Genomic DNA, 1056275 nt, shown 5'->3' with positions numbered 1-1056275 from the left:
TAGATGACATGATACTAATATAGAAAACCCAAAAGACTCCACCAAAAAATTGCTAGAACTGATGAATTCAGTAAAGTTGCAGGATACGAAATCAACCAACAGAAATCTATCACATTTCTATACAACAATAACAAAGCAGCAGAAAGAGAGATTAAGAAAACAATCCCATTTACGATTACACCAAAAATAATAAGATACCTAGGAATAAATCTAAACAAAGAGGTGAAAGACTTGTACTCTACAAACCATAAAACACTGATTAAAGAAATTGAACATAACACAAAGAAATGGAAAGACATTCCATGCTCATGGATTGGAAGAATATTGTTAAAATATCTATATTGTTAAGTATTGTTAAAATGTCTATACTACCCAAAGTAATCTACAGATTTAATGTAATCCCTATCAAAATACTAACAGCATTTTTATAGTACTAGAACAAACAATCCTAAAATTTGTATGGAACCACAAAAGACCGCAAATAGCTAAAGCAATCTTGAAAAAGAAGAGCAAAGCTGGTGGCAAATGCAGTGCACAAAAATAGACAAATAGATCAATGGAACAGGCCAGAAAATCCAGAAATAAACCCACAATTATATGGTCAATTAAATCTTCAACAAAGCAGGAAAGAATATCCAATGGGAAAAAGGTGGTCTCTTCAACAAATGGTGTTGGAAAAACTGGACAGCAACATGCAAAAGAATGACACTGAACCACTTTCTTACACCATACACAAAAATAAATTCAAAATGGATTAAAGACCTAAATGTGAGACAGGAAACCATTAAAATCCTAGAGCAAGAACACAGGTAGTAACTTCTTTGACATTAGATGTAGCAACTTCTTTTTGGTACATCTCCTGAGGCAAGGGAAACAAAAGCAAAAATAAACTATTGGGATTATATCAAAATAAAAAGCTTCTGCACAGCAAAGGTAACAACAAAACTAAAAGGCAAACTACAGAATGGGAAAATACATTTGCAAATGACATATCTGATAAAGGGTTAGTATCCAAAATATATAAAGTACTTATACAACTCAACACCCAGAAAACAAATAATCCTACTTAAAAATAGGCAGAAAACATGAACAGATAGTTCTCCAAAGACATCCAGATGGCCACATGAAGAAGTGCTCATCATCACTTATCATCAGGGAAATGGAATCAAAACTACAAAGAGATATCACCTAACATCTGTCAGAATAGTTAAAATCAACAACATAAAAAAAATAACAGGTGTTGGTGAGGATGTGGAGAAAGGGGAACACTCTTACACTGTCGGTGGGAATGCAAGCTGGTGCAGTCACTCGAGGAAACAGTATGGAGTCTTCTCAAGAAGTTAAAAATAGAACTACCCTACAATCCAGCAATCATACTACTGGGTATTTACCCCAAGAATACAAAAACACTAATTCAAAGGGATACATGCACCGCTATATTTATAGCAGCATTATTTATAATAGCCAAATTAGGGAAAGAGCCCAAATGTCCATTGGCTGATGAGTGGATAAAGATGTGGTATGTGTGTGTGTGTGTGTGTGTACATATATATGTATATACACATATACATATACATATATATATACATACACATTATACACACACACACACACACACACACACACACAATGTAATATTACTCGGCCATTAAAAAGAATGAAATCTTGACATTTGCATCAACATGGATGGAGCTAGAGAGTATAATGCTGAGTGCAATAAGTCAGTTCACAGAAAGAAAAATACGATTTCACTCATGTGGAATTTAAGAAATGAAACAAGCAAAGAGAAAAAGTAAGAGAGAGAGAGAGAGAGACAAATCAAGAAACAGACTCCTTATGAGCAATTATATGCCAATAAAATGGGCAATCTGGAAGAAATGGACAAATTCCTAGAAACATATACACTACCAAAACTGAAACAGGAAGAAATAGAAAATTTGAACAGACCAATAACCAGTAAGGAAATCGAATTAGTAATAAAAAGTCTCCCAAAAAACAAGAGTCCAGGGCCAGATGGCTTTCCAGGGGAATTCTACCAAACATTTAAGGAATAGTTAACACCTATTCTTTTAAAGCTGTTCCAAAAAATAGAAATGGAAGGAAAACTTCCAAACTCTTTCTATGAAGCCAGCATTACCTTGATTTCAAAACCAGACAAGAGACTCCACTAAAAAGGAGAACTATAGACCAGTTTCCCTGATGAACATGGATGAAAAGTCCTCAACAAGATACTACCTAACCAGATCCAACAATACATTAAAAAAATTATTCACCATGATAAAGTGGGATTTATACCTGGGATGCAGGGATGGTTCAATATCTGCAAATCAATCAATATGATACATCATGTTAATAAAAGAAAGGACAAGAACCATATGATCCTCTCAATAGATGCAGAGAAAGCATTTGACAAAATACAGCATACTTTCTTGATAAAAACCCTCAAGAAAGTAGGAATAGAGCATACCTCAAGATCATAAAAGCCATATATGAAAGACCCACCGCTAATATCATCCTCCATGGGGAAAAACTGAGAGCTTTCCCCCTAAGGTCAGGAACAAGACAGGGATGTCCACTCTTGCCACTGTTATTCAACATAGTATTGGAAGTCTTAGCCTCTGCAATCAGACAACACAAAGATACAAAAGGCATCCAAATCGGCCAGGAGGAGGTCAAACTTTCACTCTTCGCAGATGACATGATACTCTATATGGAAAACCCAAAAGATTCCACCAAAACACTGCTATAATTGATTCATGAATTCAGCAAAGTTGCAGGATATAAAATCAACGCACAGAAATCGGTTGCATTCCTATACACCAACAATGAAGCGACAAAGAGAAATCAAGGAATTGATCCCATTTACAGTTGCACCAAAACCCATAAAATACCTAGGAATAAATCTAACCAAAGAGGTGAAAAATCTATACACTGAAAACTAGAAAGCTTATGAAATAATTGAAGAAGACACACACACACACACCAAAAAAAAAAAAAAAAAAAGAGGAAAAAAATTCCATGCTCCTGGATAGGAAGAATATTGTTAAAATGTTGATACTACCCAAAGCAATCTACATATTCAATGCAATCCCTATCAAAATAACACCATCATTCTTCACAGAGCTAGAACAAACAATCCTAAAATTTGTATGGAACCAGAAAATACCCCGAGTAGCCAAAGCAATCTTGAAAAAGAAAACCAAAGCAGGAGGCATCACAATCCCAGACTTCAAGCTATACTACAAAGCTGTAATCATCAAGACAGTATGGTACTGGCATAAGAACAGACACTCAGATCAATGGAATAGAATAGAGAACCCAGAAATGGACCCACAAATATATGGCCAGTTAATCTTTGACAAAGCAGGAAAGACTATCCAATGGAATAAAGACAGTCTCTTCAGCAAATGGTGCTGGGAAAACTGGACAGCGACATGCAGAAGAATGAACCTGGACCACTTTCTTACACCATACACAAAAATAAGCTTAAAATTAATGAAAGATCTAAAAGTAAGACAGGAAGCCATCAAAATCCTCGAGGAGAAAGCAGGCAAAAACCTCTTTGGCCTTGGCCACAGCAACTTCTTACTCAACATGTCTCTAGAGGCAAGGGAAACAAAAGCAAAAATGAACTACTGGGACCTCATCAAAATAAAAAGCTTCTGCACAGTGAAGGAAATAATCAGCAAAACTAAAAGGCAACTGACAGAATGGGAGAAGATATTTGCAAATGACATATCAGATAAAGGGTTAGTATCTAAAATCTATAAAGAACTTATCAAACTCAACACCCAAAAAACAAATAATCCAGTGAAGAAATGGGCAAAAGACATGAACAGACACTTCTCCAAAGAAGACATCCAGATGGCCAACCGACATGAAAAAATGCTCAACATCACTCATCATCAGGGAAATACAAATCAAAACCACAATGAGATACCACCTTACACCAGTCAGAATGGCTAACATTAACAACTCAGGTAACAACAGATGTTGGTGAGGGTGCGGAGAAAGAGGATCTCTTTTGCATTGTTGGTGGGAATGCAAGCTGCTGCAACCACTCTGGAAAACAGTATGGAGGTTCCTCAGAAAACTAAAAATAGAACTACCTTACAACTCAGCAATTGCACTAGTAGGCATTTATTCAGGTGATACAGGTGTGCTGTTTTGAAGAGACATATGCACCCCCATGTTTATAGCAGCACTATCAACAATAGCCAAAGTATGGAAAGAGCCCAAATGTCCATCAATGGATGAATGGATAAAGAAGAAGTGGTATGTATATACACACACACACACACACACACACACACACACACACACACACACAATGGAGTATTACTTGGCAATCAAAAAGAATGAAATCTTGCCATTTGCAACTATGTGGATGGAACTGGAGGGTATTCTGCTAAGTGAAATTAGTCAAAGAAAGACAAAAATCATATGACTTCATTCATATGAGGACTTCAAGAGACAAAACAGATGAACATAAGGGAAGGGAAACAAAAATAATATAAAAACAGGGAGGGGGACAAAACAGAAGAGACTCACAAATATGGAGAACAAACTGAGGGTTACTGGAGGAGTTGTGGGAGGGGGGATGGGCTAAATGGGTAAGGGGCACTAAGGAATCTACTCCTGAAATCATTGTTGCACTACATGCTAACTAATTTGGATGTATATTTAAAAAAAATAAATAATTAAATTTAAAAAAAAAAGAAAGAAAAGAAACAGACTCTTAATTATAGAGAACAAACCAGAAGGGAGATGGGTAGGCAGATGAGTTAAATAGGTGATGGGGATTAAGGAGTGCACTTCCTTGATGAGAACTGGGTGATGTATAGAAATGCTGAATCGCTATGTACACCTGAAACTAATACAAATTGTATGTTAACTAACTGGAATTAAAAAAAAAAGACATTACAGAGAACTATAGACCAATATCCCTGATGAATACTGATGCAAAAATCCTGAACAAAATACTAGCAAAAAAAATTCAACAGCACATCAAAAGTGTGAAATAGGATTTATTCCTGGAATGCAAAGATGGTTCAACATACAACAAATGATCAATGCAATCCACCACATTAACAGAATGAAGGAAGGACCAAAAAAAAAAAAAAAAAAAAAAAAGATTATCTTAATTCAGAAAAAGCATTTGACAAATTTAACACCCTTTCATGATTAAAAACACTCAACAAAGTAGAATTAGTAGGAAACTATCTGAATATAATAAAGCCCATATGTGAAAGGCCTATAACTAACATCACATTCAATGAAAAGACTGAAACTTTTCTTATAAGATCAGGAATACGACAAGGATCCCAACTTTCACCACTTCTATTCAACATTGTTTTCAAAGTCCTAGCCAGGACCATTAGTTAAGAAAAAGAAACAGTATTCAAATTGGAAAGGAAGAGTCAAATTATCTGTTTGTAAGTGACATGATCTTATATGCAGAAAACCCTAGAGATCACACACACACACAAACACACACACACACACACACCTATTAGAACTAGTAAATTCAGCAAAGTTGCAAGATACAAAATCAACACACAAAACTCCGTTGCATTTTTATACACTAAAAATGAACAATCTGAAAAGGAAATTAAGAAAACAGTTCCATTACAATAGCATCGAAAACAATAAATAGAAGTTTCACCAAGATGAAAGATTTGTACATGGAAAACTACAATAAACTTCTGTGAGAAATTAAAGAAGACACAAATAAGTGGAAAGACATCTGTGTTCTTGGATTGAAAGACTTCAGGATATTGTTAAATCTACAGATTTAATGTAATCTTTTCAAAAATGCCATTTTTTGCAAGAATAGAGAAATCCATCCTAAAATTCATATGAAGTCTCAGAAGACCCCCAAAAGCCAAAACACTCTTGAGAAAGAACAAAGTAGGTTTATTCCAGGAAGATGGCAGAGTGAAGGGGTCTTGAGCTTACCTCCTCCCGTGGACATATTATGGCAATAGCTACATATAATGCAACTCACCCTCAAAACAACCTGAAGAATGGCAGAATACATCTGTGACACTTAAACATATAAAGAAGAAACCACAGTGAGAAAGGTAGGAGAAGAGACGTGGTCAGGAATGAAACCTCCAAGACAGCCATCCATAGCAGAAGGGATATCACAGGTGCAGTTGTCCTCCCTGAAGAGTAAAAAGACTAAGCCCCACACTGGACATCCCGGCCCTGAAGACTTGCACTAAGGAAACAAGCACTCATAACAAATGGATTTGAAAATCAGTGAGGCTTAACTCCAGGAGAGCTGGAAGGCTATAGGAAACAGAGACTTGGCTCTTAAAGGGCCAGTGCTATATCACTCTTTCTAAAACCCAGCACAAAAACAGCAGTTTAAAATTGCTTGGATTATACATGAAGGAGATTAACTAATTTTATGGTATGTGCTAGAGAGGCAGGCATATGTAGGAGCTTTCTCCAGGAACAGAAATGCAAATTGGCACCATTTTTCTTGCCTACCTTCAGCCTAGCTGGCCAGAAGCTGGGAGGAGCCAGTTCTATTGTTTTCCATCTGCCTTGCTAACACTGCTCATGGTGCCCTGGAGTTTCTCTGAGGACCCACCTCAAGTAGGCACCCCTCCGAAATTGGCTCCTGTCCCACCACACCTGAGTTGGGACCAGTATCCCCCCAGAGTCACTAGTGCCCCACCAAACCCCATAGGCAGCCCTGGCAAGACTGGTACCCTTCCAAAGCAAATCCTTCCCTAAGAAATTGGAGAGCCTCACCCACCAGCATGCTCACAATGGTCATGCCAGTCATTGCAGCCAGTCACTCTGGTGGGGGGAGGTCTGTCCACCAGTGCACCTGTAATAGTTATGCCAGTCATTATAGTCACCCACCCCAGGAACCAACCCTGCCCACCAGTGTGCACACAGCAGTTGTGTCATAATGGGAGGGCACATGCAGCCCACACAGGGGACACCCAAGAGCACCTGCTTCTGGTGACCAGGGAGGATTGTGCTACTGTGCCCCACAGGACACTCACTGTCTACATAAGGTCACTCTTTTCAAGACCAGAAGATGTAGCTAACCTACCTAATACACAGAAACAAACACAGAGAGTTAGACAAAATGAGGACACCGACGAATATGTTCTAAGTAAAAGAATAAGACAAAAAGCTCAGAAAAAGAACTAAGCAAAATGGAGGTAAGCAATCTATCTGATAAAGAAATCAAAGGAATGGTCATAAAGATACTTAACAGATTTAAGACAAGAGTAGATGAACTCAGTGAGAACTTCAACAAGGAGATAGAAAATATTAAAAAAAGAACCAATCAGAACTGAAGAATATAATAACTGAAATGAAAAATACCCTAGAGGAAAGCAACAGATTAAAGGATAGAGAAGAACAGATCAGTGATCTGGAAGACAGAGTAATGGAAAGCATCTGTGCTGAACAGCAAGAAGAAAAAAAATTTTTTTAATGAGGACATGCTAAGGGAACTCTGCAACAACATCAAAAATAATAACATTTGCATTATAGGGGTCCCAGAAGGAGAAGAGAGGAAATAAAGGAACAGAAAACTTGTTTGAAGAAATAATAGCTGAAAACTTCCCCAACATGAGGAAGGAGGAAGACGTCCAAGTCTAAGAATCACAGAGCACCTCAAAAAAGTTGAACCCAAGGAGGTCCATACCAGGACATATAAAAATTAAAATGTCAAAAATTAAAGATAAGGAGAGAATCTTAAAAGCATCAAGAGAAAAGAAAATAGTTATAAGGGAAATCCCATAAGGCTATCAGCTGGTTTTTCAACAGAAACTCGGCAGGCCAGAAAGGAGTGAGTGGCATGATATAGTCAGTGCCGAGAGGAAAAAATCCTACAGCCAAGAATACTCCACCTGGCGAGGTTATCATTCAGAATTGAAGGAGAGATAGAGTTTCCCAGACAAAAGTCAGAGTTCATCACCACTAAACATTAGAAGAAATGTTAAAAGGACATCTTAATTTTTTTAAATTTTATTTTGATTTTGTTTTTAATGTTTATTTATCTTTGAGAGAGAGACACACAGTGTGCGCAGGGTAGGGGCAGAGAGAGAGGGAGACACAGACTCTGAAGTAGGCTCCAGGCTCTGAGCTGTCAGCACAGAGCCCCATGCAAGGCTCAAACCCATGAACGGTGAGATCGTGACCTGAGCTGAAGTCGGATGGTCAACAAACTGAGCCACTGAAGCACCCCAAAAGGGCACATTTAAATGGAAATGAAAAGGTCATACCTAGAAGTTAGAAAATTATGGAAGAAAAAAATTCACCAGTAAAAGCAAACATATAAAGATATAGATCAATCACTTATAAAACTAGCATATAGGTGAAAAGATAAAAAGTTGTACAATTATATCTATAAAAATTAGTTAAGGATACATGAAATAAAAATATGTAAAACATGATATCATATACACACATGGGGTAAAACGTGCATGGGGTAAAAATGTAGTGCTTTTATTTATTTATTTATTTATTTATTTATTTATTTATTTATTTTTTTAACGTTTATTTATTTTTGAGAGAGAGAGAGACAGAGAGACAGAGCATGAACAGGGGAGGGTCAGAGAGAGGGAGAGACAGAATCCGAAACAGGCTCCAGGCTCTGAGCTGTCAGCACAGAGCCCGACACAGGGCTCGAACTCATGGACTGCGAGATCATGACCTGAGCTGAAGTCGGCTGCTTAACCGACTGAGCTACCCAGGCGCCCCAGTGTAGTGCTTTTAAAATGTGTTTGAACTGGGGCACCTGGGTGGCTCAGTTGGTTGGGCATCCAACTTCAGCGCGGGTCATGATCTCATGGTTTGTGGGTTTGATCCCCACATCAGGCTCTGTGCTGATAGTTCAGAGCCTAGAGCCTGCTTCAGATTCTGTCTCTCTCTCTCTCTCTCTCTCTCTCTCTCTCTCTCTCTGCCCCACCCCTGCTTGCACTCTTCTCTCAAAAATGAATGTTTAAAAATAAATTAAATAAAATAAAAAATAAAATGTGTTTGAACTTCAGCAACCATCAATATAGACTGCTATATATCTAGGATGGTAAATATGAACCTCATGATAACCACAAACTAAAAGCCTATAATAGATACACAAATAATAAAGAGAAAGGAATCCAACCATAACACTAAAGAAAGTCATCAAATTACAAGAGACAAGTATAAGAGAAGAAAAAAGGAACAGAGAACTATAAAAACCAGAAAACAATTAACAACATAGCAACAGGTACATACTTACCAATAATTAAATGAGCTAAATACTCCAATCAAAGGACTGAATGGATTAAAAAAAAAAGAAAATCCACTTATATGTTGCCTACAAGAGACTCATTTCACACCTAAGGACACATAGAAACTGAAAGTAAAGGGATAGAGAAAGATATTCCATGAAATTGAAGTGGAAAACAAGCAGGGGGAGCAATGCTTATATATCAAAATAGACTTTAGAAACAAAAACTGTAACAAAACACAAAGAAGGGCATTACAAAATGATGAAGGGATCAATCTAACAAGAAGATGTAACAATTTTAAATATCTATGCACGCCTACATGGGAGCACATAAATATGTAAAACGAATACAACAGACATAAAGAAATTGACAGCAAAACAATAACAGTAGAAGACTTTAATGTCCTGCTTACATCAAGAGATAGATCATCCAGACAGAAAAGTCAATAAGGAAACAGTGGCTTTGAATGACACAGAGCAGGTGAACTTAACAGATACATATAGAACATTCCATCCAAACAAAGCAGAATACACTTCTTTTCAAGTGCACATGGAACATTCTCCAGGATAGATCACAAGTTAGGCCACAAAACAAGTTTCAGTAAATTTAACATTAAAAACCTATCAAGCATGTTTTCTGTACATAACAGTATGAAACTAGAAATCAACTACAAGAAAAAAAAAACTAGAAGAAACACAAATAAGTGGAGGCTAAACCTGCTACTAAACATCCAATGAGTCAATGAAGAAATGAAAAAGGAAATAAAATAAATACCTGGAACAAATGAAAATGGGAAACGATGGTTCAAAATCTTTTGGGATGCAGCAAAAGCATTTCTAAGAAGGAAGTTTATAGCAATTCAGGTCTACCTCAAGGAACAAGAAAAACTTCAAATAAGCAATATAACCTCACACCTAAAGGAATCAGAAAAAGAACAAATCCCACTCTTAATAGAAGGAAGAAAAAAATAAAAAGATCAGAGTGGAAATAAGTAGAGACTTAAAAATAAATCAATTAAACTAAACGCTGGTTCTTTGAAAAGATAAACCTTTAGCCAGACTCATCAAGAAAAAAAGAGAGGACTCAAGAATAAAATTAGAAATGAGAGAGGAGAACTGACACCATAGATAGACAAAGGATAATTAGAGGCTACTATGCAAAACTATATGCCAACAAATTGGACAAACTAGTGGAAATGGATAAATCCTGGAAACACAATACTCCAAGACTAAATCAGGAAGAAACAGAAAATTTGAATAGACTGATTACTAGCAACAAAATTGAGTCAGTAATCAACTCCCAACAACAACAAAAAAGTCCAGGACCAGATGGCTTCACAGGTGAATTCTACCAAACATTTAAAGATGAGCTAATACCTTAAACTATTCCAAAAAAAATACAAGAATGCTTCCAGATTCATTCTATAAGGCCAGCATTACCCTTATACCAAAACCAGACAAAGACACTATAAAAAAAATAAAATTACAGACCAATATCCCTGATGAACATGAATGCAAATATCCTCAGCAAAATTTTGGCAAACTGAATTCAAAAATACATTTATAAAGTCTCACTTATCACCATCAAGTGGAATTTATTTCAGGGATGCAAGGGTATTCAATATCTGCAAATCAGTCAACATGACACACCATATTAACAAAATGAACGATAAAAAAATATGTATATAATCATCTCAATAGCTGCATAAAAAGCATTTGACAAAATTCAACACCTGTTCATGATTAAAAACTCTCAACAAAGAGGGTGTAGAGGGAACATCCCTCAAGATATTAAAAGCCATATATGACAAACCCACAGCTAACATACTCAATGGTGAAAAATTGAAACCTTTTCCTCCAAGACTAGGAACAAGACAAAGATGTTCACTTTCATCACTTTCATTCAATATAGTACTGGAGGTCTCTAGCCACAGCAATCAGACAACAAATAAAAGGCACCTAAATTGGTAAGGAAAAAGTAAAACTATCGCTATTTTCAGAGGATATGATACCATATATAGAAAAGCCTAAAGACTTCACCAAAAACCTAGTATAACTAATAAATGAGTTCAGTAAAGTTGCAAGATACAAAATTAATATGCAGAAATCTGTTGCAATGCTATACACTAATAACAAAATAGCAGAAAGAGAAATTAAGAAACAATCCTATTTACAATTGCATCAAAAAGAATAAAATACCTAGGTGAAAGATATGTACCTTGAAAACTATAAGATGTTAATGAAAAAAACCTGAAGACAGTACAAATAAATAGAAAGACATACCATGCTCATGAACTGGAAGGATATTATTAGAATGTCCACATTACCAAAGCAATCTACAGATTCAATGCAATTTCTATCAAAATAACAATATTTTTCACAGAACTAGAAGGAAAAAAAATCTTAAAATTTCTGTGGAACCACAAAAGATCCCAAATAGCCAAATCAATCTTGAGAAGAACAAAGCTAGAGGTATCACAACCTCAGATTCAAACTACACTACAAAGTAATCAAAACAATGTGGAACTGGCACAAAAACAGACACTTAGATCCTAACAGAACAGAATAGAGAGCCCAGAAATAAACCCACACTTATATGGTCAATTAACCCATGACAAAGGAGGCAAGAATATACAGTGGGGAAAAGACAGTCTCTTCAATAAATGGTGTTGTGAAAACTGGACAGCTACATGCAAAAGAATAAAACTGGACCACTTTCTTACACCATACACAAAAATGAACTCAAAATGGATTAAAGACCTAAATGTAAAATCTGAAACCATAAAACTCCTAAAAGAAAATATAGGCAGTAAACTCATGGATGTCAGTCTTAGTAATATTTTTCTGGATTGGTCTCTTTAGGCAATGGAAACAAAAGCAAAAATAAACTGTTGGATTATATCAAACTAAAAAGCTTTTGCACAGTGAAGGAAACCATGAACACAAAACAACATACTGATTGGGGAAGACACTTGCAAATGCTATATCCAGTAAGGGGTTAATATCCAAAATATATAAAGAACTCCTACAACTCAACACCAAACAAACAAAAAAACAAAAAAAACAAAACACAAAGATCTGATTCAATAATGGGCAGAGGACCTGAACAGACATCTTTCCAAAGGCATACAAATGGCCAACAGACACATGAAAAGATGCTAAACACCACTAATCAGGAAAATCCAAATCAAAACAATGAGATAGCACCTCATACCACACAGAAAGGCTATTATCAAAAGGACGAGAACTAACAAGTGTTGGCAAAGATGGGGAGAAAAGGGGACCCTCATGCACTTTTGGGAATGTAAATTGGTGCAGTCACTATGTGAAGCAGTACGGAGGTTCCTTAAAAAATTAAAAATAGAAATGTCATACAATCAAGTAATTCCACTACTGGGTATTTACTCAAAGAAAAAGAAAACACTAATTTGAAAAGATATATGCACCCCTATGTTTATTGCAGCATTGTTTACAGTAGCCAAGTTATGGAAGCAACCTAAGCATCCACTGATAGATGAATAAAGAAGATGTGGTATATATACACAATGGAATATTAGTGGGCAGTAAAAAAAAATGAAATCTTGCTATTTGCAGCAACATGGATGGACCTAAAGGGTATTATGCTAAGTGAAATAAATCAGACATAGAAAGACAAATACTGTATGATTTCACTTATATGTGGAATCTAAAAAACAAGTGAACAAGCAAATAAAAAACAGAAACAGACTAATAAATACAGAGAACAATCTGGCAACTGCCAGAGATGAGGACATGGGAGTATGGGCAAGGTAGGTAAAAGGGATTAAGAGGTACAAACCTCCAGTTATAAAGAACTTATGGGGATGAAAAGTACAACATAGGTAATATAGTCAATGATGTTATTAATAACTTTGTATGATGACAGATGGTAACTACATTTATTTTGGTGAGCATTTTGTAATGTAAATAATTGTTGAATCATTATGTTGTACACATGAAGCTAATATAATATTGTAGGTCAACTATACTTCCATTAAAAAAAAAAAGTTGGAGGTCTCACATGTCCTGATTTAAAAATACATTACAAAGCTATAGTAATCAAAGCAGTGTGGTACTGACATAAAGACATACATACAGAGCAATGGAATAGAACAGAGAGCCCAGAAATAAACCCTCATGTGTATGGTCAAATTAAGCACAAGCGTGCCAGGACTGTTCAATGAGGAAAAGACAATCACTTTAATAAATGGTGCTCAGAAAACTAGATATCCACATGCAAGAGAATGAAGTTGGACCCTTACTTTATACCATACACAAAAATTAATTAAATGTATTAAATACCTACATATAAGAACTATAAAACTCCGAGGAGAAAACATAGGGAAAAAGCTTCAGGACATTGGGTTTGTCAATGATTTATTGGATATAACACCAAAAGCAAAGGCAAAAGAAACAATAGACCAATGGAACTACATCAAACTTAAAAACTTCTGTGTATCAATGGGGCACCTGGCTTGTTCAGTCAGTAGAACATGTGACTCTTAATTTTGGGGTCATGAGTTTGAGCCCCATGACAGGCATACATAAAAACAAACAAAAAACTTCTGTGCATCAAAAGGCACAATCAACAGTGAAAAGACAACCTATGGAAGGAGAGAAAATATTTGCAAATCATATACTTGATAAGGGATTAATAGCCAAAATATATAAAGAACTCCTTCAACTTAACAACAAAAAACCCAAACAGACCGACTAAAAAATGGGCAAAGGACTTGAATGGACATTAATCCAGGAATGATATATAAACAGTCAACAAACAGATGAAAATACACTCAACATCACTATTAGAGAAATGCAAATAAAAACCACAATGACATTATCACTTTACACCCATTATGATGATTACTATAAAAAACAAATCACAAGCATTGGCAAAGATATGAAGAAATTTGAACCTTTGTGCACTGTTGGTGGTAATGTAAAATGGTGGAGCCTCAATGGAAAACATTATAGATATTCCCCCCAAATTAAAAATAGAACTGCTATACGATCCAGTAATTCCACTTCTGGGTATATACCCAAAAGAGTTGAAAGGAGGAGGATCTCAAAGAGCTATTTACACACCATGTTCACAGCAGAATTATTCACAATAGCTATGAGGTACAAGCAACCCAAATGTCCACTGATGGATGACTGGATAAACAAAATGTGGCATATACATACAAGGAAATATTATTCAGCTTTAAAAAGGAAGAACATCCTGTCACATGCTTCAACAAGAATCAACTTTGAGGACATTATGCTAAGTTAAATAAGCCAGTACAAAAAGACAAGTATCATATGATTCCACTTATGTGAGGTATCTAATCAAATTCATAGAAACAGAAAGTAGAAGGGTGGTTGCTAGGAGCTGGGGGGAAGAGGAAATGGGGATTTTTTTTTAATGAATATAGTTTTAGTTTTGCAAGACGAAAAAGTTCTAGAGCGCTGTTGCAGAGCAATGTGAATATACCTAACACTACTAAACTGCACACTTAAAAATAGTATGGTAAATTTTATGTGTTTTTTTAATCACTTAAAAAAAAAAAAAAAAACAAGGGTGCCTGGCTCAGTCAGTAGAGCACGTGACTCTTGATCTCAGGGCTGTGATTTTGAGCGTCATGTACAGTGTAGAGATCCCTAAAAAAATATTTTTAAAAAGCGAAGGGGAAGGCAGATAGGTGGTTCCAAAAGGTCCAGCTTGCACATGAGTGTGAGGGTGGAGAGTTTATATGGAGAATAGGAATAATGGTATTCCACCATGAGTTATTATATTAGTTATAAATACTGAGGGGGCTGTTTTGGGGGGAGAAATAGTTTGATCTTTTTCAGTGAAAGTAGAATATATGGCCTGCTATGGATTAAAAAAAAAAAAAAAAAAAGAAAAAAAAAAAGACTTAGACCCTTAAATGGTTTTGAGAGATCAGCCCCTCAGACTATACAATAAGGTATACAATAAGTGTCCCTAGGGGATTTTGCTGAGCCCTTGTCAGAGACTAGGCCCAGACTAGAAGGGCCCTTGGAAAGTCTATTTATTCCTGAAAATTTAGATATTATATTCTAATGGTCTTTGAGAGCCCATCCAGTCTGGAGTACATGCCCTCTTCCCATTAGTCTTGGTATTTTGTAGGGTGAGAGATGAGCCATTCATAACAGCTTTTCTCCAAGCAGAGTAGTGCATCTGCTTTTATTTCCAAATCTTCATTTGGCTAATATAGAATAATAATCTCAATTTCTTTGGTTTTTATCATTTTTTCAAAGGCCAAACTTACCCTGCAAAGAATAGTAAACTAAAAAATTACCATCACCATGCTATAATTTATTGAGCACCTACTTACACATCAGACACTATGCTAGGCAACTTGCCCATTTAATGTTTTTGTTATTTTCCCAAACTGCACTAGAATAAAACATTCCTATTTTACTATTCCCATTTTACAGTTGAAGTTAAAGAAATTAAGTTGCTTGCCCAAGGTCCACACAGGAGATAGCTAGGATTCAAGCTGAGATCTGTCATTTACCTAAGCCTATACCCTTTTGAGAATGTTCTATCACCTCCCTAATCACAGAGAGTTACAACTAGAAGGACTGTGTGGTCTAGTCATTTTATTTCAAATGAAAAGAAAGAGGCAAAGTACTCCCTTTTTCATCTATTTTACTTATTTAATAGAGTAGATTGCCCAAAGCAGGTGTCTCTAAATTTTTCTGCTTACTCCCGCTCTTAACATGAAAACAAGAAAAATACTGGTACCTGACCAGAAAATTATTATTAGAGGACAAAGAATTAGTACAGACGGTTATGTGGTGATGTGGTCCTCACAGTGTTGATCACCGTTCTGCCCAGATACAAAATCTAGGAGTCTTCATTGCACGGTTCACTTACTGAACTGACAAACACTTAAATTCCAAAGTTGTTAAATCCAGATTTTAAGACTGGAACCGAAGTATTTAATACAGAATAGAAGAAGAAGTCATGTACTTTGAAAAACTGTGAATATATTTTCATCTTACATTTCTCATAGCAGAGAGCACATTTATATTCATTTTTCCATAATACCTACCTAACGAGAAGAAATGCCTATTTCTTCTAAGATACTTAGACTACTCACTAAAATCAGTATCTGAAAAACTTTCACTATTTGTCCATACTGAAAAACAAATGTTCATGCATGTTACCACTCCGTAAGAATGAAGGAGACCTGACTTCTTGCTTCTGTGGTTAATCTACATCATGTTAGAAAGAAGGAATAGGCAGTGGTTCCAGGAAGGTATGATGACTCTGAATTCGGTTCAGGAGCTGCTGGGCCACAGGTTTGAATTCTGTTTCCCACTGGAGTTTGTGATAGTTTTTTAGGCCTTGATCAAAACTGCCATCCAGTGCTAGTTCTTCATCTGCACCAAAAAAATTAAAATTACAGCAATTATTTTGGCATGTAATCCTACTGGTTAAAGTTTAAATTTTGATGGCATAAGTTAAATTCATCCTGGGTCATCTCTAATCTCAGTATAACACAGATATGATTTGGGGGTTACATTTGTTTTTTATAGGAGTAATTCTTGGGGCACCTGCGTGGTCCAGTGCCCAACTCTTGATTTCGGCTCAGATCATGACGTTCCGGTTTGTGAGATCGAGCCCAGAGTTGGGCTCCACACTGGTTGTGGAGCCTGCTGAAGATTCATGCTCTCCCTCTTGCCGTCCCCCACTCGCCCTTTCAAAATAAATAAATAAATTTAAAAATTAAAAAAAAGTATAGAAGTAGTTCTTCACTATAAAAAGGACAATAATCTTCTCAAAAGAAAAAAAAAATCCTGGATTAAGTTGAGCTCTTATTTCAACTAATCCCCAAGTGTTTATATCCACATCCAAAAGTCAGATCACAGTTTCTCAGGAGAAACAAAATATTAATAGATATTCCTTATCTGCACATTAGAAAAGTGAATTACTTCAGTGGTTGACAGATCTAAAAGGAGTCAGGAAATCTTTTCGGAAAGTAACACAGTTGAATTTGACAATTGATTTGAAAATCAATTTTGCTGGCTTTAAAGCAGCCTCAGTGTACTTCTTTGTAAAGGCCCCTATGCTCTCACCAATAACAGTGAAAAGTGGGAGACTTTGAGAATCTGAAGTAGTGAAGTAGTATTAGAATCCCAAGTGAGTCCACGTATAATGTAGAAAAGCACTTGTAAAAAAAAAAAAATTACAACCTTAATTTGCTTCTTATTCCAAGGGCACCCTGAATTCTGTAAACACTGAAAGTCTATCCAACCCAAATAGGAAGATAAACGGCCACTACGTGTTCTGTGCCAATATTTTGCTTGTTTATATTGGGCCTCACACCCTGTATGTGAAGGATTTTAGGAAAATGGATTGGCCTGCCGGTTAGAAGACTGGCTCTTCCACTTCCTAGGTCTGTGGCTGAGGCAGACATGGTAAGTGGTAACCACCAAGCCCTAAAATGACCACAAATATTGCTACTTACGTAACTTGCAAACTTTTTAATAGGGCCAATTAAAATCCCATTATCAAATGCTTCATTACTGTTTACATCAAATTGCCTGCACTGTGTATCTTCATATATCCTTTGTACCTTGGCACTGTTGGTGTTAGTGTGAGTACCCTGAGTAAGATAAAGCAGCCTGCAATCCCAGTTTGGACCTCCCCCACCTCTCCTCCAACCAAGAGGACAGCCGTGCCGCTCAGAGATAAGTTCTGGACAGACACAAACACTTCAGTGAGGCACTCCCTTTGAGGCACTCCCAGCCCCTGTAGGCAAACCTGGACCTCCCCACCCACAAGCTAACCAGGGCCTCGAGGGGAGGAGAATGCCTACGGCCTTCTGGGCCTTCAAAGCCAATATTGAGCTACTTCCAGACATGAGAAGCCTGAGAGATTTCTCGATCCTCTTCCTGCTCACTCTTTTCCAGGTTTTCTGAGCACAAACTCATGTCAGACGATGAATTCTCTTATTTAATGCCCTTCTTTCCAAAGAGGCTTAGGGCTGCCGGCTGCCCAGGCACTTGGCAGTTCCTTCCTCTGCACAGGTTTTAGTTGGATTTAGTGGATTTAGCAAATCTCTATTTGGGTGTTTTAGGGCTTTTTTCAATCTAGTGTCAAGACTATGTTACTTTTCTTGAGGTCTGGCCTATGATTAGTTAATCCACACTCGAACCCTATTAATTGTAAATTGGTTTAGACAAGGAAACAAAAGTGGCCCAACAGCTACAAGTAAAAGCAAAAAGTAGTCTGAAGTTTGAAAGTAAATACAGCAAATACATAAGAAAGTGCCCTACTACACTAGATATTATATTTTGGAATGTGTAGTCTTTGCAGTAAAGAATAGCAGAGGGGGCGCCTGGGTGGCTCAGTCGGTTGAGCGTCTGACTTTGGCTCAGGTCATGATCTTGCTGTTCTCGAGTTCAAACCCTTCATTGGGCTCTGTGCTGACAGCTCAGCGCCTGGACCCTGCTTTGGATTCTGTGTCTCCCTCTCTCTCTGCCCCTCCCCCACTCATGCTCTCTCTCTCCATCAAAAATAAACATTAAAAAAAATTTTTTTTAAAAAACAATAGCAGAGGCAAATTCAAGAACAATTTATATCTATGATTTTCAAACTCTTGACTGACCTAAAAGATACATACATACATCAGGACTGTACATTATGACTTACATATTTATTTACAATTAACAACCATTTCACAATAGAATACTTAGTCTTACTGCATGTAATATATTCTGATATTTTCTTTCTTTGCTACCACCTCATTTTTTTAAAGATGTTGGACACAGGATGGAAAGCACTGATTTTGATAACCCATCATTCTTAAGCTTTCTGTGTGAACAGCATACTTCTAATACTAGAATTTAAAGGAAAGTTTTAGAAAGGTATAGAAAGGAGTAAAGAACCCAAAACAATAAATTCCTCAGTGATCATTATATCACGATTTCTGTTTTAGTTTAAGTATCCTGCAGCATCAATTAACGCTTCTCTTACTTCACTATCTCCCAGTTTTCTGTTCAGCACCAGGTAGCTCTAAGCAGGTTGGATTATTTTCCTATTATAAGGCCCAGTCCTCACAGTCCATGCTCTTCAGTGTGGACTTGTTAATGTCATCCTTTATTTTCTTCTAATTTTTTTAGAAAAACATTTTTAAGTAATCTCTACTTAAAACATGGGGCTTGAACTCACAACCCTGAGATCAAGAGTCAGATGCTCCACCGACTGAGCCAGCCAGGAGCCCCTTTAATGTGATCCTTTAACTTGAACACCAGGCCTCACTCTACCCCTTGTCTCACAGCCTAGGTGCTAAGTTGAACATATGTTACGATGAACATAAAATAACCTGTGTTCTTTGTGTTAGTAAACTGCACACACTGATCACCAGTTACCAGCTCTCCTGAGAGAAGCTCACGGTAGAACAGTGTGCCAGACTTGTGTACATCACTTAAAATAAACATCAAGATAAACACACTACTGATGAGTTTATAAGAAGTGACTGCAATACATCAGGACGTTTCAGACAATTTTCTTTTTAAGCTACTTTCCAAAAAGAACATCAACATCCCAATGTCCCAACCATGTTAAGGACCCTTACTTTCTCCTTTTTTTGTCTTTCCTCAGTCACCCATAAAAAAAAAAAAAAAAAAAAAAGTTGGCTAACTTCTATTACTGTATCAATTGCCTTGTTGTTATTTCTAAAAGCAGTGCACACTTCAATGTGGGCTTTGTGATTTAACAGCTCATTCTGTTTTCAAAATGACCAGCTTTTTAGCTATCTGTGTGAAACAACTGGAATTCCAGTACACTCTCACTCACCTATCCATACTAATTGCTGCGTCCTGGCTGGTCAGACATACTACAGCCCTGTCAGAGGTAAGGGTCTGAGGCTGGCTCCGCACAGGCAAACACCAGGAAAGAGCTCAGTCCTTAGAATTTGTAAGGAGGGCCCAGTGATCACGTGAGAAATCCCTGACACACTGTGGCTCCCTGATCAAATGTGTTTATTTTTGCTCTCCACCCCACAGTTCCCTTCCATGGGTTTGGGTGAGGATTTACAAAGTTAGTCAATCAGAGCACCTGGGTGGCTCAGTCTGTTAAACATCTGACTCTTGATCTTGGCTCAAGTCATGATCTTATGGCTCCTAGGACCGAGCCCCGCCTCCGGCTCTGTACTGACAGAACAGAGCCTGCTCGGAATTCTCTCTCTCCTGCTCTCTCTGCCTCTCCCTTGCTCATGCTCTCTCCTTCTCTCTTACAAAATAAAAAAACTTGAGAGAAAGAAAGAAAGCAAGCCAATCTACAGGCATCTATCAAGGACCTACTTCATATGAGGCAATATCATTTCCCTAAAGTGGTTCAGTTGGAGTGGGGAAACAAGATAAAAGTTAACAAAACAATAACACAGGAGAAGTTACACAGTTCACGATTGCTATTTAAGAAGTACAGATTTCCTATGACTACACTGTGGGCTTGAAAAGCTGTGTGAGAAGGGTCTGCAGGGACAGGCAGCACCTGGATGGGACAGGCACATGCAAAGGCTCAGAGGTTGGGGAAGCACAAGGAGAAGCCTGCCCTGGTTCTAAGGGAAGTCTGAGGGAGGGGCTACTAGAATGAAGTGCCTGCCGGGTACTGCATTCTGCTGAGAAGCTGCCCGTGCCCACACGCGGTTTAACGGGGCCCTTATGTGAGGCACCTGGGTTACTTGGTCAGTTAAGCACCTGATTTCGGCTCAGGTCATGATCTCACGGTTCGTGAGTTAGAGCCCCACATCGGGCTCTGTGCTGACAGCTGGGAGCCTGGAGCCTGCTTCGAAGTCTGTGTCTCCCTGTCTCTCTGCCCCTCCCCCACTTGCACTCTGTCTCTCTCAAAAATGAATAAACTTCAGAACAAATTTTTTTTAATTAAAAAAAAATTCAAAGGGGCCCATATGTAACATGTCCCCACCATTTTGTTATTTATGGTTGACCGCTCTGGACCTATGTGCCAGGGAAGGAAGCCACAGGTAGGCTGTGGTACAGGCAGCTGCTGCCTTAGCCCTGAAAGCCCTACACCCCAAGGGAGTGATTCAGGAAAGCAACCACACCTCTTCCCCAAACAGGAGACACATAGAAAGACGTGCCAACAACGGAGGAGACACATGCTGAGGGCAGCACTAAGAAGCCTCGAGAGAGTTGAAGCATGACCAAGCAGGAGCCTCTAGGGACTTTTTGCATCACAGCAGAGACCGAGCAGAGTTGAGTCTCAAGCAGGGTGGAGCAGATGATGGCCTGCCACTGAAGGGGTCACTCAGGGACTCTGGTTTCATCTGGAACGACCTTCTAGGTCCTGAGTGCCCCTCCAGCAGGCTTTGGGCAATGTGCTTATTTCCTGGCTTCCTTCTTCCCTGTGCACCCTTCCCTGAAACTCCTTCACTGAGCAGGTAGGGGTTCTCAAGCCTGGCTGCATAGCAAACTCACCTGTGGAACTTTGAAAAAAACACAGACAATTGGCCTCACCCTGGAGTTCCTCAATCAGCATGCCTGGGGATGGGGCCAGGACAAGAGTGTGTGTTTTTTAAATTCCACACCCAATTCCAATGTTCTGCCCCACTTGAGAACTGAATTAAGGCAAGTTGAGCACAGACTTCTGCTCCTGGCAACCTGAGAAAGCTCAGTGTTACCAGAGCAGACTGTGAACCTCAGTGATTTAAAATCATGTTCATTTTTTTTTCTTACTCCTACACCCACAAAATTATATTTACCTGAAAAGAGCAAATTTCACATCCATCTAGCAATCCTGATTCTTTCAAGTAACTTCTGGTTCTGAGTTCCTGTTTAATAACATTGTTACAACACTTAGCATTTACAAAGCACTTTCACAGCCCTGTTTTGAGGACTCCTTGTGTGTCAGGTACTCTTATCAGGCTCTCTGTACAATGTCTCCTCCTTTATATTCTAACAACTCCACAAAGTGCCCATCAATGGTCCCTAGCTTAGAGATGAAAAAATATAAATTCAGGGAGGTTAAGCCCAACATTAAAAGTTTATATGTGACAAAAGCAAGGGCTTAAACTCAGAACGGTGTGCTATGGGCCCTGTGGTCTTTCCATTATGCACTCAGATGCTTATTTGATCCTCACTACTCCCCAGAGCAGGGCTAGGGTTATCATGTCCCCATCTCAGAGATGAAAAGACAGGTCCCTGAAATTCTCTGGTCAAATCACACCACAAGAAAACACCAGCATTGGAATCCACAGCTTCTGAGCCACACTGAGAGCTTCCACATGGCCTTGCAGATGCAACACGGTGGCTGGGCAATGGTACAGACATGGTCTCCATTTTGAGAAAAAGGATTATTGAAAACATTCACTTATTTAAGTCATTGTTTTTAGACCTAACCCAGAATGAAAAAAATTCTCCTAAAAAACCTTTTTTTTTTAACATAAGAAACTATCCTTTCCTTTGATTTGTATCAGTGATTTCTTCCCTTTCAATGGTCTGAACCCCACTGCAATGTCAAATAATTTCACAGACCCTCCTCCACATAACATAGTTGCTAATTAAAATGTATAGATCCATTAAAACCATGACTTGAGAGTAACTTTTAGCCATATTTTATCAATTCCAATGTTATATATTTTTAAACACCAATAATTTATGCTCACATCTGGTATTTAGGCAGTTTATAAAAAAATTCAGAAAAGAAAAAAATGAGAAAAGCCACAGAAAAAAACCATGACAGAATCCAATGAGTTGGAGTCTTTGTGTCCCCATTGTAAATAACATTCTGCCTCTTCTCAGATATTTCCAAATTTACACAGCTACTCAAACACATACCAATCTTTACCCATGCTGGTCACAGAAAAGAACATTTCTCCTACTCTGATAAAACTCACAGACTCACAGTCTGGAGTCTTACCTAAAAATGATGGTAGCAGGACTAACAATGTGTTGGTGTCTTCATCTCCAAAACATGATGAAGCGTTGGTGATATTTTCACTGAAGTTCCATAAAGTTTTGCAAACCAAGCAGGCCAGCTGCCAATCGGTAGGACCAAAATGTCTTAAACAATCCACCAACCTAAGTCAATAAAAGTCAAATTAAGAAGTTGTTAGTGGGGAGCCTGAGTGGCTCAGTCACCTAAGTGTCCAACTCTCGGTTTCGGCTCAGGTCATGATCTCACGGTGCATAACTTGGCTTGGGATTCTCTCTCTCTCCCTCTCTCTCTGCCCCTCCCCCACTCAAGCTGTCTCTATCTCTCTCAAAATAAATAAACTTAAAAAGAAAAGTTATTGGTCAGAATCTCTTTAATTTTTGTATTTTTAGCATAATGACGATCATCCTGTATTATTTAATATGTATTATATGTAATTCAGTGGTTTTTTTAACATTTCACATCTATAAATTTAAGTAGCTACAAAGTAGCAATAACCTACTTCTGAACGGTTTTAAGAGTCCAGTGGTCGGGGCGCCTGGGTGGCGCAGTCGGTTAAGCGTCCGACTTCAGCCAGGTCACGATCTCGCGGTCCGGGAGTTCGAGCCCCGCGTCAGGCTCTGGGCTGATGGCTCGGAGCCTGGAGCCTGTTTCCGATTCTGTGTCTCTCTCTCTCTCTCTGCCCCTCCCCCGTTCATGCTCTGTCTCTCTCTGTCCCCAAAATAAATAAACGTTGAAAAAAAAAATTAAAAAAAAAAAAAGAGTCCAGTGGCACCTAAATTTCCTCTTCAGCCCGTAGCTTAGCAGTTCCAAATGCTGAAATACCTCCACCCCAGAAGAGTGATGAGAGGGGCCCAAGCTCCATGGGAAACCATTCCCTCTGACATCTGAGAGTCAGGACTCCATGCCTTGAAACTTACTTTTTAATGCCACCTCCTTCTTTTAGGATGACACGTTTGTTTTTATCCACAGTGAGATTTAGGAGAACGCCACAGGCAGAAAAGCAAATATCCTGATGCTTAGCATCGAGCAGTGCAATCATGAACTTGTGTACTGGGAGGACAGAGAACAAATGTGGACCAATAAGGCTCAGGGTTCCCAGCTGTACCTTAGATTATAAATGGCAAAGGGGGAAATGGGGAGTGGCTCGAAAAACCGGAAACTCTGCTAGGGGACTTAATCCATTCTACCTAAGGCTTTACTCATGCCCAGCTGTGGGTTTGCCAACATCCACTGCATCTAGAACTTGCTCCCCGTCCCCCAAGTCCTTGGTCCCCCAGCAGTGCTGCATCTGACCCAGGCAGCAGTTCCCTCCTCAGGGCAATGATATAGTCCCTTCCAGTAGAAAGGGGGAAAAAAAAAAAAAATCACAAATTCCAACCACACAGGTGACATTCATCTCTAACATCTGATTCTTCTCAAGGGCCCCTTTGAACCTTTGCAGCAATTTTCTTTAAATACACAACCCCTGGGGGTGCCTGGGTAGCTCAGTCAGTTAACCATCTGCCTCGGGCTCAAGCCCGATCTTGTGGTTGGTAAGTCGAGCCCTGCAAAGGGCTGTCAGCGCAGAGCCTGTTTCAGATCCTCTGTCCCATTCTCTCTCTGCCCCTCCCACCACTGGTCCTCTCTCTCTCTCTCTCTCTCTCTCTCTCTCTCAAAAAAAAAAAAATAAACATTAAAAAAAATTAAATACAGAACCCTGGGGGGGAAGTAGGCTCCTGTTGAGATCTCTAAAGTCTTCCAGGGCTTGTAAAAGAACTGCTCAGATGGCTGGAAACTGGCCTGTAGCAAGAAGGCAGGACTTCCAGGGTAGGGGGCAGCTCAGGGCAAGACAGGCTTCCCACCTCTAGGAACCATTTTCCTTTACACCTAGGAAATGGAACCATCTATCCTGGTTTCTTATACCCCCAGAAGGGGCTGGGCAAAAGATTGGGGGAGGTTGGATAAAGTGTGTTCTGCCTCCACCCTATCACCTAAGAGGTGGCCATCTTGTTCTGACTTCAGTCCCATTGATGGGTCAGACACATACATGTGTGTGTTTAAGAGTCTAAAGAATGCACCAAAACGTTAACAGTTATCTCTGGGGGAGTGAGATTATGGGTGACAGTTTGCTGCTGCTGCTTTTTCCCCTTAATATCTGTATTACCTAAATTTGCTACCATGGATAATCAGGAAGTTTTAGGTATTATACTTACATGAAATATTTGAGATGTATAGAGGTGGTTATCTTGTGTACCTGCCACCCGGCTTAAGAAATAAAATGTTACAGGGGTGCCTGGGTGGCTCAGTCAGTTTAGCATTTGACTTTTTTTTCTTTAATTTTTTTTAATGTTTATTTATTTTTAAGAGCGAGAGAGAGAGGCAGAGCGTGAGTGGGGGAGGGGTAGAGAGAGAGGGAAACACAGAATCTGAAGCAGGCTCCAGGCTCTGAGCTGTCAGTACAGAGCCTGACACAGGGCTCGAACTCACAAACTGCAAGACCATGACTTGAGCCAAAGCCAAAGCCTAACTGACTGAGACACCCAGGCACCCCTGGACTTTTTTTTTTTAAGTTTATTTATTTATTTAGAGAGAGGGAAAGCATGAGTGGGGGGAAAGGCAGAGAGAGAGAGGGACAGAGAGAATCCCAGGCAGGCTCCACGCTGTCAGCACAGAGTTGGACTAGGGGCTCAATTCCACAAACCCGTGAGATCATGACCTGAGCCAAAATCAAGAGTCAGACGCTTTACTGACTGAGCCACCCAGGTGCCCCAAGTGACCAACTCTTGATTTCGCCTCAGGTCATACTCTCATGGTTCTTGGAATTGAGCCATGGATGACAGCACAGAGCCTGCTTTGGATTCTCTATTTCCTTTTCTCTGCCCCTCCCGACCTCAAAATAAAAAAAATAAACTTAAAAAAAATGTTACAGATCCAATTTCATATCTTGGGCATGCCTTCCCTTCCAACGGTGACTTCTGTCTTAAGTGTGGAGTTTACAATTTCCAAATGTCATTTGTACCTTTACATCATGACTATACATTACATAAACAATACTCAAGATCGTTATGCATGTTCTAAAACCTATATTAATGGCATTATTCTGTATATACCCTCCAGTCACTAGCTGTTTTGCTCCTATATTATGTTTGAGGCTGATCAATGTTGATCCACGAACCTCTAGTTCATTTGTTTTAATTGATGTAGAACTTTTTGTTGCATGAACATATCATGATGTATGCACACTTAGGTTTTTTCCATTTGTTGCTATTACAAGTAGGGCTGTAATGGACATTCTAGTACGTGAAGGAGAATGTCAACTGAGTCCATTCTCATGAACAGTAATAATGACTATAGATTGTTTCCCTTACACACACACACACACACACCATCTCAGAACTCGGAAGACCATGCACAAGGGAGAGGGGAACCCTGAGAACACTGACCAGATCTATCCTGGCATATTGAGTGGAGAGCCTTCCACATGCATGGAACGGCATGTCAAGCACTACGCATCCCAAAGCAGAAACAAGCATCATACTGTCATGACCCAAGCTCTAGAACTGCTTAGCTGTTTATTGGCAAGAAGTACATGCTGATGAACACAGAGTATCATTAACTCACCATTTTTCTGCACAATGAAATCACAGATGTCATGGTCCTGGGAGAGATTTCCAAAAACACGCACAGCTTCAAGGATTCCATCCATGTTATTACTCACAAGAAGCTTTATGAGCACTGGGTTTGGGGACCAGAGAAATAAAACCAGTGAATTTAAGTTTTAATTTAAAGGCTATTAGGCTCCAGTATTATACTAAATACTGATAACTCAAAATCTTAAAGCAATAATAAAACACAAACTGTAAGAGACTTTAACAAGAACTTGGACACTAACTTTTCCCCATATTCCAATTTCTTAGAATTGAACGAGGCTCTTTGATATCTGTACCAGAAATCAGAAAATAGGAATGCCACCAGGTCTGTGTTTAGCAAATAGAGTCAAAATGTTAAATATTCATCCACCCAAACCCAACACTGAACCTTACATTCAGCAATATATAGCTTTTTGTCTTGAATTATGGAATTCTTCACTTGGTAGTAAGATAAGTTGTTGATTGTGGCTGTAGTATTGATCACCAGCTCCTCGCAATCCTTAATTGACTTGTATTCTGAAACACAGTAAGGAAAAGGGTATCAAAGGCTCATTGCAGGGGCAGAAACAACGACATCCTAACTGCAGCAACAGCAGCCCCAGGGACAAGCCACTGTCCCAGGCAAGGTCTGTGCAAGGGCACTGTTTGCTGCTTTATTTCCCAGGATGCTTCTTGCATGGAAGTGCATCCAAAGCAGAGGACCACTCCTGGCCAGGTTTTAGAACACTCTAAGCTCGGTCCCTCCAGCCAGGGGGTGTGGACAAATTGGGCTGATCTAGGCCCTGTGTTTGTAGTAAAGTGGAGGTGCCAACACACCAGCAAGCTGAGCTTCTCTCACCCCCACTGGTTTGCCGTGTTCCTGAGCTCTCTGGGGGCTCCACCCTGCGAGTCTGTTCCCCACACTTCCAGTCTGTTCCCCACACTTCCACCTCACAACAGAACGATCCTGGGGGCAAACTCTATCCATAACTCCTATCAGTGCTGCCCTCCAAACACGCAGACTCTGATCACTTCTCACCTCCTCTAGTACCACCTAGCCCATCCCTCACCTCTTAACTAGCTACTCTTCTTCCAGCTTCCTCCCTGAGTCCATCCTTAACATGATGATCCTTGAATAGTAAGTCAGCTAAGGTCACTTGTCTTACGTGAGCATCAGGCCCTACCTGGGCAGCCCTAATCTTGACGTCTCTGGCCTCATTTGATGTTCTAGCCCCCAGGTCCCCAGTGTCAACCACACTGGTCTTCCTGCCCCCCCCTTTTTTTTTTTTAACATATCAACATGATCCTGACTGAACCTTTGTACTGCTGCTACTCCCTCTGTCTAGAATATACTCTGCTTCCAGTTATCCACTTGGTTCACTCCTCACATCCTCCAGGTTGTTGCTCAGACATCACCTTATTGAGCACACATTCCTTAATCACCCTATATGAAATAGCATCCATTATTCTCTTCCCCTTACCTTACTTTTTAAAAAATTGTTTAATGTTTATTTATTTTTGAGAGAGACAGACAGAGCATGAGTGGGGGAGGGCCAGAGAGAGGGAGACACAGAATCCGAAACAGGCCCCAGGCTCCGAGCTGTCAGCACAGAGCCAGACAGGGGGCTCGAACACACGAACTGTGAGATCATGACCTGAGCCGAAGTCGGACACTCAACCGAATCTCCCAAGCACCCCTCCCCTTACCCTACTGTTATCTTCTCCATAGCACATATAATCACCTGACCTGTTCAGTGTTTAATGTTTGTCTTCTAGGACTAAAATGGAAGCTCCACAAGACTGGGGATGTATCTGTTTTAGTCACTGTTGCATTCCTAGCACCTAGAGCAGAATCTGGCACATAGGGGTGCTCAATAAATAATTGCTGGATGCAAGAATGAGTGAAGGAATTAACTCTTTATTTAGCATATAAGGCCCTTAGTCATTTTGTCCCTGCCTTCTACTCAGCCTTCAGACTCATCTCTTGGTAGATGTAGCAATGCCAGTTAGGAGCCCTGGTTCCTGCTACCCCCCACTGACGGCGCTAGACCATGGGCAGTGTTTGGGAATCTGTTGTTTTTTGTCTCTTGCCTTGGTAGGACAATTCATTAGCTTGTCCAGAAAAAAAAAAAGGCGGGGGGGGGGTACCTCTTCTGTATCACCACCTTCTGTAGGACTACACATTTGGCCAGGAGGAATAGTGACTGACATCAGGGGCAAGAGGGTAGGCATTCACAGCTATGAGGCATATATCATGAACAGCACCAAGCACTTTATGTGCATTTAGCCCCACAAAAGTAAATAGTTAATAATGCTTTAAATGTGCTTACAAGCATTTGAACCCACAATAATTAATACTCAAGAGGTGCATCTGTCTCAGTCAGCTCAGGCCACCATAACGACATACCACAGATTTGGGGCTAAAATAACAGAAATCTATTTTCTCACGGTTATGGAGGTTGGAAGTCTGGGATCAGGATGCCAGCATGATTGGGTTCTAGTGAGAACTCTTCCTGGCTGGCAGATGGCCGCCTTCTTGCTGTGTCCTCACATGGTGAAGAGACAGCAAGGGCAAGCTCTCTGGTATCTCTTCTTATAAGGTACTAATCCTACTATGAGAACAGATTATGAATTTTGGGCAGGGGGCCAGGAGCAGAATACTATTGGCTGAAATGCAGCCCCTTCCCCAAATACACATGTTGAAGCTCTAACCTCCAATGTGATTGTATGTGAGATAGGGGTTTTAGGAAGTAAAGTTAAATGAGGTCGTATGGGTGGACTACTTATCTCATAGGATTGGTGGTCTTATAAGGAGGGGGAGAAAGAGGGGGGGTGGGGATTGCGATCATTCTGTCTTTCTTGAGTGCACACTCTGAGGAAATGCCATGTGAAGACAGGGTGAGAACGCAGCTGTCTGCGAGCCAGGAGGCGAGCTCTCATCTGGAACCCAACTGGCAGGCACCTTGACCTTGGGCTTTCAACCTCCAGAACCATGAGAAACAAATTTCTGTTGTTTAAGCTACTCAGTCTGTGGTATTTTGTTATGGAAGAGTGAGATGGCTAATAAAGGGGGGAAATGGGACACAAATGATTGGGGGCCATAATTATAGATACCATGAAAGCCTGAAAAATAAAAATATAAATAAACTTTAATCACATGGACTAATCCAGGAAAAATTAAGGATTTTAAACTCTTTGTGGTTAGTTTGGCCAATCTTTGGTAATTTGATTGGTATACTTTATTATTATTATTTTAGAAAGAGAGAGAGAGAGCACGCAAGCGAGGAAGAGGGGCAGAGGGAGAGAGAGAGAGAGAGAGAGAGAGAGAGAGAGAGAATCCCAAGCAGACTACATGCTCAGAGCTGAGCTCGATGTGGGGCTCCATCCCACAACCCAGGGATCATGACCTGAGCAGAAATCAAGAGTTGGAAACTCAAAGAACTGAGCCACCCAGGCGCCTCCAGTATACTTAAAAAAAAAAAAAAAAAAGATAAAATTCACATACCATAAAATTCACCCTTTCCAGTGTACAATTCAATGGGATTCAGTAACAATTTTTTCTTTTTCTTTTTTTCTTTTCTTTTCACAAATTTTAAAAAATATTACCTGTATTACCTTTGAGGAAGTTCTGCACAGTGGAGGAATTTTCCTTCCTGCAGCTGTGAAGGCTCATTAAAGGGAGCCAGTGGTGCCACTAAACCCCTAGGGGCACCGGAGCCACAGAACTGTCTCCCCTGCTGGGAGCAGCCTTACCTAGCGTGGCGAGGAGCAGGCCCACGGCGTGCGGGTTGGTGGCCAGGGCCGGGCCGATGCCAGGGTGGATGGCTAAGTTGGCCAGTACTCGGGTCAGCTTGATGAGCACGTCCTCCGCGGGGGCCCGTGACCTCTGCACCTTGGGTTGCTGGGCTCCTCCCGCCTGCTCCTCGGCGCACAGGTCCAGTTGGTAGAATGTATGGAATAACGACAGCAAGGTCGGGATGCTCCCTTTCTCTTTGGAAAACTGTTCACGAGCCTGGTGATTTTTCGCTGTCAGGTTGCCAAGAATAAAGACAATACGGACAACTAAATCCTGCAATAAAGGGAAGACCGTTACAAGTGCATAGGGGCTGGGACAAGTTGTTGGAAAGGGTACAGTATTTAATTTATTCACGACTTAATTAATAGCAAAATGGAACACATCTGGCTTCTACTAACTTGTCTAGTATTTGAGTCCCAAGACTGGTGCAAATTGACAGAGGAGATTAAAAGCATTTGGCAACATGGGGCGCCTGGGTGGCGCAGTCGGTTAAGCGTCCGACTTCAGCCAGGTCACGATCTCACGGTCCGTGAGTTTGAGACCCGCGTCAGGCTCTGGGCTGATGGCTCAGAGCCTGGAGCCTGTTTCCGATTCTGTGTCTCCCTCTCTCTTTGCCCCTCCCCCGTTCATGCTCTGTCTCTGTCTGTCCCAAAAATAAATAAACGTTGAAAAAAAAAAAAAAATTTAAAAAAAAAAAAAAAGCATTTGGCAACAATGAAAGAATACAAACCGATTGATACTATTAGCAAGGGCTATTAACTTCAGATCCTTCATCTGAAATTCTGGCCGGCTTTTTTTTTTTTTTTTTTAACCCCCTGGAGAACAATTAGTTGAGTGGCATAGGATTACTGATATTGTGGTATGTAAATCTAAGTATTGATACTAACAGGTTTCTTGAGCACCCAAATCTTTTCCTAAAAGTTCACCTCCTGCTGAAGCATCGTGTTTCTAAAAATCGGGTGTTCTGCACAATGGCTAATCAGATTGTGTTACAGCAGGCTTTCCTGACTCAGACATCTGGGGCAGGATAATCTTTGCTGTTGGGGGGCTGTATTTAGTAGCAGTATTCCTGGCCCCTACTACTAGGTGCCAGGAGCACCTCCCCAGATGCCACAACCAAAAAGGCTCAAATGTCCCCTGGGGGCAAAATCAGCCCCAGCTGAGAATCAAATCACTGTGTTATATAAAGCCACCACTTAGTGATGAGGGAACATAAGGCAAACTGAGGGCCAAGCACAGTCTAGCATTACCCAGCCCTCCTAGGTGGGATGTGTGTGACATCCAGGCTGCCCAAGGACAAAGGAAAGGACCAAAAACAAATGGTTAAACTGATAAAGTCTCCATCAGTTCACAACTATCTTAGTAAATTAGAAGACAAAGGCAATCTTATCAACAGCCTAATCTCCAGAAACCTATAGACTGAGTTTCCTGGAGCCCCAGCATCAACCTCCCCTCCATAGTGATGTGGGAAACAAAGGCAAGAAGGAAATGGCAGATAAAATTAGATTTCCTTATAACCTGCAGCCCTTTGACACACACTTAAGGCAGGCAGAGTAAAACCTTTCTCCAGGAACTCCCTACTGTCTTAATGTTAATGCCTTAGCTTGACAATAGCTAGACCTCCAGTAATCTGTGAGTCCTTAGAATATGAAAATCTCTTTGGAAAGTTCCCTTTTGACTTTACCTCCCCCAGCCCCATAGCATATAAGGAGCCACTCTTCACAACCCCAGCGCCCCTCTTTCTGCTCATGGGTCCTGTCCCTGTGCTCTAATAAAATCACCCTTTTGCACCAAAGACGTCGCCAAGAATTCTTTTTTGGCCATGGACCCACTATCACCCCAAAACCTCATCACTTGTTTTTCTTGATCAGGGTAGTGGTTACATGGGAGACACCTTTATCACTATTTGCTAAATTGCACATGTGTGTTTCATGTACTTTTCTGTGTATAAACTATATTTCACAATAAATAAATATTTCTTAAAGTCCCAAGCTGAGAACAATTTACAACTAAGCAGAATGCAAAAAATAATTATGTTCTTAATTCGACAACGACAGACAGATGAGTACTCTTGGCCTCACCCATACCCCCGGAGAGTGAGGAAACTCCTGTGGGAGGAAGAGACTTTACAGAGACACTCACTAAGGGGCTACCACTGACCTGGGTGCTAATTCTCATTGTGCCAGGCACTGTGCGATTTGACAGGCAAGAAACTGGGGTTCGTACAAGCTGCCTGGTCACACAGCTAGTGAGAGGTGAGTCAGGATTGGAAACCAGGATTCTCCTGATCCAGAGTCATTTCTGCAGCCAAGCCCTGCTTCCCACATGGCCTGTCATTTAAGGATCTCCTTTGCCTTCCCATATGCGGAGCAGTCAAGGAGTTATCTCCTTTTAAAACCCAAATATGTCACCAGGAGGGATTCCCTATAAACTGGACTTTGTTGATCAGATCTGTAGTAATTAGAAGACTTAAGGACTGGGGACAAAGGGCAGAAGCCCGGACCTGTTTTAATGGGGGAGCCAGGTCTAGATGGGTCTGGGGCTGGGGGATGGGCAGCACAGGGACTGTCAGTGGCAGAGAGTGGAAGGTCACAGGCAAAGGACAAAATGGGATTTGCCTGGGGCTCCTCTGCCAATACCAACTTGTTGCTGCTTGTTCTTGAAAGAAAAGTTTTCCCTGGCACTGGCCGAGAAGAAGCGAGGCCACTGCTTGTGCAGCTGGGAACCATTTGTCAACATTAAGAAAGTCGGAGGCTGACACGCCAGCAAGACCTGGAGCGGGTCCAGGAGAGAGTTCACACTGGGAAAAACCTCAGCTCAGCCTGCAGCCAATGGCACCCGGTCATCCCAGTCAGGAGAACCTGCTCCTGGCCCACCGCGTGCCTGAAGCCCTTAGGGAACTCTGAATGCTGGGAGCCTGGGAGAATACACTCAAAGAAACAGGGTGAGGCACCATGCTCTGAAGAGCTCCGAATCTATTTGAGAAGACAAGGCTAACAAGCGTGGGGGAAGAGCAAAGACTAAAAGGGCCAAGCAGGAAGCTAGACACGGAAAGGGATTGTAATCTCCAGCTTGAAAGCCAGGCAGTCTGGTTCATACATGTGACTTTGCTTAGCCTCTCTATGCCTCTATTAACTCATTCGTAGAATGGGGGAAATATTGTGTTGTAGTGTATTGTATCGTATTGTACTGTATTGAGGGTAAATGAGACAAAACAGGTAAAGCACAAATCATGAGGAATGATTCAGGCACTGCTCGGAACCGCTTTCATGTACTATCAGTAACATGTTAGTGGCATTTAACTGTGCAGGACAGACCCGACAGTCTCCGAGAAATTTAGATCAGAGGATGCCCAGAGAACAGTGGTGGGGGTTGGCAAAATGACCTCCAGCGAATTTGAGTCTAACATTAAAAAATGTATAAAATGCAGATATATGGAGGGGAGGACGGAGTAGATTAGCCAGGCGAAAAGGAGCGGGTCTTGAGAAAGTACCTGGGACAGTCCCCTTCCTGGGTACTGGGCTCACCTTGTCTGTCTCTGATTACCAGGCAGTTCCCTAAAAATGCTGAAGTCTGTGGCTCTCAAATCTTAAATAAGGACACACAATTTCATTATGACACTCATCATTTCACATAAAGGCGGCGGTTACTTCACATAATTCCCGATGGCAGAGGTTCCTCCCTGGGCTCTGGACGGAAAGCCCTCCTCCACCATTGACACACCCAGAGAGAAGAAGCAGAACCCTTTCCAACCAGGGCAGAGGGTATTTCTAAGAATTAGGCTCCTCGAAGGATATTCCACTTTATATTTTCTAAGCTGAGGAATATGAGCTTTTTGCATAAACTCTGATAATATAATTTCGATTAAAGACACTCTGCATGACTCCTACCTCTGAAAAATTCTAATAATCAACCATAATAGCAGTAGCAGCAGCAGCAGCAGGAATAAACACACTGTTTATGACGTGCCGGCCCCGTCCCAAGCATTTAGATATGCAAATTCGTTAAAAGTCATAATTTGTAGCCCTTTAATCTGAACAAAGTGTTCCCAATCTCTACCCGTAGTCACCTCCCTCAGGCACTTAACAGTAGTCTCTTGACGTTGCTGGACCTCATGCTATTCCCCGGATTGAGCTCCTCCCTCATTTCCTCAGGAGCATGTGAAGCAAGACAGGAAAGATGTTATATGTGATTTTGAATGACTTCCTTAAAAACTTAAAAAGTGGTTGCATCCTCTTTGCTCATTCATATGAGGACTAATCAGTTTACCCTGTAAAACATCACAGCTGCCTTCTGAAGGATGCTACGCTATTCTCCCTTCTCCCTCTTCCTAGGCCTCTTCTTCCTATGTTTATTTTCCTCCTTAGCAGAACTCAGCAGGTGTCTCTGGCCCTGTACCATCTCTACCCATCACTGCTGGTCTGCCAGGTATGCAGACCAGATCCCAGGCTGGAGGCGAAGGCAGCTTTCCTTAGAGATCATCATTCTTCCAAACTCAAGTTTCCTCCCTCCACGGTCACATGTGGTCTAATCTGGGAAGGCTGAGTGCTGCTTTTCTCAGAAAATTCCCTCGGCCCCTTCGACTTCTGCAGTTCTCTTATTCTAATACCTGTATGGATCCTACCATGGCATATGCTGCACGAAGAAGAAACTCTAGGCTTTAGGGCAGGAAGCGTTAACACTGCCACAGTACCTCTCTCCCTGCCTTCAGATGGAAAAAGGAGGGGGTGGTTCCTGGCAGCAGCAGGGCCAACTGAAGGATGGCACGCGGGATCAACAAATGGGGGTGGCAGATTGCGCTGTTTGTAGCACCAAGCTTCCAGCAACTGCTACGCTCACTGTTTCTGTCCTCTTTCTCAGGGTTGGCTCGGGCGTCTTTTCGTTCCCCCCCACCCCCTTTCACAAATCTATTCTCTGCAAATCTAGGGAACGTGGAACAGGCCAAAATAGCAGCAGTCTCCCGGGAGGCTGGCAGAGGTGGTGCTTCCTTATCCCCACACCAGTGCCGATCTTAACTCATCTGGAGGCCCCAGGACACCAGCTGAGCAAGAGGGCTTTGCAAGACCCCATGGCTCACCGTGGGCGGCCCGCGCCGTGCAGAGGACCGCCTTGGACAGTGTCATAGAGAGGTTTATTCACTGGTCCACAAAGAGAGATTAAGGATTGTTGCCAATCTTTTGCAAGTCTCCAAAATGCCACTTAACTAAACATTCTATACAGACTTGAAAAAATTAGACAAAGGCCAACATCAGCGATTTGTAGAGACCACTGACTGACTCCATAGCAGAAATTATTTCATCGGTATACAATTCTCCATTGAGATACAGATACTCTCTTTTATTCTCTGACAGTATCTGACAGCCACCTATAAATCACCCCTGAACTTTTAGAGCATTTTTATCAAATTTAATACAATGTTGCATATATATATATATATGCAACAGCTTTTGTAGTTTGGAAACAGCAAAATGAAGATGAATCAGGAGACATACTTTTTTTTTTTTTTAAGAAGTCAGTCTAGTATAACTAGTTCATACTGACTTTCAAATTTTGCATAAAAATGGAGTCAGCCTAGCAACAGTTACGGCCAACCAGAACTCAGACAAACAGGTACACCTATTGCAAGAAACCTGACCTCAACTGTACCCTCCAGTTATAGCCGGTGGGATATTCTCTTTAGTTTCAAATATATTGTGCCCTTGGGAGCCAGCACGTTACTCGGTCTCAATGGGCCCCTCACTGCTGTAAATGAAATTGCTTTAACTGGAACAAAGCCAGGAGCAGGACACGGCTGAGCGGCCGGCAAGCTCCCATAGCAGCAGTTGTCGATGTGACTGTCCATGTGAGAGAGACTGGCCTCAAGTCAGCGAAGGAGGCTCTCCTTCTACCCAGAGATGTGGAGACTCAGGCTTCACGGGGCTTGCTGACCCCAAAGTCCAACCCTGGTGAGGAAAAGAGGCAGGACCTTGGCCATCTGTGCTTACAGACGGATTCCCAAACTCCTCATTCACCATAACCCTCATCTGCCAGATCCCTCAGACTTGGTCCTACAGGCATCTTTGATTACTCACTCCCCTCACCAACCAGTCACTGAGTTCCCTTTGCTCTGCCATCTCAAAATCTCCCCCCACCGCCTCCTTCCCATGCCTGTTCTGGTTAATCTGTCTGTAGCCTCCTGTCACAGACCCTTGGTGGGACCCTCCCTCTGTGATCAATGTTAATGCCACTTCTTTTTTTTTTTTTAATTTTTAAAAAATTTTTAAAGTTTATTTTTGAGAGACAGAGAGAGAGAGGGAGAGAGAGAGAAATGAGTGGGGCAGGGACAATGAAAGAGGGAGAGAGAGAATCCCAAGCAGTCTCTGTGCTGTTAGCACAGAGCCCGACATGGGGCTTGAACTCACAAACCTTGAGATCATTACCTGAGCTGAAATCAAGAGTCAGACACTTAACTGACTGAGCCACCCTGATGCCCCTGTCAATACCACTTCTTTCTAAAAAACAATTTTTTTAATGTTTATTAATTTTGAGAGACACAAAGCATGAACAGGGGAAGGGCAGAGAGAGAGACACACACACAGAATCTGAAGCAGGTTCCAGGCTCTGAGCTGTCAGCACAGAGCCCGACACAGGGCTTGAACCCCTGAACCGTCAGATCATGACCTGAGCTGAAGTCAGACACTCAACTGACTGAGCCAACCAGGCGCCTCACTGTCAATACCACTTCTTGAAGCACAGCTCTTACATCATTTCCTTGCTCAAAAACATCCACTGCCTGTTAAATGTCAAAGCCAGTGTCCAATGCACCATCCAGCCCCATGTGACCAGTTCTGCATTACCTGACATTATTACTCCCCGCACATAGCCAGCCAAGGTGAACACATTCCTCCTCATTTCCCACACCCTTCCCACCTGGCCTGAAAATAACTGGTGTGTATAATGTTGACCATAGGGAAGGAACTACATCAAACTATCACAGAAAGAATAAACTATGTTCATCAGACTCCACTTACTTAGGAGAGAACTACTTCTACTAAGTAAAAGAAAACATTTTAGAAAGATTTTCAAGATGCCCCATTTAAAATGTGGTTAGGAACTTCTCATGCAATCTGGATCTGAGAGCTGAATCACGATTTGCAATTTTACAACATTTACCCAACTTCCCGCCTTCGAACGAAACCTCAACATGAATTGAACATACAGGTGAGCTGAAGAACAGATAAACTTTACCAATCTGGAAGACACAGTGCACCACGGCAAAAGCGCTAATTAACCCTGCGGTGCTGAAAGTGGGTCAGCAGTTTGCATAAGTGCTGAACCATACAAAATGGCAGGATCTGGGATGCTGGTGACTCAATACCCAGAATCTAAGTAGAGGAGCATTTAAAAACCTGCAGGGATTATACTTGATGCCTCCATTCATCTATCCATTCCATCAGCAGCCATTTCCTGAGCACCAACTATATGCTTCTGGACGTGGCTATCCCTCAAAAGCACCAGGCGAGGTTAGAATTTCACTGTGCTCTGTTCTGTTCTTAAGTCCGCAGACATAAGTCAGGCTTTTGGGTTCCGTGCTGAGCGGGGTAGAGCCAGTTCCACAAGGGCAAAGCAGCAGGAGCTGGAAAGAATGAACTAGCTAAGGGCTTACTGTGCTGCCCGCCCGGTCAGGGGTGCAGACCAAGGCCAAGGCTGAAAAAAGGAGCAAGCTCAGCCAAATGCTAGCAGTGGGAATGTGTCTGCAGAGGGGCTGGGAATACAGCCACAGGGCATGCTCCTGCCAGGCAGGAGGAAGAGGGTGAGCCAGGAGCCAAGTTACCATATAAAGGCTCCAGGGGAAGGGGTGGAGGCGCCTCCCTAACAAATCCTCACTGGCCCCAAAAAAGATGGAGGGGAGAGAGAGGTCACATTATCTCTGGACTGCTGCATGACTGTGGCTGCATCACAGAGGAACAGCGAGAAAATGGCAGATGTCTGTGCTCTCAGCCCATACCCTTCAGACATTCCAGGTCTCACTGTCAACACCACGATGCCTGAGCATTCCAAATCAGACAGTGCTCGCTGTGCGTACGTGGCTGAACATGATCGCTTACCCTAAAAGAAGTCTAAATGGAATGAGAGAAGCATGACTTTAAAAGCAGCACAAGCAAGGACATGTCGGGCAATTCCCAGACAGTGTTTTTGAAGGCTCTGATGAGGGTCCTGCCTCTGGATGTTCTGTTTAAAAAAAAACAAAAACAAAAACAAAAACAACAATAACAAAAAACAAAAAAAAAAACACAAGAAATTGGCCATATCTCAAATGGAGAGAGTCAGATAGTCAGTTGCTCAATGGGCATGTGATGGGAATGTAGATAAAGGTTGTTCTTTTCAGACCATGACCTCCGTAAAAAATTGCCCATCATACAAATCTCATTTGAGGCATTTTATTGGATCTCTTGCCCAGTAGATATTTACAGAAGAAATGGGGAAAATCCCTTCATGTTCTTCCAGAAAACAAACCCAAGCATATTTTGCGGAGATGCTAAATGCAGCAATGGTGACATCAGAGGCACCTCCTAGGGCAGGCCCTGATTTGCAAGGCTGATACTGACCCTGCTCATCCCTGCGTTACTAGGCCCATCTGTTTGTACATTTGGTTTGTACCAAATGTAGTTTACACCAGAGAGCGTACAATATGTGCACATTTCTTAAATGAGATTTGTCATTTAACTGAATTTGGGTTACCATTTTTAATAGAGGCTTTACCTAATGCTAAAGTTTAGCTTTCAAACTGCATCGAGCTGACCGACACGTTGTGCTTCGGTCTCCGTTTTTGTGTGTATGGGAACTGGAGTGATTAGTCGTACCATGGATTTTGGACCAATTAACCTCCCAGACAGGAGCCAAAGAAGTTTCCCTTGTTCTCCCTGAGGAAGTCCTTTGTAAGAGCTGGGAGGGGTGGATTCCTTTTCTCTGAGACTGTTGATAAACCAGAAACCCTGGCTGGTAGCACAGCCTTCAGACACAGGCCCACGTCACAGAAGTGCAAAGAGGGGTGGAAAAAACTGGGCCATCATTTGATTGTATATGCACTAATCTTCCTCAGATTTATCTGTTGCAAACTTACAAAATTTCAATATGGGTATATACTGAACTTTCTCAAAGCAGGACATCGGTAGGAACATTTGGTGATTATTTTAACAATAAAATTTGGGGATTATTTCACCAATTACGAATCAGCAACTCATGGTCTGTCTAGCTAACTGAGGTTAATGAGCCCTGCCTTTTGCAAGCCATTCTGAGGGTCCTGCAGGAGAAGACCTGAACTCACCTGAATGAATCTAAGTGGTTCATTCTGACCAGTGCCTGAAGCTTCATCAGTGTGATTGGCTGTGTTATCAAAGCATTATCAATGTTATCACGGGGTTTGGTCCCAGGACTAGTTTTTTTGTTTGTCTTGTTTTTTCCAGGACTACTTGTTTTGACACAAGTCTGGCAGAAAAAATTCATGGAAGAGTCTAATAAACCATCTCATTTTCTCTAGCTAAGAAAGGTTCCAGCTATTGGCGCAAAAAGCAGAAGACATGAGGCTTGGTCACTTGAACGTCTGACTTTGGCTCAGGTCATGATCTCAAGGTTCATGAGTTACAGCCCTGTACCAGGCTTGCTGATGTCAGCTCAGAGCCTGCTTGGGATCCTCTGTCCCCTCTCTCTCTCTGCCCCTCCACCACTCATGCTCACTCTCTTTCTCAAAAATACATAAAAACAGACTTAATGTTTTATTTATTTTTGAGAGTGAGAGACAGAGTGTGAGTGGGGAGGGGCAGAGAGAGGGGGACACAGAATCCAAAGCAGCGTCCAGGCTCTGAGCTGTCAACACAGAGCCCAGCGCAGGGCTTGAACCCATGAACTGTGAGATCATGACCTGAGCCAAAGTCTGACGCTTAACCGATGAGCCACCCAGGTGCCCCTTTTAGCTGATACTTTTAACAAGTTTTATTATGAGGTTCCCCTACTAATTGCAAGCAAATAATTGCAAAAGGAAAGTAAAGACAAGTAAAGACTACCAAGGACAGAGTTAACAATCAATAGAAAGGGAAGAGAGAGAAATCTACAGAAAGGACAAAAACATTTAAAGAATCTCATCAGGGATGCCTGGGTGGCTCAGTCGGTTGAGTGTCCGACTTGGGCTCAGGTCACGATCTCACAGTTTGTGAGCCCTGCGTGGGGCTCGGTGCTGACAGCTCAGAGCCTAGAACCTACTTCGGAGTCTGTGCCTCTCTCTCTCTCTCTCTCTCTCTCTCTCTCTGTCTGCCCCTCCCCCACTCACCCTCTGTATCCCTCTCAAAAAAAAAAAAAAGAATCTCATCAACAGACTCATGCTCGCACTATGGGACAAATAGCCTCTAGAGCAATAATTAATGTTTGTAATATTGACCTTTGGCATCAAGAAGAGATTAAATTATTCTTAGTGTCTTCTAAGAAAGCAAGGAAATATGTAATATATTTTAATATGATCTTCACTGCAATGATTAAAATAATTTAATAAATTATGCATTTCCTTGATGGTTCTGGAAACAATATGAACTGTACATAGTTTGCAAGGTGCTCTTCATTCTTCTTCTAACCAAAATAATTTTAATAGGAACACAAAATTGTCATATAGATCAATAGAGAAAAAAGATGGCTTTGAAACACCAATTTTGCTTTATGAGAACTTTTGGTACAAGGTGAAAAGTAGTTTGCTAAGAGCCACAGTAAAATTTTATGCAGATTAAACTTTAAGATATATAGTCCCTTACACCAGCAAAAGCATACCCTTAGCTGTGTTGACATCTCAAATGTCTTATATTGGCAAGATACCAGGATTTTTGTCTGTTTATTAAACACGGCCATCATCCAAGCTATAATCAGAAAAACAAACGGTTATTTACTAGTAATGCTACAAAACAATAGGACTATTTATCAGTACTGAACTGATGTGTATTCTTCCTTTTTAAAAATTTACAGGTTATGACATAACTTGAATTCAAGTTGTTAAACCAAAATGCATTCTTTAACCCTCATTTGAAAATTCTAGTGCAAGCAAAGATGCCTTCTCTGGTTATAGTTATCTAAATCATCCAAAATCAAAACACCAAAGCAAAAAAGAATAATGATGGTAAGATAAAATTACAATGAAAATCATAAAAGCACATTTACAAACAAAATCCATAACTAAACTTTTAAAGTATAAGATCTAAAAGAATTCTTTTAATGTAAAATATATTTCTGCCATTTTATTCTTTTACTTAAAAAGAAAACCAGGAATAGGAGTGCCTAAGCTTTTCACCAGATTAATTCACTTGCCCTAAGATTACAGTTATGATAATACATTATGCCAAGATCTAGACAAATGCTTAATGGACACTTAACAGCAATGGAGAATCTTTCAGGTAGATTAATCAAATCATTCTTCACCTGACGTAGCAAATTCTTATACCTTGAAATCTTTCAAAGTATGTAATTTAGAAAAAATACAAAATATGTAGGTGAAAGCATTTGTAACCCAAATTCTCAGAAACAGAAACTCAAGTACGCATTTGTAAATCAGTGTTTAAAAGCCAAATAAAAATTACTAACACTTTAAGCAAGGTTTTACCATCTTTAAAATGTAGTAATAGTGTAATATGAGCATAGATACTTCTCTGTCATCTGTATAACCAAAAAGAGACTAGTAACATTTTAATAAATTAGCTAATAATAGCATAAAATCTGACAAACTTAGTTATTCTCAGCAGAAGTACTTGGCTGGGTAAAAATAAATTCAGCGCTATTTGTGGAAACATGGGTTATATTTTGAGGTGGTTTTGAGATGGCCAATATAAACAAACACAAAAGCTTTATATTAAAATGTTCTTAGTATACATATAAATTATTTGGTTTAAAGCTGATGAAACTTAGTGTGCGATTCTGAAAGTTTACCATATTTGAAATATATATTGTGTTCATGTATAAAATATGTCACTAAACAGTTGATGTAACTGTAATCATTTATAAATCTGAATAAACTGCACTTAATGAATATTCAAAGACTCATAATAAAACTTAATGTCTGTACTATTATGATTATATTAAGGTGGAGTCATTTGTGACATCTTCCCTTTTTTAAATAGCTCTATATACTGTTACCCAATTCATTAAAACCAAATTATTTTCTTTCTAAAATGTTTTTAAATGTTCATTTATTTATTTTGAGAGCCAGAGTGAGAGAGTAAGCAGGGGAGGGGCAGGGAGAAGGGAGAGAATTCCAAGCAGGCTCTGGGCTGCTAGCCCAGAGCCTGATGCAGAGTTTGATCTGACGAATTGTGAGATCATGACCTGCACTGAAATCAAGAACCAGACGCTCAACAACTAAGTCACCCAGGTGCCTCTGTTTTCTTTCTAATATTTACCTTTGTTTGGAATGATTCATCTTCTAAATACTAAAGTGTCAAAGAATTAGAGAATTTCCAGTCTAGAAGAATCTTTAGAGTATACCCGTGCAGGGGATCCCAAACTGTGCTTTGCATCAGAAGTCCCCGTGGTTCTCAGTCAAGTGTGGATGGCCAGGCCCCTTCCGACCCACTCAGCAAGCCTGGGACTGGGCCTGCAAATAACCCCCATCCCACCCCAGGATGACTCTCGTCTAAGTGTCTAGGGATCACTGGCAGCAACAACACTGTGCACCCAACCTCTTCCCTAAACCAGGGATCCTACCGCATCAACATCCCATGGTAGCCATTTCTCCCTCCAACTAGTCTCTCCTCAACTCCTACAGATAACTCTGACTCCTGGGGCTGCCCATTACACATCAAATGGAAGCGTCTGATAGAAACCTGTACGTTCAAAACATAAGGTCATTTAACATGGGCTTATACAAATACCCCAACGCAAAGACAAACTGAAGAATTAAATACATGAAGAACTGACCTGTTTCTTCTGGTATTTGTTTATCACTTTCAAAAACAAGGCATAACATCTGGAACAGTTGGCCAAGGCTGCACAGCAGTCATGGTAAGAAGTAAGTTTGCTGCAGAAATGCCAAATGGGAAAATAAAAATAAACTTTGGTTTTTTTGTTTTGTTTTGTTTTGTTTTGGTTTCCAGAAAGCTCAAATACACATAGGGTTACTTTACTTTTTTTTAAATATAGTTTATTGTGAAATTGGCTTTCATACAACACCCAGTGCTCATGCCAACAAATGCCCTCCTCAAAGCCCATCACCCACTTTCCCCTCTCCCCCATCCCCATCAACCTTCAATTTGTTCTCTGTATTTAAGAGTCTCTTATGGTTTGCCTCCCTCTCTCTCTGTTTGTAACTATTTTTTTCCCCTTCCCTTCCCCCATGATCTTCTGTTAAGTTTCTCAAGACCCACACATGAGTGAAAACATATGATATCTATCTTTCTCTGCCTAACTTATTTCACTTAGCATAATACCCTCCAGTTCCAACCATGTTGCTGCAAAATGGCAGGATTTCATTCTTTCTCACTGCCAATATTCCATTGTATATATAAACCACATCTTCTTTATCCATTCATCAGTTGATGAATATTTAGGCTCTTTCCATAATTTGGCTATTGTTCAAAGTGCTGCTATAAACATTGGGGTACATGTGCCCGATGCATCAGCACTCCGGTATCCCTTGGGTAAATTCCTAGTAGTGCTATAGATTTTTATAGATTCCTATAAAAATATAACTTTTTGAAACTAACCCAAGAGGAAATATGGCTGGATATATAGCCACTAAAGAAAGTGAATCTGTGGTCAATGATAGACACAAATCTTACACACACACCAGGATAAAATAACTTTCCAAGCAAGTCCTACAAACTTTTCAAGAAACAGATAAGTTTAATTTTCAGGAATTCTTCGATAATAGAGAAAAAGTGGGAACACTTCCCAACTCATTTTATGAGGCTGATATAAATTTGCCACTAAAACCAAACATGGACAATACAAAAGGAAAAGTACAAGTTTCATCTAACGCATAGATGAAAAATCCTAAACAAGATATTAGTCAATTCAACCTAGCAATGTATAGCAGCTTAACATCAGACAACCTATTAATCTGTAATCTACTATATTAATGAATTTAGAAAAGAAAATCTACATAATCAAAATAGATACTAGGTAAGCATTCAAGAAAATCTAACACCTATTAGTGCAAGAAAATTCTTCCTTAACCTTCTGAAGGGTATCTACAAACACCTGCAGTAAATATTATTTTTAACTGGTAAAACCACAAAAGTATTTCTTTCAAATATTTTCTTTCAAATATTTCTCTGCAGGAGAAAGGCAGCAGGTCCAACACTCTTACAACTTTGTATGGGACATCCTGAGTGATACAATTAGAAAGAGGTGGGGACAGCAGGGAAGAGTTGTAATGATGGGGAAAAAAACCCGAAACTATTCTTATTTGCAGACAAATTGCATACAAAATCCAAGACAATCTATAGACTAATGCTTAGATGTAAATTTCATTAAGATTCCTGGATTAAAATTAATAAGCAAATATTAAATACTATTTATGTACACCAGCAACAGCCTATTAGGAAATATTTTATATACATATTTTATAGTCAGCATGTGCTATTACATTAGTTTTGGGTCTCCAACACAGTGATTTGACAATTCCATACATTATAACATATTCACCATGATAAGTGTAGTCACCATCTGTCACCATACAAAGTTATTACAATATTACTGACTGTATTCCCTATGCTGTATTTTCTTCCCCATGACTTATTTTATAAGTAGAAGTTTGTACCTCTTAGTCCCCTCAAAAATATGTTTAGAGATTGCATTCATAATTGCAGCAAAAGCCATGAAGAAATAAATCTGACAAAAGATGTGCAAAATCTTTTTGGAGAAAAAAATAAAATTTTATAGAAAAATATAAAAGAAGACATCATAAATGTTTATTGGTGGAAGACTCAGTAGCATAAAGGTGTCAATTCTCCACTCTTGCATCCCAATTGCTCTATATACTCAGTGCTGTTCTATGAAAAATGCTAAAGTTCCTATCCCAGACCTTAGCTGATTCTCCAATTCATGAGAAAGAGGGAAGAATTTGGACGTTAAAGGAGAAAAGAGGCAAAGGACTCATCTTACCTTATAGCAAGACTTAAATCTATTAACACTGGAAACTGTGTGGTACTGGTCTGAGGACGGACCAAACAAAGTGCCTAGAAACAGACCTACAAGTATAAGGAAGCTTGCTTGTGTTTAACTAACTAGGCATTTAGAATCAGTGCAAAAACAAAATGCCATGTTCAATAAAAAGTGCTGGGACAACCGACTATCCATGTGGAAAAAAAATGAAAATTGGATCCCTACATGCCACCATGTATAAACACAAAACTTATGATTTTACAGTGCTTCAAAATGAGAGTGATAAGTACCCCAAATTAAGTATCCAGGCAGGAAAGCACAGTGCTGAAAATCAAATCTGGACTCATCCTCATACTGTGGTCAATTACCAATTCAGTGTTCGGGAAATTTTCTATTTTGCTAAACAATTACAGTGAAGTTCAAGAAATGCCCAGGTCTCTTGAGAAGGATAATTATGTTAAAACATTGGCTCAAGGAGCAGTGAGGGAGGAAATATAATAATTTAAAGACTGTTCTGAAATTAAACATCTTGCTTTAAAGCAACCTGGATTCAGATGGTCATCACTCCTGGAGTGAAGTGTGAACATGATTAGTGAATGTGTGAGCCAAAGTTCAGTCAAACAACTGAAATAAAATAACCTTCTCTTACAAATCAGGTCAGATGAGACTTTGTAAGCAACATTCCCCTTTTTGAGTTAAAACCCTTAAGTACCGTTTCCAAGTGTGCTAGAAAGTTTACCATGTTTTGTGATATAGCTATTTATCTCCAATAAGCTAAGAGGAATTTTTGTTTGTGTAAAAACCCTAGGATAACTCCTGACTCACCAAAGAACTAAGGTGACTTACAATGGATGAATTTAGAATCGCATTAGAAAACCATATGAAATGGAGTCATCAGTTTAAATCATTTTTTTTGAACTTAGGCCATTAGATTTACTTTTTTTTTTTTTTTTAGGTGCAGAAGCAAAATAGGATTCCTTGCCAGCCACACACACGCGAATATTAAAGATACCCCCCCCCCAAATTTAAGCCTTAGCATTTGTGTAAGGCTGCTTTGTTTTCCTAGTCCACCTACCTGAATATTCTGGCAATATTGGTGCAGACATCCTTGTCAGCCATGTACTGTCCCATCACCGTGCAGAGCTGGGGGAGGGCACTGATGCTTAGCAACTTACTTCTTGCTGGTGGTGAATCAACCAAGTTTCTCAGTGTAGCAGTCATCTGGGATAAAAGCACATTTGCGCCATTTTGTTTTTAATTGGAAAATACAGCAATACTAATCAGTACAACACGATTCATCCTACAAGCTTCATTAAATCAGTAGCAAAACCAAGCCCCTTTTAAGCATCTCCTACTAGAGAACATGGGCCTAAGGACAAGTAGCATGAAAAAAAAAAAATGGATACAAAGAGAGCCTACTTTGGTTCAAAGGTGAAGAATGAGAAATTCATGTTAATAAGCAATTATTATACCAAAACCCTAGGGTTAAATAGATCATCATCCAGGTTTGTTAGCTGTCCATAATAAGACTTTCACTTCACACTGAGACATGCGACATCAGTTCCACAGATTAGAAATCTCATTTCCAGGGGCATCTGGGTGGTTCAGTTGGTTAAACGTCTGATTCCCACTCAGGTCATGATCCCACGGTGTGATTTTGAGTCCCGTATCGGACCCCACTAGCAGTGGGGAGCCTGCTTGGGATTCTTTGTCTCTCTCTCTCTGCCCCTCCCTCACTCACACGCACACACGTGCATGCACACTCTCCCTCAAAACAAATAAACTTTTTGAAAAATATTAAAAAAAGAAACCTCTCAGTCCATAGTCTTTTTTTTTTTTTAATGTTTATTTATTTCTGAGACAGAGACAGAGCATGAGTGGGGAAGGGGCAGAGAGAGAGGGAGACACAGAATCCAAATCAGACTCCAGGCTCTGAGCTGTCAGCACAGAGCCCGACGCGGGGCTTGAACTCACAGACTGCGAGATCATGACCTGAGGCAAAGTCGGACTCTCAACTGACTGAACCACCCAGGTGCCCCTCAGTCCATAGTCTTAAGAGTAGCATCAAATATTGCTGTGACCAAAGGATATTTAAGACTGTTAGTTTCATTCTCTTCCAAGAGACAAGTATTTATTTCTTGCATATTTGTCTTATTTTATAAAAAATGTTTAGGAGAGCTATCTTTGTCTAAAAGTGAAGAAGAGAATAATTTAGTAAATCCAATTTAGTAAAGTTTAGTAAAATTAATGCTGCTGTTACCTAATACGTTTTTTTTTAAATCTCTCCTTTTCAATTTAAATTTTAGTTAGTTAATATACAGTGCAATATTGGTTTCAGAAGTAGAATTCAGTGCTTTTTCACTTACATACAACACCCAGTGCTCATCATAACAAGTGCCCTCCTTAATACCCATCACCCATCTAGCCCATCTCCCACAATCCTCCATCAACCCTCAGTTTGTTCTCTATCATTAAGAGTCTCTTGTGGTTTCCCCTTCTTCTCTCCCCCCCTTCCCATATGTTTACCTGTTTTGTTTCTTAAATTTCACACATGAGTAAAATCATGTGGCATTTGTCTTTCTCTCATTAACTTATTTTGCTTAGCATAATACATTCTAGCTCTATCCACGTCATTGCAAATGGCAAGATTTCATTCTTTTTTATGGCTAATATTCCATTGTATATATATGCCACATCTTCTTTATCCGTTCATCAGTCAATGAACATTTGGGCTCTCTCCACAGTTTGGCTACGGTTGAAAATGCTGCTGTAAACACTGGGGTGCATGTACCCCTTCAAATCTGTATTTTTGTATTCTTTAGGTAAATACCTAATAGTACAAATGCTGGGTCATAGAGTAGTTCTATTTTTAGTTTTTTGAGGAAGTTCCATAATGTTTTCCAGAGTGGCTGCTCCAGTTTGCATTCCCACCGGTAGGGCAAGAGGGTTCCCCGTTCTCCACATCCTCGCCAATACCTATTGTTTCTTGTGTTAATTTTAGCCATTCTGACAGGTGTGAGGTGGTATCTCATCAAGGTTTTGATTTGTATTTCCCTGATTATGAGTGATCTTGAGCATCTTTTTATGTGTCTGTTAGCCATCTGGATGTCTTCTTTGAAAAGTGTCTATTCAGGGCTTCTGCTCATTTCTTAACTGGGTTGTTTGTCTTTTGGGTGTTGACTTTGATACTTTTTTATAGATTGTGGATATGAACCCATTATCAGATATGTTGTTTGCAAACATCTCCTCCTATTCCTTAGGCTGCCTTTTAGTTTTGTTGATTGTTTCTTTCACTGTGCAGAAGCTTTGTATCTTAACGAGGTCCCAATAATGTTTGCTTTCCTTTTCCCTTGATTTTGGTGATGTGTCTAGTAAGAAGATGCTGTGACCAAGATCAAAGAAGTTGCTGCCTGTGTTCTCCTCTAGGATTTTGATGCAGTGTGATCTTTCCTCATGGAACAGTACAGACAGGCTCTTGGTTAAGAAGAGTCAGCTCAGGATTTGGATTCATGGTCAAATCCCAGCCCCACCACTCACTAGCTTTGGTTAGTTTGTGAACCTTCTGGGGAACATTTTTCTCATCAGTAAAGTGGGGATGGTGATAATTGCCCTAGAGTTGTGAGGATTCAATGAGACAAGATGTGTGAAGGGCATTACCAATGCCCATCACCAAACAGGAGTTCAAATATCGTGTGTCCCATTCCCACATTTTTTGTGGGACTTCACACCCAAAATACAGAAGAGAGATACCTGTCCTTATCAAATGGTAGAGACTCAAGTCCCAAATCTCTTTCTAGTTATGTGACTGAGGCACCCACTCATTGCACAACTTCCCCATCCTTTCATCTGTGAAAAGGGGTTCCAATCCCTGCTCACCTCTTGGGGTGGTTGTGTGTATAAAATGGAAACATGGGACAATGTTTTTGTGCATTGTAAAGCATTATGTAAATATAAGGCTTCATTATAGTCATAAATAAACTTTAAAAACAATTATTAAGGTACATATCCTTGATTAGTTTTCCTTTGTAACAACAGCAACAAAAAGATTTTGTTAAAATATAACTACCTTGAAATCAGAGAAAATAAAAATAATGCTTCAAGTAAATGTGTTCAAGCCTTTTGAAGTCAATTCAATTACACAGCAATTCAGTAAAGTATTCCCTGAAAGCTTCAGCGTCCAAAACATTGGAGGGGAAAACAAACCACTTGAGCATTCCACTTCACCGTGGATCTATACAATATGGTCTCCTAAGCTAAGGAATGGTCTTGTGTGAAGGCTAATAAATCATTCTAGGCTTTCCAGGCCATCACCACCATAAAATGGAAAATTCTCATCATCAGACCCTGGCTCTATCTGTTCTCCTTCTCCAGAGACAGCCCAGGCACTCACTCAAGCACCGCTGTTTACATCAACCCGAGGAATGACTCACAAGCTTTCCCAACTCAGAGTCCAAAGAGCTCAGATGCCCATGTGAATCCTGACCTGAAGCCAGGCCATCAGACGCCAGGGAACACGCATTCTAATCATCATGCACAGAAACATGTCCTCTTCCCTGGTCCCTAAGGCTTCACGGATTGGGCACCTCGATCTACTGCCATCCTCTTGTTCCCCACATCCAGCCTCTGCTGTCAGCAAAAGGAACAGTTTTCTTAGGAGCTTTTATTTTCTTGTTTCGGCCTCAGTTTTTCCCTCTCTCGACCATTTTTCTTACCTCATGAGAAAAAGTTAAAACAGCTCAAGGTTCTTCTACTCCCAAACGCAGCTTTGATTCAATGGCCCGAGTCAAGAGTGGAGGCACACGTTTACATGTGACATGGCCTCTCCATGTACTGCACGTGTCACATTGTGGGGAGTGTGCAGAGCTGAGTGAGATGTGACACCAAGTATTGCCAGGTGTGTCAGCTGTGATGCTGGTAGAATAACTTAAGTGCAACATGAGCCACATACTTGAAAAATACACAGTAACACCTCAATCTATGCCACTACCGTCAACCTGGTTGTTCAAGCCCCAACCTCAGTGACATCCCAGAACCATGTCTTTCTGCTGTCACCACAAGCCCTACTAGCTTTTTGTCCACTTCTCCTGGGATAAGATTCCATCTTCAGACCATGGTCTACAAGGCCCTGTATGATCTGACTCTCACCAACCCCTCAAACTTCATCTCCTACCTTACACCCCCCCACAAGCTGTTTAATGTTAGGTTATTTAGTATTATGTTTTATTGTCTGTCCACTTCTCTATACTCGAAGCTTTAGTGAGGGCCTATGCACGGTCTTTTCATCATTGTGCCCCTATGCCCAAAGCCAGTGCCTGGCACACAGTGGGTCCTCAATAAACATTTGTGAATGGAATGACTGAATGGGTGAATACCTATAAAGGAAAGACTGGGATAAATAGAAAGGTTAGGATATCAGAAAGTCATGAATTAATCAGACAATATCTCTGAAGTAGATTTTAAGGTGATTTTAAAGGAGCAGAGGAATAAAAAATAACGGATGAAAGAAAAATGGACTTCCTGGAGGGGGCCCAGTTCTCTGTGCATTCTCTATTCCATCTTATTGATTATAGCAGCTCCTTTCTAGGCGCTAAACTCTTCCCCCTTCACACCTAAGGGTCACCTGTTCTTCCTCTTCTTTCCATCACCGGGATTGCTGGTTCCATTTAAGCCTGTGTCACCTCCTTCCCAAACTCTACAGACCTCTCAACAGGCTCTTTCCAGCCTCTCCCCTGCCTTGTTCATCTCTCCACATGACTCCCTGTGGCCACAGGAAGCATCTCAAACTCTAACCTTCCCTGTTCAAAGGCCTCCTCTGACTTCTGCTGGCCTATCAGGCACAATGCATATCTTAAGGGTGCTCACTCTTCACAGTGTAGTTCACGCCTCCAAGCTCACCTCTTGTCCCCCTTCCTCTTTTCAAATGCTGCACCACACTCACATCCTTTGACAAGTCCAGAATGGCCTCTTCAATCCCTTTCCCACTTCTTCTCCAGCCTGCCCATCCCCTGGACCAGCTCAGAGTTACTTTGCTGTGGCAAACTTTTCTGTGCAGACTTTTCGGCACCTGGTCACGATCTCCTCTAGGCTAACAGACCATCCTGTTCATGCCTGTACCATGCCCAGCACAGAAGCAAAGCCACGGTTTCATGCACCCTCTCTCCCACTGTGAGCTCCTTTGTATACAAATGGTTTCTTATTCTTCTTTCTACTATGAAGATAGTAAATAAAAAGCCCACAAAAAGCTGGCAGGATGAAGCACAGAAGAAGGGGATAAAAAGGAGATGAGGAGGAGAAAGAAGAAAAGGAGGACAAGGAGCTGAAGGGACAAGGGAGCAGAAAAGGAGGACCTTCCCCTTTAAGAAGACTCTGGCAAAAAAGTGCAGGGGATTAACAGAGGCCTGGTGGTAAACCAGAGCTCAAAGCCCTGAGGACTGCAGATCAGGAGGAGGTCACCAGGGGGAGGAAGCAATGCAGGCCCCCCATTTTGAGAGGCTGGCAGGGAGCCACCAATCTCACTGCTGGGTGGGGGTGGGGCTGACCACCGAGCACAGACAAGGGGCTGTTTCTGGGAAAAATGTAAAAGATCAGTGGGAGGAGAGTCTAGTTAAATACTGCCGTGACAGTGAAGGCAAATTTCTAGTCAACCCACTTAACTCTCAGCCTTGCTCCAACTTTTAACAGAGATATATTTGCAGAAATCACTAATGAGTTTTCCATCCCCCCCTGGAAAGCCCACCCAATGGGCCTGTCCCTAAAACAGGAGTTCACCAAAATCCAAGCTTTATGCTCGTGGAAGTGTATCCATCTCTTAACTTTCCATTGTAATTTATATTGTTCCTAACCCTAGTTATGTACTTTTCTGTTTTATTTTGGGACACAAAAAAGAAGCGCAAGTGACATGGTTACATAGATGCCTGTTGAGCTTCTAAAGGAGCGGTTCCCAGGTGTCATCTCACAAAGAAATAGCAAACCAAAGAACATGAGTTTCGATTCTTTTTTTCCTGTCTCCTAACAGTGCAACTGCAAGGGGGCAGTGAGGCAAGCAGTGGGAAGAAGAAAAAGGAGAAGAATATAGAACTGATCATCTCCCAAGATGATTAATAAGAATTTAGTCATCCTTGCTTATTAGTAGTGGTTAGATGATGTCTGAGGCATCGCCCACATTTTTGGTATATATCAAGAAAGAAACATTCTGGTGTGATTCCCGTTACTAATTTACTCCTGAAAAATGACAGAGCTACACTCTACAACTTTATGGTGCTCATTTTTTCTGAGGCAGCTTCTTCTCTCCAGTTTCCCCAAATTTCTTGTTCATAAGAGGTACTGGGCCTCACCCTCCATCAGAATCTCCAAGAAAACGCCTGATGGCTTTGGCAAAGCTGTCCTATCTAGCACTGAACGTTCTCACTGTGTAGTCAACACTGGGAGATGCATTTTATTTTATTTTTTTAATTTTTTAAAAATGTTTACTTATTTTTGAGACAGAGAGAGACAGAGCATGAGCGGGGGAGGGGCAGAGAGAGGGGGAGACACAGAATCCGAAGCAGGCTCCAGGCTCTCAGCTGTCAGCACAGAGCCCAACATGGGGCTCGAACTCACAGACTGTGAGATCATGACCTGAGCCGAAGCTGGACGCCTAACCAACTGAGCCACCCAGGTGCCCCATGGGAGACACATTTTAAAGGGAAAGATTACATGGAGAAGTGATGAGATGATTCATGAAGCTTTTATAATTTATAAACAGCATTTTAGCACAGTAAAATTAGAATTCAAAAGCACCTATTTTTTTCAAATAGGCACTTTTTCATTATAGGCACTTAATTACCAATTTCAAATTATGTTCTTAACTATTAACTATGAAATACTTCAGCAAACACAAGAAATCATTGTCTTAAAATATGAGGCCTTCCTGATTTACATCACAGGATTTAAGAATGACAGCACAGGGCACCTGGGTGGCTCAGTCGGTTCAGCGTCCAACTTCAGCTCAGATCATGATCTCATGGTTCATGGGTTCGAGCCCCACATCAGGCTCTGTGCTGACAGCTCAGAGCCTGGAGCCTGCTTTGGATTCTGTGTCTCCCTCTCTCTCTGCCCTTCCCCTACTTACGCTCTGTCTCTCTCTCTCAAAAATGAATAAACATTAAAAAAAAATAATTAAAAGAATGACAGCATAGGCCCAGCAGCTGGGGCCTCATTCCTGCAGCCTCTCCTGCAGGGGCAAGGGGCAGGGAGGCACATGGCAGGGTGGGCTGTTTGGTTGACTTGAGCCTCCACATACTGTGCATTTCCAGAGAGGACAGCCTTCTCTCTTCCCTTTGGACCTTCATCCATCAGAATCCTCAGCCCCCAGGGGACTAATCAGCCTCTGCCCTAGAAGGCATTCCACCCTGAGGACTGCTCCAGAGCAGAAGGGCTTGCAGATCACAGTCCACCACAGAACTCCCATTACGGTGCAGCAGAAGTTCAACAGGCTTTTTGGCTGGCCCTGGAACTTCACCATCAATCATGGTATTGTTCCTTGGAGAAACACTTTTCCCTATTTCAAAAAAACCAGGTTTCAAAGAAACCGTTTGAACACAACACAACTGAAGACTGCACCATTAATTTGAAAATTATTATGTTTCCTCTACCAAAATCGGCATCAGGATTCAGTTTTAGTTATTTTTCTATATTGAATGCTATCATGGAAAGAATTTGAGCAGCTTACTTTATGGTTTTTAAATCTATCCTGTGAACGTGATCTCATTTGCTCCCTACACCAGCCCCCTAAGGCAGACAGGAAAGGTATTATGAGCCCCACTTTTCAGATGAGAAAACTGAGGCTCAGAAAGTCCACCGGCTACCAGGTAGGTGAACATCCTAAGCTCTGACTCCTTGTTTGTTGTCTCCCCCTCTCCTTTTGGCTATCTCTAAAAGCATTCATTTTATTTCTCAATCACCTGGAATATCCATAACCAAAATCCCTCGAGCTTTATCTCGACTTAACTGCCAACTGCAAAATGGTTCACTTCCCGCTGATGATGTGAAAGAATAAACACAGCCGCCAGAGACCACAGACAGTGTAAAATGATTTAAGAGCCAAAGCCACACCATTTTCCAACCTCAGCAAAACCATCTCCCTCTATTAATAAAAGCACACTCATTTTTTGGATTTGTGCCCAATTGCGACCACAATATATGCCTAACCCAGAGCCTCTGTGGTAACCCAAGAAGTTTCATATTGTCTCATATATGATTAATATAGTTCTGGCTGAGATGAGAGAAATCAATGATGCCACCTACACATGAAACCACCAGCACCCAAATTCCTAAGCGTTTTATTGGAGTTAAGATATATGCACATGAAAGTGATAATAATTCAAAATCCTTGATAATGCTTGGTGCCTGGCTATGGAGCCCACTTGGCACATTCCTATCATGGGTGTCCTACTTCAGCAGGAAGCGGTTCCGTCCTCCTCAAACACCCAATGCCTTGCTCAGAGACTAACACTCGCCTGTGTTCGTGATTGTTTCTCCATTTACTGTCTCTATGTCAGTTACTTTGGTAAAATGAGGAGGTAGCTGATTCTGCTAGTTGCAGCTATTACATGTATCAGCATACTTGAAGTTTTGAATGTTGTATAAACTATGTAGTATGTCAATATGGTAAAATGAGGAAAATGAATCGGAAAAAGATAATGTAATACCAAGAACTACCAAGTAATAACACCAATTTTCCTAATTACATGTTGAAGTTAGTGACATTTCTTTATTGCCAGAACTAATATGTCTACAATGAAGAGATGAGGCTGAGCAGATATGACAGTAATTAAGAAGCAAATGTCAGATGCCTGGGTGGCTCAGTTGGTTAAGTACTGGACTTCGGTTCAGGTTATGATCTCACAGTTTGTGGGTTTGAGCCCCTCGTCAGGCTCTGTGCTGACAGCTCAGTGCCTGGAGCCTGCTTCGGATTCTGTGTCTCCCTCTCTCTGCCCCTCACTCACTCCCACTCTGTCTTTCTGTCTCAAAAGTAAATCATCATTAAAAAAAAAATTTTTTTTTAGGGGTGCCTGGGTAGCTCAGTTGATTAAGTGACAGACTTAGGCTCAGGTCATGATCTCACAGCCCGTGGGTTCGAGCCCCAGGTCGGACTCTGTGCTGACAGCTCAGAGCCTGGAGCCTGCTTTGGATTCTGTGTCTCCCTCTCTCTCTGCCCCTTCCTCACTGAAGCTCTTTCTCTGTCTTTCTCTCAAAAATAAGTAAACATTAAAAACAAATTTTTTTTAAAGAAGTAAATGTTTCTTCCCAGAAACAGTAGGCATAGGAATATTTACTTCCCACTCTTGATGTTCCTTCCTTGTGAAGAGATACTCTCTAGCATAATACTCCCGACCCATCTCCATCCCTTACTTCCTGACTAGGGAGCACAGGATGCTCTCCTCTGCTCCTTCTGAGGCAGATACAGCTTATGATGGTCTAATTCAGGGATTCAGGTTGAGAATGTATGTCTGCCTCACCTATAAATTATAAGTTCCAACCATGATGATAACTTTCTCCCCATCCCCATCTGCCTTAGTTTTTCTCTTATTTCTAGGTTCAAACCCAAGACACTACATTACATGTCTGGAGTCTCTGACTCTCCTCAAATCTTTTTACTTGTTTTATTTATTTTTTTAATGTTTATTTATTTTTGAGAGACAGAGAGACAGAATATGAGTCAGGGAGGGGCAGAGAGAGGGAGACACAGAATCCAAAGCAGGCTCCAGGCTCTGAGTTGTCAGCGCAGAGCCCGATGCGGGGCTCAAACTCACAAGCCATGAGATCATGACCTGAGCCGAAGTCGGATGCTTAACCGACTGAGCCACCCAGGCACCCCTCCCCAAATCTTTAGATATGCTATCCCTGGAGAATCTGAGGTGAGCAAGAGTTACCTATTCATAGGTCTTTCCCAAGAAAGGGAGGAGAAGTGAAGAGGAAGGGCCAGGGCTATGACTGCCACCCCCCCATGCCAGTTGGCTGATTAGGTTTTTTTAGTTATACTGGGTATTCCTTATAGGAAAGAAGCCTCCTAAGTAGCAAATGCTGGTCCCCTCTCCACTAACAAATACATCATTACAAAATTAGCAAGCCTAGTGGCCAATACCAAAGATTGTGACAAAAAAAGTTTCATTTCATCTCAAAAACAATATACTGATAAGCAAATTGAGCCAGAAATAGTACTCTAGTTAACTGTACCATACAATTCAATTTCCTGGTTTTCATAATGTACGATAGTTATGTAAAATGTCACCACTGGGAGAAGCTGGGTGAGGGGTACACAGGACTCCTCTGTACTATTTTTGCAACATCTTGTGAACCTATATTTGGTTCGAAATAAAAGTTAAAGAAAACAAGCCAGACACAAAAAAAGCACACACCATATATTCCATTGTTGTTAAATTCTAGAATAGGCAGAGCTCATCTATGGTGAAAGACATCAGAAAAATGGTCCCCTTTGTGGGTAGGAGAATGGGAATTAACTGGGAAGCGGTGGGAGGAAATTTCTGAGGTGATAGAAATCTTCTGAATTTTGACAGGGGTGTGGATTACATGGCTGTATGCTTTTTTTTTTTTTTCAATATATGAAGTTTATTGTCAAACTGGTTTCCATACAACACCCAGTGCTCATCCCAAAAGGTGCCCTCCTCGAAACCCATCACCCACCCTCCCCTCCCTCCCACCCCCCTGTATCCTTTTGACTCATCAAACATTGGGGGAGGGGAAGGGGAAAAAGTTATAAACAGAGAGGGAAGGAGGCAAACCATAAGAGACTCTTAAAAACAGAGAATAAATTAAGGGTTGATGGGGGGTGGGGTAGAGGGGAAAGTGGGTGATGGGCATTAAGGAGGGCACTTGTTGGGATGAGCACTGGGTGTTGTATGGAAGCCAATTTGACAAGAAATCATATATAAAAAAAACTCATCAAACATATAAGATCTGAGCATTTCATTGGATCATAAATTATATGCCTCAATTAAAACAATAAGAAAATAAATGACCTCATTTGCCTCTTCCTACTCAAACAAAACCTTTAAAAAAGATGCTTTAAAAATATTTCTGCTTAATCATCAAATCTCCAATAAAATTATAAGAATTTAAGAAATATAATCATGGGAATATTTGCTCTCATTTTATAGGTATGCAGTTTATTTCCTCCAATAACCAGAACAAGGTTCCATCAGGTGGAAGTTATTGCCTTGGTTCTGATTTTATGGTCTGAGAGGTAGATTTCCCATAGGCAGGGTAAGCCACAGAAAGGGAGTTAACATACTTTCCTAGTTAAGTGTGCATACTCATAATAATTAACTACCTAAATACATCTTAAAATGACTAAATATAACTAACACGAGATTTAAAGGACCCCAAGCAAGATTTACAGGTAGAGTTGTTAATCACTAACATAATGTAAATCACCGCTTCACTGAATCTCCAGCCTTCAGTCAAAGGCATCACTTAAATTCCCTAAATCCTTGAAGCAGAGAATAGTTGACTCTGAGAATTTGGGGTCCATGAAGTACCCAGAATCCTACGTTGCCAACATAGCACCCCTTTCCAGATTTTAGTTTCTATTCAGCACGGTTCTCCACAGAGCTTGTCAAAGACAGAAGAACATAAAAAGATCCAAGATTTGAAATCTACTTCTATCATCTTAATTTCTTGTGATTAATTTTTTTTTCTCATCAGAAGAAATTGCTATTCAATTAAAACTTCAGGTTTTGGAAACTCTGATTTTATTTTATTTTATTTAATAAATTTCTGCTGAGTACCAACTATGTGCCATATCCTATTCTAGTGCTTTGATTAGCTCATTAATTTTCTCAACTACACGTTACGCTGGTCCTTTAAACACGAGGAAAGCGGGGCTCAGAGGCTGAGAAGTGCTGCTAGGGTCAGAGACGAAAGGCCAGCTCAGGCATGTGCTCTCTTCACTAGACAGTCCTGTCCCAGCGCTGGGTACAAAGCCAAATGGACCTTCAGGCTTTTGAAGATGGGGTGGAGGAGGGCCACACACAGAATACAGCAGTGAACTCCAATGACTCAAAGCAGGGAGTCTACTCTGGGGCTTAGACATTTTTTTAAAAAATCAATTACATCAAAACACCTTTTCATTAAAAAAAACAAAAAACAAAAACAAAAACAAAACAAAAAAACAGGGATAAAGAACTCCTACAAGCTTCCAAGACAGCACGGAGCACTGGAGCATGACTCCATCGCACCCACCTACTCCAACTTCTCCACACGAAGAACACGTGCCCTCTTCCCGTGGGTGCTCTCCACAGCATTTCCTGGAGCTGACCAACCCAGTCCGTGCTTTTAAGATCTCTACTCTTCTGTACATGGTCCTTTCTTAGTTTCCGGGCCTCTGCATTTTCTCTTTTCTTCCCCCATTCCTTAAATGTGGCCATTTTATAGAATCTGTTCTCTGACCTCCTCTACTAACTTTCTATACTCTCCCCTTGGTCTTTCTTTTTTATTTATTTATTTTTATTATTATTTTTTTTAACGTTTATTTATTTTTGAGACAGAGAGAGACAGCATGAACGGGGGAGGGTCAGAGAGAGGGAGACACAGAATCTGAAACAGGCTCCGGGCTCTGAGCTGTCAGCACAGAGCCTGACGTGGGGCTCAAACTCACGGACCGTGAGATCATGACCTGAGCCGAAGTCGGCCGCTTAACCGACTGAGCCACCCAGTCACCCCTCCCCTTGGTCTTTCTTGACTTCAACTATCACCTCCATGCAGACGGCCCTAAATCTGTTTTCTCAGCTTTACTTTCTCTGCTAAGCACCCGTTCATAACTGTAGTCGCTTACTGGACAGCCCCACTTGGCTATTCTGCTGGCACTTTAAAATTTTCAGTTAAGACTAATTACGTAATTAATTTCCTTCTCTCACCAAATGAGTTCCTTGTATAACTCTCTAATTTCTAATGATGATAGTATCATTTCCTGAACCATCTGGGCTCAAAATGTCTGAGTCATCTCTGTTGGTTTAATTCACTTTCCTTCTCCCAAACGCAAGCCAAAGTGAAGGAATGGAGCAGGGAATGACGAGGGCCATGAGGACTAACATTACTAAGAAATTTTCTCTGAGAAAAAGGAAGAAGATAACTCAGGAGATGCACTGGGCAAAGGAGGGAGGCGACTAGGGTGTGAAGGACCCTCTGGGGTGACACTTGAAGGCTTCGAGGCCAGAGAAGTGAGCCGGACATGAGAAGAGGGGAAGGAAGCGAACCATGTTATCTGGATGTCACAAAACAGTAAAAAATGTTGTATCTGAAGCAGGGAAAGAATGTATTTCTCTATGGATTAAACTCAAATTCAAATGGGTCAAGCTGTAAAGCAGAAAGGTTGGAAATACAAAGGAATAAGAAAAAGTAGGAATGTTAGTTCAAGACAATCTGGGTTTTAACAGTTACATTATAGGGGCTCCTGGGCGGCTCAGTCCATTAAGCAACTGACCTTTGGTTTCGGTTCAGGTCATGGTCTCACAGTTGGTGAGATCCAGCCCTGGTCGGGCTCTGCACTGACAGTGTGGAGCCTTCTTGGGATTTTCTCTCTCCCTCTCTCTCTGCCCCTCCCTGGCTTGTGTTCTCTCTCTCTCAAAATAAATAAATAAACTTTTTTTTTTTTTTTTTTTTTTTTTTTTTAATATCAGTCTCTAAGAATGGGATTTATTCATCTTTACATTCCATATGGTACAGTGTAGTTATGTAAAATATTCAATAAATGAACAAAGCTACTGAAAGAGTTAAATATAATCATTAAAGAAAATTCACAGAAGTATAGAAAATAATCAATACAAAAAGAAATTAAAAATCTGAGTATTATCATCAACAATAATTTGTAAAATAATCACTATCTAAACTTGGAAAATAATTACACAAACACATGAATGCACATATTTAACCCTATATATAGATACGCTGTACATAACTTCTTCATCCCTTATTGGCTTTGCCCCTTACCGTTGAGTAGTACACAACCTTCTTACTCTGAATATTTCCTAATTTTCAGATTTTTATTACAGCTTAAGACTGTTTAGCTTTACGATAAAAGTATTTTTTACTATTGCTCACTTGATTTTAATCTTTACCTATTTTACCTAAAATTCATTAAGATCCTAAAGATTCCAAGCAGTTTGCTGTGAGTTAAGAGTACTGGATATATTCTCACCTCTTTACTTTCTTTGCATCATTTTTGTTTCTATTTTGGCAAAATAAAAAAGAAAGACTAAGCATTATTAGCTGACAGCTATGAAAGTAATTGCTCCTTTCTCTTAACATGTTCTTAAATTCCCATTTTCTCTGTCCCCATCAGGGACCTATGTCCTCAGCAAGGTAGTATCAAATGAAAAGAGCAAAATTTATGTGATTCATATTTCATTTCTGTCTCAGCTTGCTCTTTGTGTAACTTAGACTAATAGGCTTGGTCTGTATGAGGATATTAATGACCATGATGGCTATTCTATAAAAGTGTTGGCACACCTGGATGGCTCAATCAGTTAAGTGTCTGACTCTTGATTTCTGCCCAGGTCATGATCTCATGGTTTGTGAGACCGAGCCCCACATTGGCTCTATGTGCTGACAGCACGGAGCCTGCTTAAATAAATAAACTTTTAAAAAAAGGTTAAAAAATAGTTACATTATATACCTATAAATTACCTAACTATAAATGTGATACCTTGAGATTCCTTCAACTACAGTAAAGCAGCTGTGTACATGATGTTCTCAAACGCAAGAGGACAGACAAGACACCAGGGTAATCAGAGCTTGGTTGTGATTATGACATATATAGAAGACTCTTCCCCATTCCCTAGGAAGGGGGTATGATGGAGACCACAACAAACTTTATGATGGAGGTGATTCTAGCAGTCTACCTCCACTCCCATGTTATACCTTCCCAAATGCTAGGCTTTAGAAGTCAGACATGAACCTAACACCTCCTGATAATTCATTCAAGACCAACATTGACAAATCCCTATTTCTGTCTGTCACCTCCTTGGGCGATACAATTTACTACTGGCATTTAGGGGGCCTTGCCTTTTGTCTGGCCTATATTTGTCTTTTTCCAACTTTTGGGGGGCTCTCCTGAAATCCTAGCATTCTAGAATTCAGTAAACATACACAGTTTAAACTTCTTTAGTCCTGCCATTTTACAAAGTCATATCTCCAGTTCTGTATTAATACTTGTACTTGGCACACAGGCAGCGATGCCTCGGTTCCTCTGAGCAGCTACAGTCACCCTCTCAAAATGCTATTAAGTATATGGTAGGCAAGAACTGAATGCAGCATTGAACGTGTGTAAATACCATGATTTCCATGGTAGAAGAACGCGGCATCAGATACTATTATCTGGACACGGGGTATCTCCAGACGGTAGGCCCCTACTGGCAACTGTGTTCCTTACCTCACCCAGAACACGCCTGGCACAGAGCAACACCTGTGAAATCAATGTCTCTTGATTTCAGCCACACAGTGAACAACATAAACATATATATACATATATATATATATATCCCTCTCCCTCTCCATATATATATACAAGTGAGAAACAACATAAAGAAAACCTTCAAGATCTCAGAACTTCGTGTTTTCCTGTAAGCAGCTTTAGCCCAGATGCTGTGGAGGAGTCTTCCTTCCACACCCACTCCTTGACCTCTTCCCTTTAGCTCTATTATAATCTGCCCCGACCCTAATAACTGCAGCAATGCCTCTTAACTGGGGCTGCTGTGTGTGAGAGCTCTGCCCTCCAACCAGTCTGTGCGACTGACACAGTCCCCTCCCATCGCTTGTCAGCTTCTTGGTCTTTTCCAATTTATTGTCTCGTGCATGTTCGTCTTTCTGCCACTCCGATCTCCCCTCCTCTTCCCCATGCCCCCCACCTCCAGCGGCTCCTCCAAGTCCACACTCGATAGCCTGATGTTCGAGACTCAGGGCTGTGGCCTCTGAACCTCACAGAACCTCTCGGCTCTGGACAAGCCTACCTGCTTGGCATTCCCCAAACACACCCTATCCCATTCCCTTCGTACCAGTTTCCCAAATCCTACACAAGCTTCAGGCTCCAGCTTCTGGGTGCCCAAGAGGGCAGCTTTGGGGAAACAGAATGACTCCAGCATTTGGGCCACATGCTAGAACGTATAGTTCTATAACAGGAGGTGCCCAGAAAGTGTGCTGAAGCTACTGAGGTTCTCCGGGTTGAAAGTCATAGAAGAGAGGAAGTCACAACTGTGACTACCCTTGTAGTCACAGTTACCTACCCTTGTTGTTTTGGTCTTGCCAGGTTCTCTCTGGCTTACAGACATTTTATTGGTACAGCCACTGTAATCAACTTATTTTTTCTATTGAACAAAGTTGCTTTTTAAAAATGTCTCATGAGCTAGAGTTACCAAGTTCTGAAAACTAGTATGAACAAACAGTTCTGTGCATGGCCAGATCTGTTTGGTTGAATTTGCACATGGGCCGGCTAGTGAACAGCCAGTCAGTGTTACACATTCACAGGAGTAGAGATTTCCATCTGCTCCTCTAATGAAGTCATGTTGCTTACATTTTATCAACTGTATGATACACAACAGCTTTTCTTCCTTTTAATTAAATATGAGGGAATGTCTAGTTCAGGAAGAAGAAGTTCTCCTTCTTCCCAGATCTGTAAACACACACACACACACACACACACACACACACACACGAGTGACACTGTATAGATGGTGCAAATGGGGCCTGGTGACCATCGCAGGAGTGCATTCTCAGGTGGTGGCACTTTCTCCTGCTGGATTGTGCTCCAGGGAGAAACCTCAGGCATGTAAGCCCTGGCTATGCCAGATCCTAGAAAGGCTCAGAGGAGGGATCTGGGGACAATGACAGTGCCTGGTGAGCAGTGGCAGGCAGAGAGGAAGAAGTTACTAGAGTGCCCCTTGTTACACCACCTAGCGGGGTGCATGGATGCCAGGAAAGGAAAAAGACATCTAACCTAGTGAACCTAAGGATGCTGAGTGTAGGTGGAAGGGAAAGAAGGGGAACATGGGGATTACACTGTACTTACTGGTATACACTGGTCCTAGTTCTGGACTGGCGATCCAGGTTACAATAATACTCAGTGCTCCTTGGGGCACCTGGGTGGCTCATTCGGTTAAGTGTCCGACTACTGATTTTGGCTCAGGTCGTGATCTCACAGTTTGTGAGTTCCAGCCCCACATCAGGCTCTGTGCTAACAGCCTGGAGCCTGCTTGGGATTGTCTCTCTCCCTCCTTTCTGCCCCTCCCCCTCCTCAAAATAAATACATAAATATTTTGAAAAACGGTCAATGTTCCTTTATACCAACTGATCCTACTTCTATATAGCATATATTTTAACATATATAAGTATATAAATATATAAATAAATATAAATATAAATAAACATATAAATTTGCATATATTTTATTTTGTTGTATATTACAATGTTTATTTATTTTTGGGACAGAGAGAGACAGAGCATGAACGGGGGAGGGGCAGAGAGAGAGGGAGACACAGAATCAGAAACAGGCTCCAGGCTCTGAGCCATCAGCCCAGAGCCCGACGCGGGGCTCGAACTCACGACCGCGAGATCGTGACCTGGCTGAAGTCGGACGCTTAACCGACTGCGCCACCCAGGCGCCCCGTATTTTGTTGTATATTACAACATATATTATAGTATAGTATATTTACATATATATTTATATATGTGTATATAAATGGGCTGGAAAGAGATTTTTTAATCAGACAAGAATTCTAAAAGCCATTGCATAAAAATTAAAAAGAGTGAATATCCCAAAAGGAGAACAGTTCAGAATCTGAGGTACATCCTTAACACAGAATATTGTGCAGTCATTAAAAAAAAGTAAAATAAGTCTCCAAGGGGTTCTTACAATGTATTGTTAAATGAGAACAGAGAAGTGCATAGAATATCCCATTTTTGAAAACCTATGATTGCATTAAAAGGTACTGAGCACATCAGTGTGGACAATAACTGGTTGGAACAGGAGAAATGAGGAAGGAAGAGGGTAATGGAAAATAAGGGAAAATAAGTGAGAATAGCTATTAAAAATAAGATGGTTCATGATAAAAACGTAAGAATTATATAAAATTATGCATATGTAAGTATATATACATAAAATGCATGGGAAAATGTTTGCTAAAATGCTGGAGGTGTATTATCTCAGGGTAAAAACATTTCAGGCAATTTTACACTCTTCCTTATACTTTTTTTGCATTTTAATAAGGAAATATAATAATTATATAACCAAAGTAATTATTTTCATTGAGGAAAACTTTTGAATAACTCAATAACACTGGCAGTAAGAAAATAACGTTTCTAAGCCTCCCTAGACAAAAGATGGCTCATCCCATATAATTCTGAATCATTCACGACTAAAAGGGGTTTTCATAATCTTTTTTCAAAATGGAGACAGACCACAAAGTCCAAAATTAATGATCATCACAAACACTTTAAGCATCTTTAAGGCAGGGCTCAAATCTAATTTTTTTTTTTTAATGTTTATTTATTTTTGAGACAGAGACAGAGCATGAGCAGGGAAGGGGCAGAGAGAGAGGGAGACACAGAATGTGAAGCAGGCTCCAGGCTCTGAGCTGTCAGCACAGAGCCCGACGCGGGGCTCGAACTCACGAACTGCGAGATCATGACCTGAGCCGAAGTCGGACGCTTAACCGACTGAGCCACCCAGGTGCCCCTCAAACCTAATTTTTAACACACTTTCCCCAAAGCTGCCAGCACCCTGAGTGCTCAATCAATCCTCATTAATTGGCAGGCACATTTCAAATCTCATGAAGTATTACATCAAAGATGCTATTATCTGATATACAAATCCTATTAAAAAGTAAAATCTCATCTAAAAATGAACATGAGAGCTGAAGCAGCTCCAATGAAAATAATTTAACTATGAAATTTAATCTGTCACAAAAGAAGTAATAAAACTAACACGGAACAAATCTCTTTTTTCTTGCCCCTGGTCATGTTAAACAGATCTAGTTTTGCTAACCTTCATGCTTATAGTCTCAGGCCTGTGGGTCATCTCCACACCCCAGTATTGTTAACTTCTGCTTTTTACTGGAGGTACGAGATCCATGACATTAGCTACCATGAACAATCTTCAGTCTTTGAAGCTCTAAAAGTTAAAACTCTGCATGTTAAAATTCTGGTAATAGCATGCAATTGTTTTGCAGAGAGAGGCTACTTTTTATTGTCTCAGGCCTACTTTCTCTGCAGGGTAGCGGAAATGGATTTCAAAGCCACACAGAGAGCTGTTTGGTGAAAAGCCATGAAGTGGCCTTTCCAGGAAAAATGGGCACACACGGGGGCAGAGGTGGAGCAGTGGCTGCTGTTCTTGAACCCCAAGGCCAGGCACCCCCACCTGACTAGGTAACAGCCCCCTTGTTACCTGTTACACCTGGCAGGTAACTAGTGTTAGGTAACATAAAAACTAATTTTACACATATAACCTTTTCAAGTAAAATACTCACTTGGACTAACAAGTGGCCTGAGTTAGGCAGACATGTGCCACATTTCCTGGTGTTCTCATTGATTTGCTTTATCAAATTCACCAATATTTCCACAGCACCTTTGCTGATCATTTCATCGAGAAATCCTGGGTTTCCAGAAATGAATTTGATAGCCCCCATACAGTATAAAAAAGCTTCAGTGTTAGTGTGCAGGTCTTCATTTCTCAGGACCTCCAATAATGATTCTGTCAAGAAGATGAATTATGACAAATGTATAACAGCTGGAGAGAGACATTTTAAAGCACTTGCATGTGAACACCAAATATAATTTCTAAAATGTTAGTGAGAACCTACATACAGATGCTTGTTAAGGGTTACTCATGTGGTGTAAATAGGAAAGCTTACATGTAGCAAAGACAAATCTCTGTAATAACAGGGACAGCAAAAGGATGGGATAATTAATATATAAATAAGAACATGTTCTTGGGGCACCTGGGTGGCTCAGTCGGTTGAACATCTGACTTGGGCTCAGGTCATGATCTCACAGCTCATGAGTTCGGGCCCCGCATCAGGCTCTGTGCTGACAGCTCGGATCCTGGAACCTGCTTCGGATTCTGTGTCCCCCTCTCTCTCTGCCCCTAACCCACTCACATTCCATCTCTGTCTCTCTCAAAAACTGTCTGCTGAGGTCAAAAAAAGAGGTCATTTATCCTATGTTGCAAAAAAAGAACTCCGCTGCCTTCCCTTAGATCAGCAATACTAATTCATAAAAGATTTCTATTTAGATAACTATTGAAGCATCTTAATTATTTAATGTTTAAGATTTAAACATTATTAGCTATTTAAACATTATGTAGCTAGCTACAGGGCAATAAAATTTCTCTACCTACATATTTGAAACACATTTGAGACACTTTCATGTCAAACGCCTACAACACCTGTCTTCCAGTTTGTCTTCCAAGTTTTTGTCATTTCTACTACATCAAAAGACCAAAAATTCCAATTATGTTAAATGCCATTAAGTGTATTTTGTCTGACAGTCAATCCAAGACCAGGAGATGAATTTTTAAATAGGCAACAGTTGATAGTCACATGATGTTAATACAGACATTTAAAACAAATAGCTAACGAGGATACATTCAAAGGAATGTGGAAAACACAGAGACAGACAGAGCAACAATAGGCATCGCATCACTTCTGTAATTAGTAGAAATAAAGATATTCTAGCCACCATTAGTGAGAACTTTGCTCCCCAAACTTCTCATTCACACTGAAGTGCGACATTCACTCGGTGGTGGTGCTGAGTGATACTCACCCAGAATGTTGTCATTTTCAATCAGAGAGTCATTCTTCTCACTTCTGCTAATTTTGAATATAAGTTTGCAGACATTAAGAAGATTCCTTCTACTCACTCTAAGCTGCGGAGAAAGGAAACACTTATGTTTTTATCGCAGAGGGAAATAAAGACGCGCCGTAATTTTTTAACACGCACATCTATTTTAAAAGTGCTGTAGGAGTATTTTTAAAATGTAAAGAAGAATTCTAAGTTTAGGCTACAAACTTGCCAACTATAGTATTTAATAAACTCATTTATGGTAAATACAATATAAATGATCTTTAGCGTAAGCATGCTTTAATGATAAGCCTTTATTTCTCAGTTCATAAAGTCTCATCCTTACACATGTGGTTATTAGTTACTTTTTAAAGAGTATGTGAGGATAAAAGCGGGGAGGATGTTGAGAAACTTAACTAAATGGGGCGATTGCTTTAACGTACAAGAGTAAAGGAACACAGATACCAAAATTCAGATTGAATTAACTTAGAAAAGAATACCTAGACGGGGGAAAGTACAATTCTTATCATTTAAATAAAAGAAAACCAAAAAAGCAATACTCTTTGATAATACCTATATATTCATTTTTAAGGCTATTCCTGTAATGCTTTGAGATAATGGCGTGTAATGTTCAAAGCTTAAAATTACCTTCTAAATCATAGAAAAATATTCAAGTAAATTAAGCACAGGGGAAATAAAGTATACGTCAAATAAGCACAGTAGAGGGGGACCAACTACATCAAATGGTCTCAATCAGCTGTATGTCTCTCTAAAGTAGTGAAAATTAAAAATAAAAAACATCCTAAGTGATATTAGGAAATAGTTTAATAAACCGTGGAACATCAATACTACTCATATTGAGCAGTCATAAAAAGTGTAACCGTGAACACAATGTTAAAAAAAGACATTTATAACCTACTGCAAAATGGAAATATTATGTGCCCTCATTGCAAGAATGTAAAAGATGTTAGTAGGAATGAGGTCATCTAAATAAATATCTGTGTGAAAAGGATGGCATATGGGTCATTATTTTATCATTAAAAAGTATCCTTAAAATTATCTTCAACATCAGTTCGTTAAAAAAAAGATAATGGGATTTGTCTGACATGTTTTTAAAGATTCATTCTGTGCTTGATCTGCAAATACTAATGATATACTACCGTGTATCAAGCACAGTGCTGTTCACTGGACGAACATGGCCAGCACAAGGACGAACATGGCCAGCACAAGGACGAACATGGCCAGCCCTGTGCCGGAGGGGCAGAGGGATGGAAGCATTTATCCAGAGAGTGGCCTCCATGCGCCTCCCTGCACTGGGCCCCTCCACACGTTGTTACCTCAGAGCCACCTTGCACTTTAGGTGTTGTCATTTCCATCTGGCACCTGAGGAATCTGGGTGAGTATTAGAAGTGCAGACTCATAGTCCCCACCCAGCGGCTGCTGAATCAGAATCTGCATTTTAACAAGCTGCCCAGGGATCCAGTGCACATGCAAGTCTGAGAAGCTCCCTTGTGGAAGCCTCACAAACTGTTAACACATGGCAGCATGGGGATTCCTTCTGTTCTCAGGAGGAAAAAGGAAATGGAAATTAAACAAAAAAATTTAATGCTTAGGTGTTTAAAAAATTAACAACTGAGAAAATAAACTGATTAAAGAAAATAGGAAGAAATTCTAAATCAATGGAAATATATATTGTCCTTGATATTTGGGAATATATTTTAAGGTTTGAATTAAATTCTAGTTAGTTAACAAATTTGATAAAATTGGTTTCAGGTGTAGAATTTACCAATTCATCACTTATATACAGCACCCAGTGCTCATCACAATAAGGGGAATATATTTTAATCAGTTAATAGTCCCCTATGACACTGTGATATGTAGCACGTGTTGTGTACTTAATAAAACTTGTTGAACAGGGGCGCCTCGGTGGCTTAGTTAAACGTCTGACTCTTGATTTCCGGTCAGGTCATGATCTCATGGTTGGTGAGTTGGAGCCCTGCGCGGGGCCCCACACTAACAGTGCGGAGACTACTTGGGATTCTCTCTCTCCCTGCCCCTCCCCACCTCTCAAAATAAATAAATAATCTTAAAAATAACATAACATAAAACTTGATGAATGAATGAATGAATGAATGAATACAACTAACCTCACCCCCCGCCCCCCACCCAAGTCTTACATTTTTAGTGAAAAGTGACAGAGGAAAAATTACAACAACTCATGTCAGGGTTTTCATTAAAAAAACCAATCAATCAATCAATCAAACAGTCAGTCTACAATTTCCAAGTCTGCTCTAAGGTCAAATTACTTTCAAAGCGCCTTCCTATTCCTTCTCTTTTGATCACTGTAAAATTATGACTCTGGGGCATGAAAAAGCAATCTTAAGTTGCATGCAAGGAGCGCAGACAACCTCACATGAAACAGCTCTTTCCCCCACACTGTCCATCCCCTTTCCTGTGCAGTGCACTTGGCCCCCAGTACTCATCCTCCCCGTTGCGCATTTTCTGCGTTTAGCAGAATCTCTCCTGCCACAGTGCCAGCCAGGAAGGCAGAGGCTACTTCATTCACTTGTATCCCCAGCGTCAAGGGCCCCTGGCACAAAGGAAGTTCTTACAGTGGGTAGTTTATTTCTTACATTCAAGACTGCAGTCTTTTCTCTATAAAGCAAATTTGGAAAACTAAAGAGAAGTTTAAAAACACTTATAATTCTACTTACTATGCATAATCACTGTTGACATATTGGTGTTTTTTGGTTTTTGTTTTTTTTTCTGTTTCTCCCCCCTGTACAGAGAACTAGATTCCCCCCCCTCCTGAATACAGCTGCATTCATTGTGTATACATTTGTACTAAAAAATATCTTTTTTTGAAAGTTTATTTATTTATTTTGGGGGTGGGGGGGGCAGAGAGAGAGAGAGAGAGAGGGAGAGGGAGAGAGAGAATCCCAAGCAGGCTCTGTGCTGTCAATGCAGAGCCTGATGCAGGGCTCGAACCCACGAACCATGAGATCATGACCTGAGCCAAAGTCAAACACTTAACCAATTCACTTAACCTGAGCCACCCAGGTGCCCCTAAAAAATCTCTTAATGTAGACTGATAAATTTTTGAAAGATCTTTTTTTGTTAATTTTTTTTTAACGTTTATTTATTTTTGAGACAGAGAGAGACAGAGCATGAACGGGGGAGGGGCAGAGAGAGAGGGAGACACAGAATCCGAAGCAGGCTCCAGGCTCTGAGCCATCAGCCCAGAGCCCGACGCGGGGCTCGAACTCACGGACCTCGAGATTGTGACCTGAGTCAAAGTCAGATGCTTAACCGACTGAGCCACCCAGGCGCTCCAGAAAGATCTTTTGACACAAAGGTTAAAATTAAAATCACTGTCTGGCAAACCCCCCAACTTACTTAACCAAAAAGAAAAACAAGGCAAGAAATCAGAAAAACTGACATTATGCTCACCAAGTTTTTTTTAACTATAAATAATTTTAAATGTCTGAATTGTAACACTACACTGGTAGGTAAAATATTGGCAGACACTAGAGAAGATATTAAAAACATCTTGGTTCCATATATCTTTATTATTACTATTATTTGCTTTTCCGACAGCTTTTTATGATGTGGCCTTTTTAAAACTTACATAGAATTCCAACACCAAGGCCCATGCAAAACAGTGTCTTGCTTGGAACATTAGGGGAGATTCAGGTAGCAGATGGGAAGTTGGGATTGATGGCCTTGGAAGTCCCTCCTGACCTGGTTCTATAGTTAATCAGAAGGAACAACCAGCCCATCTCTGCACTCTGGAGTGCAGCCTAGCCAGTCTTGACTCTGATTCAGCAAGGCAGTCAATGTCACAGACAGAGCCTTATCTAATCAAATTTAGTTCAGAACGCGATCGCTGCCTGGCAATCACTTAGCCCTTTACCCTAAAATAAATTGTGTCATGTGTATAATTAATTTGAATGGCACCTTTTATAACCAAAATGATATTTTCTCGGCAAAGCACTGATTAATTTGTGGCATTTTCCTCCTCCTCTCTCTAGCTTTTGGCTTGGTTCGGAGCAAAACGTCTAGGATCCAGATGAAAAACCAAAGGCAGTCAATCCCTCAGCAGCTGGCATCTTGGGGCAGCTACACTGTAGAGGCTTCCAGCTCACAGGGGCTCTCCTGGGCCAAGGGAGTACCCCAAACCCAGGGTCAGAGAGGAAACAGGGAGAGCAGGCAGATATCTTTTTGCCTCTACCTACAACTTTTTCTTTTCTTTTTCAAGCTTATGTTTAAATTCCAGTTAGTTAACATATATAGTCTACCTACAACTTTTGACTTGAATTATCTCTGTGGCTTATGCTTTTTGCTTCATTAAAACTGATTGACCAGTTATCCTCAATGAGGGGATTAAAATACTGCTGAAATCACTATTTCAAAGAAATGCTACTTTCTGAGTCACATATTACAGTGTTTTTTTTTTTTTTTACAAGAGGGTGAATAGTTTTTGATGACAGCTGAATAAGAATGTAGCTTCTTCAAAAAATTACATAGAGTACGTAGTCAGAATATTCTGCTTCATCAAAGACATCAAACTAAGGAACAGCGGGCACTCTTACTAAACTCTAAGTATGCCAATGCTTACCTTCCCTGTGTACTTTCAGATTTTAAATTATATGAATTATGGGTGTTAACATAATAGCTATCACTTTTATGAAACTAGGTCAACAAAGCTTCATTCATTTGTTTTAGCGGCTCTTTTAGAACATTCTATAATAACTGTGTCTTATCTTTTGTTTCCAACTGTTTATGGCTGTGGCAACAAAGCGTTCCCCTCAAACAATGATATCATTTTGTTCGAGACAGAGTTTCTACAGACTTTTATTTGGTGTCTGGCCTTTTCTTCTAACACCTCACGGGAGCCTTCTGTTACCACCTTCCCATGACCACATGCAGCTGTTTCTCTGTTTCATACTGGTTCATAAAGCACCTGGCCATTGTGTCCATGGCCCACATTATCCTAAGTTATTTATTAAATCATGTAGCAGAATCAAGCACCGAGCAGAAACCATGGGGCAGAAACCACAGCCTGCATGCTCCGATACTGATCTCAAGTTACTTGACAAGCTGTTTTGCATGTATTTGCCTATTGTCACCTTTTTTTGAAGCTTAGCCACAGTCCAAATGTAAGCGTTTATTTGAGCATTTTCCACGTACTCAGCCTTAGTTCCTTAGATAGTACTTCCCAAATTCTGAGATGTCAATTTATTACCTTAATTTCTTTTCAAGCGTCTAAATGAACACACTGCATTTCTAATCTTCTTTGTAATATTTACAAACAAAGCGTTAGATAAAACTTTTAAGTGCTACAGTCTACTAGACCAGAGGAAAGAAAAACTTACTGCTAGAATAAGTTTTGCAAGTTTAAGGCTGAGCAAGTCTGAACCAATATCAACTAGTTTATATAGGGTCTTCAGGAGAATACTTCTTCTCTTAAACTTATTTCCAAGCATGTTTCCTTCTGCTAAAGCGTGATGAAGTTGTGTGCAAGCAGCACAAATTGTTTCAATGTTTTCTTCTGTCAGAGCAAAGAGAGTAAAGCGGCACTTACTAATTAAGGTCAAACTTTCAAGTGTGTCAAACACAGTGTAAGTAAAACCCCGTTGTTATTTCCCAGAACATCTTCAAATCCCTGAATGTTTTTTTCCCCTTCTCTTGTAATTTCCATCGACCTGCTTTTTTTTTCCTTTTTGTTGATCCACCCCCTATAATGTTGACTTATTTACTCATCGGTCAGCTTATCTAGAACACACGGTCTTTCAAAGAGTGCAGTAAAGAATGAATTGCACCTATTCCAGTTGGGTCTGCTTTGTTCCAAATGCTTTCCACCTCACAGTGCTTGGTTGGTTCAGTCTCAGTGAAGCACGGCACTGTGTCTCTGCCTCCAACCCTTTGTGGCATAGTTCCACTGGCCTAGAATGTTCTCCTCATCTTCATTCCTACTGATTTTGGTCCTTTAAGGCTCTGTTTATATTCTGGCTCCTCCAGAAAAGTCGCAGCCTTCTACATTCAACAAACATTACTCTGTAGCCTGTTTTTTTTTGTTTGTTTTTTTTTTTTCACATACACACGAGTGTTGTGTTATATGCCCAGTGCTCTCAAACAGATGCCATGCTAAGTGAGTAGGAATTGTGTCTTTGTATCTTTGTATCAAACAGAGCATCGTACAATGAGAATACTGTACATATCTTTGCATCAACAGAGCATGGTACAATGAGAATACTGTACTGACAATCTATAACATAGTTTCATATATACTGGCTTTCTAATATATCTGTTGATGAAAACAATGATCAATGTTTTTCTCTGAGAACAATGCTCATTATCTGAGAAAAGAGGGCTCAAATGGAACAAAATCTCAAAATGTCACCTCACCCACCATTATTTACAGGTGGTTATTACAAGAGAGGGGAGAGTAAAAAAAAAAAAAAGGCATTAGTTAGAAAATAGGAGAAACCTAGAACATCTTGTTTTATAGGTAGAAGTCTGAGGGCAACAATTTTTGAAAGTGGTATCCATACCAATAGGCATAAAGGAAGAAAATTACCACACAAAATGGAATATGAGGGGAAATATAAGAATCCAAGGTCTAAGATATTCAGTTGAAAAATATTATCTGGTAGATTCCATCACAGAATTTAAAATTAGGAAACCAATCTTAAATAAATACCATAATGTGCTCTTAAAAGCCCACACAGAGGAAGTGTGTGCCTGAAGAAGGAAATGACTCAGGCCATTTTTAGCTCTTTTCAACAATAACATCTAAGAAAAAATTTTAAACCTCAATAGCTCAGTAACCTTCAATGCCTTTCAGTTATGCACTTAAATAAATGAATTTTTGGGAAATGACTTAGACTAACTTTAAATAAAGGGGAAAACCTGAGCTCTATTGTAAGCACGCTTTTGTTTTGTTGTTTGATTCTTCTGTTACTGGCAGTTTCTTCACAAACCCCAAGTCCAGGCCGTGGACCACTCTCTGGTAGAGGGTAGACCTCAAGGCATTTGTCTAATACTTCCCTCTGCAAACTCTTCAGCATGGTGCATTCAACTAGGAGTAGCTGTTTTAGCTTAAAATAAGTTAAAAAGGAAAGGCTCACGGGTCAAATTTTAAACTGTTGATCAAATTAACTTTACACCAGTTGGTTTGTAATAAATGCCATATAGCCTCAAAAGACAACTTGAACTTAAGAGCTTTCAAGATTCTCAAAGGGCTGAAGCTAGTGGGTGAAAGTTTGATAAGTAACAGAAAGCAATGTAGCCTCAAAGTAACTTCTCCCCCATGAGATACTTATTAATTGCAAAGGAGAAAACAGTAACTTCACAGTGGAAAAACCTAGATACCACCTTCCCCAAGTGATCAAAGTTCATACCCCCAGTAATGGACCGGGTCAGCATCATGTGCCTTCTGCTATGATGCACTGAGAAGGACACAGCAGTATTCATGCCACACACCTTCCCCAAATGCCTAGTCTGGGTCTAACTGTGAGAAACTACCAGAGAAAACTAGCTTGTGGGGGCAGTCTATAACATAATTGGCAAATATGTCAAGATCATGAAAGAGCTATGACAAATAACTTGAACTTATGATCCGGGATTTGCTTTTTCTATAAAGGAAATTATTAGGGTAACTGGAAAAATCTGAATATGGTTTGTATAGCATTGTAGGATAATTTGCAGATATGTAACAGAATGTCCTTGTTTCTTAAAATGTGTGCCAGAGTCCTAGGGATATGGGACATCGCGTTGGCAATTTGTTCTCAAATGGTTCAAAAAAGGAAAAAAAACAATGCCTATGTGTGTGTGGTTGGTGGGGGGGGGGATACCGAGAAAAAGAGAGCAAGAGGGGGGAAGAGAGAAAGAGAATAATGAAGTAAATGTGGTAAAACATTTATATTTGGGAAATCTGAGGTAAGGGCATACAGGATTTCTTTGTACTATTCTTGAAACTTTTCTATAACTCTGAAATTATGGAAAAATAAAAAGGAAAATAAGAATTAAAGGAAGGGAAGAGGAGGGGAGAGGAGGAAAGGGGAGGGAAAAAGAAAGAGAGAGAGGGGGAGGGAGGGAGGGGGAGAGGGCAAGGAGGAGAGAGAGGGAGGGAGGGAGGGAGGGAGGGAGGGAGGGAGGAAGGAAGGAAGGAAGGAAGGAAGGAAGGAAGGAAGGAAGGAAGGAAGGAAGGATGGATGGAAGGGGAAGGAAGAAAGAAAGATGCTCAAAAGCTCAAGTAACCCAGTCCTTCCCCCCATGTACTGTTCTTAAAGTTGCATCTGGGAGAGGGAGAGATGCCATACTTCAGGGCCAACAATCCTCCGAGAAGGCAGATTCACCCACATTTCAAATCCCAAACTCCAGTTCAATTTTCTCTGTTGGTGTTCTCAGAACTCTCGTAAAATCTTTCAGACTGAAGACTTCCTCTGAGACAGGGCTTCGTGCCCCAGACCACTCTTCCTACTGTGCTCTCCCTAGCATGTTCTCCTTTGTTAACCTTTGCCCAGACTGATTGCTCGTCACTAGTTTTTGCACACATCTCCTAAAATAAAGGGCCCAAAGTTAAGCTGGCTCGCTAATCTGAGGGTGAAAATTAGTAGCTGCAGAGGGAGGAAAGTCATCACTCTGTGGTTTTGAGCTGCAGTGGACAGAGATGATGGTCCAGTCTAAGCCACCATCACCTGGCATGAGAACACTGCCGTGCAGAGATTAGGTGGTTCCCCCACAGCCACAGGCTTAGTTAGTAGCAACACCGGAGCCAGAAACCCTGCCCAGGGCTCCCGCATGAACCACAAACACAGCCAAGTACAACAGGGAGCCAAGGAGCCGTGAGGCCATTCGAACCTTTTGGGAAGTAGGTCTTTTACATGACTTCGTTGCTTGCTGGGGAGGACTTACTTACCCTGCTTCTCTGAGGTCCTCTTCCCAAGGCTATCCTGCGGTTTGCTCCTCCATGGAGCACTCATTCCACAATGCCTGGTGAGGGCCTACTATGTGTGTGTGCCAGTTGCTGAGCTTAGCCCGGAGCCGTGACTACAGCTCCAGAGGGAGCCCATTTTCACTACAGAAATGGAATCTCTAAGGAGCCACGAAGGAGAGACAGCAGGGGTCATGCTCCTGACAACCTTTCCACAGGTCACCTTTTGCAGAGACCCACTGATCACCGGCCTTTACTGCTGGGACACTTCAGAGTATGAGGGCTGGGCGCACTCCAGGTTGCTTCCAGCTCTGAGTGGCATTCCCAACAGGTGTGGGAGCCTTACAAGAGTAGGAAATACACCTTTGGATCTAGAAAACCATCGGCACACCTGCCACAGATGCCAGTCTATGAGAGTTAGTCAAAGTTTCAGGGGCCTGAAATCTGTTTTAATCTTTCACTTTCATGTATTAACTGTCACCCTGGAGAGTTCAAACCAGCATTTCCTTGGGCGGATAGAAGGTGATGAATTCATTTATATTCCATGGGGGATTTTAGAAGTAAGCTCTCTTCCAGCATTTAAAGTGTAATTTTTAGTCACTAAAAATTAGGTTTGCATGTACTTCATATATACATTATTAGGTGAATAAAGAGATAACTCCATTTGTTTTTGAACATGTTCACAGAAATGGTAGTCAAAGCATACTAAAAATATCAGTGCAATGGGGAACATATAAATAACTACAGACATTCTCAATTTAAAACAAACTTTTTTTTTTTACCCTTTTCTAATTCATGCAAAATCGGTACGATCCTTGTATTCCAAAAGACTTCGTCTACTTCTATTTCTGTATCCTTTTCTTGCAAGTTGGCTTTTGAGACTGCAAAAGAAACCCAGATCAGGAGAAAGCTGTGAAAAAGGAGTTGTACCTAGAGCACCATCTCAGGTCTGCTATTCATCACTAAAATTAACCAACTTTGTAATTAAATTATACCTCGCCCCCTAAGCCCAACTAATTCTAATTAGAACTATGTGTCTCTTAATAAAATCACCTCAAATCAAACTCAAGATAAGATCATGTAAAGAAATTAGAACTTTAAACTCTGGTTGGGACATTGTGTAATGTCTTAAGCTTTGTCAATGTTGGAATTATTGTAAGGCAAACAGGTGGTTTTTGTTTTGTTTGTTTGTTTGTTTTTAAGTAAGCTCTACACCCAACACGGGGCATGAACTCATGACACTGAGATCTAGAGCTACATGCTACACTGACTGAGCCAGCCAGGTGCCCAGGAAGACAGATAGTTTTGAGTTATTTTTTACTTTAAATGTACCACTCTGTACTCTCCGTAATATGGAATAAATAGAAAACTATAGATATGTAAAGAATAAGGATTTTGAAAATGTTTGATGAAAATTTTTCTCAAAGGAAGAAGGCCTGCAGAAACTTTCTTTCCTATAGAAAATAAAATGTCCACATCATTGTGTGGCGTGGTGGGAAAAGCCTGTGCTTTGGGCATTGACAGATGTCAGTTCAGATCACAGCTTCATCACAGATGTACTGGGTGACCGGGGTCTGGTTTTTCACCCTTTCTGAGCCTCATCAGTGAAACAGAAGACGAAAATCTTTGCCTTCGGGGCTATGAGAATTAAAAGACATGATATAGGTAAAGCTCAGAGCCCAGTGCCTAACGTCTAGCAACAACAAATGTGAATTTCATTTTCCTAATTAAAAAGCAACAGGCCACTGCTCTCTGAAGTTTATCCAGCTGCATGATACCAGCGAATTATCAAAAACAGATGCTGCCCATGAATGAAGGCTGTAGAAGAGTAATAGCTACCATTGATCGGGTACTTTAAGATGCAGCATGCCTCTATTTAATTTTTGTAACAACATTATGAGGAGGTGCCCAAATTGTCTCCATTTCCAGATGAAGAAAGTGGGGCTCAGGAGTATTAAGTTACCTGCCCACGGTCATATAGCTCCATAGCCCTTGCACTTGACCTCTCTCTATGCTATTCCACCGCTACAGCAAAAACAGTAAACTGAAAGGTAGGAGGGAAATGTGAATCATATTAGAAACTGCAAATCATGATTACATTTCACACAGGCTATATCTCACTATCTAAAGCAAGACAGTGTAGTTGGAGGAGGCACTGCTGTGCGAACCCTCAGGAGCAGTGCTTAGCCTCCCTTCTCTGAAGTCTGCCCCATAAGGCCTTCACATGGTGCCCAGTCTATACTGGTTTAGAGTCTGTGCCCGCTCAGAGTGGACCCAGTACCGATCAGTCAAGTGTCCACAGTGGGTGCCTAGATCCTACATATATCACATGAAGACTTAGAAAGGATAGAGATGGGGTGGCTCATCTGGTTACGTGTCAAACTTCAGCTCAGATCATGATCTCTCAGTTCATGAGTTCAAGCCCCGCACCCGGCTCTGTGTTGACAGCTTAGAGCCTGAAGCCTGCTTCAGATTCTGCGTCTCCTTCCCTCCTTCCCAGGCCCCTTGCCTGCTTGTGCTCTGTCTCTCTCAAAAATGAATAAACACACAAAGAAAGAAAAGAAATGATAAGTACAACGAGGGTTTCATAGAGAGGAAGGAGAGAGAGAGAGAGAGCAATGAAAAGGTGTATGGCCTATTTATTTTTAGATTGTTTTAACTGGGCAACAAAACAAAACAAAACAAAACAAAACAAAACAAAACAAAACAAAACAACCGGCTGACCAGGGAGGCCTGTTAAGAGCACAGGTTCTAGATTCACTGTCTGGGTTTGAATCCTAGCTCTCCCACCTACTAGCTGGTAGACTGTGGGCAAGTCGCATCACTTTGCTCTGTAAAATGAGGTAAGAAGGGTCATTTCCAAGTTAGGATTAGGGGTTATTAATTTCTTTTGTGCTCCTGTATTTATATTACTCTTGAGAAGAAAAGAAATATACATACAGTCTACACTTCCCAGGTGCACGGTGACAATGTCACCCAGGAGAAGCAGGGAGACTATGCAATTTACCCATGCTTCCCAGTGCACGGAGGCCCCCTCTAATCCGCTCCACCCTGGGAATAGCCATTCCAGTTGCAGTGAGTCCAGGCTTGCCTCTTATCAAGGCTTCCTGATACGAAGAGGGGATGATGTACGCTGGGTGTGAAGAGCATTTGAGCAGAAAAAGTAGACAGAAAGGGGTTGTCAACGAAGCTATAATTAAATAGTGTAGGTGTGCTGTCAACAGTTTGCATAGCACAGCTTCACATAATCTGTCTAACCCATAAAGAAAAATTCACCATAATACACAAAGGTGCAATGTCTTTAGGACAAAATCGGTCCACGTTAGTACGGGCTCACAATCCCTTATCCAAAGCCTTTGGAGCAGACGTGGTTTGGGATTCAAAAAGTTTTGAACCTTAGTAAGGCAAAATGGTACACACTGCATATTACACACCACCCCCAGTAGGGTCTTCTGGCAGCACCCTGCAGCAAGATATGTGCATATTCACGCCAATAAAAGAAAGACTAATCTTGGCCTACCATCAGTTCAGGTCAGGCACGGCCACTAAATGAGTCTGAAAAATACGTCAGCTTTCAGAGCATTCCCAAGCTGCAGCTTTGGGATTTCAGAACCGTAGGTAATGGATGCTAGACCACCATCTCAATCTTTTAGGTCATTACTTTTATGAGCCTACCCTAACCTTGATAAATTACAGGTACGGAGTCTAAAAGTAAACCTGAATATTCAAGCAGAATACATGGCTGCTCATAGTCCCAAGTATCTGACACAAAGTCCAAAGAATGTGAATAAAGTCAACATATATCAAGGCAAGTGAAAAGCCAGAAGATAATAACTCAGACAAATAATTTAATCACCAAATATTTATGGCATACTTAAGTTTACTAGAAATACAGACTCCAAGTCCAATAAGTCCAAATCAGCATTTTTACCTCCCATGCAATATGCTGTTAAATAAAACAGCTCTGTGAGAAACCATGATTATCAATCTGCTTCTCAGGACAAACAAAATCAATAACATGCTCACCCTGGGAAGAACTGAATTACAGGGGGGAGCCAGAAATCACAGAACAGTTTGTTTAACCTTGGGAAAGGAAAGGTTCTTGCAGGCCTTCCGACTTGTCTCCTCTCAGAGAAGTGAACCAGACACTGTGGCGTAAGGGTTCAGCCCTCTCCCAAGAATCAGTGTGAGCGGTGGTGCCCAGCTCCAGCCTTTGCACGTCTTCCCCCCCCCTTGTGCCCCCCCCCAACTCTGCTTTCTGCAAAAATCCCATTTTATATACTTAACCAGTCTCCATTCTAGCAACTGAAGCATGGAATCCTGTGATTACTCTTTAAGATTTACAAAAACTAAATAAATAAACTTTGCCTCAGTCTTGGGCAACAACCTAATATTTTAGAAAGCACTTTCCTCTAGGTTCACAGTTTGCTAAATATAAAAATTATGATTCAACAGGAAATTGGGTAAGTCAAGCAGAAATTTCAGCATGTTTTTGACGATTTTGCTGTCTCAGTGGTTATAGGTTTTAACCACAGCTTTGAGCTCTGGATACAAAAACTTGACACAATGTTTATTGGCTGACGTTTTTAGCAAGTAAGTGTAAAATCCTTAGCAACAGTTCTGATGTGGAAATCAGTCTAAGATTTTCCTGAGTGTTACAGAAATTCCCATTGGCCACAAAAGTCATTTTATTGATAAGAAGTTAGTTGTGAAAGTAATAAAATACTTTTCGAGCCCGATAGTTTGGTTTCATAAAATTTCATGTGCACGAAAATAGTGCGAAGAATATAACAAACACCTGTGTACCCACAAATAGTTTGGTCAAATATGAATCGTATTTTTAGCCTCTCCCTTATTTCAAAGAAATAAACATTACAGATATAGGTGCCTCCCCCGGTCCATTCCCCCTCCTTCCTCTCCCTCCAACGGTCACTGCCATTCTAAATTTCTTTGTTTTTAGTGTTTATTTATTTTTGAGACAGAAAGAGAAAGAGTGTGAGTGGGGGAGGGGCAGAGAGAGAAGGAGACACAGAATCTGAAGCAGGCTCCAGGCTCTGAGCTGTCAGCACAGAGCCTGACGCAGGGGCTTAAACTCAGGAACCATGAGATCATGACCTGAGCTGAAGTCAGACGCTTAATTGACTGAGCCACCCAGCATCCCGGGTCACTGCCATTTTAAATCAGGTGGTTATTTTTATCATGTTTGACTTTACATGACACCACCTGGATCTGCATCCATAAACAGCATAATGTCATTGTTTCTGCAACTTAATGTTTTCATGTAATATTATGTGCACTCATTTCAGTCAATATTATAAGTGTAGTCTAATTCATGTTTCTAACCGCCATATTTCATTGCATGAATACATTTTGCATCATTTCTAGCCTGTGATTTATATTGTCATATATTTTTTTCTCAAACAGATAAAAGCCCCAAAAGGCTGAATTCACACAGTTAATACAGTTTCCTTTAAGTGAGCAATGATTTTGAACTCAGGTTTTGAACTTAAGAACTATGTCAGTGTCAGGTTTTACAATTTTCCAAGTGCTTTTACAAAATAATTTCTCGTACAATCACTAATACTGTAATCTATAAATGTTTGGGGCACTAGAACTGGGTAATGGTAAGAATTTTAAGACTTGTAAAAATAATAAAAAATGTATAAAAACAAATGTTGATGTGAGACCAAGTTGGACGAAGTTACTAGAGTTTTCAAACAGAGAGCCGACAGCAGACATGTTCAGTGTAAATGTCTTTCCTACAAATGGAGATGCTGATGAGGAAGGAGCACTGGAGACCTTTAAGAACACAAGCACCTCACCTGCTCTGGCTTCCAGTCGGCTCACGTCTGAGCTGCTGGAATATGATGAGGCTCTCGAACACCTCTTCCCCTGCTCCCTAGGAGGAAGAGGAATACGCACACCATTCAGCACAAAAACCAAAGTATTTCTCTTTCTATAAGTGTAGAGCTGGTTATATGTAGCTTGTCAAGAAACCACAGAGAATTGTTTATAAGATGTGGTTTGATACTCTACACCCCTTTAATTATAACATCTGATTTCCAACTAAGATTTATTGATCGAAAAACAAGTCGGATTTGCTTAAAATATTAAATATAGTTACCAGAAACACCAAAAAGTAAATAAATACATACATACATACATACATCCTAAGTTTACTTTGCAAATCAAAAAACTGATAAGGATATATACCACAAGAGGTCACTGTTGCAATAAGAAAGAACTCTGGTATGCAGGAATCACAAAAGACCAGCATTCAGGAGCTATAAGAGGCCCTTCCTCTCTCTCCCTGCACACAAGAAAATTATTCCCAAATTGGTCAGATGTGCCCAAGGTCAAAAAGCAGGGTCAGGTGTGGAGCCCAGGTCTCATAATTTCCAATTCACAGTTCCTTCTACTTCATCACAGAGTATCCTGTTTCCATTTTAAAAATTCATTAGTGTTCCTCAAAATGCTTTATTTTTAGAAACAGTCTAAATGTGAAAAAATTGAAGGTAAATTCAGGAAGCCCCCAGATGATAATATTCTGTGTTCCAAATAAAAGACTAGTGGCTGGCCAATAGCAGGATTATATTGCCCCCCACCCCGCCTTTTTAAGGTTATAGTTAATGTAGAGACCATCTGGGAAGGATACAACTTTTCTTTAGCTACAGTGATACTTAAAAGCACTTATTTTAAACATCTGTACAAAATTCCAAGGTAAAAAACACTGAGAGCAAGTTTTTCAACATTTTTTTTTTTATCAAAAAATCACAAAGAATGGATATACTTGTGGCCAGGGTCACTCACAAGCATCCAAATGTGTGCCTGTGTAATAAGATTCCTAGGAAATGTTCAATGCTACGTCCTGGTCCTTGGCTTTTACTGCTGCCCTAAAGATTAGCTTCTCCAAATATCACTTTTTTCCATAAAATGTCCTTTTTTTAAAAACATTTGACACTTGGTTTTATCATTTAGTAGACTGAAGATCAAGCTAATCTTCCTCAAAATGTCTAATTATTTCATACTCTGAGACAATTGCTTTATTTTTATTCAGTGGAAAAACATAGATCTGGTAGCAAGATCTCCCTGGCGAATCAAAGAAAGAGTGTGGGTTGAGATGGATCTTCTTTGTCAACACTCTAAGAGTTGAGATTCAAATGGAACAGATCTCAAAGAAGACAAAAATAAAGTAAATCTACCCTATGAGAAGGTAAAATACCAAGAGTGTGACAGGGTGTGAGGCCAAGGAAGTTCTCACACTCATCACTCCTAGAAATAACAAGAAAGTCTGAGGACAATAGAGGCAAGTCCTTCTTTTCACTATTGTCCTAAGCAACTACTGAAATCAAGCAGGATAGTTTTCAACTAATAGCTTTCCAAAGTCACTGGTCCACTCCCTCTGAGTCATGGCCAGTGATGAGGTTGCCTCCCTAAATTATACCACATTTATGTATCCCCACTTCTGGGTGGGGGAAAAAAAAAGAAGGGTCCTTTTTCTTATGATATACCAAAGTTCAACAGTGCTGGGTCTGACTAACTCTCAAAAAGAGCATGGATTGGGATTTACTAATACCCTCCGTGATCATCAGTATACAGTGATTGAGTTTGCAGGCTCTGAATCCAAACTCCCTGGGTCCTGGGTCCAACACTTATCAGCTATGTGGATTTGGGCCACTTACTTAAGCTTTTAGCCTTGGTTTTCTAATCTTAATATGAGGGCAATTCCTCTCCTTAGTACAGTGACTGGTACGTTTGAAGAACTTAACAGTCAATGTTAGTATTTTCTTTTGTTCTGGGTCAACAAGCACCTGTCTGAATAATCCAATGCTGGATGTTATTGTGATAAAGAATATATGAAGAGTTGCCCTGAAGAAGTCTAAAATCTACTTGAAGGAATTAAGCACCTTTTTTTTTTTAATGGAAAATTCCAATGGAGTCTCTAATCAAGTACTAGACTGTGAAAGTCAGCAGTTCATAAGAACTGGAGGGATGCTGAGAAGGAAGTGATTAGTGAGAGGGAGATGTGGGCCACAAAGTGGGTCTTAAAGAATAAAAGTTGAACCAGCAAGTGATAACACTACTCTCAGGAGAGAAGCATGAGCAGCCTGGTACTCAGAGTAAGGGATAATTGCACAGGGCCAGCAAGGAAGGAATAGGAGGTTTCTGCTGGGACATACAGGGAACAGCTGCCTGAAACTCTGGGTGGAGGCAATGGGCTGGTCTGTTGGGCAGTAAGGAGCTGTCTTAGGTTCTATCGCAAGGAAGTAATGGGATCTGGAGTTGTGCCAAGAACATTTAGGAGACTTGGAGACAGGTAACAAGAACTAATTCTTCGGGGGCGCCAGTGGGACTGGAGAAAACAACAAATTGAAGAGATTCTGTAAATGAAAAGCTGATAGGATTGGTGGTTGATTTCAGGTAGAAGAAAGGACAGAAAGTGCACTTGGAGAAGCAGGATAGCAGGGTTGCCATCAACAGAAATGGGAAGGTTAGGGGGTAGAACAGTGTGAGGAGTAAAGCACACGTGAGGTTTGCCATATTGATTTCTGGTGAAAAATGGAGTATCGGCAAAGAAGATGTGGAAATCAGGAAAAGAGTTCTATTAAAGCTCAGAGTGGTATATAGGAACTAGAGTCATCAGGTTTGTGGCTTGGAGACCAGAATCTCAGGACAAGGCCTTGTCAAATACTCATATAAAGGATCGCAAGGGGAAAAGGAGTGCAAAGGAAGAAGAGAAATAAAATATGTTCTCATGCATCTCAAGCATGCTGAGAAGACAGGCATGACTAACTCAGGTCAAAGAAGACAAAAACTGAGGAAGAACTGTCTAGTCTGACCAGGGTATGCCTTACAGGGCTTCTGGGGAGCAGTACAGAAGTCCCACAATAGGAGTGAGGTGGGGAGAGGGGCATCAAGAAAAGAAAATCCTCTCCCTGCCAGAGAAGAGAAGAATGGGTGGCCTTATAGTTAGTGGAAATCTGTTCTCCTGTAACTTCCTGGTTCTATGTACTAAATGGAGCCATATGAAACACATCTTTATCCTTCTTCCTCTTGACAATCCTTCACATATTTAAAAATGTGGTGTGACCACTTAACATCATCTCCTATGGTTTAAATCCCATGGTTCAATTAGCTACATCATTAGCTAATTATCATCATACTAATTAGCTGTGTGACTCCAGGTCCGTTTTCCGAACCAGGAAAGCTTTGGTTTCCTCATCTATATATGAGGGGGTGGTAAATAATAGTAACCCTCTATATAAGGTTGTCGTGAGAATTAAATGATCCAATGTGGGATTGCTAGCAGAATTCCAGGTACCTAGTAAGTACCCAGTAAATGTTTACTGTTATTACAGCTGCCATCACTGATGTCAGCAACGAATTTCTCCAGTCCCTCAATGCATCCTCATGGGATGTGGTTTCAAATCTCTTTGCCAGCCTATTCAGTTACTCTGAGTGAGTGGCAGTTTCTCGGGATCCATTTAGAGTCTGGAACCCGGCACTGAGATAAAGGTATGGCCTGAGGAACAAAGAAGAGAGATTCTAAATAATGCAGCCTAGAGCTACATTAGTGGTTTTGGTGGTCACATCACAGTGTTGGTCAATTCTTGTTTTTTTTCTCACATATGCAGCAAATGCAGATTTTCTCCATCCATGGTGGATTCATTAAATCTCACAGTTATATTTGGCAAAGGGTTCCTGTCTATCAGATGTTTCTGTATTTTGATTCAGTCATCCAGTATAATTGTTCTTCTTCCCAGTTTCCTGTCCCATGTTGTCAAAGACCGTAATTAATTTTCGTGCAATGATTTTTGATGTCCAATAATAAAACAATTCCAAAAATCATTCTTTAAAGCTCTTTTGTGAAATTCTTCTAGGAGGCAGAATAACACCATTTAATTAGTTATGGTATCTTCATCTACAAATAACAATAACAACAACAAAAACCTAATTCTAACAGACTTACCCCAAAAATGGAATATACTGGCTCATATAATCTAAAAGTTGAACACTAGGGTAGGTTTTAGGTGTGGTGTGATCAGGGCTTTGGCTCCATCTTTCTGCAGTTCTATCGGTTCTGCCCTTCCTTCGTTTTGTAATCAGGCTGGAGTAGTGAAGAAGGTGAAATGGCTATATGGCATTCCCAGGCCTCTGATAGACTACCGATCAGAGCAAAAGTAAGGTGTTCTCTTCCCAGTCACTGACTGGAGTCCTACATTTCACTCTGAACACCAGAACCAAGTTCTGTCGTAAAGGCAATGCCACACAGAGGCTGACTGCTCATCCACCAATCAGTCACAATAGCAACACCTACTTCTGGACCACATATGCACTGAAGAAATAAAGTATATTTCTTTAAAAATATTCTAAAACTCAGATTTCTCTATTATTTAGACAGGTTTTTCAATTATTTTGATTAAGTCAGAGTTCAGCAAGCGTTTTCTTAAAGAGCCAGACAGTATACATTTTACACTTTGCAGGCCAAATGGCAAAATAGAAGCTATTATGTAAGTACTTTTGTAACCATTTAAGTGTAATGACTTAAAGATGTATAAACCATTCTTAGCTCAAGGGCTGTATAACAGAACAAACCAAAACAGGTGGCTGGCCAGATTTGGCTCCTGGGCTGTAGTTTGTTGACTCCTGCTTTAAAGCAGAACTATAAAGACATTAAGAAGGATTTGGAAGCGAGGGGAAAAAAAGCAATAAATTTATTTCCATTTGGAAAAAAATCACATGTAAGAAAATGGAAAAGAAAATTTTAAAGGTATGTTTAAAATTTTAAAGCCTATTTAAATTTTAAATGTGCTAATTATCATAAGCATACGATAAAAAGATAATTTAGCAAATTTTGAGCTAAACTTTCCTTACCCTAAGAAAAAGACACTTCATTTTTAGAATTAGACTCAAGTTGTATAGATTCAAGTCAGGAAGTAAATATTTTAGGCTTTGCAGCCACACAGTCTCTACAGCTACCCAACTTGGCTGCTGAAGTGGGCAAGCAGCCACAGACAATAGGTGAATGAATGGGTGTGGCTGTGTTCCAATAAAACCTTACTTACAGAAACAGGTAATAGGCTGGATTTGGCTCATGGGGCTCAGTTTGCTTACCCCTGCTTTGTAATCTCTTTAGATTCTTTGACTGCAATTTGAGAAGGCCATCACCAAGGAGTTGCGGTGGGGGGAGGGGGGGCTTTAATCATGTTTTCATAGCCTGAAGCCCCAGACATATAGTTTCCAGACATATTAGCATTCTGTCTTTTTTTTTTTTTTCAACTTTTATTTATTTTTTGGGGGACAGAGAGAGACAGAGCATGAATGGGGGAGGGGCAGAGAGAGAGGGAGACACAGAATCGGAAACAGGCTCCAGACTCTGAGCCATCAGCCCAGAGCCTGACGCGGGGCTCGAACTCACGGACTGCGAGATCGTGACCTGGCTGAAGTCGGACGCTTAACCGACTGCGCCACCCAGGCGCCCCAGCATTCTGTCTTAATAACTAATGTTAAAAATAGAATTCTACTTAAACAGCTACATACAAACATAATGAAATTGAAAAACATGATTTTAAAGAAATGCTCATACGATCAAAATTTTAAGTCTTCCAAGGTTTGTGGCCCAAGATTTAAAAAGCACATATTTAGAAATTCTACATATAATCTCAATACCCTGTTCGGTAATCACTAAGAGGTTATTCTTCGAGTGGTACTTGCATAAACTTGATTAGACATGGCTTCATAGCTAACCATGTTAGCTTAACTTAGTGAAGCTCAAATTCCCCTAGCTTACGCCCACCAACTCCAGTTATTGAAGACAGCACAGGGGAAGTGCCCTGCAGGTCCGCACCATTCCAGGGACTATCCAAAATGACCAAACGGAAGAATTCCCCTCAAAGGGATCTCCAGGAAATAACAACAGCTAACAAACTGATCAAAAAGGATTTAAACAATATAACAGAAAGTGAATTTAGAATAATAGTCATAAAATTAATCACTGGGCTTGAAAACAGTGTAGAGGATAGCAGAGAATCTATTGCTACAGAGATCAAGGGACTAAGGAATAGTCAGGAGGAGCTAAAAAATGCTATAAACGAGCTGCAAAATAAAATGGAAACGACCACGGCTCGGATTGAAGAGGCAGAAGAGAGAATAGGTGAACCAGAAGATAAAACTATGGAAAAAGAGGAAGCTGAGAAAAAGAGAGATAAAAAAATCCAGGAGTATGAGGGGAAAATTAGAGAACTAAGTGATGCACTAAAGAGAAATAATCTACGCATAATTGGTATTCCAGAGGAGGAAGAGAGAGGGAAAGGTGCTGAAGGTGTATTTGAAGAAATAATAGCTGAGACCTTCCCTGATCTGGGGAAGGAAAAAGGCACTGAAATCCAAGAGGCACAGAGAACTCCCTTCAGACGTAACTTGAATCGATCTTCTGCACGACATACCATAGTGAAACTGGCAAAATACAAGGATAAAGAGAAAATTCTGAAAGCAGCGAGGGATAAACGTGCCCTAACATATAAAGGGAGACCTATAAGACTCAAATTCCCCTAGCTTAGAGTACAAGTCCACGGCCTCAAGACACCTCAGGCAAAAAGCCTGTGACTTCCCACGGTGGTAGCTATGGGGGCTTCCTCGTCCAGGAGAGGAGCTGTGGCTGCCCTCTTCCAGAGCGAGTCACTGCCCATGCTGGTTCTGGGCACCTGCACCTTCCGCTCTCTGTTTCCTCCCTCACGTCCTAGCGGGGTACTGACACACGGCCATCTTCCGCCAGAACTGCTGCAACCGCTGCTTCTCAGTGGGCTCCTTTGTCCCAGGCTCTCCCCTCTCCCTGCCCTTCACTCTGCTGCCAGAGTCCGTCTTGTCTTCTGCTGAAAACCTGTCAGTGGCTCCCTGCAGTCTACAGCCTCCGGACCCATGCTCCTGCCGCACCGGGCCACCTGCCTTTCTTTGAACCTGCTGCCACCAAGTCAAACATCCTCAGCTTCTGCCGTTCTGTTAGCAAAAAGCACAATGTCCGACCCCGACGGAAAGTGAGCCACAAGAGGCATCCCAAAACCACGCACCCCAGGTCGCCTCCCCTGATCTTCAAGTCAGAATGAAGTGCTCTCACATCTAAACTCCCAGGGCACAGCTTCCAGCTCTGCTTCCGTTCCCCCAGCATCGGAGTTCATCACTGAACAGTGCTTCCAAAACTTTCATGTGCATTCACATCATCTGGATATCTTCTAAAAATGCAGATTCCAATCCAACAGGTCTGGGATGGGGCCCGAGATTCAGCATTTGTAACTATCTCCCAGGTGATGCTGACGTTGCTCTTCCAGAGCCCACACCTGAGCAGCCAGCCTGCTGCCGTGCAAGCGCTTCATGGGCAGGGTCCATTTCTCTGTCTCCCACCACCGCCCCCCCAACCCCGACCCCTCAGCTTTGCTTACCAAGAAATGCTTATCAAATGGAAACAGTGGAGTAAGGTGGGACTCTACAAAATCCTCCTGGCCAGTGCTTGTTTTTTCCAAATGGAAACAGTTTTTCAGGCACATTACCCTTAATTTCTTAAAATAATAATGACTTCATTATTTTTGAAAACAAAAATGATTCATTTATTAAAATTTTAAGGCCAGGCAATATAAGAAAGTACAAAGAAGATTTTTCAAAAAACCATCCAGGACCCAACCACCCATAAGTATTAATATGTGGTAAACATCATTCCAGACATATTTTGCATATATATTCAGATGAAAAGAGAAAAGAAAGAAGAGGGACTTGGAGGGAGGGCAGTAAAGGGCACATATAAATGGGATCATACCATACGTGTCATTGTAATTTTAAAGTATTAAGTATAAATTTTACTTGAATTTAACAGAGAAACAGAAACTGAGATGAAACTGAAGGAATTGTAGAACTTCAGATGGATGGGTCTTCCCAAGAGATATTAGTTTCTAAAAGATCTCTCTGAAGTTAAGAAAAAAAATAATGAAAAACATTAGGATGCTGAAGTATTCTTTTTTAAATTTATATTTCACTTCCAGACTGTAGCTACTGACAAATCTATTTCCTCTCATGAAGTGAAATAATTAGTACTCACGCTTCTTCCCAAGTACTGGTTTCGGTTATTTACATGACTATTACATCATTAACGTTTCTGTTCCATAGCCATCATTTTCAGACTTTTAACTCACTATGAAAATAAAGTCAATACACCATGAATGCCTTTACCATAGCTTCTTCATTTCAGAATTTTGACTCATCATTTTGATGTCAAGACTTTTCTAGAAAGTGCATGTGTACTATAGTCCCCAAGTTCATTCACATCTGGAAATGTCTATCTGTTGCCTTTGTACTCAAAAACAACTTGGCTGGCGATACAGTCTTGGGTTATCCTTCTTATACTTAGAACTTCATTGACACTACTTCACTGTCTTCTGACACTCAGAGGTGCTCTGATAAAGCCAGAGGCAGCCTGCCTCTTCCTCCTTCTGTGTGACTCACTTGTGCAGCCTGAATGGTCATAGGATACCTTCTTCCATTTATCCACCCAATCAACAATTACTAATTGAGTGTGTACTATGTCCCGGGTATTCTAGTGCCAAACACTGTCGGAAGTATCTCAGTGTGGAGTATTCTGCCTCAAACTTTGTTGGGACAGGATGTGTCCATTGAGGTTCAGATTCAAATTTTTATTTCAGAAAGTGGTCTCTCTCTTCCATTCTCAATTGGTTCTTGTGAGTACCAAAGGAGTTAATGTATGTAAATCACTTGGAAGAGTGGCTGGCACTTAGCTGAAAGTAAGATAGTACTAGGAGGGGGCGTGGAAGAGGACCCTCTCCTTCAGGAATACCAATGCCATGCCTCCCGTATCAATTTCAATTGCTCCACTCATTTCATACTTTTCATTCATTTCTTTTTGGGTGGTTTCTTCTAACCTGTACACCATGTCTCATTACATTTTCAACTGTTTTCATTCTCACTTTATTTCTAATACGACTTTATTCTCCATGTTTACACATTTTTCTTTCATTTCTTGAGAACTGAAAACATATTTTTCATCTCTTTAGGTTGGCTTAGAATCTCTAATTTGAATTCTTATAACCCAAAGAAGAGCTCCTTTTTCCTTTTTAAAAAAAAGAATTTGACACTATGGAAAACTGTTCTAACTCTTGTTTTTAGAGGGCAGTTCCTTTTGTGATCCATTTTCTTCATCTGTCTTTTGTTATGTTTTTTACATATCTATGCTTGAGTCCTCTGTTAATGCTTGTCCTCATATTATTTATCTTTAAACAGAACAATTTATTTGTTGAAGAATGAACAGGATCCACCAAGGCAGAGAGTTAGGATGTTCTGTGACTTCAACTTCAGTTAGCTTTCTTGAACAATCCATTTTCTGTTTTTTTGTTTTTTTTTTTTCTTAACCTGAAGCACGTGTTCCCTTGGTCTGTGTGTAGCAAGTTTCTGTGACTCACAGAAAAGCCCTGTTACATGATAGGCTGCTTGAGTTCTAATCTAGCAAACCCTCTTCCCCATGTATATAGACGCGCACCAGCTGGAGGAGACCATCACCCTCAGCACTGTTCCCCTGTCTTTTCACCATCTGGATCTTGAATGGGGTCTTAACAGGGGCATCCCCCCTTCTTCTGTGGCTGGCCCACATCCTTAGGTTTCATTTCTTTAATTAAAGACTATTGGATATGTACCTTTCTGAACTAAGAGACTCACTCTTGGGGAAATCTGTTTCTTGCTCTATGTCTGAGGAGGTCAATGTCTGCTCTCAAATTACCCCTTGTTTTCATCTATATTCCATAGACTCTGGCAGGTTAACTAGACTCTTCTGGTTGCAATATTCCAAGTGACAAAAACCTAAAGTACCGTAAGCCGTCCCTGTCAAAATAAATAAAAGAAAGAAGAGAAAGGAAAGGAGAGAGAGAGAGAGAGAGAGAGAAAGAGAGAAAGAAAGAGAGAGAGAAAGAAGGAAGGAAGAAGGAGAAAGAAAGAAAGAAAGAAAGAAAGAAAGAAAGAAAGAAAGAAAGAAAGAAAGAAAGAAAGAACACATTGGTTCACAAAACAGAGCTATCTACAATGTGGATATGGTGGTCTCAGGCACAGCTAGATCTAGGGGTATATAAATATATCATCCTTAAACTTGGTCAGTAGCTCCATTTCCTTGGCTCTGTTTACACATCACTTCCCCTCTCAGAGTTATCCTCCACGAAGCAATGAAATGGCCACTGTTGGCTCTAAGACCACATCATCTTTACCACTTATGAACTTGAAAGAGCACTTTCCTCAAAGGCTTTGGCAAAAGGCCCAGAGAGGAATTCAGCTGGCCTGTTTGGGATCATGTGCGCACCCTGAGACCAACTGCTTTGACTGGTGGGTTGGAGAACTCTGATAGCCAGTCGGAGGCCTCATAATCACCCCTGGGAAGGTATCTAGGGAACACAGAGTCCCTCTCTAAACACTGACTGAGCAGGACTTATTATACGACGCAAGGCGGCTCGCCCTCCAAAAAGAAGTATGCTAGGTTCACAAAAATAACCAAGCCCATATGCAGTGTAAAGTTTGCTCCATGTTTTGTAGTTTGGGGTTGGAACTATTTCTCTATTTCATTGATGGCATTTATTTCTGTGTTTTTCATTCTCTGCTGCTTTTGTTCAGTTTCTGCAGAATGCCTTTGCTTTACCATCTTTAACCAGAAGCCCTCATTTCTTATTTTTTTAAATGTCTATTTATTTATTTTGAGAGAAAGGGAGAGAGAGCATGCAAGCTGGGGAGGTGCAGACAGAGGGGGAGAGAGATAATCCCAAGCAGGCTGTGCACTGTTAATGCACAGCCCCACACAGGGCTCGATCCCCAAACCATGAGATCGTGACTTGAGCCGAAATCAAGAGTTGGCCGCTTAACCCAATGAGCCACTCCGATGCCCTCCTCTTTTCTTATTTTTGACTCCCAAAACACTATTGGCACTTGACAACTTACAAATAAGGCTTTTAAGCCTTATGAATCATTCTACCACCTACAGTGAAAACTGGGAGGAGATGGGAATGAAGGAGCACAGTTGTTTCCATTTTACAGATTAGAAAACTGAGCCCAGCATGCAGATAAATCAAATGGCTGAGAGAGAAGTAAACCTAAATCCAAGGATCACAGCTCCCAGCAAAGAGTTCTTGACTGCTCTTGGGCTTTCCTCCTGAAGACTGCATTTCCAAACCACAATAGTTTGAATATTTACACAGAAAACCTTAAAAGGTTTTTAAGCAGATATATGAAAGGGTTCATCAGACTGAACCACTGGATGGATGGGTAGATGGATGGTTGGACAGATGGACACAGATATATATATATATATATATATATATATACATATGTATTTTAATGGAAGCTTTATTATTTTCAATCCACATGCCAACTCAAAGTAAGAGACAGTGTAGTGTTGCTACGGGGCAGGCCTGCCAAACCTTAAATGGATCCTTAAATGGACACACAGAGACTGGCGTAATTGCACCGCTGTTTGAAGATGACAGGTTGATAAGTGCTTGAGAGTATGTTCTCTTTTGGAAAGTTAAATAGTCCCCCAAGATCTTGTTTATGATGATGCCTTGCTTAGCAAATCCTTTTTCCATCACGACCGGCATAAAGTGAAACTCCAGTCCATCCCAGGTCTGAGTTGTCCATATTCTAAGTGAATTCTCGTTCACTGGAACAAACTGACCCTTTACTCCCCAGCTGAAAAGCACTCAGCGGGAAGGGCCGCTCCCCCATTCACGGTGTAAGGACCGTGCACGGGCAGCAGGCGCTCACTTCCTCTGTCCCCTTGAAGAGATCTGCTGGTCTCCTCAAGCCGGAGTCATCTCATGCCTCCTCCTTTTCTACTTTGCATTCCCTTCCCTCCCTTCTCCTGCCAGCCCAGCTCACTGACAAGAGCCTTCATTTTCCACATTATGGTTTAAAGATGGAAAAATGTTAATTGAGTAAGGCTTTAGCATCAAAACTGGGAATACTCCACTGCATAGCAAAGATCATTTCTTGGAATTATTCACTTAAATGTTTACAAGAAACAATTATCAAGTGTCCCAGATTGATTCACAAATGCAATTAATGAAGGAATTGCTAATAGTTTCCATTTTCCGGTTTGTTTTAATCCTACTGTATAAACTGTCTTTTTGGCGCCACTCCACCAAAAACCCATCGATGATGAAAGGAGGTACAGATTCATAAAGCAGAAATGTTACTGGAAGTTAAACTTGCCAGGGTGCACTGCAAACCCAACTCAGACACAATCATTACATGACGCAAAAGCCATCCTAACAAAACAGAAAAAAAAAACAATTAGTGCCGCTGCCAACACCTCATAATTCTGGACAGTCAGGAAGAGGTGATTCCAGTCCCTAATTGATTTCTCCTTTGCTGTTTGTGGGATCAAATATGTAATTGAAAATGCCTTTGCTGTCCCTGACGGAAGACATAATGAACTCTGGCTTGCCAGATTATTCTGCAACATCTGAAGATTTGCAAAATAAAATAAAGTACAATAAAATAAAACAGCTCTTGTCTGGTTTTTCCTCGTCAACTTTAATTACTATAAGGATGGGTGCAGCAAGAGAAATGTTTCCTTTTCGCTTCAGTGCTGGAGCAACACGAGCTCTCCCGCAGTCTTTCATGTGCAAGCTCTGAGGTCTGCAGCCTATTCTTACTCACCGACTGGAAAAGATTGGTTGCAATGGCCAGTTTGATGTTTTGTGCTCAGCTCCCAAAGTCCCAATTGGAAGTCATTCTCTTCCACTTAAGGAGACATTTCATTTTTCCTTTAATTTAAAAAATGTTCTGAACGCAAAGCAACATTACAAGGACCGCTGGGTTGCCTAATATAAATTCCACATGCGCGACACTCTTCAGGCTGTGTCAGCAGACAAGGTCAGTTTAGCTAAACTAACCAGCTGCCAAGCAGCCAGTTCCGGGAAAATTTTAAGCACGCTGCGTGTGTACAAGCCAAAGTCAGACCCAAAATCTAAAGTGAGGGCAACAAGCACTCGGTCTTAAAATGGCCCATGGAATTTAATCTTGTTAAGCAAATTTGAACCAGGCAATTGTCCATAATGACCCAATGGAAAGTCAAAGAAAAATATCTCTAACTGAATGACCCTGTCCAGTCCAGGACCTTCTGCCTATCTTGGCATCATTATTGGCTGGGACTGAAGAACAGAGGCTTCTCTCCCAACTCCACCCCTGACCCCCATCCCTAGTTATTCAAGGCTTCTTTAGGAAAACACCAGGGTGAGAATTCACATGGTCTATACAGTGAACATTTCTCCACAAATCTTTAATATGATAAGAAAATTGTTCCTCAATTTTTTAGGGGAAGCCCTAGAAAGCCCTGCCTAGGAACGTGGTATAAAATAAAGTAATTCCCAATAATTCATTTTATGAGGTATTAGTAGACAGATACCATGGATAACAGAAATCTATAGGATTCTTCTGTTTTAACTGTTTACCCATTGACAAAATGAATGTTTAAATCCAAGTATCTACTGGAGAATAAAATAAGTGTCCACTCTTCAATGGAATTAACAACAGTGAACTAGTCCAAAGGGAGGGAACAAGAGATTCCAGGCCAGGCAAGAATCCCAAATAACGCACAAACAGAACAATCACTCATCACTCAAGGGCTGCCTGGAACAGTCTAAAGCAAAGACTATTGACAGTCCTATCAACGCAGCACTTGGCAGGTATGAATAAACGTTTTCCCAAGAATTAAATAGGGAATGATGTAAAATCAACTCCATCTAGCCATGAAGAAAAAAAGTCTTTCCTATTCATGCATCATTAACTTAAAAATTTGTTTATGTAAAAGGGAAAATGCAAATCAATCATCTCCATAAGATAAGGAAACAAACTGGTATTGACAGTTATCCAGACCAGAAAATCAAATCAAAAGAATACTGACCCTCCACTTCTGAGATGAGATGGCAAGGATGTTGTCCCTTTAAACATTTCTTGCTCCTGAATTTCACTGAAGCCTCCATCGTAAGTTAGCTGAAGTGGGTGACTCTTTAAGTGGCCCATGGCGTTTGATTCTGTTAAATAAATCCCATTTATTTTCACCATAGGGTCCCCCTTCACAACGGTTTCTTTGGATTCCACTGTCTTCTTTGCTGTAACAATCAAGGAAATGTTTCGTCAAAGTATTTCTTACTTTAAGAATCACTATTTCAATGTTTTTTTTTTTTTTCAGTCTGAGAATTGGTACAATGTAAAAGTTATATGTTACGTATAACCAAGTCTGGAATTGTACGGCCAAAGTCTACCTGGACATCTACAATACCTCACCACTATTTCAGGCTTGGTGGCACCAATTCATCAGAAACGAGTGGGATCTTCTCTTGACGCTCTGAGTCTACCAGAGGACAAACACTCAAATTAGGTTTATGAATAACTCCGTCCACATTTAAATACATCTGCATCCCAGAGTGATGACTCCTTTTCCTGAATTTGATCATGTTAATAATTTTTTATTCAAAAAGTCTTGAGTGCCTCCATGATATCAGGCACTGGTCTACACATTCAAGATGTAGCAGTGACAAAACAAAGATCCCTGACTTCTTAGGGCTTATATCCTAATAGGTATGAAGAGATAATAAATAATATACCCTGATAAATGAGGTATATTATAGAATAACTGCTACGGAAAAAACAAAACAAAGCATAAGTAGAAAAATGGAGAAAACCAAAGAGGATTGGGGATGGGGGCAGGTAGCAGTTTTGAACAGGGTGGGTATGGTAGGCAAACCCTTAATGGAGGCAAGACTACTGGCTATCAGTTGATGAGGGACAATCTTCCTTGCAGAGGGATTAGCAGGTATGGAGGTCTTAAGGCAGGAGTGTGCCTGGCATGCTTAAGGCACAATAGGAGTGGAGTATGTGAGGGAGAAGAAGAAGAGAGGTGATCAGAGCGGCAGCAGCCAGATCGTGGAGGCCTTACACACCACTGCTAGGTGGTAGGAAGACAGCTTTGGCTTATAAGGCTTTCTAAAGAGGAGTAAGATAATAAGAGTTGCAAAAAGTCCAGTCTCTAAACTGAAACATCTATTGTGTCTATGACTGCAGATTCTTAAACTTGTGATACAACAGTGTTTATCAACAAATGGCCATTAGGCATAGTTCATCTGTGATGCTGCTACCATGCTTGAATCTCTGAGAGAATATTTTTTTCAAAAGGGCAGGGAGGGATGAGATTTTATAGAAAAACACTGTTTTGCAAACACCCAAAGTGTCTTTTTCTGCACTTGAACGAGCAAACCAATAAAAACCAACAAAACCACTTGGTCCACTCTTACCAAGCCCCCTGCTTTCAAAACAATGCATTTCAAAACTGAAAAAAACTTTAGAGATCAGCTAGCCCAAATTTCAATTTTCAGATGAGAAAACTGAAAACCCAAATGTTAAGTGGCCAGTCTCAGTTCACAGAGCAAGTTTGGGGAGAGCCGGGACCATACAGTAGGAGGAGCGTAGGCTTTGCCCTTCCATCGGACTTGGGGTCAAGTACTGGCCCCAAGTCAGTACTGCAAGGGCTGACCCTTGCAGGCAGGTCACTCAACCTTTCTCTCACCTTTCTCAGTAGTCCCCACCTCTTAGGGATGTGGTGAGAATTAAACAATGTGGCCTAGTAAAGTGATTTACTCAAAACCCAGAAGTTATTTCATCATCATTAAGGGAACCCAAGAATCCCGACTTCTGGTCCAGGGCACGCTCAGTAGCACCACTCTGCCTTAAATATCTTTCCTACTGAATAACAAAGCACATGTTTTGTTTTAGGTCACAAAGCATCTTTAGCCTATTCCTGTATTTTAACATCTGTTTCCTTCCTTCATTTACTCCATGGATATTTACTAGGCACTCACTGCTACATGCCAGGTGCTGCTCCAGGTGCTGGCAGTCTAACCAAGAAGTCCCAGCAGTCAGGGAGCTTCTCTTCTAGAGGGGAAACACACCCATACTCATAGGGGGAGTTGCTGCAGCCCCCTGTAACTTCACAATCTATTGGGGTGAGCTGTCACTCATTACTACAGCGAAGAGCTGCCCTGGGGCTCAGTCTTCCAGGGTGGATGGTGGATGTCCACCATTAAACTGAGCATTCGTAACAATGCCCTGTGTGTCCCCGGTAAATATCTGTAGCACATTTTACTAATTTTGTAATGGATCATGGCTCAACTTCAAAAGTCTACAACAGGGGTGACTCAATCAGTTAAGTGGCCAACTTCAGCTCAGGTCATGTCCTCATGGCTCGAAGGCTCGTGAGTTTGAGCCCCACGTCTGGCTCTGTGCTGACAGCTCAGAGCCTGGAGCCTGCTTCAGATTCTGTGTCTCCCTCTCTCTCTGCCCCTCCCCTGCTCGCACTCTGTCTCTGTCTCTCTCTCTCTCAAAAATAAATAAACATTAAAAAAAGAAGTCTACAACAAATAGTATTACTATACAGGAATGGTTCCATTTCACAGATATTGCTTTGGCACCTACTATATATTAGACCCTGTTTTAGGTTCTCAGGCTCTTTTCCTACCGAAAGAAATAAAGAAAACCTCTCTTCCTACTGAAGCTGCTCAGTCTAGTAGGGGAGATAGAGAGGCGGACATGTAAAGAGAGAAATGCAGTACAGCATGGTCTGAGCCAGTAAGGGTGGTATAGAGAACAGGAGAGTCCTGAGGGGTGTGGAAGTTGGTCAGGGAAAGATTCATAGAGGAGGCAGAGCCTGAGAAGTATTCTTCAAGGATTAACAGGAGGCAAAAAGGAGTTCTGTGAAAAAGGAACAAAAGTCTGGAGTCAGAGTTAGCTTTATGTGCATATATGCTGTATAGTCAAGCAGGGCCCCACACAAAGAAGGGCCCTATGCTTGGCTGTTGCCATCTTGAAATTCCCAATAATTTAATAAAGAGCCCCACATTCTCATTTTGCACTGGGTCCAGCAAGTATAGAGCAGCTCCTGCAAGAGGCTTGAATCAGCAGGACCAGGATGGGAAACTGCAAGGAGTTCCAAACCGCTGGTGCACAGGCTGTGGAGGGTAGGGAAAGGAGGGTCAAAAGAAGGGCCTGGAATGTTAGGCTAGATCACTACGGAGCTGTGCATGATGAGGAGCAGAGATTTTATCCCCTAGGCCAGGAGTCAGCAAACTAACCACCAAATCTAGTCTGCCTCCTGTTTTCGTACTGCCTACAAACTCAGAATGGTTTTTACATTTTTAAATGATTGGGAAGAAATCAAAAAGAGAACACTATCTTGTGTCATGTGAAAATTACAGGAAATTCAAGTTTCAGTGGCCATAAATCAGTCTATGTGGCTTTCCCACTACAACAGCAGAGTTGAGTAGGTTGAGCAGAGACTATATGGCCCATGAGGTCTAAAATATTTACTCTCTGGCCCTTTACAGAAAAAGTCTGCCAACTTCTGTGCTAGGTCAGCATTTCCCAAACTGCATTTTTCAAAAGATAGATTCCACAGTCAAGTACATTTGTAAAATGCTGGGTTGAATTAAAATTAAATAGGCATCTTTACTGACCCTCAAATATGCCCATGTGTGCCAGGACTCTCCAAGAGGGAGAGGAAGCAGGCAGATTGATTTGAGTGCTGAACCACTTTTCCAAGGGAATGCTGGAACTCAGTTTGGCAAACACTCCTTTAAGGCACAGGGAGCCCTCCAAAGGGTTTTCAGCAAGAAGATGATGCAATTTGATTTTTATTTGCTTCCTGGCCCATATGGCACACACAGAAAATAATCATTTTCACGGTCCACTGGGATGAAGGGAGAAGGCGGCTGCTCACAGCCATGTGTGGTTGGCAGCTTGGTTTCTCCAGGCTCTTCTGGCTGCTCTAAGGGCTGAGGGTCATCAGTGAGCTGAGGGAGGATGAGAAAGGGGCCTAGAAGGCCAAGCACAAGGCAAGAGGTGAGAACAGAAGTGCAGCAGTGGTAGGAAAGGGAAATGCGGACCCAGAAGATGCTTAGGAAGCCCATTTAGGAAGCCTGACGAGGGCTCTCCCTGTGAAGGCAAAGAGGGCAGGGAATGGGGGGGGGGGGGGAGACTGCCCTGAGGTCTCTGTCCAGATTGAGTAACTGGGGCAGCCTTAGCATCACTGCCATGTCCAGCCGAAAAGCCTATTTCAACACAGAGCAATTAAACTGTTGGTCCTGTGAAGATCACTACACACCTCTCTTCCCCTTTCATTTTCTTAAATCAGGAATTCCAAGCCTGCCACCACACCCCCAGCCCTGCCCGAGGCAGAGTCGGCTACAGATGACTTCACATCAAAGGAAGGGGCACACCCTCTGTCTCCAAGCACGGCTGCCTTTACACCCCAGTCACCCACCGAAAGACACCTTTACTAAACAATAGAGTCTCTGACACAAAGCCCAGGGAGCTCCTGCACAAATGACAATAATCCCAAGGCTGCAGCATTAAAATATACATGTATACCATATATAATAATATATAACATATTTTTTTAATTGGGCAACGGTGCTTTTAAAATGACTCTGACTTTTTACTGCCATTGTTTCCTGAGTGCTGACACAGACCCCAGGGCTGATGAGCAAAGAGCACCTGCAGACAGGGTGGATAAAAGGACGGCAACAAAGACCTGTTTCTGACCGCTCGGAGGCGTGGGGACGGCCTCGGTGCTGGGAAATGACAGCCGCAGATGGCACCTCCCAAGCACAGGTGTGCTGTGGGTGCACAGTCGAGGGCCAGGCGGCCTCGAAGGGAAGGCACAGAGCCACAAGGGAAGCAAAGATGGGGATGGTGGGTGAAGCACTGTCTCTCCAGTCACTCACCTGTAGACGTGAACAGCTCAGGAAGCAGCAAGGCTCCCACGGTGAGCAACCAGGAGTTAAATGCCGCGGAGGCGGCATTCAGGCTTGATAGCAAAACGTCTAGCAAACAACAGTACCGGCACACCAGCTCTACCACCCGTTTACAAGGAGTGACGCTGTTCCTCTCTAGGTCTGACCTCAACCCCTGACCCCGGACTCCAGATCCCATCCCCTCTCCTGCTGGCAGGGGCTTTGCTCCTGCAATTACCAATCCTTCCGGATCTAACTGGTCTAACTGGGGCCCTGGTGGGGGAACGGTTGAAAAGTTCCTCAGGTGATCCTAAGGTGCAGCTATAGCTGAGAAACTGAAGTCAGATGAGGTCTCTCCCTCACTTAAACCCTGCCCTGGCTTTTCAGTGCAAGCAGCATAAAGTCTGGGCTGGTTTCCACAGCTCGGCCCTGCCGGGCTGTGGCCTCCCCTCCTTTCACGTTCCCACGGTTAACCACCTTCCCGCCACACTGGCCTTCCCAGCCTCCACCATCCGAGCCTCCCCCCGTCTCGGGCCTCGCTGTCCCTCAGTACGGGCACCTCATCCACAGGTTTCTATATACCTGCCTTTTTCTCCCTAGTCACGTTTCGACCCAGGGGTCACCTCCTCAAGCACATTCCAGTGCCACCTGAGCTACTCCCGCCATGACATTCTCCATCCTGTCATCTTGCGTATCTTCTTCATAGCCCTCGTCGGACCCAAATTATCTTATTTCTTTGTTTTCCTGTTTACTGTCTATCCCCCCTCACAAGCTCTTTGAAGGCAGGACCCTGTGAACCTAGAATGGTATCTGGCACTTAGAAGGGGTTCAATAAATATCTGATTGACTGACTGTTAGAAAGGAAACAAATTGGGACATCGAGGTAAAGCAAGTTGCCTAATTATATATCCCGTGACAGCAACTGTTACCGTGCGACATGAGTGCCCTGGATTGCCTATTTCCCTTTCTTCATGACTTCTTCATGAGTCTCTTTGGCCATGTCAGGGATTACAGGGATCAGAGGGACCAGAACATGAGTAAAGTGGGCTGGGGAGACATAGGGAACTGCAGCCCATACCCCGGGCTAATGGGAGTGGATGGGTGCTACACGGAACAAAGGCCCAGGACTGCCAGATCTTCTAATTTTTTCATAAGAAGTCATGAATCTGGATGCTTCCATGAGATCTTCTACCTTTAAGTGTTGGTGACTCATTAAAAGAAAACCCTTGAATATCAAGTAGGATCCTCAGGCAGTGACTTGTAACTTTTGGGATCCATCTTCACATAATCTCCTCTCTGTGACTGTATACCTACCCCTATTCATCTTATTGATTGAAGGAGGGCCCGTTCTGCAGCCCCTAGTAAAGTGGTTTTCCAACTATTTGGACTACATGCAGTAATAATAAGTTCATAACATAAATTAAGTGTAATATATAATAAATTAATAATATGACCCTGAACACACATGTACGTGTGACCACAGTAAGGTCTCCTTGAAGCAATACTTGCCCTACGATCTGTGATGTGCCCTGATGTCTTCCATTCTATTCTACTCTATTTCATTTTTTTTTTCTCTCAATACTGGTGTGATGCTCTAGACTGATTGTCATCCCACTAAAGAGACATTTCCTGCAGAATCTGAAAAACTCTTAGTGTACTCTGGACAGGGGGTTGATTCCAATGGTTGGGGCACACATTAGAGCTTGAGGTTTGTAGCATCTCTGCCTCCGGGTGTAGATACCTGCCAGCAATTCTGTGGGAAAGAACTGGAAAAGCCTCCAACTTTAGCTTACTTTGTCACATGGGATTGGAAAGGTATCCTCAAAGACCTAAGCATAGGGCACATTGTATGAATCTCTAAATGTGCCTAATGAAATGAACAACTGTTTGAACTAATTTAAAAAATCACTTGTTTCCAATATAGGTGAACTCCTTCATTAGAAAACACTTAACCCTAATATTCTTTTCCTACCAAGTAACTTTTTTAGAAAAACTGTGATATTTAGGTACTCTTCATGAATGCCCAGAAAAATATACGAACAATAAGTGTTACTGTAAAAATCCTGTGGGGTTTGAAAAAAAGTCCTGTAAAAATAACTTGTATGTGCAAATTCAAATCACCTGCCCCCCCCCCCCCCAGGTCCCCGGTTTAAAGGATGTCACCCAGCCTTACGCTCAGCGGGAGGAAGTGTCCTGTCAGGCAGAAGAGCCCCCTGGGAGGCCGCCCTGAATAAGCGCGCCCGGGCACTGCTTATTCTTCTCATCTTTGCAGCGTCCACTGGGGGTTTGGGAAAGGAAAGGCACGGGTCCTCCTCCGGGGCGGGAGATGCCGGAGCTTTCGGTCTCTGGAAAGAGATTTTTCAAATGATTGGCATGAGTTTCCGCGTCTCAAATAAGACCCCCACCCTGGCACTGGCACTGACACCTCCAGGGGGGCTTCCAGCTTCGCTTCACCCCGGCCACTCGATTCTACACCTCACGGGCCATTTTATCTCACGTATGTGTACGTGTAGCAACTTCCTATTGCTTTTGTCAAATATATTGCATTAAATCCTCTATCGGGCTTAGCATATTCGAAAAAACAATTTATGCACGCTAGGAAACAGGTATCTGTATAAGAGACTGTAATATTGACACAGTATACTCAAAATGCTTTGTAAATTTTTGTGTTCCTGCCAGCTCAGAAAACAGTTACTTGGCACCCATACATGTCAAGAATTATGGGGAATATAAATACTGCCTTAACATATTTTGGACTCCACAAAAGTATTTTTTTAAGAGTATAAATATCCTTGAATAATTTAGATTATAAAGTCATAAAACCTAAGAGCAAGAAGTTGTCTTGGACTTATGATATAAAAATGTTTTATTTTCTACCTCTCAGAATTCTATGCTGATACCCCTTGAAAAGGAATATTATGGGCAACATTCCAATTCCTTAAAGACTTTTAAAAGTACCAGCACAACGGGGAGCCTGGGTGGCTCAGTCAGTTGAGCGGCTGACGGCTGACGTCGGCTCAGGTCATGATGAGTTCAAGTCCCACACTGGGCTTGCTGCTGTCAACATGGAGCCTGCTTTGCATCTTCTGTCCCCTTCTCTCTCTGCCCCTCCCCTGCTCATTCTCTCCCTCCCTCCCTCCCTCGCTCTCAAAAATAAATAAAACATTTAAAAATAAATAAATAGAAATACCAGCACCAAGCACTGTGCCACCCAGAGCACCCTGCGGTCCCACTTTCAGGTGGTGGTGCCCTCCAGCCCAGCGCCAGAACCTCACGTGGGCCTCAACTCCCACTTCTGGTGTGGCTTGGTGATCCACCCTGCCTCCCTCCAACCTTAACAAGATCATCTGCTTATGAACGAGCAATTTTATGGCAGCAGGTGCTTTTAGCTCTCTAACCAAAAACAACTGAGTTAGAGTTCCTGAAGTTACTTACGTAATATGTGAAATGAGTGATTCGCAATCTGGTAGGTTAATCAACAAATTTCTTAAAAATCCAGTGTGAAATTTAAGTCAGATAATTTGGAAAAATGAGTGAGGTTATCTATCATACATGGCACATAATTCCCAACACTCATCTTCTCGTATACATTAATAGAACCTCGACATCTATATTAGACTTCTCCTTCCAACAAGTTGCTTCTTTCAACACTGATGATATTTTTCAAAATATTTTTTTTGTATCATTTCATTCATTTGCAATTCGAATCAACCCATAAGCCAGATAGAAAAATATTAGCTTCATGACTTTAGAGAAGTGTGTCTTCTCTAAAGGTAAATAAAGCGGCTTTAAATAAAGAAGGTAAATAAACCTTCTCTAAAGGTAAATAAAATAATCAGCCTAATATAGGGGAAGAGTAAATGACTCTGAGATCAAACCCAAACTGGAGTGCAGTCGATTTACTAGTAGTGGAGTGAACTTGGGCAGGCCATTCCTTTCTCTGAACTTGCCCAGCTACCAAATGGAGATAGGAGGCCTCTTCTTTCAGGGACGCTGACATACATACAATTCCCTTTATGGAAACTCAAGAAATGAAGCTCCCTTCCCTATGTAAGTTGCTCACCCTTTATTAACCAGATTTGGTTCCAAGTTACTTTTAAGTCTCAAAAGTCAAGGCCCTAGCCTCTGACACAACTTGGCTGGAAAAAAAGATTTTGAATTCAGAGGGGTCTCTTCTGAAGGGGCAACACTCATTTGTCTGTATAAATTATGCTATATTTACGTAATAGTCCCTTTACTGTTTAGTCTAATTGTTACAAAATATTCATAAGAATGCCACTTAGGTCATGAAACTAATAGTAACAAAAAAAGCAAAAAATATAATACAGGAAAATAAGAGCTTTATGAAAGGTGAAGTATATAAGGATAATGTCAATATTGAATGTAGATAGGAGGTTTTCTTATCTCAGAATGCCAGTGCTCTGCAGGTACCCTGAATCTGAAACAAAGATTGAGAAGTCTGCCAATTAATAATAATGTAAATAAAGTAGATGACTTCTTTGATAGATGCCCTAACAGTTATAAATGTTTTGGGTACTAAGTAAAAGATCTTATAAAAGGGGAAAATATGCAAAGCTAATTTTTATCCAAAGGAAAATAACTCAATTATCTCTGCATGGCAAGATAAATCCCTTTAACTGCCCCTTGATAAAAGATATCATTTTCCTAGTGCAAAATTAGTCATTGTATAGTGAAAAATGAGTCCCATTTGACTGTTGTCCTTAACTAAAATCATGTACCCCATTTAAACATATACCTCACTGGACTACTTAAAGTATAAGTAATACATGTAAGTGTTTTTAGTTCTTCAAGGGAAAACCACTGAACAAGACATCAATTTCTATCCTGCCAGGTTCTACAAAATGTTCTTCCACTTTGTAGAGCAAACTGGCTTTTATGAAGCAAAACAGTAAAAGAACTTTTTTTCTTATAAGATTCACTTTATTTTAGAATTTCAGAGAACAATGTAAGTAAGTTGAAATTTTCACTTGAGAACCTCACCTCAGTCACTTTGTGTATCATGACACTAACCAGTGACTTGAATATAATCAAGGACACTGAGAAAGTCAGATTTTAAGCTCTGTTCTGGATGTTCAAACTTCTAGAGTTTGTTGAAGAAAGAAAGAATTTTCATAGAATAACCCAATCGAAAAAGACAAAATTCCTAGAACATTTAAGGAATCTGCCTGGCCTTGACTTTTCTCCCACTATCGTGGGCCTTGACCAATTTTTGGCATGGCTCCTCTGGACCACCAGATGGAAAGGCAGGGTCTCCCCTATTCTACAGGAAGGGGAGTCTGCCATATCCCACCTCAGGAAGTTGCTATGATTTAATTTGCAGAGCAACAAAACACACACACACACACACACACACACACACACACACACACACAAGACTTCTTAAAGTTAGAAAGCAAATATTAAAAATTCCTGGAAATGAAGAAGGGTGTTTTTGCCCTTTCTGCTTCAGCAGGAACCCATCTTTTTCCCCTTGGACACCAATACTTCTAGTTCTTGAGCCTTCACATTCGGATGGGGACTCACACCACTGGCTACCTGCTACCCTCTCCCCCCAGCCCACCCCTCCCAGTTTTTCAGGCCTTTAGGCTTTGACTGGAATTAGGCCACTGGCTTTCCTGGGCCTCCAGCTTGCAGACGGCAGACCGAGGGGGACTTCTCAGGCTCCTTAATCATGTGAACCAATCCCTCAAAATAAATCTCTTTCTATACATCTATCTGTGTGTGTGTGTGTGTCTGTCTGTCTGTCTATCTATCTATCTATCTATCTATCTATCTATCTATCTATCTACTGGTCTTTTTCTCTGGAAAACTCCGAGTCTTGATACAATTGTAGATAAATTATACCTCGGTAAAGCTGTTAAAACAATTCCTTCAAGCCTATAACCCTTGGATGTGGTAACTGTATGTGCACCTCTATTACTATGATTTTCTCCACAGGTACGCTGGGCTCCTCTGTCACTCTGAGCATGTGATTCACTGTTGTAATGTTCCCATTCAGAAATGGTGACAGAAAGAACATTGCTTTGACATTCTCATTCTCATTCTTTTTCTTACCCTGGATCTCCCCTATCCCCAAGGTATATATGGGATTCCAAGTCCATTCTTTTTTTTTGTTTGTTTAATTTTTTTTTAATGTTTATTTATTTTTGAGACAGAGAGAGACAGAGCATGAATGGGGGAGGGTCAGAGAGAGAGGGAGACACAGAATCTGAAACAGGCTCCAGGCTCTGAGCCATCAGCACAGAGCCCGATGCGGGGCTGGAACTCACAGACCGTGAGATCATGACCTGAGCCAAAGTCGGACGCCCAACCGACTGAGCCACCCAGGCGTCCCCCAAGTCCTTTCTTTTAAAAATAAACCACATTGTTTTCCTTGTCAAATAATGGGAGCATGGTTCCTATAAAATATTTTAAAAATAGCTCAAGTTAATCTATGCTGTGATTAATCAAGACAATATTCACCCTAGGGAGGCAGTTTCTGGGATGCTGGTAATGATCTATTTTTCCTTTCTGAATGCTGGTTACAGAGTATGTTGAGTCTGTGTAAATTTATCAAGCTGCACTCATGATCTGTGTCTTTTTAGTGTGGCAATAAAAAGTTTAATAAAAAAAACACTTGGGGTTTAAACAACTAGACTTTGTAAGTTTAGGAAACACAAGAGAATTCAGTTTCGACAATAATGATGAAAGACAAAACTTCCTATTTATGCACAGGCCCACATCTCTTTTCCTACTTTATACAATCCAAAGTAAGAGAGCAGCTGTTCCTGTGTAAATATAAATCTGAACACCAGCTATAACCAGGGGAGCAGAATGAAAGCAGCCATAACAACCACCACCCAACAGCCCCACATGTCGAGTTGTCGTGGGAACGTGGGGCGCTGCTACGAAAGAAAACAGGGGTACCAGGGCATACTGATATAGCAAGTAGGTATACATGTTTACTTCCTGTCTTATAGGATTACAGGTGCTAATGGGCAGTCAAGGCCTGGATGGTCAGGAGCCAGAGTGCCCCTGAGTAGAGACAGTCCACCACCTGCAGGAGGATGGGCAGTGGGAGGAGCACAGGCCAGATCGGGGGGGGGGGGGGGGGGGGGGGTTGAAACAGGGAGAAGGGAAACATTTACGCTCAAAGAAGTAGAGCCGATTTGTTAAATGTAGAAGCTGGAATGGGTTGCTTTCTTGGTCCCTCTTCCTCGATTGACTGATAGTCAAGGCATCATTAAAAGCCAAACTAGCCTGAGAAAGGAACCTAGAGCCAGAAAGTACTGAGGTTCTGTTGGTTAGATCTTCACAGATTCTTTCCACAAGTGAGCCCCTTATCTGTGAGCTACCCCAGCCCCAGCCTCCAGCTGCCTCCTTTTTCCCCACTCCTTCCTCCTCCATTCCTACTTCCCCACTTTGCCAGGATAGTAGTCCCCAATAGAGGTTCTCTCAGGGGTGAGATGGAAAAGAGGAAAGAAGGTGGAGGGGCAATAGCATAAGTTCACTTTTAGGATTTTTTTGACTGGGGGCTCCAAACTTTAATTATGTTTAAAATGAAATATACTTAATACCCTTACATAGTCTGCTATAACAAAAAGATTTCAAACTAAAAGAGCTATTTTACTTGACATGGGGACTTCTGAGTCCACTTTTACTTTGTACATAGCACCCAGCCATTCTGCAGTAAAGGAATATAGTGACCCTAAAATATAATGAAATTATAATGACCCAAAACAGAGGCAAATGTCCATATTTGTCTAACATCCAATCCTGCAGTCCAAAGACTGTACCAGTGTAACAAGGACCAGGTTAACTCTACAACTAGAAATTTTTAGAAAACAATAGGCCTATTGAGTGAATCACCCAAAACTACAGAATGTTAAAAACAATTCATAGGAGTCCAATGACAGAATCATAAAATAGAGAGCCACTTTACGATAAGGTGGACCCACTGGGCTGCCAAACAGGGGTTCCCTCTTGTTGTAGCTCGCCCAGAACCCAAGTGGTCTCCAAGACTGTAAGTGTAAGAAACTACATATAAATAAATGGCTGGCAAAAGTATTTATTGCATATCGGTTCATGCTTACTATTTTGGAACCCTATTTTTGCCATCTGCAATATAAGAACAAGCATAAAAATATAAGATACATTTTGAGACAGTTGGGGTCATTTGGACATGGACTGTGCATTAAATGATACTACCGAGTAATGTTAATTTTCTGAGCTGTGATGATAATGTGGTGGTGATGTAGGAGACTGTCCTTGTTCACATGACATGTAAATTAAACTTTTATGGATGAAGTCTTAAAAGATCTGCAACTTGCTTTCAAATAGTTCAGCAAAAAAACCCACAAATAGTTCATCAAAAACAAACACACACACAAATATGCATACATGCATAGTAATAAAAATCGAGAAGCAGGGGCGCCTGGATGGTTCAGCTGGTTGAGCCTCCAACTCTTGATTTCGGCCCAGGTCATGATCTCAAGGTTCATGAGTTTGAGCCCCGCATTGGTCTCCATGCTGATAGCACAGAGCCTGCTTGGGATTCTCTCTCTTCCTCTCTCTGCCTCCCCCCTATTCATTCTCTCTCAAAAATAAATAAAACTTTAGAAAAAATTAAAAAGTAGCTTGACTAACACCCCAATTCCATGAAAGTCTAAAGGACTGGTATCACCAGGTACTTATGCAGCAGGGCTATAAGGGGAGGTGACTGAAATAAGGAGGACTGGGTAAAAATCTGTGTAACTCCTTCCCTCCCAGTTCCATGAAGTCAGGCCACATGGATGGGAGATTTGTTCTGTAGAGAAGGTAAAACAGAGGATCTCTTAATCAGGCTAATCATACAGAGTTGAGTGTCACAGCAGGCATTGGTGGTATAGTGCTAAGCATAGCTGCCTTCCAGAGTTGAGTGTCAGGGTACTTATTATAAACATAGATATTAATTGAATATTTACCTACTGAATGGTAGACATTCCTACCTTCGTCCTCCAGCTGGTTCTTGTAAGTTAGCAACCAGCTTTTATCCTGTAGGCAAGAGCTTGGAAGATATTCTGAGATACTTCCAATAAACTAGCCACAAGAAAATTCCTAAAGTTACCACCATTGGGGCTTTCACAAACAACACAGCCCAGCTAAACTTCCCTGATATGAGTAGGTATCACCTACCGGTTGATCAACCCATTCCACATGCTTCTACTTCCAAATAAGAGCAGCCAAACAAGCAGCATGAGCTATCAGGGGACAGCCTCTGATATGAAAAACAGAGAGCAAAATAAACATAAAAATGCAAAAGAGACACAGAGGGAAAACCATGTAAAGACACAGGGAGAAGATGGCCATCTACAAGCCAAGGAGAAAGGCCTCAGTAGAAATCAGCCCTACTGCCACCTTGATCTCGGACTTCTAATCTTCAGAACTGTGAGAAAATAAATTTCTCTTGTTTAAGATGCATGCACACACACAAACAGCAAAAATTTTAAAAGGAGAAGGAAACAATTCAAAAACCAAAATTATCACTAATAGACAAGATGATACAACCATGAAACACAAGAATACTATATACATGTATATATATATGTATACGTATATGTATATGTATGTGTGTGTTTGTGTGTGTGTATACACACACACATATATATATATATATATATATATATATATATATATACACACATACATACATATATACATATGAAATGATAACCAGGGCACTTGGGTGGCTCAGTCAGGTAAACTTCCAACTTCAGCTCAGGTCATGATCTCGTGGTTTGTGAGTTCGAGCCCCACATTAGGCTCTGTGCTGACAGCTCAGAGCCTGGACCCCGCGTCGGTTTCTGAGTCTCCCTCTCTCTCTGCCCCTCCCCCACTCATGCTCTGGCTCTCTCTCTCAAAAATGAATAAACATTAAAAAAATTTTTTTTAAAAAAAGAAAAAAACTTAAGAGTGGGGAAATGCTTCTGGAAAATTAAAAATAAATAGTTTAAAAATATGATAGCAGAAATGAAAAGAACTCAACAAAAAGATTAGAAGATAAAGTCTCTTCCAAAAAGAGAAGGGAAATAAAAATTTAAAAAAAGAAAAGAAAATTAAAGTACAAGTCCAGGGAATCCTATATTGGAATAATAAATTCCAGAAAGAGCAAACAGAACAAAAAAGAGGGGAAGAGACACCAAAATAATTTAAGGACCTTTCCCAGAGTTGAAGGGCATGAGATTCCATTGAGAATACCCATCATGACAGACAGACTAATACGAAGGTCCATTGTCATGGAATTTCAGAACACTGGAAACAAAGAGAAAAATCTTACAAACTTCTAGAGAGCAAAAACAGCCATCAAGGTCTCAAATAATGTACTTCCCATACACTCTTTCTCTAGAAGCTACTGGAGCAAGTATTCCAAAAGCAAATCAAGACAGAGAAAAATCTGGGATACAGGAAACAAGAAAGCTATCACAAGAAGGAGAGCTACATGTGTGCCAGGTGCCCAGGGTAAATGGTCTGAGAGAAAGTGGGGAAAGTTCTCCAAAGAGATTAATCAATAAAATACCTCATGTACCTGGATATATGAAGGAGATTTAGATCTTGGAGAAGAGTTTAGGGTTGAAATGGTAATAATACAAAACTAAAAAAGCAAGGCAATTATTAATACCAGGGAAAACAAAAAGTGGTACAGGGAAGAAGTAATCATCAATAGTTCAAGGCTCAGTTATAAACAGGGTTTATATAATCATAGAGAAAAGAGATTAACCAAAATTATGATGTATCTATATTGAGAGTAGCAGTGGGGACAGAAAAGATGAATGTGTTGTAATGATGTGTGGGAGGACAGACAAGAGTTAAATCTTCATCTTCCTTAGTGAGAAGTCATTAGATAATTCCTCAATCTCATAAGCCAGAGAGGAGCAAGACACTGTTATTTAAAATTTTGGATGTATATACCAAAAGAATGTGCTAAAAGAGTTTAAAGTGAGAACCAATGGGAAGGATAAAATGAAGAATAAGAGGACAGGAGACCACTGGAATGTTTTGGGTAACAAATCTTTGAAACTTTATGTACAGATACATATAATTTATTTGTATACACAACTATTAAAAATAATATACATGCATAACTTTAAAAAACCCCAAAAATTGTGAAAAACAAAAAAATGTTGCAAAACATTCTGTTTGCCAGGTCACTGTATATGTCTAAATTCTTCTTTATTATGAAATTATAGATAAATAATAGAAGTGTTTCATTAGACATGAAATATATTTGAAAAAAAATAAATTGCTTTCATATTAAATTATTAGTATACTTAGGTCTATGTGATCCTTTTCTTAGCATATATAGGTACTGATTCCAAGTATTTTGGGCCAATTCCATTTCACAGCACTTAAATATAAAGTACTCACAAGCTCTAGCGGACTGAGACGAGCACTGGAGATAGGCCTGAAATCAGATGACTCAAAACTGGATGCATGGAGGCTAGCAGAGGAGACGGAACAGAAATATTAGTTTGTGAAGAATCATTTATTTCTAGTATATGTTAGTTAACTTTAGCCCCAAACAAGTAAAAGCATTTAATGCATAAGCCTTGAGGAAGAGGCAATTTTAAAAAAAATCACAGTACTTAGAACATTTTATTAGTAAGTCTTTTCATTACTTTTAGGGGGATTAAAAGTTACTGAATAATGAAGAGAAGAAATGTATACAGTGATTTTTTAAAAAAGCTTTGTTCATATTGCTTTACAGATTTGCTATGACAACCACTATTTATCATTTTAAACCAAAGCAACTTCTGGGACCCGAGGTCTGGACTTAATATTTAGGAATCTTGAATAGATACAAGAGGTGCAATTAGCAGACATCCAACTTTAGAAAGCAACTATCCATAACTAGAATTAAGGGAAAATGTCATCTGGTAGCTTACATATCCAAGTGTACAGGCAAGAGAAATGTCATTACCTAAAGGAGGAAGGAGGTCTATTTTCTGGTGTTCTTGAAGATGCAGGCCCAAATAGCTTTCTTTGGTCTTCCCGTGGTGTAAAGGGTCGTTGGGTCCTAACTGTTCTTAATGCATTTCGTGCTTCACTTATGATCTCTGCGCTGGTCTTCTGCTTGGACATAGAAGGTCGATAAAATGGATCCAGCTTTTCTAACTTTTTATCATTTGGAGATAGCATCTTTCTTTTTAAAATAAAATGTTCTTCAGGTAGACACCACACTCTGCAAACATATGGTACAAAATATTAACTGTTTTCATCCAGGACTTTAGAAAGGAGTGCTTACAAGAACAGACACTCAGATCAATGGAATAGAATAGAGAACCCAGAAATGGACCCACAAACGTATGGCCAACTAATCTCTGACAAAGCAGGAAAGAATATCCAATGGAATAAAGACAGTCTCTTCAGCAAGTGGTGCTGGGAAAACTGGACAGCAACATGCAGAAGAATGAACCTGGACCACTTTCTTACACCATACACAAAAATAAACTCAAAATGGATGAAAGACCTCAATGTAAGACAGGAAGCCATCAAAATCCTAGAGAAGAAAGCAGGCAAAAACCTCTTTGGCCTTGGCCACAGCAATTTCTTACTCAAAACGTCTCCAGAGGCAAGGGAAACAAAAGCAAAAATGAACTATTGGAACCTCATCAAAATAAAAAGCTTCTGCACAGCGAAGGAAACAATCAGCAAAACTAAAAGGCAACTGACAGAATGGGAGAAGATATTTGCAAATGACATATCAGATAAAGGGTTAGTATCCAAAATCTACAAAGAACTTATCAAACTCAACACCCAAAAAACAAATAATCCAGTGAAGAAATGGGCAAAAGACATGAATAGACACTTCTCCAAAGAAGACATCCAGATGGCCAACCAACACATGAAAAAAATGCTCAACATCACTCATCATCAGGGAAATACAAATCAAAATCACAATGAGATACCACCTGACACCTGTCAGAATGGCTAACATTAACAACTCAGGCAACAACAGATGTTGGCGAGGATGCGGAGAAAGAGGATCTCTTTTGCATTGTTGGTGGGAATGCAAGCTGCTGCAGCCACTCTGGAAAACAGGATGGAGGTTCCTCAGAAAACTAAAAATAGAACTACCCTACAACTCAGCAACTGCACTACTAGGCATTTATCCAAGGGATACAGGTGTGCTGTTTTGAAGGGACACATGCACCCCCATGTTTATAGCAGCACTATTAACAATAGCCAAAGTATGGAAAGAGCCCAAATGTCCATCGATGGATGAATGGATAAAGCAGTGGTATATATATACAATGGAGTATTACTTGGCAATCAAAAAGAATGAAACCTTGCCATTTGCAACTACGTGGATGGAACTAGAGGGTATTATGCTAAGTGAAATTAGTCAGAGAAAGACAAAAATCCTATGGCTTCACTCATATGAGGACTTTAAGAGACAAAACAGATGAACATAAGGGAAGGGAAACAAAAATAATATAAAAACAGGGAGGGGGACAAAACAAGAGACTCACAAATATGGAGAACAAACTGAGGGTTGCTGGAGGGGATGTGGGAGGGGGCATGGGCTAAATGGGTAAGGGGCACTAAGGAATCTACTCCTGAAATCATTGTTTCACTATATACTAACTAATTTGGATGTAAATTTTAAAAAATAAAGTTAAAATATAAGAAAAAAAGAAAGAAAGGAGTACTTAAACTCATCCACACATGCTTAAGCCATTCCTCTATAACTAAACTAGAAAAAGTCACAAACATTTTTTAATTAAAAATCTACCAGACAGTTACAGTTACAAGATCAGGGTGGAAAAAAAGCTTTCAAAAATATAGGTTGATGTGCACAGTTATGCCTGTGGGAATATACTTACTCGAGGGAAATGATGTTCAAGGAAGAGAGTCAAGATGAAAGCTAAACCTGGAGAGAAAGACAATAGATCGTGAAAGAAGACAGACTAGGAAGAGAAAATCATCTCATATTCTCTAATATGTTAAAAAACAACAACAACAACAACACTGGGGGGATCTGTTAAAATTTTAACTAAAGTTTCCTTCCCCCCCCCACTGTCCTCCACACAAATTGCTAGTATAAGGTTAGATTTAGGCAGATGAGTCCTATTTCCAAGCTATATTTGCTTTTCTAAATGTAGTTTGTAAACTCAGGTTAAGTTTCTGCCCCACCTTTGCCCATGATGTATTTGAATGAATTGATTCAAGTCGCCTTCAATTTGAGATAGTGTCTTAGACGAATAAATGCTAAATATCAATATCAAATATCCTTTTCCAGGCTCACTCTCTCAGTTAAGGAGTTAAAGTCATGTCCAAGGGCAATGAGAATGCAGATCCTTCTTTTTTTTTTTTTTTTTTTTTTTTAAGTAGGCTCCATGCCCAGCATGGAGCCCAACATGGGGCTTGAACCCAAGACCCTGAGATCAAGACCTGAGCTGAGATTAAGATTTGGATGCTTGGGGTGTCTGGGTGGCTCAGTCGGTTAAGCATCCGACTCCAGCTCAGGTCATGATCTCACAGCTCGTGGGTTTGAGCCCTGTGTCAGGCTCTGTGCTAACACTTGGGGACTGGAGTCTGCTTTGGATTCTGTGAGTTGGATGCTTAACCAACTGAGCCACCCAGACACCCTGAGAATGCAGATCCTTCTTAAATGCTGATGTGTCCCCATGGAGGTCTGATTAACATGGCAAGACACCTCTACAGCTCTAAACTTTAAAAAGGGATTTTAAAAACATAACTCTAATTAGCATATGGTAATAGGTGTTCATTAAAAAAAAAACAGTAACAACTCAGATGTCCTGAAAATGTTATATCTCTAAGGAGAAAGAGGACTGGAAATTATTCCTATATTTCAGTGCCCAATTTTAGAATAACTTCTGCAAAAAAGAAAAAATTTTTTGTGACATATGCCCAAGGAAACTAAAAAGATTTCATTTCCATAAGTAGAGTCAACAGATGATTCCTTAGACAAGTAAAGAGGATTTACTATATTATGATTGTATACATTAAGTTGTTATATAACAACAGACAACAAGAACATGTGTTTCATTCTACCCAGGCCCTACCCTAAAAGTTTTTGAGGAAAAGGGCATGATGAAAACCACAAACAATATGCCATTCCTTTCATATGGAAAGGCCCAGTGAGGTAAAACAGTAAAAAATTACTTTAAGCAGTCATATTCTAGGAATTTTTGATCTAGGATTTTGAATTTAAGCAAAGTCTCCAAAATCATGTAGATTAATACAACTAACAAAATCTATGACAGGCCAGGGGCGCCTGGATGGCTCAGTCAGCTGAGCATCCAACTCTTGATTTTGGCTCAGGTCATGATCCCAGGGTCATATGATTGAGCCCCACATGGGGCTCTGCCCTGATGGCACGGATCCTGCTTGGGATTCACACTCTCTCTCCCTCTGCCCCTCCCTCACTCATGCTCACTCTCTCTCTTAAATAAAAAAAGTTTAAAAATAAAACACAAAAAACTGACAGGCCAAGTACATTTTGCTTCTAATGCTTCTGATATGATTGCCTGTTTCTTTTTAAAATATTCAATGCTAATTATTAAAAATATGTATAAAGTGTTTTTTAATTTTTTAAATGTTTATTTATTTTTGAGAGACAGAAAGACAGAGCATGAGCAGGGGAGGGGCAGAGAGAGACAGCAACAGAATCCAAAGCAGGCTCCAGGCTCTGAGATGTCAGCACAGAGCCCGACGCGGGGCTCGAACCCACAAGTCATGAGATCATGACCTGAACCAAAGTCGGATGCTTATCTGATTGAGCCACCCAGGCACCGCTAAAGTGTTTTTTATAGAGCCATATATACACGTTTCCCCTGCTATCGAAAAGTAGAGCATTCCTATGAAAACTCTGGTAAGCCGAAATGGCGTAAAGCGTACCGTATTCCCCACTTTCTGCCAGTTTGCTTTTACAAAAGACCTACATTAATAACCTGTTTTCACTCACCAGTAGAAATCTGAAGAGGATTTTCACTTTTACAAAGAAAGCCCTAATGCAGGTCTTGCATAAAAGCAAAGTGATATAACATGAATCTTCAGAAGTAGGACATACCTGTATTCTTTCTGGATGCAAAATAATATAAATTCAGTCTCATCACATCTAATTCAAGTGGCCATATCACCTTTTAAAAGGCCCACTGCAGTAAAGAAAGTATACCACTCAGTGAGAAGAAGTTCTATATAATGAACAGGTGTCCCCCAGAGCCCAAATCAGGTTTGTGATTCCTTTGGACCCACATAGCACTAATAAGTCTAGCAATATCAAAGGTAATCTGGCAAACAATAAAGATTAGAGAAAGTGCTTTGGATGAGTGATAATGGACCATCATTCCTGACTGAGGTTCTGTATTTTAGTTTGCATGGAAAACTATATTCTTTCATGGAGTAAGGAAGCAGGAATATTTACTCAGGTCAAATGCTAACAATTTTGTACTTTATTTGGGCACACAGGAATTTAAATTGATTAAATATTGGAGGAAATAATATAGATAATGGGCTTAAAAATATTTTTGTACATAAATTTTACCACTAATTCTAACACAACTTTCTCTCTCCCTCTTCCTTTCTCCTCCTCCCAAACCTTAACAGTTACATTGTGAGAAGCAGTTTCAATAATGTAAGATCTACACAGTTAATCTATTATTATTATTATATTAATGTTAATATGTCATTAAATCAAATATGGAAATGTTCAGTGATATAAGTGAACTGAGTTAGAAGTTTGTTGGGGCGCCTGGGTGGCGCAGTCAGTTAAGTGTCCGACTTCAGCCAGGTCACGATCTCGCGGTCCGTGAGTTCGAGCCCCGCGTCGGGCTCTGGGCTGATGGCTCAGAGCCTGGAGCCTGTTTCTGATTCTGTGTCTCCCTCTCTCTCTGCCCCTCCCCTGTTCATGCTCTGTCTCTCTCTGTCCCAAAAATAAATAAACGTTGAAAAAAAAAATTAAAAAAAAAAAGAAGTTTGTTTTTGGGGGGTAGGGAAGTATTTTTTTTGTTTATATTTGTTAAATTACAAATTCTTATCAAAGAGGATTTTTGCCAACTTCAACAATCACTCAGAGTTTGAAAGCTTGCCTGTTTATAGTAAAGTACAGCTGAACTAGAAGGCAATAGTATCACAGAAATTTTAACTTTATAAAAATTCTCCTAACAATTGGAACAAATCCATTCAGTTAGTATGGCTTAAATACCAAGCACTATGCTAAACAGTCTCGAGTACATCCTCTCAGTTAATCCCTACTGCAGTTCTGTGAGGGAGGGAGTCTTAGACAATAGTACAAAAGCTATGACATATGCCCAGAGATGATATTCAAACTGTTACTCATGAGATGGGGTGGGAGGAGCAGGGCAGTCAGAGGCCCTGGGGCTACAGCTATTTATGCACCAATATAGAGACATGCCAATATTTTCACAACAGGAGCAGCTTTCTTGGAGTGTACAAGTTAAATGTCAGCCCTGCTTCCAAATAATCTTAATACAATGTAGAAACTGATGGGGTCAATGAAAAAAACTGAGATAACTCCCATGTTATTACAAAAAAAGGAAGGGATTTCTGACTGGGAGAAGGTGTCAGGGAGACTTCCTGGAGGAGCTGGTCCTTGAGCTGGGTTCTGAAAAATGCTGAATTTGAAGCATGAGGCAATGGCTGATATCAGGGCTGCAGTAGAGAAGGAATTTCCAGGAAAGTCAATGGGTGAGCCAAGGCAGAGTGCCAAGAACATATGGGGTGTGTGCTGGACAAGAATGAGCTCTGGAAATATAAACTGGAGTTGGACCAGAGAGAGAATGGAATAGCAGGTCAAAAAATAAATAAAAGCTGCTGAGCAAACTAATTAATAGATTTTGAGGCATGATGTGATCCGGCAGGGGTGGGTAGGATGAAAAGGAAAAAGACTAGGAGGGACAAAGTCAGGTAGTTCTTGTGTAATCAGCCAACTAACTCTTAGAGGTCCTCAAGGAAGCATTCCTGGACATGCCTCTCCCCCTCCTCCAGCCTCAGTTAGGTGTTCCTCCTCCATACTCTGCAAGGTCACTGGTTGGCCTCTATCAGTACACCCTCCCACTGTGCTCCTGGTGCTGCCTCACCAGACTCTGAGCCACAATTCTTTATGTGAGGCACAGCTGAAGGTGTGGAGGTCAACACTCGTAGAATCGCTGAACTCCATTTTCAAATATAGATCTAAGAAATATCCAGCTGAAGGCAATATGGCTTCTTTCATTGGAGACATTTGTTACAATGGATTAGAAAGGCATATGGGACTTTATCTCAAATGGTATCTGATTCTTGATGCCATGTGGTGATATGAGATCAAATTCAGTCCCCTTTTCCTTCCTTGCCTTTACTTCAAGTTGCCTGGCATGGAGTAAGACTTGATAAACGGGGTGATCTGTGAATGCAGCATGGAAAGCCTGAGATAAAGGAGTAAAGGCAAAACAAAGGGAAGAAGAGAGATAAGAATAAGTGAGGGACAACAAGAACAGAAGAACTAATAGGATTTGGTGTCGGAGAGGACAGGAAGGAGCCAGAGGTGACACTTTATGCAAACCTGAGGGGGTGGGATCAGAGGGCAAGGGGATCTTTTTTTAAAAGAAAACAGGAGTAGACTTTGAAGGGAAAGAAGAAAAAGGTTGCGTTCTGTCTTGCATCATTGTCCTGAGTTTACGACGTCCATAGGATCCCTAGAGGATGAACACCACCAGCAGTAGGATACTTGAAGCTGGAGACCTTCATTTTTAACAAAATATTTCTCACTCATTGGGGGAACATTTCAGAGTCATTATTTGTAAAAATTCATAGTTCATTATAAAGACCTGTCTTTACCTTTGCTGCCAGTAGTCACCTGAACCAGAGCCTTCTTGCTAAACGCAGCACTGCACTATCAAGATGTTGGCGACAAGAGAAAGGCTGACCATCTCCACCCCTCTATTCCTTGCAAATCAAATGCAGATCATCCTCAATTTCTAATAGAGTGACATCCTGAAAAACCCGTCGTGAGTTGAAAATATCATTAAGTTGAAAATTCATTCAATACACCTAACCTACTGAACATCATAGGACAGCACAGCCTAAACATGCTCAGGAATACTTACATTAGCCCCCAGTTGGGCAAAATGGTCTAGCACAAAGCCTATTTTAGAATGAGTGTTGAAGGGCTCATGTAATTTATTGAGTACTATGCTGAAAGTAAAAACCAGAATGGCAGTATGAGTACAGGATGGTTGTAAGTGTATCAATCATTTACCCTCATGATTTCATGGCTGGCTGGAGGGCTACCACTGGCTGCCACTACCCAGCATCACAAGAGAGTATCGTAGAACATAGTGCAAGCCCGGGAAAAGATCAAAATTCAAAGTATGGTTTCTACTGAATATATATTGCTTTCACACCGTTGTAAAGCTGAAAATTTTTAAGTTGAACCACTGTGAGTCAGGGCCATCTGTAGTCAAGACCCTTTCCATGATTTTGAAATATTTTTCTGTTGATCTGAGCACCCAGAGGGGTAGTGGTTAAAGTGCAGTGCTCGAACAGGGGCCCAAATACTCTCTGGCAATTCACAGCTAGGTGACCTTGGCAAGGATTGTAATGACTCTAAGCTTCCTTTTCCTCATCTGTAAAATGACGATGGTGACAATAATTGATTGCCTCATAGGATTGTTCTGATAACTAAATGACACAATTCATGTAAAGTGCTTTAGCATGGTGCCTGGCCCTTAAGGAAAAGTTAACTACTACCCAGGCACTATATCATAAAAGGATACAATAAGAATTCTCCCATGAATAAAAAAAAAATGCATTTAAAATAAGAAATGGCAAAATGAAAGTAAATGATGTTTCTTCAGTGTTTCCATAAATTTCACAAGTTCAAGTTTAAATGAGGAGTGTTTTTTTATGAAGAGGGAGAATTTTTAATAGGTATTTTATCGAATATCAGGTAGGCCAAATCAACAACTAATCAGTTTTGTAGATTCACAAAACAGGATACAAACAGAGTGCTACTTGCTTTTCTACCAAGTTAAAACAATTCTAGGGATGGAAGGCCTGCTGTGATAGTCGTGGGAACTGATAATAAGAGGCATTATATGTACATACGATATAGTTTACTGTATATTGTTACACACACCTTTATTTATTTATTGGGGCCCTCCTTATCTGTTGCCTAAAAGGGTACAATCTGTGTGACGGTGGCGAGGTCGCTGTCTAGACAAAGCCCCTTGGTTTACCACTCTGGCATCCAACAAGTATTTCCAAGCTTCTGTTAAGCGCCATGCACTTAGCTAAATGAGCAGTGTACAGAAGAAATAAGGACAGCCGCGAACCTACCCCGAGAGCAAACACAGGGCCTCTCTCCCCACATTGGGGGCAGAAAGGCGGACCAGGGCAGGAGAGGTCCCCGGTGAACCCACGAGGGACGCCTCACCTCCCGTGCGGACAGCAGCTTCCCCACTCCCGGCAATGCCCCCTCCTCCACGGGTTCAGGCCAGGGTACAGCGTGGTCACCCTGCCTGCCACCCCACCCTCCTCCCGGCCCGCTAGCCCGCCCGCTCCACTAGGCCTGCCAGCGTCTCCATGGTAACCGTACACAAACTACCTACCCGGGGCGCCTGGGCCGCCTGCCTGCTGAGCCAGGTCGCTGCTGGGCGGGCGGAACGGGACAGGAAATGAACTGGGAGTGGGCGCAGGGAAGGGGGCTTCCGGCCAGCCCCAAAGTCCCTGTGATTAGCGCTGGTGACATTAACAGCTGCGGAAGTTCAGCTCATCCTTGAGCTCTCCGGAGGCAGCGTCTGCCGCGAAGGTGCGGGCAGGGTGGGGCGGGGCGGGGCGGGGCGGAGCGGCGTGGGGTAGGGCGGGGCGGGGCCCGGAGAGACAAGACTGGGAGGTCTCCCGGCGTCGCTCGGCCACTGGGCCTGCGCGGGTCACCCACAACACCCACCCCCCCACCACCACCGCCCCCGCCCTTCCCCGCGCATGCGTAGAAATGCTGAGGCTCTGGCGGGTCGGTGCGTTGGCGGGAGGATCCTGGGCAAGAGCTTCGAGCGGGGAGTGCGCTGCATCGCCCTGGAAGACGGGTGGCGAGGAGTTACCTTTTAAATTAGCAGCTTAGGAACCACATTTGTTGAGACCCTATGAGAACTCAGCACCACTATTAAGTAACAATATGCAGGATGGCAGCTTAGTGCTTTAGGGTTAAGAGTCAGGGTATACTCATTCAAGTTGCAGGGCTGTATAGACTTGAACTAGTTGCTTAACCTCTCAGTTTCCTCATGTGTAAAATGAAAGGAATTAGGAGTACCTAGCTAGGTCTTGTGGCTGTGGCAAGACTGAATGAGAAAATAGATACAAAGCGCTATGCACGTGGCAAGGAATGAATGTTGAACTGTTAGCTATTTTTAAGCCCTTGCATGGGTGCAGCGCTTTAGAGTTTACAAAGGGTGTTTTACTGTATATTTTCTTTTGAAGCGTCCCTGCCACTCTGACCTAGCAAGCCTGGTGTCCCCATTCACAGGAGACAAAATAGGGTTCCAGGGTGTAGTGAGTGACAGTGATAGATTCAAGTCTTGGCTTCCCATAGGCAAACATTTTTTGTTCTTATTGCGCCATTACCGTTGATTGGCAAAAAGTATCCCATTTATATGTTTTTGGTTTATATTCTGTTCTCTCCTATTTAGACTATTCAGCAACACTTTATTTACAGTGTTAAATACAAGTGAGACCATAATCACTCCATTCAGGTTTGCACTGCGTTTTATAAATATGGGGATTTTTCAGCTGAAGTGTTGTCAACATAAAAAATGCCACATGCCTTGGTGCTAAGTATCTTGTAAAGAATAATTAAATTGAAAATATTCTTGAATGCATATTATGTGTAAGGCATCATGCTAGCTGGGAAATACTAACTGAAAACTAAAGGAATGTAGGTATTCTTCAAAGTATCCAACAGGACTTTACACATAGCAGACAATACACACATAGTTGGTTGGGTAATTTTAAGATCTGAAGCGAAGTATTTGTGTTCTTCCGGGTTGGAATTTTTTTCCAGTGAGTCAACATGACATCACATCATCAACTCCCTTTTACTCGCCACTGGACTCCATTGTGCAAAGGGAACTTTGACTACTTAATATAAAACCATATCTAATGTTTTGAATTCACAACTTGTGACATGTAATTAAAATGCAACTATATTTTTGTGTCTCACAGCTGTTTTAAGATATATTCAGTGTTGGTTATCTTCCCCTGACCCCACATGGAAAGTTGGGTCAAGTCCTTGTATTTTCTGCTCATTTTTAGATACCTGATAGTTGCCCCCTTCATTCCCCTCTCCAGTAATGGGTCTCCAGATGACTTTCCCAGCAGGGATGCAATTGGCTTAGGCTCCACTCCCCCATTCACTAGAGGCTACTTTAAGACCCAACCTGGGTGGAGGTCCCTGGGTGGCTTATTCAGGTGATTGTCTGTCTGGCTCTTGATCTCGGTTCAGGTCACAATCTCACGATTGGCATCTGGCTTAGCACTAACAGCGTGGAGCCTGCATGGGATTCTCTCTCTCCCTCTCTTTCTGCCCCTCCCCTGCTCTCTCTCTCTCTCTTAAAATAAATAAATAAATAAATAAACATAAAGAAAAAAAGACACCACCTGGACAGAGGTGAGCAGGAAGTGGGGAGAAGAGAAGCCAGGAGATGGAGCTCTTCTTCCTGGATTTGAATAGCCTTGAGCTTGCTGTGCCTGGGCTACGATTAAAGCAGCCCATGCAGGTCACTCCTGGGTTCTTCATAGTTTCCCATTAATGAAGATCTCTCTCCAAGGGAACTCTTCAGGTGGATGTAGAGATATCCACCGCTTGCTTACAACTCCTCCTCTGACCCTAGAAATCCAGGGTTTACTCCAGCCCCTTGAGATGGGTCCCAAGACAGCACCACATCTTGTCCAAGAAAAACAACAGACATCTCTTTCCCTGGTGACTCTGAGAGTGAGAGGGCAGGCACATCCTAATGCAGCCTCCTGTGGCCCCCCATGCTGTCATAGGGTGGAGCTTTAGCTTTCCCTGAGTAAGTCAGACTCCAGTCTTCTAGACTACCTAACTGCAGTCTCTTGTAAACCCCTCTGGGAAGTCCTCCCACTGGGTTTGAGATGAAGGAGTTGGCACCCCACACTATTCTCCAAAGAAATTTCCTCACCCATCCTCCCCACACATTCTCTAGCTTCTCATGTTTAGCTTCAGCCTGGACACTTGGGTCCAAGGAGTCTATATAATTCCCTATAACTTGCCCTATGGAGACTCTGCCTTACCTTTACTTTGGGACTGGTGATTATTCAATTACCATCTCAGCTGAAACTGCAGTTTAAGAAGCTGTGGTGCAGCCAATTGCTAACTATGGTTTTGCACCCAGGGTCTTGGTATAAAATACACAAGAAAGCTCACTCCTGGACCCTGAAGCCAGCCAACTCAGATAGACAGGAAAATGTCTGCCAGACAGATTAGAACAATTGAAAAGAGTGACAAGGGAAGACTTTTAGGAAGAAATTATTTAAAGCAATAAAGCTGCCCAGATTATCTCACTGAAAGACATGACATGAGAAAATATTGAGGCTATCATAGCAATGGACTGTTATACTGACCTGGCTATTCCTACATGGCTACCTGATGGCTATTTAACAGAATCTGACATAATTAAATTTGCAAGTGGAATTATTTTAGACACAAAATTGCTATTTTTTACACCTTAGAAAGATTAAAGGGGAAAACAAAATATTAACTGTAAGTACCTGACATTTATAAAGCATTTTATAATTTCCAAATTGCATCTATTTGAAGCATTTCATTTTCATTGCATTATTTGGAGTTTACAATTAGCCTGAGAGGTGATTAGTTCTGGGATTCTTATCCCAATTTGAAACTGGCCAAAATTGAAGTTCAGGAAGGTAAGTGATCTGATCTGCCCACTGCCACAGAGCTAGTAAAGTGACCTAAGACCTGGTGTTTTTGATGCCCAGTCCCATGTGCCACCTGTCATTGTACACAGATAAATGCAATTTTTCAGGCTGACGCCTCTGAGAGGCACTGAGAGGTACTTCCTAGGCTGCTGAAACAGTTAAGATATGCTGTTCATTTTCTCCTTTCATTTATCTCTGAGTACATCCTGTGTAGGGCTATAGGGATCAAGAGGAACTTAAGAATCTTTACATTCACTTGAAAATGCCTGTTGGACTTTTGGATTTTGAGTTAAGATGAGAATTACACAGGTGTTGGGATGGGTAATAATGTTATCTTACACACTCTACGATGCAAAAATGCAACAAGATATTGAACTCCTGCTTTTATCCACAGGCTACCAGTGGATTTTATGGTTTATATTATAGTGTCCATCACACACATCTCATATTTAATATCTGTAAGTTTGTCTTGGTTTATATATTAGGTATATTCTTGAAAAGATGCATGTTAAATAAATACTTCCCTAATGCTCACAATTCCCCCAGTGATTTTTATGACATAACAGAGATGGACTCCCGGGGTGGGGGCGGGGGGGACTGCTTCTGGCATGGAATAAAAATCACGAATTTAGAACTCTAACATTCACTTCAAGACACTTTCTGCTGTTGTCAATATGGGATCTTGGAGCTTTAATTATATTTATCACATAATTTCTGTGAGGAGTTCATCAAATTGATAGCCTGTGCAATCTCTGCATACAAATTTCAAGGTACAAATACATTGAAATGCAACTTGGTGGAAATTTACAATGCAATGAAAATTAACTAACTTCAGTGGAACTGCATAACTACAAGACTGTGGAATGGTGCTAAAATTTATCAGCTGAAAAAAAAACTACATGAAAATTCTCTATTTAATGGGGCTCAGCTTTTACCTGTGCATCTTAAGTGTTACTTTGCCTTTAAGCACATCATTCCCACCCGAGCAGCCCTACCACCCTAGGCCATGTTCTCAGAAGTAGTCAAGTCAAATTGTTGCTGGGGATGCTAATGAATGAGGGTTCATTTAATTACCAGTTTATTACAAAGAATTTCTAACTACTTAGGATTTCATTGGAGGAGAGAGTGTTCTAGTTTTCAGGGATTGAGTCAGTAGGAGTCAGTCTTTTCTTAAGTTCATTTATTTATTTTGAGAGAGAGAAAGAAGGAAAGAGAGAGTGGACACACAGGGAGGAGGGGCAGAGAGGGAGGGAGAGAATCCCAAGCAAGCTCCATGCTCAGCGTGGAGCCCCACACGGGGCTTGATCCCATGATTGTGAGATCATGAACTGAGCCAATATCAAGATGCTCAATGGACTGAGCCGCTCAGGCGCCCCTGAGTCAGTAGGAGTCTTACGTCTGAATTGCTTCATCTTAAATTGCCGACTGATATGTTGAAAGAGACCTACTAAGACCAGAAAGCAACTTTTTTTTTTTTTTTTTTTTTTTTTTAGGTCATCCTCACCTGTGAGACTGCTTAGATTACTAAGATTACTAAGTGAGCATGCCTGGGAGCTTGGGCCTGCAAATGACAGAATGCCCCATCCAAAGTAGCTTAAATACCAAGGACATTTATTATTTTAACAATAAATCTCAGGGAGCCTGGGTGGCTCAATCGGTTAAGCATCCAACTTTGGCTCAGGTCAAGGTTTTATGGTTCATGAGTTCAAGCCCTGCATCTGGCTCTGTGCTAACAGCTTGGAGCCTGGAGCCTGCTTCAGACTTCTATCTCCCGCTCTTTCTCTGCCCCTCCCTCACTCTCACTCTGCTTCTCTCTGTCTGCCCCTCCCTCGCTCACACTCTGTCTCTCTCTCTCAAAAAATAAACATTAAAAAAATTTTTTTAATAAAAAAAAAAAAACAATAAATCTCAAAGCAGGCTGCTTCAGTATTGTTCCTGCAACTCAGGGATGGCATTAAAAACTATCAGTAATGCCTCCCCACATGGTCACAAGATGGCTGTGGCAGGACTAAGCTGTGCATTCTCACATGATAGCATCTCAAAACAGGGAAGACAGAGTAGCGGCAGGGCACGGCCCTCTCCATGTACATCTCTTTACATGGGGGAAAGGAAAATTTTCCCAGAAGCCTCTTAGCTGTGTTGTCCTTACATCTTGCTGTCCAGAACTGTGTCACATGCCCACAGTGCCAGTTCCTGCCAGAGACGAATGGATCACTATTACTATGATTGATTTACATCAGTCAATGTTCATCCCCTGGGGTTTGGGGCCTCCTGGGGGATTCCATCTTCTCTGCACACTTTGCTGCCACAACCTGAACCAAATGGGAGTTCTTTCCAGCATCTGTTGGGTTAGATGCTGACATCAGCTGCAATGGCCTGGGTGAACTTAACCTAGTGAAGAGTGTCTCCTTTTTTTTTTTTTTTTTTAATTAATTTTTAAATTAACTTTATTATTTTTTTTATTTATTATTTAGTATTTTGTGAGGGAGAGACAGAACACAAGCAAAGGAAGTGCTGAGAGAGAGGGAGGGAGAGAGAGAGAGAATCCCAAGCAGGCTCCTCACTGCCAGCGCAGAGCCCAACATGGGGCTTGAACTCATGAACCATGAGATCATGACCTGAGCCAAAATCAACAGTTGGAAGCTTAACCTACTGAGCCACCCAGGTGCCCCAAGAGTATCTCCTGATAAGAGATTTTGAAGGCTACTCATTCTGATTGGAAGGAGAGAGCTGAAAGTAACACCAAGGCCGGATACCCTAGTCTGGTGTTAACTCCCAAAGTGAGGCCATGGTCCCTGGTCTCACCACTGCTCAATCTTAGCTGCCGTTTAAATTACCCTGGGAGCTTCCAAAGCCATCTCTGCCCAGCACCCCAGATGTTCTGATTCCATTGCAGGAGAAGGGAGCACAGGGGAATGGGTTTTGCAGTTTTTAGGGCCGTGGAAAATGCTGGAATGTGCAGCAGCCAGCATGGAGAAACCCAGCCTTAGGGAAGACCAGAGCTCTCCTACCTGAGGGCCTCAGCCAGGACCCAAGAAGAAGCAGGGATGTAAAAAGAATCCTTGGCTTTCAGAGCAAAAAGATTAGTACTCAGCATGACCAGAGATGAAAGAATGGATCTCACCAACTCTCATGCTATCCTCGGTATCCCTCCCTTCTGTTTCACTGCCATCTTGGGCACTTTTTAGATCTACTCTCCAACTAGGCCCCGTTGATCCCACTCTATTCTCCACCTGCTCCAAGGCCACCCTACATCTGGCTCTGTGCTAGCAGCTTGGAGCCTGGAGCCTGCTTCAGACTTCTGTCTCCCGCTCTCTCTCTGCCCCTCTCTCACTCCACCACCAAAGTAACTGTCATGAACCACATTCCTGGATGTGCCTGTCTCTGCTCACAAGCTCTCAGTGTCTGCCTGTTGACCGCCAAATTAAATCCCAGATCCTCTGCAATCTGTACTACAGCCTATACTTCTGCCTTATTATGATAACTAGGATTACTTTGACGGTTCTAACAGACCCTGTGCTAGGTGCTTTGATGACTTTAAACCAGTAAATCTTTCAATACTAAAAGCACAAGTATTATCCTCACTTTACATGCAAGAGAATTGAGGTTTAGTGCCCTCACCTGCTCAGGTCACATGGGTAGTAAAAATGGTGGATCTAGGCGTCAAGCCCAGTTGGTCTGACTCTGAAGGCCATATCCCTACACACACCATGTGCTCAGCCAGACTGACTACTGCCACTGCCTGGACTCTCCCTGCATCTCCCCACCTTTGTGCCTTGGCTTTGGATGGTGCCTCTCTCTTCGAAACCCCAGGCACTCAGCCATGATGTTCATGGAACATTGGAAGTATTGCAAGGAGGCACTTACCTTGGAGTAGTCCATAGGAGAGACAAAGAAGATGAAATATATCTGCCCATTCCCTCCTGCCTCCTGTTTTCCACCGGTCAAGTTCATGGTGGATCCAGTCAAGACACTTCTGTGGCTTTCTATACAACACCCCACAGCCCAGAAAGAAGAGCAGTACCTAGGATTGGGGATGGCTCAGAGGGTAAAGGCAGAAAGCCTGGGCTGCACGGGGAAGTAGAGTGAGAGGGGAGTATGCTGGTCTGTGAGGTCTGGGAGAGGGTGGAGGACTGAGGCCACACCAGGGCCCAGAGCAGATAAGGCGGTTTGAGGCGGGCAGTGAGAGGTGTGCTTTGGTAGAAAGAGCCCTGAGCTGAGAGTCAGGAGACCTTAATTCAACTGCTGCTTCTGCCGTCATTCAGCTGGGTGACTGTGGGCGCATCACCTAATAGCTGCAGTTTTCTCACCTGTGAGATATGGAGGTTGAACTAAACGACCCCCAAGAGACAGCCAAGCTCTAGAATTCTCCAGAATGGGACAGGCTATAGTCAGAGAGGGGACTGAGGGTTAGAGATTTGGGAGGTGGCTCAGTTGTGAGAGCCAAAGGAGGTCCAAGGTGTGGCCTGGCTGGCCGCTGCCCTGGAGAAAGTCAGGGTGATGGGAGGCACTGACGGAGAGGGAGCAGGGGAAGAGAAGAACCGGACCTGTCAGTAGTGTGCTCCTCAAGACTCTTGTGCTATGCTAACACCTGTGTACTGGGGCCACCCTACAGAGCCTTCAGCCCCCAGGGCTTGGGACACCAGGAGAGATAGGCCTCCTGTTTCTCCTGGGTGATGGCAGCAGTGGGTTGCCCTGAGAAGGAACCCTCTAACTAGTGTGGAGACCCTGTGGGCTTAGAGAGGGCCACCCAGGATTTTGCCATTTCTTGGAGCTCGCAAATTTAGCTTTTTTTTTTTCTTAAAACAATATGCTTACACACTATTGAGTTATCAGCCCAAGAATGTATTCTCTTGGCAATATGACAGGAAGGAAATTTAAATAGAGGAAAACAAAGTGTAATTTAACTGTGGGAATTCGGGTGGTCAAGGAAATATGGAGTCCAGCTTGAGGTTTAAATATTCAGACAGGAGGAATCCCAGAAGGTCCTAAATCTAACTGAAAGTATTTGGGCTTCTTTTTTTTTTTTTTTTCTTTAATGTTTATTAATTTTTGAGAAACAGACAGAGTGTGAATGGGGGAGGGGCAAAGAGAGAGGGAGACACAGAATCCAAAACAGGCTCCAGGCTCCAAGAGTCAGCCCAACGCTGGGCTCAAACTCATGAGTTTGAGATCATGACCTGAGCCGAAGTCAGACACTTAACCGACTGAGCCACCCAGTCGCCTCAAACGTGTTTGGACTTCTGATAGCAACATCTTTAAGAGCTAAAGATATTAAGCACACATGTTCTCTGGGAAGAGAATAGTCATGATTCTTTATGCTATTCAGACAAAAGGTATTAGATAAATAGGTGTATACAATATTATCTACCAAGAATGCAAAAGTAATAGCCACAAAAAAATTAAAACCTCATAATAATCACTTGTGCACTCACAAAACACTTTTCTTCATCAGAGCTCAAAACACATTTCATAGAACTAAATACACACACATACGCACACACATGTGAAACAGAGGAAATCTGAATATGGTGATGGACTGAATCCATGTCAATATCCTGGCTGTGATATTGTGCTATGTAGTTCTGCAAAAGGGCACCTTTAGGGAAGCTGAGCAAAGCGTGTGTGGGACTTCTCAGCACCTCTCTGTATTATTTCTTACAACTGCATGTGAATCCACAGTGATCTCAAAAGAAAAAGTTTAAAATAAGCTGCTTCACTCTCACTTCCTATGTCATTTCCGCAAGGCTCCTAGATGCCAACGTAGAGGACATAGAAATCGGGAAATAAACAGGATGATTATTCCACGATGAAGTCTGGATAAAACAATTTCTGTCTGGAACTTGGAAAGCAGTGGATTGGCCTTAACTGACCAAGAAAAGTGGATTTCAGCACTGAAAACCTCAGTGAAATTATTGTTTCTTGACGTTTTCAAAGTTCACACCCAGAGATTGTTAAAATGAACAGTGTGTCAATCACAGGGTTTTTTTTTAAATTTTATTTTTAAAACTTTCAGCTTTATTGAGTTATAATTGGCTTATATATATATTTTTTAATATCAGTGTCACAGTTCTTATTAGGGTATAGAAAGAAACAAACTTTTCAGTTTTTAAACCATGTTTGATTTGGGGAGTTCAGACTCAAACGAAGAGAAGGAATTTTTGGCATAGACAGCAGTGTTCAAAGCAGCTCATTTTCTATCAGGAGTGGAGACCCCCTCCCTGGCTCCACCAGGCCCCCCGCTGCTCTCTGCCCATTGGCTGCAGCTGTTCCAGGCCCCACACTGGTCCTATGTCCCTCTTAAGCTGCTGGGGCCACGCCCCCAGTCAAGCCTGGCTCACCACTCCACGCACCACCTCCTGCCTCGGCCTAGCACCCACATTAAAGCACTGCCAGGCTTTGCACTAAGTGGCTTAAGTTCTTAAGCCATGTGACTGCATCTTGTACCAGCTGGTCTCCTAGAGCAGCTCCAGACGGAGGGCACTGCGGTTCTCCAGCCAGAAGCCACCCTGAGGTCATGAGTGGCTTCGAGGAAAGCTCATCCTGAAGGGAGCAGCATCATTTCATGTTCCCCAAGCACTCAGTACAGGAGTCCTACGCTGACACATAGTCCTTGCTTTCAAGCAGCTTACCAAGAAGAAAGATCCATGCCTCTGCAGAATGTTTTAAGAGATGCTCCAAACCATGTCTTTTTGGTTACTGTGTTTTTCACCCTATATTATGCTTTTTGTGCATTTGGGTCACAGAGAGGAGAGCCCCGAGAAGAGTAGAATAGGAATGCTAAGCTCGGGTAAGCACCTGAGAGCAGAGATCTTGTCCTCTTGCTCACTTTTGGGTATCCTCACTACAGGCATGGTGGCTGGAGCATGTGGATGGTCAATATTTTTTGAATAAGTGAACAAATGAATGTGGGCTTGAGGACATGATATTCAGGGTCAGCATATCATAATATGTAGCCCTTATGAGCCAGGATATCTTTCCATTGACAGTCACCCTTAGCCTCCTGCCAGTTATTTCTAGGCATGCCCATGGCTCTGCCGTCTCACCTGTGCTTAGAAACAAGCCTGCTCATGCTTCCCAACTCCCATCATCTCAAGGGCCCCTTGCTGCCCCAGCCACGGGAGCCCTTCCTTCAGGAAAGTATGGTTCTGCCATCTTCCCCACTGGTGCCACTCTGGGGTGGGGCAGGCTCCCCCGATTCTGTGCACACCTGTCGCAGAGCCCTGGGGCAGCAATGCTTCTGCCCAGAGTCTGACACAGCCACTCACAGGCAGCACCCTCAGCTTCTCCCTTGCACCTCCCTCGAGGAGCTCAAAACCAGTCCACAGGCCCGGCTAAGGGTCAGACTCTCCTCCATCTCTCTCACTTCCCTCTCACTCCATTTTTTTCCCTCCCCACACCAAAAAACTCCTTCCTTTTACACCAGCCAGAGCCAATGATGCTCCTGCAAATAAGTACCTGGCCACCAGCCTCCCAGATCTATACTCAGCAGAGTGCCGGTATGAACTATCCAGGAAAGAGCCCTGGGCTCAGGGCCTGGGGTCCAAGGGCAAGCCTCACATCTTTCTTTCTTTCAACCACTTGGTAATGTGGGAGAAAGCATGGGAGCTCTGTGGCCTTCAGTTCCTGGGTCTGCTAAATAAAATGGGTTTTATCAGTCTATGGTCCCATGGGATATATGAAAGAGAAGTGAAGACAAAAGCACAGAAAGGAGACTGAGTGGTGGGAAGTCAACGGTTAGCCAAGAAAGGCATGTCAGGAGGGTTCGTTCTTCTGGGCACTGAGTGGAAACAGCCCACCCAGAAGCTAACCACGGCAGCTTACGTAGCCAAGTGCAGAGGAAGAAGTCAAAGTCACCTCTTAGGGGAGGTTCACCATTCAGCTTCCAGGAGCTTCTGCAGGTGGGAGAGCAGACGTGGCTCTTTGTGCAGTCATACAAGATGGCTGGCCACACTCCAGGTTTTTGGTTTTTTTTTTCTTCTTTTATTGCTTGTGCTTTCGGTGTCATACCTAAGAATCCATTGCCAAATCCAAGGTCATGAAGATTTTCTCCTCTTTTCTTTTTTTTTAAATGTTTATTTTTGAGGGAGACGGAGTGTGTGTCTGTGAATGGGGGTGGGGCAGACAGAGAAGGAGAGAGAGGATCTGAAGCAGGCTCTGTACTGACAGCAGACAGCCCAATGTGGGGCTCTAACTCACAAACCTTGAGATCATGATCTGAGCCAAAGTCAGATGCTTAACTGACTGAACCAGCTAGGCGCCCCTCTCCTATTTTCTTTTAAGAGTTTTCTAGTTTTAGCTCTTTTTTAGATGTCTTCGACCCATTTTGAGTTCATTCTTATATATAATGTAGGTAACAGTCACACTTCATTCTTTTACAGCAGCTATCCAGTTGTCCCAGCTGTTGAGGAAGGGGAAAGGCTTTGAGGCTATAAAACATTGTGCCACTTGAATGTCCTTTGATCCAGGGCCAGGGGAACCACCTGAGTAGAGCGTTTCAAGAAAAGGGGCTGTAAGATCCTCAGGGTGTGAGCTTATCAAAGAGGGCCTCCACTGGAGTTGCATAACACACTGAAGAAACAAAGCCTGCTCCTCCCTCAGCCAGAACAGCTTCAGCAAGACACCTGAGGCTGGCAGGAGGGTGGGGGCAGTGACAGAGAACAGGTGGCTTTTGCACAGCAACAAGGTCAAATTGAGTGGAAGCAGCAGCAATGGTAGCCTGAGGCCACCACGGGGTGGAGCTGAAGAGGATTCTAAGTGGAAGCATAATAAACAGCCAGGTCACCACTGTGCAGATTTTACCCAGAGGGGCCTCTCCTAGGAGAAGGAAGGATTTTGAGGACGTGAGTTTCAGCATTTCCACTGGTGGGCCCTCGGAGCCAAAAACTATTTTTGTTACTTTTTGCCTGTCCGCCCCCAAGAGGGCACAGCCTGGAAAAGCAAGAGTTACAATTAATTTCCCTTTTCAAAGTGTGGTTCAAAAAAGAACATTCTGTTTCCAGGATCTGGGAAATTCTATACTAGCATTCAAAATTAAGCCACATTTGCCAGAATATAAATTTCTTTCAATGGCAATTTTTTTTTTTAAGTGACTGCTAATGTCTATAGTGGAGAAAATAAGAAAAAAAAAAAAGGAGGAGTAATTTATCTGGAGAAGAGCAGTTTTATTTTTGGGAAGGGATATCCGAGAGAACCTATGTAGTTCTGTAATATTAATCTATTTTAAATGTTTCAAATGCCAAAAATACAGTTTGCGTTCACGCCTATGAATTCGGTGAATGTTTTCCATTATGCACTAAGCAGAAAATTTGAAATTAAATGTACAGCAATGTTCAGACAAATTGAAGAAATCCCCTCCCCCAGGCCATCCTTTGACATAAGTAGGACAATCCAATATAATAACTCTCTAAAAGGATTAATTCTGCCTAAAACCAGCTCCTGAAAAAAACCACATGGCACTGTCTGAAACATTCTTGATAATGTGCACATCTTTATTATATTTGCAATCCACGAGCCCGGTGCTCACTCTGTCTTAGAACATTCTATGACAATATTGAATGAGGGACTCTACACTTGGAATCATAGGAAAACCTCAACAATAATTAAAACCTACAAAATAGAAGAGCAATAATGTTCCATTCTGCTTCTATTAAATTAATAAAAGATTTAAAACATACCCATTGCTGGAGATGGTGTAGTAAAACTGGTCCACACGTACATTTCTTTTTTTTTTAATTTTTTTTAATGTTTATTTATTTTTGAGAGAGAAAGACAGAGCATGAGTGGGGAAGGGGAAGAGAGGGAGAGGGAGGCACAAAATCTAAAGCCTCAGGGCTCCAGGCTCTGAGCTGTCAGCAGAGAGCCCTATGCGGGGCTCGAACTCAGAAACGGCGAGATCATGACCTGAGCTGACAGTGATCGCTTAACCCACTGAGCCACCCAGGTGCCCCTCTACATGTACATTTCTGATGGCAATACAAAACAGCAACTTTAGGCAAATGCATTCAAAATAGTCATGTGACTCAGTGACTTGCATTATTCGAAAGGAGCACAATGTTTTATACCTGTTTAATATCAAATTAAAATAAGAATGTTTATAAGCTGGCAGCCTCCTAAATATCTAGTAGGGGTAGTTGGTGGTTAGGTAAACTATGTTGAACTCAGTGAATATAAAGGCCCAGTGGGGATATGCAAATAATGCAATGTTAAGAGGCACAAGTGACCCTGTCAAGGCCAGGAGACAGAATCATAAAAGCGGTTCCTTCTGTTACTGGAAGTTGCATTCGCTTCCATGATTTTTTTTTTTTTCTTAATAAAAATGTGAAATACATTGCAAGGGAGCTTCATTTCCTTTTAGTTATTTGTAAGAGGATACAAAATTGAGCATATACAGTACCTCAGTTTTTTAAATTGATGCTTGGCTTGACTTGGTTAGACTGGTCTGTGATCTCTTTGGGATTAAGTTACACCTACCCATTAGGCAAAGGGGAAAAATTCTCAGGGTGTGAAGCCATTCATCGGAAACACTAAAGGAGAGAAGTAGGAAGAGCAGATTTCCAGAGAAAGGTAAAAGTCCTCGGGTCATCCCAAAGGAAGCCAGGTTGGGCAACAGGACACCACTTCTGGGGCGTTGTTTACCTTTCCTTCTCTGTAAGTGGGGTACCCCCAACAGAATACAGCCCGCTGGTATTTTATAATGCCAAGCACATATTGATCCCCTACTGCAGTAGACATGGTTTGCCCACCCAACAGCATCCTTCACTTCTTCCTTGCAGAGTTCCTAGTAGCGAACAACAGAACCAACTCAAGCTAGTTTAAGCCGGAAAGGAATTTATTTAGGAACGTAGGGAGCTTATGAAATCCCAAGGAGGGCTGGAAACTCAGGCTTGAAAGCTATATAACCTGGAATAGTACCCAAATTAAACCACCAAACTGCTCCAGTGGAGACCAAGGGCCATTGCTGCCTATAACATGGATGCAATGCGCAGAATGTTCCCACGCAGTTGTCTCTGAAAAACACCCTGCCTTTCTGCAATGCTCCTTCACCTTCACTAGAAAAAGGATCCTGCCTGGCACCTAATTCCTTGCTTTGTTCTGTTCTGAATTTAAGACTTATGTAGGTGTGTCTTATTAGTGGAGTTCAGGTAGCATACACGTAACCCAAACATACCTGCCTACTGGTGAGTTTTGCTTCCATCTTAGGTAGGCGGGACTCTTAATGGGGGAAATTTCTCAAATGCAGGGAGCCATAAATATGACAAATGCCCATAAAACTTTACCCAACTTTGTCTAGGTGGACAAAAAACTTTTTTAACTAAGCCAGTTGTGGAAATTCCATTCTCCTTGATGCAAAAGAGGCATATGACCCACTTCTGACCAATAAGGCATGGAGAGACATCTGTTGAGGGACTTCTGAAAAAGGTTTCTTAGCTTTTAAAAAGAGACACAAGGACATAATAATCCCCTTGTTCTGCCTCTGGATAGTGGTGTGTGAGGATTTGGAGCCTGGAGCTACTGTAGCCATCTAGTGACTGACATAATTAAAATGGCAGAACCGAAAGATGGAATTAATCTAAATCCTTAATAATGTTACTTAGCTACTGACTCAACCAACCCATCTTATCTCCAGATTACTTGTTATGTGAAATAATACTTTTCCGTATTATGGAATTGAGGCTTTCCTTACAGCTCCAAGGACCCTGATCTACCCACTCTGTCCAGTGTTGCAAGGATGGCTGAGAGAAACAGGAACATAGTCATGACTATCTTTGGGGGCTGGCGGAGCCTGAGGATGTTACCAGTGAAAATGAAATGATAGGTAACATGTGGCCATATTAAAAGCGTTCCTTCTAAACAGCTTTCCCTCTCAGAAGTAGACTCAGTATCCACACCCCTTCTGCAACAGCACCGTATTTCCTTTTGTGAAATTTCATTTCCTCCATTATGTTCAGTAACTGGAGACAGCCTGTCCTATCACGAAGAAGGCTGAAGGAGTTCCTGGAGGTTCTTTCCGGCAGAAACCTCCTGTTACTCCCCAGAGCAGCCAGGGGCGGACTCAAGACCTAAGTTCAGTCAATTACACTCTTTCCCTCAAGACTTTACATCTCCAGCCAAGTGACTCAAGGACAGAATATAGCAGTGGGTGTTTATTCATTTCAGAAAACTCCCACTCCAGTGCTACTATCCGGCCAGGTCTGCTGAGTTGTTCCTGATCCCTGGTTACCCAAAGCTGCCCTGGAGGAATATCTGTTCTGTTTCTAAAACCACCATGTTCCCAGGAAACAGAGATTTCAAAAACCCCCAGCAGCCCAGCCAGAGACATTCCAGTGTGAAAGCTTACACACTTGAAGAAAATCTAAATTAGAGCCTTGTGAGAAGTCAGTTCAACAATTCTACCTCTTTCTCTAAGGATTGCTTCAGTGAATTTATATGGAAATATTCTTTATACATGGAATCCATCCTGTTTCTTCTTCTTGCTCCCACCCCAAAATTGGGACTTGTAAATTATGAAATAAAAAGGCTGGTATAAAACAAACTGCTAAACTTAAAATCATCAAGAAGCATAAACAGACGAATCAACTATTCATGAAACATTTATGTTTATAAATTTCAGGGAATGTTGGTATCCCAGATCTTTTTTGGAAAGTTGACAATTATCTGAAATATTTTTTTAAGTATTTTATTTCCAGGAACTGTGACAGTGAGTCCCGTGTGACATCTAAGGGCAAGAGAAATAAATATTTAGTATATGGAGGAAAAAGGAAAACATTTCATTTCTTCATTTGGAACTTTTACTTGCATAAATATTTTTAAATTGTGGCAAACATAACATAACATAACATAAAATTTAACATCCTAACCACTTTTAAGTGTTGTAGTTCAGTGGAATTTTTAAAATCAGAAAATTTAATGTTTTGGGTTTATTAAATACATTCTCATGCAGTTTGCTAACATAAAGACTTGTGAATTTTCTGATAAAATCAGATTCTGGAGTCTGCTCTCTGAGGAAATGTTAGTTATAAAGCTCAATACACTTTCTTGTAGAGTTCCAGCCTTCCTGTGATCCCTTCTATTTCTGAACATGGAAACAAATGAAGATGATCCAAGAAATAAAGAGAAATGCATTCCTGATGCAAGCCACTTAATTTCTTATTTTTAACCTCCAGCTAGTTAAAAATAATAGAGGGGCACCTGGGTGACTCAGTCGGTTAAGCAACTGACTCTTGATCTCAGCTCAGGTCTTGATCTCAGGGGTGTGAGTTCAAGACCCATGTTGGCCTCCATGCTGGGTGTAAAGCCTATTTAAAAAATAAGATAAAATAAAAAATAAAAAAAATAAAAATACTAGAGAATGTTCAGTGGGTCTTGCTATAGCCAAAAGGAATTACACATTGACTATTATATTTTTAAAACTTTGTTATGGAAAATTTCCAATGTATACAAAGCAAACAGAACAGTATCATGAACCCCCAAGTTCTCAACCCACAGCTTCAACAATTATTAATATTCTGCCAAAATTGCTTCATGTATATCTTTATCCCCCACTCCACCAATTATTATAATTTTTGCTGTTCATTTTTGAAAGTAATTTCAGCACATTAAAATATACAAATGTTAACTGTACAATTTTGACAAATGAATACTCCCACATAACCTGCATCTCTATCACAATGGAGAACATTTCATTTCCCCCAGAGAGCTCCCTCATGTCTCCTCCTTGGAGACAGCCACTGGTTTGGCTTTTCCACTTTGGGTTATCTTTGTCTGTTCTAGATCTTCACATAAATGGAACCATACTCTTTTGAATTTTCCTTCTTTCATTTACCATAATGTTTGGGAGATTCATCTATATTTTTTTTACTCTTTTTTTAAGTTTATTTTTTACTTATTTTGAGGGAGGGGGAGGGCAGAGAAAGAGAGAATCCCAAGTAGGCTTTGTGCTATCAGCTGGACTGGAACTAAGAACAGTGAGAGCATGACCTGAGTTGAAACCAAGAGTTGGACGCTTAACCAACTGAGCCTTCTAGGTGCCCTAGTTCATCCATATTTTTGAGTAAATCCTTCGTTATTATTGCTGAGCAGTATTTCAGGGTGAGAATATTGGTTCTTACAGTGGAAGAACCATAGTAAGATGGGTCTTACTATCTGATTGAGGGCATGGATTTGCTTCCAGCTTGACTGTTGAGGAAAAGGCTGCTGTGAACATTCTTGTACAAATGGTGTGTGTGTGTAAGTTTTCATTTCTCTTGGGTAAATAAATATGTAGGAATGGAATTGCTGAGTAAAAGCGTAGCTCACTGTCAAGCCATTTTCCAAGTGATTGTACTATTTTATAGTCCAACATATATATCCAACATTATACATCAACATATGAAGGTTCCAGTTACTCCACATCCTGGCTAACATTTAGCTTTATTGATCCTCTAAATTTTAGCCATTCTGATGGATATAGTGTGGTATCTCATTGTGGTTTTAGTTTCCATTTCCCTGGTGACTGACGAGGTTAAGTACTTTTTCACATGCTATTTGTTGTGTGTCTTCATTTTTGTGAAATGTCTGTTCAAGTATTTTTCCTTTTCTTTAATAAATTATGTTGTTCATTTTTTAAATTATGGAGTTGTAAGGATTCTTTTATATATTCTAATGTAAGACCTTTGTCAGAACATATTTTATGAATATTTTCTAGTCTGTGCTTTGTCTATTCACTTTATTAATGATGTCTTTTGACAAGCAGAATATTTTAATTTTGATAAAGACTAATTTGTTAATTATTTTCTTTTATGGTTATTACTTTTATTTCCTATCTGAGCAATTTTTGCCAAATCCAAGGATGTAAAGATATTATCTTACATTTTCTTATATGTATTTTTTATTTTAGCTTTTATTTTTTATCTATAGTCCATCTCAAAATAATTATTGTGTATTATGTGAAGGTTCATTTTTCAAGTGTGCATATCCAGTTGTTCAGCACCATTTTGAAAATACTACTCTTTTCCCATTAAATTACCTTGGCACCTTTCTGAAAAATCAATAGACTGTATATGTGGGGCTCTATTTCTGGATTCTATTTTGTTTCATTAATTGTGATGACTATTTCTATGCTAATACCACGCTGTCTTTATTATGTAGCTTTCTAATGTATATCTTTTAGAGTAGCTGTATTAGTTTCTAATGCTGCTGTAACAGATTGCCACAAACTTGGGGGCTAAAAACACTAAATTTAGTCTCTTAAAGTTGTGGAGGTTAGAAGTCTGAGGTGAGTGCTAAGGGCTAAAATCAAGATGCTGTCCAGGCTGTTCCTTCTGGAGCCTCCAGGGGAGAATTCATTGCTCGCCTCTTTCAGGTTCCAAAGGTTGCCAGCATTCTTTGGCTCATGACTATGGCATTCCCATCTCTGCTTCTGAAATGATATCACCTTCTCTGACTCTAATCCTATTGCCCCTCTCACACAAACCTTCAGATTCATCCTGCCAGAACCATCTACAATATTGTCCTATCTCACAATTCTTAATTCGTCTGCAAAGACTCTGGTCAAATAAGGTAGCATATTCACAGGTTCTGGAGATTAGGACATGAACATCTTTAGGGGGCTATTATTTAGCCCACCATGGTAGGTAAGTCCTTTGATCTTATTCAAGAACGTTTTGGTTATTTTAGGTCTTTTCAATTTTTTAAAAACATTTTTGAATGCTTTTTATTTTTTGAGAGAGAGAGAGAGAGAGAGAGAGACAGAGAGCAAGTGGGGGAGGGGCAGAGAGAGAAGCAGACACAGAATCAGAAGCAGGCTCCAGGCTCTGAGCTGTCAGCTCTCTGACTGCAAGATCATGACCTGAGCTGAAGTCAGACACTTCACTGACTGAGCCACCCAGGTGCCCCAGGTCTTTTGCATTTTTATATGCATTTTAGAACCATTTGTCAATTACTATCACAAAAATCATAATCCTGCTGGGATTACAGTTGGGATTCATTGGACCTATTCATTAATTTGGAGGAAAAACTCACCTTAAAAACATCAAATCACCCAACATGTGGACATAGCATACCTTTCTATTCATTTAGGTGTCCCTTAATTTCCCTCAGCAGTGTTTCAGAGTTTGCAGTGCAGAGGTTTTGAACCCACATAAAGGGTCTTTTGCTAAATTTAATGTGAAACATTTTATAATTTGTTACATCAAATAATTTATAAATTACAATAAATTACATCATTTGAGGTTTTCATGGTCTCTTCCAATTATTTTCTGCTACTATATAGAAATACAAATTATCTTTCTTTATAGATTTTTATGAACATCTGCAAATAGGGACAGTTTTGCTTCTTCTTTTCTGACGTTTATTAATTTGAATTTCACATCTTGCTTTATAACGATGGCTAACAGCTCCAGTATAATGTCGAATAGAAATGATAAGAGCAGATATTCCCCAATATCCTAGAGAAAAGTATTCATCTTACAACAATAGTTATGGTATTAGTTGTAGGGTTTTCATAGGTACCCTTCATCAGGTTGAGGATGTTCTGTTTCATTTCAAGTTTTCATGAATGAGTGTTGAATTCTGTCAACCGACTTTTCTATTGATCAACCGTTTGTTATTCTGTTATTACAATGGAATATATTTATTGGAATTTTAAATGGTAACCAATCTTGCATTCTTTGGATAAAATTTTCTTTGTGATAATGGATTATTTAATAGGAATTTTTGTGTCTTGGGGCACCTGGGTGGCTCGGTCAGTTAAGTATCCGACATTCCATCTCAAGTCAGGTCTTGATCTCAGGGTCATGAGTTAGAACCCCACATTGAGCTCCACACTGGGTGTGAAGCCTACTTAAAAGAATTTTTGTGTCTTATATTTGCAAGATATGTTGATCTTTAATTTTCTTTTCTGTTAATGCCTTTGTCGGATTTTGGTACCAGGATTATGGTGGCCTCTAAAGAGTATTTTTCTCCTTGTTTTCTAAAGGATTTTGTATGGAGTTGGTATTATTACTTAATGTATTTTACTTAAAGTTTGTTCAACTACCTCAACGTGTAAGTTTATATCTTTAACTACATTGGAAAGTTCTGACTTACTTCTTCAGATACTTTTTCTTACTGATTCTCTCTCCTTTCCTTCTTGGACTCCAATGATATGTTAGATGATTTGATATTATCCTACAAGTCTATGACTATTTATTTTTCTTCAATTTTTTTTTTCTCTCTGTTCTTCAGATTGGATTGCTATTCGATTACCTTCCAGTTATTAACTCTTTTTTCTGCCAACTCCAATATAATGTTAAATCTATTGAGTGAATTTATTGTTTTAATTGTTACACTTTTCTCCTTTAGAATTTCTATGTGTTTTATTTGTATAGCTAATTTCTCTGCTGAGTTTCACCTTCACCTGTCTGTTTATTATGTATTGTTCTCTTTCACTCCTTGAACATATTTATAAGAGCTGCTTTACTTAAAGTCCTTTTCTACTATTGCAACTTCTCAGCATTAGAATTTATTAATTTTATTTTTCTTGAGTATGGGTTACATTTTCCTGTTTCTCTCACTTTTTAAAATGTGACTTTTTAAAAATGCACACTGGACATTATAAATGATTCAAAACAGGGTCTCTGGATTCTGTTGTGTTACTTTAAAGAGTGATTTTTGTTTTAGCAAGTAGTTAACATTATTGGATCAAACTTCAAGCTTTGCTTTCCCTGTAATGGGAAGCAGCTGAGATTTAGGCTGTTAACTTTGTTTTATTTCCAGCTGCTGTTTTTTCATCAGGGCCCTAAGATTTCTTCACAAGTACATCATCTAATGGTCAGTCTAAGATTTTCTTTTTTTTACAGATTTGGTATTCATTGCATCTAGGTCTCCTTCCCTTCCTAAATCTTTCCTCTCCCCCAAACCCAGCCATTTGACTCCTCAACTTAGTGAGACTGTGGTTGTCTGCTGCCCCTGGAAGAAAGCTGTGCACATATTGAAAAGTTATCAAATGACATGATACTCTGTGTGGAAAACCTGAAAGACCATCAAAAAATTGCTATTCATACATGATTTCAGCAAAGTTTCAGGGTATAAAATTAATGTACAGAAACCAGTTGCATTTCTATACACCAATAATGAAGCAGCAGAAAGAGAAGTCAAGGAATTGATCTCATTTACAACTGCAACAAAAACCATAAGATACCTACGAATAAACCTAACCAAAGAGGTAAAAGATCTGAATGCTGAAAACTATATAACGCTTATGAAAGAAATTGAAGAAGACACAAAGAAATGGAAAAAACGTTTCATGCTCATGGATTGGAAAAACAAATATTGTTAAAATGTCCATACTACTCAAAGCAATATACATATTTAATGCAATTCCTATCAAATAACACCAGCATTCTTCACAGAGCTAGAACAATTTTAAAATTCGACCATAAAATTGAACAAAAGACCCTGGATAGCCAAAGTAATGTTAAAAAAGAAAACCAAAGCTGGAGGTATCACAATTCCGGACTTCAAGCTGTATTACAAAGTTGTAATCAAGATAATATGGTACTAGCACAAATACAGACACATAGATCAAGGGAAAAGAATAGAGAACCCAGAAATGGACCCACAAACCCATGGCCCACTAATCTTTGACAAAGCAGGAAAGAATATCCAATGGAATAAAGACAGTCTCTTCAGCAAATGGTGCTGGGAAAACTGGACAGCAACATGCAGAAGAATGAACCTGGACCACTTTCTTACACCATACACAAAATAAACTCAAAACGGATGAAAGACCTAAATGTGAGAGAAGAAACCATTAAAATCCTATAGGAGAAAACAGGCAGTGACTTCTTTGACCTTAGTAGCAGCAACTTTTTACTAGACATATCTCCAGAGGCAAGGGAAACAAAAGCAAAAATGAACTCTTGGGACCTTATCAAGATAAAAAAGATTCTGCACAGTGAAGCAAACAACAAAACTAAAAGGCAACCGATGGAATGGGAGAAGATATTTGCAAATGGCATACCAGATAAAGGATTAGTATCCAAAATCTATAAAGAACTTACCAAACTCAACACCCAAAAGCCAAATAATCCAGTGAAGAAATGGGCAGAAGACATGAATAGATGCTTTCCCAAAGAAGACATCCAGATGGCTAACAGACACATGAAAAGATGCTCTCAACATCACTCATCATCAGGGAAATACAAATCAAAACCATAATGAGATACCACCTCACACCTGTCAGAATGGCTGAACTGAACAAGTCAGGAAATAACAGATGTTGGTGAGGATGTGGAGAAAAGGGAAGACTTTTGCATTGTTGGTGGAAATGCAAACTGGTGCAGTCACTCTGGAAAACAGTGCGGAGGTTCCTCAAAAAATTAAAAATAGAGCCACCCTACAACCCAGAAAATTGTACTACTAGGAATTTATCCCAAGGATACAAAAAATGCTGATTTGAAGGTATGCATGTACCCCAATGTTTATAGCAGTGCTATCAGAATAGTCAAGTTGTGGAAAGAGCCTAGATGTCCATTGACTAATGAATGCTAATGAATGGATAAAGAAGATGTGGTGTGTATCTGTGTGTGTGTGTGTGTGTGTGTGTGTGCGTGCGTGTGTATACATATATACATACAATCGAATACTACTCGGCGATCAAAAAGAATGAAATCTTGCCATTTGCAACAATGTGAATGGAACTAGAGTGTATTGTACTAAGCATAGTCAGTCAGAGAAAGACAAATACCATATGATTTCACTCATATGTGGAATTTAAGAAACACAACAGATGAACATAGGGGAAGGAAGGAAAAATAAGATAAAAACAGAAAAGGAGGCAAACCATAAGAGACTCTTTTTTTAATATAATTTATTGTCAAACTGGATAATATACAGTGTGTACAGAGTGCTCTTGGCTTTGGGAGTAGATTCCCATGATTCATTGCTTACATACAACACCCAGTGCTCATCCCCACAAGTGCCCTCCTCAATCCCCATCACCCATTTTCCCCTCTCTCCCAACCCCCCAGCAACCCTCAGTTTGTTCTCTGTATTTGTTCTCTTGTTCTCTGTATTTAAGAGTCTTCTCTCTTAAATACAGAGAACAAACTGAGGGTTGCTGGGGGGGTGGGCTAAATGGGCACTTGTGGGGATGAGCACTGGGTGTCATATGTAGGGAATGAATCACTGGGTTCTGCTCCTGAAACCAATACGACACTATATGTTAACTAGCTTTAATTTAAATAAATAATTTAAAAAAAAAAAAAGAAAAGTTATCGAAAGCAAAAATCTGCTGCAAATAGAGAATCTCACCAGGGTAGATTCTTGTCCAGTTTCTCTCAGCTTTGGTTATTCTTCAGTGCTTTCTAATAGTCATTTTTATAAAAAAAAAATTTCTCCCAGATATCACTAGTATTTGAGAAGGCTTTTTTAACCAATGCACTCTGTCACTACTGGCTATTACTTTTAAATATTTTCAAAATAAAAAGAAGAACAAAACTGGAGTTATCACAATTCCAGATTTTTAGATATAGTACAAACTTGTAGTAATCAAGACAGTATGGTACTGGCACAAAAGTAGACCCATAGTTCAATGAAACAGAATAGAAGGCCCAGAAATAAATCCACATTTATATGGTCAATTAATCATCAACAAAGAAAGCAAGACTATGCAATGAGAAAAAGAGTCTCTTCAACAAATTGCATTGGGAAAATAGACAACTAAGTGCAAAAGAATGAAACCACTTTCTTACACGATACATGAAAATAAACTCAAAATGATGAAAGACCTAAATGTGAGACCTGAAACCATAAAAATTCTAGAAGAGAGCACAGGAAGTAATTTCTCTGACATTGGCCCTAGCAACATTTTTCTAGCTATGTCTCCTAAGGCAAGGGAAACAAAAGCAAAAATAAACTGTTGAGACTACATCAAAATAAAAACCTTCTGCAGAGCAAAGAAATCAACAAAACTAAAAGACAGCCTACTGAATGGGAGAAGATATTTGCAAATGATAAATCCAAAAAGGGGTTAGTATCCAAAATATATAAATAACACATAATCCAATACCAAAAAACCCCAAATAACCCAATTAAAAAATGAGCAGAAGACATGAATGGACATTTCTCCAAAGAAGACATCCAGATGGCCAACAGACACATGAAAAGATGCTCCACATCACTAACCACCAGGGAGATGTAAATCAAAACCACAGTGAAATATCACCTCATACCTGTCAGAATGGCTAAAATAAAAAACACAGGAAACAACCAGTATTGGCAAGGATAGGGAGAAAAAGGAAACTTGTGCACTCTTGGTGGGAATGCACACTTGGTGGTACAGCCACTGTATAAGACAGTATGGAGGTTCCTCAAAAAATCAAAAATAGGATTAATCATATGATTCAGTAACTCCACCACCGGGTATTTACCCAAAGAATATGAAAACACTAATTTGAAAAGATATGTGCACCCATATGTTTATAGCAGTGTTATTTACAATAGCCAAATTATGGAAGGAGCCCACGTTTCCATTGATAGTTGAATCTAAAAAGAAGAGGGTATATGTATATATACAATGGAATATTATTCGGCCATAAAAAACAATGAAATCTTGTCATTTGCAACAACATGGGTGGACCTGGAGGGTATAATGCTAAGTGAAATAAGTCAGTCAGAGAAAGACAAATACCATATGATTTCACTTATATGTGGAATTTAAGAAACAAAACAAATGAACAAAGAAAAAGAGACAAAAAAAAAAAAAAAACAACCAAACCAGACTCTAAATACAGACAACAAACTGTTGGTAACCAGAGGGGAGGTAGGTAGAGGGATAGGAGAAATAGGTAAGGAGATTAAGATTATACTTATTGTGATGAGCACTGAATAATGTATAGAATTGTTGCATCAACTATATTGTATACCTAAAAAAATATAACACTGTACATGAATTATACTGGAATTTATAAATAATAAATAGAGTGTGTTCAAAATATTGGAAATTGTTTATTGAGAAGTTCAAAATGACCCCAATGCTCATCTCTGGAACCTAGCTATATGTAGGACAAACTATAGCAAAATTTGGGCCTCAATACAAAAATTGCACAGAATATATGTATCTCCACAAGGTACTGTCCCTTGATAATTGCTGCCGACAATTCCATTGGCAAGTGGTGCAGGACAGAGCAGTCTGGGGCAGGTGGCACGGGCCACCTTGAGTGGTAAGCAGTGAGTACCCCATATCTAACCCCTTGACACAAGTACCCTGCCATCAGGATTATAGCCTTAATTGCAAGACAACACCAAATTGGAATGATTTATGTGGAATTTGGACAGTGGAGTGATACATGAGCAGAAATGGTATACTCTCGGGGCGCCTGGGTGGCGCAGTCGGTTAAGCGTCCGACTTCAGCCAGGTCACGATCTCACGGTCCGTGAGTTCGAGCCCCGCGTCAGGCTCTGGGCTGATGGCTCGGAGCCTGGAGCCTGTTTCCGATTCTGTGTCTCCCTCTCTCTCTGCCCCTCCCCCGTTCATGCTCTGTCTCTGTCTGTCCCATAAATAAATAAAAACGTTGAAAAAAAAAATTTATAAAAAAAAAAAAAGAAATGGTATACTCTCCAGAAGCAGAGCAACTTTAGGAATGGTATAAAGGAAAGTGCTTTGGGGGTGCCTGGGTGGTCCAGTCAGTTAAGCTTTAGACTCTTGATTTTGGCTCAGGTCATGATCTCACCGTCATGAGATCGAGCCTCACAATGGGCTCCTTGCCCAGCTCGAAGTCTTCTTAAGATTCTTTCTCTCTCCCTCTCTCTCTACCCCTGCCCTGCTCTCATGCAAACTCTCTCTCTTTCTCTCAAAAAACAAAATTAGAAAAGAGAAAAGTGCTTTTAAGTCCATTCATTTCAAGCATGAAACCAGTTATTAATCAGGTTTACATTGAAAAATTTTTAAACGTTTATTCGTTTTTGAGAGATGGAGAGAGACAGAACATGAGTGGGGGATGGGCAGAGAGAGAGGGAGACGAAGAATCCGAAGCAGGCTCCAGGCTCTGAGCTGTCAGCACAGAGCCTGATGCAGGGTTGGAAACCACAGACCACGAGATCATGACCTGAGGTGATGATCTCAGTTAGACCCCCAACCAACTGAGCCACCTAGGCACCCCAATTAGGTTACATTTGACAACAGGATGAGGGAGGTAGGGTAAGTGATAGGAAAAGAGGGAAGAGAAAGTATTCCTATTACTCTCATGTCCAAATTTCCTAAAATGATTCTATCGTTATTCCCCTTTATAAATAAGATCAAAGCTTAGTGAGGTAACTGGCTTAGGTGACCCCAGTATGTTTCATGTACCACTAGGACAATAGCTATAAATTTTTAGACATTGGAGTTCAAGTTGCTGAATGCTTTGCCTTTGACGGATGACAAAACGATCACTAAAATGTGTGAGAGATACAGAGAAGATGCCATTGTTCTACGGTCTCTAACTCTGCTCTACACGCTCACAATCTATTACTCAATCAACCTTCTAGTCAGTCAATTAGAGTTGTAAGTGGGTTAAAAAGCCACTCTTAAAAAATAAAATCTATTCCCGGGAGGCTTATGTACCAGTCATGCACATCATTGTATTAATTGTTTTGCTTACATGGCTTTCCTCCTCCCAGCCATCTGACAGAGAATGTGTCATCTTTCCCCCCTTTGGAAAAGGAAGAGAGGCAGTCGTGGGGCCAGGGGCACCTGGCAGAGGACTCTGAGAAAAGCCCACTGGGACTTTCAGCACCAGAGAATCTCCTAGTTTCTGAAAGGCAGAGAGAGGAAAGATGTCATGTGCAAAGGATATGTTAAAGACTCTTGCCTCTTTCAACTTTTCTGGGGTCTTTTTGGGAGTAACTCTCATGTCTGTGACCACTGCTGACAACCCTGTATGTGCTACCGTCATGGAGAATGAATTCTTCTCTCTCTGACCTTTCTCACAAAGCTAACCTCATTGGGGTGACTCATGAAAAGAATGGGCATGGTGCTTATACACAGGACAGCTGCTCCACAGACTGACCTGAGGGCTCCCCTCCACACTACAGTTTCAAACACTTGATCCACCATGGCAGGTATCAGATTAACTAACCCTAAGTGGAGAAAAACGCTGAGAAGTGGTATGCAGTATTTGGCATGCAAACACAGAAGAAGTAGGTTTGATTTTAAACACACTGTGAAATTCATTACCCACTGCATTCCCTTCTTTGCTTTGGTCCCCAGGAAACTCCGATCCAAACTGAGAAGTTCAAGAATTTTTAGCATACATGTCTGCATACTAACTTTATCCTTGTCTTTATCTTAAAATTCTGTATTCATTTTCCTTTTCCCTATCTCTGTTCATTTTTAGTTCGCTACATTGTATATATTTATAGAAAGTCAACTGAGATCCTTAGGCAAGTGAGATGGCAGAAATAAATAAGTCTTCTTTAGATTGACAATATCCTTAGTATGCATCATTATTTGGCACAAAAGAACTAGAGCTTTTTGGTATGCTTTTGTCGAATGAGTTATGGAGTAAGCCTTGCTTTTAAGTAGGAAAATAATTTTTTTTATTATTAAAAATGTTTTTTAACATTTACTTATTTTTTTTTTGAGAGACAGAGAGAGAGAGAGAGAGAGAGAGAGAGAGAGTGAGTGGGGGAGGGGCAGAGAGAGAGGAGACACAGAATCAGAAGCAGGCTCCAGGCTCTGAGCTGTCAGCACAGAGTCCAATGCGGGGCTCAAACTCACAAACCATGAGATCATGACCTGAGCCGAAGTTGGTTAACCGCTTAACTAACTGAGCCACCCAGGTGCCCCAAAGTAGGAAAATAATTTTTAAATGTGCCCAGTGGTCTCCTGCCCATCTCAAAGCCCAGTGTCCTTTAGGGTTTTTGATTCCTTCTTATTCAGACTAAATTGCTTTCCTAGCTTCTTAAAATTCTGATTTAATATCTTGCTCCAAGTTTATAAAGGGTCAACTAGCATCTAACTTTATGAAAGTTGAAAGGAGAGAAAATAAGAAAAATTGCAAAAACATCTTACTCCAGTTTGCCAAAACAATAAAAGCTTGTTGTGAAAAGTGATTAATGTAAAAAATAGGCTTATCTAGTAGGCTGTGGAATTCTATCCCATGTGCCTTCCACAATTAGCACAGACAATTGCCATCAACAGTCGAGGTGCCACTTTCTTGACAATGTCCTTATAAAAAGTTGGACCCACCATCAATCAACATATATTCATCAAGAGTTAACTACGTTCAAGGTATTATTCTCAGCATCCAAAGGGATTGCGAAGATAAGTAACTTCAGTTCTTGCCCTCTGAGGGCCTACAATGTAGGGTTGGGAGGTGTTATAGGTGGAGAGGTAGACATAAAGAGAAGTAAATACATGTGTTGCAAGACAAAATCAGAAAGATGCTGTGAAGAAAGACAAGCCTTTGTGAATGTAGAAGAGGAGAAGGTCTGGTTTGGGAGCTGGAATGCACACTGGCTTCATGGAAGAAGGAGGTTGCTATTTCCAGTTGGGGAACAGGGAGAAAGGATCAATGAGGCTGCTGAGACCTGCCATAGAGATCCTCGAATTTATGATAAAAGCATTTATTCTCAATTTTGCAGTAAGTAGTGGGGAGGGGACACTAAAGACTTTGCAACTGGAGAATTGTGTGTTTGACAGCAAAGAAATTATTTAATTTTATTTAGACACTATATACTTCCAGATTAGGTTTTGTGGTCGCTTATGACAAAACCATAAAACTATTAAAAAAAAAAAAAAAAGAAAAAGAAGAAATGGAATGAAAAGCCTAAGTCCCAGCTTACACTTCTGCCAACTGATAATGAACCAGTTTATTCCTGAGCTATCATGGTCTTGTTTTGATTCAATGCAGTATGTAAATAACTTGAATCATGGAGAAAAGTAACCAGAAGTCAAATAGCATGTTTGGGAGGGCAGTTCCCCTTAGCCAAGCAGCATGACATTTTAACCTGCCTGCCTTCATTTGGATTGCTTCAGTCTACTTCCAAGAAGAGTGCTGACATCTTAATAGTATTGTTACACAACAAGCCTCCTTTGATTTTACCAAATTCTTCCTCTGATTTGCAGCTTTCCTGACACAACTGAATTCCCTGTCAGGAATTGCCCTTAGATTAAATTGCTTCCTTCACTTCTCTGCCCCCTAAAGTTAAGGACACAATATGTTTCTAATTTCTCTTTTGGGTTCTCATTCTCCAGCCAGACTTTCTGCTCTAGTATATATTTTATATATATATATATATATATATATATATATATATATATATATATATACATTTTTTTCATGTTTATTTACTTATTTTTGAGAGGGAGAGAGAGCACAAGTAGGGGAGGGACAGAGAGAGAGGGAGAGAAATTCCCAAGCAGGCTCTGTGCTGTCAGCACAGAACCCCACACAGGGCTCGATCTCACAGACCATGAGGTCATGACCTGACCTGAAGTTGGACGCTTAAGTGATTGAGCCACCCAGGCTCCCTGTTCTAGTTATATTATTGATGTGGCATTTTATGTACCCATAATGGTTCCATGATTTTCCTATAAAATAATACCGCTATTAAGAAAAATGATGATTTCAATGACATTCCCATCACAGACATTTTATTAGCAGAAGAAAAATGAACATCGAAGGAGAGGAAAGGTAAGGTACAGGAAAAAAGGCCAGGAAGTTTGGTACAAAGAAGTTATTATATATGATCTAAAAAGCTGTCCCTTGTATGATAATGCATGTATCTAGGAGTCTCAGGGTCAAAGACAGCAAGGCAGGGACTGATGTGAAGAGACAGGAAGGAGGTGGGTCCGCCTTTAGGTCAAGAAGTGAATGTGAGAATTCTCTCATTGGCTCTTTTGGGTCCAGGCCCCATCCTTCCTGGGCCACCTGGTTGGAGGAAGCAGAGGACCCTTAGGCTCTGGCTCCCTATGACAAGGTTCCCTACGGGCCAACCAATCACCACACAAGCGAGGGAAAATTCCAGGAGCACGCGTGGACCCAGGGCCATTGCCCTTAATATGGAACATCTCCCCTGCCTACTGAGACCTAAAACCCCATTAAGGAAAGAAAAGGCTTTCATTTCATTTAATGATAGAAGCCTTAACATGCAAAGCCTGCAGGGACAACACTTCTTATGAATAAGCAGGTTACCGTATCCTTCCCTGTAGCCAAAGGTGGCGGCAGGGAACTGGAGACTCACCGAGGGGTGGACTACCCACAGAGAGGAGGAACATTTGCAAAGTGAAGAATCTGCCTCTGGAGGGGGACCTGGAAGGTATCATGACTCTGGGGAGTCCCCTGTTACCTTCAGTGGACCCAAGACAGAACACGCTGTGCCTGGGATTGGTCCAAAGAAGGCAGTGCTGGGTCACATGACCCCCCTTTCTTTGGTTACATAAATTCACCCATTTATTCTAGCCAGCCATGTTTCAGATGGGCGAGCTTCTACTGGTCTTTCCATTCCTTCAGTCACCTGATGGCAGACTTCACTGGGTTGGCAGAATTGGGAGTGTGGGTCCAGGCCCCACTGGCTGCTGTTTCATGCAGGATTCTCATCACTTCATTTTGATTTTGTTACAGAAGGAGCAAGCGTCCTTGGGTGTGCAGGTTGATTTCAATATTCTTCACCATTTTCCTGAGAGAGATGCCCTAACCAGTCCAGTGTCTGCTGACGATTCAGACCTTGGTGCACTCAGCCATGTCTCTGCAAGCTGTCTGAGAGTTCTGCGAAGAAATGACCCCTTTATTGTAGCATCAACCAATCACTGTATAAATTGACTTTGTCCCCAGAAGATTTAGTAATTGAGGTAGCATAAAATCTACTCTTTGAAGAAATGGTTTATTGGCCGATCACAGTAGGGTATTTCAGTCATTGAAACATTAACAAACAGATACAGAAAGAGCAGAAAATTAGGCACATGGCCCGTTCAGGGTGCTGCATGGGGATGGGGCAGGCTGGGGTGAGAACTCTTAGCGAGCAATGTGGCCACACCTGCTTCACTAGCAAAGGGTAGTTCTTTCTTCTCCACCCCGGCTTTCCTGCCTCACGAAGGAGAGGAGATGCTTGCTTTGACAAAAGCCTTATGGACCATCACTGCATCCCTGTGAAGCATGTATTGTTCTGGTTAGGCAGTGGTCAAGGTCCTGGCCTGAAGCCACACCACTGCTAAATACAAAGATGGGGATGAAGCCAGGCCTGTGAGAATGTGGAACCCATGGTCCTGACCACAGCACCCCCTCCCCCCGGCCAGGACCTCCACTGTTCTTCCAGAGCCTGAGGAAGCAGCACGGCCTCTCTGGGAGGACATTTGCGCCCTGTACCCCACCCCCAAGATGTTTAGCTCACAGGCAGAGAAAGAGTCTAGCTTGTATCTTGAACATCTTTTTCCTCCCCTGAGCCAGGAGCTTTGCCAGGGCCCCAATATGGCTGGGGCAAAGTCATTCTGGAGCCAACGCTGTGGTGGGCAGCCTGGCCAGGGCCCAGAGGGAGAGGGTGACAGAGACTCAGAGGTGTTTGTGGTGACAAAAAGAGGCAAGAGGAGCCCAGATCCACGGCAAGGGGCAGCAGGACCTCAAACTGGCTGAGAAAGAATGCACTGGGAGTTCATGAGCAGCTGAGATCAAGAGAACACCAAAGCAGCCCAGCCACAGCCTGGGGGTCATGGAGAGTGTTCACACACACCAGGGGACCCTCCCTATTCCCAAGGCCATGACAGCCTATAAAGCCTCTCCTGCCACCCCCTCCACTAGACACCTTCCAGGAGAGGAGAAGAGGGAGAAGAGAAGTCTAGAAGACTGACCAACTGAACCATGGAGGTGAAGTAACCCCAAAGACAGTATTTAAATCATTGCATCTAAGTCTTAAACTTGTCAAACTCAATCAGCTTCTCTTTATCACCATCCAGTGAGTAGAGGCCTCAGGAGGACGAGGATAGACATTTTCTTTGCACATGTGAGTGTAGTAAGTAGATCAGAAGTCACTGCTATTGCTCCCTGGGCACTACCTAGGCTGTACTTGGCAACCTCATCCTGTTTATTTTGTGTCACACGCCTCTCCTAGAGGAAGCCCAGATGCCATCTGGAATTTGGTGTGGGATGTCAGGTCTTCTTTGGTGCCGTCTTCAGGATCAGGGTAGATGCCAGGCTCTCTCAGTGTCCTTATGCTCCCCCCTTACTAAGTTATATTTTCAACACGTGGTCTCAACTTTTTAAAAAATTTTTTTGAATATCTATTTATTTTTGAAAGAGAGACAGAGCATGAGTTGGGGAGGGGCAGAGAGAGAGGGAGACACAGAATCTGAAGCAGGCTCCAGGCTCTGAGCTGTCAGCACAGGGCCCAATGCGGGGCTCGAACTCACAAGCTGCAAGATCGTGACCTGAGCCAAAGTCGGATGCTTAACCGACTGAGACATCCAGGTGCCCCAACACATGGTCTCATCTTGAGGCACCAAGGCCTCTGGTTTGCTCAGCACTGGATGTTCCAGAGGGCTAGGGTAGAGGGTATAGAGCAATGCCAGATTGCGAGGCAGTTAGTTGTAGGACACAAAAGCACTAGAAATCCCAAACCTAGAGGTCTGAAGCTCAGAGCTCATCTCCAACCCTCTCACTTGAAAAAAACCAGGAAACTGAGGCTAACCGAATTGTAAAACCAAGACTTGAGCCCATGTTTGGGGGTTCCCAGTCCTTTGCAGCCCTCCCCTAGGATATGGGACACAGCATGAGTGGTGGCCTCCCAGGAGGGTCACATGGAGGAGACCAATTCTGTTCACCTTTTACTTCCCTTCAAGCCAGGGACCTGCTTCCAGTTCCAGCTTGTTATTCTCCTTCTTCTTTTTTTTTTAATGTTTATTTTTTAGAGAGAGAGAGAGAGAGAGAGAGAGAGAGCAAGTGTGGGAGGAGGGGACAGAGAGAGGGAGACACAGAATCTGAAGCAGGCTCCAGGCGATGAGCTGTCAGCACAGAGCCTGATGCAGGGCTCAAACTCACAAACTGTGAGATCATGACCTGAGCCAAAGCCGGACACTTAACCGACTGAGCCACCCAGGTGCCCCAGCTTTTCTTTTTTTTTTTTAATCAAAATTTAAAATGATCTTTCCAGGGGCACCTGGGTGGCTCAGTCGGTTAAGTGTCCAACTTCGGCTCAGGTCATGATAGAACGCCATATCGGGCTCTATGCTGAGAGCTCAGAGCCCGGAGCCTGCTTAGGATTCTGTGTCTCCCTCTCTCTCTCTGCCTCTTCCCTGCTTGCACTCTGTCTCTCTTTGAAAAATAAATAAACATTAAAAATTTTTTCAATGAACTTTACAATGTTAATTAACTTTTCCACTGTTTGGCATCCTCCTAGTCCTGTGCTCTCTATTCCCCAACAACAAATCACACTGTTTGCCTATTGATCAGCTGTAAATCAAAACTTTTACAGCCTATTAAATCATACCAGATCGACTAGGTCGTTTTCACAAATCAGCGTTTTGGACAAACATGGCTCCTTTCTGACTACCAGCTCTAAAGAGGGGGAAGAGTTCTCCGTGTTGAGGCTACGGACATTCTAGAGCTGACCATATTTAAGGCTCCAAGCTAAATTTAGCCCTCCCAGCTGGTTGTTATTCCAGCAGCTAAGTGTGGGCTTGCCCAGCTGTATTTTAGGCTGAGCCCCAAATTTCCCTCTGTTTGGCTTTATTGTGTTCTGCAGGATTTGGGTTTAGCTACCAAAAATATGACGGGTTTCCTTGTGGGCTTTTAAGTGAATAAGTTCCATCAGAGAGAGTAAAAGTGGACTGTCTAGTGCTGACATGGGAATTTGTGATTTTAGGGGCCTGTCCAGCCAGTGGAGTACCTTCTCTGACCACCCAAGTTAAGACTGAGGAAGAAGGAAAGCTGTGACTACAAATGTTCACAACCAAAAAACTTACTTTTTGTATGTCAGTCAATTATACCTCAATAAACTGGATTAAAAAAAAAAAAAAAAAGGCTTACCGTTGGGGCAACCTGGGTGGCTCAGTGTGTTAAGCATCTGACTTCGGCCCAAGTCATGATCCCACAGTTCGTGGGTTCGAGCCCCACATCAGGCTCCGTGCTGACAGCTCAGTGCCTGGTACTTACTTCAGATTCTGTGTTTCCCTCTCTCTGCCCCTCCCCTGCCTTTGCTCTCTCTCCCCAAAATAAATCAAGAAGCTTAAAAAAAAAAAGTTCACCATTAAGAAGCACTTGCCAAAATTTTAAAACCCCTATGCTTATGCACAAAACACTACATAGCATGGTACCAGCTGTGTAGGGAGATAGGAAATATATGTTTGTATCTGCAAATAATATCTCTGGGAACATTCACAAGGGCCTGACAATGCTGGTTGCCTCTGGAGAGAAAAACTGAAAAGACCGAAGGCCAGAAGGGTTGTGTTAAACTTTTTTCCTGTGTGTATGGATTATTTACAGTTTTCATGTTTTAAAAACGTATCATTTGGATAGTACATTCCTTCCATTGACATGTGAAGTCCTGGCTTCATTACTCCATTGTTGCCACAGCAGTTTGTAACATAGCACATTCCAATTCAGAAACTCTGGGGAATTACAAGCAAAAGCCACAAATGTGTGAGCACGAATTTGTGAGTTCACACTGTGCACACATGTGTGCACACACACTGACACACTTTGTATTTTTCCGGCATCACGGCACTCCTGTAGCTTGTAAAAACAGAGTACTGAACGAAAAAGCAGGAAGCAAATACGTCCAGATGTTAATAGTACTTAATTCTGCATTAAGAATATGGGTCATTACTATTTTCGTCTCTATATCTGCGTGCCTTTAAAACATTTCAGGGGTGCCTGGGTGACTCAGTCCAAGAAGCGTCCGACTCTTGATTTCGGCTTAGGTCATGATCTCACAGTTCTTGAGTTTGAGCCCCTCTCCTCAGGCTTTGTGCTGACAGTGCAGAACCTGCTTGAGATTCTCGCTCCCTCTCTCTCTGCCCCTCCCTGCTCTCTCTCTCTCTCAAAATAAATAAATAATTAAACTTAAAAAATAACTCAACCCAGGGGCACCTGGGTGGCTCAGTCAGTTGAGCATCCAACTCTTGATTTTGGCTCAGGTCATGATCCCAGGGTCCTGGGATTGAGCCCCGCAAAAGGTGCCGCACTGAGTGTGGAACCTGCTCAAGATCCTCTCTCTCTCTTCCTCTGCCCCTCCCCTGCTCATTCATGTGCACGCACCCCGTCTAAAAAAATTTTTTTTCAACCCAAAGTTTTCTCTTAAAAATAAAGCCTAACCCTGCGTCTTTAAAAAAAGCGGTATCTTTTTAAAGCAGGAAGACAGTAAAGGAATCCACAGAGCAGCAAATCACCACATATTAATATTCAGTATGAGAAGCACCAGGATTTTCACTTATTTGACATCATTCACGGATAACTCATATTTGCCAGTGTCTACCCTTAGATCATCTCATCAGTTCAGCAAATGCTCATTGAAGGAGTAATTAGGGCTTAGGGTGGGCTGGGTGCTAAGGGTACCAAGATGAATGAGACCCAGAGTAGCTCTCTTCATGTAGGAGATAATTATCCATTCCCTAAGAATTTTCTGAAGAAAACTTCTACACTGACTCTAAGTTTTAAATGAAACACTTCTCAACCATCAGAATTACATGTAGCCAGGGCTTACGTACTCCTCCTGAAGTCATCCCACACAGGATTATTATTTCTGCTACCATCCTTGCTCAAAGTTAATCCAGGAAACTGAGAAAGAAATTATTTGCCAAACTAATCACAGTATCTTCTACTTAACTTCCGCATTTTAATGTCCTTGACTGGTTGTGAACTCAAGGTCAGTGAACTGTCAATAACTCACTTTAAACTGTGTCTGGAATGGGGTCAACCACCCAAAGGAGCTTGACACACTGGCTGAGGTAAAGGCTGAGGAAGAGGTCAAGGTGAGAGAGGTCTTGGTACTTGAGGAACGGTTGGTGAGAGCCACTGGAAGCACCAGGAGGTTCTTAGAGGTAGGGAGGGGACTTCAGGGCCTCTAAGGGAGATCCTGGCTCCGCTTCTGTGTGGCAGTGTCCCCAGAGAGGCTGCCTGGAAGCCCCACAGCAACCTGATCCCGCATCATGGCGGACTGCTGGCCTTCCCAGAGCCAGGCCATCCCAGGAACCCCCAGACTTACTTTGGAATAGTTGGTGAAGTAGAAATGTGGAATTAGGAAGCAAAAAAATGACTCTGAGTCACTTGAGTTTCTTTCTTAGCAACACCATAGAGACTCTTGACTCTGACCTTTTGACACACCCAACCCTGGGCCAATCCTTCCATCCATTAGTTTTCTGAAAATAGGGCACCATCTATTGCTAAAGCAAATAACTTAACCGCCAATTGGCCCCAAAGCAAATCCGCACTTTCTTCTTCTTTTTTTAATGTTTATTTTTATATTGAGAGAGAGGGAGAGAGAGAGAGAGAGAGAGAGAGAGAGAGAGAGAGAGAGAGAGAGAGAGAGAGAGAAAGGGGGGAGAGAGAGAATCCCAAGCAGGCTCCACGCTGCCAGCACAGAACTCGAGGTGGGATTCGATTCCACAAACCTATGATATCATGACCTGAGCTGAAATCAAGAGTCAGATGCTTAACTGACTGAACCACCCAGGTGCCTCAGCAAATCCACACTTCCTCACCTGGCTGGCCCTGTGGTGCCTTTCAGGAGACACCTACTCACCTCGCCCTTTCCTTGTCACATACATTTTTCCCCATTCTTTTCCATTTTGACACTTTCCCTCTCAAGGGGTGACCTGATCTTTCTTCACTGGGAGAGAGGCCCTCTACTTTGTTTTAGCTTCCTCACTTTCCCTTCTTTGTATTCAAAAATACATTTCTTCATTTTTGCTTGTCACAGACAGACCCTATAATGGGTCCCAATAATCCCTTCCTCCTGGTATTCATACCCTTGTGAAATTGCCTTCCCTTTGGGTGTGGGTGGGACCTCTGACTTGTTGTTTCCAACAGTAGAATATGGCAAAGGTGATGTTACTTCTGTGATCACGTTACTTAACACTGTAACTTCCTTCTTGCTTGCTGACTCTATTGACTCTCCTTTACAGGAAGTAATCCACTATATGGAGAGACCCACATGACAAGGAAGTAAGGGAAGTCTCCAGCTGACAGCTAGCAGGGAAGGGAGGTCCTCGGTCTCATAGCCCACAAGGAACCAGATCTTGCCAACAGCCAGGGAGCTGGGAGGTGTACCCTTCCCCATTCAAGCCTCAGTGAGACCCCAGGCCTGCCTGACACCTCACTGCAGTCTTGTGAGAGACCCTGAAATAGAGGACCATGCCCAGGTTCCTGACCCAAGGAAACAATGGGATAATAAATGTGCAGTTTTAAGTTGCTACCTGTGTGGTAATTTGTTACATTGCAGAAAATAACTAATACACCCTTCCTTCCTTTCTCAAAATCATAAATGCCCCCCTCCAATTCCTCCCCAGCTCCCAAACCATCCACATCTGCCCTTTATCCTACTCTCTTCTCTCTCTCTCTCTCAGGTTATTTGTCCAGCTTCTGAGTTCTTTAAGTCCACATCCCCACCCAGGCTGTACCTGCACACCCACTGTGGAGATTAATTTACAATCCTGATGATCATTTAAATTCACGGCCACTGAAATGAACAAATCAGGAGACTATAGATGCTGGAGAGGATGTGGAGAAACGGGAACCCTCTTGCACTGTTGGTGGGAATGCAAATTGGTGCAGCCGCTCTGGAAAGCAGTGTGGAGGTTCCTCAGAAAATTAAAAATAGACCTACCCTATGACCCAGCAATAGCACTGCTGGGAATTTATCCAAGGGACACAGGAGTACTGATGCATAGGGGCACTTGTACCCCAATGTTCATAGCAGCACTCTCAACAATAGCCAAATTATGGAAAGAGCCTAAATGTCCATCAACTGATGAATGGATAAAGAAATTGTGGTTTATATACACAATGGAATACTACGTGGCAATGAGAAAAAATGAAATATGGCCTTTTGTAGCAACGTGGATGGAACTGGAGAGTGTGATGCTAAATGAAATAAGCCATACAGAGAAAGACAGATACCATATGGTTTCACTCTTATGTGGTTTCACTCTTATGAGAAACTTAACAGGAACCCATGGGGGAGGGGAAGGAGAAAAAAAAAAAAAAAAGAGGTTAGAGTGGGAGAGAGCCAAAGCATAAGAGACTCTTAAAAACTGAGAACAAACTGAGGGTTGATGGGGGGTGGGAGGGAGGGGGGGGTGGGTGATGGGTATTGAGGAGGGCACCTTTTGGGATGAGCACTGGGTGTTGTATGGAAACTAATTTGACAATAAATTTCATATAATAAAAAATAAATAAATAAATAAATTCACGGCCACTGGACTCAGGGTACGTGAGGGCTGGCCTGACACTTTGTCTCTTTCCCTAGTCCCCATGTACTCCTCCCCTCTCAAACCCCCAACACCCCTTCCTCCATTCTACCTTTCAGCTGGTGATCTTGCTTCTGACTTCCCAGAGGAAAAAAGAAGCAATCGGTAGAGAATGCCACTGCTTCTGCCAGCTTACTTGCACCTATGTCCACATGTGCTGCTCCTCATTTTGTTTCTCCCAGCTCTGGATGGAGACCTCATGTAAAAGCAGCCTTGTTCTCTGCAATAGATCCCACTTCTTTCCATCCATCCATGTCCATAACACTAACATCCCCGTTAGCTCTCCTGCATCACCACTTTGTCTCTCTTCAATGGATTCTTTCCATCAGTATACAAACCACTATGATTTCTCCTGTCTAGAAAGAAAGAAAGAAAGAAAGAAAGAAAGAAAGAAAGAAAGAAAGAGGAAAGGAAAGGAAAAGAAAAGGAAAGGAAAGGAAAGGAAAGGAAAGGAAAGGAAAGGAAAGAAAAGAAAAGAAAAGAAAAAAAAGAAAAGAAAAGAAAAGGAAAGGAAAGGAAAGGAAAGGAAAGGAAAGGAAAGGAAAGGAAAGGAAAGGAAAGGAAGGAAATACTTTCTTGGTCTTCTCTCTCTTTTGTGATTCTTCTCCAATTCTCTTTTGAGCCTCTTTCAGAGTCAGGCTTCTCTACCCACCCACCCCATTTCCCTACATTGCTCTTGTCTGGTCATCGGTGACTTCCCTCTGGCTAAGCCAGTGGACAATTCTCTGTCTTCAGCTCACTTGACCCTGTGGTAGCAGGTCCTCCTTTTTGAAACACTTTCTTCATTTATCTGGGGGACACTGCTCACCTCTGGTTCTCCTCTCACTCTCTGCCTACTCCCTTCCTCTCCCTTGCTGATTGATCTTTCTGTCCCCTGCTGTCAGTGTTGGGAGCTCCAGAGCTCAGAGCCCAGACTCCCTTTCTTGATTCACATATTCCCCAGGTGATCTTCTCCATGTTCACAACTTCAATACTACTCACCTGCAGGGAACTCTCAAATGTATGCACGCAGCCTGGATCACTCCCTTGAGCTCTAGGCTCACATTTCCAACAGCCCACTTCATATCTCTGCTTGGATGTCTCAGGGCATCTCCAAGTCATCCTGCCTAAAACAGAACTCCTAACTTCTGACCCCAAACTAGCTCCTCTTAAAGTTCTGCCATCTCAGCAACTCCATTGTTCCTGCTGCTAAGGCCAAACACCATAGAGTTATCCCTGATGCCTCGCTTTCTCCCATAGGCCACATGAAGTCCATGAGTGTATCATGTTGGCTGCACTTGCAAAATATGTCCAGGATCCAATCTCTTCTCATCATTTTTGCCACCTGTCAGCTCAAGCCATACCTCACCTCATTCTGCAACAACTTCCTTTATGTTCGCCCGGCTCCTACACTTGCTTTTTATCCATCTGTTTTCAATACGGTAACTACACTGGTCGGTTTCAAACACAAGTCAGATTACATTACCTCTCTAATCAAATTTCAGGAGCTTCCTGTAGCACTTAGAATAAAAGTCAAAATTCCTTCCATGTCTGCCAGGGAAGCCATATGTGATCTGTCCAGCATCCCTCTTCCACCTCTCATTTCCTCTCTGAACTTTTCTACCACTGACCTCCTTACTCATTCTGCTCCAGCCACTGACCTCTTTGCTGTTCCTCTACATACAAGCATGTTTCCCCCTCAAGGCCTCTGCCTTTTCTGTTCCCTCTATCTGAACTGTTCCCCCAGCAGTCACAGATACCTTGCCCCTCTTTAAGGTCTTATGCTCACATGTCATGTCTTCAACAAGGCCTACTCTGTTGAAAATTGCAGCACCCCCAACCCAGTGATCCCATTCCATGTTTTGTTTTTGTCTTTATCACTGTAGGATAGACCCATATTTTACTTATTTTGATATCGGTTAATGTCTGCCTCCTACCATCAAACATAAACTGCTTGAGGGTAGAGATAATTTATGTTCTTATTTACTCCTGTACCATGAGTACCTGGCCCCTAGTAGGTGTTCAATAAATAATTTTGGAATAAATGTTGACAAATGTTTGGACTTGGTCTTTCTAGGACAATTGGGGGCCGGGGGACTAGAGTGAAGCCCAAAGCCCATGCTATGCTTCTTCTCCTACACCCACATGTTCCATTAATCACCTCTATTTGAGTGACCCTCACATCTATATCTCTGATCTCCAAACTCATATCTTCAATGCCCATTCAATGTATCAATGAAAAACTCAGGGGGCGCCTGGGTGGCGCAGTCGGTTAAGCGTCCGGCTTCAGCCAGGTCACGATCTCGCGGTCTGTGAGTTGGAGCCCCGCGTCGGGCTCTGGGCTGATGGCTCGGAGCCTGGAGCCTGTTTCCGATTCTGTGTCTCCCTCTCTCTCTGCCCCTCCCCCGTTCATGCTCTGTCTCTCTCTGTCCCAAAAATAAATAAAAACGTTGAGAAAAAAAATTTTTTTCAAAAAAAAAGAAAAACTCAGAATGCCCATATTCTGAATTTGTACTCCATGTAGTACTGTCTTCAGACTTCTTATCTTAGAAATAGTGCCTCATTGCTTGCCATTCGCTCTGGTATCCAGATGAGAAACTGATCAGCTACACTTGTGTAAACAGGTGAGTACCTATCCTGTGCCATGCAGTAGGCCAGACCCTAGTACCACAGGCAATGCACATAGCCCCTTCCTTCAAGGAGCCAAGTTTGATGAATAAGCATTGTGATAGAGATGCTACTGTGTACAAGATGCTAGTGCTCATTCCTCCAAAGTGGAAATATCCATTTTTATGATTAAGATAGCATATGTTCAAAAAATAGAGTATGTTCATTATAAACAATTTGATTAAAGAAATAAATGAGGGGCGCCTGGGTGGCTCAGTCGGTTAAGCGTCCGACTTCAGCCAGGTCACGATCTCGCGGTCGTGAGTTCGAGCCCCGCGTCGGGCTCTGGGCTGATGGCTCGGAGCCTGGAGCCTGTTTCAGATTCTGTGTCTCCCTCTCTCTGTGACCCTCCCCCGTTCATGCTCTGTCTCTCTCTGTCTCAAAAATAAATAAACGTTAAAAAAAAATGAAATAAATGAAATAGAGACTATAAGTCACACATAAGCTCACATTCATGAAAAAACTGTAGTTAAGGAGTTGGAGTGTATTTCTTCAGACAGATTTCTGTGCATACTTAAAGATAACTAACACTTACTGAATTCTTCTTATGGACTAGACGCCATACAACGTGCTTTAAAATTAACTCGTTTTGGGGCGCCTGGGTGGCTCGGTCGGTTAAGCGTCCGACTTTGGCTCAGGGCATGATCTCACGGTCTGTGAGTTCGAGCCCCGCGTCGGGCTCTGTGCTGACCGCTCAGAGCCTGGAGCCTGTTTCCGATTCTGTGTCTCCCTCTCTCTCTGCCCCTCCCCTGTTCATGCTCTGTCTCTCTCTGTCTCAAAAATAAATAAATGTTTAAAAAAAAATAAAATTAAATTAACTCATTTTAACCTCGCAATGATCCCCCAAGGTAGGTACTATTATCATCTCCATTTTATAAGGAAGCTGAGGTTTAAGAAGGTCAAATAAGATCCCATAGGTTGTAAGGTATCTAGCAGTCAATATAGACTGTTATACCATGGTAACAGCATCTTCAATATCTCAGTGGCTGACATTAACAAAGGTGTGTTTCTTGCTTATGCTCATGAACCGGGTCAATCATGGCTCTGTTCCGTGTTGTCTTCATTCCACTGTTCCGTGTTGTCTTCATTGGGTGATGCCCAAAAGGCACCTTCTATTGGGAACTCAGCCAATCGCCAGAATACAAAGAAAAGAGAACAGAATTGAAACAAATGATGGCTCTTAAAGTGCCTACTCACAAGGGGCATACGTCACCTCGCTTCTGATTTCATTAGCCTAAGCAGGTCACATGACCAGCCTGTTATCAATGAACAGAAAGGAATAACCTTCCCCCAGGGAGAGACAGTAAATATTTTCAATAATAACACAATTCATTGAAAGTACTGAGCTTACTTTTTAACACAGTCTGCCTCTGGAGCTTAAAAGCTCCACTAGTGTGTGTGTGTGTGTGTGTGTGTGTGTGTGTGTGTGTGTGTGTGTGTGTGTGTGTATTTTAACTCTAAAAGTAAGAATTCTACACACATTGCTGAGTAATCTCCTTTGATATGTCGTCTATATCAGAGAGCGTGCTCTACGTGTTGATATAGACTTAGAGTACCCTTTTTTTTAAGGCTGCAGATTTTCATTTGAGAAATCTTCCTTTCTGCCTGTTGAAACCCTCTTTATCTCTAAGGTCCAACTCAGAGGCCTCAGTCTTGGAATGAATCATTGCGTCTTTAGAACTCTTATTGCATTTAGTTTATGCTTCACTTTTGTCATGTACATGCCTTGTCTTACAGTCATTTGTATATGTGTCTGTTTCCTTCACTAGATTTTGAGCACCTTGAAGCAGGAATTGTGTCGATCTAGAGATAAAGATTTTATCTTCCTGTGCCTGGGCATGCTTGACAGAGATGAGATACTGTCTGTTGATTTTGCAATATTGTGTACTCTTTGCTATCTCTGTCACTTCAGACAGAGTTCTGAGTATCCTAAACTGGTTCTTTTGTATCATTTAAATTTAGTGACCGCTGAAGAATTCATGCAGAATTTGTTGGCTAGAAGGGTCCTTGGATAGTTCTGCCTTCCCACACTTGTTAAAATTACAGAAGCAGTAACAACATTAAGGGAAACAAAATGGCAAATAGATATTAATGCCTCCCTTCTTACTCTTAAAGAAAGAATAGTGCTGGAGAAACAAAACATAATAATTGCTCTAAATTCAGATCATCATCAAGTTTTCCCATCTCCTCTCTGCAGCAAAAGTTACCAAATGAATAGTAGCTCATCTTTAAGAATAGAGATGTTGGGGGTGAGGGCACGCCTGGGTGGCTTGGTTGGTTAAGTGTCCAACTTCGGCTCAGGTCATGATCTCACGGTCTGTGGGTTCGAGCTCCACATTGGGCTCTGTGCTGACAGCTCGGAGCCTGGAGCCTGCTTCAGATTCTGTGTCTCCCTCTCTCTGCCCCTCCCCCGCTCTCTTTCTCTCTCTTTCTCAAAAATAAATAAAACACTAAAAATTAAAAACAAAAAAAAAGAATAGAGATGTGGGAACAGTGCTGGAGGAGGAAGCATGGAGTAATGTGGAGAGCCAGGAGCACTTGCTAATTACCTAAGACGGGGTCTTGTCATATGTACACAAACACACTCAACCCTCTCAGGGTTGCAAAGCTCCCATTCTTGTATCCAGCATGTTTATGTTTTAAGAGTGGCAAGTAAAAATGGATTCCTAATCTGCATCACAACCTGGAGCACCAGACCTTGAAGGAAAGCCCTTCTCTGACAAAAGGCCATGGCCATCTGGAAGAAGAGCTACCCTCCTAAGCAGATGGGTGGCAGGTTCCAGCACAGTGGGGCAGGTTTCCCCAGAAACAGACGTCTTGCCGCTATTAACCTACCCGGTGATTAAGAGTAACCAGTGTGTCCTCTCCACCTAATTCTTTTTGAGCACCTGTGTAAGTGGCATTGTGCAGCCTCTCCCAGAGGGAACCTAAGGACAAACACTGAATTCCCATCTCTTTTTGTTCCCAAGCCAGCTTTGTCTACAGCAGGTGCTTTGGCAAAGTAGGTGTTAGCAGAGCCCCAAACAACCAAACCCGGCACAACTTTTCAAAGTGTGATGTGTGTACCGGTGGAAGATCGAGTCCTTATTGGTAAGAAGGTGCTCTCGGGGGCCTCAGCCTCGTTCCGGGGGCCTCAGCCTCCTTCCTCGTGGCCTGTCCCCTGCCTCAGCCCCCCAGGGGCATGGCCAGATTTCCGTTCTCACCCCGCAGTCCAATGAGGCTCCTGTTGCGGGGACTCGGGCTGGGTGTGAAACCAGCTCCCTGCCTGGCCCCAGGGGACCGTTATCTCCACTCACATGCTGCTTCCCGTCACATATCCTGTGCCAACGCCGTGTCAAGCCCATCTTACATTTTTCAAAATGTCTTTAGCATCATTTCCTGAGCCTGAACATTTGCTCGTGCTGCAAAACAACAGCCAAGCGGAGAACCCTTTTTGCAAGTTTCACACAAAGTTATTGGGACCACAGACTTCCAGAAGCAGGAGCAAATGCTTTTCTCTTATCAGAGTGAAAGTCAGCCCTGTTTTCCTGTGAAACCAAAGCAATTTGCAGACCAGAGTGGGTTTGTGTGTTTTTATCTTAGAGACCTGCTCTTCCAGTTGACAAAAAATCATGTAAGAATTAAACCCTCCCCACATAATTTAGCATTGGATTATTTTGTACAGCCATCCCTCCTTTCTGGACGCTAGACGGAGGCAGCATGTAGGGCTAAGAGTTTGGCTCAGTGCACAGGTGGTGGGGTGCCTTAGTCTCTGCTTAACCTCAGCACAGCTCTCTGTAAATCATGCAGCCTGATAAAATGTCTCCTTTCCCTTACCCTTTCTCCTAGCCCCTTCAGCTCTGTTTGCTTATATCACCCCATTTGGGCGTAAATAGCTAACTGTGCCATGTTCTCCTGGATACAAGTGGAGGCATTGGCCACCTCCCCAGCTGGCCTCTAGCTACTGAAATGCAGGAGGTAGAGCTTTGGGGCCAATGGCTGTCACGGCTCAGCTGCTGCTAGAGTCCAATGGGTTCTCTGTCACTAAGGGAGGGAAAAACATAAAGGCACAAGAGGTCTGTCTGTGCATGGCGATACTTGCATGCCTGGACAATGAACTGTGTTGTGTTAATCTTACTATATCCTGGGTATAAAAGGAGAGGATCATGCACTTCCTTTGTTCCCTCCTGTTGAACTGCAAGCAGATAATACAATCAAACCTGGTAGTGAATGGATAGAATAATTTTAGCTCAAAAAAAGAAAAAAAAAGGAAAAGAAATAAAAGATGGATAGGAAATCTCTGGAAACTACAGCCTTTCTCTTTTCATTTTAAGGATAAGTTAGCTACCTCCTTGGAGCAGTAAGACACTGCATAAATATCAAGCTGAGTTTAACTTCACTGTACTCAACAACGAACACTTTTAATTATTTTAGTGTTTTTTTTTAAGTAATGAATTATGAGTTAAGCAGTCTGCTAGGCTATCATCATCTTCAATAAGAATACTTGCACAGAAAAAGGCTGTAAGAGAAAACTGATTGAAGAAGGTAAGAGAGAGACTAATGTAACCCACTGGAATCATATCATTCTAGAATTTTAATTAAGTAAATTTAAAAGCGCTGGAGTGCCATCTACACAAATAATAGGCTGAAAGTTAGCAGGCTGTGTTTAATACAGCAATCATCATTCAAAAGGAAACTGGAAAACCTTAACCCTATCCATTCAACCTGCCAGTAAAGTGAACATAGTAGAAGGAGAGATGGGGACAGACAGAACCCCTAGTTTCCTATTTTCCTATTCAGAAAAGTATTATCAAAAGCTTTGTAGAAGAAATGAGTTCTGCCATCAAGTATAATGGAAATTACATGCGCACACACACACACACACACACACACACACACACACCTTTACAAAGAGATTCAACCACAATCAATTTAAAAGATAAGAATAAAATTGAAAACTCATTCATTTTATAAGGAATAAAACTAATTCCCATAAAGTCACTTACTGATATGGCTGGATTCTGGGGGTGGACTCTATGTGGCCCAAGTCACTTTTTAGCTAATTCAGGTCTCTTTGCAGCCTTACACATCGTCAGGCCAGGCCTAGATACTCCCACTGAGTAGGGCCAAGCACACCAAATAATTATATTGAGGAACACACAGGTGATGATTTAGAAAAAAATAATCTACTTTGGACATCACTGAGGCCACATTTTCCTTGTTGAGATGAAATAATGTTGGGTAGATTAATCACATTAATCTTTACATCTTCTTGTATATTTCAACTATTTTGCAGCTCTTGAAGTATACATACCATGTATCCAATAATTCTACTTAAAGTAATGTAGTCTATAGATATGCTTATATATATGGGCATTGTTTGAAATAAGGAAAGATTGCAAACAACCTAAAAGTTCTTTAAAACAAACTGGTATGGGGGGTGCCTGGGTGGCTCAGTCGGTTAAGTGTCTGACTCTTGATCTCAGCTCAGGTCTTGATCTCAGGGTCATGTGTTCAAGCCTCTCATTGGGCTCTGTGCTAGGCTTGTATTCTTACTTAAAAAAATAATAATGGGTATGGATGCTGTGTTATATCTATACAGGGAAAACAATGTCTTTGTCAAAAGAACGAGGCAGTACTGACTGTATGACAGGGAATCATATCAAGAATTCATTATTAAAAAGACAAAAGCGAGGCGAAGAGCATACAAAATACTGCCATGTATATTTTGTTGTTACAAAAGATTCTAAATGTGTGCAGGGAATATCTCTGAAAGGCTATTCCCCAGTCCCTACCCACCCTCCACCCCCCACCCCCAAATATGTAGCTGTGGCCTCCAGGGAGGCATAGGGTGTCTGGGTGACAGGATTGTGAGAGGAACTTGCTTTAATATCATAACCAGGGTTTTTTTTTTCCAGTTTAAGTCACCTTCATTGAGATACATTGGATGAGGTTTTACAAATGAATGTTATGCTCTTTTGTACTCTTTGACTTTGTGCATGTATTACAAAAAATAATTTTGAGGAAAAATATCTGAGTTAGGTTCTTCGGAAGTTCTATGGAATAAAATATTTACATAAGATACCTTCTTTGCTCTGTGAACTAGTAGCAGACGGGGGCCACTTTGGGAAGATCAATTATTCTGATCTTCTAGGTAAGTGTCCCACATGATAGTAAACCACGTGAGAAAGCATGGAGGCCCTGACAGTGGGGAAGTGGTTGGCAGGTTTGGGGAGGTGAGGAGGAGAAGCCAGAAGGCTGCTCTCACTTCTAAGAGTGAAAAGTACCTCCTCCTATGTTATGGTCTGGATGGTTGTGTCTCTCAAACACGTATGTTGAAGCCCTAACCCCCTGATATGATGGTTTGGGAGGTGGGGCTTTGGGGAGGTGTTAAGTTTTAGATGAAGTCACGAGAGTGGAGCCCCATGATGTCATTACTGCCCTTATGTAAAGAAGGAAAGACACCAGAGTTTTCTCTCTGTGCTCTGTGAGGACACAGCAGGAAGGTGGCTGTCTACAAACCAGGAGAGGGCTCTCACCAGAACCATGCTGGCGTCTCGATCTCAGACTTCCAGCCTCTGGAACTGTGAGAAACAAATTTCTTTTAATATAATTTACTGTCAAGTTAGCTAACATACAGTGTAAACAGTGTGCTCTTGGCTTTGGGGGTAGATTTCCATAATTCACTGCTTACATACAACACCCAGCGCTCATCCCAACAAGTGCCCTCCTCAATGCCCATCACCCATCTTCCTCCTTCTCCCCCATCAACACTCAGTTTGTTCTCTGTATTTAAGAGGCTCTTATGGTTCGCTTCCCTCTCTGAAACAAAAAAAGTAAATTTCTGTTAAGACACACAGTCTATGGAATTTTGTTATGGCGGCCCCAGCTGACGAAATACAAACTAGAACAGAGGATGAGACCAGAAATCTCCTTATTTTATAATCAGCGTATCAAAATTTAAAGAGGTATTTTTGAGGGCGCCTGGGTGGGGCAGTCAGTTAAGCATCTGACTTCAGCTCAGGTCATGATCTTGCGGTTCATAAGTTTGAGCCCCGCATTGGGCTCTGTGCTTACAGCTCAGAGCCTGGAGCCTGCTTCAGATTCTGTGTCTCCCTCTCTCACTGCCCCTCCCCCACTGTGCTCTGTGTGTGTGTGTGTGTGTGTGTGTGCGTGTGTGTGTGTGTGTCTCAAAAATAAATAAACATTTTTTAAAAAAAAATAAAGAGGTCTTTTTGAAATGCTGCCTTATGGCCCAATGTTTCCAGATCCTTCTAAAGATATATGCAAATTAGTCTGTGTACTAAAACCAATTTATTTTGTTTTATTTTATTTTATTTTTTTAACGTTTTTATTTATTTTTGAGACAAAGAGAGACAGAGTATGAACAGGGAAGGGGCAGAGAGAGAGGGAGACACAGAATCTGAAACGGGCTCCAGGCTCTGAGCTGTCAGCACAGAGCCCAACGCGGGGCTCGAACTCACGGACTGTGAGATCATGACCTGAGCCGAAGTCGGACGCTTAACCGACTGAGCCACCCAGGTGCCCCGGCTAAAACCAATTTAATATTCTTTATTTTTTAAAATCTTTTTTCAGCTTATTTATTTATTTATTTATTTATTTATTTATTTATTTATTTTGAGAGAGAGAGAGAAAGAGCACAAGAGGGGCAGGAGCAGAGAGAGAGAATCCCAACCAGGCTCTGCACTCTGCACTGAACCCAACATGGGGCTCAATCTCATGGCCATAAGATCATGACCTTGAGCCAAAATCAAGTCATATGCTTAACTGACTGAGCCATCCAGGTGCCCCCCAGTTTCATGTTCTTATTGTATCTCCTGTCAGCTTAGGAGGTAGAATTCCATTTCACTTCAAGTGGTTTGAAATTTATGATACCAGCTTGGTCAGGATACTTTGGCCTCTGCTCTATCAAGAAGACCCTATGAGGTCCAAGAAAAGGAAGGAGGATTCTGGCGAGTCAAGGCAATGGGGCTGGGAAGGTTACAGAGCATGGACATGGTGCATTAACACCACCGGAGAGGGATGAGGCTAGAGGCCAAATTTGCATGAAGAAGAGGCTGGTGATGTTGAAATGGTCCTGCCCGAGCTACATGACTCATGATCAGCTTGTGACCAAACACTGACATGTCATTCTCTAGTTGTTTCACATTCATGCAGCCTGTCTCCTAACCTACAATGCAAGCTTCCCAAATGAAAAGTTTTTTCCTCCTCCTCCTCCTCCTCCTCCTCCTCCTCCTCCTCCTCCTCCTCCTCCTCTTTCTTCCCTTTTTATCCATAAGCACTCAGCAAACATGAAGAAAGGAAAAGGAAGGAAGGAGGGAGAGAGGAAGGGAAGGGAAGGGAAGGGCAAGAAGGTAGGAAGGAACGATGGAGGGAGAAGAACTATTGCCTAAGTGCCAGTGGAGTTGTTAAGTATAAGGTAAGGTAAGTACAAAATTGAAATTAAGCAGAGCTAAAATTTCTGAATTTCAGCTTTTGGAACAATATATCTAGAGGTATTATACACTAGACTAATAGGTAGAAGCATGGAGGTGGCTGCAGGAATCACTGAACATGGAGAGGCCAGCCCTCTGCACTGTTGAGTCTCCCCACATCCACATGGAAAAGGTAAGGCAAATTTCCTGGTGGATCCAGCTTCACCACGGCTTAGTTGTGCAACCTTGAGCACTTAATTAAAGCACTTGACTTGAGTGCTTCGTTTTCCTCATCTGTAAAATGGGGCTAATAATAGTACCTCCCTCACAGAGTGACTATGAAGACTAAATTTAATATATATTATATACATATAAATACATATTAATATGATTAGCATATTAATATGCCTAGCATAATATCAGATACATAGAGACCATACAATAAGTGTTAACTCTTATGATTACTAATATCACTAAATTATTTAAAATTTCCCCACTTTAAATAGCTTAGTAATATGAACAATGGGATCACCCTTTTGCCAAAGGCAAAAGGTCAAGCATTCTCTGGGTTCCAGGTAGCAATGACATGTGCAATAGTGGGTTGCAGATAATAGGCTAATTGATCTTGTTTAATAAAAATGGGATTCATTCTATGTTCTGGTGGCTGTACAATCAAGAATTCCATCCATAAAAAGACCTGAATACACTACACATATAGGGATGTTAGTCACTAAAATGTGCTAACAGGAAAAATCCCATTTCCTGTCATAATTATCACTAGAGAAAGAATTCACGAGAGCAGCCGAGTAAAGGCAATATCTGCCGTCACACCCTGAGCAGAAAGCAGCCTCAGCTTTTGGAGATACTGAGGGCCCCCGCCAAAGGCAGAGTGATTCCTGCATCAATATATTATATTCTTCCAATGGATTCATCTATCTAATGTGAATTCAATTTAGAGGACGCTGCCAGACAGAATTAAATACATTAGTTTGAAAAATTACAAAGAAAGCGTGTTTATAGCAGTTCCATTTTGATGGAATCAATTTTCTAAGCGTTTATCTTTTAGGAGTCCTAGAGGTCTTGCTTACAGGGTGTGCCTCCCAGACAGGCTTTGCATGACACCATCTGCTGCAAGAAAGGACCCACAATGTTTTATCCTGGGCCTTCAATAGCTATCTAAGGGGGCTGCTCCAGGAGAAAAGTGCGTGAAATATCACTTAACCACAGACATTCCCACAAGCAATTATTCTACCCCTCACCTAGATTAATTATTAATCTGTGTATTTTAGGGAGATCAGAGTTATAGCAAAGGAGTTATGATGGGACATGACTAATGAGATGATCTCAAATACTAAATGGGGATAACCTACATAATGGCACCAGTTCTGATTAAGATTCTCATGCAAGAAATAATAATAACCCTTTATGAAGAACTCGCCATTAGCTGGACTTTGCACAAGGCATTTTGTACATACCTTATCATTGGCTTCTCGTGTTGATGCTGATGGGTTTATTTTACAGATAATGAAATTAAGATTCAGAGAGACTCAGTGAGGTTAAAATGAATTGTCCAACTCCCATACCTGGTTAATGGCAAAATAATGAAACCCAAGTCCAGCTGACCCCAAAGTGTATGTATGCTCTTTAGCATTCTACCGATCTCTCAGGTTCAATAGCTATAAGTATAAAACATGTGGTCTTTTCCCCCAACCATTTTCAGAGATATTCTCCTGCATAGATCTAATAATTAACAAATATTTATGTTAAAAAAATTATAGCCACTGTAGGACCACTCTATTTTTAAAAGGTATAACTGGAGAAGGTATAGTGTCGTTAATGGATTTTCCCCCCCGGATTTTAGTTCTCCTTTTCAGATTTAATATTCTTTTTTAGGAGAGTGAGTTCCCCTACTTTGTATTAAGTCAAAAATCACAAGAAAGAACTAGAATATTCAAAGTACAATTCAGAATGAGATTTTTTAATGACAAAAATAAAGGCAATGAGAGAATAAAATGGAGAAGTATAATATTTACAGGAGTTTTAGAAGGAGACTAGAGAGAATGGCAATATTCAAATGCTAGTAGCTGAGAATAAGAAATAATAAGAAAAAAATCCTCAGATTGAAAAAGCATAACAAATATTGACTAGAATAAATAAAATAAACCTTCCTGGGGCGTCGGGGTGGCTCAGTTGGTGTCCAGCTCTTGATTTCGGCTCAGGTCATGATCTCAGTTTGTGATTTCGAGCCCTGTATTGGGCTCTGTGCTGTCAGTATGGAGCCTGCTTGAGATTCTCTCTCTCTCCCTCTCTCTCTCTGTCCCTCACCCCACTTGTTCTCTCTCTCTGTCTCAAAATAAGTAAACTATAAAGGAAATTAAAAAAAATAAACCTTACTTAGGTATATCTGGTGAAACTATGGAATATCAAAAATAAACCTTAGAGATCTGTGCTGACAGCACAAGAGCATGCTTAGGATTCTTTCTCTCCCTCTCTCTCTACCCCTCCCCTGGTCACTCGCTTACTCTCTCCCTCTCAAATAAGTAAACTTTAAAAAATTAAAAAAATAAATCTTAGGAAAATGTAAAAACAGCTGGTAAAAAAGACACAATGTCTACAAAGGAACAACAATTAAACAGAGAGTTGACATTTCAGCAGCAAAAACTGAGGTCAAAATAAAATAGGAAAACATTTTAAGAACTGCTGACCTAGAATTCTATCTTGAGACAAGAGAGACAGAACATGAGCCGGGGAGGGGCACGGAGAGAGGGAGACACAAAATCCAAAGCAGGCTCCAGGCTCTGAGCTATCAGCACAGAACCTGATGCGGGACTTGAACCCATGAACCATGAGACCATGACATGAACTGAAGTTAGACACTTAACTGATTGAGCCACCTAGGGACTCAAAAATAAAGATATTTTCAAACAAGGACTAAGAGAATTTTCCACTCATAGAATCTATATGAAAGAACAACATAAAGTTATATTTCAGGGAATAGGAAAAATGAACCCATAAAAAAGGGATTTAATAAGCAATAAATTAGCAGTGAACAATCCAAAAATAAAATTAAGAAAACAATTCTATTTATACTAGTATCAAAAAGAATAAAATACTTAGGAATAAATTTAATAAAAGTATAAAAAAGCATAAAAGTACAAAACCTGTACTCTGAAAACTAAAGACATTTTGAAAGGAAATTAAAGAATTCCTAAATAAATGGAAGGACATCCCATGTTCATGGATTGAAAGAGTTACTATTGTCAAGATGGCAATACTCCTGCATTCATCTACAGATTCAATACAATGCTATCAAAACCCCACCTGAATTTTTGTGCAGAAATTAAGATGATATTAAAATTCATATCTAAGTACAAGAGACTCAGAATAGCACTCTGAACAAGAAGAACAAAGTTGGAAAACTGGATTTCAAAACTTATTACAAACTTAAAGTAATGAATATAATGTGATACTGGATTAAGAATAGACATATAGATCAATGAAATAGTCCAAAAATGAACCCTATAGTTATGGTCAATTGATTTTCAACAAGGGTCCAAAATATTCAATGAAGAAAGAATAATATTTTCCAACAAATGGCACTGGATAACCACATGTAAAAGAATGAAGTTATACTTCTTCCTCACTCTATACGCAAAAATTAACTCAAAATTAATCATAGATGCAAGTGTAAGAGCTAAAACTATAAAATCCCTAGAAGAAACATAGGGATATATTTTCATGACATTGGATTAGGCAAAACATTCTTAGATATGATACCAAAAGCACAAGCAAAAAAGAAAAAATATGTAAATTGGGTTTCATCAAAATTAAAAACTACTGTTCTTCAAAGAACACTATTAAGGCAATGAAAAAACCCCACAGAATGGGAAAAAATATTTGTTAATCATATATCAGATAAGTGGTTTGTATCTAGAGCATACAAAAACTCTTACAACTCAACAATAGAAAGACAAATAACCTAATTTAAAAATGGGCAATGGGTATGAATTCCAAAGAAAAATATACAAACAGCCAATAAATGCATGAAAAGATGCTTACCATCTTTAGTCATTAGGGAAATACAAGTCAAAACAACAATGAGATACTATTTTATACAAACTAAGAAAGGTTATAATAAAAAGACTGATAGTAACAAGTGTTGGTAAAGATATGGAGAAATTAGAACTCTCATACATTGCTGGTGAGAATGTAAAATAATACAGCCTCTTTAGAGAACAGCCTGGCAGTTTGTCAAGAGACTAAACTGAAGGTTACCATTTGACCCAGTAGTTCCACTTTTAGATATACATCCAAGGGAAATTAAAGTATGTGTCCACACAAAAACTTGTCCACATATTCATAGCTGCATTATTTATAGTAGCTAAAAAGTGGAAACAACCCAAATGTCCATCAATTGATGAATGGATACATAAAAGATCATATATCCAAACAATATTATTCAGCCATAAAAAGGAATGAAGCACTAATGCATTGTATAACATGGATAAACCTTAAAGACATTATTGTAAACAAAAGAAGCCAGACACAAAAGACCATGTATTTAATAATGTCACTTCTATGAATGTTAAGAATAGACAAATCTGTGGATATAGAAAGCAGATTAGTGGGTGCCTAGGACTGGGAAGAAAATGGGGAGTGACTCCTGATGGATATGAGGTCTCTTTTTGGGGTCATGAAAATATTCTCAAGTTGATTCTGCTGGTAGGTGCACAACTCTGTGAATACACTAAAAACCATTGGGTTGTAAACTTTAAATGGGTGAATTGTATAGAATGTTGACCTTTGAACAACTTGGATTTGAACTGTGTGAGTCCACTTCTACACAGATTTTTTTCATATAAATAAAGGACAGTACTGTAAGTGTATTTTCTCTTCCTTAGGATTTTCTTAACATTTTCTTTTCTCTAGCTTACTTTAAGAATACAGTAAATAAAATAACATACACAACATGTGTTAATTGACTATTTATATTACTGACTAGTCTTCTAGTCAACAGTAGGCTTTTCATAGTGAAGTTTTGGACAGTCAAAAATTATATGTGAATTTTTGAGTGTGTGGGGGGTTGGTGTCCCTAACCCCTATGTTGTTCAAGAGTCAACTTATATATTTCAGTAAAGATGATTTTTAAAAAGCAACAGAGAGTAAAGAAATTGATAAGTATGTAGTCAAATCTAAATAAGCATTGAATGTATGAAATAGTAATAAAAGCACTAACAGAAGTTATTAAAAAAGATGGAACTAAAATACTGAAACAATAATATGTGAGAACAGATGAAGGATTAGAGATAAAGCATTCCAACGTCCTCATTTTGTTTACAAAGAAAGCAAGAGCTACTGATCCACCTACAACATTGTAGAACAGTGCACTTGCTAAACTTAAAAGTAAACAGGAAAAAATAGCAATAGAATCACTTGAAAAAAAAAATAAGATCAGTTCTACAGCAGAAAAGGAGAAAAAAAACCCAACATGGTGAACAGAAAGCACACAAAAAAGAATAAATCCATCACAGTATGTAATCACAATAAATAAATGGACTAAATATGCCAGTAAAGAGACTGAGACTCCAATTTAATTTAAATAAGTCCAGCTGTATGTAGTGGGTTTTTAAAGGAAATGCCAATTTATTTATTTTGAGGGGAGTGGGGAGAAAATGAGCAGGGGAGGGGCAGAGAGAGAGGGAGAGAGAGAGAATCCTAAGCAGACTCTGTCCTGTAGCTTGATCTCAGGAACCATGAAATCATGATGACCTGAGCCAAAACCAAGAGTCAGACACTTAGCCAACTGAGCCACCCAGGTGCCCCTGTAGCAGGTTTTTAAAAATTACATTTTCTAACCATCTGTTCCAGGTAATTAGGATGAAATTGCATTTGAATATTTTTCCTTGTCTTGTTCTTGACTTTAAATGGGATGCTCTTAGCATTTCACCATTAAGAATAATACTTGTTTATGGTTTTGGTAGATGCTCTTTTTTCAGGTTAAGGAGTTTTCCTTCAATTCTTAGTTCACTAAGAGAAATTATATTCAGAATGTTGAGACAAAATAACTGTCAACTTAGAATTCTATACACAGTTAAACTGTCACTCGAGAATGAGGCTGAAGTCAAAAGAATGCAACACTATAAAAGAACTAGAGGGTACCTAGATGTAAATATAACAAAAGATGTGAAAGCTTTTGTGAAGAAAACTCTAAAAGCTTATTGAGAGACATAAAGGATAACCTGAATAAATGGAGATAGGACATGTTCATGTATGGGAAGACAAGAGCTTAACAGCAAGCGTTCTCCTAGGTTTACACTATAAATTTAATAAATTCTATTAAAAATCCCTGGGGAGGTTTTTTTTCACTGACCTGGATAAGCAGATCATAAAGTTCATGCAGAAGAATAGCCAAAACAATTTTGAAACAGAGAAAGGATTCACCCTAACAAGTATCAAGCCTCATCATAAATTAATAGTAATTAAAATACTCTAGTATCAGTATCTGAATAAACAGATCAATGGGACAGATTTTCTGGAAAACCCAGAAACATTACCATATAAATAGAACTTGGAATATGACAGAGGTGACATTACAATCAGTAGGGAAGGCTGACTAATAAATGGCATGGAGACTATTTGCTAACAATATTCTTAAGGGGAAAAATTATATTCACACCTCGCATCATGCACAAAAGTCAATTTCAGATATGTCAAGGGAAAGTTGTAAACATTTAGACAAAATGTAGGAAAATACATGTGATATCCTAGAAGGGCAAAAAGCAAAAAATCATGGAAAAGGGATAAATTGAACTGCATAATCTTCAAAAACCTCTCAATGACAGTTGACAACAATCACAAGGTAAAAAGGCAAGCACTTAGAGAAGCTATCTGCAACCTCCATTTCCAACCAAAGATAGGTACCCAAAATCTATATTAAGTTCCTAAAAATAAGCAAGAAGAAGAGAAATAATGAAACACCAAAAAGGCAAAGACATGAAGAAGCAATTAGCAGAGGAGGACATTTAATGGTCAAGAGACACACGAAAGTGTGCTCGACTTCACTAGCAGTCGAGGAGACAGATCGACGTTATTTCACAACCATTAGAGTGGGGGGAAATGTTTAACACTGATATGACCAACAATACAGGTTGGTGAGAACAGAGAAATAAAAACTTTCATCTGCTGCTAGTGGGAGGATAAAATTATATAACCGCTGCAGAGAGCAATCTGGCAATGCCTGGTAAAGTTAATGTATAACCTATGAACAATGGCTCCACTTTTATGTATCTAGAAGTTCCTGAGAGATACATGGGCCCAAGGAGATACAAACAAAAAAACATTCTTTTCAGCACTCCAGGCAATAGCTTAAAAAGTGGAAACAAGTACCTGACCTTCCCAGGTAAGATAGGGGAATAAAATGTGCATTATTTACAATGGCATTATATTAATGCCATACTGCACGGCAGCTAGTATGAGTGAACTAGTTCTATGTCATACGCATGGATAAACCCAAAGTGTATAACGATAAGCTAAAAAGATGCAAGATAAGTATTTATATGTGATGTCATTTACATAAAATGGAAAATAGGTAAAAATAATAGTACCTATTATTTACAAATACATTGAAGATACCCAACTCTTGCTGGTTGTTATTCACACCTCTGAGGTGGAGAGAGAGGAGCCTCTTAATCCCAGGTGTCCTGCTACTACAACACCTAGAGAGGTCCTTGAATTTACCATAAAAGATAAGAGGAATTTTTTTTTTTTTAGAACTGAGCCACTAATGAGCACTATTTATGTGCTCACGTACAAAGAACCCTAAAGACATTTGGTGGGTTCTAGTATCAATGGCTAGTTCCTCTTCACTAAGGAATCAAGGATAATAACCCTCCATGAGCAGGGCTAAGAGAATGGCTCTAGCCTAGCTCCTGTCTTCTCCTGTAGACTCCAGGTTGTTCTCTGGCACCCAGCCTGGTTTGCCCTGGGAACTCTCCTTCTTGTGTTTCCTTAGACGTCCACCAGAAGTACAGCCTGACACTCCAAGTTTTACCTGCTGACTTCTACAGAAGATTCCATAGCTTAGCTCTACCTCTGACCCATGCCCAGGGCCTGTGCTTGAGCTTTTCAGGGGAGGTGTTGCTTCCCTGGGTTGGCCAACCTTTCCTGAGCTACAATGATCAGCAGAGGGCCTTTAAACTCCCTTTGGCTTGGAGTTGCAGAGCCGTGATCCTTCCTGAGTTCCTCCATTAAACATGTGCACACACATACTTTCATATTCACACAAACACATTTCTATACATATACACACCCATACACAAACTTGCATGTACAAAGACACACACACATACATACCTACACCACTCCTTTCTCTGCAACAGGAGTTGGGCTTGCTTAATCACTCAAATTCAATCTTGTGTAGGTATTGTGTGGCAGATCTGATTTTATAATGGAACACAACGGGAATAATAGAATTTACTATTCGCGAACGCATAGATCTCAAATATCAATGATACCATTGAAACCATTATGACACAATAGACCCTTCCTCTTACACAAGCTCAAATCCTGTGAATTTTCTTTTCTTTTTCACTTTGGGAGCAGACTCGATTCAATTATATTCTTCAATTCTTACCCCATTACCATGACCGTTATGTGAGGCCCCTCTCTAGTTCTATTTTACTTTATTTTTCCCCTTTGTGCCTGATTCCACTTTTCCGTCCCTCCCGTCCCTCACACGCATCCTCTGTAATGTGTTTGATGTCTGCTCGATCGTTACTTATCCTATTGCTTGTCTACTAGGATGGCACAGCAAGATGATGTTTATCTCTGACTCATTACTGATTCATTTTTATTAAGCAGCCATAAAATTTTAGGTGTTGTGCTGGAGTGGCATCTGCTGGGGCATCTAGAAGCCAAATGATGTGAACATCTGCTCAATTTCAGCGGGTCCAGAGGTATCTGTTATCTTATTTTCTTTATACACGGAACTCAACTCACAAGATCATACCCTTGCAGGAAAAGAATTTTCCTTAACTCGGGAAAATAATCATTTGTCACAAATGAGTGTTTTTGTCTGCAGAGAGGGTGCGGTGAGTGTGCCACGAAGAAGACCCACTTCTACGGGGAGATCGCCCCTGGCCGAGCCCCATGTGCGGGCTGCTCCAGAACTTGGCCCATAGGTGGCAGTCTCCCTTCATCGTTCCTGGACCACAAACCTCAGAAGGGCGGACTGCAATCTAGGTTTCCTTTGCTCTTTTCTTCCGTTTTCCTAATATTTAATGTTCCCCCCGCCCCCACCAACCCCCCCCCTCCCCACAGCGGGTAGAGCCCACAGCTGGGGAGTGCAGCAGTGACAAAAGAAACTTCATCTGGATCCCGCCAAAGACAGAAGTGCCCTCCTCTTTGGGATTGGTTTAGAACTCCAGCGGAGTCCTCTCGCAGAATTGCTCTGTAAATGGCAAGGAGTGTCTTTCACTCCAAACAGAAAATAAAGCCTTCTCAAAAGGTCATAATTTTTAAAAAGCAATCATGCCAATACAAGTCTTTATCCTCCCTGTTTTGTCTTGTCCCTCACCTCTCTGCCAACACACACCCACAGATTTGGGATTAATCTTTGTGAATGGGTTGTGACCAGACAGTCTTCCCCAAATATGCCCGAGCCCTCACCTAGCCTATCTGACAAAATAGAGAAGAGTCAGAAGCAGAGATGAAGGGAGTGTGTGTGTGTGTGTGTGTGTGTGTGTGTGTGTGTGTGTGTGTGTTAAGAATCCTCCTACCCCTCTTTGCAGAGAATTCTAGCAGATAGGGAGTCCAAGGGAAACCGGGAGATCAAGAAAGGGCACCACCTTTTCACCTTCATTCTACCCCACTCACTCCACACCCAAGAAGAGAAGACAGCTGGGATACTAAACCAGCCATAGGCCTTTCTAGGAGAGCCTGCCCAGTGGGCTTCTAATCAGCCGGCACCAATTGTCTGCCCCCCACCCCCACTGTTTATGGAGCCAAAGGGAGTTTCAATCATTAGCAAGCAGTCAAATTGCCTGAGGATTGTGCTTGTCTAAGATGCCAAATGGAGTGGTTCATTAGCATTTGTAAAACTCGCCTCGACAAAAATCAGAACCTAGTGCTGGGGTGGGTTTTGTGTATTCCACTTGAATTAACAAACAGAATATCTTTTTAATCTTATTAACACCTGGGTTCTGAAAAAGACACTGCTAACGAAAGGACTTCCCTGTCTATGCTGGAAGGAGGATTTCTCTCCTTCTAGGTGCTTCTTCTCCCCAGACTAGAAACCTAATTAGATACCCTGTCTCCCCCTACTTCTCCAGGGGTGGGTAGGCTCAGAGATTGTTGGTTAGGTTTGGAGGAAGGAAGTTACACTTGGAAGTCCTGAGTGTTAGAGAAAGCATTCCTGAATTGGAGGTAGCTGGTGGTCAGCCTCTTCTAAATGGGAGCAAATTCATATTTCTCCAGAGGACTAGAGCCTGGGTTGGTGGGGTGTCAATGGTGGTGGAGGTGGAGGAGCTGGTGGAGAAGTGAAGGTAGAAGGGACAGACTTGGAGGGGTAGTGGAGGTGGAAATGGTTGAGGTGGAGGGGTCAAGATAGAAAGGGGCAGGGGGTAAAAGAGAGAGTGGAAGAGGCCTGGCAGAAACCTGGTTCAAGTTGGAACGTGACAGAGCAGTGGCCATGACGGGGAAGCCTCTGCCACCACCAGGAGTCTTCTTTTAGGATACTGTCTGAGATACTTGGCCAGTCTATGGCATGACTTGGACTCAATGGGTGTGGTTCTGAGGAACCAAAGCCAATCTCTTCTTGCTAGGCTGACTTCAGGGGAGAAGGTCCCCATAGTCCAGCTGGTGGTGTTGGCTGGAAGCCTGTGAGAGGGGCAGCCAGTCAGGAGTGCTGCCCTCTAGACACAAGATCCACAGGGCTGCGGTGACTTCATTTTCAACCATAGTTGAGAATTTCTGAGATGGAAAGATCTGGTTATTTACAAGAGAGATTCTATCAGGGAGGTCCATTGTCTCAGTGGCTATATTCGTTTAGGATGTAGGAAATCATTGGATGAAACCAATATTGCACAGATGCTGTAGATGAAAATGTTGTCAAAACAAAACAGGATTTCAGATTAATTTCTTCTCTCTGAAATCAGACCCTGGTTGATTATACCTCCATGATGATTTACCATTCTGCATTTTCCATTGACCTTGGGGGTGCGTGTCAACATGTGGAACGAATGTGGAAGATCTAAGAGCATACAATCTTCCCTCTCTTTAGACTCGTTCCTTTGAAAAGCTCTGTGATTTCAGATTTTCTTTCTCATGAGCAAAAAGAAGTGCTTAAAAGCACCTCCAATCCTCAAAGTCTATAAAATAAAGCCTTAGCTGGGTATTCAAATTCTGCTGGAACACGAGCCCAGCAGCATTCCCACTTCATCTCCTACCACTGACCTTTTGTCAGAGTCTTCCCAGTTCTTGAAATACCAGGAGCATTTCCACACCTATACGTATCTGCTGGGCCCTCTCACCCTACTTCACTTGCCAAGATCCTACTTCTTCCTCAAGGCCTGTCTCAAATTTCACTTCCTTCCTGAAGCCCGATCCCTCTGGAGTAAGTTACCCAGCCCTATTCTGTGCTCTCCAGGGCCCTTGGAATCTTTTGTGCACACAGCCTGGCGGGTGAGCAGGCTGTGCACGTGGCATTTCTCCTTCACAATCTTAAGCTCTTGGAGAGGGTCGTCCGTGTCTCAGTGTATCTCCTCTAATACCCAGTCCAATGTTGTCCAGTTAGAAAAGCTCAACAATTGTTGGTGGAATTTGCAGTCAAACCACGTTAGCTTATAAAAATAAACACAAATGTCAGGCCTAATCCTTCCCTATTCAATGTAAGAGGCACCACTAATTCACTTTTAGCGGAAGAAAATCAGTAATTTAAAGCTAAAAATGAATTAGCTAATGAAGAGAAAGACAAAGAATGTTCAGTCCCCCTGAAATTCAAAGACTTGTCCGTGAAAATAAGGAAATACCAAATTTGGCAAATCAAATTAACAAATTTAGAAGAAATTACAGTGGTCATTGTTGCCAGAGTCACAGTGAGACCCACACTGTCAGGGCTGCTGGCGGTGCAGCGAGGGCAGCCTTTCTCAAAGTAATTTTACGAAACGTCGCAAGAGCCTTAAAAATCTCCATTCACTTTGATCCAGTACTCCAAGGAGAATGTTTTGTACGGTAGCAAGCTGGGATGCAAATGAAGATTTTTGTTTAGTATTATGTTCATTGCAACCAGCATGATTTATAGTACTGAAAAGTTGAAAATAACCAAAATCCCCAACACTATGGAAAAGGTTCAATAAATGATGGTGAATCTGTGCCATAGAATGCTGCTGTACATTATGACGCTTTTTAAAAACACTTATTATCATGGGAAAATGCATGTGATGTAGTGTTAACTGAAAAAATAAGACAGAAAACTGAATATACTTAAGATCTCAGATATGATGTTACATATTTATGCGGACGTATATTTATGTATCTATATATGTGTATATAACCTGTATTATCTAATATGATCGCCACTAGTCACATGTCACTATTGAGTGCTTTAACTTTGGCTACTACAAAGTAAGAGATGCTGTAAGTGTAAAATACATATTGGATTTCAAAGATTTCGTATGAGCAAATAATATACAGTACCTTATTAATAATCTTTATACTGATTATGCAATGAATGATAGTATTTTAGACACATTGGGTTAAATACACTCTATTGTTAATCTCACCTGTTTCTTTTTACTTTTTCTAAAATGTGGCTGCTAGAAAAATTTTAAATTACACATACAGTTCAGATTCTATTTCTTTTGGACCGCGCTGTATTAGACAATTGCATTTTTTTAAATGAACAAAGTTACTGGTTGAGGTTACCTCTGGGTTTTAGAATTACAGGTGATTTTACTTTGGTTTTTTAGACTCTTGTCCTCTGTTTTCTGAATAAGCCTATGTTTCTAGTGTTTCGCTTCTTTTGGGGAGCTTTCTCCAACCTCCCAAATTGGTGTTAGATGCATGCACGACTTACTCCACTTCTTCTGTACGGCACTGACTAGAGTTTGCAATTACATGCTGTCTGATCATCTGATTCACATCAGCCTGCTCAGACCATAAGGTCCAGGCGTCTGGACCCATGTCTGTTTTGCTCACCTTTGTGTCCCCAGCATTTAGCAAAATGCATAATATATAGTAAGTACTTAATAACTACTGGTTGGGGTTGCCTGGATGGCTCAGTCGGTTAAGCCTCCAACTTCAGCTTTGGTCATGGTCTTACGGTTTATGAATTCTAGCCCCACATCAGGCTGTCAGTGCAGAGCCTGCTTTGGATCCTCTGTCCCCTTCTCTCTCTGCCCCTCCCCCACTCATTCTCTCTCTCCCTCTCTCTCTCTCTGTCTCTTTCTCAAAAATAAACATTGAAAAAAATTTAAATAAATACTATTGAATGGATGGATTAATGAATTAATGAACACATGAACGAGTGAATGATTAAAGAAAAAAGCATTCAACGCCAGAAAAGCCCAAATCACACAACTCTAAAATCAAAGTAACTCATCATATAAGAGAAGTATTTGCAAACATGGGCAGGAATGGTCAGAACGGAGTTTGGAGCCGCTGTGGCCACCGGATCTGCTGCAAGGAGTGCAGTGATCAAGAACTCCAGTTGCTGTCTCTGAATCCACCGCAAGTTCTGAGGCTGCTTTTCCAGGGGCTTCTGGCCAATGACCAAGTGCAGTGGGTAGACTAAGGCACACCCATTCCTGCACGAAGTGGGACTCTTCTGCCTGGGGTTTTAGCTCAAGGACTCCCATTGGCCTTGCCAGAAATTAACTAACTTCCTCCCTTCCTCCCTCCCTCCCTTCTTCCCTTCCCTCCCTCTCTTTTTCTCAGGGGTCAGAACTTCATCAGCATCTGAGGGCTCTCCTTGATGCCTCTGGCTCCCTCCCCATTTTTCCCAGTAAATCACCTGAGCATCTTATCTCATTTGGAGTTTGCTTCTCAGAGGACCCAAATAACGCATTTGCTTCCAAATTTTAAAAACATATATTATTTACTTATTTGAATGGGCAACCCATACCCACTTTACAAAATTCAAACAACACAAAATTTACGAGGGTGTATTAGAAAAGGAAAGTCGCGAGGCATCTTGGTGGCTCAGTAGGTTGAGCATCTGACTTCCACTCAGGTCATGACCTCACAGTGAGTTTGAGCACCGCATCGGTCTCTCTGCTGTTAGCACAGAGCCTGCTTCAGATCCTCTGTCCCCTTCTCTCTCTGCCCCTCCCCCTTTCTTGCTGTCTCTTTCAAACATAAAAAGAAGGAGAAGAGAAGAAGGAAGGAAGGAAAGAAGGAAGAAAAGGAAAGTTGCTCTCACATCCCTTTCCTTCAGCCACCTAATTACCTTCTCGCTTCCCATTCCTCTCCCAGAAGTCAGTCTCTGTTCTACTTTTCCACACTATATATACACTATTCTTACATTGCCTTAGTCACTTGAGAGTGTATATTAACTAATGCTCTATGACTAAAATATTTTACACCTCATTCTTGTTATCATTTTACCTGATTCCATTGTATTTACCTGTTACCACATTGATAAACATTTAAATATTTCCAATCTTTCACCATGATTATTGTACTGTTGTAGTTTGTCTTTTCATTTATGTACAAGTTTACCTGTATGTAAATTCCTATAGAAAATGTCTAGAAATGGACTTACTGGATCAAAAGATAAGGATACGTTAATTTTTACTGCTGAATTGCTCTCTGCAGAGCTTAGACCAATTTATACCTTCACCAGCATGACCTCACACTCTTGCCAACACGTTATCAAACTTTTCCTCTTTGCCAGTATGACAGGTTAAAAATGTAGTTTTACATTTCTCTTATCATAAGTGAAGTCAAGAATTCTTCCTACCTTTAAGAACCATTGCATTCCTTTTCTGTGAACTGTAGGTTTCTATCCTTTGCTCAGTACTCTACTGAGTGTTTTGCCTTTTCTAAAATTGATTTGTAAGCATTCTTTATACTTTAGGAAATTTACACTTTGGTTACGATTTCAACATGCTAGATTTTTCCTAGTTGGAATTTTACCTGTCTTTACTTTGTTTATGGTGTTGTGTTTTGTTTGGTAAGGAAGAATATTTTAAAATTAGTTACATTTAACATTCTTTGGGGTGCCTGTGTGGCTCAGTCAGTTAAGGTCCAACTCTTGATCTCAGCTCAGGTCATGATCTCATGGTTCTTGAGTTCGAGCCCCGGCATGGGAGTCTGTGCTGACAGTGCAGAGCCTGCTTGGGATTCTGTCTCCCTCTCTCTCTCAAAATAAACATGTAAACTTAAAAAAATGTCACTCTTTTTAAGACTTCTACATTTGGAGGCATACTTAGAAAGGCTGTCTTCATTCTCAGATTTTTAAAATAATTCCAAAAAATATTTCTGAAGCTTATTTTTTAATTTATTTTTAATTAGAAAAATTCTTCCATGTGTCCTTCTTCCCTTCCATCCTCCCTCCTTCTCTCTCCTTTCCTTTTAAATATTGTACCCTTTCATCATAATTAATGTTGGTATAAGGTATGAGTTAGGGATTTGTGCAAGAAACTGACTAGTTATTAACCAAATCCATCTTCCCTTCTTGGCTACAAGGCTAGACTGCATTTCCCCTCTTGTCTTGAAGTTAGGTGTGGACACGTGACTGAGTCCTGGCTAACGGAATGTGAAGAGAGTCATGCGACCCCCTCATCCTCTCTCTTTCTCTATCTGCCATGTCCACTCACCATGGTGAAGACTGGGGATCCAGAACAGTGCTGTCCAGTAGAAATAAACGTGAGCCATAAGAGCAAAACATATTTATCATTGTACATTTTCCTAGTACCATATTAAGTAAACAGAAACAGGCAAAGTTAATTATAATAATCTATTTTGTTTAACCGAATATGTATCTAAAATACACTCATTTGGGGCACCTGGGTGGCGCAGTCGGTTAAGCGTCCGACTTCAGCCAGGTCACGATCTCGCGGTCCGGGAGTTCGAGCCCCGCGTCGGGCTCTGGGCTGATGGCTCAGAGCCTGGAGCCTGTTTCCGATTCTGTGTCTCCCTCTCTCTCTCTCTGCCCCTGCCCCGTTCATGCTCTGTCTCTCTCTGTCCCAAAAATAAATAAAACGTTGAAAAAAAATTTTTTTAAAAAATAAAATACACTCATTTGAACAAGTGATCATTATAAAATGTATTAATGAGGGGCGCCTGGGTGGTGCAGTCGGTTAAGCGTCGACTTCAGCCAGGTCATGATCTCGCGGTCCGTGAGTTCGAGCCCGGCGTCAGGCTCTGGGCTGATGGCTCAGAGCCTGGAGCCTGTTTCCGATTCTGTGTCTCCCTCTCTCTCTCTGCCCCTCCCCCGTTCATGCTCTGTCTCTCTCTGTCCCAAAGATAAATAAACGTTGAAAAAAAAAAATTTAAAAAAATGTATTAATGAGAAGTTTTTCCTTTTTTTTTCATACTATGTCTTTGAAATATGATGTGTATTTTATACTTACTTCACATCTCACTTTACAATGGTCACATTCCAGGTGCTCAACAGTCTTATGAGCTTAAGGGTCAATATATTGGGCAGCTCAGCTCTAGAGAATATCCACATGAATAGAACGTGGGTCCCTGAATGACCACGTGGAAAACTGTACAGCAATAACAGCCAATTGTATTTTATATACACAAGAACAAACCTTAATCGTGTTAAGTCACTGAGAATTTGGGGTTTGTTATAGCAGGTAGGATGACTTTATGTAACTACTATAGGATCCTAATCTACTTTTTCCAGTTGGCTTCCAATTTGTTCCAATACGACTTATAGAATAATCTATTATTCTCATCAGTTATTTGAAAATCACCTTTCTCATGTTCTATGTATTCATATTTTAGGGTTTATTCCTGGACTTTCAACTCAGATTTATTCACCAATCAATCAATATTGACCTATATTTCCACTAGTATCACACTGTTTTAACTATTACTGATTTCTTACTCCCTGTGGTAGGCAGAATTCTAAATTGACTCCCAAGATTCCTGCTCCCTATATATATCCTTTATAATCCCTAGGATTTGTGAATGATGGGCTAGTCACCCCCATAATTAAGTTACATTGTTTGGTATAAGTTTAGTTTAAGCAAGGGGGATTATCCTGGGTGGGCCTGACCTAATCAGGTGAAACCTTAAGTGGGACTTGGCTGTTCCTGTAAACAGAGTCAGAACATGAAAGGAAATCACTATCAGGGAGATTCCCCACTGCTTGCTTTGAAGATGGAGGGAGCTCTGTGGCCAGTAAATGGGAGGTCTGTAGGAGCTAAGAGCTCTTGGCTAATAGCCAGTGAGGAAATGGGGTCTTCAATCTTACAACCACAAGGAACTAAAATCTCACAACAATCTGGAAACAGATTCTTCCCCAGTCCATACTCCAGAAGGAAATGCAGCCTGGTGGACATCTGAATTTTAGTCTCACTAGATCCTGATCTGAGAACCCTGTTATGCTATGCCTGGACTTCTGACCTACAGAACTGTGAGCTAATAAGTACGTGTTGTTTTAAGCTACTAAATTTGTAGTAATTTGTTATGCAGCAATAGAAAACTAATACACCTATTACATCTATTCTTTAGAAATTTTTTCTGGTTACTAATTTTTTCAGATAAACTATATAATCCAGCTAATCTAATTGTAAAAGATTATTCTGATAGTATTTTTATTGTCATTGTTTGACATTTACAGATTAACTCAGGGAGAATTGACATCTCTATGATGTCAAATATTCCTATCCATGAACATAATACATTTTTCCATTTTTTCAAGGTCTTCATTTGCATTGAAAGTTTTCTCTACATAGTCCTTGCACAATTTCCTTTAAAATTTATTCAATTTATGTTTTTGTTTCTATTGCATTTGAGGTCTTTTTTTCCATCACATATTTAACTGGTTATTGCTCCTACATAATCAGATTACTAATATCCTAATGTTAACTCTGTACCAAGCTTCCTAAATAAAATTTCTTATTACTTATAATAGATTTTTAAATGGATCTCTTGGATTCTTTAGGTAAACAACATTATTTTCAAAGTGATAATGTTACCTCCTACTTTCAAGTTTTTATACCCCTAATTTTTTTCATCTTGTTCAATTATGTTGGCTAATGCTTCCAATCAATTGTGAAATAATGATAACAATATACATTTTTAGCTATTTCCTGGCTTTAATAGAATTGTTTCTTTTATTCTGAATTTTTACATCAATATTCATAGGTAAGATTGGGCTATAATTTTATTTATTTGGGGCCATCATTGTTGTTGACTTTTAATACCAATGTTCCATGGGTCTCATAAGAATATACACCTTTGGCTCTTTTCCTTTTTTTTGAAACAGTTTAGCTTGCATTGAAGTTACCGGTTCCTTAAACATTTCATAGAACTTGCCTAAGAAAGTATATGGGCCTGTTGCTATTTGTGGGCTAGTTCATTAACAGTTTTGTAATTCCTTCGTGTTAATTGCTTTGTTTAGATTTTCTTTCTGCCCTGACCAATTTTGACAATTGATATTTCCTAGGAAAACATCCACGTATCCATTTTATTTGCATAGAGTTCAGCAAACTTATCACTTATGATTCCATTTCATCTAAAAATGTTGTATGTTTGTGTTTTCTTGATTAGATTACCTGACATCTATATATATTTTATTTTTTTCCACTGAAGAAACAGTTCTAGATTTCATTTATTCATTGGTATTACAATGTTTCTGTTTTTTAATGTAAAACATTAGGCTTTGATCTTTAGTGTTTTTCCATCTGCTTGCCTTGGTTTTACTGCTCTTTTATTAACATCTAGTACTGGATCTTTCATTTATTTTTATTCTTTCTTGTTTACTGATATGAATATTTAGGACTTTTAATTTCTTTCTGAAATTCACTGATTTAGCTCTACTCCATACTTCTGACATGTAATATATAGCATTATCATTACTTTGTAGATTTCCTATGCTTCAATTTCCTCATAGATCAAAGGGTTGATGGAGAGTTTAAAATCTCCAAATGGTGGGGCGCCTGGGTGGCGCAGTCGGTTAAGCGTCCGACTTCAGCCCGGTCACGATCTCGCGGTCCGTGAGTTCGAGCCCCGCGTCAGGCTCTGGGCTGATGGCTCAGAGCCTGGAGCCTGTTTCCGATTCTATGTCTCCCTCTCTCTCTACCCCTCCCCCATTCATGCTCTGTCTCTCTCTGTCCCAAAAATAAATAAACGTTTGAAAAAAAAATTTTTTTTAAAAATAAAATCTCCAAATGGTAAGGTTTTTAGATTTGTAATTACTTAAAAATGGATTTAATTGAAATGCTGTTAGAGAATATATGTTTTTCAAGTAAATGAAATATTCTTTCAGTTTAATATTGAGTCACATTTTTGTGACTATTGCATGGGTTCTTTAAAGAATATGTATTCTCTAATACATGAATATATATTCATGAGCTCTATCTTATTAATTATGTTATATAGGACTTTACTATTTTTATTTTTATTTATTTTTAAAATTTTAAACATGTTTATTTGGGGCGCCTGGGTGGCTCAGTCGGTTAAGCGTCCGACTTCAGCTCAGGTCACGATCTTGGTCCGTGAGTTGGAGCCCCGCGTCGGGCTCTGGGCTGATGGCTCAGAGCCTGGAGCCTGCTTCTGATTCTGTGTCTCCCTCTCTCTCTGCCCCTCCCCCATTCATACTCTGTCTCTCTCTGTCTCAAAAAGAAATAAACGTTATTTAAAAAAAAATGTTTATTTATTTTGAAGGAGAGAGACAGAGCACAAGTGGGGGAGGGGCAGAGAGAGAGAAAGAGAGAGAGAGAGAGAGACAGAATCCAAAGCAGGCTCCAGGCTCTGAGCTGTCAACACAGAGCCCAACATGGGGCTGGAACTCAAGGAGCCTTGAGATCATGACCTGAGCCAAAGTCAGACGCTTAACCGACTGAGCTACTCAGGGACCCCTACTATTTTATTTTTATGTATCTGTCTGGGCTCAGATTTTAAAAAATTGAAATCTCTTACCATTAATATTTTTCTTTCTCTTCTCTTTATGTTCTGTAGCCTTTGCTTCATGAATTTGTTGCTATATTATTAACTACATATTTATAATTGTTAGATCTCTATTGTGATTTACAACTTTAACATTCTAAAACAGCATGCTCTGCTTTAATGCTTACTTTAATGCTGAACTTAATGCTTCTTGCCTTAAATTCAACCTTGTTTGATTTGGGGTATATGAAGCCTATTTTCCTGTTATTTGTCTTTGTCTGATTTTACCTGTCTTTCTGCTTTCAAGTTTTCAAAGACACACTTTAAGTTTCAAAGACATGTGTGTTTCATATATATACATATACATATCCCATAGGGGCATTTGACTTTAATATTTAGTTCAGCCTGGCCATTTCTAGCCACTAGGATGTTCTCCTCCCAGCTTTCTGCCCCTTGCCTCCAACACCAGTTCCCCTATATTCCTTTCTTAATGTATTTCTATCCTGCTTCCTTGTGAACTAGCATGTCAGCCCCCCTCGCCATGGGTTTCATACTAGACCACCATAAACACCCTCTGAGCCTAAGTCAAAATACAGAACACTTACTTGAAAATTGAGAATGAATGTGTTATGTGTATGCTCCTATTTCAGTCTCATGAGTAATGTTTACATAAACAATACAATACAAATGTACACATATTTGGCTATTTTGGGTAGAAACCCTGGAAGGGATGTTGTATTTAGGAGATTTCCATTTGAGAAGCCACTAAAATTGACATCACTTTACCTAGGGTAAATAAAACTATTAGATACTAAATATACACGTATTTGAAGCATAAAAGCAAATGTTTGTTCATGGTGAGAGTAGTTACTGAAAACTATGCTCTGATAAAAGTTCTAGGACTGTTTTCAAGTATCTACTTTTGTGTAACAAACTATCCCAAAACTCAGCAGTAAAAGACAGCCATTGTAGTATGTTCAAAGATTCTGTGGATCAGGAATTTGGAAAAGGCCGGGGAAGAACAGCTTGTTTCCACTTCAAAATGTCTGTGGTCTCAGCTAGAAAGACTGGGAAGTGGAGCGACTCAGCAACTAGAGATAGAAATCATCTGCAGGCATCGTCACTCGTTTGTCTGGTGGGCCTTCAACTGGGTCTGTTAGCCAGAACACCTACGCTTGGGCTCTCAGTGTGGCTGGGACTGCCTCACAGCTTGATGACCTTGGACTTCCTCATGGCAGCTCAGGGCTCCAAAAGCAAGAATCCCAAGGGAACCAGGCAGGCGCTTCATCGATTTTTATGACCCAGCACCAGAAGACACAGAGTATAATTCTAGCCTTATCCTATTAGCCAACCAGCCACGAAAGTTGATCAACAAGTCACAAGGGCCCAGATTCAGGGGGAGGGGATACTCACCCTACCTCTCAATGGGATAAGCATCAAAAAATTTTCAGATATGTGTTTTTTGTTGTTGTTTAATGTTTATTCCTTTTTTTTTTTTTTTTTTTTGAGAGACAGAGAGAGAGCGTGAGTGGGGGAGGGACAGAGAGAGGGAGGGAGACACAGAATCTGAAGCGGGCTCCAGGTTCTGAGCTGTCAGCACAGAGGCTGATGCGGGGCTTGAGCTCACGAACTGCGAGATCATGACCTGAGCCGAAGTTGGCCACTTAACAGACTCAGCCACCCAGGCGCCCCTTCAGACATGTTTTAAATCCACTACACTCACACTGCTCATCACTGGGCTCTGTCCCTCTGTCTGTCTCTCTCTCATTCTCTCTCTCTCAGTCACACACAATCACACCCATACACACAAACTTACACAGTTGCTTATTAGCACTAGCTATCAGTATACGTAACTAAACAGTGGTGGTTGTTGTGGTACTTTGTAAGCAAAAACACCAAAAAATGGAATATATTGGTTATTCACTAATAACAAATATAATATTATTCCCATTCCCAAAATACCTACAAAATACAAGGACAGAAATTCTAAATGAAGTTACACAAGATAAAAGGCCAGAGTCATCACAAGAGTTTTATAATAAGCCTCCTTTTTAATTTTCCATGTGCTGGGCTGGCTTCAGAGCCTCCTTGTCTTCACCCCCATTAACTTTTTCCTCAAACGTACCAGGACTTTTTCTTCCTTGAGGAAATTGTGTATCTTTTGCTAAAATGTACTCTAGACGGACGCAGTGTTTTCTCTGTTATTCCATGATTGCTACCTTTGCTGTACCCACACCAACTTACCATCCATTATTATTACTTTGCTTCTCCCACTCGATGCTTCATTCAATGGACATTTATCAAGCACTGACCACGTGCCAATCTCCGCAATAGATACCGAATGACAGGTAGACAGAGCCCGGCTATACTAGAGTACTGGATATCTGTAGGCAGCTGGTGTTGGGGTTCTGCTAGTGGAAGACACCCCCAAATGGTAGATAAGGAAGAGTTAGCAAGGCATGGAGGTCGATGGGGCAGGTGGCATCAATAGACCAACCAAAAGGATGGAAAAAATGGCTATGAAGGAAAGGGAAGGCTTCAGCTAGAGCAGAGGAATGGTTGGGACCCTACAAGTGGCAGAAGTTTAATGTGATCCACTCCTCTTCTTGCTTGCGGGTTCTTGGAGCCATACAAGGGAAGGAGGGACTTTGCCATTTGGTTGATGGAGGCTGTTGATCCCAAAGACATCAAAACACACTATTAATATGGTCCACTTTAATAAGGATGCTCGAGCTTATGGGGTCTTATAGTAATACCTATTTGAGACAAATGTAGCTTTCTGTCTCAAAAAGAATTAAGTTAAACAACCAAAAAATAGATATATGACAATGAAAAAAAAATACAGAAGATAAGCATGGAGCAGTTTGAGCAGTTTGTCCTTAACCTTCCCTATTACCATTTACAGTGTCCAGGACCCATGTTCTTAGATTTTGAATTGCATCCAGTGAGAAAGAGCCTATCATCCCTGAATATGGGATCCTCATGTGTATTTGACTTTTATGTGTTTGTCTTTCTCTCTGTTTCCTCTTTTTCCATCATCCCTTCCCTAGTGGTATTTTTTATGGTTCTTGTGAGGCTCACCTCTCTTCATATTCTGCTCATTCATCAATAGCCTTAGCCTCAACTACTACCTATCATCTGCTGTCTTTGATCAGGTTTCTTCAAAAACAGAGCCTGAGGCAAGGATTAAGTACCAATACTTTATATGGGAAGTGAGACAGGGAAGGATGTGAAGCAAATGCAAGATGATGCATCACCACACCAGTCATTGCTTCACAATGAACTGTGAAGAGACACACAGGTACTTAGCAAGTATGTCTGCTTGACCACGTGGATATTTCCAAACAGGCTATCTAGACACACTATGCCTTGTTTTAGTTCATAGGACAAAAGAATTTCCTTTGCTCTCCTATTACCCCTTGGTCATCATTTACTCCATGGGGAGTTAGCTCCCCCATATTTTCAGATTATATCATTGGCCTCTTTGGTGGCCATTTGGAATGCCAGGACCCATGAGCTATGATGAGTCATTTCATCCAAGTCTGGAAGTGTGGGGGGAAGCCATAAGCTACAGTATAAGTATGTTGTTGTTTAGCATTACTGTACAATGGCAGCCAAGGAGAAGGGCCTGGCATAATTGCCTAAGTGTGAGCAGATTCAGTCAACTGGTGATGACCCCATTTGGAGCAGAACAAGTGGTTGAGGGTCCTAAATAGGCAGTGGTACCAAGAGAATCTGAGGAGGTACATAATATGCATGTCCCATACACATGGTAACTCCCAAATCTACATTTCTGCTTTGATTTCTCTCCCTATCCCTAGACCTACATTTCCAATAAGAGGTCCCAATAGCAGTTCAAAACCGATGTGCCCCAAAATAAAATTCATTATTTTACCCTTCCACCAAAACATGCTTCCTACCATGTTCCTTAACTCAATGAAGAATTTCACCATCCACTCATAATTCTTAGAATTGTATCTAGAATTGTACTTTATTCTCTCAGAGATCCAATCCCCTCCAGTCCTGGTTGCCTTGACATTTCTCTTTGCTGACAGACAGCTGTATTTTCAAGGACAGCTTTTCTGGTTGTTCTTGACAGGAAGGTAGTCTGTTAGGAACCACTCCCTTATAGCCAGAAGCAGAAGCCCTTTGCAAATCTTCCTAACACAATTCCATTTAAAACAGAAGTTTATTATAAGAAATCTATATGACAAACACTTACTGTGCAGAGTTTATGTAAAGTGAAAATCTTACTTCATGAAGCAGAATCCATTTGACTGTAGTTGAGAGAAGACATGACCCAAATTGGGTCAAACAAGCAAACAAATAATTTTTTGCTCATATAACTGAAAATTTCAGGAGGAAGATAATTGTACACAAGATTTCAAATGAAGTTTATCAGGATTCACTTTTATCTTATCTCTGCTCTGCTTCATGTAGAATAATGATAAGGCCATTTTTAAACAAATTTATGACCATAAGATGGCTGGAGTTATGACCATAAGAGTCAGCAACTCCCTGAACTCCCTGAACTACACGATTCCAGGTCCACACTCAGCAGAAAAAGGAATGTCTTTGTCTTGGCATACCTAGGAAAATCTCATTGGCTCTAGTTGGGTCACTGCCCATTTCTAAACCAATCACTTTGCCCAGGGAAATTTGATAGTGATTAATCTAGGCCCAGGTCACTTCCTTGATTCCCAGGCCAGGGCTAAATTCAGTTCCTCCAGAAATCCATAGACTGAGGATGGAGTTAGTGGTAGTTCCCAAGCAGGAAGTTAGAATGTGGTTCCCAGGAGAAAATTGAACTGATATTGGACAAACTGAAATAACAATTGTCCACTTTCCTGGCCAGATCCAGTATCTAAGTCCACATTGCCTACAGCTACTTGGAAGAACATAGTCTTCCTGCTTTGGTCCTCTAACGCCATTTCCATGATCCTGGCTCTGGATCTGTGACCCCACTCCCTTTACACTGCCGCGTTCTTTATACCCATCCTCTCCAGGACACACACACAGCTCTTCCAATGGTAGCATGACCCTAACCTGTGTGATCCCTTCTTCCTGGTTACTCTGAAGTCTTAGCAAGAATTGAGATAGGGGTATTAGGATGATGACATGGTTTTATTACCTCATTGTCACCATTTTCCTTTTCTCTCACTATCTTCTCAACAGAACAAGAGTCAGATGACCAGATTTAGCTCCACAATTCTGCCATTTACTGCTGTAATTCCAAAAACCTCACTTCGCCCCTCTGAATTTCAATGTCCACAACTGCAAATGGGGTTGGTGATGTTTGCTTTACCTCTTTTGAGGCAGTTTCTCTAAAAAAAGTTGCCTAAAAGAGGAAGAGGAAGAGAGTGACAGGTCTGGAGACTTCATCCTTTTGAATGGCTGTTGAGGTTCCTGGTGATAGCTCTGATAGAAACTTCTTAAAATGTGGGATTTTTCAAGCATGTCAATGACTGTGAAATGAAATATTTTGAAAATGTTTATAGACTCTAAAGCTCTTAAGAGATGCTCAATTGTATGATGGGCCTCAGATAGGTCACTGAAAAGCTCTTGTTCCACCTTAAGTGTTGTTTGTATATAACACTTGTCAAGGGTTTCCATCCTATGAAACAAAAGCACAAAAGTTTCACTGAAGTCCTCTGGCCTAATCCTCTTAAGAGTCATTGAAGCCTCTCTGAATTGATCCAAAGGTAGTCAAGTGCCTTCTGAAAACAGGAGGCCCTTTCAAATTTTCTTGCTGTTCCTATTTCTGACAAATTCACTCAAGTGTTCCTTGCTACCCATCACCATTGTTCACACACAACACTTGGAGCCAGAGATTTTGATGAAGGTGACGGTGCCATGAAATGGCTGGACAGGGATCTTTCCAGTATCTGCCCTAACTCCACATGGCCACGGGAAGCTAAGACTGCATAACCACAATGGATGCAGGCTGTGGGGCAACTGAAAAACACAGATTTTGACCCACATCTTGTGGGAAGATGGGGAAGAAATGTCTGAGTAAGGGTTGCATGCACAAGGAGTGGCAGGTCTGAAGGTAGAAACAGGAAGATTAGCTCTTCAGCTGGTGTGAGTGCATAACCCAGAACTGAAGTCCTGCAACTAAGTGCCTTAATGATCTCTGCATACACAGAGCCTAGCACAGTGCCTTACTTAGTGGATGTCAAATTGGACTGATGGCTGGGGTGGAAAGAAACAGATAGATCTAAGAGATACTCTGGATAGTAGGCAGATAACATTAAGGAGTGGTTTAACATGAAAAATAAAAGGTAAGAAAGAGAAAACTATGGCTTTTGGTCTGGAGAACTGGCAGACACAGGGATGTCTGGATGGGACGATTAAGAATCTAATGCATGGTTTTAATTCGAAATGATGGTAAGTCAGCTGTGGAAACCCTATCAGAGATTTTACAATATTATGTGAAAATTTTATATGAAATTCTCATAGGTTTTGACTATAAAATGTTAAGCCAATAGAATGCTTCCTACAGAAATATTTCTTTAGACACAGAGCACAGACTGCTGGATAACCCCTCCCCGCTTCTTTTTTGCTAATAGAACTCTAATTTTGTCTGAGGCAGCAATGAGCCAGGCTGAGTATTTCTATATTCTTGCCTCTCTTGCCAGATGACCTTGGAACTAAATCTAGCCAATGAGATATAAGTAGAAGCTACTGGGTGGGACCCAACTAACTGGCATGCATAGTTTGCTCTTGGCCCTTCCCCTTTTTCCATTTGCAATGTGGCCCTGATGGCTAGAGTTCCAGTAGCCATCTGATGTCCACGAGGATGGAAACCACATGCAAAGGATGGCAGATGGAAGGAAACTGGGCCGTGAAGCTACCATACCAAGCCCTGGATGCCACCCTAAGGTTTCTGTTTAATGTGAGAAATAAAGCCTCTAATTTTGTAGGTCTGTTTTTCATGTCTTTGTTACTCACAGCCAAGTACAATTTCTTGTTGATATACCATTATCTTAAAAATGATGAAAACTCTTTAATCTCAGAATGAGTTTTCATGTTTTGTGAAAGTAATAACAAGAAGAAGGCATTAGTACCTGATTCAAAGTAATAAGCATCAGCCCTGTTAGCATGCCTATCACTTAAAAAACCTGAATAGAAGCCTTTGGGGAGCCCTGTGAGATTAGTCACTAACACAGCCCCTGGCCTACTTGTACCTCTTCTAAAAGGCAGAGGAAGCAGCCTGTCTCAAACAAAATTCGAGGTTACAACACCTGTTCGTGACTATCAGCTTGAACTCAAAACCACCTACATGTACTTCTAGTGACAGGGAGTCTAATAAATTCCAATAGCATCCAGGTTCTTATTGTGGTAGAATTCAGTCGTTAGCAGTCACACCCTAGGGAAATCACAATTACTGAGCGGAAGAAGGAAGGCATCCTTGTCCATATCAGGTTCTCTCTTAGCTCTTATAACTGAGAGGGAGATTTTTGTTTGATTGAAGGCACAGGTAGAAATGTCTGGTTCAACCCTGGCTCCATTTCATGCCCAGCTCCAGCCAGCCACTGACCACCTGACTGGCCAGGCCCAACACCATTCTCCGGGAGACATTCTCTGCTTGGTCCAGCCCAATTTGAAGATGGCTTCCCCCAGTCAAGAGTGGGGCAGGCCCTTTTGATGTAAGCCTGCCTCAGAAGCACACCCCTGTGGGTTTGGGCAGGGGCAGTAGCAATTCTTAGAGCAAGAGACGATGGGCTAGAGGTGGGTGGGGGGGGGGGGAATCCAGATGAAACCCAACTGTGGGTTATGAGGAACAAACAGCATGGGTGTGCATACCACAGATATTTTCCTGCCAAAATGCAACTACATGCTCCGGAAGGTCCCACAGTCAGAAGCCTATCTGGTTTCATCCCTGAAGCTTCGGGCATGATTTCCACACTGTTCTCAGCCTAAGAGGTAAGCTTCATTGTGCCAATAGCATTTAGTTCATTACTCATGCACCTAAATACTTCTGTTTGAAAGATAAATTTCTTTTCTCTAGATTCATTAGGCTGATCTATTAGGTAACCAAAAAACCTCTAAAAAGAAAAATAGAAAAATCTCAACCCTTAATTATATCACTCCCTTAAAAAAAGATATCCCAATAAATTCATGTTCACAAAGCTTCCAACCCACCTGACTTACTTAGAACGGACTCACACTCAAGGGTGAGCTCTTTTAGGAGCTGCCTCTGAATTCTTCCCCATCATGAAGATTTTAGAACTTCAGTATCCTCAGTTGTTAAATGGAAATAAAACACGATCAAAAGTCTGGTCTGGACGACATTATTGTCTCCAGGCACATTCAGAGGGGTGGGCAGAGCATAGAGACTGACTCTAAGACTAGTGATGAGTGAGTGTAGACAGATACTTCTCTCTTGCCTTGAGAATAATGTGTGTTGATGAAGGCAGGCATGGGCAGCCTCTACGGCTCCTCTCTCAAGCAGTACAACCTGGGCAGAGCATTTATATGTCGTGTCACACACATTCTCTCATTTCCTAGATTGCTAGTGCCAGTCAAGTGACCTCCCTTAGCTCCAACTCCACACAGGGTAGTCCTTGCCGGGAAGGCTGCACATGTGCTGGGAAGGAGCTCACTGCCTCCTCCCAGGGCCTCCTGCCCCCAATTTTACCGCTAAACTCTGAAACCTTCTAGTTTCCATTCACTGGCCTAGCTCTGATCCGGCAGCTTTCTGCGTAGACTCTGTTTTTTTCATTTTCGTGATCATTTAATTATATAAAGACCACCATCAAGTCACCCCATTGAGTATTCCCCTTTACAGGCCATATAACCCTTGACATAGACTTTGATTACCCCACCATTTGCCCCATCTCCAATCTGTCAAAGACTCTCTCAAAGGGCATTCTTTTGGAGCCCAATGCCCACATGGCTGTGCATGCAAGCTCAAGGTGAGTCCTCCTAGGCTCTGCACCTCTGTCATAGAGCCTATGGTTGCACTAACTTTGTCAACCCCAGTCATATTGAGCTTCCAGTCATCAACCGAAACTCATCAATATTCTCCAGCCCAAGCATGTGACTTTTGCTTTCCCAAATCCTTTTTGTTTTGTTTTGTTTTAGTTTAAGTAGGCTCCTTCCCAACACAGGGCTTGAACACACAGTCCTGAGATCAAGAGTTGCATGTTCTATTGACTGAGCCAGCCAGGTGCCCCTCCCAAATCCTTTCTAAGAGTAAGAAAGGTGTGGATCAATAACAAATGCTCCCTCTGGTGCAGTTATTGTTAAACTTGAGTGTGGTTCTGCCCATTTACCTTAGGGTTTCATCCTAATGTTCCAACCAGTCTCAAGATCATCTAGAAACCTGATCTTTCATGTGTCATTCATTATAAGCTACACTCTCCAGCTGTGTGGCATTCACAAACTTGATGGGTCAGTTTTTATTTCTTTATTCCAGCCATGGATACATTGCAATAAAAGTTGGCTGAATAAACCAGGGGAATGAGCAAATGTGATCAAATTTCTCTCATGCGGGGTCTGCTCAAGTTCACACAACTGACGTACACACTGTGGAGCTGGCACTGGAATTCCAGTCTCCCGAAGCCCAGGGTGGAAATTTTCCCACAGTGCCATGGGGCTACCATGGGGATGCTTACTTCCCACAGGCCCTGCTATACCTGAGTGGATGCCCATTATCCATTCAGCAGGTGGGGTCTCCACATAGATTTCAGGACAAGAATCTGTATCTATTACCTCGTGTTGGCTGACACAGAGCTCTATGATCAATAACAAAGTTTCTTTCTACTCACTTTTGCTTCTAGACTTCAAGAGTTTCTGACCAAACCCAGCCAGATCCTTCCCCTCCATGGACCCCCCCTATACCTGCCCAGGTCGCCACATGGAATAGACATGATTTGACCTAGGTATTAAGAGACTCAGGCCCTAATGCGCATTGCACCATATCCAATTCCTTGACCTTGTTCAATATAAGCCATTTAATTTCTAATCATCTCAGTTTTCTCACCTAAAATAGGGGGCCACTCCTCCCTACCTTACAGGGTTGATTTGAACACAAGAGGAAGAGAACGAATATAAATTTTTTTTGAAAGCTATCCAATGCTTTGCAAAGTTTATTATTATCAAATGAGTACAGAGAACTCCAAAATGACTCAGTACCTCTTAAAATTCCTTTCTAAAGCAGTTCATTGTATCCTAACCTATTTATTCATTTCTTTCTCCTTTTTCTCTTAAAGTCCCAACAAAAACTGAATATTAAGAATGCATGCAGGGAGAGCACCGAATACAAATTAGCTATGCAATGTTCTGTAGTCACTTTGGCAGGGAAATGATACACCTATTAAAATACCCCAGTCAGAGCTGGCACGTACTCTGCTGATAACCCCAGCAGGCAACGACCTTGGCACCATTACAAGGGCAATATTTTCAAATGGATGAACTATTCCTGAACAAAGTGTCCAGTGTACTAGGAATAAACAGGCTTTTCATCAACCAAGCCTGTGTGTTTTCTGGTTCCAACAACCTTTCCCAGAGACAGAGTGGGGAGGACCAAGAAGCAGCACCTAGAAACCTGCCCAGTCTTGCTCAGCTGTGACTGAATTGGCCTCCAAACCTCCATCCTCTCTTCTGAAAGTTTCATGATTTCTTGTCCGCACTTTTTCAAAAGTTAGAACCCAGTGCCACGCATTGGTCTTCCGGTCAGATCTTAAGGTACTCCTGGTAGAAGAACAGCTTGGGGAATCAGCATCTCCCCCACCCCCACCCCACCCGGTGTAAAATGGAGCCCTGGAGCCTCGTGAGCAAGAATCTGTGCTGGAGGCTCACACAGGACGTCACAAGTGTCTGTGAGTCCTACTCTGGGAGAAGGTGGACACGTCTCCCAGGACAACTCAAAGTAGAATACCCAAGAGGCTGTGAGGACAAGATTCTTAAGATGAAAATTTTGGGGAGAGCAAGAAAGGGTTCCAGATTCTCCAGGGATAAAGCACACATGCAAAACTCAATTAGTGAAGCTTGTTTCCTCACCTGTGCCAATGAGGCTATAGCTGGCCATTTAGCTATTCGTCCTTTCCTTTATTCTACATTTGTTTACTAAGCATCTACTATATGTCTAACATTGTTCTATGTCCCGGGACACAGAATAAACAAAGTTCCTGTTCTCCTTAGATTCTGGTGGGAGCAGGCAAACAATAAACAGATAAATAAGTGAATATAGAGTGTGCCAGCTGGTGGTAAGTGCTAAGAGGTACAAGGAGAGTAGGTGTGGGTGACCTTGAGTTTGTATCAGGGAAGGTGACACCATTAAGGTAGGTCTGAAGGAAGTGAGACAGTGAACTATGACTATCTGGAGGAGTGTGTTCCTGGCAAGAGCATGCCTGAAAGAGCAGAGAAGATGGTGTTACGGGAATGGAGCGAGCCAAGGAGAGAGTCAGAGGAGATGAAGTCAGAGAGGTAATCGGGAACCAGTTCACATAGGGCCTGAGAGCCATTTTAAGAACTTTGGTTTTAATACTGAGTGATCTGGGAAAACACTGAGTAGGAAGGGGAGAGGTTGGAACAGAAGAGTGAGATAATTTATATGTATAAAGCTCTTCCTGGCTGTTCTGCTGAGAACAGAATGTAGGCAGGAAAGAATGTGAACAGGGAGAACATTAGGAAGATAATGCAAAATGTAAGCAAGAGAAGATGGCGGTGGCTTGGACTATGGCAGAGCATAGGGAGATGGAGGGGAGGATCTGGATTTTTTAGGTAGGCTCTATCTCCAGCATGGAGCCCAACACAGGGCTTGAACTCATGATCCTGAGATCAAGACCTGAGCTGAGATCAACGGTCAGACGCTAAACCAACTAAGCCACCCAGGTGCTCCCGATCTGGATATTTTTAAAGCAAGACCTATAGGAATTGATAGTAATAGGATGTGGGAAATGACAGAATCAAGGATTTGCCCATGGCTTTGGCTCAAGCAGTTGGAAGAATGGCATTAACATTTTTCTGAGAAGAGGAAGATTGTGGGTGAAGCAGGATGAAAGGCATCAGGAGTATGGTCTCAGATACGCTAAGTCTCAAGTGTCTGTTAGATGCCAAGTGGACATGTCTGGCAGGCAGTTGGACAAGCAAGTCTTGGGTCCTAGCAAGAGATGTGAACTTGGAAGTATCTTTGTAGAGATGGTATTTAGAGCCAAGAGCAAGGATATTACCAGAAAAGTGAGTACTAATAAAGAAGAGGTACAAGGGCTGAGCTCTGGGGTAAGCTAACACAAAGGAAGATTAGCAAAGGAAATTAAATGGAGTTAAGAATTAGAAAAAAAAAAAAGGCCTAAAGTATGTGAAGAAAATTTCTCAAAAAGAAACCACCAATTAACTTTGCTGATCACTGCTATTTGGTCACATGTGAAAAAAACTGAGAATTCACTATTAGATTTAGAAATTTCAAGGTCACTGGTAATTTTATTAGGATAGGCTTACTTCTTTAACAAATAACCCCCAAATCACTGACTTCACACAATAAAAACTTATTTCTTGCTCATGTTGTAGTCCAACCAAGTGTTTGGTGGATGGCTTTCTGTGTGGTAACTTGGGTACTCAACTTCTTTCCATCTTCAGCGTGTGGCTCCCAGCTCACCTTGGAAAGGGAAGAGGTGGTCCATACTGGAGCACTCCCATACTCAAATGTCTCAGCCTGAAGCTGGCACATTATCCCCACTCATGTTTCTATGGCAAGAACTTGTCACATGGCCTCATTGAGATGCAAAGAAATTAGGAAACATCATTTATTTGTGTGCCCAGGGAGAGGATACAGTTTTGTGACCATCTGGCCAATTTCTATCATAATGTCCTTAGCAAGATCAGTTTTGGGGTCTGGTGGGAGCAGAAGACTGATTGAGGGGAGTTCAAGGAAAAAAGAAACGTCGAGAAATGGGGTGGTGGCTAAACTGGGATTTAGGGTCGAGGGTTTTTTTTTTTTTTTTTTTTCGGGATATTTATATGATAATAGAAAATGATCCAGAAAAGAGGGGCAAAGTGCTATGATGTTGCAGAGAGGTGGCAACCTCTGGAGGGATATCCTTGAGCAGGTGTGAGAGAAAGGGATCTAGCTCAGTGCTTCTTAAACCTCATCATGCACAAGAATCACCTGGAGAAACAGTTGAAACACAGATTCCCAGACTCCACCCTAGAGAGGCTGATCCAGCAGGTCTGGAGTGGGGTTGATAAATCTACATTTCAGACAATCTCCCAGGTGATGCTGATGTTGCCAGTCAGGACTGTGGACCACATTGTACCACTGAAAGAAGCTTGGGAAATTCATCCTATCCTAGGAGGGAAGGCAGAATGGGCAGGCAGAGATGAAGGTGAGCAGGTGGGTATGTTGGTGGAAACATGGAATTTCTCAGTTCATTGTTCTATTATCTCAGTGGATCAGAAAACAAGGCCATTCTTTCTGGATGAAGAAACAAGGCTGAAAATGAAGATGGGGAGGAAGACTGAGGGCTTAAAGAGGGAAGAGAAAATATGAAATCATAGTCTTGAAGAATGGGGGAATAGCAGTGTAGGGAAGTGAATAGAAGTGCAGTTGAGCACCAAGGACCCACCTGCCGCTGTGATACTGACTTTAAAGTAAGAACAGGGGGGCACCTGGGTGTCGCAGTCAGTTAAGCATCTGACTCCTAATTTCAGCTCAGGTCATGATCTCACTGTTTGTGAGTTTGAACCCTGCATCAGGCTCTGCACTGGTGGCATGGAGTCTGCTTGGGATTCTCTCTCTCTTTCTGCTCCTCTCCTGCTTGTGTGCTCTCTTTCTCTCTCAAAATAAGTAAATAAACTTTAAAAATTTAAAAAAAATAAAGACCAAGCAGCCATACCCTGTTGTGCAGGTACACTCATATTGGGCAGAGTGTAGATTCAGCCAAGGCCATGGTTTTGCCAGGAAGGTACAATGAAGGGTCAAAGGATATTGACTATATATTAATGGGTGTGAGGGTAATGAGGGACCACAGAATCCAAGTGGTAAGGAAGACAGGGAGGACTTGAGGCCAGTGGTGGGAAAGTAAGGAACAGTGAAAATGTGGGAAATCAATCAATTGTGGATCTCAGTGAGGTTGAAGAATGATCAGAGAGAGCAGAGGAGTGAGGGATTGTGACAAGAGAGCAGGATACTTGAAACTGAGATGATGAAGGGAGCACAATTGTTGGCAATGATAAGGTCAAGGGCATGGCCATGGGTGTGAGTGGCCGCAATGCCATAAAGGGCAAGATTGTTGGAGAGGAAGTCAAAGAACAGGGAGGCCTGAGAAGGACTGTGCTTGTGGATACTGAAACCACTAAAGATTGGTACCAACTCTTGTTGGAAAGAGTACTGAGAGCTATTGTTTTCAAACCCTCCTACAGAATCTGGTGATCTAAGGAGGGGGAAGAGTTCTAAAATATAAATTCTGGGCCCCCAAGCAAAAATTTCCCCATGAGTCTCCTTCTAGCACTAATTGCAAAATAAACACATAAACCAGCAGGGGCTGCCTGGAGAGAGACGGTGAGCCAGCAGAGGAGCCTCACTCTAGCTGACTGGTCTTGGCCTTAAAAGAGCCCAGCTTTCCTCAGCTCTTTCTCTGCTTCATTTGAAGAATGAAGAGTGATGGTGGCATCCTGAGAACCTGCAGTGACTCATCACTCCCTGGGAACGCTCATGTCCTCCACACGTTTTCTATGGAGTAGTAGGCTGCTAGTTTGTGACGTCTTGGATTTCATATTTAACTACTATGTGTGTTCTAGTGCAGAAAAGACTAAATATAGACGCTGAATTAAGAAATCTAAAAGGAATACCAAAGTAGCGTCCGTGATGAGCACTGGAGGAACCGTGAGTTGCCGTGGCAGGCACGTGGCCAAGAGGGTGGTGTCCCCACCTGAGGACCTGCTCCATGACCCTGCTGTGCCAAGGCAGAAAAGAGCAGCTTCAAAAATTACGGAGAATGAACATCCTCCCTCCCTTTACTTGTCGGAGAGGAGCTGTAGTTTGGGTCCTCACTGGAAGGGAGCCACAGTGAATTCCACCCAGAACTGAGGAGCGCATTCCCCTCTCCTCCAGGGTCAGACACACCCCTCAGGCAGAAAGGGGGCCAGACTCCACGCTGTCCACTCCATTTACCCTCCAGGCCTGAGAATCCAAACACAAAACCTGGCGTCTTCCCTATGTAGACCACTGCTGCAAATCAGTGCAGGGGGTGGGGGTGGGGGTAGTGGCCAATTATACTCTGGACACATATGGATCCCATCTGGGACCTTCACGCGGGTATGCAGCTGGGTATGAAGTCAGAGCTAGAAACAGAAAGGACAGGCAGGGAGGATTTAGAGCTAAAATCAGCTATGGCTATCTGGGTAATAAGGTTATGGAAGACTTTTCCATTTTCTTACCTGTAATTACTAAATTTTCTAAAAGGAATGTATGTTATTTATGTGTGTATTAACGTACGTGGAAAAACTAATAAACTTGTTTCGTTGTTTATAAAGCATTTAGTTGGATGAGTTTACCTTGATAAGGACCACACCAACCATACAACACGAGACAAACGGCAAAGGGCTCACCTCACACACAGCCGGAGCTTAAAGCCAGCAAATGGTGCACAACAATGGCAAGTGTAAAAGAGTTTGGTGACTCAGAGTTAGCATTGCCTTACAGGCATGCCCTCTCACGCACCAGTTACAGACAGAGCCCCAAAACCTAAGAGGATGGGAAAGGCAAAGAAGCGTGGAAGGCAGCGGTGGTGTTCCCAGGTGGGAGAGGACACTTAGTGTCCCCTCCAGTCTGTGATTCTCCGTCTGGCCCAGATTGTGTGGACCAGAACATCCTCCTGCGATTTACCTGTCTTGTGAGCATAGGGCAATGTTACATTGCTGCAGGCCAGGATAACAAAGGGAGATCCTGGCACACCCAGCCTAAGCAGATTCCATTTCTCCCACCTGGAAAAATGGGTTTTCAAATTTGACTGCAGTACCCAAAATGCCATAGTAGCTTTGACCTGAGCTTTGAGATCGGGTTCAAAGACCTCTGGTCTTAGATAAACACACAGTGACCTCCGATCAAGGACAGGCCCTAGATAAAATTGTTAAATGAACAAAATGTATCTTTGGACATCTTCCTAAAAAGGAAAGAGAAGTTACTTCTTACCAGGGAACCTCATTTTCCAGGGTTCCATGCAGCTACTCACTGCAATGCTTCCCCAACCAGACTCCCTGTCCCTGAGGATTCTCTCCCTGGATGGGCTCCTTAATCTGAGGGACTTATGCACATGCTGAGCAGGTAGCAGCCCAATACGTTCACACCTCTCACCATATTGAAATTGTATCTGAGCTCAGGCCTCTTTCTAGAAAGATGTGACTTACCCAAATAAACAAAATGCTAATGATAGAATTTTAGGTTGACCAATAGGGTGCTAGTTAAGAAGAATTTAGGGGGTAGGGTGGAAGGTCAGGAGTCTCCCTAAAACAATAACACTTTACTTAAATATGTCAACAAGAATACTGACTTACTGGAAGAGTCAGCTACCTTAAATCCTATGAGACAGCAAGGAATTTTTATATGACAAGAAGAAACAAGGGAAGAGAAGAAAAAAGGACAATAAATAAAGAATGAGTAGAACGAGTAACTGATTCTTAAACACACATCTGTATTCTTTTGTTTGCTTTTCTCTTTTGTCCCTTGCAAGGGGCAAGATGATATTTAGCTCCATGATAATGTGCTTCAAGCCTTATTTTTTAAGTCTTATTTTTCTAGGAGAGCAGTTCTCAAAGTCTGTTCCAGGGAACTCTGAGTGGGAGAGGTCTTAGTCCATTTTAGGACATCTTTGAGGTCAAAACTATCTTCATAATAATAAGACACAATTTGTGTGTTTCACTCAGTTGAGGTTTCCAGAGGCCACGTGATGTGTGATGAACATCATCTCATCAGAAGGGATTCTGTGGTCCCAAAAGTTTAGCAAGTGCCTTTAGATACTCTTAGAGAATTCACAATGTCCACTAGCATATTAAAGGCTCTGAGAAGTTCGGTAGTAAGACAAACAAAAACAAAAACAAAACCCTGTTTGACATGGTTTAATACAGCATTGCAAATGTATTCGACCATGGAATTTATTCCTGTTTTTGTTTTGAGAAGTGCTCCTCCAGGGTTAAGATACTAAACCAGTCATCCTCTGGCCGAGGAACTTATTAAAGACAACTCATCCAGACTTGGAGTGAATACTCAAAGACTGGACATTAGTATGTCAGTATGATGTACTGGTAGAGAACAGAGCCGGGTTGCCTGAGTTCGGATCCTGACCCTACGACTTCCTAGCTGTGATTTTGGACATGTTACTAACCGCTTTCTGCTTTATAATCTTCATGCACAAAATGGGAAAGACTAAATATGCCTGTGTGTGTACACACGTCTTACAATGGACCTTACCCATTTTAAACATTATAGAAGACTTAGTTATCATTTGTTACTGGGCCAAACATGTGGGCCAGGACCTAACGCGAGGCCACCAACTGGTGATGTGCCCTGAGGTCATCTCTCTGGCACAGACTTCAGTTTATCCAAGTGTCAAATTAGAAGGCAAGATGAGGCAATCTCTGAGGCCCCCTGTACAGTGGATATTCTCTGGTTCCACCCATTTTTGCGGAAGGTGGCACTAACCTGGAGCGTGACAAGAAAAAGAATGTTGGGGGGCGAAGGGTGGTCTAAGAGCCCCTCGGCCCTGGGCTGCATCAATGGGGGCTGAAAGGATTTGCATAATTATGGCTGGTCTTTGAGGATGGAGTTCATCTGCTCCAGAGCTCTGCCTCTCGCTGACCCGGGTCCTCAGCCCACCCAGGTATGAAGCAGAAAGAAGGTGGGGTTTCCTATTTCTGCCACCACCACCTCCATGGTACCACTGTCATAGAAACTGGCTGCTGGAGACGAGGGCCCGGCTACAGAGAGGAGTAGTCTCTTTAAAGGGGGCTAACAGCAAATGGGGCTTCTGGTTTCATGGGCAACCTTTTCTTCCTTCTTCTGAGGACCTTCCCACCGCCTCAGAGAAAGCTTTTGGACACCTGATCCTGGTGAGACACAACAGACTGCCTCTGTAAAAATTCCTCCAATGTGACTTCACCAACCACTCTCTTTACTTGGGGGTGAAGAGAATGCAGTGTTTAAAAACACTAAAAATGTCTGCAGAAGGGAGGGCTTTGAATTGCTGGCAGCTGTGGGCCAAGGTAGAGGCGCCCAACATTATGCTTAACAGGCTAAACTGGGAACATTTGAATGCTTCGTTTTACTTGTGCTTAAAAAAGCAAGTAGCATCTCAGCTGCCAGATGTTGGCGAACTTCAGCATGTAGCGCGTGAGCATGGTACCAGCAATGCTTTCGCAGGTGACTACGTGTCAAAGGGAGACGACTTGCTTTCCTAAAACTGCCTCTCGGGAGGGAGCCCAGTGGCTTTCATGTTTCACTTTCACTGAAGAAGTTAAATTTGGGAACACCGAAAAGGATGTCACTTCACCCAGAGAAGATTGACACTGGGACTTGTCAGCAAAGGAAAAAATTCTGAGAACTGTGGCTTCGTAAGAGCTCGATTCCCTGTAGCTAAGGCCTTTGAGTATCAATGAACTACCTTCTCTCTAATTTGGCGTATTGATTAGGAGTCGCTTTTGGTCGCTAGTAACAGAAAACTGACTGTAGTGGCTCAGACATATAAGTGTTGTTTTTTTTTTTCTCCTCGGTCGTGAGAAATGCAGACATGGGTAATTTCTGGTCAATCAAAAAAAAATCAGGAAAATCAGGGCTGAGTCTTTGTGATTCTTCAGTCTTTCCTTCATGGTCTCACTCAATGTGGCTGTTGCAGTTCCAGCCATCATAGCCACATCCCAAACAACAGGAAGCAGGTAGGATAGAATGGCAATAAAAGCTTTCCCAGAAGTCCCATCCAATGATTTCTGCTTTCATCTTCTACAAGAGAGGCAGAGAAACAGTCTTTTCACTGGAGGCATGCCATCCAGAAGGTACTGGGGCTCTGTTACTCAGAAAGAAAGAGTGGAAATCACATAAGAAACTAGCACTCTCTGTATGGGACTTCCTAGGGAGGTGTGCTTAGACAAGAAACTGCTGCCTGGACTGATCCCTTTGGGATGGTTTGTTATGTGAAAGGGTAGGTGTCTGGGGAGCCTTAGTTTATCCACGATACTGACTTTCAGGCCCCTCTCCCTCTGACAGGGGCAAAACTGGCTTCCATTCTAGAAGTGCCCCTAGTTCCCAAGGCCACCTATAAAGGAAAAAAGTATTCAGAAACCAGGGAAGTCTCTGAAAAGTGGTGGATTCATTCCCTGATCAGAGACAGTGTGCTCAGCACAGAGCATACAAAGATGAATATGTTCACAGACACGGTAGGCACTGCTTGCTGATGGAGTGGGGCAGGCAGCGGATGAACAGAACATGGTTCTGAACCTCCATCATCTTACAATTTAGAAGAGAGAGACAAAACATGTAGATTCATAAGTTGAAATGTATTCTTCCAGTATGATGGTATTAGGAGGTGGTGGGGAGGGCTCTGGAAGGTGATGAGGTCATGGACATGAGAATGGAGCCCTCATGAATGGAATTAGTGCATGTACATATATGTGTGCATATAACACAGAGCTCCCTCGGCCCTTCTGCCATGTGAGATCACAGCGATAAGACAGTCGTCTGTGAACCAGGAAGCAGGCTCTCACTGGACATGGAATCTGCCAGCACCTTGATCTTGGACTTCCCAGCCCCCAGAACCGTGAGAAATAAGTTTCTGTTGTTTATAAGTCACCCAGTCTCCGGGATTTTTGTTATAGAAGCCTGAACAAAGACAGACGCTAAGTGGAGTCAGCCGCAGGCACAGAGAAGGCAGTGGTCATCATCACCAGGATGCTCCCGAAGGTGTCCGAGAGGAGCAGGAAGATGCAGGGTTTGCTGGCTGAACAGAGTGGGAGGGGACCGGGAGCGAAGGCTGTTGCCTAGCACACAGTAGGGCTCCCTCAACTGGCAAGAGAAACAGTGCTTATCCTGAATTCCCAAGGGCCACCATAGATTCTACACAAAGTGCCATCCCTACATTTCCAACTCCCCATCCAGCCACGTGAGGCAAACAAGTGGCCTTAACAAGATTGAACAAAATCCAGGGAAGGGCACAGTACATTAGAAACACCATAGCTGAGAACCAAAACACCAACTTTTTCTGCAGGAGTGGGGAAGCCCTTACACTGATGCATAGGGTGTTGAGAAAAAGGAGATATTTTGTCCTGTACTTTCTTCCTGGGCTTCCTTCAGATTTGGGAGCATTCTGTGGCTTGTGGGAGAGGCAGCGGCCAAGTGGGGAAGGGGGAGTGTCTGGTTTTGTCCTCCAGTCTACACATTTCCAACTGCTGTTCTGTGCTTCCAGCAGTTACCATATGTTCACAGATTTTTAAGTCACAATAAACGTCAGTGAGCTGCTAGGGAATAATTCCCACCTTTGTTCATGTTCCAGCACCTCCCCTCAGATCACATTGCTCAAATAACGACCCGGCCTTCCTCCCCCTCTTGTACATCAAGGTCACAGCCCTTCTCCGTTACTGGCAAGTGAGAGCGGCCAGTTGTACCCTGGTGGGAAGTTAGCAGAATGGCAAACTAACTGCCAAGCTTTGGATAGGTCATGAAATGTTCAGCCACTAAAAGTACTTTTTCCAATGGTTAGATTTTTAAAATAATTTTCCTCTCTAGTGGCAACTAAAAAAAAATTTTTTTAATGTTTATTTATCTTTGAGAGGAAGAGACAGAGAGACAGAACATGAGTGGGGGAGGGGCAGAGAGAGAGGGAAACACAGATTCCAAAGCAGGCTCTTTGGAGCTGTCAGCACAGAGCCCGACGCGGGCCTCGAACCCACAGACTACAAGATCATGACCGGAGCCAAGTCACTTAACTGACCGAGCCACCCAGGTACCCCTCTAGTAGCAACTTTTAATCAAGCAAATTATCACAGGCCCGCGCGAGCAAAGATTGATTCCATCCTGTCCTGTCCGCAGTGTTCTTTTTGCATCCTGGGAGGCTGATAATGTGGGAGGGAGTTTGTGTAGGACTCTGGAGGTGGACTCTCTGGGTTCAGACCCTGGCTCTGCCACCTATTTGCTGGGTGAAATTAGGCATGTTATATAATCAACCTCTGCCTCCAGTTTCTCATTTGTAAAATGGACTGATAAAAGTGTCTACCTCAAAGCACTATGAGGATTAAATGAACCGATCGATGTAAACTGACTGGTGCAAGGACCAGATATCAGTTACTATTCTTAAGTAACTAGCCATGAATGTAATCATTTACTTGTTTAAATTTGTGGCTTCTTTTAAAAAAAATTTTTTTTAAGTTTATTTATTTATTTTGAGAGGGAATGAGAGAAAGAGAAGAGCGCAAGCAGGAGAGGCGCAGAGGGAAAGAGAGAATCCCAAGCAGGCTCTGCACTGTCAGTGCGGAGACTGATGCATGGCTCGAATTCACAAACTGCGAGATTGTGACCTGAGCTGAAACCAAGAACTGCGAGATCATGACCTGAGTAGAAAAACCAAGAGTTGGATGCTTAACAAACTGAGCCACCCAGGCGCCCCCTACCTTTGTGGCTTCTTAAGGGTTAAGTCTTGCAGGGAACTTTGCCCAGTTTGATCCTGGGCAAGGAAAAGTCTTCTGCTTGGCCTCACTCTTCCACTTGGCCTTCCCATCACCAACATCTTTGACAGTAGCCGGAGCAGGTCTCCTGGCCAGGGTTAAGTCACTGGCTCACCTGTGCTCAACAGCAGAGGAGGATAGAAGAGACTGAGGGCTAGCATAGAACTGAGTGGGATAAAAGAAGGGTCCTCAGCTGAGATTTTCTTTTTTCCTTTTCTGCAAGCCTCCTAGAGTCGCTACCTCACACCACTGCAGTCTATCCGGGCCATCCAATTATTTGTGCATCTGTTTGAAAAGCAGCCTGCTCTGGGGGGCAGGGACACCAACCAGGCTAGCACTGCTCTTGGGAGCCCTGCCCAGTGGTCTGGCCTTGGAGGAGCTGCCAGCTACCCAGAGAGAGTTGGATCTTTTCCATGTAACGAGATTGACTCAAAAAGAACAAAGTTGCTCTCAACACCTGCTCACCCTCTCACAGCTATGAAGGCCAAGAGGGGAATGGGTAATTGCAGACCACAGGCAACGAAAGAAAAAGAAGGGGAAAAAAAGAATCAGCGGCCCTTGGTTTAGCATCTTCCCACTGTCCTTTCATGGGAGATCAATGCAGAGCCTGCCGTGTCTGTCTCTGGTGGAGAGTTGGAAAATAGGATGGCTCAGAAGACAGCAGTCAGGAAGAGATAGAGGGATCTGGAAGAGGAGCCCCTGAATAATCTCCTTTTTTGTTTAAGCTAACTTAAGATGAGTTTCTCAGACTTGTGCCCACTCTCCTTTTTTTTTTTTTAATTTTTTTTTTCAACGTTTATTTATTTTTGGGACACAGAGAGACAGAGCATGAACGGGCGAGGGGCAGAGAGAGAGGGAGACACAGAATCGGAAACAGGCTCCAGGCTCTGAGCCATCAGCCCAGAGCCCGACGCGGGGCTCGAACTCATGGACCGTGAGATCGTGACCTGGTTGAAGTCGGACGCTTAACCGACTGCGCCACCCAGGCGCCCCGTGCCCACTCTCCTTTGTAATACGTTTTGTGAGAAATGCAACACAGACCCCTTGGCACGAGCAGAATAGCCTGATCACATTGAGGGAGCTTCAGGACCCATCGAGGTGGCTGCAGGACCCCAAAGGCACCCCGTGGGCCCTCCAACCTCACCTTTGTTCAGTTTGGCTCAATGCCCAGCTGTGGCCAGCCTCTACAGAGCTCATATGCTAGAACTCACAGAAGACAGCAGAGACCGGGACACTATGAAAGGAGTTTCTCAAAACCGAATCTTACTCTTCTAGTGACTGTTGGAATCATATCTCTAGGTATTGTCATAATGTTTGTAGACAGTACCTCTCCTGATACCTGCCCAGCTCATCCCCACAGTGATGGACAAAGGATGGCCGAGTTTATCCTATGTGACACCTGCCCACACTTACAACTCATCAGACAAGGAGCGAACCCCCAGCCCAGGCTGAACCAATCTGAATTAGGACCTGATATAAACGGATGGGCTCATGGCTTGAATGTAGGGTGTGTAATCATAGTCACCATGGGGTGACTACATTCGGCCCTACAAGCTAGATGAATAAAAGCCAGTCTGCACAGAGAGAGAGAGAGAGAGAGAGAGAGAGAGAGAAATGAAAACCAGAGGAGCCAAAGGGGGTGGGACGCTTGTGGTCCCGGCTCTCCAGACTCCTTTTCTGGATCCAGCCTCACTTCCTGCCCATGGTTTCTGAGAGGTTTTCCAGTATCCTTCAACTCAGTGCCTTCCTTTTTGCTTATTTATTGGGTTTCTCTTACATGCATCCAGAAAAACTTCCACGAAGGCAGTGCGTGATTCACAGTTTACTGAACACTTTCACATGTTATCTTGTTTGGATTTTGTTTCTCATGCTACTCCAGGGAGAAGGCAAGGGAAGTATCATCATCTGCATTTTATGGCCAAAGAATCCCAGGTGAGGACAGTTCAAGGTCTCCCAGGTAGGGAGGTAGGTCTTTGACCCAGACCCAGCATCACCTCTACCTTGAGCCGTTGACATTTGGTGGTGTGCTTCCAAGAACAGGAACTCTGGCCCCAAGGTATAATCAAAGGTGATATGCTGCATTTCTAAGCACAATCAGATATTTCAAAAAGAACTAGGAGCTTCGGCTTGGTCACCACCACATGACCATTACTACATCTTCATGAGCCTATGCAGGCACAGCTGGACATGCCTCTGACTTTGAAGACAAAGTACATACAGAAAGCAGAACTGGGCATGGACTTTGTGGTGTGGAATCCTCCCTCTTATAAAAATATGTGGAGCCTGTACTATTATGATATCACTTTAGCATTTATTGTATTTTACTTCTTTCCTCCTCTAGAGCGCCTGTAAACAATGGGCAGACAGGTTACATTTCTCCTCCCTGCCTTTGTCTGGTCCTCACTGACATTTTCTACTCAAGGTAGACTAATTCAGAAATTGGCAGTTGGCACATGTGTGTGCACACAAACACACGCGCACGCGCACACACACACACACACACACACACACACACACACACACACTGGTTGTGGATGCCATTTTTTTAAAAGGCCTTTTTGATATATAAATTCAGAGACCATATAATTCACCCACTTAAAATGTACAATTCACTCAAACTCTTCCAAAAATAATAAAAGAGGAAGGAAAACTTCCAAACTCATTCTATGAGGCCAGCATTACCTTCATCCCAAAACCAGATAAAGAGAAACTACAAACAAGAGAACTACAGGCCCATATCTCTGATGAACATAGATGCAAAAATCCTCTGCAAAATATTAGCAAACTGAATCCAACAGCACATTAAAAAAATAATTCACCACAATCAAGTGGGATTTATTCCTGGTATGCAAGGGTGCTTCAATATTTGCAAATCAATCAATGTGATATATCATATCAATAATAGAAAGGATAAGAACCATATGATCATTTCAAACCAAATGCAGAAAAAGCGTTTGACAAAGTAGACCATCCATTCATGATAAAAATGCTCAACAAAGTAGGTTTAGAGGGAACATACTCAACAGAATAAAGGCCATATATGAAAACCCCATGGCTAACATACACTCAATGGTGAGAAACTGAAAACTTTCCCGTAAAGTCAGGAACAAGACAAGGATGTCCATTCTCACCACTTTTATTCAACAAAGTACTGGAGTTCCTAGCCTCAGCAATCAGACAACAAACTGAAAGAGATAAAAGGGATCCAAATTGGTAAGGAAGAATTAAAACATTCATTATTCGCAGATGACATGATACCACATGTAGAAAAACTGAAAGACTCCACTAAAAAACTGCTAGAAGTGATAAATGAATTCAGTAAGGTCACAAGACACAAAATCAATGTAAAGAAATCCCTTGCATTTCTATACATTAATAATTAAGAAGCAGAAAGAGAATTGAGAAAACAACCCCATTTACAATTACACCCAAAATAATAAAACACCTAGGAATAAACTTAACTAAGGAGGTGAAAGACCTATACTCTGAAAACGATAGAACGTTGATGAAAGAAATTGAAGACACAAACAAATGGAGATATTTCATGCTCATGGATTGGAAGAACAAATATGGTTAAAATGTCCATACCACCCAAAGCTGTCTATAGTTTTAATGTAATCCCTATCAATATACAAACAGCATTTTTCACAGAACTAGAACAAACAATTCTAAAATTTGTATGGAACCACAAAAGACCCCAAACAGCCAAAGCAATCTTGAAAAAGAAAGCCCAAACCAGAGAAAATGGTATCACAATTACAGATTTCAAGTTATACTACAAAGCTGTAGTAATCAAAAGAGTATGGTACTGGCACAAAAATAGACCTGTAGATCAATGAAACAGAATAGAAAGCCCAGAAATAAACCCATGATTATATGGTCAATTAATCCTCGACAAAGGACGCAAGACTATGCAGTGGGAAAAAGTCCCCTCAACAAACTGTGTTGGGAAATTAGACAGCTGCATGCAAAAGGATAAAACTGGACCACTTTCTTACGCTATACACAAAAACAAATTCAAAATGGATTAAAGACGTAAAAATCCTAGAAGAGAGCACAGGAAGTAATTTCTCTGACATCAACCGTAGCAACGTTTTTGTAGATATGTCACCTGAGGCAAGGGAAACAAAAGCAAAAATAAACTATTGAGACTATATCAAAATAGCAAGCTTCTGCCAGCAAAGGAAATAATCAACAAAACTAACAACCTACTGAATAAGAGAAGATATTTGCAAATGACATATTCGATACAGGTTTAGTATCCAAAAAACATAAAGAACTTACACAACTCAACACCCAAAAAACAAATAATCCAATTAAAAAATGGGCAGAAGACGTGAACAGACGTTTCTCCAAAAAGATATCCAGATGGCCAACAGACACATGAAAAGATACTCAACATGACTCATCATCAGGGAAATGCAAATCAAAACTACAATGATATATCACCTCACACCTGTCAGAATGGCTAAAACTAAAAACACAAGACACAACAAGTGTTGACAAGGATGTGGAGAAAAAAGAACCCTTGTGCACTGTTGGTGAGAATGCAAATTGGCATAGCCATTGTGGAGAGCAGTATGGAGTTTCCTTTAAAAATTAAGTATAGAACTACCCTGGGTCGCATGGGTGTCTCAGTCAATTAAGTGTCCAACTCTTGATTTCGGCTCAGGTCATGATCTCATGGTTGTAGTCCAAGCCACGTTGTGTGTGGAGCCTGCTTAAGATTCTCTCTCTCCCTCTCTTTTTCTCTCCCTCTTCCTCTTTCCCAGGCACATGTGTGGCAGTCTCTCAAAAAAATAAAAAATAAAAAAAAGAATAGAACTATCCTATGATCCTGGGTATTTACCCAAAGAATATGAAAACACTAATTTGAAAAGACATATTCACTCCTATGTTTATTGTGCATTATTTACAATAGTTGAATAATGGAAGTATCCCAGGTGTCCATTGATGGATGAATGGATAAAGAAGATGTGATATAGATATATATATATATATATATATGCAATGAAATATTATTCAGCAATAAGAATAAAATCTTGTCATTTGCAACATGGATGGAGCTAGAATGTATAATGCAAAGCAAAATAAGCAGTCAGAGAAAGACGAATATCATATGAATTTACTCATATCTGGAATTTAAGAAACAAAACAAATGAACAAAAGAAAAAGAGAGAGAGAGATAACAAAGCACTCTTAACAACAGAAAACAAACAGATGGTTACCAGAGGGGATGTGGGTGGGGAGATGGGTGAAATAGATGATGGAGATTATGGAGTGCACTTATTGTAATAAGCACAGGATGATGTATGGAAGTGTTGAATCACTATACTGTGCACCTGAAATTAATAGAACACTGTATGTTAACTATACTGGAATAAAAATAAAAGTTTTTAAAAATTAAACATGTACAATTCAAAGAGTTTTCGTATATTACAGTATTTTTTAAATTGTGGTAAACTATATATAACAAAGTTTTCCATTTTAACAAAAAAAATTTTTTTAACGTTTATTTATTATTGAGAGACAGAGAGGCACAGAGCGCGAGCAGGGGAGGGGACAGAGAGAGGGGGAGACACAGAATCCGAAGTAGGCTCCAGGCTCTGAGCTGTCAGCACAGAGCCTGATGCGGGGCTCAAACTCACAAACTGTGAGATCATGACCTGAGCCGAAGTCAGACGCCCAACCGACTGAACCACCCAGGAGCCCCATTTTAACAATTTTTAAGTGTACAGTCCAGTGGCATTAATTACATTTACAATGTTGGGCAACCATCACCAGTGTCTACTGCTAAAGGGCACCATTTTTTGCTCTTGCACTCTTTTCTCCCTCTCTCTCTCTCTCCCTTTCTTCTTTCCTTTTTTGTCTTTAAGTAGAGAAGGAAGTGCGTCTCCCCCAAGCTCTGGCTTCTCCATGCATGTGAATCTCCACTGCACTGCTTCACTTTCCATTCTTCTACTGAACCAACAAAGGCCAAGACTTGAAGGCAAGATGCTGACTTGATCATATGTGAATTTCTGCAGCTCCCAAGTCTCCATGATGCAGAGAGAACATACTGCTTCTGGGACATTTCTGATGCCGAGCTCCTCTGTCCAAAAGGGAACTGCTTGAGGGCAGGGCTATGTATCTTCAGTCTGAACCCCTAAGTTTATTAATGCCTGCTGAATGGCCTTTGGGGCCCTGAAGCTCTCCCCTCTACTGTGTGGCACAGATACAAGCATCTACAGAGATTCCTGAAGGAATTTCTTCCCAGCTGAATGTCAGATTTTGACCTTTCTTCTCTTCAACATCTTTACTTGCCTCCTGTTACTTCTTACCTGTCCTAACTGGTATGAGAAGAGAACATTCCGGAAATATAGTCTAGTTGGATGTTAATGTGGGCTCAGCATTTTGATGCTCTGCTCTGTGGCTGATGGGGGAAGGTGGGTCTTTGGTGCTGGATCCTTATTTCTGGGCTCTGGGTTGGGGGGGTGGTGCACTCCCTCCTGTCAATCTACTCAGAGGGGGAGAGAGGGAAGAAGGATGGTGGCTTTCCAGAAGGGAAAGCACCGTTCTCAAGCAGAGCCTCGAAGTCTCTCTGCACAGAATTCACTTGTGAACCTGTCTGGAAGGCTCCCAATAAGCCCCCTGCCTGCCAAAAGCCATCCTTTGGGGGATGTCATTACTGCCATTCACCGTGCATATGGACAATCAACAGCCGAGTCTCTTGTGAGGATCTTTTGTGTAATTAAATGTACTAGCCTGACAGCCCCCAAAAGAGGGGGTAATATCTCCTAGATGTAAAATGGCTTTTCTCTAATCCTGAATGATGGCATGCTGTTGCTAGGTGCCTATTTTTTCTGCCTTTCAAATATAAAGTGACTAATGGGGTATATTTCATAACACATCTGCAAGTATGTAGTTATTCTTATACTTCGATGCCCTTTAAAATATTATTATCTGCCAACACTTGGACTATGTGCTGGTATGCAAATTAGACATAATAAAGGAAGAAAGGAGAAGTTCCTTGCTTTTGAAAAGTCATATTTATAAGGTTAACAAGATTTATATATTACATCAGGGAACCGGGGTTAGAAAGCAAGACTTTTTAAAATGTAATGGTTGGCAACCATAAAGATTCTCTGGTGTTTTTCCCTGTACGAGATCAAAACTTTTCATCTCTGCTGAGGCTTAATGAGATGAAAAAAAAATCCCACAAAATCAAAACACATAGAATCTAACTTCAGGAACAAGGCAGACATTCTAAGTTGAATGTTTTTGAGTGGCTGGCCCAGGAACAGAAGCAGTGTTTTAAAAACATAGGACTTTGCCTTTAAAAAATCAAGTTAAATTAATTATTTCAATGAGTTATCCATTTTTTTTTTGATAAAAGGGAAAATTTCAACCAGGAAAACTCAATCTAATAAAAGAAAATACACCAAACAGTGGGAACAATTTACAAATACATATACATATATGTCTTTTGTTGAATTACAAACTACTTTATAAATAAACAGGAAAACTGAACTCAGTCTCTCAAATAATGGGGTGTTAGGATTTTGCATATATTCTGATTATAGGGAACCACCTCTGCCTTGGAGCATGCATCTATTTAGTATTAAGACAGAAGCGCAGGGAAGTTTATACTTGCTAAAGAATCAGATATCAACAACATATACTCAACACCAATGATTAAGTTATTAGCAATGACTCCAAAGGCACTTTGGGATCTTGCAGCAATTGGGACCATTATTACAAACATGAAGATCTCTCTGTCCTTGTAGTCACACACCCATGAAGAATAATAGAGCTCCAGTTGGTAGGATGTTGCGATAATCAAATTTAGATGTTTCAAGAGGTTTCAAGAGGCCAGCATTTGGTACATCCACCTAGCATACCCAGAAGAGGGCCAAGGCCAGGCCAGTTTTGCTCCTTCCTGGGTATACCTGGGCACATGGTACATGCTGGGTAAGTGTTCGATGAATAAATATTATGAATGAATGGATTAATGAATAACAGAAAGTTAAATTAGAATGTTTCTGTGGTTTGAGAATTTCTGCTGATACCCAAAGCTGAGATGGATAATAGGTGACCCCATGTTCTAAAGAGAGATGCAGCCTTCATCCGTGCAAGACTTGTTAAGAGCTGGCCGAAACTGGGGCAGGGCACCTGGTTGTCTCAGTCAGTTGAGCATCTGACTCTTAATTTTAGCTTAGGTCATGATCTTGTGCATGGGATAAACCCCCACGTCGAGCTCTACACTTACAGCTTAGTCCCTGCTTGCTCTCTCTCTCTCTCAAAATAAATAAATAAACTTAAAAAAAAAAAAAAAGAGTTGACCAAAACAATAGATGTGAACCTAGATGTAGTTTTGGATTGAATGTAAGGGAGTTCTAGTAAGAAGTATCATGGCTTTATTTCCTTTCCGTCTCATTGGAGGAGGGGAGGGAGTGCTTGTCCTATCATTGAGTCAAGTAAAGATGGCCCTAAGAGGACCATTCAGAGAATGGGAAGTGTGCCAGGAGCAGAGATTAAAATCTCTGGTGGATGCTTGCTGAACTGCATGGCCTTGTAGGCCTGCCCTGGCTGCCACCATCTTTGGGAACAAAAAGTTCTCAGACGAGGCCTGCACTTCCAGAATTTGCTGGGACAACAGGTGAAAAACTTCTCTGTGGACGACGTGGACCCTGTCATTGGTAGCTAGGCTTAAATCCTCTTAGTAGGACCAGCCAGTGGCCTTACTGCCAGAGAGAGGTGAATCTGGCATTAGATGGCCATGTGGAGTATCCCACTGGCACTGGAACCGGGGTGGAGTCATAAGAGTCAGCCAGAGGGGCATCATTCCGGGTCCAGACACTTCAAGACATAGGCCCTGGGTTGGGTGGGACAGGTCCATGGGGCCCATTAAGGTGCCTTTCGAGAGAAAAAAGCAGTATCTGAGCATCTGTATTTAGAGGACACCAATGGCTAGATTACAGCAGGCCCAGCTAAGTAAGACCATTTGCTTCTTTTCCTATTCTCCCCACTCTCTGCCCTGCCTTGGGGAGTCAGAAGCAGCTAATGAATGGCGAGAGATAACACAAAGATTAAAGACCGGCTGTGAAAGCTTTCTGAGGTTGGGTCAGGCCTGAGCTGGGAGAGAGCAAGGGACTGAAAAGTATGGGATCTGCCTGAGATGCTGACCAGTGGAAGATCAGACAGAGCAGTTTGGAAGGACAGTGATGAAAGAAAAAAAAAAGAAGAAGCTGTTTCCCGTTAACCCCATCAAGTCCAGCCCATTTGATATAATAGTTATAAGCAAATGGAAGGATGCATGCATGCATGAACGAAAGAAAGCATCTCTAACTTGGTTGACTCTATGGCCACCGTCAAGTGCCCTGCTCAAACTATATCCAGACAGAATCCTCCCCTCAGCTTCAGGCAGAGGACAGGAGATGACCTCTCCACAAACTTTGAGATGTGGCCGGGAAAAGTCACCAAGTCAGTGACTCAGGGAAGGCTGACTGACTTCTCCCAGGTGCGCTGTGGGTTGATCATTCACCACCACCTTATCAAACACTGTAACTGCTTAGTGTGACTTTGGCCCCAGTGAGAAACGACTTTCAGCAGGTAAGTTAGCAAAGTGCCCATGTGTGACATCACCTTACACATGTCGGGTGCACTTTGCTCAGGACAGTCTCTGTACAATAGGCCTGACACCCCTATAAGAAGTGTAGTAACCTCCTCCCTGGGGCTCTGCGTGTTGTGGAGACCAATCCCATGTGAGAAGGGCAAATGGTTCCCGCTTTCACCATTGCTCCTTAACGAGCACGGCACAGGTTCTTTTGCAGAGGGGTCAGTGAAATTAAGCAGGCAAGAAGGTCCCTTCTAAGGCTGCTATTTAAGTGTAGGGCTCACGGTGGCCTCCATGGCATCATCCCCACGTTTCTTTGTAACCTAACTGCCTTGCCCTGGAGCTGACCCATCATTCTGGCTCTTCTTCTAGGGCAGAAGTTTTCTTTTATTCATAACCCTACCCTAAGCGCCAGGCACAAAGTAGACCCTCAATAAGTGCTAGCTCAGCGAATGAACGGGATTCGTTCTGATGGGTCTCCCTAAGACAGGTGGAGTTACAGAGCACACCCATATTCCAGGGGGAGTAGCTGAGGCACAGATGGACAGGTGGGGTGCTTTGGCCAAGGCCCCAGATGAAGCAGGAGGGCAGGGGAGACTAGAATATGTGGATGGGCCTTGAAAAAATAACCATGAAGTTAAGTGTCTCAGTAAACACAAGCCAAAAGCTTGTTGCCTGGAGGCCAGGGCCCTCTACCAGAGCACAGATTCTTAGCACAGAGCCCCCAGACAGTTATAATGGCACGCCACCTCTGTTTAATGACATTTCACAAATTACCAAATGCTTTCCTAGCCACAGACTGTCTGACTCTTCCCAGCAATCTGGAGGGAGGTAGAGCTGACATTATTATCCACATTTCACAGGCCCAGAGAGGTTTAAATGGTGTCCTTAAGGACACACAGCTAGTAAAGGAGGAAGTATGATGACCTCGTGGGTCAGCTTCTCACCAGACCTGGTCAGACCCAACAGGACGAGAGCATAGGGCACATCGCAGGCCCCACTGGTTGCCCTTTCTGGTTACAGGCCAGTGTTGGGTCTCCCCCATTTTAGGAGCCCTTCGAGTCTGCCCCTTCAGGAGCACAGCCAGGCAGTGCCCCCCTTCCCAGCAAGAGCTGCACTTGGTCCCTCCTCCTGGCTCCCTGTCGTAGCCCAGGAGCCTGTTTGCAGAAACTGGTTCCAAGCCGGGCCTCCACAGCTTGCGCTGTGCCTGGGCAGGACAGATTGCTGGGACGCGGAAGTGGCTCTGGAGCCAACACACTTGCCGTATGGGAGAGGCTACTGTGCCAACACTGTCATTTTCCACTCCAAAATGTCAGGTGAGGAGTGACACGGGCAGCATTCTCCCCTTGGTGCCTCAGATGCACATGCTTTTGTTTCTCCCCACAACAGCCCATAGGATCGCCTTCTCTTCGGAGGAGCGTCTCGGCATAAAAACAGTTCCCGAAATTTGGCATAGTCAGGGGTCTCATTTGCAAAGCTGGGACGGCTTTCGAGGTTTTGTTCAGACTGTTTAAAAAAGATGCCAAAAGATGTCTTTTTTATGTTCAGTTGGCTTCATCTTTTAATGTCAATACCAGCTTAATGCTGAAGGTAACAAATGGCAGGCCCGGTTAATTTTTAAAAGGAACTTTAGGGGGAGGCCTGAAATTACTTTGTGCTTGTTTGTTTTTTAATGACCACGCATATTTAGACAGACGGAATGTGGCAAAATAAACAAATAAGTAAATACAAGTTCAGAGACTTTGATTTACTGAAACTCATTTTGAAAGCAAGAGGAGCCGTGAAAGGCAAAACTTGCACTCAAATTCAAACAGTTTCCAAGGAAAATTCCCGTAACCTTGAAGAATAATAAAGGCTCACGGATATATTTGGAATTTCTGAATGGTAGGACTGTTTCCCGAGAGCATTTTAAACATCCCAAGTGAAAAATGAGAACAAGGCCTAAATTGTTTGGTAAAGAGCAAAGAACCCTTTGGTTTAAGAAAAAGAGAGGGAGATTGTAAGTCAAAAATGCTGTAAAGGCCTGGAGCTTCGCATGAAATATGGACGACGGTAGTTTTGTTTTTTGGGTTTTTTTTTTTTTTTTTTTTTTTTTGCCAGAAAACTTTTTACTCAATGCAATATGCAAAGAATGTATATTACGATCTTTAAAAAAAAGCAAAATCCATTTCATGCCATCTTGCATCCTGTGAGTTTTCCCTTTGCTTTTTAGTCCCGCACAGGGTGTCAGGATCTGGGGCTCTGCTGGCCATGGTGGGGGTGGGGGGGTCCTGCCAGCACACACAGCCACACCCCCTCTTGCATCTTTGTAGGACTCCAGGCATCTGTAGTTAACAGGCTCATCCCTGCCCACAGCCCTGCCAATCTTGAGGTAGCTAAGATTTTTCTGCCATTATCATTTATTCTCTCCAATCTCCTAAGCCCCTCAAACCTTAAAGTTGGCCATTACCCTGGACCCTAAGTACCATTCACACGGGGAACACATGATAGCCTGAGGACACTGCCTGCCCTCAAGCGGCTCATCCTCCACTGGCATGGATAGATGTCATATGATGCACCTAGACAGTGAAGTAATAGCCAGCATCATATGACAAATATACTAAAGTCCAAGCACACAGAGATTGTTAAGAAGAGAGCAAGTACTTCCTTCTGAAAGGGCTGGAGAAGACCTCATTTAAACAGCGGGTAGCAAAGGAAAACTGAGAGGTGGCTGGGGCTCTGACGGGGAGAGCAGGTATTAGGAACAGCAGCCCAGAGCCTGAGGGTGGCCATACCAAATGAGCTACGGGAGGGGCTGGGGAGGGAGGTCGGGGCCCTGCCATGGGAGGTTTTGAACACTGCGATGAAGACTCAAGAGTTGATTCTGGAGGTGAAGGGAGGCCATATTTGGGGGAGAAGAATTATGAAGTGCTCAGGGCCCTTGGGTGGGCTCAGGGGAGCCAGGAGAACCTCTGTCTACGGTATGTGTGGGTGAACACAAAGGGAAGTCTATAGCTTTCCCTGGCTTCTCAAAAGGCCTCCCTGTTCTGAGGCCACATTCCAGGGCCAGGCTTCAAAAGAGTCTCACTACCACCCTCTTCCCCCGCTCCCCATCCTCAGCCCAGATGAGGGGCACAAAAGTCACTTCATGCCCTCCCTCCTTGGACATGTATTAGCCATGAAAATAAAGACCTGGGGGCATTCCAGATGCAGGTGGCCCCATTGGGCCTCTGGGACTTCCTGGGTTTCCAGACTACCCAAGGGTGTTTATTTACACCACATTTTAATGCCAAACGAATGGAGAATTGCCGAATAACTTCTGCCACAAGGTTCAGATTTCAAACTTTCCCCCTTTGGCAACATCATCCTGATTGTTTAAAACGAAGCAACAGACTCCACCCATGATTTCCAGTTCCTCCAGCAGCTCCGAACCAGATCCTAGCCTCTCCTCCTGCCCTTGCCCTCACCACCACTAGCTTGCAACCGACAGAAGTCCATCAGGCCTTTTGGATTTTTCTTTTCCTGAGAGTAAATGGGCCTCCTCCCCTTCACCCTACTCCTCTCAAGCTCTTCCTCAGCTGGCCAGGCTGTAAATCCTGTCTGCAGATCCCCTTGCTCTATAGACCCACAGTAGTGATGGACTTCTCCAGAACAAAGCCCACGCCCCACCTGAGATTAATTTTGGCTGTTCTACTACAACCGCTACCCATTGTTGCAAACAGCATACACATTTGTTCTTTAGAAGACCTCTGCCTCTAGAGCTGTGGGCTAAGTATCCCCGGGCAAGGGCCACGGGAAATGGGAAAGAGGTGCCACAGAATCTAGGGGAGGATAAAAGGGGCATGTTTTAGATTCAAGCCAAAGACCCCACAAAGACTGGAAAGAGAAGGGACTCATCAAAGTGCAGCTTCCAGAGTGACTTGGCTGATTTTAGGAGTATGGAGGTTAGAAGGCTGAAACACCATTCAGAAATCTTGGATTTAAAACATGTCAACTTAACCAACAAGCATCTTATTACTATGTGCATGTGTAAGTGCACCTGTCGGCAGGTGCCATTTCTGCCTTGAGAGCCACAGTAGATGCCTTTCCTCTCCCTCACTTGACTATGACCTTGCAAGGTGTGGGTGCCGAGTCACCAGGGCACTCCTCCCCCCGACACACACAGGCCTGAGTATGGGCCTTGCATACAGTTGAGGACAGTAACCATGTGCTAAAGAGAATTTGCTCGTTCAAATATTTGTTGAATCCTCATTATGTACTGGACGCTGCCTCAAACCCTGAAGACAGACTTAGGTAAATCAAGCCCGGTCCCTGCACTCCAGACGGCTCTCTAATCATGTCAGACATGAAGAGGAGAGCTAACGTTGAGATAAAATGACCTAAGATCTTCCACAAAGGAGGAAGTAAACAAATGAGCAGGCATAGAATGCATCTGGAAAATTTTGATTGGCAGGACAAAAAAAACTGCTCATGCTACCTGGGACTGGGGGCAAGGACCTATTCTACTTACTTCCCCCTTTTGGTAGAGCCAAAGGGAAAAGTGAACCACATTCTAGCCCCAACAGGAGAATGTTTCTGGACAACAGCCCCTTCCTCTCTCCCATATCATCTCTGTGGCTCTGGTAGTCGGGACACTCACTATCATGGTTTTGCTCAGAAGCACAGAAAGGTCAGGACAGTCCAGTGTCCTGGAGATAGGTGCACTAGGATGAAGAAGACAGGAGGAAGTTCATTGGCAGAGAAAATTCAGAGGCCCAATGGCAAATTTTTAGAACGTTCCCAAGGTTAAATACACACACACACACACACACACACACACACCCCTATCTGTCTGCCTGTCCGTCCATCCATCCGTCCATCCATCACTTTTTGCTTTTAGAAGTAAAAATAAAAAGAAAATAGAGAACTAGAGTATTTGACAGGTAGGAAGAATTGGGGCAGGGGGTAGAGCTTCCTACTTTAATATAAACTAAATTAAGGACCACAGTTCTCTTCTCATACTCTCCCTGGAAGCACATCTCCCCCCACCCCCACCCCACTTTACTCTTCTTACGAAAGTCCCTGGCCTTTATGAGAATAATAAAACAAAACACACATTACACAAATCTGTACAATCCCATCTAATTTGAGTTTCTGAGTAACTACCATCAGTCCTACACTCGTCACCACACCCCCCTTCCCTGAAATACTTTCTAATTTTAGCGCTAAGAGCTTGGAACTTGACACTGGATATGTTTCCATTTACCATGAAAGGCATGTTTCTCCACAAACAACTGGAGGGCAGGCTTGGAAAACAGGTTTAAAGACCAGACTTGTGGAACTCTGGCATGGCAATTTTCTGGAAACGTCTACCATCTCACCAGGAGGCAGGAAGCATCAAGACTGAATATGAGTTCTGGCTTCTTTCAAGTGAAATGATTTAATTTTAAGAATTTCAATTCATAAAATAGCCCCAGCTAATTTCCCAAGGAAAATGAACATACTTTGTTTCCCATTCGTTCTTTAAGGAATATTTGAGCCATGCAAAGAATTCATACTGAGTTACCTTAGAAGACTTAATTGGGCAATGCCCCCAGTGTCTTTGAAAGAATATAGAATGGTGGGAAAAAAAAAAGCAAGTTTGATAGGGATATAAACTTTTGTGATTTAGAAATTAGAAATCAGTTTCGCTGCCCTGATATTCACAAACAAAAAACAAACAGGAAGAAAATTCTTTAGCATGCGATAGTTCATTTCTATAGTTGTATAAATTTATAGAATTAGCTATTTCTACAGAAGGAAAAGCAAAGTCTTCATTTGTGAAGCTGATATTTTCATACCTACATGGATGTCCTCTTTGCCCAAAATGTAAGTCAGCTCTTTTTATTGCCACAGACATACCCAAACTATCAATATTTCCTGTTAACCATCACCTTATAAAAGTCAGAAAGCATGATGATTGTAATTAAAAAAAAAAATCACACAGGACTCCTACCTGTTCAGTCTCCCTGTCACCCTCTTCTCACCTGCCCACCCCCTTCATCATCACCTGTCTGCCCAGGTGGGCAGCACATCTCCTGGGACACAGGCTCCAGGCACTTGAGCTGCTTTTCTTTCCATTCCAGAGCTGCTACCGGACAAAGAGCACTTTTCTTCCTCCATGACCAGCTTCTGGGCAAGGCACAGTCTCCCTAGCAACTCCTTTCTGCCTCATTCCTCAAAACAAGCAAATCAGCAATAAATTCCCCATTAAAGAACTTACGGCTAATCCCGCTGTGGAAATTGATGGTGGGCGCCCAAAGTAACAAGCATAAGGAAGCCACAACAGCTTAAGGAATCTCCTCAGCTCTCCAAGGCATGTCCCTGATTGGAGCCTGACTTTTTCCTTTTTATGCAGCCTCTAGGAGTTTCTTTCAGGTGGTGTTGGGTGTTGGGCAAACCTGTGGAATTGGAAGCCAAGTTAAATTTGATCTGGCTTCCCTGCTGGAAAAATTGAGCAGGAGAATTCTTGGCCATTGTCTAAGGTACACCTACCCAGGATGCTAGATACTTCTGCACCTTCATCTGGAGCCCACAGCAGACCCAAAGAAACAATCACAGATCTGTTTCCTACGGAGTCTGGACAATGCCCCAGAATCCCTCTTAACAAGTGCTATAAGTGGCCACAAGCAGCTCTTTAGATTTGGCACATAAGGGGCACCTGGGTGGCTCAGTCATCTAAGCGTCTGGCTCTTGATTTCAGCTCAGGTCATGATCTCATGGTTCATGGGTTCGAGCCCCTCACCAGGCTCCGTGCTAACAGTGTGAGCCTGCTTAGGATTCTCTCTCTCCCTCTCTCTCTCTCAATAAATAAATGAACTTTAAAAAAAAGTATAAGGCATATGAGTTAAACTTCTTTTTCCTTCCTGTCCCACCCTTTCACATACCCTAGGTGCTCCGAGTGAGAAACATTCATCACCCAGTTACAAAGACTGCATCCACCTTGCAGTAAAAGCTTGGCTTCTTTGCCTCTTATCTTAAGGGTCATCCAACAGATAGGCATTTGTCTTTCTTGTCCCTACTCCTCTGCCAGGGTGCGTCCGGCCTGAGGTTCTTAGCAAATCTTAACATTTACCAAGTTAGTGCATATGAATTAGTCGGGGACTAACTACCTGCCTATAAGATGGGTATTGAGGAGGGCACCTTTTGGGATGAGCACTGGGTGTTGTATGGAAACCAATTTGACAATAAATTTCATATATTGAAAAAAAAAAAGAACTTTGAGACATTTGGTCTCAACGTGAAAAGGAAGCCCACCTGATGCAGAAGGAACGGTTTATTCACATTCATGGAGAAGGCAGCTGTGCCCACTTCCTGTTGGAGCCTCATCAGAAGACCTGGAGACCTGGTGAGTCAGGCTCCTTGCTGGTATGAAGGGTTAAGGAAGTGATTAAGGTGGTGAGTTTCCTTCACACTCCTGGCCTCCAGTGCAGCCGGTTGTGGGACACTTGGAAGAAGTTAAAGCAGAGTACGCACATTCAGTTTATTTTATTACAGGCAAATGGCTGGGTTGCAGAAACTTGGAGAGATCTACAAAGCGGCTTCCTCAGATCCAGGTCTTGTTAGCATTAACGTGCTCTGATGTGGCTCACAGGGTTGTACCTGCCTACAATGATATAAATTAGCTGAGCACGTGGAATTGACACCGCCAGAGGAAAGCAAGCATTTCTAATGTGAACGTGGGAGTATATAGGTTTCCAGATTCACGTGGGCATGTGGTTTGGAAAGCAAACAGAAACAGCCTTTCTTTCCCGTTCCTGAACTGTTTTGGGTGCCACAAAGTGACAGGTTCGAACCACTGCAGAGCTATTTGGTAGAAATGAAGTCACAATTTAAGAAGAGAGTCAAAGATTAAGTGATGTGAATCATGCGTAAGTTTCTCTCCCCGCCTCTGGAGTTTAAACTTGGGGGTGTGGCTGAATTATCAAGCATCTGCCCCATAAGGATGACTCAGTTTCATTGGATTGACCACCTAGAGGAGAGGATAGTTCCAGAAGCTTGGAGATACATCGGAGAACAAACAGTACTTGAATTGTCTGCTATGAGCCAAACTCTAAGCCTCACGTATACCATAAATCAGAATGAAGTTAAAAGTCACCACTGGTAATAGAAATCTACCTTCAGAATTGAGACTGAAGGTATTTTTATTGTATTTTTACAATACAATGTATGTATGTATTTTTCAAAAAATACAATGAATGTATTTTTACTGAATACATCCCATAGTTCTTGAGGATAGTTTAGTTTTCTAAATACCAATAATCTCTTGGCCACATCTTATTCAAGACTAATTCTAGGCTTCTAACTGTATAATATGACCTGAAAAAGTGCTTTGGACAGTTTTTGTGTTTCTGATAAATATCTACATCTTTGAATAGCTAAAACCATTTACTATTGAAACATTTCATTCAGCAGCATCTTCCACATATGAATTTCTGATAGAATGGTTTACAAATTAAAAAAAAAAAAAAAAGAAAGAAAGAAAACCTTTCCCTCATAAGGCATTGCCTAGCCTAACTTCTCTGGATTCTACATATTCTAAATGTGTTTATCCTTTTAACTCACTTTTCTTTCAACTTCCAGCCAAATAATTTTTATTTAAATTCACTATGTCCTAAAGTCTTAGGTTCCTGATTTCAGCGTGAAAGAAAAGACCTTGTAAGTTCACTTCCATGTGCCAAGCTGAAATGATTGACATATCCTGTAACTAAGGAGGGCCTGACCTTTCTGGTTTCAGATCCTTAGCCTCTCCCCCCATCCCGGGGGGGCCCCTCAGGTTTTCTGGAATGACTCACTCTCCTGCTCCTCACAGGCCCTCCTCCTCCCCTCCCCACAAGTGATCCTTTGAAATTACCATTTTAATGGATATAAATAGAAGGAAAAAAATGAACTTTTCTACCAAAACAGGGAGAGTCTTCTCAGCATATCCTTAACAGAAATACCTCAGCCTTCATTCTGAAGCCTCTAAGGACTTGGAACAGTTCCAGGGGCTCATTCCATGTCTACTCTCTGCCATTTTGCCCTCTATTACTGGACACAACAGGAGTCCTGACTGGCATCTTCCATCCTGCCAGGCAGGGTTCTCTGGTTTTTCTGTGTACTTCAACCTCTGACAAAGGGATCTTGAACCTCCAGAAAATTTGGCACCTTTTTCCATTCTTGTGTATAACAGGAAGAATGGGGAAAAGAATTTATTGAAAAAGAATCCCAGAGAGTACATTCTTGGCTTGCCACTAACTCCCTTGTGGCATTTAGAAGGTCACGTCCAGTGTCTCTGGTTTCACTTCCTCATCTCTCACAAGGAGGTATTGGACCAGAAGACCTCCAAGGCCCCGCCCAGGTCTAGCAAGATAGAATCTACCCTCCCTTGAGAGTCCTGGAAAGTGGCCTCCATAAAACTGACCCCTCATGGCTGTAGGGACTGAGTGGCTGGTCCTACTCTCTGAATGTGGCAGAGGGGCAGTGAGGGGGAAGGGCAGAATTACAGAAGTCGGTGGGTCAGCCAATAAGAGCTTTAAAAATGGACCTATAAAACAGTACAGAGGGAGAAAGACAAATACTGGATGATCTCACTTATATGTGGAAACTAAAAAAATCAAACTCATAGAAACAGAGAACAGATTGGTGGTTGCCAAGGGTGGGGGTGGGGAAAACGGATGAAGCCGGTCAAAAGGTATAACCTTCCAGCTATAAGATGAGTAAGTTCTGGGGATGTAATGTACAGTGTGGTGACTATAGTTAATAATACCTTATTATATACTTGAAAGTTACTAAAAGAGAGTAGATTTTATTTTTTATTTTTTTAAAAAAATTTTTAAACATTTATTTATTTTTGAGACAGAGAGAGACAGAGCATGAATGGGGGAGGGTCAGAGAGAGAGGGAGACACAGAATCTGAAACAGGCTCCAGACTCTGAGCTATCAGCACAGAGCCCAACACGGGGCTCAAACTCACAGATGGTGAGACCATGACCTGAGCTGAAGTCGGCCGCTCAACCGACTTAGCCACCCAGGTGCCCCGAGAGTAGATTTTAAAAGTTCTCACCACACATGCAAAAAATTATAACTATGTGATGTGTTAGATGTTTTCACTAGCCTCGTTGTGGTAATCATTCTGCAATATAAGTGTGTGTGTGTGTGTGTGTGTGTGTGTATAAAATTACCACTGTGTTGTACACCTTAAACTTATACAGTGTTATACATCAATTATATCTCAAAGCTGGGAGAAAACAGTAAGGATGAACATTTGTATGACCTTTCACAGTTAAGTCAGGCTTTCATTTACATTATTTCATTTAAAAGTAGAGAAGCACTTTGAGTACAATCCCCATTTTATAGATCATAAAACTGAGGCTCAGAAACTATGTGAGCTATTCTAAGTCATGTGACTAGAAAATGGTAGGGCAGAGTCTACAATCCAAACCTGCGGTTAGATCTGATGTCCTTTTTCACTGGGCCAGGAAGACTTGCTAAGTTACTCTTTGACTCTCCAGACATAAAACCCCTCACCCTGGTCCCTGGGGAGCCAGTAACCCTTCACCGTGCCAGGCCACAGGGTGCTTTGTGGAAACACTTCTCTCTCTCTTTCTTTTCTTTCTTTCTTTCTTTCTTTCTTTCTTTCTTTCTTTCTTTCATACTTCTTTTTTAAGTGTTTATTTATTTTTGAGAGAGAGACAGAATGAGTGGGGGAGGGACAGAGAGAGAGGGGAGCAGAGGATCCAACGTTGGCTCTGTGCTGATAGCAGCGAGCCTGGTGCAGGGCTCGAACACAAGAACTGGAAAATCATGACCTAAGCCAAAGTCGGACACTTAACCAATTGAGCCACCCAGGCGCCCCCTTCTTTCTTTTTCAATGCCTTTTTACCCCAGTTTATTATAATTTATGTTCTTTGATTCCGTTCATCAAAGCTTCTCATCGTGTTCTTGTAGCTCAATTTCACCTCTGTAAGATGAGTCGTGGCACTTGGGATTTGCCTTCTCCATCCCTAAAGATCCTACTATATAGACTTAAAGGGGGAAGCATGAATAGAGAATTTCTTAAACTTAGAAAAAAGTGTGTATCTCTGTTTAATAAACAACAGCGGCAAACCCTCAAGCTCCTCAGTATTGATTTCAATGATTTTCACTATGTTTCTTGACTGTGTCCAAACTAAACGGAAGCTAAATTCGAAATGTCATAAGAAACTTCTTAAACTTCACGGCTCTTAGGTTAGCGTCTGGCTTTGCTGAAACTAAACTGCCAATGCTAGGTTAAATGTGTGGGTCCGCATCTGTTTCTGCATTTGGCCTTCGCGCCACTTTTATTTAGCTCGTGGTGCTGTGCTCTGGACACGTTGTGGGGAAACAGCATTATGAATAACCTCAGGGCTCTTTGGCCACTTCTGGATCTTCAGACTCATGCCTAGCCAAAGCTCTGCCAGGAGCAAGCCTTGAGAGCCTTGAAGCCAGTTCTAACCGTGACCATCTGAAACCTCTGCCTTTTCCACTTGAAGATAAGGTTCCTGTCCTGCTGGCCAGAACTTGGTGCAAGCCGTTAGATAAAAAACAAGGTAAAGATACAGACGTGTGAGACGTGTCTGCAGGCATGTGAATGTGGACTTTTGAGTCTGGCAAGCTTTTCCTGCCACGTGCTCTGGGTAGGCCCAGGTGTCCCTCACCAGGGGCAATGCCTTCACAGACACAAACGCAGAGCCGGTGGCACCCAGGCCTCGGTGGTCACCCAGATGACCCAGAAAAGACGCCTATCGTTTGGAGCGGTCATAACTGCAGAAATCTCAGTACTGCACAGACCTGTTGAGAAGTAGTGTACATCTTGGGTTCAAGTTCCTCCTATGCTTTCTGAAAACTCTGTCACCCAATCACGAGTCACCTAACCTCCCTGCAAGTCAATGTATTCATCTAAAGGATGAATTGGGGTGCCTGGGTGGCTCAGTCGGTTAAGCATCCAACTTCAGTTCAGGTCACGATCTCGCGGTCCATGAGTTCTAGCCCCGCGTCGGGCTCTCTGGGCTGATGGCTCAGAGCCTGGAGCCTGCTTCCGATTCTGTGTCTCCCTCTCTCTCTCTCTGCCCCTCCCCCGTTCGTGCTCTGTCTCTCTCTGTCTCAAAAATAAATAAACGTTAAAAAAAATTAAAAAAAAAATAAAGGATGGAAACAATAATCCCTGCGCTTCTAATCCTACAGGATTGCTACAAGGCAGTGATTTGCCAAGCGTGGTTCCCCGAACAGCAGCAGCAGCACCTGGGAGATTGTTTGAAATGCAAATCCTCAGGCCCCACCCAGACCTCCAGAATCAGAAACTCTGGGTTGTGGTCAAGCTAATCTGTGTTTGCACAGGTCCCCCAGGTGATTCCAACACCCTGTGGAGTCAGAGAAGCACTGCTATTGAGCAAGGAGATAATGATTGTGAAAGGGGTCTGCAAACTGCACATGCCAACATCCTCACTTTGAGAACCACAGCTCTACAGAGATTTTGGTCGCTGCTATATCACCCAGGCTCCTAAAAAACGCGCTGTTATGCTTGAACAGGTGTCAGTCATCTGCAACAGGTGTACCAGGCAGTTAGTTAAGAATAAACCCTTTCCAGAAGAAAAAGCTGGAAAAGTTGAGAGTTTCTGTGTGGTGGATAAGGAGCCAGGAGGGAGAAGGAAGAAAGGGCTTGGAGCCACACAGACTTCAGTCATGTTCCAGCTCTTACCAGCTACACGACCTTAGGCGAGTTACTTGAAGGACATCATAATTAGGACAATGACCTCCATAGTGTTATTGGATTGAAGGACACAATACATGCAGGGTTCTCAGCGCAACGCACGGTCCCTGTAGGCATTCAATAAGTGATGGGGCCATGATTAGTAGCAGGGCATCCAGGCTACCTGAGGCTCCACCCAGGACCCCTCTTCTCTCCCTTGCTGCTCACTGCCTCTCCCAACCATCCTATTATTGCTATTACTGTCATTATCACCATCAACATCCTCACCCCTTCCGCCCCACAGGCCCATGACCTTAGACTTAAGACTGCCACCCTAAGATATCCTGGAAAGGTTAACTGCCAAGGAAGGGAAGAGGCAGGAGGTATTTCCCGGAGTGGCCTGGCTGCCTCAAAGGGAGACTGAGCCACACGCTGGTCTCCAGAGGTGGCACTGCTGTGTGCCACACTTTGAAGCCAGAAAGATGGCAGGCTACCAGAGGAACAGAGTTCTTCCTCTATGTCCATCCCCTTTCCTGGTCTGGAGGTGTGGCAGGTACAGCCTGAGGTGGGCAAAGTGGACAGGAGACGAACCACAGCCTTTGTCCATTGTTAACCACTGGCAGATCCGGCCAGCCCAGATTTTATCTCTTGGGTGGCTCCAGGCACCTGTCTGCCCAGGTTCAGGCCTCTAAGATGGGTCATGTGGGCTTGGCTTGTCTTCCCTGAGATGACTCAGGGCCAGCAGGCCAAGAGTCACCCTCAGCTCCCCTCCCGATAATGAGAGGTCAGATTCCTTTGGATTTAGTAAGGACACTCCTTGAGGCTGTCTTTTGTCACTCATCCACAATGGGAATTCTCCTTTAATTACCAGTGAGCCACACCCTTCCCCCATCCAGAAATGGGGGGTGGGTGGCCTTTCCAGGTGGCACGTGAGCAGGGCTGATTTCACAATGGCCAGCCCAAAGGTGAGGGAGCAAAGACAGGCCTGGCCAGAGTAGTCTCAGAGGGACATGCCTCCTGGGCCTGCTTGGTCAGCCCTCCCCGCCTTCCTGCCCAGGCAGTAACTCCTACACACCCCACCTGCCCAAATAGCTACAGGGAGACACTGTTGCACTTGTGGGAGGCAGAAGAATGGTGGAAGAGCTGGGGTGCTGAGTGCTCGGTGATACTTGATCGGAAACCAAAAAATGCCAAGGCCTTGCTGGAACGTCCACGCTCCATCCATCACTCCACTTGGAGCCCCGGGGAGGCCTGACCTTCAGCTAGTGCCCTATGTGTACACATTCACAAACTGTCTCACCTTGATTCCTCCCAACTGCAGGAAACTAGAATGAACACTTCTCTGCAGCTCAGGACAGATAAGGGACACACTGGGTCACACGCTGGTCAGGAAAAGAATTTGGATTCAGTCCCATGAGGCCTGGCTCCAAAACCCATCCATTTTCTTCTACTACGCCATTGGCTTTTAAACTTCTTTTTTAAAAAAAAGATTTTTGAACATCTGAAAAGAATGCCTCTCTGTATTCTCTTTGTAACTTCCTGGGAATCTATAATTATTTTAAAATAAAAAGTAAAAAAAAAATATGTGGGGCCCCGATATATAAAATACATCAATGTAATGCTACTAGAAGTCGGGAGAATGAGTGGCTCCCTTTCAGAGGCAGTGTTGAAAAGGAGCCTGTGTGTTCCAGGGGACCAGGAAATGTTCTATTTCTGGAGCTGGGCTGGTGCCACAGGTAGGTGCAGTTTGTAAAGCTTCATTGAGCTCTACATTTATGACCCGTGCAGTTTTCTTAATATATGCTAAACTTGAAAAATTAAAAATCAAAGTGGAGATGCTCTGGTTGGACAGGAAGAGGGGGCTGGGATTTGCTCAGCCTTTCCCACCGCCACCCTCCCCTTCACTCCCTAGGGACCCCAGGGTTCTGCGGAACCCCACTTAGAATCTGGGTCCTGGGGCACCTGGGTGGCTCAGTTGGTTGAGCATCTGATTTTGGCTCAGGTCATGATCTCTCAGTCCGTGAGTTCGAGCCCCATGTCGAGCTCCGTGCTTATGGCTCTGGGCCTGGAGCCTGCTTTGGATTCTGTGTCTCCCTCTCTCTCTGCCCCTCCCCCACTCATGCTCTGTCTCTCTCTCTCTCTCTCTCTCTGTCAAAGGTAAATAAACATTAAAAAAAAAAAAAAAAAAAAAGAATCTGAGTCCTGATTCCTCCACATTATAGAATGTGAATGGCTGGGTCAGAGGCCTTCAGCCCTCCAGGCCCTGTGCTCATGGTTCTATTGTGACTTCTCATTAGCTAGTTATAAACCATAGCCCTCAAGTTAAAAACCACCATTCAGATGTGTGCAAAGAAGAGCTTCACCCTGGATGTGGAGGAGACCACAAAGGATGCTGAGTGAGAAAGGAAACAACAGACTCTGGGTCTCCCACAGAAAAGCTGTGGGCCCTGCTTGGGTGGGGCAGCCTTACACAGAATGCCTAAGCTTAGAGTGAAGGATACCCAAAGAAAACTGGGTTTTTAGAAAAAGGCTTTTTTTTTTTTTTTTTTTTTAGCAAAAGAAATTGGCTCAGACTTTCCTTAATCACAGAGAGCTGGAAATAATAGCCAATCAACATATTCTAAGTAAAAGACGACTGACGATATGAAACAAACAAATCTCGCTCACGTTTGAAGTTGGCCATGTACTTCATTTCCACTTGATTTGGCTTTTGTGAAGATTTCTGGATGGATTGTGCGCTTCTGATCAGCCTGCCTCAGCCAGGTTGTTTGTTCTCTTGTGCTTGGAGACAGTATTTTTTCCTGTGATACACTAAGTTTCCATTGTTCCCTGCCCACTACTGTACCTGGAATCAGCAGTAGCTGCCAACACACAGCTAAAGGCAGAAGTTAGCCCAGTGTGAGGTTAATTGGACCAAATTGAAGCCATTACAGCTTAACAGACCCTCTCAGAAGCCTACGGGAGGAATGCTTAAGTGGGTTCCCCCAAGACTTCAGAAAGTTTGGAAGTGAACTTGCTCTTGCTATTTACAGTAGCAGAGTCTGCTATTTTGGGGGTCAAACAGCCACTCTCCAGGATGCTGTAGGATAAAGCTGTTAGACAAAGGAAAATCTTGTATGAGCTCCTGCTCTAGAAGAGGCTATTCTCTGAGGTGTTAGGAAATGATAAAAACAGTAAATCAGAGCAATGAACCAACCTAGGAGGCAATGGTGGGGGACCAACAAGGCATGCAGGTGTCAGGGTCTCCTTCCTGGTGATATGGCTTTTCCATGAGGTTCTTTCCAGTTCAACAACACTGCACTTAACCTCAAGGAAAGCAGAGTTTTGTTTTACTGAATTTTCAGGCAAGGTGGGAAATTCTTTTTAGGTACAGCATTTGTCATGAGACAGCCATGTTCTCTGCGATTTCTGCCCAGAACACTCTCTACCTTGGGACTCCTCCTCTGCAGAAAAATGGCATGGAAACCCCAGCTGGTCAAAGTTTAAGTAGCCAATTGCAGCACTTAGCTCTGATAGTAAAAGCCAACCCCACCTAGACACATCCATCAAAGGGTTCATCTAACAGAGTGAGGTAATAGCATGGTCCCTCTGTACTTTCAGATCAGGTTTGTTGGGTACAATTGTGGGAGGCTTATTATAATCCTGACACATTAGAATCCTTCCAGAAAAGAGGCCAGCATGGTAAAATACCTAGGAGCTGAGTCATTTGAAGAGAAGGGACATGTACAGCCCACAGAAGAGAGGACTTATCTGGGGATGGCGTTGTTCCTGGGGGAAGAGCTAGGACTCTTCTGGGTCACGATCATCCATGTGATTCTAATGAGGGATGGTTCAGTATAAACTCCGAGATAGGGCTTCCACGTGGCCCAGTCACTGATCTGAACACTGTATGTGCTAGAACTCATTTAATGCTCACAACAGCCTTATGGGGTACTAACCACTATCATCCTCATTGTGGAAACAAGCCCAGAAAAGTAACTGACCTGCCCAGTGTCACACAGCTATAAATGACAGATCTGGAATTTGTACCCAGTTTTCTCACTAGCCAGGGTTTCTCAACCTTGGCGTTACTACCATTTGGGGCTGGGGAATTCTTTGTTGTGGGAGGATGTCCTGTGTATTGTAGGATACTTAGTGGCATCTCTGGCCTCTATCCACCGGATGCCAGTAGCACCCCTAGTCATAGCCATGAAATGTCTCCAGAGATTGGCAAGCGTTTCTCGGAGGGCAAATTTGCCCTCGGTGGCAAACCACTAAGTGAGAGTCTCTTGGAATGGGACAGCTGGCCTCCTGCAGGAGAGAGGATCTATACTTCTGCTTTCCTCTTCCACTTGTGGGGGCCACGAGGACCTTTCTACCTGGAGGCTCTATCGTGCTCATCCTAACTGAACAGTGTGATTGCACGCGGCCCTACAACTGCCCCGAGAATCCTAGCCCTAGAGGTTGTTTGATTTTTAACAGGTCCAATATTGTCTAGTTTTCCTATCATTTGCCTCTGTGTCCCAAAAGTCGAAGGCCAGAAAGCAATTCCAACTCAATGGGGCAAAAGCTGAGGAAAGGCCAAAACCAAAACCCACACATGTTTTTAAGGGGCGCAGGTTGAGGCTCTCAGAGATCAGCTCAGACGGACAATGCTCATGGCAATACAGAACGCCTGAGCGGGAGGGTTGGGTGTGGAGACAAAGGGTAGGAGACCTACCGTTTCCATCCTCCTGGGAGACCGCTTAGTGTCACAGGCTACTGTGATAGGGACTAAGGACAGGATTGAGAACACATTGTCCAACACAGGCCCCATCCTCTCTCTTCTGGACCACCGGCCTCCTCTGCCTTCACTATCTCCCCTCCAGAGCCCAGGGAAGGCTATTAAAACTCCCCACCTATGTCACTCCCCTGCTCTAAATCCCCCATTGCTGCTCTGCTCTCAGAGTCAAAGTCCAAATTGTCCAAGGCTAGCTCCCTGAGTCCTCCCTATACTCACTCTTTCTCGCTGTTCCTAGAATTCCATGCTTTTTCTCTTACGTGTACCTGTCAAATCAAGCTTTTGAATAGAGTGTTGGTGAGTATATCAGTCTCACTTCCTTTCTTTATTGTTCAAGCTCCAGGTGGCTGGGTCATCTCCTCCCATGACCTCTCAGGTAGAGTAAGTGCTCCAACTCAGCTCTCTTTAAAGTTAGCTTTGGTTGTCCTATGTGTGTTATGTGTCCACACACATTTTAATTTTTTTTTAATGTTTATTTATTTTTGAAACAGAGACAGAGCATGAATGGGGGAGGGTCAAAGAGAGAGAGACACAGAATCTGAAGCAGGCTCCAGGCTTCGAGCCGTCAGCACAGAGCCTGATGTGGGGCTCGAACTCACGGACAGCGATATCATGATCTGAGCCGAAGTCTGACGCCCAACTGACTGAGCCACCCAGGCGCCCCTAATATTTTTTTTAACGTTTATTTATTATTGAGAGACAGAGGGACACAGAGCGTCAGCAGGGGAGGGGTAGAGAGAGGTAGAATCCGAAGCAGGCTCCAGGCTCTGAGCAATCAGCACAGAGCCAGACGCGGGGCTCGAACTCACGGACCGCAAGATCATGACCTGAGCCGAAGTCGGTCACCCAACCAACTGAGCCACCCAGGCTCCCTGTGTCCACACACATTTTAGAATAAGCTTGTCAATCTTTAGAAAAGAGCCTCCTAAGATTTTGATCGAAAATATGTGGAATCTGTAGACCAGTTCAGGGAAAATACTGGATCTTCTGATCAATGAACACAGTATAGCTTTCCATGTAATTATATCTTCTTTAATTTCTCTCAGCAATGATTTATAGCTCTCAGCATGGAAGACTTGGACATTTCTATTAGATTCATTTCTAACTTCTAACAATTTTATGTTTTGTGGTGCTGTTATAAATGGAATTGCTTTTTAAAAGTTTCATTTTCAGGGGCACCTGGGTGGCTCAGTCGGTTAAGCTTCCGACTTCAGCTCAGGTCACGATCTCAGGGTCTGTGAGTTCGAGCCCCATGTCGGGCTCTGGGCTGACGGCTCAGAGCCTGGAGCCTGCTTCCGATTCTGTGTCTCCCTCTCTCTCTGCCCCTCCCCCGTTCATGCTCTGTCTCTCTCTGTCTCAAAAATAAATAAACATTAAAAACATTTTTTTTGAAGTTTCATTTTCAAATTCTTTGCTGCTAGTACTTAAGAATATAATTGATTTTCCTATAACAACTTTGTATCCTGTGACCTTACTAAATTCAATTATTAGTTCCTCTAGTTATTTTGTAGATTCCTTGGAATTTTATATATAAACAATCATAACATTTGCAAAAAGGTAAAATTTTATATTTTCCTTTTTTTTTTTTTTTAAGTAAGCTTCACACCCAGCATGGAGCCCAATGCAGGACTTGAACTCACCACCCTGAAATCAAGGCCTGAGCAGAGATCGAGTCAGATGCTCAACCAACTGAGCCATCCAGGTGCCCCTTATGTGTTCGTTCTGGATCTTTATGCCTTTCATGTCTTTTTCTTGCCTGATTGCAATGTTTAGAGCCACCAGTACAATATTAAATAAAAGTAAAAACAGTTATCCTCGCCTTGTTTCTGATCTGAGGGAGAAAGCACTTAATCTTTCACCATTAAGTATGACGTTAAGTGTTGGTTTTCTGTAAATACTCGTTATCAACTTGAGGAGGTTTCTAGTTGCTGAGAGGTTTTTTTTTTTTTTAATGTTTAATGTTTATTTATTCTTTTTGAGAGAGAGAGAGAGAGAGGGAGAGAGAGCACAAGCAGGGGAAGGGCAGACAGAGAAGGAGACCCAGAATCCAAAGCAGGCTCCAGGCTCTGAGCTGTCAGCACAGAGCCTGCTGTGGGGCTCTAAGTCATGAACCGTGAGATCATGACCTCAGCTGAAGTCAGATGCTCAATGGACTGATCCACCCAGGTGCCCTGCTGAGAGTTTCTGTCATAAATGGGTGCTGCCTCTTATTAAATGCTTTTTCTGTATTGATTGAAATGGTGAAATGGTTTTCCTCCTTTACTAAGTGTCTTAGTCCATTCAGGCTGCTATAACAAAATACCAGATTGGCTTATAAACAATAGAAATGCATTTCTCAAAGTTCTGTGGGCTGAGAAATTCAAGATCAAGGCACCAGCAGATTCGATGTCTGCTGAGGTCTCACTTCTGGGGTCACGGATGGCTATCTTTTTGTTGTGTCCTCACATGGCAGAAAGGACGAGGGAGTTCTCTAGGGCCTCTTTTAGAAGGGCACCAATCCCATTCATGAGGGCTCCACCTTCACGACCTCATCACCTCCCAGAGACCCCACGTCCTAATCCCATCACACTGGGGATGAGACTCCAACATCCGAATTGGGGAAGTGGCGCCGGGGACACATACAGTCTGTGGCACTAAGAGAGATGTAGTTTCATGGAGGTAAGAAAAAGTGTGGCATATGAGATCCTGCCATCACGGAAGGCTCCAGACTTCTTGGGGGGAAGAGGTGTCAAAGTATCCTAAGGACTAGATAGAGCACAGGCTTTTCAGTCAGCAGACGTGGCTTTGAGACCTAGTTATACATCTGACCATCAGCAAGGTGACAGAACCATTCCGGGCCTCCGTCTTCTCAGATGTAAGATAGAGGGAATGATACCCACGTGGGACAGTTGTGGTGAGGGTCAAAGTGCACCACGTCGTGTCTAGCAAGTACGAATGGTGAACACCATTGCACATGCTGGTGTGGGACCTCGAGAGTGAAGACAAAGTGCTCACCACGGTGATGACAAACACCCCAATGCCACTTCTACTCAGGGCGGAGAAAAATAACTCATGTGAATATCTGGATGAAGGCCTCTCTACTTCTTTCCTGTGTGCCTTGATGATCCCGAGTAGCAGACCAATTAGATAAAAGGCAAATACATCCCCAAATGGCATTTTTTAAATGTTTCCTTATTTTTGAGAGAGCGCATGAGAGGGGAGGGGCGGGAAGGGGGGGCAGAGAACCCCAAGCAGGCTCTGTGCTGACAGCAGAGAGCCTGATCGATGTAGGGCTCGAACTCACAAACTGTGAGATCATGACCTGAGCCAAAGTCAGGCACTTAACCAATTGAGCCACTCAGGCGCCCCCATTGTTTTTTGATTGAACAAAATGCTCAGATGCTGGCATATCTGAATCCAGAAGGTATAAAACCCATCTTTTGTAAGAAGACCGTCTTTCAAAATCATAGTTAACAAAAATTCCTGATGACTAAATATACAGTCACAGAACACCCCCGTTTTGGATTTCCAATTCAATTTAAGATCTATCTTTAAAATTATCACAGCAATTAGTGTCATCCAATCCTTGGAATAGCTTACACTGGGAGTGGGGTAATTTAGCATATCTCAAAGCGCTGCATCAAATCAGGGACATTAACAGTGTGACACGAATAAAAGGGTCCTTTTTATTAAGTGGTCAAATCAATGTGCAAACACTGAGTTAATCATAGTTAAACATTCTTTTTAAATCACAGGACTTTAAGATACTAGTGCACAATGTGAACTTTCAAGAGGAATACATAGGCTATAGAGTCTCCCAAATGCCACATTTGATTTCAGAACTCTTTCACAATCACGGTCTCTTCGGTTCCAAAGGTACGAGCTTTAGGGAGGCAATTTTACATATGTCTTAGTGACATTATACTTCAAAAGTTTCAACCTCCAAGTCAAACATTTTTAGAAAAACTCAGTCATGTTCACTCCTTGCAGCTTTCCACAGAACCCAACCCTTCGTAGGCTATTAATACATAGGATGATATTATTGTCAAGTATTATCATCCCGACTCTACAAATGAGAAGAAACCTAACATAGAATGCTAACCACTTGATACATTTCATGCAAGTTAATCACCTCAGCACCCCAGTAATGTAGGCATCATTATTGCCATTTGACAGTAGTGGAAGGAAATTAAGTGACTTGTCCAGGGTCACACAACTAGTGGCAGAGAGAAAGAAAGGGAGTCATCATTACCTCCATCCACCCAAGGTGAGCCGGCCACTGGGACAAAAACGGACACAGACACAGGTGGAAGTCCCTCAGGAGGACAGCACCGTGCAGGTGGTAATGACCCACCCCCACTCGGCATCCCTCCCAGGTGGGGCTTTGAGGGGAAGAGGGAATGAACAGGTAGGTGTTAAAGAGCTTTGAGCTACCTGAACAAGGGGGCTTTGTTTTCTGGAGACACCAGAGAGTAGCAGGAAAACCGTCACTCTGATCCGCAATTCAAGGCTCACAAACCCTACCCAGCTCTCAGATTTGTGAGGCTTTTTATGCAGCCCTTGTTGACCTCACTGCCTATGCCTCTATGACTACTACACGGCGGAAGGAAGTAGGCAGAAGTCCTTCGCCCAGATGTTCGCATGAACATTCCTCACTACCCCAGCCCTGCCCAGTTTTCAGCTGAATATGAAGAGGAGAGAGAGGAAAGCCCAGAACTTGAAAATTCAGGAAATTGTGGGTGGAAGAGAGTGAAGAAAATGTACAACCTGATATTCAAAATTAAAAGTTGTTCATGCGGTGGTTACTGGATTGTATTAATTGGCAAGTGATTGCCAGGGTGTGGGAAGGAAAGACCTCATCAGAGGGAGCTAAGCGTAATTTAGTAATCCCACTGAGACACGAAACAGACACTGTCCTCAGATGTTTGGAAATCTGACTTTAAATGTAATTTGTGGGTGGAGGGGGGAGCTCGGGTTTGCCTCTATTTTGAAGACGCTGAACATTACCACACTATTCCAGGTTTAGATGTGAACATTTTAATGTTGGGCAGGGGAAGGGAGGAACAGGCAGTGAGGTGTTAGCTTCCCAAACAAGTGATGCAGTTTCTTACTTAGCTGCAAAAACAGTTTGATAAATCATCCGGCAGTTTTCTTGGGTCCATCTACAAAAGCCACCCAGGGTAAGCGGATAAAAGCAGAGATCAACATGGAAAATTAATCAGAGCTTGTAGAAATGGCTCTGTAAAATGAATGATACCAAAGCCCCAGGTAGGCAGTTTTATCCTCTGTAGGGTCGTGGATCCGGTGGGAATCTGATGATGATTGATACAAATGCACAGAACTTTATGTAAACCCAAGGCACTGTCTGTCTGTGGCCTCACCATGGACCTTCTGGGCATGTAGATACCAAATTAAGAAGCCCTATTCTTGGCAGAAACCAAATTTAACTGGCAAGTGGCATTATGACTCTCTCCTTTAGTTTTGAGATAATTAGCCAAGACAACTTTTAGAGCTATCTCTGGGACCACTCCAAGAAATCATTTCACTTAATCATCCGAGGTAGTCTATTAAATATTGGCTGTTCTGAAAAACTGGCCTGCCATCTGCCAATTCTTGTGACTTATTAGGAATGATAAAAGACAATCGCCTGCAGGATAGATTTAAGTCCCATTGACCCCTACCTGGATGTGGTGCAAATATTGAACAGAGTGCCCTGGTTTGCTGAGATGGGGTTTGGGATAGGCTCTTCAAACACCACCAACTATTGATTGGTGGGAATTGATTTTGTCCTTGGTGAAGCACACAGCAAAATAAGCTGTGAATTCCTTGTGTTTAATTTGACAAGAGTCTTCTTCCCTCACACAGGGGGTCATCAGCAAACATCTGGGGGAGGGAGAAGTTCAGGCTCCAAAGGAAATGTTCAGGGATTCTCCAGGCCATGGACCTGACACAGACTCACCAGGCTCAAAAGGTGAAACTGAAGAGCTTTACCAATCCACTCATAGGTCGTGGCCACCTTTTGGGTCAGTGCAAGGAGTGATGGAGAGAAAGACATTGACCAACAACAGAGCCTCTTTCCCCATACCTCAGCAAGGAAGGCATTTCCTAAGTCCTTTCAATGCTTCTAGGTCACTCCAGAACAATGCCCTCCGAGATGTGTGTGGGTCATCCTACCTGGAGCAGGTTCCTCTACCTGGGACTGCGATATTTTCTGAACCAAAATGGGGGCCGGGAGGACTCCCAGTCTGGTGTGCAACAGTAGATTCGGAGGGTCACATGAGTTGGGGCCGGGCTAGTCCGGGAAGCTGGGAGACACCATAACTGTACCTCACAATGTCTTCCCTTCTAAAATGGAATCCAAATAGTGCATGCAGGCAGGCGGCCATATTGGCGTGCCTTTGAACACAGAGGTTTGTGAGGTTGTTTTTAGGGCAGGGTGACTGCGGCCCTGCCACTCTGAGGCATATTTGCATACTTGCATATGGCATTATTCCCAAGTACACTCCTGATAAATCAAATGGCACCTCACACTAGAGTCTAGATTTTGGCTTGCATAAGCATCTCACGTCGTTTTTAAGAAAAATCAAATAAGAAAATTCTTCAAATTGAAGAAAATTATACCAGGAATTGAATTTCCCACTTTCTCCTCCCCCTCTCACCCCCTCCAGCCCCCCATGAATTAGGAAAAGACCCAGGTTCTTTGCCTCAGGAAAAAATCACCCCAATCTGGCTTGTGATGCACCAGCATCAGCTGGGAGCCATTGGTTTGAAGGAAAAAAAAAAAAGAGAGAGAGAAAGGGGAGGGGGGAGAATTATTTCCATGTGTATTAAATGGATGAAATCTAAAACTGTCTAATGATAGCAGGCATTTCCTTTCAGCCAGGCTTCTTGTTTCTCAAAAAATCATAGTGTTTCACCCAGCTTTCCATTCAGCTTAACAATTTACATCTATTTCCAGCAGTCTGAATGGCAGTCTGGGGTGGACTTCGTGGGATTTCTTGCTATTCAGATATCCTGAAAATACTTAAAATGAGAATTTTTTAAAAACTTTTTAAAAAATGTTTATTTTTGAGAGAGAGAGAGAGAGAGAGAGAGAGAGAGAGAGAGAACAAGTTGGGGGTGCAGAGAGAGGGGGCCAGAGGATCTGAAGTGGGCTCTATGCTGGGAGCAGACAGCCTGATGCAGGGCTCAAACTCATGAACCATGAGATAAAGACCTAAGCTGGAGTCAGATGCTCAGCCAACTGAGCCACCTGGGGGACTTAAAATGAGAATTTTTAAAGTTATACTTGTTTATGCTTTCCCTAACATCAAAGAGGTGTCTGCTGGAGTAATTTGGGGAGTTCAAAAGCCATCCTCACCCCAAAACTCTCCTTCTACTGGCTTCCCACACTGCCTCAAATATTTCCCAACACGTTGTCCAAGAAAGCAGTAAGGCCTATTGCAAAGAGAATAGAGTTGGGGGTGAAGCAAACTTAGATTCAAATCCTAGCTGTTCTACCACTTATTAGCTGGTAATCTTAGACATGTATGTAGCTTAGACATGTATGTTGTATCTTTCAAACTCAGTTTTCTCTCTATATATATAAATGCTACATGCATTCATTTGAGTCTGAATATTAAAACTGACGATATATGAAATCAGCTGATACATAATAGTGCTCAGTGCATGGTTTCAGGAAAACAGAAACTGACTTTTGAGCATATGAAACTGGAGGAATTTAATGCAAGGAATTGATTTCGAGATGATTGGAAAGGTTAGGAAGTCAACCAGGGGACAGTGAGGCAACCCAGGGAGCAGCAACAGTTGGAAGCCACCACTGCCTGAGGCTGGAGTGTCACAGGAAGCACGCACTCTCCAAGCACAAGCACGAAGGTCACTAGAAGGAAAGTGGGGCCACAGGGGAGCCAGGAGCATTCGAGAAGACAGCTGCCACCAGAGATGACACCCAAGGCAGAGGGGGAGGGGGAGGGGGAGGAAATGCCCTGCCTCCTCCCATCCCTAGCTCTCTCTCACCTCTTGCCACACAGAGGCCTCTCCGGGCTCAGGGCTGCCATCTCCCTGGCTGTCTCCAAGGCCTCAGGCATTGCCCCTGCTGTCCCTCTCTCCAAAGTGTCACCACCTTATATCCTTCTCTAAACTGACCCCACAGTAAATAGATTTATCTTCCTCTTTCTAAGCAATGCTCCCTGGAGGCAAACATGTGGCCCCACTCTAAACCCATCATGTTGGGCAGGATGGGCAGGGTGCAGCTAGACTGGAAGCACACAGGCTTTTGAGGATTCATAGGCACAGTGCTGCCCTCGGACTTGGGCTGGGGTGCCCCCACTCTGATTCTTGGGGCGCCTGAGTCGCTCAGTTGGTTGAGCCTCCAATTCTTGGTGTCAGCTCAGGTCATGATTTCATGGTTGTTGGATCAAGCCCCACATGGAGCTCCGTGCTGGCAGTGCAGAGCCTACTGGGGATTCTCTCTCCCTCTCTCTCTCTCTGCCCCACCCTCTCTCACACATGCGCACATGCGCTCTCTCGCACTCTCTCAAAATAAATAAACATTTAAAAATAATAATAAAAGGCCATGGTTCTAAGAGCCAAGGGGAACTGGCAACTCCCATCCCCCACCTTGCTCTCAGTGATCAAGACATCAAATTCCCTACCCAAGGAGGCTGGAGCACATTTACAGGGCCTCATTGGTCTTTCCTCCTGCTCTGCCCCACCTGAAGGAGGGCCATGCCTACAGTGCTAGTGAGGGGCAACCATTCATGGAGGAGTGAGGAGGGAAAGAAGGATTATGGTTAAAAACACGGCTTACACACCACACTCCTGGTGTGTCCACACACCTGCATGTGAAGCTCCTCATGCTGAGGGATGTAACTGGGGGTGTACAAAGAAGGGGTGCAGGCTACCTTCCAGGGGTTGGGTGTTGGGGTCAGCTCTCCACGTGCCATGACACTCTGGCACAGAATTTCAAGGAGTTCTCAGTTTGAGCCTGTAACTGTTGAGTTGTAAGGATAGAACATATTTTATTTAGTGGTTGTTAGCTTGACTTGTAACTTTCACATATTAGGGGCTGCCATACTTGTTAAGTGCAGACCTGGGCCAGAAGTGGGCTAGTTCTTTAACCAGAGGCTGGGCTCTGGAGAGTATGGGGCTCAGGCAAAGCGGGGAGAAAAGATACTCATAGGCCCGGGATGCACAAGAGCTCTATACCCACACAGGCAGTGGGTCCGGGGCTTCTGAATCTGGTATCTACAGCAGTCTTGAGCAAACTCCTTTAGACTTTGCAGGACAGCACACCCTTTGATATTTCTGAGCTAACATTTATGGAATTTTGGTATATTTGGTTCTAAACACATTTGACGTATTGTCACATGTAATCCTCCTATGAGGTGATCAATATCATTATCTCCATTTCACAGATAAAGAAACAGACAAGGAGGTTGAGCAATTTGCCCAAGGCACAACCAGGATTCAGATCCACAAGTCTGAGTCTCAAGCTGGGCCCTTAACCACACCTTAAACTGCTTCCCATTCCATGAAAGCACGTGTGTGTGTGTGTGTGTGCGCGCGCGCGCACGCACGCGTGTCCAGAGCTTCACTGAGTGCTTAAAGAAGTCTCTGACACCCCCACCTGCCAACACAGTGAGGGGCCATTCTGTCATTCTCCCAAACATTGAAAGAAAGACATTCCTGTGTCCTTGGCCAAGAGCTTCTCTTTTCCTGGCTGAACATTCCCATCTTTTTGCTTTTCCTCATGTGATAGATCATCTAAATCCTTTACCCCTCAGCCTGGGGTCACTCGATCCCATCTCATTGTCTTTTTTGAACAGTGGGACCCAGAACTGAAATCCATATTCAAGTTGTCTGATCTTCTATGTGTGAGCAGAATTAGGAAATCATTTCTGCCCATCATTCTTGTTTTGTATACAGCAAAAGATAGGATTAGCCCTTAGCGAGACCCTGTCCATAAACACTTGTTGAACACTCACTCTGTGAGTGAGAAAGCCCTTGTCCTCAAGGAATAGATAGTCCAGTGAAGCAGACAGACAGGGGAATGGGTCATTGGAACAAAATGAATGTGAGTGCCATGAGGGAGCCCAGAGGAGCAAGTGCTCTGTGGCAGGTGTGGTTGGGATATGGACATTAAAGAGTGAACAGGGAACCCATCAGGTGAGCTAGAGAAGGAAGTGGGAACAATGTGTGCAGAGGTAGGGAGGTGGGCAAGGCCACGGCCCATTCCAGAATCTGTCGAATAAATGGTAGTCAGAACCCATCTCAATCTGATCCTATGGAGGTCTCTGACACCCTGAAGGCAGAGGGGAGCCTCATGCCTTTTCCTATGGCTTGATTTCTATTAACTCATAGAGTTTTTAGTCCACTAAAATCCTTAAGTCCTTTCACCCTGTGTCATTGATTACTTAAACCAAACTCCAAAACTTTTCGTTTATTCCAATTCACTGTCATCCTATTAGATCCTGCCCATGATTTCAGGAGGTCTGGATCCTACTTCTGCATCCAGGCTGTTAATTATCCTTGCCGATGCTACATCACCTTCCCTTTCTGTTCTTGATAAAATTATCCAAAACCACAGCCTTGGGCAGAGACTCGTGGCCCACCACTACAGACTTCCTCTGAGTTACATTAGTCAGCGTTCATCAGGCTTCATAGTCAACTGGCTATGAGTTCTTCTAAATAAAAGCACATCTAGCTCACAATATCCCAATTTTGCCTACAAGAAAGTCATGAGAGATATTACCAGCTGTCCTGCTTAACTCTGGATATACCATCATTCACTTCTCCTTGACCTACCAGCCCAACAACCCCATCAGAGCAGGAAATGAAGTGAGGCCAGCATGATTTGTTTCGAGTGGACCCCCACAGCTTCTTTTTTTTTTTTTGGCACTCCCCCTCAAGCCTGTAGGTATCTAGTTTGCAGAATCCAAGTACTGTCCCTTTTGAAAACAAGGACTTTTGCCCACCCCAGTCTTTGGATCGCTTTCACATTTGCTACAATCTATGAAAGATTAACAATAGCCACTCCCGTCTCCACCTTGCGCTGGGGCTGATGAGCAGTGGGAGGGAATCTGGACTCTCTTCCAACCCTGTCTTGGGCATCTTCGCACCAACCTCAGGCTCCAAATCCAACTCAGTAGGCTTATTTTTCCCTTTCCAGACCGAAGATCGTTCTTGAAAGTGAAAAGAGCAACAGGAGTTCATGGTCTCTTTACTGCTTTGTACTGCAGGCCAAAGAGTTTGGGCTTGATCTGGTAAGTAGTCGTTGAAGAGTTTTGAAAACAGGACTAATGTGATCCTACCTTAGGTGAAGAGCTTTAAAGTTTAAAATTTTGACTGTTTTACATCCTGAGTGCACTGCTCTCAGCATTAACATTTAACACTAGAATTGCCTACAAGCATATGACAGACAGGGCAAAACATACTAGCCAAGTGTATAGCATCAGATCATTTTACCTTCAGGGAGAGGCAGAAAGAGGAAGCAGCTATGAGTGGAATTTGCAGTCTGACAGACCTGGGTTTAAAGTACCAACTCCATCATTTACAGGCTGGGAGCCTTGACCAAGCACCCTGCCATCCCCGAGCCTCAGTGTTCTCATGTGTATAATGGGCATAATCATTGTACCCACCAATTGGAGCCAATTGTAAAGTGCCTGGCTCCAGAGACAAAGTGCTCAAGGTGTGGTCCTTTATCCAAATCCTTCATCCTTAGGTGTTAACGATTACATGGTGGTCTCCTTGCAGGATTCTGAAGCTCCCCCAAACCAGGGGGCATCCCCCTGAGGTAGCCTGAGGAGGCCGTGGGCTCTGTGAAAGGAGCTGCCTCCCAGACGCAGAGGTGGGGCCTGCTTGTTGTGTGGCAAGGCCCCAACCCCTGAGTGACCTGCGGGGAAGCTGGCACCAAACCCCTAGGAGTCCTGATGGCCCATCTCACCCTAATTAGCTCCACCTGGGTGTGTGTTTTGTCAGGAGTTGCAGGGTGAATAGCTGGGAGAACCGGTTTTAAGATGCGCCCTCAGGAGCTGGTCTGGGTGATTCTTCAGAGGAGACTGGAGCTTGGATGGGAGGCGCCAAGCCCCAGAAATGGCATGTGTCCCACCCCCGCCCGAGGGGCTGGCAGCTTCCTGCACGTGTGGCCTATCACCTCCCACACACCTGGGCCGCCTCCTCTGAGCCGAGAAGGGGAATGAAATATGCCCAGGGGAGGCACGGTTGGGGAGGGCACCGGCCGCCTCTCCCTCCTGCTCTCATTCCAACCTGCCCTTAGGTTGGCCTCCCAAGACTGAACAAAGTGGCTTTGGATAGTGCATGCCTTCCAACCTGGGAAGTAGCCACACTTTCTTCCCACTGAACCCATGTCCATCCACCCAGAGGCCCGCTTCTTCAGATGCAACGTGAATTCTCCCATACATGCTTTAACCTGGTCAAGAATCCCTGACCTTTCTAAGCAGTAACATAACACACTAGGCAAAAGTTGAAGGGTTTTCATAGGATGACTATTTAGTCCTCACTCTTTGCTTATGATGTATTATTACTGCCCCCATTTTACAGATGAAGAAACTGAGGCACTTGAGAGCTTAGGTACTGTGCTGAAGGCCACGTAGCTGTAAATGGCAGAGGTGGGATGTGGACTCTTGAAAGCTTGCTCTGCACTGTATTCTATTTCTTCTCTTATGATAGAAAGTTGGGGACCTTGAGACCTGGCAGGGACAACCACCAGGCAGTGGGCCCTGATTCACTCCCTCTGGGGGCCTAGTCCGAGTAAAAATAACCCCAGACTCTCTGGTGACCAAGTTAATTCCAACATCTAGGACCTCTGGAACAGGATGGAAGTAGAGCAGAACCCACTCCCACCCCTCCCCCCGCACCGACCCCCTACACACACACACACACACACACACACACACACACACCCTCGCTCCTCCATTTGGGTCCAGGCAGCAGCCACAGCCTTTGGCCACTAGAGCCTTAACTCTTTTTCTTTAATTGTGATAAATATATATGTGTCTAATAAAATCTAACATCAGCCATTTTCTATTTTTTTTTAAGTTTATTTATTTTGAGAGAGAGTACGGGCACACGTGCAAGTGGGGGAGGGGCAGAGAGAGAGAGAGAGAGAGAGAGAGAGAGAGAGAGAAAACCCCAAGCAGGCTCCTCACTCCCAGCGCAGTGCCCAACGTGGGGCTTGAACTCACAAACCATGAGATCATGACCTGAACCAAAATCAAGAGTCAGACGCTTAACCAACTGAGCCACCCAGGCACCCCTAACAACAATCATTTTTAAGACTATAGTTCAGTAGTGTTAAGTATATTCACAATGTTGTGAAACATATCTCCAGAACTTTTTCAACTTGCAAATCTGAAACCACACACATTAAATAGCAGCTCTTTTTCACTCTCCCACTCCCCAGCACCTAGAAACTACCATTCTCCTTTCTGTGTCTATGAGTTTGACTATTTTAGAAAGCTCATAGAAGTGGAATCATACAATATTTATCTTTTTGTGACTGGCTTATTCCACTTAGCATAATGTCCTCAAGGTTCATTCATGTGAGAGCATGTGATAGGATTTCCTTCCTTTTTAAAGGCTGAATTATATTTCATGGCCTGTATATACTACTTTTTGTTTATCCATTCATCTCTTGGTGGACATTTGGTGACTTCTGTTTCTTGGCTACTGTTAATAATGCTGCTAGGAGCATGGGTGTGTAAATATCCCTTTGAGATCCTGTTTTCAATTCTTCTGGTTGTATACCCAAAAGTGGGGATTGTTGTAATCATATGGTAATTCTATTTTTAATTCTTTGAGAATCTCCATACTGCTTTCCATAGCCGTGATACTATTTTATATTCCCACAGATCGTGCACAAAGATTCCAATTTCTCCACATCTGCATTTGCTATTTTCTGTTGTTGTTTTTGATTTTGCTTTTTATTGTGATCATCCTGATGGGTGTGAAGCATGGAGCCCTAACTTTCGAGCATGGAGTCCTACACAGACTGACAGGAGTCTTGGGCCTCCCAATGCCAGGATTGAGACTCACACATGATAACACCAGTTCCTGTCACATTTTCTCCACGACCAAAGAAGCCAAGTGATTCTTGCTGACTTGCTTAAAATCCCTGGACATGTTACAACTTAGTCTCAGAGAGAATCCCTGAGGATCTGCTATGGTTCCACGAACCATTCCCCCGCAAGCAGTGTTTTCAGTAGGTATTGAATCCATAGGCGTGAATATCTACTGATCATAGAATGTAAGCTCCCTGCAGGCTGAGACATTTATCTTGGTCACCTCTCCATCCCCAGCACTTGACACACAGTAAGCGCTTAGAAGATTTAGAAGATTTGTTGAGTGAACAAAGAAAAGAACAACAAAGAAATAAACAAAGAGCAAACAAAACAAAGAAAGGAATGCTAGCTTTCTAAGCACGTGTAAAGCAGTCCCTCTGAGCTCAATTGGCCCACCATGGTAGCCATTAGCAGACTGCCAATTCCTACCTCTGGCAGCTTGCAGACTCTTGTGCACCGTAGTCACAGCTGTCCCTCCCTCCTCACCGAAGCACGAAGCACGCACGATGCACCTGGCTTCAGGCCGCCAATCCAACCCTGTCAACTCCTATCTCTCAAAGGACTCTGGGCCCTGTTGTTCTGGTGGGGCCGTCAGGGAGAGGGTTTACAAAGTTTGAGAAGTGATGGCTTAGCAGAAGATTTTGGCAGGCAGTGATAAACTGTCAGCTTTGCTTCAGGAAAAACAGAATGTATTTCTTCTCGATCCTCTCCGGGGAGATTTTTAAGGATCTCAGCACTTTTTTGTGCAAACAGTGAGATCTAGCAGCCCACCAACCCCACCTCCAGCTACAAAGACACTTTAGCGGAGAATGAGAATGAGGGGGTTTCACGCTAATGCAGACACGACAAAACTTTAGGTTTTTTCTAGTTTTGTTTCCTCTAGTGTGGTGTAAGGAGAGGGCAACAATCGTGAGGAGGGTATCCCAACCCCAGTACCACACTCTGATGTCACAGCCTGTAAGAAATTCAATGAAATAATACTTACTGGGTGCCTGGTACTGTTGTGGGTACTTTGCTGACTCATTTAATACTAACTCATTTAAGCCTCTCATCGATCTTGAGAGATGTTGCACACATCGTACAGATGGAAAAAGTGAGCTCCTGAGAAGTTAAGTCACCTGCCTGTGGACACACAGGTCCTGGGATTTGGATCCAGGCTTGTGGTTCCAGAATCTGAGCTTTTAACCCTGAACTATACGGGATCTCTTGTGTCATTTATCAATCTGTTTGTTAAGTGAACACCATTTATAAAGAGCCTACTATGTGGCAGGGCTCCATCCCAGGAAGTGAATAAAACACAACCCTCACCACCAAGGCTTTTAGTCTAACAAGGATGTTCATTCCATATGTGTCTTGTCTGGGAGAGCAGACCAGGATGAGTGGGAACTAAGACTCACAAATTGCCAAACCAAATTCAAATTCACTTGGTGATCAAGATTCCTGACAAACTACTTCTCAGGAGCCAAAATTTAATCTTCTTTGAAGAAAACAGCTCTAAGCATAGGTGTGTTTTATTGGTGACTCTGGACTCTGGAAGAGATTTTGGCACATTCAAAAGGATGCGGAAGCCGGAAGCCCTTAACGTCACTGCAGTGCTCCTCAGGAGGGGCCCACCTATTGACCCAAGAACTAAGGAAAGCCATTAGTAAAATCAAGTGATACTATTATCAGCCAAATTCTTGCACTGGAGTAGAATCCGTGGAGCTTCTGAGGCTGCCCTGTGGCTTCCCTGGAGGGCCTAGCCAAGTAGCATTTTCTTGTCAATTCAAATAACCCATGGATTCTGTGTGTGCAAACTTAAAAACCAGAATGGCAGAAACCCTGCACCCCACAGATATAGTGGGGGAGAGATGGAACATTTATGTGTCTCTGCTTATGGTATAGTAGGCAGGTCAGAGCACAGGCCTGGATGTAACCCCAGCCCTTCAGCTCCTGCAGCCAAATCACCCTCTATCCCTCAGTATCCACATCTGTAAATGGGACTAATAAACAGTAATCATACCTTCTGCATGGGCTGGATGTAAGGATCACAGGAGGGGCTCTTGTGGAGTATGCAGGACAGTGCATAGCCAGAGAAATACACCGAAAATGTTAGCTATTGTTATGTTACTGTTGAGCCTCGAGCAACATGGGTTTGAACTGGACAGGTCCACTTACATGTGGGTTTTTTTAATAAACACAATGTAGTACTATAAATGTATTTTCTCTTCTTTACAATTTTCTTAATAACATTTCCTTTTCTTTCCTGTACCTTATTGTAAGAACACAGTATATAATACATACAACGTGCAAAATATGTATCAGTCGATGGTTTATGTTATTGGTAAGTCTTCCAGTTATCAGTAGGCTATTGGTAGTTAAGTTTTGGGAGAGTCAAAAGTTATACATGAATATTCCCCCATGAGGGTGGGATGTCCTTAAGGGATGTTCACATTGTTCAAGGGTCCACTGTATATTATTAAATATTATTATCTGCAAACGATTAAATGCTTAAAATTCATGACATTTAAATAAATGTGCCATGAGTACTTTATGAGAATAGTTTTTCTGTATTGCTCAAAGTTAAACATGATCCCTGTCAGACATAGGATAAGGCTGAGGCCCCATTTTTTGGGTTTTCACTGAGGTGACAATAGTGGTGTGACCCCCACCTTCCAGTTTGAGGCTCTACCCAGTAGCTCAAACTTCCTTCCTTTCACCCTGACTTCACTCCACTTTGTCTTTTCAAAATGGGGGTGCTTTGTCCACTCCCACTTTGTCATGACCTCCAGGCCTGTCTTAGGTTGGCTTCCCCAGAAAGCAGACTTTGAGTGCAAATAACTCATCAAGTCAGTGCTCCCAGAGGTAACCTTAAGGGAGTAGGGGCATCAGAACAGGGGAAATAAGGAGGCCACACAAGGGTGAGGTCTCAGCAGTTCCACAGAGGCCAGCTTTAGACTGACCCTGCAGGGGGACCTGGAGCATATGATTTGTCCCCACCTGAGGGGAAGGGAGCCTGGGGTACAGACAGGTAAGTGGGCATGGCTCTGTTCACCATCATTCCTGGTGATCTACTTGGGAGAAGTTGTGTTTCCCATTGGCCACAATTCCCCCGGATCTGTGGGTCTGGAGACACTAATTTCCAGAAGAGAGACCACACTTCAGCAAGAAACATGGAAAGAGTTCCACTAAACCAAAATCTATGTAACCACTTGGTCATTTGGGGGCCTCGCATACTGGGAAACCATTGGGCAAAGAAAGGAGCTGCCATCCTGGCAGGAATAATTAAGGGAAGTCTCTGTCCCTCTACCATGGGCCAGGCAGGAGTAGGTGTGGAACTCTGGGCAGCTCCAGGTTACTTCCATGCCCAGTGTAACTATGACCTGACAATTCTAGCAGGCACCGCCATGGTAACCAGGGACTCAGACTCCTCGAGGATGAAGGACCGGGTCACCCTGCCAGGGAACAACCAGTACCAGTGCCACCTAGCTAAAGGTGAGGGGTAGAGGAGGGCTATGAGAAGATCAATTTCTTCTCCAAACCAGCTGCAGCAGGTGAGGACCGTAACTTATCCGACCAACCCTCCTCTTGTAAGTTTTCCCATAAACTGTGGTCAATCTCCATCATGGAGACTCTGAATTTGAATGTGGGATGCTAGCGGGCGATGTCTATGCTCCGCCAGGTCCTCTTAGAGTCCTTTTTGTGGTTTTTGTTCACTCCTGGCTTCATTGTGCTTTTGCTTCCCAGTTCCATTCCTGACACCAACCGTCTTAGGTCAGGCCCTCGAAGCAGGCCCCAGGTGAGGATTTGTATGCACACGATACAAGGATACTGGCAGGGAATGGCAGGTGCAAGGCAGGACTGGGGAGGAATGCAGGCCAAGGCTCCCAGAGGGTGGCCTCAGCCTGACCCCATGGGCTGTAAGTGTGCTCTGGGCCCTCCCTCCACGCAGCTAAGGCAGCTCCAGAGCCCTGAGGACCATGCCAGAAGGAACCACAGGGCTCGCTTTGAAGCAAAAGCGTACCAAGGCCTGGGAGCACAAGACATGGTAAGAAGGATCGGAGGGGTGAGTGTGGGTGGGGCACTGGCATTTTCTGCTACCAGCTTTACTACAGAAATGCTTTTGGAGTCGCTTTGCTCTCACAGTAAGAATGAATTCAGGCCCCAAACAGAGAACCAAGAGGGCACAAGTCTGTTTATACAAAACAGAAGGCACACGTACCCAGCCTTGCCTCTGAGGGCCAGGGTGCTCGGGAAGGGGGATACCCAGTCCTGCCTTCCAGAACATCCCCTTTGGCTGTGGAGAGAAGCCACCTGTGGACTTTTTAAACCCCAGGCCAGTAAGCCCCCAGGCGGCCTATTAGTACAGGGCAGAAGGGAAGTACGTGACCCCGGAGATTACAGACTGGCAAGGTCCCTCGGAACCCAAGAGGTGAAAAAAATAAATCAAAATAGAAAACTGGCATTGACAAGTTCAAGACACAATTTGCTTCTTCAAATTACACTTCCTTAAGTTTTGCTTGGGCTCGAAGTTGTTTTCAAGCCAGGCAGATTTCCAAGGGTCAAAAGCTGTTTTGAGAGCAACCACATTCATTGGTTAATTTGCTGTCTTTCTTTCAGTACACATTTAGGGAAGGTCTGCTCTGTAAACAGACATTGGGCTGAGCACAGGGTTCGTGAAAAATAGGCACTGGCCCTGCCTTTATGGGGTTGATGATGGTTTAGCAGGGAGATAACTGCTAAATGAATAAATACATACACGGTATGGAAGTACAAACGGGGATGAGCGTCTTGAAGGAAAAGTGTGGAATGCCACGAGAGGGAATAACGGGGTGACCTAAAACTGATTGGTCAGCAAGGACCACCCTGAAGAAGCTGCATGTAAGTTGAGGCCTGAAGGATGAGTGGGAGTTCAACCATAGCAAGAAAGGAGGTTAGGTGTTGGGTGGGGTGGCCCTCCCAGAAAGAAACAGCCTGCACTAAGACCTGAAGTTGGGAAAGATAGGGGCTGACCTGAGGATCAAACCAACCAGAGCAAGCAAGAGAAAAAGAAAACACCCCAATTCCCCCAAAGGACCCAAGCAAAAGCTTGAGTGGATTTCTGTGCGAGTACAGTGGGGGTGGGGTTTCGGGACGGGAATGGGAGCCCCCAAACCCCAAGCTCTGGGTCAGACTTAAATCAGACAGAAATAAAGACAAGGCCTAATAGTCTTGGCTCACAGGGCCCTGCCCGGCCCAGGGGTGCCATGCACACTGCAGTCTCTGTGAAAAGGGCCTCATAGGAAGCGTGTTGTGCCCCAGTCATAATGTCAGTTTGGAAACGGAGCTCATGGGAAAGAGGCTCTTTGGAAATCACTGGGGAGAAAAGAAGGGAGAGCTTACCAGTTGAATTTTTATTTTCAGAAGAAGCTGGAGGCAAGTGAGGCAGGACAGCAGAAATCACACACATGAGATGTGTTGAGAAGAAGAGATTTTTTTCCTACAACGAAAAATATTTGTGAAACTTTCTGCTAGGTAGATAATATGGAGTCAAATAGGCAAGGCCCTACCCTCATAAAGCTTGTGGTCTAATGAAGGAGAAGAGACATTCATTTCTTTTTTTTTTTTTTAATTTTTTTTAATGTTTATTTATTTTTGAGAGACAGAGAGAAGAAGCAGGGGAGGGGCAGAGAGAGAGGGAGACACAGAATCAGAAGCAGGCTCCAGGCTCTGAGCTGTCCACACAGAGCCCAATATGGGTCTCCATATCACGAGCTGCAAGATCATGACCTGAGCCAAACTCAAATGCTTAACGAACTGAGCCACCCAGGTGCCCCTAATTTCAATAATATAAAAACAAATATGGAATTGTCATTTGAGCAGCTGCAAGAAGGAGAGGCCCATGGCAGATGGGGTGGTTGGGTGTATGTCAGGACAGCTTCCCTGAGGATGTCGGATTCAGGTGAAGATCTTAAGGTTGAGCAAAGGTTATTTCAGTGAAAGGAGTGGAATAGGGGCAGGGTGAGAACATTCTAGACATTGGAAAGGACATAAGCGAAGGCACTGCTGTGGGACATCTGAGAAAATAGAAGAAACCTGGTGACCGGGGCACCGAGAACATAAGAACAAGGAGAAATAATAACAGGGTTTAAGGTAGGAATTAGACTTGGATTCTAAAAACGTATCCTATATGTTCCTGGAAGATGGAATTGAGAGGGCAGGAGAGCAAGCAGGGAGACCAGGTAGAGAGCTCTCAGAGGGGTGCACATGACAGCTCAAGGGGGGGCTAGGCCAGGGTGATGGACACAGGGCTACAGAGAATGGGATAGGTTCAAAACATATTTAGATGTATATTGGGCAGGAATTTGTGATAGGGTGAATGTGGGGGCTTTATAAGGGATGATAGGGAGAGAGGTGTGAGGTTTCTACCTGGGGAATTGGGGGGATGCTGGGGCCTTTCACCAAGTTAGGGAGCCCTCAAAAAGATCCAGGTACGGGATGGAAGGTCTGATTTTAGACATTTTAGACAGATAAAGTTGGAGGCACCCTTGAGACCCCCAGGTGGAAGCCACAGGATGAATAGATCTGAACCTCATGGGAGAGGCCTGGAATAGTAATATCAGTTCGGAAGTGACTGGTGTATGAGGGTTATTGAGGACTTGGGTATGAATGAGGCCACATAGGCAGAATATGAAAGTATGAATGTGTACAGAGATGTGGCTTTGTTGGTCAAATATGTTTGAATGTTGAGTTAAATATAATTAAACTGATTTCTTTCCTGCAGGAACTCTTGGGGCAGTGGGGCATGGCGGGGGGTGGGGGGCTGGGGACTTTAAAAGGCTAATGAGTGTTTGTATTTCTGGAAGGGATAAAAAGGACTAATGAACACTGGGAATCTCTAAATGCAGAGATACCTTGGAGCACCTGTGTGGCTCAGTTGGTTAAGTATCTGACTTCGGCTCAGGTCATGATCTCATAGCTTGTGAGTTCGAGCCCCACCTCAGGCTCTGTGCTGACACTCAGAGCCTGGAGCCTGCTTCAGATCCTGTGTCTATCCCTCTCTCTCTGACCCTCCCCCGCTCATGCTCTGTCTCTCTCTCTCTCTCTCTCAAAAATAAATAAAAACATTTAAAAAAATTAAATGCAGAGATACCTTAATTCAGAGATCCCTGAACTTTTTTGGCCACAGAATCCTCCTATCACAGGGCATCTTACTGATAGAAAGAAAAATCTTTCTGACAGTAGAGTATGGTAACCAGAGCACTATCTTTTTTTTCCTTTGTGAATAAAACCAATAGCAATACCTCACATTTAAATAGTGTGTCACACTTGACTAAGTGCTTTCATATCACTTCTTATTCAACTCCCAAAATAAGCTTCTTGGGGTGGTCTCAGGATCCCTACTCACAGATGAGGTTCAGCTACGTTAAATGGCATGCCCAATGCCCAGTGTCTCACAGTTGGTCAGGGGAAGACCTGGAACCAAAGCTGGGACAACCAGGTCACTGAGTCCAACATCATGTTCAGTTTTATGACCTTGGCTGCTCCCACATGAAAACACATGGTCTTTAACAATATTATTAATTTAATAGTTGTGAGGCTGATGCTTGGATCCTCTGAGACTTCATCTGGTAGCTGCAAAGCCTATGCTTCTGATCAGGTTGCTGGCCTGCTTCCTCTTAATAACCTAAGAATGGCTACACTGAGTCAGACCTAAGGTCCGTTGTCAGTGGAAGCACATGATTGTCCTCATGAGGTCAAGTTTAAAGGCCAGAGCCATACCCCAAGCATCCTGGCTTCTCTTTAATAGTCAAGTATGGATCTAACACCCACAAGTTTATCTAAAACTTACAAAAGCCTATTTATTGTCTTAATCTTGTATCACCACTTGAGATAATGAGGTCTCTAAGTTCATCCTTCCTGCTATAAAACCTTTTGTTAATCTTTTATACGTTGATTGAATATTAGGCTGCTGGAAGAACTAAATTTCTCAAAGAGGGAGGATTATACTTAGAGATAAGACAAGCCAAGACTACTTTCTAACATGAGCACAGGACTCCTCTTTTCATAACATGAAATATATGTTCCTATTAGTGATGTCCTTAAGTGACATCTGGGAATTACTCTTTGCTCAGCTATTCTCTCAACAGAGAGAATTCTCTCAACTCCTCTTCCTGGCAAAGGTCTGTGCCAGCTATAGTGGGGGAACATAGAACATATTCCCCAATAAGGAATTTTTGCTTTCTTTAATATATAAATTTTTATTGAATTATATATTCAGAAAGGTACACAAATCATACATTTCACAAAATATGCTCATGTAACCACCACCTACATCAGGAAATAGAACATTATCAGCTCCCCATACCTGGCCCCCCTCCCCTCCTTCCTATGGATAACCAGGGTTCCAACCATGTATCAGTTTCCTATTACTGCTGTAACAAATTAGCACAAACTTAGTGGCTTGAAACAATATTCTCTTATAGCTCCGGAGAACAGAAATCCCAAATCAGTCTCACTGAGCTCAAATCAAGATGTTGGCAGGGCTGATTCCTTCCAGAGGCTCTCTGGAGAGAACATCCTTGTCTTTTCCAGCTTCTGGAGGCCCCCTCTACATTGCCTGACTTATGGCCCTCTTCCTACATTTTCAAAGCCAGCATCATAGCATTTCTTCTCTGACTCTGATCCTTCTGCTTTCCTCTTATTAGGATCCTTATCATTAGATTAGGTCTACTTGGATAATCAAGGTAAATCTCCCTATCTTGAAACCTTTAATTTAATCACAGCTACAAAATCTCTTTTACTATATACACAGTAATATATCCCAGGGTTCAGGGGATTAGGACAGAGATAGGTTGGGGGGGCACTATTTAGCCTACCTCAGACCATAAAACCATAGATTCATTTTTCCTATTTTGAACTTTAAGTAAATAGAATCATATACCCTTTTAATGATGTCTTTTTTTTTTTTTTTTTTTTTAGTTTAGTTTATTTATTTTGAGAGAGAGGGCGAGAGAGTACAAGAGAGGGGAGAGGCAGAGAGAAAGAAGGAGAGAGAGAATCTCAAGCAGGCTCCACACTGCCAGCATGGAGCCCAATGCAGGGCTCAAACCCATGAACCGTGAGACCATGACCTGAGCCAAAATCAAGATGCTTAACCAACTGAGCCACACAGGTACCCCTTTAATGATGTCTTTTGATTTCAAAAAGTTTTAAGTTTTAGAGTAGTCTAATTTATCAGTCTTAGTGCTTTTGTGTCTCTTGAAAGAAATATTTGCCTACCTACCCCAAATAATGAAGATACTCTATGTTTCCTCTAGTTGCTATATTATTTTACCTATGGCATTAAAACCTACAGTCCATCTAGAATTGGTTTTTGTGAATGGTGTGAGTTCATTATTGAGGTTCATTTTGCCTCATATGAATCTATATGGATTCTCATATGATCCAGTATGATTTTGAAAAGACTGCCTTCCCCTCCTGGTCTGAATTACCATTTTTATCTTAAACATCTGTTTAGCACCATACTACACTATCTCAATCACTGTAGCTTTTAAATAAAACTAGATAACTACTGGTACAAGTTATCCAACTTTGTCATTCAATATTATCTTGGCCCTTCCTGGCCTTCTGCACTGTCATATACATTTTAAAATCAGTTTATCAATTTCTGGGAATTTGACTGGGGCTGCACTGAATCTGTAAATTATGTGGGAGAGCATGTTTATAATACCTAGTCCCCTAGTCCTTGAACATTTATTTGGGTCTTCTTTAACTTAGTTCAATGACATGTTATTCTTTTTGCACGAAGGTGGTTGTACATCTTCCACTGATTTTTAGGTGTTTAATATTTTAATTATTTTTTTATTGTTTATTTATTTTTGAAAATGAGAGAGACAGAGCACAAGCAGGGGAGGGGAAGAGACAGAGGGAGACACAGAATCCAAAGCAGACTTCAGGCCCTGAATTATCAGAACAGAGCCCGACACGGGACTTGAACCCACAGACTGTAAGATCATGACCAGAGCCGAAGTGGGATGCACAACCAACTGAGCCACCCAGGCGCCCCTGTTGTTATTATAATGATGTATTATCACTTAAAATTTTTATTTTCTGATTTAGTACATAGAATATAATTGATTTTTTATATTGATCTTGCATTCAGCTACCTGGCTAAGTTCATTTGCTAATTTATTTAATATGTAGGTTCTTTTGGATCTTCTCTCTATAGCTATGTCTATATAAATAATATGTTTTACATACATACTCATATATATTTCTGTATATTATCCATGATGCTGATGAATAATGGCAGTTTTATTTCTTTCTTTCTCTTTCCCACACCAATTTCTTTTTCTTGCCTTATTGCATTAGCTGTGAGCCTCCAGTCTAATTCTGAATAGGTGTGATAACAGACATCTTTGTCTCATTTCCAAATGAGATGTTTGCTGTAGGATTATTTAGAGATGCCCTTTATAGGAGGCAGGAAATTCTTTGTATTTCTAGTTTGCTAAGAATTTATTTTTAATCATAAATGAATATTGAATTTTTTAAATGTTTTTTCTGTGTCTTTTTGAGACAATCATAAGGTTTTCCCTTTTATTCTGTTCATGTGATTAATTACATTGAGCTATCTTGACTTTTTATTTTGAAATAATTTTACACTTATGGAAGAGTTGCAAAAATAATAGAGTTTCCATATATCCTTCACCCAACTTCCCTAATGCTCATTTTATATAACCATAGGACAATTGTCAAAACTTAAATAACATTGGTACAATACTTTTAATTATACTATATACTTAGTTGGATTTTACTTGTTTTTCCACTAACGTTCCTTTTCTATTTCACAATGCCATGTTGCATTTTGTGGCATCTCATTAGTCTGCTCTAATCTTTGACAGTTCTTCAGTCCTTCCTTGTCTTTCACGACTTTGACAATTTTGAAGAGAATTGGTCAGGTATTTTGTTAGACTATCCTTTATTTTTATTTTTTTTAAATTTTTTAATGTTTATTTATTCTTGACAGAGAGAGAGAGAGAGAGCATGAGCAGGGGAGAGGACAGAGAGAGAGAGGGAGACACAGAATCAGAAGCAGTCTCCAGGCTCTGCGCGGTCAGCACAGAGCCTGACGCGGGGCTCGAACTCACAGACCGTGAGATCATGACCTGAGCTGAAGTTGGATGCTCAACCGACTGAGCCACCCAGGTGCCCCTTGTTAGACTATCCTTTAATTTAGGTTTGTCTGATGTCTTCTCAGGGTTAGATTGAAGACTTTCATTTTTTAGCAATATACAACAGAGGTGATATGCTCTTCCCAGTACATGACCCCAGGGGATGCATGATATGTCTTCTTACTGGCGATGGTAACCTTGATCACTTGGTTAAAGTGGTATCTGCCAGTGTTCATTGAATTTTAAATGTTAAACCTTCCTTATGTTTTCAGAATAAACTCAAATTGGTTACATTTTTTCATATATTTTAGGCTAATATTTTGAAAGAATGTATGTTTCTATGCTTATAACAAAGTTTGGACTGTAATTTTCCTTTTCTGAAGATCTTTGTCAGGATTTAAGGTTAAGTTGGCTTCATAAAACAAGGTAGTAATTGTTACCTCTTTATTCTCTAGGAGAGTTTATGGTTTATGTAAGATTGTTGCTATTTCTTCCTTAAATTCTTGAAGAAATCACTAATGAAGTTATGTGGGGGCTGGAGTTTTCCTTGAGGAAGGAAAGGTTTTAAATTATAGATTTGATATATATAGGACTAGATTTCTATTTACCCTTGTCTCAGGTTTACTAGTGTCCTTTTTCACATTTATTTATTGTTGAGAGACACAGTGCAAGCAGGGGAGGGGCAGAGAGAGAGGGAGACACAGAATCTGAAACAGGCTTCAGGCTCTGAGCTGTCAGCACAGAGCCCGAAGCGGGGCTCGAACTCACAGACAGCGAGATCATGACCTGAGCCGAAGTCGGACGCTTAACCGACTGAGCCACCCAGGCGCCCCACTAGTGTCCTTTTTCACACTTATTTATTGTTCAGAGACAAAGAGAGACAGAGCGCAAGCAGGGGAGGGGCAGAGAGAGAGGGAGACACAGAATCCGAAGCAGGCTCCAAGCTCTGAGCTGTCAGCACAGAGCCTGACATGGGGCTCGAACCCACAAAGCATGAGATCATGACCTGAGCCGAAGCTGGACACTCAACTGACTGAGCCACCCAGGCACCCTAAAGTGTCCTTTTTGAAGAATTTATTTCCTATTTTCAAATGTGTTGGCAGAAAACTTTTCAAGATATCCTCATAGTCTTTTTTTTTGGTGGGCTCCATGCCCAACATGGGGCTCAAACTCAGGACTCCCGAGATCAAGAGTTGGCATGCTCCACCAACTGAGACTGCCTTGTGCCCCTCCTCGGATTCTCTTGTAAATGTATTACTGTGGCGAGGTGCTCTTTTTCATTCCTGATATTGATACTTTGTTTCCCATTTTTTTCTCAACTATTCTTGGTAGAGGTTTATCTATATTAATTGATCTTTTTGTAGAACCAACTTTTGGGTTTGTTGATTCTCTCATTGTACATTTGTTTACTATTTCATTAATTTTCTGCTTTTATCTTTCTTATGTTTCTACTTCCTTGGGTTTAATTAGCTGAGTTCCCCCTTCCCCCTCCATTTCTTGAGATAGATTCTTATATAACTGATTTTTAGCTTTTCTTCACCATTTGCATTTAAAGGTACAAATTGCCGTCTCTACCCAAGCACAGCTTGAACCGGGTCCCACCTGTTTTGATATATTTTTATTATCATTTAGTCAAAATGTTTTTTCTCATTTTTCTTTGACCCACAGATTATTTAGAAGTTTATTTTCTGAAATTGTGAGGATCTTTCTAGGTATTTCTTGCTATTGATTTCTAGCTGACTTTTACTCTGGTCATAGATACATAAATTGTCCCAAAGAAAACAAATGGAAAAAATACTTACCATTCATTTTACGAGGGCAATTTAACCTTAATACCAAAACCTGACAAAGATATTATAAGGGGGGGTGGGGAGGGAAGGAAAGGAAAAGATTATTTAAATCTTCTGAGATGTGTTGAGATTTGTTTACGAATCAGCATACAGCCAATTTTGGTAAATGTACCATGTGTAATCAAAACTTTAAAACTGTATCCTGCAGTTGTGTGCAGCATTCTATACATAATAAGTAGATCACATATGCATTTGTTAATTGTATTATTCAAATTCCTTATATCCCTATAGTTGGTTTTTGTCTTCTGCTGCTTCTTCTAAAAGTTAACGAGAGAAGTGAAAGGTGTATTAAAATGTGCCATTTTGGGGGCGCCTGGCTGGCTCAGTCAGTAGAGCATGTGACTCTTGATCTCAGGGTCATGGTTTTGAGCCCCACAGTGGGCATGGACATTACTTTAAAAAAAAAAAAAAACACTTTTATTTAAAAAGTTCCATTTTTCCTTTTAGTTCTGTCAATTATTACATTATAAAATTTGAGGATGTGTTATTAGGTACAATGAAGAATTGCTATATCCTTCAGATGGACTGACATTTTTATCCTTATGAAATGTACTACTTTATTTCTTGTAAAGCTTCTTGCCTTAAACAGTGTCTGATATTAGTATAAACACCAGTTTTCTTTTAGTTAGAAATATATTTCTTACTCCTTTTACTTTTATTCTTTCTGTATGCTTATATTTGGGTGTAGGGGTATGTTTATTTTTAATCCAGTCTCACAATGTTTATCTTTTAATTAGAACTCTTAGTTTACATTTAATACACTTACTGACATATTTGGATATAAATCTTTGATGTTTTTTTCTCAAAAAAATTTTTTTAATGTTTATTTATTTTTGAGAGGGGGAAGGGCAGAGAGAAAGGGAGACACAGAATCTGAAACAGGCTCCAGGCTCTGTGCCGCTCGAACTCACGAATGAGGAGATCGTGACCTGAGCCGAAGTCGGGTGCTTAACCAACTGAGCCACTCAGGTGTCCCAAATCTACCATGTTTTAATTTTTTAGTTGTTACAATTGTTCTGTTTTCTTTTCCCCTTTCTTAACTTCTTTGGAATAAAATATTTATTATTATTATTTCATTTCCCTCTTCTACGAACTAGTCATTGATTCTTTTATCATGTTTATTGGTTAGCCTAGACCTAAAGATTACAACATGCATCCTTGACTTATTAAAGTCCAATTAGTATTTTTTTTCAATTCATGGATAAGGACATTGGAATACTTTAACTCCTTTTTCCACTTACATTTTGTGTATTGTTACATACTTTAATTCAACATATATTCTATACATATATATTTATACAGTCAATACTAATTTAGATTCCCTCATATGTCTACTCTTTACAGTGCTCTTTATCCCCTTCTTCATCTTCTTGCTTCCATTTGGAATTCTTTCCTTCTACCTGAAAAACTAGTTTTCCCACTAGTGTCTGTCAGTAAGCTCTAAATCATTTCAGTTGTTTGGCTGGTAATTTTTTCGATTTCATTTTTGAACGATTTGTTTTCATTTTTGAATGATACTTTCTCTGGGTATAGAATTTTTAGGTTAGTAGATATTTTCCTTTAGCCTTTGATTTTTGTTTATCCTTTTGAATATAACCTATTGACCACTATTTACCAATATTTACAATAAAGTAAACAATATATAGTTCGATAACATTCTGATGATTGTTTTTCCTGGTTTCTGCTGAACCAGGAACTCAAATACTGAGAAGATTGGGCCCGCATGTAAGGAATGAGCTGGGGTAAAGAAAACACATGCAGGTCAAGAATTTACAATACAGAAGTTTGTCCCTCCATTTATTCCAGCAGGTGCTAAACTGTCAACATTTCTAACCATCTGATTATGATTACGTTTCCATGAACAAAGTCTTAGACATTCCATAAATTGTGACCTTTTAGTCAATACCGCAGAGATTTCCACCTCTTGCAAAGGAATGATTCACCAGAAGGAAACTTTAAATGTCCACGTAACTAAGTTTTGCTTACCTAATTTAAACACACCAGGACTTGTCTAGTTTTCTCATGTGGGTGGGAGGTTGTTGGTAATGCTAAAATTTTTCTTTCAGGGATCTTGCAAATAAACTTGCATTTATATGACTATAGATATGGATATGGATTCTGATATGGCTACTTTTAAAGTGCCCAATTTAAATTGTTTATGGTATATTTAAATTGTCCAATTAATTATGAAATTTTAAAAGTTAAGGCCTGTTCAGGAAAAATTTCAATTTACTTTAAGTGATTTATATCTTAGGTTGCTGAAAATGACGGCATCCCAGAAACATGGGCTTATCCATGGTCATGAAATTCTGCTTTTGTTTGGGTGAATGTTTTTTTTTTTTTTTTTTACAAAGAAAACCATTTATGTATGTATTTTTATGTATACACTCACACACACCAAAAAAAACCAAATAAACAAAAAGTCCAGAATGGTCCTTAGGCATGTAGGAATTAAACACAAATTCTGGTTGAGTACCAACTATGAAGATTTCCCCCAGCATTAAGAAAAGGTGCTCTCTAATGCAGGGGAATAATATACCATGGTCTCAAATATTCTTTTCTGATAAAGGAAGCAACTATAGGAAGCTTTTATTTATTCAAAGTAACCAGTGCTAGAGATGCAAAAATATCTAACAACTCCCCCAAATGATATATCATTGAGCTTCATCTTCTAGACAAGAATGACAAGTTAATCTCTCTTCATAAAAAAGAATTACAATTTGGGGTGCCTGGGTGGCTCATAAAAAAGAATTACAATTTGGGGTGCCTGGGTGGCTCAGTCGGTTAAGCGTGGACTCTTGATTTTGACTTGGGTCATGATCCCACGGTTCATGAGATCAAGCCCTGCGTTGGGCTCTGCACGGGCCAGTGAGGGGCCTGCTTGGGATTCTCTCTCTGCTCTTCCCCCACTTGTTCTCTCTCTCTGTCTCAAAAGAAATGAACTTTAAAATAAAGAAAATGCAATTATAATTTGAAGATGCTTCATATTTGCCTCCTTTGCCAACACCGACTCTGCCTCCTGAATTTTTCCATTTCATGAGAAATGTGAATTCTCCACTGCTGTCTGCAGCACCAATTATTTGTTCAGGATCAAGACCTCTGGCAAAGCCTGTTGGTTTATCAGCAGCATCTCTTTTCTTCCTGGATTTGCCATCATCAGATTCACTGTTGGATAAAGAGTCTTTTTTTGTACCGTCTTTTTCTTTACCAGCTTTTTGAGAATTAGGAAATGCTTCAATTAACTCTGGACAATCTAAATTTTCTTCAAGCTCCCAAGTATTGTCAACATCTGTAAATCCCTTCCACTTCAGGAAATACTCCATCTTCCCATTTACTACTTTCTCCACCACAAATTCTTCCGGCTCTGCCTCTTCTACTTTACTCTTTCCTTTCTGTTTCTTTCCCACTTTTTGCAATGTAGTTTTATTAGAGGCCATTTTTTATTGCAGGCGTTCAGGTCTATTTTTCACTGCCTCTAGGCTGCTTCAGGTCTCAGGTCTGCAGCGTCACTGGCCCTGTGCACCTCAAACTCCAGACACATCCTTTCTTTTGGCCTTTTAAAGATATCATTTCATTATTTTTTGGCTTCCATTGTTTTTATTGAAAATTTGGCTGTCTTATTTTGTGCCCCTGAACAAAATGTGTTTTATTATTTTTTTTATACTAACTTCATTTACAGTTTTTGTCTTTAGTTGTTTTTTACCTATTTTACAACGATGGGTCTAGTTGTAACTTTCTTTGTATTTATCTGTGCCTCTATGTCTTTTATCAGTTTTTAAATCCTTAGATTATTTGCTCTTCAAATATTGTTTATGCTACACACTCTCTCTCCTTTTCTTCTAGGACTCTAATTACACAAATGTCTACACCGAATCCCATATATCTCCCAGTCTTTCTTTTTGGTATTTCTTTTTTTTTTTTTTTTAATTTTTTTTTTCAACGTTTATTTATTTTTGGAACAGAGAGAGACAGAGCATGAACGGGGGAGGGGCAGAGAGAGAGGGAGACACAGAATCGGAAACAGGCTCCAGGCTCTGAGCCATCAGCCCAGAGCCTGACGCGGGGCTCGAACTCCCGGACCGCGAGATCGTGACCTGGCTGAAGTGGGACGCCTAACCGACTGCGCCACCCAGGCGCCCCACTTTTTGGTATTTCTTAAAAATCTTATCCTGCTGTAATTGTAGTGAAGTCCACATATTTTTTTCTAGTCTATATTCAAGTTCATGAATCATCTCTTCAGTTGAGTCTAATCTGCTTTGAAATCTTTCCTCTGAGTTCTTAATTTCAATCCTAGAAGTTTTATTAGATTATTCTTAAAATATATTCAACATATCTGTTTAAATTACAACATTTTTTTTCTTTTGGTTTTCAGTCATTTGTTCCTAGCTCCTGTTATGCCTGGTGTTGTTGTTATTGTTATCATCTATTTGTTTAATGCCAGACACCATATGAAAAATGTAGCGATAATTTGAGAGCCTGGATGATGTCATATTTCTCTGAAGAGGATTTGCTTTGCTTCTGGCAGGCAGCTAGCAAGGAGTATAACTTCTTAGTCTAATCGGAGATTGGTTTGATTCATACCTGAGTTACAGTCTCTGTGAGTGCTCGTCTATTTTCGGGCTAGCTTTATTACCAGGGTGTAGTCCCTCAAGGTTCCCAGCTGAAGACTGGGCTGTTTACCAGACCCCCTCCTTTTGGAAAGCTCTGAATCCCAATTTTTGTCTCCCTACCCCTGTAAGACTGCCAACAGTCCTGTTCAGCTGCTCAGCTTCTCTGTACTTAACTTATTCAGAATCATCAAATGTCTCTTGGGAGAAAGTAGCTGCATATATTAAGCTGCTCACCTCTCTTTATTTCCTTTTTCTCTAATACCTCAGACTCTGTCTTATATCTCTCCAATGCTTTCAAATAGATGTTTCTCACTTTTAATAAAATCTAGGGGTGCCTTGGTGGCTCAGTTGGTTAATCTTAAGTCCAGCGTCAGCTCAGGTCATGATCTCCCGGTTTGTCAGTTTGAGCCTTGCATCAGGGTCTCTGTTGTCAGTGCAGAGCACACTTCAGATCCTCTGTCCCCCTCTCTCTGCGCCCCCCCCCCCCCCCCCGCCCCGCAACTCGTGCTCTCTCTCTCAAAAATGAATAAACATTTAAAAACAAAATCTGGGTTTTTCTAGTTGTTCTCATGTGGAGCATTGATCTGATACAAGCTAGTCCATAATAACTAGAAGCAGAAGTCTTCCCCTAATGGGTTTATAACTAGTACTGTTCCATATTATCATCCTTGGTTCCTGTCCTTGAGGAAATTTGCTTCAGTCCTGGTTGCTATAATGAAAAATATCAGGACAACAAGAAAAAAAAATTGATGCCTTTGATTTTGAATATTATTTTTTCAAGCACATCTTATAACATCAACAATAATAACTGACAATTATTGGGTGTTTGTTTTGGGCCAGGAAATGTCCTAGTATGTTACATGTATGAATTCATTTAATGGGATACAGTGAGAGTCCAGTGCTATACATATTCATCAATCATAGAATTTGACCAAGGGGGGACCTGGGTAAAAGATGACATATAATTCACAAACACAACACAACAATTCAACAAACACAGCCAAGGACCAACTAAGAAAAAAGTTTAGATGTTATCTAGGCAATCAGATGACAAGGAATGCACACACAAAATGGTAAGGTACAAGCCTCAAACTATTTCCCCACTAGTCTTTTTCTAGTGGGAAATACTAACAAAGTTAGTTTATAGCAAAAGACTAATAATGAACAAGGATATTTTCCACTTGTGTGCTCCCTGGTGGAGGTGATAGGGAAGAAGTAACAGGAGAAGAGAGAACAACCAAGATCTTATGTCAACTGTCCCTGGGTGTCAAGAATCAGTTTTATTTGCATTCAATAGACATCAAATAATTGCAGGTTTAGGTCACAGAAATGAGTTGGGTGACCAATATAAGAATGGGATGGTGGTGATAGGGTATTAATGGCCCAAGACCCTGCCAAGGAGAAGTGAAAGGGATATTTAGGCTATTTGCCCAAAAACCAGAAATGTACACCCAACACCGTGTTCTGGCATGGCAGAACATGGCAACCTCACTCCCAACTTCAGCTCTCAGCCAGACACCCTCTAGGGCCTAGTACTCCTCACCCCTTTGTATCCTTGAGCCTAGGTGATAAACAATATGGGCCTCCTTCCTGCTGTTGGATGAAATTCTATTTAGCATCCTCTGCACTCCAAAGAATTTTATTTCCACCATTGGAAGCAGTCTGAGGTGGGTAACACAGAAGTTGTAGAATAAGCCTCCCTTGGTTCAAGTTGTGGCTCTTACTGTCACTTAGGTGACTTTGGGAAAATTATTTAACCTCTCTGAGCCTCAATGTCCTCATTGTGAAATGGAGATGATAATAATAATCAAGATGCTATGGGATAATGCTAGTGAAGTGCTTGGCCAAAACCAGGCCAAACCAAAACAAAACAAAACAAAAGCAAAATAAAGGTTAGGTATGGCCATTATTTAACTTAATTTAGGGTCCTGGAGTGGGTAGGAAGGTCTTAGACTATTGTCATAGGATTCCTCATTTGAGAGGCAGCCTCGGAGTGTTGTGGGAGGGGAAGAAGTGGAAAACGGGAGATTCCTTGGTTCTATGGGGGAGCAGGAGTTTACTCCAACAGCGATGGTGCTCCTAAGGCTGGTTTCCAGAATTTTGTGGGGAAATGTTGCACAAATGTATGAATATGGGAAGCCATTAGCCAGGTTTCCTATTTTCACTTCTCCCTCAGAAGAAACTGGTTCTATTTTAGAGACATCACAGGTCTCATCTTCCCTTCACCGCCACCCTCCTCCCCCCCACCCCCAGGAATACTGAGGCTCCCATGGTCTTAGGTTGATCATAAGTAGATGATGCCTCCTACCCTTGTGATCAGAAGTGCTGCTTCATGGAGCTCAGGGGTCTCTCACTCACCAAAATCTCTCCTCAGTAAAGTATTAAACATCAATTATTTAGTTCTTAACGTGAACTGAATTAATGTGTCATTTACCCAAGCGTATTTGCATTTTATGCCTACTGTTGCTCCGGAATGAAAGCCCAGAAACAACAGTAAGAAAAGGAGATCTAGAACAGCCATCTTACAGACGTCAGAAGACGCCACCCCCCTCCCATCCCCAGTTTCGGTTCTCATTAGCTGTGTAGCTTTAGGTCATTTCTTTTTTCTCTATTGTCCTTGACATCCTCATTAAAGGGTCTCAAAGTTCCTTCCAACTTGTTTGAGTGGTATTATTTGGAGGACCTAAAGCCAGCCCAGAAATCACCCGCAGGCATATACACTCACCCTATACCCAACCTGACCCAGGAAGCTTTGAACACAGTCAGTGTGCCTTCTCACCCATCATGCCCCAGCCCCATGTGAGTCTTCCCCACTCCTCTTACCTTCCCCTGGGGACAGGGCCTCGCCTAAGCTGGGCTCTGAGGGTGATGGTAACCAGCCCCCACTCCAGCCTGGCTATGCAGTCCCCTCCCCCTCCCAATCCCCATTTCCTGTCTAGCAGATTTACAACACAGTTCAAAGAAGGAAGGATGATATAACAGCTTTCCTGCTATGCTCCCTCTCCCAACTGACTTAGTCTAACTGGCACAGGGCCAAGTGGTTTTGTTCTCCACAGCCTCCCATAAGTAAAAATACTCCAGGCCCCAGCCCTCCTGCCTGTGACATGGCGTCAGCTCCCAAACCCACTGGTCAGGCTTTCGTTCGTGGGCGGGAAGGAGGCAGCCCTGTGCAGTGCTGGAGTCTAATTAAGTGCTGAGGAAGTAAACCATGGGCTTCAATTTTAGTTCTGAAAATAGCTATGGCCTAGGACTCCTCTCTCTGGCCTGAGCTGAGAGACTTCTCCCGCTGCTTATCCTCCTGTGGCTGGGCTTCAGGGTTTGCAAAGGGAACCTAGGTGCTAGAGGAGAGGACAAGGGTCCGAGGAGCAGAGGCAGCCCTTGGAGGCCCAGGGGTTTAGAAGTCAGTGGGAGAAGCACACGTCAGGGAAAAGGGGATTCGAGCCCAGGGGCATAGGACTATTTATTCCATACCCTCCATCCCTACTTTGCATCCTAGTCCCTGCCTCTAGAATGTGCTGATGCTCAGGCTGCAAGGAATCCAGAAGTTCTGGGTCCCACTGTATGTACCTCCCGAGCCCCATGTGGCTAAGAATGCTAAGCTCTGGCCAATGTTGAGGTAATTCTCTAGGCAGATCATAGAATACACATCACAATTTCGCGTATAATCAATCCTCTTGGGCAATGAGAATGAGGAAAAACATCAACAAATGGATATGTGGAAATAAAAGCTTCTGCAAATCAACTGAATGTCCAACTGGCTCAGTTAGCCGGGATCCTGAGCATCTTCCTGTCTGCCTCTCTGCCTGGGAGGAGAGAATCAGCCTGCTGAGGGAGACAGGCCACCCACATGAGTCCAGATGAAGAGGGGCAGGCCATGTGAACTAATGCGAAGTCCAGAGGGGTCACCAGCTTTGCCATTTGGTCATTCACCACATCCTAGCTCTTCTCACACTATATGGTCATTAGCTGTCGTCTCCACATTAGACCATGGACATGGGCTCTGTATTCTTTCCTTCCTTCCCCCACTACCCAGCGCACAGTAGGTATCTCATTTAAGATGCTTTTGTTCATCTTCAGCCTCCCCTTTTCAATGGTCAGGACTGAGCCCACTCCATATTGTCATGAATACTGTTACTTCAGCACCGAAGGGGCAGGGCACGAAGCCACGGTCAAGAACAAGGTAAATGAGTTCAGTGAACAAGTTTACCTCATCTGCCTGGCTGACCAGAGGGGACCGCAGAACTGGGGGGAGGTCTCTAACATCAGTGGTGGCTTTGAAGAGAAACATCACATGTGCCTGAAACCAAGCCAGTACTCGCTGCTTCTAGAAAATAGTTGGAATAAAAAGGAAGGAGAATTTCAAAGGAAATCGAACTCAGAGGGCAGGAGTGAGGGCTCTTAGCTGCCACTCTTTTGTGAGAGGATTTCCATCAGGGCAAAAAATGCAGAGCAAGTGGTTCCCTGTCCAGAAGCCCCTTCAGCTCCTTCTGGGAGCTATCTTCAGATTTCTTTTGTCTCTTCAGATCCATTCAGTCACTCCATCTCACTCCATCAATGTGTTCTGAGCAGCTGCCATGGCCGCGTGTGGTAGGTGCGGTGGGGGCACCGCCAGCCCCACGAGTAATTACAATACACTGACAAGGGCTGCATAGAGGAGGGGACACAGGGCTGAGGGAGGTCAGGGCAGAAGGCGCCTCTGGCTGTCTGGAGGACATAAAAGGCTTCCCAGAGAGGGTGGAGTGTACTTCTCCAGGCCCACCGCCTTTCCACCTCTTGGCCTGGGTCTTGTACAGGGCCCTGTGCTGTGGGAGACAGGCAGGCAGGGCACACGGTTCATCCTTCAGAGAGCTGGCACCTTGGTCTCCTGCTTTTCACTCTCAGGAGCCTCCTCAGGGTCCAGTTGTTCCCACACAGCCCCTTCTCTTGGTGGAGTCTGAGCCCACGATATGGCCACACAGGGCCGTGGTAATGCTGCTGAGAGGGGGAAGGAGTGCAGCGGCGGAGAAACACCACTTCACCCTCAAGCCCCACCCTGTGGGTAACTGTCTCAACCCCCAACTGTGCTTGTGGAGGCACAGCTCGGTGTGGCCAAACCACAAAGTCCCCATTTGGAAGATCCCGTTTCCTAACCACCCTGGCCCGACATCAATAGCAATATTGCCTCACAAAGAATGGCGAGCCATTGACTGCGGGAACCACCAGCGCCAGGGCTCAAACACCAAGCTCAGACGTGAAGAACTCCCCTCCGGAGTGTAAAGCCAAGTTCAGAAATAAGAAACACAAAGCTTTCAGCCCAGCGTCCTCCATGGAGACACCCTCAGTGTCCCTGCGCGCAGCTGCCTCAGCTGTGTCCCTCAGCCCCTCCTCAGAAACTTAGAAACGAATGGCCCGCAGCTGTGCCAACTTCCAGGCCTCCTCCTTAACCCCTTGGTTTCCTCTGTCAGTGCCAGAAAAGTCAGGCCTCGGATATCCTGCTCAGGGGCAGAGTGCACCCGCCACACGGAGTTCATGGTGTACACATTCTATAGTTTCTCCTAAGAAACCACGTTGATAATAATTGCGGGCACTTATGGAGTACCTTGTATGCCTTACCCACTTGCGTTAGCTCTTCTGAGACCTCTCAGCTTTGAACACTAAGTAGAAAGTAGTAACAGTGTCACCTGTCTTGTGAGAACATTGAGGCCATGCAGCCAGCAAGCAAAGGCAGGATTTGAACTCGGCTTGGTTCTCTTTCTGCCCACCCCATCACTTACTCTGAGAAGAGTTGATTCTCAAATGTGCAGATTCAAGAGATAAATCACCATTCTAAAAAAAACTTTAAAACCGGAAACTGCCGGATTGAGGATTGGAGTTAGGGTTTCTTCCTCACCAAAGGGATTCATTGACTTTGGACAAGTACCAGCTTCCTTGAGCTCCTACAAACTCATCTTCAAAATAGTGCAAGTAAAAATATCTTCCTTTCTTCCTTCTTGGGTCTGTTGGAAGATCAGATAGATCCAGTTGTGCAAAAGCATCATAAACTGTAGAGAAGGATGATGGTGCTTGATGACTCTCACTCTGCCACAGGACACAACATATTCTAAGACAAGAGAGGCTCACCCAGGTGGTTTCAGGGGGAATTCTGGGGTCTGACATGCCAAGAGCCTTTCATTTCATTTGTCAGAATTAGGCTCTGAGGCACTCTGTAAGGCCCTGTTATTTTTATGGTTTTGGAAGACCAGAAGGTTTATCATAATGACAAATTTAAGTCCTGAACCTGGCCCATTAAACAGATGACCCACTGGCAGGAACCATATGTGAGCTATTGCCTTCATTCTACCTACTACCCTCCCTTATCACTGGTACTATATGAGATTGCTATTCTTCCATGGAAAAGAATCAGTGTAATTAAATTTGGATCATTGAGTTTATCATCAAAGCCCAGAAACAACCCAAATGTCCTTCAGTTGGGGGAAAAGATAAACAATCATGGTACATTCACACAACAGAATATTACTCAGCAACAAAGGAATGAAATACTGTTACGTGCAACAAATGCTTTATGCTAAATGCAAAGAGCCAGATTCAAAAGGCTATGTATTCTATGATTCCATTTATATGACATTCTGGAAGAGGCGAAACTACAGGACTAGGAAGAGATCAGTGGTTACCAGAGGTAAGTTTCGGGAAGGATTTGACTAGAAAGGAGTGACTCAAAGGAGTTTGGGGGGATTATGACCTGTTCCGTAATCTGATTGTGGTTGGGGTTACAGGGTTACATTTGTTAAAACTCCTAGAACCGTATATCAAAAAGAGTGAATTTTATGGTAGGTAAATTAAAAAAAACTTTTAAAAGTTAAAAAATAAACTACTCAGGGGGCGCCTGGGTGGCGCAGTCGGTTAAGCATCCGACTTCAGCCAGGTCACGATCTCGCGGGCCCTGAGTTCAAGCCCCGCGTCGGGCTCTGGGCTGATGGCTCAGAGCCTGGAGCCTGTTTCCGATTCTGTGTCTCCCTCTCTCTCTGCCCCTCCCCCGTTCATGCTCTGTCTCTCTCTGTCCCAAAAATAAATAAACGTTGAAAAAAAAAATTAAAAACATAAAATAAAATAAAAAAAAAACTACTCAGAATTTTTACAAATGGGTCATTGAGAAAGTAGAGCGATTTGGCAGCGAGTCCCATAGTATAGTATAATGCTGCAGTAGGTAGAATAGTGTACCTAGTGTGGTGTCATAGTCTGGGAATTTAGTCACTGGTTCTCTGGCTTGGGTTAGGAACAATCACCTGGGTAAGGTGTTAAGAGGAGCCCATCCCTTGGTGACCTGATTCCCTAGTAAACCCCAGATGCTACATTTTATTTATTTTTTATTATGTATGTATCTATGTATTTATTATTTTTGAGAGAGAGAGAGAGTATGTATGAGAGGGGCAGAGAGAGAGACAGAATCCCACACAGGCTCCATGCCGTCAGTGCAGAGCCCAACACAGGGCTCGAACCCACAAACTGTGAGATCATGACCTGAGCTGAAACTAAGAGTCAGACGCTTAACCAACTGAGCCACCCAGGCGCTCCAGGAGTCTATATTTTAAACAAGCTTTCCAGGTTGTTTGGGTTCAGGTGGCTAATGGTCCACATTTTGAGACCCACCATTCAGCATTTCTTCATTATTTGGGAATAATGTGCACATCCCTGTATGCGTTGGAATTTCTACCAGTAAAATGAGGACAATTAGCCTGTCTCCTGCTTCATGGTGACTTGGGGCTTGAACTTATGTCCAGGATCAAGAGTCACACGCTCTTCCCACAGAGCCAGCCAGGCCCCCTTCCCTTTAAATTTTGTATTTTATTGAACACATCTATGTTTCACCATTTCTGAAATATAAAGCTAAAATAGGACATTAAGGGGGCGCCTGGCTGGTCCTGTCTGAAGCCCCACATTGGGTATAGAGATTACTTAAAAATAAAATCTTAAAAAAATTTTTTTTTAAGGTTTATTTATTTTGGAAAGAGAAAGACAGTGTGCAAGACGGGGAGGGGCAGAGGTAGAGGGAGACAGAATCTGAAGTGGGCTCCAGGCTCTGAGCTGTCAGCACAGAGCCCGACATGGGACTCGAACCCATGAACTGAGAGATCATGACCTGAGTTGAAGTCAGATGCTTAACTGACTGAGCACCCAGGCGCTCAAAAATAAAATCTTTTAAAAATAAAGTAAAATAAGACTTTAAGAGTGTCGAATAGTCAAAGGGGATGAAGTCCTATTCACACATTTAGTGAGTAGTGAACTAGGAAAATTTCACGGCAATTTGGGATGAGAGAACATTCAGGTACATGATGGGGTGCTCCAAAGCGTTACCTCATTCCAGCAGCAGTAGTCTTGCATCTCTAACGATCTGTTCCTCTGGGGCCTGCACCTTGAACATCTTTTCCAGTAACCTGGCATCTCGGAAAATACCCAACCTCTTGGAAAGTGGTAGCTCTGACCTTAAGGATATATTCTTAAGATGAAATTTTGTCTCTCCGAAATGTTTTGAGCTTTTTCACAGAAACTCAAAGCCAGAGGCTTGCCTTCTGCAATGACCATAATTCCGAGCTCTAGAACCATTCAACTAGAAGACAGGATGAGAGCCTGGCTTCAAACCTCAGTTCTGTCGCTCACTGTCTGCGTGATTCTGGGCAAGAAAGTCCATTTCTTAGAATCTCAAACTCTTACATTCAAATCTTTCAGGTGTCAACTGGGGCCAATACCTGTACTGACTTTGCAGGGATCCTACGGGGTTTGAAAGATGAATGCCGAGGTGTTTAGAGGTATGATGATGGCTGAGCTGTCAAAAGATTTGGCAAAAACAAAACCATACACACCTGTGTTATATATGTGTTAACCTGGCAAATGTTAAGGATTGTTGAATCTAGGGGGCACCTGGGTGGCTTGGTTGGTTGAGTGTCTGTCTCTTGATTTTGGCTCAGGTCATAATTTCATAACTCGTGAGATTAAGTAGCACTGCACAGCACTGCACTGACAGCCAGGAGCCCATTTGGGATTCTCTCTCTCCCTCCTTCTGCCCTGCTCGCATGCACGCGCTCTCTCTCTCCCTCAAAATAAGTAAAGAATTGTTGACTTGAGGTGACAGGTAATATGGGTCATCACTCTTCCAACTTTTCTGTATGTTTGAAGATTTTCATAATAAAATCAGGAGAAAAAAAAGATGATGCATGTAAAACCATCAGCACAGTGCCTGCCACTCAGTGGGTCTCAGCAGGTCAGAGAGCAGGGGAAGCACGAGGTGGCAGGGAAGGGAGTGGCAGGGGGACAGGAGAAGAAGGGCTACAGGCTAGCCCAGTGCCAGAGGAGCCCCTGGAGAGCAAAGAACCAAGGGATGTGGAAGTCCTTGCAAGGCCCACTCTTGGGAGGGTGTGGGTGTGAGAACTGCTTTTCATCTTCCCGTCTCCAGAGAATCTGGGTGTGGGGAAGGAGTGTTCCACTCCACTTGGGAGGTTCCTGGAATGTCCTTTTCCCTTTCCTCAGGGTTCTGGGCCATTTGCAGGTGCTTCAGGCCCTCTTGGTTGAGGTGGGAAACATGATAGAGATCCCCTGGGCCTCCAGATTGTTTGCAGTTTGTAGACACTCTGAGCCTCCCTGATGTATGTGAGTCCTGTTCAACAGCCGTCCTGAATATCAGAGAGTAAATGAACAAGGACAAAATAACAAAAAGAGGGTCAGCAAATCCATGAGGGCAGCCCTCAGCTCCTTCCCTTGTCACTCCCCTGATTCAAGGCTCCCACCCTAGCCCAAGGCTGGGCCTCATGGGTCTTCCAGATCTGGCGACACGAATCCAACGTGCTTGAAGAGGACATTTTCCTTTCCTGTTGCTGCTGTAACAAATCACCACAAACTTAGTGGCTTAAAACAACAAAAATTTATCATGATTCTAGAGGTCAGAGGTCCAGAATGGGTCTCATGGGACTCAAATCAAGCAGGGCTGTGTTCCTTCTGGAGGGTCTATGAGAGAATCCATTTTCTTGCCTTTTCTGGTTTCTAGAGGCTGCCCACATCCCTCACCCTGGGGGGCCGTTCCTTCATCTTCAAGGCCAGTGGAGTCTTCCTCACAATGCCATTCCGCCGATTCTAACTCTTCCGTCTTCCTCTACTCCATTTAAGGACACATGTATTACATTGGGTAGATAATCTCCTTATTGTAAAGTTTACTATTAACTGAATTCCCCCTTGTAAACTAACATAGTCACAGGTTCCAGGGATCAGAACATGAACATCTTTGGGGGAGCCATTATTCTGCACACCACAGAGAATCCCCCTCAGTGGCGGAGCATTTTTACCTCTTACTCCCAGGAATTTTCACACTTTAGTGTACTTCAGAATCATGAAAAACAATGTTTGAAAAGGCAGAATTTCAGGCCCCGTTGGATGCGGATTCAGCACTTCTGAAATGGACCCAAGGAATCTGAGTTTTTAGCAAGCTCCCTTCATCCCCACAGGGGCTCATTTTGAAATATCTGCTTTCCTTTGTCACTGGAAGGTAGAGCGACTACATTTTAGAAACCCAGTTACAAAATCTACGCTCTTTGATTTATTGAGCAATTCCAAAGTACTGATAAATACAGCTAAAGTTCATCAAGCACTTGCTCTGTACCAGACACTGAGTGCTGTGGCGTAGCATCTCATTTAACACTCACACTAACATGGCCAGGTAGGGGTATTACTGTCCTCTCCATTCATCAGATGAGAAAAGGGTGGTGCAGGGGGTTAGGTAACCTGACTAAGGTTACTTTTCTGTTTCTAAAGGCTGGTGAGCTCTTTTCTTCTTTCTTTTTTTCTTTTTTTTTTTTTTAATTTTTTTTTTTTTCCAACGTTTATTTATTTTTGGGACAGAGAGAGACAGAGCATGAACAGGGGAGGGGCAGAGAGAGAGGGAGACACAGAATCAGAAACAGGCTCCAGGCTCTGAGCCATCAGCCCAGAGCCTGACGCCGGGCTCGAACTCCCGGACCGCGAGATCGTGACCTGGCTGAAGTCGGACGCTGAACCGACTGCGCCACCCAGGCGCCCCAGTCTTTTTTTCTTTTTTTTCTTTTTTTTTTTTTTAATTTTTTTTGTTAACGTTTATTCATTTTTTTGGGACAGAGAGAGACAGAGCATGAACGGGGGAGGGGCAGAGAGAGAGGGAGACACAGAATCCGAAACAGGCTCCAGGCTCTGAGCCATCAGCCCAGAGCCCGACGCGGGGCTCGAACTCAACGGACCGCGAGATCGTGACCTGGCTGAAGTCGGACACTTAACCGACTGCGCCACCCAGGCGCCCCTTTTTTTCTTTTTTAATGAAGTATCCTCTTGAGCAGAAGCTCCATAGAGGTGAATCTCTAAAATGAAAGACCTGAGCTCTTAACCACTAACTAGACCAGTGCTGGCACATAGTAGGCCCTCAGGAAGTATGCGTTGAATTCTAGGGTAAATAAGTAAGTAGGTGTTTGTATGCATTAGCTCTAATCCTCATAAGAATCCTAAAGGGAGGTATTATTACCCCCAGGAAACCACAAGGGCCCGAGGTCACAGGGAGGATAGAGGCCAGCCCCATCACGGTGTCTGACTCTGAGATCCACGTGGTGCCACTCACCACGGGCTTCTGAAGAAGGAGGTCCACAGGCTCGCACATAGGAGTGTTTTCCAACCGTGCATTTTTTATTATAGAAACGTCTCGCTGCTGTCCAAGTTACATTTGCTTTCAGTTCTGTAGTTAACAAGTGGCTTCTCTTAACAAGAACCTAAATGTACAGAATCAGGCCCCAGTGGAAAGTTTTTTGACTGTCCCAGAGTGGAGCTAACCCTGGGCAGGGCCAAGCGGGAGACAGGCGGCCTGAGCCTTGACGCTCAGGGAGGTACACACAGGGCAATTAAAAGCTTTAAACCGCCCAGGGAAGTTCGCTTTCATTCTGTTCTCCAAACACCCAGCAGGGCCACGAGAGTGCCTTGGGCAGGAAGGGGTCTACGGAGGAAATGCCATCCAGGCACATCCGGGAGAGGGCAACTCAGAGGCCTCTTTCTCCGCCTGCCTGCCTGTCCCCCTGCCCCTCCCCCACACACCGGTGGCGGTGGCGGGAGGACAGGGGCGGGGAGCCAGGGGTGGGGGAGTGGGGGGCCGACAGCTTCCCTTCGTTACACCAGTGGCTCCCAGCCTGCTGCCATTCCTGGTACCCTTCAAAGGAGCAGGGGATCGCCCTGTGTCTGTCGGAGAGCCCTTCCTGCGGCGCTGCCTGTGTCATTCCACTTGTTTAGGACACAAATTAGAGAGTCTCACTGTAATGCCAGCAGGCCGGTTATAGGGCTAACATTTGTGTACGGCGCGCGCAGCTCCTTCCCCCCACCCCCTCCCCGGCCGTCTCTGCCGCAGGTCCCCTTCCCACTGGGTCTCCTCCATCTCTGCTTCCTTTTCTGCCATCCTTTTCCTGCCTCCTTAGGGTGCGCTGTACCCCAACTCTCTCTCCAGGGTCTCACAGCCTAAAGTGTGTGGCTTTGAAGGCAGAGGGTTGGGGAGTAGCAAGAAACCATGAACCTTTAAACCCACTTTGGACTCTGCCTCAGTTTCCCTTCTGGAAAACGAATGTATTCACATTTGCCGACTTCCTAACTCAAAGAAGCATCTGTGGTCCTGGTACTTGCTTTGTGGCTTGTGAAATGCGTGCTCCATATCTGGGCCCATAATGACAGCCTTATGAAGTGTGGAATGTTCCTGAAGTAGACTTTTGCAGATGGGGAAACCCGAGGCCCCAAGGAGGGAAATAACTCCCTCAAGACCACACAGTATTAAATGGCAGAGCTAGGACCAGAAACAAGCCTCCCAACAGCCCCCCCCCCCCCCCGTGACATTTGAGTTCTTTGTGATCATGATGATGATTCTATTGCACACAGCATGGACCATGCACACGGGTACTGCTAACAGATCCCAAAGAACATCAAAGAAAATGAGAGCAGGAAAACTTTACAAGTTGGTTACCTTTCATGCTTAATTACTGTACAGTCTAATTATACTGATGGGGCTCATTAATATGTCAAAGTTTGTTTTATATGTTTACATGATAAAAACCAACACCCCAGAGCAAATGAACAAACAAACAAAAAGCAGAGCCAGACCTTTAAATACAGAGAACAAACTGATGGTTTGCCAAAGGGGAGAGGGTGGGAAGACAGGCAAATGGGTGAAGAGGAGCAGGAGATATAGGCTTCCATTTATGGAGTAAGTCACAGGGATGAGAGGCTCAGCACAGGGAATGCAGTTCAGGGTGTTGTAAGAGTGATGCGTAGTGACAGGCGGTAACTACACTTGCAGCGAGTACAGCATAACTTACAAACTTGTCAAATCGCTGTGTTGTACATCTGCAACCACTGTTCCAATATACTCTATTGTGTGTCAACTATACTTCAACTAAAAAAAAAAAAAAATCCAACATCCCACAGTGTGTGGGCCCATGGGCTGTGTGTAAACAGAGAGGACTCTGACGAAGGTCTCCTGCTGATGGGGAAGCACGCTGCAATCCTTCACAGGCATGTTCTCAGGTGATCCTCGAAATTCACAACACAGGCAGCCTTGTTCCCATTTCACACGAGAAAAAATAGAGGCCCAGAGAAGTTAATTGACCCACCTAATCATCATTCAGCTAGGGAACAGGTAGGGCTGGGTTCAAATCAACATCTGTCCCATTTCAGAGTTGAGTTTCCCTCCCCTACTCCATGACACTGGCTCCCCACAGAGACATGAAGGGCTTAGTCATTAAGTGACTCAGTTTCCTCTTGTGTAAAAGCTGGCCTCCTGGTTTCTGTGCTAAGGAGAGGCTCCCCCTCCTACCTGCACGGTAGGGCAGAAGGAGAGCTCGTGGGGCACCAGCTCACAGGAGAGTGTTAGAGCTTTTCCTTTGGAGGGACAGGTTTCCCCCACTTAGGAGGAGAAGCCAGCCAGAACTTTGAGGCCGCAGAACCCCCCCCTCCCCCGCCCCCAGGGACAGCCCTGCTCTGAAAGCTGGAAGGCCTGCCGGGGGCACCGATGGGTCATGGCCTGGCCCACAACTGGCCCTGTCCTCCCCATGCCCAGCCAGCCGGGCTGCTCTCCAGCTGCTTGTGCAATCTTGCCATGAATAGGTCTAGGTGTGTGGTTTGGTGCCAAAGAGACCAGACTGGTTTCCTTCGGGTGACAGCTCCCCTCTGGAATTCTGGGAGGTAAGGGAGCGCAGCTGTGAGGTCAGGCTGCTGACCCTGAGGCTGGGCGGTCCAAGCTGGTGGCGTGAGGGGTGGGGCCTGTGGCCAGACTGGATGGACAGGTTGGCACCACGATCCTCAGCGTGCTGGCACAAGGATGGGTGTTTAACTGAACGCCAGCAGCTCCTCCTCTGTCCCCAGCCATTGCCAGGCTGCCCTGACTCTGCCTCCTTAGCCCCTCCTACCTTGCATCCCTCCCTCGCACCGGGCCCTTATTACCTTAGGTAGTACTAAAAGAAGTTTGGAGGGGAAGAGGGAAAGACAGACTTGCAATGTAATTTTTTAAAATAGGGGCGCCTGAGTGGCTCAGTCGGTTAAGCGGCCGACTTCGGCTCAGGTCATGATCTCGCGGTCCGTGAGTTCGAACCCCGCGTCGGGCTCTGTGCTGACAACTCAGAGCCTGGAGCCTGTTTCAGATTCTGTCTCCCTCTCTCTGAAACCTCCCCCATTCATGCTCTGTCTCTCTTTGTCTCAAAAATAAATTAAAGTTACAAAAAAAAATTTAAAACATTAAAAATACGAGGCTGTGGGAAAACAGAGGTTCTCCTATATTGTTGGTGATGTGAATTGGTACCTTGGAGGGCAGTTTGGTCAATCTCTGTTAAAATCACAAATGTACATGTACGCTTTGGCCCAGCAAGTCCAAATTTGGGTATTAATCGTACAAAGATACTTACGTGTGTATGTAATATATGTATAAGGTTATTCACTGCAGTGTTGTTGATAATAACATTTAGAAACAATTATTTGTTGTCTATCAATAGGGGACTACTGGTTATATGAGCTATGATATAATAATACAATGGGGTGCTATGGTACTATAAAATGAGGAGGCTTTCTAAATTTTTTTTTTTCAACGTTTATTTATTTTTGGGACAGAGAGAGACAGAGCATGAACGGGGGAGGGGCAGAGAGAGAGGGAGACACAGAATCGGAAACAGGGTCCAGGCTCTGAGCCATCAGCCCAGAGCCTGACGTGGGGCTCGAACTCACGGACCGCAAGATCGTGACCTGGCTGAAGTCGGACGCTTAACCGACTGTGCCACCCAGGCGCCCCGAGGAGGCTTTCTATGTACTGATATTTTCTCTATGTGTGAGAAAGTAGTTAACAAAGTAAGATGCCTGACAGTGTGTATAATGTACTTTTTGGGTAATAAAAAGGGGGAAATAAGAATTTGTGTTTTTATTGCTTGTGGGTGCAGAAGAAATCCTGGAAGCATGCACAATAAATTCTGAGGTGAGAGGAACAATGCGGACAACTACACCAGGGAAGAAAAGAAAACATTCTTGCGTGTATCTATATGCTTTCTGGTTTTTGGATCTTGTGCATGAATTAACTTTCAAAGTATTTAAAAATACAGTGCAACAAAATGAAGATAATTTTAACCAAAAATTCCATAACCCAAAAGACACTTGTCTTGTGGGGACAGGTTCCAGCATGAGCATCCCCTCCTACTTGAGGGAGTCATCCAATAGGAATATCCCGGCAGGAGGAAGAGCCCCTCCTCCCCTACTGGAGCAGAACATGGTTCGTGGTTCCTGATGCCACTGCCAGTGGGGGCTCCAGCAGGTGCCCTCTGACTTTGAATTTGGAGGAGGGACTGAGGAATACTTCATGGTGGCAACAGTTGAGGTCCAAGTTCCAGTGTTGAGGCCAAAAGTGTCACAAGAATTATTTCAATTTTTGCATTTTTCCTTTTAGGACCTCTCCCCAGCCATAGTTTACACTGGCGGTACTATTTCTGTTCTTTTTTTTCTAATATTAATACATAAGGTTATAATAGGACAGCAATAATTACATTTCTAAGAGCATATCCGATATGAGCATTTTCTAAATATATGAAGAGCTTTCATAACTATTATTTTAATTGATGCGTAATACTCCTTTGTTCTGGCTAGGCATTCCCTATACTGATACTCAAGATGTTAATAGGATGAAATTATGGAAATCCAAAGTTATGAAGAAATAACTTTGCAGTGATACTATTCGTTTATCAGATTCCTTTTATTTATGTTTTATTTTTTAATGTTTATTTATTTTTGAGAGACAGAGCATGAGTTGGGGGGGGGGTGCAGTGCAGAGAGAGAGGGAGACACAGAATCTGAAGCAGGCTCCAGGCTCTGAGCTATCAGCATAGAGCCCAACGTGGGGCTTGAATTCACAAACCATGAGATCATGACCTGAGCCGAAGTTGGATGCCCAATCGACTGAGCCACCCAGGCGCCCCTATCAGATTCCTTTTGAACAGTACAGTCACCTCATTATCTCCACTTTTACACCCTAATACCCTTCTCCCACCTTATTGCTTATTTCTTGCAGTCTTAGGAGTCAAAGCCAGGCTTTCCACCTTGGCTCATGCAAATGCATTACCTTTCAAATTTTTTTTTTTAAATACACTGCAACAAAATGAAGATAATTTTGACAAAAAATTCTGTAACCCAATTGCCAGGTAAAATGGACATTTGTCTCCTAGGGATAGGTCCCAGCATGAAACTGTAGGTGTCTTTATAAAAGTAATACACTCCCACTTTGATAAATTAAAATTGTACACAAGGTAAAGAGTTGAAAGCCAAAATCTTCTGGACTTAACTAAGTTTTCTGTGATTTCCGCTAGATCAGGACTCTTACCTGGGTTGCAAAGTCACAAGGATGCTGAGAACTATTAACCTGTCAGCCTTGGGGCAGCTTCTAGGGCCCGGGACCTGGAGCAGCTTTCTCTGTCATCCCAATGAGCAATACACTCATCATTTTCTGTGGGTAGCATGTTGTGAAAATAGTTCCAGAAAAACCATGACTTCTCATTTCCTCAACATCCTCCTCCTAGGATCCACCTCCCACGGTGTGCCCTTTCTAAAGGCTCACTCAAAATAGGTCCCTGCCCTCTTCCTATTCCACTATCAGAGTCCAAGCCACAGTTCTAGAATTTTCTAGCAGCCCACTTTCCTTGTCTGACTTCTCATTGAACTTCCTTGAGCTCTTTAAGCCCCAAACAAGCCCACTACTCACTGTTTCCCAAATACGGTCCAATCTTTCCTGCCTCCTCTGTCCTTGAGATTCATCACTTGAACCAGAAAACTCAACCCATTTTTGCCTTTCTGTTCAAATGTTCCCCTCCTTTGGGTCACCTTGGCTTTACGTCCTCTGCCCCTCCATCATATTCTTAGTATATCATTCGTAGGATTCACCCACGTAAGAACTCGTGCCAGCAGCCCTACATTTCACTCCAGCTCCTTTAGGCCCATCTCTCTGGGACAAAGACTGTGCCTGGCACTGTAGGTGCAGATGGGTGAGGTAGGATTCAGAGGAGGCCCTGTGCCAATACAAGAAGGGAATCAACATTTTTCTTACCTGAGTGGGAGTGGGGATGTTTGTAGTGTTTCTAGGAAGTCCTCAGAGAAGACATGCAACAATGCAGTTTTGAGCCATTATTATAGGACAGTCACTTGGCAGAACTACACACACACACACACACACACACACACACACACACACACACACACACACACACCTTCAGGTCTTACATATTGCTGATAGTTTTCCTCATTCAAATTTGGAAGGAAGTCCTCCTCTTCCTCCAGTTCCAAAGGTGTCTAGTCCTCAGAGCCCAGCACCATTGCTTCTCTCAGCTGGAGATAAAAGCAGAGCTAAGGTAAGTCCCCTTCTGAACGCTCCTTTCTTTACCTCCACGCTACCAATATGCTCCCCTACCCATTGCCAACCCTTCCCTGGTAGCCATCTCCCTTCTTTTCCATGTCCCAGGGGACAGGCTGTGTGGGGATGGGGTGGAGCATCTGGCAGATAGCAGCCAGGAATTCCACCTTCCTCTACCTTCGACCCCTGTATTCCAGCCATTGTGTGTGTGACTGGCTTAATGCAGGTCACATTTGCTAGCTTAAAGGTTTGCCCTCATTACTTGAACTTGATTTGCAAAACTGAATCCCTAAAGTGTTGTAGAGATTAATCCAAATTCTTCCTTCTTTAACCCAGAAGCAGAGAGTCAGCAAGAATTAGCCCTTTATTCATCAAGGTGGAGCAGATACCTCTAAACTCATGGGGACAGGGCCCAGGTCCTGGTTCTCCTGGTGCTCATCAGAGTCTGGGCCACTGCCACACTTAACTTGGTAATTGTTGATCATTAACTTTAATTGGTTTTTGGTTGAATTTTTACCTGGTTTAGGAGAACTCCCTACTGAGAATCTTAGGATAGCTAGTATTAGATTTCTATCTTTAATCTTTTGGGAGACAAAATCAAATTAAATACGTTTTCCCAGTTGGCTTTGGTATTAGAAGATGTTGAGGTTTTACCTTCATAGGTAATTAAAACAATGATAAGGACAAACTTCTGAAAGCATGACTCTCAACCAATAGAAAATTTATCCCAAAGGGCAAACTTATTTACCTACTTGATCTGAAATAAGAGTCCATCATATTCCTTGGGACTTTGAACCCAATCCCAGGGAGTTTCTAAAAGATGAAACATTTTTATGTCTTTTAAAATGAAAAATGCCACTCAGGCTATGAGGGATAGTTTTACGATGGGGTGGGGTTCCCGCTCACTTGTCTGAGGAGCCCTAAACGTACATACCAAGGAAATATTTGTGCTGTTGCCACCAGAAGTTTGAAATATTGTGTGTGTGTGATTTTCAATATGCAGGAAGGCTCTGTTGATGACCGGTGCTCATCTGCTGCTCTCACACAAGGAGGACCTTATTAGGTCAAAATCTCCGACACTCAGTAAAGGCAGAGAGTCTAAATCATGCCTTCCTACTTAAAAGCTCCTCCAGGGCAACATGATTCTGTGCACACCCAAATGACGATCAGCCACCATGAATGATGCCATAAATCTGCTTTTATTAAATTGTCTGGTTGTCTGTGGAGCTTGAAAGTTGGCTGAAGAAAAAGCTTGCTAGATTATTCAGTTTAGAGAGTTCACAACAGAGTCTTTCAAAGCTTTGGGCCTCTCCCAGCCTGTGAAGGAATTCCAAAGGAAGACCTTGACATAAACGCAGCTAGTTCATGTCTGGAGGTAAAGGATGGGGAAGAGAGAATAAAAGACGTCTTGGAGTGAGACAGAGTGTCACTGATGCTTTATTTACATGCGTCACCATCTCGTTTACAAACTAGATTACGGCTGTAAATGGAATACACAAGGCAATATCTACAAACACCGAGGAAAGTTAAGTACTGCATCTCTATTTCATTTGGAAAGGGGGAGATTCCCAAATCAAACTGGTTTTGATTTTTGGGAAGAAAGGTGGTAGAGTTAATTCATGGCAATGTATGGTTAGACAAAATCCTCAGTAAGAATGCAATATGATAGTGTTCGCTTAGAAAGAAAGAATGAGGTGCTTCAAACCAAAGTATCAGCTGCTTGACTCTTAGGTGTTTGAATATGGCCATGCACCATATTTAATTCTAGTCTGAATGGGGAATGAGCAAGAAATTGAAACAGGTAAGACAATTTTACAGATACTGTATACAGATTTTTTTTCCATTCATGCAACTTTTTTTTCTTAAAAAAGTTAAACATGTGAAGCCAAAATGCACAATACATTTTTTTTTTTTAGTATTAACTCATTTTTCTGGTCCTCCTTCACATCTGTTTACATTTCCCATGTATGTAATGTGCTAGGACAAGTATACGAGAGAAGACTGATTGCCAGGCAATGAATTTTAGAGAAATAAGTGACCAGACATTCAATTTTTTAAAGCAGCCACACAAGTAATTCTGGAGTGTGGCAGAGGCCTCAGAACCAATCATTCATCAAAGAAAAGCGCACACAAATAAAACTAAAGAGGAAAATAGTTCATTCATTTAAACTGCATAAAATGTTATCTACTGATGATTTAGATCAAATAGAATATACTCTTCAGTTACTTGGGCATCTGCATGAAGATCTTGTTTGGCAGACATGATTTCACAAGGGCTTCACTTTACCCTCATCGTGCCTGCTGCCCCCAGTCTTTAGGAGAGGCTGGCTTTTTCGTACCTCTTTGCCAGTGATTGCATTTCTACAAAAAAACTTTGCTAAATTAAAAAATACAATGGTATGCCTAATCTTACAATGTTCCCCAACTACAGCAAGAAAAAGGAAATCAGAGTTAGAGCTATCAGGGTTTGCTTCTGCTTTCAGAGAGAAAGGGTAACATTTGTATTTCCCTTTGCCAGCCCATGGCATGAGCACGCAAAATAGGACTGGCTGAATGACCGCTTTACTCTTGAAGGTCTTTCCAAGAGATTCAAATGTTCCTTCTTCTTCAGGCGGGGTCCACTGGGTATAGATGAAGTCTGTCCCTACCATCTTTAACAAGATCAGAAGCCACCTGAAATGATACCCTGAGACCTGGCAGAGCTGTCCTGAGCTAGGAGTCGCGAGGATCTGACCTCAGGGTGGTGAAGTGACACACGCACACAATACCCAAACTCAATACCAAACACACACACACACACAAAGTCCACCTCGTACTACACATGTGTGTGTAATCCTCCTGTTAACAGGAAAGACGAACTTGTGAAATTTTTAGAAAACACGTGTTTCAGCAATCATTATATTGAAGAGGATGCAATAAAGGAAATCGACCTCAGATTCATTCACAGTTAATGGGTACGCTGAACCTGGCAGTCTGTTCTCACACCAGGACAGTGAAGGCTTACGATAAAGCTCTTTTCTGACTTTGGTAAAAGGTATCTGGTTCTGGAGACCTGAAGGGAGAACAGAACCTCAGAGTACATGTCATGTTTTCAACATTACTCTTCTAATTTCCCATCAGAAAGTGGAAGGCTCCCTAGAGCAGCTTATTTAGAGGCTGAGGACAGCCTGGAATAGTTCTCATCAGGATGCAAACATTACAGCTGCCGGGCCCCCGGAGCCTACTAAGTATTCCACTGAGAGGCTCCAGATCAGAAAGCTTACTGAGAAGGACCCATGACACCCAGAACGCCACATGGTGGGCCTTCCTGAAAGCGGTCTCAGTATAAGAAATGGAGGTCAGGTCGCACCTCTGCCCCGTCTGACCACCTAAGAACCCAGTGAGTCTCAGGGAGCCTGGCCTCCAGGTGGAGGGCCAGCTGGCAGTGGCCATGGCTAAAAGGGCTGCTGTGATCCTGGATAGGCCTAACTGTTCCGCTCTTGCCTGACTCCCACCTGGAACTCATGCTGGCACTGGACTTTGTCCTGATCTCGACTCTCCACAATGCTCTACACGTAGATGCTATTTGCATTAAAAAACAAACAAAAAAACACACAAATTCAAAGCACCCCTTCCCCTCCATATTCTTGATGTGTTCTGTGGCAGCCCTGTTCTCATACCTCCTGTCCCTCCCTCAGCTGTTTTAGATTAAATTATAATCTGGCTCTAGGACATTCTGTCAGACATTCTGCCTAAAATCTAACAAACACTGAGAAAAAAGGAGAATAAATGAGATGCCACATGTCTGAAAGGAATTCAACATTTTAAAGTTGAAACATATTTGAGGGTTGCTCTTCTTACTGCCAAGGTGGCAATCAGGGTCTATAAAACTGCAAAGGCAAATACATATTTTTGTTAGTTTACTTTTTTTTTTTTTATTTGAGTTCAGGAGAGAAATTCTCTGGGCTCTACTCCTGTAAGCCCTCCGGATTTTCCTAGTACCTGATACCCCTATACCCTTCGGTCCCCACAGCTGCTGTGGCTGCCTCTAAACTGTATCCCCACCCAGGGCAGCATTTCTTAGAAACCCAGAGAGGTAGCCTTCTTTCACGGATGCTCAACAGTTCCTGCATATAGTAGACTACCAAGGAATCAAGGAAGCAGCTAGCATTATTATAAAGGAATACAGTAAGCAAAAGTCTGTCTCACTGACAAGCAGACCACGTGAATAGAATACATATTTTTAAAAATTATACATACTTTTAAAATGAAGATTACAAACGTGTAGCAGTTTAGAAAAGGCAATATTGCTACAAGTCTACTATAACCACAATTGCACGACAATTTACAGATTCAGTAAAAGGCAGGGTGAAATCAACAGGGCCATCACTCAAACATGACAACCCACGCGAGGCGGGAAAGACGTGTGACAATACGTCAAATGGAACTTTCATTATGCTAGGAGCTGTTATCACCACCAATATCACCCCCAGAGGAATCATAAAGCAAAGGTGCACAAAGGGGCCCCTGGCGGCCGGTGGTAGGTGCAGGGGGTGGGGTGGCACGTCTGTGTTGGTGGAAGGGAGTCGGTGCCCACTGCACAGTGCAAGTGTCAGCGAGAACTCATGCAGGGAGGTCTGTGCTGAAATACTAGCCTGTATTCCTAACGTCCATGCAGAATGTTCCATTTTTGTACTGTACATGATAAAATTTATTTATACATTTATATGCCTAATGCTTTTATGCAAAGAAAAGAGTCTTCATATATCACTTTGGAGAAGTATGCATATGCTGTGCTAATCAGAGCTTCATTACACAGTTTCATATGTACCAAAGGTGTTCCCAACTATTCTGTCTACCAAAGAGGGTAACTAATATCATCACACTTTCCAGGTTAAACAGAAAGCACCTATACAGCACCATAACTTTTTGAAAACAAAATGAAATCCATAGAACAGAAAAGTGGGGAAAAATAAAGTCAAAACCGCCCTATCTTGTACTTTCATTGTGTCACTTGTACAATTACAGTCTAAGCTTTTATATATATATGTGCACGTGTGTGTGTGTATATATATATATGTATATATATATATATACACACACGTATATATATATATACACACACGTATATATATATAAATCAGTTTGTATGCTATTGCCTCTCACTCATACACGTCTAGATCAGATTATACACAGCAAGGCTGAAAATAATCAAGGGTGTGTATTTTAGGAAAATAGTGACTCCGGTTTGTACTTTTCATGCATTCTTCGCTGTGAGTTCATTTCTTCTGCAAAGCAAACCAGGACTACTTTTTTTTTCCTTTTCTCCTTAAAACTAAATCCTCTAGTGGTATTTGGGAACGAGTGGGCAGCTGAGCTGATTTCATTCTTGAAAACATCCTAATTTCTAACCCACATACCATCACTGTTCACTGCATTAGCTGAGGATCATGCCAGGAGACCAAGAGACCCACTGACCTGGCAACTGCAGACTAGGTGCTGGGGGTCTCACCCCCTGAGCACCTGACTCAGAACTAAAACACACTGGGTCGAGTGCCACACTCCACTCGTTTTGCCTGTGCAGGATTCAGTCCTGAACTGGTGTGCACAGCAAACAGTTGTGCCATCATTTGTTTTTAGAAAAGGATAGTTTTCTACCAAACAAAAGAAGAAAGAAAATCCCCCTCTGGTTTATGTAATTTGTTAGTTTATGGAGTTCCAAGGGTTCAAATGCTTGTGATGACCAAAGCCAGAACAGTAATTGGTACAACATTTTCCTTCTGGTTTTAAATTTGCCAGGGGAAGGATGATTAACATTTTAACAAAAATACTGCAAGTTAATGCATGTGAAAAACTCAGAAAGTCAAAGGAAAACAAACACAAAAACAACACTTAAAACATCCCATAAACCATCGTGATATGAATACACCACAGAATTGCCAACAGGAGCTCACGGTGTGCTCTGAACGAGGGTGGGTGGTGCTGACAGGATGCTGTCCTTTGCTGGCAGGTGGCTCATCACCCCGTACAAGGAAGATTTTGCATACTTTATATATAGAGAGTTCTGTTCCAAGAGTAAGTGCTTCACCCGGGGTAAGGGGCCATTAACAGTCTCTGCTGGGTTAGGAAAATGGTGCGGGATTCACAAAGGTGTTAAGCTGTAAACGGTATCACTGTCCACTTGCTGAGAGCAGATTTGGCAAAGGGTTTTCTCTGTAGGTCTTGTGTCAGTTTGAGGGTCTGCAGAAGGAGAAAAGAAAACCAGAGGTGATTAGGAACATGCAAACAGCAATCGTAGGCACCTCAGGGTCACACTTCACCAGCCTCCTGTCCCCTCACCTCACCTCCAAGCTAACAGTACTCATAGTAAAGCTGTTTTGCTACACTAGGTTCAGAGGTCTGAAAACCCAGGATAAAGCATGGAGACTACTTACCTCACTTCTGGGCTTCATTACAAGATGCCCTCAAGTTGAAAAAGCCTAGAGGAAACGAGGTCATCCATTTCGGGAGGTTAACAAAGAAAGGTGGTGTTTCAGTAGGCCTTTTTAAGATAGGTAAGTCCAGGGTACAGATGGGGTTTTGCTCTCGACTTCAGATTGAGAGATGTCCTGGGACATGGACCTTTCATGCTAAAACCATAAAAAGTGGTCACCCTAAGCAGACCAGCGGTGCTTTTCTGGTTCTCTTTCACTGGCTATATGGACTCACTGGCCTTGTTTACCATCCAATATCAGGGGGGAGTTGAAATGGCCACTTTCCACAAAGGCTTAATCAGTCTGTACTGCTGGACAGAGATTATCTTGACTTCGCTCACCATGAAAGGAGTAAGTGATCTCTAAGTGGGCTGTCTTAGGAATTTTTTTTATATTAAGAATCTGCAGAGAAAACAATTATAGAACACTCACATATACGGCCAAAAAGCCCTCTCACAAAACATCCCTTTAGCAGTTAACAACTTATTATTATTTTGCCTCCAACAGTCTTCAATGGTGATGCACAAGAGAGGTCCTCTCAGAGCATCTGAATTTACAGTCTTATCAGACTTCATGTGACCCCTGAGCCCAGAAAAGTTAAAGGATTAAAAAAAAGTGTACCCATAGAGATGTAGCTAAAGGAATCGACAAGGCTGACCTCAAGACCTAAGACCTTTTGTTTATGGAGACAGCGTCAGCTGTCGTGGTAGGGAAAAATGGCTCTCAGCTGAGAAATGGATACAAAAGTGGTAGTGAAGCAACAGGAACTCACGATCTTCTCATCCGAGAAGGCAAGCAAGTCACGAAATATGCACCAGTATGCTCACGCATTGCAGACATCTACTTCTCCCCTCTTTAGAACAGATACTATACTAGGTTCATTTGGAATTTTCACAAATGTACTTATGACTTCAGTCTCTTCTGTGGCTGGACTGGCTGGCAATCTTACCTTTCACTACCAATATTCAGAAAGACAGCAGGGCCTAGTGTTTATGATGTTACATACCTATGGTCACAGTTACTCTTGTTATAGCTCCAAACAGAAGTACTTAGGTTGTTTTATCGGAGGCAGTGACAAGAACGAAGGGAAAAAAGGCCCCCTTTCCCCACCCAGCCAGCTTCCCTGGCTGATGGATTTTTTTGCTTTGTAAAGGTACTAGACAATATTATCCCGGACTTGTTGATTTCACATTAAAAAACTAAAAGAGGGGCACCTGGCTGGCTCAGTCAGTAGAGCATGTGACTCTTGATCTTGGGGTTGTGAGTTCGAGTCCCATGTTGGGTGTAGAGATTACTTAAAAAAAAAAGAAAAAGCTAAAAACAGATACCAGATCTAAGTATCTGTGAGGAATTTAGCCATCTAGGGTGAGCCAGTGCTATTCTAGCTACTCTGCCTGGGACCACTGAGGCACGAATGGACAGAGGTACAGACAATATTCTTTGGTTTCTTCCTTCAAATAACACTTAATAAACCACAGTCTAACATCACTATGCAATTAGTTGTCAGGGGACTACGGTCCCCAGGTGCCAAGGGAGAAGCTGTAAAGCATTACCTAATTCAGACCCCATCCTGGTTCCCTCTGGTGTTAATTATTCAGCCATGGAAACCAGTGCATACTGGGAAGGTGACATAATTCATTCCCCAAGTACAGAGGCAGAGCATGCAGCTTGCTCTCATGCTGGAGCTGGGTCAGTGTAGGAGGGAAGAGGGCAGAGGGCACCTATAACCCTCAACATGGCATCATGCTAAGCAGAACAGGGCATCAGCCCTGAAACCAGGGGCAGGAGGCCCACACTGGGCAGTCTAGAGCAACAACCCACAACAATCTTCAGGCCAAATACACATTCCGTCATCACAAAGCCCAGAATCTTCTGGGAACAGTTATCATTAAAAAGGCAATGCACTGATCAGAACTCTTTCCATTTCTGCAGAATGGGTTGGGGCCCCCAGTGGCACTAAGTCCTGGTGCTCCCTGGGGGTCTCTCAGGCAATGCCTCCCAATCTGCTCAGGAAACCCCCTGTGCTTAAAAGAGAAGCCAGGAGAGGAGAGGCCCAGGTTTAGAAGAAGTTCTCACAAGGACAAATGTAATAAAGAAATTTCACTCCACAGGACATAAAGGTGACTCTTCTCTGCAATAGAAAGCAAAGAGATTGTAAAATATTTTGAAAACATAAAGAAATCAGATAAATGTTGAACAGAAATACAAGCATTCTTCTAAAAGGGACACCAAATCACCATTCACTAGGAAGACTCTATGATTAAAAATAGTCACAAAGAACACAGCTCCTTATCTGCCTTAGATTTTTAGCTGTTCTTTAGTGGGTCACTGTTTGCACATGTTTATCTGACTCTATCGATGACCGAAAAAATAGATGAAGCACTTTAAATGATGACACCAGCTCCCGAGCTGGGAATTTAATGATGCACAGGTTGGGTACAAGTTTGGTAGGTTTCAATGAAGCTCCCCTATTCTTACATTGTTTAAAGTAAGACATTTAAGTGAACTAAGGTTTAAGTATGCTGATGCTAAGTTTAAAAACACATCAGATTAAGCAAAACTTTTGGAAGGAAAAGGAAGCATACAGCTGAAGAGAACTGCAGCTATCATTTTGCAGTTACTAGGCAAAGGGCCAACTAAGAATAAATATGAAAATGTTGTCCTAAAAGAAAAGAAAATGTTGCTCTGTCCCATCAGTGACTTTAATAAGGAGAAGGTCCCCTCTCTCCCCTCTCCCTGCCCAGTAAGTTTGAAATCAGGCTGTTAATGCAAGGAAAATGAAATGGAGAAGCCAAATGATGAGACTGGTTCTAAAAATATCTATGGATGCTGTCATCTGGTCTCTGGTGAGAGTAAGTCCCTCTATAATCTTGGCATCTGTAGGGAAGACAAGTTTCTGCCTAATTATCACCACTAAATCACATGATGTTCTAAGAAAGGGCAACGCCTCCAAAAAACTCTACACAAAACATAACAACCCCAATCAACTTTAATCTGGAAATAAAACATAAAAGTCCCTACTGCTGTCCTCCCACAACATAACTCCACTGTGACAAATTTGGATTTCTCAGTAGTGTTTTCATGTTTTTGGCAGAGAGGAAAGGAATAGGACCCCAATACCAAATCCGACATGGACGGAAAACGAGCCAGTAGCATGCAGCTCACACACCCACAAATCCGGGAAGGTTATCCACTGCTTTCCTAGCTAAAACGCAAGATGTTTGGAGGAAGTCTGCCTGGAAAACACAAAGTGAAACACCACTCTCCCCACTCTTTAAACATAAACTTAATTTAAGCCAAACCTGCAACCCCCAGGATAAGCTGGGGATTAAATATGGAATATTTAGGACAGAGAAGGAAATGAATCAATGCTCACTCGATCTGACAAGGAAACCTCATGTGGAGTTCAGAGAACAGGTGAGGGCTTCAGACTATCTGAATGTTTCCACTTGTGAGGAGGGAACAAAGAAATGCCTGCCTGTCACCATCTCTGCTTTGTCCCCAGAGGGATCTCCGGGATACCAAATCCATCATGAGCCACAACCATCTGCCACCATCCACTGAGGCTTTTGTAGCTCGTGTCACCGTGGAAAAACAGCATTTCTCTGCATCTTGGGCTAGGCAGCCACGTCTCATTTGGGAGTGCCAAAATGGCAGCAGATCCCTTGGAGCCCATCCTCACAGCCCAAACGTGGAGCAGCTCAAGAACACACTTGATGGACCCAACACTCTGGTTTAATTTGGTAATTTTTCAGTATCTTCCAGGTTCGAGTGGGAGATGAAGATGACTTATGGAAGCACCTGAGAACCAGCCTGGTGGTCACCTGTGATAGCAGGGACCTGGCAGATTACAACCCAGCCGTCTGCCTGTGATGCTGGCCAAATCATGCCGTCCTCCACGACTGCCAGGGAAGAGGAATTAGGAGGTGCAGCTCTACAAAAATACATTTTGACAAATGCTGTCAACTTGCCACTTTTGACATTGAATAATTTATGAGAGAAACAGAACAGGTATGGAAGTTTGGTCAGGCTAGAGGCCAAATTTGTATTGTTTGAGGAGCCTCACTTAAGGAAAGTCAAGTTCCTAGGAAATACGGCCTATAGGCTCTGATGCTTTTAATTTTTTTTTTTTAACATTTATTTATTTTTGAGACAGAGAGAGACAGAGCATGAACGGGGGAGGGGCAGAGAGAGAGGGAGACACAGAATCGGAAGCAGGCTCCAGGCTCCGAGCCATCAGCCCAGAGCCCGATGTGGGGCTCGAACTCACGGACCGCGAGATCGTGACCTGAGCCGAAGTCAGACGCTTAACCGACTGAGCCACCCAGGCGCCCCTCTGATGCTTTTTAATGGGCAAGTAAATATTTATAGAGAAGGTGGGGATGTCATAGGAAAGCTTACTATAAGAAGCTTTTTATGGCAAAGGTAACACTGGAAAGACACTCAGCTACCCATGCTATTCCCCAAAAAAAAAAAAAAAAAAAAAAAAAAAAGTTCAGTTTGTGTTAAAGCTTGACCTGTGTGAGCACTCCTTTCTGCTACATCCCAGTAATTCCTGGGTTCTTCAAGGGGGCAGGTGAAGCCTGTCTGTGAAGGCTGGTGAGAGTCCGCTGACAAGCCTTTCCCTCCAGGACACTTCAAAATCTGGACCTAGTGTGGACTGCCCTCCACGCAGCCTTTATGCTGTACTGATAAACCACTGAAGAAACAGGAGAAGGAACCACAATCCTAGTGTGTCACAGCTGAGGGATGAAGGCAGGGCTGACCTGCAGAGAGGCACTGACTGTCCTGTGGCTTAAACTGCAGGGATTGTTGATGGTTAATATACATTTCACTGAAGAATGTCCTATCTCTGTCTTTATATTGGGCAGAGGTTATGTTAGCCAATAGCCTTGATGCCTCCAGGGTCGAATATGGTGATTACCATGGCAGAAATAGGATACATATTAATTTACCATTGACAGCAAAGTTGTAGAGATTTCATATTTTCTTAAGAGTCTTAGATTTTCAAACCACATAGCATAGCATGTAAAATTTGTATTACATCTTTTAAAGAATCGTTTTAAAGGCAAAAGCCTTTAAGTGATGTTTAGGTCTTTTTGGACTCATGGTTATGTAACCTTAATTATAATATCCCCAAAACTTTGCTGGCAGAGACCTGTGGGCTCAGGCTCCACTGTCCTCACCTAGGCTCTGTTTCCCACTACTGCTGATGGGTTCAAACCCTCCTCACCCAATGGTCAGGTTCAATCACACTTTGCCTGGTTTGCTTCCCCCACACAGGTGAATCAACCCATGTGTCGAGAGGAGTCCTCCAGCCCCACCTTCCCCAGGCTGTTCACTACTAAACTCCTAAGCCACTCACCTGGCATTTAATCACACAGTGCTCAGATGGTTACTTTTTTAGACCTTGAACTCCCAATATGCTGAATTCCTTGAAAGCAGAGCAAAACCCCCAAATCGAATACTTATGGAGCACCTATTATTTTAAAAGCAGTATCTTAGACATGGTATTTGCCCTAAAGTAGCATAATATATAAAATTTTCTTGATGTCCTAAGTAGACTGGAAAGTTGAAATATAGAATAGGCACAAAATAAATGTTGGCTGAAGAAATGAATGAACATCCTCCTGGAATAGCCCTCTCTTCCCCTCTGCCAATTCAAATACTTAGCAGCCTTTAAATGCTACAAGCTTCCATGAAGCATTTTAAACCTACTCACATTTGCTCAGACTTAATCTTATTTCAGGCAGAACCTACTGCTTGTGGGACAAAACACAGAATTTTAATGTCCTTTTCTGGGGAGGATGACTTCTGATTAACTTTCTAAACCCTGTGTTTCTTATGAAACCACCTAAGGATCAATACAAGGCACACTTTTAACATTCAACTAATTTAACAACAATTAAAAAACCTAAAATAATAGGGGTGCCTGGGTGGCTTAGTCAGTTAAGCGTCTGACTTTGGCTCAGGTTACCATCTCACGGTTCATGAGTTCGAGCCCTGCGTCAGGCTCTTTGCTTACAGTTCAGAGTCTGGAGCCTGCTTCGGAACCTGTGTCTCCCTCTCTCTCTGCCCCTTCTCCCCCTCACTCTTTCTCTCAAAAATAAATAAAAAAATTTTTTAAATTTAAAATAGTATTTAATATTTACCTCCTCCCATCTTTTCTGTACATCCTACCGTACACATCCTTTATTACCAGCCTCCAAATTAACATCTTCCTACTCTCTCAACTTGCTATCAGCGCTTTAGTGATTCACCACTTACAAACAAGAGGGAACTGTCATCCAGGAAGAAACGCGTAGAGCCATAAACCATGAGCTGAACACCACGTGTTTATGTTTGCCTGTGTGACTTCACTGCATTTAGTCGCTGGGGGTGGGGATAGTTGCAGGGGGAGGGGTGCAGCCATCCCTTCAGTCTGGGGCACACTAGATCGCTGGGACTTGGGACTGCAAATGTAGGTGCAGTGTGCCAGCCCATCTAAGGGTTCCACAACTAGGTACTGAAGAGAGCCGACTCCAAAGTCCTCTTTTCCTGCTTTAGATATACAAGGTTTTTAAGATAATCTAATTTTTCCAAAAGTGATTCTGAAACTGAAAACACAAAACGAGCTATTTTAGTTCCACAAACAGTCCACCTGTAAGGTATGACAGGACATGCAGGTGACACAGGTGGTGGCCAAGAAGCAACAATTATACCAGCACAACAGAAGAAGGAAACCAAGAAGGGAACTGAAAGGAAGGTCTCAAGGGTGGCTCCGAGATTAATAGAGACAAAGGACCATCCTAAGGTCAACAGTCTGGCCAGGAGTGTAGACTCCAGGAGTGAGGCAAATCCACACGTTGTGCGGCATGGGTGGCCCTCCTCTCTCTATGCAGCCTACTAAGTGCCTGCAGCTCCCTTCCACGGGGCCCCCAGCCAGCAGGCAACCTGGGTTGAGCAGGGCTGGACACAGAGTGCTTTGGCTTAAGGCATTCAGGCAGTGGGAAAGGGCTGACTTATAACAGGTCTACCAGTCAACACATATTTTCTGATCACTTACAGATATGTTGGGCTGTACTGCTTTGTGATCATTTCTGAACATAAAATGACCAATGGAAGTTCCAAATAATTACAATGGCACATATACATGGAAACCCACTGGAAATTAATTTAAAATTTCAACCTCAGAACCTCTGGCCTTCTCTTCTTGGCCGTTAAATTCCCTTAGGGAGTCAAATCAAACACTCCACACAGACACGAATACTTTAAAAAAAAAGAAAATCTTAACTATCCAGACTTTTCTTTCATCAGAGAGAAATACACAGAGGAGGGAGGGGAAAGGGGAGAGAGGGAGAGAGAAGACATACTGATATACAAACCTTCAATCAAACCAACACTGGCAATTAACGTTTTATCCTTCAGAAACAGTGGAATTACTTTCTGAGGCTTCCATGACCAAATAATTCTCATCGTTTAATAAATGAATGTCATAGATTTTTAGCAAAAAAGAGGTTATTAAAAAAACAGAAAACCTAGAATTACAGAGTGCAGTCCCATCTATTACTGGGAAGAGAAACAAAACACAGCACCTGCACCCAAGTGCACAGCGGTTCTTTAGGGAGTAGTGTGCTTCAGTTCCAGTCTTGGTCCTGCTTCTTTGGGAGGAAAGCTCCCGGATAAGAACAGCCCATTTTCTCTGGGTTTTCACTGGAAGAGATGGTAAGGGCACAGCGACCACATTTTCGGAATCCCAAATTGTGTCACATTAGCCAATAGGGGGTAAACCGCCAGCCCCAGGGGTGGGGGTGTCTATGGCCAGACCTCTGCCAGCACCAAGTTATTTATTGTGGGGCAACCTTGGGGATTTCGGCTCTCAAGACAGCCCTAGGAGGGCTGGAACAGCTCGTTATTTCTCTGCATGGCTTGGGATGGGCTGGCAGTGGGAGAGGGATGATCAGATTTCCAGGCTCCCTACCAGCAGGAAGAGGCCACAATGAGGGAGCAGAGAAGGGGGAAGGCGAGGCTTCTCCCTCAGCAGAGCGCTACCAGCCCTTTGGATACTGATTGGCACCCAAGGAAAGCCAGGATTTCTCAGACAATCCTTTAAAGTTGCTAAGGGAGCATTTTAGGTACCACATACAAACCTTCTCATTCCATCTGCATCAGAAGTTCCCTAACAGAGGGCTGTTAGTGAAACAATAGCTTCTCTCACAGGCACCTCCAAATTGGTAGGTGGGACTTCTAGGGAAAAATCACCAAAAAGGTTCACCCAATAGGCAACTGCTATACCTTTTTAATAAGAAAATGGACTGGTTCTAGTTTATTGAGGAATGTACTCATTCTTTCTGCCAACAGTGTAACACTGGCTTGCTTGGCTGGCTCCTTTATTCTGTATTAACCTCTGGAGCCATTTTAAGTAACAATAAATATTAAATAACTTTTTAAAAAGTTGCCAAAGGACATTAGCCCATGCAAGAGCTCTGTGGGATAGGTTTCCATTTTAACCTTGGGTCACAGATAAGCAGAGGAGGGACTTGACTCAATGACATATAGCCATGAAAATGGAAGCCTGCTACAAATCCCACAGCCCCTCTGCCGTACCACACAGACAATACTTAACTTGGACTGGGTTGTAGGGAGGCTTTTTAAATCCACAGTTCCCATCACAACAGAACCCCAGGGACAGTGAACTGAAGTGGGTAGCTGGCTCATGTCTTTAGGGGTTTTCTTAGAACACTGGTCCTGGTTTCTTGAAGAAAAAGGATTTGACTCAAAATATCAAATGAATTTATGAAATAATGCAATCCTATCTACAAGGCTCATAACATATATTAAAAAGTCTCTGAGAGAAGAACAGATATCATATGTTTTCACTCATATGTGGATCTTGAGAAACTTAACAGAAGTCTGTGGGGGAAGGGAAGGGGAAAAAATAGTTACAAACAGAGAGGGAGGGAGGCAAACCACAAGAGAATCTTAAATAGGGAGAACAGAGGGTTGATGGGGAGTTGGGGGAGAAGGGAAAATGGGTGATGGGCATTGAGGAGGGCACTTGTTGGCATGAGCACTGTACGTAAGTCAATTTGACAATAAATTATATTTTTTAAAAAAGGCTCTGAGAAACCCTGCTGGAAACATCGAAACATCCCTATTTCACTGTTTAACATGGTAGTCCTCAAATTTGACCACAGAATACATTTTCTACATAATACCCAGGAATACCTTGAGGATCTGTATTCTGTGAAACACTTTGAGAAACACTCATTTACAGGATCTCTAAATATCAGAAGTATTACTAGTTTTCATACCAAAAAATGTTTTTAAACAAATTTTATTTTTTTTACCATTTTTAAAAGCTTATTTATTTTATTTGGTGGGGGGGGTGGGGGGGGGGAGGGAAGGGCCAGAGGATCTGAAGCGGGCTCCGTGCTGACAGCAGAGAGCCCGATGCAGGGCTCAAACTCATGAACCACAAAATTATGACCTGAGCCAAAGCTGGACACTTAACCAAATGAGCCACCCAGGCTCTCCCTTCAAAACAAAATTTTAACTCATTTTAGTTTTTGGAACTTCAAAACAATTTGGACGATGGGGGAAAGTAATGTTTTTTAAATCAAATGAACACATTAATAAAACCAGGGTGAAGTGGGGGATGCCTCTTACAAAGTGGGGATTCTCCACCTTGGAATGAAAATCTAGCATTAAAGCATGCATCTCCAAGTCGGAAAGAGCAAGCAGTCAGCAAACATCCTTCTCCCCGCCCCAGGAACAAGGCAGCCCCCTGGCCAATCTCTCCAGTGATAGCACAGAAGTAGATCCCGTCAAGGTCCTTTCTCCAGTTTCCATACAGAAAGGGAAGCCTTATGAGAAGCATATGTGGCACCTGGGGGAAGACTGTACTTGAGAAGATGTTATTTTTTTAATTTATGTATTTTGAGAGAGAGAGACAGAGAGAGAGAGAATATGAATCTCAAGCAAGTTCTGTGCTGTCAGCATAGAGTCCAACGTAGGACTCAATCCCACAAACCATGAGATCATGACCTGAGCCGAAATCAAGAGACAGATGTTAAACCGACTGAGTCACCCAGGCACCCTGAAACTTTATTTATAAGATGTTGAGTATTGAGAATTATGAACCCTGGAAAAAGAAGCATTTAGTGGGAGCTTAAAGTTTACAAGAATTTCCAGTAGTAATTCAGGTGATTTTCACCCCATTTATTCATGCTCCACATAAGCTCTGTGGCCAAAGAGACCGTCCAGAAAGCCATTTATAAATGCAACTGCTTAAAGTGAGAGTCATTCAGGCTCTGTCCCTTTGCCCAGGAAGAGCAGCCTCAGTGCTAGGTATCACAGCTTGCCAGAGAAAAGGATGTATGTAAGGAGTATACCAGCCTCTGCACAGAAAACCCCTTTTCACAGCTATGTCAATTTTCTTTTACTGTTGTCAACGCTAAAAGGATCCAGACAGCCATTCTCTCAATGAATGACAGTTCAGACTGCAGGTTCTTTTAAAGGTAAGAATAAAGATCCCTGCAGATGAAGAATTCTTGAGGCTGGCATATTGTAACCAAAGAGTAGACTACAGTCACAAGTGCAAGTAACAGGGTATATTCTCCATGCAATACCTACAGATTCATATTTATCATACATTATACTACCTAACACAGAAATATCTACATCAAGAAAAAGATCATGACATAAATAGCCTACATTGTCTGTATTTGGTCAGAATTAGTTCTATTCCCCAACATGAATATGTAACAGATCACAGCATTCAAATATTAGTTCAACAAGTATCAAAGATTTGCTCCTTTTGGAAAGCAGCCTAAATATAAATTCTAAATGGCCTCCAGCACTAGATCCTGCTGTTTTCACACTAGTATACCACTGTTTCTTTTTAGTTCTGGATCATCACGTATCTCTTACTAGGGCCACTTTGTGGAAAGAATATTAGAATGCGGAAACATTCTTTCTTGATGTTTTCCATTCTTTATCTCCAAGTAGTTTAAAACTAAATACTGGGCTGTTCCCTAATGGGGTCTCCAAATGTCAAAAGGTGAAGATGAATGAAGGAGCTTGTGAACTTAGGCATCTTTTGACCTCAAAACTACAGTGAGGTCAAGGCTGCTTTCCCACTGAGAGGAGACCCACGTCAGATACAGGAGGGCTCCATGGAAGCTCAGCGTTGCAACCACCACACTAGCTCACAGACAACTCCACTGCCAATTTCAAAGTATGTGCACCATGCTTTATAGAGAAGAAAGTGCCCTTCACATCCCAGTAGCTGGCACTCGTAAAAAGGTATCGTTCTTTTTTCTTTTCCAGATAGACCCACAGATCAAAGGATTTTACACATAGTCTAAGATGAATGACGTGTGTGTGAAACACCCAGCCCTCCAGAGAAGCACCTCTCCACGGCTCTCCAGAAGGACTGTCAACTGGACAGAGCCGTTCCGTTTACTCCACAACTACACAACTGCAATTTAGGGCCACGTGGCCCTCAGTTTAGGCAGGAAAGGAGTTTGGAGAACACCATGGCGACTTGTTTAAAAAAAAAAAAAAAAAGCCAAACCAAGAAAGCTATTCTAGAACAACTCTTGGGAAGCTGGGGTACTTCATTTGGGAGAAGAGAGGTCTGAGGTTGTGACTTCAGGCCTGTTCTGTGAATTTAAGAGTCTTCAATAATGTGATAGACACAAGATAAGTTTAAAGGTAAATATACTTCAGGTCACATGTGCTCCTGGCAGTTTAGAAGAACAACTCATTCCAAAGCAATATGGAAATCCTACACCTAGAAACCAGACTCCCTCAAAGACCCCACCGTCTTTAGGATGCTTTTTCTCTTGCTCTGATCACATTGAGCTAGTTTACTTTCAGGACATTTTTGGTGGCTTTTCATTTTTAAATGAAGAAATATCTTCTCAAAAGAAACTCCCCAAAATGTTGTGAGAAAAAGGTGACTAAACGATCCTAAAGCTCCATTAGGGCATAATAAAATGCATTATCCCAAAAGTGGTTATTTATTATTCAAATAATAATTCATTAAACATGTTTTTAAAATGTAAGTATTTAAATCTCCCTTAAAATATTTTTATACAATCTTTTAGAATTATACATATACAAGAAAGGTCTGCTATTCAACTAAAAAGAAAACCTACACTTGAAAAATTACACAAAAATTGATACTACATTTTCTCCTGAACTCTTTTCAACAAATTAGAAAGTGGGTCTCCTTTACAACTCTACCAAAATTAAAATTTACTTGTGTCATTAGAAGCCACAATCACATTCCACTTCTTAAAGGAAAACAAACTATCTATTCTTCTAAAAGCCAAATGTCTCTATTTCTCAAGGCAAAATCTTCACAGTCTGAGTTCTGGTACTGAACTGGCTGACATGCAAGTGTGTCACCCTATTTAGCTTCCATTACAGTCTTTTTACCATCTCAAGGGCTATTGAATGACTGAAAACAGATGTCTGAGTCCCATTAGGGGCCCGCTTATGCCTGGGAAAGCTGAGAAGCTGCAGCACCGCAACACTCTTGACACTCCTCTTTCTACAACTACCCCGTGAGCTGCAGTGAGTTCACCATAGGGGACCCTTGTAATTCCTTCACCAGGGCAGAGGGTTAAACAAGGCTCCGGGTTTTTATGGCTTTGAATCGCATTTCCCTTTTACACCATTTAAAGAAGGGTGTAAGGAGCTTACTGAGGTTTTTTAAAAAGAGGAGCTGGGGCACAGAACAGACAGAGCTCTTGAACATGGGTAGGGTCTGGAGGCACAAACCTGTCAGCAGAATACCCCAGTGCTCATGTTACTTCTTAAGGAGAGTTTTGGGGCAAGCTTGTGTATTTCTGCTATGCTGGCTTCAGTTCAGAGCACTTCCTATTTTTTTCTACTTAGAGGAAAATTAGGGAAAACTATCATGGTTCAAGCCATTCAGGAAATATGGATTTTGGGTCCAGCTGTGTGACCTTCAGCAAACTACTTAGCCTTTCTGGGCTCTGTGCTTACTCTTCTATCAATCAGTATGTTTACCTAATTACACCATACATATTTCAGCCCACTGCAGTTTTACAAGCACTTCCATATACTTCGGTGCATTTGATGCTTAGAATAACCCTGTGAGAGGTAACAAAGGGGCTATTCTACTCATTTTTATAAGAGTGGAAATTGAGGCTCAGAAGCTAAGTGGCACACCCCTGATAGTGGCCAGCAACTAGCAGAAGTGAAACTGAACCCTTGATTTCTGATTTTAATAAAATGCTTTTCTTACCACATCATGTTATATGATCCTTCTGGTTCCAACAGTATTAAAATGCCACAATTTAAAAAAATCTCTTCCCCCTTTTGCAATTCACGTCACTGTTAGGAACCTGACCTCACTTACACGTTGAGGAACAAGAAGCACATGACCAAGTGCTCTCTTTCTCATTCACATAAAAACGGTTTCCAATGTAATCTTTTGCTCTCTAAATGCTTGTATGCTGAACGCTAACTCATAAACATGATTAGTCCTATGGTGAAGAATCTAACAGATCTTGTTTTTTTTTTTTTTTAATGTTTGCTTTTGAGAGAGACAGAGTGCAAACAGGGGAGGGGCAGAGAGAGAGAGGGAGACACAGAATCCGAAGCAGGCTCCAGGCTCTGAGTTGTCAGCACAGAGCCCGACATGGGGCTCGAACTCACAGACCTCAGTGAGATCATGACCTGAGCTGAAGTCAGATGCTTAACCGACTGAGCCACCCAGGCACGCCTAACAGATCTTGCTTTTGGTGGAAATACTCATGCATGAAAGAGTCCAGAATATATATTCTACAGTTAAATTAGAAGTACCTGTGAATTGTTACTTCACTGGAAAAAGATGAAGAAACCATAACATGGAAGATCGACAAAGGTGGTGTTGGACCTGAGCATCTAAGAATGTCTTCTGGCTGGGTCCTTAATCTTGAAGTTTGTGTAACCTAAGGTCTCCCTTCCTCCCCCCTTTCCATTCTATCCTCATCCATCCATCAAGTAGGGAGACCTGTATCATAGGTAAGCGAGGATGACTAGATACAAAAAAAGAAAAAAAGAATAGAATGAAATATCTGAATATGTGTATGTTCTTTTTACTAGCAGTAAAATTCCTGAGCTGTCAGCAAACTGCGGAGAGGGGCACCTGATGGCCCTGACTTGGAGGTGAACAGGTTGGGAGCCATGTACCGTGTACCACTGCTCCATGGTTCTCGATTTCTCAATGTGGAGTAAAGTTCAAAGTAAATAAAAGTCAGCCTCCCCCCAATTAACCACACTTTGTTATTAAATGCCATAGCATTGGGCACTGACCTGCTTTGCCCACTTCCCCTTTCCTCAGTGATCCTTCAGCCTGGCACCCAGCTCTGAGATGAGGCCTGCTTAGCACCAGTGAAGTTCCCCACGTTCAAACCAACAACATTCTGTGTGGAGATGAGGGAATCAAAATTAAAATCCAACCCATCGGCATCCATGAGTTCACTACGGATAATGGACTCCATGTCGCACTCCAAGCTCCCATTGAACATGTCCAGGTCCAAGTCGCTGGGGAACTTCTCGTGGCCCACGACGGGAAGGTTTGCACTAGCTGAGTACAAGGAGGAGCCTGAGAGAGAGTCTGAGAGGGTTTGCATAGACTGGCTGACAGGAGATTGTTGCTGGTGTTTGACTGACCCAAGGCTGCTGGAGTCGCTCAAGCCCATGTTGCTGACAGAATTCGACAAGGCACGGCTGCCACCGAGAGCGCCCTGGGTTTGGTGCTGGTGGTGGAGCAAGTTCTGATTGACCAAACTCCCCTGGTTAGGCTGGGCAGCAAAGGACATCATTGGGTCATTTCGAAGCATCACGTTCCGGCGGGAGTTCTGGGCAGACACAGCGGTGCTGGCCTGAGACATCAAGGGGTCTGACTGGGTCATCATGACATCGCTGTGGCTGAGTGAGTCTGAAGTGAGCAGGTCCTGGAGTGTCTGGTTGCCATAGTGTGACATGGAAGAGAAGGTAGCTGGCTTGTTCTCTTGGATGGTCTGCATGGGAGACTGGCGCAGGGAATTCAGAGATGAGGGTCCAAACACCGTGCTATTGAAGGAGCTGGTTGGAGAGCCCAGGCCGGAGCCCTTGGCGGTGTATGGGAAGCTAGAGCTCCGCTGCATGAGCCCTCCGGTGGGCGATGGCTGGGACGATGGGAGTGTGATGTTATCCAGCAGGTCATCCATGAGGTTGTCAGAGAGCCCATCATTCAGATTCATGGTGCCCGCCATGTCGGTCAGCCGTGGTAGCTCCACGGTGCATGGCTTACTTACAGAGGGTGACAGGCTAGCTGAGCTGCTGTAGAGCATGGGGGAGAGCGGTGCATCATCATCCTGGACGTCATCCAACTCCGTGCTTGCCAAGATGGGTGACAGGCGGCCACTGACCGTGCTGGCATTGGAATTGGTGCGTGAGCGGAAGTCGGTCCACGCATCCAGCTCGTCACTGCTGCGTGACGTGGGGCTGCCAGGCCACTTGGAGAGCTGGGAGGGACTGTCATCTGCTGACTCGGGGGCTGTCTGCAGGGCTGCCTTCTTCTTGGCTGCACGGCCACGACTCTTGGTATACTTGTTGCTGTTGTCCATGGAGACAGCCCGCCGCCGGGGTGCCTTCCCGCTCTTCCCCCCATCAGGGTTGATGATCCACCAAGAGCTCTTGCCAGTCCCCTCATTCTGGACCCGCATGAAACGGCTGTGCAGTGACAGGTTGTGCCGAATAGAGTTCTGTGGAGAGAATGGAAAATGCAGAATATGAGACAAAATGGACCAAAACTAAGCAGCCAGAAGTAGTCAATCAGACTTATGTTTAAAAGCCTCCTTAGTTTTTGGAGGATTAAAAAGAAAAACAAAAAAAAGATAAACATTTGTATGATATGCTCCCCACCCAGCTCGGAACAATGACAACATTGTAAATGGCCAATTGTGGTATTTAGGAGGTGGGAGATGGTTTCATATCCAGGAGATGCTGGAAATGTATATGCTCAATGACACTGTTTTCCCCAAATTCCTAAGTTTTGTTGTCCTTTTCTAGAATACTATTTCCTACACTGAAGTTCACACTTATATAATTTTATTACCACAGCACTCTTCCATTTTGCAACAAATCTCCCTGGCTCTCTAAGGGTAATTAATCACTCAAGGGGCTACTCTATTTTCTTATGGTTCCCTCCTCCACTAGTATAAAGGCAGCATCTACCTTTTCTTAATCACTACTATAAACTCAACTGGTGTGAATTGTTACCTATCCTTTCTATAACTCCATCTCTTCCTGCCATAATTTCATACCTGTCTGCCAGGTATAAGAAAAAAAAATGGTGGGGTGCTTGTGTGGCTCCGTGGGTTAAGCATCCAACTCTTGATTTCAGCTCAGGTCATGATCTCATGGTTCATGAGATCGAGCTCCATGTCGGGCTCTGAGCTGACGGTGTGGAGCCTGCTTGGGATATTCTCTCTCTCTCTCTCTCTCTTTCTCTTCCTCTCCCTCTGCCCCTTCTGTGCTCACACTCTCGTTCTCTCTCAAAATAAACATTAAAAAAAAAAAAAAAAAAGAAGAAAATGGTAGAGTAAAATTTGCTGAGTTGACAGAAATAGGCAAGTTGCCCATTCAGAACAATTTCAAGTAATTTATATAGATATTTCCCTTCCAGGCAATGCAGTCTGAGCATAGTAACTTCCTTCCAAAGAGTTAAGTCTGGAAAGGAGGGAAAAAGTAACTTGACAGTAGAGAAACAAACACTATCTCAGGTGATCGAGGTCAACATCAATAGGGCTAAGTCATGTTGATAATATGTACTCTTGATATGATACGATGAAAATGGTACCCTCTTTTGTAGTCTTCCTTCTAAAAACCGTCACCCCAGTCTAACTATGAGAAAAACATCAGACAAATACCAATTAAGGGACATTTAAAAAATGTCTGTTGCATACTTTTCCCAACTGTCAGACCCACAAGGAATCTAAGGAAGAACGATGATTAAATGTAACGTAGCAACCTGGACAGGATGCTGGAACAGAAAAAGGACATTAGGTAAAAATGAGGGAGATCTGAATAACGTATGGACTTCAGTTCATAATAAGGTATTAATATTAGTTCATTAGTTGTGGCAAATGTACTAAACTTTAAGGTAAGATGTTAACAACGGGAAACTTGATGTTGGGATATGAGAACTCTGCAGTAGTTTTCCAACTTTTCTGTACATTTAAAACTATTTCATATTAAAGGATTAAAAAAAAAGAGTAAAATATCTTTAAAATCCTAACAACTGCAGCCATCTTGCAAGATCTTCCTCTCAGCTTGGTAGATAAGCTTGGTTGGCTGGGATGACCTAGATCCAGTCCTATCTCTGCAATGATCAACCATGTGACCTTGAGCAAATCATTTAATCTGTCTGCAACAACTTCACTTCTCTATCTTCATTATAGCCATAACAACATCCAAACCATCCCTCCCTGACAGGGATGATGTAAGAATGATATATGGTAATATGCTTTAGGAACTGATCACTCTACCAAGTCAGGGTGTTCTTATTGCTATTATAAAACACAGAGTCCATGGTGGGGAGAGCTCATCACCTGATGCGGGCTCATTCTAGTCTATAAAATGCCTCATGTGCAGTAAAAGAGAGGAGTTGATGGTCTTCTCCACATCTGGAACAGAAACTACAGGACAGATGAGTTTTTACTCACAAGTTAAAGACAAAAAGTATTGCCTTGTGCAGTATATGAAATACAAACAATCCTAGAAGTTCCCATAGTTTTTAAAAAATTGGCAATCACCACTGTATTTATGTAGAAGATACAAATACATGTGTTCTACCAGAATGTTTTTAGAACGCAGAAAGTGGGCAGGATTTTACCATAAGTAACTCAAAATACTCAGTGATTCCCATGTATGTGTTCCTATGTAAGGAGGGCCTGCAGTTCATGGAGGAGGGCAATGAACATGAACAACCACGGGTCATAAGTTGACATTTCTATGATATGCCCATAAAGACACAGTTGAGAGAAAAAAACAGGCAACATAGTGAGTATCTGATAAGACGAATGTTGCCCAGGAGACTATATACTCTGATTCCCTTTTACTCTTCTGGTTTTTAAAAGAATAATGGAAACCAATTTGACAATAAATTTCATATTAAAAAATAAAATAAATAAATAAATAAATAAATAAATAAATAAATAAATAAAATAATGACATGTCTACTAATGGTTCAGAAATTATATTTCTTTAAAAAGTAAAACCCTTTATAAAACAGATTCAAAGCACATTCTTAAAATTCACTCTGTAGGGTTCAAAAAGGCAGGTGCAAGGTGGTTCTACTATCTGAGTACTCAAATGACTAGATATATTAAATAAAAAACTTAAACTTCTTGGTGAAAACAGGAAAGTTCTGAAGCTATATGGGAGCAATGTGGAACCCTGGCCAGGCCCCTTTGCTCTAAGTTTTGGAATGAGTTCATATAACACCTAGGATTAATAATGACCAATCTTAAGTATCCTGTTATCCCCTCTTTAAAAAGCACTTGAGGGGGAGGGAGTGTGCCTGGATGGCTTAGTCTGTAACATCAGACTCTTGATTTCGACTGAGGTCATGATCTCATGGTTCCGGAGTTTGACCCCGACATGGGCTGCTATCAGCACAGAGTCTGCTTGGGATTCTTTCTTTCTCCCTCTCTCTCTGCCCCTTCGCCATTCACAGGTGCATTCTCTCTGAAAATAAATAAACTTAAAAAAAAAAAAAAAAGCTCTTAGAGAATAGTATTTTTTAAATGTATTTTTATTTTCACCAATTCCAAACCAACTACAAAAAAAAAGGAACACTTTACAGAATTCCAAAATGCCCTACATGAACTTTCTAATAGTCATCTATTACTACAACTCTAAACTTCAACAATGTATATGTATAATTTAACAAAATTTCAAGCTACAATTGGCTAAAATTTGGAGACAGAAATTAAGCTTCTGTAAGGACATGTGGTAAAGGGGCTGGAATACCCACATTTAGGACCAGAAGCACAGGACAAGATGTCAGGGCCCAGAGCCCTGATCTCAAGGGTGAAGAAATGAGAACCTGCCTAATTAGAGCACTGCCAGTTACTGAGCCATAGCTTTTAAATTCATGGTCTCTAATCCTTATAATAAACCTGCAAAGTTGGTATCAGTGCTCTCATCATCTATATGAGGGCTCAGGCTGAGAGATATTAAATAACTTACACCAGGGTCACACTGCCTATATAACCCAAAGTGAAATTTGTTTTCCGTACTCAAATCCAATGCTTTTACTATATAACCTTTCACAGGTTTGTCACCAAATTATTTAGAAGTCATCGTTTAACCTATTTCTGTTAACATTTTAAAGAAACATTTAATAAAGAACAAGGATATAAAAGCACAACTTTATTACTGTAATTCTGTTTATGAAATAGGGATAATAATTTGATGGGTCTTTCCTAAATTAAAAATAAACCTTTTTTTAAAGAAAGTCTTTCAGAAGAACTGACAAGAAAGTGAAGGCTCACACAGCCCATGTTTGTGTTTCTTTACTAAGGAGGCCATGATAGCATTCCTTCTAGGGAGAGGGCAATGGTCACCACACCAACCAATGTTAACTGTCCTTAGGTTCTGAAACAAAACCTGACTTATTAAATCGGTGACTAGCTTCAGTTTCCACTCTTTGCTCTACTCTTGTTTTAGAGATTATTACTAGCAGAATGCATGCCCTTAGGCATATTACCTACACAACACTCAGACAGGTTTTTCAGGTTATATGACCAAGACAACACAATGCCACCACCATTGTGACAGTCCCCTATCTCAGGAGCCTCTATACATATAGGCTGGCCAGCTTCCCATTTATAAAATCCATAATTCATTTATAAAATCCAAAGGCCAATAAATATGGTCCTTCTGTCCATTTCCAGTTCAAATGCTCCCTCATCCTAACAAGGTGGATTCCAGAAATAGATTCTGGTTTTCTTACAGGTCATGATTCTAATCAGTAGTTTCTCTACCTAAATTTTGGGAAAGCAGGAAAAGGTAAATAAATAAATAAATGCCAGATAAAATGTCAGGAGTATGATGTTTCCCCACACCTTCCCTGATAACAAAAGTTAATGGCGATATGACTTCTGTAAGATTTCAAAGGGATGATACTCCTTCAAATCAGTCCCAGAAATGAGAAGTGGGATTTCTGAAAACAGGCCAACTGTAAAATCTCATGATCTATCATTTAAGTTCTCTAAAGACCTCTATATTATGGTCTGTAAATTAGTTTCCGGTGTACTGTATTTTATTTATTTATTTTTTTAAGTTTATTTATCCTTTTTATAATCTCCTCACCCAACGTGGGGCTCAAACTCACAACCTGGAAATCAAGAGTCACGTGCTCTTCCAACTGAGCCAGCCAGGTGCCTCCCTACTTGTATTTTAAACTATAAAAACCGCCATTGAAAATATTCTATAGTTTTCCACTAATTCATATACCATACAAAACAGTTTATATTTCTAGGATTTTACATTAGTTTGGGGATTGGGAGCTGAAGTAAAGGAAGAATGGCTGGGGTGCCTGGGTGGCTCAGTCGGTTGAGCATCTGACTTTGGCTCAGGTCATGATCTCACAGTTCTGTGAGTTTGAGCCCTGCATCGGGCTCTGTGCTGACAGCTTGGAGCCTCCTTCGGATTCTGTGTCTCCCTCTCTCTCTGCCCCTAACCTACTTGCATTCTGTCTCTGTCTCTCTCAAAAATAAAATAAGACATTAAAAAAAAAAAAAAAAAAGAATGCTGTGACAAGACTAAAATTAACTTTTCTAATACTTTGTAAGGCAAGCCATTGTTAATTGGCTGAAGTACTAAGGATGTGTTTTCCTTAATGTTAACTTGATAAGGTAAATATTAACAACCAAAAGTCCTATTGCTAGAGCACAGGCCATTCTGTCATCACACTTACTAAAGGAGCCACGAAGCTACACTACAACCTCAACCCCAAATCATGTGAATAGTTCTGGTTATTTAAGTTCACTACTAAGAAATCCAGATACTGGAAATTATAGGAAAGCAAACATTTTCTAGGAAGAAATTTTAGTGTCAGGGACAAATATGCCAGTTTTTTTTCCAACCTGCCCCAAAGATTTAGAGAATCCTTAAAGCATCTCTAACACAATGTGTCTGAAGAGAGAGCAGAGAGAAGAATACTCTTCATCCCATTTTATGTCAATGCTCTCTTTTACAAAATGATTTACACCCAAGCAAGCTTGGGACAGAAATGCTTTAGATGCTTTCGATGGAGTTAAATAGGAAGAGATCTGGAAAACCTGTGTCCTGTGTGATTGCAGCTGTATTTAGTGGCCTAATCCTTCAAGGAGGTATGTGCAGAAGGTGTGTGAAGGAGGTAGTATGAAGGAACTCGATTTCACACTCTGGGCTGTGGCCCACAGTCAGCATGAGATTTCTTTGCTTGGTTCTCCTTGAAGAAATTAGCATAAAGATGACTGTACTTATCAGAATCTGGTAATTATTTTTCTTGCTCTCCTGAAAGGCAGTTTTCTACTGTAAGATACATTTATTACTAATATTAAAGTGCACATGGTCACTACATATATGCCAACTGATTGTGAAGACACATGGACCCAGAACAGATTAGGTTAGGTGTCCAAGAGAAGCTGCCTGAAATGACCAAGTATTCCCCACTGGAACTTTACAAAGTGGATAATTCACACACACAATTTAAGGTGGCTAATGGAGGTGGGGCAGCATGATGTTGAGGGAAGAGTACAGACTCTGATGTCTGTCAGGTCCGAGCTAGAATCCTGGCTCTGACATTTGTCCAATGACCTTGGGCAACTGAGTGAACCTCAGATGCCCCTTTCACAAAATGAGGATAAAATTACCCTCTCTGCCTAACTCTAGGATCTTCGGGAAGGTTAAATGAAATTACGCATGCAAAGTACTCACTGAAGTGCCAAGCACAAAAGAGGCTCTCAACTGTCAAATCCCACATACGGAAGCAGTGACATCAGAAACGTTCACTTACTGTTTTCCGAGCATCGTATAATTTAAGCCAAAAGGTGAGAGGGCGGCTCCTTCCAGGAAGATTTCAGACTCTTAAAAGTATTTCAAAGGTGCTGTGTCAGTCAGGAGTGACTGGTAATTTCCTAACTGTTGCTACCCTATGTCCACTCCAGCCCCTTCCAACCCATGTTTACCTTGTGGAGACTGTCCACTAACCCAGACACCAGCTGCATGTGCTCCCCCTGGAACACAGAGAGGGTTTTGTCTGGAAGCAACATGTGGTATCAATTTATCTTTCTCAGCAACGGCAACAAGGAATCCACTGACTTTAAAAATAAAAAGGGAGTTGTGTAATTTAACTCTTAAAGGCCCCTGCCTACCTTCCATTTTATTTATTTATTTATTTTTTGAAGACAACCCCTCCCTCTCTTTTTTTGTGCTGTCTCAAAAGTAGCAAAATGAGAGCTATGGCTGTCAACCCCTAAGCCAGACCCATTGCTCCCCACCAGGCAGATTGCAGGCATCCACCTGGCCTTCTAAGGGATTTCAGTGGGGACAATCTGCAAAAGACTGCTTTTAGACACAATATTCATCTACCTTACACATAGGACCAGCATTTCAAGTAGGTCTCACTGCTTTGACTTGTGGGCAATGACAATTCAGAATGAGGCTGCCAAATGCCTGCATTCTAATATATGCATCTCCTGAGCGGTCGATGATAAAGGTCACGTGAAAAGCCCAATGAAAACCACAAGTCACGAGGAGACCCAGGGGGCTGGGTGCCACTGCAGAGTAATGCAAAGATACAGCTTTAGGAGAGGGCCTGGGAAGTGGCCTTTGATTTATAATGACAGGCTCTTTCAAAGGCAGTTCTCTGGACAAGGCCATGACTTCTCTTAAGTATTAATTCTTTCCCCTGGCTGCCCATTAGAATCACCTGGGGAGGCTTTACATACTCCTGCCCTACTCCCAGGGATTCTGATTCAATTGGTGTGGGTAAGGCTAAGGTAGAGGTGCATTTTTAAAGCTCCCCAGATTGTTCTGTGCAAGGAGAGCTGAGAATCACTGGAATTTCCCCCTTGCCTTTCCAGTGACTGACACTCTGAGTCCAACCTAACCGTCCCTAGTCTTCCCAGGTCTGGGAAGCAGAATCGGTGTTTTCTAAGTTCAAGTTCCCACCACTTAGAAAATAAGGATGAGAACTGGGGCTATAGAATCAAGCTGTGATTATATGTGCAGAGTAAAACAGAGAGAGTAATTTTTCAGGCCACTGGGATCCAGATTATCTTTTTTCTTAGAAAGAAAAAAAAAAAGGCAAGGGAGACAGGGAAGAAGGGTCCTTGACCTTGTACTGCCTGTGGATGGTCATCTCATTCTGTCCTGTGCCACTTCTCCACCCAGCATGGATAGGCATGGACAGAAAAGAGAACATGTGGGCATTCACAAAACTAAGAATTGATAATAGGCTGAAGACAGGATGAGCTGGGACAGTAGCTAATCCCTATAATTTTCAGGAGCCTCCCTGAATTAGCATGCAATCTCATACAATCCCTTTCATAGACTATCCTTCAAGCAAAATGCCAAAAAGACAGACTGGGTAAAAATAACTACTGAAAAAGCCATACCCCAATCCTGAGGTACTTATCAGCTCCCACTGTTAAGACAGCAAAATATCACTTGATGAACTTCCTGAGGACATATTCAGTCTCAAAAATAATAATCACATATTCCATTTCTCATTCCTTCTCATTCCTCAACTGTGCAAAACACTACATCATTACACTCAGGGCAAAGATCCTTGAGTGGACATGACAAAGAGCCAAGTAGTGCCGCCATCTGAGGGGCAAGTGTGAGGCTGGTCCTTCTTATTAGAAACTGGTAGAGTCTAGGTTTTAGCTAGCTTCCACTAGATTTTATCTTCTTTGGGGCTAACCTGTTGTTCAAAAGCAAGTACAGAAAGCATGATAGCATAAAACAGACTTGAAATCAGAAACAGTTATTATTTCTGACTATATGGAATACCAGCTGTAATAGGCAAGCAAGCCTTTTAGACAGAGAAGAAAACTTAAATAAACATTCACATAAAGCATTGCACAATCAACCCTGATGTGTGAGACAAGTCCCAGGCTAGCTCTACTCTTACTCTTGTTTAAAACACTAAGTTTAAACCATTAAGGGACTTATTTTAAAAAGACAATGTTCTAAAATAAATATTGTCAGGAACTTGGCTGAAGGATTAAATTTCCAGCTTGAAACAAGATTTCTGTTAAATTTGCTAACAATAATCCTCTACCCACAGAGACCTCCTTTGAAAATTAACGTTTGCTTCAAGTTTTCATGCAGTAAGTGACAGGTTCTGGTCTCTCACTAAACCGAATAAAATAATAGCAATCATCTGATAATCAGCATAATGAACCCATTCTTTACCCAAGCAAAATGAGACACATGAGGCTTTCTTAGAAGAGGAAGGGCTGGGCAGACAATCTGTCCTGCCCTCAAATGAAAAAAAGGAATCCTAGATAGGAAGAAAGTTCTCTCGAAGAGCATGAAAAAGACGGCTACTACTCTACTGCAGTCTTGTTGGATTTTCTATGTGGCTTTTATTTTCATATTAATTTTTTTTTCTTTTAGTAATCTTTTCAAGCTCTTCCACAGCTGTTTCTGTTCTTGGAGGGCAAAAGGGAACATTCCATTCCTTACAGCCAAACCTGCACTTCCGGCACAAAGAGAACCCTGGCAGCCTTGCAACCTCTGCCCACACCCACTGTCGGCAGCACCCTGCCCCTCCCCATGAGCCCTCCTGCTTCCAATCCCCTGCCCATCCTTCTCCCCAGACTGAGGGAGAAGCAGTTAAAGGCATGCAGTCAATAGAATTACAATCCCCAGAAAGCAGGTTAAAGTTATAGCCTTTGGCAGCTCCTGCTCTCTTTCTCCAAGCTTCTTCCCTGATGTTGTTACTGAATCCATTTCCCTTTCCCACACGGGCACACACTATGTCAATTCCCTGTGGAGACCATGCACAGCTAGCTACACGAAATGGATGCCTCAAAGGGTTAAACACCATGAAGTTACAGAACATTCTTGAAATGGACTCCACAGAGTAGAACAAAGTAGAACAGAAATAGTTTTACTATTAACATAATTTTCACTTAGATTAAAAAACAATAAAGCTACAAGTTTTTCCAGTTTGAAAATTTATTGTGGGTGGAAACAGAATAAAAAGGCATTGGAAATACACGACCAGAATTCAGGAATACATCAGAGTTTAATAATCACTTTCATGGCATTATATAAGTGATCAGAGCAGGAAGTTCAGTAAAAAGTAAACTGGGGAAAATGGAGAGAGCTCTGAAACCCATCTAGTAACACGCAGCCTTAACTTTATAGTGAAAGAAACAAAGGGCCAAAGAGATACAAGGGAGTACCTGAAGTCAATCAGCTAGTAAGTGGACGCCACGCTGAGACAAACTCTGATCTCCTGGCCTTAAGGTAGAACAGTAATACCCAGAAACAACATCGGTTCCAATGTCTGGATTACCACACTGGTTAAAGGGATGAAGTGCAGGGAGCACAAAGCATGGGTAGGTAGTATCTTCTACCCATCCAGCCAGCCAGCCACCAAGCCATCCAACTTCAGTCTGCCTTGTTTTATAATTTGAGGAGAACGTGTCTCCCCAAACACATATAGAACTCTTCACAACCAGACACCATGTCTTATTATAGCTTTAGCACCTGGCATGGGGCCTGGTACATAGTAGGTGTTCAAAAAAATATTTGTTTAATCAGTGAATTGGTGAAAAGGGGCAACAGCCACAAAACAAACCTGAATTATACTTGGCAATGTTATAAAACATGAGCTCAATGACCAATCCTCACGTGAGTGAAGATGGAAATAACCATCCACAGTAAAATGTGAAGTAGCAAGTCTCCCCTTTGAGTATTAACTTCAATTATACAATCCAATTTCCAAAAACAAGATGACAGCCTAATTAGTAGATTTATGGTTCTCTGTAATAAGAGATGCTAAGAAGGGCAACATGACAGTGTGTGAGCTACTTGGAGGAGCAAGGGCTTGGCACAAAGGTGTCATGTCCATCTAGGGAGAAGAGCTGACTCCTTACCTGCCTTGAGATGCTATAGGGCCTCATTCTTGGTAATGAGGTTGGCCCAGAGCCCTCAGAGGCAGACTCAAAATCATAGATAACACACTCTGGTACTAAGTCTCCTCCAAGGCACATCCAAAGAAAAACAAGAACAGAAAAATCCAAAAGAAGAGTCTACTTCACCTGCAATCTGAAAGAACTTAATGTATTTGACATCTACCAAGGCCAAGTCTCTGTGCTTGACAAACCTAATCTCACTTATTTTCACGACAAGCCTGTCAGGAGGAAACTGAGGTACAGAAAATTTAAGTAGCTTGTCTGGTGGTGCTAGTAATCAAGCCCAAGGCTAACTCCAGAGTGAAGCTCTCACCACTGTCCGTATATGTTTCCCTCTGACATCACCAAACTGCCTAAGGAGAGAGGCACCACTAACAGGTGACCAAGGAACATGAAGGAACAAGAACAAAAATCTATGTTACTGAATGACATGTTCCCATCTCTAAGTTTCTGCACATGGTCCCTAGGATTATGAAAAGAAGGGAAAGAGTGGAAGAATGACTAGCTATGAAGTCAGCCTTGTTGAAACCAGATCGTGTTTAGAAATGACACCTTTTTTCTCAGATATACCCCAAAAGAGACACTACTGGCATGTCCTAACCTGACCTGGGATCACCTCTTTTAGGGAACAACCAAACAAGATTACTGCCATAAACTATTAAGTATCCAGGTCTTCCTCTGTGGCACGTCTGGTGGCTTCTGTGCTCAGAGAGCATTAACCCATTAGTGAGTCAAGTCAGTATTACCTGGCCATCCTTGGCAGACCTATTCAGGCTCTGAAACAGCTGGCACCGTGCTGTGGATCCTCAAGCCAGAGACATCAGGCAAAGCCAGGCAAATGTCTGCTTTGTCCTGACCTTGCCATTACGAGGCTTAATCTGAAACAGGGACTCAGCTCTATACTATTTTAAACATGTAATTAGTTTATTATAGAGCCAGAAAAGATTAGCTTTCTTTAAATCTATGTGAATTTTAAAATATGCCTTTGCCTGCCAACTGACAGCATGATCAGGATGCTTCTGTTTAACCTCAATCAAACACTGGTAGAAAACTGCTTTAAGTTTGTATATGCATGCTATTTTATTATTTGTCTTCTGGCAACAAAAGCTGCAGAAACAGAAATCACTGACAATGCCTGCAAGCACATTAAAGGGATGGCTGTGGAGGTGCTGAGTGGGTGAGTTAAACAGCTTGAGTTTGTCATCTGAAATCCAGGAAAACTGCTTTTCTGTTCTTGGTTTACAATCCCTTCCTTCACATGAAATTCACTGGCTTTAGCGGCACACATACAAACACAACTGTTTCCAGCTCTTCAGATGTTATGGCTCAGAAAAACAATTCTTTTTCATCTTGTTATTTCAAGGGCAACTGATTACTTTTGGGTAGCACCAAAATATATGCCAACGTGTGGGCACAGTCACACAGCTAAGCACAGGCCCACACCCTGGAAAGACCAGGAGGGGTAGAGGCACATTTTTCAGCTAGGGAAGGAAAAAGTTTGGGCTAGGGTTTACAGAACAGACAAGTGTATATGTATTTGGAAGCAGGCTATCTTCCAAATGTCAATGTTAGTTATTCTAATAGTCATCAAAAATCAAGACGATACTGGTAAAAAGCAGAAGTCAAAAAAAGTAAATGCCACACAACAGAATATCTCATGTCGGCTACTGCAGAGAAAACAACTGATGGACTTTCTCTTTACAGGAATAAAGAACGCAGCAGACAATTCTGCAAAGTGACTCAGGTCTACAGTACCCTTCTCTTTCCTTTCCACAGCCCAATGACATTCATCTAAAAAGGAGCCTCCTGAGGAACTGCTTTCTCTACCCTGTAACCTTACCTGCATGTGCAGGATTTCACTGCACTGATTTTGCAAGATTTCTTCTTGTTTAAAACCATAGGATGCAAAAGTGGCTGATGACCAATGTAATGATATTGCTAAATGCCAACCAAGTGAATCAACTTGTCATTCCAGGACACTTCTGGGTGCCAATCACACGTACAGATGCACACCACACAGCTCAAAAGTCCACAGAAAATGATCAACTAAGGAACCAGACACCCATTCCACTGTTCGTGGGGAGTGGTAGTGGTGGTGGACATTTAGATACCAGCACATTTTAACTTAAAATCTAGGATGTTCCTAAACGTACACGTTAATTAGCACTGTTCTCCAAACTATGATGAAAAAGGCTGAATGTGCACGGGATAAGTCAGTTTTTCAAAAGGCCATGAAAGGAATGCAGTACTGTAGTATTAATATGTGCTAGGCTCTAATCTACTTGATGTGTGGGGTAAGCTTGAAAGCACTTAAAAACCTGGAAACACCAGTAGTATAGTATCTATCACCCAAAGGGTAGGAGGGATAATATTAACTGGCAAGGATAGGCACATAAGACACTCTTAGCAGGTATCATAGTGCTCCAGGGCTCACTGGTCCCTGCATACCAACTGTCTGTGACTCCAAGGCCATTCTTTTTTTTTAATGTTTATTTATTTGTTGAGAGACAGAGAAAGACTGAGCATGAGCCGGGAGGGGGGGGGGGGGGCAGCGAGAGAGAGAGAGAGAGAGAGAGAGAGAGAGAGAGAGAGAGAGGGAGGGAGGGAGAGACATAGAATCCAAAGCAGGCTCCAGGCTCTGAGCTGTCAGCACAGAGTCCAACGTGGGGCTCAAACTCACGAACCGCGAGATCATGGCCTGAGCTGAAGTCAGATGCCTGACTGAGCCACCCAGGTGCCCCTCCAAGGCCATTCTTGAGGACAGGGGACCTCTGGCCTTATAATTGCCTCCTTGGTTGAGTCTGTCTTGGCAGATTTATCCCACAGATTTTCTCAACTTCCTTGGGCCTATCACCAGGGCTCCTCAGCTGAAGTTTCCAACTCTTTTCCCTTAGTCAAATTGTTCATTTGCTAAGAGGAAATGTGTGTGTGCACTCAGAGCATGACCAGGTACTAGGTCTTCCCCTAAAGCATAACAAATCACTGTATATACAGGGGCCATGGAAATTAATCCCTTCAAATCAAGACAAGGGAAGAAAAATACACAGGGACAGATGTTGCTGAGCTATTTTCAGGTTCAAAGGTAGCTTCAAATAATACACTTCCAACTCTCTGAGGCATTATACAGAACCATATTACCCTGTGTTAGCTATCTCCAGAAACAAGTTCATTAAGGTTCTTTTGAACAGCCATGATCTCTGTTGTCTTCCCAAGAAAGAAAGGCAGCCGAGTCCTGATGTTAATTTATGGACAGAAACAGAAGTCACGCAAGCTTCCTAAAGGGTTAATAAATCCAAGTTGAGACAGAACTCTCCATGGGTTGCTGGAGTTTCTGCATGTCTTGCAAGCAAGCACTAATGGCCCTCTGTTCTGAACTATCTTTCTTGAATGTTTGCATTTGCATAGTGAACAGACTTGAAAGATAGTGGTAGTGTCTCGCTCTAGAGCAACGTACAGATATACTTACTGCCCATCATAAAAGATAAAGGATCCCTAAACCTAGGGTTCCCCTCCTATTAACAGCACCCACTGCATGTGTAGGCATCAACCTGGGCCCATCTGCGTCACTCCTGTGGGACTTGGGAGCAAAGTGGAAACTGATGCAAAATACGTTGCTGCTTGTGCAGCTTGCTGTGCTATGCGTAATACATTCCTTTGCCTCTGACCTATGAGTCTCATGGCTAGTGGGGTCAAATGCAAAAGATGTAATGTGGCAATTCATCTCTAGCTAATTTTCTTCTCTACTCCTACATAAATGAGCAAGAACACAAGACAAGGGGATGAAGGAGGAAATTGAAGTCACAAGTAAAAGAGCAGACGTGTGGCTCCAGCAATCTGAATAGTCTGATCTGGCTTCGCTGAGGACCTGTAAGGCCTTATGAAAATAAACCATTCATAGAAGAGCAGCTCCCCAGGTATAGTCTCTGTGCAGTGTTTCATCTGCATCAGTCACCATCTTCCCCAGCTGTTGCTCAATGCTGCTGTTTGCCTGTGATGAGCAGAGCTGAGCAGGCAGCAGGTTTCTCACTCTTTGCCACCCTTGACCAGACGCAAGAGCAGATCACATTATGTCCACACTCCCCATCTCCCTGACAACCAACTGCCCCATTGCATGGAAGTCCTCTAGGTTACATTGGTTGAGTTTCCACAGGATCCAGATCTCGATTTTGGAGCGCTGGGCCATTCTCAGAGGGAAGAGCTTCTCCTCAGTCCCCTACACTTGTCTACTGACAGCCCCAAATTTAACCCTTATGGAAATGCTTTCAGGCCTTTCTCCTTGCCACAGTGACTCTGTCGTTTGTAACAGGTCACACGTGTAGAAACCCAGGATTCCCTCCTCTTGCCACTTTAGTTCTTCCACATCCATTTTCTTCATTCCTCGAACAGTATTTAGCAGCATTAGACCTGCAAAAAGGATGGACTGGGGAGTTCCCATGAACCAAAAGCAAACACCTGCACATAAACATTTACAGTAAAAGCCTGGATTGCAAGTAAGTTGTTCTGAGTGTTCCACAAGACGAGCAAACATTTCTAATAAATTTTAACTTGATTAACAAGCAATATCTTGCAACATGAGTAGTACATGATGCTGAATGCCACATGATCACAACTGAGCCAATGGTTCTTTTCTCTCTCTCTCCCTCTCTCTCTGAGGGATTGTGCGCAATCGTCTCCCATACTCAGATGCTTGGTCTCAGGCCGTGGTGTCTGGCAGAAATCAGTGATTTTTCAGAACATTGGAATGTGCCCACAACTGGCACTGGTATATTTTTTGTCACTTCAAAGCACCTGTGTACATTCCTTTGCTTTTCCATACAAGAGTAAGCTTAAGGACGCTTTGCTTCATTCTACGCCAGGCTGTCTGCAGATTTAGAAACTTTCCTCTGCTGTCTTATTGCCAGTGACATTAAATACAGTGTATGACTACTAATACTGTACCGTAGTCAACACCTGTGTGAGCGTATACAATGGTCCCCATGCAGAAAAAAGATTCCATTGAGCCAACAGATAGCAGTGATTCCGTTGTGATAGTCAAAGTCATCCTACATAATAATCCCCCCCTTCTCTTGTCTCCCTCATACCAGCCACGAAGGTTTTCAAAGGTAAGTGTAGGTTCATTTATTTTTCTTTATATTTTTTATTTTCTTTATTATCTTGTATTATATTACAATATTTGTAATCATTTTCATATGAATATTTTGGGGTTGTGGAACAAATCCTCTGAGTTTCCATTATTTCTTATGGGGAAATTTGCTTTGATATACAAAGTGCTTTGTGTTACAAGCATGTTCTGAAACAAATTATGCTCGCAAACCAAGGTTTTTACTGTATATACTTTCTCCAAGTTTCCAGAAAAGAGTTAATTTTCTAGGTTATTAAATATAAACCAGAAGCCTCTACTACAAAATAAAATAAAAAAAAACTTTACAAGATTTCACACTTTACAATTTTTTAACTAACTGATTTAAGCCAGGCCTGTTCTGGTACATAGGAAATTGATATTTTCTTTTCCCTCCCCTTTCTTCTTGGATAACCTACTTCCATTCTTGGCAAATGGAAGCATTTATTTACTGCAGTGTTCACATGCACCTACACGTCTAATGCCTCTGGAATAATACTGAATTGTTGCCACACGGCCAAATAATGTGCTCTTTGAGAAATAATTATCAATTAGAGTGCTATAAAATGGGCCAGCAGTTCTACTTTGCTCACACTGTGTGGTATTTTGGCCACCAAACACAACAAGCTTTCTTTGGTTACTCTTTGCATCAATCAGAAAATTACATTAATTTGCTGTGACGCTATTTGTGGACAGTTGTGGAAAAGAATGCAGACATCCAGGAGTAAATTAGAGTTAACTCACTCCACTTGGGCAACAGGTCCCCCACATAGTCACCGCAGATACTAACATTTTACAGGGACCCCAGCCTGGGCTGGGTGGCAATGGCTGCATAAAAAAGGAACTATTAGTAACAGCTTGCAAGTAATCAATTTTTAGTACTTTCTTTCAGTCTAGAGTAGCTGCCAAAAGAACTTGGCAAAAGCCATCATTTAAAAAAACGCCAATTCAAGCTACAATGAGGTAGTCTCACTATAGTAAAATAGGTTTTACTTTGTCTATCTAGGTCTATATATGAGGTCTAGAAATAGAAAAAAATAAAGGTTTAAAATTTAGATACCACTTGGACACTTAAAAAGCCGTACGGCTTTTCTTTCTTCCTGACAGCTTTTATGTAGTACTATGTTCAGTGATGATTACTAAAATATTTCTTAGAATGAAAAGATGCATTAAAATATAGACAAGTTGGGGGGTCCTGGGTGGCTCAGTCGGTTGAGTGTCTGACTTCGGTTCAGGTCTTGATCTCACAGTTCATGAGTTTGAGCCCTGCATTGGGCTCTGTGCTGATAGCTCAGAGCCTAGAGCCTGTGTCTCCCTCTCTCTCTCTGTCCCTCTTCTGCTCACGTTCTTTCTCTCTCAAAAATAAACATTTAAAAAAATATATGGACAAATGTATATATACATTCATATAAGAAAACAACTAGGAAGTGTCAAACACCAAAAGAAAGGGGTGCTTGGGCGGCTCAGGTGGTTGAGTACCCAACTCTTGATTTTGGCTCAGGTCATGATCGCAGGGTCATGGGATCAAGTCCCACATAAGGCTCTGTGCTAAGTGTAGAGCCTGCTTAGGATTCTCTCTCTGTCCCTCTGCCCCTCTCCCCTACTTACACTTTCTAATTAAAAAACAACAACAACAACATTAAAAAAATAAATGACAAAAGAAAGCACAACTACTTCTTGTCAATGCTAGAGATGACTGACATACAAAAGACTCATTTTCTTGAAATAAACTCTTGTTTTCCCTTTTGAACTAAACTATGCTGAATAAAGTTAGCACCTGCAATACAATCCAGGAAGTCCAGTGTTAAAGAAATAGACTCTCTTTTCTCAGGTTCTCCATCTCTAAGGAAATCTACTTTTAGCGCTGAAAGTCATAGCAAATACACAGTAAATAAAGTATCAGATTTTTAAAAATTAAGTTATCTGCCTTAAACTTCAGAAGCACTTAGAAGTTCAAAATGTGGATGTTATTTGTTTTCTTGGAGATCATACTCATGCCTCTAGTGGACTATACAATTCCAATACAGAAGAAGAGAACATTTTATCAAGATTCAGAATTTTTTTTGTTTGTTCACCTGTGGGGAAATAAACATTTCAATTAACTGGAAAAAGTATTAATTGAATGCAAACTTTAAAAAATATATTAATACCTACTGGTATTAAAAATGTACATAACCTTTGACTTAGTGGAATAGACGATTCCAGTCTCTTCTTTCTTACTAACAGAAGGTTGATTTTTAGCTGGGCACATGACTGCCCAGAAAAAAAAAGACACTAAACTTCCCAGCCTTCCTTGAAAAGTTAGATGTGGCCATATGACAAGTATGATATGTAACTGGGAGTCCCACAGAACTTTCTGTAATACTGTTTAAAGCTAACTAACTCAGATGAGAGTTCCTTTTGTTCTGCATTTATTCAGTCCATCTATATCTAGATGAACCATGAGAGGACCTTGATGATGAAAACCACCTGCAATGGTGGAAGAGAATCTCAGAGACAGGTCGTCAATCACTTCTTAGAATGATCATATCCGCCCTAGACTTCATTTTTTTTTTTTAAATGTTTATTCTTTTTTTTTGAAAGACAGAGAGAGAGAGCACAAGCAGGGGTGGGGTGGACAGAGAGGGGACACAGAATCTGAAACAGGCTCCAGGCTCTGAGCTGTCAGCACAGAGCTCGATGCAGGGCTCGAATTCAAGAGCTGTGAGATCATGACCTGAGCTGAAGTCGGATGCTTAACAGACTGAGTCACCCAGGCACCCCAGTTCTAGACTTCTTTCACATGAAAATAATTCACTATTAAATCTGGGCTTTCTGTTAAACAAGGCCAAATCTAATCCTGATTGATAAACCCAGAAACGGTTTTTAGGAATTATTTTACTGATACACTCCTCTGCATGTGTTATCCATATGTTTTCTCTCTCCACTTTTGCACATATTGATAATAAAAAAATAGTTGATTACAGAATTCCAAGTATTAATGACGGTAATTAGAGGTTTCTAATCACAGCAAGTAAATAATGCAACAGACACACCTAGCAAGAAAGGTTTTTCTGTGCCTATTTCCCACCTACCTTCGTGTATGTGTTATCAGGCACTTTGAAAGTGCTTTTCAGGGAATGATTGTGTATGTGCTGGACACCATCATTTGCCAATGTTACAAGGCTGGTAGGATGAGCAGTGATCCTCCTGGTCCCAAAGTTTTAGAAGTTCTGATGTGGGACACTAAGGATAGGGACACAACACATTTCCAAGTGAACAGGCTGTATTATCATGAGGCTTTTAAAACTTCTTGTTTTGGGGAGTACCTGGGGGGGCTCAGTCGGTTAAGTGTTCAACTTCAGCTCAGGTCATGATCTCACAGTTTAGGAATTCAAGCCCCACACTGGGCTCTGTGCTGACAGCTCAGAGCCTGGAGCCTGCTTCGGATCCTGTGTTCCCCTTTCTCTGCCACTCCCCCACTTGCGCTCTCTCTCGCTCTCAAAAATAAATAAACGTGAATAAATAAATATACATTAAAAATAAATAAATAAAACTTGTTTTGGGTCAACCTGGATTTCAATAAAAAGAGTATTTTGGGGGCTTCAAGACATAAAAATGAATTTTGGGAAAGACAGCTCCAAGACATATGGTTTCATAAGGCTATTTCTACCAATCATGATAATATACCTGGGCCACTGTCTTAGCAACACTTTTCACAAAACGATCAGAAATAACATCAACAGCCAGTGAGCAAAGAACATCTAGAATATACCACAATGTCATCACTTGGACAAAAATTTATACTCTTCTGACTTTGGAGCAACAAGAAATGAGCAGAAAGAAAGTAAGGCAGACATAGTGACATACTAGTTTCCAACAAGCCCAAAGCATCAAACCCAAAAGATAAAAATGCTATCCAATAAGGAAACCAATGGTCTCATATCTGGACAATGTGGGATAGCATCCAGTAAGAGTTTTAAAAATAATTCTATATTCCCACTGAACAAAACCGTGGTCAGTTATCCTTCCCTAAAATGAATTTTCAAAAATCAGGAAATGAGCAAATGAAGAAATCTGTCGGAAACCCATTCCAATATTCTGAATAATCAATGTTATATGAGAGTAAAACTGTATCGCATTAAGATACCATTTGACTATCTCTCTTTTTCATATCTAAAGTCTAGATACTGAAAAATCAGTCTGTGAAGGCCTAGTAAACAGGAAAGCATTATGAATATTTAACTACACTGCCCAATTCTATCAATATGTAAGAAAGAACATGCCAGGGAAACAGTCCTGAATATTCCTAGTTAGGTATATATTTACTGGGTTGTAGTCACTGACTTAATGAACAGGGCCATTCCCAGGAGAAGAACAAAAGATGGGCCACTTACTCAGAGGAAAGGTGGTCACTTAGTAACTGATATATTCATTTCACTGATAAATACTACATAGTTGCTCCCAAAGCCTATGCCTGAGGGAAAGGGTTTATTTCAGAGCCTAACTGTCCCTTTCAACATCTTTTAACTCCTTCTTGTCATGCTGGTGAGTCTACTCCTGGCACTTCATAAATAAATCTGTAAAGTCTTGGTTTTTAAATGGCCCCTATAGCACCAACTTCCTTGCCAGAGCATAAGGCCATGGGGCCAGGAGTGCCAACTTCTTTGGTGTCTCCCATGAAACTCCTCCCACAGAGCTGAGCACTCTACAAACATGCTCTCATTAAACCTATAACCACACTAAAGGAAACATTAAAAAGGAGACCCTCCAAGTCACCAATGTTTGATGAATGAATAGTTGTTTCGGAGAGTGATTTTAGTTTGTTACCATTTTGTCGTCAGGTATAAATGCTCTACATCAAAACCTGATTTCCTTTTGCTTAGGGATTTGAGCTGAACAATCCAGGATGTTTCATCCTAACTGCTTCCCAGGAACTAGCACCTGGTGCCTCCTTTAGTCTTCTGATCATTAACTTTGAGGCTTCTATGTTTCAAAGGTGAAAGGGAAATGGCACAACTCCATAAGACTTCCCCTGACATAGAGAACAGATTTAGGTTGGCAGGGAGTAGAAGGAATAAGAACAAAGGTGCAGCCTCCCCAGAACTGCCGGGGCTGGAGCAGTGGAGGAAGAAGTGGAGGGGCCTCACATACATCAAGTCATTCAAACAGGTGTTTACTAAGGTCCCTCCATGCACCAGGTATACAAACATGAGTGAACAGACAGACATAGTCCCTCCCTGGTCTTATTACAATTTTGTGAGATAAAGGGGAAGTGAGGGACAGACATTAATTACAATGAATAAATGCACACATAATTATAAACTGAAAAGTGTTCTGAAGGGAAACAACAGGGTGCCATGAGAGAAAATAATGGGTGGGTTGGAGAGACTTAAGAGTTAGACTGGAAAGACAAGAAAGACCTAAGACTTGAAGAATGAGCAACCAAGTAACAAAAGTCATTGGAGTGGATGAATTTACCTACAGAGAAAAGGGAGAAGAGAAACATGACTTTTCCTTGAAACCTTGCAACATGAGGTCAGGTAGAGAATAAGGACCCAACAAAACAGAATGAACAGGAGCCACCAGACAAGAGAAGAGTGTGATGATCATGGCCATGAGAATATAGCACTTCAAGAAGGAGAGAGCACTCACCACTGAAAACTGTAGAATGAGGAAGAGATGAGGAGTGTCCACGAGCTTTGGCAACAAAGAGGTTATCACTGGTGATTGAGTGCTAGTGGCAGAAACCAGGGACGATGCCAGTAAGGAATCACTAATCATAACAAAAAAGTTAACATTTATTGAGTGCTTATTACATACTAAGCACTATTCTAACAATAGGGGTAACATTATCCCCCATTTTACAGATGAGAAAACTGAAGCTTGAGGAAACCTGTGCAAGACTCCATGATGTGAGCAGAGGATCCAAGATTAGAACTCAAGGGGTCTGGCTCCAGAGTCCAAATACTATGCGGTGAAGGCCTCAGGGAGTGAGGGAGTATGACCCAGGCCCTACAGGCAGGGACTGGCAGTGTCCTGGTCCATGAGTCACATACGGGCCTTTCCTAGCTGAGGTCATGAGATGGGGTAAGAAGATTCTACAGGCTGTAACTGGTGCAATGGCCATAGGATCATCCTTCCATCTGGGGAAAATAATTACTAAGGGCTGGTACATCCCAGAATACATACTTGGACAATTTCCAACTTGCTTTTCCACCATTCATCAGTGAGAGACCTCTAAGAATAATTTCAACCTCGAGATGACCTAAGGGACAAACAAAGCTGTGACACTGAAGTCAGGTGTTATGGCTCCTGCCCATGGCCTAAATTCTCTACAGTTCAGCTCCGGGCAATATTACTTTCAGTCCAGGGGCTCCCCGCCTGCCACAGGCTGGGCAGGGACAAAGCAAAGCAAAACACACAGGATCGTTCTGGCTGTGTCCTCTCCTCACATGGTTTAGGCAGGAAGGAAAGTGGAGCAATGAGAAGAAACTGAGGGATTGCTGTTGAAGAGTCCTTTCATTCCATAATCGACAAACAAACACAAAACAAAACAGAGCAGTTGCGCCTATCTTCTGAGGTCCCTTCATCTTGTTTTCAAAATCCAGCAGTCCCAATTGCCTTCACTTCCACCTGGGAATCGTTTTTAGGTACTTGAGGGGTGTATGCTTAGTTTCTGAGGTGACCTCAGAATGGTGTGAACCAGTAGGGTCAGTAAACCTTCCCATTCCCCTGCCCCTTCCTGTCCTTTCTGCCTTTAGCCAGTTTAATGTACACTAAGCCCAACAAGGTCAAGCCGGCCCTGGGTAAAGAATTTATTTATTGTTTACACAGTAAAATTACAAGAATGAACAAAAAAATGAAATCCTCCTCTTCAGAACAGCACTACACAAGAACCGGGATGAAATCCAATTTCTCCTCAAGTGAAGCATCCCATAGAGATTTCCAAAAAGGGGGGGAAAGAGAATTTGCAAACATATTTAACATTTTATGAGTTAGTCTCTTTGGATTAGGAAGTAGAGAGCACATAGAAATTCTTTGGCTAGGAAGCTTAGCTGTACTTACCAGATCATGTGAAATACACATTATGTTAGATCCTTAGAAACTATGAGCTCAATCTGTATTCAAAGGACTAGAAACAAACTGCAACAATAACAAACTGAAATTGCAGTAGCTGGGGATGAACTAGCTTTATGGGACCACTAATTACAATGGCTTCATGCTTTAGCACAGGGGTCACACAATCCTACCTGTGACTCTTCCAGCCAATTGTCAAAAACAATGCAAGACTTAAAATTCTCATCTCAGTGAGAACAGTAATTTAGACTGCAGGTACTGCTATTCACAAATCATTCTAATTTTCCACAGTTTTTGTTATTTACTAGCCTTGAATTGGGTAAATGTTGCTGAACTTTTGTTTACAGTCTTTACCTTTTCTTTGATTACCAAAGTAATATATATTTATTCTAAAAATCTAGCAAAATCAGAATAACGTGGAGACAAAAAAACAAAAACCAAAGGTTTCTGGTCTTCTGGCATTCTTCTTAAATTCCATGCAGAATTCTCTTCCAGCTAATCCACCTGTATAGACAGGTCTAATACAATGAATAGCAACTGTACTCAAAGTACAAAGTTTTTCTTTTTCTTTTCTTTTCTTTTTTTCTTCACTAAAAAGTTTACCCTTTACAAGACAAAACACAAGAGGTACATCTGTAGGGTAACTGCTCTGGTTTTTAGGGGGACAGCTGTAGTCCTACTGCACATATCACACTTGAAGTTTTCCCTCTCATACTTAATACTTGGATTTTAATGGTTCCTTCTGTGCTCTCCAGTTCTCATGTTCCATCCTGCTTGTTGTAGGGGCAACCAACCCACTAAAGGGGAAAGTAGACCTTTTTTAGATTAAAGAGAATTGCACCTTAAATCTGTATCAAGTGATCATCATAAATCTGGTTGGTAAGTTAAATGTTATTACCCTACTTAATGCAGAAGAAAAATGGCACAGAGACGGCGAGGCAGAATTTCAGAATGGGGAGAGACATCAGTGATCAACTAAACCAGTGGTGTTCCAACTGCTTAGTGGAGCAGTGGAGGTTTTTCAGGGCCTTAGGTGGAGGAAGCCGACCAACTCACTGAAATTCAATGTGCAAAATTCACCAAAATTCATTGCTTTCAAAAGCATTTACAGAAATGTTTTAATACCATTAGTAAGAATGTTTGGTTTTTGCTAATGATGATAAAATGTTTTGAAATAAATTAAATCCATAACTTAAATTCACAGGCATCATAGGGAAACCAAAATTAGCTAAAACAATCCCATCCCACTGAAATGCTGAATTTTGTTTCTGATCAGTAACAGCAAAATAGGGCCAATAGATATTTGCTAAATGAACTTATGAATGAATGGGATCCATCATTTGTAGAAAAACCTAATGTGAAATGGTAAAAGAATCCAAAATGGTAGAAAGGAAGTCTGGAAGGCATTAATAAGCTGTATGATTAATATCCCAAATTTCATATCTACTAATTATATGTATGAAATTGTGAAGGATCAAAAACCCAAATTAATTAAGTGTCCTAAATATGCTATATAATGGATGCTAAATAATCCACACAACTGAAAATGGATTAAAAAAAAGTTTAAAACATAAGAATAAATGGAACAACAGAACATGAAATACTGACATTTTTGTTACTGATGAAGCATATATTTTTAATTTATTTAATATGTGCTTAGTGTTCATAGAAGTATAGTATGCTGCTGGTAAAACACTTCGTGTCCTAACATAGAAGCATATGGCTAACCTTGAGGAGTGGGGGTGAGGAGGGGTATATCCATTTCAATGCAGCCTATGAAAAATTCTCCTATATGAATGCCTACTGTGCTGTAGCTAAGCTTTTCAGTGATCTTATGTGTATTTTAAAGTCTCAATCTGTCTTATTACACAACAGCATCTCTACCTTTCTTCTCCAATGAAAACTGCTTGCTTCTTTCCATGAGCCTCTCTGGGGCTGGCTCTCCTCCTTATGCCCATCACTTCCTCAACACTCCAACTTAAAACTCACTACTTGCAAGACTGGCTCCTTGATTTGATTCAAATCACAGTTGTGCTCTTCAGTATCTGGAAGCAGGTACTCCATCTTTAAACGCAGGGCTGTCTTACACTCAGTGCTTTGCAGTTTTGAACTAATTTCACAGGTATCTGTTTTTCTATTTAATGCTGCCTTTCCAAATAGATTGTAAACTCAGAGACCAACAAGCAAGTTTTCTACTGGTGTTCAATAATTATCCAGAAAGTAAAATCTACAGTTTTATGCTATAGGACCAAGACCTCAATACATCTATCATCTAGGTTTTGTCCTCTTAAAATTGATTGCACTTTTCAGGGAGAGTTAGTCCACACTTAATTTATTCAGGTTAAACAGAAAAGGAAGGTGCCTAAGTAGCTGGCAGTAACCGGATTCTGGAAAGGGGGGTGGGGGAGGGAATGTTAAGCCCAACCTGCTAGCAAACACAAACCTGCCCAAGACAGGGTACAACTCCATTTGCTCCTTTCTGAGGAGCCCCTGTTGTTGCTGTCACCTGGGGTCACTGCACCCATTCTTAAGCAGGGTTCTCTGTCCCAGGAAATGCTTTCGGAAAGCAGAATACAATAAGAAATAAGACAGTCTCATCTCACTTTCTCTCATTTCAGTCCAGTGCACTTGTGACCAACAAGCTGAGCTTTCTGATTTTATTTACAACGCTGTATACTTTATGTACACAGAGATGAAAGCTTTGCCGAAAATCAAAAAGCTAATGACTGAATTAGTGTATCAACCAATGGAGTTCTTGTTTCCCTCCCCAGAGGCAGTCTGGTGTAGAGTCCATACTTTGCATACGAAAGGGAGCAGGATCCAGGCCTCATGGATGTGGCTGCGTGGCTGTGAAAGGCACGGTATGAAGGAGAATGCCCTATCATCAGGTCAGAAGAGCTATGGGGCTCTGGATGCCAGGGCTCCAAGCATCTCCAGTGAGAAAGGACAGATCCTGAGGTTACCTTTCCTCTTGGTTCATTAATGGGAAAAATCTCCTGTCATAGACCTGGATATCAGAACAGCCTCCTCACACCCATCTAAAACGATCTAGACAGTGCTGACATGGCAGTGGGCAAAGATTCCAGAAATGGACACCCAAGACCTGTTAGCCAGGACAAGGTGCCACTGTTCTGGCCCCTTTCCTACTGTCAATTTGGAATCATTTTAGGATGAAAGAAATTACTGTCCATTTCTTCTAAACAGCCTGGGCCTCTAATCTAAACCAGTAAGTCATCTTTAAAAACAGCAATGTACATCATATACTGGCTGCTATTTCTCCTCGCCCCAACCACACACTATTAGAAACAGACCGCAAGTCAAAAACCGCCAGGTGGGGGCGGCAGGAGGAGGGTCGGTAGCAGCCTTCTTTTCCTGGAGTTATTTTTTAACATCACCTGAATTTAATCCTAAAATGTCAGAGCTATAGGGGACCTTCAGACATCACTTCACCTTAACGCATCACTTCAGACACAGAGTCTAGAGAACGGAAGCAACTTGCACAGTTACACGCTGCTAGTTAAAAAGGGCTGGGCCAGGGCCCACACCCAGGTGTCCTGACTCTGATGCCAAGATTCACTCTTTTCTCTATACTATCTTAGTCAGACCTTGATGTGTAGAACAAATCATAGAAAAACTGCTCTGGTTAAAGGGGGTGGGGAGAAGGAGGCCCAGAGAGCTCTCTTTCCCTAACCTCCACCTTCCCTTCCCTCAGGGACCTGCAGCCCTGCTCTGAGGATTTCTGGGGTCTTTTAGGTCTGCATTTGAGAGCAACTGCTCTTACACCACACTCCTTTACACTCCATTGTGCCACATACCTAAAAATGCCACATGGATGGGGGGGGGGGGGGAGGGATAAATATAAGCACAAATATAATGACATTACTGATAATTTGGAAAGTGGGGTAAAAAGTTACTCATATTCCAAGTACCCTGCCTTAACCATTGTTGGCAGTTTGATATACTGTTTTCATTTTCTTCTTCTAAGTATATTTGTTTCAAAAATTTGAAAACATAATTTTCTGTCCTGCTTCACTGACTTGACACTGGACATATATTTGCTTAACAAATTAAATTTTTATTAACACTCATGAGGATTTCAGGATTTTTTTTTTTTTTTTTTGATAAATGGCTATCTTAAGAAATACATCAGAAGACTTGGACATTATAATCATGCAACAGAAGTGAGAGGAAAATTTTTAATAGAGATAGTATTAGCTATAGGGGAAGACAACCAGAAAGCTACTGGGGACACAAAAGCTCAGGACAAGAGGGAAGGATGTGCAGTGCCAATAGTCACATGGGGAGAAAGACTTGGGTTAAAAAAGAGATACTAAGAAAATTCTTGGTGGAAATACAGTCTAATTGAACCACAAATCTTAGGAAAAGGAACTATTTCTATCTTTACCAAGAGTCTGATATGTAGAGTAAACCCATACAGACCTAACTCATCTATCTTTTTTTTTTAAATTTACTTATTTTGAGAAATAGAGAGAGAGAGACAGCACGCGTGCTCTCACACATGCAAGTGGGAGAGGGGTGGAGGGAGAGAATCCCAAGCAGACTCAGTGCTATCAGCACAGAGCCCAATGCAGGGCTCAAACCCACGGACCATGAGATCACAATCTGAGCAGAAGTTGGACGCTTAACCAACTGAACCACCCAGGTGCTCCGTCATCTATCTTACTTTTTATATATCCATGGAAACATTCAGAGACTAATTACATCACTCTGTTATTAACCAATGTTGCCACCCCTATTTTGGAGGAGAACCAAGGGCTGGATTTAGACACTTTTAAATCTGTAACAAGGTCCAAGTATAAAGTAGGACTTTAGGACAAAGCTCTGTGCCAAGTTCCTCAGCTGGTTTCTGGCTTTCTAATTTCTATATTGTGTCACTGAACCCGGCAGATTCACATGCTCGTATGGAACTAATTAAGCTTAAATAAAAAAATTTTTTGAGGTGGTGCTAAACTAGCCAAACAATTAAGGAAGACAAAACAATAAACAGAAAAACAACCCCTCAGTCATGTATGTGTGTGCTTTTAATGCTTCAATTTATTTTATTCCTTGCCAGTTTGGGAGGAAACCATGATAAAAAGGAAGACATAAAGTTGAGAACTAAAGACCAAAGGCAATGTAACCAAACCCTGCCCAGGACCTAGAAACCCCCTCACTCTGCAGAAATCTGTACCTCGCCCCAGTTCATTCCTGCGTGTCAGAACATCTTCCAATCCATTTACAGGGCTGATCACTCAGAAGAGCTGGGATTTAAATAGACGTAGTTTCATGGGATTGCCTGGGAGGAGGCTGCAGAACTGCTTGGGTCTGGTAGCCTCTCAAATTCTTCCAGGAAATGCAAATAAGCCCAGATAGGTACAGAACATGAAGTGAGTGCCCCCCCAGAAACAGAGCTCTCCTCAGGGGCTGCCAGTCTGGGCAGTCTTTGCTTCCTGTGGTTTTTCATCTGGCATACACCAAAGGTCCTTTCCCAGGTGGTGAGTTCACGCCAATCCTCATCCTCACAAACTTCTAGAACATACCCCTAGAGACCTCCATCCCCACTTCAAGGAGGAGGCCATTTCTAGGACACACAGTGGTGAAGGGCTGGTCTGGACTTCAAGTCACTGCCTTCCTCAGATTCTAGGACACTAAAAAGCAGGGTCTCTGGATGCTTGGTCTCCTGCCCCATGCATCCCTTTTCCCCAACTGCATACGGGCTCTACACCGGGTGTGTTCTATTAGCAGAACGTTTAACTTGTAAGGCATGCGGGCTTTATGCTTTCTCTCTGTTAAATGAGTTCTCTTGAGCATAGGAAACAGTGATCTCTGGCTGAGAGGTTTCAAGTGAATAAAAATACCAAAGATGTGAGTATCTTACATCTGTATTCCCCAAGAGACCACGATAACATTTTATGTGTGCATACTGCACATGCTCACTACCTCAACATCTACAAATTATTAAGTCACACAGAGCAGGACCTGGGCACAAGGATCACTCCAACCTCTCAGTCTTCAGACACGGAGGTACTAGCCACATTCTGGAAGCAGGCCATGAAGCCCAGCCTCAGAACAATCGGTCTTCTTACTCCCCAAACTGAGGGCTTTGCTTCTCTAGTTGAGGGGTGACACAGCTTAATCTCACTTTGTGTGGGAAGGCTGATGAGATTATTACCACAGGGACAACCAATCAGCAGTACAAACTGCTTTCTTGTTTCTGATAAGTCTTATCAAGGGAACCAATTATTACATTTTACTCAAAAACTATGCTTTTAAAAAATCTCCCTTTTTCTTGTTGTCTCTAAACACTGGAGTCATTATAACTAACTCATCCCCCATGACTTAGCCCAAACTTTCTGATAAAGGCAATAGGTCAACATGTTCCAGAAAACCCTAACTCTGCCATAACTAACTTGCCTTTAATTCTGACTCCCCTACCACCATTGCTCCTGACCCACGAGGGCTTCTCTACCATTACGCAACTGTATGAGTGACTGGCCATTGCATCACCCCTGCCAAGTGAAATGCCCTGACAGGACATGATCTCTAACAGCAGGGGAAGGCACCCCTCATACCTCCTACAGCTTGGTGGTTCCTGACATATCCAAAAACACATGGCATTTTATTATTCTTTTTATTGTGATATATTTTAAACAGACAAAACAAATTACACAGAATGTAACAAACACCCATGTACCCACTGCTCACTCAACTTTAACACATCCTAGAATCTGCCATATTTGCTTCAAATAACTTTTTAAAAAGGAAATAAAATATTACAGAAACGCCCTGTATATCCCCTGCTCGTTCCACTTGTCTTCCATTCTCCTCACAGGTAACCACTAAAGTTAGTAGTTATTATTTTTATAAGATTTAGAATTTTTACTACATAAGTATATACGCATAAACAATATATATTCTTTGCATAGCTCAAAACGTTATATAAATGGTATCACACTATAGTTAAGCAACTTGCATTTCCTGCTCAATTTTTTTCTTTTTCTTATAAAAGTTTCAAACTTATGCAAAAGTAAAAAGGTTACAATAAACTCCCATGTACTTATCATTCAGCCTTATGACCAATCTTATTACATCTATATACATAAATTACATTCATCCCCTACCCTCTCATCCCCCTCTTGGCCCCCCAATTACTCTGAAACAAATCCCATATGTGTGAAACTTTTAAAGATCTATTTTCTCCTGGAGCTAGCCCTTCCTCCCTCCCTCCCTCCCTCCCTCCCTCCCTCCCTTCCTTCCTTCCTTCCTCTCTTTTTTTAAAGAGAAGCCAAAGCAGAAGGGGGCCAAAAAAAAAAAAAAAAAAGGCAAACACATAACCTGGTTTCAACCACCCTAGGAATCACAGCTCAAATCGTTAAGCAAATGGCTCCAATAAGGCAACGAAATGCCAGCTTTGGTTAGGACTCAGGAGTCTAAGCATGAGTTTCTCCCTTCTCAGCGGCTTTGAAGCAGGGAGATCATCTATGAACCTTTCCACTGTGCACAGCTCCAACTCCAGCTCAGTCTTCTCTCTAACTATGTGAATTTCTCAAGATACCTTCTTGATGCCTAGAGAAAAAACTCCATCCTCCTTCAATACTCAATACTTGAACTACAGCTCCAAATGCATTAACACATACAGATGAAACGGTTAGTTGCTAATGTTTATCGTGTGCTCTCTTTGTGCTAGGCATTTTTTTTCATGACTCAGGTTGCACTATTAACTCATTTTACAGATGAGGCAAATGCACAAAAGAATTAAATAATTTCCTCAAGGTGGCTAATAAGTGGAGCCCTGTATTGAAGTGGATGGCTCCAGGGCCCACATAACAAGCCACACTACCTCCTTTGCAAAAGGGCCAGTTCCCAGTGGAACTCAAAGAAGCCACATACTCGAATGGAGGCCATCAAAACACCACTAGCAAATATGTGATAAAAATCTGAGTAAATGAGCCAGACTGAAGGCTGGCTGTGGATGCTCTGGGCAATTGGTTCTCAGCTCTATGATATTTAATTTTTCCTTTTAAGAGGTCACAATCAAACTGACTTCTGTGTAAGTAAAAAATAGTACAAAGGTAGACAAAAGCCATTCATTAGTCTAGCTTCCCTCTCAATAGCCACTTACAACAAGGAACAGAAAAAGAGTAGATCATGCTCTTAATGCCCAAAAACACGTGACCTTCCTTCATCTTGAGAATGTGGTATCTCCACATCAAAGAGCTCATTGTATTGCATGCACAAAAAAGGGGCAGAATTATAATGACCTAAGTATTTGACCTTCATGCAGTAGTAAATATATCAAAGCTTAGTCTCTAACAATTTTTGGTTATTTATAATAAAAATTGGTTCCTAAGTTAGAAATGTGATTTTTCTTTTAAGAAAATTCACAATTTTACTCAGCAGTTTTTTAGGTTGCGTATCTTAAATGCTGTTTCTTTATAAACATACAATCTCAAGAAAAAAAATCAACAGATAAGATAAATCCTCTTCTATTTGTCAATGTGCCACACACACACAAACACACACACACACTCTCCCTCTCCCTCCCTCCCCCCCCCCCCCCCCCCACCGTCCAAGCACCCCGGAGTGCTTGGGCCAAAGTTCCTTATCCAAGGTAGGCTAAGGATTTTTTTTTTATGATCATAATATTTACTTGCAATATCTAAACAAGAGTGCATACTATAGCCCCAACGTCCCATTTTATTTACTCAATCAGTATTTATTGAGCACTGAGTACCCAGCACTGCATTAAATGTTTAAATACATCAGTGAACAAGATACTCCTCAGGGAGCCTGTATTTGGAATATACAGAGGAATTTCCTCTTTTGCATAAGTTCTTGACTTATGAACCCTCAATTGAGAAGACATCTTCTAGTTGAAATTTTACTTTCTTATGGGAAATAAAAACTTACAAGGGGTGGGGATTGGGTAGAGAAGAGACTGGTAAAAAGACTATATAATGGTAATAGATATTATTTTGTAGGTTCTTAAAACAGTTTTATAAAGTCCACATAAACAATTTTAAAGCTTCAGCTTTGGTAGTATAAACCTCTCCATAATATAACTCCAAAAGAAAGGAAAGAGGGAAAAGAAATATTAAGGTGTTCACTAGAAAGCTGAAGTTTTTTACACTGTACTATTTGCATGCTCTAAATTAACATAGGTCAGGCAGGATGAGACAGAGAAACAGAGCCAGCTGATACCGATGGATCACCAGTTCAAACATGGTGCCAGCTTTCTCTTATACCATGAACTTCACTTCCCTTTTGTGTTTCACTGACTACATATGGGAAGTTATAGAAATGCCTGCAGGTCTTATCCTGACCTAGGTGCACTATAAAGCCATCTATAACAATGTTATAATACCTTGAATAATGCAATGCACAATGAGTTAGAGAAAAGATTAAAAAAAAAAAAAACTTCAAGAAGGAATTATATAAAATGGTTGTAGGAAGAGCACAGCTGCTATTGTAGATGGAGAGTACTTCTTTTCTGTATTAACTTTTTCGGAGTGCTAAAATTTCAAAAGCTTCTTAGGCAATCTCTCTTGATAAGAACTATTTACTGACTGGTTAACTCTTGACTTCCTGGTCCCTGGCTACACTTTACTTACCCTCTGTCAGCTGCTGGTCATGGTCTGCTTCCAAAGAGAAATTTGAGGCAGCTGACACTATACTTTGTTCATTTCTGTAGTCCCCAGAGTATCTAGCACCATGTCTAAACCAAACTCTTCTGCTCACCAATAAAATTTGTTATTTAATTAAATTAAGGAGGCTTTCCCTGGTGTGAAGCAATGTGAAGGACACAGCACTCTGCAACTAAAAAGGCTAAACCTAAATCTAATTGAGCCTCTAGAGCTAATTTCCAGTTTTAGGAAATTCAGGCAACAGAAGAACAAGATAATGACACCACAAGAAAACGGATATATCCAGAATGTGGGACATTCTACAGGACAACTGACCCAGTTTCTACAACAAGTAAAAGCATGAAAAAAAGAAGGGGTGGGGGGCAGGAATTGGGAACTACTCTTAACTAAAAGACGTTAAGATCCAAGCCCCACGTGTGGACCTTAATCAGATTGTGGTTCTAGCAAAACACTGTAAAATACACACACATAAATATTTTTACACAATTGGGAAGAACTTTTTTATTATAAACTGGGCATTAGATGATACCAACAAAATATGGTAAGTATAGTTATGATAACAGCATTGTGGTTATGTAAAACTAAGTCTATGTCTTTTGAAGGGGCACCCTGAAGTATACAGAAGTGAAATAACAAACCTAGGAGTTGCTTTAAAATTCTCAAGGAAGGGGGCGCCTGGGTTGGTCAGTTGGTTAAGCGTCTGACTCTTGGTTTCAGCTCAGGTCATGATCTCATGGTTTGTGAGTTTGACCCTTGCTTGGGGGAGTCTACTTGGGATTCTCTCTCTCCCCCTCTTTCTTTGTTTCTCCCCTGCTTGCACACACTCTCTCAAAATAAATAAACTTAAAAAAAAACAAAAACAAAAACAACTTCTCAAGGAAAGAAAAAAAAACCCAAAAAGTAGACCCTGTTTGAATTTTTTAATAATTTTTAAACTAAGCTCAAAAGCAGTAATTCAAAATTATTGTATACAGAAACTAAGCAAATATATTCAAATCTAGAAATGAGACCTCTGTACTTCAATAATTGGTTCATTAAATGAACAAAATAAGTTTTCTTTTCTGATTACCTGTACCAGATATTGTTTACAAGAGTGTGACATTTTGGGGCGCCTGGGTGGCGCAGTCGGTTAAGCGTCCGACTTCAGCCAGGTCACAATCTCGCGGTCCGGGAGTTCGAGCCCGGCGTCAGGCTCTGGGCTGATGGCTCAGAGCCTGGAGCCTGTTTCCGATTCTGTGTCTCCCTCTCTCTCTGCCCCTCCCCCGTTCATGCTCTGTCTCTCTCTGTCCCAAAAATAAATAAACGTTCAAAAAAAAAAAAGAAAATTTAAAAAAAAACAAGAGTGTGACATTTTACGTGCTATCAGATGATTAATAAATAGTAATGCTATAGGCAGCATCCATCCGTACACATGGTCCCTTCAGCAGACCACTGGCATGCTTCCTACACCAGGAAGGAGAGCATCTACACCCAGGCCTCAGGGACAACTCACAGAGAAATGCAAAGTACAAAGCAGAAGAAACTTAGAGTAAGACAGAGTCACAGAAAGTACTTTTTAAAATTTTAATTGAAATATAATTGACATAGAATGTTATATTAGTTTCAGCCAAAGGTACTTTATCAAAGGTGATTAAAGACAAGTGTTACTCTATTCATAAAAAAAGCCTTGGAAAACCAAATAAAAAGACGTTGATTCCATACTTAATGTCTTCTGTACGAAAACGAAGTATGTTTTTAAAAGATTACAGAATAATCATTTACAGAATACACAATACTATCCTGTTTTCTTGCAAATCAACATATACCCTTTTCCTTACCCTCTTTCTTCCTTTAACACCCAAGAAAATAAAATCCCAAACTCCATGTTGATTGAGGGGCTATGTGTTTGTAGACCAGAGGTGGAAATGACCGTGTGTGTAAGATCCCTAAAGAGAGGGATATCGCCATTTATCTGGAGGCAGCTCAACAAAACTGGCACTTTCCATACTGAGCTGTCTGCATCATCATTCAGACTTACAGACTTAAACTCCAACGATGCGGGGATGGTGTCTGCCTTGTTCACCACTATCCCCAGGTGTCCAGCAGAGAATACACACTCTGATGAATGTAACTGTATCCACAATCCTAACTCAGCCTTCTCTCTTCTCAAAACCAGGAGACTTAGAAAAGACCGATGGCCACAATGATAAACTAAGTTCCATAGATTCAGTATGAAAAAGCAGGGGGTACATGGGGGGTGCTTGAGTGGCTCAATAAGTATCTGACTCTTGGTTTCAGCTCAGATCATGATCTCACAGTTCTGTGAGTTTGAGCCCGCATCAGGCTCCACAATGACAGTGCAGAGCCTGCTTGGGATTCTCTGTCTCCCTCTCTCTTTCCCTGCCCCTCCCCTGCTTGTGCTCGCCCTCTCTCTCTCTCTCTCAAAATAAATAAAAAATAAAGTAAAAATAAAAGGCAGTACAATTTAATGCATTTTAGAAAACTACTATTAAAATGTCTAAATTTTATAAAAGGGCTTGGGCATTTACCTATGATTAAATACAAAAACAACCCCCAAACTTTTATTGAATGAAAAGCAATGATCCTAAGGTTCATGATTATTTTATGCATTCTAGTCAATTAATTAACAAACCCAGTCTTTTTGTAATGGCCCCCTGAGAAGGAGGACAATGACTCTTGGTGGCAATACGAAGAAAGCAAGGGAAGAAAGGGTAGCAGAACTTGGGAAAGTCTGTCAGTTTCTTCTTCTTCTTTCAAATGAAACAAGTCACAAAGAGTTAGTTATAGAGAGAAGTGACGAGACTTATGCATCATTTGATCCAACTTAAAGAAAGGAGGTGGAAATGTAGAAAAGCTGACCCAACAAAGACAGGCCTTAGTCACAAGATCACACGAAAACTAACATAAAAGGACAAGCAAAAGTTGCCTTCTACGATTTCCTCCCCACACCAAAGCACAAAAGTTCAGGTGATCCCGTTAGACACTAATGCCCAATAGCTCCCTAAATCAACCAGGTTCTGAATATCACCCTGGACATTCCAAATGTTTAAATTCCCTTGAAAGCCTCATGACCATGAAGGTATCCCTCGGGCACTGTTCCCCACCACCATCATATTTAATGTGTTTTCTTTTCTTTTCTTTTTTTTTTTTTAGGTTTATTTATCTTGAAAGAGAGAGAGAGAGAGAGAGAGAGAGAGCACACATGGGAGAGGGACAGTGAGAGAGAGAAAATCCCAAGAACCATGGGATAATGACTTGAGCCAAAATCAAGAATCCCTTGAACCCACAAACCATGAGATCATGACCTGAGCTGAAATCAAGAACCGGATGCCTAACCCATGGAGCTACCCAGGTGTCCCTATGTTCTCTTTTCCAAACTCACCCACCTCTACCTTTTTTCTCTGAACTTCACTTCTACCATTCCTGCCTAGTACCTTCTCTTCCTCTCTGGATTATTCGTTTTCCCCTATTTTCACCATCGTACCCCTCTTTCTCCCTTTCTGTTCCAACCTGCTCTTTCCTCTCTCCCCTCTTCTTTGTCCCCTCCTCTTGAAATCTTTCTTTGACAATGGCTCCCATTCTTACTTGTACTGCCCAAAACTTTCTGTACCTACCCTCTCCTCCCCTCTAATTCTACACCTATAAGCTATTTCCTAAAGCCCCTCATGTCTATGACCAAAGCAAAAAAAAACCAAAATCTTAGAAAAGGTGAACATGGAGTTTAAACCAATAAAATATATATTTTAAAAAATTGGTCATGCTACAAAATTTTTTGAACAACTTCAAGGTTGACCTGGAAAGTAGTAAGGAGGCCCACAAAACTTCAAATGGGCCTTTCCTATTTCAGGGTCAGAAGTTCAGAATTTCTATAACACGAAAATGTATCTAAATCAGTCTCCTCATCTGTATTTCTAATCCTTTTATCATGGGTTCACCATCAAAGCCACAGGGACTTATGGATGAAAAAGATACCTTTCCCTGGTTCATTATTTAAACTCCTATTTAAAGGTACCTAAAGACAAGTGCTAGTATGTTCAAAAAAAGCCTGAGGAAAGACATAAATAGCAGATATCTTAATTATTTACTGTCTCTGGTCATTTAAAAAAGGGGGGTGGGGTTTGTTTTTAGATTACAGAATAAAACTGTTGAAAGCTTTTACTATGAAACAAAAATACTAACTAAAGCTTCAACTTCCTCCTAAATCCCTTCTGAAAAGATTATTGCTTATAACATTATTATCCTTTGACTTTTCAATGGCATCAAAGTATGTCATGCTGGATAAGACAGTAAGATGAGAGAAATAACAAAGGACGTCCCTCTAAAGTGATACCACAAACTACCAAACCTCTCTCTGCTGGCAGTTCTCCCCCTACTCCACTTGATTCCACTGTGTCTCATATCTTAAGAGACTGATAGAAAGAAGGTACCAGGAAATTATACAATCCTCATCTTCAACCTTACTTGCCTTTCTTACTGAACTGAACAGAGAGGTTTTAGAAGGGTCCTTCATAATTTAGAAGGCAATTCTGATCTCTCACCCTTGAGAATGCTGCCTGTTTCTTCTGTCTATCTCCCTTGGCACTTTTGATTATTACTGGTGATTACTAGTATTACCAACAACAGTAATAGATAACTTTTCATTTTTGCTAGAAATTATGCTAATAAGCCCTTAATATGTATAATCTCAATGTAATCCTCAATTGGGATTTTTACCTATGAGAAACAGGGGGACAGAAAACTTACAGAACTTGCTCCTCAAGGTCCTCAGCCAGTAAGTCAAGGAGTTCAGACTGAAACCTAGGTCTGAGTCTGAAGCCCAAATTCTTAACCATGACACAACCTTACCCAAAAAGGACCCTCTATGCCTCCATCCCAACTCTAGAAGTTCAAAGGCCCCCAGAGACCAGAAGACCACCAACACCAGGATGTAAAAACCTGGACATCCACCCAAGGTTCTTCCTATCTTTTGTGTCTTTGCCTCACAAGGGAAGAAGAAGGTGGCCTCCCCCTACTATCCCAGGGTAGAGTGCTAATCTGCTTCTTCCTAATTATATCTGGCTGAGAATATGGGTTTAAACTCTAGCACGGTGGAACTTGCTTAGAGCCTTGAGGGAGTCTGCTTCCTCTTTCTCCATCTCCACCTCACATCCTGGGTGAAGCCAATGGACCTAGAGGAGAATCACACACCAAGCCACAAAGCTCCAAGGTGAAACACAGCTCTTCCTCTCTGTGTCCCCAAACCCTGTGGGTGACATTCCTTTCAAAGGACCACCAAAATATCCTGTCACCACTAGGTCTTCTCTTGTGTGGGAGAAAAAGACTGAAAAAATGAGTTACTGTGGATTAGCCACTAGAAAGCCCCTAATGAGCTCCTGCTTTATCTTAGTTAAGACTTAATTAAATATGCATGCCTGGGACCCCTGGGTAGCTCAGTCAGTTAAGCTTCTGAATCTTGATTTTCAGCTCAGGTCACGAGCTCAGGGTTCCTGAGATCAAGCCTGGTGTAGGGCACCGTGCTGACGATGTGGAACCTGCTTGGGATTCTCTCTCTCCCTTTCTCTCTGCCCCTCCCCTGCTCATGCTCTCTCTCAAAATAAATAAACACTGAAAAATAAATAAATATGCATGCCAGAGACTTCAAGCTCATACAGTGCTTTAGGAGGAGGAGAGAAGAATGCCCAGAGGTAATCTTGTCATTTTTCTTAGCATGAAGCAGCCCAATAACAAATGCATATTTTGTACTAAAAAGTAGATTCTGGGGGCGCCTGGGTGGCGCAGTCGGTTAAGCGTCCGACTTCAGCCAGGTCACGATCTCGCGGTCTGTGAGTTCGAGCCCCGCGTCGGGCTCTGGGCTGATGGCTCAGAGCCTGGAGCCTGTTTCTGATTCTGTGTCTCCCTCTCTGTCTGCCCACCCCCCCCCCCCCCCCGTTCATGCTCTGTCTCTCTCTGTCCCAAAAATAAATAAACGTTGAAAAAAAAAATTAAAAAAAAAAAAAAAAGAAATAGGCAAAAAAAGTAGATTCTGAAACTGAAAGCAAAAAGAGATGACTAAAATACATTTTATCTTTCCATAGAGGGAGAATCAAACTTATACCAAGGGGCAAGTATCAAATACAAAAAACAATAATGATTACTATTGATTGAGCAGTTGGTCTCTGTTCGGCTCTGTGCTAGATGCTTTACATACATTATTTCACCTAATCTTCATAATCGTGTAAAGTTCTTATTATAAGAGGAAATGGAGACTTAGGGACTCTACCTCCAAAGCCATTATACAGCACTTACTGTGTGCCACACTCTGTTCTAAGCACCTTAAATATGCACATCTTAACTCATTTAATCCTCACAACAGCCCTATGCAGTAGGTGATACTAACAGATGAACAAACTGAGGGACAGAATCAAGTCACTTGCCCAAGGTCATACAGCAGATAAGTAAAAGTAAAGATTTAAACCTAGGCCGAGGCTCCAACATCTGTGCTCTTATAGTCACTTTGTTTCACTATTTTGGGGGGCGTTTTTTCCTCCAACAAGAATGCAAACTCTTTGAGGACAGGGATCACTTTTCACACCCCACTTCGCAATCAGTACTGTGAACCAACTTAGGCAGGGACATCAGTATATAACTGAGACTGTCGGGAGCTCTCGCTGTCAGCTCCACTGCCCTGGCCCAGGTTCAGGTCCCCAGTTCCTCCCACATCAGGAGCCTTCAAAGTCTCCTAGCCAGCCCCTGTGGGTCCACTCTGGGCATATGTGAAGGCAGATGGTATAGCTTGACAATGGTATAGATTAGATTCCTCTACTCCTCATCTCCGAACCATGGGAGAGCAAGCTCAGCAACAGGACTGCCACACCCCACTCCATTCCCTCCTTGCCCAATGTCCACACCAGCTCAAAGCCCTCCCTCCTGCGAGTGACCTCAGAAGCCACCACTAACCAGAAGGTCAGCTTGCAACAGGGCACCTACCAAACTCCCTTGCCTACAGCAGAAAGAATAAAGACTCTGATCTGACATCAAGGCCTCTTACAGGCTCCAGTTTACCGTTGGTTGATTTGTCTCCTATCTCCCCACCATCTACTCTTACCTGGGAGCCCCACCACATAGTCATTTACTCTTTTGACAGCTACATAGGGAGTAATCACCATATACCAGGGTCTCCATTAGAGGAGTTGGAAATACGGGTGAACTAGAGACACACAGTCTTGCCTCATGGAGCTCATCCATCCTGTTCCACCTTAAAAAACCCCAGTTGTGATTCAAGGTTCAGCTCGAATGCCACCTCCTATGTCAAATCTTTGAAGATACCCCTCGTTTTAAGTATTTGGTGGACAGTGAGTTATGTCAAGTTTATAGTGGATTTCAAAATCACCTAAAATCCAAGTAAAAATACTGGCATAGCCAGGTGAGGAACATAAAATTCCAGATTAAAGATTAATAAGATTATCCTCATAGGACATTTCACTCTGAAATATGCAGAACGGTAAAGTTTGAAATAAAAATCCATGAAATCAATGATTCCTGGGGGGTAAAAAATCTGAGAAGGCAGAGCACCCTGAACCACTGTAACTTATAAACTGATTTTAACTTTCCCTCCCTGGCTATAGAGCTGTTCATCTCAAAAAAAAAAAAAAAAATGGCCTGCCTGTCTGTTTATCTCTGATATATGTGCTCAAGTCATCAAGTAACCTAGGAACACGGATTAAAAATAACGTGGCTTGCCTTAAGGTAGTGACACATATTCCAGAAACAGTGACCACTTGCTGGGAAGACAACGTGCCACAGGTATCTGAGCTGACAGCACAGCCAATGAGTTCTGACACCTCAGGAAAGAACACCAGCATCTCTGGAGATCACACGGGTAACTGTGATTCAAACTCTACCCAGGCCAACTGATACACCTCCTGATGATCTTGTACCACAGGATAATAAGGGGATTACACCCAAGTGAAATTTTCAAATAACTAACACTTTTAAATGCCAAAACATTAAAACATTAGCCATTTTACAAGACATACTGGACAAAATTTAACATTTTCTGGATGTCTAGGGTCATACTAAAGTGTGCTTGATACCAAACAGCCTCAGACGACTTCCTCTCCCCAGCACCTGCTTTAAGCAGCTTCCTCTCCTCAGCCTCAGCCCCACCTCCCCCCTAACCAGCTGTATACCTAGGAAGAAGTGAAAGGAAAAGTAGATAACTAAGCTTATGCAACACACCAGCTGAATTGAGACACAATTCTAAGCAAACACACTCTGGTCCCCTTTACAAGGGGGGTGGAGGCAGGAAAAGAACCCTAACACACTAAGCGCCTGTGGTGGGGAAGGCACCACCTCAATATTCCATCACCTCATTGAAACAAACCCAGAGCATAGTCACACTGTCTCTACTTTAAGATAAGGTCCTGGCAAAGTTGCTGGCTCACCCAAGGTCTCACAGATGGTGGTGGCAGGGTGGGGCAGGGTCCCAGCCTTCTGACTCCAAGGAGTGCCATCCTCCACTACACCAAAGCTGAGTCATGGAGGAGTTAAGGCCTCGCCTGAAGACCCCAGTGCAGCTTAGAGGGCTCACCACAGTCCCCCAGAGTAAGGATTTCTTTAGTTCTAGAGAAATTCATTTCACCATTATACCATTTCACCTTCATCTGATCTTTTAGAAGGTAAAATTTATCAGGGCACCTGGGTGGCTCAGTCAGTTAAGCGTCCAACTCTTGATTTTGGCTCAGGTCAAGACCTCATGGTTCGTGAGTATGAGCCCCACATTGGACTCTGTGCTGGTGGTGTGGAGCCTGCTTGGGAGTCTCTCTTTCCTTCTCTCTCCGCCCCTCCCCCACTCATGCTCTCTCTCTCCCTCTCCCTCTCTTTCTCTCTCTCCCCGACCACCTCGTTCCTTCTCTCAAAATAAACACATAAACTTAAAAAAAAAAAAAGAAGGTAAGATTTATTGGTTAAATGCAAATAATTACTAGTGTGAAGACAAAGACTAGTATGGAGACTAGTGTGTCTCATACCAGACACAAGGATGCACCTTTAACTATAGTCCTATGAGCAACTTAGATCTTCACTAGTTTTCATCAATAAACCTTAAGAATGAAGTCAACTGTTATGACTACACAAAAGAGGAGGCCATCCACCTAATGATCTAACAAAAATCAGTACTTCAATCATTATTTTAAGATTAAACAGTTGAACAAACTTGCCAAAGAGCATAGAAGTGTGGAGAAATGGAATTTTTCACAGGAAACTAAATAACAATTGTAAGAAAACCATAACTACAAGTTATGTTCATTACATGAAGTTTTATCAAATCTCCAGATAAAACAGATAACAAATACCAGATCAAACGTTTAATCTTATGCACAGTGGATAAAGTTTTTTTTTTTTTTTTTTAATATCTACCTTTTTTTTTTAGAAAGAGCAAGCAGGGAAGAGGAGCAGAGGGAGAGAGAGAATCCCCAGCAGGCTCCATGCTTAGTATGGATCCCATGACCCCATGACTTCAGAGAATAAACTTTTTAATCTGAATCCTTAAAAATGTTGAGTAACTGCAAAAAACATATATACGTATGAGAAACACCAGCATCCAGTCCCATTCAGTTGAAGATGCTCTTATGATTTCTTTGACCTCTGCTTTTATTCACAGAAAAAAAGTTTAAGAAATAAACATCCAAAGCTTTACCAAAATGCAATACTAATTTTCACTTTTATATTTTAATTATTCCCTGCGAAAATAAAGTGGCAACCTAAGTTCTTTCCAAGCCCACATACAGGATATACCCTAATACTACAAAATAATCTTTTCTAAAAAGTGCACTCATTTTGGACCCATAGCTTTATTCTTTGCCACTATTTATTAAGCAAGCAACCTACTAGTCTGATAAGCTTGATAATTTCCCCCTTATCATCTTGAAATAGAATGAAATAGTTATAAAACCTAATCTTCCCCTGTATTTCCTTGGATTTGTGCCCAAAGAACTCTATCTGTCTAGAGTAAAAGTCTAGAGTGTTTCATTTTTGTTATCACCATTAGGCTATCTTAAGAAATATCTTATCCAAACAAAGAAGGGAGATATACCCTAAATTCCGTCATCCATGGGCTTCCAAGCCTTTGGCTTGACATAACTCCTTGAGAAGCCCCAGGTACAAACTAATCTGGACCTTGCTCACCAAGTAAGTAAAAGAATCTCTCTCAGAACATTCCCAAAATATCAAACAGGTTCATGAAAGAATGAAATTCCCTGGCCCCAACACTATCTTACAACGTTTTTGTCACAGTCTGTATAAAATCCAGGTGTCCAAATCTTGGTGGCACGATGAGTCCTACTTACCCATTAATTTGATACATATTTTTATTAAGGAATACACACTTCTCCATTCCTTTTAAATCCATTTAATGAAGGAAACAACACAACTTGCAGGAGGTTGTCTATTTTTTAGCTGAAAGGTAAAAACTCTTGTCTCAACTGTTCATAAGGGAAACATTAAGAAAGTTAGCATCATGAAAGGAGGAAAACTTTAACTGTTAAGTCTAGTTTAGGTCCAAGACCCACAGCCCAAGACCTGAATTTCTTTCCTTCCCACATCATTTTAATAGTTGAAATTCTTTCCTCCTTAATCAAACAGTACAACCTGGTTTGTACTTTGTTACCACTGTGCTTTCTACAAAGGTTGGAAGCTTGAGAGGGATCGATTCCTTTGCCTTCCTGAAAAGACTGTGATTTTTGTATGATAATAACATTTAAAAAAAAGTACCCAGAAGCAAAAAGTCTGACAAGGCCTGCCCAGGTTAAAAAAGAAGCTTCTACTGAAGGCCAGGCCCAGCAGCCCACAATGGGGCTGAACCAGCGTCTGTCAGTTCTGAACCTGTCATAGTAATTTGTTGTCCTTGGGGAGGGAACCTGGAGGTAGGGAGCTTCTCCTCCCAAACTGAGGAGGTAAGACATTAAGGGAAGGTTTACATGTGCCGGTGGTTTCACTAAAACCTGCCTGCCATCTTCTACTCCACCAAATATCCTACAATGACAACTCACACTCACCAAGGACCCAGAAATCATGAAAGGCCAGTTTGTAAGCTCATCAGAGAAGGCTCCCTAGGCATCCAGGGCTCATGATGTCTGTCCTAACCCTTGCTGGGAGCTAGCCCTTGGAGCACCCCAGAATCTTTCCCCAAACCAGATGCTAGAAGCCATGTGCAGAATCCAGTAGGTTTCTGAGACACGCTTTTGGTCCTATGACATAGCCAATATGAGAAAGGGAACCGTGTCACAAAGCAGAGACAGACACACAGCATTTGCCCAGGCTCAGACCTCCTTCTGTGTCCTCTTCTGTGCCTCTCTCACTGTCCTGGAAGTGGCTGACCCTCCTGTTGTTTCCACTGCAACTCAGGAAGAGGAACATTTCCAACTTTTTTAAAAAGGCCCTCTTACACACAATTCTAGAACTACAGAGAAGCAAGTTCCTGAAAGAATGCCTGAATGGGAGACACAGCACAAAGGAGGCCCCGGCTCTCTCACAGACATCATGCAAAATGAGTCATTTCATCTCCGTTTGCTATTGCTGGTGCTGCTGCTGTCCTTGTTCAGAGTAAATGAGTAAGGCAGATGGATCCACATGGATTTGTGGACACTGGACGTGTAAGACTATCACAGCAACAGGAAAGGTGCAGTCCAGTGCGAATGCCTGCTGCTTCCATACACACTGGCTCCTTCCGTAGAAGAGCAAGAAAGGCTCCTCCCAACGTCTATGTAGTTGCAGGGGAGAAGGGGGTCAGGGGAAATACTGGGAAGGGAAGAAAACAGAGCTATTGAAAACAAAAAATGACAAGTGTGTGTGTATGTGAAAATTCTCAACTCAACCAGCTCCTCAATAGTTCCCCAAGGGGCAGGGACTCTGCCCTATGATTTGATCCCAAAGAGAAATTACTCAGGACAAGATCTATCTTCCTTCCCTCTAGTTCCTTCTTCTGGCTGATTCAAGTGGATTCTCAGGTACAAAGCAAATCTCAGGAGAGAAAGCTTCCACTCTCTCCCTGATTCTCTTGCTCTCTAAGAGGAACTTAAGGAGAAATGCCCCAACCACTCCTCAAAGTTTCAGATGCCTCTGCTTCTTTCTTCCCAACTCTCCACACAGAGCGTGGCAATTTACTCCTCGGGGGCATCAGGTCCAGATCATCCCTAATGTCACATAAACATGACTCCATGAGGCCAAATTCAGGACTCTTTCTAGCATATCCTGCCATTAGGTATTGCCTACCTGGCAAGTACTGAAGTGGCCTCACTTAGGACAGCTAAATACCTCTTACCTCCCATTTTCTCCCCAACAAATTGTCAGATGACTTATACCCCTGTCAGGCTAAAGGCAATGTTTCTCAGCCTTGGCAATACTTGACATTTTGAGCTGGATAATTTTCTATTGTGGGGGACTATCCTGTGTGGTGTACTATGTTTAGAACATCCCTGATCTCTACCTACTAGATTCCAGCAGCAGCCACTGCCCCCACCCCACCTGTGACAATCAAAAGTATCTAAATGTCACCTGGGGGCAAAACCACACACACCTGCCCCACCCATGTTAAGAACCACTGGCTTAAGATATCACCTCTGCATACTCACTTTATAAAGCCTCATATTCTTAGAGGGAGACGTAAGACATGAATAGCACTACTAAGGACTAAGACTTTGGTATGAGTTAATCTACGTTCTGAGAGGAGTACAGACTGATAAGGGTATGACCACACTGAGAGGGCTCAGCCTTAGGCGGGGCTGAGGTCAGGGATGGGAATGGAGGATGCTGCCAACAGGAAATGGTACAAAAAGGAAGAGCTGACCCACCATTCACAGTATAGGACTTGAAGCTGCCCTTTCCCCTATTTATGAGGGAATGGAACTTAAGTCTCTGTCTTATCCAAGGAGTATAGACTTGACACTGTAAGAAGTTACAAAACCTCAAAGACTGAACCTCACCAAACACCATGACCAAAGAGTCAAACTCAACCTGGCCAATAAAATGAAGCCAAAAATCCCACCATTTCTGCCTGAGGAATGTCTCTAAGAGCACTTGACAAGTGCCCTGGTGCTCCACATATTAAAACTGGAATAGTTGAGACACATGCCTATGACGTGGAATGATTCAGGGACTCAGGACCACATTGAAAAAGCAACCAACAATTATTATTCTAGGCAATCCGGATGACAGACCAAGAAAAAAGCATGATTCCTGCCCTCAAGTTGCTGACAACCAAGTGGGGAAAAGAAGAGATTACACATTCACCAATATGCACACGGTCTAATAGCTGCAGCTAAGGTTTACTGGAAGCTCACAAAGTGCCAAGTGGTATGCAAGGCATTTTATATTATCTCTTTTAATTGTTACAAAAGCCCTTCAACATAGGGAGCTACTATCCCTATTCCATAGCCAAAAGAAAAAAACAAAAACAAAAAAAACCAAAAACAATCTGAGGTTCAAAGAGACTAGGTGACTTGCTCAAAGTCATACAGCTAATCCACAGTGGAGTTGGGATTCAAAGACAGATATCTTCCATTTCAGACTCACTTGACTCAATGTGAAAGACCATAACCCTGCAGGAGCACACAAGGGCTAGAGTGCTGGGGACTTGTAGACCACTGGAATTCTCAAAGGAAAGCCAAGCACTGTTGACAAAGGAGAAGAAAAAGTACTTCCAACGCAAAAAGTTCTTTAAAAATTAGCTCCATATCTCACACAGTAGCCTAACCAACTACTGGAAACACTACTGCCCACAAGGGAAATCAAAGTCTTTCCTTAAAAGGATTTAGGGCTTGGAATGAGAGGGGTGCTGTACGCAGGAACGGATGAAGGTCAATAACTGCTCCTTTTTCTTCCAAAGATGAGTACTGCCATTTTTACTGGGTTTAAAACTTTGCCTCTTTTCACAACCATACCTGTCAGTCCAGGTCAGTGACTCTTCATCCTGTGGACTCCTCTGAGAGTCCAGTGAGTGAGATGCACCCACTTCCCAGAAAAACGCACATGCACACGTCCTGTGGCATGCCACTCTAAGAGAGCTTAGAAAACTTTTTACACATTATGAGGTCAGAAGGGTAGGAATACCTAATTGGCCCTAGGTTTGGATTTCACTTTTTCAGGCATCTTCATTTTAATGATCCATCTACTCCTCCCAAAGCAGGTTTGTACTGGACTAATGAGGGACTGGCCAATGTGGTAAGAGCTTCATTCCAATGATTTTTCATTGCAGTAGCTAAGGTACATCATGAACTACACATACAATTAATTTTTTCTCCTGGACATTGCCTTATTAATTAATTATATTTTGAATGTGACTCCTGTCATGGCCTTAAAAATGACCAAGGAAGGTCCTGCTTTGGTATGACGGCATCTGATGCCTTCACGACTCACATCAGCAGTCAGCCAGCAAGGCAAATGGCTCACACACATGAGCAGGGGCTCGACGCGTCACTCCAATGACTCTAGCCCAGATGAACTGCTGCTCCCCCTGGGCAACTCCTAGCTTTACAGGCAGAGCAAGAACATACAAGTCTGGTTTCCAAAATGCTTAATGGCAATTACACTGGGTTGGTGATTCACTAAGCAGTACAGGATGTGCCCAATTATACACTCTATTTTTTTCCAATCTTATTTCATAAACTTCAATTTCACAAGAACATAGATTCTCCATCCAAACAAAATTATCCAACTTGAACAATTGAAATACTAGTCATCCTCAAAATTCTCTTTGGAGTAGGGGTATACAAGGCATCATTTTAGTAAGCATTTGAATACTTTAGGTTGTGTCATTCATTAAAACATTTAAGTACCTACATTTTGGATATCGCAGAAGGTTGCAGGCACAGAGGGAATCATTTGCTGAATGTCAGTAATAAAGCAGTATGCAATAAAGACACTAGTTGTATCAAATAAAGCAAACTTGTATCAAGTAAAATCATTAATAGTATTTTGTTTTCCCCTAATCCCACCCCAGATTAAAGACTACAACTTGAATTTTTTTGTAATAAGCTGCCAAGAACAGCTGCTATTGAAGAATAAAATTCTTATTATAAACAAATTATTAGCTCATTCCAAGATACATATCAAAGAGGTATTCTAATCCTGAGACTCAGAAACATGACTTAATAATACAAACGATTCCAGCTCCTCCAGAAAAGCATCATGTCTTTAAACACACACAATCCCTTCCATCTAATAAAGTGCTATGGAAAAAATACAGGGGCCCTATCTGCAAAAAACAGTTAACTTTAATTTTTACGGGAAACATCTACATCCCACATGAAATAAACTGAGGTCACTTATCATCATATATTTTCCTCCTAAAGAAACTGTCACCCTCCTATTTAAGGAAAGGGCAGACAAAAAGCTATGTACCGTTAAATGTGTTAAGAAAAAATGTTTCACACATAAAAACAAATCAAAAGGCAGCATGAAGCCATGTAAGACCTCTAAGAAAGTAATTAGTCAATGATGCTGTGTATTTCTAGACTCCTGAGTACAAGCACGGTCTGTTTTTCTGACCCCAAAAATATAATGAAAGGATTTAATTAACTTAAAGATTTAAAAGAGGACACTGTTAGAACTGGGCTTAGGAAATGAACCATGCTTTCAGGCAAAGAATGTTACTTAACTCCTCTGCTCCAAGAATGATCTGTGAAGATTCCCTACGACCCCATGCAAGCTTTGTCCTGTAATTTAACCTGTAGGGAACCCAGACAGGCTTAGGAAATGAGGCCCCAAGAAGGCAGTGACTTGTCTTAGCTTGGCATGTACAGAAGACTCATTTGTAAGGCTTTGCAACCAAGCTTAAGTGAGATTTAGGAGTAAGACACGCCAAATTAAAACTCTTAAGGACCATTAATCACACCCTCATGACTTCAGATACAGTAGTACAACATATGCTTATGTAGGTCTGGTCTTTATTCTTAATCAGAGGTATTAGCTTCCTACTGCAACAGCCTATAGGAGGAACTGTTTCAAAAGTGGGGCAAGCATGGTTCAGCCCATTCATTATTTTAAGTAATTAAATAATACATATATGGCTATGAAATTTTTGTTATTCTTGGAGACAAACAAACAGATGGCCAGTGAGGAAATGAGATCAACTTTACAGCTGAGAATATACTATATTCTACTCCCAGTTTCTGAATGTCAAAGCCTGAGAGATAAATCCAAGAATCTAACTGGTAACCAGAATAGCAAAATTATTTTTATTTCATTTGTTTGGCATACTCCAACTGTTAAGAGGTAGGAAAAAAAAAAAAAAAAGAGGTAGGAATAAGAGGGGTGCCTGGGTGGTTCAGTGGGTTGAGTGTCCGACTTGGCTCGGGTCATGATCTCATGGTTCATCACATCGTACCCCACACTGGGCTCTCTGCTGTCAGCACAGAGCCCACTTCAAATCCTCTGTCCCTCTCTCTCCCTGCCCCTCCCCCACTTGTGTTCTCTCTCAAAAATAAACATAAAAAAAAAAAGTACGAATACAAAATAATGCCTGGCACAGCACCAAGTACTCTGTGGATATTTAATAAATATTACTTGGATGACTAAAAGGGGCAATTTTTCCAACAGTGACTACTGTATTGAAAATCACAAATGCCCTAAGTTACAAAGTAAAGGTACCATTTCTGTAGTATACATGCAGAATGTCTCCTGCCTTGGCTTCACAGGTAACACTAACTCTTTTTCTTCTCCCTATATATAACAAGCTCTACTTTAAATGGTTAATACAGTAGCATGCTTTGGCACTGACATCGCATTTATCATGGATTTCAGCTATGATGGAGTAACAGCTAGAAAACCAGACAGAATATATGAAACAATTATTTTCAGACACTGGACAACAGGCAGTGTAGGACTTAATTCCTGAGGAAAGTGAAACCAATGAGCATGTCCTATGATTGCCTGATCATCGCAGTTTCCAAGCCACAACATAGAGAAAGGAAAACTCAGAGTGTGGCAGTCATACTGAGTTGAGGGGGGCAGAGATCAGGATTCAGGAAGGCCAAGCTGGCTAGAATTGGCAAGGCAGCACACCTGGAAGGAGGGAGCAGTGCAAAGGTCCTTTAGAATCTCAGGCTGAGTTCTTTGTGAGAGGAGACCATTTAAAGTTAGGGAGAAAAGCACCAAAAACAGTTGGTCTAAGTCCCAGAGCTCAAAAAGAGCTAGGAATAGTTCATGTTTTCACCAACAAAAGCAGAAATAATTCATAATACTCACACCATCAGATAAAATCCTCAGAAGAGTTTTGTTTTAGAACTGGAGCTAAATCATCCCTAAACTAATGGCTGCTCTGGACTTATCCTAATAAAGCCCAATAGCTGGCTTAAAAAATGATACAACTTATTTCCAGTAACTTAACTGCATGCCAGAACTAAGTCCAGTACTATTTAAGGGAATACAACAAAATCTAGCACCCAAGAACAGTATCCAAGTAAAACTTATCAGGCATGAAAAGGAAGAGGAAATTATGACTCATAACTAGGAGAAAAACCAATCAATAGAAACAGACCCAGAAATGACAAGAGATGATGGAATTAGTAGACAAGGGCATTAAACAGGTTATTATACTGGTATAGCTTCTTTGGAAAAACAGATAGTTCCTCAAAAGGTTATACATAGAGTAACTCTATGACCCAGCAATCCCACTCCTAGGCAAATACCCAAAATAAAAATACATGTCCACAGAAAAACTTGTACATAAATGTTCACAACAGCACTATTCATAATAGCCCCCAAATTGAAACAATCCAAATGTCTATCTACTAATGAATAAAACGTGATATATCCATACAAGTAGAATATTATTCAACCATAAAGAGAAGTACTGATACATATTACAACATGGATGAACCTTAAAAGCATTATGCTAAGTGAAAAGAAACAGATACAAAAGACCATGTATCATATGATCCCATTTATATGAAATTTGTTGAATAATCAAATTTATAGAGACAGAAAGTAGATTAGTGGTTGTGTATGCTGGAGAGGAGCGATACAGAATGGGGACTAATGGGTAAAGAGTTTCTTTATGGGGTGATGAAAATGTTCTAAAATTAGATTGTGATGATTGCACAACTCTGTTAATGTACTAAACGCATTGATTTATATACTTTAAATGGATAAATTACATGCCAATGTGAGTTATGTCTCAATACAGTTGTTAAAAAGTTATTCGAAATATATTCCAGGTAGAAAAAGGAAGCAGAGAAGGGATAGATAAAAAACAAATCCAGTGGCACTTTCAGTAAAGAAAAATGTAATATCTGAAATAAAAAAATATACTGGATGGGATTAACAGTGGATTAGACATTGCAAAAGATCAGTAAACTTTAACACACAACAAAACTATCCAAAATGAAGCAGAGAGAGCAAAAAAGACTGAAAAACAAATTAAAAGAGTATCAGTGACCTGTGGGAAGACAACATTAAGCTATCTAACATATCTGTAATTAAGGTCAAGAAGAAGAGAGGAAGAGGACAGGAAAAAAATAATTGAAAAATAATAGCTAAAATAATTTTTTTTTTTTTTTGCTAAAAACTATAATCCCACAGATCCAAGAAAACTTAAACCCCAAATAGAATAATATAAAGAAAACCACACAAAGGCAAATCATATTAAAATTAGTGATAAAGAAGAAAAATTATAAGCAGTCAGAGAAAAAGACACAATAAAAGAAGATAAAGAATACAAAAATACTAACCAAAAGGGACACATGTGCTCTTATGTTTATAGCAGCATTACCTAGAGTAGCATTATCTAAAAATTATGGAAATAACCCAAATATCAATCGATTGATAAAGATGTGGCATATATATACACAATGAAATATTACTCAGCCATAAAAAAGAATGAAGTCTTGCCATTTGCAATGACACGGATGGAGCTAGAGAGAGTATTACACTAAACAAAATAAGTCAGTCAAAGACAAACACTATATGATTTTTACCCAAATGTGGAATTTAAGAAACAAATGAGCAAAGGTGGGGGAAAAAGAGAAGGGCAAACCAAGAAACAGACTCTTAACTATAGAGAACAAACTGATAGTTACCAGAAGGTGGGCAGGAAGATGGGTTAAATAGATAATGGGGATATTAGGAGTGCACTTGTTGTGATGAGCACCAGGTGAGGTATGCAAGTGTTGAATCACTATACTGTACACCTGAAACTAATATTGCACTATGTTAATTAACTGGAATTTCAATTAAAATTTTTAAAAAAGGAATAAAGATAGAATGAGAGCAAAGTGCTTTTCATAAACTATTAAGACAGAAGACAATGGAGGAACACCCTTAAAAAGGGAACAGAAAAACCATCATCCTAGAATTCTATACCTAGTAAAACTGTCTTTCAAAATTGAAGACAAAATAAAGACTTTCAGACAAACAACAGCTGAGAGAATTCACTGCCAGCAGAGCGGCCCTGTGAGAAATGTCATAAGAAAGTTCTTCAAGCAGAAAGAAATGTTATCAGATGGACATCAAAGGAATGAAAAGCCAGAAATTATCAATACATGATAGAGATTTTCTTCCCTCATTTTTAATCTTTTTAAAAGACAAGGACTATTTAAAGCAACCTAGTAATATATCGTTTATAACATGTTTATAACATGTAGACATAAAATAGAACTAAGAGTAGGAAGGGAGAAATGGCAGCATGTTATTTTAAGGATCTTACATTCTACATAAAGTCTTATTTGGAGACTGACTATAATTGGTTAAACATGTAAAACACTAGAGAAACCATTATAAAATAACAAAGGGATGTGGCTAATATGCTAGGTAAATGGTATTCATTGAAACAATAACTACTTAATAGAAGGCAGGAAAAGAACACAAAAACACACAGGACAAATAGAAAACTAACAACAAGATAGTAGATTTAAACCTAAACAAATCACAATTACATTATATGAAATGGTCTTTTTAAAAACCCTCCTAACAAAAGGCAGAGAGTGTCAGACTGGATTAAATAATAGCAACAACAAAAACAAGACCCAACTAATTATATGCTGCTTATATACATACATACATACAAAGATTAGTTGTGTCTAAACACAGAGATAGGTTATAAGTGTAAGGAGGGTAAAAGAGGTACCATACAAATAGTAATCAAAAGAAAGTTAAAGTAGCTTACTAAACAAAAGTAGCTGGAGTGGTAGTGGTACTATATTACCTTTATTATACAGATTTTTAACAAAGAATATTGCCAGGATGAAGAGGGACATTCCATAACAAAGGAGCCAATGTATCGAGAAGATACAGAACAATCTTAAATGTTTATCTGCCAGCAATAGAATTTCAAAATACACGAAGCAAAAAGAGAACTGAAAAAAGAAGTAGACAAATCCACAATTACAGCTGGAATTTCAAAATTCATTTCACAGTAATTAATATAACAAGCACTCACCAAATGAAGTTGACCCCCTTGACCTAACTGGCATTTATAGAACACACACCCAAAAATATATATATTCTTTTCAAATATACATAAAACATTCACCAAGACAGACCAAATTGTAGGCTATAAACAAGTCTCCATAAATTTTTAAGAAGGCTGAAATTATACAAAGTAGATTCTCTGACCACAAAAGGATTAAGTTAGAAAGTAATAATAGAGGGGCACCTGGCTTGTCAGTCTGTAGAGCCTGTGCAACTTTTGATCTTGAGATCATGAGTTCAAGCCCTATGTTGGGGGCAGAGCTTGCTTACATACATACATACATACATACATACATACATACATACATACATACAATCTGGAAAATCCTCCACATATGTGGAAATTAAATAATTCATTTCTCAATAAACCATAGATCAAAAAAGAAATCACCAGCTAAACTGGAAAGTATTTTCAGCTGAAAGTAAAAAACAAACATTGTTATATGTAGCTAAAGCAGTTGCTTGAAGGAAATTTATCTTTTAATATTTGTGTTAGGAAAGGAGAGTCTCAAATAAATGGTCTAACCTTCCATCCTAAGTTACCAGAAAAAGAGCAAATTAAACCCATAACAAGCAGAATGAAAATAAAGAGCAGAAATTAATGAAACTAAAAACATAAAAACAACAGAGAAAAATCAATGATACCAAATGCTGATTCTTTGAAAAAGTCAATAATCATATGGCTCTAGCCAGAATAAGGGAAAAGACAGAAAACAAATTATCAATATCAAGAATGAAAACAAAATCCCTACAGGTCATACATATATTAAAAGGATAAGAGAATAACATAAACACCTCTATGTTCATAAATTTGACAACTTAAATGAAATGGACAAATTTCTAGAAAGGCACAAACTGTCAAAACTCACTCCAGGAAAAATTTAAAAACTAACAGCCTCACTATTTAATAAATAAATTGAATCGGTAATTAAAAACCTTACAAAGAAAACTCCAGGCTCTTAAGGATTAACTGTTGAATTCTACCAAACATTGAAGGGAAAGATAATACAAATTCTACCAGAAAACAGAAGAAAGAACAATTTCCAACTCATTTTGAGACTACCATTACTCTGATTACCAAAACCAGACAAAATATTAAAAGAAACTTATAGATCAATATCCCTCATGAAGACAGACACAAAAATCCTTAACAAAAATTTAGCAACTTGAATCTAGCAACACAAAAGGTAACATGTTATGACAAAGTCAGATACACTCCAGCAATACCAGGTTGGTTTAACATTGAAAATCAATGTGCTTCTTCACATTTAAAGATTAAAACAAAATACAACAAAACTCTTATAACTGAATAGTATGAACACAGATATTCCTATTTTTGAAAAAGGCAGGTTTCAACACTTGACCAAAGATTTACAAATCAGAAATAAGCACATAGAAAGATGCTTAACATTATTAATGAAGCAAATGCAAATTAAAAGTATAAGATATCTACCATTACACACTCAATACATTCTACAGTGGATAAAAGTAAAATGACTGACAAACCATTCAAATGTTGGAGAGGACGGGAAACAACTAGAACTCTCCTATACTGCTGGTTTGGTGGTCTGGCAGTTTGGCAGTTTCTTATAAAATTAACATGCACTGTACATATGACCCAGCAATCCTATTCCTAGGAATTTATCCCCAAGAAATGGAAAAATATGTCCCCAAAGACTTGAATGTGAATACTCCAAGCAACTTTATTCATAATAGTAAAAAAAAAAACACAAAAAAACAACAAAAAACTGGAAATCACCCAAAAGTCCATCTACTGATAAATGGATAAAATATTCTGCTCATGGAATATTCACAAAATGGAATGTTTCATAGCAATTAAAAGGAATGAACTGACACAAGACAGGAATGAATCTCATATGCACTATTCTAAGTGAAAGGAACTAACACAAAAAGCTACATACAGTATGACACCATTTATATAAAATTCCAGAAAAGGCAAAGGCAGCTCAGATGTTGCCAGGGGCCAAAAGCAGGGGGAGGGGAATGGCTGGAAATGAGTACAAGGGGTGGTGATGAAAATGTTTGAAATGCTTTACATCATGACTGTGATGTTACACAACTGTATACCTTTATCAAAACTCACATTCTGCACATAAAATGGCAAATTTTATTACACTCAAATTATACCATTCAATAGATTAATTTTTTCCCCTCAGGTTAATTTCAAAATAAATCACCATAGTTTCTGTTTGCTTTTAAAAATTTTAAGTAATCTCTCCACCCAACACGGGACTCAAACTCGTAACCCTGAGATCAAGAATCTCATGGTCCACTGACTGAGCCAGCCAGACGCCTCATAGTTGTTTTTTTCTTTTTTAAGAGATAATTTTAGGGGCACCTGGGTGGCTCAGTCGGTTAAGCGTCCAACTTCGGCCCAGGTCATGATCTTGCGGTCTGTGAGTTCGAGCCCCACATTGGGCTCTGTGCTGACAGTTCAGAGCCTGGAGCCTGTTTCAGATTCTGTGTCTCCCTCTTTCTCTGACCCTGCCCTGTTCATGCTCTGTCTCTCTGTGTCTCAAAAACAAATAAACGTTTAAAAAAAAATTTTTTTAAGAGATAATTTTATTTCGTTGTAAAATTATCCAAATGCTTCGAACAGCAGGATTGTAAGAAAAAGGTCTTCATCCTCCTTGGATCACAAATGCGGGGGGGGGGGGGGGGGGGGCGCGGGGGGGGCAGGCAGGAGAAGTAATAAAAATCCAAAAAAAAAAAGTAAAAAGCATAAGGACAAGAAACATGTGGGGATTGTCCTCTGAATTGTTTAAACGGCACCTATAGGCTTCAGATTTTGCCAGCTCTTACCCCTATCACATATCTACTTGTAAAGGCCACAGAATGGAAATGTGTTCTCTCACTCGCTCTCGCGTGCACGCGCTGTCTCTCTCTTTCTCTCTCTCTCTCTCTCTCTCTCTCTCTCTCACACACACACACACACACACACACACACACACACACACACGTCAGTCCTTTACTTTTTTTCCTCTTTGACTCAGAGCACAAAGAAGAGGCTCAGCCTATTGAGCTGAGAGGTCCAGTCTCGTGACTCATTTGTACACACTTACAAACATGGAATCCTCTGCTCAATTCTATTGCATTTCTTGTAGCCAAATTTCCCTGTAGCTAGTTTACTGTGAGTTCCTAGTCAGGAGTCCACAGTTAGAACCTTAGCAATTTACAGAACACTTAGATGCATTCCTCTTATTTTAAAATTATAAAAACAGGGACACCTGGATTGGCTCAGTCAGTTAAGCATGTGACTTTGGTTCAGGTCATAATCTCACAGTTCATGGGTTTGAGCCCCGCATCGGGCTCTGTGCTGACAGCTCAGAGCTTGGAGCCTGCTTCACATTCTGTGTCTCCATCTCTACCTCTCCCCTGCTCACTCTCTGTCTCTCAAACATAAATAAGTATTTTTAAAAATTATATTAAAATAAAGTAAAATTATCGGGGTGGCTGGGTGGCTCAGTCGGTTAAGCATCTGACTTCGGTTCAGGTCATGATCTCACGGTTTATGAGTTTGAGCCCTGCGTCAGGCTCTGTGCTGACAGTTCAGAGCTCAGAGCCTGAAGCCTGCTGCACATTCTGTTGTCTTCCTCACTCTCTGCCCCTCCCCCACTCATGCTCTGTCTTTATCAAAAATAAACGTATAAAAATAAAATAAAATTATAAAAACAATAACTATAAATTATAGAATATTAAAATAAAGGGAAAAAATAACAAGTGCTCTCCAACAAAGAAATAGTTAAATAAATTATAAATCCATCCAATTCTTCTCCTCTTAAAGCAATAAACTATAAAGCCTAAGCATAGATAAAAACAAAACACAGAAAACAAAGAACAGAAAATCTCTTAATGAACCTAAATAAATAGCTCATGTGCAAATGACCAAATCTGCAAGGAACACCTAAATTAAGAAGGATTATAACAGGTCTTCTCCAACTTTTTTCTTTTTAAAAGTGTATGTATGTGCGTATATATATATTTTTTTTCATCAAATACGCACATCTTCTGAGTTTAATGAAAGGACTCTAGCCTAGGGAAAAAGCAGCCAGGTCAAATTAAAGCCTCTAGGCACATTACCTGCATGTATATGCATGCTGTCAGGTACTAAGCTACAACAGAAGCACCATGATGTGCACCACTAAAGGGGTGTGACATGAAGAAATAGCCAAGTAAGAACAACATTGCTTTCCAATTTAAGAGATCACTTTGTTGTCCCATGTGGCTGACCCAGAAACACAAATACATTCACCCTACGGTGATCCATAGCATTAGACACAGTGAGAAACAAATTCACTTGCCTGTTATTTAGCCTTCTGTCCTCTCCTTCTTAATAATACCATCTTCAATCTCAATACTCTACTGTCACCACCACCTTAAAAGTAGTACACAGGACAGACAGTATTTTGGCTAATGTTAAAACTAAAGAGATCAAGACCCAGAGCTTTATCATATTCACTCTGCTACTAAGTAGCTAAACCTGGACTAGACCCTAGGTCCATGGGCACCAGAGTATTAACTCCCAGGGCCTCTCTCTGAATGTTGGACATTACCCCGAGTCAGTACAACCATTCCCACCCACTGCCTTCCTTTTAGGAATAATGATGGGGCTCTATCTCATCTCTAAGCACTCACGGGAACAAAAGCTTTTGGAAGAGACGTGACAATTCACCATTCATTTTGGGGAAAAGGCTAAAAATAGTAAGGCTTAGAGATAATCCATTTACTCAGCTTACCAGTTATAAACCACTGCTTTACTGAATGTGAATTACAGTAGGCTGATCTTAAAGACATTTCAGAACTAACCTCCAATAACCTCTTCTGCATCATGTCCTCTGGTAACTGTCCATCTGGATTAAGGCAAAAATCTCGAGGTCCAGCTAACACACCTCTGCAGCTGGTGGAAGCACTCTGGCCACCTCAGTGTTAACAAAAGGATACATGTTCTACACAGTTCTATACACATGAACTGCTTAAGCAGCTATCTTGAGCCTGAAACAAATCTGTCCAGGGAAATTAGAGCCAGTGTTCTGACCGCTGTGGGGGAGGGGTAAAGAAAAAAAAAGTTAAGCTTTTACTTTTTTCTCTGTGATAACAGCATACTTCTCTTCAAACTTTGAAGAACTACTGGAAATGCTAAATTTTATTAAAGTACCAAGGCCATAAAGAGCTTTTAAATTGTTTGCCACTCATGAACACACTGGAGTTGTTTTCAAATAAACCTAAAGACAACTCAAAGGTATCCCAAATGGTACACTGTGTTCACAACCCATAGAGTTGGCTAGCAGGTAGGATATTTGGTTTCCTGATTGTTGTCAGGGCATTTTTGTTTCTGGATCTTGTTTTTGATAGAGAAATTATAGCAGCATCAGAAAAGGATTGGGTTTGGGTTTTTTTTTAATTTAACAAGTTCTGAAAAGTTCTCTAATCATCCTTCTACTTTATTTGGACTACATCTCTAATCTAGTCTATGGTCCGTATCCCTCTGAGAGTAAAAAGATAATTCCTGGTTAGCATAAGCCTCTTTGGCAGAATTACTTGTAATACGTCTGTGATAGCCAATTCTCAACCATCTTTAAGTAGGAGTGTTAATTTACCCACCCATCAGTTTTTCAAGGGGTTGAACTAGAGATCTCACCCAACTCAAGCATTCTGAAAATGACTCTCAGTATTAAACAGATACTTACATTTAGAGAAACTCGAGGTGATCTTGAGACCAACTGGGAGTATGCATATGAAGTCCTACATTACTCCTCATGAATCATATGAAAGAAGTGGACTAGAAGGTCTATATATCTTTCAAGTCTGACATTCTATAATCCCAAGGTCCTTGGAAAATGGCAGCAAATAGGACAGGGATGAAGGTCAGAGCTGCCAGCAATGGTCAGAATGCTGCTGTGCTGAACTGAGAAACTACTAATGATCAAGAGTAGTTCTTCCAGGCTAACCCACTGTTAAAGAATACACATTTCAGTGCCTGGCACATGGTAGGTATCAATAAACATTTATTGAGTGAGTGTAAATTTCTTCCTTAGCATCTGAGGTAAGGCATCCAAGGAATTTCATCTGTGACCCCCTCCAAAAGGATGCTTATATCTTACTAAGTCAGGATTTTCAGAAAAATAACCATATGGGAACTCCCTTGGGTTTTGGAAACTGAGCAGAATGTGTCCACAATCATCTGGGCATCTGAATAGAGCAAGATCAACAGGGTTGGAAACAAATACACCTCACAATCCCATTTTCAAGACATGTAGCCTTACCAGAATCAGAAAATACAGTATTAGCGAGGCAAGTTTCTGAAGAGAGCATAGGGAACATTAGTCTTCTATATAGTATTTCAATTTGTGATAAATCTTTCATCTTCTAAGTATGCCCTTTTGTGTGTGCAAGATAAAAAACACAAGTTAATAAAAGTCTAGTTATAAATTCTGTGAGTCTAAGAAACAATAACACCTTGCTCCTAAATATTCTAATATTCCAGGGGTCTGTTTCTTTTTTAAACATAACAAAAGAAAAAACATGGACACTTGCTGGCCAAACTTGCACTGCCTCCTTCAATGTACTCATGTTGAGCTATCTTTAGGAGACCTTGCCCCTACCCACTCTTGTCACACAGGCAACAAAAATGAAAACTGCACACAACAGTGGCCAAAGAGCCAACTTTTAAAAGTTTTGCAAATTAGCACATACTAAAAGGGGTCAAAATACAAATTTTAACCATTTAAAATGTGCACACTGATCACTAAGCACTTGGTATAAAGTAGGACAGGCTGGTAAATGACTAGAAAAAATCTGTTGGCTCCCTGGCTTTCTGAACCTGCCTGTTCACAAGGCTGCTTCCTGGGAAGAAGAAGAAAGTTTTTAAAGGAGTTTCCTTAACCACAACGTGGCAGAACTATGCAGTCACATCAAATTCAAGAAGACTTTTTTTTTCCCTTTTCTCCTTTTGATTTTTGTTCTACCAGTGGCATTGCCACCGCGCGTCAAGAACCCAAAGAGTTTAGGGTGAGGGGGAGGGATGTCACAATTGCAGAGGCCTGATTACTATGCAGAAAACGCCGCCCTACCAGACAGACGTGCCAATGAACCGCCCTTGGGAAGAGGAGCCAGGGTACAGTGTGTGGTGGTGAACAAAAGGGGTGATGTACTGTGGAATTAGTTTCAAAAAGAATTCCTCATCTCCAGAGTTTCTGGATTTCTGGGCAAGAGCAGCAATTAGTCATTAGCTGAGAACATTGACAACCAAGGAAGATGCTCTGATCAGCCTCCTGTCAAACTACGCAGAATTCCAGTCTTCGAACGCTCAATACCAAATTAGTTGTCTTCTGACCCTGTCCCACCTTTGTATTTATTTATTTATTTGAGAGAGGGAGGAAGAGAATTTCAAGCAGGCTCCACGCTGTCAGCACACAGCCCGATTCAGACCCTGAACCCACGAACCTGGAGATCATGAACTGACCCAAAATCAAGAGTTGGACGCTTAATGGACTGAGCCCCCTGGTGCCCGCCACCTCTTTTAATGTGTAATTGTTGTTTCACACCAAAGTTGTTTTGTGGCACAAACTTATTTTACTTGTAATTCTTACATTTAAAAAAACCCAAAAATTTTTATCAATGACAATTTTACAAATCAATTATCAGGTACCACAAGCTCACACTGCAAGATAGATTTTTCTGGTTTTTTCTTTTTTTTGAGTGATGTGAAAGCACCACATTTTACAAAATAAATGCATCTTGTGACTTCTCCCTTTAATCAAATGTTCTTCTAATTTGCTGTCTTACTTCAACCTCATGCTACATTTCCATGTTCACTTCCCCATCCACCCCACCCCTCTATCCCAGCCTGGTCCCTCATTTTATCTAAGCAGGTTATCAAAACAGAACCATCCCACTTAGCACTCCCTGTGCTAAAACAAAACAAAAGCAAACAAACCTTCTCTTTCTAGGGTAATTCCAATCATTCCCAAACCATTTGCGAAATTAAGATAATTTGATCTAACCTCCCCCCCCCTTTTTTTTTTACTAAAGTGTCATCTTAGGCAAGCTTTTAATTGATCTAAGCTTCTGTTTCTTTTCTGAGAAATGAGTAACTTTTAGGGTATGGATTAGACATATGTATCTGAAACACAGTATGTATGCAAAAAATCAATAGTAAACAGAAGGACCCCTATAATAGAGAATAGGACTATGAACTTCACTTATCTCAATTACAAAGCTTATTTTGGCCTAAGTAATATCTTATGCTTAAAAATGAAAATTAGTAGAGCTAAGAAGCCATGTCCACGTGGAACAGTGTGAAGAAAATCTGCAAAAGAGAAGCATTTGGCTTTAAATAAATATCCTTTTCTCTCTCCTCACTGAGCCATCATGATCCACAGGTGAGCAAGGCACAACAAAATGGGAAAAGTCTCAAAATCACTTCCCATTCACGACATTTAGATATGGCACATGAGGGCATCTCAATAAGGGGTGAAATGGAGTTAAGACAATACTCCAGATATTTATAAAGGACCCAACAAAACACACTGAAAAGCAAAAAAAAAAAAAAAAAAAAAAATCCACCAACCCTCAAAAACTTAAGGGGCTCTGAAACATCCAGGCTGGCTGTTTTCTTTGGCAGAATTCACAGGCAGTTCAGTTCTAGCACAGGCCCTAGAACTATAACATTTATTTGTGGTTCAAACACAATAATGAACAATGAATGTGAACTGAATATTCCTTGTCCACAAATAGGTCAATGTCAAACACAGTATTATGTACTAATAAATCATATGAAGCCTCCATACTTCAATACAGTTTTAGAACAGGACTATTCACTCATTTTAGGCAAAAGCAGGCTTCTGTTGAGTGTTATCCAAATCCAGAAAGAACACAAAATATGTTGGAAGTTCTTCCACACAGTCCCACAAAAGTATAATGATCCACAAAAACTTAACCTGCCACTGAAGAGGTAAAAGGAATCCAATGTTTTTACCTCATTTATCCACCAAGAAATATAATGCTGTCTTTCGGTTTCTTTTTATTACTTACTATATCCACCATAATTCTAGATTTTCATGAGCAAATCTTTCCTGAAATATCTATATAATAAATCTTGATCGCTTAAAATGTTTTTCTCTGTAGTACCTTCTGACCTCCTCAGTAAATGAATTCTGCATGATGTTGACCCGTCTTTTGACAACCCCTCAGATCAGAATTGTACATCACCATTTTAGTCAAAGAAGTCTGAGGGTTCGATGCTGTTTGCATTTGATCATTCTCAACATCATGTGCTTTCAGAGTTGCATAAGCTACTGTTCTTGGTCAAATTCGTAGTCAAAGATTCTTCTAGGAGTTCTTAGACCTGTAGATAGTTCCATGATTGTTACAAAAATACTTCTTTTTAAATAAAAAATGTTGTCTAAATATAACACATAGAGAAATTTTTATTTCAAAGATAAAATGAAACTCTGAGCTTCAATGAAGTTGACAGATTCCAGGGCTCTTCTACTGCCCTGGGGAAAGCTGTACAGGCTGAGCTCAAAGAAAATGCTCCATCCGAAACTTCCCCAATGGTCGCCCCTTTCCCCCATTAAGCAGAACTCCTTTCCTGCGTTCTCTTTATAGCAAAAGTAATGCTTGACAAATTAGGCTGTATGTAACACCTGGATGTAAGAATGACTGGCTTGATGTTCAATAATACACTTTCCTTCCTAGGCCAAAAGGTGTGTGAATGTTCTAGATACTTAATGTTAAGATCACTGGTGCAGTAAGGATCATGATAAACTGGGAAAAATGAAAAGAAAAGATTTTCTTTATCATACCTGAGAAAGTGAATAGTTTTCATGGATGATGCTTTGCTTTATCTGCTCATTTCATTATTAGTCTTTGGCTACAAACTTGTAGAGATATTTAAATGGCTGAATGAATAATAATTCTTATAACTTTAAAGAGAAAAATGCCAGATTCTTCCAGCCTCCTTAATTTGCTTCTTTGTAAGAATGGGATCTGTCTTTGTCACAGGACACTAACTGAGCACCAAAGTAGTAAGCACAATCTCTTCTGAAATCATCCAATCTCCTACAGAGTGATTTGCCATTCTAACAATAAAACAATTTTTACTGAAATCTTGATTCATCTTAAATATCGTACCCACAGATGAAGAAAAGTAACTACAGATTTCAAAACACAAAGAGAAAAAAATGTCTTACCTGGAAGGAATGTCAGTTTGCCATATTCTACCAGAAAGTAATTTTCAAGCCAAAGATTTCATTTATCTCAGAAAACAAATACATTCAGGTTTTAATAGATAAATATTCTTCTTCCTGCTTTATCCCTTCAAAATCACTGCCTAGTCACACTGAGAAAAACACTAAAACACTTTAGTGTAAGAAGGGAGAAAAAAAGCAACTACTGCTCTACATACTCTTAACTTCCATTAAAGGACTATACTTAACTCTCATCTATAAGAGTAAAAAATGGGCTACTATCCTGATAAAACACATACACACTCTCTCTTACCTATATTGCTTATATTAATCAGTTTTTACAAAAAGTGATTCACATCTCGAAGGTTTTCCTTTGTTTAAGTCTATTAGTGATGGCAGCACACCCATGTTTAATTCTTCTGGATGAATATAAGGTAGAAAAGAGACAAGGCACAAGATTAGGCAGACTGAGTGATTTCTTGTAATTCTCTGTTCCCACCTTTTTTTTTTTTAAGATTTTATTTTTTTAATCTCAATACCCAGTGGGGAGTTTAATCTCAATACCCAATGGGGATTTTGAATTTACAACCCCGAGATTAAGAGTCCCCTGTTTCGGGGCGCCTGGGTGGCTCAGTCGGTTGGGCAGCCGACTTCGGCTCAGGTCACGATCTCGCGGTCCGTGAGTTCGAGCCCCGCGTCGGGCTCTGTGCTGACAGCTCAGAGCCTGGAGCCTGTTTCAGATTCTGTGTCTCCCTCTCTCTCTGCCCCTCCCCTGTTCATGCTCTGTCTCTCTCTGTCTCAAAAATAAATAAACATTAAAAAAAAAAAAAATTAAAAAAAAAAAAAAGAGTCCCCTGTTTCACCAACTGAGCCAGCCAAGCACCCCTCTGTACCCATCTTATAACAAATCCACTGAGGCTCTACAAAACCACTTCAGTAGAGTCCCAAACTTAATATAAAGATAAGATTTTAATGGTACTTCCACTATTCTGAAAGATTTTCTTAGGCTAAGTGGGACTGGAAAAGAGTTAAGTTGTAAGTGTATGTGGCTAGAGAGGGGGTATGGTAGAGATTAACAAGGATTTTTTTGAAAGTAATAATGTTCTGTGTTGGCAAAGGTATGAGAAATGGGTAAATGGGCACTTTCATACACTGCTGGTAGAATTTTAACAGGACAGAGATATTAGAGAAAAAAAAAACAAAGTTTTAAAATTCTGCGCACTCTGAGGTATCAATTCCACTTATAGAAAAAAAAAGCAGATGTGCATTAAGGCTTACCTATAAGTTTCTTATCAGTGTACTCACAACAGCAAAAAAAACTGGAGGGAAAAGAGCCTTAATCCATCTAGAAATAACCAACTAAATAAATGACATATTTATTCTATACAATGAAAAACAATGTCATACAAAGGAAATATTATGCCATCATTAAAATGAAGTCATTGGGCATTTATCCCAGAGAAAAACTTACGTTCAAATATTTTTTATGTTTATTTTTAAGAGAGAGAGCGAGCAAGCGAGCATGGGGGAGTGGCAGAGAGAGAGGGAGACACAGAATCTGAAGCAGGCTCAAGGCTCTGAGCTGTCAGTATAGAGCCCGACGCAGGTCTCAAACTCACGAATGGCGAGATCATGACCTGAGCCAAAGTTGGACGTTTAACTGACTAAGACACCTAGGCGCCCAGACATTTAAATTTTAAAAATGAAATCATTAACAATTATTTAGTGACATGGAAAAGTCTCTATAATCCCTCCTCCCTTATGAAAATTAGTCAAGATATCAAACTACCAAGTTCCCGAGGCTTAAAGGAGAAACCAGGTGTTAAAGCTATAGGTATAATACATAATCCCAGTCAACCAAACCAAGAAATAAGCACAAAGAAATGTTCACAATAAACTGCAGAATTATAGGTGATTTTTATTTTCTTCATTTTTGCAATTTGTAGTTTTCAAATTTTTCTCAATCAACACAGATACCCTAATACTAAAAGGAAATAAATTTTAAAGGCTTTTATCTATGGAACACCAACTTGTGTTAACTGGTCTTCCCAGGTAACACAACTAGGTTTTGACAGTACTCTTGAAGTGAATGGCTTAAAGGAAAAAACAAATGTAACTATGTGTAGTGATGGATGTTAACTAAACTTACCGCAGTAATCATTTTGCAATCTACACATATTAAGTCATTATGTTGTATGCCTAAAACTAATACAATATTATATGTCAATTATAGCTCAATAAAAAATAAAGTAAATAAGTGAATGGCTTACCCCTCAAAAGTCTTGAAAACACAGGAATACCTAGGGGCAAGTTGTGCTGACCAGTAACTCAAATCTTGCCCAAACAGAAGGCTGATTCAGATTCACATGGAAGGAAAGAACTGGCCATCCAATGTTGGAATTTGGTTACATTCTATTCTATTCTATAGAATACCTATAACATCTGTATTCTATTCTGAATTGAAAAGTGAAATGGAACAATCTACATCGACAGTCAAGAATAAATGAGATGGAAAGACGCTGGAATCTGTCTGAAGAAATGGGATAGCCCTTAACAGAAACAACTGTACATAATGGATGTAGAGTGGGCTTACTTCTCAATATATCTATTTTAAAGCATTTCTAAGTTTGTGAGTCAGATTTTAATGTACTAAGTGGGGGTTTTTCGCTTTTTTTTTTTTTTTTTTTTTAAGGAAAATGAGAAGGATTCTAGAAAAGTAAATCCACTGAACTGCAATAAAAGGTTGGGACATCAAACTTGGGAAAGTCTTTTGTGGCAGATGATGAGGAAAAAGACTAGAAGCATCTCTGAGAAAGTATAACATTCCCATTGAGTTCCAGAGGATGGAACATATTGGGTGAAAGGTCATTATGAGAAGTCTATAATCTTAAACTATTTATGGTGCTTGACTATTGACTACCGAACACCATTCAAATAAGAGATAACTGTGTTCAAAATGTAAATCCACAAACTATGGCTGTAATATGCGCACATACACACAGACATACACACACACTATCCTAGGCATAGCTGAGAGCATACAGTATAGAAATTAATTTATTTTTGGTCCCAGAATAAGCAACAAAGTTAGTACACCCAGAAGGATTATATTTTTCTCTTTTATATAAAATTTCCCTGTCTAAAGAGAAAATCCCCATTAAAAAAGGTTATGTTTTTAAAGAACACTCCTGTATCTGTTTCAGTTCAGAAGGGTCATTTACTTATTACCTAGAATGACAACAGGGGAAAAGGAAGAAGGAAGACAGGGAATAAAGCAACTTGCATTAATAGTCATTCTAATCTAGCAATGAGCAAACAGCACTCATCCAAGTTTCTAATGAACTCAGTTTGCACCTCAAGTTTCTTATATAATAATTACTAGTAATCTTTTTATTAATTACATCGAAAAAGAAATGGGATAAAGAACATGCACAGATGAGAATTTGAGAAATTCCTTCCTGGTCATCAGAAGCCAAAAGTGAAGGAGGTGGAGGGTCATGTGTGAAGACAGCGGGCTCCTGCCCTAAGTCGAAGTCTCCAACCACCACCAGGTTGCAGTAACAGGAAAAGAGACTATCAACCATCTGCATCTTGCTATATAATTCTGGTTGGCATTCCTGGAAGCCATTTGTCTGCCAAACCAATCCCATGAATGGGAGCCTTCCCAGAACATATTAAGAATTCTTTCCCTAAATTTCTGTTTCCATGATGGTGAATTTCCAGTAAGTCAATCACCACAGAATGTGTGACACTTCTCCCTCCCTGCTCCCACCACCAAATCTGGACAGCCCCAAAACCTTTTGGAATTATGCTTCTGACTCATGTTGTACTTAACTTGTTCGAGAGAAAGCTCCTGATTCCTGCCCTGTTTCCCAGCAGGCTCCAGCACAGACAGCTGGTTCAGAGCAATGGGTCAGTGTGTCCCAGTGGCTCTTTTGTGCACATCCTGCTTGTGGTTGCCTCAGTTCAGTTTATCACTCAGCAAGTGCTTGGTAATCCCCTGTCATCCCCACCCTACGAACGTCCGTATCAGCAGAGCTGGGCAGCAACAAGTCAGCAGAATTCAGCCAATCAATCCATTCCTCCTCTGGAACTGAGGTGACTCAAGTAAAGATGAAGAAAGTCTGAAGAACACAATTCTGGGGCTGAAAGACGACTTCAGACTGAGAGAAGCACAGGGGTTTTTCCCTCCCTAAATTGGGAGAGATAGGAGAAGGGAGGGTCAAGAGGAAGAAGGCAAGGATTCCAGTAGATTACGCAATAGGATTTGTATATGTAATATACATACATGTACAACATGGTATGTTATGAACTGCATGGGAATTGGATCCTTAAAGGAAAATATATGCCCCACTAAATAATTGGGAACCTCAAAACTCCATGAGGGGAACTATGTTTTTTGTTAAAATTTTTTCTTGCTTGATTAGAATGCTCAAAAATTCCATCTTAGAATTTGCAGACTTAGAAGAGATTATTTAACAAATATGGCTGACTGTAAGTAGTTTCAGCAAAGGAAGAAGAACCACTAACTTAAAAAAACCAAAACATAAATTCTAATTTTAGGACCTCTTTAGTACTCTAGTAGGTGGCATGTGATGGACTCTGTGATACATCTGAAGAGTCAGGCAGGCCTAAGTGCTTATTAAAAATTAGAGGAAACAGGTTTGTTCCTGAAATAGCTCTCTGCCCACTGCACACGCTGCGGCTGGACTCAGCCACATAAAGGTCTACAGTATGAGCCACCAAAGCCTATTAATACTACAGAATATCTGTGTAAAAAAAATTCCTTGAAACATATTAAACATGGAGTATCTAACCAAGAGAATGCTGGGCTCAGGGAACTGATAACAATGCATAATGGTATCAAAGTATCCCTTTGCCCTGCACTGCTAGCTTAAATTTAGCCCACGGAGTCCCTTATTTCACAAAGTCATTATCTAGAATGGGTATGAACACCACAAGGCAGCTCAGAGATGTCCTGATCCAATTAAAGACAGCACAAGGATTTTGTTTAATAAAGAAAGCAATTTTTCTTAAATGACCATCCTCACAGCTAAAAAGGAAAATGCCTTCCACATTCAGAATCACAACCAATTTTTTTATGCCTAAGCCCCATTACCTTTTATCAGCCTGGTGGGCTTCTGGATTAATGGGGACAAAGAAGTTGAAAGAGTGAATCTCTAGGGTGACACTGTTTCTAATGGCTCAACCAAAGAGTCGCCGGTCTGCCTCTCTTTCTCATGTAGCCACAGTAAGAACTTACACAACCTCTGAGCTACACACAGCCCAACACGGCTCTCAACATAGCCCAACAGCATCACCCACATTCCAGCACTCCCTCCTCTGGGGCAAGTGAAGGCACAACTGCATGGCTCACTTAGCTGCTGCCACCTCCAAGTGAAATTTTCTCTCCAGTCCTTTGGGATTCCCTCTGCTTATTGCCGTTCAGGACATCGTCCACACCTCAGATTCTAAAAAGTCAGAAAGGACTACTTTATCTAGTCCAAGCATTTCACTTCTCAAAGTGTGTTCTGCTGATAACTATTTTCTGCATTAAAAAAAAAAAAAAAAAATCCTTTGGACCCAAAGCTGTTTGGGATATGCTGGGTTCAACTATGTAAAACAGGTTTTTTTGTTTGTTTGTTTGTTTGTTCTGTTTTTTACTGCAGGGCTTCTCGGGAACTTCAACCTGCAGATACATGTCTTGAAGCCCCTAAAGGGCAATAGCATATTAAGTATTTTCTAAACTCACTGAACGACAGATCTCTTTTTAAATAAAATGTGGAAACAGTCTAAGGGTTCTAGATTCTCCTCCCAAACTTCCTACAATTTTGCCTATGAACAGGTGCACATTTACCTCTCTCTTTCCCCTAAACATCCCTTCTCAGTGCTCCTATCTCTGATGTCCATTTCCTGTCTAAACTTTCCCACTCCTTCGCAAACATTTTCCTTCCCTGCTTACAGAAGATACTTGAGATGTTCATCCTTCAACAACCTGTAACTTTTTTTTTTAACGTTTATTTATTTTTGAGACAGAGAGACAGAGCATGAACGGGGGAGGGTCAGAGAGAGAGGGAGATACAGAATCTGAAACAGGCTCCAGGCTCTGAGCTGTCAGCACAGAGCCCGACACGGGGCTCGAACCCACGGACCGTGAGGTCATGACCTGAGCCGAAGTCAGATGCTTAACTGACTGAGCCACCCAGCCGCCCCAACCTGTAACTTTTAAGTAATCTGGACATTTTCTCCACATATCTCTGAGTCCGTATTACTACTTTTATTTGAGCGATTTTCCTAATTACAGTATTTATCTTATTTTAATTTTTCAGAGAGAGTGTGTGTGTGAGCAGTAGAGGCAGAGAGAAAGAATCTTAAGCAGGCTCCACACCCAGTGCAGAGTCCAACTCAGTGCTTGAGCTCATGACCCTGAGGTCATGACCTGAACCAAAATCAAGAGTCAGACACTTAACTGGAGCTACCAGGAGCCCCTTAGAATATTAACCAGGAGCCAAGGATGGGATTTAGAGGGTCCTTAAACCTCTGAAATCATATGCAAATCAGATGCAAAATGTCTTATGTAACCACATTTTTCTGAGATGGGCAGTAAAACTTTTTCAAAGGGGTCAATTATTTCTCAAAATAGCAAAGAGCAAACGTGGTATTATAAAAGTGCTTTTAATGCTAAGGGATAATTGAATGGAGAGGAAAAATTTTTTAAAAAATCACGCTTTTGATCTTTATGGTAAAATAATACATACTGACAGATTATAAGTTTGGGGGGCATTCTTCAAAGTAAGTGAACATTTCAGGAAGAAAAAATAAGGATAAGTTTATACAACAAGGACAGGAGGAAGGAAACAAAGTCTAGACAGGGTCTGACAGAATGATGGGGAACAGGGCTGTCACGATTAAAATATTTATTTTACTAGAATATCAAAATGTTCTATACTTGGCTCATTAATGCAAAACCAATTTCCAGCAGAAATATGAAGCTTATCACTAATAAGGTACAATGGTGACTTGGCCTGTTAACACCAGCAGGTCCCTCATATCATGTGGTCTTACAGAGGTCACTATTTCATGCGCATGCAAAAAGCTCCCTTAGACAGCAATTGCTACAAACAGAAAAGCAGGTTTTACCCTAAGTCTTAGGAATAAGAGACATTAAGAAGGCAGATTCTATAAAGTTTCCATTTTTGTTAATTTTCTAGAGTAGAGGCGCCTGGGTGGCTCAGTTGGTTAAGCGTCCGACTTCAGCTCAGGTCATGATCTCGCGGTCCGTGAGTTCAAGCCCCGCATCAGGCTCTATGCTGACAGCTCAAAGCCTGGAGCCTGTTTCGGATTCTGTGTCTCCCTCTCTTTCTGCCCCTCCCCCACTCATGCTCTATCTCTCTCACTCTTAAAAATGAATAAATGTTAAAAAAAATTTTTTTTTTTAATTCTTTTCTAGAGTAAATAACCAACCTTTGGGAATTGTATGAACAAACTTGCCTTTCCTCCAAAAAAAGCATATTTCTAAGGCAGAGAGAACATCAAATAATAAAAGGGCAAAAGGGTCCCCTGTACCCAATAGCTTGTATTGAGTTTTTTAATAACAAAAACTTACATTGTTACTCATACAATGGCCATACCTGGAAAATTAATTCAACATAATAAGCCCAAAGTTTTTCTATATTGCTAAATTCAGCTTTAAGTAGAAGAGTTTGAGAGGTGAGTTACAATTAAAAGTATTTCTGGGGTGCCTGGCTGGCTCAGTCAGTGGGTTCTGATCTCGGGGTTTTAAGTTGAGCCCCATGTTGGGATGTAGAGATTACTTAAAAATAAAATCTTAGGGGGTACCTGGGCGGCTCAGTCAGTTAAGCATCTGACTTTGGGTCAGGCCATGATCTTACGATTCATGAGTTTGAGCCCCACATCGGCTGCCAGCACAGAGCCTGATTCAGAACCTCTGTCTCCCTCTCTCTCTGCCCCTCCCTGCTCACACATACTTTCTCTCTTTCTGTCAAAAATAGGCATTTTTTAAAAATAAATAAAAGCTTAAAAAAGAAAGCATTTTCACTTTACCTCCTTCTCCAGAAGTATTTTCAGTATTCCTGAAAACTCTATTTGCATTCCACATCACTACCTAGAAACACTGTATACACACACCTCTATAAACTCAACAAAAAATAAGCAGGAGGCTTTTGGCCTCAAGAACTTGTGGCTTGACAAGAGTTTACAAAACCCAGCTGCCTGAGGGATGGGTGAGTGGGATGGGTGGAAGTCACACCCCCACCCCCCAAAAAATCTGTCCTTGAGTACGACATTAAGATATCGGGAGGATAAACTGAACTCTCAGTTCTTGCTAGTGCTGTCTGGGGAACCACTGTGAAGATATCTTGGATCACAAAGGTCTCCACCAAAAATTACATCCTTTCCCTGCCACTACAGACCATTCATACAGGTTCTGAAATGGCTTCCAGGAGCACACAAAGGAAGAGAGATGCCCACAAAACTCCTCAGGTGAAGCCCATTCTTCTCTCACTGCATAGAGCAGGCAGGAGTCCGTTTGGAAAGAGCTGGAGCTCTGCCAGATTCAACAAAGCCAGATTTGGGGATGAGAGGCTGGGCTGTCCTGAACTCCTACACTGGCTGAGTCACTGGGACACGCCATGCCAGACCCAGAGGCCCAAGGGACTCAAGGGGGCACAGAAGCCAGGGGCCACCACCAAGGAGGCAGGGTTCGGATGTGCCATCTACATTCTTGGGAGTTTAGAAAGCAGTAATTCAAAAACAGTATGGCAAAAAGCCAAAAGAAGAAGAGGGCCAGAGAGGGAGGCAAGCGCAAAGAGGGAAATGGGACTGATGTGGGGAAGGAGGAAAGGAAGTAACTGGATGCGTCTTGCCTCACAGAAACCTTTGGGGAACATGGATGATGCTACTACAATCCATGAGGCCACTTCATACCTTTATTCTGTTAATAAAGAACCAAAATTCCAGTAACTTGGCAGCTTTGTTTTCTTCATTTGGCATTTAAACCTTAGGAGTATGAAACATGCTTCTGATATTCTACAACTCCCCTGAGAAGGAAAAAGAGAACGGGGACTCTCTTTTCTTCTCTGAAGCTTTGCAAACTTTACCTGTTCTCATTTTGTAAAAAACACAGCTTAAATCAATCTAAGTATCTCAAGCTGCCCCTTCCCAGCCCCCTACTTTTGAAATTAATTTGCCAACAACTGTTTTAGGAGGGGAAAAAACAAGAGGGAAGAATATCCACATACAGCTTAGTGCCATCTCTCCTCTCTTTGCTTTAGCAGTTTTAAGAAAAGTCCAAGTTAACACAAACAAAACACAAACACAAAACCTAAAGATGTCCAAAAGAAATACATAGCAAAGGAAAAAAATATTTACTTTTCCCTCCCCACCCCCCAATTATTTAGCTTTCCTCAGGCACAGTTAACCTTCTGGCCCAACCTTTACTCAGTCTCTCAAGCTCATCTATTTAAAAACAGTAAGATCTAAAATATCTGCACACCCTATTTCACAATCAACATCTTTTGATAAACTAGGAAATAAAGGAACATCTTGTTACTATAAAGTGTAATCCTCCCTTCTAAGAAAAAAAACACTTGGACCAAATCCAGCTAACATGATCCATTAAGAACATGCTAGTTCTTTCTTAGAGGTTAACCTTGACTATACACGGAAGACTTGAACTTTAAAAACACTCAACAATATTCCTGATACCTACATGTTCAAATAACCCACTAAATTATACTTTCCCAAGCATTCACACATTTCTCTGAGGATACACTAGAGAAAGGCCCTCTCAAGTTTCTAATGGTGTCAAGATTGAGATTAAAGACTGGAGGCCAGTGAAAGCACGGAGACCCCTCATCCCCCCGCTTACCCACTGAATGACTACTGCACAGCCTCTCAAATAATGCTTCTCAGACTCTTGACACCACAACAAATGTGCAACCTGAAGCCCCAGCTGTGGCAGACAAATGCCAGAAGCACAATTCATGACACTTTTAGCATTCACACAGAAGCTTACACAAGTGTGAGGAACCACAGCACAATTATCTGAGGAACATACACCCTTTTCCCACACACTTCCATTCCAAAAGGCCAGCAATGCTTACGGAACCTCCTACTTGAAAAATAATTTCAGGTGAATTTAAAGTTCATTCTTGCTTGCTATTAACAAGGACTTCTTTTCTTCCTCAAAGAAAAGAATTTCTATTGCTCAAAGCATGAAAGGATGGGGGAGGCAAAAGAGAAAGGTGTTAAGACTCTCGTGTAATCATGAATAAAGATAGCTGAAGAAACATGAAAGCAAAGGGCCTGGCTTTCAGTGCCGTGCTAAAAAAAACAAAAACAAAAACAAAAAAAAAAACTGGCCAAAATGTAGTATCTGTTCTTCAAGAAATCCCCAACCATAGCCTTTCCTGAACTTTTCTTCATAAATCAACTTTACTGAAGTGTAATTTAACATCAAAAAATGCACCCATTTTAAGCATACTGTTAGATGAATTTTGGCAAATGTATACACCAGTGTAACCACAATAATGATATAGAACATTTTCATCTCTCTAGAGAGTTCCCTTATTGCAGACAATCTCCTCTCAACTCACAGCCCCTGGCAATCACTGATCTGCTGTCACCATGGGTTAGTTGGGCCTTTTCTAGAACTTCATATAAATGGGAACAAATAGTTTGCACTCTTCTGCATGTTTCTGAGATTCATCGATGTTTTATATCAATGGTTTCTCTTTATTGTTGAATAGTATTCCCTTTGTATCAATATAACACAATTTTCCAAACTTTTTTTAAAACAAAAAGACAGCATTGGGATGAGCACTGGGTGTCATATGTAAGCAATGAATCCTGGGAATCTACCCCAAAACCAGGAGCACCCTGTATACACTGTATGTTAGCCAACTTGATAATAAATTATATTAAAAATAAAAAATAAAACAAAAAGCAGCAATGACTGACTTAAAACGCATACATAAAACTTTTTAAGAACACCATTATTTCTTTTTCTCAAGGTAACTAGAACCCATAAACTATATGAAGTGCAGACCACAAAACCTTTGGCTTCAGGAACATGAAGTTTTGTTTTGTTTCACCTCCCTATACAATAACTTGTTCAATGGAAAGAAAAACAATAACCTGACATTTTTGTTTACTGCCAGCTCAAGATGTCATTCCAAACTACTGAAGAACTATGAGGAAACTCTCCAAGTAAATTTTCATGTGCTACTTCCTGAAAGTCTGACCGAAAAGTGAACTTAAGGACTATAATTTAATATGGTTCTGATTTAAATTTTGTTTAACCTAACCTAAACCATGAAGACTACTATTATTTTCAAGGGAATACAATTTGGGAAACACTGTCCTAACAGATATAATGTACATCTCTCACATGGTACTTAGCTTTAGGATAGCTGCCTGTCTATCACAGACATGGTTATACTCTGAATGTTAACGGACCACTCTTATCCAATTGTTGGGTACAAAGCTAAAAACAGAGTTTCTCAGGGCACCTGGAAACTGGCTCAGTCGGTTAAGCATTGACTTGATTTCAGCTCAGGCAATGAATGATCTTGCAGTTCATGAGCCTGAGCCCTGTGTAGGGCTCTGCGCTGACAGTGTGGAACCTGCTTAGAATTCTCCCTCTCTCTCTCTCTCTCTCTGCCCCTCCCCTGCTCATGCACTTGCCTATGCGTGCTCTCTCTCAAAATAAATAAACTTAAAAAAAAAAAAGTTTCTCAAGATCTCCCAGTGAGTCCCAGCCACACCTGTGAAATGAGAAACTCTAATCCTTAGAAGCAAAGGAAATCTCTGTACCCTCAGCCCCCACTGCCCTACCCATGACGAAGCAGGTCTTTATAACAGTCACAAAGGCAGGCAGCAGCATCTTCTAAACGAAAAGGCCTGGACTGAGAAGACTACTTCCTGTCCACACTGCCTAACTAACCAGCTGGGTGTACTGAGCCTACCACCAAGTTCTAGGCCTCAGTTTTCTTTTTCTATCAAATGAGGCAGCTGACCTAGAATGAGCTGTAATGTACCCTCCAGTCTGAAAGCTGTAACAGGAGTCTCATAAAAAAGCAATCATCCCAAGACTAAAAGGAGAAAAGTTGTGTATTTTTTGAACCATAATATAATTTATGAACATGGCATCCAAAATTCTGACAGAAACATCAGTCTCAATTCTCCATTCATAATTCTTGGCTGTTACAGTCTTTAAATAAGTACTTTGATTTTGTCTATCCATTACCTCTTTCTTTTCCTCTAATTTGAGTATTATCCCTCAAAAAAGAAAAGCACTAGGGTGCCTGGGTGGCTCAGTCTGTTGAGTTTTAGACTCTTGATGGTCAGGGTGGCTCAGGTCAAGATCCCAGGGTCATGAGATCCAGCCCCACAACAGGCTTCACTCTGAGCATGAGCATGGAGCCTGCTTGTGATTCTTTCACCCCATCCCTCTGCCCCTCTCCCCTGTTTAGAGCTCCGGCTCTAAAACAAAAACACACACAGAAATTAAATCCTATCAATGAGTTGCAGTCTTCACATTTAACTTTACACATCTGTGCCTGTTGTTGTCTGAATACCAATGCTTAAGAGTTTTTATTATGACACTGTACAGAACATGACATCCTTTGATTAAGAATAAATCTCTAGAAGGTGAAAAGTTTCCTTGGGAAAAAAAATTGCCACTTCATTTTACAATAGTTTCTTTCCAGGCAATGTCCTTTTGATTTTTCACGAAATTGCAAAGGATCACTTCAGCCTAATATTCAGTATGAAAGTTTTTTTTACTCACAATTAGAAGGCTGTGTCTTAGAGTCCACATTAGGCAACACTGTACAATCCAAAAGCCCCTAAAATTTCCCATAAGTGTCTAAACAGAGCACCGCTTTCCCAAATATTAGTCACAGAATCTGGTGCAGTAGAGCCAGCCACCTGGCTCTAGCAAGATCCACCCCCTGCCTGATTCCTCCTCTTGCTCTTAAAGTTAATAGCAGTTAAAACTGAGTTTCTGCTGCCAGAGTGCAGGGGAGTGGGCCTGCAGGTCCTCACTGGAATCTGGAGAAGGACGGATGGCTGCACTCGAAGAACAAAAGCCTGCCTCACGGATGAGGCACTTTCCAAGACAGTCAGGAATGGCAGGGCTGAGAGAACGCTGGCGGCAGCGCTTGTGGAGGCGCACAGTCCCTCTTAGTACTAAATGTCCCCAGCACTTGAAGAGGAAGTAAACAAGGATCCGGGTTATGCAGGCGTCTGTATGGCCCCGGGGCAGCCAAGGCCTGGTCAGTCAAGACTCTCGACTCCCAGTCAGGGGGCACTTACGTCACGAAGCTCCAAAATGTGGGCTGCGTGTGACCAGGAAAAATTACAAAGTCCAGTTTAAATACAGCCTGTATTTCTACCAGTTAGATTTTTTTTTCAAAAACAATAATTTTCTGAAAAAGTTAAGTAAAGCTGGAACATGGAAAACAGCTACATGTGGAATGGTCCACAGGAATAGCACACAGCCACTTAGAAGCCGCCCATTTTTCTCAAGACACATTTGCATCAAACTACTCCAACTCCGCCAGACCCCAAACAGGTTTGACTTTCCTGTCTTAGAAAATAGCCTCAGGAATGTCAATTTTTAAATGTTCTACTGCAGAACCTACAACATTATGTTTACTTAATAAATGCTAAGGAACTAAGATACTATCATTACTTTCCATCAAAAACTGTTTAAATATTCCTTCAAGTTTTTCCATTTTCCAGTCCCACCAGAACAAACTGTGTTCTTTCTTTCTTGTTTTTTTGTTTTGTTTTGTTTTGTTTTGTTTTTGCCTAGTTGCAGAAAATAATCCCAGCAGAGCCGAAAGCATCCTGCTGAGGTTTTGAGTGTGAGGGCAAGACCCAGTCAAGCTGTATTTTCTCTGTTTCTCCAACCTACTATATTGAGAGGCCCACACCATGGTTTCCCAGCTAGCAGGACATTGCATCTTGACTCACCACAAAGACAGTCTCAGTGTGTCTTGATATTCTAAGTTTCTTCGTATCCTGCATCTCTGGGGTGAGGGTGAGGGACTAAGGAATATACAGATATAAAATAGAAGCAGTTCTGACCAGAAAGAGGAAGTTGTTGTGCGTCTATACACATATATCTCATTTTGTATAATATATTCTTGTAAAGTTGACTATAACTGAATTTCTACACTCTGATTCTTTAAAATGTAACAGCTCATTAAAGAAATGATTGTACAACGACCTCAGCTTATATCTTTTTGTTAAATCTTAATTTTTCATATAGTTTAGCCTAAGAAAGTAATACTGTTATATCCAGGTAATGGTCCATGCAAATGAACCAGCATACCACCAAAAGAATAAGCCCAAATGCAGAAAAGAAACATGAATTGAACTTTCAAAATATATTAAAGTATAGCTCAAAAGTAATTTACTCAAAAAACAACTCACACCTATCATCTCTACCTTTGTTGAATTTATCAAAACATGTTCTTAAATGAGGTCACAAGGAATGCAACTGGTTAGATCATCACAACAATTAGAGCTTTAACTATGTTAAGGTTGCCTTAAATAGTCTCCATTGTAAGATGGAACCCTACATTGAGGAGGCAGGTCCCTTCTTTTTACTGTATAGGAGGTCTGACAAGGATGGCACCAGCAACAGGCTGCAGGGGCGGGAGAGGAAGCCCTTCTCCGGCGTGTGTCCTAGTTAACGTTACTAGTTTGGAAATACTGGTCTGAGTCATCTCAAAATGCAGGAATCCTTAATTTTTCTATAAAAGTATTTGTGTCCTATGACAGACTTAATGCAACACAGGTGGGCAAAAGTTCCAGGTTTCAGAACCAAATGCACCATTAGGCAAGTCGACTAAGCGCAGATAACCTCAGAGAGAAATTAAACATTTTGTCAAGGGTTTCTGATGACAATGCAAAAGCAGCAGAGTACATTGTACTTTAAACAATGCCTTGTCTGTTTGCAGGAACGTGGACTGGCCTAAAATGGAGGGGAGAAAAAACAAGGGCAGCACTGGGCCACAGCTTTCACTTCAAAGGCAAATTGAGGAATCGTGTGTGTGTGTGTGTGTGTGTGTGTGTGTGTGTGTGTGTGTGTGTGCGCGCGTGTATACACATATACACACACATATACTGTATATACATGTTTCTATGAAGTAGCAAAATCTACGCACCACAGGTGGGCACACAAATTTCCTAGTGCTGCCTGACACCCATTCCCACCAATCCCTACATCTAATGGCCCTCAATGGAACCACCTCACTCCACTCCCTTGAACAGTCTGGGGACCAATTCTGCCCAAGGAGAAGCTTCAGCCCTGAGTAACTATCCTAAGTGATAGAGACCTCTGACAGGAGGAGGAGGAGGAGGAGGAGGAGGAGGAGGAGGAAGGAGGAAGGAGAAGGTGGGGTGGGCAGTCTGGGTCTGTATTTACTCTGCCCCTCAGAACCTGGGTGAGCTTGATCCACTGGGCACACCAGTCCCCTGCCGAACCAATCAGGGGCCAGACCCAACTCTGAGCCTCAGCTTCCCCAGCAACTCAAAAAAAGATTTACTTACCCTCAGGTTTACTGTGAGGATGGTGCTCAATAAATGTTGACTCCCTCGCCCCTTAATGACTCCCTAGCCCCTTCCCTGAGAACCAGTCTTGTCTCACACCTGAGTCCTGCTGGAGGCTAGACTATGCTAGTGCACTTGTGCTGAGCACCAGCTACACATCAGCTCCCTGGCATTCCCCTCAACCCCAGCCCCTTCCGCTGAGTCTCTGCTATTTCTTCTTGGGACAGGCAATTCCTTATACTAAGACTTTTGCCTTCGACCCATCTCTCCTGATTCCTCAGTCTTCCCACCTGCCTTGGTTTTCTCCATGTGTAACTCTGAGAACTTTCCCAAAGAACTTCATCCATATTGCTTCATATGTAAGTTCCAGTCACTTCCAAAGTCTGGAGCCATACACACTCAACCAATCACCTAGTATGTCAAAAAAGGATTTACAAGGCTGGATAGAGAGAAATAAACCACTGAGTAAAGAATGTTCAAATGGACTGGCTCATTACTCTAGAGAACCAAATTTCAAATATGAGAATGTCATCCATTAGATCAGTGTTCTGTTTAGTATGTCCTAAGAGAAAAAGCTTTTCAGTAACAGAAAAAGTCATGGTTCTTCTGTGAAACTGATCTGTTTTTATTAAAAGCAATTATAAATTTGGAAGCTGATCTTATATCCCTTTTTGCTTCAGCTGTTATGAAACTCGAGAGCAGAGTCTGTGGTCTGACTGTAGCACCTATCAAGCACTACACTGTCCTTTACCCTCAGGTTCATCCTTTTATACAGAATAAATTTTTGTAAGTTGCCACAGTGAAGGAGCATAAACAAACATCAATTTGAAATTAACATTTTTAGGGGAAGATGGTCTTTGCTTTTCCATAGGTTTGGGTCTATCCAGGAATGGCAGATCTGTGATGATTTTTAGAGGCAGTGAAAAAGCACAGAACCTGCTAAGAATGTGGTATGGGAACAAGGTAGAAGCAGAACTAGGCCTGTGCTCCTCACCTCTCCCCCATGCACCTTGAAGGATGTGTCAGGACAGCAGCCAGAATGAAGGGCACAGATGCCTGGAGCAGCACACTCCATCACTCTATGGAAGCCAATTTTGGATGATACTGAATCCAAAGTGTATTTAAAGCGGTTTAGATATTCATTTGGCTAAAATCTTTGAGACTGTAGACTAATAGAATAATAATTATGATCACTTTTCCTAAGGTACCCTGAATAGCCTTAAAGCACTCTAATGGGAGGTAAAAGGCATCTCTAAATTGTAGGAAAGCATGGGACACACCTTGCAGAGGCTCTCAGCTGTCTTGGGAGGAAGAGCCCAGCCTCATTCTACTGAAGTGCTGAGGAAGTGCACAAGGGCCCCCTAGACAGCAAAGGAACTATGGACACTGCCAACTGAGCTCCAAACTCAACAGTCAGCATCTGTTCCCCAAGTCAAGGGGCCTGTGGCCCCAACCAGCTTTGCAATCTTATCAGGCTTGGATTTAGGCACCTTCAGCAGAATTTAAATTCCAGGTGGGAAACATCTCTTCCCCAGCTGGAAAATTAAGATGACAAAGATTCTTTGTGGCTTAGAGACTTTACAGTCAGCAATGCTTGGTAGCAAAGCAAGAGCCAAAGCCATAGATTGTGAATTAAACTTTTCATTTCAAAACAGACAGCTCTAGGACCAGCTCTAGAGCAGGCTACCATGTTTCAATTTCATGGCTAGGAAACAGAATAAGATTCCTGCCTTTTATCTCCATTAGAGTGCTTCGGAGGCTATTCAAGTCTCCTTAGGAAAAGCAATCATTATTATTCTATTAGTCCATAACCTCCTAAATTTTAGCCAAATGAAAATCTAAACCACTTTAAATACACATTGGACTCAGTATCATCCAAAATTGGCTCTGCATCCTAGTAAATGCAAGTTTCCAGATGGCAAGATTTTAGGTGAAATCATCAAAAGACTACATAAGTACCACATATTATTACGTGCCTTCCACTCATTAATTCACCCAACACTCTGCATGTTAGGGATGAGCCAAGTTATCTCCTTTACAAAAAGCAGACTCAGTATTCTTTCACGGTTACACAAACAAACAGCAAAGCCAAAGTGAAAGGAAGGACAACTCCCTCCCCTCCCTGTATCCTGCAATTTATCAGGCAGGGTCTGTGTTTTATCACTTTTCCTTGAGGGCTGCAAAAGTTCTGCAAGGAATTCTTTGATTACTGTAATACTTTTATCAACAAAAGAAAATGAACTCCAACAACATACTATACTGACAGAAATTTCACTATCAGAAGTGAAAACAGTGAAGGATGGGCAGAAATATGTACCAGGACACATGGCTCAGCAAGACTTCCCTTCTTCCCAGGCAAGGTAGATTCTGGGCCCATAGAGGCCTTCCTTAATGCTGTCTCCCAAGAATGCTGCACATTTCTATGTGTACATTCCTGTCGTGTACCACACTATAAACTAACTCATCAAAGGCAATGCCTACTTCTACATCCATCTTGATCTTCAATACTTCAATACATTTGCTGAATGAAAGAAGGATAAATCAGATGAATAAATAATCATGGCTGTGGCCCAGGCAGCACACTCCTATGCCCTGTCCCCAAAGAAGTACATCATGAGGACCCTGGGGTTAGACCTAGACCCTGGCCCAGGCTATAAAAGCCAGCAACATTGCTACCAATACACTGTTGAAGGACCAGAACATCCAACCACTTTGTTATTAAAAAAAAAAAAAAAAAAAAAATGTGTTTACAGGAGTTTGACTCAGATAACTTGCCATATTGTTATTGCACCTGTAAAGGACATATACACCACAGCATTAGAAATCCCATCTGCCACAAACCTTTCAACTAGAAGTGGCATTTTTGCTCTCAGTGCCAAAGAAATGGCTCCTTCCAAAGACTACCAAATTTCTTCAATGCCATCAAAAGAGCTAAGCATATCAATCAGACTTTAATAGTTATAGAAAACTGTTTTGGGGACTTAATTCCCAATAAAAGACATCCAAGTCTACCAAACACATTTAAGGTATGAGCTGTCTAGCATCAAGACTGGCAGAACTGCAAATTTCTTTTGCAGCAAACTGCTGATAATTAAAACCACTGATCCAGCTAACTGTGCCCATTCCTCTGGCACAAAGTCACTTATTCTTGGAAACATTATATGCAATGTAATTCTTACCCCAAATTACAACCCTCTATGACTACACAGAAAATTCAGGCCTCATCACTCTGGATTATAGGACTGCCACCAATCAATCATTCTTCAATGTCTGGAGATTTAGAAGACAACATTTGGCCACCTGAGAAAGTCTCTCACAGGTATATTTCCATAGAATGCCTCCACACTGGCCATGGTGAAATAAAATGCTTTGTTCCTCCCCGGGGAATAATGTAGTGGTATTTGAAGTGAGGAACATGTCCAGGCAGGTACGGGCATGTTCACAAACCCCCATGAGGCAGCTGGGCAGGCCATCCTCCATAAAAGTGGTGGTGACTAGGGTGACCACTAGGCAGTTCAAAACTAAGAGTGGCCTCACTATGCACTTTTCAGCTAAGCTCCTTTACATCTCTCATCCTTAATCTCCTCATCCAGAAAATAAACCAGATGACAACCAAGGCCCTTTAGTTCTGGAACTCAGAGGTTCCATCATCAATTTAGCATTAATTTGTTTCTCTTATCAGTCCTTCCCCTGGAAAATCCCTCATGGAACAAGGCCCAGGTGAGATGGACAGGGGAATGTTAGGTATATAAAGTGGGACTGCCAGGAAGAGTGGTCTGGGTACTGAGAGTCGGGAGTGAGGCCAGTTACACCTAATGCAGGTAGTGAGTAACAATGGATGGACCTACTGCACTATTTTTTCTGGGTCAGATTTGGAAAGCTGAGTCCCTGATATACAGGAGAAACCAAACTTCAAGTCTGTCCTGAAAACGGTCTCCTCAAAAAACAAAGAACCTCACCCCTTACCCTCTTCTAGAAGAGGCACTCACATCTACATGACAAAAACCTAACTGAAAGGTATTAAATTAAATAGGGTAAATGCATTACCTTACAAACAGCTCCTTTATTTTCTTTTAGGTCTTTCAGGACATTTCTCTTTACATGCAGAATGCAAAATTTTCATTTAAAAAACCCCAACTTCTTTTAAAAATATTAATCAATGACTGAGAAAGAGATGTTTCTGAGTTCTCACAAGGTATAAAGGTCTCCATGCAACTTCTTGGATGAAGAGCTAGCTGTCTCCCGCTAGAACACAGAGCTGGGAATCTTGGACTTAGCACATGGCTTCATCTTCATGTACACTCACTACTTCTAGGGAAGTCACAAGCCTGCTGGGCCTGCTCCCTACATCTGGAAAACAAGATGTTTAGGATAGTCCCTATCTTTAATCCAGAAGAAGCTAGCAGGCACTTGCTGAAGCAGCTAGTAAATAAATGGCCTATACCAAACCCACAAAGAAGGCTGATTTCTCCTTTTTCCCATGGGGGTTAAAAGTGCAAGGAAAGTATTTTGTCTCTATAGGACATTGAAAACTCTGTTTGTATAATAAATATTCAAAAAATAGCCTCAATTGCTCTTAGGAAGCTTTTTCTTAGAGACAGCGCAGCCTATATTTTAAAGTATTGAGAAACTTTTATCTTTATCATTAATCTCAGAAAAAAATGGAAGCACTTTATTTTTCATGCAGATGAGAAATACCAGACAACCAAGTTCTTACAACAAAGTCTTGGCAAGTCGCAGATCATTTTTCATGACAAGGTGACAGTGAGGAAAGGATGGCACATACAGTTTCCTTCTCTTCTCTCTTTCTTTGGCCCCTCAAGCACCAGGGACCTTGTGAGATTGGGTTTACATAAGAATGCCTCTCCCACTTTGACTAAGAAAAAATTATTCAGAATTCTAAACTCCCTGAAAGACACTATCAAAGCATAAAACATTATTACATTTTTACCATTCCAGAACCACAAATAACTTTGCTTTCCTCTTTTTCTTTCCAGAATAAGAACTGCTGTGGTTCACTTTTCTCCCCAAAGGAGTCTCAATGGTTCCATGGCAGAGACTAAAAGCAAATTGTTTACATTTTAATCAGAAAATGTGTTTATTAACGATATCATCTGAGAGTATGTATGTGTTGTTTGATAATGTTCTTTGAAGAAGTTACATAATAGCTAAATTGTCCTAAACCCAGCCATTGCTCCTAATATGTCATCACAATCCAGCTTCAGCCAAGGTATTTTTACTGGGCCATCACCCATGTTCCTAGGTCCCTCTTTGCCAATCAAGTATTCACCCATGTCCTCTACAACTTATCCTCCTCCTGATGCTTCCATAATTCAACACCTTTTCACTTCAGTTCATCTTCTTAAACCAACGCACACAATATCCTGGGCCTGAGTGTGAAAAAGATCCAAGAAAAGAATGAAAGCTAGACCTAAATGATCCACTGGCTTCCGAAGCCAGGCCACAAAGATGTAGCTATTCACCAAGTGGTGGAACACAATTGGGCTGCTTCCACTTGCCCAGGGGAGAGGGAGAGAGAAAAAGCAGTGGTCACAGGGAAGTTTAGATGCAGTTCAAGTCAGAGCATCTGTGTCTCATTTCTCAATTTGCAAAATATGACTTGGGTCGCGCTTCTTGGAATATCACTTATATCTGCTTTGCAACCTGGAGAAAATAGGCAGTTTGCAGAGTCCCATCCCTAAGAATAATTACACTTCACAGGAGTGCAAATCTTTAAAAAATAATAATAATAAAACAAAAGCCTGTTGTGTTCAATATGAATGCTTGTCTACAACTTAACACTCAAGCCTGTTCTTTATGGGCTCTGAAAGAGTGACAGACAGGCCAGGCAGAACACATCTGTCTTAATTTTAACAGAAGATCATGCAAACTCCCCTCCTTTCTCTACTCTTAAACCCAAATGAGAGACATCAGTCCAGTGAGGTCTCAGGCAGTATTATAAAATCAAAATCCCTAAAGTAGATAAATTATTGATTTCAGAGTTTAGTCAAAGCAGAGACATACTGACGCAGGTATCTCAACTCTATCACTTGCCAACTGTATGGTTTTAGCCAAGTCACTTAATATTCCTGTACCTCAGTTTCCTCATCTGTAAAGAGGAAGAGCTAATATGCATACTACTCTTAGCAGTATTTGGCACATAATATATGCCAAATAATAGTAGCTTTTAGTTACAGCCATGAAAATGATGGGTAAACCTTAAGGCTGAGACTGCACATATCTCTCATTTGCACCAAAGCAGGATGAAGATATAATGGTTTTTGCCCTTTTCGGAGAGAGGGGATAAAAGCTTTCCAGCATCATCAACTCTCCCCAGTTCAGCAGCATGCAGAAGTCAGGGAACAGAGGGACCTTCTCCTCAAAACCAAAGGCCTCCTCTACAGCCTCCGAGAAGGGATTTTGAAAGAGGGGTCAACCAGACAGATGTCCCTTGTTACCATCTTCAGATCTGGGCCACAGGAGCTAAGGACTCAGATCCCTCTCATCCTTGGGCTGGGAGCCAAGACTTCTAAGACTGCTGCCAGGCAGGCTTTTTCTTATGAGCCTGACTCTTCCTTAAGATACTTTACTCCAAGGATGCAAATGCATCCTTGATACCAGGATTTTTTCAAGATACCCCTCTTTCCCCATGCCCAAAACATGCAAGCAGTGGCCCATCCTTTTGGAAAAACAAAATGGAAGTGAATGAAGACATTTACACATTTCATCTGTGAGCAGTGGCAGCTTTGGGAAGCATCCCACCAGCTGTCTCTGACTGACTTCTGATCTTAGAAGTCCCTAGTAATCTCCTGGAGTCCAACTTTGAATGCTGCTTACAGTGTTCATGGCACTTTTAGGACACTCCTCCAAACTCTGGCCCCAGACAGAAGTATCTCGATGTAACTTTCTCCACCACTGCGTGAACATTCTGATGTCTCAACATCTGAACCTGCCTTCCTGATCATTCTCAAGAATCTTGGCGAATCTGAGAAAAGTAACTTGTCTGGCCTCCCCATTCCCAGGAAGAAACAGATCACCACGCCTCTGCAACTCAGTACCCAAGCAAGCCCTGTTGCCTCTGACAGAGCTTCATGAAGGAAAAGGTATGCTACTAACAGCAGAAGAATTTGTAATCCAAACTAATCCTGTGTTGTTGTTTTTTTAATGTGTCAGATATGAGTATTTATGAATCTCAGGCAGCATTCTGAAGCAGCTGCTAAGAGGTCCTGAAATGAACCTCCAAGTCTGGCCAACCCACTCTTCTTTGCACTATTTATATTCCTAAAGCCATCAGCTATGTTTGATATGGATGATCATGAGGCCCAGCTTAATGGACTACAGAATCCAATGATACTGACAGCACGAGTAACTTGTTTTGATCTTTACCTGGCTTCACCTTGTGGGAGAGGCTGTGCACCTTTTTAGGACCCTGAGCCAAGATGGACGCCATCTCCTCACCACCACGGCGTCGCCTCTGACCTCATCATGAAAGCTGCATCACTTTCCCCTTCGCGTCACTCACCCTCCACACTGATTACACCCAGCACATTTTAATCTTATCTTTCTCCCACATGTCCCACGTCTGTCGGTGGATGAGTCACTACAACTACTCCCCTGTCTGATGCTAGTCTTAAATCTAAGAACATTCCCAAAAGACCAAAACAAACAAGGGAAAAAAGATCACAAAACAACAAGAATCCAACCTAAACACAAGTCCTTTGAACACAATATATGCCCCAGAATGAACATCTGGCATCCTCTGTGCACCTGAGCAGACCCTTCATTAAGGTTATCCAGGAGGGAGGTTGGTGCCCTTGCCCTCACAGGAAGCTACACGGCAATGAGGATTTGTGGCAAGTCTAGAACACTCAAGAGGCTAGGGTCTTCATTCCATTTCAACAGATACCACCATGAGATGGCTGTTCATCTTTTCCCACTCTTGTCAGGATTCTGAAGCCAAGGTGGTATGAGAATTTTTATTTTTGACTCCCAATCTGTTACCAGAGGAATTCCAGTCTTAGCAAATGACTTAAGCAGTTCTTAAATTTCAGCTTGCAGAATTACCTGGAGGCCTTATTATAACATTGAATGCTGGGTCCAGAGATTCTGATTCAATGTCTGAGGTGGGCCCAAGAACCTGCATTTCCAAGTTCCTAGGTGATGCTAATGCTACTGTTCTGGAGGCCACACTTTGAGAACCACTAGCTTAATGTCAGAATATGGCAGGTCTCATTAGTATATCAGGTTGGGTTGCACAAAAGAAAGACAGTACATTTAAGTGTCTCAGTGTTCAAGTCTCATGCAATGACTTGAAATAGCACCATCTCTTTTTGCAAATTCCTGAAAACTTTAAAATAGGTTAACCAGGGTCCACTGGAAACTAGAAAAACAGGTGGGAGTTGGAAACATTAAAGAAACCACATTCATTTATATGAAAGAGAGGAGGAAATCCTAGCTAAGCACAGTTTGTTAAATAATGATGCCCTTGTCTTAGAAACCAACTGTTCTCTTTGAGCCCAACTAGACAGCAGTCCCTTTTATATGGAGCTTCCAGGGAGCAAACTCTACTTGGTAATCTTCCCATGGAGGAGAAGGTAGAAATAGGTCTAGAAGTCAATTCTAAAATAGTTGATAACTCATTTCTCTAAGACAACGGTTCTCAGCCCTAACTGTATACTGTAGCCTCCTGAGAGCCTTAAAAAATATGGATGCCTAGGCCCCATATCTAGAGATTCTAACCTAATTATTTTAGGATGGGACCTAGACACAGGTGTTTTTCAAAGATCCCCAGGCGATTCTCAAATGCAGCTGAGGTTGAAAATCACTGATGTAGGAGAAAGATCACAGAGAGATAGTAGGTGAATGGGAAAAAGAAGGGCAGTGAGTCCCCTTTACATAATGTCTTAATGACATAAAAGGAAACAAAAAAACGGGAGAAGAGCTGAGGGTGACTGCAGCAGGTAAAACTGAGGCTCTTAGATTCCGAGACTGATATAAAAATCAACCCAGCACTGTTGGCTGTTCGAGGTTCAAAAATCAGAAATGGCTACATGATCAAGGAACTGCCCACATTTGTCAAAGACTTATAACAGTCCAGAGGATATTTCAAGAAACCCTTTTAACAAAATGTACTATTTTTTCTCAGAAGAGTTAATATCTAGAGACTTAAGGCAAACAGCTTTAACTTCTCACAAACAAATCATCTAAAGGTTCAACTTTGAAATCATGTGCCAAAAAACTTACCCCTGAAGAAAATTATAAATATACATATATACCTTTTTTTAATATTTTTGAGAGAGCGAGAGAAAGAGTGCAAGTGGGGGAGGGGCAGAGAGAGGGAGACACAGAATCCAAAACAGGCTCCAGACTTCCAGCTATCAACACAGAGCCTGACGCAGGGCTTGAACCCACAAACTGTGAGACCATGACCTGAGCCGAAGACAGACGCCCAACCGACGGAGCCACCCAGGTGCCCCTAAATATATATATTTTAATGTTTATTTATTTTCGGAAGGGGGGGCCGCATGCATGGGGGAGGTGCAGAGAGAGAGGGAGAGAGAGAATCCCAAGCAGGTGCCACACACACCACGGAGTCCCACCTGGACTTGAGACAAGATCAAGAGTTGGATGCTCAACCGAATGAGCCACTCAGGAGCCCCCACCCCTGAAAACAATTTTTAAAAAATTTTAAAGGGGACGCAAGAGGAAGGAGATTGAAGGAATAACTCTCAGAGCACTTGGTAAGTGAAATTATCTTCCTAGTAACCACACTGACAAATGAGTTTTCAAAGCTGTAAAATCATGTGGTTCAGATGATAAAACCGAGTTATTTTCTTCTCTCCCTTCTTGACTAGCACTAGATGCATGAGGTAACAAACTGGAAAAAAAAATGTTTGAATGCTTTACGATCCTATTTAAGGCATAATTATGAAGCAAAACAGTAAAACAGAGTTGGTGCTCAATGGACAGAGCAGGGAATCTCAAAGCAGATGATACAGACAGAAGTCGGGTGAAAATTATCTCTGCTCATATCAATAGGTCAAACACTGGGAGCCCAGAGAGAAAAATTCAGATGTATTTCCACCGTGTTAACATTTAAAAACCAATTCATCAATTTAAAGTTTTTGATCTGATTAGAAAACTAAGATGTGGATAAATCAGCATCTTGAAAATGAGAACTATAATTTGATTAAAAACATCCATTTGTTAAGTAATTATTTCAAAATCAATTTAGAAGACATAGTTTTCACTAATACAACTTTTCTAATTTAACACATGCTACTTCACTTATTCAGTACTGATTACCCACAAATTAACTCAAAGCATTCCCTGATTTCATAAGACCATCAGAATAAACCCTTTCCCTCCTCCCAAAGAACACCTACTAATTGATACCTATGATCAAAGCACCAAATTTTACCTTAACGTGAAAGTTGAATGTGGTAAAGCCAAAAGTATGGCCCAGAACACATAGTCTTTCAGCCTGAAATAAGGATCTTTCTTGGAAAGGGAGAAGACTAATAGGACTGCTTTAGATATTTCAGTTCAGCAGAGGACATGCATCTATCTAGTCAAACAGAAGGCTGTAAGCTTACCTTTATTGGACAGGGTTGGCGATAGAAGGCCTGATCTAGGCCACTAATTTCAAGAAATTGTATACTAGCTCACCTAGGAAGTTATCTATGAGGACCTTCAGAATCTAAGTGTGCCAAAGCAAGCACACTCACCCTGGAATCAGCTCGAAGAAAACCTTAATCAGGCCCATAATTTTCATAAACCCATTCTAGGCTTCTCAGGATTACACAAACAGTACACCTGACCTAACTGCTCATTATTCTTTTAAACAAATTCAGAAGAATGTTTGGGTTCAGAGTTTCAATGTTTACTTTAAAAAAAAAAAAAGTATCTTGCTGAAAATTTAGTCTGTGGGTCACTGTTTATTTGCACGATGGGTATATGCATACATGGCAAATTAATGCTGTTAATGAGACTGTACTGAAAACTAGTAAATAAAGATACATCCCTTATTCTACCAACTGGGGGGTAAATATATATATTTATTTACAAAGATGCACATGTATAAAGGGTGAGAGGGTGAGTTTAACAACAAATCCTTGACATGGAAATAAATGCTGGCAGGAAGCCCCAGGACAGCTATCCTAACTAATAAGGTAAAAACCCTAGAAGATCTACAGCAACACTGAATTTTAAATTAGGTAAAAAATTTTTAAAGAATTTACCAGCAAGATAAGTTCTAATGGAGACATTCAGAGAAAGAGTTTTACTTTATAAAACCATTATGGTATTATAAAAAAATTTAAATGCATCAAGCTTTTAAAAATACTGAGTAAAAAAAATAAAAATATCAAGTAAAATTAAAACTTAAAAAAGAGAGGAATGTGAGCAGGAAGGGTTAAACATCACTCAGCTGAGCTTAATATGAAATATGAAACTGAAGCAATTATCTAGATAATTTATGATGAAAGAAATATTTCAAAAATCAATTATTTGGACACTTCAGGAAAAAAGCAGTTTTGAAATTTGAATTATATGAATTAATGACTCAGCCGTCCACTTGATCTTTCTAAAGTAGTACGAATTTTCAAGGAGACATCTAACAAGCTCTATTGGATATAATTTTATGCCCACCTTAAACTTCAGGTTGATAACCCAAGTTGTACCTTTAAAAGTCCACTGTGGCCACTGCCACCTTCTACTGCAACTGCCTCCAGCCCCATCACCCTCCCCAGCACCCTCTATATTCAGTTATCAGGCAGAACCGTTCTGCCGGCTCCACATTTATCATAGTGTTTCAGTCTATCTTCTGGACACTATCCAGGCACTACTCACCTATCTTTACTATGAAACTGAGAGTTCTGAAGTTTTTTCAAACACGTAGGATTAGTGTTCTGCTAGCCACATTTTATCTTAGGGCACATGAGTACTGCATTCCCCTGGCCAATTAAAACCATCATTTTAGGTCCTACCCATACATATTTTTACCTTGAAGATAAAAGCAATAAGCTCTTCAGTAGAGATAAACACTTTAACCTGGCAGCAACTTGCATTATGCAACGTTTTCAGTCTCTGTCTTGGCAACCTGCCTTTAAACCCAACAGTACCTGCATAGCAAAGAGTCAAACACCTCACAAGGTATTTTAATACCTTTAGTTATGAGATCTGATTCAGCAGCCAAACTGCTGCCAGGAGCTTCTTATAAATTTTGTTTCCCTGCAATCTGTTTTTCTTGGTGGTCTCGTCTCCCTTCATCTACTTTAGATGCTTTAGGTAAAGTCTACAACATAATAGAAGCACAGATACCCTGTTCTCCCAAGGCAGAAATTTGCCAGAGGTAATAGTCCAACCCAAAGGATTTCTATACACTATGTATGAGTCTATTAGTTCTAAATAGTACACTTTGTATATGAGGCAGAGTAAACCATGCTCCTGCAAAGAAGTGACCAATCAGAAATGAGAATCCACACACCTGCAGGTTTTTGACAGAATTCTCAAGCCACTTCTTCTATTCTCCCACTAAAAGCCAAGGCACTGACTCAATTTTTAAGTTATTAGCTCATGCTAATAAAATCAAGGAAAGGAGCCTAAATCATGGGTCCAAGTCCACTCCCCTAGCAGCACACAGAGGGGTTACCCCAGTCAGCCACAACTTGGAAGACAAGCCTTCAAGACAGTATTCCGGTGGATTAATATGAGGATTAGTGGTAACATATGTAAAGATGTGGCACACAGCAGCAACCTTTAAATTGGAAGCTATTTTCTAAAAGTACAAACTTCCAGTTATAAGTCACGGGGATGTAATGTACAGCATGGTGACTACAGTTAATAACTGTATCGCATATTTGAAGGTTTCTAGGAGAGTAAATCTTAAAAGTTCTCATCACAAGAAAAAAAAGTCTGTAACTATGAATGGTGACGGAGGTTAACTGGACTTTTTGTGGTGAGCATTCTGCAATATATACAAATACTGACTTGCTACATTATACACATGAAGTTAATGTTGTATGTCAAATTTACCTAAATTAAAACACACACACACACACACAAACTCAACTCTCCCTGCCAAGTGAATAATATAAATAAGTGAAATGGCAGCTATTTTATTTTACTGTTGTACACCCCCCACCCAACCCAAAGTCCCTGGCACTCAGGAGACAGTAGAGCACAATAGAAAAGGCAAAAAAAAGTTCCAGAGTCCAAGAAACCTGGGGTCTGATCTCAAGTTCCTTGAACCATTTCCTCATCTTTAAATTGGGATTTACATTTAAATGCCTATCTTGTAGGATCAACATTAGATGTAAAAACCTAGCTGAGCATTTGGTGCTTAGTGCTCAATAAATCCTAGCTACTATTATTATAATTAGTATAATATCTAGGTCTGAGAATGTGGTTGTGAAGACGCCTTTTTGTTGTAAGAATCAAACTGTCTCTCCGGGCTCTCCTTCCCAAAAATATCATTTTGAAATAGAATGTTAAACTGTGCAATTCTCACTCTTACATACTTCAGAACTGTTTCTACTTCTACGATGACAACCACTCTATGTTCTTTGCTTCATTAGGATGACTGGTTTTTGGGACATAAATATACACAAAGGAGACAAGAGCCTGAAGGCTCAGGTATGAGAAACTTTGAAAGTCCCCGAACCAAGCAGAGGAGGAGCTGAGGGGACTCCAGAGATTCTGGATTAGCCTTACTACCATAATCAAGGGCAATGGACCTGACTGGGCTCTACCTTCTCAAGCCCTGATAGGAAAGAAAGGATCCTTCCACTGAGAACCCAAGGCTCCTTTCCTTCTCTCCTCAAAGAGGGACGATTCTAGACCAAAGCTCTCAGCCAGAATTCCTGGGCTTCAGAGAAACCTCAAGCCCACACTCCACACGTGCAGCCATTCCATAAGCTTCAAGAAATAAATTCAGTAAGGGGGACAGAGGAGGGGGTATGAGGGGGGAACCCAGGACATATTAGAAATGGGAAGGAGAAACAAGTTCTAGTGGTTCTAACTGGGAAATCAGGTAAATTCATGTCTCCCTTCTGTCTCCCACAGCAGAATGAAGAAATTTAAATTATAAGTGGCCTGTAAATGATTAACATTTTAATTTTAATCTAATTTAAAATGGGGAGGGGCAGAATGGATGACAGTGGTCAAAAGGCACAAACTTCCAGGTATAAAATCAGAGTAGATCTTAAAAGTTCTAATTACAAGAAAAAAAAAGAAATTTGCAACTGTGAGCACCAATGGATGTTAATTCAAGTAGGCTTATTGTGGTGAACGTTTTGTGACAGACACCAAAGTTGAATCAGTATGTTGTACAGGTGAAACCAATGTTATATGGCAAATAATCTCAATAATAAAATAAACAGAACTTTGTACTCTTCTCCTCTATCTGCAACCCTGCCTGTCCCTCTCTTCCATCTCCAAGCTCTCGTGTTGGTTTCCCAAGACTACCATAACAAATCACCAAATTCGAGGTCTTCAAACAACAAGAACCTATTCTCTCACAGTGCTGGAGGCTAAAAGTCCAAGGATTCAGCAGGGCCATGCTCCCTCTGAAGATGCCAGGGTGGGGACTGTCCCTGGCCTCTTCCTAGCTTCAGGTGGCTCCCAGCAACGCCTGCTGCGCTTGGCTACTAACCACATCACCCCTTAAAAGACCCTATTTTTAAATAAGGTCACATTCTGAGGTTCCAAGTGGACATGAATTTGGGGGGGGGGATACCATTCAACCCACTACAACTCCCAAATTAAAGTAAACCACCACCACCAAAGTATGGGGCAAAGGGGAAGGAGATGACAAAATCACAGCATTACAGAAATATCAAAAAAAATAATTCAAAGTTATAATTGCCAGTGGACTATTACTTCCAAACTGAATTAGAAATAATATAGCTTTTGCCTTTCTCTCACCTGTGGGAAACTGTGAAGTCTTGGAAAATATCGTAAGTCCCAATCAAAATAGCACTAAAACACAGGACATTCCACTAGCCCAGACACTTGAATACTCTGAAAAATTTGGTATTATGTATAAACACTCACATATATTATCAGAAGTGAAACAACAAAAAAGATGAAAGACAGGGAAGGATATTTTTCAGTTAAAAGTGCTTTCATTTAACTATTCGGGGATGGAAAGTGGATCATGGGTCTCAGAAAACCAAGGTTTCCTTTCAAAAAAAAAGTTACCTTAGTGGTCAGCAGCTGTTATTAGCATATAAGCTAAAAGCAAATCAAAGTTCATCAATACCAATAAATGGAATTTTCAAAGAAAAAAAAATTTTTAATAAAAATAAATTTTTAAAAAGTTACCTTAGGTTTTTAACAGCCCCTCCACAGATTATCCGGTTTTTTTTTTTTTTAATGTTTTATTTATTTCTGAGACAGAGAGAGCCAGAGCACGAGCAGGGGAGGGTCAGAGAGAGAGAGACACAGAATCCGAAACAGGCTGCAGGCTCTGAGCTGTCAGCACAGAGCCCAACGCGGGGCCGGAACTCACAAACCGTGAGATCATGACCCGACCCAAAGTCAGCCGCTTAACCGACTGAGCCACCCAGGCGCCCCTCAAATTATGTTTCTGATGACATAAACCTACATGGAAGCACTATATATCACAGTCCTTTTTATTTTAATCAAGGTCTTATTTCGGCTTTATGGGGAAAAAAACACTTGAGATGAGCTTTAAGACCTGTGTACTCCCTCTGCTGGCTCTGAATTTAAAGTAAATTCTCAATGGCTTCAGGAGCCAAATTATTAATTTCACTAGACATCTAAAACACAATGAAAAATATCATCTGGATTCTCCCCCAACACACACACACACACACACACACACACACACACACACACACACAAATAAGAAATTCCAAACACCTACTTAAAACTGCCAAAGGCATCTCTGTTGGATTTATTGTAAGTTTACTCCAGAGGAAAGCTAATGCATTTCACTTGTTTGTAGCAGGAGTCACTTCCTGCATCAGCCTTGCCCCCTACAAGTGTGCCACAAGCTTTCCTTGCTCTGTGTGCACCTCTCCACTGCAGGACGAGGATACATCTGACACCCAGGCATGGTGAGCCCCTAGAAGAGAACCTGGTTTCTTCATCACAAGCAATTACTAGAGTAGCAAATTACTGAAAGGACCACAGCCCATAAGGGAACCTAGTCCATTTCATTTTATAATGTTATCCCATAATAGGACCAAAAAAAAAAAAAAAAAAGCCTGAGTGGAAACTGAAAGACACACTGTCTAGAAAAGCCCAGCTTGAAACATGCACCAATCACACACTTGTGTTTTATCAGGAAGGAAGGATACATCACAATATTCTATGGATGCTTGCTACTGTGCTTCTTTTTCCAACTGGGGAAATTGTGATACTGAGAAAGAAATGTTGTTCAGTCAGGAATAAAATGGTTAAAGGCACTGAGTCTGTCAGGGTAGGGATGCCATCAGAATTGGGCTCTTGTATCATAATCACAGCCTAACCACACATTTCAAAAACATGAACTCGGAAGAGCTCCAGACTAGCCCTTAAAAGATCCATCTCAAACAGTGCTTGCTGTCTCTTCCTCCTTCATACACGACTTCTATTTCCCAATCCATGGATATAAAACTTCAGGTCCATCTGGGACTTCTGCCTCCAAATGCAGAACATTATGGACAACTTACACAACAGCTTTGCTCCTGTAAGAAGTGGGTAAATGAATTTTAGGCTGAACAATCCCATGGTGACTCTCTCTAGATGGTGCATATTGATGCTGCATCGGTGGGGCATACACACAGAAAGCAGACTTGATTTCAACTTTTTTCTCTAAATGAAGTCATTCCAAGATCAGGTTCCCCTCAGTTTCTGTGATGGGTAGTAACTGGCACTAATGAAGTTTTCAGGGACTTCTACACGAGGAAATAAGACACTAACAAGAAATGCCTTAGATAGCAGAGTATCCTTTCATAACTACACCATACCCTAGCAACATCAATGCTAGGAGGTCTCAGACTTCATAGCTAGAAGTATCCAAAAGACTCCACATGTGGTATCGCCTCACTCTTGAATCACATCATCTCTTTCAGTGTCAAGAGTCCCAGAACAAGGCTATCTTCATGGGCTGTGGACATAATGATCCAAAAAGCAGCTCCAAGGATCAGATATGTTATTGTCTGGCAGACACATTCTGTGCTTTGGAGGCTCTTACACTGTCCTTGGGAATCAAGAGGAGTCAGAGAAAAATGACAAAGCAAGTAGGTGGGAGTCAGGGGTGGGCACAGTAGGGTGGAGTAGGGTTAAAACAGAGGGCTTTTAGGTTAGCTAAAAGCACTGATGGAGAGGGGCGCCTGGGTGGTGCAGTCGGTTAAGCGTCCGACTTCAGCCAGGTCACGATCTCGCGGTCCGTGAGTTCGAGCCCCGCGTCAGGCTCTGGGCTGATGGCTCAGAGCCTGGAGCCTGTTTCCGATTCTGTGTCTCCCTCTCTCTCTGCCCCTCCCCCGTTCATGCTCTGTCTCTCTCTGTCCCAAAAATAAATAAATGTTGAAAAAAAAAATTTTTTTTAAAAAAAAGCACTGATGGAGAATGCTAAAAGAGCAACACAGTTACTTTAGCACAAACCAGCCTAAACGAAGGGGGAGGGGAATCAGAGGCAAGCAAATGAAGTAAGAGTTTGCAGAAATGGAAGCAATGACACGAACAGCTGTGAAACCACAATGGTTAACAGCAGACATTACAGAACAGTGGTTCCCGGGGCTCACGTGGACACACTCTTAGCTCCATCTCTGCTAGCTTGTAGGATCCTGGACAGTCACTCACATGCTCTCGTCCTGCTCCTCACCCGTAAAATGAAGTAGTTAGATGATCTTTAAAACCTCTTTTAGTTCTAAATTTGAGGCGAGAAGCAATGTGGATGAGTCAGCTGTATCAAGGCTCCACCTCCACTCCAGAGGGAGGCCAGTCCTCTACCAGGCCCCATACAACAGAACTGGAGATCCCAGATCAGGCCAGGACCACAGGTGTGCCCTAATCTTTAGCACAGGTGTGCTAAAGTAACTGTGTTGCTCTTTTAGCAGACCTGGAAAAAACCCAGCTTCTCCCAAACAGACCCAAACTATAGGAGCCATGCCACAGTGGCCTTGCGTCTCCAAAGCAAGCTGGAAAAAAATGATCGGCAGAGAATTAAAGACCAGCTCCAAGCCAGAGTTCAACACCAACTTTCCAATTTGCCAGTAACTTGTCTGCAGAGAGCTGAAGTACTGATGAAAGCAGAAGTACAGATGTGAAAAAAGGCAAAGTGAATGAACAACAATGACAAGTTCATAGAACACAGATTTGCACGTTTATTTTTTGTCTTCCTCCAATAGAACATGAATCCTGTGAACTGGAACCTTATGTGACTTGTGCTCCTACTATATCCCTTAGGCCCAGGAGAAAGCCCTGTGAACGGTATGCCTTTGACTGTTTGTTGCATGAATAAAATGGCATGTGATGAAAATGGTAAAAAGGTTTTCTCTCTCTGATCTTCGGTCACTTACTGTATGCCAGCTATAACGTCCACGGACACTAACTTACCTATATATGTGTCATTCCCAACTCCTTCTATAGCAGCAAAAGGCCAGAGTGGCTCTTCAGGACTCTTCAATTTGTGATACAGGAAAAGGTAAGGAGAAAAATGACTCAAGAGAGGATCAAGTCTGTTCCCTCCAGGCAAGACGAGTAAGGTATGAAAACAAAATAAATTCCATATTCTCTCCAGCCTGGGAATCTGATCTGATAAGCAGTGGGTCAGCAGGGTGCCCTGCCAGAATGTACAGACCTAAACAGTCTTATCTTTGCATATTTATGAAGATCTTTGGATGGATGGTATCTGCTAAACTTTTTCCAGACCAAATAAATGACTTTTTACTGGGACAAGGACTCTTCATTAATTTCCTAAATAAAAATATCTTGCAGGTTTTAAGTAAGAATCACACGTATTAAAAAGTTGAACTACAAGATGTTCTTCTATGGTGTCATTCTCTTAAAATAGAACCCTCCTAAAATCTCCTAAAAATAAGTCTGCATAGTTTCATTTCATTTTCTAAGAAGGAGATAAACATATCAAAACAAACACTTAGCTTCTTTTTTAAAGACTCTCTCTGCTACAGGGCCCACAGATCAAAGTTTAAAAGGGCCAATTTCTTCACTTCAGAGGTCGATGACACAGCTTTGAAAAAGAGGAAAAACAGTCCCCCAGTCCCCCTAGTGTGCTGAGGCTGTAGGAAGAGGAAGTGTATTCGTTGAGAATCCCTGACGAAGACAGTCCTGCCAAAGGAAGTTACAAAACAGCATTTTGGTAACATGGGCCAAGCAGAAGACAGATTCCTTACACATGACTGTAACTGGCCCTTTGGTGAGTTACTCCAAAAGGTGACTGAGGGAAGAATTACAAGCCAACATGGAATTATCACAACTTTGTCATTTTGGAATTAAAAAAAATATTTTTTAAATATAAAAGTTGCGGTTAAAATGACATTTTCTTAACATAGTGTGTTGGGAAGGAACTGCATGCATTAATCTAAAGAACCAGAACAGTAAGAACATCAACAAGCACTGCGTGGCAGGTGGGTCCTCATCTTTTCACTCTGGGAAGAAGCTGTAAGAGTACACATTGTCACATGAAAGAAGACTAGTCTCTTGCAGAATTAACCTCCACAGCAGCAGCAGAAATCGTCACACACACAAGATCCTCCATTTGTGAAATTTTGAGAACCAGCACAGAAACTCACGACTACTTGATACAATCATGCCCTAACCCCGTGGGAAATGCAGGTGTGTGGGTGTGAGTAGGTGAATAAGCAATAAATAGACCTTAACAGGTAAACCCTGGAGTCCTAGAGGTCTGCCCCCCTCCCCAGGAGGAACAGAGAGAACAAACCAGTTTCATTATGGGTGGTGCAGTACAAGTAAACTTAATCCGAATTAAAGGAAATGTAACCTTTTCCCCTCGTGACCACATCTGATTATTCATTTCTACTTATTGCCTGAGGTAAGGGAGCCTGTGAGATAGCCATCACCTTTCTGTCTGGCACAATATGCATCTTTCAAACCTAAGTTAACCAGGAACTTCCTCCTTTTGTTAAAATGCTATCTTTTCTGCCACCTTCATCACTTCATAATTCCTAAGTACCCATACTGATCAACACTGGACGGCTATACAAATATGAGAAACTCACTCAGCCTCCATCAATATTCATCTGTTTCTGATGCTAAAATAATAACCAAAACATCTTTAGACTGAGAGGCAAATACGCTTTTCAGGAAAGCATCTTTTACTTGTGTAAGACTACTTGTTACTTAGTAAGTGACTTTTAAAATTTTTTTTTTTTTTCAACGTTTATTTATTTTTGGGACAGAGAGAGACAGAGCATGAATGGGGGAGGGGGCAGAGAGAGAGGGAGACACAGAATCAGAAACAGGCTCCAGGCTCTGAGCCATCAGCCCAGCACCTGACGCGGGGCTCGAACTCACGGACTGTGAGATCGTGACCTGGCTGAAGTCGGACGCTTTAACCGACTGCGCCACCCAGGCGCCCCAGTAAGTGACTTTTAAAGAATAGATCCTCGATTTAAAGAGGAAAATAGTGTGATAAAGAACAAATCTCCAGAACTGCGACTATTAATTACCTGTGTACTAACTAGCTGTGTGATCTTAGAGAAGTCCTTAACTTGAAGAATCAGGTTCTTCACCTATGAGGGAGTTGAACAATCTGCAAACCTCATCCCGGCTATATATTAGAATAACCTGAGAAACTTAAACAAAAACAAACAAACAAAAATAATGCTAAGCCCCAGACCAGCCCAATTAAAACCAATTCTCTGGGTATTGGCTTTTTTTTTTTAAGCTCCCAGGTGATTCTAATATGCAACCAGGGCTTCAAATCACTAGTCCCAGTTCTGATCTCCAATGCCTTCTTTTCTAATCCTTTCATTCTCTGATCTTAGGGTGAGAATTCTGGTGACAGAATCTCAGAATGCAACAGGCCAAAAAAGCCACAAAAAAAGCAAGGCCTAAGCCCTGCATACTGTGCCTATGTGCACACAGGACTAGGAGAGGTTAACCTGAATTCTAGACATTTTTAGAAGTTAAAAACCCTAATGCATAACTAAGAATGAAAGCAGTGTGGTTTAAGTGCACATGCCTGCTCTCAAAATGACTAATCGTGATAGGAATCAACTCCTGAAACTTGGACGCAGGGAAATGGGTCACAATTAGCTCCTGACCTCTCCCTCTTCCCTCTTCTACCACCCCCACTGAACCACAAGCACAAAAAAAGGCTGGCTATTAGTCATAATCAGAATATGAAACCAGCCCCAGTTTCAAAGGGCTTTCTCCATCATCAAAGATTTGGAAGTTCCTGCATGGGTGCATCTTTTGATGAAAGTCATCTTACAAAAAATCTTTAAAGGATATCCCCACAAGTTGTCACGTGATACTCAGAACTAGTTTAAAATCTTAAAAATAATTTTACTTACCTTAAACATAAAGACATTTTACTTTATGCCCTTTATTAAACATATTAAGGCTCGAGTTTCAATTTATATTTCACAAATGTTAGAGATAAGATAGGAACTAATTTAACACTGTGCATTGAATATACTCCAACCAAAAAAGAGAGAGAGAGAGAGAGAGAGAGAGAGAGAGAGAAATGAGATAGCATGAGACCAAAAAAAGGTTAAGGACATAAAACCATAAAGTTTATGACTAGGCCCCAAATCTCTATTATTAAGTCCTGCAAGCTACGTGAAAATATAATTAACTGAATCACAATTCATGGCTACTTTTGGTAATACTACTTTCTCACCTAGATCTTTAAAAAAAAAAAAATCAAAACTGTTACCATCTTTAACTGTAAGCACAATAGCAAGAAATATTATTTGTGGAATTAAACTACTTTTGTAAACTTGAAAGTCATGGGAAATGTGAAAACCCTTCCAACGCTAACTTTTTAGCTTTAACTAGCTAACTTTTAACTAGCAGATCCTCTGCACCAAGTTCAAAATATACAGGACTCACTGCAAGTGTGAGAAATTTGAAAAATATTCCAAACCCCTATATCCATTTTCTTAGATCTTGAAACCCACCCCTTCCTGACACTATACACTGAGATTAACCCTTGCTATTCACTTGGAAATTCAGTTTTAAAAGCTATCACAGTAACACTGCTTTGAAATGGAACTCACTCCCATGCTTTCTGTAAATGGCCCTCGGATCACACAGCTGGCATTCTTTTGCAAAGCTTTAAAATTAAATCAAATGTAAGATTCATAATGTCAGCATTCATTAAAGGAAATGAGACAGATATGTGGAATAATTTCAAAGCACACATTTTGCTTTTAAGGTATCTCAGCAAGGGGCGCCAGGGTCGCTCAGTTAAGCATCTGACTCTTGATTTCGGCTCAGGTCATGATCTCAGTTTCCTGAGTTCGAGCCCTGAGCTGGCCTCTGCACTCACAGCGTGGAGACTGCTTGGGATTCTCTCTCTGTCCCTCCCTCACGCTGTCTGTCTCTCTCAGGATTAATAAACTTAAAAAAAAAAAAAAAGAAAAAAAATCTCAACAAGTCCTTTTCTAGCCATAAGAAACTAAAAAAAAAGGTACTTTGCAAGTTTTTTTTTAAAGCAAATTAAAACTCAACACACTAAGTTCTTTTTTCTTTAAAACACACTACATTCTTCAATTTTTACACAAATTCCTCTCCAGGGCTCCAGTTCTCCACCAAGATTACACTGTTCTTGCTGTACACACATACTGGAATCCAGGAAGATACAGTGAAGAGAAGGACTGAGGAAGGAAGCAACCACCTCTTTAAAAAAAAAGCTTAACTTGCAAATAGAAGCAACTGGTAAGTAATATGTATCTCCACATGTACCTCTTTTGCCTGGTAATGACACATTCATATCTTGGGGTAGAGGCCAGGAGAATGAGGTGCCAGGAAGAGCAAAGCAGCTGGGTATCAGCAGCCCAGCAGGGGCACAGGAGTTAATCTGTTTAGATGCCCAACTGCAGGAAGTCATTACATCATAGGCCTTTCCACACCTCTCTCCCTACCATGTTCCCAGTGCCCCAAGAGGCTGAAAAGGAACAGTAGAGAGCCTCCCTTCTGGTTCACTTATAGGTAGAAGCCATTATGGCCCAGTCCTGCCACTACATCTCCCTCCCCTAGGCCAGGGAAGGCTAGGTGAAGCTCCAGGCCCCAGTCCTCCACACCTGGACCTGGCCTCAAATAGCGCCAGAATCCAAGCCTCAATAGAAGCAGCAGGTGTGGCTAGTCCGCCTTAAGGTAGAAGGGCTGGCCCATTCCAGGACCCAGAACATCTCAAGTTTGGAGACTGGTTTACTGGGAAAACCTCTCTAATAAAAATGTCAACACAGACAAGGAAAGACAAGCAACCAGGAAAAGGTTTACAACCACTGCTTTTTCTAATGGGACCGATATGCCTGTGGGAATTAACATCCAAACGCTAGAAACTTCGACGTAAGGGTGCTCATCCAGCTAGTAACAACGACCGTGCTCCTGTGACCGACTGGGAACCACAAATCCAACCGCTTCTCCGGGCACCAAGTCCCAAACACTCCCCCACATCCTCTCACTCCACCCGCAGCGCCCTCCCCGCACCCCCACTACGGTGATTTCTACTTCGAAGTTAGCCGCAGACCTACCTCCTCCGCGCAGTCCGGGGAATCCGTCAAACGCACTCCTGTCCGCCAGTCCTTCCCTCGCCGGCATCCCTTGCCCCCTCTCCTCACCTGGCCATGCCCGAGGCTTCCCCGGAAGCCTCATTTCCCCAACCCCCCTCCGCGGCCGACCCCAGGTTCCCCTCCTCTGGGGGTCACACAGATCCCCCGAAACCTCACAGCGGAGGCTCTCGCTACCAACCCCTCTCCCCAGCGCCCGCAGGCGCGCTCCGATGAATCGAAGGCGCGTCTCGCACTGCGCAGGAGGCCCGGCGGGTCCGGCCGCCCGCCCGAGGTGGGTACGCACCTTCCACCCGGCCGAGCTGTTGCTATCGCCCTTATCCTTGAAGTAGGGCACGCAGCGCACCATCCACTCGTAGATCTGGGACAGAGTGAGCCGTTTGTCCGGGGAGCTCTCGATGGCGCGAGTGATCAGGTCGGCGTAGGACAGGTTTCCCCAGGCGTTCCGCCGCGACGAGCATTTCCTCGGCTGCCCGGAGCCCCCAGCCGCCCCCGGCTGCGGCGGTGGCAGTGGCTGCTGAGGCTGCAGCGGCGTCTGCGTCCCCCCGCTCAGCGCGCCCGCCGCGAGGGCTGGCCCGGACCCGGAGTCCTGCCCTCCAGGAGCCAGCAGCCGGGCCGAGTCTTCAAGGAGCAGCCCGGAGCCCAGCGTGCCGCTCCCGCCGCCGCCGATCGCCATGGCCGAGCTGGCCCTACCGCTACCGTCCTCGTCGTCTTCATCGTCCTCCTCTTCGGGGATCATGGAATCGGCAGCCGTCTCCCCTGAGGGCTTGGCCGGGCTCCCCTGGAGCTCTGGCCTCTGCAGGGGCCACGTACAGGAGCGCGGCCGGCTCTGGGGCTCGAACTCCGGGTCCAGCTCCACTTCGAGCGGAGAGAGCGGGGCCGGGGAGGCCGGTGCCTCTGCCATCTTCGCCGCCCGCCCGCCCGCGGCTAGGGCTCTCGCGCTCTCCTCTAGCGCCGGGGCGGGGTGCGGCGGGGGAGGGACGGGGGCGCCGCGAAGGCTCGGGCTCCCGGGAGCCGCTGCCGCTACTGCCGCCGCCTGGGGAAGCACGAGAGGAGAGAGAAGGAGAGTTCGTTATCCCGGGCTGGAGCCCGGTCCTCGGCGAGTCCTACCGCCGCTTCCCGGCCGCACGGCGCCCGCCTCCTAGAAGCAGGCAGACCTGGAGACGTGCGTCCCGCGAACCTGGCGCAGCAGACACCGCCCCCTGGCCAGGCCTCGGGGGAGACCGGAGCGAATCGACGGGCTCGCACGGGGCAGCCCCCTCCCCCCGCCGCCGCGGCCGCCAGATCTGCAGGTCCCTCCTGGGCTAGGTGGCTGGGCGGGGAAGAAGGGGGAGGGGCGGGGGCGGGGGAGGGGCGCGGGCCGCGCCTTTAAAGCGGGCAGCGGCCGGAGCTGGCGCTGCCGAGCGGCGGTAGGAGCCCGAGCGGGCGTGCGTTTGTTTATGTTTCGTTCGGGCCCGCTCAAGTGCTTCCCGCGGCGCCGCAGCCAAAGTCTGTGGCGTCTTCCGCTCTTCTCCTCCTCGCCCCTGGCCCTGCCGCCTCCGCGCCCCCTTGTACCCCTTCTCCTGGCCGAGGGGCCCGAGCCCGGGAACGGCACGGGCAGCCACCTTCTCCTCTCTTGGCCCCGCGGGCCGGGAAGGCGAACATGAGTCCGAGCGCGGACCGGCCCTTGACACTTCCAGAAAAAGGACCAGACGGGAAGCAGGGGGGCAAGCAGCTCGGCGGGTGTTTGCAAAGGGTCGAGCCAAGCAGGAACGACCACTTTGGATTTTTGTGTGGTTTATTTGCTCGCGGACGTTGTACCCTCCACCCCCTTCCCTGTAAAGAACGCGGGGAGGGGACAAGTCGGAACATAAATCTTCCAACAGGTCAGGAAGCGCCAAGTCTCCCGGGCTGCCAGAAAACCCGGACCAGCACGTTCATCACCTCCTTGCTCCCGCTGCTGCCATCTTGACAGTTTTCCCCCCTTCACTCAAGTCCTTTAAAAACACTAGCGGGAGGGAAAGGGGGCGCGCACACCGAGTCACGGGGAGGGAAAAGGGAAGCGCCTGGCCCAGCTCGGAAGCAGATCCGGAGTCACCGGGAAGGCGGCCGCCCCGCTGCAAAGCTCCGGCGCCTACCTCAGTTCCTTCCCTTCAGGGACGAGTGGGGAGGACGCACAATCCCGCGCGGGCCCGGGGCACGGCGAGGAGGGGGCGCGCAACCTCGGCGAAGGAGAGGCGCTCCGGCTGCCGCCGCAGCCCGCCTGAGGAAACGCCTGTCAGCCTGCGCGCCGCCGCCTTCCACATTCCTCCTCCTCCTCCCTTACACGAGCAGGGCGGCCGCGGCAGCAGCACAAAGTTATAGACACACGCAGGGTGCCTCAACCTAAGCTGACGGCGGGCGGGTCCCCGCCCAAGGGGAGGGCTGGGCGGCGGGCCCGGGTGTGCTGTGTGCGTGCGTGTGTGTGCGTGTGTGTATATGTGTGCTCGCGCGCGCGCCTGCGCGACCCGGCTCCGCGGGACTGCGGGCGTGGGTGTCGGGGCGCGCGCCGCGGGCTGGGACTAGGCGGGCTCCCGCAGCCCTCCTCGCTGGGCTCCTCCTCCCAAGAGTCTCAACGACAACAAAGCGCGGCGCCAGCCTAGGAGAAGAAGGAGGGGGAGAGCAGAGCCCCGAACGCTCCATGAGCGCAGTCGCGCGGCCTCTCAGACTCCGGGCAGGGCGCCTGGTACTGAGGGTCCCCGGCGGGCGCGTCAGCCCGTCAGGCTCTGGGCCCGCCCTGGTGTCCGGTTCCCGGTTAGAACACCCGAGATAAGATGCTGACCGCAGATCGCAGAGGTTACCTCGGCGTGGAAATACTGACAAGAGAAGATGTTGGTGCCATACAAGACTTCGATAAACTGACGCCCTCAGATTTGATCAGGCACCAAAAGGTTTGCAGCTGAGTTTCTTACCTAGGACGCTCGACTTGTCGTGGATTTCTTGGCAAATGAGGGGAGAAGTGTAACTAACTCGGGAGAAATGCAAATTTTCCCCCATTCCTAAACGCAAGGGCAGATTTTGAACAATTATGAATGGGAACTAAATTGCTTCTAATTTGTAAATGACTCCAGAACAGCTAATTGTGCATTTTTAAGTTTTGGGTTTTTTTATTTAAAGCTTCTTTAGGTTTGGGAAAACATCTTCACGAGTCCTTATCCTATTATCAGTGCCTAAATTGTTCATTTGTACACTAACAATGCACTACATGCGATACGCACACCAAAGCTCTATTCACTTTGGTTCATAAATATCTTTTTCCCCCTTTTTTCTTAAATCTTTGTCAGTCACTGGAGACCTCAGAGTCCAGAGCTCGCTCCTCAACAACCCAATACACAAAAAAGGTCCAACCCAGGGTACTCAGGAGTCCGCCCACCCAGCCAATTCCAGACTCCGGGCTTTGCGCAGGGCCCGTCACTCAAGTGACGCGCGGCCCCGCCCCTGCACCAAGCTAGTTCGACGCGTACAAACAGATGATGTCATTGTATCCACACGCGCGTGACCCGGGAGCTCTGCGCCGCGTCCCCATTCGCTGCACCGCCTACTCGTCAAACCACGCCGCGCGCTGACTGGCCGCGGGCACCAGTCTCCAGGCCCCAGACACCCCTCTCCGCCCCCCGCCCCCGCCCCCCAGCAAATAATAAACAATCGAGTAAAATTCTAAGGAAGAAAGGAGGGGACAGAGAGGAGAGGAGAGAAAGAGAGGGCGAACCTGAAGCCAACCTTTCGCGCGCTGAGGGAGAGTTCAGAGGCGGGGGACTTGAGAGGACAGAGGAGGGAAGAAGGGGAGCAGACCTGGGGCGATGGGTCCTGCTGCGAGGTGGTGGTGTAGGGAGAGGAAACTTGGAGAGCACCCTGCGGGGCGCGCCTGCCAAAGTAGAGGGACACTAGGGCCCTGGAGCTGCCGGGCTTGGTGCTTCTGGGCGGTGCGCGGCAGTCCGACGGGGTGGAGAGTGAGACACGCCGGAGCGGCGCGGGCGGAGCCGGCAGACACGTGCGGGAGGAGGGCGGGCGCGCGCCGAACTGGCTCACCCGGGGCGCGCGGCAGCAGTAGCCGCGCGCGCTTGTTTACCAGCGCACGTGGGTGTTATTTTTAAATGGAATGTTGTGCTGGCCGCGCAGCGGAGTGGCGGGCGCGTGGGGCAGCCCGCGCTGGCTGGGGGACGCTGCAGACCCGGGCCACGACCTCTCCGGGCTCCGCTCATGGGCCAGGCAGACTGTCTCCGCTGCAGGATTCCAGCGCAGCGGCTGGCTGGGGCCGGTGAGCCTGATGGCGACTTTCGCGCGCTGCCCAAGCCCCTACGGAGACGACGAGTTCCCGCCACCAAACGCTGCCTTCTTTAAGCCCGGTTTCGGCTCTTTCAATCACATTTCGGGAACAAAGCCGGCGGGGCTCCGCGGCCACAGGTTCCGGAGCCGATTTCACATGCTCACATACTCCCTGGCACACTACACCCTGGCCGCGAGGTGGATTTATCACCTTGCGTAGTTTGTGACCTCGCTCTCTTGCTCAGAATGTCCCCCGAACGCGCCCGTCACTTGGGCAGACAGGTCTGGCACGTACAAATGCGCTTTTGCTACCTCGGCTTCTCTTTGGAAGGGAACTCTGGGAAGGGGGGCTCTGACTGCTTCCTGGTGGTGTTCCTGCGCTTGCTGCTCCACTTTCCTCATTGTGGGCCTGTCCTGAGAGCCCTGAGTTTGCGTTTGGTTTATAGCCTGGCAATGTGGACGCTGACATAGGACAGCTCTCAACTGAAAGTGTCCCTGGGGGGTAAGGGGGCGGATTGGGACTTCAAAGATCACATGGGGGGGCCGAGGGGCTTTGGGGCATGTTACCAGGAGTCGTGTTCAGCATCAGCGTGTTCAGCTTTTTGGGAGGAACCCAGAGGCCAGATCACCCATTGCTTTGCACCGTGATAGAGCATAGAATACAAAGAACTTTGAGTTCCTTCTTAATACTTATAGCACACTGTTAAAAAAAAAAAAAAAGTTCACACTCTGAATCTAAGCAAACTTTTGTCCTTAAAGTACAAACATGCAGACTTAGAATATGTACTGGCTGGGCTCTCAGGTTATTAGATTTTCACTAAAAATCTGTTGAGTGTCCATTTACAGAATGCCTACCCCAAGGGCATTCAAAACCTGGAAGCATTAAAGATTCAGTAGATTAATTTAGCTTTTTGTGACCCCCTTGGTGAGGAATGGGGGTTGGGGACATGATATAGCTATGTCTCTCAAAAAGCTTACAGCCTTGAGGAGACAAGACATTAAAAAGTTGAGTATTTCGAGAGTTGAAAAGCAGTACAAGACAAACACAAGAGGTCATGCATAGTGTTGGGTAAGTTTCCAATGAGTTGAGGATCAAAACTTCAAATGGAAATAAAATAACAACAACAAAAACTTCAAATGGCAGTGATCAGAAACATTGAGCTTGGTAAATGTGCATCTTACTCAGAAAATTTACCCTTGTAATTTGTCCCTATGAGCAAACCTTGGAAAATCTGTGATTGTTACATTTTAGCATGAAATTGCTTTGACCTTTGCTTTCCCCACAAAGCCTCCATGCGCCTTCATTTCTTACCCGCAACTTTTTCTCCCTACACTTTTTAGTACATACAATCCCAAATTTAGAATTGTTCAATTTAGCGTTTTTCAACTTTACAGTGCTGTGCAAGCGATTCACATTCGGTAGAAACCCTACTTCAAATTTTGAATGTTAATCTTTTGCACCCCCCGCCATGTGCTGTAGATCATTTCTTGTGATGCTGGACAGCAGCAGTGAGCCACAGGACCCAGCCAGCCACCTGATCACTGGCCTTAACAACCAATATACTTAGAACCATTCTATACCTATATGGTCATTGTGTTTTTCACTGTCAGCATTCAATAAATTACATGAGATAGTCAACATTTTATTATAAAGTAGGATTTGTGTTAGATGATTTTGTCCAACTGTAGATTATTAATCTAAGTGTTCTGAGGGGTGCCTGGGTGGCTCAGTCGGTTAAACATCTGCCTTTGGCTCAGGTCATGATCTTGCGGTTCGCGGGTTCCAGCCCCGCCTCGGGCTCTGTGCTGACAGCTCAGAGCCTGGATCCCACTTCGTATTCTGTGTCTTCCTCTCTCTTTGTTCCTCCCCCACTCACACTCTGTCTTGCTGTCTCTCTCTCAAAAATAAATAAACAACAACAAAAAAAAAATACATACAAGTGTTCTGAGCATAAGGTAGGCAAGGCTAAGTTATGATGTTCGATAGGTTAGGTACATTAAATGCATTTTCAACCTACACTGGGTATTTTCAGGACATAACCATATCATAAGTCAAGGAAGATCTGTATAGGAAAGCTGAGTAAGTTATGGTTGTTGATCGAGAAGGAATGCCAGCCTTAACTTTGTGGTAGAATTTTTGGTCAAAACTTTCCCTACATCCTTTTTTTTTTTTTTTTTTTTTTTTTTTGGAGAGGGACAGGGTGGGGGGAGGGGCAGAGAGAGAGGGAGACACAGAATCCCAAGCAGGCTCCAGGCTCCAAGCTGTCAGTGCAGAGCCCGACACAGGGCTCAAACTCCTGGACTGCAAGATCATAACCTGAGCCAACATCGGATGACTAAACCAAATGAGCCACCCGGGCGCCCCAAAACTTTCCCCACTTCTTAACTCACTTCTTGTTTACTTTTATAAATGATCTGAGGTCGTAATTGTTCACTCCATTGTAAATTCAGTCACTGGAGGAACAAGACTTTACAAAACTTTTTACCCGAATAAGCTAAGTAAATTCACCATTTCCAACATCTAACTGTGAGGCAATTGGTAGTAGATGCCAGAGCTCTGCCTCTGAGGGGGCCACCACTCAGCACCTGGGTCCTTACCGATGCTCCTCACACCTAAGTCAGCTGCACACTCCTCTGACCCCAGAGCCTAAATACTAGGGAGCGAGCATGCTTCCCGTCAACCGAGTGCTCATTTCCCTCGAGGACTGGCTTCTACATCCATCTCAACAATGAAGACAGGAAACAAGTACAGTAGAAGCCTCCAAACATATATGTGACCCAGCTGGAAAGAAAGAAGGATCCCCAATATTCAGGTCTATGGCTGCTCCCCACCCTTTGTCTGACATCCACATTAGTCCCTTCCTCTGCCTCCCATTCCTCAGCAAACTACTCACAGGGAAAAAATATAGAACACTATGTATGAAAGAGCTTGAACTTTGCCTTGTCTTTCAGGGTGTTAAGGAGACAGCAGGCCCAAAATGGAGTTACTTTTGCTAAGTCCCACATCAACAAACCAAGACTTTATACCTAATGTAATTGCAGTTTCAATACCCACCCCGTGCCACCCCCAGGAATGTAGCCTGTAACCAGTCAACATGGAATTACCTGGTTAGCACTAATGAGATAACCATCCCAATGGGAAGTCCCCTTTCCAGTCCCCTTAGGAAGGCGACCTTGCCTGAAACAATGCATTCTTTGCTAATAATGTCTTTTTTTCCACCCCCTTTCCACCTTTAAAAACCTTTCCTTCTTTATAGCTTGGTGGAGCTCTCTTCTGCTGGATGGGATGCCGCTCAATTCATAATAGTTTAACAAAGCCAGTTTGAGCTTCAATTTTACTCAGTTGAATTTTTGTTATATAGCAAGGCATCATTCGAGGCAGGTTTCATCACCACCCTCCCCAAGAATCTCTAGAGCTCCTGTCCTCTCTCCTCTGCCTCCTTCGGGCATGACACACCCTGGCAGAGCATCCCCTAGTCATTATAATGACTGTCTTAGGACTCATTTGGAGGACAACTATGAATGTTTTCAGCAGGGAAAGAGTGGGGATCCAAAAAACATTGAAGGTGTACCTGAAAGGGAATTGCATCGAGAAGAGGGGTGGAAAGGATTCTCTGTTTTGGTATTATGAGGTAATAATGATAGCTAACCTTTATTTGTCACGTCCAGGCCCTGAAGTAAGCACTTTATTTACAGTATTTAAGCCCTCACAAAGACCAAATCAGGTAGATACACCAAATGCTAAATGTCATGGGGTTAAGAATTCAGGCTCTGAGGTTAAGTCGGATCCCCTCACTTACCAGGTATGTGACCTTGGGCTATTATTTAACCCTTGGCCTTAGTTTCTCATTCATGAAATGAGAATAATATTGGAAAGATTAGGTTAAATGAGGTGAACCTAAAGCATTTAGGATTAGAATACTGGGAAAGGGGGGCTTTGAATATAGTGATGCCCAGGCTCCATTTGGGACCAACTGAAGAGTATATTCTGGCACTGATTTTTTTTTTTTTTTTTTTTTAATGTTTGCCAGATGAATCTAAAGCAGTGAAAACTGAGAACACTGAATTCGAGGTCTCTCTTCTCTTTGCACTCCAGTGTTTGCCTTCAGCTAGAACTATTGGCTTCTGCTCAAGAATAATGACAGACCATTAAGTATGCACAAGGGGGCAGGTCTCATACACATCTCAGTTTGTCTCTAGAACAACCTACCCCAGTAGGGACCATCCCTCTCATTTTACAGCATTTTGCCCTAGGTCACACAATGAGTGGTAGGCCCAGAATTGGAACAAAAGGCTGTGTGGGTCCATGGCATTTGCTCCTTCACCAACGCTGCAATTCTTATCTAGGTGGGCCATTTAGCCTAGAGAAACAGAGCTGGAGACAGGCAAACAAACAGAACTCCAAGTGCAAACCCAACCAACCCAAAGCTGGTGTTTGGCCAAATCTGCACCCATCAGGTTGTTTTCTTGGATCTCTCATGTGTTTTTAAAGTTTTTGAGGGGTGCCTGGGTGGCTCAGTCAGTTAAGCGTCCGACTTCAGCTCAGGTCATGATCTCACGGTTCGTGGGTCCGAGCCCCATGTTGGACTCTGTGCTGACAGCTCAGAACCTGGATCCTGCTTCAGATTCTGTGTCTCCCTCTCTCTCTCTGCCCCGCTCCCACTCGCACTCTCTCTCTATCAAAAATCAAATAAACATTTAAAAAAAATTAAAGTTTTTGAATCAATTGGCAACATCTGAAAAGGAGGATATTTCACCTGAAAGTCAGATTTCTCATTCTTCTTGAGAAATAAGTAACTCTGGTAACACATGGCAACAATTAGCTGCTATGTGCTCTCCAGCTCACCTCTACATCATCAAGCCCTCTTCATTTATGTCTCCTGACCGACCTCTAGACTTTGGACTTAGCCACCTAACTTGTATCTTCTGCCTCATCAGGGCACAACAGAGCTGGCTCCTTCCAGCTCATGAGCAGTGACTGTGCACATCCCTACCCAACTCTTTGTTCCGTGAATCAGATTGGTCACTCGAAATGGATTGTTGTGGGAGTTGTTACCCCACAGAAACTGGCGATGCTAACAGTCGAGTCTTTTGTGGGTTTTGTTTTGTTTTCGTTTTTCCTGAAAGTCAGTTTGCTGGCACACCATTGCCCCCACTCCACTCAGCTACTGTCTGGGGCTCCGAAGACGAAGATTTGTTCTAAGTAGAAAGTGAAGGGAACAGAAGCATTTGAGAAACTACTTCAATTCTGCTAAGTAATTGATTATACATTGTCTAATTTTTATTATTTTTAAAGTTTATTTATGCTGAGAGAGAGACAGAGTGAGAGAGAGAGAATCCCAAGCAGGCGCCACACCACCAGCTCAGAGCCCAACGCGGGGCTCAAACCCTCGAACCTCAAGATCATGACCTGAGCCACCCGGGTGCCCCTGTCCAACCTTATTTTTAAAGTACTTGAACTTACTGTGATGGAATAGATATCCAGAATAAGCCTCTTGATGAAAACTAAAGTTGGATGTTTTACTATTTTTTAAAGTGAATCATTGAACTGGCAAGAAAGCAGGGAAACCACCAAAGTCAAAAACAAAGTTACGGTGGGACCCCTGGCAAGTGAGCAAGCTCCTAGAAAATCTGTCAAACAGCAGTGTCCTTGAGCTTCCACATTGACAGGTACCCAGTTGTGGAGACCCAGAAGATATACCCTGAAGCCTATCCAAGATCATGAGCATAATAAGAACCTATCCCAATGTAAACTGGCACAACCACTATGGAAAACAGTAAGGAGGTTCCGCAAAATATTAAAAATAGAATAACCAGGGGTGCCTGTGTGGCTCAGTCAGTTAACTGGCAGACTTTGGCTCAGGTCACAATCTCACAGTTTGTGAGTTCAAGCCCCACGTCCAGCTCTATGCTGACCGCTCAGAGACTGGAGCCTGCTTCAGATTCTGTGTCTCCCTCTCTCTCTGCCCCTCCCCCACTCATGCTCAGTCTCTGTCTCTCAAAAAATAAATGTTAAAAAATTAAAAAAAAAAAATAGAACAACCATATGATCCAGCAATCTCACTTCTGGAGATCCAAAGGAAATGAAATAACTATCTCAAAAAGATATCTGCACCCCCAATATTCATTGCAGCATAATTCACAATACCCAAGGCATGTTTCCCAAGGCATGTAAACAACTGTCCACCGAGGGATGAAGGAATAAAGAAGATGTGGTGTGTATGCAATGGAATATTAGTTATAAAAAAGAAAGAAGTCCTGCCATTTGTGACAACATGGATGAAACTTGAGGGCATTATGCTAAGAGAAATAAGTCCTACAGAGAAGGAGTGTAGTATCTCACATATATGTAGAATCAAAAAAGTCGAATTCCTAGAAATAGTGGATTGGTGGTTGCCAGAGGTTTTTTGTGAAGCAATGGAGAAATGTTGGTCAAAGGGTATAAACTTTCAGTTATAAGATGAATAAGTTCTGGGGATCTAATGTACAGCACGGTGACTATACTTAACAACACTGTATTTTATACTTGAAAGTTACTAAGAGAGTAAATCTTAAATGTTCTCACCACACACACCCACACACGAGTAATTATGTGAAGTGATGGGTGTGTTAACTAACCTAATGGTGCTAATCATTGCATGATATATACATATATCAAATAATCATGCTGTGTACCTTTTTTAAAAAAAAATATGGAATGCTTCACAAATTTGTATGTCTTCTTTGCACGGGGGCTATGCTATCATTCCAATTTTTGCATATGTGCTGCCGAAGTGAGCACACGCTGTACAACTTAAACTTACATAATGTTACATGTCAACTATACCTTAATAAAATTGGGAGAAAATATTTCATATAAAACACTTCTATATTAAAAAAAAAGAACCTCTCTGATAAAACTGGGATTCCAAACAGCCAAGTAAAGATGAATGTGAAATTGACTTGTTCTGCAGAAGAGGACCCCCCCAAAATTTGCCTGTATTGATCTGGTGCTGGATGGAGTAAAACCAAAAAGACATATGAATCTTCCTTGAGAGTTCATCACTACACTGTGATCTGCACGTAAGATTGTGATTTAAATTCCTGATACCATGGAATTTTAAAAACCTAATCAGTTCAAGTTTGGGGTACTCCAAACAACTGGAAAGAGCAGACACAATCCTCTCTGGAGGAGGAGATCTTGAACTTAGGCCCCAAAGAATGCCCACAGATAAAGTTGCAAGAACAAAAGTTTATAATCAGAAAACAAAACAGGGGCACCTGGGTGGCTCAGTCAGTTGAGCCTCCGACTTCAGCTCAGGTCATGATCTCACACTCCATGAGTTGGAGCCCCACATGGGGCTCTGTGCTGACAGCTCAGAGCCTGGAGCCTGCTTCAGATTCTGTGTCTCCCCCCTCTCTGCTCCTCCCCTGCTCATGCTCTGTCTCTCTCTGTCTCAAAAATAAAAAAATAAAAAATAAAAATAAAATAAAAAAAACAAATAAGGAAGCAAGCCTCCATAAGTAAGAGCAGATAGAAACAAAAAAAGATCAGATACACAAAGATTTAGGATATTGCAATAAGCAGACCCAGAAAATAAGTGTGTTTAATATATTTCAAGAAATAAAAGAGAAGCTTGAAAATATAAGCAAAGAACAGAGTTCAAAAGAAAACAAAAGCTAAATAGATTTTAAATCAAAGACTTCTTACTTATTTTTAATTTTTTCTTCCCAAGTAGAGTTTAGGTCCTTGAAGACCTCAGGGCCAGGCTGAATGCCTTATAGGTTATGGTTTGCCAGTTGAAGGAAGGAAGTACTCAATTCTTCTTTTGAAAGCCAGCAGTAAGAATTGAGTTTGTGACCACAGTTTCTAAATTCTATTATAAGATTCAACAAATCACTTCTAAATTTTTTTTAACGTGTATTTATTTTTGAGAAACAGAGAGAACACAAGGAGAGAGACAGCGAGACAGAATCCGAAGCAGGCTCCAGGCTCCAAGCTGTCAGCACAGAGTCCAATGCGGGGCTTGAACTCACAGACCAGACTGCGAGATCATGACCTGATCCAAAGTCAGATGCTTAACCGACTGAGCCACCCAGGCGCCCCCCAACAAGTCACTTCTAAAGGAAAGGAAGTGGGGCGCCTGGGTGCCTCAGTCGGTTAAGCATCCGACTTCAGCTCAGGTCATGATCTCACGGTCATGAGTTCGAGCCCCGCGTCGGGCTCTGTGCTGACAGCTCAGAGCCTGGAGCCTGTTTCAGATTCTGTGTCTCCCTCTCTCTCTGACCCTCCCCATTCATGCTCTGTCTCTCTCTGTCTCAAAAATAAATAAACGTTAAAAAAAATTTTTTTTTTAAAAAAAAGGAAAGGAAGCCAGGAAGGCAGAATTAATGCAATGCTGCCAGCTGACAGGCCTGCGGCAGACTGCATTGGGCATCATAAGTGGTGCATCCACTCCATTTCTCATTTGGGGAAAACTTGTACATCTACTCACTGGAAAATCTATTTTAAATGCCTAGTAATTGGAATCTTACATACAAATTACTTTAAAACATTGATGTGGTACTTTAAAGAAATCAAGGTCACATGGAACCATTCATTATTCTTCAGACTTACATCTACCTGGTGCAATTTGGCATGTCCACTAGTGTGTAAAGTTTTCTAGAATAATCTAATACTAAAATCCCTACAGGGTGTGTTTCAAGGCTCACGAGACATGATTATTGCCTCTCCTACATTCACAGCTGGGAACGGAGTAAACTTGTGGAACAGGAAGACAGCAGAGGAAACATATAAAAGTTTGGCAAATTTTGCAAGTCTGATGTAAACAATTTAAAATCCTCAAACTAGCAAGGTATGAGGTCTGTGCATATGTTACAGCAAAGCCTGGCATAGGAAAGTACTGGGTAAGCTACCGCGGTTGCCTTATAAGGATGGTGTATTTGAGTTTGAATGTTATTTATTAGTGATGGTTTGAATGTCTTGGAAGAAGGTTTATCCTTTGCCAGAGGAACTTCTCTTTCAATTCAGGTCGTGGCAGACCCCTTCTTCGTGGCTTGAGTAGGGGTCCTAGTGCCATTAGTGGGACCTGCTTTCTGAGTCCAGTCTGCCCACTTCAAGAAGCATTCAGGGCATCTGGCCTGAGCACCTGGGTTCTCACCAGGGAGGAAAGTCTGGTTGGTGGTTCGATCCACTCTTGTCCACGTGTTGGAAAGGCCTCACCTTCATTCTGTTGCTTGACTCTCTAGATAGTTCACGTTCCTTTAATAATCACATTTCTGCGCCCTCTCAGTGGTTACCTGTGCTCATTTCTGGAGAGACTACGGATGCCAACAAAATAGGTGACAAAATCGCTAAATGAGATATATGTGAGGAAGAAGCCTCCAGGCCTCCAAACACGAGTCATTTTATGAAAGCGTAACATCTGAACTGCACGTATTTGCACGGTATTTAGAGCTCTTTTGCAACTTCAATTAATTCTCAAATGTATACTGTTAAGGGCTTCTTTTTTTTTTTTTTTTTACTCTTAAACTTTTATAAAATCTGTATTTTGGAAACAAATAATGAAGCCAAGTGAATAATTACATAAAAATCCACAATCCCTAGGGTATCTGTCCTGTTAAGGGAACTAACCAAACCCGTCACTTTGGGTCAGGCTTTCCTATTCACTATGGAGAGTGAAACTCACTTTGTAGTTTGTAGGGATCTTGCCCACCAATAAGATGAGGTTTGAGCCAAGCCCCCCCTTTTTTCTCATTTGTTGTGTTATCAAACTATGTGGTTGAAGAGTGAATTGGTTGTCATGACAACCAACTGGAAGGGCTGTGACCCACAAGGAGCCTAGAAGTGGGAGATACTGCGGCCTGCACAGCTGGCCTTTCTCCAGTGCACAGGCAGCAGAGAGGAGAGTCCAACAGCCAGGGGATGGTTGGTGGCCTCAGAAACCATTCTCAGCTGTCCCCTGGACCTGACAGCTCAGTGGTAAGTGGTGAAATCAACTTTCCTCACCTGCTGAATAGAGAATCAGAGCCGAGCTGGGGAAACCACAGGTGGAAGAATTCCATGAGGCTCAGTCTGAAAGAAGTCATTTTGACCTTTTCGCCCCTCCCCCTATAAACTCAGTATTACCAATAAGTTGTTCCTTTTAAACAAATTGATCCCCCAAGTGAACAATTAGAATTGCATTCCTATCTCAAGTATAAAAACTAGTTTCTAGTATGTTTTAAGTTAGTCCTCCTCCCCTTTTCCACAGTTGTAGTATATTAATATTGAAAGCAGGCTGGTCAGAATTCTTACATCATTGTTGCTTAACTTCTGGATTCAAGAAATACTCAGAAGATGAGAATGCTTGGAAAATCCCTTCTAGAAGTCCTTAATGTGGTCCCGCCTAATGCTTTCATTCTCTCAGATACTAAAAAGAAAAAAAAAAGTGTATTAACCTTGAATCTTTCAACTTATCCAATAGGAAACAAAGGCACTTAAAATATTTTAAAAGGCATCTATGTTTTGTACTTGTCCTATATCTATGAGGATGATACGCCTATCTTCTTTTTCAACATATACTTTCTTTTTTTCAGTTCTCTATTGAGAAATATAACATGTTTACAGAAAGTCAGAGAAGAGTTTACACTTTATATGACAGTACAGTTTAATGAATGGCTGTTAGGAGAACATCATATAACTAATACTCAGGTCAAAAAATAGAAAGGGTGCCTGGGTGGCTCCGTGGGTGGGTTAAGTATCCGACTTTGGCTCAGGTCATGATCTTGTAGTTCATGAGTTTGAGCCCTGAATCAGGCCTTGTACTGACAGCACAGAGCCTACTTCCTGTCCTCTGTCTCCCTCTCTCTCTCCAAAATAAATAAACATTTAAAAAATATATTTAAAAAAAGAAATAGAAGATTACCAGCACCCTAAAATCCCTAAAGTGCCCTTTCCCGTCAAAGCCCTCCCCTATCTCCCTAAAAGTCATCACTCCTAAACTTGTGGTAATTTCTTTGCTTTTCTTTATAGCTTTCCACCTTGTTTGCAGCCCTAAACACTCTCCTTTGGTTTTTTTTTTTTAATTAAAATGTTTTAATGTTTATTGTATTTTTGAGAGAGAGAGGCAGAACATGAGCGGGGGAAGGTCAGAGAGAGAAGGGGACATAGGATCCAAAGCAGGCTCCAGGCTCTGAACTGTCAGCACAGAGCTCAACACGGGGCTCGAACTTATGAACCGTGAGATCATAACCTGGGCCAAAGTTGGATGCTTAACCAACTGAGCCACCCAGGCGCCCCTACACTCTCCTTTAGTTTTGCCTCTTTTTTAAATTTTTTTTTACCTTTATATGAATGGGATCACACTGCATATGTGATCTCTACGTCTTCTTTTGGGTCTTACTTCCTCTCTGGATAATGTGAGGTTCACCCATATTGCTATGGGCTGCTCTGCTTCATTCATTTTTGTTGCCAAATAGTCAGTTGTATGAATAGCTCTCCATCTATGTATAATCTATATATAGTTAGTGTCTCTATTCAAATGTTGATGGCTAATTGGGTTGTTACCATTTCAGTGCAGTTGAGAACATTGTTGTTCTGGCGTTCCTAGGCATGCGTGCATGACTTCAGTCTATACTTGATAGAGGAGTTTCTGGGTCATAGGCTTCTCCCGCTTCACTGAACGCTGGACTGTTCTCTGAAGTGGTTGTACTGTTTGCACTCTCACCAGCACCGGATGTGTGCGCTCTTTGTCCACATTCTCACTAGCAATTAAAATTGTTGAACCATTTAATTTTGTTAGTTTCTTTTAGTGATGATTTAGATTTAATTGAGATTTACTGAGCATCTGCTAAGAAGCAGTGCCGATACTAGAACTTCTCTGTGTATTTAATCATCATAAAGTCACAACAGCCCCCGAAAGGGGATGATGTTCTCTCCATTTCATAAATGAGGAAAATGAAAGCCACAAGCTAGAAGTTTCCCAGCAGAGGCCGTGACAAAAGTGGGACCAGAAGCCAGGTCTGGCGGACTTACAAAGACCACACACTCTCCACGTTCCTACACAGTCTCCATCTCTGACCTCTGCTTCCCCTCATCAGCATCTGGAAGACAGATGGCTGGGTCAGAAGTATGTTGCTTAGAGTCCACCCCAGACCCTTGCTGGGCACCAGGCCCCGGTTCTGACCTCACACACACCTCACAGACTCCACCACCTGAAGGGAACTTTACAGGTCACACTGCACTCACCCAGCTGAACCACATTTCTCTTGTTATAAAGGATTCCTCTTAAACACTCTTTTAAAACTAGTTTATTCTGTTTTGTTTATTGCCCGGAACCCCACTTCCTTCTCCTTCAGCTCAGCCTTAGTCCTTTTGCAGGGGGATCTTCCCTCCCAGACTCTGAGCTACTTGAATACAAAGACTGTGTTTTAATCCCTTTTAAAAAAAAATCATGTGTTGTGAGGAGGTGTCAAAGGGTGTGGAGTTTCAGTTATATAAGATGAATAAATTCTGGGGATCTCTACCAACATAGGATCTGTAGTTAACAATTCTGTGTTACATACTTAAAATTTCGCTAAGAGGGGAGATCTTATGTTAAGTACTCTTACCACAAAAGAAAAAAAAGGGGCTCCTGGGTGGCTCAGTCAGTTGAGTGTCTGACTTCACCTCAGGTCATGATCTCGCAATTCACGAGTTCGAGCCCCACGATGGGCTCTGTGCTGACCCCTCGGAGCCTGGAGCCTGTTTCAGATTCTGTGTCTCCCTCTCTCTCTCTGCCCCTCCCCTGCTCACGCTCTGTCTCTGTCTCAAAAATAAATAAACATTAAAAAAAGAAAAAAAAAAGTAATGAAAAGAAAGAAAAAAAGAAATGGGGCAGAAATAAACTTTTAGAGGTGATGATGAATAAGCTTATGGCCTTGATGGTGGTGATGGTCTGGGAGAGCACATACTTATCTCCAAACTCATCAGGTTGTATACCTTAAATATATACAGCTTTTTGAGTATCAGTCATACCTCAGTAAAGTGGGTAAAGTATGATGAAACTAAAGGAAATGAAATAAAGTAGAAGGAAAGGAAAGGAAAGGAAAGAAAAAAGAAAAAATTGGGTGTTGAATGCTCAGACCAGGAGCAATATAGGAGAAAAAGCACAAGGCCCAGGGGACATGGCTGCTGTCCCCTGCTCCATTCTCAGCTCACCCAGGCCATTTGACTTTCCCATGTCTCACTGTCTCCTTCTATAAAATGAAAAGGCTAGCCTGGACAATCTCAGAGGCACTTGGTGCTAGCATCTGTGACTGGGCTAATTAATTTCCTCAAAAAGCATTTATCTAACACCTTCTGTTTGCATCCTTTTATAAACGAAACTCTGGCCCATATCATTAATATTCAGATAAAATGCCACAGAGCTGTTGTGTTTTCCCTTCTTTACATGTTCAGAGATATTTGTTATGTCTTCATGGCTTACCTATTTCTAACCACCGGATTTAGTTCTTTTTTAGCAAGAGCCATCTTCGTTATTTCCCCACCAGCCTGGAAGCTCAGTGAGGCCAGGGATTTGAGGCCAGGGATTGTGTCTAATTTGTCTTTGTATCTCCAGCACATCGCAGATGTTCAATAAACATAGAAGGAAGCAAGGGAGGAAGGGCAAGAGGGAGAAAAGGAGGACTGATGTTTAGAATCTTCCCATACTTGTGATATCACTGAGCACAGAGATGGTCGATATTTAAACCACAGTCCCTGTCCGTACAGGGTGCCATTGGTTGCAAGCTCTGACCTTTCACTGAACCAGTAGATCATCAGAGCTATACAAAATTACATTTTTTTTACTGAAGCCTTTCACGGGTACCTAATGGTATTGTGGCCATGATAAAGAATGCCAAGTGTCCCTGAATGCAAAGGAGAACAGAAATGAATCGTAATACAGTTACCAGACTCATTTGGCTTTTAACCATAGAAAGTCGACAGCTCTGGGAGATCCGTTATTTCTGCTGAATTGGTGTTTAGTATAAGGCAACCTGCTTTCTGCTAGTTTTTGTTAGTGTGTTTTAGAGGTGCTGTTTAGGAAGGTCTAATTTTCTTTATCTGGGTCCAGCTCTGAGTTCTGCCAAACTTCCTGGGGACCCATGACTTATTATGAATATGCCCCAATTACATTTCCTGCCCACAGTCACCAGGTCCATGTCCCTAACTCAAATGCAAAACACAAAATTTTACTTTGCTCAAGCTAGTTCTCCTGTGCTTAGCCAAGGTGCTCTCCTGCTCTCACATGACAACCCTTTGCCCTCTGAAAAAGAAGTCTTTGGACTTCCGGACCTCTCCCTCGGGGGCAGGGGGGTGCAAAACAGACTTGCCACCCCCACCCCCACCCCCACTAAAAGGTCTGACCTTAGGCTGGTTGTGGAGGATCAGGCTGCTGATTTATTTTTTCTTTACCATTTCCCTCTAAGGTGTCCAGGGGGAGAAGACTAGTCTCTAGGTAGAAAGGTGGACTTTACTTTTCAAAGCACAAAAACAAGCCTGGAATAGAGCCAGGCTGACTTCAGACTCTTTCTGTCTACAAAGTTCTCATGTCTCAAACCAGCTGAGACTTGGGAGAGGTTCTGATGGAAGGTCCCAGGGGCTGAGCCTCTAGACAGCCACCTACTTCTCTCACGTGTGGAGGGTCCTGGGACAGTTTCTGGCCACAGGTGACCCCTCCCCTCCACATCCCCCTCCGTAATCGCCAGGTATTCAGCAACACTTCCGGAGGGACTCTGTGGGCGAAAGGCGCTGTGTCAAGTGCCAAGTAAATCCCTGACTTGTCCCAAAGCTCTCAGTCTCCAAGTGCTATGCTAATCCAACTCCGTAAGGTCAAGCCCCGTGTAGGCCCATTTTTAAAACTAGATGATACACTTCTTAAGGGTTAGGATATGTCTTAGCTTTTTTCCCCTCCTGCGTTTCCTGGAGCCGCTGCGATGGCTCTGCCATATCTTCTAACCATTGCCTGAGGCTGAAAAACACTATCTCACACATCCATGTGTTACGATTTTCAAATGGTATTTAAGCACTGTCACGAATACTTGTCATTATGAATTATTCTCAATTAATGGATAATAAAGTAGAGCCACGATCATGGGAGATGCCGGAGTTCGTTTTGACACTAAAAGGAAGCCCTTGTTTATAGAAAGGTGGGCAAAAGATACAATAGATATTTTGTACCTGACTGATGGCCCTATAGCCCCATTCAGGGATCCCTGGCTTCCTGTTCTTTGGGGATTAGGCGAAGGAAAGATGTCAACACTTTCTCATCAGCAAGGGGGTTCTGCACGAGTGGATGATGGGCTTGATGTCTTTAAACTCCTGCCTTAGTTGGCCTGTAACTGCTGTCATAGGAAAGATTCAGCTTGGGGAAAAAAAGATCCCTTTTTAAAAAGAGATGAGCTACATACAAAAGCCCCTAACATTTATTCTGGGTTTTATAACCACCACCACTCCCATTCTAGTCTTGCATTTCTCTAAAAAATGGAATGGTTGCTGAAAAGTAAATGAATCACTTCAGGGATGAGACCCAATTCTGGAACATTTTTCTCCCGAAAGGGTAATTTTTCAGAATAATCTTGAAACCGGGGCTTGCCAGTGGAGGCCTTCATTCGTATTTGCACCGTTGTTTGCCTGCACGAACCCAGCGTGAACCAGGGGGGTTGGTCTACTCTGCGTCCTGAGCCGAGCGCTGGCCTAGTACTCCTGGTCTGGTGTAGATACCCCTTGCTGCTGCCATCCTTGCTGGAAGCATCCGTGCAGTGCTGTTTGACATCGCTCTCTCCGCGGGTGTTGCTGTGGATTGTCATGAACCGGCTTGCTGTGGGCTCCCCACTCTTGCTGCTGCCAGCTGTCATGGTCCCTTAGATCCGTGCAAACGGCCACCATCAGGGAGCCCCTGAGTGCATTCGGCGGCCCAGCAGGCCTCTCAGGCGGGTCAGCAGCTGAGCTCTGCATGTGTTCGCAACCCCCCAGTGCTCCCAGAGCACAGCCCCACCAATGCCTGCCAGTTCCACAGTTGTAATTGTCTTCACTTTAATTCTCTGCCTCAAGCTCCTTTCGTTCCAGCCTCCAGATTTTCGCCTGGTGAAAACACTCCCTGCGAAGAATGGCTTGTTCTTAGGCCAGGTTTTCCAGTTTCCCCAAGAGTCGGCCTGAGGCTGCTGCCACTGTACTTGGAGAGGACAGATCCCTTGGGAGAACCTACTCACCAAGGCCCAAGCAGGCTCCCTCCTCCTCAAGTGCCTTCATCTTCATCATTCCCGAGGCTTCCACAGTTCCTTCTCATTCTCTCCCGCCAGCCACCACGTATAACACGCTCGGAGGGTTGGGGTAGGAACAGAAAGAGCTTTAGTAAAGTCTCAAGAAGCATTTGTTAACTAAAGTGAAAATACACAGTGACCCCAGTACTGTTGTTCATTTCCCAGCTTAAGATGCCAAGAAATTACAATGATATTTACGAAATAGGAAGGGGTGACTCTGCAGAAGCAGAAAGAAATCAAAACTGGCTGACCAGCTGACCACAGACAGTGTCCTCCTACCACGGCTGATGTGATGAGGTACCTAGACTCCAAGTTGACAGAACATGGTGAAATTCAGCACAAAGGACCACGAAGAGGCCGTCTCTTAACTGCCCCACATGTTTATATACAAACTCGATTCAGATCAGAATTAACGTTTCTTGTCATCTCCGCTGAGCCCTGTGAGGGGCTTACGCGGTAGGCAGTCCTTTATTTCCAGGTAGGAGAGTTGAGGCCAAGAACCAGGCTTGGTGAGAACAGGGCTGGACCTTACCACAGCCCCTGGCTCCAAATTCATCCTTCCTAGAATCCCCCCCAAGAAGAAAGTATCTTTCCCTCTGCCTCTGGCACCTCTTTCTGGCAAGTGTCTGTAACTCCGCTGGTGTCACTGTCTTACTTAAGTAGAGAATCATGTCAGAATGGGAGACACATTTAGAGACTGTCCATAGTCTACAGTCACCCTGTACCAGGGCACATTATGTGCGCCCAGAAGGTTCCAGGAGGGTCAGACACACATGGTAGTAGTCTGATGCCCATCTTTCTAGAAATACATCTTTCCTCTGTGGCTCTCAGGGCACTTCGCACATCTTATTCTTTACCTGCTTTATCACAGTGAGGGAGGTCACAGCCAGAACCCCTATTTTGCACAGGGAGAAAGAGAGGCAGAGCGAGAGAGGAAGAGCAGAAACACACATCCCTCCATACTGGCTACCTTCACTATCAAACTTCACAGCCTCCACTTGTTTTCCTCAGCACCTCTCACTGTTTTACAGAAAATTTAAAAGAAATTCAGGTGAGTTGGCAGGTTGTGTTTTCCTCAAAGTGGAGCAAGCGTCCCCAGGCTGCCCTCTGCAGAGCTGGGAAGAGCCAGGTCTTTGCCTGTGTTTACTGGTCTCTTCCTGCCATCTTGTGGCTGCGAGCCAAGTGTACATGCAAATTCCAGTCTTCATTTCCCAGGCTCTCTAAACAGAGTGAGTTTCTGTCCCTTGCAATCTACACCCTGGGAGGAAGAATCCACTAAATGCATGATTCATTTACCCCTTAGTATGAAATGAGGAGAAAGAAACTGAGAGCATCGTACAGTTATCAAAAGAGGAGGCAGAAAACATCAGATGCCAACTTTTACCAAGGTGAACTTTTGCTGAAATTGGGTAGATGAGGTGCCCGAAGAATGGGGACCTTCCCATTAATCCAGCTTTGGTTCTGAAGTGCGGGCTAACTATGCTTGAGAATAAACTTTACGAACAAGTCTTAATTTTTTTTTTAATTTTTTTTTAATGTTTATTTATTTTTGAGACAGAGAGAGACAGAGCATGAATGGGGGAGGGTCACAGAGAGAGGGAGACACAGAATCCGAAACAGGCTCCAGTCTCTGAGCAGTCAGCACAGAGCCCGACGCAGGGCTCGAACCCACGGACCGTGAGATCATGACCTGAGCCGAAGTCGGACGCTTAACCGACCGAGCCACCCAGGCGCCCCAACAAGTCTTAATTTAATGAGCATTGCACCCCCCCCCCCACCATTAGTGATATTCCAGAACACTTTGGATGCCTCTGTCCCATAATTCAGCTAAATTTACTACTCTCTAAATGTTTTGGCAGGGCCTTTTCATGTTTTGAGTAATATAACATACAAACACAATAAAAGGAATTTCTTGGCTCATATAACTGCAAAAAAAAACAAAAACAAAAACAAAAAAAAACAAAGGTAAGGAAAAGTTCAGGCATGGATTAATCCAGAAGTTCATGTTGTCTTCAGGGTTCTGAGTCCTTGTCTGTGTGGTTCTTTCTACCCTTGCCCTTTGGTATGTTGGCATCATCCGCAGGCTACAGAGCTGACTGTGGCAATGCCAGGCCAGACCTCGTATCTTCATGCTACATAGTCCAGACAAAGACGAGCTATCTCCTTTGGTAGTGCCCAGAAGATCAAGGCACTGATCAAGGCACTGATCAAAGCTTCCTGATCAAAAGCCCTTGTTAAGTATTTCCTTGTATCTTTGTGAGGCCAAGACTGGTCCCTATCCCTAAGCCAATCACAATTTGTTCTTATCCCTAAGCCAATCACAATGCCCAAAGCAGGGGGTAGGATTCTCTGACTAATGTAAGCCAAACAGGGTCCACTCTGGAGTTAGGGTGGAATCAGTCTCACACAGCACGTATGGCTACCACGGAATGGGGTGGGAGCATTCTCCAAAGAAAACTGGACCCTGAATTTTGGTGGGAGAAAAGGAATAAATGCTAGGGAGGTAACCAATAAGAGTGTACCACACTCTTTTGCACTGTTGGTAGGAATGCAAACTGGTGCAACCATTGTGGAAAACAGATTGCAAGTTCCTCATAAAGTTAAAAATAGAACTACCCTATGATCCAGCAATTGCACTACAAGGTATTTACCCAAAGAGTACAAAAATACTAATTCAAAGGGATACATATACACCAATGTTTATAGCAGCATTATCTACAACAGTGAAATCATGGAAATGGCCCAAGTATCCATCTATTGGTGAATGGATAAAGAAGATATGATAAGATATGATATATATATATACATATATATATACGTATATATATATATATATATATATATATATATATATATATATATATAGTGGAATATTACTTAGCCATGAGAAAGAATGAAATCTTGTCATTTGCAATGACAAGAATGGAGCTAGAGAATATTATGCCAAATGAAATAAATCAGAGAAAGACAAGTACCATATGATTTCACTCATATGGGGGATTTAAGAAACAAAGCAACGAACAAAGGGGGGGAGGAGAGAGAGGCAAACCAAGAAACATAATCTTAACTATAGAGAACAAACTGATGGCTACCAGAGGGGAGGTGTGTGTGGGGGGGGGGGGGGTGTGATGGGTGAAATAGGTGGTGGAGATTAACAAGCGCACTTGTGATGAGCACTGGGTAATGTATGGAAGTGTTGAATCACTATATTGTACACCTGAACTAATATAACATTAATATAACACGAACAAAAACTTTACAAAAGTACCACACCACTAGTTTCCATTTTTTTCATCATATACCCCCAATCAATAAACATGATGTATATTTAATACATAAATTATAGATTTACACTAATGTAGCATCTATTTGTACACTATAATACCAATATATATATTTATGTATGTATCATTTTTTTCTTCCAATTTTTTAAAAATTCCAGTTAGTTAACATACAATGTAATATTAGTTTCAGAAAAATATATTTTAAAGGCTGAAATTAAAGTAAAATCATAAACAGTTTTTATCTTATTTTATTAACAGTGTTGAAAAATTGTTTTCTCTCTCAAGACTGTGATTGAAATAGCAAAAAAATCTGATTAAAACTGGGCAGAAGATTCACAGAGCTAGAACAAACAATCCTAAAATTTGTATGGAACCAGAAAAGACCCCGAATAGCCAAAGCAATCTTGAAAAAGAAAACCAAAGCTGGAGGTATCACAATCCAGACTTCAAGCTGTATCAAAAGTTGTAATCATCCAGACAGTATGGTACTGGCACAAAAACAGACATCCAAATCAATGGAACAGAATAGAGAACCCAGAAATGGACCCACAAACGTATGGCCAACTAATCTGTGACAAAGCAGGAAAGAATATCCAATGGAATAAAGACAGTCTCTTCAGCAAGTGGTGCTGGGAAAACTGGACAGCGACCTGCAGAAGAATGAACCTGGACCACTTTCTTACACCATACACAAAAATAAACTTAAAATGGATGAAAGACCTAAATGTAAGGCAGGAAGCCATCAAAATCCTGGAGGAGAAAGCAGGCAAAAACCTCTTCGACCTTGGCCGCAGCAACTTCTTACTCAACATGCCTCCAGAGGCAAGGGAAACAAAAGCAAAAATGAACTATTGGGACCTCATCAAAATAAAAATCTTCTGCACAGTGAAGGAAACAATCAGAAAAACTAAAAAGCAACTGACAGAATTGGAGAAGATATTTGCAAGTGACATATCAGATAAAAGGTTAGTATCCAAAAAATATAAAGAACTTATCGAGCTCAACATCCACAAAACAAATAATCCAGTGAAGAAATGGACAAAAGACAAGAATAGACACTTCTGCAAAGAAGACATCCAGATGGCCAACCAACACATGAAAAAATGCTCAACATCACTCATCATCAGGGAAATACAAATCAAAACCACAATGAGATACCACCTCACACCTGTCAGAATGGCTAACATTAACAACTCAGGCAACAACAGATGTTGGCAAAGATGTGGAGAAAGAGGACCCCTTTTGCACTGCTGGTGGGAATGCAAACTGGTGCAGCCACTCGAAAACAGTGTGGAAGTTCCTAAAAATTAAAAATAGAACTACCCTATAACCCAGGAATTGCACTAGGAGGTATTTATCCAAGGGATACAGTGTACTGTTTCGAAGGGGCACATGCACCCGAATATTTATAGCAGCACTATCGACAATAGCCAAAGTATGGAAAGAGCCCAAATGTCCATCAACAGATGAATGGATAAAGAAGATATATACATATGATACATATATATGATATATATGGTATATGATATATATCGTGTATATACATATATATGATATATACGTATGGCATATGATATATATGTATATATATATGGCATATATATATGGTGTGTATATATATATGGTGGGTGTGTGTATATATATATATATATATATGGTATATATGTACCATATATATATATATACACACACACACACCCACCATACACACACACACACACACACACACACACACACACACACCATATATATGGTGTATATATATACATACATACACAATGGAGCATTACTCAGCAATCAAAAAGAATGAAATCTTGCCATTTGCAACTACGTGGATGGAACTAGAGGGTATTATTCTAAGCGAAATTAGTCCGTCAGAGAAAGACAAGTATCATATGACTTCACTCATATGAGGAATTTAGATACAAAGCAGATGGACATAAGGGAAGGGAAGCAAAAATAATATAAAAACAGGGAGGGGGACAAAATATAAAAGACCCTTAAGCATAGAGAACAAACAGAGCATTGCTGGTGGGGTTGTAGGAGGGGGGATGGGCTCAACAGGTAAGGGGCATTAAGGAATCTACTCCTGAAATCATTGTTGCACTATATGCTAACTTGGATGTAAATTTTTTAATTAATTAATTAATTAATTTTTAAAAATCTGGGCAGAAGATCTGAATAGACATTTTTCCAAAGAACATATACAGTTACATGAAACCAACAGATACATGAAAAGATGCTCACTATCACTAATCATGAGGGAAATGAAAATCAAAACCACAATGAGATATTAACTCATACCTATCAGAATGGCTCTTATCAAAGGACAAGAGATAACAAATGTTGGCAAGGATGTGGAGAAAAGGGAACTCTTGTGCACTATTGGTGGGAATGTAAACTGGCACAGCTACTATGGAAAACAGTATGGTGGTTCCCTCCAAAATTAAAAATATAACTACCATATGATACAATTTCATTTCTAGGTATATAGCCAAAGGAAGCAAAATCACTCTCTCAAAGAATGCCTGCACCCCCCACCCCGTTTATTGCAGCATTATTCACAATAGCCAGGACACGGAAACAATGTGTCGATTGGCAGATAGATGAATAAAGAAAATGTGGTATACATGTACAATGGAATAGTATTCAGTCATATAAAGAATGAAATTTTGCCATTTGCAACAATGTGGCTGGATCTCAAGGCATTTTGCTAAGTGAAATAAGCCAAACAAAGACAAATACCATACAATCTGACTTATATGTGGGAATTAAAAACAAACATACAATTAAAAACAAACAATTGAAAACAATTAAACAATTAAAAACAATTAAACAATTGTTAAATTGTTTAATTAAACAATTAAAACAATTGTTAAATTGTTTAATTAAACAATTAAAACAATTAAACAATTAAAAAAACAATTAAAAACAAACAAACATACAAAAAACCCAGTTCACAGATACAGAAAACAGACTGGTGGTTGCCAGAGGCAAGGGTTTTGGGGATGGGGGAAATGAGTGAAGGTGGTCAAAAGGTCAAAGTTCCAGTTATGAGATAATGTACAGAACAGTAACTATAGTTAATGCTACTGTTGCATATTTGGAAGTTTGATAAGAGTAGTAGATCTTAAAAGCTCTCATCACACACACACACACAAATTTTGTAGCTATATATGATGACCGATACAACTAGACTTATTATGGTGATCATTTCACAATACAGTATATACAAATATCATTATATTGTACACCTAAAACGAACATGATGTTGAATATCAATTTTTTCCCAACTTTAAAATAAGATTGTGACTGGAAATGCTTTATTTCCTTTTTTTTTTTTTTTTTTAAATTTTTTTTTTCAACGTTTATTTATTTTGGGGACAAAGAGAGACAGAGCATGAACGGGGGAGGGGCAGAGAGAGAGGGAGACACAGAATCGGAAACAGGCTCCAGGCTCTGAGCCATCAGCCCAGAGCCCGACACGGGGCTCGAACTCACGGACCGCGAGATCGTGACCTGGCTGAAGTCGGACGCTTAACCGACTGCGCCACCCAGGCGCCCCGCTTTATTTCCTTTTTAAAATTGTAGTGTAATACTTTATGATTCAAAGGCCTAGTCCTGGGTTTATTTCTATACTTGGTTTTAAAGGCTGTTGTTGCAGAAGAAGATGTTGTTTATAGATTCAAATTAGGAAAATTGTATTAATCGCTGCACTTACTAATTCACGATACTAGTATTTCAGTTCTATCTACCACTTACGAGGTTCTTTTCCACCTTCTTGACACCAAAAGGTATTGTGTTTTGTGGGTTTCTTTTTTAAACAAATGAACCCTTAATTTGAAAGACTGTTTTTTAAGTGTGCAGATGTGGGAGTTCTTACTAATGACACTTAACATCACTTTTGGCCACAAATCCTATTATGATGCAATATTCCCAGACATGTTCAAAATGCTCTCTTTGTACAGCTGCTACTGCTATGGGAAGGCTGCTCTTTTCTCACACTCATTTAAAAACATCACCCATCCCTTGAAGGTATCACATTAAAACATACTCATTGGTAGCCCATTACTAAACCACTGATCCCAGGAAAGGCGGGCATAGTTGGAACAATTACGTTTTCTTCTCTTATTTGCCTGTTTGTCAAGGAAAAAATGTGTAGTTCATCTTTAAGTCCAACAATTCTTTTAATTTAACCCCAGAACCTCTCTGTGGTACAAAAGATTTTCATGGCCAACTCCTTTTCCCCACCATTTCATTTGCAAAATATCATAAAGTTCCTATTGTTTATTTAAAAAAATCTTTTTTTAATGTTTATTTGTTTTTCAGAGAGAGAGATAGACACAGAGCATGAGCAGGGGAGGGCAGAGAGAGAGGGAGACACAGAATCTGAAACAGGCTTCAGGTTCTGAGCTGTCAGCACAAAGCCTGACACGGGGCTCGAACTCACAGACCGTGAGATCATGAACTGAGCGGAAGTCAGATGCTTAACCAACTGAGCCACCCAGGCGCCCCTAAAGTTCCTATTACTTAAAGGTCTCGTCTTAAAAAAATTTTTTTAATGTTTATTTTGAGAGAGAGAGAGAGAGAGAGAGAGAGAGAGAGAGAGAGAGACAAGCACGAGCAGGGAGGGGCAGAGAGAGAGGGAGACACAGAATCCAAACAGGCTCCAGGCCCTGAGCTGCCAGCACAGAGCCTGACACCGGGCTCGAACTCACAAACTGCAAGATCATGACCTGAGCCAAAGTCAGACACACAACTGACTGAGCCACCCAGGTGCCCCTCAAGGTCTTGTCTTTATAGAAGTAGCCATGTTGATGACATCCTGTAACACCTAAACTGGAGTGTGAGGTGAGTCGTCACTAGCAAGGACAAGTGAGGGCACTGAGGCCCAGGCAACCTCTGCAACCTCTCCCTGGGGAGTCATGTGACTGTGGCTGTCTGACAAGGGGCCTGGAGAGGTGTCAAGGGCAAGCCAGATAGCGAAAATCAGTAAAACAATGTTTATTTCTAAATTTTTCATTTATTTCTAAATCGATAGTAAGCAGTACAACAAACTAGAGCTGCTTATGCTTTCTTCCCGCATCCTAGTGCTCGTCAAGTGCTCCTGGGGTGTGTGCTCCCCCCCAGTTTGGAGACCACTGCCCCTGATGGTACTTCCAGGGTGCCAGTCTTGCCTGCCCCTCCCCCACCAATATAGATTTCTAAGCTTCTGAAAAGCAAGGGCTGGGCCTTATCCTTCTCGTCCCCCCAAGAATCTAGCACAGGTAGAGCAAAGCTCGGGTGCTCCATGCCCCTGGGTTAATAGAATGAGGGGCTCCACCAACAGCGAGCCCTCTCACGCGCAGATGCCCACCAACCCAGTGGGGGCAGGGCTCAGCTGAATAAAGCCTAGACCTCATTCTTGAGGCTTCTTCATGTACTGGGATGAGAGATGTATAAATAAGGGATGGCATACAATCCAGGGCAGGACGAAGCAGGAGCTGCTGGAGAAATGCAAGAAAGGGCTGTGGGAGCATGAAGCTAAAGACGCTTGGTTCTGGCTCATTCTCCCTAGAAGGATTGAGAAAGGCTTCCTGGAGGAGGTGGCATGCTATTCAGTGGTACCGGTTTTGGTACCATTGCAACAAGGGGAAAGGATGGAGAGAAGATGATGGAGTGGCCTTTAGGAGATGTCACGAAGAAGAACCTGTCAGGGGAACGTATAGATGGAAGAGGAAGAGCTCACCATGTCACTCGCAAGGACAAACTCAACAATCCACAGGTCACGGGAGGGGACAGTAAGGTAGCCCCCCCTACAGTGTTCCAGGTACATTGGGTTTCTAATAAAAAATTTTGCACAGTGAACAAAAAAGGTCTTTAGATGCAGACTCACAGATGTTCTTTCTGTTCCTCCCACATCCCTAACATGGTCCTGCGTTAGGGTCCTTGCAGTAGCTTCCATCTGTCTTGAACACCCTCCCTCGAGGTCACACAGTTGGTCCCCTACGTCATTTGGGGCTCCACTCAGATGCTACCTCCTCAAGAGCTTCTCTGACCTGATCGAGGGAAGCCTGGCACTCTCCATCACAGCACCTTCTCCACTTTCGTCTCAACACTAAGCCTACCTGGATGTTTTCTTGTTTATTTTTACGGGCATTTGTTAACTGTCTGTTCCCCTCACCCCAACACACACATACACACACACGAATATAAGGGTCAGGGCAGCTGACCCTTATAAATAAATATTGGGTAAAGACTTCACTCGTATCCTCTTAAAATACTTGTTACAGGGTAAGTTTAATAAAAGTCTCATTTGAGGGGCGCCTGGGTGGCGCAGTCGGTTAAGCGTCCGACTTCAGCCAGGTCACGATCTCGTGGTCCGTGAGTTCGAGCCCTGCGTCGGGCTCTGGGCTGATGGCTCAGAGCCTGGAGCCTGTTTCCGATTCTGTGTTTCCCTCTCTCTCTGCCCCTCCCCCGTTCATGCTCTGTCTCTCTCTGTCCCAAAAATAAATAAAAAACGTTGAAAAAAAAAATTAAAAAAAAAAAAAAAGTCTCATTTGAGATGACCCCAAATCCACTTATGGGGGAAAATAGAAAGAGAAAGGGGGCAAGGGAGACAGAGAGAGATGAATATAAGAAAGTAGAAATTGCTCCAGTGAAATCTGATGTATGAGGTTATAAGACAGCTTTAGTTTAACTTATTTGTATGTATTTATTTATTTTTTAAAGTTTATTTATTTTTGAGACAGAGAGAGACAGAGCATGAATGGGGGAGGGGCAGAGAGAGAGGGAGACACAGAATCAGAAGCAGGCTCCAGGCTCTGAGCCATCAGCCCAGAGCCCGACGCGGGGCTCGAACTCACGGACCACGAGATCGTGACCTGAGCTGAAGTCGGACGCTCAACCGACTGAGCCACCCAGGCGCCCCTATTTATTTATTTATTTATTTATTTATTTATTTATTTATTATTTTTGAGAGAGAGAGAGAGCGCGCGCGCGCGCACAAGCAGGGGAGGGGCAGAGAGAGAGGGAGACACAGAATCCAAAGTAGGGTCCAGGCTCTGAGCTGTCAGCACAGAGCTCGACACAGGGCTTGAACTCACGAACCATGAGATCATGACCTGAGCTGAAGTCGACGCATAACTGACTGAGCCACCCAGGCGCCCCAGTTTAACTTCTTTTTAAATCTAATCTGTTTCATTTCTCTTATTTCAGTTAAAAAAAAAAAATCACTGTGTTCTATGCACCTCTCAAAGTTACCTTACTTAGGTTGTAGAAAAAAAGGTGGTAGAACTAATAGACACATTAAAATCCCTCGGGGATGTAACTTCGAGTATTTGATTTGTCCACAAATTTCTCTAGAAATGTTAAATGTCTTAAGTCCTTGTTTCCCAGTCTCAATCATCAGCTTCTCTGAGAGCATTTATTTAAAATGCAGATTTCCAGGCCCCTCCACAGAAGACTGAAACTCAGGAGCCTTGAGGTGGTCTCCAATAATCTGCATGAGGCTTCACAGGTGGTCGTGTGGCTCACTGGGTTTGGGGGCAATACAATAACTTACCCTTTCCCGATCGTCCGGAAAACCGTATCAATGCTTCGTTGTACCATTGGAAAGCTCATGGCTGGAAAACAGTGTTAAAAAAAGTGAAAGATTTTGCTTCAAACCTGATTATAATGTTGGCATTTGGCTGGACTCTCTCCAAATGTGCCAGACACTTGGAGGTGTGTCGTGGGGGCCCTGGCCTGCCTGAGAGGAGGGCAGTTCACCCTTGGCACATCCGGCATCAGTGCCTGGGCCGGGACACCCTGAATTTGGTGCCTTCAACAAAGCAGGTGGGCGCTTGAGCCCCTTCCCTGACTAGGAGAGGCCACTGCACACATCTTAACATGGGGTCCCTGGGCCACTCGAGAATCTGCGCAAAGGCCTCAGAGGATCTGTGTACAGAATGGGCCGTGTTGCCCTTGCTCTGAAAAGGCCTCTGGGCATTCATGCTCAGCTCTGGATGGAGCCTGACACTGAAGAGGTGAAGCCTCAGCTTAGAGGCTGAGACTGCTTGCCATGGCATCATGGTGCCAGTGGGTCCCACTGCCCTGCAGGCATCATGTCCGGGGAGGGAGGCTCAAGCCCGGCCCTCCGCCAGCTCATCTGTGCTGCCAGGCTGGAGGCAGGCCGCGGACAGACAGCAGCAAGAGTGGCAGAGGAAGGCTGATGGTCAGGGAGCTGCAGTGGACCGCTCCAGTCATCATCTGGGTCTCTGAATTCAAGGGGCAGCTTCCTGGGGGTCCCCTCGCAAATCCTTCCGACGGACCTGAAATGTCAGGCCGAAGAATGGAGCAGAGTGGGTATGTGACCCAGCACATCTCTCGGGAAGAGAATCATAGATGACCATGACCACCAAACAGATGCCTGACCTTGCCACGTGCTCATCCTCATAACAGGCTGCAAGGTCGGTGTGCTTTGCCCCACCCATTTTACAACGGGAACCTGCAGGCAGGGCGACCTTAGGTAACACACCAAGGTCACGTGGCTATCTAGAGGGTCAGACTCCAAACAGCAAGCTGGCCCTCCGTGGGAAGGACATTAAGAACTGGGCTTTGTCCCGGCACGGTGCCAGGCTCCGAGCTGATGTCTCTTGGTCCCAGTCCAGACCTGTTCCACCACGAATAGAAACCGGAAACAGAAGCTATGCTCTGCCCGGGACTTAAACAAGGCAAATGCAGACTGTGAGGGAGAGGACAGGTGTGAGCACAACCTCTCCCCACCCATGCAACCCTGGGGCACAGTTTCTGGCCTCAAGGCCGAGCTGATGGTGCTGAAGCTCAGTGGCCCAAACTGGGGACAGCCCAGAACCTTGGGGAAGAAAGCTGTTTCTGAGGCAGGTGCATAGGAGGTCCCAGAATCCACACACAGGCTGCAGTTCCCGTTCAGCCCCGCATTAGATGCTGTGCCCTGGGCTTCTCTGGGAGCTGGTCGCACCAGCCCAGACGGGGTGAAGGAGCTGCCCTCAGCCGGCATCAGAAGGCCACCCTGGAACCGTCTGCCTTGTGCCACAACAGCTTTGGATGTTGATACCCTGTCCCTCCTGCACGCCCCGGAAGGAGTGCCCTGCCAGTCACGCCACAGCTGTCCTTCCCTCCTTCTCAGAGTGTGGGCTGTGTCACAGGCATCCTAACACGAGGGTGTCACTCACCTGTGCTCTGGGCATCTCCTTTGCCCCAAACTCAGTGTTACCTTATCATGGTTAGAGGATTATTTTTGTGCCGTTAAATCTGATTATGTCCGCACCGCAAAGGCATAAGCAATTATATTTAATTCTACAGACTACGTTACTCTATTTAGCAGAAATCAACTGATACTTCTTTAGCAATTGAATTTAACATTCTGCATGTTACAGAATTCGGTTAAACATATGATAGGTTACTCGGGGCACCTGGGTGGCTCCGTTGGTTAAGTGTCTGACTTCGGCTCAGGTCGTGATCTCACGGTTCGTGGGTTCTGAGCCCCACATCGGACTCTGGGCTGACAACTCCGAGCCTGGAGCCGGCTTCAGATTCTGTTTCTCTCTCTCCCTGCCCCTCCCCGACTCGTGCTCTGTCTCTCAAAAATGAATGAACACTAAAAAATTTTTTTGAACACTAAAAAACATTTTTTTTAATATGATAGGTTACTGGTGCAAAATATGGGTATGTTTTAATGGCTAGCAGCAGTTTTTACACTATGCATCCTAAATTTGGTGTTCTAAAAATGAATTGTTAAATCTAGGAGGACCAACTGATAGCCCATTTCTCTCAACACTCAGAAGAATAATATTCAAGTCATTCTATCTCCCTCCTCTGAATATCCAGAGCACTTAGTAATTTCTCATGGTATGTATCACACCCTGCCCTCTATTCTTCCTTCTTATCAGGTTAATCTCCTGGAGAGGAGGGATAGGTCTTGCCATCTTGCACCTCTCCGTAAGCACATGATGTCTGTCACTCTGTTCTTCCTCTGCCTTTTACTAAACTTCTTGACTGACTTGAGCCCCCTCAGTGTTCCCAGGACACCTGGGCAAGCTACCCTCTTGGCATCTACAACATTATGTCCGTGTGTTGTCCCGGGAAGATCATGCGCACATCATGGCTAGGGAGTTTGTCTCATTCACCTTGGTGTGACTTTATGTTTAACATTTTGTAGAACTGCCAAACTGTTCTCAAAAGCCGCAGCATTTTACACTTTCACCAGTGACATAGGAGGGTTCCAGTTTCTCCGCAACCTGATCAACACCTGTCATTATCTGTCTCTCTGATTCTAGCCATCCTACTGGTGTGGCATGATATATGATTGTGGTTTTGATTTGCATTTCCCTAATGAGTTACCGAGCATTTTCTCATGTGCTTGTTGGCCACTTATATCTGTACACTATTTAATCAAATTATAAAATGTCAGAGCTTCACAGGAAAACTTCACAGATGACTTACCCAAGGTTGTGCGTGGCTAGACGCAATACAGGGTCTCCAATGTACTCCTGACTCCTAACCAGTGCTCTTTCTTGCCCACCTGGCCCTTCCGTCAGGTTGCCTCTGGATTCCGATGCCGTTGGATGAGTGAAGATTCATCCGATAAATCACTGAATTCCTTAGGAGTCAGCATAAGCATGTGCTCCAGCACTTTTTGATTTTAGGCCATATCCTTTTGTCTTTGGTTGGTTGGTTTCATCTCTGAAGATGGTTTTGTCTGGGTGCTGACTTTGTACTTGAGCAGACGGTTTTTATAACTTGCAGCTACTTAAAGTTTGAAGCAACTGGTGGCTGAACTCCAAGCGTTAAGTAAATTGAAGCAACATTCCTTGTCACTAGAGTGCAAGCGAGGATGGTTTTAGTTTTTAAATGTTTTTAAATGTTTACTTGTATTTTTGAGAGAGAGAGAGACAGAGTGCGAGCGGAGGAGGGGCAGAGAGAGACGGAGACACAGAATCTGAAACAGGCTCCAGATTCTGAGCTGTCAGCACAGAGCCCAGCGTACTCGAACTCACGAGCTGTGCGATCGTGATCATGACCTGAGCCGAAGTCGGACACTTAACCGACTGAGCCACCCAGGCGCCCCTCGAGCATGGGTTTCAAGTTACAGAACAAATTTAAACCTATCCACTTAATATTGTCACTATGACTGTGAACACAAAAACAAAGTAGGAAAGTACTTAAAGTTAAGGAATGAGGTAGGGCTGGTAAGGACAGTCATGGCTTATGTACGAATGCTGGGGTTTGGGAGAATATAGAGATAAGCTGTCATACCTCCACCCTCCCAGGGACACAGCACATGGATCTGGAGATAAAGCTGAAGAGAGAAGCCATCCTTAGTGTGAATTCTCAGGAAGCCGTGAGGTCCTCAGACAATTAACCAAAATGAAAAGAGCTAGCCTGGGGGATGGCTGCTACCCAGTCAAAATAATCTCATTTATGCTGCAATAAATAAACACCACCAAAAATCTCCATGGCTTAGCAGAATGTAATTTTATTCCTTGCTCATGCAACATTCACCATGGGTTTCCATGTGGTGGCTCATGTGGTGGCTCAGCGCTCCAGGCTACTTCTGTCTTGGGTGTAACTGTCTTAATATATTTCCATGTTTTCCATGGCAAGAGAAGAGCAATCTAGAAGACTTCAAACCACCTAATGATGCTTCACCTCGGAAGCAACAGGGCACACCATTTCTGCTCACAACCAATTGCTTAGAACTAGTTACATGGACTTGCCTAACAGTCTAGGGGAAAGGAGGTGTGATCCTCCTGTAAGCTTGGAAGGAAAGACAAACTGGATGATGCATTAGCTCTGCTAACATCTGCCACGGCTGGGGAAGGGGGTTCTTTTTGGTCTTCCTTGGGGGGGGGGTGCGGTTCTTGGAGGTATCTTTGTGTCTATTAGAGTATCCCTTTCTGGTAGGGGACAGAGGAGGAGTCTGGATTGTGGAGGGAGAGCTGAAGCAAAGGGGAGGTGCAAGCTGAAGATAATCAAATTAAATGTGATAAGCCAAATCATCTGGATCCCAAGTACTTTCTGAGTTTATTATCTGTGTCCCCCAAAACATGGAGAAAGTCTTTGTCTTAGCTAAGATTTGGGGAAATTCAACAAGTATGGCTTATCCTTGCCTAATTCTAGGTTTTATTTTGATTGAAATTGGAGCGATTTCCTTAGGGAAACAGTTCAGTCAACATATAGATTCTCTTAGCAAAATAACCACTATTTTGTAAGCATTTACATCATTATAGCCCACATGGCATCTGGCAGTGCCTCACCATAAGAAGCCCTTAATTTGATGAGTTAGAGAAGGAATGAGAGGAATGAGAACTATCAACTATCTATTGTACTCCTGAAGGCCAGCCTCTACCTTTCTGTAAGTCTCCAATATCCTCAGTCACAGGGCGAATAATGAGGCCCGGGGAGACTCCAAACCTAATTCAGTTACCGTAGAACTCAGGACAGGCCCAGAGGGCTTAGGATCATGTTTGCTCAAACTGCTCCCACCTTCGGATTATTGGATTTGCTATTCATTCCAAGAATTAATGACCTACCAAGTCTGGTCCTGTGCAAACACTTATTTGAACCATTTCTGAAGCATGTATCGACATGATTCTAACATCTATCACTTCTCCTCTTTTTCCGACATCACTGGTCCTTGCCAATTCATGGAGTATTGCAGCTGCCTGAGTGCCTGGGATGATACCATTGCAAGAAGATACTGTGGGCTTGGAAGACTGGGTTGAAAGAAGTACCATTTTAGACATACTGAGTTTAAAGAACATTCAGGAGGAGAGGTCCAATAGGCGGTTGGCAGTACAGACTGGGAGATGGGGGGAAGTCAGGGGTGGGGATACACACTTGGGAATTACCGGCATCGGGTGGTATTTGTAGCTGTGGGAATCAAGAAGAGAATTATGAAGAAAATGATAGGGGTGAAAGTATTTTGTATAATATTGGGTCTTTTTATAATGACCATTTTTAATGGGTTCAAGAAAGAACTTAGGGGGTGAGAAGAAGGAAAAAGAGCCAAGGGCATTCAGAGAAGGAGGAGATAAGAAGCAGGAGGAGAATCAAGTATTGGTGTATGGCGGCTAGAGAAGAGAGAGCTGTAAAGGTGGGCCTGGGGTGGTGAAGTACTAAGTGCTTCAGGGCAGCAGGCGATACTGAAGGCTAAAGCCAGGGCTCTGCAGTTGGCGATGAGGAAGTTAGGGCTGCCTTGAGAGAGAGAGGTTTCATTAGGTAGACTGACCGCCATCTTCTCTTTATTCAGATCCCCATCGGGCTTAGCCCCACCTGCCCCCCCACCTCCATGCCCAGTGCCCTCTCCCCAGTCCAGCTCCCTAGACCAGCTCTCAACTGCTGGGCCCCACTGGGTTCATGGGAATCCTTTATCCCTTTAGCAATAAAATTCAACCTTGTCAAAGTATAGTCCAAAGACTCTTTCAGTGAGTGTGAGATCAAAACTATTTTTCATAATACCACCAAGACATTCTCTACCTTTGTCACTCCCTCACAGGTATACGGTTGAATTTTCCAGAAGCTACATGATGCGTCACATCACAACAGATGGAGTGCATAAGCTGGTATGAGACTCTGACTATATTCTATTAAGCCAGATGTTTGCAAAAATTTTAAGCAACGCCACTTACTAAATTGTTTTTGTTTTGAAAAATATAGCTATTTTTATAATGCTATTCATGTAATATGTAATGAGCTTATTATTTTTAAAATGAATTAACACTTAATTTCTCAATTTTAATTTCTCATATGGTTAAATAAATACACCCCCCCCCCCCCACACACACACACAAATAAAAGCTTTTTGGAATCTGCAGTAATTTTAAGAGTAAACAATGGTCCAGAGGCACCGGGGTGGTTTAGTCAATTAAGCATCAGACTCTGGATTTTGGCTGAGGTCACGATCTCAGGTGTTGGGTTCTGCACTGAGAGTATGGAGCCTGCTTGGGATTCTCTTTTCCTCTCTCTCTGCCCCTCCCCTGCTTGCTCTCACTCTTCCTCTCTCTCAAAATAAATAAATAAACATTAACAAAAAGAGTAAACAGTTTATCAAGTTCCTTACTTCTTCAAGCCTTCTCTTTGCACAAGGCAGCAGTAGAGGAAGGTCAGTCCCCTCCTTCCTTCATCCCCCGCCCCCCCCCCCCCGACCCAGCTCTTCTGCTGTGTGGACACCACAGCCTTTCCTGCCTCCCCAGTTTCTCACCAGCACCCCAGTTTCCCATCCTTGCACAGACTTTCTACAAAGTCATTGCCATTCCCCAAAATGTCTGTTGTCTCTGCATCTCCCTGGAGGCCCAGTGATGGAGAATTCTGGTGACCCTGCCCACTGGCTCCTGTAGCACTCACAGCAACCATCCCCCACCCCACCCCCCAACCTTGGCTGGACCTTCCCAGCAGCTGCAATCAACCCTGAAGGGACACTCTCACCCCTCACTTCCCTTCAAACCCTCGTTCCAAATACCTTCCAGTCTTCTTTCTAGGGACCTCTGGTGCGTCAAATTATGTGGCTTATACTCCTCAGCTTATGACACAGTGACATCATTTGCCCATGCAAGGCCACCCTTTTGTTTTTCCCTCTCATCTGCCACACCCCATGTCATTTCCCTCCCCCCCCAGAAGCATCCATTCTAGTATATATTCTTTCCCTCCAATCTATCTGCCATTAATACATTTAGATTTTGCATGCCCTAGAAAAATATTGGGGGTTATTTTATGTATGGATTTCCAAACTCATATTAATGGTACTGAAACTAATGCTCCCGCAGGACAGTTTGGGCTTGCCCATGATACCATACATAAATCCAGGTCATTGCTTCTCACTGTTGCAGAGGACCCCCTGCAAGCTCAGGGCACCCTCCTTAGCCATTCCCCCACTGACAGACTCCCTTAGGTGGCCTCCACTTAGGCAAATTCTTTGACGCTCCATTTTCTCATTAAACAAAAAGACCAGTAGTGATCACACCTCCTTTTACAGAGTTATTGTGCCAGTTGGGACTTCAGAGTCTTGCCAACCACTGTGATTCCGGTTCTTTGCCATCGCACACGTTACAGTGAGGAACAGCCCCTTTGTACATGCTCCTACGCCCACATCTTTCCTACCCCAGACATCAGGGTCCACAATGACTCAATAAATGGGGGCTGTTATTTTTATTTTATTACTACTGGAGCAGGGAAGGGCACAAAGCACAGGATCTGGGTCCAGAAGACATGTTTCCCAGCTGTGTTACCCCTGGCTTCCATTTCCTCATAAAAAAGTAGGAATATTCGGATCTCCCTCAGACTGCTATGGATGAAATGACAGGGTAGGAGCGAGTGCTTTGTGATGTAGGCAGCATGCTGGGTTAGCTATTCTGTTGTTAGTGGGAATGGGGGCCAAAGGCAGGAAAGTCTAAGAAAGGATGAGAAGCGGAGGAAGGAAGAGAACAGGCCCTAGGAGGCAGCAGGAAGGCCCTGGAGATGTCCGTCTGTGCCAGTGACCTGGGCTCCAGGACCTCTGAGCAGCAGCCTTTGCTCCCTGGGAAGTGCTCCAGGTGTGGGAGTCAGAAGACCCAGCTATAGGCCCAACTCTGTGTGGTTACTGGCCGTGCGGTCATGGGCAAGCGCCCGATGGGCAGTGATCAACCCCGGCTGCACATGAGAACCCATGGGAGCATTAACAAGTACTGGCCCGAGGCCCCACACTTGACCAAGTGTATTGGGCTCCCCAGGAGTGGGACCTAGGCCTGGGAATAGGCAGCTTGTGTGATTCTTGGACTTTTTTTCCTGTCAGTTCATCCCGCTGACCACAAGATGGTGCCCTCTTTCTGGGAAATCTTTGATGATCGCCAAACAGGCAGCAATCTATTTGCTCTCAGGTCCTGAAAGAATATATTTGAATTTAACAATCTTCACAGCATCTCACTAAGCCAGAATTCCATGCCCTTGGGTCTAGCACTTTAACGTGTCTATTTTCTCTTCAGCTGGAAACCTTAGTGAGTTGGGATGTGTCATCTACTGTTTTGTTTCCTCAAGCGCTAGAATGCGAAGCAGAGTAGGCATTTATTACTTTGTGATTCTAGTCATTAGTATCTATAACTGCTTTTCATCTACCACTTGCAAAGTGCTTTTCGCCAAATATTCTCAGAAAAACTCTGTGAGATGGGTATTACTATTCTCACAGATGAGAATTGATGAGAAAACTGAGGTTCAGAGCACTAGTTCAAGGTCACAAAGCAAAAGCTGGCAGAACCAGATGCTGAACCCTTCCCACTATACTTGGATGAGAAGAGAAGGCACATCATAGAGACTAGCAGTCAACCACTGGGGACCCAAAAAGTACAGCCCTGAGAAAGGAAACCTCTCAGGAAAACCTCTGGAGGACTTCCCAGGCAGGCAGGAAAGACAGAGGTCCTCTGGACTTTGACGTTATCACAGACAGCAGGTCGGTAGACATGTCTGACTGGGGCTGAGTGCCTTGCTGAGGTAACAGATGGGCAGTTTCCAGTGTGAAGCTGGACAGAATCAGCAGACATTCAATGAAGAAGACAGACTTTATTATTTTTAAAGTTTATTTGAGAGAGAGACAGACAGACAGAGCACGTGCAGAAGGGGCAGAGACAGAGGGAGAGAGAATCCCAAGCAGGCTCCGCACAGTCAGCAGAAGGCTGACGCGGGGCTCGAACTTATGAACCATGGAATTATAACCTGAGCCGAAACCAAGGGTCGGCCGCTCACCGACTGAGCCAACCCAGGCGCCCCTATTATTTTTAATTTTGTGATCCAGGAAAATGAACTGCTATGCCAATGAGAAAAACAAATCTTAATTCTGCCTTAAGAAAAAGGTGGAAACTCAATCTCCAAAGAAAATCTTTTTCTACCAGCAAGGGATGTCTTACGGGTCAGTAGATCTGAGGACGGTGATTTACAAGATCACAAGATCACTTGTTACAGACTTGCTGCCACACAAATTCTGGCTATCAGTCAGGAACCCAAATGTCAGAGCCCGGAGACCCCTATCTCTCAGGTGCTTGTATCCCAGACGAGGTGCTACAAGTAGAGGTTCAAGTACGGACTCAGGGAGACTGTTTTCAGGACAGATAATAAATCAGTATGTGGGTACTTTTACTGGCTCCAATGTACATCCTAGCAATTCAGTATGTTGTTTTACCATTTTCTGTGCCTCAGTTTCCACGTCTGTAAAATGGTAATCTATCCCACAGGATTGTTCTTAAGGATCAAAAGAATTTATTTATAAAGTATTAGAACCATGCCCAGCATATAGTAAGCACCATGTGTTTCTTACATAATGCTAAAGAAATAAGTGGATATGAGCTCTTCCACTTACATATTTTACAAGTAAAATCTTAAATTTGTTTTCAGAATTCCAAGCAATTCAAATATGTTATTTGTACACTTGCAGCTACAAGAAATCTACTTCAGGAAGATTCAAGTATTCCTTATGGCTAAAATCTGAAATCCCACTGAAAATGCATAAATTGGATTAGAATGGTACTGTAGTCTTTGACATTTTATAAACATCAGAAATAAGTTAAAAATTCTCTAGGCCCACCACATCTTTCTTTTCATTATTACTGATGTTGGCAAATAAGCCTATCCACTGCTAAGGTAATCCAAGAAAAATGCAATGATCAGATTTTTCTCTCTTTTAAAGAAAAGTTGCCCTTTTTCTCTACTTGATTGCTTCTAAGTTTGGTAATTAGTGGTCATTGCGGACGGTGCCCTGGGTATTTTCCTGACTATAAAGATTTCCTCGGTCTGACTTTCTAAGGTGCATGGGAGGGTTCCACAAAAATACTCAGGTCAAACCTCCATCTTCAAGTATCAGTTTAACGCATTAAAAATAGAGAGAGAGAGAACATTTGCTTTGAGAGATTTCATGCAACCCCAGGGAGAAAGACTGGAATGTTGAGAATGTAATAGGGACAGGATTTGCAAGAAAAACACATGAATTGAAACACTGCTTTCCAATCTAAAAGTTGTTTTTCATGTCTCATCTTGGCATTAATTTTTTTTAGCACCATACTGTTTCCTGGTAACAGCTTTTTTTTTTTTTTCTTTTTTTGGTAACAGCTATTCTTTAAGACTTGTTTCTTTTTCTTGCAGGCTGTTTATGAAACAGACTCTGTGGAGAGTAGATGGGGATAAAGACGTGCCATTTCCAGCCACCATGTAACTCCCTCCTCTCCCCAACTCCCAGCTCAGACAGCCCCTTCACTATGGCCTATACTGCCGGGCCCTGGAGGAGGTGAGGCATAGGGGGTGGGACAGAGGTGGGGAGATGATCCAAGTACTCAGGTGGAACCTGAACTACAATTTGCCCTATAGAAACAATATTTAAAAGTTAAAGTTCTTTAGTACCAAAATTATGGGTCAGTCACACTGAGAATTCCATGGGCTTCTGTGCAGTGAGCCAGGGCCCTAACATCACCTCATTGTTTCCATAGAAAAATGAAATTCTAATTCCAAATACCTTACCTCAGCTGAACTTTTACAATAGTATTTGAGTACAGACTAGTTCACATACACCCACACCCTCAGAGACAGTTCCTCTATCAGTCAGGCTAACCATCTGTCTGTCTTTCCATCCGTTCATACGGTCTTTTTTTTTTTTTTTTAATTTTTTTTTTCAACATTTATTTATTTTTGGGACAGAGAGAGACATAGCATGAACGGGGGAGGGGCAGAGAGAGAGGGAGACACAGAATCGGAAACAGGCTCCAGGCTCTGAGCCCGACGCGGGGCTCGAACTCACGGACCGCGAGATCGTGACCTGGCTGAAGTCGGACGCTTAACCGACTGCGCCACCCAGGCGCCCCATCATACGGTCTTTTTATTAAGGTATAGCATAATTGCCAAAGAAATGTGAAAAGCAAAAAGCTAAGATTGATGGAAACAAGTTACACATTTTATACTTACAGAGTTCAAAGCAATGGTTCTGTTGTAAATTCATATTCACTGAAGTTTTTATAAAAATATTAAAAATAACCTCTTTTTTATAGAGGTGATGTGGTATAAAGCACAACAAGTGAGTTTTGTAGTTGTGAATCTTAGGTCCAGCTACTTAACTTTTCCAAGCCTTGGTTCCTTATCTATAAACAGGGATGATTATATAACTCTCTAGGCTAAATTTTTTATCTGAGATAATATAAATATCTAGCAATAAATCTGGCAGACAGTGGTTATATCCCATCTTTGTCCCTCTTAACCTATTTGGCCTGTTTTTGAACTCTTTTTGTTTCACTTCAATGAAGATATTTTTACACTTAGCCATAAAGAAGGGTGAGATCTTTCCATTTGCAGCAACACGGATAGACCTAGAGGGTATTATGCTGGCGAAGTCAGTCAGACGGAAAAGGGCAAATATCATACGATTTCACTCACACATGGAATTTAAAAAACAAAACAAACAAACAAAGAGCAGAAACAAACCCACAAGTACAGAGAACAAACTGATGGTTTCCAGGGAAGAGGAGGCTGGGGGGATGGGCAGAATGGGTGAAGGGAAATGGAGGAGAGAGGCTTCCAGTTATGGAATGAATAAGTCACAGGGATAAAAGGTACAGCATAGGGAATATAGTCAATGGTACTGTAATAGCGTTGTATGATAACTACACTTGTGGTGAGCACAGCATAATGTACGGACTTGTGGAATCACGTACACTTGAAACTAATGCAACACTGTGTGACTATACTTCAAGTTAAAAAAAGTTTAATGTTTTTTTAATGTTTATTTATTTTTGAGAGAGATAAACAGAGTGCGAGCAGGGGAGAGGCAGAGAGAGAGGGAGACACAGAATCCGAAGCCAGGCTCCAGGCTCTGAGCTGTCAGCACAGAATCCGACGTGGGGCTCGAACTCACAAACCAAGAGATCGTGACCTGAGCTGAAGTCAGACGCTTAAATGACTGAGCCACCCAGGCACCCCAGAAATAAAAAACTTTTAATGTTTTTAAACCCACAGTTAATCTTCAGAATCCTTGATTTAAACTTCTCTCTATACTTGGGTACCCTATCCATCTATCTGCTTGACTTAGGTTAATGTCCAAAATAGACCCATGTGGACAGATTCACGTATAAATTCAAAAGATTCAAAAGGGCTTGTGTTGACAACCGTAATCATTTGAACTGTGCCTACTCCCCCCACGTATTTGATTTTCACAATATGTTATAGATTTCGCAGTTTTCCTTTTCTCTTTTTTCCTGGAAGAGGGATTTAGATCCTATTAACAGCCTCAACTCAGATCCCTTCTGGGATAATAGCAAAGTCAGGCTGTACTTGAATGAAGGAAGGAAAGACCTCGATGAAGGACAAGTCAGATTTTATTTAAGCAGGTTCATCAGTGTTCCTTCCCATTTACGGTTAAGTCCATCTCACCACAGAAGCAGAGGCGAGAGTGGGGAGTGCATTTGGCAGCCAGAGCAAAGGCGTCCAAGCGCTGGGCAGAGTCTCCCGTCCACTGGGGTCCTGCTGGCGTCAGATGAGCTGGAATCCGCTCTGCTACTTTGTGTGCCCAGGACTCTGTCCCCTCCTGACACCCTCTCGCTGGCCCCTATTCCTGGCATCTGTTCCTCTACTGGCAGTCAGACTTGGGGGATCTGCCTGCGGGTTAGAATTTGACACCCTCGCTCCTTATTCTGTGGTGTCATCCTCAATTTTTTTCGGGCAACTTCGTGTCCACTGAAGATCTGGTCCTGCCTCTGCCAAGCCTGATAGCAGGTCAAAAAAACATACCCTCGGTTGTGAGGAATCCTGAAGGCCTGGGAGATTTAGTATCATTCTTGGCCCCCCAAAATCACACATATAAGCCCATATTCTAAAATGTTATTCTCTTTAGTTTATAATAAGATCAGAAAGTTTCTTGGCTTTGAATTGAAATATAGGGGTTTTTCTCCCCTCTCATAAAAGATGCGTTTGTATCATGAGGCTAATATGCAGCCAAAGCTCGGAGATTTCCATAACAACACCACATGTAACCGTGTGTGTGTGTGTGTGTGTGTGTGTGTGTGTGTGTGTGTGTGTGTGTGTTCAAGGATCATTCAAGTGGCTTAATACGAAACCAAAAGGTCTGGTCCTACATTAATCTTCAGGGGTGATGATTTTAATTTTGTGGTGCAGAAATAAAGCCAAATAAATAGGCAAAAAGTAAACCTACAAAAATGGCTTTGACTTACGAATCCACTACTACATCTCTGAGGGAAATTTTAGATAAAAATGGTCCAGGGGACAAAGTGCATAATTAACGATGAGAAAACGATTCCTTCAAGTTCCATAATGAAGAGTTCTCCCCGCCGTGATCATCTGTCCTGAGTTTTATTCATGAAAAAGTCACGGTTACTTCTTGCCTCTGTCCCCTTCATTCCAGTACTGCTCAGTCTGCATTTCTGTGAGCCGGGAAATCGTGCGCTGAAACGCAAAGATTTCCTCTTCTCCGGTAAACATGGAAAGTCCTTCTGCTGAGTCCTGGTTACCAAAACACAAAACAAAACAAAACAAAACAAAGGAAACAACCCAGCACCAATTAAAACTACCACAAATGAAGATTTACAAAACTAAGTACAGGGTTAAAACAACTTTTTAGGTTTACTTTTTTTGATTTAGATTTTAAAATGTTTCATACACTTTTTTTCATATATAATAATCTCTTTTCATATATAATAATCTCTCTGGATACTAGAGAATCCACTAATTTAAGCCAATAATCAATGGACAGAACAAATTACCAGGGAGAAAATGATAGGCAAAACATAAGAAGAATAATTAAAGCTGAAACAATGCCCCAAAATCCAAATATGAACATTTTTGCATGAAGAAAGTTTTTGCATGATGAAAGTTTTCTGCAGACTCTGAAGGAAGGACACGTCAGACAGAAAAGAATTCTTTCTCCAAAAGTGCACACCAGAAGGAAGTAATGCCCAAAACACAGCAGTTCTGGCAAGTTTGGAAGAGGCTGACACGTCCCTCTGAAGCGTCACAGGCAGGGCCACATTCCCAACCAGAGGCCCTGAGGATAAACTCCTGCAGAACCTTTTCCTAATGGGCTGACACAGAGGTCCCCTGTGGGCCTAGAGAGTGGCCTGGAAGCCTACTTTGGGAAGGCAGAGCTGCCCTTTGGTCTTGAGCTGCTGGGACATTTTGTGATCCCACCAACCACGGTTAAGTCGGGGATCCCTCAGTGAGGGCAGCAAACAGCCTGGGACTGGTGATAGCAACATGGGCTTGTGGCCAGTAAGTGAGAAAGAGAAATTGTGTCTCTTTCCTTAGGGGTTTCTACCACATTTCTTCAGAGAAAACTTCTTGACTCCTTAGTCCACGTATTCCTGGTTGACCTACTGCAAAACTGCATGACCCTGTGGTCCAAAGCCCTCATTCCTTCATAGATTATTGGCCCCACATGTTGAGCTTACTTTACCCTACATGTGAACCCTGATCCTAGGGAGAAAAACTGAAGCGCCAATGATTTAAAAAACTTTAGAAACTGAGATGATATAGCCCCTCCAGTGTATTTTTTCAAACAGTAAAAGATATTATTTGGATACACGTATCGTTCTTAAAGAAACCACCATTTTGAAAGTTCTTAGCATACAGATTTATAAGTAGCTATTTATTTTTACACATAGGTTTAAGCAGTCATATTTTGAAAGTTCACTTTTAAAAAAAATATTCAAAATTTATTTTTTAATTTTATTTTCTTAATGTTTATTTATTTTTTGAGAGAGACAGCATGAGTGGGCAAGGGCAGAGAAAGATGGAGACACAGAATCCAAAGCAGGCTCCAGGCTCTGAGCTGTCAGCACAGAGCCCGATGTGGGGCTCAAATTCACGAACCGTGAGATCATGACCTGAGCAAAAGTCAGACACTTAACTGACTGAGCCACCACCTACTAAGTGCCCTGAAAGTTCACCTTTTTCTTTTTTTTTTTTAATTTTTTAATGTTTATTATTACATTTTAATAATTATTTAAAAATTATTAAACATTTTAATGTTTATTTCTCTTTTGAGAAAAAGAGAGACACAAAGTGTGAGCAGGGGAGGGGCAAAGAGAGAGGGAGACACAGAATTCGAAGCAGGATCCAGGCTCTGAGCTGTCAGCGCAAACCCTGACATGGGGCTCAAACTCACAAACGTGAGATCATGACCTGAGCCAAAGTCAGACACTTAACTGACTGAGCCACCCAGGTGCCCCAGAAGTTCACCTTTTAATGAATTATAGGCCTCATTTCCCCAAACTCCTAAGATTGCATAATTTCTACTTGGGTCAATAAGGAAATGTTTCCTCACTCCAGATGGTCTTTCAACTCTGGGGTTGGAAGAATGGGCTCCCCTCATTCTGGAGATTATTGTTTATGGATAGCTTTAAAATTTTGACTAATATTTCAACTGTTGAGAAATATCCCCTGTAATGTTCATACAGAATAAGGAAATGTAAAATCACTTTAGGTTGGCCTGGGGTGAATCACCAGACCCCAAGATCCAGGAGGACTGAGCCAGCACTGGCTGGTTCTCTACAGCATGTTTATGGAATAGGTGTTGGGAGATGAAAGATGGACTTCTTTTTAAACCAAGGGTCTTGCCAGGCACTCTACGGTCCTGGAATAGTCAGCCTGCATGCTTGGATAGTGTATCTTGCACTCTACAAGTCCAGTAGACACGAAGAATATCTACAAAAGGCAGCACGGTGGGGCGCCTGGGTGGCTCAGTCAGTTGGGCGTCTGACTTCGGCTCAGGTCATGATCTCACGGTCCGTGGGTTCAAGCCCCATGTCGGACTCTGTGCTGACAGCTCGGAGCCTGGAGTCTGCTTCGGATTCTGTGTCTTGCTCTCTCTCTGCCCCTCCCCTGCTCATGCTCTGTCTCTCTCTGTCTCAAAAACAAAAAATAAAAACATGGAAAAAAATTAAAAAAAAAAAGAAAAAGGCAGCATGGCGTAGCAGAATGAGCCCAGCACCAGACACAGGTGCCCTGGTGTCCAGCTTCTGGCCTGCCCACCATTAGTCAGCAGGATGATCACAGGCCCACTGGTCCCCTTCTCTGGTCTTCGTTTTCGTTATATGCAAAAAATGGTCATGAAGATTCCTTCCACCCTAAGATTTTATTTTCTACTTTAGTGACATTGAGAGAAAGTCTGCTATAATGGCTTTAGAAGAAAGCAGCAAGTCAATAGTTAAATACGTATGGCATTCCTTCTTCAAAATGCAGCCACGTATAAAACCCAAAACAATTAGGCTGTTTTATAATAAAAAGAGATTATGTTAATATTGTCTACCTGGCTCAGCCCCAAGTCATCCATCAGTATTCTGCTATCCTCCAACTCACTGTCATGATGTTGATGCAAAAATAAGCTTGATATAGGAGTCGATGCAGAACAAATTATGCGCACCTGAAAGAGAGGAGAATGAGGAAATGGTATGACTCCTTACATGTTACAACTCGAAAGTAAGAGCAAATCTCTCATGAAATAATATTGTGTTTGTCATTACAGGGAGTTTAGATGTTCGCTTTTAGAACGTCTGTATTCTTCCTAATAGTTTGTGTTTCTTTAAAGTGGTATTTTTAAACTGCATAGTACGTTTCTAAATATTTCCTTACAGCTTGTAATATCCTGTAAAGTAGGAAGCAAAGATTTTCGTGATGCCAGCTCAGGTCTCCCAATCTGAAGTCCAGTGGTCTTTCGGTTACACCTTGATGTTGACATTTACACCTGGCTGGTTGGAGCCCGTCTCTGTGTACATCAAAGATGCTCCTTGCAGAGGTGACTGCTAAGTTCAATGCATTGCTACTCTAATTACACCCTGAATTTCTAGAACCTACATTTATATCAGCATCCTACACTAAGACATTCTTCAAAAAGACTAAGCTTGGCATTAATATTTGTTGATTACGTAAGTGTTTGAGTGTGTATATGTGATCATATATTGGAAACAGCTTTTATATCTTTATAAACTCTATGTCCACAAATTTAAAGATAATACATACTCTTCTTGATGCTTAACAAGTCCTGAATTTGTTTTCAGGATTCACAGCTATCCTTTAAAAAATCATTATTTAAACAACGATACCAATACTTGAAAATAATGTATTGACATTGGGACTAGTTTTTCCATCTCCAGACGGTCTCCTACCTCCTCTTACAAATTCTTTTTAATCACAAATGACACTTCTTTCATCATTGAGACAGGAATACTCTGATTTCACAAATTTCCATGAATACATTCTAGAATAATGTCTGTTTAGCGCTCCCAACTTCTGAAATAAGAGAATTTCAATGATTCTCTAAAAAAAGAATATCAGCCCTACATGTGTGATATATAGTTAAAGCAAATGTTAGGACAGTGGTTCTGGTATTCCATCATATTGCCACAGAAATCTTCTTTCCCATTAATTAAGAAGTGAAACAATGGGGGGTGAGATAGGACAGAGGGAGAGGCATATGTTTTCCTTAAGTTATTCCTAGCTGAAACATGAACAAGTAAGAGTTTATCAATCCTCTTACTCTAAGAACCACCTACTAATGCCCCTCTGCCACTTTCTTCTTGAAGCATTGCCCTCTAAAAACAGAGGGCCACCTCCAGGCTCACTCCCTTCATGCTGGACTCCACATGATTATTTCAGAGCAGGGTGTCTGGATAAGTGATGCAGGAGACAAGAGACCGGACTTGATCCCCTAGCTTCCTTCCTCTCCTGTCTAGCTGAGCATGTGTATGCTGGCCCCATTGGAGTGTGTGGCACATTTTGAGGTGACTCACTGTGGCAGAGTCCTCTCGGCACCGTGCCTGAGCCAGACTGGTTGCCCTTTGTGCTCAGGCCTACCACAGGGCCTTTGCTGCAAGCTGCAAACATGCCCCCTGGTGACCCCTTTTCAACCTGCACTGGAGTTTAGCCATCGCTTCTCCAGCATTTATAAGGAGCGGTGGAGGAGCTTGTGAATCTGCAGATGAACAGCCCTGGGATTAGGGCTCATTTGCTGGGCTGGGGACAGGGTGGGCTCTGGAATGTGGGCCTTCGGTAGCCCAGAGGATTCTGATGTAGGCGGTCCACAGCAGGCCTTCGCTGTGTCCACCCCCACTCCCCACCTCCAAAGATCAGCCTTCTCTCCCCCAGACCCTCAGAGCACCATACTCCTCTCTCTCCTTCCAAGAGATCAGTCCTCAGTGGTGACTTCACATTTAGCTCTGTGGATGTCTGATTAATGTTTCTCTGACACTAGACTATAAGCTCTATGAAGGCAGGCACTAGACCTGGCTTCGCCTGTCATTGAATTTCTAGCATTTAGCACTGCTTAGCATGAAAAAGGTTGCTGAATGAATGAATTAATGAAACATTAAAATCTCACCTCTCCCTCCTAGTGGATTCTGGTACTTTCCTCCTGCCCTCAAATGCCACATGATATTCGAGTTGCCTTACATGCTCATTTAATCCTCAAAACAACCAAAACAACGTTTTAAGTGTTCTTCATGGATTAGCTTATTTTGCCCTCAACAACAACAATCCTCTGAGGCAAATCCTATTATCCCCAATTTGCAGAGGAGGACACTGAGGCACAGAGAATAAACCAGGATTCCAGCCCAGGCAAGCTGGCTCCACAGTTCAAAATGTTTAGTCTTGAGAAAATGCACTACATCCTTACCTTGAAATCATAGAAGTTATCAATGAGAGTTATGAATCTTCGAGCTTGCGTCCTCTTGGCCAGCGTAAATTGTGGAATGTTTCGTAAAAATACTGTATCCAAATTCTTTGACAGTTCCAGATAGTCACTGGCTCCAAGTGGCTGTAATTAAAATGAAGTAAAGACTAGAAACCTAAAGCCATTTCTGGTTGCCCTGCCTTAATTTGAAAACACCTCCTTTTCTGGTCATGGTCGGATCTAGGGGGTGGTTTGGGGTAACCTGACCAAATGGAGCAGTTTTCACAGCAGGTGAAGAGCGGTGTCTACTGAAACTGTAATAGCGATGGAGGAAAGGGGCAGGAGAGAGGACAGAGTGTGGTGAGGAGTGAAAGAGTATCTTGAGCTGCCTCAGTTGTTAGGCTGTAGGTCCCTGACTTAAACTCACCCTTCAATTTTTTTATTTCTATGACATAACTGTAAACGTGTCCCAACAAATCCTTCTTATGGCTCAACCGCAAACTGTCACTGCCACTAAATGGTGCTATCTTACAATGGCAAGCCACCTCTGATGTCACCATTTTGAAATACAGACTATGCTTCAGTATGAAATCATCAGAAAATGGGGCCTCTGGGTGGCTCAGTCAGTTAAGCATCCAACTTTAGCTCAGGTCATGATCTCACAGCTTGCGAGTTCCAGCCCCGCGTCGGGCTCTGCGCTGACAGCTCGGAGCCTGGAGCCTGCTTCGGATTCTGTGTCTCCCTCTCTCTCTGCCTCTCCCCGGCTCATGCTCTGTCTCTCTCTCTCAAAAATAATTAAACATTAAAATAATAATAAAAAAATCATCAGAAAAAATCTTCCATTGAATTTCAAGTACACGTGTTCAAGAGCAAGATAGTGAACAATGCCAGCTTCTATAGGAGATACTAGAGGGTTTCCTGACCAGAAGCAGACAGAGACCTTGAGCATAAGTTGGAGCAACATGTTCTCTCTTGATGTGAGGAGGGTCCAACACTCAAGGCTCACAAAATTATTCACAAAGGCTCCACCTATAACGTAAGGCACTTCTTCCTGAAACATGAATTTAGCTCATGAAAATCGTGAAAACTATCTGCAAACACATTCTGGGACACAGGCTGTGAAGCCTCTCAGTTTCGGGCAGAATCCACCAACACTCCACCCTGTCCAAAAACCTCTCCCTTCCTTGAGTTATTTGCATCAAAACTTCTTCCAGAAATGTAGGTATGACTATGTTCCTGGGAGAATTAGGGACTTGTGACAAGGAGAGACAGTCATTTCCACTACAGAGCCCATCTATTTAAGCCTATACTCTCCCGGCAACCAGCTGAATCCAGTCACTCAGGAAAGTAGACCTCTCATGGAAGTGTGGGGAGGTGAGAGTAAATCAGAGAGTGAAGCTCTGGGGAAGTGGTTCCCTCAAGCGAGAGCAGCTTCTAAGAAGGATGCAGCAGTTGGGGCGCCTGGGTGGCTCAGCTGGTTGAGCGTCTGACTTCCGCTCAGGTCATGATCTCACAGTTCATTAGATCGAGACTTGAGTCAGGTTCCGCACTGACAATGTGTGAGATTCTCTCTCTCTCTCTCTCTCTCTTTCCCCCACTCATGCATTCTCTTGCTTTCTCAAAAATAAATGAATAAACTTAAAAAAAAAAAGCATGCAGCAATTATCAGACCCTGAGCAAAGGCGCACGAGACTGGAGACAGGGCACAAAGAAGCACAAAGAATGTCCTGGCTCCTTTGGAAATCTGCTTAGAGATGTCCCTTCTCCACATCTCCTCTCACCAACCAGGTACCAAATGGGGCTGGAAGAGGGGACCCTTGCCTTTCCCATTTCCCTCCCTGGCTGGACAGCCTTTACCTCCAGACCCAGTGCCTGGCCTTAGCTGAGGCTCCCCAACTCACTTGGCCATATAGGGACTCTACTGTGGGGTTGTTGGTTTGTTTAACCTTGGCTGTCTTCAAGGGAACCCTGCTGTCAAGCCTGTTGTTAAGAACCAGGAGTGAATACTCAGTCTGTTACTTATTAACTGTGCACCTTTGGCAAGCTACCTAATCTTTCTCTTCCTTTAGTTTTTTTTTTTTTTAATGTTTATTTTGAGAGAGAGAGAGAGAGAGAGAGAGAGAGTAAGAGTAAGCAAGCGGGGAGGGACAGAGAGAGAGGGACAGAGAGAATCCCAAGAACTCCTTCATGCTGTAAGCGCAGAGCCTGATCTCACAAACCCATGAGATCATGACCTGAGCTGTGGTCAAGAGTCAGATGATCTGACTGAGCCACCCAGGCACCCTCTCTTCCTTTAGTTTTCCCATCTATAAATGGGAGTTTGATTCCTATCTCACAGGATTGTGAAGATGACACAAAATAATACAGGCAAAGCATTTACCACAGTGCCTCGGGCATACATTAGCACTCAAATCACTTTGGCTGCTTTTTATTTTCATTATCTTGAGCTCAAATGATTAGGCTCAATACAGACAAGTTGAGGATGTAAAGTGTCGCTCTAAATAGGACCAGTTAGCGTTGCTCCCCCATCCACCATATCCAAACCCCTAAATCAGTCTTTGTGCATTTGCCAGTCCTCAGTCACAGCAGGGACCAAATGAGCCTGTGGAATCCCCTAGAAGGAAAACAATTCCCTAAAGGGGGAGGGGGAAGGCAAGATACAGCGTGTAACTCATACAATAGGACACTCGCTCTGAGGGTGACACACTACTTTTTTAAGATCAGTGAGAATTTAGTGTCTCATCTTTTGTAAATCAGAAAGTATATGTAAAAAAATGTAAAATCTCATCTTAGGTATGTAGTTATGTATAATTAAACTCGTTCTTTATGCACGGATGTGATTTCTATCAGTATAACTACATGCCCAAGGAAAATCATCATCAGAAGTGCACTGGAGTGCCTAGGGCAACTGAAAATCAGAATTTTGCCCACTCAGCTATTTTTACAAATTATATACCTTTATCAGTAGGTTCTACATTTGCCATTATATTAGCAAATATCATATCCCTAAAAAATTACGTGCTCATTCATGTAAAGAAAATTAAGCTTTATACAGTTTAAAACAATGGTTAAAAAAAAAAACAAACAGTGGGCACTGGGGAGTGACTGTTTAATGGATACTGAGTTTCAGTCTGGGAATATGAAAGTGTTCTAGAGATGAACCGTGGTGGGGGCTGCACAACAGCACGAATGGACTTAATGCCACTGAACTTCACTCTTAAAAATGGTTAAATGGCCAAAAAAAAAAAAAAAGGCAAATTTTATATTATATATTATTTTACCACCACCACCACCACAAAAAACATTAAAACTAGTAAAGGTTATTCACTGACAAAGAAATCCCAACTTAGGCTGCAGAGAGGTAACAATATAATTTTTTCTTTAAAAGCATAAAAAGAGGGGCACCTGGGTGGCTCAGTTCAGTTAAGCCTCTGACTTCTGGTCCATGAGTTCAGTTTGTGAGTTTGAGCCCTGCATCAGGTTCTGTGCTGTCTCCTCAGAGTCTGGACCCTGCTTCAGATTCTGTGTCTTCCTCTCTCTCTGCCCCTCCCCTGCTTGCACGTTGTCTCTCTTTCTCAAAAATAAAAAAAAATAAACACTAAAAAAAAAATATATATATATATACATTATATATATATATATGTATAATGTATATATAAGAAGAAGGGCACCTGGGTGACTCAATTAAGCACCCGACTCTGGATTTCGGTTCAGGTCATGATCTCATGGTTCCTGAGTTCAAGCCCTGCGTGGGGCTCTGTGCTGACAGTGCGGGGCCTGCTTGGGATTCTCTGTCTCTGTCTCTATTTCTCTCTCAAAAGATAAATAAATAAACATAAAATAATAATAAATAAGTAAGTAAATAAATAAAACCTAAGAATGAAATGTATTAATTGAAGGAGGACATCATTAACCAAGGAAATCAGCTCCAACATTAGATTAATATTAATCTAAAATGTGAAATCTTTAGTAAAGAGTGTTTTCTTATACTAGATTCAATGTTTAAGTATCCAAGAAGTGATAAACTCTCAGAATTGATTTTGGTGAGAGATGGGTTTGTTTTTTTATTACTCAGAAATGCGATTTTTCATCAATAAAATAAAGTTGTGGGCAAAAACATACTTTATACTTTGGAATTGTTGGTCACATCCAGTCATGCGACCTTGAGCAAGTGTCTCTGAACTTCCATCTCCTCATCTGTAAACTGGGGATCATAGCAGGACATGTCTCACAGGTTTGTCCTGAAGCTTTGCTGTACTGACTGCGTGTAAAATCTTCTAACAATGGCCGTCACATAGTAAGTGCTCAATAAATGTTAGTTATTAAAGTGGTCATGTGAAAAGCACATTTATTTTATTAATTTATTAATATAATTTTAAATTAATTTTAAGAGGTCACATGAAAAGCAAATGAAATGGTATCTGCACAGTACCTATGTGGCATACAACAGATATTTAATGAATAGTAGCTACTCTTCTAGTAACTATCAAATAACCTTTTCCTGAGCTCATGAGGCCAGGGAGCCCAAACAAGTGAATAGTTCGACTCCAGTTTGCTTCTGCCTTTTCACTCAGGAGGTAAAAGCTGCGGTCTCTGTCAGCCAGGCACATTAGCACTCCATGAAGTCATATTTACAGATGACAAAAATAGCATGTCTCAGGCCAGCCCCCTCCCACTTTTTTGGTAATACCATTAGCACTACAGGTGGGGGAAGGCGCCAGGCCCACAGAATGAAGAGCGCCTACCCCCAGCACATGGCACCATGGCACATAGGAAGTGCTTAATACTTACTGAATGAATTAGCAAATGAATGTGTGAATAAAACACAACACAGCCCAAGGAGCAGACTTATTCTTTCTTTTATACCCATTTGTCTCCAAAATAATTGAACCACCTACAAAAAAACTCCTATTCTTTCTTAGTTGGCCCAAATTCCCCATTCCCAAGGCAAGCCTTTGTTGTATATCTTAGTATGTATGTAGGAAAAGTCTAGAAAGATATAGATCAAAATGTTAACAGTGGTTATCTTTGGGTGGTGGAATCAAAGATTAATTTTGTTATACCTTTTTGATCTCCCCCCATCCCTGCCCCATGAACTGTGTTACTTTTAAATAACAAAAATAGTATTTCTGGTGGGGGGTCATTTTTTATAATTGGAATCTTATCCCCTATCTCATATGTGTGAGATCATAATATCAGTTTTTTCATGGACATTTTTTCCCCCAAGGTTTTCTTCATCATGGAAGTATTATTTTTTCAGGGACATTTAAAAAGAAAATAAAACATAAGGCTGAACATATATTTTCTCCTATACAGTCTGACAAAAGGATAAGGGATTTCATATTTGGGGTGAAATTTGACTTTAGTTATATAGTTATGTTCTTCACACTAGGAAAACCAGACAGAGGGGATGAGGTGAATGGTAGCATCTCCCAATAGTTCACGTTTAGCTTTTGTGGCCAAGCGCCAGAGTTCCCTGATCAAAGGCCTAGTGATGTCAAAATCCATTTTGTCACAGCCCAGATTGATATATTTCCATTTATGTCATGTTTTAATTTGAGCAAATTTTCTCCATGCAAGCTTGATGATGAATGTGCTGTATTCCTTTTCTCCATAAATGTCAGACATCTAGTCCATCTGTACCTGTATATTGCCTCTGCTCCATGCTCCATCATTCTTCTCCTTCTGGTACTCTAAGAGAACCTAAGCTAAACTTCATATTCTCCATTGCTTTTATCCTTTATTTTGTATTTTCCCTTTTTCAGTTCTTCATGACTCACCGTGGATAGCTTCCTCTGACCCATATTCTAGTCCACTATATTTCTCTTTAGCTCTGGTTTATTTGCTCTTAAACTCATCCATTGAGTTGTTTTGGTTATTGTACTTTATAGGTCTAGAATTTCTATTGGTTCTTTCCAAAGCCGATGTACCTTTCTAGATCCCTACACTTAAATTTCCAAGCCTATTAAAAAAAAATCTCTTTGAATATGTAAGGTTAGTTGTTTAAAATAGAGACTCATAATTCCAATATCTGGAGTTCCTAATTTTATCATTTGTTCTTGTTCTTGTTCACATCCACAGTGTCTTGTCTCCTCATATGTTTGCTTTGTGTATCCTCGTATATCTTGGGAAAAAAAAAAAAACACTCATAGAAGTAAAGGCAAGTTCGAGGCTTGAAGTATTCTGAGTCACTTGGCTCACTGAATTTGACCGAAGTCCACGAGAGAGCTAGCTGACTTCTAGTTCACACTTATTCCTAGCATTCAGTCCTTCAAGGTTCCATCCAAAGTGGGGGTAGTTTACTAGGTCCCCATCCTGGGCTGGTCCTAAACTCTGACTTTTGTCGTGCTGATCCAGTGAGGCTGCCAAAAGTAAGCTCAGTTCAACTCAGCTCATTTTTTTTTAAAGATTGCTAGCACTCACCACTATCCATGTTTTCCTCATCTTCTTGGGCACCCAGCTAGACACTATTCCCCAGACTCTCTTGCACTTAGGTGTGGCCGTGTGATCAGGTTAAGGCCAGTGGAATGTAAAGGAAAGTGATCTGCATGGCTTCTAGATCTGGCCCACAGGATCCTCACTGCCTTGACTTACCTGCATGCTGAACAGAGAGCTCTGAGGACTCGAAGGAGGGGTGGAAGCACAACAGGGACAAAGTCTGGTTCCATGAAGGACCACATGGAGCAGTGTCCTGGCCAACTTACACTGGATGGTGATATGAGCAAGAAATACACGTTCATTTATTCAGCCTCTGAGATTTGGGGTTGTTTGTTTCAGCAGCTAGCTTATCCTAATTCTTATTTCATCCATCTTCCTTCATCATCCTAACGACAGGATCAGTGCAAATTACTGACAGAGTCCACCATTATTGGAAGTGGAAGACTTTCTCACATTTCCTAGGTGGATAAGGATTCTTCTTCACACAAGATGGTCACTATCAAAAATTTCTCTTCAAGTTTTCTTCGGATTATCATTAAAATTTTTTAATCAGGAACTGCACTTATCCATTTCAAATCAAAGCTGGTTTTTATTTATTTTTAAAAATTTTTTAATGTTTTTATTTATTTTTGAGAGGGGGAGGGGCAGAGAGAGAGGGAGACACAGACTCTGAAGCAGGCTCCAGGCTCCAAGCTGTCAGCACAGAGCCCGACGCGGGGCTCGAACTCTCGGACTGTGAGATCATGACCTGAGCTGAAGTCGGATGCTTAACCGACTGAGCCACCCAGGCACCCCCAAAGCTGATTTTTAAAAAGTTATGTTAATGGAGGCAACTTTTCTCATTACAAATTTGAAAAGATGTTAAAGTTTTGTTCAAATGTAATATTTGATGCATTTTAAATATGTCTGTAAGTTTATTTTTCTTCTGATTATATAACAGAAATTTAGTAAACACTTTCATCGAAACACATATAGATGCTGACAAATTATCTCATCTAGCCCTGTGCACCCTCCAAATGGTATCTCATCTAGCCCTGTGCACCCTCCAAATGGTATCTCATCTAGCCCTGTGCACCCTCCAAATGGTATCTCATCTAGCCCTGTGCACCCTCCAAATGGTATGCTGCCACAGGACTACTCACCCTTACTTCCCCTAGTATTCGATATTTAAATATGCTTGGGGCATTCAAGTGCAACTTAAAAATTCTCTTAAAAAATTTTCAGTTTAAACCCATTTAATATATTTTTGGAGAAATAAAGAATGCCTTTGTGGGGTAGTCTAATTATCATAATGGTTCCAATTGTTCTTGCCTCCTTGTCTACACTCTTTAGATTGTGACTTTCCATCTCTTCCATGTCTTAGCATCTGTCTGCCCAACTCCTCAATCTGGGCCAGACTTGTATTTACCACAACCAATAGAATGAGGCTAAAGTCACAATTTTCCAGTTCTGAGCTTAGGTCTCAAGAGGCTTTGCACACTTCTGCTCATTCTGTTGCAACAGCTGGGCTGGACTCCCGATGAAGGAGAGAGCATAAGAAGAAGAGCCAACTGTCTAAGCTGAGAAAACAGCTGAGGCCAGCCTCCAGCCTGCTGCCCCACCTGCCCATAGTAGATGAGAGAACCCAACCAAGATCAGCAAAGCTGACTGCAGATGCATAAGTGAATCCAAAATATATTAAAAGAACTTTCCAGCTAAGCCTGTAGATTAGAGAGCAATAATAAAGGCTTATTTTTTTAAGCTACTGAATTTTGGGGGTGATTTGTTATGTAGCAATAGCTAACTGAAACACTATACTTGCTACAGAGAGGTTTATTAGGAAAAGCCCATATTTCAAAAGTCCTTAGCAAGTCCAGCACACGTAGAAAAGTATGTCTAGCTTTTGTAGCAAGATTGGTCTTATATAATTGATGAGGATATGTAAAGACACATACTGTCATTTGTTTTATGTTCATTTATTTTTCTTAATCAATTATGGCATTTTTATGGTGTAGCACAGAACTCATGTCTAAAAATAAAACTTGGTGATTAACTGTATACAAGAGCTAGAAGGAAAAAAAGCTAGAAAATTATGTGGCATCCCAATAGAATACCAGAAGACATGGACCAATCAAATAAAAACAGAAAGTCACAGAGAAAAAACAAGCTGGCATGAAAAAGGCAACTGAGAGAGATAAGGACTGACTGCAATGAAACTAAAATTATAAGAGCATTCCAACAGAAAATTGGACACAGGATACGAATACATAATTCCTGAACCAAAAGCAAAGTCGAAGAGGCTAATAAACAAATGAAAAATATAGTCAAGCTCACTAGTAACCAAAGAAAGACAAAATAAGAATGATATATCATTTTTCATATAGCAATTTTGCAAAGAAAAAGAAATTATACTACTCAATGCTGGCAAGTAGGTAATGAGACATCCATTGCTGCTAAGAGAGTAAATTAGTTCAGATGCTCCAAAAATATTTTGTTGGATTGTATTAAGAGCCCTAAAAGAAGTCATCGACTTGACCCAATCATTCTGTTTCTAGAAATCAATCTACAGGAAGTGACCAGAAATCCAACCAAAGGCTATATACAGGATTATTTATAACTATGTGAACTAAAAGCAACTTTAAAATAAAACACCAGAGGAAAGGCTCAATAAATTATGGCATGCTGACATAATGGAACATATTGCCAACAAATAATAATGTTTACGAAACATATGTTATGATATGAAAACATGCTTATGATAAAAAGCTAAGTGAAAAACTCATACTTCAACATTATAATTATACTAAGGTACCTATTTTGCTCAAAATATATATGTAGGAAAAAGACTACGTAAAAATGCTAACAATTGTTATAGATAGTGACAGACTTAGAAGTCTATATTTTATAATATTTTATGATCTTTATTTTATAGATTTTTCTGCATTTTCCAAAAGGGAAATAAAATATATTGTGACAAAAGAGTAAAAAGTGAATGATGTAGCAAAACAATGTTGAAGATCTTTACTGATTGCAAAGTATACTCTTTGGTTTTGTTTTTCAGCTGTTTAAAAAAAAAATTTTAACGTTTATATCTTATTGAAAGACAGAGCATGAGCATGAGGGGCAGAGAGAGGAGGAGACACAGAATCTGAAGCAGGCTCCAGGCTCTGAGCTGTTAGCACAGAGCCCGACATGGGGCTCAAACTCACAAACTGTGAGATCATGACCTGAACCAAAGTCAGACACTTAACCAAGTGAGCCACCCAGGCGCCCCTGCTTTTCAGTTATTTAATCCTCTGCCTCTTCCCTAATAATCATGAAGAGTGAATGTGTAAAACAGTCACCGCAAACGCATACACTAAAGAGCTTGAGGAGTTACAAATCTATTCAAAGCTGCAGTTGCCACCCTCATTTACTCCACTGTACGAGACTGGGAGTCCCAGGAGGGTCAGTACTATCTTGTCCACCCAAGTGTCTGGGGCACCTACCAGCCCAGGGAACACGATCTCGCATAATACAAGACTAGTGAACAAGTAAACACATGATCACCAAGTCTTCTTCAGAACCAATGGTAACTACTGAATGCTTAACAAATACAAATTTGGTACTAACTCTCACAAGAACTTCGCAAAACACAAAGATACATTTCTCTACTCTTCTGACCTAACACACCACAAAATTGCATGCACATGATCTCTATAGCAGTTGTAAGTATTTATACTTTTGTTTGCATTAGTTGATCCTCTTATGTAAGTAAACCATAGCATAAGACACCTTTTGAAACCATAATTAGTATTATAAATTCATGCATTGTGTCCTATGAATAATTAAAGCATATGATTATTTTCGACTACTAAATGCCACTTCAGTTAGTAGCATCCTTGAGTATGTTATTCTAGCTCAAAATTCAAGTAGCATTATCTAATGCAGATTCTTCTTATGATAGATAATGATGGCACTCTCCATCTTTCTACCTGAGCAATTAAAAAGTTTAATAGTCTCTGATGTGGCTGGCTATCTGAATAATTTTCTAAACAGAAACAATTAAAATCTACTTATTCGATGGTTTGTGCATTCTCGACTATTGTTTCAAACTCTTTGTTTCTGTGGAAACCTGATGAAAACCTAAAGAACTTTAAATCTATAATGAGTTTGCAAAGAGCATTTGTTTTCCTTAATTACTGCGAGTATACAGCTGGATTATATGTAGCACAGTTTTTCTAAAAAACTTTTAGGAATAAAGAGCTTGCCTGCTGTCTTCTTTCTCCTGTATGAGAAACGGCACAGCTGTCTGCTTCGGTTTGACCCTGGTGCCAGGAGCGGGGATTTTCTCAAAGCCACACCAGTGTGAAATGCACGAGCGTTACCACCAGGCTGCCTTCTGCCCTGCAATGAGCGGTTGGTCCACTTCAGCACACACGAATGAGCTGTCAGCTTGAGTTTCTTTTTTCTCTGCCTGGCTAATGCTTGCTCTGCCACCATTATTTCAGCTCAAGTAGGATGATTATTATTTCAAGCGCTGTCTAGATTATATTGTCCTAAGGGTTACTCTTTATCTGTATAGACTTCTCTTTATAAATTCCTTGTAGTGCTACCCTGATAGCCCCTCATTACACAAGTATGCACGGCATCTTGCTTTGTGTATACAGAAATGACAATACATCATATCTTAAAGAAAAGTGCTTTTTAATAGGGAAAAAAACACTTTAATTAGGATGAATGCATCCTTTTCAAAACAAACTAAAAATATCATATGAATTTGTTACAACAACTATGTGCACCAAATCAATAAAGATAATAACTAGAAAAACAAAGCACTGAAATATGTGTATTTGTAGAGTACATAATTTCCCAAGACTGGTAATACGGCACCTTAATATGAGAAATCACATTAATATGAAGTCCCTACCATCCAACTGGGAAATAGCTCACTATTCCAGAAAATACTACCATCTCTTACACACTCTACTTCAGAAAATGTTCTCTGGTGTGCTGAGGGAAAGATTTACTCCTTGACTTAGAGTCTCAATGGCAGGAAGGCTAGTTCTCCCCAAATCTACCGGATCTTTAGCAAACTCTCTATCCCCTCGAGATAATGATGGGCTAATGCAGTACTCTTTTGGGGTTGTGTGTGTCATTTTTAATGGAGTGTATAATAACAATGGCAACAAAAAAATCTATGTGGCAAACCAGAGGTGATTGCACTCTTTCCTCACTCTGACTTGACTAGCTTTCTGTATGTAATAAATCTCCAAATTCTGGAGATACCTAAGTCTGGAGATTCCAGAACTGACAACTTTCTTAAAACACAAACCACATCAAATCAGATCTATTGAGTACCTGCTGGATGAAAAGCACTGCGCTGGGTTTATTCCCAGGAATATTTCCAGTTCATTTAGGAAATATAAACTCCAGCAACTGTCACAAAAATATTTGATTTATAGCCTGTCGCACAGAAAACCAAAATTTTTATGTATTTTCTTGGAGCTGTATTGATGCTTACATTCAGTGGTGCCTCTTAATAATGATGATGATGCTAACGATTTCCTACTTTTTCACATTCTTCTAACGCTGTGTTTTTAAGTTATCTCCACATTTTTCCTGTTTTTTTTTTTTTTTTTTTTACTAATTACTTCATCATTACTGCATTTTACAAACTCATTTATGAAAACAATACAGTAACAACCTCCTTCTAATTTCCCACTGGTAAAAAGATTTTGTTAGCTGGTTTAAAACAAATGGAAATTTAAACATTATTATTAATGCCTCAGACATTATATCTGATTGTACAGACGACAGAGGTAATAATGTATGTGGCCAAGGCTGAAATGTTTCATCCCTTATGTTTTCTATTTTTTAATATAATGATTTTAATAAGAATGTATACAGTAATGATGAAGTAATTAGTAACAACATGATTCCACCAAATTCACTGAAATCAGTAACTGAAGACTAGCACTTGATCATTAACATAGTCAAGCCATCCTGCGTATCCCCTCGGTAGAGGGCAGTATTTGCTACATCTCTGTTGGAGGAAAGACCGTTCTAAATTTGCCTGGCTTTGAGATCTATCCAGAAGAAATTTGAAAGATTACCCCCAAATGAGGGTCTACACCTTTGCTACTGGTTCTAAACGTGCGTTTGAAAAGAAAGGTTCATCAATGTAAACTCCTTCCTTTGGAAATCAAAGCAAGGAGGCACGAAAAGTGACATTTAAGACACTAAAAAGCAAGAGGATATAGAATAGCAAGTAACCTATTTTATTTTATTTTGGGGGGGGCACAAGTGGGCAAGGGTCAGAGAGACAGAGAGAGAGAGAGAGAGAAAGAGAGAGAGCGAGCGAGAGGGAGGGAGGGAGGGAGGGAGGGAGGAGGGAGGGAGGGAGAAGCGGGGCACACCCAAAGCAGATTCATGTTTTTACCCAAAGCAGGGTTTGTGCTCACCAGATGTGGGACTCTGAAGTCACGAACCATGAGATCATGACCTGAGCCAAAGTCAGATGCCTAACAACTGAGGCACCCAGGCACCTGCAAGTAACTTATTTTAAATTTGAGGATGATGACTTCTGAAACTGTTAAAGTCTTACAAATGCAGAGATTTTGTTATTTTTGTTTTGCTTTTCCCTGTGAGAGTTCACAGACTCTCCCCAATCCTCTTAGACTTGGATACTGAAAAAGCCTAATCAGAGTTGGAAAAGAAATGGATATCAAAGAATTTTTCTTCCTCCCACTCTTCTGCTTTCAAAATCATGGAAATACTTGGTGAAAAATACTAATTAATATTCTAAAGATACTAAAAAGTTAATTAGAGCAAGGCTGAATGCCTCTCTGTGCTGTTAGATACACAAAGGGCCAAATGCTTCAGAGTAAGACCAATAGAATTCTTCACTCCATCTTCTTACCAAAAAGACAACCTTGAATTATCTGCTACTCAACTTTTATTAAAATATACAACATTCATGAAAGGTTTGAACATGAGTCTATCCAACCTCCAAGCATTTATCCAATTTCTAAGCAATTTCTCTGGATCAACCTGATAATAGAAAAGCTTACTTATAAGGCATTTTTGACCTCTTATAGCACTAGTTTCATTGAATAGTACTTTGTCATAAGGGCCCCAGCTTGTTTATAAGAATCTGTGTGATACAAACTTGTACTGACAGCAGAAATAGTGCTGAGAAAACTGTCTGCCGGCATCTTTTAGAAGTCCCTATGGGTCCAAGTGCTAGAAAAAGCTTCACTTCTCCTGAGTAACTAATTTTATGTCTTATAACTTACTGAACATCTTTCCCCCTCTTTGGGAGAAGCTGACAGCTGATATAATTGTTCAGTGTAAGAACCTTGTAGAGGTTTATGACATGGATTTACATATACTAAGTTTTCCTTTCAACTTAATTATTCTCTATTTTCTCTTTGCCCTGCTTTTTAAAAAATCTACATAATTCTATTTGTGAGTATATGTGTATATCTGTAATATTTTTTGCTACAAATAAATACATGCCTAAATTATTCTTTTTCTATTTCTTTTTAAGGCTTATTTTGTTATTTAGTTTGCTTTAATTAGATGGGAAGCAAAAGGGAATCCGGGAAATAAAATGTAAGAACTTTTGATACTCAACAGCAGTACATCTTTTAAGTCTGTTAGTTAACAGACTAACTTAAACTCACTTATATGTGGAATCTAAAAAACAAAAAACAAAAAACTCATAGAAAAAAGAGATCAGATTTGTGGTTACCAGAGGTGGGGAGCTGGGAGGAAGGGAGATGGAGGAATGTGGTTAAAAGTTGCAAACTTTCAGTTATGAGACAATCACTCTTCCTTTTCTTTTTATCTATATGAAATGATGGATGTTAAGTAAACCTATTGTGGGTAATCACATTTCACAATATATGTAAGTCAAATCATCATGCTGTACACTTTAAACCTTATACGGTGATGTATGTCAATTATTTCTCAATAAAACTGGGGGAAAATGTATGTAAGATAATTTTTGTATCTCCATGTAAGTGTGAAGGATAATTTATATTTTACAGAGTTTTTCCACATATATTAAGGCTGGAAAACAGTAAGATTAGGTTAAGAGCAGAGGCTTGTTATATTCATCTATTAACACATTTTACATAGTAACCTCCAAATCCCAAGATGTTACCAATCTAGTAAATTACTTCCATTTAAAAAAATTCTTCAAGGGGCGCCTGGGTGGCTCAGTCAGTTCAGTGGCCGACTTCGGCTCAGGTCATGATCTCGCGGTCCGTGAGTTCGAGCCCTGCGTCGGGCTCTGTGCTGACAGATCAGAGCCTGAAGCCTGTTTTAGATTCTGTGTCTCCCTCTCTCTGACCCTCCCCCGTTCATGCTCTGTCTCTCTCTGTCTCAAAAATAAACAAATGTTAAAAAAAATGTTTAAATAAAAATAAAAATAAAAAAATTATTCAAGAAATGGTGGGAGATTTTAGTTGTTTCTAATGTCCCTTTGATTCAGCTGTACTAGGACCCTGACTCTGTTTCCTTCCACTAAATCCCATCGTAAGATTTTCCAATCCCCATCCACACCCCTCATCTCTTCCTTTTTCACTGTCAGTTCAGGTGATTTCATGGACTCCTTTCAACTTCAAACTAACACATCTCTATAAATGACTTCCAGATCTGTATCTTCAGTCTTAGATTTCCAGTTGCTTGTAAGTCCCCTTCTCCTATATCAGGTATTTGTCAAGGGTCCTGCCATCCTTCTGGTCATCCGAACTGAAAACATCAGAGCCCTAGGTGGCATGCCCTTGGCCCTGAGACCTCTCGGCATCCGATCTTACATATTTCCCTCATATTCATCTTGTTCTTTCCAATCTATCATGTACACCTGTTTTTTAGGGGGCAACTGGGAGCACAGATTCGACCCATGTTCTGCATTCCAAGCCACAGACCCTGATGAGGGGTAGCATCAATCTAGAGGAAGGGGCACATAAGGGCATGATTTGCTCACTTAGCTCCATGCCCATCTTGGGGAGCTTTATCTAATGCACAAAGGTTCCATATATGGTAGCAGCAGAGACAATCTTATACAACTTTGGCAGATTATCCAATATAGATCTGTTAAAAAATGACAAGTTTTTTTTTATGCTGATGAAGGTTCTAATTCAAACTCTACCACCTGATATGCAAGCCCCTTTATACTGACTTCAACCCATCTATTCTGGCTGAGTGCAAACCACTCTCCTACATACTATCTAAATTCCAGCCATGACCCTTAAATTGTCTGGAAAAAGAGTTCTTGATTGTTGGGTGATTTTTCTTTTTAGTAGTTTAAAGATGATATTGCACTGTTTGTCCATTGCTTCTTGATAGGAAGTCTTCAATCATACTGTTGTGCCCCTGGCTGCCTCGAAATTTTCTCTATCTTTGGTTTTCAACAATTTGACTATGATGTTCCTAGGAGTGATTTTCTTTGTACCTGCTAGGGGTTTGTTGAGGTTCTGGGATCTGTAAATTTATATCTTTTCTTAAATTTGGAAAAACTTCAGCCATTATTTCTCTAAAAAACGTTTCCACCCCATTCTCTCTTTTCCTTCTAGGACTCCAATGATATAGTTGATTTTTGACATAGTTTATGTCATGAGGTTTTGCTTTTTTTTCTCCTCAACACTTTTGTTTTTCAGATCATTGCATAATTTCTATTGACCTATCAGTTCACTGACTCTACTCTTCTACAGTTTGGTATGAAGTACAATAAACTTAAAAATTTTTAGATCTAGAATTCTCAACTTTTAGTTTTAGAATTTCTATTTGGTTTTTTTAGTTTCAATTTCTTTGCTAAGATTTCCTATTTGTTTATTCATTATCAGTATATTTTCCCTTATATCCTTGACTGTAGATATAAAAAAAAAAAAAAACACTTTAAAATCCTTCCCTCTAATTCCAACATCTGTATCCTCTCAGGGTCAGTTTCTGTTGATTATCATTTCTCTTTTAAAATGGATCAGATTTGCCTGTGTCTGCACACAGCTAGCAGTTTTGGATTGTATTCTAGATAAGGTGAATGATATGTTGTCAGAGACTTGGAATTCTTTTTATTCTACCAAAGTATATTGATTTTCTATTGTTGCTATTTTAGCAGGTAATTAACTTGGCTAGTCCCAAACTCCAAACTCTGTCTCCTCTATGATGAGCAGCACCTGAAGTCTCTGTTCAGTATTTTTAGTGTTAGCTGTGCATGTGCAGTTCACAGGTCAGCCCAAGATTTGGGCAGTCTCTGTGAAGAACTCTGGGCTCTTCCTCTGTGGTTCTCTCTGTTCCATCATTTCTTTTCTTATTTTCCAGCTCTCTTCTCATTCCTCAAGCCAGGAATATTTCAGGTTTCTACTGAGTTTTAGATGTTCCATATGAAAACAACTGTGATCTCTTCTATGGCAAAAAACAAAACAAAACAAAACAAAACAAAAACCTACAAAAATAAGAAACTCACCAGTGTCTTTCCTTTCTTCCAAGTGATGCCTGAGCTTTCTCCCTGCTTTTGGTTGTTCAATAGTGCCTCCCAGAGAGTTATTTCTTAGATTTTGTCCAGAGTTACAGCTCTGATCTAAAGGTGGGTTAGTCAAATAGGTGCTACTCTGTCATTAACGGAAGTAGAACCCTCCTGAATCTTCAATTCTCTGAATATACTCTGCCATTTCCTACTTCCGTATTTTTCATAAAAACACAAAACCTCAGAGGAGGAAGAGATCAAAGGTTGCCCCCATGATGCCCTATTCTTAGGAACAACCAAACAGCTACCCTCACACTCTCTCCTCTCCATGCCAGCAGAATCTTCAACCCTGCAGCCTTTAAGGCCTAGTTCCTCTTTAATTACCCACAACTTTCTGCTCACACTGATCCAATAGTACTAATTATAATCTGCCTCACACTCCAGTGATCTATGTACTGATCATATTTTCTCTTCTAAATTCAAGTTGTGTGAGTGTACAGACTAACTCTTATTCACCTTAGTACCCCCTATAGCACCTAGAACTATGCCAGCCTTCCATTAAGTACTCAGGAAATATCTGTTGAATGACTAGAAAGAAGTACCATAAAATATAAAAAGGGTAGGGCTCTCTCTGTTACCTTGCATAAAAGGTAACAAACAATTACCTAGCATGTTGGTTTATTTATCCAAGTTTTCCTTCTTGAAAGAAGGGCATTTCCAAGGGGAGATACTATTTGCTGACCCACTAGAACATGCTGGTAAGTTACAACCTTTCCTAGAGTGTACTGCCCCATTAATCATCCTATTACTTTATGTACCAATCTAAATTGGTTTGAACAATTGAGCAATGTCCTGCTCAATCTAAAATGACTTCTTGTGGATCATGGTAAGAAGTCTAAATTTCTCTGCCTGGTCTTTATGGTGGATCTGTCTGAAATTTTCATGCTTATTCCTCTTTTCTAACATGTACTGTACTCTCATTAGGAAAGTATCTTCTGTTCCTCCTGAAACATTCAGTGTTTGGCTTCAGATTATGGTAAAATATCTTCACTTTGCTCATCTAAATTCTACTCACCTATCAAGGTCAAGATCAATTTCCTCCTTAAGTCTCATGTCTCCTCAGTCTTCCCAATCCTTACTATCCTTACTTTTAACTCCTGACGTAATCATAACATGTACTAATGAGCACAACTCCTCAAAATAGACTTGTTACAGCTCAAAAGAATGAAAGAAATTAGTTGTATCATTTTACAAATGAGATACTTGGACCCAGAGATGTTAAGTGACTTGCCCAAGGCCACTCAGCTACATAGTATCTGGGTAAGTACTGGAATTCCTATCTCTTGATTCGGTTGGGCCTCTTTCCACTCTACAACACTGTCTGGCATTTGTTCATGTTATTTCCTTTACTAAATTGTAAACTTCGTATACTTCTTTTATACTCCTCCTAACACAGTGGTATACCAATATGGAAGTACTTAAGAAATAGTTGCTGGCCACTAAATCAATGTAATAATCTTTGGAAGGGGGGAATCTTACACAACATATATTTCTTGGTTAACAATAAAAAGATAAAAGAGCTAAGTAATGTTTCATCCTAAAATACATAGAAATCTTACAGTTTTTTGATACTATAACTCATTTCTAGGTTTCTCTCAAAATCTTTGGCCTTAGTATCTTCAGGTTACTTTAAGAAACAAAAATAGTATATTCTAACAATTCTCAAAATTTTTTCTATAAAATACATTTCAAAGTCATAATATATCTATTGGAATATATTTTACTAAATATTCTAATTAGCAATGTACTAAGTAATTACTAATTCTGAGTCAACTGATCTAATCCAGAGGAAAGGTACTATGGAGAATATCAAGTCATGTATTTTATGGTGGGAAATAGAAAAACTTGAAAATTAAAAATCACGGAATTACTTTATATATAAAACTTCTGTTAAAAAATAATAATAATAATAAAAAGAGCCAGTTGGTAGGTAAGCATTAAAAAAGCCACAGTGTTAAAACTTTTAAAATTCAAACAAGTACCTATACAGTGAGGGCGCCTGGGCAGCTTAGTGGGTTAAGCGTTCAGCTTCAGCTTAGGTTATGATCTCATGGTTTGTGAGTTAGAGACCCACATCGGGCTCCGTGCTGATGGCTCAGAGCCTGGAATCTGCTTCAGATTCTGTGTCTCCCTCTCTCTCTCTCTGTCCCATCCCAGCTTGTGGTCTGTCTCTGTCTCTCAAAAGTGAATCAATGTTAGAAAAAAATTAAAAACTAAAGTACCTATAAAGTGTTTTACAGTCTTATTAATTGGTTGACCTATATTTCCTATATTTACCAATCTTGTCATTATACAGATCTTATGTTTAGAGAACTATTTCTGTTATTATTCCTGTTTTGCAGGTAGAGAAACTGAGGCACTGAGATGCTGAGTTACCATCCCAAGATCACATAGCTAGTAGGTGGCAGAGCCAGGACTTGAACTCCTTGGTAGTTTGCGAATTCAATTCTGTAGTTTAGAGTTGTGATACTCCAAGTCAGATCATTCAGTTTACTTTTATTTATTTATTATTTATTATTTATTTTTGAGAGAGTGAGAGAGCAATCACACGAGCACGGGAAGAGAAGTAGAAGAGGGAGAAAGAATATCTTAAGCAGTCTCTGCACGCGGAGCCCAACATGGGCCTCGATCTCATGAACTGTGAGATCATGACCTGAGCTGAAATGAAGAGTCAGATGCTTAAGTGACTGAGCCATGCAGATGCCCCAGATCATTTACTTTAAAATAATAATAATAAAAATTCTAATTTTGAAAAGCTAGTGACTTTAATTTTTAAAATTTTATTTCATACTTTTTAATCCTTGAGCAGGTAAATGACACATTCCTCTCAAAGACCAAAGCAAATATTGAATTAAATTAGCTTGTCATACTTTCTTACAAAAGTGATCTTAAAGGGAACATGAGGAGTTGTGTCTAATACTAAATCTGATCCTCAAAATAATTGTACTCTTAAGACAGATAACATATTGAAGGTATACAACACATTCATCCTTCCCTTGAGACACTCTGGGAATCCCTAGGTGCTTTCTCCCCATTATAGGGACCATGCACATTTCCACGGCAAATGAAAGCAAGCTTTCTCCCTCAGAGAAGCTTCAGGCAGCTGAGCCTAAGTAGTCAATGGCTTATAGACTTTAAAATTTTTGGCTATATGCTACATCACCTAAAGAGCTACGCTTGCCCTAGTTTGGGAACAGAAGGCGAGCAGGACTGTTCAGCCTCGCAATGAGCCCTGTAACAGAAAACCTGTCATATGGAGAGAGTAGGAAGGCATTCTCTCAACCCAGTTTTTCTTCATTCCTTCTGATTCTTCTTTACCCATCATGGAAATGGCCACGTTCAAGTGGCTATAGTTTTTAAATTTCTAATCCAGCCCTCCTTTATGGGCATTTCTCTAAAGGTCTTTTTTCTTTTTCCCTTTAAAACAGCAAAATACAACAATCATAACTTGTAACCCAGCAGATAGTTATTTCCTTGGAAGATACAAATCACCATCTACAATTAGTAAAAACTGATCCTTCAGTTCAACCTCCAAACTTGCTTGATCTTGAAAAATGCAAATAATGCTTATAAAATGTCATTTTAGCTTAGTTAACAAAATATGGATTAGAACAGCACCTATAAACTATATTCCTAGAATAAGCAGTGAACAAATTACTATTCATTTTCAGCATAACTTTCTTGATAAAGTTCTAGGATGCTAAAATAGTACATCCTGAACTTCACAATTTGGTTGTTCAACTACACAGAAAATATTTTTACAAAAATATTTAAGGATTTCATCAGTTTTTTTAAAAGCCTCTTTTCTCTTTTTTTTTTTTTAGTTTATTTACTTATTTTGAGAGAAAGAGTGCATGCACAAATGGGGGAGGAACAGAGAGAGAATTCAAAACAGACTCGGGACTCAAACTCACAAACCATGAGATCATGATCTGAGCCAAAGTCCAAGCATCAGACGCTTAACCAATTGAGCCACCCAGGCACCCCTCAAAATCCTCTTTTAATTCATAAATATTTAATTATTTTCTTTTAAAGCTCTTATGGTGTCATTATCCTTCTTTTTTTTTTTCTTTATCAAGTTGACCAATCTTCATTTGCATGGACAGGCTTGCTTTTTATCTACATTGTTAGGGTGTTTACTACCTCAGACAAGCAGTGACTTACTGGCAAAAGACTTAGAGGTGATGGATGGGGCATGGTTCTAGTATAAGCTGTGAGAGATGTTTGAGGAAAGGCTACATTTCTTTAAGTTTTTTAAAATATTTATTTATTTTTGAGAGAGAGAGAGAGAGAGAGAGAGTGTGTGAGTGGGAGAGGAGCAGAGAGAGGGAGACACAGAATGTGAAGAAGGCTTCAGGCTCCGAGCTGTCAGCACAGAGCCCGACATGGGGTTCAAACTCACAAACCGTGAGATCATGACCTGAGCCAAAGTCAGACACTTAACTGACTGAGCCACCCTGGCACCCCAGGATGGGCTACATTTTTAAGTGGTCAGTTCATTTGTGACTATTTTCTTGTTATGATAATTTTGCATTTCTTTGCAACCATATAACTATGGCAATTCAGATACTGAATACTTGCATAAAGAGGACTCTCGAAATCATTCAGTTTCAGATGTAACCTAAAATTCTTAATTAAGTATAATCTTCTGAGTCAGGCTAAATAGTTCAGTAAACAAAAACCATTCAGTAAATATAAAAACACATCCAACCCCAAGTAAAAAAGCAGGCATGTGTTGTATCTGGGACAGTCCCAGCTTTCGATGGCCTGGTTTTCTGGGAGGCTCTGAAAGCTTGAGACTTACCCAATTACCACACCTGATACCACCATGAAAGAAAACCTTTGGCAAGGAATGAAGGGGTTGATAGTCAGTAATGATTATTTTTGAGCCACGGCCCCTTCGAAGAAAAAATAATATTATAGACTTATACATTAGGTAGCAGTTTGTCTATTAGTGCCATCATAGATAAAAAAAGGTTTTGACTATAAGCCATAAGTAAAACTAAAGAGGCCCAGATCATTCCCCCCTTCCCACACCTCTCTCCCCTTCCCTGCTCCAAGCACATTTCCTCACATCTGCAATCCTGCAGGTTAACATCTAGCTTCTTGGTATCTTCAGGATTCTTTCTGCAAATCTACAATTCAATATGGTCATGTTCAGAAAAGCAAACCCAATTAGGAGAGCCTATAGCACTTGGATAATAATAAGGCAAACATTGCCATGTGTCATTCTAAATACTTTATATGTATTAACTCATTTAATATTTATAATAGGTAGGCACTATTATTGTCCCCATTTTATAGGTAGAAAAACTGAGGCACCAATGTGTTAAATTACTTTCCCAAGATCATATAATTAGCGAGCGGCTTGAACTCCTTGGTAGTTTGGGAATCAGACTCTGTGCTCTTAATCACCACACTCTATCCAAAAATGTTCCGGACAGGTTACATCAAATCTTCAATTCTGGTTCTACCATGAAGTACAGTCAGATACTTTGTGAGTTCCCACATCTGAGCTAACCTTTGAGCCTTTTATGGAGCATGAAGCTGGCTGTAGAACAGACATCCTCCAGTGTGAGAGCCCCCTCCCTGATGAGAACTTTAGTACAGAATTGTCCAACTCATGTGGCTTGGCATATCCACACGATCTGGTAGCTGTGCTACTGACCCTTGGGTACTCCTGAAAGCCATAAAGGATCTACACCTCCAGGCTAGGGACCTCAAGGCTTAGGCAGCCTCATTTCTTTACTCTTTAATAAGAATCTTACCATTTCTCTCTCCCTGTCATGATATGAAGAAGGTTGGGAAGCCCTGTTTCAGGGAACTGTAGAAGGATAAAGGAGAATATATTTGGGTGGTCTTTGTTCCCGGTCACTCCCCCCACATCAGAGCTACAGTAAAGGAAAGTGAGCAGATTCATCTCTATGGACATGACATGAACATTCAGGTTTCCTTTCCTTCCCTTGATACAGTTACTTGGCTCAAATGAAGAGCAAAGCAGAAGTCAGAAATACTGTTACTTAAGTCAGTGGCTCTCACAGTGCAGTTCTAAGATCTCTAGGGGTCCCTGAGACCCTTTCAGAGGTCCTTTGAGGCCAAAACTTGCAGTAATAATACTAGGACACTATTTACTTTTTTCACTGTGCTGACATTTTCAGTAATGGTGCAAAAGCAATGGTGGGTAAAACTTCTGGCACTTAAGCATGAATCAAAGCAGTGGCACCAAATCATATTGTGTTCTTCACTGCCCATGTACTCACGGTAAAAAAAAAAAAAAAAAAAATCCAGTTCCACTTCAGATGTCCTTGAAGAAGCAGTAAAAAGGATTTTTAAAATCTGAACCCTTCAGAACACATCTTTTTAGTATTCTTTGTGGTGAAGGAAGTACACATAAAGCACTTCCACTATATACCAAACATATCTTGAGGAAAAGCACTTGTGCAGTTGTTTGAGTTGCTAGCTGAACTAGCCACTTTTATCATGGAACAGAATTTTTATTTGAAAGAATGAGTTACAGGCAAACTATGGTTATTCACACTGAAACATTATTACAATGTTTCACAGACATTTTCTTGAAAATGAACAAGTAAGACTGTCACTTCAAGGAAAACAACTAAAAGTAATTTGTTGTCAGTGATCAAATTGAGCAAAAAACTGAAAATTGGAATTTTGGAAAGCTTGTTGTTTCCACCATGAACTTGATAGCTTCCCAATTCTCAAATATGTTTTTTTTTCTGATGAGACTGATGGTTATATTAATGAATATAATGCTTTGATATTGTATAATTAAATGTACCAACATTTGAAAGATCTATATAACTCAATCAATATTTTCCAGTAACCAGTGTATTCATTCTCTTACAAAGTCATGCATGACAAAAGATCCATTTAAAGTTCAAGAAGGATAATAGAACGCCAAAAATACACTGATACTGCTTCATATACTACATTGTAACTAACATTTTAAAATCTTCTTGTCAAGTTTTTTTTTTTTTTAATTTAAATAGGCTTTTTTTTAGAATAGTTTTAGGCTTACAGAAAAATTGAAAAGATAGTACAGAGAGTTTTCATGTACTCTCAAACTCAGTTTTCCCTATAATTATTATTAGTAGTAGTAGTAGTATATTTATTTTAGAGAGAGAGAATGTAAGCAGGGAAGAGGGGCAGAGGTAGAGAGAAAGAATCTTAAGTAGCCTCCACACTTAGCATGGAGCTGGTTGTGCAGATTGATCCCACGACCCTGGGATCATGACTTGTGCTGAAATCAAGAGCTGGATGCTCAACCAACTGAGCCACCCAGGCTCCCCCAGTTTCCCCTATTATTAATATCTTACATTAGTATGGCACATATGTTACAATTAATGAACCAATGGGGCTCTTGGGATTCTCTCTTCCTCGCTCTCTACTCCTCCCCTGCTCACATTCTCTCTCTCCCTCTCTCTCCCTCTCTCTCTCTCTCAAAATAAATAAATTTAAAAAAAATAAAGTTCATATTTTATTCAGATTTCCTTACTTTTTACCTAAGGTCCTTTTTCTGTCCCAGGATCCCACCTAAGATACCATATTAGCTTTTAGTCATCATGGCTTTTAGGCTCCCCTCTGCTGTGACAGTTTCTCATACTTTCCTTATTTTTGATGATCTTGACAATCTTGGGGAGCACTGGCAAGTTATTCTGTAGAATGTCCCTCAACTGGAATTTGTTTGATGTTTTTCTCATGATTAGGCTGGAATTATGGTAATGGGAGAACAACCACAGAGGTCATGTGCTATTTTCATCATATCATATCAAGGGTATAAACTATCAACATGAATTATTGCTGTTGATGTTAACCTTGACCACATTTGTCTGAGGCGGTGTTTGTCAGGTTTCTCCCCTATAAAGTTACCCTTTCCCCCCAACCTTTTTCATACTGTGCTCTGTGGAAGGAAGTTCTTGTTGAATTTTCATGTAGCATCAAAAAAGAGTATCCATGGGGCAGCTGGGTGTCTCAGTTGGTTAAGCATCCAACTTTTGATTTTGCCTCAGGTCATGATCTCACGGTTTGTGGGCTCTGCACTGACGGTGCAGAGTATGCTTGGGATTCTCTCTCTTCCTCTCTCTCTCTGCCCCTCCCCCATGCTCTCTTGCAAAAAAATAAAAATAAACTTATAAAAAAAAGGGTATCCACAATTATCTGATATGGCTATTAAAATATTTTTCCCGGGGTGCCTGGGTGGCTCAGTTGGTTAAACGTCCAACTTTGGCTCAGGTCATGATCTCGCGGTTTGTGAGTTCGAGCCCCGCGTTGGGCTCTGTGCTGACAGCTCAGAGCCTGGAGCCTGCTTCCGATTCTGTGTCTCCTCCTCTCTCTGTCCCTCCCACGCTCATGCTCTGTCTCTCTCTGTCTCTCAATAATAAATAAACATTAAAAAAATTTTTTTAATATTTTTCCCATTTCCAACTACATATCTCTGTAAGACCAAATTTTCTTACATACTTAAACCAAAATATCACAAAAGATTGAATGTAGAAGTAGATACGCAGTTGTCCTTATCTTCTATTAAGCCAGACATTAAAGAGCTTTGCAAAAAAATATGTCATTCTTCTTACTAAATTATTCTCACTTTATAAAATGTTATTTTTCATACAAATGTTACTTATGCTAATTTGATGGGTTGAATATAATGGTTTTTATCATTGTTATTTTAAATAAGTTATAAATATTGTAAACTTTTCTGTTTTAATTTCTAATACATAGAGCAAATATTGAGAGATAACCCATATAAACAAAAGCTCTTTGGGTCTCTCAATAATTTTTAAGAGTGTAAACGGTTCCTGAAACCAAATAGTTTGAGAAACACTTGCTTTAGGGTTAAACTTTTGTGGACCAAAAATGAAAGAACCCTGTTCAAAGAAAGTGAGCCAAAACTGAATTCTAAAGGCTTAATGAGTAAACTGACTATACCTAAATTTTCCTTATTGAAAAATGTAATTTTTACACCTGCAGAAAATTGTTTCCTCAACTGATAACTGTGCTCACAAGTAACTATTTGCAAGAGTAGTTAGTTATTTGTGTCTTAAAAATAATGACAGGTAGCCAGGTGTGTTTGTAAAGTCTAAGCAGAAAAATATATCAGTTGATGCATATGCATGGGTGTACACATGTTCACTGTCAACTTCTTATGAGTTTCCTTTTTTGGTTTTTAGCATTCAAGGAATGGAGATCCATCAGATACATGTTTTGGCCTTCATCTGTCTATTAATCTTGATTATGGCACATTAGTTCATATATGGTTAGACTTATAACTGTACCTAACAGTACCTCTTGGGGAGTTGTTAAAAAACATTTCGCTTCTCTATTTTATGCTTTATTTCATTTCATGTATTCCAAACGAAACCACTGGTTGGGAACTACTTCTGGTTTGTGTCCTGTGGTTGGTACACTCTGACTAAATACTAAAGGATGAATAGCTTTTATCTCTACTATTTGGCCAAGAGTCAAGGCTGATGGTGTCTGGATGCCAACAGCGGTGATTAGCATCAGGGAATAAGGGCATTAATCACCAGAGCCGAGACAGCCCAGGAATCTCCCTGGCCCTTTACCTTCCCAGCAGCAAAATCATTCCTGCAGCATTGCTGATTTACGTGTGCCATTTCTCAAATATGCTGACTTCTGGCAACACCATGTCCAAATTAGGCAGGAGCCAGCCTGGCTAAAGCACAGGGGACAGGTAGGGCAGAAGTGAGATTACAAAGCGCTTAGTAGAGAGTGGGTCAGATTCTTGTAGGAAGGGTGCAAATCCAATGTCAAAAATTATCCCTAACTCTTTTTGTCCTCTCTCTGCTTCCTCACATTCTTCATCAACCCTTAAGTTAAAGAGTCATAGTCCTGGTGTCAAAAGGCATCTTGAAAATCATCTTCTGGTCCTTCAGCTGCCTTGCAATGCCAATTTACGGGATGCAGTTGAATGTGTGATAAGGAATTTAGAACATAAGCAGTTACATGTAAAATTTCAACACACATGCATACACCTAGTTTGTTTCCCATGGGCCCTCAGAATTCTAAGAAAAGGGTGGGATAAAATCTCATGATTGACTCATACCATAACTTGATTTAAAAAGGTAAGATGTATACTAGTAACTTTCTACCTGAATTTATTTAATTGTTCTGAAATTTTGTAAATAAAGGAAAAAGAATTCTCTGCAACAGCTTCTTCCCCACCACCTCCACAGAGTAACTGTGAAGATCTGAGTCCCTGAATAGTGGGTTTTTCCTGGTACTAAGTGTCTCCTGAAATAATGATCACATAAAAAAATATAGGTAAATACTCAGTATCTGCTCCAGGAGACCATCTTCCCCCAAAATGGAACAGGTCTGTCTTTCTTCTCTCCTCCCTAGGTGTCCTTCTATGGAAGAAAGAGGAGCCTCATCTTTTGAACACATAAGATTTTTCTCAAGTTTATTTCTCTGGCAAAGTAAGTAAAACTTAAATGAAAGCATTCATAGAATTTTGTCTAGAGATAAAATTCAACCTTGATGAAACTGATCCCGTAGAAGTGTGAAGGATCCACATTACCCAGAACGACTTTCACTACCAGGGGTGACCTCATCACCCTGTCAGAGGATGTGACTAGCTCTTAAACCTTACTGAAGTGCTTTATTTCTGTAATAACAATTGCAGATTAGATTCATCTTTGACTTAAAAATTACAAAATTACACTGGCTAAAAGTAATTAAGTCATTAGCTTGTAAGAAAAGTACTCATAAAATGGTGGGCAACTATAAATAAAGATTTTCTTCTTCCCACTCACTGAAAAATTCTTTCTTGAGTTGCCTAAAACTTAAGATAAGTCGGAGACTATTTACATGACAACTGAGGAATTATGTTTAAAGTTATGTATAATTTGGATTCTTCTCAAGATTTATAGTCAATAAATACATTGAATATCCATTGAGTAGTGACAATTCTAGAGCTTCTAAAAGAATTCATATCTATAATGAAGTTACAATCCAGGTCTTTCTCACTGATATGAATGTGTGTGCATATATACATTTTTTTCTCTGTTGAGTATATTATTATATAATATAGATGGCACAGTTATAGAAATTCACTTTCTTTGACCCTCACCCAAATAGGTCAGTCATGGCAATAACAGGTGGGCAATGGGACTGAGGGACAGAAATTCTTCTGTCCTACTTCCTTGGACCATGGTGGTATTACTTCATCTTCCTTGTTCCACATACTAATCTCACTTCAATTTAGAAAAAAAACACATAATTCTCTTATGTTTGACTTTTACAGAACATTCCTAAAAGTGATTTTTGTTTTGCTTCCAGCAACAGTTGATAGTTCTCTCTGTATTTCTAATTTTGCTTTAGCATCCCTCTAAGTACAAATTTTGAGCCAATATCTATAAAAGGGACATGGCATATACAGATGAGTATTTCCCTTAATGAGACTTTTAAATCAGTTCCGACTCTGTGAATGGTATTTTAAAATCTGAAACAGGCAGAGAGGAAAATATGAAGTATTTTAACATGTGAAAAGGCCAATGAGTCTGGACGTGTCTGGATACTTACTCTCTCACACAGCTCTTCAAATGTGCAGTCGGCAACAGTTCCACAGGCTTTATTCAGCCGCAGCTCTCTGCCTTGCACTTTTAGAATCCTTGGTCTAGTTACTATGGGAACATGAACAAAGACTCAATCTTGTCTGGATAATTACTATAAAATTCATCTCTTACAGATAGGAAATGCATAGCTTGATGAATAATAGCACATGATTCAACACATAAATTAGACAAAATGCTGATACAATGACTGCCACTTGAGCGTGGCATCAACCCATATACAGCAATGGAACTTATTAATTGGTCAGTGGAGATTGGGCATTGTGTTCTAAATGTATTCTCTTTCAAGAGAAATTAACTTACGTACAATCATTTTGTTTCTGAGCCAGCTCATCAAACAACTTATCCATGACAGCCTCCACATCAGCTTCACTTGTGCTACAGTGAAAAGAATAATAGAATATGAAATTAATAACACTTGAAGCCAACATCAAACAGCTGCCTGAGCCTGCTTAGCTTTTTGCCCATAAAGAAAGAGAACAGGATGTTATGCTCTAAATACAAACATTAGATTTAGAATACACTTAAAAGCAGAGAATATTAACTCTCAGGTAGATGATTCTGCCTTATTTGCATACACTGAAAGACTTCTGTGCTTCTGGCTGTTTCCAGTAATGAGACGATACAGGCAGAGTAAATCCATTAATACTATGTGTACACAATGAGAAGAAAGGCTTCTGACTCTCTCTTGCATGCAAAACAAGAGCAAATAGACAAGGCAGTCAAGCATCCAGCAAAGTATCCTTTGAAATCTCTACTGAGAGGGTACATGTGAAATTAAATATTGAAGCTGCTTAAAAAAAAAAAAAAAAAAAAAAATCAAGTCAAGCCACTGGCTGAGAGGATCAAACATCCAGAATTAAATGACCAGCTTCGAAATACCAACTTGATCTGCACATCAATAACTTTATCAGACTTCGAGTATAAGGACAATTATAGACCACACAGTTTCTCTCAAAAGTGTCCTTGTCAGAAATTCGAGAAAACTCTCTCCTTCTGAGATGTCTACCACTTGCCGGCTACTGGAAGTTAGTCTCATCAAAGAATCCTTTGTATTCTAATTACAAATCACCATATGGTTTAGGGAACTCACAAATACAAATGTGATAACACTATGGCCTTTTTTCCTGTCACTTTTTTTTTTTTTAAGAGAGATTTATAAATTAACTGTCAATAAAATAACCGGCAGAAAAAAATAAATGCTGTTAAAAAAAAACTTCAAGTGCAAATATAAGTTTACGTCAACTCTACATACAACCTTATACAGGATAACTTGCCGATATGCTTAATTTTGACATACAAGTCACTCTTACCTAGGTGTGGAAGCAATTAAACTCAATTCTGGACATCATCTCAATAAAGTCTTACTGAAAACTAAAATGACAAATTATTTTTTCTTTAGATTAAGTTTAAACAAAATTAAACTCATTCCTTCCCTGAGATAATTATCAGGTAGCAGGCATTTAACACACCAGCACCTAATTCTTCAACTGTTCTCCAGCAAATGCTTTTCAGACGCCCTTTGCATTTTGTTATGTTATTATTCAGTTATTATAAAGGATATGGAATTGTCACATTCCATGTAATAACCATTCCACCTGAAAGGATCTTAAAAACATCATCTGCAACGGTTAACTTTGCAGGGGAAATGCTATTTGACTTAAGTAAGGCATTGTATGACATCTGAGTAGGGTAGTATTAAAATAATAAAATGGCACTACAGAAAGTGATTATAGAGACAAAAAAACAACTTTAAAGGTAGAAAGAAATCACACAAGCCAATGTAAATGTCAACGCCCACACCAAGCACATGTATGTTTAGATGGGTTTGCCAACATTATTCTTGAGAATTCATTTAGAATTGTCTCCACCTTGTAATGGGCGTAAACACAACAACTGTTGGAGAAGCCAAAGCACTTTTTAAGGGATATAGAGAAGGAGCAAAGCCAGACACCAAGGATATCTGCTGGCTTGTAGAAAGTTAACTTCTCCTTAGGATAGGCATGTTACCCAACAGAAGGGGAGAAATGAATTCTGAAAAATAACCAAGGCAGAACACGGTTACATTTCTAAAAGCATATTTGGTCAATAAATAATTGCTTGCAAATTTCATCAGTGGTGATTTCTGTTTTACTCTGCGCTCTAATATACTGTAACATTAGGAGCGCCTGGGTGGCGCAGTCGGTTAAGCATCCGACTTCAGCCAGGTCACGATCTCGCGGTCCGTGAGTTCGAGCCCCGCGTCAGGCTCTGGGCTGATGGCTCGGAGCCTGGAGCCTGTTTCCGATTCTGTGTCTCCCTCTCTCTCTGCCCCTCCCCTGTTCATGCTCTGTCTCTCTCTGTCCCAAAAATAAATAAACGTTGAAAAAAATAATAATAATATACTGTAACATTAAAATGAGGCTCACAAGACTTTAGCCAGGCCACATCTTCTACATCATCTATGAAATTACTATACATGATTTCACTATAAGTGAAATGGCACACTGTGTGTGAAATGTGAAATGTATATCATGTGAAATGATACAATTATTTTTATTATAGCAGTATCTTACAAAAACTCTATTATCATAAAAAGTTACTCAGAAATTATGACATGCAAAATAAAATTTTTTACTGCTGTAGTGGCCTAAAAATAAATGTTCACAAAAGTAGTTCGTGTAATGTACAATTGAATAGACGGTTTTCCATCTAAGCCAATTTGTACTTGACCTCAGGGAGTGAGTTCTATTGACTGGCTGAAGGACAGGAACCTCAGCTTCATATTGTCTTAAAAACAGGAGGGGCTGGTATGCCTTTTTGGTTCTATTAGATGTATCTATGTGGACACAAAATAAATGAGGATGATATGAAAGAAATCCTTACCAGAAATAAACTTACTCATAATTCCTTAACAGATAATTTATAAGAAAACCTTAGTCTTCACCCTCAACCAGACCAGATTTCCCTACTTAAAAGGATGCATCAATCAGAGCTAACTTTTTTTTCACGTTTTTATTTATTTTTGAGAGAGAGAGAGTAAAGGAGGGGCAGAGAGGGCGGGGGGACAGAAGATCTGAAGCAGGCTCTGTGCTGACAGCAGAGAGCCCAATGCCAGGCTAGAACTCACAAACCATGAGATCATGACCTAAGCTGAAGTCAGACGCTTAACTGACTGAGTCACCCAGGCACCCCAGAACTAATATTTTTTTTTAAGGATTAGAATTAGAGGGATGCCTGGGTGGTTCAGTCAGTTAAGTGTCCAACTCTTGGTTTCTGCTCAGGTCATGATCTCACGGTTGGTGGAATCGAGCCCCATGTTGGGCTCTGCATTGACAGCATAGAGCCTGCTTGAGATTCTCTTTCTCCCTCTCTCTCTGCCCCTCCCCCTGCTTGTGCGCGCTCTCTCTCTCTCTCTCTCTCTCTCTCAAAATAAATAAATAAACATTAAAAAAAAAGGATGAGAATTAGAAAAGTAAAAAGAGAAATTAAAACCTACCTATCCATATTAGTTTAAAAGATTCAGAGTTTTACTAATTATATAAGTTCATATCTGGTTTAAACATCTTGAATATGCTTTGTAATTCTAGTAAAAAAATTTAGATGATTCTGAACTATTTCAATGTGCCACACAGGGAAGAACAAAAGCTGTATTTATTGAGTAACTATTATGTAACAGCTAATTTACCTATATACCCCCACCCTGCCATGCATGTAGTATGTGTTATTATCCCATTTTTACAGAGCAGAAAACTGACACTCAGAGAATTAAGTCACTTATCTAAGATCTTAAAACACAAAACTTTACAACAAAGTATTAGAAATAAAATAAAAAAGTATTAGAAAACACAGTGGCAATATTTGGGGCATATTATCATAATAATATAATACCCCAACAGAAAAACTGATAAAGGACCTGAACAGACAAATTGCATTAAAAAATAGCTCAATGGGGTACCTGGGTGGCTTAGTCAGTTGAGCATCCTACTCTTGATTTCAGCTCAGCTCATGATCTCACGGTTTGTGGATTCGAGCCCCGTGTTGGGCTCTGTGGTCAGGCTCTGTGCTGACAGTGTGGAGCCTGCTTGGTATCCTCTCTCTCTGGCTCCCTGCCCCTCCCCCACTCATGCTCACTCACAAGTGCTTGCATACACATCTTCTCTCTCAAAATAAATAAACTTAAAAAAAAAATAGCTCAATGGGCAAGAAGCCTGTGTAAAATCATTCATTCTTATTAGTGAAAACAAATGCAAAGTAAAATCATGAGACCTTACTCTTTTATCTAAATTGGCAGAGATAAGAAAAATACTAGAGCAAGCCTAGGTAAGGGGAAAACGGACCCTCTTCATTTACTGCTGGGAGGAGTATAAAATTGGTACAAGAGTTCAGGGCAACCAGATAATATGTAATAAAAACATTAAAAACATGCAAACCGTATCACACGGCTATTTCACTCATGAGAATTTCACCTATGGAAATAATAATGGTTAACAACTATAAGGTTGTTCATTGCGACACCGCTAACATCAAAACAGTAAAAACAAATAAACAAACTAACGTCCCACAATGAGGAATACACTCACACAATGAAATATTACGCAGTTTTTGAGTACAACTTTTTCCTCTTGTCCTGAAACTGCAATTAAGGTCCAAAGATGATGGCTAGAAGTGCTTAGTGCCCCCAAGTGTCTAAAGAGAACCACCAATGTGCCACCAATGACTGGATCCAGACTCCTGCCCCCAGGGTTAAATAATGAAGAGAATCAGCCCTACTCCAAATGCTACCGTCTCTTCACCACACCACAGCATCTTTATAAGGAAGGGAAACGGGATCAGGAGTCATTGGTCTTTGTGTCTAGTATTTGTGATAAGACCCTTTTTCCTCCCTTCTTTCCCTTAGGACTTTTTCTCCTGGCTGGCTTCTAGTTTCATAGCATTGCGGTCAGAAAAGATGCATGGTATAGCTTCAATCTTTTTGAATTTTTTGAGGTTGGTTTTGTGACCTAACGGGATCTATTCTGGAGAATGTTCCACATGCACTTGAAAGAATGTTTGTTCTGCTGTTTTAAGATGGAATGTTCCGAATATATCTGTTAAATTCATCTGGTCCAGTGTGACATTCAAAGCCACTGTTTCCTTGTCGATTTTGTTTAGATGATTGTCCATTGCTATAAGTGCCTTCTCCTTAGGAAAGAAGAGGATGATTTACCTTCTCTCAAAGACAAGTGATGGGGGGGAAGTTTCTCTACAACAATCACTTGGAAAGATTAGGGTAGCCTGAAAGAAGAAAAATCTGGCATTGTTTGTTTGTTTGTTTGTTTGTATGAGTAGGACCTTGGTAGACTGAGAAATCAGAAGGTGGGAGATGGAGTGCTAAGCTAATAGGAAGCAAGCCAATTCTCACTAAAAACTCTCCAAAGGTTCAGCACTACTAGATATACTTGAAGATATCAGTCAGGCTGATATCTTCCAACAGGGGCACTGTTGGAAAATAAGACAAAGACAGTTCTTTAGACTCCCTGCCTTTACCTGGATAGCAAGATTCCTCTACCTCCTCCATTCCAGCTAAAAGTGGTAAGTTTAGCATCTGGGTCAGTTTTAACAACGAAGAAAGGGGGAGAGACACCATACTGAAATCCTACATATTAAATAGCAAAACCAACAGTTCCTCCCTCTACAGCATCCAGAACCCTACCAGCCAAATTTCCACCCTAGGAAGTAGAAAGATTGGAGGAAACGCTCTGGAGGAAAATGAATAGTCAAAAGAAAGACTTGTAAGATAGTGACATCGGGAATTCTTCCATGGAAAAACCTGACTTGCCACCTTGTCTACTACTGTCCAGTGAGGCATACCAATCAATAACACCCTATCCATAATCAGCTTTTTAATGCTTCAATCTTAAGTGTGAATGGACAACCAAGTATTTCTAGGCATTTAAGGAAAACCTCTAAGATAGAAGATAAAGACCAAAATAAAGAAATAGAAAAAAGGATATTGGAGGAAACAAAGAAAAATACACTCTAATACACCTAGAGAGAAGAAGATATTATATCCATAGAGTAAAGAAGGATGCTGTAAACGGAAAGAACAATTAGCGCATATAAAAGAGTTCTAAATAGGACTGTTAAATAAAAAGTTCAGGAAAAGAATTAGAAGAAAAAGGTTGAAGTAATCTTCCAGAAAACTGAACAAAAGGAGTACAAAAAAACAGGAGACAGAGGAGAAAATAAGAGAATTAGAAAATAAATCCAGAAGGTCCAATATCTAACCAGGAGAAGCTCCAAAACCTATGGAGAAAAAAAAGCAGCAGCACTGAAAAAATAAAAATAAAATTTCCTAGAACTGAAGAACATGCTTGTCTAAGTTGAAAGAGTCCAGGGGCACCTGGGTTGCTCAGTTGGTTGAACATCTGAACATCCGACTTTGGCTCAGGTCATGATCTCACTGTTCGTGAGTTTGAGTCCCTAACCCTTCACTGCTGTCAGCTCAGAGCCTGCTTTGGATCCTCTGCCCTCTCTCTCTCTCAAAAATAAACATTAAAAAAAAAAAAAATCCCGTGAACACCAAGCACAAAGAATGGGGGAAAAGGCTCCATTCCAAGGCATATTACCATGAAACTTCAGAAACCAGGAATACAAAAAGAATATTCCAAAAACTTCAAAAGAAAAAACAGTTTAAATATAAAAGGTGAAGAAACTGATTTGTATCAATTCCCATCAAACTTTGCAACCGTAATAAGGGAAGCACAAAGATAATAGTATGCCATCTAAAATTTTCTAAAGGGAAATTATTGCCAAACTATCCATGCCCAGTCAAATTATTAATCAAGCAAAATAAAGATATTTTTGGACAGGTGATTTCTCAAAAAATCCATTTCCCATGCAGCCTTCTTTGTAAGATAGTAGAGGGTGTGCTCTCAGAAAAGCGAGAAGAGTTCTTGGTCCAGTAGAACAAAATAAGCACTTCCCCCAGTGACCCTCCTGCCCATGGCAGCTATGAACTCTAGACAAAAGAGAAAATAGGTAATCTGAAAGCACTGGACAGTGAACAGAAGCAGGCAGATTCTGGAAAGAACTGACACTTGGGAAAAGGGAAAAACATGGGGTGAATTACCCATTTTACAACTTTCAGACTGAAGGCAGTAAAGTTAGGACCGCTCAGGGCAACTAAAACTCCAAAGAAAACCTGCAGTCCTTCTGGCATGGAGAACCAGAGGAGAGTTGAGGGTAACCACACAGGTGGAAAATCAGGGGGCATCCCCGCAAAAGCGTTTCCAATTCCTGAAATCATAAGTTATTATGTATTCATCACAATATTTTATGCAATTTCAAATAATGTGTGTCCATAATAATAAACAGTGAATCATTTTTCTGTACAGGGTTTTATTAAAAGCTTCAGTTTCCTGTAAAAAAAATGGCATAAAAATAAATTCATGACTTATCATGATTACAATATACTATGACATTTTTAGATATTTATACAGATTTACGTACATTTATATATTATAATATATTATGCTGTATATTTCACCAACATAAAAATGATCTCTACTGGATATGCACTTTTGATAGTAGAAAATATTAAAAGGAAACAACACAGGGGCACCTGCGTGGCTCAGTCGGTTGAGCATTCGACTTCAGCTCAGATCATGATCTCAGGGCTGGTGAGTTTGAGCCCCGCGTTGGGCTCTGTGCTGACAGCTCAGAGCCGGGAACGTGCTTCGGATTCTGTCTCCCTCTCTCTTTCTCTCTCTCTCTCTGCCTCTTTCTGCTCATGCTCTGTCTCTTTCCCTCTCAAAAATAAATAAACATTTAAAAAATTTTTAAAAAAGGAAACAACACAAAATAAATACAAAATAAAATTATTTTAGAAGTATCTCTAATATTTAATAGGTAAAAGATTTTTTTTAATTGAAGGTTTTTAAAACACATAGCATTAATCAGCCTCTCTGATAGATCTGCTCTTTGCTGGTTGACAAATATTCCAGACATAGGAAAATGCCATTTTGCACTGATATTGATCAAATCATTATAAGTGTATCCTAAATTATTTTCAAGTTGGGTGTTAGGGTACCTATTGCTTTACATAAACTCATTTCCTTTATTAACATGTGTCTAGCTTCATTCATTCAATTTATCTACTTAAAAGCCCTATCCCCAAACACAGTCCCACTGGGGGTTAGGATTCACCCATGGATTTGGGGAGGACACAATCCAGTCCTGAACAATGCGCATTTGTGTAGCTTACGGTTCAGGACAACCATGAATAGCGCTATGTGAACATGCTAGCATGCGCCTTTTGGTAAACTTATGTGTACATGTCTGTTGGTTGTATAATTAGAATTGCTGCTCATAGGACATACCAATGTTCAGCTTGGTAAATATTGCCAGACACTTTTCCAAAATGGTTATGGCAGTTTACTCTCTTATGGGCACATACAGAAAGTTCTACTTGTTCTTCATCCTTGCCTACACTTGTTTTTTTTTTCCCATCTCTTCCATTGTAGTTGATTTTAGTGGACATGAATGATTTTAATGTAAGTTGCCTCAAATTATTTTTGGAAGTGGGTGGGGTTTAAATACAAATATAATTAATCCAGTAGTTAATCCAGAAGCATTTGCTTAGTAAAATGTCATTATGATATACATAAAATTTAAAAACCATGCTTAAGGGGTGCCTGGGTGGCTCAGTTGATTGAGAGTCAGACTCTTGATTTCGGCTCACGTCATGATCCCAGGGTCACGGGATGGAGCCCTGTGTCAGGCTCCATGCTGAGTGTGGAGCCTGCTTAAGATTCTGTCTGTCTGTCTGTCTGTCTGTCTGTCTCCCTCCCTCCCTTCCTCTCTCCCTATCCCCCATTCACACTCTTTCTCTCTGAAATTAAAAAACAACAATTATTTTTAAAAACACTAAGATCTCTTGACTTTTTTAAGTAGGAAATTTCAAGAACATAACATTATTATAAAATTTCCCACCAGAGAAAATGACTTTAACCTCAAAATAGGAAAAGAAAGGTACTTATAATGGAGAAAAACTGGAGTAATGGGAATGAGTCTATGACTCCATCTTACCTAACAATCTATCCTCAAAAATACAACCATGCCTGTGAAGCTCCAAAGAAGGAACAGGATCAGACAGTTTTCAAAAAATTAAGTGTTTGGGACACAAGACCTAATGTTGGCAATAGGTATATTCAGAAAACAAATGTACAAAAACTACTCAAGGATCTACGTTATACATAACTACAAACAGTGATTAAAATCAGACCTAAGTTACAAACATAATTAAAAGATATTCTACCCTAACCAGTCAAATTTGAAGAAGGTATAATACCTGGTAGTCAACAGCAGTTGCATGGAAAAGCTGCAGTCTAAAGATAGCACTAAATTAAATGATTTTTTTCAGCATAAAAGGTAAGCTAAATTCAGAGTTTTCTTTCAGGGCTACAAGAATATCATGTCACATAGCAAGGAAGAAAACTTTCTCTTCAGCTTCGTGTAGTTCAATTTTAACCACAAAGTGCCATGTCTTAAGAAAGAGTGACGGGTTGGGGCACCTGGATGGCTTAGTAGGTTAAGCATCCGACTCTTGATTTCGGCTCAAGTCATGATTTCACAGTTCGTGAATTCAAGTTCTGCATCAGGCTCTGTGCTGACAGTGCGGAGCCTGCTTGAGACTCATTCTCTCTCTCTCTCTCTCTCTCTCTCTCTCTCTCTCTCTCTCTCCCCCCCCCTCTGCCACTCCCCTGCTCATGCTGTCTCTCTGTGTCAAAATAAATAAAAACTTAATAAATAAATAAACAAACAAATAAATAAAAGAGTGACTTGAGTAGCAAGAAAATGATCAGGAGAAAATGCAGAAATTAAGCTCAGGTGCTATGAATTGTATCCCTCCGGTAAAACAGACACATAAGCTCCTACAACTGAGTAGGGATAAAGAATTTAAGTGACTTCCTTCAATTCTAGGTAATTGCCCCACCAGTGGGATGCTACTGTATGCCAGCGTTTGGGGCAAATAGGATGCAAAACAGAAAATCTGCCCACAGATGATCAAAAGTCAGAGAATTAAAGTCATTTCTGAAGAAAAAGTAAAGTCATTCTTTTCAGATGATTTTTTTTTGGGGGGGGGGTGGAGTGTACACAGGGCCCAGGCAGAGCCCAGACTATTTTTCCTTTGTTCTATAACGCCCTGGTAAAATCCACCCATTTCATTGCTTCTGTCACTTTTTGTTAAGCGTGGAAACTGCAGTGGAGGGGCAGGTTTCTACTTTGTGCTAAGTAGTACTGCTGTGTCTTTAAGTCAGAAAAGCCCTGGAATCGACCACTGTTTTCGTTGCCAGAAAATCTGGCATGAACTCCTACAGGAAACCTGTGAGTACAGTACCCTGGATTAAAAGCCTGATTGCTTTGGAAGTATGAGAACCATGATTTATTTTTCCATATTAAATTAGTAAACAGAAAGGAAAGTAATCAGTCATTCCAATTTTAAGAAAATTTCTATAGCGGAAATCAGGCATTCAACAAAAAACTTGGGAGAAATAGAACATGTCAAAAAAGACCTCACTATTGCTGGATCATTTGAAATTCTCAACTAAAATTCCAAAAGAAGTGGAGGTTTCTAGAAGAGGGTCACACATGAATTTAAATGGAAATTAATTTCTTCAAGAACCTCCCACTTCATTAGGATTGACTCAGAGGAACAGAATGCTACCCACACTTTGCCCCTTTATCCCCTTTTTAAAATCAACAGCTTGTTAGGGTATCAACAAGTAGAATAGGGTTGGCTTTCCTTGGTCCCTCTCTCTCCATGTTCTCTATTCCAGAGAGCCAAAGTTGATTCAACGAGGGAGAAATTTCCCCTTCCTCTTAGAGTTCTTGTGCCAAACTTCCCTGGCAGTGAGCCTTCTCACTCTACTGATTCCTTGTGTATTCATGCTGTACAGCTCTTTGTGCTCTTACCAAACATAATCTGGGGCTGGAGGCAGGTCTAAGATTAAGTTGGTTTATATTTGCCTTAATATAAAACAGACTTGGTTGCATTTCAAATCCTGTAGGTTTGTTTTACATAACGGAATCAGTTGTTAGAATGGATTTTGTCCTAGTATTTATCTTCTCAATCACTCAAAGGCTTAATTGACTGTTCAGAGATCCATTTCAATCTCTAAATTTCCCACCATTCTCACTCACCTGGAGAGTAACTTACCTGGTTCCATTAATCTTGACCTGTGTCTAATGCAGAAAGTGGGACCTAGCACCTTTCGCTCTCAAATTCCAGACTTTGACCCCCCTCTTCTCAGCCCCAAACTCCATATAAAATTTCTACTAAATCTAAATATTGCATTTCCCCACAAATAAGTCAGTGGTATAACATGCAGACCTGCAACTTGGTAGATACAATAATATTTCCTTTTCATAAAATTTAAGAAAAGCTAGAATGACTGAAGATTACAAAAATAAATAAATAAAAACGAGGAAGAAGCTAGGGAGCAAAAAGCTCTGACTCCTCTTCAGGAGAAGAAAATGGTCCTATCCATCTGGGAAAGGGAGGACAAGGGAGTTTTAACAGTTAAAAAAGTACATAGCAAGGAACTAAAGACCAAGGACTTTTGCCAGATCAGCTTTCCTAATGTTGAAGGCTGACCTTTATACACATGTATTCTATTTGAAGATGAAAGAAAAAAGAATATAAGAATTCTATGGAAACCTAAGAACTTTATTCTGTACTTTTACAGGTATAAGCATACATATAGTTTACTCGTGTACACATTGTGTATATAGCTTATTTACACTTTACTAGATGAATACAGCCATATAGTTGAATACTTTGTCAGTGTGTTTAGCTGGAAATGGTGGGCCAGCTCTATTCTGGTCCTGTCTGGCCTGCGGAAAATAAACACTGTGATATGCTATTGTCAAATTACCATTCAATAAAAGAATGGAAGATAACAGTTATGCTGAGCTGACTGATGGAATCTGATACTGAAGTCTATACAAGATGAGCTTCTTTTACTGCTATACCACTTTTTAGGAGGTATTTCAAATATTTCCAAATCTTTGAAATTGTTAATTCAGTACTCCCTAAGTTAATAAAAGATTAATAAATATTTAAGTGCACATCTAAATTATGTCAAAAAGGACAATTTTGTGATTTTAACAGACATAATAGCCTACCTATGTCCTACAGGATATAAAGCAAAAAGTTGTTGTTACTTACTAATATAGAATTATAAGTTTATAATGTCACAGAGCCTTACTTATTCATAAAATATCAACAGGTGTTCTTATAAGAAAGATATTGTACATCTACTTTTGAGAACCAACTATATTCCTCCACCATAGAGCACTTTTTCCTACAGGTGGCCTGAGAATACAGACTTATTACCATTATTGGCCTTTTAATCTCAAAACATATAGTAGCATACAATGCTTCATTTTGAATTTGAGACATTTCAGTTTGATGAAACTTTGTACTTCTCAGAGATAAATAGTTCTTCACTAAAAGAAATAGAAAAAAAATAGTGAAAAAAATAAAAGATTAAAATTTACACTAAAAATATTCACTTAATGTAAAAACAGTAAAAGGAAGAACCAACAAACAAAAAAGGCATGAAACATAAAGTAAAAGAGCAAGTGTAAATCCAACTATATCAATAATACTATAACTTGTGAATGGATTAAACAATTCAGTTGAAAGGCAGAGACTGTGGATGAATAAAAAGCAAGATCCAACTATATATTGTCTATATGAGGTATGCTTTAGGTTTCAATATGCAACTAGGTTGAAAGTAAAAACACAAGAAAAAAAAAACGTATCAACACAAAGAGCAACCACTATTAACATTAGACAACACAGACTTTATTTTTTTATTTTTTTTTTTAACGTTTATTTATTTTTGAGACAGAGAGAGAGCATGAACGGGGGAGGGGCAGAGAGAGAGGGAGACACAGAATCGGAAACAGGCTCCAGGCTCTGAGCCATCAGCCCAGAGCCCGACGCGGGGCTCGAACTCACGGACCGCGAGATTGTGACCTGAGCTGAAGTCGGATGCTTAACCGACTGAGCCACCCAGGCGTCCTCAGACAACACAGACTTTAAAACAAAAAATGTGATTTTAGATTAAATAAACTTCAATACATAAGGATAAATATAACAATTACAAAAATATGCACCTAACAACTGAGCCCCAAAATACATGAGGCAAAAACTGACATAAGTGAAGAGAGAAATAGACAGTGTAGCATAATAGTTGGGAGACTTGAATATCCAACTTTTTTTCAACTTTTTAATTAAGATTTTATTTTTAAGTAATTTCTACACCCAATGTGGGGCTTGAATTTACAACCCCAAGATCAAGAGTCACATGATGTACAGAGTGGGCCAGCCTGGCACTCCCAACTTTCAATAAGAATACAACAATTAAGGAGAAGATCAAAGGAAATATAAAACTTAGAATACAACTGGGGTGCCTAGGTGGCTCAGTCAGTTAAGCGTCCAACTTTGGCCTAGGTCATCATCTTGCAGTTTGTGAGTTCGAGCCCCGTGTTAGGCTCTGTGGTGACAGTTCAGAGCCTGGAGCTTGCTTCAGATTCAGTGTGTGTCTCTCTCTCTGTCCCTCCCCTGTTCGTTCATTCTCTCTCTCTCTCTCTCTCTCTCTCTCTCTCTCTCTCAAAAATAAACATAAAAAAAAGAAAAACTTAGAATACAATATACACTAACTAAACCTAACATACATCTATACAAACAATCCACTCAATTACAGCAGAATACACATTATTCTCAAGTGTATATGGCACATTCTGAAGGAAAGATCATATCCTAGGCCATAAAGCAAGCCTTAATAATTAAAAAAGGTTAAATTAGGGGCGCCTGGGTGGCCCAGTCAGTTAAATGTCAGACTTCAGCTCAGGTCACAATCTCACAGTTCATGGGTTCGAGCCCTGCATCAGGCTCTGTGCTGACAGCTCAGAGCCTGGAGCCTGCTTTCCATTCTGTGTCTCCCTCTCTCTCTGCCCCTCCCCTTCTCACACTCTGTCTCTCTCTCATGGCAATAAACATTTTAAAAAATGTTTTAATTAGAAAAAAGAGATTAAATTATATGAAGTATGTTTTTCAATCACAATGGAGTAAATTAGAAATAACAGAAAGGTATTTTGGAATCACAAATATATGAAAATTAAACTGTACACTCCTAAATGAAACAAGTGGGGAAAAGAAACAGAAATCAAAAAGAAATTAGAAAATACTTTGGGGGCGCCTGGGTGGCTCAGTTGGTTAAGTGTCTGACTTACTCTAAACTCTGAAGCAACCACACAAAAAAAACAAGCTATTATAAGATATAAAATGGAATCTTAAAAATAAAACAAGTCAGAAAAAGAGGTAAATGGGAAGAAGAGAAAAAATAAATGGCATATTTAAACCCAACCATAGCAATAATCACATTAAATGTAAATGGTTTAAACAACCTCATTAAAGGAAGAGAATGTCAGGGCACCTGTGTGGCTCAGTCAAGCATGTGACTCTTGGTTTTGGTTCAGATCATGATCTCACAGGTTTGTGAGATCAAACCCCACATTGGGCTCTGCACTGACAGCATGGAGCCTGTTTGGGATATTCTCTCTCTCTCTCTCTCTCTCTCTCTCTCTCTCTCTCTCTCTCTCTCTCTCCCTCTCTGCCCCTGCCCCACTTATGCTCTCTCTTTCTCAAAAATAAACATTAAAAAAAAAAAGAAAGAGAATGTCAGATTACATAAAAAATAAATTCCCTACCATGTATTGCTTACAAGAAACCATTTTAAGTATAATGAGACAGACAGGTTGCAAGACAAGGATGGGAAAAGACAGATCACATAAATGCTAATTTTAGAAAGCTGAAGTGGCTACACTGATACTAAGCATAGACTTCAGAGCAGGATTTATAGAATAGGCAATCAACTGCTGGTGGGAATGCAAACTGGTGCAGCCACTCTGGAAAACAGTATGGAGTTTCCTCAAAAAGGTAAAAATAGAACTACCCTATGACCCAGTAATTGCATTACTAGGTATTTATCCAAAGGATACAGGAGTGTTGATTTGAAGGGGCATATGCACCCCAGTGTTTATAGTAGCACTATCAACAATAGCCAAAGTACAGAAAGAGCCCAAATGTCCATAGACTGATGAATGGATAAATACCTGCACACACACACACACACACACACACACACACACACACACACACACACAATGGAATATTACTCAGCAATCAAAAAGAATGAAATCTTGCCATTTGCAACAATGTGGATGGAACTAGAGTGTAATATGCTAAGCGAAATAAATCAGAGAAAGACAAACATAAGATTTCACTCATATGTGGAATTTAAGAAACAAAACAGATGACCATGGGGGAAGGGAAGCAAAAACAAGATAAAAAAAAGAGAGGGAGGCAAACTATAAGAGACTCTTAAATACAGAGAACAAACTGAGGGTTCCTGGTGGGGTGTTGTGTGAGAGGATGGGATAGGATAAATGGATGAGAGGCATTAAGGAGGGCACTTGTTGGGATGAGCACTGGGTGTTAAATATAAGCGATGAATCACTAAATTCTATTCCTGAAATCATAGTTACATATATGTTAACTAACTTGGATTAAAAAAAATCCTATTGTTATCATCTTTGTAGATGTTATATTTAGTATATATTACAGTAACTACTTTAATTGCTCTTACTGCTTTTTAAAATTAATAAATTAAAAAACATAAGTCAAAAAGAAACAAAAAACAAAACAAAAAAGAATTAGTTAGAATGGAGCACCAAATGTTGTATGAAGTGTTGAATCACTATATTGTACACCTGAAACTAATATTACACTGTATGTTAACTGGAATTTAAGTAAAAACTTTAAAAAAATAAAAAGAAAGGGGAAGGAGAAAAACAAAGAAAAGAAAAGGCAATCAACATATGTATAGAAAAATCATCAAATGTTTGAAAGCTAAACAACACATTTTAAAACAATCCATGGGTCAAAGAATAAATCACAAGGGAAAACAGGACATACTAAAATGTATGACATGCAATTAATATAGTACTCAGAAGAAAATTTATAGCATTAAGATGCTATATAAAAAGAGCAGGGGGTGCCTGGGTGGCTCAGTTGTTTAAGCAGTCAAGTCTTTGATTTTGGTTCAGGTCATGATCTCAAGGTTCATAAGATGAAGCCCTCCATAAGGCTCCGCGCTGACAGTGTGGAGCCTGCTTAGGATTCTTTCTCCCTCTCTCTCCGTCCCTCTCCCACTCATGCGCATATGCACACTCTCTCTCACTCTCAAAATAAATAATAAAAAACTGAAAAAAAAGGACAAAGTTTTAAAATCAAGGACTTAAATTTCTATCTTTAAAAACTAGGGGCGCCTGGGTGGCGCAGTCGGTTAAGCGTCCGACTTCAGCCAGGTCACGATCTCGCGGTCCGGGAGTTCGAGCCCCGCGTCGGGCTCCGGGCTGATGGCTCGGAGCCTGGAGCCTGTTTCCGATTCTGTGTCTCCCTCTCTCTCTGCCCCTCCCCCATTCATGCTCTGTCTCTCTCTGTCCCAAAAATAAATAAACGTGGAAAAAAAAATTAAAAAAAAAAACAACTAGAAAAAGAAAAGCAAATTAAATCCAAACTAAGCAGAATAAAATTAATAATAAAGAGAAGTGCCAAAATCAATGAAATAGAAAACAGAAAGCAATGGAGAAAAAAATCAATATAACAAAAGCTGTTTCTTTAGAATCAAAAGAATTAATAAAATTCCTGCCAGTATGATCAGAAAAGATAAGATTCTGTATCTTTAAAAAAAAAAACTTTATAATGGAAAATTTCACACATATGCACATATAGAGAGAGTAGTATAATAAACTCAACATAAACAATCACCCACTCAACTCATAGCCAATGTTGTTTCATCTAAACCACTTCCCTCCCATAATTCTCTCACCCTGGATTATTCTGAAGCAAATCCCACACACTGTATTATTCTATCTGTAAATATTTTAGTTCATGAATATGATGACCTCATAAGTGTATAAACCAATATGTTCTGTGTTATCATGCTACAAAGGAATAAAGTTTAATCTGTAAACATCAAAAATGTCCCAACCATCTTCTTCCCTTCCCCAGGTTTAAGGATTAGCCACATCAACAATCTTAACCCCATGAAGGTAGTTTCTCTAACTGCCAGAGGGAGAAATTCTGTTCCTTACCCTTTAAGGAACAGATTTCGGGAAGGCCTAGTGTCTGGTCTTGATGAAGGATTAGAAACTGAGCTTTGATTCACACTGATTGACAGTGAACATTCAGGCATATCCTAGAGTTTGCACTTGGTCGCTGTACCTAGTGAGCAGCCTTGTACAATAGCCAGAGTCTCCACAACAGTCAGGATTCACCAGGAGGGTGTAAGCCTCCCTGCTTCCCACCACGGCCCCCCCCCACCTATCAACCCAAGAATGACAAAGGTGACCTGATGGGATCTTTGTCCTTGTCAGCTACTGGGCCCTCACATGTCAGAAAAACTTACAACCTCAAATGAGAATATGCTATGTCATCCTCTGTTTTTGTGCAACTATCACCACGTGGATATGTTTCTGTAGCCTTTGCCACTAAACAAATGTTATATTCTTGAACTGTGTAGTGTTTTCCCTTCAATACTATCTCAATACTCCATTGTGACACCATGAAAACTAGTGTCGGAAGTAGGAATAATATGAATGTAGAAGACTCTAAAAGACACGTGAAGAGTATTCAGGGAACTAAAGGGAAAAGAATACAGTGGGCCCATATCTGGCACTGGACTATAAAAACTTACAGATGATGAGAGAAAAACTGTTTCAAAGAGGGATGTACACAGCCTGCTATTGGGACTCTGGGCAGTCAGGTACATGAAACTGAAACAAACTACAGTCTTAAAGGAAAGGAGCTAGACTTAACAGTTTTTACATTGCTTCTATTGGCAGATGTTTTCGAGGGTCTTCAGTGGGAATTGGAACAGGAAATGACTGGGTTGGTACTCTAACCTGGTAAGAAAAACTAAGACTGACACTTTAAATTCCAATGTCCGGGACAGAGACACCTGGAATGGTAATGATGGGGAATGAGGAGAAGGTCCCAGGATGTCCTAGAGACTGTGAAGTACAAGGTGGCAACTTCCTAGACAGAAGAGAGCTCTCTGCCAAAATTGTAGGCATGAAAAGATATGGCAACAGAGCTAAGAAATGTTTTCAGTTTTCACTGATCTGGTTCTCTCAGTTGAGGGAAGAATGTGTGTAGGGACTATCACAGGCAAGAAATATGAAGTTTTTAATCGCAGGGAAGTATGTTTTAACATGTGTGAGCACCAGTCTTTGTTTTCACAGACCCTTCTCCCTCAAACAGAGCTGTAACCTTAAAGCTGTGTGGTTTGGGGCGGCAAACTCTTTTTTTTTTTAATGTTCAAAATATATTCTCAAAAATCATTTTCTATTTGGGATAAATATTTCCCAAGTGGGAGATTAAGAGTACTTGAGTCATGAAATGTCTATTGGTAAAAGAAGAAACTTCTTTTCAAAATACGTTCAAAAGAAAGATAAATACATGTACTATATTAAGCCAGGTAAAAAATATGTGAATATTTGGGCTTTGCCTAAAAGTTGTAACATATTTTTCATCATTTCAATATGATCCATAGCTCCCATAAACATGAAAGTGAGATGGTTTTGAGACAATTTAATTAAAATATTAAATAAGTGAATAATGTGGCTAGATATAATTTCTAGAAGTGGTGGATGATTTGGTGGATAGGAGCCAAAAGAAATGAAGGGAGAAAGCCTAGCTTCTTTAAGGTTAAAAGTCTGGTTAATGTCCTCTATTGGGAGAAACGGTCCTCCACGGGTCTCTCACTCACCTGTACATTTTGCTAAGCACACCAAGAATGTGAGGCCCTGAACATTTCTCAAGGTTGTGTTTGGCACGAGAAACCTTAAGAAATGAGGCAATGTCTCCCTTGACACAAAAAACAGGCTTGCTTACTTCTGGCTATAACATGGTAGGTTCTCCAAGCTCAGAGTTCCTCTACTATAATACAGTTCACTGCCTAAACAGGTATTTATCTAGGCCCTTGGCAAAATTCCCCATGCTCCCCACAATGGGACTACAGGGCAAGGAGGGCACTAACCAACACACAACATGCTGTCTATGACACGGGCAGTAAAATCCTTTGTTTCTGAACCGGCCGCTAGTATCTTCTGTCAACATCCATGAAACCATACCAGGCAAACGTATTAGCCGTTAAGTAGGATAAAATCAAATTCCAGATCCGTTACTTTCTCCCCACCCCTTTTGGTTCAGTTTAGAGTCTTCTACTGAGGCCATGGCCTCTGTGCTGGGGGTGGGGTGTTTGTACGTAGTGTGACAAAGATATGATGTTTGAATAGGAACCCACTCGCCACTCTCAACCCTAGTTTCTTCAACAGACTTAGAAAAAAGAATCCATACTACTCAGTTCCTGAATGAAAAAAGCAAAAGAGAGAAGGAATGAGGGAGTCGAACATGATCTGACCTTCTCTAGCCATGAAAAACCGTTAACTCCTCACAGAAGTGACAGCAAAATAGCCTGGGGCAGCATCCCATGTACCCCTCGGCAGTGGTGTTTCCTGTCTGAAAAGAGATGCTCGTTGCATATAAAAAATGATAACCTCACTGTCACCAGCTCCTAAGCAGAGAGCTAATCTGAAGCACTAAAATTCTCTGGAAGGCATGGGAGAGGGCCACCCTTGGTAAATACCAGGCAGTTCAAAAATATTACTGGCCTAAGCCCCCACCCAAATACAAACAGGAAGCCCAATGCTTAGTCGACCTGTTTGGATTTTGGCAGACCATATTCCACACATGGGATTCCTACTGAGCCCAATCCACCAAGTAACCAGGAAGAGAATGGCTTTGTGCTCATCTCTGGGGTAAGCATGCAATTCTCACACAATGAAAACTTGGGACACCCACAGGTGTTTTAATTTCTGCAAAAGTTCATATATCTGGACTCAGCTTCCTATCATTTGTAACTTGCTAAATTTAAAGTTTCTGAGTTTATTTTATAGAAGATTAAAAACTTCTTTGGATGGGTCCAAAACATCTGGAACTTATTTATAAAGGTACTGGAAGATTTCTACATTTAATGTGATATAAAACTACAACTGAAATAGATGACATACAAACACATAATGTCTTACAGGAATTAGTTCTTGTGTAACCCAGACAATATTATGAACCATAAAAAGTGTTCCATGTCAGGGGTGCCTGGGGGGCTCAGTCCGTTAAGCATCTGACTCTTGGTTTCAGCTCAGGTCATGATCTCATGGTTCGTGACTTTGAGCCCCACGACGGGATCTGCGCTGACAGAGCGGGGCCTGCTTGGTATTTTGTCTCCCACTCTCTCTCTCTGCCCCTCCCCCACTTGTTCTCTATATTTCTATCAAAATAAATAAAAAATAAACTTAAAAACATATATATTAAAAAGTGTTCCATGTCAACTTTTGGGATAGTTTTTAAAGTCTCTGGTAATTCTTGGTATTATGTGGATTGTGTTTGTTTGAGGACATTCTGAATCAGCTTTTTAAAGTTAGACTAATAAAATACTGAATTAATGAATATTTCTATTCAATTAAAAATTATATATAGGATTTTGCTTGTATGAAATTCTGAGACAGTGCTTGGTGTTCCCCTGGAGGGAAGCTAGAATTCTGTTTTTCTTTTTAGGCAGTTGGGGGGCCAGTGAGATTGACAGAGGAGGAGTCTGAACTTGCATATATAGGAATGAGTACCAGATGTTCAGAGAGGGTAATAAAGAGAAACACATGCTATAATAGGACAATATATAGCATGGTACATTAAAAACCTGCTATGTGGGAACTAATTTGGATGTAAATTTTAAAAAATTAAAAATAAAATTAAAAAATAAGGAAAGAAAGAAAGAAAGAAAAAAAAAGAATTAAAAAAATAAAATTAAAAAAACCTGTTATGTGGGAAATTAATAAATTTCCCTATAAGAACAACATCAAAAGTGGGACGCCTGGGTGGCTCAGGTGGTCGAACATCCGACTTTGGCTCAGGTCATGATCTCATAGCTTATGGGTTCGAGTCCCATGTCAGGCTCTGTGTTGACAGGCTCAGAGCCTAGAGCTTGCTTCGGATTCTGCGTCTCCCTCTCTCTCTGCCCTTTCCCCACTCATGCTCTCTCTGTCTCTCAAAAATAAACATTTAAAAAAAATGTTTTTAATTAAAAGCAAAAAGGAACAAGATCAAAAGAAACCTAATTAAATCAGAAATGTTAACATGACCCTAGGAAATTTTCTTTTACTCTGTCATGAAAGAAGTACTACATAAGGGCTCATGTGAAACAATATAAATTACATTCCCAGCACCCTGTCTTGGTATCAAATATTATTCTCCCACTTCTGAGATGATTTTAATTCCTGATTCTCCTCAGGAACACATATCTGCCTTACCCTCTGAGTGAGGTGTGCCTCTAGACCCTTTATTTTTGGTTATCAGATTATGGTGTAGCCCTTTTGATAATAAATGCATGAATAAAATCTACCTTCCCTGAGGATTAAATGAATTTATATATTTTTAAGAAAGTTGATCCAGAGTTTCATTCCTGGACTCTGAGACATTGTTAGATATTGTTTTCCTCCAATGTATGTTTTAAGTACAAACCTGAATTTCATTGTGTTAAAACTGTATTTCATCAGGAAAAGGAAGAGGCAGCCTTAGAGAGAAGGTCAGAGAGAAAATGGCCACACTCCAAATAAAAGCAGCTTTCCACCTCCTGTCAATTCCACCAAGACCTCTCTAGCATAAACAAATTTCATGATTTAGACTCTTACCTAAGGAATTTCCCATTAGGAAAATGCTTTAATTCTTCCACATAAGGATACATTTTGTAGGAAAACAGGGAACAAGGATTACCTCCTTTGAAAAAGAATGCAGAGAATAATATGATACTAATTTCTAAGTACCACACAATCTGGAATATCACGAAATAGATAGCAAGGAACTAGGGAAAGATTGCAAATATCAGAAAAATTTAAAAACCAGAAAACACAAACATGAAAGAAACAGAGGGGGAAAAAGGTCCAAGTTAAAGCAGAAAAAAAGTGCTGTTAAGAATTTTTAAAAATTATAAAGTACTTTAAAGACAAAGTACTTAAGGGCACATGAAGAACCTCCTATAATAATCATCAGAATCTGAATAATAAACTGAAATAGTTCCCCTTGGTACACTGTAAAGTATGCAATTTTAATTATGTGATTTTTCCAGCTAATTTCTACTTCAAAAACAGTAAAGTACTACTGCTTACAAGGTGGCAGAGACAAGAACTTTTCTGAACCTCTCATATACACATTGTCATCAAAATTTAAATGAAGAGAAACATGCCTTTGAGTTAAATCACAATTAGCCCTCAGATCTGTTTTTTGAAAACCCACTGTGTGCCAAACACAGGTGGCCTGCACTAAACAACAGTTTATGTTTGTAAAGCAGTTGTCCCTTTTCGGGTTCTCACAAATGACATTTTAAAACCAAGTATTTGTGGGGCGCCTGGGTGGCTCAGTTGGTTAAGCGTCCAACTTCGGCTCAGGTCAAGATCTCACAGTTCGTGAGTTCAAACCCGGCGTCGGGCTCTAGTGCTAACAGCTCAGAGCCTGGACCTGCTTCACATTTTATGTCTCCCTCTCTCTCTCTGCCCCTTCCCTGCTCATGCTGTGTCTCTCTCTGTCTCAAAAATAAATAAACATTAAAAAAATTAAAAAATAATAATAATAAAAATAAAACCAAGTATTTGTTTCCCAGCATTAATAGCACATGCTGAATGCATCTATTATTATAAATTGCCCCTACTCCGGAAAGTCTTAGTTTTCAAAAGATAAAATATATCCTGATTTTACTTGTGTATATATGTTTTACATAGTTGTGCACAGAAATCAATCAACAATGATAAATACAAACAGATTGTCCAACAAAATAAAACAACAATTTTTGGGGAAAAGAAATGGCACATTTGTCAGGAGATATCCACAAATAATTAATTACTTTCACACAATAAAGATGTTCTCTTAATACCAGAGTCTCATAAGAGGATTCTCATTACTTCCTAACCATCTGTCATCACTCCTCCCAAAAAAACTAATTAGGGTTTCATCCAATCACACATTATAAATCATGCAAATGTGGATGGCAAAAAACACAGTTTAAAGAAGTTAACATTATAACATTTTCTATTTTAAAAATCACGGGCTTCAGAACTAGCCTTTCAGGCTTTAATAATTACCCTGCTTATTTTTCTCATCTTTTCCTGATTAATTATTAGATAATAAATTTAGAAAATTGAACTTAAGAAACTTACAGATAGTAGAGTTTTCCTGCAGCAGGAAGTTCCCTTTTCCGGTAATCTATCCCAGAATCTAGCTGGACAGTCTTACAGTATTCCTATAATCCAAACACATAAATATCTTCTTAAACAAGTGGTGCCTTAGAATTATGATCTCTCTGCTATCCTTTTCCTTTTTTAAAATTTTTAAAATTTTTCCTCAATAAAACAATGAGTTTAGGACAAAACAATATAAGTCATGGAAGATTCATAAAAGTTGAATATTAAGTATATTATCAAGCCCCCAAAAAATCAGTTCAAGAAAGTTAAGATTTGCAGCATGCCTTTCTGAAAGTTTGCTAAAACAGTGCTATCAGCAAACTCCCCACATAACTGCATTCCATTAAAAAAAATTAATTTTTTAATTAAAATTTTTTTATAATTTTATTTTTTTTAATTTAAAAAATTTGTTTAGGTTATTTATTTTTGATACAGAGAGAGCATGCGCACAAGTTGGGAAGGGGCAGAGAGAGAAGAGAGGGAGACACAGAATCTGAAGCCGGTTCCAGGCTCTGAGCTGTCAGCACAGTGCCCAACGTGGGGCTTGAACTCATGGATCATGACCTTAGCTGAAATCAGACACTTGACCGACTGAGCCACCCAGGCGCCCCTCATTAAAAATTTTTAAATCCCAATTTCTGTTACCAGGAAATAAGGAGCTACAGGCTATCAAAAAGAATAACTCATGGGTCTCCAGCACCACAAAGGGAGAGAGTTGGGCCAGAACATTAGTATCCACAATTTAAAGCAAATGATCATATTAAAGTGATGCTGTATGTATACCTGACCTTCACTTCCAAATGACTGCCACCGCCCTTGTCCCTTATTAGTCCCCTTTCCAGTCATCAATGTCATTAGAGTGCTTTCCAGTAGACACCTTCCTTCACTGTGAGTCCCATTCTTCTATTCTCCCTATTCTTTCCTCTCCATTACCCCAGGTTGCAAATGTGCATGGAAACTCATCACACACACACACACACACACACACACACACACACACCCTGAAACTCCTACTCTAGAAGCTTATGAACTTTTGCTACACCTATCTTGGTCAACTGGCTTTCTTTTAAGGGGGAAGAGGGGACAAATATATATTATACACACACACACACACACACACACACACACACACACACACACTCCAGTAGAACAATGGTGAGCAAGGGTTTTCAGAACAAATCAAGAAACATTTACACGTTGAACTTTTTGTTTTCATCCAAAATGAAAACTGCTCTATGAAAATTCATGAGGAAAAAATCATATTTTAACAACTTCATTACTTTTACTAGTGAAAAACTGCTTTTTGGGGGCCAAGGTAATTGTGGCAAACTGTATTTTCCAAAGATGGCTGCAACTGTCTCTCCATCCCAAAATATTGGGATGTTGATATTCCAACCATCAAGAAGTGGGGGCTATGCTCCCCGTCCCCTGAATCTTGTGACTACGATAAGATGATGCTATGCGATAATATCTGATGTGACCTTCAAGGCAGCTTCTTCCTTGTTAGCTGAGACACTTGCTCTGGAACCCTGACCTGTTAGGTAAGCATCAAACTACCTGAAGGCAAGCATGCCAGAGAGAGCTTATAGCAGCCCATACAGAGACGCGACCTGGAGAGACCCTGAGAGGACAGGAAGACAGAGGTGTCTGATCCAGCTGTTCCAGTTGTTGTCACTATGGTACTAAAGGAGCCAGAATTGCCAGCTGAGCTTTTCTCAAATCCCTGATCCACAGAAACCAGGAAAGATAATGAAGCAATATTATCTTAAGCCTCTAGGTTTTTCAGTCATTAGTTACACAGCAGTAGATAATCACAACAGTCATATCTGGGTATGCTGGAAATGTAGCAACATTCTTCTTCTCTGAAATTGCATCCTGGGTTGAACTGCTATCCAAGAGCTGAGGGCTGTTTATCATCAGCACTATAGGCAAGAGATTGTACACAGTGGTAATGAGAATACATTTCTCCTCCTCCTATGCCGCAGCTGCTAAGTGGCTCAAGAGAGTAAGATAGGGTAATCAACAATCCCCCTGGGACTGAGGGGCTTCCCCAAGACTGATAGGCTTTTCTGGATGCAGGACTTTGGGTGCTAACACCAGGACAGTCCTGGTCACCTTAGGAATAACCCAGAAATCTGAGCTAGAAGGCTGGAGTATTTTGATTTATATGTCAGCAATTGTGAATTTGTTTAGGGATTATTTTATGTCCACAAGAAGAAGGTATTCCCCTGGGGAAGTCTTCAAAGCTGAGCTTTTGAACTCTACCCATGGCGAACAAGCCCTGACCCTAACAAAGTCATACCACCCTACAATGCTAGACTCACGCAGCCAGTTGGCCTCCCCACACAGACATCCCTAACTTACCATTCCAAGTTGCTCAAATCCACTCCCCAGGTCTCACTCTCAGGACTCAAGCCCCATAACCCACCTAACCAGAAAGGAATATGGTATTGTCAAATACATGGACTCTCCTCTTGCCTCAGATGGCTTCTCAACTTTGAGTAATGTGCTAAACTTGGGAAAACAGGCACTTCCTCTCCTTGCCCATCCTGCAATTGTGGGGGTTCAGCCATCCAGTACAAAAAGGAGACAACTTGTTTAGGTAGCACTTCATTCTCTGTCTCTCTGAAGGAAATCTGTCCAGGTTTTCATAAGCCACCTGTACCGCAGGCAATATAATAAATAGTACTGCAATGTGTTCATGTAAGTATATTTACCGAGGTTCTCTATTTCTTTTAAACCACAATTTATCTTCCATGACCCAATACTCCTAATTTAGCCAAAATTTTCCTTCTTTTTTTTTTCTGTTAAAAAAATAAGGACTAATGGAAGTTACACAAGCTTCAATTTCTCTTTCTGGGTAACTAACTTCTCTCTCATATGAGTGATTAAGCCCTACCGAATGATTGCATTTGTACATTCACTAATCACCACTGAGGAATACCTAATCAGCAGCAAAAGAACTACAACCAAAGCCCTTAGATTTTAGCTCTTAATTGTCTGACAAATACTAACACTCCGTTTATATTTTTAAAGAAAAATAAGCCTCAAATTTTCAGATTTTATTCACTTAAGCTAAGTTCTTCAAAACACTTTGCAGAAGGAGGGTGAAAGCTAAGCAGTTTCCCTGTTAGTGAATCTAGTCAAAAGGGCAAGATCTAATTTCCTAATTTCCAGGGATATTTATAAGACCTGTGACCTCTTATCACCATCCATTTGAAATGAATAAAATTAATCAGCTACCAAAAGAAATTTATTTTTAAATAGTTTGTATATTTACATATACAAAGGACAAATACAATTATACAATCTAAAAATGCAATTAGGAAATTTGGAGAGGAAGTGGAGGGAGGTTAACATACCCATGGGAGCATGTGCATGAGTGAAAGGCCTTGACTTTGCAAAGAAAAATGTACTACTCAAAAAACCATATTCTAGCGGTTTGCATTTTCCTCAAGAGCTATTGTGTATATTTTTAGCAACTGCGAATAATACCATCAGAAAAATAGGCATCCCGCAAAATAACTTTATAAAGCTACTACTGTGGCTTTTCCCTTCCAAATTGGCACAAAAGAACAATAAACATTGTGGAGAAAAGCCTTAAAAACCACAATATATCAACCTCATAAGCAAAAATTGAAGTAATAAAGATTTGCCCACCTTAAATACTCTTTACTATAAAAGTAATATTGCTTATTATGGAAAATTTGGAAAAAGAGTAAAACCATATAAGTCAAAGTTTTACGTCTTATCTAAGTGATTATATTAAATAGAAAATTAAAAGATACATATTATTGAAGTTTTTCTTGACAATATTGGACTGATTGGCTTTATAAATTTTTAATAAGTAAGAATAAGTAAGTAATACAAGAAAAAATGGCTGAGGCCTTTCTACTTCCAGGAATAACTAAGATCTGTCTTTTTACTTATTAAGGCTTTAAAACTATATCTTTTTAAGCTAAAAAAAGTGATCCGTGCTCATTGTAAAAAATTCAAATATTAAAGTGTAAAAGCAGAAATAAAAGTCTATCATCCGCTTCTCAGAAAAAAGTTTGCTTATAGCATATATCCTTCAAGTTTTATATACACATATAGAGATGACGACAGAGAAATTAGGATCATATTTATATACACAGTTGTAAGCTTAATTCTTTCTGATAACTTAAAAGTTGTATGAGAGAAATAACTAGATTTAAATACAGGAAAGCTACACTGAATATGGTACTATCTTGTTTGCCAAGAATACAATTCTGTAAGTAAATGACAAGTAAGAGTACAAGACAGATACTGAACCAAAACAAAGGGAGGGGCGTGGGAGACTAGCTAGGTGTACCAAAAAAAAAAAAAAAAAAAAAAAAGGAGGGGGAGTGGGAGTCTAGGTGGGGGTACCTTTCTTTGAGGCAGGTATACATTCAAATATGTATGCTGAAGTATGTATACATTCTAAGATATCTGCTTCAATCTCATTTAAAATAATGTGTTACCACTTTTAAGTTTAAGCAATGATATATAAAAGTTCAGTACATAATAGGGGTAGCTGGGTGGCTCAGTCATTTGAGTGTCCAACTTCAGCTCAGGTCAGGTAACGACCTCACTGTTCGTAATTTCAAGCCCCACATCGGGCTCACCGCTGGCAGCGCAGAGCCTGCTTCAGATCGTCTGTGCCCCTCTCTCTGTGCCCCTCCCCTGCTCAGATCTCTCTCGAAAATAAACACACATTTTAAATAATTCAGTACATAATAACCTTGTACATATTTTTAAGCTTCTTATAATGTAAGTATAACACAAGTACAAAAAAGTACACAAGTGGGGTGCTGTGTGGCTCAGTCAGTTAACCGTCCGACCCTTGATTTCAGCTCAGGTCATAATCTCACAGTTCGTGAGTTCGAGGCCCACATCGGGCTTTGCGCTGACAGCACATGGAGCCTGCTTGGGATTCTCTCTCTTCTCTCTCTCTGCTCCTCCCCCTGCTTGTGCTTACCCATGCGCTTTCTCTCTCTCTCAAAATAAATAAACTTAAAATACATAAATGTCCAGCTCAATCAAGAAACAGAACATGACTAGAACCTCGGGAGTCCCCCTGGTATCTATCTTCTACTTCTTCAAAGGTAACCGGTACCCTGATTGTAGCAACATAGAATTTTGTCTGTTTTGGGAGCTTTATGTAAGTAGAAGCACCCAAGATGTATTCTTTTGGGATTGGGTTCCTTCATGTGTTTGAGATTCATCCACCCATATGTTGTGTATAGCTGTAGTTTGATCGGTTTTTCATATCCACCATGTGAAGAAGCCACAATTCATTGACTCATTCCATTGATGACAGACATGTGGGCTGTTTCTAGTTATTAGCCCTTTCAAATAACGCAGCCACGAGTATTCTTTGCACATGATTTTTGGTGCACACGTGCACATGTTCCTGTTGGATATATACCTAGAAGAGTAACTGCTTGACCACAGGGTAAGTCTGCTCAGCTGTAGTGAACCCTGTCAGTGTTCCGAGGTGACTGTACAACCTATACTTCCTTAGGAATGTATGAGCATTCCTAAGTATGTGTTTGCTACTCGTATGAAGCAATACAATTGATTTTTGAATATTGACCTTATATCCAGCAATCTTGGAAATTCAATTATTAATGTAATATTTTTTGTATATTGATTTTTCAAGATGATACTAAAGATGTCCCACATATTTTACAAATACGCCACACTGTTTTGTAGCACAAAAAAATACACTTATGGTTTATCAAGTCCCCTGAAAATTCAATATTCACTTTGGATTAACCTAACAAACACTGAACATTATATGCTGGGCACTTCCATGGTGACTGAAAGTACAATAATGAACAAGCTTTTGCTCTGATAGCCTGGTAACAACATTCCAGCTGGTCTTAGGTTTAACTTGCTTCAAGTTAACACACTCCTTGCTTGCTGACTTAAAGCCCTTGAACTGTAACACAACTAATTTACTTTCTTTGAGATTTGCAGACTACTGGCCTTGAGGAATGAAGGATCAGAATGTTCCCAGGCCATAGAGGCCAGCAAGACTCCTTGAAGCCTCCTTGGCTTTCTGATCAGCCCAGTAATCTTTTAGCAAAACGTTTTTTTTTTTTTTTTCTTTTTAAGGTCACATAATGACTTTACTCACCTCCCTTTGTGTATCTGAAGACCTTTCCCTCCTTTGCAGAAATAACAGAATACTCTTGCACAACCACCTCCAGGTACCAAGGAACCAGACCTTGTACAATCACCCCTGGGCACCAAAGAACCAGACCTTCTTGCACAATCACCCCTGGGCATCAAGGAACCAGAACTTCTTTTTTTTTTTTTTTTTTTTTAATTTTTTTTTCAACGTTTATTTATTTTTGGGACAGAGAGAGACAGAGCATGAACGGGGGAGGGGCAGAGAGAGAGGGAGACACAGAATCGGAAACAGGCTCCAGGCTCCGAGCCATCAGCCCAGAGCCCGACGCGGGGCTCGAACTCACGGACCACGAGATCGTGACCTGGCTGAAGTCGGACGCTTAACCGACTGCGCCACCCAGGCGCCCCAAGGAACCAGAACTTCTTACACAACCTCTGAGTACCAAGATAACTCTGTAGGTGGCATCATCAAATCTGCATCAAGAAATGTTACAGATCACTGTACTCCCTTAACGGATTAAACCCCTTTAAAAATCTCTGGGCCAGGCAGAAACCTTGGAGTTGGCCTTTGGACAAGAATCTGCCTTCTCCCCAGGTGGCCAGGCTCCCGAATAAAGTTCATATTCCTTTCCAGTCAAAACTCATCTCTTGGGTAGTGGCCTTTTGAGTGACAGGTAGCTGAACTTGGGTTTCGGTACCAGAACCAGGATTCAAACCCAAGCATTCTGGCTCCAGTGTTCACATTCTTAATTACTTTGCTATATTGCCTCCATACCCGGGATATGTTCAAGCAACCAGGTCTCTTACTTGGAAATACAAGGCAATGCAAAATTCACATGAGCTTATTGGAAAGTCCTTGCAGTACTCTGTCCCTTGCTTGGAAAAGTCCTACCTCTCCTGCCTTCTGATTATATGCTAACCAAGTAAGGCTTAGTCTTGATGGTTATCTTGAGAAGCAGCTTTGTTGCAACGAACAGATTCATTTACTTATTATAACCATACCCCATACAAAAATGATATGGAACAGCTTTTCAGAAACTTTGTCTGGTTATATTATACTGCACATAAAAAACTGGAAGTTTTCTTTTAATGACTGAGGTGATAGAAATAGGTTTTGGTTTCAAGTCTGCAAGTTCTGAGATAAGGATCATGTCTGTTGTTCATCATTGTGTCCCTAGCACCTAGCACAGTATGTAGTACATAGTACATAGTAAATGCTCAGTTAATATTAATCAACTGAACAAATCATTAGCAAACATCTATATGCAAAGGTTAGGTACAAGTCAATATTGTTAGAAACTACAGGAAAAAGCCAACCAGTACAGTCCCTTTCCTAAGGAGCTTTTATGACAAAATGGGAACTGACTTAGCAGGATTCTTGCTAAAACTAGACTCAACAAAGACTGACATGGACAGGGTTGAGGCCTTAGAGACAAGAGGGTTCTGAGGAGGCTAACTAAAGTATGGTCAAGGAGAAAGTCTCTGTCAGAACTCAGCTTAGACAGAAAATTTAGCCAAGGAGTTGTATCTTCCTCCAAATAAGAACTTCATCCCGAGGCAGGGTTTCTTCAATGACAGAGATGAAACTGAGAATATATCCACATTCATAAAACGAAAATCCTGAACTATGCTGATTAGGCTGATTATGCCTACTACAATCAACTCATGAGGCTTGGGGAATGACATAAGCTAACCAATGCTAAGTGGCAGGGAAGATGGGAATACTCTAACTGGTAGGCCAGTGGTTCTCAACACTAGCTGTATATTAGCTTTAGCTGGGAATTAGAAAGTACCAATATCCAGGTCACATTCCCAGACATTTTTGCAGAGGAGGGCTTAGGTTGGCTGATTTTGTCTGTTTTATTTTAAGCTCCTCAGGTCATTCTAATGGGCAACCAGGGTTGAGAACCACTGGCTTAGACTAATCTGGCCCCAGCTCCAATTAGTCCCATCCAAATCACATTGCTACTACACAGCACAAGAGAGGTGGAATGAATTTAGGAGAAACAACCACGATGTCCATCATAGGTGGTAACTAAAGCCATAAGACCACCCAGAGTTGGTGTTTATGATCCTAGAATCACAGAGTCAGAGATTGGTAGCATTGATTCCTTTCTTGTTTATGTTCGGACAAAATGAGATGAAAAAGAAATCACCATTACTTTGCAATGTGGGTAAAGACATAAAAGCATATGAGTTGTCAAGAGCTATTTCAGCAACGGAAATGAATAGAATACTAAGTAAACAAAGGACTGATAAAGCTTAATGTAGGTTGAAGAAATATTCTAAAATTGGAGTAGTTTGATTAAATGAAGAGGATTTGGAATACATTTCCCTAGGGAAAATAAAAAATATGAGAATGTGCAGAAAGGATAGAAAAAGACCTGAGTGATGAGATACTACAGACTGGCCCATCAGAGGACTCCAGCATCTCAAACTAAATGACCCTAAGTTTATAGAGTTAAGTTTTCAACTCATACCTCATACTGTTAATGAAGCTACAGGTCTGCAGACCACGTGCTCGTCACCACTACACATATCTCCTCTGTTCAGAAAAAGACATAGAACAAAAGTCCAAAAATTCCACAACCTTTAAGTATTTTGGCCATTATGATTTTGCAATAATGATACTGATTCAATATATGTACAAGCAACATCCAGTAAAATTCTCAGTTATCACACATTAAATCCACATGATTTCTTGTCATTTATTTATTAATACCCTGCTGTGTCCTAGAAGGATTAGTATGGCTTCTTTTAAAAAATCATCTATTTGTATATTCAATTTCAACATTTAATTTTCAATGTTAGCTAATATACAAGTTAAGTGTAATTTGACAAAACCTAATAAAGCTTTAATTGCACAGAACCTTTGACCTAGAAATTCTATTTCTAGGAAACTATCCTACAAAAACATTGACTCTTGTGACTAAAAATGCATTTGTAAACAGGTTTTTTTTTTAACATTATTTGAAAAGAAACACAATAAACCTTAGTATACAAAAATTGCAGATTAGGTTAGAAATGATAGTGCAGCCATTAACAGAAATACAAAGCAGTCATTTAAAAGAAAAAGGTAGAATTATATCTGATATAAAAAGTTCTTCAGGATATCTACAAGGTATAAAAAGCACAACTTAGATTTAGATAAAACTATTACTCCACTAATTTACAACAAAACTATATGCTTAGGCATACATAAAGATATGTATGCATATAAATGTACAGAAAAGTACTTGAGAAGATATATATTTTCTTTCAGCTTTATTGAGATATAATTGACATATAACATTTGTAAGGTTAAGGTGTACAACTGATAAACTTAACATATTGCAAAACGATTACCACAGTAGCATTGGCTAACACCGTATCACCTGACATAATTACCATTTCTTTTTTTTATGGCAAGAACTTAGCAACATTCAAGCACTGTTAACTATATTCACCATGCTGTGCATTAGATCCCAAAACTTAGTCATCTTACAACTGAAACTTTGTACCCATCTCCCCATTTCCCCCACTCCCCAGCTCTTGGCAACCACCAATCTACTCTCTGTCTCTATGAGTCCAGCTTTTTAAGATCCACATGTAAGAGATATCATATGTATCTGTCTTTCTTGGACTTATTTCACCTAGCATAATGCCCTCAAGGTCCATCTATTTTGTCACAAATGACAGAATTTCCTTCTTAGGGCCAAAAAATATTCCATTGTATGTATATACTTCATCTTTATCCATTCATCCATTGATGGACACTTAGGTTGTTTCTACATCTTGGCTGTTGCGAATAATGCTGCAAAGAACATGGAAGTGCAGATATCTATTCAAGATAGTGATTTCATTTCTTTTGGATGTATACTCAGAAGTGGGATTGCTGGATCATATGCTAGCCTTATTTTCAATGTTTTAAGGAACTTCTACACTGTTTTCCCTAGTGGCTGCATCAATTTACAGTCCCACCAATAGTGCACAGGGTTTCTTTTTCTCCATATCCTCCCCAACACTTATCTCTTGTCTTTTTGAAGGTAGCCATTCTAACAGATGTGAGGTGACATCTCATTGTGGGTTTGATTTGCATTTTCCTGATGATTAGTGCTGCTGAACATCTTTTCATGTACCCACAGCCATTTGTATGTCTTCTTTGGCAAAATATCTACTTGGTTCCTCTGCCCATTTTTTGAAGTCTCCTACTATTTTTGTATTGCTGTCTCCCTTCAGACTGTTAGTATTTGCTTAATATATTTAGGTGCTCTGATGTTGGGTGCATATATGATTGTTATGTCTTCTTGATGAATTGACCCTTTTATTATTATATAGTGGTCTTCTTTAACTCTTGTTGCAATTTTTGACTTAAAGTCTATCTCCTCTGATGTAAGTATAGCAATCCCTGCTCATTTTTGGTTTCTACTTCCATGAAATATCTTTTTCCATCTCTTCACTTTGAGCCTACATGTCCTTAATGCTATGTGCTTGTAGCCAGCATATAGTTAGGTCTTGCTTTTTTGTTCTTGTTTTTAATCCATCCAGATTCTCTACGTCTTTAGAGAATTTAATCCATTTATGTTTAGAATATAATTATTGATAGATAAGGACATACTAAGGCCATCTTATTAATTATATTAATAACAGCTCTGGCTGTTTTGTAGTTTCCTTGTTCCTTTCTTTCTCTCTTGTTCCCCTCCTCTGTAAACAAATAATTTTCCATAGCGGTAGGCTTTGATTTCCTTCCCTTTATCTTTAGTGTATCTACTGCAGGTCTTTGTTTTGTGGTTACCATGAGACTTACATAAAACATCTTATAAATAGTGCATTTTACACTGGTAACAACTTAACCTCAATCTCATATAAAAACTCTATCCTTTATACTTACCTTTCTTTTTTGTTTTTGTGTCACAATTTAACCATTTTTATATTGTGTATTAATTAACAAATTATTATAGGTATAGTTATTTTTTTTTAGGTATAGTTATTTTTAATACTCTTGACATTTAGCCCTTATACCAGATTTAAGTGGCTAACACACTGCCAAAGACTATTTTGAATTTGACTACATTCTTACCTTTCCCAATGTATTATATATTTACATATTTTCATGTTACTAATTACTGTTCTTTCACTTCAGTTTGAAGAACTTCTTATAACATAAGGCAGGTCTAGTCATAATGAACTCCCTCAGCTTTTGTCTCGATAAGTGTTTACCTATACTTTATTTCTGAAGGATAACTTTGCTGAATAGAGTATTCTTGACTGGCAGGTGTTTTTTTTTTTTTTTTAATTTAAGCTATATTTGAATATATCATCCCACTCTCTTCTGGTCTGTAAGGTTTCTGCTCAGAAATCTGATAGCCTTATGGTGTGCTAGTAACAAATTTCTTTTTCTCTTGCTGCTTTTGAAATTCTTTGTCTCTGACTTTTGACAGTTTTATCGTAATGTATCTTGGAGAAGATGCTTTGGGTTTGTTTGATGACCTCTAATTTTCATGAAGTTGGATATACAAATCTCTCCCCAGATTTGCAAAGTTCTCTGCCATTATTTCTTTAAATAAATTTTCTGTCCCCTTTCCCTCTTTTCTCTTTCTAGAACCATAATAATTCACAGATTGTTTCTTCTGATGAGATCCCATAGTTTATGTAGGTTTTCTTCACTCTTTTTCAGTCTTCTTCCTCTGTTCTGTTCTGACTGGATGACTGTAAATTTCCTGTCTTCAATCTCACTGATTCTTTCATCTACTTAAGTCTGATATTGATCTTTTTTTTTCACCTCATTCATTGTATTCTTCAGCTTCAGATTTTCTATTTGGTTCTTTTTTAAAAAATATTTATTTGCGGGAGAGCACAAATGAAGGAGGGGCAACAAGAGGGGGAGACAGAGGATTTGAAGCAGGCTCTGCACTGACAGGATGACACCAGTAAGCCCGAATTGTGGCTCAAACTCACAAACCACAAGATCACGACCTGAGCTGAAGTTGGACATTCAACTGACTGAGCCACCCAGGTGTCCCTACTTGGTTCTTTTTTATGATTTTTCTCTCTTTGTTAAATTTCTCATTTTGTTTGTGTATGGTTTTCCTGATTTTGTTGAATTTGGTGTGTTTTCCTGTAGCCATTAAGTATCCTTAAAACAGCTATTTTGAATTCTTGATGGGGTAAACCCCAGGTGTCTATGTCTTTGGGATCAGTTATTGGAAGATTATTGTGATCCTCTGGTGGTATCATGTTTTCATGAGTTTTGCATTGTTGTCTTCATATCTGAAGTAGCAGTCACCTCCTCCTATCTTTACTAATTACTTGCAGGAGAGAAATACCTTCCATCAGCCCTACTCGCGATCTGGAGGCTTTCTCAGACCTTCTATGGCTCTACAATTATTGTTCTCCCTTGAAAGAGGATATGACCACATGCTTACATGCCTTCTCTCAATCCTGCAACACACAAGGCTGAGGGCTGACAACTTTCCTTTTATTTTCCCAGAGATGCCACTAATGCTCAATTTTATGATCTCTCTCTGGTGTGCAGATTCAGACTGCTTTCTGAACATGCTCACTAGCCATCTACCAAAGCTCACTCTTACCACAACCATTGGGAGTATGCACAGAGCATCAGCCACAAAATGAGGGTGTGTGTGTGTGTGTGTGTGTGCACGCGCGCACGTGATATGCACAGCACTGGAGATGTCCTCAAGCCAGCTGGGGGGCTGTGGGGGAGGTGTCCCCAGCAGCTTGTGAGCAACCTTCTTGATGAAGTATGTGAAGCAGTTAGTAGAATCCACCTCTCTTTAATGCCTTCAAAGAGTTCTATCTGTCCCTCTCCCAGCCTCTCCTGCCCTCCAGCCATGCAGGTCAGAATCAGTACTCTGGATGGAGCAAAAGAAGAATGAATCTCTTAGGCAGTATCCCACACAGCTGGGGAAGCAGGGTGATCACTCACATCCTCTTTTGTTCCCTTGCAGGGGATATTACAGACCAAGATCTCTTTTTGCCCTAAACTGTGCTGCCTTAGGGGAGGGGTGATGCAGCTAAAGTTAAACCATTTCTCTGACCCTTCCCAATGTGTCCAAACTTGGGTTTGTTTTTTTGTTTTGTTTTGTTTTGTTTTTGCTCCAATAGTGTGCTGAAACTCCTCTGCTAGAAACCTGGACATCTACAAAGGCTCTCTTGTCCTTGGGTGACTGTTTAAGAGAGTGTTTCCAGGGGCTCCCAGACCACAGCTGGGAGAGGCGAGAGCTGGTCCACAGCCAGGACCAAGGTCTATATTCCTATTACCTGACACATAGGTGGGTAAACCTCCTCCCAGGTGATTTGGCATATGGTGCTAAATCTAACACTGCTCACAAAGGCACTTTTGTCTGTGAATGGATGCCAAATTATTGTTGGGGGGGGGGGGGCATGAACATGAGATGCCTTACTCAACCTAATACTGATGTCATTTCTCCACATTAAATTTTTAACAGCAGCTACTCCTGAGGAGGGAAGTAGAAATGAGACACGGGTGGAAGAAGGGAAAAAATGGGGAGAAGGGAGAGTAGTGAAGGGGAAGCATTTGATATTTAGTACATATACACTTACGTGATGTTCTCATTTTTTAACCTAGCATGCATTCACTTATCTCACATAAAATTTTATAAAAGGAAAGATCTTAGAGAGCCCATGTATTGTCCCTAAAATAGCAGTACCTGGAAAAGAGTGATAGCTGCCTTATTGAAATTAGTCATTATACATTTCCAGCCCTGTCACAACCAACAGAATTTTAATTAATATTCCATTTCTTCTCCCACTGTTTACTTTATCCAAGAAAACCAGAGTTTCCGTTCCTGAGGTTAAAAAAAAGAAAAACCAGGGAACCTGGGTGGCTCAGTCGGTTAAGTACAGACTCCTGATTTCGGCTCAGGTCATGATCTCATGGTTCACACACATCCAGCTCTGCGCTGATGGCATAGAGCCTGCTTGGGATTCTGTCTCCCTTTCTCTGTCCCTCCCCTGCTTGCTCTCTCTCTCAAAATAAATAAAAATAAACTTAAAAAATAAAAAGAAAAACATATGAATAACATATCACAGACTAGAAAAAAGTTGATGTATATACCTTTTGAAAAAATTTTTTTAGAACTATGCTACCAACCCATAACTGCAGCACCTGTAAACTTTTTTTCTCCCACAAAAAGGAACTGGGCAATATATCCCCAGGCTAAGAGGAACTTCCCACTATATCTGCAGCTTTGCAAAATCTGTTTTTTTGAAAATCCAGTAAGTTTACCCACAAGATTTTTCCTTCTTCTATACAAATAATCAGAGGTAAACAGTAACTTTTCTATCTTAAAAATATAACCATACTATAAATACAAAGTACATAATGCATGTGATTCATTTTTCTATAATCACAACTTCTAGAATGAGAAAGAAAAACTAAACCTCAAAAAAATATTTACCTTAAAAAATCATCCTTGTATATTTTCAGAGACTGCATTAAGACTTCCAGTATCCTGGCACAAAAACAGACACATAGACCAATGGAATAGAACAGAAACCCCAAAACTAGACCCACAAACGTATGGCCAACTCATCTTTGACAAGGCAGGAAAGAACATCCAATGGAAAAAAGACAGTCTCTTTAACAAATGGTGCTGGGAGAACGGGACAGCAACATGCAGAAGGTTGAAACTAGACCACTTTCTCACACCATTCACAAAAATAAACTCAAAATGGATAAAGGACCTGAATGGGAGACAGGAAACCATCAAAACCTTAGAGGAGAAAGCAGGAAAAGACCTCTCTGACCTCAGCCGTAGCAATCTCTTACTCGACACATCCCCAAAGGCAAGGGAATTAAAAGCAAAAGTGAATTACTGGGACCTTATGAAGATAAAAAGCTTCTGCACAGCAAAGGAAACAACCAACAAAACTAAAAGGCAACCAACGGAATGGGAAAAGATATTTGCAAATGACATATCGGACAAAGGGCTAGTCTCCAAAATCTATAAAGAGCTCACCAAACTCCACACCCGAAAAGCAAATAACCCAGTGAAGAAATGGGCAGAAAACATGAATAGACACTTCTCTAAAGAAGACATCCGGATGGCCAACAGGCACATGAAAAGATGTTCAGCGTCGCTCCTTATCAGGGAAATACAAATCAAAACCACACTCAGATATCACCTCACGCCAGTCAGAGTGGCCAAAATGAACAAATCAGGAGACTATAGATGCTGGAGAGGATGTGGAGAAACGGGAACCCTCTTGCACTGTTGGTGGGAATGCAAATTGGTGCAGCCGCTCTGGAAAGCAGTGTGGAGGTTCCTCAGAAAATTAAAAATAGACCTACCCTATGACCCAGCAATAGCACTGCTAGGAATTTATCCAAGGGACACAGGAGTACTGATGCATAGGGGCACTTGTACCCCAATGTTCATAGCAGCACTCTCAACAATAGCCAAATTATGGAAAGAGCCTAAATGTCCATCAACTGATGAATGGATAAAGAAATTGTGGTTTATATACACAATGGAGTACTACGTGGCAATGAGAAAAAATGAAATATGGCCTTTTGTAGCAACGTGGATGGAACTGGAGAGTGTGATGCTAAGTGAAATAAGCCATACAGAGAAAGACAGATACCATATGGTTTCACTCTTATGTGGATCCTGAGAAACTTAAGAGAAACCCATGGGGGAGGGGAACAAAAAAAAAAAAAAGAGGTTAGAGTGGGAGAGAGCCAAAGCATAAGAGACTATTGAGAACTGAGAACAAACTAAGGGTTGATGGGGGGTGGGAGGGAGGAGAGGGTGGGTGATGGGTACTGAGGAGGGCACCTTTTGGGATGAGCACTGGGTGTTGTATGGAAACCAATTTGACAATAAATTTCATATATAAATTAAAAAAAAAAATGTAAAAAAAAAAATAAAAAAAAAAAAAAAAGACTTCCAGTATCCAGGATAGCATTTATAAATATTCTGAACTCTGGTTCTGCCCTTCTGCATTATATTTGCTCTGCTTTTTGTCATTTCACTGTTCATTAGCACTTTTATTTAAAGATGAAAGGGACACCTGGGTGGCTCAGTCTGTTAAGCATCTGACTCTTGACTTTGGATCAGGTCAAGATCTCATGGTTCATGGGATGGAGCCCTGCAAGGGACTCCCATGCTGACAGCACAGAGCCTGTGTGGGATTCTCTCTCTCCTTCTCTCTCTGACCCTCCCCTGCTTAAAAGCTTGCACTCTCTCTCAAAAAAAAAAAAAAACATTTTTGAAAAGCTTAAAAATAATAAAATAAAGATGACAAGAGGAAGAGAAAGAAGATGAATTTAGTCAATCTTGTAACTTATTCCGATCTTTGATAAAAGATCTGAAGAGTAAATTTTAAGCGATTAGCTAAAACAAGATTGAACATCATTATATTTATCATTATGTACAACTAAAGGTAGATTAATAAAGTAGATTATACTTTATAAAAGAAAGACAAATAGTTCCTTGATAAAAGCAAATGAGAATATAATTAATTCTACCCAAAGACAATATTATAATATGTAAATATAACAAATATATAATGTTACACACACACACACACACACACACACACACACACACTGAGCAACATGGTGGGTGGAAAGAACTCTCAGTAAAAAGCAGGAAATCTAGGTTATAGGTATGGCTCTGTCACTAGCCAGGCAATCTTAGGCATGAGCCTCAAAAAGGTATAAATGTTACCTTACAGTATAAGGTGCTGGTATAAATGTTTCTAAGGCTCCTTCCATATATTCCTTGCTCTGTAGTCATTTCTCAGCTCTCACTATTCATAACTTATTCAGTTTCATCAGGTAGCTTTTCCCACATACACTGAAACTATTTTTAGTTTTCTCCCTCTGCCCTCATCTCTCCCTTCTAAGCCTTCTCCAGCTTTCTCAGGAAAATCTTCACTTAACTCCAATTAGAGCAAAAACAAAATCATAAGCATGACTACTAAGCCAAGAGTGATGGCAGGGACACACCTAAAAGAAGAAAACAAAAAGCTTAACAAACAAAAGGCTCAGATTCATCAGCCTCTGAAATTTGCAGACACACATGGGAGTCCATTCAGAATTCACGTAAGTTTCCATTTCAGTCACTCATCCTCCATAATCACCAGCATTACAGAAGATAGAAAATTTATTTAAAATTTGTGGGAGGTGGGGTGGGGGGCGAGAATGGGCTGAATGGGTGATGGGCATTGAGGAAGACACTTGTCAGGATGAGCCCTGGGTATTAGATGCAAGTGATGAATCACTGGGCTCTACTCCTGAAACTAATACTACACTGTATGTTAACTAATTTGAATTTAAATAAATAAATTTAAAAAAAAATAAAATTTGTGGTTTTATCACTGTTTTATATCATTGCTAGCACTGTACACTCCCAACACATAGTTAATCACTACTAATCCATTCAATATTGAAGTATAATATTTTTCTTATAATTATTTGTTGGTGTGTCTATTTCCTCTAATAGAATACCTTCGTTTCCTTGATGGCAGGATTCATTTCAGGACAGCTTCACCATTGTAATCCTAGTGACTAAGCACTTAATAAATGCTAAAAGGAACTTAGCATGCATGTTGAAATCTGAATATTGTTTTCTTGTATTTTATCTTACAAAGGTATAATATTTGAGCTAATTGGGCAATTAGGCTTTTGCAGACCAGCTAGCCTAGGACTTGAACACCACATTTAGAACAATGTTTAGAGGAGAAATCTATCATAATCCAAAAAAATAATTTACAAGTAAACTTCTGAAACTTAATTTTTTGAAAATTGGTAGCACAATAAGGGCCTTAGCAATCTTGAGGTCCAATCCTATCATTTATAGATGAAAAAAATGTGAACTCAAGTGGATTCAAGACACTTGCCCAAATGTCAGGAACAGAGCCAGGCTCACAAAGAACTGCCTTCTTAACCCATTATTCTTCTGCTATATCATGGAAACCACATAAATATGTGATATGACTGTATGGTTTCTTCTACTTTCAGTTGTTAAGAATTTTAAAGACTTAAGTTATTTTAGGTATTATGGCAGAGTTTATTCAGTTAATCAACCATATCTTTATAATATGTGAATCCTAATGATCATTATTCATTATTAACTGAGGAATACTGTAACTTTAAGGACTTCCACATGTCTTTAGAAACAAATTGCAGACTTCACATTTAATAAAAACAAGCTGAACACTATTGACAGTAAGAAGTACATTCTGATTATACATTAAGAAGTCCTTTCTATGAATTCTAATTTTAGGGCCAATCTACATGTTGTTCTTATTTACTTTAAGTGTTTATGTGTATATTCAGAGAGGACATTGTCTCAATAACCTGTGTATACTATTTAATACCAACTTATAAATGGGAAGTGTAGAGACAGTCAATAGTAAAATAATATACAAAATATTTTGTACCAAGCACCCCTCGAATGCTATAATTTTGAGAGAGAAAAGCTAAATGCACTAAAGCAGAAAAAGGTTTCTTGGATATCTTGAAGCCTCAAAAACTTGGCCAAACTATTGTTCAATGTGCACACAGTTTGTGTCTTCATGCTCAGATGTTGTTGAAACAGCAGACTTAAAAGAAATAATGTCAATGAATCCTACCAAGCACTATACATGACCTCTGGGGTAATTAGCAATCATTCAAAAGCAACAAGACTAAAATGTTCTATTCTTTATTACTGTCAGCTCTTATCTTGATCAGCATTTTAATAAAGATGCTTCGTTTCTAAGACAGTTTCATGAATCAGTCATAATTACATTCTGACATGCAGTGAATAGTAAAGCAAAACTAAATATCACTTCATCAACCTTTCTAACCTTTATGCAAGTATTAACTGTAAATAATTTTTACACAATCCTACAACAGAAAATCTGCATATTTCTTAGCTTTGTACGTACTTTACCCCAAATGAATTTCCTGTGACCTATACCTGAAAAACACAATCAGCCATAATTATCCAGTTTTGTGTGATGCTCAGGTGTTGCCTTTCAGAGTTCAAATCAACTTCAAGTATAAAAGCTACTTTATTCTACAAATGGCACAATATGCAAAATGGGTTAAGTAGCCAAAAGCATCTCAGAGCATTGTGGCTTGAAAGAAGTCTATCCAGAATCAAAACGTCAGAACAAAAATACACTAAGCAAAGTGAAACTTATAAAAATAGATTCATAGATTACACATTAAGAAATGGATCCTGATAACTACTGCAGAAAGTCTTATCATTAAAATATGTAAAAAGAAGAATATTAATTAGAAGGAAATCTGAGAAGTTAAAGGGTAGATTTTTTTTTAATGTAATACCAAAATAGTTGATGGAAGAGGGTGGAAATCTATCAGAAATATAAAACTTAGGGGTATTATTCTGATACCAAGGATAATATGTAAAACTCTTTTAATACCAGCAACACCCCTCTCCCCAAAAAATACATGATTTAGAGTCTTGAAATAGCTAATTTCTCTGAAGACTAACTTTTAAAAATATTTTAGACAAAGTGAACATAATTCAGTATGGTAATAAATTGATAATGCATTTTGGATGATTTATTGTTTCAGATCTTTGAAGATTTCAAAATAAATGCAATGCTTTCTCAAGAATAATTTCTTGTCTTGTCAGTAGTGGTCACAGAATATCCACACAGAGCTAGGTTCCCAAACCTATATTTCCACTATGTCCTTCAAATAAGTAAAGTTTACAGTAAATCTACTGAGTGATATTGTTAACCAAGCTGATTTCCATTTAAAAACTTAACTATGGTGAAAAAAGAACATATTTACTACTTCACTTTGTGTAATTTCAATTTGAAAGATAAGTTCCTTATAAAACTAATCTAAAATCATTCCTCATAGGTTTTTTATACATTTTATTATAAAACCACTTTCCTGGAACCTTATCAATCTGAGGCAAAAAAAGGAATATAACAAGCATCTTTTTCATACGGGACTAAAACCACAAAAATGTATAAGTCTTTTATGTGATAATTTTTGTTGAACTCTTCTGTTTAGCTTTCTTGATCATTATTCCTTCCTCTTATTGGAGGTACAAGCAAAGGAGGGAAAAGAAGTGTTGATTTAAGAAAACAGATTTCCCAGAAAAAAAAACACAAAACTGTGATTAAGATTTAAACAAAAGCTAAAGATGGCTTCCTCCGAGCACTGATGAGGTCCGCTCCCTCATTACTAACAACTGAAAACTTGTGATGCATTTTGTTTCAAGAGAATCCAAAAGTCCTTGCTATAAAGCAGACAGGGGGGTGCTGAGTCCATTCACTCTTTCTGTATCACAACCATTATGTAAGAAGTATAAAACACTGCCTTTATGCTGCCAAGCCACAATGACTCTTCCTACATCAAAGGATTTTCACCACCAGGGTTTTTTCTTCAAAATTTATTCAAGCTAAGGGCAGAGAGACAACAATTCATACACGCTAATTACGTCTAATTATCTATTCCCTTTTCTGACCAGCTTCGGCCAGTGTTATTTGCTATCTGGATTTCTCACAACCTCCCTTTGCCCTGTCCATCCAGCCCAACAGTGAAGGCTTTGAAGCAAACAGTTGTGGCTTTTTAGAGTTTTCTCAATATAAAGTTCAAGCAAATTAAATAATTATTCTGTTAGTTTTGACACATTTATGCGTTAAATATGAGGACCTCTTGGTTAATTTGGCAAATTCCTCACATCTCTTCATGGCTAAAATCATAGTAACACCCTCTCTTATGGGAGCGTCTCCTCATGCTTTCTTTTCATGATCTAAATGAAATGTTTATTGGATTAAAGTTCTTCTCTGCAGACCTCCACGGTGGCCTATGACAAAGAGCTTAAAAGTTCTATTAATTGGTTTGAGTTTTCAGGGAGGGGAAAGGGAGAATTTTATTTCACATTACATCACTAGCCAAGAAAATTGCCACGTGTAATTAAACTAATTTATCTCATGAGTCAAACAACTAATTCATATTTAAGACACACTTCCTTTCAACCATTTTTACCATTAGAGAATTGATTTCTTGTAATTTAGCCAAAAATAACTATTTATTATTCTAAGAGAAGAGAATTCAAGACCTAACAGTCTATATTTTACACATAAGCAATAGCCTGCTGTAGTCCAGTTTGATAAATATATCATCTATATATTTTATTTCTGATTACATAAATATAAATGTATCATTTATATATTTCATGGGAAATCTATGTTTTCATTTTATGTAAGACAATTACAGAAAATATTATTTTAAAAGGCATACACCCAAAATCACTTTTCCATAGGTAGGCCATGACTAATATAAGGTGTACATTCTGCTATCAAGATGAACAAGAATTACATTTTAAATCCACATTACAATAACTTTTAGTCTAGATATTTATTTATTTCAAGGACACAGCACAAAAATACTGTCACAAAGTTTAATGCCTGTTACTATAGCCAATTTGCTTAAATATATTTTCTCAAACATATAGGAAATAGGTATATGAAAATAGATTTCGTTAATTTCTTTAGCCTAAAATTTGGCAAATTATAGGAATGTTTTGCAAGTCAATAACTCATTTTTGTATCTTAAAACATTAAATACTAAAGTTCAAATGAACATTTTAGTGGTTTATGGGGGAAAGTCATAACTCTTTTCAATTCTGGACTTCAGTCTATTACTTTTCCACATTTTGTTTCTTTCAATCTTTAAGGGATAAAAACCTAACTCCTAAGTAAAGACATTATCACACTAACAAAGAGTTAATCCTTGCTACACTGACTCAGGTGACAACATAGTGGAGGTCAGTCAGCGGAGTTGACACTGACCTCAAGAGCTGATTCTGATTACTTAGCCCTCTGAAATCTCTAGTATTGAAAGTTATAATGAACAAACTGACAAATCAATTTCACCAATGAAATGAAAATTATGGCAGGAAGAAATGGCAAATATACACTTAACAAATCTATAAATCCCAATGCAGGTAGCTGGGCAGTCTGAGCATTAAAGTGTTTTACCTGAGGGTTATAAACAATTTTTTTTAAAGTTTGTAACTAGAAATCACACAATACCGGAATATTCTCAGAGTTCACTATAGACGTAAGATTTCTTAGGAAAAAAGAGTCCTCAGGAAACAAAAACAAAAGCTAATACTCAGCATTTTGAGGGGAGTGGGCAGTTTTAGATAAAGGATGCGTAACAACTGAGAAACATTAACAACCAAGTAGAAGAAATAAAGTATTGCCTGAACATTAAAAAATATTTATAAAAATCATAATAATAAAACCATTACTACTTTAGATTATAAAGTATTTTTATTTGTTGCATAGTTAAACCAAACAAATGTTAAACCAAATCAGATTATGATGCTTTCCCAATGGACAACTCTTTATCAGGAAAAGGAAAATTCATATTTATAAGTTAATGCTAGTATCTTATTTTTCGATAATTAAGTAATCTAATATTCACCAAAGAGAAAATTATACTGCGGAATGCCTTGTTGGTTATTTCTGACCAGCTTACAGGTGTGATTTTCATAATCTATTAAACACCTAACTCATTTCTTTTCTAATCATTTAATTGTAAATAGAAATTTAAAAACTTAACAAAGAAGATAGTTTGCTAAAACATTAGTGTGAATGAAAGTTAAAATGCCACATTACTGATAACAGAATCTATCACCATATAGCAAAACACTACATACAATACTACACAGGAACATTTCCCATGGGGAGATTATTTTAGATCTGTCCACATTGTTAAAATGATTAAGGAAATCATAAAAAGGGATGCCTGGCTGGCTCTGTCAGTAGAGCACGCGACTCCTGATCTTGGGGTTGTTAGTTCGAGCTCCCTGTTCAGTGGAAAGATTACTTAAAAATAAAATCTTTAAAAAAAAAAAGAAAGAAAGAAAATTATAAAAGAAAGTTAATAAAATCACATGGAAAATTATTTTTTAACTCTAAAAAGTATGAATAGCATTTATCTCTTTAAGGGCTCATTATGGAATGCATCAGACACAATGATGTATCTAAGTTTAAGTGATGGAGTAAAGAGACAGATTTTTACCCAAATATAAAACAGCTGTCCAAAATACCATAGATGGCTGGAATTTGATCAGATGAGAAAAGCAACAATGCTTGCCAGGCAATCCATGTATCAAGAAAGCCAATAATAGTGTCTAGCTGAAATTAACCTAAGAAACTACTCTTCTCAAAATATCAATTGGTCCTTTCCTTTCAACCACAAAGATTTCATTTTTAAAATTATGTATATATATATTTTTTTTAACTTTTTTTTGAGAGAGAGAGAATAAGAGAAAGCTCACACACACTACACACATACAAGCTGGATGGGGGGAAGGGAGAGAGAGAGAGAGAGAGAGAGAGATAGGTACAAGAACCCCAAGCAGGATCTGCACTGTCAGCACAGAGCCCTTTGTGGGACTCAATTCCACGAACAGTGAGATCATGATCTGAGCCAAAATCAAGAGTCGGACACTTAACCAACTGAACCGCCCAGGCACCCCTCAACCACAATGATTTAAATAATGTTTACAACACAAAATTATGTTCAATGTATATTATACAATGAATGCGCATTTAAGATATTATTGTCTTAAATGTAAAAATTGAAGATATTTCTAAGAAAGTTGATCCTAACAAAACTGGTATTTCTCAACTTATCAAATTATTTGAAATTGATACTGAGCCACTGTCTTGTCTTTTGGTTCACCAGAAGCTTCCTCCCTTCTATCAACCATTTATACAGCAAATTCTTAAAATGACACTTTCTGCAAGATTTAAAAATGAATCTATGCTGACACAGGATTTCCACCACATAAAAAAGTCACTCTTCACAGAAAAAAAGTGCTATAACATATGTTATTTTAAACACTTATCTCTCTTTCCTTTGCATGTTGTATAAATCAGGGATAAGAAAACTTTCTGTTAAAAGCAGATAGTAAATATTTTAATTTGAAGGCCGTAAGTGCCACAGCTACTTAACTCTGCCACTGTACTGTGAAAACAGTCACAGACAATACATAAATGAATAAGCATGAAGTTTGTCAATAAAATCTTATTTACAAAAACAGGTGGCAGAGTGGATTTGGCCACTGGCTATAGTTTAACAATCCCTGGTATAGTTTATCACAGTCTAAAATACTGCAGTGTGGAACTAAGTCAGATACTTAATTTTACAGAATAGTGTTATGTAGATACCAACATATGCTTTCACAATTGTATGTTTATATACTTAGAAGAATCACTTCTGTTTTATTAAAATCACAACAAAGATTCTTTAAGACTAAATCAGCAAAATCAGGACATTGTGTTATATAGTAAGCAAGGAGTTTCAAGTTTGAAACATGCACAATAATCATAGTATTAACCATCTTTAATATACATAAGGGAATGTTACATACTAAATTTTTTTTAATTTACAGTAGTCTCCCCCCACCCCCTTATCTGTGATGGATACAGTCCAAGATGCCTAAAACTGCAGATAGTACTGACCCTATATATCCTATGTTTTATACACACACACACACACACACACACACACACACACACACACGTACCTAAGATAAAGTTTAAATTATAAATTAGACATAGTAAGAGATTTACAACAATATACTGTAATGAACATTATGTGGTTATGGTCTCTCTCTCAAAATATCTTACTGTACTATATTCATCTTTCTTGTGAAGTGAGATGATAAAATGCCTACATGATACGATGAAGTAAGTGAGTGACAAAGGCAATGTGACGTGGTGTTAGGTTACTATTGACCTCTGACAACAGGTCAAAAGGAGGATCATCTGCTTCCAGACCAAGGGGGATCCTCAGGTAATTGAAACTGTAGCAAGTCAAACTGGGTAACAAGGAACTACCCTAAATGCAATACATATTCTTTTATGGGGGTGGGGGTGGGGATCTGACTTTTAAATACATTTGCAAGTGGGTGCTTGGGTGGCTCAGGTCGGTTAAGCGGCCAACTCACATTGATTTTGCCTCAGGTCATGATCCCAGGGTCATGAGATGGAGCCCCACGTCGGGCTCTGCACTGGGTGTGGAGCCTGCTTAAGATTCTCTTTCCATCTATTCCTCCCCGCCCTCAAAAATTAATTAATTAATTTCCAACTTTCAAGTAAACAGAAGAATGTAATAGTTGTTATGTTATAAAAATCTCAAAGAATTACTAATCACAAAATTTTTAATCTGTAATTCTCATGCTTGTGTTTCTTTTCCATGTGGTTTTTTCCTCCATGATGAATGCCCTTTCCCACTTTGCCTGGTAATTTTTATTTGATTTCTAAGTTTCAATTTAAGTATCACTTGTTCTTTGGAAATACTCCTGACATGTACCATCTACTCCAAACTGCTGGTGTGGGTTGGGGCCCCTTTTCTATATTCTTTGGCATTCTATAGTTAACTCAATTACAGAAGTTCCCACCTGACACAAAGAAAATTTTACTGACTTACAGACCATAAAAAAGACAATATTTAACCAGATTCAACGACCACCACCAATGTTTTATTACTCTAATATCTCCATTTAAAAGTTATTAATTCTGACTTAAAGTAGTTTGTTCAAGAAGTTTCATGAGTTCTATAAATCCTACAATACCACATATCCAAAAATATGTATCTGCAGGCTTAAATTTTCATGACAGCTTGGCTAACAAGAAAGCACATCTTTTTTTTTTTTTAATGTTCATTTATTTATTTTGAGAGAGAGAGAGCAGGGAAGAGGGACAGAGGGATGGAGAGAGGGAGAGGGAAGGAGAGAGAAAGGGAGAGAGGGAAAAAGAGAGGGAGAGAGAGAGAATTCCAAGCAGGCCTGTTGCAGGGCTCAATCTCATGACTACCAGATCATAAAATGAGCCAAAATCAAGAGTGAGATGCCCAAACCACTGAGTCACCCAGCTCCCCAACTTTTCTTCTATTTAACTGTATGACTCTTTCTTTATCCTTGAAATTCAGTTATGCATCAGAAAAATATATTACCCCTCTATTTTATCTTTATTTTTTTCTTTCAGAAATATGAATTATGTGAATGATTGATCCGTTGTCTGCTTTCCATGTCTAGCATTTTCACTGTAATTGTTTTATCTCTGACTATCCTAGCTACACTTTGTGTGACTTTTCCATAAGTTGAGTCTATTTATCACTAATTTTATTTTTAGCAGTTTTGATCCTTTAACTTGTTTTTCCTAAGATGCTTTTCACTTTTTTAATGTGTCTACCCTCACTCTATTTTCTTAGCTCTGCCACCTCACTCTCCATCTAATCTTGCAGCTACTTTACCTGTCCTCTTATTTCACTGGTACCCATAACTTCTTTATAATTTCTTTTAAAATATAGTAAAGTTATGGGGCACCTGGGTGCCTCAGTCGGCTGTGATCTTCGGCTCAGGTCATGTTCTCGCGGTTTGTGAGTTCGAGCCCTGAATCGGGCTCTGTGCTAACAGCTAGCTCAGAGCCTGGAGCCTGCTTCAGATTCTGTCTCCCTCTCTCTCTGCCCCTACCCCACTCTGTCTCTCTCTCTATATATATATATATGTGTGTGTGTGTGTGTGTGTGTGTGTGTGTGTGTGTGTGTGTGTGTGTGTATACATATAGTTTTATCTACAAAAGTCTCCCGTTTCCTTAGGTAGTTCTTCCGAAGTATACTCTTCATGTGCTTTTACTTATTAGTGCATGTCTACCTCTCCTGTTTGCTCCTGCTGCTTCCTTCCTATGCCCACCATTTCACTCTTTTAATAATAGCCTCTGTACATAGGACCTATGTTCATTCCATTTTGCTTTTTGCTAATTCCTTAACCCTGAATGTGAATAGTCCTACCCAGATCTGCTGACTTCCTAAGAAGGGTAGACAAAAATTTACCTGCTAAAAGAATGGGTTTTATTATAAAAAATAATACAAGGGGCACCTGGGGGGTTCAGTCGGTTAAGTATCTGAATTCGGCTCAGCTCATGATCTCACTGTTCATAAATTCAAGCCCTGCATCAAGGTCTGTGCTAACAGTGCAGAGTCTGCTTAGGATTCTCTCTCTCCCTACCTCTCTGCCCCTCCCCCACTCACACTCTCTCTATCTCTATCTCAAAATAAATTTTAAGAATATGAAAAAGAAAAATAAACAAAAAATAATACAAGATCATTCCAGAAAAGTCTAATGTTAGAATTCTTAGAAAAGTAAGGGATGCCTGGGTGGCTCAGTCAGTTAAGTGTTCAACTCTTGATTTCAGCTCAGGTCATGATCTCATGGTTTGTGGGTTCAAGCCCCACATCAGGCTCTGAAATGACACAGCAGAGCCTGCTTGGGATTCTCTGTCTCCCTCTCTCTCTGCCCCTCCCCTGCTCACTCTCTATCTTTCTCTCTCAAAATAAATAAACATTTTTTAAAAAAAAGAAATCTTAGAAAAGTCTAACAGAGAAAATGTAAATCATCTATAATCTAACTCTTCAGAAATAAGTTCTAGCTATATTTTGAGGTATTTATTTCTAGTAGTTTTCTATTCATGTACATGTACATTACTTTCACAGTTAAGAGTACTGGATATACTCTTGCATCATACTTTTTCACTCAAATTATCTGTGAACATTATTATACATTAAAATCTTTTTAAAAATATCATTCCAAGTAAGTATACTATAATATCCCCTCATGTGACTGTACCATCATTTACTTAATGATTCCTCTAAAGATGGGAAAGATGTTCCCATCACTGCTTCTTAAAAATAGTTATCCTGAGGCACCTGGGTGACTTGGTCAGTTCTGTATCCAACTCTTGGTTTCAGCTCAGGTCACGGTTTCACATTTCCATGAGTTCAAGCCCCATGTCGGGCTCTACACTGGCAGTGCAGAGCCTGCTTGGGATTCTCTCTCCCTCGCTCTCTGCCCCTCCCCCTTTCACGATATCTGTGTTTCTCTCAAAATAAGTAAATAAAAAAGTTTTTTAAAAAAGTTACCCTATTTATATTTTTAAAGTATCTGTAAAAAAAAAATATGGCTCTGAGCTCCTAAATTACAAAATATCCTGTCTTCTTCTTTTCAATTAAAAGCTAAAATGATGGAAACCATTAAAAAGTGAAAAGGCGGGGCGCCTGGGTGGCGCAGTCGGTTAAGCGTCCAACTTCAGCCAGGTCACGATCTCGCGGTCCGTGAGTTCGAGCCCCGCGTCAGGCTCTGGGCAGATGGCTCAGAGCCTAGAGCCTGTTTCCGATTCTGTGTCTCCCTCTCTCTCTGCCCCTTCCCCGTTCATGCTCTGTCTCTCTCTGTCCCAAAAATAAATAAACGTTGAAAAAAAAAATTAATTAAAAAAAATAATAATAATAAATAAAAAAAAAAAGTGAAAAGGCAACCTACTGAATGGGAAAAGATAATTTGCAAATGACTTATCTGATAAGAGGTTAATATCCAAAATATATAAAGAATTTATATGACTCAAAACCAAAAAGCCCCATGTAATCTGATGAAAAGATGGACAGAGGACCTGAAAAGACATTTTTCCAAAGAAGACATACAGACAGGCAACAGACTGCTCAATATCACTCATCATCAGAAAAATGTAATTCAAAACCACAATGTGACATCACCTTACATCTTGTCAGAATGGCTAGAATCAAAAACACAAGAAATAACTCGGATGCCAGCTTGCTCAGTTGGTAGAACACGTGACTCTTAATCTCAGGGTCAGGAGTTTAAGCCACATGTTGAGCATGGAGCCTACAAAAGAAAAGAAAGAGAGGGAGAGGAAGGAAGGAAGGAAGGAAGGAAGGAAGGAAGGAAGGAAGGAAGGAAGGAAGGAAGGAAAGAAGGAAGGAAGGAAAAAAGGAAAAATATTGGCAAGGATGTGGAGAAAAAGGAATCTTGCTGACAGGAATGTAAATTGGTGTAGCCACTATGGAAAACAGTATGGAGTTTCCTCAAAAAATTAAAAATAGAAATAGCATACTACTATTCAGTAATCCCACTACTGGGTATTTACCGAAAGAAAACAAAAACATTCATTCAAAAAGATACGCAGCCCTGTGTTCACTGCAACATTGTTTACAATAGCCAAGATATGGAAGCAACTCAAATGTCCTTCAATAGATGAATGGATAAAGAAGATGTGGTAGATGTACACAATGGAATATTACTCAGCCAGACAAAAAAGAATGAAATCTCACCATTTGCAACAATATGGACGGACCTTCATTATGCTAAGTGAAATAAGTCAGAGAAAGACAAATACCATATAATTTCACTTATACATGTAATCTAAAAGACAAATGAGGGGCGCCTGGGTGGCGCAGTCGGTTGGGCGTCCGACTTCAGCCAGGTCACAATCTCGCGGTCCGTGAGTTCGAGCCCCACGTCGGGCTCTGGGCTGATGGCTCAGAGCCTGGAGCCTGTTTCCGATTCTGTGTCTCCCTCTCTCTCTGCCCCTCGCCCGTTCATGCTCTGTCTCTCTCTGTCCCAAAAATAAATAAACGTTGGAAAAAAAAAAAAAAACTTAAAAAAAATAAATAAATAAAAGACAAATGAATAAAGAAACAAAAATTAAACAGACTCCTAAATACAGAGAACAAACTGATGGTTCTTGGCAGGTGAAATAGATAAAGAGGATTAAGAGGTACAAATTTCCGTATGGAATCAGAAAAGACCCCAAATAGCCAAAGTAATGTTGAAAAGAAAACCAAAGCTGGAAGCATCACAATTCTGGGCTTTAAGCTGTATTACACAGCTGTAATCATCAAGACAGTATAGTACTGGCACAAAAACAGACACATAGATCAATGGAACAGAACAGAAAACCCAGAAATGGACCCATAAACATATAGACAACTAATCTCTGACAAAGCAGGAAAGAATATCCAGTAGAAAAAAAGACAGTCTCTTCAGCAAACAGTATTGGGAAAACTGGACAGCCATGTGCAGAAGAATGAACCTGGACCACTTTCTTACACCATACACAAAAATAAACTCAAAATGGATAAAAGGCCTAAATGTAAGATAGGAAACTGTCAAAATCCTAGAAGAGAAAACAGGCAACAACCTCTTTGACCACAGCCACAGCAACTTATTTGACATGTATCCAGAGGCAAGGAAAACAAAAGCAAAAATGAACTACTGGACCTCATCAAGATAAAAGGCTTCTGCATGGCAAAGGAAAAAATCAGCAAAACTAAAAGGCAAACAACGGAATGGGAGAAGATATTTACAAAAGACATCAGATAAAGAGTTAGTATCCAAAATCTATAAAGAACTTATCAAACTCAACATCCAAAAAACAATCCAGTGAAGAAATGGGCAAAAGACATGAATAGACACTTCTTCAAAGAAGACATCCAGATGGCTGACACATGAAAAAATGCTCAACATCACTCATCATCAGGGAAATACAAATCAAAACCACAATGAGATACCACCTCACACCTGTCAGAATGGCTAAAATTAACAACTCAGGCAACAGTAGACATTGGCGAGGATGCAGAAAAGAGGAACCCTTTTGCACCTGGTGGGAATGCAAACTGGTGCAGCCCCTCTGGAAAATAATTTGGAAGTTCCTCAAAAAATTAAAAATAGAACTACCCTACGACCCAGCAATTGCACTACTAGGTATTTATCCAAAGGATACAGGAGTGCTGATTCAAAAGGGCACAAGCACCCCAATGTTCATAGCACGACTATCAACAACAGCCAAAGTATGGTAAAAGCCCAAACGTCAATTGACCGAGGAATGGATCAAGATGTGGTATGTGTGTGTGTGCATATATATATATATGTGTGTGTATATATATATATATATACACATATATGTGTATATATATATATATACACATATATGTGTATATATATACACATATATATGTGTATATATATATATATACACACATATATACATACATACATATACACATACATACACACACACATACATACAACGGAATATTACTCGGTGATCAAAAAGAACGAAATCTTACCATTTGCAACAATGTGGATGGAACTAGAGTATTATGCTAAGCAAAAGAAGTCAGTCAGAGAAAGACAAATATCATATGATTTCTTTCATGTGGAATTTAAGAAACAAAACAGATGACCATAGGGTAAGGGAAGTAAAAATAAGAAAAATAGAGAGAGAAAAAAACCATAAGAGACTCTTAAATACAGAGAACAAACTGAGGGTTGCTGGTGGGGTGTTTGGCAGAGGGATGGGCTAAACGGCCGAGGGGCATTAAGGAGGGCACTTGTTGGAATGAACACTGCATGTTATATGTAAGTGATGAATCAGTCAATTCTATTCCTGAATTTCATTATTACATTATATGTTAACTAACTTGTATTTAAATTTGAAAAGATAATAAAATAAATAAAAATTTTTTAAAAAGAGGTACAATTTCTAGTTATAAAATAAGTAAGTTACAAAGATGAGAAGTACGGCATAAGGAACATAGTCAATAATGTTTGGTGACAGATGGTGACTACACTTACTGTGGTGAACAGTGAGTAATATATAGACAGAATTGTTGAATCAATATGTTGATTAGCTTCATCTGAAGCTAATATAATGGTAAATTTTAATTATAGTTCAATAAAAAAAAAACTAAGAGACTTCTCCTTTTGGCCAAAGCAGAGTATTTAGAAGTCAATTTTGCCTTCCTGCCATTAAGCACTAAAACACTGGACAAAACATTTAAAACCTCCACTACCAGACATAATACAATGAGTAGCAAAAGACACAATCCCTGAGATGTGGGAAATAAACCAGTTAAGCAAGCATTACACTTCCCATGGCTTTCTGTCAGAGGCAATTTCTAGACTGCAGCACAGCAGTCTAAATCAGTTGAGGAGACAGTGATCAGAGCTCTAGGAAGTTGAGGCAGTTGGGATTTGCATGGCAGAGTTCAGTAAAAGAGGAAGCTATGCAGACACAGAGCTCTAGAATATCTGCAGAGAGAATGTCTGTAATCTTTGGCTGAATATTAAATTGCACGTGCATCAGGTGAAACTTCACAAGACTGGGGAAAGAACAATCCACAGAAAGCTGGGAGATACAAGCATTCTGAACAGACAGAGTAGAGAGAAGTTGGTGACACTAAGGGGATTCAGTAGAGACTCTAGAAGGGTCACATTTAGAAGAAAGGGTAAAATAGTCTTAGAGTAAAGGCTACTTGAGACATACTATCAAAGCTTAGAAACAAGCCTCAAGGGGCACCCAGGGTGGCTCAGTTGGTTAAGTGTCCCACTCTTGATTTCAGCTCAGCTCATGATCTCACAGGTTTGTGGGATCAAGCCCTGCATTAGGCTCTGTGCTGGCAGTGCGGAGCCTGCTTGGATTCTCTCTTTCTCCTTCTCTGCCCCTTTCCCACTTGCGTGCTCTCTCTCTCTCAAAATAAATAAACATTAATTAAAAAGCCTCAGAAGGATAAAGCTGATCTGCAAGCAACTTAACCACTTGCCAAAATAAAATTCAACAGCCTTAAAGGAAGTAACACTCAATATAATCACCACACTGTTCATCATCCAATCACAAACTATTAAGTTTGCCAAGAATCAGGAAAGGAGGACTCACAACCGGGGGGGGGGGGGGGGCGGTGGCGGGGAGGTTAAAATCAGAACACAAAAACAAAACCAAAATGACAGAAATGAAGGTATTAGCAGACAAGGACATTTAATAAAACGACTTCTACTTCTGGGAAGATGGAGTAGATATCCTTTCTCTGTTCCTCCTGACATGTACAATTTAAAATCCTAGAGATCATATATAAAATAAACATAGGTACATACTAAAAAGTAGAACAAAAAAGAGGTAGGGATCTCAAGACCTGAGAAACAACAGAATGGTGAGTTCTCTGCTTTTCTGTTCAATTCATGTATTCCAGACTTGGAACTGAAGAAGCCAGCATCCCAGAATGCCAATGGACATAGACAAGGGAGGACCCAGGAAAATGGCAGCATAGCAAAGAAGAAACTTTTCAACAATAACTTGTACTGTGGCAAATACCGCAGTGGAAAAAACTGATGCCACCTGCACCCTTTCCAGCAAAGGCTGAGAGGAGTCTAGCAGTACATTCTCACAAGGCTGTTAATGAGGCATCCCAACACTCCTGCCAGTGACATCAGAGAAGGCTAAGTGGGGAACTGAAACTTTCAACCCTGGGGCACCTGGCTGGCTCAGTCAGTGGAGCGTGCAACTCTTGATCTCAGAGTTGTGAGTTCGAGCTCCATGTTGGGGGTAGAGATTACTTGAATAAATAAATATTTTTTTAAAAAAAGAAACATTCATCCCTGACAGTCAATAATGAGCACCCCGCCTTCCCTACCCCGATGATGTCAGTGGAACCTCTCCACCAGCAGAAACAAGGAGTACCTGCTCTATAGATGCTGATAAAGAACCTGGACTGCCCCCTATATCTAGCAATAATTAGACAGTGCCTATCCTTCTGTTAGAATAGTGGCCAAAAAGCCATCTAAAACTCAAGTTTAAAGATGACAAACAAATGGCCAATAAGCACACAAAAATATGCTACTCATCACTGATCACTTGAGAAACATGAATCAAAACTACAATGATTACACACAGAAGAATTAAAAGGACTCAGACAAATATTAGTACACAAGTGTTCACAGCAGCATTATTCACAAAAGCCAAAAGGTAGAATCAACCCAATGTCCATCAATAGATGAACAGATGAACAAACAGTGGTATATATGTATAATGGAATCTTATTCCTTAAAAAGGAATGGAATCTGACACATACTACAGCATGGATGAACCTTGAAGACATTATGTAAGTGAAAAAACCCAGACGCAAAAGAACAAATATCATATGACTCCATTTATATAAGGTACCTAAAAATGGCAAATTCATGGAGATAGTAAGTAGAATGATGGTTACCCGGAGTTGGAAGAAGAGGAGAATGGGGAGTTATTATTTAATGAGTACAGAATTTCAGTTTGGGAAGACGAAGTTCTAGAGCTAGGTGGTGATGATGGTTGCCCAACAATGTGAATGTACTTAACGGCACTGATTGTACACTTAAAAATGGTTCAAATGGTAAATTTTATGTTATATATACTTTACCACAATAAAAAAAAATTAAAAAAATAAGATCCAAAGTCTCATGACAGATTATGAAACTGTCCAAATTTCAAATGAAATTCATTCACACCAAAAACCAGGAAGATCTTACACTGTAAAAAAACATCAAGATGACAGAGATGTTAAAATTATCTGATAAAATCACCCTATGCGTGTGCAATTTAAAGCAGATATGACAAAAATGCTTCCACAATTATGACTATGCTTGTAACAACAAAGAAGCTTACATCACTACTTAGTAAAAAAAATTCATTATAAAAGTTCTATTCACAAGCAATATTTAATCATTCTAAATCTGCATGCAACTTACAGCCTCGAAATATGTTAAGGTCAATGACAGAATTATCAGAGAAATAAATAAATTCATAATCATAGTGAGAGATGTTTTCCATAAGCTTCATAATAATTGATGGGAAAAAATAATAAAAATTTGAACACAATTAACAACTCCAATCTAATGGGTGTACTGTGTTATATATACTATCACATACAACTGTAGTTGAGTACTCATTATTTTCGAGAATACAAAGAATATTTTTATAAAAATTGGCCATATATTAGGCCATAAAGGAAATTTCAACAAATTTTAAAGGATTTAAGTTGCATGGAGCATATCCTCCCACCACAATGCAATTAAGCATTTGTTGAGAAAATAATAACAGGAAATTTCATATGCTTGTTTGGAAATTAAAAAACATACTTCTAGCTAACACATGCGTTAAAAAAGAAATCACAATATGGGGCGCCTGGGTGGCGCAGTCGGTTAAGCGTCCAACTTCAGCCAGGTCACGATCTCGCGGTCCGTGAGTTCGAGCCCCGCGTCAGGCTCTGGGCTGATGGCTCGGAGCCTGGAGCCTGTTTCCAATTCTGTGTCTCCCTCTCTCTCTGCCCCTCCCCCGTTCATGCTCTGTCTCTCTCTGTCCCAAAAATAAATAAACGTTGAAAAAAAAAATTAAAAAAGAAATCACAATAGAAATTAGAAAATACTTTGAACTTAATAGTGAAAATACTAAATATAAAAACTTAAGGAATGCAGCTATTTACGGGAAAATAAATAGCCTTAAATGCAGTTAGGAAAGAAGGTTGAAACGAGATTTAAAAAAAATTAATCTCAGTAAATTAGAAAATGAAGAGCAAGATAAATTCAAAGAAAATGCAAGTAAGAGCAAAACTGGAGCCTCCCCACTTAAATGGCAGTGGAAATTATATGTAAGGGTTAGGTTTTGTTTTGTTTTGTTTTGGTTTTGCCTTGCTTTGCTTGAAGGAGTTCTCCAGGAGGGCTTCCTAGAGGAGATATACCTAAACATTTTCTATATTCTTTCCAGTACTATGGCTTTTTCTTTTCTTATTTTAAATAAATTGTGGTAAAACATACATAACAAAAACATTATCATTTTAACCATTTTAAGTGTGCAATTCAATGGCATGAAGTACATTCATGATGTTATACAACCATTACTAATGTCTATTTCCAGAACCTTTTCATCATCCCAAAGAGAGACTCTACCCATGAAATAATAATTACCCATTCCCCACTCCTCTCAGCCCCTGTAACCTCTATTTTACTTTTGTTTCTCTGAATATGCCGTTTCTAGGCACATCATATAAGTGGAATCATATAATATTTGTCCTTTGTTCTCAGGGTTCATCTGTAATGTAGCAAATGTCAAAATTTGCATTCCTTTTTTATAGCAAAACAATAATTCATTGTATGAATATACCACATTTTGTTTTTTAACAGGATATTAGTCCTCCTCATCATTCCTACTATCTTATAAAAATATTATTGTCTACTAAGAACTTATATAGGCTCTTGTTTTTTTGCAATACTCCAAGCAACAAATCACAAGTTCTTGTAGTGAATTACCAATTTGTTATCACTTGGTTTATAGGAGAGGACATAAAAGAAAAAGTGAATATACACTGTACTTTTTCCCCAAATAAATTTCTATCTGGTTTATAGTCTCTTTTTATTAAACCAAGATTCTCTATTAGTTTTAAGATCGACTTCTGCTATACAGTTCTCTCAGCTGGGTCAAAATGCAAGAGTAACACTGGCATATGTGAATAGGCGAAATGTCATTTAAATAAATATGAAACAAACTTTCCTTACAAAGGAAACCTCATATGCCCACCAAAAAAGCTCCAGGGAAACCAGCCACAGCATATATTTACCTGGCTGATGTTTTGTTACATGTGAAAAGTCTTTTGAATAAACGAGACATTTTAAATACTTTCTTATCCAATAAGATATTCAGTTTCCTAGGAATTTTAGTTTGTGTTCAATTTCAAATTGTACATTATTTATTTCAGTTCTTGTTCAATTTCAAATTTGGATAATTTATCTCTTTGGGTTTCTTCCTCTACAAATATATATGTGTGTGTATGTATATATATATATATTCCTCTCTACAAATATATATATATGCACAATACATATACTATATATATATATACAATACATACATATATGTATATATATGGAGAGAGAGAGAGAGGGAGAGAGAGAGGGTTAAAAAGGGAAAAAATTAAAACCAATCTGGCCAATTTAGTTGTTTATTAATAATGCTATTATATATTAAAGTATGACAAATTACTGGCCAAAAAATAAGGTTTGTGGTTAAAAAAAAAAAGTATACATACAAAGTTCCCTGAGAACCTTTAACTTGTTTCATTCTGTGAGCCTTCTCTCTTTACATTTTGTACATTTTATGCTACATGAAGATACTATTTTTAGTACCCATTTTTCTTAGCTTCCTTGTTTATATTTTGGTATCTACATGTACCAAATTACTTTGGATTCCCAGCATGAAGAAAACACTGTACATTTACCTTCCCCCCAAATGCAAAACATGAATATAAAGGGGAAAAAAATACTAACAGCATAAATCTTCAAAGAGTACTTTTCCTTACATCTATAAATATCTCAGAGAAATTAAAAACCTCTGGGAACTTAAAATTGCTCAAGGAAAAAGATGTTTTAATTCTCCCAAGTATAGCACAGGGAATAAAGTTTGGTACCAACAATTTGAAAAAGACTATCTGACTGTATCTTTAGAATACTTGTAGAAAAAAATAGTTTTACTTCTCCTTCTTGATAAGAATTTTTGAGGTTTTAGGTTTTTAAAAATAATACAACCTCATCCCTTCTTCAGTTATATTGCTATAGACTGGGAAAAATTATGTACCTAAGAATTATGGGAGTTATATTTTGGCACATATGCTTATTTTTGGTACTGCTTTTGGTACTTCATTTTGCTTTGTGTTATAGATATTTGTGTATGTCCTATATGCCCAACTAGATTATAAATGACTTGTAAGCAAGAACAGCCTATTTCATGATTGCATTACCCATCATGCCCAAAGTAGCACTTTGCACATAGTAGGTTCTCAATAAGTATTGGTAAAATATAGAATTATCGAATAATTGTATAAAAATTTATTTAAATTAACTGAAAAAAGAGGCTATTTTATTCTTAATCATCTTGTAATGAAGACTATTTCAAACTCCATGCAGTGATGATACACACAAATATTTAAACTATTTAGGTTCCTCAACTTGACATAATTTCATAACTTGATGGCAATCACATTTAAATATATTAGAATATTTTTGTAATAATGCTACTCTAGAATAGCAACTTTAATAGCTGAGAAAACACATTAAAGACCATTAACCTGAAAGAAATAGAGAACATTAAACATTTTTTTCAGAAATCAATGTATAAGGTTAAATATTGCACTATAATATTTATGAGCAAACCTCAAATTAGAATTTATAAATGCAAACTATCAAATGTTTCAGTTAGACAATAATTTAGACTATATTTTATAATTTCTCCTGTGTACACATTGATGAATACTATATAAAAAACATTCTTTTCTCCTTTAGTGTCTTTGACTATAACTATCTAATATCAAAATGAATTCTGCTTGAATGAAAGACCATAGGCAATCCTATAAAAGCCCTTAATTCTCAATCAATATGATATTAATCAGTGAACACAAGTAAGTGATTTTCCTTACCTTTAGAACAGCAATGAATGGTACAAAGTTAGCTCTTTGGAGTCCATTTTTATAGAGATCTGAAAGAAAAAATTGATATTAGCATTTTACATAGCCTAATATCAATGTTGACTCATATTTTGGCCTGAGAAATAAAGCTTTTATTTATAAAAAAGATAAACATGCAAAAGAAAAATAACCAAAATGATTTCCGTTCTGGTACTACACAAAATTCATTCTTAATAAGAAGAAAAATTAATAATTACAGAAAGAAGATCAAAAGACAATCAAATTAGCTTTAAAGTATAATAAAAAGCAATGAAAGAATTTCAAAGATATCACAAATATTCCTAAGTCAATAACTCAACACAAGATATATACTTAAAAGTATTTAATATTTGAAAATACAGAATTTTACTAGTAAAGGAATTATATTGTCTTCTATCTCAATTTATAGTAAAAATTCTTAGTACATAATTAAAAATGTATGACAAGATTAGCCTTTTAATAAAATACATCAACAGACAGAGCTGTGCATATATTTGTATCAAAGTTACATATTTAACATAAAGGTGAATAACACTAAGGCCACTTTATTTTTTTTTTTTTTAATTTTTTTTTTTTTAACGTTTATTTATTTTTGAGACAGAGAGAGACAGAGCATGAACAGGGGAGGGGCAGAGAGAGAGGGAGACACAGAATCCGAAACAGGCTCCAGGCTCTGAGCTGTCAGCACAGAGGCTGACGCGGGGCTCCAACTCCCGGACCGCGAGATCGTGACCTGGCTGAAGTCGGACGCTTAACCGACTGCGCCACCCAGGTGCCCCGAAAAAAAAAAAAAAATTAAAAGGTAAGATAATGCTGGCCAGACTGTTGGAATTACAACATTCAAAATGAGAGCTTTCCTTTCCTATAGTCAATACCTCAAATGAGTAAAATGGCTAAAATGTAGAAAATGAGTTATAAAATTAGCTATTTTCATAGTCTTCCCTAATTACCAAGTTGCTGGGAAAGGTGCATAACAATAATGCTGTATGATAAGAGTTGACAGCCATGATTATGACTAAGTGGTTAAAAAAATAAAATAATTTTAAATACACTCAATGTTTATAGCAGCTTTATTCATAAAAGCTAAAAACTTCAGCTTTATTTACAATGGCCAAAAACTGGAAGCAATCCAAGTGTCCATCACTAGGTGAGTGGATAAACAGACTGTGGCATTTTTGTACAAAGAAATACTACTTAGCAATAAAAAGGATAAACTATTCATACAACAAAATAAATGAATCTCAAAATAATTATGCAGAGTAAGAGGCCAGGCATTAAAAAAAAAGGGTACATACTGTTTGATTCCATTTATACAAAACTCTAGAAAAAGCACATTAAAGCTACAATAACAAAAAGCAAATGAGTGGTTGCCTAGAGAAGGGGCAAGGAGGATGACAGCGACACCCGGGACAGATGAAAAAAGGGAGAGAGCAAAGTTTTGAGTGTGATGGAAATGTTCATTATATTGGCTTTGGTGATGATTTCATGGATGTATACACATGCCAATATTTTATAAATTGTATTCTTTAAATATGTACCAATTATTGTATATTATACCTTAATAAGTTCTTCTAAAATTTATTGGGAAAAATACCAAAGGGAATACTGAAGAACACAATGTTACAGAATTAACACTAAGATATCACACTAATGAAAGTCTATCTATGTTAAGGTAACCTTTTGGTATTACAGAATAACATCTTTGTTATGGACACATAAGGCTCTGAGTTGTAACTTAACAAGCGTGCACCCTTTAGTGGGTCCATGACAATGTACCCACTTGTAAAGTAGGATGTAAAGCCCCACTTATAGTAGTCTTGATTAAAAGTTTCCACTCATCAGCAAAATCAAATAATAATACCTGTAAGTCTTCAAGAGTTAATTTTTCAAAGGGTTAACTTTTTTAAAAATCTGTGTTTATAAAGATATACAATTCAAACTTTATGCTCTGAAAAGTATTTTCTAAACAGAATTCTAAACAAAATTCATTTGGCTTGAAAACCTTTAGGTTTTTATAGGACACTTAAGTGAAAAAGAGCTGTACTCATTAAATTGAAGAGTTTTTTGCAATTCAAATATTATGCTAATTATCAATGCAATAGATCCATCTCCTGAAATGTTATTTAGCTACCAATTTTTTCATACTAGTCGTTTAATATTATTTTTCCCAGACAAAGATTTTATGATACATTTATATCAACATTTGTCATTGTTTACTAAATACTGTTTAAAAATTCACCAGAAGTTCTTGCCTACGATTTTTTAACGACCTCTAAACACAGTTAAGTGAGCACTTGGTCATATAAGAGAGTATACTGGAATTATGGCACATTCATTTTTTGAGAATGGTTATAAGGACCTCTACATTCTCCACAGTGAATAACTATAATAATACTTACAGATGAAACAGATGCAAAGAGGATTTTTAAAGTAATTACAAGGATCTAATGTACATGGATATACAGATATTTTCCTTAAAAATCCAAACATCGCAGAAGAGGTTATATACAAACCTAATGGTAACCATATATCAAAAACCACAAATAAATATGTAAAGAATAAAGAGAAAGAAATCCAAACATATCACTAAACAATTCAGCAAAACATGAAAAAAATGGCAAGTAAGGATCAGAGAAAATCTTTACAAACAACCACAAAACAAATAATAAAATGACAATAAATATATATCTATCAATAATTACTTTGAATGTAAATGGTCTTAGTGCCTCAATCAAAAGACACGGGTGAAAGAATGGACAAAAAAAAATAAGACCCATCTATATGTTGCCTACATGAGACCCATTTCAAACCAAAAGACACTTGCAGATTAAAAGTAAGGGGACAGAGAAACATCTAGCATGCAAATGGTTATCAAAAGAAAACCAGAGTAAAAATGCTTACATTAGACAAAATAGACTTTAAAACAAAGAGTGTAACAGGAGACATAGAACACCATATACTAACCAAGGGGACGATCCAACAAGACCTAACAATTGTAAATATCTATGTGCCCAACATACAAGGACCCAAATACATAAAACAGTTAATAATAAACATAATTACAGTAACAAGCATAAAAGAATTAATCAATAATAATACAATATAATAATTAATAGATAATAATAATAATACAATAATACTTAACACTCTACTTACATCAATAGATCATCTACACAAAAAAATCAACAAGGAAACGATGTCTTTGAATGACACACTGGACCAAGTGAATTTAACAGATATAATCAGAACATTCCATCTGAAAACAGAATACACATTCTAGTCAAGTGCACATGGAACATTCCCCAGAATAGATCTCATTTTAGTTCATAAAATAAGCCTCAACAAATTCAAGAAGACTGAAATCATACCATGAATCTTTTCTGACCACAAGGCTATAAAAGTAGAAGTTAGACACAAGAAAAAATCTGGAAAGACTATAAATACATGGAGGTTAAATAGCATGCTACTAAACAATGAATGGGTCAACAAGGAAATCAAAGAAAAATGTAAACAGTACATGGAAACAAATGAAAATGAAAACACAATGGTCCAAAATCTTTGGGATGCAGCAAAAGCAGTCATTAGAGTGAAGTTTACAGCAACACAGGCCTACGTCAAGAGAAGAAAAATCTGAAATAAACAACCTAAGCTTGCAACTAAACGAGCTATAAAGAGAACAACAAACAAAATCTAAAACCAGGAGAAGGAAGGTAATAATAAAGATTAGAGCAGAAATAAATGATATGGAACTAAAAACACTATAACAGAACAGATCAATGAAACCAAAAAATCAGTAAAATGGACAAACCTCTAGCCAAATTTATCAAGAAAAAAAGAGAAAGGACTCAAATAAAATCACAAGCGAGTCAGAAGAAATAACAACCAACACCACAGAAATATAAACAATTATAAGAGAATATTATGAAAAACTATATGCCAACAAATTGGACAACCTAGGAGAAATGGATAAATTCTTAGAAGAGATAGAACATTTGAACAGACTTATAACCAGAAAAGAAATTCAATAAGTAATCAAAAACTTCCAACAAACAAAAAGTCCAGAACCAGAAGGTTTCACAGGTAAATTCTACCAAAAATGTAAACAGGAGTTAATACCTATAATTCTCAAACTATTCCAAAAACTAGAAAAGGAAAGAAACTTCCAAATTCATTCCATGAGACCAGCATTACCCTGATACCAAATCCAGTTAAAGACATCACAAAAAAAGAAAACTACAAGCCAATGTATCTGATGAAAATAGATGTAAAAATCCTCAAATAAAATACTAGCAAAACAAATTCAACAATGCATTAAAATATCATTCACCATGATCAAGTGGGATTTATTCCTAGGTTGCAGGAGTGGTTTAATATTTGCAAACCAATCACATCAATAAGAGAAAGGATAAGAACCATATGATCATTTCAATAGATGCAGAAAAAGCATTTGACAAAGTAGAACATCCATTCGCGATAAAAACCCTCAATAAAATAGGTTCAAAGGGAACATGCCTCAACATAATAAAGGCCATATATGGAAAAAACCCAGAGCTATCATCGTCCTCAATCAGAAAAAAACTAAGAGATTTTACCTGAAGATCTACAAGACAAGGATGTCCACTCTCACTACCTTTTAACAGAGTACTAGAAGTCCTAGCCACAGCAATCACACAAAAAACAAAAAGAAATAAAAGGCATCCAATTGGTAAGGAAGAAGTAAGGTTTTCATCATTTGCAGATGACATTATATAGAAAACCTGAAAGACCCCACCAAAAAAATGCTGGAACCGATAAATAAATTCAGTAAGGTCGCAGGATGCAAAATCAATACACAGAAATCTGTTGCATTTATACACACAAATAATGAGGCAGAAGAGAAATTAAGAAAACAATCCCATTTACAAATATACCAAAAACAGTAAGATACATACCTAGGAATAAACCCAACCAAAGAGGTGAAAAACCTGTACTCTGAAAACTATGAAACATTGATGAAAGAAATTGAAATGACACAAAGAAATGGAAAAACATTCCATACTTACAAATTGGCACAACAAATATTGTTAAAATGTCTATACTACCCAAAGTGATCTACACATTTAATGCAATCCCTATCAAAATACCACCAATATTTTTCACAGAACTGAAACAAACAATTCCAAAATTTGCATGGAACCACAAAAGACCCCAAATAGGCAAAGAAATCTTGAAAAAGAAAAGAAAAGCTACAGGTATCACAATTCCAGACTTCAAGTTATATTACAAAGCTGTAGTAATCAAAACAGTATGGTACTGGCAAAAATACACATAGTTAAATAGAAGACAATGGAAAACCCAGAAAGAAACCCACAACTATATGGTCAATTAATCTTCAATAAAGCAGGAAAGAATATCCAGTGGGAAAAAGACAGTCTCTTCAACAAATGGTGCTGGGAAAACTGGACAGCAACATGCAAAAGAATGAAATTGGACTACTTTCTTACACCATTTACACAAAAAATTCAAAATGGATTAAAGACCTAAATGTGAGACATGAAACTATAAAAATTGTAGCAAAGAACACAGCAGTAACTTCTTTGACATCAGCTGTATCAACTTTTTTTCTAGATATGCCTCCTGAGACAAGGGAAACAAAAGCAAAAATAAACTATTGGGACTCCATCAAAATGAAAAGCTTCTGCACAACAAAGAAAACAATCAACAAAACTAAAAGATAACCTAAGGAATGGGAGAAGATATTTGCAAATGACACATCTGATAAAGGGTTAGTATCCAAAATCTATAAAGAACATATACAACTCAACACCCCCCCAAAAAATAATTCAATTAAAAAACGGGCAGAAGACACAAATAGACATTTATCCACAGAAGACATTCAGATGGCTAACAGACACATGAAAAGATATGCACCATCACTTACCATCAGGGAAATGCAAATCAAAAGTACAGTGAGATAGCACCTCACATCTGTCAGAATGGCTAAAATCAACAACACAAGAAATAACAGGTGTTGGCTAGGATGTGGAAAAAAGGGAACCCTCATGCACTGTTTGAGGGAATGTAAACTGGTGCAACCACTGTGGCAAACAGTATGGAGGTTCCACCAAAAGTTAAAAATAGAACTACCCTCCAAACCAGAAATCACACTACTGGATATTTACTGAAAGAATACAAAAATACTAATTCAAAGGGATACATGCTCCCCTGTATTTATAGCAGCATTATTTACAATTAATTGATGAATAGATAAAGAAGATGTGGCATATACACACAATGGAGTATTATGTAGCCATAAAAAAGAATGAAGTCTTGCCATTTGCAATGACATGAATGGAGCTGGTGAGTACAATGCTAAGTGAAATAAGTCAGAGAAAGACAAATACCATGGTTTTAGACAAATGTGGAATTTAAGAAACAAAACAAACAAGCAAATGGAAAAAAAAAGACAGACAAATCAAGAAACAGACTCTTAATTACAAACTGATGGTTACCAGCAGGGAGGTGGTGAAGGATGGGGTAAGTAGGTGATGGGGATTAAGGAGTGCACTTGCCATGATGAGCACTGGGTGATGTATGTAAGTATTATATCGCTATATTGTATACTTGAAAGTAATATAACACTGTACGTTAATGAACTGGAATTAAAATAAAAACTTAAAAAAGAATTCCAAGTGTCAAAAGTAACAGGGTATAATGCTTATTTATATAAGTACATATCTGTTGAGAGTAAGAAAACTTTTAGGACAGATAATTAAAAGGAGTGTTCCTATAAATTAACACAAAAAAAAGTGCATGGCTTTATGGAACCAATCTGATTTATCCTTCCAGGAGATTCTTATTTTAGTATAGATTCAAAGAAAATGGTCCCTTTAGACCATTTAAGAAGCAAGTACTATGTAGCTTTAAAAAAAAACAAACAACTAATTGGAGATGCAATAGTTACTAAATGCATTGATAATACAGCTAATTAAATGTTCCCATTGGATGGTATATTATCATTTTATATTCAACATACATTCATGAATTCCTACTATATAGCTATGCTGAAATGAGTGCTAAAGACAAAAGATAAATGAAATAAATAAATAAATAAACTAGGATTTACAGAATACTTACTAGGAATCAGGCAATTCGATTGGCAATGTATGCAAATCACAGTAACACAACAAAGCAGGTATTTCTGCCTCCCTTTTACAGATAAAGAAACTGATACTGAGAGTTTCAGGTAATTTGTTGAATTTCCTGCCAGTGATTGGCATACCTAGGAGTCAAGGTCTTTAATGATGTTAAAACTTGTGGACTTTTTCAGAACCATGTTGTGACCCGTTCAGCTTACCACAGCTGACAGACACAACCAGACCATAACCATGATTCAAGGTGAAAAGGGACAGAAGGTATAAACATAATACACAGAGCACAAAGCTATTCAGTTTATCATGGTTCAAAGACAGCTTTACAGAGATAAGAGTGGCACTAGACCACCCTGGAAAAGTGAGCAATGCCACCAAGCAGCAAGGAAGTAAGGGTATATCCATAATATTTAGGTCTTTGATTTTATTAGTATTCTTTTTATCCCCCCTATTTTTTCTTCTTCTGTTCATTTTTTCCTGACATTTTCAGATTATTTGAATTTATTTTTAAATTCCTTTTTCATCTGACTATTGGGCTTTATTTTTGTTGTTGTTCCATGGGCTATAATATATATCCTTAACTTTTCATACTCTACTTAGAATCAATATCGTATCACCTCACAAAAGAGTGTAGAAAACTTACATCAATATAAGTACCTCCAAACTCCCCACTTTATGGGATGGGTATCATAGACATCATATCTACATATAATAATAAGCCCTAGAAGATAATATTATAATTGCATGAAAACCAATTATTTCTATTTTTTAAAAATTAAGAAGAAAAGCTAGTTATATTTACCACAATATTTATAATTTCTGATGCTCTTCATTTCTTCTTAAGGATCCAAGTGTCCATCCATTATCATTTACTTTCTACCTGAAAAACTTCTTTTAGAATATCTTATAGTTCAGGCCCAATGGTGATGAATTCTTTAGTTCTTTTTTTTTTTTTTAATCAGAACGTCTTTATTTTGTCTTTATTCCTTTTTTTAATTGAACTATAGTTGACACACCATGTTATATTACTTCAGATGTGCAACACAGTGATTTTACAAGTCTAAACATCACGCTATGCTCACCACAAGTGTAGCTACCATCTGTTACCTATAACACGATTACAATACTATTGACTATATTCTCTATGCCATACCTTTCATTCCCATGACTTATTCATTCTATAGCTGGAAGCCTATACCTCTTACTCCCCTTCACCCATTTTGCCCATCCTCCCTTCTGGCAATGACCAGTTTGTTCTCTGTATTTATGTTTTTTTCTGTTTTCTTTTTTAGATTCCACATACAAGTGGAATCACAAGATATTTTTCTTTTTCTGTCTGACTTTTTCACTTAGCATGACACCCTCTAGGTCCATTCATGTTGTCGCTAATGGCAAGATCTTGGTTTTTTTATGGCTGAGTAGTATTCCATTGTGTGTGTGTGTTTGTATTTGTGTGTGTGTGTGTGTGTGTGTGTGTGTGTGTGTGTATACACCAAATCTTCTTTATCCATTCATCTATCAATGGGCACTTAGGACACTTAGGCTGCTTCCATATCTTGGCTATTGTAAATATTGCTGCAATGAACATCAGGGTGCATATAATTTTGCAAGTAAGTGTTTTCATTTTCTTTCACTAAATACCCAGGAGTGAAATTACTGGATCATATGCTATTTTTATTTTTAATTTTTTGAGATACTTCCATATTGTTTTCCACAGTAGCTATGCCAATATACATTCTCACCAACAGGGCACAAAGGTTGTGCATTTACTCACCAGGTTGCAATTACTCACCAACACTTGCTATTTCTTGTCTTCTTGACACTAGGCATTCTGACAAGCGTAAGATGATATCTCATTGTGGTTTTGATTTGCATTTCACTGATGATTAGTGATATTGAACATACTTTCATGTGTCTATTGACTATCTGGATGTCTTCCTTGGAAAAATGTCTATCAGCCCTCTGCCCATTTTTTAATTGGATTATTTGGAATTTTGGTGTTCAGTTTCTTATGTTCTTTATAGATTTTGGATATTGACCCCTTATTGGATATATCATTTGCAAATACCTTCTCCTATTGATTTCTCATTCTGTTGATGGTTTCCTTTGCTGTACAGAAACTTTTTTATCATGGTGTAGACAATAATTTGTCTTTATTCTTGAAGGAAATTTTTGTTTCATAAACAACTCTAGGTTGATGGGTTTTTTCCCCTAGCATAAAGACGTAGTTCCATGGTTGCTGGCCTCCATAGTTCCTAATGGAAGTCATCAGAAGCTAATCATTGTTCCCCTGTATTTAATATGCTATTTTTCTCTGGATGCTTCTAGATTGTTTTACATTAGGTTTTTAGCAGTTTGACTACAATATGCCTAGCAGTGTTTTCTTGTATTTCCTTTGCTTCAATTTCACTGAGTTTCTTGAATCTGTAGATTTTTGTCTCCCACAGATTAGGAAATTTGCGATCATTATCTTCAAAAGTTTTTCTGCCTCATTCTTTCTTCTTGCCTTCTGGGATTCCAATTAGAACTACGTTCTAAAGCTTGTTATGGTTCTACAAATTCTTAAAGCTCTATTTCTTTTCTTCTATCACTTGGTCTCCATTCTTCACATTGGATAATTTCAAGTCTTCTGACTCTCTGCTCAGTTATTTCCATCTGCTATTAAGCTCATCAAGTGAATTTTTATGTAAGATACTGTCTTTTTTAATTCTAAATTTTAAACTTAGAACTTTTTTATGATTTCTACTTTTCTGCTGAGATTTCCTATCTCTTCATTCATTATGAACATATCTTCTTTAACTCATTTCTCTAACAATTATTATTATAATTGTTACTTTAAAGTCTATTGGGGTTGGTCTGTGTTGATTGTTTTCTCTCTTGGGTCATACTTTACTCATTCTTCACTTTGAGATTGTGTTCTGGGCCTTGTGGATTCTGTTTCATTCTCTGAAGACTGTCAATATTTTTGTTTTAGCAAGAAATTACCTTAGATGGACTCGAACTACAAACAGAAATCTCAGTTCAGGACCCTACCTTTAGTTAGGAAGTTTGTGATCTACTCTGCAAATGTATGGTTCAGAGATCAGAGACTTGGGCAGGATTTATACACAGAACTTAGAGCTACAGCCATCTAGTTCATTCTGGGATTCACTTCTCATTTCTCTGCAGTAATGCTAGCCCCAAACTCTGCATCTGGTTCTTCAGGCCAGAAAAACTGTGGGTTTTCTATCAGAATTTCAGTCATTCAGCGCAGTACTAACTTTACCTGCCCTAAAGGTGACAACCATTAAGAAAGATATTCTCTCCAATTTTGGACCTACTTCTAAGTCTTATCTGCCCTATCATTTTTTCACTCTCTAAGACCTTCAGATAGTTGTGTCATATATTTTATTCACAATTTATTATTATTGTCTGCAAGAAGGCCATTTGGCTAGAAGCTTAGGGCTTTGAGCTAGGAACTCAGCCATATCAGTTTTAGTTTTTAATAGATAAATGTATCCCATTGATATTTCCTGTTGACATGCTTCATCTTGTTTCATGCTCTATGCATACTTATTTTCTGTTTCTTCTGCTTTCTAGTTTTTGCTCTAAGAAATATTTTTTCTTTTACCTTATTTATACTTATTTGAAAAGTATACCTTAAATTCTAAAATACTTGACTGTATATTTCCCCAGTGGTAAGTACCACAAATTATGATACTGTCACTCAGAATCAGTAAACTCTCTCTCCAAGGGGAAGAAAATTTACAAATATCTAAGCAAGCAGTAACTACAAACATTTATTTACACTCAATTCATTGGTATCATCAATTTTCTTATTTCAAACATTTCTTTTTGAGAAACATTAAGACCTCTTTCCTCCAGGGCACACACTTACTTTTTTTTTCTTTATCATTTTATTCTCTTTATTCTATTTCTGCATACTTCTTAAACATTAGTGATTTCATTTTCTGATTTCTGAGTAAATAGGTTTTCAATTCAATCTGTCTTCTCTCCACTTAGATCTTCTATATTATACAGTCTATATTTTCCTGATTTTTAAAGAATATAAAACAGAAATTTCCTAATATTTACTTCTCTCTTTTCTACTTATTGTTCCCATATTATGGTATTTTCTTTTTACATGACCTTGAAAAAGGAGTGGTATGACTAATCTCAGAGAATCCCTATAATCAAGATATGTGCTTTTTCCTTGGTTCCCTTCCCTATCCTCCCAGTTGTTCTTATACTCTTTCTGTCTCTACTGTAGTTCAATGTTAAAAAGTGATAGGTGGCATCCTTCCTTTGTTCATACTTGTAGCAGAAATACCAATGTCCCAACTAAGCATAATAATGACTTTTGAACAGATATACACGTTTTTGGTATCATATTAAGAAACTAGAGGAGGGCCCAAGATGGAGGAACCGCATGGAAGCATTTTTTTTTTGCGTGTCTCGTCCCTGAAATACAGCCAGATCAACACTAAACCATCCTACACACCTAGAAAACTGATTTGAGGATTAACACAACAATCTGCACAACCTGAACCAGAGAACTCGGCAGGTACACAGCATGGAGAGGTGAACTGGGGGAGAAAGGCACAGAGGGCAGGGAGCTGTTTTTGCTTGTGGAGAGAGGACAGAGATGGGGGAAGAATACAGAGGGCATCCCCTCCACCTGAAATCAGCTGGAGAGAAAAGAAAGAGTACACAAGGGACAGAATACACAAGGGACAGAACAAAAAAAGGGAAAAAGGAGAAAGGAGAGGATTTAAATTCCATTAAGACTCTATAAACAGGGGGAGCACAAAGTCTGAAACTCCGCAGCTCAATACCTGGCAGTGCTCTGGTGGGAAGGGCAAATCCCCAGGAGCAGAGAGCAAGATCCTCAGGGTCCTTAGGATACATGGGAAGAGGCAGTTCCCCTGTTGGGAGGACTTTTGGTAGAGTCTGTGCTGCCTCCCCATAGCCAAAGGTCCCAGTGGATCCTGGAGAACATCCACATTCGCTGGTGCTGGAACAAGGATGTTGGGAGGAAGCCTGTGCCAGATGTGTGTTGTTATTTTCATAATCCCTAAAATGCTGCTGCTACATGATTGCATGAACTTTTTCTGGGGCAGGCTGGCACCCAGCCACAGTCTCTGGGCATCAGCAGCAGCATGGTCTCCCGAACATTCCTAGAAGCAGGCCAGCATTGCTCATTGAGACCCTCCCCCAGAAGGTCTGAGTGGGTCAAAACCACAATCCCTCAGAAGTGAGGGGTTGGGAAACACAGCCGCATATGACATAAAACTCAGGAGGGAGGTGCCACCTGGCAACCTGATGGCTTGGTCACAGACAGCGTAAAAGCAGGGAGTGGACAAAAGCCAGAGACAAAGGAGGGGTGTGCAACTGCTGGTCGGGGAGGACACAGTTCCAACACTAGAGACTGGATAGCTGAGTGACCCGATGTTCACCCTTCCCACGCATGTGCATACACACCTACAAGCACCACAACAATCCATCCCAGTAGGCTAAGCATCGCCATCTAGTGGAGAACGGAGCCGTTACACTAAGCCCCGCCCAGCTGGACCAACCTCACTCTCCAGGAACAACACAAGTCTCTCCGCCTGCTTAGTTTACAGACTATAAAGTGCCTCATAGTTCGACTTCTAGGGGAAACCAAGGTAATTTCAATCATACCTCACTCTGTTTGCTGGTCCATCTATTCAATTTTTTTTTCTTTTCTATTTCTTGAATATAGAATGAGAAAAAAATTTATTTTTATTTTCCATTTCTATTAAAAATATTTTTCTTTACATTTTTCCTACACTTTTTACTTTTTTGTAAATTTTTCAAATTCTATTTTTTTACTTCCAACTTTCATTTTATTCTATTTCATTGTATTCGTTTTTTCAAACTTTCAACCATTTTCTTTCTTTTCTTTTCTTATCCTTCCCTTTTTTCTCTATCAAGCTCCTTTCAACAACCAGACCAGAACACACCTAGGATCTAGCATCCTTTATTTGACTTTTTTGTGTTGTTTTTAATTTTTTAATTTTACGGGTTTTTTTACCTTATTAATTCCTTTTCTTCAAAATGATGAAATGAAGGAATTCACCCCAAAAGAAAGAACAGGAAGAAATGACAGTCAGGCACTTAATCAACACAGATACAAGCAAGATGTCTGAACAGAATTTAGAATCACAATAATAAGAATACTAGCTGGGGTTGAAAACAGATTAGAATCCCTTTCTGCAGAGATAAAAGCTAGTCAGGATGAAAAAAAAAATGCTGTAACTGAGGTGCAATGTCAAATGGATGCCACAGCGGCAAGGATGGATGAGGCAGAGCAGCAAATCAGCGATACAGAGGACAAACTTAATGGAGAACAATGAAGCAGAAAAAAAGAGGGAGACTAACACAAAAGAGCATGATTTAAGAATTAGAGCAATCAGTGACCCATTAAAAAGGAACAACATCAGAATCATAGAGGTCCCAGAAGATGATGAGAGAGAAAAAGGGGTAGAAGAGTTATGTAAGCAAATCATAGCAGAAAACTTTCCTAACCTGGGGAAAGACACAGATCTCAAAATACAGGAAGCACAGAGGACTCCCATTAGATTCAACAAAAACCAATCATCAACAAGGTATATCATAGTCAAATTCACAAAATACTCAGGCTAAGAAAGAATCATGAAAGCAGCAAGGAAAAAAAAAGTCCTTAACCTACAAGGGAAGACAGATTAGGTGTGCAGCAGACCTATCCACAGAAACTTGGCAGGCCAGAAAGGAGTGGCAGGATATATTCAATGTGCTGAATCAGAAAAATATGCAGCCAAGAATTCTTTATCCAGCAAGGCTATCATTCAACATAGAAGAAGAGATAAAAAGTTTCCCAGACAAACAAAAATTAAAGGAATTTGTGACCACTAAATCAGCTCTGCAAGAAATTTTAAGGGGGACTCTCTGAAGGGAGAAAAAACGAGGGGAAAAAAAAAAAAGACCAAAAGCAACAAAGACGAGAAAGGACCAGAGAACACCACCAGAAACTCCAAATCTACAGGCAACATAATGGCAATAAATTCATATCTTTCCGTACTCACTCTACACGTCAATGGACTAAATGCTCCAATCAAAAGACTTAGGGTAACAGAATGGATAATAAAACAAGATCTGTCTATATGCTGTTTACAAGAGACCCACTTTAGACCTAAAGACACCTTCAGATTGAAAATAAGTGGATGGAGAACCATCTGTCATCCTAATGGTCGCCAAAAGAGTAGCCATAGTTATATCAGACAATCTAGATTTTAAAATAAAGACTACAACAAGAGATGAAGAAGGGCATTATATCATAACTAAGGGGTCAATCCACCAAGAAGATCTAACAATTGTGAACATTTATGCTCCAAATGTGGAAGAACACAAATATATAAATCAATTAATCACAAACATAAAGAAACTCTTTGATAATAATACCATATAGCAGGGGACTTCAACACCCCACTTACAACAATGGACAGATAATCTAAACAGAATATCAACAAGGAAACAATGGCTTTGAACGACACACTGGATCAGATGGTCTTAACAGATATATTCAGAATATTTCATCCTAAAGCAGAATACTCATTCTTCACCAGTGCACATGGAACATTCTCCAGAATAGATCACTTACTGGTACATGAATCAGCCCTCAACAAGTAGAAAAAAGATCAAGATCATACCACACATTTTCAGACCACAACGCTATGGAACTCTAAATCAACCACAAGAAAAAATGTGGAAAGATAACAAATACTTGGAGACTAAAGACCATCCTACTAAAGAATGAATGGGCTAACCAAGAAGTTAAAGAAGAAATTAAAAAGTTCATGGAAGCCAAAGAAAATGATAACACCACAGCCCCAAAACCTCAGGGATGCAGCAAAGGCGGTCATAAGAAAGAAATATACAGCATCCAGGCCGTCCTAAAGAAGGAAGAAAGGTCAAAGATACACAACCTAACTTTACACCTTTTTGTTTGTTTATTCATTTTTGAGAGAGACAGACACAGAATGCGAGTGTGTTAGGGAAACCAGAAGCTGGTTCTTTGAAAGAAATAACAAAATTGATAAACCTGTAGCCAGACTGATCAAAAAGAAAAAGGAAAGGACCCAAATAAATAAAATCAAGAATGAAAGAGGAGAGATCACAACCAACAGAGCAGAAAGAAAAACAATAATGAGAGCATATGAGCAATGATATGCCAATAAAATGGGCAATCTGAAAGAAATGGACAAATCCTAGAAACATATAAACTACCAAAACTGAAACAGGAAGAAATAGAAAACTTGAACAGACCCATAACCAGTAAAGAAATCAAATTAGTAATCAAAAATCTCCCAACGACCTTGAGGAAGATGGCGGCGTAGGAGGACGCTGGGCTCACCGCGCGTCCTGCTGATCACTTAGATTCCACCTACACGTGCCTAAATAACCCAGAAAACCACCAGAGGATTAGCAGAACGGAGTCGCCGGAGCCAAGCGCAGACGAGAGGCCCACGGAAGAGGGTAGGAAGGGCGGCGAGGCGGTGCGCGCTCCACGGACTGGCGGGAGGGAGCCGGGGCGGAGGGGCGGCTCGCCGGCCAAGCAGAGCCCCCAAGTCTGGCTTGCAAAAAGCGGAGGGCCTGACGGACTGTGTTCCGACAGCAAGCGCGACTTAGCGTCTGGGAAGTCATAAGTTAACAGCTCTGCTCAGAAAGCGGGAAGGCTGGAGGACAAAGGGAAGGAGAGCTGCTGAGCCCCCGGACGACAGAGCTCAGTTTGGTGGGGAACAAAGGCGCTCGCCAGCGCCATCTCCCCCGCCCATCCCCCAGCCAAAATCCCAAAGAGAACCAGTTCCTGCCAGGGAACTTGCTCGCTCCGCGCAAACACCCAACTCTGCGCTTCTGCGGAGCCAAACCTCCGGCAGCGGATCTGACTCCCTCCTGCTGCCACAGGGCCCCTCCTGAAGTGGATCACCTAAGGAGAAGCAAGCTAAGCCTGCCCCTCCTGCCCCTGTGCACCTTGCCTACCCACCCCAGCTAAGACGCCAGATCCCCAGCATCACAAGCCTGGCAGTGTGCAAGTAGCCCAGACAGACCACCCCACCCCACAGTGAATCCCGCCCCTAGGAGAGGGGAAGAGAAGGCACACACCAGTCTGACTGTGGCCCCAGCGGTGGGCTGGGAGCAGACATCAGGTCTGACTGCGGCTCCGCCCACCAACTCCAGTTATACACCACAGCACAGGGGAAGTGCCCTGCAGGTCCTCACCACGCCAGGGACTATCCAAAATGACCAAGCGGAAGAATTCCCCTCAGAAGAATCTCCAGGAAATAACAACAGCTAATGAGCTGATCAAAAAGGATTTAAATAATATAACAGAAAGTGAATTTAGAATAATAGTCATAAAATTAATTGCTGGGCTTGAAAACAGTATAGCTGACAGCAGAGAATCTCTTGCTACAGAGATCAAGGGACTAAGGAACAGTCACGAGGAGCTGAAAAACGCTTTAAACGAAATGCATAACAAAATGGAAACCACCACGGCTCGGATTGAAGAGGCAGAGGAGAGAATAGGTGAACTAGAAGATAAAGTTATGGAAAAAGAGGAAGCTGAGAAAAAGAGGGATAAAAAAATCCAGGAATATGAGGGGAAAATTAGAGAACTAAGTGATACACTAAAAAGAAATAATATACGCATAATTGGTATCCCAGAGGAGGAAGAGAGAGGGAAAGGTGCTGAAGGGGTACTTGAAGAAATAATAGCTGAGAACTTCCCTGAACTGGGGAAGGAAAAAGGCATTGAAATCCAAGAGGCACAGAGAACTCCCTTCAGACGTAACTTGAATCGATCTTCTGCACGACATATCATAGTGAAACTGGCAAAATACAAGGATAAAGAGAAAATTCTGAAAGCAGCAAGGGGTAAACGTGCCCTCACATATAAAGGGAGACCTATAAGACTCGTGACTGATCTCTCTTTTGAAACTTGGCAGGCCAGAAAGAATTGGCACGAGATTTTCAGTGTGCTAGACAGAAAAAATATGCAGCCGAGAATCCTTTATCCAGCAAGTCTGTCATTTAGAATAGAAGGAGAGATAAAGGTCTTCCCAAACAAACAAAAACTGAAGGAATTTGTCACCACTAAACCAGCCCTACAAGAGATCCTAAGGGGGACCCTGTGAGACAAAGTACCAGAGACATCACTACAAGCATAAAACATACAGACATCACAATGACTCTAAACCCATATCTTTCTATAATAACACTGAATGTAAATGGATTAAATGCGCCAACCAAAAGACATAGGGTATCAGAATGGATAAAAAAACAAGACCCATCTATTTGCTGTCTACAAGAGACTCATTTTAGACCTGAGGACACCTTTAGATTGAGAGTGAGGGGATGGAGAACTATTTATCATGCTACTGGAAGCCAAAAGAAAGCTGGAGTAGCCATCCTTATATCAGACAAACTAGACTTTAAATTAAAGGCTGTAACAAGAGATGAAGAAGGACATTATATAATAGTGACAGGGTCTATCCATCAGGAAGAGCTAACAATTATAAATGTCTATGCGCCGAATACCGGAGCGCCCAAATATATAAAACAATTACTCATAAACACAAGCAACCTTATTGATAAGAATGTGGTAATTGCAGGGGACTTTAACACCCCACTTACAGAAATGGATAGATCATCTAGACACACGATCAATAAAGAAACAAGGTCCCTGAATGAGACATTGGATCAGATGGACTTGACAGATATATTTAGAACTCTGCATCCCAAAGCAACAGAATATACTTTCTTCTCGAGTGCACATGGAACATTCTCCAAGATAGATCATATACTGGGTCACAAAACAGCCCTTCATAAGTTTACAAGAATTGAAATCATACCATGCATACTTTCAGACCACAACGCTATGAAGCTTGAAATCAACCACAGAAAAAAGTCTGGAAAACCTCCAAAAGCATGGAGGTTAAAGAACACCCTACTAACGAATGAGTGGGTCAACCAGGCAATTAGAGAAGAAATTAAAAAATATATGGAAACAAACGAAAATGAAAATACAACAATCCAAACGCTTTGGGACGCAGCGAAGGCAGTCCTGAGAGGAAAATACATTGCAATCCAGGCCTATCTCAAGAAACAAGAAAAATCCCAAATACAAAATCTAACAGCACACCTAAAGGAAATAGAAGCAGAACAGCAAAGGCAGCCTAAACCCAGCAGAAGAAGAGAAATAATAAAGATCAGAGCAGAAATAAACAATATAGAATCTAAAAAAACTGTAGAGCAGATCAACGAAACCAAGAGTTGGTTTTTTGAAAAAATAAACAAAATTGACAAACCTCTAGCCAGGCTTCTCAAAAAGAAAAGGGAGATGACCCAAATAGATAAAATCATGAATGAAAATGGAATTATTACAACCAATCCCTCAGAGATACAAACAATTATCAGGGAATACTATGAAAAATTATATGCCAACAAATTGGACAACCTAGAAGAAATGGACAAATTCCTGAACACCCACACTCTTCCAAAACTCAATCAGGAGGAAATAGAAAGCTTGAACAGACCCATCACCAGCGAAGAAATTGAATCGGTTATCAAAAATCTCCCAACAAATAAGAGTCCAGGACCAGATGGCTTCCCAGGGGAGTTCTACCAGACATTTAAAGCAGAGATAATACCTATCCTTCTCAAGCTATTCCAAGAAATAGAAAGGGAAGGAAAACTTCCAGACTCATTCTATGAAGCCAGTATTACTTTGATTCCTAAACCAGACAGAGACCCAGTAAAAAAAGAGAACTACCGGCCAATATCCCTGATGAATATGGATGCAAAAATTCTCAATAAGATACTAGCAAATCGAATTCAACGGCATATAAAAAGAATTATTCACCATGATCAAGTGGGATTCATTCCTGGGATGCAGGGCTGGTTCAACATTCGCAAATCAATCAACGTGATACATCACATTAACAAAAAAAAAGAGAAGAACCATATGATCCTGTCAATCGATGCAGAAAAGGCCTTTGACAAAATCCAGCACCCTTTCTTAATAAAAACTCTTGAGAAAGTCGGGATAGAAGGAACATACTTAAAGATCATAAAAGCCATTTATGAAAAGCCCACAGCTAACATCATCCTCAACGGGGAAAAACTGAGAGCTTTTTCCCTGAGATCAGGAACACGACAGGGATGCCCACTCTCACCGCTGTTGTTTAACATAGTGCTGGAAGTTCTAGCATCAGCAATCAGACAACAAAAGGAAATCAAAGGCGTCAAAATTGGCAAAGATGAAGTCAAGCTTTCGCTCTTTGCAGATGACATGATATTATACATGGAAAATCCGATAGACTCCACCAAAAGTCTGCTAGAACTGATACATGAATTCAGCAAAGTTGCAGGATACAAAATCAATGTACAGAAATCAGTTGCATTCTTATACACTAACAATGAAGCAACAGAAAGACAAATAAAGAAACTGATCCCATTCACAATTGCACCAAGAAGCATAAAATACCTAGGAATAAATCTAACCAAAGATGTAAAGGATCTGTATGCTGAAAACTATAGAAAGCTTATGAAGGTAATTGAAGAAGATTTAAAGAAATGGAAAGACATTCCCTGCTCATGGATTGGAAGAATAAATATTGTCAAAATGTCAATACTACCCAAAGCTATCTACACATTCAATGCAATCCCAATCAAAATTGCACCAGCATTCTTCTCGAAACTAGAACAAGCAATCCTAAAATTCATATGGAACCACAAAAGGCCCCGAATAGCCAAAGTAATTTTGAAGAAGAAGACCAAAGCAGGAGGCATCACAATCCCAGACTTTAGCCTCTACTACAAAGCTGTCATCATCAAGACAGCATGGTATTGGCACCAAAACAGACACATAGACCAATGGAATAGAATAGAAACCCCAGAACTAGACCCACAAACGTACGGCCAACTCATCTTTGACAAAGCAGGAAAGAACATCCAATGGAAAAAAGACAGTCTCTTCAACAAATGGTGCTGGGAGAACTGGACAGCAACATGCAGAAGGTTGAAACTAGACCACTTTCTCACACCATTCACAAAAATAAACTCCAAATGGATAAAGGACCTGAATGTGAGACAGGAAACCATCAAAACCTTAGAGGAGAAAGCAGGAAAAGACCTCTCTGACCTCAGCCGTAGCAATCTCTTACTCGACACATCCCCAAAGGCAAGGGAATTAAAAGCAAAAGTGAATTACTGGGACCTTATGAAGATAAAAAGCTTCTGCACAGCAAAGGAAACAACCAACAAAACTAAAAGGCAACCAACGGAATGGGAAAAGATATTTGCAAATGACATATCGGACAAAGGGCTAGTCTCCAAAATCTATAAAGAGCTCACCAAACTCCACACCCGAAAAGCAAATAACCCAGTGAAGAAATGGGCAGAAAACATGAATAGACACTTCTCTAAAGAAGACATCCGGATGGCCAACAGGCACATGAAAAGATGTTCAGCGTCGCTCCTTATCAGGGAAATACAAATCAAAACCACACTCAGATATCACCTCACGCCAGTCAGAGTGGCCAAAATGAACAAATCAGGAGACTATAGATGCTGGAGAGGATGTGGAGAAACGGGAACCCTCTTGCACTGTTGGTGGGAATGCAAATTGGTGCAGCCGCTCTGGAAAGCAGTGTGGAGGTTCCTCAGAAAATTAAAAATAGACCTACCCTATGACCCAGCAATAGCACTGCTAGGAATTTATCCAAGGGACACAGGAGTACTGATGCATAGGGGCACTTGTACCCCAATGTTCATAGCAGCACTCTCAACAATAGCCAAATTATGGAAAGAGCCTAAATGTCCATCAACTGATGAATGGATAAAGAAATTGTGGTTTATATACACAATGGAGTACTACGTGGCAATGAGAAAAAATGAAATATGGCCTTTTGTAGCAACGTGGATGGAACTGGAGAGTGTGATGCTAAGTGAAATAAGCCATACAGAGAAAGACAGATACCATATGGTTTCACTCTTATGTGGATCCTGAGAAACTTAAGAGAAACCCATGGGGGAGGGGAACAAAAAAAAAAAAAAAAAAAGAGGTTAGAGTGGGAGAGAGCCAAAGCATAAGAGACTGTTGAGAACTGAGAACAAACTAAGGGTTGATGGGGGGTTGGAGGGAGGAGAGGGTGGGTGATGGGTACTGAGGAGGGCACCTTTTGGGATGAGCACTGGGTGTTGTATGGAAACCAATTTGACAATAAATTTCATATATAAATAAAAAAAAAAAAAAAAAAAAAAAAAAATCTCCCAAAACACAGGAGTCCAGGGCCAGATGGCTTTCCAGAGGAATTCTGCCAAACATTTAAGGAAGAGTTAACACCTATTCTCTTGAAGGTGTTCCAAAAAATAGAAATGGAAGGAAAACTTCCAAAATCTTTCTATGAAGCCAGCATTACCTTGATTCCAAAACCAGACAGAGACCCCACTAAAAAAGAGAACTAAAGACCAATTTCCCTGATGAACATGAACGCAAAAATCCTCAACAAGATACTAGCCAACTAGATCCAATAATACATTTAAAAAATTATTCACCATGACCAACTGGGATTTATACCTGGGATGCAGGGCTAGTTCAATATCCACAAAAATATCAATGTGATACATCACATCAATAAAAGAAAGGACAGGAACCACATGATAGATGCAGAGAAAGCATTTGACAAAATACAGCATCCTTTCTTGATAAAAACCCTCAAGAAAGTAGGAATAGAAGGATCATACCTCAAGATCATAAAAGCCATATACGAAGGACCCACCACTAATATCATCCTCAATGGGGAAAAACTGAGAGCTTTCCCCTTAAGGTCAGAAACAAGACAGGGATGTCCACTCTCACCACTGTTATTCAACATAGTATTGGAAGTCTTAGCCTCAGCAATCAGACCACACAAAGAAATAAAAGGGATCCAAATCCGCCAGGAGTCAGTCGAACTTTCACTCTTCACAGATGACATGATACTCTATATGAAAAACCCAAAGGGATTCCACAAAAGAACTGCTAGAACTTATCCATGAATTCAGCAAAGTCGCAGGATATAAAATAAATGCACAGAAATCGGTTGCATTCCTATACACCAATAATGAAGCAACAGAAAGAGAAATCAAGGAATTGATCCCATTTACAATAGGACCAAAAACCATAAAATGCCTAGGAATAAACCTAACCAAAGAGGTGAAAAACCTATACACTGCAAACTATAGAAGTTTATGAAAGAAATTGAAGAAGACACACACACAAAAAAAGGAAAAATATTCCATGCTCCTGGATAGGAAGAACAAATATTGTTAAAATGTCAACACTACACAAAGCAATCTACATATTCAATGCAATCCCTATCAAAATAACACCAGCATTCTTCACAGAGCTAGAACAAACAATTGTAAAATTTGTATGGAACCAGAAAAGACCCCAAATAACCAAAGCAATTTTGAAAAAGAAAACCAAAGCTAGAGGCATCACAATCTTGGACTTCAAGATGTATTACAAAGCTGTAATCATCAAGACAGTATGGTACTGGCACAAAAACAGACACTCAGATCAATGGAACAGAATAGAGAACCCAGAAATGGACCCATAAATGTATGGCCAACTAATCTGACAAAGCAGGAAAGAATATCCAATGGAATAAAGACAGTCTCTTCAGCAAATGGTGCTGGGAAAACTGGACAGTGACATGCAGAAGAATGAACCTGGACCACTTTCTTACACCACACACAAAAATAAACTCAAAATGGATGAAAGACCTAAACATAAGACAGGAAGCCATCAAAATCCTCAAGGAGAAAGCTTGCAATAACCTCTTTGACCTCAGTCACAGCAACTTCTTACTAAACACATCTCCAGAGACAAGGGAAACCAAAGCAAAAATGAACTATTGGGACCTCATCAAAATAAAAAGCTTCTGCATGGCAACGGAAACAATCAGCAAAACTAAAAGGCAACCGATGGAATGGGAGAAAATATTTGCAAATGACATAGCAGACAAAGGGTTAATATCCATAATCTATAGAGAACTTACCAAACTCAACACCCAAAAAACAAATAATTCAGTGAAGAAATGGGCAAAAGACATGAATAGACACTTCTCCAAAGAAGACATCCAGATGGCCAACCAACACATGAAAATATGCTCAGCATCACTCATCATCCAGGAAATACAAATCAAAACCACAATGAGATACCACCTCACACCTGACAGAATGGCTAACATTAACAATTCAGGCAACAACAGATGTTGGTGAGGATGCGGAGAAAGAGGATCTCTTTTGCGCTGCTGGTGGGAATGCAAACTGGTGCAGCCACTCTGGAAAACAGGATGGAGTTTCCTCAAAAAATTAAAAATAGAACTACTCTACAACCTAGCAATTGCACTACTAGGTATTTATCCAAGGGATAGAGGTGTGCTGTTTGAAGGGACACATGCACCCCAATGTTTATAGCAGCACTATCGACAATAGCCAAAGTATGGAAAGAGCCCAAATGTCTTTTTTCCTTTTACCACTTTGTGTCTTACTGTCAAAGAAGCACAGCTGAGTTCAACTTACATATTTCCCCCATAAAAATGTATTCTTGTTTTTTGATTGAATAAGTTCTTAAATTTATTAATTTCACATTTTAATTAATGTAACCTACTTGTCTATTATCAATTTGTTGTTAGGCTCTCCATGCTCTTAAATATTTTTTTTTCTCTACTAGAATATCATATAATTAATGACATTCTATTTCAGAACCTAAAAATTGAGTAGCATATATATGAAATTTTAATTGTGCATTTTTGTTTTTGGCTCTTCTAATGACCTGACAGCATAATCTTTGATAAGTAAACTATGTCTATTTGTATATGGGCCATATAAAGTATTTCCCTAAATGACAAAAATGATGAATAAACCATTTAATTGGGGTTTTATAAAAATAAGAAATTAAATAAAAACTATCTCTAGATATGTTTTATCTGAAAATTTTCTAGCAATTTCCTATTCCTATAGATTTGATCCAAGATTCTCTCTCAAAAGCCTTAATCAGATTATCCTAGAAAATATAAAACAGTAGCACTACAAATGTTGCACTACAACTGTTGCTTAAAATATACTAAAATATAGGGGCGCCTGGGTGGTTCAGTAGGTTAAGCGTCCGACTCTTGATATTAGCTCAGGTCATGATCTCACAGCTGTGAGTTTGAGCCCCATGTTGGGATCTGCACTGACAGCACAGAGCCTGCTTGGGATTATCTCTCTCCCTCTCTCGAAGTCCCTCCCCCACTCGCTCTGTCTCTTTCAAAACAGGTAACTTTAAAAAATTAAAAATATAATATACTAAACATATTTTAAGCTTGCAAGAAGGTGGGAAAATCCCTACAGACCAGCAAAAAAAACAGGAGGCTAAAAGCTAAAGTACTAATCATGAACTGATGCTGGTTTGGGGTTTTAGCAACTACCAGGGGTATAAAGAGTGAGACCTTGGACCCAAGCAAGAGAGGAATTCAAATTTAGGACTAGAAAAAAGTAACATACAGGCAGTCACTCTTTGGTACCTTATTCCCTTCACTCCCCTCAAATATTACTTCCTTTTTTTCTCTTCTACACAATTTTTCTCTCTTAGGTTCCTAAATTCTAGTGTTGCTTTCACTTGGCTATCAATTATTTTTCATTAAAATTATTAATTGCTTATTAAATGTTTCTGCTCATTTTCCATTAAAATTAGTTTGTCTATTAATTGACAAGTTATAAGCTGTTAAAAAATTAGGGTATGATAGCAGTTTCCCTCAACAACAATAATCCCCATTCTTGTTCATGAAGTTTATGTTTTCACAACTAGAAATGGAGGGAATGAGATGAATGAAGTAGAAGAAAATTAAACAGAGATGCTAAAAAGTTAATGAAGGGAAAAAATAGGTTTTTCTCCACTGAGCACTATCTTCAGGACCTTTAACCTCCAGACTTTTCTGTCTTTATTGAATGACAGGCATCACCACCTAATTGTACAAGCCTAAAATTTTAAAACAATTTCTTTTTTTTTTTTTTTTTCAACGTTTATTTATTTTTGGGACAGAGAGAGACAGAGCATGAACGGGGGAGGAGCAGAGAGAGAGGGAGACACAGAATCAGAAACAGGCTCCAGGCTCTGAGCCATCAGCCCAGAGCCCGATGCGAGGCTCGAACTCACGGACCGCGAGATCGTGACCTGGCTGAAGTCGGACGCTTAACCGACTGCGCCACCCAGGCGCCCCTAAAACAATTTCTAAATCCTCCTTTACGTTTTCCTCAGTGACCACTCTATAACCAGGTACTATCCATTTTAATTCTGGAATATCTTTCAGATCTATCCTCTCCATATCCATTGGTATCACCATATATCAGAGTATCTGAAACTCAGAACTATAGACATTTTTGGTTAGATAATTCCTTGTTGTGAGGGGTAGCTCTGCACATTATAGGATATTTTGACAGAATTCTTGGCTTCCACCAAGAATTCTACTAGAGGCCAATAGCAGCACTTATTGCCACCCTGCCTGGTTGTGACAACCAAAAATGTCCCGAACACTGCCAATATCCCCCTAGGTGACAATAACTGTCTTATGCCAAACTAACACCATTTCTTATCCAGTGTGCTGCAAGAGCTTCCTAACATGTCTTCACTGAGTCCACCGCATCACTGCACTCCACTCCACAACCCATTCTCCACACTATACCCAGTGATAGTCCAACTCTGTTCTTGTCAGTCCCTACTGAAAGTACTCCAATGTCTTCCCATTTCTCTTAGAATAAAATCCAAAATCCTTATTTTTATTTTATAAGGTCTGTCACTTCTCCAGATTCATGTTATATGTACTTCACTGCATCCTACTTTCCTTCCTTCACTGTACTCCAGCCACACTGGCTACCTTCCAATTCCTCAAACGGGTCATTCTCTCTCCAGCCATTGGGCTTTGCCTCAACCCTCTGATAAGAAGATTCTTCCCCCACCTCTTATAACACTCGAAGAATAAGTAGATGCTATTTAAAAAATAAATAAATAATAATAATAATAATAATAATAATAACAACAACCTATCTGGAGGCTCTAGATGAAAAGCTGTGACCTAAAGAAAAAGTTGAATGCATTTTGATGGTTGGAAAAGAGGACACACTTTATCTAGGACAGGGTAGACAAAGATCAGTGATGACCAACAAGGAGAAATGATAGAGGATAATGTGTAAAGAGTCACAAAACCTAGGTTCTAACCTCTTTTCTGCCATTTCTTATCCATGTGATTTGTTTTTAATCTTAATTAACTTTTTTCATCTACAGTTCTATTAGTTTGAATACAAGTAACTACAACCATGACCAGGATACAAAACACCCAAAAAAATTCTCTTATGTTGCCCCTTTGCAGTCAAACACCTTCCCACTGTAGCCTCTGGCAACCAGTGACCTATTTATTCTTTGTCCTATACTTTTATATTTTCCTGGTACATACGTATATGTCATCTTCTTTATAATAAAATATTAAGCCATTTATGATGATTGTCTGCCATGGCAAAAAAACCCAAAAAACAAAAAACAGTGTATGACAGTGTCCCTTCAATGGATCATATTTAGAAAAGGCTTCACGTTTGAGGCTAATGCCCAATTTTTGTAATTCCACATCTTGAACTTTCAGTCTTCTCTGGAAAAGTGGTTCCACTTTGGATTTCTGTATGCTACCTTGGTGGGCCTGTAACTTTGCTCACTCCTACAAAGCTTTGAGTTCCAGAATGCTCCTTAACCTTTCCCTGTGGCTGTCCTTCCTCAGTTTACCACTGCCAATTGAGCAGCAAACTGCAATCATCCGTTCGGCAGTCTTTACTGGTGCTGGTGGCAGGGGCAGTGTTCCAAGCTTGTTCTACCACCTTGCTATTTATAGCTTGTCACTGAATGTTTAAAGGCAATACTGATGACACAGTTAAGTCACCAGTCAGCTAAAGGAGAGTCTTCACAGATGATCTAATATGAAAACACTCACTGCTGTGTCTCATAGCGTTATCACCCTAGTAAATCACAAGAATGCTGGGGTGCCTGGGTGGCTCAGTTGGTTGAGTGTCTGACTTCAGCTCAGGTCATGATCCCACAGCTCATGAGTTCAAGCCCCACAACGGACTCTGTGTTGACAGCTCAGAGCCTGGAGCCTGCTTCAGATTCTGTGTCTCCCTCTCTCTCTGCCCCTAACCCACTCACATTCTGTCTCTGTCTCTCTCTAAAATAAGTAAACATTAAAAAAAAAAAAATTAAGGGGTACCTGGGTGGCTCAGTTGATTAGGCAGCTGACTTCGGCTCAGGTCATGATCTCGCTGTCTGTGAGTTCAAGCCCTGCGTCGGGCTCTGTGCTGACAGCTCAGAGCCCGGAGCCTGTTTCAGATTCTGTGTCTCCCTCTCTCTCTCTGACCCTCTCCCGCTCATGCTCTGTCTCTCTCTGTCTCAAAAATAAATAAACATTAAAAAAAAATTTTTTTTTAATTAAAAAAAAAAGAATGCTATCTATAACAGTATTATAGATATTTTAATAAGTGCATCTGAATCATTCATAATTCTCTTAGAATATAATAGATGAGGTATAACTACAGTTGTTTGAATAACTGGATTTGATAGTATTAATTAACTGATGTCTCCCTAAAATAAGGCCTCTAATGGTATGCTATGAGGGTCTAAACTTGGTTACGTTTTAATTAATGAATGGCTGAAGATATAGCAGCACGATTACCATTTTATAAACGTCATAGTTAGTAGGGATAGCTAAAACTAATCTGTTAGAACCACACTTCAAAAAGATACAAACATAAATCAAATATAATCAAACATAAATCATAAAATAGAACAATGCAGACAGACTAATAAGCTGAAATGTAATAGGAAGAAAAAAGAAATCAACTACACAAACACAGAATGAGAGACACCTAGCTTGACAGCAGCTCACAAAGTAAGATCTAGGTAACAACAGATTATAAACTCAATATAAGTCATCCACATGACATGGCTTATTAAGGAAAAAACTCACACTATCACTATTACATTGCTCTTTTCAGATCCACCAATAAACTCCATGTTACTAATTCCAATGGTCAATTCTCAACCTCCCCTTCACCTCCTAGCAGCATTTAACAAAAGTGGCCATCCATCCTTTTGTACCATTTTCCTTTTCTTCACTTGATACTCTGTTGGTTCTCCTCTTACCTCACTGGCTGCTCTGACCAGCTTCCTTTAGGACCAATGAACTCCCAAACTTTCATCTCCAATCTAAACTTTTCCATTAAAATCCAAACTCTGATATGCATCTGCCTCAGTACTTTCCCCTCCCTACCCAAATCTGCTTCTCCTATAGTCCTCTCCATCTCAGGAAACATCAACTTCATCCTTTTAATTGCTCAAGCCAAAACCTTTGAGTCATTCTTTATCCCTTTCTCTTTTTTTAATACCATATATTCATCCCATTAGTAAATCCTCTTGGCTCTGCTTACAAAATATATCCAAACTCTGACTACTCTCACCACCCTCACTGCTCCATTATCTCCCCTCAGGATTACAGCAATGATATCATCAACGGTCTCCTTATTTCCAACTTTGAAATCTCACCCCCACAATCCATTCTCAGTATTGCAGCCAGGGATAACCTTTAAAAACATGCATTCATTCAACATTCACTCTAAGACTATTGAGATCAGCTAGGCACTGTTTTGGTTGTTCAGTATATATCCATGAACAGAAGAGATAAAAGTCACTGCCTTCATGAACGCTTTGCATCCTGGAAGAGGACAGACAATAAACCACAAGGAAGAAAATAAAGGAGGAAAGGAGAAGCAAGGTAAGAAAAAAAGGGATGGGTTGTAGATTCAAATAGAAAGATAAGTCTACAGTTCTTTGGCAAAATAACTTTTGAGTAAAGACCTGAAAAAGGTAAGGAATTAGCCATGCAGGGAATTCCAGGCGGTAGAGCATTCCAGGGTAGAAAGATGTTAACATTAAGAATGCATTAGGGGCGCCTGGATGGCTCAGTCAGTTGAGCTTCTGACTTCAGCTCAGGTCATGATCTCGTGGTTCGTGAGTTCAAGCCCCACATCGGGCTCTGTGCTGACAGCTCAGAGCCTGGAGCCTGCTTCAGATTCTGTGTCTCCCTCTCTCTCTGCCCCTTGCCTGCTCACACTCTGTCTCTATCTCTCAAAAGTAAATAAACATTAAAAAAAATATTTTTTTAAAGAAGGCATTAAATATTGGTTTTTGTTCCTCTGGCCTTCAACTGACCACATCACGGAAAGATAAAACATTTTAAACTTGTTTTTATCTAGATATTACTTGTATTTTAATCCTTAAATAATGTTCAAATAAGCCACAAGTGGTTTTTTAGGAATAAAATTAAGTATTAGAAACTACTTATGCAAGCGAGATTCAATTCTTTTTCTAAGACTCAATTAGGAGTTTTCTCTTTCATTTCATTGAGCTTCTTTTACAGCCCCTAAAAAGCAATTAGAAAGCCTTGTATTTTTGAAACAGAGAAACTGAAGAACTCCATAAAAATCTGCTTTTTGCTCCTTTTCCTGCTTCTGTTCTTTCTAGGACCCACACCCCACTTTATACAGTCCACAGAATGCAGACAGCTGTAATTCCTCCTTGTAAGGGGCAGGGAGTTAGTTAATGATTTCTTCAGTAGAGATTACATCTAAGGAAGGACCAGGTGAGAATGACCAATGAAGCTGTCATATGAATATTCCAGACCACCAGCACTAGACATCTCAATGCCAAGGCCCGCTGGCTCCAAGTACTAACACCTGGGCCCTTATCTTTGTTCTAACCAGTTCTTGGATGCCTGAAAGGACACATACAGCAGACCACAATCCTTAATTAAACCCCCAAGCCCTGAACCAAGACAAGACTCATGCTCCTTTCCTTCCCAAGTCTCCCAGATGCTCCATCTGCATCTGCTCCCTCTGTATCTTCAGTAAACCCTGTTCTCACTTTCTGGTGTTTTGTATTTGATTTCTACCCTGCGTAAAGTCAAGGATCCTCTTGGCTGGTCCTGCAAGGCCCCCTCTGGGTCCTCAAACCTAGCCTTCCTGCAGGCATCATTTTTTTTCCTTAATGTTTATTTATTTATTTTTGAGAGAAAGAGATAGAGAGTGCACAAAAAGAGGGAGAGAGAGAATCGCAAGCAGGTTCCACATGGGGGCTTGTGCCCGACATGGGGCTCAAAACTGTGAGATCATGACCTGAGCCAAAATCAAGGGTCTAAGCATGGGATGCTTAACTGACTGACCCACCCAGGCACCTCCCGGCATCATTTTTTGATACAAATATATGATATATCTAATACTCAGAGAAAAACAGCAAGTGCATCAAACACAGGGGATGACATGGGTTTAACTTGCGAAGAATATAACCATTTTTCAGACACAAATACCAACTGATTTTTTAGATTGTCTGTCATAAAATGAATGATAAGCAAAGTCATCAGATTCTATTAACACAATAAAATGAGTATAAAATTATGGATTTTTCAAAGCTTGTTATTTTCCACCTAATTGGATGAGACTAGCACAATGTTTGTTTTTACCTTCCGGTGGCCTGTTGGATGTTGCCACAACGACGACCCCATTTTTGAACAGATTTTCAAAAAGCTGTTTCAGAATCATGGCATCAGCAATGTCAGTGACCTATGGACAACAACACATTTGTTTTATTTTATACTCACTTCTGCTCTAACAAATTTGCTAATGGTTCATCTTCTTTTTTTTTTTTTTTTTTTTTTAAGGATGGAAGTGAATTCCAAGAGAAAAATTCTAATTATCACCATGAAGAAAAGAGCAGATAATTAAAACCATAAAAGAGTGTATAGTAGTCTTTTAAACTTGACTCTTTTTTGCAAGCCTATCATTTCTACCCAAATCATCAAATGGTTCTGTGTTAACTTCTTTTATAAACTACAGGTGGAAAGCATAGATAATTGTCCTAAACATTTAGGAAGTCTAATTAATTAGAGCTAACATGACCAAATCCCTCCTCCTGCTCCCATCACAGACCCCATCCACCGCCCCCTTCCCACCAAAAAAAAAAAAAAAAAAGAAGAAAGAGAGAAAGAAAAAAGAAAAAAAGGAATAATAAACAGCTGATTGAGATTTCTAATACCTTTCTGGCAAAGGTCCCTGAAAAGGTGACTTTAAATGGTCATGGGACTTTAGAAATAAGGACAAATAGCCAGTGAGACATAATCAGCTGCTGTTGAAAATAGAATGATATGACATAGATACTATTGTGCAATTGTTGCACAAAACAATTCAACAGATGGCCCATCACAAAAATAAGCAATTTCATTGTTCTTTTTAAGTGCCTTCTATTACTGTCCATGAATAATCAAAAGGCACTGCAGTCACTTCCAGCACAGCCAGCCTCTGCTAACCTTCGCAAACACAAATATTCCTTCTATTAAAAAGGAAAAAAATAAAAACCTTACAAGAATGGTTAATACAGGGCTTTAAAAAATTCCTTCTGACAAAAGCAGAAATGCATAATATAGATAAAACTGTTCCACCTAAGTTAGAGATACATAGAGCTACCTTTTCTAAAATTATTTTTTAAAATCCACAATTAACAAGTAAGCTTAATAACTTTTTAAAAAGCTTTTTAAAATCACAAAGAAATACAGAAATTAAGGAGGGAAGGCAGTTGAGTTCAAAAACAAATGTACAGTGAAGGTAGATATTAATCATTGTTACCTTCCCTTATAAATATAATAAAATGGGTTTTAGATACTTCTTAAGTAAAGCTATTTTGATCTTTCTTTAATGGCATTTTAGATAATAAAATTTGTTTTATATTCACAAAATAAATCACACAATAAATATCACATTCTTTTTTTTAAACCATGTTAGAGCATAGAAACTGGGGGAATTCTTTCAAATTAGATCAAAATACTGAAAGTTACCAACTAACTGACAACAACCACCTGGGCTACACAGGGCTCCATCTCTTTTCTCTTTTCAGGTGATTATCTTACACAAACGTTACATTATTTCCTTCCCACCTGAACAAAAACAAAAACAAACCAGAAAATGGGGCTGTGCCCACAGATCTTTTTTTGCTGTCTCAAGCTCTAACTTTAAAACATTAGCTAAAAAACTACTGGAGACTCCTTAAATTAAAAAGACTTCAGGAACTTACAAAGTGGTGACTAAAATGAAAAGTAGTATTTAATTATTTAAGAAGAAACTAATATTATTAAATTTGGAGCTTAGGTTCACTGTCAAATTTTGCTTCCGCAAAAATACTCACAGAGAAGGCCCCTTTCAAATGCTTAAACACCAGTGGCATTTCTGATGAGAGAACAAACAAGCTTGCAAATTTCAGAAGCAAGTGCACTTTTAAACTAGATTCCCAATACACTGACTTTTAAAAAGAATGATATCAATTAAAAGTTACCAATTTTAGAAAATAAAAATTGTCCTTCGACTATCTCACTAATGTTGTTGAAAAAAATTAAAAACAGCTTTTGTGCGCTAAGGTTCAGAAAAGTGAAGAGACATTTAGCTTATAACATACTGCAAAGATTTAAATTGGAAGTTGAAGAAAGCAAACTATTAAAGACTCGTGGTTGAATTATCATTTGTTGTTTTTGTATTACGAAATGTTTTTGCTCTATCAGAGTAAATTAACTTGGAGAAGCTATGGCTAATTAATAAAGCAGGAGTCACTTGGTGTAGCCGGGTGCCAATGTATACTCTTTTGATCTTGTCCCCGCACTTGTTCAGCTTTGCTGGGGAACAGTAATTTTACAGTATAAGTGAACAGAAGACAATTGGCCACACATTCTTGGAGAGCGGGCTTTTTTAGCACCCAGCATTTCATTACCACCAGGAACAAAAGAGAAGGCTACAGATTACCAATAAGGGTAGTCTGCTAATACAGAGAGGGGAGACATTTCATTAGCATTAAAGAGAAAAGATTTTTTATGACCTAGAGTTGCTTTCCATTATGACTCACTTAAGTAAAAAAGGAAAAAAAGAAAATCTAATGGTTAATTTACATATGTAAGTGCTCGAGTCTCAGTCACCCACTGATTGGTACAGTGCCATGTAATGAGTGACAAACATAAGCATGCATTATCAGTAATTAGTATTAGCACAAAAATAAGCACCTATTTTTTATTAGCAGTTTTTAATAGCTTTTCTGTTTTACAAAAACGGTCAAAACTATTTTTTAAATGATATTGATAGCTTACAGAGGAGAATTTTGCATGATATTCTGCTCATCAGAATTCTTTTTTTTTGTTTTGTTTTTAAGACCATATTAGTAAAACATCCATCCAGTGTCCCTGAAAGGGACAGAAAGAAATAACATTTTTTTTTAAATCAGTTTCCTTCAGTATTGTATACCTTCAGATTCATAAATGATGTAATAAGAAACATAATCATTCAAAGTCAATACAGTGAAGACCCTACAGAAAACTCTGAGGAAAAGCTGTTCTTTTATTTTAGCAACTAAAACACATAAAAACAACCTACCTAGCCAAATTTCTCAAACAAAACAAGAATAGTATATTTGATACTACAGGCAAAACTGAAATGCTATACTTCGTTAAAATGACCAAGCTGATGAAGAATATATTCCGGAAATGTAATCTGAATGCTACCAAAACATAATTTTTAAATTCCTCAAATTCAAGAGCACATGTATTCTTGATTTTAAGCAGCAATAATTCCCGTCCAGCTCCCTAGTAAAATAAATATTATATTAACACTACCAAAAGGCCAATAATAACTAGTTAAAAATCAAGACTACTAGTAGGATTCGATTTTAAAAGTGATGTGATGATTGTAGACATATGGCTGTTAAGAAAAAAGGGCCAAAAAAATTCTCTTCTAGAAAATCAGCAATGTATTATACTAGACTTAATAGGCTTAAGGATAATTTTTAGGTTCTGTCATTAAAATATCTACTAAAAGTCAACTCAGCTCTAGATCTATGTATTTAAATATATAACACAAGACATCATATACCAAAGAGAACATATAACGTAGCTGTTACTACTAATGAATCAGAGCACCAATGATGAATTCAAACTGAGTTACCAGCTGTGTGACCTTGGACAAGTTACTTAACTTCTCTGACCCTTAATTTCCTCATCAATATAATGAAGGTAGTAACAATACCTACCTTGCAAAATTGTTATGATCCTTAGAGTAAATCCTCAAGAAATGTCAGCTGTATTATCTATGTATGGTATATATGCTAGTATAATTGCATATTATTGATATGTAGCTGTATAGAATTTTAGCTAGAGAATGATACTTAGCATAGTACAGTAGTTAAGAACATAGCCCCACAGTACTCAACAAACAAAAACTAATGTTATTACAGAATACACATAATAGATGGAATGTAAGCATTCCAATAAATGGCATTGTCTCAGTTCATAAAAGATGAATTTTAAGTAGTTAGTAAATAAACTTAGAAAAAATCCAACTATATTATTACTTAAAGGAATAAATATTAAAACAATGAGATGCCACTTTTCATCTATTAAATTAGACAAAAAAGTTAAGATAATTCAGAATGTTGACAGGAAAAATTGTGGGTAGTTAATATACATAAGAGAAGTGGGACTTAGTTGGGAGACTAGCTCAATATTTATCATTTGGTACTAGATTTATTCATTCATTCATTCATTCATTCACTCACTATTATTCATTCATTCATCCTCAAACACTGTTCTAGACATTTGAGATACGTCAATTAAAAACAGATTCCTGGGTGTCTGGGTGGCTGAGTCAGTTAAGCGACTGACTTTTGATTTTGGCTCAGGTCATGAGCTCACGGTTCTCGGCATTGAGCCCCGCATTGGGCTCTGCACTCACAGTGGAGGACCTGCTTGGGATTCTCTCTCTCCCTCTCTCCACCCCTCTCTCACTCTCTCAATCTCTCTCAAAATAAATAAATAAACATTCAAAAAAACACACAAAGATTCCTGCCTTCAAGTTTACATTGTTATGGAGGAATTATATAAATAGTAAACATAATAAGTAATATATTATCTACCAGAAGATGATATGTTATTTTTTTAAAGAATGGTTTTAGGGTGCCTGGGTGGCTCAATCAGTTAAGCATACAACTTCGGCTCAGGTCATGATCTCATGGTTCCTGAGTTCCAGCCCACGTCTGTGCTGACAGCTCACAGCCTGGAGCCTGCTTTGGATTCTGTGTCTCCCTCTCTCTCTCTCTCTCTGCTCCTCCCACTCACACTCTGTCTCTGTCTCTCTCTCTCTCTCTCACCCTCTCTCAAGAATAAATAAACGTTAAAAAAATTTCTTTAAAGGATAGTAAGGGACACTGATTAATGGCAAATTGCAATTTTGTAGGAATAGGTCTTGTTAAGGAGGTAACTGAGCAAAGACCTGAAGAAGTGAGAGACTCTTAGGGGTATCCAGGAGAGACCGTCCCAGGCAGAAAGTTCAGTGCAAAGGCTCTGCTTATTTGTTCTAAATTGTGTGGATGTTGGGGATTGGAATGCTGCTGCAGCAATATTTTGGAGGTATCCCTTTATCCTCTTGAATTTTGGAATGAGAGACAAGGAGAGATTTGGACTAGAAATAATCCAGTTTTGGTGTGCTGGAGGAGCTTCTCTAAGACCAGTGGAACACAGTCCAGATATTAAAACTAGGAGATCCAGGTACTGCTCAGTGATCATCTCTGCTCTTAAGGGACATATTCTTGCCCTTATACTCTTGCTTTCCTGGTTCTTCTCAACAGTGGGTATATGCAGATATTGGCCTTTTCTTGCATACAGGGTCTTGCATACAGACTCCAGGGCTCAAGTCTGGAATTGTAGAGGAAATAAAAGAGCAAAACTACTAACATGTTTCATCCTAAGACATGCAGCCCAACTTTCTTAAAAGCAGAGAGTCTCTCATGTTGTCAACTCTGACATACCAGAATGCTTCATTCTAGTAGCATTTGGGATTAAACAAAGGCAATCAATTTGGTATTCAGTCTTGTTTTACCATCTCTGAGCAAATTTTCTTCAGAGCCCTGACGGGAAAGAAGCATTTGGTTTAACACCCAAATCTATTAGCTATGGTTCCCCAATCTATGAAAACAATAGGGATGGAAATAGTAGGGAGCAATGAGCAAGGCTGAAAGTATAGGAGATAAGATCAGAGAGGAAGGAGGCAGGCTTGAATAAAAGGAATGACACTATCTTATTGTATTCCATCCCTCCCCCCGGACCCCCCACTTAGAGTTTAAGCCTTTTTAAATTGGGTTTTCTGTTACCTGCAGTCAAAAGCATCCTAAGAGATACCTCATCTCTGGGATATTTTGTCTTTAGTTCATCAGGTAATTCTCCTTCCACTGGAGGTACTGGATTTTATATGAAGGAAGGTGACATTTCCTCACAGTACTCCTATTTATGCTAGCTTTTACAGACCACAGGGAAATCCCTACCACTAAGGCAGATAAGAGCAAAACAGGAGTTCCATCCTCATCGAGACTGCTTGCAAGAAACAGGGACAGGAGATTCAGATAAAGAAAAGGGGTTTACTTAAGACTCCAGGATGCATGGAGCGCAGCTGGGTGGCTCAGTCAGTTAAGCGTCCAACTCTCAATTTCAGCTCAGGTCAGGATCTCACAGCTGTGAGACAGAGCTCTGCATGGGTTCCTTGCTGAGCGTGGAGACTGCTTAAGACTCTCTCTCTCCCTCTCCCTCTACCACTCCCCCCTGCTTGCACATGTGCATTCTCTCTCTCTCTCTCTCTCTCTCTCTCTCTCTCTCTCTCTCTCTCAGAAATAAATAAATAAATAAGACACCAGGATGGGAACAGCACTGTTAGCACCTACTGGGAACCGGAGCTAAAGATTGGTTTCAGAGCATAGGTAGCTCTGGAGAGCTCAGCGGCTGTCCAGGGAGCAGCCTTGTAGTCTTCCCCCTAATGGGATTCAGTTATTTCCTAGGTCTCTTTGTTCCTGTTTCATTACTGTGCAGGAACTGCCCTTGTTTCATTACTGTGCAGTAAAACTGCATTTTACTTGAAAGACATGAGATGGGGTATATGATTGGCTCAATCCCCAGGGCACACCAAAAAGTGCAATATTGTTGACAACCGTGTAGGCTACTCAGAGATCAGATGTCCAGACATGGTCCATTTGACTGTGGGTCAGATAGGGTCTTATAGTATGGGATAAGGTTCTTTATTTAAGGCAACAGGGATGGATGAGTAAACAAATGAATGAACATCAAACCAACTCTGGTCAGGGCAGGTGATGACAGTTCCATCACATCCACTCTCTCTTTGTTGACAAGTAACATTTTACAGCCAAGGGGCCTGTATCCCCCTTGATCTCCTTAATACTTAACTTAAAAAATCATTTTTACTGCCTGCCTTTCTCTTGCAAGACTCACTCATTTGGAACATAAGTATCCTGACAGTTGCTTTTGTTTCCTTCTTCCCAGCCAAGCATCAACCTTCCGAAATTGGAACTCAATGGAGAATGCCCTGTGCAACCAGACAGGTTTCTGTTATCACCTCACTATCAGGGCAACATTATGACTTTCCTGGTTTTACCTTCATAAGCCCCTTCCTCGATTAGAAAATACATTTGAAAATATGTGTGTTTATTTACATAATTGTATTTTATGACTATGTTGGTGTAAAATATATACAGATACAGACAGATACAGGCTGAATTCATGATGATACATTCATTTCTTCTTCAAATTTTAAAAGAAATTAAAATATCTTCATGGGGTCCTAAAAGTATCATGGACCCTAAGTACTGTGCCTCCTGCACCTCATGGGTAATTTGGCCCTGCTTGCTATTAATCTTCTCAGGATCTCCTTTGCACAACCAAATTTTCATTACTTCCTTAGCTTCTTAAATAGTCTTGTCAATGGTCATCATGTCACAGAAACAAGCCAATCTTTTCTCTGAAAGTTTTAAAATTTACACATTTTAAGTTAAGGGTAATGATTTTCATACGGTACCAAGGAAATTCTGATGCCTCTATATCCTCATCTACATAATGAATATCATAACTATTTTATAGAATTAAATGAAGCATATAAGAAAAATTTGTAAACCATGAATCATTTTACAAAGGTTAGGTGTTAGTACCCTTTTTAAAAATTTTAACTTCAGAGGTGCCTGGGTGGCTCAGCTGGTTGAGTGTCCAGCTCTTGGTTTCGGGTCAGGACATGTATGATCTCACAGTTTCATGAGTTTGAGCCCCACGCCAGCAAAGCAACTGCTTGGGACTCTCTCTCTCTCTCTCTCTCTCTCTCTCTCTCTCTTTTTCTCACTCTCTCTCCCTTCCCCCCCCCCCCCCCCCGGCTCATGCTGTCTCTCTCAAAATAAATAAATAAACATATAATTTTTTTTTTTAATTTAACTGTGCCAACTCAATTTTATTTAGGGAAACTGTGGTTAAGAGACTCATAATGAGGAAACAAGAGAAATGGCCTTCCCTGATTGATTGCTGACTTCTGTTATTGAAGACAGCATAACTGTCAACTTGGTGCTACTTTTAGAACTAGGGGTACCTGGGTGGCTCAGTCGGTTGAGCTTCCGACTCTTGGTTTAGGCTCAGGTCATGATCTCACAGTTCGTGAGATAGCGCCCTACCTCTGGCTCTGCATTGACAGCTCGGAGCCTGCTTGAGATTTTCTCTCTCCCTCCCTCCCTCTCTCTCTCTCTGTCTCTGCCTCTTCCCGGCTCACACGCATGCTCTCTTTCAAAATAAATTAATTAAAAAAAAAAAAAAAACTAAATGAGGCCCTTTTCTTTCTGCAACACATTGGTGTACTTAGTACTCTTCTTCAGAGTAGTAAGTAAACATTTCTTGCCCATCAGCCTTTCTTCTGAAGACCTTTGTAGCTGTACAGTACAAAAAGTGAATGCCTGGGTATCTTAATAGACTGAAGGGAAAATGAAATAAAGATTCCTCCCCCTTAGATGGCTCAGTGTAACACCATTCCTGGCAAAAATTCTTCTTTCTCTTCTCTCATAAATCAAGACTGCTCTTAGATTAAGTGTATCAAGCTACTAAAGGAGACTTCTCATACCTCATTTGGGATAAAGGCATCCTGGCCTCTTATCGTCCCACCAACCCAGGTTTTTAAACACAGAAGAACAAGAAATAACTCACTACCAATTTAAATGCATCATTTCAGAGAATCTTAAAACTGTTAAGAAACTTTACAATTCAACTAGGACAGCTCCCTCCCTTCATCACAAATATGTTGTGAGGCTTAAATAAAATGTGTGACTCACCAGGGCCCACCTCAGAGTAGGCACAAAGTGTTAGCTTCCTACCCTTGAAAGTTCTCTGGGACTTTATTTTACGCAATCAGACATGGGAATTTCTGCACTCAGCTCCAGAAATATTATTCAAAAGCTTTGGGAGTGAAACTTTTTTTTTTTAAGTTTATTTATTCTTGGGGCGCCTGGGTGGCTCAGTCGGTTAAGCGTCCAACTTCAGCTCAGGTCACGATCTCACGGTCCATGAGTTCGAGCCCCGCGTCGGGCTCTGGGCTGATGGCTCGGAGCCTGGAGCCTGCTTCCGGTTCTGTGTCTCCCTCTCTCTCTGCCCCTCCCCCGTTCATGCTCTGTCTCTTTCTGTTTCAAAAATAAATAAACGTTAAAAAAAAAAAAAAATTTATTCTTGAGACAGAGAGAACAAGCAGGGAAGGGACAGAGAGAGAGAGGGATAGAGGATCCAAAGCAGGCTTTTGTGCTGACAGCAGAGAGCCTGATGTGGGTCTTGAACTCATCAACCTTGAGATCATGACCTGAGCTGAAGTCAGATGCTTAACTGACTAAGCCACCCAGGCACCCCAGTGATGCCCTATTTTTAAGTTTATATTCAGTACTTACGGTTTTTCTATTTTTATTCCAATAACCAATTGCTCTTCTGATAAGCATTATAGAAAAATCAACTACTGCATTTCAGACCTACTAAAGAAAGCAGTGAAATGAGGAAATAATTCTTAACTAGAGTATCTGTTGTTGTTGTTGTTGTTAAACTCTGGGACACAGAAAAACGTAAGATACGGTATTTGCTGGCATGCCATATTTGCTCTCATAGGAAATAAAGATCAGAAAGTAACATATTACCAATTTAAACGTACTGTTTCAGAGAATCCTAAAACTAGAAGAAACTTTAGAAGTTCAATGAGGGCGAACTCCCTCCCTTTATCACAAATAAGTTGTAAAGTCTAAATGAGATGAGTGAATCATTTGTTTTTTTTATATAATGCTTTCAAAAAAACTTCAGGGGTGCCTGGGTGGCTCAGTTGGCTGAGTGTCTGACTCTTGATTTCAGCTCAGTTCATGATCTCACAGTTCATAAGATTGAGTCCCCAAGTCCAGCTCTGTACTGACAGCACACAGCCTGCTTGGGATTCTCTAATTCTCTCCCCCTCCCCCTCTCATGCTTGCTTGTGTGTGCACACTCTCTCTCAAAATAAAAATAAACATTTAAAAAAACTTCAAATATCTTTAGACATTATTGTGTAATCAACATTATCTCCATTGTGGTATAGGGGAAATGTAAATCCACTGACTGTAATATAGGGGAAGGCAAACTTTTCCTATAAAAGACTGAGTAGTAAATGTTTTAGGTTTTGCAAGCCACATATGGCCTTTGTTGCATTTTCTTTTTCTTTTTGAAAAGACTCTTTAAAAATATAAAAATCATTCTTTTCTCACTGGCCATACAAAAGCAGATGGGCAAGATTTTCCCTTTGCAAGCCATAGTTTGCTGACTCCTGGACCAGACAGTAAAATAAGAGGTAATGTGTCAAATCAATTTATAAAACAATGATAAAATCAGGAACAGAATTTAAATCTTCACATATCATTCAGCATATCATTCTACATCTATGAAATATCTCTACCTTACCTGAAACTCATCAAAACATAAGAGACATGCCTCTTCGCTAATTTCTTCAGCTATGGGAGCTATCGGATCATATGATTTAGCCATGAATCCCGGTTTCCTTTTTGGCAAACTCTGTTTAAGGCGGTGTATTCCTTTAATGGATAAAATTAAACACAAATCAAATATTGTATTAATAGTCCATTTTAGACAACTATAACATATCTTTTAAATCTCTAAATGAAATCTTAGCGTAAACATAAAAATTACGTGTAAATGCCACATAAAATCAAATGTGATTATTGAAAATTGGTTGCACTTTCTCTACCTCAAAATAAGTTGTTCACATATTAATGCATTCCCATGGCTGTAAGGACACTTTGTAGTCATTCCATCCCCCCTCTTTTCAATCACTTCAGAGATGACAAATGATAGGCTAGATGACAAGATGGTAACTAGATGGATCAACAGATCAGTCTTACTGCTGAGGATTTCAGAGATGGAGGCAGAGGAGGTGATCCTGCCCTACGTCTAGCATACATAATCAGGATGCTTCCTGGTCTCTAGCCAGTCCCACTTCACTCATTATATGTGTACTAAATGCTGAAAGTATTAGAAGAAAAATACAATGTTCCCGCCCTGGTGAGGTTAGTATAGCTGGTAGACAAGTAATGCAAAATGACATAACTTAAGAACACCAACAAAGCAGGGCGCCTGAGTGGCACAGTTGGTTGAGCGTCTGATTCTTCATTTTGGCTCAGGTCATAGTCTCAGGACTGTGAAATCAAGCCCCGACTGAGGCTCCCTGTTGAGCACGGAGTCTGCTTAAAATACCCTCCTCCTTCTCCCTCAGCACCTCCCCCACTTGCACACACTCCCTCACACACAGAGCTCGCTCTCAAAAAATAAAAATAAAAATTTTTTTAAAAAGGAACGTTGACAAACAATAAAGCATGCCTACAAGTACATGAATGCCTACATGCTAAGGTAACACAGAGGAAAGGACCTAATCAAGAACAACTTCTCCAAATAAGTGAGTTTTTAACATTTCTTATTGACCTTTAGTAGAAGGAGAAAATACCTGACCTTCATATAGTAACCTCTCTTCTCTTACTGGGAAGTACTGATTTTGAATCTGTCTTTAGGATCAACTCTAAATACACTACAAATCATTTCAATATAGCACAAAACAAATGAAACCAAATAAAACCTTACTTTAAGCAAAATCTAATATTTTAAAAGATTAAAAGATTAAGAATTTTAAAAGATGAAGAAAAGTATTTTGTAGTGTTTGTCCACTTAAAAACCCCTTCTTTTAGATCATTTAACTTACTTTCATGAACATCTAGCATGAAACCATGAAAATGAACCCGTTTCTTCCTCTTCATTTCCACATAAGCATAAAACATGTCCATCACCATTGTTTTCCCTGTACCTTAAAAAAAAAAAAAAACTATTAAACAGTATGTACTGATTGCTCTAATGATTGTTCATTAGCTTTGGGATAATGAAACCACACTCTTCTACTGGAAAGCTTAAGACTATGTTACTTTTTTAGAAAGGAGTGTTTATTTTTTATGTTAAACCAGCTAAAAATAAAATGTTGACATTGCTCTTTTCTGTTAAAATCCTGTTATTAGGAAATATGACATCTAGTTAACATTACAGGGGCTATTTCTCCCAGAGAATTATGTAAATAAACTGGTAAGATTTGCAGATTATTCATCCTTCAGTTTCTCTTCCAAAAGACATCAATATGAATAAAATAACTTTATCAATTAAATAAATATTTATGGCTTTATTGGGCCATACGCATGAGGAGTGGTCTTAGGCACTATGGGAAATTTGAAAAAAAAAATTAAAAAAAAAGAAAAGATTAGTATCTAACATAAATTCTGAAAATAAATAATACATGTATGTTAGAGCTGGAGAATTGCCAATAGAACACTTTTTCTGTAGGTTTATCTTTATTTCTTCTTGCACATCCTACAGGATTTCCTTTATAAATGTTGATATTATGTTCTCTTTAAGTTTTTTATTTTAATTCCAGTAAACACACAGAGTTAAATTAGTTTCAGGTATACAATACAGTGATTCAACAATTTTATACATCACCTGGAACTCATCATGACAAGCACACTCCTTAATCCCCATCACCTAGTTTATTTCACACATCCCTCCACCACTTCTGCCCTGGTAACCATCAGGTTCTCCATAGTTAAGAGTCTCTTTCTCCGTTTGTCTTTTTTTCCCCCTTTGTTTGTTTTGTTTCAGCTTTTTAAGAAAGTGTTCTTAAAATGTAACACTTTCTTAAAAAGCTCAGCACCTAAGTCTTTCAAAATGAGGCCTACTTGAAGAAATTCTAATATAGTTAACCCTTATAATTTAATTACCTAATATTCAACACACCGAATTTTTTTTTTGTATTTCATTCTTTATTTTATTTTTTTTTAATATATGAAATTTATTGTCAAATTGGTTTCCATACAACACCCAGTGCTCATCCCAAAAGGTGCCCTCCTCAATACCCATCACCCACCCTCCCCTCCCTCCCACCCCCCAACAACCCTCAGTTTGTTCTCAGTTTTTAAGAGTCTCTTAAGAGTTGTTCTCAGTTTTAAGAGTCTCTTATGCTTTGGCTCTCTCCCACTCTAACCTCTTTTTTTTTTTTCCTTCCCCTCCGAAATTTTTTTAATTTTTTTTTAACGTTTATTTATTTTTGAGACAGAGAGAGACAGAGCATGAACAGGGGAGGGTCACAGAGAGAGAGAGAGACACAGAATCTGAAACAGGCTCCAGGCTCTGAGCTGTCAGCACAGAGCCCAACACGGGGCTCAAACCCACGAACCACGAGATCATGACCTGAGCCGAAGAAGTCGGATGCTTAACCAACTGAGCCACCCAGGCGCCCCTCAACACACCGAAATTTTTAATCACTGTGATTGCTTTAGTAATCAAAGAATCACATTCAACAAAGTATGCACAGAAAGTCTTATTCCCTCACAGGAAGCCCAGAGCTCTGGGGACACTGGTGGCACTAGAGCTGGGTTCAGACCCAGCATTCCTCAGCAGGCCCAGCCAGGCCAGGCTGGTGCTCTCTCTCACCCTCACCACTTTCTCCACCACCACTCTACCACAGTGCCCATCCTCTCTTTGCAGGAGCTACGCGTATTGATAGGCAGCTGAGGATGTAAAATCTGAGCCTTAAATCTATTTGGCTTTCCTCCACTTCACATGACTTTGAACCTATGCCACTGGAATTACCAGAAAGTTTTTTGTATATGAAAGTACAATTCACCAAACACATTTGGTCACTAATAAAGAGATCAATTAGATTTAAAAATAATTTTTTGTAAAACCATTCAGTATAACATTTCTTGATACAGTAAGTGGCAGATTTTAAATCATTACATTTATGCAAAAAATAAAGTTTCAAACTCTTCTGCATGAAGCACAGTATACTTGTAGATCCAGAAAAAAAGTCATGAATTATCTAACCAAAAATGTGAATAATATATATTTGAATGCAATCTTTGTGCTAACACTTTAAAAAACAGACTTAACAACACCATCATATAAAACGTTTCTGGAAATAAAAGCAAAAAAAAAAATCAAAAAGAAAAAAATGATAAATTAGGCTACATGAACTTCAACCTTCTGAATATCAAAATCACTATAAATAAAATTAATATCTTTATTTATACAATCAATATATTGTTACTGAACACCATGTGTGAGGCCCTATCGTGCCTCAGGATCTAGTAGTAAACAAAACGGACAAAAATCCCAGCCTTCATGAAACTTTAAAGATTGACCTTACATATCTTTAAAATATAAAAAGCTCTTAAAAACTACAATGGAATTGTGTATTTTGTTTTGTTCTGTTTTGTGGTCTGTCCTAAATCTCTTCCTTCTGCAAACTTCTCTACTTAGCATGATTCTATGAGGGTATTAATCACAGGATGGGCCAATCAAAAATACCCCGTTATCATATACACTGTGGTTGGCCCTGCAATCGGCATGTACCTAGGTTAGGTCAGTGTTATCCAGGGGCAGTGAATATAGGTTCTGAGAATGACCATCATCTCTTTTCTCTCTGAAAGAGCAACCTAGAAAATTCCAGAAATCTTTTCTATAACTGCAAAAAATTGTGACCAACAATGAATCCAATGACAAACCTGTGAACAAGAATGAAGCCAAAAAGGAAAGCAGGACAAAAAAGATGAAGGAAAAGGGAAATGGAGGGAAAGGGAGAGAGATCCCCAACACATTATTTAAGATAGTAAATATAGGGGCGCCTGGGTGGCGCAGTCGGTTAAGCGTCCGACTTCAGCCAGGTCACGATCTCGCGGTCCGGGAGTTCGAGCCCCGCGTCAGGCTCTGGGCTGATGGCTCAGAGCCTGGAGCCTGTTTCCGATTCTGTGTCTCCCTCTCTCTCTGCCCCTCCCCCGTTCATGCTCTGTCTCTCTCTGTCCCACAAATAAATAAAAACGTTGAAAAAAAAAAAAAAAGATAGTAAATATAGATCTACCCTCAGTTCAATCAACTTAATTCATTCAACTTAATAATTATTATTAATTAATTAATTATTCAACCGAATAATTAAACCAACCTTTAAATTCCTCCTCTGGTTCAGCTAACTCAACTGCCTTTTTTTCCCCGCTACAACTGAAAGAGTACTAAACAGTACAGACTCAAGAGGGGAAAGAAAAAAACAGATGATCAATGAGCAAAAAAAAAATATGAGTATTCAAATGACACAAAAAATACAAATACATTGCTTTAAACATATTTTTAAAAGTTTAATTCTACCAGAAATAAAAAGGAATACAAATTAAAACACCAATTATACAACATTTTTATATTGGTGACGATGTAGGAAAACAAGCACTCCGATACACTTCTGGTGGTAGTATAAAACCAGCCCTCCTGGGGGCGCCTGGGTGACTCAGTCGGTTAAGACTCTAGGTTTCGGCTCGGGTCATGATCTCACAGTTGATGAGCTCGAGCCCCACGTTGGGCTCTGCGCTGACAGTGCAGAGCCTGCCTGGGATTCTCTCTTTCCCTCTCTCTGCCCGTTCCCCGCTTGTACATGTTCTCTCTCTCTCTCTCTCTCTCTCTCTCTCTCTCTCTCTCTCTCACACACACACACACACACATACACAATAAATAAATAAAATTAAAATAAACAAAAAAATCCTTTCTGGAAGTCAGTTTGGCAGTATCCATCAAAAGATAAGTATTTAAAAATACTCAGAACCAAAATCAATAGTATAAGGAGATTTTTTTCCCCTAAATTACTTCAAAGCTCAGTCAAATCCCAATCAAACTCAACTTAGGGGGGCGCCTGGTTGCCCAGTCAGATGAGCGTCCGGCTTCAGCTCAGATCATGATCCCACGGTTCGTGAGTTCAAGCCCGGCATCGGGCTCTGTGCTGACAACTCAGAGCCTGGAGCCTGTTATTGATTGTGTCTCCCTCTGTCTCTGCTCCTCCCCTGCTCGTGTTCTCCCTCCCTCCCTCCCTCCCTCCCTCTCTCTCTCTCTCTCTCTCTCAAAAATAAATAAACATTTAAAAAAATCAATTTAGGAATAACTTGACAACATGATCCTAAAGTCAATCTCTTGGTAAAAAAAAATAAATAAAAAATAAACAAATGCCTATCAACAGGAAACTGGTTAAGTGAATTGTGAAATGTTCATATAATAAAATATTACACCCAGTAAATGAATGAGGTAAATCTATATGTTCTGATATGGCATGATATCTAAGACCCATGATTAATTAGAAAAAAATAAAGCACTTAACATTTGAGTAAAACAAAACACCCACATTTTTAAAAATTCTGCTGAGCAGTTAATTTCTTTTAAAAAGATGTCAAAAATGTTCTGAAACAAGATAAGTAGCAAGTAATAGAGATGGGGGGGGCAAAGACAGGAAGAAGAGAAACTACATAATACAAATATATTATGAAATTAGAGAAATTATATTTGAGTGGTACTGAATTTTTTAAAGAATCAACTAAACCAATTAAGCAGATCTGAGTATACATAAGAGTGTATATTAAAAAAAACAGTAATTGCTAAAGACAAATGCTCAACCATTTGCAAAAAATAAAACTAGATCTCTACCATCACATTTCACACCAAAATTATTTCCAGATGAATCCAAGGTGCTAACAAATATGAAAGACCCAGCAGATAATATGTGTGAACATTTGTATCACCTTGGAGCAAGAAAAGCTTGGCAATGTGTACCAAGAAAATGAAAACATTTGAGAGACTATGTGAGAGTAACTGGTTCCAGACTTGCCATCCCAATGTAAACAACTAGAAAACGGGATGAGATACATGAAACTAATGTTTTCAGACACTGGAAAATAACAGTACAAGACTCTGATCCATGACAGAAGGAAAAAACAAGATGAGCCCTAGATCACTCCAGCTTTTGGCTTGGAGGTACCCTCCAGACTGCTGAACAGAACGGAGGAATCCAAGCAAAACACCCACGACTGGCTGAGATGGGTTGAGAGAGATCAGAATTAGGAGTCCCACAGAGGTGAAATTTGCAAGGCAAAGTGCCAGGGAAAAGGAAGCTATGAAAGAGCTCCAGAAATCAACATGAGAGTATTCTTGAGTCTTTGGCTGAATACTAGCTGCTCATGTGTAGGGTGATCCTCTACGGTGTGAGGCAAAGAATGGCCACCAGGGAACTGTAAGATGAACAATTTCCAGAGATACTGAACTCATACGACTTGAATGAATGTCCAAAGAATTACGCTGAGAAAGAAAAAAAAAAAAAAGGCCAATCTCATGAGGTTACATACTATGCCATTTATGTAACATTTTTGAAATGTCAGAATCTTAGGAATGGAGAACAGATTCGTGGTTTCCAGGACTTAGAAACAATGGGTGACTAGGTATGGTTATAAAATTATGAGCAATACAAGGGACTCTTGCGGTGACAGAATGTGTAGTCCCTTGACTGTGGTGGTGGATACATGAACCACCAGGTGATAAATTATATAGAACTAAATACACACATACATAAATGAGTACAAGTAAAACAAGAAATTTGAATGAGATCAGTGAATTGTATCAATGTCATTCTGTTTGTGATATTTATACTGTAGTCTTTGTACAATGTTACCTTTGGGGAGAAATGAGTAACATGTACACAGATACCTCCATTATTACTTCTTACTAGTATATGTAAATTTATTAATTATCTTAATAAAAATTTCAATTAAAAACACCTTCAAATAAATTGAGCTGGCATGTAAGTAACTTAACCCCCTGCCAAAATAAAATTTAACATATAAAAACCATATAATCATCACACTTGAAAAAAACTCAACACACGTTTATGATAAAATCTCTCAGCAAACTAGGAAAAGCAGCATACTTTCAAACACATAAAGGACAAATACAAAAGAAACCTACAATGAAAAGATGCTCGATATCACTAATCATTTGAGAAATGCACGATGAGATACCACTTCACACTCATTGGGATGACTATTACTTTTTGAAGAAGAAAATAACAGGGCGCCTTAGTGACTCAGTTTGTGAGATTGAGCCCCGCATCCAGCTCTGCCCTGAGCATGGAGCCTGCTTAAGATTCTCTCTCTACCTCTCCATCTGTCCCTCCCCCACTCATGCTTGCATTCTCTCATAAATAAATAAATAAATAAATAAATAAATAAATAAAATTTATATGGAAATGCAAAAGCCATAGAATAGCCAAAACAATCTTGAAAAAGACAAAGTTGGAAGACTCTCACACTATACCGCAGGGATGCATCAGCAAGATCCAGGTTGTAGGAAATCCTACCAGACAAATCGGTTTATATATGTATGTATGTAACATCATACATGCATTACATATGTTGCATATATATGAATAGCCTGAATTTTGCTGATGCATTTCTGTGGTATGATGTGAGACACACACACACTCACACACACACACACACACAGACTAAAGACTTAACAATATCACATTGAAAACAGAAACGTTTATGATATAATTAGAAATCTGAGTAACTGAATACTTAATGAAATTTAAAATGTTAATATGAAAATGGTATGGCTTATATATACTTAATTCTACTTATTTTGTATTTGTTCTCTTATTAATTTCTACCAATATCTATTTTTTTCTCTACTTCTAACAGAGACTAGTAAATATACCCAAGTAATTATTAATATTTGACTTTCCTCAGCACCAAAGAGTGTTTAGGGAGAATAGGAGGAAAATGTTAAGTTCATGACACTAACAAAAAAAGGAAAGAAATGGTAGCAAAGATCTTTCTAAAATGTAAAATTCTTTAAATGTGTCTATGATAAGCACCATTAGATTTAGTATGGGTGGGCAAGAGCCTGTGTATGGTAGAATTTCAGAGATGTTAAAAGACGTCTCTGCCCAGGGGGCACCTGGGTGTCTCAGTCGGTTGAGTGTCCGGCTTTGGCTCAGGTCATGATCTCACAGTTGACGAGTACGAGCCCCACGTCGGGCTCTGTGCTGATGGCTCTGAGCCTGGAGCCTGCCTCAGATTCTGTGTGTCTCTCTCTCTCTACCCCTCCCCCGCTCATGCTCTCTCTGTCTCAAAAATAAATAAACATTAAAAAAACAAAAAAAGATTTGTCTGCTCAAAATCACCAACTGGCCAGCTGAATCACTACAGTTCTATTTCATATACTAAGTTTCAGTGAAATTCTAACTCTCAGAAGACTCTCTTTAAATGCAAATGTTCTGGAACGGTAACCCATTAATCCAATGGAACCCATTAAAAACTTAAAAAGTAGTGGTGCCTGGTGGCTTAGTCAGTTAAGTGTCTCACCTTCGCTCAGGTCATGATCTTGCAGTTCATGGGTTCAAGCCCCACGTCGAGCTCTGTGCTGACAGCTGGAGCCTGCTTCGGATTCTGTGTCTCCCTCTCTCTGCCCCTCTCCCACTTGTGCTGTGTGTGTGTGTGTGTGTGTATGTGTGTGTGGTGTCTAAAATAAATATTTAAAAATTTTAACAAAAAACTTAAAAAGTAGTTTAGAATAGTTTAGATTAAAAACAGCTTAGAGGGGCGCCTGGGTGGCGCAGTCGGTTAAGCGTCCGACTTCAGCCAGGTCACGATCTCGCGGTCCGTGAGTTCGAGCCCCGCGTCAGGCTCTGGGCTGATGGCTCAGAGCCCGGAGCCTGTTTCCGATTCTGTGTCTCCCTCTCTCTCTGCCCCTCCCCCGTTCATGCTCTGTCTCTCTCTGTCCCAAAAATAAATAAACGTTGAAAAAAAAAAAAAAAACAGCTTAGAAATAGTTCAGAAGTTTAGCTAGAAGGCTGGAAGATCCTGGAATAATATGAGTCCAACCAGGTAAGTTTAACTAGTGGAGGAGAAAGCTGTGTCTCATGGAAGATCCAGCATGAGAAATCCTAATGCCCAAAGAGATGAAACAGCAGGAACAAACCCTAGAATGCCAACAGCTCAGAGCCTGAACCCTGATTCAGATTCTGTGTCTCCCTCTCTCTCTGTTCTTCCCCTACTTGCACTGTCTCTCTGTCTCTCAAAAATAAATAAAGATTTAAAAATTTTTTAAAAAAACTGCCTCTATAACCAGAATTATTTTTTCATAGAATAGAATAGAAAATATCAAAATGTACCACATGTAAGGGTAAGTTTTCTTTCATGAAACTATTTTTCAGGGTGTGTGTGTGTACATATGTGTGCACACACACACACTTACATGTACGTCAGAATGTAAAAATATTTTTTTACTGTAGGTTGTGTTCAAAAAACATTTCTAGAGCCATCACAAGAGTCTGTAAGTTTCGGGTGAGCAAAGACTGTGTCTGCTTTTACTGACCACCACCATCTGCAGAAACAACACGGTGCCTGGCACACAGCAGATACTTGTCAAGTGAACGCAAGAATGAGGACAGATGTTGAAAAAACGTGGGGAAGAAACCAACAATAAATTTTATCTACCTCACAATTTTGCTTTGGTCTCTGCAGTATCCTAAATAAAACCTTGTATTTTTCTCAAGAGAAGATTCTTATAAAACCTAAAACCCTTTTAAGTTCTAACTTTCAAGCCTATGTAGTTATGAAGCCAAAAAGGACTACTCAAGCGCTAGCCCCCCTTCCCCACGGTGCCCTTTTCACAGCCAATCTTCCTGCTAAAGGAGCTGGGGGTGGTGTCCTCCATCACTGCCCCAAGCCCAGAGTTTTGCTTCCCAGCTCCTAATCCTAAAACCAGCCTACCTTTTGACTGATGAAATTATCAATGTGAAGCAGGTGAGGTTAAACCAGGAGGCAGCAGAAAAGGGACTGATAAATAAAAACCTCCTTTGATTCTCTCCAAATGTACCAGGGAAATCAACAACCCGCCATCACCACTGCAGTCTGCTAGCCAGAGCTGAAACCCAAGAAAGCCAACTGCAGGGTAAGAATGAAGCCACAAAACACTCCTGGGGCGTCAGTTAAGCATCCAACTTCGGCTCAGGTCATGATCTCGCGTTCGTGAGTTTGAGCCCCACATCCAGCTCTGTGCTGACAGCTCAGAGCCTGGAGCTTGCTTCCAAATCTGTGACTCCCTCTCTCTCTGCCCCTCTACCAGTCATACTCTGTCTCTCAAAAAATAAATAAATTTAACATTAATAAAACATTTATATAAATATAACATTTAACATATTTATAAAAAATTTTATTAAAAAAAAACACTCCTATTGCAGCTTTTGCCTTCTGCAGATGTGCTAATAAGCATTTTATTAGTGAAAATGAATGAAAATTACTGAATCAAATCTACTGGGGCTCCCTGGATTGAGGATCCATCTGAGCCAGTCATCTCCACATGAGTAGAAAGAAGCATGCGTGACAGAGCCTAGGGCAAGTGCAGAAATAAGGAAGGGGAGGGGGTGCTATGACACAGACCTCTCTTTGTCATGAGTCTCTCTGAAACTGAACACCTGTTTCCCAAGTCTAAAAAAAGGAAAATAGTAACAAAAAAGAGCTTGGGAGAGCATTCTGAGGCTATTCTCCCAGCCAGAGAACGCCCTCAAACTGAGAATTGACCTATCTTTTACTACCTGTTTTTGCAAGTATCCTAAACTAAACTGAGTATAGCCACCAAAATGTTCATCTTCCTTCCTATTTTAGAATTCCTTTCTCTTCCCCTCTCTACGCTATAAAGATGTTCTTAACCAAAGGTTGCCACACACCCAGCTCTGTGAACATCCCATGTTATCACATCTTCTCCAATTCCTTCAAGCACTCGGACGAATGACGCTTGTTATACCTCCCTTCAATTTGTTAGCGTATGGCCGTATTTTCCAAACTAAAATGCAGTAACTTTCATAGGTTTTGGGGTTGTTTTTAAAAGCCCTTTTGCAGAAGTAGAAACAGTTGTGCTTTACTAACCATCTCCATTTATGGGTAAGTGGTTAAGGTAACAGGAGAAACAAAGATGTTGATTTAGCAATGACTAAACGTGAAAGTGAAGGTATAGGAGGTAAATGTTCTCCAAAGAGGCAAAGAATAAGAGATGACCACAGAATGAGAACAGTACCCAAAGGTGTAGACACATAAAACTGTGGAATAAATTGCTTTGTAAATAAGCCTTTGGAATAAATTGCTTTCTAAATAAGAAATAAGCATACGCTATTCTTAAAAATACCAATTAGCCAATGAACTAAGAAAAAGAATAGCTTGGGGGCGCCTGGCTGGCTTGGTCAGAAGAGCGTACAACTCTTGATCTTGGCGCTGTGAGTTTAAGCCCCATGGTGAGTGTAGAGATTACTTTAAAATCTAAAAAAAAAACAAAAACAAAATAGAATAGCTTGAATTTCTTTGACATTTTCCAAATCTGTAAGCTCCAAGAACTTGATGAATCTTAAAGGACAATCTCTTATCATCCACTTGTTTATGAACTCACCGATTCTTTTTCTTAAACTTGCTAAATCTCTAAGTGTAGAGCAGGTATTTACAGGCATTCATAAACAAATGGGAAGAGGGAGGACCCAGAAAAGAACAGTTGGATCTTTAAGGCACCATAACTACTTATTCAACTCCTAATACTTTTCTGGTCCTAAAATTCTTATTAAGATAAAAACTTTTGCTACCATTTCCTCATAGCACAAATTTGTTATGGCTGTAGGGGAGCTTGAGGTTTATCAGTTGAGGAGCAAACCGATTTTGCTATATGTAAATGTGCATTTTGAGTAAGCCAATAAAAAAAATAATTGATAAGCATTAAGACCAAATAAAATAAGAGCCACCTTTATGACATCAATAAATGTGGGTAAACAGGGAAAGGTTTAGGACCAGGAGAAAAGAACTTGTTTGAAGGAAACAGAAGCCAAACAACAATTTCACCAAGAACAAAGTCAGAAAAGAAGCAGACACTCATTGATTAGTTAAATCTAGAAGGTAAGCAATAGCTCATAAGGTTTCCATGAAAAGGTAAGTCTTTGTGCCCAGTATGTGGATGTGGGAGACCAAGGAAACATAACCACTCATCCATTAAGAATAGGGGTGCCTAGGGGCGCCTGGGTGGCACAGTCGGTTAAGCGTCCGACTTCAGCCAGGTCACGATCTTGCGGTCTGTGAGTTCGAGCCCCGCGTCGGGCTCTGGGCTGATGGCTCAGAGCCTGGAGCCTGTTTCCGATTCTGTGTCTCCCTCTCTCTCTCTGCCCTTCCCCCGTTCATGCTCTGTCTCTCTCTGTCCCAAAAATAAATAAACGTTGAAAAAAAAAAATTAAAAAAAAAAAAAAAAAAGAATAGGGGTGCCTAGGAGCGCCTGGTGGCTCAGTCAGTTAAGCATCCGACTTCAGCTCAGGTCACTTCTCTATGAAAAGTGAAAGTGAAAACTAAGATAGCTCCCACCTCTCCCCTATCCTCTCCTCCTGTTTTACTTTGCCCCATCCTATTCCCTACCTGGTGGCAGACTGAGGGATGGAAATGGAAATATCCCTGGGCTAAAGCTGGGACATTTCCTGTTTGGACCACTCAAAACTTATTTTAGCACACTTACCAACATCTCCATAAACATACAGGCCCCTTGGAGGTTTGCTCCTTGAAAACAGCTGTAAATTAAGAACAAATTATAAATCTCTAACATGGAAATAATTAAATATCACCATATACACAGTGTTCCTAACTATAACATATAGGACTAAAACAGGCTATTATACATAATGAGTACAAAAAACTTGATGTAAAAGCTATGAAGCCCAACTTCCATTTTAATGCAGGAGGCAAGAACCACAGGAGGCAAGAACCACAGCAGCCCAGGGCAAGGGCTGAAGTCACACAACTGGAGTTTACATCCCTTACGTCATTTAATAACTATGCCGTCTTCCCCAAGTGGGCTCCCCAAACAATGACAGCCTAGCTCATTCCCAGCTAGCAAGAGAGCAGAGGAATTTTTCTGGAGACACTAAATAGTCTACAGAAAAGAAAAAGCCCAAAGCTACTTATGTGTGGACTTTTCCCAAAGAAATACCTGGTCCCTATTAGATCACCTCACAACAGAGCACCACCAATCAACCACCCTCTTATGATGGAGCCTTTGATCGGCTTGTCAGTATCTGAAAAGATGCTAAAATGAATTGACAGCCAAGAATCAATAGAAACGTGAAAAGAAAAATGCCCAAGATGAAAGCTGGAGACTAGAGCAAGAGTACAGAGAGGATAAAAACTCAGAGGAAACAGAGACTACCTAGACAGCAAAAGGAAACTTCAAAATAAAACTGGAATCAGTATAATTAATATGCTGGGGAAAACGAGAAAAGCTTTTAAAACTGTAAAGCAAGAACAAAATGCAATTTTTAAAAAGGAACATTAAGAATGAAATTTAAAATACGGTAGCCGATCTGCAGCCAATTAAGTAAGTAGGCTGTGCTCTTTCCCTGTGGGGCTCAGTATGCAATGGCTGTGAACAGTAGCCTCCTTGGTAGTGTATGCAGCCTGGTGATTGTATGGGTTGCCCTAAGGGACCTTGGAGACAGCCCTTTCCAGTGGACATTGATGTATGACCTCACCCCATCTCCAACCTAGGCTCCAACTGCAATCAAGCTGCAAAACAAGGAACATGTGATTGAGACCCCACACAAGGCCAAGTTCAAGTTCTCTGGCTGACAGAAGATGTACATTTCTAAGAAACGGGGATTTACTAAGTTTAATGTGGATGAATTTGAATTCATGGTAGTAGGAAAACAGCTCATCCCAGATGGCTGTGGGGTCAAATACATCCCTAATTATGGCCTCTTGGAAAAATGGCAGGCTCTGCACTCATGAGAAACTTGGCACTGTACCTTCCCTATTCATGACCACCAATAAACCCTACTGCGTGTCTAAAAAATAAATACACAGGGGGCGCCTGGGTGGCGCAGTCGGTTGAGCATCTGACTTCAGCCAGGTCACGATCTCGCGGTCCGTGAGTTCGAGCCCCGCGTCAGGCTCTGGGCTGATGGCTCAGAGCCTGGAGCCTGTTTCCGATTCTGTGTCTCCCTCTCTCTCTGCCCCTCCCCCGTTCATGCTCTGTCTCTCTCTGTCCCAAAAATAAGTAAATGTTGAAAAAAAAAATTTAAAAAATAAATACATAAATACATAAGTACATAAATACATAAATAAATAAAATATGGTAGCGGAGGGGCACCTGGCTGGCCCAGGCAGTGAAGCACGTGACTCTTAATCTTGGGGTTGTAAATTCAAGCCCCATGTTGGGTGTAAAGATTACTTTAAAAATACGAAGTCTTTAGGGGTGCCTAGGTGGCTTAGTTGGTTAAGCCTCTGACTCTTGATTTGGACTCAGAATATGATTTCATGTTCATGAGATCGAGTCCTGGATCGGGCTCTGTGCTGACAGCTCCAGAGCCTGCTTGGGATTCTCTATCTCCCTCTTTTGCTCTCCCCCTCCACCACTCTCTCTCTCAAAATAAACAAACATTTTTTTAAAAATGAAAATACAATAAACAGCAACAATAATAAATGGAAAATATAAGATTACTGGATTAATTCACCAGGAGGTCCAATGTCTGGCCAAAAAAAAAAAAAAAAAAAAAAAAAAAGGAATTCCAGAAAGGGAAAATAGAGGGAAAAGAGAGGAGGAAGTTATCTAAGGAATAATACCAAGATTTTTCTCAGATCTGAAGGACTTCATTTCTAGATTTGGGAGGAAAGAGTAAGTGCCCAGCAGAGAGAGGGAAATAAAACCAATACCAAGTCATAACCCTGAAATTTTACACACCAGGGATAAAGGAAACATTCTACAAATGTCTGAGGTGGCCATTGGGGAGGGTGACAAAGGAGTAGGGTAACAAGTCACAAACAACAGATAAAGACTTGAATAAGATTTGAGGGGCAACGATTTCCAATCTAATCTACCCTAAGTATCCATCAAGTATGAAAATGGAAAATTGACATTCCATACATAGAAGGTCTATTTTTTTTAACATTTATTTATTTTTGAGAGAGAGAGACAGAGTGTGAGCGGGGAAGTGGCAGAGAAAGAGGGAGACACACAATCTGAAGCAGGCTCCAGGCTCCAAGCTGTCAACACAGAACCCGACGTAGGGCTCAAACTCACAAACCATCAGATCATGACCTGAGCCCAAGTCAGACACTTAACTGATTGAGCCACCCAGGTGCCCCCATACATAGCAGGTCTTAATAATATCCCCCTAACAGAAATAGGAACCCCTAGACTCCAGGAAAGACAAAGGATCCTGTGAAGGAAGCCCTGGTGAGATAGAGAGTTGCTCCAGAAGCAGAGACACAAGCAGATGAAGAAGGCAATCAAGTCCAGATCAAAATAGGAGGATGGAGGTCTCCAAGGAAGAAACAAAATGCAACTTCTCTTTGCCTGATACTACTGTCAACCCAAATAACCATACTAAATTTTGTTCCACTTAGAAAAGTAACCTTTGAACTCTGCAAATTTCTAGACACCTGTGTAAAAAACCAAGGTAAGCAAGAGCAGAGAGAATTCAGGAAGGGTAAAAGCAGAAAGAGGCAAAGGTTATGCCTCTTAGAACAAACCAGAGCAGTCAGGATTTTGGCTGAGAACATACTCAAAGGCTACATACAATCTAGTACATAATGGCTGTTGTTTTTTAGTCTGTGAGTTCACTCCAACATGTCTCAGAAACGTCTCTTGCTTTCCTGCTCCTCTCAGCCTTCTCTATAAATCCAGCCCCTGACTCTAGCATGCCCCTTCCCCACCATTTAGGCAAAAGGACGTTCTTTGCTTTGATTTTGCCAGCTGACTGCATTCCCTGTGTTCCTCTGCACATTAACTCTCAATCTATTCTTAAATCTCAGCTGAAAACAGATTCCATTCCTGCCAAAACCTCTTAATTTGTTTTGTTTTAAGATCTTATACGAGCCATTCTTGTACACTGGTTATGCTATTTTCAACTTGCCAGAAAAAAGCATTATGCTCTTAAATAATTTTAGAACAGCTTCAAATTGGAAAGCTTACATAGAACTTCATAATCTCTAAGTATAGTCTATGTATTAGAAATCTTTTGAAGGGCGCCTGGATGGCTCAGTCAATTAAGCGACAGACTCTTGATTTCGGCTCAGGTCATGATCTCATGGTTTGTGAGACAGAGCCCCCATCTGGCTCTGTGCTGACAGCATGGCATTTGCTTAGGAGTCTCTTTCCCCACCCCCCTCTCCCTGCCCCTCCCCCATCTACCCTCTCTCTCAAAATAAATTTTAAAAAATCTTTTGAAAGCAATGTTCTGTATTAGGTAACTCCAAGGGTCATAGCAATTCATAATTCTTCATAACACACTTTGCGGGAATAGTCTAGGGTCTCTAGTACTATCCACATGAGATCACCAATATATGCTAAATAAATGAAGTTCGAGGCAAAAACTTAAAGATTGGGAGGAAAAGATGACACAGAGAGAACTCAATGCTGCCAAAAAAAACCCAGCATTGGTCCTATCTTCTGTTTTACCCACTCAAACTCAACATATTTTGGAAAAAAACATTTTGGCAAATGTTATATTACACTATATATTACATACATATTTTTAAATTATATAATATGTATTACATATACATATTATATTATAATTATAACATGTTAGATACCATCTACCTAAACAAAATATACTCCAAGTATTTTCACTTTTCACTTTTTTAATTTTCTCCTAATGTACTTTCAGTCATCCAAAAATTACTGAAATTATTTCAAGGGATTTAAAAATCTATATATTTTTTTAAGGTTTTTTTAAATTTGTATTCATTTTGACAGAGAGACAGAGAGCATGTGCACAGGGGAGGGGCAGAGAGAGAGGGAGAGGGAGAATCCCAAGCAGGCTCCTTACTGCTATCACAGAGCCCAACGTGGGGCTTGAACCCACGAACCGGGAGATCATGACCGCAGCCCAAATCAAAAGTCGGATGTTCAACCAACTAAGCCACCCAGGCACCCCTAAAAATCTATAGTTCGGGGCACCTGGATGGTTCAGTCAGTAGAGCGTGTGACTCTTCATCTTGGAGTTGTAAGTTTGAGCCCCAAGTAGAGATAGGGTGTAGAGATTACTTAAAATCTTAAAAAAAAATAAAAATAAAAAGATAAAAATCTGTATTTTAAGGGGAAAATCAGAATCAAATGGTGAACAGTAAGACTATTTGGAAGACTATAAAATGGGTCCTAAAGAAGATTTAAAATTCCTTATTTATAGTAGTGAATTCACAGAAAGTAAGGTTCACAATTTTCTTCAAAATGACTTAGACAGAAACCCACATCATTTACATGCTCCTAATTTACATTTTCTCACAATTTACCCTATTTTTCAGTTCCATTAAATTTCCTTTATGATGCTTTAATTTTTTTAAGTTTATTTTGAGACCACAGCGTGAGTAGGGGAGGAGCGGGGGCGGGGGGGGGGGGCGGTTGCGGAGACAGAAAGAGAAAGAATCCCAAGCAGTGTCCATGCTCTCAGCACAGACTCTGAAGTGGGGCTCCAACCCACGAACCTTCAGATCATGATCCGACCTCAGACTCTTAACCGACCTAGCCACCCAAGCACCCCTATAGTGTTTTAATTCCTATCATTTGTTCTTAGGTCTCAGAAAACTCCACCCTGCTATCATTCTTAGGTGCTGATATTCTCCATTTGCTCCCCTCCCCCAACCATCTCCTTCCTCCAGCTCTGCACCCCAGGAGGCTAACCTTGCCGGCTGGCTGCTAGCTGGCGTTAGCCCCTGTGACATACTACTTCAGGAGATGGAAGAGAGGGAGGAAACAAAAATCAGACCATTCCTTCCTGTTTCCTCCTGGCTTCATTGCTATGTCTCTGGCAGAGCTGCATCCCTTCAGGACCATCAATCAGGCCCTCATGCCACAGCTCCAGCCCACTCCAGGCTCCTCCTTACGTTCTCCATCTCGTTTGCTGTCTTAGGCCTGATTAAGTCATGACTAAGTCATCTTGATTCAGTCTTTATTTGAAACATCTGCTGTGAACGGTTTCCTGCCAGGACTCTGATAGGCGCCCTATCCTTTAAATGCATACACTTAACACTAAACAAAGGCCTGAAACTCTGAAGATGAACAAGTTTCATTAGTGACCAGTTGTAAGATTTGCTATGTTACTTGTATCTTCAGAAATTCATAAAGCAGGATGACGACACCTTCTCCACTGGGCTTTTGATAAATCTCCAATGACACTATATTATAGACTGTGCAGATGGTAAGATTAAAGATGATGTTGTGGGGGGCGCACCTGGGTGGCTCAGTCGGTTGAGCTCTGACTTCGATTCAGGTCATGATCTCACGGTTCATGAGTTTGAGCCCCACACTGCGCTCTCCACTGACAGTGCGGGGCCTGCTTCGGATCCTCTCTCTCCCTCTCTCTCTGCCCCTCCCCTTCCTCCCTCCCTCTCTCTCTCAAAAATAAAATAAGCATTAAATTTAAAAAAAAAATAAAAAATAGGGGCACCTGGGTGGCTCAGTTGGTTAAGCATCTGACTTCAGCTCAGGCCATGATCTCATGCTTTGTGGGTTCGAGCCCCACATCAGGCTCTGTGCTGCCAGCTCAGAGCCTGGAGCCTGCTTCAGAGTCTGTGTTTCCCTCTCCCTCTGTCCCTCCCCTTGCTCATGCTGTGTCTCTCTCTGTCTCTCAAAAATAAATAAATGTTAACAAAAAAAAATTTTTTAATTAAAAATAAATAAAGATGATGTTGAAAGATAGTGGTAACCTATCATCTGCCTCTACTAAGCATAAAAGAGCAGAAGAATACTGGAAATGAGCCCCAAAGGGCTGGGTAAAAATGCTGGTTCTGCTACTTATTAGTTTTGTGACCCTGGATAAGACTTATCAACTCAACAGCCTGCTGTTTCCTTATCTACTGAGTACAGGGCAGAGCACAGGGCGTTCCCACTAATTGCAAGGTCCATTCCCTCATGTTCAAGACTGCAAACTTTAAGTTTTACGGATGTCTGTTTCCATCAAAGCCTATGCACCAAAAAAAAAAAAAAAAGAAAAGAAAAAAAGAAACATCGTATCATTTGAGACATCTCTAAGATCTGAACACCAATGTGCACTCAAGCTATTTTATATCTATGTAAACCCTATGTTCAACAAATAAAGAATATATTCAGGAACATGTAGCCCAATTTCAAATATAGTCAATATGCTAAGCCATAAAGGAAACCTCAATAAATTCCAAAGAATCACTTTAGTCCAACCATAATGAAATAAAATTAAAAATAAATGATGGAAGGATAGCTAAAAATAGAAAATCAACCTTCCCATCATGTTCACCCAGCCTTCGGAATATTGCTGAAACAGTCTGAAATCTCTTTAGAGTGCAGCTTCTCGCCAGTCCCTTCATATTGCCAGCAATTCCATTTCTCTGGTTAGTTCACTCTCTGTTTCTGCAGTGCTTCTCTGGAACCTTCTCAGCTCTCTTCAAGCCGAACTACACCTCCCCCATCACTTTCAGCAGATGTCTCCTACTTCTCCTTAGAGAGAAAACAGAAGGCATTGAGGTGGAACTCTTTCAACTTCCTATATGAAATTGCAATCCCACCCATATCTGCACCCATCCTTTCCTCTCTCCCTCCCATGACAAAGTAAGAGGATTCCTCTTCCTATGCCACGTTCTCTCAATTTCTGCATCTCAGTCCTCACCCCCACCCCCACCACCTTTTCAGGAACCATGACCACCAAATTAAATGTTTCACTTCTGTAATCCTTTTCATCAACATCTTTATAAAAGCCTTCCTGTGAATTCATTTTTACAATCTTTAAGTGTAATGTCTTACAAAGCAAGACATAAACCCAAAAACTATAATGGAAAAGGCAGAAAGACTTAAAGCAGTGAAATTAACCATTTCTGCTTGGGGGAAAAAAAATGCTAACAGTAAAAGACAAGGAAAAAATCTTGCAATATTTATTAGAGACAAGAATTTATTTCCTTAGTAAACAGAGTTTTTATAAATCAGTAAGAAAAACAAATACAAATGGCTTAAACATTTGAAAGAGTACTTCTCATTCACGATAAAAGTGGTGTGATTTAATATAACAATGAAATATTGCCATGACAAAAATCTAGAAGTCTGAGGGAATACGGTGTTGTCAAAAATGTAGGAAGACAAGGAAGGCTCATAAACTGGTAAGAATATGAACTGCTATAATCTTTTTTTTTTTCATAGCACAGTGAATTTTAACGTACTCCCATTTGGGGAGGTCACACTGCACACTTTTGGAGACACCCCATAGATGTCCAGCTTTCCATTCATTTCTGGGCATTTATCCAAAGGAAATGAAAACACTAACTCAGAAAGATATCTGCACCTCCATGTTCACTGTGGCACTATTTACATGTGCCAAGACATGACAACAACCTAAGGGTATATGAATCGATGAACAGACAAAGAAAATGTGGTGTATATTTACAATGGGATATTAGGCATAAAAAAAAGAAGGAAATCTTGCCATTTGTGACAACATGAATGGACGCTGAGGGCATCAAGCTAAGTGAAATAAATCAAGCAGAAAAAGACATGTACTGGGGTGCCTGGCTGGCCCAGTTGGAGGAGCATGCAAGTCTTGATCCTGGGATTGTGAGTTTGAGCCCCACGTTGGGTTTAGAGATTCCTTAAAATAAATAAACTTAGGGGCACCTGGGTGGCTCAGTCAGTTGAGTATCCGACTTTGGCTCAGGTTGTGATCTTGCAGTTCATGAGTTCAAGCCCATCGTTGGGCTTGCTGCTTTCAGTGCATAGCCTGCTTCTGATCTTCTGTCCCCCTCTTCCTCTGTCCCTCCCCTGTTCACACACTGTCTCTCAAAAAATAAAGAAAGCATTAAAAATACTTAAAAATAAATAAACTTCAAAAAATAAAAGAAAAAGATATATACTGAATGATACCACTTATCTGTGGAATCTAAAAAACAAAACAAAACAAAAAATCTCACAGAACTCTCTAGTCACAGAGCATTCTTAAGTTTAGGAGACCTGCTGTAATAACTTAAATCAAAAGGGAGGATTAGGAAAAGCAGGTGTTAAAAGAGTGTCATTAAAATTTTTCAAAACAATACAGCTAAACTGCCAACTGTCCAATGAAAAATGTGCTGATAGCACCAATGTTTGGGGTCCTGCCTGTGATGTACTCCAAACTGCTAAATTCAGTAGAAACTTATGTTTTGAAGTTTATATACAGTATATAAAAGCCCATTTACACCCATAGAATCTTTTGAACATGGGGCTTACATTGTAAGAAGTAAATATCCAATCATTATTCTACCAAAATTTTATGAGACATAATCAAATTCAAAGTGTGAATCCAAACACACACAGAGTTAAAAGGATATTTAGGGGACAACTGAAGAAATTTTAACATGGGCTTCATATTTAGGGTTACCAGAGAAAATACAGGATGGCCAGTTAAATATGAGTTTCAGATTAACATCAAATATTTTTTTAGTATATATTATGTCCCAAATATTACAAGAGACATACATACACTAAAGAACTATTATTTATCTGAAATTTACATTTAACCAGACATCCTGTATTTTTATTTGCTAAATCAGGCAACCCTATTTTTTTTTTTTTAATTTTTTTTTTTTTTATTTTCAACGATTATTTATTTTTGGGACAGAGAGAGACAGAGCATGAACGGGGAAGGGGCAGAGAGAGAGGGAGACACAGAATCGAAAACAGGCTCCAGGCTCTGAGCCATCAGCCCAGAGCCCGACGTGGGGCTCGAACTCCCGGACCGCGAGATCGTGACCTGGCTGAAGTCAGACGCTTAACCGACTGCGCCACCCAGGCGCCCCCAGGCAACCCTATTTTAAATAATACTATTATACCAGTGTTAAATTTCTTGGGTATGATACTGGTAATATAGTTATTCAGGAGAATATCCTTGTTAGGAAATACATAATGATGTTTTTAAGGGTCAAGGGTTATTATGTTGCATCTTTCAGGTAATTAAAGAAAAAACAAAAAGAAAAAAACATATAATTTAGAGAGAAAAAAACAAACGTGGCAAATTGTTAACATTCATAGACTTAAGTATTGTTGAAAATTTTTGTAATGGTTACTTATTTTTGAGAGAGAGAGAGAGAGAGAGAGAGAGAGCACGAGTAGGGTAGGGGCAGAGAGAAGTAGGTACAGAGGATCCAAAGTGGAATAGAGGATCTGAGCAGGCTCTGTGCTGACAGCAGAGAGCCCGATGTGGGGCTCAAACCCGTGAACAGAACTGTGAGATCATGATCTGAGCCCAAGTTGGATGCTTAACCAACTGAGACACCCAGGTGCTCCAAAATTTTTCAAAATAAAAAGTTGGGGAAAAAATGTGGTGACTAATAACTAAATTGCTTTTACTCCCCGCCCCCCCCCCTTTGGTGAAATGCTTTTACTTTTGAATTCAGTCTAAAATTATTCCAAAAGTATCTGCATATTTACATTTTAGACAACTGCTTTCAAAACTGTTACCAAAACTATTCCTTTAACTGCGGCAAAGTAAACATTTGTTATCCTCATTCTGAATATTTTGATTTAATCATTTTAACTTATGTTTTGTTCCTTATGTTAAAAATTCTAGCATTAAAAAGTAATCCGAGGTGATTTTCACCAAAGTTATAAATTGAAATAGCATGTCCTCCACCTTTCCGGGTTACTCCCCACCTGCTACTCCAGCATAATTTCCATTAGGACAATTAGATAATAAGGGTGGTGCTTTAAAATAAAAAGGGTTGTTTTCAATTTGTTTAAAATGCAGGAATACTACTTTTCCTGTTTCTCCCCACTCCCCTCATCATTCCATTATTATCTCCAAAAATGATAGAATCAGAGACAATGATTCCAGCTGGAATGCTGGGCATAATTACATCTTTTAAAAACTAGCATTATATCATTCTCAACATAGACCACTTTCTGATAAAAGTAGATCACTTCAGGTTTCTAAGGAGATCTTTAAAAACTAAAAGAATGAACTATATGTTAGCACCCATAAAGGCTCTTTAAATGAAAATCTTTTTTAAAATGCCTTCAGTTGAATTGCAGAAGAACCCTCCTAACCTAAAGTACACCAATTTGTTCAGTTTACTCCTATAATTAAGCCTATTTATGTACCTAAATAGCAAGTATGTATGGGGGGGAGGGGGTGAGCTTAAACCTCTAGAACAACTAGGATAAGAAATGGCTCCATTTTTTATTATAACATAGTTTAAGGATGCAAATGACTTTTTAATGCCTCATGCATTCAAGCAACAAGGATTTTTAAGTGCCTACATGTGCCACTGGGAAACAAATGACAGCAGGTAATTTCTTCAGCAAATCTACACTGTCCGCTCACTCCTAACTGGTACTCTGATTCTAACTGGCTTAGACAAAGCTATACTAGGTGTGATCTAATCCAGTCCACTACCAGTTCAGAGGGATATCCAAGACACAAGCATAATTCTCAAACCAATCTGGAATTCATTAAAAAAAAAAAAATGTGAAAAATATCCTTTGGTCTGAATATTCCTGGTTGAAGTTCTGAATTTGAAGAATTAAAGTGACCTTCCAGGCTTCTCCTGGATTATCAAAAACTGATGCTAAGGAGGGAATGAGAATACAAACACATCCACAGAGACACATATGGATATAGAAACTCACAGAGACACCAACACTCACACAGACACATGGATAGACTGATAGCCTATCATTCAGAATTATCAGAGAATTGACAACCAGAGAATTGTCTTCTGAATCTTCAATGATGACTTTGTCGTTCATTTTTCATTTATTCTGCAAACAAGAATCAAGGACTCAGCACCTACTTTGTGCCAGGCAGTGAGCTAGGCTCTGCAGACCCAGAAGATTCAGAAAACAAAGTATTTAATAAAGGAATATGTGGTCACCAGGTGGGCAATATGAGAGGTGCTAAACAAAAGAAGATGAGATGTAGCACTGGCAGACTCGAAGGCAAGAGAAGGTCCTAGTCTTGCCCAATGTGCTTCAAATAGTTTGTCACAGCTGGTGCTTTAACGGCAGAGAATTAAAACAGATGAGGCTGGCTAGAAGCAGGGACCAGGTTCTCAAGGACCCTGTAGAACACACTACTGTGTCTGTACTTTTTCCCAAGGGCATCAAGAACCCTTAAATGGGAGAATGGTATAATCAGATTATGTGTTAGAAATATTGTTCTTGAATGACTAAAGAAGATGTGGTATATATATACAATGGAATATTACTCAGCAATCAAAAAGAATGAAATCTTGCCATTTGCAACAATGCGGATGGAACTAGAGTGTATTATCTTAAGCAAAATTAGTCAAAGAAAGACATCATATGATTTCACTTATATGTAGAATTTAAGAAACAAAAAGGTGAACATAGGGGAAGGGAAGTAAAAATAATATAAAAACAGAGAGGGAGACAAACCATAAGAGACTCTTAAATACACAGAACAAATTGAGGGTTGCTGGTGGGGTGTTTAGCGAGGGGATGGGCTAACTGGGCAATGGCCATTAAGGAGGGCACTTGTTGGGATGAGCACTGAGTGTTATATGTGAGTGATGAATCACTAAATTCTATTCCTGAAAACATTATTACACTATATGTTAACTAACTTGGATTTAAATTTTAAAAAGAAAAAGAAAAGAGAAAAAAAAAAAAAAAGCAAGAGAACACTTGTCTCATTATTTCCCCAGTACTTGAAATGGGCACATTACTTGAAAAAGACAAAACATTACCAAACATAAGACAAGATTAAATCAATATTAAATGAACACATTACTACAGGGGTGCGTGGGTGGCTCAGTCAGTTAAGCGTCTGACTTCGGCTCAGGTCATGATCTTGCGGTTCATGGATTTGAGCCCCCCAACGGGCTCTGCGCTGACAGCTCAGAGCCTGGAGTCTGCTTCAGATTCTGTGCCTCCCTCTCTCTCTGCCCTGCCCCCATTTGCTCTCTCTCTCTCAAAAATAAACATTAAAAAAAAATAAATAAATAAAAATGAATACCTAACTACATATATAGAACTCAGAAACATCTGGCACTCATGAAAAAGATTTAAGCCAAGACAATTCAGCTTATGGAACTTCAGAAAGAGAAAAAAATTTCCATTGCTAAAAAGTCTATAGTACTTTCTAGGCCTTTCTGAGCGATGTGCCAATAGTTCCCCTTCTTTAGTCTATTTGTAAGAAGCAAATGATGAAACAGTAGAGTCTAAAATCACATCATCAAGTTGTAATTTCCCCAAAATGATTTTTAAATTGTATTTTTAAAGTTTTTTCTAACGTTTATTTATTTTTGAGAGACAGAGACAGAGCATGAGCGGGGGAGGGGTAGAGAGAGAGGGAGACCCAGAATCTGAAGCAGACTCCAGGCTCTCAGCTGTCAACACAGAGCCCAACACAGGGCTCCAACCCACGAATTGTGAAATCATGACCTGAGCCAAAGTCGGATGCTCAGCCGACCAAGCCACCCAGGTGCCCCTAAAAATGATTTTAAGAAACCTGTTGAAATATCTAACAATTACACTTAAAATATTTTTACTATAGAATATAATAAATAGGCTAAATTGGATAAAATATTGAATAGCTAGTTACCTACCACCCAACTTTTTCAAATCTTTATATTTTAACATATTTATCCCAAAATTTAAGTAATAAAATATTAGACACAACTGAAGCCTCCCTTTGTATCCTATTTCCTCAGAGAAAACATCCCCATGTTATGCAACATTCCATTTTAGAAATACATTCTGATTTATTTATCCAGTTTTGTGGCATCTGCTAGTTATCCCCACAAGACAGACTCTTCATCCATTTTTCTACTGAGGTGTTTTTTCTTGTTTTTGATAGTTCTTTATGCAATCTAGATAACAATCCACAACCAATTATTTTTAATGCAAGTATTTTCTCCCAGTCTGTGTTCTGCCTTTTCACCTTTTCTACGTCACTTTTTCTCAGCTAAAAGTTTTAAATTTTAGTATAGTCAAATGTATCCATCTTTATCTTCATAATTTAGGTTTTCCTATCTTATATAGGAAATTTTTACTATTCCCAGGTTCATAAAGATATTGCTTTATATTTTCTTCAAGAAGTTTAAGACATTAATTCTATGTAATTTATGTTTATGTTTAAAGAAAAAGATACCTAATTTTATTTTACTTTTCACATAATCAATTTTCTCAGTCTCTCATCCATATTTATTGACTAGACCATCTTTTTCCCCACTGATTTTCAGTGCCAAGTCAATAGCACATCAAGTTTTCATTCAGGTTCTGAACTTTCTATTATGTTCTATTTGTCTGTCTAATGGAATACTGAATGGTTCTGTTGACTAGAGGCAGGTATATATAAAGAGAGGTAATGGGAAATCAGACTGAAAAGCTAGACTAAGTACAGTTAAGTAGAATTGTGAATATAATGAGTGGTCTCCCACCAGCCACCAAATCTGCTCAGGTAGCACTCATTTAGAGTAGGAGTCAGCAAGTTATGACCTGTGGGCTAAACTCAGCCTGACGCCTGTTTCTGTAAATAAGTATTTGTTGAAGTACATTTATTTATGTATTTCTGTGGCTGCTTTGACTACAGCAGAGCCGAGTAATTGGGAGAGAGGTCATACGGTTCCCAAAGCCTAAAATATTTGCCAAATAAGTAAATAAATAAATAATTGCCAACCTGTGATCTAGAGACCTGACTATAATCTCAGCACAGATTCCACAGTACTGATTCCTCTTTATGGCCTATGTAATTTTGCTTCCATAACCAAAGTAGTCAGCTTTGGTTGATAAAGACAGAAAGCATTCCAATCATCAACATTATGAAGTAGGGCTATATCCCTTCCTTTAAATTCATTTCAAGGGAATTATTAAAGATATTCTCATCTATGTTGATGGCATAATTTCACCTTAGAAAATAAAACTGAATGCACTGGTTAATTATTCTGTAGATGGAAACAGGCCTATTACACTCTGTTTCTCAAATTTCAGATTTTAAATGAGTCTGGGATATGTTAGTTCTCAATAAACAATGTGGTCTGACTCCTGATCTTACTTCTTACAGACAATACCAACATTGGGTTAGGACATAATTTTGCTACAGCTTTCAGAAAATTTGATACAAGAAACATTCATTCAAAAATTATTCCTGGGGCACCTGGGTGGCTCAATCAGTTGACCATCTGACTTCGGCTCAGGTCATGATCTTGCAGTTCATGGGTTCAAGCCTCACACTGGGCTCTGTGCTGACAGCTGGGAGCCTAGAGCCTGCTTTGGATTCTGTGTCTCCCTCTCTCTCTCCACCACTTGTACCCTGTCTCTCTCTCTCAAAAATAAATAAAAATGTTACATATTTTTTAAAAAGTAAAAAAATAAAAATATTCCTGGTCTTCAATAAAGCTGTATATAGCTACAGATGTTGCCCATTTTGTATTCAAGGTTGTTTATGGTTTTCTAATAAATGAAGGGATCAGAGAAAATTTAACCAAATCATGCTGCTCAACCCATTTTACCTATAGGAAATGCTGGTTCTAAGAAGAATGGAGAGAATAAGTATTCACTCCCTTAGGTGGAAGAGAGAAGGGAAGAACTGAAGAAAAGCAGCAAATAGGCTAGTCTTGGATTCAGACAAGTAGGGCTCCCACATCCCCTACGAGGAAAGGCTACAGCCCAGCATTCCAGGTATCCTGCTCATAGCCTCCAGGTACCAGAAGCCAGAACAAGAAAAGCATCAAGACCTGAGATTAGCTGGCTTTCAAGGCAAGACAGGTCTTTTCTACACAATCTATGCATTGTTCTTAGAAGGGTAAGAACAAGTATCCAAATAAAAGATGATAGGATGTAAGACGAAGTTGAAATAATTTCTCATTAGGGAAAAGCTGAAAATTATTTTGTAGAGAGCAGGAGGAAAAGGAAAGGAATACTGTGCCTTCCACTCCTATTCCCAGGTCTCTTAGGCTATGATGTCGCCTCCCAAGAGATGAAAAAACCTGGCTGCCTGTATACCCCTGATTAATGGAAACAGAGATGTTCACAGTAGCTCCACACTCTATTTAATTCTCTCCCTCCCTGACTCTAGAAATGCTTGATTTGGCTGTGTAAAAGTAATTCTAATTATAGTGATTTACATGAACTACTTACCATTTATGCCTAATTACCTCACAGCACAATAACAATTATGCATACATTAAATGTGTCAGATTAACCTGGTTGTAAGTTTTATTTGATAACAAAGGTAAAGTGTTCATAAATGCTCATTTTTCATAGTTTGTTGCTTCTATATAATGGTCATCTGCTCATAACTTTTTCAAATTTTTAATACAGAAAACATCGTTATACAGGTACATCAAAGCAGCCTAATACACTGCCACCAGTTTTTTTTCTCATCAATAATTCAGATGCATTTAATATTATAGTTTAGCCTTACAGCAAGTTTCTTAGGAGTACAATGAAAAAAAAGTCCACTATAATGAACGTTTAAATATCTGCATTAAAAACAAATGCCCAGGGGCACTTGGATGGCTCAGATGGCAGAACATGTCCTAATCTCGGGGTTGTGAGTTCCAGCCCCATGATGAGTGTAGAGCTTACATTAAAAACAAAAACCAAATACTCATGTAGCTAAGTGAAAAAAGTCACACAGAGAAAGACAAATGCTGTATTTTCCCACTTATATGTAGAATTCTAAAAAAGCCAAATTTGTAAAATGGTGGTTATCAGGGGCTGGGGCCTGGGGGAAAGGGCAAAATACTGGTCCAAGAGTACAAACCACCAGCTATAGGATAAGTTCTGGGGATCTAATGTACAGCATGGTGACTAAAATTAATAATACTGTATTATATACCCAAAATTAGTTAAGACAGTAGATCTTAAATGGTTTATCACAAAAATAAAATGGTAATCATGTGAGGGGATGGTGATATTAACTAATTTCATTGTGGTAATCTTTTGTAATACATGAGTATCAAATCATCACATTATACCCCTTGAACTTTCCAAAGCTAAATATCAAAAATTTCTCAATAGCTTAGAAGAAAAATAAAATAATAAATCCTACTTTCCAAAATCAACAAGTTTATAATTAAAGTTCTCCTTTCACTAAAAAAACCTAGTAGCCCCAATTTTCCTTCTTCTTGGCATATCAGTGCTTATTTTTAGAAGAAATAGGTCTCCAACTATGTGGTCAATTAATCTTCAACAAAGCAGGAATCCAATGGAAAAAAGACAGTCTCTTCAACAAATAGTGCTAGGAAATTTGCACAGCAGCATGCAAAAGAATGAAACTGGACCGCTTTCTTACACTATACACAATAAATTCAAAATGGATTCAAGACCTAAATGTAAGACAGGGAACCATGAAAATCCTAAAGGAGGACACAGGCAGTAACCTCTTTGACATCAGCTGTAGCAACTTCTTACTAGATATGTCTCCTAAGGCAAGGGAAACAAAGGCAAAACTAACTATTGGTACTTCATCAAAATAAAAAGCATCTGCACAGCAAAAGAAACAATCAGCAAAACTAAAGGCAACCTACAGAATGAGAGAAGATAGTTGCTAATGGCATATCCAATAAAGGGTTAGTATCCAAAGTACATAAAGAACTTCTACAACTCAATACCCAAAAACCAAATAATCCAGTTAAGAAATGGACAGACAACACAAATAGACATTTGTCCATAAAAGACATATAGATGGCTAACATACACATGAAAAGATCACTCATCATCAGGAAAATACAAATCAAACCACAACAATACCACCTTACACCTGTCAGAATAGCTAAAATTAACAATAAAAGAAACAACAGGTGTCATAAGATGCTGAGAAAGGGGAACCCTCCTACACTGCTGGTGGAAGGCAAACTGGTGCAACCACTCTGGAAAATTGTATGGAGGTTCCTCAAAAAGTTAAAAATAGAACTACTCTATGACTCAGCAATTGTACTACTAAGTATTTACCCAAAGGATACAAAAATACTGATTCAAAGGGATACAGGCACCCAGATGAGCCCAAATGTCCCTCAACTGATGAATGGATAAAGAAGATGCGATATGTATATACACAATAGGACATTACTCAGCCATAAAAAAAGAATAAAATCTTGCCATTTGCAACGACCTGGATGGAGCTAGGGTGTATTACGCTAAACGAAAAAAGTCAGTCAGAGAAAGACATACTGTCTGTAAAAACTGGACCTTGGGCTGATGTTACTCCTCAATGAGAATCCAAAGCCCCAGAGGGAACCAGCCAGACTGCCCTTGCCCAGAAGGGTGAGGAATTTCCTCTCTTGCCCTTCGGAGGGATCCTACCTTCCCTCTCCTTCCTCTCTTCAGGTCTTTGGTGGTGTAACCCTAGTATTCCTCAGACACCTGAAGGTCTTGGCCAGGGCAGCTCCCTGGTGTGGTCTGAAAGTGAAGAACCCCGTCTCCTCTATTCAATAAACTTCTAGCTCTTAAAAAAAAAAAAAAAAAAAAAAAAAACTAAAGCTTTTATATATGTTTTATTCAAATTATGTTAGATGTTGGGGTCTCTTTCAATGTTAAAGATTCGGCAAGCTTAAGGAACTCCAGGACAAATACCATCACAAAGAGATGTTGATTTGTCTACAAAAGACTATTCACAGATGCATTAGGATTTAACAAATATAAGATTTCAGTAGATGTGTTTAAAACTACCGAGATGTCTAATCTCTTACTTCTATAAGATTACAACTACACCTTAAAACCAAGGATCCTATATACTAAATATTACATTTACTTATTGCTAAATAGCTATCAATTTACTAGGCAGACGCATCACTTCCAATTCAGAAATCAAAAGACAAAATGTGGGAGAATACCCCTAAAAAGAGCCAAACAACAATTTTAAAGGGGAAAAAAAAAAAAACAAAAAACATGTTGCATTGGCAACCAGATACTTTAATGATTAAAGGATACTTTTCACTGGATGTAAGTTCACCACTCACAGTAAGTTGAGCCCCAAGGATGATACAGAATGGGGAGGAGGAAAAAAAAGGACTGTATTTCTAAAAGGGAGAGAAAGGACTAGAAACAGAACAAAATAGAACATTCATGAAAGCAATTTAACTCTCAGATAGCCAAAAACCCAGTTAAGTAAAACATCCTGTTTCCTGGCTATGACACGTAACTACGCCAATATTTTATTTGGAAGACCATCTGTATTACAAACTATAATTAGGTGCACAGTACATAAGCAGTCTACATTTTCCAAACTTTTTAGTTCTTTACTCACCTATAGACTTTTGGAAATATTGGAAAAAGAAGGGGTGGCCATCTAAAGGGATAACTCATTATTACTTCCTATAACCACTGTGCTGGACTGGCCAATCATAGTGGCCACCACACTCACAGTCTACTTCTAGGGGGAAATCACCACACTTATGGGAGCCCTGGGTGGTACCTTAGGCAGAGATATGATCTGTACACTGGCTGGTGGCCTCTGAAAAACCCGGTATGAAAGCTCTGCCCAAACAGGGATAAAGTGATTGGATGTCCTATCAGGTTCTTACCCAGGAATTTAAACCACTGATACAAGAAGAGAGTTAATAAGCTGGTAGAACAAACAGAAATGGAAATGGACACGGGGGAAAGGAACAACAAAGTAAGTCAATGACATGAACAGCAGAGGACCGGAGAAAGAATCGGCAAGAACGTGTTACTACCGCCAATCAAGTCACTGGCCGCTTTCAGAGCCACTGATGTAAAGCTGGCTGAGGCCTGGCTGTATGAGGGAGATGCCCTTCATTGTTATTTGTATATGTAGTCTTGCTCTAAATCTCCATTTCTTTCTGTAACCTAAATGAATCCCTACTCCATTTAACCAAAAGACATTTACACGATGACAGCCTTTTTCTTTCCATAAAAATAAAACTAAGTATACTCTAAAAACTTTTTTAAGTAAAATTACTTTGATTACAGGTTTTATTAAATTTATTTGAGAGAGAGAAAGAGTGTGTGTGTGTGTGCGTGCACAAGCAGGGGAGGGGCAGAGAGAAGGAGAGACAGAATCCAAAGCAGGCTCTCCACCATCAGCACAGAGCCCGATGTGGGGTTCAAATTCACGAACCATGAGATCACGACCTGAGTCAAGATCAAGAGTCAGATGCTTAACCAACTACACCACCCAGACACCCCTAGAGTTTTTAAATAAAATACTACTAACATATGTTATACTGAACCTTTCTCTAAAGGCCTCATGATAATAGAATATTTGTGTTGGTCAGGGGAAGATGGTTTGGCCAGTCAGTTAAAAGAAAACTAGTTTCTCTGGTTGAGCCATACTCTAATTCTTATTACTATTAGTATCTCTCATAATTTGAAGATGACACTGCTGATGACAATGGCTTCTATAATGGGATAAGGAGGGGCGCCTGGGTGGCTCAGTTGTTTAAGCGTCCCACTTCGGCTCAGGTCATGATCTCTCAGTTTGTGAGATGTATCCCTGCATCAGGCTCCAGACTGATTGCTCGGAGACTGCTTGGGATTCTCTCTCTCCTTCTCTTTCTCTGCCTCTCCCCCACTCTCTCGGTCTCTCTCAAAATAAATAAATAAACACTTAAAGAAAAAAAAAAAAAAGGGTGCCTGGTGGCTCAGTTGGTTAAGCATCCAACTTTGACTCAGGTCATGATCTCACAGTTTGTGGGTTTGAGCCTGTGTCAGGCTCTGCACTGACAGCTCAGAGCCTGGAGCCTGCTTTGGATTCTGTGTCTCCCTCTCTCTCTGCCCCTCCCCTGCTCACGCTTTGTCTCTGTCTCTCTCTCAAAAATAAATAAACATTGTAATGGAATAAGGAATGGGAGTTTTCCTGTTGGTTCAGAATTTCAGCAAAAGCTCAAAGCTAAGGACAAGGAGAAACAAGTTTCCCTACATTCTAAAGAGAGTATTAATCATACCCATGCAGGAATTACTTTAAAAAGAAAAACAAAAGGCAAAAATATTCCTAAAAACAAAGTGTAACTGAAGTAATCAAGGTAGAAAGCTGTTAGCTAAGTAAGGAATGCTGTGGCATCTATTTCCCCCAGATAAACCTCATGCTAAGAGCAGGTAGTCCCAAGAGAAGCATCCAAAAAGACCAGGATTGAGCATGTAACAAGAGGATATCCCCCTCCTCAGCTGGATGCTTGTTTAGGTGAGGAAATCCACAGGCAGTTACCAAAGCAGGCTATTGAAGTGTTCATGGAAATACTTGACACGTGTTCCCAGGAGGGTTACTGACGGTGGAGTATGGATTAGAGAAAGGAGATGTTATTCTCCCTGTGGCCTAAGTGGACACCATAAAAGGTGTCCTGGCTAGAGCTGTCCTGAAAGGAGCCTACTCAAGAAGGTCAAGTGTAAAGGCAAGGGGAGGCAGCAGAAAGCAGTGTTGCAAGGTATTCAACTAGAGTCCTAAGAGATCCAAAAATGGAGCAGTGGGGAGGTCCCCCCAGGGTCCAAAAGAACCCCCCATTGTGCCCCTCAACAAAGATCTAGCATGTCAGTGTCTACCACACCAAAAGCTTTTAACTGGTCACTGAAGACTCCACTGTTTTTCTCTAATCTTCCCTCCCTCTCATCCTGACCCTGGAGAAGCCAGGCAAGCAGAGAAAGGAGGAGGAGGGGAGAAAGGGGAAGAACAAATCACTCCGCCTTCTGCACTGCTGATCCTGGGACAGGCCTGAGCTAGAGACAGGAAGTATTTGAATTGCACAGCTGTCATTTGGACTAGACTGCATCAGTCATTACCTAAATATGAAGCTATCTGAATCCTCCCCCCCCCCCCACCCCCGGCAAAGGTAAAAGAAAGCTATGGAGCATCAAGAGATCAGGAATGGAGATCCAACAGAGCTTGTTTAAAGGAACTGGTGAGAAATCTTGAAGCGGTTTAATGATTGTACTAACTGCACTTAATCCATTTTATAAAATGCCTACACTTTTAACTGTTTGATCTTTAATATCACACAAATCTTACCTTTGAAAAAAGACCTCCTGCATCTATATCATATCCTTTAAGGTCCTCGTGTAATTTCTGCAAACACTGTATGACTCTTCTTTGATGTTCATCATCCTTTAGCTCATGAGCTTTGATCAGAAAGTCATAGTGGTCCAGTGGTCCATGGCAAACAGCCAAAGCTTTTGAATAAACCTCTGTAGTCGCAGTTGGAGACATAATCTCAGGTGTCTGAACTGTATAGGCTATAAACAAAAAACATATACAACTTTAGACTTTCTTAAAGGAAAGTATTTCATAGTACTCCACAGGTTTCTTAATGGTCACATTAAAACCTTTCTGTTACATGTATATGTGAGCAGTTATTGTAAATCCCATTTTGATTAAAACACATTCTGTTCAATAAATATAATCATCTCCTTTTAATAAAAACGAGTAGGGGCACCTGGGTGGCTCAGTAAGTTAAGCATCCAACTCTCCATTTTGGCTCAAGTCATGATCTCACAGTTTGCAAGATGGGGCCCCTGAGCTGCTAGCGTAGAGCCTGCTTGGGATTCTCTCTCTCCCTGCCCCTCCCCTGCTCACACTCTTTCTCTCAAAATAAGTAAACATTTAAAAAACTAAAATAGGGGCACCTGGGTGGCTCAGTCGGTTAAGCATCCGACTTTGGTTCAGGTTGTCATCTCACGGTTCGTGGACTCAAGCCCCATGTCTGGCTCTGTGCTGACAGCTCAGAGCCTGGAGCCTGCTTTGAATTCTGTGTCTCCCTCTCTCTTTGCCCTGGCCCCGCCCACACTCTTGTCTCTCCCTCTCTCAAAAATAAATAAACATTAAAAAAAATTAAAACAATAAAAAGGAATAAACTGCAAACCCCAAAAGCTATCACTGTAACCCCTCTTCTAAAAACCTAACCTGCCACAGAGTCTCTGTTTTATCTCTACTCCATTAAACAAGCCACTTCGGTTCATCAGATCCTTCCCCACAGCAGGGCTGGCCCCTCTGAATTAGGCCTAATTCTGGCTCTTGAGTACCAAGGTAGAGACACAGAGACTAGTCACAAAGTGTTTTCTACTGCCCCTTTATTCTTTATTCTCCAAAACCACACAGCATTCATATATTACCACATTGATTTCAGCCCTCTGCTTATAAGATTCCTTCCCTTTTCCACAACTTTTAAGTTGGACACAAAGAGGTGAAACACAATAGAGTGTCTGTTTCAAAGCAGTGAGGTTTTCTGATCCTTTTTTTAGCTTCTCCTGGGAGAGAAATGACTGTCCGTGGCAAGATCAATCATAACTATTTCTTATCTGGGGCAAGTTTCAGTGAGCAGAAACTCCCTTTCTATTTTTATTTATTCTTTTACTGAAGTATAATTGAGATACAATGTTATGTTAGTTTCAAGTGGACAACTTAGTGATTCAATAATTCTATACCTCATGCAATGCTCACCACAATAGATGGTTACCACCCATCACCATACAAAGTTATAATATTGACTATCTCTCTCCCTATTTTGTAAAAGCAACAATAAACAGCAGCAACCTGGCACATTTTTAGATTGGGCTGTGCCCATCTTTGAGTCTGACAAAACTTTTGCAAAGACACACTATGAGTATTGTTCTCATTTCATTGAATACCATGTTTCCTTTGTTTCAGTAACATGAAAATTACTTACCTTGGGGAAAAAATGAACAGTCAAGGTTATTTCCATCTTTTTCCCAAGAGAGGAAAAAAAAATTCTAAATAAATCACGAATGTTGGGGATAGGGCAGGGCTGTCTTCTAACAGCTGTTCTTCCTTTCTGAATAAAAGTTTTAGCTGGGTACAAGGCCGCCCAGTTAAATAACCCATTTCTGGCCTCTCAAGCAGCCAGGCACAGCCATAGGACCGATTCTAACCAATGGGATGTAACCTGAAACAAGCAGCTCTGGTACATGCCCTTACAGAGAAAGGGCAAACCGCTCCTGCTCCCCCTCCCCTTTTTCTAACCGGCATGTAAGTATAGGGACTGCAGCTGGAAAAGCCAACCTGGCAAGGAGAGGCCCGCAGAATGCTGAGCAAAGCAGAGCAAAGTTCTCCAACAATGTTAAGCTGCGAAATCAGCTCCGGACCACCTACTGGATTTTTATGGAAAAGAATAAAAAACTTCTATCTTGCTCTTCAACCAGGTCCTCAGCCAATCATCCGTTCATACTACTCCTTTTATATGGCAAATACTCTAATCCATCCCCTCCCACTCTTCCTCATATCACCACCCTAGCTGGGACTCTCATGATCTCTGGCTTGGCCTCCCTGCCTCTGATCACCTCCACTGCCCCCAAATTTACCACAATCTCTAAATTATCTTCCATCAACTATAGAAATGATCTTGCTAAAATCCAAATGTGATTTTATCAATATTTACCTTGAAATTCATCTCCTTGTTTAAAGGATGGTTTTCAAACATAATTTTAACAGCAGCGTTGTGGGGGTTTTTTGTTGTTTTGGTTTTTTTTACATACAAAACATTCCATGGAATCCTAAATTTATTAAAGAGAAAAGTGGGAGGAGAGCACAAAATCCCACCCTCTTCACATCTCCTTTATTTCTACAACTGTACCACCCCCATTTCTAAAGCAGCCCTGAAACCACTTTTCCACCTTATAGAATCACATTAAGTACAAACAGTGTACAGAAAAGAGTGAGCACAGCAGGCCTGAGATTACTGTCCTTGGAAAGGTTTGCTTACACGGTGGGCCCTTGGCTGGGAACTTGGATTCCAAGAGGGTTCCCACCATTCCCAGAAATGGAAAGAGTGACTCACTGTGCCTGAACCGTTTATACCATGTATAAGCAACGTGGCTTATGCTGAATACCTAGTTTCCTTCTACGCATATAGAATGTTAGTACATGCTATGCAATAAGTAGCTATGTGACCGTCCCCACTCCACCCTAGGCATTTAATCTCTATGGGGCTTCCCTAACAGACAACATTTCATATCTGTTGTCACAATTCATTACTGGAGAAACCAAGTATGTCTTATGTGACTCCACTGGGAGAAGACTCTTGGAAGCTTGCACCTAATTTCTTCCAGATTTTGCCCTGCGTGCCTTTCCCCTTTGCTGTACTGTGTTTGTATCCTTTTACTGTAATAAATCACAGCCGTGAGCGTGACTATATGCTGAGTCTTGTGAATTCTCCCAGCAAGTCACCAAACCTGGAGGTAGTCTCGGGAATCCCCAAACACAGTATCCTCATTCTGGGGTTCGAGAAATCCAGAACAGGGCCCCAGTCTGCATTTCCAGACTACTCTCCCTCTACTCTCCAAAAGGCATCCACTGATACAAGAAACGATTGAGCATCCATCACATGTAATGGGTAACAGGGTAATAGAGAATATCAAGGTTGCTTTTTTTTTAAATTTTAAGTAGGGGTGGAGGGGCAAAAAAAATGCAGCAGTAATGTATCAGATCAACTGGCACTAGCAAGTGAAAGAAGTCTGGGTACAGAGAAACTGGTTACGAAACTATTCTGGGTGGGAAATAATAAAGGCCTAAATTGGGACGGGCAGTAGTAGAAATGTCAGGAAGCTGGTTAAATGGAAAATGCAAAGGGAGATTCAGTAATGGGAGTTGTCTTCTAGTCAAGTGGATTACTCAGCACATCTCAAATCCATTCTTTCATTTCATAGTGCCTTTGTTCATACAGATTCCCTGGCTGGACATCCTTCTCTTCCAGCCTCTGCCAGCCTAATCCCTCCCTCACAGAACCTCACCACCCTTCAAAGTCCCTCAGCTCCCTACCACCAAAACCTCCAAACTCACCTGTATTTACCCCATCCTTTTCTCTTTCCTTAGCCTAAGAGTTGTTTCTCATTCCATCAAGGATATTAATGCCTCCTTGTTCTCTAATCAGAGGCTTTCAAATTTTTGAACCCTCTTTAATCATCATGATCCAATATTCTCTCATGTATAAATAACTGAAAAACAATTTTCATGAAATAAGACATTTAGTAAGAGTATAAATGGTTTAAAAAGAAAAATATGCATGACATACTCTGGTATTTTTAATAATATTTTACTATATGTATGTGACCTAAATATGTGCCAAGAACTACTAGATTTAGTTATATTAAATGCCATATATTATACTTATTTACCTTTTTGTTTTCTGTCTGCCTTCCCCACCCAGAGTGTGTGTGTGTTTGTTTGTTTGTTTGTTTGTTTCCCCCCAGGGTATATGCTCTTTGAGGACAGGAATTTTTGTTGTTTTGTTTAATGCTGTATATTCCCCAGTGAACAGTGCCTGGGGCATAACTGGTGCTTATGAAATATTTCTTGAATCCCCTCCCTTCCTACCTTTCCAGAGATGTCATTCTCTTCACTAACCACCTCTGTATTATATCATCAACCTTCCCCTCTCTACCAGCTTTTTCATACCGATTCAACCCTTTCTTATCTTCAAATTATATACTAACAACAAAACCAGTCATAAGACATCTGTTCTTCCTCCTTTCCTTCACAAGCCAAACCACTTGATTACCTTTACTTCTTCTGGCCACTACCTCACATCTTGCTCAATTCTCAACCCATTGTGGTCAAGCTTCTACTGAGACAGATGCTGCTAAATTCACCCAAGGCCTACTATTGCCAAATCCAGGAGCTACTCTTCAGTCTTCATATTCCTTTTCACAACCATAAAATATCTGATTTTTAAAGGTAGTCATTAGAAAGATCAGGACTGTGGGCAAAGTACGTTGTTTCTCTTGGTCCATAGACAGGCTTAAGTTCTTTGCTTCTGATTTTTCACTAGCCTAACATCTTTATTTAGTAGTATATATACTTCACATGCATTTTTCAAAAAAGAGAACCAAGGCACACTGAAGATAAGACATCACTTCAGCTAGTTAGCAGGCATAAAAAGAGAAATAGCAGTTATCCAGTTCCACATGCAAGGAGCCTGAAAGTTGCCAGTCTATCCTAACAATGAAAAAGCTAAGCAGACTCAAAAAACAACATCTCTTCCCAGATCCATAGGACAAGGGAGGATGCAGGGCAAACCACTGCCCCTAAGATTAAAGAGAAACACAGGCAAATACAGGGAATAATCGCTTACTGGAGCAGAGACTCACAAGTGGAAACCATCCCAGGAACCAGTGCCAGGGTAGGAAAACCTGAACTTATTTGACAAATTGCTAGAAGCTCAATGTGAACAACTCAAGATATAAAAACTCCAGGGGTAACCAGCATAGAGGGGCTCCCATACTTTCCTGAATTTTACCTCCAGGAGCTCAACCAAGTTCTTAGTGTCAATACAGGAAAAAATCCCCTTAGGCTTCTAAATCTTCTAAATCTGAGCTGCCAGCACAGAGCCTGATGCAGGGCTCGAACCCATTAAATGTGAGATCATGACCTGAGCCAAAGTAGGACGCTCAACCGACTGAGTCACCTGGGCGCCCCTACTTTCTTTATTCTTAATTGATTTAACACATAACAATTTGTTCAAAATAATAGCAACAATGTATTCAATCATTTATGCTTAGGCATAGGTCATATATATGTTTATGCATGCTTATATATAAGTGAAATAAATGACAACAATAATACAAGGAACAGAAGAGAGCAGTTGGGATTATTTTGTTATTATAACATGGTCCTTGCACTACCTTTGAAGTGGTGTAGTGTCATTTGAAAGTGGACTTGGATCAGCTGTGAAGGTATACTACAAAATGTAAAAAGAAATATAACTGATGGGCTAAGAAAGAGAAAATGGAATCATAAAACACTCAGTTAAAACCACAAAACACAGAAAAAGAGAAGTCAACAAAAACAAGAACAAAGAACAATGGCAACAGCTAGAAGATAACAAACACATAGATATTAATCCAACTATATCAATAATCACTTTGAAGATCAATGATATAAATGCATCAATTAAAAGACAGTTATGGTCAGAGTGGATCAAAACACACAAGGCCCAAGTATATGTTGTCTACAAGAAACTCACTTTATTTAAATTTTTTTTTTTTTTCCAACGTTTTATTTATTTTTAGGACAGAGAGAGACAGAGCATGAACGGGGGAGGGGCAGAGAGAGAGGGAGACACAGAATCGGAAACAGGCTCCAGGCTCTGAGCCATCAGCCCAGAGCCCGACGCGGGGCTCGAACTCACGGACCGCGAGATCGTGACCTGGCTGAAGCCGGACGCTTAACCGACTGCGCCACCCAGGCGCCCCAAGAAACTCACTTTAAATATAAAGACATAGACATATGGATTAACAGTAAATGAATGGCGAAAAATATATACCCTAACACTAAAGAAAGCAGGTGTAGCTGTATTAATTTAGACACAGCAGATTTCAAAGCAAGAAAAGTTATCACAGATAAATAAGGGCATTGTATTACATAATGATAAAAGAGTCAGTTCTCCAAGAAGAATCAATTCTTAATGCATATGCACCTAATAGCAGAATATCAAACTAAACTATAGGATGCTAGAATTGACAGAAATATAAGGAGAAATAGATGAATTCACTATCATAGCCAGATATTCTAACATCCCCCTAGCAGAAGTGGACAGATCCAGCAGGCAAAAAACTCAGTAAGGGCATACTGAACTCAACATTAACAATCAACTTGCCCTAACTGACATTTATAGAATACTTCATCCAACAGGGGAATACACATTCTTCCCAAGCTCACATGGAACATTCACCAAGACAGACTACTTCTAGGCCATTAGACACATCTTAACAAAGTTAAAAGACCTGAAATCATATAATGTCTGCTCTAGACAACAACTCATTGAACCACAAATCAGTAACAGAAAAGTAACAGGAAAATTCTAAAACATATGGAGATTAAACAATACACTTCTAACTAACATATGTGTTAAAGAAGAAATCTCAAGAAAAATGTACAAGACCATATACCCTTCACAAAAAATTAAGTCAAAATGGATCACAGACTTAAATGTAAAACACAAAACTATAAAATTCCTAGAAGGTAACATAGGAGAATTATAAAAAGACATAGAAGAAACCTATATACTCTTGAGATATGGTGATGACTTCTTAGATACAACACTGAAGGCACAATCCATGAAAGAAATAATTGATATGCTGGACTTCAATTAAAATTTAAAACTTCTGCGAAAGTCAATGCCATGGTGTCATTGGAAGACAAGAGACAGAACAGGAGAAAATATTTGCAAAAGACCCATCTGATAAAGGACTGTTCTACAAAATATACAAAGAACTCTTAAAACTCATAACAAGAAAACAATCCAATTTAAAAATGGGCCAAAGACATCTCACCAAAGAAAATATACAGATGGCAAAGAAGCATAGGAAAAAATCTACACATCATATGTCATCAGGGAAATGCAAAGCAAAATAATAATAAGACACCACTATTCGCCTATTAGAATGGACAAAATTCAGAACACTAACAAATGCTGGCCAGGATATGGAGCAAGAATGTATTTCCATTCATTCTTGGTGGGAATACAAAATGGTACAACCACTTGGGAAGACTGTTTGGCAGTTTCGTGCAAAACTAAACCTACTGTTACCATATGATCTAGCAATCATGTTCCCTGGTTTTTAACTAAAGGAATTGAAAACTTAAATTCACACACACACACAAAAGCTGCATACAGATGTTCACAGGAGCTGTATTCATAACTGCCATAACTTGGAAGCAATCAAGATGTCCCTCAATAGGCAAATGGCCAAATAAATTGGTACATCTAGACAATAGAATATTATTCAGCACTAAAAAGAAATTAGCTATCAAGCCATGAAAACACATGGACAAAACTTAAATGCATATAACTAAGGGAAAGAGCCAATTTGAAACAGCTGCATATTGTAAGGTCAGATATTCTAACTATATGACATTCTGGAAAGGACAAATCTATGGAGACAATAAAAAGATCCATAGTAGACAAAGGGTTGGGGAGGCAGGGAGGAGGGAATAGAGCACAGAGGATTTTCAGGGTGGTGAAAACACTCTGTATAATACTATAATGATGGATACATGTCCTTATATATACATACATACATGCCCATTGTTTAAGAGTGAACCCAAATGGACTTTAGGTAATTATTATGAATCAATGTAGGTTCATCAGTTCTTATAAATGCACCACTCTGGTGAGGGATGTTGATAATAGGGGCATCAATACATGTGGGGGGCAAGGGGGAATGTGGGAAATCTCTGTACCTTCTTCTCAATTTTGCTGTGAACCTAAAATTGATCTTTTTTTAACTGATCTTAAAAAAAACGTCTAAAAAAGAGAGAGAGAATCAGACAAGACACTCAAGGCTGAGAGACTGGCCAGCTTGGGCCTGGAGAGCAGCTGTATAAATTGAAACACAAAAGACTTCTCAAAAGCTGCACTAAATTAAATCTGTTACTACATCAGTGTACACAAATTATGGGATGCTGCTGCCATATTATTTTGATTTGTATTAATTTGTCTTATTGTACTCCAAATGGACAGTGGGAAAATGCCATTCTGAAGATCCACACAGTGATCTACAAACATAAATGGAAGATTTTAGAGGCCCATAAAGCCTGCACTGTTCTAATGCCTCAATTTGTACCTGATTTTACCATTTTCTCTTAAATGTTTTAAGAAGATCTCACTACACTCCATAGTTCACATGCTACAAGACTTAGTCAATATCATGATGTCCTTCTGTCTGAGTGCTTATGACTTCCTAGATAGTATTTTAACAATTATTTCTACCCACCCTCCACCCCAGGAAAAAATAGTTTCCCCAACCTTTGAGTGAATTTGTGATTATTCCGATTTCCTTTTTTTTTTTTTAAGTGAACATAACCTCAGGATTCTATGGTCTTCATATTAAACAAAAGATGAAGCGTAGAACTGGATCACTTGGCCCTTTCTCTTATTGCCTCCCAGTTCAAAATGCCTGCGTGTCTTAATGGCCAGCACTGCCCAGATCTGCGGTTGGGTTCAATGCATTCAAGCATCATCACAATCTCCTTTGTAGTTTTAGCTTTTTCTCAGAAAATCTGTTTAGTCTGCCCACCACGGCCTCTCTGCTTCCTGTAATAAGACCACTTTCCCTGGGCTTACAAAAAAATCCTTGCCCTTCTTGTCCCATGTCACTTCATGCCCCATTTCTTACAGGAAATGCCACAGGTTTGGGGAATATTTACCATGTTTGTTTGCAGGGGCACTATTGGCAGGGAGAGCAATTTGGAAGAAAACAATTCTGAAGTTCTGCAGTCTACAAGCTAATACACTCCACTTAACTAATCTCACTACATTAATAAATACTAAGCTACAATTACACTGGTTTTAATGGCACATGGTAGCATATAATGCAGAAAGAAGAGGCAACTACATAGCACAATTATAAAAGAAACTGGAAAAAGGTAAACTGTCACCAATAGCCCTGACAAGAGCTATTATAGAACACACAGTTCTTTTTTAAACAAGGTCTTAATTTATGGTTCATGACCGGGGTGGGGGTGGGGAGGTCTGGGAGCCTATTAAAAACAAACTATGCATATGTATATGTGTTAATTGTGTATTTTTTCTGAGGCAAGATCTCTGAACATACTATAGCCTCCTTTGGATTGTCAAACAAGTTTGTGAAAACTGGTTAAGAACCACTGTTTTAAAGAATTACCAAAATTTGGGGCGCCTGGGTGGCGCAGTCGGTTAAGCGTCCGACTTCAGCCAGGTCACGATCTCGCGGTCCGTGAGTTCGAGCCCCGCGTCGGGCTCTGGGCTGATGGCTCAGAGCCTGGAGCCTGTTTCCGATTCTGTGTGTCCCTCTCTCTCTGACCCTCCCCCGTTCATGCTCTGTCTCTCTCTGTCCCAAAAATAAATAAACGTTGAAAAAAAAAATTAAAAAAAAAAAAAAAAAAGAATTACCAAAATTTAAGAGTTTTAGAAGGAAAATCTATTAATAGCTGCTCACTTTTTTTGAGCACTCACCGTATGCCATGGACTAGAGTAATGACAATTATTTTTATTAATCCTCACAATAATCTTATTATACAAATAACTAAAAAATCCAGGGATAAATTTGTTCATTCAGTCATTCATTCATTGTTCGCTGAAAACCAGCTACATCTGGGGTATTATTCTTGACACCCGTGAAAAAAACACACTAAAAATTCCTTCCCTTGTGGAGCCTTCACTCCAGTCAAGAGGAAAAGAGACAAAAAATTACAGGAGCAGACAGTGATCTGTACAGTGATGAAAATAAAAGGGATATCCTAGAGTCTCTGACCAACAGCCTAGGCATTCCCAGAGACTTTAATAGAAATATAGAATCTCAAGCCCCACATCGAAGTCTGAATCAGAATTTGCATTATAACAAAACACCTGAGTGTTTCATATACACATTAAAGTTTATGAAGCACAGGAGTGCTTGGGTGGCTCAGTCAGTTAAGCTTCCAACTCGATTCAGGTCATGATCCCAGGATCCTGTGATCAGGTTCCACCTCAGGCTCCACACTTAGTGTGCAACCTTTTTAAAATTCTCTCCCTCCCTCTTCCTCTGTCCCTCCCTCTCTCTCTCACTTTCTAAAAATAAAAATAAAAATAAAAATAAAAATAAAAATAAAAATAAAAATAAAAATAAAATAAAATAAAATAAAATAAAATAAAATAAAATAAAATAAAATAAAATAAAAGCTATTACCTATATTTTCTTAAGTAGTAGCAGAGACCAGTTAGGAAACTATAACAATAATCTAGCTCAAAGATCCCCATAATTTGGACCAGAGTTAGCACTGCAACTTAAGTAAACTGATGAAGATCAGGTGGCTAATAACAGTAGCAGCAACAACTGCTGACCTCTACTAAGTACTTACTAAGTGCCAGGTACTTTTCTAAGTACTTTACATATATGAACTAATTTAATATTCACAACTACCGTATGACATAGGTGCTAACAGTATCTTCAAAGGTGAAGAGTCGGGGGACGCTGGGGCAGCTCAGTCGGCTAAGGGTCTGACCCTTGATCTCAGCTCAGGTCGTGATCTCATGTGCTGTCAGCTTGGGATTCTGACTCTACCTCTCTCTCTGCCCCTCCCCCAGCTCACATACACTTGTGCTCGTGCTCTCTCTCTCAAAATAAAGAAAATTTTAAATAAGGAAATAAAGGTAGAGAAACTGAGGCACAAAGGGGCTAAGTAAGTAACCTGTCCATGTTCCCATAGTCAGGTAGTGGCAGAGCCAACATCTGTTCCCACAGGTACAACGGGGAGGCAGAATATTATGGTGGAAGGAGGATGGGCTCTGGAATCAACTCTCAACCATGGATGGTGGATTGGGGAGATTGGGCATGTGATCACCATCCTAGCCAATGAGGACTGATGCCTAAGGGGAAGTCAGTTTATGCCAAAGTTTCCTCCAATGCTCTTTTTTTTTTTGTTTTAATATAACATAACTTACTGTCAAGTTAGCTAACATACAGTGTATACAGTGTGCTCTTGGTTTCAGGAGTAGACACCCATGATTCATCGCTTACATACAACACCCAGTGCTCATTCCAACAAGTTCCCCAAAGCTCTTTAAAAGGAGACCAGAGGGGCGCCTGGGTGGCGCAGTCGGTTAAGCGTCCGACTTCAGCCAGGTCACGATCTCGCAGTCCGTGAGTTCGAGCCCCGCGTCAGGCTCTGGGCTGATGGCTCGGAGCCTGGAGCCTGTTTCCGATTCTGTGTCTCCCTCTCTCTCTGCCCCTCGCCCGTTCATGCTCTGTCTCTCTCTGTCCCAAAAATAAATTAAAAAAAAAACGTTGAGAAAAAAAAAATTTTTAAAAAAATAAAAGGAGACCAGAACAAGAACTCATTCTTTCCTGCCTTTTGTACTTTTCTCTGTCAAATGGGGAATCCTGGACTGCTGCAAACATGTTAAGAACATGAGGGAAAATGTTGACACATGGAGGAGGACAACCATAGTCTTGATATATGTTGTGATAGTTAATTTTATGTGTCAAGTTGACTGAACCATGAGATGCCCATACATTTGGTCAAACATTATTCTGGATGTGTCTGGGAGGGTACTTCCGGATGAGATGAACATTTGAATCAGTAGACTAAGGCAAATTGCTCTCCCTAATGTGGATGGGCCTCATCCAATCAGCTGAAGGCCTAAATAAAACAAAAAGGCTGACCCTCCCTGAGACAGAGAGAATTCCTGCCTGCCTTTAAGCTGGATATCAGTTTTCTCCTGTCTTTGGACTCCTGAAATATGAGCTTTGGACTGAAATATGGGCTTTTCCTGGGCATTAAGCCTGCTGGTCTTGAAAGAATAAAACTACACTATCTGCTCTCCTGGTTCACAGGCCTTCCTTCAGACTTGGACTGGAATTACACCACCAACTCGCCTGGGTTTCTGGGTTTCCGACGTGCTGACTATAGATCTTGGCACTTGTCAGCCTCCATAATTGTATGAGCCAATTCATTACAATAAATCTCTTTCTAAATGTATGTGTGTGTGTGTGTGTGTGTGTGTATTCTATTTGCTCTGTTTCTCTAGAAAACCCTGATTAATACATAGGTTATAAACCTTAATTGTACTGACACTGTTTCCATAGAGCTGGAGTGATAATAGCATAGGGGATACATGGCCTTTGTATTCTTTGGTGCTTTAAATTGGAGTGGATTTCTAATTCTACGCATAGGTAGATAGTTGAGAATATCTTGAAGATATTGTTTAGATACTTTAGAAAATGGTGGACTAGACTGTTTCAGCAGAAGGTAAGCACTTTTCCTTTAAGAAATGTTATTTTAGGGGCACCTGGGTGGCTCAGGCAGTTAACCATCCAACTTCGGCTCAGGTCATGATCTCACAGCTTGTGGGTTCAAGCCCCACGTCTGGCTCTGTGCTGACAGCTCAGAGCCTGGAGCCTGCTTTGGATTCTGTGTCTCCCTCTCTCTGCCCCTCCCCCACTTGTGCTCTATCTCTCTCAAAAATAAATAAATGTAAAAAAAAAATTTTTTTTTTAAAAAAAGAAATGTTTTTTTAGGGGCACCTGGCTGGTTCAGTCATGGAGCATGTGACTCTTGATCTCAGCATCATAGGTTCAAGTCTCACTTGGGTGGAGAGATTACTTAAAAAATAAAAATCAAAGGGGTGCCTGGGTGGCTCAGTCAGTGAAGCATCCAACTTCAGCTCAGGTCATGATCTCACAATTCATGGGTCCAAGCCTCACGTTGGGCTCTGTGCCGAAAGCTCAGAGCCTGGGGCCTGCTTCGGATTCTGTGTCTCCCTCTTTCTCTGTCCCTCCCCCACTTGTGCTCTTTCTCTCTCTCTCAAAGATAAATAAACATGTAAAAATTTAAAAATAAATAAATATTTAAAATTTGAAAAACTGTCATGTTAAAAGTCTGCTTCATCCTGAAGTTTTTTTTAATACTTGAAGTTAAATATTTTTTGAGAATCTATCTCTAACTTTATACTCAAAATCAGTAAAGATGTGGTTTAATGGCCAGAAATTTTACATATATCTTGTCAGTAAAGCAGGGTTCAGCTCAAAAATCTTCTATAAAGATTTCTAAGCTCAAAAATATCCTATGATTAAAAGAAAGAATCAAAGATATGCAAGATGACACATGACCGTACAAATATAAAGAGTCTCCAAGGTAACAATTTTTTGGCATTATTCATTCCTAAAAATTATATATCTAGAAATACTTAATATCATGTGATGAATCTGACCACTTCAAGGCATTATGTATGTTTACTGCAGTAGAATAATCAAAGAAGTTATACAAAATCAACAGACTACCAGAGGTATTTATATAACTCAGGAAAGCTATATGCTTTATGTTGATTTTAACAGCTTCAAGTTTTCTTGGTGAAACTTGGATTCATTTGAAAATTCATGAATGACAAAATTCTGAAAGGTAAAGAAAACTAACACTATTAAGTGCCTACTATATACTTAGCACACAGGCAGCACTTTCCATACATTATCTTCTCTCAAAAAAGATGAGGTAGCTATTACTATTCCTTACAAATAAAGAAACTAAAATAACTTAAAAGGTTAGAAAACTTAAGTGAATGGCCAAGCCAGGATCTGAAGCTAAGTGACCCAAACCACCAGGATGTCACGCTCATTAAAACAACCATAATACTATGGATAAGTGAAGGCTGTGCTCCCACTTGTCGTAGCCAGGCAACAGAAAATCAAAACACAAACCTCTCTCAGGCCCTCTAATTTGAAGTCCTCAAGCCTCCTGGAGCAAACACCAACCCATTCCTCCTGGATCTCCATCCTCCTTGGGCCCTGCCAGAGCTCTGTCCTGCCTACACTCTAGGGTCAACTAGAAGTAAGTGGCACTTCCAAAATGTACCAGCAGCAGATTTTTCTATTAAAAGTCCCAAAATGAAGTGTTACAGGAAAGAAATTCCTTTCCCTATGAATCTAAAAGCCCTTATATTTCACACAGTTGGCTTTTAAGAATTTTGACAAACCAGGTTTATATATACATACCTTTCTGAGCTTTGATAACAAAATATTAATACATTTGGCACTAAATAAAGACATAATGACCTAGCCCTCAAATAGGAAGAGGACACAAAGTTGGAAGACACATCAATGATCACAATCCTGATTCAAGGTGATGTTAATGTGCTACAAAACTGGATGAAAATACCAACATAAAATTTAACTAAGATGAATTTAAGTTCAAAAACTTAATTATACTGAAAAGAATCAGTTGAAAACCTATTAAATAGAAGAATTCAGTCAGCAGCAAATAAACAAATATTTATAAGGCATCTACAGAGTGCAAAACTCTCTGCTAAAAATTTCTTATATAGGGGCGCCTGGGTGGCGCAGTCGGTTAAGCGTCCGACTTCAGCCAGGTCACGATCTCGCGGTCCGGGAGTTCGAGCCCCGCGTCGGGCTCTGGGCTGATGGCTCAGAGCCTGGAGCCTGTTTCCGATTCTGTGTCTCCCTCTCTCTCTGCCCCTCCCCCGTTCATGCTCTGTCTCTCTCTGTCCCAAAAATAAATAAACGTTGAAAAAAAAATTAAAAAAAAACAAAAAACAAAAAACTTCTTATATAATCAGTGGTGAGCTGGAAAGACACAGTAACTGCACTCAAAATACTGGCAGTGCCCTGGGAGAGATACAAACAAGTGGATGAACAACTCTAACACAGTATAGTACATAAAGGGAAGAGAAGAATGCTAGGAGATCACAGCCAAAACTAGTAATCTAGCTTAGGGAGTTAAGGGTACTCAGAGGAAATGATGTTTCAATTCAGAGCAAAATGATGAACAGGAGTTAGCCAGGTTAGGAAGGAAGGGAATGAGATGCATTAGCCTGAGGAGGCTTTGAAACATAAGAGTATGGCACACACTAAAGAAAATGAAACAAGTTCAATACGGCTGAGATGTAAAGTGGAAAGCAGAATGGGGCAAGAGATGAGCTACTGGAGAATTATAAAGGAACCAGGTGCCACAGGGCCTTGCAATGACAGGCAGGTTGAATTTAACCTTGAAAACAATAGGAAGCCATTTAGGAGTTTTAAAGAATGCAGTAGTTTGATTATGCCCCTCTTAAGCAAAAAAGGAGGATACTGGAAAAATATTTCAATGGTTTCATCATTCTAACGAGCTAGCAATAACCAGTTGGAAAATACAAGAGAAAAAAAAGGATAATACTTACCGTTACAATAAAAAGTCTAGAATAAAGATGAACAATATCATCAATTTGTAAGATTTACATTAAAAAAATCTTTCTCAAAGGCCTAAATGAAAATTTGGAAAAATAGACCTAATATTAGAAACACAACTTTACCAACATCGCCAATTCTTCACAATTTATAGGTTAAATACAGTTCCACCAAAATCCTTAGAAAACCGTGAAAATTAATACAGGGGTTCTTGCCTACCAGATGTGAAAATAAACGTAAAACACTATGATCAAAAGATCAATGAATAGAATAGATACTTTTACAAAAAAGTCTTTATGGCATAATACATAATAAAAGAAGGAAGCATACCAAATCTTATCACTGTTCTTTTATCACCTAACTTATATTTTTGTTATCCATCTTGTCTATCCCTCTTAACTAGACTGCAAACTACAAGCAGGTAGGCTGTCTGTTCAATTCGCTATATACCTAGCACCTACAATGCCTGGCATACGATAGACACACAATAAATATTTGTTGAATAAATAAAGCAATGGAAGCAACAGATCTTCAACAAGTGATATTTGGACAACTAGGAGACAACAGAAGAAATTAGATTATCCCTTCATACTACACACCAAATAAATTCCAGGTGGTTTTAAAATGTAAATATTAAATTCAAAGAAACTACACATGAATATTTACCTAGTACAAAGATCTGCAAGCTATGGCCTACAGGCCAAATTCAGCCATGCCTACTAGTTTCTGTATTGTCTATGACTGTTTTCACACTACAATACCAGAGTTGAGTAGTTGCAACAAAGAACATATGGCCTGCAAGGGCAAAAATACTTGTCATCTGGTCCTTTACAGAAAAAGTCTGTCAATCTTTGATCTATTCTCCTAATAGGTGTGGACTTATTACTAAGACCAATCCTGTCTGGACATCACACTCAACCTGTGAAACTCAGACTTCCTGAATCCCAACTAAATCCCAGTAAGAATGGATCAAAAACCTAAATGTAAAGAACTATAAAATGCTTAGAAGAAAACATAATTGTAAATCTTCATGACCTTGGATTAGGCAATGATTCCTAGATATGACACCAAAAGCAACCAAAGGAAAAAAAAATTGAACTTCATCAAAATTAAAACTTTTATACAAGAAACATTATCAAGAAAGTTAAAATCCAACCCACAGAATGAGGAAAATATTTGCAAATCACATATCTGCTAGAGAACTTGGCTCCAGAATATATAATTCTTACAACCCAATTTTATAACCCAATTTTTTAAATAGCAAAGGATTTGAATAGACATTTCTCCAAAGATATGTGAATAGTCAATAAATACATGAAAAGATGTTCAATATGAGTAGTCGATCAGGAAATGCAAATCAAAGCCACAAAATGATACCACTTCACACCCACTAGGTGAGTGAAGATCAAAACGACAATAATAAATGTTGAAGAGGGTATGGAGAAATTAGAACCCTCATATATTGCTAATGGGTATGTAAAATAGTGCAGATATTTTGGAAAATAGTAACAATTCCTCAAAAACTTAAACAGAGTTTACACATGACTCATTTCACATGAAATGAAAACACATGTCCACACAAAAAATGTATACAGAAATGTTTGTAGCAGCATTATTCATATTAACCAAAAAGTAGAGACAAGCCAAAAGTCCATCAACTGATGAACAAACTAAGGTATATCCATCCATACCATGAAATATTATTCAGCCATAATAAGGAATGATGGGGCACCTGGCTGGCTTAGTTGGTAGAACATGCCACTCTTGATCTCAGGGTCATGAGTTAGAGCCCCCCATTTCATGTAGAGATTACTTAAAAATAAAAAATTTTTAAAATTTAAAAAATTAAAAAACTGGGGCGCCTGGGTGGCGCAGTCAGTTGAGCGTCCGACTTCAGCCAGGTCACGATCTCGCAGTCCGTGAGTTCAAGCCCCGCGTCGGGCTCTGGGCTGATGGCTCAGAGCCTGGAGCCTGTTTCCGATTCTGTGTCTCCCTCTCGCTCTGCCCCTCCCCCGTTCATGCTCTGTCTCTCTCTGTCCCAAAAATAAAAAAAAAACGTTGAAAAAAAAAAATTAAAAAAAAAAAATTAAAAAACTAAGAAAAAGGAATAAAGCACTGATATATACTACAACTTGAATAAACCTCAAAAACATTATGTTAAGTAAAGAAGCCAACACAAAAGACCACGTATTGTAGGATTCCATTTATATGAAATGTCAACAGACAAATCCATAGAGACAAAAAGTAAATTAGTGGTTGCCAAGGGGTGGGGGCATTGGAGGAGGGAAATAGGTAGTGAGTGCTAATGAGTATTGGGTTTCTTTTTGGGGGTGGTAAAAATGTTACAGAATTAGATAGTGGTAATGTCTCCACAATTTTGTGAATACACTAAATACCAATGAATTGTACACTTTAACAGGGTGAATTTTGTGGAATATGAATTGCATCTCAATTTTTAATTAAAAAAATTCCAGGGGCACCTGGCTGGCTCAGTCAGTAAAGCATATGATTCTCGATCTCTAGGTTGTGAGTTCAAGCCCCATGTTGGGTGTACAGATTACTTAAAATTAAAAAAAAAAAAATCTTAAAGAAAAATTCCTGCAGGAATATTCCCAATACATACATATGACAAAAAACAACAACAAAAAAACCCCACCTGTTTCCAGTATATTTAAAGAACATCTCCCAATAAGACCAACAACCCAATTTTAAAAGGGACAGAAGAGTATCAAAAGATACTTGACAAGATACATGAATGGTGATAAGCACATGAAAAATTGCTCAACATGTTAGTCACTAGGTATATGAAAATTTACTTTTTTTTTTAATTTGTTTTTTTATTATCTCTACACCCAATGTGGGGCTCAAACTCACAACCCCAATATCTAGAGTCACATGCTCTACCAGCTGAGCCAGCCAGTTGCCCCAGTAGATGCAACTTTATAAACCACAATAGGATACCATTTCCATTCACTAGAATGGTTAAAATGTAAAACCTTGACAACCCCAAATATTGATAAAGATATATAACAACCAGAACAATCACACTTATTTCAGAGTATAAAATAGTAAAATCACTTTAAACAATAGTTTGGCAGTTTCTTATAAACTATACTCACTATATGAACCAGAAATGCCATTCCTAGGTATACACCCAAGAGAAATGAAAACATATTCAAAATAACCAATATAAGATTATACCAGCTAGAAATAACTCAAATGTCCATTGAAAGGAGAATGGATAAACAAATTGGGGTATATTCATATAACAGAATACTACTCAGCAATAAAACTGCTAAAACATGAAATCATAGGAGTTAATCTGAAAAATTATGTAAAGTGAAAGAAACCAGACACAAAAGAGTATATACTATATAATTGCATTCATGAACTTCAAGAACAGATAAAATCATTGTGATAGAAAAATTAATCTATGGTAATAGAAATCAGAACAGTGATCAACCTATAGGATATAAAAAATGAGTAAAAGGGGCACAATGAACTTTCTAGGGTGATGGAAATGTTCTTTATCAGAAGTCAGCAAGTTCTAGACCATGGGCCAAATCCAGCTCACTGCCTGTTTTTGTAAATAAAGTTTTACTGGAACACAGCCATGTTCATTTATATGATCTACAGCTGCTTTTACACAAAAAAGGCAAGAAAAAATGTGGCAGAAACCCTACGGCCCACAAAGCATAAAATATTTACTATCTGGTCCTTTACAGGAAAAGTTTGTCAACCCCCATTCTGTATCTTCATTGAGTGCAAGTAACAGTGAATACATTTACTAAAACTCATTGAATATTACATTTAAGATCTATGCATTTCACTCTAGGTAAATTTTACTTCACTTTTTTAAAAATCCCCACTTTTTGTTTTGAGGAAATTTCTAAACTGATTCTGAAATTTATATAGAAATGCAAAGGACCTAGAATGGCCTAAAGCAGTGCTGTACAAAAGAAATACAGTATGAACATATATAATTTAAATTTCACTATGAGCTACATTTTTAATTTTTTTTTTATGTTTATTTACTTTTGAGCGAGGGAGAGACAGAGCATGAGTGGGGGAGGGGCAGAGAGCAAGGGAGACACAGAATCTGAAGCAGGCTCCAGGCTCTGAGCTGTCAGCACAAAGCCCACTGGGGGCTCGAACTCACTAGCTGCAAGATCATGACCTGAGCCGAAGTCAGATGCTTAACCGACTGAGCCACCCAGGCACCCCTAAGAGCTACAAGGTTACAAACATTTTTTAAAAGAGGTGAAGTTAATCTCAAGCACACATTTTATTTAATCCAATATAACCAAAATATTATTTCAACTGCTAAAAGACAATTTTTCATAGATCTTTTACATTTCTGCACACCTGTGAGTAAAGAAACAGACAGCTTTTGTTCTAGTCTTTCCAACAATATTTGTTGTACAATAAGGTCTCTCCCAGGTCAAAAGCCAAAATTTCCTTGCAGCTCCCTTATAAAAGATAGGATTTCCTAAGTTCAGGGTTCTTCAATTGTGAAACAAAACCACTGAGTAGGTCAGCATACACTGGATCAACCTCTGCACCACCCCCCATGGAGCTTGAGGGGTAAGGGGAATGGAGGCATACAGGACGCACATCGCCTGCTGGGCCATGAGTAATTAAATTCTTTGTCTCTGACCCAGGAGTTTCATGTCTTCTGCCAACATTCAAGAAATCCTGACAAGCTAACATGTTTCCTGCAAGCAGGATAAAATCTCAGCTCCTTCACAGTTCTTAACATCAAGAACAGTAATCAACATGTACTCAGATTTTTACTTTTAAATTTATTTTTTTCAGGGGCGCCTGGGTGGCTCAGTCGATTAAGCATCTGACTTCGGCTCAGGTCATGATCTCAGGTTCCTGAGTTCGAGCCTCACGTTGGGCTCTGTGCTGACAGCTCAGAGCCTGGAGCCTGCTTCAGATTCTGTGTCTCCCTCTCTCTCTCCACCCTCCCCTGCTCAAGCTCTGTCTCTCTCTCTCTCTCTCTCTCTCTCTCTCTCTCAAAAATAAAAATTAAAAAAAAAAAAATTTAGGGACGACTGAGTGGCTCAGTCAGGTGAGCATCACAACTTTAACTCAAGTTGTGATCTTGTGGGTCACAGGTTTGAGCCCTACATCCGGCTCTCTGCTGTCAGCATGGAGCCCACTTCAGATCCTCTGTCCCCTTCTCTCTCTGTCCCTCCCCTGCTCATGCTCTCTCTCCCACTCTCTCAAAATAATCATTAAATTTTTTTTTAATTTTTTAATTATTTTTTTCATGTCTTCAAATTAAGTATGTAATTTACACTTAGAACATGTCTCAATTTGGATGCTAAATTTTCACTGGAAATATTTAATCTGTACTTAGACTTCACAAAATCTACAGTTGAGAAAGTAGATTCACCTTCCTAAGTTGTTCCAAGATTACTTAATGTTACTGAGAAAAGCTATGTAAGTGTGAGGGCAAGAGGTATGGGAAATCTCAGGGTGCCTGGGTGGCTAAGTCGGTTAAGCGTCCGACTTCGGCTCAGGTCATGATCTTGTGGTTTGTGAGCTCAGAGCCTGGAACCTGCTTTAGATTCTTTGTCTCCCTCTGCCCCTCCCCTGCTCATGCTCTGTCTCTGTCTCTCAATAATAAAAAAACATCAAAAAAAAATTTTTTTTTAAAGAGGTATGGGAAATCTCTGTACCTCATGCTCAATTTTACTGTGAACCTAAAACTGCTCTAAAGATAAAATCTTTTTTAAAAATGTCTTCCAATAGCTGAATCAAGTATCCTTTTTAAAATCTGTATTTAACTAAAATTAAATTAAATTAAATTTAAAATTTAGTTCCCCAGCCACATTTCAAGTACTCAATGTCCATGTGTGGCTAGTGGCTATGGTACCAGACAGCTCATTTAGGTCTAGTCAATCTTGAAAAAGAGTGAATTTAGAGGACTCATACAGACAGATACTAAGATGATAAAGCTAAATAATTAGGGCACTGTGGTACTGGCACAAAAATAGTCCAAACAGAACAAAACAGAAACTCACACATATACATGGTCACTGGGTTTATGTCAAAGGTAATGCCGCAGTAGCCTGGCAAAGAGATTCTCTATTCAAAAAATGTTCCCAGGTCAATGAATATCCACATTAAAAAAAAAAAATCTTGACCCAAATTTAACATCATAAACAAAAATTCCAGATGGATCATAGATCTAAGTGTGAAAAGTAAAACAATAAAGCTTCTAAAAGATATCAGAATACCTTCATGACCTTAAGGAAAGATTTCTTAAATAGGATCACAAAAAAAGGCTAATAAATGGGCATTACAACTAAGAACTTCTGTCCATGAAAAGACTCCATGAAAAAAACTAAAATGCAAGCCACATACTGGGAGAAAATATTTACAATTTACATATCTGACAAAGGACTCATATCCAGAATATATAATGAATTACAATTATTAAGAAAGAGACCTTGGGGTATCTGGGTGGCTCAGTCGGTTGAGTGTCTGACTCTTGGTTTGGCTGAGGTCGTGATCTCACAGTCTATGGGTTCAGGCCCTGCATCAGTTCTGTGCTGACAGGGCAGAACCTACTTGGGATTCTCTATCTCCTTTTCTCTCTGCTCCTTCCCCGCTCACTCTATCTCTCTCTCTCAAAATAAACAAACATTTAAAAAAAAAAGAGAGAGAGACCAAAAAATGCATTAGGAAAATGGGCAAAAAACCTGAAAAGCTAAACAAAAGACTGTAATCCAAGTATCCAATAAATATGTAAAAAAGGGGCTCAACCTCAACAGTCATCAGGGAAAAGCAAAATAAAACCACAATGAGGTATCACCACACATTTAGTAGAATGACTACAATTAAAAAGAATACCAAGTATTGATGAGGATGCGTGGCAGCTGAAATCTCATACGCTGCTAGTAGAAATACATATTGATATAATACTTTTGGAAAACTGGCCTTATCTGCTAAAGATGATCAAATATTGTATGATTCAGCAATTCTCAGGTATCTGCCCAACAGAAAGCATACATATGTACACCAAAAACTTTGTACAAACATTCACAGCAGTACTATGAACAGTAGTAGCCAAAAACTGGAAACCCCAATATCTAAAAGTATAGAATGGATTTAAAAATTGTGGTAGAGGGACGCCTGGGTGGCGCAGTCGGTTAAGCAACCGACTTCAGCCCAGGTCACGATCTCACAGTCCGTGAGTTCGAGCCCCGCGTCAGGCTCTGGGCTGATGGCTCAGAGCCTGGAGCCTGTTTCCGATTCTGTGTCTCCCTCTCTCTCTGCCCCTCCCCCGTTCATGCTCTGTCTCTCTCTGTCCCAAAAATAAATAAATGTTGAAAAAAAAAATAAAAATTGTGGTAGAATTCTTACATCAGTTAGAATGGCAAGTATCAAAATGACAGGAAATAACAAGTGTTGGTGAAGATCTGAAGAAAAGGGAAACCTCATGCACTGTCGGTGGGAATATAAATTGGTACACCACTGTGGGAAGCAGTATGGAGGTTATTCAAAAGATTAAAAATAGAAATGCATAGGGGCGCCTGGGTGGCTCAGTCAGTTAAGTGTCTAACTTCAGCTCAGGTCATGATCTCACAGTTCGTGAGTTTAAGCCCCGTGTTGGGCTCTTTGCTGGCAGCTCAGAGCCTGGAGCCTGCTTTGGATTCTGTGTCTCCCCCTCTCTCTCTGTCCCTCCCCTGCTCGAGCTCTGTCTCTCTCTGTCTCTCTTTCTCTCAAAAATAAAGATTAAAAAACAATTTTTTTAAATAGAAATGCATATTGATCCAGTTAATTCCATTAGTGGGTGTTTATCCAAAAAAAACCAAAAACACTAACTTGAGAAAATATATGCATCCCTAGTTTATTGAAGCATTATTTACAATAGCCAAGATATGGAGCAACCTAAGAGTCCGTCAATAGATGAATGGATAAAAAAGATACGGTGTATATAATATATACGCATGCGCGTGCACACACACACACACACACACAATGGAATATTACTCAGCTATAAAAATGAATGAGATCTTACCATTTGCAACGACATAGATGGACCTTGAGAGTATTACGCTAAGTGAAACAAGCCAGGCAGAGAAATACAAACACCATATGATCTCACTTATGTGTGGAATCCAAAAAACAAATGAACAAGCAAAAAAACCAGAAACAGACCCATAAACACAGAACTGGTGGTTTCCAAAGGAGAGGGAGGTGGGGGACGAGCAAAAGGAGTGAAGGGGATTGGGAAGTACAGGCTTCCAGTTACAGATCATATAAGTCATGAAGATGAAAGAAACAGGGAATATAATCAATGGTATTGTAATAGCATTGTATGGTGACACATAGTAGCTACACTTTTGGTGAACATAGCATAACATATAGAGTTGTCTAATCACTATAGTGTATACCTAAAACTACCATAACATTGTATGTCAACAATACTGCAATTAAAAAAATAGAAGACCTTTAAGAAAATTGTGACATAAAAAAATTAAAAAAAAAAAAAAAAAAAAAAAAAGGGGCGCCTGGGTGGCGCAGTCGGTTAAGCGTCCGACTTCAGCCAGGTCACGATCTCGCGATCCGCGAGTTTGAGCCCCGCGTCGGGCTCTGGCCTGATGGCTCGGAGCCTGGAGCCTGTTTCCGATTCTGTGTCTCCCTCTCTCTCTGCCCCTCCCCCGTTCATGCTCTGTCTCTCTCTGTCCCAAAAATAAATAAACGTTGAAAAAAAAAAAAATTAAAAAAAAAAAAAAAGAAAATTGTGACATAATCATACAATATCTTGTTATATTCAGCAAATGAATTAACAGTTGCTATGTGTAAAAAAGATCAAAGAACCTCACAAACATAATTTTAAGTGAAATAAGCCAGAATTGTGATTCTATTTATATAAAATTCAAAAACAGGCAAAATAAATCAATAGTAATATATATATCAAGATGTTGATTACCATTACAAGTCAAGGGCTAGGGACTTAGAGGGTCTACAACAGTTGCCTAGGGCTTATAAATGTTCTATTTCTTGATTTAGATTTCTATTTCAGATCTATTCTCTTTATGAAAATTCAATAGGCTTTACACTTATTATTTGTGTACTTTTCTGAATATTATATCTCAATAACTTAATTTTTAAGTATACTTAATGGTTGTTTTTTCTGTATTTTCTACTATGCACATATACTATGTTTTGTAATTAAATATCGTTTATTTTTTAAAAAGAAAAAAGTAATCAAATATGAATTGGAGAGATCAGTCTTAACAGCCCTAGGAATCTTAAGGTGAGACAGAATCTAACAGGACACAGGAAAGGTAACCTACAACAGTACTCTAGCCAGACATATCTGAAGGAATATATTGAGATACAGGGGCCATATTTATAGAGTGACATTCAGAAAGTAGATTGTAATCTCAAGAAGGGAAATTGTTCCAGGGATCTAGAAACCATTTCATAAGAGTTGACCAATAGGACAAGGGATGGCTGACATTGAGAAGAGACAGTAATAAGATCCAAGCACCCTAGGTCTAGCATATAGATGGCATCAAGAAATATTTGGGGAATAAATGAATGAATGTAAGAAATCTAAGTCTTTAATGTTTGAAAAGTTGTCAAATGGAATCAAGACAAAGAAGCACCCAATAATCTGATGAATGAATGAAAAAATGAGTAAATAAGGTAACGATATTATCAGTCTTGATATGCTTAAAGAACTGTCATATATGCAATCAGGACTAGAGTTGTATAGGTTGTGCCTGGGGAAAGATTCAAGATGAATGGAGAGAAGGTAAAGAAAATCTCAAATTTCAGTCTACTTAAAGAATTTTCTATGGGCACCTGGCTGCTCAGTCAGAAGAGCATGCGACTCTTGATCTCACGGTCGTGAGTTCAAGCCCCATGTCAGGTGTAGAGATTACTTAAAATAAATAAATAAAATTAAAAAAAAAAAGAATTTTCTAACATGTAGGGCTCTCCAAAAATGAAAGAAACAGTTAAGGCAGAAACTACACACCTACCTAATATCCTTTGACTACATGACCCAGAGGACTTCTTCAGCTCTAATATTCTATGATTCTATAAAATATTATCTTTATATCTTCTTCACAGAAAATAATTTGCAAGTAGTTGAGTTACTTTTGAAAACAGTATCAATTTCTTACTAAATGAAGAGATTTTACCTTCATACTATAAATCAAACTTCAACAGGTTTCTTTGAAACATCATGACAAAGAACCTTTAGGTATTCAGAGAGTATCCAGAGAAAAGGTAGTTAAGTCCAGGAGAACAAAAACTATCCCTGGCTACCTACAGAGGCCCCTTCCACAATCGTTAAAAAAAAAAAAAAAAAAAAAAAAAAAAAAGCTTCGTTTTCTAGAATTCAAAGCACTGAAATCAGACTGGGTTCTTCGCCGTTGTTATTATAACAGAGTCCTCCTCTCAAATTAAAATGATTCCAGTAATTCTGTAGAGAGTTGAATTCATTCCATTTCTGTTCACTGACTGGAATCTACCACCTCTGGTATTTTAATAATATTTCAATTACTCCCAGCATAGTTCCACATTTATGTAACAGTTCTTATAGTTTTCAAATTATTTTCTCACATAGTAACTTATTTGAGCCTCATAAATGACCTGTAAGGAAGGTAGAATTAGGATAATTAATCCCATTCTACAGATGAGAAAATGGAAATACCAATTAAATGACTGTCTTCATACAACAAATGAAACCAAAATCACCATCTAGTTTTGCAGGTCACATTTTATTATTCATCTGGTATCCCGCATGTTCATCAGTCCTAAGATAGAACTGATCAAAATTCTTCAAAGTAACAGTTATGGAATAAAAGGAGCTTCACTTCTTCACAAAGAGGAAGAAGCTTGTTGCCAAAAAAGAACACACGCTTAGTTAAATGAAATCAAAACTATATAAGAAATTTAGATTTCCAGTTTAAAATGTTTACCCAACTGCTGTGAGAAAAATGCACAATCAGGAAAAGCACGTTTAATATTTCTAAAGGGCTGGATTAAAATTTCAGCTGTAAACTTCATTACTGTAATTAGATTTTTAATGCATATTTATTAAACATCCATTCAAATACTGTGTTCACAATTATTCATGAGTTATTTGTACATTTGTTGATTTTAAAAAACTGTAAACAGTGGCCACTGACCAGAAATTTTCCCCTACAATGACAGAAGTCCATACTAAGGTCATAGGCAGCCCATTTATTCTTTTATTATGTTCTAAATCATACCTGAAAGATAAATATTCGGCTGTTTCGTTGAAAACTGCAATGGTCATCAATGACCCAAAAAGTCAAGACTTACCAGCGGCATTAAAGACCTATGTTTGATTCAGTGATGAATAAACAAAGTGCAGAATAGAAGAAAATCAAATCTTAATTAAACTCTTTCTTTAGAAAAACAACATAAGCCATCATCAAGGAATGCATCACAAGATGATTTACTTTATTTATAAAAGGCTGATTTAGGGGCTTTAAAAGGGTGCTTTTGATTTAAATAGAAAAATTATGAAAATTAAAACTAAATGCTTGCTGGTTATCATTCTTTTGCTTTAGAAGCTAGTTAATCTTAATGTGCCAGTGTATAACTTTACAAAAGGAAAAAAATAGTACTTTAAATTTCATGATAACAAATCAGTAAAATACCGCCTAAAAATCTGAATAAAGCTATTCTGAAGTAATTATAGGCATGGCCTAGCATACTGAGTAACTCCTTAATATTCACCCTGTTCACACACTATTTAATAATGAGATCTAAGGGATCTATTTTCTTTCAAATGATAAAGAAAAATAACATCTATTATGTTATGTTCATTTACTTTAAATTTTATACACTCACACATACATATAAGAATTTTTTAATGCAATCTACACAGTTTACATTTAAGATATAGTTGCATTATGGAGTTATGAAGGAACTACTCTAAAAGAAATACACATTCAGGCTTTAAAAGTTGTTGAAAACTGCCATCCAGGAAAGAATATGAATAGATACATGGCCCTCTATGGATAGCCTGGGTGGTTATCCACTATGGATAAACTGGATGGCTCAGTCAGTTAAGCATCTGACTTTGGCTCAGGTCACAATCTCCCAGTTCACGAGTTGGAGCCCTGCGTTGGGTTCTGTGCTGACAGCTCAGAGCCTGGAGCCTGCTTCAGATTCCTTGTCTCCCTCTCTGTCTGCCTCTCCCTGTCTCATTCTCATTCTCTCTCTCAAAATAAACATTTTTTTAAAAAAGAAGAATATGGATAGATAGATGCTAACAGCACAGAGCTTACTTGGGATATTCTCTCTCTCTCTCTCTCTCTCTCTCTCTCTCTCTCTCTCTCTCCCTCTCTCTCTCTCTCTGCCTCTCCCCAGCTTGTGCTCCATCTGTCTCTCTCAAAATAAATATTTTTTAAAAAAGTATATGAACAGATAATATGTTGAAAAGTAACTCCTAGAAAGGGCTCAATGAAGAAAAGAAATAAGGCAGCATGAGCAGGACAGGAAAGAAAACCTATGAAAAAGATTCTGGAGATTAAAGAATCTGGTACCACCAGCAGAATAGATGCAGAAAGGGGACCTCAATCAAGGACCTTAGGTAAGGAAGACATAACAAAGTAGGAAGAACAGATATATCCAAAAGGTTTATAAGAGAGACATTGGGACAAATATTAGATACAGGTCAGTGAAAAATATGAGTGACCTAGGAAAACAGGTGTTAGATATATTCAAGCAGAGGCTACATCACTTGTCAGCAAATATATGGAATATATCACTATACTGCACCCAAGGCTGAACTACCAGGTTTCAGAGTCTTAACACCTATTATTTCTGTGGTACTTTTTGTAAAAAGACAAATCAAGAAAATAGTTATACCCCATTTAAATATTATTTTCTTAAACAAAGAGGATGAAGCTCCTGAGGTGTAAAGCAGTGCTAATCTACAGTAGCTCAATAACCCATATCTGGACCTCTTACATTCCTTTCTACCAGTTCTATTCTTAGACACGCCCTGTTTCATCTGCCCCTCCTACCACCCCAGAACTACATCTAGGGCACCAGCTATGCCTATGTAATAGGCTCTGCTATCCTTTTTAAAAACTATTTGGAAGAAACCATTATCATAAAGTTATCAGTCTCAAGAGTAGGCATGAACATTCTTCTAATATAATAATAGATATTAATGAAAATCCAAGAAACAAAGTTTCACGTAAAGGTATTCATCTAATTGCGTAGTAAAGTCGAATGCCCATTTTCTTAATCACTAATATATACTACCAATTAATTATACCAATTCATATGGCTGAAGTGCATTTGTTCTCATATTAATGCCTAATGGAGATCTCATGTATACATACATGCAGTAAAGAAAAGATTGTGGAGCCAAAGGTAAATATGAGTCATCATTTAATAAAGACACCTAAAAATACAACACTGAGATACAAAAAGACTCTATAATAAAAAGAAATCACAAGACGTGACTCTCATATTACCTTGCCTTTATGAAACAAACTTAATTTCCAAGGCTAGCTTAAATAAAATATAATTTTCAGATATGCCAATTTTCAGTTTTAGAAAACCTAGTAAAATTCTCCTCTTTGGCTTCTCTTCTCGTTTTTCTAGGACCTCTCTTAATGTTCTCTGAGAAGGTCAGGTTCTTCTCATAAAGTGTCAGCTTTCCTTCAAGGAAAATTTTCTCCTTTGCACTCTACAAATACTCCCAGGCTAGTTCTTACATTCTCGTGGCTCTCGACATATCGTATTTCCTTTCTCAGTCTCAGACCTTCATATTTCCCAGAACTAATTAAACTTATTTACCCAGGATGTCATAACCACCTCAAATTTAACAAGTCCAAGATGGAATCTCTCCCTAAAATGCCTCTGGCCCTATTTTTTGTTTGGTTTGATTACCCTGATTAGATGGATGGTGATGCCATCAAATTACCCAAACTAGGATATCTGAATTGATCCTAACCCTTCTCTTTCCTTGTCTCCCCCAAAGCCTGGCAATTCTACCAAGCAAGTGCCTCTGAATTCCCCCCTTCCCCCACCTTGCTGCGCAGCTCTCCACCTCACCACAGCAGTAATTCAGGCCCTGAACAGCTCTCTCCCGTACCACAACTTCCTCCTAAATAACCACCGCACTTCCAATGTTCCCCACTCAGGCATTCCTGATCTGTTTTTCAGGCAGGAATAAGAATAATCATGCTAAAACTGATCTGATCACCTTTCTTCTTATGAAACCTCCATCAGCATCCCACTGAGCCTAGACATCTTCACACACTATACAGGACTTTTAACCAGAGCCAGGCCACCTTCCCAGCTTCATCTCTAGCTGCTCTCCCTGAGGGCCCATAAACCAGTAAGGGCCATGTACAGCTCACTTCTACACTTGTGCTACAACCCCCTTCTCTCTCTTAGCAGAGCTGCCTTCCCCTCTGTAGTCTTACAACACTTAAGAGGAACCGAAATGATAGGTTATTAATGTCCAATGTTAAGGAGCTGGAAGATAAGGGTTAAGTTTGTGCTCCTAGAGTAAAAAGTACCTGCCTGGGTTCAAATCCCAGTTGGGTGGCCATGCCTGTTTATTCATCTATGAAACAGAGTTAACAAGTATTTTACAGGGCTTTTGTGAAGATTAAATTATGAGAAAAAGAAACTGCCAGTGATGGCCTGGAACATAGAAAGGGCTTGATAAATGTTAGCTATTATAATTCCATCTCCCTTCCAAGACCGTGAGCTATTCAAGGGCTGGGACCCCATTTCATTCACTTCCCCTCACCCAACACACACACCCTAAATACAAGGCTCCAACTGAATTTGAGGCATTTTTCACCCACACTATGGACACTCTAATCTCGAATAAAATGTTTCCCCTTAACTATCTGGATGTTAAACATTACATTAAATGAAGATACACTTAGACCTAAAAGAAAACAGGCAGTGAAATAAAAATGGAGCATATTACTTAAATTACAATAAGATACCAAATTTCAATTTAAATTTTTAATAAACAAATGGAAATACACAGATCCCAAAATGGAATTCATAATATTGTATTTCCTAAGGAATTTTAAGTTAAGCAATCAAGTAGGCAATTTGGATGAAGAGTATTTTAGGACCCACCAAGTCTTCATAGGTCAGTTTCCAAAACGTCTTGGAGCCAGGGCTGGCACGAAAGCTTAGATGAGACATAAAAACAAAGAACATGCTCTTCCTTTCCCCTCATTCCTTTCCTTTATGTATTTCCTTCCGTTGTTTAACATTAAGCCAATGCTTCCCTCACGTTATACTACAGTAAAGAGTAGACTTGAAAAGATGAAAAAATGGAGATAAATATAAATGTAAACAGTAAATAACACCCACTCCCAAGATTGAGGGATACAAGACCAATTTTAAAATTGTACTCTAAATACGGAAAAACATTTCAACTTAAAATTTTCTTTTTATTTAAAGAGAGGAAGGGAGTGTATGTAGTTACAACTAAACTTACCTCTCCCTTACCTGTATTTTCATTAAATCTCCACACCCAAAACTGGCTAAATTCTGAGTATAAGAGGCAGTATTATAACTGAACTCAAGTTCGTCTGCCCTGATGCCCAGCAAAGACCATCACTGAGATCCCAAGTATGTAGCAAGGAAAGGGTTTATTCCAGATGCAGCTAAACAAGAGGACAGGAAGGCAAGTCTCAAATCCACCTCGCCAAAGGAGAGTCAGGGAGATTTAAAGGAAAAGGAAGAGGTCTGGGCTTGTTAGTTTGCAACTGCAATTAGTCCCATTAACGCTTTGGTTACTGGTTTCAATCCCCACTGTCTTTTGGCCATTCCTCATTCTTAAGAGAATTGGGCCAATGACTTCTATTAGTTACTTCCTGCTGAGATGGGGGTGAAGATCAGGGTTAGAGGAATAGAACCTTTCTGCAGTCATCTAGAAATATTCCTTGGTTCCAGGTTGAAACCCAACATCCTGCATTACCAAGATTTTTGTACTTTGGTTATTAGTTCTTGTACAATATTTTATCTAGGTCTCAGGGGAGATTTGTTGTAACCAACTAGCTTGTTGTACTTATTGATTTCTTCAGACCAGCTCTCCTAAAAAGTAGTTTCAGGTCCATCAAAGGCTTGCCAGTCCAAGCAGGACTCTTTTTGATGTTCTTCTTGCTGACAAGATATAGGGAACCTGTAGATTTTTATTATTCAAGTGTGATGGATCCAAGGCTTAATTCCCTTTGGTTTCCCTGAAAAATGGGTAGTCAACAGCATCTCATTAAGGTCCTGTCTATGGTGGCTGGAGCTGGTCCTCCAGGTGCTTGTTCTTCCAGGTCTTTAATAACACCAAGTCTCCAGGATTCAGGTGGTATAAAGGCACATCAACCTCCTGGACGCGAATTTACATAGCGAATGTAGCTGATAGTATTCCCTAACGTGAGCCCCATCAGGAATTCCTAAGTCACGAAATGAGTATAGAAAGAGTCTTCCATATAACACCTCATAGGGGCTTAAACCAAGCTGACTTCTAGGGGCCACTCTACTCAAAGCAGAGAAGCTGGCAAGGCTTCTTCCCAAGTTAAGTTGGTTTCTTGGCATATTTTTGCCAAAGTTCATTTTTCCTATTTTCCAATCTGTTGGCTTCTCCAGGAGGCATAGAATTTCCATTGAATGCCCAAGGCACTCAACACTGCTTGTGTGATTTTTGCCCCAAATGCCACTCCATTGTTGCTCTGAATTGTTAGTGAGAATCCAAAACTAGGAATAATTTTGCTTAAAAGTATTTTTGAAAAATTCTGATGAGGCCTTCTCTGAAAGGCATGGAAGTTTCAACCCAACTTATAGGGCTGTCTACAAATACTAACAAATATCAAAAACTACCTGCTATTGGGCACATAGGTGGTTCAGTCAGTTAAGCGTCTGACTCTTGATATCTGTTCAGGTCATGATCTCAGGGTCATGGGATTGAGCCCCAATTGGACTCTGTGCTGAGCATGGAGCCTGCTTGGGATTCTCACCCTCCCTTTCTCTCTGCCCCTCCCCAGTGCAGGCATGCTTGCATGCATGCTCTCTCTCTCTCCCTCTCTCACTCAAATTAAATAACCATTTAAAAGTAATAATAATAATAAAAACTGGGTGGCTCAGTCAGTTAAGCATCTGACTCTTGATCTAGGTTTATGAGTTTGAGACCCACATTGGGCTCTGTGCTGACAGCAGGGATTCTCTGTATCCCTCTCTGCCCCTCCCCTACTTGCATGCAAGTGCTCTCCCTTGCTCTCAAAAATAAACTTAAAAAAAATTTTTTTAAATTCCTCTTTAAAAAAAATAACCAGTCCCACTTTCCTCAGATATAGAGTTGTCTCCCTTATCATTTCCAGTAGTCTTAATTACATTTATTTAAATTATTTATATTTATGAGAATACTCATAAGACTTCTTGAGGCATTAGACAAAGTTCTAATGTTTTTTTTTTCTTTTCTCAATGGAGAGAACATTAATTTATTTGACTTTAAGTAAGGACAGGCAGAATAAAAGTTTTACATTTAATGCTGATAACTCTAAAGACATGTCCATTTTTATTAAACCAATAACCTTGAATTAGCCTTAATACCAAATATTTTCCAAGATCATGTGAATTTAAAAAACGTCTGGGTTAGTTTCTATCTTTCTTTTAGAATGCCCAATTCTTATAAGTGCTAGCCTTTAAACCAATTAAATAGACCTCTTTTACAAATTAATTTCAGCAATAACATCTGGAGATAGAGAAAATATCTCAAATTTACAACATACATGGACACACACACGATGCCACGATGCAAACAAAATCTTAAAGGCCCAATTTCAAATATCCCCCTTTTACAACACAAATCTAATTGCAAGATGGTATTACAATTAATGCATGTGGCCAACAGTGTTGCAAAAAAAGACTGCCCAATTTTGGAGAATACAGTCCAAAAGGTTGCATGTGGGGATCAAATTGTCACTTTCCATTTTCCAGTTAGAACGTGGCTAGTTTTATTCAAAAATACCAAAATCTACAGCAACAAAAAAATACATGAAGCCCAGAGTACTTCTGTGAACATCAGTTCCTCCCCAAAAGCTGTGGTTTCACAGACTGAACCAAATGGCTCCCTAGTTTCTGGCTCCTCCCTAAAGATCAGAGCTTCACTGACTGAACCAAATGGCTTCCTAGTCAGCCTTTTCTTAAACAAGAAAGGAGGCTAAGAGAACCAAAACCCACTATTTGATGGCAACCAAATGGGAGTAAGAAATCTGAGAGCCGAACCAAAGGGAGAAAGAAAGAAACTCACATGCTGTCCATCACACACGAAGTAGTCACCAAGAGACATCTGTCCAAACTGAACCCAAAAAAACATTTCCTTGCCACAAGAGTGAAAATTAGGCACCAAAGGTCAGAGGTACCCAGGTAGGTGGGACCCCAGGGGCAGTTCCTAGAGCAAAGAACCTGTCACCTAGGCAGCTGCTTCAACCTGTCACGAGGCCCCCATCACCAGCTGGCGGCTAACAAACCATGCAGGGCCAGGCAAAAAAGTCTTGGCTAGCTTGCCAAATGTGTAACTGAACCCAGGTTTGGTTGCCCAACTTGCAGCAAAGACAATCACCAAGACATCAAGTATGCAGCCAGAAAAGGGTTTGCTTGAGAGGTAGCCAAACAAGGAGATGAAGGAGCAAGCCTCAAATCCACCTCTCCAAAGGAGGAGGGAAATTTGAAGGCAAATGGAAAAGGTCTGGAGGAAAAGTTGCAGCTGTGCTTATTAGCTTGCTGCTGTAATTAGTCCCATTAACCCTTTGGTTACCAGTAAGTTTTGAAATTCCAAATGATAATTCTGAAAACAACAAAATCTTGATTTAATTTAAAAAAATATATATGAATACAGGTTCATAGCAAAGCCTTCGTTGTAAGATATAAATCCAAATACAGCCTTTGCTTGACTTAACTAGCCATATAATTTCTGCAACCCTGGATTCATCATCTCCAAAATGGATCATGAGAATGAGAATTAAATGAGATAATATATGTAGAAAGCACTTAGCATACTGCATGTTATTGTGATGATGTTCCTTACATCTTAGTTTTCATAAATTATGATACATCCATAGAATTCTATTTCAACCATTTAAAATCAGGCAGTTCTAAATTGATTGATATGTAATGATCTCCAAGATATATTAAATGAAAAAAAAAGAAAGGTATCGAGGGGTGTGTATACGTTACCACTTCTATTTTGTTTTTTAAATACAGATGTTTATATGCATATATGTTTGTACATACACAGAATGTCTCTGGAAGGATACATAAGAAACTAGTATTAGAGGTTGCCTCTGGGGAGGAAAATTAAGTGGCTAAGCGATAGGGGTGGAATAGTCTTAACATTTTACCATATTCTTTTTTGTATCATTTGTTTTTATTACCTATTCCAAAATTAAAAATAATAAAGTTTATATTATGACCCAACCTTTATGCTACCAAAATATTTCATTATGTAGTAAATAGATTATGTGAAACTGCAAAAAACAAACAAAAAAAACCCTAAGGTGACTTAATCAGAGTTCTAGTATTAATTTCAACTCTATTGATGATAATAATGAAAGACTGATAAGGTTTTAACTAAATGAGCCAATGAGAGTTAACTGATTAAGACACAGAAGAAGGGGTGCTTGGAGATGAGAAAAAAATGGTATGTGGATGGAAGAGACAATAAGAATATCATTCATTCATTCATTCATTCAGAAAATATATCTTGCCCATCAGGTACTAAACACTGTGCTGAAGAAACAAGACACTTAGTCCTTGTTTTTAAGTGGCGCATAGTTTCATAAGAGTATATGAATATAAGCAGCAAAATCAGTATTCCTGGGACTCGGTTACTCACAGTATATGTTCATTCACTCCTGAACACTTAACAATTTGAATGAATGAATGAATGAATGAATGAGCAAGGCTGGTAACAAAATATACCCCACTAAGGCCTCTAGTGGCTTGAAAAGAACAAGAATTGATCACTCCATCTGCGAAAGCTTGCACATTTGTATTCCCAGAATCCTGAGAGCCAGCAGGGCCCTCAGAAGTCCGAGGTTTGACTTTTAGATCCAGGCCAGGGTCACCAGCCAGGAGAGTAGGTAAGGCGCAGGTGTAAGGGTCCTCAGCCCCCAATCCCACATTTGTATCCATTCAAGCCAGGCACTCCCACACCTGGGCTCACCAGGTAGGTGTTAACTCTCTGAAAGCCTGAAGGGAACAAACTCTAAGTTGACCTCTGAACTCAAAAATGTAAGTTGCTCTGGGTCAGTTTCCTCAGTGCTCAGGGCTCCTTCATGGGCAGCCAGCCAAAGACAAGAGAGGCTGAAACTCCTCTCCAGGGACCCTTAGCTCCGAAAACCGTGAAACCAGGAGGCAACTGGGAGAGATAAGAGGGTGACTGACCCGAGGCTTCCCCGGTCATATGCAGTCGGCTCGGGCTACTCATGGCACAGTCACTGACCTTTCCAAAAGGTGTTTCCAGGGGCGGTGGCCGGAGGGGCGAGAGCGGCAGCCCAGGCCCCGCACCCAACACATCTCCCTCTCAGCCGGCTCTGCACTAAGCGCAGTGTAACCAAGGGCGACCAGGAGGCCGCCATCTTGAGCTCTGTACAAAGGGAGGAAGAGGAAAACTTTATTGAAACCCAAAAGAGAAACGGTGGCACAGACAAACCAAGCCGTGCTCACAGAAGGCTACGCAGGAAAGAACGAAAGGAAGCAGAGGAAGAACGCGACCTCCGGTAGCAAGAGGACCGGCTAGACTCGGGTGCCCTTCCGTCCTTCCGGGCGCTGCCAGACAGACTACGACTCCCAGCATGCAATGCGGCAGCGCCGGGGGCGGAGCAGAGCGAGGGGAGGGACGGGCTTGGGGAGAAGGGCGATCCTGCGCCCAGAGCCTGCCCACGTCCGTGGCACTGGATCCTAAAATGTTTTCAGGGAATTGGAACGTGGAACGCGGTAGTGACGTACGGTCACGTCACCACCCCTGAGCATTTTTCGGTTTGCGTACCTGACCGAGATTTCGAACCCTAAATAAGATGTAGGTGACCCAGTGGGCACTCATGTTTTAATGAAATATTGATGTTTACCTGGTCACACCTCCCTAAATGGTAGCCCTAATTCCTTTGCCTCCAGCGTCCGACTCATCTTTGCCAGAGTACCTGAAATGAGCACCTTCCACTTTTTCTTCCTATATTTGAATACCATAAGTCATTTTCAATATGGCATACACTCAAATGTTTTTAAAGAGTGTATAACTGGCATAGGAAAGCCAACGGCCCAAGATGGACAATGAGTGGATGGAGTGGCCATGGGATAGTGTGTCCAAAGAGGAATTTCTCTTAAGTGATTGCCCTAATTTGATTAAACAAAAAATGTTTGAGTTATTATAAGTGTATTGAGAGTACAAATTCCTGTCCAGAAGAGGCTGGCAATCCATCAGCAGGGATGAAAAAAGGCAACAAAAGATTCTACCAGATGTTATGGAATCAATGAAAGGAGAACACTTAAGGAGAGCACTTTGGCTGGGAAATCAGGAGGGCGTTCTGGAAGCTTTACTTTTATCAAGAGATGAAGACCTTCCAAGAACAGGAAATAGAGTGAACCAAGGCAGGCAGGCAAGAAAGTATGAATTACAGGAAGGATAAAGCCACATTTCGATTGAGTGAAAATTAAAAAGACTACACTAGAAAGAGTTCCAGGAAGTCAAACAATTCATCCACAATAGAAGATTGCTAAGAAACAGGAAAAAGAGCACAGCATAGAATAATAATTTGGAAACTCTCTACTGTCAAATTGTTTATGGAAAAGTTATTTTGATTGTATCTTTCAAAACAAATTTTCACTTACTATTTGATATCTATCTTAAGTTGTATTGTCTGACATGACAAACTATTCCTCCATGCTATAGTGAATATTTCTTTTTTGCATTTAATACTATTAATTTGGAGTGTGACACTTTGTGAAAGATCTTTTGAAAAAAATCTATTCTTCCTTGATTTACATATTTATCACATTCAAGATTTTCAGAGAGTATCTGTGTGTCATTTTGTTTGCTCTGGAAAAATAGTTGCTTGCCTTAGTCAATGAAATTACTTTAAATTTTTTAAATAACTTTTTTTAACATTTATTTTTGAGAGAGAGAGAGAGAAAGCACAAGCAGGGGAGGGGCAGAGAGGGAGGGAAACATAGAATCTGAAGAAGGCACCAGGCTCTGAGCTGTTAGCACAGACACTGTGTTCGAACCCATGAACCATGAGATCATGACCTGGGCCAAAATTGGACACAACGGACTGAGTCACCCAGGTGCCCCTGAAATTACTTTTTATTAGAGATTCCAACAGCTTAACAATTATGGAAGTGAAATAAGCACTCGTAGACAGTTTAATGCCAAATTGGCGGGAATATCTACAGAAAATTTTCACATGGCTGTGCAAGTGAACAGAAACATAGCAAATAAACTTTATTGTGTGCCAGTATTGCGTGCCAGTATGAGGTAACTTAGATTACATCTGTTGTATTCAAGAGAATTCATTATGACCAGAAGAATAATTAAGTAGCCATTATAAACCATTTTATTAAAACATCAATCCTGTGCTCCTGCAGTTCCTGCAATTGCTAAAACAAATAAAAAAGCAAAAATAACCCTGAAAGAAATTCATTGAACATTATCAGAAAAAGTAATAGAAGGAAATCAGAAAATCAGAAAGCATTATTTTGTCCTTATTTTTAAAATCTCCCTAAAGAAAATGCCAAGTGGTGTTGGAATCTAATCTCATGGTCAAAACCAAACGGAAAGTACCCAGATGCCAAAGTAATGAAGGAAATGGGAAAGAAAGTAGTCAATAGACAACATACTATATAGAAGTCATAAATTATATTTGGGTTCTGATTTTGTCACTAAATTAAACTCTCCCTTTGTTTTCCTTATCTATAAAATTAAGATAATGTCTATCCTAGCTACCATCCAGAGGTTTTGTGAGAGTTAAATGAGATAATGTATATACATAAAGGGTTAATCATATACACTTATAAACAGAAACTGAAAGAGGATAAGGTCAAAATATAAAATAATGAGTCTAGGACAGCATGGATTCATGATATCCAAGAATTGTAAAAATAAGGAATGTACTCTTAAGCTTGCAAAAGGTAGGGAGAATTTTTTAAATAAATAGAAGAAAGTTCTACTGAACCTTAATACTTCAAGTAGCAAATTTATGAAACTCATTAAAAGCAAAAAAAAAAATCAGGATGATAATCCATAATAAATATGGGTGATTTGGAATATTTAGTTCTTCTCCAACTCTAATACACTATGATTTTTCATCCCTAAGTTCATGAGGTTGCCATTTTAGAGTGCCTTTTAGCCACTGTCAGAGACACACTGTAGAGGAACAGATATAATAAGCCATTGGCAGGAACTAGCTAGGATCCCAGTATAAATCTAACACTGTTATTATTGTTGTTCTAAAACCAATTCCTTTGAAGGAAGAGGATACCCTAATACATGATTCCCACTTCCACTATCCTATCTGTAGCCCTCTCCATCTCAGTAGATGGCAACTGGAAGGCTACTCATAAGAGAGTTATCCTCTTCCTCTCTCATCCCACATCCAGTCCAACAATGAATTTGTAGCTTCACCTTAGAAAGTGTTCAGAATCCCATTACTTTACACCATCAACATTGCTACCGCCATATTGGTCTAAGTCACCATCACCTCCCTCCTGGATTGCTGCAGTTACCTTCCAATTGGTCTCTTCACTTCCATTCTTGTCCCCTACAGTCCATCCTCCACACAGCAGCCAGATTTATGTTTTACTTTATTTTAAAGATTTTGTTTAGGGGCGCCTGGGTGGCTCAGTCAGTTAAGCGTCTGACTTCAGCTCAGGTCATGATCTCACCATTTGTGGGTTCGAGCCCTGAGTCGGGCTCTGTGCTGACAGCCCAGAGCCTGCAGCCTGCTTCGGATTCTGTGTCTCCCTCTTTCTCTGCCCCTCCCCTGCTCATGCGATTTCTCTCGTTTAAAAAAAAAAAGATTTTATTTTTTTAAGTAAACTCCTTACCCAACATGGGGTTTGAACTCACCACCACATGATCAAGAGTCACATGCTCTACCAACTGAACCAACCAGACTCCCCCAGATTTGTTTTTAAAATTTTAAGTTGAATCATGCCATTCTTGTGTTTAACATCCACTAGAATGCCTTCCCCTGTCACTCAATTGTTCAAACATCCTGCAAGACCTCATGACCTGGACCCCAACTGGCTTTGTGATCTCATCTCAAGCCCCTCTCCCTTACCCTCCTTCAGTCCATCCACATTGGCTTTCTTACTATTCCTGGAACTCACAAGCCTACTTATCACCCCAAAGCTTTTGCATTTCCTATGCCTTCTCCTGGAATGCTCTCCTCCCAGATATCTACTTGGTTCACTTCTTCATGTCCTTACTTCCTTATATCTTCTCAGTTAAGGCCTTCCCTAGTTACCTATATAAAATTACAGTCTCACCCTGCACTCCTTTTCCTCCTTCCCAGCTTTATTTTCTCCACAACAGTTACTCTCCTGGCATAATACACACTGTATAAATGTATTAGTTTATTATCTGCTCTTCTTAGAATTTAAGCTCCATGTGAACAGGAATTTATGTCTGTTTTGTTCACTGTTATATCCCCAAAGTTTAGGAGAGTACCTAGATTAGCAGACACTCAATGTTTGTTGAATGAATAAGCAGTCTTAATAAAAAACACAAAATTTATTGTTTTAGTCTCTGCAAAAAAACAAATAACCCGCTTCATGAAATCAGTTATACTCCTCATATTTTGAGCCCATTTTAAAGATTTATTAAAAACACCACCAAACTCAGTATCACAGAAGTAGAATACAAACAAAGAGCACTTATTTTCCACTTATTTATTTATTCGCTGATTTGTCATTACACATAGATCCTCATAATTACAGCTCCTCATAATTACAGGTTCTTCTAATTTGTAACAAAGAAATACTTCAGAGCTATAAGAAACACTATGATTCATTCAAAGACACATAAGGAATGATTTAAAACTATAATAACTCATTTTATAAAGTAGAATCAAATATCTAGCTTCTAAATTCCAACATTTGTATTTAAAAGATTCTGAACCAAGGGGTGCCTGGGTGGCTCAGTCAGTTGACCATCGGGCTCTTGATTTCCAGCTTGGGTGATGATCTTGCAGTTCACGGGTTTGAGCCCCATGTTGAGATTCTCTCTCTCTCCCTTTTTGCCCCCCCCCCATTCGCTTTCTCTCTCTCTCTCTCTCTCAAAATAAATAAACTTAAAAAAAAAAACACAAAGATTCTGAACCAAAAATATAATTTCAGGGGTGCCTGGGTGGCTCAGTCGATTAAGCTTCTGACTTCGGCTCAGGTCATGATCTTACGGCTTGTGGGTTCTTGCCCCACGTCGGGCTCTGTGCTTGCTGACAGCTCAGAGCCTGGAGCCTGCTTCGGATTCTGTCTCCCTCTCTGTCTCTGCCCCTCCCCCGCTCATGCTCACGCTCTCTCTCACGCTCTCTCTCTCTCCCTCCCTCTCTCTCTCAAAAATAAATAGACATTAAAAAAATTTTAAATATAATTTCAGTTACTTAATTTCAACAAACTAATCAAACATGGTTAAGTACCCTATTAACTATGGAAACTTCTAAACACAATATACAGTACCTACTTCAGTAACATAAATTTACATAAAGTATAAATTTTGTCTCAAGCAGTCCATTCCTTCTAGTAAGTAAGAATTATATATTTGCTAACTTTCCAACAAAAGTTACCATTTTTCCCTTTATTGAAACATTGTTTAACCTGTAACTAAAGACTACCAAGACAAAATACTTGAAGTCAAGTCCAGGGCCCAAATCTTTATTTAGTTCCTTTCCACTTATTTTCAACAACAGATTAAAAATAACTTGTTCTGTTTGTTTTTCAGTTTCCAATATCCTTTACTGGGATATTCTTTTTTTTTTTTTTTTAATTTGAACCACATGACAACAAGTCTGTATTTACCTATATCTTTCCTCCTTAAGTGTTCCTTACCTAAACTTTGAGGGTAGAGTGGAAGCTTTCCTTATATAATTTCTCCACATGCCCTCTCTGCCATCTTTCTTTTTAAAAGAGCAGCGACCCCCAACCAATTCTAACCTCCTTCAACTCCACATGCAAATTTGTAATCTGGTAGCCACCTTCAATTAGTTTCTGTTCCTCATCCCTCAAATCCAGTCTTTCACCAGATATGCCTGAATCCTATAATGTTAATATGACTTAAATCCATCCATTATCATTGGATCTTCCTCCTGTCTTTCCAAGGCTAAATGCAGCCATTTCCTAATTGGCTACATCTCTTTCTCCTCCATTCCAGCCTGCTGTCAGATTTGTTTCCAAAAATATGATCTGACCACATCCCATCACACAATCTAAACCTGCAATGCCTTCCTACTATCTACAGAATGAAATAAAATTTCTTTATTATAAGCCTTTGGAAAATCAAACTCTGGCCCCTACCTAACTTACCATTTTCTCCTGTCAGTCAAATGACTTAGACTCAGAAAACATGTACTGGGCGATTTACCAAATATCTCATTTGTTTTCATGAAACTTTCTCTATATTATTTTAGAAAAACTGGAAAACTGATCCCAGCCCCAACTCCCTACCCCCTTCTTTATTTTCTAAGTATGTTCTGGTATTTTGTGTAATTAGAAAAAAGATCATATTAATAAAATAATTACAAAAACAACTTACAAAAAAAATTGAAATTGAGTACTTCCAGGGCAATTCCAAGGATGTTCCAGGTTTAATACTGCATACGTGTTCAGCATTCATCTCACACACACACACACACACACACACACACACACAACATTCACATAGATGGACTATGGACTATTCACGTGGATATCCAGACTTAGAAAAAAATAACTTACCCAAGATAACACAGGTATTACTCCTTCTTGAAGTTAACTGACTAGTAATAGAGGCTGAAAGCTTGTCTATTCAATGAGCTAGTTCTTCAAACAGCCCTTAAATCAGATCTACATATAGACAAAAAGAAAGTAGACCATGCTACATAGAATTTTGATTGACACTCAGTGATGGTCATAACAAATCTAGTTTTGTCAGTTGGTTTAGTTGGTGGATGCAATACAGGCAATCAAATAAACCAAATGTTTTTCAGTTCTGTAGACTGCGTATTCTAAGGAATATAAGTTGGCCTGAAATGCAGCCAATATTTAAAACTCAAAGATGCAATCATAAAATTGTATGAACTCATTTGTTTGAATAAATATTAGTACTTGCAGCAGATGATTAGTCTCAGAATTAGCAATGATTTGACCTAGACTTCAAAGGAATCAGCTGGGTATTTCTTTTGTTTTGTTTTGCTTTCGATTGGACATCTTGGGGAGATTACTTGGATAAGTTTTAAATCAAGGTGAGTTTTATTTACCCAACTTTACTGACAACAGAGAAGTTCCTAATCTAGACTCTCTAGATGATAAAATTTGAATATCTGTTAATCATAGGACATATCTAATTCAAGAAGGGTTCATTCCAAAGTTGAGTATCTTCTGCCAAAACCAAGACTGTGCAGAAAACTAAGGGAACAGATGAGGAAAGTGTCATGAGACCTCTAATGTCTATACACACCAATTGTAAGGGCCCAATTTTCCCAGCATGTATCTCACTTAGGCCAAGCAATTCTCATCAACTTCAAAGGGAGAGATGTGCATCCACAGACCCAAGTTTGCAGTATCCAGGGCTTACTCAGCAGGAATACATACTATAATTTATGGTACCAGGCTTCATTTCTTTAGTCCAAATCAACTCAGCTGGATTTTGAAGCTTGAGTTCTTACAAATAATCAACTGTCCCTTAAAATATTAAATTCCTTTGGCTTTATTTTACACATCAGTCCTGTTGATTACCTAGGATATGCCATAGTTTGAGTTTATACATTGATATGCAAGACTTGTAATACACAGCTATATACTATATTACTCTGAAGCATTATAGTATCAGATTACCAGAATTTATTCTGGAGGTAATTTTATGCATAGCAAAGAGAGAAGCAGGAGATATAATTTGCCATGTTTGCTGTTCAACAATTTTTTAAAAATATAATTCTGTTTACAAGTACTGTTTTTCAGCTTTAATTTGATACTTTACTACCAGGTAAATTATCTTCTAATGTAATTACTTTTATATAATAATTATGATCTTGAAAGTCTATGAAGTGATTAAAGGGCATTTTCTAAGAAATAGATTTCTGGATTTAAATTATGCAATTTTTCTGCTTAGAGTTTTGGTGTTATCTAATTCATTATTATCATTATTACTATTACTATTATTAAATAGTTATGAAATGACAAGTATAGAGATAACCTTTACAAATACCTGAGACTTTAGGTCTAAAATGTTTTTAATTGCAGATTTCAAAAGTTGACACAAGTATATCCCCCTTATCTTTTTTTTTTTTTTTAGCATTTATTAGTTTTGACTCACTCTAGCATGTTATACACATCAGCACCTGTGCCCATTTAGCAAAGAATTTCAGTACAAATCATTTTTGAATTGAATAGACATCTCTATGAAGCATTGCAATTGTTGCAATATTTTTAGAAACTGAAACAAGGAAATAAACAACTTCAGTAAAAGTGATTTAAATAACAAATAACGTATCTTTATAAACAGCTTATCTCCTTGAGAACAAAGAATAAACAAGGAGACAAGGTTTTTTTTTCTTTCCACTATTAAAGCAGATCACAATATGAATGGGTGAAATGTCATGAATAATTGGAGAAAATCACAGAGTAATCTTCGGCAAAAACATCTGATTTATTTAAATTGTCGCTGTTTGTCTTATTAGAACCTTTATTTAACCTTGTTATCCACAATGCAGTATCCAAGCTGGTTTATCAAAAATATACTTTGGAACTAACCATATTTTGAAAATTGTGACTTTCTCAAATGTAAGCTATAGTAGTGTAAACCTCCTATGACAGCTGTCTTACTTGGGACCTAATTAGTTGACACTACCTTACACTGAAATGCCTGTGACCAATGTATTGAATCTAAAACAACAGTAAATAAATCAAGGCTTTGAAAAATTCTGTCAATAGATTTAAGCTCAGGTTTCTGGTCAAGAGGATCATCAAGCTTTCCACTACTAGATTTCATCTAGATACAACATTCACTATCCTCTGCTCACAAACCTAGCCACATAAGATCAGTCATTCCTGATAATGGCGTTCAGGGCCTCATCCTATGAATTTCCATCCATGTTCTTTCTTTCCAGATAAATCGATTTCCTTACAGACTCCTACATAGATTTCAGGGCTTAGCATGTGTCTAGCACTGCTTTAATTGCTTTACAAATATTAACTCTTTCAATGCTCATAACCACCTTGTAAGGTAGGTACTATTATTTTCCTGATTTTATACATGAAGAAATGGAGGCAGTGACAAGCAAAGTACCTTTTGTAGGGTTACACAGCTATAAGTATTTTGCCCATCTCCTCTCATGAACCCTGATTAAATAGAATTGATTTGCTCATAGTATTGTCTTCCAGTCAGACACATTTATATAGCCAAGAGATATTTATAATATAAAAACATATCAGAATAGTAATATTTAAATCATGCTAGTATTATGCATAATGGATAGGATAGGCTAGAGAAAATAAGGAAGTACGAGATCTTTGCAGTCTAACATCAACCAAAACTAAGCTATGGCAGGGGAGTCAGGGGTGGACAAAAAGTAATATTTACAGCAAAAAGGATTTAAATATTAGAGATCCTGTGTAAGGGCAAATAGGATGAGACCAATTTTAGACATGTTGAGCTTGAATTAGACAATAAGACAACAAATGGAAAGAGCATATGGATATCTGTGTGATATCTGTGTGGATATCTGTGTGGTGTGATGCATGGTAAGTATTGTAGTGATACACCCACTCCAAGTTGAGATCTTTATAGATTTGGGAGCATTAGACAGCTTAGTGGATCAAGCCCTGGTCCAGCAGGTTTGGTCAAGCTCTCTACCAAACCCAACCCACAGGTCCTGGACAAATATATCTCTTATGCAGATATGTTTCCAAATGAGTAATTAGAAGAGTTTACTTCTTTTGCAAATACAATTAGGAATCAACCTGGTATGTATGCCTGGGAGTGTATGTCCTGGTGCCTAAGATCTTTCACTAGAATACTAGCACCAATCCACAGATATTTATTTGCCAGGCCCTCCATGTTCCAATAAGAGTTGTGGCGCTGTTTGTATCCTGACATCCTCCTTTGACTTGGCATCTCACAAACTTTTGGTCTGAACAGTTTTCAATTGTTAGTGCAGTACTTTCATAGGGTCAAGCAGGGGTAAATATTTTTCAAGTCCATTCACTTTTCTACATTCCCACCATTAACCATCTTAGTTCTGCCGAAGTGACCTTTCTAAACTAAAAATCAAATCAAATCACTCCTATTCAGTGGTTTCCTTTAGAATGCCTTTAGATAACATCCAGAACCATATACATGGAATGTATGGTCCTCATGGCCTTGTCCCTCTGGCCTTAGTCCTTTCTATTCCCTTTTCATTCCAGTAGCACTGAACTATGTGTAGCTCCTGAGCTATGCTCTTTCTTTCCTCTGGGCCCCTGCATGTTTATCTCTATCTCCAGAAGGCACCTCCTACACACATGCACACCCCATCACAGGCACCTTGGCCGTCAGACGCCAACTTTCTGTCTTAGTCTTCTTGCCACTTCCTTCTGGCATTCTTCCCTTACTACCCTCAAGACTGGGCAATACAGCTCTTATCACACCCCACTCACATGGCTTGTTCATTTTTATGTCTCTATGACCATTCTGAAAGATCCTGGAAGCAAGAACTGTGTCTTGTGTACCACCTTCCCTCTTCTCCATGCTCCTCCTTCCCCTAGCACCAAAAACATTGGTTTATTGTGGATGCTCAGTGCATATTTGTCACATGAATGGCCAGAAGGACCTAAAAGTCCAAAGAGGAACATATCTTTTCACCTAAAGAGACCATATGATGCCACTGTTTCTGGAATGGGACTCGCTCCCCACCCCACCAGTTCATCAACTAATCTTGCATTCTTGAAATTCTCTAGATCTTTGCTACTCATTGTGGTCTGGAGACCAGCAGCATTGGCATTACCTGGACCTTGTTAGAAATATAAAATCTCAGACTTCATCCTGGAACTCCTGGATCAGAATCTGCATTTTACAAGGTCCCCAGGTGATCTGTATGCACATTAATATTTGAGAAACACTGCTCTAGATAACATTGGTAGTTTTTTAGTCAGAAAGTTGGTAATCCTGGTTTCCAGTGCTCCCACAGCTGAGGACTTATTTTTGCCCTGATCCAGGTGTATACCAAGCTTGCCTGTCCTTACATGTTTGAAATAAGTTACTTTGCATGTCAGGGGCCCTATTGCAAAAGGCATCCTGTACCTGCCCCTCCCCGGCCCTGAAATCAACCACTCAACTAAAAACAGGAATAGCTCCTTGTCATGGGTGCTTCTGACTTCTAGACATTGAATACAGCACTGTCTATCAGAAGAATCCCTCCTTTCCCAGGAATAGGACTTATATCCCTGATGTCTGAGCAGTCTTCAGCCATTGGTTGGGAGCAGGTCATGGGAAATGTGGCCCTGGAGCAAATGCAGTAATGAATTTCAGAGCACAGCAGCTGAGGCCATGGGTTAATGATGTTTCCTGAGGCTGGAGATCTGAGAGGCACATTCTCATGGCTACCACAAAGAGTATGGAGAAGATATAGGAAAAAAGGAATAATTAGTGGAGAAGAATTTGAAAAAAACAAAAGAGAGTGGTTCTGATGTTAATACAACCAGCTGGACACTGCCTGCTTTACCAAAACAGAAGAGGCACTAAATAAAAAAAAAGGGGGGGGGCAGAATTATTTGTTTTGGAAGAGATATTTTGTACAGGATCTCAGGGTGGGAATTAAGACTCCTCAAAGGGCATGCCTAAAACACAGCAGGTGGTTACTAACCTGCCTGCTGACACTTAGAGTCACTTTACCCGTAGGTTTTCTTTGTTGAGTGGGGTATGAAACCAGGGCCTGCCTGGCTAGCTCCAGTTCCAGGAACACTTAGCCTCTTTAAATAAAACTGTAAACAAATATACAAAGAAAATCAGTGTTAAGATGTATTTAGCTAAAGTATAAGCCTCCCAGAGACTCCAAACTCTTAGACTGTTTAAGGAGCAACCACATGCTGATCTCCTTGACTGTGGAAGTAGAGAGGTTAACCTCTGAGAGGAGAAGGATCTGTCTGATGTGCAACTAGAACAGAGTAACATCATCTCCAAAGCCTTTGATTCTCCAAACCAATTCAGTGTCCAACAATTCAAATCCATTCTGACACAAACTGCCTGAACACTTCAGACACCAGCCTATTCCAACGGGGTGCCAAAGCTATCCACTTCTGCCCAGTCAACTACACATTTGGGGCGTTCTCATAATCTCCTCCCTCTCAGGTTTGATAATTCAACTCAAAGATATCAGAAAAACACTTTCCTTATGCTTGCTGGTTTGTCTCTTCCATTTGGCTCAGGAACAGCCAAATGGAAGAGATGCATAGGGCAAGGTCTGGGGAAGGGATGTGTGGAATTTTTATTTCCTCTCCTGCCTGCCACCTTCCAGGAGATGAGGGTGGGGGAGGGGGTTAACATTTCCCATCCTCTCCTCAAGTATTTGGTCTTTCTGGTGACCAGCTCCCATCCTGAAGCCATCTAGGGGACCTGCCCTGACTCACCTCATTAACATAAACTCAGGTGTGATCAACAGGGGCTCCTTAGAAATAACAAAAGACACTCCTACCACTCAGAAAATTCCAAAGGTTTTAGGAACTCAGTGCTAGGATCCAGGGATAAAAACTAATATATTTTTTATTACACCAGATACAGTCTCAGGTACAGGAATGAATGAGAAATATAATTTTCATGTGACTTTAAGTGTGATAATACAACCATCTCCAGGCACCTGGGTGGCTCAGTCAGTTAAGCATCTGACTTCAGCTCAGGTCATGAGTTTAAGCCCCGCATTGGGCTCTGTGCTGACTATTGATCCTGCTTCGGATCTTCTGTCTCCCTCTCTCTCTGCTTCTCCCCCTTGCATTCTCTCTCAAGAATAAATAAACATTAACAAAAATTAATAACCAAACCATCTCAAGTCATTGAGTAAATAATAGATTTTTTAAAAAAATAGATTGCTTAATAAATGGTGTAGGAACAACTAGGTAGTCAAATGGGGGGAAATTTAGATCCATACTTATACTAAAAGAAATACTAGATAGATCAAATATATTTTAAAAAAACTATAAATATTCTAGAAAAAAACGAATTTTTTTTTATAAAATGAGGGGGACTTTCTAAGCATGCTTCAAAACTCAGAAGCCCATAAAAGATTGATAAATTCCACTACATAAGTTAAATACAGAGTACACGGTAAAAACCGTTATTGGCAGAGTCAAAAGTTAAACTGAGGAAGATGTTTGCAATTTATATCACATGAAAGGGTTACCTTTAAATTTTTTTTTTCAATGTTTTTTATTTATTTTTGGGACAGAGAGAGACAGAGCATAAACGGGGGAGGGGCAGAGAGAGAGGGAGACACAGAATCAGAAACAGGCTCCAGGCTCTGAGCCATCAGCCCAGAGCCCGACGCGGGGCTCGAACCAATGGACCGCGAGATCATGACCTGGCTGAAGTCGGACGCTTAACTGACTACGCCACCCAGGCGCCCCGAAAGGGTTACCTTTTAATATTTAATAAACTCCAACATTAAAAAAAGAAAGTCAATGGAAAAATGGGCAAAGAATTTGAACATGTACATCACCAAAAAAGGAAATATGAATAGCTTATAAACATATGAAGAGATGCTCAACTGTGCTCAGTTGAATAAGGAATATGCAAATAAAAATACCATTTAGATTAGTGAAGATTAAAAAGTTTTATAACACTTCATGTTGGTGAAGGTATGGACAAAGAGGTACCTTCGTACATTGCTGAACAGGGTGTAAGCTGGTTAAACCTGTACAGAGGAAATTTTGCAATATCTCTGATAAGTATCTATACCTGTATATCCTTTAGGCCCAGTAATTCCATTCACAGCAATTTATCCTATAAATATAATACCATGTGTGTGTAATGATGGCATATTCAAGGCAATTCATCACAATACTGTAATAATGAAAGGTTGAGACTCCATATATATTTATTAATAGGGGACAAGTTAAATTATGGCACACCGCGTAATGGAATACTTTGCTGCAGTACAAGTATGGAACTATCTTCAAGATACATTGTTAAGTGAAATAAGATACAAAATTGTGTATCCTGTGGTGTTATATATACCCTAATAGACTACTGAAGGGACACAATTTTTATCTCTCATGGCCCCATAGTAATACAGGCACACTATAATTTATTTTTTCTAATGTGATCTTCACCAATACACCATGGATATTCCTCTTCTAATTCTAATAACTAAAAATAGATATAGTCTTCATTCTGACTAGACATTGCCTGGACAGAGAAAAACTATAAATAGGGTCTTTACTTTCATTCAGTCACTAAATTCTCCTGTTAATTCTAGCAGCTTATTCTTTTTGGGTCTTTCTAGGAATACAATCATATCTCCTGAAAAACAATTTTCCTGCCAATGTTTATATCAGGAAGCTCTTCTTAGCTGTATGACTGCTATAATGCTGGGTTACTATCCTCTCTGACTGCTTCCCACTGCAGGCAACTGTTGCTGCTGTCCAAAACTGCTCTGAGTGGCCTTCAATGAATGAGACAGGAGCTTTCTATGAGAACACCTCAGGATATTTTGTTCAAGTGTCACAGATGACAGCACAATGCAGCAGTTCCTGATCTCTTAGTTCTCATATACTCTAATTCAAAGTGTCATCTTGTAGGGGCCAAGAGCACACCATCCTAAAATATGCTACTTTGGCATATTATTTTCAATTTTTTTAGAGTTTGTTTTGAAAGAGAGAGAAAGAGAGAGAATGAGCAGGGGAGGGGTAGAGAGAGGGGAGCAGAGGATCCGAAGCAGGTCTCTGTTGACAGCAGAAAGCCGATGGGGGGTTGAACTCAAGAACAGTGAGATGGTTACCTGAGCTGAAATCAAGAGTCAGACTCTTAACCGACTGAGCCACCCAGGTGCCCCTGGCATGTTATTTTACATAAAAGTTACTTGGGAAACAGTGGGTGCAAGCACAGTCAGACCCTTCTCTCTGCCCCCTGAAAGCAGGAAATAAATCTCCCACATGAAAGGTATCCTTTTCACACTAAGTTAAAAAAAAAAAAAAAAAAAAAAAAAGCCTTATTACCAGAGATAGGGACTTTAAAGCCTAGAATGCTATAGAAAAAACCTTGGTACTTTTTACTAATCTATCATCCTAGCCCAAATTCTGCTCAGAATTCCTTACTAATTAAAGCTCCCAAGCTTTAATTAAGCTCTGTGTCAATTCTTCACAGATTTATTGGCTTTTTGTCTAAAAAGTATAAAAATTGCCTGCCTTAGTCATTTCTTTGGATCTCAATTTTCATTCTCATTGGGCCTCCATGAGCATGTAATTAAATTTTGGTGTTTTTCTCCTGTTAATCTGTCTTATGTCAGTTTGACTCTCAAACCAGCTGGAAGATCTTAAAGGGTAGAAGGAAATTTTTTTCCTCCCCCACAATCTATACTCATTTCTTGAACTCACTGTTGTAATAATACAAGCCAAGTTCCCATTTGGTCTCTGGCAACGGGACACAGGCCCAGCAGAGTCCTGTCTGAGCATACTTATTCTGCTATTCCTTTTACTCTCTGAAAGAGGTATATTCTTGGAGAGGATTTTTCTGATCACCCTGTCTAATGAGCTTGTCTCATTCTCTATTACGTTATCCCAGTTTTATTTTCCTTTTTTTTTTTTTGTTCTTTGTTTTTGCAGTTTTACTTTCCTTACAGCACCAATCATATTGGCAAATTTATTATTTATTTGACTTATTGACTTATTATGTCCCCCCAAGATAGACCATATACTACACTATAAACTTGATGAATTTAGAGAATTTCCAGTCTTATTTGCCCTTAGCTCTCTAGCATGTACAACTGAAAAACACCTACTAGACCTTCAACAAACAAGTGTTGAATCAACAAATGTTGAGTTTTCTGGATAATAGTCTATATCATGTTAAAGTAATTTCTTTATTCCAACTGCTCCTAGTGTCATTAGGTTGCCAATGATCTGGGCAATTTTTCAACTTAAGGGACAGATCCAATTATTTAAAGTGAATGAGGTTTCTGAAACTCAACATACTTTTAAAAATGTAGATACAATTGCAGAGCTATGACATAAACAGAGACAACTCTCTAGGTAGATTTTTATCCTTCTACCTCAATGTTCCAAATCTGCATTTGCTAGAGATGAACTACCATCTACTTGTTTTAGCTTTTTTTTTTTTCTCATTTCTTATAAAGGCTTATCTGAGTTTCATTTCAAATATTGTAAAAATACGTTTTTGTTTTGTCTTGAACTTACTGGAACTTTAGGGAAATGAGGGAAGAAAGTTGCAGGTCACCCAAAATAGGTCATGAAAGGCAGATTTCAGCCTACTTATTACGTATTTTGTTTTAGACAGCCGACCAGTCCCCAAATGGTGTGACCTTAGTGCTGTGATCTGCCAAGGTCTTTTGTCTGTATTCCACTCTACTACTTTATCTCCCTCCGTTTATCAATCCATACACGTGTATGGTCAAACTGTCAAGTTGATATCAAAATCATGACGTGAGGCACTTGTTAATGGTTGCCTAGAAAGGCATTTTCAGTGGTTCACGGTGAGACGTTTGGTAGGCTGCGACAGAGTTTTGTTTCGAATGCGGGCACACCCTCCAAAACTCGCCGTTTAACTTTTGTCCCCGCAGCAAGGCCGCGAAGACCATTTCCGTTGTTCCTCCCAACGCTCCAAGCCCAAGCTGCTTGCAGAAAGACAGGAAGCGCCCACCCCCGAGCCCCTAGGTCCCGCAGCACCTCTGCCGCAGCCAGGCGGCGACGCGCCCTCCCGGTGCATTATGGGCGCTGTAGTCTGGCCGGAACCTGTCGCAACCAGAAGTCCCGTGACTGTCGCCGCCCCTCCGCCGTCTAGCCTGCAGTCCCCCTCCGCGGCCTCAGCTGGGCTTTCCGAGCCCAGGTCGCGGCGTCCCGGAGAGTCAGCTGTTTTTCCCCTGGGCATAGGAGGCGGAAGCCGAAAGGACGCAGGGAGGGGCTTCGCGCGCTGGGTGAACGCCCGTCCTACGTGCTCGTTCGCTTCGCGACCGCTGTGCGCGAGCCCGGTGTCCCCGCGGCGGGCAGCAGCGGCGGCGTCGGTGGAACTCGGAGGGGGCGGAGGGAGTCCGCGGCGGCGGCGGCTGCAGCAGCGAAATGGCGGAGACCGTGGCGGACACCCGGCGGCTGATCACCAAGCCCCAGAACCTTAATGATGCCTACGGGCCGCCCAGCAACTTCCTCGAGATCGATGTGAGCAACCCGCAGACGGTGGGGGTCGGCCGGGGCCGCTTCACCACCTACGAAATCAGGGTCAAGGTGAGGCCGTCTTTTCCGCTTCCAGGGAGACCCCCTCCCGCCCTCCGTGGTCGTCCCCAGCCAACCCACTAGCGAACCCCCTCTGGTGGCTACAGCCGCCCCGGCCAGGAGCCCCGGGCTGACTCGGTCGGGCAGCCTTGTCCACGGGCGGGGTCTTGGGCCAGGGCCCTTTTTCATGTAGGGTTTGGAAGGGGGCTGCGGAGTGAGCTGAGCCCAGCACTGGCCCTGGGAGAAGGTGCTCGAAGAAGAGGGCGTGGGTTGAGCGCCGCTTGCCCCTCAAGCAGCTGATCTGGGAATGACATTTGAGTTGGAAAGGTGTAGATCTTTCGAGAACGCCGTACTTCATCGGGAGGGGAGCTACATATGATTGATTGAAAGGGGGTTTGCGCAAAGTTGAAGTTTTCCCAGTTTTCTTTTCCCGGAGACTTTTTCCAGAGGTGGCCAAGCTGGTTATTCCAGGCCCTTCCTGAGCTACCAAAGTAATCTAGGTTGTACACTTTTCTGAACAGAATCTAGTGGCAGCTCACAAAAGCCTGACGAATTTGGTAGGGCTGAGCCTGGCGAGAACGGAGAATTGACCTTAGCATTCTGGGCCACAGTCGTGCTAAAGGCTGAGGTGTGGCAAGTGTTGTCTACTTCCCAATCCAAAATTGCAACTGCCTTAAGAAAGCCTATTCATTTAGGGATCTTGCTCTCTTAATTTCGAGATTTGCACTTCACTGAATGAAGGAATCAGCTGAAGTAGAAACACACTTATAATTTCATAGCTAGTATTTGATGGCAATAAGTAATTCAGATGATTTGAAAGATGCTAATTGAGAATAGTGCTTCACTTTCACTGTAGTTCACAATTAAAGAACTTGCTCGTGTATGGAAGTATCTTTAAAAATTAATTACATAAAACGAATCTAGCTGTTAAAAACGACAACAAACTTTTACTAAAAATTAAGTATAATAAGAATTTCACTTCAGAGTAATCGAAATTTACATAACAAGTTACTATAAATAAATTGAGTAATTTCTCATTAACTTGTGCACTTTCGGCCTGTGTGGTTAAAAAAAAAAAAAAAAAACCAAAACCTGTAATCTACCATCTTAACGCTTTTTAAGTATACAGTTCAGTAGCGTTAAGTATATTCATATTGTGACTTATGTACATAAAAATGATTTATCATGTATTGCTATGAAAATGTTAATGATCAAACTTTAAGATATGAAACTAACAGTTTAATGTTATAAGCCACCCTTGTGTCCCTTTGGATGTGTAAAATGTGGACCCTAAGCAGTCTTATTATAGTGAAATTGCAAACTCCAGGCTCCAGTGTACTTAGCGAAGTACTTTACCACATAAGCCTAGTGAAAAAGGCCTTCCTTCCTTTCTTTTTTTTTTTTTTTAAACTTTTGGTATGATTTTGGATACATGACAGATTGTTCACTAAGAAGAACTTCCTCTTATACCCTTATTTACCACCATGTTTTCCTTTCCTGTGCTAAAACAGAACTTGGTATTCCTGTTTCTAAACTTCCATCACTTGTACTTCCTGTCATGCAACTGAAGCAAAATCTCCTGCCTACACTTCCTCCATTTAATAACTTTGTGTTTATGTTGCTGAGTGCAGGGTATTAAATACACTCTAGTATAGTTTAATTATTTAAAAAAAATACATCTGATACTTTACTGAATAGCTGATGTGGCACTTAAAATATAGTGTTCATTTGTATTTTTGAGACTAATTTTTTTTCAGTATTGGTTAATGAGTTATGGAATTAATAAAGTATACACCCACATCGGTTTTTTGGGGGGGAATGATGTTTATAGTCATAAATGCAAGTATCCTCTAAAAAACTGTGGGTTTCTAATGCTTATGAAATGCCACTGGAGTTTTTCTTAATATATAATGTGTTAGCTTGAAACTTAGGATACCATATAGTAAAGACAATAGGTTTTAAGGAGCATGTGATTTTTGAGAGTAATTACAATCTTGTGTTAAGGGAGAATGGCCAGCGAGATGAATAGGTAAATCATTTTGTAATTTTATTTATTACTGCCTTTCTAAACTGTTGCTGCTGTCCCTAGCCCCTACTGCCTGCATTTTGCTGTTGAATTGCCATGTGGAGTTTGGGCCCTTAAACTATCTTCTAGTTACTCTCTAATTCTGGTCTTGAGAAAAATGTTCAATTTTATAGGCTCTGATTGAAATTACTCTAATTTATAGAGTAATTTTATCTAGATGGTGGCACTTTAGAATGCAAGTTTCCCAATCTCCATTTATCTTTTGGTTTAAGGGTAGTGTTTAAGACTATTAGGATCACTTGATTAGTATCTCTGGGCTTTTGAAAATAATTGGTACATTGTTAATGTTTTTAAAAATTGTTCTAATGGGTAGGTACAGCAGAGAGCACCATAAATGATGAAAGGTTTAGGAAAGCTCAGGGTCTAGAATTATTTTGTCATATTAAAGAGAAGTCTAAAGGGGAAATTCAGTCACTGTTTATGAAGTTTGTACTATAATGTAACCTTAATTTTCTGGGGATTTTGAATTAGTTAAGATCTTCTGTTGTAACCAGAGACAGTTGTCTCAAACAGGAATGAAGTTAAGGATCTTTCTTGAGCCCTGAGTTCAAAGAATAGATTTATCATTTATTAGCAGAATAAGGTACACAATCTAAGTTCCACTTCCCCTCTGTAAAATAGGTATGCTAACAATAGCACCTACATTGTAAGACTAAATGAGATAACGCACATAAGTCTCTTGAGCATTGGCTGATAATACTAAGTGTTCAAAAGTTACCTTTTTCTAAATGTGGGTATCTTCTAATTTAAAAGGCAGTTATCAATTAACTACATTTTCTGTATTACTGTGCAGTTGAATTAACTAAAATTGTTAGATTTTCTTGGCATGGAAGTATACTTTCATTGAGGCAAGCGTGGCATAGAAGAAGCCGTCTTGTTTAGTACTTAACCAAGTAGCTTGTTTGTTTTAAATTTTTATTTTTTGTGTGATTCCATGTAGAAAGTTGTGATGCCATTTGGAAGGTGGTAAATTGCATATTAAGCCCAAAAATATTGAGTAGAGTATTTCATATTTTAAGGTACCACATTTCCTATGATGGTACTAGTATTTTTTCCAGTTTTATTGAGGTATAATTGCTATGTAATATTCATGTTTAAGGTGTTCAACAGAATGATTTGCTATATGTATATATTATGAAATGATTACTGCAGTAAGTTTAGCTAACATTTAACTCCTCATGTAGTTCATATAGTTACAGAAGTAGCCTTTTAAAATTGAAGCTTATTAAAATAAAAAGCTGAATAGTAAAGTTTGATAAACATTTTGACAAGAAAGATGGTCAGTAAAAGTATCATCTTGATAGTGTTTGCCATTCTAAACCTGTATTGGTGATTTTTCTCTAGGTGAGTCCACTCTTTTTTTTTTTTTTTTAAGATTCTTTATTGATTTTTGTTTTTTTTTTTCAACTTTTTTTTTTTTTTTTTTTTTTTTATTTTGGGACAGAGAGAGACAGAGCATGAACGGGGGAGGGGCAGAGAGAGAGGGAGACATAGAATCGGAAACAGGCTCCAGGCTCCGAGCCATCAGCCCAGAGCCTGACGCGGGGCTCGAACTCACTGACCGCGAGATCGTGACCTGGCTGAAGTCGGACGCTTAACCGACTGCGCCACCCAGGCGCCCCTTTATTTGTTTTTTGAGAGAGAGAGACAGAGAACAAACTGGGGAGGGGCAGAGAGAGAGAGGGAGACATAGAATCTGAAGCAGGCTCCAGGCTCTGAGCTGTCAACACAGCCCCACGTGGGGCTCAAACTCACAAACTGTGAGATCATGACCTGAGCCGAAGTCAGAGGCTTAACTGACTGAGCCACCCAGGCACCCCGAGTCCTCTCATTTTAAATTGGGAGTTATTAATATCCAGGTTGGAAGCTGAGAAATAAATTAATTCTTAGACTTGTTTTTAGGATTTATAAGAATGTATCATTAAAGGGCCAAAGTAATATTTTAAAGAATCGAGGTATTTTAGTGCCAAAGGACATCTGCAGTATCTATGCAGCTTGGCCATGCAGTTGGCCATGAGATGTCTGATACACATCTTTGCTGCTGGCTAAGGTTGACATCCAGTATCTCCGTTAAGGAAGGGCATGTGGGGGCACCTGGGTGGCTCAGTCGGTTGAGCGTCCGACTTCAGCTCAGGTCATAATCTCACAGTCTGTGAGTTCAAGCCCTGCATTGGGCTCTGTGTTGCCAGCTCAGAGCCTGGAGCCTGCTTCGGATTCTGTGTCTCCTTCTCTGCCCCATCCCCCCTTTCAAAAATAAATAAACATTAAAAAAATTAAAAAAAAAAAAAGGGTATATAACTAGCTTTGAAGATTCTGTTCTTACTTAGTCCATCCCTTAAGTTGGGAAGAGGGAGTGGCCTTGCTATATTGGGTTATTAGGGACTGTTCTATCTGTATTGTTCATTTTAGTACATCAGGGACCCAAGGCACAGAAGGTTATCTCTTACCCAAAGTAAATTATCTAACTAGTATTAGAGCCAGGGTTAGATTTGAAGTATTCTGGTCCTGGTTCAGAACTGCTTCACAGCCACAGTTCATTTAATTCAAAACAGTACATTAAAACCTTTGTTATCAACAGCCTACTGTTGGAGCATCCTCAGGTGTCTGAACCTTTTGAAGGAAATCCCATAGTTGGCACTATGCGGTAATCCACAGTAGGTCGGATGCACGCAGGAGAGAACAACTGCAAAGAGCTTGCTATTAAATTTTGTGCTCTGATGAGATGACCTGAAGAGAAAGTGTTGTTGACTGGCTAATGATGTTATAAAAGAGATTTTTTTTCCTGTGTGTGTTGAAGCTGAAGAAGAGATTTATAACTTGAGTACTTATTCTGTTCAAGGCATTGTGCCATATATATATATGTGCCATATATATATATATATGTGTGTGTATATATATATATATATATATACATATATATATACATATATATATATATACACACACATATATATAAATATGGAATGCTTCACGAATTTGCATGTCATCCTTGTGCAGGGGCTGTGCTAATCTTCTCTGTATCATTCCAATTTTAGTATGTGTGCTGCTGAAGCGAGCACTGTTAAATCTATATAATGTGATCTTTGAGGTAACTAAAGAGAACAAATGATAATCCTGTTTTGCAGATGTAAAAGCTGGGGTCCCTGTTGATCCTTTCTTGTCCCTCCCTCATTCTTACTTTTTGTTCCAGTCCTACTGAACTACTTGTATCTCCTGAAGAAGCTGAATTCTCTTTTATCTAGGCCTCTTGTATCTATACACTTCTTCTGCTGTTAAAAACAGTCTTTCTGGGGTGTCCAACTGGCTTGGTTGATGAAGCATGTGACTCTTGACCTTGGGGTTATAGGTTTGAGCACCGCGTTAGGTGTGGAGATTACTTAAAAAAATAAAATCTTAAAAAAACAAAACAAAACAGTCTTTTCTTTAGTGGCCTCATTTGGCTACTATTACTTGTCCTGTAGGGCTTAGCCTTACTGTCACCTTTTTAGAGATTTTGTTCATCCTTAGAATTTAGACTGGATTTCCTTCTTGTGTGCGCTTGTAGCCCTATTGGGATTACGTTGTTTGCTGGTCTGTGATTTCCTTTAGTTCCTGTATCTTCCAGTATAAGCTCCTAGAGGACAGGGACTCATTATCACCCTTACTCAACACCTGGCACTGCGCTTGGTGCATAGTGACATTATGAATAAGTGAAATTTAGGAAGGTTAAGTAACTTGCCCAAAGTCATGGGTATTAAATGGCAGAACTTGGATTTGAATCTAGATTCTTCTGACCTTCAGAGCCTGTAGTGAACATTCACCTGGAGCTTTGGACACTGTTGAGATTCTCATTTCATTAGGTAGGGGTGGGATATGGAAAGTGGGAGTTTAAAAAGCACCCCAGCAAGAGCACTTAACTGGTACACAGCAAGGCTTGTTCCTGGTTGCACCATGCTCTCTGTCTCTGAGAAGTATGAGAAAAATATATGGAACCACAGTGATTGGTAGCCATGATGGGATTTAAAAAGGCAAATTCTAAATAAATAGAAATAAACAAATCAACAACTAACCAAAACAAAACAGTGCATCCTGACAGAGATCCGAGAGCAGAGAGGAAAACCAATGACATTTGCCAAAGATAGAAAACTGTTTTTGGAGGGGAGGCAATTTAGATAGTAGCTGAAAGCATAGCAACTTGTACAGCTTAGCTTTTTGGGAAGAAGGGGGGAGGATTTTACTGTATTCGGCCAAGACAGATCTCTTCCCCCTTGCACCATCCTTGTCTATATCACTGTGTAATAATCATGGAGGTAAGCTGGGAGTTCAGAAAATGCAAAATATATATCCATATAAGAAATTACTATATTTTATTAGTATTGCTGTTCTGTCTTTAAAGTGGAACAATCTAAAAGCACTTAACCTTTAGCTATCTTGGTGATTCTTTGTTCATAGAGATTTTCCCTCTCTTCACCATCATAATCATGCTTACCAAAAAACAAAAAAGAAAAATGCTGAACTGTTGTTTTTAGATACTTTGATGTTGTACCATATTGTGTTGCTTTTATATAATCAGACCCAGCAATTTTTTGAATATCAGATAAGAAAGATGGTGTCCAAGAAAAGCAATACTATAATCTTGGTACAGCTGTTTACTGATTTATTAGTTAGATGACTTGAGGCTTTCAACCAAAGTTTTACTTCCTTAAGGAAATACTTAATTTAGAGCCTAGGAATTTTGACATGATGGTAAAGTGGGACATTTGATGTAGCTTTTGCAAGAAAGGTTGTATCAGTTAGGATACAGTTTGGGCCGTTCTCATGGAGACTTCAACAGTAGTTTATTTTTTTACATGAGAGGTCTCAAGGGCAGTCCTGGGCTGGTACATGACTTGACTGTCTGCTTCCAGCATCACATCCATCTTCTAGCCAAGGGAAGGCATATTCCTGCCCAATGCCCTTTCCCACAAAGGAAGCTGGGAAATTTAGTCTATCTGGGCAGCCTTGTGAAGATAGGGAGAACACTGTACTTTGCTTTGCCACAGTAGCGAATAAGTGATTGGGATTAGTTCCTGTAGGGTGTGGCTTTAGCAACATTCTGATCATCTTTCTTCATTCTTTCCTTTTTTTTTTTTTTTTTTTTTGGTCTGTGCCTGATACTTCAGAGTTTAGAGAGAGTTCATTTGATTTGTAAGAAATAAAATTGATTTCTCATTAGTTTTGACAGTCTTCAATGTGAATGAGTTCTGATCTCTTCCTGAGAATTAATTTTGATGAGTTGAGAAAGGAGACAAACATGAAGATATGGCATATCTGATACAGGGGTGTACCACGGGATTGGGGTTGGATTAGAGATACTGAAAATAGATGATTAACCTTTTTTTTCTTTTCTTTAATGGCTGTATAAAACTATGTAGGCAGTTAGGACTAGCATTTTAACTGATGGTATTGAATGAGTATATAATTTGAGCCACGAATATAAATGAGATCAGTATCTCTTATCAGAGAATCATAGGAAGACTTAAAATAATTTTTATAAAATTATTTTGTGTCTCATAATATCAGAATGGGCACTTTCTAATTCTTTGCTCTTTAGACTTTGATTTTATCACTGATAAAAGCATCTACGTTTGCTTGGCTTTCCTTAAATTATTCCCACACCTGCCACCTATAGATTGCTTGCTGTTTTTCCCCATCCCTGCCTTGTGGGATGTTTGTCTATTCCATAGTAAGAAACAACATTTTGGGGCACCAGGGTGGCTTAGTCAGTTAAGTGTCCTACTTTGGCTCAGGTCATGGTCTCATGGTTCACAAGTTCAAGCCCCGCATTGGGCTCTACACTGACAGTTCAGAGCCTGGAGCCTGCTTCGGATTCTGTGTCTCCCTCTCTCTCTCTGCCCTTCCCCTGCTTATGCTCTGTCTCTCTTTCTCTCAAAAATAAATAAACATTTTTAAAAACCCAATATTTTGACAAGTGCAGTCTACTTAAATTTACAAATGCAATGACTTAAGATATGTAAACTCATTATAAAGTCAAAAATATTTCATAGTTTAACTAAAGAGGGGCACCTGGCTAGCTCAGTTGGTAGAGCATGCAACTCTTGATCTCAGGGTCGTGAGTTTGAGCCTTATGTTGGGCTTAGGGTCTACTTAAAAAAAAAAAAAAAAGTTGGGTACCTTACTTAAATAGTCTGTAGAGAATTATTTTTCCAAACTGAATAGAAAATTACCAAAAGACGAAGTCACTTTAGCTGTTCAGGTATAGGTCAAGATTAATACCACTAAGCGACCAGTGCAGTTTTGTTTTTTTCTTTTAAACTGAGTATAAGAGAAAGGAACCACATAGTCTTTGATACAGTGGTTTATCCTTGTGATCTTATGCCTTCTCATATGAAGGCACCAACTTCTAAAACTAGACAAATGTAAAATTATGAGTACTATATGGTGAATACTGTAGGTTATTGGCTTTTGGTTACAATTTAACTCAGAAAAGGTGTCATGCTTATTATTAGGCCTCTGACCCTCCATAATTCCAAGCAAGGTCTTGGAAGCAATAATATCTTCGATTTACTGCACACATTAGGAGAAAAATACTTTGACTTTAGCAACTTGTGATTCCAGGTCTCAAAGTCTAAAATATATTTAAGTATTTCGGGCGATAAATGTATAACTACACAATTTCTTCTGATGTTACATTTTTTTTTGTTTGTTTGTTTCTTGGTTTCTATTTTGAAAAGAAACCTGCATGTTAACTTCAGGCATTTATTTATAATGAGCAGGAATAATTTGTTCTTTTAAAAAATCCAGATCCATTTGTGACAGGATAGATTTTAAAAATCCAACTTAGAAGACTATGAAGTAAGGGCAGCTGGCTGACTCAGTCAGTAAAGCATGCAACTCTTGATCTCAGTGTTGTGAGTTCGAGCACCATGCTGGGTATAGATATTACTTAAAAAAATTTTTTTTAAATAAATGAAAGGCTATGAAGTTAAAAAATACATGTATCAAATATGTAAGGCACCCAGAGCTGCTATATGAAGAAAGTTCAAGAATGTCAAAGCTAAGGAAGCATTGTAGAAGAATTCTAATTATACAAAATCTGGTAAAACATTCATAAAAGTGAGAAAGGCTTTATAGGTTGGAGTAGGCCATCAGTTATGAATAAAAGTTCAGTGGATTATTTAGAAGGAATATGTTCTTCGATTTGCTTTTCACTAGAATTTTGGATATGCCTTTGTCTAAAACTGTTCTAACATAGTAGCCATTAGCCATGTAGGGCTGTTTAAATCAAAGTGTTAGATTCAAACTTCCAGACATCTATTTGTCCAGTTTCCCTGGAATGAAAGTTGACTTGTTGTTAGTTCATTATAAGTGATAATTGGCCTTGAATATACAGGATGGTTCATATATAAAGGAACCAGTATATATATAGGGCTTCTTCTCCTGAATTTCTTTAACCTTTTTGCCCCTTTTCACTGTGTTTGTAGTCATTGGTCCCTCCATAGTCTGTTCACTGTTCCCCTGTGCCAAACTCCAAGCATGCACTGATTTCAAACACACCCTGTTCTCTGCTGATTAAGATAGACAAAATTGGGGGCTCATCTGTCTCTTGGTTTTGGCTCAGGTCATGTCCCAGGGTCATGGGATCAAGCCTTGCATTTGGCTCCATGCTAACAGTGCAGAGCCTGCCTGGGATTCTGTCTCTTTCCCTATCTCTCTGCCCCTCCCCTTCTCGCTCACGTGTGCATGACGTTTTCTCTCTCTCAAAACAAACACATTTTTTAAAGATGTATGAAAAAAATCTCTAATGCTTTAAGAAAAAAAGGAGGAGGGCACCTGGGTGGCTTAGTTAAATGTCTGACTTCAGCTCAGGTCATGATCTCATGGTTCATAAGATGCTAACTGACTGAGCCACACAGGTGCCCCAAAAGAGAAAATTTCTTAATCCAGCCAAAGGTTACAGACTTTTCTTTGTAGGATAATGGTTTTACATTAGGAAATTGAGCACACATCTATAAATTGTAGTGAGACTATAGCTTAATATAGCTTAACCGAAAGAACTGGGATGAGAGTAAATGGTGCCATTCAGAATGCATAGAATTTCCCTTTTCTTCAGTCCTGTACAGGTAGATGTAAAATCTGTGTGGTTCAGACAGATTTCAGTTGTATTTGCTTTCAGGTCTGTAGAGAGCCCCAAGGCCTTCCCAGGATATTTACATTAGGGCCCCTGAAGTAATTTCCTATTCTGAAATGAAGTTGGGTCTCTTACAGGCCTTGCTGTGGCCAGTGAAGAGGAAATGCTTCCCAAAATCCCTTCCTGCCCCACTTCCTCAAGGGTTTTTTATGAGGGCCTCAGAAAAAAGTCTGTTAGATTAAAACATTTTGAAGTCTTTATGACTAAATTCTCATGTAGGCAAACTAAAAGCAACTCACCAGTGGATATTACGTCCGGATTTTAAAGCACTTTCGTAAATCAGTGTTGTTCCGCACTATACACTTTAATACCTTCTTTTCTTAAATACCTGAAGTTGGTGAGGAGTCCGTGTTGGCTGCAAAGGATTGAACAAGCTGTGAAGCAAAAACAGCTTCAGATGTAGATTCATTGAAATGTCCTAGAGAACTTCCATTTTTATAACTTCCTAACTTAAATTCTTGGTGGTTGTTATAAAGATTGTTGAATTGTTGCAACACTTTCTTTTAAATTAAAAAAAAAATTTTTTTTTAACGTTTATTTTTGAGAGACAGAGCATGAACAGGGGAGAGGCAGAGAGAGAGAGAGGGAGACACAGATCCAAAGCAGGTTGCAGGCTCTGAGCTGTCAGCACAGAGCCCAATGTGGGGCCTGAACTCACAGACTGCGAGATCATGACCTGAGCCGAAGTTGGATGCTCAACTGACTGAGATACCCAGGGACCCCTCTTTCGCAATTTTTTTAAAAATTTACATCCAAGTTAGTTAGCATATAGTGCAACAGTGATTTCAGGAGTAGATTCCTTAATGCCCCTTACCCATTTAGCCCACCCACCCCCACAACCCCTCCAGTAACCCTCTGTTTGTTCTCCATATTTAAGAGTCTCTTATGTTTTGTCCCCCTCCCTGTTTTTATATTATTTTTGCTTCCCTTCCCTTATGTTCATCTGTTTTGTATCTTAAAGTCCTCATATGAATGAAGTCATATGATATTTGTCTTTCTCTGACTAATTTCGCTTAACATAATACCCTCTAGTTCTATCCGCATAGTTGCAAATGGCAAGATTCCGTTCTTTTTGATTGCCAAGTAATACTCCATTATGTATATATACACCACATCTTCTTTATCCATTCATCCATCGATGGACATTTGGGCTCTTTCCATACTTTGGCTGTTGTTGATAGTGCTGCTATAAGCATTGGGGTGCATGTGCGCCTTTCAAACAGCATACCTATATCCCTTGAATAAATACCTAGTAGTGCAATTGCTGGGTCCTAGGGTAGTTCTATTTTTAATTTTTTGAGGAACGTTCACACTGTTTTCCAGAGTTGCTGCACCAGCTTGCATTCCCACCAGCAGTGCAAAAGAGTTCCTCTTTCTCTGCATCGTTGCCAGCATCTGTTGTTGCCTGAGTTGTTAATGTTAGCCATTCTGACAGGTGTGAGGTGGTATCTTGTTGTGGTTTTGATTTGTATTTCTTGGATGATGAATGATGTTGAGCATTTTTTCATGTGTCGTTTGGCCATCTGGATATCTTCTTTGCCCATTTCTTCACTGGATTATCTGTTTTTTGGGTGTTGAGTTTGATAAGTTCTCTATAGATTTTGGATACTAACCCTTTATCTGATACATCATTTGAAAATATCTTCTCCCATTCTGTCTGTTGCCTTTTAGTTTTGCTGATTGTTTCCTTCACTGTGCAGAAGCTTTTTATTTTGATGAGGTTCGAATAGTTCATTTTTGCTTTGGTTTCCCTTGTGTCCAGAGACGTGTTGAGTAAGAAGTTGCTGCAGCGAAGATCAAAGAGATTTTTGCCTGCTTTCTCCTCGAGTATTTTGATGGCTTCCTGTCTTACATTTAGGTCTTTCACCCATTTTGAGTTTATTTTTGTTTATGGTATAAGAAGGTGGTCCAGGTTCATTTTTGTGCATGTCGCTGTCCGGTTTTCCCAGCACCACTTGCCAAAAGACTGTCTTTATTCCATTGGATATTCTTTCCTGCTTTGTCAAAGATTCGTTGGCCATATGTTTGTGGGTCCATTTCTGGGTTCTCTATTCTGTTCCATTGATCTGGATGTCTGTTTTTGTGCCACTCTTTGGCAATTTTTGATGGCTTGTGGTTCTCATTAGCATTTGTTCTGTATTCACCTGACTTTATTGAGAGAGCACAGTTTATCAGTATCATGTGGTTTCAGAGACATCTTGGCAGTTTTTTGCTATCGGTATTGTCAGAAATTCTATATTCTGTGTCAGAATGTGCCGAGAAATTTTATTCTCTTAATTTATATATGCTGTTATTACTATTAATCCCTACACTTGCCCTGATACTACATTTTGTTGTTCTCATTCTCCATCAGTCCCTGTGTAGGGCTCCATACCCCTACCTCACTAACAGTCCTCATTTCTTGTTGGATTTTGACTGATTTCATTCTCAGGGAAGCTAGACTTCTCTCCCAGTTGGTCTAAGCATCTGAGGCTATCTTTGCCTACCCAGTGATGGTAGAAAAGAACTGGAAACAGACTTGAGTATTATATGTGTGGGGAGGAGGTCGGGCGGGGGAGGTTGTAGCAGAGGAACAAAACTGTTGCATACCTGCATAGCATGGACTTCCTTTTTTAAAAAAAAATTTTTGTAAAGTTTATTTTTAGTTATTTTGAGAGGGAGAGGGAGGGGCAGAGAGAGAGGGAGACAGAATCCAAGCAGAATCCACCCTGTCAACGCAGAGCCTGATGCGGGGCTCAAACCCATGAACAGTGAGATCATGACTTGAGCTGAAACCAGGAGCTGGATGCTTAACTGACTGAGCTACCCAGATGCCCCAGCATTTTTTTTTTTTAAGTTTGTTTTTTTTTTTTTTTTTTTTTTTTTTTTTAAGTAATCCTAGTGCCCAGTGTGGGTCTTGAACTCATGATCCTGAGATCAAGAGTTGTGTGCATCTCCAACTGAGCCAGTCAGGCACCCCTATAGCATAGACTTCCATTTTTTTAGAATTTCCACTGTTTTTGTTCTTTGGGGGATAGTGTTTATCTAAGAACACTTAAATTATGAATGTGAATTCATATCCCAGTTTGCCCAGCCTGTTGAGTGCCCTTGGGCAATTAACCCCTCTGAACCTGTTTTCCATCCTAAAGATGACAGTGTTAGCATGTTCCTTAGAGTTACATGAGAATTAAATGATGTGTGTTATGGACTTTAAACACTGTCTCATTAGGGTGCCTAGATGGCTGGGTAGGTTGAGCATCCAACTCTTGATTTTGGCTTAGGTAAGATCCCAGGTCAGGCTTTGAGCTGGGTGTGAAGCCTGCTTAAGATTCTCTATCCCCTCCATCTCCCCACCCCCACCCCCCACCTCTTTCCCCAACTCGTGCACTTTCTCTCTCTCTCTCAGATAAAAAATAAATAAAAATAAATACTGTCTTATTTAATATTAACTGTTATTGTTATTATTACTATTATTATTACTATTATTATTGAGTTGGCTCTAGCTTTCTGTTGCACTATCAGAAAAGAGAAGGGGGTGTCTGGCTGGCTCAGTCAATAGAGCATGTGACTCGTGATATCGGGGGTTGTTAGTTTGAGCCCCAGGTTAGGGCAGAGTTTACTTTAAAAAAAAAAAAGTACCGATTTCAGTAAATGGTTTTCTGACATACAGTACCAAATCTGCATTTTCTCCCAAAACTCTTCAGAATCTCTTATATTATAGAGTATATTGTTTTAAACATGGCAGTGGATAGGGGCACCTGGGTGACTCAGTCGGTTAAGCATCTGACTTTGGCTCAGGTCATGATCTTGCGGTTCGTGGGTTCGAGCCCCGTGTTGGGCTCTGTACTGACAGCTCAGAGCCTGGAGCCTGCTTTGGATTCTGTGTCTCCCTCTTTCTCTGCTCCTCCCCTGTTTATACTCTGTCTCTCTCTCTCTCGCTCAAAAATAAACATTAAAAAAAAAAATTTGAAACATGGCAGTGGATGGTAGTGATGGTTGCACAACAATGTTAATGTACTTAATGCTTCAGAATTCTGAGGGGCACCTGGGTGGTTCAGTCGGTTAAGCAGCCGACTTCGGCTCAGGTCATGATCTCGCGGTCTGTGAGTTCAAGCCCCGCGTCGGGCTCTGTGCTGACAGCTCAGAGCCTGGAGCCTGTTTCGGATTCTGTGTCTCCCTCTGACCCTCCCCCGTTCATGCTCTGTCTCTCTCTGTCTCAAAAATAAATAAACGTTAAAAAAAAAAAAATTCTGTATACTTAAAAATGTATATTCTGTAACATAAAATGTGTGTTTTATCATTATAAAAAAACCATGGAAACAGAAATAATGGAGGAGGGATAGTTGTTTAAGTTTATATGGTAGTCTTTTCTTTCAGATTACCAAAGCAGGGGAGGAAAGCAGTTCTTCATGACCCTTTAACAAGAATCTTGGTCCTTATTCATTTATCTTGTCTTAAAGTCAATTTTACCTGTTATTAATATAGTCACTCCAGCTTTCTTACGATTTTTGTAGGCAATATTATTTTCCAACCTTTCACTTTTAACCCATTTCTGTTTTTGAATGTTAAATGTGTCTCTTGTAGACAGTTTATAATGGAATCTTAGTTTTTAAAACTTTTTTTTTTAATGTTTATTTCTGAGACAGAGAGAAACAGAGCATGAGAGGGGGAGGGGCAGAGAGAGAGGGAGACACAGAATCTGAAGCAGGCTCCAGGCTCTGAGCTGTCAGCACAGAGCCCAACGCGGGGCTCGAACTCACAAACCGTGAGATCATGACCTGAGCCGAAGTCAGACGCTTAACCAACTGAGCCACCCAGGCGCTCCGGGATCTTAGTTTTTAATCCAGGTTGAAAATATGTTTTTTGATTGAAGTGTTTAATCATTTTATGTTTAGTGAAATTACTGGTGTGATGGGTTTATTTCTGACATTTGATTCTTTCTTTCTTCTTTTTTTCAGGTTTTTAGTTTAATTCCAGTTAACATACAACGTTTATATTAGTTTCAGGTATGCAGTACTGTGATTCAGCAATCCCATATATCACCTGGTGCTCATCACAAGTGCACTCCTTAATACTTACTTTCTATGTCGCATTTTTGTTTTTCTATTCCTCCTTTATTGCTTTTTTGTTAAATAGATATTTTCTAGGTTTTAATTCCTAAGACCCTTTAAAATTCTTTTTAAAATTATTAGTGTTTGATCTAGGAATTACAGTGACTTAGCTTTTCACAGTGTAATTCAGATTAATGCTAACTTAATTCCAGTAAAATATAGTAACTTTGTTCCAATATACCTCTAGTTCCTCCCCCTTCCTTTGTTCTATTATGTCATGTGTATTATATCTTTATATGTTATGGGGGCAACAATACAGGTTTATAATTGTTTCATGCAGTTTTCTTTTTAATCATCTAAGAGAAGAAAAGAGAAAAGCACATTTATACATTTACCTGTGTAATTACCTTTACTGCTACTCTTTATTTCTTCATGTGGACCCAAGTAACATCCGTTATCATTTCTTTTGAGCCTAAAGGGCTTTCTTTAGTATTTCTTGTAAGGCAGATCTACTTAACTTTCAATCCTTGTTCATCTGGGAATGTCTTATTTCATCTTTATTTTTGGAGGATAGTTTTGTTGGATGTATTAGTTTTCTATTACTGCATTAAAAATTATCATAAATGTAGCACCTCAGAATATTACCTTGCCTGTTTCTGTAAGTCAGAAATCTGGGCATGGCTTAGCTGGGCCCTTTGCTCAGATCTTAACAAGGCGTACAGTCAGAGTGTTGTTCAGGATTGTGGTCTCCTGTAAGGCCTGGGATTCCTTCTAGGCTCACATGGTTGTTGGGAGAATTCATTTTCTTGTAGCTGTAGAACTTATAGTGGCCTTCCTCTTCAAGGCCAACGGGAAAAATTTTCTTGATTTCAGGGGAACTGAAACCCTCTTTTAAGGGGCTCACCTGATTAAGTCAGGTGCACCCAAACATTTTTTGATGAACTCAAAGTCAAACTGATTAGGGACTTTAATTTCATCTACAAAAGCCCTTCACCTTTGCCACAAAATGTAACCTAATCATGGAAGTGACCTCCATCATATTCATAGGCCTCACCTACACACATATGGGAGGTGTATACAGCAGGGGTTCCCATATCACATTTCTGTCTAACACTGAATATAGATTTCTTTGTTGTTTTTCTTTTAGCTTTCTGAATTGAATATTCCACTGCTTTTTGGTTTCCATTGTTTAAGGGGAGAAGTCATCTGTTAATCTTACTGTGTGTCTCCCTATATATGATGAGTTGTTTTTCTTTGCCATTTTCAAGATTTTCTGGTTTTTGGCTTTTAACAGTTTGACCATGATGGGTACGTGTGGATCTCTTTATGTTTCTCCTACTTGGAATTCATGGAACTGCACGGATGTGTAGGTTAAAGATTTTAGTCACATTTGGGAAGTCTTTGGCCATTCTTTATTGTTTTTTCTCTTACTGTGAGACTCCCATTACATGTGTGTTGGTTCCTATGATGGCGTCTCATCTCACCTCAGTCTTTGAGGCTGTTTGTTCTGTTTTCTTCCTGTTTTTTAGAATGAACAATTTTTATTGATCTGTCATTTACTGATTTCTTTTGTCTGCCAGCTCAAATCTGTTGAGCTCATCCAGTGAATTTTTAATTTTAGTTACTACACTTTTCAACTCCATCAATTCCAATGTGAGTCTTCCTTATAATCTCTTTGTTGAGATGCTCTATTCATTGAATCACTGTCATCATTATTTCCTCGAATTCTATAAGCATAGTTTCTTTTAGTTGTTTGGACATATTTATTGTGTTAGCTGTTTTGAAATCCTTGTCAGCTAAGTCCAACATCTGAACCTCTTCAGAGAGTTTTTTTTTTTTTAATGTTTATTTTTTTTGAGAGAGTGCACCCATGAGCAGGGTAGGGGGAGAGAGGGAATCCCAAACAGGCTCCATACTGTCAGCACAGAGCCCAATGCAAGGCTCAGTCCCATGAACCGTGAGATCATGACCTGAGCCCAAATCAAGAGTCAGATGCTCAACCGACTGAGCCACACAGGTGTCCCAAGATAGTTTCTGTTGAAAACAATTCTGTTTTTTCCCTGTATATGGAATACACTTTCCTGTTTCTTTGCATGTTTCATAATATTTTTTTGTTAAGCTGATCATTTTAGATAATAGAGACTCATGAGTTATGTCACCTCTCGCCCCTCTCCAGTTGGGAGAGGGTCTGTTACTGTATCTTTATTTTTTTAAGGACCTGCCTGCATGAAGTCTGGAGTATGCTGTTGCTAATATTTCTGATTTTTTTTCCCCACAATTCTTGTTTGTTTTTTAAGCCTGGTTTCCTAGAGGTCACCCTTGGATCAGTATAACTTAATGGTCAGCCAGTGACTTGGTCAGAGGTTGTGCATAAACACCTAGAGCCCTGAAAGCTTCTGCCCTTTGACAGTGAATTTGTATGTAGGTTGGGGAATGAATTCGTATGTAGGTTGAGGAATGAATTCAAAGCATAGGCCGTTTACAAGTTCTAACTTTTAGTTTGTGCCAAGTCTTCTCATGTCCATGGCTCTTCTGCATCTGTGAAAGACCTCACAGCCAGAGATGTGTAGATAAGTAGGGTCCTTGCCATCTTTTCTGAGTCTGCATGCAGCTTTGTGCAAGGACACAGCCTTTCAGACCACCAGGGATAAGGGGGAACTTAATTAAGGCCCATCATGGTTGTGCCATTCTTAGGACATCTCTGCTAAGCTTCCATCAAATCTGCTGATTTGTTTCTTGTCCTAGTCAACCTTGGAATTGTCCAAAGTCAGTCTTTGGCTGCTGCAATATTGGCCTTCCTTGTTTGCCACCAAGATCCCTATTGTTCTCAACAATATGCCCTGCATCTGGAACTTTTCTGCATTCTTATTTTAATCAAGTCACTCCCCTCTGGCAGTGATGGTGCTGGTTTAACCCCACTGGTAAAACTACCACAGATGGAGCTGTTAAAACAGCACAGATTTCACTGTTCTTACCTGAGGTTCACTATTTTTTCTTGAATAAGTGTTTTTCAATTTGTTATAGGTCTTTAGTCAGTTTTCAGAATCCTGATAGGGTTGTCTTTGACATGTTTGTCTAGGTTTTTTGTTTTTTGTTTTTGTTTTTTCTTCTGAGAGAGAGCAGGGGGGAGAGGGCAGAGAGAGAGAATCCCAAGCAGGATCTGTGCTGTAGCACAGAGCCTTACACAGGGCTCAAACTCACAAACCGTGAGATCATGACCTGAGCTGAAACCCAAGAGTCAGGTGCTTAACCTACTGAGTCACCCAAGTGTCCCTAGGTTTTTTTGTTTTTTGTTTTGTATCTAATGTTTATTTGTTTATTTAGAGAGAGGGGGAGGGAGGGACGGAAGGAGAATCCCAAGCAGGCTGCATGCTGTCATTGCAGAGCCAACGTGGGGCTTGATCTCACAGACCATGAGATCATGACCTGAGCCTAAATCAGGAGTCGGATAGATGCTCAACTGACTGAGCCAGCCAGGCACCCCAACACGTTCATCTAGTTTTTATCACTGATTTTTTGTAGAGGGGGAGGCTTTGCTTATTAGCTTTTTACTCCACCATTCCAGCAGCTCTACCCTTACCTTTTTTTTTTAATTTTTTTTTTTTAACATTTATTTTTGAGAGGCAGAAGGAGACAGAGTATGAGTGGGGCAGGGGAAGAGAGAGAGAGAGACAGACAGAATCCAAAGCAAGCTCCAGGCTCTGAGCTATCAGCACAGAGCCCAATGTGGGGCTCAAACTCATGAACCATGAGGTCATGACCTGAGCCGAAGTTGGCGCTTAACTGACTGAACCACCCAGGTGACCCTACCCTTACCTTTTTAAAATTTTTTATTAAAAAAAATTTTTTAATGTTTACTTTTTTTTTTTATTTTTGAGAGAGAGAGAGAGAGAGAGAGAGAGAGAGAGAGAGACATGGAGCATGAGTTGGGGAGGGGCAGAGAGAAAAGGAGACACAGAATTCAAAGCAGGCTCCATGTTGTCAGCACAAACCATGAAATCATGACCTGAGCTGAAGTCAGATGCTTAACCAACTGAGCCATCCAGGCACCCCCACCCTTACCTTTTTACATTATACTTTTCTTTGAGATTTCATATTTTTAAGAGATCTTACTAATATTATTATGCTTTTAATGTTAACTTATGTGTGCTCAGAAGCACTTTTTGTGCAATGTTCAAGTGTTTTTAAAGGCTTCTTGATCAAGTATTACTTAGTTTCTTGCACATAGTAGTTTAGGTACTTATTAGATGCTTAGTGGAGTTTTTAAAGTTTTATTTATTTAACATCTGGTTTGGGTTAGGTACTATAAGTGTGCCTTAAGAGCATGAACTTTGAACTTGAACATGAATTCCCTCTCTCTCTGCCTATTTGTATGCATGTGACCCTAAGCAAATTACCTCACTCCACATTTTGAGTTTCTTCAGCCATAAAATGAGACTTCAGAGGATTAAATGTGACATATGGCATGACATTTGCCCTACACTAGGTAGCCAATAAGTGATAATGTGTGAAGTAATAGTAGTTCCTCTTTAATTATTGAGGTAAATGGCAGTATCTTCATTTTAAAGATGATGCAACTCAGATTTAGAGAAGGAAAGTAACTTGACATGGTCATACTGTTTATGAGTTCCAGAGGAGAACTTGAGCCCAGGTCTGTTTGAGTAATTTATCTGTTTCTTACTGCTTCCAGAAATCAGAAATGGTATCACAAATTTATGATTAACTCCTACTGTGCTAAGTTTAGAAATGTACAAAGGAAACATTGAATGAATATATACACTCACATATATTTGCTTGCATTCCCTCCCCCCCCCCCATAATGTAGCATGTCAGAAACTTCCACTGAAAGTGGAATAACAATAGTTTAAACTTAAGATACAACCGTACTCACTAGAACCTTGAATATCCTGGTGAGTGGAAAAAGCAGGGACTTTAAACTCTTTATCTACAGAATTGAACATCTACACTTGAAGTTTTTTCATACATAATGATGTATACATAAAAGTATACCTAGAAAATATTTTTGTTAGCTTTGAAAGGTTGTGTATACATGTCTTTTTCATAATAATGTACTCCCCAAACTGTGTACTGTCTTACAGAAGCTTGCCCCATGGTATCCTACTATTCTTAATTTCTCTGTCCTTACCCTTACCTATCCTTGTCTGTATAAAGTCTGCTAAATCAGGGATCATGTCCATGTACCTAGTGTTCATGGTAGATTCTCAATTAATGCCTTTTATTCTGTATTGTTTTTAGCACTCCAGGTAACATTAGTGGCTTATGAGACTTCATAATTCATACTTATAGATGTTATGACTTAAAATGTATCATTTGCCATACTTCCAAGTAGGGTTTGGGAGCTAGAAGTGAAGGATCTGGAATGATTTCCTTTTCTTACAAACTTCACAATTCAGAGGAGACGGCAGAGAAAGGAAAGTATGAGGAGAAAAGAAGCTAGACTGGGCCGCCTGGATGGCTCAGTCGGTTATACATCCAACTTTGGGTCAGGTCATGATCTCGCAGTCTGTGAATTCGAGCCCCATGTCAGGCTCTGTGCTGACAGCTCAGAGCCTGGAGCCTGCTTCAGATTCTGTCTCCCTCTCACTCTGCCCTTCCCCTGCCCTGTCTCTCTCTCTCTCAAAAATAAATAAGCATTAAAAAAAAATTTTTTTTTTAAAGAGGCTAGACCAGGTACTCAGAAATGAACTTAAATTATGAGGGACAGAACCAGAATACCCTGCTCTCCAGCCCCCCACCCCACTGCCAACACTGAGTATACCTAACAGTTAAAGAGAGTATGCTGGCAAGAAAATTTTTTGAATTATACGGACTTAATAATGTATTGAAATCTTTGGTGACAAGTTACAACTCCTCTTGTGACCTGTGCTCTTTCCAGTAGTTTATTATGAGGGTTCTTGAGAGAGTTATGTACTGTTTCTAATAAAAGGGTTTTGTGTTAGTGATTTGAGTACCTTCGGGTTATTAGAACAGTAATCACTCTTTGTGGGGCTTTATGAAAGGAATAAAGTATTGTAATGACACTGCTGTCAGTCTCTACATTTAAAGCATGCCATGTATATAGTATTTAATATCATTGTCTAGTTGCTCTTATTATAGCTAATCACTCTCCCAAGAAGAGAAAGGAGTCTATTAATATAGGTATCACTCATGTCTTAGAGAATTAAGACTCATTAAATACGCTTTTTCATGTTTTCATGTTACAGGTAATATTTCATTCTTTGAAGAAACACCTCAGCTTCTTTCTTTTATAATGTAGGTGGCAAATTATTTCATACTATCTATTCTTAGAAGTTTATCAGGTTAGTGCAGAGAAAGCAATTTAGTCTTAAATTACAACTTTTGTTTTGGGACCTTGCTTTTGTTTAGAGTAGGAAATCTTCAGTTCCATCAACTTCTTAAGTTACAGAGGAACACTTCCTTAACCGAGTATTCCATAATCAATTAACTATTTTAGCTTTTCTGGGAACCTCAGCTGCTCAGAACATAGTTAAGAGCTAATAAGGAAGCAGAAAAGTTAGCAGCAAGGAGTTAATTAGGTACCGTATTTTTATAAGTGAAATACTGCCCTCTCAATATGCTTCTTATTTAGCATAATTCTGCCAAAGTCAGATTACTGATTCAGTTATCTGTTACTGTGTAACAGACAACCCCAAAAGTTGGTGGCTTAAAACAACTAACATTCACTTTATCACATTTCTGCAGTTTGGTTAGGTCTTAGAAGGAACATCTTATCTCTGTTTTCCTTGATATCTGCTGGAGCAGCTTGACTGGGGCTGGAGGATTTATTTCCAAGATGATTCAGTCATATGGCTAGCTGGCAAGTTGGTGCTGGCTACCGACTGGGAGTTCAGCTGGGGCTATTGATCAGGTCCTGAGTTTCCTCCATGTGGATGACTAGACTTTTTTTTTTTTTTTATGTTTCTTTATTTTTGAGAGAGAAACAGAGTATGAGTGGGGGAGGGGCAGAGAGAGAGGGAGACACAGAATCCAAAGCAGGCTCCAGCTCTGAGCTGTCAGCACAGAGCCTGATGCAGAACTCGAACCCATGAACCACGAGATCATGACCTGATCCAAAGTTGGACACTTAACCGACTGAGCTACCCAGGCACCCCTGGATAACTAGACTTCTAACAGAATAGTGGTGTCTGGGTTCCAAGAAAGAATGTCTTTATGAACAGATGTTCCAAGAGGACAAGCCCCATTCACAAATACTTGCTAATATACCATTCATCAAAGGCGTTCACATGGCCAAGTCAATATAGGAGATGATACAGAAAGCTACTGGGAGGCATGATTTTTTGCAGGCAACAAAAGTAATAGCCTACTACAGTTATGTACCTCCTCAATCTACAGTATAGTGTAACCTCTCTGGAGGATATTTTGAAGCCTTAACATTTACAGCCTTTGGCTCAGTAATTTCACCTTTAGGACTTTGTCCTAAGGAAAGTATATAAACTCCCTGGATCTGTATCAAGCCTTCATCTAGCTCTCATCCATAGCATTTTGCCAAGGGTGAGATAGCTGGTTAATGCAGGAGTTGGGATTAAAACCAGATTGTCTGGTTCCAGAGCTGCATACTTAATTATTGTATTATACCACCTCTCGTATAAGTAATGTGTATATAATCATGTTAGTGATACCAATTGAGAAGCTCATAACATAGTTAATAAAAATAGAAGTTGTACACATAAAAGTCTGAAAGGATATATATCAAAACGAAATCTCTACAAAGGAATGTGTATTACTGTTCTTATTTTTTAATTGTATTGGACACTTTTTGTTTGTTTATTTTGAGAGAGAGAAAGAAAGAGCATGTGCATGCAGGGGAGGGGCAGAGCGAGAAGGAGAGACAGCCTGCATACAGGGCTCAGTCTCAGGAACTATGAGATTGTGACCTGAGCCAAAATCAACCTGAGCTTAATTGACTGAACCACTAAGGTGCCCCTAATTTTAAGGATACTTTTTTTTTTTTTCTTTTTTTTTTTTTTTTTAAATTTTTTTTTTTTCAACATTTATTTTTCGGACAGAGAGAGACAGAGCATGAACGGGTGAGGGGCAGAGAGAGAGGGAGACACAGAATCGGAAACAGGCTCCAGGCTCTGAGCCATCAGCCCAGAGCCCGACGCGGGGCTCGAACTCACGGACCGCGAGATCGTGACCTGGCTGAAGTCGGACGCTCAACCGACTACGCCACCCAGGCGCCCCTTAAGGATACTTTTTATGAGCCTGCTATGCAAACTTAATGTGTTCTTCATATGTATGTGGTGGGTTGTTTTGTTTTTTTTTTTAAGATTAAAAAATTTTTATTTTATTTCATTTTTTTTTAGTGTTTGTTTGTTTGTTTATTTTGAGAGAGAGGGGAGAGTGAATTCCAAGCAGGCTCTGCACTGTCATCATGAGCCTGATACGGAGCTCAAACCCATGAACCATGAGATCATGTCCTGAGCTGAGCCAAAACCAAGAGTGGGACATTTAACTGACTGAGCCACCCAAGCACCCCTTATTTTATTTTTTAAGTTTATTTATTTTGAGAAAGAAAGTGCAAGTGGGGGAGGGGCAGAGAAAGAGAGGGAGAGAGAATCCCAAGCAGGCTCTGCACTGTCAGTGCATGGCCCAATGTGGGGCTCAAACCCACCAACTATGAGATTGTGACCTGAGCTGAAGTCAGATGCTTAACCAATTGAGCCACCCAGGTGCCCCAAAATTTTTTATTTTTAATCTTTACACCCAATTTGGGACTCAAACTCACAACCCCAAGATCAAGAGTTGTATGCTGCACTGACTGAGCCAGGCAGGCACCTCTTTATTTTATTTCTACTCTGCCTCTTTAAACCCTCCCCACCCTCTGATTTCATGCTGTATCTCTTGAGATCTTTTTTTTTTTAAAGGTTTTTTTTTTAATTTTTTTTTTTTATTAATGTTTATTTATTTTTGAGACAGAGAGAGACAGAGCATGAATGGGGGAGGGTCAGAGAGAGGGAGACACAGAATCCGAAGCAGACTCCAGGCTCTGAGCTGTCAGCACAGAGCCCGACACGGGGCTCAAACTCACGGACTGTGAGATCATGACCTGAGCCGAAGTTGGATACTTAACCGACTGAGCCACCCAGGCGCCCCTCTTGAGATCTTTTTTAGATCCCTGTAGTCCATATGTGCCTGATAGTACATAAATAGAAGTTTAGAATACACTTAATGAATAGTTTCTTAACTAATACTCTTTCATTGGTTTCTACATTAAAGTTTTCTTAACAGTGACTTTGCATCCCATTTCCACTTACCCTCCTAAGGATTAGTTCCAAATCACTGTCCTTGAGGAGGTAAAATATTGTTGCCCATAATTGTCCTGGCTAAACTCACTTGGTGGTCTTACAGATTCCTTAGCTCCCCTACCCTGTTTCACAGTTAGTAGGTATAGGACAGTGGTTCTAGAGCAGTGATTCTTGACCCTGGCTGCACCTTAGAATTACCTAAAAATACTGATGTTTAGGTTCCACCTCAAACTAATTTGAATGAAATTCTGTAGGTGGTAGCACTGGGGGTGTGTGTGGGGGGGTTGTGTGGGAGTGGGTGGGTGTTTAAAACTCCTGAGAGGGGCGCCTGGGTGGCTCAGTTGGTTAAGCGTCCGACTTCAGTTCAGGTCACGATCTCGCGGTCAGTGAGTTCGAGCCCCGCGTCGGGCTCTGGGCTGATGGCTCAGAGCCTGGAGCCTGCTTCCCAGTCTGTGTCTCCCTCTCTCTCTGTCCCTCCCCCATTCATATTCTGTCTCTCTCTGCCTCAAAAATAAAACGTTAAAAAAAAAAATAAAATTAAATGAAATTAAAATAAAATAAAATAAAATAAAATAAAATAAAATATAAAATAAAATAAAACTCCTGAGACAGTTCTAACCATGAAGCATGTTGGGAAGATACAGAAAATAATTTTGCACTTTTAAAATTGTTCAAAAAAGCTCGTAAGCTATTAATAGGCAGTTTTCTTTCAGGAGAAGCCTATATAAGCTTATGTAAATGTTCATAAACTATTACAAACAAATTTTTCTTTACAGTAGAATTATTACTGCTCGGTTTCCTTAAAGGTTGCTCATTGGAAACCTTGCATGAGCTCATAAAATGAGTCTTGTTGCCGATTCACAAATGAAGACTATGGACGAAGTAGGAAAAGTATATGGAATTACTTGATTTATGCATTAAAACAGTCTAGATAATTTCTTCTCTACTGTTTTGGAAATTATGCCGTAAAGGATACTTCTTTCGTGTTGTGCACCTGAAACTAATATCATATTGTATGTCAACTATACTTCAGTTTTTTTAAAAAAGGATACTGCTTTTAAAATAATGGGAAATTGTATCACTAGAAGGCCATGTCCTTATTTTTTTTTTTTTTTAAAGAAAGAAACTAAACTAAATACCTTGGCTTAGTGACAATCTACATTTCAAAGGTTCTCTGGACTAAAAGCTTATTCTTCACTTAAATGACTTCTCCCCAGCCATATTTAGAGTTCATCTAGGTTATAAACCATATCTCCAGTTATTCATGCTGTTCCAGATTGGGTAAAACAAGTATCAAAAGTACTGAAGGGCGAGGTAATAGCTTAAGCACTTCTCAGCTTATCCTTTATCTCTAGATGTAGATATTTGGAGAAATGCAGCCGTTTAATGAGAACTCGAGTGAGGCATCCATTTACATCTCTTAGGATTGGTTAAATAGAGTATGGTCTATTGAGTATACTTTTGATGTTGTTGCCAGTCTCTTTTTTTCAAATGTACACGTGACACTATCTGAAGAAATACTAGAAACACCTAGTAAACATTTTTCTAATATCTATTGTTAAGCTATATTCAGGTGATCACATTTTGAGGCTCGGTTTTCTGTTTGGCTACCAGTGATAATCAGGTTACATATAGGATATCTATGAGCTGCTGACTTTAATAGGTCAGCCTATGTAAATGTGTAAGACCCAGCTTTTTGGAGACCAGTGTGACTGTTTCCTCTGCTTACATGTGAAGGGAGCACTTACTTTAGAGCTCTATACTGTGGTTTCAAAAATCTGTTCTTCAGTATATAATGTCTGTTTGGATTCCTGATGATTTTACTCTGTGTGATTAGTAATATCTTCTGGGAAATGGCTGGTTTCTCTTTTATACAAATGGCAGGGTTTTTAACTGTTTATATTTGTGTATAGTTGACACAGTGTTATATTAGTTTTGGGTGTACAGCCCAGTAATTTAAAATGTCTACAGGTTGTCCTGTGCTCACCACTAAATAGCAGTTTTAGAGTCCAGGCATACAGACATCTCATGACGTTTCATCCTTTTGGAGTTTTGTTTCTAGTATATTATTAGAACAAATAAAAACCAACTAAATAATACTGAATAGTTTTCTTTAAGCCTTTACTCTCATTCTTTTCAAGTTTTCTAAATATCCCAGGTATCTGATATAATTAGCCCATCACCTTTTCACGTGCTCTGCAAAATATATTCTCTTGCAAATGAAAAGGCAAGATATACAGAAGCTTGAGAATTGCCCTGAATTTCTCCTAAAACAAGTACAGATATCCATGGCTTCGTTTAGACTATAAATCCTCTTCTTAATCTGTTTACTAAATCAAATTGTGAACATAATATACTTACAGATCTGTATGTTGACACTATATTTGGCAGAGAGTAGGACTTTCATGAAGTAAGCCAGCCTCCTCATCGTTAAAGTCAGGCAGATAACTTCACCTGAAAGTGTAAATTTCTCCAAGAAGCAGAATGCATTTTGTGCTCTGACGGTTCTGTAAGTTTAAGTTTAGGTGGATAAATTCCAAATGGCACTAAATTTTATTATGAGGGCCAAGTGCAAAAATAAGAAAAAACTTAGTATAAAAAGGAAAAAAGGTAATTTTACATTGGAGAAATCTGGCTGACTTAACCTTAATCAAGTGAGCCAATAATAGGACAAACTGACATCATGTCCCTTCTGATGTGATGATGCACTGAGAAAGCTTTGACATTCCTGCCGTTAGGAACATTGCTGCCAGAAATGCAGGACATGAAACTGGTCGTGAGGAAACAGACAAACTCAAATGTATAAAGTATCTCAAATATCTGGCCTGCACTGTGTAAAATTGTCAATGTCTTGAGTGACAAAAAAGTCAGGAAGGCTGTTCTAAGTTGAAAGACTAAAGAGATAACAAGACAGAACTTGATTCTTTTTTTTTCTCCCTAAAATATTTATCCTTTGTATGGTTTCCCAAGTAGTAAAAAAGAAATTATCTGGGCTAGTTTAACTTCTAAACCATCTATTTTGATATACTTTCACATTATTACCCCCAGTTTATATAGGTGAGCAAATTGAAAAACAGGTTAACTTGCCCAAGTCATACAGCTAAATGATAGTGCTGGAATTTGAACCTAGACAGAGCCTGAGCTCTTAACCACTGTTGTAATGTAGAATATTATAAAGTGTATGCTTTCATATTGAATGAATGAATCTCTGAGATTTGAAGGTAAGAATGACAAAGAGTAGGGTTACTGACTTTAATTTTCTTTGACTATAGAAGGAATAGTATGACTGCCTGTGAAAAGTTTTATAAAACAAGGTATTAAAAATAATCTTAAATTTCACTAAAATGTCATTTATTTGAAGCATTGAATGCTTTTCTTTTATATTTTCCCTTTTTCTGTTCTGTATTTCATTTGTTTCCACTCTGATCTTTATTATTTCCTTCCTTGTTTTTTATTTAGTTTGTTCTTCTATTTACCTAAGGTGGAAGTTTATTCATTTGAGATATTTCATCTTTTTTATTTTTTATTTTATTTTATTTTTTAAGGTTTATTTTTGAGACAGAGAGAGACAGAGCATGAATGGGGGAGGGTCAGAGAGAGGGAGACACAGAATCTGAAGTAGGCTCCAGGCTGTCAGCACAGAGCCGACACGGGGCTTGAACTCAAACTGTGAGATCATGCCCTGAGCCAAAGTTGGTCACCCAATCAACTGAGCCACCCAGGCCCCCCTTGTCTTTTTTAATGTGGACATTTACAGCTGTAAATTCCATCTCAGCACTGTGTAGCTGCTTGTTGTATGATCTTTTGAACCAGTCAGACGTGTTATAGTAATAGTTTCTAAGCTTGTGTATTAATCATCTGGGGAACTTTTTTAAAGGCCTCTTTCCGCTAGAAACTGAAGAGGGGGAAGGCCTCTTTCCCCTAGAAACTGAAGAGGGGGAAGGCCTCTTTACCCTAGAAACTGATATAATGGCTCTGAGGTAGTCCTCAAGACTGGTTGTTTGGTTTGGTTTGGTTTTTAGAGACTACCCAGATTACTACCATTTGAGAACGTATTGAGCTATACGTATACCTCAATGTTATTTGTTCACTTTTCTCTACTTGTGTTATATTTCCATTTAAGAAATTGTTTTAAGCTGGGCACCTGGGTGGCTCAGTCGGTTAAGCATCTGACTTCAGCTCAGGTCATGATCTCACGGTTCATGAGTTTGAGCCCCGTGTCAGGCTCTGTGCTGACAGCTTAGTGCCTGGAGCCTGCTTCAGATTCTGCGTCTCCTCCTCTCTCTGCTCCTCTCCTGCTCATGGTCTGTGTCTCTTTCTCTCAAAAATGAATAAACGTTTAAAAAAAAAATTTTTTTTTTAAAGAAATTGTTTTAAGCTGCCTACGTAGTTCTGAAGCATAACTGGGTTGAAGAATCACTGATGTCTTTGATTTTGGTAGTAGTGGTAGGATACAGAGTAGAAATTTTGGATTTTTTTTCTCTTTTTAACATTGTGTCCCATTTTTAGATGTGTATTTTAAAGTTCCTTTCAGTGCCAGATGTGAACATTTCTTGTAGTCTCAGCTTTTGCCTCCCTTGATAATATAGGTAATTTATTTTATAGTTTTCCAAAGAAATGTTATTAAGTACTGGTGACAAATTTACTAGTATTTGGGTTATAATGATTAAAAAGGCATATTTTGGAATGGTGAATAAAATAGTTTTTATAGACTTTGTGAATTCCAGGCACCAACCTACTTATTTTCGAGAGGCAAATAAATGTAATTCTTTGCCTTTTAAATGTTAGTTTGGGCCATAGCCCTGACATAGCTTTAAGTGATTGTTGACATTGTGTTTCTTATATAGATCCTATGGGAATAGTTGATGGAAATGTTCGTAGGAGTCTGTGTCTTTCCTTCAGATGTATAGTGACACCTGATTTGTTCAGCTTTCATAATTCCATGAATGTAATTGAGAAGACCAGGCCTATTCAAACTTGCCTTCAGTTCTTACTAATGATACATACTTCCCAAATAGATGAAGACTATGACTTAGTTTATTGTTCTTGCCTGATAGTGGACTTAAGTTTTACTTGTCTCAATCTTGCCTGTCTCTGGTCACTGTTCCTACTAATAAAATACTGTTATTTTATACAAATGTCTGAGTTTGACACTTTTACTTATTAGGTAAAGTAACAGCTAGGCAGTAAATAGTGGCTTCTAGTTTATGCTCAGTGTGAGTTTAGATCACCTTCTAAAATTAGGGAGAAAATATGAATGTCAGGGTTACAGAATACTAAATGTTGCCTTTTAAAAGATTCAGAAGTTTTAGTCATCTTAAGTAAGTTAACCATATTTAAGTCTAATTTACATTTAATTTCAGAGTTCATTTTATTTCTCTCAGGGTAAGTCTAAAGCATTTTAAATGAAATCCAAAGTAAAACTTATAAGGAACTTTTGCTATAATTTGCCTCCATAGTTTGGCTTTTGTCCATATTCTACAAGCAGATAAACCCTAGAAATAGCTAGAACCAACTATTTTTTATTTTTAAGGTACAGTTGATGTATTATATTAGTTTCAGGTGTACAGCATAATGATTCCATATTTATGTACACTGTGAAGTGATCATAGGAAGCCTAGTTATCATCTCTCACCATACATACTTAAAAATTTTCTTGTGATGAGAGAACCAGCTTTTCTTCATGCTGCCTCATGTACAACATGTAGCTAATCTGTCCATTTCTGTGGCTTCAACTTTTGTGGTAACTTCTCTGTCCTATTTTTCTGTGTCAAAGTTATTTTCCTGTCGGGAGATGTTTATTAACTCCTGGTTCTAACAGATACATACTTCCGCCAGATACTCAGGGTACAGTTTAACCTTTTCAGTTTTCCCATGATCTGTGCACTTTAGACTACTCTGCATGTAGTTCACACTGTTTTCACCATTCTCCACGGTCTTCCTATAGTATGGCTTACTCCGTGTGTTAAAAGAAAACTGGCCAAATCAATTGTCAATTCCTTTATTATTATAGGAATATTATTATAATATTATTATATAGTATATATATACACTTTACATATTTAATATATATAATATATATTATATTATATATAAAAATACCATTATGATAAAAATGGTATCATACTTGTATATACTGTTCTGAAAGTTCTTTTATAAGATTTTATTTTTTTATGTAATCTCTGCCCCCAACATGGGGGTTGAACTCCCGACACTGAGATCCAGAGTCGCATGCTCAAAAAAAAAAGAGTCGTATACTCTACTGACCGAGCCAGCCAGTCTCCCCTGTTCTGAAACTTATACTTAATATGTCTCAGGCAGGCTTTCCAATCAGTCTGGCTAAATTGTAGTTTGTAAAAGCTGTATAATATTTCATTTTATGTTTGTAACAGTTTTACTAGGTTTTGTTTGTTTTACTGTTACATGAACATGCTTAAGTAAATTTCTATATGCCAATATCTTTTTGTATATGTGGAAATATTTGTAGGATTAATTCCTAGTGGGATTGTTGGCTTAAAACATATATGCATTTATAAGAGTGATAGATGTCACCAAAATGCCTTTTTTAAAGATTGTACAGTTTTTACTACCATCAGATTTTTCAAGTGTCTCTGTCTCTCCCCATACCTCCACTAGGTATTAAAATGTAATACCTGGCTGTCTGATGAGTGAAAATGGGATCTTACTGTTTTAACTAGCATTTCTTGTGTGAGTGAAGTTGAACATTATTGCCATGAGTCTTTCTGTGTTCTGCCGGTTTTATTCATCTTTATCCTTCACTGTCTCTAAGTTCTTTACATTTTAATAAAGCTATCCTTTTGTTTTATGTTGCAAATATTTCTTACAGTTTGTTCTTGGTCTTTCCGCTTTGTTTTTGTTTATGGTGTATGTTATTTTTAACCACGTAGATTTAAACTTTTTAACCTCCCTATTATAGTATAAGCTTCATAAGGGCTGGGGCTCCATCTCAGTCATCTTTATATTCCCCACCTTACCTAGCACTAGTCCTATTATAGATGTTCCCAAACTGTAATTATAGCTTGAATCTTCCTAAACCTGTAGGGAAAAAAGTAATCATCCTAACCCTTCCCTGTTTAAAACACCAAACTGGAACATTTTATGAGTGTTAAATAAGTTGAAAGTGACCAATGAAGTGTTTGTAATTAACAGTGGCTTAAAGAAAACACCTCACTTTTTCATTTTTATTTTGATCAAATTGAGTTGAAAAACAGTGTTGATCAAGAGGAAGTTAACAAGCAAACTTGCCACTCCAAATGTAATGTGTAAATATTAAGAATTACATGATGCAGGGAGCCTGGGTGGCTCAGTTGGGTGTCCGGCTCTTGATTTCAGTTTGGCTCATGATCCCAGAGTCATGGGATCGAGCCCCACGTTGGGCTCCACACCTAGCGTGGAGACTGCTTAAAATTCTCTTTCTCCCTCAGCCCCTCTTCCCTGCCCACTGTGTGCACCCTCACTCTCTCAAAATAAAAAATTAAATTTAAAATTAAAATTCCCTTAAAAAAAACCAAATTGCATAATGTGACTTGATCAAAACTCTAAAGCAATTCTCATATAAAGAGAAATCCTACCCAGCTGAGGAAACTAAATAAAAGAATTTTAAAATATATAATCTATCAAACTATTAGCTAATCATAGAAAGGAATGGACTTTTTCTCCATTCTCCCACTCCTCTTCTATTAAAGTGAATCAGATATAGTCATGATTGTGTCAAAAGTTCAAAAGGGAAAATGGAAGGTAAGATGAGCTGAATTGGCACTCTTCCCTCAACATTGTACCTGTAAGCTTGATATGTTGTTTCAGAGATTAACTTTATGGACTTCCGTACCCAGAAGTATGAAAATTCTTAGGGAACTCTTTCACAAGCTTGATCTTAACATATTGAATAAAGAGAGCAGCTAATCCCTTTTGTAAAGTAATTTGAGAGGAGGGAATTCAAAATGTAAAATCTCACCTGCAGAAAACACTCAATTCTATAAAAGCCTTTCTATCTTTAGACACTTACAAAGACTTAATATTTTAATGCGGAAGGGTGAGCTTGGTTAAAAAGCCAATGGGTGAAATTAGAGAGAAATAATCCAGTGCTTTCTTTCTGGGAATTATCATCCTGCTCCCCAGGGGACCTAATTTTATTCCCTGTGGGGAATGAGAATACCCTTCTGTATAGCAAGCCAGCATCTCTAAATATAAGCTTGACTTTTAGTATAATAAGAGTCTTGTTAGGTGCAATTTTGCTCTTAGTCATTAATACAATGAACAAATGTTGTGGTTACCTGGGAAAGAAAATTCAAGTGCTTTTAAACCTCCTGTGAGATTTGGTTTCATGCTTGAAACCTATCCAGTGTTCTGCCCAATAGCATCTGTAGAGGATTCCAAGCTATAAGGTATACAACATAGAGAAGCTAATACACTTTGGAAAAAATTGAGAATACTACAAAATGGGTTTAAGGTCCTGAATAAAAAGCTTTTCTTTTGCTGAATGACAATAACTTATCAGTGGCATTAAGCTTAACAGATGATTGAAATTTTCTTTTAAGAGTGAGTTTTACATAATGAATGATGTCCCTATGTACAATGTATTTCTTCTGGTGACACTTTATTCTTTTCAACTGTAAAACATTTTGCTGTTCTATAAGTGCAGAGACTGAATTAAAGACAAAATGTAATCTAAGAGTATATAGGGGTTTTTTTTTATTTATTTATTTTGAGACAGAGAAAGCACACAAAGCACAAGTGGGGGAGGGGCAGAGAGAGAGAATCCCAAACAGGCTCCACACTGCCAGCAGGGATCCTGGAGCGGGGCTTGAACCCACAAACTGTGAGTTCATGAGCTGAACCAAAGTCAGATGCTTAACCAACTGAGTCAACCAGGTGCCCCCTAAGAGTGTATAGTCTTAAATAGCATATTCAGTATGGTATGGCATTAATTGTTTTAGATCATTTTTGTCCCTTATAAACGTTGTGATATTATATGCATTTTAAGTTCTATTCTTGATAATAAAGTCATGGTGACATACTGCTTCTGCTAATAGTCCTTAATCATAAGCCATTCTAAATTGGGTTTGGTAGTATATTTTCTCTCTTTATAGGATCAGTATAAGTAATAGGAATCTTTCTTGTTACTTTAAGTTTAGAGGTTGTTATAAGTGGTCCTTGCTATCTTGTAAAGAACAGTCTCCATTCCAATATAACCGCAAAGTACTGGGTATTATATTTTCAGTTCTTAAACTTGCTGTCAGCCTGTAAAGCTGTGGATCTATGAACCTGATCTAATGTATGTAACTCATAATTTCACACTAGTAGTAAGAGTGCAGACATTGCACTCTTTCCCTACTAGTTTCTGGCATTCTTTTCGAAGACCATTAAGAAAAATCTTTTATTAGAGATCACAACTAACACTGCAGAAATACAAACAATAATAAGGGAATATTATGAGCAGTTATAAGACAATAAATTGGGCAATCTGGAAGAAATGGACAAATTCCTAGAAACATATAAACTACCCACACTGAAACAGGAAGAAATAGAAAACTTGAACAGACCCATAACCAGTAAAGAAATCGAATTAGTAATCAAAAATCTCCCAAAACACAGGAGTCCAGGGCCAGATAGCTTTCCAGGGGAATTCTATCAAACATTTAAAGAAGAGTTGACACCTATTCTATTGAAGCTGTTCCAAAAAATAGAAATGGAAGGAAAACTTCCAGTCTCATTCTATGGGGCCAGCATTACCTTGATTCCAAAACCAAAGACCCCACTGAAAAGGAGAACTATAGACCAAGTTCCCTGATGAACATGGATGCAAAAATTCACAAGATACTAGCCAACCAGATCCAACAATACATTAAAAGAATTATTTACCATGATCAAGTGGGATTTATGCCTGGGATGCAGGGCTGGTTCAATATTGACAAATCAATCAATGTGATACATCACATTAATAAAAGAAAAGACAGTGGGGTGTCTGGTTCCTCAGTCAGTTAAGTGTCCGACTTCAGCTCAGGTCATGCATGATCTCACTGCTCACGATTTTGAGCCCTGCATTGGGCTCTGTGCTGACAGCTCAGAACCTGGAGCCTGGTTTGGATTCTGTGTCTGCCTCTCTATCTCTCTTTCTCTGCCCCTCCCCTGCTTGCGCTCTGTCTCTGTCTCTCAAAAATAAAAAAAAAAACATTAAAAAAATTAACAAAACAAAGGACAAGAACCACATGATCCTCTCAATAGATGTAGAGAAAGCATTTGACAAAATACAGAATCCTTTCTTGATAAAAGCCCTAAAGAAAGTAGGGATAGAAGGATCATACCTCAAGACCATAAAAGCCATATACAAAAGACTCACTGTTAATGTCATCCTCAATGGGGAAAAACTGAGAGCTTTCCCCCTAAGATCAGGAACGGGGCAGAGATGTCCACTCTTCACCACTGTTATTCAACATAGTACTGGAAGTCCAGCCTCAGCAATCAGATAACACAAATAAAAGTCATCCATATCGGCAAGGAGGGTGTCAAACTTTCACTCTTTGTTGATGACATGATACTCTATACGGAAAACCCAAAAAATTTCACCAAAAACTGCTAGAACTGATCCATGAATTTAGCAAAGTCACAGGATATAAAATCAGCGCACAGAAATCAGTTGCATTTCTATATGCCAATAATGAGGCAGCAGAAAGAGAAATCAAGGAATCGATCCCATTTACAGTTGCACCAAAAATCATAAAATACCTAGGAATACACCTAATCAAAGAGGTGAAAAATCTATCCACTGGAAACTACAGAAAGCTTATGAAAAAATTGAAGACATAAAAAAATGGAAAAATATTCCATGTTCATGGACTGGAGAAACAAATACTGTTCAAGTGTCAGTGCTACCCAAAGCAATCTACATATTCAGTACGATCCCTATCAAAATAACACCAGCATTCTTCACAGAGCTAGAACAAACAATCCTAAAATTTGTATGGAACCAGAAAAGACCTCAAATAATCAAAGCAATACCGAGAAAGAAAACCAAAGTTGGAGGCTTCATAATTCTGGACTTGAAGCTGTATTACAAAACTGCGATCCTCAAGACATTATGGTATTGCACAAAAACAGACCCTTAGATCAGTGGGACAGAATAGAGAACCCAGAAATGGACCTGCAAACGTATGGCCAATGAATTTTTGACAAAGCAGGAAAGAATATCCAATGGAATGAAGAGTCTCTTCAGCAAATGGTGTTGGGGAAAGTGAACAGCGACATGCAGAAGAATGAATCTGGACCACTTTCTTACAGCATACACAAAAATAAATTCAAAATGGATGAAAGACTTAAACGTAAGACAGGAAGTCATCATAATCCTGGAGGAGAAAGCAGGCAAATACCTCTGACCTCAGCCACAGCAACTTCTTACTCAACATGTCTCCAGAGGCAAGGGAAAAAAACAAAGCAAAAATGAACTGTTGGGACCTCGTCAAGATACAAACTTCTGCATGGCAAAGGAAACAATCAGCAAAACTAAAAGGCAACCTACAGAATGGGAGAAAATATTTGCAAATGACATATCACATTAAGGGTTAGTATCCAAAATCTGTAAAAAAAAACTTATCAAACTCAAACCCAAAATCCAATCCAGTGAAAAATGGGCAGAAGACATGAATAGACACTTTCCCAAAGAAGACATCCAGATGGCTAACAGACACATGAAAAAAATGGTCAACATCATTCGTCATCAGGGAAATACAAATGAAAACCACAATGAGAAACCACTTCACACCTGACAGAATGGCTAACATTAACAACTCAGGCAACAACAGATATTGGCAAAGATGTGGAAAAAGAGGAACATTTTTGCACTGTTGGTGGGAATGCAAACTGGTGCAGTCACTCTGGAAAACAGTATGGAGGTTCCCCAAAAAATTAGAACTACCCTATGACCCAGCAATTGCACTACTAGGTATTTATCCAAAGGATACAGGTATGTTGTTTTCAAGGGGCACATGCACCCCAATGTTTTTATCAGTGCTATCGATAACGGCCAATGTATGGAAAGAGCCCAAATATCCATCAACAGATGAATAGATAAAGAAGATGTGGTATATATAAACACAATGGAGTATTACTTGGCCATCAAAAAGAATGACGTCTTGAGGCACCTGGTAGCTCAGTTGGCTAAGCATCCAACTTCAGTTCATGTCAGGATCTCACGGTTCATGGGTTTGGGCCCCACATTGGGCTCTGCACTGACAACTTGGAACCTGGAGCCTGCTTCAGATTCTCTCTGTCTCTTTCTTTATCAGAAATAAACATTAAAAAAAAAAATTAGTCTTGCCATTTGCAATAACATGGATGGAACTAGAGTGTATTATGTTAAGTGAAATTAGAGAAAGACAAATATATGACTTCACTCATGTAGAATTTAAGACACAAAACAGATGAACATAAGGGAAGGGAAGCAAAAATAATATAAAAACAGGGAGGGGGATAAAACATAAGAGACTCTTAGATATAGAGAACAAACAGAAGGTTGCTGGAGGGATTATGGGTGGAGGGATGGGCTAAATGGGCAAGGAGTATTAAGGAGGATACTTGTGGGGCACCTGGGTGGCGCAGTTGGTTAAGCGTCCGACTTCAGCCAGGTCACGATCTCGCGCTCCGTGAGTTCGAGCCCCGCGTCGGGCTCTGGGCTGATGGCTCAGAGCCTGGAGTCTGTTTCTGATTCTGTGTCTCCCTCTCTCTCTGCCCCTCCCCCATTCATGCTCTGTCTCTCTCTGTCCCAAAAAAATAAGTAAACGTTAAAAAAAAAAAAATTTAAAAAAAAAAGAGGAGGATACTTGTTGGGATAATAACTGGGTGTTACATGTAGGGGATGAATCACTGGATTCTACTCCTGAAATCATTATTGCACTATATGCTAACTGGGATGTAAATTTATATATATATACACATACATATATATATGTATATATATACATATATATGTATCTATATATATGTGTTTGTATATATGTATGTATGTATATGTAAATTCATATATATAATTATATATATAATAAAGAATAATCCTTTATTTCTTTTATTGTGAAGCATCTAATCTAGTCATAATAACAAAATATTTTTTATTCCATTTCAAAGTAGTTAAGGTCTCTTTCCCCTGTGAGCATTGTATAGTAAGGTCCTATCTAAACCAGCTCACAGCAGTCGGAGCTAGCTTTATTCTCACTCCTGTTCAGTTGACATTTGTACAGCTCACTGAAATAGAAAAAAAAATGGACTATATTTATGTAGCTGACCTCAGGCAGAATGATATCCTAAAGCATATGTACAGACATGCATTTTAAAGGTTGTACTCTAGGGGTGCCAGGGTGGCTTAGTTGGTTGAGTGTCCCACTCTTGATTTCAGCTCGTCATGATTCCAGGGTCGTGGGATCAAGCCCCATATCGGGCTCCGTGCTGAGTGCTTGGAACCTGCTTGAGATTCTCTTTCCCTCTCTCTAAAAATTAAAAATAAATAAATTGTACTGTAGTGTAAATGATACACGTTTTTAACATTTAGTGAAGTTTTATTTTGTTAGAAGTAAAAATGTCATCTTGATAACTTCATGATTTTCTTATCTTAAGATAACCAGGCTTGCCATATTATCAATTTGACAAACAGATCCCCCAGCCTCCTTATTTTGAAGTCCCTGTCCCATGCTTCAACTTAGGAATGATTTTTTTTTTTTTAATTTCAGACAAATCTGCCTATTTTCAAGCTGAAGGAATCTACTGTTAGAAGAAGATACAGTGACTTTGAGTGGCTGCGAAGTGAATTAGAAAGAGAGAGCAAGGTAAGAATTATTTGCAATAGGACTTTAAAGCAAAACACTGACTTTTAATGTTTAAGAACCTTTCAGAAAACTTACCTAGAATGAAGGAGGTAAAAGCATATTTGATTTCTTCATTTCAAGGAGTTCGATTTTATCTTACGGGAGATAGAAGAAGTCTAATTTTTGCTCAGAACTCTTTCTTGTTTACTTAAAGGCCCAGTTGAGGTCTTTACTAAGTCATAGTTGAGTAACACTTACTTCTTAGAACTTTTTTGCTATTACTTCCTTCCTTTCCCTCATCTTCCTATTCAGTCTTGCCCCCCCCACACACTCCTTGCCAAGTTTGTCTTCCTTAATACATCTCATGTATCAGTGGATTTCCAGGGTTTTTTTACTGACTCATAATAAATATTTTATTTCATCATCACACATGTATATATTAACAAAAATTTTCAAAAACCAGTACTTACCTTACTCTGTGATATGTCTTTCTTCAGCTTAGCTTTTTAAATGACGGTCATGGTCTCATAGGTTGCTACATGCGGTTTTTTTTCAAGTTTATTTATTTATTTTGAGAGAGAGCAGGGGAGGGACAGAAAGAGAGGGAGAGAGAGAGAATCCTAAACAGGCTCTGCACTGTCACCGATGCAGGGCTCAAACTTACGAACTGTCAAATCATGACCTGAACTGAAATCAAGAGTCAGACGCTTAACTGACTGAGCCACTCAGGTGCCCAACTACATGCAATTTTAAAACTGTTAAATACCTTGGTAAGAGTCATCTCCTCTTAAAAGAAAATTTGGTGACTTTGGCTACAAAAAAAATCAGCAAGGCAAGGTCTCCTACTAGTCCCTTATTTCAGCCCTATGTCAGAAGAACATCAACAACATAGAGTTCTGGAAGGGCATGGTGTGCTCAGAATGATGAAAAGTTACTTTGTGACTAGAGTGTAATAGGAAACAAGTTGACATGGTAGGAGCCCTGAAGTAGGGTCGCTTCTACTCATTTCTCAAGTGTGATAAGTTGAAGCGGAAGGAAAACTTCCTTAACCAGACCTGTGGCTGGATAGAGAACAATATACACAAATCATAGCATTCCATCAAAATTTAAAGGAAAAACAACTTTACTCAACAGACTATCAAAGCAAAGGGGCACCTGGGTGGCTCGGTCAGTTGTCTGACTCTTAATTTTGGCTCAGGTCATGATATCACAATTCATGGCTTTGAGCCCTGCATGGGGGCTCTGCGCTGACAGTGCGGAGCCTGCTTGGAATTCTCTCTCTCCACCTCCCCTGCTCATTCTTGCTCTCTCTCTTTCAAAATAAATAAATAAAATTAAAAAAAAAAAAGACTATCAAAGTATAAAATGTTTATGAGTAAAAAAGAAATGTAAGACCATGTAAAGAAAATTTCAAAACTTAGAAATACTACATTCTTGTTTTGGAATATTCACTTTTTTTTTTAACTTGTTTTATTTTTTATTTTTTTAACTTTACATCCAAATTAGCATATAGTGCAACAATGATTTCAGGAGTAGATTCCTTAGTGCCCCTTACCCATTTAGCCCATCCCCCTTCCCGTAACTCTCAGTTTGTTCTCCATATTTATGAGTCTCTTCTGTTTTGTCCCCCTCCCTGTTTTTATATTATTTTTGTTTCCCTTTCCTTATGTTCATCTGTTTTGTATCTTAAAGTCCTCATATGAGTGAAGTCATATGATTTTTGTCTTTCTCTGACTAATTTCACTTAGCATAATACCCTCCTGTTCCATACACATAAGTTGCAAATGGCAAGATTTCATTCTTTTTGATTGCTGAGTAATACTCCATTGTATATACATACCACATCTTCTTTATCCATTCATCCATCGGTGGACATTTGGGCTCTTTCCATACTTTGGCTATTGTTGATAGTGCTGCTATAAACATGGGGGTGGATTTGTCCCTTCGAAACAGCACACCTGTATCCCTTGGATAAATGCCTAGTAGTGCAATTGCTGGGTCGTAGGGTAGTTCTATTTTTAGTTTCTTGAGGAACCTCCATCCTGTTTTCCAGAGTGGCTGCACCAGCTTGCATTTCCATGGAATATTCACTTTTTTTAAACTTGTTTTATTTTTACTCTGTAAACATTTACTCTGTAAACATTTGAGAGCTAATTCTTTATGTTCTATGAGTTATAGATAGAGCTGTGAATAAATTAAGTTCCCACTTCTATGAGGTTTACATTCAATTGGGAAAGTTGGGGTTGTGGTGAAGGAAAAGCAGAAAAAATAGTAAGATATATAGTATGTCTGATAGGAATATGTTCTAAAAAAACCAAAAACTATAGGAAGCAAGGAATTCCAGGAGAGTACTCTTTTATAGAGTAGTCAAAGGAAGCCCTCACTTAGAGGTGACATTTTAGCAGTAAACCTGATCAAAGTAAAGCATTACCTCCTAACTTACTTATGAATTCATAAAATTCTAACAGAAATCTTAATGTTTTTTTTAATGAACTTGCAGATTTATATCTGAGCTTTACAATCCAAGAAAGCTCAAGAAGAGTCAGAAATTATTTTCAGCATGTACTAATAAGCATATGCAGACATCAGAGTTTATCTTAAGCTATAGTAATTAAAATAGTTTGCTATTGCTTTAGGAATAGGCAAATAGATTAGTTGAATGTAGTAGAACTTAGAATGAATGTATAGATCTTAGCAGCTGACTTACGTGTTTATTAGAAATTTAGTTCAGAACAAAAATAACATTGTCATTCAGTAGGGAAAAGAATTTATATTCAGTAAATGGAGTTGAAACATTTGGCTGTCTAGGAATAAAAATTTATAACTGTGTATAAATTATATGGTTTTAAGCTCTAAATGTACAAACCAAGTTAGAAAAGTTAGGGGTAACAAAGAAGAAATGTTTTATGACCATAGGGAAGAAGTGTCCTTTTTCCCCAGCTTTAAAATTGAGATATAATTGAGGTGCCTGGTGGCTCAGTCGGTTAAGCATCTGACTTGAGCTCACGTCATGGTTTCACATCACAGTTCATGAATTCAAGCCCCATGCTGGGCTCTATGCTGACAGCTCGGAGCTTGGAGCCTGGTTTGGATTCTGTGTCTCTCTCTCTCTCTGCCCCTCCCCTGCTCGCACCCTCTCTCTATCTCTCTCTCTCTCAAAAGTAAACACTAAAAAAAATTTTTTTTTAAATAATAAAATTAGGATATAATTGACAGATAACATTATTTAAGTTTAAGGCATACAGTATAATGATTTGTTATATGTATATATTGTGAAATGATGAACTCAATAAGCTTAGTTACTATACCGTCACTTCACATAGTTACTTTTTTTTTCGTGGTGGTGGTGGTAAGAACATTTCAGATATGCTTCTCTTGGCAATTTTTAAATATATGATACATTATTGTTAACTATACTCCCCATGCTCTACTTTAGATCCCCAGAACTTACTCATCCTATAACTGGAAGTTTGTACCTTTTGACCAGCATGTTACCATTTCTCCCACCTGCCAATCCCTGGCAACCACTAGTCTCTGCTACTCTCTGTTGCTATGAGTTTGATTTATTTTAGATTCCACCTATAAGTGAGATCATACAGTATTTGTCTTTCTCTGACTTACGGGAAGAAGTGTCTTGATGGGCTTTGGGCTTTGCTTAACATAGTGCATGGCATGTTGGAGTGTTTAATAAACATTTGGTGAATGTATATAGCACTGTTTGAAAAAATAACAGCTTTATTGACATATAATTCACATGCCATACAATTCACCCATTTAAAGTGTAAAATTCAGGGGCCCCTGGGTGGCTCAGTTGGTTAAGAATCTGACTCTTGATTTCAGCTTAGGTCTTGATCTCATTGTTTGTGAGATTGAGCCCTAAATCGGGCTCTGTGCTGACAGCACGGAGGCTGCTTGGGATTTCCTCTCTCCTCTCTCTCTGTGCCTCCCCCTGCTCACACACACATTCTCTCTCTCAAAATAAATAAATAAAAATAAACTTTGAAGAGTAAAATTCAGTGGTTCTTGATATATTCATAAAGTTGTGCAACAATCACTAGTCAGTTTTAGAACATCTTAATTACTCCATAAAAGAAATCCCATACCTATTAGTAGTCGCTACCAATTTCTCCCCCAGCCCCTCCTCACCCAACCCTATACAGCCATTAATCTACTTTCTCTATGGATTTGCTTGTTCTGGACATTTCATATAAATAGCATAGAATATTTAGCCTTCTGTGTCTGGCTTCTTTCACTGAGTGTGTTTTCAACATTAAACACTACTTCTTTTTTTCTTTTTTTTTTTAATTTTTTTCTTAATGTTTTTATTTATTTTTGAGACAGAGAGAAACAGAGCATGAGCAGGGGAGGGGCAGAGAGAAAGGGAGACACAAAATCCGAAGCAGGCTCCAGGCTCTGAGCCATCAGCACAGAGCCCGATGCGGGGCTCGAACTCACAGACTGTGAGATCATGACCTGAGCTGAAGTCGGACGCTCAACTGACTGAGCCACCCAGGGGCCCCACTACTTCTTTTTTTCTTAACTCATTTCTTTTCATTGCCCAATAATAATATTCTGTTGTGTGGATATAACACATTTATTAATCAGTTTGCAGACATTCGGTTGTTTCTACTTTTTGACTATTATAGATAATGCTGCTGTGAACATTTGTTTACAGGTTTTTGTTTGGACATATATTTTCATTTATCTTGAGTATATACCTAGAAGTGGATTTACTGGGTCCTGTGACAACTCTCTTTAATTTTGAGGAACTCCCAGACTGTTTACCAAAGCAGCTGCACCATTTTACATTCCCACCAACAATGTGCGAGAGTTCCCGTGTACTCCACATCCTCACCAACACATAACTATTATGTCTTCTTTATTATAGCTGTCCTAGTATGTGTGAAGTTGGAATATCATTATGGTTTGAATTTTCATTTCCCAGTGGCTTATGATGTTGATCATCTTTCCATGTATTTATCAGATATATATATATATTTATTTATTTATATTTATATTTATATTTATTATCAGTTATATATATATATTTTTTCAGATCCTTTGCCCATTTAATCGAGTGTTTTGTCTTTATTATTGAGTTGTACCTAGAATATACAAAAAACTCTTAAAAGTCTCTTACAAGATAGTTGATTTGCCAAAATCTCTTTATCTGTGAATTGTTTCCACTTATTACTGTCCTTTGAAGCACAATACTTCAGTTTTAACAATAGACCAGTTAAATCTCTGAGGGATTTAACCTATGTGAAAGTTGTATTTTCATTATAGTATTGCTAAGAACAATTAATCAAGTTATTTTAAGTACCTTTTTTTTTTTTAATTTTTAAATTTTTTTTTAGTTTTTATTTTTGAGAGAGGGAGACAGAGTGTGAGTGGGGGAGGAGCAGAGAGAGATGGAGACACAGAATCCAAAGCAGGCTCCAGCTGTCAGCACAGAGCCCAACACGGGGCTTAAACTTACGAACTGTGAGACCATGGCCTAAGCCGAAGTCGGATGCTTAACTGAGTGAGCCACCCAGGAGCCCCTGTTTATAAGTATTTTTAATTAAATAAGATCTGTCATATGAGGCTAGGAAGTAGATGATATTTATTGTGTTTACTGGTCATTTATAGTGATATCTTTTTAGCTTTTATTTTAGTATGCTTTCACTATATTATGCTGGCCAAGTATTTTCCTGTCTACTTCTAACCCCACGTGTACACACGTATCTTTGGATTAATGATGATTAGATTGGTATAAGAATTCTATCAGACTTCAAGCTGTATTACAAATCTGTAATCATTAAGACAATGTGGTACTGGCACAAAAACAGACACTCAAATCAATGGGACAGAATAGAGAACCCAGAAATGAACCCACAAATATATGGCCAACTAATCTTTGACAGAGCAGGAAAGAATATCCAATGGAATAAAGACAGTCTCTTCAGCAAATGGTTTTGGGAAAACTGGACTGTGACATGCAGAAAAATGAACTCGGACCACTTTCTTACACCATACATAAAAATAAACTCAAAATGGTTGAAAGACCTACATGTAAGACAGGAAGCCATCAAAATCCTCAAGGAGAAAGCAGGCAAAAACTTTTTTGACCTTGGCAGCAACAGCTTCTTACTCAACACGTCTCTGAAGGCAAGGGAGACCAAAGCAAAAATGAACTACTGGGACCTCATCAAAATAAAAAGCTTCTGCACAGCAAAGGAAATAATCAGCAAAACTAAAAGGCAACTGATGGAATGGGAGAAGTATCAGATAAAGGGTTAGTATCCAAAATCTGTAGAGAATGTATCAAACTCAACACCCAAAAAACAGATAATCTAGTGAAGAAATGGGCAAAAGACATGAATAGACACCTCTCCCAAGAAGACATCCAGATGGCCGACACATGAAGAAATGCTCAACATCACTCATCATCAGGGAAATACAAATCAAAACCACAATGAGATACCACTTCACACCTGTCAGAATGGCTAACATTAACAACTCAGGCAACAACAGATGTTGGCGAGGATGTGGAGAAAAAGGATCTCTTTTGCACTGCTGGTGGGAATGCAAACTGGTGCAGCCACTCTGGAAAACAGGATGGAGGTTCCTCAAAAAATTAAAAATAGAACTACCCTATGACCCAGCAATGGCACTACTAGGTATTTATCCAAGGGATACAGGTATGCTGTGTTGAAGGGGCACATGCACCCCAATGTTTATAGCAGCACTACTGACAATAGACAAGGTATGGGAAGAGCCCAAATGTCCATCAATGGATGAATGGATAAAGAAGAAGTGGTATATATACAATGGAGTATTACTCGGCAATCAAAAAGAATGAAATCTTGCCATTTGCAACTACATGGATGGAACTAGAGGGTATTGTGCTAAACGAAATTAGAGAAAGACAAATATCATATGACTTTACTCATATGAGGACTTTAAGAACATAAGGGAAGGGAAACAAAAACAATAAAAAACAGGGAGGGGGACAAAACATAAGAGACTCTTAAATATGGAGCATTGCTGGAGGGGATGGGGGGGTGGGCTAAATGGGTAAGGGGCATTAAGGAATCTACTCCTGAAATCATTGTTGCACCATATGCTGACTTGGATATAATTTTAAAAAGTAAATAAATTATTAATGAAAAATTAAAAAATAAAAAAAATAAAAAAATTCTAACTAGATCTTTCCAGACTTGTTCAGCAAAACTAATTTGATGTTGAAGAGGATCTTTGGACTCTTAGCTGGGCAAGCCACTCAAGATTTTTGTAGATCATTAAATCCTGTTACCTACAACCTCACCATCCATTTCAGTGACTGTTTTGAATATTATGTTAGGAAGAATATATCTCTGCAGATAATACATACTGATCTTAAATTTCATGCTGAATTATGTCCTGAATTAATGGTAATCGTTTGTTTAGTGCATTGGTTCTAGATTCTTTTTTTAATAGTAGTTTCATAGATACAGATGTTTTCCCCTGTCCTTCAGAAAAGCCATTCTGCTGGAGCTCTGTTAATGGTCATGATGTGTTTCTCAGTTGTAAGGTCTCTGCAGGTTTTAACACTCTACTTCACAAATATCAATGTAGGGAGAGAGATTCAAGAATACTGAGGCAGAGTTACAGAGACAAATCTCTAGATGTGTTAATCATTGGTCCTGGAGAGAAGACTACATTTAGGAAGGAATCATGAATTTTATGTTGGGTATTTGGTTTTGTGTTTCTTTTTTGCTGTCATTTTGTTCTTTGCTATTCTTTATGAAGTTGTGTTGCTCTTTCCCTTTTTTTACCCAGCTGGGTTATTGTTTTGGGATAGAAACTGCATCAGGGGTTTAAAATTTTTCCTCTTTTAGGGTATGTACAATTACTTCTGTTTACTATTTATATTTCTTCTTGTTTGATTTGTCACTTACACCTTCTCTCTGTTTTGGTGTAAGATATGGATCCCGCTAAGTGGTTAGTCATTTAACAGATATTTGAGTGTCTGTTGTGTTGTGTGCCCAACTTTTCTTTAAATAACCATAGGAAGCCTGAGACAGGATCCTTGATTTGAAGGCATTAGTAGGATAAGTTGGTTTTCCACCAGTGCCTGTTTTATCCCCCAGGAGACATTTGACAGGGTCTGGAGACTGTTTTTATTGTCACTACTGGGTGCTACCCAGTCTAGTGGGTAGAGGCCTGGGATGCTGTTAAACATTCTGCAGTGCACCAAGAAACTCCTTCCCCTACTCTCCCCCCTCTACAAAGAATAATGTGACTCAAAATGTTAATAGTGCCATGGGCGAGAAACCCTAACTAACCTGAGAAGTAAGTAGCTAGGTGCTATTTAACTCAAATATTTGAGCTCTAGATAATTCCTAGAAGAGATCAGTATAAGTTGACCCTAGAGGATAGTTAGACTTTGAAGGGGAAAAATAGGATATTGCTATGTAGGAAGAAAGAAATGACAGGTCTTTGGGGAAAGATGGAGTAGTAGATTTGGGAGAATGTTGACATGTTTCTTAACATAGAAAAAGGAAGTGTGGGGCACCTGAGCAGCTTAGTCGGTTAAGCATCCAACTCTTGATTTCAGCTCAGGTAATGATCTCATGCTTCAGGAGATGGAGCCCTGCGTCAGGCTCTTTGCTGACAGTGTGGAGCCTGCTTGGGATTCTCTCTCTCTCTCCTATCTTTCTCTCTGTCCCTCCCCCTACTTGCATGTGTGCTGTCTCTCTCTCTCAAGTAAACATTAAGAAAAAAAAAAAATGGAAGCATGGTGACAGAATTGTTGACTTTTTTATCATCACCTCAAACACAAGTAGGAAAGACTGTATGAAGATGGTATGAGGTGGAGGAAATAGACCACAGAATTCTTATCTGCCCATGCTGGAGAGAATGTTGTTAATATTTTATTTCTTCATTAATTGAAAGTTGATTTTGATCTCTGTAGTTTTTCATTGTAATAAAGCATGGTCTTCCCTGAGTGGCATCAAAACTGGAGGCATCATAGGCTTCATTTCAGCATTGCTTGAATGCTCTTTTTGTATACTTATGCTTCAATAAGTTCAGGAAAACCTTAAGCTATGGGCCATGCCATTAAGGAGCATTGATCTAATGGGCTATTTATTCTGTCTACTTTTGGTTATCTTGCCTCCAAAACATTGACTGTTTTTTAGTGTGGTTTTTTTTTCAATGTGTTCTTTACTGATTTTTTTATTTAAACTAGTTAATCAGTGGAATAGCTGTCACAGTGAACATATACTTTGTCTTCATGTTGTGCTCTATAAATTTTCACAACCCAGTCAGCATCTTCAAGAACTTTCCTATGTTTTTTTAGGTTGTAGTTCCCCCGCTCCCTGGAAAAGCATTTTTGCGTCAGCTTCCTTTCAGAGGAGATGATGGAATATTTGATGATAATTTTATTGAAGAAAGGAAGCAAGGGCTGGAGCAGTTTATAAACAAGTAAGTACTTTCTGTACCTCAAGAGGTATAAGAGCGAATAGTGTTCTGAGACAACTTTAAGCAAATACTCAAAATTTAGATATTAAGCTAAACTGTAGTATTGCTTTTCTTTTTTGGCCATTTCCTAACTAACATTTTGTATCATTTAAATAAAGTAAAAGTATATAACAAGTTGAATATCATGTGATAAATATTAACACACTTGAGTGATTAAAATGAGTATCTTTGTGTTGACCTAAGTTTTGTATTTGTTTTTCTTGGTTAATTTATGCAAATTACATTTAAAATTGCAGCATTTAAAAAATAGTTTTACTTATGATTCTTTCTCATTTAAGGTATGTTCTAGCATGAACAATAAAACTTGCGGTACACTTGCAATCATTTTGTTTGATTGCAAATGGAGGTATTATCAGCATGTCTTGTGTAAAGGTGCACATTCAAAATTTTCACAGCAAAATGTTTCTTTCCAAACTGTAAGAAGACTTTCAATTGTTTATCTTTTACTTTAGGAACTCTTAAACCAAAATTTCTAGCTTTTAATTTTATTCTTAATTTGAAATATAGCCATTTTTAAAAGCCAAAGTAACAGAGCTGATGTCAGGAAGGGGCTTGCTATAAATTGTGCATTGGCCTTAAATTTGACCAAATGAAGTCAAATGCTGAAAAATATAGTTGTACGAGGTTACATACTAACCAACAACTTCAGTTTTTAGTAATTTGAAGATCGGTGAGTGGTAAACAGGAGGGAAAGTTGTACAAAGCCTTTAACTTTTAGTTTAGCACATAGCCTTCATTGTCTTTTATGAACACGCTTTCCTTTTGGAGAAGGTAGTGTTAGCTGAGGTACTTTTGAATTCAGAAATAGAAGTCTGGTTACCCATTTTGATCTTGTGTTTAGTCTGCAATGGGAACCTTTAAAGCAGGCCAAAAAAAGGAAAAAGAAGAAAAACCTGGACACACTCTTTCTTAGTGTTTTGGGCTTTTATTGAACTTCAGTGTATTTTTTTTTTTCAAATTCAGTATATTTCTAATTTTGATCCTATATCTTTTCCTTCTTTAAAATGGGTTCTTAGAATTAATGACATGTTTCACTTTTAACATTAAAATTCATTTAGGTTTTTTGTGAATGTACAAACTGCTATATAAAGAAGTTTATTGGGTACATGTGCCAGAAGCAGTGCAAATACAGTGATTAAATGTTTTCTAAATGACCCTTGTGAACCAAAGGAAATTTCCCATTAGTTGATAGAGCATAGCCTAATGGGCAGTCCAGAATAACACTTATTATTGCTAAATCATACATGCTTTTTAACTATAGAATATGTGTGTGTGACTCCTGACCCCACTTTTATAAAGTATTGGGACTAAATTTGTAATTTTTATTCCTAGGGTCGCTGGTCATCCTCTGGCACAGAATGAACGTTGTCTTCACATGTTTTTACAGGACGAAATTATAGATAAAAGCTATACTCCATCTAAAATAAGACATGCCTGAAATTTGGTGAGAAGGGGCAAAAAAAAAAAAAAACCTCCTGTGACTATTAATGATTCGTATGCACCAGTGAAGAAGTTCTATCTAACTTTTAGCATGCTGCACAGAAACTGGTATAACATGCCTTCAGTATACTAACATTCATATGCTCAGTTTTGTTTTGTTTTGTTTTGGCAGTTGACAAGAAGTTAATTTGCTTTAGTGAAAATCCCTTGTTCCAGCCTTTCTCGCTCTTCCTTGCTGTTTTAATGTGGTACACGCTATAACCCCACAAACCTGTTACTCCAGTATGATCTGCAGTGTCCTAACTAAAGTTACTGACTTGGTCTTATCTGCACAGTTTTTGTGTCCTGTTTGCTTCTTGAATCTGATTAACTAGAATATTTCTCTTACCCCTTTTTAATATGTGATGTCACTTGTCCTAATTTATGTGTAGAAGCACTACACCATTGGTTTCCAGTCCCCTACGTGTGAGATACACACTTGTGTGCAGAAAGTATCTCCCTTCAGGCTTGTAATACCCTTCACATGGAAGATCAATGAGGGAAATCTTTATATTCTGTATAAAAACAAAATCCAATTTATATACTAAAATCATTTGTCTAAAAATTTAAGTTGTTTTCAAATAAAAATAAAAATGCATTTCTGATATGCACTGATTGTGTTGCCTCCAGTTTCTTTTTTTCCCCCTTTACGGCTGTCCTACTTAACTCACTTGTTGAGAGGGATTATTTACTAATTATATACTTCTCATTCCTGTAACTCCATTCCTCTTAAACAGGGGTGATATCAAATATGCTACCACCCTTTGAATTGGGGTATTTTCTTTTATACAACAAAAAAAGTGATGTACTAAAAGAAGCATTCCTTAAAGCTTACTGAGTTGTTATGAAGCACTTTGTGTATTTGAAAAATGCTTTGTAATTTCAAGTCATTCTTAAAAGGCCTTTTAAGATAAGTCAACACTGTGCCTCCTGTTTTTCAGAGGAATTTTTTTCCTAGTTCATCTAAGTGACTTGTTTAAACAAACTTAGCAAGGGTATAATAACGCTTTTCTTGATCAGCAGATTCACGCTTTCTCTTTAATTTGGCTTGGGATGGTGGCACACTTTATCCTCTTTAATCAAGGGAGAAGGGCACAGCGTTCTAGCCCGACTTGTATAAGTGATAAGAAACCAGAAAATGCATGACTCCTTGCTGTCTAACTTGTGTTGTAGCCAGACCTTTGCAGCCAGAATGTGGTCTCTGATTTGAATTTGAACAACATCTGGTGGTTTGGGAGGGTCCCATTGTGACCTAGAGTTAAACCACGAGGTAAGGAAGGTTCGCCTTCCCACTCCAGTGGCGTCTCCTCTGGAGACAGGTCAGTTCATTTGAGAGGACCAGCTTTGGTCTTAGCCAGACTAGGATGTCCACCTAGCAGACTGGAAGTCCTAGGAATTAGAGCAGCCCTGTAAGACCTTTTGTTGCTTAAATAATATTTCACAATTCCATAAACTGGACATTTCTGTTACTATAAATTAAGAAGGTACAAAGCTAAACAACATGTGAACTTTATTTCAGGGAGCTAGAGAAGTAAACTCAAAAGGCTGTCGGTTTTTGGTATGCAGAACAGAGTCATGGTAGCTCTGAATCAGTTCCTCTCAAGCAGTGTTTCTCAAGCAGAGATGAGTTTGCCCCCAGGGCAATTTGGCAATATCTCGAGACATTTTTGGTTGTCAGAACTGGGGAATGCTATTGGAATCTAGTGGGCAGAAGTTAGACATGCTGTTAAACCTCCCACAGCGCACAGGACTGCCTCCTACAACAGAAAAACCTCAGTAGTGTGGACGTTTCTGCTCACTGGAATTCTTTTGATTTTGATCATTTATAGACAAAGGAATAATGTGGCTTAGGATGGGTTGTACTGGCCTGCTTACTTTTTTTTTTTAATGTTTATTTGTTTTTGAGAGAGAGAGTGCAAGTGGGGGAGGGGCATAGAGAGGGGGAGACACAGAATCCAGAGCAGGCTCCAGGCTCCAAGCCGTCGGCACAGAGCCTGATGCGGGACTTGAACTCACAAATGGTGAGATCCTGACTTGAGCCGAAATTGGACGCTTAACTGACTGAGCCACCCAGGTGCCCCTGGCCTGCTTACTTTTAACCTCTACAATTGCATTAGGGTAGGTATAATCCTTAGAAATTTGAAGATTTGGGGGCGCTCTATAGCTCAGTCAGTTAAGCGTCTGACTTTGGCTCAGGTTATGATCTCAAGGTTCATGAATTCAAGCTCCACGTCGGGCTCTGTGCTGACAGCTTGGAGCCTGGAGCCTGCTTAGAATTCTGTCTCCCTCTCTATCTGCCCCTCCCCCACTCACACTCACTCTCTCTTTCTCAAAAATAAACATTAATTAAAGTTTTTTGTTTTTGTTTTTTAAAGAAAGTTGAAGGTTTTGGGGCACCTGGGTGGCTCAATCGGCTAAGCATCCAACTTTGGCTCAGGACATGTTTTCAGAGTTTGTGAATTTGAGCCCCACTTCGGACTTGCTGTTGTCAGCACATGGCCTGCTTCAGATCCTCTGATCCCCTTTCTCTCTGCCCCTCTCCCACTCTCCCTCAAAAAAAAAAAAAAAAAAAAAAGTTGAAAGTTTCAAGTTAGGTGAAATGTTGCTTATTTCAGGTGATATGTTTTTGCCTAATGTGGGCAGGCACTTCTCACTGTTGTCTCTTAGAGAATTAAAACCATGGTCCATTTTAAAAGGACACCTTTAATCCTGTGAAGTAAAATGTAGTTGCAATTAACTCTAACCATATAGGAGGAGGTTCTGGAAGCCCATAAGGGTCTCCTAAAAGTAGAAGTTAATTTGGCAGTAAGTTCTGTTACAAGAGTCTCAGGCTGTGTCCTCTCAGTAAGTAATTGCCTTATCTTGGCTGTTAGTTGTAAAAGGTGAGCGTCAGTGGTACCTTTAGTAACTTAGAGTTTTTGAGGACTAAGTGTAAACTCCACAGAACAACAGTATCTGGGACATATAAAGACTTAATTATTTGATGGCAGTGATAGTGATCAATACATTAGTAGTAGCAGCAAATGGCACCATTAAATCCATGGCCGTTTGTAGATAAGTTTATCTGGTATTTGGCTTCCTTCTTGGAGGTTCTGCCATCATGACCCTTGGTTGTGATGATGACCTCTGAAGGGAGGATGTGGGGTGGGGGGTGGTGAGGGGCACATCTTTTTATTACATCCTGTGGCTTTCAAGCTCAGCCCTCTTGTTATGGTCACCTCTAGATTAAAAGTCCTTGTCCTGGGGCACCTGGCTGACTCAGTCGGTAGAGCATGTGACTCTAGATATCAGGGTTAGGAGTTTGAGCCCCATGTTGGGGGTAGAGGTTACTTAAAAATAAAATCTTAAAAAAAAAAAAAAAAGTCCTCGTCCTGTTGTTTCAGCTTGCTTTGTCTATTTTGGTTAGTGGAGTGAGGATAAGTACAGCCAATCGAGGAGGCTGCTGGCCTCCAGGCCTTCACAGTTAAAATTTGACATGTGGCTGGACTGATAGCATAACACTGCCTGGCATACAGGTTAACTGCTCAGTGAGTACTAGCTGTGATTATTTCAGTATGCAAGTGTTTGGACTGGAAATGAGCTAGAAACTGCTTTAGGAGGATGGAGTGTAAGTCTTCCTCAACACTTTATGATCTCTGTCACAGAACCCTATGAAGTAAGTGATATTCTCCCTTATAGATGAGAACACTGAGGCCCTGCAAGCTTAAGTGACATGCTCACAGTTACCCAGGATGTGATGGCTCTGGATGTAGGTTGTACGGATGTCTGACTCTCAAAGCCATGCATGAGCACAGTTCCTTATTTTGGACAGGGCCTGTGACTTGGTAACCAGCCCTTACCTGGTGCACAATAAATTTAGCGAATGAAGAGTGAATTTTTGATAACATTTCCTGTGTCCTCTAGGCTGAACATGAATGAATGAATGGATCAGTTTTGTTTGTTTTTTTAGTTAGATTAAGTGTGGGTAAAAAAAGCACTTTTGGACATGAATAGCTCGCTGATCAGAGGTATCTTATTTTTCTGCACTTAGCTGTATACCACAATTACTCCCTAAGACTGAGTCCAAGAATTTTTTTTAAAGCTTCCTAGATAATTCTGCAACAGCTAGGTTTGGACATTTAGCCAGAAGGCCCTTTTCCTAGGATTTGGTCAGATTTGATCTTAACCTAGCTACTTAAGTCATTACAAAACGAAGTCAGGAAATCAAGAGAAAGACAAATATATGATTTCACTCATGTGGAGTGTAAAAAGCAAAACAAGCAAAGGGGGAAAAAGAAAGGCAAACCAAGAAACAGACTCTTAACTGTATAGAACAAACTGATAGTTACCAGAGAGGAGGTGGGTGGGGGAATGGGTTAAATAGGTGATGGGGATTAAGGAGGGAATTTGTGGTGAGCAGTGGGTGTTTTTTGGAACTGTGGGATGACTGTATTGTATACCTAAAACTAGTGTTACACTGTATGTTAGCTAACTGGAATTTATCTTTTTTTTTTTTTAATTTTTAATGTTTATATTTCAGAAAGAAACAGTGTTGGGGGGAGGGGCAGAGAGAGAGGGAGACACAGAATCTGAAGCAGGCTCCAGTCTCTGAGATGTCAGGACAGAACCTGAAGGCGGCTCAAACTTGTAAGCAGTGAGATCCATGACCTGAGCCAAAATCCTACACTTAACCGACTGAGCCACCCAGGTGGCCCCTCTTTATTTTTTAATGTGGGGCTCCACACCCAACCTGGGGCTTGAATTCACAACCCTGAAATTAAGAGTCACAAGCTCTACTGACTAAGCCTACCAGGAGCCCCTAACTAACTGGAATTTAAATAAAAACTTAAAAAAAATGAAAAGGAAAAAAGAGTAAGGACTTCTCAGATCTTGAGAAGTTACTTTTGCAAATCTCGATTTACAATAAGTGAAATTTGCATTATTCCAACCTTGCTAAGAAAAGAAGACCTTGATTCAGAGATGACAATGATTCATTTAAAAGCACAAAAGGGGGGCGCCTGGGTCGCTCAGTCGGTTGAGCATCCAACTTCGGCTCAGGTCATGATCCCACAGTTGGTGAGTTCGAGGGCTCTGTGCTAACAGCTGGGGGCCTGGAGCCTGCTTCAGATTCTGTGTCTCCCTCTCCCTCTGCTCCTCCCCTGCTCACACGCTGTCTCTCTCTCAAAAATAAATAAAAATTAAAAGCACAAAAGGAAGTTTAGAGGACACTGGGTAACATCTCACCAGATGCTCTGTACTGTTAGAATGTTAGAATGAAGGCCATAAATGGAAGGGATCCAATAAAGTCAAACAGCAGAACTAGACGTTTCACATGTACAAAATATGAACATAGGCAAGAGGTTAACCATGGCCTCTTTTCTCAAGAAACTCAGTCTTGTTTCGACATCATCATGAAAAGACTCAGCTACAGAGAAAGGTACAGCAAGAAGGGACACGGGAGTTCAGATGGAGGGAAGGGAATGGCTGTTCAGAATAAAGGGGACTTCCAGTTTTGGCTCTGACATGTACAGAGCTTAAAAGTTGGCACTCTTGTCCTTACAACAAATAAAAGCTGGACAAACTGAAAATCCGTGTCTTTTCCTGGACCCACCCATCAGAGAATTGAGATTGCAGGGCAAACAAACCATCACCCCAAAGTCTGGAGAGAGGGGCTCATAGAGAATTGATAGTCAAGATCTTTTCCTGCAACAGAAAGTGCTGGAGCCATAAACTGGTAGGAACACTTACACAGTAATAATGGATTGCCAGAGGTTGAGTGTGGTCTAGCCTGAGAGTAAGAAATTCCTGGAGACTGCAGTGTTAGAGGAACTGCGTATGTTCTTGGGCTTTTTACCCCCAGATACCCACAGTGAAGATCAAGGGAGATCCCCATATGGCTCTGGCAGGGAGAGATGAGTAATCATTGTGAAATACACCCAGAACCTTCTTTATTACAAAGGCCCACTCTCCAGGGTAAAAGACTTTGCCAGAGCCCTATCCCAGTTGGGGGAAGGGCATTCTTCTCACACCAGCCCCTCCAGCCTTGCTATCTCACCTAAGAGGGAAAATATATACAGTCAACAAGGGTCAAGACCTCAAGGAAACAGACTGGGAATGCTGTAGCCAGAGAAGGGAGGAAGGGGCAGAGGGGCAAGGCTATACCACTGCAGAAATACTTGTAGAGGTCACAGGCCCACCAAAACACAGAGATTTGATCTGGACATAATAGAATGCACACAAACCCCCTTCTTTACCCCCATACCCACAGGGCCCCAGTAGAGTCACAGTGGATTCCAGCTGAAAGATGCAAGACAGGGGCACCTGGGTGGCTCAGGCGGTTACACATCTGACTCTTGGTTTCGGCCTAGGTCATGATCTCATGGTTCATGAGTTTGAGCCCTATGTCAGGCTCTGGGCAGACAGCACAGATCCTGCTTGGGATTCTCTCTCTCTTCCTCTCTCTCTGCCCCTCCCCTTCTCTTTCTCCCTCTCTAAGTAAACTTCAAAAAAATTTTTAAAAAAAGATTCAAGACAGACTGCAGAGGAGTAATGAGGGGAACCCAAAGTTAAGAGACAAAAGCAGATACTAGAGGAATTTGAATCCTGTGGCACTGTAACTACAGCAAACACTGAACACATTCACTCCCTAGCCAGATTACCATAAATCTTCATAGACGCCTATTTACCTCACTTTCTGTTACCCAATACAAAATGGTCTGGCTTTCAACAAACAATTACAAGGCATGCCAAAAGGCAAGAAGTCTAAAGAGAGAAAGCAGTCATCACAACCAGAGTCAGGAAGGACACAGATTTTGGAGTTATCAAGCAAGGAATTTAAAATAACCATGATTAATGTTAAAGGTTTTAATAGGAAAAGACAACATGTAAGAACACAAGGGTAATATAATCAGAGAAATGGAAATTAAGAATCAAAAGGAAGTGCTAGAAATCGAAGTCACTGTAATAGAAATGAAGAACACCTTCCATGAGCTCCTTAGTAGGTTTAACAGTTTAGGAGGAATCCGCGAATCTGACAATAGAAAGTTCTCAAATTGGGGCATCTGGGTAGCTCAGTCAGTTGAGCATCTAACTCTTTTGACTAAGGTCATGATCTCACAGTTGGGGGATTGAGCCCCTCATTGGGCTCCATGCTGAGTGTGGAGCCTGCTTGAGATTCTCTCTCTCTCTCGCCCCCTCCCTCTCCCCTGCTTGTGTGCACTCTAAAATTAAAAAGAAAAGAAACCTCTCAAACAAATGCAAAGAAAAAACTAAAAAACCACCAGCAGAACTTGCAAAAACCGTGGGATACTTTCATAAGGTGTAACTGGAATGCCAGAAGGGAAAGAGAACGGAGCAAAAGAAATGCCGAAATAATCATGGCTGAGAATCTTCCAAAAATTAGAGACACTGAACCACAGGTCCAGGAAGCTGAGAGGATGATATCATGTGGGACAAATTCAAAACAAAACAACATGTAGGCATATCATTTTCTAACTGCAGAAAATGAAAGACCAACAGAATATCTTGAGAGAAGCCAGAGTGAAAGAGTAAAGGGATCAAGAATCTCAGGCTCTTCCGATTGAACCAGCAAGGAGCCCCTGACTTGACAGTTTTTAAATGCTTTTTATCAGTAATCTTGAGGCCAGAGGTGGTGATATTGTTTAATCTAGAGTCTGAATCTGGATGGGGAAAAAAGTTGCATCTTTATACTTCATATTCTCTCACTGGAATTTAGGATTTCTTCCATTATGAAAGTAAGAGCAAACCATAGTAGTGGTATAAGCAGAACTTGTGATTGTCACCAATTTTAAAATGCAAGTATGGGGGCGCCTGGGTGGCTCAGTTGGTTAAGCATCTGACTCTTGATCTCTGCTCAGGTCATGATTTCGCAGTTCATGGGTTCAACAACCCCACATTGGGCTCTGTGTTCATGGTGTGGAGCCTGCTTGGGATTCTGTCTTTCCTTCTCTCTGCCCCTCACCTGCTTGTGCTTTCTCTCTCAAAATAAATAAACTTTAAAAAGATGCAAGTATGAATGTCATATTTGTTGTTGCAGATCTTGAAATACACTGATCACTACTTTATTATTTTTTTTTAATTTTTTTTTTCAACGTTTATTTATTTTTGGGACAGAGAGAGACAGAGCATGAACAGGGGAGGGGCAGAGAGAGAGGGAGATACAGAATCGGAAACAGGCTCCAGGCTCTGAGCCATCAGCCCAGAGCCTGACGTGGGGCTCAAACTCACGGACCGGAGATCGTGACCTGGTTGAAGTCGGACGCTTAACCGACTGCGCCACCCAAGTGCCCCTAATTTTTTTAATGTTTATTTATTTTTGAGAGAGAGAGACAGACAGAGCATGAGTGGGGGAGGGGCAGAGGGAAAGGGAGACACAGAATCCAAAGCAGGCTCCAGGCTCTGAGCTGTCAGCACAGAACCCGACACGGGGCTCAAACTCACAAGCCACGAGATCGTGACCTGAGCCAAAGTCGGACGCTCAACTGGCTGAGCCACCCAGGCGCCCCACTGATCACTACTTTAAAATGATTGTCGTTATTAGACCTACCGTGGACTCTTATTTAACATGTTAAAGAAAGGCCTGTGTATTATTTTAACACAAGTTTTAAAATTTTTTTTTTTCAACGTTTATTTATTTTTGGGACACAGAGAGACAGAGCATGAACGGGGGAGGGGCAGAGAGAGAGGGAGACACAGAATCTGAAACAGGCTCCAGGCTCTGAGCCATCAGCCCAGAGCCTGACGCGGGGCTCGAACTCACGGAGCGCGAGATCGTGACCTGGCTGAAGTCGGACGCTCAACCGACTGCGCCACCCAGGCGCCCCTTAACACAAGTTTTAAAAAACACTTTAAGTGTATTCAACAAACTGGCTTTCTTTGGAGTCATGTGCGTTTCATCTTATACTTTCATAAACATCTGAGTCAGGATCTTTGGTACAAAAAGGGTTAGGAGCCCATGATATAACAGATTCTGAAGCCTCCTGTCACAGAGTAAGATCTGAACGTGGCCCAAGATTGGAAGACAACCAGCCTCCTATCTGTTGGGTTCTTCAGTTTCAGCCTGGGTTTTTCCCATGTATTATCTCATTTAATTCTCAAAACAGCCTATTGGGTGGGTATTCTCATTTTACTAAGAGAAGAACTGAGACAGTATGAGTTGTTTGCCTCCTAAGGTCACACAGTCAGTAAAAAGTGAAACTGGGATACAAACCCAGGTCTTTCTAATTATGGAACCTGTGCCTGTGCGATGCTGACCCCAATGTGCACTGTACGGGCTGCTGGCAGGCCAGGCCCACGCTGAACACCTGCCATGATAGCCGGTGCCTCCAGACTCTGGTGTGCCAGGGCCTGTGGCCTCCTGGGCATCGATGCTCCTAGCGCTCATACAGTTGCCTTGATACCCGTGTTGTTATCAGAGAGGCCTATGCAAACAGAGACTCGTTATCTGGATCTAAAGGAAAGTTAAACATTTAGGAAAACTTGGTTATAAAACTGGAATGTCCGTCCATGCTTGGTACATATAAACACTGCAGCTTTGTCCTTACTTAGTGTTCTGGGTACATTTCCTTTCCTTTCTAGCTAGATTATACTTTAATCCAGTTGTTTTCATGTTCAGTAAATCCAAACCATGTTTAACCGGTTTATTCATTGGAGAATCTCTGAGGTGAAGAAAGTTTTGTCCTTTCAAGTGAACTGGGGATTTGCTGTCTTCTTTCTGTAAAGGGATTTTCCTGAACCTGTAATCTGAACATTTTGACCTGTGGGGTTTTTCTTCCCCCTGCTATGAGCAAATTTGTAAGGCTTGACCCTTTGTGTGCTGTGGAGCCGAGACAATGCCCTTCTGTGAACATCTTCTCCTGAGGACAGTGGTAATTGACGTCAGGAATGTTAATCATTGGGCTGCCCCTCTTCACAGTCTGGCTGCGCCTGGCCGGCCACTGCGGCCACCCCCCACTTGCCTGGGCTGCGTGCTTCAGAATGGACCCACCGTTCTGTGACAGCATTCTGCAGACGTTTGCTCATGAGCATTTCGGGAGCTGGCAGTCGGATAAGACTGAGGGGAACTGGTCTCGCAGACAAGTCTGTGAGGGTGAAACGGCAGGTGCTCATACATATACCTTGCCCGCTGGGAGGAGGAAATGTTGGCACAACTTCCAGGGAAGGCAATTTAGCAATAACAAAACTAGAAGCCCAGCAATTCGCTTTGAGGACTGTATCTCACAGACACACTTTTGGTTTTGAGAAAGGATATTTATACGCTATGGATACTTTCTCTGATTATTAGTTGAGTATCTCTGAAAGATTATGTAAGAAACAGGTAACACTGGTCCCCTGGCTAGGGAGGAACAGACTGGGTGGCCCAAGGACAGAGGCGAGAGGACAACATGTCACTGTGTGCTCCAAAACAAAACACTTTTTATTTTGAAATAATTGAGAGGCGCCTGGGTGGCTCAGTCAGTTGAGCATCCAACTCTCAATTCAGCTCAGGTCATGATCTCAGGGTTGTGGGACTGAGCCCCTCGTGGGGCTCCGCGCTGAGCATGGAGCCTGCTTAAGATTCTCTCTGTCCCTCTGCCTCTCTTCCCCAGTTCATGCACTCCCTCTCTCCCTCCCTACATCCCTCTCTTAAGTTAATTAATTAATTAATTAATTCTACAGAAAAGCTATAAAGATAATTCAAAGAGTTCCCATGTGGGGCGCCTAGGTGGCTCAGTCGGTTAAGCGTCTGACTTCAGCTCAGGTCACGATCTCGAGAACATTCCGTGAGTTCGAGCTCCGCGTCGGGCTCTGGGCTGATGGCTCAGAGCCTGGAGCCTGCTTCCGGTTCTGTGTCTCCCTCTCTCTCTGCCCCTCCCCCATTCATGCTCTGTCTCTGTCTCAAAATAAATAAACGTTAAAAAAAAAAAAAAGAGTTCCCATGTACCCCCTCACACAGTTGACATCTCATATGACCAGGGTATTTTTCGCAACACTAAGAAACCAGCACTGGGGGGCACCTGGGTGGCTCAGTCGGTTGAGTGTCTGGCTTTGACTCAGGTCATGATTTCCCAGTTCATGAATTTGAGCACCACATCGGGCTCTCCACTCTCAGCACAGAGCCCTTCGGATCCTCTAGCCCCCTCTCTCTCTGCCCCTCCCCTGCTCATATTCTCTCTCCCTCTCTCAGACATAAATAAACTTAAAAAATAAATAAATAAAATAAATAGACTTATAGAGTCTAGGATGTTAGAGCTGTACGGAATCTCAGAAGCAATCCAACCCAAGCCTCTTATTTTTCAGACACAGAGAGGGACTTGTCCAGAGCCCTCCCCTAACAGCAGCCCAGAGTCCAGACCAAAAGCCAAAAGGTGGGGGCCAAGGAATAGGAGAAAGAAGATAAGCTTCAAAGTCAACCATACTTGGGTTCAAATCTCAGCTCTGTGTCCTTGGGCTAGGTGGTACATTTTTTGTCTGGATTCTTTCACTCAACATGTTTTAAGATTCAGCTATGTTGTTGCATGTATCAGTAATTTGTTTTAAAGACCAAACAAACAATAGTTGTTTGAGGAAGTAGTCATGATTTCTAAGAATTTGTTGAGAAAAGAAAGTGTTCTTTCATCCCTGATCTCTACTTGTACAGAAATGTGACACCACTGACCAAACTCTCTTCCCTTCCTGGAAACACGCACATGGAATCGCCAGGCCCCTGTACCGCCCAAGGGGAAGCAGTGGGAAGGGAAACTGAGAGATGAAAGCATTCATTCCCCTGTGAGAGGGAGTGAGAAGAAAAGTAATTTCCCAATACAGGCACTGAGTAGATACATTCCGCGGTAAGAAGCAGGGAATTGGTCTTTTGTATGGACTGCAAAATTCAGTTTGGGAAGCTGGGGAGAGTCTGAGCTCTGGGTCAGCGCCACCGCCTGACGTTGAACATGTCACTGACCTGCCTGGGCCTCCGTGTGAAGTGACGGGGTGCACAGCCCATCTCTAAATCCTGTTGGGTTCTTGCTGTCATTTCTCTTTGCCACTCACTCACACCTCTCACAGATCTGCCTCTTTAGCTTCCACGCCCTTGTTTTCCCTGTAGGCATTAATGAGACACCATGGATAGGTAGATTTTCCCTGAACTTGCTTAGCAATTCCCAAGAAGGCAGGTACCTCCTTATACCTGCCAGAGTGCACGTACCTACCTCCACAGATCCTCCAGGACCCTAGGGGACCCCACAGCCAGAACTAAGGCAGACTGTGCTCCAGCCTTGGAAATTTTTTTTTTTTTAACGTTTATTTATTTTATTTTTGGGACAGAGAGAGACAGAGCATGAACGGGGGAGGGGCAGAGAGAGAGGGAGACACAGAATCGGAAACAGGCTCCAGGCTCTGAGCCATCAGCCCAGAGCCCGACGCGGGGCTCGAACTCCCGGACCGCGAGATCGTGACCTGGCTGAAGTCGGACGCTCAACCGACTGCGCCACCCAGGCGCCCCGGAAATTTTATTTTTTTAATGTGTATTTATTTACTTTGAAAGAGAGAGATGGAGAGAGAGAGAGAGAATCCCAAGGAGGCTCCGTGCTGCCAGCACAGAGCCCAAGGCAGGGCTCGATCCCCAAACCATGAGATCATGACCTGAGCAGAAATCAAGAGTCAGATGCTAAACCAACTGAGCCACCCAGGTGGCCCCCAGCTTTGGAAATTTTAAATAAATTTGTTAACTGTAAAAACAAATATAAATAATGAAGAAACTACCAACACAGATATAAATACAAGAAATATGTTAAGCTATTAAAAATAATAAAACCACCTCGGGGTGCCTGGTGGTTGAGTGTCCGACTTCAGCTCAAGTCGTGATCCCAAGCTTGTGGGTTCGAGCCCAACACCAGGCTCTGTAGAGACAGCTTGGAGCCTGGAGCCTGTTCTGAGTTCTGTGTCTCCCTCTCTCTCTGCCCCTTCCCTGCTCCCGCTCTGTCTCTCTCTCTCGAAAATAAATAAACATTAAAATAAAAACAAAACCACCTGATCAATTGTTTAGAAAGTAGATAAAAAATAACTTACAATCCCACTATTTTTGCCTATGCAAATTTTCATACACTAATACCTCCATATAATTTTGCAGATACAACAATTAATGTGGAGGGTATACGAAATGTATTTGTGTTACCTTCTAATATTGGAGATTTTTATTATTTCCATTATTATAAATAATAGTATGGTAAGCACCTCTGTGCATAAAACTCTTGCTATGTGGGGCACCTCAGTGGCTTAGTCAGTTAAGCATCCAACTTTAGCTCGGGTCATGATCTCACAGTTTGTGGGTTCAAGCCTCGCATCGAGTTCTGTGCTGACATCTCAGAGCCTGAAGCCTGCTTCGGATTCTGTGTCTCCCTCTCTCTCTGCCCCTCCCCTGCACAAGCTGTCTCTCAAAAATAAACGTTAAAAAAATTTTTTTTTAACTCTTGCTATGTTTTAGGGGGTTTTTTGAGCTAGAGCTCCAGAAATACATCTTAAGACATGAATGAATATCTTTGGCTTGTGATACAAGTTGCTAGGTTGTTTTCACAAGAGTTATGTACTAATTCACTGATATGAGCCTTTTGTAAAAATGCCTAATTCACTGTGGCAACTTTTCCTTTGGGGAAGGGGCCTCGTTGTCGGTGTATTCTTTCAGCAGGCAGGAAGCTGGCATTCTAACTCCTCTGCTGGCTTGCTCTCTGGAAGAGAATACTATTCCCAGGCCTTAGCCAGCTATTTGGGCAACACAGCCTGCTGACCTTATCCTGTCTGGTGTTGACTGCTGACATTCCTCAACTGTCATTGAGGCAGTGGTACAGAGTAGGCTGGACTGCTATCATTTTCTTTCTTCAGCAGTGTCTGAGTTTTACTTGCAGGTGAGGTGAATTAAAAAATAATAATAAGGTGAAGTGCTTTGGGACAGTGCAATATAAAGGAATCCATGAACAGACATCACACATTGGATTATGCTGAAGAGTTTGCTGGAAAACACAGGAGTCAATAATTCCTAAAGGGATTCAAGGTGACCACAGAGGTGTACTGACTGCTATTAGAGAAAGTCCCTAAGCCCTTCATGTTTTGGTCTTGACACCTGTCAAATGGATCAATGGAACCTATCTCCTCAGTATAATTAATTGACTCCATACACTCTACAGTAACACATCTCTTTATTCAACAAATGCTGACTGCTTTCAAAGTACATCGGGGACCTGGGTGTCACAGTCTAGCAGGGACTGAAGGTGTGTCAGTACATAACAACTCAAGGCCAAAATCAATGCCTAAAGATATCTACACCCTCCAGAATCAGATTCCAATCTTGTTTCAAACATACCTACCATCAGCCCCTACCAACATATCCTCAACCTCTGAAGCTTTGACCTAAATATGACACTCAAACAGGCATTTGCACATGCTGTTCCAGCTAAACTGCTGAACCCAACTGGTCAGAACCTGGTTCACCCCTGCTCATCATTCAAAAGTCAGCATAACTGCCACCAGCTCGGCAAAGGCTTACTGCGTGTCCCAGGGTAGAGGTAAGATTCTTCTGCTCTCATGTCCCCTTAGCAAAGTGTCCCTGTCTCCATTTATGATGGCCCTCATCACTGCACTGTAAGTTGTGTAACAGTCTCCCTTGCTAAACTGTGAATGAGCTTCTTGAAGGCTTTATCACTCCTCTCTGTGTCCTGACCGTGGAGCTCAGTCCCGGTACACAGAGGGCCCTTGGTGAGCCTTACCAGGTGAAGAAATGAGTGAATTATGAATATCGTAACCCATGGGGTTATGGCATCTCATTCCCTCACCCCAGTCAAAATTCTTATTTTGGATTATGGTGCTGGAAAGCCAGAATTGGACAAGAGTTTGCATATCTCTCTATTTTCACCCCTTTCACAGTTCAAATGATTCACCAGCTCCTTAGAGTTAATGGAGGAGGATTCAAATGAAACTCTCACTATAATTTGGGGCACCTGGGTGGTTCAGTAGGTTAAGCATCCAACTCTTGATTTCTGCTCAGGTCATGATCTCACGGTTCGGGAGTTTGAGCCCTGAGTCAGGATCAAACTAAGCATGGAGCCTGCTTAAGATTCTCTCTCCCTCTCCCTCTCCCTCTGCCCCTCCCCTCCGCGCGCGCTCTCTCTCTCTCTCTCTCTCTCTCTCTCTCAATAAATAAAATAACTCCCCTATAATTCAAATTGCAGAAATATGCAATTTCTTTAGTTTTTCTACAATTCAACTGGTCTTCACAAATGCACATCTACTGTTTAGAGATAAACATTAACGTTGCATCTTATCTTGTGAGGGTGATTTAAATAGCCCTTTACGTACTTTTCAGTCTCCCAGAGAGTCACCCCTTGTCCATGCTTTTCTCCCCAAAAAGGTGCCCCCATATAATGGGGACTAGTGGCACAGAAGTGTGCTCCTAGTTGTAGGAAGAGCTGAGGTCCTCAGGCACAGCGCTCCCGGCCTACTGGACTCTGGAAACGTCTCTGCTGAGGGGCTGTCCACCAGTAGGTATTTGCACTGAGTATTGCAGCAGCTGTTAAGTTGTGGTCTGGGCTCCAGGTTTGGTCCGAGCCTGTGGCAGTCCCTGGGCAACAGGGCTCCACTTTAGCTCTTGTGACTCCTAGACCTCTGCCAAATTCTCCAGACAGTCGTCGACTGTCTGGAGGAATCCAGGAATCCACACCTACCCTCTGCTGACCAGTCTGTCACATTGCCCATCGGTGGCCAGCCCCTAGTTCTTGAGTCAGCTTCCACATAACAAGAGAATGGAGAGAAACGGAAACCTTAGGACCTCACTTTTCTTTCCCCATGTTGTAGCCACGTTGCTATGGCTCACCCCAAGAGTATTGTGGAAGCAGCCTCAGAGTACTGTGGGTCACCAGAATCCAGGTTTAGAAGCAGAAAGCTCCTTCCCTGGAAGTTATCCTAACTTCCCCATGCCCCTCCCCCACACCGGGGGAAAGGTCCGGAAGTTGGGGAGCGCCTGGGTAGCTCAGTCCCTTGAGGGTCCAACTTCAGCTCAGGTCATTACCTTATGGTTCACGAATTCCAGCTCCGCATCAAGTTCGCTGCTGTCAGCGTCAAGCCCAGCCGGCTCAGGATCCTCTGTCCCAGTGTCTGTCTCGCCCCCGCGTTTGTGAGCAAGCTCGGGGCACACGCATGCGCATACTTGCTCTCGCGCGCGCACCCGCACGCGCTCTCTCGCGCGCTCAAAAAATAAAGATTTTTTTAAAAAAAAGTTTGGGGCCCCTGAGTGCCTCAGTCGGACTGAAGTTTGGACTTCAGCTCAGGTCATCATCTCCGTGTTCATGAGTTCGAGCCCCGCATCGGGCTCTGTGCTGACAGCTCAGAGCCTGGAGCCTGCTTCGGATTCTTTGTCTCCCTCTCCCTCTGCCCCTCCCTGGTTCATGCTGTCTCTCTCTGTCTCTCAAAAATAAATAAGTGTAAAAAAAAAAAAGTCTGGAAGTTGGGACACAGACATGAGCCTTGTTTCCTCCACTTGACGCTGTTTTTCCTTCTTCCCATCATACTCAAGAAGTAGGAAGGAAGGAGCTTTTCTTTTACTTCCTCCCTTTACTTCGACCATCAAGCAGCACACTTCTTGGCTGCACTGTCATAGGCCAAAGCAGAATTTTCTCTTCACTACAGAACTCTGTGAACTCTAGGCTCCCACTTTGAAAAAGCAGAGAATGAAGTATTTGGAAAACTCAAAATAATAGCCTGGCTTGTAATGTTACGTTATTGTTTAAACCTATTTTTCAGATCAGAGGCAGGATCTTCATCCTCCTCCCCTTTCATTCCCTTTTATAGCAAATCCCAGTATTTCTCTCAGCCAAATGGATGGACATCTCAGCCACACAAAGGCAAGGGCAAAATGTTCAGAAAGGGATGCAAACAATATATTAAATCATTTTCAAAATGCTTCAAATATACAGGTACATCCATAAGAACCAGAAAAAATAGGCAAACATGGAAATAGTTGTGTTAAGGAGGTGGAATTATAGATGATTTTTCCCCTCCAGATTTTCCTATTTTTATCTAATAAAAGAAAGTCACTTTTAATGTTGTAATAATGTTTTATTTAAAATAAAAATAACTCCCCTATCACCTCTGGTCCACGAGTCACCCACCATGTATATATGAGATAATCCATTAGGCACTGTGTGTTCTAGAAACTGAATGAGCTAAGTCAACCCTCCCAGGAGGGGGAACTCAGCTACTGTCCCAAGGCCATTGTGTTCGCAAGCTCCCTGCACATAGGAGGAAGCCTGGAGGTACTCTGGGCTGGGGAAGGAAGCACAGGGTGTGCACTGCTCCAGGCTTAGCTGTTGTTTATGGGTTTCTGAAGTATCTCTGAACAACGGGATTGGGGAGGAGTGTTACTCCCTTAGGACTGACAGCCTGGACCCCCCTTCTGAACTGCAGATAATCTGGACCCACTGCCCCTTCCTGACAAGACTCTGAGTTGCCCAGTGTCTAAAGAATCCGTTGCTCTTTCCTATTCCCAAGTTCTGCAGAGTTTGGGGTGGGCAAGGGGTAGCCTGAAGTGCAGTTGCCAAGAACTGGTTTCCTCCTTTTGACATTTAGGGCTGCTGAAGCTGGGAGCTCGCTGGCCCCTGAGGAAGGAGGCCACAAAGGGCTTGCAGACTAAGTACAAGGGGGCACAGCCCCTCCCTGCGCACCAGGCCCTCCCCTCCTTCAGCCTCCCCACAGACCCTGGATGCTCTGCTCCGAATCACAGGCCGCTGCCAATTACAAAAGGACTCTTAACTCTGTTTCGCAGCCCCTTGATTGATAGCACTGGTGAGTGAAATTATAAGCCTTAATGATCACATTAATTTCTGGGGAAAGGGAAGCGGTCAGAAGAGGTTCTCAATCACAAGCGCCACAATCAGCTGGGTGAGTTCAATGACAGGCCAGAGCAGAGAAAGAGGGGAAAGAATTAACTTTTTTAAAGGTCATCAGTGAGTAGTGGGAGAGTAACCAGACATGAGAGATGAGGGGCGCAGAGGATCCTGGAGCCAGAATGTGAGCCCCCTTCCCAGGGCTCCTGACCAAAGGCTGGCATCAGTGCTTCTCATCCTTGGCCTTACACTGGAATCCTCGGGAAGCCTTCAAAGGTTGATGCCTGGGCCCTGCCCCAGAGATTCTGCTACAGTTGCACTTGGAATGCAGCTTGGGCACTGACAGCTGTGAGAGCTGCCCACGTGATTCTAGGAGCAGCCAAGGTTGAGAACGACTTGTCTAAATGAAAGGGTTTGGGGGCAAGTAGTCAGGATTGAGCACATTTGGAAATCCACTTAATCTGATCGGTTCTTGCCGCCAAGGAGAATTTCTTCTGCTGCTCTCTTGGCCCCACGTGAAGACAAGAGTGAGAGTAAGAAGGGAAATTAGGCATCACTGCACCCAGTGCTCCTTTGTTCAGATGAAAACACTGAGGTACACTGAGGTTAGCTGACTCGCCCAAGATCACATTGTCCATCCTGGAACCCCAGCCTCTTCATCCTAGCCAGTGCCCCTTCCACAAGGCTCATCGCTGGGCCAGTGCAAAGAAGATGCCCTAGGAGGGCGTCTGAGTGGCTCAGTTGGTAAAGTGGTGGACTCTTGGTTTCAGCTCAGGTCATGATCTCATGGATTGTGGGATCCAGCCCCACGTCAGGCTCTGCACTGACAGCATGGAACCTGCTTGGGATTCTCTCTCCCCTTCCCTCTCTGCCCCTCCCCTGCTCATGCGTGCACATACTCTTTCTCTCTCAAAATCAATAAATAAACTTAAAAACAAGAAAAAGAAGATGCTCTGAATGACACTCGATGGGGCAGGAGCTGGGGGCTGTTCTCCAGCCTTCATGGTGGAGAAGCCAAGGCCTCTGCAGGCCCTTGCTCAGTGGCCGGGACATACTAATTGACGGATACTATAGATTACATGGCCAAGACGGATAAGGACACCTGGCTCCCCCGAGGATGAAACCTAGGACCTTGGCTTCCTCAAAGCACTCACCCTACTCACAGTTTCCCAACAGAGCACTGCAACATTGGGGTATGTCAGGAAGCTCCCTGGGCTATGTGGCAACATCCTGCTTACGCCATTGGAGAGTCTGCCCTCTGCACATTGCTGAGGAACCCCACTCAGAGGCGGCCGAAAGCTCTGATGACCCTCCCTAATGGTCTCTATACAGGTCAGGGATAATCAGAGCAAAAAGCCACTTCACATTCCAAAAGAGGATTCACAAATTTAAAAAGATGATTTTAAAATACAGATGACATAAAATAAACCATTAGTCATTCATGGTAAAGGCACTGGAGTTAATCAAACTGAGTTATTGTTCTTCAATTTCCCCGAGTGATTATAAAAAATGTTCTTGTAAAATGAGTGGCTTGAGATTCTTAGAACAGCATTTCAGCAGCAGAAAGTGTTTGCCAAGCTGCTTCTACATAATCATATATCAAAAAACAAAAACAAAAACATTGTCATTTATCTACTTTCTCTCAACCTTCCTCGTGACATGGGTGTGCTCAGGAGTCTGCAGAAGGGGCCCGGACTGGAAAAACTGGGGGAGTCAAGCTCTACCATGGGTACAGGGTGAGATCTACTTCACGAGCCCAGTAAGCAGAGGCATATTCATAATAGAAACACAGGCATTCTCTGTATTTTTCTAACAGCTTCTGAAGTGTTCATCAAGCCTGTGTCTGATTAAGTACTTTTAAATTCTGAGCAATGAAATGGGCCCTCTCAGACCCTCTTGGCAGAAGCGCAAATTGATACGACCCTTTGGAGAGCCATTTGGTTGTATGTATCAAAATTAAAAATGCATATAATCTTTGACTCAGAAATGCCACTTCTAAGAATTTATCCTACAGAAATACCCCCACGTTCATGGAAGTGTACATAGAAAGATGGTTCTTTGCAATCTAATTTATTACAGTGAAAAACTGTGAGTAACTCAAAGTCCACCAGTAAGGAATTAGTTGAATAAACTGTAGTTAATCCATAAAATGGAATACTAGGCAGATGTTTAAAAAAAAAAAAAATGAAGTAGAGCCATATGTACCACCGGAAGGGACAGCCATACACACAAAAATAATCTACAGAAAAAATAGAGGGTTTCCATTTTTATTTAATTTTTTAATGTTTATTTTTGAGAGACAGAGAGAGAGAGAGAGACAAGAGTGTGAGCAGTGGAGGGTAAGAGAGAGAGACACAGAATCTGAAGCAGGCTCCAGGCTCTGAGCTGTCAGCCCAGAGCCCGATGTGGGGCTTGAACTCATGAACCGTGAGATCATGACATGAGTCGAAGTCAGACACTCAACTGACTGAGCCACCCAGGTGCCCCTAGGGTTTCCATTTTTATAAGGATTAAGGACAGCAACCACAGTGCCCACCTCTGGTCAAGGGGTTCAGTTCTTGGGCTCCTAAATTGGACTAAAAATCCCTAAACTATAAGTGAAATATTTTGGGGTCCTTAATTCAGTTTGTAAGTTAACCTCCTGTTCTTTCTCTTCCCCAGTATCAAAGGACAACTACAAATGATTCAAACACAAATGTAAGACCCCCTCACCTAATTGTCACAACATGTAAATAATACTTTTGAAAAGCAGCCCTCCCCGATTGAGAAAAACCATTTGTTAAAGGAGCACGGAAGATTGGTTTTGGGCTGCAGTAATCACTTGCCTAGGTCCATCTTCTCTTGTTTGTATATTCAAATTGCATATATTGGAATGGTAGGACTTAAATCTGTATATTCAGAGACTACTGTGTCACATCCCCCACAACTCTGCCGCCAACACCAGCCATGGAGGATATCTGCCTTAAAATCCATGCAAGCACTGAGGTTCTTAAAGTACCCAAACTGCATCCAGTAGAGATCCTAAAGTCCCCGAAGAGAGCACTATGAGGTTTTTAATTCTGGGCTTTTTCAAATCTTGAAAGCCAGCTTTGATTCTTGCCTATAATGGTGGAGATGCCCAAAACAAAGGCGGTGGGAATCCCAGTGGGAATCTATTCTGTGGCATGTCCCAGGAAACTTACTCCTTTTTAACTTCACTAAGAATGTTTTCAGTGGATTAAGATAGATTATATGATTGTGACAGATTTTATTGTAGGTCAGCGATACCCTTCCGTCCCCCTCCTCCACAAGAGGAGTATACATCCCTGCCCACAGGAAGTTGGGTTTGGCCACATGTGTCTGGCTTGGGCCAGTGGAAAGCGAAAGAATGTGACATGAGCAGCAGCTTCAGACGCGTCTGCGTGGTCTGATTACGCATCTTGCAGTTCTGCATTCTGCCATGCGAAGAAGCTGCTTCGGGCAAGCAGCTAGTCCAGAATGAGGAAACACTGGAGCACACTTGAACCCAAACTCCAGCCTGGAACCAGGCCCGGCCGAGCCCCCAGGGACAGGCAGCCTCCCGTGAGCAAGAAATACAAGTCTGCTATCGTAAACTCTGAGGGCTATTTGCTATTTAGTATTATTGAAGCAAAACTTGACTCATACATGGTTGGATAGCCTCAGAGCCATTGCTCAGCTTTACCAGATCTTGTTATTGATCTCATATTTGTTTCTGATTCGCTTTTGTCTTATGAAACAAGCCACTTCAGAAACATTTTCGAATCTTTTTGGTGCCTTTCACTAATCTCATACATTCCCAAAGGTAACCACTATTGTGCAGTTCGTGTGTATCCTACTCGTGTTTGTTTTAAATATTTGTGATATATTTATATACCCATAAACATAATCTGGTATTGTTCTGTAGGTTGTAAAACTTTACATAAACACTCAGCTGTATGTATGTTTTGTGATTCACTTTCCACCCACCCCCACACTGCATTTCACAACACGTACCCATGTCGAATACATTGGCTCTAGTCTATTCACTTTAACGAGGGTAATCCACCCTGGACATTTTCATTGTCAAACATGAACAGTGTTGCAAGGAACATTCCTGCACTCATCTTTGAGTACCTTGCTTTTCTTTAATGCAACTTCTCCTCTCTGTGGACTCAGCAGAGGAGTGCGTGCCTGACTGAACTTCCACACGTGCAATCCCTAAGGTTGACTTAGCCAAGATTTGCTAGTACCTGTCCTTCAGACTGTTGCTGGAGCTGCTGCCCAGAAGGAGCCCAAAGTGCCCATGGCCTTGGGCACCTGGGATTTCCACCCCTGGCCTCTGGTGGTGCGGCCAGTGCCCTGAGATTTGCTGGGAACATCTGAACGCACTTTCTACTGCTCCTTTCACATCTTACTCACCAATGTAGATCGTCACACTTTATCTTTTTGATCACTAAATGATTTCAAGCTCCTGGTCAGGACTGAGATGTTGGCAAGAGAGAGGAGTGAGTGAATGAAGACTCTGCTAATCGGCCTCTTTCTTCTTCACACAGCAATTTTCCTAACAGATGCAATTACATTTGAGAGCTTCAGAGAACAGAATCTTATGTTTTATTTCTTTATTCATCATTTTACAAATGGGATTCACTGTAAAAAGGAAATTGCCTTTGTGGTTCGGTTCTTCAGGCTGGAGTGCTCTGAGCTTCAGTTTTTACACCAGCTGCTGCTGCCACCTTTTCTCTAGTGGGTGAGAACCAGCCAGGGAGGGAGGCTAAGAAATCAGGTAGAGTTCCTTTAAATCCAATATATTTTTATTCTTTGTAAATACAATGAGTACAACCTTTTAACTTCACAAATCAGTTAATTCACTTTGTACAAGAAAAGTTTTACTCATCCTATGATAGTCCAAGTGCTGAATATTTTTCCTCAGTGCTAGTACCTAATAAATCAAAATGTGAAAAGTACAGCAGCTATTTTAAAATGTTTGTTTCTACATTTCCATAAGTATAGATTCATACCAAAGGAGCAGCTTATAGTGTAGGACGGTGTGTGTGTGTGTGTGTGTGTGTGTGTGTGTGTGTGTGTGCATGTATGCGTGCATGCGCATTCAAGGCTTTACTAGAAACCGGTTTTCTGAAAGGCATTGAAGAGTCTCAGGCTATTAGCAACGGATCGATCAAGAAAGCTTTTAGCCTCCATCTCCTTGGGGTTCCTTCTGGCATCATGTCTCTGTTCATTTATTCTCTGGTGCGACTGACTGAAACACGAGTTCGGACCCCCATTGCCTTTGGTCGCAGCACTTTGTTAACGGGACAGCAATCTGCCTCATCATCCATCTCCACTTTATTTGGTTTGGCTGTTTTAATTCATCCTCCCTCAATTTGCATTCTTTTAGTAAAGCTCTTCTATTTTTGAGATGTTATCCAACCTGAAGTCTTGGTGAGAGTCTCCTTTTCGTCCACCAATTCCTTTGACAAGGTTGCCTGGCCTATGGTATCAAAGAGAAGGGGGGGGAGAGGGGAAGAAGGGGAAGGAGGGGAAGCAGAAGGAGAAAAACAAAAGAAAGAGAAAGGAAAGAAAAAAGATAGAGAAAAGCAAGTCTCACGGCATAAGCTACCTTTCATTCACTAACTCGGTTCTGAAGGCCACTTCATGATGTATTACGATAGAAGAAAAACTTTTGATAAAACTTTTGATTTAAGACCTAACCATTATTTTTAAAATAATTTCTCCAACATAAAATAGTTCTGAAGGCTGCTGTCTGATGTTATATACAGAACTATATTTGGTTACCCAACATTATCTGCTAAAAAGGAAAAGAAAGTTCTACCGATGTTTCAGCTTTTGAGAGTTCAGCCTGATCTTCCAGGTAAGAAGCAGAATGGCATGGCCTGTGGCAACCTCCCTACTATAGCCCCCCTTCCCAGGGCGTGGCTCTGCTCAGGTGGTCCTGTGACAACCCCTTTCCTTCCCAGGCTGCCCTACCCTGGCCGAGGCAGCAGGTCAAAGCGACTGGAACTGTTTTGTGTCAATTGGCATTTTTTTTTCCTGAAGGCTACACATTCCCAGGTTTATGCTTCCTGAAGGGTTTGTTAGTTGAGGCTTATTCTCCGTGGGTAGAAGTTCATCAGATACTGTCCCATCCTGAAAAGTGGGGACTCAGAGCTTAGATGTCACTGGATTTGTACATATCTGAAAGCAGTCTTGTAATTGGCACGTTGCCGATGGTTTTTTTGAAAAACACTTCTTCTATCGTTGACGGACTAATAGAACGTAAAGCTGGCAAAAGCAACAGGAGTTTTCCAAAGCGACAGGGTTGAGTGGGATATCTGGAATAGGAGAAGCCATGACAGCAAGGTAAGAGCGACGACTCATGGGAATTTGCATCTCATACGTGAACACACACCATCTTCAGCATAATTTCCTGATTGGGCCTCTTTAATACCACACTCTCCCTGCGACAGAGACCTACGCAGGTGCTACTGGCCCTGTTGTGTGGGTTGAATACTTGAGGCATGAAGAACATAAATGATGCTGCCAAAATCACTGTCTTTACATTAGCAAAGGGGTTGCATTTCATTTGGAGAACAGGTAAGTTTAAGAAATACAGTTACTGGGGTGCCCAGGTGGCTCAGTCGGTTAAGCCTCCGACTTTGGCTCAGGTCATGATCTCACTGTTCGTGAGTTTGAGCCCCGCGCCGGGCTCTGTGCTGACAGCTCGGAGCTCGGAGCCTGGAGCCTGCTTCAGATTCTGTGTCTCCCTCTCCTCCTGCCCCTCCCCCTCTCGGCTCTGTCTGTCTTTCTCTCAAAAATAAATAAACATTTAAAAAAATTTTTTAAAGAAATATAGTGCTAAGTGTAGGTCAAATAATACACTAAAGGTTGCCAGTGTCGAAAATAACCATGGTGTTGATGATAAAAGTAGCGATAACATTCACATTTTCTGATTCTCAAGGCTCCCTCATCAGGCTAGTTCCCTCAAATAAAATGGTTTCCTTCTCGAAGCAATTCTCCAAATTATTATTCAGGCATTATACTTAGTCACTCTCAGGAATAATTCCATCCTTATTACACTGCAAATTAAAGACTAAGTTCTGTTGGGTGGCAGTGCCACCCAACTTTCATGTCAATGAAATTGGCATATAATTAAAGATGTGAGAAATTGCTTAACAATTTCCTCTCTTGATGTCCAACATGCGTCTGTGCTCAGATGTGCAAGTTCGATTTTCTGCTGCCTTTAGATGCCTGTAAGCCACTTCCTCACTGTAGCCCTGATATTTCTTCAGTCAATTGTTTGGAATCAGGCATCCACATACTTTACAGGGAGGTCTCCCTCCACTACAACAAATCACCTGGAGGACTGAGCTCCAGGGACACCTGTCTGTACCCAAGCTGGGTCTAACCCCTGGCCACAAGGTGCTAGCAACTGACAGATATCAAAATTCCTTTATAGGAGCTAGGTAGCTGAACACTGCATTTAACTGACCAATCACTCCAACCTGCAAATAGAATCCAGGGGAGAAATTGTCATGGCTGTCTGTTAGCTTTGGGTACCCAGGAGTCCCTCTCTTCCACCTGATTCGAGGCTCATCATTCTTTCTGAGCCTCTGAGGACCCCAATTGGCTCCTTCACTGCTCACCTTCATAATCACCCAGGGACAAGGACCACCAGACCACATTTAATAATGTGGTATGGAAATGGTGGAGCTTAGCTACATTTTTTAAAATACCCTAATCCCATCACTTATTCTCCTTGCTCAAAATATCTTCTATGTTTCCTGGAAAGTAATCCCCAAGACCCCCGTCTCCCTTCCCCCTTGGTCATTTACTCTCTTCAACAGCTCCCAGGGTCAGGCCGAGCAGCAAGAACCCTGCATTGCGTACGCAGGGGCTGCCTAGACAAGCCTCTGCCATGTCTGCAGCACTCACCCAACATGCTGGAAGTTTCCTACAGTGAGGAACCACTGTGGGAAATAGTAACTTTCAGAAAGGATAGATTTGAGGGAATCCACAGACCATTAACTCTTGATTTTCTGCAAGTAGAAAATCCACTCACCTACTTACCCACTCCTTTCATTTCCTACTTAGGAAAGGACTGGATAGTCAACAAGAATTAATTGTCTGTTAGATGTCGAGTACTGTACTACCTAGGAACAATAACAATGTGTGTGTGTGTGTGTGTGTGTGTGTGTGAGAGAGAGAGAGAGAGAGAGAGAGAGACAGGCAGGCAGAGACATTGAGAGAGTCTGACTAATCAACATTAATTTTTAGAATATAGGGCACCTGTGTGGCTCAGTCAGTTAAGTGTTTGACTCTTGATTTCGGCTCAGGTCATGATCTCACGGTTTGTGAGATCGAGCCCCACATTGGGCTCTGTGCTGACAGCACAGAGCTTGCTTGGGATTCTCTGTCTCTCTCTCTCTCTGTCTCTCTCTCTCTGTCTCTCTGTCTCTCTCTCTGTCCCTCCCCACTCTCAAAATAAATAAACATTTAATGAACAAAATTCCATGTCAAAGCAGTTGTGTTCTTTCAATTAATAATTTCCTTGTTTTGAGGCTGGGGTAGAAGTAATATACTTGTCATTTTCCTAAAATAGACTTCTGTTAATTTGTGGTTTAGCTCTCTCAGGTCACCCTAGGAGAAGCTTCTGGTGCACCAGGCCCTCTCAGGCTCCCCTTCCTCTTTGCTGGCACCTCCCATGGCACCTCTACCAGTCCCTCTACTAGCTGTTCCTGCAGCCCTTCTCCCCTGCTGAAGTCCTGCCATTCAAGGACCAGCTCACATGTCATCTCCTCCATCACCCAGCCTTTCCAGACTTTCCTTAGCAACTAGAATTCATCCCTCCCACTCCACACTTTGCTTTTTCTCTCTTCTCTGTCCTCAGTTGAATGATCACTTCTGCCTACTTCACGCAATGATAAGGGAAAGTGTCTTTTTCTTTCTAGTGTCCCACAATACTCACCAGGAGCCCCTCACATAGCAGAGTACTCAGCAAATGCTTGACTGAATCAGTAAGTGGATATCACATTCTTTTCAGTGTGATGTTCTTTATGCCTCAATGACTATAGATGTCAGAGGTCAGATATGACATACAAGTTTGTTTTTAGTGGGGTGGGGGGGGTAGTGCCCAAATTATGTACTGTTCCATTTTATAATTTTGAACAAATATTAAGTGCTTACTATACATTCTGAAATTTAACATGGATTTAAATGCTTAAAACCATGGCACTTTAATTTGAAAAACATATACACATGTACTATCACTCAGCACAGGTTCACTGATATTCCATGGACAAGGAACGGTTTTATTCATTAGTTTTCAAAACAGGATTTATAATAGAAATAAGCAGATCATAGCAGAAGTGGTATCACCCCCAGTGAATACAGGTGACTTGGTATTTCGCCAACCCCTTAGGTGAGAGAGACATTAACTGCCTCTACCCTCTCAATGTAGTTACTCCTAGCAGAGAGTCTATGGGTGATGTTGAGATGATCAAGACAGGTTTGCATGGGCTTCCTTTCAAGGTCAATCGAAGAATAAACAACAGTAGCAACTCTTTTCTAACCTTACATCTACCACAGTCCTAACTTAGGAAGCTAGCAGGATTCCACCAACTCTTTAAAAGCCTTTTTTTTTTTTCATCTTAAAATGGAATCAGAAAGTCTATAACTCTTGGTGGACTTGTCCATTGGTGCCAGGAGGAGTACTGCTGGAGCTCCAGTGGCTGAGAGGTCCTACAACTAGCCAAGAATATTCTCTGCCAGTGGGCCCTGCTTGGCCAGAAGTTGCTATGACTCAACAGAACTCAGTGGATACCAGTCATCAAAGCCAAACAGCAATCATGATGGGGCTAAAGATGGCCTCTCAAGGATGATGTGACCACTCTCTAATATATCAACTAATATACCATTTTGGCCTTCATTTTTGACCTTTCCCATATCAGGGTCCATTCACACAAATGTGTTCAAATGTTTTGATGGATCAACTTGTTCAGCCAGGACAGCCATAAGGGGTCTGGCAATGCTTTCATTTAGATAATCTAATCTTATCTGCTCCTCTCACCCATCCTGTGCAATAGGTGAGGACACAGATTCTAGCTAAATTAACTGGCTGGTAACAGGATGATTAGTCACAGGGTCTGAACTGGCTTATTACCGCGTGCTCACACATTCACAATGGAAGCAATTTTCTTAAGTGCACGTTCAAGGCAAACAAGAGTCACCTGGTATGGATGTAACTGTTGAGGGTTAGCTGAGCCTCATCTTGAAGGGCTGCGATGGCAGCAGCATTCCGGAAACTTCTCAGTTCAGAACCACTGTGTGTAGGAACTAGAAATGAAGACCAGGAAACTGTGATAAGCGACACAGGAAATGCAGACGGGAAAGCAGCTCTCTGGACATGGATGGCTAGCAGGAGAACAGTAGGGTCCCCACTGTCGAGAATGGGGCCAGCCTAAGAGTATCAGCTCCCTTAAAAACCATCACCTCTTTTTGCAATGATCAGTCTGGACTTTGAGGTGGCAGAACTAGGGAGGTGGCAAAACTGTGGAAGGAGAAGAGACAGGGGTTGGCGTCTGCCTACCAGCTTTGAAAGTGACGATGCATTTTAGACAGGCAAATTCGGTAGCATCTAACCGGAGTTGTCTAAACCGAGCCACCACCTCTTGTAAAGCTTGTATTTCAGATATGATCTTGTTCAGCTTCTGGGAATCTGTGTTGTCACCATTCATGCCTAGAATAGAAATATGGAATAAATGCTCTAATATGAAGGCATTTTCATGATTTAATATTGATTTTTGACAGAATTCTGCATATCAATATCTATTCAATTGTCACTCTAAGATATCTGATTCCGTGTAAACTGGCTATATTGTATGAAAGTTAATATAAAATCTTCTCTTGGATGATAACAAACACAGTAATTTGCATTTAAATAACAATGCAAGCAGTCATGAATACAACAAAACAACATTATTTGCATTTAAATATAGATTTATAAATGACAGGTATACTCTATTGTTCAGCAGGAATTTGTTATTCTTTACATGTTGTTCTTTTTTCAGTAATGTATTTTTATGGTAATTTCTACAACAAAGTCATTAAATTGTGCAATTCTTACCAGATACAGCCAGTAGAGTGTTAGCATCAACCGGAATGGCCCATTGTGCTATTCCTAGAACAAACAGTTCTCTCCAAGCATCTTCCAAAAGCATCAGCTGTCATACAATAGATGTATAATATAATATAGTGTGTAATTTATAAATTTATAAACAATTTCAATATGTAAATTTCCATTATTTTAAAAAGTGTTTTAAATGCCTGTCTTGGTAATTTTTCCCCTGAATATTCTAGCTTTCTTTTCTTTTCCATATTTTCTTTTTTGAAAAGGTGCCTATAGATAAGCACATGCATCTGAGAGTCAGCCATTCCAATTCCCCAAACTTTGCTTCCTCTGGAAAGGGGTTTACCCTTCATTTCCTTGCATCCATTCATTCCTGACCACCTAGAATCTTCTCCAGAGACCCAGGCTCTATGAAATGCCACCAGCAGCTCAGCAGGTGATCCCTTTCATATAAAATACTGATATTATCAGGGTCGAGGATTATAGACTAAGCGTGCAGATCTGGGCCCCCATCTTCCTACAAGGTTGGGGGGCTGGGCAGGGAGCAAGGAGAAATCACTAATTCCCAAGAGGCATGCAGGGAAATCAGGGTGTAATTATGTTAATCGGGTTTTGCTGAGTTTACCTCATCTCACTGCCTGATTTTTCTGAGACTCATAAGTGGACAGCATCAAGGTGCTTGTCATTTTCATTCTAAGAAAATGTGCTACTGAATATTTAAAATGAAAATCTGGCTCCTTTTCTAAATTAATATACTGGATTCCACTCCATTGCAGTTTGCTTGTTGTTGAAGGGTTTCCACTGAAGGGCTAAGTGGCAGACAGTAAGTAAATTTTGTTTGTATTAAAGAGTATACAGATACCTGTTTTGAGAAAAAATAGCCAGTGTACACACATGCACGTGCACACACATGTGCACACACACACACACACACACACACACAAACACACATACACACACACAGCAAATGGTTAGAGTCAGCCAGTAAACCTGGTCAAAGAACCTAACCATTTTGAAAAAATCTGTTTTTGAAAAATCTCTCAAAAACCAGCCAATTCTGGATGATTTATGTGAAGGGATTTCCTTTTGAGAGCTAAGAGCTGAATTGTGAAGGCTTGTAACCAAAATCACAATAAGACCAAAGGTTTAATTTTGAAAATGCTTTATTTTTAGTTTTATTGCATTAAGTACAGAAAATAATACTTTAAAAATGCAAGGTAAACAATATCTAATTCTGACCATGTCTGAAAGTCCAGGCTATGGAAAAAAAGAACATCCCATGCTAGAAGATTAAATGTTTTGAGCACATTGCTAGGTCTGTCTGTAGGAAGGATGCTTCATATTAAAAGGCACTATCATGCTTTAATTAGGTATAAAATGAATTAAATAAATAAACCATTTGCTTTTAAAACTACTTATTAGCTTTTGGGAAGTTTGTCATTAATTTCCATGAATGTCTGGGTAACAGCCAATAGTTATTATGAACACTTCATTTTCTTTTTTCCCCTCAAGATTAGAAAAATTCCAGCAGAAGCTATTTCTGATATTCCTAACAACAAAATTTCTGGCTTTTGTTACAATGTAATTTTTAGCAGCACATACTCTTTCTCCCTCTGAATGTCATTTACAACTGCAGAATTATGCACAATGCCCATGTGTTTACAAAACCTCTAAAAGTACTTAAAGAATCAAGGGAGATCCTAGCCTAGAGTATGCAGTGTACCCTTTAACTGTACATGCTGATAAATTAGTGGTCAAGGCTGTATCACAATGGAAAATATAAAGCTCTGGGACATAAAATACTAAGACTAGCCTTGAAAATATTACAGGGGAATACTCTCATCATCTATTTCTCTCAGGTCCAATATTCTTAAGAAACATCGTTTTATTAGCAATTTTAAATATCATTAAGATTTCAAAAATTTGTGATTCAATTAAACAGAGAGAGAGGGAGAGAGATGTTCTTCTATATTTGTTTTTCATAGCCCAGATCTAACTTTCCTGAAATAACATAATTGCATCTCTTAGTAAGGGTTCCATAGCTAGATATTTTGAACCCACAGTAGGAAGCTAGTAAAAATCGTTTTCCCATTGCTGCTAGGAAAGGATGGCTGGCCTTCGTGATTTATCCAGATAACCTCCAGTTTCATAAGGCTGATGACTGTTGTTTTTTACCCACCCCCCCCTTCCCCGAGAGCTCAGTACCCTCTTGGTCATACCTGGTCCTGCAAAGATAGCGTGGAGAAAGCTGGTACACTCTTAGCCCACTTGATGCTCATAAACAGAAGCCTGGCAGCTGATTCACACACTGACTCTGTGGCCACTTCATACAGATACATTGGGGTCCCATTCACTTCATGGGGGTACTAAGCAGGGAAGAAAGAGAAACACCAGGGAGTGAGGAAACCACAGCTTTGCAAGAAGAGCCAATCTTTTAATTTTCTAATTAGAACAGGGAAGGAGACAGGAATTTGGGTGTTCTGCTGAAACATGCAGTTGCCATTGGTAGATAAAAAACAAACATCTGTATCTATAGACTTTGAGAAATAACCTCTGGGAAAGGCCCATTTCCAGTCTTTGGGGGCCCATTCCTTCCAGAGGGGCATCTGGTTTTTCTGTCCCCTGTGGCAAGTTTTCCTCAGGCTGAGCAAAGTGCCGGGCCTGTCTCCCAATTTAGACAAGAGCTGCTTGCATTTGTGTAAATAAAAATAGATGTGAAAAAAGTATAAATTAATAGGCATCCCAAACACAAATATGCATATGAGTATTTTTAGAAAGGATTAGTATATTATGGAAATATTTCAATTAGACATCTTAATCATTCACAGAGCATTCCCATTCATAACTGACAACATATTCATAACACTACTTTCCCAAGCTTATTATACACATCAAGGGTAAGAAAGCAATATTAAATATTGTGCTTGTGTGTGTGCCCAGGTGTTTGGCTTCCTTGCAGAGTGGGGCTGCAGCTGGCCCTCCCCTTCTCGGCCTGGAGTGGGTGCTTTGGGTAGGTACCAGCTGGAAGCCTGGAAGGCAGTCCCTAGGTGGCAGCCTTTTGAAATGGTTCAGGCTGTGGCCCTGCTAAGTAGAGACTCAGTCGTGATATAAATACATGCATCTCAGAAAAGAGGGAAGGGAGAGTGGAAACTGAAGCCAGATTCCTCAAACTGTCCTAACAGGGTGAGCTCCACACATTGTTGTTGCATTAGAGACCCACAGCTTTGCCCAAGGAAACAGATCCCTGAGATCTGCAACTCAGGGACTCTTTTCTACCAGCGGTAGCCAACTCCTTTTTGCTAGAAACAGAAGTGCTCTTCTGGTCTCCAGAAATACCTAGGTTGTTCAGCCAGGGCTCCACACCAAGGGCTTTTTTTTTTTTTTTTTTTTTTTTTTTTTTTTTTTTTTTAACAGGTGCAGGTTCCTGGGCCCCACCTCAAATTTGCAGAAACAGACTCAATGGGGAATGGGCCAGGGAGTCCACATTTGTAGCCATCTCAGAGAGTGACTTTACTGCCCACTAAAATTTGAGCACTCCTGGCTGAACAGGGAAAAGTAGGGAGGGGGCCTACAGCTCCCTGCAGAGCCTGACTCGGCACCGCACCGTGGCCAGGTCTATCTTTTGCTTGACCCCTCCCCGCTCAGAAGAGATGGGCAGGCCCTTCTCCTCCCTCAGCTAGGCACCAGACTCCCCGAGTCCAGCAGGGACACGAACCTTGGGCGTGGGCTGAGCCAGACTCACGAGAGTCTGCCGCTCCGGGGTGGCGGACACGGCGGCCAGCTCCAAGCCATGCGGCTCCAGCTGCGTGACTGCGGTGAAGAAGGCTGGCGCGGGCAGCGCTGCGGAGGGGAAGTGCGCAGCCGCCCCGTTCTCTTCCTTATGTCCACGGAAGTAGAGAGCCACCTGCTTGCGAATGGTGGACGTCCGAGGCCCCCGCTCGTGCTGCACCGCTGCAGAGACAGACAGACGGACGAATGCCCAGGGATCAAAGACTGGACAACACTTAGCCGCTGCCGCTCTCCCGGGCCAAATGCCCCATCTGGGCAGGCAAGGTCACTAGAGAGGTGAAGAGAGGGAGGGAGAGGGAATGTGTGCGCGGAGGACGCTCTGACAATGTCTTACACTGGAGGCATTAGAGAGCTGAGGCTGAGAAGCGGAGCCGGGGCCCAAGTGTCTGATAATGGCCATGCCTCAAGCAAGACTAGGTGTGCTCTCTGTGGGTTCAGGACTCTTTCCCACCCAGGGTGGTCGCAGGGAAACCAGAAACCTTCTGGGCAGGAGTAGTTAGATACCCTTGTATGCGACAAAAGGGAGAGGGAGCATTGCACCCAGCCAGGCACAGCGTCCCTGCACACTTTTCCTGCTCCCCCACCTCCACCCCCGCCGAAATGGCTTTTGGCCTCCTAGGGCGTCAGGAGGAAAAGACCCGAGCCCGAGCCCAGGGCACACTGTGGGATGGAAAGAGGGAGCGCCCGTCTTGGAGTGTGCTGGAGGAAGGCAAGGGAGATGTGACAATTACCGCCAACAGTTTAAACAAACAAATTAATTCAGGGCAATCTTCCGTTCGCAGAGCTTGACAACTTGTCAATACACAAGTTCAACAGGTTGGACGCTCCCTCCTGCTTCCTGTGCCGCGGAGGAAGGATCACTCCCCAGTGGGCGCTGTGCCTCCTGGTGCTGCCACCCAGCCCGGCCTGTCGCCAAGGCAAAGTCCTCTCAGCATCCTATCCTGAGACCCTATTCCTCCCTTTCGGCCAGGACCCCCCCCCCCCCCCCCCCCCCCGCCTCGCCCCGCAACCCAGGCCAGGCCTGGGGCGCCCTCGCCAGGACACCACCGGACACGCACTTGGACTAAGTTCTTTGCGCAAGAAGCATCTTACTGCCTAGTTCTTGCTGCGCGCGTTTAAGAGCCTTCTGGGAGTTGGGTGTCAGAGGCACCCCCAGGCATCACCCTGCCTCTCCAGCCTCTCTTTGTAAAACCGAGAGAAGGCCCAGAAAAAGCCCAGATCGCCACAATGGCCATCCTGATTTTGGAATCTTGAATTAGCAAACAAGGGCTTGAAATTCCGAGTGCTTGCGTCTCTGCCCTCCCTCCTCCGACACAGTGCCCCAGTCCCCACGATCTCCACCCTCGAAGTCTATCCAGACTGCGAGATTCTGCGGGAGACTAACAGGCTTAGAAGTGGCCACAAAAGAGCTGCAAAGAGAGGCTAGAAGAGGTATTAGGATGTGAAGCAGGAAATACCGCGCGTGTGTGCCCAGCAGACTGGGGCTCCCGGCATCGCGGTCTCCGTGGGGGTGGTTATGGGGCACAAGTTTCCAATGTGGCCATGGGCCATACTTGGAGAGTTCCATAGGATAGGGACTGGGGGGAGAGTTCCATAAGGGGTGGGGGCTCATGCAGAGAGACGGAAGGATATGACTGAAAGTCCGAGGCCAATTCCCAGCATCTGGAAAGATGTGCTGGGGAGATGATTTACATTCATTGGAGTGCCACGTATTTTCTGTACATATAATTTGCTTACTAGTCAACCAACATTAGAGCGATAAAAAGCGGTACTGATTACCATCTTTGTTCATGTTGACTTCCAAACACTTCTTCAGCCGACACGCCCTGCACTGGTTTCTGTGCGTCTTGTCCACCGGGCAGCCTCCCTGGAACAGAGCGCAGGAGGTCAGCGGCCCCAGGGCCTTTAGACTGGAGACGCGAAGCCGGCGCCAGGTGGAGGGAAACGTGGAGGCGGGAACGGACCCCGCCACGGACCTAGGAGCTGCAAGCCTGGGTCCGCCAGACTTAAAGGTCTTGGGCATGAGCAGGGCCAGGCAGAGAGAGGGCTGGGATTCCAGGGGCTACTTCAAAAGGAACAGCCCCTGAGCCTACGAAAGTGGACAAGGAGGAAAAGTCCTTCTCAAAGCAGGTGAAGGGTCCCAGCGCCTGGTTGCCCGACTGCTGTGCTGGAAGTTGCTCTAGAGGGGAACTTCTTCCAGGAGCGGAGGTGGTGCAGCAGGAGCGACACTTTTCAGTACCGAAGACAGCGACCTGGCCCAGAGGCGGAGGCGTCAGAGCTGGGCTGGGAGCAGGCATGCTGGTCGGGATCGCCGCTATGTCCAGAGTCTACCTCTTTCTGTTACTTTCTGTCAGATAACTCTCTCCCACTTATTCTTCACTATGCTGTTTCCTTACTCTTGCCTTTGTACCTGAAGCCATTCTTATAACCAGCATGTGAAACTTGTCTTAAAGACTTGCCTCAGCACAGATTCATGGAAACAAAGCCATTCCTGGAAAGTGAGCAGAAGCCAGAGTGATTAAGAGGGCAAGACCTACAGAGGTGAGGATGGGAAAGGAAGAGTCCAAGGCCTAGGCAAAATCTACAGATGCCCACTATGTAAATATGACCAGAAAGATAATGTGATGGACTGTCTGACAAAACGATAATATGGACTGAGAAAATTGGCATTATAACTGGGGGAAAAAAAAGAGCTAATTACTGACTTACAAATATTTATTTGAGATGCACGAGAAAATAAATGTTTTAACTAATGACACTTTCTGGGAAACTATTGGCTATTAGAAGAGGAAATTTACAGGGGCGCCTGGGTGGCTCAGTCAGTTAAGCGACCAACTTCAGCTCAGGTCATGATCTCAAGGTTTGTGAGTTCGAATGCCATCGGGCTCTGTGCTGACAGCTTGGAGCCTGAAGCCTGCTTCGGATTCTGTGTCTCCCTCTTTCTGTTCCTCCCCCGCTTGCACTCTCTCTCTCTCTCTCTCTCTCTCTCAAAAATAAATAAAGATTAAAAAATTTTTTTAAAGAAGAGGAAATTTACAGAGAAAGTTTCTAATGGAACTTCAGTGTTCATTCAGTGTTAGGTGTTATTACTGAGGGAACTTATACATAGATACATATAGTCACAGCTACATATGCATTTTATACACCAAAAATACAGAATAAGTTTGGTGCTCTCCTGTGTTTATACGACTTGCTACTGTTACATGTACAGTGGGAAGAAAGAGAATATAATAAATGCATTTTATTTTGCTTCATAACCTAAAAAATTCATATACTCTGAATTTGGAGTATGCACACTTTCTGAAATAGCCCTTAGGAAAAAATAACACACTTGAATATACTTTTTTATGAGATCCCACCCTTCTGATTTAAAATATGTTGAGGTAATATTTACAATAAAGGTGGGGCAGAGGTTCATAATAATTTCCATATGTTTTAATTACTGTTAACAATAAATTAGAATATTATTTATCTAATCTTAGAATAAAAGAGATAAAGGAAATAATCTTTGCTTTCTAAGTGAATTCTTTAGGGCATCTTTGAGGGCCAGTGCAATAGCTCAATGTAAAGAGGTTTAGAGAACTTGTTATTAAATGCAGTCATATATCTATCCTCAAATGTCATCTTCCTAGTATTCTGATAAACAAGCTAATGCAAAATCGAAGCCTTCATTTGTTCTTAAGAGTGTCTTGAAATCAGATCATATGTATATAAATATCTGAAGCTTGAGAGAAAGATGAGTGCTTGAGCTCAGCCCATTTATTCTCTCTGTAAGGAGAGGACACCAAGCCTGATGAGTCTATTATCAGTCCTTTACAAGGACTTGGACTGACATCAATATGTTTGAATTGATAGCCAACCCCTTTGAAAATATCAGGCATAACATCTGAGATTTTGATTCCCCAATTCTGTGCATTGCATAAAATTAAAAGGTAATTTAAGTAGAAGCCTGCTCAAATCTGAGGACCCACAGTAATCTCATATTCCTGCGGGGCTACAGGGATACAGCCCTGCATGTGTATAATGTGATGTGTCCATATGGTGAGCTAGAAACTGATACAGAGCTGTGTACCCAATTAAACAGGTAACAGGGCTGGAGTTCCAAATAACTTATCCAAATGTAAATATCATCATGTTTTTGTTGATAATCCAAATCTATTGGAAATTAATATGAGCAGACATAGCTTTAGAAATAGAATAATTCACTAGCAGCAGACAATATTTGTGTATGTATACACATATATAAATATTAATTAGTGAAGATGTTTTACCATTTTGGTTACCAAAGGATGACTTCTGACTAATACTTTCTCCAGGATCTTCTTGGGAGTCAAAGTGGTGGCTCTGTGCTGAGGGTCTGTGTGCCTGGCTGAGGAGAAGGCAAAGTGTGGGGCCAAAAGGCTGATCTCCTTGAAATGAGCCTATTGCTGAGCTGGGAACTGAGTCAGGGGGTCCTACTTGCTCTTTCTGGAAGCTTTGGCTCACTCTCAGCCCATGCTCTAACCCCCTTGTCTCTCTGAGACAGTTCTGCTTGCTCAAGACCAAAACACAACCAACCAGGCACATCTTCTAAGCAGAGAAAGAGAAGACATGGGAGTCTTGGAGAGGATCCAATTTACCTCTTCCTTGAGAGTCTTCTTTTCCTGTGCACTCTGCCTTTCCTGTGACTCCGCCTAGCTAAAGTCACATGGGTGCTGAAGCCCCACTGACCACTACCAGAGCAGTCCTGCTACTCTGAAGTTGAAAGGACACAGCCCTTCACAGGGCAAGCCCTCCGTGTTCCAAATGATCATGCTCACTTTGGGGGGCAACCTTGACTGAGATGCCTTGTGCCTTTTCCTTCTACCATGGCAGGCAGTGGTCAGGTCACTGAGCTTGGGTGCTGCTAGGAATGTGGGTGGGGTGCAGGCAACAGAACATAGACTTTCTCCAGATTGCACTTGTGGTTTAGATTCTGAAGTTCCTTAGGTCCCCTTCTCTGGCTTCAAAGCCACTGGGTGTGGGCCATACCCTGTGTCAAAGTGTGTCAAAGGATTGCAAAAAGTGGGACGTGTGTGTGTGTGTGTGTGTGTGTGTGTGTGTGTGTGTAGGGAGGAGCCGGGATTTCAGATTTTCCCCTGCAAACTCTGTATCTTCCCTTAGCTCTTCCCGCCTTTCCCACGCGGAAGGGCCTCTGAGCGTTGAGGCGGGAAGGAGGGAGAGGAAGGGAGAGGTCAGAGCTTGGTCTCTCCCCAGCAGCCTGGAAACTCGGAGGAGGCCTTGGCACAAACAAAGAAAGGGGAGGCAGCAGACGGAAGCCGGGCGGTGCAGCCCTGGCCGAGGTACCTGGTTTCCAGACTTGCAGACATACGTCCTATTCCTTCGGATACTCCGTTTGAAAAACCCCGAGCAGCCGTCGCAGGCGTAGACCCCGTAGTGTTTCCCCGAGCTGCGGTCGCCGCACACTTTACAGGGGATATCTAAAATACGGCCTGAAATCGCAGGAAAGACAGGGAAGGGGGGAAGGGGCGAGAGGGAGAGGAGGGCGGAGAAGAGGGAGGAAAGGGAGCGGGAGAGAGAGATGCTAAGCAATCTGACCTCTGAAGGGATTAGCACCGAAGCTGCGGTAAAAGCAAATAATGAAGTGATTTTATAGCCAAACTTTTTTTCCTTGAGCAAGTGTCAGTTTCCTACAATGAGCATTATTCATGCACCGCTACATGTATTTGGGTCTCTTCTAATCGCTGAGACCCATTTTGGAATAAAAGATTACAGCAGGCCGGGGCGGCAGCACGGCCGCCGCTGCCTTTCTGCTCCGCGGAAAGTTTGGCCGCGTCCCTCCCCCGCTCTCGCATTAAACAGAGAAAGTTGTTAGCGCGCGAGGAGACAAACTTGAAATGTAAAAGGGGAAAGAAGAAAAACAAACACGGCTGGAACCGGGGATGGCAGCTGGAAGGCAATCGAGTTTTCTCTGAGCTGCCGGGCGGTTGTTATTATTAGGATTATTATTGTAATGCTAATACTAGGATTATTAATGATAATAAGGGTAGTGGTAATTGCCCAACTTTCGCTTTACCTATTTTAAAAAATGCTTAGTGGATCGCTTTTGAGAAATTATTTCTTTTAAGAAAAGAACATTTTCCCCCCAAAGTAACTAGGACCGGGCTGGGCAAACGAGAGAGAGTGACGCGTGTGCGATCCCTTAGCAGGTTAGCGCGGGACAGCCACCCCCTTCTCCCTCCACTCCCCAAGTTCTTCTTCCTCAAAGACCTGTCTCCTCACACTAGATCTCGGTTGGGTCCCTTCCTGCCTGTTTTCCACCACTGTGGGAGGCTGATATTTTAAAGGATGTAGCTGGTTTCTCTAGACTGTCCTCCACCCTTATTGGCCTCGACAGTCGCCTGGTTTAAGAGAACTTTCCCTGGAATCTCCTCAAGCCTGGGGTGGCCATGGACGTTGGAGGAATGTTAGGGAGAGGGTTGTATCCCAAAATTCAGAAGAGAAGGAACTATTTTCTCTAAGGTTCAAGAGTCCAACAAGCCTGAAGAGATTTATAGGGACTTAGAAATCTTTCCTCCCACAAAGTATTAAAGTGTTAACATTTTGGTAGTAACAACAATGATAGTAATAATTAACTTCTTTACATTAAATTTTCAAGTCGCTACTCGACCAAAGACCTCCAGTCTGGGGCCGAGATGCCTCCGCCTCGATGAAACTCGACAGTTGCTCCCTGGGGCGCTCAGGTTCGGGAACGCTATCAGGCTGGGGTGCAGAGAAGCGAGTCAGAACAACCCGGCCAGGGGAATAGAGAAGGCGTGGGCCCCACGTCGGGAAAGGCCGCTGAGGTCTCAGAAGTGGAAACTTGCTCGTGGATTTTGAGGCGTCCTGGTAGGCGCGAACCCCTGACCAAGGCCTAGGAGGAGCTGCTGGGGGCCGGGAAGGAGGGACTTAGGGAAAGCGCCGGCGGCCAGGGTGGGGGTGGGGGTTCGGGAACGACCAAGCTCGGCCTGGGTAATTACAACTCCGCCATAGCACCTGCCTATACAGCCACCAGTGACCCGTCAAAAAGAGTAGCATGGGAATTCAGACGGCGACAAAGGCCGGTGGGGGAGGCGCGCGGCGAGGCGACCACCGCCTCGACGCCCCCTTTCCAGTACGGTGGGAGGAGAGGTTGTGCTGGGGGGAGGAAGGGGCTGGAGAGCTCCAGACGACGCCACAGCGGGTCTTGTCCCTCACCCCCTTGGGCCTGCCAGTGCGCCCACAGGAACTCACAGCCGCCCAGCAACCGGGGACGCGAGCTCTGCTGCGTCGCACTCACGCTAGAAACAGTCAACTTGGTTTCCATATTTTGCAACCATCGTTCCCAGCATGACACACGCCCTCTGGCTGAGCGGGGGTCCATGTTTGGGGTTCAGCAATCTTGTCGCCCCAGCTGTCTTCTTCCCGGTAGCAGTTTTGATGATGCCAAGATGAGCGCGCAGGAGGAGCAGTGGTGGGCTTTCTTTTCCCCCCCGCTTCCCATCCAGACAGAGGACAGGGACGCACATCTCTGGGGAAACCCATGGGACGCAGGGAGGACCAGTGCAGGGTGGGTGACTCTCCTCCAGCTGGGGCGGGGTGCGGGGCTCCTCGACAGTCGCCCCTCGGGGCCTCCACAGCTGCGGGTCGGCCCTGCCACGGAGCAGACCTCCGAGTCACGGCTCCTGGGGCAGATTAGAGGCAGGCGTACTCGCCCGGGGCGGGGCACAGGAGGGAGGGACGCGAAAATTCCGGGGCATAGCGGGTCTGCGCCTCAGACTCCGCCACCCAGCCACGTAAAGGTGACTTGGGGTCACGAGACAAGCTGGTTGACCCCGTTGCAAAGCTCCTCTCATTTAGCAAACCGAGCGAGCTCCGACGTGAGGCAGGCGGGAGTTTCCTGAGGCTGGAAAACCGTTCTTAACTTCCCTCGCCAGGGGGTCCCCTCGGGGCTTTTTGTGTGTCATAATTGCCTAAAGATATATGGCAGCTTCGATTACTGTAATTACCATCAGAGGCTGTTGAAAGAAGTTAGTCTGGGCTGCAGGGGTGACTGGCCGGGGTCTTGTTACCACCCAGGCGGGGCTCCCGGGTGACATCGCTCTGCCCTCCAGCTGTGCGAAACCGAGCGAGGCGGGGGCCGCAGACCTCGCGGCCCGGCTCGGTCCTGACCTCGCCCGCTGCGCGCCGACCTCCTTGCCGCCCGGGGCCCGAGGGCCGCAGGTCTCGGGCCCGGCTGCCGCCACCTGTCTGGAGAAGGCCGGGATGCAGCGGCGCCGCGGGCGGGGGCCGCCTTCCTGCGGGCCTGAGAAACTATAACAGCTGCGGCCGAACCCGCGCCGGGTCTCAGGCTTCCGAGGCCGAACTCGGGCCCTTGGGAAGTTGGAAAGCTCCCAAGTTTCCCCAGCGTGTCACTCAGCCGTTCTTTCTGAGTCCGGGCGGTTCACCTAGGTGCCAGTCCGCGGGTGCGGGCCCCCAGCGAACCGAGCTTGGCGCCTGCCCCTTCCCCCTGTTCCGAGGCCTCGCTTTTCAGGCGCCCCCCGCCACCCCAACACGCATCAACCCCGCCGACTCCTCACCCCAAGTGGGCGAACGAGTCCGAGGCTCCTTACTTCTAGGGAAGAAGGCGAGGGCCTGTCTCAGGGCGAAGTAGCCAGGAGGCCTGCCGAAGCCCGCTGGCTTCTGTTTTTGCATTAGAGGCTCGGAATGCTGCAGAAAAGGTTTCCTTCTGCCCCTCCAGGGGAGGACCTCACACTCCAGAACCTGGGCCACAAAAAGCCAGGCCGTCTCGCTTCCCAGAAATTGGAGCAGCAAGGGCCAGCGTAGGCCGGAGGCTAACTGGAAACGCCAGGCCTCCGCAAGGGTCGGCTCTGATTTGTGCGGCGGCAAAGTTTCCTGCTCTCTTCCCTCTGCCCTGGTTCTAAACATCTCTCCGTTTCTCTTTATTGTTCACGTTCACTTCACTTGCATTTTTAAAACGGTAACACCCAAACCAAAGCGAACGGATAAAGTGAATTGCTTGCCACTTAAGTGGGACTTCATCATCAGTTCTCAGAAGTATCTTGGATTCTCCCAACTTTCAAAGACTCAAGACAATGAGGGCGTGAGGGGAGGGGGTGTTTGAGGAAAGCAAGGAGCCGCAAAAATGCTATAGGCAAAGACAACAAGGGCGGCGGGAGATCTCCGGGACGTAGGGACTGCGGCGGGGGGCTACCTCCAGTCTTGGGCCCCGGAAAAGGCAGCCCTGGGCCACCGGAAGGCGGGAACTGAAATGCCCCCCGGGAGATCCGAGCCTTGCGACAACGCCCGCCCAGCGCCGGCTCCGGCCTCCACATTCTCGGGTTCCGCAGGCACCGGGAGAGCAGATGCCCTCACACACACACACACGGAGCCCCCCACTCTGGCGTCTGGGGTTGGTTAGAGATCAGCCACGGCTCGACATTCTGACGGGGAGCTACCAGCTAGGCAAGTTTGAGGGAGGAGAGAAGCGCGCGAAGGGAACAGGCCGCACACTCCTGCCTCTGCCGAGCTCCCGCTCGAAAAATCCTTGGGATTAGGGATTTGGTCCCCTCTTTGCTAGAGCGGTTCGCCATACTTTAAATTCCCCAGTTATGACCTACGCGGATTTAGGATTAAGGAAAATGTGACTTTTAAATTGTTTCTGCTTCCCAGTTTGCAGGATTATTTGAAATAACTAGAAACGGGGTGCAAAGCATTCCTTTCAAATCCGCTTTGCGCAGAGTTGCTTTTGCGCGCTGGAGCTCGGAGTTTTGAGCGAGCGTGTTATTGTGCTACAGCCTGGAGCTGCGGCCTAGTTCCCGCCCCCCGTCGACACTCCCCCCTCCCCTTTCCCCGCACCTGGTCTCTAAGCGGATGCGACTCGCGGGACTGGCGGGCTGCATGGGTCTCAACCTTCCCACCAAACCGGGGGGGGGGGGGGTGGGGGGTGAGAAATCAAGCAATCCAGAGGTAACGAAATTCTTCCCTCACCACGAAACATCCCGACTCACGGGCTACAAGCAGCTGGGCCAAAGCGCACACGCCGCCGGAGTCCCTTTCCCGGGCTCGGAGCCGCAGCGTTCCGGGCAGGATCTCCCCGGACTCCTCTCCCGCCCACCCCAGGCTGCGCGCCTGAGCCCCGCGGCGGCCCGAAAGGTACCCACTTGTTGATCCGGCCGGCTTGCTCATGCTGGCTGTCCCGGGGCGGAGCGGTTGGTGGGCGCTGCCCGAGTCCCGGCCGGCAGCGCCCGCCTCGCCGCCGGGCGCCGCAGCTCTCCAGCCGCCCTCCAGCCTGCAGGCTCTCGGGCCGGACAGGTGGGTGTCGGTTGCGCGCTGCGCTGCTCCCTGGGCGCTCAGAATTCGTTCCACAGTGGGAATTTAAGCATCCTCAAGTTTCTTCCCGGCTCTTGCAAAACCGCAGCTGCTGGGAATGTTGCTTGGTATGGACACACGCATGGACAGACAAACGGAGAGACGGACGGGCAGATCGAGGAAGAAGGGAGGAGGACAGCGAGAGAGGAATAGTGAAGGACAGAGACGGAGACACGAAAATGGTCTTCCTACGGAGCAAAAAGGACAAGATCCCACTCTTTCCCCATCCCTGTCTCTCAGTCTTCAATTTCTCCTTCTACATTAAGCATGCAGAGTGTGGCCAGATCTCTACAGACCGCTGCTCTTTTAAGGAAAGAAGGAAAACACAACCGCAGTCTCAGGCAGATGGGCTCGGCGCTGCCCAAACCAGAGAGCGGAGTGGGAAACTAGATTGCTGGGAAGTCTTCCGAGGGAACAGGCAGCCGGGTCCCAGTTTCCGGGGAGAGCCGCGCACTGAGCGGCAAAGGGTCCCCGAAGTTCATTACCCCGTGACTTTGTGCTTGTCGCTGCGGGCTGGGTCCCCTGTAATATCTCCAGAAGCGCTCTGACAGGCAGCCGCGGGGAGGGGAATAGGGCGTCCCTGGCCCACTTAGCTTTTCCCCCAACTCCTGGCGGGGTCTGACGTCAGCCATGTGCGGGGAGGGGATGGGAAGAGGGAGGGGGTTAAATGCTAATGATATTAATGAACCTCCAAGCGGCTCCCAAAGAAAATGCAGGCGCTGTCGGAGCTGCCGAGTTAGAGTGTGAATATGGGAGTGTGGCTCTGTGCGTGCGTGATGGTGAGGACGGTGCTGCTCTTGTAATAAAAATGAATTATTATATTTCATGGCAAGGGGAAGGGGAGGGGAAATGGAGCATTCTCAAAACGCTTTCCCCCTTCTCTCCAGAGCGCCAGACAGATTCGTGGAAGAAACTGGGTGGCTGTGTGTTTGTGTGATTGTGCGCACCGGATATGGCCATGTGAGTTGGTTCATTCTTGGTCCCGTGCCCTTTCTGTTGGGTAAAACTTGGATCTGGTCCGAGGTGAGTAATTATTCATTTTGCAACTATCTACAGAAAGTTGTAGCTGAGGACGCTGTGTGCGGACTTGGGGCCTGGGATGGAGTCTGCTAAAGGCTCGGCGTTCCTGCGGCCTTCGCGGGGTCCGCTTGGGCACCAGCCTTGGGGTGGGTGCGCCCGCTTCCCAAAGCAAAGCCGATCCGTAGCACAGCGAGGCTCCTGTCGCCTCCATTATCTGCACTGGAGCGGCTGCAGGACAGAACTTACCCTAGCAGGCTTCGCTGCCCCCCCCCCTTGCCGAGTAGCTTCCAGGGATTCTGGGGAGCTTCTTCCGCCTTACACCCCCAGTCCTCCCGCCTGCCTTCCCCCCCCCCCCCCCCCCCCCGACTGCAGTGCTCTCTCACGCCCTGGTCCCTGCGCCGCTCTGGGAGAGCGCACGCCTAGGGAGAGGTGATCCCCAATCTCCAAGAGATTAATTCTTATTTAAGCTCTCCCAGCAGCTTGAACTTGTCGAACAAGAGCTTGCCCGCCGGTCCTCCGGGCGTGGGCCGGCTAGGGGTCAGGGGTCACACCTCCTGCTCTCCCGCCCTCCGCGGCGCTTTTGCTGGTGGGGGGTGGGGTGGGGGAGGAGAACTGAGATCCGCTCTCCGAAATTCTGCCTGCCTTCCCCCAACTGCACTTTCTTCAGACTCAGGGTCAACCCGGGCTTTCGATCAGAGTTTGTGTGTGTGAATGCTTGCGTCCCCCGAGCCCTCGGAGGGCGCAGCAGCCCCTCCGTCCGGCGTCTCCCGGGCACAGGCTGTGCGCTCCTGCAGGAAGCCGCAGCACGTGACTGCAACTTTCCGCAGCAGCCTTTGCGGGGCCTGGACCCCCGGCCTGCGCACCCCACACGCACGAGAGCCCGCGTCCTTGCCAGGGTCGTACAGCCTCCGGGGCTCGGGAGCTGGGGACACCCGGAAAAAGCAAGACAGGGGACGACTATTTCCCAAATTAACCCTCCTTGGCTTTTTTTTTTTTTGTATTGGGACGAGATTAGGGAATCGTGGGACTAAACCATAAACCTGAGGGTATTTTTGAGGAGAATGGAAAAGAAATTAAAATTTTTGACAGCCAAATTGGGCAGCGTACTGGCCACGCACGCGAAATGGTACAAACTTTAACTCCGCGCCCAGAAAGGGAAGTGATTTCCAGGCGTCGTTTGAGAAACACAGTTATTGTCCGATGCTCGGTTTTGGAGCCTGGGGTTCTGGCTCCTGCCAGGGACCCACTTGTCCCGCCGCCGCTGCCTCTGCAGCCGCCGCCACCACCGTCACTATCATGTGGACGCAGAGTGGGGCGCTTCGTTAAGGACAAAGAACAAGATCCAAGTACAGTACTGCATCTCAGGCGAAGACGAAGTCCAATGTCAAAGACTAGACCTGGGCCTGTCCCTGGGGCAAAGCCTTAGGATTCTGTGGCAAGAAGGCGACCTAGAAACTGCTTTTTGGGAGGGGTCGCTTGGAGGTAGGACTATGGCTCTCGAAGGGTCCAAACTACCTCTTCCTCTATTCCCCGACATTCTTGCCCTGCTGGCTCATTTGTAGGCATAAAAACTTCTGGAAAATACTCCCGAGGCTCATCAAATTGTCTCAAAATCAAAATGGGAATGCCTCCCTCTTTTTCCTGTCACCAGTCCCTAATCAAGCAGGGTATCCAGGAGTCCAGTGAATAGAAACGTGGGCGCGCGCGCACACACACACACACACACACACCACCACCACCACCACCACCACCACCACCATCCAGTCCTGGCAAAAGGCACAACACGCGCGCACACACCCGCAGCATGTTCGTCCTGTGTTCTGTGCGCCCGGCTGTAATTATCGGCGCGCTTTGCATAAATCACAATGCAGTTCTGAAATCATCATGATGACTTTCTGGCATGATTGGTTCAGTGGCAACAGCAGCTACAAGATCCAGAGTAGGCGGGAGGGGCTGGGGCGCTTGCCGCCCACCAGGTCCAAGGGGAGCCTAAAGCCGAAGTGCCAGGCTTCTGCTCATTCAAAGGTGTTGCAGGCCACAGGGCCCTCGGATCTAAGGTGTAGAAACTTGGGACTCTCCTGGGTGCAGCTCATAGAAGAAAGTCTCCGCAAGACAGACTGTCACTTTCCATCTTCCTATCAATGCGCTGCAGCTTGAATCACAGTAGGTGCAGCCTGAATCACACTAGGTGCTACATAAATGTTAGGTGAATAAAGGAGGAAAGTCTGCAGATTTCCCAAGAAGCCCCAGGAGGCACAAGAAGGCTAACTTCTGGTAGCCAGGATGTGGGGGTTCAGCCTCTGTCCCAACTAGCTGTGTAACCTTGGGCAAGAGACTAGACCTCTCTGGGCTCCAATTGCCTGTAAATGATTATACCCTGTTCAACCTTAACTTTCAGAGATTTTTCCTGAAGGGAAAAATCCAGGAGGGGAAATGATTGCTAAGGGGCAAATGCCACCTATCTCAGAAATGCATTTTAACAGAGACACGGTCTCTGATGAGTTTATAAGCAGTTGTCTTGGGGAGGGAGTGGAGCCACATCCCCAGAGATTCTGAAGCCCTTCTGACCAGGTCTTAAAGATAGTCCTAACTTCCTCTTTAGCCTCTTGTGAGTGTGGGGCTCTCCACCAAAATCAAAGTCAAAAACACAACGAAGGCATCTTTTATCACAGAACATTTTTACTTTGGCCCAGGAGGTAAGAAATAAGATCACGACGAGAAGGACCATGGAATCTAGGGTCTCTCTGTCCATCCATCAATCATCACTCCATTCATCACATACTGAGCACCCATTATGTGTTGGAGATTAAGGACCTGATCTCTTTCTCAAGGAGGCTACAGGGAGAGCAGACACATAAAAGGTGCTAAATGCATTGGCTTGGACTAAAACACAGAACATTCTGGAAAAATATACAAGGGACCCTAAACCAGCATGGAGTGAAATAGCCTGTGAGGGGATGCCTGGAAAGCTGGTCTTGTGTTACGGGAATCTACTGCCTCTGAAAACTGTCTTATAGCTCACTCTCCCTACTAATGCCCCTTCCCATCCACTTAAAAAGGAAAGTAGAGTCAGGTCAACTAAATGGTATGAGAGAGAGAGTCAGGGGTGCAAGGCACCCTTCCAGCATCAGATTATGTGGGTCTGACTCCTAGCTCTCCATTCACTAGCGTTCCTAAAAATGGTGCCATTTTCTCCAGTTCCCTTATCCATTCTTCTAAATTAAAACAGCAAGGGAGAAAGAAAAAACTTTTCTATTAGCAAACAGAGCTGAAGTTAGTGTGGAACAGAGACACCTCTTCCCCAACCAATGATCAATGCCCTCTCAGAGGTCATTCTACCTGTGGAGATTCATTGCTTTAAAATGCCCTTCACTTCACTGACTAGCAGAGTTGAGAAATACACAGAGCCAGGAAATGTCCGGGGAAATCTACCCGCTAAGCTTGGCTGAGGTTTGACATTCTTTCTCCAAAAGATGGTCCAACACACGTTTTATTTATGTGTTTGTTTGTTTACATGAAGAGAAAGCTGATTTTCAAATCATAATTCAACCTATGGTTGGTTGTTGCTTCCCCAGTGGATGGGGCATGAGAGAGAAAATGGGTCATGGAGCAGATTGTCCAGCGCAAAATAGGTGCTCAGTGAGGGCTTGCTAAGTGAGAGAATGAAAGAAACCATCTCGTCAAGCTTGCTCCTGATTCTGCTGTGGGCCTCTCTACAAGTTGCTTGCATCTTGTCTAATTCTACTCAGAAAAGACACTGAGAACAATCCAGAATAGAGACAGGTGCTCTAGAATCCAACTGGTGCTGAGTTGTGGAGTTTTTTGTTCACACTTTCCAGGACTGTGTTCACTATGAGTTGTCTCTCTGCTCCCTACCAGTTAGGAAGATGAACACTGTTAACAGTAACAGGATTAAGAAAATGCGCTGTGTGACAGGCTTCTCTTTTTTTCCCCCTTAGCAAATAACATTGTCTCTACATTCATTCACACCCTCCCTCCCCTGGAACCACAGCAGCCAAAGAAATTCAGGCTGAGGATTAGAGTAAGATATTCTTCTTGACCCAGGAATAATCAAATAGAAACATCTTTCTTTCCCTTATCCCTTACTTTATTTCCTACATAAAATTATTTATTCACTTATATCCTGTCTTGGTGCCAGAAGAATTTATCATAGCTCTCATGTCAAATTGCTTTATTTGGGACCTGGGCTCCCTCCCTCAAAGAAAACTCATTAGAGATGTATTTAAAACAAAAACAACCAAAGATGTTACCAGAAACATAGGAGCAGGAAAATAATGTGGTCTCCTTCTCTCCCCCCAGGAAGATGGGTCAACAGAGACAAAGCTGCCAGTTTCTTATTTCCTAATAGCAAGAATAAAAAGTTTATGGGAGACATGAGAGATGTTCAGCTCTCCAAAGGCCAGGGAGCTTCTTGAGACAGAGACTATCTGATTAATCTTCGGATTGTCAGTCCTAGTGCCTTGGCACATAGTGGTTCTTATAAATGTGGAATGCGTGAGTGACCCTGCCTCATGAAAGATGAGGTGTGAAGCGAGAGGCTTGCCTTTGCTCTGCCCCAGCAATTGGGAGAGTAGGAAGTAGGTAGAAACAGACAGGTCCTCTAGACCTCCAAACCTTGGGAAGGAATAAAGGTAATCATTCAGCTTACTAACACAAAAGAATGACTAGCTAGAGAGACGAGAAAGCAGACTACATCCAGGGAGAGATTAACCACCAAGCCTTCTTCAACCTCTTAATTTCCTGTAAATTACATAGTCTGACTCGGTTTCCATTTAACCCAGAATGACAGAGCACATAAATCAGAAGGGACCCTCGAGATTAGTATTCATCTAATTCCATCATTTCATAGATAAGAAAACTGAGATCCTTAGAGACAAAGCTTGTCCTAGGTCACTCACCTAGAGGCAGAGGCCATCACCAGAACCCAGAACTCTTGAAGCGGAGTCTAGCAACAGTTAATGGAGAAAACGGCACCATTTTTAGGGTAGCTAGTGAATGGAGAGCTAGGAGTCAGACCCAGATAATCTGATGCTCTTTGAAATATTAATTCCACTGCATTAAGCTACCTCCTATTTCCCAGAAGGGTTTCTAGAATCCCCAATTAAGGCAATTTCGCTTCACTTACAAGTGAAGTAATCAGAATTAAGAGAAGAGTTTTGTGCATCTTGAAGCAATAGTTCAGTGTTTCTAGAACTTCAAACTCCTCCACTTCCTAAGTTTTTCTTCAAATTCTTTCCCTGCCAGTACTTAAAATTTGCTGTGTCCCAAGGGAGAGAAAATTTGTCAGGTCTTTTTCTGTTTTGTAGAGAATGATGTGGGCTACAAGAGGAACTACTTAGAGATACTAATTGTAGCTGCTGAGAAAAAGTCAATGATTAGAATGAACGATTAATTACTAAATTTGATCAGAGTAGATTGCTAATCTGGGCCTTTCAGATTTTAAAAACATCCCTCTATTCCCTCCACAGCAGGGACCTGCTTTATCCAGATTACTGTTTCAACACTAGTAGAAACAATTGTTATGTAAAACGGGGTAGCCCGTTTAAATGTGGCTAACATATTTGAGAATACGCTACGATTTTTTATTCCATGAATACGTATATCAGGATCACATATTTGATCTCTGCCAATGCAGTGAGAAGCATACATTCTAGTATGCTTTGTTTCCAAATGATGTAGTTCACACAGTACCCTGTTGTCCTCCTATTCTTGTAAGTAATTTCAGAATTCACATCACTTACAAAGATGCCGAGTGGCTATTTAGGGAAGTCTGATTCAAAAAAAAAAAAAAAAAAAAAAACCCTCCAAAACAAAACAAACCTCCCCCTCTCTTCTCCCTCCCCCAAACCCCACGTGCTTTGTGCAAGACAGAGTCAACCAGTGGGATTCACAGGAGGTCCCCAAGTCAAATGCTGCAGCTGCGTTTTTAAAAAGGGTTGGATAAACTACAGCCGTTAATAACATCTGTATCTATGCAAGCTAAGATGATGATAGGGGTAATCAGATCTCATGCTTCAGGGCATAAGATGATTGCCTGCTGGGAGGGGGAGGATTTGGCCTTTCAGGTAAAGCAGTTCACAACTCAGGAGGTAGGTTGCAGACATTTCTCCCAGTTTTTAAAATTTCAGGTATAATTGACATGATTTTGGAGTGGATGAAACAGTGATTTGAAATCTAGTGTTTCTATCAGACTGAATAATGAGATATTTCAAATACTTACATACGTCATATACAACATATACGTATCTCGCTATAGACAAGACACAAATATTTGGGTGCCTTTTTTTTTTTGAAGGCTGAGGTTCCTAGATATGTTTTGACCAACTTTTAGTGCAAAGTGGATGCTTCATAAATATTAACAGCAATGAAAACAGTGGAAGTAAATTCAACTTTAGTCCATGCATTAATGATTAGCTAAGATAATATGTAATTACCCAAGTGTTCATAACCGCACATACTTGGATCCCTAAATATATCAATTTCCAGTTGCATTAGCTAAATCATGATTGGGTTGCATGTTTGGAATATACAAGGAATGCATTCATTTTAAAGTCCTGGTCACTAAAATATTTTTAAAAACTTAATATTTGTCTGGAAGTGAGAAAGGAATCATGCAAACTAAATCTTACCTTCTCTTTTGATTTCTTTCACATTCTCAAACCCCAGGAGGGGGACACGTTAGTACAGTTGCACAATTTAATCAATTTTGAAAACACTTCTGCAAGTGTGAGCAGGGTAAAAGAACTCCCTTTATTTAGACACGTCAACCCATACCGCAGGGCATACAACATCAGACAGCTGTCCACATTTCAGAGAGGTGTAGAAGCTTTTGAACGAGTAGGTTTCTAGCAGAATGGTTAGAGTCCTTTTGGCATGAAAGACATTCTTGCTACTGGCTTCATCATTCTTACTAAGCCATTCACTTCTATTCCACACAGAGGGACTGTTCTGAAGGATGTGGCTGTTAAATGCAATTTTTAAAATGATGCACATAAACAGTTTTAAAGGGGGAAAACCCTGCAGCTGTTTTGGCTGCAGACAGGCATGGGAAATTAGTCAGAAGCCCAAAGCATCATAGTTAATAACCATTATTCTGTTGTCTGGGATGTTTGTTTAAATACTATTGACACTGTGTATGTATTGTCATCTTCTCTAAATTGTAGCTCTTAGCCACTGAAATCTTGTTAAAGACCACCTAGGGTTTCCTCTGTATGATGCTGAATTGTGTATTCACCTGATGGATAAACAAAAACCAGATTTTTTTTTTTGTTTCAATTTTTCTCTCATGTGCAACTAGCAGGAAATTTTCTGGACTAAAGAAAGAGATTACTTGAGTAGAGAAGAAATAGCCGCCGTGGGGTCCCAACCTTCGTTATTTCTCCTCTAGTGATAGAAAATGAACAAACCCATCAACTGATTAATACAATTCAGTCTGCTTAAAATTCACAGATCTGTTTGCTATGAGGCTGTATTTTAAAAGACTCATATTTGCCATTAAGTGTGAAGAAATCAGTAACTATTCTTTTCATCAACAGCATGTTGGGTTCCCCTCCTCCCCCCATTTCGATTTTGCTTAATAAGTGAGGTCATTTGGGAGAAGAGCGGCTCTGGTGGGTGGGAAAAAAAAAATCTAACAGCCCGACTCCCAAGTTGAGAGCTCCAGATCACGGGCCATTCAGTACAAAGCGTTTTATATCTTGACTTATGAGGGGACAATAGCCGGTTTTACAAAGGCACCACCTGTGATTTAGCACGGATGACATCTTTGTTAAGGAGGAGCCGGAGGGCAGAAGAGAAAACAGCACGTGCACCATCCGGAACGTGTTACCCTGACCCACCTTCAAGGCCCTTTCGCAATGTCGCCGAGGCCTCGTCAGGTATTTTGCTTTAGAGTTTTACAAAAGGAAGTGAAGAGAGAGAAAGGAAATGAATGTTGTCCACGCGAATTCACCCAGAGCTCTGGACTTACGGCTTGCCAGCGCCAAGCTGTCCCATTTTACAGATGGGTAAACGGAGGTCGGGTCCACGGAGTGTCTGGCTCAGCAGGTGCACGGGGCTGGGGTCCCCCGCGAGGCTTCGGGGCCGCCCGGGCCGGGGGCGCGGAGGGCGGCGAGTCCCCGTCTCCGGCCCAACCTTCAGGCCGGTGGCTTTTTGCTTCCTTCCCGAAGGTCGTTTCTGACAAATCTATCTATTTGGGGCAAATTGTCAGTGAGAAACTTCCGCTCGAACTGCCCTGGACAAAACCGGCTGTTTGAAAAGGGTAAATCCCGCGGCCCGGCGAGGCGAACAATGGGCCGCTGGTGCTGCTGCGGCGGGGGCGGCCGGGCGGGCCGCACAAAGGGCGGATTAATTGGGGCCGCGGCTGAGCGGTTCGCGCTAGCTCCACTCAGCCAGCGCTGCGGGGCGCCCCATTGACTGGGCCCCGAGCCCCACTTTTCACAAACTCCAAACAAAAGTCAATTTCTTTTTTATAAGGCGGGGGAGGGGGCCGCAGCCAAAGATTCTCCACTCGCTCCTGCGCCACATTCTTGCAGCATAGGGGTGAGGGGGGTGCTGGCGGGAGAGGGATATGGGGGAGCGGAGGGGATCCGAAAGGGACCGGGTGCTGCTACCGCGTCCCTGTCCCCGCCTCCGCTGCACCCCCACCCGTCCGGACACCCGTCGCGCCCTCCTGACGCACCTACCTTCCACCAGGTGGGAGCTTAGATCCCTGCGGGAGGCCTGGAAGCGGCCGAGGAACGCGGTTGGGGTGACGGGGACCCGGACCGAGGTGAGGGTTGGCACCACCCAGTGGGGAAAAGTGTAGGAGAAGAGGAAAGAGAAGCCCGCTAAGGATTCTAGACCTCTGGAGGTGGGCCCATTCCTCAGATATTTATTGAGCAACTACTTTGTTCCTAGCAAGGCGGAGACAAAAGAGAGTTTGCTCTCAATTTGCACACAATTGGGAAGGCTGACTCCTGAATCAATTAGCAGGTCGGGGAGGGGCATGCCTAGATAGGGGCCCCAAAGAAAGGCGTCGCCACCTTCTGTAAGGTTATGCGATGGAATTGCCTGTGTAACATATGGAAAAAGATATCTAATTACTTTGTAGACACACCCTATCAGAAGTTGCGGTAATTAAAAGTTGTAGGATTAATATGGTCACGGTCTGAAGACCAAGTATGGAGAGACCAGCAGTTCATCTCCTCTTGTTTCTCTCCTTTCAAGATGGGAGAATGAGTGCAGAGGACTCTTTAAGTGACACTGAGAGGGGCAGGAAATTCCATTAACAATAAAATGCGATACATTCTCCAGCCCACAAGCCTCTGTTGTAAGCTGGGTAGGCAATGGTTGCATACAAGACACCCCAGTCCTTGTGGTGAGTGCAAAGGCCACATTCTTCTTGGAGGACCGGCTTGCCAAGTGAATCAACGGGGAGGAGGGACCAAGTGCAGGTGGAAGGGGAGCCATTTGTTCCATGGAGGGCTTGGAGCATGTGCTCACAGATTATATTACAAGGTTTTTATTTTATGAGAAATACTTCTGCTCTTGGATCACAGGCACTTGTGTTCTCTAAGGCTGGCAAATTGAAGTCTTCAACAGCTAGGCTTTACTATAGAGACCCTCCAAAGGCATCAGGCCATGGTATTGGCACTCCTCTAGACGGGCACAGTAGAAGGGAGCTCTGATGGCAGGTACTCAATTTGTGGCAGGCTAATGACAGGGGTGAAGAAAGCCTTCAAGGATGGGCTGACACATGGCTGGAGGCAGAGAGACCTAGACACTGGCATCAGGAAGCAACAGCAGCAGAGGGACCAGCTAGTAGAATCCAACCTGGGCTCCTTTCTAACCACGGTGTGAAGCTGCAGTGTTAAAATTATCCATTCTGGGCCGGACTGTGAACCCTTCCAGATTTCTGTTGAATCAGAGGCTGTGCAAATATTTATCTAAAGATGTCACAACTTTGAATTTCAATAATAATTTGTCTGCTAATCTCTGGTGGAAATCTAGAACAGCTGTTACTCCATTGTGTATTTTGAATTTCCAAAAGATAAATTGGGGGGGATCAACATTTTTCTTCCACCAATTCTCAGTATGCTTTCTTTTAGTTTTTTGATGCCTTGGCAAGTTCACATCAAGTAAATGATAGGACCTTTTGCTTATTATGAAAGTTATTAAAGCCTACCCAAATATATATGGTATTTAACTTTTATTGGCAAGTGTGACAATGAGGCATGTGTCCATGCCAGCAAAGGTTGAGCGAGGGTGGAAAGATTGAGATGTTGCATTCTTAGGAAGAAAAAAGAAAATATGAGTATGAATCAGAGTGGTAAAACTTCCGACATCAATGTGTAGGTTTAGACAGAACTGATGACAGGCTCTACTATCTATTAATGGAAAGCTTACGACCACAGCTTCTAAGAACACCCAGCATGATTGTTTATAATTTCTACTTTACAGAAGAAGTTCTTTAGAGAGGGAGACACAAGGTGATTTTAATAAGGTCCACCCACGAAAGGGGTGATGTACTGGCATTAGGCCTTTTCCATTACTCACTCTGGTTAGCTTTGAAGGCCTTGAATTACTCTCTGTCTTTCAGAAAGAATTATTTTAGTATCATTTGATGTGAACATCATTAGAGGAAAAGAGCTCCTGGAGATCTGATTATAATTAAACTTCATTTTTTTCTCTTATACTTGCTGGCTGAGGAAACACTGCTGGAAGGGAAGGATGCTGATCTTGGTACCCTCAGTCTTAGGATGTCAGAAAAATACAGAAATCTGCCTTCTGATAATGGCAGAGCAGGGGCCAGTACAGCACTGGACCTAGAATACGGTAGTCATGAGCCAAAATGAAGGAGCCCTCTATCTAGGAGTAGACTAGCTTTAAATAAACAAAAGAATAGCATTTTCTAATGGCTTTTTCTTGAAGAGGGAAAACCAGGGTCCAACAAGGTTAAGCTTTGCTATGTTAGCCAAGATTCTAGAAATAAAATGGCCGTCATTTGATTGTGAAGTGTATCATACATATAAAATAGTATATGAATGTATCTGTACAATTTAAAGAATGGAATGAAATAAATGCTCATATCCTAGCAGCTGTATTTAGAAATAGAATCTCAGTAGTATCTGTAAGTAGACTCCTTTGTGCCCTCTTTGTGATTGCATGTCTTCCCCCACCAACACATACCAGAAGTCATTGCCACCTTGAATTGTGTTTTGCTCAATTGTTTACTTTCTTTATAAGTTTACTACTCATGTATGTATCCCTAAATAATATAGTGTGAAGTTTTGCTTTTGAAAAACTGTATATAAACAGGGGCACCTGAATGGCTCAGTTGGTTAAGCATCTGACTTCGGCTCAGGCCATGATCTCATGGATAGGTTTGTGAGTTTGAGCCCCTCATGGAGGGGGGAGGGGTGGTCTGCTATCAGCACAGAGCCTGCATCAGATCCTCTGTCCCGCTCACTCTTTGCCCCTCCTCCACTCGCATGCGCTCTCTCTCAAAAATAAATAACCATTAAAAAAATTAAAACAAACTTTATATAAACAGAAGCATACATTATACAGTCTGCGGTGATGTGTTTTTTTCTCCCAATGCTGTTTGTTTGTTTAGTTAGTTAATTAATTAATTGTGGTACATTCGTACAATGTGGTTTCTTCACTCTCTTTGTTGTATAGTACTCCACTGTGTGAGCATGCCACAAGCCATTGGTCCTCACTGCTATGAACAGACAAGAGACATTCAGGTCCTTCATTTACTTACCCTCTCTATCTCTCTCTCTATTCTTTCTTTCTTTTTTAATTATAGTAAATGCTGCTATATGTATCTCTTGTGCATGCTTCCTGGTACGCATATGCCAGAGTTTATCTAGTATTTAAAACCAGGTATAGAATTGCTTTCTTATTCAATTTTACTAGATACTATCAAACTGTTTCCCTTAACAGCTGTATTAATTTACACTCCTACCAGGAGGTGATAAGAATTATCATTTGTCAATATTTATTATTGACTTATTTTAAAATTTTTGTTATGCCTATGGAAGAAATACCTGTTTGTAGTTTTAATTTGCATTTCTCTGATTACTAATAGGGTTGAGTATTTTTCAGGTGTCTGTGGGCCATTTATATTTTCTCTTTTATGAAATATGTTTGTGACTTTTGCTGTTTTCCCATTGGGTTGTTTTTCTCTTCATTCATAGGAGCTTTAAAAAATCTTTTGGATAATAATCCTTTGTCTTGATTAAATGTATGACAAATATTCTCTCACCTTTAGTTACTGTCTTTTCACTCTCCTAATGTCTTTGATGGACTAAAATTTTAATTTTATGTGGTAGAATTTATCAGTATTTCCTTTATAAGTAGATAATTTTGTGTCTTGTTTTAGAAAGCTTTCCCTGAGGTTATAATGGCATTCTCCTAAGTTGTTTTCTAAAATTTTTATAATTTTTCCTTCCACATCTATGTCTTTAATCCAACTGGAATTGATTTTTGCATATGGTGTGAGATAGGGTTCCAATTTTGTTTTTTCAAAGTTGTTTAATATGTTTTGCTAGTAGCATTGACTGAATCTTCTATTTATCTCTAGTGCCCACTATATTATTAAAGCAAATCTCTATATGTGCATTGATTTGTTTCCATGTTCTCTATCATATTCCTTTGGAGCCTTTGTCTGGCAATCTCCTGGTATCCCACTTTCTTGCTATAGCTTACATAGTAAGTCTTGATATCTGGGAAGGCAATTCTCCTGACCTTAAACTTTTTTTCTTAGGGAGTCTTGACAATTTTGGATCCTTTCCTCTTTCATTTCAATTTTAGAATTAGCTTGTCAGGTTCCATAAACAATATTGTTGGGGTTTTTCATTGGAATTGGATTTAGTCAACATGGGAGAACTGACATCTTCATGCTACTGAAGCTTCCTACTAACAACTTGGTGTTTCTCCATTTATTTAAGTCTTCTTTAATGTTTTTTCGAAAGGTATAATTTTTCTCTCTCAATGAGGTACACAGCTTTAGTTAGATTTGTACCTAGATTTATTATATATTTTTGCTCTTATAATGGCATTCTTTTAAAATCATATTGATTGTTTTTGCTCTACAGAAATGTATAGTGATTGAAAACACTCTCTTATGAATTCTAATAATTTACCTACAGTTTCTTTTTTTTAATTTTTAATTTTTTTTATTTGAGAGAGAGAGTGGCAGGGGAGAGTGGCAGAGGGAGAGAGAGAATCTTAAGCAGGCTCCACACTCAGTCCAAAGTCTGACGTGGGGCTCCTTGCAGGGTTTGGCATGGGGCTCCATCCCACGATCCTGGGATCATGAGCTGAGTTGAAATCACAGGTCAGAGGGTCAACTGACCAAACTACCCAGATGTCCCTAATTTACCTATAGTTTCTTTTGAGTTTTCTATGTGGCCAATAATATCATGTGCAAATATTATATCTTCCTTTTTTATCTTTCTTTTTAGATCCTTAAATCTATGATTTATTTTCTGTTTTTGTCATACTTATATGGTTTAGGATTTCAAATACAATATTGAATAAGAGTGGTGATAGCAATAACTTTGCATTTTTCCTGATATTAAAGAAAAGTATATGATTGTTGGTGCATGTGAGATATGAGTGTAAAATTGGCATATCTTGTGGTGAATTCAGCAGCAGCTAATTTTATTTCTAGTAATGCTTTGGCTGTGGTTTATTTTCTCTGATATTAATTTAGGCATACTAGCTTGCTTCTGTTAATATTTCATTTTCCATCCTTTGACTTTCAAACTTTCTTGTATTTATGTTTTAAAAATCTCTTGTTAAACAGTATATAACTGGTTTTTTTTAAAAATTCATTCTGACAATCTTTGCCATTTAACTGGAGTCTTTAGTACATTTATATTATTGTACATACTAATATACTTGGATTTATTACTACCATATTTTTGGTGCTTTATATTTCTATTTCTGCTCCTTTCATTTTTACTTCTTTTGTATCAATTGAGGATGTTCCTCCTTAGTACAGTTTCCCCCCTGTTCCTGTTTGGAAGTTATATTTTTTGAATATCTATTTTTTTAGTGGTTTTAATATTTTCACTTAACACAGTTAATCAATACCTTTCCTCCTTGTGAACAATATGAGAACCTTAGAACTTAGAAATCTTTTCATGTTATCCCTTTCTAGTTCTGGAGTCCAGTTCTAGCTTAACCCTCCCCCCCCAACCCTGACTAGATATTATTGTTAATACAATCAAATTTATTTAGATTTACCCACAGATTTACCTATATATTTGCCGTCTATTTCCTTCCTTCAGAAGCACATCCTTTATCATTTTCTTTAGTGCAGGTCTGTTGGTGTTAAAATCTCTGGATTTTTGGTTGACTGAAAATATTTACTTCTTTTTTTTTTTTAATTTTTTTTTTTAACGTTTTTATTTATTTTTGAGACAGGGAGAGACAAAGCCTGAACAGGGGAGGGTCAGAGAGAGGGAGACACAGAATCTGAAACAGGCTCCAGGCTCTCAGCTGTCAGCACAGAGCCCGACGTGGGGCTCGAACTCACGGACCGCAAGATCATGACCTGAGCTGAAGTCGGCCGCTCAACCGACTGAGCCACGCAGGCGCCCCGAAAATATTTACTTCTTACACTCATTCTTAGGTATTTCACTGGGGATAAAATTCTTGATTTGAAGTTATTTTCTCTCAGCACATTGATGATATGATTCCACTATCTTTGGTTTTTGTTTGTTTTTGCTGCTGTTAAAAAACACATTTGCACATGACTTGTGTTTCTTCTCTATTTTTAAAGTTTCCCCTTGCCTTTGTAGCTCTGCATTTACAGTCATAGCTCTACATGTTGATTTATTTATCCTGCTTGGGATACATTTGGCTTCTGTATCTGAACTCCGGCATCTTTAACAAAATTCCCAGCTATTATCTCTTTGGAAGTTGTCCTCTCTTTGCTCTATTATTTCCTTCATGAACTCTCATAAGGAATTATAGAACTCTTAACATATCTTTCATAACTTTTGTCTCTTTCTGGTTTGTATTTTGGAAAATGTGTTAAAATTTTTTTTAATGTTTATTTATTTTTGAGAGAGATAGACAGAGTGTGAGTGGGAGAGGGACAGAGAGAGAGAGGGAGGCACAGAATCTAAAGCAGGCTACAGGGTCTGAGCTGTCAGCTTAGAGCCAGATGTGGGGCTTGAACTCCTGAACCAGGGGATAATGACCTTAGCTAAAGTCCAGCACTCAACCGAGCCAGAAAGCACCCCTGGAATATGTAATTTTTCCAGGGGCACTTGAGTGGCTCAGTCAGTTAAGCATCTGACTGTTGATCTTGGCTCAGGTCATGACCTCACAGTTTGTGAGTTTGTGTCCCAAGTCAGGCTCTGCGCTGACAGCCTACTTGGGATTCATTCTCTCTCTCTCCCTCTCTCTCTGCTCCACCCCATCTCAGGGCACACCCATATGCACGTGCTCTCTCTCTCTCAAAATTAAATAAATAAACTTAAAAAAATACATTTTCCAGTCCAGCAATTATCTTTTCTACTGGGGCTAAGTGGCTATTTAAGCCCCTCATTTTAAAAAGTAATCATTTTATTTTTCATTTCTTGAAGTATTGTTTGGTTCCATTTCAGATCTGCTTGGATGTTCCTTACCATCTCTTGTTCCTTGCTAATATTTACAAGCTCCTTTTTTATTTCATTAACTATATACAATTTATATTTGGTCACTAATAATGTCAATATTTGATGTCTGTGAGAGACTGCTTCTGGTGTCCCCTGCTTGCTTCTTCTGATTTTTCCTTCATGTTTCTTCCTAGGCTTTGGGATGTTTCTGTCCTTTGAGCTTCTCATTGTCGTGGTGCTTTCTCTCTGGGGGCTCTTAGAGGCCAAACTTGAAGGTGAATTTGTGCAGGGAAGATTTGCATTTGCTCTTTCTAGTCAAGTCACCTGGTTGTACTACCAACTTGGGATCCTTTCATTTTGAAATATTCCATTATTAGACTAGCTGTGCTTCCTAATTCTTAGAAAAGTTTTCTTTCTTTCTTTCCTTTCTTTCTCTTCTTTCTTTCTTTCTTTCTTTCTTTCTTTCTTTCTTTCTTTCTTTCTTTCTTTTATCTGTCTTCTCAGCATCAACCATAAGATAGCAAATGTCCTTGCTGTGGCACCCCTCTTTGAGTAAATTTCTAAATTTATCTTTATGCTGAGGATATAGCCCCTTATGTTTTCAGTCTAATGCAAGGATTCTTCTAACAGGTTCCCTAGCTTGGTCATTCCCTGAGCATTATCTCAGAGTTGAGATTCAGGTCTCCAGAATCTGACAGAAACTCTCAGGGTGAAACCTGGCTTTGGAACTTGCGTACCTACCAGGATTCCTGTTTTTATTTACTTTTTGGGATCTGAAAATCCCTCCCATTTGTGCTGGTTTGTTGATGCATTTTAAAAGATGGGTTTTTTTTTTTATTGTTGTTTTTGTTATTAAAAAAAATTTTTTTAAGTAATCTTTATGCTCTGCGTGGGGCTTAAACTCACAACTCTGAGATCAAGAGTTGCAGGTTCCACGGACTGAGCAAGCCAGGCACCCCTAAAAGTATGTTTTAATAATATTTTAGGGGTGCCTTGGTGGATCAGTTGGTTAAGTGTCCTACTAAATCTCAGCTCAGGTCATGATCTCACAGTTCATGGGTTTGAGCTCCGCATCCGGCTCTGTGCTGACAGTGTGGAGCCTGTTTGGGATTCTCTCTCCCTCTCTCTCTGCCCCTTCCCTGTTAGCTCTCTCTCTCAAAAATAAACAGAGAACATTAAAAATAAAAAAAAATATTTTAATCAAGGGGCGTCTGGCTGGCACAGTCTGTAGAGCATGTGACTCTTGATCTCCGAGTCATGGGTTCAAACCCCACAATGGGCATAGAGATTGCCTAAGGAAATAAAAGAAAGGAAGAAACTTCAAAAGAATTTTTGTTGGGATTGTCATTCAGGGTATCTGTATTAGTCAGGGTTCTTCATCTAAAGAGATTGTGTAAAATAGATACAGTAAGAGAGAAAGATTTTAAGATTGTGGGGGCTGCAAGTCCAAAATCCATGGGGCAGGCCGGCAGCCTGGAAATTCCAGCAAGAGTCAATGTTGCAGTATGGAGTCCAAAGGCAGGTCTGAAGGCAAAATTCCTTCCTCTTCAGGGACTTTTCTCTTTTCTCTTAAGGCCTTCAACCAAGTGGATGAGGCCCACCCATATTACGGAGGGTAATCTGCTTTACTCAAAATCTGCTTTAACCACTTATAAGAAATTCCTTCATAGCAATATCTAGACTGGTGTTTGACCAAATGCTGGGCACCATAGCCTAGCCAAGCTGCCACATAAAATTAACCATTACAGCATCTAATCCACCAAAATGCTGGAAACAGAAGCCAGAGGGATAATTTCTCATGATGAAATGATAGCACAATCAAGGGACACAATAATGTCATGCTCCAATGCAAATAGGTCTAAGGTGACACTGGGCATTTTCTTAGGAAGCTGACAGACTTCCATTTTCTCAGTCTAGTGCTTACTATAGGCTTATAATGCTTACTATAGGTGCTACAGGTTGTGGCAAAAGTGCTCTTCCATGTAAAATTACAGGAAAAGGAGGTCACACTTAATTGCCTCAAGTTGTAGGCCATAATGATGCAAACTATCTTGGAAAAGTATATTATTTACTCAAATTTGCCAAAATTCAGTAAGTACCTTATAAAAATATAAAGAAACCCAAACTGAGAAGAGAACAACATTGCAGGGGGATCAGAATAATGATCGTCCCTGTGTTAGAATCTAGAGGGTATTTTCAGGTGATTAAAAAGATTCTTTTTCTCCTCTTCCTGGTTCTTCTGGACATTCATGGTTTCTTAGAAGTCTAGAAACAGATGACAATCAAAAATTTTAAATCCACGAATTACCTAGCTATCCACATATAGAATGTTGATACTTTCTTCACAGTGAATAACATTAAGCTAGTTTATAATGCTTTTCAGGTTTGGAAAAGCTTTTTTTGTCCTATCTGATTTTGGGGAATGCCTCTGGGGAGGAAGGAGTAGGGGAATGGTGTCAGCCATCAGGAGGAAAGGAGGCAAGAGAATCTTGCAGCCTCTCTGTTCTTCTTTCTTGGTTTCTCTCTCTTGTTTTCCCTTTCTATCATGAAAAATTGGACTCTGCCCCAGCATGAAGCATTATTGCAGAAAACGAAACAATGAAAGTTTAAAAAAAGGATTTCAAGAGGGACGCCTAGGTGGCTCAGTCAGTTGAGCATCTGACTTTGGCTCAGGTCCTGATCTCACGGTTCAGTTCATGAGTTTGAGCCCCGCGTCTGGGCTCTGTGCTGACAGCTCAGAGCCTGGAGCCTACTTCAGATTCTGTGTCTCCCTGTCTCTCTGCCCCTCCCCTACTCATGCTCTCTCTGTCTCTCTCTCTCTCTCTCTCTCTCTCTCTCAAAAAGTAAACATTAAAAAAAATTTTTTTAAAGGAATTTCAAGATAGATGTGCAGTCAAGAGACTGGAAGAAAATATGAATAGTGGTTATCTGGAGGGTGGAATTATCAATTATTGTCTTCTTTATATTCTTCTGTCTTCTTTCAAAGTTTCTACAACAAACACAACTTTATACTAGGAGCAAAATTATCTTTAAAATTATTTTACAGAACAAGAACCTAAAATACCTTGAGGATTTTGTGTGTGTGTGTGTGTGTGTGTGTGTGTGTGTGTGCGCACGCGCGCGTGCGCAAAAGGTGATTTTATTAAAGCACAGGGACAGGACCTGTGGGTAGGAAGAGCTGCCGAGGATTTTTTTAAAACACAAATGGGTTTTCCCGACGCACAGGGTTTAAGACTAAGATTTTAAACACGACAACACCATTTCCAAATAAGATATTTCGGTGTCAAAAAACTTATTTTTATGCTAGCAAAACTGAAATTTGCCAACTGGTAACACATTAAGATAATTTGATAAATTTGTGTGGAAATTTTTAATATTTGAGCTCAATCCTCCAGAACTTATGAACTTTTCATTGTATTATCACATTTTAAAACTGTTTTGCTACAACTAACATTTTTTTCCAGCTTTTAATTTAAGCTGGTATTTTGTTTTTGAGATATATAGTGGCCTCTAACATTTGTTACCTCTTTCAAATCCCTACAGTCTACATGTAGGCTACCTGTAGTAAGAACTCTTAGAATCCCAAATCAAGAGGCAAGTTCATTTGTAAAAGCTATGACTCTTTGAACTGCATAAATATGGAAAGCCCAGAAAGATCAGTTTAGAAGCAGAGGGGCTCAAGGTAGTTCCTTCTGGGGAGTAATCACATAAAACAGGAAATCTGTGAACACAGATACATTCTTAAGTTTCTCTGCAGAGGGTAACTACTGGCTGAGCTAGAGAGGAATTAGTATTATTGGTAAGACCTCCTAGGACTTGACTGGCTTTTCTTGAAAGGGGAAAAAGAATACTAAAAGGTTAGGCAATAAAAAAAAAAAAGTTCTGCGCTGGCATTCCATTGTTCTTCCCTGGAAAGTTATAAGGATGGTGCTCAGTGACCTCTCTGAAATATCACAAAGAGCAGTGGCATCTGGATTAGTAGAGAAATTAACATGCAGAAGAGACTTCAAAGGCCCCTGCACAGATCCAGAAAATTCTTTACTGTATCCGTATACATAAATTGCATGTATACTAAATTAAGCTGTATAAAATATCTCTAGATAGACCTACAGCCTCCTTGTTTGTCGGGTGGCTATAAGAAGGGATGCTGGACCACCTGTAGTTCTTAACAGTAAACAGATCGACCTTTCACTCGGCAAAGCAAAATTCAGAATGAAGACTTTAGAATTTCAGAATCAAGACTTTGTCACTTTGCCGAAAAACATTAAATATACTACTACAGACTGATGTGCGAAAAGAGAAGGGGAGGAGAGTTGAGAGAAATAAAATGGAGGTGCAAAACAGGAAGACAGAAGGGAAGAGAAGAATAAGACAGGGTGAAGGGGGACAGGAAAAGAAAACGTGGATTGAATGAGGGGATTAAATTGGGGGGAATGGGGAATAATGCATCTCTGCAGGGCCCCTCTTCCCAGGAACTTTTAAAATAGAGAACCCAACCCATAAACAAGATGTAACCTTTCAGCAGAGAAAACATCAACTTTCTTAGTTGTTAGGAAGTCTCTTCACACTGGGAGGAAATCTTCCCCCTTGTGGGTGGGTCTCACTCATGTTGAGAACAAAGAAAAAGGAATTGATACTAGGGGTGGTGTACAACGGTGAGGTTGCCATCCATTATTTCTGGCCCAGTTTGGTGATATCTAATCCTATTAATGCTTGGTATTAGAAGACTCTTTTATTTCCATCCTTCTCTCTGTTCTGTTTTTGTGGGGTGAGGTGAGGGATGGTTAGAGAGTTGGTGTGAATACATAGAACTGATCCTAACAAGATTTTCTAATCTCTCTAGCAAATCACAGACTTGCTCATCTCTTCTCGACTTTTCCCTGGCCCTTGTATTTTTCTCACAAGAGCAAACAGGAAGACTAATGAAGCGTATTGATCTAATGGAAACTTGTGACCAGATAAATGATTGAAACCTGGATTGAAACCTGGAAGAATGCACTTGAAAACTGTGCCCTACTCATTTTCTCCATGCTTGTCCTGTCTCATAACGTTTGATATCTTGGCCAGTGGGAGATATTTTGCTGTTTGTCCATCGTTTGTCATGTGTTATGTGATGGAGGGGTCTTGTAGCAGCAGAAAAAAAGAGCAGCTTGTCCTGGGCTTTCCTTTCAAAGTCCCATTAACAGGTTGTGTGATGCTGTGTAAATCACTTAACTAAGCTTTCCCCAGAAAGATGGGAGATGGGAGGACAGAAGTTTGGCCCTAGCAAACCCCTACCTACCCCCAAACAATCGTTAGCTCAGTTTGTAGCCTATCAGTGTCAGTATATGTTAAACTGTAGGCAAAGTGAAAAATACTGCACTCAAATAAGGTGTGTGTTATAAACTGATAAGTGGAAAGAGGAGGTAAGGAGACAATTAAAACACTTATAACATAGCTGAAAGTTGACCAGTTAACTAAAAGGCCTTTGGTTCCATAAACTTAATGGAACAGCTGAAAAAGTAGATGTTTCAGTCATTTTTAGGACTGCAAATCTATTATATTTTAGATTTTTTTCATGTACTTCTAGACCCGTAAAATCTTATGATTGCTGAATCTGAATTCCTAATTATTTTTTATTTCTGAATCTGAAAGTCACTAATGTCTTATTTAATTTTGTAACAAGAACAAATACATATTTGAAAAATAATAACGCGGGTCACCTGGTTGGCTCGGTCGGTGGAGTGTGCAACTCTTGATCTTGGGGTTGTGGGTTTAAGCCCCATGTTGGGTGTACAGATTACTTGAAAATAAAATCTTAAAAAAAGAAAAGAAAAGAAAAATGATTACTCAAGATTTGCTCATGCCAACTGGTAAGAAATTTCTATCTCTTGTGATGAGTGGATATAGTGTCCAAAAATACAATAATAGTAATAACAAAACAGCAAAAACTACCTCTTATTTTCTTAATCTTTTTTTAAATGTTTATTTATATTTGAGAGAGAGAGACAGAGGGCAAGTGGGGGAGGAGCAGAGAGAGAGGGAGACAGAATCTGAAGCAGGTTCCAGGCTCTGAGCTGTCAGCACAGAGCCCAATGTGGAACTCGAACTCAGGAGCTGTGAGAGCATGACCTGAGCTGAAGTTGGATGCTCAACCAACTGAGCCACCCAGGTACCCCAATAAGTACCTCTTATTGACTCTTATTATGTCCCAGGACTTTGCAAAATTTTAGTTCTCTTATCTCATTTAATCCTCACATACATCCATAAGATAGTTACTGCTTTAGCCTCATTTTGTAGGTAAGTTAACAGAGGCCTATTTTAGGGACTGAACCCAGAATTGCTCATGAGAAAATGCATCAAGATCCATTCACTCACTTTTTCTATAACATGTGTAGTCCATCTGGACATGTTGACACTGAGACACAGATGAGGATCCTGCCCTCATGAAGTTCATAGTCTCCTGGAGGATAGAATCTCCACTCATTTTTGCTTAATAACTGCAAAAATGCAGATTTAGATTTAAAATCATCTTTCTTTTCAAGAATTGGCCATATGTACTTTTGAAAGTTGGCTCTCAGTTGTATGGTAATTCTATAATTTTTTAAAACAATTATAATTATGAGACACATTTAGTTTTTTAATTTTTCATAATATTGAGATATAATGGACATACCATTAAGTTCACCTTTTAAAGGTGTATAATTGGTATAGTCACAGAGTTGTGCACCAACCTTCTCAGGTTCCAGAACACTTTTATCACCCCCCAAAAGAAAGTGTATGTCCATTAGCAATCATTTCCCATTTTCCCTTCCCACTAGCCCCCAGAAACCACTAGTTTACTTTCTGTCTCTGTTCTGGACATTTCATGTGAGTGAAATCATACACTATGTAGCCTTTAATGTCTGGCTTCTTTCACTTAGCATAATGTTTTCAAGGTTCATCCTGCTGTAGCATGAATCAGTACTTCATTTACTCTTATTGCCAAATAATATTCCATTGTATGGATATGCCATATTTTATTTATCCATTTATCAGCTGATAGACATCTGTGTTGCTTCTCCTTTTTGGCTATTACAAATAATACTGCTATGAACATTCTTGTGTGTTTTGTGTGGATGAACATTTTCAATTTCCTTGTATACATGTCTAGAAGTAGAATTGCCAGGTTATATGGTAACTCTATGATGGACTTTTTGAGGAACTGCCAGTTTTCCAAAGTGGCCACAAAATTTTACATTTTCATCAGCAATGCATGAGGGTTCCAGTTTTTTCACATCATCTCCAACACTTGTCATTGTCCATCTGTTTGACTATAGCCATTCTACTGTGTGTGAAGTGGTAGGTATCTCATTGTGATTTTCATTTGCATTTCTCTAATGACTAAAGACATTGAGGGGACATTTATTTTTATGATTTAGAATAATCCTGGGGCACCTGAGTGGCTCAGTCAGTTAAGCATCTGACCTCGGCTCAGGTCATGATCTCATGGTTCATGAGTTTGAGCCCCATGCTGAGCTTTCAGCTTAGAGCCTGGAGCCTGCTTCAGATTCTGTGTCTCCCCCACTCTCTCTCTACACCGCCCCCCCACACTTGTGCTCTCTCAAAAATAAATAAGTAAAATTTAAAAATAAATAAATAAAATAAAATAATCTTGACTAGAGGAGCACAACAGAACTACTTGAGGAGCTTTTACAAGGCAAGACACTACATGGGCTTCACATCACTTAAAGTGGTAAAAATATTTGCCAGGATGGCCTATTGATGTTTAGAATGTAATAGAAAACGAACTCAAAATGGCTTAAGCAATGAGGAGAATTATCATTTCATGTAACAAGAAGGACAAGGTCAAAGCTGTTTAACACAACCACTCAGTACTATCATGGAGATCCAGCTTCCCTCCGTTTTTCTACTCTGGGCCCACCTGCATGCTTGCTGCCTTGGTGGTAGCAAAATGGTTGCTGGAATTCTGGGCAGTCTATCTGGACCTGAAAATGAAAATGTCCAGTGGGAGAGAAATCTAGCTGTCTTTTCTTATATCTTATTGGCCTAGAACTGTATCACAGGCCTAAATCTAAACCAATCACAGGTAAGAGAAATGGGAATTCCATGTGTATGATTTAGTTGAGGTGAGATTTACTACCTTCCTGAATGGGAACTATATAGGAGTTCTGCTAACAGGGAAGAAAGGAGAAATGGATGTCAGGTGAGCAACTTACAATGTCTCTGTTATGTAGCCGTCGGCTGCAACATCATGATGAAAAATATTAGGTTAAATCTTGAAATTGCTGCCATTGGATCATTGACAACACTAATTTCATATGGTTCAACTTAATCATTTCCCATGCCATTTTGACAAATTGGGCTGAGGAGTGGGGAGAGAGTAATATTGGCTCCAGGTTTTAGTTCAATCACTTAGAATAGCTCATAAAGCATGAATCACTTAAATTGATTGATACAAGTAAATCAGACTCTTGTGGGCAAAAGATTTTGTGTAATACAAGATCTTATTTGATTTCTTTATCTCTTTCTTGGCACATCTCAAATGTTAGGAAATATTTCCACAATCCTGAGCCTCAAAGCATTTGTCCTGATGCACGTGCTAATGAAGCTTGTGAATGTTTTATTTATACAGACTTCATAGTTTGTTGAATTTTAATTTTGAACAATTAAATCACAGAATGCAGTATTCTGTTTTCATTAAAAAAGCATTTAAATATTTCAAAGAGAAAGTGACTGTGTACCTTCCATTTTAGGTGTCTTTTAAACTAGGCAGACTTTGAGAAGTCTAAAATAAGCTATTTAGTTTGTGGAAGTGAACAGGAAGCTTTTAAGACTGGGCTACCCCTGGGGTGCGTGGTTGTCTCAGTTGGTGGAATATGAATGTCTTGATCTCAGGGCTGTGAGTTCAAGCCCCACGTTTTGTGCAGAGATTATTTAAAAATAAAATCTTTAAAAAAAAAAATCCCTGGAAGTATAATGGCAGAGATGAAAGGGAAGGCATTAAAAAAAAAAAAAAAAGACTGGGCTACCCTTGAATTGCACAAAGATGTGCACAGAGCAGATTGGAAAATGGCAATCTTACCCTTTTTAAATTTTAAAACTTATGTATTTATTTTCACATATTCACATTTATTTTCACATATTCAATATATTCACACAGTATAAATTCAAAAGTTATGGTGATGTCTCTTTCCCACAATTGCTCTTCACCCACTCAGTTCTCTTTTCCCAAGACAACTACTACTAGAAGAAAATCTTTAGGAGTATTCCAACCACGCCTTTCCCTAAAAATAGCAGCATACTGTATACACTATTCTGCTCCTTTTTGTCATTGTTTGTTTTTTACCCATCGGGCTACTTTGGAGACCATTCCAGTTTGTGCAATGAGCGTCCTCATCTTTTTTATGGCTGTGTAATATTCCACTGAATGGATGTACCATATTTCTTTAAAAATTTTTTTTTCAATGTTTATTTATTTTTAGGACAGAGAGAGACAGAGCATGAACGGGCGAGGGGCAGAGAGAGAGGGAGACACAGAATCAGAAACAGGCTCCAGGCTCTGAGCCATCAGCCCAGAGCCCAACGCGGGGCTCGAACTCACGGACCGCGAGATCGTGACCTGGCTGAAGTCGGACGCTTAACCGACTGCGCCACCCAGGCGCCCCTGGATGTACCATATTTCTTTAACCAGTCCCCAAGTGATGGACATTTAGATTGCTTTCAACCTATTATAAGCAGTGCTGCAAAGAATAACTGTATACATATGTCATTTTGCACATGTGCAAGTGTACCTTAGGGAAAAGTCCTACAGAGGAATTGCTGTATACAAGGACATATGTCTTTGTAATTTTGATAATGATGTCAAACTGCCCTCTCTTCCAGAGGGATTGCAGCAACTTACACTTCCACAGCAATGCATCAGAGCACTGGTTGTCCCACGAGTGGCGAGTCTCTTCCAGAAGAGAGGGCATAAAGGTGCTCCCTGCACCTTCTGTCTAGGTGTGTGGGCAGGACTCCAAAAGGATCTTGTTCCCATTTTTAATAACACAGAAAAATGCTCATTATATGGTACTAAAGGAACAAAACAGGATACAAATCTCAACCGTGTAAAAATTTGAGTGTGTGTAGAAAAAGAATGGAAAGATAGGATTAAAATATTGACAGTATTTATGGGTGCCTGGGTGGCTCAGTCGGTTAAGCGTCGGACTTCAGCTCAGGTCATGATCTCACAGTTCATGAGTTCGAGCCCCCCCCCCCCCCCACCTTGGGCTCTGTGGTGACAGCTCAGAGCCTGGAGCCTGCTGCAGCTTCTATGTCTCTATCTCTCTGCGTCTCCCTCACTCATGCTCTGTCTCTCAAAAATAAAATAAACATTAAAACATTTAAAATATTGACAGTATTTAAAGTCTTTGTGCTTTTCTATAATTAGCTCTGGTTCTGTTTATAATCAGAAACAATGCTAAAGTCACTGCTGCTATTGTCCTTGGGTTAGGAATCTCATTCCCTTGTAAGATATCTCAGCAGAGTCCCCTTTCAGTAAAGCTCTCCTTTCTTTTTTTTCTTTTTCTTTTTTTTAATTAAAAAAAATTTTAATTTACATCCAAATTAGTTAGCATATAGTGCAACAGTGATTTCAGGAGTAGATTCCTTAGTGCCCCTTACCCATTTAGCCCATCCCCCCCACAACCTCTCCAGTAACCCTCTGTTTGTTCTCCATATTTAAAAGTCTCTTCTGTTTTGTCCCCCTCCCTGTTTTTATATTATTTTTGTTTCCTTTCCCTTATGTTCATCTGTTTTGTCTCTTAAAGTCCTCATATGAGTGAAGTCATATGATATTTGTCTTTCTCTGACTGACTAATTTGGCTTAGCATAAAACCCTCCAGTTCCATCCACATAGTTGCAAATGGCAAGATTTCATTCTTTTTGATTGCCAAGTAATACTCCATTGTATATGTATACCACATCTTCTTTATTCATTCATCCATTGATGGACATTGGGTTCTCTCCATACTTTGGCTATTGTTGATAGTGCTGCTATAAACATTGGGGTGCATGTGTCCCTTTGAAACAGGACACCTGTATCCCTTGGATAAATGCCTAGTAGTGCAATTGCTGGGTCGTTCCTAGGGTAGTTCTAATTTTAGTTTTTTGAGGAACCTCCATCCTGTTTTCCAGAGTGGCTGTACCAACTTGCATTCCCAAATAAAGTTCTCCTTTAAAGGAGCTTCCAACTTAGTTCCATTTTAGGCTGAATACCTACCTCCTCTTCCCTCAGTGTCTCCTCTGCTTGGCCAGAGATGCCAGGGAACCAGAGCAGCAGATACAACTCATCTGCATGGTGTGGCAAATCCACCAATGCTAAAATTCCAACAGGTATATGTCTTAGTTAAAAAAAAATTGTTCTGATTTGTCAATTTCGCTGATCACAGTGGGGTTTCATCTTGCTTTTCGACTTTTCCACCACCTTGGTTTCCGTTTTTCACGAAGATCATTAACATATCTCTGAAGACCCAAAGATCCTTCCTATCCAGAAAAAGATCTGCCCTTTTGCCCACAGGCTTTGGGTCTCCCTCTCCGACCTGGGCAGGAGCATTTCCTGAGGGAGGTGACTCAGAGGTATCAGAGAGCCCTTGGCCCTGTCCTGCACTTGCCCTGCATAAAGGCTGGTAGCTGTTGCAATTTTCTCTCTAAACCCCACTCCTTTTGTTGACTTGCAGAGGCTTGCATTCCAAAAAAGGTAATTTGAAAGTGCTGCTGAATTTAGATGCATTTTGCTAATTTGTTTTTATTATGCATAGAAATATTGGTATAAAAGGTGTTTCAATTATTTTCTGAGGGAGGGACCTATGCATTCTCTGCAGCCACAAAGCTTTTAAATGGAGTTATTTTTCTCGGCTTATAATCGTTCTCCCTTTTAAGTACCCCAGCAGAAAAAGTAAGTTTACTGCTCCTCGCACAATGGGCCTCTTCACTTTTTAGGTTTGGGAGACCTGGGTGACCTACGAAAGTTAATTAGAAGGGTAACAAAGACGAAGACGGAGTCGAATCCATCGCCTCTCCTTCAGCCAAAGATGTCATCCATTAATTAGGGAAATCGTTAAGGTGGCCTTTATAGAATCCATAGAAAATCTGCCGTTGGCGGTCGACAGTTTTGATCAGATTTTCCTCTCCCCAATAATACTATGCTTAATAGTACGAAAAGCAGAGGGCTGGGGTGGGGAGAGGGGAGAGAGGAGGGGGTGGGAAGGATGTGTTTCAGCAACATTACAGTTAACCAGCCTCTGATTGTGACGGCTTTGATTCTCAGGCTGCCCCGCATACTTGCTCCATGATGTAATCCTTATTGAACCTGGAAGCCGGGCGAGCGGGAGGGAGGCGGGCGAAGCAGCCGCAGGAGGCCCTGGGAGTTCGGAGCGCGGCCCCGGGTGGCCCGCGCGGGCTGGACGCTCTCTCTGCAGCGCGGGCTCTGCGGCGACCCCGCAGGCCGAGGGCGAGGGCAGGCAGGGGAGCTGGGTGGCAGCTCCCGGAGGGGGCGGCTGTCCGACCCTGGTGGGCGGCCCGGCCTCTTCTCGTTGGCTGCAGGAGGAAGATTTCTCCCGGTCTTCCTCCCTTCCCGGGCGTTGCTTCTCTGCCATCAGAACCCCAGCTCAACTAAGCAAAACCTTCACTAGGTCTTTGCCATCTTGAGAACCACGGGGCTTTTCGGAAGCGTGGGTACTGGTTGGCGGTTGCCTAGACCTGATCTCTCTGCCATCCCGTTTCCTGCCTCCTGTAATGTATGTGAACCCGGAACTTCTGATTAAGACAGTAAAACCTTCAGGGGTTTTGTTTTGGTATTACGTATTTAAAGATGGTGTGAGTTCTCAATGTGGGATGCCTTTGTTTTTTAATGTGGAACTTTTTTTTTTTTTAACACCATTTAAACCATGTTGAAGTGTAGAGTTCCGTGGCATTCAGTACATTCACATTGTTGTACGACTATCACTACCGTCCATCTTCCCAAACTGAGACTGTTTGCATCGAGGGGGGCTTGGCAAGGTTGGTTTCACGGTTTTTCAAGTTATCAGTAATTCTCTTGAAGAGATTAGCATCTTTTAAGGAGTGGAGAGTTTTTGCATGGTTCTCCTTCATGACAAAAGCCGGAGCAAGATAACGTAGCCCTTGTTTCCCGTTCAAAACATTTCTGTGTACTTTTACTCTTTCTGGATTGACATTGAGCAAATACTGTATGAAATCTCACCCAGACAGTGAATTGCCATTTTGGTTTGCCTTATTTACCCCATGGCGGAGTGAGGAAGAATTTCTGTCCCTTAGAGAAGAGCAAAGTGTCACTCCTCGCTCTTAGCATTAGGAGGAAAGGACCAGAACTACTATCTAAATATACAGAATCCTATCTGGTGACTCCACCCGCACCTAGGCCTTAGTCTCTTCTTCAGCTAGGGTGGAGAGGAGTGTTTCTCCCCCATCATTCTCCCAGCCTGTTCCTCCTCCCCACGCCACAGGAAGCCAATCTCCAGGACCCAGACCCGGGTGGGGCACAGGGACAGCAGTGGTCGCCCGAGGCCCTCCCAGCAGGTCCTTTGGTCAAGTCACCCCTCCTTTTCTGGCTGTGGGCACAGCCCTGGGGAAAATGAAGGGTGGCGTGCCCCCCAACCCAGACGAAAAAGTAGTAATTATGAAAAATCAGCTAAATGATAAAAAGTGCACGGAATCAAAAGCACATAAATTACAAACCATAAGCCATATCAGTTTTACCATGTGTGTACTTAACACCTATATTGTCAGATTGCTTTCCTATTACAGCTAGCAGTGAAAAAAGGGCCCTCAACTAACTGGATGAAGAGACTCTTAGTTGATAGTTGGTAGTAGCTGTGGGGTGAGTCACAGAAAGCACTCCCGAGTGGCTTCTCTGCCCCACTAAGTTTGCTTGCAGAAGTCCCTCATCTGGCCACCTTGACTGCATGTTAGAGTGCCCCAGGAGCTTTTAAAACTCCCAAGAGCTGCACCTCAGACCAGCTACATAAGAATTTTGGGGGTGGGACCAGAGTATGGGATGTTTTTAAAGTTCCCCAGGGCATTTCAATGTGTACTTACAAATCTAGGGGTGATTTATGAGGTTGAGAACTGTGATGCTTTATTATATGTGTCAACTTGACTGGGTCACAGCGTGCCCAGACATTTGGTCAAACATTATTCTGGATGTGTCTGTGAGGTGAACATTTGAACTGGTAGACTGAGTAAAGCAGATTGCCCTCCCTAATGTGGAGCTCATAATTCAGTTGAAGGCCTGAATAAAATTTAAAAAGCTGAGGAAGAGGGAACTCCTCTCGCCTGATTGCCTCTGAGCTGAGGACATCAGTTTTTTCCTGCCTTTGGACTTAATCTGAAACATTGGGCTTAATCTGAAACATCGATTCTTCTTGGATCTTGAGTGCACCAGTAGTTGAACCAGAACTACAGCACTGACTCTTCTGTATCCAGCTTGCTGACTGAACCTCTTGGGACTTGTCAGCCTCCATGATCGTTTGAACTAATTCCTTATAATAAATCTCTGTATAGGTACATGTCTTATGGGTTCTGATTGCTTGGAGGACCCTGACAGATACAGATTTTGGTACCATGAAGTGGGGTGCTGCTGTAATAAATACTTAAAAATGGGGAAGCAGCTGTGGAACTAGGGAATGAGTGGAGGCTGGAGGAGTTTGAGGTGCATGCTATAAAGACGGATGTTAAAGGCAGTGAAGGCTCAGAAAGAAAGAGAACTGGAGAGAAAACTTCCATCTTCTTAGGGAACACAACAATGATCATGAACAGAATGTTGGTAGAGATATGGATGTCAAAGGCCATTCTGGTGAAGTCTCAAGTAGAAATGAGGAATGGATTGTAGGAAACTGGAGGAAGATGATCCTTTACATCTTTACAAAGTGGCAAAGAACTTGGCTCAACTGTGTTAAATAGTGTTAAATACTGTTCTGTGGAAGGTTGAACTTGTGAGTGATGAAATCAGATATTTAGCAGAGGGGATTTCTGAGCAAAGTACTAAAAGATGAAAGGAGAGAAATTTGTTGAAGAAGGAATCCTTAAGCAAAAATAAAACCAGAACTTAAAGATTTGGAAAATTCTCAGCCTACCCACACTGCAAAAATGAAGAAGGTGTTCTGAAAAGAACCCAAAGGGAATGGCTAAGCAACCCTTTGATAAGGAGATTAATGTGGTGTGAACCATGGATCTAATCAGCCATCTCAGCAGAAGCCAGAAACAGAGATGGGATTATGCCATCAGAAACACTGACAGCTTCTAGAAACTGAGAATGAAGGAAGGCTGCTAATATGGGTTATCCTTCAAGAAAAGGGAAGAATAATCCTGAAGGTGATTTATAGATCACTAGGGCTACTACTCCCACCCCAGACCCAGGAGCAAGGCTATTTCCTCTTTGGTTTCAGAGGGCAGAGTCCTTGAAAAGAGCCATGATGGGGGCCCTCAGCAGAGAGCTGATGGGGTGGGGCTGCCTGCAGAGTCTTGAGGGTGACACTGTCACCCCAGTGACCCTGGAGGGCAGTGCATCAAGCCAAAGAGGATTATTCTTAAACCTTAAGAGCTAATGGAATTTGTCTTGCTAGGTTTTAGACTTACTTGGGATTCATCACCCTTTCCTTCTTTCCCGGTTCTTTCTTTTGGAATGAGAATGTCTGTTCTATGCCTGTCCCACCGGCCATTGTATTTTGGGATCACATAACTTGTCTGGTTTCACAGGTTTACATCTGGAGAGGAATTCTGCCTCAGGATGAATCAAACCTCCTCAAGTGTCACTCATATCTGATTTAGATGCTATTTGGATGACACTGTGGACTTTAGACTTTAGAGGTGATGCTGGAATGAGTTAAGACTTGGGGGGGAGTGCTGTTGGAATGGAGGGCATGTATTTGCATGTGAAAAGGACATGAATTTTGGGGGGCCAAGGGTGGAATGTTATGGACAAATGTTTGTGTTCTCCCCCCTCTAATTCATATGTTGATGCCCTAACCCCTAATGTGACTATATTTGGAGATAGAGCCTGTGAAGGGGTAATAAAATTTAAGTGAGTTCATGAAGGTAGATCCCTAATCCAGTGGGGGTGGTGCCCTTATAAAAAGAGGAGGACAGACCAGAGCTTTCTCTTCCTCATGTGAGGACACAGAGAGAAGGCAGTCATTTGTAAGCCAAGAAGAGAGCTCTCACCAGAAACTAAACTGACCAGCACTTTTAACTTGGGCTTCCCAACTTCCACAACTATGAGAAAACTAATTTCTATTATTTAAGCTACACAGTCTATGGCATTTTGTTATGGCAGCTGGAGCAGATTAACACAAGAACCATATAAAAGAGATAGCAATTATTGCAACAGCTCATATCCCCTTCTAAAATTGTCTGCTGTGGGATGTCTGGCTGGTTCAGCAGGTAGAGTATGCAACTCTTGATCTTGGGGTCATGAGTTGAGTCCCACATTGGATGTAGAGATTACTTTCAAAATAAAATAAAATGGGGCACCTGGGTGGCTCAGTCGGTTAAGTGTCCGACTTCGGCTCAGGTCAAGATCTCGCGGTCCATGAGTTTGAGCCCCGCGTCGGGCTCTGTGCTGACCGCTCAGAGCCTGGAGCCTGTTTCGGATTCTGTGTCTCCCTCTCTCTCTGACCCTCCCCCATTCATGCTCTGTCTCTCTCTGTCTCAAAAATAAATAAACATTAAAAAAAAAAATAAAAAATAAATAAAAAATAAAACTGTCCACCTTGGCCTGCCCTGTGGGCCCCATGCTCCTGTGTCCTCTGCTTACTGACCAGGGGTGAGCACATGACCCAGGACACTCCATTCTTGGGCTCCTGAAACATTTCTGGCATAAAACTCACAAACCAGGGCACTTGGGTGCCTCTGTCAGTTAAACATCTGACTTTAGTTCAGATCATGATCTCATGGTTCATGAGTTTGAGTCCTGCCTTGGGCTCTGTGTCGACAGCTCAGAGCCAGGAGCCTGCTTCAGATTCTGTGTCTCCCTCTCTCTCTGCCCTTGCCCTGCTCGTGCTCTGTCTCTCAAAAAATAAATAATTATTAAAAAATATTTTAAAAACCCACAAACCAGAGCTTTTTTTTGGTTCATAAGATCTTTTGAATTCTCTGGGTATAACTTTTTTTTTTAATGTTTATTCATTTTTGAGAGAGAGAGACAAACCGAGCATGCATGGGGGAGGGGCAGAGAGAGAGGGAGACACAGAATATGAAGCAGGCTCCAGGCCCTGAGCTGTCAGCACAGAGCCCCACGTGGGGGCTTGAACCCACAAACCGTGAGGTCATGAACTGAGCTGAAGTCCGAGCTTAACTGACTGAGACATCTCTGGGTATAACTTTTAATTCTCTGGGGATTACTCAAGTTAGGATGAGTTAGCTTGGTCAGATAATCTTAATACCTACCCAAGAAACTTGTAACAGTAATTTTGAAGCTTGGAGAATGTTCCAAAAAGGAACCTAAGAAGAATATGGCAGTTAGGACCTTTCAGAAGCAAAGGTCACTGTGGGAGTGTAGGCCACCCGTGAGGGCGAGTGGCTAAGAAGTAGGTGAGCTTGGGGAGATTAAAGCATGCTAGACAAACTTGGCTGGTGTGGCAGTTTCCCCCAGGACTTGTGACCAGACAGATTCTCCATCCTTTCCCATCCAATTCATCTTGAGGGCAGCCTTTGTCACAACTGTCCTAAGCTAAGTAAATTTGATTTTAAGGACAAAAGACCCATTCAAACTTATGTGTAGGGGAGGGCTGGTGGTTATTGGATGGATACAGGAAAAGTATAGCTGGACTTCTTGGGGAAACTGCTGCTACTCCTTACTCATTCTGTCTCTGTCTCTGTTTCTCTCTGAGGCCCTGTGGCTTCTTGTGCTAGGACCAAGGAAGGTTGGCCTACCACCAAGGAAGCCAAGGGGCCTTCCAACCCCAGGAAGGTTGGCCTACAACCCTCTCTGTCACCACAAGGTGGGATGTGCCTGGCAGGCAGTGTAAATCATCAGCTGCGGAAATGCATGCTGAACGTTTCTATTCAGATTGTTAGAAATATCCAAAAGTGCCTTATTTTTTTCTGTTTTAAATCTTAGATAATTACATTTAAATTTGGGCTAATGGGTAGATTGGGGAGTGAAGTATTCTTGACTCATTTTCTGATAAAACCTTTGTGTTAACCAGAAAATGCTTGTATTAAAAAAAAAAAAAAAACATTTCACTGGAAGGGGTTTCTTTTTCTTTTTCTTAAAATTTTTTTATTTGACAGAGAGAGAGAGAGAGAGCGAAAGAGAGTGAGCAGGGGGTAGGGGCAGAGGGAGAGAGAGAAGAGAATCCTGAGCAGGTTCCATGTGCTTAGCCCGGAGCTGGATGTGGGGCTCCATCCCACAACCCTGGGATCATGACCTGAGCTGAAATCAATGGTCAGACGCTCAACTGACTGAGCCACCCAGGTACCGCCTCCCCCCATTTTTAAGTGTACAGTTCAACACACTTTGATGTGCAACCAATCTCCAGAACTTTTTCTTCATGTAACCCCGAAACTCTATACCCATTAAATGACAACCTTAAAAAAAAAAGCTGCTCTTGGGTTACCTGGATGGATCAGTTAAATGTCCGACTCCTGATTTCAGCTCAGGTCATAATCTCACCATTAGTGAGAATCACGCTGTTAGCATGGAGCCTGCCTGGGACTCTCTCTCTGTTCCTCCCTGGCTTGTGCATGCTCTCTCTCTCTCAAAATAAGTAAATAAACTTAAAAAAAAATGTTTACTTTCCTTGTAAGATAGTGACAATATTTGTTCTCTTGGTGACATGTGAGTCATGAGTTTAAATAGCAGTTCCCAAAGAAGAGATCCTAGGGAGAAGTGGACACAGTACTGTGTTTAAAGGGTCAGAACACCCCGCAGCATCCCAGCTATATCATCAAGGAACCTCAGGAACATCACCAAGTTTCTCTGAGACCTACTTTCCACGTATGAGAAAGAGAAAATGAAGGTGGTAATACTTGTCTTTTCTTTTTATCTCAGGGGGAATTACTTTGAGTTTATACGTGAAATTAATTAGTAAATTAAAGGCATAAGTTATTATTTCAGTCTTTGGTATATAGGATTTGCTCTATAAATGTTGGTTGAATGACTTCTATCATGTGAACAGTCCCCATGTGTGATGTATAGAAACTGGGCTGAATCTGGGCAAATCCTGATCACATTCTGAAAAAATATGACTAGTTTTTTTTTAATATACTAACTTCCTCATAGGAGCTAGTTCTATTAGCTTCCTCTTGCACAAAGTGAAATGTAGGGCACTTCACATTTATTAGAATGGCCAGAATCACAAAGAAATAATGAGTGTTGGTGAGGATGTGGAGAAAAATGAACCCTGGTGTACTGCTACATTTCACCGTTGATGTAATGTAAATTGGTATGGCCACTGTGGAAAACAGTATGGAAGTTCCTCAAAAGATTGAAAACAGAAATGCCGTATGATCCAGTAATTCCACTACTGGATTTTTACCTAAAGAAAAAGAAAATACTCATTTGAAAAGATATATGCAGCTTTATGTTTATTGCAGCATTATTTACAATAGCCAGGATATGGAAGCAACCCAAGTGTCCCTCGATAGATGAATGGATAGAGAAGATACACACACATACACATACACACCATGGAACACACACACACACACACACACACACACACATACATACATACATACAGTGGAGTATGTATACACACACACACACACACACACACACATATACATATGGTGGAATATTACGCAGCCATAAAAGAGGATGAGATCTTGCCATTTGTGACCATATGGATGGACCTTAGGGGTATTATGCTAAGTGAAATAACTCAGAGAAAGACAAATACCATGTGATTTCACTTATGTATAGAATGTAAAAAACAAAAGAAATGAATAAACAAACAAAAAGCAGAATCAGACCAATAAATACAGAGAACAAACTGATGGTTGCCAGAGGGGAGAGGGTAGAGATGGGCAAAATGGGTAAAAGGGAGTGGGAGATACAGGCTTCCCATTATGCAATGAGAAAGTCACAGGAATAAAAGGCACAGCATTGGAATATAGTCAGTGATATTGTAATAGTGTTGTATGGTGACAGATGGTAGCTACACTTGTGGTGAGCACAGCATAATGTACAGAGATGTTGAACCACTGTGTTGTACACCTGAAACTAATGTGACATTGTGTGTCAACTGTATTCAAATTAAAAAAAGGTGAGATGTAAAAAAAAAAAAAATGAGGTAAATTGAGAGTTCCATTCACTGAGTTCAGGTTTACTGTATAAGAAAGGCATTAATAATATATTTTTAAGACTTACTCAACAAATATTAACTAAAGACCCTGGGAATATAACATTGAGCAGAAACAGACATAGAGCTGCCCCTATGGAGCTGATTGATGATCTGGTACTCAGAACACCATCACACGTACAAAAAGCACTGGGACAATCTCCACCTCCCCTGACCAGTTTTCTCAGTTTCTGCAAATGTTACTTTTGACCAGGACCTAGGAGGAGGTGGAGGAAGCAGATCAAACACCAAGGTCCCACGGTCCAGAAGAGGACTAGGGTCTGAACATCAACCCCACCTAAAGATTTTTAGATCACTGCCCTTAGCTGGGGGATTGGGGAGGGGGAAGATTTTTCTCACCCTCAGTGACTCTGGAGATAATAGTATCCAAATGCCATGTCTTGGCTTAATTTCAATTTGACAATAGCTAACACTTCTGGAGAGCCTCTTAAAGGTCAGGCACTGTGCTGGACCCTTTCCAGGTTTTGTCTTTAATCCTCATACCAATCTTGCAAGGTAGATACTATTATCATCCTCAATTTGCTTATGAGGAAACTACAGCTGTAGAGGACACAGCCAAGGTCAAAACAGGTGGTTACTGGACCTGTTCTATCTACCTGAGTGCCTTTCCTCTTCCTGCCAAACCATGCAAGAACTTTACTTTTTTTCTAAACAGAATAATGGGAAACTTGTGTTTCTATGCTTTGCCACAATAGAGGAAAAGTACACGTTTTTCAACATATAAAAGGATAACTGTAACATATTATTTGAGCAATTACAATGTGCCAGACATGATTCTAAGGTTTTTACATGTATTAATTCATTTAATCCTCACGAACCCATGATGTGGTTACTCTTGTTATGTAGTATTGTTTATCTATTATTTATAGATGAGGAATTGAGACACAGAGAGGTTAAGGAATCCATCCAAGGAGACTCAGCTTGTGTATGGCAGAGGCAGAGGCAGAGTTTAGGCCCAAGTTGCCTGGGTCCAGATCTTATATTTTGTCATCTTATCCAAAAGCAACACACTATTTTCAACATCTTTTGCAGTTATCTTAAGTTGGTGAAATAAAGATCACAAGCAAGAGAGGGAATCCTCTGTTTTTATCCCCATCCCCAAGAGCAGAAGGCCCAATTCCATCCATGATCTGTTGAATGTTTCCCTCTATCACTCTGTCCCTCTATCATTGTACAGTGTGTAGCCTGTGTAACTGTCTGCACCAGCCCTGAATTCCATCGACCATGAAATGTCACATGACACCAAAAAAAAAAAAAATGCACCATGTATTCTAAATTTGAGCTTTCTGTCTAGTTTATGTTCCCAAATGTGTAACATTTCCCATAGATATGAGAGTTCTCTCAAAGGGTTAGCAACACTCCTTGAGAAGAGGAACTGAAGAATCCTAGGAGCATTCTCTTTACCAGATCAGGCAAGTGACTGAAAAGTCAAAAATAAATTTTACAAAAAATGTTGGGTTTTGGATCCCAGTCCCACTGACTGCCCATCTGAGTAAACCGGGCAGTGGTATCACTGATTGGGCACCAACCTCACTGGCTCAGCTCAGGTCAAGGCAGAGGCAGAAGGCAGCAGGAAATGTTGGGGCATCCTGGCTAATTCTAACCTCATTCTACTAAGAACAGTCTCCCTCTTTCTGCATCACAGAGACACACATGAGAGATCTCTGAAGCAAGCTGCTATCCTCAGATATAAACCTAGTTTGTGGCTAGGAACCATTAAGGATGCACGATAACTGCTAATTAAACGAATTAGGTACATAATATATAATTACCAGTGTTCTACATTCCCCCGTCTTTGCTACACCACAGGAAAAAGTTTCCCTGGCACTTGGTTTGTAGAAGCAAAAACCAGAATTAAATTAAGAGGTCACACACCAGTAGCAAAGACAGAATCAGGAAAACATTTTTCTAATCAGAAACTGCAAAGAAATTGGGGCTTCTATATAATAGCAAAATTAGGGTTTGGATGGTGGTATTCTTATTCTTTCAACCAACTTTTCACAAATATTTTCTGGAACAGGCCCAAGGACCGAATCCTAATTTAGCCCATTCTTTTTCAGATGTAATTGAATTCTCTTGTTTAGGTTTCTGCCTCCCCCACCTTCCATCCCATGGCAAGGAGAGCACTGCTTAGCTCGCATGCAGCACCGGTACCCTCCGTAGACCGCCTCTGGATGGATGTGTCTTCTCCAGGGATCGGAGGCTCCTCCTCCCTTCGCCACAGCTACTATCTTCCCCCACCCCAGGGAAATTCTTCTCTACCCTTCGCTCCCTTGGTGCTGCTTACCAATTTCCCCATCCACCGCTCCGCACCTCCCAGCTGCCAAAGTGACTCTCCTCTGAGAACACACAACTCTATCTGGGCAGGAGCTCATCTGAAAAATATCCTCTGGGAGGAGTCCAGTGCAAAAAAATATTCAGGCCTAGAATCCTTGACTGAAATCACTTACGGTTGCAAGAGCTGACAATGAGCCCAAGCAACATGCATTCCTTGTAGCTGAGGGATTCATGCATCAGAAGAGGAAAGATAGCTTTTGTTGTTATCTGGGGCCCGGGGAGAGAGGATTTAGCAGTACACTTATCGGGTTGGCGTGAAAAGTCTCTAAGGACAAATTCGTTCCCACGTTAGCTCCGATGACGGCAGGCCCCTCATTTGGCATATACTTAGCCTGCAGATACGAAAGCCATCTCCACGGGGAGGATGTGAGTTGCCAAACGATTCCCACCACCCGCCTGGACTACCCCTCGTGTTCCTGGAGTTCTCCCTGGCAGGTTGGCTGGCTGGCTTGCTTCAGAGCTTTACAGATATTAGCTTCTATGCCTGCTCCTTGAGGTTAAAAAATGTTCAGATGAAAGCACAACAGGGAAAGATAAGACGCCCAAGTTTCTCTCCTTTCTGTTCTTAAATGGACTTAAGAGGCAGTTTGGTTCTTTATTTTATTTGGATGTAGAAACTTAAAAAGACTTCCCCTTTCTCTTAGGAGATTCTTTCCCCACTATGTTTGGCAGAGGCTAACTACGATGGTTTGGAATACAAACACAGACATACACTCACACGCAAGCAGACACCCCCCAGCATGCTGGCAGTCTCTGCTCTAGTACTCACATTTCATCTCCAACACCATGTGGGCCTCCAGGACCAGAACTCCATGGCAACCGGGCAGCAGAGTTTGGTGAGTACCCATGGGGCTGGTGGGCCCTGTCTGCTCTTGCCACGAGTGGGTCTTTGCCTGGGTTAGCAGGAATCAAAGTCTGCATGACTTCTGCCACCGCACCCCGGGGTCCAGCTGCCTCATCTCCAAGTGCAGCCTTCTACAGGCAACAAGGGAATTGGGGCTTCTGCGAAACAGGCTTCTTAGAGCAGGAGCATATAGGGAGCCAAGCGTGAAGGGTGTCAGCAGCAGAGACACGCCCTGGGGGAAGATGTGGAACCAGCTGGGCTCTGAGCCAACCGCTGCGAGATGAGGAGTTCTTCCAAGACCCCACTTGCTCCAGGACCTTCTTTTGTCATTTTAAAGCAGTGCCTACACCACTGGTCTTGCCCTGACCCCAGGGCACACACTAAATTTCATTCATTAACGTATTCCCTTACAATCAAGTTATTCTGATACAAATGGTATTGGTTTGTCCTCACAGCCCAAGAAATGAGTAGCATTGTTCCCATTTTATTGACGAAGAATTTATTATTGATGAAGATTTTATTGATGAAGGCTTAAGAGTGATTTAAGTAAGGTGTTCCCCAAGGTAAGGCTATTAGTATTAGCAACGAGAAGTCAGGCCTCCTGACTTTACTTTCTTGCCTTTCCACACCTTAGTCAATGGACAAGCATGTACTGTATTCCTAGCATGGAAATAGCATCGACTAGGTTCTGTTGAGAATTCAGAGACACCGTGACTTGGTCCCTACCATCTTGGCACTTGTAAGCTGGTTAACTAGAATTAAGAGATGAGGAAGGGCTTGGGGTAACTGGGTGGCTCAGTGGGTTAAGCCTCTGACTTCAGCTCAGGTCATGATTTCCCAGTTTGTGGGTTCAAGTCCCACATCGGGCTCTGTGCTGACAGCTCAGAGCCTGAAGCCTGCTTTGGATTCTGTGTCTCCCTCTCTCTCTGCCCTCCCCTGCTTTCTCTCTCTCTCTCTCTCAAAAATAAATATTTAATTTTTTTTTAAAAAGAGATAAGGAAGGGCTGGATGGTATGTATTTAATGAATTATTAGTTCGTTTATGCACTCAGCAAATAGTTCTCAGGCACTATGTGCCAGACACTGGGATAGGAATAGAGGGACACAGAGAGCAAAAGGACACCATCCCTATTCTCAAGAAGTTCAATCTAGACAAGAGACTCTCAAAACCATTCAGTGGCTTCCCATTGCTTCTGGGGTACCACCCAAAATCCTTCATGTGGCCCACAAGGCTTTAGGAGATGTGACCTTTGCGCCTCTCTCTGGCCCCACGCTAGGCTTCAAAGAGTTCCTTCATCACGCTATGCCTCCTTCCTTCCTTGGGGTCTTTGCGTCCTGGGATGGCTTCACAGAAGTGTCATTTGAGCAGGGTCTTGAGGAATGCCTAGAAGATTTCCAGGCAGAAAGTGATGTAGGCTGGTAGGATTCCAGGTGGAGGAATTTGAGTGAGGAGGGGACTTAGTGAAGAAGAGTGGCTGGGGAAAGTTTCATAGAAAATGCAAGGTGTTCTTTGTATGTAACTAATGATAACTATCTGTTGAATGGAGCTGGGCTGGGAAGGCTGGGGATGGACAGAGTGTGGCAGGATGGAGAGGAGGGCAGTGAGAGAAGGAACATATAGGCAAAGCCTCAGGAGCTAGGGTTGCCTGAGTATGAGGAAGGGTGGAGAAGCTGTCTCAGAGGTAGGCTGGTGGTGGTGGGGGGTGGTGATGTGTGGGAGGATGGGTGTTTGATGGGATGGGATGGGATGAAAGATCTGAACTCCAGTTGCAGCTCAGCTATATGCTTTCTGAGCTTGGACAAGTCACTTCTCTGGGCCTCAGAACTTGTGAGGAAGATGGAGCAGGTAATTTGGAAACCTATGCTTTCCAGGTGAAATGTGCTCTTTAACTGTCTGGTGATGGATGACAGTGCTGGCCTGGCGGGGGGGGGGGGGGGGGGGGGGTACTCCACAGCTCCAGCTTGCAGGGTTGTGGAGAAAGAGGAGGGGCTGAGCACCCTGCCTGGGGAGAGACGAGGGGGTGGCTGCAGCCTGGGACTCATCACTGTCCCACTAGGACCAGATCAAACCCCAGTGGGATTTTCTAAGACAACCTGACTTTTCCTCACTGCTACCCTGATCTCAAGTCTAATGGGGGGGGGGGGTACTTGGTCCACCCTCAAGGGAGAAGGCTACTGTGGCCAATAAAACTAAGGACCAGGTTCAAAGAAGTAAGGAAGGAGGGGAAAGAACTGGAGGGGCTTTTTGGACAGTCCAAATGACAAGACAAGCAACTCACCGTTTTTTTGTTTTTGTTTTTTTCTATAGTGACCCCATTCTGCCCCATGGATGTCACTTTTTCTCTTTCTCTCTCTCTCACTTTCTCTCTCCCTCCTTTTTTGGAGGTTTTGGGGAAGGGAAGCAAGCTGAGGGAGGTGGGAAGAGACTTTTTTTCACATGAGTCCTCAGAATTACAGTTCACAAACTATTCAGTAAACTGACCGGCCTCAACCTCCCCTTCAACGGCCTAATCTAAGGGGTGGATCGATGTGTTTTGTTGCTTGTCAGAAACAATCGCTGAGCGGCCCATTACATTTACAGCACGTCGCCCTTTAATTGGTGTAACACGCTGAGGCCTGAAAGGAGGAGAGGCCCACAAAAGCGCCCGTGAATGAGCCTTGACTCACACAAAAACACTCTGCAGAAGTTCAGAGCTGGCCACTAACAAGGAGGTAGGGAGTTAGTTTGAAAAGGGGGTGAAGTTCAGAAATGTGTCACCTTGAGGAGCCTCCCATCAAAGCAATGGTCGCATTGACAAGCTGCAAAGAAAAAAAGTTAAACCTTCAGGGCTGTGGAGTTGCCTGCTGGATTTATTCTTTTTAAACTTGAGGAGGGGGGTAGGAGAGGGGAGAGCCTTTCTTTTTCTTCTTCTCTTCCCCACCCTTGTCTCTCTGCTCCCTTATTTACTTCAGAGAGCCTTAAAGAAGTCGGTTTGAAAAAACATACCCCCCACCCCCCTGCTAAGATACACTATTAAAAAAAATAAATGTATAAAAAGTCAGGCTGAATGCGGCTGCCTTAGACCGCTGCAGCTGATTTCAACCTCTGTGAGAATAGCGTTTTGTCTCTGCGCTCTCGTTCCCTCCCCCCATTTTCTAAGGCGACTCCCCGAGTCCTGGGGCTGGGAGGCTGCGGCCTAGGCCGGGGCTCAGGGCGGGCCTGGAGGCCGTGCCCGCCGACTCTGGGAGAGCTGGGGCGTGCGCTCGGGTTCCACTGGGCGGAGGGGACTGGTGCGGGCCAGACCAAAGCGTGTGGGCGGCAGGCGGCGCGCCCTCGCGCCTCCAGCTCCGCCAGGTTCGGCTCTAGGCCATCCTGCCCCCGCCCGGGGGAGGAGACCCCACTTTCCCTCCTGCCCAGGACACCTGGGGAATATCCCACCCGTACCTGACGGGTCCCCACGCTTTCGGTTCCTGTCTGCAAAATCGGGCGTCCCTAAAAGAAGAAACTAGCGTGCTCAGTTCCGGGGTGGAGGTGGAGGAGCCAACCGTCCCACCGTCACCTGCTCGGTGTTTCTCACGCACCTTTCTCGCTTCTGATGCCCGGATCTACCCAGTAGCCGCGATGGGGTCCACCTCTCTAGACACTTTGCCCAGGCCCCCGCCCCTCGGTGTGTATAGGGGGGAGGGGGAAGGCTCTCTCTGCCACACCTGCGCCCGGGTTGATGATTGGTTCCCGGGTGCGCGCCCGAGCGCCCGAAGACACCCTACGCGGCTTGCCCCCTCCAGCCTTTGTCTGGTGACGGGGACCCCCGCCCTCGCGCTGCTCCTGTGAACCGGCTGCCCCGTGCGAAGGCGGGGGCGCTTTTCAATGCAGCGCCGCAGCTCCCTCCAGATTTGTAATCCGCCAAAAAGCCGCTGATTGCTGCAATCGTTACTTTTCATTAAAAAAACTTAGAAGCAATTTGGGAGAACCCTTCTCAATGAATACATTTACCCCCGAACGGTCTTTATTCTCCGCCTCCACTTGATGAGTTTCTCTGGCACGAATCCGTTCTTACAGGCACAGAATGGGCAATCCCTTGATCCCCGTCAATTGTCATCCCGAGTCGGGGCCACTTTGACCGCCAATAGTGGGGAAGTCAGAGCTAATCCTCAGAAGGAATCACGGGAAAAGAAAAGCAACAATAACCAAGTCAAGCGTAAAAAATGAAAGAGAAATCTCTATTATCACTCACTACATTTCCCAGCTATGTACTGAAAAAATCAGCTCGCTTGTCATTCGAGTCAGACACCCGCACAAGAATATGGGGTCGTGGTGGGTTGGTAGACTCACACGACGTAAGGAGCGATATTTGAGAGCGAAAGGCCTCTCTTCTGCCTCTGCCAAATCCCCCTCACATCCGCCATAACCATTAAATACAGACTGACTTTATTCTGTATGGGGAGGCCCAGGGGTGGGTGGTGAGGGAGCCCCCAGCTGTGCTCAGATACAAAAAAATCCCTGGAGAGAGGGATGGGGGCGGGGTGTCGATGCTAAAGCAACGCGCCCTTTGCGGGCACCTTCGGCCCCGGGCCCTGGAGGGCGCGCGGCCTCGACGCCTCCGCGCTCGCGCGGGCGCAGGTGCTCGGCGCACGCGCGCATGGGGTCCGTGGGCTGTCGGCCCAGGAAGCTGCTGCCACCACGCCGTGGGCGGGGGGTGGGGCGTGAGAGGCCCGCGAAGCTTCGGGAGCAGACACAGCGAGACCTGTGAGAGTGTGCAAACACTGCCACTTTCCACGCTGACACCTACAATTATCTGACATAGGCCTTGATTCTTTTATGCCGCAGCCAAGTGAGGGGCAAAGTTAGTTCTAAAGAGGCCGATGTAAAAAGCGGGATGCCGGGCGGGATTCCAGGCGCGGCCGCGGCCTCTCCGGGAGGGGTTGCCCCAGCAGCCGCGCGCTTTTCTTTCCCTCCTTGGGAAGGAACTTTGAGAGCTCCCAGCTCCCCAGCGCCCGTGGATGCGGGATCTCCCCCAGCAGCGGACTGGGAGGGCCGCAAAGGACATGAATCCCAAACCACCTTGAGCAGAAAAAGGGCTGGGGCCTAGGTGTGAACGCGCAGTCCTTGCTCGTCCAGCGGCTACTCTGCGTCCACTTCTCTCATTACGTTAAAGCTTATCTTGGGGTGCCTTTTTGTCCACTTTCACTTCCCCGGGGAGGGTTGAGGGAATCTCCAGCGGCCGAGAGATGAAGCTGCTTTTCCTTATGGTTCGCCCGGCGGAGTGGGAGGGCCAAGTGCTGCAAGAAGGGTGTTCTCCCCTTGCCTCGCCTCTTACGGGCCCCCGAGGCACCCCTGCCGCGGGCGATTCCCGCTCCCGCCAACACCTCGCGCCCATTGCCCGCAGCGTCCAATTCACACCTCACCCCTGGGCGCCCAAACCCCGTACGCCTGTAGCACATTTCCCTCTGGGGAACCTCTCCAGGCTGTCACTCCCCCCACCCCCTTCGCGCCACAAGCACATCACACAGTACATACACAATATCACATGTGTACCCATGAACATGCACTGCAAATCATTTACACGAACGTTATCACTTGTGTACGCACATGCAGTAAAAACGTTCACGCCGCAGCAAGCTTCTGAAACATAAGATTTACACAAGACCTGGACTCACTTGCATACACATATAGTTACACAAGTATGCACACATTCCTGTACATTGAGGCACACAGTATACACGCACGCACTCCCAACTGCTCTCGCAGTGCGCAAGCACGCGCTCTTGGGCGCCCATGGACTGGCTCCGTCGCGTATGTTAGGTCAAGCAGGGAGACAGAGGAAGCCATCCGAGTGTGGGGGGGGGGGTGGTCATCGACTTCGGCCCTGACACCTGGGCCTCCTTTGGGGATCCTTACCGGGGGAAATGCCCCGAGCTTCCCGTGGGGCCTGGGCAGGTGCAACGCTCCACCCCTCACCCCACAGGCGCTGCACCAAAGCTGGGGCTTCCTCAGGCCGCCCATACGGACCAGGCCAGAACTCGTGGCGAAGATTGGACACCAGGACTAGTTCACTGAGGCACCAGACATGCGCCCGTGAGCCTCCGTAAAGGAGTGGGCGAGCTTAGCTCTGGCGGCCTCGGGGTTCGGGAGTGGGATGGGCAGGGAAGGAGAGGATCTGTCTGGACTGACCCTCATCCCCACCCTAGTCCGGCAGCCGGGCCAGCAGGATGGTGTAGAGAACGGGGGATGATAACCACCATCTATAAGGAGAGAGAGTGGTCTGCCCAGCCCTAGATTTACATAAACGTGGATCTCCACTTCGTCCGCGATCTGGAAAGGGGGCTTGCAGAGAGGGCGACATTCTGCAATCCTAATTAGTGATTTTTGTCCCCTTGTTACTGGGCTCAGCATCTCATGCAAATGAACTCTTCATTTCAGCCACATTACCCTAGCTCCAGAATTAACTGACTCTTATCTTTAATGATATGCTGCTGAAGTTCTCCGAGCCCGGCTAGCTTTTTATCTTGATTACGCTAATCAATAAGAAATGATAGAGTAGAATTATAAACTCTATTGGCTTTTAAATGTTGCCGACAAGCCCTCTAGATGCCATTCCAGTTCATTGTTATTTATTAAAATGATCCTCAGCCTAACAGCGATTGCAAATAGAGAGGCGAACAAGAATTAGCCTTGGGACTCATCCCAGTCCGTGGCTGACACCTTCACCCTCCATTCCCCAGGGAAGATTCATCAATTTTTGGGCTTGAGACGGTGGAAACATTTTTAGAAAGGTGCTAAAAGAAAATTGCTTTTTCGGAGGTGCAAAAGAACCAAAACAAACGCCCCCAAACAAAACAACCCCCTCCACCAGCTTGCGAAACACCAGATTACCCACACCAACCAGATAGTGTGTCTTAAAGTTAGAAGCTTTGAAAAATGCACCTTGAGCAACAAAGCTTCCTGCTCTAGGAATGAATCAGATCTGTTTAACACATGCGCACAGCATTCACCTCACTGAACCCCCACGCCCAGCTCACATACTTTTGCATGGCAATCTCTGTAGACTTCTATAGGTATCTATATATAATTCCAGACAGCTAGAATTCAGGAAATGCAATTTCCCCTACTTAGTTCTCTTGGGAGAAAAATGGAGCTTGAATCCCTTCCTGTCTCTAGCTGGATGGCAGATGGTTGTTGGCCCAGGTGTCAAAGCACCTGGAATGGTCAGTTTTGGGTTCCCTAGATCTCCAGCACCAGGTGAGCTGAAACCAGCGGGAGTCCATCACTTCCGCCTCAGGCAGCCCATCTCCCACACCTATTCAAAGTCCAGGACCCCATGACTCTCTCGGTAACACTTCCCTCACAGGCCCAATCTGCGCAGCACTGTTCCCCAGGAAGCCAACAGCAACAACAAAACGGCATAGGGCGCATTTGGGACATTTCCTCTTTCCCTCGGCTCACTGAGAATTTACAGTGTTTATGTTGTAGGTGAAAAGCATCCCTCCTTATCCTCGACCCACGTATAACCCTCCTTTCACTCCCATCCTCCGCTCTAAGTTTGGTCTTGGGTAGGGTGGAAGCCCCAAAAGGGTCAGGGGCTGCCGAAAACACCGACCGTCGTCACTCATCAGAATCATGCACAGATATGCTAGCTTTCTTTTAGATCCAATAAAAATCTATTAAGAGCCTACTCTGCATTAGGCACTTTTGTCAGGAGCCCCACCCTGGCTCTGAGGCGTGGGCAACTTTTCCCTAGCTCGCTTGACCCTCCGCCCCCTCAGTGCTTGGGATGGGTTCTCAGGATTCCTGGCATTCAAAGCTCCGAAAGCGCACTAGCAGAAGGGACACACACACAGACACTCGTGCCACAACTCGGCCTGCCTTGCCCAGCAACCCTGCGTGGCGCACCACGACTGTCTGGACATGTTTACGCACAGTCTTACTCGCCAGCCTCTTGGCGACCGGTCCCAAAACGGCCTCGAGGCCCCTCCAGCCCCAGTAGCTGCGAATTCCGTCCTTCCCCACGCCCCCCAGTACAGTCCCTGGCAAGGCGCTCTGACCCCGCCAGGAGGGGAAGCTGCGCAGACCGTCTGGAAAAGGCGCACCCGGCCACTGAGCCGGGAACCAGCAACCGGCAACCCGCGGACGCAACGGTGTGGAGCTGCGCGTGGGGAGCGAAAGGGACTGGAATACAAACTCCAGTCTAAGGCCGCGGTGGAAGAAGTTGGAAATCTCAGGCAGGCTAAGCCTTTTTTTTTTTTTTTTTTTAAATGACACATGGGGGGAAGGGCTTCATGTATCAAAATCATGTAAAATTTCTGTTCTTAGCAACATCCTTGTTATTAGGAATGATGACTAAACCGCCAGGATTATTCTGGACTGTAAGTTATCAAGAGCCCACTAATTTCACATTAAAGCCCATTGACTGCAACGTCGTGATTGAAGGGTTTTTAACAATTAACATAATCAGAAAATGAGCTGAGATAATTTTTATTCAACTCATTACTTTTTAATCATGTATTTCTTTTAATTAATATCTTCTCCGTGAACATAACACAAAGCAGAGCCCCAGTGCTGGCCCAAGCCAGCCTTCGGGACTGAATTTGACACAGCCAAACATTTCACCAGCCGCCTTCATTGCATCTCTATTGTGGTGTGGGTGAAACAGAAAAATTTTGTCAAAAAGTCACTATGTTGTTTTGAAACACAATTTAAGGGGTGCTGGGGGGGGGAGCTGGAGCAAACAGCCATTCACTTTTAATTCTAATTGACTTATATTTGGGTGCCTCTCTTGGTTTGCAGCCAGAGGGATACAAATGGGAAGGGAGAAACAGAAGGAAGAACAAGAAGAAAAGGTTTTTGGAGATGAATGTCCCATCCTGGTTCGAAAGAGAGATGGGCTTTGGCGGCTCGTGCCTACCGCCCAGGCCAGCTGGGGAGACGTTCGAAGGCACAGAGCTTGCCGGCAGCATGCCTGTCCTGGGCCGACAGCTCACATGCCTACGCAGGGGCGTTCAGCCCCTACTCCCCAATGTCTCCGCCCCCCACACTGGGCTCAGACCCACGCGGGACTGACTTTCTGTGCTCCCTTGGCCCAATGGGAAGTGGGAGGTGACCTCCCGGCCCTTCTTTGGCCAGGATCCCACCGCAGCAGCCGTAGGGCCTACTGGTTCAGGCATTTACATTGAGGACTTGGGTGTCCGACCCCACCTGTCCCCCTATACTTCCGGGTCGTCCCAACCCTAGAGATTTGATCCAACTCAAGTGCCTCAAACGGGGAGGAGAAAGGGCATTTTTGATGGTAGAGAGGACCACGGCCTCCCCCTTGGCGGGCTCACTCCCTACAAGAGTAACTGCGACGCAGGGGCGCATCTTGTAGACCGACCATGCCGCCTCCGATACCTCCAAGAAAAAAAGGGAGTCTGTTTTTGGATTAGGATCTCGCGCGCAGTGGGAGCTGTATCAGCCTTCGAGAAAAAGAAACAAAGCCGACCCCTGGTGGAAGAAAATGAAAATTTAAGGATAAATATAAGGAAGGTTTGGGAGAGCCTGCGACGTCAGTTGGTAACAGGGAGCGGGAGAGAATTGGAAGAGGCAGAAAACAGGAGAGCTCACATAGCCGCAGGTGAAACTTAGTGGAGAGAGCTGGGAAGAATGAGACTCAGGGCAGATTCTTTCGGGCTCTTGGGTCAAGTGTGCATCCTCAGTGCTTGTGCCTTGGGCAGTGTGACAGGGCATGCAGGGGGGAAGGAGTCTGACTTCTCTCTCTCTCTTTTAAAATACTTATTTTTGAGACAGCAAAGGCGGGGGAGGGGCAGAGAAAGGGGGACAGAGGATGCAAAGGGCTCTGTGCGATGGCAGCTGCCAGTCGCATGTGGGGCCTGAATTCAGGAACCTCAAGATCATGACCTGAGCTGAAGTTGGGCTCAACCTACCGAGCCACCCAGGATGGGATCATAACCTGAGCCACCCAGGTGCCTCCCCCCTCTTTTTAAAGTTAGCTTTAGGCCTAAAGTGGGGCTTGAACTCATAACCTCAGGCTCAAGAGTCCCATGTGCTATCATCTGAGCCAGCTAGGTGCCCTACTTCTCTTTCTCTTTAGTGGAAGTTTGGATGTTATGTGGCTACAGAGGGCAGATGGAGGTTTCTGCTGGACACTGGAAGCCTCTGCCTGCCTGCCCCAGAGAGCATTCAGGTTCCAGAATCTTCCTTCTCTTTCCTCTAAACAAACCTCTGCCTCCCACCATGCTAACTTCTTGGTCCTAGCAAGGTGTTAGTAACTAAGGCAAAAATTCAACTTACCAAAGGGGAAAGCAGTTTAGAATGAAAGCACCATTCCTCTCTGGTATTTATTTGTTCTTGAATTTTAATGGGGAACATCTGGGGCACAAGGTTTTTGCCCAAGGAATGGTGGTATTTCAGTCACTACAGCAAAAGTGAAGGAGAACCACTGTCCTGAAGCCTCTGCTAATGTCCAGGGCCAAACAGTTAAAAATAAAAGAAGAAGGAAAAGGTGACATCAAAGGCAAAGATCTCCTTGATGAGCAAGTCACTGTTTACTTGGAGTGAGCGCTTCAGGTTAATCAAGGAAGTGCAAAGTGTGGCCTTCGTGTCTTTGAGCTCTTTTTAAAAGCTTTTCTTGAATCCACTAGCAAGATGTGCCTCTGTGTTGCTCCCTCCTCATCTTTCTACCTTATCCTCAATACTCTTCTACATGTTCTGATATTATACAGGGATTTCTTTCACACACCTCATCTCTCCTGCACCTAGGACACACCAGAAGCATTTTCTTCTCCCTTAAGCTCCACAACCATTCACTTATCCAGAACTTTGCCCTGGGTGAGTTCTCAGGAAATTTGTTGAATTGTGGACTATCCTCTGAGATTCAAAGTTTGGGCTTGTAAACCATGCCTAGAAGGAGAGTAGTTCTAGGTTAGTCTTTCTGGAATCTAATGTGAACCACAGCCACTCCTTGGCAGCTGAGAACAACCCTTGCTGAGAAGTGTGAGGAGGATATTGTTGGAGGCTGAGTTTGAGTATATAGTAGGAAGGGAAACTCCTATGCTGTGTTTGTGACTCTCCAATGCAAGTGCCAAACACTGGAAGAGGGAGATGGGGGGGGGGGGCAGACATGCAGAGAACACAGTTGTTTTGAAATCTGCTTTGAGAGAAGCAGGTCAGGAGGATCAGTCTGGTGTCCTGGGTAGAGGGTAAATAGTTTCTCCTGACAGCAATTAATGAAATAGTTGTAGCACACCTACAGGAAATACTAATAAGAGGTGAGTGCATGTTCCAGTGAGAGTAGACAGCACTATGTTCCACAACTCTTGCCAGTGACAGTATATGCTTCTTTCAGAGCTTTTCCATGTTGTCCCCCTGGTAGAGCCATTACTGGCTCCAGTAGAGCCTTGACCCCAATCTGACCCAAATGATGACTTAGGTTTGAAATGAGGGATGCCAAGTCAACAAAGGGAGCCTTGGCAAATGAATCATAATTCCTGTAGCCACTGTCAGAGCCAGAGGAAGAGCTGTGGTGACCCCACTTCGGTGCAGGGCACTCTCCTCAAACCACCCCATGTCACCTTTAAAGTTTTCATGAACTCTCAGCTGCATCCTCTTCAGTCTTTCCTGTTTATCAGAATATCATGACCCACACAGTTCATCTTAGTATGGTAACCAGTGTCTCAAAAACAGCTGGAATGTCTCATGGCTGCTCTAGCTAATTTCAATTTGTACTCAGTCAAAATGGTAATAAAGCAAAGAGAAGAATGTATAATTATTTAAAAAATTTTTTTAAGTTTATTTATCTATTTTGAGAGAGTGAGCAAGCAGGGTAGGGAGAGAGACAGGGGAGAGAGAATCCCAAGCAGGTTCTGCACTGTCAGTGCAGAGCCTGATGTGGGGCTCAAACTCACGAACCATGAGATCATGACCTGAGGTAAAAATCAAGAGTTTGATGCTTAACTAACTGAGCCACCCAGGCACCCCAAGAATGTACAATTATTAAAGCACTGTAAGTTTTGAAACAGCCAAACTGAACAATTCAGGTCACTATACATGCAAAGACTGAATTATCTGAATTGTGCACCCTACTACCTGTCATCAGATTATTATATGATTTTGCTTTATTTTGTGCTTTGTAGACACAAGCTTGCTCTTTAGAAGAAGCTTCTTGGGCACTTTGTGAAGGAAGAGCTTAGTGCTTTGAATGGTTTGTTGGGACTCCATCATCCCTTTAGTGCATTTACTTATATTTACTGAAAAATTTACTTATATCTAAATAAAAAGAAAAATATATATTAGCTTTTAGTAGAAAACACCAAACCTGAGTAATAAACCACATTCTACATCATGTCATACTTTTCTTTTTTTATAGGTTTTATTGTGAAAATTTCCCACCATACACAAAAGTCAAGTATAATAATCCTCCATGGGCATCTGAATGGCTCAGTTAAGTGTCTGATTCTTGACTTCAGCTCAGGTCATGATCTCAGTTTTGTGGCTTTGAGCCCCTGCTTCAGGCTCTGTGCTGACAGCCTGCTTGAGATTCTCTCTCTCTCTCTCTCTGCCCCTCCCCTGCTTGCACTCTATCTCTTTCAAAATAAATAAATAAACTTAAAAAAAAATCCCCCATGAATCTATCACCTAACTCCAATAAGCATATATTTTGCCTCTTATTTCCTATCTCCCTCTTGGTTTGGCCAGGATGTTTTAAAGTGAATCCTAGACATTAAATGTCATTTCACCCCTAAAAATACTTCATTATACATCTCAAAATATGACATAGTCACGGTGGCAATAACACATCTAATGATAAACATTTCTCTAATATATTATATCCAGACCATATTAAAATTTCTCTCATTGTCTGGTTTTAAACAGTTAATTTGTTTAAATCAGGATCCAGATAAGATACACTTATATTTGGTTGTATAGCTCTTAAGTCTTAAAAAAATGTTTTTGTGATGGCTTTTAAGTCTTTTAAAATCTTTTAGTATGGTTTTGCCTTTCTCTCTCCCATTCTTTTTACATGACATTGAGTTTTTTAGGAAACCAAGTTAGTTGTTCTGAGGAATGTTCCACATTCTGGATTTGCTTTCTTGTTTGCTTCCTCATGGTATCATTTAGCAGAGATTTCATGGGTCAGTAAAGCAGAGATTTGACTTGTTTTTCTTTCTTCTGCATTTCCTGAAGACTAGCACTAAGTTCTAAAGATTTGAATAAATTCAGATTTTTCTGGGTTTTTTTTATTTGTCATTTTTTGGGGGAAATAATACATTGGAGGTAATTTTCATATTGTACCAAATCAGGAGGTCCACAATGTCTTGTTCTGTTTTGGGTGAAGCTCAAATTGATTAAATCAGTGGGTTCAGGTGATGTCAGCCCAGTCGTTCAATGTAAAGTTCCCATCTCCCTCTTATCATTGTTTGAATCAGGTAATTCATTAGGAGATAGGATATCACCCATTTCAAAGATCTTCATGTAAATTATTTATTTTTACCAGTGATACTTATAATTTCCCTTATAGTATAGAGTAGTAATAGAGAAGTCATGTTAGGGATCACCCAGTGACTTGGGGTTCATGCATAACCAAAATCCAAGTCTGCTGAATCCTGACTCCAAATACTTTTCTATGGCAGGAAACACAACAGGTAACAATGCTTCCTTATATCTTGCCATTTGGAATACAAAGGAATATTTTAAAACTGGGCTCAAAGGGTTCAAAATCTTTTGACTTTTTAAAAAAATATTTTTAAAATTTTTGTTTGCTTTTGAGAGAGAGCACACAAGCAGGTGAGGGGCAGAAAGAAGGGGACAGAGGATCTGAACCAGACTCTGTGCTGACAGCAGAGAGCCCAATGTGGGGCTTGAACTCACAAACCATGAGATCATGACCTGAGCCGAAGCTGGATGCTCAACCAAGCCACCCAGGTGCCCCTTGACTTAAAAATCTTAACTGAGATCAGTTTGGGTCACTCTGGTCTGGATACCAGATATAAGAAATTTTATTTGCTTGGTTATGAATATCTAAGATCCCAAACCATCTTCATTATTGCTTTTTTAAAATTTTTATAGTTTTTTTTTAAAGTAGGCTCCACGCCCAAAGTGAGGCTTGAACTCACAACCTTCAGATCAAGAGTTGCATGCTCCATCAACTGAGCCAGCCAGGTGACCCCACCACGCCCATCTTCATTGTTTGAGTCAGCTTTTCATTTGCATGATTTTGGCCAGATAAACCAAAGAGGATATTTCTCTCACTCAGGAATATTCTAATTCCCAGCACTGGGATGTTTACTCTAAGGGTTTATTCAGCTAAAAGTATCAGAAGTCCCAATTTATGGGCCTTAAACAATTATGGTTTTGCTTTTTTTTCCCCCCACATAAGAAGAAGGCCTGAAGTTAGCAGTTGCTGGCTTTGCTTTAGTGGTTTGATGATGACATTGCAGATGTTCTCTCTTAGTTTTTTCCCTTTAGTTTCAAGATGGCTCCTGCATTTCCAATCATCATGTCTGCATTCAAAGCAGAAGAAGGGGGCTCAAGAAAAGGCTTATGTCAGGGGTGCGTGTGTGGCTCAGTCAGTTACGTGATTGACTCTTGATTTTGGCTCAGGTCATGATCTCACTGTTTGTGGGTTCGAGCCATGCATCAGGCTCTGTGCTGACAGTGCAGAGCCTGCTTAGGATTCTCTCTCCTTCTCTCTCTGCCCCTCCTCCATTATCTCTCTCTCAAAATAAATCAACACACTTTTAAAAATCTTTAAAGAAAGAAAAAGAAAAGGCTTATGCCAGCCACATCTGTCAATAAGGAAAACATATGCTTTATCCGAAGCCCCCTAGCAGTATTCTCTTGGGCTGGAACTGGGTCTTTATATGGCATCCTAAACTGCTAAAGAGCTGGGAAAGCAGTATTTGGCTTTCAAACCTCTATAGCAGAGGCAGCAAGGAGATGAGGGTTGGGCATAAATGAAATGCTGATCCACCTACACCAATCCCATCTTTCTTTGCTCTCTGACACACACCATCTTTTATACTTTCATGAAACCAAGTTCCTCAGCCAATCATTCTGAGGGACAAATGGTAACGAAAAATATGTCCATAAACCCCTTGGCCACAAGATATGGTAATCAGACAAAGACTGGCTCCAACTTTCAGGAGGGGATAAATACCTTGGGTGGTCACTAAGGTAAATGAAGTTGAATTTTACTGATCTGTGAGCTCCATGGTTGGTGTAAGGGTATTAGAGGATATAAGGCTATTAAACTGAGGTTGATGTAAGATTGAGAAGTAGGAAGATCTGCAGAATACAAAATGTGAGTTAGGGTACTATGAGTCAGAAAGCAGGCCTGACATCAGGAGATTTCCACCATAGATGGATTTCTAGTGACCTCTCTCCAAAAATGTCTGCTGCATATGATTTGTGAATGCTTGAAAATTCCTTTAACGGTGGACAAAATCTGTATCACAATTACTGATAATGTTAAAATTCAAATAGTTCTGGAAAGGTAACATTAATTTACATTTTTCCCCAATATATTAAGGGCCTCAAGGAAAAATGTCATTCTTATTTAGTTTAAATTAAAGTTCAGATTCTTCACCTCCAGGGGCCAAGAGTGAGAAATCAGTCCTCTGGTTTCCCAGTAGCACAGCAGAGATCTGGTTAGAACATTAAAAAAAGACTTTATTCAAGGTTAAATAGCAAAAGGGAGGGTAAAAAAGAAGCACAGTTGCTGAGACACAGCTTGCACACGTGATAAAGACTCATGTCACTGGTTAGAGAATGAGGAAAAGAAATCTTTTGAAGGTTATCCTCCCCCCACATGGTGGATGCCATTTTGACCTCCATGAGCCAAGCATGCATTTAGTGTTATTTAAAGCCCCAGAAATCTAAATTGAGAGAGACGGGCTGGGTCTCCCTCCTTAGATTCTGACCAGATTTCTAGTTTCCTCTCATACTCTCATACTCACTCAAATGACTGACACCAAAATGATCTCCCTCTTCACGTGAGAAGTATATTCATAAGATTGGGGTCTGACCCTTGCAGGCCCCGGTGGGATATTCATATTAGAATAGAAACATCAGGGGCGCCTGGGTGGCGCAGTCGGTTAAGCGTCCGACTTCAGCCAGGTCACTATCTCGCGGTCCGTGAGTTCGAGCCCCGCGTCGGGCTCTGGGCTGATGGCTCGGAGCCTGGAGCCTGTTTCCGATTCTGTGTCTCCCTCTCTCTCTGCCCCTCCCCCGTTCATGCTCTGTCTCTCTCTGTCGCAAAAATAAATAAACGTTGAAAAAAAAATTTTTTAAAAAAGAATAGAAACATCAGCCCCGAAGCCCCAGCATTCATACACAACTGGGAAACAGAGAATCATGGCTGGCGGGGGGCGATGGGGTACAGTGGAAACGTAATGCCCGTACAAGGACCAATATTAGCTCCTCTGAATGGAGGACTGTCTAAAGAAGAAAGGGGGAACTCTAAAATGTGGAAATGAGCAGAAGGGTAAGTCTGGGGTCAGAAAAATATAATTCATGTTTTCCAAACAGGCAGTAAGAAGTGTATCACAATAATGGTCACTGTCAGCATTTCTTTGTAGGAACTCTAGGCCCTCGGCTTCTGAAAGATGCCAAGGAATATTGCATGTTGCCCCTAGAACTGGTCCTGAGGCCATCCTGGGGTACTGATCCTTTCCCTCCGATGCACTCTGACAGTGTGTCCCATAGCTTCCTGCCAAAGTCCCCACTACTAGCCTCTGCAGCAGCCGGGCTGTGCAAGTTCCCTGATGCCATCATTAGCCATACTCCTGGCCCATCTGTCACTGGCAAATCCCTTGATGCTGCCTGCAGAGTCACTGATATCTGTGCCTCAGGGGACTCATCCTCTTAACTTCTCACAGCATAACGTTAGAAACAAAACTACATCTTTTAGTTTTTGTTGGTTTAGTTCTTGAAGCCCTGTTGCTCAGAAGATGAGGAGTCCAAGGGGTTAGACTTGGCAAGTGAGTCCATGCCAGACTTCTTAGTATGCTCAAAATAATCTCTATCCTATGCCCGTCCCTTTACCCTTGAACCAAATATCAAGTCCCTAACTCTGGGAATCCATTATTCCCCAGCAAGCTCCCGGGTTTCTCAAGCTCCAAACCTCCAGCAGGCTGCCTCCCCTCCATTACCTCCAACATGTTGGGACCTCGCTATGTATACTTTGTCTGCCTCACCACTTTTCCATTTTCCTGATATCAGATAGGTCGATCAGAAAAAGTTAATACTAAGCATGAGAAATACAGTGCCATACAGGTAAAAACATAAAAACAAGAAAAAAGTGAATATGAAAATACTTATCAAAGCTGTGTGTAAGTGACAGGATTCATTTACAATTTTTTAAGTTTATTACTTATTTTTGAGAGAGAGAGAGAGAGAGAGAGAGAGGGAGGGGCAGAGAAAGAGGGAGTAAGAGAGAATCTCAAGCAGGCTGTGCATTCTCAGTGCAGAGCCTGATGTGGGGCTTGAACTCACAAACTGTGGGATCATGACCTGAGTCAATCTGAGCCACCCAGGCACTTCTCATTTACAATTTTTAAAAGATATCACTGAATCACTGAAAAATTATAGAGCCAACAGAACATTGTATTTAAATTGCCATAAAATCATTTGACCCTCTTATTTGGATAAATAAACAGGATCAGACAGATTAAGTAACTAGAGTCATACAATTGATGAAAGGGCTAAATTAAGTAAAACTGGTTACAAAGTGTAATATATGAATAGGAATGTGCATATTTGTATTTATAGCATCAGTCCACATGCTCTATTTTTAAGAATGTTTTATTGTTAGTCATCCTGGTTTTAGTTGTTAACTATCAATGAGAAACCATTGAATTTGAGTTTGAAAATTCCACCCCCCTGCAACACTTAATACATCAGCACAATGTTCTCATCAGAGTCAAAAAAAATATACTTTAAAGGTCAAGCAAATGATAATCAACAAAGAAATGGAGTGTTTCCAATTTTACCCTAGCAGATAATGCAATTTCAATTCATTAGCTTATGTGGTTTATATAAAGTTTACTGTACTTTATCAGATGTCTCTGGAATGTGAGTGTTGTATTTGAGACTTTGGAACACAGAGATGGATACAGCCAAAATAATAATCGATGAAGCAGAGATTTGCAGTTATTTGGTTAATTTGAATTGTTACATAGCTTATCTGGAATTACTGAGAGCCCAGGGCCTGCGTTTTCTCACATTAATTTGTCTAGTTCCTAGCATAGGTACACAGTGGGTACTTAAATGCTTAATGACGAGGGTGGCAGTTAACATTTATAAAGCATAGTACATTCCATCAAATCTTTTCACACACAACGTACTGATAGTTATAAAAGCTTTACTATATGTTGTGTAATCCAGCCTGAATAAAAATACCGTGAGATTACTATGACTGCTATATCTCTATCTCAATAATCAATTTATTTTAGTGTCTTTTTTGGTGAAAACTGACACATTAAGCTATCTGGCCTATGAAGAGAAGAATAGGAATGTTCCATGTCTTTTCAGGAGATACGAACATCCGATAACTTTTCTTCTTGCAAAAATTACAACAGGTATCAAGAGGGAATGGACATATGCTCACATAGGGTCAATTTGGGATCTCCTGGGATTAGACTTCTTAGTTTAGGCAGTGAATGTGCATAGACCTGGTGACACAGGATGTAGGTTTATTTAGTCAGTGACAATAAATGTAACGGATGTTGGACATGTGAAAAACTTAACAGCCCTATAAGCCTAGAAACAAAAAGAAAGTGAACTTTTTTTTTTTTTTACTTTTTATTATGAAAAAAAAAATAAGGGGTAGGGAGAACAATATAATGAACACCCATATATCCATCATATATGTAACAATTGTTAATATTTTGCCATGTTTGCTCATATTTTTTACTGAAGTATTTAAAAAAATTTTTTTTAATCTTTATTTATTTTTGAGAGAGAGCATGTGAGCAGGGGAGGAGCAGAGAGAGAGGGAGACACAGAATCTGAAGCAGGCTCCAGGCTCCGAGCTGTCAGCACACAGCCCGACACGGGGCTCAAACTCACAAACTGTGAGATCATGACCTGAGCCGAAGTTGGATGCTCAACCGCCTGAGCCACCCAGGCGCCTCTTTTACTGAAGTATTTTGAAAGAAATACATGTAGTGTACACCCCTAAAAATTAAGGATCATTTGGGGGCGCCTGGGTGGCTCAGTTGGTTAAGCTGCCAACTTCAGCTCAGGTCATGATCTCCAGGTCTGTGGGATTGAGCCCCATGATGGGCTCTGTGCTGGCAACTCAGAGCCTGGAAACTGCTTCCGATTCTGTGACTCCCTCTCTCTCTGCCCCTCCTCTGCTTGCTGTCTCTCTCAAATAATAAACATTAAAAAATTTTTTTAAAGAAAAAAACATTAAAAAAATTAAGGATTTGTCTGTATAACCTCAATGCCTTTATCACATCTAACAAAATTAGCACGTATTTCTTAAATATTGCTCAGACTAGCTCCCTCTTTTTCTTTTATTTGAGAATAGCTTTTAATATTCCCATTGGGTTTTTCTTTCTGATAAAATTTTGTCTGTCAGCTAATGGAGTTGACATTTATTCCTCTTTCTCCACATCCTTGACAATATCTATTGTTTCCTGAGTCATTAATTTTAGCCATTCTGACAGGTGTGAGGTGGTATCTCATTGGGTTTTTTTTTTCTTTTTTTATTTATTTACTTTGAGAGAGAGCAGGTAAAAGTGGGGGAGGAGCATAGAGAAGGAGAGACATAATCCCAAGCCAACTTTGAGCCATCAGCGCACAGCCCGACGTGGGCCTTGTACTCATGAACTGTGAGATCATGACCTGAGCCAAGATCAAGAGTCAGACACATAACCGACTACACCACCCAGGTGCCCCTCATTGTGCTTTTGATTTGTATTTCTCTGATCATGAGTGATGTTAAGCATCTTTTTGTGTGTCTGTTAGTCATCTGGATGTCTTCCTTGGAGAAGTGTCTATTCATGTCTTCTGCCCATTTCTTCACTGCATTGTTTTTTGGGTGTTGAATTTGTTAAGTTCTTTATAGATTTTGGATACTAACCCTTTATCTGATATGTCATTTGGCAATAGCTTCTCCCATTTCATTGGTTGCCTTTTAGTTTTGTTGATTGTTTCCTTCACTATGCAGAAGCTTTTTATCTTGATGAAGTCCCAATAGTTCATTTTTGCTTTTGTTTCCCTTGCCTCTCGAGACATGTCTCATAAGAAGTTGCTGTGGTTGATGTCAAAGAGTTGCTGCCTGTTTTCTCCAGTAGGATTTTGATGGTTTCCTGTCTCACATTTAGGTCTTCCATCCATTTTGAATTTATTTTTGTGCATGGTGTAAGAAAGTGGTCCAGGTTAATTCTTCTGCATGTCGTTGTCCAGTTTTCCCGGCACCATTTGAAGAGACTGTCTTTTTTCCATTGGATACTCTTTCCTGCTTTGTTGAAGATTAGTTGGTCATACATTTGTGGTCCACTTCTGGGTTCTCTATTCTGTTCCATTGATCTTTGTGTCTGTTTTTGTGCCAGTACCATACTATTTTGATGATTACAGCTTTGTAATACAGCTTGAAGTCTGGAATTGTGATGCCTCCAGCTTTGGTTTTCTTTCTCAACATTACTTTGGCTATTCGGGGTCTTTTCTGGTTCCATACAAATTTTAGAATTGTTTTAGGTTTGTGTAGAATACTGGTGTTATTTTGATAGGGATTGCATTGAATATGTAGGTGGTTTTGGGTTGTATAGACATTTTAACAATATTTGTTCTTCCAATCCATGAGCATGGAATGTTTTTCCATTTCTTTGAGTCTTCTTCAATTTCTTTCATAAACTCTCTATTGTTTTGAGCATACAGATCTTTTACCTCTTTGGTTAGGTTTATTCTTAGATATTTTATGGTTTTTGGTGCAATTGTAGATGGGATCAATTCCTTGATTTCTCTTTTCACTGCTTCATTATTGGTGTATACAAATGCAACCAATTTCTGTTGTTGATTTTATATCCTGCAGCTTTGCTGAATTCATGCATCAGTTTTAGCAGTTTTTTGGTGAAGTCTTTTGGGTTTTCCATGTAGAGTATCATGTCATCTGCAAAGAGTGAAAGTTTGACTTTTTCCTTGCCAATTTGTATGCCTTTTCTTTCTTTTTCTTTTCTTTTCTTTCTTTCTTTCTTTCTTTCTTTCTTTCTTTCTTTCTTTCTTTCTTTCTTTCTTTTTTTTTTTCTTTTTTGTCTGATTGCTGAGGCTAGGACTTCTAGTACTATGTTCAACAACAGTGGTGAGAGTGGACATCCCTTAGGGGGAAAGCTCTCAGTTTTTTCCCATTGAGGATGATATTAGCTGTGAATCTTTCGTATATGGCCTTTATGATCTTGAGGTATGTTCCTTTTATCCCTACTTTCTTGAGGGTTTTTATAAAGAAAGGATGCTGTATTTTGTCACATGCTTTTTCTGCATGTAATGAGAGAATCATATGGTTCTTATCTTTTTTTTTTTTTTTTTTTTTTTTTTTACTAATGTGGTGTACCACGTTGACTGATTTGCAAATATTTAACTAGCCCTGTACCCAGGAATAAATCCCACTTGATCATGGTGAATAATTCTTTTAATGTACTGTTGAATTTGATTTGCTAGTATCTTGCTGAGAATTTTTGCATCTAGGTTCATCAGGGATATTGGCCTGTAAATTCTCCTTTTTAGTGGGGTCTTTGGTTTTGGAATCAAGGTAATGCTGGCTCATAGAATGAGTTTGGAAGCTTTCCTTCCATTTCTATTTTTTGAAATAGTTTGAGAAGAATAGGTTTTAAATATTCTTCAAATGTCTGGTAGAATTCCCCTGGGAAGCCATCCGGCCCAGGACTCCAGTTTGTTGGGAGATTTTTGATAACTGATTGAATTTCTTTGCTGGTTATGGGTCTGTTCAAATTTTCTACTTCTTCCTGTTTCAGTTTTGGTAGTGTGTGAGTTTCTAGGAATTTGTCCATTTCTTCCAGATTGCCCAGTTTGTTGGCATATAATTTTTCATAGAATTCTCTTATAATTGTTTGCATTTCTGTGGTGTTGGTTGTTATCCCTCCTCTTTCATTTGTGACTTTATTTATTTGGGTCCTTTCTCTTTTCTTTTTTAAAAAAAATTTTTAATGCTTATTTATTTTTGAGAGAGAGAGGCAGTGCATGAACGGGAGAGGGGCAGAGACAGAGGGAGACACAGAATCTGAAGCAGGGTCCAGGCTCCAAGCTGTCAGCACAGAGCCTGATGTGGGGCTCAAACTCACAAACCATGAGATCATGACCTGAGCCAAAGTCGGATGCTTAACTAACTGAGCCACCCAGGTGCCCCTCTTTCTCTTTTCTTTTTGAGAAGTCTGGCTAGGGGGTTATCAATTTTGTTTATTCTTCAAAGAACCAGTTCTTAGTTCCATTGATCTGTTCTATTGTGGGTTTTTTTGTTTGTTTCTATATCATATATTTATGCTTTAGTCTTTTTTTTTATTTTTTATTTTTTTTTCCCAAACGTTTATTTATTTTTGGGACAGAGAGAGACAGAGCATGAACGGGGGAGGGGCAGAGAGAGAGGGAGACACAGAATCGGAAACAGGCTCCAGGCTCTGAGCCATCAGCCCAGAGCCCGACGCGGGGCTCGAACTCACGCTCACGGACTGCGAGATCGTGACCTGGCTGAAGTCGGACGCTTAACCGACTGCGCCACCCAGGCGCCCCTATGCTTTAGTCTTTATTATTTCCCTTATTCTACTGGCTTTAGGCGTTATTTGCCCAAAGAGCTTTTCTAGCTCTTTTAGGTGTAAGGTTAGATTTTGTATTTGGGATCTTTCTTGCTTCTTGAGTTCAGCCTGAATTGCAATGTATTTTCATCTTAGGACTGCCTTTGCTGCATCCCATAGGGTTGGACTGTTGTGTTTACATTTTCCATGTATTTTTTTTAATTTATTTTTTTAAGTTCCCATTCATTCTTTAGCAGGATGTTCTTTAACCTCTATGTATTTGAGGGCTCCCCAAATTTTTCCTTGTGGTTAATTTCAAATTTTATAGTGTTGTGATCTGAAAATATGCATGGTATGATCTCAATCTTTTTGTACCTGTTGAGGGCTGATTTGTGACCCAGTACGTGATCTATTCTGGAGAATGTTCCATGTGCACTTGAGAAGAATGTGTATTCTGCTGCTTTAGGATGAAATGTTCTTAATATATCCGTTAAGTCCATACAGTCCAGTGTGTCATTCAAAGCCTTCTTTCCTTGTTGATATTCTTCTTAGATGATCTGTCCTTTGCTGTAAGTGGGATATTAAAGCCCCTTACTATTAAGGTATTATCAATTAATTTTTTAATGTGTTTTATTAATTTATATATTTGGGTGCTTTCAAGTTGAGGGCATAGACCCTTTAATTATGATATAATGCCATTCTTCATTGCTTGTTACAGTTTTTGTTTTAAATTCTAGTTTGTCTGATATAAGTATAGCTACTCCAGCTTTCTTTTGACATACATTAGCATGATAGATGGTTCTCCAAACCCTCACCTTCAATCTGCAGGTATCTTTAGGTCCAAAATGAGTCTCTGTAGGCAACATATAGATGGATCTTGTTTTTTATCCATTCTGATAACCTATGTCTTTTGAATGAAGCATTTAGTCCATTTACATTCAGAGTGATTATTGAAAGATATGAATTTAATGCCACTGTGTTACCTGTAGAGTTGATGTTTCAGGTGATATTCTCTGGTCCTTTGTTGCCTTGGTCTTTTTTTTTTTTCCTCCGCTCAGAGTCCCCCTTAAAATTTCTTGCAGGGCTGGTTTAGTGGTCATGAACTCCTTTAGCTTTTGTTTGTCTGGGAAAGTCTTTATCTCTCCTTCTATTCTGAATGACAGCTTTGCTGGATAAAGAATTCTTGGCTGCATATTTTTCCCATTCAGCACATTGAGTATTTCCTACCCCTCACTTCTGGCTTGCCAACTTTCAGTGGACACATCTGCTGGTAACCTTTTGTGTCTACTCTTGTAGGTTAAGGACCTTTTGTCTTTAGCTGCTTTCAGAATTCCCTCTTTATCTTTGTATTTTGCAAGTTTTACTATGATAGGTCATGTTGACCTGTTTTGTTGATTTTGAGGGGAGTTCTCTATGCCTCTTGAACTTGAATGCCTGTTTCCTTCCTCAGATTAGGGAAGTTCTCAGCTCTAATTTGTTCAAATAAACCTTCTGCCCCCTTTCCCACTCTTCTTCTTCTGGGACTCCTATGATACAGATATTGTTTTGTTTTATGGAATCATTAAGTTCTCTAAGTCTCCCCTCATGATCCAATAGTTTCCTTTCCCTCTTTCCAGCTTTATTATTTTCCATAATTTTATCTTCTACATCACCTATTCTCTCCTCTGCTTCTTCAGTCCTCATTTTGACTATATCCAGTCAGTTTTGCATCCCAGTTATAACATTTGTTATTTTAGCCTGACTAGTTTTTAGGTCTTTGATATCTGCAGCAAGGGTTATTCTGGTGTCTTCTATGCTTTTTTCAAGCCCAGTTAGTAGTCTTATGACTTTTGTTCTAAATTCTTGTTTAGGTATATTGTTCACATCTGTTTTGAGCAAGTCCCTGGCTACCTGCCCTTTCTTTTGGGAAGAATTCCTCAATCTTGTCATTTTGGCTTAAGTTTCTGTCTTTTGCATATTTTAAAAGATTGTTATGTTTCCTGCACCTGAGAGTACTGCTATATTAAAAAGGGGTCATCACTGTCCAGGACCTGGCACTTCAGGAAGTGTTTCTGGTGTATGCTGTGTGCACTCTGCTGTTGCGTTTTGGCTTATCTTTCCCACTGGTCAGTCCTCTGTGGATCAGTGGGGAGTGTTTGGACCTTTAACTAAGTGTGTTTTGATTTATTTGTTGAAGTAAGCCTGGAAAAAAAGGGGGGGAAAGTATGATCCCAAAAAAAGAGAAAAAGGAAGTCAACAAGAACAAAAATAAACCCCAAACAGAATTAAAAAAAAACCAACAAAGTTGATACCAAAGAAAAAGAAATGAAAAAAAGACAAGAAAAAAGGATAAAAAAAGGACTAATCCAGAGAGAGAGAGAGAGAGAGAGAGAGAGCATGCGTGTGTGTAAGGGAGATGAAAAAAAACAAACTATAAGCCCGATTCCAAAACAAAAAAAGAAGAAAAAGAAAAAAGAAAAAAAGTAAACCTTGTCCTATTTCCACTAGAACCACAGGTGTAATTTTGAAGCACTCGATCTTCAGTACACTTGGTGCATACAGGGTGCTGGCTGTGTTTGTCTTCTGGAGGAGAGGCCTGTGCAATCTTGTCCCAGTAAATAAGCAGTTGCCAGGCACAGGGCCGTGGGGTTTGGTGTAAGTGGGTCCCGCCACCACTGGGGGCTGCTGTGTTGCTCTTTGAAGTCCTACCCTGTTGGTGTTGGGGGTAAAATGGCACCACCCCAATCTCTCCTCTCTGGACAGGGGATCTCACACACCCCACTGCTCAGGTAGCCCTCACAGAATAGTGAAGGCAGTCAGCTTGCCCTGAACCACAACTCTCCTGTTTTTTCCTTGGCATGAGGCTAGGATTCAAAACTCAAAGTCTTAAAGGACCTGGCACCATGCAGATCCGCTCCCCTCCTTGGAGTAGAGCCTATCCATGCTGTGTCTGAAGTCCTTTGTCCCTGAAAAACAGTCCTATGCATGCACAATGTGTGGAATCTATGGTGTGACACCACTAAAAGCAGCAAAGGTTATATTCCCTCTGGGTGCACCTCTGTCCCCTACTGATGGAAGGCCTTTTGCTGGTGCCTGTAAGGTCTTCCATCCTTGGGGAGGCAATATACCCTCTTCCAAAAGAACTCCAGGAAGGAGAATGTTCTCTCCTAATGCACTCTGGAGATCTCTACACTATGTTATGCATTCTGGGCCCAGCTCCCTCCTCCCCAGGAGCAGGTGCCACAGCTCTACTCTGGAGAAAGTCATGGACTTCTAAAACCTCATAGTTTGAGAGCTCCAAACACTGTTTGCAAAAAAACCCTGTGACACTTAGTACTTCTTGCTCCCTGGTCCGTGACCCAGAGAAGTTTTCCTCTTGTGCGAACTCAATGCTGCACTTTCTCAACACCTCTCCCCTTCTCTCCCTTTTGTCTCTCCACAGAATGGGCTCCCTCCCCTCTGCAGCACCGCCATTTTTCTCTCCCACAATTTACTTCCACACACCTCACACCTGCCATGCTGTCTGCCTCCAACTGTGGAGATCCTTCTGCCACTCCACAGATCAAATTCCTGGGTGTTCCAAGTGATGTGACCTCAATAGAGCTGTGTTTGAGGGACAAGGAAAATCCCAGTCCCCCTACTTCTCCACCATATTAATGCCTCCCCCAGAACAGTTTTGGATTTGCAGAAAAAAGAAGACAGTACAGAGCATTCTCATGTACCCTGCACCCCACTTTCCCTATTATTAACATCCTACATTAGCATGGTGTATTTATGACAATTAATAAAGCAACATTCATATATTCTTATTAACTAAAGTCCATAGTTTAGATTTCCCTCGTTTTATCTAATATCATTTTCTCTTATAATATCTCATCCAGGACACATTATATTTAGTTGTCATTCTCCTTAGGTTCCTCTTGGCTATGACAGCTTCTCAGATTTTCCTTGTTTCTGATGATCTTGACAGTTTTGAGGGATACTAGTCAAATACTTTGTAGGATACTCCTCTATTGAGATTTGTCTGATATTTTTCTCATGATTAGATTGAGGTTATGAGTTTTTGTGAGGAAAACCACAGAGGTGAAGTGCCATTTCCATCACGTATCAAGAGAACATATACTATTAACATAATTTATCATTGTTGGTTTTGACCTTGCACCTGGCTAAGGTAGTATTTGTCAGATTTCTCCAATACCAAGTTATTCTTTTTTACACTTCTTTCCATACCACACTCTTTGGAAGAAAGTCACTATGCACAACCCACATTTAAGAAATGGGGCCTTGTACTCTACCTCCTTGAGGACAGAATATCTACATAAATTAGTTAGAATTCTTCTGCAAGGCAGATTTGTTTCTTCCCCCATCTATTTATTTATTCAATCAATTCTGTATATCAACATGGAATTATGAATATTTTATATTTTAGGGTGTAATCCAAGGCTGCTTTATTTTGTTGCTCAAATTGTTCTTTGACCACTGAGAGCTTTCAGTTGGCTCCTTTGACATACTCCATCAATGCAGTGTTTTGTTTTGTGTTTTTAGAGCACTTCTTTACTTTCCAGTGGTATAAGATGCTCCAGGCTCATCTTGTATATTTCCTGCCCCGGTCCTATAATCAGCTGTTTCTCCAAGGAGCCTTGGTTTCTTTTATTAGAAGTTGGTATTAGAAACCAAGATCTGGGGGCTAGGAATGTTTGTTGCTATTGGAGTGTCATTGCTTCTAGGCCTTGTCAGCAGACAGAGCAAGGGAATATATGTGTATATACTGACCTATTTATATATACATATCTATAAATATTTCTATATATAGCCATCTGTGTCTATATTAAGCTAAACATAATATAGTTCGTACTAATCTGATATCTCCAACTCTAATCTCTTCTGGGCTCTTCCTTATCTCTAAATTCCCACTCAAACTGTGAGAAAGCTTGTTTCCACCATCCATTTACTTAATTGTTCAATTCCAGGATTCATGTACAGTGTTATCAGAACCATTAACTTGTACCCCTGTGGGAAATATCATAACATTAAATACTAAATACATAATATTAAATATTAAAGTATAGTGCTTATGTGCAGTTTCTTTTGCCTTTAGTCTTACAGACTCTACTCATTTTCAAAGTTACTTAGGTCAGAACCTTTCCTCCTACCACCCCCCCCCCACTTTAGTAAGGTTGCTTCATACATTTGTAATACAGTTCAATTGACTTATCACTTTCTGCATTCCATCCTGGGATCCCCCAACCTCCTAAATGATGTTTTTTAATTGTCTACCTGAAAGTTCACCCTTTCTGCTGTAAAGTTGTAAAGGTTTGACAAATGCACAATATCATGTATCTACCATTACATCATACAGAACAGTTTGACCTATGCCCCTGCCAAATCCCCTGTACTTCATTTATTTTACCCTCCTCTTTTCCCCTGAGCCTCTGGAAACCACTGTTTTTATTGTCTCTATAGTTTTGCCTTTTTCAGAATATCATATGGTTGGAATAATATAATATGTAGCCTTTTCAGACTGGCTATTTAGCTTAGAAGTATGCATTTAAAGTATATCCATATTTTTTTGTAACCTGACAGTGTGTGGTTTTTTTTAATCCTTGAATACTATGCCATTGTATGGATATACTTCAATTTTTTATCCATTCACCTGTTGGAGGACATTTTCATTGCTTCAAGTTTCTGGTAATTATCAATAATACTAATGACACTGATTAAAACAGTGATATAGTGGTTTAAGAATCTATACAAATTTGGAATATGTTAGGTATGTATAATTAAGTGAAAGGCAAATGGAGAATGTGAATTGCAGTACTGATTCCTTTTCCAAGAGGAGCTGCTGTTTATAAAGTGTTGGTACTCAAGGGGACAGGACCTACCCTGCATATTGCTACTGCAGACTAGGTGGGTCCATCAGTAGGCAACTAGGGGTGAAGCAAAAGTCAATTCTTTAGCTTTCTAATGCATTTATGGAAGTCCCTACAATAACATCTAGGACCAAAGAAACTGATCTTCTTGTTTCAATTACGAGAATTTAGGCTGTTTGAGTAACAGAGTCAAATCTTAGTGGTTTACAAGAACAAAGGTTGATCTATTGGTCATGCCACATACCCACTGCAGTGAATCTGGGAGCTGCTTCTTCTTGGTTCCCCACTCTGGGACCCAAGTTCATGGACCTTGGAAGCAAGCAAGGAGGCAAGTTTACTTCTCCAATGTTGCTGGTTACCATAGCCAACGGAAAGAGAGGTCTGAAAGGTCTTGTATTAATAACCAAATGTTTTAGCCTTGAAGACAAAACTCATTAGCCATAACTAGTTACATGGCTCTATCCAACGACATGCTTTACTAAGCCTACCCCCAGCTTTGAGGAGAAAGGAGGAGGAATGCTTTTTATGGTAGATGGTAGTTTTGAGAATTTTCATATTCTCTAAAAGATAATTATGTTTTTCCATTTTTGATAATGAGAGTTTTATAACTGCCAATAATAAAGCTACTTAAGTGCCAGAGATTTTATATCAGACCATTTTTTACATTAGGTCATTTGCTAGTTCCTATGATTAGTATACTTGCTTCTTTCTCTTTTTTTCCCAGCCAGTTTTATTTTTTAAAACAATTCTTGTATTAATCTTACGATTGTTTATATTTTCTTGCGTTATCTCAAATATTCTTAAGTACCAGGGAAATTATTTACAAAAAAATAACAAAATTATTAACATCTTATATAAATAACTCATATATTGAAAAACATTAAAACTTAAAAAAAGTAAGTGGGAAAATCATGGATATTCCCCCAAAAAGAATTCTTTTAATTAAAAAAAAAAAATTTAACGTTTATTCATTTCTGAGAGACAGAGACAGAGACAGAGTATGAATGGGGGAGGGCAGAGAGAGGAGGAGACAGAATCCAAAGTAGGTTCCAGGCCCTGAGCTATCAGCACAGAGCCCTATGTGGGGCTGGAACTCAGAGTGTGAGATCTTGACCTGAGCCGAAGTCAGACACTTAACCGACTGAGCCACCCAGGCACCCCTCCCACCCCCAAAAGAATTCTGATTTTAAAAAGCAAAATATTTTCAAATGTACTAAGTAACAACAAAAAAACATTTACACTAATATTTCAAATATTACCCAGTTTGGGGAAGAGTACTGGGGTACTCATGTATTACAGGGAGCAGTATAAACTAACATAGTATAAACTAACCAGCATAGACATTTTGGATATAACTGGAACCTAGTTAAGATTCATAAAATTTCATTATCAAAAAATTATCATTTTTTGGCTTAATAATTATACTTACCAGTATTAATCCTAAAAAAAATTAAAGATAGGAAAATGTTAAAATTGAAAATGTTTATTACAGAGTTAATTTCACGAAAGAAAATTTTAAGTAATGTGTCATGGTTAAATTATGAAATGTCTACTCAATGAAATATTATGCTTTCATTGAAATTATATGCTGCATATAGGTATAAGACAATTTAGAAACATGAAATAATATATATGCTATATATGTTACATGATTACAAGTACAAAAAATGTGTATACAACATGACAAAGGAATATGTAAAGAATGGTGAGGGGCGCCTGGGTGGCTCAGTTGGTTAAGCCGCCGACTTCAGCTCAGGTCATGATCTTGCGGTCCGTGAGTTCAAGCCCCGCGTCGGGCTCTGTGCTGACAGCTCAGAGCCTGGAGCCTGTTTCAGATTCTGTGTCTCCCTCTCTCTGACCCTCCCCCGTTCATGCTCTGTCTCTCTGTCTCAAAAATAAATAAACGTTAAAAAAAAAAAAAAAACTTTATCTCACATGAGAGAAATTAAAAAAAAAAAAAAGAATGGTGATAGTGGTTGTTCTCTGATGCTGAATTTGCTACCTCCTCCCCCTTTTCAACATTCATGTAATACTGTTATATGATTTTTATAGTAATTATAACTTGAAAGAATACTAAAGACACATGGGAAAGTAAGGAAGACAATAGTCTTAAAAGGCACAGACAGCTTTCATGGAAGAGCAGTAATGAACAGAACTCATGAAGGTGGGAGCATAGGTCCAGAACTAAGAGTTTGTATATAGGGACACTGGACGTGGGCAGGTCTCCCCACATGGAATCCTGTCTACGTGAGATTTACATCATGGAATAGCAGAGGGGTACCCATGCTCTTTGCTAGTCATTTACTCTCAAAAGGAAGGGAAGAAGAGTTGAGCCACATGTTGTTAGAAGAATCTGGACCTCTTCTAAAATTTACCAATCAAATAAGTCTCCTTCCTTGTCCTGCAGTGCAGTAGGGTAGACAGAAATCAGAAGCATTACAGTGAGTACTTTCAACATGAAAGGAAATTTTGGGAGTGGAGAATATATTTTAAAATAAGAAAAGCTAAAAATACATGAACTAAGCATTCAATTCTAGAAGCTACAATAAATTCATAGGAAGTAGAATAAAAGAAAAAATAAATATAAAATCAGAAATTAAAATGAAAACAAACAGAAAAATAAAAGAGATGATTAATAAAACTGAATACAGTTTAAAAAGACCAATAAAATAGACCAAACTTTCACAAAGTAATCAAGAAAATAAGAGAATGGCATTAAGTGAACAATATCAGAAACTAACTACAGAAGTTGTAAATATTTAAAAAATCAGGATCATTTCATTAATTTTGCCAGTGTGTTTGAAAAAAGAATAGTCAATTTTCTAAAAAAAAAAAAAAAAAGAAATCACCACCATTCATTCAAGAAGATATAGGCAAATTGCATAGAGCCATAACTATTAAGAAAATTTTATTGGCATAAAAAAACTTACTGTGGTAAGAGTCTGTAACTCCCTCTTTTTATCAGGTACTGGCAGTCCGGGATTTTTTTTTTTTTTTTTTTTTTTTTGAGAAAAAGAGAGAGAGAGAGAGAGAGAGAGAGAGATTACAGACTCAGAATTGGTTGGTTTAGATATCAAAGATATGTTCAAATGCAAACTGTTTGTTATCTCCAGGAATTAGCTAATCCTGGTAGGGGCAGTCCCCCCCCAGGTCATTGGCCCCAAGATGTCACAGCATCATAAAATACAGCAAAATAAAAAACATGATTAATACACAGGCCCAGGTTAGTTTTAACCAATCCTTGAAAGAAAAAGTCTCTCTTTACAAACTGTCCTAGAGAATTAGGAAAGAGGGAAAGTTACCAAATTCTTTTTCTGAGGCTAGACTAACCTTGACACCCAAAGCAGAGTAAAAGAAAATAAAATTTTAGGTAATTTCACTTAAGAACACAAATGTAAAATATTACATAAAACATTAGAAAATTGAATCTAACATTGTATAAAAATGATCAAATAGGGGGCACCTGGGTGGCTCAGTCGGTTAAACATCCGACTTTGGCTCAGGTCATGATCTCATGGTTCATGGGTTCGAGCCCCACGTCAGGCTCTGTGCTGACAGCTCGGAGCCTGAAGCCTGCTTGGGATTCTGTGTCTCCCTCTCTCTCTGCTCTTCCCCCACTCATGCTCTTTCTCTGTCTTTCAAAAATAAATAAACATTAAAAAAATTTAAGATGATCAAATAGGATTTATAGGAATGTAACAATAACTTTAGTAAACTATTAATATAATTCACCATATTAACATGTTAAAGAAATATCATATGATTACCTCAAAAGATATATTAAAAAAGATTTGATGAAATGTAATCCTTATTCATGATTTTTTTGCAGTTTTCTTTGGTTAAAACTTTTTTACTTAATTTTTAAGTTTTTATTTAAATTCTAGTTAATTAACATATAGTGTAATATTAGTTTTAGGTGTACAATATAGGGATTCAGCACTTTATTTATTTATTTTTTAACGTTTATTTCCTTTTGAGACAGAGAGAGACAGAGCATGAACGGGGGAGGGTCAGAGAGAGGGAGACACAGAATCTGAAACAGGCTCCAGGCTCTGAGCTGTCAGCACAGAGCCCGACGCGGGGCTCGAACTCACGGACCGTGAGATCATGACCTGAGCCGAAGTCGGCCGCTTAACCGACTGAGCCACCCAGGTGCCCCGGGATTCAGCACTTTATTACAACACCCAGTGCTCATCACAGAAAGTGCACTCTTTAATACCCATCACCTATTTAACTCATCCCCCCACCTATCTCCCCTCTGGTAACCATCAGTTTGTTCTCTATAGTTAAGAGTTTGCCTCTTTCTCTTTTTCCCTTTGCTCATGTGTTTTGTTTCTTAAATTCCACATATGAGTGAAATCATATGGTATTTGTCTTTCTCTGACTAACTTATTTCACTTAGCATTATACTCTCCAGCTCCATCCATCCACATTGTTGCAAATGGCAAGATTTCACTTTTTTGATGGCTGAGCAATATTCCACTGTATATATATATACCACATCTTCTTTATCCATTCATCAGCCAATGGACACTTGGGCTGTTTCCATAGTGAGGCTATTGTAGACAATGCTGCTATAAACGTCATGGTGCATGTATCCCTTTGAATTATTATTTTTGTATTCTTTGGTACATACCAAGTAGTGCAATTGCTGAATCATAGGGTAGTTCTATTTTTAACTTTGAGGAACCTCCATACTGTTTTCCGGGGGGGGGGGCAGTTTGCATTCCCACCAACAGCACATGAGGGTTCTCTTTTCTCTACATCCTCAGTAATACCTGTTGTTTCTCGTATTGTTGATTTTAGTCATTCTGACAGGTGTGAGGTAGTTTTGATTTGTATATTTCCCTGATGGTCAGTGATGTTGAGCATCTTTTCACGTGTCTGTTGGCCATCTGTATGCATTCTTTGAAGAAATGTCTGTTCATGTCTTCTGCCCATTTTTAATTGGATTATTCATTTTTGGGGTGTTGAGTTTTATAAGTTCTTTATACATTTTGGATATAACCCTTTATTAGATATGTCACTGTCAAATATCTTCTCTCATTCCACAGGTTGCCTTATAGTTTTGGTGATTGTTTCCTTTGTTGTGCAGAAGAAGTTTTTTTATTTTTATGAAGTCCCAATATTTTATTTTTGCTTTTGTTTCCCTAGCCTCAGGAGAGATATCTAGAAAGAAGTTGTTATGACTGCTGTCAAACACAGGCAAATAATTGCCTGTGTTCTCCTCTAGGATGTTTATGGTTTCATGTCTCATATTTAGTTCTTTAATCCACCTTGAATTTGAGAACTTTTCCTTTACAGTTGGGAACAAACTAGGGATGTCTACTCTCACCACTGTTATTTAGCATAGTACTGGAAGTCCTAGCCATAGCAATCAGACAACAAAAGGAAATAAAAGACATCCAAATTGGCAAGGAAGAAATAAAACTTTCACTATTTGCAGATGACGTAACACTATATACAGAAAACCCCAAAGGCTCTACCAAAAAATTGGTAGAACTGATACATGAATTTAGTAAAGTTACAGGATACAAAATCAACACACAGAAATGTGTTGCATTTCTATACATCAATAACGAAGCATCAGAAATAGAAACTAAGGAGTCAATCCCATTTACAACTGTACCCAGAACAGTAAAATACCTAGGAATAAACTTAATGAAAGAGCTAAAAAATGTGTGCTCTGAAAACTATAAAACACTGATGAAATAAGCTGAAGATGACACAAAGAAATGGAAAGATTGGGGTACCTGAGTGGTTCAGTTGGTTAAGCATCTGACTGGCTCAGGTCATGATCTTGCAGTTCTCAAGTTCAAGCCCCATATCGGGCTCTCTGCTGTCAGCACAGAGCCCACTTTGAATCCTCTAACCCCCTCTCTCTGCACCTCCCCCACTTGAGTTCTCTTTCTCTTTCTCAAAAATAAATAAAAATTTAAAAAAAGAAAAAGAAATGGAAAGACATCACATGCTTAAGAACTGGAAGACCAAATACTGTCAAACTGTCTACCCAAAGCAATCTACACATTTAATGCAATCGCTACCAAAATACCAACAGCATTTTTCACAGAGCTAGAATAATCCCAAAATTTGTATGGAACAACAAAAGACCTTGAATAGCCAAAGCAGCCTTGAAAAAGAAAAGCAAAGCTGGAGGAATCACAATTCTGGACTTCAAGTTAAATTACAATGCTGTAGTGTTCTAAACAGTATGGTACTGGCACAAAAATAGACACATAGATCAATGGAACAGAATAGAAAACCCAGAAATGAACCCATAACTAGATGGTCAATTAATCTTTGATAAAGCAGGAAAGAATATCCAATGGGAGAAAGACAGTCTCTTCAACAAATGGTGTTGGGAAAACTGGACAGCAACATGCAGAAGAATGAAATTGGACCACTTTCTTCCTTCATTCACAAAAATAAATTCTAAATGGATTAAAGACCTAATTGTGACCCATTCACAATTTAAGAAAAAACTTCTCAGCAAAATATTAATAGAAGTTCCCTAACCTGATTATTTGATATCTACTAAAAACATACAAACAGCATGCTGAGTGGTAAAACTTCAGAAACATTTTTTAAAAATATTTTTCAAAGTTTTTAATTTTTTGTGAAAGAGATAATGTGGGCAGGGGTAGGGACAGAGAGAGGGGAGGAGAGATAATTCCAAGCAGACTCTGCACTCTCAGTGCAGAGCCTGATGTGGGGCTTGAACTCACAAACTGTGAGATCATGACCTGAGCCAAAGTCAGATGCCTAACCAACTGAGCCACCCAGGTGCCTCCCATTTTTTTTTAAATAAATAATCTCCATGCCCAATGTGGGGCTAGAACTCACAACCCTGAGATCAAGAATCACATGCTCTACTGGCTGAGCCAGCCAGGTGCCCCCAGAAACATTCCTTTTAAAGCTAGGAGCAAGACAATACTAAATACTATCACTCCAATTTTTCAACACTGTACTGGAGATCCTTGACAATCCACTAGGATTAAAAAAAAAAAAAAAGAAGAAGGGGTTCAAAGAGCCAAAATATATTTCTTAGAGCTCTTAGTTATGAGCAATAGATGCTGACTCTGGTTAATTAAGCAGATAAATAGCTTATAAACCAGAATATTTGACAGCTCACAGAATCATTGGGAGAGCTGAAAAACCAGGCTTAAGGCTGAGTTTCCTGAAGTGTCTATATCAGGCTGCAGAAATGGACTGACAAGGAATCCTTTGCTGCCACCACTGAAGCCTAGACATTATTGATAGACCATTATCACTTCTGCTTCTGCAACTTGACTGCAACTGCTACCCCTGCTAACACTGATGTCAGCTCTGCTCCAACACTGCTCTTAATGTCACTGCTGTCACCACTACAGCATCAGTAATGGCTCGTTCCTCAGCTGTATAGAAAGCTGGGAAAGAAATTTGGAATATTTTAAGCTCCTAAAGAGGGAGCAGTCTTTGTCCTACAACTGGACTTGTAAAGTATGAAATTCCTCAAACAGAAAGAGGAGTTCAGATGCTGGGTGGTCAAAACAAAGGATAAAGGTCCATTCAGGAAAAGAAAAAGTAAAAATTGTTATTTGCAGATGCTATAATAATCTACACGGAAAATCTAAAGTAATTTATAGTCAAACTTATAAAATTAATGAAGAAGTTTAATTTTCTTGACATGATACTAACATAAAAATCAATGGCATTTCTATAAGTCAGCATTATGTAAACAATTAAAAAACTAGTAGAAAAAGGATACCATTCACTATAGTAAATGTACTATAAAGGTACCTGGAATAAATCTAACAAAAGATGTATATATTCTTTACGGAGAAAATTGTAACATATTATGAAGGACATAAGGAGGTTTTTGTTTTTGTTTTTTTTTTTAAATAGAGGTACCTACCATGTGCTCCTTTGGGAAGATGTGATTTCAAAGCATGTCAATTTGATGTATAAATTTAACAAAATTCCAGGTGAGATTTTAAAAAAAATTTTTTTTTTCAACGTTTATTTATTTTTGAGACAGAGAGAGACAGAGCATGAACGGGGAAGGCGCAGAGAGAGGGAGACACAGAATCGGAAGCAGGCTCCAGGCTCTGAGCTGTCAGCCCAGAGCCCGACGCGGGGCTCGAACTTACGAACCGTGAGATCGTGACCTGGCTGAAGTCAGACGCCTAACCGACTGCGCCACCCAGGCGCCCCCAGGTGAGATTTTTTAATGTAATTTGAGAAAAATGATTAAAATGCAAATGGGAGAGTAAATATCTAAAAATATCCCAAAGAGTTCTGGAAAAAAAAAAAAAGAACAAGGAGGTGGGACTTGCTCTTTAAAATATCAAGTCACGGGGCGCCTGGGTGGCACAGTCGGTTAAGCGTCCGACTTCAGCCAGGTCACGATCTCGCAGTCCGTGACTTCGAGCCCCGCGTCGGGCTCTGGGCTGATGGCTCAGAGCCTGGAGCCTGTTTCCGATTCTGTGTCTCCCTCTCTCTCTGCCCCTCCCCCGTACATGCTCTGTCTCTCTCTGTCCCAAAAATAAAAATAAACGTTGAAAAAAATTTTTTAAAAAAATAATAAAATATCAAGTCATTATAAAGCTCTAGCAATTACAGAGATCAGTTGATTCAGAAATGTTCAAAGAGATCAGCTGAGGGGGATAGAAAGCCCAGAAACAGACTTCTGCTTTTAGGGGATCTTGATTTATAACAGAGGTGTTACTGAAATCTGGGGTAAAAAGATGGATAAGTTAATAAACAATGTCAGAACAATTCACTCTCCATAGAGAAAAATAAAATTAAGATCTCAACTTCAAACAAAACATAGAAGCAAATTTCAGACAGACTGAAGCTTGAAGATAAAAAAACCCCAAAACTTTAAAACCATTTGAAGAGAATACAGGGAATATCTTTGGGATCTTGGGTCATAGAAAATTTCTTAAACTAGACACAGAAAGTATGAATCATAAAGGCAAAGAATTGATATTTGACTGCATAAATGTTTTTTATAAGACAAAAAAACGTATAATCAAAGTGTAATGAAAAGCACAAACAACTCAATAGAAAGATGGCCACAGTATGAACAGAAACTGAAGGGATTAGGAAACCCAAATGATTCATCAACATGTGATCAACATCAAGATGCTCAACCTTCCAGGTAATCAGGAAAAAACAAGTATAACAACAACTAGATATCATGTATCACCAATTAAGGGGTGGCATGCAAGTTGGGGAAAGGTAAATCTCTTAAACTACTGGCATAAGTATAAACAGGTATAATCTCTCAGAACAATTTGAAAGGATGTTATAATATTTAAATAACTTCTAAGTTTATAGAAATTCCGGTATATGTACATGTGCAAAGTTGCTCATTGTCACTTTGTAACACCAAAAAAACCCAAAAAACAACCAAAAAAACCCCCCAAAACAAACAAACAAAAAAAAACCAAAAAGGGAAACAAATGTCCATTACCAGGAAAATGAATGAGTAGAATTTTAAGTAAAATGTGGTAATCTATAGACTCAATACACAATCTACTGAATAGTGGTTAAAAGGGACTAAATAGATGTAAACAGATCAACATGAATTGATGTCAAAAATATAATGTTGAAAGAAAAAAGCAAGATGCATAATAATACACACTTACATAATCATTTTTACAAATTGGAAACATGAAACATTGCACATTTTTATGTTTATGTATATAAAATGTTCATTTACAGATATTCATAGAAAAGTATAATAGCCAGAAAGACACAATTTGGTAGCCAACCCCTAAGATAGTCCCCAATGAATACTTCCTCCTAGTCTTCGTGCCCTTGTATAATCTCCCCACCTTGGGTGTGACTGGGGCTTAGCGATTTGCTTGTAATGAACAGAAGTTATGGTGTCACTTTCAAGAGTGGGTATAAAAAAATTCTGACTTTTCTCTTGTTGGCTCTGGCTCTTCTAGCTCTGAAGAAACAAATTACGTGTCGTGAGCTGCTCTATGGAGAGGTCCATGTGCCAAGGAACTGAGGGCAGCCTTTAGTTAAGAGCCATAAAGGAATTGAAGCCCTCAGTCTGACAATCCTCCAGGAGCTGAATCCTGCCCACAACCTCCGAGTGACCTTGGAAGTGTTCTACCCCAGTTGAACCTAGAGATGACTGCAGCCCCGGGGCAACATCTCAACTGCAACATTGTGAGAGATCCTGACCAGAGAGTTCAGCTAAAGCACATGGATTCCTGATCCACAGAAACTGTAAGAAAATAAATGTTTTAAGTAATTTGTTATGCAGCAATAGATACTAATACATCACATTATGTGGGTTATAGTCTGGATTGGGGAGGGAGTAGGAGGGAATGGGATTAGAGGAAAGATGAAGGGGAATTTAAAAAATACTTTTATAGAAATGACTTTCAAAAAATGTGACAGAATGCTAATAACTGTTAAAATCTGGGTTGTGGGAACATGGGTGTTTGGTACCTTATCATATGTGCTTTTTTTGTACTTAATTTTTCAAAAAAAAAAAAGAAAGAAAGAATAAATTCCTAATCTCAGACTATGAGAAAAACCTAGGGCTGAGATCTTATCTTCTAGACCTCTAGACATGAGAAATAAACCTTTTGTTTTCAGTTCCACATAGTTGTTGGACGCTTTCTTGGTATACCATTTAAGTTATTATTTCATTAATTCTCTATAGAGCTAGCTGCAGGGGATAATGGAAGAGTGTGCTCATTTAAATTCTAAATTCAAAATCACCACATTTTAGGAATTATGACTTCTATAGACAGGAAAAATTAAAAAATGGAAGGGGAGGGGCACCTGGGTGGCCCAGTTGGTTAAGTGTCAGAGACTTTAGTTCAGGTCAGGATCTCACGGTTTGTGAGTTCAAGCCCCACCTCAGGATCTCTGCTGTCAGTGTGGAGTCTGTCTTGGATCCTCTGTCCTCTTCTCTCTCTGTCCCTCCCCTGCTCACTCTCTCTCTCAAAAATAAAATAAAAACATTAAAAAAATTTTTAATTGGGGCGCCTGTGTGGCACAGTAGGTTAAGCATCTGTCTTTGGCTCAGAGCATGATCTCACAGTTCATGCGTTCGAGTCCCGCATCGAGCTCTGACAGCTCAGAGCCCGGAACCTGCTTTGGATTCTGTGTCTTCTTCCCTCTCTGCCCCTCCCCTGCTCGTGCTCTCTGTCTCTCAAAAATAAATACAAAAGGTTAGAAAAAAAATTTTTTTAATGGAAGGGGAATTGATTTGTTTTTGAAAATCATGTCACTCTAAGTTGAAAATATAAATTACCCAAGAACATGCCAAAGAGGAGTAATGAAACAAGTGTAACAATTATCCCATCATTCAGACAAAAATCTTGAAAGTAGCACTGGGCTACTTACATTTTTGGTCCTTTCTTCTTTTGACTTTAAGATAAATCAACTTTAAAAATGTTTATTTCATGAGGATGTATTTGAAAACTGGCATATGATAAAGTAGCAACTTAAATTATTGGATATATCATTTTTATTACATTTGCTACCTACTCACTACTCCTCATGCATTCTGGTGATCTACTATAATCATATATATTTAAATCATCTGGGTCTATCAAAAAATGTTATTTCTGATAACTTAATAATTATGCAGCTTCAAATGTTAGGTTTTAATTTTGAGGCTCGTTTTCACATTTTATTCCTTTTCTTTAGATTAGCTAGCCATTTTCTGAGGGCCATCTTGACTTTCTCTTATTAAAAACCCAGTATATCAGTGTTTCTTTCATTTCATAGTGTATGGTACAATTAAGATTTAATTAGAAGCACACTAGGAAGGGAATTGAAAGCTACTCTGAACCTGTAAATGAAATGTTACACTTTTATATTGCTCACATGTTGCAACCTATCCTTTCTAAAAAGCTTCAGCATGGAAACTTAGAGATGGAGCTCTTTGAAATAACATGATTGCTTGTTACATTGAACCTCTTCCTTGTCATGTGTTCACCAAAAACCTCATTTTATATAAAGAAGATTCACAGATGTTTCAAGGAAGAAAAGGGGATTTTCACTACATTTGCTTTACAAAGAACATCTTGTACAAGTATTTAAGGGTGAGAAAACCTTACGCTCATTAATGCATGTCCTACCTACTCTTCCCTTTTCATAGCCTTACAAAGAAGCACATTTGAGAAGTGATTAGTCCATCATAAAATATGAATCAATTTTGAATAAATATGTAGCCTTATATTTATGTATTTATTATTGAAGTATATTTGATATATGATGTTACATTTAGTTTCAGGTGTACAACATAATGATTCAAAAAGTCTATACCTTATGCACTAGAAGTACAACTACCATCCGTTACCATACAGTGCTATTACAATACCACTGACTATATTCCTTGTGCTGTACCTTTTATTCCTGTGATTTATTCATTCCATACTGGAAGCCTGTATCTACCACTCCCCTCCCCCCATTTTGCCCATTCCCCCTACTTTCTCCCTTCTCTCAGTCATCAGTTGTTCTCTGTATTTATGGGTCTGTTTCTGTGTAGCTTTATACTTAAACCAATGCTTTAAAAAAGTAGTAAGTCTTATTAGAATTTGTCTTCATTATTGCTTCTAATCTCATTAATTTATTTTCAAACTTAGATATATCATTTCCAAGACTGAAGGAAAGGGTACATTTAACATTTATTTATTTTTGAGAGACAGAGGGACAGAGTGCAAGCCGGGGAGGGACAGAGAGAGAGGGAGACACAGAATCTGAAGCAGGCTCCAGGCTTTGAGCTGTCAGCATGGAGCCTGATGCAGGACTTGAACCCACAAACTGTGAGATCATGACCTGAGCCGACATCAGATGCTTAACTGACTGAGCCACCCAGGTGCCCCAGTAAAGGGTACATTTAAAGATGAAGTTGCAGTTATGGACTTTTTTATTTGAATTGGGATTACAGTTGACCTGAACAATGTAGAAGTTGGGGCAGTGACCCTTGTGCAGCGGAAAATCTATGTATAACTTTTGACTCCCCCAAAACTTAACTACTAATAGCCTCCTGTTGACTAGAGGCCTTACTGATAACATAAACAATCGATTAGCATATATTTTGTATGTTATGTGTATTATATTCTGTATTAATACCAAGAAAATGTTATTAAGACAAACATAAGGGGAAATATATTTATAGTATTGTACTGTATTTATCAAAAAAAAATTCATGTATAATTAGACCTCCACAGTTTAAACCCATGTTGTTCAAGGGTCAACTATAATCATTTTCTGAAAGGCAAAATGGAAAACAACTTAGTGCAGAGGTTTGAGCCTTGATGAAGTGAGAGAAGTGTTCAAGGTTGCTCAAAATGACCTACTGAAATATCTTGGCTATAGGAAGAGGAGTGGCTTTGCTCCAAAGTGGATTTCAGGTAAATGTGTGTACCACTGCTAAGGGCATGAAAGATCTCTGACAGTGTGGACTACAGGTAGAGAATAAATATTTTAGAAACCTTTCCCATCCATCTTAATTATTATTTTTTTTAATTTTAATGTTTATTTATTTTTCAGAGACAGAGCATGAGCATGGGAGGGGCAGAGACAGGGAGACAGAATCTGAAGCAGGCTCTAGGCTCTGAGCTGTCACCACTGAGCCCAACACGGGGCTCAAACTCACGAACTGTGAGATCATGACCTGAGATGAAGTCGGACGCTTAACTGACTGAGCCACCCAGGTGCCCCCTATCCATCTTGTTCTTCCCATCTGGGTTGAGAAGGCCTAATCATGGAATGAAGCAGAAGAATAAACAAGTGCTTGTGATCATTATGGAGATGAGGACTTTCAGGAAATCCTAAACATCCAAGGTCTTGACATTCACAGGATGATCAAAATTCATGCTCTAAAGGCAGAACATTTCTGGTAACAACTTATCACCCACAAGTCTTCATCATTAAGGCATTATACTATCCTAATCAATACATCTTCTAATAATGGGCTAGATGATATTTTAATGTATTTTAAGAGGAAAGTAGGAGGATTTTCCAGAGGTCATTATTTTAGACCTTATTATTTTAGAGAGATGCCTAGTTATCTCATGTTTATAGATGTCCAGGAAAGTTGACTTTGGTAATCTTGAACTTTAAATTTCTTTTTCTATAGCCTTTAGAATATAAACAGAATAATAGTGGCCACATATAAATTTATTAAAGTCACATTTCTCCCAGGATGTAATTCATTTACCCAGAATCTATTTAATGAACTGTTGTATGTATTATGTATGCATTTGTGTGTTTATGTATATGTGTGTATGTATGTGTGCGTATATCTAGATAGATAGATAGATAGACAGATATATACAGAGCTTAGGATCAGCATGGAATAATAGGCTTACTTCCTGCCTTGGTATAATTACAGTATAAACAGAAAATTTTGATGTTTTTTAAGTAGCTTTGCGTCAGGTAAGTTTATGATTTCTTTTGGGCTTTATGAAATATTGGAAATAGCTTATGGATCTTTTTTTTTTTAATTAAAGTAAGCCCCTTTTAATGTTAGATGGCACAGGGAACAAATTTATTGACACCACTAGCTGATCAGTACAGTGAAATATGAAAATGCCTTTATCTCATTTTGTGCCTATTTATTTTCTGGTTATTTATTTGTAATTTACATCCAAGTTAGTTAGCATATAGTGCAATAATTTCAGGAGTAGATTCCAGTGATTCATCCCCTATGTATAACACCCAGTGCTCATCCCAACAAGTGTCTTCCTTAATGCCCCTTACCCATTTAGCCCATCTCCCCACCTATAGCCCCTCCAGCAACCCTCAGTTTATTCTCTGTATTTAAGAATCTCTTATGTTTTATGGCCCTCCTGTTTTTACATTATTTTTGCTTCCCTTCCCTTATGTTCATTTGTTTTGTATCTTAAATTCTACATATGAGTGAAGTCATATGATATTTGTCTTTCTCTGACTTATTTTGCTTAGTGTATAATAATACCCTCTAGTTCCATCCATGTTGTTGCAAATGGCAAGATTTTATTCTTTTTGATTGCCAAGTAATACTCCATTCTATATATATACCAAATCTTCATTATCCATTCATCTGTCAATGGACATTTGGGTTCTTTCCATACTTTGGCTATTGTGGATAGTGCTGCTATAAACATTGGGGTGCATGTGCCCCTTCGAAACAGCATACCTGTATCCCTTAGATAAATACCTAGTAGTGCAATTGCTGGGTTGTAGGGTAGTTCTTTTTTTAACATTATGAGGAACCTCCATACTGTTTTCCAGAGTGGCTGCACTTTGCATTCCCACCAGCAATGCAGAGGAGATCCTCTTTCTCTGCATCCTTGCCAACATCTGTTGTTGCCTGAGTTAATTTTAGCCATTCTGACTAGAGGGAGGTGGTATTTCGTTGCGGTTTTAATTTGTATTTCCCTGATTATGAGTGATGTTGAGCATTTTTTCATGTGTTTGTTAGCCAACTGGATGTCTTCTTTGGAGAAGTGTCTATTCATGTCTTTTGCCCATTTCTTCACTGGATTATTTTTTTGGGTGTTGAGTTTGATAAATTTTTTACAGATTTTGGACACTAACCCTTTATCTGATATGTGATTTGCAAATATCTTCTCCCATTCCATTGGTTGCCTTTTAGTTTTGCTTAATTCTTTCTTTATGTACTCTTAGATGTCTAGGGATCTCAGGCTGTAACCCACTGGTTTATAGGATGGAAATAACTGAGTCACTACTTGTCCATTCTAGTAATTTCAGGCATGATTATATTTGAGTTGAATTTCTACAAAGCTGATCTGGATACTTAACATATATCTGAATTTGAAGATGGCTCAAAATCCAGTAATAAATTTGCCACACTCAATGAAATCTATTTGTGTAAGAATGGCCCAAATAATGAGCTGTATTTCAAGAAACCATACTTATGGTTTGAATTAAAGAAAGTCACCAAAAACCCAGTTGTCTCAAAAGTTTTCCTTTTACCCAATCTACTTTTTATACCATCCATTTCCTCTTCCTCAACATGGACTCCAGCAAGCTGTGGTTTTTTTTTTAAGTTTATTTATTTTTTGAGAGAGAGAGAGAGAGAGAGAGAGAGAGAGAGAGAGAAAGCACAAGTGGGAGAGGGGCAGACAGGTAGAGAGAGAATCCCAAGCAGGCTCCACACTATCAGTGCAGAGCCCATGGCAGGGCTTGATCCCATGAACTATAAGATCATGACCTGAGCTGAAATCAAGAATTGGATGCTCAACCAACTGAGCCACCCAGGTGCCCCTAAGGTACTGTTTAATATCAATTTTCCATTAGGAGGAAAGCGAAGGGTCTTGCAAATGACCCCTATTAAGTTTGACATCGGCTCTCCTTTCTCTGCAAACTTCTCCCTTTCCCCTTATCTACATAGTCACAGGATAGTCTCCAAGCAGCCATGGTTATAAATTATGTCCCCTAACGTTGTTAGATACAGTTTGGACTGGACAGAGATTCAGTCTTGGAAAATTTGGAACGGGGAGTAAGAGATCTGCTCTGTGTTTAGGTTGAAATCTTTAAATGCAGGAGATATAAAAAACATTTTTTGCAGTCATATTTTCTACCACGAAGATTAGGTAGTTAGATACATAGAGTGGAACAAAGAGAGAATGTCTCATCCCTGAGACATGGCCTTGGTTTCATTCTTATATTTTCCACTTGTTGCTTAAGTTAACTTGAGTTGGTTTCTGTTTCTTGAAACCAAAAGTGAGCCAAGAGATAGACTGTCTTGATAGAAGCCTACCTGTTAGTTCTACAGTCACATTATTGCCTCTATCACTTCAGCTAGTAGTTATTTTCTTTTTATTTTTTTTTTATTTTTTTAACGTTTTTATTTTTTTGGGACAGAGAGAGACAGAGCATGAACGGGGGAGGGGCAGAGAGAGAGGGAGACACAGAATCAGAAACAGGCTCCAGGCTCTGAGCCATCAGCCCAGAGCCCGACGCGGGGCTCGAACTCACGGACCGCGAGATCGTGACCTGGCTGAAGTCGGACGCTTAACCGACTGCGCCACCCAGGCGCCCCTAGCTAGTAGTTATTTTCAAATACACATAGAATCCAGTCTCTGAAGATCTAGGAATACAATCGAGGTGCTCCAGAGGAGTCAAAATGAGATCTGACAAGTCCAAGATTTATATGTATATATATTTATATATAATATAGTATATTTATATATAATATTTATATGCATATATATATTTCTTTGCTATAAAATCAAGTAATTACTTTTTTAACTCATTTCATCATCATATAATCTTTTTTTTTAAAGTTTATTTATTTTGAGAGAGAGAGCGTGCACAAGTGGGGGAGGGGTAGGGAGGACAGACAGAATCCTAAGCAGGCTCCTTACCATCTGTGCAGAACCCAGTGTGGGGCTCAAACTCATGAACTGTGAGATCATGACCTGAGCCAAGATCCAGAGTCGGACGCTTAACTGACTGAGCCACCCAGGTGCCCCAATCTCTTTTCCTTTTTTTAAGTAATCTCTACACCCAACATGGGGTTCAAACTCAAAACCCCCAGATTGAAAGTTGCACGTTCTACCAACTGAGCCAGCCAGGTGCCTCTCAACTCATTATTTTATTATTTTATTTTATTTTATTTTATTTTATTTTATTCTATTCTATTTTATTTTGAAAAGTTTATTTATTTATTTTGAGACACAGAGAGAGAACAAGTAGGGAAGGGGCAGAGAGAGAGGGAATCTCAAGCAGGCTATGCACTGTCATTAGCGTGGAGCCCAATGTAGGGCTTGAACTCACAAACTGTGAGGTCATGTTCTGAGCAGAAATCAAGAGTCAGATGCTTAACCAGCTGAGCCACCCAGGTGCCCCTCAAGTAATTAGTTTAAATAACTGTCATGGTCTTTAAAATGTTAAGAGACTAATAAAGGGGACTGGATAGGCAACCACCACCCCCATGGTACTCTTTTTGTGGGTAATTTCTTTCTCTAATTTTGGGGAGAAAAAAATGATCCTGTCTATAGTTTCATTACTCAAATTCAGAAACCATAGCTCTCCTTTCTTCATAAAAGGCTGAGGTGGACACAGCTGGTTAAACCTGGATAATTAAAGTATCAATCAGAACAGGAGAGATTAAATGACTTTACTTGAATGGAACAATTAGGCAGGACTAAAATTGGAAGAAAAATAAAATCCATTACAAAAGAAACATAGCAAACAATTTGACACTGCCTTCTTTGTAAGTAAGTCACGTTCACTGTGTACATGACAACAGAGGCAGAAGGAAGCAAATGTTACAAACAAGGTAAGTCTATGAATGTCCATGTCTCAGGAAGTTCATGTTGTCCAGTTCACCTATGGCAACATTTGGAGCAAGTCTACTTGTTATCATCCTTCTATGCTTCTTGAAGAATACTTAAAACTTGATTTAAAGAAGGCATACTGTATAGAAATAGCATCTTGTTCATTTCTTTAGCAATCTATATATCCCAACAAATTAAATGGATAACAAATAATAATAAAACATACTTTGAAACTATCAAAAGATACATAAAATCCATATATGGTTATTAATAAACATTGAACAATTAATAAGATTTTTTAAGTAGGGCAATCATCTTTCAATATATAATTAAAATATGTCTGTTAGTCAGGGTTCTCCAGAGAAATAGAACCAATAGGATATATAGAGAGAGAGGGAGAGAGAGAGAACTAGATATAGATAGAGAGAGTGGGGAGGAGAGATGGATTGTAAAGCATTGCCTAACATGATTATGGAGGCTGAAAAGACCCAAGATCTACACTTGGCATGCTACAGACCTAGAAGAGCTGATGTGTAGTTATATTGTGAGTCGGAAGGCCTAAGAACCAGAACAGCCAATGGTTTCAGTTCCAGTCCACAAGCTTGCAGACTTAAGACCCAAGAAGAGCTGATGTTTCAGTTCAAGTCTTAAGGCAGAAAAAAAAATATCAATGTCCCAGCTCAAAGCAATCAGGCAGGAGGAGTCCCCTCTGACCCAGCCTTTTTGTTCTACTTAAGTCTTCAATTGACTCAGTAAAGCTTACCCAAATTAGGGAGGGCAATCTGCTTTATTCAGTGTACTCATTCAAATGTTAGCTTATCCAGAAACATCCTCACAGACAAACCCAAATAATGTTTGACTAAATGTTGGGCACTCCATGGCCCAGTCAAGCTGATATATACAATTAACCATCAGAAAGAAGTCCACCCCTTGTCAACTTGGAACCCATATGCATCTCCTTAAACCAAATTTAATCTCTAAATAATGACAATAACAAGGTCATAATTCTACTTAACATGATATAATATCTTGCATAAACCAAAAACATACTAACCCTTTCCCTTGAAAGGGAGGTAATATTGTTGAATGATGTTCACTCTTCTTTTTTTTTTTTTTTTTTTAAATTTTTTTTTTCAAAGTTTATTTATTTTTGGGACAGAGAGAGACAGAGCATGAACGGGGGAGGGGCAGAGAGAGAGGGAGACACAGAATCGGAAACAGGCTCCAGGCTCTGAGCCATCAGCCCAGAGCCCGACGCGGGGCTTGAACTCACGGACCGCGAGATCGTGACCTGGCTGAAGTCGGACGCTTAACCGACTGCGCCACCCAGGCGCCCCGATGTTCACTCTTCTTGATATCCCATAATTCAAATTCTATAATGTAAAATTAACAATACTTAAATATTATGACATAAAGTCAATATATCTTACATTATATGATAAGGAAATACAAGAGGGAAGAAAACAAAGGTATTTGTGAAATACATGCACACACATGCATAACAAAGTAAGGATAAATACTCATGACAATTATAGTCCTCACTTCTATAACCAGTCACATGGTCATTGCTTGTATTTATAACTACCTTCTGCCACTACCCATTCTGTTTTCCCTTTGTCTTCAGCCAGCATCTCAGGTGGTCATGCATGATTTTTTACCGTTAGGGTGACCCAAATCTTCACTCCTGAAGGATGTGAGCCATTAGTTGTTCTGTCTGGGTTGGGTTGTTGTAGTTTTCCATTGGCCTTAATCACAGCGCATGGTAATACAAAGGGATCCCCTGTATTTCAGACATACTCTTCTTTCCTTCTATGGTGGATGAGTAGTCCAATTTCCCCTTGGTAGTCAGGATCAATCACCCCAGCCAGCACAGTAACTCCTTTCTTTGCCTGTTGATTCAGACACATGGGGAACCCAAAGTGGCCAGTCGGCAGTCTTAACTTCCAGTTCAGTGGAATCATTGTTGTATCGTCTGGTAGAAACATTCCTCCCCTTGGAACAAAGACCTCTAGACCAGTGGAACATAAGGTCATGGGGACAGGAAGCAAAATTGTGCTAGTGAATTATTAGGGTTAATAGTGAGATTTACCATTCCCATTGTTACCCCTTGCTTCCTGGACTCATGAATTCTGGCTATAGGAGAAAAAAAGCACCATATGTTATATATCTAATTAACCATGAGTCTTCCTGTTATTGGGAAATAGATTCAATGATCAGAATTTGGCCACTCACAATATACAAATACTGGAGTACACATATTCATGAATATTTCTTTTTTTAAAGTTTTTATTTATTTAGAGAGAGAGGGAGAGAGGGAGAGAGGGCGAGTGGGGAGGGACAGAGAGAAAGAGAGAGGGAGAGAGAGAATCCCAAGTAGGCTGTGCACTGTCAGCACAGAGCCCAACATAGGGCTCGATCTCATGAGCTGTGAAATCATGACCTGAGCCAAAAACAAGGGTTGGACGCTTAACCGACTAAGCTACCCAGGCACCCCTCTATTCATTTCTTTATTGAGGAGATATTTATTTAAAAATATATTGATACAAAGTTAAAGTTCTAATAAAATTCATCTAAGAGAAATATGCATTTATAACCAGATAATCTGTCAGGTAAATGTGATTAAACTTCATTGTTTTAAAAATACCCCAATGCAGAGGCTATAAAGTACTCTATTTCGGGGTTGGAGATTTGGAAATGAGATTGGTCACCAGAGTGAATACATGAGACTCTTTGCAAAGTGTAATGAATGAATATGATTTACATGTTCCATGTGTTCAGGTCATTCCAGTCAGGCATGCAAAGTTTATGGGCATTAGGAGTTAACTTATTGTGTTTTTTTTTTTTTTTTTTTTGCATATTAGAGAATTTGGAAAATAGAAGTATAAGTTTCTACTGATGTATCAATGGAAAAACCATTTAAAGCAGATGTACATTTGAATTACAACGTAAATTCAATGTAACAAGTGTACTGAGTACTTTACTAAGGCCAGTACTTGAGTATACAAATATAAACAGGACACAGTGCATATTCTCCATGAGGTTATCAGCTAATGGGTGAAGGTGGGGGGCATAAGACACACTCTAATTACTTTACTAAAGAGTGAAGTAAAACAGAGGAAACTGCCATTTAAGATAGCAAGTTGAATACATGATTAGATCTGCTCCTTCCTGAAATCCCACCAAAATGACAGTAAAAAGATTTTTGACACACAAGGACATAGAGAGCAGGAGGAGAGAAAACAAAATAAGACTACTGGAAGCTGGAAAGCAACTGGACTAATGACAACTGATTTAGCAGAACCGGAATAGTTGAATCCTAAGCCTACATTGGAAAAAAAGCAAGTGAATTACATTATAGAATTCTCAAGAAACATGGGAAATACAGGACCTGAGGTATCTTTGAAAATGTAGGTAAACTGAAGCTAAAAGTCTGAAAGTCTGTTTACAATAACCTCCCTACAACTCTGTCCCACCCAGCAGAATACTTAAGTAAGTTGCTGACCTAATATCCGATTACTCTTGAATGCTTTTCTATATATATATTCTACAAATAAAAATATTTTCTTACATGGACACAATATAATTATCAAAATCAGGAACATTATACATTACTACCATCTAATTATCGGACTCTACTCAAATTTCACTAGTTTTCCAATAATGTCCTTTATGTCAGGTGCAGTCCCTCAATCTTTCCCTGACTCTTATAGCCATACACTTCTGAAGATTACAAGCTAGCTATTTTATAGAGTGAACCTTAATTTGATTTGTCTGATGCTTTCCCATATTAGCATCATGTTATGTATCTTCGGCAGGAATATAACAGAAGTAATGTTGTGATCTTCTAACTACATTCCATCAGGTGGCATACAATTTCTATTTATCCAATTGGATGATATTCATGTTGACCATTTGATTTTTTTTTTTTCAACATTTATTTATTTTTGGGACAGAGAGAGACAGAGCATGAACGGGGGAGGGGCAGAGAGAGAGGAAGACACAGAATCGGAAACAGGCTCCAGGCTCTGAGCCATCAGCCCAGAGCCCGACGCGGGGCTCGAAGTCACGGACTGCGAGATCGTGACCTGGCTGAAGTCGGACGCTTAACCGACTGCGCCACCCGGGCGCCCCATTGACCATTTGATTAATGTGGGATCTGACAGACTTCTCCACTATAAATTTATCATTTTTTTTTCCATTTGTAATTAATAAGTATTTTGGGGGGAGGAACTTTTAAAATATGTAAATATCTTATTCCTCATTAATTATTCAATTTATTCATTTATTTAAATACATTAATATAGGCGGGGCACCTGGATGGCTCAGTCGATTGAGCATCCAACTCTCAGTTTTGGCTCAGGTCATGATCTCATAGTTCGTGGGTTCAAGCCTCGAGTTGGGCTCTGCACTCACAGTGCAGAGCCTGTTTGGGATTCTCTCTCTCCCCCTCTCTCTCTGCCCCTCCCTGTCTTTCTCTCTCTCTCAAAAATAAATAAAACCTAAAAAAATGTATCAATATAGGCTTGCAGTTTCCTGTTTTATTCAATGGATTATTACATGTTGACCAATATTATTTTGATGCTCAAAATGTCCCAGGTTTGGCCAGGGGGAGCCTATTCAATCTGTATGTTGTTTTCATGTCCCCATCAATTCTTTTTTTTTTTTTTTAATTTTTTTAACGTTTATTTATTATTGAGAGACAGAGAGACAGAGCAGGGGAGGGGCAGAGAGAGGAGGAGACACAGAATCTGAAGCAGGCTGCAGGCTCTGAGCTGTCAGCACAAAGCCCGACGCGGGGCTTGAACTCACAGTGACATCACGACCTGAGCCAAAGTCGGACGCTCAACTTACTGAGCCACCCAGGCGCCCCCCCCCCCCCCATCAATTCTTTGAGCACTTTCTTACTTTCTGGCACAACAACATGATCCAGGCTAAACTTGTGTTTTTCCGCTGCCCCAGTGGTGGAATCAGTTATTTCTCCAAGGATTCTTAGTTTCCTTTAGGGGAGAATAATATTTAGAAGCTACCACCTTGGGGGCGCCTGGGTGGCGCAGTCGGTTGAGCGTCCGACTTCAGCCAGGTCACGATCTCGCGGTCCGTGAGTTCGAGCCCCGCGTCGGGCTCTGGGCTGATGGCTCAGAGCCTGGAGCCTGTTTCCGATTCTGTGTCTCCCTCTCTCTCTGCCCCTCCCCCGTTCATGCTCTGTCTCTCTCTGTCCCAAAAATAAAATAAACGTTGAAAAAAAAAATTAAAAAAAAGAAGCTACCACCTTGGGCTCAATATGTGCTCATTATTATTAATGGGGTGCCTCTGCTACCAGGCCTTCTCGGTGGACAAAGCCAGGGAAAATACACACACACACACACACACACACACACACACACACCCATATACAACTATATTTATTTCTGTATCTGTATGTATGTCCAGTCACTGATATTGCTAATTCTAATCCAACACTACAGAGTTCATTCTACTGGTCTCTCTTTTCATATTTGTAACTCCCTTCTCTGAGAGTAAAAAACTGGACCTTCATTATCCTTAATATATTTACTTATTTGATCAATCCTTCTGAACATAGGCAGACTCCCACTCACTGCTGCCCCCTCCCCTGCATGGAAACTCTTCTTACCCTACTCATTTAAAAAAAAAATTTTTTTTTAAGTTTATTTATTTTTGAAACAGAGAGAGACAGAGCATGAACGGGGGAGGGGCAGAGAGAGAGGGAGACACAGAATCGGAAGCAGGCTCCAGGCTCTGAGCTGTTAGTACAGAGCCCACCGCGGGGCTCGAACTCATGGACCGCCAGATCGCGACCTGAGCTGATGTCGGATGCTTAACCGACTGAGCCACCCAGGCGCCCCTCTTCTTACTCTACTCATGATCCAATACCTGTATCAGGCTGATGCTTTCTCCTTATCCTCTAATGCCCTCTTCCTCTTCTTCTTCTTTTTTTTGAGATTAAAAAAAAAAATCTCTCCACCCATCATGGGACTCAAACTGACAACCCCAAGATCAAGAGTCCCACACTCTACCCACTGAGCCAGCCGGGCACCCCTGTCCTCCTCTTCTTACCTGTTCTCTGACACCCTTTGTTCCAGGAAGGGAAGGGGAAAACGTGATTTCTTTCACATTCTCTTTTAGCCTTTTTTTTTTTTTTTAACTATTACAAACAATACTGCAGTTAGTCATGGTGTCTATACAAGGTTAGTATATGTTTAAAATAAATTCCTAGAAGTGGACTTGTTGGGTCAGAGAGTATGTATCTTTGTAATGCTGTTGATTGTGCTACATTACTTTTCAGAGTTTAAACAATTTACTCATGATGATGCCTGAAAGAACTCTTAGATACATAGAAACATAAATACACAGAAAGACCTAAACGTGACAGGATAACATTTGAGAAAATTAAGACATTTTTTCTCTTCTTATTTCTCTGGAAATACATTTATCGTTACATAAGTCAAATTTCCTACTAATTCAGTTTCTCGCTAAAGAAAATGGAGCAAAATTTAGCCATCACGAGCAAATTTAGAAATACAAAACAATAACCGAACAGACTGGCTAAAAACTTTAAGAACGCTGAGAAACATAAATTAGCACCATAAGCTGAATGGGAGCTAGTACAGTAGCCCTGCAATTTTGCAAAGCAGAAATGAAAGCAGGACGATACAAAACACCAGAAAATATTTTTTCTACCACACGTGTTCGTCAGATACTTCTCAGAAAACCGTTTTCCAGGTCATTAGCTTACATCCTGCAGCCCAGCAGTGGTATCGGCGCGCTCCTTGGAGTGGCCTCTCCCATGGCCTCGGGCGTGTCAGAAACCGGGTGCTTGCAGTTACGGGGTTTGCCCAGGACTTCCCAGGTTTTTGCCCTGGCTGCAGGTTTGTGCTGTACCTCGCGAACCCCTCCAAGTACCAAGCAAACCCGGACGTTAGCCACCCTAGGACCAGGCTTACACTGGGAGAGAACTTGGACCTGCGCTCTCCAACACGGCACCGCTAGCCGCATGGGACTATTTACATTTAAATTAAGCTCAATGAAAAATTAATTTCCTCGGTCGCCGTAGCTAAGTCACAATCGCTCAGCAGCCACAAGTGGCTAGTGGCTACCGTATTAGAAAATGCAGATATAGAATTTTTCCATTATCGCAGAAAGGCTATTGGACAACGCTGATGTTGACACTTTGAAGTTAAAAGGAAAAAAAAGCTCGGAAGCCACTGGGCTCCCCTACCCAAAATAATTAACAGACGTTATTACTCCTTCCAAATAGGATGAGGGAGGAAATTATGCTAAGAAACCACCAAGCAAAAACCTGCAAAGGCACCTGCCGGAAGGCTTTCTCGGGGAACTCACGTAATTCTCACGGCGGAGGCCGTCCCTCTTTCTGCTGTGTGAAGTAACTCCTTAGACTTCTAGAACGCAGGGAATCCCAAAGCGGTGGGCGACAGAGGGCCAAGACCCCCGAGATTCAGTTGTTCAAAGCGTTGGACGCCTGTATTCACAGGGTGGGGAGCCTCCGCTCTGCGGTCCACAGCCTGACGCCACCCTCGGTCTCGCATCCCCTCCGTCAGGTGCTTGTAGCCGACCAGAAGCGCGAACCTGCCTTTGCGCGCGCGCTTCTGCACGAGCGCGCGCGCGGCTCTCGGCAGCCAATGGGGCGGGGCGCCGCGCGCCGGGGCGGGGCCATGACGCGCGCGCCTCGTGACCCCGCTCGCGGCCTGCGCCCAAGGAAGCCGGAAGCGACGGCCGTCAGCTGCGCCGGCTCGCGGGGGAGAGGCGGGTTGAGTGCTTTGGGGTTTGCGGACCCCGCGATGGAGCTAGACGCGCCAGTCGCGTGGCGGAGGCCGTTGCTTTTGCGGCGGCTGCTGCTGGTGCCGCTTCTGTGGTCGGGGCTGGTTCTGGGAGCGCTCGCCGTGGTCAGCAGCCCCCACAGGGTCCTCCACGACCTCCTGTCGGAGCAGCAGTTGCTGGAGGTGGAGGACTTGTCCCTGACCCTGCTGCAGGGCGGAAGGCTGGGGCCACTGTCGTTACCCCCGGACCTGCCGGATCTGGATCCCGAGTGTCGGGAGCTGTTACTGGACTTCGCCAACAGCAGCGCAGAGCTGACCGGGTGCTTAGTGCGCAGCGCCCGGCCAGTGCGCCTCTGTCAGACCTGCTATCCCCTCTTCCAACAGGTCGCGAACAAGATGGACAACATCAGTCGAGCCGTGGGGGTGGGTAGCGGAGCACCCCCCTGGACATCCGGCGTGGAGGGTTGGGAAAGGAGGATGTAATGATGGTAACTCGGGGGGGGGGGGGGCTCAGTTTTCCTGTTTGTAAGAAAAAAGGGTTGGACTGGGATTGTGGAGTTTGGGGCATCAGAAAAGTGGGTGGCATTATAGGGCTTGGAGTTTCGATTTTTGCCTCCGTAGCTGCTGTTGGGCAGCTTGGTACATATTTGCAGATAGGTATGGTTGTTTTTCTTGGGTCTCCTACACCCTTAACCCCACTTTTCCTTTCCCTTCCCTCCTTTACCCTCTTCGCCCCACTCCAATACAGCTTCTTCCCATCTCTACTTGGTGTTCCCAGAAAGGACCCTTTCCTGAAACTCCAAGTAGAGTGGAGAAACTCTAGTATGGCAGTGTTTAGGAAGATTGAGCTTGGTAGCCAGAAAATATCAGATGCACTACTTTATAGCAGCTTGGTCTTGGATTAATTATTTATAGTCTTAGTATGGACTTAGTGTAGTATAGACTTAGTATAGACCCCTCGGTAAGATGGAAAAAACAGCCGCCTGTTGTGACTGTTACAAGAATTACAAGAGCTGACATATGAAAGTTCATCTTTTAGCCATATACTCTGAGCAAATTACTTACATTGTCTGTATTCTTATCTGTAAGATGAAAGGAGCTCTTAGAAAACTAGCACATAGTAATAGTTCTCAGTAAATGGGAGTTAAAATTTTAGGAAATGATATTATATCTATCCTCCATTCTTTATACCCTTAGTGCTTTTCTGGTCATGTGGTAGGTCCTGTGAAGGGTTTAATAGAAAAGAGGAAGGAAGGAAGAAAGAAAGAGAAAGAATACGTGTTCCTAACTAATAAGAAATTTTATAGGGTCTAGAGTAGGAAAGGATAAGAGTGTCAGGGCTGGTAGGAGTCATGAGGTGTGGGCCGGATATGCCTTGTAAAGGAAAAACATGAGGAATGACATTAGGGTTGTGGAGGGGGAAAGTTCCTCTTGTATTGAGGGGACAAGTAGTCTCACGAAAATGTGATTGGAATTATTTCATCAATCATAGTTGATTTGACAAAAACTTATATAGAATTGCATCCTGCTTTAAGTCAGCCTGATACTCCTCAAGGTAAATCTTTTTTTTTAAACATATATAGGAAATTTATTTGCATTAAATAAATATGAGGTCAATCTTCCTGTAAAGAGCTAGTTTTAAAGGTAGTTGTCAAGTTTGGAAAAAAACAAAACCAATGAATCACCAAAGTAGTAATTAGTAAAATTTATTGTGCACACACCAAAAAAGACAGTATGAACTGGAAAGCACTCAAACCAAAACATGGAATGAGGCTCAGAGATACACTATTATAAAGCAGTTTACGTAGTATAGAATGGTCACTGTTAATTCTTCACAGCGTTGGTTACAATATAGGAATTTTCTTTTTATTTTTCATAGGAATTTTCTGAAAGAGAATTGGTTAGTGGTTACCTCATATCAATTTGGGAGAACAGTTTAAGTCTGGCTTATGATTTTCAAAGGGATAAACAAGAAGTAGCCCAGGTCAAGATAGCTTCACTTGTCTTGCAAAGTAAGCTAAATTAAGTTTTTGTTTGTGTGACTAAACTGGCTTTGCCTGATCAGGGAATATTCAAGTCTGGTCTCCATTTGTGTTTAATTTTAACATAGCTTAAACTTAGGCTTCAGTATTTTTCAGGCATACTTCTGTTAGGTGTAACAAGGTGGATATCTATGCATCTATGTATATTCCTATGATTTTAAAATATAGCACCCAAGACTCGTCCCTGTCACGATAGCAAGGTATGATATGACATCATATCTGTTTTGAGCAATTAAGTGAGTTGTTTTGTGGCCAACATGACTGAATCATGATGCAAAGCTTGGATCTTTTGAGGGAGCAAATGCTTTCCTCATTTGTGTAGATACAGTGGAATTAAGAAAAAGTTAAAAAATTACCCCAAACTCTAGTGGTACCCATCACCCATTCTGTGTATGAATTTCCACATGAATTCCTCACTGCCCAAGAGAGACTTCCTTGGGTAGGGGATGGCAGAAACTTCCTTTCATTCGTGCCTCTCAGATTCTTTTTTTTTTTTTTTTAATTAGGTGCCTCTCAGATTCTACCAGTGGATCTGGGCACCGGACTCACCTCACCCTTGTGTGAAAGGAAGAGAGTAAAGAGATTTAAAAAGGCAGAAAAACCCTTTACCCAACCTGGAATTCCTAACATCCTAGACCTTGACCTCTTTCCCTTTCCTCAGTAGAGCTAGATGTGCTTTGCTAGCTCAGAAGCATGATTTTTACAGTTCTGAGTTACTTCATGGATTTTAATGTTTGTTTATTTTTGAGAGCACGCATGAGCGGTGGAGGGGCAGAGAGAGAGAGAGAGAGAACAGAAGTAGGCTCCAGGCTCCAGTTGTCAGCACAGAGCCTGATGCGGGGCTTGAACTCACAAACTGTGAGATCATGACCTGAGCTGAGGTCAGACGCTTAACCGACTGAGCCACCCAGGCACCCCACTTCATGGATTTTATAGGCTTCCTTGGATTGGTTCTGGAATTGAATCATCATGTGTAATAATGAACTTCTGGAAAAAAAGTGTTCTGAGTTTCTTATGAGTGAACTGGAAGGAATCAGTTGTCCTTTCTGTGTGTGGGGGGGCGGGCACGGAGGGGGTATTTCTCAAGAGTAATGTATTTTCTTTGACTCACATAAACTCAGTCTTTCATTTAAATGAGTTTAATTCGGGACATGGTATTTTTAAATATCGGGCTGGTAAAACGATACAGGAGGAAAAGAAGGATAAGGCCCAAGCTCCAAACTATCAGTTGGAGAGATAAACCTCTTTTGTGAAAAAGAAAAAAGGAAAAAAACCATCATCAATGTGAATGTTATAATTCATACAATAGCAATTTACAGCAGAAGGGTGAAGGAGATACTGAATTAAAGGAGGGAACAGAGCAAGGGGGCATTAATCAGAGAAAACCTATGAGCTGAATTTTGAACAAGATATCCTTTATCATCTCTTTAGGCCAAATCCATGTCCATGGGTTGATTGAGAGAGGAGGGGAGTATAACAAGGAGAAAAAGAATCTAAGGTAGAAATTAGCAAGCTGTTTCTCTGGTACAGCAAGCTAATTCATTTAACTATAATAGAATTGTCTGATAAGAATTCTGTTTTCTTATCAGTTCCTCTTGGAATTATTGAGACAAGGCCTGCATATGGTTTTATTATCTGAAGGTAAAGAATACAGAACTGACTGATTCCCTCTTCCTTACAGTCAGTATTTTTTTCTTTTAATTTAAATGGATGGTGGTTTCATTGAGCTGTTCAGCATCCTCAGAGAAGTTGCCAGGATGCTTTGCCCCCCCCCCCAACTCTGAATTGCTTAGCTCTATCTCATTCTGCTTGGTTTGTCTAAAGTGTACATAGATAGATATAGATATGGATAGATATGTATATGTATTTATGAAGGTGCTAGTGATTAGGGGTATGTATCTGGAAGTGGTCAACATACTTTTTTTCAGTATAGATTAATACACAAATTCTTAAGAATATAGGGGGAGAATCAACATAGAATAACAATAATCTGTATCTTTCATTAGCAATCAGAAAATAATGCTTCTAATGCATTCATTCAAGAAAATTATTGAGTATTATATGCAGGCCAGTGGTAGTTACTAGGGATATAGCTGTGAATGAGCAAACCTTGTAGTCTGGTAGGGAAAACAGGCATTAACTATATTATAATACAAGTAATTACTTAATTCAGGTGTGATAAGTATTGCCAAGTAAAAAAAAAACCCAGATGCTACCAAAGCATATAACAAGGGAGCTGATCTTGACTAGGGCTGGTGGTAGGTAGAGTGGTCAGCGGTTAACGCTGATACCTAAAATCTGGGAGGGTGTGGGGCGGGGAAGAGAAGGTATACGTCCAAAAGAAGTAACAGGTGTGAAGACTGAGTCTGGTGTGTTTGAGCACTAGAAAGAACTCAAAGTACTATGAGCCAGAAGGAGACCTGTGACCTGAGCCTGAAGAAGTAGGCAGGTACCAGATCATGTGGGCCTGGTGGGAGTATGTTTAAGGGTTAGACTTTGATGTTGAAGCAGTGCGATGTTATTGAGAGGTTTAATTCTGTAGAATGACACGATGAGATTCGTACATTAACCATCCTGGTTACATGAGAGAAAGTGGAGGAGACAGACTGAGGAGGGTAGAGGAAGAGTAGGTGTGGAGAGGTGAATTAAGAGACTCTTGCAGTGATGTGGTAAATGGTGGCTAGACCATTGTGATGGGGAGAAATGGACAGATTTCAGAGCCATGTAGAATGTAGTCTTGACAAGACTTGGTAGTTAATCTGGGGAGGTTCTTGAAGTCCCAGTGTTTATGGCATTCCCTTACACTTTCTGTGTTCTCAAAACTCCAGGATTCTTACAGTGCTTGGTAAGTAGTAGGAGTTAAATAGCTTTGAAAGAATGAAGGGTCAGCATGACTTAATTCCTTTCTTGGGACAAAGGGGAAAAGGAATAGATAAGGATCAAATAGTTTAGGGACTTGGATTTATTTATTTGCATAGTGTGAGTTTTATTATTCATATGACCTGTGGAAAGCATATTCATTCTATCTGGGTATAAACTATTTGGGTACAAATTGGATGTGTCACATTGTCTTGTGGATTATAAGATTTTTGCACCAAAAGTTGCCCAGAAGATAAAACTCAAATGTGTGATCATTTACCGAGATTAAAGAAATTATGTAAATAATATATGTTCATTGTAGAAAAATTTAGGCAGTGTAAATGAGGCAAAAAAGAAAATAAAAATCACCATATTTCCATTATTCAGAGATAATGCCAGTGCTACATTTTGATGAAAGCCTTCCAGAATTTTTTCCTATGTGTAAAAAGCAAGAAACAAGACACAATTTGGGCCTAAATGGTTGAGATTGTTTAATAGAAGCAAATATTTATTTAAGAAGCAAAGATTTTCTTCCCTTGCTAGTGAACCTGGTACCAGTAAATATTAGCTGCTTTTATTATGATTATTAATTATGTCATTATTTGCTTATATCAAATAGTTAAAATGCTTCTAATCCTTTAATTATTTTTATGAGAACTTTTGCCTTATGTTGTTGTTTAGGAAGTCTAAAAGTACTCAGATTATATTTTTCTACCTTTTTGTTGTTGTTACAGAATACGTCAGAGAGTCATAGTTGTGCCAGAAGCCTCTTAATGGCAGATAGAATGCAGATAGTTGTGATTCTGTCTGAGTTTTTTAACTCCACATGGCAGAAGGCAAATTGTGCAAGTAAGTAATTCTTTCATTTTCATGTTGCAGTTATGGTTCAATAGTATAGATGTCAGATTTTATTTTAGTGAATTTTGAGATCTTTGAAGCTAGATAATACTTTTTATTACCAAGTTTAAATGAACTGCAGTTAGCATCATGGTTTATTAGTGGGAATTACTTGGGCAAATATTGAAAGGCAGAAAAGAGTAGCAGTTAACAGGATGAGCTTAGTAGTCAGAGCTGGACTTCACGCTAAGCTCTGCCACTTGCTAACCCTGACTGACTGGCAGTCAGACCTTGGGCGTGTAACTTCACCCCTTGGAGCTTCAGTTTCTTCATCTGATTTGGGGGTAAGTTGGGGACAATAATGGGAACCTACCTTATATGATTGTTTTTAGGATTAAGTGAAAAAAATTATGTAAAGAACTTAGCTGGGTAGCTGGCACATAGTTAATGTTGAAGAAATGTTAACTGTTTACTATAATAATGATGATGATTATAATCTGTCAAATGGAGGTGGTGGGAGGTGATAACATCTGTTCTACCAGTTTTGCAGGTTTATGTGTATTTGTATAATACAGTGAGATCTATTTTCAGGCACTCTTGGGGAAAATTAAAACCACTGTTTCAATTTGTAAGTGTTTTGAATACCAATTGTGTACCAGGCAGTTTTTGTTTTCCATGTCTTACAATTTAGTGATGAAGAAAGTTATATTTACAGGATAACCCTAAGGTAGATAAATAAATGCTTTAATAAAGTTATCGAATACTTGGGGGATATAGAAAATACATTGGGGAGAATTTGAAATGACTTCTTAGAGTAGGTACCTTTTGATCCTATTCCTTTATGGCTAGGTGTGATTTCAAGAAGTAGAGATGACAGGAAGGACACTGCAGAGGGTGAGGCACCAAAGACAGAGGCACAGAGGTGTCAGAGTTGTAGCGTTCCAGGGTCTGGAAGCACAATGGGAGATAAAGTTGGAAAAGGAAAGTAGGACCTTGACTGACGCAGTAGTTTATCACCAGTACATTAAGAAATGGTTATATACTATAGTATGTTGGGCATTCACAATACACATGGAATATTAAAGGCAGTAAGGACTACTATAGGTTAAAATTTTTTTTTTAACATTTAACCTAGGACTTTCCAAGCTGTTTTTGTTTTGTTTTATTTCATTAAAAAATTATTGTTGAAGTATAGTTGACCTACAATGTTATGTTAGTTTCAGGGGTGCAACTTAGTGATTCGACAATTCTATACATTACTCAGTGCTCACCATGGTAAGTACAGTCACTATCTGTAGCTTTTTTTTTGGTTTTTACTACAAAGACCCTTTATTTTTTTCTTTTTATGGAATCCCATTGGAAGAGGAAGAGAGAGACCAGTGAGCAAGTTATTATAATAGTTTAGGCAAGAAGCAGAGAAAACACAAAGTAGGGCATGGGCAGGGGAAATCCATAGGATTTAAAATCTGTGTACCTGTATGTAAGTCATTAATGAGTTTAACTCTTCTAAGGACTTGTCTTTTTGTTTAGTTCATAGGAGAAAAACTGTAAATGGCAAAAAGACCCCTGCTAAGTTTTTTTCCTTTTTATTGACTCTCTTAACTTTGTCTCTATTAATTCAGATTTTATGGTAATTTGAACAGAGACTTGGCTGACAGCCTTTTTTAAAGCAAAAGCTTTACTTTTTTAGTGTAAAAATTTCTAGTATAAATATGATTGAACAGAGTTTGTATACAGTTGGTATTCAAAATGATTGAACAGAGTTTACTTAACCTATATAGGAGAATTGTTTTTAAGTATTCTTAAAACCTTAAAAAATCCATTAATATAAAAAATATGTTAATTATAAGTAATTTAAAATTAATTAGAGTAAATGGGATACGTATTAGATTTCAATTCTTTTGAATGGTATGACTTAACTTTTATACTTGAGAGGCAAAGCATCTTTTGTTTAAAAGATATTTTGTAACAAAAAAAGATATTTTGTGACAAAGACTTCACTAATGCAAAGCAGCTTTCTTCACCAGTTAATTAAAAAAGAAAGAAAACATTTTGCTGCATATTTACTTAATATGGTAGTTATAAAACTCTTTAGAATAAATTCTTAGGATACCTTTGTTTTCCTGTGACCCATCCTATCTTGTAAATATTCCTTAAGTAAACTTCTTTTGAACAACAAGTGAAATGCTTACCTCCTAATTAAAATTTGGCCAAGACATATGGTCAGGTGAAAGAAGCAAGGTGCAGAGAAGTATGACATCTTTTGAGGAATTAGGAAACTAAGAAGACTTAGTTTTCATTGTACTTATATTTGTACCCTTTAGATTTTATGCCATATGCGTTTAATACCTATTCAAAAATACATTTAAAAATTTTATCAGAGGGGCGCCTGGGTGGCTCAGTGGGTTGAGTATCCGGCTTCGGCTCAGGTCATGATCTCATGGTTCGTGAGTTTGAGCCCCACGTTGGGCCCTGTGCTGACAGTTCAGGACCTGCAGTCTGCTTCTGATTCTGTCTCCCTCTCTCTCTGCCCCTCCCCGACTCATGTTCTGTCTCTCTCTGCCTCTCAAAAATAAATAAACATAATAAAAATTTTTTTTTAAATTTTAACAGAATGTCCAAATTTAGGGTATTTATATGTTAGATGTAGTCAGTCTTTTTTAGCATTATGCATTAAAAAAATTATCTTCCATTCATTTTTCATTCACATTTTAAACTTTCATTGTAACTTATATTCTATATTTTAAGTGGAAATAAAGTAGTTCCATAAATATGTACTCCCTCAACTGTTTTCTCTTGGACATTCTAAAATAATCATCTTAACTAGAATTGAATAATCTCTACCAAAATTACCTGGAAACTCTTCTAATTATGCTCTTTGCAAATGTATTTAATAAAGATAATGTGAACATTTTCTGAAAATTTTAAGGAATTGTTCAAATAACTTCTAATTTTTTACCAAAATTTAATAAAGCATTCTTACTTGAGCAGCATAATCTTCTCTTACAAAGTAGGGAGGAAGAAATAGGAAGGAAAGAAAAAATGAGGAGTTAAAGAAGTTGAGCAACAAATTAGCAGTTAATATTTCTCAGGGCGCCTGGCTGGCTCAGTTGGTAGAGCATGTGACTCTTGATCTCGGGGTTTTAAGTTCAAGCTCCACATCAGGTGTAGACCTTTACTTAAAAATAAAATCTTAGAAATAAAGTAAATAAATAGATGGATAGATAAATAAAATTTCTCAATTTTGTAGCCCTTGTCTCATTTGAGCTTCACAATAAGCCTTATGAGGTAGAGTGAGGGTTCGGAGAGTATAGATGAACTGCAGATCCAGAGTCTAGAACTAAATTCAAAAGGCTTTAAGATTGTTCATCTGAATAGATGGTGTTTACGAGTTAATGCCTAATTTAGTTTTTTAAAGTAGTGCTTGACAGATTCATTGCACAATCTCCAAGAAATGCAAATATATTTTAATTAGCCCACAAAAGTTTAACATTTATGCTATATACATGCTTGATATTATGGAAAGTCTAATCTTTTACTAATATAAATGTAAAATACTATAAAGAACAAGTAATACTACATAAAATTAAAACTAGATAATGTGAAAAAAATTTTTAATAGAGTTGCACATTTTCCATGAGACTGATGCACCGTCCAGTGCACTAAGAAGGCACCAGAGTTGCACATTTTTTTTTTTTTTTAACATTTATTTATTTTTGGGACAGAGAGAGACAGAGCATGAACGGGGGAGGGGCAGAGAGAGAGGGAGACACAGAATTGGAAACAGGCTCCAGGCTCTGAGCCATCAGCCCAGAGCCCGACGCGGGGCTCGAACTCACGGACCGCGAGATCGTGACCTGGCTGAAGTCAGATGCTTAACCGACTGCGCCACCCAGGCGCCCCCAGAGTTGCACATTTTATAGAAAAATGTTACTGTTAGCAATGATCCAGCATCAGGTTCTCATGAAATTGCATCTCTAGCAAGCAGATCTGTTAAAACACTGATTTCATGGGATCTTTACTCTTTTATTTTCTTGGTGAATGATAATAAAGTCTTCCATTTACTTGTTCACTTGAAAGAAAATCTACCTACCTACCTACCTACCCAGTCATTGTTTTTTAAATCATTGACCTTTAAAAATATGTAAAAGAATACAAGGGGTGTTTACTCTTTTAATAAATGGAAGACAACAGACATGTTATAATTTTAAAGGGATTGCCTGGTCAGAAGTTTGCCTGGATGTTGTAATTTTGTATTGTAGGAGACCAGAATATGCCACCCCAAAATACACCTCTGGCATAAGGATTATTTTGAGCTAATTATTTTGATAAACAGCAGACACAGGAGAAGCTCTGGAGACAGAGTAGAAGTAACCATTTTACAAGGGAAATTTATATTTATAAAGGAAATCTCCATTTGTAAGAGTATTTCCTTCTCTGTACCAAGAAAATGATGACCCCAACTCACAAGAGAATATTAAAAATGGAGAAGACAGGGACATGTATCTGCATAACAAACCTTACACTTGTTTACCATGATTCTCCTGGTCACTTCCTCGTAACTGGCCTCCCTCATACTCTTCTTACTTTGTTTTTAGCTGAAGGTGGCATTTAAGCCTGCATTCTAAGCCATCTCTTTGAGTTACTCATGTTTGCTGTGTATATGTGAGAGATACAAGTTAATAAATTTGTTTGTTTTTCTCCTGTTATCTGTCTTTTGTTACAGGAGCCTCAGCTGAGAACTTAGAAGAATAGAGGGAAAATTATTTTTCTCCTCTACAGTATATACATAAAAATCACAATATAAATTCTCAAAAATTTTTTCTGGATTATTTACCTTTTTATTTAAATACAAAAAAAAAAAAAAGACTCAACATGGGGCTTGGTATCACGAACTGTGAGATCATACCTGAGCCACCCAGGCACCCCTCTCCTGTACAGAATTTTACAGCAGTTATCAGAAGTATATTGTTGATATAGGAATAGCCTTGTTATCAACATGCTTCTTAGTTATCCTATGCATATGACAGTTGAATAATTGCCAGGATCACAAACTTTGATGAGACCATTGATTGTTTTATGATAAAGTGTTTTGGTTCTTTGTTTTTTTCTTTTTTCTTGTTCAATTTATTGACATACAATTGAGATATAAGTTTAAGAGGTACAGTGTATTGATTTGATATATATTGGAAAATGATTACCACCATGGTTTAGGTAATACCTCCAACATGTCGCATAATTATCATTTCTTTTTTGTGGTGAGAATGTTTAAGATTTGCTCTCTTAGCAACTTTTCAGGTATGTAAATATATGACAGTGCTGTTAACTATACTCACCATGCTGTACACTAGATTCCTAGAACTTACTCATCTTATAACTGGAGGTTTGTATCCTTTGACTAACATCTCCCTATTTCCTCTACCCCCTGGCAACCACCATTCTTCTCTATGAATTAAGCTCATAGTTGACTGTATATGCTGGGGTTTATTTCTGGACTCCGGATTCTGCTCCATCGGTCTCCTTTCCTGTGATAACAGTCAGTCTTAACTAGTTGATGAAATTCCCAGGGAAGGGATTTATGCCAGTTGAGTTTCTTTTGGAAGATTTGTCTTTAGGCCATTAAGGGCAGTTCACAGAAAGCTCTCTGCATTTGCTATTTTTCAAGTGACTTTAGCTCAAAACAATCCTTATGGCAAAGAGGCATATTTTGGAATGGCATATTCTATCACCCTTCACTTACTATGTCTTAATTGTTTAAAGTCAATAATAAAACTTCATGGTTATCAGAAGGTCAGTTAACCAGAACCCCTCTTTTACATATTTTATCTACATAGTAATTTGCTAAGCATTAGACTCACTTATTTTGTGTCTTACAATTTAAAATGTCTTTGTTTTCATACTTAAAACTTAATTACGTTATTGAGGCACAAAGTTCTAGGAGTTTATACTATATTTTCTGAAGCTTGCCCTTTTTTTTCAGAAATTGGTAATTGTCTCTGTTCTCTATAAAACTAGTTTTGTAAAACAGCAGAGATCTTTATACAAATGTCTAATGGATGCCAAATATTTTATCTAAAGGTGCGTAATAATTTCTGTCATGATGATTTAGGTCTCTGTATCTTAACTTGAATCCTCCATACCTTTAAGAATGCCTCTTGAGCTGATGCTTTGAGCCCTCACTAAGAAAGAAGCTATGCTAATCTGTCCTTGATGAGGCTGCATTGATCATCTGAGATGTGGAAAATTCATAATAACCACTTCACTTGGTGCTTATAGGAAGCTTTATTATTACTAATATTCCCTAACTTACTAATTTATAAAATATATAGCTTCTCACTGCTTATAACATTATGCTTCCAATTCCTACAAAAGCACAAAAGAGAAATTTTACTGGAGCTCCTTTATTTTAAATCAGAAAGTCAGGGCTCTTTAATAATGAAGACATTTTTAACCCTATTGTATGAATGAACTCCTTTGTGCTTTATAATACCACTGTCTAATGATCATTGAAAAAATTTTGATGGTACTGCATTAATGTGGTACTTAACAAGATGACCAGTCTGTATTAGCTTTTAGTTTAATTTTCATGTTATTTTAAATGAAAAGGAATGGCTGTCAGTAAAATAGAAGAGATTAAGTTCTTTTGTTCAGAGAAGCTTCCTTTATAAATTATTTTCTCATTTGTTGTTATTTTCCATAATTATCCTATAAATTACTTTTTAATAAAAATTATTTCAGTTATGTACTTTGTATCGAAGAAATTGCCACCGCTCTCCCATATTCGTGTGCTTTCTACTGTTTTTGTAGGCAGTACAGGGACCCCCCCCCCCCATTTATCCCTCTAATGTGTGTGTCAAGTGCCATGACATGGCTCATTAACACAGATGTGCAATTGCTATGGGTGAAATTGTATTCCCTCTGCTCCCTGCAAAATGTCAACTACAAGAACTGAAAATCTGTTTTAATCTCTTGGGCCAATACATTCTGCATGTTTGTAGTTGTGTTTTTTATATATATACTGCCTCATGCATAAAAGGATTTTGTGATGACACTAAACCAGGATTAAGAGAGGTTTAAGTTATATTTGTTTAAAAAAGAATTTAGTGTGTGAACTTTTTGAAAGCTGACAGATGGAGTAACATTTTTAAGCAGTAAAGAAAGAGTGGTATAATTAAGAGAATACTTAATTAAAAGTTTGAAAGAATATTTTGTATCGCAGTGCCTTACTAACTCAATGTGTGATCTTCAGTATATTACTTTATTTTCTGGCTGTTTCCTAATTTGTGAAGGGATCCCTCAGATTTTTAAATGATAAGGGTGAACAGTCAGAATGGGGCTTACATTCTTGAGAAGATAAAGATGCAGAGAATGTAGAGTGTAGGAGTTCAGAGAGGCAAAGACTCTAGGATTAGGTTCAGTAGCAGGGCCTCATGTATACCAGGTGCACACCAAGCCCTGCACTAGGGGATGAGGAGGTGAATGGGGCTTAATTCCATCCAGCTCAGCTTCTGGAGGCAGGAGTGTGCCATTTTGTAATCTATCTACCCAGAGGGGATGTTTTTCTAATTTGCACAAAGGAGTTTTTTAGAGTGCTGGTTGCTGCCCTGTTCAGCAGATTTACCATTCATCACAGTTGCCTAAACTGATCAGTTGGTAGTCACTGCCTGAATCCCTGCATGGTGTAAGATATCTATTCCTTATGGAAGGAGGAGCAGTGGCCTGAATTTGTTGATTCCCAGTATTGAACTTTAATGGTTTAGAATGTAGATGTGAATATTTTATTAATTTCACAGTATTTGAAAATGCAGTCTCAGGAATCAGACTGAGTAGAAATTTCAGGTCGTTACTTACCAGTTTCGTAGCCATAGGCAACTTCCTTAATTCCTCTAAACCTCTGTTCCTTATTTAGAAAATGGAGATAATGATAGTGCTTGCCTCTTAATATTATAAGAATTACAGTACATGCATATATCATAGTGTGTGATACACTAGTGTCTCTTGTAGGGGAGCGAAAAAACCTCTTTACCCATTTTAGGTTCTCTTGCTAGAACTTTGTAGATTAGATCAGGTGAGAACACGTTAAGAAGAGAAAAACAAGGGTTTATTAACATGTGTTTTGCACGTGGACACATGGGAACACCCCATAAGGGGAGTAACATATGGAAGTAATCCAAAGGGATGGTTAGAATTTGGGCTTCTATATCATGTTAGGTTAATCAAAAGAAAACAGGTTTCGGACTTCTGAGTGGAGGAGGCAAGTTCTGAGAACCAGAAAAGGTATGGTAAACCAGGGTTATTAATGCAGATTTACATCAGAGCCTTCTGCATTGGTAAGTGTTGTTAAGAGTCCTCCTCTTCCTTACACCCTGAGGGAGACATTTTACACATGGAAATTTCCCTCCAAATGTAAATTTCATTTATAAAACATAACATGTTCCCTGTTTTTAGAGCTTTTTTTCCTGCTTCTGTTGGTTATCAGTGACCTTTAGCTCAAAATAATCTATATGCCCCAGAGGCATATTTTGAGGTGACTGTATTCCAGTACCCTTCACTACCTGTTCAGTTTATCTCTTATCCATTGAATTCTTTCTGTTTGCATTGCTACCTTCTGGATAATTGCAATAGCTTCCTATCCTGTCTCTCCACTCTCAGTTGAGAGACATCATATTAGATGGCCCTGAGTGGGTATAATATATGGCTATCAGTTGAAATCAAGGAGGACAAGAGTAGCATGGAGTAGGTACTAGAGAATAGAAAATATTTGGAACATCCATTGTAGAATAATTGGTAGGGTGCCTATAAGAAGTTTTTGTGGCCCTATGACTAGAATTTAGAATTGAGTCCCTTAATATAACCTTAAGATTTTCTACAATAGTGTGCTACAAAACAGAATTGGGAGTAGAGGAAGTAAACGGAGGTTGTCTAGGGTTGGAAATGTTTGTGAGTGTGTGTAATGTAAGGAGGGCAAGGATTCTCAGAGAGTGAGATTGAAATGGCTGGCCACAAGTTTCAGGATATAGAGCCAGGCACTCAAACCTACAACCTAGATACATGGAAAGCAAAAGGAATGAACTCGAGCTAATGTTAAGTAAGAGTATTAAGTTGCAGAGGAATATCATTTATTTTAGATTTAAAAAAAACACGTAAAATAATTATCTTTGTTTCCAGACTTTACTTGAAGCCCCTTTATCAGTATTTTTTAGGCAAAATTCTTACCATCTAGTTTCTCTGTTCCCATAACTCACAATAGATTTGAAAGACCAAATTTATTTATTTATTTTTTAAGGTTTATTTATTTTTAAGTGTTTATTTATTTTGAGAGAGAGCATGTGTGCATGAGCAGGGCAGGGGCATACAGAGAGGTAGAGAGAGAATCCCAAGCATGCTTTGTGCTGCCAGCTCAGAGCCTGACACATGGCTCGATCATACAAATCTTGAGACCATGACCTGAGCCGAAATCAAGAGTCAGGTGCTCAACCTGACTCAGCTGAGCCACCCAGGTGCTCCAAAAGAACAAAGTTTATTTTATTTTTTATATTATTTTATTTTATTGTTCAAAATTTTATTTATTTTTATTTATTTTTTTTTAATTTTTTTTTCAACGTTTATTTATTTTTGGGACAGACAGAGACAGAGCATGAACGGGGGAGGGGCAGAGAGAGAGGGAGACACAGAATCGGAAACAGGCTCCAGGCTCCGAGCCATCAGCCCAGAGCCTGACGCGGGGCTCGAACTCCCGGACCGCGAGATCGTGACCTGGCTGAAGTCGGACGCTTAACTGACTGCGCCACCCAGGCGCCCCTATTTATTTAAAAAAAATTTTTTTTTTCAACGTTTATTTATTTTTGGGACAGAGAGAGACAGAGCATGAACGGGGGAGGGGCAGAGAGAGAGGGAGACACAGAATCGGAAACAGGCTCCAGGCTCTGAGCCATCAGCCCATAGCCTGACGCGGGGCTCGAACCCACGGACCGCGAGATCGTGACCTGGCTGAAGTCGGACGCTTAACCGACTGCGCCACCCAGGCGCCCCAGTTTTAAATATAATTTATTGTCAAGGGGGCTAACATACACTGTATACAGTGTGCTCTTGGTTTTGGGGATAGATTCCTGTGATTCATTGCTTACATACAATATCCAGTCCAAAAGAGCAAATTTTAAAAGGTTGATCCTGTTAGATGCAGTAAATGACTCACTAGTGAAGATGGAAGAGACCCAGAACTACTATATTTGGCACAAAACAGGATCAAAAAGCATATAAATTTAGATTAAATGAATGTAGGATACACAGTCTTTATGCCTACAGAGCACTAAGTGCGCTTATTAAGTCAGTATTTGATAACTGATGTTCACGATTAAGACTTTGTAACATATCAAAAATCAATTTAAATTTTATTTGATGTAGTGTTTTTTTTTTTAATTTTTAAAGTTTATTTATTTTGAAAAAGAGACAGCATGGGTGGGGGGTGCGGCAGAGAGAGGGAGAGAGAGAATCCCAAGCAGGCTCTGCAGTGCTGTCAGCACAGAGCCTGATGTAGGGCTCCAACCCACGAAACCGTGAGATCATGACCTGAGCCAAAACCAAGAGTCAGACACTTAACCAACTAAGCTACAGTTGCTCTGGTATATTGTTTTTATAGAGAGAGGAGAATACGTGATTAAGATTTCTGTGAAAATGTTTATGATATGAAAAAATATCTTTTAGAAACTAAAAGGGGTAAGCTTCATGTATGTGGAACACATAATGCTTGTTTGAATAAAGAATTACTATAGTTTGAAACAGAATATGATAGCTTGAGAGATAAATGACAGTTTATAATTGTTGCTTGAGATATATTAATATACATTTTTGTTTGTTTGACAGATTGTTTAACGAACACAAGTGAAGAATTGTCAAATAGCACGCTATATTTCCTCAGTCTATTTAATCACACTTTGACCTGCTTTGAGCATAACCTTCAGGTATTTTATATATGATACTTGAAATTAAAATGATGCCTTGTACAAATGAGTAATGAATAATTTTAAAAATGTTTTACCATTAATTATTGATATTTATCTAGACATACAATGTAGAAGAGTAAGTGGACCTGGATATCTGCTAAATTCTTACATTACTAGCCTTTAGGCAAATCATCAAAACTTTAGTTTTCTTACTTATAAGGTGGGAACAGCAAAATCTATCCTGCCTGCCTTCAAGTATTTTGTAGTGAGGATCCAATGAGACACTGAGTATGGAACACAGTAACTTAGGTATGTCATTGTTTAATTAAAACACGATGTTGTTCTGACAGTAATTTACCTTGACTTTGTTTATGCAAAAGGTATTATGTAATGCAGTATATGATTCTGTCTACAGGCAGCTTATTCTTTGCCTTAATATTTGCTGAAATATATTTTACCTGCTTTTAAAGGCACTGTTTAGTAAAGTAGCTTTGAATATTGAATTATAATGTAAAAGGTACCCTTTAAGAAACCTACCCTTAGGGCTCCTGGCTGGGTTGCTAGAGCTTGTGACTCTTGATCTCAGGGTTGTGAATTCAAGCCCCACATTGGGTATAGAGAGTACTTACTTTTTTTTTTTTTTTTTTTTTGAGAGAGCAAACAATGGGGAGCTTGATTTCATGACTGTGAGAACATGATCTGAGCTGAACTCAAGAATCGGAAGCTTAACTGACTGAGCTACCCAGGTGCCCCAAAAAATAAAATCTTAAAAAAAAAAAAGAAACTTGCCCTTATTGGTTTTATTTTCTCCACCTCTGACCCTTGACTGTTGGTATTGGAACTTTCCTGGTGGTGGTAAGGGGTGACGTTAGAACTCTGATAAAATCCTAGATTTGAAATTTGCTTAGCAGGTAAGTAATCCCCACAAATAGATGTAAACATGTTTAGTATATAGGTATATATGATTCCTCTTTAATAAATGTGATAACACAGAATTATGAATTTCCATGAGAATAAGAACTATTAGATAAGCAGTTCCCAAAATATATTCTGCAAAGTGTGATTAATACATGGCCTATAAAAAAAGGTTTAGTGAGTGTTCTAATAAGGTTAGGAAATGCTTTACTACAGGACTTTAGAAGGTTAGTGGATTAATTAATGTATGTTGTAGAATTCCAAATGGTAATTTTTTTTAATTTTATTTTTTTAAATTTACATCCAAATTAGCATATAGTGCAACAATGATTTCAGGAGTAGATTCCTTAATGCCCCTTACCCATTTAGCCCATCCCCCCTCCCATAACCCTCAGTTTGTTCTCCATATTTAAGAGTCTCTTATGTTTTGTCCCCCTCCCTGTTTTCATATTTTGTTTCCCTTGCCTTATGTTCATCTGTTTTGTCTCTTAAAGTCCTCTTATGAGTGAAGTCATTTGATATTTGTCTTTCTGTGACTGACTAATTTTGCTTAGCCTAATACCCTCTAGTTCCATCCATGGAGTTGCAAGTGGCAAGATTTCATTCTTTTTGATTGCTGGGTAATACTCCATTGTATATATACACCACATCTTCTTTATCCATTCATCCATCGATGGACATTTGGGCTCTTTCCATACTTTGGCTATTGTTGATAGTGCTGCTATAAACATTGGGGTGCATATGTCTCTTCGAGACAGCACACCTGTATCCCTTGGCTACATACCTAGTAGTGCAATTGCTGGGTCGTAGGGTAGTTCTATTTTTAATTTTGTGAGGAACCTCCATCCTGTTTTTCAGAGTAGCTGCACCACCTTGCATTCCCACCAACAATGCAAAAGAGATCCTCTTTCTTCGCATCCTCACCAGCATCTGTTGTTGCCTGAGTTGTTAATGTTAGCCATTCTGACAGGTGTAAGGTGGTATCTCATTGTGGTTTTGCTTTGTATTTTCTTGATGATGAGTGATGTTGAGCATTTTTTCATGTGTCTGTTAGCTATCTGTATGTCTTCTTTGGAGAAGTGTCAATTCATGTCTTTTGCCCATTTCTTCACTGGATTGTCTGTTTTTTGGGTATTGAGTTTGATAAATTCTTTATAGATTTTGGATACTAACCCTTTATCCGATATGTCATTTGCAGATATCTTCTCCCATTCTGTCGGTTGCCTTTTAGTTTTGCTGATTGTTTCCTTCACTGTGCAGAAGCTTTTTATTTTGATGAGGTCCCGGTAGTTTTATTTGCTTTTGTTTCCCTTGCCTCCAGAGACATGTTGAGTAAGAAGCTGCTGCAGCCAAGATCAAAGAAGTTTTTGCCTGCTTTCTCCTCTAGGATTTTGATGGCTTCCTGTCTTACATTTAGGTCTTTCATCCATTTTAAGTTTATTTTTGTGTATGGTGTAAGAAAGTGGTCCAGGTTCATTCTTCTGCATGTTGCTGTCCAGTTTTCCCAGCACCACTTGCTGAAGAGACTGTCTTTATTCCATTGGATATTCTTTCCTGCTTTGTCAAAGATTAGTTGGCCATACATTTGTGGGTCCATTTCTGGGTTCTGTATTCTGTTCCATTGATCTGAGTGTCTGTTCTTGTGCCAGTACGATACTGTCTTGATGATGACAGCTTTGTAGTATAGCTTGAAGTCTGGGATTGTGATGCCTCCTGCTTTGGTTTTCTTTTTCAAGATCGCTTTGGTTATTCGGGGTCTTTTCTGGTTCCATACAAATTTTGGGATTGTTTGTTCTAGCTCTGTGAAGAATGCTGTTGTTATTTTGATAGTGATTGCATTGAATATGTAGATTGCTTTGGGTAGTATCGACATTTTAACAATATTTGTTCTTTCTATCCAGGAGCATGGAATCTTCTTTCATTTTTTTGTGTCTTCTTCAGTTTCTTTCATAAGCTTTCTATAGTTTTCAGAGTATAGATTTTTCACCTCTTTGGTTAGATTTATTCCTAGGTTTTTATGGTTTTTGGTGCAACTGTAAATGGGATCGATTCCTTGATTTCTCTTTATGTTGCTTCATTGTTGGTGAATAGGAATGCAACCGATTTCTGTGCATTGATTTTATATCCTGAAACTTTGCTGAATTCACGAATCAGTTTTAGCAATTTTTTGGTGGAATCGTTTGGGTTTTCCATATAGAGTATCATGTCATCTGCGAAGAGTGAAAGTTTGTCCTCCTCCTGGCCAATTTGGATGCCTTTTATTTCTTTGTGTTGTCTGATTGCAGAGGCTAAGGTTTCCAATACTGTGTTGACCAAATGGTAATTTTTGTGTACAGTGTTTACCAAGTCTATTTGACCAGTTAGTTACTCTTTGGTTTAAGAGACTAGTGTTCTGATGAATGTTTTAGGAAAATTAGCATTTTGCTGGGATGTTAGTTGCAAATGTTTTATCCTAGTTTGTTGGGGTTTTTTTTATTGTGTTTTTCTTTTTTGTTACAAAGAAAATTTTAATTTTTATATTATCAGATTTATCAAAAAATTGTAATAGCTTGCAGACTTGGTGTCATATTAGAAGGATTTTCCCACTTTGAGATAATTTTTTAAATTGCTGTGATTTAGTAATTTTATGGTTTCATTTTCTGTGTTTAAAAAATTTTTTTTTTTTTTTTAACGTTTATTTATTTTTGAGACAGAGAGAGACAGAGCATGAACAGGGGAGGGTCAGAGAGAGAGGGAGACACAGAATCAGAAACAGGCTCCAGGCTCTGAGCGGTCAGCACAGAGCCTGATGCGGGGCTTGAATTCATGGGCCGCGAGATCATGACCTGAGCCGAAGTCGGCCACTTAACCGACTGAGCCACCCAGGTGCCCCTCATTTTCTGTGTTTAAAACATCTTATCTCTATCTGAAATTTATTTTGGTGTGAGATGCGAGGCATAGGTCATTAGTTTTTCCTGATGGCTTCTTAACTGTCCCAGTTAACTAAATAAATCCGTGAGATGAATATAGAACCAAGTTAAAAAAAAAATCAATCAAAAAATCATTTTGTGATTTTATTACAATTACATTACATTTTAGATTCATCACTTGGAAAGAATTGGCATGTTTATTGTACTGAGCTTTCCTATCTAGGAATATGGTATATCATCTATTTTTATTATTATGGTAAAATAGAATATAAAATTTACCATGTTACCATTTTTAAGCATACACTCACATTGTTGTGCAAATATCACCACCAACCATCTCTAGAAGTTTTTCGAACTGCAGGTCTGTACCCATTAAGTAATGATTCTCCATGTCTTCCTCCTCTAGCCTCTGGCAGCCACCTTTATTCTGTATTTTTTTCATGCCCTCTAGTAGTTTTACTGATTTATTTAAATTTCATATAGGTGTTACACATTTCGGAAGTTTATTCCAAGGTATTATATTATTTTTGGTGCCATTGTGAATGATATCTTTTCTTCCCCTGCTCCAGATTTTCAGTGGTTACTTTCTTTTAAAATGTTTTATTTTGGAATGATTTTAGATTTACAGAAAACTTGCATCGGTAATGCAAAGAATTCCTGTATATTCCTGACCCAGTTTCCCCAAATGTTAACCCTATGTTACCATGGTATATTTGTCAAAACTAAGAAATCAATGTTGGTACATAGCTATTAACTAAATGCCAGACTTTATTGATTTCACCACTTTTCCCACTAATGTCCTTTTTTCTGTTTAAGGATCCATTCCAGGATAACATGTTGCATTTAGTAACAGATTACTCCTTAAAATTTCTATCATATATATAGCTACATTCCCTTTCTTATTCCAAATGCTGTTTTGTGCAGTTTTCCCCCTGAGTTTTCTTTAGGCTTGTTAAAGGTATGTTCATTTTTGTTGATCATTCTGAAAACCTGTGTTTGGTTATATTTATTGGTTTCTAGGTTGTTTTTTTTAATGTGTTTATTTTTGCTTTTGCATTTATTCCTCCTATATTTTCTGGTTAATTTTGTCATTTTTCTAGTTCTTTGAATTGAATGGTCAATGTATTTCTAGCTTTTTTTTTGCTCAACAATAAAATAATTTGCAGATTGTAAGTTTATAACTTTGGCCTTTCCAATAATAAGATTCTCATATAAAGGCATTGTATTTGCTTTTTATTTCTAAATTTCTAATTTTAATTTTGATTTATTCTTTTTTTTTTTTAATTTTTTTTTTCAACGTTTATTTATTTTTGGGACAGAGAGAGACAGAACATGAACGGGGGAGGGGCAGAGAGAGAGGGAGACACAGAATCGGAAACAGGCTCCAGGCTCTGAGCCATCAGCCCAGAGCCCAACGCAGGGCTCGAACTCACGGACCGCAAGATCGTGACCTGGCTGAAATCGTACGCTTAACTGACTGCGCCACCCAGGCGCCCCTGATTTATTCTTTGACTTAAGAGTTCTTTGGAAGATTATTTTTTTGGGGGCGCCTGGGTGGCTCGGTCGGTTAAGCGTCCAACTTCGGCTCAGGTCATGATCTCACGGTCCGTGAGTTCGAGCCCCGCGTTGAGCTCTGTGCTGACCACTCAGAGCCTGGAGCCTGTTTCAGATTCTGTGTCTCCCTCTCTCTCTGCCCCTCCCCCATTCATGCTCTGTCTCTCTCTGTCTCAAAAATAAATAAATGTTAAAAAAAAAGTTATTTTTTTTAATAGGAGTGACATGATTTCTTTGGTTTATTTGCATTTGTACATCTCAAGTTTCACTGAAATTGTGACCAGTAAGTATAGCCTGTGTACATTTTGGAACTAATTGAGATATCTTTGTGATGTAATAATCAGTTATTAAAAACCTTTAAAAAATGTTTTATGGGCATTTGAAAAGAATATGTATATAGGATGCAAAGTGATTTTTTTTTACTTATTTGTTTATTTACTTTTAGGTCAAATTTGTTAGTATATTATGAAGAATATAAGCAAAGGTGTCATAACAGAGACCTCAAATAACTATCACAAATAAGAGAATGAAATGGTCTACAGGTAGACGATAGGCAGCTGTATTCCACAAGGTGATTCTGGGACCTACATTTCTTGTCCCTTTGTGCTCCCCCCTCGTTTAAGGAGTTGTGTTAGGAGGCTTTCAGCCAGGACCCCATTTAATCCTGTGAGAATGGGAAAAGAAAGAAAGTGAAGGGCAAGGAGTTTCCTTTTCAGGAAGTTTCACAGAAATTCCCGTGTCATTTATGTTTTTGTCTCATTGATAAGAATGTAGTCAATAACCATATCTAGCTAGGTGACCAAGTGCCCTGCTGAAACTCAGGCAGGTTCTGTTACTTAAATTTCTATGTGTCTATGTATGCTATCCCTAAGTTTCTATATGTGATTTTATTTTGGATGAATTTACCTTGTGCTTGTGAAAGTATTAATTTTATTATTTTGTTGCTCTGTTGTAGGGATTATAAAGGTTTATGAGTTTGATGTCTTTTTAGATTGTATTTTTGTTATAAATATATAAAATATTTATGTAAGATATTTATCTTTATCCAACTGAATGCTTTTGCCTTGAATTCTACTTTAACACTAATGTTGCCACCCCTGTTGTTTTTTGTTTGCATGTTTCCTATATCTCTGTTTATTTCTTCATTTTTAATCTTTTTTATATAATTAAGAAATATTTCTGATATAAGTAGCATGTATGTATGGATTTTATTTTGTATTTGACATAGAGTCTCTCTTTAATAGAGGAATTTGACCAATTCACATGTATTGTGCTATTATTTTAGGTCTAATTCCTGCCACCCATTTTTCTATTTTCTGGGGTTTTTTTCCTTTTTCTTGACTTTTATTGGAATGACCTGTTTTTCAACTTCTTTTTCTCTATTTGTAATTTAAATTTCATATATCCTATTCTGCCATCATAGTGTTTTTCTTTAACTTTTTAAAGAAGTATATTTGAATTTGTAGTTCTCTATCACAATAGTCTTCCTAGATTAAGATAGAATCCCATATCCCATAATTTATATAAATACTCTGCAATTTAAAACTCATTTTTATTAAATTTGAAATATATCTTTTTCAAAACCCCTTACCTGCCCCAATAATCATTCTATTAGCAGTTATTCATATTTTACTGTTTCTGTGCTTGCTATCCTTTCCAGGCCTTTCTATATCTTTCCCTTTTTTTTTTTTGAGTTTTGATGTTTGACTAGACTACTACTTTGTTAGAAGGATATGGGAGATGTACTTTCTAAATCTTTGCATGTCTGAAAATGTCCATTTGTTTCCCTTACATGTGAGTAATAGCTTGGCTAGGTTTACGATTCTAGAATCATAATTCTTTTTTCTCAGTTCTCTATGAATTATTCTCCTTTATCTTTAGTGTTTCAGATAGAAATCAATGCCAATTTGAATTGTTTTCATGTATAGGTAATTTTTACTTAGGTTTTCTTTTACTTTGCCCTATCTGGCCCTTTCTCTCCTTATAATAGTCCTATTGCAGATATACTGAATCTTTTGGGTCTGGTTCCTCTATGCCCCTTATCTTCTTTCTCTTAAGTAAGCTTTCTTGCTTTCTCCCTTTCTCTCTCTCTCTCTCTGGCTTTTCTTTTTGTGTTCTAGGAGAGGTCCTTGTCTGAATCACTAATTATATCCTCAGTGTTGCATTCTACTTTTCACTGCTTCTATATTAATTTCTTCTGTTGTGAGGTATTTTTTAATTTTCAAGAATTTTTATTGCTCTAATAGGTGCTGTTTTTCTTACTGTTTCAAGAATAAGCTATGTTATTTGCTTTATTCTATTGTAGGTAAACATTGGGAAATACAGATGAAAGAAATCAAATGCCAGATTATTTGTAAATATCTCTTTACACATATATTTAGTCTCTCACTTTTACTAAGTATATACTAGTTTAAAGCAATTATTTTTAATATAGTCTCTTTTACCTTTCAGGACTTCTATTTTTTTCAAGAGGCAGGCTGATTTTATTTTATCTCAGATCTTTGCAGATAAATGTGACAAATGATATGCATTATTTTTTCAGTCTTTTTCTTATGAAAAGATTTAAAACTCACAGAAAAGTTGAAAGAGTGTTACAATGAAGACTCATATCTATCATCTAGATTCAACAATTACCAACTTTTTGTCATATTTTCTTTATATATGTGCAGATATGTTTAGTTTTTTGCTGAGCATTTTAAATTAAGTTGGAAAAAATAAGTTGTAGATATGATGACATATTATTTGCTTTTTAAAGAGTTTTCAAGTTTTAATTTTAGAATAATAGATTTAGAACAAAATTACAAAGATAGTACAGAATGTTCTCATATACCCCTCATTCAGTTTCCACTCTGTTAACATCTTTTGTTATAGTACATTTGTCACAACTGAAAAACCAACATTGGTGCATTAGCACTAACTAAACTAGAGTTTGTGTTCGCTAGTTTCTCCAGTAAAGTCCTTCCTTCTCCATCCTGATTTCCAGATTGCATTTAGTTGTTCTGTTTCCTTAAGTGAGTTAGTTTTACTCACAACGCTTCTGATGTCCAGTGTGTAGTGATTTTCCCACACCAACAACTAATTCTCTGACACCAACTAGGTGTCCTACAATTCGATTTTGATACTAACTACCTGGAATTAATGTCAGACTCCACAGATTTAAGGGCTCAGTCTCACAAGAAGCCCTTATTTCAGATGCCCATCATAAAGTGCCCAGGTTACCTACCCTTGCGTTCGACTTGGCTACAAAGTCAAGGGGTTCCCACAACTTGCCCCCTTTCAAGTTCAACAATTTGCTAAATGACTCACAGAACTCAGGTACACTTTTTACTTATGTTTACTGGTTATTACAGAGGATACAAGTCAGAAATAGCCCAAGTGGAAGAGATGTGTAGGCGAAGGTGTGAGGGAGGGGTGTGTGTGCAGGGCTACCATGCTCTGCTGGGGATACCACTCTTCCAGCACATCTCTGTATGCACCAACCCAGAAGCAAGCTCTTGTAACATTGAGGGTTTTGTGTGTGTGTGTGTGTGTGTGTGTGTGTGTGTGTGTGTGTGTGTGTGTGTGTGAAGGTTTCATTATGTAGGCATGATTAATTACCTCAGCTACTGGTGATTAACTCAGTCTCCAGCTCCTCTCCCCTCCTCAGAGGTCAGAGGTGGGGCTAAAAGTTCCAACACCCAATCGTGCTTTGGTCTTTCTGGTGACCAGCCTTTAGCCTGAAGCTATGTAGGGACGCCCAGCCACCAGTCATGCATTAGCATACAAAAGGCTCTCTTATCACTGGGGATATCCCAGTGCCAGGAACCGGAGACAAAGGCCAAATACCTATTTCCCATCACACCACACTTAGCTCTTGTGGTCTATGACAGTTTCTCAATCTTTCCCTGTTTTTCATGACTGATAATTGTGAGGAGTACTGGCCACATATTTTATAGAATGTCCCCCAGTTTGGGTTTGTCTCATGTTTCTTTCATGGTTACACTGGGACTATGGGTTTTGGGGAAGAACACTACAGAAGTGAAGTGCCTTTCTCATCACATCCTGTCAGAGGTACATGCTGTCACCATGATTTATCCCTGATTATGTTAATCTTGATCACCTGGATAGGGTAGTGTTTTCTAGGTCTCTTTAACTCAAAGTTACCTTTTTCTTCCTCTTTCCATATTCTATTCTTTGGAAGCAAGTTCCTAAGTGACAAGAATGGGGATGGGGAAATTAAGATCTAAGTCCTGGAGGAGTGAGTGTTTGCTTAAATTATTTAGAAATCTTCTATAAGGAAGATTTGCCACTTCTTCCACATTTATTTATTTATATCAATATGGACTCATGGACATTTATTTCGTACCTGGAGCTGTAATTAATTTTTAAAAGTTCTCTCCTATATGCTGAATGAATTCTTTTTCATTAGGGCATTTATTCTGATGTCTAGGTTTAATTTGCACTTCGAATCACTTTATTTGCTTGTTTTTTTTTTAATTTATTTTGTTTTCTTTTTATGTCTAGTGTTAGGCTCATCTTACTTTCTTATGTGCTCATGTGGTCAGTGTGATAAGACGGTTGTACCAGGTTGGGAGGGCTGAAAGAAATCTCTCTCTCCATATAGAGTTTGGTTTCTATAGCTTGACTTTCAGAAATTCCCTCAAGCAGGCACTATGCACTCACTTATTCATTCAACAAATATTTAATGGGCACTGATACGTGCCAGGAGGTAGTGTTCTGGGCACTGAGGATAGAGCAGTAAACAATACAGCTAAGATTTCTGTTCTTCTGAACTATGTCCTAGTAGGGGTAAGACTAATAACAAAGAAATGAGATCATGAAGAGTACTGAGTCCTGGAAAGGGGTGTAGTGTGCTACTTTAGAGAGGGTGGGCAGGGAGTACCTCTGAGTAGGTGAATTTTGAGACAATCTAAATTTTGACATAGAGTCAGCCATGGGAAGAATGCTTCCCTTAGAAGCAAGGATAAAGGCCTTGGGAGAGAGAATGAGCTTGGTATGTGCAAGGAATAAGAAGAAGGCCTGTTTGGCTGGAGCACAGTGAACATATGTGAATGAGATACGGGGAGATAGGCAGAGGCCAAATCTCGTAGAGCTGTGCAGAACAAAGGAAGAAATATGGACTGAATTCTGAGCACAATGGGAAGCCATTTAAAGCAGGAATGTGACATGATATGAATTGCATGTTAAAATAGTACTCTGGCTGCGCTGTGGAGAAACTCAGTTGAACCTGGGCAAGAACGGAAAGGAGGAACTTATTTAGGAAACTGTCACAGGAGAGAGAGATGGTGTGGACTGGGGTCCTGGCTGTAATGTTGGAGAAACGCAGATTGGTTCAGAATATATTTTGCAAGTATATCTAACAGGACTTGCTGATAGATTGGGTAATTCCTGAGATTTGTGGTGGCTAATCAGAGAGGGAAGAAGAAGCAGGACTATCCTAGAGTATCCGAGAGTATGATGGGGCCACTAGAAAGACTGGCTGTAAGGGATTGGGGATTAAGAATTCTGTTTTGAACAAGTTAATACAAAATAGCTATTGAACACCTAAGTTGAGATGTCAAATATCGTTATATGTGAACTTGGAGCACGGGAGAGGTGTGAGCTGGAGATACAGATTTGGCCATCATCAGATCAGATGGTGTTTAAAGTCATGAGACCAAATGTGAATGAGTGAAGCTATAGTGATAATAAAGGGGCCCCAAAGAACTCCAGTGTTTTATAGGTAGGGTGTGTGTGTGCATGCGCCCATGTGTTTAAGAGGAGAAGGGAGCCAGCTTAAGAGTGGTGTATCCGGGGTACAAGAGCACCTGGCTCTGGGGGTCCCAAACAGACCAGGGTTGGCCATTTGCTGCTGACAAAATCCAAAGGCAGAGAGACCGATTGGTGATGAAACAGGAAAGGAATTTATTTCTATGAGGCCAATGTCCAGAAGACAGCCGACTAGCATCCCAAAGACTGTCTCCAAAGTGCTGAAAATACTTCCAGGTTTACATAAGGAAAATGTGGGGCAAAGATGGGTGGGTAGTGCAGGCAGGAAGTGAAGGTCAAATTGATCATCATCCTCATCGTCCTGGAGTCAATCATGGGCAGTGTCTTACAGGCTCAGGGCCGCCCTTACTGCTTCAGGGGGTAGTTTAAGTTCCCCTCTGGAGATGCTTTGCCCTCAGGGTCTTCTGCCTGAGCCTAGAGACAAACTGGAAAGAACGCAACTAAAAAGTTTGAGGTCGGGGCGCCTGGGTGGCGCAGTCGGTTAAGCGTCCGACTTCAGCCAGGTCGCGATCTCGCGGTCCGGGAGTTCGAGCCCCGCATCAGGCTCTGGGCTGATGGCTCGGAGCCTGGAGCCTGTTTCCGATTCTGTGTCTCCCTCTCTCTCTGCCCCTCCCCCGTTCATGCTCTGTCTCTCTCTGTCCCAAAAATAAATAAAAAACGTTGAAAAAAAAATTAAAAAAAAAAAAAAAGTTTGAGGTCAAAAGGGAAGCAGCCTAATTGGTGACATTGTCTGTGGCAGTGGCTCCGCGCTCAGTGCTTGGGCAGGAAAATGGGTTTACATTCCAGACCGGATCCATTTTGGGTAGTAAGCGTTTGCAGGTGGCTTCTCTGAGAACCTGGACTGTCTTGGTGGCTGTGGAAAGGCTCCTTTTTCTGGCTGGGTCTGCGGACAGGGTAGGGTTATTGTTCTAGCCTCTTGCATCTCTAGAGGCCAGTGGATGGCTGGCTGCAGGGGATAGAGGTTCACAAGAGACTGTGGTTCTGGTTAGTTTCTCTGGGACTGGTATAGTAGCTGATACTACAATACAACCTTCCTGTGATGTGAGACTTGCATGTCACACCTTTGTATTTAAGGTGCTATTCAAGTGCCTGGATTTACTTTTCTTTTCTTGAATCTTGTGAAGAAGTCAGGACACAAGGCATGTGCTAGTATCATCCTCTTTCTAGAATCCTACTTCCTCATTCCTTTTAAACACTGTAGGTCTTTTTATTGTTTGGCTATGCCACCGTTTATTCAGTCAGTTCCTATGTTGATGGAGATTTTTGGTTCAGTATTTTACTATTACAAACATGTCTTTTTTGAGTATTTGTATGACTTTAACAGAAGTGAAATTGCTCTGTCAAAAGATATATGCATTTTAAATTTTCATATAAATGGCTAAATTATACTCCGCCATCAAAGTTCTGTGCTCAATTTTTGGTTGAACACATTTAGCGAAATGCACAATTGTTCTGTGAAAAACAGGCCATGTGCTAGTTCTTGTGGCAGAACTAAAGGGAGACTTAGTTTCTCTGTTAAATAGATGGTGGTGGGGGGGTAACATTGTGGGGGCTGCATCATTTTCATTCCTTTAATTGTTTCTTTTCTCTTTCATTCCAATATTCAGTTAATATCATTTCTTCAGGCAACAAGGTAATGAATAAGGGAAGAGAAGGCAAAGATGTGAACTGACTGGTTAGCAAACTTGCTCTTGAAAAGACAAGTGTCAGTCGCGGAAATGGAAAAGATTGAGATTCAGCAACATAATAGCTTATATATTATATCCACTACCTTCATTTTAGGTTATATAATCCTTTGGCATTAGTCCCTTTTTGTTGATTAGAGAGGTCTGGATTACAAACCTTGACATAAGAGGGTTGAGTGGGGATGTAGTTTTGGTGCCTTTTCCTTCCGCATTAATAAAGTGCCTTCTGTCTCAATGAGGCAGACTTCAGTTTTGAAGTCAGCACAGGGAACGTCATATTTGGTTTATTCTGTGAGAGTAGGATAGATAAGAGCAGCCATATAAATGACCAGATGATTTAAGACATTTGGGGGATTTAGACATTAGTAATTTGGCATCGGAACTATTGTTCTCAGTTACCAGCGACTAGTGCAGTGGTTTTCAAAATTTAAGGGTAACTAGAAAGTGCAAAAATATTTTGCTATGTGCGTGCTTCTCTAATCCTTGAGACCTATAATACAGGTAGTGGTAGCAATATATTATAGATGATAAAACAGGCTCAGAGTGATTTAGTAACCTGTCTAACATCACACAGCTCAGTACTTTAATGTGCTATAGTGTTTCCTGTCTGCTAGGAGGTCAAATAGCTTATGTTAAAAGAGATGTAATGTTTATTGTGTGTATTAAATGTGCCTTTGATGTTTTAGGTGAGCGTACACAGTCTTATGCAGTTAAGGAATTATTCAGAAGTTTGCAAAAACTGTCGTGAAGCATACAAAACTCTGAGTAGTCTATACAATGAAATGCAAAAAATGAATGAACTTGAAAATAAGGCTGAATCTGGAACACATTTATGCATTGATGTGGAAGATGCAGTAAGTACTTTACTTGTGATATGATGCATATTTTGCAGTGTTGTTGATTGTGCCTTCAGTAGTACTATCCCCTTTAGAGATATATTGGAATCTGTATATGCTGTCTTCAACCAGAAATAACTAGTTATAAAGTAGTAGAGTTTTAGAATATCCTGATATGTCAAACTAAAATGAACATAAATCAAGTACTTCATAAATGAGTTGACAATTTGGTACGTTTGGTGTTTTAAGGTTGATAAAATGTGTCATTTTCAGAGGCATGGGTGTTGTTATATGTTTACATTTCAGTTTCTTATGTGCTATTGCTGATTCAAGAAGTCTCTGGTTTTGCTACTATGTGTTTCTTTTTTCTTTTTCTTTTTTTTTTTTTTTTGTAAGCTTATATATTTATTTCCAGAGAGAGAACAGCTGAGGGGTGGTAGAGGCAGAGAGGGAGAGAGAATCCCAAGCAGGCTCTGTGCTGTCAGCACAGAGCCCAACGCTGGGCTCAGTCTCACAAACTGTGAGATCCTGACTTGAACCGAAATCAAGAGTCAGCCGCTTAACTGACTGAGCCACCCAGGTGCCCTGCTACCGTGTGTTTCTGAAGCCATTTTTGAATTGCTTCCTATCCCATTGCTTTTATTCTTTATATCTGTTATCATCTGAAATTTTTAATTTGTTTACTTATTTACAGTCTATTACCTCTCACTGAAATATAAGCCACATGAGGAAAAGGACCTCCTGTCCTTTTCTGTTTACTGTCCAGTATTTAGAACAGTGCCAAGCATATAATAGGCCTTTAGTAATGTATGTTGATTAAATGGTTAACAAAAAAGATTTTTCCTCCACCGTATAGTCGGCCTTCATGTGGGGCACCACTAGATGGCGATCATGCCTTTTTATGGGAATATGGTGCCTGAGGGTTGAGGCATCAAAGGAAATAGGAATTACTGGCTAAAAGTAGAGAACTAAAGGTCAGAGTTAATAAACTTAATGGTTGAGAATGATGAATATGAATAGCAGCTCAGAGTGAACTATGGTGGATCAATAATATTCGTGATGGCAAAAGGCATTTATTATCAACTTAAAATGGGTGGGTATACCATGGGGATTTTTATTTTTTTACTGCTCTTTTTCTAATGTCTGGAAGAGTACCTGCTTCTAGTAGGCTCTCAGTAAATACTAAATATTTATTTTAAGAATAATAGTCTATTTCATCATTTTTAAAATGAAGAAGAAAGATGAGTATTGATTCTCTGACAAAGGTTGGATTACATAGGAAATCAACATGACTGCCTGTTTTTAGAACGTCCTTCTTACAGTAAGCAAAGCTTACAGTAAACATACAAAGCACCATTTGCAAACCATATCTCAAAATTCAGGCAAGAACAGTTTTCTACATTAAATTTGATAGTTTCCTTATATCACTTACCATGTTTGACAGAAACTGTGAGCTCAATGAAAATGGGGTATTACTGCCCCTAAATATATCTGTTTTTAATGTATGATGCTAAATGAAATACTACCTAAAAAAGTTTCCATGATTCATTAGATATTATGGACTTAAACAATTATTTGCCATATGAATCTTTCATAATATCTTAGGTAAGGTACTAAACATTTCATAGATATCATCTCTTGAAGAACAGCTGTATTTACATATTTAGTTGATGTTTTTATTTTCATTCTAAAAATATTGCAACAAGCTCAGTGAGATTACACATGTAACATAAAAAAAATTTGTTTTTGTGAGCCTTCCCCCCCCCCGTTTTATTGAGATATAATTGATGAATGAAATTGTAATATATTTAAAGTGTTCAACGTGATAATTTGATATACATATACATTGTGAAAGGACTCCCACAGTCGAGTTAATTAACACATCCATCACCTCACATTGTTACCCTTTTAAATCTTCTTTAATGAATGAAGCATGGTCTAACCATATTTCTGTTGATACAAGTTCTCCGAGATCTGTGAAAGGCTGACATTCTTTGGATGGTGTTATGAATTTAGAATATGAAATTTCTGTATGATATAAACTTACGCAGTGACTGATTGTAAACTAGCTAATTTCCGGGGCAGAAGAAATTGTCCTCAACTATCAATAGATTTTTTAGGGATGTATATTTAGTTTTAAATTCTGGATGCCTGTTATTTTACTAATAAAATAATTGTATGACTTGAAGACAAATTAAATGTAAAACAAAGTAATTTTATTTGCTATCGTTCCAGATGAACATTACTCGAAAACTTTGGAGTCGAACTTTCAATTGTTCTGTCCCTTGCAGTGACACAGTGCCTGTAATTGCTGTTTCTGTATTCATTCTCTTTCTACCCATTGTCTTCTACCTTAGTAGCTTTCTTCACTCAGAACAAAAGAAACGGAAACTCATTCTACGTAAGTTTCTTTTTACGACTGTTTATTTATTTAACTAAAACCTGTATTTTAAAAACTTAAGCCTGTTTTAGAAATGATGTATACTCTGAAAACTCAAACTGTATTAGACTAAAACAGCTCTCTGCTTCAAATTTTACAGTAAATACTTACTAATAGGAGAGATGTGTAAGAAGTCTATAAGTACAAATAATCAAAAGTCAACATACAGTATCTTTTCAGATGTTTTAACTGAGAGAGCTAGCTCTGGAATTAGGTAGGCAACAACAGAAGAATAGCAACAAAGGTTTTGCAGACCTGAACGGCCATGGTAGGGAGAGGTGGACAGCTCTCAGGCCCATCAGAGCTGTGGCAGAGCCACCTAGAAAGCCACCTAAAAAGGCAGGGAGAAACTATAGTGAACACACAGACAATTTGTTTATGAATAAATTGGAATTGTAGTTGCAAGGACATTACTTCACATACAGCATGTGCCCACACATATTCCCCATCAAATAGGGCAGAGCAGGAAAAGCACTAACTAGAAGTTCCTATTTAGCTGAAGATGAGTGGTTTCTAAGTCTAGTGGGTTTCTTGTTTATGATCAGAATGAAGGTATGGGCTTATCCCTTAATAATTTTAATTTTTAAAATAGAGAATGTCTTTTGTAGAAAAAAGTTAGGCTTTTTTTTCTCTTAAATATTATTCCTAGTCTAGGAACCTATGATATAAAATTTCTTTCCTTTATAAATTTCTTTCTAGCCTTTCTTCTTCACAGTTTATTTAACCTCACTAATATATTTAACTAAAAAAAGCTACTTACAGATCAGCTTGAACTGAATTTGTAATGTCTTGTCACCTTGAAAAGCTAGCTAATAGAGGGGAAAGTCTGTAATATGAGTGTATTTGGCAAAGCTTTTCAAAGATTGCTAGTATTCTGTAAAATATGTAATAAATGAGTCCTAAAAGCACTTACTTACAGTTTTAACAAAATATTGCAGGGACCTCACTATTGAGAAACTTTCTTTTTCAAGGCTTAGTGTACTTTTAAAGTTTAGCATCGTATTTGCCTGCAAATCAGTTTAACTCTGTGGAAGATACTTATTGCTTCTGATCAGGGTTTTTCAAAGTCACTTTCATCCATCTGCTTGTACAAGCCACAAACCTTGTTATCTTTACTTTCTTAATTCTTTTCTTTATTATTTCCCCATTCCCATATTCTCTTCCCTACCTTTTTTCACTCCATCAGCAAGTATTGACAGCTGTACTTCCAAAAATGTATCTTAAATTATCTTTTCTCTACCTCCACTGATAATACCTTGGCCCAAGCCATCCCATCTCTTATCTGCCCTAATGCAGGAGTCCCTTACCTGGTATCCCTGCTTCCATTTTTTGGACCCACAACAATCCATTCTTCATATAGTGGGTAGAGTAATTTTTCAAACACAAATTTTACTATGCTTTTCTCCCACTTGAAACCTTCCTGTGTTCCTGTTGCATCTAGAATAAACTCAAAACATATTTCCAGGGTCTGCTTTCTAAGCTATGTGTGACCTGCCCCTCCCGCCCCATCTACCTTTCTAAACTCACTACACCCACTCCTTTCTTTGTTCATGATGCTGTATGTAGGCAGACTGGCCTTTTTGCTCCCTTCAAACACCAAACTCATTCACACTGCCCCCTTCCCAAAGCTCTTACACTGGGCCTCTCTACCTTCCTTGACTGGCTCCTTGTCATCCAGCTCTTAAGCCAAAGATACTTATTCAAAGATACATTTTATGACCCCCATCCTTAAGACATCCTTCTTTCAATTCTCCTATATCTATCATCTTTCTTTGATGACACTTTTTAACTTAACTTTTTCATTTATATTCTATCTTATTTGCTCTCCTGACTCAACTGGAGGCTCCATCAGAACAAGGATTTTATCTTGTTCACCACTATATCAGTATCTAGAAAGTACCAGGCCTATATTAGGTGCTCAAATATATTTGTTGGACAAAAGAACGTCTATCTAATGTTAGCATTTCCTAGGGTGTGTTCCTTAAAATAACTAGTCCTGTGAAATTCCTTTTTATGATCTCCATAGTGTACCTGAATATAAATTAAAGGTTCTGAGATTATATTCCCAAAACTTGACAGAACTTTTGCATATTACCTGTGATGTTTCATGTTTATGAATTGATTTATGAATTTAAGGAAATGCTAGTGTAAGCAAACAATTCTTGTGCTGTTATCTCATGGACATTTTTTTTTTTTTTTATGTCACAATTTTATATGCCCCAATTTATTAAGTCCTGTGGTAGGAATTAGCGATTAAAAAAAAAAAAAAAAAAGGAACAAGGCACAATATGTGCCCTCAAAGAACACACTGACCATAATCCAATTATTACAACAGATGTAGTTAAAGGTATACAGTGTGGTTGGCCCACAGAGAGTAAGACCAACTCTGCATTAGGGCTGTTGGAATTCATCCCTAGATCTCTGGGGTAGAATTTCTCTCCTCTCCTCTCCCCTCCCCTCCCCTTCCCTCCCCTTCCCTCCCCTCTCCTTTTATATCCCCTGGAGTAGAATTTTGAAGGATATAGGGATTTATTAGAGAATAAGGAAGCAAGGAGGTTGTAGATGCATGTACTCATTGGCATTGCACCTGGTTAGTTTAATAAACTTGGTAATTAGTGAGAAACTAGATTATTTCTAGTAATTTTAAACAACATAGGGAGAAACCCTCTTGATTTAGTTTGTCTCCCAAACCCACAGAAGCTTAAGAGTAGACTTCTAGCTTAGGCAGTTTTTTAGGTTAAGTTGCCCTTTAGTTTAGCCTGAAGCAATACACTGGTCCAGAAAGTCATGTTGTCATCTTAGAGTGGTGGTTAGCAGCGACCCTGATGGAAACCAGAACACTGGTTTTCATCCTTGAACACATATCAGAATTGTCTGCAGAGCTTTAAAACAAAACATAAAAACAGATGCCTGGGTCCCATTGCAGACCTTCTGACCACAACCTCTACTCTCATGTTAAAAGCCTCTGAAGTAGAGAGATTCCTAGTTATCCAATGTAAGATACTTTTACTATGGCACAATTGTTTTTCATTTATGGAACATGAGAAACATTCACATTTAACTATAAGCACAAACATTACCAAGCAAAATAGCCATGATTTCCTTTATTAACCCTAATGATTCAGTCCCATTAGCATCATAATCAAAATTGATTGCACATATTTTATTAGTAGCCATATGTATTTGTGTGTCTGTGCACATGTAATATAACTCAATGTAACTTTTTTTTGTAAGCCATTTAAGTTTTTTTCAACTTTTTTTTGACAATTTTTTGACATTATAGAATTAAGAGAAATCTAGATTTGGATTTCTAACTTAGACTTTTTAAAAATTATTTATTTATTTAATATGAAATTAATTGTCAAATTGGTTTCCGTACAACACCCAGTGCTCATCCCAACAGGTGCCCCCCGTCACCCCCCCCCCTCTTTCCCACCCCCCCATCAACCCTCAGTTTGTTCTCAGTTTTTAAGAGTCTTGGGGCGCCTGGGTGGCTCAGTTGGTTGAGCGTCTGACCTCAGCTCAGGTCATGATCTCACAGTCTGTGAGTTCGAGTCCCACATCGGACTCTGTGCTGATGGCTCAGAGCCTGGAGCCTGCTTCCGATTCTGTGTCTCCCTCTCTCTCTGCCCCTTCCCTGCTCATGCTCTGTCTCTCTCTGTCTCAAAAATAAATAAAAACATTAAGAAAAAAAAAATTAAAAAAAATTAAAAAAAAAGAATCTCTCATGTTTTGGCTCCCTCCCTCTCTAACCTTTTTTTTTTTCCTTCCCCTCCCCCATGGTCTTCTGTTAAGTTTCTCAGGATCCACATATTTATTTATTTTTGATAGAGAGCAAGCAAGGTGCAGAGAGAGAGAATCCCAAGCAGAATCCCTCTGTCAGTGCAGAGCCTGATGCAGGGCTTGAACTCACGAACCATGAGATCATGACCTGAGCTGTTGGGGCGCCTGTGTGGCTCAGTTGGTTAAGCATCTGACTTTGGCCCAGGTTATGATCTCGCGGTTTGTGAGTTTGAGCCCCATGTCGGACTCTGTGCTGACAGCTCAGAGCCTGGAGTCTGCTTTGGAATCTGACTCCCCCTCTCTCTGTACCCTCCTGTGTTCACGCTCTCTCTCTCTCTCTCAATAAATAAATGTTAAAGAAAAAAGACCATGAGCTGAGCTGAAATGAAGAGTTGGATGCCTAACCAACTGAGCCATCCAGGCACCCTACTAACTTAGACTTTTAAATATACAATTTTATTATTGTACCTTGTAACACTTCCAATTTTTAAGTAGAATACTCTTACCTATATTACATATTTGAGATTGTGATGTTCAAGATGATATAAATTATGTCTGTTTTATTTGGTGCTGCTTCTAACAAAGTCATGTGTGGCTTCAAGCAAAGTTACGTTTTTTGAGGTTGGTAGAAAAAAATAGACTTGGGTTTTAATTCTTAGAAGATTGAGTCTATTCTGATTCAAACATAGAATTATTAGATGAATACTATAGTTTACATAAAAATAATGAATAATTACATTTAGAGAATTACATTTGAGTTAAAATATAATACTTTTGATTTATCTAGCCAAACGTCTCAAGTCCAGTACCAGCTTTGCAAACATTCAAGAAAATTCAAACTGAAATCTACAAAACGGAGAAGTAACGTCCTGTTCCATGGGTGAATGGTAGGAGATGCAGCTTGGTCCAAAAGAAGATAAACTGATTTGACAAGTCAAGTTCCTAAGAAATGCAAGGACTTCAGATTTATTTTTAAATAAGGATTTTCAATTTTTCTTTCCTTTTTTGTTCCTTTTTTAAGGGTTTGGGTATTTTTAATTTCCAGGCCAAGTAATGTTGTCTATTTTAAAGAGTATTTGTTACAATAACAAAAGATGCAAGGACAATCTTTGTTTTGTTTTGTAGGCATATTATTACTATTTGAGACTTCTGGTAGCTCCTTATTAATATAGTATTTTAGTAGCAAAGTTTTTGAAAACTAACATTTAAAAATTAATTAATTATAGCAAAGACTTTGAAAAAGAAATATACTTGCCAAAAAGTAGCAGGTCCAAAGATTAATTTAAATTACCATTGCAGTATTATTGTTTTATATATATATTTAATATGTCATACATTACAAATAATATGTAATTCAATCTCTAGTTTACTTTAAGTGATTTTTGAAACCACTAGTTAGAAACCTCCCTAACAATTTTTAGAAGCAGGAAGGCACATTACATTTATCTTTGTAAAAAGATTTACGGTAACTGGTTTCTTACTTAACTTTTATAAATAGTGTTGTATTTAACACCTTATTTTTGCCTTTATTTCTTAAATAATTTGAAATCACTGGACTGCTGTATTATATTCAGGGCAAGATGGATTCTTTTTCTACCAGGGATTTGCATTGTGAATTACATTAAGTTATTTGGCAATTTATAATTTATTACTACTTTAAATCAAATGTAGCATTCTCACAATATGTATTTAAGTTGTTATTTTTTTTTTTTTAATGGAGATTCTCTTGGGATATATGGAGATTTTTGGAGGGGAGAGAGAGGAGGGGTAAAAAAATCTTAAGGTTCAGAAAATAGGGACGTGAGGGGTGCTCACGAGAAGACTGTCGAATGGTTCATGTTGAGGGCATGAGTTAAGATGAGTCTGATACAGAAAGCAGTTAGGTTAAGATGCCTGTTTTTTTTCTAAATTATTTAAATCAGTTAAATGTGATATGATAGAAATGAAGTCAGATATTTCACTATCAGAAAGCAAATTCTATTTTGGGATGTTTGTATCAACCTTTCTAGAAAAAAGCTTCATTTCAGAATTGTTCACAGTTTTTTTCCCTCAGGTTTTTAGTGTTAGGTATTTCATTTGTTAATTCCTTCTTGCTTTCTTGGTGGCAATAGGCTTTGTTCTAAATGTTGAGAATGTGAAGCCTGCTCTGTATAGAAACAAGAATTAGGTTAAATAGTACAAGAATTTTAATCCCTTCATATATAGTAAAATGCTCTATAAAGAGGCAAGGAAGTGTTTTTAATTTTTTTTAATGTTTACTATGTATGTAGAGTTGAAAAAGAAGGCTTATCTTTGGATATATAACATATCCAAAAGCCGTTACAGTTTTTCTAGTTGGCTGTGATCCATTTAAAATGTGCTGGGGTTTATTCTGTCATTGTCATTGTTCATGCTGCTGATACTAATAACACTGTCTTGATTTGAAGCATATAGTTGAGGGCCATTGAAAGCAATCTTTCATTAATGCAGATAAAACCAGTTTACATATGCAAAGTTACAAAATGGCATATTTGAATCTGTAAGTAGTGACTCTTTGATCACCTTTCAATGTTCTGTATTTCTAAAAACCATTGCTTTTGGGTATGGTTGCAAATAAGCACTTTAGAAAAGAAAAGATAGCCTTTGTTATTTTTCTGGTTGAGTCATTGCTCTTTCAACATAGCATCAGCAATAGATTTCAAAAATGAGTATTAAGCATTACACTGAAGTGTGTAAATACTTCATTTTTTAGTCATACAGATAAATTCTTTGCATAGTTTTAAATTCTGAGACACATAAGCATATGTGTGTGCATCTTTAGCTTTTTGACACTTTAAAATAAAGGAAGTAACTTAAAAAAATTGCAGTGCACCATATTTGATTTTTTTAAGATATATTTTTAAAACTTCAGATGTAATTGAACGTCACACATCAGTTTTTCAGGCATTGAGTTTAAATGCCTACTTTAAAAGTACCATCTAATCATTTTGTTGTTAATAAAAATGTACTTTTGGATTGTTTATTTTTTTGTTTGGATTTGAGATGTAGAACTAGCATCAGCTAGCTATCTTAAAATGTGACTCTAAATCAATACCACCAGAGTGTAGATGGTAAAGGTTACTTCTAAGAGGACAGCATTTTCTAATGTTTCATGGATGAGCTGTACTTCTACTGCAGTATACTCCTTATAAACCGAAATGTTTTTCCAGAACGTTATTATTGGGGTTGCATTCCTGATGAAAGACTTGACATCTATAAATAATAGACATCAGCAGCAATGAATTAAAAAAGCAAAATTTACACCAGTAACCTATGTACCTGTTGAAGATAGGAAAAAATTTATGTTCCAAGCACATTGGTTTCTGAGCTACAAGAAACCTTAGTGGTCATCTGGTCACAGACTTTGAGAGCCAGATGGATCCCTAAAGACAGCTGGATCTAACCCATCCACTGCATGAATTCCCTCTAAAAAGTGTATCACTTATTTCCTATCTTCTCAATTGAGGAAGCAGAACATCATGGAGCTCCTTATTTATGACTGAGCCATTGTTTGATAGTCAAATCTAAAATTGAGACTTGTGGGGCGCCTGGGTGGCGCAGTCGGTTAAGCGTCCGACTTCAGCCAGGTCACGATCTCGCGGTCCGTGGGTTCGAGCCCCGCGTCAGGCTCTGGGCTGATGGCTCAGAGCCTGGAGCCTGTTTCCGATTCTGTGTCTCCCTCTCTCTCTGCCCCTTCCCCGTTCATGCTCTGTCTCTCTCTGTCCCAAAAATAAATAAATGTTGAAAAAAAAAATTTAAAATAAAATTGAGACTTGAAATACCTAATCAAATGTTTTTCTACTCGGCTCATCCAAAATTCCAAAAAATGATCACATTGATTATAAAAAGAGCTTCGGCCTATGCTGAATTATACATGTAACACATAAAAATTACAACTCTACCAGGGTTGCTTGTTCTAAACTATTACATCGGGTATAATAAATATTAGTCATACATGTAACATACTTAATGACCAGTAGTTTTCTTTGTCTCCTTGGAACTAAAGAGGGCTTTTAGAAGATAATATGACTAATTCATGCTTCTTAAAGTAGGGAGGTTTTCCATAATAATTTTTAAAATCTTTTTCCTGTGATAAACAGATGTATTTTTTAAAACATCCATCCCAGTACCTAAATGCAATCAAAATATTTCAAACCTTTAAAAGGAATGAATGATAAGCCCATCTTTAGCTAGATATTGTAGTAAATCCTCCATTGTCATACCTAAGTACCAGAATTGTATCCAAAAGTTTTGCCCAATAGCATTAGAAGTGAAAAACAATTCAACAACTGTAATTTCTGGAGTAATTGTAGACAACTAGAATGTAGATAGGAGGATTGGAAGTTGTTAGCTTATCCTGTTTTGACTTCTGAAGCAGAAGAGTAAGCAGAAGGAAGTAGGTTTCTGGTCACCAGAATGTGTATCTTCAGAGGCAGAGGCCCACAAGAGAAAGCTTGACAGTCATCCCTGATTCCAGAGGGGAAGTTATGTCTTCCCTTTCTCCCTCCTATTAGTACTTCATTTTGTATGTTCATTTGAAGTGCTATTGCCAGTAATGCAATAGGAGCTGAGATATAAAGGGCTTGACCCGTGGCTTTGTAAAATCCAAATCCTCAAAATAAATAAACAAACAAATAAAATCCAAATCCTCTTTATATCTTGGCTGTTCTTCACTAAACAAGGCAGTGTTTTTTTGTTGTTTTGTTTTGTTTTGTTTTGTTTTGTTTTGTTTTGTTTTGTTTTGTTTTGTTTTTACAACCTAGGGACTGTTATCAGTCAAACTCCAGCATTTCCCACCTCACCCCCCAACACATACACATGCTCTTTCTCTTGCTTTTCTCCTTATGGGTTTGGAGAATTATGGTGTGGGCAAACAGCTAGCACAGGATGTAAAGAGTGTGAGTGAGCAAGTAGAATCTCCACATTTACTCTTTCCCCTCACACCTCTCCCCTGTGATTCCCAAATATTTATATAGGAGGGACCTAGGAATGGAAATCTCTAGGAGTAGTATTAGATTGTATATTTACTGGGGGAGGCTTTTGGAAAATGATGGACATTGTGAAAGGGCTAAGACTGCTTGAAATTACACTGCTTGCCACACTTTGCCCACCATCCACTCAGGACTTACTCCTGCTCCAACCCAGCATCTCAGGAGAAACATGAAATTGTTGTTTAGCTGCTTTGGCTCCTCCTGCTAGGTTTATGTCCTCTTTTCTTTGTTCGCTTTTCCCCCTGTCTCCTAATACCACAATAGATAGAATCATAGGAACTATCCTTTGTAGTTTAGCTATTATCACCAAATCTGCACCACTCATTCTGTGTCTTTGAAACACCATGGATAGGTGCTTACTTACATGGGTACTGAAATTTTGCTTGTAACCAACCCCACCATGCTGGAAGTGAGTTAGAGAATGCAGTCACTGACCTGGTCAGGCTCTGGAAAACCCTTTTGGGGGTTGAGATCCTTGCTTATTGATAGTCTGCTTTCACGAGGCATATCCATGTCACTTTTGGCTCTCAAGTCCACCCAGCTCCTTGGATTTAAGCCCTGTCATTTACTCTTGTTCCCATAGTGCCACCATTTTTCTTTGTCCCCATTAGCTTCACAAACACCAAAAATTCAAATGACCTGATGGGATTGTGATAAAGTCTAAGTTTTTCAGTACTTTAAAGAAATCATTCCTTTGCCTTCAGGATTGCAAAGTTTCTGAAGAGAGTCCTGCTATAGTTCTTGTATTTGTTCTGTATGTAATGTTTTTGTTGTTTTCTGTCTACCTTCAAGATTTCTTCTTAATTTTTGATTTCCAGCAGGTTTACTGTGATGTGTCTGGGTGTATTTTTCTTTGTATTCTCCTAGATCCACTAGATCCTTTAGTGTTTTAATCATGGTTATTTTTATATTATTTTATGTTTTATTTTTTAAGTAGGCTCCATGCCCAGTGTGGAGCCCAACATGGGGCTTGAACTCATGACCCTGAGGTTAAGACCTGAGCTGAGATCAAGAGTTGGCTGCTTAACTGACTGAGCTACTCAGGTGTCCCTAATCACAGTTATTTTAAAGTTCTTGTTGGATAGTATCAATACTGAACCATCTCTGGATCTAGTTCTTTGATTACTTCATCTCTTGACAATACATCATTGTCATTTTCTTCTTGATTTTTAATTCATCTTACAATTTTTGCCTAAATGTCAGACATTACATGAAAAAGAACAGTAGAAACTGAAATAACTAGTATTCATACCTACAACTGAGCAAACATTTCTATCAGACTGTTAGTATGAGGAGTGAGGGTTGAATACCTCCCATCAGTAGTTGATCTGGATTTGAGTTTTATTGTTAATATTATTACCTTCAGTATATCACAGGTCAAATTACTCCAGTGATCGAATTTGTGCAGCTACTTTGTGTTTGGTGTGTGGCCTAGAATGCCAAGAGAGTTCTTCTCAGTGTTCCTACTTCAACTTTCAGCAGACTGTGTATAACCGTGCTAAGTGGGATCTCTCTCCATGGTCTTGTCTCTTCCTCAGCTATAGGGGTCTCTTGCTTGTTTCTTTGTGCAAGGCTTATGGTAGGGGCAGGCATTGTTTCTCCCCCCTCTAACCTCAGTTTCATGCAGGTCCTGGGCTCTTGAGCTTTAGGGTGGGCCTCCTTCTCCCCCATGGCAATCGGACACTGCATTGTAATGGGGGAGGTCTTAAATGGGAGTGAGTTTTCTGTCTCTTTCTCACTGACAGTAGACCTTGCTTTGTATCAGTGAAGGATCCTGGTGACTGGTAGGTTTCTTGCCTTCCTCCAGCATCTGATGGCTTTTGCTTCAACTCCTCTTCTGCCACAGCCAACCTTATCTTGGGACCAGGGGGCAAGAAGATTTAGTACCACTCCTTTAGTGGCAGATGGCTTTTTCTTTGTATGGAAGATGGACATGGGCCCCATGCCTGTCTCGCATTGGTAGCTGGCCGTCATCTGCATGCCTGTCTCACCAAAAGGAGGCTCTTTCAATTCTCCTGATCTGCACCCAGTCTTTCCTGTGAATACCCAGGGAGGCCTATGGAAAAGTGCTGGCAAATGGGGCACACACTTTGTATCCATGGCTCCCAGGGGTTCTAAGTTGTCATTCTAGCCATACTTGGTCTTTAAACTTCTGTTAACATTTCAGGTTTTTTACCTTTACTTTTTTGGCTGCTACTCTTCCTCCTGTACTCTTCCCAAAGCAAAATAGTTGGTAGGAGCAGTGTTTACTGGCTTTCTATATCCTAAGTGGGACTAGAACTCGCTGATTGCTTCTTTATTGTCAACTGTTTTTACTTGATGGAAAACTGCTCAACAATTTGTTTAATACATTCAAAGAGGTAAAACAGGCAGTGAGGGCCTTAACCAGTTGACTGGAATTGTGGCTATTGGAGGTCCCAGTATACTGCAATTATGTCTATTATGTCCTATAATGGAGGGGCCGTCATGGCCTTGAAAGGGAAGAACTGTGTGGCTATTGCTGCTGACAGGCACTTTGGGATCCAGGCCCAGATGGTGACCACGGGATTTCAGAAGTTCTTTCCCATGGGCAATCAGCTGTATATAGGACTGACTGGGCTTATCACTGATGTCCAGACTGTTGCCCAGCAACTCAAGTTCTGGTTGAACCTGTATGAGCTGAAGGATGGTTGGGAGATCAAGGCTTACACCCTCATGAGCATCATGGCCAACCTCTTGTACAGAGATGGTTTGGCCCCTACTACACAGAGCCAGAAATCCCTGGGTTGAACCTGAAGACCTTTAAGCTCTTCATTTGATCTCTAGACCTCATCAGCAACCCCATGGTGACTGACGACTTTGTGGTCAGTGACATCTACTCCAAACAAGAATGGGATGTATGAGTCCTTCTGGGAGCCTAACATGGATCCAGAACACTGTTTGAAACCATCCTACAAGCCATGCTGAATGCTGTGGATCAAGATGCAATGCCAGGCATGGGCGCCATTGTCCACATCATTGAGAAGGACAAAATTATCACCAGGACACTGAAGGCTCAAATGGACTAATCTTCTGTTCCCAGAGCCTACTTTTTTTTTTTTAAGTAAAATAGTTTTTCTTTCAAAAACAAAACAAAAGGTAAAGAGGTAAAACAAAAAGTAAGATTGGCAATTACGGAAGCCATTAAAAGGAACCAAGTCCCCAAAAATATGGTAGCTGAAATTAACTCAATGGAAAGGTTTTATAGCAAATAAGACATAGTTAAAGAGTTAACTCAAAATATGTTAGAAGAGTATCTTCAGAAGGAAACAGGGAAAGAAAAAAGTTTGGTAATACAGATTGGGGAGGGGGTAGGTAAGAGATAGAGGGTGTGCATTAAAAAATTTAATATAAATATAGTTAGAGTCCCTGAAGCAAAGGAGAAAGAAAATGAGATGGAAGCAATTTTTGAAAACATCATAGCTGAGAATTTTCCAAACTGGTGAAAAACATTGCCACAAATGAAGATGCCCAAGAAGAATTTAAAACAAACCAAAACAACCTAGTCACATTCATAGTAGATAAAAACCAAAGAGAAAATCTTATAAACCAGCTGGAGAAAAGATATTACCTTTAAAAGAGCAATAACTAAACTTATTGCTTATTTCTCAAGAGAAAATGAAAGCCAGAAGACAAATGGAATATTTTCAAAGTGCTAAAAGAAAGTGATTGACAATCTAGAGTTCTACGCCCAATCAAAAATGTTTTTCAAAATTAAGAAGGAGATAAAGGCATCTATGGACATAAAGACAGAAAATTCTCACAAGTAGGCCTACATATTTTTTTTCTTTTTTCGTTTTTGTTTTTGTTTTTGTTTTTTTGACAAGCAGGCCTACATATTAAAGGATTTACTAAGGGCAGTTCTTCAGGGAGAAGTAAAATGACCCTAGATGGAAACTCAGGTATAAGAAGAAAAGATTGATGAAAAGGGTAAAATATATAGATAAATTTAAATAATAATGACTGGACACAACAATAATATTCTGTGGGATGTCTCTTTTTCTCTCTCTAATATATAGATAGATATATATCTATGTATATGAAAGAATGAATAGATAAAAACAACAATGGCATAAACATCAAGAGGGGATTATTTTTGGAGTTAAAATGTTTTAAGGTCATTGCATTACCTGGAAAGCTTATTTCTTTAGGCTGTTTCTGGAAGTAGAATTGATTTTCAAATAGGTACTAGTAATGAACTTTGTTGTTTTTAAGTTGGACTGAAGATACATTCTGACTCAGATCCAATTCCCCTCCTTTCACTACATCTTTTAGGATTTTCTTCTGCTCTTTCTTCGTATTTTTTAAGGAAGCACTTTGCCATAACAGAAAAAACAAGGGCTTTAGAATCAATCAGACCTGGGCTTAAACTCCTGTTTTTCCCCTTATTTGGGCAAGCAATTTACTTCTCTGAGCCTTCACTTTGGGAGGGCTGTGAAAATGGGAAGTAATAATACTGTTCTCACAAGATTATTGTGCAAATTAAATGAGATTAAGTATACAAAGAGCCTACAGTGCAATGCCCAATATGTAGTGCTTCATATTGCTCAGTAAGTACTAGTTTTTTTCCCTTATGGACTGCATTGTGCAACTGGCATTGGATTATACACCCTCTCACGTTGTTTCCTGGGTTCCTTACATTTGTGATTATTATCCCTCCTCTCTTGGCTAGATTGTAATCTTCTCCAGTTCAGGGACTATATATCTCCCTTTCGTATCCTTTGCTCAGTGAATGGCGTTTGGAGTAAGAGCAGTACTTGCTTGAGGAAAGCATGTGTGAATGAGATAAGATACATCCCTGCACTATACATTATGTTGGAAGGCGTCTTTGTAGCAGTTCCACCCAGAAGGATATTTGAGACCTTGAAGAAAAGTCCTTCAGCTGCCCATGAGAAGCATAAGTGGTGAAAACATACTTAATGGAAAAGAGAGAAATGCCATCTTACCATTCAGGAACACTCCAGTTTAAGCACTGAAGATTCCAGGCTGGAACTGGTGCTGAGTACCATGGATTGCTGCCCTTAAAACTAGTATCTTAAGTTGTATATAATAGCTTTTCTGGGCAAGAGTCCCATCTACTTAATTTCTGCTAGATGAGTATACATTAGTTCTGACTGATGAAAAATACCAAGTTAAATCAGACAGTTAAAAAAATCAACATGATGCCCATAACTGGTTTATCTTTCCTTTCAGTAATCCCACATATTACCTACTTATTTGCTGTAATGAACATGCCATTCAGCTAAAATAAGATTAACTGCTTAAACCGAGGCATTACAGGCAGAGAACTTTAATGCCGCTTTGTGTTTCATTATGAAGTTCAGTGGTTAAATGATACGGTGTTGTCGTTTCTGCCTTTGTAATCAAGAGGGTTTCACTTAGGATTAGTGCACCCCAGCCGATTCTCCTGATGGAACGTTTGAAGCAGCAAGTTTATATGTCTAGGTTACAGCCTGGCAGCAATAATAACCTTCAGAATCAAACCTGTTGGCTTCATCACCGCTCAAATTGCACTGCTCCTTGTGAGGCTCCCCTCTGCTCTAATGGTGATGGAAATCTCACTTGCCATGCAGATTATGAAAGGCAAATTGGAAGGGGGGTTAGCCATGCAGCTGGAAATAGCACTGTGATGACCCAGGTGGGATCAGAGTTCAGAATGTTAACCCAAGTTTGTCCCAAGTGAATGAACATTTGCCTGTTCTCTGCAGCAAGGTCAAATCCCACTTAAGTGGAGCTTTTCTGGACTGTTCCAGCCCCACTCATCTCTCTTTTCTTTGAACTTTAATTGCAATTCTAGTTCTCCCTAAACAAGGCTATTTATTCATTTATGTGATTCATATCATTGTTCTATATGGGCTAACACCCTCTTCAGTTAGAAGTCCAGGACTAACATCTACATGGTCCTGGGTCCATAAGAGCATGTTGTTTAACAATTGCTCATTGACTGAAGGAAACACCCTCTGTGTGATGTGACCTATTATGACTCAGCCTGGGTAGTCCACAGTGGGGACTATCAGCCTCAGCCGAGCCTGAAATTAGCCCCTATCCTTATCATGCCTTCTCTTCTATGGAGTATATTCCATTTTTGTGGTTCATCAGAAAGTCAGACAAAGAGAGTAAACATGGTGACCAATAGATTTGCACATCCATTCTTTTTTTTTTTTTTCTTTCAGTAAATGCATATTAAATGCCTACTGTGTACCAAGTCTTTTCAGAACTCTAAGAACTGAGAAACTTCTTGCTGACCATTTTGGTGGAGAATGGAGAAAACAGTTTGAAAGAGCTCGAAGGAAATTCCTTTCTTCTCACACAGTATCCTTCAGCCCCAACTTTTGGGCAGGAGCACCTTCTATAATTCTTCCTTTCCCTGTTTGTTTATTCACCTCTTCTTCCCATTCTCACTTCTCCACCTCCTCAAATCGCGGCGATAGATGGGACTGCTCCTCCCCTGCCTCCCTGGCTGTGATAATAGCAGGCTATTGAATTTTCCTGTGTGAAACTGGTTTGCTCAGGTCTCTGCCAAGCAGGCTGCACTTGCTAGGTTGGATGGATTCCAGTGTGCTCCTCTGGATAGGATTTAGTGTGGGTCAGGATTCCTTAGTGGGTAGGAAGAGGGTGGGGAGAGAAGAGGGAGATTAGGTTGGTTCTCTCTCTGCCTAAGGAATTAGATAAATTATTTAATGAATTATAAACAGGGAGCCCTGCCTTGGATCTACTTCTATCGCCAGCCCAATAATTGTTGACCATGTTTTGACCCTCCAGGGTAAAGTCAGAGCCTCAGTTGCCCATGGGATGATCTGAGGCTGGTGTGGGTGTCTCAGAGCAGCTGACATCCAAGCTGTACCTCTTCAGAAAACTTAGGTCACTCTCTTGACAGCTGCAAATCCAATAGTGATGCACCCTATTCCCCTGCTTCCTTCATTTTTCTGGCAGAAACAGGATATGCTAGAATGATAGATTGTTAGAACCAAGAGGGACCTTATCATCCTTTATTCCAGGTTTCCTTATTTCTCAGGTGTAGAAATTACAACTCGTCAAAGTGGTTTACCCAAGTTGGTGGAACAGTAGTGACAAAGCCAGAGCTTTGACCCAGGTCCTGACTCCCAGACTAGAACTGCTATGCCATGCCATCTCTCAACATTCCCTTCCCGTCATTTTATTCCCATACCTCCTTTTCTTGCCTCTCAATCAATTCCTTCTCTCTTGACTGACACATTTGTTTTCTTCGTCTTATAATTTCAAAAGCAAAAACTACCAGTGTCAGAAGGAAAATGACAAAAATGAGCAAAATTAGCTTCTTCAACATTCTCCTAACACCTTTGATTTGTCTATAATTTGCTAATAAATATTTCTTAGTTACCAATGTGCTTAAGCATTCATTTCATTGAATTTACTGTGGACTCTTAGATGTTTATTAAGTCTATTTCCAATAGCAAGAGCATATTATTCAACTTCTTTTCTTTCTTTCTTTCTTTCTTTCTTTCTTTCTTTCTTTCTTTCTTTCTTTCTTTCTTTCTTTCTTTCTTTCCTTTCTTTCTTTCTTTCCACTTAAGATGTGTTTTGATTACAAATAGCAGAAACCTAACTCAAACTAGCTCATGCTTAAGAGGAGATTTATTGGATTCCATAGCTGGAAAGTCCAGGCAGTGATCTAACTTCTAGTTTGACTGGACTCAGGAACTCAACTGGTTGCCCCATGTACCCTTTGCCCACTTATCTATGTTGCCTTCATTCTTTCCTACTGCAGACAGGTGTTCTCCAAGTAGTGAAAAAAAGAAAGGAAAGAAAGAAAGAAAAAGAAAGAAAGAAAGAAAGAAAGAAAGAAAGAAAGAAAGAAAGAAAGAGAAAGAAAGGGAGAGAGAAAGGCTGCTGGTACTCCTCACTCACATACTTCCAATAAGCAACACCTCTTCTCCACTCCTGCTTCCTCCCCAACAGCTCCAAATTAAAAAGTCTCAGAAAAGGGCTCTAATTGGCCCAGACTGGCACGTATTGTCCATCCCTGGACCAATCACTGTGCCTAAGAGAATGGAGTACTATGATTGGCTGGGCTTAAGATTCTATGCTTGGCTGCTCCTACCACTAACACACACACTCACATCTCTGTTCATCTGTTAAACAGCAGGGTCCTGCAATTTGGCAGCCTTGCCATAATCATATAGAATGGCAGAGGAACAATTATCTACAAAAAGAGACTCTTAAAAACACAAAATTGACAGATTCCTTCTTTAAACTTCTTCTCAGTGTGTCCCCTGAAAACAGTCTATTTCTGAGTCCTTTGGAGTAGATCTCTATCTGTAACCAGCTTCCCATTCCCATTGTATACCTCACTTGTCATTAGCACTGCAGTATCTGTTCATTGGTGTCAACTCCATTCTCTCTCTTGCCTGACCACTTAATACTTTACCAGGTTAATATTCTTAGAGCATAATTCTGATCTTATTTGCACATGTACTCAAAAATCTTTATGACACCCAAGTACTATGAATTATGGAGATGGCCACTGGGCAACAGAATGGATTTGCCAGGCATTTGCCATGGGTACCAGCTGAATCCATGTCTGACTGGTTAAAGATAAACATCAGACTGTTTTGCTAGGCTGTCTCTTATCTTTCAGATATAAAATGTATTCTGTGTTTGCAGTTACTGTCAATGTTATATAGATTTGTGCTCTGATTGTGTATGGGCAATGGTCTAAAAGAAGGTCTACTGATTGCTCATGTTTGGAAACTGATCTGAGCAGAGTTTGAGGTGGGGCAGAGTAAGATGCATGACAGTTTTCTAGTTTCCTTTTGATTTCACACCATACCATTTCTGAGATGCTGAAAAACACTTTAAAGTGCCCTTTTCTGGGGCACCTGGGTGGCTCAGTCAGTTAAGCATCTGACTCTTGATTTCAGCTCAGGTCATGATCTCATGGTTCATGAATGCAAGCCCTGCATCTGGCTCTGCTCCTGACAATGAGGAGCCTACTTGGGATTCTCTCTCTGCCTCTATCTCTCAATAAATAAATAAATAAACAAACATTAAAAAAATAATGAAGTGCCCTTTTCTACTGTCAAGATGGCACTGGTTTTTTAAAAAATCTCTTTGCCTCTCTTTTTCCTAACTCTGGCAAGGAAGAAGAGTGGTGGAAAGGAAGATGTCTGTGGCAGAAGTTGCTCCTTGCCCCCAGTATTTGTTCTACGTTTCTTCTATAGTTATAGGAATTTGAGCTGGACACGTGACTTCCCAGGGTAAAGACATTTCCCAGCTTCCTTGATGCTAGGGTAGTCACCTGACTGAGTGGTGGCCCATGGGCTCACAGCAGAAATGTCGAATGGCAACTTCTGGGATCCCCATTTTAAGGGAGAGCTAGTGTAGGACAATGTAAAGGAAAAACTCCCATGTTTCTCCTTCACCCCTACACCACTACCACATTTCGCTTCACTTCCGACACCACATGTGTGGGTTTTCTGCATATTGAGCAATTCCCTGGTACCAGCTGGGTGTCCTACAATTTTACTCAGTTCTGACACAAGCTACTTGGAGTTAGTGTCAGATCCCACAGGTTAAAAACTTAGTTCCACGAAACTGCCCCCAACCTCTCATTTCAGATGCCAATCACAAGTCCTGTGTTGTCCCCTATACTTCTGACTGGCTATAATTGGGGTTCCCATGACCCTCTTTTTGGGTTTGATAATTTGCTACAGTGACTTAAAGAACTCAGGGAAACATACATTTATCAGCTTGTTATATAATTAAGAATTTGATAAAGATTACAGATGAACAGCCAGATGAAGAAATACATGGGAGAGGTCCAGAAGAGTCCTAAGTGCAGGAGCTTCTGTCCCTGTGGAGTTGGGGTACATCACTCTTCCCTCATGTGGATGTGTTTACCAACCCAGAAACTCTGAATCCCCCATATGTTGGGGATTTTTATGAAGGCTTCATCACTTAGCTATGATTGGTTATTAACTCAATCTCCAGCCACTTTATAAAACTTCCCAGAGAATAGAGGGTGGGATTAAAAGTTCCAAGCTTCTGGGACGCCTGGGTGGCTCAGTCGGTTAAGCCTCCGACTTTAGCTCAGGTCATGATCTCGCGGTCTGTGAGTTCGAGTCCCGCGTCAGGCTCTGTGCTGGCAGCTCAGAGCCTGGAGCCTGTTTCGGATTCTGTGTCTCCCTCTCTCTGACCCTCCCCCATTCATGCTCTGTCTCTCTCTGTCTCAAAAATAAATAAACGTTAAAAAAAAATTAAAAAAAAAAATTTCCAAGCTTCTAATTATGGCTTGATCTTTCTGGTCACCAGGCCCCATCTCATTAGAATAAATGACACGTCCTGGAAATTCCAAGGAATTTAGGAGCTGTGTGTCTAGAACTAGGGTCAAAGACCAAAGATTAGGAATGAGAGTTCCTACTGCTCTTATCATTTAGGAAATTATAAGGGTTTTAGGAGGACTGTGGCAGGAACTGGGAAACAGAGGCTAATATATATATTTCCTATTATTTCACAAGGTCCTTTATCTTTCTTCTTTTCCTCCATCCTGCTGCTTGGAATATGGCTGTAATGGCTGGAGCTCCATCTTGAAAGAAGGGACAAGGGCCATGCACAGCAGAGCGATAAGCCTGAATCCTTGACACGATGGAGTCCCCTACCAACTCAGGACTACCCACTCGGATTTTATGTGAAGGAAGAATAAACATCTTGCTTACACTACTATTATTTTGAGTTTTAGGTCATTCACAGTTAAACCAACACCAGCTGATTCAGTACATTTCAGGTGAACAGATAAAAAGAGGAATTCTGTTTTGCACTAAAGGACAAGATCATGTGTCATATTGCCCAGAACGGGGTAAATGTGTGATAGGCTGGTATGAAAAGAGTGAAAAGCTAGGTATCTGTTTTGGGGGGAGTTGGTAAGAGCAATGCTACTTCCTAAAAGTAACCAATGGCAAGGCTTTGAACTCCTTTCTTTCTCTGCTGTTGGTTCTTAATCTACCAGTACAAATCCCTTGAGCATCCATTGTCCATACTGGTAAAACAACAATAACATTCTGTAATTGGCTTTTGTTTCACAAATAAGAAACACGGAACAATTCATATATAAAGATGCATTCTTAGATAGTTTGAAAATTGAAATAAACTCAAAGATAAGTAATAATAAAAAGAAGAGCGGGGTGCCTGGGTGGCTTGGTCGGTTGAGCGTCAGACTTCGGCTCAGGTCATGATCTCACGGTCTGTGAGTTCAAGCCCCGCGTCGGGCTCTGTGCTGACAGCTCAGAGCCTGGAGCCTGTTTCAGATTCTGTGTCTCCCTCTCTCTCTGCCCCTCCCCCTCTCGTGCTCTGTCTCTCTCTGTCTCAAAAATAAATAAACGTTAAAAAAAATTAAAAAAAAAAAAGAAGAGCTCCATCTTACTGACAGTCTTCGATGTTTTAAGCACTGTGCTAACTATTTTACCAACTTATCTGATTTAATCCTAACAACAATCTGATGTGTTAAACACCGTTTTGAGCTCCATTTTCTGGATGAGAAAACTGATATTTAGAAAGGCGAAGCACACCTAGAATCATACAATTAATAAGAACAGATCTGCATGACTTCAAAACCCCTATTCCTAAGCAATACTCTGAAGTTGTGAAGAAAATCTATTTTTGTTAACTCGAGATCTCTTTTTATGCAAATGAGTGGCAGTTGGTTTATCAGTCAGGTTCCCCACAGGAAACAGCAATCACCAAGAAACTTGAACGAAGAGGCTTGAGAGGTAGGGACAAAATTGAGGAAATGAACAAGGGATTTTGAGTCCGGCACTGGCAGGAAGCCATTATTTCCCTTAGGGCTGGTGGGGCGAAGGGGAGGAAAATTGATATTGGAACCTGGTGAGAGCTAGAGCATTAAAGATGGGCCACCTGAGGGGAGCCACAGGTGTGGAACATCATAGCTACCAACGGAGACACAGCTCCTAAGTGGTGATGGCAGAGAATGAGGCCTGACCACTCTCTCCTCCGCCTTTTCATCTGAAAGGGTGAGTCTCCTTGGGCATGAAGCGGGGCTGGGAGGGATGGAGAATGAATCTTGAAGGCAAGCAGGGGAATTATAATCACAGCACAGTCCATCTCTGAGCCACAACAGCTCTGTAATCCAGCCATCATTCAGACTTTTATAAAAAATGGACTCTTTGGGCAATTCCTCTAGGGACAAAGCCCACAGGATCAAGGGCAACTCTCAGAACTCAGGACCCTTCATTTTTTGACTGTGTTTTGCAAGAATAACCCTGCAGCAGAGAATCTGCTGGACAGTGCGGGCAGTTTCATCTTGCAGGCCTGTCTTGTTCTCTCTTCCTCCCCGTGGCCTCTCCAGCTAGCTTTTAGGACAGTCTCAGCCTTTACTACTGAACTCTTTCCTGCCATAGGTAGGAGAAGCACGTGTCAGAGTATAGAAGCAGATGATGGTCAAATAAGAAGCTGTTTTGATGATTAACACATATTTCTTACACGGGCCTAGTGTAGTCATTTGTTTTTTTGAAAATTCATGAATATTTTCTCAATAGGCACCAAAAGTTTGTTGCAAACCGCAGGAGACAGACACTTCTTAAATGACAAATGATGACAAGGCCCATTCCACTATCAGTTATGTTTATGTCTTATTATTCACAAATTTTCTGTTAAAAGGAAGTGAGAAAGGGGCAGGACACTTGTGAGAAAATATTTGGGGTGAAATGAAGAATAAAGAATTTATTCTTTGTATATATGCTTTATATATATGCTATGAAAAAGCATATTTTATGCTTACTAGCTAAGAAAAAAGTTGGTTTGCAAAGAGAAGGGAAAAGTAAGTTCTGATCATATAAGCTTCTGGGAAGCCTGATGCTGCCAAACTTGGATGCAATCTTCTTTTCATGAGAAAACATCTGAAAAGAAATCAGCAGCCTACACAGTCCAAATCAAGGCTTTTATAGGCAGATATTGCCAACTTTGGGGCCACTAGAAAATAAAATGAAATCCTGAGGCAAATTATAAAATGGTACTCTTAGGAATTATGAAAATAATGAGTAATTCTACTTTTCTAATATATGATGAAATCACATGTATCTCAGTTTTTTGCAGCTAAATTTTATTTTATTTTTTTAAGTTTATTTATTTTGAGGCAGGGAGGGGCAGAGAGAGAGAGAGAGGGAGAGAGAGAATCCCAAGCAACCTCTGCACTGTCAGCACAGAGCCCGATGCCACACTCGATCTCACAGACTGGTAAGATCATGACCTGAGCCGAGATCAAGAGTCAGACGCTTAACTGAATGAGCCACCCAGGGACCCTGGTTAAGTTTCATTTTAAAAGTATTTCCTTAAGTTATATATTTGGGGGCGCTTGGGTGGCTCAGTTGGTTAAGCATCCAACTCTTGATCTAGGCTCAGGTCATGATCTCACTGTTGGCGAAATCAAGCCCCGTATGGGGCTTGCACTGGGTGTGGATCCTGCTTGGGATTCTCTCTCCCTCCCTCTGCCCCTCCCTGGTTCGAGCACATGCACATGGGCATGCTATCTCTCTCTGAAAAAATAAACTAAAGTTATATTTTTATAAATTGCTGTTCTAACTTTGTGTTCTTGCACAAAGTACTTTTGTCATATTTTTCTGTTTGTGTTGGTCACTAAAGGGCTGGTTTGTATATGAAAAAGGAAAAATACCAGTTCTGGCTTCAACAGGCAGAATACCAAAACTTAAAAGAAAACATATTTCTTTCTTACTGAAAATTATATATTTCAGGTCTTTAAGCTTTCATTTGGGCTTTTACCATGCCACACAAAAAGAAAATGAAGACCTCTGGAGCGAAAAGCATTGACATTGATGGGGAATTTGTTTTAGCACAAGAGTGCTTAAGAGGAAGGTGGGATTACTCAATAAATCAGTATTTTCCAAAAAAGTGCTGTGCAAAATTCTAGTCTTAAGAGATGCTACACACACACACACACACACACACACACACACACACACACACATTCTTTTGGAGAGTCATAATGCACATTAACATATTCAAGGCTCTGAGAATTGCTACAAGAAAGAAATCTGCTTAACATTTGTTTTACTCACCCCCTTTTTTTTCCCTTCCACAAAACCCTATTAATCCCCCATGTAAGTCATTAAGAAAAATTTAAAACTATGTTTTGGGGAATGTGACCTTGAGCTGAGGTTCCTCCAACTACAGTGTAATTCACTGTAAAGATTTTTGTTATCAAATTATTTTGAAATTTTTAAGCAATCCCAGGAAGGGTTTGGTTTCAAGGAAGTTTCTCTGGGGATCAAGTCTAATCTTTAAACTGGAGGACCTGCCTGTATGTCACATGACCGACTAGCACCAGCAAGAATGACATCTGGGACCCTTGCTTTGTTTTTTGCCCTGTTCACACCTGAGTTTCTGAGAAGTTCCTGATCGTCTGAACTTCCCTTTTACCTCTTATTTTTGGCCTTGTAAAAATCCCTTAGGGGAAAAACCAAAACAAAGTACATTTGATACTCCTCTGGTGTTTGGCTCCCATCCCTCGGCTTCAATTCACATTTACCCCTTAAATTCTACATCCTTCCAGCTACTTCAGAAATAATCCAACCAGATTCAGTTTATCCTAAAGTCCTGGTGCTGGATTGTGTCCACTCATTCATTCACTGGAGAGATATATTTCTGTTTCCCTAAGATGAGGCAGGCAGTATGCCAGGCACTGGGGCTCCAGCAGTGTCCCAGACAGATATGGGCCGGATCTTACAGAGTTTTTGATCTAATGACAATGCCAGTGAGGTGGTCTAGGGCCCTGGCCAGGAACTAGGCAGGTCCCAGGTAAGACAACCAGGGATTACTAACTGTTAGAGATAATGGACACTGGAACTGAATTGTACATAGGTAATTCCATTTTCTTTAAAATTTACAATTGTATATCCTTTTAAATAGAGTGGTTATTGTCTCTTTGGCTGCTTAAATTGTATATGAAAAGCAAAGCTGACTATAAAAGCATGATGATTTCCCTTTAGATTAACTGATCTTGTAGATAATATAACCAGAACCAAGTTTACTTAGTGGCTGCATATTCTAACTTCAGTAAAATAAGTAGAGACCGATAAAAAGCTTCTTCAGGGCTGGTGTTGTAACTTAGAAGTTTATTTTATTTTTATTTTTTTGAGTCACTTTATTTGTTTGTTTAAGTAATCTCTATGTCCAACGTGGAGCTTGAACTCACCACCCCAAGATCAGGCATCACATGTTCCACCTCCTGGGCCAGCCAGGTGCCCCCACTCAAAACTTCTAAATGCTAAGTGAATGGTAGGTATTCATATGTGCAGGGGCAAAAAAGTTAAGAACTTTCTTATGTACAAATTCTTTTGAAGTGAGGGTTGTAATTTTTTGCAAGTATTTAGGAGCCACCGGGCTTGGATAACTTTGGAGGAGAGCGGGGGTTCTGAGAATCGGATCAGAAAACCTGGCTTCAGACAGTTTAGTCTCTTTCTCTTCCTTGTCCTCCTTTGTGAATATGAAATTCTACCAATTCCAGCTTCTCCTTCTCCCTGATTTTAAGATGAATTGAGCTCCTTTTCCAGGGACAGAGAGACTGGCAGCTCTTTGGAAGCTTAAGCTGTTCCCTCCCTCAAGGTGGATGGGTTTGGGGGCTAGAGGTGAGGTGGTGCTTTGGGAAGGGAGTGGTGGTCACTTCCTCACAAGCCACTGTGGGTGACCTAGGCTTTTGGGTCAAGATATACTCAGGAGCAACTCAGGGAAAATTCTCTACCAAACTTCACGTTCCTAGCACCAGAACAACAACAACAAAAATTTTTAAAGAACTCTTTCTCCTAGATCTCTGCTCATCTCCATAAAATGTGGTCATTATGCCCCAACTAGTCTTATCCATAGGCAGAATAGATAGTCCTTGATTCCAAAATGACAACCCTTAAATAATTCCTGGGGATGTAAGGTGCAGCATATTATAGTTAATAATATGGCACTGTCGATTTGAAAGGTGCTAGGAGTAGGTCTTAAAGTTGTCATCACAAGATATAAAATTCTTTGTAACTGTGTGGAGACCAGTTTTATTTAACTAGATTTATCGTGGTAAATTTCACAAAAATACAAATATTGAATCGTTACATATATATGCCAATTATATTTCAATTAAAAACAAATGCAACAAAAAAAAAACCCAAAGCCAAAAATGACAACCCAACTTCCTGCCCATCTACCACTTTAGCTAGCTTCACCCTTTTTAATTCTTGAGAACTTTTCCTTTAAAATGCACATATCCCTTGGAGGAGTTATAACTTAATTTAGGAGTTATTACTTATCAAATACCACGTCCTAAACAGAATTCCTGATTTTCCATCTCAGTAAACAGGTACTAATGTTCACACGCTTACTCAGACTAGAAACACACCCTTCCCCCTATGTTTCTTACACAGTGCATTGCCCTTTCTTGTCGCTTTCCCCCCCAACATATATCTAAAGTTTACTTCTCTCCCTTTCCACTGCCACCACCTAGTTCAAGCCACCTTCACACGTCACCTGCAAGGTCCTCCAATGCATTTCACCCTCCCTTCACTGAGTGCTATAATTACTGTTTACTCACCTGCCTCCTCCCATATGAGTTAAGGGCCTGGTTTGTTGAGAGAGAATGAATCTAAGTGACACTATCTTCTAAGCCACTGGAGATAAGGCTGGAGGTGAGGTTGTGAATTCTATTTAGTGTGCTCAATGAGAGCGTTCTTTCCCTAGGTCTTCTCTCTGGATACTTAAACAAAAGAAAACAAAACAAAAACCCAGAGATATATTTTGAACAATAACTTGGCCTGAAATGAATCCTAATCAGTTTAGACAGTAAAATATAAGACTCGATTTAGAACCAAGAAATTTTTCAAAGCTTTACCTATCAGAGTAATCTTCGGTGTTTTTTCATCGTGTTGAAATCCTTGATGAAGCACATGGCAAAGTGTGCTTAAGAGACAATTCTGGGTAAATTAAACAATTGGTATGCCTTTGAATTAATATTATTGGTATGCGGGAGCGCCCAGACAGCGTAAAGATCCCTTTTAACCTTTTGGACTTCGGGGTCCAGTTGCCATGTGAGGAGGGAAAGCTAACATCACATCGGGATGGCTTGCAGGCTAATTATACTAATTACCATCCCTGTTCCTGCAGCTCCTGCCTTTCTCCAATGTACCTTGGTGCCGATTTGCACTTCTACCAGCAGATACAGAGGAGAAAAGAGAAAATGCCCAGAAAAGTTAATTTAGCATTTCTGAAGTTTAACTGGGAGCAGGTTGACTACAATACATATCCAAACTCTTGTTCTTTAAAAACCTTACTTTAGGGGCACTTGGGTGGCTCAGTCGGTTAAGCATCCGACCTCGGCTCAGGTCGTGATCTCACGGTTTATGAGTTCAAGCCCTGCATCAGGTTCTGTGCTGACAGCTCTGAACTTGGAGCCTGCTTCGGATTCTGTGTTTCCCTCTCTCTCTGCCCCTCCCACTCATGCTCTGTCTGTCTCTGTCTCTCAAAAATGAATAAATGCTAAGAAAAAACAAATTTTTTAAATAAAAATAAAAACCTTACTTTATTTTTCTTATTGTCTGTCTCTTCTTGTCATATTTCCTTCATCTTCTCTCTGAAACATCTCCTCGCTTTCTAAAATCAGACTCCTAGAGTATCTGGTGTAACATCCGCCGCAGGGAAAACCGAGGCTCAGAGAATTGGAATGGTTTGCCCACAGCAGTTGGAAACTAAGTCTTTGACTTATGGCCTTAACCTCAGTGCTGCCTTGTCTCTCTCAGAGAGTAACAAGGAGAAAGAAGACTTCCAGTGCTTGCAGGAAAAAAATTGCTCTTTCTTTTATTTGGGAAAAAAAAAAGTAACAATATGACACATGCATTTGTGCTTTCAAAATATTAATTTTCCGAGTTAAAGAGCTAAACCCAAGTAAAAGAATAAAAGAGAGGGGCACCTGGGTGGCTCAATTGATTAAGCCTCCAACTTCGGCTCAGGTCATGACCTCGTGGTTACTGGGTTCAAGCCCGGCGTCAGGTTCTGTGCTGACAGCTCAGAGCCTGGAGCCTGCTTCCCATTCTGTGTCTCCCTCTCTCCCTCTCTGCCCCTTCTCTGCTCACACTCTGTTTCTCTCTCAAAAATAAACATTAAAAAAAATTTTTTTAAGAATAAAAGAAGAAATCCCAATTAAACTAGAAAATAAAAATACTTTGAATATAAATTTATCATTAGATTTCTGACTTGTTTCTCCAGTTAACTGATTAGCTGCCCAGTATTTCTAAAGTACAAAGCTCTGATAATGTCCTTCTAATCACACTCTATTGAACAATGGGAACCCTCAGCCCTGGATGAATTCAAGAGGCTTAGAACTCCCTCCCATGCCTCACTAGTTTTTTCACTTTCTTTTCTTGGATTTGGTTCACTATTTGTCTTCTTCTACATTCTCAGATGCTCGAAAGGCACCCATTCAAGTGTCTCTTTATTTAGGTACACTGTAAAAATTAAAGTTGAAATAAAAATGACACATCAAATAGATTACACTCCACAGAAATATTCCTAGGGAGGGCTGCTTTCAATTCAGTCTCTAAGCATAGCTGGAGAATATAGGACCTGCGGCTCAAAGGGGTTGACAGAGACTGACTTAAGGGTAATTGCTCATAGCATAATGGGGTTTGTAGCGATCCAGATTGTCCCCTTAGTATCTTGCAGAAGTGCCAGAGTGTACACAAATGGAAAGTATCCACCAAACATTCTGGGAGAGAATCGTAAGAACCACGTGGTCAGCCTACACCCCTCACTTTCTTTAGCCCGCATGGTCCTCACGGACCGACCTCATCTGCTTCTCCCAGGCTCCTCGCTGAGCACTCTCCTCTCATTCACCTGCTCCAGCCCAGCTATCTTCCATTCTACTCCTTGAATTCCACCTGCAGTTCTCTGCTTGGAGGCCCTGCCCCCGCCCTCATCTGTTCCCTTGACCTGGAATGCTCTCCCTTCTTAGGACTGGTTCCTCATCCCAAGGGAAGCCTTTCTGAACACTTAACCTATAGGAGGCACTGCCTCTATCCGGTCCGTCTCCAGCCCATCATCCTATGTGTTTCCCTCATCGCACCTACCATGATCTGACATTATTGACTTAATTTTTTACTGTTTGTTGTCTGTGCCTATTCCCCTCCCCTAAGGAGGTCAGCTCCAGAGGAATCTGCTTGTCTTGCTCACCCTAAGTATCCCCAGCAGCTCAGATAGCACCTGGCATGTTGTAGATGCTTAATGAATATTTGTTGAATATATGAATTAATGAATAAAACAAGCTGGAGGATTGTGGATTATTGTTCCAATAGCAATGGGCTATCCAAGAACATCAGTGTCAGAAGTAAGACACATAGACCCATCAGCCTAAGGCAATTGCTGCTAACTGGAACTTTTCCTAAACCAGGGCTGTACTCTGACAGTCCCTTGTAATGTTTCCTGTCACATATCAGTTTAAATTCCTCACTGAGAAAATGCCCAAGCAGTACTGGGAGGTATGATGCACCTATTAATGGTAGGTTCTGGGGACACAGAGATGAGGAACCTCCAGCCCTTTCCTGAAAGATCTTGTAGTCTAACAGGGGGAAGACAGAAGGGGCTTTATTGTTTGTAAATTGCCTAGACCACAGGGTTTTCTTAGCACACGAAGCTGTCTCAGCAGTGTTGTTCTATGATATAAGATACTGAAATGGTTCCTGAATCCTTCACCCTTTGAAGCCTAGGACAGTTTGGATTCCACCAAAGTGTCCAGCGTTTCAAAACCAATAATAATTTTTTAAAACCTACCCATTACTAAGCTCCTATTATATGCTAGACCTTGCTCTGGGCATTTTTTACAGTTTTTCTCCCCAGGTAGTTCCAATTATGTTACACTCGTTTTTACCTATGATGACACTGAGACCCAGGAAAATTCAGTAACTTGTTCAGGGTCACATAACTAGTAAGTGAAAGCCATGAATCAAATCCAGGTTGTTTTTTTTTTTAATGTTTATTTATTTATTTTGAGAGAGTGAATGCATGAGCAGGGTAAGGGCAGTGAGAGAGAGGGAGAGAGAGAATGCCAAGCAGGCTCCACACTGTCCAAATCCAGGTTTTTCTGATGTCAGAACCCATGTTCCTTGCACTACACTACAAGCTGTTGTTTCAAATATTGCAGGATTCAGTTCTTCCATTTTTCACCTATAATGGATCTCTTCCCAATTTCCCTTCTCTGCTCATGTCAAAGAACATCTTATGCATGCCAGGTAAAAACCATATAGACCCAGGCAGTCTTTTTACAAAAAGGGTGCAGACCAACAGCATTGTACTGATAGAATCATTAAAGAATGTGGTAGGAGCTCTAAGGATACCTAGAAGACATGGAGTAAAAGTAACACTAAACAATAAATTGCAGATGTAACTGACATGAGACCCTTAATGGGACTCAGCTTCTGCTTCCCTTTTGATAACTGCAGAGGCTTTCTGGGTGATACCATTTATCCCCTAGGTCTGCCCAGATTCCTCTCATCTCTTGCCTTTGCATAGGTGTTTTCAGCCCTTAACAGTCACCCAAAAAGTATTCATTGATGAAAAGCAGCTATATCTTCCAAGGGGTGTGACTTCCCCAGTGAATGGGCAGCAGTGAATCCTGGCTTCCCAGGGAAGCCAAACTCTTCCTCCATCTCAGAGAAGCAGTTCCATTCCTCCCAGTCCCTGTGTATGTGATTTTCATAATTTTTTTCTTTCAGATATTCCTACTTGGAAAATTTTGATTTTATTCCTGCTCATTAAGTCTTGTAAATATTACGATTTGACACGTCACATCCCCCAGTGAGTTTCCCTTTGCAAACTCTGGGCTGTTTGGACGGGTGCGGAAACAGGCAGGAAGGCTGGAGTTGGTGGGAATAAAGACCCCCTTTCTTCCCCCACATAACGTGTAGCCAATGGCAGGGCACTACTGGAAAAGTGCAAGCATAAGGGAGGAAAACTTTTAAGAATAATTATTATCCTTTTTTTTTTTAACTTTATTTATTTTGAGAGAGAGAGAGAGTGTGAGGGGGAGGGTCAGAGAGAGAGGGAGGAGAGAATCCCAAGCAGGTTCTGCATTGTCAGTGCAGAGCCCAATGTGGGGCTCAAACTCGTGAAACGTGTGATCATGACCTGAGCTGAAATCAAGAGGTGGATGCTTTACCAAATGAGCTATGCAGACGCCCCCAGAGTAATTATTATTCTGCTGAGGGAGTAAAATTGACTTTCCTTTAAAACCACTCTGGAGTGTCAGGCAAGTATCAAATTATCTTTCACCCTCTTGAGTTTGAAATAGTTTTGTAGACACGTGTGACAACGAACTTCAAAACAAAGGCTTTTAGAGGAGACAGGTCTCTAGTTGCTCTCCTCTCTAAACACATCTTCTAAGAAGGCATACGCCAATGGGAGAAAGGATGGGATGAAGAACAAGGGAAATAGTGGAAGAGAAAATGAGGGGCAATGGGCCAAGGATAGGAGAGAGGGAGAGTCAGAAACAAGGGCCACACTGGGGTTTAAGTGTTCTGCTTCCTTTTCTATTTCATTAGCACAAATAATGGGGCTACCCATGGGTTTCAAATCCACTTAAGCTCTTCTCGGGAGCCGGTTGTGGCCTGAGGCACAGGCTGACTCTCAGAGGAGAGCCAGGCAGTGACAGAGGCAGAAGTCGGATGGAAAGCCTCTGACATGTGAGCAGTCGGGTGGCGTCAACAACAGCTGACCTGTCATAAGACCTTGGGAAGAAAACCAATGAGAATCTTGTTTCAGAGCAACTAGTGCCCAGCCAGCTCCCTGCTAGGTGCTTGGAAACAGATTGACTAGCATAATGGAGTGGTTTTGTAATCTGTCATAATACCATAAGCCACAGACCCACAGACTTTGACCCCTCACAGGTATAATCAGCTCCTTTATTCAGCTGTACATGTTCTCCCATGGGGAGGGGAGAAGGGGGCCCTTCTTTTAATTACATATCCACCACGGATGTTTTGCTGGAGAACAAAGCATTATATTCATTAACAACAATCGTATAAACCAGCTTCTTTTTGCTAGCCAGTTAACTAATTGACAGTTAAGAATTTGTATTAATAATATACTGCAGCAAGGCCTGGCTTAATCTGACAGTTTTATTAAACACATAGGCAAGCTCTACAAGCCAGCATGACTGTCAGCCCTTACGTAGGAATCCTGCTTACAAAGGATCTTAACTTGCCTGTAAAACAGTATCACGCTGGCAGAAAATTGTTCTCTCAGGTCCGAGTCCAGGAGTCAGCAGAGTTATTCGCTTGGGTGATTCGTTGTTGTTCTTCCCTTTGTGATGCCTCTGAACAGGGAAGTGATTTTGTCCATATTTTCTTAAGATCTTAATGGCGTGGTTCACTTGTTCTGGACTAAATTATCCGGGTAGTGAATTATTCTGACTCTTCTTGTCTGCTTTTCTGTGTCCCTTAGCTTCTCGTTTAAAATTTTATCTTAGGGGATAGAGAAAGTACTATTTCTCAAATCGTTAGCAAATCCATCAAAAGGTAAGGGGTGGTTAGAAATGGAGAAACTCAAATTCTATCATTTCACTGCCCTTTCCAGTCTTTGCCTTTGAAATTCTAACCATTTTTCCAGACCCAGCTTAAATAGTCCCTCCTCCATGACATCTTTAATTTCTTTCACTGATGGAAACCAAATATGTTCCTCTTCTGCTCTCCCAGCACGTGCACCACCTTCTCTTGTGCCCTTGACTCACTGACTATCACCCTCTTGGCACACAGTCTGTCTCATCTCTGCCCTCATCCTCCCTCCCGTGATCCTTTGCCTATAGTGAATTCTTACTATTTGCTGGGTCAGATGGAATTTATTCTTTATTGCTTGTTCTTAGTCTGTAAGCACTCTTTTGATCGCTATTCTTTTTATCACTGTCCCTAGAATCCAGTCCTCTGTGGCAAGATGTTAAATACCTCTGGCCCGTCTCCCTGCTTCAGTCCCAGCCTCCTTGAAATGGATCTTTCTAAGACATAAATACAGTCACTCCTCTGCTTAAAATCCTTCCACTGTTCTTCGTTCCATCATTCCTTCCCCAAATATTTACAGAGACTGCACTGGGTGCCATCCACTGTGTTGGGAGCTGGGGATTCGGCAGGGAACAAAACTCTCCAAAATCCTGTACACGTGGAGCTGACACTCCAGTGGGGAGATAAGCAATAATAAATGAGAATATAATATGTCAGATGGTGATAAGGGCTACAGGAAAAAGAAAACAAGAGATGGGGTCAGGAATGAGGGAAGGGAAGGTGCTATCCTGGGTCAGTCAGGAAAGGCTTCTGCACAAAGGTGACTGAGAAGGTGGTGGCCAAGCGAGGGAACAAGCCAAGTGGAAAACCTGAAGGAAGAGGTCCCCAGGCAGAGGGGACAACAGTGAAGGAGGTCTTGGGGTATGAAGGGGCAGGCTGGTGTGGTTGAACAGAACGAGGGTGAAGTAGGAGGTAGGGGGTAGATAATGTTGGACTTTGTGGATGTTAGGAAAACTTTGGATTTTACTCTGAGTGAGAAGGAGAGCTTTGAAGGATTTTCAGCCAAGGAGAGTTTTGATTTAACTTCAGGGTTTATTTCTAATGTTTATTTTTGAGAGAGAGAGAGACAGAGCATGAGCGGGGGAGGGGCAGAGAGAGAGGCAGACACAGAATCCGAAGCAGGCTCCAGACTCTGAGCTCTCAGCACAGGGCCAAAGCTGGGCTCGAACCCACAAACTGTGAGATCCTGACGTGAGCCAAAGTCGGACACTGAACCGATTGAGCCACCCAGGTGCCCCTAAACTTCAGTTTTTAAAAGATCCCCCTGGCTACTGTGTTGAGTAGAGGACTGGGGAGGGCTGGATAAAGATGGAAGTAGGGAGACCTGTTCAGAGGCTTACTGCAGCAATCCAACAGAGAGATGGCAGGTACTTGGACCAGGGTGGATCATGCAGGTGGTGAGAAGTGGCTACACTAGATGTTTTTGAAGGTAGAGCCAACAGGAGGACTTGCAGGTGGTATGGCTGGAAGGAGAGGGGGAGGGGAGAGGAATGAAAGGTGACTGCCAATTTTAAAATATTATTATTTATTTAGAGAAACTGGAAGCATGGCTTAGGACAAAGACTTTGGGTTTTTCATCCTAGGACTCCATTTGGCCCACCTCTCAGGGTCATCACGTGCCTCTCTCTTTCTATATTCTGTGTTCCATTCACACCCAGCTCCTCCATGTTTCACCCTCACATCCTTTCACATGCCTGAGTCTTTGTTCACGCTAATCTCTTCTACTGAATGGCCAAAGTGTGGTCATCTGTCCACCGTGCAAACTATTCATCCTTCAACAACTCTAAAATGACACATCCTCTGTGTGGTCTGGTTTCTTTTTCATTCTCTCTCTCTCTCTCTCTCTCTCTCTCTCTCTCTCTCTCTCCCCTGAGCAGCTCTGTTTCCCTCTTTTGTACTAGGCTTACTTATTCAGATCCCCTGCATCTGGGGCTTCTGGAGAAAGCGTGCTCCCAGAGAGTGGGACACTGTCATATTTATCACTCTAACCCTACCACAGTAAGGTGATAGGCTTTCATTGGTGGACTTTCATTAAGTGTTTATTAACTCAGTGAATGAATGGGGAATCATGGAGAGATGTGCCTCTTTCTCCAAATCTGTCTTCCCCCTTACCTGTCCTTGTACAAAAAGTTTTGATTCATCCACCCTCTCTCTGTAACCTCATAAGCCCTCATGCTACCTGGCAGGGCATGTGATGAAGTAACTTGATGGAAAAACACTGATTTGGTTTGGAAACTCAGGAATAAAATTTTATTTGCACCTTAAATATGTTTTAAAGTATCAAATGGACTTAGGACTGCTTTCACTGTCACCTGAATAAGGTTGTTTGCAAGGAATGGCAGCCTTCAATTTCACTCCCAGGAAAGATTTCTCACAGGTCATGGAACAGAAAGGCTCATGGAACAAGTTAAGCTACTCAGATCAAAAGATTTATTGAATCTCTTTAAAACACAGGATAGGGGGACACCTGTGTAGCTCAGCTGGTTAAGCATCTGACTCTTGATTTCAGCTCGGGTCATGATCTCACAGTTTGTGAGTTGTAGCCCTGAATCGGGCTCTGTGCTGACAGCGTGGAGCCTGCTTGGGATTCTCTCTCTCTCTCTCTCTCTCTCTCTCTCTCTCTCTCTCTCTCTCTCTCTCTCCTCTCTCTCTCCCACCCCCACTCGTGCTCTTCCCACCCCTCACCCCCCGCCCCCATAGGGCGCCTGAGTGGTTGAGGTCGGTTAAGCATCTGACTCTTGATTTCACCTCGGATCATGATCTTATAGTTCGTGAGTCCGAGCCCTGCATCAGGCTCTGTGTTGGCAGTATGAAACTTCCTTGGGATTCTCTCTCTCTTTCTCTCTCCCTCTCTCTCTGCCTTCCCTACTTGTGCACACCCTCTCTCTTTTTCAAAATAAATAAATAAACATCAAAAAAATAAATAAAACTTAAAAACATACACAGGATGAGAAGCAGGGGGACATAGATGGGGTGAGTTAAAACCCTTTTGTTACGGGGCCAGCAGCATGGAAGGAAAGCTACCTTTCTCTGCTTATGTTGTAGTTAGGTGGATCATGTTGAGGTTGGACAAGTTAGGGTAGGTCAGCAGAAAGAACATGCCTGGAACTAGCACATACCCCTTCGACTAGTTTGCTGTGGGTTTTATTTGCATTTCTGGGGCAGAGTGGCGGAGCGTACATGGGGTCATAAAGAATAAAACTGAGATCACCGGAAGATGGATGATTTTGTAATTATCAGCCTAGATGTAGCATGATCCATACTCTATGACAGGTCTTGTCATCCCTTTTTGTCTATAAGTAGCACTCTTGTTGTTCTGTCCTTTCAAACATACAGCATATCTTACAGGCTATCAGTTTACTTACTACCTAATACCTAGCACGTCATATGAATTCTAGCTGTTTCATAGTCTATTTGCTCACTCATCTGCACTTGATAGATCCTAGGAGTTTTATCTCTCATAAGCTACTCATTTACTTTCCACCTATGCTGAACCATTTTTGTGCATTTTATCTATCTTAGCTGTTTTTCTTTCTTTTATAGCAGAATTGGATATTCTTAAATAACATGGCAAACACATGTACTTATAGGCTGGAAAAGAGAGAGTCTAAAATGCCAGCTTAAGTGTATCTGTGCCCTAATACGATGTCTAGGGAGGTAATTACACCCAGTAATTTATGCCACTCGCCACCCACAGTGCATTCCCATGATTGGCTTACTGAAGAACATGTTTAAGGGCAAAAGAAAAATGAAAGTCATAAAAACCTCTGGGATCATTAATTATGTAAATCCACACTTCTGGTTAATAATCAGAATAGTTAATTGGAAAATTTTGTTTCCAGTCACTTTAGTAACTCAGAATCTTTTTCTTTTCTTGCCTGCTCCCTAAAAGTCCTACACTATTTCCAAAATGGTATTGCTTAGCTGGAAGGAAGAAGCCCAGGGGCAGGGATGTATGTATTATATGTATGTATTCATTAATTTATAGATTCACTCTGGTATTTTTTATTGTGTAAATTGTTTTTTAAAAATAAACTTTTTTGCGGCATACTTTGCACACAATAAAACACACCCACTTAAGTGTGAGATTCAATGTTTTTTTTTCCAAATTTTTATTTAAATTCTAGGTAGTTAACATATAGTGTAATCAGTGGGTTTTGACAAATGTTTGCCCCCATGTAAACACCACAATCAAGACATAGAGCATTTCCATAATTCCGGCCCCCCAATTTTTTCATCCCAGCAGCCATCTGACACAAAAAGTAATAGGCTCTAAAATGTCCATTTTTAAAGGATTTCACTTTCCTTAAAGCCCAGTTCTTGCCTCCATGGGCAAATTGAGATACCTATAAAAGCATCACTTAGTGGTTTCTTTCCAATAGGTGCTGGACAACACTTACCCAATACGTTGTTTTTACTTATTGGTGTCAGGAGTATAGGTGCTTTTAGTAACTGTTGTTGGCCTTGCCTTCTGCTGTCATCTTGAGAAATGGCCCAACCACAGTTCCTGTATTACTTCTTCCCACTTCTGAACCCTCAGCCATGGTCAGACAGGATGCATGACTGCCTTTTACATGCACCACATTTAACACATAACATAATGCAAACTCTATGCATTTGTTCACATGAAGTCCCAGTCTGTAAAGCCCTTTCCAGGACCAGCTCTAGCCCTGCCTCTCTGAGAAGCCTTTCCTAACCCATCCACACTTTTGGAGATCCCCTTCTATCCAGAGCAACCGTATTGTGCACATGGTTAGTGCACATGGTTAGTGTCAATATTTTAGTGTCTAGCCCGTGTCTGTCCCCTCCATAACTGGGTAGTGGACTTCTCAAGGGCAGAGACTTCCCTTCTGAATGGCAATGTCCAATGCCCAATGAAGAATCACTAAATGACTGAGCTCTTGAGACTTTCCTTGGCAGAATACATTATATTTGAGCAGGTCTCAAAACACTTTTTGACTCACAACAGATAATTGGATTTTTATCCCATGCCCTAGGCAATGACCTCAAAGGGACACAATGGGAGCGCTGGGTTCTGCACTTTGATATAGAAGCCATTCTGCCTTAAGGAAACCTGATGTGTGACAATCCAAACTTACAGAGTATCTAAACAATGCATATTTTTTTGGAGAGTAGGAGAGGAGTTGTAGGAAGGGGAGGGACAAGAGAATATCCATGATTACTTTCCTTACGAAATGTTGTTCCACCGTAAGGAAAGCAGTCATCACAGGCTCCTTGAGGGCTTGATTTCTTCCTCTTTTGGTCTCCTCTGGGACTTCCTTCATCATGAATCTTCTCTCTTTCCAATTCCTTCTCCCTTATGCTATGAACAACTCCAATTTTCTTTAATTAAAAAGAAAGATGAAAAAAATATATTTATCCTGAGATCCTTGATCTCTCGCAGCTGTGATTATATCTTTCTCCTTCCCTTCTCTTCCAATTTTCAGAGTCTACATTCATTATCTTCACTTTCTCTATCTTTTCACTTCTTCTTTAAAAAAAAAGTTTATTTACTTATTTTGAGAGGGAGAGAGAGAGAGAGTGAGCAGGGGTGGGGCAGAGAGAGAGGGAGAGAGAGAATCCCAAGTAGGCTCCGTGTTGTCAGTGAGGAACGCAACACAGGGGTTGATCTCAGGAACTGTGAGATCATGACCTGAGCCAAAATCAAGAGTCAGATGCTTAACTGACTCAGCCACCCAGGTGGCTATGTTTTCACTCCTAAACCCACTCCAGCCTGGCATCATCTACTGACACTTCTCTTGCAAAGATCACTGAATTCATAACTGCCAAAGCAAATGGTCAATTTTCAGTACTATCTTTGTTTCATTCACAGAGTTGATCATTCTTTTTCTCTCTCTTCCAGATTTTCTTCCAATTCTCCTAAAACTCTTTGTCAGTCTCTTTCTTGTAAGCCTTTCTTTTTATCTTATCTTTCCAGATGTTGCCATTACTCAGGATTCTGTCCTTGGCCTGCTTATCTTTTCCTTCCTATAATCTCTTTTCCCAATTGCACTTATCCCCAAGCTTGAACTGTTACCTGTACAATAACAGTGAAATGTGGTTTTCCAGCCCAGCCCGTATTTCTCTCCAAAGATTGAGGTATTGTCTATTAACTTCTTCAAAGTCAACATGCCCAAATTCTACTCATGTTGTTTTAATGGCACCACCATCTCTTCAACACCCAAGTCAGAAACCTGGGTAACATCCTGACTTCTCTCTCTGCTTTCCTCCCACCCCTCATTCATTCAGGTCCTACTCCAGGAAGAGTAAACATCTTTTCTTTCAAATTTCTCACATAATATAGACTGGAGTTGCATTTTACTTGGCAAGGATTGGATCCCAAAGGTGATGAGCACAGTAACAATTGGGAGAGTTAAAATTAACCTGAAAAAATTTTGCTACAGTCTATGAAGGATTAAATGTTATAGGAATTTCCCTTCTATCATAAACTACTAGAAAACCAGATAACCTATTTGAAACAACAGTGTCTAGACATTGGACAACAGGTTGGGCAAGACTGTAATCCCTGAGAGAAGGTAAAAAAAGAAGGAAAGATTTATCAGCACTATAGCTCATTGTCTGGAGGCAATTTCTAGGCTGTAGGGCAAGAAGAAGGAAACTAAACAGAGCGTGATGATCTTGCTGAGGTGAAAGACAGAGATCAGAGTTTGGGGGAATCTGAGGTGTAGAGTACCAGAGTAAAGGGAGGTGAACTCCAGAGAGCTACCCAGGAGTCCCTTTGAGTCTTTGGCTGAGTACTGATCTGAGCATATACAAGAGGAAATTCCCTAAGGCCTGGGAATAAACCACTCTAAAAACAGTAAGATAATCAAACGTTCAAAGTTCATGCAGGGCTAGGGGTGGTTTGTGTTTCCACCAGCCAGAACAGAGGCCTCCTGTTAGACAAAGTGCCTGCTTTTGTAGTGGGACTAACTTAGCTCTAGAATAATGGGCCTCTGTAGTGCAGTTCTTCCAGTGATGAATTCTTTCAGCTTTTCTGTCTGAAAACATTTTATTTTATTTTGTTTTGTGAAAGATATTTTTGCTAAGTATAAAAATCTAGGCTGACAGGTTTTTGTCTTTGTTTTCCAGTACTTTAAAGTGATGTTCCACTGTATTACTGCCAATGAAAAATCTGTTCTCATTTTAATTCTTCCTCTCTATATAATGTGTATTTTTTTCCTTTCCTGCTTCTAAGATATTCTCTTTATCACTGAGTTTCAGCAATTTGATTATGATGTGTAGTAGTTTTCTTCATGTTTCTAGTGCTTGGGGTTTTTTAAGTGCCTTGGACCTCAGTTTACAGTTTTCGTCAAATTTTGAAAAAGGTTCAGCTCTTACTTTTCTAAATATTTCTCAAAATGTTTTCCCCTTCTCATTCTGTGGAGGCTCAAATTATTATATATTAATCATTATATAATTAATATATAATGCAAATGTATAATATATTCATATTATATAAATATGTGTATATTAATTATTACATGTTAATATAATCTGTATATAAAGCTGCTTTAAGTTGTCCCACAGATCACTGATGCACTGTTCAACTTTATATTTCTTTTTTCTCTGTGTATTTCATTTTGAATATTTTCTTCAATCTCACTAATTTGCAATGTCTAATCTGCTATTAACCTCATCCAGCATATATTTTACCTCAGACACTGTAGCTTTAATCTCTACATTTGGACTTTTAAAAATATCTTCTGTCAGTACACCTGGCAGTCCCAAGGATCTGCCTCTTGCTTCAACAGTATTTGGATGGAACAGATCCAGGGACACCTCTTCTACCAGCCTCTGACCACCCTCCAACATGTTTTCTAGTCCCAACTTTCAGAGCCATCTTCTCAGCCACCCTCTGCCTCTGAGATCAGCCAACACCCTATTTTGAGCTTAGTTCCTTATTACAGATCAACAATGAGCTGCCAGATTAATCAGAATTATTCCACTAAGTTGGAGACCACCACCAATTGCCTGGTCAACATGCATCTGCGGGCCTCCTACACCTTCCTCTCTCTGGGCTTCTATTTCAACCGTGAGGATGTGGCTCTGGAGGGTGTGAGCCACTTCTTCTACAAGTTGGCTGAGGAGAAGCGCAGGGGTGCTGAGCATCTCTTGAAGATGCAAAACCAGTGTGGTGGCCACGCTCTCTTCCAAGATATGCAGAAGCCATCCCAAGATGAGTGGGGTAAAACTCAGGATGCCCCGGAAGCTGCCCTATTTCTGGAGAAGAACCTGAACCAAGCCCTTTTGAATCTGCATGCCTTGGGTTCTGCCCATGCAGACATGCATCTCTGTGACTTCCTGGAGAACCACTTCCTAGATGAGGAGGTGCAACTCATCGAGAAGATGCGCAACCTTCTGACTAACCTCCACAGGCTGGCTGGCTCCCAGGCTGGGCTGGGTGAGTATCTCTTCGAAAGGCTCACCCTCAACCACAACGAGGAGTCTCTGGAGCCCAGCAGCCTTTGAGGGGCCCCTTTGGCATCCCTCTGGCTCCAGGCTTATGCCTGAGCCTCTCCCTACAACACTGGACAGCTTTTTAACCATCCTGGAGCCCTCTCCTAAGCTGTGGCTGTGGACCAAACGGAAACAACAAGGCTTTTTGCAGCAGCTGGTGAAAAAAAATTTTTTAAATATCTTCTATGTCTCTACTTGACTTTTTGAACATACACTGCCAGAGTCCAGCTCCAGCAGGTCCAGGGGTTCCCGAAGGATGAACAGCATCGGCAAAAGAGTGAAAATAAAACAAAACTAAAATAAAAAACAAAAATAAAAATGGACACAGACAACAGCAGTGTGTTGAACTGGCCGCTTTATTGTGGTAAACGTGCCATTATATTTGTTAGCAATTTCCTTGTAGCATACGTCATCTATGTTTTCTAGCATTACCTAATTTTAAAAATGTTCCTAAGTGTAATCACCCTTTAAGGAATAACATGGTTATTTTCTCATAATGTTCCCTCCTGCCCTTTGCTTATTGATTAATTTCTTACATTATTTTCATTATGTATCTACATTTACCTATAATCTATAGAGCGTTTGCTTTGCTGTTTTCATGAAAAGGTCATCTATCTCTCAACACCTCAAATGGAACAGTTACGGGGACATGACCTCTTAGTTGTTTCCCCGAACCATTTGTGGTTTGAGGAACAAAAGTGTTCGGCTTGGTCCGAGGTGCCAGGAGGGGGCCAAGAGGGCCTTAGGAACCCACGCCTTGTACATTCTCAGAGAGACGATGCACCTAGGAACTAATGAACCATTCTGTACTTTAACCGACTAGGTTCAACCATCATCTGGAATGCCTCCTGGAGGCCAAGTGGGCCTAGGGGTTGGAGTAACTTGTGCCCATAGATACACTCCTTAGTTGCCAGAATGGGCTTTCAAATGCATGTGTCCCTCTGGGCTTGCAAATGTATGAGGCTATCCTTCCTTCAAATAGAGGAGTCTCCATAGGGGATGGCAAGGGTCAAATGTAGGGCCGCACAATTTCCTTGCGGAACCTATTTTCTTTTCTAATGGTTTGTTTCCCAGGGGGCCTGTCGAGGACAGTTCCCCAACAGACAATTCCCCACGTACTTTTATTAAGGCCAAATTACATAAAAGCGGAGGACAAGAAGCTTCACTGTCAGTGGGCCGCCTTGAAGTCCCAGTCCGTTCACAGCATCTGTCCTTGACATCAGGCTGGGATAGCTAGGCTTCCAGCAATACACAAAATATCATTTTAATACTGTCTGCTAATTCCAACATGTATACCAGGTCTGGATAGGCTTCAATTAATTGACTGTTGTCTCTGCAAAATGGTGCATATTTTCTTGCTTTCTTTGTTTACCTAGTAATCTTGATTGGATGGCAGACATTGTGAACTTTACCTTGTTGAGTGATGGATATTTTTGAATTTTTGTAAATATTCTTCAACATTGTTCTGAAATGCACTTAAGTTACTTGGAAATCATTTGATCCTTTTGGGCCTTGCGTTTAAGAGGTTATAGAATAAACTAGAATAGCATTTAGTTCAAGGGTAATAATCATTCCCCATTGTTGAGGCTATACTCTTCTGAGGATTCTACAAATGCTGCGTGAATGATGAGGTTTCCTAGACTGGCTGGTGGGAACACCGCTGTTAGCCCTGTGCAAGCATCAGGTATTATTCTCTGTGATCTTTCACATAGTACTTTCTCGAGCCTCGGGTCATAATTTCACATGCTTGTGCTGATAAATACTCTTGAATATTTGAAGGTGATTTTCTGCAAATCTCTGGAGTTCTGTCTGCACAGCTCTCTCTTTTCTGGCACTTTGCACTATGAACTTTAATCGCTTGGTCTCCCCGGGCTCTTAGCTCCATGTCCTCAAGTCAAAGAGTCCAAAAAGATCCACCTGAGTTCTACCCTTCTTTTCTGTGCCCTGGAAACTTTCAAGGCAGAAAGCTGGGGAAATCATGGGAATTGTTTCATTTGTTTCCTATCTTTTAGGGATTACTGTCCTTCATTGCCTGATGACCATTGTTTCATACATTTAATCTGATTCATTGTTCTTGCATCAGGTAGGATGGTAAATGCAATCATTGTTACTCCGTGATGGTTGAAAGCAGAAGTCCTAAAGGCTCCTCTAGATCTGCCCTAAAAAACTTAAAAGAAAGCACTGAAAGAATCAAACTCAAATAACTTAGTTGCATGTCAGGATGAAGTTCAAACTCTTTAAGAATATAACAAAGCCCAGTGTCTAACAATGTAAAATTCACAATGTCTGGCATCTAATAAAAATTACTATGTATACAAAGAACCAGGAAAATATGACCCACACCCAGGAGAAAAATCAACCAATAGAGACAGATCCAGAAATGACAGAGGTAATAGAGTTAGTGGACAAAGAATTAAAATTGTATAAGTATATTTGAGGATGTAGAGGAAAACATGAGAATGATGAGGAGAGACATGAAAGATACATATTTTAGAGAGAATCAGAGACTTGGATTCTAGGATTGATGCTTCCACAGGCTGGCTGTATGACCCTAGAGAATACCTCTACCCTCTCTGGGCTAGTGACATCTCTAAGACTCTCTTCCTCTCCATCTCTTTCTCATCCCATAAGCTCTACATCCTAAATGTCTACCTGTCTCCATCTCCACTTCCTAATCATCTCTTCCCCAGACTGTGGCAAACCTCTCATCCCAACTACCACCACACCCAATCCTTTTCTCCCACAACATAGCCAGAGAGATTTTTCTAAAATGAAAAATAAACCATGCCTGTTTTCTGGCCTTTCAGTGCCCTTAGGATAAAGTTCACAGTTCATATTGCAGACTCAAGGCCCCTCTTGATCTGGTCCCTCCCTGCTTGCTCTCTTGAGCCTGTGGGGAAACCATTCTTGCCTTTCCCTCCTGGCTTCACTCCTACTCTTTCATCCTGGGGCTTCCTGTCTGGAATATTTCTCCCAATGATGTTTCATTCAGTTCATGCCTGATTCTTCGTTAAATTCCCAGCTTAAATGCCACTTCCTGAAGGCCCTCCCATAACTCAGGTGCTGCTCCTGCTATGTGCTCTCATATTTCTTTGCTTCCATAATCACAGCACTTATCTCACTTATCTCACCATATTATTATAATATTATTATATTATATTATATTATATTATATTATATTATATTATATTATATTATTATAATTGCTTAATTTTCTCTTCCCATCCCAACCTCTGTGCCTGGTCTCCATGGTATCCTAGCACCTAACCCAGGGTTTGGTTCTAAAATAAGTGAATATTTATCCTCTATAACGTACTGTAGTTCTGCTCCTTGTGTCCCCGTGCTAGGCCATGCCCCTGTAACCCTGGATTCCTGACCTAGCCTCAGATCAGCCCCCCTGCCCAAGGGTCTCCTTCGTTTAATCCACCCTGCTCACAGCAGCAAGAACCATCGTCCTCAAGCATCATTTTGATCATATCATTCCCCTTCTTAGAAGCCTACAATAGCTCCAATTGCCTCTTGAATTAAATTAAAACTCCTAATCATGGGTCTCAAGGGTCTCTACCAATTAGCTGCCTCCCTTCCCCCACACCTAGCTGCTGTCATCTTTTCACAGGCCCTCCGCATGGCTTCCCCTGCTGCCCTGCAAATCTGCTATGGGCCCACCTCCTCCCTAAGCTAGCCCTATGGCACTCTCTCCTCCTTTCTGAGCTTTCTCTCTTTCATTCTGCATCTCATATCCTTTCCTGCACTTAAAAAATATGGCTCAATAATCATTTCCTTCATGACTGTTTCCTAAATCAACTCCATGTGGCTTTGCCCTTTCTAGCATAACCTGTTTTCAGGTATGTAGAATATTTGTGCTTATATGTATGCCTTATGGCTTCTGCGAACTTATTTTTGGTACTGTCTTCCCTATTAGGGTTCAGCAACTCGAAGGACAGGGACAATGTCTTTTTGTCCCTTGTAACTCCCTGTGATCCTCAGGCAGGTTCGGTGTGTGAAGTCCTCGATTACCTTTGCAACAGATATGATGGGGAGGGGGGGAGACTGGAAAGTGGGAATTCCTAAAGGAAACCAGTTTCTCCTCAGGTTTGCCAGACCAGACTCTAGTCAGTCTGACGGGTGCAGCCCCAGCTAAGCCGCAGATAGTTTGTGCCCAACACCCCCACCGTGGGGGGATCTTAGTGTGGTAGTGAGAAAGAGAGACAAAAACAAACTTTTCTGAGTGCCTGCCCAGTGCCAAACACTGTGCTGGGAGCTTTATATATATTATTTCATGCCTCCCTCCGAACACCCTGACAAATTAGGGATGATTATTCCTGACTTACAAGTACATTAGGAGTCAGAGAGGTGGGTTTAATCTGCCTGGTCACAGATTCAGGTCTTCCTGATCCAAAACACATGCTCCTGTTTTCATACCAAGGAAGACATATTTCTGAATGAGTGGACTTTCTGGCAGGGTGCCCCAAGTCTAAACCACAACTAAAACACACACTGACGGGGCACCTGGGTGGCTCAGTTGGTTAAGCTTCCAACTTCAGCTCAGGTCATGAGCTCCCAGTTCATGGGTTCAAGCCACGCATCTGGGTCTGTGCTGACAGCGCAGAGCCTGGAACCTGCTTCAGATTCTGTGTCTCCCTCTCTCTGCCCCTCCCCCATTCGTGCTCTGTCTCTGTCTCTCTCAAAAATGAATAAACACTAAATTTTTTTTAAATATATAACTTATATACAATATCAGAGTTTTCACAGACATGCCTTACTTCTAGCCATAGGTTTATGTAGACCTCAGGCTTGCAGAGAGAACTACATATTCTCCTTATGCCTTTCCTATTTTCCAGACTCCGGAACCTATTAAAGGTAAATATGTGAGGACCCTGTGTCAATATTATTTATGTACATGTTTCAAATGATGTTCTCTATAAGTTTTGAGTTAAAGATCCAAAGCCTAGCTTCAACATGGAGACCTCTGAGAAAACCTAGGGATTGAAAAGAAGTTGCAGAAGGGGCTTTTGTGAAAATAAATTTCATGTCCCTTCGCAAGGTGGGTTGTGCCTGTATTAATCTGTGGTCTCTACTGTTAGGTTTTAATCACACCTTTATTTCCAGACGGGCTTTCGTCATGATTGTAGACAACACTATCATTCCATTTCAGCTTAATTTTTTGGAGCTCACGCCAGAGTCTGCTCTATTTACAAGGGGAAGCTCCTTTCAAACAGTAAACTCATTTTCCTGGGAAACTCTTTCCTTTGTAGTTGAGGAGAAAGGAAAAAGGGAAAAACTGGAGGCTCTGGGGAGGATGTTTGAGGCTGAAGAGTGACATCTCTCGGCGGAGAGATGGAAGGGACTTCTAATTAGGCCGCTTTTTACTGGGACGTGTAGGAAATCGAGTGCCCATAGCTTCAGAGTGTCCACGAGCCCCTTAAAGTCGTATGCGAAATTTGGGGTGTAAAGTGTGTATTTTTCTGAAAAAGTGGTGCAGGCTTTCATCAGGACCTCAAAGCGTTCTTTGCTTATGGAAGTGAAGGTCTCCTGGGTTGGGCCTGTAGTTCCTGTGTTTGAGGTCAAAAGATTACCTTCAGCAGAACCACAGCGGGGTGGTTGTTGGAAAGTCAGATTCTGGGGCCCCCACCCCCAGTCTTCTGAATTACAATCTCTAGGGGTATGATCTGATCACTGAATCTTTAACCACTTTCCCGGGTGATTTGGTTAAATTTCTGAATTTGCTAGGAGGTTTCAAATGTTTAATATCATTTTTTAGAATAAGGCTAGCAATTACAGTGTAGGAAGTGCTTACATTTCCCCAAATAGGCCTGGGTTCGAATCCCAGCTCAGCTACTTTCTGAATGTGTAACCTGGCAAGTTATGAATCTCTCTGAAACTTAGTTCCCCTACCTATAAATATGGGGCTAATTTATCTGTTTTGAGATAATATTGCTTAATACTTAGTAAGAATCCAAAAAGTATTCTTTATTGTTTATAGCTTCTCTTAAACATTGAGTATTTCCTTAAACTCTCTAGGTCTAATATGTATTTTTTATATGCTTTACGAGACTTTTTTCATAAAGATATTGTCAATAAGCAAAACAAAACAGGTTAATCATTTTCTACTGTGTATAGCCATGTATAAAGGGGTTTTGTTATACCTGCAAATATTCCTGAACTGTAAACTATAAGCTGAAATTTTCTTTGCCTCAACTTAACAGACAAATTAGCAATATTTATATTTTGCAAGCTCTACCACACTGCAACTGTTTCTGTAGACTTAGTGATTTTAGCAAATGCAAAGCATAAATATCAGAATTTACCAACAAGGGCAAAGTCTTCCAAGCTTAATAGTTACATTATTGAGAATGTTTGGTTTAATTGAGAATCTACTCACTAGTACATCTCCAGAAGCAAACAGCAAAAAGGAGAAAAGAAGAAATTCCTGTTGTACAGCCAGTTCTAAAATCTTGTTTGGTAAGATCACCTCCCCAGCCCTCTACCCGCCCCCCCCCCCCCACTCCCAGCCACACCCCACCCCCTACACCCCCAGCAAACATTGGATTGTTTCACGCAAATTCTTTCCCTCCGGTGATTTTGTAGCTCTGTTGTACTACAGCTGTCTCTCTTTTATCATTTGAAAATAATTGACACAAATACCCATTTTTACATACCAAGGAACATTTATCCTTGCTCACGATGTAAGCAGAAAATTTAAAGGAAATATACTGTCTAAACAAAACCAAAAACTCTTCTAATTCATTTCCACAAAGAGTAACCAAAGTTCTCCTTTGATGAACTAAAGAATCTAAGAATTTGTCTCTGGTAGGTTTTTTTTGAGGCTAGACATTTATTTCAGTCACTGGTGGAAGATGACTCGTTTATCTGGAGCATAAGAAATTGTGCCTCTGCAGAGAATTGCTTACCCGAGAGGTGGACTACAGTGGTCTGCTTACCTTAAATTTACCATTTTAGTAATCTTAAATCAGAATCTTCTTGTGGAGGACAGGCTTAGGTTTTGTATTCCTTGATTGCCATCTGCTGGTGGTCCTCCATACTAGAAAATAAAAATTCTCAGAAAGATCGCCACAACCTGGTTGTTGCTTCCTTTGAGCAGTTCTTGCCACCTCAGAGAGAACATTTTTAACATCCCATGATGACCCTGATGACACCAGAGAGTCATGCCAAAGTTCTGGAAAACATGTCTCTCAGAAACAGACCTTGTGTAGTTGTTTCCTGGGAAGATGGTTGCACAGCTTACTAGGCATGCTGCAGGGCCAGTTGCTCATTATTATTATTATTATTTTTTGAAACATGCTTGGGAGGCCTGGGGAGCTCAGTCAGTTGCGTATATAGGACTCTTGATTTCTGCTCAGGTCATGATATCATGGTTTGTGAGTTCGAACCCCACATCATTGACAGTGCAGAGCCTGCTTGGGATTCTCTTTCTCCCTCTCTCTGCCCCCTCCCCCTCCTCGCTCTCCCTCTAAATAAATAAATAAATAAATAAATAAATAAACATTAAAAAAACCCCATACACTTTAGTTTTGGGGTTCACAGTAAATTGAATGGAGAGGACAGAGATTTCCCATATATCCCCTGCATCCACACGCGCACAGCCTCTCCCACTATAAACATCTGGCACCACAGTGGTACATTTGTTACAACTGATGAACCTACACTGACATGTCATTATCACCCAGAGTCCACAGTTTGCACTAAGTTTCACTCTTGGTGAACTTTGGTGTTGAATATCCTATGGATTTTTGACAAGTGGATAATGATATGTCTCCACTATTATAGTATCCCACAGAATAGTTTCACGGCTCTAAAAATCCTCTGTGCTCTGCCTGTTCATCCCTCCCTAACCCCTGACAACCACTGATCTTTTATCGGTCTTCATAGTTTTGCCTTTTCCAGCATGTCATGTATTTGGAAGAATATAGTACATACGTAGCCTTTTCAGATTGACTTCTTGCACTTAGTAATATGCATCTAAGTTTCTTCCTTATCTTTTCATGGCTTCATAGCTCATTTCCTTTCAGCATTAAATAATATCCCGTTGTGTGGATGTAGCACAATTTATCTATTCACCTACTGAAAGACATCTTGGTTGCTTCCAAGCTTTGACACTTGTGAATAAAGCTGCTTTAGGCATTCTTGTACAGATTTTTGTGTGTACATATGTTTTCAACTTATTTGCGTAAATACCAAGGAGTGCAATTGCTGGGTGGTATGGTAAAAGTTGCTCATTTTTAAAAGGACCAAGGGGGCAGAACTGGCTATGAACATCTGTGACAAGAATGCTCTGGGCCCATGGTGGGCTTCATGTGTTCAGGAATCCTGCCAAAATCATATGCAAGCTGTTGGGTAATGTGTATTTTCTGGGGAGATGGTTCACTGTTTTCATCAGGTGCTCAAAAATGGCTGTGGCTCAAGAAATGCAGCTCCCTGGAAACTGAAAGGAGTCTAGGTGAGGGGTGCCTGGGTGGCTCAGTCACTTGAGCGTCCGACTTTTGATTTTGGCTCACGTCATGATCCCGGGACCATGGGACTGAGCCTCGCATTGGACTCTGTGCTGAGTGTGGAGCCTGCTTGAGATCCTCTCCCTGTCCCTCTCGTCCCCTCTCCCTAGCTAGCACACTCTCACTCTCTCTCTAAAATAAAAAATAAATAAATAAATAAAAAATAAAGAGTTGAGTTTAGTTGAGTTGAAATTAGAAACTAAGTTGAAATTAGAAATTACAAAATAATAAGGAACTGGCATTCCTTGAGAACATGTGCCTGATACTCTTAGCTCTCATTAAAAAACAAAGCAAACACAACAAAACAAAACAAAACAAAACAAAACAAAACAAAAACAAACCATAATGCTAAAAACAAGAGCTGGGGTGTATTGAGAATCCACCAAGTTAAATAGTTTATCTTTGTTACTCTATTTCTAAACTTACAATGACCCCATGCTTACAATTTATTTCCATTTTATAAAACGGACCGGGAGGGCACCTCGGTGGCTCAGCTGATTGAGTGTCCAACTTCAGCTCAGGTCATGATCTTGAAGTTTGTGAGTTTGAGCCCCACATGGGGCTCTCTGCTGTCAGTAAGTCTGCTTCAGATCCTCTGTCCCCCTTTCTCCCTGCCCCTTCCTTGCTCTCTCTTTCTCTTGCTCTCAAAAATAAATAAACTTAAAAACACTGACCAGAGATCAGAAATACTGTATTGCCTATGTTTGTACAGCTAAACATGGGGCTGAAACTCAAACACATACCAGTTTAGACTCCATTCTCCAATAACAAGGACAATTAAAAAGAAATTTCTGCCTCCAGTGTTTTCCACAAGGGAAGACAGAGCCGCACACCATCTGTGGTGAGGAATGGAGACCCCCAAAGAGGAAGAAGAGAAATGTCTGAGCTAAGTCTCAAAGGGCAATAAAGACCTGGCTAGGCAGAGAAGCAAGGGGCAGAGGCAGAATTCCAAGAAGGAAACAGCCCGTTCCATGACATAGAACATGGGAAAGAGGCTGAGTGAAAGTTCCAGAGCTGGTGCTATGATGCTCAGAAAGAACAAATCCTTGCCAGCTCTTGGGGCAATAGGACAAAGACTAATAATCTCTGGCACTAAAGAGAAGAAACTTCAAAAGTGAATTTAAATTAGATAAACTGGACTTCATCATTTGTGCTTCAAAGGACACCATCAAAAAGTGAAGTGACAGCCCACAGAATGGAAGAAAATACTTTTAACTCCCATATCTGATATGGGACTTTCACCAGAGTATATAAAGAACTTTCACAACTCAACAATAAAAAGACAACCCAATTTTTAAGAGGGCAAAGGTTTTTTTTTTTTTTTAATGATTTATTTATTTATTTATTTATTTATTAAATGTTTATTTATTTATTATTATTATTTTTTTTTAATATATGAAATTTATTGTCAAATTGGTTTCCATACAACACCCAGTGCTCATCCCAAAAGAAAAGGGCAAAGGTTTTGGATAGACACATCTCTAAAGAGCACATACAAATGGCCAATAAACATGACAAGATGGTCAACACCATTAGTCATTAGGGACCTGCAAGTCAAAATTACAATTCAATACCACCTGAAGCCCACTAGAATGGCTAAAATTAAAATACGAAAGACAGACAACAACAAATGTTGATGAGGATGTGAAGACATTGTGACCCTCATACATTGCTGCTGGGAGTGTAAATGGTGCAGCCACTTTAGAAAACAGTTTGGCCATTCCTCAAAATGTTAAACCTAGTTACTAGATGACCTAACAGTTCAACTCCTAGGTACATACTTGAAAGAACTGAAAGCATACATCCACACAAAAAACCCGTCCACGAGTGCTCAGAGCAGCATTATTTTTTTTTAATTTTTTTTTCAACGTTTATTTATTTTTGAGACAGAGAGAGACAGAGAATGAACAGGGGAGGGGCAGAGAGAGAGGGAGACACAGAATCTGAAACAGGCTGCAGGCTCTGAGCGGTCAGCACAGAGCCTGACGCGGGGCTCGAACTCACAGGCTGTGAGATCATGACCTGAGCCGAAGACGGACGCCCAACCGACCAAGCCACCCAGGCACCCCATCGGAGCAGCATTATTTAGTTCAACAGTAGAAACAACCCAAATGTCTGTCAACCAATGATTGGATACACAGAATGTGAAATGGCCATATTCTGGAACATTATTCAGCCATAAAAGGGAATGAAGTTCCTATGCGTGCTACAACATGAATGAACCTTGTAAACATTGTACACACTGAAAGAAGCCAGTCACAAAGGACTGCATTACATAATCGTATTTATATGAAATATCCAGAATAGGCAAATTCACTGAGACAGAAAGCAGGTTAGTGGTTGGACAGGCGAGGGGGAGATGAGGGAGAATACCAGTGGCTGCTGGTGGGTACAGGATTTCTTTTGGGGGTGATGAAATGTTCTGAAATTAGGTCATGATAATGGTTGCACAACACTATATTTTCATATAGTGAAAATCATTGAATTGTACACTTTAATAGGATGAATTTTATGATATGTGAATTACATCTCAACAAAGTTGTTGTTCAAAAAGGGAGAGGGAGGAACCATTCCTGAAGCAGAGTTGTCCTATACACAGAGCTGTATCAGAACGGGCAGAGTGAGGGAGGGACCTTAGGTAATGACAACAATAACAATTATAACCCCTAACTTCATTCACTTAATAAATAGTTGTTGAGCACCTACTACAGTCTAGATGCTGGGGATACAGAGAAACAGACAAAATCTCTCTCTTTAGGGAGATCCTGTTCTAATGGGGAGACAGCCAGTAAGCAAATAAGTCGCTGTGATATCAGATAGTGCTAAGTCTTAGAAAAAGAAAGAAGGGCAAGGGTGAGAAAAGGATGGTAGAGGGAGGAACTGTTTTAGATGAGAGGACTGGGAAGGCCTTTAGGGGGTGACATATGCACAGAGACCTGAACAAAGTGAATTTTGTCAGTATTTCCCCTGCAGGCACTGAGTTTAAGATGTGCATCCTACTTTTTTAAAAAAATTTTTTTAACATTTATTCATTTTTGAGAATGAGAAAGACAGAGCATGAGCGGGGGAGGGGCAGAAAGAGAGGGAGACACAGAATCCGAAGCAGGCTCAAGGCTCTGAACTGTTAGTACAGGGCCCGACGCAGGGCTTGAACTCACAGACTGCGAGATTGTGACCTGAGCTGAAGTCAGGCACTTAATCGACTGAGCCACCCAGAAGCTCCAAGATGTGCCTCCTACGTAATCCTCTCAACGACCTCTGAGGTATACCATTATCTTAATTTTACTGATGAGAAAGTTGAAGTAGAGAGAAATGGGGCTGGTGTTCAAACTCAGGTTTGTCCTTTTAGGGCACTTTATAACTTTTCAAAGCTCTTTCACGCAAATGGAGTAATATATGCAGAAATGCTTCATGGATGAGAAAATACTATGCAAATGTAAGTAATTATAACTCTTTTAATGTAATCTGGTTTGACCTCCACGGCATCACTGTGAGGGAGATAAGGTGTGCAATATTATACCATTCTTAGACAAAAACAAACACACACACCTGTGAAGTGCAAAGTAAAGTAAGTTGCCCAAGGTCACAGAGTTAGTTAATGGTGTAGTCAGAACCAGTTAATGGTATCAAAGTTAATGGTATATTCAGAACCAGTACCATGTTTTTAAAGTTTTGTATTTGCATCTCTTGGGATGATAAATTCTAAGTATTTTTCTTGCCAAGCATATTTATAACTGCATTAATTATTAGAGTTATTAAAAACAGTTTAGCATTCCTGAATAAATCTTTGGATGATCCCTTCTCCCTTCTTCTGTATCTTGGATTCCACTCACTCCACAGACTCCTTCCTTCTCCTCCATGTCTTTTCTCATTCACTAACTTTTCCAGACACAGACACCTTCACATACATACTCCAGGAATTAGGGAGAAGCCATCCAGGCTTCCCATGTCTCTTAATGAGCACAGGGAAGAGGCACTTATCCTCTTAACTGAATGAGACCAAATCATTCGCTCTCAAGACATAGAGTGCAGTTACTAACAGAAATATGGATTTCTTAAGGTGACTACCTGGGGTTTGAAAATCACCCTTCAAAATGATTAAATGTGCTTGATTTTAGATGCTCTAAGGGGCATCTGGATGGCTCAGTTGGAAGAACATGTGACTTTGGATCTCAGGGTTGTGTGTTCGAGCCCCATGTTGGGTGTAGAGATTGCTTAAATAAATAAAACTTAAAAAGAAAATAGGTGCTCTAGATCACAGGGAATTGGCAACATTCTGAAATGTAAGATCTATTAAGAACAGATAGTAGCATTCATCTTTCCCTTCATCCATTGGACCAGAAATCGGCCCTTTGCTGACCATTGAGCCAAAACCAGAGGCTTTGAGACTGAGATTTCAGAAAACCCACATGGGGGAGTTGGTTTGTAAATAGTGCCTTGGAGCAAAGTGGTTGGCTAGAGGTCTCAGGATACTTACCCTAACCAACCACCTCCCCAACTCTATTCTCTGTAAAGCTTGGTTCTTGATCACTGTCCTAAACGTTTAAATACATTACTGTTTCAACCTTCTGTAGGGATTGGAGATATGGCTGTATCTAAAACTGAGAAGGACTCAGGCCCCTTCATAGGGAGCATAGGACCCTCATGGCTGATCAGGAGGGATCCAGCCCCAGTGGAGGGCAACAGGAGTAATTTCTATTACGTTTCACCTGGAAAAGCAGCTAGCAGCATCCTATGAGGAAAAGAAAAGAGAGGGGCTGAGAGCATGTTATATAAACGTGGTAAAGTCATCTATATTTAAAAAGAAAAAAAAACCCACAACCATTGATTCTTGATATTGCACACACCTCCATCTTCTGCCTCTTCTTCCAGCTCTCATTTCCTGTTCCTTTTCTTCCTGATAGAGTGGTCCAGATGCTGAGCACCTTCACTTGTCTCTTTCTTTTCCCTCCTAATCCCTACACACCGGCTTCCCCCACCCAGATTATTCCACTGAAGTTGCTCTTCGTAAACTCATCCATCAGTGAGTGGCAGCCATCTTGGTATAAATACTAGGCCAGCATTTCCCAAAGTGTGTTTCTGCAGACCCTGGTCATGCTCATTTTTTAAAGGGGGGAACGGTCAAATACTTTGGGAAACCTCACATCTTCTACTTTGTCTTAGAGATTTACATTCCTATTAACATATCAAGGATTTGGGGGTGTATTTCAATTCCTTCTCTTCTCCTTCTTCTCTCTTCCTTCCTGATTCCAGTTTAGGACACCTTCACCTGACACCTGCAAGTGAGGGGTGGTGGGTCACAGCAACTATAACACTATATGTGTGACTGTTGAGAAGACAGCCCAACAGTTCTTCACTTGTTCTTCTAGTCATTTATTGGACATAGAACGCTCTATCTGAAGCACTGGGGCTTCCCTTATCACTAGTTTTGGAACCCAAATCTGAGTCAGTGACAGCCTGAACAAATGAAACTGAGATTAATTTTTTTCTTCCTTCTGCACTTTTTTTTTTTTTTAATTTTTTTTTTCAACGTTTATTTATTTTTGGGACAGAGAGAGACAGAGCATGAACGGGGGAGGGGCAGAGAGAGAGGGAGACACAGAATGGGAAGCAGGCTCCAGGCTCTGAGCCATCAGCCCAGAGCCTGACGCGGGGCTCGAACGCACAGATCGCGAGATCATGACCTGGCTGAAGTCGGACGCTTAACCGACTGCGCCACCCAGGCGCCCCCCTTCTGCACTTTTTAAAAGTCCTCCTTACCCACTGACATTATGTTAATGATTTAGTCTTAGAACTTGACTATAGATTAAAGCCTAAATTCCTTATTCTGATCTTCAAAGCCCTTTACAAACTGACTCCCCCCATTGTCATCTTAATCCCATAACTGGATGACTTTGCTGGAACAGACCTAAGATTCAGATCCTGGTGACCCTCTTTACTTTGTAGCTGTTTGCATTTACTCACATGCATCAGAACTGAGGAACCCACTGGGTAAAACACTTGAGCCCTGACCACAATTAGGGTGAAGACATACACTGACAAGTCTGCTTGACTGGGGTCCCAGGTAGAAGCTGGGAGAGCACATTGGTAAGAAGAGTAACCTGGTGCAGGGAGCAGGGTAGGGAGCAGATGCAAAGAGGAACATCTCTGTCCTAACTCAGAGTGCCTGGATTCCAAACTCGTCTCCACTGCTTACCACCTGTATGTCCCTGAAAACATTTCTTTATCTCTCTAAGCCTCCTTTTCCTCATGTTGAAAATGGGTGCAGTTCTGGTACCTAATTCATAGTGTTGTTGGGAATGAAATGAACTAAGGTATGTACTCAGCAAATTTTCCTGTTATCAGCCACAAGACTTTAGTATCATGGAGCTTGTAGTGAGCAGTTCTGGATAGAGAGCAGTTGACACTGGAACTGCACTTCATTTGTGTGCTCTGGGGAGAAAATGCCTTTGGGTATGAACTGTAGATTCTGTGATTCTTTGGCATTCAAAAATCTTCTGTGGACTTCTCGATTGGCTCGTCTATCCCTCCCCCACCTCCAACTTCAGAGAACACACTACTGCCATCACCAAGCAACATTGTAATATAATATTAGGGTATAGTCTTTTTGCAAGAGCAATGGTGTAGACTTCCAACAATCAATGCAAAGGCTCCTGCATGTAAGCAGTGGCAACAGTGGTGATGAAGGCTGGGCAATGGCCTCTTTGGGTTCCATTGTAGTCTGAGCCTACAGGTTGTAACCTCATTAGCCATGACAGAGAGAAATTTGCAAGTCCAAAATGGGCAAGAGAGCTCCCGTGGTCATTTGTGCAACTTCTGCACGAGGCTGGATTTCCTGCAGCCTGCCAAGCAGAGATGGAGAGCCATCAAAATTGGGTGAATGAACCTAGATCTGGGGAAGCTCTAGACACTTAGGTTACATTTATACACTAGTGTCTCATCAGTTTCATCTACAGTTCTTCTTACTTTCATTTCCTAAAGTACTGCCGTTTATGATGTTCAGCAGGCGTATAGTGTCCTGCTTTCAGGAGAGGTGCAGTCCCCAGGCCCTTCTATCTCAGCCATTGCTGTATACTTTTGTAGCTTTTATCTACAGACAGTAGATTTGGGGGAAGAGCTACAGCTTTGCTATTCAAAGTGTAGTTCATGGTCCAGCCTCACCTGTAGTTTATTAGAAATGTTTATCATAAGCATCACCTGTAGTTTATTATAAATGAGGAACCACAGATCCCACCCCAGACTTACTGAGTTAGAACCTTCATTTTAATAAGGCCCCCAGGGGATTCATATGGACACTAGATTCTGAGAGACAGTAGTCTATAGCTTTGAGCAGGATCTCTGAAGCCACCAAATGCTGAGGTAGTTCCCAACCCAGTACAGAGCTTTCTAAAGCCAAGAGACTGCTGGCCTCAGCAGATCAAGAGCCCTCAAGATTACTTGATGGGGTATCAGCTACCTCAACACTTAAGCCCCCAACACTTTAAGTTTTCATGGTGATTTCAGGCAGCTACAATTGTAAAAGACTGTGAAAGGTGCTTCAACATGAAGAAGGGTTTAACCTTTATAAATGATTGTGGTCGTTCTAAAATTTGGTGGCCAATTGGAATCATGATGGAAGGTGGGGAGAAAAATTCTGATATAACTAGTATAGAGAATGGCCTAGGCATTGGCCTAGGCATATTTTTTTTTAAGTTTATTTATTTTGAGAGAGACAGAGAGACAGCTCCAGTGGGAGAGGGGCAGAGAAAGAGGGAGAGAGAAAGAATCCCAAGCAGGATTCACGCTGCCAGTTGCGGAGCTGATGTGGGACTCAAACTCCTGAACTGTGAGGCTGTGACCTGAGTCGAAACCAAGAGCTGGATGCTTAATCGACTGAGCCACCCAGACATCCCTACATTGGAAATTTCTTCAGTTTCCCAAGTGGTTCTCTTTTTTTAAAAAGTTTGTTTGTTTGTTTGTTTAGAGAGGGGGAGGAGTGACAGAGGGGAAGAGAGAGAGAATCCCAAGCATTCTCCACACTGTCAGTGCTGAGCCTGATGTGGGGCTTGATGTGCTCCTTTTCAGAATTATTTGGGTAACTGTGAGATCATGACCCAAGCTAAAGTCAGATACTTAACTGATACCCAGGTGTGCCCCACCCCCAAGTGGTTCTTATATGTAGTAAAATTTGAAGACACTGAACTACTGTGAATACCTCCTTTCAGTTAATATAATTCTGGGGCCTATGTTGAATTCAAAGATAGCTTACTACAGGGTTTCCCATACAGTAAAAACTTGGTTTGCAAGCATAATTCGTTTTGGAAACGTGCTTGTAATCCAAAGCACTTGTATTATCAAAGTGAATTTCAAGAACCATTGGCTCAGTTGTGATCATGTGACATTCAGCATCACATACTACTCGTATTGCAAGACATTGCCTGTTTATCAAGTTAGAATTTATTAGAAATATTTGCTCATCTTGTAGAACATTCATGGAACAAGTTACTTGCAATCCAAGGTTTTACTGTACTTGATTTTAGGACTTACCTGGAGGAATTGCTAAAAATACAGCAATCAGGCCTTATCCCCAACTCACTGAGTCAGAATCACCAAGGGCCTGGGAGCTGTAATTTTAACTAGCACCTAAGTACTGTGCTCCCTCTCGTAGAGGAGTTTTGGAAGATACTGCTTCCAAAGACTAGTGGATTAGAAGCTCTAAAACCTGCATCAGTCATCTACTTTTATTATCTTGTTTCTGGAAAGACACCTGAACTTCACTCATCAGGAACTAATTGGGTTTAAAAGCACAGAAAAATGGTCTTGGCATCATTCTACAGCTTTCTAAAGGGAAATGTTTTCTTATAAAATGCTCAGGCTGGCTGTAATCTAGAGCTTAGCACAGCTCTTGGCAAAGGGTCTCAAATACTTGTTAAATAAATTAATGAGTGGTTAAATAACTCTGAAAAGGAGCACCACAGTGGCTGGAAGAAGGAACCAGCAAGCAGACTATCTCCCTTAATTCCTGACTTTTGATCTCCTGCTTGTATGCAAATTACACATACATCCAACCAGTACAACATACTCTATATAATTTGCTTCGGTAAACTTGACATACAACAAATAGATAAATTAGGAAGCGGTTATTCATTGCATGAAAAGTTGATCTGATTTACAGATACGATTCATTAGAGCAGTGTGGTTCCCAGACTAGCAGCATCAGCATCACCTGGGAACTTATGAGAAATGCAAATTTCCAGGCCACCCTATACAGCCTGAATGAGAAACTTTGGGGATGAGGCCCAGCAGCCTGTGTTTTAACAAGCTTTCCAAGTGATTCTCTTTCAGCTAAAGTTTGAGAACTCCTGCACCAGAGGAGTTCTTTAAATGAAACATTCCACACCACAAATAAGAAAAATTATGTCCAAGAATACACTTATTGTCAAAGGGGACCTTATCTGTATTCTATGATCAAATATCACTATGCATCTTCAGAAAGCTTCCAGATTATAGCTGAGTATTTCTTTAAGAAAGGCTTTAATGTATAAATAAGTATGCTTTGCTTATATTTAACATAAATTAGTATATAGTGTAAGGAAAATATCACAGCACATTGCACACAGTGAGAGTTCTCTTTTTGACGTTTTCCAGTAATCTGCTGAGCCTTAATGTAAAATATATTTCTTGCTATGAATAATGGCCAAAAACAGTTTGAAAAGCAGAGCTGTATATGATATAAGATTTGGTAGCTTCTCATCCTGTGAACAGAGAATGTCATATAAATATATCTGCAGAAGGGCTCATTATAAGGATCAAGTCAGTAATCCCTGCTAAGCAAGAACATTCCTTACGTTCTAAAAAGGCGTTTTATTTCTGTGGTCCTGTCTCAGATTTCAAGCAGTGGTCTGGGTTCTCAGGTTGGCTGGTTGTTTTTCCCAGAGTGGCTGAGTTTTGGTGAGAGGAGAGACAGGCACTATGCAGATAATTAAGACAGGTACAAATGGACTACTAGTATGTGTGAATACTATACCTAACAACTGTTAAAAGTAATTCATTTAACATTTACCTAATGTGGAAATGGATGAAGATCATCCAAATGAGAATAAACAGAGGCTATTTCTTCAGGGCTTGGTATGGCAAGGGATTCTGCCACCATCACCTGTGTTTGGCACAGACCCAAAGCCAGGCAGAGGAATGGGAAAGCTTTGTAGTGCAAAAAGGGAAGGCTTCAGGTATGCTCTGATTATAGGTTGTTGGCATGGAGAAGCTGGAGACAGGCTAACTCAGAGCAGGCCATCCTGTGTGATTGGTTTAGCAGCATATTTGTCTGGTTGAACCTGGTTTGAAAATGGGGGCAAAAAGCTGAGAAGCTGGCAGTTGACCTAGTCCAGACGTTCTGGGCTGATTGCTGAAGGGATTGTGTTTTGGCTTCCTGGATTGATTGCTGTAAGGGTTACGTGTTAGAGTTCTACGGTCATATAGGTCTAGCCTGTGTCATTACCTACTAAAGCAAGGCAAAAACCTCATCTTTAGGGCAAGTTTATTAATTTATTTAACACTTAAGATCTCTTGCCAACTTGTCCAGTGAATCAGAGATTGAAATGAGGGTTGAATCTGGTTAGCCTATAGGTCAAAGCTTCCCTCCCTCTCTCTGAGCCATTCGTGTTGGCAGGAATGACCCATACAAATGTGCTTTTGGTGGACTGGAAATGCCCACTGATGCTGAAACATCTTGGCTCATTATCAGTCAGCTCAAGAGTGGCTACTCTGTCTGTGCTAATCTGAGTGAACCATGCATGAGAGCTGGGGACCCGATGGTGACCATAAGCACTCATCCCTCTTCAGCCCCGAGACAAAGCAGGCTCCCAACCCAGCTACTTGCCCTAGTCTAGGCTGCCATGGACGCTCCCACTTGCTTCTGAAGTGACTCAGCACAAGTCTCCACAGTGGGTGGGATTGCTGCAACCTTAGCAACCCATAGAGGTCAAACTTCTACTACCTTCTTTCAATTCAAGGTCTTAGCCAGATGCTAACTGTAGCCCAGGAAGTAATGGCTAGAGGATCTCACCATTTAACTGCCCAGTTTCCGTGGACCACCGATATTCTTAGTGGCATCTGCACCCCTTCCAAAGTTTGGGAATGTCCCATCATGTGAGGCAGAACCTTCATCTCCCCATAGAAGATACTCACTTTCTCATCTCACCAAATACTCACTTTCCCAGTCTCCCCTGCAGCTACGGCATGGCTGTGACCCAGACCCAGGGATTGGGCATAACTATATGACTTAAACTTCCCCACTATACAAATGCAAAAATCCCACAATGGGAGATAATCTCCCATTATCTACCTGTTCAGCTACTCTATAGTGTGAAGCAGGTATAGTGGGAGAAACAGGAAAGGAAGAAAAGGGAAAAAAGAGGCAGTGAAACTTATTTTAAGTGGAAGATTTTGACCAGGCTTTTGTTTAAGTTTAAGCAGAAGGTACAGTTTCTGAGATTGTAATAATTAGCATGAATTTACATAGCAGGTAAGAGGATAGAATATACAGAATGTGACAAGTTTAAAAACAATTATGGAGTGTCTGGCTGGCTCAGTCAGTAGAGCATGTGACTCTTGATCTCGGGGTTGTGGGCTCATGCCCCACATTGGGTGGAGATATTACTTAAAAATAAAATCTAAAATAAAAATGAAAACAAAAAGTTATAAAATGATACATCAAACATTTTAATAGGATAGCATAAACAGAATATTCATTCAACAAATAACTTAATGTGCATATTCCACATGTGAGACACTATTCTAGGCACTGGCAATACAGCAAACAAAACAAGATTCTAACTTTGTGGAGTAGTGGGGAAAGAAATTCAATAAATAAATCAATATAGAATATATCACTTGGTGACGAATGCTCTGGAGAAAAATAAAAGCAAATAAGATGACAGAAAATTAAGGAGGGTGCTACTTTATAAGGAGATCAGGAAAGGTTTCCCTGAAGGACTCATATTTGAGCAGAGAACTGAATGATGAGGGCTTTGAAGGGGACCACCGGGATAACTGAGGGAAGAATATTCTAGGCAGAAAAAAACTCACTATGGGTGAAGGCCCCAAGAACAACAAGGAGACCAGTGTAGCTGAAGTAAGTTAACGAGGGGGCGGTGGTAGCAATGGACTCAGAGAGGTGGGGGTAGGGCACATGACTTAGGACCTTGTAGACCCAAACCCTTTGGCCTTCATGCTGAGTGAGACAGGAAGACTACAGAGGGTTTTGAGGAAAGTTAAATGATCTTAGAGGCTTTGAAGGATCTTACACACATATGCACACACCCAATTGTGTGCGTATGTGCAACTGGTCAATATGCATAAGATCCATAGATTGTACTAATGTCAATTTTCTTATTTTGTTTTATCTTAGAAAGTGAGAGAGAGTGAGAGAGAGCGAGCATGAGCTGGGGAGAGGACCAGAGGGAGAGAACGAGTGAGAGAATCTTAAGTAGGCTCCACGCTCACCAAGGAACTAGAAGGAGGGCTCAATCTCAGGACCGTGACCTGAGCAGAAATCAAGAGTTGGACACTTAACCGACTGAGTCACCCAGGACCCTTCCAATGTTAGTTTTCTTCCTTCCTTCCTTCCTTCCTTCCTTCCTTCCTTCCTTCCTTTGTGGGGGGGAGGCAGGTGCAAGTGAGTGAGCGGCAGAGAAAGAGAAAATCCTATGAGGGGGAGAGAGAGAGAGAGAGAGAGAGAGAGAGAGAGAGAAAAGTGGTGCTCACCCTAACCCTTAGCGGATCTCGAGCTCACCCCAAGCAGGGCATAAGCTCACTGGAAGCGGGACTGGAACGCCTGAACCCTGAGATCATGACCTGAGTTGAAGTCAGATGCTTAACTGACTGAGCCACCCAGACACCCCCCAATGTCAATTCTCTGCTTTTGATATTGTATTTTAGTTATATAAGACGTTACCATTGGAGGACGTTGAGTGAAGGGTATATGGGCCTCTCTCTACTTTTTGCAACTTCTTGTGTATCTATAATTATTTCAAAATCGAAAGTTAAAAGAAGATAAAAAAAAAAAAAAGGATCACTGGCCGCTGTGTAGAGAACAGATGTGAGGCAGGACAGAGGTGGGTAGCAAGATAGGAAGTAGAGAGCAGAACAGGATGTGAAATATAGGCACCAGCAAAGTGATGCAAGGTATGTCAAACAAGTCTTTTTGGGGACATAACTTTTGTATTACATCTTAGGAAGATTTGATTGATATCAAAGAGTTGAAACTATATCCTGGGTAAAGAAGAAAGAGGAAAATAATAGAAATGGTGACCTAGTTCAACCTCTTGTTTCCTGCAGGACCATACTTAAACCATACTAGTTCAAACCATTTCTTTTTCTTTCTTTAAGGCCTCCCAAGGGGATTGCAATGTCTCCCACTCATACAGACCTCTAACAAAGTTCATTTTAAAAGCAATATTGCTGACATGTGGCCTGTAACCTGGAAGCTGGACTTAAAAGTCTTTTTTCAACTCTGTTGGTCCTATTCACAAACAGACCGGACTTTATGCTATTCTCCAAATGTATTTTGAGCTGATTCCACCTGGATTTTTAAATTCAATTTCTATTTAAGTTTCCAGGCCTAGCTCAATGGCCACCTCTTCCTTGAAGCCCTCCAATTTTCTCTAACAAGACAAATGCCTCTTTCCTATGAACTTGCAAATATTTTTATCAGTACACTTCTTATAGCATTTATCAATTCCTTCCTTAGGTTTTTGCTACTTATTGAGACAGTATGTCCTCTTTGTTAGATTGTAGGTGAGTTTCCAGAGGTCAGAGACTCTGTCTTTAACATTTTTGTACTCCCTACACTGGCTAATAGTGTGTGAACTCTATGGATGTTAATGTGGAATGACCAAATTTCTTTTTTAATCTGTGTGTTTGGAGGTTAGGGGGTATATTCATTTTGGAGTTAGGGAGGTATTTTTATATAGTGTAGAGTTACTTCTGTGTGTAGTTGTTACCATCTCCAGGAATATTCTTATTACCTCACCCTCTGGGCAGAGTCACCCAGTATTGTAAAATGAAAGAGTGATACATCCTAATTCAGGATATGTATTTATCCCAGGAGGCCTGGCACCTGAAGTATAGAGGTAGTGGAGGAGAAACATAGTTTGAAATGTACAAAGTCAGAAACTACTTTGTGGAAAATTCTTCCACTCAGTAGGTATTAAAATTGTAAGCAGAGGATTGGGTTCTCATTGAGGCTTGTCAAAAAGGAAAATGTCTCTTACTAGGAAGATACTCAATATGCAATGCATACAATTTTAAATGTACCACAGTTTAAAAAACTCCCAATGGAAATCATGCAAAATAGAATCTATCAGACTTCTTCCATCTGTAACACAAATCTATAGCAATTATAATTTTTATAAATGTTAACTGTTTTTAGTAGACTATTATTTTTTTAGAGCAGATTTAGGTTCACAGTACAATGGAATGGAAGGTACAGAGATTTCTTATATAATTTCTGCCCCCACTCATGTACAGCCTCCTCCATTATCAACATCCCCGCAAAGAGTGGTACCTTCCTTACAGCTGATGAGCCTACATTGACACATCATTATCACCCAAAGTCCATAGCAAATGTTAACTTTTGTTTTATAATTTTATATTCTTTTTCCTAAAGTCCCCCAATTTTATATGCTTAAGTACCCACAAATATTTGTTTTTCAGCAAGTTTATATTTTTTATGGTTTTCCTGAAGTTCTAATCTCTATTGAGATTTTTTTTCTTCTTACTTAAAAATATAGCTTTGAAATTACCCATAGTGCACTCTTCTGTTTATTTATGGCCATTCTTCCAAGTTGTATTTCAATCTGGGTGGGAAATTTCAGTAAGTGCTCTTTTATGGCTTATTGAGCAATGTCAATCAATATTTTTTTAGTTAAGCAATTTGTTGATGTTACTCTTGTCATCACTATGGGGGTAACTCTTCATCTCTTAAGGACAAATAAAAAGAAATTGGTTAATTTGTATTAGAAGAGATTTAGTTCTTTTATTTTTTGTTATTATTATTTTTTAATGTTTTACTTATTTTTGAGACAGAGAGAGACAGAGCATGAGCAGGGTAGGGGCAGAGAGAGGGAGACACAGAATCCTAAGCAGACTCCAGGCTCTGAGCTGTCAGCACAGAGTCCAATGCGGGGTTTCGAACTCACAAACCCCAAGATCATGACCTGACCCGAAGTTGGATGGTTAACCAACTAAGACACCCAGGCGCCCAACAATTAGCTCTTAATGAAAGAAAATCCTAACTCTGAAACAAAGTAATAAGGGGTTTAATATTAAAGATGAATTGCTAGGCTTTGGCAGTGAAGATTATTGTAGGGTGGGGGGAGGAATAAAAGACTGGAAATAATTGCATGAACCTACCTAATAACTTGGTGGTTTCCAGTCTCGTTAAGGCTAATTCCATTAAACAGAAAATTAAACAATATTGATTATGGTCACACAAATGTATGTTAGTATGTAGAAATGTAAGTCAACACCATCTGTACAAGAAGGATTTGGAATGAAACAAAGATTTGCTCTAAGGAAAAAGTAAATTATTAAGAAGAACCTAAAAATAGTCAGGCTTTCTACACTTGAGAGGAATTATCTTCCTAGCAATTGAAATGAAATTGATTAAAATATTCATTTATAGATACATAGTGAGAATACAAAAAGGCCTTTTAGAAAGTGCTATTAGATTAAGAGCAAAATGTATTTGTAGATCTGGTTCTGCCATATTCACTTAGTATTACTAAGTATTTTATTAAAATGATCTCTTGAAAGAAACTGTTGGGTTAGTTTAAAAACATCGACGAGGGGCGCCTGGGTGGTCAGGTGGCCGACTTCGGCTCAGGTCATGATCTCGCGGTTTGTGAGTTCCAGCCCTGCACCCGGCTCTGTACTGCTGCTCTGACAGCTCAGAGCCTGGACCCTTCTTCAGATTCTGTCTCCCTCTCTCTCTGCCCCTCCTCCACTCACACTCTGTCTCTGTCACTCCCCCCAAAATGAATACATGTTAAAAATAAATAAATAAAAACATCAATGAATCAGAAATCGTGATTAATTAAGGCTATAATTAAGATTTGCTCTGGGGAATATTTGGGTGATCCAAGTTTACCCATGTTCAGTAACATTAAGTTCTAGGATACCTTTAGAAAGAGAAGATACCATGAAAAGAGAGGAACCAAAACACAGACCTGCTCCCAATGCTAAAGCACAAACCACGGCCATCAATTCCTCTTTGAAAATTGTTTTCATGATTTTGAAGTTGAGCATAATCAAACCCTAATGTCTTTTCAATACCTCCCTTCACATTCTTTAATCTGCTTTGATAAGAAAAAAAAATTCATGTTTTAGATTGGTCTGGAGGTTAGCAAATAAATGTGATTTGTTCAAAATATTGTTTCGTGGTTCAGTTCTGTTCAAGCCATTCTTATGCATGACCCCAAAGCTGCAGTGAAAAGATTACTCCTGCAGAAAAAAAGTCAGAAGGGGAATATTTATCATCAATAATTTATATTGTTACAAGGTTATAAAACTGAAGTATTATCTTTACACAAATGCTGAGTAAAGTATATAATCAGAGTAATAAAAAATAACCAGCTCAGCATTATTAGAACCTGGAAAGAATAAGAAATTCAACATAAACAAAAGAAACTTCAGGAACCTACCCACTTCAGTTGAGCCAATTTTATGGCTAATTTGTTTCTGAGGCAAGGCAAATTGTTCTGGGCATATCTGCTTTGGGGTAATCAAAATGCTGTGCTCACTTCATAGTTCAATCCCCTTCGCCTCACTTCTTTTTTATTTTTTTCCCCTCCTGTGTAGTCTTTGAAAACCTTTATATAGAAAAATGTGAGGAGGGAAATGTAGAGAAGATTATTTTTTTTAATGTTTTACTTATTTTTTTGAGAGAGAAAGCAAGCATAAGCCAGGGAGGGGCAGAGAGAGAAAGGGAACAGAGGATCTGAAGCAGATTCTGCACCAACAAGCTGACATCAACAAGCCCATGTGGGGGTTGAACTCATGAACCCCAAGTTCCTTACCTGAGCCAAAGTCAGCAGCTCAACTGACTGAGCCATCCAGGTGCCCCAAGAAGACTATTTTAAAAAATTTCCTTTCAAAATGGTAGGTCATTTGAAAGGGAAGAGACAATACATGTGAACATAATCCATTATGAAGAAAAGCATTACTGATTATGATAAATGCTAGTTTTAAGGACATAAAATAAAAGACATGTGACCAGATTCCTCTTCTAACAATGGAAGACATATTGAAAAGAAGTCAGTAAATAGACTGTACTAAAATTTTTTGCTTTAAATGTTTATTTATTTTGAGTCAGAGGGGGGTGGGACAGATAGAAGGAGAGACAGAATCCGAAGCAGGCTCCTCACCATCAGCGAAGAGCCTGATGTGGGGTTCGAACTCACCAACCAGGAGATCATGACCTGAGCAGACCTAGATCGAGAGTGGGAGGCTTTACCAACTGAGACACCCAGGCACCCTTTAAAATTAGTTTTAAAAAATAGTGTAAGAACAGACCTACCCTATGACCCAGCAGTAGCACTGCTAGGAATTTACCCAAGGGATACAGGAGTACTGATGCATAGGGGCACTCGTACCCCAATGTTTATAGCAGCACTTTCGACAATAGCCAAATTGTGGAAGAAGCCTAAATGTCCATCAACTGATGAATGGATAAAGAAATTGTGGTTTATATACACAATGGAGTACTACGTGGCAATGAGAAAGAATGAAATATGGCCCTTTGTAGCAACGTGGATAGAACTGGAGAGTGTTATGCTAAGTGAAATAAGTCATACAGAGAAAGACAGATACCATATGTTTTCACTCTTATGTGGATCCTGAGAAACTTAACAGAAACCCATGGGGGAGGGGAAGGAATAAAAAGAAAAAAAAGAGGTTAGAGTGGGAGAGAGAGCCAAAGCATAAGAGACTCTTAAAAGCTGAGAACAAACTGAGGGTTGATGGGGGGTGGGAGGGAGGGGAGGGTGGGTGATGGGTATTGAGGAGGGCACCTTTTGGGATGAGCACTGGGTGTTGTATGGAAACTAATTTGACAATAAATTTCATATAATAAAAAAATAGTGTAAGAAAAATGTAATGTGGTATTTGCTTATTTCATAGTTTTTCCTTTGTATAGCATGTTCACTATAATTCCCTTTACTCTTCACAACCACTCTGTGAGGTAGGTTAGGTGGGTCTTTCCTTTTGATCCATAGACGGGAGATGGAGACACTGGAATAGGTCTCAGCCAGGGCTGCAGTGGGACCGCGCAGGTCATTCCCAGATCAGGAAACCAGTCCTCTCCACTCCCAGCTCAGCTGACTCCAGCCTCTGGGACCTCACAGCCAGCCAAGAGAGAGTCTCCTGAGAGCGACTGCTTCCCTAGGCATCCCTCATCGAAACACAGATTCCTGCCCACACCTTGCAAGGGGTGCCAGCTGCTCTCAGGGAAATGTTAAGGTCCACGACAAGGTGGTGGCCAAGGGCACTGGCTTTGTGGTGTCCAGTGATTTGAGTTTGAATTCCTGGACCTTTTCTTACTATGCATGACTTTAGGCAATCTCTCTGAGCCTCAATTTCCTCATCTGGAGAGGGCATGCTTTGATTTTTCCCAAGGGGTTTACCGACGATTAAATGGTATAAAGCAATAGAAGTCTCAGTCTACAGCCTGGGACGAAGAAAATACTGGTGACCTGGTGTCTATAAATATTGCCTCTGGGATGTACAGGCCACAATCTCTATTGGCTTGGGGAATCTCCATCTGCAAAATGGGCGCAGCTTAGATCTCAATCTTTTAATAGCAAACATTACTTTGCAAACAAACCACAACAAAACCCCCACCATCCCCCCTGCGCCACCCAATTCTGAATGACCCGTGTTTTCAAAATGTGAGGGCTGGAGGGACGGATCTGGAACTTAAAGAAGCGTTATTATTAACCAGGGAAATTAAATAAGAGAGAGGGCAGACAAGGTGAGGTAAGGATGGGAGAAGGGAGAGGCAAGGAAACCTCAGATCTGCTCCGAATAGCTGCGACTCCAGGAGCAGCCAGGTGATGAACCGCACGCACTCACAGCTCCGCGGGTCTTTGCTGGGACCCCCCTAAAATGACCTCAAGACAGCTAGTGGGACGCTGGGAAAGAAGGCGCAGGAGAAAAGGCACCACCGGGCACTCTTAAGGCTAGAGGAGGACCTACAGGAGCTCGAGGGGCGGGCCTCTGGCTTGGGGGCGGGATCAAGGGCGGGACCTCGCCGAGTTCCACGGCTGCGCGCGCCACGTCTCCCTTAGCGAGTGTATTGGGGAGAGGCAGAGGGAGGGAAAAACCGAGTGGGGCGGGAACTATTTCTTCTCGCGAGATCTGGCGACGGCAGCGGCGGTGGCGGCGGCGTGTCCGTGAGAGTAGCGTGGGGGCGGGGAGGAGAGGCGGCGGCGGCGGCGGCGTCCGAGCTACGCCACACAGGGCCGGGGTGTTGGGTGCTGGAGATCAGAGCGGGGTCGTGGCGGCGGCGGTGAGGACAGAGCGGCGGAGGGGGGGGTGTCATGGCGGGACAGCAGTTCCAGTACGATGACAGCGGGAACACCTTCTTCTATTTCCTCACCTCATTCGTGGGGCTCATCGTGATCCCGGCCACATACTACCTCTGGCCCCGCGACCAGAACGCCGGTGAGTCCTGCCGGCAGCTGCCCGCGGACCCGCGCAGGCCCCGCCGGCCCCTGTGGGCCGCGCCGCCCCCGTCCGCTCCAGCCTAGCCCAGCCCCCAGCGTCCGGGTGATACAGCCCGCCCAGCCGAGCCTCGAGTCCAGGCGTCCGCCTCTGGTGGGGCCCGGGCTCGGCGGTGTTTCCCTGGTTCCTCTCCGGGCTCCTCTCCACCCTTGTTTCATTGTCCTTTTCAGGAGTTTCGCTTCGCACCTTCTCTCCCATTGTTCTGGACGCTCCTTGCAGCCTCCTCCTGCTTCTTTGTCTTCTCTGCCTCTGATTTTATTGGTTATTTTTCTATATGGAGGGAGCAGGATGGGTTGGGGAGGATGGGAATTGGGAGGTGAGAGAAGAGTTGGCAAAGGAGGAAGCCGAACGTGCAGGCACAACTCCGAGCCCCCAAGCCACGGCCCTCTACCCTCACACCCCCGTTTCTCTGCTGCAGCTGCCGTTACAGATGTTTTGGGCACTGTCTGAGCTGGATGGCATGTTTAGGACTCCTAACTGAGCTCACCGACCGCCCCTCCCCCCGTGCCTTTCCCCTGTTGCTTTTTCATTTATTCACTCACGCTGTGGGGTTGGAAGCAATGCTGTTATTCCCCTTAGCAAAAATAGGCTGTTCTCTATTTCCTTCTCTTTGGAGTTTCCTGTTTATGGAGGAAAAGTGCAAGAATGAAGGATTAAGTGTGTAGGTAGTGCATCTCGTTGGTGGTTGTGAGGTACCTGGTCCATTTGCTTTTAGTTCTAAATCTTTTCTCATTAAACACATGGGATTAGAACATAGAATAATAGAGATTCTTTTCGAGGCATTTTATGTTGCGCTGTACTAGGATATATGGCAAGTGATATTCTTGAAGCTGATGGAACTGCCAGGCCCTAATAGGTTATTTAACTAGTAGTTTTTGAGTAATAACATTTAGGGAAAGCTTTCAATTTCATAGGAGCTATGCTAACTTCATTAAACGTTTTCCTTCAAGTTCAGTGTGATGGAAGTCTAGGTTGTCCACGTTGTATACTGTATTTGGGGGCAGTTGTTAACAGTGAAGCATTTAATCAGCTCAGAACTTTTTATGCTTTAAGACTCCATGTTCTGTAAAATTCTTGAATTACATCATGGAATTAAATTGAATTTAGGATAAATAGCAAAGGATTCCATCTTTTTGTACATTTGATGGTAAGTTTAAATATCCATTGGGTGCAAAATCTGCCCAAAGTTACCAGTTTTCTTTGTGGATAGTTTATGAAAGTTGGATTTTGGACTGTTGTGCCTTAGTTTCCTGTGTTTTTAAATTATCTGGGTTCTTTGGACAGTAGTTGTATATGAATTATGAAGTCTTAATACTGTAATGGTTTCCCTTATCTGCCAAACCTAGGCCAATCTAATTTTATTTTGAGTGAAAAGTGAACTTCTGAGTACAGTGGTTTATTTTCACTTACCATCCCTATGTGTGCAACTGGCTGTGTGGAAGACAGAAGGGTATTGGGAGAGAGGTAGGTTTGGATAGAATGTGTTTCGAGAAGCTGCTGATTTCAGAAATTAGTCATTTTAATCTACACTGGACTTTTGAAATTTGAAAGTCCTATTTTGATGGTCGGTTTTGTATTATAAAATTTGCCTGATAACTTACAGGCAAGTTATACTTGAGCTGCTTCAGCATATAGTTAGTTGGTCTTTGGAAAGGTGGTAGGGAATTAATAGTGACTATATAAGTTACGGATTTCAAATGTCACTTTATTTAATCCTGTTGAAAACACAATGAAGTAGGTACTGTTATTATCATCTCTATCCTTATGTGAAGAAACTGCAGTTTAGAAAGCTTAAGTAACTTTCTCCTTTGTGGCAGAACCTGGTCTGCTTAGCTTCAAAGTCCTCTGTTGTCTCCAGATTGCTAGAGAGAAAGGTGTTGATTTGTCCTTTCTTTACATCTGGCTCTCTGCCTCAAGCTTGCCTTAGTCAGTAAATGTGTACATGTTAATAACGTATTTTTTTGGTCTTGCTCAAAATTGCACTGTGAAAATTAAGGTGGATGCTTAAAATGCTATTCTCATCATCATGAAAATTGGTGGACATCACTTGGGCTATTTTTTATTTTTGTGTTTCTACCGTAATTTGAGTTGTTTCTTTAGAACTACAGTGGTATTAAAGGGATGTTTTTATTATAGGGACTTTTTTCCTGAAGTTCAGTTTGCAGTGTCTTGGGTATCAAAGAGAAATCTTGGAATTATAGGTTCACCCAAAGCTCTGAAAGTTTTTCTTCAGATGTTTGCAGCAAAATAATTTGGTGACTTGTATCAACAGGTGGCTACTTACAATCTTTATTCTTCTCACTTAGAAAATAGTATTAATATAGCATATTAATTTGGAATACTAATTTGATGATTGGTGTTGTTGTAGATCCTCAAGGGCTTGTAAAAGATAGAGACACTGTACTGTGTTTCTAAAAGCTGAAAAATTCTGAAATATGTATTTCCTCAAGGGTTTTGAATAAAGGATATGGACCTGTAGTAGTATTTTTGATTAACACAACAGGATATTTTTATATTTGATTTTGAAGCTTACTGTATTTCATTTTCCTGTGAAACTGCAAGTAGCCAGATGTAAAAATGTAGGCATATGAGTTTGAATTTCAGAGTTCTTATGGCATTCTTGACTTTTCAAGGATACTCTGCCGGAAAGTATGAAAATGTTTTCTTTGCCAGCATTTCTTTTTTTTTTTTAACATTTATTTATTTTTGAGACAGAGAGAGAGCATGAACAGGGGAGGGTCAGAGAAAGAGGGAGACTCAGAATCTGAAACAGGTTCCAGGCCCTGAGCCGTCAGCACAGAGCCTGACGCGGGGCTCGAACCCACAGACCGCGAGATCATGACCTGAGCCGAAGTCGGCCGCTTAACCGACTGAGCCACCCAGGCGCCCCTCTTTGCCAGCATTTCTACATTAAAGTTCAGGTTAATTTTCGTTTTGTTTTTCAAGATGATGATACATGTGGGTCTTTTAGTTTCAAGGTTTATGCTTGTTTCAGCTTTTCTTGAATTATTGGGCTCTTGGGTCCATTAGAAATTATGGCACCATTTCACAGATGGTAAAATCTACGGTTTGAGAGATAGAAGTAATTGGTCATTGGCATATTTGATATGTTAATTGAAGTTCCTCTGTTATTCAGAACACTAATGGAATCCTTTAGCCTTGATTGTTGTCTAATCTGTTGGGCTAAGTGCACTCACAGTTAATACCCCTTTTAGTAGTTGCGGGGTCCTATTTATTTTACTCTCCTGGTTGTTTGCAAATGTGTTGAGTAAGTTGACTGAATTCTTTTTCAGACCATTATGGACAAAAGCTCTGCGTGAAGTAATAACAGAGGGTTTAGATTTCCTTAGAACAGTGGTTCTCAACCCTGGCTACACATTAGAATCACTTGGGGAGCTTTAAAAAAAAAAAAAACTTATACCCATCCCCAGATATCTGATGTAATTGGTCTGGAGTGGGTGCTGTGTATTGGTTATTTTTAAAGGTCCCTATGTGATGTAAATGGTAGCTAGCAAAGAGAACTTCCTTAGTACTCGTCTTTTGCTGGAATTGTCATTTTGGGAGATGGTGTATTTCTTTTGATATGTGCTCTTTGCTAAAAAACAACCACTAATGTTTTAGCCTTTTTGTTTTACATAGCTAAGAAGCACTTCCTGTAGAACAGTGCTGTAAAGTTCTTGTAGTTGAAAGCCGAATATATTTGTTAAAACAGTGTTGGGGCACCTGGGTGGCTCAGTCGGTTCAGTGTCCGACTTCAGCTCAGGTCATGATCTCACAGCTTTTGAGTTGGAACCCCGCGTCAGGCTCTGTGCTGACAGCTCGGAGCCTGGAGCCTGCTTCAGATTATGTGTCTCCCTCTCTCTCTGCCCCTCTCCTGCTCACGCTGTCTATCAAAAATAAATAAACATTAAAATAAATAAAACAATGTTAATAGTACAGGTTTACAGTGGTATTTAACAAGAAAAAATAACTGCTTGTAAATATTAGAATTTCAAATAATCAAGAACATGCTTTTATCTGTTCCATAGATGAAGGCTTATTGATCCTTTGAATTGAGATAAAATATATCATTATCTTTTCCAGGTTATTGTTTCTTTAATTTCTTGACCTTATTTTTTTAAAACTTATTTGACCTTACTCCTTGATCTTACTGTTTCAAAACTGTCTGGTTTTGAAACCTGGATCTGCTGCTTTACTAACAGTGTGATCTTGGGCAAGTTATTTAACTTCTATATATTTTAGTTCACTCATCTGTAAAATAGAGACAGTAGTTATTTATTTTACAGAATTAATTCAGGAGTAAACAAATAGATACACTGTACTCAGGTTTTTTTCCCCATGGTTTTGAAAGGATGAGTAAAACTTAAAAAAAAAGTTATGTTTCTTTATTTTTCTTTGCTTTCTCCCTCTCAGACAGTGTGCAAGTGATTCAACTCTCTGACTTGGGAATGTGAATAGGAGTCCATTTTTAGTGCTCCGTAGTATAGTAAGAAAACTCTGAATTTGGAAAGTTAGAAGTTCTGGCTTTAAGTTCCAGCTTTGTTCCTATTTTGTTATTTCTGAACTCAACCTCATTTTCTAGGCATAATAATAATGTGCCCTATAAGAAGGGATTCTCAGAAGCAAAGAAATAAAATGCACATAAACATGCCCACAAAACTAAACACAGTGTAGACATTCCTTCATTTGATAGGTATTTATAGAGGATTAACTATGTGCTAGATACTGCTTCTAGGTGATGGATCAGATTTTTAAGTGCATAGAACTTTTTTCTTACTAGGTTGTATATACCCAGTACAGAAAAGCACACACACAAAGAAAGCAGAACAAAAATTGCTTGTAATCGCATCACCCAGAGGTAATTAAACATTTTGGTGTGTGCACCTCCCCCTTTTCTTCCTCTTCTGGGGATGACTATAGACATGGTCCTTCCTCTTGTTGCGGAAGGCCCTACACCCCCCTCCAGCCTGAGACAGATAATTGTGATTCTCATCTCAGCTCTGCTGCTGTTCATTTGAATGTTTGCTAGCCCAAGGCAAGTAGTGCTGAATGCACTCATAATAGCACTTTGAGCCAGACTCAGGTATTATCCCAATTTTACTAATAGGAAAACTAAGTCCTAGAGGAGGAAAGTTTATCTAAAGCCGTATAGCTCCAAAACCGTCTTAATGCTAGAGCTTCTCTTGTTAGCCATTACTCTTGTACTGCCTTCTGTAATATAACACACGATAGTAAGTATTGAAATGGTAAGTGGAAAGTGCTGTGAGAGCACAGAGGAAGAAATGAATAATTCTGTTTCTGGATTTGGGTATTTCATGCAGAGGAGGTTGTTTGAGATGGGTCATAAAGGGTCAGTGGGGGAAATGTATCCCTTAGGTAGGAGAAAGTATATGCAAAAGCATGGAGATGTTTAATAAATGGTAGAGATTTGCTGTGTTCTTAAAAGTAAATCAGCCATCTTAGGACTCATACTTTATTTTGTAATTTTTTGGGTAAACAGTGGAAGTTTTTAAATAGTTCATGACATGGTCAGTTTGCCATTTTAGGAAGCTTATACTTTATCCTGTAAGTTATTGGATAAACAGTGGAGTTTTTAGAGTAGGGTAATGCCTTGGTCAGTTTTGCTCTTGTGGAGCATTGTGTGGAGAATGATTTGGCAGAAGAGGATGGGAGGTTGATGGGTGGGGAAGAACTAGATAGAGAAGGAGACCATTTCAGAGGCTGATTAGTCCACTGAAATGTCAGGATGTAGGGGAATGGGTAGATTAGAAAGAGAACTCTAAGATAGCTTGGAGTACTTATAGAATGTAAAAGTACCTTGGAGAGAATTAAAGTGGAGTGCAGATTTTGAATTTTCACTTATTTCTCCCTCCCTCCCCCTCTCTTTTTAAAAAAATTTTATTTATTTATTTTGAGAGAGACAGAGACAGCAACGAGGGGGAGGGGCAGAGAGAGGGAGAGAGAGAATTCCAAGCAGGCTCTGCACTGTCAACACAGAGCTTGATACAGGGCTCAAACCCAGGAACTGTGAGATCATGCATGACCTGAGCCGAAACCAAGAATCAGATGCTTAACTGACTAAACCACCCAGGCACCCCTGTTTCTCCCTCTCTTAAAAGCTGTTTGGTGGGGCACTTGGGTGGTTCAGTTGGTTAAGCCTCCAACTTTGGCCCAGGTCATGATCTTCTGGCTGGTAAGTTCAAGCCCCGTGTCGAGCTCTGTTCTGACAGCTCAGAGTCTGGAGGTTGCTTCGGATTCTCTGTCTCCCTGTCTCTCTGCCCCTCTGCCCCTCCCTGTCTCATGCTCTTTCTCTTCTTCAAAAGTAAACATTAAAAAAAAAAAAAAAAAAAAAAAAACCCCTGGTGATTGGCCCAATAATAACCTACTTTTATCAGTTCAGTTTTGGGATTGAGTGCAGGGAAAAGGGTGGGGATGATCATTTTTATTTCAAATGAAATATTTCAATTGAAAATTATCTATTGGGGCGCCTGGGTGGCGCAGTCGGTTAAGCGTCCGACTTCAGCCAGGTCACGATCTCGCGGTCCGTGAGTTCGAGCCCCGCGTCTGGCTCTGGGCTGACGGCTCGGAGCCTGGAGCCTGTTTCCGATTCTGTGTCTCCCTCTCTCTCTGTCCCTCCCCCGTTCATGCTCTGTCTCTCTCTGTCCCAAAAATAAATAAACGTTGAAAAAAAAAATTTTTAGAAAATTATCTATTGATTTATCTAGGTTTCTATTATAGTGGAGTTGATTATTTCAGTCTGTTGAATGGAATTTAGCAGAAAAAACTGGCTCATATAGCTTTGTGTTCACAGGAGTATATTTTATGAGCATTCATATTTAATTTAGAACATATAGTCTTTTTAAGACTTTAGATCTTGAAGGGATATTAGACATCTGAGAAGTTTGAGTCATTTTAAAATAAAGTCATTTCCCTCTGATCTATCCTGACAGAAAGGGGAATCAGACATGTACGCTTAAGTCCTACACAGCAGAGGAAACCAGATGGGACCTTGGCATAATGAATTATAGTGCAGCATTTAGGCTTTGTAGATGTGGTCACAAACACTGGATTAGTAAATGCATTGTTGCAGTTGTTTTTATTTAAAGGTCATACTGCATACTTGCTTCATCTTGGAAGAACCTGAAAAACAAAGATAGTCCTATTTTCATTTTCTCGGATATTTGTTCCCTTAGTCATACTTTTTATTCAGACATAAGGGAAGTCACAACAAATGTATCCATACTGTACTTGGACTTTCTTTTAAATTTTTTTTTTTTTTAACGTTTATTTATTTTTTTGGGACAGAGAGAGACAGAGCATGAACGGGGGAGGGTCAGAGAGAGAGGGAGACACAGAATCGGAAACAGGCTCCAGGCTCTGAGCCATCAGCCCAGAGCCCGACGTGGGGCTCGAACTCACGGACCGCGAGATTGTGACCTGACTGAAGTCGGCCGCCTAACCGACTGCGCCACTCAGGCGCCCCTGGACTTTCTTTTAAAAAAGGTTTTCTGTTACCAGACTTTATCAATAAGAAATGTTACACATTCTTACCATCACATTGTTTATTTGAAAGATGTTGGCTCATTCTCTTAAAAAGGTGTTCCTTTTACATTTTGAGATTGTGTTTGTGTCCGTATGGGTGAAGGGATTTTCATCTGGAAAGTAGGTTTTTTGCTTGTTTCGTTATATCTGGTAGTTATTGTTTGAGCCTTAGCTGTTTGCCTGTACCAGGAGGGCAGAAGAGAGGAGTATGAATGCCATTGTTTTGATAAGAGTTTGTAATCTGGGTGGGGTGGAAGGATTAGGTTTAGACAAGTCTGAATTATATCCATAGCACAACAAAGTAAATGTAAGAGCAGTGAAAACAAGTGCTTTGGAAGTTAGGTGGATAAAGTATTTGCATTTGGTTGGTAACGATAGTGGGGATCTAGAGTTCAGGAAAGGCTCTTGAGAGTAGGTCAATTTTGACTAAACTATTAAAGGATGAGAAAGATTTAATGGGTTGAATGGTGGGGGTGGGGGTCCAAAGAAGAAATCATACGAGGGGGGGCTCCTGGCTGGCTCAGTCGGTGGGCCCTGTGACTCTTGATATTGAGGTCATGAGTTTGAGCCCCACACTAGGTGTAGAGATTACTTAAAAATAAAATCTTTAATAATAATTAAAAAACGAAATCATATGAGCAAAAAGTACAGAGGCTGGAAAGCATGGAACATGTTAAAAATACAGATCAGTTGAAGCAGAAATCATTCATTGATTAAGTGTGAGAAAAGATCTGAAAAGTTGATTTAAGTCAAAAGGAGAATCTTGTATGCCTAGCTGAAGAGTTCATATGTTTTTTGGTTGACAGTATGTCATTTTTGGACATTTTAGAACATATTTTTACAGTTGTATGCAAATTAATGTGATAACGTTTCATAGAATGAGAAAGAACAGAGATTAAGAAGCAGAGGGATAATGTGGGCCTGAACAATGGTGGTGGCAATAGGAAGAAACAGGACATTCTTCAGATACTGCTGAGGTGGAATCTTTTCTTTTTAAATTTTATACTGTATAAGTTTATATCATATTATATAATTATATATACTTTGATAAAGTATATATAATGTAAAATTTCTAGTTTTAGCCATTTTAAATGAACAATTCAGTAGCATTAATTACATTTACAATGTTGTGCAGCCATCACTACTGTTTACAATATTTTTCATCACCCCAGACAAATTATATACCTATTGACAATAACTCCCCATTCTCTTTTTCCTCCAGCCCCTGAAAAACTCTAATTTACTTTTTGTCTCTATAAATTTGCCTATTCAAGTTATTACATGTAAGTGGAATCCTACAATATTTGTCCTTTTGTGTCTAGCTTATTTCGTTTAGCATAATGTTTTCAGATTCATTCATGTTGTAGCATGTATCTGAACTTCATTCTTTTCGTGGTTGAATAATATTCCATTGTATGGATATTGCACATTTTTATTCACCTGTTGAACGCTTTTTGTTTTATTTTTAATTAGAGCGCAGGCATGAACAGGGGAGAGGGGCAGAGAGAGAGAAGAAAAAAATTAAGCAGGTTCTACACTCAGCATGGAGCCTGGTGTGGGGATTGATCCCATGACCCTGGGATTATGCATGACCTGAGCCAGGATTCAGAGTGGGACACTTCAACCAGCTGAGCCACCTAGGTGCCCCTATTGAATTGTGAATAATGCTGTAGTGAGCGTTGTCATATAAGTATCTCTTTAAGTCCTTATTTTCAGTTTTTTGGGGGTATATATTACTAGGAGTGGAATTGCTGGGTCATAGGGTAATACTATGTTTAGCTTCTTGAGGAACTGCCAGACTGCCACAGAGCTGCACCATTTTGCATTTCTACCAGCAATGTAGATGGGTTCTAATTTCTGCATATTCTCTTCGCTTATTTTTCATTCTTTAAAAATTATAGCCATTGTAATAGATGTGAAGTGGTATTTCATTATGGTTTTGATATGCATTTCCCTAGTGGCTAATGATTTTGAGCATCATTTCATTTGTTTGTTGGCCATATGTATATCTTCTTTGGAAAAATGTCCATTCAAATCTTTTGTGCAGAGCTCGATGTGTTGTTTATCTTTTTTTTTGTTAACTTGTAGGAGTTCTTTATACATTCTGGATATGAATCCCTGCTAGATACATGGTTTGAAAAGATTTTCTTCCATTCTATAGATTTTTCACTTTCTTGTGTCTTTTGATGCATGAAAGTTTTTAAGTTGGATGAAGTCCAATTTATTTTATCTTTCATTGCTTGTGTTTTTATTGTCTGAGAATCCGTTGGCAAGTCCACGGTCATGAAATTTTATCCCTGCATTTTCTTATAAGAGAATTATGGTTTTGGTGTTGTGTAAATTTTTTTTTTTTTTTTTTTTTTTAAGTTTTGAGAGAGAGAGAGAGAGACAGAGCATGAGCAGGGGAAGGGCAGAGATTGGGAGACATAGAATACGAAGCAGGCTCCAGACTCTGAACTGTCAGCACAGAGCCTGACGTGGGACTTGAACTCGTGAACTGGGAGATCATTACCTGAGCTGAAGTCAGATGCTTAACCAACTGAGCCACCCAGGCACCCCAAGTTGTGTAAATTATTTATATTTGGATATTAACCCCTTGTTGGATATATCATTTACAGATATCTTCTCCCATTCAGTAGGTTGCCTTTCCTTTTTGTTGATTACCTTTGCTGTGCAAAAAGCTTTTTATTTTGGTGTAGCCCTAATAGTTTATTTTTGCTTTCATTTTCTTTGTTCTATATCTATACTTTAGTGATTAATATGCTATTCCTTTGTATCATTATATAATTATATATACTTTGTGCCTTTAGACAAGTTAACCTTTCTGGGCGTCAATTTTATTTATTTATTTTGACAGAGAGAGGGAGGGAAAAAGAGAGGGAGGGGCAGCGAGAGAGGGAAAGAGACTCTCAAGCAGGTTTGCATCAGTGGAGAGTTCAGTGTGGGGCTCAGTCTCACAAACCGTGAGATCATGACCTGAGCTGAAATCAAGAGTTGGGACATTTAACCTACTGAGCCACCCAGGCAGCCCTCAACATTTTTAAAGTATAATACATACATGCATGCCCTCAGGGTTATTGGGAAGTCTAAATGAGAAAATTCATGCATTCAACAATTATGTATTAAGCACCTACTATTTGCCAGGCATTGTGTTAGGCAGTGGAATGTGGGATAAACAATGTAGGCGGGATCCTTATTCTCTTGAAGCTTACATCCTAGTGTGGGGGAGATGAGTGACATACTACATATAAACAATAAAATATCAGATAGTGATATGTACTGTGTAGAGAAGTAGAGTATTCAGAGAGTCTTCCTGAGAACATTCCTTCATGCTGTGACAAAAGGCAGCCAGTTATTCAGAGGTTTGAATTGGGTAGGAAAAGCCTGTTATAGGCTGAATGAACAGTTGTGTGTGTACAAGAGCCTTTAAGGCAAAAAAAAGTTGGGCATATTCCACCAACAGAGAAGACCAGAGTGGCAAGGGTATGTCAGGTGAGGAGAATAATCTGGGATAAATTCAGAGAGGGGGCTGGGGTGCAGAGCATGTCTGTAAGCCAGGGAAAGAAGTTTGGATTTTAAGTTTGGATGGGAAGATTATTGAAGGTTTTTAAGCAAAGAAGTGACAAGATCTTGACTATTTTATTTCTTAATGAGAGGAGAATAGTTTTTGGCCACTTTATATATCCTTTTATGGGTAATGTCTTTTCTACTTAAAATGTTTATTTAAAAAATTTCAGTTACAGGGGCGCCTGGGTGGCTCGGTCGGTTAAGCATCCGACTTCGGCTCAGGTCATGATCTCACGGTCCGTGAGTTCAAGCCCCACGTCAGGCTCTGTGCTGACAGCTCAGAGCCTGGATCCTGTTTCAGATTCTGTGTCTCCCTCTCTCTCTGCCCCTCCCCTGTTCATGCTCTGTCTCTCTCTGTCTCAAAAATAAATAAACGTTAAAAAAAATTTAAAAAAAAATTTTAGTTACATATTTAAGAAATCACATACTGGGGGCAGCTGGGTGACTCAGTTGGTTAAGTGTCTGACTCTTGATATTGGCTAAGGTCACAATCTCATGGTTCATGAAATAGAGCCCCTAAGCAAGCCCTGCAGCGCAGAGCCTGCTTGGAATTTCCTCTCTCTTCCTCTCTCTCTCTCTGCCCCTCCCCTGATTGTGCTCTCTCCCTCTTCTCTCCCCCCTCAAAATAAATAGACATTTGAAAAATTAAAAAATCACATCCTATAAAATATCCTGCAGGTGGTCCCTGGTTATAATGGTTTGACTTAGGATTTTCCAATATAAAGTCTGAAGTTGATACGCATTCGGTGGAAACTGTGCTTCACATTTTGAATTTTGATCTTTTTCTGGGCTAGTGGCATGGGGTACAGTGCTGTTAATGGTACTGGGCAGCAGCCGTGAACCACAGCTCCCAGTCAGCCATGTGATCATGAGGGTAAACAACTGATGCACTTAAAACCGTTCTGTAGCATACATCCGTTCTGTTTTTAACTTTCAGTACAGTACTTAATAAATTAAACAGGTTTCCTTCTTCGTTACCAGAGTATGCAGGGGATATAGGTGGCAGATGAACCCAAGTTTCTGAAATCTTCCAATTTAGATAATCTGATGATAGTGAGTAGTGTTTAGTCAATCCTCTTTTGTCTAAAGCTCTTTTGTCTAAAACTGTGTCATATTGCCAACAGTGTGCCTTTATTTTAAAAATAAGTTTTAGTATTTAGAGTTTTAACTTTTTTTGAACATATGGGATATTTACAAACTTATAAGTGAAAGAAAGCATAGCAGATACTTTACTCAAATTTTAGTGATTTATCAATTTATAGTATTTATGTTGTCTTCATACCAAAAAACGTAGCATCGAATTTTAACATATAAAAGCTTATAGATGTTAAACCTGAGTATGATAAACATACTGATTTTTTTTGGCAGTATGTGCTAAAGGATTTATAGGTGAAGCATCTTGATATCTGTAGTTTACTGGAAGATAGTTCAGATAAAAAAGAATGGTGAGGGGGCTGCGTGGCTCTGTCCGTTAAGCATCTTACTCTTGATTTCAGCTGAGGTCATGAACTCACTGTTCCTGAAATCAAGCCCCCAAACTTGGCTCTGTGCTGACAGCGGGAGTCTGCTTGGGATTGCCTCTCTCCCTCTTTCTCTGCCCCTCCCCCAACTTGTACATGCACATGTTTTCTCTCCCCCCACCCCCAATAAATAATAAACTTAGAAAAAAAAGTGGGAGGGGAAAGAGGGAACTAGAGGTAACGCCAAGAGTTGCAAAATGTTAACATTTGGTGAATTTAGATGAAGGATGTTTTCATTGTGATATCTTTCAACTTTTTTGAAGGTTTGAAATTTTTCAAAAAGTTGGGAAAAACATTAGTCACAGGGAATAAAAAAATTAATTTTTAGAGGTATGTGTCAATATTATAAGAAATGACAGGATGAAAATATATTACATTAGGATAAAATTATGTGGGGGAAATAAAATGAAGGGCTGGCTTGTTCATGAAGTTTTGTAAAGGGAAATTTTGTAAATGGTAAATGTATGAAATTGCTGTGGTTTTTAGGTTTAATTGGTGTGTTTAAAAGTGATGGAACTATTTTATGGGGCGCCTGGGTGGCGCAGTCGGTTAAGCGTCCGACTTCAGCCAGGTCACGATCTCGCGGTCCGTGGGTTCGAGCCCCGCGTCGGGCTCTGGGCTGATGGCTCAGAGCCTGGAGCCTGTTTCCGATTCTGTGTCTCCCTCTCTCTCTGCCCCTCCCCCGTTCATGCTCTGTCTCTCTCTGTCCCAAAAATAAATAAACGTTGAAAAAAAAAAATATTAAAAAAAAAAAAAAGTGATGGAACTATTTTATTTTAAAATGTCAACTCATATCAGAAATGACATCTTTTGTACCTCTTCAGACTTCTGGTGAAAAATTTGAGATGCCAGATGAGAAACCTACAAGTAGGTACATGAGTTTTACAAATTCTTTTGCGGTAATGAAGCAAACAGGTTTGAAGATTTAAGATCTGGCTAATGTTCTTTCAGCTCTTTGGGTTCCAGGAATATGGTGCTAAGAGTTCACTCAGTTATACTACACCTTGGCAGATCATACTGGCATGGGCAGATGGATGTGACTATTTTAGCAAAAGGCATTATATAGCTTATGAAGCGCAGCCATATTAACCTTCTCCCAAACCTGTACTATTCCCACGGACATAAAAACTTTATGTTCACCTGCCGAGAGCAGTCATAATATGTTGTTATATAGTTTAAGTCACAGAATTGTTTTATGACTTTGTAATTTCCCTTTTCTGTAAATGTGTATTGATTTCTTTAAAAACTATATCATAAGTAAATGGTATTACTAACATAATTTTTACTAGCTATAACACTAGTAATTTATAAATGAACTTAAAAACAAATTCTAAGTGTCTTTTAAAAAACTATCTGGAAAGACCTCACTTGTGGTAGTTACTTTCACTTGAGATCATTCATACAGAGATTTGGAATGTGTGCTATGAATGTTTAATTGTGCTGGAAATCTAAATGCCAGTGTCTTCCTGTGTAAACCATAGCTTGTAGTACTTATTGATTGACTTCTGTATTCTCCTAAAAGGTTAAGATTTAATTTTTGGATTGGAAGAGTGAGGCGTACAAGGTACATATACATTGTGCAAAACTACGTAACTGAAAATCGTGTGTACTTTTTTTGGCTAGAGACATTGGGAGAATGTCATTCCTTTTAATAGATCAAGCTGGCTAATAAAGAGACTTCTGCATTGTTCTTATAACCTTATCAAACATTTCCTTGGTTTTATAGAAAATGGGAGACTGTGGAGGCTTAATTTAATGAAATACAGATTAAAAAATCACCAGTGGTATTTTCAAGTGTCTTGAAAATAACCATGAAAATCAGAAAATTAATATTACTACCATTTCATTCTCAGACCCCATTTAAGTTTTGTCACTTGTGTCAGTGAAGTTGTTTATAGCAAAAGATCCAGCTCAGAATCACACATGACATTTAGTTGACATGTTTCTTTAATCTCCTTTAGTCTGGTACAGTTCTTCAGCTTTTTGACTTCCAAAATTACAGGTCAGTTATTTTGTAGGATGGCTCTGGATTTGGCTGGTGTTTAATCATGATTAGATTCAGATTTATATCTTAGGCAGGAATTTCACAAAAGTGATTCTGTGTTCCTCTTATTATGTTCTATCAGATGGCATATGATTGCATTTTGTCCCATTGCTGGTAATGTTTACTGAGCACCTGATTAAGATAATGTCTGCCAGGCTTTCTGTATTAGTTTCTTATTGGTGCTGTAACAAATTCCCACAGTCTTAATGGCTTATTACATTATTGCAATGTAAATTTATTCTCTTACAGTTCAGGAGGCTGGAAGTCCAAAATCAATTTCACTAGGCTAGTCATGGTGTTCGTAGAGCTGGTTCTTCCTGGAGGCTCTTGGTTAGAGTCTATTTCCTTGCCTTTTCCAGCTTCTAGAGATAGCCTGGGCTCCTTGGCTTATGATTCCTCCTTCCATGTTCAGAGGATATCACTCCACCATCTGCTCCTGTTGTCATATCACCTTCTTTGTCTTTGACCCTCCTGCTTCCTCCTTATAAGGACCCTTGTGACTATATTGTATCCATCCAGATAACATAGAATACTCTTCTCTCTCAAGATCTTTAATTTAATTGGATCTGTAGAGTCTTTTTTGCCATGTAAGATAATGTAGTCACTGGTCCTGGCTATTAGGATCTGAACTTCTTGGGTGGCAATTATTCAGCCTACCATACTTTGCCACTGTAAAATTATTTTTTCCCTTTTGTAATTTGTGGGAAGGCACTTGAATCCCTTGTTCTTATTAGTGGAGAATGGTATTTAGAAACTAGATCTGGGTACTAGTGTGCTTACTGCTATTGGTCTCACACACTGTTCCTAGGCTCACTTAATAGTGCCTATATGTGTATGTATATAAGTCTACGTCTGTAATCCTTTATTAAAATATATTAGTTTATAGCAATATCTTCAATTCCAATTCAGTACCACAGGATTCATTCTTATTATTTTCTCATATATATAACTCCCTTCTGAGTCCAGTTATCCTTTGTGTATTAACTTATTTTATCAATCCCCCTGTATGTTACCAGTCTCCTTTTCTGTCACCACCCCTTTCCCTCTATGGATCCCTCTTCACCACACCTGGTTGGTTCTGCTACCTCCTGTCACCTAGCTCTCCATGTGGATGCTTTCCTCAAAGTATGGTGGTAACAGGGTAGTTAGACTTCTTACATGGTGGCTTTGGAGCATTCTGTTATAGGCAAAGTTCTTTTACTTATCTAACATCTCATTTAAGGACTGTGATTTTGTAGTTTTTTTAGTATTGTGAAAAAATTTATATTTAGTATTAGCCAGCTAGACTCTATTTAGATGATCTCATTTTTGTTGGCAACATCCAAAGCATTATAGTCAGGAGCCAGTGGACCATATGCCTTCTTAATCACGCCTGATCAGGGAGTTGACCATGGCCCTTGTCAATATCATAGAGCTTCTTCATAATCTGTCTGATCTGGTGCTTGTTGGCCTTGACATCCATAATGAACACAAGTATTGTTGTCTTCTATCTTCTTCATGGCTGACTCATTGCTCAGGGGGAACTTGATGATGGCATAGTGGTCAAGCTTGTTGCTCTTCCAGAGAAAATATTTGGGCTGCCTTTGGAGTGTCTTGGGCCACCAGAAGGTGGGTAACATGCAGATCTTTTTTTTTTTTTTTTTTTTTTTTTTTTGTGGCTGTGGTTGCCTTTCAGCACTGCCTTCTTGGCCTTCCAAGCCTTTGTTTTGGCTTTGGCTTTGGGAGGGGCAGGGTTTTTTTTCCTTTGCTTTCTGCATGCCATCTTTGCTAAGAGGTACATTTTTTAAAAATTAAATTAAATTAAATTTTATTTTATTTTATTTTTTTGGTACATTTTTATTTTATAACTTTTTTTTTTTTTTTTTAACTTGGGAGACTTATTCAAGTGATTGGTAGTGAGTTTATTAGTAAAACAATATATGATATTTTGGCTTGGTTTAATTCCTTTTTAGTTGAATTGCAGATTTTTTTCTGAGGACTAAAATAATGCCTTTCATAACTCTTATATGAACCTATTTTAACTTCTTATGGGTTTGGGTGACTTTTCTAATTTAACATTTTCATGATTGAATAATACCATTTCCGCTTAGCTTCCTTAATAAGCTGCATGTTTCAACTATTTTATACTTTCTGTATCTCCTATAGCAGAAGGGAAAGGAAGAAAGCATTTCTCAGAAATTACTGATTATGTGGCTAAGTATTTTGGATTCAAGTCATTTTTTTGCGTTTTTTGATTAGAAGTTATTTAAGTCTCATATGCAAATGGTTGCCTGGTAGTTGAACAAAATTTTCCAGATAGATCATTTGTTTGGAGTGGCAGAAAAATTAACCTATATTGTGAATTTTTCTTAAAGGTTATTTGAGAAGGTAGTACTTCGATGTTCCAACAAAATTTAGCATGGTAATGAAGGTTAGTATGTTATTAACTGGTTTTGTCTTCACAGTGAAAAATGCTTCAACTTATCATCTTATTTATTTATTGTTTTGACAGAGCAAATTCGATTAAAGAATATCAGAAAAGTATATGGAAGATGTATGTGGTATCGTTTACGGTTATTAAAACCCCAGCCAAATATTATTCCTACTGTAAAGTAAGTAATTGGTTTCAATTAAAAAAATACTTCTTATTCTTTGCTAGGTATCGTATAAAATATGGGTGTAATGATGAATAAGACATATGTTTAAAGAAATTGTAGCCTTAGTAGGGGTAAGATGTGAGTTTGAGAGCTGTCTGAACAGAATGATTTAGGAGAGAGAATGTACTTTTTTTTTTTAATGTTTATTTACTTTCAAGAGACAGAGCATGAGCAGGGGAGGGGCAGAGAGAGAGGCAGACACAGAATCAGAAGCAGGCTCCAGGCCCCAGCCGTCAGCACAAAGCCTGACGGGCTCAAACCCATGAACCATGAGATCATGACCTGAGCCGAAGTCGGACGCTTAACCAACTGAGCCACCCAAGGCACCCTGAGACAATGTACTTCTGACTTGAGGGAGGGTGGGAGAAAGGGAAGTCAAATCTTGAAGGAAGACCTTGTGCATCTTGCCAGGATTTGAATTTTGCCTTAAAGATTATGGGGGAATCTTTAAAAGATTATCAAAAACAGGGAGGTGACATGATCAAGTTTGCATTTCATAGTGATAATTAAGGTTTATTGAGCACACACTGTATGCCAGATGTGCTAAGGCTTTATGTGTTATCTCCTAATTTTATCATTAACTTCAAAGTAGATGTTTTTGCTGTTTTCTGAGATGAAGAACCTGAGACTAAGAGGTTCTCTTCGCTCCTGGAGAGCTAGAAGCGTTCCTGGAGCTAGAAGCTGTGGAACGGGGACCTATTTTTATATTTTGCACGCCAATCTTTATTTTTGCACGCCAATCTGATTAAACAAGCCATTAGAATTTTTAATTAGAGCATGCGTGTTTGATTTTGTGAGGCAAGGGGGCCTGGGGTCTGCTGGTTTAGAGACTAGGCTTTGGACCTTCACCCTGAGTTGTCAGTTTTGAGGTAGTAGATGAATCTGATAGGTGATGAAAGAGTTGCCATTATAGGAGGACTGTATCTTGTGAATTACTTATATCTGTCTATCCAGTAGATAGGAGGGGAAGAACTAGCAGAGGAAATTAGTAAAAGTAGAACCATGTATTTTTTGATCTTGGTTTAAATGATGATGATAATTTTCAACATCTCTAACTTCAAGGGTTTTAAATAGTTTTTCTTTGTAAGGTTTGACTTTGCCTAGTTTAGTTCCTTTACAGAGGAAGGGAAATCTTAGCTTTGGTGTTAAGAGTTCTTCAACGATGCAAAACTAAAACTCAAAGTTAGTGTTTACAAGAGTAGTTTTATGTTCACTGTTGACTCTGCCTTTGCTTCTTATAGTTTTATGAGGCAGCAAGGCAAATTTTTTTTTGCCCTCCCAATCTCTTCTTTTCTGGGCTTTGGTCAACACTATGTCAGTATCTGAACTTCAGTTTTCAAGGAAAAAGCCCAATTGTGTAAAGTTCTCTTCAGTGATTAGCAAACTCATTTACTTAAATGAAAGTACAGATTAAGGGATGTTTATAAGTAAGGAAGAATTAAATAGATAACTGGTAACAATTTTAGATAAGGTCAGAAACCATCAAAACCTTTTTGCTCCATAACCTTAAAGCATTCTTTCAGAATTAAGCAGTCATTGTGTAATGCTCTAATTTGTGGAAGTTGGTTCCAAAATGACCTTTAAAATATGCTTAAAGAAAAACACGAGACTTCACAAGTTGATCACTGACCCTATATGTAGGGAAAAATGCTTATCTTTTCACAGGACCTAAATAATGTTTTTTAAAAATTGGGTGGGGATCATGATGAAATCCATTATGTTTCCACCTTTGCTTGGTTTTTAGGAAATGAAAACCTGGCTTTATTGGTGGTTATAGTTTTCATCAGCCTCTGAAGGATTCTGTTATGAGGTTGTCTTCTCTTCCCTTTATATTTTGTCTCAGAGAGCCAGGTGCTACATGTAAAGCTATCATGGGGTGTAGCATATCCTAGGTGTTTTCATTTTCCTTCTACCTTTGTTTGCTTTTAAATCTTGTTTGTTTGTTTGTTTTTGGTGGTTTTCAATTTTACTTTTATCATTGTTTTCTGAGCTTTCTTAGCCTTTTGGGGGAGTTGGCAGAACGAAATGTGGAATTATTAACTTGTGTGGGAATAAAGTAGGTTTTCAAGTGTTTTTTAGCAAATTGAAGGTATAGCGAACTTTGGGTTTGAATTAAAAATTACTGTTTAGGGACACTTGGTTGCCTCAGTTGGTAGTGTCCAACTTCAGCTCAGGTCATGATCTCATGGTTCATGAGTTTGAGCCCGCATTGAGCTTGCTGCTGTCAGCACAGAGCCCACTTCAGATCCTCTGTCCCCCTCTCTGCCCCTCCCTCGCTCACACTCTATCTCAAAAATGAATAAACATTTATTTTTAGAAAATTACTGTTTAAATTATTTTCATTATTCATTCAATAAGTAGTTATTGTATGCCTATTATGTATGTATCAGGTGTTGTACCAAGAGCTGATATATTGTGATTAACAAATAGATGTGGTTCAACAACTTAACAGTTGTGAGAAATACAAGTAAACAGGTAATGATAATAATAAGGTCTGTGAGGTGGGTGCCATGAAAGAGCAGAGGAAGGGCTCTCAACTCTGGCTTGAGACAGAGAAGGCTTCTCTGAGTGAGGTCAGAGCTGAGATTTGGGTCAGAGATACTAAGAACAGCTAACAGGAATCGATTGTTTGCTATCAGTGAGGCACCTTCTAGGTGCTTTACGTACCTAATCTCATTTAATTATTAAATCTACCCTAAAAATTGGAAACCGAGTTGTAAAGGAGAAAGCGACTTTCCAAGATCTCTAAGTTAATAAGTAGTGAAGCTGGGATTTGACCTCAGGTAGTTTTATTTCAGAGCCTATGTTCTTAATTACCTCTCCCTACATAGCTAGGTGGGAGTGTTCCAGTTACGGCATCCTCTTTGTCTTTGGGTGTTTAGGTAGTATGGAAAGCCGTTTGCAGTACTGTATTTTGCCCTTAATAAAAATTGGAACGTTATTTTGGCCAGATAGAAAGAAATTTGCATCTGAATGCCAACTGTGTTTAAGCTACTCTGGGGTTAGTCAAAACTGAGTGAGATACTGTCCACAGCTCAAGGAGCTTGCAGTGAGTTCAAGGGGGAGAGACATGGTTTTACTTCTTTTGCTTCTTTTTGGCTGTTTCTCCATTGATGACCTTGGCAAAGGTAAGGCTTGCTTTGAGGTATGAGTCTGGAAGGATGAATAGTGTTTGGATAGGCAGAGATGGGGAATGGGAATTCTAAGTAGAAAGATTCAAGAGCAAAAGCATGATGGTGGGAAAAGCTTAGGGAGCTTGGGGAGATGGGTTTTTTGTGTTTGTTTTAAATAAGGGTGATAAAGGTCATTAGGTAGGTTGGAACTTGATCATAGAGTCTCATTCCAAATAAACATATTTAAGCTAGATTTCTACCAAGTGAGCTTAAACACATGGAATGTTTTCTGTCTTTGAAAACGGGTCACTCCAATTTTGTTTGGTTAGGTTTCCTATGATTCATTTTATGTGTTTAACAGTTCCTACTCAGCATAACAAATTGATGTAAAGGGCATAAAAAAATAAAAATTGTTCAGTTTCATCACTTAAAGATAGCCACTATTAAGATGATTTACTATCTATATTTTTATTTATAATAAACTTTTATCTGTAAAAATAGCATTATATAATACATATATTTTTGAAAGCTGTTTTTCTTTTTTTTAATTAAAAAAATTTTCTTTGAGTTTAATTTTTTTGAGAGAGACAGAGACAGTGCAAGTGGGGGAGGGGCAGAGAAAGAGGGAAAGAGAGAATCCCAAGCAAACTCCACACTGTCAGCACAAAGCCCAACATGGGGCTTGAACCCACAAAACTGTGAGACTGACCTGAGCCAAAACCAAGAGCCTGCGCTTAACTGACTGAGCCACCCAGGAGTCCCTCTTTTAAAAAGTTAACAATAGATAATCTTCCACAGCAAATACTGTCTTTATTGCCTAGATGATACTTCACTTTATGAATATACTGTTAATTTATTTGTCTACTACTCTATTGATGGACATCTCTGTGTTTGTTTTCTGCTGTTATTTATATCTGTGACCAGTTTTTTATCCTTTGTATACTTAATTCTAGTTTATTTCCTTCTAAATTTCTTGAGGTAGATTGTTAAAAGGGTGTGTACTTGGGGCGCCTGGGTGGCGCAGTTGGTTAAGCGTCCGACTTCAGCCAGGTCACGATCTCGCGGTCCGTGAGTTCGAGCCCCGCGTCGGGCTCTGGGCTGATGGCTCGGAGCCTGGAGCCTGTTTCCGATTCTGTGTCTCCCTCTCTCTCTGCCCCTCCCCCGTTCACGCTCTGTCTCTCTCTGTCCCAAAAATAAATAAAAAAAACGTTGAAAAAAAAAATAAATAAAAGGGTGTGTACTTTAGGGTTTTTGACCGTATTGCCAGATATTTTTTCAGAGTTTAGAGTGTATGAGTCTTCCTTTTTTCTTTAGCCTCTCCAACACTGCTAATATCAGTCTTTTAAATATTTTTACTAAATAAAACATATTGGAGAGGAGAAATTAGGTTTTTTCCAAACCATATGTTCCTTTATATCCTTTTTTAACCTGTATGTGCATCTTTCTATATCTGTGTTGGCTAATTTTTGGTTGTGTCTTGGTTTATTTAATTAATCTCCTATAAATGGTTTATTTAATTAGTTCTATATAAATGGACATTGAGTTTGTTTCTGAAGTTTTACTGTTATAAACAAGGCTATTCCTTCATCATTGCATAATTGACCCATTTTTTGTAGTTTATCATAGTAAAAGTGTAATTGCAAGGGTAAGAGCAGCTCTTTTTTTACATTACATGGTTTACTGAATACTTAGTATTGATATATTTTGATCTAATATAATGAGACCAATAGGTTAGTAAGTTGAATTAAGTTCTACACATAAAATTCTGCAAATAGTAATTGAGGGAATATCACATGCAAGACTCTAGATGCAAGACTATATTAGATTCTAGAGAATTCATAGGTAAAAAAGACACTGTTCTGGCTGTAACAGGAGTTTACAACCTAGAGATTGTAGAATTGACTCAGTAGCATAACGATGTATACACTTTAGATTGTTTTATTGCCTTGATCTGCCATAATGTCTTTATAGACTCTTAAAGGAAAACCATATAGATGTATTTATTTATACTTTACTTATCTTTTTCCTAAACAGGAAAATAGTTCTGCTTGCAGGATGGGCATTGTTCTTATTCCTTGTATACAAAGTTTCCAAAACAGACCGAGAATATCAAGAATACAATCCTTATGAAGTATTAAATTTGGATCCTGTAAGTAGTATTTTTATATAATGCACATTAGTTTATTGATCTCATGAAAATACTGTAAGTCTAAATTCTAAAATAAATTGGGTTGTGCCTAAAGAAATGAGACTTTGGATATTTAATCTATTATTCTAATGTATATATGTTTTTTAAGCTACAAATGTTGATTGCCATTCTAGTAAGTCTTGGTTTGTAATTGCTAAAATGTAAGAATATTTTAAGTGAGATGAGAAATTAGTATATTTTTTAAAGACTTGTGTAGGATTGGTTTAATGCAAAGTTAAAACCAGGAGTTCATTTATGTTGGTTGAATGATAAAAATCTTATGACCCTTTGTTAGATGACACTAAGGCAGTGTGTTTAAGTCTTTGTGTCTTACAAAGAACTGGTTTCATTGTAACCTTGGATATACTCTTTAGGTGATTTCCTGATTGAACTTGATTGATGGATCCCAATAGAAAATTGGTCTTTTAGATATATCAGAGGAAAGTTAGAACTGAAATGAATGCTAGAGATCCTCTAGCCTTTTTTCCCAATGGAGAAAACAAGGCCTGAAAAATTGTGTCTTGCCTGGAGTGCCATAACTTCTTAGTAGCCAAGCTGAATCTAGTGCTCTTTCTACTTTTCCCCCAAACCACTTTTTTTACTTCTAGTATTTGCTCAGTAGATGGCTTGATCCAGAGGTTCATATAATATAATATAAATATGAAACATACCTAGTTTTCTGTTTTGGAGAAGCAAAATTTGCTTTAAGACTAATAAAAGATTTGTGGGCAACTTAATGCCATACAAATTAATATGAAAAGTTTATTAATAGAAATTGAGTCTAATTAGGAAACAGCTAAGGTAACCTTCTTAAGTATTTATTTAATAATAAAATATTGATTAGCAGATGAAACCAGATTTTCTTCAGATTATTTCTTAGAAGGGAAGTTAATCTTTGATTTGAGGGTTTCTTCAGAGAGACTTAATTTACTGTGATCATTCTTTGATATTTAAATGTTACTGTCCTTTTATTTCAATGTGGCATTATGTAGTTTTAAATCATTGGTGCCTAGTGTGCTGCACAACATGTAGGTGCTCAATAAAATAAATATATTGGACAAAGTAAGTGTATTTTTATTAAAAATACATGGGATGAAATTTAAGGGACAAGTATATAGGATGAAAACACTTTCTCTTTCTGAAAATATTCAAAAAAATTTTTTTAGTATTTTTGAGAGAGAGAGAGAGAGAACAAGTTGGGGAGGGGCAGAGAGAGAGGGAGACACAGAATTCGAAGCAGCCTCCAGGCTCTGAGCTGTCAGCACAGAGCCTGATGTGGCGCTTGAACCCACAAACTACGAGATCATGACCTGAGCCGAAGTTGGACACTTAACCAATCAAGTCACCCAGGAGCCCCTCTGAAAATATTGAATAGTTTATATTTTAAGTTCAAAATGGGATGAATTATGTTTTTACAGCATTGTGCTTAGTTTTACTAAAACAAAGCTTTCCTTTCAGGGGGCAACGGTAGCAGAAATTAAGAAACAGTATCGTTTGCTGTCACTTAAATATCATCCAGATAAAGGAGGTGATGAAGTTATGTTCATGAGGATAGCAAAAGCTTATGCAGCGTAAGTATCATAGGACCCATTACACGTTTTTAGAAGTGGTAAAGAAAGTTCTTTATTTGAATGAAATAGTCAATTGTTGTCGGGCACTTTGAAATGCTAAAAACCTCATATGTTGAATCTATTCTTTATGGAACTGCATGACAACCCAAAAGTGCTAATTTAACTAAGCTTGAATTTTAAGTAAATTAGTTAAAATAGTGCTTTTGCCCTGTGATGTTAGTTAAATTAAGTAGTAAGTTAATTGAGCTATTTTCGAAGTATCCTGATTAGAAGAAGATATGCTTACACCTTGTTTTCATTTCTAGGCTTTTATTAAGCTGGATCTGTTTCTCTTGTTTTGGAAATGTAGCTGTCTCATTAAACTATGTAAAAACTAGTTTAATTTTTGGGAAACAGGATAGAGTGTATAAAATTAGAGGTAGCTCTTCCTTGAGTGTTAATATTACAAGAGGTAAAAGTTAGCTGGATTCTTCAGGACTCATAGGCATATCCCCGTATAGCTCTTGCATTGAATTAAAGAGTAAAATACGGACAAGATAGTGTCTGTTTTTAGAGGACTCAGTGATGTATCATTTTGTAAGCTGATTTTAAAAATGTAAGTCATAGGATACTCAGATATAATAGCAAACTGTAAAAGTGGCATGTGAATTACAGAAGTTTGGGAAATAATCATTTTATGCTTAATAAAAGTCTGTTGACTGTGTTTCCTGTCCCCTCTTTTTTGTGAGTTGCTTGTTACATATGTGAATATGATTCTGCAATAAAGCAGTGCCATTAGGAGCTTCTGAAGGGTATACTACATTTTCTGCATACAGATGTCCTCCAGATTACAGTCTTTCAGTTGGTGTCTCCCCCTTTTTTCATTGTGTCTCCTCCGGCCATTTACTCTCATTACACAAGTGTTTCAGTGCCTTAGTTGCTGTCTTCAGGTAATTTCAGAAGAATTCAAGATACCCAGAGGAAGTCAGATAGCTAAGATTATTTAGTAATTTTAATTTTAGTTTAAATTTAGTTTTCAGGTATTGTAACTTTACTTTATTTATTTATTTTGAGAGCAAGAGAGAGCAAGCGAGCTGGGGAGGGGCACACAGAGAGAGAGAGAGAGAGAAAATCCCAAGCAGGCTCTGAACTGTCAGCACAGAGCCCAATGTGGGGCTCGAACGCACAACCATGAGATCATGACCTGAGCCAAAATTGAGTCAGATAATTAACTGACTCAGCCACCCCAGGCTCCCCAGGTATTGTAACATTTTTAAGTTCATGAATTTGTCCTCAAGTTAATGGAAATCTGACTCTTTATGATGTATGGTCACTTTTCTAAAAAGTACAGAAGAATAATATATGGCTTTTGGTTTTAACTCAATTACCTGATCAAGATACAGAATGTTTTGTGTTTAAAATGTCTTAAATAGTTGATGGTCCATCAGACAAATGAAGGAGTAAAATGATTATGGGACCCAGAACTTTGAGATCTTGTAGCTTGTGTAAGTATAAATGAATTAGATAAAGGTACATTTTACTAATTACAAGTTCTGAGTGATTGAAGTTCATGTATTTTATGCATTACTCTAGCAGCCCAAGTATAACTCAAGCAGCATTTAAAGGCTTTGATCTGCAAAGCTTTTTAGAATTTGCTTTGGTTATTCAGGAGATTTTCTTTTCCCTTATGTGCCCATTACAATAATAGGCTTGGGTGATTCCTATTTCTTCACACCAGTTTCTAACTTAAAGAAAAGGAGTTCTGGTTATTTTTGAGGAGTTAGACCAACTATTGAATTTTCTGGTTCATAGTTTCTGTTTTTTCTATAACCATATAGTTGAGATTTGTTTTTTTTTAAGTTTATTTATTTTTTAAAGAGAGAGAGACAGAGCATGAGCAGGGGAGGGGCAGAGAGAGAGGGAGACACAGAATCAGAAATAGGCTCCAGGCTGCGACCTACCAGCACAGAGCCTGACTGGGGCTCGAACCAATGAATCGTGAGATCATGAGCTGAGCTGAAGTTGGATGCTCAGCTGACTGAGCCACCCACGCACCCCTAGATGTTATTTTAAAGCTATTTTAATTTTTAAAAACATGTGTTTTCATGTGTTACTATATATAATATGTAATTTTGGTTTACGTAGTCAACTCAGGGTCATTCACCTATAATTTAATGAAAGCATTCTCTAGATTAGGTTGTATGATCTGGGGCCCCTGAAACTGTATACAGAGTATATGTGTATTTGTAACTGTGCATTTTTCTAGAGCAGAAGGGTTATAGATCTTATCAGATTTGTAATAGAATCTATGACACAGCCTCCTACCTCCAAAATTAAGATATGTAATCATGTTTAGGAAACCTTATACTCATTGAATTTTTGAAAGTTATGTTAATATCATTGGTCTTGTTTAAGCTCATTATATATGAATTATACTAAAATTACATAACTTTTAAGTACTTTAAGTCTTAGAAGTGGTATTTTACCGAAGCACTAATAACTATCCAAAAATTAGTTGCTTTCTAACAACTTTTTTAAAAGTTGATGATTCCTTTAATTTGAATATTGAACATGGTGCGTGTCTCACACCAGTTGTACAAGTCAGCTTAATGAATGAGTTAATGGAATTGTAATCAGCAGTGTGTGCAGTTTGAAAAAATCAAGTGCTTCTATGATGTGAACTATGCTTTATTTTGTGAAATTTGAGGGCATTGTTTGGAAAACAGAGCAGTTTGTTATGTTGCTGTCATCAGAAAAGTAGAGGGGATAGAGTTATGTCTGGGAAAAAATTCTGGTTAGAAGGGCGAATAGCTGAAGTCCTAAGTGATTGGGCAGTTGTACAGGGAAACCAGGGCAAAATTTTTTGAGAAACATCCCTCCCTTAGCAAAACAGAGCTACCATACGCACCCCTCCTTCTGAAGTTGCAGTCTCTCTGATAGTGCTTTTTGTTGGCTTCTGTATTTTACTCTGGCCTTGGTCAAATAGCGTAAGTGGAGTTATGGTTAAAAAGGGACTGAGGATGTCAACGTACTTGTTTCCTTAAATGACCAGAGAAGTTTAAAAATATTTGCAATCCTTGTTGAACATAGATATAAAAATTCTCAACAAGGTATTACCAAATCACCTTCAACAGTACATTAAAAAGATCATTCATCACAATCAAGTAGAATTTATTCTGGTGCAAGAATGGCTCAGTATCTGCAAAATCAGTCAGTATGATACACCACATTAACAGAATGAAGAATAAAAATCAGATGTTTATTTCAAGAGATGTGGAAAAAGTATTTCACAAAATTCTTATGTTTATGATAAAATTCTCAAAAAAGTAGATTTAGAGGGAACATATCTCAACATAATAAAAGCTATATATGAAAAACACAGAGCTAACATCAAAGTCAAAGGTGAAAAACTGAGCAGGAATAAGACTAGGATGTCCAGTGTCACCATGTTTATTCAGCATAGTACTAGAAGTGCTAGACACAGCAATCAGAAAAGAAAAAGAAGTAAAAGACATCCATGTTGGTAAGGAAGAAGTTAAATTGTCATCATCTGTACATGGCATGATACTGTACATAGAAAACCCTAGGGTGGCTCAGTTGGTTAAGTGTCTGACTTTGGCTCAGGTCATGATCTTGCTGTTCCCAGGTTCAAGCCCCGTGTTGGACTCTGTGCTGACAACTCAGAGCCTGGAGCCTGCTTGGGATTCTGTGTCTCCCTCTCTATTTCTCTGTCCTTCCCCTGCTTGCACTCTGTCTCTCTCCTTCTCAAAAATAAACATTAAAAAGGGGCGCCTGGGTGGCTTAGTGGGTTGAGCGTCTGACTTTGGCTCAGGTCATGATCTCACAGCTCGTGGTTCATGCTCTGTGTCGGACACTGTGCTGACAGCTCAGAGCCTGGGGCCTGCTTCGGATTCTGTGTCTGTCTGTCTGTCTGTCTCTCTCTGCCCCTCCCCCACTGGCAGTCTCTCTCTCTCTCTCTCTCTCTCTGTCTCTCTCTGTCTCTCAAAAATAAATGTTAAAAAATTTTTAAAAAAATTAAAAGAAAAAAGAAAGCCCTAAAGATCTCTAAAAAGCTATTAAAAGTAATAAATGACTTCAGTAAAGTTGCAGGATACAAAATTAGTACCTAGAAATCAGTTGCATTTTTACACACTAATAATGAAGTAGCAGAAAGAGAATTTAAGAAAACGGTTCCATTTACAATTATATCAAAAAGAATAAAATACTTGGAAATAAATGTAAGGAGGTGAAAAATCTATACTCTGGAAACTATAAAATATTGATGAAAGAAATTAAAGATGACACAACCAAATGGAAGGATATTTTATGCTCATGGGTTGGAAGAATTAATATTGTTAAAGTGTCTGTATTACCCAAAGCAATCTACAGATTCCATGCAATCCCTATCAAACTACCAACAGAACTAGAACAAATAATTCTGAAATTTGTATGGAACCACAAAAGACCCTGAATAGCCAAAGCAATCTTGAGAAAGAAGAACAAAGCTGGAGGTATAACAATTCCAGATTTCAAGCTATACTACAGAGCTGTAGTAATTAAACTGTATAGGAGTGGCCCAAAAATAGAAATATAGATTAATGGAACAAAAATAGCCCAGAAATAAACCTGCGTTTATATGGTCATTTAATCTATGACAAAGGAGGCAAGAATATACTCTGGGGAGAGACAGTCATTTCAGTAAATGGTGCTGGGAAAACTAGACAGTTACATGCAAGAGAATGGAACTGGACCACTTTCTTACTTCATACACAGAAATAAACTCAGAATAGATCAAAGACGTAATTATGAGATCTGAAACCGTAAAACACCTAGAAGAACATAGGCACTAATTTCTTGGACATCCACCATAGCAGTCTTTCTAGATGACATAAGGCAGGGGCACCTGGCTGGCTCAGAGCATTCAACTCTTGCTTTCATGGTCATGAGCTGAAGCCCCACATTGGACATGGAACTTACTTAGAAAAAAATAATATTAAAATCATAAGGCAAGGGAGACAAGCAAAAATGAACTATTGGGACTACACCAAAATAAAAAGCTTTTGCACAGCAGAGGAAACCAATAAAAAGGCACCCTATTGAATGAGAGAAGATATTTGCAAATGATATCTTCAATAAGGGGTTAATATCCAAAATATATAAAGAACTTAGCAACTCAACACCAAAAAACCCAACAATATGATTTTTAAAAAATGGGCAAAGGACCTTAATAGATACTTTCCCAAGGAATATATATAGATGGTCAACTGATGCATGAAAATATGCTCAGCAGTACTAGTTATCAGGCAGATGCAAATCAGAACCACAATGAGGTAACGCCTTAGACCTGTCAAAATGGCTAAAATAAAAAAGACAAGAAATAAGTATTGGCGAGGATGTGAAGAAAAAGAAATCCTTGTGCACTGTTGGTAGGAATGTTAATTGGTACAGCCACTACAGAAACTGGTATGGAGCATCCTCAAAAAAGTAAAAGTAGAAATACCATATGATCTAGTAATCCCATTACTGGGTTTTTACCCATAGAAGGCAAAGACATTCATTCAGAAAGATACATGCACTCCTATGTTTATTGCAGTATTATTTATAAGAGCCGAGGTATAGAAGCAACTCAGTATCCATTGATAGATGAATGGATGAAGATGTGGTATTCATTTATACAATGGAATATTATTCAGCTATAAAAAAGAATGTGATCTTGCCATTTGTGACAACATGGATGGACCTGGATCTAGAGGGTATTATGCTAAAGAGAAAGGCAGATATCATATGATTTCACTTATATGTGGGACTTAAAAAACAAACCAAAGGAATAACCAAAAGGCAGAAACAGACCCATTAATATAGAGAACAAACAGGTTGCCAGAGGGGAATGGGATGGAAGAATGGGCAAAATGGGTGAAGGGGAGTGGGAGATACAGACTTACAGTTATAGAAAAAATAAGTTTATAGATAATAGTCTAAGAAGACTATAGAAGGAATAAAAGGTACAACATAGAGAATATAGTCAATGGTATTATAATAGCATTGTGTAGACAGATGGTAGTTATGTTAGTGGTGAGCATAGCATAACGTATAAACTTGTCAGATCACTATCTTGTATATCTGAAACTAATGTAACATTGTGTGTCAACTATACTTCAATTAAAAAAAACAAAAATAGGGGGGCACCTGGCTGGCTCATTTGGTAGAACACACAACTCTTGATCTCAGGGTTATGGGTTCAAGCCCATACATTGGGTGTAGAGCTTACCTTAAAAAAAAATAATAAAAGATAGAAATTATGGTTTAGGTGAAAAAAAATTGAACTCTTTGAAAATTGTTGCTGTTTTTTTAAAGGTACTTCTGCATTCTCTTACTGTGGAGCTTTGTTGAATAGAAAACTACATTGTATCCTATGTGCATATGTTCTGGGAAATAGAAATACTGTTAAAATTAGATTTGGACATAAACATAATCTTTTGCCACATGGATTTCAAAAATGCCTTTCTTACGATCTTACTGGTCATTTTTGTGTGTGTCTGCCTTGTCTCCTTAACAACGTAAAGTTTTTGAAGGAATTGAAAATTTCTTTCAGTGTTTTTTTTTTAATATCTATTTTGGGATCTGAAATAAAACCACTCTCATTTTGTGCCTTGGACCACTGCCCAGGTCAAAGGTTATATTTCTTTTTAGGTGTTAAAAAAATTACTCTGGGGGCGCCTGGGTGACTCAGTTGGTTAAATGTCTGACTTTGGCTCAGGTCATGATCTCATGGTTTGGGAGTTTGAGCCCTGTGTTGGGCTCTGTGCCGCCATCTCAGAGCCTGGAGCCTGCTTTGGATTTTGTGTCTCCCTCTCTCTTTGCCCCTTCGCAGTTTGTGCTCGCTCTCTCTCTCTCTCTCAAAAAGTAAACATTAAAAAAAAATTTTTTTTAAATCACTCTGTCACTTTTATATTGCTGGATTAGAAAAGCATTGTTTCAGCAGGTTTTTCCCTAGTCCTTCTGGCAGTTGTTTTAGGAGAAAATTGTGACCTCAGCACAATGCAAAATGACCTTTTCTGTAGCATTGGAATTTTCCAGGTGTTCATTTTTTTCTTTTGAGAATGTGGTACCAGTTTTGGAGGGATTATTATTATTAATTTGTAGTGGGTTTATAAGTAGGTATATATTATTAAAGTATAAGCAAAGCTCATTGAAGAAATTTTGGAAAATGTATAAGGATATAAGAAAAAAGTCCCTGTAATCCTCCCTGCTTGCTTAGAAAATTTCTAAAGTTTTATCTTCCAACTTGAACTGGCAAAACTTCAGAACCCACAGGCCAACCAGGAATTTCTCTAAAGTCTCAATAGTTAGCATTTTCTTTAATGTAGAATTCCTTGCTTTCTTCTCTTTCTTTTTATCTGATTTCAGAGAGGCTTTTCTTGATTTCCTGAAATTAATATCTATAACAAATGAGTTGGTTCATTAATAGAGTTTGTATATGTGAGTACTTTGCAGATGTGGTTTTCTAATTTTGCAATTTTGTTCTTAATGCTAGTTTAACTGATGAAGAGTCCCGGAAAAACTGGGAAGAGTTTGGAAATCCAGATGGCCCTCAAGGTGTGGTAAATAATAATCAAAAATTACTAGTGATATAGTGTGTGTGTGTGTGTGTGTGTGTGTGTTTGTGTATTTAAGTGAAAATATTAATAGATTGAAAGGAATATTTTGATTCTTAGTTTGTGAATAGGAAAATTATAACCTCAAGGAGTTAAATGGATATGTAAATTGAGTTTCCTTTAGCTAATTTTTATTTTTCTTTCTAGCAGCCAGTTTGAAAGATAGAACTCAGATTGAGAAGAGTGATCATTGTCATTAATTTCCAATTAGCAGTTGATAAAAGTTGGATGAAAACAATCTTTTTCTTTACTGACTTTAAACATTTTATCATATATTCATAGTGTTTACATAATGACATATAAAAAAATTTAGATTTACTAAGAAGGAATTCATATACTTTGGTCGAGTCCCCCCTGCCCCCACTTCTGGAAAAATCCATCGACTTTTCTGTAATGGGAACACACATAATATAATCTTTCTGAAAGATTTTTTTTGGGGGGGGGAAGGGTTGGGGTGCAGAATTTTGAAATATAAATAAAATTGGAAGTGCAGATTCTTCAGAAATACTCTTCCTATTTTAGCCACAAGCTTTGGAATTGCCCTGCCAGCTTGGATAGTTGACCAGAAAAACTCAATTTTGGTGAGTACATGTAAATAGGACACATTATAATGTGCTAGATAGATCTTAGTACTATAGAGAACTATATCAAAATACTGTTATGCTGTCTTTAATTTAACTGTGTATTATGAAAACTTTTTATATAATAAAGAAAAGAATTGGTTCCCATTATTAGGTTGTTGTTTGGGGCGGTATGGATTTTTTTTGCTTGTTTTTCTTCAGAGGAAGGGCAGTGTGTTCTAAATGTTGTTTTAGAACCTTAAAGCTGTGGTGATTTCTTTTGGAGGTAGTTTCAGGTTGGGTCATTTCCTTGGTTTGGGGAACTGTGGTTTTATATGGTATCTATCCTAAGTAGTGCTCAACATTTAAATTATCCTTCATTTCACATTTACCCATGTGAAATTAATGTTAATATATGTTAAATTAATGATATATATTCCATATGGTACTTAGGGAGGCAGTAGGGTATCAGACTTTTATTTGGTGATAGATTTTACAACTCTGAAACATCAGGAATTAACTTACTGTTCAGGAATAGATGTTTCCCTATTTCACATATCTTAAAAATGATTAGGAGCTATCTTTGAAGCAATAAAAGAATTCATATAGTCTGTAATTTGTTTTGAAAATGGCTATTTAATGTTATTTTATGGCTGACAAACATTTGTTATCTTAGGGATATATGCTTTCTGTGTGTAAGTGTGTCTATCATGCTTAGGATTACTGTGGGAATACTGGAGAAGAGGATAGTTAGCTACCAGATTTGGAATCAAGCAGTAGGAGAAAAATCTAAGACCAATAGACAGAAATTACTTGTAAATAGAACATTATGAAGTTGCTCCTTGATAAGGAACCAGGATTCTATCATTTATTTCCAAGGCACTAACTACTTACTAACGTGTAGAGCTATAAGTATCTGACTGGAAGGAAAATATAATTTATAAAAGCTGTTTTGCTGGTATTATTTACAGAGCAAATTAAAAGGTGACTTGTTATATTGGATAAGAGCATAAGTTTTAGAATTGAAATGCCTGGATTCCAATCCACTTACTAGCTGTGTGACCTAGGACAAGTCCTGTAACCTATGTGTGCTGCAGGTTTTCTATTTGCAAAAGAAAAATAATAACAGTAGCTTTGAAAAATTTGAAAATGAAGTAAGAATTAAATGAAATAATATAAGAGGAGTGCTTTTTTTTGTTTTTAGGAGTTCATTTTTCTTTTAAGAGCTAGCAAATGGGGGAGGGGTAGAGAGGGAGGGAGACAGAATCCCAAACAGGCTACGTGCTGTCAGCACAGAGCCCGATGTGGGGCTCGAACTCAGTAACTGAAGTCATGACCTCAGCCGAAATCAAGAGTCAAATGCTTAACTGACTGAGCCACCCACGCTCCCTGAAGAGTGCTTTTGTTAGTGCCTCCCCCACGCAAGCCTCAAGGTAAGTGTTCATGGATGTTTTTATAATTTACCTGTGAAAGCCATAATTTTTTTTCTCTTCAATTCTAGGTTTTACTTGTATATGGATTGGCATTCATGGTTATTCTTCCAGTTGTTGTGGTAAGTGCTAGCTCTTTTTATTAACTTTTTTTTTGGAAAGGGAATTGGTGGGGTGCTTTGGAGCCTCCTATAATTTGATTAGAATATAATCCATTGATCCTTGAATTTTAAGAATCTTCTATTCATCTATACTTTAAAGGTTTTCTAAAGGTGATATCATTTAAGTATGTGAAAGTATATCTCCTCCCATACAAAAGTTACATATAAGTGAAATAATACAGGTATATGTAGAGTTTGAAATGTTTTCCTTTACCGTCTCCCTCAACTTCATTTCTTTGTTAGAGATAATCACTGCTAAGTTTGGTGTTCTCCCTTTCAGATATTTTTCTATGGATTATGTTTACATACACACTTTTAAAAAAATGTGGTCTCTCTATCATTCTGTGACTTCTTTTGCTTCCTATGTTGGAGATACACCTCATTTTTAAAAACAGCTGCATAATATGTCAATATGGAAATACCATAAAGTTTATGATTTTACTGTTACTTTTGTGACTGGTGGTTTTCTTTCTGATCTTACAGTTCCTGAGTCCCATAGTGAGACTAATAATTAACCTGTCTTGCCTTCTTCATAGGTTTATTATGTGAGGATCCAGCTGTATGGAGTCATGTGAATGAAAGTAGTATATCAACTGTAAAATTGTCCTCCACTTATCAAATATTTATTGAATCCATACTGCGTGTCAGGAACCAGCTTGTTGCTTTTATAGTGATGGGTTGTTTTGTTTCTGTTTTGTGTTCAGTTTCTAGCTGAAACTGAAATGGTTTAATCATACATATGTAGTGAGGTGGGTTGGTGTTTAGGTGTTGGGCAGTATAAATACTTGCTAAATAATTTGAAATAAGTAACAAAGGCATTTGTTCTAAAGCTCAGGTATTGTTATTGGTTTTATGAATGCTTAGGAAATTTGACCGTAACATATTCTGCATTAGACTTAATATTTATTGTGGTTTTGATGCTTTATTTATGGTTTAATTTTATTTGTGTTTTAGGGCTCTTGGTGGTATCGCTCAATACGCTATAGTGGAGACCAGATTCTAATACGCACAACACAGATTTATACATACTTTGTTTATAAAACCCGAAATATGGATATGAAACGTGAGTAAATTTAAGTATCTGTGATAGTAGATTATTTTCTGAGTCATTTATTTGGAGTTGATACATACTCCACTGGAAACCTTTTATTTCACAGTTTTATACTCAGTTCATATAACTAAAGCTGGAGGAAAGTGGCTGGTACCCTTTATCACATGTATTTCTATTATTTCCATTTACTCAGCTATATATGTTTTTTACCCTACAAATTTTATGGTAAAGCTTCATGTGGGTTAACTTTGTAATATTACTAGCTAATATTTCTTATTTGTTGTATGCCTGGCGTTACTATGGATTATGTAGATATTAACTCATTTAATCTTTACTGTTTTTAAGCACATTTGATAGATGGGGAAACTGAGCTTAAGGAAATATTAAGTGGTAGAGTCAGGATCGAACTCAAGCAGTCTGGTTCCCAAGCCTTAAATCGGTACATTACACTGTATTAATCTCAGTAAAATAAGTCAGGTCTTGGGCATGCTGAAAGAAAACTGTCAGGATATTTCATTCCCAGAGTCTTACTTCAGAATTTCTTTTTAGCAAAAAAAAAGTTCCATTTAAGATACTTTCTTTGATTCCATAAAGCTAACACTGTAAATTTTATCCTTGGAGTATGTAGTGTTTATTGCCTTTCAGAATCTCTGCTCTGCAGAAATCATAGACCAGTCATAGACAAGCCCTGCTTCTCTTCCTCTGGGAAAAAAAAGAGATGATACACGTTTTAAAGTTTTAAATTGTGTCTCACTGGAGAATACATTTTTGTTCCAAAACCTAAATGGACTTGTCTGTACTTTGGATTTGCCAATTTAACTAATTTTTTTGGTAATGAGAAAGAGACTCCTCAGGGTCATGTGACTGTGTGAACAGATTTTTTATTTCTGAGAAGTGAGCAGATCTTTTATTTCTGAGGAATGAGTGAGTTACTCTCCCTTATGCACACATGTCATTCTTCCTTATGTTGGATTGAAATATTAATATGGAAACTTAGCCCCTTATGAAAATGTTTCATGTTTATAATGTCTTTTAACGTGTTTTTTGCATCAGTGAACTTGATTTCTGTTTTATTCCTGAGTGTGGTACTTAGCCTTATACAGTACTATCAGAAAAGCATTTTTTAGCTGGTGGGCTTGATTATATATCCTTGGTTACTTTAGTGTTGGTATCGTTTACATAGTTGTCTCAGGAATAGTTGTTTTCATGAAAACATTTGATAGCGGTAGCTTACACATATTACTGTGCTTACTGTGTGTCAGGCACATTGGGAGAAACTGAGACCCATAGAAAGGTGAAGAATATTGTCCTACATCATTTAGTTAGGAACTGAAAACTCCAGGGTCTGTGCCCTTAAGCTCTACATTGTCCTGCTTTTAGTGAGCACATGGTATGTATTTTCTGCTGGAAGGTGAGATTGATGACTATAGGTGACTATAGTGCCAGTCATTAAAAAGCTTGAATAGGGACGCCTGGGTGATTCACAGTTGGTTAAGGCTCTGACTCTTGATTTCAGCTGAGGTCGTGATCTCATGGTTCCTGAGTTCGAGCCCTGCACTGGGCTCTGTGCTGACAGTGTGGAGCTTGTTTGGGATTTTCTCTCTCTCCCTCTCTCTCTGCTCCTCTCTTGTTCTCAAAATAAGTAAATTTTAAAAAAATTATTTAAAAAAATAAGGAGCTTGTATAGACTAACAAGTAATGCTCATAGTGTATGTAGCTGCAAATCATGTGTATTTCAAAGAACATGTCCCGCAAACCCTTCAGGGTTCCATGATAAAAATTTCTGTAAATTATAGAGTATTTCAGTTTACTTAAGGTTCTGAGAAGTCATCAAGCGAAGAAACCTAAAACTCTTTTAACTCATTGTTTCTCAGTCTTGTTTAACCATAGAGCCCCCTTTGTTCACATAATAGTTATTAACATAGTATGGGATACTTAATAATTACTCTGTAGAAAGTTTCTGTGGAACACGTGCTTAAATCTAGAAACAGATGGTATTTGAAGTGATTTTAATGCATCCAGTTGCTTTGGGGCCCTTAATGTATGTTTCTATTCACTTGTGATAAGTAATACTGTACACTTTTTAAAAAGTGAAATGTTTCTTTTTTGTTGGAGAAATGAATACTTAGTATTGGAGTTCAGATGATTTTTAGCTTTTTGCGCAATTGGAAAACTGCCTCACTCTACATTAATAAAGTATCCTAGGAGAGGAAATTAATAGATGAGCAAGTTTATTTGTTTACCTTTATATTTCTTTTGTTTTCTTAGGTCTTATCATGGTTTTGGCTGGAGCCTCTGAATTTGATCCTCAGTATAACAAAGATGCCACAAGCAGACCAACAGATAATATTCTAATACCTCAGGTTAGACCTGTGTCCTAAATTCCTTGATATAATAAGCATTTAGGTATTAAAGTTAATGCTTTTCAGTATGTAGATATTTTTAATAATTATTTTATTTACTCTAGCTAATCAGAGAAATTGGCAGCATTAATTTAAAGAAGAATGAGCCTCCACTTACCTGCCCATATAGCCTGAAAGCCAGAGTTCTTTTACTGTCTCATCTTGCTAGAATGAAAATTCCTGAGACCCTTGAAGAAGGTATTTATGATTCTAATATCTGCACGGTTTTAATGGTACAAAAGCAACGGATTTAATTAGATTTCATGGTGCAATGTTTTTGTTGCTGTTCTTTTTTGCTCAATCAAATAATTGCTCAAGGATCTTTTAAAAAGAAATCTTTATGCTACATAATTCACAGATATTTTGAAGGTCTAAGTCCGATATTTTGGCAAATGTTAAAATTTAGTATTTCAAGGTGAGAGAATACTCTGAAAAATGTTTAGTCAGTTGCAGATTATACAAAAATTCCTAGTGACTTTTTAAAAAAGATTTTAGGGACGCCTGGGTGGCGCAGTCGGTTAAGCGTCCGACTTCAGCCAGGTCACGATCTCGCGGTCCGTGAGTTCGAGCCCCGCGTCAGGCTCTGGGCTGATGGCTCGGAGCCTGGAGCCTGTTTCCGATTCTGTGTCTCCCTCTCTCTCTGCCCCTCCCCCGTTCATGCTCTGTCTCTCTTTGTCCCAAAAATAAATAAATGTTGGAAAAAAAAAATTAAAAAAAAAAAAAGATTTTATAAGCTTTTGGGGGGAAGAAAAAATGGATTTCATAATCAGTACCTCAGTCAGCTCCACAACTACCACCACCACTTCCAGCTGTGGTTGCTGATAAAGTGTTTAATCTTTATTTAAAGCTTCCTAAGTATTTGCAGCCACCTATCTATTTAAAAGAGAAGCAGTGGGGCACTTGGGTGACTCAGTCGGTTAAGCATCCAACTTTGGCTCAGGTCATGATCTTGTGGTTCATGAGTTCAAGCCCCGTGTCAGGCTCTGTGCTGATGGCTCAGAGTCTAGAGCCTACTTTGGATTCTGTGTCTCCCTCTCTCTCTGACCCTTCCCCACTCTTGCTCGCTCTCTCTCTCTCTCTCTCTCTCTCTCAGGGAGTGAATAAACATAAACAAAATAAAAATAAATAAATAAAAGTAGTGGATTGGGACAGTGGTGTTTCCAGGAATACCATGAATTTGTCTTTTTTTTTTTTACTTGCATGATTTCATTTGAAGTTTTCAAAGAAAGTTATTATCCTTCGGGAATAAATGTTCTTTCTGAATGAAGCTCCTCCTCTGCCATTTTAAAGCCAATAATATAATCAAATGCCTTTGAAAACAAGGCCAATTGATGATCATTGGTTGATGATAAGATAGGATACTTAAGATGGAATGAAGGATCTCTATTTAGGCATTGTTATTGGAGTTGCAAGTTAACTGGTAATTCTAATGTTCTGTACAGATACAAAACCATCTCCCTTTTTACCAGTTATCTAAGAAACAGGGAACAAATATTTTTTTAGGTTGAGTACCAACCCCATGGATGATCTTAACAGTTAGCTATTAGGTGCAGTAAAAATGACTCTGTCTCGTTCCTTTTCCTTCCCCTTTATCATCCCCTCTCTTCTTTCTGCATGGAATTGACATTCACTATCAATTTTAGTCTTTGGACTTATTCATAGTTACAGAAACTTAGGTATACAAGAAGAAAATTTTTAAGGTTCTTAAATATAGTAAGATTAGAATTAAGTTTAAGACTATTCCTTCCAAACAAGGGAGTTAACTTACAAAGCACAACACTTGTAATATTAAAAATTTGAAACATCATATCTGAGCTAGAATTTTCTGACTGATTTTTGACAGTGCTGCTTAGGAGAAACTTCAGCCTGCAAAATTCTTATTAGGTCGTGTGAAATATTTGTGGGACAACTTAAATTTAGTATTAGTCTTGGACTGTAGATGATAAAGATGTTATAATTGTAAAAGTAGAATGATTCGTTTCAGGTTTTCTCTTGTTTTGCAGATCAGCAGTTTATGTTGAAAAAATGCCCTGCCCTACTTCAAGAAATGGTTAATGTAATCTGCCAACTAATAATAATGGCCCGAAGTCGTGAAGGTGAGGTGGAAATGTAATTAATTATGTTGTACTTTTTCTTGCAAGCATATGCAGATTACACTTCATAGTTCTAAGATTTATGAGTACCTACAGTAATTCTGCCCGTAGGTTGAGTCAGCTTTCCCACTTTTGTTCATGGTTTTTCTTACTTCTTTCCTATATTTTCCATTATGTAAAGTCTTTATCACAACTCATGTTTTTGAATTTATTGTTTTATTGTTTGTTGTCACTTATTGTTTGCAAATATTTAATATACCTCTTCTTTCCTTTGAATATTTTTAGAGTTAGGTTATTCTGTGTTTTAACAGTGAGTTTGAAATAATTCTTTTAAGTGACGTAACGATGATTTATCTGATATGTAGTGTTTTTCACATGAAGGGAAAAAAAGAGTGAGGGGGAAGAAAAAGAATGAGGGAGTTTGTGGTCAGTAATGGAAAGGGAGACTCTTAGGAAAGGAGATGATGGTTGTGGTTTGTTGTTATGGCTGATGTCAGTTCTTGGCATGGTGTCAGTATTTGATACTGATAATTTGCTATTTGTGGAAGTGATGCAAAGAATTTTTCTGTTAAATTAGTGCTTCTTGCTGGATAATGATTATTGCATTTGAACAAATTTGTGTATTTTTGGTATCTTATAACTTTTAAAGGAAAGTCAGCACTATGATCTTAAAATATGAGGTGTTAAGGATAGTCGCATGAATCATGTTATTGTGATGAATTATATACTCCTGAACGTATAAAAAGTCCAGCCTTGTTTTTTCTTTTCCTCCTCTTCTTTCTAAGAAAGGGAGTTTCGTGCTCCAACTTTGGCATCCCTAGAAAACTGCATGAAGCTTTCCCAGATGGCTGTGCAAGGCCTTCAGCAGTTTAAGTCTCCCCTTCTGCAGCTGCCTCACATTGAAGAGGACAATCTTAGAAGGGTTTCTAATCATAAAAAGGTAATTCTTTGCCACTTTAAAATCTGTTTTGCGCAGTTTGTTATGTTACTTAAATAACGAGAAAAGTGTTCTAAAAGTTTTTATTACGAATTTCTTAGATTTAGAATATCTTAAACACTCTAAAACTATCCCTCAAGTAGTTCTGTTAACAATTTCTTGATTAGGTAGGTGTTTTATAATCTTTTACCTACTGTAAGTTATTTTACTACTTTGGGGTCCAATATATTTTAGCAATTAGCACTTTATTCCTTATATTATGTTACCAGAAATAAATATACAAAGTAGAAGTGCAGTGTATGCTTTCTAGTCATTAATATCTGGCTTAAAGGTTGGGCAATGGTTTATCGGTTGAATAGGAACAAAAAAATTAAGTTTTCAAAAAATAAGTAGATCAAATAAAGATGCTTCTTATTTAGAAAATGCAGTCTGGGGGCGCCTGGGTGGCGCAGTCGGTTAAGCGTCCGACTTCAGCCAGGTCACGATCTCGCGGTCCGGGAGTTCGAGCCCCGCGTCGGGCTCTGGGCTGATGGCTCAGAGCCTGGAGCCTGTTTCCGATTCTGTGTCTCCCTCTCTCTCTGCTCCTCCCCCGTTCATGCTCTGTCTCTCTCTGTCCCAAAAATAAATAAACGTTGAAAAAAAAAAAAATTTAAAAAAAAAAAAAAAAAAAAAGAAAATGCAGTCTGTAGTAAAGATCCAACAATGAATCTTAAGATGTAGCAAAAATATGTATAAATGAAAAAACTTGGAAATACAAGAAAAAAACTAAAATTATAATTCTGATAGGAGATTTTAAATATTGCTTTGTATACACTAGACAAAATGGGCAGAAGACAGACATTGGATTTGATGGTATTTTTTTTTCTAATTTTTTTTAATGTTTATTAGTTTTGAGAGAGAGAAAGACAGAGACCAAGCAAGAAAGGGGCAGAGAGAGAGGGAGGCACAGAATTGGAAGCAGGCTCCAGGCTCTGAGCTGTCAGCACAGAGCCCAATGCGGGGCTCGAACTCACAGACCGTGAGATCATGACCTGAGCCGTAGTCAGCTGCCCAACAGACTGAGCCACCCAGGTGCCCCTGGATTTGATAATATATTAAGGTAGAACTAATGTATATTAGAAATTTGCATTTGAGTTTTCTGTCCTTTCAGGTAATTGTATTGCAATTATAAATTTGTTCACTTAAAACAAAAAAATTTTTTTAATCTTTATTTTTGAGAGAGAGAGAGAGACAGACACAGCATGAACAGGGGAGGGACAGAGAGTGAGGGAGACACAGAATCTGAAGCAGGCTTCAGGCTCTGAGCTGTCAGCACAGAGCCCGACAAAGGGCTCGAGCTCACGGACCACAAGATCATGACCTGAGCCAAAGTTGGACACTTAACCGACTGAGCCATGCAGGCGCCCTGATTTGTTCACATTTCTAATTGAAAACTTTGTAATAGAAAAGTGGACATTCCACACACCTCATGATCTAATCCCTGTCTGCAAAAGTAAAAATTAACTAGCACCAAATGGCTGGAAATTAACACTCTGCTAAGTATCCCTTTAGCCCAGATGGATATTAGTGCAGTAACAGCTATATTTAGAGAACAACAAAAATGAGAAAATTGCATAGTAAAACCATAAGGATGCAGCTGCACTTGGAGATAAATTCATACTCTTAAAGGTTTTTATCATTAAAATTGAAAATATGGGTCAGCAAACTGAGCATAGAAGATGACAATCATTCTTGCTTGGGTCAAGAGTCTATGAATGTTACTGTCTTTTCCTCCTAACTTTATTTTTTCTAAAATTAAAAAATTACTCTGTTTTAACTTTGTAATAAAAAAAATTCTTAATTTGAATTTCCTTGGATAAAAGGCCATGAAATGCTATAAAGTTGTATTGTTTGCTTTGAAATGTGTATGTAGATCTTCCTCAGCTTATAGTGGGGTTACATCCTCATAAAGCCATCGATTGTAAGTTGAAAATATCCTAAGTCAAAAATGCATTGAATACATCTAACCTACCAAATACAGTAGCTTAGCCTAGCCTACCTTAAACGTGCTCAGAACACTTACATTAACCTACACTTGGGCAAAATCATCTAACACAAAGCCTGTTTTATAGTAAAGTGTTGAATATCTATCTCATATAATTTATTGAATACTGAACGTGAAAAACAGAGTGGTTCTAAGTGTATGGATTGTTGACTCTTGTGAGCACGTGCTGACTGGGAGCTATTGCTCACTGCTGCTGCCCAGCATCATGATGATATTGTATTAAATATCACTAGTCCTAGACAAGATCAAAACTCAAGAGTATGGTTTCTACTGAATGCATATTGCTTTGGCAGCATTGTAAAGTTTAAAAGCTTTAAGTAGAACCATTGTAAGTTGGGGACCCTGTGTAATCTTAACATTTTTTTAAAAGTTGTTGGATTTTGTTTTAGTAAACATGCTAATTTTCCTTTTGTGAAAAATTCTATGACTTTAGGATTTATTTTCTTTCTTCTTCTCTCTTTTAAAATTCAGTACAAAATTAAGACTATCCAGGATTTGGTGAGTTTAAAAGAATCAGATCGTCACAATCTACTGCACTTCCTTGAAGATGAAAAATATGAGGAGGTTATGGCTGTCCTTGGGAGTTTCCCATATGTGACTATGGACATAAAATCACAGGGTAAGTGTGAGAACATTTTTGTGGGACCAAAAATACAAGGATGTGTTAGGGGTGGTTTCTGTCTGTAAGGGGCTTATAGTCTAGTTGAGGAAAGAGGATATAAACATAGGATTAAAACCAAGGAATCATAAAGCAAGTGTGAAATGAAGGACACGGACGTTGTGTCATTCATGCATTCAACAACTATTGAGTGCCACTCATTTATCTGGGTGTTCGGGAAGCAGTGGTGAGTTAGACAAAGCCTCTACCTTACTAAGTTTGCATTCTAATGGAATTGAAAAGAGATAAATGACTCAAAGATTGGGGTGTTTGAGAAAGTAAGGTAAAACTGCAGTCTGGTTTCAAATCGGCTGGAGTGTAGGATACATGTAGGGACTGCTTTGGTGAAGAGTTCGGATTTCCTTGTGGGTTTGTGAGTCTTCAAACACTTAAAAACAGTAAAAGTTTCATTTAGGACCAATTTAAATCAGAAACTATGCAAGTAAAAAAAGAAAATAGAAACTATTCAAGTAAAATCCAATTTGGGACTTATAACTCTGATAATAATCAAGAGCTATAAAAAGTACATTCTGCTTAGAAAAATGAATGTCAGATTTTCTTGTTAGAAGTAAGGTAAGAATATTCAACCTCATTGGGAAACTTCATGATGTATGTCATTCCATAGCCTCTTGTATAGACAATTTACTGTATTTTCACAGTGCTATCCCAATGTGTAATACGAGTAATATAGTTAAGGGAGGGAGAGGAGAAGCAGTTTAGAAGCAGGAAAGGGGCATCTGCATTATCTAGTGCTGGAGATGGTGGATCTCTCTCCCACATTGCCTAGAGGCTGTATAGAATCACCTGTAGGCTTTTTCTTCACCGTAAAGCATCAAATGGCCGGTGGATACAGTTATAGCTATTAACTCGTGTGCAGTGCTCATGCACATACAACTGTGCGGTGTTGATGAATGTGTAGCCCAGATTTGATAATGGAAAGATAATGGAGACTTCCAGATTGAAGAAAGGATATTGTATCCTTCTTGGTGCCTAGCTGTTGCACCTCACAGCCAGTAATTGAAGAGAGATAGTGATAGTTTGTTGGAGGCCATTCTTTTCCAACTGGTAGTGTGTTAATGTAGGCCACAACATAGTATGCTAATCTACATCTATGTAAAATAAACATAACAAGCTCAGAAAAATCTATAGGCGGAAATACATAGTGAAGAAAACTCTTACAGATAAAACTTGTAGGTGAAATGAATTATTTACATATTTGAATAAGATCTGTTTGATGTTGTAGTAATTTATTTTAACATTTATTTTAATGTTACTAATTTTAATGTTAAGCTTATCTTACTAGCTTTAGCTTTTGGCAATATGTGTGGCAAGTGTAGAGTTGTTTTTTGTTTTTTTTTTTTTTTTGGCAAATGTGGTTTTAAAAAATTAAACAATTGCAAAAACATTGTGAAAACTTTTAAAGGTGTTTTTTAATACAAACAAATCTTGGAAGTTTTTGCCTTAAAAAAATAAATTTAATGTGACTTGGAATACTAGTCCTAATTATCTTATTTCTGACTGGCAGGCTGGCATTGATGATATAGTTAAAGTCTTGTGAATACGAGGTTTGCATAGTTTAAGAGAGTAACAGAACCCTTTTTTATATCGGTATGAAAGAAAGGTGTGGTATAGCAGTGCTCACATTATACTTTGTTTTAAAACACCTGGGTTTGAAACTTGGCAGTGCAAATATGGCCATTATGTGACCTCAGGCATTTAATTTTACATTAGTTTTGAACGTCAGTTTTTTCTTTATTTTTTTTTTTTTAATTATCTTTTTTTATTTTAGAGTGAGTGTGAGTTGGGGCGAGGGCAGAGAGAGAGAGAGAGAGAGAGAGAGGCAGGGTCCACACTCTCAGAGAGAGAGAGAGAGAGAGAGAGAGAGAGGCAGGGTCCACCCTCCAGCACAGAGCCCATCGCAGGGCTCAATCCCATGACCCTGGGATCATGACCTGAGCCGAAATCAAGAGTGGGGTACTCAGTTGACTGAGCCACCCAGGTGCCTCCTCAGTTTCTTCTTTAAAATGGAAATAATAATAATGCTTCATAGGGCTATTTTATTTTTTAAATTTTAACTTTTTTATTTTATTTTATTTTATTTTATTTTATTTTATTTTATTTATTTTATTTTATTTTATTGAAAGCGAGGTTGGGGGGGGAGGGAGAGGAGAGAGAGAGAGAGAAACAGTCAGTCTTAAAGCAGGCTCCACAGTCAAGCCTGACATGGGGCTTGATCCCACAACCCCGGGATCATGACCTGAGCTGAAATCAAGAGTCAGACGCTCATCTGATTGACCCATGCAGCTGCCCCTTCATAGGGCCATTTTAAAGATTAAATGAGTACATTGTTGAAAGCATCTAGTGGAGCATTTTATACAGAATAGACAAATTATTTTTTATTGAGTAAGTTTAAAATGTGTACATGAAATACTGAAGTACCAAATTGAATTTTATTTTTTTACTTTCATCTTCTAGTATTGGATGATGAAGATAGCAACAACATCACAGTAGGATCCCTAGTTACAGTGTTGGTTAAATTGACAAGGCAAACAATGGCAGTAAGTAATTTCTTATTTTTATTCTTTAAGAGTTACATGTTAAAAAAAGAGTTATGTGTTAAGTAGTGAAGGGGAATAGGAGGTATAGGCTTCCCCAGTTATGGAATAAATCATGGGATTCAAGGTACAGCATAGGGAATATAGTTAAAGGCATTGTAATGGTCTTGTGTGGTGACATAGCATAATGCATAGAGTTGTTGAATCACTATGTAGTATGCCTGAAACTAATGTAACATTGTGTATCAACTATACTGCAGTGAAAAAAGTCCCCGGGGAGAGAGTTATATGTTAAAGTTCTTTTATTTATTTTCTCATTTTAAGTCATGTATTCTTAAAGTCAAAACTATTGTAGTCGTAAAATCTAATTTTGCAAGTCCTTTTAGCTGTTTTGACATTTTAAATAAATTTTCAGTTTTTCACATTAGTTTTTACATACAAAAAAACCCTTGGAAAATAGATTAATTCTTCATGTGATGATTTGTTAATTCCCTGTAAAACATAATAACAAGGCAATGTGCATATAGTATTTAAACTGTAAAGTTTTATACAAAGATTAATTATTGATTATTGTTGAGAATTTCTTTACCTACTCTTTAGTCATTTCCTTTTTTTTTTAATGTTTATTTATTTTTGAGACAGAGAGAGACAGAGCATGAACGGGGGAGGGTTAAAGAGAGGGAGACACAGAATCTGAAACAGGCTCCAGGCTCTGAGTTGTCAGCACAGAGTCCGACGCAGGGCTCAAACTCACGGACCGTGAGATCATGACCTGAGCTGAAGTCGGCTGCTCAACCGACTGAGCCACCCAGGTGCCCCTGTTTAGTCAATTCTTTAGAGAATTTACTCTCAATTTTTTTATTTTAAAAAATGTTAAATTACAGTGAAAATATTTTTTTTTCTAATTATGTGAAAAATTCATGCTGTCTGGGGAAAAAAGTTCAGGCAATGTAGAAAAGTAGAAGAAATTAAAATGACCTAAAGTCCTACCACCCTGAAATTAATGATTTTGAAGCGCATCACTGTAGATACACTAATGCATGAATAACTGTGGGGCTAAATGATGTTTTTACTATCATGGATTCCTTCTCTAACCCACCTTCCTCAGGAAAGCCCTTGTCAGCTCCAGACCAGAATTTAGTCTTCTGTATATCTTTTCATGTCTTTCTTCATGCTCATATTTACTCTGTGTATATATATACTGGTACTTTTCTCATTCCTTTTCATTAAATCCAGTCACATTGTATATGTTTCCTGTATCTTGTTTTTCTCAGTTTCTATTACAAATTTGCATTACCTCCCAAGTTAGAACTTGTTTTTGATTGTACTATTTCGACTCTACTTACTCACCTAATGGCAGATCTTAGCCTGTTCTACTCTGGGGTCTGTGAACATCTGTAGGAAACCTAGTATGCATTTAAACACTGTGTGTAAAATTTCTAGTGGGGTGTCTGAGTGGCTCAGTTGGTGAAGTGTCTGACTTCAGCTCAGGTCATGATTTCATGGTTTGTGGGTTGAAGCCCCCCCGTTGGGCTCTGTGCTGACAGCTCAGAGCCTGGAGCCTGCTTCAGATTCTGTGTCTCCCTCTCTCTCTGTCCCTGCCATGCTCACACTCTGTCTCTCTGTCTGTCTCTGTCTCTGTCTCTCTCTCAAAAAAACAAAAACCTCTGTTAGGAAAAGCATTTTGTAGTAGGATATATCAAATTAAAGATGTTGGTTTTATGGTAGCAGGTGGTAAGGAAACATTTGTGTCATGGACTCTGGATGAGACGTGCCCTCTGGGAGAAGAGGAAATTCTAAGCCAGTGGCTAGGATTGGGTTAGAATCCAAATTTATACTACCCACATGCTTTGGAATTCCCAGCCTGAAAAGCGAGCAAAAGTTGGCCTTCAACTGTTGAACTTCTGGGATAATTGGTAGAAGAAAAAGCAGAATTGCCCTGGAAGAAGGGAAAGAATCAACCATTTATCTTCCAGTTCTTGTATGAACAGTACCTGAGAGTAATTTAAGTATTAGAATCTAGCTAAAAAATGAAGAAATGAAAAAAAAAAAATGATGAAGCAGAGATGATAGAATTAGACAAGGGGCTGGCACACTTTTTCTATAAAGGTCCAATTAATAAATGTTTTAGGTTTTATAGGCCACAGTTTCTGTAGCAACTACTGAATTCACAAATGGGCATGGTTGAGTTCTAATAAAACTTCTATTTAAAAACGAGACAATGGGCCATAGTTTGCGGACCCCTGAATTAGGCTAATAGTTTAGAGCCCAAGTTATCATTGTTTTTATTTGTTAACTTTAGTAATTCCAAGGAGTTTATAAATACAACAAACATCACTTACTGTCTTCTAGTATAGATTCTCACTGAAATCTTACTGGAATTTAAATCCCAAATTTATGGCTTTTGTACTGATCCTAAGTGGATTATACAGTGGATATGTCTTTAGGTTATATGGATTTTTTTGGTGTTCCACTTCTTAGTCATTTAATTATTTAAACTTTTTTCTAAGTTTTTGTTTGTTTGTTTGTTTAAGGAGACTCTATCCCCAGTGTGGCACTTGAGCTTATGACCCTGAGATCAAGAGTCGCACTCTCTACCAATGCAGCCAGCCAGGCGCCTCTCCTTAGTTACTCTAAACTGTGGAATATTTTTTACTTTATAATGAGTTTACATATCTTAAGGCATTGCATTTATAAATTTAAGTAGACTGTACTTTTCAAATGTATTCAAGACAGATGTGAGATATTTTAGAAGGTAACTTCCAAAGTGTAAATTAGTAATTGCTAAATTTGTTCACATCATTTAGTAATTGCTAAAAATCTCCTGTTCTTCCTTCACCCACCAATTGTCACCAGTTAAAAAGTGTATTGGTCATCTATTTTGAAAGATTGCTTTGTTTATCTGAAAGATAAATGTAAGTTGATAGAGATATTTTTCTTCTCTCTACCTCCAGGAAGTATTTGAAAAGGAACAGTCCATCTGTGCTGCAGAGGAACAGCCGGCAGAAGATGGGGTAAAAACTTGATTTTTCTTACCTATCTTTCCTGGTGAAGGAAATGTTTTGTTTAGTTCTGATTGATTTATATTGCTGTGGGAGAGTAATTCAGTTTATGAAAACATTTAGTTTAGCCATTTTTATCTAAAAATTACTATGACTCCCAAATGAAACTATTGTTATAACTTCTGAGTGTGTATGTATGTTGTGATTTACAGCAGGGTGATACTAACAAGAATAGGACAAAAGGAGGATGGCAGCAGAAGAGTAAAGGACCTAAGAAAGCTGCTAAATCGAAAAAAAAGAAACCTTTAAAAAAAAAACCTACACCTGTGCCCTTACCACAATCAAAGCAACAGAAACAAAAGCAGGCAAATGGAGTTGTTGGGAGTGTAAGTTAATACTGTTATTATCATTATCTTTATTTTCATGTAACTTATACTAAAATGTTCAAATCCTATGTGTATAGCTCCTGAAATTTTACATATATGTGTATGCATGATACCCAGATTAAGATGGAAAACTTTAACACCCTAGAAAACTTGCTTATGCCCCTTCTCAAAGATCCCTCCCTTTACCTCCATACCTTCCTGTTCTGGCTCTTATTACCATAGATTAGTTTTGTCTGTTTTTTTTTTAACGTTTGTTTATTTTTGAGAGAGAGAGAGAGCATATGTGCCCAAGCACAAGTGGGGTAGGGGCAGAGAGAGGGGGACAGAGGATCCGAAGCAGGCTCTGCATTGACAGCAGAGAGCCCGACGTGGGGCTTGAACTCACAAACTGTGAGATTATGACTTGAGCTGAAGTCAGGCACTTAACCAGCTGAGCCACCCAGGTGCCCCAGTTTTGCCTATTCTTAAGCTTGATATAATTGGAAATGTTTGCTTTCATTCAGCACTATGTCCGTGACATTCATCTGTGTTGTGGATAGCACCTGTTCATTCTTTGTGTGTATGTGATATTCCATTTTTTGAATATACTACAATTTACCTATCTTTGGTTGGTGAACATTTGGGTTGTTTCTAGTTTTTGCCTGTTATGAGTAAAAGTGCTGTTTATTCATGCACATGTCATTTTGTGGACATTCATTTTTTTTGGGTATGTGGAATCTAGCATTGGAATTGCTGGGTCACAAATAGGTGTATGTTGAGTTTGTTGAAAAGAGCCTGTTTTCCAGAGTTGTACTATTCTATGTTCATACTAGCAAAACCTGAGTCCAGTTGTTCCACATCCTCACTAATACGTAGTTCTACCATTCTTTTTCATTTTAACCACAATGGTGGATTTGTAGCAGTATCTCTGTGTGGTTTTTATTTGTTATTTACTTGATAACTAATGATAATGAGCATCTTTTCATATATTTACTGGCCATTTGGATATCCTCTTTTTCTGTTGGGTTGTCTTATGGATTTGTAGGGTTCCCTTTATATATTCTGGATGTGAGTCCTTTTTACTGTCTTAGTGGTAGCTTTTGATGGTACTTAATTTTAAGGAAGTCTGTTTTATCAATTTTATGGTTAGTATTTTTGTTTCTTGTTGAAGACATTTCTGCCTGTCACAAGAACCTGGAGATATTTTTCTGTTTTCTCCTAGAAATATTATTTTACTTACTATATTTAGCTTAGCTACATCTTGAATTAATTATTGTGAATAGTGTGAGATAGGGATTATGGACCACTTATTCTAGCACCACTTTTTGACAAGATCATCCTTTTCTCAGAATTGCAGTGATGGTTTGTCATAAAACAAGCGACCATAAGGATGTTGTGCAGATCTATTTATGGACTCACTAGACCATTCCATTGATTATTTGTCTATTCTTGTTCCAAACCACATGGTCTTAATTATGATGAGTTTATATTAAGTTTTGAAATATGTTAGTGTTAAGTTCTCAAACTCTTCTTTAAAATTGTCTTGCTTATTTTAGGTTCTTTGCATTTCCCTCAACATTTTTAAATTTTTTTTTTTTCAACGTTTATTTATTTTTGGGACAGAGAGAGACAGAGCATGAACGGGGGAGGGGCAGAGAGAGAGGGAGACACAGAATCGGAAACAGGCTCCAGGCTCTGAGCCATCAGCCCAGAGCGTGACGCGGGGCTCGAACTCACGGACCGCGAGATCGTGACCTGGCTGAAGTCAGACGCTTAACCGACTGCGCCACCCAGGCACCCCTCCCTCAACATTTTTAAAATAAGCTTGGCAGGTTCCACCAAAAAAAGCTCCTGGAGTTTAGATGAGGATTGCATTGAATCTGTGCTTCAGTGTAGGGAGAATTCACATGAACAATATTGAGTCTTTTTATTCATAATTATGGTTTATCTTTATTAATTTGGATCTTCCTTAATTTTTTCTCAGCAGTGTTTTGTAATTTCCAGTGGCAGAGGTATGGCACATCTTTCATTAGATTTACTTACCCTTCTGCATTTGATACTTTCTGGTGCTGTTGCATATAACATTTTTAAAAAATCCATTCTTCAGTGTTTATTGCTGGTGTGTAGAGATACAGTTGCGTTCTAAATATTGACCTTGTATCAAGGGGCATACGTTGACAATATGCACATACCTTGTTTTATTGCACTTCTGTTTATTGCACTTAGCACATACTGCATTTTTTACAGATTGAAGGTTTGTGGCAACCCTGTGTTGAGCAAATCTATCAGCGCCATTTTTCCAGCAGCATTTGCTCACTTTGTGTTTCTGTCATATTTTGGTAATGCCCTCAATATTTTAAACTTTGTATTATTATTATATTCACTATGGTGATCTGTGATCAGTGATTACAGCTCTCTGGCAGCTCATGTGATAGCATTCTTTAGCAGTATTTTTAATTAAGGCATGCACATGATTTAAGACATAATGCTGTTTGTGCACTTAACATTCTGCAGTATAGTATTTATATGTAATGGGGAACAAAAAAAGTCATTTGACTTGATTGCATTAATCGCTCTACTGTCTGGAACTGAACTTGCAATATCTCCAAGGTATGCTTGTAATTCTAACCATTTGTAGGTACTTTTAAAAAGATTTTCTATGTACATAATCATGCCATCTGGGAATAAAGATAGTTTTACTTTTTTGTTTTTAATCTTTATGCCTCCTTCTCTTCCTTTTCCTTTTTGCCTTACTCTACTAGCTAGAACTTTCAGTGTAATGCTCGTTAGGAATGGGGACAGTGGCCACCCTTATCATCTTGCTTATCTCCAAGAGAAAGGAAACAAACTGTTAAGTATGATGTTAGCTACAGGGTTTTTGTAGATATTCTTTATCAGGTTAAGGAAGTATTCCCTTCTGTTCCCAGTTTGCTGAGAATTTTTATCATGAGCAATACTGAATTTTATTAAATGCCATTTCTCCATTTGTTGAGGTGACTGATTTTTCTCCTTTTTGTAATGTGGTGAGTTATCCTGATGCATTTAAAAATTTTAAGCTATCCTTGCATTCCTGGAACAAATTCATTTGGTCATAACATAGTATCCTTTTTCATATTTATTTGGACTTGATAATATTTTATTTAGGACTCCTACATTTATTTTTATGAGAGAATATTGGTTTGCCTTTCTCCCTTCTTGTAATACCCTTGCCAGATTTTGTATCAGGTTTATGTTGGCCTCATTAAACAAGAAGTATTCTTTCTTTCTTTTTCCTGGAAGAGTTTGTGTAAGATTGGATTTGTTATTTGGAAGAATTATCTAGAAAAGCCATCTGGGTTTGGAGTTTTAAAAAGGGTTTAGTTATAGAATCCATTTCTTTAGCAAATTCTTCTTTTTTCCGTATATCAATTTTAGTATATGATGTCTTTCAAGAAGCTTGTCCATTTCCTGTAAGTTATCAAATTTATTGACAGTTATTGATAATATCCTTTATTTGTAATGTCCTTTGGATCTGTAGTTATGTTTCTTTTATTCCTAATATTAGTAATTTGTATTCTCTTTTTCCTTTCATCAGTCTTGCCTAATGGAAGTCTTGCTGCAGTTGTATTAATCTTTTCAAAGAACCAACTTTTTTTTTTAATGTTTATTTTATTCTTGAGGGAGAGAGAGCGCACACGTGCGCATGCACACGTTGGGGAGGGGCAGAGAGAGGGAGACAGAGGATTCAAAGCAGGCTCTGTGCTGATAGCAGAGAGCTTGACACTGGGCTCTAACTCACGAACTCTGAGATCATGACCTGAGCCGAAGTCAGACGCCCAACTGACTGAGCCACCCAGGCGCCCCTCAAAGAACCAACTTTTGGTTTTATTTAGGTTTCTCTTTTGTGTATCTGCCTTCTCTTTAATTGATTTCTGGTCTGTATTATTTACTTTGACTTCTTTTGCATTTAATTTGCTGTTCTCTTTCTTGCTTCTTGAAATGGATTAGTAAGTATCTTGTCTGGGATATTGGCTTTCCTTACTACATTATATTCTGTCAGCCATAGAAGATAATACTAAACTGTCAAAGCAGTACTTTTCTATAAACTTCCCATTTCCCCATTCCGAATAAAATATATTGTATGATTGGTGTTTTGAAAGATGAGCCATCTTTGCCATTGTGGTAGTATACTTTGTAAATAAAAATAAAAGTATTTTTTATTTTACAAACAAAAATAAAATAACAGTAGACAAATAAGCCAAATGTTAAAGTCTTTAGTCTGACTACCACATATTTATAAGTAAATGTGTTTATAATTCTCTAAAATTCTGTATGAATAGTGAAATTATAATCTTGAGCCAATTTAATTTTAATGACAAAAAGTTAGCTTCAGGGGCTCCGAATGATATATTCACTGAGGTATTCAAAACTTTTGTGGTTGCTCTTTCCTTTTAGGAAGCTGCAGTAAAGGAAGATGAAGAAGAAGTTTCTGACAAAGGCAGTGATTCTGAAGAAGAAGAAACGAATAGAGAATCCCAGAGTGAAAAAGATGATGGTAGTGACAGAGACTCTGATAGAGAGCAAGATGAAAAACAAAACAAAGATGACGAAGCAGTAAGACTTATATTATAAGTTTAAATAATTGGAGTTATATACCTCTGATTGTTTTGGGTTTTGTTGTTTTTTAATTTGTTTTGTTTACTTGTCTTAAATGATATCAGTATATTTTACAATCATATTATTTTGTAAGAATATTTTTGTGGGATGGTCAGAATTATAAAGAAAAATCATTTCTAACAAGGATTGGACCCCTTAATTTTTTTTTAATTAATTAATTAGTCTATTTATTTATTTTGAGAGAGCACATGCAAACAGGGGAGGAACAGAGAGAGAAAATCCCAGGGAGGTTCTGCGCTGTCAGCGTAAAGCTCTACGCGGAGCTGCACCCCATGAGCCATGAGATTATGACCTGAGTTGAGATCAAGAGTCAGACACTTAACCGACTAAGCTACCCAGGCACCCGGACTTCTTAATTTTCTGAAATCTTTAAGTTGCTAGATAGTATAGGATGTGGGTCTAAATCGAAGCCAGTTTGGTGTCTTACAATGGTTTTCATTGTTGGAGTTGAGTCTGCAAATGAGTTAGGAAAGGTGGGTTATGGTCTAAGCAGTTACTTAAAACTGAACTGAGTCTTTCCAGAGTTGCAGGTAATGTTTAGAGTTAAGAAACATTACTGTGGACTCTAATGTCTAGAGGTTGGTTAAAGGAAAAATTAATAATTACAAAATTCCACCTTGTTTCAAGAAGTATATAAGACCTTAAGGAAAAGAGGTGTCTCTAAGGAACTTACTAAGATTGTGAGGGTAGAAAATAGAAAAAAATCTCATGGTATGGCGTTAGTTTGCACCTGATTTATGGATGGGCTATAGAAAAGAGGGTTTGTTGGACAAATAATGGGTCCTTAGAGGCTTACTGCAAATGAACTGTAAACTGATCAGCCATTCCTTTATGTTTGTGTTGTTCTGTTCTTTCTGACTAGGCCATTGACCTAAAAGCTACCCTTGTAGTTTAGGAGAGAAAAAGAGTTTCCCCGAATAGCCTGAGAGGGTCAAGTAGAGAGGAATAAAAGGAAAAGGCAAAGGATAAAAATATGAGGAATTGCAGGCATAGTTTGGAGATACTACAGGCTTATATCCAGACCACCAGAATGAAACTAACATCACAATATAGCGAATCAAATGAATTTTTCGGTTTCCTAGTGGATATGAAAGTTATGTTTAACACTATATTGTAGTGTAGTGTATAGAGTGTGCAGTAGCATTGTCTCAAACAATATATATGCCTTAATGAAAACATTCTCTATTACTAAAAAATCCTAACCATCGTCTGAGCCTTCAGCAAATTGTGATCTTTTTGCTGGTGGAGGCTCTTGCCTAGGTGTTGGTGGCTACTGACTATTCAGGGTGGTGGTTGCTGAAGATTGCAGTGGCTGGGGCAGTTTTTTAAATAAGACAACAGTAAAATTTGCTGCATTGACTATTCTTTCACAAATGATTTCTCTGTAGCATGCAATGCTGTCTATAGCATTTTACCCACAATAGAACTTCTTTCAAATTGGAGTCAGACCTGTCAAATCCTATCACTGCTTTGTCACCTGAGTCTATGTCATCTTTTAAGTCCTTTGTTGTTATTTTAACAATCTTCACAGTACCTTCACCAGGAGTAGATTCCATCTCTGGAAACCACTTTCTTTGCTCCTCCATAAGAAGCAACTCCTCATCTGCTCAAGTTCTCTCATGAGATTTCAGCAATTCAGTTCCATCTTTGGGCTCCACTGCTAATTCTCTTGCCATTTCCACCCCATCTGCAGTACTCCTTCCTCCAGTGAAGTCTTGAACCCCTCAAAGTCATCCATCAGGGTTGGAAATCAGTTCTCCAAACTCCTGTGAATGTTGATGTTTTGACTCTTCTTATGAATCATAAATATACTTAATGGCTTGTAAAAGGGTGAATGAGAAGATTTTCGGTATACTTTGCCCAGATCCACCAGAGGAATCACTATCTGTGGCAGCTGTTGCCTTAAAAAATGTATTTCTAAAATAGTAAGACTTGAAAGTGAAAATTACTCCTTGATCCATGGACTACAGAATGGATGTTGTGTTAGCAGTCATGAAAACAACATTAATCTTACTGTATGTCTCTATCAGAGCTCTTGGGTGACCAGGTGCGTTGTCAATGAGCAGTAGTACTATTTTGAAAGGATTTTTTTTTTTTTTTTTTTTTTGAGTAGTCGATCTCAACAGTGGACTTAAAATATTCAATAAACCATGTGCTATCATTCAGGTTTTGTTGTTCCATTTAGAGAGCACACGCAGGGTAGATTTAGCGTAGTTCTTAAGGGCCCCTAGGATTTTCAGAACGCTAAGCAAGTATTGGCTTCAGCTGAATGTCACCAGTTGCATTAGCTCCTAATGGAAGAGTCAACCTGTCTTTTGAAGCCGAGCATGGACTTCTCTCTAGCTATGAAAAGTCTGAGATGGCATCTTCTTCCAGTGTAAGGCTGTTTTGTTAGTGTGGAAAATCTGTTACTTAGTGTAGCCATCTTCGTTAATTATCCCAGCTAGACCTTGTGGATAGCTTGCTGCAGTTTCTCCACAAGCACTTGCTGCTTCCCCTTTGCACTTTGATGTTAGTGAGATGCCTTCTTTTCCTGAAACCTCACGAACCAACCTCTCCTAGCTTCAAATTTTTCTTCTGCACCTTCTTCACTTCTCTCAGCCTTTATAGAATTGAAGAGGCAAGTCCTTGCTCTGGATTAAGGTTTGGCCTAAAGAACTATTACGGCTGGTTTGATCTTCTGTTCAGACTGCTAAAACTTTCTCTGTGTCAACAGTAAGGCTGTTTCACTTTGTTATCACTTGTGTTTTCACTGGAGTAGCACTTTTAATTTCCTTCATGAATTTTTCCTGTGCATTCACAACTTGTCTGTTTGGTACAAGAGCCCTAGCTTTCAGCCTGTCTCAACTTCCAGCTTGCCTTCTTCACTAAGCTTAATCATTTCTAGCTTTTGATTTAGAGTGAGAGACATGTGGCTCTTCCTTTCACTTGAACACTGAGAGATCACTGTAGGGTTATTAATTGGCCTAATTTCAGTATTGTTGTGTCTCAGGGAATAGAGAGGCCAAGAGGAGGGGAAGAAATGGAGGAACAGCCCATTGGTGGAGCAGTCAGAATACACACAATATTTATTAAGTTTGCCATCTTAGGTGAGCATGGTTCGTGGTGCCCCAAAACAATTACTGTAGTAACATCAAAGATCAGTGATCAGAGATCACCGTAACAAATATAATAAGAAAGAAGTTTTAAATCTTGCAAGAATTACCAAAATGTGACACACACAGACACGAAGTGAGCAAACGCTGTTGGAGAAATGGCAACAGTAGAACAAGAGACTTGCTCAACACAGGGTTGCCACAAACCTTCAGTTTGTAAAAATCACAGTATTTGTAAAGCACACATGTGCAAAGTGCAATTAAATGAGGTATGCCTGTAATGTACCTGCCCTTGGGAATGGTGGGGAAAAACAAGGGTGACTTTTTAGCAGTTGCTGGCCCTTGACCGTTTTTGTACTTCAGGAATTAAATTGATTGCCAGGAAATTAAAGCCTATCAAAGAAATTATTTCCCCACCCACGTTTTGAGAAAGAGTTGACATATTCTTTTCTGAGTACAGTATTAGGGTTAGAAGTGACAGACTAGTTTCTTTACATACCAAAATACATTCATTCAATTGTCAAATAATTATACAATTATTCATTATCTGCCACATTGCAAGCCCTGTGTTAGATGACAGAAATGCAAGCCAAATGTAAAACAGTTTCTGCCCTTGAATGACAGGCTAGTGGGTAAGGCAGACTTGTAAGTAAACATTAAAATACAAAAGAGATTATGCACATTTTTGCCAGGTACAGTGATAACACAGAGGAGGGAGTGATCAACTCAAGTTGAGGGAAATTTCTGGTATTTGGGAACTCATGGTTTAGGCTTTAGCAGTTCCTAAGGGAATAATAGGAGGATTTGCCAGGTTAAAGACAGAGGGAGAAAACAAATCCAAACAGGGTTTAGGAGGAGTGAAATAGCTTGGTGAGTTCAGAGAAGTCAAGATAGTTCGAAATGACTAGAATAGAAAGTGCAAAGAGGAAGGCAGTGTTAGGAGACTGAAGAGATTGGCCCAGATCAGATCACGACCCATGTAGTTGATGCCGAAGGGCTTAGATTTGATTTATGAAATAATGTGTTGTAAGTTTAGAGCAGGGAAATGATCAGGTCTGTGGGACTGAACTCAGTAGTAGTTAGCATTGTCAGGAATAATAGCTGGAAGAAGATGGAAACTTCAAAACGATTTCAAATGTTTGATTTTTACTTTACCTAGGAGTGGCAAGAATTACAACAAAGTATACAGCGAAAGGAGAGAGCTCTACTGGAAACCAAATCAAAGATAACACATCCTGTTTATAGTCTTTACTTTCCCGAGGTGAGTTATTCATGACTCAGCGTTTTCCTTATTCCATCTACTTTCTCTTCAGGTATTTTTCAGTTGCCTTTTATCCCTCCATGGTGTGTACTGGCTCAAATGTGCTGATGTGGTCCGTTCTTGATAGGTGACAGTTTGAAGAATACATTTCAGTATGAATTAGATTTAGTGAATGTGGTCTATAATGGGAGGATTGTTAACTTTCTAAGTATTTATATGGTTTCCTGTGCTTCTGTCTTTTCTGTGCCTATATTACTGAAGGTTGTGCTGACTGCTGATTTCTCTTTAGTAGTTCAGGCAGTCTGTCAGACAAATGCATATTTTGCCTATGATTACACAGCTTTTGTGAGTCTTTCACTTCTGTCGAGTTTTAAATAAAATGAAAAAAGTTCTTAAATTTTTCCCATGAGTTTTCTCTGATGGCTCTGTACTGGCCACCTGGAGCCACTGCACTTGCTCTGGCCCTAGTCCCCGGGAATAGGCAAGCCCATGGGCTGTGGGACCAGCTGAGTTCAGTAAGAGTTCAGAATGACTGAGCCCCAAGCTCAGGACAGATTGTTGCAGTGCTATTTGTTCTCCTGTCCTTGTTTACTTTGTGGTTGTGGCCTGCTCAACTTTTGGTCTCCTTGAGTTGTTTGTCTTTCAAATGAATTTGGAATTTACACAATGCTTTGCTTTTGCAATGATTCTGTCTCTGGCCAGAGGTCGAGAACTGGTTGCCTCTTAGTTCAAGGAAGCTGTTGCACCGACTGCCTCACAGCTTGGCCACAGAATCTTATGCTCGGCACTCATGTTTGGCAGGTGATTTCATGTATAAATCTGCTTTCTGCTTTAGAATGTCAATCCAGAGTTGCTGGGGGCTGCTGAAGGCAAATTCCCAAGTAATTTGGCTTCCCTAATAATAAATGAGTGGCTCTGCAGACTGTTGTTTTGACTTGGAGGAAAGTCAGCCCAGGATTCCATGTTAATGTGCGTGCTGATCTTCTGGCGTGTCGTGAGCGTTAGCCCATCTGTTAGGGGCATTTTGCCCATTGCAGTGGTAGTCTGCCAACCCCAAGACTCCCGAAATCAAGCGAGTAAATTTCACTCATTGATTGGTTTTAAAAGTGCCATGGGATGTTATAAGCTGCATAATTTGTACCCTTGTAACAGACAGTTCATTTTAGACCATGCTTAGTTAATAAGCAAAACATCCATTCACTCCCTTAGAACATTTTAGCCTTGAGAATGCCTTTTTCTAATTTAATCGACAACTACACGGTAAACATCTCGAAAAGTACCACTTATCAGATAAAATTTATTTAGGATTTTACTAATGTCTACCTGTCTACCTTCCCGTGTACCTGTAGAGCTACCCTAACTATCACACTACCCATTTAAATTGCTAAAAGTTACATGTTTATAATTGACTTACATGTAACTGAAACTCATTCATTATGCTTAATATGTTAAGAATGGTGGGGAATCTCACACAGTAGAGAAGCTATTGTGTTGAAAGTGTGAATAAGTCATGGTAGAACATCTTTTCCACTTTCACCGTGTGCATCAGAGTCTAGGCACAGGTACAGTGCCATGGATTCATATTCACCAGCTTCTTGATAAATATTCTTGAATGAATCACATTTTAATCAAATAGCCTGGGAGAGGGAAGGAAAGGCATTCTCTTAGTGGAGAGGTAAAGAAGATACGCACATTCTTAAAACATGTCCCGTGCTTCTTATATTACATGTGTGTTCTAGTAATGAGATCATTTCATTAATAATTGTGATCATCACACTCAATGTGCTAGACATTCTAATATATAATTTACTTGTATTATCTCAGTCCATCTTCACAACACAGCCTGAGGTAGATGCTCCTCATTTAATAGAGAAGAAAAGCAGGGTTTTAGAGAAGTGAAATAATCCGGTCTATGTGGCTTTAAATCAGGCGTTGACAAACTACTGCCTGTAGACAAGTCTGCCTCCCTGCCTGTTTTATGAATGAAGTTTTATTGGAACCCAGTCACACTTACTCTTTTCATGTTACAGTGGCAGAATCAAGTAATTGTGACTGAGACTCTGGCCCATAAGGTGCAGAAATTAATACTGCATTTTGAGTCCATTATAATGTTTTTATCCACTTTGTGCAACACACACGTAGACAAATATACATACACACACACACACACACACACACACACACATACCTATTATGGTAGTCCACTTTGGGTTAAGCAGAAGTTGAATTAATCATATACTTGAGATTTATTTATTCTGCTTATTAATGTTGTACTTTGTAGTTTACAAGAATTTTTAGTTAACCTCAGTGTAGCATTATCAAATAATCAAATTTCAGTGTCTTGTGGTTAAAATAAAATAGCAAGTACAAGTGATTTTGAATTCAAAAGACATTTTCCCTACGATAATGTTTTCAGTAAAAAGTTATTTTTCTAACTTTCTTTTGGGTAATTGAGAATTTAGAATAGTCTAGTGTTGTTTTGGTTAAATGAGTATTTAGACTATCCTAGAGTCTGTTTTAGCTCCAAAACATTTTTCTTTAATTTGTTTAAAGAAGATCTCTTCCCTGAGCAGTTCTTAAGCAGAGGGTACTAAGACATGACTAAACAGTTATTGATGAGTTCTGTACAGCAGTGCTGAGCACACTGAAGTTTGTTGCCTCCAGACTTCTGTGTCTTCTCATTGTTTTTTTAAAATACTTTTCTGTCTCCTGTCAGTTCTTCCTGCTGTCATTGTACATTCTGGTGGCAGTTTCTTTACTGAGCTCTTTTTTTATTCCTAATCTTTTCTGAGGTACAGCTAAAAATGTTGTGCTTATTAAAATCATGTGCAGTGAAAGGTATTAGATAGGCTCTTAAATCAGATGATCTCTTATGAGTAGTGTATTTTCATGATTTCCGATTTGGTTGCCCAAGTCCCTTCTGCTCTTACTTTCTGGCTTTTGCTTATTACTAGGTAAGATGACTAAGATTATTTGCTGGATGATCCTGTAATAGTTTATGATGTTTTATTTTATTTTATTATATCTCTTGTCATTTAAGGTTAATCAGGGGTTTTTAACACAGAGGCCCATCACTACCGTTTTTTAAGGGACTGTTTGAAACCCCCATATTACATACAGAATTCTTTTGGACAGCAGATCTATAAATGGTTAAGAAGAGTTTATTCATTCAGTAAACATTTATTGAGTATCTATTTTGTACCAGGCACTGTGTCTGTGCCGGAGATACTGCAGTGAACAAAACCAGAACAATACCTCTAGAATGAGACACGGCAGACAGTTACTTCTCTAGTTCTTTGTGATAACGTCTCTTTTTTTTTTTTTTCTTTGCAGGAGAAACAAGAATGGTGGTGGCTTTATATTGCAGATAGGAAGGAACAGACGTTAATATCTATGCCATATCACGTGTGTACGCTAAAAGATACAGAAGAGGTAAGTATCCAACAACATTATTTCAGTTTTTACAAATGTAAGGCATCTCACCTTCATGCTGCTTCATAAAATCTTTTTTAGATTTCAGTTTATCATATTTGGCTTATTGTATTGTATTTGTTAAGGCACCTTTTATAACTGTTCTCTGGTGCCTGGGGGGAACTAATTCGAAGTTTATATAGCATTGTTAAAAGTAGGCAACTTTCTTAGTCTTAAAAGCTTGTTTTCAACTTACTTTGGGGAGTTTTCACTGTCAGTGTCTAAGAACATATGCCTTTTGTTCTGTCCAGAATTTAATTATATTTTACAAAAATCTGCAATTTTTATCTTCACTGGATTAGTGCTAAGACCTTTGGTCTTAAAAATGAATGTAAGAGTTGCTAATTAGATTTTTAGAGTGGAATTTTTGATTATGTAGCATTATTCATTGTTCATGACATCACTCATGTACCATCGTGATGAACATGTTTTATCCCTTGGCAACTCCTTTCTATTTTTCTTGTTTTTCTTGATTTTTTTCATGTTACTTTTCTAGAAGGAAGGTTCTTTCTACCTGGACTTGGTGGACAAGAGCAAGGGTTTTTTTTTTTAATTTCAAGATAGTTCTGTGATGTTGATTTTTTAAAAATATTTTAAAAATATTTTTTTAAATGTTTATTTACTGAGAGACACAGAGTGCAGGCGGGGGAGAGGCAGATAGAGAGAAGATGACACAGAATCTGTAGCAGGCTCCAGGCTCTGAGCTCTGAGCTGATAGCATGAAACCTGATGCAGGACTTGAACCCATGAACCGTGAGATCATGACCTGAGCCAAAGTCAGCCGCTTAACTGACTGAGCCACCCAGGTGCCCCTCACTTTTAATACAAAAAGTACATTTCCCCCTTTATTACCAAGTAGTAAATGTATGAAGTAGTTTGTTGTTGTTTATTTGACAGTTAGAGCTAACTTAAGGTTATTTCTTTGAATAGAGCAGTTTTATTATTTTTTAAATTTAAGTTTTACCAGAGTACCGTAAGAACAAGAGTGATCTCCTACATAAGCACAATAAGATTACTATATTCAGGAAATTTAACATTGATATGGTATTTATCTAATATGCAGTCCATATTCAAATTTCCCTAAATACTCACTAGTGCCTGTTACAGTTTTTGTTTCGTTTTCAAATTATTTTTTTATTCTTTAGAGAGAGCATGTTCACATGTGTGGGAGGGGTCAGGGGAGAGGGGAAGAGAGAACCTTAAGCAGGCTCTGCGCTGATGCAGTGCTCAATCCCACAACCCTGGGATCGTGACCTGAGCCAAAATTGAGTGGGATGCTCAACTGACTGAGCCACCCAGACATCCCTTTTTTTTTTTTTTAATTAGTTTTTATTTTGTTTTAAAATTCAGGATCCAGTCAAGGATCATGCATTGAATTTGGTTGTCATTCATCTTTATTCTAGAACTCTTCATTGGCCTTTTTGTTTTTAAATTTTTCATGCCATCAACATTTTTAAAGAGTCCAGACAAAGTATTTTGTAGAATATCCCTCAGTTTTGTCTCATTGGTTACTCATAATTGTATTCATCTTAAATATTTTTGGTAAAAATACTACATAAGTGATGTAACCTTCTTAGTGCATCAAATTGGGGCACATTATATCAGTTTGCCCCACATTGGTGATACCATGGTTGAACATTTAGTTAAGGCTTCTCTACTGTAAAAGGTATTTTTTCTTCTAATCTTTGGGGTGCTACTTGGGCACTATGTTAATATTAATATCCTGTTCTCTGTCTTTTACCCACTCATTTTAATATAATTGATGATTCTTGACTGAATCAGTTTTTCCTAATTATACTCAGTGTAGTTTCAGTATTGTATTTCTCTTCAGAGTAATACATCTTTCAGTGTATTTGAATTGTACTTCTCTTTGTGACCATTGTTCATTTTTATTGGTCTTTTAATTTGGTTTGGGCAATTGTTGTTGTTTTAAATATTATGAAATCAACCTGTGGTGATATTTGCTGCAGATATTTCTCCCCATTTTGTTTTACTTTTATGGTTGTTTTTACTAGGCAAAAATATAAACATTTATTTACTTGGAGTTTTTTTTGCAGTGTGATTTAGTAATTTTTTCTTTTCTGTTTTCTTGGTTTTGTGGTGACTTAGAAAGGTCAGACTATGAGATTAATTTTAAAAAAGGATTCTCCAGGGGCGCCTGGGTGGCACAGTCGGTTAAGCGTCCGACTTCAGCCAGGTCACGATCTCGCGGTCCGTGAGTTCGAGCCCCGCGTCAGGCTCTGGGCTGATGGCTCAGAGCCTGGAGCCTGTTTCGGATTCTGTGTCTCCCTCTCTCTCTGCCCCTCCCCCGTTCATGCTCTGTCTCTCTCTGTCCCAAAAATAAATAAACGTTTGAAAAAATAAAAATAAAAATAAAAAAGGATTCTCCCATGATTTTTCTAGTTTGTTTTAATATATAATCTTGCTTACAAAATCTGGATTTTGGAGATTGGAGGCAGATTGTCAAAACATCCAAATGACATCTTAATAATTTATTCTTCCTTTGTCTAAGTGGAAATGAACTTTTTTTTTTAAGTTCTTATTATAATCACCTAGTGCTCATCACAACAAATGCCCTTAATACCCATCATCTGTTTCACTCATTCCTCACCCACCTCCACTCTGGTATCCATCTGTTTGTTCTCTGTAGTTAAAAAGTCAGTCTCTTGGTTTCTCTCTCTCTTTTTTCCCCCTTTTCTTATTTATTTTGTTCCTTATATGAGTGAAATCATATGGTATTTGTCTTTCTCTGACTGACTGACTTCACTTAGCATTATACGTTCCAGCTCCATCCATGTTATTGCAAGTGGCAAGATTTCATTCTTTTTTATGGCTAATATTCCATTGTATGTATATATCACATCTTCTTTATCCATTCATCAATTGATGGACATTTGGGCTGCTTCCATAATTTGGCTGTTGTAAATAATGCTGCTGTAAACATAGGGATGCATATATCCCTCTGAGTTAGTGTTTTTGTATTTTGGGAGTAAATATCCAGTAGTGTGATTGCTGGATTGTAGGATACTTCTGTTTTTAACTTTTTGAAGAACCTCCATACTGTTTTCCACAGTGGCTGTACCAGTTTGCATTTCTACCAACAGTGGAAGAGGGTTATGTTTTCTCCACATCCTCACCAACACCAGTTGTTTCTTACATTTTTGATTTTAGCCAGAATTCTGACAGGTGTGAGGTGATACCCCATTGTAGTTTTGATTTGTATTTCTCTGATGGTAAGTGATGATGCACATCTTTTCATGTGTTGGCCATCTGTAGGTCTTCTTGGCCAAATGTCTGTTCATGTCTTGCCCATTTTTTAATTCGATTGTTTTTTGGGTGTTGAGTTTTATAAGTTCTTTATATATTGGGATAGTAACCCTTTATTAGATTACTTGCAAATACCTTCTTTCATTCCATAGGTTGCCTTTCAGTTTTGTCAATTGTTTTCTTCACTCTGCAGAAGCTTTTTATTTTGATGGAGTCCCAATAGTTTATTTTTGCTTTTGTTTCCCTTGCTTCAGGAGACATACCTAGAAAAAAGTTGCTATAGCCAGTGTCAAAAGATACTACCTATGTTCTTTTCTAGGATTTTTATGGTTTCAGGCCTCACATTTAGGTCCATAACCTGTTTTGAATTTATTTTTGTGTGGTAAGAAAGTGGTCCAGTTTCTTTCTTTCTTTTTTAATTTTTATTTTTCATTAAAAAATTTTTTTTAAGTTTGAGAGAGAGAGAGAGCATGCACACAAGTGGGGGAGGGGCAGAGAGAGAGGGAGAGAGAGAATCCCCAGCAGGCTGTGTCTGCTCTGTCAGTGCAGAGCCTGACACAGGGCTCACTCTCACGAACTGTGAGATCATGACCTGAGCCGAGATCATGACCTGAGCCGAAATCAAGAGTCAGGTGCTTAACCTACTGAGCCACCCAAGTGCCCCCAGTTTCTTTGTTTTGCAGTTGCTGTCTAGTTTTCCAAACACCATTTGTTGAAGAGACCATCTTTTTCCCACTGGATATTCTTTCCTGCTTTGTTGAAGATCAGTTGATCACATAATTGTGTGTTTATTTCTGGAGTTTCTGTTCTGTTCCATTAATCTACACGTCTGTTTTTGTGCCATTACCGTACTGCTTGATCACTATAGCTTTGTAATATAACTTGCAATCTAAAATTGTGATGCCTCCAGTTTTGCTTTTCTTTTTCAAGGTTGCTTTGGCTACTCAGGGTCTTTCTCGTTTCATATAAATTTTAGGATTATTCTAGTTCTGGAAAAATGGTGTAGGTATTTTGGTAGGGATTGCATTGAACGTGTAGATTGCTTTTTGGTAGGGATTGCATTGAACGTGTAGACATGTTTACAATATTTGCTCTTCCAGTCCATGAATATGGAATGTCTTTCCATTTTTTTGTGTCATTTTCAGTTTCTTTCATTGGTGTTTTATAGTTTTCAGAGTATAGGTGTATCACTTCTTTGGTTAGGTTTATTCCTAGATATCTTACCGTTTTTGGTGTACTTGTAGATGGGATTGATTTCTTAATTTCTCTTTCTGCTGCTTCATTATTGGTGTATATAAATGCAACAGATTTCTGTACATTGATTTTGTGTCCTGTGACTTTACTGAGTTCGTTTATCAGTTCTAGCAGTTTTTTGGTGGAATCTTTCAGGTTTTCCATATATAGTATTATGTCATCTGCAAATACTGAAAGATTTCTTTTTTCCTTACCAATTTAGATGCCTTTTATTTTTTTTTTTTCTGTTGTCTGATTGCTGTGGCTAAGACTTCCAGTACTATGTTGAATAAAATAAGAGTCAATATCCTTGTCTTGTTCCTGACCTTAAGGGAAAGGTTCTCAGTTTTATTCCATTGAGGAGATTGTTGTGGGGTTTTTCATATATGACCTTTATTATGTTGAGGCATGTTCCTTCTACACCTACATTATTGAGGGTTTTTATCATGCATGGATGTTATACTTTGTCAAATGCTTTTTCTGCATCTGTTGGAATGATCGTATTCTTATCCTTTCTCTTCTTGATGTGATGTATCACGTTGATTGATTTGTGAATATTGAACCACCCTTGCAACGCAGAAATAAATCCCACTTGATCACGATGAATGATTTTTTGTAATGTATTGCTGGATTTGGTTTGTTAGAATTTTTGCATCTATTTTCATCAGATGTATTGGTCTGTAGTTCTCTTGTTTTGTGACGTCATTACCTGGTTTCGGTATCAGGGTAATCCTGGCTTTATAGAATGAATTTGGAAGTTTCCCTTCCTTTTCTGTATTTTGGAATAGTTTGAGAAGAATAGGTATTAAATCTTCTTTAAACACTTGGTAGGGGTGCCTGGGCAGCATAGTCAGTTGAGCGTCTGACTCTCGATTTCGGCTCAGGTCATGGTCCCAGGGTCATGGGATCAAGCCCTGGCTTGAGCTCTGCACTGAACGTGGAGCCTGCTTGAGATTCATTCTTTCTCTCTCTCTCTCTCTCTCTCTGTCTGTCTCTCTCTGTCTCTCTCCCTAAACATTCATTGTTTAGTGGAATGTTATTTTATTTATGGTGGTTACAGATTTTTTTTCTTGTGGTTAACTTCTTTTTTAAGTTTATTTATTTTGAGAGAGACAGAGACAGTGTGAGTTGGGGAAGGGCAGAGAGAGGGAGAGAGAAAAGATCTAGTGCAGAGCCCATTGCAGGGCTCGAACCCACGAAACCGCAAGATCATGACCTGAGCTGAAACCAAGAGTCAGACGCTTAACCGACTGAGCCACCTGGGATCCCCCTTGTGGTTGACTTGTAGTTTTGTAGGTTGACTAGTGTTGTGGTCAGAAAAGATGCATGGTATGACTTTGATCTTTTTGAATTTGTTGAGGCTTGTTTTGTGACCTAATATGTGACCTGTCCTGGAGAATTTTCCATGTGTACTTGAAAAGAATGTATATTCTGCTGTTGGGGTGGAATGTTATGAATATACCTGTTAAATCTATATGGTCCAGTCTGTCATTCAAAAGCCTTTGTTTCTGGGGCACCTGGGTGGCTCAGTTGGTTGGGTGTCTGACTTTGGCTTAGGTTATGATTTCACAGTTTGTGGGTTTGAGTCCCGCAACAGGCTCTGTGCTGACAGCCCAGAGCCTGGAGCCTGCTTCGGATTCTCTGTCTCCCTCTGTCTCTGCTCCTCCCCTATTCATGCTCTGTCCCTCATAAATAAATAAGCATTAAAAATAAAAAAAGACTTTGTTTCCTTGTTGATTTTCTGTTTAGATGATCTCTCCATTGATGTAAGTGGGATGTTAAAGTCCTCTACTTTTATTGTATTATTATTGATCAGTTCCTTATGTTTGTTATTAACTAGTTTATGAATTTGGGTGCTTTCATGTTGGGTGCATACATATTTAACAATTATTATATCTTCTTGTTGGATTGTCCCCTTAATTTATAATATTATATAGTGTCCTTTTTGTCTCCTGTTCCAGTCTTTGTTTTAAAGTCTATTTTGTCTGATATCAGTATTTTTACTCTGGCTTTCTTTTGAGATTCATTTGCATGATAGATGTTTTTCCATCCCCTCACTTTCAATCTGCCGGTGTCTTTTGGTCTGAAATGAATCTCTTGTAGGCAGCATATAGATAGGTATTGTCTTTTTATCCATTCTGTCACCCTGTGTCTTTTGATTGGAGTGTTCATTCAGAGTGATGATGATGATGGTGATAATGATGATGATTACTATTTTTTAGAGAGAGAGAGAGAGAGAGAGAGAGAGAAAGAGAAAGAAAGTGGGGGAGAGTGGCAGACAGAATCTTAAGCAGGCTCCATGCTTAGCATGGAGCCAGATGCGGGGCTCATTCCCACAACTTTGGGATCATGACCTGAGCCTAAATCAAGGGTCAGACGGTCAACTGACTGAGCCACCCAGAAGCCTTGCACAGAGTAATTATTAATAGGTGTGTATTTATTGCTCTTTTATTACATGTTTTGTGGTTTCTAAAGATTTTCTCTGATCCTTTCTTTCATGGTTTGCTGGTTTTCTTTAGTGATATATTTGGATTTCTCTTTATTCTTTGCATATTTATTAATGATTTTTGATTTGTGGTTACCATTAGGTTTGTATATAACATCTTTTGCATATAGCAGCCTGTATTAAGTTGATGGTTGTTTAAGTTTGAACCCATTCTTTGTTCCTCTTCTCCCCACATTTTCGGTATATGTTATTACATTTTATATCCTTTTATTTTGTGAGTTCCTTGACTGATTTCTTTACAGAAGTATTCAGTTTTACAGCTTTGTGTATCCTACCTTCATAGTGTCATTTTTGATCTTTCCACTCAGAGTCCTCTTTAATATTTTTTGCAGGGCTGGTTTAGTGGTCATGAACTCTTTTTGTTTGTCTAGGAGACTCTTTATCTCTCCTGTTCTGAATGATAGCCTTACTGGATAGTGTTTCTTGGTTGCAGGTTTTCCTCGTTCAACACTTTGAATATATCATGCCACTCCTTTCTGGCTTGGAAAGTTTCTGCTGAAAAATCTGCTGATAGCCTTATGGGGTTTCCTTTGTATGTAATTGTCTTTTTTTTCTTTTTCATGCTGCTTTTAACATTCTTTTTCTTTATTACTATATTTTGCCATTTTAATTACAATATGTCTGGGTGTGGGTCTGCTTTTGTTAATTTTGTTGAGGGTTCTCTGTGCCTCCTGGATCTGACTGTCTGTTTCCTTCTCAGATTAGGAAAGTTTTCAGCTATTATTTCTTCAAATAAATTCTGTCTCCTTTTTTCTGTCTTCTTCTGAGACTCCTATAATGTGAATGTTACTGCCGTTTGATGTAGTCACAGAGTTTGCTAGGTCTGTTCTCATTTTGTATAATCCTCCTTTCTTTTGTTTGTTCAGCTTGATCACTTTCCATTGTTCTGTTTTCTAGGCCATTAATTCGTTCCTCTGCATCTGCCAGCCTGCTGTTCATTCCATTAGGCGTGTTTCTTATTTTATTTATTGATCCCTTTATCTCTGCTGTTAGTCCTTATCTCTGTGTTAATGGTCTCACCGAGGTCCTCTACTCTTTTCTCAAATCCAGTGAGTATCCTTATGATCACTGCTTTAAGTTCTCTATCAGGCATTACTTCTGTCTGTTTTGCTTAGATCTCCTGCTGTGGCCTTGTCCTGTTCTTTCATCTGGGAGAGATTCCTCTGTCTTCTCATTTTGTCTAAGTCCCTGTGCCTGTCTCTCTGTGTTAGGAAAGTCAGCTGTGTCTCCTGTTCTTGAGGGTAATGGCTTTATTTAGAAGAGGTCCTGTAGTGCCTTGCAGTGTAGTGTCCCTTGTTCCCCCAGGGTCTGGTGCTTCAGGGGGTGTCTCCAATGTGTGCTGTGTGTGCTTTGCTTTTTTGCAAGCCAGTTGTCTGCAGAGGGTCTCTTTGTTGGTAGGCAGTGTTTGGTCCCTAGCCTGAACGTGACTGAGTTTTAACTAGGTGTGTTCTGGTCTGTTTGTGAAATGTGTCCTTTTGCCACCGCCAAGGGAGCCAAGGCCCTGCGAAACTTGGGGCTCCGCTGTGCTGGGACTGAAGCAGGTGTGACTGGGAGGGCAGTTGTACTGGAGTGCAGAGGGTGGGGGCTTAGTGTAAGCAAGTTAGGTAGTATTGGTTCTGCTTCCCGCAGGTGGCCCTGTGCTTATGCTGAAGCGGTGGGGAGGGAAATGGCACTGGCCAGGGATTTCTCCATGAATGCTGTTTCTCAGCAATGCCCTGTGAGATGAGCAAATACACTCCCCACTGTGTACCCCATGCACTCTTCAGGTCACTGTTTCCACACTGTATGTCTGTGGACTGTTTGCCCTGCCTTTTCTCTAAGAGCAGCCCCGATGTCCTCCCAGCGCTCCCAGAGCCAAGTATGCTGACCTTTAAAACTCCAGGCTATGTTTCTGATTCTGTGTCTCCCTCTCTCTCTGCCCCTCCCCCGTTCATGCTCTGTCTCTCTCTGTCCCAAAAATAAAATAAACGTTGAAAAAAAAAATTAAAAAAAAAAAAAAAAAAAAAAAAAAAAAACTCCAGGCTAAAAACCCTGCTGGTTGCAAGAACTTAAGAAATTCAGGCCCTTGTGCTCTCCAAGCCAGTTACTATGGGGATTCCTTTTCCCTATGCACTCCTCTGTGGCTAGTTTGTCTCTGTCTCTTGCCCTTCTTCACGACCCTGGCTCCCTCCCCATCACAGTGGTCATAATCCATTTCTTGCCCAAACCACATCTCCGCACTTCCTTTCTTCTTTGATGTGGCCTCTTTTGTACCCTTAGTTGTGGAGTTTGTTCTGCTAGTCTTCAAGTCAATTTCTAGGGTATTTAGAATGATTTGATAGTTATCTAGTTATATTTGTGGGATGATGAGAGCATAGGGTCCTCCTGTTCCCTCGGCATCTTCCTTCCCCTGGAATTGAAACTCTTAAGAGTTTGTAACTCTTTGTATATGAAGTTTGTGATTTGATAGGAAATAAATATCTTCTTGACTTTTTAAAGCATTGGGCATGTTTAAAATTTGTTTTTAATTTGGGTATAGTTGACATACAATGTTATATTAGTTTCAGGTGTTTAACATAGTGATTCAACTTCTCTGTATGTTATACTATGCTCACAATGTGTGTAGCTACTGTCTACAGACCATACAGTGCTATTACAGTATTATTTACTATATTTTCTAGGCTGTACCTTCTGTTTATGTAACTTATTCATTCCATAACTGGAAACCTGTATCTCCTACTCCCCTTCACCCATTTTGCCCATCCCCTCTTCCCGTGCCCGTCAGTTCCCTCTGGCAACCATCAGTTTCTTCTCTGTATTTATAGGTTAGATTCTGGTTTTTGTTTATTAATTTGTTTTTTAGATTCCACATATGAGTGAAAGCATATGGTATTTTCAGCATTGGGCATTTGTTTTTTTTTGGGTTTTTTTTGTTTTTTTTTTTTTTATTTTACGTTTATTTATTTTTGAGAGACAGAGAGAGATAGAGCACAAGTGGGAGAGGGGCAGAAAGAGAAGGAGACACAGAATCCAAAGCAGGCTCCAGGCTCCGAGGTGTCAGCACAGAGCCCGACGCAGGGCACGAACCCACAAACTGAGAGATCATGACCTGAGCCGAAGTCAGACGCTCAACCGACTGAGCCACCCAGGCGCCCCAGCATTGGGCATTTGTAAAAGAAAAACTCACTTCCCCTGTGTGTTTCTTAGTAACTCACACTATTATCACACTCACGGCACTTTTGACACCAGGTATGGGGGTTTTTCCCCACACCAAGTAATTTTCTGTGACACCAGCTGAGTGTCCTGCAGTTTAATTCAACACTGACTCTCTTTATCTGGAGTTGAGATCAGATATTGCATGGTAAGGGCTCAGTTCTATAAGACTGCCCCTCTCCCTCTACGTGCTTCAGATGCCACTTGCAAGTCTCAAGTTGTCACCTGTACTTCTGACCAACTGGCTATAAATTGGGGTTCTCATGAACCTCTCCTTGGGTTTGACAGTTTGCTAGAATGGCTCATAGAACTCAGGGGAACATACTTGCTAGTTTATTATAAAATAATGTAATAAAGGATACAGAGGACTATTCAAATGGAAGAGATAACATAGGACATGGTATGTGGTAAAGAGCATGGAGTTTCCATGCTCTTTTGAGCACACCGTTCTCCCAGCACTTCCATGTACTCACCAACTTGGCAGCTCCCTGAACACCCCCTTACTTTGAGGATTTTTATGGAGGCTTCATCAGCGTAGGGATGATGGATCATTAACTCAGTTTCTAGCCCCTCTCTGGAGAATGGGTGGCCGTGGCTGAGGGCTCCAGACTTCTAATCATGGCTTGGTCTTTCTGGTGACCAGACCTCATCTAGGTGTTCATCAAGGGTCACCTCATTTGAACAAAACACATTACTATTATCCAAGTAATTCTTCAGGTGTTACAAGCTCAGTGTCAGAAACCAGGGTCACAGACCAAATACTAGAACAAAAGATGTTCCTAGTGCTCTTATCACTTAGGAAATTACAGGGATTTTGCTCTGTGCCAGGAACTGGGGGTAGAGACAAATACATGTATTTTCCATTATCTCATAGCATTTATCTTAGAAATAAGAAAATCACACAAGAATTGCCTATTTGGTGAAGCCTATGTTATTTTTACATTTCATTTATTTTCCTTTATTCCCCACTTCATTTCTTCAAGTTGTCAAGGTGTGATGGTTAATACAGAACTTGGTTGCTTTAAATGTTTTCTTGAATTGCAGAGATACAAGTTAACCTCATCAGTCCTGCCTAATTTGGTTTCTTTTTTACATAGTATATATAATAAATGACATAAATATATATATGTATTTGTTGGGGTTCCAACTTTTGTAACGTTTGTTAGGGCTCCCTATGTCATCTGCTTAAATAAACCTGCCCGTTAAACACTCTTACCTAGGAACTTTAAGAATGAGTTGTTTCTTTCGTTTCTCAGTGCTGTTTTTTTGTTTTTTGTTTTTTTCTCTAGGTAGAACTGAAGTTTCCTGCACCAGGCAAGCCTGGAAATTATCAGTATACAGTGTTTCTGAGATCAGACTCTTATATGGGTTTGGATCAGATTAAACCCCTGAAGGTAATAATAGTGACTCTTCAATAAATACGGTTTCCTGTTTGAATAAGTGCTTAATATACTAGGGAAGCATTTCTAGTTTTGAAATGTAGAGTAACAGAGGGAAAAAGATGTCATCTTATACTTCATATATGATATTCTTGATGGCCTGCTCTTTCCATAATTAACTTAAGTTGTTGAGTTAAAGGAGTATAATACTTTAGAACCTTGAAAATGAATTATTAGAAGGATTTAGAATGTTAACTATAAATTACTTAAGAGATACTCTTAATATGCTTTTATATGCTATAACTTTATAGGGCCTCACCAGCTGGGTTCTTTTTTTTTTAAGAAAAGCACATGTATTTTCCCACAGGTTCTTTTGGAGTGTTTATTAATTTCTAAAACTAATTTGTTTTTTATCAGAGTATATACTTTGTGTAAGTATCATTTGAAGCACATTCCTGTCAGTGTTTACCAGTTTCCCTTGAGGTTTTTATAAAAGGCATTCTTTTGTGTGAAAGCTGTATTGAAGTATTACTGCTCTGTGTGCTGGGAGTCCCAACGTATAGGGAGCTGGTAAAGGCATGCCTGTTTTTCTCCCACGAGGATATCCTATTTCTTTCCATTGTCTACAGAATTTTATTTCAGGAAGCTGGAGGCTGCAAAAGTCACACTTGAGGTTTTCTTTCCTCAGCAGACTTCTTGAGACATACCTTGTTGTTGCTCAAGAGTCACAATTATTAATCTTCCATGCTACAGAGTAAATAGTATAGTTTCTGTAAAATTAAAATGTCAAATTGTATTAGAAATTTAATGACATTTGCATGTTAGTAGATTGCCTTTTTATTTCTGGGATGAATGTCTGTTATAAGCAAATATGTTAAGTTTAGAGTTAGAACCTTAAAATCTATTTCTTTATAATTGTTGCAGTCAAAGAAAATCTTTTATCATATATTTCTTCACTATGCCTCCCAAATTTCTCATGTCTGCATTTAATTCTTCTTTATAGTTGGAAGTTCACGAGGCTAAGCCTGTACCGGAAAATCACCCACAGTGGGATACAGCAATAGAGGGGGATGAAGACCAGGAAGACAGCGAGGGCTTTGAAGATAGCTTTGAGGAAGAGGAAGAAGAGGAGGAAGATGATGACTAAGCAGTACTATGACTGGACCACAATATTTGCACATACTTGCAAATTTTTGCTGTTTCGGAAGTGTATAATAAACCAGAAACAGTGCAGAACTGCTGTTGAGGGAGGTATTAGTTCTTTACTCGAAATGGGTGCATAATACAACTGGGCAGTGGTGGTGCCTTGGTGCAGTCCGAAACGCTTAAGGCTTGTTAGAGCCTTTCACGTATGAATGGGATGGTGCATTTATTTCATCTGCAAACGATAATAAACCCTTTGTTATAACTGTCCAGAAGTGTGGGCTATGTATTATCCGATCATTTTATGGTCCCAGTAAAAGTAAAGGTACATGAAAACCAATCTATAAGTGAGCAACTTTTCTTTGTTTAGCTTTAGTTTGTAGCAAACATTAGAGGATGATAAACACCACACGTACGTTTTAAGTAACATCTGCTCAAGTTTTAATCTTTTGATAAGCTCTATCATTCATTTTATTGACATTTTGCAGTGATACAAAACTATTTATAACAGCTCTATTCATAGCTTTAAACTTTTTATTTTTATCTATCTTGGTCATAAGTTGGCATTCTGTCACATTCCACATAATACAGAGGGCTACATTTGGGGATTTTCCTTTTCTTAATTGCCCAGAGTTATTAGGTTATAAAAATGGCTTTTAATGGCTTAAAACATTTTTAAGCCTCTATTTTAGCAGATCAGTGCAGGATCTAATTCTTTTTATAAACTATAGGTCTAAAAACGAGTGTGGGACCATATGTTCTCTGATGTTGGTGACTCATGTTATTAAGCCTTTTTTAAAAGGTTCACTATAAAAGCTAAAATACATTCTTAGCTTTTAATCTACCTGACTCAGAAACCTTTTAAGGAAAAAAATAGATAACATGCAGTGGAGGCATTTTTTTGTATTCATTTTGGACTCCTGTCAATAAAATAGAAGTTTGACTCATTTTACATTTGTAACGTTGTGTCTTTTTACTCCCAGAGAAAGCATATAATAGGATAATTCATTCTTTTATTTTTCAACTAAAATATAATAATGTCCATTACTGCTCAAGTGGCCACTGTGTCTGTATGGCATAGAAAACCGTATGAGTGGGAGGAGTTTCCCCCTCACACATTGCAACCCCGAAGGATAGTGCTTATATAGAGAGTAGAAATGTATACATGATGAATCACTGAGGTAAGATGAATATTTTTATTACTAGTTACTGAGGAAGCGTATGTCTGTAATATTACAGGACTGATTGTAATAATCCCTCTCCTATCAAAATCTCCATAGGCCAAAGTACTGTTGGAATACTGATTTGTGACCTTACTGATTTAAAAGGTTGCCACTTTCCATTCAGAATTACCACTGGTGTTTTGTTACTGCAGTAGTTGGAAATAAAATGTGAAAATTACCAAAAACATGAATGGTTTTCCTGGTTCTAAATTTAGGATGTAATATTTTCTACAGTATGTTCAAAGCGATTTCTCCATTGGAAACTCCATCACCTGTTTTTCTCTTTAAAGGTGTTAGACCCTTCCTTGGCAGGCAGAAGTGCCACTGAGGAGTTGTTTCTCTTCGCAAGTAGAGGGTTTAATTTTTGAGTTAGGTTTTGCCGGGAAGGTGAGACTGTCAGGTGAGACAGCTGCTGGTCACCTAAGTGTGGTAGAAGGCAGTGAGCCCTGCCCGTAGCATCAAGCAAAAGGAGTTGTTCAAGAAAACGTGTGAACGAACCAGTGTGTAATGTACACATGTCCTGGTTTTCTTAAAAGATAATTTTCAAGAAAGTATTTCTATTCTAGTAGCCATTTTGTCTTACAGAGGCTTTCTGTGTTTAGAGAGGATGATTTCACAACCTAAGAACTCACCATAGTACTTAAAAAAACAGCATCACCTTGACCTTAGAAAATGCCACTAGTCTGTTTTCCTTTGCCCTCTGGGTGATCTGTATGTACTTCCCAACCAAGTAAGTACATTATCCTCTAATAAGTACTTTAGCTAAAAAAAAAAACCCTCCATATTGCAATAGTGAAAGAACTGAGCCTTCGGTTTATGGTTCCCCCGTCTCTTCAGCAAATCTCTAAACTCCATATCCTGTCTTCTCCTGATCAAGATTTGATAACTGACCCTGGTTTGCATTAATCTAATGGAAACTCTTAGTGTAGTTTCAGTTTTGTTTTCATCAAGAAACTTTTGTCAACAGGATAATCGAGCATACAGATGAAAACTGTGTACACAAAGTGAAACATTATTTATGAAATTTATTTAAATTGTGTAGTATTTTTCTCTAAATCGGCAAAGTACCTATTAGAAGATAACTCTTCCATGAGGAGACCACACTTGAAAGTCAAGCAGTTATAAAACTTGATTGAGGCCCCATGGTGTTTGTCATGTGTGTATCCCAATCTCAAAAGTCAGATGTTCATGTCCTTTCTACAAAGTTTTTAAGTTTTCATGAATAACTTTTTAAAATTAAGGAGCACTTTGTGTGGGGTAATACCCTTACATTTCTCCCAGCTTGCACTAAGGGGTGGAGAAGGACAAGCCTGGCTTGCTGTTTTACTCTGCTGCATGGCGGGAAGCTCAGACCTTGGGTGGAAGCATTGTGGGTTGCGGGATGCCAAAGGACTGACTGATGGGGAAAAGATGTGGGAGGATGTTGAGGAATGTAATGAAACTCTCTGAGTGTATTGCTGACCATGATGTCTATCTAGTTCTTTGCTTCAACAAATCAAAACCAGATGCTGAAGTGTTCTTTCGCAACAGTTATTTCAAATGTAACTCGCAGTCTATGTATTTGAGGGGTTGTTCATCATATGTCATATATTCACTGCGTTTCTATGTTTCCAGGGCAATGATTGGATACTGGGGCTATAGAAATCAAAGAATTCATGTTCTTAAGGACTCACTGGTATCAGGACAGGCAGATGTGTGGCAATCCATTCTAAACCGTTTGCATTAGCTAATGGTCATTGTTTGGGATGCCCTCCCCCCCCCCCCCCACTTTTAAAGTCTTTTCCACTGTAGGCAGAGGAATTACTTTTTTAGGTACTAGCTGTTTTTTGTTTTTTGCTTTTCTTAAACAGGCAAATTGTCATCCTTTAAGTATTTCTTGAAAGCATTTTTGGCCCCAAATATTCTTACTTTATGAAACCCCCATTTAAGTTTGCCTTAAGATGAAACGGCTAACATTGAACCATAAAGTACCATTTCATTGGCTGGGTGGTGATTGGTCCTAATGTATCTTAAGTTAGTGTCAAACATCTTCACACATTTAAACTAGATATTAGGGCTATTTTGCAAAACTGTAAAAGCTATGATCTTGCACATTTTTCTGTAACTTGAGCTAAAAATCCAAATACAGCAATCCTTGGCATGCTTTAGGGCTGTGGTTTCAGGTGGGTGTGTTATATATCCCTGGGGTATGCAGATAATCAGTCCGTGGGGAAAAGGTAAAATGGTTATTTGTATTTACTCTCATCCTTTTAAATTTCTATTTTTGTGTGTTTTATAATGTACATAATATATTGTACAATTGTACACTTATGTAATTTGTAAATAAATAATACATTTATTGGTGCATTATATATTTTTTTCTGATTTCAGTGCATGATCAAAACATTTAGGCAGGCTGCTTTTAGGTACAGTTAGGGTGACATTTATTTTATTTATTTTTTTAATGTTTATTTATTTTTGAGAGAGACGGAGACAGAATGTGAGTGGGTTAGGGGCAGAGCAAGAGGGAGACACAGAATCCGAAGCAGGCTCCAGGCTCCAAGCTGTCAGCACAGACCCTGACACGGGGCTCGAACTCACGAGCTGTGAGATCATGAGCTGAAGTCAGCTGCTCAACCAACTGAGCCACCCAGGCGCCCCTAGATAGGGTAACATTTAAACTAAAATGAAGGTTTGGACTTTTGGCACTCACCGTTTGAGTTCACAGTGTGATGTTACTCTGCTGGAAGAGTTGGCATTCCGTCTAGTCCTGTAGGGCCCAGGAGCAAAGTGATACTTTCTGAGATGGAACTGAATAGGTTTGGTGATGGGGTTAATAGATGAGGGAAGGGTTCTAAGCAGATGTCCATGGAATAGAAGTGGGGTAGCTGGAGGCAGAAGTGCTAGGGACGACCTGTTGGGATGTCCAGCAAAGGCTACTGTTAGTGGTTCTGTTAGTGGTCCTGTAATCTGGCTGCTACAAATTAAAGGTGAGTATTGGGAAGGACTGCCCACTCTCTTTTCAGCATGAGGTGGTGCAGCATTAACCTGTCAGGCTGCAGATGCAAAGGGAGCTGTGTTCCTTTATCTTTCCGAACACCTGAGGTTTATACTTTAAAGTCTGGAAAGTGGTAGCAATGCATAACAGAGATGTGAGCAGATTCCATGAAGAGCAACTTCAAACAATTTCCCTGTAGTTTCCAGCCTGGTTCCGGTAGAGGGCGATAGGGCCACAATTTTCAATTAAGCAAAGAAGGGTTTCGCTTGTGGGACTAAACCAAAATTAAATATGTGCTTTGCGATTTATTTTATTTCCACCTTCTAGGATTACCTTCTTCCCCTTTAACCTCTTTTAGTCCTATCTAACCATTGTCTCTCTTACATATGTCTTTTAATACATTATATTAACTTCTCATTTTTCTGGCTGGAAATATTAAGTGCATTTGCAACAAACTCCAGAAGACAATCCATACGTATTCATTGCACTGGAATTGTATTAGATCGTTTGCCTGAGAGAGGTGGAAAATCAGGTAGGACAAAGAAAGCCTTTTATTCTATGAGATTTAAGTTTCGGGGGTGATTGGTGTCAACAACTATGAAGGGTCAGACGCTGTGTGCAAGCTAACAAGTTAACCTGCCACAGTGTCATGGACATTGGCCAAAGACAGGAGAGTCCCAGGTCAGAAGGCTCTCTGGCTGCGTGAGCTTCCTGTTCCTCATCTGCTCCTCTGGTCTTCCAAGTTCCATGGGGGCGATGCCGAGTAGCCCAGGTAGAGGCTGTCACAGCTGAGGAATTTCCAGCTCAGGAAGCCTAGTCTCTTAAAGGGCATGCAAGCAAGGCTGTCCAAGAGGGGAAAACTCTCTCTTCCAAGGTTGTTTCCTACATAAAAAGATAGTCTGGAACAAGAAAGCTCTGTGCCTCCTCTCACAAGGTGTGCAGAAACATGAGATTCCCGTAGAAAATTGTCAAAAGTCAGAATTCAAAATACATAGTACCTCTGTTTACAGGGAATCTTTGGACTTTGGTTGAAATTGAGGAAGCTCTGAAATACTCTCAAGAGTCGTGCTGGCACCTGGGATCGTCCTTTGAAGGAAGATTTATTTTTGGTTTTGACTGTGAAAAGTCAAAGTTAGAGATTATGCAGATGAATGGGGAGGGGAATCAAATTTGCTGATAGACATTTTGATCAAGAATGAGGCATGTGACTAAAATTTAATGCGAGACTTTAAAAATCATGATGATTGAGCTGCATTTGAGACATCCAATAATATTACCAGGATAACTATAGTCTCCCTCATTTCTATGCATTAGTCTGCATCTATATCTTTGTAAAATTAGTCTACTTACTTTATAATCGCATCCAAAGTTTCTCCAGCCTTTAAAAAAGAAATGCCAGTATAATTAACATCCAGTGTTCTCTTAGTGTCTCTCCAGCTTTTTTATTTCTTGATTTTCTGCCACGTCCTTGGGACTTCAGTCACTGGCTGTGCTGAACTTCTCTTTCCAAGTTTCTCCAAAAGCCTACAGTTGGTCTCCCTGACGTGATAGCACACACACACTGAAACAGAGTGGAGAGGTAGCACCAGGAGGGGTGCCCCCGCCAAAGGGAAGCAAGGCACCCCTCCCAAGTGTCCTGAAGTTGTAGCTCTGCCCACAACCAACTCCTGGGTCAGAACTCTGCACTTAGTCTTTCCCACGATCCCCAGGAGCTCTGGCCCCACTTACCCCGCCCCTTCCTCACAAAACCCTGATCCAGGCCTATTATCATGGAAATTACAAGGATTAATGAGATTTTCAGCGAAGTGCTTTTGAGAATTGGAGATGAAACTATAGTGTTATGATTCACAGCATTCTTTCTTTATACACTGAAAACCCCCACGTCTTTCAAGTCTGCTGACTTCATGACAGGGTAGCTCACTAAATGTCAGAAGTGACACTTCAGGAAGAGCACATTTCAGATGGGAGTTTGGGTTTGGTAATACTAAAACTGAGTTTTGAGTAGATTTTTGAATGTGTGTTAAAGAGAAAAAAATTTAGAGTGAGAAAAAAAAAATTTTTTTTAAAAGGAAGCCTTCCTCCATCTCAGTATGATTTGCAAAGTTTACTTTGCATTTGGTACTAAGGTATTTATAATCCTCCCTAACTGTCCACATAAACTGTCTGTAATGTGGACTAGAAACAAAATCCCTGGATTTTGTTTTTGGGTTTTTTAAAACATTTTTTAGTTTATATGTTTATTTTTGAGACCGAGAACGCGAATGGGGAAGGGGCAGAGGGCAAGGGGACAGAGGATCTGAAGCGGGCTCTGGGTTGACAGCGGGGCTTGAATTCACAAACCCTGAGATCATGACCTGAGTTGAAGTCAGATGCTCAACTGACTGAGCCACCCAGGCGCCCCAAAATCCCTGGCTTTTGGTCTTGGGAGCTACCTCCGTGGGGTGGCACTGTTGTGGGAAGTTAATGACTTCTCTTCAGCTCTAGTTTGAAGTAAATTGCCCTCCCGGTTTTACCCACAGAGGGCCAGGTGTTGATGTGAGGGAGAGACCTAGAAAGGAAGACCCAGAGAAGAGAAGTGACTCGTCACAGCTGGTGACAAAACTGGAGCAGGGGTGCAGGCACCTTTCCATACAGGCTGCTGCACACAGTCCACAACCCATGTGTCTACCTGTGCCACACAGCCTCCCACAGCAGAGCCACCACAGGAAGCACCCTCCTCCCCAAAGGAGGTTCCTCTCGGGCTCCAGGGCCTGGGGCCTGAGGGTGTAGGGAGGGGCAGAGGACAAAGCTAATAGTAGACTATTGTTTGCTGTTCCAGGTGCTTGGGACACAGAGAACAGAACAGAAAAAGCAGGAAAAGATCCCTGCCATGCATTCTACCAGGGGGTAAAGAATGAACAATAAACATAACAGATAAGTAATGTAAATAGTATATCTGAACTTGCTAAGTGTAATGGAAAAAGAAGTAGAGAAAGGTAAAGAAGGCAGGGAGGACAGTTTCAATTTTCATGGTCAAGACGGGCCTCATCTCAAGGCTGACATCTGGGTCAAGGCTTGAAGGAATGAAGAAGTTAGCCATACAGATTTGGGGGCAAAGTGTTCTGGACAGAGGGCAAAGCAAACACACAGGCTCCAAGACACTAGCGGCCTGGCCTGTATGCAGAGCACTCAAGAGGCCAGGGAGTGGATCAGAGTGAATCAGGGGAGAGAGAGCAAAGTCACAGCAGGCTGGGCCCTGTAGGCCCTTGTAAGGACATCAGCTTCTACTCTGGGTGAAGTGGGAGCCACTGCAAGTTTTTGAGCAAGGGAGGGACGGGATCTGCTTGTGTCTTAAAAGGATTCCTCTGGCTGTTGTGTTTAAAACAAACAAACAGAAACAGACTAAAGAGAGGGGGCTTGAAGCAGGAAGACCCAGTGAGGTTACTGCAGAAACCTCCCTGAAGTTTTTACATACATTACAAGGCAATAGGTGAGGTAGTATAGCTGTGCCTCAGCCCATACGGAGGCTCCGATGGTGTGGCAGCCGTGGACGGTGTGGCAGCCGTGGAGGTAGGGGGCAGTGTTTGGGTTTGGGCTGTGCATATTTGAAGGTAAAGCCAGCAGGCTCGTCCAATGAGTCGGATGTGCTGCTATGAGAGAAAGAAGGGAGTAAGGATGCTGCTAAGGATGTGTCTGAACAAGTGGAAGGAGGGAGTTGCCATCAGCTGAGAAGGTAAAGGCAAGAGGTGGAACAGATCTGGGAGGAAAAGTTAGAAGTCCTGTTTTGATATGTTAGATTGAGATTCTTCATATGAACATCTTAGTGAGGCGGCTGGATGTAGGAGTCGGGTTTGAGAACAAAGTCCAGTTAGAAATACAAATTTGGGGTTAAATGGCATTTACATGCTGGATGGGATCCCTAAAGAAATATGAGTAGAGGTCTGGGCCCTGAGGGGGGTTGACATTACAGGGTTGGAGGCAGGGAGGGGGGAAGGCAGTGGTGCCGGAGGCAGAGAAGGAGAGCAGGAAAACCAAGAGTGCAGTGACCAGGAGGACACTGTCTCAGGAGAAGGGGTGCCATTGGTGTCACCTACTGCTCAGAAAGAAAGTAAAATAACAGCTGAGAATTGACCTGAGATTTTCCTAAGAGCAATTGCAGTGGAACAGCTGGAGGCAAAACCCTGTTCCAAGGGGGCTTGAACAGGAATGGGAACGAGGACAGGGTGGTATTGGGACAAAAGCAAAAAGGCCAGTGATACAGAAGGGAAATCCAGAAACAGCCCCGCACATGTGGACAGACTCACACACCTGGTATACGTGACAAGTTGGCATTGCAGAACAGTGAAGGAAAGGAAAGTGTTTTCAAAATGTGGAGCTGGGACAATAGGATACCCATTTGGGGGTGGCGGGGGAGTGGGGGGGAACTGACACATGGCCTCTGTCTCATCCCTTATGAAACAATTAATTCCAGGTGGCTTGTAAATCTAAATTTGAAAGGCAAAACAATGAAAGCTTTTAGAATATAAGAGATTTTTATGACCTCAGGGTAGGATACAAAGGGCATGTCTAAAAAGGAAAAAAATTTGAGAAATCGAATTACATCCAAATGAAGGACTTTTGGTCTTCAAAGACACAATAAAGAAGTGAAAAACGAAAGCCCTAGAGTGGGAAAAGATATTTGCCACACACGTCATTGACAAAGGACTTGAATCCATACTAAACAAAAGACTCCTACAAATTAGTAAGAAGAAAAAAAGACAACTCAATAGGAAAATCAGCAATAGACTTGAAAAGACAGTTTGTGCCACAGATCGAGTCCTTCAGAAACAGACACTGAGAAGGAGTTTGTGGTACCAGATGTTTATTAAGAAGCAAGATGTCGGGGCACTTGGGTGGCTCAGTCAGTGTAGAGTCCGACTCTTGATTTTGGCTCAGGGTCGTGAGATTGAGCCCTGTGTCAGGCTCTGCACTGGGCTTGGAGCCTGCTTGATATTCTCTCTCCCTCTCCCTCTGCCCTTCTCCTAGTTGCATGGGTGCGTGTGTGCATGCAAGCACACATGCGCTGTCTCTCTCTCTCAAAAAAAAAAAAATTCAAGATGTTTATTGTGAATAAAACAGGGATGAAGCAGGATGGGGTGAGAAAGGAGCTGAACTTTGATGTGGGTCTAGCAAAGCCTGGGCCAACCGGGAGGTGCTCAGGAGTAAATGTCACTCATTAGTATGTCCCGTTTCAGGCTGAAATGGCTGTGCCTTTATAGCTCTGCCTTGCTCAGTCAGAGCATGAGCTCCCCAGGAAGAGCAGGACCTTGACAAGGTTCAAGGCCAACCTTGAAGAAACTGTTGGCTGGAGGCTGTCTCCTGACCATACTCCCTGCCAGTAGGCAGCATGTCATTCCTTGAAGGAGGATCTGAGTGCCATGTCTCCGTGTGTGCTACACTTCACAAAACACTGTGTCCTAAGAGCAATACAAATATGTGAACAGGTGTGCAAGCTCTTTATCCATCAGGGAGATGAACATTGAGATATCATCACTACATGTTCACCAGAATGGCAGAAGTGAAAGAGATTGGCAATACCAAGTGGTGGACACATAGTATGTTGAAATCTCATCTGCTCCTGGTAAAAATATAAATTTGTAGATCACTTTGTGAAACACTTGTCCATTAGTTACTAAAGTTGAGCTTATGCATAGGCAGGGACATAGTAATTAAACTTTCAGGTATTTAGCCAATAGAAATGCATGCACATATGTGTTGATAGACATGTATTAAGAATGTTCGTAGAGGCTCTATTCATAAGAGTCCCAAACTAGAAACAACCCAAATATCGACTGATAATGGAATGGATAAATACATTTTT

General features: G+C 40.6%; 7 protein-coding genes, 4 long non-coding RNA genes, 2 other non-coding genes and 4 pseudogenes across 21 annotated transcripts; 7 read left to right on the top strand and 10 right to left on the bottom strand.

The window, feature by feature from the left end:
• Positions 1–13625: 13625 nt before the first annotated feature.
• On the bottom strand, positions 13626–122107 carry ARMC2 (armadillo repeat containing 2). Of its 3 annotated transcripts, XM_086707545.1 has the most exons (19): positions 121892–122029; positions 115145–115191; positions 113239–113499; positions 112686–112758; positions 103456–103627; positions 96401–96608; positions 82284–82360; positions 77244–77342; positions 72899–73074; positions 67506–67608; positions 66212–66435; positions 46771–46916; positions 43509–43608; positions 30539–30854; positions 27200–27322; positions 26778–26891; positions 24095–24227; positions 23160–23320; positions 13626–16657 (listed from the first exon to the last, which is right to left on the bottom strand). In XM_086707545.1, the coding sequence occupies exons 3-19, from the start codon at positions 113454–113456 to the stop codon at positions 16500–16502; spliced, it is 2601 nt and encodes an 866-aa protein (XP_086563671.1). In that variant the 5' UTR covers positions 113457–113499; positions 115145–115191; positions 121892–122029; the 3' UTR covers positions 13626–16499. The 3 variants fall into 3 exon arrangements, with proteins under 3 accessions (XP_086563671.1, XP_025781405.2, XP_086563672.1); XM_025925620.2 differs by lacking the exon at positions 115145–115191 and having other exon boundaries at positions 121892–122107; XM_086707546.1 differs by lacking the exons at positions 13626–16657; positions 24095–24227; positions 115145–115191 and having other exon boundaries at positions 23173–23320; positions 121892–122107.
• A 96374-nt stretch (positions 122108–218481) lies between these two features.
• On the bottom strand, positions 218482–229512 carry LOC147581138 (uncharacterized). Its single transcript, XR_015251458.1, has 3 exons — positions 229223–229512; positions 227621–227684; positions 218482–219906 (listed from the first exon to the last, which is right to left on the bottom strand). It is a non-coding gene; the product is annotated as an uncharacterized LOC147581138 (long non-coding RNA).
• Positions 229513–257890: 28378 nt separating this feature from the next.
• Positions 257891–307998, top strand: LOC147581137 (uncharacterized). Of its 2 annotated transcripts, none has more exons than XR_015251457.1 (3): positions 257891–258039; positions 300206–300451; positions 307751–307998. It is a non-coding gene; the product is annotated as an uncharacterized LOC147581137 (long non-coding RNA). The 2 variants fall into 2 exon arrangements; XR_015251456.1 differs by lacking the exons at positions 300206–300451; positions 307751–307998 and adding exons at positions 258438–258533; positions 274579–274746.
• LOC112862462 (chromobox protein homolog 3-like) lies at positions 265678–274361 on the bottom strand (annotated as a pseudogene).
• On the bottom strand, positions 291410–416843 carry FOXO3 (forkhead box O3). 4 transcript variants are annotated; one of them, XM_025925326.2, is made up of 4 exons: positions 416542–416843; positions 414711–415460; positions 310754–312189; positions 291410–296207 (listed from the first exon to the last, which is right to left on the bottom strand). In XM_025925326.2, exons 2-3 carry the CDS (start codon positions 415326–415328, stop codon positions 310789–310791), a joined length of 2019 nt encoding a protein of 672 aa, XP_025781111.1. In that variant the 5' UTR covers positions 415329–415460; positions 416542–416843; the 3' UTR covers positions 291410–296207; positions 310754–310788. The 4 variants fall into 4 exon arrangements, with proteins under 4 accessions (XP_025781111.1, XP_086563668.1, XP_086563670.1 ...); XM_086707542.1 differs by lacking the exons at positions 414711–415460; positions 416542–416843 and adding an exon at positions 414389–414675; XM_086707544.1 differs by lacking the exons at positions 414711–415460; positions 416542–416843 and adding an exon at positions 398079–403763.
• An 8551-nt stretch (positions 416844–425394) lies between these two features.
• On the bottom strand, positions 425395–425489 carry LOC112862983 (U6 spliceosomal RNA; annotated as a pseudogene).
• Positions 425490–458534: 33045 nt separating this feature from the next.
• On the bottom strand, positions 458535–667016 carry AFG1L (AFG1 like ATPase). Of its 2 annotated transcripts, XM_025925758.2 has the most exons (14): positions 666922–667015; positions 666650–666793; positions 630518–630741; positions 609118–609169; positions 597434–597535; positions 596125–596255; positions 585790–585889; positions 555012–555070; positions 516761–516843; positions 493704–493774; positions 493347–493447; positions 464858–464998; positions 462497–462610; positions 458535–459693 (listed from the first exon to the last, which is right to left on the bottom strand). In XM_025925758.2, the coding sequence occupies exons 1-14, from the start codon at positions 667001–667003 to the stop codon at positions 459565–459567; spliced, it is 1533 nt and encodes a 510-aa protein (XP_025781543.2). In that variant the 5' UTR covers positions 667004–667015; the 3' UTR covers positions 458535–459564. The 2 variants fall into 2 exon arrangements, with proteins under 2 accessions (XP_025781543.2, XP_086563667.1); XM_086707541.1 differs by lacking the exons at positions 458535–459693; positions 462497–462610; positions 464858–464998 and adding an exon at positions 474389–475657 and having other exon boundaries at positions 666922–667016.
• On the top strand, positions 609959–610095 carry LOC112863001 (small nucleolar RNA SNORA70). Its single transcript, XR_003223844.1, has one exon. It is a non-coding gene; the product is annotated as a small nucleolar RNA SNORA70 (small nucleolar RNA).
• Positions 667017–679061: 12045 nt separating the features above from the next.
• LOC147581136 (uncharacterized) lies at positions 679062–680665 on the bottom strand. The gene is made up of 2 exons (XR_015251455.1): positions 680001–680665; positions 679062–679766 (listed from the first exon to the last, which is right to left on the bottom strand). It is a non-coding gene; the product is annotated as an uncharacterized LOC147581136 (long non-coding RNA).
• Positions 680666–683360: 2695 nt separating this feature from the next.
• Positions 683361–733793, top strand: SNX3 (sorting nexin 3). Its single transcript, XM_025925860.2, has 4 exons — positions 683361–683817; positions 722118–722213; positions 731518–731642; positions 733032–733793. The coding sequence occupies exons 1-4, from the start codon at positions 683656–683658 to the stop codon at positions 733135–733137; spliced, it is 489 nt and encodes a 162-aa protein (XP_025781645.1). The 5' UTR covers positions 683361–683655; the 3' UTR covers positions 733138–733793.
• On the bottom strand, positions 688844–688950 carry LOC112863048 (U6 spliceosomal RNA). Its single transcript, XR_003223868.1, has one exon. It is a non-coding gene; the product is annotated as a U6 spliceosomal RNA (small nuclear RNA).
• A 21784-nt stretch (positions 733794–755577) lies between the features above and the next one.
• On the bottom strand, positions 755578–776829 carry NR2E1 (nuclear receptor subfamily 2 group E member 1). 2 transcript variants are annotated; one of them, XM_086707540.1, is made up of 9 exons: positions 776057–776829; positions 771222–771367; positions 767676–767763; positions 765823–766058; positions 764327–764473; positions 762105–762201; positions 761568–761717; positions 761209–761314; positions 755578–755756 (listed from the first exon to the last, which is right to left on the bottom strand). In XM_086707540.1, the coding sequence occupies exons 1-9, from the start codon at positions 776079–776081 to the stop codon at positions 755726–755728; spliced, it is 1026 nt and encodes a 341-aa protein (XP_086563666.1). In that variant the 5' UTR covers positions 776082–776829; the 3' UTR covers positions 755578–755725. The 2 variants fall into 2 exon arrangements, with proteins under 2 accessions (XP_086563666.1, XP_086563665.1); XM_086707539.1 differs by lacking the exon at positions 755578–755756 and adding an exon at positions 755779–757314 and having other exon boundaries at positions 776057–776824.
• A 94143-nt stretch (positions 776830–870972) lies between these two features.
• OSTM1 (osteoclastogenesis associated transmembrane protein 1) lies at positions 870973–910618 on the top strand. The gene is made up of 6 exons (XM_025925957.2): positions 870973–871470; positions 876683–876797; positions 887649–887746; positions 901247–901414; positions 903632–903797; positions 908407–910618. The coding sequence occupies exons 1-6, from the start codon at positions 871069–871071 to the stop codon at positions 908460–908462; spliced, it is 1005 nt and encodes a 334-aa protein (XP_025781742.2). The 5' UTR covers positions 870973–871068; the 3' UTR covers positions 908463–910618.
• Positions 910619–912367: 1749 nt separating this feature from the next.
• LOC147581135 (proteasome subunit beta type-3 pseudogene) lies at positions 912368–920423 on the top strand (annotated as a pseudogene).
• Positions 920424–942914: 22491 nt separating this feature from the next.
• On the top strand, positions 942915–944180 carry LOC112862690 (ferritin light chain pseudogene; annotated as a pseudogene).
• Positions 944181–971664: 27484 nt separating this feature from the next.
• On the top strand, positions 971665–1047183 carry SEC63 (SEC63 protein translocation regulator). Its single transcript, XM_025925352.2, has 21 exons — positions 971665–971900; positions 989125–989224; positions 994417–994531; positions 996029–996141; positions 1003655–1003716; positions 1004298–1004356; positions 1005837–1005887; positions 1006881–1006989; positions 1009246–1009340; positions 1009445–1009577; positions 1011383–1011475; positions 1012258–1012412; positions 1014925–1015072; positions 1017587–1017669; positions 1020621–1020680; positions 1020881–1021054; positions 1025468–1025626; positions 1029944–1030045; positions 1033379–1033477; positions 1045004–1045108; positions 1046097–1047183. The coding sequence occupies exons 1-21, from the start codon at positions 971777–971779 to the stop codon at positions 1046238–1046240; spliced, it is 2283 nt and encodes a 760-aa protein (XP_025781137.1). The 5' UTR covers positions 971665–971776; the 3' UTR covers positions 1046241–1047183.
• Positions 1047184–1049881: 2698 nt separating this feature from the next.
• LOC147581134 (uncharacterized) lies at positions 1049882–1052177 on the bottom strand. Its single transcript, XR_015251454.1, has 2 exons — positions 1051787–1052177; positions 1049882–1051552 (listed from the first exon to the last, which is right to left on the bottom strand). It is a non-coding gene; the product is annotated as an uncharacterized LOC147581134 (long non-coding RNA).
• Positions 1052178–1056275: the final 4098 nt, after the last annotated feature.

The sequence above is a fragment of the Puma concolor genome, chromosome B2 (assembly GCF_028749965.1).
Source record: "Puma concolor isolate L17-30 chromosome B2, mPumCon1.1.hap2, whole genome shotgun sequence".
Classification (NCBI taxonomy): Eukaryota; Metazoa; Chordata; class Mammalia; order Carnivora; family Felidae; genus Puma; species Puma concolor.
The sequence above is the reverse complement of the archived record's forward strand: the minus strand, read 5'-3'. Positions and strand labels throughout refer to the sequence as shown.

Bases quoted from the DNA above. Each gene is read 5' to 3' on its own strand.
- ARMC2 (XM_025925620.2), bottom strand. From the start codon at position 122,031: ATGTCACCAGCGCTAATCACAGGGACTTTGGGGCTGGCCGGAAGCCCC. The intron at 82,361-96,400 runs GTCAGTATTCTT...TCTTCCTCCTAG, and splicing joins TCTCATCTCAGAAGTGGAGG to GGAGCAGGGGAAGAGGTGTT. The intron at 77,343-82,283 runs GTGAGGTGCTTG...TTTCTTTTGCAG, and splicing joins CCGACTGGAAGCCAGAGCAG to TCTCAAAAGCCAACTTGCAA.
- FOXO3 (XM_025925326.2), bottom strand. From the start codon at position 415,328: ATGGCAGAGGCACCGGCCTCCCCGGCCCCGCTCTCTCCGCTCGAAGTG. The intron at 312,190-414,710 runs GTGCGTACCCAC...TTCTCTCCACAG, and splicing joins ACAGCTCGGCCGGGTGGAAG to AACTCTATTCGGCACAACCT.
- AFG1L (XM_025925758.2), bottom strand. From the start codon at position 667,003: ATGCTGGGAGTCGTAGTCTGTCTGGCAGCGCCCGGAAGGACGGAAGGG. The intron at 597,536-609,117 runs GTAAGTGTGCTA...TTTTTTTTTAAG, and splicing joins GTATGTTTATGGAGATGTTG to GTACAGGGAAAACAATGGTG. The intron at 555,071-585,789 runs GTAAAAACAAAC...TTTTTCTTTCAG, and splicing joins ATCCAACAGGCCACCGGAAG to ATCTCTATAAAAATGGACTC.
- SNX3 (XM_025925860.2), top strand. From the start codon at position 683,656: ATGGCGGAGACCGTGGCGGACACCCGGCGGCTGATCACCAAGCCCCAG. The intron at 683,818-722,117 runs GTGAGGCCGTCT...TTTTAATTTCAG, and splicing joins CCTACGAAATCAGGGTCAAG to ACAAATCTGCCTATTTTCAA. The intron at 722,214-731,517 runs GTAAGAATTATT...ATGTTTTTTTAG, and splicing joins AATTAGAAAGAGAGAGCAAG to GTTGTAGTTCCCCCGCTCCC.
- NR2E1 (XM_086707539.1), bottom strand. From the start codon at position 776,081: ATGAGCAAGCCGGCCGGATCAACAA. The intron at 766,059-767,675 runs GTAATCAGTACC...CTGTCTCTGCAG, and splicing joins AGTCAACATGAACAAAGATG to CGGTGCAGCACGAGCGGGGG. The intron at 761,315-761,567 runs GTAGGCAGACGC...CTTCATTTCTAG, and splicing joins CATCGTCACTTTCAAAGCTG to TTCCTACACACAGTGGTTCT.
- OSTM1 (XM_025925957.2), top strand. From the start codon at position 871,069: ATGGAGCTAGACGCGCCAGTCGCGTGGCGGAGGCCGTTGCTTTTGCGG. The intron at 871,471-876,682 runs GTGGGTAGCGGA...TTGTTGTTACAG, and splicing joins ACATCAGTCGAGCCGTGGGG to AATACGTCAGAGAGTCATAG. The intron at 887,747-901,246 runs GTATTTTATATA...TTGATGTTTTAG, and splicing joins GCTTTGAGCATAACCTTCAG to GTGAGCGTACACAGTCTTAT.
- SEC63 (XM_025925352.2), top strand. From the start codon at position 971,777: ATGGCGGGACAGCAGTTCCAGTACGATGACAGCGGGAACACCTTCTTC. The intron at 1,005,888-1,006,880 runs GTAAGTGCTAGC...TTTGTGTTTTAG, and splicing joins TTATTCTTCCAGTTGTTGTG to GGCTCTTGGTGGTATCGCTC. The intron at 1,015,073-1,017,586 runs GTAAGTGTGAGA...TTCATCTTCTAG, and splicing joins TATGGACATAAAATCACAGG to TATTGGATGATGAAGATAGC.